A 1,153,433-nucleotide genomic window follows, 5' to 3' on the forward strand; every position below is an offset into this window, starting at 1 on the left:
GAATGTAAGTATTCTATATCTAACTATAACAATTAAAATTTATAACAATTAAATTTTATACATTTTATATTCATGTTTAATCCATTTTTAACAAATTAAAGATCAATGAAATCTGGAAATTTTTTAAATATTAAAATTTCAATGCATATACATAGCAATGTATGAACATATATTTACTACAAAGAAAACTATAAGGTAATCAATGTAAGAGTTTTAGGAATAAAATATATACACTGGAATAAAATTCTATGGAAATGGGAATATTAATTCAAGAATAATGAGCTGGGCATGGTGGCGCACATTTATAATCCCAGTACTTGGGAGGCTGAGACAGGAGGATCTTGCAGGTTCAAAGCCAGCCTCAGCTACTTAGTGAGGCTCTCAGCAACTTAGTGAGACCCTGTTTGCAAATAAAACACAAAATAGGTCTGGGAGTATATCCAGTATATCCAGGTAGAAAGCCCCTGTGTCCCACTCCCAGTACCACACACACAAAAAAAAATTCAAGAATAACAAATAATAATAGAAGTTTACAGATATTCTAGAACATGTTAATCTATCTTAATATAGATGACAGTACCAAATCATTATGTTAGATTCTACTAGCTACATTTAAAAGAACAACTTAACCATTTGATAAAATTTATGAGTTTCTAGGATTATATGTTTCATAACTATTTAAACTGGTGATGAAAAATTTCAGCTGGGAAGCCCGGCGTGGTGGTGCACACTTGTAATCCCAGCATTCAGGAGGCTGAGACCAGAGGATCGAGGTTTGCGGACAGCCTTAGCTACTTAGGCCCTCTGCAACTCAGTAAGACCCTGTTTCAAAATAAAAAATAATAATAAAAAAACAGGGCAGGGGGAATAGCTTGGAGGTCCAGTGCTCCTGGGTTCCATCCCCATGCCCTCAAATAAATAAATAAATACATAAATAAATAAACAAATAAATAAATAAAATTTCAGCTGAGACCTTTGAAATCACGGGAGGCACGGCATCATTCCAGAGCCCTGGGGAGGTCTGGGGCCGTTCGAGCAGTGTTTGGCGCTCCCCACACTTGAGCATCCTGTCTTTCCTGCATATCTGGACCCACTCTAGGCCCAGCATGTGCCATGCCGGAGCAGGGCCAGTGGTCGGGATCGGCAGGTGCCAGGTTTCCTAGAAGAGACCTCGCTGTGATGCTCACGGGCTGTGATGCTCACGGGCTGTGCTGCGCGGCCAGCCTCTTGTCTGGATATCTTCTCTCTGCTTTGCTTCCTGTGGCTAAACTTCATCACTGAGATGAGCATCAGGTTCAGCTCAGCACTGGGAACCCGGGAGAGAGCAGTGCTCAGACCCGAGTCTCAGTCAATGCCCAGTCCTCGGATACATCACTGACCCTCTCAAAGGCATGCGGCTTCATGGGCGAAGCTGGCATCCTCATTGTGAGGATCAAGGTGATCACGTGTCCACAGTGTCGACCACTACATGGGATATACTAAGCACTATTACCAGCATTTGTGTCCTGGTTGCATCATTTCTGAACCCCGGAGACGCTGACCAATTCAGATCACTGTCACCATCTCCCCTACTAGTAAAGAGTAAAGATCATTCACAGAATGAGCGCCTACACTTGGTCATCAGATTCAGATTATGTGATTTGAGATCAGTAGAACGGACTCACAAAGTCTGACTTAAGCCTGGCTGCAGTCTCTTTACAGAAGTAAAGAGACCATTGGTACTTTACTAATATTTATAGAAACAAAACTGGAAGCAGTTTCTCAGAGCATGCTTGTCTGGATGTGACCCACCAAAGCTCTTCAGGACCTCTTCACTCAGTGCCAGGGTGAGTGGGGGACAGATCTGTTATCCAGAAAATAGCTTCATTTAAATTTTTAAGAAATCATAATAATATAATAATAACAATAAATTCTAGGTTCAATTAATCGCCAATCCATTTAGGAAACAGATTATAAAAGAATAATTTCATTTTATATGGGAAAATAAAGTTCTAATGTTAATCTTAAAAGTGATGTAGTCAGCACTTCTCACTGTAAATTACTGGTTCCTTCCAATCCTGACACTCAGCGTCTGAAGCTGGGCCCTTCTCTGCCTCCCTGTCTCTTCCTTGGAAGTCTCCTCCCTCACAAGTTGGGTCCCAACATAATGGAGTGGCTACTGTGGGCTCCTTGCATTTCTCCAAACTCTCCTTTGTGTGTTCCAGACCTCCCCAGGTAGAGAAAACAACTCCTTTGCTTGTCCCACCCCCCTCTGTGTATACTGTTACATCCTATGCAATTATACCTTTCTCTTTCTTTCTTTCCTTCTTTCTTTCTTTCTTTCTTTCTTTCCTTCCTTCCTTCCTTCCTTCCTTCCTTTCTTTCTTTCTTTCTTTCTTTCTTTCTTTCTTTCTTTCTTTCTTTCTTTCTTTCTTTCTTCTTCTTTTTTTTTTTTGGTGGTACTGGGGTTCCTGGAAACCCTTCTACCTCTGGGATACACTCCCAGACCCATTTTTATTTATATTTTTAATTTGGAAACAGGGTCTCTTAAGCCAGCGCGGCTGGCTTTGAAGCTGCCAGATCCTCCTGTCTCCGCCTCCCAAGCGCGGGGATTACAAGCGTGCGCCACCACGCCCGGCTCTACCTTTCTTTGTCTATTATCTTCTTTTCTAGCTTCTGAACCTAGAACTCAGACCATGTCCAATGACCCTGCCCTTCCCCCTGCAACCCAGCAACCCCTGAACTACACCCCTGCAGGAGACACTAGTTGATAATTGAAGGTTTAATAATTAAACAAATAAACAAGTGCAACTTTTTATAAGCAAGTTGGGTCCCAACATAATGGAGTGGCTTTCTTTAGTTTCTAGTAAAATGCCTTTGGGGAATCCTAGTCCACTTACGTTATGCCAAGAAAAAGACCACAATTGATTTTTTGTGTGTGCTACTATTTGGATCAAAGTTTTGGTAAGCAGTGTGCCTTTGAGGACAGGATGACAGAGAGAATAAAGAGTAAGTGCAACCAAACCTCAAGGAGAGAGTGAAAGTTGGTGTCAGAGTTGGCCCTGCCTAGATGGTCAGCGGCTCTGTGGGAGTTCTCTTCTCCAGTTCTGTGGTGGTGTCTTGGTCTCCTACAGAAGGCTTTTCCCTCTAACGACAGCAAAGCATTCATCATCAATCTGATGGTGTAGATGAAAAGAACAGAATCCAGAGGAGGGTAGCCCAGGATTGGCCTCTCACAGAGCACAGAAGATTCACGAATTTCAATAGTGAGGGAGGAAGCTGTACATTTGTGGGGCGTAGCTGTAATCCCAGCACTTGGGAGGCTGAGGCAGGAGGATCACAGGTTCGAGGCCAGCCTCAGCAAGTTGATAAGACCCTATTACAAAATGAAAAATAAAGAGGGCTGGGGTGTCACTGAGAGGTAGAATGCCCCTGGGCTCCTTCCCCAGTGTATGTGTATAGTAGGGAGGCAGAGTGGGGCACAGGTGCAGGTGGGTTACAGGTTTGGTGGGAAAGATGAGAAGGTTCTTTTCTGATTTCTTTGGCAAAATAACAAAGTAACTAGTGAGGAGGAAGGAAGAGTGTGTATGTTAGAGGTTTGAAGGGAGAGGAAAAGAGGGGTCAAGGCCCTAGAAGTGGGCGAGGACCTGCTGAAAAGGGAAGGGCGATCGCTGTCATTTGAGATCACTGCACGAGAATTTCAAACATACCTGGTTGTGTGTTTTTCTCTAGCCCTATTCACCCGCTCAGGAAGTCCATCTGGGGACAGTGAGGAGGAGCCAGTGAATACACTGGCTAAGGGAGGGGTGAGAGGGAGGCAGGAGGAAGAGAGGCCGGAGGCAAGATTTCCTGATGGGAACCCGCGTCAGAGGGAGGCCTGGAGAGCTGCTGGGGAAGAGGAGGGAGGTGTCCGCAGGAGAGGGTGGGAGCTGAGGAGGGTGGCCCTGAGGGTGGAGACAGTTCAACTCCACCCACCTGCTGAGCCCCAGGCAGGTGTAGTGGGGAGGCGAGGAGGGGGCTGGGCCGCTGGGTGCCTGGGCAGCCCCATCCGGAAGTTATGTGCATGTGCTTGGCACTGTTAAACGAACATGGCCCTTGTTCTCCTGGACCGTCGAGCTTAGTGGGAGTCAGATATTTAAAGCCAACAAGGCAAAACACACAACCGCCCACAGTGCCGTTTGTCACGGAGACGAGGGTCAGGGCGTAATAAGACCACTGGGACTCCTGGGCCCCAAAGGAGAGCCACAGGGTCACACTGGAGATGGCGCCAGGCTGGTGACCTTCTGAGTCCCCTGTGAGACTGGTGGAGGCAGATGGTGAGCACCACAGGTGGGCGCTTGCTGTGTGGCCCTCCTCTAGGATTAACTCCACACCATGAGGACGGTGGCTGTCACTTTGGAAGAGAGACATCAGCACATCAGCTAGCAGTGAGTGGGAAAGCCCTCGTGGGTCCAGGATTTCGGGAGAAGGAGGCGGAAAGGCCTGGAATGCGCCACGCCCGCCCCCTTAGCCACCCAGGGAAAGCAAGCGGAGTCTCCAGCCGGCCACCTGGGCTTGGTGCAGCCCTCTGCCCCTGAGCGCGGCAGGCCCCTGTGACTCAGCCCCAGAACACGAGGGAAAGAATGTTGAGCTCACACAAGAAAACCGCGATGCGCTGGGGAGCCGGCTGATCCTTGCAGGGGAAGTGCCAGGTCCCAAAAAGCTGCTCCCAGCGCGCCCCCCAGCAGGTGTGGGAGGAGGGCTGCGTTCCTGTCTCAGCTTCCAGGAAAGCGCGTTCCCACAGATAGGAGCCTGGCAGCTTGTCCTTAACAGCGAAATGCCAGGGGGAGGTTTGGGTGAGCTTTAGAAATTTCCAGACCTACCTACCAGCTGAAAAATGGGACAGTTTCCAGGATCCAGGATAAGACGCAAAATGCACCATCGGGGTCCCTTTCCTGCCAGCGTGGGGACTTTTTGTCAAGATCTTTGGCTCGAAAGTCTCTCGGCCAGGAGGAAATAAAATAAAAAAGCAGTTTGATTAAAGGATTCTCAATGGTTGCTGGGAGGAGTAAGCTCCAGAGATCCATGACCAGGTGACGGTGTGTGTACGTATGACTATACAGCACTATGAATCTCACGAGGAGGTGTAAGAACAGCATGCCGATAAAATTATTTTAATCAAAGAGATCTATAGTGTCACATGGTGACAGCAGTTTATGGCAACATATTATATTCTTGGAAAATGCAAAGAGACTGGATGTTAATGTTCTCACCACAAAAATGATAGTCATGTAAGACTTCATTTGTCAATTCACTACATTTATTTTAAATATTATTTATTATTTATTTATTGCGGCACTGGGGATGGAACCCAGGGGCATTCTACCTCTGAGCTATACCTCCAGCCCTATTTTATTTTTATTTTGAAATAGGGTCTTGTTAGATTGATGAGAGTGTCACTATCTGCTGAGGCTGTCTTCAAACCTGCGATCCTCCTGTCTCAGGCTCCCAAATACTGGGATTACAAGTGCACACTACCATGTTTGGTCTTAATTCACTAATGTGAATTAATTCCACAACGTATAGATAGTTTTACATGTCATATTGTACAAATCAATGTATAAATCAATGCATTTTTGTCATTAGAACAGCATTTATACAAAAGTGAGCATTTAAGAGAAAGCAATTACCACTACTCAGATCAAGACTAGAGACTCATATTTGAAGATGAAGGTAAGAAGCTGTACAAAAGGGGCAGGGCCTGTCATCCTGTCCCCCAGAACCCTGAAGCTTCTGTTCACCCATGCCGAGATGTAAAGGGGTGGGAGACCAGGAGACAAGAGGAGGCGCTGTTCACCACTGGACAAAGCCTGCCCCTGCAGACCTGCGACTCCACGGGACACCAGTGGGCTCTGCAGAACCACTGCGCCTTCAGCCTGGAGTCTGCTTAGACTCAGAGAGCGGGGTTAGTGACCTAAGGGAGCATGTGCTGACATAAACGCTTGGAGACGTTCACCCCAGCCGGGCGCGGTGGCGCATGCTTGGCGCACGCTTATGAGCCCAGCATTTGGGAGGCTGAGACAGGAGGATCGTGGTTCACGACAGCCTCAGCTACTTAAGTGAGGCCCTTTGCAACTCAGTGAGACCCTGTTTCAAAATAAAGAATAAAAACCAGGGCTGGGGGTGTCGCTCAGAGGTAGAATGCCCCTGGGTTCCATCCCCAGGACACAGGACAAAAAAAAAAAAAAAAATAGTTCACCTGAAATGAAAATTAGGTGATGAGATTTACCATATGGGAAATTCCTTCTTTTGAAAAAAGAAAAAAGTCTGAAAGCCGGGTGTGGTGTCACACGCTTGTAATCCCAGCATTTGGGAGGCTGAGACCAGAGGATCGTAGTTCGCGGACAGCCTCAGCTACTTAGTGAGGCCCTTTGCAACTCAGTGAGACCCTGTTTCAAAATAAAGAATAAAAAATAGGGCAGAGGTGTAGCTTGGAGGTCAAATGCCTCTGGGTTCCAATCCTCAGACCCGCAAAAAAAAAAAAAAAAAAAAAAAAAGTGATGTTTGAGCCGAACCTAAGAAAGTCACAAAGTCAGGCAAACGGGAGAATGGATGGGAATTCCAGAGGGAGCACTGTCCCGTGCTGCAGAGAGACAGCAACGCAGGCGGCGCAGAGGAGAGTGCAGGCCAGGCAGCAGCAGGTGGGGAGAGGACCCAGGCCTCCTGAGCTGGCGCAAACTTGTGGAATGATACTTTGAACATCCCCCAAAGTGGCAAATCTTTGGTCGACAAAAGTGATTGTTGAAAGTAGCTGAACATTATTTGGAGCCCAACTGATGACCAAGTTGACAAGCAGCCTAAAGTCTCTTGCAGTCCAAAACAAGATTTAAGTTATGAAATGATATAATAAACATTCCCTTATATCCTGCTATGAAGACCACAAAAAACAAAATAAAACAGAAAACAACACAAGATGAAAAAGCAAGAAACAAGGACCTTTATAGCCTCTCAGAAATTGTGTCTTCTTAAATTAAGAGCATGACAGCTAAAGATGACATCCTCAAAATAACAGCACTCCCGTAGAGGCGTGCGGTTGGGTCAAGAGTTGTATTTTATCGTAAGTTCTGACCCAGGGTTGCTAACCTCCTGAGAACACTCCGACTGTCCAGGAGAGACATGTGATGATGAGGGCGCACCCCAGATCCTGGAGCTCTGAGATGAGGAGCGTGGAAGGGTGCCTCGTCTCTTGTCCTAAGCAGAGGGTCCTTGTCCTGGCTTAGAGGGTCCCTGAGCATCCTACTGGCTGGATCAATCTAATCAGGGCCATGTTGATTTTGCATCATTAACAGGCACAAAACCTCTCGGGGGAAGTCCCCTCTTGGTTTTACCAAAAAGGTTTGACAAGTAGCAAACCACAGCAAAGAGCGGGACTGGAGGCACTGTCTGAGACTTCCCAGCAGGTCTCTTGCGCAGTGCGGGTGGGACAGGGAAGTCATTTTCCCTCCATCTGAAGAAGGACGTTTTAACCCTAAGTCAGCATCTGAAGTGGGGCAGGGGTCAGTGTGCGAACTTGACACTCCTGGGTAAGGGCTTCCAGGCCTTTTTCCTGGGTTTTAGAGAATCATGCTTTTTGCTATACTACTACTACTACTACTACTACTACTACTACTACTACTGCTATTATTATTATTATTATTATTATTATTATTATTTATTTTAGAGAGGAAATGTAGCTTGACAGTCAAACATAAAGACCCTGCTGGAGACTGAACACGTTTGCTACCCACTGTTCTTCCACTTAGAACTGAAATAATGAGTCAGACCAGGGGATAGAGATTTCAACTTAGTACACGGAAGAATGTGTGTTATTACAATGACGTAAAAGGGAGAGTGATGGCTTCATCAGGTTATCCCTCCTGCTCCTACCTCGCCACAGAAGAGACATTTAAGCAGAGCCTGGGAAGATATGCAGGAAGTCTTTCTATGGGCCAGGGTGAGCGTATTTAGTGCAGCAGACTTTGAAACTGGGGAACACTTCAGTGAGCAGACCCATTGAATTAAAACTGAGGGAGGTAAGAGGAGCCTAGCAATCTAGACTTTTAACAAACGCTCAGATAATTCAATATATATATATATATATATCTCCAGACACCAGGACTCAAGCTGTCAGATGCAAGCCACTGACCTGAAGAAGTCCATTTTCTGTTTTTTACCATCTTGTGCTCTCCTACAAACCTTTCTTCTACATGCTTAGGGGCAACGTTAGAAATCCATTATTATGCCGGGCGTGGTGGCACACGCTTGTACTCCCCGTACTCGGGAGGCGGAGACAGGAGGGTCACGCTGGTTCGGAGCTAGCCTCGCTGGCTTAAGAGACCCTGTTTCCAAATAAAAAAAAATATATAAAATAGGTCTGGGAGTGTAGCCCAGAGGTAGAAGGGCTTCCAGGAACCCCAGTACCAACAGAAGAAAAAAAAATCCATTATACAAGTTCATTCTGGTTGGGAATAACTGGCCTAGATGACATTAGAAGGTCTCAACCTACTAAGATTGTATGATTAAAGATTAATCTATCAATGTTGTGCCACTGAAATGAAAAAAAATCACAGGGTTGGGCTGAATGAATCTGGGTTGGCTGTGACGCAGTTTCCTGACTTGGACAACTCTGGGTTCTGAAATAGATTGTCATGTGTCTCTTCCTTAGAATCCTGGCAAACAAGACCCACTTAGGGGAGGGGCCACCTGTGAATCAGGGGAATGCCCAGAAAAGAAAAACAAAAAAGAAAGCTTAGAAATGCTGTTAATTCTTGTGATTCTAATTTTAAACATGGCTCATGTAAGAACACAATATTTAGAATAAGCCCTGATTCTCACTTCCTTTATGGAACTTCAGAAAAAAATGCTCCCCATCTGGGGAATCAACAACCTGTCTAAAGAACCGCCCCATTTGGACTGAGGAGTCCCTGTCCATCTCTGAATACTGCTGTCTTAGTTCAGTAGTAACAACCATGAGCTGGTCATTGCTCGGATGGTGACCCCAGCATGATAAAATGGAAAGCCTTTCTTTCCCAAGACTAGCCATCTCCACAGGGAAGGGGGCTGAGCTACTTGATTAGGGAGCCTAATTTTTTGAAAGTGAACTCAAGGGAGAAGGGAAACAGCCTTTTTTATATACTTTTATTGGTGCATTGTCATGTCACATCATAATGTAAACCATGTTGACAATGACATACGTGCACACGGTACTGGTGCCCCCCACCTCCCCATTTCCCTCCCTCCCAATACCAAGTACTGAGATTGACACTTATATTCACATGGATACACATAGTCGATAGTAGTTTTTCATTAAGGAACCTCCCCTACCCTTAGATCTCCCTGGCTCCCCCGAGGTTTCTCCTCATCATCTGCAGCCCTCTTGTATCCCAAATACTCCCTATCCTGTACATATTAGAGAAAACATTTGACCCTTCACTTACTGTGACTAGCTAACCTCACTTAACTGAATGTTCTCCAGGTCCTTCCATTTTCTTTTAAACTAGTTCAGCCACTATGGAGATCGGTGTGGAGATTTCTTAGAAAACTGGGAACGGATCCACCATATGATCCAGCTATACCACTTCTGGGTATCATTCCAAAGAGGTTGAAATAGAGGCCCATAGAGGTTAAGTGCCTTTCCCAAGTCACAGGACCCGAGAGAGACATGGGTTCATCTCCTTGCTCCTAGTGAGAAAGGGCCTGGCTCCCCACTCACTCACTCAGTAGGTCCTAAGTCCTCCTAGGTACGGACACCAAGATGCACCTGTGTTTCTCTTGACACCCACAGCAGCTAATTCTTAAGTTCCTTCACACTTAATAAAACTACCTTGATTTCCTTAATATTTAATATTTAGTTCATATTTGAATGCAATACATTGTGCTTACCACACAGCAAGAATAAATTTTAATTAAGAATACATTTAAAGCCGGGTGTGGTGGTGCACGCTTGTAATCCCCGCGCTTGGGAGGCAGAAACAGGAGGATCACGCTGGTTTGGAGCCAGCCTCGCTGGCTTAAAAGACCCTGTTTCCAAATTAAAAAAAAATAATAAAATAGGTCTGGGAGTGTAGCCCACAGGTAGAAGGGCTTCCAGGAACCCCAGTACCACACACACAAAAAATACATTTAAAACTATAAGTTGTCTCAAATTTTCACTTCTTTAAAAAAAAATAGTTTAGAATAATGAGATTAGAAGGATAAAGTCTGATGTTCAAAATTTTTAAAACTACAGAAAAACTTTTCTCTTTCTTCTTTTTATTTGAAAACCACAGTAACATCAATATCAAACTTTAAAAAGAAAGGAAAATTCTTCTAAATAATTTTGGTAAAATAATATAGTAATGAATAATAATATAAAAATTTAATTTAAGATATCCACAAATAAAATTCAGAAGCATATTATAAAATAATATACCATGACAATAGGGGAATTTGTTTCTGGAAATGCAAAATAGTTTAATCCACTAATATTTATAGTGAAAAAGATAATAATAATTGAATCAGCTGCATAATGAAATTCAGATTAGAAATTGATGAATTAGTTTTTTGTGTGATAAAAAGTTTGACAACTCAAATCTAGACTCATCATCTTGGTGAGGCACTAATTATAATTAGAAACCAAATAATGATAAGCTTTATCAGCATTATATTTAAGATTATTCTGGAATTACTAGTTCATGTGATTAGGTAAGAAAAAGAAAAGATATAAAAGTCAAAACAGGAAAGGTAAAATTATATCATTTTCAGATAATAGATATGTCTACATTTTTAAAAATCTTAGAATGTAAGAGAAAATAACAAAAGAAATCAACATAGTGGCTGGATAAATAGTTCACAAAAATCAGTAGTTTCCAAAACAAGAATAAATGTAATATAATAAGGGGGACTTCATCTATGATAAAAAAAGAAATAAGTACATAGAAACCAACTGAATAAACATTATCCAGGACCTACCTAAAGCTTTAAATTTCTCATAGGAGCACATAAGAAGTCTTGAATCAAGGACAAATAAATATTTTGCAGGAAAATGGATGGACGTGAAGAACATCATGATGAGTGGGCTCAGCCAGGCTCAGAGGGTCAAGCCAGGCTCAGAGGGTCAAGGCTCAGAGGGTCAAGCCAGGCTCAGAGGGTCAAGGCTCAGAGGGTCAAGGCCATGTTTTCTCTCATGTGTGGGAGGTCAAGAGAAAAGAAAGAAAGAAAAGGGACCTCATGTCGGAAAAGTGAGAGAAAGCGGTGAGGAGCTGGAGGGGAACAGACCGCACACTCCCTGTGTCTACATCACTGCGAATCTTCCTATCATGTGCGATTGCACTGCACCAAGAAAGAATTATTCTAAAAGAGATTTTAAAAAGTCAATAAAGCCAGATTGGCACCTTGCCTCTTATATGAAAAGAAATTTCAGTGGAAGAAGAAAACAAAGTTAATTTGTCATGGGGATAGATGGGCCTTTCTAACAAAATCCAAAATCCAGACCCTAAAGAGAAAGACTAAAAAGCTAGACTACGTTAATGATTAATACTTTAAAAAATCAGACAAACAAATAGATAAGAAGCAAAAGTAGTTTGGAAGATGAATATTAGGTTTGGGTTAATTTATAACCAAAAATGAGGGAGAAGGGAAGTCAGGCAAACAAGTGGTGCCAACAGTGTTAAAAGGTAAACACAAGTCAGCGTGGTGGCGCACACCTATAATCCCAGTATTTGGGAGGCTGAGACAGGTGGATCAAAGGTTTGAGGCCAGCCTCAGCAACTTGGCAAGGCTCTCGCAACTTGGTGAAATGCTGTTTCCAAATTAAAAGTAGAATAGGGGCTGGGGGTGAAGTCCAGAAGTAGAACACCCATGCGTCCAAGCCCCAGTATCACACTTGCACACACACACACACACACACACACACACACACACACACGATGGCAATGATTACTGTGAGGTCTGAGGGCAGGTCTGAGGACTGGCTAAGGATATAGCGCAGGAGACAAGTGGACAACGTCGGTCTCAGCTGCGTCACTTCTTTTTCTGCTGTGAGGGCGCTCGCTACAAGTGCTCCTCCCTGGCCTAATAGTATGGCGGCCCCTTCTGTGAATGATGCCCGCTATGGTGCACAGAGGCGGCTCTTCCTAGATAGGCATGGACTACTTAGGTGGACGATTAGACTTCACACCACAGGAATACAAACAGCAGTAGTGTCATCATCTGTGAGCGGCTCGGTGGCAGCTGGCTTCTCCAAGAACAGCTCACAGTCTAGGCTGATGATACCTGGGGCGAGAAGAGGTGGGGTGCTCAGCATGCTGCCAACGGCACCCCAGGGCTGTGGAACAGGCATATCTCCCGTGCTCTCCTGAGAAAGCCACGGCTGGTCCGGGCCACTTGGTGAGTGGTGCGTACTCCACACAGATGTGGGCGGGCCAGTCCTGGAGCCAATCCCACACAACGGGGGTTGGAAGATATATTATCTCTGGTGTTGAACGAGAGCCTAGTCATCAAATGAAAGTGTGAAGAGCGGGGAAATGATTTCTGTCCTCTGCACTCTTACGGTGTTTCAACAGAGAGTCAGACCAGGTTGATGAGAGGGGGTTCCCGAGGAGGCCTGGGAAGGGAGAAGCTGTGTCTGCAGGTTTGGCGTACACCGTGCTGAGGGTGCCTGCAGCTCTGGCTGAGGCGTGCCCCTGCGCGTGTGGAGTATCTCTCCAGACTCCTGGGGCAGAGTGCCACGGTTATTTAGTTCCTTTAATCCCAAAGGAACAGAGAGGCACATGATCCCTCTACGTCACTCACACTTGCCCTTTTTCTTGGAATATGTGAGATCTGGACGTATTCTGTCCCAATTACCGTCATCTGGAATCCTAAGTGGTGGTTGTTCCCGTGCGACTAGAGCAAGTTAAAAAAAAAAAAAAATTACACTTGTTTGAGGGACCATCCCTGGTTTGAACAAACAGTGTTGCTACTCCCCAGTGAGTGATAGTTTTTTGGGATTTTCTGTCTGCGTAATTCTATTCTTTAACACCATTAGTAATCAGATGCAGAGTTACAGTTCAACTGAGGTTATGAGCCAAGAATAGCAGTCCTCCTCCTCTCTGCTACACCTTCCCACCCCTTTTCTGGTATGGGGCAAGCCCATTTTCTAGCTCTTTCTTGTCATCTGTAACAATTAATTCCCACCAGTTGAAAGCCAGAAGAGAAACCACGTAGAAAAGTCACGAAGATCTGCTGAATCACAACAGACATCTTTTTCTAATATCTAAGGGAACCTGGGTATGGTAGTACATGCCTGTAATCCCAGTACCTGGGAGGCTGTAACAGGAGGATCAAAAGTTCAAGGCCAGCCTTAACAGTTAGTGAGACATTGTTTTAAAATAAAATAAATAAGCCGGGTGTGGTGGTACTTGTAATCCCAGCATTTGGGAGGCTGAGACAGGAGGATCGTGATTCATGGACAGCCTCAGCTACTTAGTGAGGCCCTCCGCAACTTAGTGAGACCCTGTTTTAAAATAAAGAATAAAAAACAGAGCAGGAGGTGTAGCCCGGAGGTCAAATGCCCCTGGGTTCCATCCCCAGATCTGCAAAAAAACATAAATAAATAAAAATAAAATAATAATAATAAAATAAACAAATAAATAAGACTGGGAGTATAGTTCCTGGGTTCAATACCCAGTATATTAAAAAAAATAAGATATAGCTCAGTGGTAGAATACCCTTGGATTCAATCCCAAGTACCATACAAAATAAATAAAATAATATGTAAAGAAATGTGATTACAGAAAATATTACACACTTGAGTGCCATGAGAAACCTTGTGAAATTCATGAGTGCTTTTGTCTCTCAGGGATGAAATTAGAGTCAACTACCTGAAGGCCTGAGGCGCAAGCCCATGGCCTGGTTCTTTGTCTTTCCATCAAAGGTGCAGCCGGTTCCTTCGGGGATTTTCCACTATGAAAGCCAAGGAAGCAGAGTGGAGCGGGTTCTTGGCAAGCTCTCCAGCCCCCACCTGAGAGCAGGCCGTGCAGCAGATGCGCAAAGGAAGCGAGGCTCCAGAGAACTGATTATTAGGCCTTTCAGACAGCAAAGGAAATTCTGAGACAAATAAACCGTGGCCTCTGTAGGGCCTCAGCCATCCTACTGTGGAAGTCATGGTGGCCCATGACTGTGCAGTGCTGGGTGCAGGTGCTGGGTGAGCACAGGCAGAAGGCACTCAGCATGTTCAGTGGGCTTGGGTGGGGAGAAGCCAGCCTGCGGTCAGAGCCTTGAGGACCCAAGGGCGCACGTGTACAAGGGATCTTGCATCCCCCAGTGGCCAGTTCACGGAGATAGTGGTGCCGTCCTACAGGATGTCCTAACAGTCTTCTCATTGCTGAATTTGCTGCCCGCCTCCCTCATTATCCACCTATCTGAATACGCCATCTTATTTAAACGATTATCAAAAACAATCCCTTGCAGCCTGGCGTGGTGGTGCACACTTGTAATCCCCGCGCTTGGGAGGTGGAGACAGGAGGATCGCGCTGGCTTAAGAGACCCTGTTGGAGGTACTGGGTTCCTGGAAACCCTTCTACCACCAACAAAACAAAACAAAAAAACCCACAATCCCTTGCAAAAATGTCATGAAAACAGTTACCTCTGCATAATTTCAGAACCTCCTTCACTTCTAGTTTATGTGTCTTAATCTATGTAGGTTTATAATATGCAATCTTATTCCATGGTGACTGAGACTGTCTGAGCTAAGATGAGTATGATTAAGGCTTTAGGCTCCTCTGTTTTCCTCCAGCCCCACCCAGTTCCCACACTTTTTCTAATTAGCCGCTGTTCTAGAAAGATCCTTTCTACCTCTGACACTTGACATTTTCCTGCAAGATCCCTCAAGCTCTCTACTTGTGTTAGGAGAGAAAATAAATGAACAAGGTACAGAGACAGAATACATTCTCCCCCAAAAGAATCTATACTTTTCTAAACATAAATCTATGCTTTTCACCACAAATATGCATTGGATGTCTTCTATAGACACAGCACACTCTGCTGAGCCCCTGGAACAATTTACAGTTAGCAAATCAGACAGCAATACAGTTTCAGAACTAATCACATGAACAGAAATATGTCAGTAGCCTGTGTGGGAAGTGCCTTAAACAATGCTGGCAAAGAACTCGACATGTATGGAACAAGATACTGGATCCAGGCTGAGGCGTGGCAGACTGCAAGAGTGTGGAAGCCAGGCCTAAGATGTCAGAAGAAAGTGAGCATGGGGGTGCACGCTTGTTCTACCAAGTACTTGGAAGGCTGAGGCAGGAGGATTGCTTGAAGGCCAGGAGTTCAAAACCAAACTGGGTAACATAGCAAGATCTTGGCTCAGAAAAAAAGTGTCAGAAGAATTCATTGGACAATGCTGGTCAAAGACAGCATTTTACAAGTGACACCATGCAGGAGTGCAGTGGCATGCTCCAGTAATCCCAGAACCTAGAAGGCTGAGATGGACAAGGGAGGGTCACAGGCTTGACACCAGCCCATAGCAATCCAGGGAGAGCTGTTTCAAAATCAGAGCTAAAAAGGGGTATAGCTCAGGGGCTGAGTGATCCTGGATGCAATCCCCAATACAGGGGTGGGGGAGAAATGAGAATATTTAATATACAATATATAACATATGAGGAGCACTAGGCAAGATGAAAACATCTTTAAACTTTTAAAAGATGACTGATTTTTTTCATTACTTTTGGTACTCTTTAAGAATTAACTCCTTTACTTCCAGGAAGATGGCGACCGAATAAAGCGACGTTTACGAATCCCGCTAACAATCGATCTTTATTACTACAAAACCAGCACTTTTCATAGCCAGAAAACACCACCAGCAGAGAAATAAAAACTGAGAATACAAGGGACAGAGAAAAGGAAGGTTAGAAGAACGGCCAGACACCAGAGTGGAAACCAGCCCGCATTCCAGTGGCGGTGGAGCCGCGCCGCTGGCACCATCTTTCCTTGCAGCGCCAGGCTCCAGAGAGGAGGGGGGACTCAGAACGGAGCTCAGAACCGGAGAGGAGATACGCCGGCCTCATGGCCTGGATGTGGCAGCAGCGCCATACTACCGTTGGCAGCGAAGAATTTACCGGACAGCTCCAGACCAGTGCACTCAACCAGCCACCAGGCTCCAGAGAGGAGTGGCGGATAGGGAGCTGAGGTGAGCAGCTGCAGAACAGGCAGGTGTAATTCAGCAGTTTTCTTAGCGCAGGGAGTGTCTAAAGCTCCCAGGGGCCGGGCTCAGCATGCCCTCTAGGGACTCAGAGTGGAGCTCAAAACCAGAAAAGAAATATGCCAGCCTCACAGCCAGGGTGTGGCAGTGGTGCCATGTTGCCTTCTGTGATGGCAGCAAGTTCACCAAGTCCGCGACAGCGCACTCAACAACCATTGGCATTGGCTACTGTTTATTGTCATTTTGTGAAGCAGAGAAACAAAATTTTGGTGTTCAGGGTTCTTGACTTCTGACCCCTGCTACTCCATCATCACCCAACCCTCACCACTCGAAAAAGTACTGTTCACCTGTTAACTCTTCTAAATCCATTCTACTAAGACTGGACTATGCACAATACCCACAATCAATGGGAAGACAACAGAAGAAAAGGCCTGAGAATGTTGAAAATATGAGAACCAGGAATAGTGGAGAAATGACAGAAGTCACGAATACTGACCTACAAGAAATGCAAGAAGGAGAGTTCCGAATCTTGATTTACAATATGATGAAAGGATTTAAAACAAGTCTAGAGGAGATGAAAGATGAGGTAGAAATGCTAAGAAAGAATCAGAAAGAGGTCTGGAATGAAATGAAAGAGTCAATAAGTGAAATGAAGACAGCAATAGAAGGAAATTCTGGAAGATTAGATGAAATGAAAAACAGAATATCACTGTTAGAAGACAGTACATCCAAAACCGAAAACACGGTCAGTGACATACAGAAATCTTTACAGCAACAAAACCTAAACATCCAGCAAATATGGGATAATATGAAGCGTCCTAACTTATGGATAATAGGCATTGAAGAAGGGATAGAGGTACAGACCAAGGGCATCCGTAATCTCTTCAAAGAAATAATTTCAGAGAATTTTCCAAACATGGAAAGAGACTTGGATCTTCATGTCCAGGAGGCATACAGAACACCATTGAGACAGGACCAAAGAAGAACCTCCCCACGCCACATAATAGCCAAAATGACCAACATAGAGGCCAAGGAAGGAATCTTAAAAGCAGTGAGAACAAAAGGACGGGTGACATATAGAGGCAAAACAATAAGAATCACCCCAGACTATACAACCCAGGTCAGGAATGCTAGGAGAGACTGGTACGATGTGATTCAGACCCTGGAAGAAAATAACTTCCAACCAGAACTACTCTATCCAGCAAAACTACTATTCAAAATCAATGGGGAAACAAAAGTATTTCAGGATAAACAGAATCTTAAAAAATTCATGAATTCAAAGCCAACACTAGAGGAAATTCTTAAAGAAATAAACCATAAAGAAGAAAAAAGAAGCAAACTTCAGAACCAAAGAAGAGAGGAAGTTCATAAGCGGGCCATTTAAGTAAAGAAGAAAGACCAAACCACCCAATAGTAGACAGAACACAAAATGGCAGAAAACAAAAAATCATATTTCAATAATATCTCTTAACGTCAAAGGATGTAACTCACCAACCAAAAGACATAGACTGGCAATGTGGATTAGGAAACATAATCCAAATATATGCTGTCTACAAGAAACCCATCTTATAGCCAAAGACATTCACAAACTGAAAGTGAAAGGATGGAAAAAAGATATACCATGCTATTGGAGACCAAAAAAGAGCATGGGTAGCAACCCTGATATCCAAAAAACAGACTTTAAACTAAAACACATCAGAAGAGACAAATTAGGGCACTTCCTTTTATTAAAAGGAACAATACACCAAGAAGATATAATGATAGTATATATTTATGCCCCAAATGTGGATGCAACCACATTTATAAAACAAACCCTTCTGGACATCAGATCCCAAATAGACCCAAATACAATAATTCTGGGAGACTTTAATACGACTCTCACACCACTGGATTGATCTTCAAAGCAAAAGATGAGTAAAGACTTCTTAGAACTAAAGAAAACCATAAACCAAATGGACCTAATAGACATTTACAGAATATTGCAGCCAGGAACTATAGAATACACATTCTTCTCAGCAGCCCATGGAACTTTCTCTAAAATAGACCACATCCTGGGGCACAAAGAAAGGGCTTCCAAATTCAAAAAATGTAATATAATTCCTTGCATCTTTTCAGATCATAATGAAATGAAAGTAGAAATCAACAACAGGACACTCAAAAGAAATTACTCAAACACATGGAGATTGAATGATACACTATTGAATAACGAATGGGTAAGAGCAGAAATTAGGGAAGAAATAAAGAAATTTATGGAAACAAATGAAAACAGAGACACAACCTACCAAAATCTATGGAACACTATGAAGGCAGTATTAAGAGGAAAGTTTATTGCATTGAGTGCCCATATAAGAAGGACAGAGAATCACCAAGTAAAGAACCTAATGACACAACTCAAGGACCTAGAAAGACTGCAACAGTCTATTCCCAAAGCAGCAGAAGGCAAGAAATTATTAAAATTAGAGCAGGAATAAATGAAATAGAGAACAAAAAAACAATTCAAAGAATCAATAAAACAAAAAGCTGGTTCTTTGAAATGATTAATAGAATTGATAAACCCCTGGCCAACCTAACCAAAAGAAAAAGAGAATCCACTCAAATGATCAAAATTAGAAATGAAAAAGGAGATATCACCACAGAGAGTGAAGAAATTCAAAAGATTATCAGAAACTACTTTAAAAATTTATACTCCAATAGACTTGAAAACCTGGAAGAAATCGATAGATTTCTAAGCACAGTTAACCTTCCTACACTCAACCAAGAGGACATAGCAAGCCTAAACCAACCAATAACAACCAAAGAAATAGAAATGGCAATAAAAATTCTTGTACCAAAGAAAAGCCCAGGCCCAGATGGGTTTCCAGCTGAATTTTACAAAACCTTCTGTGAACAACTAATACCAATACTTCAGAACTTGTTCCAGGAAATTGAAAGAGATGGAACTCTCCCAAATTCCTTCTATGAGGCCAGTATCACATTAATCCCCAAACCAAATAAAGACACCTCAAGAAAGGAAAACTACAGACCAATATTCTTAATGAACATAGATGCAAAAATTCTAAGCAAAATACTAGCCATACACATTCAAAACTATATCAAGAGAATAATACATCATGACCAAGTTGGTTTCATCCCAGAAAAACAAGGCTGGTTCAACATATGCAAATCAATACATGTTATCCACCACATAAATAGAACCAAGAACAAAAACCACATCATCATAGCAATAGATGCTGAAAAAGCATTTGACAAAATCCAACACCCATTTATGTTAAAAACACTGCAGAAAATTGGGATAGAAGAAACATACTTCAACATCATTAAGGCAATATACTGTAAACCCAAAGCCAACATCATATTGAATGGGGAAAAACTGCAAGAATTTCCTCTAAAATCAGGAACAAGACATGTATGCCCACTACCACCACTCCTTTTCAATATAGTCCTTGAGACTCTTGCCGCAGCAATAAGACAAGAGAAGGAAATCAAAGGAATCCACATAGGAAGAGAGGAATTAAAATTATCCTTATTCACAGATGACATGATCCTTTATCTGGAAGACCCAAAGAACTCAACCAAAAGACTTCTGGAGCTCTGATTGACAAATTCAGCAAAGTCACAGGATACAAAATCAACCTAAAGAAATCAGTGGCTTGTCTTTACGCCAACAATGAATCCACAATGAAAGAAACAAAGAAAACAATTACATTCACTATAACCTCAAAACCAATAAATTACCTAGGAATAAACCTAAGATTTAAAATACCTCTACAACAAGAACTATAAAACATTAAAGAAATAAATTGAAGAAGACCTTGGAAGATGGAAAGATCTCCCATGCTCATGGATAGGCAGAATAAATATATCAAAATGGCATTCTGCCAAAAGTGATCTATATTTTCAATGCAATTCCCATTAAAATACCAGCAACATTCTTCAGAGACCTAGAAAAATCAATCATGAACTTTATATGGAGAAATAAAAGACCCAGAATAGCCAAAGCAATTCTCAGCAATAAGAAACATGCAGGAGGCATCACAATCCCAGACTTCAAATTATACTATAGAGCGATAGTAGTAAAAACAGCATGGCACTGGCACAATAACAGACATACTGACCAGTGGATTAGAATAGAAGATACAGAAACAAACCCACACATCTTTAGTCAATTAATCTTTGACAAAGGGGCCAAACTCATACGCTGGAGAAAAGACAGCCTTTTCAACAAATGGTGCTGGGAGAATATCCGTTTGTAGAAAGATGGAACTAAACCCCTATATCTCACCATGCACAGGAATCAACTCAATATGGATCAAAGATTTAGAAATTAGACCTGAGACTGTGAAGTTAATAGAGGAGAGCATAGGCTCAACACTACAATATATTGGCACAGGCAGTAACTTTCTCATCAAAACCTTCAAAGCTCAGGAAATTAAAGCGAGAATAAACAAGTGGGATAGCATCAAACTAAAAAGTTTCTTCTCATCAAAGGAAACTATCAATAACCTAAAGAGGAAGCCTACAGAATGGGAAAAGATCTTTACCAGCCACCACTCTGATAGGGGGCTAATATCCAGAATATACAAAGAGCTCAAAAGACTACACTAGCAAAACAAACAACCCAATCAAGAAATGGGCAACTGAGCCGGGCATGGTGGCGCACGCTTGTAATCCCCGCGCTTGGGAGGCAGAGACAGGAGGATTGCGCAGGTTCGAAGCCAGCCGTGTGTGCTGGCTTAGGAGACCCTGTTTCCAAATAAAAAAAAATGTAAAAATAGGTCTGGGAGTGTAGCCCGCAGATAGAAGGGCTTCCAGGAACCCCAGTACCACCAAAAAAAAAAAAAAAAAAGGGCAACTGAACTGAATAGACACTTCACAAAAGAAGAGATGCAAAGGGCCAATAGATACATGAAAAGATGTTCTACATCACTGGCCATCAGGGAGATGCAAATCAAAACTACACTGAGATTCCATCTAACCCCAGTCAGAGTGGCAAGCATAAAGAAATCAAATAACAACAAATGCTGGTGAGGATGTGGGGAAAGAGGAACTCTTTTACACTGTTGGTGGGTATGCAAACTAGTTCGGCCACTATGGAGATCTGTGTGGAGTTTCCTAAGAAAGGTGGGAATAGATCCACGATATGATCCAGCTATAGCTATACCACTCCTGGGTATCTTTCTAAAGGGGTTGAATTCAGAGAAATACAGCAACATATGCATACCTATGTTCATAGCAGCACAATTTGTAATAGCCAAATTATGGAACCAACCCAGATCTCCATCAACAGATGAATGGATAGCAAAACTCTGGGAAATACACACAATGGAATTCTATTCAGCCATAAAGAAGAACAAAATTATATCATTTGCAAGAAGATGGAAAGTCCTGGAGAACATTATGTTAAGTGATATCAGCCAAGCACAGAAGGAGAAGGTACATATGTTTCCTCTAATATGCCCAAACTAAGAAACACAGAGGATACCAGTGGGACTCCAGATAATGGAGGGGAAATATCGGCAAAGTTTGAATGGAAAGATAGGAGAGGAGGAAGGCTGATTTTGATTAATAAGGGTCTACATCCAAATAGGTGTAAAATTATGAATATGACATGGTTAAGCTGGACAACCATTGGTGGGAGGGGGAAGGGAAAATGGGGGCGGGGGGGGGAGAGGGCATCAAGTATAGTTTAAATGTATACCATTTATGTTTTAAAAAAGAATTAACTTCTTTAAAACACAGAACCATATACAGTCAGTTTTGCATCTTGGGTCATTCAGGTATTAGGCATGTGTACTTCAGCCATTTAGATAAATGACCATGAATGCATAGCCCTCACTTTTACCTTGAACTATTTCTACATTATTTAGAAACACTGGGATAAGTGATTCCATCCAAAGGTGCAGAATCCACGCTGCTGCCACCTGCTTCTTGACATACTCGGTCATGGGGCCACCCTGACTGACGTCGTAAGGCTGGCCTTTCTGCTCTGAAACCCAAGCACAGGAAAAGCACCACTTTTTAGTAAGGGTCAGAGTGAGGTGATGCGAAAAGAAACCTACTCCAGCTCAGGAAGTGTGAGTGACATTTTATTGTCTCATGTCACATCTGCTCAAGATTTCAGAGAGAGAGAAAAAAAAGGAATAAACATGCTTTGAGGTAACACAAAGATTATATAGCCAGTGGTTTATTTAGAAAGATTACAGTTGGAGTGACATTTGTGAAAAAGAAAACCCAGACTACCAACTTTGAACACAGGCATACTGGCCTGGGTAAAATATCTAAAGAGCATCGATGGGATTCCCATGGGCCACAGGAGTTACGACTTGACTTGCCCAAAATTGAACAGTGAATTTTCCTCCAGATTTTTCCTACCAAAACTCGTTGGACTAGATTTCTTCCTTCCAATTTCAGTTTTAATACATAAATTTTCCCAAACTGATGAATAAAGTATTCAGATTTAAAGGATTAGGGAAGGAAGACACTGGTCCTTGAGATTTGTATTTTAATGAAAAGTGCAAAAGAGAAATTATAGCACTCTGAGGAGGAAAACTGTATTTCTGTAATTAACAATGGTCAACACAGGATGCATTCCTCCTTAATAAGATATACATGTCTTATTAAATATATTTTATTAAAAAATATATATATACTTTGACCTATCTATCCTTAACTGTCAGTTCTTAGGACATCCAGCCTGTTGAATAATTTGGAGAATCATGCAAAATGTTAAACCATGAAAAAGTTTTGTGCCACATACTGATATGACCACATGTGGTTTTAAAAATAGTCTATAGCCAATGTATCTATCTCTGCATTATACATCTCAAGACTCAATGACTAACAATGTCACTGGAGACATATACTAATAACAGTCACTCACTGCATCTTAAATCCAGATAATACATTCTGAAACTGATCTGAAATAATAGAGTCTAAACTTGCCACTGGGACCGTTTTTTCAAGTGTTTTATAAGGTCAATGTTGTATCATGAAATTTAATTTTAATAGAAGAGGAACCAAATAACATGCTTTTGAGTCCAATATACGACTAGTAATGGCAGAATGCCCCCAAATCACTTTCCTTCTAGGTTGAAGAATATCAAACACATAATTTAGAAAAGGCATTAGCTATCTACCTTGTAATTTTAGAAGACCAGTTCAAAATTTCAGAGCATTTTGAAAACACTGATTTGCATTTTTAAATTATTTTAAAATACTTTAACCTTCACTAATTTGAGATGTAAATCACACACACACACACACACACACACACACACACACACACACACACTCAAATGAACATAGCCAAGTTATAGTCAGTTCTTGATCTAGCTGCTAAATTTCTTCTAAGAAAACCTTTTAATTTTGTTCTTTGGTCGACTTTTATTTACTGACATCATCTTAAGTGATGCAGTTGTGCAAAATATTTTAAGACTCAATAGAAAATTCAAAGTCAAAAGCACTGGATTTATTCTTATTCCAAAATTAATTCATGTATTGTCAAACATTCAGGATTTTTTTCATAAAAAATGTTTTTAGAAAACCTTACCACCATTACAACTCAGTGCTTTGTTTTATCTATTCAGATTATATCTCACACTCAGAAAACTGGAATCATATCTGGTAACTCTCATTGATACTAATATGAATAAATCTTGTATAATTCACATCTACTTAAAAAGCCAAAGTTCTTTGATTTATTTTGTCACCTGCTCAACACTTCATGCCAATGAGAATTTCTAATAAGTAGCAAAATTGTTTTTTTAAAAGAATTCATTTTACACTTCACTCTCCAATATTTTCATGACCAAAATCATAGTTTCAAAGGTTTCCAAACCTGGAAGAAAAGAATGGTGAGAAGTATAGAGTTTTAGAAAACAAGTGGTTGAAATTGTTATATACCACAGCCACATTCAAAGAATGAAGACAGAAAAGAAGCCACTGCATTTGAGAAAGAGGATTTTTCCCCCACTGATGACTTTTAATATAGAACAAAAGTAGAAGTCAAATTCAATAGGTAATATCATATGAAAGATAAAAAAACAAGAGCTAGCAAGTAAGAGTTTATTCCAATAAATTATGTGGGAAAGAAAATAAGCTGGCGAAGGGCAGAAAGTTGGTTGGTGCAAGGTTTTTCATAAAGGGGAAATAGTAAATGCATCTGTGGTCATGGGCTTGAAATTCATGCAGAAAAAAAATATGTAGAGAAGCAAAGAATGAAGGTAATCAATTGAACAAATTCTTTGATGATTCTGGAGGGAAAGGGACCAAGTCATAGGTAGCTGAAATAACCTAGCAATTCAGGAGAAATGATTCCTTCCATTTTGGTAGGGGAAAACATGGTTGAAAATGGGATATGAGAACATTTTTACTTGATATGTTTCTTTTCTCTGTGAAATAGGAACTGAGTCATCTGCTAAATTTTGAGCAGAGGAGAAAAGGTTTGTGTAGTCTCTGTGGGGATAAGAATAGGTTCAGAGGAGAAATAAAAAAAGGAAGTTAAAGAGAATTGACAGATTGGGAATACAGCATTTGTACTTCATGAATCGACGGCAACATGCACTCATGCACTTTTTCTCCAGGAACTTAAAGGAGACCTAAATATTAAATCATGAATTGAAAGTTTTTACTTGGCACAGTAATGAAGAGATGAAAACATCTGTGGGCTATGGAGACCGAATATTTGGAAGTAAAGAATATCAAGGGCAGTAAGGGACTTGGAAAATGAACTGAAAAAACTAGATCAAGGGAGCTAGAATTAAAAATTATTTTAATGATAAGGTTAAGTGGATGTGAGGGAGAGAAAAATATAGAAGAATAATAGGTTGTGGTCAAAAAGGGAAAATTAGAAATTGAAGGCTTTAAAGGTCATGGTCTTCCAGGTACTGACCAAGTCCAAGACACAGGCATGTAAGTAAGTATGTTGCTCAGGTGGGCAGGAAGAGACAATAGTAGAAAAAAGCCCAAATAACTCTGAAGGCATTGGATAAACCATTGGGATAAAGAAAAGAATGGGATATTGAAGACTAACTATGGACCAATTCTGAGGAGCAACCTTTGACTAGGAAATGGCATTGAAAGAAGTGAGAAAATGAGACCCATTTCATTGTCGATAATCAAATATTACACCTCAGAGAGTATGAAGCTGTTGTTGTTGTTGTTGTTGTTGCAGAAATCTGATTAAAAAGACTGGTATGTCAGATGGCATGACTTTCAGTAGGATAAAGGTTGCAGAGCTCAAAGCCCAGTCAGAAAGAACTTGTGGTTGGGCAAAGAACTCGGGCCCAGCCACCCAAGCTGTAGAACCCATCATAGAACAGATGCTTGGGCTTGAGGGGGTTTCAAAGGAAGTGGTGTCACTGATAAAAGAGGTAACTAAAAAAGGTGGGACATGTAGAAATTTAAGTAGAGATGTTATCAAAGAGATACAAATACACACAGAAAATCTGGTGCTTGAATATAAAATTAAAGCACATTACAAAAATAGCCTTTCTATATAACTTAAAGAGATGACCAGAAGATAAAGAATATATTGTCTGTATTTTAATCACAATATCTTTAACTCATCATAGAGCCTCTTAAAGTATTTTGTGAAAAAATAATCAAAATATCTGTCCATCTACAAAGAACCTAAGATTTTGAGTTGCTTGACTACAACTGGTTTATATAATAAGCCAACTTTATTCTCTAGCTTTATATCTTTAAGCTTAATTATTCTTCATAAATGCCTGAATGTAAGGACATAGCCTATGGCTATAAATATAAACAAATCTAATGAGATATAAGGGGATTGTATGCATGGCTATGGCCATTTCTTGTCCAAACCTAGCTTTATAAAAATAGATCCAAGGGTTCATTTCTAAAGTTCCATAGGTTTTAGAAAAGCCGAGTTCTTTGGAAGTACTTTGGCAAGCATCACACACGATAGGGAAAGGCCAAGGAGGTATAAGCCCACACTTTAAGCCCGCCATCAGGTGTCAACCACAGCACTTTTCATCTAGTTTATATCTGGAGTTGCTACATTATGATTTACTTTTTCTTAGGATCCCCTTAGAAAGATCCTAAGCTTACACTAGAAGTAATGAAACAGGGGTTTCTTCTGAGCCCCCCCAAGATGAAAAGGGGGTTACCTGAGAAGAAACCTGGAGTTTCATCATAGATAAAATGGAGTTTCTTGAGAAGAAACTCGGCATTTCCTTACAGGGTTTTTGTCTACGGTGAGTGAAGAATGACACTTGCAGACCTCAGGAAGGGGAGTAAAAGGTTTATTGAAAGCAACAGGGATTAAGGAAGATGGCTGAACACCCCAAAGGGGCTGTTGGGTTTCTGATGTCCAGCCACTGCCTTCAGAACATTACGTGATAGTAGCCCAAGCCTAATGCCTTCAATTGTAAGCGGCTTTCTTCCAGAGTCCACACGATCTGCCAGAAGGGAATAAGAAAAGAGGCAGAACACCACTTGGGCTGTCGGGTCTCTGATATCCAGTAGCTGCCTTTAGGTTACTACCCGAGTGTTACCCGAGCCAAGTGCCGTCAGTTGCAAACTACTTTCTCCCAGAGTCCATGTGATCTGCCAGAAAAGAGGTGCAGGTCACCCCTAGGGGCCCTGGTCAGCCTTGATGTCCAGCAGAGGCCTTCAGGTCACTACCTGAGAGTAGCCCGAGCCACGTGCCCTCAGTTGCACTCTGCCTTCTCTCAGGGCCAACACAACCTGCGAGAGAGAGAGAGAGAACAGCTCCCCAAAAGGGGAGGGGGGGGCCGAGAGGGAAAAACCCAATTTGCTGGCCGACTAGGGCCTTTGCCTGATGTTTGCGAGTCCTCTTTTTTGGTTAGGGTGACTTTGGGATCCCAGGAATTCTGAGAAGCAGCTCTCAGGATTTGCATAGGGTATTTGCAAGTCCTTGAAGAATCTCCTTTCAGTGAAGTGTCAGACTTGCTCCTGGGTTTGGACTCCTGGGTTTGTTGATTAGTAAACTGATGGCTTTGTGAAGCTCTGGTCCTTCTTATCTCCGAGCCTTTGGAATTTTAGATATTCGTGGCCCCCTCAGGAAACTCAGGAAATTAGCTTTTTCTACCGAGGCCTCTTCCCTATCTGCCTATTTCCTTTCTATCTCCTCAGTAATGGTAAAATAAAAAGAGAATTGTCTTTATGGAACATGTATCTTGGGTTCAAATTAGATCAATGTCTGAAATTGGATTTTGGTGGTGCTGGTTTCCAAATTTTTCAGGGACCTGAGAGAAACAGCCTTCTTTGGAAAATAATGAAATCATTCTAAGCCTCAAATACTGTTTACAAGCAATTTTTCAAATACAGAGTCTAGCAGATAATAGGAATTAATCACTACATGGAAAGACAGGATAACATAAGTAAGGATCAATAGAAACAACAGATAATAGAAATAGACCCACAAGGACTTCAGAAATATGATTATCGGTCACAACTTTAGAGGAATTCTGCTTGCTATTGTAAGGAGATAAAAGAAAATAGTGAGAATTTTAGCAAAGACTGAGAATTAAATATAATTACTAGAACACTAGGGTTAGCCAGAAAAACTAGGTTTTATAGCCATGTAGAAGATAAGAGAGGTAATCCGTTGATATTTTGGGGGAATATTTTCAGATAAGAAGTCTGAGGAGAGGGGATGAGCTCTGAAATTGCTCTTATTAGAAGTGGGAGGTAGAATGGATTAAATGTTTGACTGTTGAGCAGCAGTGAGAACCTAGTTACGGCTGAAGACCATGTTTTTATCATGGCACCAAATAAGCACTCAGCAGTCTGGCCATAGGAACAGAGAAAGGAGATGAACTCAAACGGTATCTCTTATAAATAGCTGAGTCTTACCTGAAATAGTACAAGGTCAAGAGGCAAAAGTGTCAAATTAGCAAAAGAATATTAAAAGTGACTCAACAAGACCCCAAAGGCACAACAAATTAAAAAGAGAATCAATACATGGGATTGCATGAAACTGAAGAGCTTCTGTTCAGGAAAGGAAACTGTCAAGAACCTCAATCGAGAGCCAACAGAATGGGAGAAGATTTTTGCCACCTACACCACTGATAGAGGACTAATATCTAGAATATACAGAGAACTCAAGAAACTCAACACTAAGAAAACAAAGCATCCAATAACAAAATGAGCAAGTGAACTAAATAGACACTTCACAAAAGATGAAATTCAAATGGCCAATAAATGCATGAAAAAATGCTCGACATCACTGGCAATCAGAGAGATGCAAATCAAAACTACCCTGAGATTTCACCTAACTCCAACTAGAATGGCCATCATTCAAAACACAAACAACAACAGATGCTGGCGAGGATGTGGAGAAGTGGGAACTCTAAGACATGTTGGTGGGACTGCAAATTAGTGCAACCACTTTGGAAAACAGTATGGAGAATCCTCAGAAGAATGGGAACAAATCTACCATTTGATCCAGCAATACCACTTCTGGGTATCTACCCAAAAGACAGGAAACCAAACTACCAAACTAATGCATGTGTATCTATGTTCATAGCTGCACAATTCACCATAGCCAAACTATGGAAACAGCCAAGATGTCCATCAACAGATGAATGGATTACAAAACTGTGGGATATGTACACAATGGAATTTTACTCAGCCATCAAAAAACTCAATTACATCATTTTCAGGGAAATGGATGGAACTGGAGGACATTATGCTAAGTGAGATTAGTCAGTCACAAAAAATAAGAAATCAGATGCCCTCCCTAATATGTGAGAGCTAGGGAGAATTGGGTCATAGGAGGAACTCTAGATGAAGAAGGAAATCCTATAGAGGAGCAAACAAGACAACCTAAAGGAGGAAAAAGGAGGGGGGAGAGGGAAATCTCTAAAACACACAATGTACTTAAACATATTGAAGTCAACCATTAAGCCAAGCAAGGGAAGGAGGGAAGGGGAGGGAATGGGGTGAGAATTGGGTAGGGGTTAAATCAGTGATGTGTACATGTGTGTACACACAAGTTTTTACCCCAATATGCTGTATGAATACAATGCACCAATAAAAATAAATAAATAAAAGTAAATCATGCCATTTAGGCTGTATGGGAAGGAAGAAAAGATGAGAAGAGGCTAAATACTTGGGGGACCTGAAGGAATAAAGATACAAGATGAGATACAAGAATATAGTAAAAGTAACCAAGGATTATAGGGCCAGAGTCTGTGATCAGAGAGTGACATCTGAATTTAAGATCTGTACATTCTGAATTCACTGACGATGACAGCCAGATAGGTGCATGGAAGACTGTGATCCAGGTATAAAAGGAAGGCAACAGATGAATGCAAAAAATAATTCCAAACTAACTCAATTATATGACAGTATTTCTTTTCTACAATTTTATTGGTATAATATAATTAAACATCATACAGAGGTTCAAAGAGGCACATTCTTATGTGCACATAGCATCTCTTGGCCTGTTTCTTGCCCTGTACTTGCTGGTGAGGTTATTAATGATGCGGTCATAGATGAACATATCATCTGGTCTGTTTCCTTCCTCGAGCCTCCTTTTCCTCTTCCCTGCCTCCCTCCCCATCCCTCTTCCACCATTCTTCTACTGGTCTTGGTATTATGAAAGTCCCTTTTGTTTCCTGTTTTCTCTCTAGCTACCACATATGAGAAAAAAAGTACAACCTGCGACTTTCTGAGACTGGCTGGTTTCACTTAGTATAATATCCTTTAGTTCCACCCATTTTCCTGAAAAATGACTAATTTTTATTTCTATGGCTGAGTCAAATTCTACTGTGTATATATACCATTTTCCTTATCCTGTTAAAGAATACTTGGGTTGATTCTAAAATGTGGCTATTGTGAACTGTACTGCTATCAACATGGGTACACATGTATCACCATAGTATTCTGACTTTCTTTCTTTCTTTTTTTTTTTGGTACTGGGGGATTTCTATCTCTGGGTTATACTCACAGACCTATTTTATATTTTTTATTTGGGAACAGGGTCTCACTAAGTTTCTGAGACCCTCACTAAGTAGCTGAGGCTGGCTTCAAACCTGTGCAATCCTCCTCTCTCAGCCTCCCAAGTGCTGGGATTCTAAGCATGCACTACCACACCCAGCCTGACTTTATTTCTTTGAGAAAAGCACAGAAGAATGATAGGGCTGGGTAATATGGTGGTCCTATTCTTAGTCTTGAGGAACCTCTATCCTGATTTCTATAGTGGTTATACTAATTATAGTCCCACCGCCAGGGTAAGAGCTCCCTTTCCCCCACATCATTGCCAGCATTTATATTTGTTTGTATTGTTGATGAGAGCTATTCTAACTACATTTCCCTGATTGTTGTTGGTGTTGAATAATATTTCTAATAAAACAAATTTATATCTCTATGTCTCTATGTTTCCATTTATGCTTATGTGTATACTCTTATCTATCATCTTATCTAGCTAAAACAATATTGGTCCCAAAGTATTTAAATATTTATAGTAGTTGTTCATGCTAAGGTGATTTTCAGTGAAATAACTGGCTTGTGATGTTGCTACTAATGAGGTGATGCTTTTTAATTTTGCATACATCTCCCATATACTAAAATATTTGTATCTAGTATTTCAGTTGAGTCACATTTTGGTTTTTTTTCTTCCCCTGCCAGTTATGGAAAAATTATTTGACTACATTAGTGATAAATATCCTAATTCTAATTATAAATATAGTAGCATACTTTTTTCCTTTTATTGCCTATAAAATGAAAAAATGTTCTATCTCTGGTTACAATTACGTACACTTCATCCTGGAGTAAGGAGCAGTCGTGTTATGGTTTGGATCTTCAATGCCCCCAGAGGCCTGTGTATTAAAGGATTAGTCCCCAGTTTGGTGTGATTGGGAGGTAGAGCCTTCAAGAGACAGGGGGCAGAGGGAGGTCTTCTAGTCACTGGGCATGTCCTCTCCTTCCATTCTCTCTGTGTCCTGGCCAGGGGGTGAGCACGCATGCTACTCCATGTGTTCTTACCATGATATGCCCAAGAACAACACGCTTCCAAACTGTGAGCCAAAATTAAGCTCTCTTTACGAGTTGATCCAGCTCGTGCATTTTTTACAATGATAAAAAGCTGACTGCATAAGTAATGTTTTGTCTGTGAAGTTATTAGGGACAGACTGGCTCAGGTAGTAGAGACTGAATGTAAACTTCCAACAATCGGATATTTTAAACTGATAAGAACAAATACCACGCTGATCACTGATCCAAAAGGCCAAGAAGCAACACAATCAGACATTTCTGGTCTAAAATTTCTAAAATAAATCCATCAGGTCATTTTCCTACATTGATCCTGCAGGATAAGAAGACTAAGAAAACATGAGAACATTGTGAATTCAGACATAAAAAAAAAGGTACGGAAGGAAGGACACATCCAACCTCGCAATATTGTCCACCTCAGCGGGAGGACCACACAAGAGAGAGTATTTACTCATTTAGTTGTTTGAGGTACACCAAGCATACAGTGCCTTCATGTGTTATTTTCAGTAGGAAAGTTCAGTAAGTATGAAGACCAGGAGGATTGTGTTTTTATCATCCGTGTGTTATGTTAGGGACACCATAATTAGTTAGGATTTTAAAACATGGAAAACAGGAAACACCCAAATAGAGCCATGGCAATATCACAGCACTGATGCAAAAGGAGACTCGATGGAGAAACGACGCCCCTGAATGACTCAGAAAACGTCCTGCAGTTTCACAACTCACAGATTGTTTTTCTCCGGATACATCTAGGCTTCTAATGCTGAGTTTCACTTTCAAATGTCAAAGCCGCCCGTCAGGAAACACCAGGGCTCAGCCTTTGCTTATCAAAAACCGACTGCCTTTTCAGTTACCGCTGGTGGACGAAAGGACTCTCTGATCTTTTCACCAGGAACCATCATATAAAGCTTCCCATGGGCTCTAATTTAGTAATATGAAATGTACAGTGCTAGTCACACCGTTTTTATGACTCAAAATTTGCAAAGAGTTTGATCAGGTGTCCTTTCTTATTTTTAGTGTTTTTGAGCCTGAAAGAACTAATATTATAATATCCTATAAAAAAAAATGAGTCTCCCTCCCTCTCTTTCTCCCTCCCTCTCCATTATCTTTTCACCTCTGTCTCAACAAAAGAATATGGAATACACATTTTGTGACTGTGTCTTTGATGTGACACACCCAGATTAGTTCCGCAGTATGTTGTATGGACATTAATTTTCTCAGTGGAATGCTTTACTATGACTTACTTTGTTATTCTCTTTCAGTGAACAGCCCACAGACTACAGCACCAAAATACTCGGTACTGAAGCATCGAGTCTCCCCTTAACTTGTCCTCTCATGCTTGATACGACTTTCTACAGGAAATCATCTTGAAGAGCCTGCCTTGGAGAAATGGATTCCTGCCACACAGTTTCTCTCTCTGCTGAACAGCCAGATAATCACATATGGATATTACATATGCCATTCTAAAACAAGTGCCCATCCAAAAGAAAACCACAGTGGATAAGAGAGTAACAACTTCCATCGACCAGTAGACTTCAAGTCATCGTCTCCAAGGTCTACTTTCCTGATTTCACTGAGTCATTTTGGAAATTATGTGCATCAAAGTCACTTATTCTTGTAGCAACATCTGGGGAAAATGAATTACTTCCTTGTATAGATTTTACAACTAAGAGTTCTCCATTCACGTGAATTGATCAAAAGAAAACGGGCTAAAATCACTAAGTGGCTGAAAAATCAAAATCTTCTCAGTCATTGTGCTTTTTTAAATGTATAAGTAATTTCTGTGTATTGTGAATTTGTTTTACATTTTATATCATAATTCATTTTAAATCTTTTTCTTCAGAAGGTATTTGGTTTAGGAGCCATTTGCTGCAATCCTTTGCAAATATTTATTTTTTCAACTCCTACAAAATAATTTTTTATTACTAGGAATTAAACCCAGAGGCACTCTATCTGCAAGCTACACTCCCAGCTCTATTTTATTCTTTTTATTGGAAATAGGGTCTTGCTAGGTTATGGAGTGCCTCACTGAATTGCTGAGGTTGGCCTCAAATCTGTGATCCTTCTGTCTCAGCTTCCCAAATACTGGAATTACAGGCATGCACCACCATGCTCAGCCTTAAATATCATTTTAAAGTCACTGGGGTTATTTTCAGGAATTAAAAATATTTCCCTAGGTTGTCCACATTAAATTGGTAAACATTTACTGAAAGTGTTTAGCACTCTCTCACTACTGTGGTTTGGGTCTGGAATGTCTCCTACAGGATGGCGTGTTGAAGACTTGGTCCAGGGCATAAATGTTCAGAGGTGGCTCTGGGGAAGCGATTGTGTCAACCCCTAGCCCCACCAGAGGATCAAACCACCGAAGAGTCCATGTTGGGGGCTCACAGAAAACAGGGCCCAGTTGGAGAAAGCAATCACTGGGGGCATGCCTTTGAAAGGTGTACTCTCCTACCCCTGGCCCTTCCGTTCTCTCTTTGATTCCTGGTCTCCCAGGATGCTCTGCCTCACCTCAGGCTTAAAGGAATGAAGCCAGTCAACCATGGACTGAAAGCTCTGATACTGAGTCAAAATAAATCTTTCCTCCTTTAAGCAGTTACTCTTGGGCAATTTGTCACAGCGATGGGAAGTTTACTAATACTATGAATTTTTAAGTACCATAATTTTAAACTTTTAAAGACATAATTCAAGGTGTTTTTTTTTAACTATGATATTTAACCAGGTCCCCTTGTTTTTTATGTAATCCTAAGAATTGTAAAAACCATTCTTATAAAGAAAAGTAAAACTTCCAAAAAGAACAAGTGAACATTTGCTTTTCTTTTGTCAAGTATTTCCAAAAAGAGTATCATGGTTTAGAATGTTGTTTTAGCCCTGGAATGAATTAAAACAAGATTATAAATACTGTCTAGATTATGTTTTATTCATTTAGTTTACCAAGTCACAGGCATCGCCCTGATTTCCACAACTGTTTCCAACCAATTTACTTTTAGAAAATTATCCACCTTCCATGTGTGTACATCACTTAAATTTCAAACAGGTAAGTCACGTTTCAAGCCTCCAAGTGTTTAGAATTGGTGTCTCACCTGGTCTACGTGACAAATGCTCCATGTCATTTGGCCGTGAAGCCCATGTTAGTAAAATCTCATCAGAAAGTCTAGTCTTCAGCCGGGCGTGGAGGCGCACGCTTGTAATCCCTGCGCTTGGGAGGCAGAGACAGGAGGATTGCGCAGGTTCGAAGCCAGCCGTGCACGCTGGCTTAGGAGACCCTGTTTCCAAATAAAAATGTAAAAATAGGTCTGGAAGTGTAGCCCGGAGGTAGAAGGGCTTCCAAGAAACCCAGTACCACCAAAAAAAAAAAAAAAAGAAAAAAAAAAAGAAAAGAAAGTCTAGTCTTCAAAGCTTGGGTGTTTGTCCTCCTGGAACACATGCAGCTCTTTTTAAATTTTTTTTCAGTACTGGGGATGGAACCCAGGAAGCTATACTCCCAACCCTATTTGTTATTCTTTATTTTGAAACAGGGTCTCTCTGAGTTGCAAAGGGCCTAAGTAGTAGCTGAGGCTGTCCTCGAACCATGATCCTCCTGTCTCAGCCTCCCAAATACTGGGATTACAATTGTACACCACCACACCCAGACATGCAGGTTCTTTTGAATGTGAATCAATTCTACTTCTCTAGTTCTCTAGATGTTTAAAACATATTTCCTGGGAGTGTGCTAAAGATAGCCTTTCTTCCTGTCTGCTGCCTGCAGAGCTTCCCTTCTGGGTCTCTGCTTTTATAATAATACAAAGAAGGTCTAATTAGGGATGAATGCATGAAACAAGAGATGGTGGCGAAAGCCAAATACCAGCCTTGGTCTCCTCCATAAACAGGTAAGTCTAAGCTACAAGAACTCTATGCTTTTGTTAGCAAAGCTCATGCAATCTCAGAGAGAAGCTTTTTCCTGCTTAGGCTCACCTCCATGATTCCAGAAACCTCACCATCCTCTATGTAAGCAAGAAACTATTCTGTGAGGCTTCTATCACCAACACCACAATAATTCTGAGAATGACAGTGTCTCTCTGTGCTTTGGGAATACCCTGCTTCCTGGAATCACAGTGCCTGTTAGCACTGGGGGCTTCCTTCTCCTCACAGAGGTTATTAGCCTTGGGAAGAAAAAGTCAGCCCAGAAGCCTTGTCATAAGATGCTTTCCCAATGGTCCTGAGACTGTGCTACAGGCAGGATGACGGAGTTTGTTGGTCTGCAATCTGCCAGTCCAAATTCTGTGTAGTATCCCATTCTTTCCTGGATCTATGCTTTTACTCTCCTTCCCTCTGATTCCCTGGGATCCAGTTCTGTCAGTGTGATCCCATTCCATTTCGGTGCAGACTCTGAGTCAAGGATTCGCGCATCACTGGCTGATGAGGAAGATCGGCGGGGGAGTGGAGAAGTGGGTCAGGGTGAGGAAGCAGCCAGTTAAGGGTATGTTATTACAGAGGAGCCGGGAGGTTCATGCTGTAGCAAAACCCTGGGAGAGGCCTGGAGTTAGGCCTCGGAGGACCCCACTGTGGGCCACGGGAGCAGCTGAGGAATTTATACACCAGATTCCCCCAGCCGTTGGCCAAGGGCTGCGGTGGGAGGCCTGTGGACTTCTGACGTTTCTGGGATGACACAGCCTGTGCATCCGTTGGTATTCATTCAAAATAGGATAAAATCGACATTATTCTTGTCTGCAACTTTTAAATGCTCGTTTGATCACATGTGTTCTGGTGCATAGAAACTTGGGAGGTCTGAACCACTGAATAGAGCTTAGAGTCTAGAATGTGAACTGATTCAACGTTAATTATTTTCTTTATAGATAAGATAAACATAAGTTTTCTAGGTATCTGGCAACACCACCCATCATGAGAGGTGTTTTGCAAATTTCCCTTCATTGTTTTTAGCATTTGTTTGATTATATCAGGTGTGTGGGCTAAACAGAATGTCTCGAGCAGAATGGAGGAAATGAGATGAGCTTCTATGAGAGTCAACAAGGTCGGCTGGCGCCTCCTTTTCTTCTAAACCCGTGGCTTTCAAGACATCAGTAGGTTAGTGCACTGTCTGTCATAGATAATTTTAGTCATATTATTAAGAAACTATGATTTCAACCTCTCAGCCCTAGCTAAATCCCTCCTCCCCTTTTCTTGGCCCTTAGAAACCCTGCTGTGTTCGGGTACTAGAACACAGGGAGGCAGAGCCTCTATCCAGCCCTGAGGGAGAAAGATGAATATTAATTTCACTAAACCAGCAGTGATAATCCCAACTCCCGTGTTAATGATAGATTAAGGGAGGGCATACAAGAAACTTCTGGCTTGTAAGAACTGAAAGGAAATCTTCTGGGGACTTTTGAGAAGACTGGTCTTTTTCTTAAAAGGAAACCAAAGACAGAAACACTAGCTTTGCAGCTCATGGACAGTGCACCTATATGCAATGGCTGGTGAGACAGGCGCCATCTTGGTTTGAGAAAGGCTTAACTAAGGCAAGAAGGAAAATTCTGAGGATGGAACAACTGAGAGACTGAGAGAGCCCGGTTCCGATGACACCTTGGAACCATTAACTTAACCAGCACTCAAACAACTTTGCTTCTGTTCTCGTAAGAAAGAAACCTTGAGCTGATTTCTGTGTCCTTTGTAGCTAAAAACCTCCTAATTGATAGAGTGGAGTATTTGCATGATTAATTAACAATGTGATTTCTTATCATTCTTGATATTAGTTTAATAATAACAAACATAGGAATACTTTATAACTTCCACTCTACTCTTTGGGAAGCAATGCACTAGGCACTTGTGTGACTTCGTTCAGTTAATATCAGATGCTGAGAGAGCTCTCCTTACCCTCATTTTACATATGAGGGAAGTGAGCCCTGAACAGGACAAGTGCTCACAGCCAATGATGGAGAGTAGGTTTTTAAACTTACGTCAATTTGCTTGAACCCCATCATTTTTACCCACCCTGCACTACTTCCCCGATTGACTGGTCTTCATAAGTACACTCATGAGCTGCTCAGTGCTAAATTCAAAAGCTCGGAGGTTTAAATGGTCTCAAGGCTTATGCTGGGATCTTTCTTGGTATTCATTAGCAAACAAGCATGCATTAGGTATGAGCAGCAGCTCAGTATTACTGACCCAGAGATCTTGGACTTGATTTTTTTTTTAAACAGGGTTTCACTAAGTTGCAGAGGGCCTTACTAAGTTGCTGAGACCGGCTACAAGCCAGGGAGCCTCCTGTCTCAGCCTCTCATGTGCTGGGATTACATGTGTGCCACCATGGCGAGGTGAATTTGATCTATATAAAAACTTTCTAAGGTGGTCAAGGCTGGTTTAAATTCTTGTAAAGGGTAGAAAATTTGATTGCACTAAAAGGTGAATGAGACTAAGCAGGACTTCTCCTCTGGTAGAGGGGCTTGAAAACAGGTACAGTTTCGAAGGGGGAGATGATATATACTGGACCTTCAGCTTTTCGAAGTTTCTTTGCCCCCTCTTACTTAAAGCCTGTTTGACTAATTTGAGTCCTTTTACTTTCTCTTCCCTCTCCTCCCTCACAGCCTATTCATCATTTTATTATTTATTTATTTATTTATTTATTTATTTATTTATGGGTCTGGGTCTTGTGGAGGGCATTTGACCTCCAAGCTACACCCCCAGCATTATTTTTTATTCTTTATTTTGAAACAGGGTCTCACTAAGTTGCAGAGGGCCTCACTAAATAGCTGAGGCTGTCTGCGAACCGTGATCCTCTGGTCTCAGCCTCCCGAATGCTGGGATTACAAGTGTGCGCCATCATACCCAGCTTCCTATTCATTATTTTAAAAGGGAAATATAGCTCACTGACATCTTTGAAGTTAGGGTCCCTCCTCTAGCAGTACTGGCATTTGTATGTTAAGCCCGACTTGTAATTATAAACCAAAGTTCCCTCTACTACCCCAGTCTGACTGCCAAAGAATTCAAAGCAGAAGCTAAGAGGGGGTCCAGGTGGATGGGCAAGGTTAGGGAAGGAGGGTCCCGTGAGACCTTTCCCAAGCCTTTAGTGTCTTCTGTGTAATTCTGGAAATGGAGAAGACAGCCTGGGATGTTCTGCCTCAACAGGGCCATACCTCCAGTTATAAAACTGGCTTGGGTAGTGCACAGCCATTCCATAAAGATGCTAAAGATGATCATGGGAAAGCCTGTGCAGAAGAGGAGGGAATCTGACTCTTAAGTAAAAAAGGCAGAAAATGTGACATTAGCTTCTTTCAAATTAGTTTAAGATTCGGGACAAAACTCCCTTCTCTTTTCAAAATGGCCCCAGATATGAAGAAGCAGAGTTAGTGACTCCATCACCCACCACTCGTTAGGGTATTCCCAGGATGGTGAGGTCTGGTCAGCAAGGTGCATTCTCTTAAGAAGCCATGTGTCACCTCCTTCTTCAGCACCTACAGATCTTCTGCTCAGGGTTGAAGGGAGCTCATGGTTGTGAGTTCAAGCCCATGCCCCGGCATTATTTACTGCCTCCAGGATGTGCTAGAATCTCTTCTTTGCTATACTTTTTAGCTGATTTTCTTAGATTTAAATTAGAGGTTCCCACTAGAGCTGATCCACTCTCTATTGGCATAAAATCGATCAGTGGTGAGGTGGTGGAACTGAAACTTGAGGCTGTTGACAGACTCTCTTTTCTGGAGTTGAGCTGGCCTGTCAGAGTGACTGTGCTTTCAGCACTTTACCCTGTAGCTGGTGGAGTTTTTCCTGCCCTGTATTCTCACCCTCTGTCCCTGGGGGATGAAGAGCAACTTGAAAATGGACAGGCATACACGCTCTGGTGCAGGGGGCACGTGCACATCAGGGGCCAGGACGAGAGACGTGCTCAGAGCGTGCCCGGGCACTCCTAATGCTGGCCGAGTGCAGACGCTGCTCTGGTGGTGAGGATTGCTGCCAAGAATGGGCAAGAAGGCTCGGAGCGCATCTTTCTGCTACGGGGCCAGTGAGGCAGCTTCCGCAGCAGGGCCATCCTCAGCACCCATACCTTCTCCAGTGAGGCACCCTCCCCAGCAGGCCATTCTCAGCACCCACACCTTCTGTCTATGACCCTGTCTTCCCTGGTCTGCTCGGAACTTCATTCCTGGAGCTCTCTAGGGAATGATCTTATTTATTTGTTTTGTGTCTTGTTTTCCCCATCAAAGTATAAGGCCCAGGAAAGGCAGGAACTACCTGCCTTATTCTGTTTCTTATTCATCAGTACTTCCTTGGAACCTGGGAGAATGCCTGACTCATGAGGGCCTCAAAATAACTAATGGAGTGAAAGAATGAATTGTGAGTGGCTGAGAGCCAGTGTAGACAGGGACCGGCAGGGCCCATCGTAAGGCTCCTGGGCAGCTCCTCTCGCATCCCGTCCCCAACTGTGCACAAACACGGTAGGTAGAAGTTCGTATGTGCAATCGCGTTTCTCAGGTATGAGGTCAGAGGAGCCAGGTGAAGTAACTGGCTTCACCAGCTCATAGGTCCAGATTCACTTCTCTGAAATCACAGACTCTGAAGGGCACTGCTGAGTTCATGGCTGGCTACACAACGGCTTAGTGGTGTGACTTGGGATAAACAGCCTCTCTGCACTTCGGTTTCTTTGCCTGTAAAAACAATAAGTGGCTTAGCTCTCTGATTGGGCTGCCCTGAGATCGAGTTATACAGTTAACATGCTTGGTTAGAACAGTGCTCAGCATGTCACAGCACTCCATAGGCATTATTATTACTACTGTAATTCTCATTTCTTATGCCTAAAAGTCATGGGAATTTGGATGTTGTCACAATATAAATATTTCAACAACCTGGTGAAAACTTTTGTCCATTTCTCATAATAGTTATTATTATTATTATTATTATTATTATTATTATTTGTGGTACTGGGGTTCCTGGAAACCCTTCTACCTCAGGGCTAAACTCCCAGACCTATTTTATATTTTTTAAAATTTGGAAACAGGGTCTCTTAAGCCAGCAAGGCTGGCTCCAAACCAGCATGATCCTCCTGTCTCTGACTCCAAAGTGCAGGGATTACAAGTGTGTGCCATCATGCCTGGCGCAAAATATTTTGATATATTTTAACATTCATTTGTTTTCTTTGTCATCTTATCTAGCTTATGTTGCATTTTAAAAATAGCTATTATGGGGACTTCCGGGAAGATGGCGACCGAGAAAAGCGGGGCTTAAGAGCCCTGCTAACAACTAATCTCCATTACCACAAAATCAGTGCCTTTCATAGCCAGAAAACACCATCACCAGAGAAACAAAAAAATCACCAGGCTCCAGAGAGGAAGGGGACTCAAAACAAAGCTCAGAGCCACAGAGGAGATACACCGGCCTCACGCCCGAGGATGCGGCAGCAGAGCCATACTGCCGGCGGCAGCAGCGAGTTCACCGGACGGCTACAGCGAGCAGAGGTGAGCCATTGCGGAACAGCCGGGTGGGCTTTTTCGGCACAGGGAGCATCTAAAGCTCCCAGTGGCTGAGCTCAGCACATGCTGCAGGGACTCAGAGCAGAGCTCAAAAACAGAGAACAAATATGCCAGCCTCATGGCCGAGGGTGTGGCAGCAGTGCCATATTGTCACCGGCGGCAGCAGCAGCAAATTCACCGAGTCCACTACAGCTCGATCTGCATATTCAACAACAGTGAGTCAAATTGCGGGCCCCAGAGGAGAAATCCCAGTACTGCACTCCCAGGGACTTGACCCAGTGGGGGAGTGGTGGTGGCAGAGATATCACACCATAGAAGAACGCCCAACCTGGCACCCTCCATAGTCTAAAGCAGCCTCTATCGACTCCCTGGGTCTGAGACTCTGTGATACAACCCAGTAAAGGAGTAGTGGGGTCTGAGATACCACAGACTCGAGATTCAGAGCACCTTAAGTGAAGTCGTAGTGACCCAAGGGAAGAACCCAGAGAAGGCAAAAACTTCCAAAATCATGGGAAAGAGGAATAACAATGGAGCAATGAATGCCCACAACCCCACAACATCAGAACCCGATAAAACAGAAATTCAGATATTTCTAGAAGATCAAATCAGGAAAATAACTGTAGAAATAATAGAGGTGTTTCGAAAAGAATTCAGAGAAAGCCAAAAAGAAATAAAGGATGCAATTAATGAAGTAAAGGCCTCAATTCAAAGTACAAACAACCGATTAGACTACATGGAGAATAGAATCTCGCTCTTAGAAGATGATCAATCCAAAAATGAACGCATAGTTTCTAATCTAGAAAAAAATATCCTACAGCAGGAATCTGACATTGAAGAAATATGGGCCCATTTTAAGAGAGCTAACCTAAGAATAATTGGAATAGAGGAGGGAAAAGAAGGTGAAACCAAAGGGATCAACAATCTCTTCAAGGAAGTAATAGCAGAAAAATTTCCAAACATAGAGCAAGAGGTCGATACACAGGTCCAGGAAACTTATAGAACTCCCTTTAGACAGGATCGGAGAAGAGGATCCCCACGCCACATAATTGTCAAAATGACCAATGTGGAAGCCAAGCAGAGAATCTTAAAAGCAACAAAAACAAAGGACCAAGTGACATTCAGAGGCAAACCAATTAGAATCACTCCAGACTTCCCAAACCAAGTCATAAGAGCCAGAAGGGCTTGGAGTAACATATTCCCAATTTTGAAAGAAAACAACTTCCAGCCAAAAATTTCCTACCCAGCAAAACTTTCTATCAAATTAGATGGAGAAATAAGAAGCTTCCATGACAAACAGAAACTGAAGGAATTTATGTCTTCAAAACCAGCACTAGAGAAAATACTCAAAGAGATTAACTACAAAGAAGAAATAGGTAACACACACCAGAACCAGAGAAACAAGATTTTTCATACAACAGACAACTAAGATTAGTTATCTGTGGAGATTCATTACTTATGTTAGTCTTTTCCCTATCTCTAAATTGTATTGTTTGCTTTTATTGTTGTTAATTTTTAGGATTTCTAGCTGGAATATTAATATACCTTCAGATATAGCATTTAGAAATATTTTATCCCATTCAATCAGTAACTTTTAACTCTGTTTACATTGTCTTTGGATATACAATATTTTTTTAGGGAGTTTGTATACTCTTCTGTTGCCTGTGCCATTGAAATCATATCCAAGAAATCACTGCCAATTTCAATGTTGTGAGGTTTTTTGACCCAGATTTTCTTCTAAAAGTTTATAGTCTTAAGATTTATATTTAGGTCTTTTATCTATTTTGAGTTAATATTTGTATATGGTGTTAGGTAAGGGTCCAATTTTATTCTTTTTCATGTAATTATTATTTTTCAACAATATTTAGTTAAAAGATTATTATTTCCCCCACCAAATGTTCGTGGAAACTTTGTCAAAAATAACTTGACAATATATGAAAGAATTTAGCTCTAGGCTTGTATTTAACTCCAATGGTTTATATATCTGTCTTTAGAACAGTACTACACTGTTTCAATTATTGTAGCTTTATATGGTTTGAAATCAGAAAATATATATCTTCTAGCTTTGTTCTTTTTTGAGATCGTTTTGGGTATCTAGAGTCCATATTCTATATTAGGATAGATTTTTTTTCTGAAAAATAAATATATAAATATATGATAGTTTCACCTAAAAAAAAAGAAAAAAATATTCTCTGGTAAGAAAGAAAGCAAAAAGAAATATTGAAATGTTATCTTTAAGTTATCAAAAGCTTGTTATCAGACAAATGAAACTATTATGTGAGATTATCATTTTTAATTTTGGATATATTGCTATAATACTAGATGTCAACCACTAAGCCAAGCATGGGAAGGAGGGATGGGGAGGGAATGGGGTGGGGATCGGGTGGGGGCTGACTGGGTGATGTGTGCATGTATGTCTACAAAAGTTTGTATCCCACTATGATGTATGAATACAGTGCACCAATAAAAAATTAAAAAAATAAAAATAAAAATAAATAAAAATAAAAATAGCTATTATGAGCCAGGCATGGTGGCACACGCTTGTAATCCCCGCATTTGGGAGGCAGAGACAGCAGGATTGCGCAGGTTCGGAGACAGCCTCGCTGTTTTTAGAGACCCTGTTTACAAATAAAAAAATAAAAAATAGGTCTGGGAGTTTAGCCCTGAGGTAGAAGGGTTTCCAGGAACCCCAGTACCAACAATTAAAATAGTGGTTATCTCTCTTAGTGACAAAATCATAGCTACTACAATACTGTGGTGACTTGAGGCTGTCAATCATGGAGAGAAAAGCTAAGTTTCACATAGAGGTTAGAAAAAGTGATTACAAGCGTGTGCCATCATGCCTGGCGCAAAATCTTTTGCTTATACTTCAGAGATGCTCTGCCCATTCCCAATGTGTACAGCCCATGGCAAGAGCCCTACTGTGGTGCTGCCTTCAGCTCCTGTGAAGTCAGCCATCCCAGGCAGCTATCTATGATTCGTGCATGTTTTTTCAGACATGGAAATGATTTGACTCCTAGACACACATCCATCAGAACATGCCTATGACCCATCCTACAAGAATTTGTATTACCACACTGTCCAAAGTGGCAAAAGATCCAAAACATCCCACAATAACCATCATAGGAATTTTATAAGTAACATTAAAAAAGCCAGGCGTGGCGGCACATGCCTGTAATCCCAGCATTTGGGAGGCTGAGACCAGAGGATTGTGATTCGCGGATAGTCTCAGCTACTTTGCAAGGCCTTTTGCAATTCAGTGAGACCCTGTTTTTTTTTTTTTTAAGACTAAAAATTAGGGCTAGGGATGTATTTCAGAGGTACAATGTCCCCGGGTTCCATCCCCAGTACCACAAAAAAAAATTTCTATTATTAAACTATACATTATGTAATACAAGTTGAATTTTGTCCATTAATAAGCAAGAAAAAAAATGAAGGCTGAAAATCAACTCTATGTACTGACTCAAAGACAAAGTTACAAAGCATATATAGTATTACCTCATTTTTGTAAAAACATAGTCATATAGATTATATACTGGTTAACAATGGTTATGGGGTATTTGATTATGGGAAGTTTTCACTTCCTACACATTTTGGAATAATTTTTTTCTCAATAAGTCTATATATTCTATTATAAAAATATAACAATGACTATTTTTGGAAAAATAAAAAATGCAGCTTTTCCAGTTTTCTGGCATCTGGAAGCTTATATTTCTATGTAAAGAAATATATATAGGAGACATATATTATGTCACATCTCATATTATAGATAGAAGACCACACATCTCGCTCCTTACTCACATGTCTGTGGTTGTCATGGAGATAACCTTTGGGGACTTCCCCAGACTCTTACATGATGATGATACGGCTCCCGAGCCACAGCCCGCTGGTCTTGCTTTACTCAGAATATGAACTAGCATTCATCTCAACATCTTCTAAGTGGATTTTTGCTTTGTAATGGTTTGGATTTTGTCTACAATGTCTACGCCCTGCAAATATTTCCTGCCCCTGGGTCCCTCTAGCTCGTGTTCTCCAGTGTTGCTGCTCCTTCACGCAATCCGGCTGTCCGTCTCCTGTTCTCTCTTCGATGTCCAGCTCTTCCTCCCCAAGGGCTCGCAGTTGAGTCTTGTCAGGCTCCAAGGCTCTTCGAGTCCTCCCCACCTGGCTGTGTTACATCAGAGCATCAGAGATGAGAGCAAACTTCAGTGTAGGGAGGCGCTTATGAAATCAGCAACTAGACAGCCTCACTAGGGTAGATGTCTTTAATCAGCACCTTCAATGCCAGATCAATGGCATTGATTTGTTTTAGGAATGCGTGCTTCTTTTTAAAAATCAATAATCACTACTTGTCCTCCCTCTCACTGACCTGTCTAATCACCTCTCAATTCACAGAAATCTCTATCTGCCCCTACCACATTTCTCTTTAGTCTCCAGGTTCCATGCACACTTGCTTCTCTCTTCTCTGTCCTGATAACAGATTCTTCCACCCACAGTCACATCCGTGAAAACCTCTCCATCTTCACCTCTGTCACATTTTGCCATTGGTTTTCTTCCTTAGTTTTCATGGAACCTTTTTCTCATCTCTTAAATGTCAGGGTCCCCAGAACTCTGCCTATCATTACAGAAAATGGCCCACAATCACCTCCAAATCCTACATCTTAAACTCAGCATTTCAGTCCCAAACCCTCCCCTTTGTTCTCCATTCCATATCCCAGTGCCTGCCACCCTGGGTTTCTATTGCTCTAGGACCATCACTAAGCACCTGCTATAATCTCCCTCTCACTCAAACCCACACACATAATCTGTCTTAACTCTGTAGCTTTTACCTCCATAAATCGCTGGGCTGCATCAGGTTCACTTGTTATTATTTTAACTCAGGGCCTCCAACGTCTCACCTGGGCAACTACAACACTCTCTCCTCCTGCCTCTGGTTTGGCTAGCCTCTGTTTACAAGTGCCTAAGTCATCTCTCTGAGGCCTAAACAGGATTAGTCCATCTCCTTAAATTGCTATCACAGATCCCCATTGCTTTCAACATAACAGCAAAAGACCTTCATAAGCCAATCACTGCCCTTCATAATGTGGCTTCCACCGACTCTTCTAGTCTCATCAGGACTATTCCCATTTGCCACGGCCCCACTTTAGTGATCTGCGTGATCACTACACGTATGATGTGGCATGAAACCTCAAGGAGGAAAAGCCCTGAGGGAGCATTGTCCCTGGTCAAACTACTCCTTGCTCTTAGATATTCTTTTATAAGCTATTGTTCTTTTGGTAATGATTCTATACTAATGGCTCCAGTGATGTAAAACAGGGCCCCAAAAATCAGGACTACAGGAGAAAGTGAGTCCATGGAAGATAAAAATTCTGGTAAGATATGTCTGAGCCCTCAGACTCCCCCTGCCTTGCTCCAAACTATAATAAAATCTAGTCAGAGCTTAAGTGCTGTGAAAGATTCAGGCTGCAGCAATTACAATGCAGAGTTCCTCTCTATCTTTGCCCTTGATTCTAATCATTAACCTATAGTAAAAGCCTTAAGAGTCAGCTGAAGCCATTAGCCCTAAAACTGCAAAAGAGGCAACCGGTGCCTTGTTTACCTCCTCTCCTTGTGATCCGGCCTGGATATAGGAAAGGTAAACTTTGTGTGTGACTTCAAAGCAGCTTAGTTGATGAGCAACTTATACTGCCCAATACAATAGAGCCGAGGGCCAGATAGATTCTTGACCCTTGCACATAGGAAGTGCACTGTCCGGAGACAAAGAGGCACCACCTGGTTAAGAAATGGTTGTCAGAACAAAAGACAAATATAATAAGTGTGCAGGTATGAAGTTTTGATGGATGTCAATACATGGGATTGTATGAAACTGAAGAGCTTCTGTTCAGCAAAGGAAACTGTTAAGAACCTCAATCGAGAGCCAACAGAATGGGAGATTTTTGCCACCTACACCACCAATAGAGGACTAATATCTAGAATATACAGAGAACTCAAGAAATTCAACAATAAGAAAACAAAGCATCCAATAACAAAATGGGCAAGTGAACTAAATAGACGCTTCACAAAAGATGAAATTCAAATGGCCAATAAATGCATGAAAAAATTCTCAACATCACTGGCAATCAGAGAGATGCAAATTAAAACTACCCTGAGATTTCACCTAACTCCAACTAGAATAACAATCATTCAAAATACAAACAACAATAGATGCTGGCTAGGATGTGGAGAAGTGGGAACTCTAAGACATTGTTGGTGGGACTGCAAATTAGTGCAATCACTTTGGAAAACAGTATGGAGAATCCTCAGAAGAATGGGAACAAATCTACCATTTGATCCAGCAATACCACTTCTGGGTATCTACCCAAAAGAAAAGAAACCAAGCTACCAAACTAATGCATGTGTATCTATGTTCATAGCTGCACAATTCACCATAGCCAAACTATGGAAACAGCCAAGATGTCCATCAACAGATGAATGGATTACAAAACTGTGGGATATGTACACAATGGAATTTTACTCAGCCATCAAAAAACTCAATTACATCATTTTCAGGGAAATGGATGGAACTGGAGGACATAATGCTAAGTGAGATTAGTCAGTCACAAAAAATAAGAAATCAGATGCCCTCCCTAATATGTGAGAGCTAGGGAGAATTGGGTCATAGGAGGAACTCTAGATGAAAAATAAAATCCTATGGAGGAGCAAACAACACAACCTGAAGGAGGAGAAAGGAGGGGGAAGAGGGAAATCTCTAAAACACACAATGTACTTAAACATCTCTAAGTCAACTACTAAGCCAAGCAAGGGAGGGAGGGAAGGGGAGGGAATGGGGTGGGAATTGGGTAGGGGTTAAATCAATGATGTGTGCATGTGTCTGCACACAAGTTTTTTACCCCAATATGATGTATGAATATAATGCACCAATAAAAAGAAAAGAAAAAGAAAAAAAAGGAAATCTTGTGAGAATAAGAAAGCATTTTGTATGAAGAAAAGTTTATCCTAAGATTGTCCCAAATGGGAAAGAAAGGACCAGTATAAAAAAATCAGAAGACTAAAAGCAGGTTGCAGGAAGGTTAGTGGTATGTGATGAAAATGGATTATTAAAAGAGGAATAGGTTTCTAATAAGCCTACCGCTTGAGGAAAGTGCTCAGCAGCTAGAGGAGTACATCTGACAATTAAACCTAAAGACTCCAAAGTCTGCAATGATATTTATCAGAGAATAGTTATAGGGATCAACTCGCCTGTGCTTTTTGGCCATGTCTGCTAAAAAATATTGTAAGTGTTGTCTCATAGGATTGAAGTTTTCAGGCATCAGACGGTGTTACAGACAGACATCTATCAAAGCCTTTTGGACGGCCATAGAGACATGCTAGCTCATCTGACTCCCTCACCATCCACCTTCATGCCTGTACCCTAAAGCTGGGGCCCCTGATTTCATCCTTGGCCAGCTAACTAGACAGAGGAGGACATGGACAAAGCCTAAGGAACGGAAAATTACAAAAAGAGTTAAAGGAGATTCCATGAGAGGTCGAATTCTCCAAAGCCCTGGGAGTGCCTGTCCCTTCTGGAATTTGCCCTCTAAAGCCACCCATCTGCAAGGCCAAGGGACTGATTTTGATCACAAGACCAGTAATGTCACAGATCTTCCCTTTGTTTTGTTTACATATCCTTCACTATTGTCCTTTGGTGTTTACAATCTTCTACTATTAACTTCACTGAAGTAGAATATATAAATCTTGGTTTTGGAAAATAAAAACTTGTCAGTTGCACGAGAGGCAACTGTCCGTGTCAGTCATTTCAGATTTCTCTCTCCCAAGCCCCAGGGATGAATCCCCATGTTTAGCATCCTGAATGGGGACTTGAAGGAGTTTTATTTGATAAGGGGGAGAAATCGCTGCAGATAAGCCTCTGCAGAACTACAACCAAAGCCTTTGCCCATCTTTCAAGAAATCAGTCCCAACGGGTCCCAGTACTCTGGCAGAGTCCCTAAGTGCTCCAACTGAGCCAGTCCGTTGCACCCATTGCATCCAGCGCAGTTCAGCCACATGAAATAAACTGCTGCCTGTGCCCACGGTACACATGTTACAAGGCCCTGCATTCACATGTGCACCTCCCTCTACTTGAAGTAGCCAGTTCCCACACACTCCTTGCCACCATCAGGACACTTAGACACACACACTTATATATCTAGCTAATGCAATTCTACCCTTCAAAACCCACAGGACCACCAGCCCCACAGCTCTCCTTTGACCTTCCCTCATCCCTACCGCTCTGATTTAAATCTATCCTGTGCTATCACTTTCATGGCACTCTCTTGACTAGGCCAAAAACTTTTGAATGGCAGAAGCCATGCTTTGTTAAACTGAATATCATTAGCACCTATTGGGTGCTCAGCAAATGTTTGTGAAATAAATAAGTGGGTGCGACCCAATGACACAAACCCCACCCACGCCACCACCGGGTCACCAACTGCAGGCCACTCCCTCTCTTACTCACCTCCTTTGTGCTGTTATTAAAGTCTCAGCTCTTTACATCATGAACAATCCCAAGTATCCTTTCTAGAACTTTTTCCTACTGTGGTCCTCCACAGATCTTGCGATAGCTCATCCTTTCGTGCATCCTTATGCTCTCAAACTACCCGAACCTGGCCTGTTAAAGGAGAACTCATAGTGGGACGTGGTGACCTGCACCTATGGTCCTAGCTACCTGGGAGGCTGATGTGGCAGGATGCCCTGAGCTCACTAGTTTCAGGCCATTCTGGGCGACATGAGAACCCTCTCAAGCAAATAAAGAACTCTCAAGTCAGTTTTATTTGGCAAACTTTGTTATTCTCAGAAAGAAGTAATTTCAGTTTCATATTTACTCTCAAAAACATGCTTCTATTTAGTGCTAATTAAAATTTTGCTAGTTTGGTATTTAGTTGTTCCTGTTCCATGAAATTATAAGGTCCCTAGGGACAAAGGCATTTGCTTCATTTTTTTCTTTATCTTTCTTCCTTCCCTTTTTCCTTCCTTCCTTCCTTTCTCTTTCTTTCTCTTTCTTTTTTCTTTTCTTTTTTTTTTGGTGGTACTGGGGTTTCTGGAAACTCTTCTACCTCCGGGCTACACTCCCAGACCTATTTTATACTTTTTATTTGGAAACAGGGTCTCTTAAGCCAGCACGACTGGCTTTGAACCTACGTGATCCTCCTGTCTCCGCCTCCCAAGCGCAGGGATGACAAGCGTGTGCCACCACACCCAGCCTCTTTCTAACACTGAGGATTGAACCTAAGATGCTCTACTTCTGACCTATACCCCTAGCTCTGTATTTTTTTTTTAATTTTGAAACAGGGTCTCACCAAGTTGCTTAGGGACCTTGCTAAGTTGTAACAGCTGAGCTCAAATCTCCTGTGTCAGCCTCCCAAGCAAGTACTGGGATTTCAGGCATGCACCTGTTTGATTTCTTTCTAAACACCCTTTTCTATTTGCAACTCCAAGTTATTCGTTTGCACATAGTATACAATCAATAAATATTTGTTGAAATAAGTTACTTGACTGGTAAATTTCACCTTATTTTTAAATTAAGTTTAAACTTTGAAGTCTTCCTATAACAAAATTGTACCTAAGTTCCATGGGTTCTACTCATGATTGACTCTAAGAACTAAAACTTTAAGCAAGAAGAAAAGAACAAGAAGAGTATTTGCTAACTGTATAACAAATAGAGTTGATATTTAAAATTTATACAGCATTCGGTACAATTGAATAAACAAAACAAATCTAATTAAAAAGTAGTCCAAAGAACTGCATAGACATTTCTTTAGACCTACAAATGCCCAAAAGATACTAGAAAAGTTGCTTGATATTACTAGCCATCAGGAAAATGCGAAAGCACAAATCCAAACCATGATGGAATAGCACCTCACAACAGTGGCAATGAATACTTTTTAAAAGAAAGAACAAATAAAAAATGCTTATGAGGGTGTGGAGAAAAGGTAACCATGTCTACTGCTGGTATAGATGAACGTTGGTGCAGCCACTACAGAAAACAGAGTGGAAGTGGCTTAAAAATGAAGAATAAAATCACCATGGGACCCAGCAGTCCCATTTCTGGGTACTGAATCAAAGTGTTGAAATTGGGACCCCAAAGAGATAACTTCACTTCCATGCTCATTTCAGCTATATTAATGATAGTCCAGACACTGAAGCACCTAAATCTCCACCGACAGATTAATGGATAAATGTGCGAGGGAGTAGTATTCACCTCAGGAAGGAAATTTTGTCATTTGAGACAATATGATTAAACCTAAAGAAAATTATATGGTAACTGAATCAGACAGATACAGAAGGATAAATACTGTATGATCCTACTTCTTAAGGAATCTAAAATAATCACATTGATAGAAGCAGAGGGTAGGATGATGGTTGCTAGGGTCTAGAAGGAGAAGAACACACAGAGATGCTTGTCAGAGGGTTTGAAGTCACAGCTGAGCAAGATGAATAAATCCTAGAGTTCTTTGTATTGATCTACAGACCTGCCAATAGTCGAAAATAGTACACTGGATATTTCACATTTTCTAAGATCAGCTCTTATGTTAAATGTTCTTGGGAGGAGGGAGATTTGAAAATGGTGGACATGTTTATGTCATTGATTGAGGTGATGGCTTTATATTTTTCTCCAAATGCAACAAATTACATACATTAGGTATGTGCAGACAAAATATTAATCATATCTTAGGAGTTCAAGAAACCCTAGACATCCAGGAATGGTGCTCCATGCTTTCAGGCTCAGTACTTTGGAGTCTGAGACAGAAGGATCACAGGTTTGAGGCCAGCCTTAGCCACTTAGTGAGACTCTTAACAACCTATGGTGCTGGGGGGTAGAGCTCAGAGGTAGAATGCCCCTGGTGTCCATCCCTAGTAATACAAAAAACAAAAACAAAAACAAAACAACACTCGAAAATACAATTGCCATTCACTCAATCACAGAAAAATTCATAAAATATCTTAATAACACTATTACCAACCCCCAACCACAGAAGAATTAATATGATATGTGAGTACAAATAAAGCATTATTCTTCTATTAATAAGAGCATGTTTTATGCAAAGGCTGCACCTGTTCCAGCAGGTTGTGTGTTTGCTGTATTGATTCATACAAAAGAGATATAAAGGGAGTCACGCCTATATTTTCCAGCTTCACAGTACTATGGGCTCACAGTTGTGGGGGCCCCATTGCTTTGTGCCTCTGGTGAGGGCAGCACATTGTGGTGGATGTGCATGCAGGGCAGTTGCTTGTCTGAGGAGCCAAGAAGCAGAAGAGAGAGACAGGACCCACAAGATCCCTTCCAGGGCGCACCCCCAATGACCCGAGGACCTCACAAATCGCCCATTCAAAGGCTTTACCACCTCCCACTAGTGGGCCCTGAAGACCAAGCCCTTCACACATCCCTTGGGACAGTCAACACACACAGACAGCCTAAAGGTATGTCTATCAGGCCTTCAAGGCATCCTCAACGAGGCTGAGGTAGGCAGTGATACAAGGAAAGGTACATCTCCTTTGGGCACATGCAGCGCCAATGAAGCACAGTACTCAGAAGGAAAAGTTATCTGGAAACAGCCTAAGTATGCACCCATAGAAAGGTACTTTTCCCCCTCTTGGCACGTCCTCAATCCCTTCCATTCCTGTCAAAAGGATGGGGGATTCTGACGTTCTCCTGTGTCATGGGCTAGAGACGAGCAGGTGAACCATGGCACACAGTCTGGCTCACTGCATCTCTCCAAATATACTCAGCACACAGTACCTTGCAAAGAAGGGGCCTCAGTCTCACCTCACTTTTACCTCAGCAACAAGACAAGTCTAGGTGAGGCGGGGCTTGGGGGTAAGGATGAGGTCAGGGAGGAAAAGAGGGAAAAGAAAGACTGACAGGAGGGGAAGCCCCTTCTGACTCCGGGGACAGCTTTTCTTGCTTTCAGCTACCAGGCAGCATCAAGTCTGGCTGACTACTACTTGTGGCCCTAACCCTTCGTAAGACCTTGTAAGGAGTTACAAACAAAATTTCCCAAACTTTTGGAACAGTCTGTTATTACACATGGAAAATACTTAGAAGACAACTGGACATTTTATTACCAAGGGTCAGTTATAAACAAATGATTCAGAATCCCTCCTTTCAGGAGTCACAGTGAAAAGACTCAGGAGCCAGAAAACATAAAGAAGGTTTTTCTGGCCGGGCCTGGTGGCATACTCTTGAAATCCCTGTCCTAGAGAGGCTGAGTCAGGAGGATCTCAGGTTCAAGGCCAGTGCACAGTAACTTAGTGAGACCCTGTTTCAAAATTTTTTTAAAAAGGATGGGGTTGTAGCTCAGAGGTAGGATGCCCCTGGATTCAAACACCAGTACAAACAAAACTAAGTTTTTCTGGAGAGCCTATACTCTAAACTTGCTTTGGAAAGGTAAACCATTCTGACAGGCAGGAGCTGGGAGAAATAAACTGGAACTTGCCCTTCTTACAAAATGCTGGAAAGCTGGCATCTCTGAAGAATATTCTCTAAGGTCAGTTTATTATAGACTTTAACTCAGTTCTACTTTCCTTACCCATGATTTAAAAACCTTAATAATAAATTTATTTTGACTTTATGCTACATTGTAATAATGTGTGGAATCCAGATATTTTTCTCTAGCAACGGATTCTTTTTTTTTTTTTTTTTTTTTTTTTGCGGGTCTGGGGATGGAACCCAGGGGCATTTGACCTCTGAGCTACACCCCCTGCCCTATTTTTTATTCTTTATTTTGAAACCGGGTCTCACTGAGTTGCAGAGGGCCTCACTAAGTAGCTGAGGCTGTCCGCGAACCGTGATCCTCCGGGTCTCAGCCTCCCGAATGCTGGGATTACAAGCGTGCGCCACCACACCCGGCTTCTAGCAACGGATTCTTTAACACAAACAGTAAAAATAAAATCTCATAACCAAAATATTCCTCTTCTTTTCCCTTCCCCTTTCCTTTTGCTCTCCGAGAAGTGTAGTATAAAAACCTTAGGTAGGGATGAGTAAGACAGGCATCTAAATGTCAGGGTACTGGGGGAATATCTCAATACAGGCCATTGGGCTGGTGAGTGATGAGGGTGGTATCCACACAGAAGTCATAGTTCATGAAGAACCTCGGCCTGGTATGGGTGCCGGCACTTGTGTGGCATTGGTAAGGATTCTAGAACAAAGGGGATGGCTCAAAGTGACCCAGCACAGAAGGGTGACTTTGAATTGTGTGAACCAAACAGCTTTGCAGGGAGCTGGAAGGAAGATCATGATGTGCCAGAGACCAACAAAGATGCAGAGGCCATCAACATAGGTGTAGTGTGATGTGGAGGTGTTGTAGCCCAAGGGATGGACAAGGAGAGGGTGTGCATAGGAGGACAGCCCAGGGTGGGTGTCATTGTCTAAGATCATGACAGTCAAGGAGAGAAGACTAAAGATGGAGGCAAACTACAGAGACACAACGAAGTGCAGTGTGTGAGTCCACACCGGACCCTTTTCCTACAGACAATATCTTGGGGACATCAGGGGGTTCTGTGAAACTTCAGTGGAGTTAGGATAAGATGGTAGAAATGTGCCGATGCTAATGCCATGCTTTTGACTGTTTGGGTATTTAGAAAAATGTCCTTGTTTGTTAAGAATACACACTAAAGTGTTCGCAGTTTTGACAGGGCATCCTGTCACAGACTTCAATGTTTCAGAAAACAATGAGTCTTACAACTTTTCTATAAATTGAAGATTGTTTCAAAATGCAAAAGATAACAATCAAAGGTAATCCAGTCATACCACATGTGCTGAGCCCATAAGTCTAATCACAAAGGTCCTAGTGGAGCCTCTCCTGGTGACTCAGTGGGGAAGGACACACGATGTTGGTGTGAACAAGATGGAGGCTGTTGTACTCACAGCAGAGGCATCCTGGTGTGTGTGCAGGGCAGCACTTTCTAGATCCGACTCACCAGGTAGAGTGAGCTTCCTCTAATCCTTTCAATGTAAGTGATTTTAAAACGTTCTCGCCTCTCAAAACCACTGCACATTTGGGATAGACTCCAGGGTGGGGGGGATCAACCCTGGGTTTGAAAAGTCAAGGCCTGGCTCAGCCTTCTGGTCTTTGAGAAGCCATCCCTTTTACCTCACCCATGAGACATGAGTGGAAACTCTTTGCACAGTGTGGTGTAAGTGCTGGTAGCAGATGGCTGTGTTCCATCAGCAGAGCTTGCAAGAGGCAAAATTAAGAAACAGATGAAGTTGTTTGGGGTTTCCTTCTCCTGTTGTCCTTTCGCCACTTCTTGTAGCCTTCTGAACCTCCTTCTGATCCAGTGTGCTCGGTTGCCCGTTGCATTGCCCAGCCTCAGTTCATGGAGGTGTCTCTCCCATCTCTCTTATCAAAATCCTAATTGCTCAGCCAGCAGAGAAAAATCACATACTTATCACGCGCCAAGTCTGTAAGAGCAAGATATGTGAGCGAAAGTCCCCGGCTTTGAAAGGCTTGTACATGAGCTGAATTTCCAGTATGCCTGGGCTGTATATTTATTTAAAGGAGGATATGTAAAGAGATCATATTTTTGACGTCAAGGCACAAATGTCTAAGTGAGCTATTAAGCTACCTGACACATGTGTGATTTGGTGGAGCATGGTATGATGGTAGGGAAGAAAGCTGTAAGACAAATGCCATGGGAAAGGTTATCTTTTTTCAAATCAAAACTTCCTACCTCTGCCGTCCAGCCTCTTCACCTCTAAGTACAAATACTCATGGTTTCAACCCCACGGAATTGTTGAAGGATTAGAGTTGGTGTTTAGCTGGACTGGTGCACACTTGTAATTCCAGTACTTAGGAGGCTGAGATAAGAGGATCATAGGTTCGAGGACAGCCCAGCAACCTAGATTATCAGAAACTGAAACTTTCAAAACAACAACAACAACAAAAGGTCTGGTTTGTAGCTCAGAGGTAAAATGCCCTCGAGTTCAAGCCCAGTACCCCCCCCCCAAAAAAAAAAAGAATTGGCGCTTACAACTGTGCCTGGATGTTTCCCACTTTCAGGTCCTTCCTCTGGAAGGCACTCCTCTGTCACAGCCTTCTCTTACATTGTACCTCCACTTCCCTAAATAAACTTCTTATATTTCTCCATTCGTGCTTTTTGTTTGAAATATTTGCCTTTGAAAGCAAGGACCAAGGATGGGAAATCATTGCAGTCTAATATTTATTTCTAGTAGATATGATCACCCTTTAACACTCTGGCACATAACTCAGAACACTAACTCAGACTATGATGGAATAAAAGGCCGGTAAAAGCCTTTCCCACCTGGACACACAGTATGTATCAAAGGCCCTACTCAAGGAAATTATCCACTGATCTGGATTGCAGAGGTCCCTCCAGAGTGATTACTGACCTATGCGTATGCCAAGTCACCCCAGGAGAAGGCAAAACCTGGCAATGTGCACCTAGGGACTAGAAGTAGGAAATAAAACAAACTGAGAGACATCTCTGTGGGGCCAAGTCCCCACTGAGACTCAGAAGGATACATCTCCAGGATCCTAATTAATCCCCCTTGGAAGGGCCCCTTGGCTATTCTCTCTACTCCTACAGCAGCAGAGGTGCCTGGGAATGATAGCAGGATCTGTGATACAAGAGTTAAGCCCTGCACACAGAAGAAAAGTTTTGAATTTCAAGATCAAGCCAAACATGTGTAAAGCTGGAAACCCAGACATGATTAAACTCCAGGCCCTCCAGCTTCAAATGAGACTCAGGCCAAACTAGCAATGTCTCTCCAACTGACACCAACTGCTATGAAGACCCGTGGACTGACCTGCCCTCCCAGAACCTGTCTAATGCCAACAGGCCTCCCCGGACAGAGAGCAAGAGCGAGAGGTCCTGGCATGTCCAGCTTGAAGGAGCTACAGAAGATGGGCCATCACCTCTATTCCCTAAACGACTTCAGGGCTTGTAGCTCTTGAAGGGGAAATGTTAGGTAGTTATATTCAAGAAGAGGAGGACAAAGAAAGGAATGGGACAGAGGATTCAGCCGGCCCCCACAAGAAGAGATAAGAAGACTCACTACCCAGTTGCAATTGACATTTTAGACATTACCCCAAGGGATTCACTGAGGCATCTGGGGAAAGTTTCTCACATGGCAGAAAGAGTACAGGCACGTTAAGCTTTGGTATGAAAATGCATATACATGAGGGGAAAGTTTCTAGTCTGAATAAATGTCACCATGAAGAGAACTCTCAGCCATTTTTCACTTCTGGAAACAAACCGTTCATGAGCCTTTCTCTGGGATGTACCACTTTATCACAGCCTTCTCTTAAACTGTACTTCCACTTCCCCAAGTAAAACTCTTATATTCTCTTTGTGCTTTCCTTTTGAACTTTTCTCAAAAAACAAGGATAAAGGACAAAGGATAAGAGATCACTGTACCGTATTTATTTTCAGGAGAGATTATCATCATTTAAAAAAGAAGTTTCTACAACATACATTTGAAACTAACTAGAGTTTGGAACAGGGACCAGAACAGGAAAAATGCAAAAATGGTAGATAAATTTTTAGGCTTAATTCAGACGCTGTGCCTACTGAGGCTCTCTGTTTGCCCACTGTTTCACTGCACATAAGATACTCTTTCTTACCCTATTCATAATTATGAATACTCGCCAGGTGTGAGGCCATGCCAGAAGACATGGGATCTCCTCGAGGAGAAGGAAACATCTCAATGGAATAACTGTGGAAATACTGGGCCCTTCCACCTGTCCTGCCTGTCCTCTATCAGGGATGCTTACTGCACCTACGGTGAAGTCTCCCACCTTCTCCCCCATTAAAGCTTTGCGTGTATATCCATGCTTACAAGAAGAAGGAGGAGGAGGAGGAAGAGCAGAAGAAGGAAGAGAAGGAGGAAGAGGAAGAGGAGGAAGGGGAAGAAATAATAACTGTGATTGGTACTTTGTAAGTGATAAGCACGATCGTGAAATTATCAAGCTGTGGAGATAAGGCAGGTATAAGGAGTAAATGACTCTTCTCTGAAAAGGCACTGAAGAAAGAGGAGGGAAAATGTCTCCTCTGTTCTATGTTCTATTGCTCACAGGATCTCAGATTTAAAACCTGGATGACCTGTGACCTAATGCTGCCTGTGAAGGGCAAGCCCTATTTACATGGAAGATGTGCGTATGTGAACGGATTTACCGGAGATGGGGAAATGAGGTTTGGTCCAACACTGGGATAACCACACTGGCTTTTTTGGTTGTAATCAGGTGAGCACTAGAAGTCACTCACAGGTATTCACAGAACTGTCTATCTGAGACTGAGAAAGGCGCAAGAAAATTCAAAATTGCATGGGCTGTGTCCAGCTTTACCACACCCAGAATGACAACGGGGATAGGTCAACATTTTCAGGGTGGGGCTGTAGCTGATGCTTTGCTACTACTATATACCGCCATATCTGCTTAAAATCGCGAGTCTCCGAATGGGAGGGAATGACAGGAGCAACAGAAAGCCCCTGTGTGTGTTCCTCCCTGGGAAGAGTCATCAGGGTCTGGAGGGTCAGTGTATAGAGATGGCACAGCTGGCAACCACACAGTGTCGTCCCCTTCTGCTTTCACTCTGAGTATCTGACAGAAATCTCAGCATCTGAGGCATGGTCTGCCAACCCTCACTTGCAGGCCCTGTCATCCACAAAAACCAGCCCTCTTCCAAGTGAAACCGACCATGTGGATGGCATCTTTGCCAACATCACTGATAGCTACAAAACACATTCTCTCGATAGTTTTAGGCTGGGGATAATATAAGATGGTTTTATTAATATTTATTTATTTCTATGAAAGCCTAACAATACTGGTCTAAGTAAAGCAATGTTAATATTATAATTTAATAATAATAGCTAAATCTATGAGCAGTTACTATATTCTAGATACTGTACATTATATTCTCTAATCCTCATAAAACCTATAAACTATATAATATTATTTTCATTTTACACATTAGAAAAATGATACTTGGAAAAATTAAGTCATTGGCCCAAGTTACAGTAAAAGTCATTGGCCCAAGTTACTAGTAAAAGGCAGAACTGAGATTTTCTTTCAGACTTAAGATTTAGAACTCTTTTCCTGTTTAAGAATTTTACTGTCACATTGTAATTATATATCATAGGTTCAAAGTTACACCTTAATAATATGCACACAATGTCTCTGGTGTGTTTCCCTCTGCACCCACCTTGATACCTTCCTCCCTCCCTGCACATGCATGAGATTGTTAGTGACGCCTTCATATATGAGCAAACATTTGTTCTGTTCCCTTCCTCGATCATCCTTTATCTCTTCCTCTCCTCCCTCCCTGATTCCCTCCCACTCTTCTACTGGTCTCTCCTCATTTTCATGACTTCCCCTTTTTTGTTTGATTTTTTTTTACTATTTTCTCTCTACTTTTACATATGAAATCAAATATATGACTCCTGACTTTCTGTGACTGGCCAATGTCACTCTAATAATAAAATGATGTTCTCCAGCTTCACCCATTTTCCTGAAGATGACATAATTTTGTTCTTTATGGCCAAGTAAAATTCCATTGTGTTTTCTTTATCTATTCATCTATTTTTTGTTTTGTTTTGTTTGACACTAGGGATTGAATCCAGCGACATTCTATCTCTTAGTTACAACCCCTAACCTTTTCATTTTTTATTTTGAAATGGGGTCTCACTAAGTTATTGAGGGTCTTAATAAGTTCCTGTGGTTGGCTTCAAACCTGCAATCCTCCTGACTCAGCCTCCCAAGTACTGAGCTTACCGGTGTGAGCCATTATGAACGACTCCATCCATCTGCTTATGGGCACCTGTAGTTTTCATGATTTAACTATGATGAATTGTGTTGCTATAAATATGTATGCATGCATCACCATAGTATTCTAACTTTAATTCTTTTGGAAAGATACCAAGAAGTGCTATACCTGAGTCATACAGTAGTTCAATTTCTAGTCTTTTGAGGAACCTCCTCACTGAACTCCATAGTGGCTTTACTAACTGACAACCTTACAGTGTATAAGTGTTCCTTTTTCTCCCATCATTACCAGCATTTATTTTTTGCTTGTATTCTTGATGATTGCCATTCTAACTGAGTTAGATAGAATCTCCATGTAGTTTTGATTTGTTTTTCTCTGATTGCTAATGATGTTGAACATTATTTGGGGATTTTTTTTTGACCATTTACATTTCTTCTTTTGAGAAGTGTCCATTTAGTTCAATTGCCCATTTTTCTGTTGGGTTACTTGGGGTTTTTTGGTGTTAAGCTTTTTGGGTTCTTTAAATATTCTAGATAAGCATCCTCTATCAGAGGAGTAGCTGGCAAAGACTCTCTCCCACTTTTGCATGATTCCTGCTGTTGATTGTTTCCTTTGCTGTACAGAAGCTTTATAATTTCATGACATCCCAGTTATTGATTTTCAATTTTATTTCCTGTAATTTGAGGGTCTTATTGAAGAAATCTCTGTCATATATGTTAGATAGATGTTATGGGAGATGGCCATATGCTTTCTTCTGGTAATTGCCAAAGTTTCTGGTTGAATTTCTAGGTCTTTGATCCATTTTGAGCTGACTTTTGTTCAGGGTGAAAAATAGGTCTAGTTTCTTTCTTCTATATATGGATACCCAGTTTTCCCAACACTATTTGTTGAAAAGGTATCTTTTCTTCAATGTATGTTTTTGCACCTTTGCTGAAAATAACCTGTATGTAGATTTAAACACCATTTTATTGGGCTACTTTTAATTATGTTTTAGCAGAATGTGCAATAGTATTCTGAAGAAATAGCTTTAAAATACTTACTGTGATCTTTTCAAACTTTTGATTTTGAAAAAAATTACAGTGATTACTTTTCAGTTGCAGAAGTAGTAGAGAGAATTTTCATATGAGCTTCATCCAGATTCCCTTAATTTTATACTTTACATAACCATATTAAACTTGTTGAAACAAGAAATTAGCATTAGTTCAGCACCACCAACTAAACTACATACTCTATTTACAGTCTCAGTTTTTCCCAATTTTTGCCACTTGGTTTTTGCCACTCCAGGATCCAATCCATGTAATCATCTGTCTCTTCCAATCTGCAGCAGTCTCGGACTTCCTTTGTTTTTCATGACAAGTCAGCCTTACTGGCTTAAGAGGTCCTGTTTCCAAATTAAAATATAAAATAGGTCTGGGAGTGTAGCCTGGAGGTAGAAGGGTTCCATCCCTAGTACCACCAAAAAAAATTAATTTTGCAGAATTTTTACTTTTCCTTTCATGTCATATGAATGGGAACACAGACTCTGTTGCCGTTATGTCTGGCTTCTTTCACTTAGATAAATACATTTAAGAACATGCTATAACTTTAGGGAAAAGAATAAGGCAGAGGCGGTACCCTTCCATCACATCATATCAGCACAGGATAGCAGCGTTATTACTGGTGATGCTAACTTTGATCATTTGGTTCAGAGATATCTCCCAGGCTTCTCCACTATCAAGTTACTATTTTCACCTGTCCGTACTCTAGTAGAAATATGTCATTAAGTCCAATTTATGGATTGTGCTCCTGGTGTCATATATAAAATTTACTTTCAAATTAATCATATTTCCTCTGATCTTCCCTCGTAGTTTTATAATTTAACCCTTTTATTTAGATCTATGGTCCATTTCAAGTTGATTTTTGTGTATGGTGTGAGGTAGTTTCACTTTTGGCATTAGAGTAACCACTTGTTCTTAGGCTACATGTTTAATAGACTAGCATTTTCTTATTTGTTTTGGCATCTTTTGTTGTAAGAAATTTACTACATATAGGTAAGTATACGTCTAAGCCCTCTAGACTGCCATTGGTGTATACATCTCTCTACTTCTCAGTTTTCATTCCTTTAGTTTTATAACTATATATTCCTAAAATCAGGTAATAGGAATACTCTGATTTTGTTCTTTTGTGTGTGTGTGTGATATTGGGGTTCCTGAAACCCTTCTACCTCCGGGCTACACTCCCAGACCTATTTTATACTTTTTTATTTGTAAACAGGGTCTCTTAAGCCAGTGTGTCTGACTTCAAACCTGCATGATCCTCCTGTCTCTGCCTCCCAAGTGTGGGGATTTCAAGCGTGCGCCACCACGCCCAGCCTGATTTTGTTCTTTTTGAAAAACAATTTTGGTTATCCTGGTTCATTTGCATTTACATGTAAATTTTAGAATCAGCTTATCAATTTCTACCCCAAAAAACACTTGCCAAGATTTTGACTGAGATAGCATTGATCAATCTTTGGAAAATAATTGATATCTTAAAAATACTATCTTCTGATCAATAAACATGATCATCTGTCCACTTAATTTAGATCTAATTTCCCTGAAAATAAGGTATTACTTAAACATGCAACAGTAATAAGTGACAGTTAAGGTCCACACAGGAAGTTCAAAGTGTTTAGAGCAGTTTAGAATATGTAAGGCAGTTTATTGTGGGTACAAGTACCCACTTCAAAATTCTCTCAAATAAATGTAGTTTAGTCATTGATAGCATAATGACTCAAAGCCAGGAAGAGAGCATTAACTGCTATCCTCAAAGTGTTGTTTCAAATAAATAAGGCAAAACAGCATATATATTTAAAAGTCTTCTTATTAATAGTGGTAAAAACAAATGAAACTGGTACTTAAAAGGGTTTCCCTTAAGTAGAAAATTCACTAAAGAGGGATACTTTGTTCCCAATGGTGTTAAAAGATTGAAGCACCTTTACAAAAGACATCCTTGCTAGGTTGAAAAGTAAAATAGGAGGCCAGGTTTCTCCTTCTGCCTGGGGAATTCCCTGAGAGAGAGTAGGAGTTTTTCTTTCATTGTTTTCAAAACATGATACCCAGAGTTTTACAGAATATTTTTATCTTGTTTGCAACTTCAGAAAGTAGCCCACAATGTGTGGTATCTCTAAGAACTTCCTACAAGAAATATAAACTTACTAGGTAGCACACGCCTGTAATCCCAGTACTTGGGAGGCTGAGCAGGAGGATTGAAAGTTCTAAACCAGCCTCAGCAACTTAGTGAGGCCCTCTGCAACTTAGCAAGACCCTGTTTCAAATAAAATAGGGCTGAGAGTATAGTCAAGTCTGGGCCACATGGGTTCATCATATTAAGTGTTACAGACTCAGACCCAGCAGGGTATATGGGAAGAACCAGTGAAAATGTTTCATTAAAAGTTCACCAAGTGCTATATGCAGTCCCTATCACTCTGGGCTACATTATACTGTAAAACTACAGTGCATCAAGGAAAGTACCTTAAAATAAGGAAAATAATTCCTAATATCCCATAGAGCATGGTGATGCACATCTGTAATCCCAGTACCTGTAAGGCTGAGACAGGAGAATTACAGGTTGGAGACCAGACTTAGCAACTTAGCAAAACTCAAAACTACCTAATGAGACCCTGCTTCACAGCAAAAAATAAAAAATGGACTAGAGATGTAGCTTGGAGGTAGAGTGTCCCTGAGTTCAATCTCCAGTATCACAACAACAACAACAACAACAACAATAACAACCTAATACTCTAAAGATTATTTAATTTTTTAGAATGTTGTAAAAATCAGGCTTGTATTCTCATTTGCTGACTGGTCTCCAAGGCACCTTAACCAAGAGGAAGTTCTTGTGTTCAAGTTCAGAGTAAAGCAATGAGGTGTTTAGATACTATCTGTGAAGGAACAAATTATTTGTGCTTGTTTCCATCTATAAAGCTTTGGTTACTTAACACTAGAGTTATTTATTTTTAAAGCTTAACTTCTCTTTCTATACTTACTAATTTAATAAACATATATTTAGTGTCTACTGTATAGATGTCATTGGGTTTACACAGACTTAACATCCATCACTTGATGAACTTGCAGATTAAGGGGGAAGCAGAATAATTATAACTCTCAAGTAGAGATGTAATCAAGGAACACTAATAAGACAAAATTGGGGGTGACGAACTCTGTTGTCAGGACAAGGAGGAAGAGTTGAGTTGGGTCTAGAAGAATAAATCAGAGAAAATCAGACTGTCTGGGTGGAAAACAGGCCATCCATGTGGCAACCACAGCCTGTGTTAGCGTGTTACGAGGCTAAGCCTTCACTGGGGAGCTTGTTTGTGTGAAGGGTGCAGTGAGAGATGAGGCTAGGAAATGGGCAGGGTCCAGTCACAGTTGGTCTTGAGAAGCACAGTAATAATGCTGGACTTCACCATTTAGCAAATGATATTAGGAGAGAAAATGGCGACTGTGGGACACAGCACATCTCAGTAGCTATAACAAACAAAAATCAACTACCGAGAAGGCAGTCCTTTGACAAGAAAAAAAAAAAGCGGCAAAGATACCTACAAACAAAAACACCAAAAAGGGAACTACAGTGGAAGAATATTCAGTAGTCAGAACATGAGATACCAAAGAGCCCGAGCGCGACTGACCTGGTGTGGTGGTCGGCACCATTTCAGGCCACTGCCTGCACCACAAATGCCAGCTCTGTAGCTCCAAGGAATCCTGGCAAGAAAACCAAAGATCAGAGGTGAAGTAAGCAGCAGCAGAACTCCAACATCTTAACTGACCAGCGCCACACTTCAGGGATGGAGAAAAAAATCCCAAAGCCCATGTGCTCATCAGAACCTAGCACCTGCAGCAGTGCACTGTGCCCTCCAGAAACCTGGGTAAGATAATTGTGTTTCTCAGTGGATGACCACCTGGAGCAGCCCCAGGGGCCCCAGTGGGCTAAGATCTGGTGGCCCACCCTTGATGTGTTTGGGCTATAGCATAGTTAGACACAGGAAAGGCCCATAGTACCCAGGGCACAGGACCTGCACAGTGTAACAAGGGATCGCTCTGAGATTACACTGAACACCCTCCGCCAGTGCAGGTCGGGAGGTACACCCCCAGGGCCATAAAACACAGAGCCCAGGGCTGGAAAACACAGAGCCCAGAGCCAGAAAGCGCAGAGCCCAGGGCCAGAAAACACAGAGCCCAGAGCCAGAAAGTGCAGAGCCCTGTGCCTACACAAAACACATTTACAGTGACATCTGCCTCCCTGAGACCTGAGCACAAAACAATGAGAGGCAGAGAGGGCACAAACACTGAAAAAGAGGTTCCAAAAACTGACAATAGGTTACTGAGAAAACAAGAGATATTGGAACATGCTTTAGAACCTACTACAATGAACAGACATTAAATGGCTGAAAGTATCTCTGCAGATGTCAAAGTGGGCCCTGTATGTATAAATTTGCAAAATTTCTTTTTCTTTCACTGTCCTTAGTTTTTTTTTATTTTTTTATTTTTTTTTTTGGTGTTGGTTGGTTTTGTCATTGATTTGCTATAGTGAATATGGATAGTTGGTTGTTTTTATTATTTTCTACATGTTTGTTAGCTCCCTCCCCCATTGCTCTTGCAAGATTCTCCCTCTATCTTATCTACTCTTTCCTCTCAAACATTTTTTTCTCTTTCTGTATGACCTTGTTCTATATTCAAGCTATTTCATATCTCTATACCTAAATACTCACACTAACTACAAGAATCCTACTAGATATTCACTATCTCTCATCCCAACCAGATACTACCTTATCATACTTAAACTCTTACTCACCTTGATAATTCCCTCTACCCTATTCCTGTCCCCATCACCCCAGCCCCTCCCCCCTCGCCTAACCCTCACCATTGAAAACAACACTACTGTCACCTCTAAATCCCTACGGCTAAGACTGGATGAGAGAGGCGATCCACAGGAAAGGACAACCAGACAATAAAGATAAGCTAACCTCAGCTGATAGAAGAAAATGCTCAACAGACCACACATCAAGGTTTAAAGAACACATAGGTCACCGGGTGTGGTGGTGCACGCTTGTAATCGCCGTACTTGTGAGGTGGAGACAAGAGGATTGCGCAGGTTCGAAGCCAGCCTGGCTGGCTTAAGGAGACCCTGTTTCCAAATAAAAATATATAAAATAGGTCTGAGAGTATAGCCCAGAGGTAGAAGGGTTTCCAGGAACCCCCAGTACCACCACCAAAAAAAAAAAAAAAATACAATGCATAGGTCACAAACTATTCTGCTCACACCACTGAGATAATTCTTTATGAAGGTTGTGGCAGACAGAATACCTGAATTTAACACCTGAAACCCATCAATGTCACCATAGCAACAAGCAGAAGAAACTCCACAGCAACTCAGTATTGATGATCTACAGGTATCAACAACAGTGGGGTGATAGTAGACATAGTCATCAGTGTTAATATCAAAGGGTGAGTGGCAGCTGGAACCATCTCTCCCAAGAGCAATCTGGAACAGCACTTATCAACAATGACTCACAAATGAAGAGAAAGAAGATGATGCCAAGACAACAGAAACACAAACCTGAGAATTACGAAAATATGAGGAGGAACAGCGAGGAAATAAGAGAAATAAAACATACTGACCTACAAGAAATGCAAGAAGGAGAGTTCCAAATCCTGATCTTCAACATATGAAAGGCCTCACAGTAAGTGTACAGGAAATGAAAGAGAAAATTGAGACATTAATTAGAAAGAGGCCTGGAATGAATTGAAAAGAGACAATAAGTAAAATGAAGACAGCAACAGAAAGACATTCTGGAAATGAAGACAGCAACAGAAAGACATTCCGGAAGATTAGATGAACTGGAAAACAGAACATCACTGTTAGAAGACAGTTCATTCAAAACCCAAAGCACAGTCAACAGTATAGAGAAGACATTACAACACCCAAACCTACACATCCGACTACGATGGGACAACATGGAACGTCCTCACTTACAGATAAAAGGCAATGAGGAGACGGGACAGAGGCACAGGCCAAGGGTACCTGTAATCTCCTCAGAGAAATAATTTTAGAGAATGGCACTTGGACATCCATGCACAGGAGACATACAGAACACCATTAAGACAAGATCTAAGAAGGACCTCCCCATGCCATGTAATAATCAAAATTGCCAACATAGAGGCTAAGGAAAGAGTGTTAAGAGCAGTAAGAACAAAAGAATAGGTGACATTCAAGGGCAAAACAATAAAATCACTCCAGACTTTACAATCCAAGTCATGAATGCCAGGAGAGACTGGTAGGATGAAATCTACACCCTAGAAGAAAACAACTTCCAACCAAAACTACTATATCCAGCAAGGTTATTATTTAAAATTGATGGACAAATAAAAATGTTTCAAGATAAGCAGAATCTTAAAAAAAATTCATGACTACTAAGCCAGCACTACAGAAAATACTTAAAGAAATAAACCATAAAGAAAAAAAAGAAGCAAGCTTCAGAATCAGCGAAGAGAAGAATTTGAATAGTGGGGCAAATAAGCAAAGAAGAAATAACACTACATCAAACAGAATATAAAACACAAAATGACGGGGAACAAAAATCATATCTCAATAATAACACTCAATGTCAAAGGACTTAACTCAGCAATTAAAAGACATAGACTGTAGATTTAAAAAACATAATCCAAGCTGGGCGTGGTGGCACACGCTTATAATCCCCACACTTGGGAGGCTGAGACAGGAGGATCGCACAGGTTCTCAGCCAGCCTCAGCTATTTAGTGAGGCTCTCAGCAACTTAGTAAGACCCTGTTTCCAAATAAAATATAAAATAGGTCTGGGAGTATAGCCCCGAGGTAGAAAGCCTCTGGGTTCCACCTCCAGTACCACAAAAAATAAATAAATAAATAAATAAAATAAATAAATAAATAAAAACATAATCCAAATATATGCTGCTTGAAAGAAACTCACCTTACAGCCAAAGATATTCATAGGCTAAAAGTTAAAGATGGAAAAATATATCATGCCAATGGAGACTGAAAACAAGCAGGAGTAGCAACACTGATACCTAGTAAAACAGACTATAAGCTAAAACACATCAGAAGAGGCAAAGCAGAGCACATCCTACTATTGAAGGGAACAATCCAGCAAGAAGATATAATTATAGTAAACGTTGATGCCCGCAACGCGGGTGCACCCACATTTGTAAAACAAACTCTTCGGGACATCAGGTCTCAAACAGACCCAAATACAATAATATTGGGAGACTTCAACATACCACTCATGCCACAAGATCGATCTTCAAGGCAAAAGATAAGTTAAGACTCTTTAAAACTAAAGAAAAATATAAATCTTTAGAGCTAAAGAAAAATATAAACCAAATGGACCTAATAGACATATACAGAATCTTTCAACCAGGAACAGCAGAGTACACATTCTTCTCAGCTGCACATGGACACTTCTCCAAAATAGATCACATCCTGGGCAAGTGCCAGCAGATTCAAAAGATGTACTATAATTTTCTGCATCTTTTCAGATCATAATGTAATGAAAGTAGAAATCAACAACAGGAAGACCAAAATAAACTATTTAAATACATGGAAACTGAATGATACACTACTGAATGAGGAGTGGATAAGATCAGAAATAAAGGGAGAAACAAAAATCCTAAAATTAAACAAAATAGAGAAACAACCTACCTAAATTGAACAAAATCTATGGGACACTTTGAAGGTGGTGTTAAGAAGAAACTTTATAGCATTGAGTGACCACATAAGAACAGAATCATCCATTATGCTAAGTGAGATTAGTCAGTCACAAAAAATAAAAAATCAGATGCTTTCCCTAATTTGTGAGAGCTAAGGAGAAATGGGTCATAGGAGGAACTCTAGATGAAAAAAGAAATCCTATAGAGGACCAAACAAGACAAACTAAAGGAGGAGAAAGGAGGGGGGAAAAAGAAAAATCTCCAAAACACACAATATACTTAAACATATCAAAGTCAACCACTAAGCCAAGCAAGGGAGGGAGGGATGGGGAGGGAATGGGGTGGGAATTGGGTAGGGGTTAAATCAGTGATGTGTACATGTATGTACACACATGTATGTTGCCCCAATATGATATATGAATATAATGCACTAATAAATTTTAAAAAAAGAAGAGAGTCATCAAACAACCTAATGATACATCTCAAGGACCTAGAAAAACAAAAACAGTCTATTCCCAAAGCCAGCAGAAGGCAGAAAATAATTAAAATCAGAGAAGAAATAAATACAATAGAGAATAAAAAATACAAAGGATCATCAAAACAGAAAGCTGGTTCTTTGAAAAGACTAATAAGATTGACGAACCCCTGGCCAACCTAACCAAAAGCGAGAATCAATTTAAGTCATTAAAATCAGAAGTGATAAAGGAGACATCACCACAGACAGTGGAAAATTTCAAAGGATTATCAGAAACTACTTTAAAATGTATACTCCAATAGACTGGAAAACATGGAAGAAATCGATAAATTTCTAAGCACATATAACCTACCTAAATTGAACAAAGAAGACATAGCAAGCCTAAACCAACCAATAGCAAGCAAAGAAATAGAAACAGCAATAAAAATTCTGCCATCAAAGAAAATCCCAGGTCCAGATGGGTTTCCAGCTGAATTCTACAAAACTTTCAGAAAAGAATTAATCCCAATACTCCAAATGTGTTCCAGGAAATTGAAAGAGATGGAGTTCTTCCAAACTTCTTCTATGAAGCCAGTATCATATTAATACCAAAACTAAATAAAGATAGCTCAAGAAAAGAAAATTACAGACTAATATCTTTGATGAACACAGATGCAAAAATTCTAAACAAAATACTAGCTATACACATTCAAAACCATATCAAGAGAACTGTACACCACGACCAAGTTGGTTGCATATTAGGAAATCAAGGCTGGTTCAACATATGCAAAGAAAATGAAATTAGCACTATCTTATTTTCCTTATAGACTATCCACCCAGCAGCCCTCTGTTTTTTTTGGCCTTTTAAAGCCTTCTGGATGGCTTACCGGACTTGTCATATAAACCATAAGAATGGGCCCATGTTGTCTACCTTGCAGCTCTCCTGTCCATCCACGCTTAAGACACACTCTGGACTTCCTCTGCCTCATGTTTCAAGCCGGGTCACACCATTATCTCTGCCCTTACGTTGCTGATACTATTTTTTAAAAATTTTTACTGGTGCATTGTAGTCATACATCTTAATGGAGTACAAGATGGTAGAGGTATGCATGCACACGTCATTTATTTAGCCCTTCCCTACTTCCCATCCCATTCTATTTTAGACCTTCTATCCTCACAGGCATAATACCAACACCTCCCAGTGAGCATGATGCAATGCAATTTTGGGTAAGAAACTTACATCACCCACTGAGCTCCACCTTGGTCTCTTGAACATGGTCACTCCCTGGGATTTACCTAACTGGGATAGGGACTGAGTGACAGTACCAAGAAAGCTAAGGGTAAGGCAGGTTGGATTGAGATAAGAAAGATGGTTATGGGACTACTGCAATGACTATAAGGAAGAGAAACTAAAAGAATAAAGATATGAAAGTGTGTGCCAAATGTAGAATACGCAGGGGGATGGTTAACAAAACCTTCAGTCCTTTTTATTTTGAAACTGGGTCGTATTGGGTTGCTGAGGGACTCACTAAGTTGCTGAGGCTAACCTCAAACCTATGATCTTCTCATCTCAGCCTCCTAAGTACTAGGATTATGGATGTGTGCCACCAAGCCTAGCTGAGAAGAAAAATGGCTTCTGGCTCCTACGTTTGGGGTTCAGGAATGTACTGGAGAACTGATGTGGAGGTGGTGAAAAAGTGGGGCAGGAAAGATGTCTCCCAGATCAAAGGTGCAGAGAAGGGGGTGAAAGATGAAGGCTAAAAGGTGCTGAAAAAGACCAAGAGAGAGTTGTCAGAGTGATGGACACAAGGTCCAGGAAGATCCCTGCAGTTCTCCTGGCAATTAGACTTGGTATTTTGAAGAGCTTACATGAGCCTGGAGAGAGATGTTTCAGTGAAGTCATAAGGAAGCTGAGTTATGGTTATCAAGAAATAATGAAAGTTAAGAGTATATTCGTGGAAAACACCGACAGCTTAAGAAGCTTGATTACAGCTGAGAGGAATGTGATGGAGTCGAGCTGGCGGGGTGGGTGACATGGTGTTGTTTGCTTTGTTTGCTTGAGTTGTGTTCTGTTTTTATAAATGAGAAAGGCTTGATATTTTTCTAACCTTCAAGGAAAGGACTGACAGGGAATAATTTTGGGGCCAAGTCTCCAGAGAAGGCAGGGAAAGATGGAGTGTGGATGGAAAATCACAGAGGGGAAAGAGGTATTTGCAATGAGCTTGCATGTGTGGAGGCAAGGGAGCAAAGACATGACCATCTATGGCCTCCTGCGCTACCTTTAACAAAGGAGACGTGTTCCACTGAGCAGAGGGAGAGAAGAGGGTCTAAGTGTGTGTTACCGTTTGGATCTTCCATGTTTCAAAACGCCATGTGTTAAAGGCTTAGTCCCCAGTGTGGCACCACTGAGAGGCAGTAGAAACCTTTAAGAAGCGGCCCTGGGACTGGGAATACAACTCAGTGGTGCGTGTTTGCCCAACATGCTAGAGTTTTGGGGTTCATCCCCAGATACTGAAATAAAAGAGGTGTGGCCTAGGAGGAGGCTTTAAGTCATTAGCGGAATGCTCTTGAAGGGGATAGGGGGCTCTACCTCTTCTTCTGTCTTTGCTTCCAAGCTTCTGTGACGTAAGCTGTGTTTTACTCTACCACCCACTCCCCACTACAACCTTGCCACAGACCCCAAAGCAACAGGGCCACTTGATCATGGATGAAACCTTTGAAACTGTGAGCTACATCCAAACTTTCCCTTTTTTAAGCAGATTACGTAGGGCATTTGATACAGTGACAGCAGCTAACAGTGCTGCAAGGGATGGCATAGACAGAGGGAATTGCAGGCAGAGCCAGGGGAGCTAGAGACCTTCCCTAGCATCATCAGGTCATCACTGTGGCATTCTCCAGCAGCTGAAACTAAGAATAGAGAAGGTAAAGCCAGGAGTGGTGGCGCACGCCTATACTCCCAGTACTTGGGAGGCCGAGACAGAAGGATCAGAGGTTCGAGATCGGCCTCAGCATGACTCTCATCCTAGAGAGACAAAGTCTTAGTGAAGTCTCTCACCCCAGCAAAACCCTGCTTCAATAAAAATAAAATAGGACTGGGAGTGTAGCTTGGAGGTAGACTGTCCCTGGGTTCAATCCCAATACACACACATACTCACACACGCACCTACACACACTCACACACTCACATACACAGGAGAAGGTAGAGACCCTGGAAAGAGGGTAAGTTTTGTATCATGTAAGACTGATCCATGTTGAAAGTTCACGAAGCACGTATGGGGAAAGAATGGGAAATAAGTAGTTTAAAAGTGAAAGACGTGGGTGACGTACAACAAGGTCCAGGCCAGAAAGCAAAGGAAGTGAGACCTGAGGAGGGGCGCAGAGGACGTGGAAAAGGAGGAACTCAAAGGCTGGGGGGCTTTTTGACGAAAAGGGCATCGCTGAGGTGATGAATTATTAGGATGATCAAGATGCTAATCCGAGCTAGGGCCGTAGCTGGGATGTAGGATAACTCAAAAGGATAGTGAAGGTCAGTGTGCGACTGTGGGTGTCATTTGCTGAAGGATGATGTGGGTTAAGGCTGTTTGAGTTGGCAACTCAAAAAACTGTGAGCCTAGGGCATGTGTGTTTCCCCTGGTCGCTGAAGTCTGTCCAAGTGTGCTTGGGAGTCAAGATTCAACCCCGGAGCATGAGTAAATGACTGCAAATGGCAGGTGACACTGTCCTGGACAGTTAGAGGATGGTGTAATAAAATAATATGAATTGTGAATGAAGAAAGTATTGAGCACGTGTAAAGATTAACGCTTACCAACAGTCACTCCCAAGTTTCAGCATGCATGAGAATCACCAGGATGGCCAGGTAATGCCCAGATTTCTGCACCCTAGCCCCAGATTTTTGGGTTTAGCAGATGTGGAGTGAGCCCAGAATTTGCATATCTAACAAGTTCCTGAGTTTAGGGATGACCTTTTCAGAATCACTGTTCTAGAAAGATCTATAATGAGAATTTAGGTGGCATTGCACTGACCTTGTTGGGTGTGAATCAACACACAGGATCTGAGGCTAGGAGGAGAGGCTCAGAGGAGAGTGACATTTCTTGCTTCATCAAGGAAATAAGTGGGTAAACCATTCACCAAGGAGCCGGAGGAAGTGAGCTCCTCGGAAGTGGAAGTGAGCCATCTTCCTGGAAATGTGGCAGTACCGTTGGGAGAAAGGTCAGCTGTGGTGGCTACATGGGCACGTACAGGCTGAATGGAGAGAAAGGAATTCCTGCAGGGCTCCAAGCCACGGCTGAGATGCCAACGCTGCAGGCAAGCTGGACTTTGTTGCTCTTGAAACAACAGGTGAGGCTTGAACCTTTTTCTTCTCCTAGTGTAACCAGGGATACTGAGATGTGGGGGTATCCCTACACTTTATGTCCACACATCTGGTAAGCTCACAATTTTCATTTGCACAAAGGGGAAGCAGAAGCGGAAACCCCTGGGGTATTTTCTCTTGATTCTATGATATTTAGAGGTGCTGGCCTTTCATGACACAGTGCCACGCATAATATTAAGATTTGGGTTGATGTCTAGAAATGACCAGTTTATTTGGAGAGTACCCAGAATTTAGATATTAACTAATCTAAGTAATTACACCAAGTGATATGGGCATGTATGTTTATTCCACTTAGAATCTCATTATGATAATTACATTGTACCAATAAAAGTATAAAAATGAACAAAATTGTTGACTACTCAAATCTTTCAATATTTGTGAGTTATATTAATATAAAAAATAAAGCTGGGTGTGGTGGTGAATGCTTGTAATCCCAGTACTCGGGAGGCTATGACAGGAGGATTACAGATTCAGACAACCTCAGCAACTTAGTAAGGGTTCTATCCTAGTACTACACAAAAAATTAAAATATAAGCATTTATAACAATATATTTTAACTATAAAATGTTTTTAACAGAAATTTCAAATTTTGGTGAACCCTATAGAGGCTTATAGATTTAAAATATCTTTACACTAGGTTTTTTTTTCCACTTTGATTAGAAGTTCTTTCTGAATAAAGAATTACTTTTTCCATAAATATGTAAAAACAATGTTATGATAATGAGGTTGCCTAGCTTGGGTATTTCAGCTCTTCATATTAGAACTTGAGGAAATTATCTTGATAATTGCTTAATAAATTAATTTTATTTGGTTCCCTTTATGTTCTTTTATTCAGTTGTGTCTCCTTATAAACATTATATCATAGGAAAAATTACTTTATTTCATATGTTAAGCATATGGGTTTGCAGTTTATAAACACTATATAATGGAGAAAATTCTTAATTTGCTATGTTAAGCATATGGGTTTACAGTTGGGCAAAGAGGATTTGTTTTCCAGGCCTGGGAATAACAGCCCTAGTTGACGGTTCTAGTGCCAGGATTTGAGGCTCTGCCCTTGGTTTTGAGTTCTGCCATTGGAGCCATTTTCCCTTTTCATAAAACAGCATGTGTTTGTAGCTGAGTAATTTTATCAGCTTGTTTTCTGCCTGTAGAACGCTGAGAGTCCGGCGATCTTTCAGTTTATTTTCTCCTGTCCATCTCAATCAAAGCTGGCAGTATTTCTGCTGGTATAAAATTCTCTGGAAATTTGTGGGTCTCAAGTGTATGTCATGTGGATTTAGTACATTTGACAAGAGATCCCTAGATAATAATGTTTCTACTTTGGGTTCTGCTGAGACAGCTGAAGGGGATCCAGGAGTCCCATACCCAATCGCAAAGCTTCCTCTGTGTAACTTAATACTGTGACATTTTGTTCTTTTCAAGACCATAGCAAAAGATTGTCTGGCCACGCCCATGGCTTCCTCATCAGGCATGCTTTCTTGACAATGCATCTATTTTAGTATTATTTAGCAATTTGGATAGACTAGGAATTTCCCCCACCATCATCCCATTTCCTGTTCATGTAACAGAGCAAAAGGGGTTTGATGAATGAGCAAGAACTCAACCCAAGAAGAGGTACAGACTGCATCCAATGGAGTCTACCTCGGAGAAGGCGCAGTTTTCCTAAGACAGGAGAGAAAGACCCTACAGGTATGTTTGAAGGAGAAGGAAAAGCAAATCGAGAGTCCTGACATTTTCCTCTAAAGACCCCCAAACACTGACTCATAGAAGTATTAACCAAATGCAGTATTTGTCCTAATACATATTTTCATGAGCCTTTGAAAGTGCATCATAGAAAATAGTGGTAAACTTATGTGAAGAAAGGATTGAATTTCTGCATTAGGAGTTTCCGTAAGACTGGGCTGGGGGTATTGGTTAGCGGCAGAGCGTCTGCTTGGCATGGTAAGGCCCTGGGTGCAATCCCTAGTACCAAGCAACAACAACCAACTACAGTTTTTAAAATACCTTGTTGAAATAATGACACACCAAGTTTGTCAGTATTCTTTTGAGGACTAGAATTAATCTCTGAATCTTCATGCTGGAATTGAACAAACTTATTTGTCGATTCTTTGGCGAATTATTATATCATCTTGATGTTTCCTCTTACGCATTGTAAATATTAATACATGACTATCACATGTCACATAGACTAGCAAAATACGCAAACTAAAACACTGCAAATATACTTACTTGATCACAGCTAGCAATTACTGTTTGTTTTCCAGTAATTTACAAAAAACTTTAATAGAGTCCATATATTTTGGGTCTCAGTGGATTGCCAAAGTAACTTACCACTTATGCCTCTTTAAGAAAAGGGAAATTATGCTATTGCTCATTTATTTCATCTGACAAAATATTAAACTCAAGTCTTTTACAATAATTATATTTTTCATCAAAATATCTTAAGATACAAACTGATATTTCCATATTTGTATCTGAGTGGAAAACACCATCATGATGAGACAGAGAACTTTCTGTCTCACAGCTTCTGACTCTCTAGTCATTCAGCACGCTTTGCAGGTTCTAATTATTTCGGTCTTAGCTGGCTGTGGGCAGGTAACTGTCATGACTCTACGGCTTGGCTCACATAGCCATAAACAACATTAACAGGTGTGGCTATTTTCCAATAAGCCTTTATTCACAAATCAGACAGCAGGCCAAAGGGACCCTTGCTTGAAACAAACATGTTTCCACAATCTCTTCTCTTTTTCTTTTTTAATGCTGATCTAATCTTAGATTCAAAACCATTCAGCAAAAATGTCCAAACTGAAGACCTAGCCCATGACTTTATTTCACAATTTAACGTGCAGCCCAAGTTACACAGTAACAAAATCATCCTTTTACGGGAAGTTTCTTTATTGTAGTTCTGGAAGTTAAATCTCTAAAACCAAACTGGTACTTATTTAATTTGATATTGACATGATACCAGATTTCCTGCTTTAAATATTCTTGTTACTATTGCACCAAACTTTCCCATTTTAAGTGGATTTGCACTTTGATGTATGTTTGTCAATACTTGGTTATGAGTACACTTTCCTTATATATTCATTTTGATACTAAGTTAAAGTGTAATTAGAAATTTCAAGGTTAAAATTGCCAAGGATCTAGAAATAGCACTATTCACACTACTTGTGGAAATACATCAAACTGTTGTTTGTTTTTTTTTTTTTTTTTTTTTTTTTAGTTTCATCCTTAGGGTACAATGACTGGAAATGTATGAAATGGTACATCACTGCAGACACGTAGCAAGCAGAAGCAGCCGTGGTTTTGAAAGATTTACGTGTCTGGGATACTTTCTTCCAGAGGAATGTGAAAATATTCAGGAGGAAAGAACTTTCTTTTTGTTTGGAAATGTTTTAATAAGGCTTTACTTATGCAAAAGTAGACCTCATGTTTAGTCTGGGAGAGAAGATGGCTTAAAGGTTGAGCTAAATTTCTCTGTTTAACAAATAAAATTTTGGCAGGACCTCTTAGTGGGACTCTGGGGTTTAAAAATAAAAAAGACTAAAACTGAGGAAAGCGGGGGTGGGCAGTCCTGAGAGAAAGGGAGAGATGGAGCCACCGGAGGCCTGGACAAGACGGGACCAGTGGGAAGTACGCTATGCAGCGGCTTGCTCGGGAGTGTTAAAGGATACCTGTAACGCAGAAGTGTGTTGTTCCTGCGTTGTGTAGATCTCACTGTGCTGACCCCAAGCACGCAGTCCAGGTCCACTAAACACAGCAGGCCTTGGCAGAGAGGGGGTGTGCCATGTCCACCAGAGAAGGAGGTGGTAGAGAGAGGCGAGGAGCATGAAGAACAAAGACCAGGTGGTGTGTGGGCAAAGTGGCTCTCCCCAGTCCCCTCTGCAACACCTGCTTAATCTCACCTGTGCAGGCTCCTCCCACCCCCGCTCCAGCTTGCTAAATGCTAAATGTTAGTTGAGTACCAGCCCACAAACCTCTTTCATCTCTGGTTGGTTATGTTCATTTCCTTGGCCAGGGCTTCTTGAAATGTGAACTGCAACCCTTTCTTTCTCCAGAGGTAGGGAGGGAAGGGTCAGAAGGCAGGGGCCCAGCCACTAGGAGACTGCTGCCCCTGAGCAAATGAGGACGGATGCTGACGTATGCACAGGTTAAGTAAGCAGACAAAGTCAGAAAGGGGTGGAGCTTTGTCAAAGGTCTTTGACTATAATGTATGGCTTTGTTTCTGTATCTTCTGTTCCCTTGGTCTGTGTGCCTGTTTGGGGCCAGTACCATGCTGTTTTAAGTACTATACCTCTGTGGTATGATTTGAAGTCAGGAATTATGATGCCTTCGGCATGGTTCTTATTGCTGAGAATTGCTTTGGCTATTCTGGGTCTTTTGTTTCTCCATATGAAATTCATGACTGATTTTTCTAGGTCTATAAAGATTGTCGTTGGTATCTGATAGGGGCTGCATTCATTCTATAGATCATTTTTGGCAGAATGGCCATTTTGATGATATTTATTCTGCCTATCCATGAGCAAAGGAGATTTTTCCATCTTCTAAGGTCTTCTTCCATTTCTTTCTTTAATTTTTTATCATTTTCATTGTAGAGGTCCTTTACCTTTTTGGTTAGGTTTATTCCCAGGTATTTTGTTGGTTTTGAGATTATTGTAAATGAAATTATTTTCTGTGTTTCTTTCTTCATGGATTCATTGCTGGCATATAGAAAAGCTACTGACTTCTTTAGGTTGATTTTGTATCTGCTACTTTGCTGAATTGGTTAATCAGCTCCAGTAGTCTTTTGGTTGAGGTTTTGGGGTCTTCTAGATATAGGATTATGTCATCTGAAACCAAAGATAATTTTAATTCTTCTTTTCCTATTTTAATTCCTTCGATATCCTTCTCTTGTCTTATTGCTATGGCAAGAGTCTAGAGGAGTGTATTAAAAAAAAAAGAGTGCCAAATTCATATGCTTGGAGAAAAGATAGCTTTTTCAACAAAAGGTGCTGGGAGAACTGGCTATCTATTTGTAGAAAAATGGAACTAAATCCTTACCTCTCACCCTGCACAGGAAACAACTTGAGATAGATTGAAGGCCTGCAAATCAGACCAGAGACTGTGAAGCTATTAGTGGAAGACGTAGGTTCAACACTCCAACATATAGGCATAGGGAGTAACTTCTTCAACAAGATAAAAAATAAGTGGGATGATATCAAACTAAAAAGCTTCTGCTCAGCAAAGGAAACCATCAAGACTCTAAAGAGAAAGTCTACAGAATGGGAGATCTTTACCAGCTATCCCTCTGATAGAGAGCCAATATCCAGAATACACAAAGAGCAGCCGAGCACGGTTAGGGGACGGAGGGGCTGGAGGCCAAAGCGGGCAGGCAGTAGCTAAGAACTGGAGTTCCAGAGGCTTCTCAACGAGAGCAGGAAATGCTGAACAGTTTTGGAAACAACTTGAACATTACTTTAAAAAAGCAAACCCACGGGGCCTTTCTGCAACTTCAGCACCTCCAGCCTCTAAGCAAGTACAGCAAAATCCAGAAGTAGGGCAGAAGATCAGCTCTGCGTGGGAGTTCCAAACAATGTCAGCCCAGGCCAGAGGGATTGCCCGGGGACGGCCAGGGACCTGTCTGGGCCTGAGAGCTTCACCAAGGTGGTAGGACTCACCCAGCCCAGGGTGGAAGGCTGGAGCGGGGCTCCCAGTGGCTCGCTGGAATGCGAAGGCACAGTGGGAGCGGAGACAGGGCATGGCCGTGTGCACCTGGAGGGAGCAGCAGCAACAAGTGCCTGGGAATTTAAAGGACACGGATTGGAGGCGACCTTGTAAAACTCTCTGGCCTCCTCTGGATTCATGTGTTCCGTGGAGCCTACTCTCAGATCACAGCGCCACTTGGAGACAAGGTGGAGTGTTAGGGAGCCTCTAATTCTCCATAAAATGGAGCCACAAATATGGATCCAGTTCTCCATAAACATGGAGCCATAAATATGGCTCCATAAAATGTTTATTATTAGGATATTTCTAAGAAGCACAAGGCCCCTTCCATCCATCCACCCATCCATCCACCCATCCATCCGTCCACCCTTCCTTCCTTCCTTCCTTCCTTCCTTCCTTCCTTCCTTCCTTTCTTCCTTTTTTCTAATGCTACTTAAAAACACCAACTGTATGTCAAGCACATGGTAAATAAACAAGACAGACAAGATTTTTACCTCCATGTAGCACATGGCGGGACTTGTGGGGTTGGGGGAGCATGGCTGCCTTCATCAAGCTGATCAAGTTCAGTAACCTGAATTTGGTTCTTGTTTTTTTAATAAGCAAGAAGCTCAGAAGTTTGTTTTCAGCTTTCATCTCTGTTTCCTGATTTATTAAATAACTTTCCACATAAATGGCTAAACTTAACAAGAATTGAAACGATGCAAGTAATTTGCAGATTAGTAAACAGGGACAAGACTTGTTGGAAAGGTTCAAGCTCTAATACTTAAAATAAATAACAGTTTTATGTTTTAAATATGCCAAATGAAAACCAACTATTCTGTGTAATTAATATATACTAATAAATTTTGTTAGAAAATACAGTTTAAAACAGGTATGAGGCCGGGCGTGGTGGCACACGCTTGTAATCCCCGCGCTTGGGAGGCAGAGACAGGAGGATCGCGCAGGTTCGAAGCCAGCCGCGGGCGCTGGCTTAGGAGACCCTGTTTCCAAATAAAAAAAATGTAAAAATGGGTCTGGGAGTGTAGCCCGGAGGTAGAAGGGCTTCCAGGAACCCCAGTACCACCAAAAAACCCCCAAAAAACAAAAAAACAAAAAACAAAACAGGTATGAGGCACTATTGCATATTTATTGAATTAAAAAATTCACCTAACATAATCACATGTAAAATAATAAGAACCCTCTGGAAGTATGAGTTGTAAGATTTGTCATACCCTATGATTTAGCCCTCTTATTTTGCCCACATATTTCAATTAAAAATAAATAAAAGTAGAGAAATCAGAAATAACCCCACTCACAGTGTCGAAGCATGTACAGGAGCCCAGAGGACACGCAGATTGCGGGGCTCTCGGCACTCCCCAGGACGCCCATCAGCGCCCAGTCTTCCCTGTGTCACCCTTAATCCATTTCCAGAGAGAAGCCAAATTTTCCAGTAAATATCCAAAAGTAAGCCAATATACTCTGTTAGAGAATCATTTCATTTCTAAAGTCAATGAAATAGGGGATGACTCTCTTTATAGATTAATTAATCTTTAATCTTTATAAAAATTCTCTCTTTATAAATTAATTCCTTATAAGTTGATTCACTTAGAGGAAAAGTGTCCCTTAGCATTTACTAATCTGATGTTCAAGACACTTTTGACAGGAAGTCTGAGAGTAGAAAGAATGTACAGAAATGCCTATCGAAATGTCATCAGACATAGAAATCAAACTCCTTTTTGAGTTATTAAAATATGGAAAGAAGATCTGCAGCCCTGTCTAGTCGCCGTAGCCTGGTCACATGGCTCCGCAAGGGACACGCAGGCCTGTGCTCTGAGGATGTCTTGTGGACAACGTCTCTGGGAACTGCGGAGAGGTGATCTCTGATTCCCAAAGGGCTCAGGAATCAAATCAGTCTGAGGAAGGTTAAGAAAAACAAAAAGAAAATTTGCTTCCCACTGGATTCTGTGGATTTCACACTGAAGCCATCCCCACGGGTGATGAAGGAATCCTGTTTCCCTGGAGCATCTGAGGGTTAAGGTGATACAGAAGTCACTTAAGGGCACACCGGGATTTTATTTAAATTAACTTTGCAAGAAAAATATTCGATAAAACTTTAAACAAAGGCTAATTTTCTATTGTGTTTTGACCTTTGATACTTAACACATGTAATTGTAGTCATTATATACATCCTCATACTGAGTCATAAAGCCGTTCTCTAGTTCAGAGAATCCAGATGCCTCTTTTTACAGAATAGCAAACCCTGGCTCAAAAATAAATGACTGACTCAGGACCAGTCATCGCGCCCAAAGCAGTCGGGCTCTCCAGCCTCGTCACCAGCCTTCCAGCTCCCTCATGCCTCTAGGCCTGAGTCGCCCACCTCGCTAACCTTTATTCATGGACCATGATGTTTTGGGATGAAATTGAAGATGAAAACCTGTGCTCCTTTATAAGCACAGTATTTGAAGTGTATCATGCACTTACTAACATCTGTGAAAAGAACCATTAAAAAATGTATCACTGAAGCCGGGCGTGGTGGCGCACGCTTGTATTCCCCGCGCTCGGGAGACAGAAACAAGAGGATTGAGCAGGTTTGAAGCCAGCCATGCTGGCTTAAGAGACCCTTTCCAAATAAAAATAAAAATAGTATAAAATAGGTCTGGGAGTTTAGCCTGGAGGTAGAAGGGCTTACAGGAACCCCAGTACCACCACCAAAAAAAAAAAAAAAAAAAAAGTATCACTGAGCCGGGCGTGGTGGCGCACGCTTGTAATTCCAGCACTTGGGAGGCTGAAACAGGAAAATCACGGCTCACGGACAGCCTCGGCTATTTAGTGAGGCCCTCTGCAACTTAGTGAGACCCTGTTTCAAAATAAAGAATGAAAAATAGAACTGGGGGTGTTTCTTGAAGGTAGAATGCCCTTGGTTTCCATCCCCAGACTCGCAAAAAAAAAGTATCACCTTGAACAACAACAACTAACCTAAGGACAGTAAAAACAATTCACAGAAATGAAACAAGTGAGCGCCTGCTCTCTAGGTGTCCCTTGGTGTAAGGCTGCCCCCTCAACAGTAAACTTCCTGTGAGCCGAGACTGCCGCGCCGTGCGTCCTCGCAGGGGATGAGCTTAAGAGGCTGTAGCTTTGTGCCTCGACTCAAGACGTTCTGTCCTGGTTCTGGGAGTGGCGAGTCGTCTGGCGGATGGGGTTCACACAGCGAGGCAGCCACTCGAGGTGCACGCTGAGAGGTTCATCAAGTCGTGCAGCTTCACCCCATCTACTTCAGAACACTGTGATCATTTCAAAGACAAAACAAAACAAAAAAGCAGATCCCTTCCATATTGTCTCCACCTCCCACAGTATTATGTGCCCCCAGCCCGGGGCCCACTGCGCTCTGTCTCTACAGATCTGCCTGTCGCACACTTTCCTCCTAGGTGGAGTCACACAGTGCTCAGTCCTGTCGGGCTTACCCGGGCTAAGACCAGTTAGCACAATGCTTTCCAGGTCCGCCCCGGTTATAGCATGGATCATTGCCTCACTCCTTTTAGGTCCGTTGTGTGAGCACAGCAGCGATGAACTCGTCACTTAATGAACGGTTGGGTTGTTTTTACTTTGGGCTATTATGGGTAATGCTGGGAGGAGCCTTCACAAACACGTTCTTTTGAAAACATAACTTTTCATTTCTCTGAGTTAAGTATCTAAGAGTAGATCATTAGCAAGTGAAGTTTAGGTTGAGAATATTTGAGTCCGCGGGATATTTGGGGTGAATTAGGAGGGATTTGAGACACACAATGCAAACCTGATATGTCACACAGAGACCGCTGCCAAGCCTGAGGAAGAAACTCACCACAGCTGTTGAACTGGCTTTAAGACCAGGCCCAATCCTTGCCATTTTCCCAATTGTAGACAGGTGCATAGATTACTAGTATACCGTTCCCTGAACCCTCTATTTAATAAATAATAAATTCATAGAATGATTCTGAAAATGTATAATTAGTATTGAGAACTTCATAGAGGGTGAATATGTATATGTAGGTATGTGTATATATGTATATAGTTACATGTATAGACACATACACACACACACACACCCCTTAGATTTCTTCAGATAAGTTTTTAAAGAGACTTGAACCATCTGGATAATATTAAAACTTTACATTCTAAAGTTGCAAATAAAATTATTAGTTATTATAACTAGCAGATTATGTTTTGGCCAAAGTTTTCAAACAGCAGAGATATAATTTATGTGCTATACTTCACTGAAATTCCCTTCAGATTCAATGTGAACTCCATATTTGCATCTAGTACACAGAGCCTAGAACTGGGCACCACTGTTTTCAAGTTATGATAGTGTTATCATTTTTAAAGCCCTGTTTCAAGAACTGTCTCGTCCTCTGAACTGACTGGCTACCATCTAGTTAGCACAGTAACACTGTCTGTTTGGTAAAATGTGGCCCATCTCATAACAGTCTGCTTTCTGACACAGCTTCCAGGAACTCGCTGCGGTGCTAGCCGGGGACTTTCTGCACCTTCCCTGCCTTCAGCATGAGCTGTCTTGAAGATGGTTGCCCAGATGTGCTATCAAGGTGGCCCCGGCAAGAACGCAGTGTGGTGGGAGACCGGGGGGATGAACCAAACTCTCCATCTATCTACTTAACAGAAAGCACCTGCTAGTGATAAGACTGCATTCCTTATATCACTCAGACAGAAAGCCAAAGCCGCTGTTGTTATGTAATCTCCCTAGTTTGGGGGTCAAAATTTGATAACACAACTGAAAAGTCAGGCCCCTTCCTTCATACTTAGTGCTCTACTGAGGCCTCAGGTTGGCATCTGTCCTGCACCCAGCGGGTCCTGAACACCAGGCTCAGCCATCTTACTGGATTCACATGAACCACAACCAGAGCATCTTCAATCATGTGATCAGCTATAAGTCTGCAGAATATAATCAGTCTGCCTATCTTATTAAATTGATTCAGAGGTCCTGTGGTGTATGGGAAGAGGATGATTTTGGAATGCAGGACAAAACTATCTTCTTTTCAAGCCCGCTTCTGCCATTTGCATATGAGTACTGGAGATAAAGCACAATTGACTGGAACCAGTTTACTCTTCTATAATATATGAAAGAGTAAAATTATAGTATGTCAGAGTCTATATATGTATTCACCAAACCCCATCTTATTTTTCTCTCCCTGGACAAAATAAAGACTGCATTTATCAGCCTTCCTGCAGCAACCCTGGGGTCATGAGATCTGTGAAACTGTTCTGATCAATACAAAATCCTCACTTTTCAGGTATATTTTAATGAATACAAAAAAAAAAAATGAAGCCAAGTGTGGTGGCATATGCCTGAAATCCCAGTACTTGGGAGGCTAAAACAGGAGGATTGCAGGTTCGAGGACAGCCTCAGCAAAAACTGAGTCTCTGTCTCCAAATAAAAAATAAGATAGAGGTAGAAGGCACCTGGGTTCCACTCCAGCACTGCACATGCTCACACACACATGTGCACACGCACACACACAAATGTATATGAAATACATAATAGTACCTGGTACGTGATAGGAACTAAAAAAAATAGTAACTGTTATTAAGAGTCAACAATGATATCTAAAAATAATATAAGTAAATAAAGACTATCCATTTATTAAACTATCAGGTGAAAAGAACCAAACAGAGTCTTCACCAAAGAGAAAGCAAATGTCTGAGACAATTTGACTTAAAACAGAGATTGAGGTATATTAAAAAAATTACACTTTGGTAGCTTGTTCAAAGAGATTGGGAAGTGCCCTCTGGAGAATCTAGTAACAAGGACGAAGACTAGCTTGCTGGGGGTGCCAGACAGCGCACACAGAAAAACAGTGACTTGGAAGCAGAGCCTGTATCGACTGCAGTCATTGCTTCGCCAGTGAGTCTTTCCAAAGAGACAGAAACACGCAGTATGTATGCATTAAAAAGACGTGAATGGATTGGGTGTGGTGGAGCTTGGCTCTAACCCCAGCAACTCAGGAAGTTGAGACAGGAGGATTGCAAATCTGAGGCCACCTTGGGCAACTTAGTGAGATCCTATCTCAAAATAAGATATATATAAAAAGAGCTGGGAACGACTGAGTGGTAGAGCACTCCTGTTTAATCCCCGGTACCACTTTTAAAAGTGCAGCTACTGATGTGCACCGCGCTACCTAGTTGTGCTATCATTACAGTGTGCCGAGCACTCACAAACATCCTAAGAACAGCTGGGTGATGTGACGGGAAAACCACTTGTTGCCTGTACACAGAAAGGTACACTCCCCGTGCTCGACAGAAAATTACTCTCCCTCCCTGCTTCTCTGTCCACTCCCACCTCTTATACGATACTCTCAAATTTTAGATTATATATTTCTCCCAGAGTAAGACCAGAGAAAAGTTGCAAGCAATGGCTGGCATTAGGATCCATAAAAGTAACCTACAAATCTGCTGCTCACATGCAGCATGATCCGGTGATGCCAAAGTCACTTCAGCTGAGCAAGGTGGGAGCCTGGCCACACACAGACCTGCTGAGTCGGCTTCCGTAGCTCACCAAGACATCCAGGGCTTCTACACGCAGAACTTTTTTTTTTGCAGTACTGGGGATGGAACCCAGGGACATCCTACCTCCGAGCTACACTCTCAGCCCTATTTTTTAATCTTTATCTTGAAACAGGGTCTCACTGAGTTGCAGAGGGCCTCACTAAGTAGCTGAGGCTGTCTTTGAACTACGATCCTCCCGTCTCAGCCTCCCAAATGCTGGGACTACAGGCATGTGCCACCACGCCTGGCTTTACACGTGAACTTTTGAGCAAGATTATCTATGACTGTGTGACTGAGAATTGTGGACCTCTAACTTGAATGAGGGAAGATGGCATGTTGATTCTGGAAAACAAGACTAGATGATGTTTGCAACTAATAAATCTAAAACCTTAGCTCCTTTAGCTGATTCCCTCCAGGGAGAAATTGGGACCCGGGGTGGGGGGGGACTCCAGACAAAGGAGGAGAAGCCTCAGTGGAGTGGAGGAGGGGCCCTCACTGAGGGAGATGGAAGGGGAGGAGGGCTTGAAGAGGGAAGTGCCTCAGTGGACCTGATGCGCATACACACAGTGAGCAAAGCCACCACTGTGCTGAGCCTGGGAGGCGGGGAGGGAGAGGGCGGGTCTGGGGAGCTCAGCAAGTGCTGGGTACACACGTGCCTCTATCAGCCTGAACCGCATCAAATGTATCAGCACAATGCACCAATAAAAACATAAAAATTATTAATGCGAACAGACTTCTCAGAGTCTACAAAAGAGAAGCCCCCAAAGTCTTGTTTTCCTTGTGTTTTCTTCATGATCTAGTAAAGATGGGCTTCCAACCTGTCAGAAGTACATTTGATCACCAAGTGGGGTGCACTGCATAATTATATAATTTATTTTATGGTAACTTGGCTTTCCATCTCATGTAGTTTTAAACATGGAGAAAACAGAAATTAGGACAAAATACTCTAAATCACAAGGCCATTGAACCTTCTACCCTAACTTAGTATGTTAACCATTTTCAAAACCATGTGTGGGTGAGTATTAGGACGAACAAGTCTACTTGAGTAAACTATGAATACACTAATAAAACTTGATTTTGTGGACACTGGTGACCACTTCCTTGAGACACTGCTGGGTGGGGTTCTGACAGAACCTCCATATGGTATTTCTGGGTAGCAGTAACATTTACTAAGCCCTTGGTACATTTCAGAAGTGGCTTGTCTCTATTAAGTAATTCTTATGAGTCATGTGTTATGATCTCCACATCGCAGATGAGAAAGCAGAGACACAAAGGCATCACGTGACCTGAGAAAGGTGTGGAGTGACGGAAACGCAATGTTAGCACGGTAATCCGGCACCGGTGCCTGCCTTCTTGGCCACTGGGTCATACTGCCACCATCTTGTCTCTTGATGATTATAACATATTGGCTTCTTCCCTTTTATCCCTCACCCATCTTTTTTGGATCAAGTTCAAAAGCATGAACAGACCTGGAGTTCCAGGAACCCAAGCATTTCATACAGTCGAGAGACTAGAGCCCCACGCCTCTGTGGGTGACTTTCCCCTTTGTGGCTGAGGATGCTCCCCCGGGGTTTGAAGGTCAAACCCCACATAAGCCAGATCCTAAGAAGACTTTCTGCAGCTTGTACATCCTCAGACTTGCGTCCTCTGGTCTTGAGAAGGGGAAGAGGCAGAGGCCAAGGCTGGCCAGGTGAGAAAAGGGGAGGGGAATAGAGTGCACTTTGATTGGGGCTTAAGCAAAGGAGTGTCTATTTAGACTCAACAAATCACTCAGAACTTTAGACCAAGAGTCTCCAGAGTACAGAATGGTATTGCATGACCTGGGCTCCATCAGTCTATTTCCTTTGGAACCAATCTAAGAAGCAACTACGACCACACACAGAATGCAAGGATTTTTAACTCTGGGTCTGTGGCCAAAATACTAGAAGTATCTACATGACAGACACAACAGGAATAACATGTCATTCTATAGATAAGAAAAGATATCAACTGTGGGATGAGGGCTGTACCTCCATCCTATGAGAGAGGCCAGAGGATCCTGGGACAAGTTCTTCAAGGTGCCTCCTACAGCCTTGTACACCTCTGCTAGAACTGCCAAATGAACCGTCCCTGTGTCATTACCGTGTGTGTGTGTGTGTGTGTGTGTGTGTGTGTGTGTGTGTTCAATCTTTTCTCTGCCTCAGCACACTTGTGATATATAGTATGTTTCCATAAGTTACAATTAATCAGTTCAAATAAAGTTTATAAAGGAATACATGTTCCCACTTCCTCTTAGTACTAAACAATAAAGCCATGTTGTTCAATACTTCTGAGACATATTTGGCAATATGGAACTATATGCCATGGCCGTAGAAGAGAAAACCAGTTCAGTAAAATGAGAAGTGGTGTGAAACTTTCATATAAACGTAAACTGAACCTGCTGATGTCACTAGCTCACACATGTCTCACGACTGGTGGTTCTGCTCCTGTTATTCCCTCCTGGTTTTTAGCAATATTGAAGAAAGCATGATCAAACATGTAAGGACTAATAACTGCAGTGACTTATTCCCAATCTATGTTTGTTTAAAAAAGTAAAATAATTTATTATGTACTCATGAATTGTTTAGCCAGTCCTCCAATTGTTTCCAAAGACATCTATCTATCTATCTATCTACCACTTTGTAGAAGACACTTCAGGCTACTTCCTCAGGTCAGAAGGGAGTGGTTTGCATATGATCATCCAGAAAATGAAAATGCTAGTGTCATTTTCTAATTAACTAATTAATTTATAATTAGTTAACTAATTTATTTATAATGATCTCCTCATGGTAGTTAATGGATTCATTAATTTCTTATTGGAGTTGTTTAAGCCTCTAAGTGTGTATCTACCAAATATTTTAAACTATATTTAGCATTTCCACAATGTGTAAAGTTCAAGCCGCCTATTTTTAACTTAATATGGAGCATAACATTGCAAATATTAAGTATATTTCTAACTAGCCTCTTCAAAGTTTTTGAACCACCATGTGCTGTTTTCAAGGCTTTAAGAGTTGAAAGAAGTCTAACACTGATTGTGCCGTCGACTGGGGCTCGGGACACCATGGAGCCGCGAAAATCACCTGGTGAATAGCTGAGGGCTGAGTCTGCCTCGCCCAGACGAGACGCAGCCAAGAAGTGTGGAGAACTGTGAAGAAAGGCAAGCGCAGCTGCAGTGAAGAGCTCAATGCCACGATCAATAGAAACATTAGATGAAAAGAGTCGATACGTAAGAGACAAGAACCTGAGACACGAGGACATGAGACACGAGGACATGAGACACGAGGACATGAGACCCCAGAACATGAGACACGAGGACATGAGACACCAGGACATGAGACACGAGGACATGAGACACCAGGACATGAGACACCAGGACATGAGACACGAGGACACGAGACATGAGGACATGAGACACCAGGACATGAGACACCAGGACATGAGACCCCAGAACATGAGACACGAGGACATGAGACACCAGGACATGAGACACGAGGACATGAGACACCAGGACATGAGACACCAGGACATGAGACACAAGGACATGAGACACCAGGACATGAGACACGAGGACATGAGACACGAGGACATGAGACACCAGGACATGAGACCCCAGAACATGAGACACCAGGACATGAGACCCCAGAACATGAGACACCAGGACATGAGACACCAGGACATGAGACACGAGGACATGAGACATGAGGACATGAGACCCCAGAACATGAGACACGAGGACATGAGACACCAGAACATGAGACACGAGGACATGAGACACCAGAACATGAGACACGAGGACATGAGACACCAGAACATGAGACACGAGGAAATGAGACACGAGGACATGAGACACAAGGACATGAGACACCAGGACATGAGACACGAGGACATGAGACACGAGGACATGAGACACCAGAACATGAGACACGAGGACATGAGACACGAGGACATGAGACACCAGGACATGAGACACCAGGACATGAGACACGAGGACATGAGACATGAGGACATGAGACCCCAGAACATGAGACACGAGGACATGAGACACCAGAACATGAGACACGAGGACATGAGACACGAGGACATGAGACACGAGGACATGAGACACCAGAACATGAGACACGAGGACATGAGACACTAGAACATGAGACACGAGGACATGAGACACGAGGACATGAGACACCAGGACATGAGACACGAGGACATGAGACACCAGGACATGAGACACCAGAACATGAGACACGAGGACATGAGACACTAGAACATGAGACACGAGGACATGAGACACGAGGACATGAGACACCAGGACATGAGACACGAGGACATGAGACACGAGGACATGAGACACCAGAACATGAGACACGAGGACATGAGACACCAGGACATGAGACACCAGGACATGAGACACCAGAACATGAGACACGAGGACATGAGACATGAGGACATGAGACACCAGGACATGAGACACCAGGACATGAGACATCAGGACATGAGACACGAGGACATGAGACACCAGGACATGAGACACGAGAATATAAGACATCAGAAACAAGCAGAAATTGTTACAACTGCAGGGAACAATATTTAGAAACAATTAGACACAGTCCAATGACCATCGCAACTTGTTAATAGCTATTCAGATCAGCTAGGATGAGTTATTTTTCTACAACTAATAAGTGAAACCAGAACAATCACCGCTGCATTTAAATACTGGGCTAAGCGACCCCTTCTTGCGATGCCTTTATTGGTGCACTATTTTCTGCACCGTATGAAAGTCGTGGTGACCCAAGCACACACCCACACGTCCTTGGAGTCTTTCCTCCCGTGTCCGCCGGCTCCCCCATCGCCGCCCCATACGTGTTAGTGAGACTGCTGGTCACACCTCCGTGTGTGGCGGTAACAACCTGAGCTGCTCCCTTCCTCAAGCCCCATTTTTCCCTCTCCATCTCCCTCCCCGTCTCCTTCCACTATCCAGTGGTGTCTCTTCTCGCTTGACTCAAGTCCTCCTGTCTCCTATTTTCATCCTATAAGCAATTACTTCTTTAAGATAAGTTTCAAGAACTTGCTAGACCTAAGCACTGAGTCACATACAATGTCGCCAAATTATCATCCAGGGGGTTTGTATGAGTTTACTTTTCTACCAAGCACCTATTTCCTACAGTGCCATTGCTACCTATGAATACTGTTTTTTAATTTTAAAATTTCCAGTTTGCTAAGCAACAAAAATCATATATTATTTTAATTTGTCTTTTATTTCCAGTGAAATTGAGCACTTTTTTGCATGCTTCTTGGTTGGTATTTATATTAGAAATCTCAATCCTCAGCCGGGCGTGGTGGCGCACGCTTGTAAAGGAAAGGATTGCGCAGGTTCAAAGCCAGCCCCTCTGGCTTAAGAGACCCTTATATTTTCCAATAAAAATATAAAAAAATAAAATAGGTATGGGAGTATAGCCCAGAGGTAGAAGGGTTTCCAGGAACCCCAGTACCACCAAAAAAAAAAAAAAAAGAAAAAGAAAAAGAAAAAAGTAAAAAAGAAAAGAAAGAAATTTCAATCCTCTGCCATTTTCCTATTAGAATATCTATTTTTCTTTTTTTTAAACATACAGAAGCTTTCATATATTCTGGGTATTTTTGCACCATATTTATTATTTTGTCATTAGAAATGTGCTTTCTAGCTGATTGAAACAGCTCTAATCTATTTGAGGCCAGCCACTTAGCCATGCCTCATGGGCTCAGAGTAACAAATCTGTACTGAGCTGACTCCTACCATCCTTCCGTTTGCCTCAAAAGCAGGGGCCCCTGTCTGACGTGGTGGCACATACCTGTGACTGGTACCTAGGAGGCTGAGATAGGAGGATTGCAGGTTGAAGGCCAGCCTCAGGAACCTAGTGGGGCCCTTGGCAACTTAGTGAGACACATAAATAAATGAAATCAGCTGGGGAAGTAACTTGGAGGTAGAATGCCCCTGGGCTAAATATCCCTAGTACCACAAAAACAATCAAAAGGACTCAGCTTGTGATTCAGAGGTAGAGTGTCCCTGGGTTTAATCCCCAGTACTATTAAAAAGAAGAAAAAACCCAGGGGCACCAGTAGCTCACACCCTGCCCTCTGCCTTCCCCTCCTCCGTCTCTTCCTTCACAAATTCAGGCTTTCTCAGTTTCACAACTCGAGGTGATGATCCCGAAGTCAGCCTCACCATCCCTAACTCGGCTCCCTAACTTGGACCCTGCCCTTGCTGGGTCCTCTCTGCCTCGCCAGGTCCTCCCTGCCTTCACTGGGTCCTCCCTGCCCTCGCCGGGTCCTCTCTGCCTCGCCAGGTCCTCCCTGCCTTCACTGGGTCCTCCCTGCCCTCGCCGGGTCCTCTCTGCCTCGCCAGGTCCTCCCTGCCTTCACTGGGTCCTCCCTGCCCTCGCCGGGTCCTCTCTGCCTCGCCAGGTCCTCCCTGGCAAGACCCTGGGTCTTGCTGGCCTGACGAAGCCCTTTGTTAAGATTTCATCCATCCCCCAGCTCCATGCACACAGCGCTCATGAGCCCCTACTGATGGCTCAGTACTGTGAAGCTTGGCCCTCTCAAGCTCTCGATGGCAAACCAAGGCACCTGCTGCCCACAGCCATTCCTCCCTTTCTAGTTTCCCTCTTACATTTTTTTAATCCCTGACTTTTTGATTTTTTACTCAAAATACCACGAGTCTTCTCTCTGTGCCCTCACCACATGCAATTTGTCTCTGTGATTCTCATCCCCAACCTTCTGCTTTTTTACTCCAAGTGTCACGTTTCTTCTCTGCGCCGTGACCACACGTGGTTCATCTCCAGTGCTCTTTTCTCTAGGAGCTCAACTAGAGAAATGCCAGCCCTTCCCCTTCCTCCAGCAGCGCCCTTCTCGCCTCGGCCTCATCCTCGGGGACCGTTCCACCAGCTCACTTCCGGCTGGCCTTGCGGACTCCCATCTCCTCCACTCCAGGCCCTCTTGTCCCTGTGCTGGGCTCTTCCTCCACAGCTCGGTTCTGAAGATGCCACTCCTGTTGTAGGGGCCAGTGCTCCCTCACCTACAGAGCCATGCCCTCAGAGGAGGCGGTAAAGGAGCTGGGTCCTCCCTGCCCTTGCTGGGTCCTCCCTGCCCTTGCTGGATCCTCCCTGCCCTGGCTGGGTCCTCCCTGCCCTCGCCAGATCCTCCCTGGCCTCGCCGGGTCCTCCCTGCCCTCGCCGGGTCCTCTCTGCCTTGCTGGGTTCCCCCTGCCTCACTGGGTCCCCCCTGCCCTCACCAGGTCTTCTCTGCCTCGCCGGGTCCTCCCTGCCTCACTGGGTCCCCCTGCCTCACTGGGTCCTCCCTGCCTCCCTGCCCTTGCCAGGTCCTCTCTGCCTCACTGGGTCCTCCCTGCCCTTGCTGGGTCCCCCCTGCCTCAGTGGGTCCTCTCTGCCCTCGGTAAGTCCTCCCTGCCCTCGCCGGGTCCTCTCTGCCTTGCTGGGTCCCCCCTGCCTCACTGGGTCCCACCTGCCTCACTGGGTCCTCCCTGCCCTTGCCAGGTCCTCCCTGCCTCACTTGGTCCCCCCTGCCTCACTGGGTCCTCCCTGCCTCCCTGCCCTTGCCAGGTCCTCCCTGCCTCACTGGGTCCTCCCTGCCCTTGCTGGGGCCCCCCTGCCTCAATGGGTCCTCTCTGCCCTCGGTAAGTCCTCCCTGCCCTCACCGGGTCCTCCCTGCCCTTGCTTACCGCTCTCTGCTCCAGCAGTGCCTGTGCATCCCCGCTGTCCGTCTCTGTGCTGCCTTCGCACACAACTTCCCACCCTTGCTGGTCTAATCTGCCTCATACCTCTCACTTCTTTCTGTAGCCAAACGCTGTTAACTGCCTCACCTCCTCCAGGAAGTTGGCTGCAGCTAAAACCATGCTTTTGGCTTCCTTAGAGCAGGAGTCGATTTCACAGAGCATTCCAAGGACTCCAAGACGTTCAGTTCTATTCTACAAAAACTGAACACGCCTTATGCATGAAGCCCTGTGCCAGGAACTGGAGATGGGGACGTAGAAGTTGAATAAATATGAGCCCTTCTTTTGAGGTATTCTCCCCCATTAGAAGAGGCAGACACACAACCTATTTAAATAAAATACAGGAGGTTCCCAGATGAAGACAAACAGGCTGTGACCGTGAGTGGAGAGGGCACTGGTCCAGTAAGGGGTTAAAGATAAGTTCTTTAGAAGAGATATCAAGTAAGTGAGAACATTGAAAGGTAAGCGCTCTTAAGACCAAGAAGGGTGAGAAAAGGACTGCAGACAGAAGGAGCAGAATAAATAAAACCAGAGGCATAAAAGTGGGAAGGGGTGAGGCCTACAAGCAGCTGAGTGTCGCTAGAAAATAATATTTTGAAACCAGAATTGGTGAGAAACGGGATGGGCAGCGAGCAGGAATGAGCCAGGCTTGCAGGGCTTCATCAGCTACACCAGGAGCGCTGCCCTCTTGCCTGTAAGTGAGGAGGAACCGCTAAAAACAAGGCAGTGAGGAAATTAACGGTTGGGCTTTGCTCTTAGAGAAAGTGTGTTCTGTATCTTATAGAGACCATATTTAAGGGAATGAAGACAAGAGAAAGGAGACTACATATTCCAGTGCTCTGGGTGAGAAGATGAGGGTCTACGCAAGAACACTGAGTTCAGGAATCATAGATTCAAAAATACATTTAAAAGCTAAAACCATCAGATCTTGCCGATTGCCTCAATCGGAAGGTTCAGGGAAGGAAGCTCTACACAGCTCCGCAGGCTCTGGTTCAGGCAACCAGATGGTGATGCCAGCCATGATGCTAACTGCCAAGCTTTCCCTTTAACCTTGACCTCATAGCTGACCTCTCGTTTCATAGATGCCATGGGAATCTCAAATACAATATATTGTAACATAGAGAAGGCCATCTTCATGGATATTCTCTGCTCACTCCCTGCCGTCCTTCCCACCAACCCCCCAACAATATTAGGAATGAGATTCCTCAAGTACACAGAAAAGGGAGCGCCCAGAAAGACCAGAGAAGGGTCACTTTAGAAATAGGAGGAAGCGGGCATGACGGTGCGTGGCCAGCCTCGGCTGCTTTGTGCGGTCCTCTGTAACTCAGTGAGACCCTATTTCAAAATTAAGAGTAAAAAGTAGGGTTGGAAGCTGGGCGTTGGTGGCGCACGCTTGTAATTTCCGCGCTTGGGAGGCGGAGACAGAAGGATCGTGCAGGTTTGAAGCCAAACACGCTGACTGAAGACACCCTGTTTCCAAACAAAAAATATAAAATAGGTCTGGGAGTGTAGCCCGGAGGTAGAAGGGTTCCATCCCCAGGACCACACACACACACACACACACACACACACATAAATAATAATAATAAATTTTTTTTAAGTAGGGCTGGAGATGTGGCCCAGAAGTAGAATGCCCCTGGTTTCGATCCCTGGTTGCACAAAAAAATATTTTTTGAAAAAAAACATATGAGGAGTGGGGATGACTTCCCTCTGCCGTGACGTGAGAGTAACTCCCAGCTTTCATGACGTTTGTCCACCATGACGTGGAAATGACTTCCATGCGCCATGATGTGGGAGCGACTTCTGTCTGCCACGATGTGAGAGTGACTTCTGGCCACCATGATGTGGGAGCGACCTCGGTCCTCCCTGATGTGAGAGCAGCTTCTGGACTCCATGGACTCCGTGAGATTGGAGCTTCTACCCCCCACATTCCCTGCCTCCATGGCTGCTGACACATGCTTTGGAGCTGGCCCCATGGACTGGAACCATGAGTCCCAATAAACCTGACCTTCTCTAAAAAAATTAATAACAAATAAAAATGGGAAAATTAAAACTACTTATTATCAAAATATAAGAATTGTTAAAGCTGGCCTAGCATGAAAAAAAATAAAAGGCAGGGTCTTTGCTACATCAAGTGAGCAGCTGAAGATACCATAAAAATGTCACTGTTCATTCGTAGTAAAATGCTTGGGCTGTCCTTGCTGGAGCTGCACTGTCATTAATTAATAACATCTGCCACTTACTAAATGCCAGTCTCCTGCCTGCCCAGAGTGAGGTCTTTTTAGTTCTCAAAACAAAACTAAGAGACAGGCATTATTTTGTGGCGGGGGTGGGAGGGAGGCTATATAACTGGTTAATGGCGGAGCCAACACCCTCTCTGTTTTTGGTTTATTCATTCTTTACAATATAAATAACTTAAAAGGAAAAAATGAAAGAAAGAAGCAGGAGGAATGCCAGGACCAATGAGAGTCAACAAAGAGAACCAGAGGCTGAAGATGGGGCATCGGATGGGGGCAAAGAAAGCAGCTTGGGCTTGGCGACACAGCTCGCGGATGATGCCTGCTGCAACACCAACACGCGGTGGGTTAGGGAAGGGAACTCCACTGAGGACGTGTGAGCCACTGAGAGGGAAGGAGGACGAGGTGCAAGCAGCGGAGATGCCAGACTAGGGCCAGCCAGGCTACGGGAAGGCGGCTGCAGCGCGCACAAGGAGCTAGTGGTCTTGAACTCACTGCTAAAGAAACAGCTCAATATTCAAACAAAAGACTGGAGGGAAAACAGTGTCAAGCACCGCCCTGGGTAAAATTCTAACCAATGTTTTGCCCCCAAATTAGGAAAGTTTATTTTCTCTCTAGGAGCTAGAAACCCACGGAACCAGCTCCCGTCTTTCCTCCCTGGGCCCCTGGAATCCTTGAGCACAGTCTTGCAGCAGAACCCTGCTCTCTCCCTCCCGGAGGCTGAGCTTTGAGAGGTGTCCCTGCGCCCCCAGGCGGCCACTCCGGGGAACAGTGGTGTTGGCCAGTCACTCATGCTGGCTCAGGTGGAATCTGGCTTCCGAGGAACTGCAGAAAGTCTTGGGCAGCTGAGACTTTAGAAACCGGTCCTTACTTTACAGAAAAGGACAACAGAGGGAACTTGCCTAATTTTTCAAAATGTCCATTTTTTTGTTGGTGGTGGTGGTGGTACCGGGTTTCCTGGAAACCCTTCTACCTCCGGGCTACGATCCCAGACACCTATTTTTATATTTTGTATTTGGAAACAGGGTCTCTTAAGCCAGCGGGGCTGGCTTCGATCCTGTGTAATCCTCCTGCCTCCGCCTCCCAAGCGTGGGGATTACAAGCGTGTGCCACCATGCCTGGCTAAAATGTCCATTTTTTAAATAGCTATATTTTGCAGAAATGAGTGAGCACATATATAAAAAACAGACAACACAAAATACAAATCTTGTCTGTTTTCAACCCAAAGGTAGCCGCTCTGTCAGACTCTACCTCGGATACAACACACTGTTAACAGGCTTAAGAGACTCTGTTTCCAAATAAAAATATAAAATAGGTCTGGGAGTGTCTGTAGCCCAGAGGTAGAAGGGTTTCCAGGAGCCCCAGTACCACCAAAAAAAAAGTTATTTCACTCCTTATTTTAAGCCTCCTTAATGAAAAATAGCCATCAACGCTGGATCTTTCCAGAGTCTATTACACCCCGCACTAAGAAGTCCACTCCTAGAGATAGCCTCCAATGTGAAGGCAGAGAGCCCTGGGCATGAGGGCAGACCCAGGGAAGCCTTCTACTCAAAGATAAAGCGAGGGCATGACCTGGGAGCAAAAGGAATGGCCAACCTCTTCCATTTTTTAATAAAAGAGAAAAGACCTGGAAAGGCAGGAAAACGAAACCATTAGCCGGATGCCCCCGCTGCCTGCATTGAAGGCTCTAGAGAGTCCCACTCGGGTGGCCATGAGGGCGGGAGGTGGCGCTGCTTTTTGCCGCTCAGTGGTTAAGTGTGGAGAGAATAGTTACACCAGTGCAGAGTGTGACCGCAGCCATTACGAAGCCCAGTTTGGAGGGAGAAGCTTAGGTCGAGCTTCCAAAGCTGCCCTGGGCTCCAGGGGACCAGGGGTGAGGCAGATGCAGCTGACAGGTCATCACTCCACAGAGGCAGGAGCCTCCTTGCAGAGGCTGAGGTGGGCCTGTGGACAAGCTGGAAGACGCGATGAAGCCCAAGGACTGCAGCTGCTGACAGCCAGGGTTAGGCCCCGCCAGCCCAACGGGCACTAACAGGTTCTGGAGTCAGAACAAGTACCAACCACTGACTTAACACAAAATGCCAGGAAAGCAAACAGTAGCCAGGAAAACATCACCTGGATGGGTCCAAAGTCCTCCACTCAGACCTCCTGACCCAGAAGCCTGGTCATCACTGCTGGGAGAAACACTGGAGGAAAGAGACACGAATCAGAAAAAACCTAGTTTTTTCCCCTAGAGAAACTGTCTGAGCATCACTTAAAGTGATTGATTAAATGATCAGGTGGAGCTGACTTACACCAGGATGCACACTGGGAACTCTCCTGACGGGTCCCGTGGGCTCTGGACGTGGTTATCACGTCCTCAGAGGTTCCAGGCTAGGCGGCAGGTTCCCCTCACATCCCTTCACAGCCAGAGCTACAGGAAAGGGAGCTTTCAAAACACAAATCCACAAGAATGGCAGGATAGCATAAGAGACCACAGAACACAACCCGGAAGGTAGAAACGGAGCGACAAGTCATTACTAACTAGCGGGTCGGGGAAAGCTGAATCTCCTTTTGGCAGAGGACAAAGCCGAGAAGCAGCAGCTCAAATGATATCACAGAATCTTCAAAGGCTTCGAGAACTAGAGACCCGGGGTCTCTGGAGCACAGTGAAAGTGCTGAAACAAGGCAGACCAAGAGAGCCTGACTTCCCCTTCTCCATCGTGACTGAAGTCTGAGGAATTTTCTCTGAAAAGGCAACACAGATGGCTTCTGAATCTGGGAGAACGGCAAGTACAGTCGTGGGTACCATGGGACAGAGGGGCCTTGAGTAATGAATGCCGAATGCATCGAACCCTTGTCATCTGTTGGCTTCAAGAACACTGGCAGACCGACCCTTGCCCTCCAGACAGGAGGACAGTCTCTAGCCAACCAGGCTGCGCTGTGCAATGCAATACAAGAGGCAGAGATGGCGAGGGCTGCCTTCCCACAGCCCTTGCCTCGGTCGGGCCAGGACTTTAACCTGAGCACCATGTGTGCTGGTGAGCCACGTTCAGATCCTTACCTGTCCTGGTCTTGTGCTGACTGACGTTTCTACCTCCTCCTCCCTGGCAGCCAGCGTGGGCCAGATGAACACATTCTTTGATACCAAAGAATCGCTCAGCTTTGTCCGTGCCAGAGGGCTTCAGGTAGGTGAGTCAGCTAAGAAGCAGAGAATGCAAAGCAGCCACCCCACTTGAGCCCACTGAGACCAGATGCCCAGCGCTAGTCCACAGCAAAGCTCTCCCGGAAGATGTCCCAAAAGTGCTCACGCCTGTGTTTCCTGCCCACGATCTTGTGATGAGAGCCTCCTGAAGGGACTCTCATCAGCTCTCAAGAAAACCAAAGCCAGCCAACAGCTAAGAGACCATTGAGCTTATCTCCTGAGAATAGTCACGGAACAGGGACAATACCACACTTTCTGTACAGAGAGATCAGTGCTTACCACCCAGATTTCCAAATGCAACCCAATGTACTGTTTGAGGACCACATGCAAGTGGAGAACTATAAGGCTGAGTTGCCAAAGTAAAGATGAAAAGGTAATACAAAGATATAACAGAAGCCGGGCGTGGTGGCGCACGCTTGCAGTCCCAGCATTTGGGAGGCTGAGACCTGGAGGATCGCGGTTCGCGGACAGCCTCAGCCACTTAGTGAGGCCCTCTGCAACTAGTGAGACCCGGTTTCAAAATAAAGAATAAAAAAATAGGGCAGGGGGTGTAGCTCGGAGGTCGAATGCCCCTGGGTTCCATCCCCAGACCCGCAAAAAAAAAAAAAAAGACATAATAGAAGAGAAAAATAAAGCAAAAGTTTAAAAAGATAATATAAAGCAAAATAAGGATGCTCCATTCACACTTGGTCTATGTACACATGGCTCTAAGTAACCTTGCTATGTTGATACTAACCTTGCTATGTTGCCTTAGAGACACTCTAGGACACAAACACCTCTCTGGGGCTTTTCTAAAAGAGCACAATATGGAGAAGATGGAGGACCTCATCTCCACTGTACACAGACCCCCAGCACTGCCCTCCAGGGCCTCACAGGCACCAGCTGTGCTGCCTGACGAGAGTAGGGATTTGGGTGAGTGCCTAGGAAACAGCTCTTGAAAACCCCAAGCAGAATTAGGTGGCAACGGTGGTGAAGATAAATCACCACGACGTGGGCTCTGGAATTAGATCAAGTCAAGCCCAGACTTCAATACCTCGTAGCTGTCGCCTTCAGCAATTTTGTACCCCATCAGAACGCGTTTCCCTTAACTCTAAAATCAACACTGTTACGGTCACACAGATTTTTGTGGGGTCAGCGACACCCGGCCGGGTGCTCAACAGGTGCCACTGAGCATCTGTTCCCTGCCAGGCGCTGCACTGACACTTAACCTGCACCAATTTTAAAATTTCTTAATTCTTTGACTTTGTGGAATTTATACTGTAAAGAGGAATATAAATAAGCAAGTATGTAAACATATCAAGTAAATATACGGTATAGTAGAAGGCAAATCATATGGAAGAACGCGCTAAGGGAACCTGGAAGGTGCAATTTGCAATTTTAAATAATGCAGTTAATGAGGCTTGATTAAGAAGAAAACAATTGAGCAGACATGTGATTCAGGAAATTTATTACACAATGCAAATGAATGCTCTTACTAAACACTGCTCATGATAGACGCGCTCAATAAATTGCCACATACTGCGGGCAAGGAAAGGAGGAGGAGCAGGAGGAAGAGTCTGTGGGCAATGAAGGTCTGCAATGAGCTGGTGGCGACGTGCTCTGAACTCTGGGCTAGTCTGATAAAATGGTGCTTTGATGATAGTAACTCCACTTACCAGCATGGCCCGTGTGTTAAGAACACTGCTTGCTTGTTTGCTTGTTTTGATACTGAGGGTTGAACCCAGAGGAATTTTGCCTCCAAGCTACATCCCCAGTCCTATTTTATTTTGTTATTTGGAAACAGGGTCTCAGTAAGTTGCTAAGGACCCTTGCTATGTTGCCTTGAACCTGTGAACCTCCTGTCTCAGCCTCCCAAGTTCTAGAATTACAGGCAGGTGCCACCACACCTGGCTACTGCTAGGTTTTAAAATATTTTGATCTCTTCCAGTCCTTGCAGATAACACTACAAGTCAAAGCAAGACTGGCAGAGATAAGCAATCTGCTCGAGGACACACTGCTGCCTGTCAAGTAGGGCAGCAAGAGCGTTGAGCATGGCTGCCGCTGCCTCTCAGGTCTGCTCTCAGACACCAGTGAGACATCTACAGGCCTGGGACACACAAAGGAAGGACCCGGAGCCCTGCAGTGGCAGCAAGGTCCCAAGTAATGAGACGTGAAGTCTCCCGACAGCAAGCCTTTACTGGAGCCCCAGAGGGCCGGCATGTGGCCAGACTCGACAGCGCATGCTTGCCCACTGACTCCCACAGAAGCTGTGCAACCTTACTTAACCCAGGGCCAGGCACACATGAGCACAGAAGCCTTTCGCTCCTGACCCCGCCTGCTGTAGGGAAACGTGGGTCTCCCTGGACGACCAGGCACACCTCCGCACACTGGAGGAAGTGAACAGTGTACCCAAGGTCCCTCTCAATCTAACAAAAAGGTGTAGTTTAAATTGAAACTCAAATTGAAGTTCACATAGAAAGCCCCTGTGTGCATTAAAATATTGGGAGAAAGAGATGAAGGTCTTGGAGCAGGAGAAAATGAACAGAAACTGTATGCCGAGCCTTGGTTTCACAGGGTGATGGGCAGAAACTGAAACCCAAGACACGTCTGTTGATGAGTTCACCTTCTGGAACATGAAACCCAACAAGACTCTCCAGCATTTCAAGGAACTGAGCAGTTCCCCCCTAAAGCTGGAAGGCAAAACAAGTCTGCTGGTCTTCTCAAGAGCCCAGTGGCCGAAGGCTGTGAAGTGTGCTACTTGCTGCGTGAGTAGCAAGGACTTGGACAGCTCCGATACAGCGAAGCGTGGGGGAAGCGACAGCAGGTAACATTCTCCACTAGAGATGAGTAAGAGCGACGGAAGGTGCTGGTCTGCTGCCCTGCAGACTGCAGCCACACCTCCTCCACCAAAACCGTTAGCCAGCAACAAACAGCAAATGTCACTGAAGACAAATCTCTTGCAGTTGGGTTCCCCTCAGCGGGGGCCCGGGAGGGTGGAGGCCGGCTGAGGGCACAAGCGTTATAAAAAGTCACGCCAGGCCCGCCCTTGGGTGCTCATTATGCAGGCGCCATGGAGAGCGTCCCTGGGTGCCAAGTTCATAGCTAAGTTTCTTGGTAAACTTCTTTATTTCATGTAAGTGAGCAGCAAGGGCTACAGTCAGCTTGGTTAATGTAAGCACTGGAAGCAGAGGGGTGCGGGGTGGTGGACATTATGCACGTGAGGACACACAATCCCTACCCCTGTCATTTTAGAAAAGACGAGGAGCTGCAGAGCAGAGTCAGCTCCGCGAGGGCAGGAAGAAGAGACTGCAGGTGCGGACGCTCTCTGAGCCTTCTCTTCCCACGTCCCTGTGCCTGGCACCGTGGTACCGCTGCTGTCTTCCCCTCTGCTCCTGCTCCCAGTCACTGTACAGCTCTGGCCACAAGCATTCTGAGTGGACTCCTCAACCAAACAGGGCCCTGGGATCAGCGAAGTTGTAGCTACTCTTTAGAATGGTGCCAGCTCAGCGACCTTTAACTCAGGTCTTATTATCAAATGGGATTAACGAGACTATCCCTAGAAGATGAAAAACAATCCCTCTTCCATCTTCATTGGCATCAGCACCACAGTGACCCTCTGTCTGTCCTCAGACTGGCTGAGTGCACAAAGAGATACAAGTGAGAGGAAAAGGTAATCCTGTTCTCATGTTGTCCAAGTGCCCAGAGCAGCTGTGGGCTCACAGGACATTAAGTGACATTCGTAAGCACAGTTGAAGGGAAACACAGGCTCTTCTTCTAGTGGTTAAGATGGGTGACAAACCCCTGGAAGCCTGGACGACTCTTTCTCACTTACGTAAAGAGGTGAGATGAAGAGGTGGAACCCAAGAATGGACTTCAAGAGGGGCCTACAGAGGTGTATTATTTTTATGTGTTTCAGTTCTTCTCATGCACTACAAATCAGGCATCTAAAGGCTGCATGTGTTACCCTTACAGGGATTTCACACACACACACACACACACACACACACACACACACACACACCCTGTACCTTGCTGCTCTATTACAGAATAAAGTGGGGAGAAAGTGAAATCCTTGGATGAAATGGAAATCTTGGAAGAGCTGTAACAGGACTCCGGAGTGGGAACCCTCAGTCTCCCTCCCTCGATTGTCCTTTACTTCTTTTGAAAACCTAACAGATCCATGCTGGTAGCTTCCCTAAGCACAGCCCAGAAGCCAAAGGCATAGCCTCGCCTCGGCTCCCCTCTTTCTGGTCACCGTGACTCAGGGCTTCTTTTTCTCCCAGTCTGCACCCACTTACATCATCTGACTTTCTATTGTTTCCTAAGCTATCCTTTCAAGACTCAGTCGTATTCCTCCCTTCCTCCTTTCTTTAATATTTGCAAGGCTCCATCTCTAGCTCTTGCCCTATGCATTCCCCATCCCTATTCGTTCATCCAATCTTCACTTCTTACAAACTTTCTTCACTATAGCAAAGGAAGGTATAAGCGGCTCCGTGGTCTAGCAAGGCCAACGCTGACAGTCATGGAGTGCGCAGCCTGGTCCTCCTCTCATTTCCCCTTTCATAGAGCCTCTCTGGAAAACTGTGCTCATGCGATGCCACTTCTTACTCTGCTCTCTAGTGACTATTATAAAAGACATATTCCTTAGCGATTAACTATATACTGCTATACACTCGTGTATTCATTGGTCGCAGTACCTTGGAAAAAGCAAAGAAGATAAAGAAAATTCAACAGTAGCAGTTGAAGATTAAAATAAACTCCCCATTCAGTAATGGATACAGCAACTACACAGAAGAATAAGAAATCAGAAGACTAATAATACCTCAAACCACGTACACCTGTCAGACATCTATAAAACAAGCCTTCCCTCTTCTGTCCTTCCAACATCAACAGCATATATTTTTCTCAAATGTACATGGAATATTCCCCACGACAGACCATAATATAGGCTATAAATAAGTCCCCCAAATTTTTAAATGTTGGAATGATACAAAATATGTTTCTGAATAAAGAAAAATGTTACACATTTAGTCACTGAACTTCTATTTCACACCAAATAATTCTTTAATATTCTACAAATATCAACTGTGTGTCCCACAATATGATCTGTATGGAGCTAATATCATACTCACCACTTAAAGGGCTCAGGCCCACAGACTGCAATCCCAGCCCCATGAAACTAACCTCAAACCTGGCCTCATGTACTTCTCAACCACCACCTGTGACTGGAGGTTCCAAAACCATCTTGAGATTGACCATTTGCTTGAATGGCTCACAGGTCTCAAGAAAATAAAATACTTTCTAGATTGCTAGATTCTTATAAAAGAACACAGTTCTGGAACATCCAGGTGGAAGAGAGATAGATATGGCAAGAGTTGTGGGAAAGGACACGGTGCACACAGCCCTCTCAGGCACAATGCCCTTGGTGTGCAAAGTGAAGAGTGTTTCCTAAACAATGAACAGTCAGAAAATCAAGAAGTAATGGAGGAGAAACCCAGAGCAAGAGAGCTGGTCTAGAGGAGGGTGGGGAGGGAGGGAGGGATTAATGAAGGAAACGCTTCCACTGACCTCACTGACATGAGTGAATTTACCAAACCCAGCATCGTGCACAGGGAAGGGGGGGTGGGGCGAAAGCGAGGAGAGCTCACCAAGGCTGTGTGCACGTGTCCCTACCACGCTGAATGACATCATCATGTGAGACTGCTCTGCACCAATAACAGTATATAAAGTAAGATAATTCAACTTCCAAAAATGATATTACATTTTTGTAATAAAATAATTTAGTTGAAACTAAAAAACATTGTTGAGGTATATTTAAAAGATATAAATAAATAAGCAAAAAGACATTTTATGTTCATGGATAAGAATATTTTATAGCATGAGGACAGGTATATCCTCCAAATTAATTTATAGATTCAGCATGATATCTAAAGAAACACAGCTGTTGAGGGATTTTTTGCAGAAATTGACAAATTGATTCAAAAAGTTTACATGGATATGAAAGGGAAGTAGAGTAGCCCCCCCCCAAAATCACCAAAAATAAAGTCGGAGGACTCATGTTTTAGTACTCTAAAACTTAGTATAAAGCTACAATAACCAAAACAATGTGATACTGGAATAACAATGCACTAATAGAGCAATGGCATTGAATTAAGAGGTAAGAAGGAAGCCTTTTAGCTTATAAACAACTTATTTTTTTACAAGAGTGTCATGACAGCTCAAGAAAAGAAGAGTTCTTTCAACTGATCAGCTACATACAGAAGAATTATGCTAGAACCTTACCCCACAAAATTAATTTAAAATAGATCACAGACCTAAACTAAATCTAATTAAAAATGTACAACTATTAGAATAAAACATAGGATAAGTCTCCATGATCTCAGATTTGGCAATGGATTCCTAGACATGACTAATAGCACGACAACTTAAAAAAAAATTGGTAAGTCAGGCGTCATCAAAATTTAAAGCTGATTAAAAAAAATTTTTTTAAAGCTGAGCGTGGTGGCACACACTTGTAATCCCAGCATTTGGGATGCTAAGACAGGAGGATGCAAGTTCACACACAGCCTCAGCTACTTAGTAAGGCTCTCCACAACTCAGTGAGACCCTGTTTCAAAAATAAAGAATAAAAAACAAGGCTGGAGGTGTAGCTCAGAAGCAGAATGCCCCTGGGTTCCATCCCTAATACTACAAAAAAAAAAAAAACCATAAAATTTAAAGCTGGGTGTGGTGATGTACGCTTGTAATTCCAGTACTTGGAAGGCTGAGACAGGAGGATTGCATGGGTTCAAAGCCAGCTTCAGCTACTTAGTAAGGCTCTCAGCATCTTAGGGAGACCCTGTTTCCAAATAAAATATAAAATAGGTCTGGAAGTATAGACCAGAGGTAAAAGGCCCTTGGGTTCCATCCCTAGTATTGAAAAAAACATTAAAACATATACACTTGGCAAGGCATTATTTGATAAGGAGCCTGCATCTAGAATATATAAAGAGTTTATATAACTCAACAATAAAAATGCAAATACTCCAATCAAAATTATGTGGATATTTCTCCAAAGAACATATACAAATAGTCAATAAGTAGATGAAGTGTCGCTCAACAACAGTCATTAAGAAAATGCAAATCAGAACCACAATGAGATACCATCTCATTCCCACTAAGACAACTAAAAGCATAAACACCAAGCGTTGGAAGGGGATAGAGAAATTGAAACTCATACATTGCTGGAAAGCTTGTAAAATGGCTTAGCAATTTTGGAAAATCGTTTGAAAGTTTCTTAAAGTGCTAAATATAGAAGTATGATATGACACAGCAAGTCCATTACTAGGAATATACTCAAAAGAAATGAAAGCACTTGTTGCACAAAAGCTTTTATCAGAACATTCATAGTATGTTCATTCACAGTTGCCCCGAAGTAGAAATAACCCAAATCTTCACTCCCTGATCAATGAGAAAATAAAATATTCTTGTATATCTATACAAAGGAATATTCCTTAGCAACTAAAAATAAACGAAGTACTAATGCATAACTATACCGTGGATGAACCCTGAAAACGCAGTGCTGAGCAAAAGAAGCCAGCTGCAAAATCACACCTACTGTCTCTCACAAAACGTGCAGGATGGGCCGGTCCACAGGGACAGAAAGCGGACCTGTGGTTTCCAGGACAGGTGGGAGGGGAGTGGGGGTGAGTGTTAATGGTCACGGTGTTTCCTTTGGGGATGTTAAAAATGTTCTGGAAATAGTGGTGCTAGAGTCACAACTCTGCAAAAACACCAAAACCCATTGAATTTTAAAAAAGGTGAAGTTGATGATTCATAATATTTCATTAATATTATTACTGAAAAACAGATTAAAGAAAGAACAGCAGGGCAGTTCCTGGGGAAGATGGTGACGGAGGAAAGTAGCTTCTACGAGTACAGCTGACACTCGATCTCCATAGCGGCAAAAATAACACCTTACAGGGCCAGAAAATACCATCATTAGAGAAATAAAAACTATAAAAACAAGAGACAGAAAAAAAAAAGACTAGGATAACCAGAGAAACAGGAAAGACACCTGCCCACCACTGCGGTGCCTGCCCCACCTACGTCTCCTTGCCTCACAGACCTAAACTCCAGCGAGGAGAAGCAAAGGAGCTGAAGGGACCAGTTGCTGCCCAGTCAGATGTATTTCAGCAGTTCTTTCAGCGCAAAGATGAGCAGCCACCATTTTCAGCAGCCAAGCCCATCACAGTCTCCACGAATTCAGAGTAGAGCTCAAACCAGATGGGAGATACACCAGACTCAGGGCTGAGGATGTGGCAGAGACGCCATATTGCCATCAGCAGCGGTGAGTTCACCACGCCCACAAAAGCTCCAGCACAGCGCCACTACAATCGTAAGTATAATTGTGGCCCCTACAGGAGGAATCCCAGCATTGCATCCACAGGAACTCAACCAGCATTGATAAACTCTCTGGATCCCAGATCTAGCGGTTCAATGCAGTGCAGGAGTAGGGGTGGCAGAAATTACTACACCCTAGTAGTCACAGTTCTAAGAAGGAAAGCTCTCAGCCCGGTGGCCTCAGAGTCTGGCGCAGCTGCGACAAACTCCCTGGGTCTGAGACTTTGAGATACAACTCAGGGAAGGAGCGGTGGCGGCAGAGATTATCACACCCCCCAGAGATCCAGAGCACAATAAGTGAAGTTGTGGTGAACTGGAGAAGAACCCAGTGAAGGTGGGAGTGGGATCTGCTGTTAATCATATCAGAAGCTTAAGACAGACTCAGGCTCAGATCAGTGGAAAGTGTGGGGGATATTTTATGCTTAACTCTAATCCCAATGAGTAGGTTTGCCGGGAACCCTACAGACATCTCAATTGTGGGGAACAGGGTGTAATCAGACTAGCCCGGTCCTAGCTGTGTAGTACAGAAACTCCTACATTGAGTTCAGTCTCAGAGGCAGGCATATGCTGCCAACAGAGGCAGGGAGAGACCTAGACTCCAAATCTGTAGAAAGTGTGGAGGGTGACCTTCACTCAATATTAAATCCAACCCCATTGATATCGACCATCTGCATAGACTGAGAAGACTCAGAGAACCAGACTCACAGAGGGAAAGGTTCCTGTAGCAATTGGTATCTACACAGAATGAGACTGCTGAATTTATATGTAGAGTCACATCAATTCATTGTTGGGACTGCTTGGGTTTTTTCAGTGTGTGTGTGTGTGTGTGTGTGTGTGTGTGTGTGTGTATCTGATTGCCTTTTTGCTTTTTTTCTTTATTTGGAAGGGTTTGTGGGTTTTTTGTATTGATTTGTTTTGTTTTAATAATTTTTGTTTTGTTTTGTTTATTTTTGTAGTTTTTTAACCCCCATACCAAATCCTCTTCCAAGATTCTTCCCTTGTACAAATCTACTCTCTCCTCTCTTTCTTTCCTCTTTCTTTTCTCTTCTTTTTATCACTCCCTACTCTGGTATTGAAGCCAATTCATATCACTATACAAGAAACTATCCATTGGCTACTAGAATTCTATTAAATTGGCAATATCTCTAATCTCTAGTATATACTACCTTGACAAACTCATATACTCATACTATTCGACCCTTTCCAACCATACTCTTTTCTTCCATTTACTCCTTCTCATCCCTCCTTACTCAACCTTCACTGTTGAATACAACTAGCCCTTGATTATACCAACTGACACCTAGAGACTGAAAGAAATTTACCAAAAGGAAGAGGTACAAACTTCTGAAATCATGGGAAAGAGGAACAACAACAGAGAAATGAGCCCTCACAACTCCACAATAACAGCACCTGATAACACAGAAATGCAGAGATTTCCAGATCAAATCAGAAATGTAACTGTAGAAATAATTCAGGATTTTAGACAAGAATTTAGAGAGAGTCTGAAAGAAATAAAGGATGCAATCACTGAAGTAAAGGCATCAATTCAAACTATAAACAATTAGACCACATAGAGAATAGAATCTCACTCCTAGAAGGTGATCACTCCAAAAATGAACACATAGTTCATAACATAGAAAAAACAATTCATCAACAAGAATTGGACACTGAAAAAATATGGGCCTATCTTAAGAGAGATAACCTAAGAATTATTGGCATAGAGGAGGGAAAAGAAGGTGAAACCAAAGGGATCAACAATCTCTTCAAAGAAGTAATAGCGGGAAAATTTCCAAACATAGAGCAAGAGGTCAACACACAGGTTCAGGAAACGTATAGAACTCCCTTTAGACAAGATCTGAGAAAAGGTTCCCCACGCCACATAATAGTCAAAACGACCAATGTAAAAGCTAAAGAGAGAATCTTAAAGGCAACAAAAATAAAAGGACAAGTGAAATTCAGAGGAAAACCAATTAGAATCACTCCAGACTTCTCAAACCAAGTCATGAAAGCCAGAAGGGACTGGAGTAACACATTCCAAACTTTGAAAGGAAACAATTTCATGCCAAAAATTTCCTACCCAGCAAAACTATCTTTCAAATTAGATGGAGAAATAAGAAGCTTCCATGACAAACAGAAGCTGAAGGAATTTTTGACTTCAAAACCAGCACTAGAGAAAATACTCAAAGAGATTAACTACAAAAAAGAAATAAGAAATACATGTCAGAACCACAGAAACAAGAATTTTCATCCAGCAGACAAATAAGCAAAAAAGAACAAACAGTACTTGAAACAAAAATAAAATCTCAACAGGTTAGGAATTAAAAATCATCTCTCAATAATCACACTGAATGAAAATGGCCTCAACTCCCCAATAAAATGATATAAAGTGGCAAAATGGATTAAATAACAGAACTCATCTATCTGCTGCTTGCAAGAAACACAACTTAAAAGTAAAGATAGAAACAAACTGAAGGTAAAGGGCTGGAGCAAGGTAATCCATACCAATGGAACTCGAAGACAAGCAGGAATAGCATGATAACAGACAAGTTAGACTTCAAGCCCAAGCTTATTAGAAGAGACAAAGAAGGTCATATCTTACTGGTAAAAGGAACAATACAACAAGAGGAAATAACAATAATCAACATTTATGCCCCAAACACAGGTGCAGCTACTTTTATAAAACAAACTCTCTATGACATTAAACCACACATAAATCCCAATACAATAATACTGGGAGACTTCACACCATTTGACTGATCATCTAGACAAAAGGTCAGTAAAGATGTCTCAGAACTAATGAACACCATTAATCAAAAGGACCTGTTGGACACATATAGAATATTTCACCCAACTACAGAGGAATACACATTTTTCTCAGCTACTCGAGGAACCTTCTCCAAAATTGATCACATCTTAGGCCACAAAGTGAGCACCAGCAAATTCAAAAAATGTGTTATACTTCCCTGTGTCTTATCAGACCATAATGAAATGAAGTTAGGAATCAACTATAAAAAGACCCAAAGAAACCACATGAACATGTGGAGGCTGAATACCACATTTCTGAATGAAGAATGGGTCATAGAAGATGTAAGAGGTGAAATCAAGAAATTTTTAGAAACAAATGAAAACAAAGATACAACATATCAAAACCTCTGAGACACTTTGAAGGCAGTACTAAGAGGAAAATTTATAGCACTGAGTGCTCACGTAAGAAAAACAGAAAATCATCATTAAATAACCTAATGACACACCTCAAAGCCCTTGAAAAACAAGAACAATCTAACCCCAAAGCCAGTAGGAGACAGGAAATTATTAAAATTACAGCAAAAAATTAATGAAATAGAGAATAAAAAAATACAGAAAATCAACAAAACCAAAAGCTGGTTTCTCAAAAAAATTAACAAGATAGACAAACCACTAGCCAACCTAACTAAAAAAGAGAGAGAATCAACCCAAATTATGAAGATCAGGGATGAAAAAGGAGCTATTACTACAGACAGTGTAGAAATTCAGAGGATTGTTAGAAAGTACTTTGAAAAACTATACTCCAACAAAATGGAAAATCTGGAGGAAACTGACAACTTTCTAGATAAATACAACCTTCCTAAACTAAGTAAAAAACACATAGAACACTTAAACCAAGCAATAAAAATCAAAGAGATTGAAGCAGCAATAAAGAGCCTACTATCAAAGAAAAGTCCAGGACCAGATGATTTTCCAAGTGAATTCTATAAACCCTTATAGAAGAGCTAACCTCAATACTCCTCAATCTATTTCGTGAAATAGAAAACAATGGAACACTCCCAAATACATTCTATGAAGCCAACATCACATTAATACCAAAACCAAACAAAGACAGTTCAAGGAAGGAGAACTACAGGCCTATATCTTTGATGAATTTGGATGCAAAACTGCTAAACAAAATACTAGCAACATGCATTTGAAAACACATAAAGAAAATCATACATCATGACCAGGTAGGGTTTATCCCAGGGATGCAAGTCTGGTTCAAAATATGAAAATCAATTCATGTAATTCATCATATAAACAGAACCAAAGACAAAAATCACATGATGATTTCAATAGACACTGAAAAAGCATTCAATAAAATCCAACATCCATATATGATAAAAGCATTGCAGAGAATCGGAAGAGAAGGAACATATCTCAAACATAAAGGCAATCTACAGTAAGCCCACAGCCAACATCATATTAAATGGAGAAAAACTTCAAGAATTCCCCCTAAAAAGGGAACAACACAAGGATGTCCATTATCACCACTTCTCTTCAATACAGTACTTGAGACTCTAGCCAGAGCAATAAGGCAGGAAAAAAATTAAAGGAGTACAAATAGGGAAAGAAGAACTCAAACTTTCACTTTTGCAGATGACATGATACTATATTTAGAAAACCCAACCAAAAGGCTTATAGAACTGATCAACAAATTCAGCAAAGTATATGGATACAAAATCAACCTTAAAAAATCAGAAGCTTTCCTGTACACCAACCATAAATCCACTGAAAAAGAAATTCAGAAAACGCTTCCACTCAGGATCTCCCACAAAAAAATAAAATACTTAGGAATAAATTTGACCAAGGAGGTAAAAGATCTCTACAAAGAAAATTATCAAACACTGAAAAAAGAAATCGAAGAAGATCTTAGAGGATGGAAGGATCTTCCATGTTCATGGATAGGCAGAATAAATATCACTAAAATGGCCATCCTTCCAAAAATGATCTACAGATTTTACACAATGCCCATTAAACTACCAAGATCATTCCTCACAGACATAGAAAAATCAGTACTTAAATTTATTTGGAATAACAAAAAGCCCAAAATAGCCAAAGTAGTTCTCAGCAACAAAAACCATGTAGGAGGAATCACAATACCTGACTTTAAACTATACTACAAAGCCATTGTAATAAAAACAGCATGGTACTGGCAAAAGAACAGATATATAGACCAATGGAGCAGAATAGAAGACCCAGAAACAAGTCCACACACTTTCAGCCAATTGATTTCTGACAAAGGAGCCAAAAACAAACACTGGAAAAAAGATAGCCTGTTCAACAAATGGTGTTGGCAAAACTGGTTGACCATATGCACAAAATTTGAAATTAATCCCACTTTATCACCCTGTACAAGAGTCAATGCAAGATGGATCAAAGACTTGGAAATCAAACCAGAGACCTTGAAGCTCCTTGAAGAGGGCATAGGTCCAACACTGCAACACACAGGCACAGATAAACACTTTCTCAACAAGATCCCAAAGGCACAACAAACCAAAAAGGAAATCAATACATGGGATTGCATGAAACTTAAGAGCTTCTGTCCAGAAAAGAAAACTGTCAAGAAACTCAATTGAGAGCCAACAGAATGGGAGAAGATTTTTGCCACCTACCCCTCCAATAGAGGACTAATATATAGAATATACAGAGAACTCAAAAAACTCAACACTAAGAAAACAAATCATCCAATAACAAAATGGGCAAGCGAACTAAATAGACACTTCACAAAAGAAGAAATTCAAATGGCCAATAAATGCATGAAAAAATGCTCAACATCACTGGCAATCAGAGAGATGCAAATCAAAACTACCCTGAGATTTCACCTAACTCCAACTAGAATGGCCATCATTCAAAACACAAACAACAACAGATGCTGGCGAGGATGTGGAGAAGTGGGAACTCTAAGACATTGCTGATGGGATTGCAAATTAGTGCAACCACTTTGGAAAACAGTATGGAGAATCCTCAGAAGAATGGGAACAAATCTACCATTTGATCCAGCAATACCATTTCTGGGTATCTACCCAAAAGAAAGGAAACCAAACTACCAAACTAATGCATGTGTATCTATGTTCATAGCTGCACAATTCACCATAGCCAAACTATGGAACCAGCCAAGATGTCCATCAACAGATGAATGGATTACAAAACTGTGGGATATGTACACAATGGGATTTTACTCAGCCATAAAAATGACTGCGGTATTTTCAGGGAAATGGATGGATCTTGAGGACTTTATGCTAAGCAAGATTAGTCAGTCACAAGAAGTAAGGAATATGTGAAGGCTAGGGTGGAAGGGGTCATAGGAGAAGCTCCAGATGAAAATGGATCCTATAGAGGAGCAAATAAGGCTCCTAACGAGGGGATGGGAGGAGGGAGAGGGAAACGCTGTAAAGCGCATGATGTACTTGTTCACATCGAAGTCAACCACTAAACCAAGCATGGGGGGAAGGGACGGGGAGGGAGTGAGGTGGGGACGGGGTGGGGGCTGGCTGGGTGATGTGTGCATTCAAGTCTACACAAGTCTTTATACCCCATTATGTTGTATAAATACAATGTGTCAATAAAAATATGGAAAAAACATAAAAATAAATAAAATAAAATAAAAAAGAACAGCAGGGAAAGTGACCACACTATACTGTCCCCCACGTCCCCTCATCCCCTTCAGTGCCCAAGCCCTTTCCGTCGCCCTCCTGGCCAGGGCTGGGCTCTGTGGGATGGAAAGAACACAGGAGCTGGCTTCACACCGACCAGAGAAGAAGCGTCAACATGTGCCCCTCTCGTGCCACCCTGGGGAGGCAGCAGGGCCAGCTCTGTGATCAGTGCCGCTATAGAGGCGCGGGCCTGGGGGACGCCATGCCTGTCCTGGGAGATGGCATGCATGCCTGTCCCTCGGCTTAGCTCCTGCTGCTCCCCTGAACACTCGCGGGGAGTCCAACATGCTGTGCAGTGGGTTCTGGCCTGCAGGACCGAGAAAGAGGGAGCCATGCTAAGGCAGCTGCAGTTCTCTCCTGCCTCCCTCCTCCTGGGCTTTGACCCCTTTCCCTGGTCTCCCCTGCTGCTGGTGTGCAGGAGAGAGAGGGGGAGGGAGGAGAGACGGGAAGTATGCACTTTCTCAAGTGCATAAGTAATCAATTCAGAGCCACGATGTTCTTTCCCAGAAAAGATGAAGTTTCCAGCATTTCTTTCTGTGTGTGTGTATGTGTGTGTGTGGTACTGGGGATGAAACCCAGGGGCTTTCTACCTCTGAGCTACATCCCCAGCCCTATTTTTTACTCTTTATTTTGAAACAGGGCCTCACTGAGCTGCAAAGGGCCTCACTAAGTAGTAGCTGAGTCTGGCTTCAAACCGTGATCTTCCTGTCTCAGCCTCCCAAATACTGGAATTACAAGCGTGCGCTACCAGGCCCTGCTTTCCAACGTTTCTTTTTAAGAGAAAAAGGATCAATCATGTAAATCATATGAGACGCAAGAATAAAGTGTGTGTGTGTGTGTGTGTGTGTGTGCACGTGCATGTGTGTATGTGTACATGAAAGAAGTAACACTTAGTGGCTAGGCATCATGTTATACACCTGCAATCCCAGTATTCGGGAGGCTAAGATGAGTTCTGCAGGTTCAAAGTCAGTCTCAGCAACTTAGTGAGATGCTGTTTCCAAATAAAAAATGAAATAGGGCTGGGGGTGTAGCTCAGATTAAAGCTCTAGGTTCAATCCTTAGCACCACAAATAAACAAACAAACAAACAAAATAGCACTCCTTGCTCGATACACTGTATTATTACTCATTTAATTCCTCAAAAGAAATTAAATGCCATTGTTATCTCAGTTTACAGATGAAGAATATGTTCTTAAAAATTAGTTTGCCCCAGATCACATAGAAGTCAAGGGACACAGCTAGGCAGATGTCATGTCCAGTCTATCGCAGAGCGCCACGTGCTGTCACTGGACTGGGCAGCCTGGGTTGGGGCTCAGCTGCACATCATTTCCAAGACAAACATTTACTGACTGCTGACTATCTGCCAGGCATTTTGTATCTTTTTTTAAATAAAAGTTTAATTTAAAACATATTGAATATCTAAAAAACAATTTCTAAAAGATGACTTTTTATAAGCCGGGCATGGTGGTGCACGCTTGTAATCCCAGCATTCGGGAGGCTGAGACTGGAGGATAGCCATTCGCAGACAGCCTCAGCTACTTAGTGAGGCTGTCTGCAACTTAGTGAGACCCTGTTTCAAAATAAAGAATAAAAAAAAGGGCAGGGGGTGTAGCTCGGAGGCCAAATGCCCCCCGGGTTCTATCCCCAAACCCGCAAAAAAGAAAGAAAAAAAAAAGAATGACTTTTTCAGAAAACTGTGACTATATAACACATTGTGTCTATGATGTTAAATCACCCGTAAGACACAAGTAGCACTGTGTCTTTTAACTCAACCCTTGAAATACTGTTAAGATCCTTTCTGAGTAAAAAAAGTATGGAATTTTTACTAGGCTCTTTTTAAAATTACTCCTCCTAAATTGAGTAAAAAATATAATATCTGACATGCAAAAACCCCAGTAATATTTGTCAGATCTGCCCCTAGGGGCTGACAACCCGCCTGGTTCCCCAGAGGAGCCAGCATACCTTCATCGCCCCCCGGCCCCTTCAACAATTGCTACATGAAGGTATCCCGTGAAAAGCTCCCCTCCACCCTGGACCCTCGTCCTCCGGGGCTCCTAGCTGCAATCCTTGCCCTGCTGATAGGAGATGCTGAGAAGCAGACATCTGGCCCACACAGGGTGACTGCTATCCCTCCCCTCGCCCACCCCACCACCTGTCCTTCCTCTGACCTGGGGCCTGTTCAGGGTGATTGCTAGCTATCTCTTCCCTTGCCCCACCTCACCACCCTGCCCTTCCTCTGACCTGGGGCCTATTTATCTAGAACAGGAACAGCTCACTCAAAACAACAGCAATGACCTGAGAGAGATAGGTACCTCCTGGAGAATTTCCAAATGAATAAGATGACCTTCGGGTTCTCCTGTGTTTTCTCAGTCTACCATCGCCATCCAGTCTTTTCTTCAGTGAGCATCTTTCTGTGTGAGAATCGGTCCTGCTTTCTTTCCCCAGAATGGCCAAAGCAGAGGAAACCACACTCTGACCTATAGGTTGAGTTGGCCTTGACCTATGTGGTCTAGAAGCAGAGCAGTGAGTGAATCATGGGTTTGGCCACTGAGCTGAGAGATACCACTGGGTACTCCGCAGGTGGTTGTGAAAATTCTAAAGACAGAAGGGGCTTTCCTTGCTAAGGTACACAGGAAAGGTGGAATGAAGAACTCCTTGACATCTTCCAACTCTACCACATGATTGGTAGTTTCCAAGAACACCACTCAACAATATTAACAGTTCTTGCCCCCCCCCCCGAATGGACTAAGTTACCCCTGGAGTATTCAAAAGTAAGGATGGAATACTTTCCTGCAAAATACCTAGAGTCCTACAGGAGGTTTCAGCAGGTGAATCGGTGCTAACTTGTATTTGTCTCTGACTTCAGAGGTGCATTTCTCCCTGCTCCCCCAGCTAGACTATGAGCTCTTTGAAGAAAGGAACTTCTTCCTAATTCTGTTACATGGTTCACTACACATTTCACAGTTCTGTGCATGTCATATGAACCCACAGTCAAGGGTCTCCTAGAAGAATCTAGAAGAAATAGAGTCTATCAGGAATGCGCCTCCCTTGGAGCACTTGGGAGAACTCAGAACTTTTTCATATTTTCAAGAACACAAGCTATTAGTTTTTTAAACTGCCTTGAGACAGAATAATGCTTGTGTTTAGGTATCGTTATAAGAAAAGGGAACCTGACATCAGGTTCTTCAACTAAGACATTTAATGGCACAAGAGTTACAGGTAAATGTACAAACTAGGGTACGTGTACCCTTTGGAAGAAAAATATCAGTCAGCTAACACTGGGTAAGCAGAATCTTCCCTTAGGTGTATGCTGCATCCCTGAGGCCTGAATGCAGAGAAGTAAAGAGTAAAACAGCACCTCTTTTGAATAATAATCTTACATTTGCACAGAATTTTATATTTCAAAGTCTCTTCATACCCATTATCAAATCTCGGTTCTTACTGATCTGATTAGCCAACAAAGGAAAATGCCCACTCAGATCAATTCCATCTGGTGCAGCGCTCTCCCCCACGGCCATCTGCTTTCGTGACAGTCGTCCCTTTGGGCTCGCTGTGAGTAATATCTCGACTGTGAGGCTGCAAAGCCCTTGTACTATGCCATCGTGCATACGAAGCTCCTAATCGTGTTAGCTCAGCCTGGGTGTATTAAATCTCCCCAGAGTTCAAAGCATCTTGTGCCTTTAGTCTTCTTCTTGACTATGGTTCACAAATGCTCATTTGCTCCCTCTATCTTATTTATAGTATGGAGACATTTTCCTGCTTTTTGCCTGTGTTTCAGCAAGCTCTGTGCTTTTTGTCTAGTTATCTTCCACTTGTTTAGACCCACCTGAGGTGTGGATGTGTGCACGATTTGACCACCATCTAAAATTTGTTTGATTTTTTACTTATTTGTACATACAAAAAAGTGGATTGTTTTTGTCTTCGAGTGGTATCAACACATTTTTGTGTCAGATTTTCATCCATCAAAATTTTTTTTAGGATATCTTTCTTTTACTTTGGGTTTTCTAAAAAGCGGGTCCTGAAACAAGCACTTAGGTATAGCTGATTTTAGAAACACAACTGAAGAAGTGGATAGGAGAAAACAGGGAGAAAAGTTAATATGAGAGAGAGGTGCATTAACAAGCGTTATCAATGCAGACACTAAGGCCAGACTCTCGTGGGGACCTTCTGAGAGGACATGGGACCTGCCTCAGGAGCCATATGCCAAGACGCTTGCAGGGGCGGCTTGCTCTCAGGGCTGACCTCAGGAAGGAGGAAGGGGGTGAGGCCAGGAGCGCAGTGGTGCTCGTGTTTGTCACAGGAGACACATGGGCGTGCGCAACGGCACAAGGGGAACTCTGCCAGAACTGAGCGCGTGAGCTTTGGCCCTCAAAGCCTAAGCATTTTACGTGGTGATAGAAATAGTCAGTGTTGCTTGTGACCTACAAAGAGTGTCCATCCACGCTCAGACCCAGTCATAAATGGCAAGACAAGGCATGGTTAAGACCAGAGAATGACTAAGAACCACGTAAAGGCCAGTCAAGCGCAGCCCACGGAGGTAGGCGCACGGCCTTGTCCCAGTAAGCAACTTCTGGCTGAAGAACAAGGGACCAGGAAAACAAGGCCTCCTCTTCATAACCCCTGCAAGATAAACATAGTCAGGACTTCCTGGGCAGCTACAACCACCGTGTAAGGCCCTTGACTACCAGAGCAGAGAATGACATTGAGGCTGACTGCTGTTCTGCTTCTGTGAATTGCTTAAGCCTGGTAAAAACTCCCACTCACTCCCCTTTCCCAAGAATTAATCTGGCTACTGTATGAAAAGCTTGTGATTTCTGGGCTCAGGGCTCAGACCTGGAGTCTCATCAGGTAAATAAAACTCATGGCATCCTGATCGGGCCTCTGGGTCCTGCTCACTGGGGATGGGACACCGTTTGAAAATAAGTGCACAGCAGGAGAAAAAAAAATAACATTTGAAAATAAATGCAAAGCAGAAAAAAGAGAATCTAACAACTTAGCAAAAGAGCATCTTTAAAATGTTTGACCTTAAAAAAAGTAGCTTGACCTGCCCCAGCCTGGGCAAAATTCTCTAGGTACCTCTTGGTTCATGGTGGAGCTTCTGCCTGGAAATGTGAACACAATGTAGGTTTCTGACTTTGGCCTTTGCTCTGACCTCTGAGACCCTAAAGGATGATGGGGTAACAAATACAGTTACTTCTAGTTCCTTTCACAGATCACTTACAATCCTGGGAAATGTTATCCGGTTAGGTTTTCCAGTAGTTTCATCCTGCATCACTTTTAGGCGCTGAGTTGAAGGTCTCTGCTTTTAAGAGTCCATTCTAATATAATTGTACCTGAGACTCCTGACGCTTTTGTTTGTTTTGAAGACTGACATATGTGTACACCCTTGTGAAGCCGTAATCTTACTGCAAAATCTCATTGCCACTATAATGTACATACCACAGGAGACAAATGTCAGCTCTTAGGGAGAAAGGTATGAAACAACAAAAAAGCATCAAAATAAATAAAAATATTGCCAGGAAGACAGAAAACGTTCCCCTCCCAGAACTAGCCAGAAAATGGTAACAAAGAAAGTAACCCGCTGCTAAGAAGTGATTACACCCACAGGCAAAATTTACATAAAAAAGAACTTTACCTTTGACCTAATCCAATCATTTCAGGAACATTTGTAGTGTGAGTTCAGCCTAGGGAACCCTAGCTAGTGACCACAGGTCTGTTTCTGTTTCTGTATCTGATTAAGAGCTCAGAAGCAATCAAGCACTGCATAGCATCTCCATAACAACTTCATGTTGTCCTAACATTAGAGATAAAATGAAGCCCAGGAAAGTTAAGTGACCCGCTAAGGTCACAAGAGGGGTCAGGGGCCAAGCAGGACCTGTGAGGAGCTCAGGGGTAGGAGAAACCTGAGCTGCCAGGTGCCACAGCCGCCTACCAAACAGGCAAAACCGAAAGCTACTCCTGTGGTGGACTGCAGGGCAAGGCAAGAGACGGAGTGAGAAAGCCCTGGTGCCCTGTCCATTTTCCGGCAGGGAAGGGTGCACCAGCGGAGTCAGATGGATCATCACTGACGTGGGGACCCTTTCACTCCTCCACCACAAACCAAAGGCGGCCAGGGTAGCGGCGGGGGAAGGGCTAGGAGCAAAAACACACTAGGTACTGAGTCAGAGCGTTGAAATATGGCTTCAAATTATCCTCTTATTCCCCATAAGGCAGCTTCAACAGAGGGGCCTGAAACCCTCTCTGCAGCCACCTCAGAGGAAGACACCTGGCAAGGAGGAGGCGGGGCTGGGACAGGAGCCTGTGAAGTGTGGGACGGGCCAAAGCCCTGAGTGCTGACTTTCCTCCAGAAGCCTCAATGTCCTGCCTGTGCCCGGAGATCTGCCAGGTAAAGCTGTGGACTGCCTGTGCCAGGCTGAAAAATCCCACTCAGGTGTTTCAGCACGAGCGAGGCTCCTTAGGGACGTCCTCTGCAATCCTGAGGTCAACCTTACTTTCATTCACTCTGCCCTAGGACTAGGAATTTCCTTCCCACCCATGGGGCACGAGCCCTTTGTGTCCAGAAATATTTAAGCAGGTCAATTATTGCTCGAGTTGTCACTGAACATTTTAAAATATAAGTACAGGAAACAGAAGAAAATGAGAAAGGAGGGGAAATAGCAAAAGTGATTTCATTTTAGTTTAGAAGTTATAATGGTTACCAAGTTGGAATAAAGATAATAAGCCATCATTCTTAAAACGTTATTCAAGATAAATCCAGAGGCTTCACTTTCTTTATCTATCGTATGTATTCACATTTCACACCTTTTAATCGTGACAGTTGGAACCATTCCTAAATGAAAATTTATTTATTCAACAACAAATTTAGACCATCATATGCTTGTAAAACTGTTCTGAATGCATCTGGAATTAATGGATTCTTTCCCCTCTCATGGGCCCTTCTTGGATAGCTGTCAAGTAGCCAACCCTGACTATAAAGCAGTTCTTGTATAATCATTCCTAAGTTCTGGGTATTTTTTTTTTTTTGTGGTACTGGGGTTCCTGGAAGCCCTTCTACCTCCGGGCTACACTCCCAGGCCTATTTTTATACTTTTTTATTCAGAAACAGGGTCTCTTAAGCCGGTGCATCTGGCTTCAAACCTGCGCAATCCTCCTGTCTCCACCTCCCAAGCACGGGGATTACAAGCATGCACCACCACGCCCGGCTAATCCAAAAAACTCTAAAATATTTTTTCTTCATGAGATCACTGTATTTCCCAGAGGCTATATGCTAGCCACATATCTTTTTTTTTCTTTTTTTTTTTTTGTGGTACTAGGAATGGAACCCAGGGGCATTCTACCTCTGAGCTACACCCCCAGCCCTATTTTTTATTCTTTGTCCTGAAACAGGGTCTGAGTTGCAGAGGGCCTCACTAAGTAGCTGAGGCTGGCCTTGAACCATGATCCTCCTGTCTCAGTCTCCCAGATGCTGGGATGACAAGCGTGGGCCACCACGCCCGGCTTCACATCTCTCTTCTGATTTCTCTCCTCACACAGATTTTGGTCACTTTTTGGTCATTTCACCTCCAAATTGTTTTCTTTAAAAACTGCAAAAGGATGATAGACCTAAGAATTTTAAAATCAGAAGAGACCTTTGAGGAGCTCAGAGGCCTCCTGGAGCCCCTGGAAATGACCGTGAAATCTTCTTTCAGCCTTCTGTGAAAGCTGCCATTACAGATGTCCCTCACGTTAGCCAGGGTCAGCTGTGCCTCCCTCTGATTATCCAGCTTATTATAGGAAGGGAGGGAGGCAAGGAGGAGAGAAGGCTGCGAGCCACATCCTCCGTATGTGCAGGGAGTCACTATGAAGTAATGAACGTGCGTGTGCGTGTGCGTGTGTGTGTGTGTGTGTGTGTGCGTGTGTGTGTGTGTGCGTGTGTGTGTGTTATAGAGAAATACTTATTATAAGATGGCCACTGAGGGAGAGCATGGCATCAAACAGTGCTGGAGGTTGCTTCTCCTCTTTTCCCCTCCGCATAGGATATGGTTCTGTACTTGAGCCAGTAAATGAAGAGGCAGCCACGAGACAAGTAAAACGCATGGTATCAAAGAAATAAGAAAATAATTTGCACAGTCCAAGTCAGCTCTCGTATTTCAAAAGGGGAAACAGGATGCATCATTCCACGCCCCATCCAAATCTCCTCAACCAACTTCTCAGACAAAAGTGTACAGCCATCACGTGTGCCATGCCCTCCTCTCTCTCAGGCAACCAGACCTCTCACTAGGTCAGCCCTGCCAAGACAAGCTACGGCATGCGTACGCCACGTTCACGAGAGGAACCGAGAGCGCTCACGAAGCTCACCATTTTGAAGGACCCGGCGCAGCTGTGCCGGGCGCTGGAGCAGATGTCCTGGCCTCCGTGAGCTAGAAGTCAGCTGCCCTCCAGGGCCCTCCACAGCAGAACAGTTTCTGGTTCCTTCCCGGCACCGGTGACTGTCCGTCTCCCTTCCCTGTTTCTCTCCACCGCTGCCATCTTGGGCTTCAGCCTTTCCTCTCTGACTTCTTTTCAGTCTCCTCTACACCCCAAGGCAGCTCTTATGCTTCTCCCCGCCAACGTGATGGGGCACAAAAAGCAACAGACGCTGTTGTTCAAGAGGCCCCATGCGGATTGCCTGGTAACAAACAAACAAACTGTAAACAAGGACGTCAGGCTCCATTCTAGAGAAGTTAGGTCATTTGGCAACTTCCAGAGGATACGAGCTATGGCTCCCCTGAACATCTCTATGACTTTGACTCATGATACCAGAGGAACACAGACAGACAGGGTTGGCCTTACTTGAGTGCAGCGTCCTCTTGGTGTGATGTGGGCCCTTAGGGCTCCTGGGGACATACAAGACAGTGGGCTCTAAGTGAGCGAGGAGGGACAGCACAGAAGCACAAGCTACCAGAGCCCGACAGACCCCGGGCCAGCTGCTTGGTTTCTACAGATAAAGCAACAGTGTGCCACAGAGAAGAAAGAGGCGGCCTTCCGAGACCATGCAAGATCTCCTTCCTGGCTAGATGCTGCCGAGCGTTGACTGTCCGGTGTAGCCATGCTTTGGCTAGGTGACTGGTAGTGGGGATGGGCTTTGAGGGGGTTTGTCTTGTTTTCACTTTTTTTTAATTGTATAGCTTCTACAGAGGAGACATCCTGTTAATACCAAAGAGCCATATTCCCTGTAGCCATATCCCCCTTACTCTGCCCCCAATCGTTAGACCCAGTGCTCGCACACTCTGTGTCTGACCTCTGACCACGCTCTCGTGTCACTTACTGGTCTTCTCGCCTTGCCTCTTGCTCTAGTGATCTGGGAAGTGACTTCTGGCACCTCAGAAGGCCCTGCTGGCTCTGACCCCATCCCTCGTGTCCATTTACTCTCTGACCAACCTTTTGGCTCAAGACGTGATGCCTTGAATAGCTCCCATCCGTTCATCCCCCAGGGTGCCCAGAAATGCACTGGATATAGCCCCGTTCTGGTCTGGGCTTGCAGAAAACCCCACAGGATAACATTTGAAGGAGTTGAGGTTAACAGATTCCTAGAAATTGCACTGTTTACAAGGCCCTCGTAGAAGAGCCTCCACCTAGCAGTCCTGGTGCGAGGGCTTTCAACACCAACAGCTTGAGTCCTCCACCTAGCAGTCCTGGTGCAAGGGCTTTCAACACCAACAGCTTGAGTCCCATAGCCAAAAGCTTGAATTCTGGAACCAATGTGGTGGAAACCTACAGAGATCTGAGTTGCCACACCCTCAACAATTAATATTCCCTCAAAAAGGCAGCCTATCCAGGCTATGAGTCAGTCTTATTGACTTACTGACCCCTTTGTGGAAAATTACCCAGCACCCCTAGTGCTTCCACTGCCCCTTATTTTTTATTTCAACATCTCCAATTGTACCTGAGGCCACTACTGCACCCTGCGTCACGCTAGCCTCTCCCCACCACCGGGGCACAGCATCCCAACCTGGGGAACCCGTGGTGGATGAGTCGGTGCCTGCCCATCCACCTCTCCGGGGGCGGCCGGGTCCACTGTGTTCTAGTGCTGCAGCCCAACATGCCTCACGTTCATGGCATCCTCGCTGGTTTCAGAGATTGAGCCCCTCGAAGCGTTGGCTTCCCTTTCCCATCACCACCACGGCTCTGCTCCTTCTCCCCTAACCTTCCCTGATTGCCCTCTCACGTCATCACCCACCCAGCATGTCCATGGCTGCATCACCAGGACGGCTCCTGATTTAAGAGACGAAACACAGTCATCTCTGAACACAAGCTTTCTCTCCTCCGTATCTCTCACTCACCCGGCGACTCTCCCGTGCTTATTCTTATCTTAACCAGATCTTCTGATCCAGTGACTCCCACAGCCTCCTCCCCTGTCCTAGTCACACACACCCCCCACCTGTCCTTCTGCTCTACCTAGTAAACAGTGCGCCACACCTTTCCTGGGCAAGCTCCTTCATTTCCACTGGGATGATACCAAATACTTAGTCTCTAGCCTAGGTTCTCCTCGTAAACTCTTGGTCTATGTTTGAAGTGTTAACCAGGCATTCTTACTAAAGATTCCATAAAGAGTAATAGTGCATCATCTCCACAATTAGACGAGCTATTTTCTTAATAGACTTGTTCTTCTCCAAGAATGAGGTTCTGGCATCCAGTAGGGAGTAAGTGCCTTTGTTTATACAAGGGCAAATGCCCATTTAAAATCCTACACAGAACACCAGGCGTGGTGGGCATGCTTGTGATCCCCGCGCTTGGGAGGTGGAAACAGGAGGATCACGCAGGTTCAAAGTCAGCCTCCCTGGCTTAAGGGACCCTGTTTCTAAATAAAATATAAAATAGGTCTGGGAGTGTAGCCTGGAGGTAGAAGGGTTCCATCCCCAGTACCAACCCCCCAAAAAAAAATCCTAAACAGAAGATCCAAGTATCAGTGAGTGTCCTGGATGCCTTCCACTACTGAGGATACCTGGCAGAACAGACTCTGATGCCTATGGGGTTACCAGCAACAACGCTAAGTAGGGCTGCTCTCAATTTCAGGCAATAGTGTAAAACCGACCAGAATGGTCGCACATCTATAAACTAGCCCCTATCATCCACACTTGCCCAGTTAGCTAAATTCTAGGTCTTTCCATTGTGCATCCAGACATCTTGCTCTATGGTACGGCTTCTTCCACTCTTTTGGTCTAGAGTTTAGACACAGCATGCCCACAGTCTTTGATTCTGGATTTTTTTTCTGCTCAAGCCACATACTCCTTATAATTTAGTTTTCTATTGTCTGGTGATCTACCCTAGAAACTACTGTTTGAAAATTAATTGATTAGCTAATTTTTACTTTCTCATTATTCTTTCCTTCATTAGAAAGTAAACTGCATAACGACAGTGACCTCTTTATGTATCATGATTGTATCTTCAATGCCCAAAGGCTAATGTGTTAAAAGCTTATCCCCCCAGTGCTCAGAGGTGGGACTTTGGAAAGTGACTGGGTCAGGAGGGCTCTAACCCCACTGATCATAACTGAATGGACTCCCAGGAGGTGGTGGACACTGTAGGAGGAAGGGAATAACTGGAAGAAGCAGGACACTGGAGCACGCCTGGGAAGATCTATCTTATTCCTAGCCCGCCCCTCCTTCCAGACTACCACGAGATAAGCAGGCTTTGGTCACACACCTCCTCCTCACCAAATGTTCTGCCTCAACACAATTCCAGAAACAATGATGCCAAATGACCATGGACTGAAACATGTGAGCCATGAATCCAAATAACTCTTTCTGCCTCTGAGCTAGTTTTCTCAGGTATTTTGTCACAGCAACAGAAAACTGACTAACAGAATAAGGCAGTATTGTTATAGGAAGAGAATAGGAAACACACATTAAATTAAGAGAGGCTTTGAAAAGCTTGTGTTGCTGCTTGAGGGATAACATTCACAGGCAAGAACAGGGGTGTCAGCTCCAGTCTTTAAGACAGGTAATGGGTGTTACTGGAACACATCCATATTGGCCATTTGCAATCCAGACTGTGTCTGCATACAGGAAGTAGAAGGGCTTTCTGCTAGAGCCGTGGGGCCAGTGTGGGCAAAGGACCCCTGCAAGAAAGGCCAGTCTCAAATGGCGGTGGGGCTGACCACGCCCCAGCGCTCACTGGATCTAGCACTGGAAAAGGGCTGAGTAAATCCTGGAATTCCTGGGGAATTTAAGCGGAAGAGCTTCAAAAAAATGTGTAGCAGCTTAATCAAATAATTAAAAAACAAAATGATATCTCCTATTGGAATACCTAGTGTTGAGCTTACACTCTGGCTAAACAAAGAGGAATATGGCTGTGGCAATGGGCAGAGGGGAGGAAAGAAAGCTTTTGAGTGGAAGAAATGTAACATGGGAAAGTCAGCAATTCTTCAGTTTTGTTTTTAATAAATGTTATCCTTAATCATTAACCCCCCGTCTCGCATCCATACAAGCCAGGTAGGTGGCCAGCAGGCTACAGCAGGACCCCGAGAGATGGGCAGCACCGTACAGGGTGAGGTGGGTTTAGAGAACAGAGCAGCGTTTCCGTTCTGAGTATCAAGACATGGGGGGGGGGGCAAGAGAATACCCTCCCTTCCTGTACGTAGTTGAACTTGTGTGGCTGTGGGTGTCTCACCAAACTTCGTACATAAACAGGATCTACATGTGAGAACACTTTCAAAGCTCGGGTGTAGGACTGTGCCCAACACAGAGCAGAGGCGGGCAGCCAGCCAAGCAGCCACATGCGACTGAAACGGATGCTCTGCAGCCGCCCCGCAGCCACCCCCACTGATCAGCCCACTCAGCCTCAAGCGCTGAACTCTCTTCACCTAGGAGCGGCCCCTATGCAAACCCCAAGGGCACACTGAGCTAACAGGTCAGATTGTTACAGAGAGGGCAGCAGGGCTCAGGCACAGCTCCTCCTGAGAAGTCAGTATCTCTGCCCAGGAGAACAATTTTCCTTGGGAACTATCAAATTATTTTCTCACACTTAAAAGGGAGGATCCAGGACTCCCTAAGAAAGCTGATTGCTCCTTCATCTGTTGCTCAAACCATTTGCCTCTAGAGATCTATGCTTATTATAATCACCTAGCTGTACCTCAGGCCCCTAGCCCAGGCCAGGTGGCAACTACAATATCTTCGTTTCCTCAGCCCCTGGACTTTGCTGACATGGGCCCGAGTCCCCCGGGTCTCACCTTTTCCTGGGATACCAGGGCCTCCTGCTCGGCTGAAAGGATGCGGACCTCCCTCACTGTGACTTCTATCTTTAGAGTCTTATTCTGCTCAATACAACGTTGACTACTTAGCTGCAAGCCCTGGCTCCCACTGACTCTAAGAGGTCCCCAGCAGCAGCCGCCGCGAGCCTCAGCACGATGGCAGCTATTTCTCTACCCCTGTCATTAGAGAGCCTCTGCCCCAGTTTTAAGGCAATTCCTAAAGGAATGCTGGTATTAAATTCATAGTATTTTTTAAATTAAGGAATCAGAAACATATTCCCAAGGATCCATTGGAGTGATGCTACACTGGGAGCAATCCAAAAGTGATCCTCTGACGACACAGAACCAGCAACCCAGCCATCACGACGCTCCGCTTCGGTGGCACCCCCAGCCCGTGCCTCGGGGCATCTCGCTCCCTACGTCCTGCAATGTGGTTCTTTTCATGCAAACTCATAGTTCAGGAATGTGAATTCCAAAATGTCTCTCTCTGGTTAGCCTAGGAGATTCTAATGCAAACAGCAACTTTTCTGGTCTTTCCTAGTATAAAAGATTTTCTAAGGTGAGGATTAAATTTCTGGGCACTGTAATGAAATAGTCTTCCTTCACACTGTTCAGCCCCAAAGATGAACAGATGAATAAGAAAGGCGTCATCTCTGTCATCTCTGTCTTCAAGTAGCTCTGAATTTGGTCAGAGATAAGCCAGGGAGCAGACGGCTTCTTAAGCCAGCCTGGTGCCGGGCTGCTCTGGATTGGAGTGCAGTTCTTGATAAGCCATAATTATTGGAAAGAACCAAGGAACCCCGGCCCCCAGTTGGGATCAGAGCAGCACCTTCCCAAGCCTTGCAGTGAACTCAGTGGGACAGAGATAAGCTGGGCTTGAGAGATAAGCAGATTTTCCATTTAGTTACTTGGGTTTCCCTTCCAACAAGTCTCCAGAATCAATACTTTCACAAATAATTTGCTGTCCTAAGGCAACTGTGCATTCTGTCATTCCTTAGACAGTGACACGTCTATGTGAAAATCAGGGTTGCCGTGAAAACCAAAGAATGATGGGAAGCAGTTGCCTGGTGTCAGCATACAAGTTAAGCACCCAGAAGGGTGCGCTGGCGGGGTCGGGGTGAGACACGTGACAGGCCAGTCCACAAGCAGAAGAGCTTGAAGGCAGTTTAGTTCTCATGGCGCCAGTGGGTGCTTATTACAGAAACGCCCAGTTCTTCAGAAATTTCCCAAGGTTAACTTCAGAACTAAGAGTTCCACTATCATTACTTAGACACATTATAATAAAGAGTAAACTCGATCTTTAAACCTTTCATGAATCTTTTGTCTTTTATTCTTCCCAATTTCGTAAGATGTAGGAATCTTGTGGAAATCGTCACACCTGAGAAGGTGGCTGTGGATGAACTTGAAGACCCTCACCTAAGGTTTTCGCGGGCATGTGAAAGTGCCAACATTTTCTTGAACTTGTGGAATGAGGGGAAAAGAGAGTCCTGGGTATAGCTAGGAGAGAGGGTGGTATTGATCAAAGATGGTAAGACAAACCGAATCTCTGAAAGCTCACAAAATACCCTCAGAAGAGTGATCTTTGGAATTCAACGTGTCCCGTGAAGGGACTCTGCCTGGCTGAGACGGGGCGTCTTTTAGACTGTATCTAAGCCTCACCAATTACAATTTCTCCACTGCTTCACCACAAGTTTCTTCCATTTGACACAGAAAGTCTTGCCTTCCACTATAAGGTAAAGGTCAGAGTCAAAACCAAAGAGTTTCACAAAAACAATAACCACCTTGTTCCCCACAGCCTTTCTCTGCCTCGTAACCTCCTCAAAGGGGAAAGATGCAAGAAGGAATCTTGGTTTGAACAGAAATTTATTAAACTGTTTTTTTTTTCAGTTTCAATACTATTTTTTCTAAATTCTTGGTTTCTCATGACCTTTCAAATATAGATTAAATGCAGAAGTTGCAAAATAGTTTAAAATCTAAATTTAAAAGCCACCCAAATCTTTTACTAATTCTTGTTTATGGGGTATCTGATACTGAAATGTTAGCAGCTCCCCGCCTCCTAAAGCACTGCCTTACCAGGAATACCAGCGCAGCTTCAATGAGAAGAGAGCTATGGCTCACAGCCCAGAAATTTCTCACAGGAATTTTACGCTCTGCCTAGAAACCTACTAAGGGATGTTGAGGAAACGTGTTCAGCTAGAGACAGAGTTGCCTACAGTTGAGATATGCTGGAGAGATGCATGAGAAGGCTTTCACATTTTATGTACACACATCTGGGTATACGCCTATAATCCCAGTACTTGGGAGACTGAGACAGGAGATTGCAGGTTCATGGCCAGCCTCACCAACTTAGCGAGACCCTGTTTCAAAAATAAAATAAAATAAAATAAAATAGGGCTTGGGATATAGCTCAGAAGTAGAACAGCTCTGGGTTACATCCCCAGTAACACACACACACACACACACACACACACACACACACACACACACGATGACTGTGCACACAGATTCTAGCACTTGGATATATCCCTAAATACTCTAGCTTTCCAAAGAAAATAATTTCAAGCTACTCATAATAAAGTAGCCAAACCACGAGTTCCAGACGGAAGGATTTCCTTACCCATAGAGTGCACAAAATGAATAGTGTCTATTTCCCCTCCACCAGTCCTTTGTGCGGCCTGATTCTCCATGACCTTTCGGCTCCTGGGTCTGATCTCCTCTTCCAACACTGCCTGTCCCATACAGAAAGCCAACTCTACTTTTATTACCTAAAGCATCATTTGTTTGAAACTGTTGTGTATAACAGAATTTCAAAGAACGTTTAGGAAGGAGTATGGCAGAGCTGACCATCTTCACAGCAAATAATATCCCACACGCCGGGGACGTCCTCAGGCTCCCTGCTGGAGGCCCCTTCGCTTCAGGCAGGCACCCGCTGCCTTTCGTTTCTGGTCCTCTCTCCCACTTTATTACACAGGGTGATGTAATTCATCTCTTTATTTTCCAAACTCTCAGCAGCCACTCGTCAAAAATACCCATTAAGGTGATTTTTCTAAGAAAAACATTCTTTACTTAAGAAAACTTTATGCTATATCCATGGAAGGTAGAAATGGACTATCAATTTTGATTTTAAATGCTATTTCTCCTCACTACACACACACACACACAGAGAGAGAGAGAGAGAGAGAGAGAGAGAGAGAGAGAGAGAGAGAGAGAGAATATGGAAGAATACTCAATTATTGATTAAATGATCCTTAATACATGGAATTTGGCAAAGTTGCAAATTTTCCGTGTGTGAAGGGGTGTGTGTGTGTGTGTGTGTGTGAGAGAGAGAGAGAGAGAGAGAGAGAGAGAAAGAGAGAGAGAGAGAGAGAGAGAGAGAGAGAGAGAATATTTTCTATAATCAGATCATACTTTGCAATTAAAAAATGAAAACAGAGACAGAAAATGGGGGATGCTCCTTTATGGCCTCCTTTCCCAGAGTCCTCTCTCTCCAAGTCGTGCTTCAGTGCATCCGCCCATCATGCTCCCTTTCTGACCCCCACCAGCCCACTTACAGCCCTCCATTTCTAACCTGGGCTCCACACCAGCCTTCTACCATACTTCCATCTTTTCACTCTTACAATTCATCCTCCACACAGGAGAGTGGCCTACAAGGCATGCTACGCCACGTCCCTGTTCAGAATCCACTGGCGGCCTCAGTACTGCCCAGGCCCTGCCCGGGCCGCGGGGCTCTGCCTCCCCTCCTTGTGGTCTCCCCCTGCTCACAGTGCTCAGTGCTGTCGGGGCGCACTGAACTCGGGAGCCTGGCGCTTGTTCATCCTGCCCCACGGAGCTGGTTTCCTCTTATTTTACACACCTTAACTTCAACAATACGTCTTCCGAAGGCCTTACCTGAGCACACGATCAGAAAGAGGTCACAAGGCTATTCTCCATTAAGATGCAAATCTCAACTTATCACTGCTCCATTACTCCTGGATCCGCACCTTCCGTGGAGTGTAAGCCACACAAGGCAAACACCACATCCTTTTTTGTTCTTGGTTGTAACCTCACAAGTTAATACAATAAAATAGCAGTGTATGGGTGAGTAAATGAGTAAGTGGGATAAAGGGCGCCTTCTCTATGAAGACTCTGTTCTAGGAGCTTTATTATACCTGGATATAAAAATATGGCTGTGCACTCTAGGATCTTACTTTCAAACAGGAAAGGTAAGTTTAGTAAGTGACAACGAAATGTTCCAATACTTCAAGAGAGGAAGACCTTAAGATAACAGAAGGCTTTATAGATGGGTATGCTTGAGATGAATACTGACGGGTGGGTAAGATCTCAAAGGATGGAATGTTCCAGCCAGACTAAACACAGACATCAATGTCAAAGTACAACGGTCAAGCGATCCCCTGAGCATTTTGCAGGAGGAGCTTTGTATAGTGTAACTTGAGTGGAGAGAGGCAGGTCAGGGCCAAATGTTTTGGAGGTTATAAAAACCAGAATACGAAATTTAAAGGTAGTGTTGACATAAAGAAAACATTAAGCCCGGGGGATCTCATGGTGGCATGTGAGGCCAGTTGAGGTGTGTCTGTTGGCTAGGACAACCGTAACACAACGTCGCGCATGCACCCGGGGCTCAAACAACAGGAAGTGATTTTCTCACAGGTCTGGAGGCTGGAAGCCCAAGGCCCAGGCATCAGCAGGGTGTGAAATAGGCTCTGTAAGCTTCCTCACATCCTCTCTGCAACAAGGTAGAGAATATCTCAAAATGCTGAATTACCAATTCTATGGCTCAAAGTCTCACAAACGACAGTTCTCTCTAGACACGTGGCCATCGCCATAAAGCTGTCAATAATCTGAGAGGACAGGAAGCAAGAGAGAGGGAAAAGTGAGATCTCCTCTTCAGAGCCCATGGCTCACGGCCAGGTCCTTCCCCACCCAAGCAGCCCGACATCACTGTCAACGTCACTGGCTCTCCATCCGACTCCCTCCGCACACCGACTCACTCTGCCGCCTCCTGTCAGCCATGTTTGCTTCCCTGAACTCCGCTAAGACACGTCGCTCTGGGTCGAGCCTGGCCCTAACCTGGCTGGTGCTCACCTGGGTGTCACGCCAGTCATTCCATGAAACACCAGCTCCCCCCTGGCTGGAGCTGGCCTGCACACACACTCTGCCACGCGGTGAGTCGGCGCTTAGTCGACATCATGTCTCCCTGAGTACAGCATCACCTCGAAGGAAACGCTCCTACCTTTGCTTCTTTTGAGCCCTTGAGAACATCCCAGTGCTGGGGACATAGCAGATCATCTCTGAACATGTAGTGATATCGCAAATATCTGATGTCAGTGGCTCTAAAAGTGGTAGAAAAATTAGAAATAGCCAAAAATACCACAGGGTTAAGGATGAAGGAAAGCTACAGGTCCAAGAAATAACCCCACCATATGTGTGGAAATTCACTGAGACCAGAGAAGAGCCAGGATACTCGGAGGAGAGGGAGCCCGAGGAGGAAGGGGGGCAGCGCTCACAGTGCTGCCAGGAGAACACTCAGCCTCTGACAAGGAGAAGTGCCGGGCGACTGCAGCAGCCCCAAAGGCCGCAGGCTGGAAAGGCAGGGAAAAGAGGAAGGAAACCCAGGGCCCGAAAGCTGAATGCTTTCCACAGCCATTCAATCTCAGCAAACCCAAGCCCAGCACACAAAGAAACAGGCTGCACATGAACAACTCCCCAAGGTAAGACGCTCATTATTTATGGGGCTGAAAGCTAGCCATGGCTACGTGGCCAGGAGCCCAAGCTCTGCACCAGACACCCACCTCACGTCAGGAGTTCAGGCAGTGGTGTCAACGGGAGGGGTCGATACATCATGAGAGGGTATTTAAAGAATGTAGTGAAGCTCAGAGTAAAACTTGAGGGTGAAAACCATGAGACCACACCTAAGCAAGGAAGACAGGATGGGTCTCTACCGTAAAAGCCACCGACACTCCCACAACGTCCATTTTACACTATACAATTTGGTAATTCAGGTAACTGTCCTCCTATTTCCTGAAATAATTCACTTGAGTTCTCATAATTAAAAGAACTCAACCGCCAAGTGTGGAGGCGCAGGCTTGTAATCCCAGCACTTGGGAGGCTGCAATAGGAGGATCATGGACAGCCTCAGCGACTTAGTGAGGCTCTTTGCAACTCAGTGAGACCCTGTTTCAAAATAAAGAATAAAAAAATGGGGCTGAGCGTGTCGCTCAGAGCGAATCCCCCTGGGCTCCACCCCCACTACCGCACACACAAAAAAGAACCCAACATTTAGTTTTGCTGTTTTCCTCTTTCATTATAACTGGGCACTCTCAGAAAAGAAGAAAACTGCTTATGTGCATAACACATCTCCTTTTAAAAGAAAATCCTTTAGAGAATAACAAGTCACAGGAAGGAAATAGTTCCCAAATAAAAATCTAATAAAGGAATTGCTTCCAAAATATTCAAAAACATCTCTTAAACGCAACAATAAGAAAACAACCCAATTTTTTAAATGCACGCAAGATCTGGATAGGTATTATACCAAAGAAGATACACAGATGACAAATTATGTGAAAAGATATCAACATCATACACTGTTAGGGAAGTGCAAGTTAAAACAAGATGCTCCTACACAGTAGGCAGGGCCTGAACGTCCACAGCACCGATGACACCGGAGGCCGGTGAAGGTGGGGAGAAACCGGAGCCACGCTCACAGCTGTGGTGGTGCCGACGGCACCGCCGCTCTGGGAGGCAGCGCGGTTGTTTCTTACAAAACCAAACACAGCCGCACCATACGGTCCAGTGGTGGCGCTCTCTGGGCAGCTTCTTTCAATTCCGAGTGAGATCTAAACTTATGTCAATGCAGAAACCTGTGCAGAGACATTTATGGCAGTCAAAAGACAGAATTCCAGAGTCAGTGAAGAGACCGGTGCTTGATCCAAATTCAGGGAGGAGCGAGGAATGAATAGGGGAGCTTGGGGATTTGCGGGGCCCTGAAACTGCTCTGCGTGAAACTGTAAGAGTAGACATAAGACATGATGCATTTCTCAAGAATGAGCCCTAAAGTGAGCTATGGCCTTTAGTTAATAATATAAAATTATTGGTTCATTAATTATAATATACTATAAAATACAAAATATTAATAACAGTAGAACTTATGTATGTGTGTGCAGGGAAGGGAACAATATATATGTACTTCTTGAACAATTTTTCTTTAAACCTCAAACTGCTCTAAAAACTAAAGTCTATCAATTTAAAAAAGAAAAGGAAAATATACTATATTAAAATTTGTCTGTCTACCAATCTCAGTAGTTAATAATAATGCGAGAATTGAGACCACAAATATGAACTTGATGAACATTTTGCTAAACTTCAGCAAAGTTTTCATTTTCCTTGTCCTTTGAGGCCGTGCTTTACATTTGCAATAAATCTTAAAGCTATTTGTCATTTGAAAATGCTGTATATGATGATTGTACCTTTTTTACAGATAATGAATCTACTACATATAGCTTTTATTAACTCAAAGTTGGAAATTTAGTTGCAATGCTTTGAGCTTTTTTTTTAGGGTACTGGGGATGGAACCCAGGGACATTCTACCTTCGAGAGGCGCCCCCCAGCCCTATTTTTTCTTCTTTATTTTGAAACGGGGTCTCACTGAGTTGCAAAGGGCCTCACTAAGTATCTGAGGCTATCCTTGAACCGAGGTCCCCCTGTCTCAGTCTCCCAAATGCTGGGATTACAAGAGTGTGCTACCATATCCCAGTTGAAACCCTTCTACCTCCGGGCTACACTCCCAGACCTATTTTTATTTGGAAACAGGGTCTCTTAAGCCAGTGAGGCTGGCTTCAAACCTGCGCGATCCTCCTGTTTCCACCTCCCAAGCGCCGGGATTACAAGCGTGCGCTACCACGCCTGGCTTGCTTTGAGTTTTTTAAGAACAAAATCACATTCTGTTTTACAATCACAAGAATAAAAGGATTTCTTTTCTTTCTGATGAGGTTGAAACAGAAATCCCTCTTTTGAAATCTTCACCTTCTTTCATCCTAATCCATAAAATCTCTTACTGAGGTTCAGTGTAGCAGACGGCATTGATGAGGATGGATGGATGAGAAGTCTCCCACACAAATGAGTTGACTACTGCCATGAGTCAACATGGCAGCGGGGGAGGCCGGGGAAGACAGAGATGTCTCCATTCCTACCGTCCTTCCACTAGTATTTGGCTTTTATTGAGTTATAAGCAAAACATTATAAGAACTTATTAATCACAGAAAATATCAAAGCAATCATGGGGTGACTCAGGGACTCACACCAAGGTCATCCCATATGAATCAGGGAAGAAAAGAGAAAACAAGGAAACTATCAGGGTCTTTGTTTATCATCAGGGTCCCTGGTTATTGGTCCTATTTAGTCCTCGGAAACTGTCTGTGGGCAAACAGTTCCCACTTGGGTGGGCGGTTTGTGCCCGTTCCAAGACAGACCAGGGTGACTTCAAAGTGGATGACTAACAGTGCTCCCAACAGGTCAGGACATTTTTGTCTTTCTAGTACCAATATCTAAAGAAAAATGAGAAAATGATTAGTGATTACCTGGCTGCCACTGGAAATGTGGTAAATGTGAGTCAACTCCTCATGGCCCTTCTTCCAGTCGCACAGAAAGAAATGCCTGCCGTTCCACGCTGCAGCCTTACCATGTGTTTATTATGACTTTATGTGGTTTCATGAAAGGAGAGGGACGGTCATTGTGTTTGCAGAAATGGGGAAGAAAGAAGAGGAAGTGACAGAAGTCCTGGAAAGCGCCAGCTAAGGGCGCAGTGACCCAGGGGGTGCTGGGCCACGGGGGAAATTACTTCCAGGCCGGAAAGCAAAACACTGAGTGACACCAGAGTTTTAAACCCATGGCTTATTGTACATTCAAATTAGAAGTTTAGTTAGAAGTATAAAAGAGGCCTAGTACAGGGATAAAATGTTTGGACTCCAGAGTCCCTTCTGACTCGCTCCTCCGGACAGTGTCTCACTAAGGGTGATACTTACTTCCCATTTCTTGGTGTTTTCAGTGTATTAAGTGGTAAGAACAGAGAAGTTACACCTCGAGGTCCAGTGAGAGGGAAAGCTTTGTCAGATCATTTGAATTGGGGCTTTCGATCCTTTTCAGAGTCCTAATCCATTCCGGGAGGCCTGGTGAGATCAACTCTTCTTTGGAACTGAGAAGGCAACTAGACAAAATATCAAGGGCCCCACCCAGAGAGTCATGGTCCTCTGCTATTTTCCTGAGAACCAGGAGAGGTAGAAACCAAGCAGCTCTTCTGAGCCTCTCCGTATCGCTCTCGACGCAGTCCTGCGCCCCACGAGGGCCCCGGCCCACCCCCTGCCCACGTCTCTGGCTTCTTCTCTCCCTCCTCCTATCTCAGGGCCCTGCCTCCCCTACGCTACTCGACACCGACACCGTATTTGACAACTGGCAGACATCTGCGACATGCCTAGGTGCTGTGAGGCAGCTGCTCTGAATCCTTTGTGTTCATCTTGAAATGCACACAACAGATCAACGATGGCTGATGAGGGTGAAGCAGCAGAGTGGGGTGCGCGAAATAAAGAACTCCAGGGCTGAAATGAGGTCCATCTAAATAGGCAGCTCCCTAAGTCAGAGAGCACCAGCATCACTTAGCAGCTATCTCCAAGGCGCATGTGCTCAGATAGCACCCCAGGTCCAGTGGACAAAACTAGCAGAGCAGAAGGAAGAGTCCCACAAGTGACTGGGTCCCCAACCCACCTAGGGATGCTGGTAAAACAGAATCTGTAAGGAGGCCAGCCCATTTACCCCCCTGGTGACTGTTTTCTTTGTATTCATTTTGTAAAACAAGGTATATGTGGTATTCATATATAAGAAAATAAATTATTCTGTGAGTGTTAAGCGATGAATTTAAATTTAAATGATTCCTAGTCTTTTATCACGTAAAGTTTCTTTTTTGAACATTTAACGGTGCTTCTAAAACTTCCTTTTCAGCTAAATAAATAAAATATATGAGAATATATGAAGTTTACAATAAGAGATCAACTAGCCCAAACACTCGAAAGAAGAATGGTCAAGGGGACGTTTATGGCGGGTTATCCTTGTAGTCTCTTCTTCTTTGTGTCTTAATTTTTATTGTTCTAGTGTTTCTGGCACTTAGAAGTACAAAATAATCAACAAACACTTTGTTTCAAGTCATCAGTCTGATCTTCCAGGTTCTCATACATGGAGCCCAGATGTAGGAATGGATGGAAGAGATGGTTGAGGACATTAAGTCCGCATTGAGCCCTGGAAGTTTTATTTTGTAATTTGGTTCTCTCTTCTAAAAGCAAAATGGCTCCAAAACTTAGTCCATCAATAATTCATCTTAGTTGCGTACTGATGATATATGTAGGTACAGCAAGTGAACTTCAGAAGAAAGCCAACAGATACGTGAGAAGTTAGGATGTGTTCTAGGTCCCACTAGTACGTCTGTGGGGCCATCCCCAGAGTTGTTTGAACACTGAACATTCTGAAACTCCCATGGGGCTTTGAGCCTCCCTGCAGCCTGACCCTAGTCAGAGGTGAGTTACTGGCATTACCCAGCAATAAAGGAAGGGTGGCCGATTCCGTGTGGGAGGAGAGGTAGTTAACAAGTGCAACGCAAGCCGTGGGGGGCTGAGTAGTCAGCACTGCGGTTGAACTAATAATTTCAGTTTTGAGTCGCTGGGGCCCCCCTGAGAACTAGAAAGGTGGCATTTGGTGACAAGCCAGGGGCAGCCCCTCAAGACCTCCCTCCAAAACCCTCGGACCGCCTGAAAGGAGGAAGTGTCAGGGAGAGCGGGAGGCTGGCGCCTCGGAGTCTCTGGCTGATCCCCTAAAGGCCACATTTTAGAGTTGGACGTGGGTTTCTCTAACATTTTACTAGTTCTCAATGTAAGGTTTCTTTTCCCCACGTCTAGTTAAGGTAACCAGAAAAATGGATTCAACTGTGTGAAATGTGTCATATATTCATTAGGGAACATAGACTTTTAAGAAACAAGTATAAAATAATATGCCTGTCAAACTTGTACTCATTCTCCCAGGTCTGGTTTGGACCTTGCCACAGGATAAAGCCACCCTTCACTACTTAGCATTCACAGCCGTCACCCCCTGGACAAAGGGGTTCACACCAGGATTCAGAAGCCCTGTTCTGAAGTCAGCCCGGCACACAGCTCCTGGCTGCTGCCATCTGTGTGGTGACTGTCTCTTGGTAGAGCTCTGGTTTTTCTATCCTCTCGACGGCTCCTCTGAGCTACTCTAGATCCTCCCAATAAATCTCTTGTGTGTTTGTGTAATCTAGAGTCCATACCGATTCACTGCAACTAAGACTCTCAGGGGACCAATACTGAATCAACACTGGTATATTATGATATTAGTACTCTATAGAAAACATAAATGGCTATCACACACTAAACCTCATAAATGTCAGCAGCTTAATAAGCCTCCCAAACTGAATCTATTTTGCCCTGACAAATGCTACTATCCACTTTAGGGCAGTTATCAAAATAGAGGTCTAGTGCCTAAAATAAGTCAAAGGGGCATTTGCCTTAAAAATTCAGCCCCGTGGAGTGGCAGCAATCTTTATGTTCTTATAAAACTGAAAACATCTTAAACGCTTCAGTAATTATCTCATGTATCTTTCTCCACTATGGAGTTCTTAACAGTCCCTTCCTATCACCCCATGATTGGCAAGATAACAGGTAGTGACTGATGGACCAAGGATATGAAATTCAAGAAGAGTTTGCTCTCTCAGAAAAAGAAGGACTTAACTACCAAGAAAAGAATGGCAGTGTCCTCAATGTGGTCCTCCCAGGAGGACCACATAAACTGAGACGCTGGAATAAACAGGTCAAATAGGCTTCATCTCCTGTGCCAACTGTGCCCTGGGGCACAAGGCGCATCTTAAGGCTACATCCCGCTCGGTATGAAAAAGTACTGTGACTGACCAACAGTGCTCATCGAGGGCCCGGATGTGGTGACCGAGTCCATCTTGGCTCAATTTGTTTTCATGAAAAAGTAATAAAATGGAATCACAAAGGAGAGCTCAGACTACAAGAAAGCCTCTCTTCCTTCTATTAGATGATTCTTTACAGGCTCAATTATGGTTCTCAATAGGCCTGCCAAGATTTCTTAGGGTCTGGTTGAATAATCCCATTGAACCTTTAAGAGGCATAAGATGAAGACATAATCCTCTTGTACAGCCCCTCTGCTGTAATTTTAGTTACCAGCTGCAAAATGAAAATCTGAGTCTATTTGGAGATGCTGAGCTCGTCAGCTACCATCAGCCCTCCAAATGCTGAGTGAGAATAAAGGTATACTTCCCACCCTGGCACACACTCAAAGACTGAAAACAAATGCTTCTACCTAGTTAACCTTGTTTAAAGAAATGACACACACTACTGCCCCCAGGAACTCGTGCCTGCCTACACTGGTAAACACTCCGGCACTGGTGGCCTCTGGCGTCTCTCCTTTCCAGTCGTGCCGTCCTTTGGGCAAGGGTCACTCTTACTCCTAAGAGGGAGGTCAACATGACTCACTTTCAGAAACTGAAAGTACACCGTGTCCACATGAGTAGTGCTGCCTACTGTATAACCACAAAACCACATCAGAAGGAGTCAGCTGCTCCGGAGGGGAAGAGGCACTGGGCTGAACAAGCGCAGCCCCGCTGCAGCCTGGGAGGCCCGAGCCGAGGACAGGTGCCCGCAGCAACTGTAGGCAGGGCCCAGGCTTCTGGTTACTCAAAAGCACGAGGTCTCCCAAGGCCTGCCACAGGCGTGGGGCTTGGACTTCGCCCAGCAACACCACGGTCTAGGTGACAGGGACACAGCAGCCCTTGCCTGTCAGGAGCCCCTCTGCCGTAAATCCCAACCCACAGCAAAGACTCTCTCCTCTCCCCCCAGTTACGAAAATGTTCCCGCCTCCACTTCTGCCTTGGGACAATCCACTCTTCCAAGTGGCACGAAATGATCAGAAGAATTAATCTCCTATTAAGGAGAGTTAATTTTCTGTTCCTTGATTGTGTGTGTGTGTGTGTGTGTGTGTGTGTGTGTGTGTGTGTGTTACTGAGGTTTGAACCCAGGGGCATTCTCCTTCTGAGCTATACTCCCCATCCTATTTTTATTTTTTTATTTGAAAGCAGGGTCTCACTAAGCTGTGAAAGGCCTCACTAGGTTGCTGAGGCTGACCTCAACCCATCATCCTCCTGTCTCAGCCTCCCAGGTACTGGGATTATAAGCATGTGCCACCACGCCTGGCTTGTACCTGGATTATAATAATGACCTTTTAGAGGCAAAAGCTGGTCCAGATTAAACCAAAAGGGCAAAACTGGGATAAAGAATGGAAGAGAATACAGAAGTTTTCCAACTAAACCATGCAGGCAACATATACAGTCGATGCTGTATCTTCTACCCACAGTGGGACTCCCGAGTGAGCCACACGTACAAGTGAGGCTCATTTCAGGTCACCCCACGGTGAATTCTCCAGGCTGTGGGGCTGTACCCTCTGCTCAGGGTCTCCTCTCATCTGGGTCACTGGTCTCTATGAAGATGCTATTATTAAATTCCCATTGAAGCTTGACTTGCCATCCCCAATGGGTTGCTTGCAGACTGTTCTGAGGAATCCTCTTTCCAGGCTACAGGCTGCTTCTGACTTTTCCTAATGCTCTGCTGCCACCTGGTGGTAATTCCTGGCTACGCAGGGCACTAGAGTAGTGATTTCTCAACTTTACATCCTCACATCCCCACACAAGGAATCAGACACTCCGCGGCAGTTTACAAACGCTCTGTGAGTGCTTCCAGGTACTTCCAGAAGAGGCCTGGCACCTAAGATTCCCAGGAGGAGCTCTCACCCCCTCTTGCCTCATCTGCGTCTCCTAACCCCACCTCTTACTACTAAGGAAAACAACTGACAACGAACCCAGTCTTTCCTGAAAGTACCCGCTGAGAATGGAACGACATCAGAAGAAAAAGGCCCCAAATTCCTAAGGACATCTTCTTGCCCTCGTAATTCTGTCCACAGCTGGCCAGATGTGGTGGCACACATCTGACAGGGCAGCAGGTTCAAGGCCACCCTCAGTACCTTAGTGAGATGCTGTTTCAAAATTAAAAAAAAAAAAAAAAAAAGCCAGGCATAGTGGCGCACGCTTGTAATCCCAACATTTGGGAGGCTGAGACAGGAGGATTGCAGTTCGAGGACAGCCTCAGCTACTTAGTGAGGTCCTTTGCAATTCAGCAAGACCCTGTTTCAAAATAAATAATAAAAAAAAATAGGGCTGGGGGTGTAACTCAGAGGTAGAATGCCCCTGGGTTCCATCCCCATTACCATAAAAAAATAAAGTAGAAGGGGCTGGAGGGTATAGCTTGGAGGTAGAACATAATTGGATTCAATCCCCAGTACAAAAAAAAAACCAGAACAAATACAATGTTGATATTCATATCAAAGAAACAAGAAATAAATATCCATCTCTTTTGCAGATGGGTATTCCACTTACCCATTCATTTTTCAGATGTCTTTCCACTTACATCAGGTCAGATATTTTACTTAAACTATGAGTTTATGTACATATACACACCTGTGTGTATATGTATATATATATGATATAATTTATGAAATAAATGATCTATGAATACATTTTTAAAAAGAATCAATCAAGCTAATTGACATACCCATCATCTCACCACATTATATTTTGGTGAAAACATTAAAAATCTATTCTTTCAGTAATAATAGATATTCCAGAGATATTCTGGAATATCTATTATTATGAGCCGTGGTCACTGTGCAGTGCAGGAGACCACGGAAGCAGATTCCAGCTGCCTAACTGAAACTCTAGGCTTCTGTCAGCGGCTTCCTTTCTCCATCCTGCCTGAGATAAGAGTGTTAGTGTCCCCACTTGACAGGAGAGAAGACGAGGGCACAGAGCAGCCAAACGACGTCCCCAAGGGGAGCTGGGCTGGGGCTCGAGCTTGCCTGCTGGTGTCCTGACCCTCCTACATCGACAGAGCCCTGATCACTGGAGGAGAGAGAGAGAAAGGGAGGGAGCGAAATCTCCTCTCTCCTTGCCGAGCCTGTATCCCGCGCGCCTCTGTGCATCTCCAGGCACCCCGGGGCCCTGCACCTGATTCCCAGCTTCTGCAGCCTCAAGGATCACAGGACACCAAACACACACTTTAAAAAAAAAAAAATTGGTATAACTATAACAAGAAATCAGCAAGAGAAAGGCAAAAATCTAAAATCTCTTCCAGTTCTAACTCCTAAAACATAAATCATTATGAAAATCTGTTGCTTGGATACGGAAGTAGACTAAAACAATACATATATACATACATATACATATATATACATATATGTATATGTATGTATATATATGCGGTACTGGGGTTCCTGGAAGCCCTTCTACCTCCAGACTACACTCCCAGACCTATTATTTTAAATATTTTTATTTGGAAACAGGGTCTCTTAAGCCAGCGAGGCTGACTACAAACCTGTGCTATCCTCCTGTCTCCGCCTCCCGAGCACGGGGATTACAAGCGCGCGCCACCACGCCCGGCTTTAAAACAATATTTTAAATGTAACTTAAAAGCTTAAGGCCTTTTATCCTCTTTTTTTTTACTAATCCCTTACCGGTACATCACAATTGTACATCATAGATTCATAATGATACAATCAGTATTTGCACAGGAAGCCACTTGGCCCATGTCCCTCCCAGAAATTAATTTTGAAGGCCAGAGTAACTTCTGAATGATGATCTCTGGGTACTAATGAGGCCTCAGGTCATGGAAAGCTCACTCTGAGGGCCCAGGACACCAGGAGGGAACGTGCAGGGGGCGCTTGGGGCCGGGCGCCTGCCCTGACTGTCCTGCCTGGCCGTGTCTTCCCAGAGCAGAGAGCAGGCGTGGACGTCCGGAGCGACCTTGCTGAGGTGCCACTGGGACGCACAGGGGAACTTTTGTACACACAGAAGGAGGAGTGAGAAAAGAAGGGCTTCCCCAAAGGCCGCTTGAGCCTGATTCTGGCCATAGCAGAAATCCAGAAGGCATCACAGGTGACTGCTGTGGCGGCCACGCAGTGACACCTGGGGCCGACGTCAGGCTCACTGACTGCTTTCCAAACTAAATTAGCATCCGCATTTAAAAAGCAGGAAATTTCACCTGTTTGTACTTCTGATTCCTTTGGGAAAACAAAAATTGAAAGATGCGGGAACGGGCCTGCGTGGCCCACAGGTTACAAGCTGGGCTCCCCCAGACCTCCCAGAGGGGCTGCCTGGCACCACTGCCACCCCGCCCAAGGCGGCCAATCGGCTTCCCCTGGGAACTCGAAAGCATTTGAGTCTCTGGCTTTGATACAGCATCAGCTGCCCAGAGCCCTGGCACAGGCTGCCCGACCCGCAAAGGACCGCGTACCACGGCTCCAATCCCCCACCCCGTGTGGCACTCGGCCCAGACAGGGCCATGGCCACAGCGATGCAGACAGAGCCAGGACTACAGCCCTTCTCGGCACTGAAGCCGCCCACCATTCGACACAGATGTCGTGGGTCAACACAACGTCTCATTATCGCCTTCGCCCATGCTCCACTGCAGCCACACCTGAGGCTCCAAATATCCTTCTCAAATGTATATCCTCTGTCTGGAATGCCTCCTCCTCTCTACCCAGCTCCTCCCTCTCTAGGTTCACCTCAGGACTTAGTTAAAAGCGCATGTGAATTGCTCATAAATTTCAAGAATTGTTTACAATTAAAAAAAAAAAAAAACCCTGGGCACCGTGGCACACACTTTTCATCCCAGCTACTTGGGAGGCTGAGGCAGGAGGATCCCAAGTTCCAGACCCAATCCCCCCAAAAAATAAAAGAGCTAGGATGAGGCTCGGTGGTGGCGTGTCCCCGGGTTCAATCTTCAGTGTGTGTGTGTGTGTGTGTGTGTGTGTGTGTGTGTGTGTGTGTGGCGGGGGGAGTTAAACTTTTAAAAATTTAGTTGAGCAAGAAAGGGTTCTAAGAACCAAATTGTACTGTCCATTGAAGAGCCGTCAGAATAAAGCCCACCTACAAAAAGCCAAATTATATCTACAACCAGAAGAGAAATGGCACGCAAAACTCACCTGCCTGTCACAGGGTTTGACAGGGTTTGCCTTTGGGGGCAGGGTTTGTAGTCCTCAGCCTCTGGTTGGCTGAGGGCTCAGCTGCACTGATTGGCTGAGACGGTTGCTTGGTTCAAGAACACACTAGTACGATTACAGTTCTTTCGGGCATCAAGTTAGGTTACAGTTTACTCTATTTGGAGGCAGCACTGCATCGGCAGATTACTTCACGTCAGTAAGGAGTCAGGGTTAGGCCAAACGTAGTAGTTTAACCTCAGTACGTTTAAGGATTTAAGGCTGAGCTGGGCGTGGTGGTGCACGTTTGTAATTCCAGCATTTGGGAGGCTGAGACAGGAGGATCACGGTTCGTGGCCAGCCTCAGCTACTTAGTGAGGCCCTTTGCAACTCAGTGAGACCCTGTTTCAAAATGAAAAATAAAAAAGAGGGCTGGGGATGTCCCTCAGAGGTAGAATACCCCTGGGTTCCATTCCCCAGTACCGAAAAAAAATAAAAGAATTTAAGGCTGAAACTTAAATCCTGAGTTAAGTCTACCACAAACATAGTTGCATGCAATAAATAACATAAAGGTTCCAGCATCTTGTTTGGCCAAATTAGAGATTTAGTAAATGTAGGTTTCTGTACAAGTTTCTCTTTCTTAGCCTCCAATTATCACAGCTCAGTGTGTGGAAGGATTTAAATTCGTGGGTTCAGGGCTGAAGGAAATTCAAGTATCCCTTTAGCATACTGAAATCAGCTTCTTACCAAACAGGTTCTAAGACAGACAAAAGATGTTTCTTCTCTCAACACATTGGGTGATTTTCTTATCACCAAGGAAAATGTACCATCACCCTCAATAGAGACAGACAAAGATGGCCTTTGGCTCAACTTTCTTGAAGGTTTCAATCTTAAAGCCCCGGGAACCAAGGTCATTTTTCTTTTGTTATCCCAGGGGCAGACAGAGGTCACCATTCTAGTAAGACTCCTAAGAACTTGCCCTCATATTTCAAAATTCTGAAAATGATTATCACTGTATATATGAAAAGGTTTTCTCTAAAGCCTTTAACTCTCTTCAGGAAGAATAAACACTCTTTTCAAATCTTTTCCCAAAGCAGTGTTTATCTTTTTTATGTCCCTCACTACATTCGTGTGTGATTGTGTGCGTACGTGTGTGCGTGCGTGCCTGCGTGTGTGTTTTATAGAGGATTGAACTCAGGGGTATTCTACCTCTGAGCTACACTCCTGTAAGGTGCAAGCCCTCTAGGTTTCTGAGAGTCTTGCTAAGTTGCTGAGGCTGGCCTCGAACCTGTGATCCTCCTTTCTCGGCTTCCCAAGTACTGAGGTTACAGATTCCAGGCATGTGCCACCACACCAGGCTCCTCCCCACATTCTTTCAGTATGGCTGTGTTGCCTGCTTCTTCAACTAGATTGTAAAGTTCTTACTGAAAAAGTCCTTCCTACCGTTCACCCCTGGACCACCGAGGAACCTGACCAGGGCTCCCACGCCATCTACCTGAGAGAACGCAGGTGGGGTCAGACCTGGGTTTTCCACTTTGTTCATAACTTGCATCTGACCTGGGAGAAGTCCCAGCCCCTCCCGGATCTCAGCTCCTCATCTTGAAAATATCTTTGCAATGAAGAAGTGGCGGGTACGGCATGTGCACGAAGGGCCCCTTGAAGCTCTGACTGTGGTGCACGGACGCCACCTCCAGCCTGGAATAACGGTGGCGAAAGAGAAAGATGTTTCCTATCCAAATATTCCTTTTGTCTGCCGTGAAAATGCACATTTTAATCAGCAAAAGCCAGCTACATTTAACTTTTCTTGTTTATACTTGGATAGTTTCTAAATTCTCAATAGTAACACAGAAATCACTGCTTAGGATTAGTTACTTTTCCAGATGGTTTAGCGAGGTGTACAATTATCAGTTGATTTTCATTACTTTCTTCCCCCTCCTCCTCCTCCTCCTCCTCCTCCTCCTCCTCCTCCTCCTCCTCCTCTTTCTTCTTCTTCTTTTTCTTCTTCTCCTTCTCCTTCTCCTTCTTCTTCTTCTTCTTCTGTACTGGAGATTCAATCCTGAAGCACTCTACCTCTGAGCTACATAGCTACATGTCCAATCCTATTTTATTTTTCCTTTGGAAACAAGGTCTAAGTTTCTGAGGGCCTCACTAAGTCACCGAGGCTGGCCTTGGACCTGCAAGCCCCCTGTCTCAGCCTCCCAAGCACTGGAGTTACAAGCGTGCACCACTATGCCCGGCCCAACATAAAATCTTGAGGTTTTTTAAATATTTTACTGATCACATAGGCATATGCTTGCTATATAACCAGCCCATCAGTGGAGCTGTCCAGAAATCTAATATCCTGTGAAATGAGCAATCTCTCTGCTGTCAAACAGGGAGAAGCCGGGACAAGCTGCCCTAGAACTTCCCAGAGCGACACTGTGATCAGTAAGTTTCAGGTCTGCACTAGGTTAGTGCCATGCAGGTGATTCATTTAGCAAAACAGCCCAGGCTATTTCCAGGCCTGCGAGACTTAGGCCTCAGGAATTAACCCTTCTGCCCTTGGACCACCACCATATAAAGAAGTGCTGGCTGTCTAAGGAGAGCAAGCCTTCATCCTAACTCCCGCTACAGAAGTGCTGGGCTTGTCAAAGGACCTCTTCTTGATCCTAGAGTGGCGAGTGCCATCCACAGGTGTCACGGAGGTTTGGTCCATGATCACATTCTTCCCTGGACACAGAGCACCGAGGTGTTGCTTGGGACTCAGGGCTGCGGCTGTGGATGTGATCAATAGTTCCATCCCCATGACTGCAACAACAACAACGATGATGATGACGACGATGATGTCTGGAGGAGCTGGGGAGCTGCCACGTGCGTGTCCTCACCAGCTGGCTGAGGCTGTCCTCCACCCACGCTGCTTCCGAGCTCAGACTCATCATGAGCAGCTCCTCTTAGCTTGTTGAGGGGGGGGTCCCTATATCATCAGCAAAGCTCCAGCTCTGGACTCAGGTTTGGCGCAATAGGCATCTAAGCGGCAGGAGAGCTCAGGCTCGCGCTGTCTGTCTGTCAGTCGGGTTCTTGCGAGCCCCCCCAGCCCTGAGCCTCTCTTTGGATTCTCTGGACTTGAGATCAGACAAGATTTTCAGTTCCAAGACTCCGTCCCTGAGTCAGGATAGAAGACATAAGGAGACGGAGAAAGGACACGCGATGGATGAAACAAGCGTGGCCGCGATCAGGAGCCCAGACTCAAAGCTCGCTGCCATGTCCTCTGGCCACGCGCAGCACGGCCGAGTCACCGTTGGGTCGCATTTGAGCCACAGCTCGATCGATTACTTCAACTGTGCATCACCCTTCAGTGTTACACCCACGTGCCGTGCTGCCCAAGTCCATAAACAAGACTCCCCGATGGAGAAATTATTAGATTTTTTTCATCAAGAACAAAGAAGAAGCAGGACATGGTAGCGCATGTCTGTGACCGCAGCACTTGGAAGGCTGAGACAGGAGGATCACAGGCTTGAGGCCAGCCTCAGCAATATAGCGAGACTCTCGGCAACCTAGCCAGACCCTATTCAAAAAATAAATAAAAATTAAAAGGCTGGGAGTGTAGCTGTAGCTTAGAGGTAGAATGTCTCTGGGTTCAATCTCCAGTACAAGTAGGAGGAAGAAGAGGACAAGGAAGAGGAGGAGGAAGAAGAGGAGGAGGAGGAAGAAGAGGAAGAAGAGGAAGAAGAGGACAAGGAAGAGGAGGAGGAAGAAGAGGAGGAGGAGGAGGAAGAAGAGGAGGAGGAGGAAGAGGAGGAAGAGGAAGAAGAGGAGGAGGAGGAAGAAGAGGAGGAAGAAGAGGAGGAAGAGGAAGAAGAGGAGGAGGAGGAAGAAGAGGAAGAGGAAGAAGAGGAGGAGGAAGAAGAGGAGGAAGGGGAAGAAGAGGAAGAAGAGGAAGAAGAGGAGGAGGAGGAAGAAGAGGAAGAAGAGGAAGAGGAAGAAGAGGAGGAGGAGGAAGAAGAGGAGGAGGAAGAAGAGGAGGAGGAAGAAGAGGAGGAAGAGGAAGAAGAGGAAGAAGAGGAGGAGGAAGAAGAGGAGGAAGAGGAAGAAGAGGAGGAGGAAGAAGAGGATAAGGAAGAGGAGGAGGAAGAAGAGGAGGAGGAGGAAGAGGAGGAGGAGGAAGAAGAGGAGGAGGAGGAAGAAGAGGAGGAGGAGGAAGAAGAGGAGGAGGAAGAAGAGGAAGATGAAAAGGAGGAGGAAGAGGAGGAGGAGGTCAGCAGCAGCAACTGCAGCAGTAAGAACAACAAAGAGGAGGATGGCCCCTATTAGGCAGTAATTAATAAATACTGTGTTCAAGACGAAGACAAAGAGAATTTGAAGACACCCCTTTAGGCCGTGCCCCGTGCTGTGGATTTCACAGGTGTGAATCTGCCCAGCCAAGATGTCGCTAGACTGTGCATTTTTCTTCTCTCAGTAAAATCAGGAAGCTGTGACTCGTCCCTGAATTCCTCTCTGTGGCTCTAATGGCCGGCATCGAGGTCCCGTAATGGAAGGTGGACTCCGCTTAGGGGACCTCCACAGGACCCTCATCTCAGGGACAGTCCAGCAGCAGAGATCTGACTCATCCTTTAAAGGCTGATGCCCTTGGGAGAATGAGACAGGAGGATCGCTGGTTCAAGACCAGCCTAGGCAACTTAGCGGGACTCTCAGCAGCCCAGTGAGACTCTGTTTCAAAACAAAAATAGATAGGGCTGGGGATGTAGCTCAGAGGTAACAGTCTCTAAGCTGGGTCCCCAGTAGCCCCACACAAAGACCTATGCCAAGGAACCCAAGTAAGACCTACAGTTACCACTAGGTGGTGCCAGTGAGCCAAAGGCGTGTGCAGGGATGGGGAAAATAGGAGGAATGACTAACTAACGTTGGTGGCCTATTTATATGTTCTTCATTACAACCCTATGGGCGCTGAGCACCCTGGCCAGGAAGGGGGGACACAATCCCTCAGGTGTCACCTTATGCATCCAAATGTGTGCTGGTATTGGGAAACATCTGTGCTACTAATTTAAGAAATGTCTTCGGCACTAATTTCAATATATATTGACTTTAAATGTTTGGGCATTAATTTAAAAATACAGAAAGTAGTCAGAGCTTTGGGTGTTGTGCAGGCACTGACGCAGAGAAGGAACCCTGCTGAGTTCCTAGCAACAAAACTGAGAACACAAGAGAGGTAGCCCAGGGCCTTTGCATTCTAAAGACAAGTTTCACATAATAAATAGCCTAGCAGACAGGCTGAAGTTCCCCAAGGACGTGGGAGGATGGTACTGGTGTTCCTCAAAGAAGTTAGATACCATGAGATCCCTGGCTCTGATAGTCAATGAACACATTTCGGGGTGTAACAAAGGGCTTGGGTCTGTACCAGAGGCAGGGCGGGCCTATAGGAAGAAATCATCACCTCAAAAGACTTGCCCCAATGGATTGACACCTATGTCGGGTCAGGAAGATGATTGGTTAAGCAAAGATATGGGATAAAAATCTTTATAAAAACTGTTTGGTATTCAAAACCCCAGTAACCTATTTTCAAGTTACCCTCTCACCTCTAAGCAGCGCTTTCTGTCTCTTTCTTTCTGCCTTGGTAATAATAAAATTGCTTAAGTTCACAGCAGAAGAGTTCTGACTATTCTTTTCTAAAATAGCTCAGAACAAGAACCCGTGGCCACATCTCACTCCGCTACAGCTTTGCTGTGCCACCGTAACAGAATGTTTCCTCCCCATTTAACTTTCCAGTGTCTCCATATCCCAGAGAGAGGAGATGTGGTCATCAGACACGTGATAAGACATTTTAAGTGAGAGCAGTAGTCATCAACTTGCATTTCTAGATACAAGGCCCTGTGCTTGTTCCGCCAACTATATTTCAGTCCCACTGTACCGTCTTCATTGAAGTCTGTCTTGAAAAATAGATAAGGCTTAGCCCCTTTAAAAGCGGCCGGGGCTCAGGGAGTTCTGTTCCCCACAGTCATGGCATTGACAGGTCGAGGACACAGACGGGCAACCGGGACCTGGAATCATGACCAATTTCACCTCAGGAATCCCAGGAGCCAGAGAAGGAAGCTGCCTCTGCAATACTCCATGCAAGGTATATGCAGGATGACCAGTCTGCACATGGCTCTACCCTAGGTCTCGGATGAGCCTTCAGTCTAATATCCCATCGCTCTGGCCCCATGATCGTCCAGACTTGTGTCCATACGCCAATGGAGAGACAAAAAGAAATGTTTGCTGGGTGCTTCTTAGAAAGAGCCTTCTCTTGCTTTAAAATAGCATGTTGTGCAGCTATAAGACCTAGAATCACTGTTGCCGCCCAGGCGAGGCAGCCCGAGGACCTCGCTACAGCCAGAAGGTAGGCCAAACAAGGGAACCGCCGAGGAAAGAAGCCAGGCCCTTAGACACCGTGAGCATCTGGTCCAACCAGACCTGACGCCAGGCCCTCGCAGGACTTCACAGCTACGCTCCTGAAACTAGCTTGAGTTCAGTTGTTACTCAGAACCAAAGGCGTCTTTGCTGCGAATTACAAGCACTAGAGTTTCCTCTATTATATGGATAAGAAAATCAGGACTTAGAAAATTACCCAAGGTCAGATTATTCGATAAGGTAAGATTTGATGCAGACTTCTCTCACCCCAAAACAGTAACGTGTGTGTGTGTGTGTGTGTGTGTGTGTGTGTGTGTGTGTGTTACTGCGGATTGAACCCAGGGGCATTCTACCTCTGATCTACCTCTGATTTTTTATTTGGAGCAGGTCTCACTAAGTTGTAGAAGCCCTAAATTCCTGAGGCTGGCCATGAACCTGCGATCCTCCTTGTCTCAGCCTCCTAAGTGCTGGGATGACAAGAATGCGCCAGCACGCCTGGCGAAAACCTTAACTCTTAAACCAAATGATGAGCTTCATACTCACACGCCTCGCAGAGGAAAACGCCTCTTCCCTTCTGGCTTTAGATCTTAGCGTGTTTCCCCAAATCTTTGTTCTTTCTATGGAATCTCCCTATTTTAAATAACCTCGCCTCATCACAGTTCCAAAAGACTGAAAGTGTTACTGGCTCAAAGATTTGAGCTCACGGGAGTGAATTCTTCTCTTTGATTTCAGATGCGAGCTAGCAGGATAATTCCCAGCCCGGGAAGTGACCGGGCGTCTTTGGTATTTGTTTGCTATACTTGACGGCCTTCGCCCCTGGGCCTGGGGAGTGCTGAGGGGGCATCCAGCACAAGCCAAGCACAGCATCATCCAAAACACCTGCACAGGATTCCACCTAAAACTGCACCCGCCACTGTGCCCAAATCGCTCACACCCACTTGCACTTGGCCAGACTCACTAAATCACACTTTTCTAACATGGAACCGCAGGACTTTTTTTTTTTTTTTTTTTTCAGGTCTGGAGATGGAACGCAAAGGTATTCAACCTCCAAGCTACACCCCCAGCCCTAGTTTTTATTCTTTATTTTGAAACAGGTCTCACTAAGTTGCAGAGGGCCTCACTAAGTAGCTGAGGCAGTATGCAAACCTCAATCCTCCGGTCTCAGCCTCCCAAATGCTGGGATTACAAGTGTGTGCCACCACGCCCAGCTTATAGGACTTTTTTTTGAGGGAGGACGTGGAGTACTGGGACTTTAACCCAAGGGCATATGCCTCTGAGCTATGCCCCCAGTTCTTTTTATTTTTTATTTTGTAACAGGGTCTTTCCTAGTTGCTGGGGCTGGCCTTGATCCTGCGATCCTCCTCTCAGCCTCCCAAATATTGGGATGGCGAGTGCGTGCAGCACACCTGGCAGAACTATGGGAATTAATTCATGCTGTAAAGAGGAAGGAAGGAAGGAAGGAAGGAAGGAAGGAAGGAAGGAGAAAAGAAAGAAAGAGGAAGGAAGACAGGGAGGGAGGGAGGGAACAGGAAGGGAAGGGAAAGGAAGGGAAGGGAAGGGAAAGGAAGGGAAGGAAAGGGAAGGGAGAAAGAGAGGAAGAAAATTAAAGACCAGAAGGGAGAAAGCTCAGCAAAATATTTTCCAGTGAAATGCTCTAGAAAGACTTATCAAAAAAAACTTGCACCAAGTAAGATGTCAGAGAGAAACCACGTACAGTCCTCAGGAACTAAACTCCATAGTTTCTGTGAAGGAAATATCCTGTGTCCCTCCCTCACACCCCCCTTTGCATCAACCCTGACCTTTTCTGTCTTTTTCAAGCCTCCTCCTCTCCTGGGCGGCCCCTGCAGTTCATGGATTTGAAAGGTATACCCCAACAGCTGGGCTTTTGATGTGGGTTTTTTTGTTTTGGTTTGGTTTGGTTTTTGCTACCTGGCTTTCTTAGTGACTTTTCAAAAATAATTTCAGCTCTGTTTTTCAGTCATCACATTTGGTTTTCTGTTTATACATTAGGTCTCCCCAGAGATTCGGCAAAAGCAGCCGAGAACCAGAGGAGTCTCCTCCGCATTTTCCACCACATGCTTGGTGGAGGGAAACCCTGCCTAGGGGCTAGTGGAGGAGGAAGAAAGGTACGGCTCTAAATGCCACCGCCACAGCTGAGGCCAAGAGGAAAAATAATACCTCTTCACGGGGTTAGACGAAGCTCCAGAGGTGAGGTCCAAAAGTCTCCTAGTCAGTAACACCATGCTCACAGACCGGGCAGCACTCTGTTAAGACTGCTGGATGAAGCGGCACACACCTTTACTCCCAGGACTTGGGAGGCTGAGACAGAAGGATCTCAGGTTTGAGGCCAACCTCAGCAACTTTGTGAGACCCTATTTCAAAGTAAACAATAAAAAAGGCTGGGGGTGTAACTCGGAGATCTAATGGCCCTGGGTTGAATCCCTAGTACCACAAAAGAAAAAAAAAAAAAAAGATTCCTGTAGTAGATGAAGAAGTCCCGCTCAAATTCTGGGCAAGTCAGCTGTCTTCAACAGTGGCTTTGTGACAAATACTGGAACTGTCCAGACCCTGTCTCTCTCCAGAGCCCTCCTCTGCTGACATACTGGCCAGCTTAGGTTTTATTTTTTATTTATTTATTTTTTGGTGGTACTGGGGTTCCTGGAAACCCTTCTACCTCCAGGCTACACTCCAAGACCTATTTTATATATATTTTGGGAAACAGGATCTCTCAAGCCAGCTAGGCTGGCTTCGAACCAACATGATCCTCCCGTCTCCACCTCCCAAGCAGGAGCATTACAAGCGTGTGCCACCACACCCAGCTTAGGATTTAGACCTGGTGCTCAGGTGTCTCCCTGGAGACAGAGGTGTCCAGTGAGAGAGGTGCACAGTTGAGCCTCCAAACCCTTCCTGAGTGGTGAGCAGATGGTACTATGGAGATGATTATGCAGCTTGCACATGCCTGCAATCTTAGTAAATGGGAAGCTGAGACAGGAGGATCACAGGTTCAAGGCCAGCCTCAGCAACTTAATGAGACTCTCAGGAACTTATTAAGACCCTCTTTAAAAAAAATAAAAAAATTAAAAGAACTGGGGGTAACTTAGAGTTAGAATGTCCCTAGTCTCAATCCCCAGTGCCAAAATGAAAAAAAATAAAAAAGAGCAAGGCCAGGTGAATACCTTCTCAGACACAAAGTGTAAGTAAATGCCCTGTGCATCTTTGGAGTCCCTTAGTTCAAAGCCCTTCTTTCCCTGTTGAAGAGATAAAGACCCAGAGGGTAAAGTGACTTGCCTACTCATACTTTAGAATATTAGAGACCAAGGAACAGAATCTGTACCAAATTTCCCCACCATGTCTTGCTTTCTTTAATCAAGTTGGGCAAATTTCCATGAATTAGATGACAAGACTGAATTTCCTCAGTTACATGAATTAGATGACAAGACTGAATTTCCTCAATCAGAAGCTCAAGGTTTTGAACAGGAACTTGGAGGACAATGAATCAAACCTCTCTTGCCGAACTCTTCTCTAGAGCATCACAACCGATTGCTGCCTTGTTTGTGTTTGAACAGTCTCAGTGACGGGAAAATCATCGCCTCCTAAAACAAAATATTCTCTATACAGACAAATCTAAGTGGTTAAAAAATTCTTACATACTGGGATCAGAGCCTGCCAAGGGGTGAGGCTGGTGCTGGGGCCAGTGAGGCCGGGATCAGAGCCTGCTGTGAGGCTAGGCTGGTGCTGGAGCCAGTGAGACTGGGATCGGAGTCTGCCGTGAGGCAAGGCCAGTGCTGGGGTCTCCGAGGCCAGGATTGGAGCCTGCCAAGGGGTGAGGCCGGTGCCAGGGCCAGTGAGGCCAGGATTTGAGCCTGCCGAGGGATGAGGCCTGTGCCAGTGCCAGCAAGGCCGGGATTGGAGCCTGCCGTGAGGCAAGGCCAGTGCTGGGGCCTCCGAGGCTGGGATTGGAGACTGCCGAGGGGTGAGGCCAGTGCCGGGGCCAGCAAGGCTGAAATCAGAGCCTGCTGTGAGGCAAGGCCAGTGCTGGGGCCTCTGAGGCCAGGATTGAAGCCTGCCGAGGGGTGAGGCCGGTGCTGGGGCCAAGAGAGGCCAGGATTAGAGCTTTCCATGATGCAAGGCTGGTGCTGGGGCCTCTGGGTCTGGGATCAGAGACTGCCAAGGGGTTAGGCCGGGGTCGGGGCCAGAGAAGCCAGGATCGGGGCCTTCCATTTGGTAGATCGTAGATGGAGCCATTGAGGCCGGGATAGGAACCTGCCTAAAGACAAGGCTGGTGCAGGGGCCTCTGAGGCTGGGATCAGAGCCTGCCATGAGGCAAGGCTGGTGCTGGAGCCAGTGAGGCCGGGAACAAAAACTGCCAGGTGACCAGGCTGGTGCCAGGTCCTTCACGAGTGGGATCAGAACTTGCAATGCGGCATATACAGAGAAATATCAAAGAAAAATAAAAAATCAGATGCTCTCTCTAATATGTAAAAACTAGGAAGAAATGGGTAATAGGAGGGAATCTAGTGGAAGAAAGTTCCCTATGGAGGAGCAATTAAGGTGACCAATCAGAGGGGATGAGAAGGAGGAAGATGGAATCTCATTAAAACATAAGATGTATGTAAACAAATATATCAATATTAAACAGTAAATCAAGCATGGGATTGAGGGAGCAGGAGGGAATGGGATGGGGATTGGACAAAGGCTAATAGGATGATGTGTACTTGGATAACCACACAAGTCTTGTATTCTATTGTGATGTTTGATTACAGTGCACCAATAAAAACTTATAAAAAAATTAAAAATAAAGGAAAATATCATCAAAAAATTCTTACATATATATATACATGTAAAATATATATATGAGATATGTAGATATATGACATATATAAGACATCTATAAGATATACACACACACACACACACACACACACACATATATATATATATATATATATATATATATATATATATAATTAACTGGGGTTTGAACTCAAGTGCATTCTACCTCTGAGCTATACAGATATACATATACATATACATATATATATGTGTGTATATATATATATATATATATATATATATATATATATATATATTTTAAACTGGGGATTGAACTCAAGGACATTCTACCTCTGAGCTAGACCCTCAGCCTCTTTTTTATTTTTTATTTTGAAACTCAGATTCGCTGAGTTGCCGAAGGTCTCAGGTAAGTTTCTGAGGATAGCCTTGAACCTAAGATACTCCTGCACTCCTGTTTTAGCCAACCAAGGATTGAGATTACAGGCTTGTATCACCACTCTCAGCTCTTCTGTATACTGACTATAAATCTGACTCTGAAACTTCCCCCATGGACCGTCCTTTTGCTTCTGAGATCCATGGAGGCCAAGCCAAGCCCTCGTATAGCACAGCCCTTTTACCCCTTGCAGGTGCCTCTGATGTCTCCCATGACTGCACTCCCCCCAGGCTGCACACCAGCTCCTTTGAGCACGCTGCCTAAAGTTCTGAACACCCTCATTGGTCCTGCCCACTCCTCTGGAGAAGCCCACGTTTGCCCAGGGCTCTCCTATGAGGAGCTCGCTGGTCTAGGCATGGAACTTCAGGTACGGGGGGGGGGGTCACTTGCCTTGTCCTACTTAACAAAGGCCCCTTGGACCACACTTGGGTCAGTAATATACAACTGTCATTTGTACCTTCTCCCCGCAGCCTTTTCCCCCTAAAGGTAAAAATTCATGAACATCAGAGTCCACTGGACAAATATCCAGTGTCCTTGGCAATACTGCAGTTCTAGACCAATAAAATCCAGATAACCAGAGCAGAACAGGCAGTCGAGAGCAAATGGAAATCATAAGAAAAAAAGTAGAAGTCAGTCAATAAACAGTTAAGACAAACTCCCATCGGTCCCACACCCCTGTTTGACTTCAATGAAGATAAATGAAGTCATTTCTCAAAGAAACTGAACACACAAAGAGAAAGGAGCAAATTGGATATTAACTTCTAGAGGATTATTAAATATGAAGAAGGGCCCATCTTGGCACTTAGGTAGCAAATGTAGATGTCAGTTCACTTCTCCAAGTCGCTCCCAGCCAGTTCCCCGACACCAAGACTGTAAACCACACTTCAAGCTGCTTTCTACTTTGAAGTGATGCTGTGTCAGGAGTCCTACAAAATAAAAAGTCTACAAGGATAACAAAGATGACTAATTCTTACCATAGTGCCCTATAAAAGCATGAAAGGAGGTCCTTCAGATGATAGAGAGAAATCGTCATTCTGGAGTAGATCATTTCTCCAGAAATCAAGCTTCTTTCCTTTGAATCACAATGGTCCCAAGAAACCCACATGCCCGAGTTTAATGCTACATAGTCTGTTTTGAGTTTATGTCAAAAATATCCTTTTCAGGTGACAGATCCATAGCTCTGTGTCTAATAATATATTAAATTGAATGTTGGTGAAAACGTCCAGCTCTGTGAATCTCAAATGCTCACTTTGTAGAGGAAAGGGAGATCAAAGAGGAATTCTACAGCCATCAGTTATTTGGCAGGCTTCTAGAGAGACAGCAAAAAGGTATCATCTTTTAAAAGTAGATTCTATTTGTTATTAGAAGGAGATAGACTTGTTTATATCTCCCTCACAATTTTGTGGGTTCAAATAGCATCATTTCCATCTAATTTTATTTTACTTTTCTTTTTCTTTTTTTTTTCTTTTTTTGGTGGTATTGAGTTCCCTGGAAGCCCTTCTACCTCCGGGCTACACTCCCAGACCTATTTCATGTTTTTTGGTTTGTTTTTTTTTAATTTGGAAACAGGGTCTCTTAAGCCAGTGGGGCTGGCTTCGAACCTGCGTGATCCTCCTGTCTCCGCCTCCCAAGCGCAGGGATTACAAGCGTGCGCCACCATGCCCAGCCCTTATTTTACTTTTCTGTTCATGTTTAAGGAAGATTTGTTTCTGAGCTCGGGATGTGCAATGTGGCTAGAGAGGTAACCACACAGGGAAAGACCCTTTTCGTGTAGCTTGATATCCCCCTGGAAATTTACAGCGATACCAAGGACTAAAAATAGCATGGGTAAGTCCTACAGATAATTGCTAGGGAGTGACTGCTTCAGACTGTTTAGGTCATGCTCCCTGGAGTATCCTCTTGTCAAGGAATAAATGGATTTTAAAGGAGACTTAAGACAAAACTTACTGCTAAAAAAATATAATATAGACCATGGTCTTCAAAGCAAATGTGTTATTTGAGGATTGATGTTACAACTTATTTTTTCTAGAGAGTAATATAAGTGTATTTTAATATACAGATTTCTGTCTTTAAGGCCTGTTGCCCAGGAATGACTGACAGATCTTCATCGCTAAAATACTTTTCTTAACACTCACATATTTTGAATCCATGAAAGAGCTTGTATCTCCCCTTTCTTTTTGTTGCTAGCTAAGGAGGCTAACACAAAGCCCTGTGAGTTAACTCCAGTGTGCTGCCTGACATTTTCCTTTGCATAAAATTGGCTAAATGGTGGTGCACACTTGTAATCCCCACGCTTGGGAGTCTGAGACAGGAGGATCATGCAGGTTCGAAAGCCAGCCTCAGCTGGTTTAAGAGACCCTATTTCCAAATAAAATGTAAAATAGGTCTGGGAGTGTAGCTTAGAGGTAGAAGGCCCCTGGGTTCCATCCCCAGTACCAAAAAAAAAAAAAAAAGAATTGGCTAAAATAAAGAAAACATTTAACCTGACACTTGGCCAGATAGCAAAATCCCTGAAGTACTGTACCCTGTTGGAATCTGTGGGTGAAGGTGCTTATTTTTTTCTTGCAAAATGCTGGGAGTGGAAACTGGATGCATTCTACCTTATTGATATCCCTCTCCCCGTGAACAGTGGCTCTCCATAGGCCCAGGACCAACGTGGAAAGCTAGTTAAGATGCACAGTCTTGGGGATTTTGATTCAGGAGGTTGGCAGAGAGGTCCAAGGAAATGGATTTGATTTGTTGTGTTATGTTTTTTTGTGTGTGAGTACTGGGGATTGAACCCAGGGGCATTCTGCCTCTGAGCTATACCTTCAGCTCTATTTTATTTCTTACTTTGAAATAAGGTCTCCCTAAATTGCTGAGGCTGGCCTTGACCTGAGATTCTCCTATCTCAGCCTCCCAAGTATCGGGATGACAGGTGTGCATGACCACACCCAGCACAACAAATACTGCTTATTGTCCTCAATCCACACTTCAGATACCCTCTTCTAGAAACCCTGTGACCCTGTGTGCATACACAGGATGCTCCAGATGATACCTAGGAACAACGAAAGACTGTGACATTCCAACATAAATATGAGTCCTTTTCCTTTCCCTTCTCCTCTAGTGTGACTTTCTCCTCTCCTCACAGTCCTTGCTGTCTTCTCCGATTTCTTTTCCCCTCTCTCGTTGCATCCATAGCCATGAATCGTGGGAATAAAGTGTAAAGCAGGAGGAAGGGTCTCACTTGTCTTGACTTCCCAAACACCAAGTGGTCACTGGGCAGCGAGCGTCTCACCTTCAAGCGTTTCCCAGGACTCCGCGGTTGAGAATGGAAGAACTTCATTGTTCAGATCCAAGCCGTCTTCCTTTCTCCAGTGCTACAAGTGTGGCATCCCCACAATGCAATAGACTTGAGAGGGAAAAGGAAAGGAAAATCAATCTAATTGATTTCATTTATTAATTAATTTTTAGCAGCTCAGAGAAAGGTTTACTAGAAGAGCTGAAGCTAGAGAACAGGAATAACCAGGACAAATTCAAGCGTTCCTTTTATGTATTCAAGCATCAATGACTTTATTTTTATCTTTTTCTCAGAGCATGAGATAAAAATAAAATAAAACAGACATCACTGCTGTTAAAGAGTGGTTTGAGAAATAATTTTAAAAATCCAGAAATCCAAGTAAAGCAAATAAAAGACTGAAAAATGTTTTCATAATATAATGTCAACTTTGTTTCTTAACTAAAGCAGATAAACCCCTGTTCATTTACAAGCAGGGAAGCCACTCCATCAACAGAAATGGTCGCCATCTTAATGGTCGCCATCTTAAAGTAGCTTAACTTACAATTTTCTACTCGTTGCAAAATCCATATGCAGTCAGTGGAAACTGTTCTTCCAGTTATGAAGTTTGGCCCTTGTTTTCTTGTTTGTTTGTTTGTTTGATTTTGGTGCTTGTAATTGACCCATAGCCCACCTGTACGGTGAACAGTGTTGCTGAGCTAGATGTTAAGTCTCCCTTAGGTGAACTGGGTGCATTTTTGACTCAAGATATTTTCAACTTATCATAGGTGTATCAAGATGTACCCCATGATAAATTAAAGAGCATCTGTACCGAGCTCTTGGCAAAAACAAGTGAAGGTAAGCTTTCGTTACCCATATTCCTTCCTCTAATTCTTTGTTTATTAACTGGTGTCCAGAGATCTCACAGATCCCACAGATAGTCCACAGGGGAACACAGACTTGAATGGGGGAAAATGCATTTTTATTCTAACTACTAGTTTACATTTCCTTCTTTTATGAATGTGGGAAATCAACTTCAATAATATTAGCTGTATCTGTGACCGTTGATAGAAGCCACGGGTATTTTTCTTGCCACATTAAAGCTGTACAAATATGTTGAAAGAGTGTTTACTTCCTTGCTGTTTCAAAACTGGTAGTTAATAGGCAAGCTGTTAATATATATAGTAATATATCACAAGTATTCAAATAGGTTGACAGTTGTATTCCAGTATAATAGCTTTCTGTGTAATCCTATGTACTTTGCTTCATGTACGTAAAATATTATTTTAAAAAGAAGCCCATAGCATAAGAAAGTTAAGAACTCTACCAATAACTTAACAAAGCTCTAGAACTACCAAATTATATAACATTTAAGCCAGGCATGGTGGTGTATGCCGTAATCCCAGTACTCGGGAGGCTGAGACAGGAGGATCAAAGGTTTGCAACTAGTCTCAGCAACTTAGGGAGGACCTCAGCAACTTAGTGAGACCCTGTTTCCAAATAAAAAAGTAAATAAAATAGATCTGGTAGTGTATCTCAAAGGTAGAATGCCTGTGGGTTCAATCCCCAGTACCATAAAAAATAAAATAGGTAATATTTAAACACAACCTATTAACTTAGCTCCCCATCTTTATTCCTGGAGTAAGAACAACTTGGTATTGAGTTTCAACTTGGTTCTAAATATAAGGCACAGGCACTCATAGGACACCTCTTCAGACATTATCAATTTCTTTATTTCTAGCCCTTACAAGGAAACCCACTAAGTGAATTTCTCTTAGAATCTCAGTACTGAGAAAATACACTTCAAATGGACTTGAATGGTTCCCTTTACCTAATAACAGGAACTGTGTCTCTTTCTTGTGTGTTTCATAGTTGTTATTTGTGTGTGTGTGTGTGTGTGTGTGTGTGTGTGTGTGTGGTACGGGGGATGGAACCCAGGGGCATTCTACCTCCAAGCTACACCCCCAGCCCATTTTTTATTCTTTATTTTGAAACAGGGTCTCACTGAGTTGCAAAAGGGCATCACTAAGTAGCCAAGGCTGTCTGCGAACCACGATCCTCCTGTCTCAGCCTCCCGAATGCTGGGATTGCAAGCGTGCACCACCACGCCCGGCTTGTTATTGTTGTGTTGCTAAGGCTGCCAGGGAAATCAGCTGTAAAGTTTGAACCCGATTATACTGACAGTACCATCCCAGTTTGTGAGTAGGACCACCTGCCTCCTGATACGTTGTTTTACTGCCTTGTATTATACATTCCACAAAATAGTAGCTTTCCAGAAAACATTTTTTGAAGGGTGAGAATCATGAAAAATTTTATCTAATGGCTTTACACAATATTATAAGCCCTTCCACCTAGATACTGTCCAAGTTCTCTCCCTTGCTGGGGAAGGCGAATGGAAGGATCTTTCCTTCCCCCATTTGGAAGCCTTTGGCGTAGCCAGTATTCCTGAAGGCTACAACCCTCATCAAATGCTAGCAAGAAAGGGGCTTCTACACCCAGAGAGTAGAGTCGTATGTCTCAGGAGCCCTGGCAGACCATGCCCACCACAAGATTCCACTGAGCTGAACAGAAATCACCAGCCCCCAAGACATCCCGATGATTCAGTTCCCCCAAATGTTCATTAGCAGTTATGCAAATATTCGTGAACCACAGAGGACTTTGCCATTAAAGGAGTGGCTCACAGGGCCAGCACCTGGCTATTTCAATCAATACAACTGCCACCCGCCGGTGACCATCCTCCTCTCTCTTCCATTCCCTCTCCCATTTCTCCAAAACCCAGGTTCACTCGTCTAGTGGAACCCCCAGAGGCTTCCTAAGCGGCCTAAAGATTTCCCAGGAAACCAAAAGGAATAAGATTCCCTGAGAGAACTGTGGACCATGTGACCCTTTGAATCAGGAACGAGACTCCCAAGACTTCACCCTAGTGCAGTGCCCCTTGTCTCCATCCACCATGTATTGTTCTGGGCCTGACTCATGGGTACTGGAAGGAAGTGTTAAGTTGCCAGAGCTTCTAGATAAGAACGAGAGCTGAGTGCTGGGGCTTCAGCCCCGCGCAGACCCTGTGGAAAGGTCTTACCCATCTGTTTCCTTCCCAACAGGTGCTAAATGACTAGCGCTTTACACAGAGTATTCTAACCTCTTGGGAAGGAAAACTATACCCACAGCCCACACAGGGCTCGGCTTTTAGTACCAAAGGGTAGAAAAGGTTTTCTACTTAGAGTAGTAGTCACTGGGGGGTAAAAAAAAAGATTAAATAAATAATAAAAAGATAATAAAAAGGCATTATAAAAAACAAAGTGCTAAGGCTGAGAGCTGATTTCAAATTTGAGCTTGCGTATTTTTCTCGCCAAAGTCTGATTATCATCATGACCCAAATAAATGAGTTTTACATTAGGGTCACAATTTCTAAAAAAAAAAAAAATCAGCTCATGAATAATTGGCAGCTGTCTTTCAGAATTAAAATGCTAAAAAGAGCAGAAATATCTTTCAGGGATAGATAGGAAATAACTACTGTGCATCAGATCTTGAAGTGGAAATTGAGTATATTTTAACGCATAAAACAGTTCATGGCCATTTTAGTCAATTTTACAAGGTTAAATATAGTCAGCAATTTCACTTCTCAATATTTGTCTAAGAGTAGACGATTACATATGTTCCTAAACCTACTTGTACAAAAATGTCCATAATATTCTTAACTATAATAATAAAAGAACTGGAAATAAAAATGTCATCAACAAAGAAAGAGAAAAAATATTTACTTATTATATTCATACAATGGAATAAAAAGTTTCCTTTTGTGTATCATTAGGGATTTAATCCAGGGGTGTTCCACCCCAGAGATGCCCTCAGCCCTTTTTTCTTTTTCTTTTGAAACAGGGTCTGGCTAAGCTGCTGAGGCTGGGCTTGAACCTGTGAGTCTTCTGTCTCAGACTCCCAAGTACTGGGATTATAGGCCTGTGCTACCACACCCAGCTAAAAGAAATAAACTTTTAAAGTCTTATTTATTTATTTGTTTATTCATTCATTCATTCATTCATTCATTCATTCATTTTGCAGTTCCAGGGACAGAACCCAGGGCACTGTACCTCTGAGCTACACCCCCAGCCCTAGTTTTCAGTCTTTGTATTTTTTTTCTTTTTCTTTTTCTTTTTTTCAGTACTGGAGATGGAACCCAGGGGCATTCTACCTCCAAGCTGAACCCCCAGTCCTATTCTTTGCATTTTTGAAACAAGGTCTCACTGAGTTGCAAAAGGCCTCACTAAGTAGCTGAGGCTGTCCATGAACCACGATCCTCCGGTCTCCACCTACTGAACAATGGGATTACAAGCGTGCCTCACCACGCCCGGCCAAGAAATGAACTTCTGATACAAGAAACATTAATGACACTCGCAGATACTATGTAGGAAGAATAAACGAGATGAATGTGTGATGAGTCAGAAGATAGTTACCCCTAGTAAAGAATTACCTGGAGAGGGGCACAGGAGTGTTATCACAGCCGTGAAAGTTTACATTTCACCATGAATGATGGTTATGAAGCGCTTGAAATCTTTCCCTATTGCATATAAATTATGCCACAAATTTTAAAATAATCTATAGCTGGGTGTGGTGGCGCACACTTGTAATCCCTGCACTTGGGAGGCAGAGACAGGAGGATCGCGCAGGTTCGAAGCCAGCTGCACTGGCATAAGAGACCCTGTTTCCAAATAAAAATATAAAAATAGGTCTGGGAGTGTAGCCCAGAGGTAGAAGGGTTCCATCCCCAGTACCACCAAAATAAATAAATAAATAATAAATAATAAATAAATAATAAATAAATAATAAAAATAATAATCTATAAATACATTTTTCTTCTAGATCATCTGCCCATCTCAAATAAGCAAACAAAAACTGGGCATGGTGGCGCACACCCATAATCCCAAAACTTGGAAGGCTGAGGTAAGAGGATTGCAGGTTCTAGGTCAGCCTCAGCAACTTAGTGAGACCCTGTTTCAAAATAAAAAGGGCTGGAAGTGTAACTCGGAGGTAGAATGGCCCTGGGTTCAATCCCTAGAAGGGAGAGGGAGGGAGGGAGAGAGACTTTGTGGGCCAATAGGGAAAGACTGATAATACACAAACAAATAAGCAAATTAATAATCAAAGTTGTTGATAAGTGAAAAATGATGGAGTTTGAGCCTGCATTAATTGATAATAAGAACAAGTTTTCATACTTAGGCAAAACAATAAAAATTTTTCTCTCTCTAAGCTGTCAGCCAAGGGCTGCAGCAAAGGTCAACCTTAGTCAGTTAAAAGTTGGCTTGTTAGCCCAGCTGAACACTGAATGTTAAAACACAGGCATCTACACTTAAAAAAAGAATTACATAGACTCTCACAACAGTTTAGACTAAAGTTAAAAGATGAAAAAGCAAGCTATATTGACTCAATATTAATTACGAATAACACAAAATAGTTATAGCCTAAAACCTAAAACCTCCATACTTTTGTGTGTGTGTGTGGTACTGGGAGTGGAACCCAGGGGCTTTTCTACCTCCGGGATATACTCCCAGACCTATTTTATACTTTATTTGGAAACAGGGTCTCACTAAGTTGCTGAGAGCCTCACTAAGTAGCTGAGACTGGCTTCGAACCTGTGTGATCCTCCTGTCCCAGCCTCTCAAGCACTGGGATTACAAGCGTGCACCACCATGCCCGGCTTCCTCCATACTTTATTTTTTTTATTGTTTTTGGTGGTACTGGGGTTCCTGAAAGCCCTTCTACCTCCGAGCTACACTCCCAGACCTATTTTATATATTTTTTTAAATTTGGAAACAGGGTCTCTTAAGCCAGCGTGGCTGACTCCGAACTAGCGCGATCCTCCTGTCTTTGCCTCCCAAGTGCGGGGATGACAAGCGTGCGCCACCACACCCGGCTTCTCTATACTTTAAAAGACCATATTCCTAGCCAGGCGTGGTGGCACATGCTTGTCATCCCAGCATTTGGGAGGCTGAGACTGGAGGATCATGGTTCACGGCCAGCCTCAGCTACTTAGTGAGGCCCTTTGCAACTCAGTGAGACCCTGTTTCAAAATAAAGAATAAAAGTAGGGCAGGGGGTGTAGCTCGGAGGTCGAATGTCCCTGGGTTCCATCCCCAGAGCCACACACACACAAAAAGACTATATTCCTGTGTCTTTCTTTTCTTCATTATAAAACAATTTCAACATAATAAGTAACTTCTAGCAGGCGGAGATAAGAAAGAGCTGAGAGTTTGCCAAGGACACAGGTGGGCAATACATGCTTTAATCTTTAAGAATAAAAATAAAACCAAAAACAAAGCAGGTGTCTACCTTGCAGCCCCTGACCTCGCTAACCAAGGGGCACATTTTGATCAGTGATGTCAGACCTGTCTGTCCCTGTGAGGACAAAAAGAAAAGGCTCACAGAAAAGGCACACACAGCACAGATCACTGACGGCACCTGCTTGGGGTGGGAAAAGAGGACTACTGGCTAGGCAGGATTGGAGAAAGGAGATAATGAATTATTTTAAAAATTGCTAAATGTTCAGAGGCTTCGGTGTCTGACTTCAAGGCACTCCCCCGTGCCCCTCTGATGTAGTACTCTGATTGCTCTCCCTCTTTTTCTATCTTTGTAATAATAAAACTTTGCTTAAGCTTACAGCAGTGAGTTCTGGCTATTTTTTCTAAACTCGCTAAGAACAAGAACCCTACAGGCCAGCTTGGCCCTGGCCAAGAGTTTGAATTTGATCCTGTAAGTCATGGGAAGTTATGAAGGGCTTCAGGAGGAGGAGATCAGATCTAACTTGTTTCCCCCAAAACCACTCCGGCCACCAGGGTGAAAATCATGGGTGGGGCCCACGTGCTTTATAAACTAATTTCTCTTTGAAAAGGTTTCAAATTGAATTTACTGTTTCCGTTATATACAATGATTATTTTATTCTATCATTTTATTCTATCATTCTTTCATGTCTGAAAGCCTTGGCTGGGAAGTGTAAGAGAAGGATATTTCTCAACTCACTGAAATAGAGCAGCCTTTTCTCATCATTTATTCTTCAATCAGAAGAGAAGATAGTGTTGGCTATAGGATAGAGTTTATTAGTAAAGTGCTGCCTCTGCTGTTGAAATAGAAGCTTCTGGAAGGACAATCAAAAAGCAAAGATAAGAAAGAAGTGACCCCACCTCCCCAGCAGATCTTCCTGCTGGGCCCATCCAGGGTCAATGGGTGTATAGCTCAGAGGTAGAATGCCCCTGGGCTCAATCATTGGGAGAGAGTCAGACAGACTACAAGTCCAGATTGCCCTCTTAGGCATTCTGCAAGTAGCTATCTTAAAAATAAAACCCTGAGGTTGAGAGGCTGAGACAGGAGAGTCACAGGTTCAAGGACAGCCTCAGCAACTTAGCAAGACCCTGTTTCAAAATAAAAATAAATTCAAAAGGCTGGGGGTGCATAGCTCAAAAGTAGAATGCTTCTGAGTTTCATCCCCAGTGCCACCAAAACATAAAAACACAAATTTCAAGCGCTGAGGTTAGCAGGAAAAAAAAAAGCCAAATTTCTTATCTCTTCTCCCCCACCTCCCGTCCCCCCCCCCTCATAAAAAGGAGACAGCTCAGCTTGCAAAGCTGACGTGGAAAATACCCGTCAGTTCTGCAGTCACGGGCGCCAGAGAAACGGCTTGTCGCCTGCACCAAGACTGCAAACCACCTGCAGTTGTCTGACTCCTCACTACTGGAACAATAAATAAGATTCCACCCCATGGGGGTTGCCTTGCTAAACAAAAAGTAAAAGTTGGCAAACAAAGGGAAACAGTTACAGGCTCAAGGCACCTCTTATCTGCAGTGGAAATCAGTGCTCAGCAAAGGTGCGGTGGGGAGCCTCCGCATGCTCAGAGAGGGCTCCAGCAGAGGCGTCTGGGGTCTGTCCTCCGCAGCAGGTGTGTCCTGGCTCAGCAGCAGGGACACCCACTGGGACCTCCCCTGCCGCCCACTCGGGAAAGACAGCCTCACCGAGGAAGAGACACTCCCCTTGCTGCACAGTGCTCCCTCGTTCAAACAGAGACAAGGAACACTCATGCGGCCTCGTCGGGTTAGAAGGAAACGAGGGCGTTCTTTTTTAAAGCCACGAAAGCCGCCAAACTTGCAGGATGCCTCCCTGCCTAGCTCAGCAAAGGTGACGCAGGCAGGCCCTGATCAGGCCTTGAATCTGAGTCCCTGGAAAATGAGAGCTGTGTTATCTGAAGGGCAGACAGCCCACACAGCCCCATGTGGCTTCCCTGTCTTTTTATGCCAGAGAAGCATCACAGAACTAAGAACACAAGTCTCCGTAGTTTATTTAGAATTAATCTCTCTCTCTCTCGCTCTCGCTCTCTCGCTCTCTCTCTCGCTCTCTCGCTCTCTCTCTCTCGCTCTCTCGCTCTCTCTCTCTCGCTCTCTCTCGCTCTCTCGCTCTCTCTCTCTCGCTCTCTCTCTCGCTCTCGCTCTCTCGCTCTCTCGCTCTCTCTCTCGCTCTCTCTCTCGCTCTCTCTCTCTCTCTCTCTCGCTCTCTCTCTCTCTCGCTCTCTCTCGCTCTCTCTCTCTCTCTCGCTCTCTCTCGCTCTCTCTCTCTCGCTCTCTCTCGCTCTCTCTCGCTCTCTCTCTCTCTCTCTCTCTCACTCTCTGTTTTTTGTTTGTTTGTTTTGTTACTGATGATTGAGCCCAGGGGCATTCTACCTCTGAGCTATACCCTCAGCCCTATTTTATTTTTTGTCTTGAAACAGGGTCTCACTAAGTTGTGGAGGGCTTCACGGAGTTCTTAAGGCTGGCCTCAAACCTTTGATCCTTCTATCTCAGCCTCCCAAAGTCCCGGGATGACAGCCATGCGCCACCACCCCTGGTTTATTCAAGAGATCTTAGTAATTAAGGACACTACCTAAGTAGTGGGATCTCTGCAACCACTGCTGAATGAGCAGTCTTGGCAGGCAGGGGCCCTCAGGCCCTGCGCACTCTAGACAGATAGACAGAAGGTGTCTATGGCCACAGCCACTTTCTCCATGTCCCGGCTGCGCAGCCAGGCAGACTAGACGGAGGTATCTGTCTGACCCAGACAGAAGCCAGCACCGTGGAAAGCGAAATGGACAAAGCTGATGGCTGCCAAATCCACAGGAGCCCTGAGACCCACCGCGCCTCTAAGCCTGCTGATCCAGGAGAGACCGTGTGCCTTATTTGAAAGAAGGCGAGGACTTTTGCTACTTCCTGGCAAAACCATCCTGAACCCCAAATCAGCTTTCATCAGAAAATGTTTTCCAGTGCCTCTGTGTGCAGGCAGCTCTCAACACTGGGATGCAGTGTGAGTGAAGGGGGTCTCCCGATAGTCGAGTAGGGAAGCCATGCATCAAGGGCTTAAATGTAACAGTGAGCCGGGTGTGGGGGTGCACACCTGTCATCCCAGTACTTGGGAGGATGAGACAGGAGAATCACAGGTTCAAGGCCAGACTCAGTAACTTAGCAAGACCCTATTTTTTTAAAAAATGGAATAGGGTGGGGGTCTAACTCAGAAGTAGAATGCCTCTGACTTCAATCCCCAGCACCAAAAAAAAAAAAAAAAAAAAAAAATGGAGGCCAAACGCAAGTCAGAGAGAGGCCATGGGCGGTTTTAAGAAAGGGGGTGAATGGCACCACCAGATTGTGACTGTAGAGGAAAGTCCACCAGTGGGATAAAGAACAGAGGGCTGGACGTCAGGAGAGGGCCAGAGACGGGACCGTCCGAGCCACAGGGACGGCTGAGGTGCAGACCTGACGATGGAGTGGGTGTGGATGAGCGCAGGTGGCCATCGGGAAGGAGCCCGGGGTCTGGCTGGTGGAGGAGGACACGGAGATTCACTGTGAGGCGCTTAGGATAGCAGCGTTCTCTTCTCCCCCACCCCTAAAGATCTGAGTTGGCCCAGAAGCCTTCCTTACAACACTGACTTGGGGTATTCGGAACAGCGATGCACACAGCGGAGCCTCATGAGGGACCGACACACTCTGGGGCTGTGTCCCCAGCTGGCATCACTGCCCCAGACGCCGCTGGGGAGGCCCACACGGCGCCCTGAGCTCCTGAGCCTGACCACAATGCAGGCATTCTGTAATGCTGAGGTAACCAGAGACGATCCTCGGTGGGGCTCGGAAAAAAACAACAAAAACCCTCAACACAATTCAATTCTATCTCAGTCTCCCCAGGAAGGTCACACCAGCGGGCAACCATTGCTTATTATGGAAGACCACGTGAGCACATGGCCCTCTGCTGACCCTCCTATGCGTGTTCACACAGAAACAAACAAAATAGTCACAGACATAATGTGGATGCTCGCCGGTGGAACAATTAAATGGATGCTAGTACTCTTGGGAAAGTTAATTTCACTTGTACTCACTGCTATAGATACTCTAAATATATATATTCATAACTCTGATGTCAAAGGCAGGTGACTCGAATATTGTTTTCCTTAAGAAGGAAAAGATTCAGAGCAGCTATTGAGACTGGATAGGTAGGTCAGTGGTACAGCCTTTGCCTGGTGCACACAGGCCCTGGGTTCAATCTCTGGCACTGCCAAAAAAATTTAAAAAAAAGAACCTGGACCACATTAAAGTATTATACTATGAGGTCTGAGGAAATGGCCTTTATTTATGTCACACACTGTTTGGAATCTAACTGGTTAATTTTTTATGTTGTGGTGATGGGGGGATATGGATTCCAGTTTCTTTGGTTGTTTGTTTTTACTTTAGACTGGTTTAGTCAAAATAATGATAGCTGACTGCATGAGAGAAGAAATCTATCTAAAAGCAAATCTAAACATTTTTTTAAATTTCTTGCCAGGCGTGGTGATGCATGCCTGCACTCCCAGTACTTGGGAGGCTGACACAGAAAGATTGCAGATTTGAGGCCAGCCTCAGCAATGTAGCAAGGCCTTTTGCAACTTAACAAGGCTCTGCTTCAAAATAAAATATAAAATAGGGCTGCTGGGGGGGGGGCAGAAGTAAAGTGCCCCTGGGTTCAATTAATAGTACCTAAAGTTTTTTTTCTTTAAATTGACCAAAAAAGTCAGGTATGATGATACATACCTATAATCTCAGTCCTTGGGAGACTGAGACAAGAGGATCACAGGTTCAAAAACAGCCTTAGGCCGGGCGTGGTGGCGCACGCTTGTAATCCTCATGCTTGGGAGGCGGAGACAGGAGGATCGCGCAGGTTCGAAGCCAGCCGCCCTGGCTTAAGAGAACCTGTTTCCAAATAAAAATATAAAAAAATAGGTCTGGGAGTGTAGCCCGGAGGTAGAAGGGCTTCCAGGAACCCCAGTACCACCAAAAACAAACAAAAATAAAAAAATAACAAAAACAAAACCAGCCTTAGTAATTTTGTGAGGCCCTCAGCAAACTAGTGAGGCCCTGTTTCCAAATAAAAAAATAAAATGGGACTGGGAGTGTAGCTCAGAGGTAGAACACCCGAGTTCAAACCCTAGTGCCTAAATAAATAAATAAATAAATAAATAAATGTATAAATATACAAGTAAAATTATAAATAGTTATCAGGTGCAGCATGAGTTTTGGATATGTGTCCATTGTGGAATGGCTATAGAAAAGGCATCCCTCTGTCCAGTGGCTATACCCATGGTATTTGAAAGGAGGGGATAGCTTGTCTATTCCCCAATAATCCCTACCACTTTTTCTTTCTATATAATCTCTTGACATCATCGTAAAATGGCCACAGAGCCTGTGAGTGAGATGAATCATCTGCCCTCACGTCCCTGTTTACCAGAAGTCATTCTGGTCAGAGCCTCACACCCTTATAGCTCTTGTTCGTTATGAAAATTCTTTAAACCTCAACCAGAGCCTACCCTCAGAGAGACCACAGCACGCTGCCTGCCGGGAACGCTGGTCACAAGAGGGGCCACAAGGAAAGAGCCATTTTCTCCTCCCTGGCCCTGGAGCGCGGGGGCGTTGGCTTTCTGGATGGAGCGAGCTAGCTCTCTCTCTCTCTCTCTCTCTCTTTCTCTCTCTCTCTCAGCGGGACTGGGCGCTCAGGACCTGGACGGTGGCTTTTGACAGTGGCGCAGCATAGTGTAGCTGAGCCGAGGCTGCTGTCCTGAAGGCGAGTCCTAGCAGGTCACTGAGGACCTTCAGAGGGGCCAGCGGCAGGGACGTGGAGTGGCCTCTAAGAGGGCGCTTGGATGCTGGGGGTGCAGCCGGCGGGAGGCCAAGGCCCTCTGTGTGTGTCGTGTCCCTGCGCCTTCATCTGAGCCTTGCAGCTCCTCAGGAGTGCAGCTGCGAGCGTGGTGGGTCTGCGCTGGGAATCCACCGAGCTCCTCTCCTGGAGGTAGGAAGGTAGAAGGTAATCCAGGTTGAAAAAGGTACACGTGTTGCACACGTCAATGGATACCTTTTGCTTATACTAGGGATTGAATACAGGGGCATTAAACGCTGAGCTACGTGTCCAGCCCTCTTTTGTGTCTGTCTTTCTTTCTTTCTTCTTTTTCTTTCTTTCTTTCTTTCTCTCCTTTTTCTTTTCTTTTTTTGTGGTACTAGGGATTGAACCCAGGAGTATTCTACCTCTAAGCTACACCGCCCTGCCCTATTTTTTTTTAAATGGTGAAACAGTTTCTCACTAGGTTGATGAGAGTCTTCCTACTTGCTGAGGCTGTCCTTAAACCTGCAATCCTCCTGTCTCAGCCTCCCAAGTCCTAGGATTACAGGTATATGCCACTATGCCTGGCTTTCTTTTTAATTTTGAAACAGGGTCTCGCTAAGTTGCTGAGGCTAGGACCCTCAGGTCTAAGCCTTTCAAGTAATGGATTACTGGTACATTTATTCATTTGACTTTAAATTTTTTTTCCCTCTTACACACAGGTTAAGCCAATAAGACACAGCTTAGGACCAAGGACTTTCTTAAGTCCAGGCAGAGAGTCGCCTATTTATCCCTCTGATACATGTGTTGAGTAGCTTGCGCTCTTCCTCCCTCCCTCCTTCCTCCCCCCCACCTCTCTCTCTCTCTCTCCTTTCTTCCTTCCCTCCCCACCCCATCCCTGGGTGGGCCCTCTGTGTAGGTTCCGCCCACAGGATCAAAGAGATGAGCATGGCCAGCTTTAAGAGAAGGAACAATTTCTTAGCCTCAAAATTAAATCTGGGCGTGGTGGTGCACGCTTGCAATCCCAGCATTTGGGAGACTAAGACAGGAGGATCTCAGTTCGTGGACAGCCTCAGCTATTTAGTGAGGCCCTTTGCAACTCAGTGAGACTCTGTTTCAAAATAAAGAATAAAAAATATGGCTGGGGGAGTAGCTCAGAAGTAGAATGTCCCTGGTTTCCACCCCAGTACCGAAAAAAAAAAAAAAGTTAAATCTTCACTGAAGTGAGAAGTCACGACTATTGATAAGGTGAAATCTGCAGAGGACCTGGAGCCCCTATTTGTAACCATTTCCTAGTCTTTCCCCATCCATGAAATAGCATCTCAGCTTCAGTGGCAGGATCTACGTATTGGTTTTGGCACACACCAAGAGCTTTACTGCTTTTTGCTTGAGTCACATCTTTCTGCTGGGCCCATTCTTATCTGCTTTTCAATGGATGGGGACTCAGCCTGTCTTCCACACCTTCTCTTAGAAAATAGCTTTTACCAGCTGGGCATGATGGTAAAAGCTATAATCCCAGAACTTGGGAGGTTGAGATAGGAGGATCACAGGTTCATGGCCAGCCTTATTAACTAGGGAGTTTCAAAACAAAATATAAAAAGTTCTGGGGGCATAGCCCAGAGGTAGAATGCCCCTGGGTTCAATCTCCAGTAACATACACACACATACACAGACACACACAAATGGCTTTTTTTTTTTCATTTTTCTTTTTTTTTTTTTTTTTCTGGTTTGGGGATGGAACCCAGGGGCATTTGACCTCCGAGCCACACCCCCTGCCCTATTTTTTATTCTTTATTTTGAAACAGGGTCTCACTAAGTTGCAGAGGGCCTCACTAAGTAGCTGAGGCTTTCTGTGGACTGCGATCCTCTGGTCTCAGCCTCCTGAATACTGGGATTACAAGCATGCGCCACCACGCCTGGCTACAAATGGCTTTTATCACCATGTCCCACATGAAGCCTCCCCCCTCTCCCGCTATAATTCAGACCAGGGCTGATAAAAAAAAAAAAAAAAAAAAAAAAAAACTTTACTCAGAATTCAGCAACTCCAGGACTTCCCTGGTTCTAAAATGGATGTGATTTCCCCCCAGGGCACAGTCTCAACCAGACCTCACCAATCCACGCCTCTCAACTGTTGAACGCGCGCATCAACTCCTTTTCTACCCTTTGTACCACTTCCCAGAGACCTGCTTTACTTCTTATTTTGTAGCGGGCTTTCCTTGGTGACTGTAGTCTCACATCATAGCCGTGCAGTGAGAGGACACGCGTGCACACTGACCAGGCAGCGCCACGCCCCCGCCCGTGCGTGGAGGCGGGTCTGAGGTCGGGCTTCCCACCTCGAGGCTCCTCTGTCCCCAGCTGTGTCTACAGTGCTTGACTCGCCTGACACTTCTAAGTTTCAGTTTTCTTTTCCGTGCAGTGGGAATGACAATAGAACTTACTTTTCTCTAAGGACTAAATGGGGTAATGTTTATAAAGAGATAAGCAGAGTGCTAAGCAGACAGCAAGCACTTTCATTCAGTGAAATGGTAGAGTTTGTCCAGAGCCCTGGGCGTGGTGGCCCACGCCAGTGATCCCAGTCCTTGGGGAGCCTAGACAGGAGGATTGCAGGTTCAAGGCCAGCCTCAGCAATCTGGCAAGACCCTGTTTCAAAATAAAAAAATTTAAAGGGCTAGTATAACTCAAAGGTAAAATCCTCCCTGGGTTCAATCCCCAGTACCACATATACACATCTGTGCACACACATGCACACACACACACATTATCTAACAAATATGTTAGCAATGATACAATAATAAAGAAAATCAAGACAGTGTGAAGAGTCTGCTGAGCTGAGGTGACGGGGCAGACCTCTCCTGAGGAGAGGATGTTTATAAGAAGCCTGAGAGGCAGCGGGTCACAGGACAAGGAACTGGCTCAGGTGTAGAAAGAGGAACAGCCCTGGGGAGGGGAGGAGGGATGCTCTGTCCTCCAGGGGTGGGGATTATGTTTATTTATGTTTGGAATGGACCCCAAGCTGCCGATCCTTTTAGACAAGAGAGAGAATTCAATAGAAATGTTTGTTGGGATCCCACTGGCGCAAAGTCCCTGGGATACAGGAAGAAGATGGATCCGCCAGGATGGTGGTTTCTAAAAACCTCAAACTGCAACAGTCTGACTCGCGGCTTACTGCCAAAGTGGACAAGTCCTGCTCCTAGGGCCCCACCCCGCACCGTGCTCCTGGGCACTTCGGGCACCTCTCTCTCCCGGGCACCTCCCTCCCTCTCTCGGGCACCTCCCTCTCTCTCCTGGGCACCTCGGGCACCTCTCTCTCTCCCGGGCACCTCCCTCTCTCTCCTGGGCACCTCTCTTGTTCAACCCCTCCGAGCCGGCTCTCAGGCCAGCTTCTTGGTGCAGCTGTGCCTGTCTTCCCAGGGCTCCCTGCATGCACCCCCAGGACAGAGTCCCCCTCTCGTGCCATGTAAACAGCCCCGCTCCTTTGTCCTCCACCCGTCACTGAAGCTGAGCGCGCCCTCTCCAGCTGTGTAATCTTAGCACATAGTAGGTGCTCAATAGATCTTACTTTGAATGTGGCTCCTATTTGTTTAATACTTCTTTCCAAAGGCTTGTGACGTGTGTGTGTGTGTGTGTGTGTGTGTGTGCGCGTGTGTGCGTGTGTGTGTTACCAGGGACTGAGGGGCATTCTATCTCTGAGCCATGCTCCCAGCCCTATTTTATTTTAGTATTTATTTTGCAGCACTAGGGGTAGAACCAGGGGCACTCTACCTCCGAGCTACACCCCTAGCCCTATTTTTCTATTCTTTATTTTGAAGCATGTTCTCACTGAGTTGCAAAGCATGTTCTCACTAAGTAGCTGAGGCTGTTCGAGAACCACAATCCTCCCAAATGCTGGGATCACAAGCGTGCGCCACCACGCCCAGCTGATTTTATTTTTATTTTACGACAGGGCCTCACTAGGTTGATGAGGGCTCACTACTTGCTGTGTCTGTCCTCTAACCTGCCTGTCTCAGCCTCCCAAGTACTGGCATTACAGGCCTCCGCCACCACGCCCAGCTGGCCTGCGACTAATCTCACTTCTGCCTGCCGGTGGCAAATGAGAGGCCCTGAGACTTGGAGTTTTCTTCAGGAAATTATCCCGTGTGGTGGCGACCCCCTGGGAGAGAAACGTCTGCAGTGAGAACACATCTTACGAGCAAAGCGGGTGGGGCTGTTGCTCACAGCGTGGCTGGTTGCTTTTGGTTTCTTTTTTTCAGCCTAGAAGAGTTTACACGCCTATTTTTCTGGGTTTTCTCTTCCCACAGCCCCGCTCTCATTGTTACAGAAGGGGAACTGAGCACAGCAAGAGCCGGCCACAGGATGAGTCAGGAGCAGTGGGCTTCCTGTGAGCGAGGTGCTGGGGGCGGCCATCCCGCTGCCCACTAACCTCTGTGCATCCTCCGGGCTGCAGCCCCGTGGCTCCCTCGTCCCTCGTCCCTCGTCCCGTCAGCGAAGCCTGTCTTCTTGGTCAAGGCCTGAAACCCAGGCGCCCCACCCCAGGCCCCTGGCTTCCTGTGCCACCCCCTCCCTGCACTCCTCAAAGCTCACACCTGCTCCCGATTACCACTCTCCGGATGCCTCTCTCCTGACACCCTTAGCCCCATCGGGTCTCAGATGCCTTGAAAGTCCAGCTCTTTGGAGCAAATAGAGAACCTCAAGCTGGTAAAGACCCTATCATCAATCTCACCTGTTAAAGTACCTGCCAAGGTTAGAGTAGCCAATCTGATCCACCAAATGTGCGTTAATGGCAGGCAAAGGAAGGAAAGGAGGCCTTCACCAGGAGGAGTAAGAGTGAAGCACCTTCCATATTCAGGCTGACTGTGAACTCTGGTGCAACAAGTGCTGGCGGGTTCACGGGGAGTGAGGGTGCACCGTGGCACCGAGGCTGGGGCAACCCAAAGCTCGCACAGTCCAGGTGGCATCCTTTAGAAAAAGGGAATGCTAAACCTTGTGGCAGTGCATGCCTATAAGCTCAGTATTGGGGAAGCTGAGACAGGAGGATTGCAGGTTCGAGGACAGCTTTAGGAATTTACGGAGGCCTCTGTAACTTAACGGGACCCGGTTTCAAAAGGAAAACAATACAGGGCTCAGGTGTAGCTCAGAGGCAGAATGCACCTGGGTTTATTCCCTAGGACAAAGAAAGAGGGGAGAAGAAAATAAGGAAGGGGGAAGGAGGGAGAAGAAAAAGGAAGGGAGGGAGGGAAGTGAGGGAAGAAGAGAAAGAGAAGGAAGAGGAGGAGGAAGAAAAGGTGGAAGGAAGAAAGTGAGGAGGGAGGAGGGAGGAAGGGAAGAGAGAAAGAAAAAAAAGCAAAGAAAATGAAATTAACAAGCATACAATTAGATACAAGAGTAAGCATCTGTCTGGAACAAGAATAGAAATGATAAGATTGCACACTTTAAAATGTCGAGACGCAACCCAAACGTCACAAGCCACAAAGCCCCAACAAATGGCGGGCAGGGCGGCCGTGGGCTGCTGTGGCCAGCGCAGGACAGCTGAGCTCGAGAGCGCTTCTCTCCCTTCGTTTCCTGCCGGTCCTCACCTCCCCGGCGTCCTCACCACAGCAGCCCTTCAAGTTGCAGGCGCTCCGACCCCGTCCACACCGCCGCACTGGGCCTGCCGTCACCAAGCCAGACGCTCCTGCTCGGCGCCCGAGCTCCAGGTGTCTCGCTGCCGCAGACACGCGCCTCAGAATCTGTCCGCCCGGCCTTGGAGGGCTGCGCCATGCCCAGTGCCTCCACGGGCAGGTGCTGGTCCTTCTCTCTCATCCCCAGAACCCCGCTTGTCTCGTTCCACACCCTCCCCCGTCACCTGTCAACCCTTTGTACACACTGGTAACTTGCGACTGGGACTGGCCCGGCCATCCCGCCTGTCAGTGGGACACCCCCTATGAAGGTCCCCCGACCTCAATCGGCGTGCACAGAGCCGATCAGATCTCAGGAGTCCACACACTGATGGGCCTCGCAACTTAGCAGAACGCAAGATTTCTGAAATTAGATATATCATCTTCCCCCGGAGTTGGCCGACCCCCAGGACTCCCTCCAAGTGGATGAGCAAGTCATCTCAGCAGGGGAAATGTTTGGCCTTTCTTCTGTCCTTTCTGCATAATTTCTTTGGGGTTGCTCCTCTTGAGAACAGGAAGTCGCTCAGAAGGGGGTGGGGAGGAAGAACAGCTGAGCCCCACTTGTGGGGTTTGGATTCAGTTCTAGCCCATGTCTGTCTCTGTCTCGACTTGGAGCAGAGGCTCCAGGCCCCATCAGGACCAACACGTTCTCGTGACCAATGACACGATCATGATTATCACAGCTGATGGAAATGGTGGTATTTCAAAGGAAGGGGAGCTGGGCATGGTGGCACATGCCTGTGATCTCAGTCCTTGGGAGGCTGAGATAGAAAGATCAGTAGTTCGAAGCCAGCCTCAGCAAGTTAGTGAGACCCTCAGCAACTGTCTCAAAAGGAAAAATAAAAAGGGCCAGGGGCGTAGCTCAGAGATAGAATACTCCTGGGCTCCCCAGTACCAAAGTAAGTAAGTAAGTAAGTAAATGGAAGGGGGACATTTTAGGGCTTCTTATTATGAGGGGGGGGGAGAGGAAGAAGAAGAAGAAGAAGAAGAAGAAGAAGAAGAAGAAGAAGAAGAAGAAGAAGAAGAAGAAGAAGAAGAAAGAAGAAGAAGAAGAAGAAGGAGGAGGAGGAGGAGGAGGAGGAGGAGGAGGAGGGGGAGGAGGAGGAGGAGGAGGAGGGGGAGGAGGAGGAGGAGGAGGAGGAGGAGGAGGGGACCTTTACTGTTGGGAACACAAGAGAGAAGAGAAGGAATTAATGGTTGAGGAGGACAAGAAGAAGAGATAACATTAGTATAACATGAAACAGGAACCTCCAAATTTTGCAGAATAAAATTGACTTTTCAGTGCCTTAAAGAACATCATTGAAATTTCTCAACCGAATATCGAGGAAAGATGGATGGAAACTGTGGGGATTCCTCCCCGGGACTTGGGAGGGAGAGACCTGAAATGAAGACATGGACAGTAGTCTCTTGGACCACTGACAACTTTATTCTCTAGAACTAAGTTTTTATACTTTTTTCCTCTGCACCAAAACCACAACTTCAACAGAAAGAAAAACATCAAAGTACAATCTCAAATACAATACAGAATGATTGATATAGAACATACGTCATATGCTTGCAGAATACAATCATGGAGGGATAATTAAAAAACAAGAAGAAACAAAGAGGCCTGGTTAAAGATTATTAAGAGCATGATTGCAGCCAGTTCCCGCTCTCACCGCTGGGTTGGGGGTGAGAAATTCCGGAAAGACCAGAAGTCACCCAGAGTCTCGGAAAGCTTGACCTTTCGCCAAACTGCCTTAACTCTTTCGGAACCTTTCCTTCCTCAGGTTTCTTCCATGTCCCCCTTCAGAAACTGAGTAATCCATTTCTAAACTAAACACCCAGAATGACCACAGAAATAGATTTGGAATGTGTAGGGGTTTTATTGTGAGGACAGCAGCCGAGCAAAGCAGCCGGGGTGGAAAATCAAGGGAGCAAGGTCCAATTCCCTCAAAGTCAAAATGGCAAGCCCTACCCTAGAAGACAAAGGGTTTTGTTGTTGTTGTTGTTGTTGTTTGTTTGTTTGTTGTTTTTTGCAGTCCTGGGGATGGAACCCAGGGGCATCCTACCTCCAAGCGACACCCCCAGCCCTAGATTTTATTCTTTATTTTGAAACAAGGTCTCACTGAGTTGCAAAGGGCCTCACTAAGGCTGTCTATGAACTGCAATCCTTCTGTCTCAGCCTCCCAAATGCTGACATTACAAGCATGCGCCACCACGCCCAGCTTGAAGACAAAGTATTTTCATCAGGGAAAAGTAGAAAGACGTTTCTTTCCTTGTGTCTAGATGGCCCATGAGTGTATTTTGGCTGCAAGTGACTCCAAAGCATATACACAGAATTCCTATCTTCATACATGTCCTGATTTCCATTTTAAAGCTAATGATGTGCCAGGCATGGTGACACATGGTTGTAATCCCAGCGTTTGGGAGGCTGAGACAGGAGGATGGCACAGGTTTGGAGCCAGCCTCAGCTGAGTGAGGCTCTCAGCAACTTAGTGATACCCTGTTTCCAAATAAAGTATAAAATAGGTCTGGGAGTATAACCCAGAGGTAGAAAAGCCCCTGGTTTTCACCCCCAATAACACACACACACACACACACACACACACACACACACACACACACACACTATTTATAAAGCTAATAATCCTTACTCACCATCCCAGAAGAAAGCCCTTGAGTGCGCAGGATGGAGTGTGTGGGTGACATTGGTCAGCGGGTCAGTATTCCCTGTGTTTCTGCCTTTACTCTTTCTTTTTATTCTATCCACTCTGTGATCCGTATCTAGTTTGGAGACCTGCATCTCCAACACCCCTGCTATGAATTTTCATATATATGCCCCCCCCCGGGTTTTAAAATGTCCATCCAAGTGTCCAAACGACCCCCAAACGAGCGGTGGGAAACACTGACTCTAGAGCTGACGTTGATGAAGGAGGCACTCTGCTGAGACCAGCGGTCACTGGCAGAAGCTGGAACCCATCGCCGGCCAGTCAGGCCAAAGTGGGCCCTGGAGAAGATGCAACTGTTTGGGGCGCTGGAAAGGATGGGAGGGCCCAGGCTCCCTTCCCCTGCCCTCCCTCTGCCCACCAGCCCCACAGGATGCCTGGGAAGCAAAGCCCAAAGGGTTGAGGCAGGATGGGAGGGCGATCTGGCCGCGACATCTGTCACCCCATTGATCGCCAGGGTTGATTCGGCTGATCTGGCTGGCTGGGCGGGTGTCCCCTTCCTCCCTCACCGCTCCATGTGTGTCCCTCCCGAAGCTGTGCGCTCCAAGAGGACGACCTTCCCCGAATAGAGGAGGACCAGTCTTCGGTCAAGGGTATACGAGTAGCTGCGCTCCCCTGCTAGGACCCCCAAACAAGCTCTAAGGTCCATTTGTAGGAGAAGGTAGGGTGGCCAAGCTTCCAAGACTCCAGACACTCCAAATAAGGCGCTGATGTGGCAGTCTGCCTTTCTTTAAAATAAATAAACAAACAAACAAACAAATAATAAAGAGTCAACAGGCTCTGGAGGAAGGTAAACAGAGTAAGGAATGAATCATGTGAACCAGCCTCCTGTTGTCAGCCAGCACCTAGGTCACAGCTAATATTTTATTGCACTCGTGTGGTCGACACCCCGACACTTTTAAGGAAGTAGCATTTGATGGTCTGAGGTCAACAGGAGAAAAATCCCAGCATTATAACTGGCACACATTTATGATAAGAGGTTTCAATAAAGTAGCCAAACTTAAAAGTATAACACGTGCAGGAAAAATAGTTTTAAATGCAGAAAACTTGCCAGATGTGGTAGAATATGCCTGTAATCCCAGTACTTGGGAGGCTGAGACAGGATTGCAGGCTCGAGGCCAGCCTCAACAACTCAGTGAGGCCATCAATGACTTAGTGACAGTCTGTTTCAAAATAAAAGATAAAATAATGTAGATCAGAGATAGAAGGTCCCTGGGTGAAATTCCCAGTTACCACACACACACAGCATCAAACTTGAGTGAAGAAAACCTTAAGTTTTCTAAAGGAATAGAAGACAACCTACACAACTTAGTCATAATATTTCTCATTGAAGGGCCAACAGTGTAAAGCAATTCAATTTCTTTCTAATTAAATTATAATACCTCCCATGCACTTCCAAGAAAAAAAATCCAGAATGATTTGGTAGAGAAATTGGGAGGAAAAAGGACATCTGACAAGTTGATCATAAAGTCTATAAAAGAGTAAATATAAAGAAATTGCCAAAGACACTTTGGTGAAAGTAAGTCATAAAGACAAATGACACTTTGAAGAAAATAAGTCATAAAGACAGTGATTAAAGCAGAATCATTGGTCCAGTAATACAGAGATTAAAAGAACAGAAGAATTGAACCCTAGGATAAAGGGACCATCATCCAAGACAGTGGTGTCAGCTCAAAATTACCTGGGTTAGCAGTTATCTATTTGGCAAAAAAGCAGCTCACTACCTACTTCATACTAGATAGAAATAGATTTTTTTCCGAGACATCATGATCTTAAGTACAGTGAAAACTTCATGTTAGAAGACACTAGGGATGAAAATGTTGATCCTAATCTGAGGAAGAATCTAAGAGTGATGAGAAGCTGGAAAGGAGAAAACATTGCTTCAAAACATTAAACATTTCTACATGGAAAAAGTTAACAGAAAGATGACACATTGGGAGGAAACCTCTGCAACACATGTGGCAGATAAAGAGTAATATTAATACCATATAAAGAGCGGCCACAGACCACTAAGGAAAAGACAACAGCTAGCGTGACTTTTTTTTTTTTAAGTACTGGGGACTGAACCCATGGGCTTTCTACCTCTGAGTTCGACCCCAGCCATTTCTCCTTCTTCTTCTCCTTTTCCTTCTCCTTCTCCTTTCTTCCTTTTCTCTTTTTTTCTTCTTTCTTTTTGTGGGTCTGGGGATGGAACCCTCCGAGCTACACCTTCTGCCCTATTTTGTGTGTGTGTGTGTGTGTGTGTGTGTGTGTGTGTGTGTGTGTGTGGTATTGAGGTTCCTGGAAACCCTTCTACCTCTGAGCTACACTCCCAGACCAATTTTTTTTTATATTTTTATTTGGAAACAGGGTCTCTTAAGCCAGCACCGCTGGCTTTGAATGTGATTCTTCTGTCTCTGCCTCCCAACCGCAGGGATTACAAGCATGCGCCACCATGCCCAGCATATTTTTTATTTTCTATTCTTTATTTTAAAACAAGACCTCACTAAGTAGCTGAAGCTGTCCATGAACCATGATTCTTTGGTCTCAGCTTCCCAAATGCTGGGATTACAAGTGTGCACCACCACGCCTGGCTTTATTTTTCATTTTGAAACAGGGTCTCACTGATTTTTAAAGGGCCTCACTAAGTAGTTGAGGCTGGCCACGAACCATGATCCTCTTGTCTCAGCCTCCCAAATGCTGAGATTATAAGCATGTGCCACCACGCCTGGATCAATAGCATGACTTTTAAGAGATTAAATATTAGGCATTTTGCTGATGAATTAAAAACAGCAATCAATAAAAATAAAAATTTCAACTTCTAAAATATTTCTAAATGCAAATTATAAGAGGCCATTTTACCTACTAGTGTTACAATTTTTTTTTACAAATGATAATATTAACTAGTGCTTACATTATAGAGAAAACTCATATTTGATAATACACTTCAAAAGTTACATAGTAGCTAGGTGTGGCGCATGTGAGCACGCACGTGTGTGCACGCACACACATTTATAATCCCAGTACTTGGGAGGCTGAGACAAGAAGATTGCGCATTTGTGTGGAGCCTCAACAATTTAGTGAGGCCCTCTGTAACTTAGTGACACCTTGTTTCAAAAATAAAGAATAATGCCGGGCGTGGTGGCGCACGCTTGTAATCCCCGCGCTTGGGAGGCAGAGACAGGAGGATCGCGCAGGTTCGAAGCCAGCCGTGCTGGCTTAGGAGACCCTGTTTCCAAAAATAAAATAGGTCTGGGAGTGTAGTCCGGAGATAGACAGGCTTCCAGGAACCCCAGTACCACCAAAAAAAAAAAAAAAAAAAGAATAAAATGGGGCTGGAGGTACAGGTTGGAGGTAGAAGGCCCCTGGGTTCAATCCCCAGTACAACATACACACACACACACACACACACACACACACACACACACACACACACAGTTACATAGCTTATGCCTCACTCTTCCAATTCTGCCTTTTTATCCTAGAGAAATACTAGCATAAAAGTACAGATTTATATATAAACATTGTCACTACAGCATTTTTATTTGAAAGAGTAAAAAAATTGAGAACAGCCTAAGTGTCCCTGAGTAGAAAAATGACAGGAAATGTGATGGTTTATGCACACGTACATTAAAAAGAAAAGGATCAGCCGGGCATGGTGGCTGACGCAGGAGGAGCGCAGCTTGGCGGACAGCCGCAGCAACCTGGGGAGGCTCGCCACAACTTACAGAGGCCCTGCTTCACGAAACTAAAAATATAATAGGGCTGGGGGTGTAGCTTGGAGGTAGAACAACCCTGAGGTCCATCCTCAGTACCAAAAAGAAGAGACACAAGGAGAGGAAGAAAGAAGAGGAGGAAGAGGAAGAGAAAAGAGAAGGAAGAGGAGAGGAAGAGGAAGAAGAGGAAGAAAAAGGAGGAGAAGGAGCCACTCCGTGTGAACGGCAGAGATGTCTGTATTACCCCACGTGCTCATTTATTCCACACACCTGACCTGGGCCCCTGAATAAAAGCAGCCTCGGATCTAACTGGAGACACAAACAGAAGAAAGAAGTCTAGGAAACAGTTACAGCGGCTGCTGTGAAGGAAACAGAGACGAGAGCAGGCGGGACCCTTGACTCATCTCTTTCCCGGGGACCTGACATTTCTTCCGCAGATCTGAGAACGCCACCCCAAACTACCCTCGGCGGCCTTTCCCTCCTCCTCCCTCCTCCCCTTCTCAGTGGCCTCTGGGTGCTCACAGGGAGGGGGAGCCCCATCCAGGCCCGCCCACTTCTCCAGGCCAGGCCTCCAGCTTGGAGAGCCTGGTTGTGGGCAGGAAGGGAGAGGACCCTTCCCCAGGGAGAAGTCTGGAAATGGACGGGGGCGTGTGGTTGTCACAGTGCCCAGAGAGCTCCGCCCTGTAGCGCTGGGGAATACCAACCTCCACAGTAACGCACTGTTTTATCCAAAATCCCCAACCAAGTTCCACTGTTCTGAATGCTCTGTCCCCCAATGGTTGCAGTGTCATTTTGTTTATTTACATTTGTTTGTTTGTTTATTATTGCGGCTCTGAAGATCAAGCCAGATCCTGGGGCATGGTCCACAAGTGCTCCACTGCTGAGCTGAGCTAAACCCCGCCGTGCGCTGTCATCTCACCCACCTACTGATTGTGATACTGAGGATTGAACCCGGGCATACTCTGCCACTAGGTTAAATCCCCAGCCCCACCCCCCTTTTAAATTCTTTTTAATTTTCAGACAGGGTCTTGCTAAGTTACTGCAGGCTAGCCTCAAACCTGCAATCCTCCTGTCTCAGCCTCCCACATACTAGATTACAGGTGTGCTATAATCCAGTGCACCTGGCCTGCACTATGTACACACACACACACACACACACACACACACACACACACACACACGGGACTGAACCCAGAAAATTACAAGTATGTATCACCATGCCCAGCTTGTACTGTCATTTTATTTTATTTATTTATTTTATTTATCTATTTTTTGCAGTATTGGGGATGAAATCCAGAAGCATTCTACTTCTGAGTTATACCCCAGCCCTATTTTTAGTCTTTATTTTGAAACAGGGTCTCACTAAGTTGCAAAGGACCTCACTAAGTAACTGAGGCTATCCAAGAACCCAGATCCTCCTGTCTCATCCTCCCAAATGCTGGGATGACAAGCGTGCCCACCACGCCCGGCTTGTACTGTTATTTATTTATTTATTTATTTTTTTGGTGGTACTAGGGGTGGAACCCAGAGGCTTTCTACCTCTGGGCTATACTCCCAGACCTTTTTTGTATATTTTATTTAGAAACAGGGTCTCACTAAGTTGCTGAGAGCCTCACTAAATAACTGAGGCTGGCTTCGAACACGTGCGATCCTCCTGTCTCAGCCTCCCAAGCGGGGGTATTACAAGTGTGCACCACCATGCCTGGCTTTTACTGTCATTTAAAAGGATACTTTCTCTTCCTTCTAACTCTTATAAAGCATCCATCATTCTCTCATAATTTCCTTACTTTTGTTTTCTTTTGCCCATTTGTCTATATTTTCCATTCTTCTCCTCACTCCAACTAGGATGTCCACTGAAAGGGAATCCTGAGACTGGCATGGTGGCACACGTCTGTAATCCCAGTACTTCGAAGACTGAGACAGGAGGATCACAGGTTCAAAGTCAGCCTCAGCAACATAGGAGACCCTTGGCAACTTAGTGAGACCCTGTTTCAAAAATAAAAGGGCTGTAGGCATAGCTCAGAGATAAGATGCCCCTGGGTTCAGTCCCCAGCACCGAGTCAATAAATACATAAAAGGAGCAGTGAACATTGTTTTGCTCAGCATTCTATGCTTTAGAAAATGCTTGGTTCCTAGTAGGTGTCTGAGCATGTGTTGGATTTTAGAACAGGACAGCATGATCAGGTCGCATTTGAATCAGAGTCCTCAGGTCGGACAGGCCCAGTCTTGAATGCTCTCTCTGCTTCTCTGGGGTCTTGAAAAATCTACGGAACCTCTATCAGTTTTTTTTTACTGACAAAACAGAGTTAGCGATAGTTGACTTAGGGAACTGTTGCAAGGACTAGTTAACATACCTGGAGGGCGCTTTGTGTGGCTCCAGCAAAATGGGAGTCAGTAACCTAGAGCTACGACTGCTGTCCACGTGCTTCTCACTTGGACAACTGAGGCAGGAATACGCCTCGTGATGGGCGCCCCGTTTTTAAGTTAAGAGTTGACCTTTCCCCCAACGAGGGTGCCGAATGTGCAAACTTATCTCGAAGGCGGAAAGAGCACGGCCTGCTCACCTTCCTTTGAAAGGCGAATCCAGCTACTTGGCTGCTCTCCCCACAACACGTGTGCACGCACACAAAGGCACGCACGCACGCGGCACTGCCTTCTAGAACAGGAGCGATCTTTTGTTCTTTTGGAAAGGTGGGAAGAGCTGATCAGCCAGCCTAGTCACCAATCAGGGACCCCGAGAACAGAGCTGTGAAGTACAAGCTGTCTCGGTCCCCGGTCCCCCACATGGCCTCTTCCCTTCTCCACTCCACCCAGACCCCCACCAAGGCCTCCAGAATTTCTTAGAAACAAGAACAGGGCCCACCCAAACGATGCAAAGAGGATGCTGAGGTTGAGAGAGCTTCCTCCGCAGATCACACCTGGGAGTTCTGTTTAACACCTCCAGTCTCTTTCGCACGTCTACCCAATGCACAGCTGGTTCTCTCTCTCTCTCTCTCTCTCTCTCTCTCTCTCTCTCTCTCTCTCTCTCTCTCTCTCTCTCTCTCTCTCTCTCTCTCTCTCTCTCTCTCTCTCTCTCTCTCGTGAATGAAGCTGGGGTGAGGAAGGGGAGCACATTTTATGCTACTGGAATTCCTGGTCTCTTCCATCTGCAGACTTTCACCTCTGCTGTGAGGGTCCAGGATCTTTGCTTATTTATCTAAGGCCAGAGACAAGCCTCTTGGAACATCCTGAATCTTCCATCAGCCTTCTCCTCCAAACGGGACAACTCCTAGAACTCTCCTTTGCAGAAAATGTGCACCAAGTTCTCGTTGTGTCGGGATGAAGCATGCGCTCTGAAGCCAATGAAGCTAAAACATGCTTGTCCAGAGAAGCATCTGAGGTGTCCATGGCTCTTGCTCCACTCTCTAGTCTCGCTGGCAATGGCTCTTGTCTTGCATACACATAGTTTCTAACATGCGTGGACACTTAAAAACGTGGACAACACCGAGGTGCTTCTATTTAAACTCACATAGTCTTTGAAGTGGTTCACCCACAGAGATCCTGGGCTTCAACATGAGAACCAAGAAGTTCTGTCCCCTCGGTGGCAAGCGGCGCTGGAGGAGGGGCTCCGTCGGTGCTTCTCCTCTCCTGCTCCGTCGGTGCTTCTCCTCTCCTGAGATATCCCTGCGCTAAGCAGAGGGGCAAGCCACACAGAAGGGTAATGCTGAGCTTAATGCTACGTGACCCAGTCGAGGGTTTAAATATCACCCTGTTTATTTTTTACACACGCTCATTGGTGCATTGTGATCACATCATAATGAAGTTTGACGTGTAAGGACACAGAGGCACACAGCCCTTATAAACATCCCTGCTGGTGGAACTCAAGAGGCCATTCAAATGGCTAGTTATTTTAGGTTGCAAATGTAAGGAGCACAGAATACATTCAATACATTTGACTAACAATTACTGAGAATCTGGTACAAGTTGACTAATTTTATGTGTATTATTTCATATTTAAAAATATAAGAGGTCTGAGAGAGAGTTTTAAGAGCCTGCTAATATAAAACAGTATTCTCCTATTTTTATACCTCAGAGAATGAAACGTATCTGTTGTTTCTGCTGGGTACTTTTATGGGTGATGGGATTTTATGGATGGCAGGATTGTGGGTAATCAACTTTACAGGAAAACTAAGCAGCAAGTAGGAACCTTCCTAACAACGGCTATTGAGAAAGATTCTGAGGAACAGAAGAGTCTACTGCGCTCTCTTTAGGAACATCTTCCCGAACATAAAGTGCTTCCGTCGCTTGGCGTTTGCAGTGTGCCCATACAGTCCCAAGAGCGGGACTGCCCTTCTCAACTTACAGAAGAAAAGACCCAAACTCAACACGTCGGTGGTACTTACAGCCGTGCACGCAGGATCAGACCCAGGCTTCTGACCCCAAACTCAATGTCTTTCCTTCTCACCTTATAATGGGTAGGATGCCATTGGTGGCAGAGGGACAATTCAGATGGAGAGAGAGAGAGAGAGAGAGAGAGAGAGAGAGAGAGAGAGACAGAGACAGAGACCAAGAGCGACCAAGAGTGTATTAATTCTCAAGAAGAAAGTAAAGAAGAGAATCTAAGAGCAGCTCTCACTCTGAAGCACTACAGTCTCTATCTGTAGGGTCACTGTCTTAGTCCACTCTCTGTTGCTACCACAGAACACCACAGACTGGGTGATTTATAAAGAAAAGAAGTTGATGTCGCTTGGTGGTGACGTGAGAGACCAGGGCTCTTGTGCTGCGTCATAACTTGGCAGAATGTAAGAAGGCAACTGAGCACGTGCCAGAGAAGGGCCAGGGATAGGTGTGCTTTGATAACCACCCGCTCTTGCGGTAATTGCCCCATTTCTGCAGCAGTAACAGGGACCCTGCCCGCATGACTCAGTCACCGCATCAGGTCTCACCTTCCCAAACCGTCACATCGAAGATTAAAGTCTCCAAAACATGAATTTGGGGTTCACAGCTGAACTATAGCAGGCATGATATCACACACACATATTTATGCAATGTTTTTATATAGTTACATATAAAATAGAGAGTATGCCTATTAGGTATAGTGAGGCTGAATTCAAAGTGTGACTGTGGAATCACGGGGTGAAGCTCGTGGAGAGCGCCATCCTTTATTCTAAGAAGTCTCTTTGCATACAGAAACCCTGAACATAAGATTTAGGGTCAGATGCCTAGGATTAAGTCCCAGACTCACCATTTACGAACTATGACACCTTGGCCAAGACCCATGACTTTTGTGTTTCAGGTGTTTTCAGTTGAAGGTGACCATCTACCTTACAAGGCCGTCGTGAATTTGAAAACACATAAGAGCTTTATAGGCAATAAAATACGATGGCAGCGTCATGTAGTAAAACAGTCTGGCCAGTGTGTGGAAGTTACAGTGCAGAGGATTTATAAATCTAAGAAAGGACTTTCTAAAACTGATCTGGTCCAGTGCAGAAATGGGTCTCCCTGCAGCTGAGTGAGGGCCCTCTGCAGGAACTTCCAAACAGAGGCTGTGTGACCAGCTGCTGAAAGCATGGCAGGAGAGCCTGGGTAGAGAAGGAAGGTCCCCACTATTATTTCTGAAATCACTTCTCAACCCAAGGTGTGTGGTGAGCGTTGTTTGGTGAATGGACCCACTTTCACCTCATACGTTGCAATCTGAATGCAAAGTTTTCCTTTCTCCTTAAGGCTGTTGTAAAGGTAGGTCTATGAACACATCTTGAAATTTCCAGAAAACCTGCAGAGAAAGTAAGACTTTCCACAAAATGTGAGATTGAGATTCAAGTCATCTGAGAGTCAGAAGAAAAGGTAATCCTAAAGGCAGAAAGGGCCTCCAAACAGGGAAGGACTGGCATCTTCTGCACTGCCCTTTTTCTGAAGATACAGCACCCAGAACTGTGGCGAAATGTCTCTGAGTAAGGGGAAGCTTGGGCACAAGGGAGTGAGACACCATCAAGGCGAGGTCTTCCCACCTTCCCGACAGGTGGGTTGTCAGGACAGAAACACACTAAGCTGTCTACATCTCTAAGGCACGTTGGCCTCTGAGTGGATCACAAAGGCTTCCAGCAAGCCCGACCTGGCGAAGCACACCTGTAATCCCAATAGCTGAGAGGCCGAAACAGGAGGATTGCAGATTCAAAGCCAGCCTCAGCAACTTAATGAGATTCTGTTTCAAAATAAAAATAATAAAAAGGGCTAGGAGTGTAGTTGAGAGGTAGGATGCACCTGTGTTCAAAGCCTGGTGCCAAAACAAAACAGAACAACAACAAAAAGGTCCCCAATACTATCAATGGCTTTATTAATTCTGAATAGCGCTCGTTTTTTATTCCAAAGACTTTGGGGAATGAGGTTTCGATCTTCCTTTTCTAGAATCTACTCGATCTGACTCTGGATGATCACCTTGGGGGGTGAGAAGGTAAAGCTTGTCTCTAGTAATACCAGATTTTACCAGACTCTTTAAAACATATAATTGGGGAGGAAAAGAGGGACTAGGGAATGAATCCAGGAGCATTCTGCTTCCAAACTAGGCCCCAGCCCCTTTTTATTTTTTATTTTGAAACAGGATCTTGCTAAGTTACTGAGGTTCTCATGAAGTTGCTGAGGCTGGCCTCTAGCCTGCAATTCTTCAGTCTCAGTCTCTCAAGTACTGGGATTACTGGCATGCACCATGACACTTAGTGTAAAGAATGTAACAAATGGCCCCCACGCTTTCTTAGGAAAGGACCAGAGAATGAGAGGAGGCCCGGGGCTACCCCACTAACGAGAACGTATACTCTGGCTTTGAGGGGCAAAGCTTCTTAGTCACTGTCACCCTGAGACCCACAGTAGAGCTTTTTCCTGTTCAGCTGTGGTAAGTCAAAACCTACTTCGCAGAACACAAAGTCACCACTGTGAGGGGCGAACAAAAGACATGGGGTTTGTGTGTGTTTAGTTGTTTGAAAAGAAAAAAGAAAGAAAACCTCAAACTACTGAACTCAGAGGAACTTTTTTGCGTGCGTCTGTGTTCTATGTTGGGGTTAGCCTTTCATACAGGGGCAACATGGATCCCGTTTTCAATGAACACATTCAAAAGTTCAGGGATTTTTCTTTCTTTTTGTTTTGGTGGTACTGGGGTTCCTGGAAGCCCTTCTACCTCCGGGCTACACTCCCAGACCTATTTTTACATTTTCATTTTGGAAACAGGGTCTCCTAAGCCAGCGCGCGCAGCTGACTTTGAACCTGGGCAATCCTCCTGTCTCTGCCTCCCAAGCGCGGGGATTACAAGCGTGCGCCACCACGCCCCGGCTTTTTTTTTTTTTTTTTTTAACATTCCTATGTTCTAAGTTAAAGTAAAATAACTCAGCTGGGCGTGGTGGCACACGCTTGTAATCCCAGCATTCGGGAATCTGAGACCAGAGGATGGCGGTTCCAGGACAGCCTTAGCTACTTAGTGAGGCCCTCCGCAACTCAGTGAGACCCTGTTTCAAAATAAAGAATAATTTTAAAAAATGGGGTAGGGGGTGCAGTTTGGAGGTTAAGGCCCCTGGGTTTCATCCCCAGACCTGCAAAAACAAAACAAAACAAGTAAAATAACTCAACATTTCAGAGGAATTGCTAATATCTCCTCTTTGGGGCCAGTACTTAAAGCATAGTACGCGATAATCCTATCTTTAGAAAATCCCCAGGCATCCTGGTGAGGCCCAGACTCAGCGGAGTATGCAGCAACATCACTGCTAGCTGAGAGCACGGCTGCCGTCCCTCCCTTCCCGTCCTTCAGTTTGCTCTGGTACTACTGCCTGGAAGGCTCCATGGACAAAGAAAAACAAAGAAGGTCCAACAAATGTCACATACCCTTGAAACGGGCACACCTGATGATTAAACAATAAAGTAAGAGAAGAGAGTGGGCTCTGCTGAGGGTGACCCAGGGGGTGGCATTGGCTCCTGGGGGGAACCCTGGAGAAGGGCATGCTGGGAAGGACAGGGAGCCGCAGAGCACAGGGATGCCCGCTCTGCTCTGTGATCTCCCTGGACAAAGGGAAGAACTGGAGGGAGAGGCAGGGTACAGAAAGGCTGGGGTGCGGGGTGATTGGTTTCATTTGGATTGCGTTGTATTTTCACAAAAGAGACACTTGAACATGCGTATGTGCTGTTGGGGACGCAAGAAACCAGGCATTTGGGTGGACCCCACAGAACAGAGGCTTTTAGAGAACCAAGTGTCTGAAAACAGGGCTCCATAGGAAGGGTAGTAGCCTTTTTTTTTTTTTAATGTCTAACTGTCGGATACTTTATGCACCTGCCAGGTCTCGTTTTGTTTTGTTTGTTTTTCCTGAGAAAGTTTAAACGTTCTGCCCGGAGTCTGATAATATTAATATGTGGGAGAACAAAGATTCAAATCTAGGGTTTTAATTTGTTTCGATTTGTCTTTGTAGTCCTTGGGACTGAATCCGGAGGCATTCTACCTCTTAGCTTTACCCACGGCCCTCTTTCATTTTGTGTTCTGAAACAGGTTCTTGCTAGGTTGCTAAGAATCTCCCCAAGATGCTGAGGCTGGCCTCAGACCTGCCGTTCTCCTGCCTCAGCCTCCAATTACTGGGATGATAGGTGCGCATCGCTGCGCCCTGCTTAAATCCAGGGATTTCAGTCTAGAAACCGTGCCCTTCCCACTATACCACTGCTCTGCACTCAGGATCTGAGTTCTCATCAGATCTATGCAAAGCTGGGTGAGCTTTACATTGGCAGGAATGTTGGTAATGGAAACTCTGGAAAACAAGAAGTATCAGACAATAGAGAAAGTGAGAGACGAACCTGGCAAAATGAGAGGATTTGCCACCCAGTTCTTTTTACCCTAACCAATCCTTGTTAATGAATGAAGAAACCATCAGTTAGAAAACTAAGAAGCCTAGCTGGGCGTGGTGACTCGCGCTTGTCATCCCAGCTTTCAGGAGGCAGAGACCAGAGGATCGCGGTTCAGCCTCAGCTACTTAGCAAGGCCCTTCGCAACTCAGTGGGACCCTGTTTCAAAATAAAGAATAAAAAATAGGGCTGGGGGTTTAGCTTGGAGATAGAATGCCCCTGGGTTCCATCCCCCATACCACAAATAAATAAATTAATTAATTAATAAAACTAAGAAGCAAAAAACCCAAATCTTGGTGATTTCCAAAAATTACATTTACCATGCTTTTCTATACTCTAAAATATAGCTTTTATTACATGTCTTCTATTCATTAAAATGTACATGATTTATATAAATATTGGTTATATTAAAGGATATCAGCCTCAGTGGCTGAGCATTGGCAGTTGACAAAGGTTTTTGGGAACCATCAGAGTTGGTTTCCAAGACACATTCAAAACATACTAATATTTGGGTGTGGTGGCGCATACTTGTAATCCCAGCGTTTGGGAGGCTGAGACAGGAGGATCACGGTTCGCGGACAGCCTCAGCTACTTAGTGGGGCCCTCTGCAACTCGGTGAGACCCTGTTTAAAAAAAAAAAAGAAAGAAAGAATAAAAAATAGGGCTGGGGATGTAGCTCAGAGGTAGATGCCCTTGTATTACATCCCCAGTACCACCATCCCCAGTACAGCACAGATTTTCCTCATATGTACTCCACAATCTCCACATTCTCTTTATATATGTCTTTGTGTGTGTGTGTGTGTGTGTGTGTGTGTGTGTGTCTTACAATTGCACTGGAAATACACATTACACATGTTATTTAGGGAAATGGATCAAGTCCCTAAAATATGCCTCCTGCTTCTCTGTTAGCACCCCCAGGGTGTGCGACTAGTGGTCAAGGTGTCACTGGTGGGCCCCTGACCTCTCGCGGCCTTACCGTGCAAGCCCAGTCCTCCTTTGCCATCCCTTATTCATTCATGTTACAGCCCTGTATCTGAATGACAGCCTGCCCTGAGGTAGCAAGTAGACCCACCCCGAGAGGTGAGCTCAAAGGTGTCCTTCTTGATGTGCTAAGATGCTCCTGGCCACGTAAGACAAGTCCAGGACCCCTGACCGCTGCTTCTCCATGCCTACTGCCTCTTCCAATGGCAGCCCAGGGTTCTGTGTGCTCCGGCGTACTCCTCCTCCTGTCCGGCGCGTGGACATTAGGTGACACGAGGAGCCACAGACCTGCCGGACCCTGGAGTCACAAGGTCTTTGTGGTCTGTGTCTTCCCACGTGAGCTCAAGTGGGCGTAAGGCCTTCATTCAAGACAATACTGCCAGGGCCTCTACCCAGCAACCATAACGGAGAGAATCCTAAAGTGTTTGTCTTAGAGCTTATATAAGCCAAAAAATGTCTTAGATTCCTCACAGTTGACCAGAGAGAGCTCGGAAGCGTTGACATAGACCTGGTCAGCGCTGGTGAGGTTGAACACCGCGCCCAAGTAGCTGCTGCGGGCCCACATCTGGCCAGCGGCGCAGTAGTTCATCATCTTCTCCTCCATCAGTACCAGGTCCCGAGGGTAGCGAGCGTTCCTCATGTAGACCCTGTGGCTCAGGGGCTGGTTGGTGCACAAATGTCCCCGGAAGTAGATTTTGGAATACACAAAGTACAGGCCAGTGTCGTTGATCACAAGGCCGCCCTTCTTATACTTTACCCCAGACACCAGGGCGACTCCATAGGTGTCTTCCCACTCCAGAGGGAGGGACCTCAAGCTGGTCTTACCTGAAAGAAACCAGAGGGAGCGTCTAGTAAGGAGTGCCCGTGCGCACAGCAAGCTGAGCTTCCAGGGCAAAACAACGGGCTCTGCCTGCAAAGCACGTTTCACCTGGACTGACATCGGCCATCCAGAGCTGGAGGAAGGGTCAGAACTTAACCCATCACTGAATCCCTTCCACCCTTTGTCAGATTTTGTGTCGGCCTTATCATCCGCATAATTGGGACAACATTAATCCTCCAATCAACTGCAGTGAAAACTGTGGAGATCACTTTAGCTCTCTGGGGTGGAACCAGTACTAGCGCTGCTGGGCTTGGAGGTCTCTCTGTGAAGGGGAAGCCAAATGCAAGAATCCTAAAGTTGGAGAGGATTCTAGGTTCCCCCTCTCCATCTTCTTACATACAGTGAAGATTCCTCAACTCTCGATTTGGGCTAAAATTCCCTCCTCCCTGTATGCCGCACTACTGCGCACATTGCTGAATCAAATGGCTGCCTCCAGTTCTGAAGGTATCACAGTGTGCCAGGCCTATTAGATCCCAAGCTCCTCGGATGCAAGAAGCCTGCGTTATTCAGCGCCATGCCCCATGGCTTAGCACACAGCAGGTGCTCAATAAGTGTTCACCCAGCCAATGGAATCATTCTCCATTCTGTACATAACCCCCCCACACACACACACCAGTGAGTGGGTAATCCCCCCACCCACACATTGGTGATTGAACCCAGGGGTGTCTACCTCCAAGCCACAAACTCAGTACTTTTTTTTTTTTTTTGGTGGTACTGGGGTTCCTGGAAGCCCTTCTACCTCTGGGCTACACTCCCAGACCTATTTTTATACTTTTTATTTGGAAGCAGGGTCTCTTAAGCCAGTGCGGCTGGCTTCGAACCTGCGCGATCCTCCTGTCTCTGCCTCCCAAGCGCGGGGATTACAAGCGTGTGCCACCACGCCCAGCCACTTTTTATTTTTTTTAGACAGGATCTCACTAAGTGGCTGAGTCTGTCCTCGAACCTGTGATCCTCCTGTCTCATCCTCCCAAGCACTGGGACTGCAGGTGTGTACCCCCCAAGCCTGCCTAAGTGATTGTAGGACAGTGACGGACCTCTTATTGTGGCACTCCTCTGCTTGTGGGATAGTTAACGGTTTAGCGTGGGAGTGCCCAGGCCTTATGGACAGCAAAGCATTTCGCTATATTGGGAATCGGGAGCTGGAAGCCCACGGGTGCTGGGACTGAGTCTTCCTTGTTGCGTTCATTTCTACTCTTAGAGCAGCGTGAGTCTCTTCCAGAAAACCAGAGAAGCGCTGACTACATCGCCCCTCATTCGACTCCGAGCGCTTCTACTGGACCGTTACGGATCCTCTACGGGTGTTGAAATGGGCGCAAGGCAATTCGGCCCCTAGCTTCAGTTCAGGACTTGTCCAGAGCAGGGTCGTGAGACTGGCCCGACTAGAAAGATGTCTTCTTGGGTTGCAAATACTGTCACGGTGGGAGGCTGAGACAGGAGGACAGCCTCCACAGCTTACCAAGACCCTGGCTCAAAAATAACAAATAAAAGGTCTAGGGGTGTAGCTCAGAGGTCAAAAGCCCCTAGGTTCAGCCCCAGTACCAAAAAAAAAAAAAAGTAATTAAGAAAATGAGCTTTCATTTTCCTAGAAATTATTCTCTTTTCTTTTTCTTTTTTGTTTTTGTGTGTGGGTTTGAGGATGGAACCCAGGGGCATTTGACCTCCCAGCTACAACCTCTGCCCTATTTTTTATTCTTTATTTTGAAACAAGGTCTCACTAAGTTGCAGAGGGCCTCACTAAGTAGCTGAGGCTGGCCGCGAACCCCTGATCCTCTGGTCTCAGCCTCCCGAATGCTGGGATTACAAGCGTGCGCCACCACGCCCTGCTAGAAATTATCCTGATTGCCTGCTGATGTTTTGAAATAATGCTGGGCTGAGGATGAAGACGGCAAGGCTGTGGGCTGCGAAAAGCTTCAAGGTAACTGTGCAGCCCGTCACCCCCAGGGGCCCCTCACGCCGGGACCAGGCCAGGCCAGCCTAAAAAGCCTGCATCGCACGGCTGTAACCGTCTGTGCTGCCCACACTCTTGACAATGACGGGACAGGGTGACAGCCACCTGTCAGCAGCCCGGCACCTGTCCGGAGCAGAGCCCGGTGCCCCTAATCAGGACACGCCCCCATTCACGGAAGCCCTTCACTGCTCTGAAATCCTCTAAGGTGGGTGTTCGTTTGTATTAAGTAGACTTTTACATATGACTCAACTCATATATAAAGGCAAGAAATTAGAAAACAGGCCCAAATCTAAACCACTAAGATTGGTGTTTTGAAGGGTGGTCTTATCCAAAGCCTCCTTAAACCCCAGCTGATCCAGAGCAGAGCTTTGCTCCCGGGCTCCTGGCTTCTGTGCCACTTGCAAAGATTTGTTTAGTGGAGTCGAAGTCTTTAAAAGGTCTGAAAATAAGGTCTTTAACATACAAAAAACAACACAAAATAAATATTGTCACTGGAAAGTAACAGCTCCTGCAGAGGTTGGGAGGAGCCCGCAACAGTTGTAGTTTGCGCCAGGGCTTTCACAGCTGCGCCTGCCCCGCCCCGCACTGACCTGTCAAATGGGCCACTTGCCTTGGTTCCTTTTTTTCAGGGGGTGGACTGGGGTGACCTGTAACACAGAGGTGAAAGACGCATGTTAAAACAAGATGCCAACTGTTACTTTGACAGGACTCTAAATCCTACCATGTTAGAGGAAAAAATGTAAAAGCAGAAGTGGTAACATTCTGGTATACTCAAACTGTGGGACTCACAGTGGTTTCTATTGTAGAAATAGAGAGTTTTGCCTGGGATGGTGGTGCGTGCCTGTAATCCCCGCGCCTGGGAGGCTGAGACAGGAGGATCGCGCAGGTTCGAAGCCAGCCTCAGCTACTTAGTGAGGCTCTCAGCAACTCAGTGAGACCCTGTTTCCAAATAAAATATAAAATAGGTCTGGGTGTATTAGCCCGGAGGTAGAAGGCTCCTGGGTTCCACCCCCAGAACCACTTTGTTTTGTTAAAGAAAACAAAATAAAAAAGACATTTGTGTAAATTTTAATGTCGCAATAAAGCATAGTTAATATCAACACTGATGTATAAATAGCTGTTGTATCAGTTACTCCATTTGGAATTCACCACAGGCCCGTGTGTGTGTGTGTGTGTGTGTGTGTGTGTGTGTGTGTGTGTGTAATAAGTACTAGAGATTGAACCCAGGGACATTTTACCTCCAAGCTATACCCACATCCCTATTTTACTTTTTATTTTGAAACAGAGTCCTGCAAAGTTCCTGGTGGACTTGTTTAAGTTCCTGAGGCTGGCTTCAAACCTGCAATTCCCCTGCCTCTGCTTCCCAGGTACTAGGATTACAGGCATGTACACCACACCAGCTCTCCGCAGCCCTTTGAGGTAGACACTGTTCATTCTTGTCCCGCCTTACGAGCCAAATGAGCTTGAAAGCTGTGTGGCAGGTCCAGGAGACGCAGCTACTCAAAGATGGGACAGGAACTTTAGTCCCTGACTCTAGATCCAGGGTCCTGTCAGCCCCGGCTCCGCTGCCACAAGGACTCTGCAGGACACAGCTTAGAGAAGACTGCTCACTGGTCTCCCAGCCACCGGGGCCTCCCCCAGCGGCATCCTATGAACTGCCTCCCAGTGAATCATCCCAAGGTCCCAGACAATCGCCCGCATCCCGGCAGCCTCTACACTGCCGGCGGCTCCTCCCTGTGACCGCAGCCTGCTACCTCTCCCTCACACTGGACGCTACCTTGAGTCGGGGAGTTGTGACCTGGATGCGCCCCTTCTCCCCACCCTGAGCCTTCTGCCTGGAACGCCATCCCCAGGGCATCTGGGTGTCAGATCCCAGTCCCTCCTCTGGAGACCTTCATTGCCTCTGGTGGGGAAACCCTTCCGAGCCGTCTGGTCAATCAGGACCTCCTTCTCCTTTGCAACCCATGAGCCCTCTGTTTTCTCCTCTCTCATCAGCTCTAACTCCTTTTCTATGGTAATTGCAAAAAAAATTGTCTTAGTCCCCCCAAGCAAATTATAAATAGCAAATTCTGTGTAATAAATGTTGAGCTCCACAAAGTAGCCCAGATTCCAACCCAGGACAGGTCACCAGTAAAAACTTACCACATCAAACTGGCGGGGTTAACACTGTCAACCCTTCTCAAGAGAAACACTATTTCCCTGACTGAAATACTATATCTTAAATATTTTAGTCAAGGTAGAAATCTACCCCTTAGCTAACGAATCCCACTAAGTAAGACAGCACGAACTATTCGCAGCAAGGGCCCATCTCAGGCTCGCAATCAGCCTCTTAAACACCAGTCGTGGAAACGGCTCCATCCTCGGAGAACAAGACCTACACAGTCATAAACCCTCTGGCCACTCAAGACAAACCACCTGGAGGCAGAGAGTAGTGAACAGGAAAGGTACAGCCCAGTCCCCTCTGCATCCCTGCACCACAAGCCACCTGAGCAGCTCCTCTGGCATCTGGCCAGACTCACAGGAAATGGTGCAGAGAACCGCGCGCTGCATATCTCTGTGCCCTCGCTGTATAACATTATTCTCATAAAAGACGCTATAAGCTGACATGGTGGCACACGCCTGTCATCCCAGTACTGCTGAGATAGGAAGATCGCAGGTTCGAGGCCAGCCTTAACAATACCAAGATTCTCATCAACCTAGCAAGACCCTGTTTCAAAATAAAAAAGGAAAAAGGACTGGGGGTGTGCCTCAGAGGTAGAATGCCCCTGGGTTCAATCCCCATACCTCTGGGAAAGAAAAAAAAAGCATCTCTTATTAGTAAAGTTACAAATTTGATTTCTCAGTGTTACTTTGCACATCTGGGGTCCATTGGGGTTGATCTAGATAAGATAACTGCTTACTGGAGTAGGTAGACTTGACTCATCAAGTCATTTGACTTTGAAACCCCAAAATAACTTCACGGAGTTGGTGAAAAGTGAGTAATTAGCTACCGGTCTCACCAGTCACGTTCCACTGATGTTCAAGGTGATAACTGAACTTTAGAATCCTCCTTTGTCTAACAGCTGTTCCTGCCCTGCAGTGTACTCTGCCACTTTCTAACATCTGGGGACTCGGACGCAGAGCTAGGGACCAAGTATCCTAATGTCGGCCCCTACAAGAGCTTCCGTCTAGGACGGAGCCGCCTGCCTGCGTCCCTGCCCCTGGCACAGCGCCACGTAAGAGATGGTCCTGTGGCCAGTTGGCTTCCACGCGTTTCCAAGGATCAGATTGACCCCTCGCCTTTGCAAGAATAGCCTGCTTTGTAGCTATTTCCCATTTCAAGGCCACCACAGAGCCAGGGCTGTGGTGTTTCATGGAGTCCCAATGCAGGTCCTAGAAAGCTAAGGCTCCAGGGCACGCTGCTCCCTCTAGCCCCAGCTCCGTGCCGGCGGACTAGGGCGTGCCACCTAACTCACCTGGGATCCCTGCCAACTCACACCAAATCGAAAACTTCACTGAATCTTCATTTTAGGACAAATGCAGCATGTCCTAAACTCTGTGCACAGCTTCCGGAATGACCCCGGGATTCCATGAGCTCGACACTCAGCATCTTCCCCTTCTTCCCGACCCGAGTCTCACACAAGGGCGTTCTTATGTTATCAAAAGTAGCTCATAAATCTTCCCTGGGGAAGCTGGACCATCCTTTGAATAATGGCTGACGTCTTCCCCAGATCTTTCTGGGACTTCCAAAGGGCCACACTACTGTGAACACTTGATTGTCCACATTTTATTTTTTTATTTTTTTATTTTTTTATTTTTTTATTTTTTTTGGTGGTACTGGGGTTCCTGGAAGCCCTTCTTCCTCTGGGCTACACTCCCAGACCTATTTTATATTTCTGAAACAGGGTCTCTTACGCCAGCGCGGCTGGCTTCGAACCTGCGCGATCCTCCTGTCTCCGCCTCCCAAGCGCGGGGATTACAAGCGTGCGCCACCACGCCCGGCTGATTGTCCACATTTTAAAAGTGTGCTGTGTCCTATAAAACTCGGTAAGGCCTAACTCTTGGGTCACCATTTGTAAGGAATTTGGAGGACAGAGGACTTTCCTCAGCATCTGGGTCCGCCCACCTCTCCTTCTGTCTGTGGATGTTCCAACCACGGCCACAGGTGCTGGAACTGGAAGGGCCCGGCCAGGAGCCAGTGGCCCGGAGCCACAAGGGCAAGGTCCATGGTGACTGTGCTGGTCTGTGTGTCTGTGTCCAAAGTTAAGCGCACATTAGTTTGACTGATGCACCATACCTAGCTACACTAATTTTGACTAACAGAATTCACTTACTAGTTTAAAGCAGTTCCAGCAAACCATATTGGCCAGAGATTCAGAATAGCCAGGATTCCTAGCTCAAGGCACCCACCATGACGCCCCGCATTAAGGACTTGGAGATGGACTCACCTATTTGCTTCTCCAAAGATGGCACTGCATGCCTGTGACTGCTGAGCTAAGGAAGGAGAACGAACAGTTGGATGATTCGTTTGAAGTTTATTGAAGCAAAGGAGACAGAATTCCCAAATGAGCCAACCAGAGAATTCAAATGCCTCAAATCCTTGTCTAACTTGGACCCTGGCCAAGCAATTGGCTTCTCGGTCCCCAGCTTTGTGCTATGGAATAATACTAACATTGTTTAGACTTCCCAAGGAGATGTAGTTTGGCCATTTAAGCAAATTCAACTGAGAAAGGAAAAAAGTCTGTTTCTGATTTTCTTCCTTTTATTTTCTTTGTAAAATATTGATTAATTGGTACTAGGAATGGACCCAGGATCATTCTACCCCTGAGCTATACCCTCAGCTATTTTATTTTGAAACAGGGTCCTGCTAAGTTGCTAGGGCCGGCCTCCAACCTGCAACCCTCCTGCCTCAGCCTCCCAAGTAATGGGATTATAGGTGTGAGGCACAGTACCAGGCTAGACCAATCCACTACAAGAGAGAGGGCAAAGCCTTGGAAGTCACTTTGAAGCAAGGCAGTCGCCCCTGGGACTCACAGCGGGCCCCTCCCAGGCTGAAGCCGTGCTGTTTGGGGCCGAGCGACCAGCACACCAGGCTTACCTCGCGGAGGTCTGCCAGCTCCTTCTGCAGGTGGAAGAGCTGATACATTCCCAGCCCCAAGCCCACCAGGGCCACCAGCACCATAAAGAACATCAGGAGGAGCCATAAGCCTGTGCTCTGGTCCCTCCTCTTCTTCAGAGGTGGCGGCGGGGGCAGAGGCGGTGGTGGCGGGGGCAGAGGCGGCGGCGGCAGGGGTGGTGGAGGGGGAGGTCTCCGTTGACCAGGCCTTCTGGGCACAGAGGCCGGACAGGGGAAGACTGGCTCTGGAGGGGCCCAGGGAGAGGGGGCGCTGCTGTCCACCCAGTAGATTTGGGGGTACGGGTAGCTGAGGGGCTGCTGCATGACAGCTGGGCTCCTGCCTGCCCCGTGCAAGGGCTTCAGTGGAGGCCGGAGGGTCACGACAGACGGGCTCCTATCGCTGACTGCTCAGGGGAAGGGAGGCCAGGCCCTCTTTATAGAGTTTCCATAGCCGAGGAAACACCTCTCTCTCTCCTTTCTGCTGCTCACAGAGACACCCACTCACTCTGCATCTGAAGCTGAGAAGCCTCAAGCAGCACGGAGTAAAACCCCTGGAAGTTTCCGCCCACAAGTTTCTGATGAAACTTCGAAGCTCCGATAGCTAGCCGGGACTGCCTGAGCGTGGCAGGCCGCCTCGCCTGCCTCTGGTCCCACAGCAGGTCCGCATGGAGGGGGGCAGACACAGCCATGAGCCAAGCAGTCACCAGGCCCAGCCACAGGAGAATGCCCCGCACTGGGGGACGAGAGGGGAGACCATGGAGTCCCCGCCAGAGACTCACCTATCCCTTACCTGCTGGGCGAGGAAGTGGCTCCCCTCTGCCCTTTCTTCTCCACCCCCAAGAAGGACTTACCCTGTCCTTGATCATCTCACTTTACAGGCCAACATCCTGGCCCTCTGCCCCCTCGCTCCAGGAATTGGGCCAGAGGTTGCAGGCCATGGTAGCCCTGGACTACTCTGAGCTACACAGCGCTTGTCTTTCATGGATAGCCTTCGTTGAGAGTTCATACCATGCTCATTGCAAACACATATTTCTATTCTGTTGGGTTTTTTTGTTTTGTTTTGTTTTGGGGTTTTTTTGTTTGTTTGTTTGTTTGTTTTTTAGAGTACTGGGCATGGAACCCAGGGGCATTTCTACCTCTGAGCTGCACCCCCAGCTCTACTCTTTTATTCTTTATTTTGAAACAGGGTCCCACTGAGTTGTGAAGGGCCTCGCTAAGAAGCTGAGACTGTCCGCGAACCGCAACCGTCCTGTCTCAGTCTCCCAAATGCTGGGATTACAAGTGTGAACCACCACGCCCGGCTTTCTATTCTGTTAGAATATTGGACCACCTCCAGGCCATCTCTACAAACCCAGCCGGCTGGCTCAGGAGCAAGGAGGGGTGGCCTAGCCTGCCTAGCCGCTGCCCCGTTACCAACCTCACACCCCTCCCCGTGCTAAGGCCTTTCCAGCCCCTGCAGGCCTTCCTGTCCACATCCTTTGTTGTGGCTACCAGACAGAACTCATCACGTCCGGGCGTGGTGGTGCATACTTGTAATCCCAGCATCCTGGAGGCTGAGACCGAGGATGGTGGTTCGTAGACACTTTGTTACTTAGTGAGACCCAGTTTCAAAATAAAAAAAAATAAAAAAATAAGGCAGGGCATGTAGCTTGGAGGTCAAATGCCCCTGGGTTCCATCCCCAGAGCTGCAAAAAAATTTTTTTTAATTCATCATGTCCAGTTCATTGAATTTCAGATAAGCAAATAATATTTATTGATGTTCTTAAATTGCATGGAATATATTAAAATAATTCATTACCACAAATTATAATACAACTGGGTGTCTCATTTTTTTTAATAAAACTGGCAATAAATCTCACATAATATTTATATTACAATGACTTACAAGTATTATTTCCATCCCAATACCTACCATATGAACAATATAAACCTATATTTTCCACTTCAGTGGAGAGCTCTATTTTTCAAATGTCATTAGCTTATATATCCAGCTTTGGGATTTCTGTGACTACCATTCCAGCTGTCTCACCTGGACCAAAGCAACACCACCATAGTCTAACCCTCTACCTTCTCCCCACCCCACCCCAATCCCACACAACCTGCTTGCCCTCTGGCCCTTTCTATTTAAAAACAGGATCTCTTAAACCAGCCAAGGCTGGCTTCGAACCTGTGCATCCTCCTGTCTCAGCCTCCCAACCACAGGGATTACAAGCGTGCGCCACCGCGCCCGGCTTGGCCCTTTCTATTTTGAAACAGGGCCTTGCTAGGTTGCTGAGTATCTTGGTAAGTTGCTGGGGCTGGCCTCAAACCCGCCATCTTCCTGCCTCGGCCTCCCAAGTACTGGGAACATGTGCGCCACCACATCTGGCTGTACTTTGTAAAAGTTTAGATATAGGTCCGTAGTTGCCTTTAGACATCGAAAATATCTTCCCCTACACCTCTGCACAGTTCGTATTTAAGTTTTTAATCTATCTGGAGTTCACTAATTTTGTTGGGATATGATGTATTTTCTATGTTTGGCAGCCTCGAAACTGATTCCAACAACCCCACCCCTTGGAATACACTCTCCTTGAACCTGGGCTGGACTTCCTGACTTGTTTGGAACTAAAAGAAAACAGCAAAAGTGATGAGAGGCTGCTTCTGAGATTAGGATGCAAATAGACCCCCTCAACACACACACTCCATTCCAGGGGGCGCGAGCGTCTGGAACTGCAGAGCTTTGCGCTGCAGTTTCTAAGATAAATATGTTAAAATATCCAAGTGCCGGTCCTGCTATCTATTTCTTCCTATATTTAGCATTAACTCACTTATTTGCTCTTGAGATATTTTTTGGGTACATCTGTGAGCGCAATGTGACGTTGATTATAAAACAAGAATGCTCAGCTGGGCATGCTAGTTCTTGCCCGTAATCCCTATACTTAGGAGGCTGAGACAAGAGGATTGCAGGTTGGAGGCCAGCCTCAGGAACATAGCACAGCTCTCCGCAACTGAGATCCTGTTTCAAAATTAAAAAATAAAAAGGACTGGGGGTATAACTTGGAGGTAGAATGCCCCTGGGTCCAATCCCTAGCGCTAACCACCCCCAAAATAAATAACAAAAACCAAGAACGCTGACAACTAGCTCAAAGCCACATCCCCAGGCGCTTAGGATGAAGGTGGTGGGCTGGGGTGTGGAGCGCGCCCCGACATTAAGACCGGAGGTGCCGGCTCCCGTGGGCTCTTTTATGAGGCCCTTTTTGATTACTGAAACGCTTCACTGCAAAAACACATGTCCGTGCGTTTGTGAGGAAGCAGGTTCGCCACAGACCGACTTCGGTGTTGCAGAAGTCGTTGCTTTGTTCCCCGTTTCCTTGGAGCTGGCAGGCGTGGCCGGGGCCGCACAGCTGGGAGACCCTGGAGAACCCCACGGGCCTTGCGAGGAGCCCTGGTGAGCAGCGCCGCGGCTGGGCTGCGGCTTGCTGACTGTCATGGCCAGGAAAAGTCTCACCTCAGCCAGTGAATGAAGACGGCCTTCGTTTGGTTTTTTGGGGGAGTGTTGTTTGTTTTACAAATAAGCTTTCTCCCAGAGCCATATTTTGCAAACCAGCATGATGTCTTAGTCTGTTCTGTGATACAGGCTGCGGCCTAAAGCACACACTCCTTTTCTTATGATCTTGGAGGCTGGACACCCATGCTCCGGTGTCAGCATGCTGGGGCCTGGTGGGGACCCTCGTCCTGCCCTGCGATGGCTGTCCGCTCTCTCAGTCCCCCACCCTTCTCTTCTTACAAAACCACAAGCCCTATCAGACTCAGCCCCTACTCAGGATCTCATTACGCTCTGTGTGTGTGTGTGTGTGTGTGTGTGTGTGTGTGTATGTGTGTGTGTGTGTGTGTGTGTGTGTGTTACTGAGGCTTGAATCCAAGGATGTTCTACCTCTGAGATACATCCCTAGCGCTGTATCATCTTTTCCTTGGAAGCAAGGTCTTGCCAGATTGCGGTGAGTCTCACACTTGCTGAAGGTGACGTCCAACATGTGATCCTGTGTACCACCACGCCCGGCTGTCATTAGCCTTCACTTAACCACCTCCTAAAAGCCCTTTCTGCAAATGCACACTGAAGGTCGGGTTCCTGCTCTTCTGTCACCCAACCTGGCTCCAGAATCTTGGCCCTGGAGGTCACGACATGGAGGGCTCCACTGTCCCGAGGACAGGAGGAACTGCATCTTCGTCCCTGGGTCTTGGTGCCCAGGCACCACATAAGTGATGCTTTGGCAAGGTCGGGGCAGAGGCTGCACTACGTGCCCCTGAGGTGTCTGAGCGCCAAGGCCGTGGTTGCTAGGTGAGGGAGGTGGCGGCTCAGGCACCAGAAGACAGATGGGCAGCCGGGGACCGAGGGAGGTGGGGGAGGAAGAGGCCGGCAGGAGAGCAGGGAGGAGGGCTTGGCAGGACGGAGCGCCTGTCCTCATCACCTGTCACCCCCAGAGAGGCGCGTGCACACAGAGCCCTCCTACCCGCGGAGCCTCGGCAGGAAAACTGCAGCGGCCCAGCTGCTGCTGAGGGGATTAGACTCGGTGCCCATCCCACCCAGAAGGACCAGATCCAAAGCAAATCAGCTGCGGTCGACGCATCCAAAGCCTCATGTGCCAGGCGCAATGGCGCATACCCGTAATCCCAGCGCTTGGGAGGCTGAGACAGGAGGATTGCAAGTTGGAGGCCAGGCTAGAAAACTTAGAGCCTGTGTCAACATTAGACATGAGAAGGGCTGGTGCGGCTCGGTGGAAGTGCACCTGCCTTGTATGCATGGAGTCCAGGGTCCAAAACTGTATTTTTTCCCAGTACAAAAAATAAAAGCAAAACTAACAATAACAACAGAAAACCCCTAAGACCCATAGAACCACTGAGAAAGTCCTTGCTGCTCTGCCCCCTGCAGGCCCTCCTGCAGCGAAGGGTCAGCACGCTGGAGCCCCCGCTCAGACAGCAGCACCCTCTCCCCGCTCTGGTTCCCACAGGCCGCGCAGCCCGGCGCGCTCTCCCAGCCTCCACACACAGGACACTGGGTGCCACTGCGGGCCCAGCACGTGCCGAGCTCCAAGACCAGCCTGTGGCCCAGGCGGGGAGCCCCGGGTCAGATCGCCGGCACCGGTGCTGACCCGACTGTGAGCTCCATCACCCGAGCCGCGCGGGGCCTCCGGGAGTGTTCACAAGGACACATCGTTACGAGGCCCCTGTGACATCTCTATGCTGAGTTACAGCCGTCCTGCGGACGATCACACTTCTTCATAATAACCCGTGAGGCCTGTGCTGTGAATACCCTCCCTGGCAGAGCAGACGGGCTCTGAAAGCGGACGCGATTTGCCCAGAATTACATACACGACTATTAAGTGGCAGAGCCTGGATTCGAACCCACACCATCCCGCTCCAGGGCCCGGGACACACCGTCATCTCCTGTCTAACTGAGCCCCCCGCCCACCTGTCCATCCCTCTAGTTCCCGGCCCCACCTTTTCCCACCCACGATCTTCCTGAGCCCCCGCACTCCTGCCTCGACTGGCCTTCCTGGGCCCCGCCGCCTGCCTCCGGGTACCTCCAGGCCCAGGCGCCTGTCCTGTGGTTGCCTTGGGAACCCACCCAGCCACTGCAGAGCTGAGCCTTCCCGGGCCACAGACCTCTGACCCGCCCTCCTCCCCCCTAGTAGCCCGCTGGAGACCTCGCCCTGCCTGCAGAGGGGTTTCCTCTACCCCTGAATTACCTCCTCGCTCCTCTGCACCTTCTTTCGCATGTGTGTTCTGGCACAAGTGCGTGCACGCGTGAGGGCAAGTGTGTGTGTGCGTGCATGTGTGTGCATGCGTGTGTGTACGCACGTGTGTGTGCATGCATGTGTGTGCACGTGGATCCCTGGCTGCAGAGATTCCTCTCAGTCTCCCTGTGCTCAGCATCAGGGGCAGGCAGAGAGGCCGCAGCGGGTCGGGAACGTTTCTTCTCCACAGCACGCTCAGTCCCTTTGGTCCTTTCTGTCTGAGCCGAGTGAAGCTGGGCAGCGAGTGGGTGGGACGGAGGAAGTGGTCAGAGGGGCAGCAGAAGGCACTTCCTTTCACGGAAGTTTTTGGGGGCAGAAGTGTCATGACCTCCCTGTTCAAAAATCTCTTATGAAGCTGGGCGTGGTGACTGACACACATCTGCGATCCCAGTACTGGGGAGGCTGAGACAGGAGGTCTGCTGGTTTGAGGCCAGCCTCAGCAACTTAGCAGGACCCTCGCAACTTAATGAGACCTTGTTTCAAGGTTAAAGAAAAGGGCTGGGGATGTAGGTCAAAGGTAAAACACCCCTGGGTTCGATCCTCAGGACCTAAGACCACCCAACCCTGTGACCGCGTCTTTCTCAGGTTCACAGACACTCGCGGTCTGTGCTGTTTTCCCTCCTGCTTCCCCTGCGTGCTGCCCTCCTCTTGTGTCCAGCCACAGGAGTCAGAAGTCCTGTGTTCCTTCGCTCACGGGTTGGCTTATTCTCTGTGCATCTCACCCCACCTCCCTGTGCCCGGCCTGGACCCTGCGCTCTGGATTCAGCAGAGGGATCATCCACTGACTCTTTCTCATTGGCCGAGAGGAGATCTGAGCGGGGATGACCTTCCCAAACTGTGCCCGGCCCCGGGGCTGGCGGCCTGTGGCTTCCAACAGTGAAAGGTCTCAGAAGAAACAAGAAAAGATATGAGATATATTCCATCCAGAGGTTTCTGTGCACAGACGTCTCCTGCCCCTTCCATGTTCTCTGCGCTCAGACACTGGGGGCTGTCGGATCGTGGCCGATGGCAGCCAGGGTACAAGGTCAGCAGGTGCCGGGAATTGATTGACAGTGCCTGAGCAGCTAAGTGTGGTCTACACTGGCTCCAACACGTCCACGAGGCGCTTATCATCTCTTCCCCGACTCAAGCGGAAGGTCCTTTTCTCTCCTGTTTCCTTCCTTCTTTCCTACTGGGGATTGAACCCAGGGACATTCTCTCTCCAAGGTACACCCCCAGCCCTTTTTCAGTTTTGAAACAGGTCTCGCTAAGTCGTTGACAGTCTTGCCAAGTGGCTGAGGCTGGTCTCAAGCTGTCCATCCTCCTGTCTCAGCCTCTCAAATCCTGGGCGTACAGCGTGCACCACCATGCCCAGCTGCAACAAGTTCTTTTAAAAGTATACTTAGTCCGCCGGGCGTGGTGGCGCACGCTTGTCATCCCCGCGCTTGGGAGGCGGAGACAGGAGGATCGCGCAGGTTCGAAGCCAGCCACGCTGGCGTAAGAGACCCTGTTTCCAAAAATAAAATAGGTCTGGGAGTGTAGCCCGAAGGTTGAAGGGCTTCCAGGAACTCCAGTGCCACCAAAAAATAAAAAAAATAAAAAAATAAAATAAAATTGTACTTAGTCCTTATAGCACCTACGATTCCTCACTCATGAACATGGCGGAGGCGAAGAGAGAGGCAGCCCAGATGATTATCGGTTTTGTGCCAGCTAAAAAGTAAGCTGCTTAGAAAGTGTTGAGAACAAAAGCTTAATACTTAGGATGGAAAAAAAAAATAAGATTGAGGAGAAAAGGAGACTGCTGCAGACTCATCCAGTTTGTGAGCAGAAGAGCAGAAGGAAAACCTCCGGCCTTTGGGAGGCTCAGACAGGAGGACTGCGGGCTCGAGGACAGCTTCTGCAGCTTAGCGTGACTCTCAGCCTAGTGAGACCCTATTTCAAAACAAAAAGAAAAAAATTAAAAAGAGCTGGGAGGATCGATTGGAGGCAGAATGGCCCTGGTTCAGTCCCCAGGCTTCCCCTTCCCCCAGACACACACACAAACCTTCCGGCCCTAGCATCAGCCAAGGCTGGGGGCCTCAGCCCTGGCACACGGCTGCCTGGAGACAGGGCTCCAGACTCACGGAATGTCGTTCCCTTGCAGACAAATCTTTGATGTTTTACTTGTTAACCAGCTTTAGAAACTGTCTGTCCTCGGCTGAAGAGTGTAGATCACCCTTTTTGAGTTTCTGAACTGGGGGGAAAGTTAAATGGCATTTTTCTCTGGATAATCGCCCCACAAGAAACCATCCAAGTTCTTTTTTCTTTTTCTTCTTTTCTTTTTGTGGTGCTGGGGATGAAACCTGGAGGCTTCTACCTCCGGGCTACACTCTCAGACCTATTTTATATTTTATTTGGAAACAGGGTCTCTTGAGGCAGCCGAGACTGGCTTCGAACCTGCGCGATCCTCCTGTCTCCGCCTCCCGAGTGCGGGATGACAAGGGTGCCCACCGCGCCCGGCTCTGCTTTTGAAGCCTGCCTCTGTCTGTCATGGGGACGGGGAGGTCTAATTGAGGAGCCCAGGCCTTAGGCTTAGAGAAGTGCTTTTATGGGGATGCTCTTCCGCGCACTCGTGGGAATCCTCATGCAGTTCCTGCCTGTGTTCACTGTGGTATAAATCTCCCCTGCCACCCTCACCCCAGTTTTGTAACGACAGACCTGTTTTCTTTGAAGGAGCAGAAGCCCCTGCCTCCATTGGTGCAGTCCGTCACAGCTGAGCACACGTGGACGCTACCCTACACGAACATGGACACAAGCTCAGTGCGGTCATTAGCGCCGTGGCTGTCACTTGGCTCCAGCGATGGGATACCGTGAGCAGTCGGGTCCTCTGCTGGAGCGAAGGGGACAGAAGCGCTCTAACTCTGCGGGACTGTTACGTAGAAAGGAGGTGCGGGAGGGAGAACTGCACATTCATTCGCCTCCACTGGAGTGTCTGAAGGCCGCGGAGCTGACAGATGGACAGAGGCCGGGCTGCGGGCGCACGCTTGCAATCCCAGTATTTGGAGGCTGAGGCAGGAGGCTCACAGGTTCACAGCCAGTCTGAGCTACTTAGCAAGGCCCTCTGCAATTTAGTGAGACTGCTTCAAGTCTAAAAAATGATAGGTCTGGGGATGTAGCTTAAAGGTAGAACACCCCTGGGTTCAATCCCCATTACCAGAGAGAGAGGCAGAGACAGAGGGAGGAAATCTACCCTGACTTTTGTTGTTGTGCTGGAGACTGAATACAGGTGCGTTCTATCTCTGAGCTCCGCCCCAACCCTTTTTTTTTCTTTGAAACAGCTTCATGGTAGGCTGCTGAGAGTCTAAGTTGCTAAGGCTGTTCTCAAACCTGCAACCCTCCTATCTCAGCCTCCCAAGGACTGGGATTTCAAGGTGGGCCACTATACCCAGCCTACTCTTACTATTTTATAAGTTATGATTCTTTTTTCTTTTTCTTTCTTTCTTCCTTTCCCTCTTTGAGTCGGGTTTCTGTTGTTTGCAACCCAAGGAGACCCAGTGCATCTTACACCAGGGACACGGAGTAGCAGCTTAGAGAAGGGTTTCAGTAAAGAGCGGCCGGCAGGGGTTTGTCCCTCGGGCTCCTGAGGAAGGTCAGAGGGGGTCCCGGCCCCCGGAGGGCGCTGCGGTGGGAGAGCAAGGCCCCAGGAGAGGAGCGCTCATCCAGCCGCGCCGCGTCCTCCGCCCACCCAACATTCCACTGAGCTTCAGCGTGAGAATTGAAACTGCTTTTGATGAGGTTTCGCCTCTATGACTCCCACGATGCTTTCCAGGTCCCTGGAACACAACTTTTAACGTAGAGGCACCCCCAAATGCCAGAAACCAGGGCTGCGCTTTCTCTATTGCTAGGACTGGAGTTTCTCCCGTTTGTAATGGGTGCACAGGGCTCACAGCCTGCGTGCCTTCTGACTGCCCCTTCCCCTAGTCACCCAGCGCCGGGGCAGACCTCAGCCCTCAACACGGGCGCAGCAGGGGCCCCGTGGCTGGCTGCTGTTCCTGCTTCCCACCTTGCCTTTCCTGGCTGGGCAAGTGCCTGCCCTCACCATCAATCCCTCAAGAAGCATCCAACTGTTTTTAAGCCTGCTCTGGGGGGGGGGGTGTGTGTAAATTACAGACTGGTGAGCCCTGGGGGGGGGCGTAAATTACAGACTGGTGAGCCCTGCAGAGCCAGGCAGCCCAAACCATCAATCCACCAAGCACGTCCTAGCACCAGGCACCGGGTTTCCATTGTGAGAAGGTAACGATGATTTTTCCCCGTTCCCGAGGGGTTCACCTAGCAACCCAGCAGCTGAGGCCCGGCTGTGGCAGATGCAGAGGGAGCTCCGAGCATTATGGGCAGTCAGGGCAGAGCACATCTCTGAAGCTCACGCCAGCCTGGTGCCTGGTCTGCTCGACATATGATTAGAGACCCGCCTGGCGGTCTCCCCAGCGTGCGGCCAGGGGGCCATCCTTGCTAGGAGTGGTCAACGAGGTGTGGGGCGCTCGAGCTGTGTGCTCACCGCCCCAGGAGGCCCGCAGGTGCCAGTTGCTGAAGCCTGGCTGCCCACAGTCAAAGGGTGTTGCCGCTAAATCCTGCCGCAGGAACTACCAGACCAATTATGGAACAGACTCTAAGAAGCTTCCAGGTCAAAGCGGATCTGGACTGAACGCAGGAAGAATGGGCCGAGCTGGGAGCTGAGGGGGTGACTTCTCAGAGGAGGCTGAATCTGAGGTGGGCTTAAAGAATCACCCTCATTTATTAAGTTGGTATCCAAACAATGTAACCAGGGGGGCCCACCCCACTGAAAAGTTTTTAGCCTCCCAGTACTTGGGGCCCTGAGACAAGAGGATCACAGGTTCGAGACCAGTGTCAGTAACTTAGCAAGACTCAGCAACTTACTGAGACCCTGTTTCAAAATAAAAATTAAAATGTCTGTGGGAGCCAGGTGTGGTGGTGCACGCTAGTAATCCCAGCCTTTGGGAGGCTGAGACAGGAGGATCATGGTTGGCAGACAGCCTCAGCTACTTAGGCCCTTTGCAACTCAGTGAGACTCTGTTTCAAAAAATAAAGAATAAAAAAATAGGGCTGGGGTGTAGCTTGGAGGTAGAATGAGAATGCCCCTGGGTTCTATCCCCAGGGCCCCCCCCCCCACACACACACACAGTCTGTGGGGATAGGGTATAGCTCAGAGGCAGAATGTTCCCGGGCTCAATCCTCAGTACTACAAATATATAGATATATCAACTAACCAAGAGAAATGGTAAATCAGAAAGATGGCCCGAATCCTCCAAGTTCTCTCAGCGCGGCCAGCCTGGTCTAGACCGCTTTACAGTTCACTGCCTCTCGGGAGGGGGCACAGGCCAGCGGGGACTGCATCGGCCATTGCTCTGGAGTCCCTCCAGGCTGGGCTTGCAGGCAGCTGCCCGAGGCGGCCCCACCCCAGCAGGGTCCAGCCCGAGCACTTTCTTGGGGGAGGTGGATGCTTCACAGCCTGAAAGTCAGGATTTCCAGAGACAGGACACATCAGAGGCTCTGTGGCCTGCCTCGGGAGCGTGCGTGGAACGTGTGCGCCCTGCAACAGAAACTCAGCCTCATCTTGTTCCATTGGGCAGCAGCGCCGGCCCCGGATTTGTAGAAAATTCAAGCCACCTCTGGGCATGCTCACTGGGGTCCCAGAATGTTAGACAGGGGTCTTAGTCCCTGGGAACACAGGCGGCAGAAGCCAGGCAGAAGCAGGGCACACAGAAAGGCGGATAGCGAGCGGAGATCGAGGCTGCCGGAGCAGCTTTGGCGTTTGATGTCTGCGAGATAGAAACGGGCATCCTGTTTACCTAAGTTGCCAAGTGTCGGTGAGCGTGGTTAAGTCCTCGTCTGTAGACACGGGCACAGGCGGGTCCCATGTGTATGTGCACAGGGATCTGACACCGTCCCCAGTGACTACAGTGACACTTCACAGCCAGGAGCCGGCTGATCCTCCTCTGACCCACTGAAAATGCAGGCCAATGAATCCCACTGAGGACGCCGCCGGCCCAAGCCCAAGGGTTTTCCAAATCTCCTCATGTGCAGTTCTGTTTCGGCAGAAGGGCCCATAGCCTTTCTTACTGGAGAAGGAACAGGAGGACAGCCGGCTCCCTGCTCAGCACCCCACGGACACTTGGCATAGCTGAAGGCCCATACCTAGGTCAGGTCCATCAGAGGACTGCCCTGTGCTACTGCTCTAAAAGGAGAAAAGATCACCGCTGAAAAGTCCACCGGGGTGTGGCTTCACACGACTGTGATCCTGCTCCTCGGGAGGCTGAAAGAGGAGAAATGCAGGTTTGAGGCCAGCAATGCAGGGAGACCATTTGAATAAATAAAAAGGGCTGGCAGTGCAGCTTAGCGGGAAAGGCCCCTGCATCCAGTCCCAGTACCAATAAATACGTGAATAAACAAACCTGTTCTTAGAAGTTTATCTCAGATGCTGTGTCTTGGTAGAATGCTGACTGACCCGGCACCCTAAGAAGTGTACAGGGCTACTGGAGACAGGGGCAGCCCCGGAGCGCCCGTTAATGTCTCCTCTGACCCCAGCCACTCTCGACCACAGGAACCACTGTACTAGAGTGTCCATCCGATGAATCACAGGGAGTAATTTAATTCCCTTCAGGCCGGGTGGAAACCTCAGGCCAGAGGGCGGCATCCATTAAGTCTGCCAAGGCTGCTGGGAATCCATCCCCAGCCCTGAGACCCTCGGGCAGGGACCTGGAGAACAAGAGAAAAGTTCAAGCTGGACATGGTGGGACATGCCTGGAATGAGGATCTGGAAGGCTGAGACGGGGATCACATTCAAGGCAGCCTCAGCAGATTAACAAGGCCCTCGGAAACTTAGTGAGGCCCTGCCTAAAAAATTAAAACAGTACAGGGGTAAAATTTCCATGGGTTCAACCCCTAGTACAAGACAAACAAAGCTACACGTAGGAAGCAGCCGCGTCCTGCAGGGCCCGGGGGCTCTCTGCGGAGGCCCGCAGGCTGCCCAGGCCGGGCCTGCTTTCCACCAGGCCGCCGCTTCCCGCTCGCCGGCTCAGCGAGCCCCAGGCGGCCCAGGCTTCCCAGCTCACTCAGAGCCAGGCCCTCGGGAAGGCAAAGCCGCTTTCCCTCAGATTCCCACCAGCCCAGGGCTACAGGGCCACTGCGACCGCCTCGGCCACTGGTTACCCGGGGCCAGCTCCGCAGGACGGGAGCGCAGAGGCCTTTACCCTCAACCGGCGGGTGGGAGCCGCTCAGCCCCAGGCAGACGCTGAGGTTGCTGTCCTGGGTTTCTTCCTTCTAAGGTCCTTGATCCAGGCCCTCCACACCGTGCTCCTCAGCACATGGCTGTGATCCAGGCCCTCCACACCGTGCTCCTCAGCATGTGGCTGTGATCCCGCCCCTCCACACCATGCTCCTCAGCACATGGCTGTGATCCAGGCCCTCCACACCGTGCTCCTCAGCACATGGCTGTGATCCAGGCCCTCCACACCGTGCTCCTCAGCACGTGGCTGTGATCCAGGCCCTCCACACCGTGCTCCTCAGCACATGGCTGTGATCCAGGCCCTCCACACCGTGCTCCTCAGCAGAGGCTGTGATCCAGGCCCTCCACACCGTGCTCCTCAGCACGTGGCTGTGATCCCGCCCCTCCACACCGTGCTCCTCAGCAGGGGGCTGTGATCCCGCCCCTCCACACCGTGCTCCTCAGCACATGGCTGTGATCCCGCCCCTCCACACCGTGCTCCTCAGCACATGGCTGTGATCCCACCCCTCCACACCGTGCTCCTCAGCAGAGGCTGTGATCCAGGCCCTCCACACCGTGCTCCTCAGCACATGGCTGTGATCCAGGCCCTCCACACCGTGCTCCTCAGCAGGAGGCTGTGATCCCGCCCCTCCACACCGTGCTCCTCAGCAGGGGGCTGTGATCCCACCCCTCCATACCGTGCTCCTCAGCAGGGGGCTGTGATCCCGCCCCTCCACACATTGGAAAAAGCCACTAAACCAGCAAAGCAGCTGACCACTTTTGGGTCTGGCAGGTCACCACCAAGAGCTCCCTTTCCTTGTGGACAGAATCCCAGCAGACCGGGGCCTGGCACAGCTGTGCCCACGATTGCATCAGTGGCCCCTGTGAGGTCACAGCAGGAAGTGGCCTGACCGTGTGGCCTGTGGGGCTCACACCTGGGTCTTCCAGGACCTTCCCTACTTAATAAAAATAAGGACTCCAGAAGCGTTTTGCTTCAGTGGACTATGGAGATTGGTATTTACTTGTTTAAAATTGAAATTTGTAGGAAGAGTCTGTAGTACTTTTTGGCTTTTAAATACCTCTTATATCTATACTCCAGAGAACAACATGTTTTTGTGTGTGTGCTTGGTACTAGGGATTGACCCTAGTCCTATTTTTTTTTTTTTTTTTTTTGGTGCTGGAATGAAACCTGGGGACACTGTACCTCCAAGGAACACTCCAGTCCTATCATCATTATTATGATTAATTATAATTTATTATTATATTATTATTTTATGGTACTGGGGGTGGAACCCAGGGTCATTCTACCTTTGAGCTATACCCCCAGCCCTATTTTTTATTCTTTATTTTATTTTATTTGTTTGTGGTACTGAGGCTGGAACCCAGGGGGCCATTCTACCCCTGAGCTATACCTCTAGCCCTATTTTTCATTCCTTATCTTGAAACAGGGTCTGAGTTGCCAAGGACCTCACTAGGTGTCTGAGGATGTCCTCAACCACAATCCTCCTGTCTTAGCCTCCCAAATACTGGGATTACAAGCGTGTGCCACCACGCCCAACTTATTCTTTATTGTGAAACAGGGTCTGAGTTGCCAAGGGCCTCATTATGAAGCTGAGACTGGCCGAAAATCTGCCATCCTTCTGCCTCAGCCTCCCAAGAACTGGGATGACAAACACAGACCACCACACCGCCGACCCCGCCCTATTCTACCTTTTACTTTAAAACCAGGCTTTTCTAAGTTGCTGATGGTCTTGCTAAGTTACTGAGGCTGGCCTTAAACCTGTGATCCTCCTCTCTCAGCCTCCCAGGTACTGGGAGTACACGTATTCTCCACCATACCAGGCTCAAATTCCTGTTTCTTTCAACTCAGAGTAGCTGGTGTCAAAGGACGGTAGCGTTTCCGTCACTTGTGAGGCTCTGACCCCGAAGACGCCATGGAGCACGCCGGTCACCCCGACGGGCCAGAGGAAGGGACTTTCATCTTAATTTCCCCATAAGTCCTCAGTGAGTTTCTCACGAGAAACCCTGGGATTCAAGGGTGACGGGTTGATCTGCACAAAGCCTAACGACTGCACCTGGTGGCCAGGAGTCCGGAGACTGCACCAGCATCCTTCCCGGAGGACAGGGAGGTGGACCTGGCCCTTCGCGTGGCTGTAACAAACCCCTGGGTGCGGTAATTTATTAACAACTGACCGTGAGCTCCGTGGTTCTGGGAGAAGCACGTCTACGGCCCAGACCCGCGGTGTGCAATGCGGAGGACGGCCTCGGGCTCCCGCAGGCGCTCAGCTGCTGGCGCCTGAACTACCTCCAGATCTCGCCTTTGTCTTTTTCTTGGTAGTTCTGTGGCATGAACCCCGCACGCCCTAAAGGCGAGCTCCATCCCCAGCCCTTTATATTTTCAGAGCTGGTCTTGCTAAGCTGCCCAGCTGGCCGTCCGTCCACTGCCGTCCTGCCTCAACCTAGCGAGCAGCTGGGATTGCAGGTCTGTGCCACCAGGCCTGACTTCGACGTGTGTATGCAGTGCTGGGGATTTAACCCAGGGTCTTGTGCACGCCAGACAAGTGGTATTCCTTCTGTGGGTTGTTTATTTTTCCTGATAATAATCTAGATTTGATACTAGATTCTGCAACCCAGGAGATGGCCCTCACTAAAACCCGACCCCACTGGCTACACGGTCACAGACTGACAGACCCCAGAACCGTGAGAACTTAAATAAAAATAAAAATAAAGGCCAGGCGTGGTGGCGCACGCTTGTAATCCCCGTGCTTGGGAGGCAGAGACAGGAGGATCGCGCAGGTTCGAAGCCAGCCGTGCTGGCTTAGGAGACCCTGTTTCCAAAAATAAAATAGGTCTTGGAGTGTAGTCCGGAGATAGACGGGCTTCCAGGAACCCCAGTACCACCAAAAATAAAAAATAAAATAAAATAAAATAAAATAATAAAAATAAAAATAAAATTTACAATTAAACTTATTTTTACACATATCTTCCCATAAATTCATATATCATTATATATTCCAAAATATATTGATGCTGTGATGTCATTTACTCATTAATAGACCGTTCATTCCCTTTGTAAACTTATAGTTTTATATATTGCTCTAAGACTTAAAAGTAGGCAATTGAATAAATATTTAAATATAAAAAAATAACATTTGTGGCTTAGCCCCCTCACCCCGTTTATGGAATTTTGTTTCAGATGTTTAGCCAAGACATCTCCATGTCCATCAATCCAAATTCAGAACGGCTAGAGTAAAAAGGACATTATTCGGGGATCTGAGGAACGGCGGTGGAAACATCAAAGGAGGCAGGGAATCGCCGTGTGATGGCACGTACCTGCAACCCCAGTGCTCAGGAGGCTGAGACAGGAGTCTCAGGGTCTCAGCAACTCAGACCCTGTTTCTAGATAAAAAACCAAAATGGGCTGGAGGTGTGGCTCAGAGGTGGATGCTCTTGGTCAATACTGCTGATTTATGGTAAACAGTTCTTTGTAGGAAACTTCTGTTCAAGTGCTGAGGAAGAACAAGGTCTAGTGACTGAGAGAAGATAAAGAACACATAAACAAGCCCTGCGTGGTGGTGCACACTTGGGATCCCAGTACTTGACAGCTGAAACAGGAGGATCACAGGTTCGGGGCCAACCTTAGCAACTTAGTGAAACCCTATTTCAAAATAAAAATAAAATGGGCTGCGGTAAAGCTTGGAGGTAGAATGCCCCTGGATTCAATTCCTAGTACCATGCCAAAAAAAGAAAAAAGAAAACATAAATGAAACAGAAATGTCCTTAAAACTAGACTCCGATAGCCTCTGGACCCAATACAACTTGATCATGTGGTCGCTCAGGGCCTGTGGCCAAAGGATGGAGGTAACCAAAGTCCCTTCCCCAGGCAGAAGCCGGGAGGCTGCGAAGCTCTGCTTTCTGAAGCCCCTGACCTCACGCCATTTTGAAAAGCTATTTAATGTTGCTTTCATTAGGATTTTCCCTTTTATTTTCACAACGCGTCTAAAATGGAAACACAATTCTAAAAGGTGCTGGGCCCACAGGCTCCAGAACCAGAAACTGTGACCTAGATTTTCATCCTCTTTCCTGCTGATAAGACTGTCCGGGTCTTGTGCGCAGGGGGCAGGCTGAGAGCCATCACCCTGTCCTGCCCGCCCAGGCTGCTGCAACCGATTCTTCCTGCTCTCTGACATCAGTGACGGTCACTTTCCCCCAAAGTCCTTATCTCTTCTTTGCTTATCTTCCTCTAGAGACAAAGAGGCCCTTGTGGTCAGAAGCTAGTTCTGGCCAGCCTTCCTCTGGAGGAGTCGCCCTTGCCGGTGCGGTTCTGCTGTGTCTGGACCTAAAACCTCCTGCTCATGCTCAGGCTCCATTTCATCTGAGCTGTGTAGAAACACCTCAGTGTGTCTCACCCTTTCTTCCTCCTCAGGGTCATTTGTGCTTGCAGATTTTCAAACACAGCCAGCAGCTGTGCAAAAGGGCTTTGTGGCAACTTTTCCCATGTCCTGGTGTCATGAACACGGTAATTCTGAGGGGTTCTTGGCTTCCATGCGAAAAGAATTTCAACACATGCCAGTCAGAGAAAAGACAGGTTTAATTTAAGGAAAGTAGAGATACAGGTTTAAGGGGAAACGCGGGCCATCTCACGAGTGAGCGCCGCAGCAGAGACTGGGATCTTTTTCAATCCTCTTTGATGATTCCTAGCGAGGGGGTGCCCACATATGGCAACACGGGATGGCAGCCTGTTTCTTTGAAGGTTTAGGGTGACAATTCCTTGGGGTCTCAGGGGGCAAAGGCGAGGAGCCAGACAAGGTGTGACCCCCTCTGGGATCCGGCACTTGGTGTGCGGCAGAGGAAAGCGAGGCTCTGACCAAAGGTGAGGCTCCTTCTAGGGTCTAGTTACCTCAGGAATTTTAGGGATGGAGCTAGACCATTCTGATTTAAAAATATGGGCCTGGCTTTCGCCTAAGAGTAAACACACTCTGTTAAAACAAGACTCAAGATTATGAAGATTTTTTAAGATTTTAAAATTGTATTTTCCTTTTTTCTCCCCATTTGTCTTCTTTCTCCCCACAATTTTATTCCTCTATTCCACCCCACGTGGATCCCCCTGTGAGTAACAACATGAGGTTCCTCCACCCCGCAGAGGAAGCAGGGGCTTAAGACTCACGAGGGTTTTAAGCCCGTCTTGGAGTGACAGAGACCTCAAACTGATGAGAGACTAAGACGCCTAAGATTCCTCGAACAGTCAGAATGATCTGGAGAGTTTGCCTATTGTTTCAGGTTTCTCAGACACCCTCTGCCAAACCCAGAGTTAAGAGCTGCACTACAGGCTAGCGATTCTCAACGGAGACAGAGGGGCAGCAGATCCTCGGAAAGTAAGGTCCGAGCCGTCTACCGCGCCCTCCATGAGCTCAGACACCGACGCCTGAGAAGTCTTTGACTAATGAGACATTCTGCAGGAAAAGTAACAAAAATAATTTCCCCAGGCAGCTTTTGAAATCGTTTTTGAAACCAGTCCTCCCTCCCTCCCTTGAGGCATTCTACCTTCAAGCTACACCCCCGGCCCAATTTTATATTTATTTACAAACAGGGTCTCACTAGGCTGATACTTGCTGAGGTTGTCCTCAAACCTGCGATCCTCCTGTCTCAGCCTCCCAAGTACCGGGATTCCAAGTGTGCGCCATCTCGCCTGGCTTGATCTAGACTTCTGACCCGTCTTTCTGGTCATCTGTGTCTTTAGCTTCCTCCCTGTGGATTATTAGGGGAAGTTCTCCCCTTACTTTGAATTTTCTTTATATGCTCTGTGTCTTTGTCTACCCTCCTCACTAGACCCCAAGGTTCCTGAGATCAGGGACCTGTTTTATCAGGTACCATAACACCTAAGCGAATTCTGCCTGAAGCCTCTGCCTGTCTTGGGGAAGCTTTGGAGACCCCAATCAAGCATCCACTGGTTGTTTTAGTTAAGCTAAGCACAACTTCTTTTTGTTTTGTATCCCTGAGGATGAAACCCAGGGGCATTCTACCTCAGAGCTAAACCCCCAGCCTTACTTTATTCTTTATTTTTTTTATTTTTATTTATTTTTTTGGTGGTACTGGGGTTCCTGGAAGCCCTTCTACCTCCGGGCTACACTACCAGACCTATTTATACATTTATATTTGGAAACAGGGTCTCTTAGGCCAGCGAGGCTGGCTTCGAACCTGCGGGATCCTCCTGTCCCCGCCTCCCAAGCGCAGGGATTACAAGCGTGCGCTACCACACCCGGCTTTATTCTTTATTTTGAAAGAGAGTCTCACTAAGTGGCAGAGGGCCTCACTAAGTAGCTGAGGCTGGCCTCGAACCTGAGATCATCCTGTCTCAGCTTCCCAAGTACTGGGATGACAGGTGTGTGCCACCACGCCTGTCTAAGCACATCTTTTGACATTAAGTTCTGACTTCAGTCTCTAGGAACGTCACAGGTCTGGTTGGGAAGGTGTAGGCAGACGAAGAGAAGTCATTAAAACGGTAAGATTAGGTGTTAAAGAGCGGCATGTTGGGAAGATGAGGGTGGTCAGCACGTTTATTTTATGTGGGTATTTAAGTCTATGAAGGTCACAGGTCTCTCTTCTTGCAAGGAATGTACATGCATGAACATGTGTGTGTCTGTCAAGACTGGTCCAAGAAGAGCAGATGGGAGCTGGAAGGCGGCTCAGACCAGGGTGGGAAGGCCGCGCGTCCTGATGGACCAGCCCCAGCCAGCCCAGCCGCCTGCGCACCCTCGCCATGCTTGGCGCCCTTCACCTCGAGAGACTTCGCTACTGGCCTTGGGATGATGAAGACTTTAAAGGACTGGGCTGAGCTGTGGAGGAAGGTTCTGAAATGGGTCAGGCAAAGAAAAAAAGATATTACACGCAGTGTCACCACGCCTGGCTTACTTTGTGAAGCCAGGGTTACTGAGTCAGTGGCTACCAACTACTAGATCCCACAAGAGCGAGCCCTGGGATCTGGAAAGCATACGGTGGAAGCCACTTGATTATACATTTGGGGGAAATTAGCTCCCCTAATTACCAAAGTTTTTGTTATTTTTATTATTTTCTACTTTTTAGGGATGAAATTCAGGGGCCTTCTACCTGTGGGCTGCACTCTCAGACTCTATTTTGTTATCTGGAAACAGGGAGGGTCTCACTGTTGCTGAGGCTGTCCTCAAACCCGAAATCCTCCTGTCTCAGCCTCCCAAGTACCAGGATTACAAACATGTACCACCACACCCAGCTTAAGTACCTGTAATTCCTCTTATGTAAGATGAGAAATATATAAACAACTTCAGTGAAAATATTGGCAATAAGTAGGATTTTTATTTGGTGTGTGTGTAGTACTAGGGATTGGACCCCGAGACATTCTACCTCTTAACTATACCCCAAGCTCTATTGTATTTGGAAACAGGGTCTCTCTAGGTTGCTGAGTCTCACTACTTGCTGTGCCTGTCCTTCAACCTGCAATCCTCCTGTTTCAGCCTCCCAAGTACTGGGATTACAAATGGACACCACCACACCTGGCTAATAACTAGTTTCTTAAACTTCACTTAACAGATTGTGTTTTTATTTTGTTACATTACTCCCTCTCCCCTATCTACTGCTGAATGAAAATAAAAATGTGCAGGTACTTTTCAAACATGGAGTAATTGGCCATTTCTCGGCCGGAAATAAGTCTATGACTCAGCGCAGAGTCACCATGATGGGCTGCGTGCGGCCGTGGTAGCGCCAGACTTAGTCCTAGTGATGGGGAAGAGACTTTATACAACTTTCACAATCAAATAGCCAGTCAGAAGTGAATCTCAATGGATCTGTACAAAGACAATGGATACTGTAAAAGTCCAGTTTTAATTATCTGACAGAAGACAACCCTGTGCCAGACCAGCCAGGGAAAGGCAACATGGCCTCGTGGTAAATATTAGTTTTTTTTTTGTGTGTGTATGTGTGTGTGTGGTACTGGGGGTGGAATCCAGAGGCTTTCTACCTCTGGTTTATATTTGGAAACAGGGTCTCACTAAGTTGCTGAGAGCCTCACTAAGTAGCTGAGGCTGGCTTTGAACCCGTGCGATCCTCCTGTCTCAGCCTCCCAAGCGCGGGGATTACAAGCGTGCACCACCACGCCCGGCAATATTAGTTATTTCTGAGCACCATGCTAAGCCCGAGCGCTCTGGGACAGAGACAGGGAGGCTCAATCAATGGAGGCGGACGGGGCTCCCATGGCGCCTTGCGGCTGTGCACTGGGCTGTGGCTCTGGGGAGATCAGAGGCCCCGGGCAGCGGAGCCGCAGCTTCCGCCCGCTTGCTACCAGTTGTTTTTTCGAGGCGCGTCAGTCTCTTTGAGGTTGTGCTCGTTAGCATTCACGCTCCCCCAAATCAATATTCTTTTTCATGTGGGGATTTTGAGTCATTTTCGTAGTTCCTCTTTTAAAGTTCCATAAACCCCAATAAATAAGAATTGTGATTGCTGCTCCAGGGAGAGCACACTCGGCTGCTCATAGAAATCATGTTTCTTCTGACCGCAGCCCGCTTCTTAGAATTTCATAGTGTGGACTTCCTGACCCTTCAGGCTAAGTGACGCGGCTGACCCTGCTGACCAACTGCATTCATTAAGCACTGCTTTCACCTCAGTCAACAAAATGCTGCTTTGAAAGGGTACGTTCTGCCAGGCGTGGTGGCGCACGCTTGTCATCCCCGCGCTTGGGAGGCAGAGACAGGAGGATCGCGCAGGTTCGAAGCCAGCCGCGCGCGCTGGCTTAGGAGACCCTGTTTCCAAATATAAAATGTAAAAAGAGGTCTGGGAGTGTAGCCCCGAGGTAGAAGGGCTTCCAGGAACCCCAGTACCACCAAAAAAAAAAAAAAAAAAAAAAGAAAGGGTACGTTCTTATCTGGTGACTACTTGTTATCCATATTCTTGGCACTTTTATCTAAACTGAATATTTTCTCCTTAAGAACTGTCTTTAGACTCCCAATTTCTCTACACTAAGCCACCAAACGGTGTGTTACCGAGGATTAAACTGAGGGATGTTCTATCTCTGAGCTACACCCCAGCCCTGTTTTTTCTTTTGAAACAGGGTCTCACTAATCTGCTGAGGCTGGCCACTATCTGGGATCCTCCTTTCTTGGCCTTCCAGGTATTGGGTTTACAAGCATGTGCCACCACACCCGGCTTTGAACCTATTTTTTTAAACAATTTTTCCATTGAGAAATTTTGTATCCATAATCTGTTCAAAGATCATGATGTTTTTTTTTCTCCAAAGTACTATTATGAAATATAATTTGGGAACTTTTCTGATAACTAATTTAAAAAATAGTAACTCCGAGGACAGATACCAAGTGCACCATCCTGTCTCAAGTGCCAGGTATGAAGTCAGCCAGGCCCGTGTTCGCAAGGTCCCATCGGCTGCGACTACACAGTAAGGACGGACTTGACGGGGCCCGTTTCCCTCGTGCAGTGCCTGGAATTGGCGCTTCTGCAAACGGTCTCCACGGCTCTCTGAGGAATTAAAATATGCTGTCACTGGAATCTGAATCCTACCCAGAAGACTTTCAAGTTAGAAGAGCTTGCTAACCGCTCTGATGGTGTGAGCGAGGATCTGTTGGCACGCCGGGACTGGGCAGCCTTCCGAGACTGTGGGCCAAAGGTGCAGGGTTTCTGGAGCCAGCACCTGGGGCAGGATGAGACGCTCTCCAACAGGGCTGCAGGGAGCAGCAGCCAAGCCTCGCGCAAAGAAGGTGGGGCACTCGCTCCTGGACTTAGGAGCTGGGGAAGGAGCATGTGATTAGCTGGGGTGAGCCGGCACTGTGGATCTGGCTGGGCGTGCACACCTGTCATCCCAGGACTTGGGAGGCTGAGGCAGGAGGATCACAGGTTCAAAGCCAGCCTCAGCAATTCAGCAAGGATCTCAACAACTTAGTGAGACCTTGTCTCAAAATAAAAAAATAAGCCATGTGTGGTGGTGCACGCTTGTGAACCCAGCATTCGGGAGGCTGAGACGGGAGGATCTCGGTTCGCAGACAGCCACAGCTACTTAGTGAGGCCCTTTGCAACTCAGTAAGACCCTGTTTCAAAATAAAGAATAAAAAATAGGGCTGGGGGGTGTCACTTGGAGGTCGAATGCCCCTGGGTTCCCTCCCCAGTACTGCGAAATATAAATGAATTAAAAAAATAAATATAAGGGCTGAGGATCTCAGAGGTAGGATGCCCTTGGGTTCCATCCCACACACATACACAAAGAAAGATTAAGGGTTTGGTTCTGATTATTCAAGTGTTGTGCTGGGGACAGATCTGAGGGAAGCGCACGCAGTACACTGAGACCTGCGCCGTGTGTACGACTTGAGCCTCACGGAGACGCATAAGTACGATGAGCCAGCGCAAGTGTACAAAAGTAACTGAACAGTTCTGAGTATTGGATTTAGCAGTGTATAATGGAGAAGTCATGAATATATGCTTCAGCAGGTCGTTTTTAAACTGTCCTGATAGTTCATAATTGAGTACTTGTGGGTCGGAATAAAATCTCTAGTAACACCAACACTGTAGTCTAAAAGCTCTTAATACTCACTCGGCTGTTCACACAGTGAAGCTGAAATGATTCAGAAAAACAAGTCGGCCCCTATCCAAGGAAGGTGTAGGCAGGAAGCAGTCTATGCACACTGAGACTGAGCATTCCAACCAACTGACCTTGAGGCCCTGGGCCAAGGAAAAGGTGTGTGAGGATAACTAGGGTAGTCTGTGGCCTGTGATCAGGTATGAGGAAACTTGGTGGTCTCTGGTGTGATACTGCTATTATAGTCATTTAGGCTGAAGTTCTTACTGGAAGAAAACACATGCACAGGTATTTGGGGTAATAGGTCATGATGTCCCAACTCTTTTAAATGTGTTATAAAAAATGTGAAACACACACAGACACAGCCAGGCATGGTGGCACACGCACACCTGTAATCCCAGTACTTGGGAGGCTGAGACAAGAGGCTCTAAGGTTCAAAGACAGCCTCGGCAAGTAGTGAGACTCTCATCAACCTAGGGAGACCCTGTTTCAAAATAAAAAATAAAAATTGAGCTGAGAATATAGCTCAGAGGTAGAATGCCCTTGGGTTCTATCTCCAATATCAAAACATAAAAAAACAAAATAGGGCTGGGGTGTAGCTCAGAGATGTAGAATGCCCCTGGGGGTCTAATCCCCAGTACCAAAAGAATTACACACACACACACACACACACACACACACACACACACACACACACACATTAACTGTTGAATATAGGCAAAGGTGCAAGAGTTTCCTATGGATTTAGAATTTTTTAAGTTATGAAGCTGGAGAAAAGCATGGGAAAATTTTCTCTTGTTTGAAAAACAGTATGAGAATGTTACATGATACACCAAACAGATGTATTCAACCAGGTTAACAAACACAAGTTCATATCTATTTCATATTCATGTATCTAATTGGGCACACATCAATTGGGCACACATCTAAAAATGAAAACTCAATAAGCAGTGCAGAAATCAGCCTAGTAACCAGAAACACTGGGTCGCCATGGCTGTGTGGTAATGTGCCTGTAACGTCAAACACCGCAGAACAGAGAACTGCTATTTTTTGAAACAAGTCTCGTAATAGAATTTTTTTTTGTAGTTGTTCTGGGGATGAAACCCAGGGGCATTCGACATCCAAGATACCGTCCCCAGCCCTTTTTATTTCTTATTTAGAGACAGGGTCTCACTAAACTGATGAAGCTTTCCTGGAACCTGTGGTCCTCCTGTCTGAGCCTCCCAAGTACCAGGTTACAGGTGTGCGCCACGAGGCCTGGCCTCAGTAATGTTTTTAAATGTCCAGTTGAGAGAACTGCTTTACACTGCACTCTCCCCTTTGCAGCCCTTCAGTCTGCTACATTTATTAGATTGTTCTAATGCTTCACTGAACACGAGAAGAAATGAATGAGGTCGGCCGTCTGGGAACATGAAGAACCCATGTGTACAGGCTGAGGAGCTCTGGCTGCACTGCTTGGGACCAGACGTGAATTCCAACTTCAGTTTTCTGGATTCTGGAATATCTGCATATTTACTGATTTGGCAGCCCTAAAAATCCAAAAAGCAAAATGCTCCAAAAATAGCAGGGCTCAAAGTTTTGGGCTTTGGTTCAGCGATGCTCAGTCAGTCCATCGTTTTGTTCTCCAGACACACGATTCTACACTGGCAAGGATCTTCCTTCTACACCGTTTCCCCTCCACCTCCTTCGCGTAGTTATATTCTGGAAGAGGACATTACAAAATGTCATGCTCTCTTTAGTACAGAAAAGTTTAAAATTAGTCATCTTAAAGATGGCACCTAAAGGCAGGGTGTGGTTATAATCCCAGGACTTGGGAGAGCGAGACAGGAGGCCGCAGCTTCGTGGCCAGGAGCCTCTGCAACTTAGTGAAATCCTGTTTCAAAATAAAAAAAGCTGGAGGTGTAGCTCAGAGGTGTAACTCCCCTGAATTCAACCTCCAGTAAAACACACACACACACACACACACACACACACACACACACACACACACACCCCGCACCCAAGTGCATACATACACTTTGCTAGAGATTCAAAGCTGTCATTTTGAAAAGGTGAAATTATGACTGTATAGGGAACAAATGTTTATGTGAAAATACAGTTCGTAGTTGGCAGAAGTATGCTCGATATTTACAGGGGTGCTGTTATAATTAGCTTAAGTGGCAAAAACTCACATTTCTGCTCAGAGGTTGGTAACAAACGTGTACATTTTCTTTCAAAGGACGAAGAGTCAGTGATTAATAAAGACAAGTGTTCAGATTTATTTGGAAATTCACAGTTTCTAATGGCACTACAGCTCCGTCATTACCATGGAAAGGCCTCTTCCACCACGCAGATGGCGTGCCTGCCCGTCACCTCTGCTCTCCACTGGCCCTGTGTTCAGGGACCACTACACACTCAGGCCCTCTTGCTCTGAATGGCTAAATGTGCAGACTGGAAAAAACCAAACAATTTAATCTCCTAAAACATACTGTAACCTAAAGCAGCAACTTAAACAAAAAAAGGCTTTAAATAAGTCACATTACAAACAATACCCCAAGAAAGGTATCAGACAAGTTAAAAAAGTTACTACTAAAAGTGCTCAATAAGTTATAACTTAAATCTCACAACACAAATGGTCGATTCTCCCCCTTTCAAAAAGAAGTATGTTCCGCTTCACTTGCTGCTGTACAGTCCACACCAAGACATCACCTGCCTCAAGTACAGACACTGCCAACTACTTTGAAAGGAAAAGGACAAAGGAAGACGGACACGTCGGCATAACACATGTGCATCTCTGCACGTTGAATACAAGGCAAACATCAGGAGTGACAATCCCTTTAGACCCGACCCCTGGGCGGGAGCGATGAGCGTGCCTGCGGGCCCGAGACGCGACGCGCCGGGCCGCGCCAGGGCGTGAGGAGCCCGCGCTCCGGCTGATGCTTCAGCTCCTCTACGTCTGTAGCAATAGGAAACAGTGACGTAAAAAGTTTGGAGAATTAGTGTTACTGTGGCTGTTCATATGCAATGTAGCTAACAAAACCTACATGAGTGGTTGTGTTTAAATGTGAATTTCTAAAAAAAAAAAAAATGTGTTGGCAAATGCCAGTCATTTGCAAGAAAAGATCTTGCTGCTTTTTTTTCTTCAATGAATTAGTAACTAAGGAAAAAGTAATCCAGTCTAAATAAGTGAAAATAACATTCAGAGCATCACTATTTACCTAGAGGAACAGACTTAAAGTCCCAGCGCGTGTTTCCGTCCAGTGAGTCTGCTACACAAAGGCCTGGCCGGGAGCCCTCGGGACCTTCCCTCTGTCTGCGCATCCATGCCGCCGAGCCCAGGCACAGGCCGCCTTAAAGCCTTGTAGTGTTCGCAGCTTCAGAAACCAACGAAGTTACAAAAGAAATCAAATGACAGAAAGGTTCTCCCTCCTCTTCCAGTGGCATTATAAATAGACAAAAGGCACATAAATACGGGGAGTGCGGGGAATAGGAACAAAGCTAAAGGAAGAGGCTTAGGCTTCCATTCCTATCCCGCCCACGGAACTGGGCTTCCAAATTAATTCTGTCCCAGTAATTAATTAATCTGTGAAAAACATCTTTATAAAATGTCTACCATTTTCTTTGTAGGAAGTGATCAGCCTCATAAAACTGTAGCTCATTAACCAAGATTGACACAATCCCGTCTACTTTTTAAAAAGGCAGAAACCATAATTTCTGAATACTTTTCCCAATATTTTCTCCCTCCCCCAAACCCTTCAAATACCACAGACTGTTCTTCAAAGAAAAACAACAGCAAAGTCTCCAGTCTGAAGAGTCTGCTTAATTTCAGAGCTGCCCCGAGACTGTGGCGACCCCCAGCGCGCCCACGCTGACCTCCTTCTTTCCGCTGATGATGTCGTGCAGGCTCGGCAAGGACCCTGACTTGGTCTGCAGGAGAGTTTTTATCAGTTTTCCTTGGTCGTGCACTTTAGACCGTCTTCGTTTTAAAGCCCTCTTCTCAGTTTTTGTCTTTTGGGACTGTCCATTGCACAGACTTGTACAGGCGGAAATGCCACAAAAATAGGACTCTTCTGACTGTGAAGAAGTTTCTGAGCTTCCTTCAGACGGAGGGCCCTTATAGGAGGAGTGATAAACTTCTCCCATATTAGAAAAATCTCTCTGGTTCGTAAAGGGCTTCCTTCCTTTTATGTCTCCATTGGCTACAGGATGCAATGGATCTGCAGGCTTTATGGTCTCAATTTTTTCAGTTTTATACTTGCAGCGTTTCTTCTATAACAAACAAAAGAAAAAACAGGCAACAGGTAATTGTTAGACCTCCAACAATTACATTACACATTAAGACAGCTGAACTAATGGAGGAAAGCGCCCCCACCTGGTGAGAAGGAAAACTATTATAAACACATGCACACCCTCAAGCAACTTACGTGGCATATGGACACTATCATTACCTTTCCACTCCTAACTACTACTCACTGCAAACTTTTAATTGCTTACCCACAACCTGTGAACACAGGTGAAGAGATGGAGGGAGTGGCAGCTAACTTCTGAACACTTACTATGCCCCCGATGTTATCCTGGTTACTTTCATGTATACCTTACCTATTAGCTCTAAAAAGTTTTTGGCTCCTAAATGAGAAAACCAAGGCTGAGCGCTCCAGTTCCCTCGCCCAAGTTACAAAGTAGCAAATGCCCAAGTTGGAATGGAATCTTAAGGTATTTGGCTCTAAAGCCCAAGTTGTTTTCCCTAGCCACAATAATGAGAGCTAAATAAGTATTAAAGCCAGGTTTGGGGCACATGTTCTAATCCCATTACTTGGGAGGTTGAGACAGGAAGATGGCGGGTTCACAGCCAGCCGTAACCATGTAGCAAGTGTCTTGGCAACCTAGAGGGACTCTGTTTCAAACTAAATAGTAAGAGAAGGCTGAGGGTGTGGCTCAGAGGCAAAGCTCCTAGGTTCAATCTCCAGTACCATAAAATAAATACATAATTAAAAAACGAGCATGACTTAATTTGAAAGGCAAAATGGGAAAGCAGACTGTAGAGCCAGAAAATCCTAAGTACACTTTAAACTTTGCCACCGATCTAACGGGTCATTTAAGGATGACACATCCCCCGGAGTTTTGGTTCTCTCACTTAAAAATTGGGGCTAACGGTGTGGGGATGCAGCGCAGTGAGAGCCCGCTCCCCACCAACGCTCCAAGCCTGGGGTCAGATCCCCAGCACAACAAAAGGGGCGGGGGGGATCACCACCTTAGGGTGCTTGAGGGTTACAGGGTGGGCGCGGCACCTGGCGTGTGTCTGGTGCTAGATTGGGATTAGCAAGGATTAGCGAGGATTGGCAAACTTTCCCTTTCACTGGATGGATACAGCATCCTAGGCTTTGCAGATCTCATGCTGTCTCTCTTGCAATAATATTCTTTATTTTATAATCCTTTCAAAATGAGAAAACGCTTTTTGGCTCCCCACACACAAAATAGGCCACAACGGCCTGTGAGTCATTCATAACTTGCTGATATCTGTAAACATTTATTTACATCATTATCATAACTGAAACAATAATTTAAGGAATACTTTGTTAAATTTTTCAACCTATCTCTTTATTTACTACCACACAGCAGACCAGTAAAGAAAAAGAACATTACCTTTTTTTCTGGAGAGAACTTGAGGGGTTCTACAATGTACAAATCATTTGGGTCCACTATAAGTTAAAAAAAATGTAAAATTAAAAACAGGTTTGCTATAAAAACAGTAAGAAAATATATCAGCCATTAGTTGTTATTAGTAGAACTGAGAAATATACATTTATACCATGCTAACTATATTTATGTGTTTTTAAATCAGTAAACCCAAGCAGGCAAGGTAGAAGATGGTACCATTTTTACTGTGGATTTGGCTAAAGGAGACCCATTTGTCAACTCAACCATAGTTCCTTGTTAATTTTTAATTAGCAGTCAGTTATCAACCAGCATTAGAAGCATCCTTCTCTGGGGCCAACCTCTTACCCTGATAAGAACATGACTGCATAAGCTAACACCAAACCTCCAGATCATGTGACCATGTCCCTAAAAGACTAACCTGTACAGCGTGGCACAGAGGTGGATTATAAATGTGCAACAAACAGTGTGCCCATGTACAGAAGCCAGTTAAGAGAACCATCTCACTATGACTTAAGGTGTGAATGCCAAATCTAAAAACTGCTCAACTGTGATATACATTTACTTAACCAAGCAATAATGACCAAACACTCCTGGCATGGTGAGTAAGTTAGATCTAAAAGTGCCTACAATCCCAACATTAGTCAGATATTACTCAAAGCACAGTCAAGATACTCCAACCCGCTCCTAACACTCACGAGATAAGCATACACGTGAGAAGGGCTAGGAGACAACCTGCCAAGCAACGTGCCATCCAACGGGGAGTGACTGAGCTGAGATGTTGCAGTTGGTGTGTTCAACTACAGAGCTTCACATACCCCAAATTCATTAAAAACATGAGCCAACCAACTGTTACATTACGTCCAAGGAATTTCCTGAGAAAGTCATAAAATATGTAAAAATACTGAGACACCACCAATCTCAAGGGACTAATAGTGCCAAGAGAATAAGCGATCCCCGGGCCAGAACTGAAGGAAAAGCAGGGGCCCAGCAGTCAGGTGGCGCGCACGTCACTCTGTCCTGAGTGCATCTGCAAGGCAAGAACACATGAACTTGGTTCTGACCGGATCGCAGAGGAATGGGTCAGAAACTGGGCCCCAGGCCCCTTCAAAGGGGCACTCTCGAGACCCCCGCACACACTAGCTGGCTTATATAAAGAAGACTATAGCCTCAAGTAAAAAATGGACTTGCAGGATACTGTTAATACCCAGTAGCCCAACAAACCTCAATCCCTGAATGTAAAGCGCCACTTGTCAAGCAAACACACATTCCCTCTGGAAGAGGGACCCACATTTCACACCTTACGTGATCCGTACAAATAATTCTTCAAACTGGAGCAACACAAAGATCCCCAAGTACACGACACAACACACAAAGAGCCGGAGCCACAAAGACAATGCAGTGGACAGATCCCCGAGGACCAAGGTGCCACAAGCACGACACACAGACAAAGGGGATCACGTGCACCATGTTTAAACAAAGAGGAGCTTGGGAGGATCTGCAGGAAACATGAGGGGAAAGGCCTAGTTGTGTTAAACAAAATACAACGAGAACTCTGAGAAACTGAACATGTAATCGCTGAAATTCAAACCCAATGTATGGACTTAATAACAGATGAGATTCAGCTGAAGACTGTGGCCGAGAAGACAGAGGCCGAGAAGACAGACAGCAAAAATCCAGAACACAGCTCAGCTATATGGCCAAGGATGGAAATTTACAAGACAGAGATGCAGGGAAAGGCTGATGCGCTTCACTGAGAGTGGAGGGCGTGGAGCAGAAGGTCCTGGGGAGGGACTAGAGAAAACACCAACCACAGACTCAAAGAGCCTGCTACACCGCAAACAGGATTAAGATGGATAAAAGGAGAATAGTATTTCAAAGGCTTAAAGGAAGTACTAACAAATGAAAGGTATTAGAAAACAGGACTGACGCTTAAAGGATTTCATAAATATTTTGTGTAAATTTAAATGAATGTTAAATGTAAAATGTAGAAATGCCCTGAGTTAAAATTAAGCAGAAAAAATACTTACAACCTACAAAAATAACACATGAAGTCAGAGATAAATACAAGTTTTACAGTCTTTGTAATTATTGTTCAGAAAGGTAAAGGTATTAATTTTAGACTTCGACAAGTATTTATAATTTCTAGGGTAATCAAAAACTGTATAGCTTCCAACCTAAATGGCGTCAGAAAGAGAAAATACTTCCTCCCTAACACTACAGTGACGGTAGTGAGGACGAGCAGAAAGAGCGGGAGGCAGGCCAGATCGGGATGGGAACGTTCTTGTGATAGTACATCTTAGTGTTTAGAATACACGAACAAATTCTTGGAATTTGTATTTAAAGTGACTGGAAAGCACTATTCCTATAATCTGAGTTAAAGGCCCCAAACTCTTCTTACAAAGAAAATTCTAGAATCACATAATTTTACTAATTTAAAAACAGTAACTTATAATCTTAAACTCCTTCTAAGAATAAAGAGATTTTTAAAAGCCTTATATACCAATACCCAAGATGAGAAGTAAAAATTACATACTAATCTTATTTAAAAATAGAGGCAAAAATTTCCAATTATCAAACAAATGTAAGTTAACCATGTTATGAAGGCCCGGGACATTTATATCATGGCCAACTAAAGTTTAAGAATGCAGGAAATCCAACATTAGAAGACAAATTAAGAGAATCATTATAATGCTGACAACCTTCATAATATTAAAAAGTAACCATTTATTTTATTTTTGATTGGTTCATTGTGATCATATATACTACTTCACTGGTGCATGTTTGCACATGTACACACATAATTTGGTCAAATTCTTTCCTCAGTATCTCCTTATTAAAAAATGATCACTGTTGGGTGTGGCAGTGCACGCTTGTAATCCCAGCATTTGAAAGGCAGAGACCCTTTGCAACTCAGTGATACTGTTTAAAAAAAAAAAAAAAAAAAGAATAAAAAATAGGGCTGGGGGTGTAGCTCGGAGGTAGAAAAGCCCCTGGGTCCCATCCCCAGTACTGAAAAAAAAAAAAAAAAACATAAAACAAAAAACCAAAAAATGATCACTTGTGATCCCAGCATTCAGGAGGCTGAAACAGCAGGATCCTGGTCTGCAGATAACCTCAGCTACTTGGTGAGGCCCTTTGCAACTCAGTGAGACCCTGTTTCAAAATAAAGAATAAAAAATAGGGCTGGGGGTGGAGTTTGTAGATAGAATGCCCCTGGTTCCATCCCCCAGTATCGCCAAAAAAAAAAAAAAAAAAAAAAATCACTTTACAGAGTGCTAAAAAAATTTACTTGGCAAAATTCAACATAGCTTCATGGGGAAGGGGAGCTACTAGCAAACCAGGACTAGGAAGACACACAAAAGATATCTAAACACATCCGTGACAATATACTAATTCACAGTCAACACTGGAAGCTTTCCCCTGGGAACAAGACAAAGATACCTGTCAGCTTCTACTTCGCAATGCTGAAGATGCCAGCCATCACAGCTGAGGAAGAAAACGGAATACAAGTTTTTAAGAGGACTGCAAGAAGAGTCAAAACTGTCTTTATTCTCAGACGTGCCAGTATTCCCAGCAAATCTAAAATAACCTACAAATGAACTATTTCAGTAAAGCAACTACACTGTATGTAACAATCACGTCCAGTTTCTGGCCCAGCAAGTTAGAAGTATAAATGCTGCCAGCCTGTCTAACAAGCACCAAACAGACAAAAACCAACTCCTCTCCTTGGAGCTATCAGAGACAAGGCTTCAGATCAATCCCTTGCCCCCAAACTGGCGGACGTAGAGACAGGTGGAAGTAAAGCGTCACAGCCAACCAGAACAGAAACCAGAGCAGAGCCCGGGCCTTGAGGGAACCACAGCAGGGCGAGAGCTGAGAACCTGACTGCACTGAACCGCTGCCAAAGCCAAGCTGAAATCCTATGCTTTTGAGTTTTCCCTTCAGGAACACTACCCGGTCCTCACCACTAGAAGCCAGAACACTGCACTTAACAAGATCTATGCTTAGGACAAAGTCTTCAAGCAGAACCTCTCAGTTAAGTTTTAACAGAGCCAACACGTTCCCCCTACAGGGCAGGGTGCGGGATGGCGGGGAAGCACTGGTGAAGTCTGCAGTACAGGGGAGCAGGCTGACCAAAAGACCAGGGCCTCAGCACTGGACTGGAGAGTGAACCCACCCACCTTTGGTCGCAGCATCACAGGCCACTTACCTAGTACAGGACACTCAGTATTACAAGGCATACTAAAAGGCAAAAGAACAGTTTGAAGAGCCTCAGCACAAGCATCTAAATTACAGTCAGATAAGGCAAGAATGGGGGAATTATAGACTAGGGCTTTTTTTTTTTTAAATTAAGATTCATAATGCTAAGGACTTTAATGGAAAAAGCAGACAGAGAACAGACAGATAAAGTAAGCAGAGATATGGGAATCTTAAAGAATCAATAGCAATGCTAGCGACCAGCTGCAGAGTAACCGTGATAAAGAATGCTCCGAGGATGTCAGCACACTGGGCATGCTGAACAAAGATGGTGACGGCGATGAGGTCTATGTTGTCCACTTTCTTTTTTTTTTTTTTTAATTTTTATTGGTGCACTGTATTCATACATCATAGTGGGATACAAAGAAAACTTTTGTAGACATACATGCACACGTGTTGTCCACTTTCTAATATGACCACAGAACATGCAACCTGGCCCCTTCTCAGTTTAGTCGTAAAGGTACATACGTACAGGAGGAGTAAAATCGAAGCAGCCTGTAAGAAATGCCTAAGAGGAGATTTAATTCAACCAGGTGAGAACACAGTGAAAGATAAGCCAGTCTCCCACCTACTTGCATTCAACCTTCTTTATGTATAAAGATAAACCAAGATGACACTGTTGTTTAAAAAAGCAGTGATCCTGTTACCAAGGGCAAAGGTGACCCAACTTGGAATTATGAGACGGATACAGAAAATAGCTAAATACCCATAACTCCACTCAATTTAAAATAAGACTAGAAATGACACCAAGAAAAACAGTCTCGTAACATATTTTCTAAGTGCATGAACACAACGCAAGGAAGGACTACACGCACCCTTGCCAGAACGGCTGTAAGACACGCACTCGATGCTGCCTAGGACACGTCACAAAAACAATCGCTCCACAGGGCACCCCGGAACACGAGCTGAACACGCAGCCCCGCAGGCTGCTGCTCCTGTTTCCAACAAAAATGCAGATGTGTTCACCGAAAGATACGTAAGAGCCTCGAAGCTTTTAGAAGCAGCCCGAATGGAAAGGAAGGCGTGCAGTTGACTGTGTAATGGAGTGCTGTACGGGAACGAGAATGAACAAGTGTCTGCACGACTCGTGGTAAACCCCAGGACAGTATAAATCAAAATAATGGCTACCCTGGGAGGGGTAGGGTAAGTGACCAAAAAGCACCAAGGAGGTTTTGCGGTGCTACATAATCCTGTGCTCAATCTTGTACGGTTGATACAGGTGTGCTGAGTTTATGAAAATTCACTCAATTTCACATATGACAACTATGCTTCACTGTAAGTAATATTTCAAATAAGAAGAAAATCACCTAACATGGACATTATCAACCAAGAGATAAAAAAAGAGAAAAATCACGAATAAGGAAGGTATTTACTGCTCTAAGTAAATAACACATACACTGGGTTAAGTGTGGAAAGCTTTGTGTGAAGCTCAGGAATGAGTTAATAAACTGAAACAGCCGCTCAGTTATGCAGAGGCCCTAAAGGAAGAACAGCCAGGGATAAAGAGAGCACTACTGATACATGGAGTTAATTGGTTACTTTAATAATGCTATGAGGACAAATTACTGTTTCCTAATAAGCACTACTTACAAAGGTGCTAGAATAGAAAAAGAGCCAATCAATATATATCCCATTCACTTAAGTTTAAGTATCTACTGACTATTAGGCAATGGAACCCAACTTTAAACTCAGGCTATAAAAAAGAGCAGGACAGCTTTTCATTTAGAAAGTGCCCCACAGTCCTCGAGACAAAGGGGTCCTACCTGTACAGGAAGAGGCAGATAAGCACAGGACGCTATGGGACCACACTCAGGTTTTCCATATCTGCTGAACTTTCTCAAACATCCCTTTCTAAAAAGAAATACTTCTGAACAGGAGCACGTGCAAATGAAACTACCAACTGCTACGTCAACTAGGCCCCCTCCCGCCCTGTGAGTCTTAGAGGAGCAGAGACACGTGAAAGTGGTAGGTGGTCTTGACCTCGCACAACACACACACACCTGCGTTGGCTTTCTGTTGCAGGTGGTCATGAGCACAATGACATTATGCCAGAAGTAAGCCAGCCTTACGTTTATATTCACAGCAAACGCCCACGAAACCCACCTTCTCTGCCAGTTAACTGTAGAGACTTGGACCGGATGAGAGGGAATGAAGTTCTTCTTTTCAAATTCAGATCATCATAGGAAGAGAAGCACCTGACACATAAAGAAAAATCAATACTGGGCACAATGAGAATACTACACATTAAGAACTAGATGTACGACATGGAACTAAATCTAAACTTCTAATCGCCAGTCTTGTCTGAGAAGCATTCTATTTAAGTGCCTATTTTCTTCTTCCTCCCTCTCCATTCCCCATCTGAGCACTTACCTCGGGAGACCTCAAGGATTCTATGCACTTACTACGTTTTCTCTAGCTGAAGTGTCAGAGCCTTACAGGTACAGGACCATCTCGCTACCTGAGCAAGACTCAGCACTCTGGAAATTTCTCAACGTCCCTTGACTCAAAATTCCTCAAGAATATATCAAGCACAAAACGCACAATGGAAATAAAAAGAACACTAAAAACAATGCAAACGTTACCTTTTAGGGCTTGGATACTGACTGCTCTTAGGAGGTTTTGAAATGTAATCTCCGTCAAGTTGAGAAGCGCTTCGACAGCGCTGCACACAAAGCATCAGCCCCAAGACGGCACAAAGAGCCAAGCACAGGACAAGGTGACTCTGTCGATCTGCAACCTGTGACGAAGGGTGGGTGAAGCCGTAATAATCAGTCATATTAGGAAAATATAACAGAACTCAAAATCCAGCGTGCTTCACAACCAGAAATACAAAGCTGGGCATGGTAGTGCACACTTGTAATCCTAGTACTCTGGAGGCTGAGACAGAAGGATCGCAGGTTTGAGGACAGCCCCAGCAATTTAGTGAGGCTCTCATCAATCTAGTGAGACCCCATTTCCAAATAAGAAATAAACTGGGCTGGGGTTGTAGCTTGAAGGTAGAATGCCTCTGGGTTCAATTTTTAGTATCACACAAAGTACAAGGCATATTCTTTGGAAATAAATTACTAAGGCAAAGCTTTTATTTTCTTTACCCCCTTTCTCCCACTCTTTTTGACAAATTCTACACCTATGGAATAGTTCTAAAAACGGTACAATGTAAACAACAATCATTACCATTTTGTCACATTTGCTTTCCATTTGCATTATCTCCTCCTCAGGGATGGAAAAAATCTGTTCTTATCCAGTTCTTCCCATCATAAGAAATGGAGTCACTAATCATCCAGTTATTTAAGCGCAAAATCTGGAAACCATCTTTAGTTTCTCTTCCTCCTATTCCTGATAGTTCAGCAAGGCTTCTTTTTCTGTCCCAGATCCATTCTGAATCCAGTTGCCTCACACCTCTAAAACCCTAGTTCTCGCCAGCAGTCTCACCTCGCCCACACCACTACAACGTCTCTGACTGGTCTCCTCCTCCTCTTCTGCTCTTGCTGCCCCCAGCAAGCAATTCTCCTGTGAGACGCGTGGGGAGTTTCTCAACATGTTAAGCATAGATGTGATGGCTCATATATTTCTTTACTTAAAACTTTCCAATGACTTGCAATGGTTAAAGTAAAATTCAAACTCTAAATTGCCCACTGAGCTCTAGGGGCAAGCAGGGTGCTGGCCAGCATCCTGAACCCATTTCTCAGCCTCTCTTCTCAGGCACCCTGCTCCAGCCACGCCAGCTTGCTCTCTTGCTTTCAAAACACATCCTGTTATCTCTAGTCTTGGGTCCTTCGCCCTACTTCTGATAGTAACAGGCCTGTTCTTCTGCCAGACCGGTGGCTGCTCAGCCTCCCGAGTCACAGTTCTAATGCTACTTCCTCGGGACTCCCAAGGTCAGCCAGCTACGGCAGCGCACCTCCACCCTCCGACAGCAGCCGCCCGCCCGCACCTACACGACCATTCCCGTCGCAGCACTGACCGCGAGGAGAAAGGCTCATCTCCTCAGATACTGCTATGCGTAACCTGCCGCTCCCTGAGGACATGGACCCCGTGAGGCCAGGCACTAGGCACTGTTGGTGCCGCAGCCTAACACTGGACAGCTCGTGCCGCCTTATGTACACGGTTGCTCAATAAACATGAGTTGAAGTCAATGAAACTTTTGCTTTACTAGCAACTTTATGAGACTTTTTAATTGAAAACGAAGTATGTGCTGCTTTATCACCTTTTGCAAAAGGCTTTCCAGAATAGCACTGTATTTCAATTACTGGTAAGATCTCAATTACAAAAGCCATGTTTTACAAAAATTATAATTAACATATATCCAAAACTCTTTAAGATGCCATATTTTGGTGTTCTCAAAAAGTTATCTATAAATGAGTTTTACAACTTTGCAGACATTATGCTCATGTTTCCAAGTCTGCCTTTGTGACACCCTCCCCAGGTACGCTGTCTTGTCAGGCCCACAGTAATTACCTCCTGTTTCAGTTCTGCTACGGTTGTTGATAAGTTTGAAACAAGCTGCGTCATGTTGGTCAGTTGTGCCTGTAGCAACTGGATGGCTTCAGTTTGCCGCTGGTCCTATGATAAAAGATGAAGTATCATTTATCTGTTTCATTTTTACATTAACTACATTATAATCAGGCAAAATAATATGGAAAAAACACTAAATACTTCCACAAAAAGCAGCATTAGTAGGAAGATCTTAATAAACATTACAAACTTGAACCAGATGGTTAAAAACACAAATACTTCAAGAGGCTGGGATTGTGTCCAAACCTCCCTCCCCTCAAAAAAATGTTGTCGCTCACTGTAACAGTGTAGATACTGTGCAACAGAAGTGAATCAATTACGTTTCCGACTAGTACGGGTCCACATGTTTGACCCGCTACATGCAGAAACTGTCCCTGTGGGCTGCGTGCTCTACAGCAAAGCAGCAAGCAAGGAGGCACACCGGAAAGCATTTTTAAGTAACACATTTCCTTTTTATTGCTCAAGCCCTTTTTCTAAAGGATTCTCATTTTACAAGGTGCAAAATAAAAAGCATACTTTGGTGAAATGATCATGGGTAAAATGCAACATTATTACAGATTACAAAGCCACAATTTGATTAGCACCATTTAAAATGATACCATATATTTATAACGTATTAGTTTGGTAAAGCTGCCATAACAAAGTATAAAAATCGCACAGAGGGTAAGAGGCTATTAACTAAACTGCAGTATCTCAGGCCCCTCACCTCATCCTTCCATTAATCCAAATAACTTTAAAAAGTCTTTTAAGTATAATGTTTTTATTGCGATAACATGCATCATAGTTAAGGTGCAAGACTGAAATCCATGACTATATTGCTCTAGCCAAGACACAAGAAAAAATAAATAAAAAGCTATGATGATTAAAAGGAAGAAATCAAGCTACTCTTATTGGCAGTTAGTAAGATTATCTACATAGAAAACCACAAAGGATTTTTCAGAGTCTAACAAAGTTGCAGAAAAGTTCACTAGCACATACAAAACATAATATGCAATGTGCAAGAAGATTTCCTCTAGAGGAGAAAACGATGCTGATACCTAAAGTTGCCACACATGAGGTCAGAGCCAGGCCGAACCATCGGCCATTAGTAGGAAACATGAGCCGACGTTCCTACCTCTCCTTACCAGTTGGATCCTATAAAATTCAATGGGTATTTACATACAAACTAAATATAGGACGAAGAAGGAACCGACCTGCTCCTCTGCTATTCTTGAAGTGTTCTGAAGCTTTACTATTGTTTTATTGAAAGCCTTCTGCATTTCTTCCATTTGTTTTCGGTACCTAGAGAGTAAGAATTGGTTTATATTAACTTTAATCTCATTTTCACTTACTTCTGGAAATAAACTTCTGATTCTGACACATGAGAAATTCTTTTTTCTTAAAATGGCCCTTTTTCATTTCTGCACAATACAGGACAACTTACAGAGGAATAATAAAGAGGTCCTTGAGATACAAGCTCCCTAAACAGGAAGCCTTGGCATTACTATATAAAAGTTAATGATTTCTATGATTACCTTGGGGTGCAGATCAGGGTGGGGAAAGGCAGGCAAGTACAGTTAAGTGGACATGCACATGTACATACAATTTGCCAAAAAGTTTTAAGTATAAAATTGAAAGAAACTCTGTTAGAATACAATGACTACCTTACTGAAAACCTCATCAGTAGAGCAAGAAAATGTGGTGTTATTTCAAGAACTCTGGACCTTTGATGTTCCTGCGGAGAATGTTAGAAAAGCCCTAAGAACAGGCATTGAGCTAGGCATGATGGCGCACGCTTGTAATCCCAGAGCTTGGGGGGACTGAGACAGGAGGATCACACAGGTTCAAAGCCAGCCTCAGCTACTTGGTGAGGCTCTCAGCAACTTGGTGAGACCCTGTTTCCAAATAAAATACAAAATAGGTCTGGGAGTATAGCCTGGAGGTAGAAAAGCCCTCGGGTTCCACTCCCAGTAAAAAAAAAAAAAAAAAAAAAAAAAAGGCACCGGACACACACAGGTCTAAAAACCAGAGAACTGCAGTCAGTCTTAACTGCTGACTAACTGTACTGGCACTGCTTTCGGCACTCAGGAGTATGAAGGCATAACTTATTACAACTGGAACTGGGATTCTATGACGTAGGTAAGAGAGTGAAAATTAGAAATATTGGGTTATTATCCAGTTCAGTCCACTCTTTTCTTACCTAAGCTCTTAAATGATACCTGGTTGGCTTCCACTGAGAGCTGTAAGTCCTATATAGTTTTTCCCATGTGCCCGCTGGGAATCCAGTGGAAAGATAGCTGAATTTAAGCAGTGGAAGGTAAAGGAAAGCTGAAGCCAGGTGAGTTGGTGCGGCCTGCAGTCCCGTCTATGTGGAAGGCTAAGGCTGGAGGATCACTTAAGTCCAGCACCCACTTGTCCAGACCAGCCTGGCAATATAGCCAGACTCCATCTCACATGAGTAAAGGAGAAAGTGAATTCAGATACTGCACACCTGTTACTAGTGTAATAATAAAGGGGCCATGCTCCTGAGTAGTCCTTCTAAACTTAAGAAAATCAATTCCGTAGGTCAGAATCAGTGGCTCTCTCTCTCCAGCTACATCTGGGCTTACTACTAATATATGGTGACACAATGAAAACACGAATCATACTGTACTAGTAAATTCACCATGTGAAATGGATTGTGCTAATATAATACTCGTGCCAAAGCTTACCTTTGGCTAAGCTCCTCCAAGTAGCGACCACTGAGAGACATGTTAACTTCTAAGGCTTTAATACGATTGTTAAGTCTCATAAATACTGACTCCTTCTGGTTTGACCCGTGTATAAGATTTCCATTAGCATATCCCAGATCTGTAGAATTTTGCAACTCAGCATAGAAATCTGTAGCTGTCCTCTGTAGCCCTCTCAAAAGGGCATCTTCTGGAGTCTGTTCGTCCTCTCTCACTTCGGGTAACGGAGAAGAATCGGCAGCAGGAGTGAAGCCTTGCTTTGGTGTGTCGACTCCGTTCGTCCTGGCTTCCCCCTCGTCTCCGTCTGGCACGATGGCTGTGTGTACAGGTGGCAGCACTGTTTCGGGGAGCTTGGTGGTACTGTGCTCAGAGGCCATGCCATCTTTTCCAGCAGTATCTGTTACCTCATTGATTTTACTTGTCTCATAGATGGGAGATGGCTTCTCGAGAGAACTAAAGCTCTCAAGCTTTCTCTCTGCTTCACTGTCGACCTCAACAGAACTCTCCTGGGAAGTCACTTGTGATGGCGTGTGCCCTGCCTCAGGTTTAACTGACTCGGAGACTTCTATTTCAGATAATGAATTGATTTCTGGAGTAATATCTAAGAGAAGTGACTGAGAAAGGGTCTGAGGATGGCTTGGTTCAAGTTCAATTGCACCCACAGTGTGATTCATGGAAACACCTTGGTGCACACTACTTAAGTCATCCAGAACGAGAGTGTCCACTCCCCTTTCCATCTTCTTACTGTCCAAGTCTTCTCTTGCAGGCTGCAATACTGAAACATCTGCTGATTCTGCAGGAAGTAGGAATGACGGCTCAGATGAGACAGGATCATCCTTTCCTTTACTTACAGAAGTCCTGCTATGCTGCCGATAAAGGGCAACTCCAACTGAACACCATTTATGTACAAATTCCGAAAAACTAGCAATACAACAAATCGTGGTCAGTTCACTGCAAAGTATTTGTGTCTCTGACTCAAACCAGGGCGCAGATTCATCCTCCTGTTCACCACTGCCCAGCAGGGTCACTGTGGACGGGCTTGCCTCCTCCTCTTCCTCTTGAACTAGCTGTACAATAGGACTCTCTTTCGGAGCTTCTGGTGTTGATGGCTCTGTGTCATGTACTTCAGTGGTCACAGACCTAGAAATATTAGGTATAGTGATTACAAATCATTTAACTAGAAATCTAAAGTTAAACTATACTTAGAGAAAAATAAACATATCAGGAAATACATATAAAGGGAAGGCTGCAAATACAGAAGAAATCCAAATATGTTGGATGACTTTTCCCCTTCAACACATTTTCATTATATATATATATATATATATATATATATATATATATATATATACACACACACACACACACATAAAGTCTCTAGTGCCCAGCCTGAGGACTCAAACCATCACACTGCAGACTGACCCTACCAACTAGCCTTCTTTGAATCAGATTAGGAACAGTTTGAAAATGAATGCTTTCTTTCTCTGAATGAATAGTAAACCTTTCTTCCCATAAATAGTCATCAAATTTTTATAAACTCTACCTCCTTTTGCAGATTACAAGTTACCCAGAGCTAGAACTAGAATCCAGAACTCTTAATACTTATGAATGTGCTCCATGCTTGAAAACCTAATTTTTTTATCTTTTTTTTGAAAACCTAATTTTAAAAGGTAGTTAGATTTTTTCAATCTAATTTTCTATAGATGCTGTCAGAATTTCAATAAATCTACAAGATTATTTGCTTTAGGGAAAAGAAATATATCCTCTTCTTCAGAATAATCATTGTACCTTCTAGACTATTTTTTTATTATTAAAAGCAGTAACGTAACCACTTAATGATACCACCACTTAATTCTGTGCTACCACTCAGCTATGGAGTATGTTTATGGGGTGAAGGAATAAACTTGTTGGAAAAACCATTACAAGATATAATTTATATTGCCTGTGGTTCCTTCCAAGATGATTTTCTGGGTACAGCCTTACAGCACAAATGGTGCATTGTAAAAAAAAAAAAAAAATAGAATATACAAACACCCAAGAACAACTACTTTTATATACAAATTTTTCTGCTTACAAAAATTATCAGAATAGGTTTTCAAATAAAGACTTGTCATAATAGCAAAGGGAAGGGAAGGTAGTGAAACAGGCAATGTCTAAAAAGTAGATTGCCATTTTGTTGACAGTAAAATAGTAGTAAATGTATCAAACTAAAACATAATCACCCTATGCTTACCTAAGCAGAAATTTATAGCAATATATATATACATATATACACACCTATATTCACCAATAATATTCACATATTCATGTGGTACTGCCTATTATCTACAAAATAAATTGTGACAGTAAAAAAGAGGTATGAATACCTAAAGGGAAAGACGAGTGAATTTGGTAATTATTAAGTGAATTATTAATTTCAAGTGAATTTGGTAATTATTAAGTTTAATACTATTATACGCTCTAATCAGAGCTATACTTAAAAAAACAACTTACTCAAACCTAGGAAGAGACAGTTTTTCATAATTTTTTTTTGGGGGGGGTTGGGGATGGAACCCAGGGGCATTTGACCTCCAGGCTACACCCCCTGCCCTATTTTTTATTCTTTATTTTGAAACCGGGTCTCACTGAGTTGCAGAGGGCCTCACTAAGTAGCTGAGGCTGTCCGCGAACTGCGATCCTCCTGTCTCAGCCTCCCGAATGCTGGGATTGCAAGCGTGTGCTACCAGTCAGGCTTTTTCATAATTTTAAAAGTAACATCCTACAATGGATTCTTTCATCTTCATCAAAAGATTGCTACATAAACGTTAAAAACAATTTAAGATAAACATGATGAAATGTTAAGTAAAAATAATATGCAAGAATCTTTTAAAAAAAATAACACTAAGTAAAAACTGCTACATTAGCCTGACGTAGTATCTTTCAACAGTCACATCTATGTGTACATATAAATTCATATGTACACAAGAGGAAAGTAGTTTTATTTAATATTTTGGTGGTACTGGGGTTCCTGGAAGCCCTTCTACCTCCAGGCTACACTCCCAGACCTATTTTTTAACTTTTTTATGTGGAAACAGGGTCTCTTAAGCCAGCAAGGCTGGCTCCGAAGCAGTGCGATCCTCCTGTCTCCGCCTCCCAAACCCAGGGATTACAAGTGTGCGCCACCACTCCCGGCTTTTAAGTTTTGAAAGACAAGACATACCATGTGTTGCAACTGAAGAAGCCTAGTTACAGATTTAAGAGCAGCAACACAGCTCCGAGTAATCGGAGACACTGAGAATGTCCTGGGCCCCCAGGCCCCCAGGCCCTCCAGCATCAATACTGCACAGGCTGGCTGTTCTCTCTAGTCACGCAAGAAGCTCTTTCAAGAACTTTCAGGATGAACACAGGAGAATGCAAGTCTTGCACTGAGTTTCTCAGAGCAAAAATTAAACATCTCATTTTGGAATTGGTACTGTACCTAGGAGTTACAGTCAAGAATGCCCACTGTAATTCTCATTACCTAATACCTTGGGCTATTTCTAGTTCAAGTATCTTATCTCTTAAGAAGAGAAACCTAGAGCAAAGGAGATTTTGTAATTTTCCAGGGAGAGAGGGAGATGGGAAGAGAGAGAGAGAGAGAGAGAGAGAGAATATATATGTGTGTGTGTGTGTGTGTGTGTGTGTGTGTGTGTGTGTGTGTGTACACAGATATATCTTTTTTTATTTTATTTTTTGTGCAGAACTGAGGATGGAACCCAGGGGCATTCTACCTCTGAGCTTTACCCCCAGCCCTATTTTTTATTCTTATTTTGAAACAGGGTCTCACTGAGTTGCAAAGGGCCTCACTAAGTAGCTGAGGCTGTCTGCGAACTGTGATCCTCCGATCTCAGCCTCCCGAATGCTGGGATTACAAGCGTGTGACACCAAATCCGGCTGAGTATATTTTTTAAAAATACATAAATCTACAATAACCATACCCATATGCAAATCATTTTAAGTTCATTCTCTATTGGAAATGAGTAAAGGTATAAAAAAAATATAGCCATCCCTGGTAGAAAAGAACTCCAAGTGAGCATTTTCTGTTACCTTTACATACATTCCTGCCCAAAATAGCCACTACAACTTGGGAAAGGACCTTTATGACTAGACTGATGACGAGAACACTTTCTCAGTGTCGTTAGCTTTGTAAGGACACTGCGTATATATCATCAATGCTTCTAAACTTGAACTTACGAAGAATAGACCTTTAAAATTTGTCCTCAAGCTTAATCTTACACAGTTATTTGCAACAGGGAAATTACTCTCAATAAGGAAAAGAATCAGCCAAGCGTGGTGGCGCATGCTCGTAATCCCAGCATTCAGGAGGCTGAAACAGGAGGATTGGGGTTCACAAAGAGCCTCAGCTACTTAGTGAGGCCCTTTGCAACTCAGTGAAACCCGGTTTCAAAATAAAGAATAAAAAAAGGGCGGGGGATGTGTGTGGCTCAGAGGTAGAATGCTCTTGGTTCCACCCTCCCCCCCAAAAAAAGACAATGTTGCAAATAATAACAATAATTCATAAGAGCAGAACCACCAAGGTAAGGTCTGGAATGTAGACACGTCCACAGATGACAGAGAGTCACAAAGGCCCCGAGTGGCCAGGCTGAGCTCTGTGCCGTCTGCACGTGCAGCCGTGGCTGTCCACTTGGATGAACTCCACGCAGTAGCAGAGTGACTTACTCAGGCAGCAGAACCGGGGTTGCGACAGGCCGTGACTCGGGCATGGTGGGTGCAGCTGTGGCAGTGGCATTCTCAGATACAGTTTCGTTTCCTATTTTAAGAAAGATGTCCGTGTTGAGTTCAATTTTTAAAATCTTTACCATGAAAGTGTCTTTCTGTGTAACAAAGAACTTTAGCTTCTCTGGGGAGAAGGAAAATGTCAAATAGATTTGCTACTATAGTTATTTTTTTAATGTAGGTTCTTTTAGAAAGAAATGGTTGTACAAGATTACAGCTGTAAGTAATGCATATTATTCAACTTCTTAAAGCAAATCAGATGACTGAATTTTATATTATCTTACATGATTAATAGGCCTTCTAGACATTTGAGTTACTAAAGAGGATGAGAGGGGAAAAAAATGGGTCTTTTTTTAGCATTTGGAGCTAAGCCCCCTTTTAAAAACAAAAAGCAGTACTAGCTAGGTGCGATGGCACATGCCTGTAATCCCAGTACTTGGGAGGTACAAGTTCAAAGCCAGCCTCAGCAACTTAGCAAGACTCTGTTTCCAAATAAAAATAAACAGGGCTGGGCCCCAGTACCACACCCACAAAGCAGCACTGGTTTTCCTTGCTAGCATAGTTTTCTTATATGCATTCGGTAGGAAATGGCTTTCTGGATCTGATACATACCAGGAAAGCGAGTGTGAGCTGCTAAGGGCATCGGTGCCACAGCACAGAGATTCCAGATAAAATCACTGCAGCTGCAGCTGGGGTGCCAAAGCTCATTCACTGGCTTTGTGCAGCCCAAAGCCTTTTATAACCACTCATGAGAGTCAAATAAACAGTGACTACAGAGTAGAAGACTTAAGTTCCTTTGAGCCACTTGTGTATTTCTAAAAACACTTCAAAATGTATTGGCTTAGAACTTGATTGTCCTAAGTAGAGGGACCCGTGGAGTGCCAGCTATCTAAAAGACCCATAAAATGATTAGGTACCTTCTGTTAAGTCTTCAGTTTTTGCTCCCAGAATATTAGCAGCAATATTCACCATATTTAGAATGGCATCTAAAACAAAATCCAATCAGAAAAAAACACCAATATTCCCATGTATTCTCATATAAATATCAGATTGTCAAAAAAAAAAAAACTACAATGACCCTTTTGCCTTAATTTTTTAACTAATTACTTTTTTATATTCAGGAGAAATTCTAAATTAAAATGTACTTTTGTTGTAAAGCCTCTCCAAATCTTTTACTAAAATGCTTCTTCAGCATATTAGAAAACTGAAGTGATTATAATCAACATACAGAAAACATGATGAACAAAATCCATTTTTGAAATTCAAAATTCACTTTTCTTTGAAAAAGTTCTACAGTTTAAAACAATAGCAAAAAGTTTAAAGAAACAAAAGCTTTTCCTTCAATGTGTGATTATCACAGGTAAAAATAAACTGGGGTGATTATCCAAATAAAAGCAGAAAACTTATATTCAGCTATTAACATATAACACCTATTGAAACATGGGTAAATTCCAAACTGATACTATACTGCACAGAACCAAATTCTTTGAGAACTTAAAAATTCAATGGCCAAAAAACATGTTTTTTGGATTATAAAAAACAGGTTTTTCTGTGATTTGGATGTAGATGGAGCAGGTTACTTAAAAAATCAAATCTTAAAATTCCGAGTGTTACAGGTAGAACTATCTGCATATTTATCATTCTTTTTCCAGAAAGGAGATTTGGACAATGAATAAAAGCTGTATAAGTTGATGTATTTATCGATGAGGACCACAAAATGACGAACGCCATTAAGAGCTAGTGGTGACCCAGGGATGGTGCTGCACGCTTGCAATCCCGGCACTTGGGAAGCTGAGATAGCAGGATCCCAAGTTCTCAGCAAGCCTTGGCAACTTTGTGAGACCTTTTTCCAAAGAAAATATAAAAGAGGTCTGGAGGTATAGCTTGGAGGTAGAAGGCCCCGGGGTTCCCTCCCCAGGATGACAAAAAAGAAAAAGAAAAACAAAGCTATTGCTGGGAACAGGGCAGCTTCCTTGATGCCATTTCAAGGGAAATTAACTTCTACCCCAATCTAATCTTTGAAATTCTACTAGAAGTTAAATCTTCAGTATAATTTCTATTAAAATACTAAGATTTGGCAGGGCTATATACTAGTCCTCATAAATTATTTCCTTTCCTAGAAGACATTCATAGGGTTTTCATCACACTTTCAGTGAAATATGAGATAGAAATGTATGAAATGATGTAAGAGAAGAAAACTAGGATATCAGGAGGCTGGGAAAGCCTAGGTACTGTCAGGTGGACCTGATTTTATAATCACCTAGTATACGCTGACATAAAAGTAGCAGAACTTAAGACTGTCACAAAGGTGACAGCTACACACACGGTAGTCGTGTACCTGTGATACTATAATCTGAAAGACAACAAAGTAGTGGTACTTTGGTTCCAATCATGATTACAACACAAAAGCTTGCTTTTGTCATTTTAAGTGTTTAAATAACATTTCTAAATGTCTTGCCCTTTAGCACAAAGAAGTAGCCCTGGCTCTTGCATAGGCTAGAGAGCCAATGACAGGAGGGAAACCCCTACTTCCTGATGAACCTCCTTTAATGCCAATCAGTTCATGCTGCCAGATGAAATCCTTTACTGACACTGTTACCTACGTTAGCCACAGCTAGGACTGCTTTGCAGAAACCACATTTTGGAATCAATTGTCTATATTCTCTTGTGTTTCAAAGTAAGACCTTAGCTCAGATTTCAAATTCTAGGGCATTTCTAACTAAGGAATTTAATAAAGAAACACAGGAATTAATATGAACAAAGAAATGAGCTTGGAGTACTGGGTGAGTCTAAACTTTAATGTCAGCTCTATAGTAAAGAGGATTCCCACTATCTGCCCTCTGCAGCACCATCTATCATATTTCAGAGAACCAATGGGTAACTAATTCTGGCAAACTTCTACTTTCTCAACTCATCTAACCTAAAGGACTAATTTCCCTATGTTCACAGAATACTGCCCAGCATATGTATTTTTTTAAATTTTGAGAGAAAGCAGCATTGTGAATATTCTGACCATCCTCAACTTAGAGCCAAATGCATGGAAGTTTATCATCATGATATCTGGACACTAAAAAGCCTTTAGAAGGGCTAACAAAACAACTTCCAATAGTCTGTGAAACTGGTTAACCACCCCACATTTCTCTTGGAATAGTCAACTCCTTTGGGCAAACTATTCATCCCATCTCAATCTTTAGGAATAAAATACTGCTAGGACCACACATCTCAACATCATCACTCAGTCTCATGCCTAGTATGCTGAGGGTGAAGAGCTTATACCTATGTTAATACAACACATCAATTTTCTTGTGTGTACTCCTTCTAAAGCAGGGGAGGGGAGAGAGAGAAGAGGAGAGGGAGAAGGAAGAGAGAAAGGGAGGGGAGGGGGAGAGAAAAAGAGAATGAATGAGAGAATGTTTCTTCCACGGGGGAAAAACTCCATGTGTCTTAAATATGTAAGTTAAGCAGATACGACCATTTTAGCAAAATGCAGACCACATATCTAAGAGTAAAGGCAGACTTGCAAGAGTGTCAAAGACAACCATGCGGCAATCCACTCAGCAAAGAGCAAGGAAGCAAAGCAGCTTGGAGACTTCAACGTTTGGGTTCAAGGACGTAAACAAGCGTCAGGCGGGGAAGAGCCGCAGAGCTGCACGTGCTCAAAGCAAAGAATGCTTGATCTACGCACTTCTCGTCAGCAGCTAAATAAATCGCATGTCAAGACTGTCTAAATACAGGGCGTGTGCTCTCTGGCATCTCCTCAGGAGCGATGCACTGCTGACACACATGTTCTGTATGTAGAAAAGTTGAGCAGCTCTAATCCCAAAATTCAAAATCCCAAACAATGTAAAATCTCAAATTTCTTGAGCACTGAACATAATGCCACAGGTGAAAAAATCCCTAAGTGACTTCAAGTGACAGATGAGTCAGTCACAACACAGACACACTGAAAATACCGTAGACAATTACCTTCCGGATGTGTGCATGAGGTGTATGGGAAACAAATTTTGTGCTTAGTGTTGGGTACCAACCCCAAGATATCACCTTACATATATGCAAGCACTCCACAATCAACACTTCTGGCCCCTTGCATTTGAGATTAAGAGACACTCAGCCTCTTGTACACTATACAGTAAAAGAAAAAAGGAATTTCTACAAAGATAAAGCCACAGAATCCTATTTTGTAGACACCAGGTACATAATAAATACAAGGGAAAATAGGTTCAAAATAGGCCCACTTCGAGCTAATATGGAAATATTACATTTAGACCAATTCCAGTGTCAGAGACCAGCTCTCTGGCTCAAGTCCAGTCTCCTATTTATTCCTTAAAGTTACACCACCCTGAAAGCTATAACTAAGTCAGGATCACAGTTCCAAATTCTTTAGAAAAGACTACAAAGACACAGATATACAAGGTAGCAAGTTTTATGTAAACAGTCTTAGTACTCAAGTGTCCACGTCTCTTATTGTGAAACCTGAAGAGTTAGAAGAGCTTGAATCCCCACTGTTGATGCGAAGCCTCGTCCTGCGGCTTCCCATTGGCCTCGTCTTACTATTTAACTTTTTTGATACCTGTTACTGGAAGCTAAATGGACATCCCTTCCAGACACCCAAAAGGGAACAAAAGTATTCCAAGAAACACCTCTTCAAAGAGAAAAATACAAAAAGTGGCATTTAAACCTGAGTGTGCATCTAATTAGTTAAAATAACGTACAGGGCAAAGAGGAGAGAGAAGTGACCACAAATTTAGAAGTGTTCTTCGCTGACATATAGTTAGGCTTTAATGGCACTCAAAAATCAATTGAATAGAAAGGAAAGTAAAACTCAAATACCAGCATATTTTTGGGATGGGACCCAAGTTTACCTCAGAGAGGTGATTAATGACTAATCATTAAGGTAAGTGGTAAGGCACTGAATCTAAGGCATCCTCGTTTTTCTGATAACTACCACAAGCTAAAGGTCTTTTAGTTTGGTGCTATTTTTAAAATCCCCTTTTAAAATACTTTTATTGGTGCAGTATAGTCTCACGTCATAATGGGGTTCTTAAGAACAGTGACACGCACGCAGCCCTTGGCGGGCTCCCCCGCTCCCCTCTTCCCCATACAGGATAGAGAGACTGACACTGATACTCTATGGAAGCGACTCCTTCGCTGATCTTCCCCTCCCTTTCCCTAGGCCACCTCTCCCTGGCTCCACTGAGGTTTCCCCTCCTTATCTGAAGACCCTCTGGTGTTCTGATTACTCCCTAGCTTGTGCTAGGAGAGAAAACACATGACCCTCCATTTTTGGTGACTGGTTAATCTCACTTAACATAATGTTTTCCAGGTCCATACATTTTCCTGAAAATGACATTCTGTTCTTCTTTATTGCCGAGCATAATTCCATTGTGTATAGCCCATAATTTTATAATCCATTCATCTGCTGATTCATTTCATAACTGGGTACTGTGAATTATTCTGCTATAAACATGGATATGCATACATTACCATAATTTTCTGATTTTAGTCCCTTTAGAAAGATACCTAGAAGCAGTAGAGCTGGATCATATGGTGGATCCATTCCCAGTTTTCTGAGGACTCTCCACAATGATCTTCATAGGGTCTGCACTAATTTACAATCCCACTATCAGTGTAGAAGATTCCTATTCCCCTCATCCTCACCAGCATTTATTGTTGTTTGACTTCTTGACGACTGCCATTCTGATTGGGGCTAGACAGAATCTCAGCGTAGTTTTTTTTTTTTTCTCCCTGTGGTACTAGGGATTGAACCTAGGGAAATTCTATCTCTGAGCTACACCCCCAGCCCTATATATTTTTTCTTTATTCTCTACTTTGAAACAAGGTCTCACTGAGTTGCCTAGGGCCTCACTAAGTAGCTGAGGCTGGCCGCGAGCCAAACCGCGACCCTGTCTCAGCCTCCCAAGTGCTGGGATTATAAGCCTGTGCCGGGCTTCTCAGAGTACGCTCGATCTGCATCTCCCTGGTTGCTAATGATGTTGAACTCTTTTTCATGTATTTACTGGCCACTGGTATATCTTCTTTTGTGAACTGTCCAGTTCAGTTGCCCATTTCTTGAATGAGTTAATTTGCTTTTCAGCATTGAGTCTTCTAAGTACTTAGTATATTCTAGCTATTAGTCCTCACTCAGAGGGATAACTGGCAAATATCTTCTCCCATTCTGTAGACGCTTTAAACTCTTGATGGTTTCAGCTTAGTGCTACTTTCTGATCATATTAAAAACTATTTCTCAGAACTATGTCAGCATCATTAAGCTACACCAGTGGCAGAATAATGACTGACAAATATAAGAATATAAAAGCAATATTAAACATATGGATAGGTAATATAGCATCATTTTAACTCATAAAAACTATATTATTTAGCAGTGAATAAAGCATCTATTTTATAATATCAGGTAGCTATCTAGGGATCCTATTTAAAATCAGTTGCTAATATCTAAAGAGCCAGAAGGCTAGCAATAAAGTAAAATGAAGCATACTGAGGAAATATGAATCAAAGTATTACATGAAGAGAGTCTCCTCATCCTGCAGGTATTTTTAACATTATTCTTCCTGTCCCTATGCAAACTCCACTGAAGCCCACAATCCTTTTATAGAGAGAAGAGTGATAGATGCAAGGAAAAAAGATGAAAAGGAAGACAAACGACTCTTAACTCCATGACACGGCTATGCAAAATATCTACTCAAGCACATGTACCGGGTTTAGTATTTTAAAAAGTTTGAAAGTCATGGTCATACTGAGACTGGTATCCAAGTCATTCAGTTCACTAACAAGTAAAAAATTTAAGCAGCTAATTTTCTATTTTACTAAGATTTATTTTTACTAAATTCAGTTATTGATCTCTAAACAGAAAGAAACTCTTTTTAGTTTTATATTCAAGAATAGCCAACAACAACATTAACATATATTTACCGACATTCAAACAGCAGAATATGCCAGTCGGTCCAGTACCATCCGTAGCTAGCCTATGACAAGGTTCACAGACTACTTTGGCATAACAACAAACACTAGGTATCTTATTCATTTCCTTAGTTTCTAAGAGAACATTACTATTACTGTTATTTGTATTCATTTTTAATATGGGTAGGAAGAGCCTTTACATTTTGTAATTAATTAGGAAACTAACCATATCCACAGATTAACACGTCTTCATTCACTGATGCACTACCTCTTTAATAGTTTTCTCAAAATAAATTTATAACTGTTTTCACTAAAAAAATTTACCCCAAAGTAAGTACTCAGAGTAGAACACCTTCATTATGCTTGAATTTTCCTATCTCCTCTTTCAACTATCCTTCCTATTTTATTTCCTTAGAAATACTTCCCAAAAAGTAGTCATTTTTTAATTTCAATTCAAAGTTCAGCACTGGGAGTAGAAGCATCCTAAACTATACCAGAATAAAATGATCTATGTCAGAATTAAAAGTTTAGAGACACTTTTTATAGGGGGAATAGAAATCCCAAAAGTACTCACTTGTAGCCGAACCGAGGAGATTTTTTGAAGATTTATCTTCCACAGTACTATAGTCCAATGGATAATCTGTTTAAAGAGAAAAAGAATTAGTTCTGGGGTTTTTTTTGTGTGTGTTTGGGGGTGCTAGGGATTGAACCCAGGGCTTTACACACGCTAGGCAAGTGCTTTACCCCTGAGGCATATACCCAGCCATTAAGCTCACATTATATCTGTCTGTTAAAGGCTACTGACATTTTAAACATTTTATAATAAATATCAAAAGTACATCTAAAACATGTTCACAAAAAGAAAACAATACTCAGAAGCCATTTAACAAATGAGATAAAGAAAAATAATTGTAATGCTTACCAAAGTTTCATGTCATTTATAAGACTTACTCAAGCTTTCAATATAATTTCCTAATCCTTTGTCAATGCCTCAATTTTTTTTAATAAACAAATCATAAATTTTTAGACCACTGGAGCTATGGCTTAAAGCATCCTAAAATGAAGATTTGATAAAGCAGAAATGGAAGGGCCATAAAACCCTAACCCTTCAGGCAAAGGCTCTGGCTTTGTTTGCCCTGAGACTGAGGGAAACTAAAGGAATAATGCGCATTCTACGTGCCTCGTGAGTTTAAGCGCTCTTGGGCCGGCCACAGGGATATAATACTGATTTACAGCCTACTCGTTCTGGAAGGAAGCTCTAGTTACAAATAATTGACTGACAGACTTAAGACACAAACAATTTACAAAGAAATCACATCAGAAAACAGGATGTTTTAGAAACTGGCTATTACAGTTAAAAACAATAAAACTAAAGCAACAACAGTCACTGATTTAAAAAAGAAAACAAAAACTCCCAGTAGTTACCTATTTAAATGCACTCACCATAGTCCTCATCAAACAGTTCTTGACGCTCCAGTTGATACTGGGAGTCAGCGATTTCTTCATATTCCTCAACCATGCTGGTGCCAAACACCCTAATGATGGAAATCCCATCAGAGACATTTGTTTACAAAAGCAGTTATTACAACACATGCCAAATGCCAACTCTGGCAATCTGCTAGCTTTTGAATTCCAAAATAAACACTGGATGTGGTGGCGCATGCTTTTAATCCCAGTACTTGGGAAGCTGAGACAGGAGGATCGCAGGTTCAAGGACAGTCTCGGCAACTTAGTGGAGCCCTCTGCAACTAAGTGAGACCATTTCAAAATGAAGAATAAAAAGCGGGTGGGGTGGAGTTGAGGTAGAATGCCCCTGGGTTCAATCCCTAGTACCAAAACAAAAAAGAATTCTAAAGCAATGGTTATTTCTCAGATTTTAGTCATCAACTATCTATGTTATCTATATAGTTGTGTACAAATATTTTAGGCATTTAGAAATATAATCACCAACTTCTTTTGTATGTCTGAAATGTTTCCATATGTTATCATTACAGCAAAATAGTAAGCAAGCTAAATCAAACATAAAATTAAAAAAATATATTTTATTTTGGTGGTACTGGGGTTCATGGAAACTCTTCTACCCCCGGGCTACACTCCCAGGCCTATTTTCTTATATTTTTATTTGGAAACAGGCTTCGAACCTGCGCAATCCTCCTGCCTCCGCCTCCCAAGTGCGGGGATTACAAGCCTGCGCCATCACGCCTGGCTAAACATATAATTTTTAAAACACAGGATATTTTGACATTTTTTCAAAACATATCCAATAGAAAAAAATAAAGGCTAATATTTCTATATTAACTTCACATAAGAGAAAGTTAATTCTTCATCTCAAGTATATTAAGATGCTTATGTATCACTTATAAGAACAGCATATATATTTTGTTCTACATTACCTTATAAGGCTTAATGGACAAAAGTGCTCTGATCCAAAATGTGATATGAGCTCCACCTAAAAAATAAAAGTACATGAAATGGGAAACCAGCACAGCGCCTATAAAATTAACAATAAACTCAAGGGTTTTTTTCATATGGCATTTCTAAAAATAAAGTCCTAATCCCCCACAAATCAGTACTTCTAAAGGCTTTTTAAAAAATGCATTAACACGCCATGCCTTGTTATTCAATATCACAAAAGAGAAGGTTGCTAACCTTTATGTACTTGATGAACATCTGAAGCAAGAGGAAGGAAAAGAAAAGAAATCAGTTCCAAAGTCTGGATAACATGCTGTAAGCAACTGCAAGCATCTGTGAATCATACTGTATAATTAAAGCATGGAAAGCAATGTACTATAATGGATAACATTGTAGTACTCAGTTCTTTGCAGAAATCAAAGCAATAATTTAAAAATTTAAAATTTACCATGATGATTCAAAAGTATACTCTAAATAACTAATAAAATAAAGTTAAATAATCTAAAATTCACTGCTGCTATTTTATATGAAATCATTCTAAAACCAAATAATACTCAAAACCAGTGTCTTACATTACTTTCAATGTTATAGCTATGTAGCATGTATATATCCACAGATGAATTTATATATTGATACATATGTGGATGTACATTTTTAGATATTGTATGTTTATTAAAGATTAACTATTAGTATATTATGTTACTTATATTTGTTTCAGGGAAAGAATTTGGTATTGTTATTTCCAGTATAATATACATACGTGAAAAGGTTGTTAATTCACAATTTACTTTTAAAATGTAAGTTACAAAAAATAACTTGTAGATGTGGATTAGTTCGTTTAGGATAAGAAAAACTCAGGTAGACATATGTGAATTAGAGTAAGTGTATGTTGCCATAGATTTATTTGTACCAGAAAGGCTTTTAATAAGAAATCATCAAAATGCTCTGTAGTCTCCTACCATAAAAGGAACAAGGAAGGGAGTTTTACATGGCATTGTTATGCCATTTTTAACGAAGGAGATGGTATAAAGATCCTCAGAACTATTTATAACATTTTTACTTACAAAATGAAATACAATTCTATTACTTGGTAAATGATTTAAACATTTTCCCTCCTCAGTGTAGAATGTGTGTTCTACAAAGTCATGAAATAATCAGTTCAATATCATCATAAAAGGAACTGAAGTTGTTCCTTCATTTTTCTAAACATTATTAACTAAACTTAGCAACTATATTTTCAAAATAAAACTTAGGACATTTATACTGAAACTATGAATACTACAAGTTTACCCATTTATAGAAGCAAATTTAATACAAGCTTTAAAGAGAGCAAAATCCCAGAAGACAAAATTAAGAAGCTCTAAGTTCTTGGTTTAAAGAACAGGAATGAGAACTGCTGCCATTCCAAAGGGCCCTATTATTATTATTATTGTTGTTGTTGTTGTTATTATTATTACTATTTTATGGGGGTTTTTTTGCGGGTCTGGGGATGGAACCTGGGGGCATTCGACGTCCGAGCTACACCCCCTGCCCTAGTTTTATTCTTTACTTTGAAAAAGGGTCTCACTAAGTTGCGGAGGGCCTCACTAAGTAGCTGAGGCTGTCCATGAACCATGATCCTCCAATCTCGGCCTCCCGAATGCTGGGATTACAAACGCGTGCCACTATGCCAGGCTCCAAAGGGCCCTATTATTAACACAGTGGTACACCTTAAGGTGTGGCCATTGTTTTAAAAGAAAAGGGCCAGGAGAGAAAGAACTAGAAAGTTCCCTGTTTTCCTAAGTGCACCCATGAATGATGATTCCATTTCCACGTGAAATGCTGGTGGAGAAAGCAGTGGCAACGCTGACAGCGTTAGAGCTGTCAAATTCTTCATCTGAAGCTGGTGTTGGCACAGAGTGCCTCACATGAATACACCAAAGAGGAAAGGCCACAGCAATGTCAGTGACTAGATATAAAATGGAAATGACCTGAGAATCGTATTCTAGTAGGAGATGGTTAAGACTCCTGTGATGGCAGTGACTGGAGTTTCAAAGGAGAGAAATACAGTGCCATCAACATGACAATCAGAGAGATGCAAACCAAAACTATAATGAAATTTCACCTAACTCCAACTAGAATGGCAATCATTCAAAACACAAACAACAACAGATGCTGGTGAGGATGTGGAGAAGTGGGAACTCTAAAACACTGTGGTGAGATTGCAAATCAGTGCAACCACTTTGGAAAACACAATGGAGGATCCTCAAAAGAATGGGAATGAACTTACCATATGATCCAGCAATACCACTTCTGGGTATCTACCCAAAAGAATGGACACCAAACCACCAAACTAATGCATGGTATCTATGTTCACAGCTGCACAATTCACCACAGCCAAACTATGGAACCAGCCAAGATATCCATCAACAAATGAATGGATCACAAAAATATGGGATATGTACACAGTGGAATCTTACTCAGCCATAAAGAAAAACATAATTATATCATTTAAAAGGGAAGAGATGGAACTGGAGGACATTATACTAAGTGAGATTAGTCAGTCACAAAAAAATAAGAAACTGGATGCTCTCCCTAATATGCTGAAGCTAGGGAGAAAACGGGTCATAGGAGGAACGCTAGATGAAGAAGGAGATGAGCAAGCAAATAAGGCGACCTGACTGAGGGAGGAGGTGCGAGGGGGAAGGGGAAATTCTCTAGTGCACGTGATGTTCTTTAACAAACACATCAATGTCAATCACTAAGCCAAAATGAGGAGGAGGGAGGGGGAGAGAATGGGGCGGGAATTGGGTAAGGGCTAATTGGGTGATATGTGCATATATGTCTCCACCATCTTGCTTTTGTATCCCATTAAGATGTATGACTCCAATGTACCAATAAAAATTTTTAAAAAGATGGCATTTTACAAAAAGAACAAAAAATTAAGAGCTACAATTTGAAATTTTATCAGAGCCACAAATAAAGTTGGCCTAGGTTTCCAGTAATATGAAGGAGATGTAGTAATATTAGCCTAATAAAATATCCAAGTAAGAACGATTTTATTAAGTGGTATATTGCAATAAATTCCCTCTTTACTTTTCTGATTTCTAAATGGGTAAAATAAAGTATAAATATAAAGTATAATTTTATTATAGAACATAGTTTTATATGAGTAAGCATTACCTTCACGTATTTTGCATACATCTGTTCATCTAAAGGGAAACTCTGGACATTTCGCTCGTCTCTACCATGGAAAGTACCCAGTTTAATCCATTTATTTGTGGGATATCTAGAAAACATAAAAATAAATATATCCTGTACATTTTTTCCTCTCAGGGTGAACATACTGACTTAGTGTAGTTTAAATATAACAGAACTTTGAATTAAATAAATTTTTTCCAAATGAATTGACAGGTTCCTCCTTACTGTAAAAGGATAACAAAAACAACCACCACCACCCATACTGTGGACAAGAGAAAGGACCCCAAGTACTAGACAAAAGCAGAACACAGCCTGTCTTAAGTGTGCGGGCTCCTGCAGGCTTCCAACAGAAAGGAACCAGGGGATTATCTTGACAAAAGCAGCTATGACTCCTCACACATTTGGAAGTGTGTGATGCAGGGAGGCGTAAATACAAGAACTGACAGGAAGCAAATGAGAGGGGGGAAAACCCTTTACCCTTGGATTTGAATTTCATATATCTTACACAGCTGATTACCTCAAAAGGAAATTTAAATTAAAAAGTCAAAACCTATTTTTTTGTTCACACTTAACTCAAAATAATGCGCTTTCTCTGCTCACATTTAAAAAGAATACAGTTTGTCAGAGTGGAAATGTCCATCTGACGTGTAAGGGCACTGCAGTTTGGAGAACAAGAAGTGACATGAGCAAAGCCAGGAAGGAAATCGTAGATGGAATTCTCAACGGCTTTGAGCAGGGCTTTCAAATCTGTACATGCACAATGCTGAGTCTGAGTGAGGGAAGAAACACCATGGGAAACGCTTGATGAGCAACGACAGAAGAATACGTAAATAATACAGTATCCTGCGTGGCACTGGAATGGACTTAGAGAAAGCTTAAAAGAGGAAAGCTTCTCAGATCTAAAAGTCAAAGGTAAATGTATTTTCAAACATGCATTGAAAAGACAAAGTAATATATTAAAATGCTAATAACAGTTATCTTTGGTTGTTAGGAATAGTTCTGTTACAAAGTCCTTATGTTTATTTCTTTCATAATCATGCAAAAAAAAAAAATGTTTTAGCTGGGCCTAATGGCTCATGCTTACAATCCTAGCTACTTGGAGGCTGAGGCAGGAGGATCAAAAGTTTGAGGCCAGCCTGGGCAACATAGTGAAATCCTATGAAAGAAAGAAATAAAAGGGACAGGGATACAGCCCAGTGGCAGCTGCTTGCCCAAAATGTGCAAGGCTCTGGATTCAACCCCAGCACCACAAAATGGGGCTGGGGAGAGTGGCTTAATTAAAACTGTATTTTCCAAAAAAGAGCCTTCAAAATATAAAATAAACATTTGTACTTTCTAATAACTCTAAAAGAAATGGTTGTAAGCAACAGAACATAATGATAACAAGTAAAGACTTTGAAGTCACAAAGTGCGAGGTCCGAGTCTTGGGTTTCCCAACTAACAAGTCATATGACCCGGGCATGCTACTGACCCTGTCTCCTCGCCTTATAAGGGAGTAAGATCATCGGGCTGTGATGTTTTAAGCATTATTATGAGCCCATGAAAAAAATATGATTTACAAGAGCCTATAACACAACTATTACAACTGATATTAAAAAATAAAATGATTAAAGTCAAATGAGTGGCCCTTTTAAAGATCCAACACTGACCCTACAGAACCAGCTTGAGAATTTACCTGTCACTGATAGAAACCAGGAAGTCTTTAGGAGTAGAAGAAAATAGTTCGTAATTTGCAATATCAAACTGCTTCACTTGAATTGGTTCACAAAGTTCAATAACAAACCTTCAAAAAACACACAAGACAATTATTTACACCAGTCAAAATACTAGCTCATATGACAAGATTAGACATTCATTAAGAGGTTTTTTTTAAATAATGTAATTAAAGAGAATTTATAAAAACAAACTATTAATTTCTTCCCTATGATATTGTTAAGAAAAGATTTTTTAAAATGTCAAAGCACATTCTTGTAAAAGGAATGCCTTTACTAAAAATAGCCAGTGATGGTAAACTAACTAGATGATAATCATATATATTTTCTGGGTTTTTTTTGTTTTTTTTTTTTTGCAGTATTAGGGATTGAACCCAGGGACATTCATTCTACCTCCAAGCTACATCCCCAGCCCTATTTTTAAATCTTTATTTGGAAACAGGGTCTCACTAATTTGCTGAGAGCCTCACTTAAGTAGCTGAGGCTGGCCGCAAACCTGCAATTCTCCTGTCTTAGCCTCCCAAGTACTGGGATTACAAGTGTGCACTACCATGCCTGGTTCTGAGAATATTTTAATGAAATTGACACGGTGCATTAAGTTAGGTTGGAAATCTTAATCTAGAACTTATATATCCTTTTTTTTTGAGTGTGGTGCTTGGGATGGAACCCAGGAGCATTCTACCTCCAAGCTATACCTCCAGCCTTCTTTTTTCTTTTCTTTCTTTTTTTTTTTTTTTTGGTCTGTGGTCCTGGAGATGGAAACTAGGAGCTTTCTAGCACCGGGCTACACTCCCAGACCTATTAGATACTTTATTTGGAAACAGGGTCTCAATAAGTTGCTGAGAGCCTCACTAAGTAGCTGAGGCTGGCTTCGAACCTGTGCGATCCTCCTGCTGCCTCAGCCTCCCAAGTGCTGGGATTATAAGTGTGCGCCACCATGCCTGGGTCCAGCCTTATTTTTTATTCTTTATTTTGAAACAGGGTCTCACTGAGTTGCAAAGTAGCACTGTAATCTTCCTGTCTCAGCCTCTCAAATGCTGGGATTACAAGTGTGTTCTTGGCTTTTATATATTGTTTATACATGTTTTCACATATAAATTAAATGCATATATATTTTCATACTCTCAAATCATTCACTTGTTATTTTTCTCAAAAGAATAAAACTCTAAAAACACATATTTCAGAAGCTACTGTAAGCAGTCTATCTGTTGCTCAATTAGGGGTTGGGAAATCTAGAGTGACGTGTACCAGGTTGCCTCTAGGTGTCAACTACTCTTTAGCTATCCTTTAGCTACTCAATATTCAACACAGTACTTGACATTCTAGCCAGAGCAATAAGGCAAGAGAATTAAAGAGATACAAACAAGAAAAGAAGTAAATTTATTTCTATTTGCAGAGAACACAGTCTTATACTTAAAAGACCCAAAGAATTCAACCAGAAGATTTCTAGAGTTGATAAACAAATTTGGCAAAGTAGCCAGATAAACAACCAACTTAAATAGAACTTCAAAACTTAACAGTTAAAAAAAAAAAAATTAACACCAGGCGTGGTGGCACACGCTTGTAATCCCCGCACTTGGGAGGCGGAGACAAGAGGATCGCGCAGGTTCAAAGCCAGCCGCACGTGCTGGTTTAGGAGACCCTGTTTCCAAATAAAAATGTGAAAATAGGTCTGGGAGTGTAGCCCAGAGGTAGAAGGGCTTCCAGGAACCCCAGTACCACAAAAATAAATAAATAAATAAATAAATAAATAAATAAATAAATAAATAAAACAAAATAAAATAGGGATGGGGGTTTATCTCAGAAATAGAATATCCCTGGGTTTGACCTCCAGCACCACCAAAAAATAAAATAAAATTAAAAGATATAGAGAGAGATAGTATTGTCACTGACTACAGAGGCTTCCAGCAAAACCAACAAAATAATACTTTAGATTTTAGATTATTTCCTCCAATTCCATTTATAGAACAAATTTCCTAAAGAAACAGATTTCCTATATGCCCTTCTCTCCTTCATATTCTACAACTAACCACCAGTTGTCAGGATCATCAGCTATAAAGGTCTTTCAGCTATAGTTCTCTCTCTTCTAGATCCAAACTACCAAGGCCTTAGTTAAAGCCCCTCCTTCCCACCTGGCTATTGTCAACAGACTCCTAACTGGTTTCTCTGCTTTCAATTGCATCCTTCTGTAGAACATCCTTTGAGGGCAAACCCTTAAACGCCAATGAGACTGTCACTTAAAACAAATGCTACCTTTCATGGTTTTAAGATAAAGTTCAAAAACTGTTAAATTGGGTGTGCACAGCCTTAGATGGTCTGGTCATAGCTAAGGCTCCAACCTCATCTTCTGCACTGCTCTCAATGTCTACCTTTACTCTTTTCCTGCCTAAGCGCCTTTCCATGCTCCTGTTACAGCACAAAGCAGTGACTGCCTCGTCTGCCACTTCTGCTGGGGAACGAGCCTTCCAGGTGGCCTCTGCAGCTCACGTCTCCTCTCCTTCTGTAGCACCTCAGCACTGCTTCTTCTGTCGCTTCTTAACTGTAACAAGCCTGCCACTGTCTGCTTTTGTGTCCCTCCTTAAGAGGAAAGGTATTTTGTCCTCAGTTTCACATAGTACCAGCACTAATCAGTCATAACACGTTTTAAATTATTTGAATAAAGCAATCTAATCTAACATAAAAGCTGAACTTAAAAATGTACTTTAAAAAAATTTTGTATTTCTTACCAAATTTTAGTGCTGCAAGGATTCAACATATAAAGGTCCATATTCTCTATAAGAATAGCTGATGTGCTCTATTTAGAAAAAAGGAAAGGGAATACATTACATAAGAAAAAATAATAAATATTTCAACTCTAAAGTGTTCTAGAGTTTCTATACTTTTACATTTAAAAATATACCAAAGACTGAAACAACACTCATTTGAGAATAAAAGCAAAAACGTGACTAAAATTTATTAGTTAGGCTATAGCATTAAATTATAACAACCCATTTAAAATTAAATGCCTATTACTATAAGAGAAAAACAATTTTCTATTAGCTATTTTCTTTTAAAACTTCACAAAAGTTTTAAAAGGTAAAATATAGTACATAACATACCAACTAATATAACCAAGAATTCATATAATGTCTTAAAAGGCATAATTCTGAGTTTACCAGTTAATTAGGAAAATAGTTCAAATTAAAATATAGCCTTCAGTATACTATGCCTATATATTTATATTTTTTAATTTTTATATTAAATATAAATAAATATTTATATATAAATACATATATTTTTGCAGTAATGGGGATAGAACCCAGGGGCATTCTACCTCTGAGCTACACCCTCAGCCTTACCTTTTTGTCTTTTTATTTTTTATTTTATTTATTTATTTATTTTTGGTGGTACTGGGGGTGGAACCCAGGGGTTTTTCTACCTCTGGGCTATACTCCCAAACCTATTTTTATATTTTATTTGGAAACAAGGTCTCACCAAGCTGCTGAGAGCCTCACTAAGTAGCTGAGGCTGGCTTCGAACCTGTGTGATCCTCCTGTCTCCGCCGCCCAAGCACGGGGATTACAAGCCTGTGCCACCACGCCCGGCTGTCTTTTTATTTTTGAAACAGGGTCTCACTGAGTTACGAAGGGCCTCGCTAAGTCACCGAAGCTGTCAGCGAACCGCGATCCTCTGGTCTCTGCCCCCTGAATGCTGTTGTTACAAGCGTGTGTCACCACACCTGGCTTACTTTGCCTATGTTTAATAAAGCCACTAACTTTCTATGTTTATAGAAAAGACATTTAAACATAAGTACCTTGGCTTCTGGATTAGCTGCCAAAATTTTGGCACCACATTCTACTGAGGCATAATTATTTCGATTTTTCTGGACCTTTTTTGTGGCATGTGTACCTCCATTAGAAGACGGATGCAATGAATGACCTACAGACAAACCTTATTATAAACATATATATAATGATTATGATTGAAAATACCCCCAACATAATGATCACAAATGCAACAGGCTATTCTCTAAAAAAACCAGGTTTTAATGCTTAAGACAATGTTTTAAAAAATACATAAGAAATTCAAAATACCTCATACCTCAAAAGCTTTAAAATATCCCTAGTAAATAAATTAACTATAAAATCCACATATTACTTGACTTTTTAATTCAGAAAATAAAACCTGCCCATGAGAATAAAAGCTTTTGGTATATATACTTTATTGTATTAAGGATAAATATATCTTTTTATCTGCAACCCCAATATTAAGACTTCTTAACTTTGACACTTAATGTACAAAAGCAAAAACAAAAAATAATAATCCTTTTAGTTTGCTTACATATACAGTTTGAAGCTTTCTTCTTTTTGTGTGTGTGTGTGTGTGTGTGGTACTAGGGATGGAACCCAGGGGTCTTCTACCTCTAGGCTATACTCCCAGACCTATTTTATATTTTATTTGGAAACAGGGTCTCACTGAATTGCTGAGAGCCTCACTAAGTAGCTAAGACTGGCTTCAAACTTGCAAGATCCTCCTGTCTCAGCCTCCCAGGTACTGGGATTATAAGAATGTGCCACCACACCTGGCTCAGTTTGAAGTTTTCTTTTCTTTTTTTTTTTTTAGTGGGTCTGGGATGAAACCCAGGGGCATTCTACCTCTGAGCTACACCCCTAGCCCTATTTTTATTCTTTAGTTTGAAATAGGGTCTCACTGAGTTGCAAAGGGCCTAAGTAGCTGAGGCTGTCCTCGAATTGCAATCCTCCTGTCTCAGCCTCTCAAATGCTGGGATTACAAGCATGAGCCACTATGTCCGGCTCTAGTTTGAAGTTTTCTGACTCAAAATTTTCCATGTCCCAATTTTTTCTTGTAAACAGAGATCAAAATCATTGCTCTACTTTTTTTAACCTTATTTATCCTCACTAATAACTACCAGAATAAATTTTAATGAAGATTAAGTGGTATGTAATTAGACAAATGTAAATAACATATGGTAATTAGCAGCAACTTCCTAAATTCCTCCTCTGACTGTTTTCAACTTTATTTTGACAATTAAAAAGAGGCAGCTGGGTGTGGTTACTCACACTGGTAATCCCAGTACTTGGGAGGCTGAGGCAGGAGGATCTCAGGTTAAAAGCCAGTCTCAGAAATGTAGTGAGGCTGACAGCAAATAAGTGCAACCCTGTTTCCAAATAATAAAATAAAAAGGTCTGGTGATGTAACTTGGAAGGAGAATGTCCTGGGTTTAATCCCTAGTAACACACACACACACACACACACACACACACACACACACACACACTATTTAAATCACACCTGCCTTTAAATAAAAAATAATAATAAAATAATCCCAGTGCCTCCTTACTTTTTTCTTTTTCTACTTCCATAACTTTCTTCTTCCATTCATCAAATGTTGGAATATCTTCTGGATCTTTGGGATTTGCTAGAGTTGTAGGCTCAGTTTCTCCTGGTTTTGTATAATCAGAACTCTGAAAGAAATCCAAAAAATAAAGAATTCAACTTTCAAAGAATATAGATTAATAAATAAAGTAAATACAAATGTTTGTCAAGTAAAAGACTCATTTCATAATAGTAGATATTAAAAAGGCTTTGTTTATATAAAAGTTAAGTTTTTCTTGAAAGAACGCTAACCATTTCTAAGTACCACAAGATGTATTCCATCACATTAGTGATATAAGCATGGTTGTTTAAAATACAACGCAAAATCTGTATTACATCCATAAGCAAATAATTACTCATATGAAAACTGTACAAATTAATAAACTTTGTACTTGTACTGTACCTATTTAAGCTAATATAATACACTCATCCCAGTACTTAGGGGCCCGGGACAGGAGGACGCAGGTTCAAGGACAGGCTCACCAAGTTGTGAGATTCTCATCAACCTAGCAAGACTGATTCAAAATAAAAATAAAAATAAAATAGGGCTAGGGGTATAGCTCAGAGGTAGAATGCCTCTGGGTTCAATCCCTAGCACCACAAAATAAATAAATGAACAAGTAAATAAAATAATATACTCATTAATCAAAGCAAACTAATTTTAGGTGTGGTATACTGTTTCCACAGAAGCCTTAACAAGAAGTGCCATATATATACACAAACATTTTAAGATAAATTTTAAAATAAACATAAAAAGCAAGACTTAAACTTTAAAAAAATACAGAAAAATATCTTTATGACTCAGGCTAGTAAAAGGACGTCTCAAGATGCAGAATGCATTTTTTTAAAAAAGCTGATATAACTGGCAAGATTAAAATGAGATAAGTCAAAAGACCATAAACTATAGAAAAATCATAAGACATAAAATGAGATGTATTTGCAACACATTTAGCAAAAAAAATGATTACTGCCAACTTTAAAGAATTAAAATTCTTTAAAGAATTACTGCTTAAAAATTAATGAGGGAAGAGAATATAAAAAATAAATTCAGCAAAAAGAGAATAACGATCTCAATAATAATCATGGAATGTGAGTGGAAGTCAGTTGTCATAGAAATTATACCAATCTGATAAAGTTAAAGTGTTACAGTGTGTGGATTCAATTCAATGTATACACACTAATTCTACTCCTATATGTAAATACAGTAAAAATGCTCATATGTGCCTGCAAAAATATGTTTAATAATGCTCACTGTAACATTGTTTTAATATCAGAAAAGTTAGCAAGAGCCTAGACAAACACTAATTACAGAAAGGATAAATTATGTGGAGTAGCCACCAAGGCAGAGAAAATATCATGGATGAACCTCAGGAGCCCCGGGGCAAAATGCTGCTACTCTACACTGTCTCAAAATTGGCCAAAGAGTAGTAAATGCTGGTTATGATTTTTGAAAAGCTCTAAAATAAGTGTGAAGACAACAACAAACTCAAGATACTGATTATATTTCAAGAGGAGAGGAGGATGGATTATAATCAGAGAAGGGAATACAATTTAATTTTTTCTTAAGTTGAATGAAAAGTCTGTGTAGAGAACTAACAACTAGTAAACAGCACAAGCTTATATTTGTGTATTAGGCCATGCTTCTGGAATTTCTGAAATAAATTTATTTCTTAAAGAATCAGTTCCAAACCTCCCTTTAGGAATAATTAGCAATTGGGTGTTCAAGCAATTTTCATCTTGTAGTATTTCATAGAACAAGCTAGTTTACTAAATCAAGTAAAAAAAAAAATGCAGAAAATAAAGATTAAAAAACAAGCATTAGCTGGGCGTGGTTGCACAAGCTTGTAACCCCTGCATTTAGGAGGCTGAGACAGGAGGATCATGATTTGCAGACAGCTTCAGCTACTTAATGAGGCCCTTTGCAACTCAGTGAGACCCTGTTTCAAAATAAAAAATAAAAACATAGGGCTGGGGGTGTAGCTTGGAGGTATAATACCCATGGGTTCAATCCTCAGTGCCACAAAAAAAAGCAAATACTGTTGGGCACAGTTGATGCTTGCTATGAACCTGTGATCCTCCTGTCGCAGCCTCCCACCATGCCCAGATCCACTAATTTATTTTTAAAAACTTAAATGATAAACACACCATTATAAAAATGGACCTGAGAAGCTGGGCGTGGTGGCACCTGCTCATAATCCCAGCACTTGGGAGGTGAGACTGGAGGATCATGGTTTGCAGACAGCCTCAGCTACTACTTAGTGAGGCCCTCTGCAAATCTAGTGAGACCCTATTTCAAAATAAAGAATAAAAAAATCAGGCTGGGGATGTAGCTCGGAGGTAGAATGCCCCTGGGTTCCACCCCCAACACCAAAAAAAAAAAAAAAAAAAAAAAAAACAGGACCTGAGATACTTTAAAGCCCAAATACACCCTCTGAACTACAGGCAAAATATTCATTTCTTTTTTTAGTAACAAGTAAGAAAACTTAACAATACAATCAAAACACTTTGTAGAAGCATTTTATATAATGAGGATTGGCAGAGTCTTACATATCCTGGTAACAAGGATAGCGCAAAGCTCTACCTGCCTTGAAAAGCAAACTCTTCCTACAAATTTTAACTGGGCAGTTATCCTGAAATGGATACTACATAAGAGTACTAAATATCACTCCTTATCTCTGACATTTTTCTGTGATAGCTTATTTTGGAGGTAATTAATAGTTAATTAAAACTGCGTTCATCTGACTATCAGCACAGACTCACGTCTGAGCCTCTGGGTAAGGAGAGCAGTGGCAGTCCACAGCACCTACAGGCAGGCCTGGCGGCCATGCCTCCGTTTCACACTGATACTTAGGAAGCTCCACAGGAGACACGTTCTACTATTTGTCTAGCTTTACCTATAGGTGTGATATCTGACAAGTGAACTTTATCACATACTGACTTTGTTTCACTATTAAAGAAAATTAATAGTTCTTTAAGATGCTGGGCTATGAAATGCTGACCTCCTTTTTAAGAAGTATCATCGATACCGCCTGTCCTATGCCAGCTGAATCTCCAGAGGCACAAATTCCCTGTAAACTTGTGCAAAGACGGCTGGAGAACAGAACAGTCCAAGTTATGAAGGCATGGAGGTGGACTCGGCACTCAGTGCTCAGAACTACTCTTTGATTCCACTTTGTAAGTTCAACTCTTAGTTGTTACTGCTTACCTGAGAGGAGCCCAAACTTAACAATGCACAGAACATTTAAGCAGAGCTGGGGGGAGGAAGAAATGTGCTCCCTTCCTCACTGTAAAAGTCACATTTTGAAATATAAGGGTATAGTTCTATTTTATTTCATTTCATTTTCGTGGGTCTGGGGATGGCACCCAGGGGCATTTGACCTCCGAGCTACACTCCTGCCCTATTTTATTATTCTATATTTTGAAACAGGGTCTCACTAAGTTGTGGAGGGCCTCACTAAGTAGCTGAGGCTGTCTGCAAACCACGATCCTCCTGTCTCAGCCTCCCGAGTGCTGGGATTACAAGCGTGTGCCACCACACCCAGCTTATATTTTAAATTTAAATAATTCTAGTTGAAGAGCTTAAATTTAACCTTGTATTGAGTTAACTGATGCTCTGAAGATTCTTAAATAGTCATAACTTCTATAAAATTCTCTGAGAAACTGCTTAAGTAAGGACTTGGTAGCAGAAAATCATTTCATTATATAAAACCAAAGAGTTATAGAAATACTATGCTGGCACCCAGCGCGGCGCACACCTGTAATTCCAGCTGCTTGGGTGTCTGTGGCAAAACGATTATAAGCTTGAGGCCAGCCTCAGCCTGTCTCAAAATTAAAAATTAAAAAACCCACTATATTGGAAATAGAACCGGAAATACCACTTGCTCTCAGGAAGCACAGCATGTCAGTTTCACACGTCATCAACTACTGAATCTCCCTAATTTTATGACAAACATGGTTAACAAATTACTATGAGATTAGCCACTAACAAAATGTATCATACAATAAAGTAGGAGACAGTGTGAGTCATATACCAACCTCATTTTTTAAATTATCGGAAGCATTCAATGAAGATTTCGGCTCGTTACCACCCTGTTCACTTGCTGAAACTTTTGATTCAAATTCTGATTTTGTTATCTTCCCTTTGCCATGTGAAGATGATACATTTTCTATATGCTGGCCAACAAGGCTATTTGAAACCAAAAGAATTATTCAGTAAGCAAGTTATAGCTGGATAACAAAGTTTTACACAATCCAAATTGCTATACACATTTACAGACCACAAAGAGCTCAGCTTTCTCTCAATCACACAGCAGAAATAAACCTGTAGCACAGCCCTTCACACAGGGCTCGGGGCCCCAGAGCCCTCCCAGGACTCGCAGCTGCTCACTCCACCCACCTCTCAGGGGGACTGACGAAGGAAGACTGGCCAGCTGCTGCCTCCGCGTCCAGGGCCTCCCCGCCAGCGTCACAGTCCGCTTCAGACTGCTCCGTCTCGCTTGGCTTGGCTATCGGGATAGTACCAGATTTTTCTATTTCACTAGAAGAAATAACAAAGACAATTTGATAATTAATGGGCCTAATGTAATGTAAGTTAAATATGCTGTAAGTGATTTCCAAAATATAATGTCATACGATGCAGGAAGAGCGCTTTGCAATTCTGCAGAATCTTTTAAGTTGTATAAAATCAACTGCTGACTAATCTGTTATTGTCCTTGGCTTTCAAAAAACTAATTACTAAATTTTAAAGCAAAATTTTATAGGTTAATATTTGTCTCATGAAAATAATAAATTTTAAATTATTGTAGAGCCATCCTCTCTAAAGTTACACTTGTCTGTTAGTATATTAATTCTATCAACATTATATTTGTCTGTAGCATAAAAAAATCATCTGTTATCTCAAGATAGTTCACTACCTTTCTAAGGCATTTTTAAAATTTCATTTTAACCCCCAGGCTGGGCTTGGTGTCGCATGCCTGTAGTCCCAATACCTGGGAGTCTGAGATAGGAGGGCTGCAGGTTTGAGACCAACCTCGGCAACTTAATAAGACCCTGTTTGAAAATAAAAACAAAATAAAATGAGACTGGGGTGTAGCTCAGAGGCAGAATCTCTCTAGGTTCAATCCCTAGTACCATGAAAAAAGTGTCCTCAGAAAATAAAAACAAAAATGTGCATCTTAATAATTTCCTACCTCACTTTCACAAAGCTGGTCATGTCTACTAAATGGGAGAACAAGATGCACTGCTGACACACGAGCACACAGCCTCACGCTGTTTCTCAAGGAGGGATCCAAGGCCTTAAGAGATGTATCAGTATTTCTGAGCACGCTTTCTGTCACTGGTCCCTGCTGGGAGAAACCCCTAAGTGATAACTCTAACATCTCCACGATCGCACCTGCAGCCCAATCCCTTGTGTCCTTGAGGAAGTGCCCGTAGGAGTGGTGATGGCAATAATGATGCTAAGTGAAGACACACGCCTTTCCTGTGTAGAGATTTCATGGCTGGGGTATAATCTACTTCACTGAACTAGGCAGCCAAGTAAATTCATTACAAGATGATTACATTCAAATCACACACAAAACATTAGATATTACAATGAGATCTGCTATATACTCTTAAGTTCAAACCTGAATATCAAGCTACCTACTAAGAACTTCTCCATCATTCATTAGGGAGAGCTTGTTTTCCTTTCTATTGACTTACTCAAGCTTTGAGACTGGAGTGATTTCTGAGGTAGATGAGCTGGAAACATTTTCAACATCGTCACTATTCACAACTACACTGGAAGAATCTTCATGCACATCAACTGATGCGAGTGTCTCCACCGCAGGTGGACTTAACTGTTTCGACTCCGTGTTCTATTTTTTAAAAAGATATATTAGATATTAAAATTAATAAATTTATCTCTTTTGTTGAACAAATAGTTTACAGAAAGACAAAAAATGACCATAAAAAGCATCTTCAGTCAAAGAAATCTTACAGGAATCCCTTCTTCTAACATTACCACCCTAAGTAATATTTCATATTAAAGTACAGGTTCTACAAATTTTTCCTGCCATTTCATAAACTAACACAAAGTCTTTTTCTCCTTTCCTAATTCCTAGAAATATTTCTCTCCGTGTGTGTGTGTGTGTGTGTGTGTGTTTTGGGTTTTTTTTTTTTTGTTTGTTGCAGTACTGGGGATTGAACCCAAAGGCATTCTACCACTGAGATACACCCCCAGCCTATTTTTTAATCTTTATTTTGAAACAGGGTCTCACTAAGTAGCTGAGGCTGGCCATGAACTTATGAACTTCCTGTCTCGGCCTCCCAAGTACTAGAATTACAAAGAAATACCATCACATCCAGCTTCTCTTACTATAATTAATGCTACTAGCAACTAAGAAATGATATGTAAATATACAAAATAGTACAACAAGCCGGAGGTAGTGGCACAGACTTGTAATCCCAGCATTTGGGAGACTGAAACAGAAAAATAGTGGTTTGCAGACAGCCTCAGCTACTACTTAGTGAGGCCCTTTGCAACTCAGTGAGACCCTGTTTCAAAATAAAGAATAAAAACAGGTCTGGGGGTGTAGATTGTAGTATTGGGATCAAACCCAGAGTAGAATGCCCCTGGGTCACATAGTCCTTGTCCTAATCTGTTTAGAATATAGTGGGAATCAATAATATAACACAAGTAGCATTATAAGTAATAATATAAGTAGCAATACAACAGCAATACGTGATTCTTGCTATTCATCCAGCCCTAAACAATCTGACAATACTGGACATCTATTCACACGTAAAACCTTTGATGGCAACTCTCCCCTATCACCACCCCTATAGAAGTAACCATTCCCCTTCATCTTGGCAGTTACTCTTCCTTGTACAGATTTTTATCACAGAATCTGTAACATCTGCACTGCCATTACTTATTATGTCTTCTTCAACTACACTATCGACACCTTGAGTAAGGACTCTGTTCTCTTGATCTTCATATCCCCAACAACTAGCACAGTACTTAGCATACAGTATGCATTTAAATGCTCAATAAGATGGGTGTGGTGGTGCACACCTGTAATTCCAGTACTTGGGAGGCTGAGACAGGAGGATTGCAGGTTCACGGCCAGCCTCAGCAATTTAGAGAGGCCCTCAGCAACTTAGTGAGACCATGTTTCAAAATAAAAACTAAACAGGGCTGGGAGGTATAACTCACAGGTAGAATAATTAGGTCTAATCCCCAGTTTCACCAAAATAAAGAAATAATGCTCAATAAATGAATAACAATGGAGAGAAATCCACCTCAGTTCAAAGGAAAGAGAAACCACGGACTATTATGGACTAGAAGAGGTAGGTCTTAAAGAAAAACAAAATATAAGGCACAGAGTCAGGAGAATACACAATACAAATACAATCAAAGGTTCACAAAAGAATATAAGTAGTTCACATATTTAAAGTTGGGGTTCTTGAAAAAAGGACTACTGCATTATTGTCAAATATTGTATTATCATTTCAACAGGTATTTAAAAATTAAAATAAAGAATAATTTACATCCCTAAGTCTTTAAAATCCATGTGTGCTTTATGCTTAATTATAAATCTCAATATGAACTAGCCACATCTTAAGTGCTTAACAGCCACATATGGTTAACTGCTATGGTGCTGAACTGCACAGGCGTGTAAGATGCTATGAACATCTCAAAGCAGCACCGCTGAGGACAGTCGTGTCACTGGAAGGGCTATGGGTGACATTTTTACTCCTATACACAAACATTTGACAAATGTCTTCCAAAATTCAATAAAATTAAACTCACTTTTATGTTCTTAGATAACTCAGTAAGTTGTATGTGTGTGTATGTATGTATATATATATCTACATATAAATGTACTAAACACTCTGTCTGTATTAACAAAGGGCAAGAGTTTTCCCTCATCTAAGCAAAAAATAGCTTTTTACAGTACTTGAGATACATAGTTTTCCCTTAGTCCTGTCTCTAGAACAAACATCCTCAGTTCCTATAGCCATTACTGATACTAAAGGGTTTCCAAATACAATAAAATTCTGATAAGCTCAAGTGTATTTAACTCTTTTTTTTTTTTTTTTTTTTTTTTTTTTTTTGGTGGTATTGGGGTTCCTGGAAGCCCTTCTACCTTAGGGCTACACTCCCAAACCTATTTTATCTTTTTTTATTTGGAAACAGGGTCTCTTAGGCCAGCATGGCTGGCTTCGAACCTGCATGATCCTCCTGTCTCCGCCTCCCAAGCGTGGGGATTACAAGCGTGCGCCACCACGCCCGGCTATTTAACTCATTTTTAATTACTGATAGCTTGGTACACAAAATGGAAGACAATATTCAGACTGAAAGAAAATGGGAGAACATATTTTAACCAATTATCTATATTGTCATATTTCACATAGGTAAACATGAGTATCAAAATACTCTATATTCCACATACAAATACTCCTTTTGTAAGCAAAGTGTAGAAAAAAAAACCTATATGAAAATCTGAAGAGACAAGATTATAAGAAGCCAGTGGAATCTAAGAAGAAATGAGGAATTATGCCCAAACATTCACTTTAAAGAGTATAGTCATATGAAATTCTAACATCACTTTCTCAAAAGTAGTACTTATTAAGCAGGAAAGTAACTTTAAGTTCTGTTACAAGGCACTTCAAAATAAATATAAAATATGAAGTATAGTAAACTGTGGTATTCAATCTTTCAGTGTAGTTTCAAAGAGTACATTATTAAAAATCAAAGCAACGTTAGCTTACTTGTATATCCACAACAAAGTCATCTTTTAACTTATTTTCTTCTGGAAGAGTGGGTGAATTTGAGCCAGATTTTTCTGGTAATTCAGCATTAATAGGTCGCTCTCTTTCATCCTATAACACACACACAAAAAGGGCTGATAAAACTTTCACAAAACAGTCCTACGGCAGTACTGAAGACCATCTCTTTCTCTACTAGCCCAGTGTATAGAGCCAAACTGTCTTGTACGCGTGTGCCTCCAGTTACCCTGTTTACTTACACACGTACTGTCTGCCTTCTGAAAGACCCTCCTTGTCAATACACTTAGTATGTACACTATGTGAGCTGAAAACCTGGACTGTTATCAGCATTTAGTCCTATCTGCTCGGCACACAGGAAACCTTCAGTACGCATTTGACGAGCGCACATGTGCCTTTTGGTGTCATCTCTCTGAGACTTATATTCAGGTAAGAATTCCCAACATTTTTGTCTTTGAATGTCTTATGCAACATATATTTCATTAACGCAAAGCTCACTGCAGCTGTTTATCTGAGCCTATCTGGCACATACTAAGCATCAAAATATTTGCTGAAAGAATCTATTTTCTCCCTCCAGTGCTTTGCTTAGATTCATTTTTATGAAATTTGGTCTCCAAATACCTCATCAAAGAAGACATTAAAATCCAGGCATGATGGCACACGCCTGTAATCCCAGCATTTGGGAGGCTGAGATAGGAGGATCATGGTTCGCAGACAGCCTCAACTACTACTTAGTGAGACCCTGTGTAACTCAGTGAGACCCTGTTTCAAAATAAAGAATAAACAATAGGGCTGGGGGTATAGCTCAGAGGTAGAATGTCCCTGGGTTCCATACCCGGTACCGCAAAATAAAATAATAAAGTTCACTCTTTTATTCTTTTATCATAAAAAATAGGTGTGTGTGTGTGTGTGTGTGTGTGTGTGTGTGTGTGTGTGTGTTACTGGGGATCGAACCTGGGGCATTCTACCTCCAAGCTACATTCCCAGCCCTATCTTTTATTCCTTTTATTTTGAAACAGGGTCTCACTGAGTTGCAAAGGGCCTCACTAAGTTGCTGAGGCTGTCTGAGAACCACAATCCTCCTTTCTCAGCCTCCCAAATGCTGGAATTACAAGTGTGTGCCACCACACCCAGCTAAATAGGTTTTTAAAAGAAATATTTAGCAAGTCTTCAAATATCTAAATGCTCTATCCTAGAAATATATTCTACATAACTCAAAAACTTAACTTATTCCAAATATCATACCAGAGAACCCTCCCCAAGAATATAAACATAGTTTTAACTACGTGATGATGCACACGGGCAGGCGCACAAGGCCGGAGGACAGGCAAAAGTCCAACAAGAAACTCATCAACACTCTGTTTCTCTATATGACAAGATGGACATGCAGCTACTCAGAAGAGCATATCAACATGGAAAGCTGAGACATCACTGCAGATATCAACTGGAAGTCAGTTTATAGAACACTTCAATGATATTTTAATGGAAATAAAAACATTAGTTTGTGCACAAGTATAAGAATGTATCCAATGCCCATAGAAAAAAATCTAAACATTTTCAGAGGAAGTACTAAACCACAGTTCCTTTGGGGAGGGGAATGGCATATAAATATGAATATTCTATAGTTAGTATGAATTATTTCTATAATTTAAAATAAATATACTAAAGTAGGAGGCAAAAGCCAAATTTAGGAAGTATTCATCTGCTACCACTTAAAATGATGAAATAGTGACTTAGAGACCCACAGGTTATTATGGATTCTATTTATTCTTTCTACCTAACTATATAAAATCAACTACAAAGCCACTGACTACAACTCTCCCTGTAACACTCATTTCTAGCAATTTTTCATTTCTAAGATGGGTTTCTTTAGGAACCCTTAAGGTCATTTATTTATTTATTTATTTAGGTGGTACTGGGGTTCCTGGAAACCCTTCTACCTCCGGGTTACACTCCCAGACCTATTTTTATATTTTTTATTTGGAAACAGGGTCTCTTCAGCCAGCGCGCACGGCTGGCTTCGAACCTGCGGGATCCTCCTGTCTCCGCCTCCCAAGCGCGGGGATTACAAGCGTGCGCCACCACGCCCGGCAGGAACCCTTAAGGTCTTTAACACCTTATAAAACAGCGCCAGCTTTCAGTTCTCTGAACATATCCTATTTTTCCTCCTTACTGTGGGACTAAAAATGTCAGTGAGACTCCCTAAACAAGCATCAGGAATGCTGAGCTATCTTAATTGTAGAATTACCTGAGCAATTCCTTATCCTACAGCAAGGAAAATCACAAATTTCCACCCCAATCCATGGCATAGGGTTTCTGAGGTTACTTTTTATTCTAATATTGCAGACAGTCTTAGAAAGCTGCCACAGATTACAATGTCCACTTCATTTAAGGTACCTTTTTCTGGAACTGTACATCTTCACTTTCTAGTGCACAGTTGTCGTCTGGAGAGTAATATGACGATGCTGATGCTGAAGAACTCTCCTTACAACACACACGCCAGCTGGGAAGCCTGTCAACACCAGCAGCAGCAGCAGCGAAAGAGAGAAGGGAGATGGGTAAGTCAACACAGGCCTTGTATGGGCTAGATCTGAGCAATAAACATACAGGTTCCCTCCTAATTCCCTTAAAACTTAATGATATCTCTGTCATGAGAAAAAAATGTCAGCAGTATTACCAGCATTTGAAATAAGGCCCTATGAGTTCTATGAAGGTAGACGGAAGAGAGAGACTCCGCAGAAGCAGTTAATTATATCAAAGAAGTAATAAAGCTGTCAAAGAGGTAAGCTACTCAGAAAGTACTCAAGGCCAACAATATTCTCAATTCTAACAAATATTTAAGAACAGATAACTATAAAAGTTACTTAAATTGTTTCAAAGCATAGGACCTTCCAATTATTTTTACAGAGAGAACAGTGAGATAAAAATCTAACAGAAATAACACACAAATGAATACTAAAAGTTAATGATGCTTATTAAACTTCTAAAGAAAGAAAACATTTCTAAGAATATACCAAAGGAGGACTATACCAGTTATGATCAAGTATTTGGGCTCTGATCTTCAAATGTCATTTGATAAAACAAAACCTACTTATTTAGTTTGCCATCCAGATCAAGGAAAATGTCATTATCATCTCCATATCCACCGAAAGCCATCTGATAAGATTCTTCAAGTTAGTAGTAAAAATAAGCATATATTTAATATGAAAGAATGCATAATATACAACCCTAAAAGCCAGTATCATACTTAGAAACCGGAAAGTATCCTTAATATAGGTCTCTCTCAGCCAAGCCAAGTGTAATGGCGCACACTTGTCATCCCAGCATTGGGGAGGCTGAGACAGGAGGATTGCAGTTTGGCCAGCCTCAGCTACTTAGTGAGGCCCTTTGCATCTCAGTGAGATCCTGCTTCAAAATAAAGAATAAAAAATAGAGCTAAGGGCGTAGCTCTGAGGTAAAAAGCCCCTGGGTTCCATCCCTTGTACTGGAGAGAAGAAAAAAAAAATATATATATACATATATAAGTATACATATATGTTTGAAATAAGACAAGAATGTCTACCATCACTAGTATTACATATTATGAGGATAAATGAGATATAAAAACAGAAAAGTAGATTATACAATTATAAGTTGCAAACGATGAATTTATAAGTGAGAAATTCAAAAGAATCACCTATTTAAACAAGTCCTAGGTAAAAAAATTAAGAAACAAATCAACACTCTCAATATAAACCATCATCACCTATTATGAAATTAATATAAAAACAGTACTAAAACAAGTGCCCATTTAAAATAGAAACACTATCAAGATACAAACTTAGCAGGAATCTATTTAAGAGATGTTTAAAACTGCCAATATTTGACAATATTTTACTTGAAAAAAATAGCATTTTCACACAATTAAAATTGTTACATAAAAGGAGGATTTGAAAAGCACATACTGAATATGTAAAAGGAAAACCTTTTATGTAAAAAGCCAGAAGTAGTGGAAAAGATTGATATGAAGGTACTAGACCTATATGAAGCCATAACAACAGTGAGGCAATGTGGTACTGAGATGAGAGAAAGGGAGCCCCAGATGGCAGCTGTAAGCAAGGACGGCAGGGCAACCAGTCAGACAGGAGGCCTTCGGAAGCTCTAGAGAAGCCGCCTTCTTTCTTATCTTTTCTTTTTTATATACTCTAATCACTGCCCTTGGCTTAGTAAGTAGCCTTCTGGGTTAATCAGACACACTGTAGCAGATCTCAGTGCTAGTGTTCAAATGACCCTTATTTTGAGCCAGGCGTGGTGGCACACGCTTGTAATTCCAAGACTTGGGAGGCTCAGACAGGAGGACTGTGTAGGTTTGAAGCCAGCTTTGACTGCTTACTGAGGTTCTCAGCAATTCAGTGAGACCCTGTTCCAAATAAAGAATAAAAAAATAGGGTTGTGAGTAGAGCTCAGAGATAGAATGCCTCTGGGTTCCATCCCCAGTACCACCAAAAAATAAAAGTAAAAGTAAAATAAATAAATAAAAATATTAAATAAAAAATATTTTATTTAATAATGGCCCCAAAGTGCCGAGATGTTGGCAATTGAGATTATACCAAAGAGGAGCTGTAGAGAGACTCCTTTATGTGAAAAGGTGCAAGCAGAGTAAGGTATTTTGGGAGATCATGTCCACGTAACTTTCACTGCAGCCTATTATTACAATTGTCCTATTACTAGTTATTGTTGTTAATGCTATTATTGACTGCTGATAATATTGGTTATTGTTGTTAATATACCTAACATAAATTATAATTTATCATAGGTTTGTATGTGTAAAAAAATAACATAGTATAAGTACGTTCAAACTACATAGGGTTCAGGCATTCACTAGGCAATCTTGGAAAACATCTCCTGTGTAAGAAGGGAATACTGTCTGCGTGCGTGCATGTGTGTATAGCAAGAAGTTTGAAAAGAAACTGGGGTATTGAACTTTTAGTGACTATGCCCCTTTATTTTCTTTATCCTTTTCTATATTTTGTAAATTTCTACTATGAACATGTACTATTTTTTATAAACAAGAACTTTGTGTGTGCACATATATCACCTATGTGCCTATGTGTGCCCTAATATTTGGTTAGTAAAAAGCCAGTGGGTATTAAGTATGATTTGTGTGCGTGTGTGTGTGTGTGTGTGTGTGTGTGTGTGTGTGTGTGTGTGGTACTGGGATTGAGCCCGTGGGCATTCTGTACCACTTGGAGCATTTGTAGAGCTACCTTACTCCTGCGCAAAAGATCACTGCCGGGTCCGTCTCAAGCACAATGCAGGCCCAGGTCCAGCAGTGCCCTGATAACCCAGTGTCCAGACCTGACAGCCACATCCCATGAGCTTACCTCCTATCATGGCACAATAAGGAGTGCGAGAACCATGGAGGAAAAGCAGGAAGACACAGGTCACTCTTGTCCACAGCTAAGCACACTACTGAGACGTGACAGCACCAAGGCGATGCGGCCGACACCGCGCAGTACATACACGCCCCGTGTCCTGTTCAGAGAACAGCTATTTTCCACCTTGATGATCTGAAATACAGTGTGCTTCTTGCAATGACTGAGCCCTAGTTCTGCACAGTACTGTTATGAATGCCTCAGTGTTACACAGCGGTTATGGATGGAATATTTGTTCGGCTGAACAGTAAGTAGAAGTAATTTTTACAGCAAGGTTTATGCCATTTTCACACTAAATTTAAAAATATTTTAAGAGCCAGGCATGGTGGCGCTCACTTGTAATTCCAGTACTTGGGAAGCTGAAACAGGAGGATCACAAAAGGTTCAAAGCCAGCCTCAGCTACTTAGTGAGGCTTCAGCAACATAGTGAGACCTAATTCCAAATAAAATATAAGTTTGGAGCCCCAGTGTTCCATTCCCAGTAACACACACGCACGCACGCAGCACGCACGCACGCACGCACACACGTACACACACACACACTGCTCTTAAAAGAACAAACCTCTAAAAACATAATTATTATTTCAAAGTTACTCTAAGTGGTATATTTGTTGCTCAATTTAAGTTTTTACAGTTGTTTGACATGTTTTACAGTTGTTTGACATTTTTAAAAAAATGGACTGAGGAAGAAATCATTATTGTGAAAGTAACTGAAGAAACATCTTTTAAAAACGATAACTGATGGCCTATAAGTGTCGCGCGCAGTGACGACTCTTACACGATCTTCCTCAAGCAGTTTTATTACCCCAGGTTCTTGTACAGTTCCCGCAAATCTTCTTCCCGTAAATCTTCTCTTCTTTCTCTCCTTTTTTCCCCCCAGAAATCTTCCCCTTATATAGAGCCCAACAGCCAATCAGCAGACTGTTCACGTGCACAACTCATGGCAACAGCCAGTCCATTGGCTGTTGCCCTATGGCATGCGGTGTTCCCGTGTATCTCATGCTCTTGTCGTCACTTCCTGAAAGCTGTTTACCACCTAAGTGCTCTGGGGAAGATTTCCGCTCAGCGCCATCTTAGCTCTCGGACTTACTGGCTGATGGGCGGGGCCCGTCACAGTTCCCCCTTTTTTGTTTTTTCAGACAGGAGAGGACAGAGGACTCAACCCCTGTATGTTTGGAAGGGGCTTCTAGGCCCACCACCTTTTGCCAGGGACGGGACAAGAATCAGTGGCAACCCGTATGCAGTTGAGCATGCCCTCCTCGGGATGCACCCTCCCGGGGTCCCGAGTGCAGTCCTAGCTGGCATCCTGTCATTAAGACTTTCCCATCGCCGCAAGCCATATTTGAGGGGATTGTCCCAACTCCATGGCTGCAAATGCCTGAGCTATGAGCACTTGATCTGTAGCGCGCTGACGGATTAGTTTTCTAAGACAGTAGAGACATAAGATACACAGTAAGACCAGACAAAGACCAAGAGCACCCAGTCCAGCCCACTCTTTTAAATGACGAGCTGCTTGTTGGATCCAGGACATCAAGGTGCGGGCCATCACCGGGTCAACTTGAGTAGTATTGGTTTTGATGATCTCCAACCGCAACCGTCTTGTCAAATTGTCAAATTTCGATGACCGGTTATCTGTAGGATATGCAGAAAGCTCGCAAGAAAGATTAGCGGCAATAAACGCATTATCATTAATCATGACAAGGGGAGCTAAATCCGTGCAACTGCCATTTATCCCACAAAGAAGCCACAGATCAAATAGGTTAGAATGAAAGGCCATGGTCAGGCTCTAATAAGTAAAATTATAACCTGCAAAAGTAGAATTTGCTCCTGTGCCAATTTTAAGGGGAAAAGGTAAAAGGATTAAGCGGGGAAGAACTTGAGCAGAATGACTCAAAGGCAATAGAAAAGAAAAAGCAGTCAAAAGCCCCCATTGTGGATCACTTCCTATCCTTGGAATTCCACAGTATCATGGTCCCCAAAAGAATCAGTCGATGGCTCATCATCCTTTTGTTTCACCAGACGAGTCAGCCGCTCTGGAACCCAGACAGGATCGGCGCCGTTCTGTGGAAACACACAAACAGAGCCTCTGGCCCATGTGAGCACTGGGTCAGGTCCCCTCCATTGCCCTGTGAGGGCATCCTTCCAACGCACGAAACCCTGGCTCGTACCCGAGGGGGCAAAATGACGATCGGCAGCAGTCTTGCCATTGACATCTAATTGCAAAAAATTCAAAGTAAAAAGGGCTAAGGATAGGCGCTGCTTCGGTTTCATATTGGTTCCAATTCCCTCTTTTTGTTTTATCAAGCATTCTTTAAGAGTACGATGGGCGCGTTCCACAATACCCTGTCCCTGAGGGTTGTACGGAAGGCCATGCTTTAGAGTTATTCCCATCTGTGAACAAAAAGATGTGAATTTTTGGGAAGTATAAGCCGGGCCATTATCAGTTTTTATTTCTTTAGGCATATTCCATGCTGCCCAGGCCTCAAGGCAATGATTGACGACGTCATGTGCCTTTTCCCCGGCATGAGCAGATGCATGAATAATTCCAGAGACAGTATCTATGGAAACATGGATATATTTCAATTTTCCAAATTCAGATATGTGAGTTACATCCATTTGCCAGAGATGTAGAGGGAGCAAGCCTCGTGGGCAAATGCCCACATGTGAGGGGTGTAAAAAAGGGGCACAGGCATTACAGGTTTTTACAATTTCCCGAGCCTGATGTCGAGGGATTTTAAATCGCTGTTGTAATGTTTTAGAATTTACATGATATTGACGGTGAAATGCCTGTGCCTGTTGCATTTGAGTAAGAGAAAAAATCATATGTATCTTGGTGAGTTTATCTACTAGATCATTTCCATATGTAATAGGGCCAGGTAATCCAGTATGTGCCCTAACGTGCTGGATAAAGAATGGTGTCTTTCTTAAATGTATATAAATCTGGATTTGGCTAGCCATAGAATGAATAGGAGTATGTAAAGAGAGTTGACCCGCGCATTCAAGCGATCTAACCAGATTAACCACATATTGTGAATCTGATAATAAATTGAAAGGAGAAGAAACTCTCTTAAAAATTTCTAAAACAATATTTAATTCAACCAGTTGTGGAGAGGTATGTGAATATTGGATGATAACAGGATCGCTTCCCTCTATTAGGTAGGCCCCCACACCAGTTTTGGATCCATCAGTAAAAATGTTAATTGCATTAGCTACAGGTTTGTTTTTAGTGACCAATGGGAAAATGAGAGGATGTTCCAGAACAAAATGTAACAATGGATCTTTGGGAAGATGATTGTCTATTTCACCACTGAAAGAGCACATAAGTATAGCCCAATCATCAATAGTGGCTACCAGCGTTTGTACTTGCAGAGCAGTGTACGGTACCACCAGCTTATCGGGCGTTCTGCCAAAGTGTTGGATGCACTGCTGAATGGCTTTAAGGGCAAGGCTTGCTACACTGGTGGGATAATATTCAACTACCTTTTGAGGGGAGACTTTGGGGTGAATCCAAAGAAGGGGTCCTTGTTGCCAAAGAACACTAGTAGGCTGTTTTTCAGTGGCCAGGATACAAGCCCATAATGGCTGTCCAGGGGTCACTCGACGGAGAGACGCTTTCGTAAGTGCTTGTTCTACTAATTGTAACGCATGGCGGGCCTCATCGGTAAGGACGCGAGGAGAATCTAATTGAGGATTGCCTACGAGCAAATTATATAAAGGTTTCAAGGCATGGTTAGGAATTTGTAAAAAGGGTCGAACCCAATTAATGTCTCCCAACAGTTTTTGGAAATCATTGAGGGTTTTTAATTGATCAGTGCGGATGATTAATTTTTGAGGCAGGACTGCATGGGGGAGAACAATGTTGCCAAGAAAGTGTATATTTTCTCCTCTTTGTACCTTTTCTGAGGCGATGAATAATTGATGAGTTTCCAAAATCTTTACAAGGTGACAATAAGCCTCCTCAAGTATGGAGGGATTTTTTGTGGTTAACAAAATGTCATCCATGTAATGAATACACCGAATTTCTGGAAATTTGGTTTTTACGGGCTCAAGAGCACTATTTACATATAATTGACAGAGGGTAGGGCTATTGGCCATTCCTTGTGGGAGGACCACCCATTCATATCTACTGTCAATTTCCTCTTGATTAATAGAGGGAACAGTAAAAGCAAAACGAGGAGTATCCGCAGGATTTAAAGGGATGGAGAAAAAACAATCTTTTATATCTATGCTGATAAGTGGCCACTCCTTCGGAATAGCAGAGAGGAGTGGAAGCCCTCGTTGGACTGGCCCCATAATCTGCATTTGGCTATTTATGGCTCGGAGGTCGTGTAATAACCTCCATTTTCCAGATTTTTTCTTTATCACAAAAATCGGGGTATTCCAAGGAGAGGTGGATGGCCGGATATGGCCTAACTGTAATTGCTCTTGTACTAATTTCCTTGTTACTTCAAGCTTTTCACGGGAGAGAGGCCACTGAGGAACCCATACTGGATCTCCCGTCTTCCAGGTAATGGGAATTGCCTCCTCAGTGGCTACTGCACAAAACCCAGTTCCTCGCGACCACTCTTTTCTTTAGTAGGAATTGGGCTTTTACGTCCCTGGAGGTGTTTTCCCAGCCCGTAGGAAGGGTGGTAGCCCTGGCGAAGGAGAATATTATGGGCTTGGGGGAAATAAGATGTATTTTGTAAGGAATATCCCATGTCCACTAATAAATCTCTTCCCCAGAGGGAAACTGGCAGCTCCAGCACATAGGGTTCAAACTGCCCCTTATGTCCCTCCTGATCTTTCCAATGTAAAGCCCTAGCACTGAGGTCAGGGGTTTTAGCATAACCCAAACCTCTAAGTTCTCCGGTAGCCTTTTGAGTGGGCCATGAAGATGACCAATCTTTACAGGCGATGACACTTTTATCTGCCCCAGTATCTAAAAGTCCTAGGATTTGCTTGCCTTCCACGTCCAAGGTTATCAAGGGACGAGTTCCCATATCAAAGGCAAGAGATATTAACTCATTTCCTGAAGAACCGAACCCACCAATACCGCGTCGTCCCTCTGCTGAAGGAAACATACCATGTAGACTGGGAAGCAAAAGTAACTGTGCCACTCTATCCCCAGGGGAAATGGCAACGATACCCCGGGGCGCTGAAACCATCACTTTGATGATACCGGTATAATCCTCATCTATAACCCCCGGATGGACTACAAGTCCTTTCATGGTAGAGGAAGACCTTCCAAAAAGTAAGCCAACAGAATTAGGTGGCAGAGGACCTTGAAAATCTGTTTCAATAATTTGAACCCCCATTTGTGGCGTTAATACCAGCCTGGAGGTGGCACAGAGGTCCAATCCTGCCGAACCTGGAGTGGCTCGCCGGACTGTTCCGGAGGCTGTAAATTGGGCCACTGAGGTGGCTGTGTCTCCATGGCCCCATACACCTGAGGGTTCCCATATTTTTGTGGGCCCTGGGAACGAGGGCCCGCCCTCCCGTTTTTTGTCTGAGTATTTGATGATTGCTTTCCAGTATAGGGCAAGGGGTTGCCATCGATATCTTTAACCGAACGGCACTCAAAAGTAGGATGCCTTCCTTTTCTACATCGACGACAATACTCAGGAGGAGAAGGATAAGATTGGGACGCCCTACACTTAGGACAATCTCGTTTTAAGTGTCCTGTCGCTCCACAGGAAAAACAATTGCCATTTTTGGTACTATTCTTACTTTGTTGTCCGGAGGCCTGTATAATGGCTGCAGCAAGTCCTGAATTGGTTAAGGGTCCTCCGAGTTCCCTGCACACCTTCATCCACACCTCTAGGCCTTTATGTTTGTAAGGAGTGATGGCCTGTCTGCATTCTTTAGTGCATTGCTCATAGACCAATTGTTTAATGAGCGGCATGGCCGCGTCAGAATCCCCAAAAATTCTTCCCGCAGCCTCTACTAGACGGGCAACGAAGTCTGAAAAGGGTTCAGTCAATCCTTGAGTAATCTTTGTAAGGTTACCAGATACCTCTCCTTTGTTAGGGAGGGCCTTCCAGGCCTGGGTAGCGAGTCTGTTGATTTGTTCATACACCTGTTGTGGATACCCAAGCTGTTGATTAGCAAATCGTCCTTGGCCCATCAGCATGTCTATATCCCAGGCTGAATTTCCTGCTGCTCGATTACGTGCAGCTTGTTCAGTGGCATATTCTATATAATAAGCTTTCCAATCCAAATATTGGCCAGGATTTAAGGTGGCCCTAACCAAATTTTGCCAGTCTCCTGGGGTCATGGCATAGCGATGTAAACTCTCTATTATTGCTATAGTGAAAGCAGCTGACGACCCATATGTGCGAACTGACTCTGCGAGATGCTTAACTATTTTAAAGTCCAAAGGCTCATGATAACGATTTCCCCCCTCCTGCAGCTGGAAAACTGGGAAAGCTTGATTTGCTAAAAAAATTCCCGCATCTCTCCACATCTGACTACTAAAAGAGACACCTTCTCCTGCTCTGGGCGCAGAAGGGTTATACGGAGGAGGCGAAATTTCCTCTTTAATCAGTTCAAAAGCTTTCACTTGTTTACAAATGGCCTCTAATTCCTCCTCAGATTCATCCTCCCCCTCTGACTCTGAATCCTCCTCACTGGCCACTTTAGAGGAAGTTGAACGTTCCTCTTTTACACCGTCTAAAGCTGCCTGGCCCTCCTGCACAAATTTTCTAAAGCGCCTTTCTTCCAAACAGGCACGAATCAGCCGACAAAGCGGCCGAGTCCCTCCTGTGACAATACCTTGTTCTTCGGCGCGTTCTACGTCTCTTCCCAATTTATCCCAGCTTGCCAAAGAAAGATTCCCTGATACTGTAAACCATGGCGCTACCCTATCTATTTGTTCGAGAAAATCTTGTATTGTCTTGTCCCTAAGCTTTAGGCCTCTACTTTTCAACAAAGCTTTCAATGCTTTATGCAATGGGTGAGATGGACTATTTCCCATCTTGTCGAATCAGGACCAGCCCGATTCTCTAACTTACTTACACTAAAAAATATCCTCCTTAATGGAGCCCCCTTTGATCGGGGAAAATACAGCGCTGTTCCTCGCTTTTCCGCGAGCCTCGCTTATCCGCGAGCCTTATTTACTAAATATCCTCCTTAATGGAGCCCCCTTTGATCGGGGAAAATAACCCTCCGTAAACGGAGCCTCCTCCTCCCTTTTCGGAGTCAAGGAGTACTTACCAGCCGGCTGCCCTGGACTGCCGAGGTTCTGATCAAAGCGAAGGTCCCCGTACGGGCCAACCACTTGTCGCGCGCAGTGACGACTCTTACACGATCTTCCTCAAGCAGTTTTATTACCCCAGGTTCTTGTACAGTTCCCGCAAATCTTCTTCCCGTAAATCTTCTCTTCTTTCTCTCCTTTTTTCCCCCCAGAAATCTTCCCCTTATATAGAGCCCAACAGCCAATCAGCAGACTGTTCACGTGCACAACTCATGGCAACAGCCAGTCCATTGGCTGTTGCCCTATGGCATGCGGTGTTCCCGTGTATCTCATGCTCTTGTCGTCACTTCCTGAAAGCTGTTTACCACCTAAGTGCTCTGGGGAAGATTTCCGCTCAGCGCCATCTTAGCTCTCGGACTTACTGGCTGATGGGCGGGGCCCGTCACATATAAGGATACCTTCTTATATCTGTTTATCACTGAAAAACTTAACTAGCATGCCGGGCGTGGTGGCACACGCTTGTAATCCCCGTGCTTGGGAGGCTGAGACAGGAGGATCGCACAGGTTCAAAGCCAACCTCAGCTACTTAGTGAGGCTCTCAGCAACTTAAGTGAGACCCTGTTTCCAAATAAAATATAAAATGGGTCTGGGAGTATAGCCCGGAGGTAGAAAGCTTCTGGGTTCCACCTCTAGTACCACCAAAAAAATTAATTAATTAAAAAAACTTAACTAGCTATCTAATAATTAGTTTATAGTTTATAATCTTATCAAAGAAATCTAATATAAGGCACATTAATGTGCAATAAAGAATGAGTATGCATATGAGGCAAGCCCAATAACAGAAGAGGAGGGGACATATTTGTCAAACTTTCAAATGAATTACTGTTTTCCTCTGACTTCCAATAGAGCAACTTTATAGCATTCAATAAGTTCGAGATAGTATGTTAAATATATAAGGTCCTATCAGAAAACATGATTTTCCAAAAATTAGAAAACAGTCAAGTATCAATTTAATTAACACAAACATAAAATTTAAGATAAAAACATTGTTACTAAGAGACATATCATCTATTAGTAAAAATAAATATATATATGCATCTAACAATTTACGTAAATATATTTGCTACAACCACTAACAAAGCTATAGGTGGCAGTAGCATAATAAAAAATTACATGTGCCTATTTTAGTAACCTCTCACAAAAAATAGATTAAATGGACAAAACATACTTGAAAGCGTGAGATTTACATTACATGTAAAAACTTGATGAAATAGAATTTTATACCAAATATAAATTTTCTTTTCAAGAACACAGAGTATTTCCAGATGCCTTAAAAGGCATCAAATTCCAAAGACTCATGATGTAACAGAGACTATAACAACCACAGTGTGATAAAATGTGAAGTAACAAAAGACAGCTAACAACATTCTAAACCTGGAAATGAGAAATATGTAGCAAAATAATCCTGTTAGAGGAAACTATATAGAAATTATGAAATACTATAGTGGAAGACTGCAGGTCAAAATTGGTCCCATGCAGATAAGACAACAACAGGAAAATTAAGCTTTCATTCAAACACTGAAAACAAGAACTAGGCATTCAACTCAAAAAAATAAAGGCAGGCCGGATGTTGGCACACGCTTGTAATCCCAGCATTCAAGAGGCTGAGACGGGAGGAAAATCCGGGTTCCTCAGCTACTTAAGGAGCAAGGCCCTTTGCAACTCAGTGAAACCCTGTTTCAAAAATAAGACTAAAGAATAGGGCTGGAGGTATAGCTCAGAAGTACAACGCCCCTGGTACCCCAGTGAGGGGGGGGGGTAAAAAAAAAGTGCCAATTAACAAAATATGTAATAAAAAGTAAAATAATCACAGAAAACTAGTTAAGTTATAAAATATTACAATCTATATATACAAACATACTTGAAATTACATCAACATTTCACACACTGAAAAAAGTTCAGGCTAGTTTTTAAAAATTTTTAATAGTTCCAAACTTTTTTTTTTTTTTTTTGGTGGTACTAGGGTTCCAGGAAACCCTTCTACTTCTGGGCTACACTCCCAGTCCTATTTTATATATTTTTTATTTGGAAACAGGGTCTCTTAAGCCAGCATGGCTGGCTTCAAACCTGAGCGATCCTGTCTCCGCCTCCCAAGCGCAGGGACTACAAGGGTGCACAAACAGTTGACAACACAGCAGAAAGCCGACCCCCAGCCTCCAGCCTCCTTCCCTGCTACAGCACTGGGCATTCAGCCCACTTGTGCACCACCTCCCCTGTCCACTCTCCTCTGCCTGTAAGTTACCTCTATGCTTTGGTATACATTTCCATAAAATAAGGACATTCTCTTATCCCACATTAGTCAAGTTATCAACTTCAATAACTGTTACACTAACACAATTCTGTAATAAAACCTCCATATTGTAATTTGTTTCAATTTACCCAATACTGTTCTTTGCAGAATTCCTCCTCCCCCTAGTACACGACTGACTCTAAGATCATATCCTACATTTGTTGTGTCTCTGAACATCCTCTAACTTGGAACAACTCTCGGCTTCTATTTTATTCTGACATTTTCAAAGATACAGTTCCTTTTTTAATGAATAGTAAGGTCCCAGTATGAGGACTGTCTGGTGCTTCAGCAAGGCCAGATTTAGGTTATTTATTTCTCACCAGAATCCTTCCTAAGTGATGTGTCTTTCTTGGGGCGCTACATCCAGAGGCAGATGATATCTCAGCAGATGCAATTCTACTTTTAGGTACTTCTCAGGAGAACTGAAAACTATGTCCACAAAAATCTTGTACAAGAATGTTCCTGGTCTGTTAACTTATTCTGAATAGCCAAAACCAGAAACAGGCGGCCCATACGACCATCAAGAGATCAGTAAACTGTACTGTAGTCTTAGAAGGTACCACTGTGTTTGTCAATAAAAAGGAACTAATTTGTAACAAAAGGAAGGAGAATAAATCTCAGAAATAATACAATGAACAGAAGTCAAGATGCATGAGTAAAGACCAGTATAATTCTATTTAAATGAAGTTCCAGAATTAGCAAAACTAACCCATGGTGATAGAAGTCAGATCTCCGGTTACTAAAAGAGAGACAGGAGAGAACATTCTTGGATGATAGACTCTCTGTATTCTGATGGGGTATAGGTCTCACACATGCATTTTCAAAAGGACTCCAACTACAGACACAGTTAATATCTGTGCTTTTTACTGTAAGTGAATAATTATCTTAATTTAAAAATTTAGAAAACAAAAAGTTGATATCAGCAACTTCCAAACAGAAACTAAGAAGCTATGAGCAACAGTAAAAACTAAGTTTAAATTAACCTAAAGATATAGTACATAACCATTTATAGAGAAAATTAAAGATTACTACAGATTATTCAAGATTATTAAAAGAAGAGTGAAGTGAAGACACAGTACATCCGCGGGTGGAATGATGGCAGCAACGTGCAATGGTATCGATTCCCCAAAGTAACCCGTCACTTTCAAAGGTAACTCCTATTAAAATAACTGCAAGGCCTAAATATGATATAGGAAGAAGTTGTCCAAAAACAACTAACAACAAAAGCGAAAGCATGTGATTCACCATGCCAGAAAATTGAGATTATAAAACCACGTTAATTAGCCGGGCGTGGTGGCGCACGCTTGTAATCCCCTCGCTTGGGAGGCGGAGACAGGAGGATCGCGCAGGTTCGAAGCCAGCCGCGCTGGCGTAAGAGACCCTGTCTCAAAAATATAAAATAGGTCTGGGAGTGTACCCCGGAGGTAGAAGGGCTTCCAGGAACCCCAGAACCACCAAAATAAAATAAATAAATAAAACCACGTTAATTATACCAGAATGGCAAACGACAGGCAACTGGAACAAAATACTCTGAACTGCAAATTACCAAAAAGTCTCATTTAGACTTTAAAGTTTAGAGGCAACCTCTGTACAAGAACTCAGTATATAACTACTGAATGCATGCATGCATGAATGACTGTATGAATCCTTCCTGAAGGCACCTAACACCTCATAAACTGCTTACAATTCACTTCCATAATAATTCTAGCAACTAAAAAGTGCTAAGTGGAAAAATGTAGGAAAAACAATGAAACCAATAGTTTACACCATTCCCCTCATGCATGTTGTTTTCCAGTTCTACCCAAGGTCAACCATAGTCTGAAAATATTAGATAGGAGTGATTTCAGAAAGGAACAATCTGTACATTTTAAATGCAAATCACTCTGAGTAGCAGGATGAAATCACACGTCTCCTCTCAGTCCTGACTGGAATGTGTACACTGCACACTCCCAGCTCCAGGGTAACTTACAGGCCCTGTGGGCTATGGGAGCCACTGTGGCAGGATTCAAATAAGCCTCGCATTACATAATGATGGCCACATGCAAGAGTAGTAGCTGGGGACTTAGATATACCAAAGAGAAGCTGAAAGGTGCTTCCTCCATGTGAAGAAGTAAAGGAGGGGAGCCGGGCGTGGTGGCGCACACTCGCCATCCCAGCATTTCTAAAGCTGAGGCAGGAGGACCGCGGTTCGCAGACAGTGAGGCCCTTTGCAACTCAGTGAGACCGTTCAAAAGAAAGAATACAAAACAGGACTGGGGTATAGCTCAGAGGTGGATTGCCCTGGGTTCCATCCCCAGTACCGCAAAAAAAAAAAAAAAGGAAAGGAAAGGAAAGAAAAGGAGGGGGGAACTGTACACTGACACTGCTAAGATCTACAGTAAGAAAGAACAAATCTTCTAATGATGAAATTATGAAGGAAAAGACTATGTGCTAGTTTTGCTGCTGTACTGCCAGCTGCCCAAGTTCTAGACATAATGCTTACTCAAGGTGGAAAAGGCACTAAAGCACGGGGCTCAGGACTATCAGAAGTTTAAAGCATCTACCGAGAACCTGGGTTCAGAAGTTTCAAGCATCCACTGGGAACCTGGAAACTTACGCTCACAGATAAGGGAGGACTACTGTAAATATAATTAAGTTTTCCAACTTATAAACAAACATTACTATTTTCGAAGAAAAGACACATCTAAATAAAGACATGTAAGGTTGACTGGAAAAACACTCACCAAATATATTCAAGGCTGAAAGCTTAAAATGAGAATACAGGTTAATACTGAAAATAGAAGATAGCAGTAGTAATGTGAAACAAATCAAAAAAGGGAAACCAGAATGTGGCAGAAACTACTTTTACAAAAATAAAAAAGAGAAAGGAAGGAAGGAAGGAAATAAAATGAGAAGATAAGTAACTTAAAGCCCAAGTTCCCTGATTTGTGACTGTACACTTAGGTCTCTCTGTATTGCTACATTAATACAGCCCCTAGCCTTACTGTTTATTTCCAAACAAGGTCTTGTTATGTTGCTGAGGGTCACCCCACGGTGCTGAGGCAAACCTTGAACTTGGCGATCTTTGTCTCGGCCTCCCAAGTGCTGGAATTACAGGATGTGCCACTATTCTCCGCATACATTTCATGTTTAATGAAGTCTCACCAACTTAAATATATAAAAAGAAAGCTAAAAAGAAATACTGATCCACTCACTCAAGAACTGGTGGTCCTAGTTAAGGCCATTTACAAGTCAAGGCTACTTACAGCGCCACACACAAAAATACAAGAACCACCACAGGCGGAATAGTGATGTTCAAGTCACCAAGCGGCACTAGGATTTCAACAGTAAAAGCAACATATATGAAGGCAACGTAGGACAGCGTACATGGACTTGAGAGTCTAAAGGCTCAGTGTTATTCTCTGGTCCCCTCACTTAGATGATCTTAAACAAGTTATAAAGCCTATGCTACTCATTAGCAACACTGCCAAACGAATTGGCAAGAGAAAATTAAATAGATGCATGTGCTGTGCTAAGGATGTGCACTCAAAAGTTACCAGCCACTACCCTTTCTACCTACGTTGACCACCAAATCGTAGTAACAGGTGCGTGTAATCTCAACTTCTTCATCTTCTACTCAGGGCTCAAACTGTGACATGTAGTTTCTGGCCTCATTACAATACAGAAACTGCTACGGTGCGGTACAATGGACCTTTCCTTGAATTCCCTCCTGCAGGGGCACCTTTGACTCTTGCTTCCACTTGAACCCCTCCTTCAGATGTCAAATTGCACACCTCTGCTCCTCATCTCTGACTCTTGATATGCTTCCTCTTCTCACTATTTGGATTCTGATGCTTCCAGGGTTCTGAGTCTTGTCTTTATAATCTGCACAAAAGACCATCTACTCTTGTGGTTTTAGTCTACCAGAACTTTTGTCTTTAGCCCTTATTACTTCTCCTGAGCCATTCCTTTCAACCTTCCAAAGATACTATATATAGCCAGGCATGGTGGCGCACGCTTGTAATCCCAGCATTCCGGAGGCTGAGATGGGAGGATCGCGGTTCGCGGACAGCCTCAGCTACTTAGTGATGCCCTCTGCAACTTAGTGAGATCCTGTTTCAAAATAAAGAATAAAAACTAGGGCAGGGGTGGAGCTTGGAGGTCAAATGCCCCTGGTTCCATCCCCAGACCTACACAAAAAGATACCATATATTAATGTCGAGAATAAATAGATCTCACTACTTAAAGCTTAAATTTCTCTTCCTTTACATTCCAAGACATTTCAAAACCAACTAAATCCAAAGTTAAAAACATCTTGTTTTAAGCCGGGCGTGGTGATACATGCTTGTAATCCTAGTACTTAGGCAGCTGAGAAAGGATGACCAGGTTCAAGGCCAACATCAGCTACTTAGTGCCCCCCCCCAACTTAGCGACGCCAGTTCCAAATTAAAAAAAAAAAAAAAAAATAGGGCTGGGGGCATAACTTGGAGGTAGAATGCCCCTGGGTCTGATCCCCGGTTCCACACACACACACACACACACACACACACACACACACACAAAGTCTTGTTTTTCTAAATCTTGTCCTCCCATACCCCGACCCCACCACATGGTACTGCTATCACTTCACTTCTCAACTTAGAAACCTGAAAAACACCTGTGGCTACTTCTGCCCTTCACCAACTCCAGTTTAGTTTAACCTCAAAATTTCTTTAATCTATCTCGAAAACCTCATGACTCCCTCAGCTCACACCTTCATCTGGTCCCTACCCTCTAACAGATCTCCCTAATTCCTCTCTCGCTACCTCTGAGAATAATTTTTGATGCCACTACCAAATAATCTAAAACTACTTTTTCAGACTGCCACCCCCTGCTTGAGACCTTTATAGACTCCATTATCTCCAAGACAAAATTCTAGCTTCTCTCCACATGCTCTGTAAACATCTCTGCAGTCCTGCGATGGGAGAGCCCGCCTGCTATTGTGGGCCAGGCCCTCCGGAGCCTGACTCCATGCTTCAGTGATTCGGAACCACCTGAGGGGCTCCTTGCAAGACCACGCTGTCTTCTGCTGGCCTATCGTTGGCTTATGCAGTTCCTCTTCCAAGAATGTTCTGCCCCTGCTCCCACACCCCGCCACCCCAAACCTGACTAAAGCTTTAACATTCTCCTTGTTTCCTTGTTTCTTGGGGCGGGAACTAGTTAGGGACTGGAAGACTCCCCGATTTCAACCTGTTGAGGTTTGATGGCCTCTTTCAAACGCTCCTCGCCCTCAGCTACAGGGGCTGTACACTTACTGTACACTCTGAGCTGAACTAACTCTTGTGTTTCTCTCACACAAGACTGAGCATCTCTAGGGCAGAGAGCTTCCGGTCCTGTTCTCAGTACATTGATCCATCACTTATTTTGACTATGGATTGAAATAGCTTTTACTAAAAGCTTAGGAAAATGCCGGGCATGGTGGTGCACACTTGTAATCCCCGCGCTTGGGAGGTGGAGACAGGAAGATCGCGCAGGTTTGAAGCCAGCCGCGCTGGCTTAAGAGACCCTGTTTCCAAATAAAAAAGTACAGAATAGGTCTGGGAGTGTAGCCCGGAGGTAGAAGGGCTTCCAGAAACCCCAGTACCACCAAAAAATAAAAATAAAATAAAAAGATACTCTTCCTAACCTGTATCAGTTTGGGGCTCCCTAAAATTGCTTCTCTCCAGCCTGAGCTGCCTGCTGGTGGATGCGGAAGGACCCAAACTGCCCCTTTCTTCTTCCAGTTTCTCCCTATCCTGCTGCCTTGGCAGCCCAGAGTTAAATGGCACGGAACTGGACAACTTGACTGAAGAAAGCTGTGTCTTGCTTCTAGTCAAAACTTTGAATTTCAGTAATTCTGATCTTCGTATTCACTCTGATGTGGGACTGATCCTGGATTCTCGTAGTGTAAATAGCCTATGTACCACATTCTATTACAGAACTGATCACTGAACACTATGATTTCAATGCTTCTACATGGGGACACGCTTCCTGCACAGCACAGTACTCTATTATGATAGCCTACCATTAAAAATTTGGTCAAAACAATGTCCCCAAAGGTGCTAGAAATAATCACTTATTAACTTACTTGAAATGGCATATTTTAAGAAATCCTGAGTTACACTTGCCGTATAAAACTCAAGGCACAATACTTTCACTGTGTTAATTTTCAACTTAAAGCAAGAGACAGTTCCCCCAAATAAATTAGCATCTTGCTAGCACATTAGCCATGCTAAAGCAGAAAGTCTGTATAAGGAAGAGTGAAAAATAAAACTATATGTAAAAGTAAGTCTGGGCCAAACTACCAGCCCTTAATATCAGGGCTTAAATGTTTATCTTTCAGGCAAAAGGAAGTTTTTGAAAAATGTTTATCAAAAGAATGACAAAATCCCAGTTGGGTGTTGGCAGATAAATCTTGTCGCCCTGCACAGGATGGGTTAGAGTGCACCGGTACTCCAGACAGATAACGTTTTTAAAAAGTATTCTTCCCTTTCTCTCCTGACTGCCAAACAAACATGCACACCTACCAGCCCTCCAAATTTCTGTTTCCACTCCCAAAAGCTTATTGGTCACTTCCCTCTTTTAAAAACAAGGTCCTGAGTTTTCAAGTTCTTCAGCCTTATCTAAAACATTTTATATTGTTAACGATTCAAATGACCTCTTTAAGCCTCTTTCCAGCTTCGCTCCCAGTCTCCCCCTTCCGTTCAGGGCTTTATGGTGTTTGGCACCTTTCTTTATTCCAGTTATCTGCAGAAACTCAAAGTTCGATTTCAAAAGCCAAACATCCTCTTTCAGAAACGAGAGCCTGTACAAAGACAACGCCAACATATCTGCACCCGGGTCTGCGCTGTCCAATGTCTAAACAACGCCTTCACTCCGGGGTCTACTCACCTCCAGCTCATTTCAAATCCTTTGCCAACTCCTCCATTTCTTTTTGAACACTATCAATTCTTCTAGTTGTGCAAGTCAGAAATACACACTTGAACTTACTCATAATTTCAGGCCATACAACTCATTCTCTCAACTACAGTCCGCTTCAAGAGCAGCTACTGTGTCTTGTGTTCATCAGAATGCCGCACAGGTTACAGCACACAGAAACTCCTGTAAATATCTCTAGGTACCGAGAAAAGGGCTGTTGAACAAGAGCTGGTTAGAAGCAAGCTGGTTCTCTTGAACTCCAGCCCAATGTGCTTCTACTGCACTGCCTGCCCGCCTGCCAACCTGCCACCTGACCAACATCAGTTAATTCCTCTAAGTCTCTGCTGGAGGTGCCAAGTCCTTGGATGGTAAGCCTCCACGATTCAACTGCTTTCCACTACCATCCTGCAAGTCTGAAACACAGCCAGCACAACGATGTCAGAGCGCTGCTTCCCTTGCGGGACCCTTACTGTGCAGCTCTGTACTTCCCTTGCACAAAACATCTCTGCTGCTTTCAGCTCAGGCTCGTCTGCTTACTATCAGTCCCACTCATATCAAGCAGACTCTTCTGCTCACACCTTCCCTTCCACTTGACAGGGAGTGCCTTCTGCCCACTGCAGGCAAGCACACACACATACAGAGCTAACTACCATCCACATCGGAGGCCCAGCGCATCTCATTTCAGCCTCATAAAGCCCCTGTTCCCGCAGAAGCAGAGTTTGTGAACCACACAAGTGATTCCCCTAATCCCAAGTCATACCTTCTTCGCAACTCCGGCCCTAATTTTTCCTTTCTTTAAGCACTTGAATTGAATACAATTCAATGTTTTGTATTGTTTCCTAACATTCTAATTGGATCTCTTAGAATGCTGTATACAAAAGTCTGGGTTCATCTAATCCAGTAATACTAACTTGAATGAAAAATAAATTTAAAAAACCTCACAAACTTTAAAATAAAAACTTCATAAACTTACTGAGAAAGAAATCGCCAAGGTAAAAATTCCAGGAATGTGTATTTCTTTAATGACTTCATGAATAACTCTGATGTCCATTTCTCTCCCTAGGTCAATCTAGACAGCCCTCTTTTCATATGAGAAAACTGCTTACTGTCCGTCCTAAACCAGGCCGTCTGCTGGCCTACAGGTGAGAACGCAAAGGCTCGAAGTTCAAGACCACCGGGTTCTGGTCCCCCTCGCCGTGAGGCGGTGGACAGGTCAGCTGGCTCCTGTGCGCCTCCTCTTCTCCATCTGTGAAACCGATGTGGACATCAAAGCAGCTGTGATGAGGGTACAACTAATAAATGCGCATAAGGCATCCAGAGCAGAAATACCTACTCAATAAACGTTTGCTATGGGTGCAAAGAAATGACTAACACAGGCCGGGCTCCTTTAGGCCCTTTCTACTACTCCAGTCCAAGTATCTTCATTGTGACAATCAGCTTGAATGCAGAGCTCAAGTCTTTTTTTGTTGTTTTTTGGTGGTACTGGGGTTCCTGGAAGCCCTTCTACCTTCGGGCTGCACTCCCAGACCTATTTTATATTTTTGAAACAGGGTCTCTTAAGCCAGCGTGGCTGGCTTCGAACCTGTGGGATCCTCCTGTCTCCGCCTCCCAAGTGTGGGGATTACAAGCGTGCGCCACCACGCCCGGCAGAGCTCAAGTCTTACGCTTCCCTCTTAGTTTCTCTCTCTTACTTTGTTTACGAAGAACATACAAATTTATGAATTCTTCTAAACTCTGATACTTAACTCATGCTACTTCTACTCAGCAAGCTATCAAAGTACCCAGAATGAATGAAGAGTAGCTTATATAATAACTATGAGCAAAGGCTTGTGTGTGTGTGTATGTGTGGTACTGGGGATGGAACCCAGGGGCTTTTCTACCTCCAGGCTATATTCCCAGACCTATTTTATATTTTATTTGGAAACAGGGTCTCACTAAATTGCTGAGAGCTTCACTAAGTAGCTGACGCTGGCTTTGAACCTAAGCAATCCTCCTGTCTCAGCCTCACAAGCACTGGGATTATAAGCGTGCCCCATCACGCCAGGTTTAAGGGCTCATTCTAAGCACTATATATATTCCCAGTACATAACAAATACTATGTAACAATACTAGCTTGGTACCTATGAACCATGGTTATTACTATAAAATACTTTCTAACAAAGCTAAGTGTGACTTTTATAAAAAAAAATATCATTATTTTAACTCGCAATTCCTTATAAAGTCCTGGGTAGGACTGGGGGGGGGGGTTGCAGCTCAGTGGTAGAGTGACTTGCCTAGCATGTGGGAGGCCCTGGGTTCAGTCTCTAGGAAATAGGAAGGTAAGAGGGAAGAAAGGAAGAGGAAAAGGGAAGAATGGAGGGAGGGGAAGGGAAGGAAAGAAGAGGGTAAAAGGAAAGAAAAGTCCTAGGAGAAAATAAACCTCCTCCTCCCCCCCAAAAAAACTCTGCCTTTATGAAGCACATCTATCCTAAGGGATTAACATTCTTATACCACAAATACAATTTCCAATTCCCTTGTGACAAATGTAATTTTATTTTTAAAAATTGCTTTCAAATATGATCTTCAAAAACAAAACAGACAACATATAACTGGCACAAAATAGCAATCTGAAAGATGCATATAATTAAATTTCAAGTATTTTACTCTTTCCAAATACATAGAAACCACTAAACAAGAGTTTAGGATATAAATGTTTCTACCTGAAGATAGCTAGAAAACTAACGCACTTAAAATTTTGTAAGTCTCTCTTCCTTCTTATTTTAGGCACAAGCTGGGTGTACTTTAGGTACATGCTTGTAACCCCAGCATTCAGGTGGCTGAGACAGGAGGCGCGGTCCAGACAGCCTTAGTTACTTATTTGAGGCACAAGAATATTAGCTATCCATATTCACTCATTTTTCCACTCAGATTGAGAAAAAAGAAAAAGAACAATTCAAGCATCGTGAACGGCAAAAAATGAAAACCAGCAGCCTCCAGGCTCAGTGAGTGGGCAAGTCCTGTGCTCTTTCTAGTTACCCAGGACCGCTTCCATCCTACACCTCCAGGCGTTTAATAGGACACTACGGGTCACACCCAGCTTTACACGGGCACAAGTGCTCACGGTTTACACAAACAAGCATCTTTCATAGACCCTTTCCTATTGAGGTATTTATGAGAAGGGACCTGACACTTCTCACAGTCACCCAATACTTCTCAGATTCTTTTTGTGGAAAACGTACCGGAGCAAGGATACGCTTTGTAAATAAGGTCTCTGACATTAAGTTCTACACACACACACACACACACACACACACACACACACACACACACACAATATTTCTTTAAACATCAACATCAAATTACTTGGAGAAAAAGTTTTTTATTATTTTATTTATTTCAAATATTTATTATTTTACTCAGAAAATAGGTGGAGTCTTTTAAAAGTTAGAGGTGGAAGCAGGAAACAAATTTCTCCAGTTGAAACACAGAAGAGGATTTAAAATGTTCCTACTCATCATCTCAGAACAATTTACATACATTTCTAGTTTCTCATTCTTGTGCTCACTTACACATGTCAATAAAATAATAAATCAGCACGCTTATCAGAGAAAATTATTCTACCTCCGAGTTATGTAGCCCTGTTTTTGTTTTTATTTTCAAATAAGGTCTCATTAATTTCAAATAAGGTCTCATTAAGTTGCCAAGGGCTTCTCTAAATATGAACTTAAGACAATTCTTTAGAGTGCAAGAAAAGATTTGTCCAGTCTAAAAAAAAAAAAAAGATTAGCTTTACTAAGACTGTTAGAAGGCTTCACGCTTGGTCTGGCAGCCAGCTGCACACAGAACAGCAGGGCTGCGGGGGAAGCCCAGGAAGAGTGAGTGCCAGAGTGGTGAGGTTGCCACGGAGCCCGCCGGGCTTACCCGCGCCCAGTCAGGTAGGCTAGGGAATCATTTGAACTGAATTGGCCCTCGCCAACATTGAAGTACCTTTAAAATAAATTCCTGTACCCAGGTATGGTGGTACACACTGTAATGCCAGTACTTTGAGGGCTGAGATAGGAGGATCACAGGTTCAAGGCCCTCAGCAACCTAGCAAGACCCTGTTTCAAAATAAAACATACAATGGGCTAGGATGTAGTGGGTGAAGCTCAGAGGTAGAACGCCCCAGAGTTCAACCTCCACTACCCCCCCAAAAAAGAAAAAGTTTTAAAAAAGGACCGGAGGTGTGGCTTGGAGGTAAAATGCCCCTGGGTTCAATATCCAGTACGCTCCTCCCCAAAATAATTCTGCACAGATTGTGAAGATAATAATAATGCAAACACAAGCCAATAAGAAAATGGCAAGGCTAAGATGCCTAACCTGTATAAACTACTCCTGATCTACATTATAATACAATCTAGCAGGTCAATCACATAGCCCTCACTAAAAATGACTACTACTTTGGCACTGGGGTAGAGCTCAGTAATAGAGAATTTACCTGGCACCTGCAAATCCCAAACTCCCCTCCCAAAACTACTTTAATGAAAACAAAAGGCACCATTAATCAAAAAGTATTTTCTCATCTTTCTTAAAGATGGAACTTGTGTAACTATGTATCCTATGTGCTCATGCCATGATGGTGTAGGTACAGTTATAAACTGACATGCAGGGGACTTTACTGAGAGGACACATCAAGAACGTATAAGTAAGGCCTAGATCAAGCCATGTGCTTCTCACAGTCATGATCAGCCTTCCCAGTATGCCCAAGACTAGAGGGGTATGGAAGGATGTAGAAATGGCCCCCGAGATGCCCGCCTGCATCCCACTCCCGGGCTATGGTATTTACACGGTAAGAGACTGTGCAGATGCCATTAAAAATTTTGAGATGGGGAGATTATTCTGGACTGTCACAGAGGGAGGGAGCGGCAGGAATGTAGGTCATTTAACGCTGAGACTAAAGCAAGAAGCTGAAATACTATGAGAAAAGAGAAGATGAAAAGTCAAACACACGGGCTCTCCTCTCAGTCTCTGGAACTGACCATCCCTGCTGGCCCATGACTTCACCCTGGTGAGACTATGATTCAGAAGCCTCTGACCCCTGATCTGTAAGGTAATACATGTGTTGCTTTAAGTTACTACATCTATGATAATTTGTTAGAGCAGTAATGGAAACTAAGAAGGGTGATTTCTGAAATATGGGTCTTTCGATGTTAAAACCAAGATGAACTGGTAACCTAGGTTTTCAATGCTCATAACATCTGGTGCCCAGCTAGCACAAGAAAAATCTTTGCTGAATAATTTTATAATAAAATACGTAAGGCCGGGTGTGGTAGAATGCACTTGTAATCCCAGCATTTGGGAGGCCGAGACAGGAGGATCCTGTTTCATAGACAGCCTCAGCTATTAGAGAGGCTGTTTGCAACTCAATGAGACCCCGTTTCAAAATAAAGAATAAAAAAATAGGGCTAGAAGTGTAGCTCAGAGGTAGGATGCCCCTGGGTTCCATCTCCAGTACTGGAAAAAAAAAAAAGTAGATAATACTGCTTTATAAAGACTGCCATACATCTACTTCCTCCTCCTGACCACTCTGTAAGGTATGAATGGAACAATTTTACCATGCCAAGGGTAAAAGAACTAAGGTCTGAAGGACTTATATAACACACACCTAGGATGTGATGGAACCAAATCTATAACATAGGCCCTTCTGATGTACCGTCAAAAGATCACAGTGGTCAGGAGCTGTACTATGAGTCAGGCTGCTTAGGTTCAAACCCAAGCTCCAACGCTCTCAATAGCTGCTTATCCTTAGTCAAGTTTCTCAACCTCTCTACTTACTCATCTGTAAAATGCAAAATGAAATTAATCATACCTACCTCATAGGGCTGTAGTGAAAATTAAAGGTGCTAAAACGTGTAAAGTATACGTCACATGCCCGACAAGAGACAGGTGACAATAAACACTAGCCATCGTTCCTCTCTGCTGCAACTACAGTTTACTTATACCCAGGACACTCTACTACTTAAACAAGAATCACACAAAATAGGCAAAAGGAAAAATAGCAACCAGAATGAATAGAGTGTGATGATTTTTCTGTAAAGGCAAACTAAGATGTAAAGAAAAAAGCACATGAGAGAGATAAAAATCTGTAAATTATGACAGTATAAAGAAAACAATGCCAACATTTAGTAGTACTGGTGGGATAAGGCAGGGACTCACAAACTAGAATGCCACAGTCCAAACACACAGCACACACTACACACACTCTATAAACAAAATGGACCACAACATTTAGTAACAATTTCTCAGTGACAAAGAAGATAAAAATGGCTACTAAGACAAGCTCCTCAACTCTTCTGCAAACCATCTAACCCAACTATGGCTTTAGGTACCCAGAATGGGATGTTGAAAAATGACAAACCAGACCAGACTGTAACACAAGTCAAACCTCTGGTTAAAGTGCCCTAATTCTGATTTTTCCAAGGGAAAAAAGAGTCCGAAAAGAACAAAACAAACCCTTCCAATCATCGCGAGGCCCGCTCCCCTTCCCAATCTCATTCATCGATACTCTTCCAAAGTAACTTAGTCCTATTTTAATGCCTTTTAACAGCTTTGCTAAAGAATAATCAAAATGTCTTGAGGTTGGCTGTCCAAACAAATCTTAAAATACACTAACTCAATTGGTTCTTAAGCTAAATTTTCATACACTTTTCACACTCAATCCCTCAAAATGCCTTTTGCACTGAGAGTCAACAAACTCCACAGACCTTTGTGACTCCGAGGCTGATCACGCCCCCAACAGGTGGGTCATGATCTCACTATTGTTAATGAGCAAAGGTGAGGAAACACACTGAAGCTGGCTTAAATTATAACAGCAAGGACTCCACCAAAGAAGGGAAGCACTGGCCACTTAAATTTACAAACGATTTTAAGAATCACATTCTAGTGCTTGATTTCCATATCTAATTGAAAAATGATCAGCCCAGCATGGTGGCCTACACTTGTAATCCCAGATTCTGGAGGCTGAGACAGGAGGATAGCTTTGGGGACAGCCTCAGCTACTTAGTGAGGCCTTCTGCAACTCAGTGAGACCTTATTTCAAAATAAAGAATTAAAAAAAAAAAAAAACCAGGGCTGGGGGTGTAGTTTGGAGGTAGTATGCCCCTGGGTTCCATCCCCAGTACTGGGGGAAAAAAAAAAATCAGACATACTGGTGAATTTGAAGTAAAATTGTAACCTTTGCCTTATCAGCCATTTCAGGAAGTGCTGATGAATAATGACATGATCTAAGCCAAGCCTGGTGGCGCACACTTATAATCCCAGCATTCGGGAGGCTGAGACAGAAGGATCCCAGTTTGCTGACAGCTTCAGCTACTTAGTGAGGCCCTCCACAACTTAGGGAGACCCTGTTTCAAAATAACGAATAAAAAACAGGGCTGGGGGTGTAGGCTGAGGGTAGAATGCCGCTGGGTTCCATCCCCAGCACTGCAGAAAAAAAAGGGACATGATCTAAGATCAGGAAAGAAAATACATAATGTACAACCAATTGGGCAGGATCCTAGATAAAGTTGAAATGAATACACCTACAAATTCAAATATAAAATGGTGTGAGCAGACGCATCTCTTACAGGAACTTCTTGGTATCCAATATAATATTAAAAAGAGGAAAAATGAAGCATTTATTAAAGGGTTCAGAAGGAAGGCCAAGAGGCCAAACTGTTTTCTAAAACTTCTAACATCCAATCAAAACTCCTCAGGCAGACAAGTGACCTCTTTCCCCTTGTTTATACATTCTCTGTAACACAACTCTGCCATTTCAGTGCCTCTGGATTCCATTTGGCCCCTATAAAAATGAAAACATTGTTGGTGCTTTACAGAAATAAGCTAAAACACAAGACTTAGCTTATCTAAATTTTAATATGAGAAATTCCTGTGAGTGAAAAAAAGAAAAAAAACCCAGTGCGGTCATAAAATATCCACATATCTAAAAAATTCCGTGGGCGAGCCTTTTCCAGGTACTCTGAAGGGCCATTCTTTCACTTACGCGCTCTCTCAGCTCCCCCAAATTTCCCAGATGTTGTTTGCGATGAACAGAAACGCCATAAAAACTTGGGAGACAAAGCACCCTTCCCGCTCGCAAAATACAGCATTTGCCCTCCCATCACTAAGGGACATTCCCCAAAACTACTGTACGCACCTACATCGAGGACACTTTTTGCACCGAGTCAACTCAAAAAGTGCCCCGAAAGTTTCCAACAAGGGCGGCCCGAGTGTCATCGGGCCAAAGACTGCAGGAGACGCCCAGGAGAAGCCCGGCTCTCTGCCCTCCTCTCCCCGGCGACTCGGGCTTTAGAACCGCACGTCCGACACCCCGCGCCCGGCGAGCTCGGGACCCAGGGCCCCGGCCGGGCTCCAGGGCGCGCGGCGGGCGCGGGACTCACCAGACCAGGGAGCAGAGCGAGAGGCAGGACACCAGGGCCAGGGCCCGCTGGTACTTCTTCATCTTCTCCTCCTTCTTCCCCCGGCCGGGAGGCGGCACATCCTCCCGGCAGCCGCCACTGCCGAGGCCAAGATGGAGGAGCCGCAGGCGGAGCGCGAGGACGGGACCGAGCGCCCTGGGCGGGCGGCCCCGCGGCGGCTCGGGGCCCGGCGGCGCGGCGCGGCGCGCTTCACGGCAGGGCTCGGGGGACTGCTGCCGCTGCGGCCGCCCGCTCGCCCGCGCGCGCCTCCTCCAGCCGCCGCCGCCGCCGCCCCATATCCCCCGCGCCCGCCCCGGCCTCCGCTCCGTGCTGCCCGCGACCAACGGCCGCCGCCGACTCGCCGCCCAGCAGCCAATCGCCGGCGGGGCCGCGACACCGCGCGCTCGCCGAGCTGGAAGCGGACGCGTCACCCACGTCCCGCGGCGCCGCCCCCACCAGCCCCCGCGCGGCCACGCCCCCTCGACGTCGACACAAAGCGCCGCCGCGCCGCGCCCAGGCCCCGCCCCCGCCGGCGCGCGCCGGGGAGCCCCGTGACCCTCGGCCCGCCCCCGCGCTGCGCGCGCAGAGCCCGCGCAAGGCCCCTTGGGAGTGGTAGTTTTTGCCCTGCGGAGCCCGCCTCGCCCTCGTTCTGGGGGTCCCTGTGCCTTCTAGAATTCACAGTTCTGAGGTCGCTTCGTTTCCCACCGCGACCCCTGACCAGCTTGGGAGCTGGTACACTCGGTTTTTCCCGTCCGTAAAATGTTTTAGAAGGGCGGGGGCGCGGCGGAGCGGAGAGGAAGAAAGTGGGACTACTGAAATTTAAAAGGCGGTTTCCTGGAGTCTAGGGGGCCGGCCCACTGAGCTTGATGCTGATTGGTGAGTAGGAAGGGGCGTGTCAAGACTCCTCTCACATGATTGGTTAGGGCAAAGACCCTTTAGCTTTTCCTCCTCCGCTAGTCTTTATCTCCAGCTAGATTCCTCCCATAACATCCACTGGATTGGCCTAGAGTCTCTTGGTTTTGAACTTTGGGTGCGGAGTACCAGGATTCCAAGGGAGACTGCGGCCCCCAATGGGGAAACGGGACGCCCTCAGACACTGCAAGTCCTGGGGTACCCTGGAAGCGGGAAAGGCTGTCGCCTTAACCCATCTACTACCATAGTTAGAAGCAAAGGAGTAAGCGCTGCTCATACCTACTAATGTGCAGCGTGCCCACCCCAATTAGTTACGCAGCTGAGGTCCCTCAAGAGCCTTTATAAGCTAGTTTAGGGACCTTGTGCCAGAGCTAGAGTGTGAGACCACGCCCCTTGATGTAGAGTTCTGATCTGGAAAGGTAAAAGAGGCACCCCTTCTAACATTTCCAGACAGATTGAGAAGAGGCTGCAATTATCTGTGCCCTAGAACACGCCATAAGATTTAGTGTAAAAAATGTTTAAAGTTGCTATTTCTGTCGGCATTCTCACTGTTGTCACCCAAAATACCACAACTTAGAGGAAGATGTATTTGCGCACAGTTTGGGAGGTTTCAGCCCACGGTAGGCCAGGCCATGTCTTTCCAGCTCAGTACATGGCGGCAGAAGGAGACCTAAGGCATCCCTGAGCATATAGTAATCCCCTAGGTCACACCCCAAAGACCTACTTCTTTCAGCCACAGGCCACCTGCCTAAATTATCACCCAGTAAATCCATTACTATAGATTTATTCAAACTGGGCATGGGGCGGCTCAGGCTTGTAATCTCAGTACTTGGGAGGCGGAGACAGGAGGATCTCAGGACCTTGGGCAGCCTTTGGTACTTACTGGAGCATTCTGCAACTTAGACCCTGCTTCAAAATAAAGAATTTTAAAAAAAATAGGACTGAGGGTGTAGCTCGGAGGTAGAATGCTCCTGGGTTCCATCCCCAGTACTGCACACACACACAAAAAAAATAATAATAATAATTGATGAGATTAGAACACTCACGATTCGAGTCTATCACCTCCGAGCTACTATACTATGGCTACTATTTCACACATGAGCTCTTCCAAGGGATAGTCTATTTCAAAAACCCAAAAGTGGTTGTCACTTATTGTTCTTGTGATCTTAAAGGGAAAAAATAATAAGATGCCCAACCATCATCTGTTTTGAAGCCATGAAATGTCCTTATGAACTTTGTAGGTTGAAATAATTGTTATGTTTCTAGGCAACTGAGTGATTTGGCCCACTATAATTTTTAGAAATAAGACAACTGGATGTTTGAGAAATTCTGCAAAGGATGCTGATGTGAAGTATAGAGGAGTTCACCCGAAATTACTTTTTCTGTCAATAATTAGATAAGAATCCCAAGTATTGGTTGATGCTATTCTTGATACAGGGCAATAGAATCCTTTTGTCTCTGTTCTCCCTGCAGGAGGCAAGTATTTACCTTAAGAGCGGTATGAAATGACACTTGACGTGTTGGGCACCCTTTTCCTCCTAACCCACAAACTTGCTCTTCAAGGTAAGGAACAGATGTGCTTCAGCCACTCCTCAGAAGAACGAAGCCATGTTCTTTTAGAATTAGTATGCATATCAAGCCCAGGAAATTATCAAGTTTCCTCTCCTATTTCCTCGTCCTCCCTCCCAAACCCACAAACCCATCCACGTCTCTAATTCATTGTTTAAACTGACACATAGAAAACATACATACTTATGGAGCTCAGTATGACATTTCAGCACGCATGTTCAGTGTATAATGACCACATTAAGGGTAACTGGCATTCCTGTCACCTTGGACACGTATCATTTCTTTGTGTTGGGTATTTTTAAAATTTTCTATACTAGCTAAGATACAATTAATTGCTGTCAATAGTATCCTCCTGAGGAAGGATAGAAGAAATAAAATATAGGTAGAAAAGAGACAGAGATGAATTGGGAAGGAAAGGAAACATAGTTTTAAAATCTGGAAAGGTCATAACCTCTTAACTCCTACAGGATGTTTGTTAGGAAGCCTCATAGATCCCACACCTGTAATCAAAAGATCCATTAGAAGGGACAGGTCAGATACCACCCAGCCACCGCCCACTGATCCCGGAGGTGAAAGTCCAGACCCCCACTCCAGTCATGTCCCCGTCACCTCGTGCTCTAGGACCCTTACAAAGGATGGATCCCAAAGACCTGGGCTCTCGCACGCTCTCGGCCCCTCTTGCTTGTGAGTGGCCGACATTTCCCCTAAGTGTGTACCTTTCTTTACGTCACTTGAATTAAAACTTCTACCTTTATCTCTGACTGGCACGTGTTGAAATTCTCTTCACCACGGAAGCTAAGAACCCACAGAAGTTGTTGTATTTTCCCGTGACAATCCTCCTCTGCTATAGGACTTGACTGTAAACCTGTGACATGAACTGTCCTCTCTCCATCCCCCTCCCCTGACCCTCCCCGACTCCCCACTGCTCTCTACTTCTTTGAGATAATTCATCAACTTCCACATATACACGAAACATTATGTGGTATTTATCTTTCAGTGCCTGACTTACTTCACTCACCATACTGTCCTTCAGGAGTGGTGGCCCTTGAGAGGCTGAGACAGGAGGATCACATTTTGAGGCTAGCCGTAGCAACGTAGCCAGACCCTGTTTCAAGAAACAAAGAGGAATGGGGTGTAGCTCAAAGATTCTTCTTTATGGTTACTATTCCATTGTATACCTATAATTTTTTTTTATCCATTCAGCCGTTGATGGACACCTAAGTTGATCCGCTATCTCAGCTATTGCAAATAGTGCTACCATGCAGATGTCTCTACTACTGAAAATCAAATAGTTCCTTTGATTTATACCCACGGGGGGACTGCTGGATCATATGGTAGTTCTACTTTTAGTCATCTGAGTACGCTTCACACTGTTTTCCATAGTAACTCTTCTAATTTACATTCCTACCAAAAGTCTATGACAGGTTTGCTTTCTCCAGATCCTTACCAGTGTATATTTTTGTGATTTTGTTAATCGCTATTTTAACTGGTATAAGATGCTGTATTATTGTGGTTTTCGTGTACATTTCCCCGATGAGTAGTAATATTGAGCATCTTTTATATACTTGTTGGCCACTTGTATATCCTCTTTTTGAGAAATGTCTGTTCAGGTCTTTCACTCATATTTCAGTTGGTTTGTTTTGATGTTGTTTTGTGTTTTGCTCTTGACTACTTTATATGTTCTGGAAATGAGTCACTTTCAGATAAATAGTTGGCAAATATTTTCTCCCATTCTGCAGTTTGTCTCATTGTCCTATTCACTGTCTCCTTTGCTGTACAAGAGCTTTATCTTTTGATGTAATTTCATATGTCCATTTTTGTTTTTACTGTGCCTGTACTTTTAGTGTCATATCTAAAAAAAACCTCTTTGCCTAGACCAGTGTCCCTCTATGTGCCTTTCAATATTTTAACCAATAGTTTTTTGGGGTTTTTTTTTTCAGCACTGGGGATGGAACCTAGGGGCATTCTACCTCCAAGCTACACCCCCAGCCCTATTTTTTATTCTTTAATTTGAAACAGGGCCTCACTGAGTTGCGAAGAGCCTCACTAAGTAGCTGAGGCTGTCCACAAACTGTGATCCTCCTGTCTCAGCCTCCCGAATGCTGGGATGACAAGGGTGTGCCACCACGCCCAGCTCTATCCAGTAGTTTTAAGTCCTTTTTTAAAATTATTTTATTGGTGTCTTGCAATGATACATCATAGTCACATTCAACATGTCCAAAACATATAAGCACCCAACTTTGTGTATCTCCCTCCACATCTTACCCTGCCCCACTCCCTCCCTATACAAGTTAGCGAGGTTCGTAGTAATACTTCCACGTATTGTCATAGTGTTATTGTTTCCTACGCCAGTCCTCCCCTCCCCCACCAACTCTCTTCCAACCCCCCTTCAACCATCCTATAGATCTTTCTCTGCATTATATAAAGTCCCTTATGCTTCCTGTTCTCTCTCTAGCTTCCACAAAGGAGACAAAACATACCACCCTTGACTTTCCGAGACTGACTAATCTCACTTAACATAATATTCTCCAGTTCCATCTATTTTCCTGAAAATAACACAATTCTGTTCTTCCTTATGGCCAGTAAAATTCCATTGTGTGTCTCTGCCACAGTTTCTTTATCCATTCAACTGCTGACCGGCGTATGGGCTGGTTGTGAATTATGGCTGTGCATGTATCCCTATAGTTTCTGACTTTTGGTCTTTAGGAAAGATACCGACGACAAGTCTTTGGCCCACTTTGAATAACCCAGTTCCCTTCTTTTCCAAGTCCCTGCAGTGATCTTTTGGAATATACAACTAGTAGGTAGATATTTTTTCCTTATTTCTTTCCTTCTTTTGTCCTTTCCCCTGGAACATGAGGAGTTTCATTGTTGTTTACAGTTATAGTTTTATCAATACCCCTGTGGGAGGGCTGACATTCAACGACATATTATTCAGTTATTCGCTTTCACTATTTTAATCAGTAAATATCCTTTCCTTGCTTTCCTGCCTTCATGTCCTTGGTTCCATGTTAAGGTCTGATCTTTCAGTTCTTTTTTTTTTTTTTTTTATCTTTCCCTGGGTGCTTTATAACTTCAGTTCTCACCTGTACTGTTGGCTCCCGGGTCTCCACCTCTCCCTGAGTTATAACTGGAAATATCTCTTAGCTATTCCTCTATAATTTGCAATCTCACTTGCATAAAGTAAAATTCATCTTCCCTGTAAATGAGTTTCTGTATTTCTATCATCATAATTTCTTTCTTGCTCTAAGATGCTTACAGTGAGAACAAGGGAAGTCTCACTGACTTGACCTTCATAGAATGAGTAGATCTTTTTCTACGGGGCTCTTAAATAAATGGGAAAAATAAGAATAAAAATCATGTCATAACTCAATAGATAAATGTTATAAAAATGAGTAAGAATTATATAAAACAACTTTAATATAGCTACATACCACCATACTTCAGAATATGACATTTGCCAGAAGTGTAGAAAAATCAAAGCATGGATAATCTTTAAGGCCCAGACTAAGTAACCGCCGTCCTCCACCTCTTAACTATTACAAAGACTGTAGTTGGTAGCATCTGCACACGTGTTTGGTTGTCTCAACTGGAGAAATACATGCCTTAGGTATGTAGAGGGTAGACGCCAGTAGTGCTGCTCTACATCCTGTGGCATATAAGGCAGTTGTCCACCAAACAGAAACGAAAAACATTTGGCCCCAAAAGTCAAAAGTGTAGCCGGGGATGGTGGCGCACGCTTGTAATCCCTGCGCTTGGGAGGTGGAGACAGGAGGATCGCGCAGGTTCGTAGCCAGCCTTGCTGGCTTAGGAGACCCTGTTTCCAAATAAAAATATATAAAAAAAAATAGGTCTGGGAGTGTAGCCTGGAAGTAGAAGGGTTTCCAGGAACCCCAGTACCACCAATAAATAAATAAATAAATAAAAATGCCAAGATTAAAGGTCAGCTATAACAGAATCTCTCAATTCAATTAAATCTCTAACCACTGACCACACACATGATATCTTGTGTTCCCGGCAGCTCCCTGGGTTATTTTAAAAGTCACACAGGGCTGAACCACTGGCCCATTCCTAAAGGGTTAACTACACCCAAGTCCCTTCCCAATAACAACCAGAAACCCTTTGCTGATGGCGAAAGGAAGGAGCAGATCTCAGAAGCAGAACCTGCTGCCCCTTCCTTGTCCTTTATCTCACATCTTAATCATGTTTAAGGAGCCAGAGAAAAGAACTCTCTGTCCGGTTCTAAGTGCTGGTACTTGACGAGCATGTTTTAACATAATTTGATGTCATGGAAAAATGATCTGTCCTTTCAATATTACAAAGCGCTGAGATAGTGTGAGAAAGATCTTAGAAAGTGATAGCTATTGCCCAGTGACATGAGGTACTTCCAAAGCAAAAGTCAGATAGAACAGAAATTTCCTGGGAAATTAGTGGGGGGGGAATCACAGGGAATCGAGAAGAGAATCATAGAAAATGTCGCTATATCAATCAGCACTGAAAATATTAGCTACATACAAATACAGTACAAACAAATTTTTTTTTTTTTACTGTTTTCTCTGGCTCGTTTTTTTTACGGACATGTAGATATTTGACAAGAATAGCATATGCTATTTTATTTAGAGACTCCCTTCCTTGAACAACTCTAAATTACTTTGGCATTATAAACTCAGTCCTTTATGGACAGAAGCATCACAAAGGACCGTGCTGGCCTGTACAGTTCTGTTTAGACTGCAAATAGCAAAAGGTAATATTTGTGCCTTACGAATTGTACTTTGTAGCTGGGCGTGGTGGCACATACCTGTAATCCCAGCCAGTCCGGAGGCTGAGGCAGGCAGATCACAAGTTGGAGGTCATCCTGGGCAGTTTAGCAAGACCCCATCTCAAAATAAAATAAAAAGATCTAGGAGTATAGCTTAAAGGTAGGGTACTCCTGAGTTCAATCCCTATTACAACAAAAAAGAAAGAAAAAAGCCCTTTTTAAAAAAAAAAAAATCTGAGCTGGGCGTGGTGGCGCACGCTTTTAATCCCCACGCTTGGGAGGTGGAGACGGGAGGATCCCGCAGGTTTGAAGCCAGCCGTGCTGACTTAAGAGACCCTGTTTCCAAAAAAATATATAAAAAATAGGTCTGGGAGTGTAACCCGGAGGTAGAAGGGCTTCCAGAAACCCCAGTACCACCAAAAAAATAAATCTGTAATTCCAAATTTAATCTTCTATCACGTGGTTAACATATGAGTATTTTTATTTATTTATTTATTTATTTATTTATTTATTTATTGTGATACTGGAAATGGAACCCAGGGGCATTCTACCTAGAAGCTACACCCCCAGCCCTATTTTTTATTTTTTATTTTGAAACAGAGTTTCACTGAGTGGCATAGGGCCTCACTAAGTAGTAGGTGAGGCTGTCCTTGAACCACAATCCTCCTGTCTCAGCCTCCCAACTGCTGGGATTACAAGCATGAGCTGCCACGTCAGGCATAGCATATGAATATTTTGAAGATATGTGAGTTTATTTATTTTGTGTGTGTATGTGGTACTGGGGGTGGAACCCAGGGGCTTTCTACCTTCAGGCTATACTCCCAGACCTATTTTATACTTTATTTGGAAACAAATTCTAAGTTGCTGGAGCCTCACTAAGTAGCTGAGGCTGCCTTCAAATCTGCGTGATCCTCCTGTCTCAGCCTCCCAAGCACTGGGATCACAAGTGTGCGCCACCATTCCCGGCTGATATGTGAGCTTAGTAAACTGGAACCAACCAGAGAAAAGGGATGATTACCTGAATGTGATGGAGAGGAAGAAGTCAAAGATGGCTCCAGTTCCCAAGAGGTGTGTGTCATCACATGAATGGGGAAGTCAGGAGCCACGTGTGTCTCAGTTCATGTTGTGCTGCTCTAACACATAACACGGCACAACACCGGCTATTTTTATAAATTAAAGAGATTTAGGACAGGCGCAGTAACACATACTTGTAATCCCAAAAGGAGGGTCACAGTTTCACTGCTACCCTAGCTGGGGGTGTAGTTCAGAGGTAGAATGTCTCTGTGTTCCACCCCATGTCCAAAAATTTATTTAATTAATTAAAGATTTAATTTTTACAGTTGTGGAAGCTGAGCTGTCTAAGATGAAGGGGCCATATCTGGGGAGGGTCTTCTTGGTCTGTCATAACGTGGCGGAAGGAATGATGTGGCAGGAGAGAGAGAAGAAGGGGGGGAGGCACTAAACTCATCCCTTTACCAGGAACCCACTTTTGCAATAATGGCATTAATCCATGTGGGCAGTGTCTCGTGAAATCACCTTTAAAGATCCCATACCTCACCACTCTGATAGAGGGCTAATATCCAGAATATACAAAGAGCTCAAAAGACTCTACACTAGCAAAACATATAACCCAATTAAGAAATAGGCAACTGAACTGAATAAACATTTCACGAAAGAAGGGATACAAATGGCCAATAGATACATGAAAAAATGTTCAACATCACTAGCCATCAGGGAGATGCGAATCAAAACTACACTGAGATTCCATCTAAACCCAATCAGAGTGGCAAGCATAAAGAAGTCAAATAGCAACAAATGTTGGTGAGGATGTGGGGAGGGGACATAGGCTCTCTTCTACACGGGTGGTAGGAGAGCAAACTAGTTCAGCTGCTGTGGAGATCAGTGTGGAGACTCCTGAGAAAACTGGGAACGGATCCACCATATGATCCAGCTCTACCACTCCTGGGTATCTTTCCAAAGGGGTTGAAATCAGAGAAATGCAGTAACACATGCATACCCACGTTCGTAGCAGCACGATTTGTAATAGCCAAAATATGGAAGCAACCCAGGTCCCCATCAACAGATGAATGAATTACAAAATTATGGGACATACACACAATGGAATTCTACTCAGCAATAAAGAACAAAATCATGTCATTTACAATGAGATGGAGAGACCTGAAAGACATTGTGTGAAATGAAACCAGCCAAGCACAGAGAGAAGGGACATATGTTTCCTCTCATATGCTCAAGCTAAGGAGTATTAGGGACACCAGAGGGACTCCAGACAATGGAGGGGAAACCTCAGCAAAGCCAGAAAGGAGGGGTAGGAGAGGCTGAGGTTAATCAATGAAAAAGCTACATTCGAATATGTGTATACATGTGAATAGAACACTGTTAACCTGGACACTCAGTATTGGGAGGGAGGGAAAGAGGGAAGCTGGGGGGGGGCACCGAGCACTGTGGGACGATCTGCCGCCGTCAACACAATCCACTTTAGGATGTGAGACTACAGGGCACCAATAAAATAAATTATTAAAAAAGATCCCATACCTCAACCCTGTTGTACTGGGGATTCAGTTTCTAACACACAGACTTCAGCTTCTAACACAGGACCCATTCCAACCATAGCACCAGGCTTACAGGGAAGATGAGTTTGTTTTGGGGAGTACAGCATCGAGTTCACGTTTCTGAAAGCAGTGCCTACAAAGACTACAAATGCAAGATTCCAAATAGGGAGAGAAACGTAGCAATTAAAAGCCACACGCGGGCGATTCTAAGTGTGTGTCCCTCGGTGCCTACTATAGAATGCGCTCAGATCAAGTTTTCTTAAACATTTCCTTCATCGTGTCCTTTCCTATCACGTCCTTTCCTTGATGAAAAAAAAAAAAAATCTCCTGTGTGTCTTAAACATTTGTCGATTGAAGTCCTGCCTCCTTGGCCCAGCCCTGTGCCCTCCAGCATCCAGCCCAGGTGATGGTTCAAGCTTTATGCCCAGTCTTTTCCCTTCGTAACTCAAGCTTCTCAACAGAACACACTGCTTGCCATGTCCTGAAATATCGGTGTCCTTGTGACATTATTTAGAGTCAGTTTTCATGGGTTTATGTTCCGTCTCCTCAAGCGGTATAGGAATTCCTTATGTGCAAGGCCATGTGTTTTATATTTAACACAAAGACATTTTTTTTATTACAGGGGCCCAAGAAATGATTTTTTAATTAATTATTGGATTTGTCTAATCATACTGAATTATAATCTGCTCTATAATTTAGATTTCTAGGACCAACAAGTCCCTTAGATGGGACAGCTTTGGGCCATTTACTAGTCTCGAGCTCCTAAGGAGCTATCTCTTTGTCTACAAATTGAGAGATTAGCTTTTTTTTTTTTCTCCCCGAAATTAGCTTTTTAAGCATAACATTGTTTGATTTGAGTCTGACTGGTTTTTTCTGGGTTCCGGTTACTCCTGTGTAATCTGGAGAAATACGATATTCAACAAATATTTATTGAGCCTTTTTTATGAAAGGTGACAACGAGACAGGTTTTTACCTCTGGGAAACTTACATGTCCTAGTGGGGACTTTCCTCTTTTTTCCATATTGCTCTCTTTTAGTAGTCTAGTGAAGCCCAAGAACCCCTCAGAATGTTTATAAAAGTATAAAATAAAATGATATAGGTTACAAAGGGAGCCAGTTTTGCTGGAATGCAGTTATCAAAATATTACAAAGAAAATGTGTGAAATAGTAGTTGTGCCTTTTCATTAATGCATAACTTACAGGATCTAGAAGCAAATTTAGTATCTTCAGTTATTCTAAAGGAGTGATGAGTATAAAATATATTTAAGGATGTTTACAATATGCTTAATGTGATAAAAAAAATCCTTTCAATTAGTAACAATGTTATAGATACAGCTAGTGCTACCACAATTTACCGCCTACCTTCAAAGTAAAATGAAGTTCTGAGTTTCAGAGAAAGGTTTATAAATATAAAGATGTAATCATTTTAGGCAGTTTCATGGACCAGTAAGTTGGACACGTAGATCCCAGATTAAAAATCTCTGCACTAGACCAATGTTTTTAAAACTATGAGTCAGAATTTATTAGGGCCCCAAGACACCAGTTTTGAGTGAGTCCAGTAACACTTAAAAAGTGAAATGCAATCATTCAAAAAATACCAAAGTAGGTCTTGGTAAGAGGAAGTTTCTATTGTTTTCTGGTTCTCTCGGTGGTGGTGGTGGTGTGTGTGTGTGTGTGCGCGTGCGTGCGTGTGTGCTATTACATATGTACATGCAACTGGGTTGCAAATGTAAAATCTACATGTGATGCCAATCTGAATATCCTGTATGGGGAAGGAGAGGGACCGGGGGAGCCCGCCAAGTGCTGTGTGCACGTAAGTCACTGTCACTCTGAACGACATTACGCGAGCCTACAATATATGAAAGATATTCTATAAAAATGCCGATCGCACTCAAAATCATCTCAAATGGCTCCATTAAGAGAAACGAGACACACACGACAGATGGAGCGAGTACCAGCAATGAGAGAAATAGTGGATGGCCTAAGGTTTAGAAAAAAAGGACATTACTTTCTTTTTGAGAAAACTATCAAGGAAAATTGAAAGGTGGGGGTCTTGTTGAGGTGGGCCTGGAACAATAAATAGTATTTTCAAAAAGATATGAGGAAAAGGTTTCTCGAGTACAGGGAACAGTAAATCCTAGAATCTCATTCAAAACCACCTTAATAATCCATACCATGTGCCTTCTGATCTGGATTGCCTGGTACTTATTTGGTATTCGGTGTTTAAAATAAACAGTGTGTTCTGTTCAAGCAAACGAGGTATTTACTAAGCACTCACATAAAGGTCAGTGAGTAGGGAAGACTGAGGTCATGGGAAGACTTCAGAGTCCTAGAGATCTCATCATGTATGAAGCAGGGCACTGGAGAACATTAAAATAGCCACATGTACAAGGACAAAATGATCACAGTGAGCTAAAAATAACTAAGTTGGGATAAAGATGAGATGTTCATTGAACACACGAACAATCACTTTTACTCACAGAACCCATAACAGGAAAGTGGTTTTTGGTTTGTTGTTTTGTTTTGTTTTTTTGCAGGTCTGGGGATGGAACCCAGGGGCAGTCTACCTCCGAGCTACACTCCCAGCCCTATTTTTGATTCTTTATTTTGAAACAGGGTCTCACTGAGTTGCAAAGGGCCTCACAAGTAGCTGAGGCCATCTGCCAACTCCAATACTGCAATCCTCCTGTCTCAGTCTTCCAAATGCTGGGGTTACAAGTGTGCACCACCACGCAGGCTCTTTTTGTTTGTTTGTTTGTTTGTTTTGTTTTCTTAATAAATAAAAAGTTGGGCGATCAGGTCAGGAAGCAGTAGGAACCAAAGAAGCCTTAACGCTGGAAAGCAGGTGTCAGATGACACTGGAGTGACCATGTGTTGGTGTGATGAGCCTGGTTTACCCCTATTAGTAGTCCCGGCCCAAGTAATATGCCAACATTTACCCTCATGTGTTCTGGTCCACACAACAAATAATATGGTCATCCTCAATATATCAGTCACAGGAGAACCTAACCCTAATTCAGCAATGGGAGATGGCAAAAAGTGACGCACAGTGTGACTCAGGATCCTATAAAGCTTCTTCAGGAAAGAGTGGTACCAAGAGCCAGGCACGGTGGTGCCTGCCTATAATCCAGGTACCTGGGAGGCTGAAATGTGAAGATCGTGGGGTGCAGGTCGAGGCTGAACTCAGCAATTTAGCAAGAGCCTGTTTCATAATAAAAAAGGGCTAGGGTGTAGGTCAGAGGTAGAAGGCCCCTGGGTTAGCGCACACGCACACACACACACACACACACACACACACACACACACACGGGCACATGCACATCGCCAAATAACTTGGCAGTAGAATTAAAAGTCTTGTGTCTTGTGTTTGGTACTAGTGGTGGTAAGAAGGGATTTTAAGATAAGAATCAGGTATCCTCCCCTTCTATACTGGGATTGGTGGCTGCAACCCCACCCCCAACCCAGCAAAAGATTACAGCTTTATCATCAAGGGAAAGGGAAGGCCTGGATTTAGGAACACCAAGCAGGGTTCAAGGTGGGACTACCTCCCCAAAATAACAGCACTTTTGTGATAACTGGGGAAATTCAAATAAAGATGGGGCATTAAATCATAAAATTATTGTTATTTTTCTCATATTTGATACCATATATGGATATATATAGAATGGCCTCAATTTGAGGAGATATATGCTGGAATATTTGATGATCCCCAGTACCCCCCCACAGAAAAAATCCAAAGAGGAAGAGAAAAAATAAAGCCAACTCTTAACTACTATTGAATCTAAGTGGATGGCTTACAGGTAGCCACTGAACTATTATTTCTACTTTTATGTATGTTTGAACATTTTGTTTGGTTTTGGTTTTGGTTTTGTGGCACTGGGGTATTCTACCTCTGAGCTACACCCCAACCCTATTTTATTTTTCTTTTAAAACAGGGTATAAGTTAATGAAAGTCTCACTGTTCACTGAGGCTGTCCTTGAACCTGTGATCCTCCTATCTCAGCCTCCCAAGTACTGGGATTATAAGCATGCTCCACTACATCTAGCTAATGAACATTTTATACTAGCAAGTGGAAGGGAGGAATGAACAAACACATATTTGGTACCAAGAGTCCAGCCATCTGTAGAGATTGGCATTGGCAACCAATTTCTTTGTTGAGGTAGAAGACCAAAGAGTCTTCTCTGGGAAGTCTTTTCATTCCAAGAGAAAACAAAAACTTTTCCCAACCAGTTCACCCTATAGGCAAGGTTATGTTCAAGTCCCAGGCATGAGCTTAGAGTATCCATTTTAGCATTTTAGTGCCTCACTCTTGAAAAGGATCCTGTAATTAATGATTTCTGGGCACAAGGAAATGTTCTAAAATGAAAGAAAGGGACAAAGACACAGAAAACAAAAACTTGGAGAAAAAAAGACTATAAAATAAGAAGACAATTTAAAACAAACAAAAAAATCCAACTCTACCAGATATTACCACCGTAAAATTGGAGAAGAATATTACAAGTAAACAACATGTCAAGCTGGGCGTGGTGGCACACGGTTATAATTTAAGCACTTGGGAGGTCGAGACAGGAAGATCATAGATTCAAAGCCAGCCTCAGCAATTTAGCGAAGCTGTCAGCCACTTAGCAAGACCCTGTCTCAAAATAAAAAATAAAATAGGGCTGGGGATGTAGCTGGGAGGTAGAATGCCCCTGGGTTCAATCTCCAACACCACAAAAAAATAGAGAGAAAGAGAGACAGACAGACAGACAGACAGACAGACAGACAGGAACCTGTCAAGAAAAATCAGATGACAAAAATATTTTCACAAAGATCTCTCATAAAGGTATGAAAGTAAAAAATAAAAAATAAACTCAACAGAAGAATTAGAAAATAAGTAGAATAAATCATCTAAGAGTAAACGAGAAGACAGAACAAATTCAGGAGGTCCAGAGTACAAAGAATAGAAGGAAAAGCCAGGAAACAGAGATGAGATGAATGGGTTTCAGACATTTGCCTACAGATGAAGGATATGAGCTTCCAAATTCAAAGTGCTCAGCACAAGGGGTAAAAACTGGCAGCCCCTGAGGCTCATCATGGTTAAAACTGAAGACACTGGAAGCCCAGAGATGTTCAAAGAAGTAGAGTTAGGAGAAAAAGTTAAGACTAACCACACAGGAAACTGAAAGACAGTGGAGCGATATCTCCCAAACACTGAAGGAAGATGATTTCTAAGCAAGAACTCTACGCTCAAATTATCAGTCACATATCAAGGAGCATAAAATCATCGACAGACAGGTGAGACCTTGAGAAATGTATCTGCCGCGTGTCATTTCTCATGAAAGGAGATTTTGTTCTACCAAACAGAAAGACAAAGGATATAGGAAATAAGAATTCAACACAGAGGACAGAGGGAATCCAGAGCGTAGACCGAAGGGAGAGCCCAGCCTGGCAGCTGAGACCAGGCATCCAGGTCACCAGGCCCAAGGGAGCAGGTGAGAGGCGCTGGAGGGACCGCTGCAGGAAGACAGCATTGGTAGAACACCCACTGCATCAAGCATCTGGAGAGCAATTTAGAGAATTGGGAATTTAGTAGAATTAGTGAAAAGCAGTGTCTTAGTTTGAGCTGCTCTAGCAAAATGCCACTAACTGGGCAGCTCGTGAGCTGCAGAATTTTTTTCCTCACAGTTCTGGATGGTGGGAAATGCAAGACAAAGGAAGAGAGATTCACTTCTAGCGAGGGGACTGGATTATAACTCAGTGGCAAAGCTCTCGCAGCAAGCACAATGCCCTGCGTTTGATCCCCAGTATGAAACAAACAACAAAAAAAGGCAAGCGAAAAATAATAATTCTGGTGAGGGCCCACTTTCTCTCATAGACAGCACCTTCTTGCTTTGTTTTCACGTGGTCAAAGGGGTGGTTTCTCTTAGGCCTCTTTTATAAGGGCACTAATTCTAGTTATTAGAGCTCCGCCCCATGACCCCATGACCCCATGATTCCCTGACCCCATGACTTCTTTCCACAGGCCCACTCCAAATGCCACCATCTTTTTCTTTTGTACCTTTTCTTTTTGGTGCACTGGAATCTCATCATGATGAGATGCAAGGTGATCATTCATATACTCACACGTCTCCTGGTCTGGAGTATTTCCCTCACATCCCACCTGTGCTCCACTCCTCAAATACCACCATCTTAAAGAGTTGAAATTCAATATATAACTTTAAAAGAGATACACTCAGCCCATAGAAGTAACCAGTTAGGAAAAAAAAAGTGGAAAGTGGCTATGCAGGAAAGGTTCAGCTATGAATGCCACCTATATTATGTTAGTAGGGTAAACCCAGAAAAGTAATCAGAAGCATGATCTAACGACATCAAGAAGCTAGAAGAACAAGAAGGATTATGGGTCTCTTGTCAGGTTATTGGGGGAAGGAAAAAAAGCAAAATCCTCAGCTTTCATTGCAAAATGAAAATGAAAAAGATGCCTAAAATTTGGAAAATAAAATCAGGAATAATAATGCGTGCTTTTTGGACATGATGGTAAATATCAAAATAATTGGCTATGCGAGCTGAAAGTGATCATGTTTTGAACAGGGAGAAATAGCAAGAGAATAGTAAGAAACTGTTGATTTTTGTGACCCTTTTAGAACTACTTGATTCTCAGTGTGCGTATAATTTCAAATTTTAAAATATTTAAAATGCTATAGCTGTCAAGATGCTTGTGGTCTGGGTGTAGTAAGCTTGTATTTTTCATCCGTACCATCTCATCTGTACCTTTATACTCAATACATGGAGCAAAGGAAACGATTCTGCTGTGATGTATAGATTTTGCAATTCAGCCACTAGACTTCAAAATCTGAAAAGAATGTAAGAAAATAATATTCACCCTTTTGAAAAAGAAGCAGAGATGTGAAGCAAAGTGGAGGACATTTTCCAAAGGATTATTTTCTCTTTTAGAATATAAAAGTGTTATTAGAACTCTCCCTACAGTACCTACTTTCAGAACCATCTATTTAACATTTCAAGTGTAATTTTTTTCCTGGACTAAAATTTCCCCCTTTCCTTTGTTATTCCCCTGTCTGTTTTCGAATGCTCTTTCTAATGGCTCTATAAAGTGGGGCATTTACCTGGATGATTGAGGGAAGCTTACTGTGCCCTAGTCTTTCAGGCATTATCCTGGTGCGAGGCCTGATTGTGAAGATCATTATGTGGACCAAGTAATTGCTTCTCTTCACTTTGCACAGGAAGATAATGCACTATTGCGGTGTGTCAATCTGTAAAATTTTAAAGGATCCATGTGAAGTGATACCCCAAACCAACTGGTATCGAGCACGTTTGCGGTCGCCTCCCACTTGGCAACTTTAATTTCGTTGCACTTAAATGACTCCAACCATTGAACTCAACTCATCGGCAAAGTCCATTCCATAGGAAAGCATTAAACATTAATAATCTCACGTACCAAATAATAAAGATTGAACCCAGAGGCTATAGCCCAACTCTATTTTTTTTTCTTAGTATGTGTGTATGTGTGTGTGTGGTACTAGGGGTGGTACCCAGGGGCTTTTCTACCTCCGGGCTATACTCCCAGACCTATTTTATACTTTATTTGGAAACAGGGTCTCACCAAGTTGCTGAGAGCTGAGGCTGGCTTCGAACCTGTGCGATCCTCCTGTCTTGGCCTCCCAATCGCTGGGATTCCCAAAGCGTGCGCCACCATGCCTGGCTTTATTTTTGCTTTATTTTTTATTCTTTATTTTGAAACAGGGTCTCACTAAGTTGCGGAGGGCCTCACTAAGCTGGCCGCGAACCTGCGACCCTCAAGTCCTGAGTTTATAGACATGTGCCACCACACCTGGCTCTCTATTTTTTCCCAAGCTCCCTCTCCCTCTCTGTTCTGTCCTTTCATAGCCAGCTTGTGGCTCTAGGTCTGTCTTCATAATGAGTAACCTAGAATGTAAACTTTAGTGCAGGGACTCGGCAAAGCTTTCTGGTCTTGGTCGGAATGTTAATCAAAATAAATGGTGGTTCTAGGCTGTAAACTGGACGATTTCAGTAATAAAAGTGGGACCTTCCTTTCTCTAGTGGGAAAGCACCTTGCACCACATACTTGGTAGCACTGAACCAACGGACCTTTTTCTGCTTCTAAAATAGCTCTGGAAGCCGGGCATGGTGGTGCACGCTTGTAATCCCAGCATTCAGGAGGCTGAGACTGGAGGATTGCGGTTCCCAGACAGCCTCAACTATTTAGTGAGGCCCTCCTCAACTTAGTGAGACCCTGTTTGAAAAATAAAGAATAAAATATAAGGCAGGGGGTGTAGCTTGGAGGTCAAATGCCCCTGGGTTCCATCCCCAGACCTGCAAAAATAATAAAATAAAATAAAATAGCTCTGGAGCTGGGTGTGGTGGTGCACACTTGTAATCCCAGCATTTGGGAGGCGGAGACAGGAGGATCTTGGTTTGCGGCCAGCCTCAGCTACTTAGTGAAGTCCCTTGCAACTCAGTGAGACCCTGTTTCAAAATAAAGAATAACAAATAAAGTTGGGGGTATAGCTTGGAGGTAGAATGCCCCTGGGTTCCATCCCCAGTACCGCAAAAAATAAAATAAAATAGCTCTGGGCCTGAAAGTCTGGGAATCATCAAGCCCTCCAGCATCAGATACAAATTCGGCAGGTACCAAATGTTGAAATGTTTGTTGAAAGAACGGAAAATTGTTAAGCAATGAAGAGAAGAAAGGAAGGCAAGCAGGGAGGGAGGTAAAGGAAGGTTTCGTATCTATACTTTCAATATTTATTTCAAAGTTCTTCCCTCTCAAAACCACAAGTTATCACTTACCATAGGCTTGACATGGACATGGCTATGAGTATGTGTTAATATCTTTAGGATTTGTATCTGGAAAAGGGATTGCAGGGCCTCTAGTTTTTAATGATCACAAACGTATTTATTAGAGAAGAAAATTTCATGCTCACATTTTATTTGCAGATTATACTATTGCTACATTTTCAGAATGGGTATGTGCATTATTGAAAATAAAGGTTAAAAAAACCACAAATGTGCCTGGGGTTTACCTGGTGTTTGAAGGCTGTGGCGTATTGTATAGACCGCAGGATGAGACGGGAACTCAGCCACTGAGTAGGCATTCTACCTCCGAGACACCCCCAGCCCGATTTTTTATTCTTTATTTTGAAACAGGGTCTCACTGCTTCACAAAGGGCCTCACTAAGTAGCTGAGGCTGACTTCGAACCGTGATCCTCCAGTCTCAGCCTCCCAAGTGCTAGGATTACAAGCCACCACGCCGCACTTAGGGATGTTCTAACATCAAGAAGTTGGAACTTCCAGCAAAAGTCTGGAGAGAAGACAGGGGAAGAGTCTATCATATTTAGTTGTTTTGTTTTTTGTTTTTGTCAAGAGGATACAAATAAAACCAAGACTGGCAGCATTTATGAGACTGAAATACAGTGGGTGCTGTGGTTTGGACCTGCTATATCCCCAAAGGGCTATGTGTTAAAGGCCCAGTCCTTGGCTCAGTGCTGTTGAAACCTTTAAGGGGTGGGCTCTAGTGGGAGGTCTTAGGTCCTAGGTCACCAGAAATGGCTGGGGAGAGGCGGGCCGGAGCGAGGCGTCCTTCCTTAGCACTAGTGCTTTGTTCTTAGGATGTTTGTGTGAACATCCAGGTTTTGGCGGGGACAGCGTGAAGGTACAGAAACCACAAAGTGGTGCTAGCAAGGGCCACAGCCTTACCAGTTGAAGGGCGCAGAGAGGCAGCCCACTCTATAAACGGCCAGTTTCCCGCAGAGACCTCAGCGAAGCGCATCATGTCCCCAGGACCGGAATATACAAAGGTGAATTCAGCCCTCTTACCTGCGCCGTGTGTTTAGGAGAACTGCTTTTTACTCTTAACCATTCACTTGATGTTTCTATTTTTGTTTTAGGTTAAAACAGTAGGTTTGCATCTTACTGTGATAGTCCTTAAGAGAAACATTTATATTTGCCAAAAGGATATTTTGTGTGAAGTTTTTTAAGCAGACATCTTGCTGATTAGGACAGGCTGAGCCCTAGGGGCATTTATCTTTGGGTTGCAGGCGGCTACATGGCCCCCGATATCACCAGTGTCAGAGCGCTTCTTCCGAAACACAGCTGCCTTCGAACACAGGCTACATCGGGCATTTGATGAACAAATGAAATTCTGGGGGCAGGAAGCCAAACCAGCACGCATCCACGCTGCAATCCAAGCCTGCTGTGTCTCACCTTTCTGTAATGTAGTGAGCTGGCTAACGCTACAAAACCAACAGGGACACGCACAGGCTCAAGCGTCAATGTGTTTGAATAGAGGGGTTTTTATCATGCCTCACAATACTTCAACTGTGGATTGCTTTACCCCGTTCTTTTTATGCAAAGTACTTCAATTTTTGTTCATAAAATAAAAGTGAACAAATAAACTGTGTGTGTGTGTGTGTGTGTGTGTGTGTGTGTGTGTGTGTGTGTATTTTCCCCCTACCCTCAAACCTATTGCTACCATTACTGTCCAAATATTGATGCTTCTCATTGACTGATAGGAAGACTGCTGGGCCAGGGGAAGGAACACAGATTGTCATATCAGAAAAGGTCTGGACTGAGCCAAGCATGGTGGTGCACGCTTGTAACCCCAGTACTTGGGAGGCTGAGACAGAAGGATCGCAGGTTTGCAGCCAGCCTCAGCTACTTAGTGAGACCCTGTTTTAAAATAAAGAATTAAAAATAGGTCTTGGCAGTATAGTCAGGAGGTAGAATGCCCTGGCTTCCTTCCATCCCCAGTATGGCAGGGAAAAAAAAAGAAAGAAAGACCTGGATTACTGTAATGCCAGAATGCCAGTACCCTCGTGTGTGTGTGTGTGTGTGTGTGTGTGTGTGTGTGTGTGTGTTGAACCCAGGGCCATTCTACCTCTGAGCTACATCTTCCAGCCCTACTTTTTATTTGAAAACACAGTCTCATTATGCTGAGAATCTTGCTGTGCTGGCGAGGCTGTCCTCTGACCTGCGATCCTCCTGTCTCAGCCTCCTGGGTACTGGGATTCCAGGCAGTACCAGCATGCCCGGCTCCCCTCTCACTTCTGATATGACCTGGGGCTCTTAACCTAAGTCTCTAAAATGAGGATGGTGAGATCGCTCTGGAGTTGAAGTGAGGATCTAATGAAATAGTCCCGGCATCTAGCAAAGGGCCCTGCACCAAGCTGTCATTCAGTGAGCGTGAGTGGAAACCGAGGCTGAATCAGTCAACTGGGAGGAAGAGAACAAAAAATACTTGAAAAATATTTATGAGGACTATTTTTAGTCCTAAAAGCAGTTCTGCTAGTTGAGGAACATGTTTGGTGTGTTGGACCTATTAGTCTGGAGATTAATAGGAAGTTCCCTTTTATGACTTTTCTCAACAATGCATCTTTTCATTATCCCAGGTTAAGATCGGCACACAATAAATTAGGCACAAATATAATTCTTTGAGTCCAGATTCCTTCCTTCCGTGTGTATGTATTTCCAAGACCCCTCCCTATAGTATAATCCTTATTCCCAAACATTCAATGATTACTTTTCCAAATTCCACTAATGATAGCTGGGCATGGTGGTGCACACCTGTAATTCCAGAATTTGGGAGGCTGAGATAGGATCCCAGGTTAGAGGCCAGCCTCGGCAACTTAGACAGGCCCTCCACAACTTAGTGAGGCCCTGTTTCCAAGTAGAAAGTATAATAGGGCTGGAGAGTGTATCTTGGAGATAGAATGCTCCTGGTTCAATCCCCAGCACCCCCCCCCAAATATTCCATTAGTGGGGAGAAAAATATGCCCAAGTTGAATGAACTATGCTAATATCTTTTAAATATTTATAGCTGAGATATACAAACTGAACATAACGTAAAATGTATATATTCTGGAGTATATAAATGTCTTAAATTTACTGGGTGCGGTGGTATATACTTCTAATCCCATTATTGGGAGGCTGAAACAGGAGGATCGCAGGTTTGTGGCCGGCCTCAGCAACTTAATGAGATTCTCCATACCTTAGTGAAACCCTATTTCAAAAGAAAAATTAAAAAGGGCTGGAGCCAGGCATGATGGCGCACACTTGTAATCCCAGCATTTGGGAGGCTGAGGCATGAGAATCCTCGTTTACGAAGAACATCAGCTACTTAGTGAGGCCCTTTGCAACTCAGTGAGACCATGTTTCAAAATAAAGAATAAAAAAAATAGGGCTGGGGGTATAGCTGGGAGGTAGAATGCCCCTGGGTTCCATCCCCAGCACCACAAAGGGGGGGGGGCAAAAGGGTTGGAGGTGTAGCTTAGAGGTAGAGGTCCCGTGGCTTCAATCCCCAGCACCAAAAAATAAATAAATAAATAAATAAATAAATAAATAAATAAATAAATAAACAAATTCTTCCTTGGGGCTACAGAGGAAGTGAGTCTTCAAATCAGTGGTGAAAGAGGAAATGGAGATGACAGTACCCAGGTGTGCGGGCAGACCAGGTGGAGCCGAAGTTTCTCCTGCCGGCTCACTCCTCTGACTGTGCAGGTGGGGCTGTGGCTGAGGTCATCCGGAATAGCCTAACCCTGGAGAAGGCAGGTCTGAAGCAAGCCGGGTCTTGCTGGCTCATGGTGAAGACGTTAGGACTGTTTTCCTATGACTTTGTGCCAAGAAGAAGGTTCAAGCCAAATCCTGCAGATCTGCTCGGAGATTCTCTTGAGATAGGAAACCCTGAGAGTTACAGTCCTCCTAAGAATTACTCCGAAGAGATAGAAACTCCTAATCATACACCTCAACATTAAAAAAAAATACATTGGGAAATAGCAGTAGTTATATCTAAACCCAAATCCATTTTTTTTTTTTTTTTGGTGGGAATCCTGGGGATTGAACCTAGGGGCATTCTACCGAGCTGCACAACCAGCCCTATATTATTTTTGTTTATTTTTTCAGAGACAACAATAGAGGTTTATTAGGAAAGTGGGAAATACACATTGAAGGGAGGGCATAGGCCATTTCACGAGGGAGAGGGTCTTATTTTTATTTCAAAACAGGGTCTTGCCAGGTTAATGAGCGTCTCACTACTTGTGAAGGCTGTTCTTCAGCCTGTGATCCTCCTGTCTCAGTCTCTCAAGTACTGGGATTACAAGTATGTGTCACTGTGCCTGGCTCAAATCCAATTTTTAACACAATAGTTGGAATAATTTAGCACTGAGATTGATAAAAGAATCTATGTCTCTTATCAGTCCTGACTCACCAATACATGAGTCAATTTTCTCACGCCTCTGGACTTTGCTTTCTATGCAAATAATAATAGTAATAAGAATAATAAGTGACTTTGCTTACGCAGCAGATTTTTATTATTTGTTTCTAACCACCACCAGTTTCCCCAAGACTGATAGACCCCTTTTGCCTAAGCTAGTCTAAATTGAGTTTCTGACCCTTGAAATCAAGAGTTCCAACTTACAAGACTTACCTAGTCAGAGATGACTAATTCATCTCATGAAAGGAGCACTGCTGATATTTTACATAGTAGGTATTCAAGTTGCTTTGTATTATTTCATCTGTTTCTAGAGGGTAATTAGAGATGACAAGTGAAGCGGTTGTTCACTGCCCTTGACAAACTGCCTAACTCACGGAGGGTAACTTCACCAGTGACTTCCTCTGTGCAATCGAGGTTTCAAAGCTTTTCAAACAAAATTGCCTCCTAGTCATCAAACCCCATGGCCGTTCTCTTCCCTCTCTTATGTTGCAAGTTAGTTCACCCAGCTGTGTTTAAAATCAGAGCCCTTTCTGTTTGCTGGGAAATTTTTATCCTGTGTGTGTGTGTATATACTCCTAGGGACTGAACCCAGGGACATTCTTCCTCTCTGCTCTACCCTCAACCGTTTCATTTCTTATTTGGAAACAGGGTCTCAGGGAAACTACTTTGCTGAGGCTGGACTCGAACCTGCAATTCTCCTGTCTCAGCCTCCCAAGTATGGGGATTACAGGTGCGCAAACACACCGGGCCTCATCTTTCTGTATCTTCAACCTCCTTCCCACTGCTGTCTTCCATCTTCTCACCTTATATTCTTTTATCTTGTCTTAATAGGAAAAAGAAAGAAAAAAAAATCCCTCTAATCACATTTCCTCATGAAACAAAGTTAAAATGATTTCTTTCTTATTTTATTTTTGCGGTACTGGGGATGGAACCCAGGGGCATTCTACCTCTGAGCTACACCCCCAGTCCTGTTTTTTATTCATTATTTTAAAACAGGGTTTCACCGAGTTGGAAGAGGCCTCACTAAGTAGCTGAGGCTAGCCAAGAGCCTGTGACCCTCCTGTCTCAGCCTCCCAAATGTTGGAATTACAAGTGTGAGCCACTGTGCCCGATTTTACTTTTAAATTTTACTTTTAAAATTTTGTATTGGTGCATTGTAGCCATACACCTTAATGGAGTATGGTAAGGTTTGCACACATCACTCATTTAGCTTTATCTCCTTTGAGAAGAAAGAAAATTTCTTTCTTTCTCTGTTTTCTTTCTTCTCAAACAAGCCTCTCGAAAGGTGAAGAAACAAAATAACATAGTAGTCAAAAGTGGACAGATCCAAGCTTGATTGCCTCCATGTGATATGATGAATTAACTCATGTAAATAACCATCCGGTATGTGTTGCAATCTGTTCACGTGTAAAATGGAAATAACAATATACATACTTAACAGGGTCTCTGTTAGGAGACTGTGCACGCCGAGTGTTTAATGAAGATTAGACACACAACCAACTCCACAATAAATGTCCGCTGTCATTGTTAATCCCATCTCCATTTCTCCACGAGCTTCTCTTTCCCCACAATTCTGTCCTTTCTCCTCTTGTCCTCTCCAGCTCAGCGATTCTAATTAGCAAGCCCCTTCTATCTCGGTTCTCCAGGGCCGCTCTGCAGCACGTGGCTTAATAGTTCCCCATCTCCTTTTTGGACCGTGGTCTTCTTTTGGCTTTGCCATCCTCTTCCCGTCTCTCTGTATCCCTCTCTGTTTCCCCCTTAGCCGGGGGTTCGGTGAGGGAGGCTGACTCATTGGTTCTCCTCCTTGGTGGAAGCAGGGCTGTGAGGCAACTGAATCCAGAACCCGAGCGTGCGCGGGACCCACTGCTCTTTGGGCCACAGGGCTCTCAACGAGGAAGCCAGCTTCTGTCGGGTGCTCATAGGGCTAAAAGGGATGGTGAAGAAGGACCATCTGCCGGGCGTGGTGGCGCACGCTTGTCATCCCCGCGCTTGGGAGGCGGAGACAGGAGGATCATGCAGGTTCGAAGCCAGCCTCGCTGGTTTAAGAGACTTTGTTTCCAAATAAAAAATATAAAAATAGGTCTGGGAGTATAGCCTAGAGGTAGAAGGGTTCCACCCCCTCCCCCCAAAAAAGAAGAAGGACCATCTGTTCAGTATTCAATGTTATCAGACTCGGTTTGGGGCCAAATTATAACTAGACCCTGTAAGAGAAAATTCAAATTTGATAATGCATATGGATTAAAGCTTGAGATGCACCTACATGTTAGCTTTTTTACAACCTTTTATTTAACTTACTTTTACACCGTAGTAATTAGTAGCATAATTACTGCAAAGAAAATACACAGCTTTTTGCTCGAGTCTGCACCACGATCTGCTAGCCTTCTCCCATTGCAACCCCCAGCAGTGGCCCCAACCATGTTTTGTTTTCCAGAGTTCTCTCTATAATAATTTTATTTTCCTTTATATTTTACTGAAACCTTGATTATTTTCTCCATAAAATCCCTTGAAATCAGAACATGAAAACATTCTCACATATGGAAGAGTTTGGGAATGCCATCACGGTGAACCCAAGCAGGAGAGGACCCTCATTACCGTGGGTGGTCTGTTATTGCCTCTGTAGGAAACAGGGCCTGTCCCATCTTGTCAGCTGATTATTTATTCAGACCTCATTCAAACATGTCCTATAATGTGTCTGAATTTATCTTTATCCCAATACAAGTGACTAATAAAATCCTCCTTTCCTCCATGGTCTTTCTTATAAACTCTTCCTTCCTGAAACATCCGCTCAGCAAGCAGTCGGTCACCTTCATTCTGCGATTTTCCATGAGAGCAGTAACTATGAATTTTTCTTTTCTTTTCTCTTCCTTTTGTGTTTGTGGCTTTGGAGATCAAACCCGATGATTTTCTAGCTTCAAGCTACATCCCCAGACCTATATTATTATTTTATTTTGAAACAGGGTCTCACTAAGTTGTTGGGAGTCTCATTAAGTTGCTGACGCTGCCCTTGAACCTGCAATCCTCCTGTCTCAGCCTCCCAAGCACTGGGATCATAGGCGTGTGCCATGTGCTTGGTGCCTTCTTCATCTTTAAATCCCAATGTCTTTTATAAAGTTAATAAATAACAGTTAATAAATGTTTGATGTTCTAAAATCTAGGCAGAAGCAGAGAACTATCCTATCAGGATTCTGAGACAAACCCGCCTCTGTTGTAATAAAAGCTAGCAGTCCCCTGAGAGTCAGACTCAGGGAGTTGTGAGCCATTAAAATTGCATCTCCACCTCCTTCTCTTCCTCTTTCTTCACAGCAATTCACAAAGCAAAGTAGCCGCCTTCCTGTCATTTCCTTGCTCTGAACGTGTGCTCTGTGCACTGGGAGTTTGAAAGTAGACTTGCATGTTGGGCCAAGAGGAAAAGAGGGCGTGTGTGTTTTCAATGGTCACTTCCTTTGAAACCTAGTGAATGAATGAGTGAATGAATGGATGCCTTTAGTCTTTTGCAGAGACTGACTCTCCACAGATTCACCAGTCAACTACCTAAGCAACCTCAAGCTTGGAGTTTTATCTTTGCCTGTAATCCTAGGACCCAATGTAAGATAGTTATAAATTAATACAGAAAAGCCAAGAGTTCAGTGGCAAATTTGGGGGCTGTTTTAATTAGCTTTTCTGGTGCCATGACCAAAATACCTGAGATGAACAGCACAGAGGAGGAAACGTTTCCTAGCTCATGTCTTCAGAGGTACTGTCCATAGTTAGCCAACTGCAAGATACACATCCTGGCATACAAGCTCAACGCAAAGGCGGCAGGAAGCAGCCAGGGGCAGATATAGGCCCCAGAGCCACATAGCAGTGACTTACCCTCCAGCACTTACCACCACCCAGTCCACCCAAATGATTAACCCCTCAGTGGGTTTACCCACTGATGAGAGTAGAGCCCTGGTCCAGTTATTTTACTTCTGAATATTATTGATCTGGGGACATGTTTTTAACACATGAGCTTTTGGGGGTCATTCCAAACACAAGACATAACAAGACCGTTACATTAGAACACCAAAAAAGGCTTAATCTCTAACAAGGGTCATGGCCACAAATATGCTTGGGTCCAGCTCTGGCAAACACGTAACGTAGATAAAGCCACACATAATCTAGGGAAGTGCCCGCTGATAGGGAAGAGTAGAAGGAAAGGCAAATGCAGGCATCCTCTGCCTGAAAAGACTTCAGCAGTTTTAGTTGGTTTATCACCTCATACTTTACAAAGGAAAATATGGCACTCTCCTGAATTGTGTGAGAGCCTTTGTGTAAGTAATTTTTATAGAAATCAGTATTGAATAGAAGGCTTGGGCCTAGCCAAGATGGGAAATTCAAATTCTATGAAAATCAACACGGATGTTCGTTCTTTCTTTCTTTCTTTCTTTCTTTCTTTCTTTCTTTCTTTCATATACTGGGAATTGAATCCAAGGGCATTCTACCTCTTAACTATGCCTCCAAACCCTATTCTCTTTTGAAACAGGATCTTGGTAAGTTCCTGAGGGTGCCCTCGGACCTGCAATCCTCTTGCCTCAACCTCCCAAATGCTAGGATTACAGGCATGCACCACTGCAACTGGCACAGTGTGTGTGTGTGTGTGTGTGTGTGTGTGTGCGTGTGTGTGTGTTGCTGGATAAAATCCAGGGGCACTCTATCTCTGAGCTACACCCCCAGCCCTATTTTTTATTCTTTATTTTGAAACATGGTCTCACTAAGTTGCAGAGGGCCTAAGTAGCTGAGGCTGGTTGTGAACCTGGATCCTCCTGTCTCAGCCTCCCAAGTACTGGGAATACAAGTGTGAGCCACCATGCCCTGCTCATTCATATATTCATATATATGTATATATTTTATAGAAGGAATTTTCCTTATGGAACAAGAAGCAATCTCATATAATTACTCAACAAGGAAGTTTAGAGAAGCTTCTAATTCCTTGGAGTCTGTCTCTACAGGTCAGAGCCATTACTTGGGAGGCAAGGTGAACTTCAAGTTGGCAAAGTCTAGTCTCAGTTGTGCCACTGTGAGATCGTGGGTAGGGAAGGGCCAATAGCCTCTTCTCCTGAGACTGATTGTTTTCATCAAAAGCAACCTGTTCTTTCCTCCTGTCTCAACAGAGAAACTGCTTCCAACTTATCCTGAGTCCAGACCTGCTTTCTAAGCAATCACTGCCTGCCTGGGAAGTTTAGCTCATACTGGGGACTACTTATTGATTGTTCAAACAAGGCCAAGCTATTTGTCTAAACAAGCCTCAGTGGAACAGTAAACTCTGTTAAGCCCTTTGTGGGAGTTCCTGGGAGTAAATATAATTTATCTATGTCCATTTTCAATGGATGTTTGACCTCCTTTATATAGCTACGTCACTCAGTAATTCAGCCCAGTCTAATCATGCCTCATACATTCACAGCCAAGTGATAGAATATTCTCTTACAGTTGCCCTTGAACTGTCTCTTTCCTTCAGGCTGAACGAATCCTCCCTGATGGATATTCATGGCCACAGAATAGATATTGAGATTATCGATTGAGTTAAGTCAGGCCGGGATGGCACTTTCCTGCTGTTCTTTTATTGATCTTTGAGCCCGGTGTTGAGCACATACTAGCAGCTCCTCCATTCTAGGTGCTGTGTAGACACTGGGGATGCAGAGATGCCAGGTGTGGCCCCTGCCTTCCAAGTGTACACAGCCTACATGGAAGCTCCATGACCTGGTGGTGAGAATCACAGACTTGCAGCCAGATACAGGTCTGTATTCTAATTCTGATCTCGCCTCTCATAACTCTATTTTGCATCAGATGCAAATCCTCACTAAGCTTCATCTTCCACATGTATAAAACAAGAATAAGAGTCTTACTTCACAAGGTTGAGTGTGAGATAAATGTCTCAGGTTCAGTACTTGGAAACTGGTGGGCACTGAACAGCTGGCATCTGTGTTAACAGCGTCATCATCCTGGGAACAGACAAGTGGATTAAAGTTCCAGCGTCAGGTGTGACATAGAGGATGGGGGAAGGGATCATAAAAGCATCGTCTGGGATACTGAGGAGGAAGCAGACTTACCGGGGAAGGGAATTGATACCAAGCCGGGCCCAGGAGAATAAGCAGCAGGAAGTCGGGAATGGGGAGGTCCTTCTAGAAAGAAAGAAAAGCTGCACGTACAAAAGCCCTGGAATCAGAAACAGCAAGCGCTTTGAGGGTGTTTCAAGGAGTTCAGTATGTTGGGGTCTTGCAATATATGTAGGGAAGCAGCGGGCGATTGAGAAAGGAAGGAGCAGCCGTGTTAGCATCCTCACGGCAGCCATGGGCCTTCCCTGATGTATTTCTACCACTGCCCTTCCCATCTAAGTAACCAGATGGTCCCGTGGCCTTAGGGGCCATCTCCGTCAGCCTTAGCTCTTAGGGACATTGGCTGCTTCTTTCAGTTTTCCTGTTCTCCTCATGCCTGACCAGAAACTATAAACTTACAGCTATTTTCTGTGGGTGGTTTCAGTTTAGTCGCAGTTGGTAGGTACTAACTGAACACGCACTCTCCATCAACAACTGGAAGTCAAGGCCCCCAGAGTGCATGCTCTTTCTGATACATTAGATAGCCCTTTTGCTGCTAAGCATGACCAATTTGGTTCAGGGAGCAGCTAGGAAGAAAAGTATAAGTTATGGCCAGTCATGACCTCACTCAACTTGAGGACTTAATGTGAATGAGCCCAATACGATGGCAGTCTTCTTCCATCAACAGGAGGAATGTTGATTGGCCTTGCATAACAGGGAAAGGTACAATATGGTCAGGAATTTCTTGGCAAACTAGGCCAACCCTGAAGGTCAAGGGTTGGGCTGCCATTCTCCTCAGCTCTGGGCATCTCAGGAGAAACCCTGACCGACCCTTGAAGTTGGGGAAGTGGTCTCTCTGGAGCTCTTGGGAAGAAGGTCCAGTCTGCACTGTGGGCTCTGAAAACCAACGCAATATCTGGAATGTCGGGAGGCGTGTGGACCACTTGGTTTTTCTTCCATAGGCTTGGTAATCGGTGTCTGGGATTATGTGTCGTGTTATCTTGGTGTTGGGGATGGTGTGGACACAGGACAGAGAAAATTAGAATTCCAAGTCACAGGACTTCAGTAGATTAATAGAACAAACCTATTTTGGACTAAATATTCACTGTAAGGTCTATGCATTGTTGAGTATAGTGGCACACATCCATACTTCCAGTACTTAGGAGGCTAAGACAGGAGGATCACATATTCAAGGCCAGCATCAGTAACTTGCAAGACCCTGTCTCAAAGTTAAAAAAATACAAGAGGGCTGAGGATTAGCTCTGGTTCAAACTCCAGTACTACAAAGGAAGGAAAGAAGGAAGAAAGAAAAGGAAAGAAAGAAGGAAGGAAGGAAGAGAAGAAGAAGGAAGGGGATCCACGTCTAAAGCCAGGCATGCAGTCACACACTATGATCCCAGTACTTGGGAGGTGGAGATAAGAGGATCAAAGATTTGAAGCCAGCCTCAGCAACATCATGAGACCTTTGGTAACTTAGCAAGACTCTTGGTTCGATCTTTAGCACCTCACAAACCTACACATACAAAAAGATCCACATATCTTTGGGCCACGTTGCCTTAAACACAAAGATTCCATTGTAGGCCTCGGAGAGAAGAAATTGCAACTCTAAAAGAGAACGCACAGCCAGTGCGCCTTACCAAGGATGAGGTGGTGACAGCTCTCTACCCAGTCACTGTTAACTGCTTGGAAGAGAGAAAGATGCACAGAGTCGCACAGAATGAGACTCGGGCCTCCCTGCACGTTGCCAAGGGGACCTGGCCTGAGAAGAGGCAGCCTGAATGTCCCTGCAGGGTGCGGATGGGACACATCTCTTATGCAGTGGACAAGCTGCTGCTTCTCTGAAATGAAACCCGCAACATCTTGACATGCTGGGGGCTTTTGAAAGATGTCCCTGTCGGTGCAAAGTATGATTTCACCATTATCTTTTTTACTTTATCACCTATCATTACAGGAAACGATGTTTGGAGAAGCTGGCTGGTCATTTTGAGGGTCATTCCTGGCCGAGTTCTTCCTCCTGGATTTCTTTCCATGGTGATAGGCATTAGGCCCACCTAGCCATCCATTCAGCTCTCCAGGGCCCCCTGAGCAGCTGACCTTTGGTGCCGCTCCTCTTCTGTCCCTGGGCACTTTTCCACTTTCTTTTTCTTTCTCCCCATTTCTCTAAATCCAACTTATTTGTAAGGCCTGTCTTAGATTTCTGCTCCTCTGTGAGTGACTGTTTCTCTTGCTCAGCGCACACCACCAACAAACATCTGTTGAGATCTTCCATGTAGGATCTCATTTCTAGGGTAGACAGCCCCGGAAAAGGACATTGCTCCTGTTTTTTGTTTTGTTTTTGGGCAGTACGGGGGATGGAACCCAGGAGCATTCTACTTCCAAGCCACACTCACAACCCTATTTTTTATTCTTTATTTTGAAACAGGGTTTCACTGAGTTGCCAAGGGCCTAAGTAGCTGAGGCTGTCTGCGAACCACGATCCTCAGCCTCCAGAATGTTGGGATTACAAGCGGGTGCAACCACAGTGGCTGATGTGAAATGAGCAATCCACCACCAAAATTTCTTGGTGGTGATATAAAATAGGCTTATTTTTACATCATAACCCATTACGCACATATATTTGTGTGTGTTCTTGTTTAAAATTATCTGTATATACAAGTCTCAATCTTAGACTTACCCCATATGCTGCCTTCTGGTGTCTTCTATTGTGCTTTATGTGATGCCAGTTTGAATCACTTCTGAGATTCCATCACAAGTTTTTTTGTTGTTTTTTTTGTTTTGGGGTGGTACTGGGGTTCCTGGAAACTCTTCTACCTCCGGGCTACACTCCCAGACCTATTTTTTCCTGTTTTATTTGGAAACAGGGTCTCCTAAGCCAGCACGCGCGGCTGGCTTCGAACCTGCGCGATCCTCCTGTCTCCGCCTCCCAAGCGCGGGGATTACAAGCGTGCGCCACCACGCCCGGCACACAAAAAAAAATTTTTTTAAAGATCTCTTTGTCGTGGTCACTTTTATTTTTGTGGTGCTGGGAATTGAACCCAGGACCTCACGCATCCTAGACAAGCACTCTACCACTGAGCCGTGTCTCTAGCGTCACTCAAGATTTGTGAGCCTTGACTTACAGTTTAAAAAACACAGGTCTCACTGAGACACAGATAAGGGGACAGTCACATAAATAGGTAACCACACCACTGTGCGAAGCCTATACAGTTTCTCTTTGTATTGTCCACCACTGTATCTGGGAGACTCCTGTTACCTGGTCAGTGAAAGGCTCCCCAAGGTAGGAACTGAGACTGGCGTGTCTTCGGACTCTCCGTCCAGCCCTCATCCTTGGCTTCAAACCCTGCACAGAGAATAAAATAAAGATCTTATTGTTGGTAATAACAATATATTGTTGTCCATGATGGCGCTAGTTCAGGCCCTCTGGGAAGCAGATCTGAGAGAGGGTTAGAAGTGAAAGAGAATTATTGGCATCAATACCTGTCATGGATGAAGGGATGAGATTCCTAGGAGATGTTGGGGGGAGGAGCCTGCAGTCCACGAAGAAGAGTGCCAGGATGCGGGAAGGAAGGAGGAAGCTCAGAAGCGCCCTGGACTGCCACACAGTTCCAGACAGCGCTGGCCAGACTGGTAGGATGTCCTTGAGCCAAAGTCACCTACTGGAAGAGTTCCCGGTCATACAGGAATGTGCCCGACTTAACATTCCCTCTGTGTTTATCAGCGGCCATGATCAGTCCATGGGACGCCCGGCCTTAGTGCGAGCATAGAGGATAATGAGGGATCAGGGCAGCAGCTGGGCTGTCAGTCAAAAACCCGCTCCCTGCCGAGCTCTCTGGTCCAAAGACCAAAGAGTGCTGCTATCACAGGCCAGCGTTTCCTTTTCAACTAGAAACAAGTGGGAAAAAATTTCTGTACTCATACATGTCATTTACCTGGTTGTAGGTTCTTTCCCTAGTAGCCTGGGGGGCCTCTCCAGCAGCCACACCCCCTCCGTTATCTATGTCTCCTCCCATGGAAGAGGTTTTGGGAATTCTTTGACACCATTTATTTATTTATTTATTTATTTATTTATTTATTTAGCGGTACTGGGGATGGAAATCAGGGGTATTCCACCTCTGAGCTACACCCCCATCGCTATTTCTTAGTCTTTTATTTTGAAACAGGTCTCACTAAGTTACAGAGGGCCTCACTAAGTAACTGAGAGCTGGCCGTGAACCCAGATCCTCCTGTCTCAGCCTCCCAAGTACTGGGATTGCAGGCATGTGCCACCATGCCTGGTTCTCTCCTCGCTTTTTAATTAAAATACTTCAGGTAATGAAACAAAGCTTTCTAATATTTCTAACAAATGTGAAGTACTGGGGGATCTAGGATCAGTCCTTTTTGCCCCGGGTCTTAGGACAGAGCTACCCAGTTGGGGCACTGCCTGGATACTACCTGATGGCCAGGTAGAGAAGGTGGTCTCCTCCCAGACTGCCAGAACCAAGAGCGCTCAGTGATCTGAACTGTAATGTGGCATAGCTTACATACCACTCCCTGGTGTGTGTACTATATATATATATATACAGGTGGTCAATCAGCCTGCTTACATGCATACCGTGTTTATTGCAACACAATTAACAGAGCCAAGTTATGAAATCAGCCTAGGTGTCTGTCCATCGACAGATGGATGGCTAAAAAAATACAGTATATATGCACACAATGGAATTTTATTTAGCCATAAAGAAGAACAAAGTTATGTTATTTATAGGAAAATGGATGGAATTGGAGGGCACCATGTTAAGTAAAATAAGCCAGACTCAGAAAGAAAACTATCGCCTGTTTTCTCTCATCTGTGCAAGCTAGAGGAAAATTAAAAAAAAAAAAAAAAAAAAAAAAAAAAGGACACAAAGCTGGGCGTGGTGGTGCACACTTGTAATCCCAGCATTTGGGAGGCTGAGACAGGATGATTGCGGTTTGTGGGCAGCCTCAGCTACTACTTAGTGAGGCCCTTTGCAACTCAGTGAGACCCTGTTTCAAAATAAAGAATAAAAAATAGGGCTGGGGGTGTAGCTCGGAGGTAGAAAGCCCCTGGGTTCCACCCCCAGCACCACACACACACAAAGGACCTCATGGAAGCAGAAGGAAGGTCATTAGGAGAAGGAGGGAGGGTGGACAAGAGGAAGTACTGAGAAGTGAACTTGATGAAATTATGTTATGCATGACTGTGCCTCAATGAAACCCACTGTCCTGTGTAATTAGTATGCACCCGTAATGAAACCCACTGTCCTGTGTAATTAGTATGCACCCGTAAAATTTTACAAGAGGAAATGTGGCAGAGCTATTCATAACTGTCAAAGCAGAGCGGCGAGATCTGCATCGATGGCTGCGTTGTTGGGCAGAAGAGCACCCTTGCTTTCCGTGCCCGGGCAGCTCACGGCTCTCCCTAGTTCAGACCTAGTTCTCATGACATCAGCACCCATGAGTAGCTATTCAATGGACTGTCGGCCCGTTAAATAATGACTACCCTCAACCTTTAGTGTTCTACTTAGCCCTGAAAAAGCACAATGTTGTTAACCCTCACCAAAGTCCTGAAAAAAGCCAGCAAATATGCCTGCTTTGCTGGTTGGGAGCAAGACGACTCTTGGAAAACAAGAATCCGTCACCTAGTCTAACCATGGTGGCACGGTGTCGGTTTTATGCGGCACTTGGGGAACTGGAGAGGCAGGAACAGGTTCTCTGGTGCATCCCTGCAGCTCCCAGAAGGCTGGCCACTTCCAGACTGCTTCAGGTCATTTTGAAGATCATGAAACTGAAAGATACCCCTTCCACTCTTCAACTTGATTCTGAGGGCCAATGACCCTCTGCCGGCTGTCTGCATGTGTGAGGTGGATATGAAACCGCACCCACCGTGTGTACCATCTTAATTACTCGATGAGATAACTTGGAGACGTCGGATCTCAGCAGAATGGCGGATCTTTCGGATATGGGAGCAGCTGCTGCAGAGGGGAGAGGTTATTTGCAGTGCCTTCTTTTTCCTGAAGTTCGACAATACCGTGGCAAGGACCTCTTTGGGTCCAGTCGGTGAAATCTCAACTTGGATTCACGAGGAGCAGTGTGCGATAAAAGGCTTTATTCTTTGTTCTGTCCTCAGTGTTAGCTTTCGAGTCAATAGCTGTTCACGTCCTAAAAAATATGCCCAGATTTCTAGAAGACCCTTGCTATGCTCCACAGGCCGCAGCATGTAAAAAGATTCCAACCATCCTGCCTGAGGCGCTGGGCCTGCGCGCACCTCGTCCACGGCCCACTGGGAGATTTGCTTATGGTTCTGGTTCCATGATACGGGCCACTCACTTGGCTCTGCCCATGCGCGGTGGAGCCTCTGTACCTCACCTTCCGGATGCACCCCTGTTCCCAAGCCTTCGTTGCCCACGAGGCAGGTGGTGTATGGCGTGAGCTTTGTTTGGGGGAAGGTGGTGTGGTTGATTGATTCCTCAATAGGAAGGTGATCTTAACCAGGCATGGTGCTGCACACCTAGAATCCTAGTACTTGGGAGGCTGAGACAGGAGGATCACAAGTCTGAGGCCATCCTCAGCAACTTAGATTCTTGACAACTTAGTGAGAACCTTTTTTAAAATTAAAAAGGGATGGAGGAGGGGAAGGTAGAATGCTCCTGGGTTCAATCCCTAATACAAAAACAAAATAAAAAAAAAAAGAAGAGGTGACCTTTTGGGTTTGTGTCCAGGTGTTCTTCTGAAAAGTGAGCTCCCTCAGTGACGTTTAGAGGACACCTCTAGCCATTACCTGGAGGTGTTAGCAAAGGTCACTGGAGTCAGCTTTGTGTGAAGGCCCCACGCAAGGGCTCTTACTGCCGGACATCAGGATGTCACGGGCCTTCTGGAGTCCCATCATGATTGATATTCCCTCTGGTGTCTTAGGAAGCAAACCTCTGGAAAACACACACACACACACACACACACACACACACACACACACACACGTGAGTTTTGGGTGGCATTCTATGGAGGTATAAGTCACAGATGAAGACCATACATTTGGTACCTGGCCTTTGGGTTTGGTTGGTGACAGCCCCCCACAGGTTCACTAAAAGTATATTCTAAGGGCTAGAGAGGCTAGTAAGAGTGACCAAATGGACGCCCGATGGAAGGTGACTAGGGGCTGGGTGGGCGGAGGGTAGAACAAAGCCACTATAGATTCATAAACTGGGTGAGGTGAGGTATCTCCAATGTCAGAAAACAACTCTGGGCTTTCATAAAGACAGTTAAAATGTAGCACTTTCCCCAAGATGAGAGAAGGGGGGTCGGCCATGGGTGGGACTGCCAACCGGCTGGACAACTTTCCTTAGCAACTTAATATCTCGTGGTGGCCCTACCTGGTCTGTGTTCCCAGCCGCCTCCTGGGGCTGAATGGAGCATTGCTATTGCCGCCCCTCATGCGGCACATCCCAGGCTTCACTCGTTTGCCTGCGTTAATTCTTTCAGTTCTCATAGAGCCAGGACGTGGTGGGGCACGCCTGTGATCCCAACGCTTGGGAGGCCGAGAAAGGAGGATCGAAGGTCCCAGACCAGCCTCAGCGATTTAGTGAGACCCTCAGAAAGCTAGGGAGACTCTGTCGCCTAATAAAAAATATAAAGAGTTGGGGGTGTAGTTGGAAGGTCGAATGGCCCTGTGTTCAATCCTCAGTTAAGAAGGAGAGAAAGGGAGGGAGGGAGGGAGGGAAGGAGAAAGATAGGAAGGAAGGAAAGAAGGAAGGAAGGAAGGAAGAAAGAAGGAGAACAATGTTATGGAGCATCCCCTATTACAAATGGATGGAAGGAAATCGAGGCACAGAAAAGTTAAGTCCTTCACAAAGGACAAAAGCTACATTTGGGCTGTTTGGAGTCCCGACGTTGTGTACATAGAGCTGTCTGCACAGTGCCGTCCTGCCTTTTCAGCAAGTTTGTGCCTGGGGAAAGAGAGAGAGAAAAAAAAAGAGAGAAGAGAGAGAGAAAGAAAACATAGGGCTTCATTTGAGCCCAGCACCAGACTCACCCCCACTGCCTGGGCAAACACAGCCCTAGTGCGTGGAGTCCGGCACCGGCTGCTCGCTCGCCCACCAGGCGACAGCGCCCCGTGCAGACCTTTGCCAAGGAGTGTCCCAAGACAGGTGTGGAAGTCCAGGCCTCCTGCGCCATCACGCCAGCCCTTACGCAGATGTCGTTCTGCCAGAGCAAGCCCTGGGGAGCTTGGCTCAGGCCCTGCCACTTCTCACCTCCGGAGGAAGTGGGCCCCCCGCACGACTCTGGCTTGCGGGGGACACTCCGCTTCCCCTTGCAGTTCAGCTACGCAGCCTGGGTTTTAGGTGTGGCCAGGGCTCCCCATCTGGCGCCTCTCCCTACAGGCCCAACTTCCTACCAACTCTTCCCCCAGGGCATTTTGCAAAGAGAGGAAGGACCTTTCTGGTTTTCTCTAGGACAAGGAAATTAAAAGCCACCGGGGTTCTTTCTCCCCGGGAGACTGCGGGCATGTGCCAAGGTTGCCAGGAACCCGCCAGCTGGCCTCTCCTGACAAGTGGCCAATCGGCCCTCAAGACCGGCATGCCACGGACTCAAAGCAAACCACCTCTTAAGGAACACCAGGGACTCTGCGTGAGAGCAGTCTTCTTTCTGCAGACGTGGGGCTGGTGGAGAGCAAGCCACGACTCTCACACGAGTTTTACAGACTAGGAGACTGGGCCACCCCTTCACAGAGGATCTGGTGTCCAGGGGAGCTGGTGGCCCGTGGTGAGCCCAGGACCCGGGAGCCGCGATCACTGCAGATGCTTTCTGAACAGTGGGTACCAGCCGTGGTCACCACCACTGGCCAGTGCTTGGACCTGCAGCTCCTGGGCTCTCAACAGGGTATGCTTTGTTTCCTAGTTTGAAACCCAAGTTAAACCCAAGTGTGCCGAGCAAAAAACACGTTTTTCTCGGATGGACTGTGTAAACAGACTGTCGAGGATACAAGGGGCCCTTGTTACCTGGACCAGGCTCTGACGAAAGGTTCCTGACCCAGAGGACTCTGGAATAAATGGCCCCTTTACCAGGGCTGACGCAGCCTTTGTTAGGGGCCAGGAAAGCCCCTAGGAGCTGGTGAGGCTTCTCAAAATAAGACAGAGGAGGGCATGGTGGCCTACACCTGCACTCCCAGGACTTGAAAGGCTGAGACAAAAGGATAGCAGGTTGGAAACAGTCTTAGCAACTTAGGAAACCCTGTTTCCAAATAAAAAAATAATAATTCTGGGGGTATAGCTGAGAGTATAATATGAGGGTTGAGTTGGAGAATATCATAATAAAGTAACGTAAGAGCCACAGTCACTATGGAGCCCAGGCACACCACAGGTAGGAGGTGATGCAGATGTGAAAGTATACCAGACGCAGTGGCACATGCCTATAATTCCAGTACTTGGGAGGCTGAGACAGGAGGATGGCAAGTTCGAGGCCAACCTCAGGAACTTAGCAGGACCCTCAGCAACTTAGTGAGACTCTCTTTCAAAATAAAAGGGCTAGGGGTGGAGCTTGGAGACAGAATGCTCCTGTGTTCAATACCCAGGATTCTGCCCTCAACAGAAGAAAAAAAAAAAAAGTCTACTCCAGGCTCTGGTGATCGATGTGCCTTGGACTCACCTGCAGGGCTTGTTCAAACACGGGCCGCTGGCTCTCATCCCAGCATTCTCAGCTCAGTAGATTCCGGGCAGGGCCCGGGAATGTGTATTTCTACAAGTTTTTTTTTGAGGAAATGCCAGAATATTGTTAGAGAGTACTTTTTTTTTTTTTTTTTTTTTTTTTTTTTTTTTGCTGTACTGGGGATAGAACCCAGGGGCATTCTACTTCTAAGCTACACCCCATCCCTATTTTTTCATTCTTTCTTTTTTTGTTGTTTCTTGGTGGTACTGGGGGTGGAACCTCCCAGACCTATTTTATACTTTATTTGGAAACAGGGTCTCACTAAGTTGCTGAGAGCCTCACTAACTAAGTAGCTGAGGCTGGCTTCGAACCTGTGTGATCCTCCTGTCTCAGCCTCCCAAGCGCGGGGATTACAAGCGTGCACCACCACGCCCGGCTAATTCTTTATTTTGAAACAGGGTCCCAGTGATTTACAAGGGGGCTCTCTAAGTAGCCGAGGCTGTCCTCGATGTTACGGGTTTTGAACCTGTTATGGTGGTGGAAGTGTTCTGAGGACCCTGTTGGGCTTCTGGAACTGTAACAGTGAGAGATGTAGCCATGGGTTCTTGTACTGAGCTAGGTATAGAAAACACTAGCTTGATCTCTTTTGCTGTAAGCTTAAGCAAATTTTATTATTACAGACAGAAAGATAGGATAGATTTAATAAAGCCCTATACCAGAGATAGTATAGGGTGGTGACTTGAAAAGAAGTCACCGAAATTTTTTGGATACAGAGCATTTTTTAGATACATCCTTCACCTTTCTCTACCAAGTAATCTTTTGACCTAAGTGTAAGTCCGCCCATTAATTCCACACTGCAGGTATAAGCCTAGGTTTCTTTGTTAGGACTAGATGATTCACAAGGTCAGGGGCCATGTGGTACCTGCTCCCCTTTCACAGAGGTCAGTCCCCTCCTCAAAAACTCTTGGGAAATTCTTAGCTTTTGCTAGATGTCATTTATTATGTAAACCTGTTTTTAGAATGTGAAGGTCCTAGGTCCCAACTCCTCTATCCACTAGCTGATTACTTTAGTGAGGCTACTTTGCATTATAACAGCTGCCTGAGTGCCTGGCCATAACCAGGCCCTGACTGCTTTTCTTTTTACATTTTGAAATCCATTTTTGATACATTAATACCAAACTATTTTAAAATACATTCTTTTAGGCCATTTCCCAATATTGGTACACTCGAACCGTGATCCTCCTGTCCGAGCCTTCCAAATGCTGGGATTTCAAGCATGCACCACCACACCTGGCTCTCAGCAGTACTTGTTGAGAGCCGCTGGCTCAAATCACCACCTATACTATCTCTGGTATAGGGCTGTATTAAATCTATCCTATCTTTCTGTCTTTGTAATAATAAAATTGTAATAATTGTAATAAATGTAAAAATTGTAAATTTGTAATAATAAAATTTGCTTCATCTTACAGCAAAAGAGTTCAACAAACGCCAGGGGGACTCTCTAGCCTCTCTCTAGCCACCCACAGGTGCTGGCTCCTGGTTCCTTGTCAATTCTTTTTGGAGCAGAGTAGCTTCTCTGTTACCAGGGAAGGGCTCTGTCTGACCGCCTAGATTTGAATCTTGGCTGTTGTTGTTGTTTTTTTTTTAATCAACTGTTTGATCTGGGCCAAAAAACTGAACCTCTCTGTGACCATGTGAACATTTTCTGCGAGCTTACTATCTACTAGGTACAGTTCCAATGTATTCACTACACATTTAGTAATCCCTATAAGACTATGGGGTGGGTGTTATTACCCCCACTTTACAGATGAGGAAACTGAGCCACAGAAAGGGACAGTAATAGAAGAGGCCTCGTAGGACTACTGTGGGTATCGAACGGGTTAAGCCATGCTAAATGTCAATGTGAGCTCTAAGGATGTTGTTCACTGTTTCTCCCGGAGGAGCTGAAGGTCCTCTGCTTTCAACTGAGACTTTCAAGGATTTGCCAAAGAGGTTGAACCATTCCCTTTCTTTTGAAGCCTATGGGGGAAAAGTCTACCAATCACATGCCAAGTCCTGTCCCTCGTTTAAGCCCTCCCACAAGAGATGGGCTCCCTTCCAGCAGACTCTCTGTCTCCAGGGACTGCTGCCGTTCTAAGGCCCCAGGGCAGGTGGGCATGCCTGGGTGGAGAGGGGAGAAGGAGGAGGGCAGGGAGGCGGAGCAGCGGCAGGAGGCCTGAGAGAACCCTGCGCTTGCTTGCGCTTGGTTAAGCAGGGAGTCCTGGATAAGACCTGACTGGGCAGCTCCAGAGAATGCAGGCCTTTTGCAAGCTCACCAGACCAAAAGAGGAGAAAGAGAGCCCAGAGAGAATGCCCCCAGCCCAGAGCTGCGCCAGCACATTCCAGCGCGGCTGACACGGGCTTCTGGCCTTTGTTTTTCTACCATTGCTGGCTGGCGAGCAGGGCTTGGGGACACATCGCTACTTTTTCTGACTTTGACGCATTTTAAGCTTCCTTTTCACAGACCAGGACAGAGGACTGTGGGCGGGTAAACCTCGGCTGAATGTGGATACCGATTAGCATTTGATCACCAGAGTTAGAGGGGTGGGAAGATGATGATTAAGCCTCCAGGACTTTCTAGCGACCACTGGAACCTTCTGAGATCCAGGATCCCTTCTCCCACCTCCCGACATTTGTGTCCCCAGTAACCCGTCTGTCCCCACGCCCGCCCTGGCTTTACGACAGCAAACCCTGCTCGTCCCTTGGTATGGTTAGACACACCTTTTAGGGGAGTATTAAATACTCATGAACTCCAAAGTAACTAGGCAAGGCACTCTACTTCTGCACAGAAGGGTGCATGCACACCATGAAGTTGGGGCAAGCACACCTCTCTGGCAGCCCACACTCCTTTTTATCCTCCCTAAGGCCCACTGCGCCATCCCCCATTGGCCGGAGGGAGACCTCACAGTTTAACCTGATTGGCTACTCTCCCAGTGGGTGAGTTTGGTTTTTTTTTCCTCTTTAGAACAAAGGAGAAATAGGAAACCTGTATATACCTCTGAGAGCGAAGCACAAAGACACGCGTGCCAAAAAGTGGACAAAATCTGCTACCACAAATGGACACTGGCCAGTTTTTTTTCTATTTATTTTATTTTATTTATTTTATTTATTTTTTTTTGGTGCACTGTATTCATACATCATAGTAGGATACATACTTTTGTAGACATACTTGCACACTTTTCCCAGTCAGCCCCCACCCAATCCCCACCCCATTCTCTCCCTATCCCTCCCTCCCATGCTTGGCTTAGTAGTTGACATCTAGTATTATGGCAATTTATCTAAAATTAAAAATGGTAATCTCACATAACAGTTTCATTTGTCTGATACCAAGCTTTTGATGACTTAAAGATGATATTTCAATATTTCTTTTTGCTTTCTTTCTTACCAGAGAATATTTTTTTTCTATTTTTTAGGTGAAACTATCATATATTTATATATTTATTTTTCAGAAAAAAATCTATCCTAATATGGAATATGGACTCTAGGTACCCAAAACGATCTTGAGAAAGAACAAAGCTAGAAGATATATATTTTCTGGCCAGTTTTTATGATCTTACAGCTTCGATACAGAGGACTGTTCTTTCTTTCTTGCAGTACCACCTCCCCAGGTGGCTCCTTGACGCCCGGTCCCCTCTTTACCCCTCACCGGGCTGCAGAGGCACCTGCGATGGCCTCGCCACCCCAGGGCTCAGTGTCATGGTGCCTTGTTGAGACGCCTGCTTCCTCGCTCAAGAGGCTGTAAGCTCCCTACTCATCTCTGATCACTGGGGACACAGGCCGGTGAGAGGCCATCGCTAAGTCTGCCCCATCAGCTGGAATTGAAGCATGCCCGCCCTGCAATGGCTGCAATTATGTCTGTGCCCTTCTGATGAGGGCAACGGGCCTCTACATATGGAAGACTTCTTTGCTGTACCCAGAGGAAACAAAGAAGAGCATGTAAGGCTCACTGAGTCCTTCAGCGCCGATGGGGGGAACCCTGGGGGAGCATGTATTCGACCTGCCCCAGCTTAAACCAGGGTGAATCAAGGTTTCTGTACAGCGTGTGAGCTGGTCCAGGGCAATGAGGAGGAGGCGTGCCTGAGCAGAGCCAAGAACAGGCTGACACAGGGGCTCTGGGGCTGCCGATGCCTCTGGAGTCAGAGGAGGACGGGCGCGGTGCCTTTCCTCACCCAGCGTAGGATCATTGCCCACATCCCTATCGTAAAGACGGGCAAGCCAGAGAAAGGTGTAACAAATTTGCTCAATCAAAGTTCCTCATGACACAGGAGCTTGCGGGAATAAAGACTCTAGGGCCCACAGAGAACTGTCCATTTTGATGCTTGGAAGGATTAAGAATGGACCGCTGTGTAGGATGTAATGAGACAGAAGGGCGGCGCCGACTAGTAATGGACGGAGAGGGGAAACCCAGCAAGGCCTGTCTGCTCAGATTCTTCTTGTGTGCGGCATTTCTTCCTCCCAGGCACATTCCGCCCTTCTAGATGAGGCCCTTACAATCTACTATCAGACAAGCTCTTACCTAGAAGTGTAGGGAAAGGCAGTGCTATTTATAATGTTGATGGATAGCTTTGTGGGAGAGGAGTTCTAGTTTCTATGATCTGCTTTGGAGAAACAGGAATTCTAGTTTCTGTGGCCTGCCCTCGGGGAGAAAGAGAGGCAGGAGGAGGAAGGATGGGCAGGGTAAAGTCAGAAAGAGTCTTTGCTCCTGAGGCCCTTCCAGAGCCTTTCAGCTCTAAGTTCTCAGCGTGCCCAAGTGCCATACTTTGGTTCATTGTTTTCTGGGCCCCAATACAAGATGCCCACCTCCTCCTGCAGTAACAATTCCGATAGAGAGGCAGGTGCTCTGGAAGCCCACTTTTCAGCGAGCCTTCACTTCAATGGCGAGGGCTTAAGATGGTCACCAGCTGGCCGAGCAAAAATTCCTGGGACTTGCCACCTCCCACCGGTGAGATCTATTCTGATCTGAATGTGACCATTAGAGACTGGGGTTCAGTATCCCTGGCAGAAAACCTCTCTCAGTCCCCATAACTGCAGACTCTCCCAGTCACAGAAAGTGAAGGCTCCTATGTTTTCTCTCCTGTGCAGAAGCTAGGGAGTATTCTGGATACCAGAGGGACTCGAACAATGGAGGAGAGATTGCAGTGGAGCCAGGGAGGGGGCCTAGGGCAAGGGCGAGGGGAGGACCAATGGAGGACTCACTTCCATTGACATTAAGTACATATGTGAGAAGACCAATGTCAGTTTCAGTGGAAGGGAGGACGGGGAGCGACCGGGGAAAGCCCACCAAGTGCGGTGTGCGTGTGTGCCCATGAACTGCTTTATGATGGAGACAGCACTGCACCACGAAAAGTATTTGAAAACTAACTGCAGACTTGCCTTTCGACTCCACTTGCTGGTCCCAAAATGTAGACCATGGCTCCTGAGGGAATAGCGAGGAACCCTCATTTGGGTGGATGGGGCTACATTTATTTGAAACTGTACAAATGCCTGGAAGAGCGTGTCCCAATGGGTTGGGCAGGTAACAGGCTGGGAAGGTTGGTGATGCTCAGGGTCTGGAGGCAGGGCTTGCCTGGCAGGGTGCTTACCTGCACATGGCGCAGAGGACTCTGATCCTGGTGACCGGCTTCATGGCTTTTGTGGCACGCAGTCATCTTAAGATGAGCACATGTTCCTTGAAGGGAGGGCACGGCTTCTGCGGCCTCCTTTGCATGTCAGCATGGTTCTAGAAACAAACTTGGAGTGAAGGAGAAGGGAGGCACTATTTGATGAAAAAACACAAATGCCACGAAAGGCGCTGGACACAAAGTCCCGGGCCCATCCCTGGCCCCCAAATGTAGGAGCAGTGCGCTTAAGTTTAGTCTTCTGATATTACTCACTTTATACATTCCTACGTGAGTTACTTCTGTAATATCGAAATGAATAAACCCATGGCAAAGAAATTAAAGTCTCTTATGGAAACTCATGAAATTTTTCTGAGGCTGCTGGGAGGCTCAGGTGTCTGCCGCCAAGGGGAATTCCCTTTCTTCCCCAAAGGGAACTATCTCATGACTTTGGAGTGAAACGTGGCACTACCAAGTGTTACTGCTCAGTGAGCAGAAAGGACAGATTCAGAAAGAAAGCAAGGGACCATCATCGCTGGGACCAGCCCCTCCTCCTCCTCTTCCTCCTCCTCCTCCTCCTCCTCCTCCTCCTCCTCAGCCTCCTCATCACTGTTATCATCATCATCATCATCATCATCATCATCATCATCATCATCTAAACACTAAAATGAGCTTTGTTTCCCTTGAGCTCTTCTGGCTGGGAGACCCGACACAGTGACATGGGTGACCTTTTTCACCTTGAAGAGTAAATGACCAAAGGAGATAGAATGATCATCTTTGTTTTGGTTTGGTTTTTGTGGTGCTCAGGATGGAACCCAGGGGCATTCTATCTTTGAGCTACACTCCCAGCCCTATTTTATTTTTTATTTGGAAATTAGGTCTCACAAAGTCGCTGAGAGGCTTGCTAAGTTGCGGAGGCTGGGTTTGAACCTGCCATCTTCCTGATTCAGCCTCCCAAGTACTGGGATTACAGGTGTGCGCCACCACGCCCAGCTGATCATCTTTAAATATTTGAAAAAAAAATTCTTTGAGAGAGGGGTGGCCGGCTCAGTGCTGTTCCCTTGGGGGGAGGGGGCAGCAGACTCGATTCCCTGGAGGCTGATTCTACTTCACTTTTTTTTTGTGTGTGTGTGGCACTGGGGGTGGGACCCAGAGACTTTCTACCTCCGGGCTATACTCCCAGACCTATTTTATGTTTTATTTGGAAACAGGGTCTCACTAAGTTGCCGAGAACCTCACTAAGTAGCTGAGGCTGGCTTTGAACCTGTGCGATCCTCCTGTCTCAGCTTCCCAAGCGCGGGGATTACAAGTGTGCGCCACCACGCCCGGCTGAGGCTGATTCCACTTCAGCACGATAAACAACCTTCCTCCAAACCCAGCAAGCAGTCTGCTGTGCAATGGGCTCCTTTGGGGGTACTGAGTTTCCTCACACTGAAGGCATTTTGAAAATATTTGATTGGATTTTTAAAAATAGGTAGTAATGTGCCATAGAATGCCATTCAAACAGAACACAAAGATGTATTTTATATATTTTGAAAAGTTTCTTTCTTTTCCCTCCTACCATCTTTTTCCCCAGACAGTTTTTTTTATTCTGAAGACATAACTTTTGTTATCTGGAGCCTGCGTATTTGGTCCAAGGCCAGACAAATCTTTGTGAGGAAGAAGTCGTCCTTGGTTTTTGAAATTGGACATAAAATGAACTTTTGTGTGTGTGTGTGTGGTAATGGGGATTGAACCCGGGGGATTTCTACCTCTAATACCATCTCATCCTTCCAGGTACTGGGATCACAGGTTTGCATCACTGAGGACCTTCCAATTCCTGTATTTCCTTCTTCAGATTTGCAGGCCATAATTCTTAAGAAATTATTTTTTCTTTTTCATTCACAAAACACACACTTGCTGCTCAAGCACTGGGCTGAGGACTTGGGCTTGACAGTGGAAACGTTGGGCCAGCTCTGAGCAGCCTGGCAGCCACGGGCAGGTTGCCCACGTCACAGGACGGGCATCTGAGGGAGGCAGAATATGGAGGTTGTACCAAGCTTGCAGGGACCCTTTTGCCAAGCAGCGCTCCCAGCCCCCCATGTGAAGTTGAAGACAGCACAGGGTGACCTGGGAGTGAGGCCCAGCGTTAGAGGGAGGAGCCAGGCAGGGTAGGGAGGGATGGAATGGCACCCCGGGGGGCTCTGGGAAGTCCCAACAGTGGTGACTGCACAGTGGCCTTTTTCACCCACTGGGAAACCCCAGGGCTCTTTTTTTTTTTTTTTTTTTTTTGGTCTTTTTTTTCCCTGGCTGTTTACTGCCTTCTCAGATGCTTCTAAAAAGTCTGCTGTCAGAGAGCCTAAGGCATGGTTTTGTCCCCGACGTAGAAAGCTACAGACTACAGCATAAATGGGATCTCCCGTCATGCATCGGGGAAAATTCAAAGGCATTTCTGACCTTGAAAGTGAGCCCAAGCCTCTGATTCAGGCAGATGACCTTGGCTGTAGCCTTCAAGGGCATCCAGACCTGACAGATCCAGGCTGCGCCTATTCAGGAGCTTGGCTATCTCCCCAGAGAATGGAGGGAACTGGAGAGACGGGGGCTTTCACGCAGGACTCCAGGGTGATTGCCAGTTGTAAGAGGCCATCTTGCCGCTCTCTGCTTCGGCCAGTCAGAGGGAAAATAAGCAAGAAGACCATTTAACCGCGATCAGTGTTTCAATGTCCATTATCCACTTTAGAGGCCAAGAAAGTGAAGAGAAACTGGAGAAAGGATGTAGATTTTCTAGGCATATTTTTACATCAGCAACCGCAGCAAAGCGTATGGCCGGCTGAATCCAAAAGCCATTACGGGTTTTGCTCCCAAGGCAAGCTGACAGGCTGTCTCAAGGGGCCGGTGACGACAGGTCCAGTCTTGGAGGCAGGCTCAGCACCAGTGGCTCGAGCACCTTCCACATATAGGGACACCTCGGGGCTTTGTAGCGACCTTGGCTGTGGGGATCTCTGGCGCTAGAGCTGTGCCAGGGCTGGAGTTGTGGGCAGCACCCTGGATACTTGATACACGATAATTCCATGGAAACACTGCTTCTGCTGATGCCAAAAATAATAACAAGGACGAGAGTGGTGTGACAGAGAGCTGGCCTGGTAAACGCCTCTCATCGGGACCTTTGCTAGGAATCTGGCGTAGGTTCTTATTTTCCCTCCAACGCTCTGCAACCTGCGTGGAAGAGGAGGAAGCTGAGGCTCTGAGGGGTCAAGGTACTCTCTTCAGGTCACACAGTAAAGGAGTCGAGACAGAACCCAGAGCGGCTGGGGTAAACTCTTGGGGGCTGCTGTGAACTCTCAGGTTAAGTTCCAAGAATCCAATCCACGGAAGAGGAGCAGACACGATAGCCTGGTTCCAAAGAATGAGTTTAGGAAAGAGGGAAGGGGACAGCTGGCAACGTGGATGGGGAAAACCAATTCAAGGGAAGTGCGTGGCAGACAACCATTGGTATAAGTAGAAGGCTCGGCCGAGCTCCCTCTCAGGTGATGCCTGCTTGTGTGGTGGAATAGAGGAGCCCTGCTGGCCTGGCTGCCAGGCCCCTCCCCAGGTGCCCATCTCCCAGACAGGGCAGAGCTGAGGAGGGAGGCACCCGTGCAGTTCGGCATCCCATAGCCAGTGCCCTGTGTCAGGCTCTGAGTCCATCCAAAGTGCTTTGGGAAGAGGGCGTATCAGGCATGCCGCGCTCAAAACCTGTCTCTGAAGGACACACATCAGAGAACACGCTTCCTCACCACTCAAGCTCCAGCAGCGTGAGAAATGGAGAAGCTGTTAATGAAAACTATAAATAATGCCGGTTATAGGAGAACAGAAGTCACAATGTGTTTGTCTTAATGAACAACGCTTATGCCAAACACACACGAAATGTGTTCCTGGCACACAGCAAGTGTTAGGCTAATGAGAGCGACGGTCTTCGGGCTCCTCTCTGCAGTGAAGGGAGACCTGCTATGATAGCTGATTTGAGCATCTTCAAGCCTGGACTGGGGTCTCCCTCTTGCTCACAGGAATCTCAGTCCTGGGGGACAGGGTTTATGCATTCTGGAATTTTTTACTCTCTTGCTTAGATTAGGGGTGCAGTACACAGAGGGAAGGTCTATATGTACGGACCTTTCATCCTAGGTTAGAGTCAGAAAAGCATTTCAGTGCTTGGCAGTTCTCACGTGACTTGACACTACCAACGTGCTTTTCTAAGCCGGAGTCTGTAGAATTTCTCTTCCTGGGTCACCACCAACTCTACTCAGGACTTTGCCTTCCCTTGAAGCTCTGAAGATATCGAAAACAGTCAGTGATGTCCTGCCCTTGAATCTGGAGATCCAAGCTCTGGGGCACTGAAGCTGACTGCCACAGGTCGTGAGAATACATGTTAAATTTTCAGAAATTTTGTGAACTCCTTGTTATGCCATTGGTAGCTTAAAAATGGCCTTGCTGAAAGTATTTACAACACAGAAACTGACAAATGATACAATCAGGGCACATTTTTTTTTGGAACTTAAAATAAGAAGTCAGGTACAGTGGCACATACTTGAGAGGCTGAGACAGGAGGATTGCAGGTTTGAGGCCAGCCTTAACAACTTAGACCCTTAGCAACTCAGTGAGATCCTGTTTAAAAAAAAAAAAAGAAAGAAAAGAAGAAGGAAAAAAGGAGGGTAGCTTGGGTGTAGAATACCTTTGGGTTCAATACTAAAAAAAATAAATGAGACCTGGACTCCATACACATGCACACTGATGTTGAACTCCCTTTAACACACCTGTACTAGGTATAAGAACTGTAGAGGCAGGCGAGTGGGCTAGAAGAGACCTCACCAACTTAGAGAACTCCACGATCCTTTATTTGTCTACTGCTAAGGCAGGTGAACAGCTCTGAGGACCTTCCTACTTGAGACCAAACATCTTAAGAAAGGTGTTCCAGAGACTGAACCTGGTTTATCTCAAAAGGAAGTCCTCATTAAGTGGCAGAAAAGTCAAGCCCTGGATGCTTCAGAAGTATTTTTCTTTCTCTCTTAATCTTCATTGGGGTTTCTTGGGGGGTTTTATGTCAATGAAAGCATTAGGATAATTCCCTTGGGTAACATGGGGCCTTACAGATTAGCAAGAACCTGCGCAGAGGGATTTCTCGAAAGCTAACCATACTTTCCTAGTTACTAATCATCTGTTCAATTTTAAGTCTTGTTCCAGTGTAGGATTTTCTCTTTGACTCGCCCCTTGCTCCACTTTGGATTTCATAGCTCTTTGTCCGGAATACAGCAGACCAAACAGGAGAAGAGGCTGCCCGATGTCATTATGTCATTTCACCCTTGGCAGCCCTGTCGGCTGGGGCTGGGGCTGGAGCGGGCCTCCTCCTCCTGCCACTGAGCAGCTGGGTGACCTTGAGCTATCACTGGTTCTAATCAATATGGAACAGGGGGGCGTTTCCAGCCAGGGCACTTAAAGGATTAACTGGGGCCCAGCTAGGCTAGGGTAGTGGGAAAAGCACAGACAGTGGGTTATTATCAGCCCAGTGCTGGTTTCTAGTAGACAGACACCGTATCGTCTAGATGATGGAGTCTTGGATCTTTGACCTTTAAGAATCATAATCAGCTTGGAAGGATCTGAAACCCTGACTGCTCAGAACTTCCCGCTGAGGGTCTGGGCGAGTGGTGGTTTCGGGATCAGGTAACGGCCTCAGAGTCACAGGAGAATGTGACTCCGGTTTTCTATTACAGGGACTTGGAAATGGAAAGGAGAGGGAGCGAATCCCAGCCCTTCAAATGCTGAGAGGTGAGGGTGGCGGATCTTTATGACCTTCTTTTTCTTTGGGGCTTCATTGCTTTATTTTCCCCAATCCTTAAAATATTCTTCCTCTTTGAGCCTTACCATTCTTAAGCTTCCATATAAGTCTTCATCTGAAAGTTATTTGTAAGATTCCAAGTCGCTTTGGGAACATTTGCTCTGTGATACAGGCTGGGGATACACTGCAGGAAAAGATGCCGCTCTTCCCCCAGGCGCCATGGTCTGCGGAGGAGGAAGAGGAGTTAGCAGAGTCCCGCCCCCTGGCGCAGTGGGGCCTGGGTAAGCAAGGGACTGCAGGAGACCTGCCATGGCTCTAGGAGGAGCTTCCCGAGAGAGTGGGGAGTGGGTTAGTTCAAGGACAAACAGATGCTAGCCAGGTGAGTGAGTGGGGAAAGGAGGTACCCGCCAAGGAGGAGAACCCATTCAGAAAGGGAAGAGGCAGAGGCCCTCCAACGAGCTCTTCGTGAAGCTGGAGCTTAGGGCTTGATCAGAGAGGAGGGACAGGGGATGGACACTGGAGGCCAGCCACGGAATGCCCCCGTGCGCCCCGCTGAAGAACCTGCAGTTGTGTGTGTGTGTGTGTGTGTGTGTGTGTGTGTGTGTGTGTGTGTACAATAAGCCATTTAAGTATGTAAAGCAGGGATGGCCTCATTAGAACTGTGCTTTAGAAAAAAGTTAAAAGGATAATAATAGTGAGATTGGTTAATATTTATTGAGCAAGTTAATATATATTGTTAATATTTATAATTAATACTTGTTATTAATATTTATAATTAATGTTTATCGTTAGCACTTATAGTTAATATTTATTGTTAACATTTATAGTTAATATTTATTGTCATAGGCCAAGCGTGTTTTAACTACTTTTTTGTTTTGTTTGTTTTGGCGCTAGGGATTGAGCCCATCCCAAGGCATTCTACCACCGAGTTACACTCCCAGCCCTTTTTTATTTCTTGTGTTTGAAACAGGGTCTCACTAAGTTGCGGAGAGCCTGGGTAACTGCTGAGGCTGCCTTTTGAACCTGTGATCCTCCTTCTCAGCCTCCCAAGTCCTGGGGAGACGTCAGCCCTTTTCCTGATGTGACATTTTGGCCCTACAGCGGCCTTGCTCAGAGCCACGTGGTAGCAGCAGTGGCGCAGGGTCAGGGGACACAGCCCACCAGACTGCTGCCTCTCAGCCTCTGAGCTATGAGCTCCGTACACCATGGGCTCTCGGTATCAGATACCAGTCCTCGTGGCCTATCTTGGCCTTTCAGTTTTCCTTTTTTTTTTTTTTTTTTTGGTACTGGGGATGGAACCCAGGGATATTCTACCTCTGAGCCTGATTTTTTTGTTGTTGTTGTTATTTTTTATTTTGAAACAGGGTCTCACTGAGTTGCAGAGGGCCTCACTAAGTAGCTGAGGCTGTCTGCGAACCACGATCTTCCTGTCTCAGCCTCCCGAATGCTGGGATTACAAGAGTGCACCACCACGCCCAGCTTTCTGTTTTCCATTTTTAAGTCAGTGTGCTCCAGCAATTCTCATGCACAAACAAGAGCTCTGACTCTGTAAAACACTCTAGCTTTCAATGCATAGCTCTAGGGGGTTGTAAATAGGAAATAAAGCACAGAAAATCTTACATGGGTGGGACTTTGGTTTTTGCCTTTTGTGCCAATTGTGTGGTCCTTCAGTGAGAATAATTTGGCCAAGTACTTTTCTTTGTTTCAACCCTGACCTCTGCTTGGACTGTATAGTAATCCAGAGGCTAATGTCCATTTCTAGGTGTCAGAACGAGCTCTCCTCCTATGGAAGGCTAGGGAACAGGAAAATCACTTTCTTTGTCTCACTGGGAGACAGTTGTTTTGACTGAATTCTCACTCATCAAGAAACACAGTTCAGAAAATCTAAGTCAGTTAAATAAGGGATTAAAAAGATTAAATGAAAAAGTCGGGTGTGATGGTATACACTTGCAATCTCAGTAGTTGGGAGGCTGAGACAAGATTTCAGGTTAGAGGCCAGCCTCACAAAGGCAAGATTTTCAGCAACCTCGCAAGACTTTGTTTCAAAATAAAAAATAAAGCGTGGTGGCGCATGCTTGTCATCCCAGCATTTGGGAGGCTGAGACCAGAGGATCACAGCTTCGGCTACTTAGTGAGGCCCTTTGCAACCCAGTGAGATCCTGTTTCAAGATAAGGAATAAAAAATAGGGCATGGAGTGTAGCTTGGAGGTAGAATGCCCCTGGGTTCCATCCCCAGTACCGCAATAAATAAATAAATAAATAATAATAATAAAAAGTAGAAAGGGCTGGGGGTGTAGCTCAGAGATGGAATGACCCTGGGCTCAATCCTCAGTAAAACATACACACACACACACACACACACACACACACACACACACACACATATTATTAATACTAATAAAATAATTTCTTTCAGCCAAGCATAGTGGCACACACTTGTAATCCCAGTACTTGAGAGGCTGAAACAGGAAGATTGTAAGTTCAAAGCCAGCCTCGCCAATTTAGCAAGGCTCTCAGTAATCTAGTGAGACCCTGTTTCCAAATGAGAAAATAAAATTAGGCTGAGATTATAGCTCAGTGGTAGAATGCCTCTGGGTTCAACTCTCAGTACCAAAAATAATAATGATAATTTCTTTCATTCTTGGAGGGCAAATATTATGCTTTTAGCAAGCCCTAGATGGTACATAGCTCCTGAGATAAGCTCACAAGTATCAAATCTTACTTTTACTCAGTCAACTAAAATATGCGAAATACCTGCTATGTGCCAGGTGCCACGCTAGTTAAGAGACAGAAACATGACTTTTAGTTTTTCCCTTTGAGCCTAAAAGAGGATCTCAAAGTCTCTGATGTTCTTTTGATGCAGGTGTTAAACATTTTCAGCTCTGAGCACTTCCACTCCCCCACTCTGTACTTATAAATAATTCTAAAGTATTTTCCCCTGAAATCCTGCAGTTCTGGCTAGCCACTCTCATTTGGGGAAAGGAGATATGGCTCCCAGTGTGGCTGCCTGGCCGAGCCAACCTGTCACCCTTCCTTCCTCCTCCCCCTTGGCTAACAAATGCCTAGGCGGCCTCTGTCTTGGGTTGCTATAGGCCCATTTGGAACTTACTGAACTGTGGCCATTTTCTAATGGGAAAAGGGAAGATTTGTTATTTTAAGCTATCTGGAGAGAATCGCCATTTCTTTAAGCACTGTAAACCCAAAGAGCTCTACGAGAAGTGTCAGGTTTTTTTTTAAAGAGAATTTCTGAAAATTCCGTCTATTTGGCCATGAGCCAACCCCAGCTCTTCTCCAAACCTACTAATTCCCCATAAGGAGGATATAAGTTGTGAGATCCCAGACATGATGCTTGAAGATCAGTTGTCATGGAGACAAGGCTAGGGTACCCGTGATTCATCAGTTTCTTACCCCCCCTTCCAACTAGACATTGCTATAGAAGAAGAGGTGAGCAGTCACTGCCACCAAATAAAGGGGTGAACTGGGATCAGAAAGTCCTGGATCAAAGAGCTCCAAACTCACAGTATCTTTTGGGAAAGCCCACCTTTCTCGTTGCCTAATGGAGGAGGACACTTGTTCTCAATTAATTCTACTCTCATTCCACGTACCATCTTCTGTTTTCCTCTTCTTTCTTCTCGCTTCTTACTTCATACTGCTCACTCATAGCAGTGTTACACTGACCTCTTTTCCATACTCCCAAGAGTTGACAAACCAGTTCCCAGCCGCCGCCTTCAACCCCGCTGTCATCATGAACCCACAGGACAGGAGACCTCCGGAGCCAGAAAGACAGGATGGGCCTCTCAAAGAGCGATGCCAATCTCCTAAAGGAGCATCTCCCCTCAGACTTTCTGGGCTCTCCTTTGCAGCACCTTTTTGTAGTGTGGCAGCTGATGACACCTTGATTTCACAGGTTAAGGTTGAGTCACCCGGGCCCAGCACAGCGCCAGGCCAGAATGAGTGTCTATGGTGTTGTCTGAGCAGTCCTGCTCTTGTATGCAAAACGAGTCTCTCCCTGCCTACCATGTCCTCCTCGTGGTGTTCTTATTTGTCCTATCTGAATGGTCATAACTGACTGTTTACTGATAGGGGACATTTCCAAGTTGGGCCAGATGCCGTCTCCAGGACTTGGGGGCTTGGGATCACAGGTGGCCCAAAGCTACAGGACCCGAAGCTTGGAAGATGCCTGTATCATGTGAAAATAGGCAATCAGCAAGAGGAGAAAGAGACAGCACTCAGGCTGAGCGTGGTGGTGCACACCTGGAACCCCAGCCACTCGAGAGGCTGAGGCAGGAGGGTCACAAGCTCAAGGTCAACCCGGGCAGCTTAACAGGACCCTGTCTCAAAATAAAATGAGAAAAGGGCCAAGGGGGCACTCAGTGGTAGAGCACTAGGCAAGTGCTCGGGCCCTGGGATCAGTCTCCAGCACTGAAAAAATAAAAGCCAAGACAAGGAGCAAAAGGAGACAGAATCCTCCCCAGATTAGACCTCTGGTCCTGGTGATGCCTGGCTCCGCTGTCTCCCTGGCGTGCTTGTGCAGCGATTGTTCTGAAAGCCAGGATCCTTTGATTTTATGTAAATTTTTTTTGAAGGTATAAATTGTGTTTCTATCACTTGCAACTAAAGGGACTGTGAACATTCCCAGGCACTTAGTGGGTACTTTGTGTATCATTTGATTTATCCTTTATTTGAAAGACACACCAGCCAAGAAGAAAGCCTTCTGACCTTTAAAGCCCCTGGAAGAAGACTATAGAACCTCTAGATTACTTAACAAAGGAGAGGAGAGCGTGAAAACATCTTGAATCTTCCTCCCTCCCTCCCTCCCTCCATACCTCCCTCCCTCCCTTCCTTCCTTTCCTTTTTTTTTTTTTTTTTTTTGTTAGTATTAGGGATGGAGCCCATGGGACATTCTACCTCTGAGCTATACCCCCAGCTCAATTTTTTCTTTAGTCTTTATTTTGAAACAGTGTCTTGCAGAGTTGCAAAGAGCCTCACTAAGTAGCTGAGTCTGTGAACCGTGGTCCTCCTGTCTTAGCCTCCCAAATGCTGGGATTACAAGCATGTGCCACCACGCCCAGCAAATCTCTGCCTTCTGTTCCAGGTCCTGAGGATTTTCAACTTTTTATGTAAAAAAAATTGCTCTAAATTTTTTTTCTTTTTTTTTATTGGTGCACTGTATTCATACATCATAGTGGGATACAAACTTTTGTAGACATACATGCACACATCGCCCAGTCAGCCCCCACCCGATCCCCACCCCATTCTCTCCCCATCCCTCCTTCCCATGCTTGGCTTAGTGGTTGACATCTAGTATTATAGCAATTTATCCAAAATTAAAAATGATAATCTCACATAACAGTTTCATTTGTCTGTACCAAGCTTTTGATGACTTAAAGATAACATTTCAATATTTCTTTTTGCTTTCTTTCTTACCAGAGAATATTTTTTCTATTTTTTTAGGTGAAACTATCATATATTTATATATTTATTTTTCAGAAAAAAATCTATCCTAATATGGAATATGGATTCTAGATACCCAAACGATCTTGAAAAAGAACAAAGCTAGAAGATATATATTTTCTGATTTCAAACCATATAAAGCTACAATAATTGAAACAGTGTAGTACTGTTCTAAAGGCAGATATATAAACCATTGGAGTTAAATACAAGCATAGAGCTAAATTCTTCCCTATATTGTCAAGTTATTTTTAACAAGGTTTCCATGAACATTTGGTGGTGGAAATAATAATCTTTTAACTAAATATTGTTGAAAAATAATAATTACATGGAAAAGAATAAAATTGGACCCTTACCTAATCCCATATACAAGTATTAACTCAAAGTAGATAAAAGACCTAAATATAAATCATAAGACTATAAACTTTTAGAAGAAAATCTGGGTCATAAAACTTCACAACATTGAAATTGGCAGTGATTTCTTGGATATGATTTCAATGGCACAGGCAACAGAAGAGTATACAAACTCCCTAAAAAATAAAAAAAAATATTGTATATCCAAAGACAATGTAAACAGAGTTAAAAGTTACTAGTAGAATGGGATAAAATATTTCCAAATGCTGTATCTGAAGGTATATTAATATTCCAACTAAAATCCTAAAAATTAACAACAATAAAGGCAAACAATACCATTTAGAGATAGGTAAAAGACTAACATAAATAATGAGTCTCCACAGATAACCAATCTTAGTTGTCTGTTGGATGGAAAATCTTGTTTCTCTAGTTCTGGTGTGTGTTACCTATTTCTTCTTTGTAGTTAATCTCTTTGAGTATTTTCTCTAGCGCTGGTTTTGAAGACATAAATTCCTTCAGTTTCTGTTTGTCATGGAAGCTTCTTATTTCCCCATCTAATTTGATAGAAAGTTTTGCTGGGTCGGAAATTTTTGGCTGGAAGTTGTTTTCTTTCAGAGTTTGGAATATGTTACTCCAAGCCCTTCTGGCTCTCATGACTTGGTTTGGGAAGTCTGGAGTGATTCTAATTGGTTTGCCTCTGAATGTCACTTGGCCCTTTGTTTTTGTTGCCTTTAAGATTCTCTGCTTGGCCTCCACATTGGTCATTTTGACAATTATGTGGCGTGGGGATCCTCTTCTCTGATCCTGTCTAAAGGGAGTTCTATAAGTTTCCTGGACCTGTGTATCAACCTCTTGCTCTATGTTTGGAAAATTTTCTGCTATTACTTCCTTGAAGAGATTGTTGATCCCTTTGGTTTCACTTTCTTTTCCCTCCTCTATTCCAATTATTCTTAGGTTAGCTCTCTTAAAATGGGCCTATATGTCTTCAATGTCAGATTCCTGCTGTTGGATATTTTTTTCTAGATTAGAAACTATGCGTTCATTTTTGGAATGATCATCTTCTAAGAGCAAGATTCTGTTCTCCATGTGGTCTAATTGGTTGTTTGTGCTTTGAATTGAGGCCTTTACTTCATTAATTGCATCCTTTATCTCTGTTTGGCTCTCTCTGAGTTCTTTTCGAAGCACCTCTATTATTTCTACAGTTATTTTCCTGATTTGATCTTCTAGAAATCTCTGATTTTCTGTTTTATCGGGTTCTGATGTTGTGGGGTTGTGAGCATTCATTGCTCCAGTATTACTCCTCTTTCCCATGATTTCGGATGTTTGTGCCTTCTCTGGGTTCTTCCCTTGGGTCACTATGACTTTGCTTAAGGTGCTCTGGATCTCGAGTCTGTAGTATCTCAGACCCCACTACTCCTTTACTGGGTTTTATCACAGAGTCTCCGACCCAGAGAGTCGATAGAGGCTGCTTTAGACTGTGGGGGGTGCCAGGTTGCACGTTCTCCTATGGTGTGATATCTCTGCCACTGCCCCTCCCCCACTGGGTCAAGTCCCAGGGAGTACAGTGCTGGGATTTCTCCTCTGTGGCCCGCAATTTGACTCACTCTTCTTGAGTTCGCAGATGTAGCTGTACTGGACTCGGTGAATTCGCTGCTGCTGCCGCCGGTGGCAATATGGCGCCGCTGCCACGCCCTCGGCTGTGAGGCTGGCTTATTTCTTCTTGGTTTTGAGTTCCACTCTGAGTCCCTGCAGTGTGTGCTGAGCTCAGCCACTGGGAGCTTTAGATGCTCCCTGCACCGAATGATCCCGCCTGGCTGTTCCGCAGTGGCTCACCTTGGCTTGCTGTAGCCGTCCAGTGAATTCGCCACTGCCACCGGCAGTATGGTGCTGCTACCGCGTCCTCTGGCATGAGGCCAGTGTATTTCCTCTGTGGCTCTGAGCTCTGTTCTCAGTCTGCTTTCTCTCTGGAGTCTGGTGATTTTTGTTTCTCTGGTGATGGTGTTTTCTGGCTATGAAAGGCGCTGATTTTGTGGTAATGGAGATTGGTTGTTAGCGGGGCTCTTAAGCCCCGCTTTTCTCGGTCGCCATCTTCCCGAAGTCCTCCTCTAAATTTTTAATGTGCATCTCTTACCATATTTTTTCATCTAAAATGTTCTAAGTGTTATTTCCCAATCCCCTCCGTGTGTGTGTGTGTGTGTGTGTGTGTGTGTGTGTGTGTGTGTATTTACTGGGCACTGAACCCAGAGGTATTCTTTTATCCCCAAGCTACATTTTTTTCAATTTTTTTGTTTCTAAACAAGGTCTTGTTAGGTCACTGAGAGTCTCACTAAGTTGTTGAGGCTGGTCTCGAACCTCTGATCCTTCTTTCTGAACCTCTGATCCTTCTTTCTGAACCTCTGATCCTTCTTTCTTAGCCTCCCAAGAACAGGGATCATGGGCATGTGCAACTGCACCCAACTCACAACCTTCCTTCCTTCCTTCCTTCCTTCGTTTAATATTACATGTATCATTATTCCCTAATGATAAGACTAATCACTTTCCAGAGAACTAAAGAGGCTCATGACAAAGGTGCAGCTTGTGAGGTCCATCTTCCATCCAGCCTACATCTACCGTGAGCCCATATATGGTGTCCCATGCTGGGAACTGTTACATTAAAGCATTACAGCCCATTACTCCTCAGAGAAAAGGATACACACAGAGAAAATGTAGTCTAAACCACTATACTATGGTGAAATTTCATTCTTCTGAAATTAAAATAAGGCTAGCATCCTATTTTCTTTACTGCTTCATTCTCTGTTCAAGCACTCAATATTTCTGAGTTTCTCAAATATTTGAGGTACTATTCTGGCTCTTCATTTAGAAGCTGAAAAAGGTTCCTATTTTCCAGTGAGGGAGACAGAAAAAAAAGCCAGTTAACAACTAATAGCTTTAAGAAGTTTCAGATAGTGACAACTATGGCTAAAAGAAACAGAATAAGGCTGAGACAGGTGAGGCCCTTAGCAACTGAGTGAGACCCAGTTTCAAAATAAAAAATAAAATAGGACTGGTAATGTAGCTCAGAGGTAGAATGCCCTGGGCTCAATCCACAATATCACACACACACACACACACACACACACACACACACACACAATCAAGAAGAAAGGATTAAGCCAGGTGTGGAGGTGCACGCTTGTCATCCCCACACTCAGGAGGCAGAGACAGGAGGATCGCGCAGGTTCGAAGCCAGCCATGCTGGCTTAAGGGACCCTGTTTCCAAATGAAAAAAGGATAAAATAGGTCTGGGAGTGTAGCCCCGAGGTAGAAGGGCTTCCAGGAATCCCAGTACCACAAAAGAAAGAAAGAAAGAAAGAAAGAAAGAAAGAAAGAAAGAAAGAAAGAAAGAAAGAAGGAAAGAAAGGATTAAGCATCTTCATGTAGACAGGCACTTGTAAATTATATAATCAAAGGAGTCTTCCTGAGGAAAGAGTTATGAAAAGATCTGTTAGAACAGTGGTCCTGCCGGGCATGGTGGCGCATGCTTATAATCCCCGCGCTTGGGAGGCTGAGACAGGAGGATCGCGCAGGTTCAAAGCCAGCCTCAGCTACTTAATGAGGCTCTCAGCAACTTAGCGAGACCCTGTTTCCAAATAAAATATAAAATAGGTCTGGGAGTATACCCCGGAAGTAGAAAGCCTCTGGGTTCCACCCCCAGTACCACCACCACCAACAAAAAAAGAACAGTGGTCCTGCCAGATAGTCCAAGGGGGACGCTGGCTGAACTGACTCAGGGCAGGTGCAGTGGGGGAGGGAGTTGAGTAAAAATAAGGGGGTGGTGGAAGTGTCCAGCAGTGGCACTGTGGCATTAGTTTTCTGAAAAGGGGATGGTAAACCAATAAATTGGAGAATCTATCACCTGGATGATCTCTGGAGTTCCTTCTAGATAGAACAAGCCTAGAATTTAGCCAGGTGCAGTGGCGCATGCCTGTAATCCCAGTACTTGAGAGGCTGAGACAGGAGTATGGCAGGTTTAAGGCCAGTGCCCAGCTAACTTAGCAAGATCCTGTTTAAAATTAAAAAATAAAAAGGATGGAGGTGTAGCTCAGTAATCGAATGCCCCTGGGTTCAATCCCCAATATCTCTTCCTCCCCCCAAAATCCTAAAAGTTTGTCCTTCATAACTCCTTCTTATTTATAATAGTTATAATGTTCCCTCTACACACCTTCACCAGCACCTTTATTTCCAGTTATGGGACCCACAATTGGTCTTGTAACTCCACAGGGAGGTTCTGTCAATATTGAAGACTGATGCTTTAGCAGCTTATACTCGTTTCTACAAATGCTAGGATGATACTTGATAAAAGCTACCATCTGGGAAGGAGGAACCCAAGATGCCAGACAGAGAAGTTCTAATCTCTTAGGGAAAAAGAAATAGCTATGGGCATCTCTAAGCACCCCAGAGCTATCTGAAGCTTTGGAGTGGTCACAGTCGAGAAGGCATTGCCTCATCGTTTAAACTCACAGAAAAGAGATACGGTCCACCTCCCTCCACAAGAAGTCTGCCAGACGGCTGGTATTCTTGGACTGCAGTAGAAATGATGGACATTAAGCCGGGTAGAGGGGTGCATGCCTGTAATCCTAATATTTGGGAGGCTGAGACAGGAGGATCCCAGGTTCAGGACAGTATTAACAATGTAACAAGACTCTTGGCCACCAAGTGAGATCCTGTTTAAATAAATAAATAAATAAATAAATAAATAAATAAATAAATAAATAAATAAATAAATGGCTTGGAGTGTATCTCAGAGGTAGAATGCCCCTAGGTTTGATCCTAAGTATGAAAGAAAGAAAGAAAGAAAGAAAGAAAGAAAGAAAGAAAGAAAGAAAGAAAGAAAGAAAGAGGGAGAGAGGGAGGGAGGGAGGGAGGGAAGGAAGGAAGGAAGGAAGGAAGGAAGGAAGGAAGGACCAACTTAGATTATTGCTAGAGTGAGTAGCCATCTTTGGGCAGTGAGAACCTTCCTTCTAGCATCTGAGCCACCCTGAGAGCTCTTCAGATGAAGAGGTACAGGCCACCCTAGCAGGGTGAACATGGTGCCCTGTATGAGCTGAGTGCCAGCCTGTTTTCTTTTGGTTTTTGCTTTCTGAAGTGCCAGGTACTGAACCCAGGGTCTTGCAACATGCTCTGTAAGCCCTGGACCCCTGGCTGCCCAGCTCATGTGTGCCAGCTTGTGTGAGGTTTCTCCTGTCTCCCCGCCAGTGCCAACAGAGGGACGTGCCTTTACTTATTTATTTTGTTCCTGTTCCCCTCTGCAGGGTGAGTTTACATCTCATTTGCTTTTGTATTAAGGGTGCAGCCCTTTGCCGCTGTAGCTCTATGCAAGGATTTCCTGTTCAATTCCTCACCATGGGCATTTTTTTCCTTTATAAGTACATAAAATAGCTGAGCACAGTGGCACACACCTGTAATTCCATTGCCTGGGAGGCTAAGACAAGATGATTGGAGATTCAAGGACAATCTCAGCAAACTTAGGGGATTCTCAGCAACTTAGCAAGATCTTGTTTCTAAGTAAAATATAAAATAGGACTAGGGGGGATAACTTGGAGGTAGAATATCTTTGGGTTCAGTTTCTAGCACTACCACCACAACCACCACCACCACTATACACACAATAAATGCATAAAACTACGGTACACATTTTTTATGGCATGTTGGATTGGGTAATACATGGTAATTAATTGGAAAGCATAGCATTCTAGGGATGAAATACAAGATGGGTATGTAGAAAAAGAAGAATTTCACCACAGGGGAGAAAAAACATTGAGAAGGGAAAAGGAATCGAACAGAAAGACTAGCTAAAACCTATAGTCAGAGAAAAATAAGAATTTGGCTTGCCTGATATACAAAGCAATTATGGTTGGTAGCGGGATGATTAGAGTCTGAATGGGGAAAAGAGATGACACCAGTGAGATCTAAGGGAGGTACATCTAATACCAAAACGCTGCTGGACAGTGGCTCCAAGACTTATGAAATGTAACTCAGGTTTAATGTGCGTGGCTTCCTGATCTAACCCTGGAAGGGAGACATCTCGGTCAACAATCTTACCCACCACTGTAATCCAAAACAACTGACCACACAGTTTAGAGGGAGGAAGATTTATTTGCTCACAACTTTCTGAAGATTCCAGAGTTCAGTCTGTGTCAGGCTGGGTCTGTGGAGAGAGGAGAGAGGGAGAGAGCAAGGGTCTGCTCGCATATCATGGAGAAGAGAGAGAACAAGTAAGCAGGGGATTCAGGGGCAAAAGGACAGTTCCTAAGGCCACACCTTCTCCAGCCACTCTGCAGTTGCCTAGGTAACTACCCAGTAAGTCCATTACTGTGGTAACTACCCAGTAAGTCCATTATACACTATGAGATTATAGCCCTCTTGACTTAATTACATCACCTCTGACTGTTAATATATGCGCTCACCAGGGGACATTCTGTATCTAACCATAACAGGAGGACACTTGGGGTTCTGGCCACCCTTTGTTTGTCTCCCCTACTACATGTAAATTTTTCATTAGGGGCAGGGACTTACATCTCCTTCACAGTGTCTTCCAGCTCCTGTGGTCATATCTGACACACACTAGGGACTTCACAAATATCTGTGCTGTGAATGAATAGGTGGCAAGTCCTGGGAGCAGATGTGATGCCTGGGGCCTGAGTCTGTAGTGCTGAGCAGGTCCCAGTCTTGAGCCCCAGGAAAATCATCTGAGGCTCCAGAGCTACTAGTATTAGGAGCCAAGGTGCTGGTGAAGCCAAGTGGGTCAGGAAGGAGAGGAGCTGATGCATGCAGACCAGAGCAGGCAGAGGAAAGGGACCTGGAGGAGTGCCCAGAGCTCTTGGGAAGCTTCACCTCATTCCTTCTGGGTCCCTGCAGCCTCTGGTCTGGGCGTCCTGGCGGCTGGGAGAAGAGCCAGGGGGAGCCAGCCCAGAGGCTTCAGGACCCATGAACATGTATCTTAAAAATGCTGCCATGAGCCGGGTGGTGACGCACACTTGTAATCCCCACGCTTGGGAGGCAGAGACAGGAGGATCGCGCTGGTTCAGAGCCAGCCACGCTGGCTTAAGAGACCCTGTTTCTACATAAAAAGTAAAAAATAGGTCTGGGAGTGTAGCCCGTGGGAGTGTATCCCGGAGGTAGAAGGACTTCCAGAAACCCCAGTACCACCAAAAAAAAAAAAAAAAAAAATGCTGCCATGAGCCGGGTGTGGTGGCACATGCTTGTAATCCCCGCACTTGGGAGGCGGAGACAGGAGAATCGCACATGTTTGAAGCCAGCCTCACTGGCTTAAGAGACCCTCTTTCCAAATAAAAAATATATAAAAAATGGTCTGGGAGTGTAGCCTGGAGGTAAAGTGGTTCCATCCACAGTACCACTGTCCTCCCCCCCCAAAAAAAAAATTGCTGCCATGAGATTCTTTTATTTATTTACTTATTTATTTATTTATTTATTTATTTTTGTACTGGGAGTTGAACCAAAGGGGGTTCCACCTCTGAGCTATACCCCTAGCCCTAATTTACATTTTATTTTCTAATAATACATGCACACAGCACTTGGTGAGCATCCCCATACATGATATTGAGGTTGACATTGGTAATTTCTCATATCTACATAATTTCAGTGGCAGAGTTTACTTTATATTTTATTTTGAAACAGTCTCGCTAAGTTATTAGTCTAAGTTGCTAAGGCTGGCTGCAAACCTGCAATCATCCTGTCTCAGCCTCCCAAGCACTGGGATTACAGGCATGGACAACTATGCCTGGCTCAATGAGATTCTTAAACCATAAAAGAAATTTTTACAAAACCTCTTATCTACAAAGCAAGTCATATACAGAAATGGAGTTGGGCTCTGTGCTTTCTGTCCTGAATCTGTCATTTTTGATCTGTGCTTTGGGTCTTTACTAAAAAGAGATCATGTGATCAGTCTCCTCTTCCTGGAATTCTCCCATCCCAGCACCTGCTTGGGAAACTTGTATTTTAGACCTGTGTAGAAGGGTCCCTCTGAACTGAGAGCATGTAGGTTGCACATCAGTTTTAGTCAAGCTTGGGAATGTCCTGAGAGCCTTTTGCACAAGCCTTTGCTATGGGCCTTACCACACTGTATGGTAATGTGTTTGCTGTCTCTCACGCTAGACTATGAGTTCTTATGAAAATGTATTATGTGGAAATCATTTTTGTATAAGCCTACCAAAAAGCACAGTGTCAGGGATATATGAGGAACTCACTGAATGAATAAATGGATACTCATGGAATGAATAAATGCATAAATGGTGGGAATCTAGTGCTGAACCTGGTGAAGGTATCTTTTTATTAATCAATAACTTCTTTTTTAAAAAATTTTTTTTCTGGGTCTGGGGATGGAACCCAGGGGCATTTGACCTCTGAGCTACATCCCCTACCCTATTTTTTATTCTTTATTTTGAAACCAGGTCTCACTGAGTTGCAGGGGGCTTCACTAAGTAGCTGAGGCTGTCCATGAACTGCAATCCTCCAGGTCTCAGCCACCCGAATGCTGGGATTACAAGCGTGCGCCACCACGCCTGGCTCAATAACTTCTTTTAAGAATCAATTCTATAAGCTAGGCATGGTGGCGCACACTTGTAGTCCCAGTATTTGGGAGGCTGAGACAGGAGGATCACAGGCTTGTGGACAGCCTCAGCTACTTAGTGAAGCCCTCTGCAACTTAGTGAGACATTATTTTTTTTTAAAAGAGGACTTCCGGGAAGATGGAGACTGAGAAAAGCAGCATTTATGGGTCCTGCTAACACACAATCTCTATTGCCACAAAATCAGCACTTTTCATAGCCAGAAAACACTATCAGCAGAGAAATTTTAAAAAAAATGTAAACACAAGAGACAGAGAAAAAAAGACTAGAAGAACAACCAGAGATCAGAAAAGAAATCAAGCCCGCAATGTGGTGGCGGAGCCGCGCCGGCACCATCTTCCCTCACAGCACCAGGCTCCAAAGAGGAAAGGTAAACAAGGAGCTGAAGTGAGCAGCTGCCGATCATTCGGATGTAATTCAGCAGTTCTTTCAACACAAAGAACACCTAAAAATCCCAGTGGTGAATCTCATCACGCCTTCCAGAGACTTATAATGGAGCTCAAAACCAGAAAAGAAATACGCGAGCCTCACGGCCAAGGGCATGGCAGTAACGCCATATTACCAACAGCGCCAGCCTCACGGCCAAGGGCATGGCAGCGGCGCCATATTGCCATCAGCAACAGCGAGTTTACCACGCACCACAATAGCTCCTGATCAACACGCACAATAACCGTGAGTGAAATTGCAGCCCCTAAAGGAGAAATCCCTGTACTGCACATCCAGGGACTTTGATAATCTCCCTGGGTCTGAGATTTTGCAGTCCAACCCAGTGAAGGAATAGCGGTGGCAGAGATACCACACCCTAGTTGCAGCTTCCCGTGGGAAAATGCCCAGCCAGGAACCCCCACAGTCTCACGCAGCCTCGATTAACTCCCTGGGTCTTAGACTTTGTGATACAACCCAGTAAAGGAGTAGTGGCAGCTGAGATTACCACAGACTTGAGATCCAGAGCACCCTAAGTGAAGTCATAGTGACCCAGGGAAGGCACAAAATTCTGAAATCATGGGAAAGAGGAACAACAATAAAGCAATGAATGCCCACAACCCCATATTATCAGAACCTGATAACACAGAAATTCAGAGATCTCCAGAAGATCAAATCAGGAATATAACTGTAGAAATAATATAGGACCTTCGAAAAGAATTTAGAGAGAGTCTAAAAGAGATAAAGGATGCAATCATTGAGGTAAAGGCCTCAATTCAAAGTATAAACAATCGATTAGACCACATGGAGAATAGAATCTCTCTCCTAGAAGATGATCACTCAAAAAATGAATGTATAATTTATAACTTAGAAAAAAATCAGACAGAAGGAATCTGACATTGAAGAAATATGGGCCCATTTTAAGAGAGCTAACCTAAGAATAATCGAAATAGAGGAGGGAAAAGAAGGTGAAACCAATGGGATCAATAATTTCTTCAAAGAAATAATAGAAAATTTCCAAACATAGAGCAAGAGATCAATATTCAGGTCTAGGAAATGTATAGAACTCCCTTTAGACAGGATCATAGAAGAGGTTCCCCATGCCACATAATTGTCAAAATGACCAATGTGGAAGCCAAGCAGAGAATCTTAAAGACAACAAAACAAAAGGCCAAGTGACATTCAGAGGCAAACCAATTAGAATCACTCCAGACTTCCCAAACCAAGTCATGAGGGCCAGAAGGGCTTGGAGTAACATATTCCAAACTCTGAAAGAAAACAACTTCCAGCCAAAAATTTCCTACCCAGCAAAACTTTTTATCAAATTAGATGGGGAAATAAGAAGCTTCCATGACAAACAGAAACTCAAGGAATTTATGTCTTCAAAACCAGCGCTAGAGAAAATACTCAAAGAGATTAACTACAAAGAAGAAATAGGTAACACACACCAGAACCAGAGAAACAAGATTTTCCACCCAGAAGACAACTAAGCAAAGAAGAATAAACAGGATTTCAAACAGAAAATCTTAACATGTTAGGAGTTAAAAATTATCTCTTGCTGGGCTGTCTAGGATGATTATTCCGAGTGTTGCCAAGCCTGATCTCCACTCCTGTCAAAAACAAAATCCAGCAGGGCGTGGTGGCGCACACTTGTAATCCCCGTGCTTGGGAGGTGGAGACAGGAGGATCGCACAGGTTCAAAGCCAGACTTGTCGGCTTAAGAGACCCTGTTTCCAAATAAAAATATAAAAAAATAGGTCTGGCAGCGTAGCCCAGAGGTAGAAGTTGTTTCCAGGAACCCCAGTACCACTTAAAAAAAAAAAAGTTATCTCTCAGTAATCACACTGAATGTAAATGGCCTCAATTCCCCAATAAAAAGACAGAGTGACAAAATGGATTAAAAACCAGAATCCATCCATCTGCGCTTACAAGAAACATACTTTACAAGTAAAGATAGTAACAAACTCAAGGTAAAGTGCTAGAGCGAGGTAATTCATGTTAAGTAGCCATCCTAACAAATGTGAAGTAGTATTTCACTATAGTTTTTTATTTCCTTAATGATTAGTTATATTATGATAATGATGAGTGATATTCATGTGTTTATTGGTCATATAAAAATCTTTGGAGATTCATTATCTATTTTAGTCTTTTACCTATTTCTAAATTGTATTGTTTGCTTTTATTATTGCTAATTTTTAGAATTTCCATTTGGAATAATAATATACCTTCAGATATAGCATTTGGAAATATTTTATCCCATTCTATCAGTAACTTTTAATTCTGTTTACATTGTCTTTGGACGTACAATATTTTTCTATTTTTTATGAAGTTTGTTTGTTTATTCTTTTGTTGCCTGTGCCTTTGAAATCATATCCAAGAAATCACTGCCAATTTCAATGTTGTGAAGTTTTATGACCCAGGTTTTCTTCTAAAAGTTTATAGTCTTAAGATTTACATTTAGGACTTTTATATATTTTTAGTTAATATTTGTATATGGTGTTAGGTAAGGGCCCAATTTTATTCTTTTTCATGTAGTTATTATTTTTCAACAATATTTAGAGAAAAGATTACTACTTCCTTCACCAAATGTTCTTGGAAACCTTGTAAAAATAACTTGACTGTATATGGAAGAAAAAAAATATCAGCGCTAATCAGGAAACCAAGCATGGGAAGGAGGGAGGGGGAGGGAAGGGTTAGGGATTGGGTGGGGGCTAATTGGGTGATGTGTGCATGTATATCTCCACACTTTTTTTTATTTTTATTTTGGTAGTACTGGGGTTCCTGGAAACCCTTCTATCTCCAGGTTACACTCCCAGACCTATTTTATATTTTTGTTTGAAAACAGGGTCTCTTAAGACAGGCTGGCTTCAAACCTGTGCGATCCTCCTAACTCTGCCTCCCAAGCGCGGGGATTAAGAGCATGCACCACCACGCCTGGCTCCACAAGTTTTTTTTTTTTTTTTATCCCATTAAGATGTATGACTACAATGCACCAATAAAAATTTATTTAACAACAACAACAACAAAAAGAATACAAATAATAACAAATGCTGGCAAGGATATGGGGATACAGGACCCTTAAACACTGTTGGTGGGATTGCAAATTAGTGTAGCTGCTATGAATCTCCATATAAAGATGTCTCAGAAACTGGGAATGGATACACCATATAATCCAGCTATACCACTCTTGGGTATCTTTCTAAAAGAATTATGGGCTATACACACAATGGAATTCTACTCAGCAGTAAAGGAGACCATAATAATTTTAAAAACAGAATAAAAAGTAGGGCTTTGGATGTAACTCAGAGGTAGGATGCCCTGGATTCAATCTCTAGTACCGAAAAAAAAATTAATTTTATAATTCTAGCTGGGAGTGCTAGCACACCCCTGTAATCCCAGTACTTAGGAGGCTGAGACAGGAGGATGGTAGATTCAAGGCCAGCCTCAGCAGAGTAGCGATGCCCTCAGCAATTTAGCGAGATTCTGTTTCAAAAGAAAATTTAAAGAAAGGGGAGAGGAGTGGGCTGGGGTTATAGTTTGGAGGTAGAATGCCCCTAGGTTCCACCAACAGTACACACACACACACACACACACACACACACACACACACACACACACTATTTCTAGCGGGGCATGGTGGTACACACATGTAATGCCAGTACTTGGGAGATTGAGACAGAAGAATCACAGGTTTGAGATCAGCCTCAGCATTGTAGCAAGACTTTCAAGAACCGAGAAACACCTGGTTTCGAAACAAAAAATGAAACAGGCAGGTGGTGTAGCTCAGACGTAGAATGACCCTAAGTTTAATCCCTAGTACTACCAAAAATTTTTCTAATTTATTTTTTAAATTATTTCCAACTCATTTCTAGCTTGCCAATTATAATAAATCACCCTGCTGATTCTTGTCTAAAAGTCTACAAGTAAAGAGGTAAAGATATTAAAAACTTTATGCCAGCATAAGAAGGGAATGACTTTCTTTCTTTCTTTCTTTCTTTCTTTCTTTCTTTCTTTCTTTCTTTCTTTCTCTCTCTCTCTTTCTTTCTTTCTTTCTTTCTTTCATTCTTTCTTTCTTTCCGGGTCTGGGGATGGAACCCAGGGGCATTCAACCTCCGAGCTACAGCCCCTGCCCTATTTTTTATTCTTTATTTTGAAACAGGGTCTCACTAAGTTGCAGAGGGCTTCACTAAGTAGCTGAGGTTGTCTGTGAACTGTGATTCTTCTGTCTCAGACTCCGGAATCCTGGGATTATGTGCATGCACCACCACGCCTGGCTTGGAAGGGAATTTCTAAGCATAGAAAACACCCTAATTAAGAGCTCTTCAAATATACCAAATATAGCTTCAGAGTCATAAATTATACTGCATTTAAGATTAATAGCTGAGCATGGTGGCACATGCTTGTAATCCTAGCATTTGGGAGGCTGAGACCCGAGGATCGTGGTTCGTGGACAGCCTCAGCTACTTAGTGAGGTCCTCTGCAACTCAGTGAGACCCAGTTTCAAAAAAATAAAGAATAAAAAAATAGGGCAGGGGGTGTGGCTCGGAGGTCGAATGACCCTGGGTTCCATCCCCAGACCTACACACACACACACAAAAATTAATAATTTTTATTTTTTGAGAGGTATGGGCTAGAGTGCTGCTGTGGTTGGAACCTGATTATCCCCACAGACGCGTGTGTTGAAGGCTAGGTCCCGACTTAGGACCTAGCCTTGGGAGTGGGGGGACCTTAAAGAGTGGGGAAGTTGGGTCACTGGGGGCGTGCCCTTGAAGGAGACTTGGGACCCAGGCTTCTCCTCTCTCTCTTGTTGTCCTGCCACCACAAGGTTAGACGCCTTCTTCCATCACGATGTTCTGTATTGCCACTGGCCCCAACCCAAGAGGGCCAAGTGACCCATGGACTGACACCTCTGGAACATGAGCCAAAAGAAACCTTTCCTCTCATTAGGTAGATTAACACAGGTGTTCATCACAGTCACGGACCGCTGAGTAACACAGGTGCTCTTCATAACTGCTCCATTCAATCCTCCGCCCAGCCCTAGAGGAAGGAACCGAGGTAACAGCCCACCCGGTAGCCAGTAAGCGGTCAGCCCCCATTTGGCCGCCCTCTGTACTGGATCCAACGCATATACTCTTTAAAATCCTGTGGAGGCTTCTAGGAAGCCCTCTATTCTCCACCCCAAGCTGGGCTAGAGACCCCTTCAGGGCCCTGTGCCTGTCTCTATCCTGGCACGCCTGACATTTTGTTGTGATGTTAACTTACCTCTCAAATTCTCAAGGACAGGAATGGTCGCATCAATGTTGACTCCATAGCACCCAATACGATGTCTGTTGCTTAATAGGTTTTCAGGGAATATTTCCTGATTTAAAACCAGATTGGGAAAAAAAAAATCCTAGGCTACTTAACTCACTGTCCTCTTGGACAAGGTCTACCCACAGAACTTCATATATACCTTCTCATCTTGAGAGTTTCTCAATGTTGAATGGCCCATTTTGTTAACATAGAAATTTCACAATCCTCTTGAAAATCACTAATATGTAAAAGATAGCTAATAGTTTTTAGCCAGACTTCACCCTCTACATCCTTACTAGCTAGAAAGACTAAATTTACTTTCATTATTTTATATTATGAACACAAGAATAATAGTTTGTTTAAATTTTTTCTTATATTTTGTATTGGAGGTTGAACCCAGAGGCATTCTATCCCTGAGCTATAACACAGCTTTATATTATTATTATTATTATTATTATTATTAATTATTATTATTATTATTGCAACAGGGGCTCCCTAAGTTGCTGAGGGTCTTGCTAAACTGTTGAAGCTGGCCTCGAATCTGTGATCCTCCACTCTCAGCCTCTCAAGTAGTGGGGTTTACAGGTGGGTGCCATTTCTAATTGCATACCCCTCCCCATAGATCATGACCTGGCTCCTCCGGGACTCCCTGGGCTTTGCCATTTTGCTTTTGTCAAATGCCCCGCCCCAGACAGAAACCCTCTCCTTGAACCTTGCCCAGTGACTGGGCTCTATCCTGGGTAACCAGATATCCAATATGGACTCCGGCCCTGGCACTTCCAAGTACCCCAGCCACGCACACACTCCTCCACCTCCTTTGGGCTCCAGTTGAGCACCAGAACGCCAGGATGGGCTGGTACACCATGACGTCGCCATTCACGTGGGGCCTATCTGCCTTCCTATCCTCCACCCCATCTCCTGAGCCTTGCCTATCCCCATGGCAAGTATCATGCCAGCGCCCGGCTCCCTCCGGCCCCTCCCTACCTCCCATTCCAAAGACATGACACACTCCAATAAACCTGAGTATCTCACGGGCCGAGGGAACAGAGGGTTCTGCCTGCAACAAGCATGTAGGATTGCCCACCTGGAACGCCCGACAGGGTGCAGTGTGACCCTGTTTGGGTTGAGCCGATTGTATCCCTCAGAAGTTAGAGGGTTCCAGAGAGGGAATTGCTCCTTGGGTTGGTTAATACAAAATCGTAGCTATGATCTTGTGTCCAAGAAGCAGAAGCTATTCACATTCAGAGAGGCAGAGTAGGCACCCCAGCTACATATTTATTATTATTATCATTATTATTATTACTATGACAATCATCATCATTATTTTGGTACTAGGGATTGAACTGAGGGGTCTTCTACCTTTGAACTACATCCTTAGCCTTTTTTTTTTTTAATTTTGAAATGAGTCTTGCTAAGTTGCTGAGGCTGTCTGCGACCCGCGATCCTTCTGTCTCAGCTTCCCAAGTACGGGATTCCAGGCATGCATCACCACGCCCTGCTTCCAGCTACATATTTAAAGGCACCTAAGTTCGTTCCCAAGCTTAAGGGAGCCTCACAAAGTATGTAACCTTTGTGAGGTCTACTTTCCTCATTCATAGTAAAGGATAATGACACCTGTGTTGTAGGGCTATTATACAGATAACGTGATTTCACCAACAGTTCTGACTATAGAATAAGGGATGTAATAAACGCCCAGCTGATCGGCCTCTTTATCAGCATTCAATATGGGTTTGCTAAACGTTAACTTAAAAAAATAAGATTTCGCCGGGCGTGGTGACGTACACTTGTAATCCCGTGCTTGGGAGGCGGAGACAGGAGGATCGCGCAGGTTCGAAGCCAGCCGCGCTGGCTTAAGAGACCCTGTTTCTAAATAAAATATAAAATAGGTCTGAGAGTGTAGCCCAGAGGTAGAAGGGTTTCCAGGAACCCCAGTACTGCTAATAATAATAATAATAATAATAATAATAATAATAATAATAATAAATTCCAAATGTTAAAGGTAAACGTGTTTGCTCCTATGGTCGGAGAGTCTGAGTGACAACCTGAGTGATGTTGTATCCATCCTCTTAAAAACCAATGGAAATGAATACTTTTATCCTTCATTATAAAAAATGAAGGCCACAAAAGTTAAGAAACTGGAACAAAGTCACACAATTATAAAGTGTCATACGTTTGGTTTTATCCTTGTGATTGTGACAACTCAGTAAGAAATGAGTGTTACCTTCTGCTTATCAGAAGCTCTACTTGGTAATTACACGTGACTTTATAGGTCAACAGAAAAATCCATTATTTGATAAATGGCCTTTATTTGATAACAGCATCTGAAATTAGTAATACATTTTGGGTTGAGTGGGAAAGAATACCAGGAATGAAACCCATCGGCCTTCCACGTCTAAGCTATACCCCTAGCCTAATTTTATTTCTAATTTGGACACAGGGTCTCACTAAGGTTGCTGAGAGCCTCGCTAAATTGTTGAGGCTGGATTTGAACCTGTGACCTTCCTGTCTCAGCCTCCCAAGTGCTGGGATTACAGGTGTGGACCACCACACCTGGCCACAACGTACAATTTAAACAGGTCTTGGACATTCTGCAGGACCATTATCTTGAGCTCCTCACCAAGTCAGTGCCCTGAGGAGGAGGCTTGAGGCGCAGTCCTGGAGGAAGGGAGGCCAGGACACTGTGTCACCTGTCACCTGACTTGGCTCTGAGCAAGCCAGTCATGACAGTCAGCCTGGGGAATGTGAATGTGCTTAGGGAGATAATGAGAGAGAATGAGACAGAGTTGTTTGCTTTTAATTGGCAAGATAATGGCAAGATGTTTATTGAGGAGATTCTTTTTTTATTTTTTATTATTATTTTTTTTATTTCATTTTTTTTAAGATTTTGTCCTTATATATTTATTTATTTTTTCATATTTATTTTTAATTGGTGCACTGTATTCATGCATCATAGTGGGATACATACTTTTGTAGACATACATGCACACATTGCCCAGTCAGCCCCCACCCGATCCCCACCCCGTTCTCTCCCTATCCCCCCCTCCTATGCTTGGCTTAGTAGTTGACATCTAGTATTATAGCAATTTATCCAAAATTAAAAATGATAATCTCACATAACAGTTTCATTTGTCTAATACCAAGCTTTTGATGACTTAAAGATAACATTTCAATATTTCTTTTTGCTTTCTTTCTTACCAGAGAATCTTTTTTTTTTCTATTTTTTAGGTGAAACTATCATATATTTATATATTTATTTTTCAGAAAAAAAATCTATCCTAATATGGAATATGGACTCTAGGTACCCACAACGATCTTGAAAAAGAACAAAGCTAGAAGATATATATTTTCTGATTTCAAACCATATAAAGCTACAATAACTGAAACAGTGTAGTACTATTCTAAAGGCAGATATATAAACCATTGGAGTTAAATAAAAGCCTAGACCTAAATTCTTCCCTATATTGTTATTATTTTTGACAAGGTTTCCACGAACATTTGGTGGTAGAAATAATAATCTTTTAACTAAATATTGTTGAAAAATAATAATTACATGGAAAAGAATAAAATTGGACCCTTACCTAATCCCATATACAAATATTAACTCAAAATAGATAAAAGACCTAAATATAAATCTTAAAACTATAAACTTTTAGGAGAAAATCTGGGTCATAAAACCTCACAACATTGAAATTGGCAGTGATTTCTTGGTTATGATTTCAATGGCACAGGCAACAGAAGAGTATACAAACTCCCTAAAAAATAAAAAACATATTGTATATCCAAAGACAATGTAAACAGAGTTAACAGTTACTAATAGAATGGGATAAAATATCTCCAAATGCTATATCTGAAGGTATATTAATATTCTAACTAGAAATCCTAAAAATTAACAACAATAAAGGCAAACAATACCCTTTAGAGATAGGTAAAAGACTAACATAAATAATGAATCTCCACAGATAACCAATCTTAGTTGTCTGTTGGATGGAAAATCTTGTTTCTCTAGTTCTGATGTGTGTTACCTATTTCTTCTTTGTAGTTAATCTCTTTGAGTATTTTCTCTAGTGCTGGTTTTGAAGACATAAATTCCTTCAGTTTCTGTTTGTCATGGAAGCTTCTTATTTTTCCATCTAATTTGATAGAAAGTTTTGCTGGGTAGGAAATTTTTGGCTGGAAGTTGTTTTCTTTCAAAATTGGGAATATGTTACTCCAAGCCCTTCTGGCTCTCATAACTTGGTTTGGGAAGTCTGGAGTGAATCTAATTGGTTTGCCTCTGAATGTCACTTGGCCCTTTGCTTTTGTTGCCTTTAAGATTCTCTGCTTGGCTTCCACATTGGTCATTTTGACAATTATGTGGCGTGGGGATCCTCTTCTCCGATCCTGTCTAAAGGGAGTTCTATAAGTTTCCTGGACCTGCGTATCGACCTCTTGCTCTATGTCTGGAAAATTTTCTATTACTTCCTTGAAGAGATTGTTGATCCCTTTGGTTTCACTTTCTTTTCCCTCCTCTATTCCAATTATTCTTAGGTTAGCTCTCTTAAGATGGGCCCATATTTCTTCAATGTCAGATTCCTGCTGTTGGATATTTTTTTCTAGATTAGAAACTATGCATTCATTTTTGGATTGCTCATCTTCTAAGAGCGAGATTCTGTTCTCCATGTGGTCTAATCGGTTGTTTGTGCTTTGAATTGAGGCCTTTACTTCATTAATTGCATCCTTTATCTCTTTTTGGCTCTCTCTGAGTTCTTTTCGAAGCACCTCTATTATTTCTACAGTTATTTTCCTGATTTGATCTTCTAGAAATCTCTGATTTTCTGTTTTATCGGGTTCTGATGTTGTGGGGTTGTGAGCATTCATTGCTCCAGTATTATTCCTCTTTCCCATGATTTCGGAAGTTTGTGCCTTCTCTGGGTTCTTCCCTTGGGTCACTATGACTTTGCTTAAGGTGCTCTGGATCTCGAGTCTGTAGTATCTCAGACCCCACTACTCCTTTACTGGGTTGTATCACAGAGTCTCCGACCCAGAGAGTCGATAGAGGCTGCTTTAGACTGTGGGGGGTGCCAGGTTGCACGTTCTCCTCTGGTGTGATATCTCTGCCACCGCCACTCTCCCACTGGGTCAAGTCCCAGTGAGTACAGTACTGGGATTTCTCCGCTGTGGCCCACAATTTGACTCACTGTTCTTGAGTATGCAGATGTAGCTGTAGTGAATTCGGTGCTGCTGCCGCCGGTGGCAATATGGCGCCGCTGCTACGCCCTCGGCTGTTGGGCTGGCGTTTTTTTTTTTTTTTTTGGTTTTGATTTCCACTCTGAATCCCTGCAGCGTGTGCTGAGCTCAGACACTGGGAGCTTTAGATGTCCTCTGCGCCGAGAAATCCCGCCTGGCTGTTCCGCAGCGGCTCCCCTCGGCTTGCTGTGGCCGTTCCGTGAATTCACCGGCAGTATCAGATTCTTTTTTTTTTTTTTTAAGCTAAAAATGACAGAATGTCTTTATTTAAATAAAATTTAAATATAAAATGCCAGAATGTCTTTGTTTTAAAGTGTTTCAGCGGCTGGGCATGGTGGCACACTCTTGTAATCCCAGTCCTTGGAGGGTGAGATGGAAGGATTACAGGTTCGCGGCCAGCCCCAGCTACACAGTGAGGCCCTTTGCAACTTAGTGAGGTGCTGTTTCAAAATAAAGAGTAAAAATAGGGCTGGGAATGTGGCCTGGAGGTAGAATGCCCGTGAGCTTAATCCCATACTGCAAAATAAATAAATAAGTAAGTAAATAAATGGTTTCGGCAGAGCAACAGATGAAGGAAATGTCGCAGGATATGGATTAGTTCAGACTCCAGTGGGAGGAGACGTAGGTGTTTTGTGCCACTTCTACTTCTCTGTAAATATAAATGTTTTCCTCATAAAATGCAGATCAAAGAAAATTCCTTCGCAAATCCCTGATCTAAAGGACTCTTGGACCAGACGTGGTGTTGAGGGCGGGGGGGGGGGTACATGGTGTTGAGGGCGGGGGGGGGGGTACAGCTCAGAGGTAAATGCCCCCGGGGTTCCGTCGGGTTTAGTTCTTTTCAATAAGTGCATCCCAGACTAAAAGAAGACGAGATGATTAAATATGGAAGGACCAGAGGAGGAGGAAATTTGATTCAGAAAGATGGCGCCTGTCGGGAATCTATCCTCGGACATTCATAGTGGGATACTGGGTCATGGGCATATTTCTGTCTGTTTGTTTCTTTACTTAGCCATGGGAGGAAAGCTTTCAAAACAGTGGTTCTCACTAGAATGTCAGGCTGTGTTTCGTTGGGGGCCAGTCAGCGTGAGAGAAAGAATAGGACTCGATGCTGGGAAAACGTGCTAATGTGGCGTGTTTTTTAGGCAGTAGGAGATCCAGATACGAGAGGTTACTTTTATGTACATCTTACTTTTTCTGCATTTTTCTAGGAAGTAAGAGGTTTCCTGACTTTGGGGCATGGTCCCTACTACACAGGACTGAGTTGAGGATGAACTTTAGAATGTTAAGAATGTTTTCACAGCAGGCCCCTACTTCACGGGTCAGGCATTATATGTCTTGGCAAAGATGTTGCCAAGAACAAGAGATAACGTCCTGCGTAGACATATATGGCTATTTCCCCTCCCCACGGCTTTCCTGACGTGGCCACACAATTTCCTCTTTGTTCCTGTCCAGAGAGCCGGACAATTGGTGATAAGGAGACTGATTTCTGTGATCACTGGGTGTTTATTTTATAACCCATGTCTGATGTGGTGTGTGTGTGTGTGTGTGTGTGTGTGTGTGTGTGTGTGTGTTTCACTGAAGTAACTTCCTCAAAGGCAGGATATTAATACCTAAGCAAATCTTGAGTAGCACCACAGCCCCACATTTAGGAATCTCAGTGTGTGTGTGTGTGTGTGTGTGTGTGTGTGTGTGTGTGTATTTTCATGTTGCTTAGTAAGTCTAGGAAGAAACTTTTTTTTGGTCATAAAACTTCTTCAAGTATATGCTGGGTGTCTCATACAGGGATATGGTGTTAGCATAAGATAATCTTATTTTCATGAAGCTATATATATTTTTTTCTAGAGAGTTAAAAATCACATGGATGAACCAGGGAAAGTCCACAATTAAATGTTAAAGTAAGTGGTTTGTAAAAGAACATGATCAGACCAGGACTGGTTATCCCAGGTTTTTCCGGGGCTTAGTCTATTTTTATCCATTCTGAGAGTTGTTTTATTAGTAGAAATGAGGCCCGTGCTTTCTCTTTCCCTTGGGAATCTTCTATATTCTGTTGACAATGCCCTTCACATCCCTAAGACCTCCCCCTTCCCCAGAAACTACAACTGAGTACGACACTGTAGGCCTCTTCTTAGGAGAAGCAAGGCAGTCGAGTTAGGTGACATGGAGCTACGCAGCCCTGGACATATTAAGGTAATGGGCAGCTCCAGCGTACCACCATGGGCTGGGAGCCCGCAGGCACTCAACAGGACTCCACCGAGTCTTCGTAGTCAGAGGCCAGGGAAAGTCTAGGTGACCTTGACCAGAGCACACGGCAATGGAGACCTGTGGCTTTTCCCAAAGCTAAACTGGGGACTAGATACGACAGTGTCTTTGTGTTAAATCTTTGCTTCCTCCCTCCCTCCTCCCCTTCCCCTTTCTTTCCTTCTTTCTATTTTTTTCTTCTTAAAGTTGTAGTATGCCTTCTCCTGAACACAGCAAGCCCTCCCCATTTCTAAACAGTAAAGGAACTATGTAGATTGGTTTTTAAGTTCCTTGTTGGAGTGAAGGAAGATTATTAAAAAAAAAAAAAAAAGAGGAGGACTATGTCTGATTCCTGTCTCTGGACGATTATTTTACCAAGAGTCTTTTGTCACCTCCCAATCCCTCCCCCCAGAAAAATCAGACGTTTTCCTTGAAACAAAAACATCTGCCCAAGAATATCAATTTTATAAAATGAATCTGAACCGTGCATGACTTTGAACCTGGAAGAACATTATGTGTTGATTTTCACAGTAAAGAAACTGTGCTGGTCCGTCTATATGGATTCTTGAATGACAGGAATATGTGCAGTAGGTAAAATAGTAGCTGAGAAGCTCAAATGATTACCCACAAAGGTCCAACCTCGCACAGAAGGGATTGGGTCTGCCAGGCGTGGTGGCGCACGCTTGTAATCCCCGCACTTGGGAGGCGGAGACAGGAGGATCGCGCAGGTTCGAAGCCAGCCTCGCTGGCTTAAGAGACCCTGTTTCCAAATAAAGATATAAAAAAAATAGGTCTGGAAGTGTAGCCCGAGGTAGAAGGGCTTCCAGGAACCCCTCCCCCCAAAAAAGAAAGGATTGGGTCAAGGTGGATACAGTCAGCGGTCTAACCTCCACAGTTCAGTGGAAGCCACGTTTGGTGTGGGTGGTACGGTTTCTCTTAAACGTTCCTACTGGTAGAGGAGAACCAGGCGGCCTGCACACAGATCTCCCTGCACGTTCAAGTTGAAATGGTAGCACTGGGTCAGCCACGCGGAGGGATGTGTCAGAGGTGGAATCTTCATTTAGGAAACCCCACCCTTGGCGCCATTACTGTCCAGGAATTAGTTGTAGGATAAATTCAAAAGGAAACCCCCGAGTTGGCTCACTCTTCAACAAAGGCACTGGCGGGGCGGCACTGGTGCGCTGAGACCACACCAAGTGCAGGTTTGGACCTCGGGTCCTGGGAAGTGAGTTCATACTAACCCAAACACACAGAATCTAAGAAACATTTGCACACAAACGAGAGCTCAGTGAAACTAGACTTTTTGAGCCAGCTGGCGAACCTGTTCTATTCTCACTGCGGTGTTATTTGAGAAAAATAAAATTATAAAGTTTTTGAGTAGCAGAGAAAAACAAATGATGCTAAAGGCATCATCAGACTTGGGTAGCCCGCTGTGCCTTCTCTCTACAGCCTCTGCCAGGAGCTGAGCTGTTATGGTGGATGAAGCCGAGCATCCTGCCATCCCTTTCCTCGGAGGCTGGGATGTAAGGGCGTCTCACGTAGACCAGCTCTTGAAGTGCGTCTGGGAACCCCCGAGAGTCTCTAAAACCCTCTGGAGTGTCTGCAAGTCACAATTATTTGCATAATACATATTTGCCTTTCTTATTCTTATTATCCAAATGTAGTATTTTTCATACGGCATGACATATGATAATGTCATCATTCTGACAGCCAGTGAAAGTGTTTTATACATTTTTTAAATTAAAAAAAATTTTTTTTTGGTGGTACTGGGGATGGAACCCTTCTACTTCTGGGCTACACTCCCGACCTATTTTATATTTTTATTTTTGGAAACAGGGTCTCTTAAGCCAGCAAGGCTGGCTTCGAACCTGTGCGATCCTCCTGTCTCCACCTCTCAAGCGCAGGGATTACAGGGTGTGCGCCACCACGCCCGGCTAATTTTAATTTCTAATACAGTATCAATAGATATAAATCCCCATTTTATTTATTTATTTATTTTGGCACTACGAATTTAATCCAGAGGAATTCTACCTCTGAACTACACCTCCAGCCCTTTTTATTTTTTATTTTGAAACAAAGTCTCACTAAGTGCTGAGAGGCTCCCTATGTTGCTGAGGGTGGTTTTGAACCTCTGATCCTTATGCCTCAGCCTCCCACGTACTGAGATTATAGGCATGCACACCACACCCAGCTTAGCACCTCATTTTTAAAAAGTTCTTTTTGACTCTTAATATTTAGGAGTGTGAGATGGTCCCAAGACCAAAATAGATAAGAATCACTGATACAAGCCATCCTCTCTGTGCCAGTCAGATTCCTGTGACTGTGACAAAATTCCTGGGATAAATGGCTTATAAAGAAGAAAGGTGTATTTTGGTTCCTGGTTTCCTGGCTTTCAGTTCATAGTTGGCCTAGTAATTTGGAGCCTGTGGTGAGGCAATGCATCATGGTTACAGAAGTGTATGGTGGAGAAGGCTGCTCACCTTCAGGCAGCCAAAAACGAGACAGAGAGACAGGCAGGCAGACAGACAGACAGAGTGAGCCAGGGTCTGTCTTTAGGGACACACTCCCAGTGACACAACTTCTTCCCACTTGACCTGGTGACCAAGCCTTCAGCACATGGCCTTTGAGGGACATTTAAGACTCAAACTAGGTGGGCATGGTGGTGTACACTTGTAATCCCAGTATTTGGGAAGTTGAGACAGGAGGATTGCAGGTTTGAGACCAGCCTGAGCAACTTAGCAAGGCCCTCAGCAATTTATGAAGACACTGTTTCAAAATAAAAAAAATAAACAGGGCTGCAGATGTGGCCGAGAGAGAGAGAGAGAGAGAGAGAGAGAGAGAGAGAGAGAGAGAGAGCCAGCCCCTGGTTCAATCTCCAGTACCACAATAAAACAAAACAAAGCCCTCTGTATCATGACTGTTCCTGTCATCGTGCTGGCAAACATCAGGGTGTTATTTGTGCTGATGAGATTGCGGAAACACCCTAATACTCTAGATGAAACCCTAGTGAGATTTCAAAAGTGTTCTGTCCCACTGGGCACATACTATTCATGTCATCTCCAAAGCTCCAAATAATCGCGTCTGAGGCATGTACTTCATGCCCAGATGCCCCAAATCCTTCCAATGAATATATTAATTTGCAAAAATCAAAACCAACAAGCTGGGTGTGGTGGCATATGCTTGTAATCCCAGTTCTTGGGAGGCTGAGACAGGAGGATCGAGGTTCGTGGCCAGCCTCCGCTACTTAGTGAGGCCCTCGAAACTTAGATTCTGTCTCAAAATAAAGAATAAAAATTAGGGCTGAGAGTGAAGCTCGGAGGTAGAATGCCCCTGAGTTCCATCCGCACTACCACACACACTCACACACACAAAACCCAACAAAAACAAAAGAAAGAAACCTTGTCACCTGTGATGTGTCCTTCCAATTATCTGAAATAACACCAGTACTTATAAACAGTTTTTGGAGTTCTTGAACACCAACTGACCTGAAACCAAGAATCACAGCCTGCGGAAATATAGGCGAATGAAACACGTTTTTCTTTTTTTCTGTTTATCTATTACTTTTTTTTTTTTTTTTTTGTAGGAACTGAGGCCCTGGTCCATTTGTTTGGTATTTCTGATGCCAATTCATCGACTGTGTCAGGTAGCGGTGGACTCTCACATGTTGGTCCAGCGTCCATTTTGTCAGGAACCTGAGATTCCAAAAGGCTGTTGCCCCCTACGAAACAGAAGGGCTTTTTAAAATATGGTCCTGGCTGGGTGTGGTGGCGCACGCTTGTAATCCCAGCATTTGGGAGGCTGAGACCAGAGGATCGCGGTTTGCGGACAGCCTCAGCTACTTAGGCCCTCCGCAACTTAGTGAGGCCCTGTTTCAAAATAAAGAATAAAAAAATGGGCAGGGGTGTAGCTTGGAGGTCAAATGTCCCTGGGTACCATCCCAGACCCGCAAAAAAAAAAAAAAAAAAAAAAAAAAAAAAGGTCCTGCGGGAACTGTGTCCATAAATGTGATATTTGTAAGCCTGGGATTTCCTTTAGTCTCCCTCTTATTGCAGATACGAGAAGCAGGGTGGAGTATGAGGCACACTTTCCAAGTTGAAGTAACCAAACCGTAAAACACAAGACTCGGTGTGGATTTGACTGGGCAAAAGTTAGCTGGACACCTGACAGGCCGGGCGCGCAGGCAGTGGTGTGAGCAGGGCCAGGCGGGCTCGCGTCCGTGGCGAGGGTTGTGACAGCCAGCCCCGCCCGGGCCATCTTCCAGTTACTGCAGTGGCATCCTCCGCCATCCATCAGAGGTAACTGGCAGAAGTAAGATGGAAGGCTAACCTCCCTTTCTCTTCTCTGTTATTTTTTCTCTTCTTTCTTTTTTTAAACTAGAGATTAAATCCAGGAGTAATTCCCTTCAAGCTACATCCGCAGTCCTTTTTATTTTTAAATAAAAAATAAAATTTTATTTTTTACTAAAATTTTATTTTTTATAAAAATAAAATTAAAAAGGACTGCAAAATTTTATTTTTAAATAGTCTTTTTTCACTGGGCGTGGTGGCACACGCTTGTAATCCCTGCGCTTGGGAGGCGAGACGGGGATCACGCAAGTTCGAAGCCAGCCTCGCTGGCTTGAGACCCTGTTTCCAAATAAAAAATATAAAAATAGGTCTGGGAGTGTAGCCCGGAGGTAGAAGGGTTCCATCCCCAGTACCACCAAAAAACAAAATTGTCCTTTTTCTATTTTATTTTATTTTATTTATTTATTTGGTTCAGGGTATTGAACCCAGACACCTTCTACCTCCAAGCAACATTCCCAGAGCAATTTTTAAAATATAGAAACAGGGTCTTGCTACGTTGCTGTGAGCCTTGCTAAGTTACTGAGGCTGCTTCAACCATGCAATTCTCCTGTCTCAGCCTCCCAAGTACTGTGATTACAGGTGTGTGCCACCATGCCTGGTTTGTTTATTGATTGATTGTTACTGGAGATTGAACTCAGGGGCATTCTACCTCTGAGTTACACCCCCTGCCCTATATTTTATTCTTTATTTTGAAACAGGGTCTCATCAAGTTGTGGAGGGCCTCACTAAGTAGCTGAGGATGGCTGGCTACAGTTCTCCTGCCTCAGCCTCCCAAGTACTGGCGTTATAAGCATGCATCATTATGCCCCGCTCTCTCTATTTTAAAATAGGGTCTCATTTAAATTGCTAAGGGTCTTGCTAAGTTTCCAAGGCTGGTCTTGAACCCGTGATCCTCCTGTTTCATTCTCCCAAGTACTGGGCTTGTATCACCATGCCCAGTTTTACCCCTTTCTTTGTCCCCCCAACCCCTTAGAACTTTGGATTCAACCCAGGAGCATCCTACCTCAGAGCCTCACCCAAGTCCTTTTTATTTTATTTTATTTTTTTTTGAAAACAGGGTCTTGCTAAGTTGCGGAGGCTGGCCTTGAACCTGTGATCCTCCGGTCTCAGCTTCTCAAGTCCTAGTATGACAGGGATATATCACCATGCCTAGCTTCTCTCCTTTATTCTTAATAGGATAAACTCATGTGAAGCCTTCTGGAACTTTCTCTGACCTGAAGAAAGTGGCAAAACAACTTTCATGGAAAACCTATGTCTGAGAAACAGAAGGATGTCGCTTACAACAGTATGGAGAACTTTTGTTTTGTTTTGGTACTGAGGTACTGAGGGTTCCAAGCTGAAACACCATTCCTATTTTTATTCCTTTTTTGAAACATGGTCTCACTAAGTTGTAGAGGACCTCACAAGTTGCTGAGGCTGGCCATGAACCTGTGATCCTCCTGTCTCAGCTTCCCAAGTACTGGGATTACAAGTATGGGTTACCATACCCAGCTGGATAAAAACCTTTAAAAAAAAAATAAAATGAGCTGGGTGAGGTGGCCCACACCTGTAATCCCAGTTCTTGGGAGGCTGAGACAGGAAGCAAAAGTTCAGGGACAGCCTCAGTAAGTAGTGAGACCCTATTTCGAAATAAAATTATTTTTAAAAATAGGGCTGCCAGGCGTGGTGGCGCACGCTTGTAATCCCAGCATTCAGGAGGCTGAGACCGGAGGATCGCGGTTCGCGGACAGCCTCAGCTACTTAGTGAGGCCCTCTGCAACTCAGTGAGACCCGGTTTCAAAACAAAGAATAAACATAGGGCAGGGGCTATAGCTCGGAGGTTGAATGCCCCTGGGTTCCAGCCCCAGACCCGCAAAAAAAAAAAATAATAATAATAAAATAAATAAATAATAGGGCTAAGTGGGTATAGCTTAGAGGTAGAATGCTTCTGAGTTCAATTCCCAGTTCCATAAAAATAAATAAATGAGTAAATAAATAAAATGAGAAACACATGTCATGTTCTGATATAATCAGCATCTTTATCGTCACATAAATGAAGCCATTCTGCTTAGGAGGAATGACTGAGAGGGTTCCGGAGGGAGGGCAGCAGCCGCGTGGGGAAGGGACGATGAGCTGTCTCTTTGGAGGTGGAGGGAATGCAGAGGGGCGGCACGGGCAGGGGGTCTTGGCGAGGCTGGCCTTTCCCCGCTGGCCTCCAGGCCTCCGGGAGGTAAGGAGTTCCGGCATCTCACTGCTTTGTTGCGTTACCCATGGGCTCCTTTCTGGGCAAGAAAGAGCTTCGAGTCTCTGGAAGAATTCTGAAGGTGTCGAGCAGCAATTTTCGGAAGACAGCTGTCCTGGGGCCCAGGATGGGCAGCCTGGGGTACGGGTACCCTGGAGGAGAGCACGAGAAGAAGGAAGAACAGGGGTTGCTGAGATTTCATTTTTAAAGAAAATTAAGATAACCAAGGGCCACTAAAGACTTCTTCAGCCTTGTGCAACAGGACCTAAAATTCACATGAAAATTTCTTTTCAGAGAACCATCTTGCCTCCCCCCAACACTTAAGCATTTATAAATCTTGTCAAAGAGGCCAAAAGGAGGACCTAAAAATATAACCCAAGTGTTAAGAGTCATTGCCAAGCCGGGCATGGCGGTGTACACCTGAAATTCCAGTACTTGGGAGGCTGAGACAGGAGGGTTGCAGGTTCCAGGTCAGCCTCAGCAAGTTAGTGCAACCCTGTTTCAAAAAAATCTAAAAAGGGCTGGGGTGTAGCTTGGAGATAGACTGCCCCTGGGTTCCACCATCAGTACCAAAAAAAAGAAAGAAAGAAAGAAAGAAAGAAAGAAAGAAAGAAAGAAAGAAAGAAAGAGAGAGAAAAGGCATTGCCTAGCAAGGCATGGTCGTATATACCTGTAATCTTAATGTAATGAGTCCCTTAGTAACTTAGTAAGAACCTGCTTCAAAAAAAAAAAAAAAATAAGCTGGGCGTGGTGGCGCACGCTTGTAATTCCAGCATTCAGGAGGCTGAGACCAGAGGATCGCGGTTCACGGACCGCCTCAGCTACTCAGTGAGGCCCTCCTCAATTTAGTGAGACCCTGTTTCAAAATAAAGAATAAAAAGTAGGGCGGGGGTGTGGCTCGGAGGTAGAATGCCTCTGGAAAGAAAGGAAGAAAGAAAGAAAGAAAGAAAGAAAGAAAGAAAGAAAGAAAGAAAGAAAGAAGAAAGAAAGAAAGAAGAAAGAAGAAAGAAAGAAAGAAAGAAAGAAAGAAAGAAAGAAAGAAAGAGGAAGGAAGGAAGGAAGGAAGGAAGGAAGGAAGAAGAAAGAAAGAAAGAAAGAAAGAAAGAAAGAAAGAAAGAAAGAAAGAAAGAAAGAAAAAGAGTGGGCTGGGACTGGGGGCATAGCTCAGAGGTATAATGTCCCTGGATTCAATCTCCAGTGCAAAAGGGGAGGGGAAGCCATTGTCAATTAAATTAAAAATGAAGATAAAACATATCTGGAGTTGTAATACTACTCAAAAGGAAAAGCAGTTTAAATTCTCAGGAGACTTTGCAGGGACACATTTATACTTCTGTTCTTTGAAGTAAGAGCCACAGTCTAACAAAAAGGCTGAGGGAGAAAGAAAAAGTATTCTGCGTTTCAAAAGGCAATTTCACTTATGAATAATTTATTTGAGGACTCTTTAAAATCCTCACCATCCCGACCTCTTCTTCAAATACATTTGCTTTCTGAAAAGCTGGTTAACATTCAACTTTTTCCAGAAGGAGAGTAAACCAATGCAGGAAATCACACCCTCCCGCTGGGAACTACTGAATGGCTTCTAGAGCCCTCCAGTTTTCTGGGACAAGCTCCTTGGTCCAGTCAAATGACAGCTAGAGACATCACAGGGCCACAGCTCTACAATCCAGTGCAGCCTCACTGCCGTGATGAAGAGGAAATCATGGTCCAGAGAGGCAGGGCAGATGGGCTGGGGACCGCAGCCCACATCTTCACCGGACCTGTGCTTGGCCCCGTCTCACACCACGGGGCCAGGTGGGCAGGCGCCGGGTGGGCAGGCGCCGGCCGGTCAGGCAGTTAACAGCATGCCTCTGTTTATCAGGACCAAGAGCCCGTGGTGTCCTGGGACTCTGGGCTCCAGGCAAAGATAAAAGAGCCCAGAGGGAAACCCACATCACTGTGGAGATAGGCTCACGCCACCTATTTAGCTCATCAAGAACTGCTCGTAATAAAGCCTCAGAAAACTGGGAAAGGGTCCACCGTAGCTATCCCACACCTGGGGATCTTTCTGAAGAGACTGAAATCAGAGTATTAGAGTAATACGAGGGTGTCCATGTTTACAGCAGCGCAATTCACAAAAGTCCAATTACAGAGCCAACCTGGATGCCCATCAGCAGATGTATGGATGCAAAATGATGGCTCTGCACACTATGGAATTCCACTCAAGGACAGAATCGTCATTTTCAGGAAAATAAATGGACCTGGAGCACATTATGTTCAGTGAGATTAGTCAGTCACAGAAAGAGAAGGTCTCTCTCATATGCAGAAGCCAGGGTGTAATTGGATACAAGAGTGTCTTTAGATAATGGGAGGGAAACCCCAGTGGAGCGATGGGGGTAGAGGAAAGTGCAGGGAGAAGGAAGAATCAGTAAAGGAAACGCTTCCACCGACGTTACGTACCTATGTGACATCACCCAGGCCACTCCAAGTGTCATGCGTGGGGAAGGGGAGGTAATGGGGAGGGAGGCGGGGGGCTCGCCAAGTGCTGTGTGCATGTGTGTCCCTCTCATTCCCAACTACATCATGATCTGAGGCTACAATGCACCAAAGTATAGAAAAATAAAATTTAAAAAGGAAACACTGACACTATATAAGGGTTGGCGAAATCCAGAAAACAATGTTAGATGTCACTGCTGCGACCAGAAGGGTGAGTTAGAAAGTCGTCTCCAGGAATGGGCACCAGGATGAGTCAGCCACTTCACAGCGCGTCCACAGGGAGCTCGGCGCAGGTGAGTGACCATGTCCAAATAAGCCACCAATACTATAGTACTGACACATCTAAGCCCTAGAGGCCAGCGGCTGGAGCAGGGCCAGTGGTTTTTCTGGGCTAGCCAAAGGGAAGGGTTTCTTGTGTTGAGTGTCTAGCCCTCAGTGGGACACGATGCTGCTCTGGGTTTATAAGTGGGCGCACGGAGACCAAAGCCATCCGCAGGGCTAGGTCTGGACCAAGTGTGGCTGCGCCGAGGCTAGCGCTTCTTCTAGACTCCAAAGCTCTGACCAGAAAAGTCACAGCTAGAAGTAGAATAGTTCCACCGACTCCAGTCTGCAACCTAGCCAAGTCTGTTCCTAGCACAGTGTGCGACCACTGTCCCTGCAGTCCCAGCTCCAAGACTCCTGTCCTACCCTGGACTCTGAGTAGAAAACCAGGTCCTTTGTGCGAATCCTATCTAGTCCAAGCTCTGTACTGCTCGTTGAAGTACATTCCCAGGGCTCCAGGGCAGAATTGGTGATGGGTATCTCGTTACATCATCCTCCAGGAAGATCATGTCAGTGTGTCTGCGTGTGCACGAGCGTGTATGATGTGTGTGTTTGGTCTGAAGATGGTCCAGGTCCAAGGGAAACTCAGAATGAGCGTGGCTGGCGGAGATGCCCCGACGCTGGCTGTGCAAGTGCGCCACTCCGTGATCTCTGGGCTTCTCGAAAACGAGGGGTGCGGCAGCCGGAGAGCAGCAGAGGGGGCTCTCGCTGGGTGGATCCGCTCAGCCAGGAGGATCTTGACTCGGCTTCGGGAGTCGTGAGCTACGCCTATAACTCTGGATGCAGAAGGAGGGCTGCACAGGGGCCAGGAGCCTTTGGCTGCACGAGGTGGGAACCGCCAAGCCTCAGCGGCTCCTTGTGTCTCTGGCCCTCTCCTTTGGCCTCCCCTCAAGACGTTCCTCGGTCCTTCTGTTTCTTTTCCAGATGGCCTCTCAGCACAGTCTGGCTCTGGGTCCCTACATCTCCCAGGATAGAACCTCGACTACCTGCAGAAAGTAACCTTCTTTTCCTCACTGTAGGTCTCTACAAAAGACATTCAGGTCTCTTCAGGTAATTTGGGAGCAAATGAGATGGCCAGTCACTGAGTGAGTGGTAGGGGGGCTGCCCTAAACCTTGGGGTTTTTTTGTTGTTGTTTTTGTGGTACTGGGAATGGAACCCAGGGACATTCTACCTCCAAGATATACCCCAGCCCTATTTTTTATTCTTTATTTTGAAACATGGGCTCACTGAGTTGCAAAGGACCTCACTAAGTAGCTGAGACTGTCTGTGAACTGCAATCCTCCTATCTCAACCTCCCAAATGCTGGGATTACAAATGTGCGCCACCACACCCGGTTTTGCCCTAAGCCTTTGAATGATTTCACCCTAAAGAATGCTCACTCCTGGCTTCACCAGCCCACTGTTGGTGTCTGTAAAGAAAAGACTTAGGTTAAGGCTGAAGCCTGCGATAGAGCTGCCATCCTTCTTCAATAAACAATAAGAGGAGCTAGAATAGGCTTGGGCAGCTTGGGAGAAGGGAGGTATTCTAGGGAGTCTCAGGGCCGTGGGAGGTCACTCCAGGGTGAGGAATGCCGTTGCCTGTGGAAGGACCTCTCTGGTTTGTGGCCCATCTCCATGGAAATTCAGAAAAATGTAGCACGGAGAGAGCCTGGGAAAATCACAACAGACAAGGATGAGGCCGAGGGAGGTATAAAGAGGGAGTGGATGAGACCAGAGTGAAAGAAAGGCCTCGATCCACTCCACATGCATCAAAAGGCCACGCATAAGAGACATGGACAGAGAATGGGAATTTGTTCAGAAAACCGCAAAATTATCTTAGGGATTAAGCTTTCTATTTTACTACCATGGACATAGTATGTCTCACACCATGGACACTCTGAAAGAAAACTAACCTGCTGGGATGTCATCGCTGGAAGGTTTAGTTATTGTCCGGGCTTGGAAGACACCATGACGTATCCTGGTCAGAAGAAACAAGAAAACACATCAGTCAATCAGCTAGGGTTTAATGAAAAAGTTTATATCTTTGCACTTGTTTTTGGTGTGGTACTAGGGACGGAACCCAGGGGCATTCGACCTCCATGCTGTACCCCTAATCACTATTTTTATTTTTATTTTTTTATTTTGAAACAGGGTCTAAGTCGCAAAGAGCTTCACTAAGCTTCTGAGGCTAGCTAGTCTCAAATCTGCGATCCTCCTGTCTCAGCCTCCCAAGTATTTGGATTACAGGTGTGTGCCACCACACCTGGCTTAGAAAGAGGCATTTTAGTTACCAAGAAGTAGCAGAGGATGTCTCACACTCAAGACAAATGATGTGTAATCACCAGTATCTTCTTTATTCGATATGCTATCCACCTGGAGAATTTGTATTTAGTTCTGCCTGAGTTTTCACAGAACTCTCCTATTCCACTCCTTACACTATTCCTGTAAAGGTGGAACGGAAGATGATACTATCTACCACAGTTTCAACAGTCATTCAAGCAAGAGAGGTGAAACAATTTTATGTAGCCTGTCTGATTTAACCAGAAAATGACATGAGTCAAGAAGTCCATTCCATGCCTGGTGTGGTGGCGCACACTTCTAATCCCAGCAATTGGGAGGCCGAAACAGGAGGATTGAGGTTCGCGGACAGCCTCAGCTACTTAGTGAGGCCCTCTGCAACTCAGTGAGACCCGGTTTCAAAATAAAGAATAAAAAATAGGACTGGGGGGGTATAGCTCGGAGGTAGAATGCCCCTGGGTTCCATCCCCAGTACTACCAAAAAAAAGTTCAGTCCATAAATATCCTACTTCCTTTGCCAAGATTCTGTGCCCTAAACAAATATAACAGAATTAAATTCGTATCCCATTTAAAACTCTGGCTTACCCACGATTCATAAATTGATCAAGGGATGGCCTCAGATTATCTGGGATTTCCATAATTCTTGGTTGTGCCTGGGGAAGAAAGTTCCATTTAGAATATTGGCCATAGGGCCGCAGTTGCACTCTGGTCTAAATAAATAATGTACCACCTTTGCAAAAGTGAGTTGTGTTTGACATTCAAGTCATTTACACGTTTTTTTGGTGGGGGTACTGGGGATTGAACTCTGGGGCATTCTACCTCCTAGTTATACCTCCGGGCCTATTTTTTTTTTTTTAATTTTGAAACAGGGTCTTGCTAGATTGCTGAGAATCTTGCATCTATCCTTGAAACTGCAACCTTCCTATCAGCCTCCCTAACGCTAGGGCTACAGGTCTGGGCCATCTTTTTGTGATATGGATAACCACGATGCCCTCAAGTCACAGGGTCTTTGTTCTTTCCTGGTTATCAGATTTTAAAGTCACACATCGGGAGCTCAGTGACCTTCAAAATCTGTTGAGACCACACCACAAGCTCTTCAGTCCTCAGGGTAAACATGACTTTCCCAGAGACTACTGGCTTCAGGATTCCTGCGAGGGTTCTCTTCCTTACCGTTTCAGGGATTCCTCTAGAAGAATACTCGTCCAAGTCTATTGTATTTACTTGCTTACTGTCTGGCTGCCCTAATAGTCTTTCAACTTTATGAGGATGGAGACCTCATGACAGAGAAGTTCTTTTTTTTTATATTTCCAGCTCCCAAACTGCCTATTTAAGATGTGTGTGTGTGTGTGTATCTTTAAGATACATATAAGATATATATTTAAAATATATATACATGTATGTGTATACACACACACACACACACACACACACACACACACATCCAACATGGTGAATAATTAGGCCCACTCCAAAGCATACTTGAAAATTTTAAGTGTGCCCTTCATACAGCAATTCCTGGCCATGAAACATCCCTTTTCTGAGCTTTTTCAAATTTGTTACTAGTAATAGATGTTGGCTTTCATTTGGAGAGTGTGTTTTCATTAAGAAGCATTTTCCTTGAGCCGGACCAGCCAGGTATGATGGTACAGGACTCTAATCCCACTCCTCAGGAGGCTGAGACAGGAGGATTGCAGGTTCGAAGCCAGCTTCAGCAACTTAGTGAGACCCTGTTTCGAAGTAAAAAATAAAATCAGGCTGGGGTTGGAGAGGAGGTAGAATGTCCCTTGGTTCAATACCTAGCAACTCAAACACACACACACACACACACACAGAAGCATTTTTCCAGTGTTTCTCAAAAATTATTATAGCTGCTGGTTATAGTGACACACACCTGTAATCCCAGTACTTGGGCTGAGGCAGGAGGATCACAGGTCTGAGGACAGCCTCAGCAATCTAGAGAGATTCTGTTTCAAAGTAAAAGCCAACCAAAGGCCTGGGGTGTAGCGCAGAGATACACACACCCGGATTCAATCCCCAACACGAAACAGAACAAAACAAAACAAATAGGAGTGTAGCGAAGACAAGGAAGTGGTAAGTAGGGAAATGTGCTGGTGTTCAGACGGCGCACTCGCCCCCGACGCGTACCAAGTGTCTCGGAGCTTAAGTTCAGTGTGCCGTGGACCTCTAGAGGTGTTTAAATAAGCCCAAACCCGAATATCAAGTCTATACACAAGCTGATCACCTGCTACGTTTAGGTTGTTCTCCTGACTTGTTAACTCAGGAGAGGGCAGCGGATAGAGAGGAGGGTGGCGACAGAGTAACAGGAGCATCTGGGGTGGCGTGGACAAAGGCTTAGCGGGAACTAAAGGCAGGCTTCCGGATACAGAAAAGAGGGAGAATATGCCAGAGACAGACGTGGCCTTTTTTTCTTCCCTAAAATTTTTATCTATAGTTGATTCTGCTTCAAGGAAAATGGAGGAAAACACTCTACCTCCTCTGGTCTAAATGTATTACGTTTATCGATTTGCATGTGTTGAACCGTCCTGGCTTCCCTGGGATAAATTCCCCTTGATCATGATGAGTATTCTCTTTGATACGCTCTTGAACCTGAATTGCTAGTGTTAAGAACTATGGATCTATGTCCCTTACGGGTATTGACCTATAGTCTGCGCGCCCTTGTCTGGTTTCAGTGCCAGGGTAATATTCTTCCCATAGAAAGAGTTTGGAAAAATGTCTTCTCTTTATATTTTTTTGGGAAGAGTTTGAGAAGTGCTACTATTCTTAAAAGTTTGGTAGTATTCAGTAGTGAAGTTATGTGGTCCTAGACTTCTTTGTTGGAGGACATTTTTTAACTGATGCAGTCTCACAACTTGTTATTGGTCTTTTTAGATATTCTATGTCTTTATGGTTCACTGTTGCTAAGTTTTATGTGTCCAAAAATTTATCAGTTTTTTCTTAGGTTTTCCAAATTATTGGTGTATAGTTGTTCATAAGAGTCTCTAATTAATGATCCTTTATATTTCTGTGGTATCTGTTATAATGTCTCCTTTTTCATCTCTTATATTGTTTATTTGGGTCTTTTTTCTTCCTTCCTCCCTCCCTCCCTTCTTCTCTCCCTCCCTCACTCTCCCTCCTCCCTCCCTCCCTCTCTCCTTCCTTCCTTCTTTTTCCTTTCCTCTTTCCTTCCTTTTTTCTTTTCTTTCTTTGTACCAGGGCTTGAACACAGAGACATTCTACCTGAGCTAGACCATCAGACCTATTTTGTTTTTTATTTTGAAACAGGGTCTCACTAAGTTGCTGAGGCTGGTGTTGAACCTGTGATCCTCCCATCTCAGCCTCTCAAGTATTGGGATTAAAATCATGTACCACCATGCCCTGCTAAATGTGAGGTTCTTATATTTATTTAGATCTTCTTTTTTTTCCATGATGTTTTATAATTTTACATACAAGTCTTGCACTTTTTTGTTAACTTTATTCTCATGTATTTTTGTTACTATTATTAATGAGATTTTCTTAATCACTTTTAAGTTGTTAATTTTAGTATATAGATATTAATCTTGTTTCCTGCAACTCTACTATACTAATTTATTATACTATGTGTGTGTGTGCATGTGTGATCCTCAGGATGGTCTACATATATAATCATGACTTCATCAAATAGAGATAGTTTTACTTCTCTCTATATAACACATACACATGTCTGTATATATATGTGCACGTACATATATATGTGTATGTATATATGTCTGTATGAACACATATGTTATATGCATATATGTATATATACAAATTACTCTTTCTTGCCTTGATTTTCCCAGTTAGAATGCACCGTACAATCTTGAACAGAAATCACAAGTGCAATATCCTCATCATGTTTCTGATCTCAAGGGAATTACCTGGTCTTTCACAATTAAGTATGACGGCAGCTGTGGGCTTTTTTTTTTTTTTTTTTTTTTTGGTGGTACTGGGGGTGGAACCCAGAGGCTTTCTACCTCCGGGCTATACTCCCAGACCTTTTTTATATTTTATTTGGAAACAGGGTCTCACTAAGTTGCTGAGAGCCTCACTAAGTATCTGAGGCTGGCTTCGAACCTGTGCGATCCTCCTGTCTCAGCCTCCCAAGCGTGGGGATTATAAGCATGCGCCACCACGGCCGGCAGCTTTTTGAAGATTTCCTTTACTAGGTTGAGGAAGATCCTTCTCTTCCTAGGAGTTTTTAACACCCCTCCCGCCCCCCGCAGCACCTCCATTCAGCTGGCTGCTGAGGAAGGAGAGTGCCAGAGAGACCAAGCCGCTGGCAGCCCGCCTGCAGAAGGCAGGAGCGCTGGTGTACACGTGGGGCAAGGGCATTTCCCCCTTGTTTCTAATTTCTGTAGTTTCCCACCAGGTTCTGACAGCAGTAAGAAAGTGTTTCTGGGTACTCTTGTGTTTGAAGACCTTTTTTCAGAAGCTGCAGCAAATGACACAATCACAAATGGATAAACATACAAGCACCACAGTGTGTGGTTTCAGTCAGGCATGGGCCGGGGCAAAGGTCAAGGAAGCCTGGTGAGAAGGCGGCAGCTGCGGGGTCCAGGCCGGCTCGGCTTTGAGGCCAGCTCGTTCTCCACCTGAGTGCAGGAGTACGAGCAGGAGAAGCCCCAGCCAGCTGCGGTCAGTGGTCACGCTGAACCCCGTGACCCTGGCTGTGTGGACAGTGAACAGGGACTGTGATAGCCAAGTGCAATTTTGTCAGCAGCGTTGGATAAACGTCTAACCCCACACAAAAATCACAGAGCAGCTGCTCTGAACCCTCTCCTCGTAGCCTGAAGCACTTTTCCAGGGTCCAGGGCAGCAGCCTGTCCGTCTGGTACCTATTTTCCTCCAGTTCCCCTGCTCGTCCTCTGATTTCACAGTTAGCCCTGCGTTCTTCCCCAAGCCAGAGGAGGCTCACAGAGCTGAAGATATTCCTCCCCACGCCCTACCCTGACTGAAGCCGGAAGCTCAGTACCTGTCACCCACGCCCGAGCCTTATCCTGCCCCTAGCAGGTATCCAAGCACTAGCCTAATCCTTACAGTAACCGGAGGCCTAACTCTGACCTGGTGTAGAATCCCTTCCGAAACAGGCCTCCTTCTCCAGCGGCCCCGACAGGTGGCCGAGGGCTGTCCTTACCCCTCCCGCATCCCCTTGATGCCCTCCTTTCTCTCTCTCTTACCCCCAGCCCCACACACCATATCCCACCACAAGCTAGACACCGTGCCAAGTGATACCCCATCACAACTGCCAGACAATCTCCCTCAGATTTTCTTCCGAGGTGCTAACTAAATTAACGATAAACCCAAAACTACATGGCCTGTTTCCTGACGGCAACGGCAGAGGAAGGTGTGTGTGTGTCTGTGTGTGTGTGTGTGTGCGCGTGTGCGTGTGTGTGTGTGTGTGTGTGTGTGTGTGTGATGCTAAGGGGAAAGAGGCCCCTCTGGAATCTCTGGAACCTTATCAAGATGTAGCTACTAGGGAGACCCACACAGTCTCATCTCATCTCTGGCCTCCCTCTTCGTCCAACTCTCTTGTTAAGATGGGGAGGGTCTATCACATGTGTCACCCCTTGGCACATGCCCATTTCTGTCGCCCTCTCGCTTACCAGTTTTATTTCTTGACATCTGGAGCACAGCAGCCTCTTGTGTCTGGGTACCATGTAGTTAATCTGGTCCGCCCTGGGCTGAGAGGGAAGAGGGACAGAGGTGAGTGAGGAAGGCCAGGCACCTGGGCCAGAGAGGGGAGGGAGGGGAGTAGTTCTTCCTTCCTCAGGATGGTGATGGGCCCGGTGATGGTCTCTGTGCCCTTCCGGCTATCTGTCCAACCTGGGCTTTGCTGTGGTGGCCAGGTTCAGAAATGTCTGAGGCGGGAGGGAGTGGCCTCAGGCTAGGAGATGGTCTCTGGACAGTGACAGTGCTCAGGTGTGAAGGAAGCTGGCACAGGGCTGGGACTGAAATCCACCGGGGTCTCTGCTTTCCAGCCGCACACAGGGCTGAGGTGGTGTTGGGGTTTGGATTTAGAATGTCCCCCAGACCTCATACTCTAGGCAAGGCAGCCATGTTGGAGGCAGGACTCGGGTGCTAAGGAACGGTCCCTGGGGGTGGGGCCAGGGACAGGTATTTCCCTGCCTGCTGCTTCAGCTGCTCTTCTTTCTACCCTTCCACCATGAGTGGATAACAAGCTCTCTCCTGTTCTCTGCTTCCCACCGTGATATCCTGAGGACCTGCAGGCCTGGGTCCTGCTCGGAAGCTGGTCTAACATGGACTGAAATCTCCAGGACTGTGAGCAAATAGCCCTTTCCTCTAAGTTGTGGCCATTGGGTACTTTGAATCACAGCGATGGGAATGTTGACAGAAACATGGGCACCTGGTCAGTTCACTGTGACCTTTGTGACTTTATCTCTGCAAACAGGTGAGAGATCGGGCTTTGGGACATTTATAAGTGAAATATAAGGCTCTCGTTTTCATTTGTGGCAAAAGGTTTAATTGGGAAGAAAATGGGAACTTGAAGCTAAATTTATGTCTGGAGAGTCTCTCTTACCCTTCTTCTGCATATCTCAGCAGTATAGCTGGGGATATATTCATAGAAAGTGTAGAATTTAGGAAGAAGGAGGGCCACAGCGACCAGTAGATGGTGCCTATTGATCAAAGCCTTCTCCTTCCAGCTGACTGGTCCATTAGCCTCTCAGGACACGCGCACCTTGACCCATCCCTGCTGTCCTGGGGGTGTGGGAATCCAGGAGACTGTGTATGCAGCAGGAGGAGTGCCTGGGGAGCACTCCAGAGGTGACCTCTGCTGGCTTGGTCTACAGGTAGCTTCGTCCCATGAGCAATGTATGCCACCTGCGGCTTGAGGACTAAAACCCACAAACAAGTTGGATTCTTTGGACAAATATTTAGAGTAGGCTTCATGTCACGGGACATTTAAAAAGAGTCAACTCAGTATCGCAGCGTTGTGGGTTGGTCTGTTAAAGTCTGAGTGCCCATGACTAGATTCATTCACTCGAGAACAAACATTCCCTGTGAGGCACCGCCTGGGGGTAGCTGAGGTGGGCCTCTGAGGCAAACAAGACCAAGTGTCCGGCCCTGCAGAAGACAGGAGAAGAAAACACATGCTGTTGTTTGCTTAGTCACCCTTGCACTGAGGGGTACGGCATGGCTTCCAGCCTCACGCTGATCACTGCCCAGCAGTCTGGGACCCCAGAAGCGTGATGGCGTAGAAGGCGCCATGGCAGAACCGTGTCGAGCCCACAGTGGAGAGAGGGGCTGCGTGTCCTGGCGGGCAGGGAGGCATCTGAGAAGATCAAAAGAACAGGCCTGCGGAGGAAGGTGTGAGCGGTCCGTGCACCAGGAGGGGAGGCCATTTCAGGTTCAGGAAAGCTACACAGCAACAAGAAGGGCCACGCCAGCAGCGTCAGGTCAGGCGCTGAGGGCGGCTGGGATGGCCGGTGGCCTGGAGGAGGAGCAGGTGAGAGTCTGTGGGCATGGACTCCTCTGCTTGGGCCCAGGCAGCTTTCTCCCCCAACGCCTGGACGTCGTCCCTCGCAGCCGAGGCTCTTCTATCCATCGCTCACATTTTGCAGTCTTGAGTCTGAGACACCTGTCTACACCTGCCATCCTAAGTCTGATGCTCGAGGTACCACCGCAGTGACAGAGATGCGCCTGGGCCCTCAGAAAGGAGGAAAACTGCTTCTGATCAGAGGATTCAAGAAGACGTCGCTAGAAATGGCACTTTGACTTAGTCTGAAAGAATGAGGACGACCTGGACCTGGGGAGGTGACTGTGGGGGAATCCTTGGGTGGGTTTGTATTTAGTAGCTATAAGCAGGTTATTTTATTTTATTTTATTTTATTTTTGCATTACTGGGGATGGAACCCAGGGACATTCTACCTCCGAGCTACACACCCAGCCTTATTTTTTATTCTTTATTTTAAACAGGGTCTCACTGACTTGCGGGGGGCCTCACTAAGTAGCTGAGGCTGTCTGCGAACCACGATCCCCCTGTCTCAGCCTCCCGAATGCTGGGATTATGAGTGTGTGCCACCACGCCTGGCATCAGCAAGTCATTTTATCTTCCCTGCAATCAATTCCACCAGCACTCCTAGACCTCTGGGTTTTGCTTAAGAATCCTACCAGGGATCGGAATTAGAGAGTCCATCACCAGCAAAGCAACGGATGCGTCTGTAAGATCTCCAAGGCGCGGACTTGCTAGTTAACGACAGGTCTCAACGTGACGATGGAGCACGCCATCATGGTGACGGCTATCCTTGGGACCGCAGGGTGAAATGTTTTCTATCCTGCATTGTCTGGCCTTGCTAACACCACCGTCCTCTAAGGCGCAGTGCAGTGTAGTGTTGATGCCTCAGAAAATCAGTTTCCTGCTGCTTACTACCCCTCTCACCTGAGCTGCGCGAGTCTTTCTCTCTGAATCCACCACAGACTTGGCTAAGCTGTCTTTGCATTTTGCACTCTTCTTCTTCTTTCTTAAAAAATACGTGCTTGTTACTCTACCAGGCTGAGAGGCTTTGGGGTTGTTTGTTGTTGTTGATGTTTTTTTTTTTTTTTTGTACTAGGGATTAAACCCCTGGGCATTCTACCTCCAAGTTACATCCCCAGCCCTTTTTATATTTTATTTTAAAACAGGGTCTTGCTAAGTTGTGGAGAGTCTTGCAAAGTTGCTAAGGCTGTCTTCAAATCTGCAATCCTCCTATCTCAGCCTTCCATGTACTGAGAGTACAGGTGTGTGCCGCCGTGCCCAGCTTGAGGATTATTGAGTAGCGAGAACCAGGTATTATACATTCCTGTAACTACATTCCTGTATTTACATTCCTGTAACTGCGGGGCTCATGAGCAACTAGAGTGACCCCAACCCACAGTGCAAAGTCTCTGGGTCTCCCCTTCCGTACTGGTGATGGTCCCCGTGGCCAAAAAAAATAAAACACAGGCCGATGCTGTTCTCCTGCGCACATTTCACGTGCAGCGCGGGCACCGGGCTTCCATCTTGGCTAACTCCAGCTTAGCCTCCCTGTCAGCTGAAGCCTCTCTTTCAGGAAGAGCTGCCCCATGCCCCTTCTCTGTAGGGGAGCGCGGGGCCCTGGGGAGGCACGGCAGGCAGCGGTGATAGCAAGTCAAAGCTACTGCCATGATAGGGTTCCATGTTCTGTGGGCTTCGTTACCTCCATTCTGTCTGTATTGTTTTACTTCACTAGCCCTGATACCAGGCCACCATGCCTGTCTCCTGGGTTCTTTGGGCGCAGTAGCAGGAGCGGCCAGCTCCTGGCCAGGTTCACAGCACAGACTCCCGCTGGCATCAGCTCCACAGCCAGAGGCACTGAAGTGTTACTGGGCGCTCCTTTCCCTAGCAGCCGGCCTCAGGGTAGCAGACAGCAGCTGTGAGGGAGGGCGACAGGAGTGCGGCAGGAACCTGCTGGGAGCCTGGCCGAGGGTGCAGATTTTAGCCAGTGCTGCAGCTCCGCATTTCACAACTGGAAACATCCAAAGAACGCAGGCTGAGTGTGTGCCGAGGCCCCTAGGAGCTGGCTCCTGGCTCACGCCCACGGCGGGGCTTTCTTAATTGCTCAGTAAAGAAACAGAGAAACACACGTCTCCCCAGCCCCCAACACACACCTGTTACATTAACAAAAACCAAAAATGTAAGCACCAAATGGTGACTTTAAAATAGGCAAGGCGGCCATGACTGGGGGCCCGGCATCGGCCTCTGGCCCTCTGGCCCTCCACGCTGCCCTTCCTTCTCTCCGGACTTAACTGAGCTCTCACAGGCCACCTGTGTAGCCCTTTCGACTAATCCCGTAAGTAAAAGTGGCCCTGGAAGGTTCAGAGGTCCCCATGGCACCTCCTTTGAATTTCAATTGGCTGGAAAGTGTTTTTTAAGAGCGGTGTCAGACTATCTTTTTGCAGGGGGAGAATGGACTCCTAGAATCCATGTACAGGCATAATTGTTCCTGTACCTGATAGAGTCCAAGAGGCAGTGGTCAGAGACCTTTCAGTATTCACTCCACCAAAAAAGCACCCCTGTGATAATTACACCTTTTCTTTCTATATGAAAATAGTAGCCATTTCAAGGAAAGACCAAAGCTGCTCGTGATCCCAGCATTCTGGAGGCTCAGACCAGAGGACTGTGGTTTGTGGACAGTCTCAGCTGCTTAGTGAGGCCCCCCGCAACTTAGTGAGACCCTGTTTCAAAATAAAGAATAAAAATTAGGGCAGGGGGTGTAGCTTGGGAGGTCGAATGCTCCTGGGTTCCATCCCCAGACCCACAAAAGAACAAAGCTGAATGTAGTGTGTGTGTGTGTGTGTGTGTGTGTGTGTGTGTGTGTGTTTTACTAGGATTGAACCCAAGGACATTCTACCTCTGAGCTACACCCTCAGCCCTTTTTTGAATTTTGTTTTGAAATAGGGCTCACTAGGTTGATGAGAGTCTTGCTAATTTGCTGAGGCTGGCCTCCAACCTGTGATCTTCTTGTCTCAGCCTCCCAAGTACTGGGATTACAGTCATGGCCACCACTGGGCTCTGAATATAGTTGCAAAGTGATCTTACTGTTCACTAGGAAACAGCAAACACCCCACTAGTAGACAGCCATGTACCTGCCACCCTTTTACCAAACTTAATTTTTTATTACCATCAATATTTCAGGTCAATGGTGTTTGCTATTACTTCTCTTTTAAAATTGTATTTGTATTTATGCTGGCATGGTGGCACACACTTTTAATCCCAGTACTTAGAAGGCTGAAACAGGAGGACCACAGGTTTGCAGCCAGCCTCAGCTACTTAGTGAGGCCCTCTGCATCTTAGTGAGACCCTGTTTCAAAATAAAGAATAAAAAATAGGGCTGGGGGTGTAGCTAAGAGTTAAATTGATCATTGTAAACAGACAAAAGACCCAGGAGCATATCACATAGTTTCTTTGATGGTCATGAGCTTTCAAAATTTAGTTGATGGAAGAGAAATAAGAAAAACAGAGGAGGCTGGGCAGGGTGGCGCACACTTGCACTTCCAGCTTTCAGGAGGCTGAGTCTGGAGGATTGCGGTTTGTGGCCAGCCTCAGCTACTTAGTGAGGCCCTTCCCAACTCTGTGAGACCCTGTTTAATAAAAAAAAGGAAGCCACCATCCTGTGGGGTCCCCCAGCTGTAGCGACGACAGGCTTTTCAGGCCTGTGAAGGCAGAGAAATCCAGTCCTGGTCTTTACTCTGACTCATTAGACTGGACCAGCAAAGCTGGATCCTCAGAGAGCTGAGAGGAGTGCGGGCAGGGGCTGAGGGGCTCACCCCAAGCCCAGCAGGCGGGGAAGGGGTTCGGGTCCCCAGCTGCAGGTGCCCGGGGCCCACACGCCTGCTTCTGCCTGGCTGCGGATGGCTGAGCCCCCTCTCCATCCCCGGGCCTTTTCAGGAAGCCCCAGGTAACTCAGGAACAGGCCCCTCCCCAGCACCATCTAAGCCAGGGAAGAGGGAACGCCCCTGCATTTCTGGTCTGGTTCAGGAGTCCTTTCGCGTCTCTTGCTGTCTGCCTCCCCGTCCCGGTCCCTGTCCCTGTCCCTGTCCCTGTCCGGGCTTCTTTAGGGACTGCGGCCCCAGACACGTGCACCTGCCGGGGCTGCCTCCAGCCCCGGGCGGGCTCCGGGCCAAGGAGGAATGCCACTTGGAACGTAGATGTGCAAAGTTCTGCCCTTTGGCCGGTGACAGTGAGGTCCACGGGGCCAGGTGGCAGGACCTTCGCGCCTGGGTTGAGCAGGTGCTAGGCCGGCCGGGATTCCGCGGTAAAGCGGCAGCATCCGCGGCGCTTTCCCCTCCGGACACAGCGGAGCTTGATTTTGCTTGGTACTGAGGGCTGCGTCTGTGTGTGCCGCACACAGGGCTTCCCGGGCCGGCGACCAGCTACAGGTCTGTGATTGGCAGGGGCACCTGCCTGTTGCCCTGGTGAGGGGGCGAGCTCTGGATCCCCGGCCTTCTCTCCTAGCCCGAGGGAGGAAGACGGGTGCTGCTCAGGCACTGGGGCGGCGGCCCCCGGGCAGCCCCTAGGCCAGGGAGCTGCGGCTCCGCACCGCCACCTCGCGGCCGGCCGCGCGCACTGCGGCCGCGGAGCCCAAAGCCCGTTTGCCTGGGTGCTTTGTTCAGATCCTTGGTCCTTCCTCCATCACCCTCGGCCGCCAAGCTGGTGCCCAGAGTCCTGGAGCCTCGGGCCCCGGTGCACCAGACCCGGAGCGAGCCTGGGCCGAGCAGGCCGGCCGCCGCCGAGGAGCCCAGCCTGGGCTCTGACACCCGGTGCAGAAAGCCTGGGCCCGCGGGGTCCCCCGCTGCAGCCCGGCGCCCACGCCCGGCTCCCCTTCCCGTGGGTACCAAGGACTCTGGGTCCTTCCAGCGCCGCCTCAACTTCCAGTCGGCGCCTTTGCTCACTATGACACTTTTATTTTCCCTCTCCCCGCCTGGCTCTTCCCTCACTGGCGGGAATACTGTCTTGGAGATGAGTGAGCCCCCTCCCCCGCCGCCCTGGCTCTCCGACCCCAGCCTGGGGTCTCCTGAGGCCTGGGCACCGCTGCAGCCACTCACCCTGCAGGCTGCCCTGACTTAGCTCCGCTTGTGTCTGTACTACATAAAAAGGTCTCGGGTTAGGAGGCTGAGACAGGAGGATGGTGGTTTGCAGACAGCCTCCGCTACTTAGTGAGGCCCTTTGCAACTCAGTGAGACCCTGTTTCAAAATGAAGAATAAAAAATAAGGCTGGGGGTGTAACTCAGAGGTAGAATGCCCCTGGGTTCTAAAAAGGTGTGGGTGTGCGAGTTTACTGGCTATCTGGGGCTCCTGGACTCCGGTCGCATCTGCTGGGCCTGCACTAGGAGTGCGCAGTTCCCAGGCAGAGGCACCAGCACACCACCAACTGTTCTCTCCTGGAAAGCCCTGGGCTGCACAAGTCGCCAGCAGATAGTTAAGGTGGACTGCCGTGAAGTGGAGGGAGAAAGAGGATTTTTATTTTTTGGCTGGTGGTATTTTTTATGCACACTTTGATGGCTGTGCTGTAAGTACACATCATAACCAGAGTCAAAGTGATTGTGCCATCCAGATCCGCCCTCTCCCCTTCTCTTCCTTCCCGCGTGTTGGTGAGATGGGGGTGAGACCTCTGGATGTGCACAGTCTTATGTGAACTGTCCTCGTCTTCACTCCCTCCCCGCATTTATTCCCCCTCCTCAGTCCCCTCCCACCGCTCTACCTATTTATCTGGTCTCTCTTGTTTCCTACTTTCTCACCTGCGGGAGAGTGCACACACACCCTGACCTTCTGAGATGGTATAGGGAGAGTGTACACACACCCTGACCTTCTGAGATGGTATAGGGAGAGTGCACACACACCCTGACCTTCTGAGATGGTATAGGGAGAGTGCACACACACCCTGACCTTCTGAGATGGTATAGGGAGAGTGCACACACACCCTGACCTTCTGAGATGGTATAGGGAGAGTGCACACACACCCTGACCTTCTGAGATGGTATAGGGAGAGTGCACACACACCCTGACCTTCTGAGATGGTATATTTCTGATCTCAGCATAATATTCCCTGATTTCATTCATTCTCCTGCCTGTCATGAAATTCTGTTCTTCTTTATGGCTGAGTAATATTTCACTGTGTGGATATAGCACATTTTCATCACCCACTTGTCTGTTGGCAGGTGCCTAGGTTGGTTTCGTGATTTGCTCTTGGGAATTGGGCTGCCTTAGACACGGGCATGTGTGTGTCACTATAGAAGTCTTAACTAATTCTTTTGTAAAGATACGGAGAGTGGTATGGTGGCTCCACTCCTAGTCTTTTGGGGAATCAAAGGAGGAGTTTTCAGTGTAAAATTCCATAGATGTAGGAATGTGGGGGGAGACATGAGTGATTCGTTGATGGTGTGTGTGTGTGAACGATTCCAGAGAGTAGGATGGCACCAGTCATGGCTGAGAAGCAGCCTCCGAGGGTCTCTGGGCAGCTTGCTCCAGGTTTAACATCTGGTTTCTCATTCTGATGTTTCTCTCTGTATCTCTTAGTTCTTAGCTCTGGTGAACTGGGCTCCTGAAGCCCTTGGAGGGAGGCGAAAGGCGGCACCGTTCATCTTATTCAGTGGTCGTGCAGGAGAAAGAATTGTGTTCAGAGTCTCTGCCCTCCTGGAACTGCTCTGGGCTCCGTTTCCAACTGAGCACCCTGTAGTCCCAGAATCCGGGGGGCTGAGACAGGAGGATGTGGGCTTGCAGCCAGCCCCAGCTACTTATGCCCTCTGCAACCTAGTGAGCTCCTGTTTCAAAATAAAGAATAAAAAATAGGGCAGAGAGTGTAGCTCGGAGATAGAAGGCCCCTGGGTTCCATCCCCAGTACCACAAAACAAACAAAACAACACAAGATCAAGTACCTTAGGTGACACATCTGGAACACGAATCGCAATTGGCCGAGGATACTTCTGGGCCGGAGACAGAATAATCGTGCAGGAACAAAATCTAAGTAACCAAAGCAAACGAGAGTTAGACGCACAGCCCCGGGTGGGGACCCAGACGCTTGGTGGGTTCCGAGAAGGCAGCTGCCTCCACTCCGCTGTGGAGCGCTGGGCCACGAAGGCGCTTCCCAGAGATGGCTTCCCTGCCTAAGCCACGTGGACTTCTCAGATCCCTCTTCTGTTTTGTGGTGGTGGTGGGGGGGGGGGACCCAGGGCCACCGTGCCCCCAAGCTGCACCCCCAGCCCTACTTTATCATTCAGAAACAAGCTCTTGAGCCCTCAATCCTCCTGTCTTAGCCTCGCAAGTGCTGGACTACAGGCGTGTGCGAGCCCGGCGACCTTTTGTTTCCAACCAAAGAGTGGCAGTTCTGGCTGGTCAGACAATGTACAAATGAGGCAGAAAAAAAAAAAATAAGATCGTTCATAAAAGCAGAAGCTTCTGGAGTGAAACGCACCCGTGTCTCCCTGGCAGAGTTTGTGCTGGTGTTGGTGATGTTGGACCAGCTCCGCCCTTGCCCGGGTCCTGGATCTCCTGGCGCTGGCGCCCCGCTGAGGCGCCACCACTGAGACAGCCCACTGTTTCCGCCCACAGAACATCCCACCTCGCCAACCTCCCCTTCTTCTGGAACTTTCTGGCGAGCCTGGGTCAAGGAGCGGCTACTGACCGCGCCAGCCCTCTCCCCAGGGTGGCCCGCCTCTTTTGGCTTTGAGGTCCCTTGTCTTACAGGCTGCGGGGCGCCTCCCCCGGCATCCAGAGAGTGGAAACGTCAGTGCTGGTACTTTGGTCAGGAACACCTCTATCTGTACTGAGGAAACTCCCGTGTTTCACTTTCCCTTAAAGCAAAGACATGGGAGACGAGTTGGGCGTAACTGGAGCCTCTACTGTTCCGCGTGTCCACCGCCCCGTGGCGGCCGGGAGGTGGCCGGGCTGGAGCTCCTCCCCGGACCTCTTCTTTGCTACGGGGACAGGCTGCCTTGGCCGGTCGCCCAGATGCTGACCAGGACAGAAGCGGGGGCGGTTTGCAGCGGCCTCATCATGCCAGCAGCTCAGGACCTCAGCTCAGGAACTCAGCCCAAGGGGCTCTGGAGGCGGGCGGCCCTGGTCCCTGCACGGCCAGCCCCATGGGGCGTCTTGTCCTGGGGCACTGCCCAGGGAGCCTGGCCTTGGGGCTGCCCGGAGCTCACAGTCCAGTACCGCGAGCCACTTCACTCCGTGTTCCTTCATTGTCCTGGTCACTCTCTCGGAACTGCTCGCCCCAGGCTGTGGACTCCTCGGCCCACACCGAGCTCTCCAGAAAGGTTTCACCAAAAACAAACAGCTCGGAACCCCGAATGCAGGATAGACGGAGGCATTTCTAACCCTATCGCGCTGTCCACACGCCAAGCCACCTTTCCTTTCGGGAGGCCGCGTTCCTCCCGGCGTTCAGCATGCCCTGTCGTGTCAGCTCAGGATCTTGTGAAGTCAGTGGGCTCTGATTTTCCAAGCAGCGGTTGAGATTGCCGCCGGATTCTCCCAGCAGAGAAGTGAGCAGAGCCTCCTGCCCCTCCGGCCTTGGCTCCTGGCACTGGCTTGAGTGTGTGCAGCTGGGGGAGAAGCTGGCCCCCCTCCCCGCTGGCTGTCCATAGCCGTCCTCCCTGACAGCTCGGGGCTTGGCTGTGGGCGTGTATGGGTGCTGACAGGGCCGGGGCTGAGCTGGACCTGCCCTCCTCGACCCCTGCCCGCCCCTGCTCTCTGCCATGGGCCTGGAGAATAGGGCGGTGGGGGCAGGAGAGCCATATACGGGAATGCTCTTCCGTGGCAGCAGGGGTAGGTCTCTGGACACAAGGTAGTTGTGATGGCCAGAGGTTAGCCTAGTAGATGTCAAACACTAGCAATTGTGTGTGTGTGTGTGTGTGTGTGTGTGTGTGTGTGTGTGTGTATTACTGGGGATGGAACCCAGGGGCATTCTACCTCCCAGCTATACTCCCAGCCCTATTTTTTATTCTTTATTTTGAAGCAAGGTCTCACTAAGTTGCAGAGGGCCTCACTAAGTAGCTGAGGCTGGCCGCGGACCTGCGATCCTCCTGTCTCAGCCTCCCAAGTACTGGGATGACAGGCGTGCCCACCACGTCCAGATCTGCAGTCTCTGTCTGACCAGCTCTACTCACCAAGATGCCCCCTGACTGTTCCCAGCTGTGAGCTTGTCCCCACGCCCACCTGAAAGGCATGTAGCAGCCATTCCTCATGCTGACCCTCAAGTTGAAGCAGCTCCTCCTGGCACCGAGTCACGTAGGGCCTGCTCTCCCCGCAAGCCTCCGGGCCTACCGAGCCTCCGACTACCCGCCTTACATCTCCCAAGGTTCTATACAGACTAGAACTGAGCTGTAGCACTTGCTCTGGAAACACACAGAACAGTCTGAGGACTGAGAACGTGGGGTTGGAAAGTGCCGCAGAAGCCGGCGTGACCTGCACTCCCAGTCCTTGGAGGCTGAGCCAGGAGGATCCGCAAGTACCGAGACCCTCAGCGACCTAGTGAGACCTTGTTTCAAAATGAAAAAAAATAAACAAGGGCTGGAGGTGCAGGTCAGAAGCAGGATGCCCCTGGTTCAATCCCCAGTCTCTCCCCTCAAATAAGTAAGTAAGTAAGTAAGTAAATAACCAAGGAGGGTATGTGTTTCTGAAGTGCAGAGGCTGAGAGACGGATGGGGTCCCTCGTGGAGAGTCATTTATCTGTGGCCAGAAAGGCATGTGATATTTGCCAACAGGAGCGCAAACTCTTAAGACACAGCCGTCTTTCTGGCAAGCTTCCCACAAGCCAGGGAGCCGGCTCTGTTTAGTCTAGGATGTGCCTATAAGCGGCCTCCGAGCCCCTCCACTGACTCCTCCCCTCCACGCCCTCACTCATGTCCCCTCCACCTTCCCTTCTACTTCCCCAGAGCATCATGGGTACCCAGAGCTGGGGCCATTTCATCAAAGGTGAGGGAGAGAGGTGTGCATGGTGCCACACGCTGGTAATCCCAGTGCTTGGGAGGCTGAGACAGGAGGATTGGAGCTTTGAAGCCAGCCTCAGCAACTTAGTGAGACCTTATTTCCAAATAAAAAATAAAATCAGCCTGGGGATGTAACTTGGAGGTAGAATGCCCTTGGGTTCAACCTCCAGTACAAAAAAAAAAAAAAAAAGAAAGAAAGAAAGAAAGAAAGAAAGAAAGAGAAGAAAAAGAAAAACAGCGGGGCAGAAATGAGCAAGTCCAGTTACTTCAAGGGGAAGCTGAAATGCTCCCTCTGTGGGAATTCCTGCAGTTTTGCAAGACAGAAATACATGATCTTTGTGAGTTTGATTAGAAGGGGCGGGATAATAAGACGGGGGCAGGGGACCTGAGGCTGACACAGGCAGCTGCTGTCCTACACAGGGGAGGTTTCCTAAGTTCTAGATTTCCCACAGGTCACGTGTGACGATTTTCAACTAAAGCAGAGGAGAAGAGGTGGGAGGTGGAGAAGCTGGAAGTCTCCTCTCCCCCGCCAGGCCTACAGGCCAGCTTCCCTTTTGCCTGAGAAGCACAGGACGTGTCTGCTCTTTGAGCACTTGACTTCGTTTTCCAACTGAACCCTCCCTTAAGAAAACACCGTCTAGGAGACCTTCTGGAAGGCTTTGCCCTCCATGGCGGGCCGTTACCTTCTGGGGAGGCTGGGCACCAATGGCTTGTTCATGAGGCTGGCTGCAGTCAGCCAGGGAACAGTGTTAACCCTTGGAACGGAAGCCTAAAGAGAAACGGAAAGACGTCATCTTGCAGAACTGATCACACTTGATCACCAGGATGGTTCTGCTGAGCACAGGGCACCAGCAGCAGCTGGTCCACACGTCACCAAGCATTCTTATATTTTATATTTGACTCTTTTGACCATTCTGTAAAGTACCCAAGAGGAGACATGTGCTATTCTTGTGCCAGCATTGGGAAGAGACATCAAAATGTATTAAGGTGCTGGTATTGGAAAATTGCTTTGATAATTTCCAAAGTGTAAAATATAGTCAGAGCAGGCGCTCAGGCAGGGAGGGGCTGCAGCGATGACAAAGCAGAGTTCCTCTCTGGCTTTGCCCTTCATTCTAATCATTAACCTATAGTAAAAGCCTTAGAGTCAACGGAAGCCATTAGCCCTAAAATTACAATGGAGGCAGCCGGTGCCTCAGTTTACCTCCTCTCCTCTGGGATCCGGCCTGGGCACAGGGAAGGTAAACTGTGTGCGGCTTCAAAGCACCCTAGTTGACGAGCAACCAATACTGCCCAATACAACAGAGCCGAGGGCCAGGTAGATTCTTGACCCCTGCACTTAGGAAGTGCACTGTCTGGAGACAAAGAGGCACCGCCTGGCCAAGGAATAAGTAACTAGCGCATTGCCCTGGTAACGCTGATGAGAAAGATACCAACACAAAATCTATTTAAAGGCTGGGGGCCCCAAAAGGGACAGAGTTCCATTTAGGGCTCCCCAGCACGCGGGTCAGCAGGCTGCTTTTTCTTTCTCTTCTCTATTTCCTACTGATCTACTTCCTGCTAATTTTGTAATGAAGATTTGTTAAAGCTGCACTGAGCTGCCTGTTGGTTTTAATTTTTCTATTCAACCAACCTTAGTTGAATAAGAAAAAGAACCCCACCATTTCGGACAGTAACAATTCTCATCTCACAGATAAAGAAAAGGCGCAGACCCGTGGGAGCTGCCCTGGATCACACAGCCAGTAGGGGCTTGTTTTCTGACTTCGGCGTCCACTATATCATGTGTCCCAAACCCCTTTGCTTCTCTGTTACTTCCATATGTTTATAAACCCCTTATCCTCCCGTGAATTCAGTTCAATATTAATTAGCATCTCCTGCCCCAGGCCTCTGGCTATGTGTTCAGACACGACCCTCCACCCTCGCCCCTTCCAGGAGGCTGAGTTTAGAAAGAACAAGTGTGTGTGTGTGTGTGTGTGTGTGTGTGTGTGTGTGTGTGTGTGTGTGTGTGTAAGAGAGAGAGAGAGAGAGGGAGAGACCCTAACTGAGGACTGAACCCAGAGGGCTTCTGCCTCTTGAGCTATACACCCACATTCCTATTTTATTTTTTAGTTTGAAACAGGGTCTCTCTAAACTGCTGAGGCTGGCAATCCTCCTGTCTCAGCCTCCCAAGTCCCAGGATAATTACGGGCCTGCGACGTGACAGCCAGCTGAGAATCAAGCTTTGCAACCAGAGGCAACATGCACCCGCCGTCCACATCCTAGCCGCCTGGCTGTAGACGAACCACAGCAGCCATTTCTGTCGTATCTTCAGCACAGGCCAAAGCGCAGGAGGCAGCTCCAGGAGAGCTGGGGTTTCCTGTGTGGTTCCCGTCTGCGACCTGAGCCCCAGGACCAGGGCTTGACACCTGTGGGTACAGGACCAGGGCGCTGCCGTGCTGAGCCAGACTTCATGACAGGGGCTCAACTGAAGTGCCCTTCCTTCCTCCTTCCTCCTTCCTCCTTCCTGAACCCAAGGTCTTTTTACCTCCAAGCTACCCCAGAACTTTTTAAAATTTTGCAACAGAGTCTTGCTAGGTTGCTGAGAGCCTCGCCAAACTGCGCGGGCAGGCTTTGAACGCGCCGCCCTCCCCTCTCCTCCTCTCAAGCACTGGGATCACACGCGTGCCTCAGCGCAGCGGGCTAAAAGCCTCGGGGCCAGGCGCTGGCCTCCGGGAGGGGCCGCCAGCAGGGGGCGGCAGCGGCCGCGCGAGGGCGGGGCGGCCGCTCTAGCCCCGGAGCCGCGCCTAACCCGGAAGTGCTCGGGCCGGAAGGGACCCAGGCGGGCGTCCGCCCTCCGCCGCGCAGCCCGGCGCCCGCGGCAGGTGGGTTCCGTGCGGCGGCAGCGGGTCCGGGCCGCCGCCGCCTCGCCGTCCGCGCTGACCCGAGGCGGGGAGGGCGGCGGCGGCGGGGGGCCGGGGAGGTGGCCGGGCCTGGGGAGGCGCGGCGGGCCAGCCTTGGTCTTCCGGGCGGCGCGGACCTCCAGCCCTGCGGCCCCGAGCCGCCCCGGCCCGCTGCAGGGGGGGCTCCCCGGGCGCCGGCTCGCCCCGCAGAGCCTGGCGTGGCCCGGGTGGAGGAAGTAAGGTCGGGCAGCAAGGACTTCCTCCTCCCATTTCCCGATGACAGTGGCGTTTCTGGCTGAAGGTTTCCCCTGCGCGGAAGAGGGTGGGTTTGCCGAGGGTCCGAGTTTTAAGGAGGGTGTCCTAAGTGGCTCCTTAAAGGATGGTGCGAGGGGCCGGGAGGCAGCCCAGTGGCAAAGCGGCGCTCTGGGTTCGAGCCCCGGCTCCAAAAAGACATACCCAACAAAGAACCCCTTTGAAGGATGGTGTGAAGAGGTGGAGGGTCTTTGAGCCCTTGCTTTGGGCTGCATCCTAGGGCGCATACTTTTCCGGATCGTGCAGTTTACTGTGGTCACTGGACCGGTCACTTACACAGAAAGAAAAAAAAAAAAGGTGCCTTTATGAGCCCAGTAGAAGCTGTGATTCTGTCCCTTATGAGTGCATAAATTCCAGATGCAGGTGTGCAGTGCCTCCTGCCTCCTGGGGAGCACGGATCTTCAAGGCAGGTTTGGAGGGAGGTGATGTGAGGCGCAGGCTTTGAGAGCAAACCCCGGTTTAAATCCTGGCTCCGCCGTTTACCATTCTGTTACTTTGGGCCAAAAGTGTGCGACCACTTTGGATCGCCTCTGTTTTACTAGTTAAAGTGGGGCTAATACTAACTTGCAGGATCGTGAAAGATACATAGCCACGTAGCATAGGTACTCAGTGAAGGACAGCCAGCATATGTTATTATTCAAGGGATTTTTATTTGAAAGCCTGAAATGCAGTTTTAATAGCCCAAGTTATAAAAACGAGCACCACATGGATTGTGTTTAGACTTAGTAAAATGAGCTGGTTTGATTTCCAATCAGATCTACCTTGACCTTTCAAAACTTCCATAAATTCACAAAGCTCTCTTTGCTTTTAGGAACTTGGCTGTGTTGTCCTGCCACAGAGAACAAGCTTGTCTATTGCAGGCCTAGCCGATTGCTGCCTTTGTAAACAAGGAAAGGTCGGGGGGATATCAGAATGGAATTCAAAGAAAGGTCTTACTTCAAAACTTCATAAAGAACGAGAACCAAATGGACTTCTTCGAGGGAGATTTAACTGGCCCGAGGATAAGACAATGTGTGACCAGCCTGTAACCAGCACTAAGGAGGCCAAGTGGCAGAAGGTCTTATATGAGCGCCAGCCCTTTCCTGATAACTACGTGGACCGTCGGTTCCTGGAAGAGCTCCGGAAAAATATCTATGCCCGGAAATACCAGTACTGGGCCGTGGTGTTTGAGTCCAGTGTGGTGATACAACAGCTGTGCAGTGTCTGTGTCTTCGTGGTTATCTGGTGGTACATGGATGAAGGTCTTCTGGCCCCTCACTGGCTTTTCGGGACTGGCCTGGTGTTGTCATTGGTGGGTTATGTGTTGTTTGACCTCATCGATGGAGGGGAGGGGCGGAAGAAGAGCGGGCGGACCCGGTGGGCTGACCTGAAGAGCGCCCTGGTCTTCATTACTTTTACGTACGGCTTTTCCCCTGTGCTGAAGACCCTGACGGAGTCGGTCAGCACCGACACCATCTACGCCATGTCGGTCTTCATGCTGTTAGGCCACCTCATCTTCTTTGACTATGGTGCCAATGCCGCCATTGTGTCCAGCACACTTTCCTTGAACATGGCCATCTTCGCCTCGGTCTGCCTGGCCTCGCGCCTCCCCCGGTCCCTGCACGCTTTCATCATGGTGACGTTTGCCATCCAGATCTTTGCCCTGTGGCCCATGTTGCAGAAGAAGCTGAAGGCACGCACTCCCCGCAGCTACGTGGCGGTCACGCTGCTCTTTGCGCTTTCAGCCTGGGGAGGCCTTCTGTCCATCAGTGCCGTGGGCGCCATCCTCTTTGCCTTTCTGCTGGTGACCATCTCGTGCCTCTGCCCTTACTACCTCATCCGCCTGCAGCTTTTTAAGGAAAATATTCATGGGCCTTGGGACGAAGCCGAAATCAAAGAAGACTTGTCCAGGTTCCTCAGCTGAGTTAGGGACCTCTGCAGTGTTACTAAGGCCAGCTGAAAAGATGAGCATCCTAACCAGGGTCAAAGCCGAAGGCAGAGTCCATTCTGGAAGCAGCAGGCTGATGCGGATGAGAGAGCAGAGATCAGAAACAAGGGTTAACCAAAGGCTTGGGCGGTGCCGGCACTTGTCCTTTCTGTTATTGTGATGAAAAAGCTTTCTGGTGCCCTCTTGAATAATTGCCTCATTTGTTATTCGTGGTAACAAATGAAGTGATGTGGTTTCTATTTATTAAAAAAAATCCATCAAGTTGTCTCTTGATTTTTCTGAAAGCAGAAGGCAGACAAAAGGGGCATGAAGAGGGTGTGTGTGTGTGTGTGTGTGTGTGTGTGTGTGTGTGTGAAGCCCTTTAAGTGTGTGTGTGAATTTGTGTGTCACGTGAAGTCACTGTGTGTGAAGTCACTGTATGTGTGTGTGTGTGTGTGTGTGTGTGAGGTCACTGTGTGTGTGAAGTCACTTTGTGTGTGTGTGAATTTGTGTGTCACATGAAGTCACTGTGTGTGAAGTCACTGTGTGTGTGTGTGTGTGAGAAGTCTCTAGTTTTTCTTAAGTGGACTGACGCAGGCTCTCATCTAGAGCTCAAGCCCTGGAGCTTGGGATGCTGTGTCCAGTTTTGTTGCCCGAGATGAGGGGACGCTCACTTTGCCTTTACGAGACTTTCTACTTGGTTCTTGCTGAAGCGTCTTGACAGTGAAGAGGGAGGATGTGATGTGTCCTCATGTACAGACACCAAGTTAGGGCTGTCACTCAAGTTTGTCTGGAATTGGAAAATAGCTTGGGAGGGTGGCGGCACTGAAGCCTAGACTTAGAAGGTAGATGAGGTTGAGACAGACAGGATGGTTTAGGACAGTAGAGGGCTTTGGAGGCCAGGTCAGTAAGTAAGCAAGGGGAGCTTCTGTGCTTTGTGTGACCAACTTCTGTCAAACCTTGGCGGGAGGGATCCCTGTCCAGCAAAGCCAGCTACTGCATCACTGCTAGTTTCCGCTCAGAGTTTGGGCTCCAGATCTTCAGAATTATAAAATTCTAAATGAAATCCCAATCTGACTTTTAATATGAAATCTGCATGCTTTTATCATGGGGACGTCTCCCATCCAGATAGCAAGTCACTTGTAAAATCTGTCTCAAATATATACCAGTAGGGCCAAAAAGAGCCTTTGTAGGGCAAAGTGACAGCTTCTTCGGGGCCGCGTGTGTTCTTAGCACAGCACAAAGGGGGCAGTGTTTGGTGGGGATTTAGGGTGATAGGGATTTGGAGGAGGAAGGACCAGAGGAGTGTCAGAATGGGAAGCTGTAGTAGTGATTCAGGGTCTGAGTATTCAATCATTTGTGCTCTGTGTGGCAGGTAATTGTAAGGAGATGGCAAATAATTGGGTGCTGGTTTCTTACGTCCTGTCCTGTGTCTATTTTCACCTGTGAATCAAAGTCCCTCTATAAGTGTGATAAAATAGCTCCAACAGCAGTGTGCCGGTGTTGTCTACAGGTCGAACACTCATAGTCCAAAAATCCAGAACACTCCAAAGTCTGACCCTTTTTTTTTTTTTTTGAGGTACTAGGGATGGAACCCAGAGGCATTTTGCCTCCAAGTGACACCTTTACTTTGAAACAGGGTCTCACTGAGTTCAAAGGGCCTCACTAAGTAGCTGAGGCTGTCCTCAAACTGTGATATCCTCCTGTCTCAGGCTCCCAAATGCTGGAATTACAAGCATCACGCCTGGCAGTTGTGATTTTTTTTTTAACGTTTTAATGCATTGCCTTTCTTGAGTGGGTTTCTGATTGTCAACTTGAAGGGACTCACTTGGCAACCCATGCATGCCGGAACCATTTTCAGACTTTCTCAGTGGGATGAGCCAGTGTGTCTGTGCCGTGGCTTTCAGCTCTCCCAGTCACGCTGTGGCGTACTGGATATTCCTGCTCCAGTGCAGAGGTGGTGGGATGGGAGTAGTGGGTGGCTGCAAGGATGGAGGGGGGGGGCAGCAGACTCGGTTGAAACGGCAAAAAGAAGGCTGTCCCAGCCAGAGTGAAGGGCACGGTGTCCAAGGTGCAGGGGACCTGATGTGCCCTGGCCGTGGAGGGAAGGTTGGTTGGGAGGGAGATCTCAGTGAGGATATTTGGTCTCATAGTATCCTGTAGTAATAGCAAATGAAGTTTTATTTTTTAAAGGGAATGTGTTGAGATATTAAAATTTATAAAAACATTTATGAAGCCTATACATACTTATAAAACCTCTTTGTAAGACTCAGACTTGATGAGGTGTAAGGGTGTAAACTGGCAGCAGTGTTGAGGCTGAGCTGCAGGGCCGGTCGTGGATTGGTCCAGTGGCAGAAATGGGGAGACATGAGGGTCTGGGCGAGGCGCGGGCGCTGGCAGGGGTGACTGGCCCGGTGAGAGCTTTTCAGAAAATTTGGTCATGTCATGTAGAGGAAATGGATGGTGGACGTGACTAGTGTTTTCATTAACTACTAATTAGGCCATCAACGAGAGAGAGAGAGAGAGAGAGAGAGAGAGAGAGAGAGAGAGAGAGAGAGAGAGAGAGAGAGAACAAGAATGGTATGGGTTAAGTTTGAAGCTCTTAAGACGTGACGCCAGAATGAGATGCTCCGTGTGCAGTGTCCAGAGGTCTTCAGCTCAAAATTCTGTGTGTGATTTAGACGGTATCGCGATATCAACAGAACCCAGTGCTTTTGCACTTGGCATTCTTTGTTCAGAAGTGGTTACCCCGCAACTAGGCCATAGTGAAGTTAAAGTAGGTCACAGAAGGATAACTAGAATAATTGAATGACAGCAAAGGGGGCGGCCCTGTGAAAACGGATTAGAGAGGAGGAGGGCTGAAAGGAGACGTGCCATCGCCTACAGAATCCTAAGAGTAGGGCGGGGCCGTTGCTCACAGCGCACTTGCCTGGCAGGCGTGAATTCTGAGGTTTGGCCCTCTGCACCAGGAAAAACAAAAACAACAACAGAGAGGTACAAGGGTGAAAGGAAATGTTGATGTGTTCATTAAATCATGACTTAGGGAGAAGACACTGGAATCTGAGCAGGATAAATTTAGGACAAAAATAAAAATTTATACATTTTCTGCATAGAGCTCCATGAATTTGTACAGGCCAGGGATATAAATGGATTAAAAGAGTTTTCAGGAACATTTCAAGTAAGCCGTCAATGTTTTGTTAAGAGCATGTTAGGCTGGGACACCCGGAGCTGTGAGTGGCACTGTGGGGGCTTTGTTGGGTTGATGCCGGCATGGGAATCCACGCCAGGAACCGACTAGAATGACCACTGCCACGGTTGCTGGAAAGTTTCTCATCACTTAAATTCAGTGACTTGTCAGTCTCTTAAACCACCCAGAAGGTTTAGATTATTCTGAAGAACATTATGGTTTGTGTGTGTGTGTGTGTGTGTGTGTGTGTGTGTTCTCTGTAGGGAAGGGGAGGGGCAGAGGTTACATTAGCGCTGTAATTAAGTACTGATCTGTCAAATACTTGCTTTCTAAGAAGCTGTCTGCCTTCCCCCGCCCCCTTCCTTCCCGTTCACTCTAAGCTATAGGACAGCTGTGAGTGGGGAGAGGATGAGGGGCAGCTTTGCCCATCCTTTCAAAAGGGTGCTGTTGGGGTTCGGATCCACTGTGCCCGGAGGGCCATGTGCCTGGGGCGCTGCTGGGGGCCGGGGAGCCTCTAGCAGGTTGTGGGATCAGTGCTGGGAGCTTGAGAGGATCTGCGGGGAGCTGTGAGTTTAAAAATTCACACGGGGCATAGAGGAGGATGCATCTGGAGCCATCATTTACATTTTCTAAACCAAAGAAAGGCTTGAGGAGGGGAAGAAGTCAGCAGAGGGCTTCAGTCACAGCTTAAAATCCGGGGACTTCAGGGGAAAGGTCGGACACAGTGCCATCTTGTGGAAGCTATTGATAACTACATTCAATAAGAGTGGAAATTCTTGGTGAACTGTGGTTTGAGAGATAATGGCATCAGCCGAAGAGGTCTCCAGAAATTAAAGAAGTAAATAGCACAGTGAGGTTGGATAAAGAGCATCTACGTGTTAGAGCACCCAGTGCCCCAGACACTGTCTCTATACCTTATCTCGATCACTTCTCACACCAATGCTGTATCACTCCTATTTACAGCGGAGGAGGCAGACTCAGAAAGGGCAGGGACTTGTCTAAGTCTGTATTGACAGGGTGGGCTGATGAGGCGCTGGGAGAGGAGACCCCCAACAAAGCGTGTACAGACAAAGACGAAGATAACTCCAAGACGGAGGCCGGGAGCAGAACAAACATAATGGCCCTGACAGCAAAACCGCTGAAGCGAGAGGAAGCCCAGTGCCGGATGTGAGAGAGAGGAGAGGGTGCTCGGCCGTGGTCAGTCAGGCGACTGTTGGGTTTAACAGAGAGGCCAGGGGCCCTCAGAGCTGGTTTTTGGTGCAACGGTGGCCATTCCCATTTGGAATGGGTTTAAGAGAGCACAGAAGAATCAGCAGCAAGTATAGACCATTTTCTGGAGGCTTTGCTTCAAAGGGAGCCAGGAAGTAGTGCAGGGATGAAAGGGGACGTGAAGAGGAGAACAGTAAAGCGGAGTGCAGGCTGAGGGACATGGCAGACAGCGTTGATAAGGAGAGCTGTGGGCGAGAGGCGGAGACTGGTGCGCGGAGGACCGGCTTCTGGGGTAACGAGTGGGAGGGCGGAGGGATGGAGACAGGTGTTGGGAGGTGAGGAGATGAGGTGAGGAGATTCTTTGGAAATTCTTTTCTGATCGCTTCAATTTTCTCAGGGAAGTTGGAGGCCAGGAATTGGGCAAGGATGATTATGGAAGGGGAAGCCATGAGGGAGGAGAGAGGGTGTAGAATGCCTCAGGGCTTTGGGGGGAATGGACCTAACGGACCAGGGATGCTTACTATTAATTGCCTGGCACTATTAGGGGCTCATTAGAGTATGGTGGTGTTAAGTTTAAAATGAAACACTCCTCAGAGTGGTGTGTGTGTGTGTGTGTGTGTGTGTGTGTGTGCATGCGTGTGCATTTTCCAGGCTGTGTACCTTTACATGGTGCAAATCAGAGGAGATGCAGAGTTGGATTCACCCACAGTGGTGGTTTTATCAAACTGGGATACGGCCCCCAGGGAAAGATGTTTTTGAGTGGACATGGCTATAATGATGGACCACAGGATTCAGGATGGGCAAGGAGGAGAGCAAACCTCAAGGTGGGTTGAGGGACAGTAAGAATTCAATAGGTTGAAGGTCTCAGGAGCTATAGAGACAGGAAGTAGAGATTGGGCAGTGGGCGAAGAGGAGGTTAAAATTTGGGGAGTGAGTAGCAGAAGTAGGGTGGAGGGCCAGATCACTGGGGTGAAGTCTGAGGAAAGAGAGGCAGGTGGGTGGGCTACACATCTGAAAATCCCCAAGGAAGCAGCACTGGAGGGCCTGGTGGTGCAGCAGGAGCTGGAGTACCGGAGGAGGGAGAGGGGTGGGGTGAGGTGGGGTGTATCTCATGCCATGATGTCCCCAGCTGGGGCTGGGGAGGAGGAAGGAAGGGTGTTCTGAAAGCAAACGCAAGGAACAAGGATGCCTTCCCTGCTTCAGGTCAGCAGTGTGAGTACCCTCGGGGAAGGTCTCCTTAGAGCAAGCTTCAAAGGGTGCATCGGAGAATAGGGTGAAGGTATCTGGGATTTTGCTGATCATGGGCAGTGAGCTTAAGAGGGCACAGAGAAGGATTTTGGAAGTTTGGGATAGAGAGGAGAAGGGGCCACAATAGAAATATTCAGAACTGCATGGGGATTAGAGTAGAAGGCAACATGGCAGACTGAGAACTTGGGGTGGTTGGCAAGGACTGGGGTAAAGACCACAGAAGTCCCAGGAAGTTCAAGGCAGATGGTGTGGTCAGGGAGTGAGGGTGGGCAGGGGGAGGTGGACTTCCGGGACCTCCTCTTCACACATTAAAGGAGGGCTGGTCTCGGTGGTGGGCTTCCTCTGGTTAAGGTGGTGCACTAAAAGATTCCAGTGCTAATTCTCTGGTTAGTGTTATTTTGACAAGGTCCTTTGGGGACAATGAAGCAAACTTCCTGAGAACCGTGTGGGATCCTTGTGTTGTTCTAAGAAGCCCGATCCTGGCCAAAGTGATAAAAGCTTAGATGAGAACCAGAGTTTGGCCAGGATCCTGCAAAAGTTTGGGTGGAGGAGGTGGTCTCCCTGGCCACTGGGAGGGAGGGCTCAGGGGGGCTCAGGTGCAGGTGGGGCAGCACAGGAACCGTGGCACCTGTTGGGGAGTGCCAGCCTAGATCATGCCGAAACCTGACTTTGCTCTTTCAAACTTGCTGGTGCCTTCCATGTTGAGTTTTTAGCCTTGGGAAATGACAGTGATCACCAACCAAACCCAACACTACTCCCTTCCAGGCAGGTTGCTGTGATTGGTGGGAGCACTACCACGGGTGGAGTGATTAGGAGGCAGCCCTTCCCATCACCAGTGGGCCTGTAGCTCTCTCTGTGCTGTAGCTCCTAATGGGGGGCAAAGGTTCCCAAGGAAGGGGCTTAGCCAGGCCAATGGCCCTTTGTGGCACCAGTTGACATCGAGGGTCACATGACATGCAGGATCTACCCACAGTCTTCGGCCCTAAAGAGATCCGCTCTGGAGTTCTTTGACCATTGTACGCTGTTGGGAAGATGAGGCAAGTCGATTCCCCTGGTGCTGATGTTGAGTGGAACGGTGGTCGCTCAGGCCCCTTGGAAAGCTGCCCCAGAGCCTCAGCTCTGCGTTGCCAAGCTCGGCTGGCTCCATGCTAGCCGTTGAAGGATGGCTTGTGGCCCAAATTGCCTTTGGACTCTGGGAAGTCAGAACACCATGGGCCTCGCACACTTTTAAAATTTCCAAATAAACAAATCTTTCAGACCAGGGAAGCTTTTGAGTATGTGGCTGAGAGTGTTTTTGTCCTTGAAAGAGAGAAGGCCCTGGCTCTCACTCATTCTCTGTGGCTTTCTGAAGCGTGCCCTCAGCGACTTGAATCAGGAGAAGGTACAGCCCTTTGAGCCAGGGGATGAGGTTTTGATGATGTTCTCCCAGCCTTAGATGGTGCTGTGTTGTGGCAGTTCTGAGAGGCAGAACCTGCTTCAGGGCTTTCTTGGTTACTTTTTGAGTCCTTACCTCTCATTGGGCTTCTGGGGTTTGCCCTGTGTTTGCTCGTGACTCATGTTCAGGTGTTGTGAACAATGTGAACCAAGGCTGAAAATGAGACCTGAAATCTGATTAAAGATGGACTCTGGAAGGAGCAGTTTGTAGTCTTGACTCTTCAGTAGCCTGCCACCTAGTCTGACCTTTTTGAATATGGTGACTGCGTTGCAGTTTAGTAGAAATCTGTAGTATCAACCACAAACCCCAACATGCATATATTATGATCATGGAGGCAGATGGTGTGTCCTTAAACTGGGAAACTGACAGTGGTATGTCAATAAGTTCCATGTGATTTGCTCAGATACAGGCTCCAGGAATGGTAAAGAGCTACAGAAATTGTTTTCTAGAAATCTTAGGTTTCTGTTTTATTTAAAAAGAAATAGATTACCAGCTGGGAAGTTTTACTTAAAAGATCCCAGGAAACTGGGCTAAAAAAATCAAATATCAATTTTTGATGATTTTTGTATCATATCTAATGTTAAGTTATAAAACAAATTTTGGCAAAATTACATTTTTCAAACTATAGGATAAAGAACATTGAGCTGGGCATGGTGGCACATGGATAATCCCAAAGACTCAGGAGGCTGAGAGGCAGGAGGATTGCGAGTTCAAGGCCAGCCTAGGCAACTTGTCTCAAAATGAAAAGGACTAGTTTGTAATCCAGTGGGAGAGTACCCCCAGTACCCCCCTAAAAAACGAGAGAAAGGAATTGAAGTACACCATTCTCCAAACTGATTCAACCATCCTTGCCTGAAAATGAACGGCAGCTTTTTTCTTATCTCCCTTTGGCTTTCAGCTTCTAGGATACCTGTTGAAATGTCCCTCAACGTATGTGTGACTTTCAAGGCTTACTGACATTTATTTACCAGTAAAGTCCCATAAGAAATGGTCTAGGAATTTTACTTTTTCCTACCTTTAGTTCTCTCTTTTCCATCTTCTAGATTATCTGGGTTTTTCCAGGTATAGACCAGGGAGCTCCCTTTCCCTTTCCCACCGTTGTGGGACAGCTCCAGAGTTACCTTCTGAATCCAAAGCCTCGGGGGTTAGGAGCAAAAGCGGGTTAACAGGTGCTTTGCAGTTCCAACACTGACAGCCCCTGCTCTCGACCAGCACCCGGGCGATGTAGACTCCTGCATATCTATTCCGTTAGGAATGGGAAGTTTGGCTTTTGATTGGCTGAAATGAGTTCCGTTCTTTCTTTCTTCATCAGAAGTTACAATTACCACGTTCTGGAACATTAGCCTGTGCTGGGGTTGGTGGGTAGCATGGTTCTAGGACCCAAGGAGCTGCAACACTTGAATAAGTCATAGTTCTCCCTGGAAAAATGACCGAACCTTTTGCTTACAACCAAACCTACACCATAGTATTATGCTGTGATGACTTTTTAAGCTGTTTTGTAAACTTTTTTTAATCCTGTAACTTCTCTAGTATTCCTGGTGACTAGGACATTGTGGGCATAAAGGAATGACAATATTTAAGGACTATATTTTTTTTGTTTTGTTTTTGCGGTACTGGTTTAGTGATGGTCTAGTCATTTGGTTCTTCCTGACCAGAGTTATGATCAACTCTGAAGAATGCAGTATCAGCAGGGTGTGGTTGTACACACTTGTAATCCCAATATTTGGGAAGCTGAGACAGGAGGATTGGAGGTTCAAGGACTGCCTCAGTAATATAGTGGGGCTCTCAGCAACTTAGTGAGACTCTTCCTGTTACAAAATAAAAAATAAAAAGCATTAGGGATGTAGCTTGGAGATAGTACCAAAAATTAAAAACTAAAAATCAGTACTTTTCTAACTCTATCAAGTATGGTGGGTAGAGGAGGACGTAGGGACAGTTATTTTTAAATGATCTAATTTATTTTTGTGGTGCTGAGGATTGAACCTAGAGATATTCTACCTCTGAGCTACACCTCAGCCCTATCTTCCTTTCTTTTATTTTTTTTGGGGGGGTGGGGTGGGCATCATAGTCTTATATTTTTTTTTTCAGTACTGGGGATGGAACCCAGGGGCATTCTACATTTGAGCTACACCCCTAGTCCTATTTTTTATTCTTTATTTTGAAACAGGGTCTCACTGAATTGCAAAGGGCCTCACTAAGTAGCTAAGGGTGTCCTCAGACTGCAATCCTCCTGTCTCAGCCTCCCAAATGCTGGGATTACAAGCAGGTGCCACCACGCCTGGCTCTTATAGTCATGCATCTTAATGGAGTACAAGATGTCAGCGGCACACATGCACACATCACTCAGTTACCCCTTATCCCGTTCCCACCCCATTTCCTCCCCGTTGTCCTTCACATGTTGGGCTTCGTGATTGACTTTGATGTGTTGTGAATGTACATCATGTACGTTAGGGAATTCCCCTCTGCCCTTTTCCATTTCCTTCAGTTGGGTTGAGTTATTTGCTCATCTATAGTTTTTCCTTCTTTGTCAGGGACAGAGTTAATAGAGAGTTGGAGAAGGGAACGTTATGAAACCCAGAAGCCCTATTTACAGTCAATACATATTAGCCAACCTTAGTATGGTTTTACTTCAGGCTGCTCTCTCTCCACTCTCAATTCCCCCGTTCGTTCTTCGTTCTTTGCCTCCAGATGTGAGGAAGCAAACACACTTCTGTGTGGAGGAGATAGAATAAAGCTATCACTTCCTTCTTCTCTGACTGGAGTTTTCTTCTCATTCATTGTTCATTAGGTCAATATATATATATATATATATATATATATATATATATATACATACATACATATATTTTTATTGGTGCATTGTAGTCATACATCACAATGGAATACAAGACTTGAGAGGATATACAAGCACACATCATCCAATTAGCCCTCACCCACTCCCCATCTCATTCCCTCCCCTTCCCTTGATCCCATGCTTGATTGGTGATTAACTTTGATACATTTGTTTATGTATATTATGAGTTTTAAAAAAATTTCATCCTCCCCCATCCCATACCCTCTAATTGGTTACCTTAATTGCTCCTCTATGGGGCCCTTTCTTCAACTAGATCTCCTATTACCTATTTCTTCCTAGTTTTTGCATATTAGGGAAAGCATCAGGTTTTTATTTTCTGTGATATTTCTCTGTTTATACTGCATTGCAAGTTTCGATCCCACTCTTGAAGGCCCTGGCACTGGCCTGGCCACCCGGCAGACTCTGATCCCGGCCTCACTGGCTCCAGCACCAGCCTTGCCTCACGGCGGGCTCTGATCCTGGCCTTGCTGGCCCCGGCACCAGCCTCACCCCTCGGCAGGCTCCGATCCCTCCTTGGAGGCCCCAGAACCAGCCTTGCCCCACGGTAGATTCTGATCCCGGCCTCGCTGGCCCCGGCACCAGCCTCACCCCACGGTAGGCTCCGATCCCGGCCTCGGAGGCCCCAGCACCGGCCTTGCCTCACGGTAGGCCCCGATCCTGGCCTTGCTGGCTCCGGCACCAGCCTAACCCCTTGGCAGGCTCAGATCCCGACTTCGGAGGCCCCAGCACCAGTTTTGCCTCATGGCAGACTCCGATCCCGGCATCGGTGGCCCCGGCACTGGCCTAACCCCTTGGCAGGCTCTGATCCTGGCCTCGGAGGCCCAAGCACCGGCCTTATCTCATGGTAGGCTCCGATCCTGGCCTCACTGGCCCTGGCATTGGCCTCACCCCTCGGCGGGCTCCAATCCCCATCTCAGACGGAGACCCCAGCACTGGGCTTGCCTCATGGAAGGCTCCAATCCCAGTCTCCCTGGCCCTGGCACCAGCCTATCTGCCTGGCAGGCTCCTATCCTGGCCTCAGAGTCCCTGGCACTGGCCTTGCTGTGCATCGGGCTCTGGTCTCTGTCACTATGAGCAGGTCTACAGATGTTCCCTTTTTTCCCTCCTCCTCCTCCTCTGGGCTACACTCCCAAAGACCTGACTCTTTTTTTTTAATATCTATTTTTATTTGGAAACAGGGTCTCCTAAGCCAGTGAGTCTGGCCTCGAATCAGCGCGATCCTCCTGTCTTCGCCTCCCAAGCACTGGGATTACAAGTGTGCGTTACCACGCCCAGCATTCTTCCATTTTTTTTAATATGAAAAAGCAGAACATGTCTTTTGCAAAAGCTGGGACCCCAAATACCTAGTGGGAATAAATTTTGTCTTCCCTCCAAAGGCAGAGGTCCACAGCTTCACCTCGGAAAGCAGGCTCTGCTGTTCCATGTGCACCCTGGCCTCTCACTCTGCACCGAAGAGCGAGGTGGCCACGAGGGCTGATGACTCCCAGAACATGCAGCGTGTAGGCACATCCCAGCTATGCGGGGTCCCCTCTGATACCCCCCAAACCCTTTTGCCACGTAGCATGTTGTCCAGTCTTCTTGAGCATGTGTGGCAGAAGCAGCTAGTCTACTTTTGGGGAGATTTCCTCGAAAGCTCAAGATGGACTGGGCTGGATCTGTCTGCCCCTCCAAATTCTACCTTTGGGGCAATTTCTTCAGGAGATCAAGTTGGGTTGAATCAGATGTCTGCCTCTCCAAAATAATAGCCTCCCCCTCTGCCGCCGGCACCAGTGCGGGGGGCCACCGCTCTGCAGCTCAGCAGCACCACTGGTGCTGCCGCGCCATAGGCGCCACCACGCAGCCTCCTTCTGCCTGGTTCTCCGCTGAGCTCCCTCCCCACATGACATGATGTTCAGAATTCCTAAGCCTGTGTGGCAGGGCCAGTCCCCCTTTGTGGGGATTTCTCCTCCCAAACGTTCCAGGTGAATTGGATAGAGTCCGTCTGCATCTCCTGAGTCCTGGCTGCTGCCACTGCTATCTTAGCCTCTCTCCAATATTTTATTTATTTATTTATTTATTTATTTATTTATTTATTTATTTATATTTGGAAGGGGTTGTGAGATCGAGCACTCAGCAGCAATGAATTTTATCTCCTTTCCAAGAGCAGAGGCCCACAGCCCCACCACGAAGAGCAGAATCTGCCCTTTCGGGGCACCGCGGCCCCCGGTGCAGCATAGGAGCGTGTCGGCTGGGCGTGCTGAGTTCCCAGGAGGCGGGGCTGGGCTCCCCACCTGACGCTACTCGGCTCTCTCCACCACGCCCGGGTCATTTTTCCTACAAGGTATGATGTTAAGAGTTCCCAGCATGCACGGCTGAAGTTTTTTTTTCTTCTCCAATCCCTTCTGGGATGATCCTCCAAAAATCGCTTCTCTTGTGTGGCGGGCGCCTCCTCATCATCCTGCTTCCAATTCCGCCGTTATCCCCTCTCTCTCCTGTATTCTAGATAGGAAGTGTCGCAGCCTTAAGTTGTCCCGATCAGATACCAAACCAAAATCTGGTGTCCAGGGTTTCCCCGAGGAAAGCTTATCCTTATCGGCAGCCGCGATCGCCAGTGCGATCCCAGCCGCCACCATCTTAACCAATCAGTGGATATTTTTTTTATATGTGTGTGGTAGTGGGGGTTGAACCCAGGAGTATTCTATCTCTGAGCTACATCCCCAGCCCTATTTTATATTTTACTTGGAAACGGTCTCACTAACTTTCTGAGGCAGGCCTTGAGCCTGTGATCCTTCTGTCCTCAGGGCCATGGAAGAGCCTATGTCCAAGCCCATTTCATTTCGCTGATATTTATTATGGGTCAGGTGATTGCCAAAACTCCGTGCTGTCTTATCTCACTTAAATTTCTCTCAACAGGGTCGTTTCAGTTCCCTCCTTTCCAGAGCAGGACTTGGAGGCCCTGGGGGGGTCACCAGCTGTGCCCAGCACTCAGAGGAAGCCGACCCTGTGGCCAGCGCTGTCACACCTGGGCCCTGGCGACCCGGGTCACCAGACTATGCCGTCTCCACATCACCCCAGACTCCCAGCTCGGGTGCGCCCAGCCTCTTGTCCACGCTGCACAGGGTCCCAAGGTAGGCCGTGACCAGAGGTCCAGACCAGTGAAGGAAAAGTCCAATCCGCAGATAATGAAAGGTGACCGCAAGCCTGCCTGGGGTGCATGGCAGAGGCGGAGCTGGGCAGGGTGGGGCACCTGGCCTGTGCGCGGCCTTAGGTGAGATCAGCCCACACCTTCGTCCTGACTCAGTGGCTCTGCTTCCCCCCACCCCGCCAACAAGCCACTACCTCCCCGGGCTCCTGTGCAGGCTCCTTCAAAGCACATTTGCCTTTTTTTTCCTTTCAGAAATATGTTCATTTTTCTTTTTCTTTTTCTTTTTGTACTGAAGATGAAACCCCAGCCCTATTTCTTATTCTTTATTTTGAAACAGGGTCTTACCGAGTTGCAAAGAGTCTCACAGCTGAGGCTGTCAGCAAACTACAATCCTCCCATCTCAGCCACTCCAAATGCTGGGATTATAAGTGGGTGCCACCATGCCTAGCTTGGTCTTTTTATTTTTGAAACAGGGTCTCACTGAGTTGCAAAGGGCCTTGCTAAGTAGCTGAGGCTGTCTGCAAACTGTGATCCTCCTGTCTCAGCCTCCAAAAAAATCAGCAGTTCGTTTTTTTTTTTTTTTTTTTTTTTTTTAGAAGAGAAAGTCTTTTGCAGAGTAAAAAACCCTTCTGGTATTACAAGGCAGGGAGGCTGAATGTCCCAGGCCTGGGTCAGAGAGGCCAGGGAACCCGCGCTCTCTGCCCGCAGCACTGGCCAAGGCGCGGCTCTCCACACAAGCCACCATTTAACTCCTGTGGGATTTAGGAGCAGGGAAGGGCCCAGGTTACTGTTAACAGTCACAGTATTTAGCAAGGTACATACAGCCTATGTCTTTCCGCAGTTGATTATGTCAGGAAAAGGGTCACCCATTTCTATATTTCTACAGACAGATTTCCTTTTGATGCAAGCATATGCTTCTCTTAATAGTTTGGTCTACATGAGTGATGTGTGTACGTATGCCTCTACCATCTTGGGCTCCATTAAGATGTATGACTGCACAGCACCCTTAAAAAAAAAAAGGAAGAGTTTTGGCAAAATCGAGAAAGACCGCTGGGCGTGGTGGCGCACGCTTGTAATCCCCGTGCTTGGGAGGCGGAGACAGGAGGATCGCGCTGGTTCGCAGCCAGCCTCGCTGAGACTCTGTTTCCACATAAAAATGTTAAAAAAAATAGGTCTGGGAGTGTAGCCCGTGGGAGTGTATCCCGGAGGTAGAAGGGCTTCCAGGAACCCCAGTACCACCAAAAAAAAAAAATCGAGAAAGACCCAGGGCTCACATTTCTCCGTGTCTGCCTCCCCGCAGCGTGCACCTCTCCAAATCCTCCTTGTCCCATAGTCCTGTGCACACCGAAATTGTTTATGGTCAAATGAGTATTCGATTCTACGTTTTCCCACTGGCAAAATCTAGTGAACTTGTCACTTTCCAGAAACTTTTGAAAAATGTTGCCTTGGAGACTCTCACAAATTTCTTCTATGTATGGCTGAAAAAGGGTGGATGTCACCTGTTTCCTGGAGAGGTGGCTTCGTACGTGTTCTACAGCTTCCTTGGAGAACGGTGTGAGCAGGGGAGCGCTTCCTCATGATGCAGGGTCGTAGATCTGCCGGCCCTGCACAGGCGGCCGTCGTCTTGTCCAGCTTCTCGTATTCTTTGATCTCTTCGTAAACGTCACCTGGGGCACGGCTTCGTTAATTTCATTCAAACAAAAAATCTTTAAAGAGCAAGAAACCGATTTTCTGATTGAAAATCTTGTCAAAGGTTATCTAATTTCTTTCCTGGACATACGTCTGCGTCACACTCCGGATACTGGGCTCGGGCAGCGTGATGCTCTAGCTGGCACGGGCGGCCGGGGTCGCCTTGCTCTTCTCCAGGGCCAGGAGGTAGCTGACATCGGCCAGCAGGGCCTCCGGGTCAGCGTCCGCCGCCACCCCAGCCTGGGGGGGCCGCCCGGGGCAGCCCCCACTGCGCGTGCCCCCGGCCCGCCAGGAGGGGCGCACAACCGCCTGCCCCAGCTGCCTGACCCCGGCCCGCCCCATTAGGTCATTTTAAAATTTCAAATCTAACCTGGGTAGTAGTGTCTAAAAGGAAGTTTTAGCAGGGTGTGGTGGCGCACGCTTATCATCCCAGCATCTGGGAGGCTGAGACAGGAAGATCGTGGTTCAAGGACAGCCTCAGCTTAGTGAGATCCTTTGCAACTCAGTGAGACCCTGTTTCAAAAAAAGAATAAAAAATAGGGTTGGGGGTGTAGCTCGGAGGTAGAATGCCTCTGGGTTCCATCCCTGGTACCGCAATAAATAAATAAATAGATAGATAAATAAATAAATGTAAGTTTTAAACAAAGTATAGGAGTACTAAATACTTAAGATGAACCCAAGAAAGCTTCCCGTTGAGGGCCTTGGCTTTAGCCTTGGGAGGTAGGCTGGCGTCCCTGTGGATGGGAATGCTACCCGGGGGAAGGGCTTCCAGGACAAATGTCAATTAGAAAGCCAAGCCAGTGGGTTGGGCGAGGGAAGGCCAGGGGCCTCGTGTCAACGTGGCAGCACAGTCCCCGTGACGCCAGGTGATCGAGACTTTGAACTCTGCCACCGGTGACTCACTGGGCATTGCTCAGCTCGGGCAGAGCAACAGTGGCTGTAACACATGGTAGAAAACGTGGCCACGAAACTCAGTTTGCTTTTTATTATTTATTTATTTATTTTGCTGGTCTGGGGATGGAACCCAGGGGCATTTTACCTCCGAGCTATACCCCCGCCCTATTTTTTATTCTTTATTTTAGAACAGGGTCTCACTGAGTTGCAGAGGGCCTCACTAAGTAGCTGAGGCCGTCCTGAACCGCGATCCTCCTGTCTCAGCCTCCCGAATGCTGGGATTATAAGTGTGCGCCACTATGCCCAGCGTTTTTGGGTGAAAGGTTCAGTTCTGGAAAAAAGATTTTTATGAGCCACAGAAGGAGCATTGTAAACAAGGGGTCTCCATTGTAGGATCGGGGGGTCCCGCCACATCTTCTGCATGCCTTCCCTCGCAGGGCTCCCCTAGGTTGAGGGCAAATTTAATGCCCATGAAGGCTACGGAACGCAGTCCCGGTGCGCGGCTTGCCTGCTCTCTTGCTGCGGTGTGTTCCATTGAGAAGAGCGGCGCTTTTGTAAAGCAGAGAGGTATGTGCACAAGCTACCTCGTCTGCAAAGGAAGGGCAGGTTCTGATTCTAATTTAGGCCATGCACGTCTTCACAACAGAAAATCCTGAATTAAGTTTAAAACTCTTGGGAAGGCTCCTACACATTTGGTAGAATGAACCATATCACCTGAGTAATAAACATTTTATTTGGATAAATCATCGGGACACATACTGGCCTACAATTTCAATGTTGAAGTTATCCTTTGAGGACTCTGAGGCATAAAAATATTCTTTCCCTTTGCACTTGGATTCTCTTTTTCCAGTGTTTCATGAAGAGTCTACTCAAGGGGCAGGGCTTCCTTGCCTTATTGTATTCTGAATGATACTTCTGTTTTTAACTTCTGAACTTGCCAAATAAAATTTGTGAAGTTATGTGTGTTGGGCCTATAGGTTTCTTCCATGATCTTATGTATTTTACCTCCTATGAGAGTGTTTAGAAAATAATAAAAGTACTTTGGTTTAGTGATGGGATTCTTGGCAGTGGTTTGAAAGCTGTTTAGTCCTCTGTGTCTTTTCTGGATACCCAGACTTTCTCTTTTTACTCTTCTGTAGAACAGCAATTTCAGTGGAAGATAAATTATTATGCTCTGCCAAAGGGTATCCCGACTCACAATGCTCTAACAACTTAAATGTTTTTTATCAATCCCCTTAACATGTCAAATTATGCATTTTCCACCTTACCTGGTTTTAGTTGAAACAAATTCTTCTTTAGAAAATGAGACGAGATATTTTGCCTCTTTATATAGAATAAACTTTATTTTTATTATAGACATGGTTCAAAAATAAAACTTTTTCTGTACATATGCCGTGTAGTGCAAAGAAAGGCTCTTAAATACCACGGATGGACATGTTGTTGGACACAGGAGGAGGTGAGTGATGAGGGTTAGGGTGGTCGTCCTGGAACCGCAGGAGGGGGCCGCCTAGTAAAACAAAGCAGAACAACAACATAACGAAAAGAAAAAACAGGCAGGTGCACAGGAAGAACGCAATGCTCAAATGATAAAAATAAGCCCAAATAATAGCATGCAAAAATAGCCCATGGGAGTCAAAATACAAATCCAACAAAGAGCAGGCAGAGGCGCAGGAGAGACAAACGAAGAGGACTTGGCGAGGCTAGCGGTGCCCAGGACTCCTCCCGGCTGCTCGGCCGGGCGGCGGCACCTTGTTACTCTGCACCAGAGAAGAGTGAGGAGAACCAGGACTCGTGCCTAAGCCAAGCACCCCCACAACTCGCGTATGTGATTCCCAGGCTCGATTCTGTGACATTTATTTCCAAAGACTTAAATCTATGGCAAGTGAAATATTTAAAGTGAGGGAAATTAGAAGGGGTGAAGGAATTACGGAGGGGACATCAGGGGTTCATCTCACGGGAGAGGGTCTGTGAACAAGAAGTTGCTCCAGGTGAATATGGCACTGCCGGGCTCAGTCCTCGCACACTAGCAGGCGGGGGCTGGCCGTGGTGACCCAGGACCTTGTGGGGTTTCCCTCCGAGCGCTAGATGCACTGGCGTTCTGATTTATTCTGAAGTGGGTCGGGGTAGACCTGGTTTGCAGGACCTTTCTCCCCACCCCTAGCCTGGCTTGCGGCCGGTCAGGTCCACGGACTGTGACGTCAAGGCCCAGAGCTGGGCTTCCTCGTGATGTCAGCCTCTGGTATTTGGCCAGGAAGATGGTTTACAGCTACAGAAGACACTGTGACCTCTAGATATCAGTTAACAGCTCTGCAGTAGACCAGCAGCCAGCTGAATAAAGCTCTCCCACCGGTGTCTAGTGACGTCTATATTCATTCATTCATTTATTTATTTGTTTATTTTAGTGGTGCTGGGAATTGAACCCAGGGGAATTTTACCTCCAAGCTATACCCCCAGCCCTATTTTTTTTTGGAAATAGGGTCTCACTAAGTTGCTGACAGCCTCACTAAATTCCTGAGGCTGGCTTTGAACCTGTGATCCTCTGGTCAGTCTCAGCCTCCCAGGCACTGGGTAGACAGGTGAAGCCAACATGACAGAGTGCCAGAGATCTGCGAGGGGAGCTGCCCTGCTCCCGGGGGGCTTGGCCTGGCTGCCCTCCTAGACTTCGACACTCTGCGGCTTCTACCTTAATCTCATAGCACCCCTGAGGAGGGCAACAAAACCTATAAAAAACCAAAAACAAAACCCTTTTTGTATCTTCTGCTGGATGGGAATGGAGCCCAGCTGACTAGGTTGTTTCTGAGCAGTGGTAGGTGTCCTAGACCAAGTTTTCTCTGGTTCCATTTAAGCTGGCTGTGCCAAGGGGCCGCCCATCCATTTCAGTGATGAAGGGCTTGTTAGGAGCCCGACCTTCCCGCTGTGGGGGGTCCCCAAGCCTTTGGCCTGCGAGATCCAGGTAACGGGCGTCCCTGGTGTTTGCATGGGAAAGTGTAATTAAAGTTCTGTCAGGCTCCATGAGATTTATCACCTGCCTCGCAAGCAGAGTGAGTTTTGAGTTGGGAAGCGGCCGCAGAACCCTTTGATGGCCTCAGCAGGACGGGGAGGTGCGCCATTAAGCCCAACAGCAAGCCTGCGGAGCAGAAGGGTCGCTCTGTGGGCACGCGCCAGAACACTCTGCTGACGCAGCCGTGGCGGTCTACACCCAGAAACAGGCTCAGAAACGTCGTGTCTGGAAACGCACTTTGTGACCGCTGGGGCGTTCACGTCAGACCTGAGGGCCGCATGCTCCCTCAGCCCCTTCCCGTCTTTACCGGGCTTTCCTTTTGCCCAAGTGCTGTTGACCACGACAGCACTGGGCGGGTGGGCCAGTTCTCAGGAGGATGTATCTCTCTATCTCAGCGGCTTGGGGTTTTGCTTTTCTTCTCCAGATTCTCTCTCGATTGCTTAGCCACAGGGCTTAGACCTTGTGCACTGAGACACTGGACGCACCTGGCATCTTACATGCGGAGCTGCAGAGCTAACTCATCTTGTCCTGTTGCTGCCCCCACTGGGAGTTTGGAGCATTAACTTTTTTTTTTTTTTTGGTAGTACTGGGGGTGGAATCCAGAGGCTTTCTACCTCCGGGCTATACTCCCAGACCTATTTTATATTTTATTTGGAAACAGGGTCTCACTAAGTTGCTGAGAGCCTCACTAAGTAGCTGAGGCTGGCTTCGAACCTGTGCGATCCTCCTGTCTCAGCCTCCCAAGCGCGGGGATTACAAGCGTGCGCCACCACACCCAGCTTGGAGCATTAACTTTTGATTCTGGTTTTCTACAAATTTCTAAAGCTCATCATACTAGTAATGGCTATACCAGCAAATCTATCTCATCAAGAGTATGGCTCCTAGTTATGTTTTCTTAAACATTTTGAAAAAACATCACAATAGTTTGACCACAGTACGAAAAGTAAAGAGAGGAGACTCCGAATGGAACACGGGCCTAACTCACGTATAATAGTGACTCAATTATCACTAAAAATGATGAATCGCCCTCATTCTCTTGGACCTTTTACTGCATTTTTTTTTTTTTTTGCAATACTGGAAATGGAACCCAGGGATATTCCACCCCCAGTCATATTTTTTTATTCTTCATTTTGAAACAGGATCTCACTAAGTTGCAGAGGGCCTCACATATTGCTGAGGCTGGTGGTGAACCTGCGATCCTCCTGCCTCAGCCTCCCAAGTCCCAGGATTACAAGCTGCACCACCACGCCCGGCTCAGTGCCGCAGTGTGATGGTGACGTTCCTTTGGCAAGATCCCTGGGAAGGTTTACTTAGAGTTTTTTTTTTTCCTGTGACAACCTCACCGAGCATTCTCTTTCTTTCTTTACCAATCATGTAGGTAACTGGACAGCCCAGAATGTAATCTCTCCGTGGGTGAGCCCCAAGACTCGGGAAGGCGAGGGAAGAAAGAAAACAAGTGGTAGGTTAAGTTCTTCTCGATGAGCTTTAACATAGATTTGTGTACGCGTGTGTGCGCGTGCGTGTGTAACAGGAGACTGAACCCAGGGGCACTCTACCTCTGCGATTCACCCCCAGTCCATTTTAGTTTTTGTTTTGAAGCAGGGTCTCACCATTTTCAGAGGCTGCTTTTGAACCTGCGACCCGCCTGTCTCAGCCTCCCAAGTACTGCCAAGTACTAGGGTGTGTGTGTGCGCGCGCGTGTGTGTGTGTGCGCGTGTGTGTGTGTGTGTGTGTGGTACTGGGGATGGAACCCAGGGGCTTTCTACCTCAGGGCTACATCCTCAAACTTATTTTATACTTTATTTGGAAACAGGGTCTCACTAAGTTGCTTAGAGCCTCACTAAGTAGCTGAGGCTGGCTTCGAACCTGTGAGATCCTCCTGTTTCAGCCTCCTGTGCACTGGGGTTACGAGCCTGTGCCACCACGCCCAGCTCCAAGTACTGGGATTATAGGGTACATCACCATACCCGGCAGAGCTCTATAACTTTTTAAACATCTCAGATGTTTCTGAAGTGCATTGACACGACTCAGAGATACACGAGGATTAGGAAGTGGCAGAGGTCCTTCAAATGTTATCATTTATTTCAGGTTCAGAAATACAGCGTCACATTGTCACAACAGGTACACGTGACCTTCGAGAGCGATACAGGCTGTAGAGATTTGCTTCAGAAATTCCATCCGCAGAGCCCACACCTCGGCAGTAAGAGATCCAGAAAGTACCAAGAAGACGGTGAAAATCATTCTGGCTTCGAGTCACTCAAGAGAAGGTACTACTTTGCTTGTGTAGACTCCTTCTTGGTCAAACAGCCAAAGAGAAATTCAGTTCAGAAAGGGAGAGGAAAGGAACGGAGACAGGCGGTACAGAGTCTGTACACAGGACACAGAACGCAAACCACGTTAACAGCGGTGGCACTTCGGGTCGGATAAAAACATGTTTACAGTCTGGCACAGCCAATGCAAAAGAGGACAGTCATCTTCACCTCAATCGGAAAAAACAGTTAGGAGCAAAGTTTAAGAAATTTAAGGGTAGGGATGACAAAGAAATGGATACTTTGAGCTGGGCCACGTGGGAAATCCTCAAGCAGAGAGGCGAGAAGCCTCACCAGTTTACCAGTATTGGGTTTCCTCTCTCACCCTCTCCCACGCATTCTTCCAGACATGCATATATACACACACACATACACACATACACACTCAAACGCACAAATAGCAACGCATGTGCGACATGCACTTCAAAAATAGCATCGCGTGATGGCGTATGTACCCACTAGGCAGAACGGCCGAGAAGACCTCAGAGCCGCAGCTTGGCTCCCTGGGAGCGTGGAGCAGCCTGACCAACAGCCCCCAGCTGCTGCTTTGTGTCAGCTCTGAGCTCACGGCTAGTCGTCCTCTGGGGGAGACGCCCCAGCCCTGATGGCGTGAGCCTCCCGCGTTATCTCCTCGCACTGAGGTCAGCCAACAGTTCTGAGGCTGCTCTCCAGGTAAGGACATCCCTGTCCACTTCAGAGAAAAAAATATGTCCCCGGAAAGTGGATAATCTCCCTCCAAGGAGCCCGGTAACTTCTCTTCTGCCTTTTCAGCAATTCTATTCAGAAAACCCACTACTTTTATTATTTTGCTGAATACTTCTGGCTTTTTTTTTAAACACTTTTTTTTAACACTTTTTAAAGACTGCATAGAATAACAACATTTTAGATTTCAGCTCAGCAACCCAAAAATAATTTATAAGTCTATTTAGGGATTTTAAAGGAAGATTTCCAGACCTTCCAGGTCCTATCGGATGATCTGGCCAACGTGCTCCCTCCTCAGCGGGGCATCCCTCAGTCAGGGATGCGGGCGGACGTTGCTTTGTCCTGCTCTGAGCCCTGTGCCGTTCAAAATGCACACAATCTGAGGTTAGGAAACTCTTATCCCTCCCGGATGCTGTGAGTAGCAAGCCACTGTTACCTTGTGCTACCGCAGATCCTCTCTTGGGTTAGCACAGCCTCACAACCATACACGCTAAGCGCATGTTTACATAGATATGTACACCCAAACATATACACATATCTATATACAGTGCAATACAACCACATTCATACTTGTGGCACCATTTTTCTTTTTGACGAGTGCTTTTAAATCTACTTATCTCAAGGGACACAAAATACATGTACTTACGGAAACAAATTTACTCTGTGTGTGCTGTCTTCAGAGAGACACATGCAGAGAAGATATGTTTGTACCCGGAAAACATCAACGTGAATCACGTACTGGTATCAGGTCCCATTTCATATTTGAGAATTATGGCTACGTTCTACGTCGAAAAGTCACAAAATGGATCTGTGTGACTACTTTTTAATTCTAAATTCAGAAGGCTTAGAGTTTCATCACAGGAACTGGTTTGGTTATGTTTTGGAATAGAATGAGCTTGTATCTCAACAAAGAGAAAAATTGCTAATAAACAGACCCTACTGCTCTCCTCTGTGATAAGACTCAGCTGGAAGCGACATCCAGGCTGGTATTCTTGGGAGACGACTTCTGGAAATGCAGCGTGCCTGCGCTAGATTGGCGCTATTTCCATAATCTGTCCCCAGTTGAGTAAATGGTTATTCGAATTAGTCCTGTGCATGCAAGATTTAGCACCCAGCAACAGAGCAAGATCTATCTACCAAATAAACACATAGCATTTAGTTTTTCAAATACTAAAAGCAGTTTTTAAAATTTTTTTATGTATTATGCTAGACAGGATGGAGCTACCTCAATTTTATTGGGAGCATCAGAGCAATATGTTAAGAAGCATCTACACAACCAGTTAGAAACGGAGTGAGACTTGGTAGCAGCGACAGGAGGATCGCAGGTTCAAGGCCAGCCTCAGCAACTTAGCAAGACCCTTGGCAACTTAGTGAGACCTTGTTTCAAAGTAAAAAGTAAAACAGGGCTGGAGGTATAACTCCGTGATAGAATGCCCTTGGGTACAATCCCCAGTGCCCCCCCCCAAAAAAAAAATCAAAAGGAAAACTGGAATGGGAAACAGCCTCCTGAGCCGCTTTCCCGGGTGCACCCTGTACCTCAAACGCTGCCCGTCCCAGAGCCTTCGCTCCTGGCGCCAGCTCCTGCTGGCAGGATGCAAACCCCGACGGGACGCGACTGCAGAGCCCGAAGAAGTCCCCACATGTGACTGCTGAAATCCAGGGCTACTGGCTTCTACTAGCATCACTCAGGAGTAAGAAGGAACACACGCATACCTACAGAGGTAGACCCCGGGCCCGCGCTTCTGTGGGACCATAGAAGCCGAAGCCAAAGAAGACAAACGCCATTGTTTATGACTGCCTAAGATCAGTGGAAAGAGGCTTGGGGAAAAAAAAATCTCCAGTTTTCTTTGACCTGGTTTGTGCTGATCTGAATACACACTAGTGGTTGTCCACAATATTTTCCTCTATCAGAGGAAAATTTTTGAAAGACAGCAAAATACAAAACCACATTCAGCACAGAGCCAAGCCCTGAAGTATATGGTTTGTTAGCTCCCGATGTCAGAGAATTCACAGGAAGGAGCAAGAGCAATCCTAGAAAAGGAGAGTTTTAGGAAAAGAGCTCGCTGCACATACAGATGGTTTGTTTGATTATGCATATTTACTTAACATTTTTCCATTGGTCTAAGACGCCTTTTTAACATATGATCTGTATGTTAAACACTGGTCTCATTTACAGAGTTAATTTTTTCTTTTCCAAAGAGAAAAGAATAAGGAAGGAGAGGACAAAGGGCAGATATATATACAGTCATTTGTAACTTAAAGAGTCAAAATGCCCTCTTTGTAAATCTTGTACTCTCTGAGTTTTGCCAGGTGTAAGCTGGCTAGCTGTATCCCTTTAGCGGACATTCAATACAGTACCGTTCAGATTTGGCAAGTCCTCTTTTTAATAATGGTTCAAGGTTTTTGCTTTCTACTTTATGGGTATCTGCTTTGGGCATACAGGGCACAGGAAATTAAAGTTAACATACAAATCATGCTTGCTGCCTTCAAAGGGAGACATTTCAGTTAGTGAAGCCTGATTTACTTCTGTAGAAAATGAAATAATGTCACAGAGATGCCACGAGCCAGTGAATTCTCCGCTGTCTGGGAACAGTTAGCAGACAGAATTCCACTCCCCTTCTGCGATTTCCTACACGTTAATCATCTGGGTGGAGGTAGTTCTAAATGTAGCCTCGAGACTGAACTGTTAACCCCAGGCTAAACTCCTCTTAGACATTCTATAAACTGCGTATTTTCTTGGGATCTCAGTGTCTCAATATCATTTTCTGGAACAGGCTGGATAGGAGCTCCCAAGTGGAGCATCTGTAAAAGTCTGATCTCTGTCTTGGACCACAGCATCTCTGACAGACTTTTCTTTCTATTCCAGGTACCAATCTTTCCATGTGATTGTCTCATATAGTAAGCCTCAAAGATTTATTATGAAAGCCTAGAACAGACACACAAAACCTGTCTTAAAGGTATTCTTCCATGATCATTTACACGTAAACAATTTAACAGAATTACCGAGTAGCATGGCAAGACATTTCTTTTTGGTCCAACCAAAATAATAACACCAATGATCTAGGTTTAGTATCAGAATATATTGAGCCATGCCAATGCTGGGATCAGCTAGAAAAATTAAACATTCTCCACGTCATTCTTCAGTGTAACCTACCAGGAGACAAATATATAAATGTATAAAAATTTTAATTTTTCCAGACATTGTGACATATTTCTTCTTCCTTGAATTTGAAAACTATCCAAATCTGTTGACCGATTACTCTCAAACAAGCTCCAAGTCGCTGCTGGCATAGACTTTGGGCACTGAAGCAAAACACATTGGATGGGGCAGAACTCTCTAGAACAAACAGTGCGGCTGTTTCCTTTGCCAACTACTATGGTGTTCCTGCAAAAGTTTTACTCTCAAGGAATCCTAATCTTTGAAGATCGCTTCCTTGTAGTCTTACAAAACAAAGCAGAGGCGCTGAACATGTGATTATCAGCTAGGGAGCATGAGTCCTACACGGCAGAATTTTTTTTTCCATCCTAAACAGAAGGAGGGGAAAGAAATATATATGGCTTAGTTCTAAGCTCACCTGTCTCATATCTGTTCAGGGTTATATTTAATGAGCTACCTGGCAGGTAGCCTGGAAAATTTGTCAAGAACAATTCAAATCTACGCTAAGGGCAGGTAAATGGTACCCAAGGTTTAAGACGGCTGTGCAAACCTAGGTTGGCCACTACAACACAGAAAGCCTCTGCAGGGCGCAGTGTGAAAGAGATGAACCTCAGAGGTCCAACGTCCATGAGCGACAGAGATGAGAGCGTTAGTGAACTGGCTACTTGCCTACGGATGTCCACACATGCGGCTACTCGTGATTTACTGCGACGGCTATCTGACATGTTGCTTTCGCATGATCGTTAGTGATTAATTGCCATGGCAGGCACTTCGTTTAGTCTAACGGGGAGGATTCTAGTGGACGGATTATAGTGGGGCGAGTTGGTGATGGGGGTGGTCTCCGGCTAGAGAGAGAGAGAGAGAGAGAGAGAGAGGTAAAGAAACAGGCAGAACAGCAGCGTGTCATCCCCAAAGACACCACACCCATGCACATGCTCATGCGAGGCAGGTCAGCCCAGACCTCCCACCTGTCCCGATGTTCACGTTAACCTTGGATTCGCCCAGAAGATTTCAGTGGGAATTAGATACTTCTCCACATGCAAATCTTTCTCAAAATCTAAGTCATGCCTTCCACTACTAGTACAGATATAAAATCATTTGAAAGCCATCTGCAATATACTGCACGGATCTTGGCTGGTAGAGGATAATGATTATATGCAGTGAATCCTGTCGTATTATAGCAACTCTGTGAGCAAACTGAGTATCCTGAGTCTTGGACAATGAGAACTGTGAATTTTTGTCTCTATATGATAGAAATTTCTTCCTCTTCTCTCTTGGAATGTTCATTCCACTTCTCCTTGTCTTTGGTGCTACCTTTCTCCATTCCGTTCAGTGTTGTGCTTCTAGTTTGTAGGGCACTAGGAAATCAGAAAATCCAGGCTTTTAGAGGTCTCTGCAGTAAGTGCAGATTGGCTCAGCATGAGTCCCTCAGCAAACTGCCTGGGCTCTGGTTCCTGTTGGGGCTTAGAGGTTTTATTAGTAGTAGTGGGAGTGTTAATCACTCCCTGATCGGCAATGGTGTTTTTGATAGCAGAGTGTGCTGAATAACACACATTCTGGAGATTCACTACTACCGTGCTTTAGAACTGTAATACACACACACACACACACACACACACACACACACACACACAATTTGTGGTACTGGGATAAGACCCAAGGGCATTCTACCTCTGAGCTACACCCCCAGCCCTATTTTTTTCCCTTTGTTGGTACTGGGGTTCCTGGAAACACTTCTACCTCTGGGCTACACTCCCAGACCTATTTTATACTTTTTAAAATTTGGAAACAGGGTATCTTAAGCCAGCACGGCTGGCTTCGAACCTGCGTGATCCTCCTGTCTCCACCTCCCAAGTGCAGGGATTACAAGAGTGCACCACCACGCCGGGCCCCAGCCCTATTTTTTATTCTTTATTTTGAAACAGGGTTTCACTGAGTTGCAAAGGGCCTAAGTAGCTGAGGCTGTCTGCGAACCTGGATCCTCCTGTCTCAGCCTCCCAAATGCTGGAATTACAAGCGTGTGCCACCACGCCCGCCTCAGAACTGTAATATTTTTAAGTAATGTTTTTTATTCCCTGAATCCTACATTACTTTCTAAATGTATTAATGAGTTTGTATATGTACTTTATATGTAGTACCTTGAGATAACTTTTATATCCCTGAAACCCAACATATTGCATTAATTAAAGCCTTTCTTTCCCCCCGTTTTCTTGGGAATGGGGGTAACTAGGGATGAAATCCAGGGGCATTCTACCTCTGAGTTACATCCCCAGCCCTATTTTTAAAATTTTAGTTGGAAAAAAAGGTCTCAATAAATTGCTGAGGCTGAAACCAGGCGTGATGGCGCACACTTTTAATCCCAGCGCTTGGGAGGCTGAGACAGAAGGATTGCACAGGCTCGAAGCCAGACTTAACTACTTAGTGAGGCTCTCAGCAACTTAGTGAGACCCTGTTTCCAAATAAAGTATAAAACTAGGTCTGGGAGGATAGCCTGGAGGTAGAAAAGTCCCTGGGTTCCACCCCTAGTACCACACACACACACACACACACACACACACACACAAAAAAAAAAAAATTGCTGAGGCTGGCCTCAATCTGAGGATCCTCCTGTCTCTGCCTCCCAAGTACTGGGATTATAGGTGTGTGCCACCAAGCCCTGCTGAAACCTTTCTTTTTGATAAAAAAGAAAAAAATCTCTGTGGTAGATTTTTCCCCCCAACAGGCTCCTTCTGGAATGATCACCCTGCCATTGACTTTTCTTCTGTTTAGGAAGCACCAAACTGATCAAATCAAATGTCCATTCTCAGCTACAAAGACGTGAAGTTAGAAAAATCTGAAGGAAATAATTATAAAATGCTGTTTAAAAATTACGTTGTCTAGTAGTTATGCTATCTCTGCCATAGCCCAGGTTTGCTTCCATACTAGGTAAGAGGGGAAAAAACAATCACAAAGCCATAAAATGGAATGAGATGGTCAAGGAAAAATCAAAGCAAAGGAGATGGTACTGCTGAGTGGCGAACAAGAGGACCACTCAGGTCCCACTCAGGTACCGGTCAAGTTCCTTCTGCCTCCCATGACATCTAAGAGGCCATTACGCAACTCATTCTTGCAAAGGTGCAAACCAATTTAATGTCCTATACTACTTTCATTATTAAAAGGGCACTTTCTTTTAATTGATTAACTATTTAATTTGGGGTACTGAAGGTTGAACTCAAGGTCATTCCACCTCTGAGCTACACCTTCAGCCCTATTATTTTTTTATTTTTTGAAACAGGGTCTCACTAAATTGCTGAGGGCCTCACTAAGTTGCTGAGGCTGGCTGTGAGCTTGCAATCCTCCTGTCTCAACCTTTCAAGTACTGGGATTACAGATGTGTGCCACCACGCCTGGCTGGCACTCGGTTTTTAAAGTGTGCTTAAAGAAACTTTGTAGGTACAGCAAAGACCAAAATCAATAAATATTAGTTGTTTAATCTAGCAAACAAGTCTTCCTGCAGGAAGCCACTGTGACCACCTGAAATTTTTGGCAGTTCTTCAGGGGGAAAATACTCTCAATAATTTCCTTTTTTGGTTGTTATTGTTGCTGGGGATTTAATGCAGGGGTATTCTTCCTCTGAGCTACATTCGCATCCCTTTTTATTATTTTTATTTTGAAGTAAGTTCTTGCTAAGTTACTGAAAGTCTCGTTAAATTGCTGAGGTTATTCTTGAACTTGGGATCCTCCTGTTTCAGCCTTTCAAATATTGGGGTTACAGACATGTGCCACCATGCCCAGCTCCCCTTTTTTGGTGGTACTGGGGTTCCTGGAAACCCTTCTACCTCCAGGCTACACTCCCAGACACCTATTTTTTATATTTTTATTTGGAAACAGGGTCTCTTAAGCCAGTGAGGCTGGCTTTGAATCTGCGCGATCCTCCTGTCTCAGCCTCCCAAGTGCGGGGATTACAAGCATGCGCCACCACGCCCGGCCCCAGCTCCCTTCTTACTGATAAGAAGAGCTTCCTTTTTACTTATGCACCTGCTCTTTTGCTAGAATATTGGTCACTGCTGTTTAAAATGGACATGCTCATTTAATTCCTGTTTCCTTAGATGATACGGTTCTATAGGGGGTTCTGGGCACCACTGGCTTGGCTGGTTTCAATCAATATCCAGTGTCCTTCTAGACTCAGAGAAGCCTTCTCTGGCCCAGTTTCTCTGTCCTGGGGTAGCTGCTTCCCCGGCATCTCGATAGACCTAGATCACTAGTCATCACACTGACGTCTGATTGGGCTGAGAAGCTGATCTTCACTGTTTGGACGTGGGCCGTGTCTTACGCATCTTATGACCGTGAAAGGTTGAGCTCACTGCTTGCCATTCAGCCAGCAAATGTCTGGTGACGAATAGATAAAAGTTAACCCCTGAAAGTAAGACGACTTAGGGATGCTTATGACGTTCACGGGCCTTATCATAATACAATTGCACGACTCTGGCAAGAGGAAATAGAACAGAAGTATCATACAGGACTGAGACATTTGGAATTTCTACCTGTAAAGTGTATGATTGTTCAATACCTTGGGAGGCCTATGGAATAAGTATTAATTAATAAGACTCCATACCCTCACGGAGTTTGACAAATGATCAGGGAAGCTACAGAGATGTACTCTTGCCAAGTAAGCATGTATGGGGGTAGACAGCTGGCTAGAATTTAAACTCGAAGGAGGGAAACTGTACCAGAGGATTCAGTCACAGACTTAACTGGGGGTCTATTTGGAAAAAATAGATCGCAGGCTACCGCATGGCGGGGTAGACTGGGAATTGTTTTTATGAAATGTGACTGGACCAAGGCTTGTAAGCAGACAGAAGAGAATGCAAATGAGCCTCTTTTTTCTCTCTCTCTTTTTTTTTGCAGTACTAGTGATGGAATCCAAGGGCACTCTACCTCTGATCTATACCCCCAGCCATATTTTTTATCTTTGATTTTAAAACAGGGTCTCACTGAGTTACAGAGGGCCTCACTAAGTAGCCGAGGCTGTCCACAAACTGCAATTCTTCTGTCTCGGCTTCTCAAGTCCTGGGATTATAAGCGTGTGCCACCATGCCCGGCTTGCAAATGGGCTTTCTTCTGATCCTTTTTCCTTCAGCTGAAATGTTGTCCCTCAGTCCTAGAAGAGCCATGGCTCACCTTCCCTCCCCTCACTACTTCCTGACTTTTGCGGGTCTCGTAGCACTCACCCTGTTTGTGATCACTTATTTACCACACCATGGCTTGCGCTCCCCAACAGATGAAAGGTCCCTTGAGAACAGACACCAGGCCTGCTGTGTCTGTGTATTCAGCACGTAGGACCCTGTGGTTCAAGGGCAGTGGCTAAGCACCTGTTGCACAGTGGCCCAGCGGGTGGCTGGCCGTGTGGCTAATCAGGAGGCTGAGCCAGGCTGGCACGAGGCCGGGTCGGGTACGCAGGCCCAGTGAGGCAGCAACGCGGCACTCTTGAGGCAGTGTGTGGACAGAGCCAAAGTCCAGGACCAGAAGCCAAGTGCTAGCACCAAGCCACTAAGCCTCCCTAGGCCTCCGCTTACCCACTGGTGACACAGGAGACTCAGTTAGATGGAAGGCCACAGGGCTTTGAGTTACATATCGTATGCGTTTCTACTACTTACAAGTGGAGTAGGACAGATATGCAGGTGGCTTTGCGACAGCACGGCCCTTTCCATGAAACAATGGGGTAAGATTCTGCAATCCAGAGTCTGAAAGTGTACTCTGAGAAGCTTGAGAAACCAACGATGTGGTCAAAGTAAGGCAAAATGTGTCCATAAGAGTTGGAAGCCATAAGGGACCAGGGTCTATGATGAGTGAAATAAACTGGAAATGGAATGATGGGCATCGAAGGGAAGGGTTTGATGGTGGGTGGAGGACAGAAAAACTTAACTACTTTTGTGGCCCCTTGAATTCTCAGTGATCTCCTCAGTCCTTGGTAGAGCAGTAGTGGGCAGGGGCAGGGAGAAGAGAGACCAGGAGAATATACTTGTCGTCTTGTTCATTACTGTATCCTAGAACGTGGCTCATAATATTTTCCCTAAATAAAGAAATCAGGGGAACCTATTTACTTTTGAGCTCTTTAAGGGTGTCCCTAGGGCTGGGCAGGGTGCCACATGTCTGTCATCCCAATACTTAGGAGACAGCAGGGTCACAGGTTGGAGGCTGGCCCCAGCAACTCAGCGAGGCCCTCAGCAACTTAGCAAGACCCTGTTTCAAAATTTAAAAAAATTAAGAAGGGTTGAAGGTGCAGGTGAAGGTAGAGTACCCCTAGGTTCAATTCCCAGGATCAAAAAAGATACTGTATAACTGTGAGGGAGAAATGAATGGCTGGAAGAGCCAAGGATGAAATTTCCATAATGTATCTTAAAATGATTAAGAAATCGTTGAAAGAGGCCCAATTTTAGATGAAAGAAGCCCAGATCTGTACTTAACTTGGTAATTAAAGACCCTAAGGAACCATCTAGTTAGCCCTTCTGGAAGAAACGAGTGTTAGTTTATTTCTAAAACAATAAAAACAGCAATCGGTATAGAAAACTACTAGAAAGCAATTCCAGAGAAGGCTTGAGTTGTCCGGGGTGAATTTCTTAATAAGCAGAGCTAAGATGTTTGCCAGCTCTGACACCAGGAAAACATTGACGGTTTACTGCTCAAGGTCTCCCTGGTCCAAGTCTTACTCATTCAAAGGGTTTCCAAAGGCATTCACCTCCGGAGACGTTTGTTTTGGGAAAAGTAAATTTATTTGTTTTGTAGCAGATTTTCCTCAGTTGCTTTGTTTAGTGGTGGGTTTCACTGAGAAGCCCAGTATTCTAGAGTGCGGCATCTTGCATCGTTCAGTGTTTATTGCAAACGAGCTGTGATAGAATGACCTTGTTTCTGCTTCCAAACCAAAGAGCAAGATGTAACTCTTGGAGCTGCACTGGTAGCTGTGGGGACAGACCATTTACAGTGTTTTGGACAATGGCAAATTCTGTAACAAAGTCAAACACCCACACCATGGGGTAGGTGGCATTGTGGGGAAGAAACTGGATTTACTGATAAGAGAGAAAAAACACCACATCATTTGTTTTCTCCTCTTGTTTGATTGTATTTTAAGAATAGAAGAACTAAGCAGGCATGGTGGTACATGCCTATCATCCCAGCACTTGGGAGGCTGAGACAGGAGGATTGCAAGTTCAAGGCCAGCCTTAGCAACTGAGCTCGACCTCAGTAACTTAGTGAGACTGTGTTTTTAGAAAAAGGACTAAATTTTCACCTGTTCTTCTTTGGGCTCACTGGTCTTGGGTGTTCGTGCAGTGAGGCGCGTGGCTGGCAGGGGCAGGGGAACTTCCATAGGGCAGGCTGCTTGGTGAGCTAGCTTGCTAGTGGGTGTGGGGGCTGTTGCTCATTTAGGGTCATGTAGGGTCTTGCCTCTCGCTTCCAGGTAGTGGAACATGGATTTCTGAAGTGGCTTAATTTTTCTGTGGCTGCCTTTATTGCTCCTTAGGATGGGAAGAGGGGATTATCTGACTGGTGAGTGGGAGGCCGACCTGGCCTACAGAGCTTTCCTTCCTTTCTGACCAAGAGCTCAGGACCCAGTCCAAAATCTCTTCTTTGGGGCAGTTCTGTGCACTTAGACGATGGTTATCAAACCATACTTTGGAACAGAATTCTCTGGGGGACTTCTGAACACCGAGTTGCTGGCCACCACCCAGCATTGCTGATGGAATGGTGTGTGTGTGTGTGTGTGTGTGTGTGTGTGTGTGTGTTAGTAGGCATTCTACCTCCAAGCTACACTCCAACCTATGTTTTATTCTTTATTTTGGAACAGGCTCTAAGTTGTAGAGGGCCTCACTAAGTAGCTGAGGCTAGACACAAACCTGCTATCCTCCTGTCTCAGCCTCCCAAGTACTGGGATTACAAGCGTGCGCCACCACGCCCGGCTGGAATGGGACATTCCTAACAAGTTCCCACATGGACCCTGATGTTGCTGCTCCTGAAACTAAGCTTTGAGAACCACTGTTCTCAGACACAGTAAATTATTATTATTATTAGTGGCATTATTATTATTATTATTAATTATTGATATTGTGAATTCAACCCAGGAGTATTCTACCTCTGAGCTGCACCATAGTCCTTCGTACTTTTTTATTTTTGAAATAGGATCTCACTAGTTTGCTGAGAACCTTACTAAGTTGCTGAGGCTGACTTCAAACCTGTGATCCTCGTGTCTCAGCCTCCCGAGCACTGGGATTACAGGAGTGCGCCACCACGCCCACCTATGATAAGTAATTTTGACCTTGCTTTATTGGCGAGTCAATTCACTTGCCGGATAAAGTAAAAACACAAAGAGCATGAGCTAGGAAGAGCCTGCCGAGGGTGAAGAGACGGTCATGGACATCCTCTGATACCTTCGGAAGTCAGACTTGCGAGCAGTCTCAGCTTCATGTTGGGAAGACCAACAAATCATACAGCACTCTCTTGCTGTCCCTCCCCAGAGGAACGACCTCTTGCCTAGGGAAGCTTTGGTTTGTTTATGAAAATGGCAAAGAAAGAAAACATCTCTAAGTGTTGTGGTCCAGATTCTCATCTTTGGGGAGGGGACGTCTGAAGCCCAGTCTAATTAGTTTGGTAGATCCGAATTAAAAAAAAAAAATCCCTCAAACATGGTGCACAAAGGTTGATGCTTCTAGAGATGTCTGCCGCAGACTAGTTATTAGCATAAAAAGGACGTGCAACAGGCCTCTTTGACAGTACGAGTTCTACTTGTTAAGTACAGTTGAAGCTCTAAAATGAAACTATCTCCAAAATTCAGTTGACTTAATTACGTCTAGGATCCTGGGAGAATTATGCATCCCAGATTTCTAAAAGTCACTAAAATCTGTTACCAACTTGCTCAGTTTTTTCATCATTCTGGGGATGGATTCCCAGGACAATTTACCTCTGAGCTATATCCCCAGCTCTTTTTACATTTTGTTTTTTGGAAATAGGGTCTCTCTAGGTTTCTGAGAGTCTTGTTACTTGTCTCGAAGGCTGTCCTTGAACCTGGGGTCCTCCTGACACAGCCTCCCGAGTACTGATATTACAGACATGTAAATTGTTTTAACTCATAATGAAGAACTTTGTTGACTGAATCACTCAAAGTAGGGTACCTCCTTTCTTCTGGCTATATCCAGATGGTTTCTTTGAAAATGGACAAATTATTAAAAAAACAGAAAACACTATCTGATTTTCAGGACATTTACATGTCTTACTTCCCTTTGGATCTCTAGTCTTTTCATCTTCAGAGTTTGCAGCGTGCACGTGTCGCGTACTATCTGAGCCATACTCTAGGCCTCCTGAGAACTGACTTCATTCCCCAATGTGTAGTTCTTCCCAGCACCTGCAGAGGGCAGTGTTTCAGCTGGTAAGCGAAGACTGAGGGACCAGACCCCAAGGTAAACTGCTCAGGCTGCCTGGGCCAAGGAAGGCTGGGATGGCCCCGGGTTCACGGCACTAGAAACTTCAGTACTGCGCTTCTACCGTGCTGCTTATTTCGAGCACTTAATAAGTTTTACATATCTAGAAGGTATGAAGCTAGGTTCAGAAAAATGCTATCACAGTCATTTTTTTTTTCCCCACAAAGAAGATAATATCCTGCCATTTACCCTCAGAAACACGACAGGGTGCTCTCCAGCATCCTTTGGCCTTCCTGGACCCGAGCAATCCTGTCCAGGCCAATACTGCTCTAGAACAGTCTGCAGTGGATTTTGGATAGAACTAAGATATGGGGTCCATTTAAAGGATTACAGAATTCTCTAATATGATTCCTGCTGCACATGAGACCTGGCATTTCTTTTCTCTGTGAGGATTAACCCATGATTTCATAATCTATGTCACTGGGAAAATATGAATCGATTCATGGAATTTGAAATAAGAACATGAGGAGAAAATTGACCACAGTTTTATTTGATGACACGAACATGTCATATCCCATATATATTAGTCTTGGAGACAAATGGGAATCTAATCTGCCTTACCACAGTTTCTTTATATCATCCTAAATATCTGACTTGGGTTTCCCACAAAGGTAGGGGGCCGACAGACCCGCTTGTGTGGTTGTGGCATAAAGGCAGCTTAGAGGGTGATTTTGCCCACATTAACTCTGCTCTATTCACGATTTACAAAAAGAATTTTACAATGACACGGACTCTGGCAACGTTTTCAATAGAACAGGAAAGTGTGTCTGTGTTGGTTCATAAAATACACTGTTTGGGGCTGTCTCCAAAATAAATTTTGACTAGCATTGCGAGCCAACTTCTTCCATAGCGTTCCCTTCTCTCAGCGAGCCCTGTGCGATGGCAAGGTCCTGGCTTAAGGGCTAGAGATGAGCCGGGTGTGGTGGGGCACGGCTGTGATCGCGCTACAGCCTCGGCAACTTAGTAAGACTCGCAGCTACCTAGTGAGGCCCTGTTTCACAATAAAAAATAAAAAGAGCTGGGAGTGTATCTTGGAGGTAGAGTGCCCCCGGATTCAACCCTTAGTAACCTACACGCATGGATGGAAGGAAGGAAGGAAGGGAGGAAGGAAGGAAGGGTTAGGGATGACCTCTGTCTGGAAGGCACTTCCTGTCACAGTGGGGAGAGAGGAGCTAATGGTGGCCACCCTGGTACTGCTCAGGACCGGCACTTGGAGTCCCAGCCAGCGGCGGAAGGAGGCTGGGGGAGAGGGACATCGGGATGAAGCGACATTGAAAGAACTGTATTCCAGGCGTAGGAGAGGGACGTGCAGAGGAGGAAGGCCAGAGGTAGAGTTGTGGGCTTGGACACTCGAGTGATGTCTTTGTCTTTTTCACAAGTACTAAATGACTCATCTCTTCCCAAGTCCTGATCAAGCCACAGAACGGACAACACGGGGGACCCTGAGGTGTGTGGAGATGTGACGTGTGAAAGTGTGACCTTTGAGGGTTTTTTTTTTGTGGGGGGGCCTCTGTGCTTTATCATTGATGACAGATAAGCTAAAGGATGAGCTAAACGAGTGTAAAGAAATGGAAGGTAAGAGGAATGGGGTGTGAAAAACTTACACCGGGGAGGCCTTGGTTTTTTGTTTTTGATCCTGGAGACTCAATCCAGGGGCATTCTAGCTCTGATCTATACCCCCAACCCTATTTAGTTTTTATTTTTGAAACAGGATCTCACTGAGGTGCTAAGGCTGTCCTAAAACCTGTAACCATTCTGTCTCAGCCTCCCGAGCCCTGGGATCGCAGGTGTGCATCCCCACACCTGGCTGAGGGCTTGGTTTTGAGAGATATTTCCAAGCACAAGGCCACTGGATTAGGCGAGGCAGTGTCTCTTCCTTCCTCCTTCTACTTCCTTCCCTCCCTCCCTTCTTCTTTCTCTCTTCCTCTTTTCCTTCCTCCATCCTTTCCCCCCAAAAGGCCTCTGAGAACTTATGTCCTGTTGGTGGCGACTGGGGTACAGCCGCTTTTGATTCACCCAGGTGCAGGAAAGGGAGGAGTGGACACTCCCATTCGAGGGCAGGAGGAGGGCTGGGAAGTGGGCGCTGAGAGTGAGCCGTGGGGTGAGGGTGTTCCCGCTTCTGGGGTGCACATCCCAGGGTCAGGGAGGAAGAGGAGACTCTGAGTCTCACGGGAAGCCCTGCAGTTGGTTTCTGCTGTGAGACAACGGTAAAGATGCACCTTCCTGAGACACGCGCCTTCCCGGTATGATGTGCGAACTGGGCCAACGAGGGAACTGGAACTAGTGGTAGAAAACTTTACTTTCCATCTTAAAAAAAAAAAAAAAAAAAAGAACCATAACAAACACAAAGATCATGGGACTCTGAAGACTTAGAAAAGGTCACGTGGCCGGCATTTCATTCCTGCCCGACCTGGACACCAGGCAGCTTAAAAGGCCAGTTTTAAATGAGCCCCGAGATATTTTTCTTATCACTTAAAGTCAGCTCAAGTAGCATAAAACAGAGACAAAGAATTACCATTTGCTGACCACAGTCCCATGGACTAAAAATATCATTGTCTCCAGCAGGCGGCGCTCTAGCATGCCTTAGAGCTCAAACTTTAAAACAACAACAAAAAGAATTTTAAAGCAAACAGAGAAAAACAGAGGGGCATTGTGCCCTGCAAGCTGCTGTGTCAGTGAACAAATATGTAAGTCCAGTTAAAGTCTTCGGAGCAGCCAAGCAGTGGCCCCCAGGGGCAGCAGCCCGTCTCTTACTCCCGGGGCAGTTAAACCGGCCAGGGTCTGCAGCCTTCGCTTGCACAAAAAAAAAAAAAAAAAAAAAAGGGAGCACAGGCTGATTTCTGGGCAAGCCTCGAAGTCATTCTTTCCCTCTGAAAGGATCATATTGTTTCTAACGGAGTCTTTGACACTGGCTCAAAAACCACATTTTAAAACGGAATTTTCATTGTTGGTTGAAGGCGCTGTGAAATGCCTAACCGTTAAGCCTCTTTTACTCCGTGGCTTGTGGGGGCCTTTTTTTTTTTTTAATGAGAGAAATGCTGTGTTTGTAAAAATTGGTGCTAAAAGGGCAAGAAATCATACGTCCCTAGGGCCATGTAAAGAGTCTGCAGAAAGAATTAGAACTTTCTAGTGTGTGCACGTGCGCACGCGCGCATACACACACACACACACACACACACACACACACACACACACACACACACACCAGATGGGACACAAGGAATTTACTGGGGAGAACAGTGAGGTCTGTGTGAGATTAAGTTAGCGGGTTTTCAGGGTGAGCCTTTCCATTTTGGACGATGCTGTCGGGGTGGAAGGGACACCTGGCCACATGGGAGATGTTCAGAATTACTAAACCTGAAGGAAATTTCCCAACAGTCTCTTTTAATCTTGTGCCAATAAGGCACACCTTAATGGTATGCCCACATTTAAACATTTTTATATGAGCTGCTGCAGAAACTTTTAACTAGAATCATTCCAACCCAAATTCACCAAATGAAGCCAGTCTAGACGGAGAATCTACGGAAACCATATGTTCTTCCCGCATCTGTCTTACCAAGATGGCCGTTGCCCTGAAGAAATCGTCCCCCAGCGCTGTTTTGGGGGACGCACTTGCCCTGACAACCACGCAGGGCCATGCTTGGAGAAAGTCGAGCCAGCGTGTTTATAAACAAAAGGCTCTAATTTCCCCTACATCTCCCTGTCTCTAAACAGTCCTGAGAGGTCAGGCTGGGGCAGATGCCATTTATATTTTCATGATTCTAGAAGGGATCAAAAAAGTTTCCAGTTTGGTTCCTCCAGACTCCTCCAGAACGTCAGACCAGGGGTCCCAAAGCAACTCTCTTCTCACCCACAGAGAACTGTTTTGAATAATGTGGTACGTGCATGCGGCCAAAAGCCAGAACATTTTCTTCTGCGCATTACCTCATCCCACTGGCTGCCAAGCACAGCGAGAAGGCAGGTGTCCGGCAGAAGTTGCTCTATATGATGGGGGCGGAGCCAGCTGAGAGACAGAGGAAGCCAGAAGGATGCTGGTCCAAAGGAGGCGTGCATTGGTGAGGAGGGACATTCTAAAAGCTTGCCTTTCCAACTCCACACTGCTTTCTGAGCTGGAAACCCCAGTCTGCTACCTTGGTTATTCCAGCTACGGATTTTCACATTTTCAAACGCCCCTTAATTTTTAATAAGTGGTATGGAATCCCATAGGGAGAAATAGAAACAGAAATGCAGGCTTCAGTGGCCAGAATTGTAACATTTTAACTGAAAACTTCAAATAGTCCTGGGAGACTTGGAAAGTACTGAAAAATTGCAAAGATTCTTCTAGGATATATTACTGAACTCCTTGCCATGCTGGGAAGGGGACTTTGGAACAATAGAGTAGCAATGGCTGCCCCATGTATCACTCAGTCAGTTAAAAGACTATAAACAAACAGTGTCTATCAGATGGCCTTATGCAGAGAAGTCCTGGGCCAGAGAGGGCAGGTATAAAAAAGAAGGGAAAGTATCTATAAGATGTAATCAATCACAGATTCAAGTTTCAAGCAAAAGTGAAATACTACTTTAGTGTGTTTCTTAAAAATATCATGCTTTAAGATAAGCTTTCAATATGCTTATTGGTTTTTAGGTATTAAACATTAGCATGGTAGCCGGATGTGGTGATGCACACCTGTAATCCCAGGACTCGGGATGTTGAGAGGGAGAATAGTAGGGTCAAGGACAACCTCAGCAACTTAGCAAGACTCAGAAACTTAATAAGAGCCTGTTTCAAAAATAAATACACGCCGGGCATGGTGGCGCACGCTTGTAATCCCCGCGCTTGGGAGGCAGAGACAGGAGGATCGCGCAGGTTCGAAGCCAGCCGCGCTGGTTTAGGAGACCCTGTTTCCAAAAATAAAATAGGTCTGGGAGTGTAGCCCGGAGATAGACGGGCTTCCAGGAACCCCAGTACCACCAAAATAAATAAATAAATAAATAAATAAATAAATAATAAATAAATAAATAAATACACAAACAAAAAGAGCTGGTGGTGTAACTCGGAGGTAGAATGGCCCTGGGTGCAGTCCCCAGTACCAAAAAACAAAAATAATAATTAGTATGGTGATGGCGTAATTTAGAGAGTTAGAAATATTAAGACAAATCAAGCAATTATACTAATATCTTTCATTACAGATTTCTAAACCGAACTATAGAGCATTTAAATAAGTTAATCAAGGTCTTTCAAGGAGTCACAGGGATTTTTCTGGCCAATTTTAAGTCCTGAGTACTAAAACTCTAAGTCTTTTTTCATGCAAATAATTTGTGGAGCATGGATTTTATTTTGACTTCAGACCTAGATGTGTAGAGGGAAATTACCGCAGTGGTTTTTTTCTAGTTAACATGGTCACTAATGTTTTCTTACTTTCTCCACCCTGAGAGGCAATAATTTAGATATTATAGAACTTACCTCACGTGCAGTTTTACTGTCTTAGTCATTAAAGTATTTTCCAACACTACTAAGAAGCAGAAAGGAATTCTAGTTGTTTAAAAGTCAGTAGGTGTTTTGCTCAGGTTTTAAAATTTTTCCTTGGTGAATGGTGCTCAAATGACAGATCTCAGGGTATAGGCCCTTGAACATGATACTTAAGGGAAGATTTACTTGAGAGAAAGATATCATTCACTCTTAAAACTGGCTTTGAGCATAATCCTAATGTAAACTTAAAAAACACACACGGTAATGAACGTGTCTTATATAAACAGCCGCTCCCAAGTGGAAAAATGTCATTGTAGACCCTTTGGAAAGAAAGCAAAAGGCCTTCAAAAGTCTCATCTCCTGTTCTCAGGGAAGATCTCATTTGAGATGAAATGCACAGTAATAGTTTGAGATAAATAAGCAGCTGCAGATGAATATTATATTTAAGCATAGAGATGGAAGATGTGTCTAGTTATATAACGTCACCTCCCGAGACTCTGAAGACACACGGAGGTAACGTTTACACACAGTGGAAGCAAATCGTTTGTTCAGTGTGAGATCGTTTTTTAAATCATATTCAAAGCCACAAGAGGTCTCCTCATAACGTCTTCCCTTCTCTTAGTTTTCAAAATCCCCATCCCCATCAGTTTATCCCCATGTGTAGTTTCTCTTGCATTTCCAACATGGCCCTGCCTTCCTCTGCGCTGAAAATCCTAGCCAGACCCAGCGTGGGATATCCTTGGGGTGCCGCTGCAGTTACCCATCTAGACTGCGGTTATCCAGTTTTTACCCTATTCTCTTTCTCACTTGTTGGATTAGCCTTTCAACAAAAACAAGAGCAGGGAAAGGGTGGAGCTTATTTACAAGTCTCCTATAAGACTACACGTTAACTGGGTTCCTATGGGAGCAGGAAGATGAACGTTTACAAATTGCCCTGTTGCCCGGTATTTAATCCCCAGTGGGAAAGACCTGGAACTCTCTTGGTCTCTCAAGCCAGGAGGCCCTGCCTGGCCCTTCATCCTGAGCAACTGAAAGCTTTGCTCCTTGTCATACTGATGGCACATTTTTTTCCTGGTCCTAGGGCAGAATGTGTTATTGTACGATTCATGTGAACCGATAATTTCGACTGGAAAACAGGAGTGGAAGTTTCTGAGTTCTTATGGGAATAGTTAAAAATAAGACATGGGAGACCTTGGTATTTGTGGTTTAGCCTCTCATGTGGTCCTCGTGCCTGAGAAGCGGCCAGAAAGAAAGGGTCCTGCTGGGATGAGGGGGCCTTGTGGCTTCGGATGTTGCCCTGTTGCAGGAATTCTATTTTGGGCTGGAGTTGTCATGTCATCTAAACGTCATCTAAATACTTAAGAAGTGTGGCGACAATAGATGTGTTGTTTCTCTCGCAGTCCACGCCTTTCCAACATGGCCCTGCCTTCCTCTGCGCTGAAAATCCTAGCCAGACCCAAAGTGGGATATTCTCCTGGCAACATCCTTGGGTAAGCCAGATGGAGCTCATTTGGCTACTAAGAGATGTCAGTATGTGACGTGTTTAGATTCAGAGGTTCCCAGACACTGCTTATAGTATGTTGGCATGAGTTAGCTAGAGGATTTCAGTGCCGGGCATGTTAAAACTCCCCATGAAAGTGGCCGTAAAGTTACGACAAGCCTGCAGCCGCCATCAAGCCATCGGCGGGCTGCCTGCCTGGCTCCTCCCGCCTACTGCTGGAGGTAGGCTCTTGTGGCCCGTTCTTGGGGAAAGATGCCACATTTACGTTTTCATTTTTAATTTCCTGGCTGTGAGCAGCTAAAGCCAGTCTTGTAAGTGTTATTTAAATGTCGCTTTTAATCTTTCTCAGCAGTTGAGAAGTCAAAGGGAAGGAAAAAGCGCCCCAGCAGTCTGTTCTTGGAGTGTTCTGTTTGGAGAGAACTGTGACGAGTCGCGGACCCAGACGTCGCTGAAAAACACGGCATCTGACCGCAACTGTCTGACCGTGAAGGTTTCCCAGTAAAATCCATCTTACAGTGCGGGAAAGAAGACACGGAGATGATGCGGAAGCCCATGCTCGTGTGTGTGTGTGTGTGTGTGTGTGTGTGTGTGTGTGTGTCTGCTTACACTGGGCAGATTTTCCCCCTCTCTATAGGAACATTCAGCAGATTCCACGTGGTGGCAATTTGGGGCTGAGCGGCCACAGGAAGGAGAATGGTCATTAGCTGTGCATTTTACACTGGTCTGGCTGTCTTCCTCTATCAATCAGGGAAATGCAGCGCGGGGCGGGGCACCCTGAAACGGAAAGGCTTACTTGCGGGAGCTGAAGATTTGCAATGGAGCCCCAAACAGGACAATAACAGGGCTATTGGCTTTTTGTTTTGTTTTGTCATGGGATGTGGAAGCAGTTGTGTTTGGTGAACTTGATGTCAGTCTCCACTGGGCTAACGGCGGCAGAGTTCCAGCTGCCGGTCTGCGTTACTGTCACTTGTGCATCGCTTTGGCAGTCCCTTTCTTGTTTTCCCCCTTCTCTTGCCCTCCTGCAACATCAGTGTTTGGAAGAGTAAGATAAGAAGGGTCCTGAGAACTGAAAGGGAGAGAAAAGTCCACCTGGACGCTTCTAGAAGGTGCCCAGGCCTGACCATCAGCACCGTATGGTCCCTGCTCTGGGCCTCGCCCGCAGCTGGTCTGGCCTTGGCCTCTCAACCCAGCAGGATGGGAATGTTTGTGTAAAGGAGACTCAAGTTTGCTGGACCCAAGAAGGAACCACCCGCATCATTTTACTTTCACTTAAACCAGATGGAAAACCAGACGTGCAGACGGAAACACTGACATTGACCATTGCTCTGCTTCGGTGGACTACTATGTTACAGCCAGAAGCATCACGGAGCTGGAATGAGGTGTCTGATGAGGAGTTTAATTGAGGGGTTTAAATTTAATTGGATATTTTCTTTAGTAGCAGTATGTGACCAAAATTCTATTTTCAATAAAGTATATTTGGCATTGTGACAGCTCACGTAGAACCTATAGCAAATTATTAATTGTGTGTGTGTGTGTGTACGCGTGCGTGTGTGCATGTGCATGTGTGTGCGCATGTGCGTGTGTGTGCATGTGCGTGCACGTGTGTGCACATGTGTGCACGTGTGTGCGCGTGTGCGCATGCATGTGCCTGCGTGCATATGTGTGTGTGTGCGTGTGTGCGCTCATGCACATGCCTGTGCAGGAGGCTCAGCAGCAAATTTCATATTGTGGTTGCTCCGTGAGACTCCTCACAATGGTAAGACTCAAAGTCGTTTCTTAGCCATTATGCTTTTGATGACTTTTTTTTGGCCTGACTTTTAAATTCAGTTGCTAAAAATGAAGAACTGTCTTCTGAAAAATCACAGTGTCTAACTGTAAACTCTTTTTTATTTGTTCTTTAAAGGGAAGGATGGGGAGGACAATGGATAGCCCGTGTGACATCACAGGGAAGTTCATGGTTTGTTCAAATGACACTCAGCTGCCAAAAGAAACCAAGCTTTTACAGGGCTGTTGGGGAGAGAGTGCGGCCGGAGGTGTCCAGGATGTGGCCGCGGGGGAATGGACCCAGGCTAGTCACACCAGGTTGCTTAATTTCCACGCACACTCAGCCCACGACTTCAAGGCTCGCCAGCTTCATCCTTCGGGGCACCAAACCTTGATACGGGGGACGCAAAGACATACTCATAAGAATTGTGAGCCTGGCCTTACTCAGAGCCTGGGGGACAGGTGGAAAACAGGAAACCAAATGAGGGCTCAGACCTAAGAGAAAAGGTATAGTGTATTGACTGTCACTTGCGTCCACACATAGGCTCTGTCGGAGAGAGAGAAGACCTCAAGCCATCAATGTCAGGCATTCCAATCAGAATCAGACTAAATGATAAGAACTGGATGGCTTCATCTTTGTAAAGTAAGGACCGAGTGCACTGATATTCCACCCCCCCCCCCAGAGTCATTCTACCTCCAAGCTATAACCCAGCCCTTTTTATATGTTTGTTTCATAACAAGGTTTCTGACAGTCTCACTGTGTTACTGAACACCTAAGATCCTCCTGTCTCAGCCTCCTAAGTACTAGGATTACAGGTGTGTGTCACCATGCCTTGCTTGAGTACTTATGTAGAGAGATTTATGTCTTTTAACATGATGGATTTAGTCATCAACTACCAGTTATTTGGGGTTGGGAAGAGACTTCTAACATGTGCACGAGTAGTGGAGAAGCTTCGATGCTAAGCGCGCTGTCCATGCCGTGGGGATTTGAACTGCCCCGTGGTGCTCACTGGAAGCTCCTTGAATGGACCATTTCTTGTTTCCCATCATGTAGATGAGCTGGGGTCAACGTCAAATCCTCTCCAGTGATTCAGGTTTGCCATTTTTAAAAAAAAGACACCATTGAACCTGGGTGGTTTAAAGAAAGTAATTCTATTTCTTGACTTTTTGTGTGTGAATGGAAGATTGAGGTAAATGAAGTTTCTTTTTTCTTTGGACAGGGACCCTTCCCTTCCCGCTTCCTTCCCTCTTGAGCGCTGCAAAACAGCTTTGACCAAAGAGTGGGGAGAAGACAAATGAGTGAGAGGAGACCAGAGGCAGCTCCTGCCAGGAAAAACACTCGGTCCAGTTAATTGCTCTCTCCCTGTGAAGGGCTGTGACTTCCAGTTAAGTAATTTTAAGAAGCTGGAACTGAAAATAGCTCCATCGGCTGTAAAGTTGATGTCTAATGAAGAGTAAGAGCTTCAGTGAAGAGAGCAGGGTTCCTAAGCAGGGGCTGTGATGTCCGCTTACGGTCACCTTGCTGGACAAAGGCGAGGCTGGCGTGGGTTTTCAAAGCAAGCCCCTCAGAGAAGCAGAATTCAGGTGAGAGGGGAGGGGATAGTCCAGACAGTCTGGGGCTAGAAAACACCCCGCAGATCTGTGCACACTTGGTAATGACAGGAGCAACCATACGGACCCCTGGGTCTCTGGGAATGGAGATGCGCCCCTGGCTCAGGTGGAATTCATTAAAACAGGCTCATGCTTTGCAGTATTTCCCGCTCTCTCGCTAAAAGGCTCTCCACACACATAAACCGGAGCAGCCCGAGCAGCTGGGCAAAGCCCAGCCAAGGGTAACTCCAGCAGCTCTCTCCTTTCTCTCCCTGTACATGGCAATGGAAAGATGAGATGTGAATGATGCTTTAAAACGAGGCAGAGCCCTCATGATTTCTGCACAACTGCCAGGGGGTTGATGCCCTCCGAGCAGGGTTAAAATAAAAGTCTCTGCGCTCTTCTGAGTCCATATCCGCACTTGCCAACAGAGTCGGGAGACGCCCAGAGAACAGCCATGCGGAGGGGCAGTCTCCTGCCGACTGCTGAGCGCTCAGAGCCGGCTTGTTGCCTCTGGAATACTAAAGCTAGGGAGGGAGATGGAGGGCACCTTTGTGCTGTGTTGTCTCCTCATGAGCTTGTTTCTGGTTTCAGATGAAAGAAGAGAAAGGTCCCTTCAGAAAGGAAGGAACTTGAAGGGGGAAAAAAAATCAGACTTCCTTTATGGAAAGCTAAACGTTGCTTTCTTAGAGACGAGGAATAGTGGCATTTCGACTCTCTTAGTTTTAAATAGAGAAAATAGAGGCAAATATTGAAAGGAAAAGTATTATTTTAAATAAGTATAAAAAGTGACATTTCTGTAAGAGCTTTCTGCATTTTTCTTTCTCTCTCTCTCTCTCTCTCTCTCTCTCTTTCCTTTTTGAAATCTTAAACCACATTTCTGGCTTGCATTTGCTAGGATTCCTGATCTGGCTTTTATTAAAAACAGACTTTATGTGGTCGGAATTCTCCATCTAAAAGCTCGACTTTAATGGGCACTGGGATCTGTCTTGCGCTCTCTCTCTCTCTCTCTCTCTCTCTCTCTCTCTCTCTCTCTCTCTCTCTCTTTCTCTCAGGTGACCCCCGCCTTTCCCGGCCCGACGGATTTCCCTCCCCATGTGCTGAGCTGGCATTGAAATTTGAAGGCTCAGCACAAAACAACCACCATCATGCCCCCCTTTTCCTCTGTGCTCTCATTTCTGTTTTAAATTTGGGGCTCCTTGCAAGGCCAGATCAAGTTAAGTCTGGATCTAACTTGAGAGTATTTGAGAAATTCCGATTAGTGCAACAATTGCCCCCCTTCAACCTGGTGGCTCCTGGTCCAGATACGTGGCTCCCACCCTGCCATCCGGCTGCGGATTCCTGCCTGATTTCCATCCGCATGCAAACTCAAAAATAGCATGGGCAAACTCCACCCTGCTCGACAGATCGGCTTAGCACCCAAGGTTGGTTTTTCTGCCTTTTCTAACTCATCAGAAACCAAGACACAAAGCGACCAAGCGAGCAGGGGAGACATACACTGCACCCGCGACAGACCGCCAGTTCGCTCCGGGTTCCTTCTCACAGCCAGACGGACAGAAGAACAGGCTCCAGGGCTCTGTGGGGGGGCCCTGCCTCCCACCCCAGCACCCCCCACCCCAGAGACTCCCTGGCACAGCTTCCCAGCCAGTTTGAGAGTTTCTGAAACAATCTTGGTCTCTCTTGTAGCAACGTTCAACACAGATATTCATGGTTTTCTGTTTTCTTTTTTTTTTTTTTACCTTTTCAATGGGGAAGGAAATTTCCTTTGAGCATTGCGGTACAGTAGTTCTTGGGTAAAGAGAGACTTTGCTTTCTGAAGGGACACTGCCAATGTGTAGAGATATTTTCAGTGGTAACAACCGACAGGCAGCTTTAGAGACAAGGGCTGCCGCTGCACATCACAGGATGCCCAGGCTGGCCACACGGTGACTGCGCAGCATGGAGCTGGAGGGTGCTGCAGCAGGGCTGGGACTGGGCACCAGCTTCAACCACCTGGGATTAAAGTGCGGCTCGCTAGGCCTGGTTGACAGCCATGGGCGGTGACTTAACTGTGGTGCCTTTTGGTAAAGTGAATAATCGCTTATCCTGTTGGGTCGTGGTGAGCCATAAACACACAAAAAATGTACACGCAAAGTGTAATACAGAACCGAGAACACAACAATGTCCCCAGTTGCTGTTATCACTAGAAATTTAGCTCGGTTCCTGATACATCATTTGCCACGTCTATTGAGTTTAGGGGAGAAAAATGCAGGATTGAGAGCGTGTAAATACGTTCTTTGATTGGAACTAGAACAATGACCGTCCTAGTAAGAAGTGCGGTCCTTTCTCAGATTCTTTGAAACTCCTCATCCTGGATCTGAGCAGTGTGTTATGGCAGAGTCCCCATCCCACAGAGGAGGAGCTCCTACCTTGGGGTCAGAAAAGACACCTGCAGCCACAACGGCCCAAGACTCTGGCTCCCAAGGCCCTGCTTGTTCCTGCGGCACCCTTGGGCTCCTAGGACCCTTAAGGCCCCTCTTCAGGTCCTCCAGCACCCCAAGACGAAAATGAAACCTTGATGTTGTAATCAGAGGTTGACGCGACTATCTTTGTGGGTGGCCAAAGTCACCTCTGTCTTTGGGGCACAGAGGAAGTTGGGTTTTCCCTCATGGAGCAGAGGAATGTTCTAATTCTCTGAATTAAAAAGAATTAACTTTATGTCTGGGCCAATTTTTTCCCCCTAAATTTCTGATTGGAGCAGGGAAACCCCATCATACCTTATCCCTTAGGAATCTGATTCTTGTGTGTGGGGGGGTACTGGGGATTGAACCCAAGGGCACCCTACCTCTGAACTACACTCTCAGTCCTATTTTACTTTTATTTTGAAACAGGGTCTCGCTAGGTTGATGAAAGTCTCAACTACCTGATGAGGCTGTCCTTGAACCTGCGATCCTCTTGTCTCAGCCTCCCAAGTACTGCGATTATAGGTATGCGCCACCACACCTGGCTTAGAAATCTGCATTCTACAGCCGAAGTCTGAGTCTACTAAGGTGAAGTCTGAGTCTACTAAGGTGCGTTGACTGTCTGTGTGGGGACGCGGAGTACACCACCACCTCGCTCTCAATTTCTACCACTGATTAGCTACACTGTTTCATGCCGAGGCCCTAAAATCTGCTTATGAGTATCAAAATCTATTATTCAAATTTACAGCATTCCAGCTTTTATATATATGATTAGCGACCATGCACAGCCACCTCTATGTTTATATTAAAAATTTTCTCTGGCTACTTTTTAAAAAAGTTATAAATCAGTTGGACTGTGCATAGATTCCATGAATGGTTATGATATGGGGTGTAAGGATCCTAATTCAGACGGCAGATGGGTAAAAGTCTTCAGGCCAGTGTTTTTCTAGAATCTTCTAAGTGAAGGGGCCCGGCCTCAGCCCAGAAGCTCTCTGGCCTAGTCTGACCTACGGGGCACATGGTTAGCCATGACCCGGCCACCAAGTCCTCAGCTAGATCCTACCAGCCCCGGGACCCAGTCTTGGCTGTGAGGCCTTAGTGACCACGCCTGGCGCCTTCAGTGGTGTAACGGGGTTCAGTGATCTTCCCTGGCTCCCTGCCGCCCTGTCAGTGGGAAACTCAAAACGTATGTGGGGAAGATGTTTGCAGTTTTCCTTCTTCAATAGGTTCTGTCCGTCATGCCATGAGAAGAGAACCAGGGTGCCCTCCCGCTGGCTGCCCAGCCTTACCTGGGGACGCTGGGCGGGGCCCTGGTGGGCCGCGAGGGCACCTGCGGAGGGGCTCCAAAGGCGTCGCTGCTGTTGGGGAGAGGAGGCAGAGGGCCAGGGCGGAAGGGGACCGGCGGGGCTCCCGAGTGGGGGCCTGGAGACGGGATGGCGGGCGCAGGTCCGCGGCCCGATGTGGGCCTCGTGAGGGAGGCGCCCAGGGTCGGCCTCCTTTGGGTCGTGGGGCTCGGAGGAGGAGACCTGAGGAAAGAGATCAGCCAGGGTCGGTCCCTTCCACTCCCACTTTCTGTCTGAATCAGTCTTGAGGGAAGTCCTATGGCTTCCCGACTGCCTTTAATTAAATTAATTAATTAATTATTGTTGGTACTGGGGTTCTTGGAAACCCTTCTACCTCTGGGCTACACTCCTAGACCTAATATATATATATATATATATATATATATATATATATATATGTATATATATATACACACATATACATATATATACACACACACACATACATATATATATATACACACACACATACATATATATATATATATATATATATATATATATATATATATATTTTTTTTTTTTTTTTGGAAACAGGGTTTCTTAAGCCAGCGGGGTGGGTTTCGAACCTGCGCAATCTTCCACCTCCCAAGCGTGGGGATTACAAGTGTGCGCTACCACGCCTGGCTTTATTTTATTTTTAGAGGTACTGGGGATGAAATTTAGGGGCATTCTACCTCCAAGTTACTCCCCAAGCCCTATTTTTTATTCTTTATTTTGAAACAGGGTCTCACTAAGTTGTAGAAGGCCTCAGTAAGTAGCAGAGGTTGGCCGCGAACCTGCGATCCTTCTGTCTCAGTCTCCTAAGTACTGGGATTACAAGCATGCGCCACCACGCCCAGCTCCCAGCTGCCTTTAAAATGGTTCCTTTTGGGCTATGTGAATCAGATACTTGTCACAAAAGGCATAAACAGGCAGGTGGACAATTCCAGTCACGATTTCTGGTGAATCCTTTCTAGCTATGTTCAACATATGCATAAACATGTGTTTTCTCTCTATATATAAGTTGCTTTTCTGTGTATCACAGAACACAAAACAATGTTCTACAGTATTTTTTTATTTTTATTTTGAGGTACTGGGGATAGAACCCAGGGATATTCTACCTCCAAGCTACACCCCCAGCCCTATTTTTCATTCTTTATTTTATTTGTCTCCCTGATTTTATTTATCTCCCTGATTTTCAAAGGGCCTCACTAAGTAGTAGCTGAGGCTGTCCTTGAACCATGATCCTCCTGTATTAGCCTCCCAAATGCTGGGATTACAAGCATGCGCCACAATGCCCAGCTACATTTTTAAAAAGCTTTTCAATAACTTGATTATCTGCATTTCAGAACTAAGGACCTGTCTGATCTTTTTAAGTGACTATATAAAGTTCCATCGAAGGGACACACTGCACTATTTTTGAAGGACGTTGGTTACACTGACCCCCTTGTTCCTGAACTTGAATAGCATTTTCCCTCCTTTTCTTTGGGGTTCGTGTTGGTTTAGGGGACATTCTCAGAAAACGATGCAGGGCCAGCTCCCTACCTGCGGGAATGATGTAGCCAGGAGTCGTCCACAGGCGGGGGCGCCGGGGTGGACACCGTGGCTGTGTTGATGTCACCGATGATCAGGAGGGCTTCCTTCAGGGCCTGGTACATCCGGAGCATCTCATCCCGGCGCTGAGCCTGCTCGGCGGACTCCTCCATCAGTGTGTTCTGGTCCTCGGAAGAGTATAGCTGCGCCAGGAGCTCTGAGTTGATGAAGTCTTTAACCTGCCGACCACCACGGAAAGATACAACATGAGGATAAGCGGCTGCCCGGCTGGTGTTGACAGTGCGTGCCGCCCGCCACCCGTGGACAAAGCCCCTGTGTCCACCCTGGATAAAGAGCCCAGTCACGTATCCGACTGCTCCTGTGTTTTGCTGCCTTCACTAGCATCAGTGCCAGTGCAAGCAAGGTTCCCCTCTGCCACCTGGCTGTCCACACTGAAGGATAAAGTGGTTGAGTTAAAGAGACCGAGCCTGGCCACCACCAAACGGCCCGTCAGTCGTGTGAGTGTTCTTCGATGTTGGCGTACAGGAGAGGGGGGTAGCGTGAGGCAAGCAGCAATATTTTCAACAGAAAACAGCGATGTAAAGAAACTGGTGGTTGGGCATGGTGGGCATGCCTGTAATCTCGAGACTTGGGAGGCGGGGCCAGGAGGAGGGTCAGCCTTATCAACTAAGTGGGGCCCTCAGCAACTTCACGAGACTGTTTCAAAATAAAAAATAAAAGCCAGGCGTGGTGGTGCCCGCCCGTAATCTCAGTACTTGGGAGGCTGAGTCAGGAGGATCATAGGTTCGTGGCCAGTCTCAGCTACCTAGTGAGGCCCTCTGCAACTTAGTGAGATACGATTTTAAAATAAAGAATAGAAAGGGCTGGGGATGTAGCTTGGAGGCAGAATACTCCTGGGTTCAATCCTCAGTACCCCTCAAAAAAAGAAAATAAAAACAGACATGCATTCGTCTTTTCTAGTTTACAAATAAAAGCCAGTCAATAGAGACAGACTAATAGGAGGTGTCATAGCTTTCCATATCATCACAGACAGATAAAAATAATGTATATTACAGACAACCCATATGAGTCCTGGGTGGGGGTGGTGTCTTGTAGCAGGATGCGATGGGAGGATGTGTTTGGCGCAGGGCATCATAAAGAGAGCCAACCGCCACATTTCATCAGATGTATAAGATACCAGCTATTTTAAGAGATGCGACTATTTCATGTGACACTAAGAAGGGTAAAAACCAATTAAACTGTAACAGTGTCAAGATGCCCTGGAGTGGGAGGGGCGTCTGCACGTCGGAAATATGAAATGTGAAGCGGTAAATGTGGGATTCCGTGACGCGTGGCTGCACTCGCTGTCCTCGGAGCTCTGACTCAGTTCTCCCGTCACGCGGAGGAAGCAGCACAGCCCCAGTGTTAGAGGAGCAGAAACAGCTCAGTGAGCTTAAGTAAGTTGCCCAAGGTCACCAGCTCCAAGATGTACCTCAAATCTTTTGACTTGGAGTTGTATGCTCAGTTAACTTATCCCTAGTATTTAGAAACGGCATTTTTTTTTCTTTTTCTTTTTTTTTTTTTTTTTGCGGTCGGTACTGGGGATGGAGCCCAGGGGCATTCTACCTCTGAGCTACACCCCCAGCCCTACTTTTAAAATTCTTTATTTTAAAAAAAGTGTCTCACTGAGTTGCAAAGGCAAGTAGCTGAGGCTGTCTGTGAACCGTGATCCTCCCATCTCAGCCTCCCAAATGCTGGGACTACAAGCGTGCACCACCACACTGGGCTAAGAAAAGGCAATTTATCGTGAAGCATCATGATCATTCTCTGCAGTGCCGGGGATCGAATCCAGAGCCTCGTGCACGCGGAGCGCACCCTGGATCACTGAGCTGCCCCCATCCGCCTCAACATCGCCACCATAGACTGAAGCAAGTCTGTTGATGAGCTGAAACCCAGTAGAATAAGCCAACTAGAGGTTTTTGGTTCCTCTGTTACATGAGCAAGTTAAATCTTATCTAGAGTCATGGGTACATCTCAGTGCATTTAATTGCTTTGAATTCAGACAACAGAGTACCCGTCACGCTTCAAGGTTCCCGGACTGTATTTAAATTTAAAATTCAGAGATAGGAATAATCTAAAATACATAGCTTCATTATTTATTCACTTTGAGGGGTACTGAAGACTGAACCCAGGGGTTTTCTGACTCTGAGCTACACCCTCAGTTCTTTTTAGTTTGAAACAGGACCTTGCTGGGTTACTGAGAGCCTCACTAAGTTGCTGCAGTCCTCCGGTCTCAGCCTCCCAAGTACTGGGATTACAGGCATGGACCACTGTACCTGGCTCCATTACTTTTTAAAGGTATCAAAACATGTAAATTCTATTAATCAAAAATCCAGCTAAGTCATAGCCCCGTTGTGGCGAAATAAAAAGTGTCCCCTGCACATACTTTTTAAACCAGGAGTGACCCTAATGTCTAAGCAATCTAATGTGTACCCTGTATTATAATGTGTACCAATCTAATGTGCACCCTAATGTCTGAGCAATCTAATGTGTAACCGTCTGGCGGGGTAGAGGGTTTGTGCTAGTTACAATAGTTGCTGAGGGTCAACTTGGCCAGTAACGCTGGGGCAGAACAGAAACGCCAAGGAAACGTGTTTGGACCTTATCCACTTGGCATCGGGGAGCAGGAGAAGGCTTTTAAGCAAGTGAGTGGGACAATAAAAGAGGGTCTTGAGGAGAAACAATCTGGTTATGATTGAAAAAGAATGTGCAAGGACAGTCATAGCGACGGGTCCATGAGAAAGTGCTCGTAGACCACTGGTGAGCTGATGCGGGTTTAGTTTGGCCAGGCCATAGTAGGCCAGACAAGGTGGTGCGTATACATGACAGTGTACAGGGCACTGGACTGGTGTCCTTTGTACATGAAGGGAGAGGATGCTCAAATATATCTCAAGGATAAACGTCCCGGTGAAAGGGACACCTGAAAACTCCTGGGGCAATGGCAGCAGCGATGTTTAGAGGTAAGGCAGTACATTTGGCTTCCTTAGGGTCAATCCTAACCCTTCCGGGAAGATGTACTCACTTCTAGGCGTACTCGAGGTACCCAGGGAAGCATGGCCGTGTGCACAGACCTTTCGTTGTCAGATGTGTGTTTGCACTTGGACACACAGCACAACTTAAAAAACTCCAAGCCAGACAAGTTTCCTGGCATGAGCCATCAGCTGGATTAAACTCCTTTTTGGAGCTTTACATCTTTCTGGAGTATCACTTAGGATCTATTAAAATACGGCTTATGAGAAGATTCTTCCAGGAAGATATTTAAAGCATATCTGAATGAAGAAGCAGCTGTCAAGCCACGAAATACAATCACACAGGCGGCTTCGGCGTAGCCATCAAAGATCTGCTTCAAATCTTCCATGTCATAACATTACACACTAAAATCTGCCTGCTGTCGGAAAGCAATGGCGATGTTCTGAAATAATACACGTGTTACTTGCATCCGAGAAAATGGCAATAGGGGTGAGGAACGCAAGCTTTGGAATGAGACTGGCAGGATTGACGTCCTAGGTCTAACAGTTACTGATCTTTAAAATGCAGGTTCCTCATCTGTAAAATAAGATGATGACGGTCGCTGCTTTGAGAGTTGGGAGGATTAGCCAGGCATGGCGGCACATGCCCGTAATCCCAAGAGTCAGGAGTCTGAAACAGGAGGATCACAGGGTTGAGGTCAGCTTCAGCAATTTAGCAAAGCCCTCATCAACGTCGCAAGAACCTGTTTCAAAGTAAAAAGTAGGGCTGGGGATGCAGGGATTGAACACCCCTGGGTTCAATCCCCAACACACACACACACACACACACACACACACACACACATTCAGATTTGAGAGGATTAAATACAAATAAATATAAGGTGCTCCATGACACATGTAGTTAATGCTCAATAAACAAAAGCCATTTTTTCTATACCTAGACAAAATTGGCATTGGGTATGTACCGGGAGGAGAATAACAGAGCTACTGCAATAGTGGAGGTATCGGGTGATGTAGAAATACGGAGCACAGGTCACCATCTTATTTTGCACTTAAGTATGATTTTAGATCCCTCTCCTCTCCTCCTGGGAGCCTGCCTTTGTGATACTGCAACTGGAGTTTAGAACAAAGGTGGGAGGACTTCAGGGAGTTTCCAGAAACTTCAGGGACTTTCTGAGCAGTCTGTGTGTTAGTGGTGCAAAGATTTCCATCCAGGATTCTGGGAGAGTCGGAGGTCCAGTGGATCCCTCTTAGGTGACAGTGTTCAGAAAAGAACCTCCCAGAACCTAACAAACTAATTATACTTGGATGTGAGATTTGAAACAATATTTATGCTTTACATTTTAACACCTTATAACCCATACATCTTTGTAAGGTTTTGCAAAAATTCTCACCCACAGAAACCTCATTCCGGCTCAGCCTCTCCCGGCTGGATAAACAGACATCACGAGCAGTGTCCCAGCTCAGGGTAAAGGAATGCGAGGTCGTAAAAGGGGCCACGTGCCTTCCTCCCTGGCTTTAACCCTTCTCTGCAACCTGGAGTACGCTGCTATGGCTGAGGCCTTTCCATGCCTTCCCAAACAGGAGGGCGTCTGGAGGAGGTCCTGGAGGTCCTGAAGGCTGAGTTGTCATTTTCTTAAGGCCTCTGAGTCTAGCTGGGAGGGTGACCTTAAGGAGCATGGGTGGCATCTCTAATTCAAAGAACACAGGGAACCACACCCGGCTCACGCTGGTCATCCCAGCACTTGGGAGGCTGAGACAGGAAGATCGTGGTTTGAGGCCAGCCTCAGTTATTTAGTGAGGCCCTTTGCAACTCAGTGAGACCCTGTTTCAAAATAAAGACTAAAAAATCGGGCTGGTGGTGTAGCTCAGAGGTAGAATGCCCCTGGGTTCCATCCCCAGTACTGCAAAAAATAAAAAATAAAATAAAAGCTAAAAGAACACAGGAGGCAGAAGTTTACTGAGAAGTTTGATTTTGTCTAGCTTTGGGGGCTTGGTGACTTTCATGGCTCTTTGAGATCTTCCAGTTCCTCTAAATCAACTCAAGCCCCATCTTTTTCCTCTAATTTTTCGATCTAATTCTGCTAATTACTAAGGAGGATTTCTTTCCTCCAAAAGCAGACTTCCATGGATTCTCCAATGTACTACAGGGCAAAAAAAGTCAAGACACAAGACGGCCCATTCCATGTGACTCCAAAGCTCAGAAAGGTTGAACCAAGGTATAAGGAAAGGAGAGAGAGAGCGAGCTGGGTGTGAGGGGCACGCCTGGAGGCCTAGTGTTTGGGAGGCCGAGATTGCCAGTTTGAGGCCAGACTCAGCAACTTAGGGAGACCCTGTTACAAAATCAAAAAGAAGCCCACAGTCCCAGTACTTAGAGCGGTAATTGTGCATGCCTAGAATCCTAGTACTCGGGAGACTGAGCCAAGAGGATTACGGGTGTGCAGCCAGCCTCAGCAACTCACTGAGGCCCTCTGCAACTTAGTGGGACACAGTGTCAATAAAAAAGATAAAATAGGGCTGGAGGTGTAACTCAGAGGTAGAAAATCTTTGGTTTCAATTCTCAGCACCACCTAAAATAAAATAGGGATTGAGGTATAGCTCAGAGGTAGAATGCCCCTAAATTAAATCCCTGGTACAAAGAAATTAAAGAAAGAAAGAAAGAAGGAAGGAAGGAAGGAAGGAAAGAAAGAAAGAAAGAAAGAAAGGAGAGAGAAAGAAAGGCAAGAGAAAGAGAAAGAAAGAAAGAAGAGAAAGAGAAAGAAACAGAGAGAAAGAAAGAGAAAGAGAAAGAAAGAAAGAAAGAAAGAAAGAAAGAAAGAAAGAAAGAAAGAAAGAAAGAAAGAAAGAAAAAATGGAAAGAAAATGATTAGCCTTGGCGAGGCGTGGGGCAGGAGGGTGGGGAGCAGACTGGGAGTTTGGGATCCTGGTGGCTTTCTCTTGCTTCAGCAGGGTGTTTGAATTTTTGGCTCATGGAAATAGATCAGTGGTCTAAATACCAGAATAGAACTCTGGTATTTAAGATGTGTTTTCCACTCAAATAATAGACATTTAAAACAACACTTCATACACACTGAAGTCACAGCACGTTTTGAAATGAGGGCACATGTTCCCAATTTCCCAGTGAAGTGCCAGCGGCCCGGGGTGGGAACGTGGACTCCAGGGGTCCGGGGCTCGGCTGCCTGGCGTTCCAACTGAGAAATGCCTCCAGGTTGCATATCTGGGTGTTTTTTTTAAAAAAAGAATCCATAAAAGCTTTTATGCTCCATTTTGTATTCGAATGTTTGAAATCTTAAAGCATTGTTCCTCAAATTCAAACAAATCCTAATTAGATCTTCAAGTTAAAAAAAGAAAAAATTTTAAAAAAATACATAAATAAATAAATAAATAAACAAAAAGATCCCTCTGGGAAGATGTTCCTGTGGGTGTATCTTGTGGCTGGATGAGCCCTCCGGTTCTCCAGAGCTGACTCGGTTTTCCTGAGCCTGTCCCGGGCATTATCTGTCATGAAGGCAGCGTAAGCTTAAGACTGGAGATGGGGAAGATGGTTTCAGACTTGGGTCTACGCGTCCAGCTGGGCGGTCCTGGGCACACCGATCTTTCAAACCTCAGGCTCTCACTTATTAGCAACAGGTATCCACGCTGGTTTCCCAGTTCAAACAGAACTACATGCCACAGACATTTTCAGAGTGAAGCTGGACCCCCCGCTTCGATTCTCTGATGAATAACTAGAGAGAAGCCGTCAGAATGGGCCGCGGCGGCGCATGCGTGTGGTCCTAGGACTTGGGAGGCTGAGACAGGAGGATCGCAGGTTCACAGCCAGCCTCAGCGACTTAGTGAGGCCCCCTGTGACTCAGTGAGATATTCGACTTGTTTCAATATGTAAAAAAAATTAAAAAACAGGGCTGGGGGTGTAGCTCAGAGGCAGAATGCTCCTGGGTTCAATCCTCACCACCATCGAAACAAAAAACAAAGGGCTTGCAGTGGGGAATGGTGTACGCGGGCGAAGTCGTGGACGGAACCCCGCCTCTGTGCCTGGGGCCTGGCCAGGGCGGCCGCCCGTCATAAACGTGCAATTTCTTTGCGCTGCCGTTACCTGGTATGTTTAAGTAATGAAACAGCTGCGGCGTTTCAACAGACAAAGGCTTACAGTATGTCTGAGGCAAGGCATTTATGGCTGGCTTCTAAACTCCTTAAACAATTCCATATGGACGCCCGAGCGGCTGGACGCTTAATGTAAACTTTCAAAGGAAACTGCCCACCAAATTCTGAACTTTATGAAACTTGGCTGGAACATATTCCTTTTTCAGAAGGCCGGGCAGCCATTCCCATTTCAGAGAGCAAAAGCCTCCGATCTGCTTCACAGGATGAGCAAGAAACAGGGGCCCGGTGCCAGCGGCTTCTCGGGGCCAGAGAACAGCTACCTTTGTCACCCAAAGCCATTTGGAGCGACAGCTGGGTTCAGGGCTAGGACGCAGAATGAGGAGTCAAACTATGAGTTTACAAGCTGTGACTCTGTTTACTAATTCTCTCCTGTGAAGAGGTCTTCACTTTAAGTCAAATAAATAGAAAAAAGAACCAAACGGTTGCCTGGCACAGTGCCGGGTGTTTGCTGTTTGTGTTTTCTTGAACTCAGTGGGGTGCATTTTTGGTAATGCATAATTCTACATATTTAGAATTAGATGTATATGTAACTTAGAAACATATAATGTGTATGTTATATCTGTATAAATACACATGTTTGTGTGTATGTGTGTGTGTGTGTGTGTATGTATGTGTGTGTGTTGCTAGGGGTTGAACCCAGGGACATTCTACCTCTGAGGTACATCCCCAGCCCTATTTTTTAAATTTTATTTGGGCCGGGCGTGGTGGCGCACGCTTGTAATCCCCGCGCTTGGGAGACAGAGACAGGAGGATCGCGCAGGTTCGAAGCCAGCCGCGTGCGCTGGCTTAGGAGACCCTGTTTCCAAATATAAAATGTAAAAAGAGGTCTGGGAGTGTAGCCCGGAGGTAGAAGGGCTTCCAGGAACCCCAGTACCACCAAAAAAAAAAAATTTTATTTGGAAAAAGGGTCTCACTAAGTTTCTGAGGCTGGCCTCAAACTTGTGATCCTCCTGTCTCAGCCTCCCAAGTACTGGGAATATAGGCTTGTGTCACTATACCAGGCAGTATATACTTTTATAAATATAAAATTATATCATACTTAATACATATTTTTTACAGATACAGAATTTATTAATGTGATATATATTATATCTATAAAATTATATATTTATATCTGTATATTTTTAAAACCAAAAGAAAAACAGTCATTTTAGATATGTAAAACTAATTTCTCATAGGTAAAAAAAAGTTAGATTTCAAAGGAAGGTAACCGTGCCCTCATGGGGATTCCGCATCTGTGAAACTGTTGTCTTCTTGTTAGTCTTGCTTCGAGGTCTGACCTCAGGGATCAGGTCTTAATTGAAGTCTTTTTCAAGGTTCTGTGAGGTCTCTCTCCAGACGGCCCGCAGAGCCTCCGCCTCTAAGGATAATACGTTAGAGGTGAGGGGTTACCCTTTCATTAAAGCAGGCACACACTACGGTAAGGAGCGAGGGAAATTGCCCCAGCTTTTGCGTGTGTGTGTGTGTGTGTGTGTGTGTGTGTGTGTGTGTTTCTTGAGACGGTGAAAGTAGACTTGATTTACAATAAGACTTGTTTTTCCTTTAGCTAATTCAAGCGACTGCACAGTGCTGGACAGGAAGTGCTGTTCCCCACGCTGGCGGTTTAATGGAGGGAGCCGTGTCTGCACGAATGGCGGGCTAATGACTTGGTAAAACAGGGAAAGATAAATGATCCCTAATCAGGAGGATGTTTAAATAAGCAAGTGCCTGGATATACCGCAGCAAAACAACCTGAATTCATTTAAGCAAAGCTAAGAGGGTCATTTTAAAACGACACAGACTATTTGTTTAATACTTAGTTTTTTTCTAAGTGGCTCACGGCCACAAATTTTTCCCCCCAATTTCCCTCATGGTTGTCCGAGCTACCTCTGTATTCCGACTGAAGTTGTAGAAGTGGCTGATTTCAGCTCAGAGGGGCCAAAGTATCCTCAGGTCACACAGCAGACCATTGATGACAGGGGACATGCTACTCCTACTTTCCACATTTCTGATGTATCTACCACCTGTGGCGTAGACCTTAAAGCCTACTGCTAAGCCCGCCTGGAAGCATAAAATCTATGTCAAAGATGAGATCGACACCTGAGTGCTTGGTGCTTCTGACAGAAGAGATTGCAAAGATCATGGGCACTGAGGGATTGTCAGACTTAAAATTAAATTCTGAAATGAATCTCGAACTCTGAGAAGTAGCCTTTTATAACTCTTCAACAGCAACCATGTTTTTCTCCCACGGTACTTTCGTGCTGACTGTCCCCTGGATGAATCTCTCTCAGAGAAGATAAATGACTTAGGCCAGCATAAGTCAGTAGCAGAAAAAGGCCGAGAACCCAGGTTTCTTCTGAATTATAGTTTGGGGCTCTTTTTGCTGGTTTTTCATCTGATTTGTATTTCTCATAAGCAATGTTCCTAATATGTCATTGTTCGACATGTCTTTGGACAAGACAAAAAATATGTCTTTGGAAGATAATTGGGAATAAAATTGCTGATGTCTCGCTGGTAGAGAGATTCAGAAAAACCTGCTATACAACACCTCATTACAGCCTTCTTTTCTAAAATATGACTTCCCTGATAATTTTTTGTGTTATTTCTTTTAAAGTTAACTATGAAAAGAACCAAACCAGATGCCACAATTTAAGGATAACATCTAGACTGCTTCATATGATCCTGAAAGGAGACATTCTGGATAGTGTAAATCTACTGAAGACTAGTATAGCAGGATGCTTAAAGACATGTGGTCATATCACCCTTCTAAGAGCAAAGGCAACTTTATATCCAAGGGATAAGGCAAGAAGCCCTCTCTTAAGTTAAAATAGCGTCTGTAGCCAGGCGTGGTGGCGCACACAAGTAATCCCAATACTTGGGAGGCTGAGATGTGAGGATTGCAGGTTTGTGGCCAGCCTCAACAACTTCATGAGGATCTCTGCAACTTAGTGAGAACCTGCTTCAAGATAAAAATCAAAACTAGGGCTGGGAGCCAGGCGTGGTGGTGCACACCTGTAATCCCAGCATTTGGGAGGCTGAGACAGGAGGACCGTGGTTCACAGACAGCCTCAGCTACTTAGTGAGGCCCTCTGCAGCTCAGTGAGACTCTGCCAAAATAAAGAATAAAAAATAGAACTGGGGGTGTAGCTTGGAGATAGAACGCCCCTGGGTTCCCTCCCCAGAACTGCAAAAAACAAACAAACAAACAAACAAAATAGGGCTGATAGGGCTGGGGATGTAGCTCAGAGGTAGAATCCCCATGGGTTCAATCCCTGGTAACACACACACACACACACACACACGCACATTAGCATCCATAGTTTACTATGATGAAAACAATCACAGTAACACCGGTGTGTAAGTACATGTAGGTAAAAGTATATCCTTTGCCTTTAATTTCAAGGTCTCTGAGCCAGAGCCCTTGGTTTTATTGCTGGCTTTGTAATCACTTCATACCATGACCATGAATATAGTATATCTGCTCTTCTAGAACACCCTTCTAGAAGAGAAAGAATGAGGAACACCTTAGTACTGTAGCTAGAGGTTTTAAGTTTTCTTTCATTGATCAGTCACTTACTTTTACTTTGTAAAGAAAAAAATCCATCAACCAGTTTGGGGAATAGATATTTCTATTATCCAGAAATTGCCTCAAAGAAAATGTGCTCGATTTCCATCCTCGGATACATGAGAAGTTCAAAGGGGCCAGTTTAGAGTCACTTACGTTATTGATCATGAGGTGCATTATGGTTTTTGGAATCAGATCTCGAATACACTTGTTGATGATGGACATGTAGGAGTCCACAAGGTTGCGGATGGTCTCCACCTGCCTCTCCAGCTGTGGGTCCATGGAAAAGTTTTCTGCTTGGCCATTCTCATCGTTTTCATTCTTATAGAAAGGAAACAAAACATGGATTATCTCACCTTCATGAAAAAGAAAAGAAGGAGGAGGAGGAGGAGGAGGAGGAGGAGGAGGAGGAGGAGGAGGAGGAGAAGGAAACACCAGATATTACCAAATGACCAACATCCTCTGCTTAGTGTATTTGGAATCCATGCCATTATTTGGTAACCTATTTATCATATCACCCACCAGTGAATTTGAAAAGCGATCAGTTGTTATTCTACTTTTAGCCTACCATATTCTCACAAAAGCAAGTATGTTAATTCTCAGTGAATGTTTAGCTGGATAACAAAAATGAACAGAGCACCTGACCACATATCTCTTGAGGACAATCTACTCTTAAGCCATCTGTAAGCTGGCCAAAGAACTGCGTCCAAACCCAGGACGCAGATGTGAACCTCTGGGAGGTGTCTCTAGGGACTGTAGAGATTAGGAAAAACCTTGATGCTGTTTTGGCGTCTTTACATCTTCTCTGGGTTGCATCAGCCCAGATTCAAAACTAAATCTCTTAGGACTGGCCTAGAGCCAAAATTAGAGATATAGGACATAATTGATTCTTCCCTGTTCTTCCTGGAATTTGTTATGCAAATCCAGGCTTCTGTCATCGCTACTAAAGGCTGGTTCTGTGGTGGAAAAAATGTACCATTTCTACTTCCAACTTGTTATTCTTTGAACAAAACAGAACTCATCTATACACAAAGAATTTATTTGTGCAACATGCGGGAAGCATCTGTTTTCGATACTATAGGACTCGGGTTAATTAATTTTGGCTTATGCACCAGAGGCTGGGCTGCAATGGTCTCTTCATCATGCTGGGGCTGACCTCTTGGCTTGACATGGAAATCAATTTAGAGCAAATGGTCTCCATTCCAAGTCAGGTTAGGCCATTTAAGCCCCCAAATATGATGCAGATATGGGTAGCAGTCTGGCTTCTTTCTGGTATTTGGAAAGATTTAATTATGAATGTAAAAAGGGGAAATAATTTATTGCTTCCAACGTGGACACAAAGTCCTTTTCTTTGGGAATGTACACACTTTGATCTGCCAGGTTTTCAATCATCCAATCAGTTCTGGGCAAAGCACCATGCTAAACAGCTTATCTGGATCTACACGGGACAAGTGTGTCCTTTGCATTGGTGTGTGTGTGTGTGTGTGTGTGTGTGTGTGTGTGTGTGTGTACGTGTGTGTGTAAGGAATATTTATAGCCCGCAAAATCAACAGTAACAAATATAGAAATATATAATCTTTTATATTGGCTTCCCTCGCTCAGAAATATCAAATGCTTAAAAAACACATTCAAATAATACATTGTCACTCTCCTGAACAACTGCCCTTCTCCACTGCTGACCTACGTGCGGACCCCGCACAGGGCCTCCTGGGGGCTGCATCAAAGTTAGTTCCTTCCCTTTTTGACTAGTTGCGGCTCATTGAGAACTGCCAGACTCTCCACATGCGTCCTGGACATCGAAGGTGAAAAACAAAAGCAGAATTCTACTTCCAGTTCCAACCTTATAAAAAAGGCTAAAGTACGTGTATTCCAACCTTCGTGTTTCTGCAAACAGCTCCCCTCACCTGGAGCCCGCTCTTCCCAGCACTGACCCACCTCTCAGGACCTGTCATGCCTCCTGACAAGCCCCCACAACCCTCAGGCCCCAGCACCCCTCTCCTGCCCTGCACGCCTGCTATTCCTCTCATTATTACCATTGTTATTATTATTACTACTGATGCTTTTGGACTGGGGATTAAATGCAGGGGCATGCTACCTCTGAGCTATACCCCCAGCCCTATTTTTTTATTTTTTTAAATTTAATTTTATCTTTTGGTGGTACTGGGGTTCTTGGAAACCCTTCTACCTCCGGGCTACGCTCCCAGACTTTTAAAAAATATTTTTATTTGGAAACAGGGTCTCTTAAGCCAGCGAGGCTGGCTTTGAACCTCTACGATCCTCCTGTCTCTGCCTCCCAAGAGCAGGGATTACAAGCGTGCGCCACCACACCCGGCTTATTTTTTTTTATTTATTTTAAAACAGTGTCACTAAGTTGCTGAGGGCTGGCTTCATTAAGTTGCTAAGGCTAGCCTTGAATCCATGACCCTCCTATCTCAGCCTCCTCTGTACTGAGATTAGAGGGACGCGCGGCACCACTTCCTGCTCACTTTTAGTATTTACCATCCAGCTTAGTTGCGTGTTTCTCTCCCTGCTAGACCCTGAGATCTTGTCTGTCAATCTCTCCCCTCAGCACCCAGCCCAGATCTGGCGTGTGTGTGGGAGGGAGTGGGGAGTTAATGCAACAAATGAGTTGATGAAAGTCAAGTGCACCTCAAGGTGTCCTAGAATGCCTACTTAGAGAAACAGAAGCCAGAAAAACCTCAGGTTGATGGGTTAGAATCCACTACTACCTGATACTAATGGGGTGATAAAATGACTGAAAAAATATATATTTGTAAGAACAGTTGACCTAAAGCTTTGTGAAGACAATATTTTCTCTAGAAACCTCCACACTGACTATAATAGCATTTGGTTTGTATCTTGGGTCTAAAACATTCTTGAGTTTTGCTATTGTAGTTGGTAACAAGGGGTGATGGCATCTCATTGTCAGCTGACTCCCTCTCCCATTAATATTTACTGCGTTGCTAGCACCATGCTAAGCACTTTGTGGAGAAGATCTGCACCCTGACCTTGGGAGGGGGCGCCATCATTACTGCTGGCCTGTACAAGAGCTGAAGTCTGTTCAGCAAATGTAAAACGATTTTGATTTTAAGTTAATCTTTTCCTCTAGCTTTAAAAGTCAGGAAGAATGCAATAATCAAATACCCATAGTACATGAAGTCAGTCTTATAGATAAAATGATAAATGTAGAAAGAGCTTCTAGGAAAAAGCTGTCAGTGCAGCACTGATGATTGCCAGAAGTAAATGTCTAAAGGAGAAAAGCAGAATAAATAGCATATATCAAATAAATCTTCAGGAACACGAAACACCAGGTGGGTTAGATCACCGTTCACAGTTTCACATGGAAACACGCAATTTTCCCATCTTACGCGATCCTCAACTTTCAGCCCTGATTTTCTGTTCTGCATATCCAAATGTGTGCGAGACACTGACTTCGGCTCTTTTGCAATCAGAAGCAATTAATAAACAAAGTGTTAGAATGAGTAAAGAATGCTGGTTTCATTCTTGACGTTAAAAAAGAAACCTATTTTAAATTAACCGGGAAAAACAACTGGAAATTCCCTCCAGCTTTTGGAAGTCCGTATAGACATGTGGTCACACGCAAATATTACCAATTCTGATAACAAAGGGGACGGGGAGGAGCGCCACAGAAGTCAGAACGCGACTCTGATTTCTTGCCTGGTTTTAGAAAGAAAGAAGCAAGAATTGTCCCTTCTAATACGTCGAAGCTGAATGGGGAAAATGCACTGAGATGAAAATATTCTTTTGACTGAGGAATTACACCAGGCAAATGCTCCGATTTCTTTAACCCCAGCTCTAACCACACTCTCCACCGCACTCCTTCCTGAATGTATGCTGTGTATGACTATGTATTTCTTCTTTGTTTAAATTACAGGATTGCAGTGGGATTCTTTGCAGTCGGAGCACTGAAATGACAGCTGTTTATCATTATCCTCATCAAGGGAATGTAAAATAAAAATAGTAATTTGTCTCTGATCTTTGAGGCAAAAGAGAATGGTCTGCAAACATTTAACCTTTTATGTGCAGGTTCACTGATGCTGTTTACAAAATGGGAATAATATTGTAGAAACCAGATTTCTTTGGGAAAAAATACAACGGCCAGGCCTTGCCATCTTTCTTTCTTCCTTTCTTTCTTTCTTTTTCTTTCTTTCTTTCTTTTTTTAAATAACTTTTGAGAAATCTAATTCAATTTAAGCAATAATAACCCATGGTAAATGTGAAGTTATTTATAAAAATTATAAATATATATAAAAAGTCATATATATAAAACACTATGACTTTCTTATGGAATCATTTGTGCAGTATTTAAGAAATAGGCTATTTTACAGAATTTTAACTGAAAAGTTTTTTTTTCTTCTGAAAGACTTAGTACTTCAACAGGCGAGGAAGTGTGCAATGAGAAATAATTTTCACTAAATACTGAACGTTCATTTCTGGGTGAAGCTCTGAGCTAAACCGAATGCCTGTTTTTCATGTGTTTGGTTTTTGCCATTTTTCTCTCCTTGGTAACAACAAGCTCTTTATCATGTCATGGGCTTATTTGAAGACCCCTGGAACCATCTGAAATAAGTCTGGTGGTTGTTGATTTTTAAAAGTGGGAGAATGGCAATTGAAAGTGTCCTGGCAGTCATACATGCATAAAAATACTGCAGAGCTAACAGGGGAGGATTCTCAGATCGCTTCTTGCCAATGGAGACCATGAGTAATAATCCACAGATCTATGCAAGTGATTTTTTTTCCCAGTGAACTAAAGTTTGTCCCCTTTTAACCACCTATTGTTATTATACAGTTCTCTTCTGCCTTAAACAAAGAGTAAAAAATACCATTTGACTTTTTCTCAGCTGACCCAGTCATCGTTATGAAAACACCGTTACCATAGTAACACCCTCAAGATTTCCAACGCCACGTGATTGAAAATGTTTTCACTGAAAACCTTCCCCTGCTCTCAATCATTCGCTTCTAATTTGCTGAGGCTGGAGAGGTATGTGACCGACTTGTTAAAAAAATTATATGTGAGAACCAAGCCCCGGAAAGCCGTAGAGGGCAGTCCAGGCAGTAGTTTATTGCCGCATGACGGGAATTTCACTGATCAACAAATATTTATTTAGTGTCCGACTGTGCAAGACACCGAGGAAGGCTGGAGACAAAGGCCTTGCTGTGAGCTTCTGGGCGGGAAGACACACACAGACAGAAAGATGAGTGGGCGGGCCAGGCTGGGCCCAGGCGGGCGCTCAGGGTGAGGTGGACACCCGGGAGTCTTCATGGACTAGGACCAGGAAAGTTAGGGCGGCCCGGGCGTTGTGGCCCATGCCTGTAATCCAGTACTTGGGAGGCTGAGGCAGAAGGATTGCAGGTTCAAAACCAGCCTCAGCAACTTAGCAATGGCCTCAACAAGTTAGCGAGACCCCGTTTCTACATAAGAAATAAAATAGGGCTGGGGGTGTAGGAAAGAAAAGAAAAAGTTGGGTGGGATTTCAAAGATAAGTAACCGGGGCTGAAGGAACAGCTCTCGTTCCTCTCTGGGGCAAGGGGTCACAAATATGTTGGACTAAATGAAGAAAAGAACATCACAGGCCACTTCCCAAGAGGCTGAGTTTTTCTTGTTTCTGAACGGAGCTCAGAAATAGCTCTGGAAAGCTGGGGTGTTGCCTTAGGGGACCGTGGAAGATCACCTGGATTTCATTAAAATTCGACCCCTCCCCAAGGCCTAGGGGTAGCTGCAGGGATTCCCATACATGCCTTAGTGAGTAAAGCTTTCTCAGACACTCCGTGGCCCAGTGGGGATGGCAACACCCCACTTTCTACAATGGACAGAGCATCCAGCCAGAAATCAACAAAGAAACATCTGACTTGAATTTAGTTCCTGAGCCAATGACCGTCCATTCCTTAGATACTTCAAGCAACAGCAAGAGAGCCCAAGTTCTTCCCATTAGCCCATGGATCATTCTTCAGAAAAGATCATCTGTTAGGGTCCTATGTTATTTCAGATATGAAATCATATTATGTATCTTCTCAGACCACAATGGAATAAGACTATACATTAGTAAGAATGGGAAGTATGGAGCACCCAGAATTTGAATAACAATGCTCTGAATAACCAATAGGTAACTGAAGAAATTAAAAATGAAAGGAAAAAACGTATAGAAACCAACGAAAATAATAACACACCATCTCAAAATGTGTGGGATAGAGCAAGAGCCATACTGAAAGGGAACTTTACAGCAATGCATGCATATATCAAAAATTGAGAAATAAAGCAAGCTCACAGTGTTCCTCAAAAACATAAAAAAATGAAAAAAATCCAAACCCCAAATCAGTAGAAGAAAAGCATTGAAGACCAGAGCGTAAATAAATAAAATCAAAACTTAAAAAATACAAAAGATGAGTGAAACAGAGCTGGTTTTTTGAAAGAACAAACACAACCGACAAATGTTTTGCTACACTAACCAAGGGAGAGGAAAGACCTAAATAAATAAAATCAGAGATGAAAAAAGGCGCATTACAATTAGTACCACAGAAATACGAGGGACCACAAACCACATATGCTAAACATGAAAAACCTAGAAGAAATGAGCATATTCCTGGACACATACCAGTAACCTATCAAATTTGAATCAAAGGGAATAGAAAATCTCAACAGGCCAATAATAAGTCATATGCTGAAGCACTCATTTAAAGTCTCCCATCTAAAAGGAGTCTAGTACCTGATGGCTTTGTTGCTGAATTCTACAAAACATTGAAAGAAAAAGTAATTCCAAACCGGGTATGGTGGCGCACGCTTGTAATCCCAGTACTACCGAGGCTGAGACAGAAGGATCATAGGTTTGAAGCCAGCCTTGGCAACTTAGCGAGGCCCTCTGCAGCTTAGTAAGACCCTGTTTCATAATAAATAAAATCAGGTTGAGGGTATAAGTTGGAGGTAAAATGCCCCTGGATTCCATTTCCAGTAACAGAAAGAAAGAAAGAAAGAAAGAAAGAAAGAAAGAAAGAAAGAAAATTAATTCCAATTCTTTTTAAACTACTAAAAAACCAAACTGTCAGCCTCTTTTTATGAAGCCAGCATTACTCTAATACCCAAATCAAAGTTATAACAACAAGACAAGAAATAAAAGACCCAAAAGACAAAAAAAATAAAAGTATATCATACCCCAATACACCCGGCTAGTCTCAGCAACTTAGGGAGGCTCTCAGCAACTAAGAGAAACCTTGTCTTCAAATAAAAAATAAAATAGGGATGGGGGTGTAGCTCAGAAGTAGAATGCCTACCCCTGGGTTCCATCTCCAGCACACACACACACACACACACACACACACACACACACCAACAAAATCTTAGTGCCTTTCAAAAAGACTAGAAGAGTATAAAATTCCCAACACATAAAAGTAATTAATATTTGAAGAGATGGAAGTGTTTATTACCCTGATTTGATTATTACACATTGTAGACATATATTAAATTACATGTCTACATGTAATATACCTCATAAAGATGTACAAACTTTATATCTCAATAGAAAATAAAACTCAAAGGGTCCTGTACAGACTCTTTCTTTGGGTATTTTCTAAATGAGATAAGGAGATTGGGCTACAATTTTCTTGCTTACAATTTATCTTCCTGATAAATATTCAGGAGTAATTATGCCCCACGTAGTAGAGCTTTCACTCCTTGCGTATGGAAGAATCCACTTAACTCTTCCAAGGCCCTTTGAGTTCAGACATTCTACGACCCTAAGAAGAGGAAGGTGCATTGAAGCACAGTATTAGACCTCCTTTGAAACGCACGTCGGAACAGCACTCAGCCACTATATGGTTCAAGAGGGGTCTGCCCCCCAAACTAGAAAAACTCCAGGGCTAAAATGTGAGGGCTAGCACTGCTGGTTTCAAAGACTTCTTACAAAGATTCTGTGGCTCAATGGTGTCTCAAAAACACAGACATATTGGCTTCTTTGAGCTCTGAAATGACCAGGCTGTCAAGGAGCATATATATTTTCTGTCAAGAGAGAAAAGCAGTGGGCTCCATCTATAAACTTTCTAGGAAGGCAGACCAAAGAAACAAACATCACATTTTAAAAGCTTTGACATCAAGCCTCTTAGCAGATCCTCACAACAATCTTTAGAGACAGTAAGGGAAGGAATAAACGAGGTGGTCTCAGGCTGGACCAGGAGGTCTGAGGCTAGACCAGCTGGTTTTACTGTGTAAAACTGGAATATTAAGTAGTTTATTTAATCACTGCGTGCTTCAATGTTCTGTCAAGTAGAATAATAAATAATGCTATCTGTTATTATAATTACCCATTAAAGGGGGGTGTGTGGATTAAATCACTACTGTAGAAGAGTATCTGGCATATAGTACTCAGTCAATAAATGTTAGCCCTCCTCCTCCTCTTCTTTCTTTCTTTCTTTCTTTCTTTCTTTCTTTCTTTCTTTCTTTCTGGATCTGGGGATGGAACCCAGGAGAATTCGACCTCCGAGCTATAACCCCTGCCCTATTTTTTATTCTTTATTTTGAAACAGGGTCTTACTAAGTTGCGGAGGGCCTCACTAAGTAGCTGAGGCTGTCCGTGAACCACGATCCTCCTGTCTCAGCCTTGTGAATGCTGGGGTTACAAGTGTGCGCCACCACGCCCGGCTTCTTCTTCTTCTTTTTTTTTTTTTAAGAAGTTAAAGTACAGGGAAGAGATGCGCCTAAGATTACAGGACAGGAAGGTCCATATAGATCCTAATTAGATCACCGATCTCGTCTTCCCCGTGTGTATTTTATGCTCTTTCTGTGTTTGCTCATGAGCTCAACCTCAGTGAAACTAAGCACTGGACAGGAAATTAAGTAAAAAGTGAAAAAAACGTATTTAAAGCAAGAAATTTTTCTTACTTTTAAGACAGGTTTTGACACAGTGTTGTAGCATTTGAAACAGCCTAGCACTCTCCAGGAGAAATCTACTGCAAGACACATTTCTAGGAGATGTAAAAAAGTAAAAAGGTGAAATTCATTTTTTGTGGTATTGGGGATTGAACCCAGGGCCATCCTACCTCTGAGATACATCCCAGCTATATTTTATTTTGTATTTTGAAACAAGGTCTCACTAATTGCCCAGGCTGGCTTCGAACTAGGGATCACCCTGTCTCAGCCTCTCGAGTCTGGGATCACAGTCATGCAGCACAACACCAGGTCCTTTGATTCTTTTTATAGGAATTTAAGGATAATAGTAATAGATAACATTTACTCTGAGCCGGGTGCTGTGTTGTATTTGCAGAGTCTGTCTTGGTCTAAAAGAATTTATTTATTTATTTATTTATTTATGTATTTGTGTGTGTGTGTGTGTGTGTGTGTGTGTGTGTGTGTGTGTGTGGTACTGGGGTTCCTGGAAGCCCTTCTACCTCCGGGCTATACTCCCAGACTTATTTTTACATTTTTATTTGGAAACAGGGTCTCCTAAGCCAGCATGCGCGGCTGGCTTCGAACCTGCACGATCCTCCTGTCTCTGCCTCCCAAGCGCGGGGATTACAAGCGTGCGCCACCACGCCCGGCAGTCTAAAAGAATTTAGTGGGCAATAGATAATTATTAGTTAACCCATGCTATGTATTAAACATTTAGCATATAATGAGAAATGTACTAGGTTCTCTGGGAGACTAAGGGAAGGAATATAGCATACTTTGTGTTCCTAGGACGTTTACCCTCTATTTTGGGAGGGGCTGTTCAACGGGCAGGAAGCCATATGCTATATATAATGCAGTGAGTTCTAAGAATGGTAGGGGAAGGCCGTTGAGCAAAACTGGCAGAGATGAGGATTCAGAACTGGACAGGGCTGTGTGGAGATGGTGGGTGAGACTTGCTTGTTCCAGCACAGGCAGACCTCCAAAGGGCATCCAGCTGGGGGACCAAAGGGCAGAGAGGTAGAAGTTGGCTTGTAAGTCTGGGGAAGACATTGGGAAGGGCGTGGTCACGAGCATGTTGAGTAGGAGGAGAGGGCTCGGGCTGTGGGCGGGAGATTGTGGGGAACACGGGGAAGGATGTAAGCAGGTACCACCACAGGGCTGTGAGTGTGGCGCTGGGCTCTAGACTGGGTTGGTTTAGGGCGGGCCAGCCCAGAATTAAGGAGGCCAATTATTGTCTGCAACATTAAGCTGTATATGAGGTGATACAAGGCTGGATAAAAATGGAGGGGTAAGAATGGATCTTAAATGGTTTTTAGAAAAAGAAGAAGAAAATCGTGCCAGACTGGCTACAACATGTAGAGAGGAATGTTCATGTTCAAATATCCAGCCTACAAGATCGATAGCAGATTCCATTAATTCAGACAAATAAATTGGTGCAGGGAAATTAATTTTCATGGAAAAATGGTATGTTTTTGAAATTGTGTTTGACATGTATAAAGGACACATCTGGTGGCAACTAGAATCACACACAGATTGAACATTCAGAGGTCACAGGGGAGGTTGTGGGGTTAGAAACCATTCATGTAGCAGTGGAGGGAGCCATGGGAAGGGGAAGCTTGCCCGCCCATGGCAGGTGCACAGAAGACCAGCCTTACCTGTGTGTGTAGGCAAGTCCCATGCTCAGTGGATGTGCCCAGTGGGTGTGTTCAGAGAGTGGAACAGGAAAGTATTGCAGGGAGGGAACTGTTTTGGGAATACAATGTCCACAGTTAAGGACAGACAAGGGGTGGGAAGCAGAGCCTGGGTGGGAGAGGTTCAAATGTCATGTGACGCCCCACGATCCTGGAGATTCCAAGCCTTCAAGGACCATGTCCTTGAAGTTCTTGCCAAGAGGCCAAATAGAATGAGGCCTGGCCAGTGGTTAGTTCTGATCTGGAACCCCTGGAAGAGCCTCTCTGTGGAAGCTGGGGTGCTGGCGGGGGAGGGGGTCCTGGACTGGATTTGGAGGAAGATGGGGTGGAGAAGGAGGAAAGGGGAGTGAAAGAAACAATCAGTCATCCTCTGAGAATCTGGCTGCTGCAGGAGGGAAACGCGTGGCACTGCTCAAGATATTAGGACACAGGACTCACACATGCACGGAGTTGAAAAAGAAGACAAATGACCAACACTCCAGCGAAAACCCGCTGAGATTCCGTTTACTGGTAAGGGGGAGGGTTTAGGGAATTCGCTTTCCAAAGGTTGTGTCCAGCTACCCAAGGCCATTCTCTCCCCAGATCCAACTCTGAGCATCATGCCCTGCTGCCTTTGGCCAGGCTGCTGTCCTCTGAATTTAAATGTCCTTTTACCTAATAACTGCTAAAGTCTTTCCATTATTCAAGGCCTGGCCCAAATCACTGCCTCTGTGATAACCTTTACCAGTCAAATGAACCAAAAGGATCCCTCCTTTCTTCACACTCAGAGATTACTATATGTTGCAATCTCTTGTCAGTCCTGGAGAACTGACATCGTTCTTATGTTAGTTACCTTCTAACAGGTCTTTCCCACTATATTTTAATGTACTGTACACATAGGTGTCTTAATCCATTCTAAGACATCAGTGCTATTGCTATAGCTAAATACCACAGACTGAGTAATTTATAAAAAAAAAGTTTACTTAGTTCAGGTTTCTAGACCTGGGAAGGCTCAGAGCATTGTACTGGCATGTGGAGAGGGTCTTCCTGGTAGAGTACACCACGGTGGTCATCCCATGGTGAGACAAGCAAGCATACTAGGATGGGAATCTCCTCCTCTTCTGATAAAGCCACCCGTGGCATGATGGGACATTGCCCCAATACATTCATCTAATCTTAATTATTTTTCCAAAGCCCAGTGCCCTAATACCACCGACATATGAATTTGGGGATTAAGTTTCCAGCATAAGAACTTTTGTGGGACACATTCAAACCATAGCAATACTTGACGTTATTTAGTAAGGGTAAGTGGAATTTTTCTCCATAGAGGAAGAAGCCAGGTGTGGTGCTGAGGCCAGCCTCAACAACCTAGTGAGACCCTCAGAACCTAGCAAGCCCTCATTTCAAAATAAAAAGGGCTGGGGTCTATTTTGGAGGTAGAATGCCCCTGAGTTCAAGTCCCAGTACCGAGGGGGAGGGAGGCAAGGACCTAAAGGAAGGGTAAGCAGAGGATATATAGGAAGCCTCAGCTGATGGGAAGATAAGGGCATCAGGCAGCTCCTTCCCATTGGCTTCAGTATCCTCCCAAATATTGGGAGATAATGTTTTCCTAAAAAGGTGGCACACTTGCCTGGAGGGAAAGCCAGGGACTGATGTAGTGGAAGGTCGCACCTGCCCAGGCTAGTCCTCCAAGAGGTGAGTAAAAGCTGGCAAGTGCTGTAAGCCCTGCAAGTGCTGAGCACGAAGAGTTTGCAATGGCTGCTTTCCCAGACGTCCTCTCGTACCGGGTGTTCATAGTCAGATGAGAAGAGAAGGCTCGGGGCCTAAGGAACCAACGCTGTTGACTGGTGCGAAAACTTCAGCATAACCACTAAGCACTAATTAACCACTGATAATCATTGACAGGAAGAGGGGCATGGCAGAACGATCCCACAGACAACAGTGATGCCACACAAGAAGCTGAGGCTACGGAGATAACCTGGGTCACTTTGCGGGCCAGGCCCTCGGTCTGCTGCGGGAGAATCAGCTGGGGTGATGGAAGGCAGACGGCCGCCTGCTGGGGCCCCAGCCACCAACGCTGTGACTTCTGTGGCCTGGGGTGAGGCCGGAAACAACCGTGTTGTTTTGGAGAAGTTCAGCACCATAGGAGATAGCCTGCGGGAGGCAGAGGGACTAAGTGATTGAAGGTGCTACTGGGGATAGAGGACAGGGTGAAATAAAAATGCTACTTAAGGTCTCAGGCCTGCAAATTCCCAAGCAGAAAGCAGAGCCTGACTTAACATAAAAGAAGGCATGTATGTCTTATGATCCAACTGTGATCTCAGCTAATTTTCCCCAGTCAGACAGCAGCCCAGGTTCTTTCTTTCTTTCTTTCTTTCTTTCTTTCTTTCTTTCTTTCTTTCTTTCTGTACTGGGGTAGAACCCAGGGGCTTTCTACCTCTGGGCTATACTCCCAGACTTATTTTTTATTTTATTTGGAAACAGGGTCTCACTAAGTTTCTGAGAGCCTCACTAAGTAGCTGAGGCTGGCTTAGAACTTACACAATCCTCCTGTCTCAGCCTCCCAAGTGTTGGGATTACAAGCGTGCGCCACCATGCCCGGCTGCCCCAGTTCTCTTGAGAGTCATAATTGGTGTGGTGGTAGGTGGATGGCCAAATAGAAAAGAGGAAGGCTACCAGACTTTCTCCTGGTCTTTCTTTTGAAAAGCAAGTTGCCTATCCCAGAAGAGCCTTGGAAGGTCTTTCTGAGGCCCAGTGAGTTCAAGGGTAAGTGGAGAGGGATCACAGCTCTGTAGGCTAGTCCAAGGCCAGCCATCTCAGAAGCCAACCTGACCCCTGGGAGGGCTTGGAGTGGTTCTCCAAGAGCAGTCGTAAATGCAAGGCACAGCCCGGTTCTTACTAGCCATTTATGGTGCCCATTCATAAACTGGACTAAAAGGTTTCTGAATTCATTTACATTTCCTGCCAGCTCTACCTTTCAGGACTAATGAGTTCCACAAGTTTATAACCTGCTCAGTGCAGTGGATTTCCTTTCATTGGCTCTAAACTTACTTTACTCTCCTCTAAAGAGTGCCCTCCTTGTCTTAAGGAAAAAAAAATAAACAGGACTGGGAGAGGAGGCCAGACTGGCTGATGGAGGCGGGGCAAAAAGGAGCTAGGTGTTCCCAGCAACCACAGACCACCTTAAATCCATAGTATTGTTTTTTAAAGGCTAAACATGCTGGAATGTGTGACCAAGGGGGGTGGTGCTCTCTACACAAAGGCTCTGCTGTTCTCCTGGCTAGACCCAGCCAGGGGCGCTGCATCCTGTGTGAGGCTCACTGCTCAAATGGAAGGGGAGCTGGAACTGCGAGCAGATGTCAAGGAAACTAACAGGGCACACAAAGCTGAACCCAGCACACAAACAGATATGGAATTTTTTCCACTTAGAGAAAATACATTTATTTCATACAAAAATATCTAGAAATCTATGTATAGATAAGAAAAGGAAAACCATTGTTTTATCCTTGAATTAAAGCACAAAGACACCAGGGCTTGAATTGAAACACAGAAGGAGTAAAAATGCATCAGATGGAGCTGGGCATGGTGGCGCATGCCTGCAATCTCAGCACTGGGAGGCTGAGACAGGAGGATGGAGGGTTCAAGGCTAGCCTCAACAGCTTATTGAGGCCCTCAGCAGCTTAGCAAGACCCTGTTTCAAAATAAAAAATACGCCCCAGGGGAGTACAAGTATGGCAACTTGAGTTATTAGAGGGACAAGCCTGGACCAGGTGGACCTGAAACTGATAACATCTTACAAAAGAAAGGAATTGGTGATCAAAATATTGATACATGCAATTAAAAAAAAACTATAATGAAACAACATGCATCTTAAAGGAATATCGATGTCAGTGGGCCAAGGAGTGGACTCACACGTTCCTTCTACTTTTCCCTCCAAAGTCCTAGTATAAAGTTGGTTTTAGCCGGGCGTGGTGGCACACGCTTGTAATCCCCACGCTTGGGAAGCTGAGACAGGAGGATCGCACAGGTTCGAAGCCAGCCTCAGCTACTTAGTGAGGCTCTCAGCAACTTAGTGAGACCCTGTTTCCAAATAAAATATAAAAAATAGGTCTGGAGGTGTAGCCTGGAGGTAGAAAAGCCCCTGGGTTCCATCCCTGGTACCACACACACACACACACACACACACACACACACACACACACAGAGTTGGTTTTGGAAAGTCCTGTGTTTTAATGGAAAATAGGGCAGAGGTCATGTGTGGCAGGAGCCCAGGCCCGGGGAGCTAGAGCACAGGTTGGCCTCATAAAACTGCTCATTAAACGGCTGTGTCCTGCAGCAAAGGCAAATAAATGAGCTCAGGGAAGAGAGCCACAGAACTTGTCTAGAAAGACTTCCATGAAGGACTGAAAACGGCCCTCCCCAGCCACGAGAAACGTGCAGTCGCTGCGACACAGCACGCACTTAAAAGGCTTAAAGTCCTCACCTGCGAACGCCTGGATTTGACCTTCTGCCAAGAGCTACTTAATGGGTGTGTGTGTGTGTGTGTTTCTTTGTGTGTGTGCATGAGTGTGTGCACATGTGTGTGTCTATGTTTTAATTTTTCCAGACAGACTGTATGATGAGCAAAAAATAAACAAAAAAGATGTGTACACACACACACACACACACAAACACACACACACCCCAGAGCTCTGTAAAAACAGCATGAAAACACCCCAGTTCGTACCCCTTCCCCACATTCTGGTTCACACTCAGCCTATTCACAAGTTCTACATGGATTTCCGACACCAATCCCAAATTAAAAGGAAGACAATAATAATAATAATAATAATAATAACAATACATCTTGATGATTTACAGGGTGACGATTCTCTGCATTTCAGCCTCTTACTCTATAGAAAATGGAGGTTGAGACGTTTAAGACTATTAATAGCAATGGCTGGCTATTATAACAGCGAGGGCAAAATGGTGACGGTCGGGAGGCCTTCTAAGAAGGCAGTCAGCCCCGGGGCAGCTCAGACAGACTGCTGACACAACGGCTGGCTGGCTTCAGGGCCCCAAGCCAAAACCAACATCAACAGGCAGCAGGAACCTCCCTTACACAGGGACTGCACAGATCCCGGCCGATGAAGTTTGTGTGTGTGTGTGGGGGGGGGGCGTCCAGACACCCACCTCATTTTTAATGGAGATCCAGTGACAGCCCAGGCCCTCTCGGAGCCACCAGAGGGGCATCCTGGCCGACTCTCCCTGTGCCAGTGAGGCTGGCTCACAGCAAGCTGACTGTCCCACCCAGAAGCGCATGCTGTGGTCCAAATCGACAGCAGGACTTCCCGCTATAGCTCTCTTTGGGCCCTTTCCGCTGTGCCTAGCAAGGGGAAGAGGGACCCAGACAGGATATGCGCATGGAGGCTTTAAAATTTTAGTTTATTTTTTTCAGAGTAGAAGGAATCATGGATGGCAAGGTTCCCGTTTTGTTTCTTGGACTTATTTTATCTTAAGGAAAGCAGTCTGGAGCTGGCTTGTGAGAAGCAATGACTCCATCCCAGGGAGACCCCTGCTGACGAGGGCTTCCTGCCAACACAGCTCGGCCTCCGCAGGTTTGGTCCTCTGGGTCCTTGCTGTTTCTGGGTGGTGGAGGAGGGACCTGCCCGAGAGCCTTGCCGAGATTTGACTAAAATAAAAATATGGAGCTATTTCACAAGGCCGAACCAAATCTCACATCCTGAGAGATAGCTGAGACATTTGAGAAACACGTCTTGGCAACGATAGAGCGTCATTTCCTGCTTCCTTCCTTCCTTCCTTCTTTCCTTCCTTCCTTCCTTCCCCTCTCTTTCTTTCTTTCTTTCTTTCTTTCTTTCTTTCTTTCTTTCTTTCTTTCTTTTGCTATAAAAAGGGTATTTCCAAATCCACTCAGCTCAAAACCAAACTAAACAAAGCCACCCGGCTCCTCCTTTTCTCACTAACTTCTAACACACTTTCCTTGGGACTAATGATGCCTTTTACTTTAGTAGATTTAAAAGCCTAGCCTTGTGCTAGTTTACATTACACACACACACACACACACACACACACACACACACACACACACGTTAGCAAGACTTAAAGCCTCTCATTTTTTATTCTTGAAGTCCAGAAAGGGAAACTGTTATTCTGTGCCAAGGGACACAGCCATTCATTATTATTTTTTCTTTCTTTCTCCCAGTGTACTCTCCCAACAGGATTAAGAGCAGCCTGGGATGTGGGGTTTGAAGGCAGAGGGAGGAGAGAATCGGGAGGGGGAAAAAGATGGCCTTTCAACAGCCGCTACACACTGCGTCCACACAGTGGGAGCCCTGTGCTCTGGCTCCTCGGCTTCCTTCCTGTGGAGCCTGGCCTGCCCACTTCTACTGAAGCCTGCCCTGAAGTCTCTGGCTAACACAGGGCGAGAGGAAGCTGATGGATGGCCTTACCAAGCGAGGGGTCAGTGGGGAGGCCGAAGGAAGCTATTATAACCCCACCTCTGATTTTTTAAAAAAACAAATTCACCTTGAAGTAACTTCAGTCTTATAAAAGGTGGCAAAATGAATGCACAGAATTCCTACGTCTCTTTCACTCTCATTCCCGGAGTGTGGACATCTTACAAAGATCACGCGGTGATATCAATTTTAGGATACTGACATGGTTAACCCTACTGTGGCGGAGAGTCCGATCCTGGATCACACTCTGCGCTCTGTTTTATCAGCCTCTTTTCATTTGGAGGATACATCTCTTTTTTTAAAATCTTGAGTTCCTTTAATACTATTTGGGGGCGTGCCGCCAGAGACTGAGCCCAGGGGCACTCTACCTCCAGGTTCTGAGCTGCTCGCCCAGGTCCCTTCCCATCCCCACCTTTTCTAAACAGGGTTTTGCTAGATTGCTGAGGCTGACCTCAAACCTGAGATTCTCCTGTCTCCGCCTCCTAGGTACTGAGATTATGGGCGTGCATCACCATGCCTAGCGCTTTTGAAGACTACTGACCGGATTTTGTGTGTATTGCCCCTCAATTTGAGCTTGGCTGATGTTTTCTTATGACTAATTTCAAATTGTTTTGGGCAAGAAAAGCACATAAACTTTGTGCCGTTCTTAATGCACTGTGTCAGGAAATGTGTCCCTCGCTCTGCCCCCTTGCTGTAAACTGGTTGTTTGGTGAGATGGCGTTTTCTACGCTGCCCCACTCTCAAGTCCCTGTCTTCTCTGCTATGGAATCAGTGAGCACCTTGTGGCCGACACTCCGAGGCTGTGTGAATCTCCTGTTTTTCATCATCCTTTTCCAATCCATTTGACATCCACATTTCTTACTGTGATGTTTTTATAATGGATGACTTTTAAAATTTTTCCTTCGCGCTGACTTTATTAACTGGAATCTTACTGTGAAGAAGAGCTTCCCCTTCTGTCATTTAATCTATCGCCCACCCATTTGATCCAGGTAAGTCTTGTTTCTAACTTTATTGTATGGATTATAGTCTGCCATGACCATCATTTTGTTGCTGAAATCGTCCCAGGGTTAGCCCCGAGAGCCTCCTTGGACTTGCTTTTCGTGTCCTTTTCATATGCTGGACCATAATTTGTGGAGCACCTCCTTACTTTCTGTCTCGCTGAGACATCCCAGGCTCGGCCTGTGCTACCACACTCTACCTCTGGAGCGTCTCCAAGGAACCCTGGCTTCTTTTACTGGAGAATGGTATACAGTAACCTGATCTTTCACTGTGAGTCACAGGGAATACATAACTCTCCTAGTGGTAAAACGCCTCCAGTAGGGTAGGGAGAAACCAGGGCTCTGCATTTTCATTGTTTCATTGGGAGAGGAAACATTTTCTCAACCATAAACGTCAACATCGTATGTCCTTCCAGGCTCACTCCAAGCTGGAAATCCCTGTTAGATGATGACCTAGAGTCATATGATTTTAAGATCAATAAGGAAAACCAAAACAAAACAAAATGCAAAGAAACACCCAAAGTATCTATGGATCTTTCATACAAATTAAAAACCCACCCAAATTTTCAGTGTTTAGCAGAGTGTAAATAAATTAAAATGAGCAAATCTTGTTTCAAAGTATTTAATGCTTTTTCCAGATTGCTCTGTGACTCACTGAACAAAAGATGATGAAAACCTGTCAGTGGTGATACCCATTTGCTGTCCATATTTGTGAGAAGACACTCTCTCCTTTTGGGCTTTTAGGCACCAGATGTTACTTTCGCTGCTCTTAAATGATGGCGTAGAATCACTTAAAGGTTGACTCATTCTTTTTCCATATTCCTTCTGGATCATTTTCCTTTTTCCTTAAGTGCACCCTTTCCTTTCATTCTTTTTACTTTTGGTGGTAGCATGTCTGGTTTTGTTGTCTGGAAATGTCTTCCTGAGGCCACACTTTAAAATGACACTTTCAATGTCCAGGCCTAAGCAGCCCTGTGTCTCTCTGCACTCCGGAGATAACTCCACTATGTTTGTTTTCTACTCTTGTTCCTTGGTAGCTCTGGTGCATTCTCCCTCCTCGGGATGCTTTTAAGTTTGTGTCTTTGGCTTTGGTCTTCTTCAGTGTCCTTATAATGGGGCTCTGCGTGCCACCTTCAAATTTATGACTTTCATCAAGTCTCGAAAAAAATACTGTTACTTGCTCATTCTCTTCTAGAACGATGATTAAACATATACTAGATCTTCACATCCTAACTTCTTATCTCAGCTACATTTCCTAACTTTCCCCTCTTTCTATGTCGCCTTCTGGATAGTATTTAGTTATTCATCTAATCAGGTCCAGGAGTTTGCTTGTGGGCTTGTTTATTATGAGGTGGTCCACACAATAACCGACTGTATACATCTCTTCCCAATTCTGTGCTCACTGATACTGCATTCACGACTTAAAATTGGCCGTGGTAGCATTATTTACACCATTGAAACTGGCGATTGCTACAAAACAGGGTTTTTTTCCCTGCTGGAAAGCTAGTCATTAGACATCTACTGGCGCACCACCGCACATGACCCATTTTACCTCATCTCTTCAGCGGTTCAGTCTATTCATAAAGTTCTAATGTCAATACCTGCATTTTTTATTTCTAAAAGTTCGACTTGGCTACTTATAATCTTTGCCTTTAAAAACACAGCGTTCTTTTCTCACACTTGTGCTTTTGCTCTTTCTTCAAACATTTTTAGCATCATTCAAAATCTTCCCTCCTGTCCATTACAGTCTTGGCTCCCTTGCGGTGGCTTCTCCGTACCCTTCCACACGTTGTCTTTTGTCTCCGTGCTCAGCGGGGCGACGCTGTGTGAATCCCCGCAGGTCTGATAAGAGGGTATGTTCCACCAGAGAATATTCACCTTCCTACAGGATCCCGGACAGCTTCTAACTTGTGTCCATTTGTTACTCTCAGCTTTGTGTCTTCTTGACCAGGCACTAATCTGAAGTCCAAAGGCACGATAGGAGAACTATGAAAATAGATCCTTAGGGGTTTCTCTTCTTCTCTTTTTTGTGTTTTTCTCAGAAGCCAGACCGAGACAGATAGCTTTCCTTGTTTTCTCTCTCTACTGGCAAGTAGACTCGTTATGATCGGCCATTTCCCTGTAGGTATAGTTCTGTGATGGTCCCGGGTTACTGTAAGTCTTGATTCTGGTTCTCCATCTTTTCTACCATCTCCATGACCGTGCCAATCCAAAGCCCTGGGTATGGTGATAACAAACGCCCCAAGGCCAGCTGTGGCGTCTCCACTGGCTTAACCCTCTGTTATGGTTTGGACATAAAATGCCTCCCAGAGAGGCTCATGTGTTAGACAATGCAGTCAGGTTGGGAGGCCGAGCATGGGTGGCTCACTGGTCATGTGGCCCTGGGGGCTGTATCTTTCCCTAGCCCCTTTCTCTCTTTCCTTCTGCTTCCTGGTCACCATGAGGCGAGAGCAGCTTTTATCTGCCGTGTCCTCCAGCCCGGCCACTGCACCATTTCTGCTCTGGAGCTGGACCATGGGCCTCTGAAACCAAGAGCCTCAAATGAAACTTTCTCCCTCTAAGTCACTCCTGTCAGGTCACAGCAATGGAAAGGCTGACTAAAACTCCTTCTCCTTTTTGGTATCATCTTAATTTCCTCACCAAAGGCTCTCTAATCTTCAGGGAGACACTTACAAGAGGACTTGACATACTGTCCTCAGTACGGCTGGATATTTTGAAGTTAAGAGAGCCAGTTAAAATGACAAACACAGCCGGGCGTGGCGGTGCACGCTTGTAATCCCTGCGCTTGGGAGGCTGAGACAGGAGGATCGCACAGGCTCGAAGCCAGCCTCGGCTACTTAGTGAGGCTCTCAGCAACTTAGTGAGACCCTGTTCCCAAATAAAATAGGTCTGGGAGTATAGCCCGGAGGTAGAAAGCCTCTGGGTTCCACCACAGTACCACCAAAAGACACACACACACACACACATACACACACACACACACACACACGGAACAAAACTCACCAAAAAGCAAAGTCCACATGTGTTTGGGACCTTACTGTAGTTCAGAAAAATAATGACTTAAGAGCTCTGATTGGTGCTCAGCACTTTCTTTTTCTTCAGATGTTCTAAAGTAAAAATTCCTTATAACACACACGCATTGAGTAGCACTATGCATTAACACTATGATTAGCCAATTCAGAACAGTTATTGATTCTGAGAAAACACACTACAAACTACGAATAAATACAATCAGAGGTTGCAACTAAAACAATTTATATCCTAACTATCATTTCTGGGGGTCAAATTTTATTTGGTTTCTACATCCTGTGGACTTCTAATTTCCTTTAATGCTAATGACAACACTGTACGCTTGTACACAGCACTGTGTGAATACAGAAGAATACAGTTTTTATATTATTTTATTACTATTGTTTTTAGATTTAGTTGAATTTTGTGATGTAAGTAGACACAATATTTTCTGTTTGTAGAAACTAGGAGTCAAGAGATTTGCATTGTTTTTCCAAGGCCATATTAGCTAAAGCATTAGAATTAAAATCCAGGTTTCTAAACTATGTTCAGTTATCAAGAACAAAAGTCCATCAGGAAGACTGAGGGGGTGTTATCCATGTCTATGGGGAGGAAGATCCTGCTGGAGTAGAAGGATGCGTGATTATGTCCTGGGGGGAGATGGATAGATTTCAGCTGGTGGTTCCTCTAAAAACTTCAGTTTGACTTTTCAAACTGAAAAAATGATTAAAAAATGATGAATAAAATAAATAGATTAAATAAATAGATTAAATAAATAATAAATAAATAATAATAAATAAATAAATAATAAATAAATAAATAATAAATAATAAAATAAATAGATTAAAAAATGATGAATAAAACTCTGGAGAAAAACACTTAGCTTCCTGCATTCTTTACCACATAGTTTCAGTCTACAAACGTTAATTTCGTTATTAGTGAGATTAGGATGAGACTGGCATAAACCTTAGGAACACTGAACAACGAAGACTCGTTTTTAGTATAAACCAGAAATGGTCAAATCTATGATTGGAAAGAATGCACACAGGTGCGTGTGTGAGTGATCTGGGCTTCAGGGAGCAGGAAGGCGGACCTGTGCGAGAGGCTGAAGGAGAGGGTCAGGCGGGCCGCCTGCCTGGGTAAAGGTGGCTGCGGCAGCTGGTGCCCGTGCAGGTGCGGCGGGGAGAGGAGTCGTGGGTGGGGATGGGAGCTGGGGAGACGGGGATGCAACAGAGAGGCTCGTTTCAGAGCCTCCTGCCCTGGACTGCGGTGTGAACACTTGGAAGATTTTTAAGGACAGGACGTGATGAATCTCTATCGTGTTTGCTTCTCTGTACTGAAAGTATTTTTCAAGACAATTTGACCTGCACTTGATTTTCATTCACATAAATCAAACAACCCGGGTCTCTTATGGTTCAGAGGGCAGATGGTACACACAGGCCTTCCCCAGTGAGTGAACAGATACGTTAGAAACCAGAGGCCCAGGGTCCTGAATGCTTGTGTGTGTGTGTGCACGCGCGCGCATGCACAGTGGGGCTAATCCAGGAGCATTCTACCTCTGAGCCACACACCCAACCCTATTTTATTTTATTTATTTTTTTATTTTGAAACGGGGTCTTGCTAATTTGCCAAGGCTGTCCTCAAACCTGTGATCTGCCTGTCTCAACCTCCCAAGAACTGGGGTAACTGGTGTGTGCCACAACACCTGGATTTTTGCCTGTATCTTTTTTTTTTTTTTTTTTTTTTGGTGGTACTGGGGTTCCTGGAAGCCCGTCTATCTCCGGGCTACACTCCCAGACCTATTTTATTTTTGGAAACAGGGTCTCCTAAGCCAGCACGGCTGGCTTCGAACCTGCGCGATCCTCCTGTCTCTGCCTCCCAAGCGCGGGGATTACAAGCGTGCGCCACCACGCCCGGCCGTGCCTGTATCTTTTAAAGATGCACAAGAATCATGAAGGAAAAGAGGTGATAAGATTTTCTTTGCCACCGTAACTGCAGAAGCTGAGACAGTTGGCGTGTTTATAACCAGGGGTATACCCCAGGCAGCCTCCAGAAAACACCCATATTGCTTACATGATTGTGTCAGCTAAAGGGAAGGTCACAGGTGGATCCCAGGTTTGCTAAAATGTTCAGCAGCTCAATTTCCATACGGTTTTCATTGCCCCTGTGTTTTAGTCTCCCTTCCTCGATGGTCACGCTATGGTGGTTTAGGAATGTTTCTTTCCTTCAGAAAAGTTCTAAGTAGATAATTGGTACAGAGGACTAGGTGTTCAAGCCCTACACAGACTGTGCCTCCTTATTTCTAAATAATGTTCCTATAACAAGAGAAAGTGTTCACATGACAAATACAGATGGTTCTCAGCTAATCCTAGGGCTATAGCCCAATAAATATTGTACATCACAAATGAATTTATGCTAAGTGAGATGACTCAGTTATAAAAAGTAAAAGGTGGGATATTCTTCATATGTGAAAGCTCGGGGAAAACTGGGGCACAGGAGACTCCAGACAGAGGAGGAGAAACCTGAGTGGAGTGAGGAGGGGACGTCACTGAAGGAGACAGAGAGGGGAGGGAGACGTGAAGAGGAAAAGACTTCAGTGGACATGACGTACATCACACACTTGTCAAAGCCAATCACTGCGCTGAGCCCCGGAAGGTGGGGTGGGAACGGGGAGCTTAGCCAGTGCCGCACGCATGGGTGCCTCTATCACCCGGACTTCATCAAGACGTGTGATTTCAATGAAGCAATAAAAATTAATGCGTGTTAACACTTCAACATTAAAAATTCATTGAATACTCCTAGACTGCCAAATGTCATAGGACAGCAACACGGGCAACAGCGGTGTGGGAGAAACTGTGCAGTGTGGGCTACGTCCCTTTGTGATCACGTGGGTGACCCGGAAGGAGCTTCCGCGAGCCTTCACTGCCCGGCATCATGAGAGAGCATCACACCGCCTATTTCTAGCTGGAGGGGGAAGAAATCCAAATTCAGTGTGGTGTCTACTAAATGCATTATCACTTCAGTGCCATAGTAAAGTTGAAAAAAAGAAAAGAGAAAAAATAAAAAAAACCAAGGTAGGTTGGGGATTTCTGTACTCAACAAAAACGAATCAGGACTTCAGTCAACAAAATGACATTTCCATCTTGAACACACTGGCAATTTTATTAAGATTCAATCTCTCCACCTTCAGAGGCAAATCCTGGCAAACCCATAAACTGCAACTTTTCATGAATTCTGACCCTGGTAACGAGACGTGTATGGCAGGTTTAGGTTCAAAAGTGCATCCCTGCCTTTTGTCAGTGGATGATGTGAAATCGACCAGGGGAATGGGGTCTAGTATCGCGCACACAGCTGTACTCTGAGAAGTAATCTTAGACATTGGGATAATGTATGTCCAAGCCGTGCAAAACCACATCCCGCCAGCAGATCCTTATGCCTCTGGGCACAGCACTGTTTATTGTATTAGTCTCCTCGGGCTGGGAAGCTGAGGGATTGGAATGCATTGCTTAAGCCTTTCATCCCCAGCTGCCCAGAGGTGGACACGTTCTGACCTCCAGCATTAAAGCACTCTCGGGCAGAATTTCATATACCATCCCACCAAGAATGAGCTCAGAGAACACTGATAAAGACATCCTGTTTCAGAAAAACACTGTGAAACAAACTTCTCAGCTCTCAAGTAATTTCACTGTCTCCTGATCATCTGATTTGGGTAGCAGCCTGCTTTTCTTTGACCTATGTATAAAGTAAAAGGGTGTCTTGAAATGGTGTCTTAGATTTTATTTCCTCCCCCTACACCACTAACTTGAAAACACCAGAGATTATTTTCCTGAAAATACAGAAAAAGCTCCTAAGCTGAGACCTGACGTATTGAATTTCGGCCTGAAGGATTTTTTTTTTTTTTTTTTTGAGTTGATGGTTTATACTAAAAATGCTGACAGATGTCTAACAGCCTCCCAAAGAGACCTGAGGGAGGCCCAGGCCGCAGACCGTGTGGCTGCTCTCAAAGTGCTAAATTCTTGTTACCAAACAATTTGACTTTTAAAAAATTCCCACCATTTGTTACATTAAAATTTTAACAGACTTGGAGAAAGCCACTGATTATAACAGAAGTTTTGAAACTCGCTAATTCCAATTTTGCTTTTTTTTTTTTTTCTGGAACACAGGAAATTCTATCTCTTCTATCACTATAAAAGGTCAGATAAGAGCCAGGCTTCAAACAACGACCTTGAAAGGCAGAAGGTAGATATCTTTTAAAAAGTTGCTCTAGGAAGCCCGTAGTAAGCATTTGATAGATCTCTAGTGGTGAGCTTTTTTCTCTGGGATATTTAAACATGAGTCAGAAAAATACAGTCCACAGAAGCCTGGAACAACTGAATGCCTCTAAGTGTTCTACAGGAATCGCAGGCGTCCCCAGGAGGGCAGTCGTTTAAAGAGTGCCAGTGGATGCCAGAGAATTTCAGCCATGAGAAGGAAGAAGACGTGAATCGTACTTTTGTCTCAGGGTGAAGTGGAATTTCAGACAGGCTCCATTTTGGATAATTTCATTTAGCCTGCCGAGGTTTCCCCATGTTGTCCCGGTTGGCTTCCTACGTCCTGGCCTGCCTTAGAGTGTTAGGCACTGCTGTCGCCAGCTGCCTGTCTCCAGGCATATGCAGATCCATGAGTTTCCTGCTTGTATAAAACAATTTTTATGAATTGTGTCTTGTCTAAAAGAGAGGGGAACCATTTTATAAAGCAGGTGTAACCAAAGTAGAAAGCCACGCCTTTTCCTTCTCTGCAGTCTCTGATATTTTAGAAGATTATCTAGGTATGTCACTGCATCGCTGAGCTCTCTGGAGAACTGTTTCAGGTTACTTTTATCTCCAAAGTGAACTGCTATATCCTTTCTCCCTCTCTTGTGATAGAAAGATAGCTAAGCAATCTTCTTCTAGACTCCTTGAAGCGACATAAATAATTAAGTGGTACAGAATGCTGGTTTGAAAAAAAAAAAAAAACTCTCTAAGTCCACCAGCACATGAAATCATTAGCAGGAGAAGGGTTTAACTGCAAGAAATATGCAAGCCAGTGGGGTAAAAATGGAAACGTATAAAAAATGCAAGCAATTTCACGATGTTATACTGAGTCACTAAGTCCCAAAGAATTGAAATTTCAAGCCGAGTGCCATTGATTATCCAGAAGAAGGAAGACTTGCTATGTAGCTTTTATTCGATGTCTTCCTTGCTTAAAATGATACAGTGATTAGTTGAAAGGTAGAATAGAGCAGATCATAAAAAGTCACTACCTACCAGGTTTATCAAGTGTGCACAATTTGGAATCAGAACAGGCATTTTGGTTTTCAGAAATCTGTTCCAGTTTAGCATCGCCAATGCACTTGGGGGACTCACATCTTACCACGCCCATGGTTCTGCCTCCCCCTCCGCCCCCTCTCTTGGCCTCAGGATGAGTTGTCTATATACATGAGGATTTAAGGCTTTTATGTTCCTAACCCCCAGCATCAGAGCAACCCTCTTCACATATCATTGTGTCATTACATGATTTTTTTTACATAACCACTTAATTCAAAAGAATACATCCTGAAGGCAAAAATACTCCGGTCAAACTGACCCAATTAACATGTGGGTTTTTAGAAGCTTAGTGAACATTGTCTTAATGTATTCCATTCTAGTCAAGCTGAACTCAGCAGATGCAAGTTTGAGACATTTTAAAATCCCATTTTGGAAAATGGATGTTTAGTAACGAATGGCTCTATTTGTACTACCTGGATAGAAAAGTCAGAACAGAATAGTTTATAATTATTTTCCTATTAAGGTGAGCTAACATCACTGTCAACTAAGTCCAGGACTACATGAGATTACAACTAGTAGACTAAAATATAGATTCTATATTTCTACACAGACTAGGAGAAGAAAATCAGTCCCCCAACAGAAACGGTCATATCTGCACCTGAAAGGCTCTAATGATAGCAGCTGCCACCGAGTCCTTCTAAGAGCCGAGGACTGAGCTTTCTAGACTGCACTTTCTCAAGCATTTTGAAGACTGTTGAAAGATGTGGGTTACCCACATTTGCATGTGAAGAAGCTGGGTTTGAAAGGATGTAGTCATTTGTCTGGTAATCATACGATCCAGGATTCAAACACTTGTACCATTACAAAACAGTCAGTATGCTCTAAGTGGGTGGTGGAATATGTAGTGATTGGAACCGGTAGAGTATCCACGTGGGAAGAAATCGAGAGATGTGCAAAAAGAAATTATATTCCCAGGCATGTTTCTGGGGACACTGTCATTGGGCGAGGAGAAGGCTATCCAGGAACTGTTCTGTTTGTGGGAACTTGGGTAACATAAATTACACTATTCACTCATTCACAACCGCTACTGAGAGGATGGCGGGGCGGGCAGGACTGACCATGGCTCTTCAGAATTTGAATTTACTGTTTACCAGCTCTATGACATTGGGGTCATTATTTAATCTCCCTCAGCCTTGGTCTCTTCTGCCACAAAATGGAAATTGGAACTCCAATCCACAAATACTTGCTGTGAGAACTGGACGTGACTTTTCAAGCTCCGGCACTAAGCCCAGCGTGGGTTTAGCAATCACCAAATGCAACTTCCCTTTCCTTCTGTACCTAAGTAAGTTTTACTGAATTTCTCCTATATTAAACAGATCGCTGCTATCTTTTCTTCCAGATTTTCAAATTATTTGGGCCTCTTCATTTTGTTGTTAATATTATTTGTTTTGTGTTCATTTTAATGCACAAAGTACTCTGTGGGTAGAGGTGCAATGCATGTTGGTGGAAGATCCAGGAGATCGTGGGCGTAGACACCTGAAGACACGGGCCTGAACCCCGCTCGACCACTCACCCACTGGCTGGAGCGACTCAGCTGGACTTAGCAACAGTCTGTCTCATCCTACTTCTCTGTAGGTAATCAATTTTTCTGGCTTCTTTTAAGATCTTGTTCTTTGGTGTTACACACTTTCACTATGGTATGCTGGGTATATATTATCGTTGTTGTTGTTGTTGTTGTTGTTATTTTAATTCTATTTGGAATTTGTTGTTTCCTGATCCCAAAAATTGGTAGACTGCAACAATTTCAGAATATTCTCAGTTTCTCTTTTCTACCTCTTCAGTGTATTTCTAAGATACAGAATTAGATTAACATGGGGACTAAATTTACTTGTGTTGGTGTGTGTGTGTGTGTGTGTGTGTGTGTGTGTGTGTGTGTGTACTGGCCAGGGGATGTACTACCCCCAAGGTACACTCTCAGCACATTTTATTTTTTATTTTGAAACAGAGTTTCACTAAGTTGCTAAGGAATCTTTCTAAGTTGCTGAGGCTGGCCTCAAACCTGTGATCCTCCTGTGTCAGCCTACCAAGTATGAGGATTACAGGCGTGTATCACCACACCTAGCTTGTTTATATTTTTAATTTGTTATAAGAAACACTGGTGAGTTCATTACTAAAAACAAGTTAGAATTTTTTTTTTTTTTTCTGGTACTGGGGTTCCTGGAAGCCCTTCTACCTCCGGGCTACACTCCCAGGCCTATTTTTATATTTTTATTTGAAAACAGGGTCTCTTAAGCTAGCGAGGCTGGCTTCAAACCTGCACGATCCTCCTGTCTCTGCCTCCCAAGCGTGGGGATTACAAGCGTGCGCCACCACGCCCGGCCAAAAGTTAGAACTTTTAAAAGTAACTTGCAGGTGCTGCCATCTACCACCTGGTTCGCTTGCCTCCCACCCAAGGCGGCCATCAGCAAGAAAAATCACCAGTCCCTTATTTACTATTACTGATTCATTACATTTATGGGTAAATAGTTATTTTTAATTTCATAAAAAGAATAAACTATATATATATAATCATCAAAATCATATAAACTATATATATTTATATTGCAACTCATGTACACGGTTGCACATACAGTTTAGTTGTTTAGGATGCTGCATACAATGCCAATGTGTAAATCCACTATAATTTGTCCATTTGCCTTCCACGGATGGCAACGTAGTTTGTCAGTTTTCCTACTCTGAACAGTATTCTCAGGAACAGCCTGTCAGTTCTCCGAACACCGTCTCTCCCCATTCTCTCTCATACTACTTTCTAGAACTCTGATTAGAAAGATGTCGTCCCTCCTCCAGCTCCATTTCTGACATCAATCTGTTTCTTTCTGGGTTTTATTCCAGCCTGGGCTTTCACATGATCACTGCCTTCTTCCTGTATCTGTGGATTTCCTGGTTCATTAATTCTTTATTCATCTGTGTCTGATTTGTTTCATTTAATCTCTCGATGGGATTTTTCATTTTAATGATAGCACTTTATTTCTAGAAGCTCCTCCCCGTCTCTCCCCCAGGTCTTCTTGAACTTTCTTGTTCATACAAGATTTTTTATTCTGTACATATTTCTTCTACACGTGTTATATGCGTTTATTCTATTCTCTTTTCTGTACCTATCTCAGGTAGCTTCTCCTTAGAGACCTGCTCTCACGGTCTGTTGTTTCTCCTGGTCTCAGCACTAGCTTGCCTCCTCATACCCTTCCTTCCTGTCTTCCTTGGGACTCTGTCCAGGAGAATTAAGGCCTCGGTCAAACTTGAATTTGTCCAGATAGAACTTATGTTTGCTTCTGTTAGTTCTTCTGGGGCACTATTAACCCAGGAGAATTAAATTCTGTACTTGAGGTTGTTATTTATTTATTTGTGTGTGTGTGTGGTACCAGGGATGGAACTCAGGGGCATTCTACTTCTGAACTATACCTCTAGCCCTATTTTATTTATTTTGACACAGGATCTCACTAAGGTGTCAAGGGCTGCACTAAGTTGGTAAGGCTGGCCAGGAACCTATGATCCTCTTGTTTCAGCTTCCCAAATACTGAGATTACAAGCATGTACCACCACACCCGGTTTGGACTGGAGGTTCTTCATAACACACATTATTATGGCCAGACATAGGCTGTCCCCTGAAAGAGCTCATGCACTGATATGTGGAGTTGATATAGTTAATCGTGAGGGTTGTACTCTCATCAGTGGATAACTCCATTGTAATGGAGTCATTGGGTGGTCACCTAGAGAGGTGGGATGTGGATGGAGGACGTTGGTTTCTGAGGGTGCGGCCTTGGGGACCGTGCTTGTGTCCTTGAATCCCCTTGCTGTCTCTTGTTTCCAGCCTCTGTGATGTGAGAGCAGAGCCCTTGCTGGCTCTCACACACATTCTCTCCTCTCCTCTCCTCTCCTCTCCTCTCCTCTCCTCTCCTCTCCTCTCCTCTCCTCTCCTCTTCTCTCCCTCTGCTTCCTGCTACCATTCTCTGAGCTCTGCCAATATAACCTGGCCTGACATGGATGGAACCCCTGAAATTTCCAGAAGTTGAGCAAATAAATCTCCTTGTTTTGCATTACAGCATTGAGAATGCTGAATGGAACTTCACACATGAGGTGAGTCCAGACCTTCTGTTCAAATGAGGGAAGGTTTGTAGTTAAAGGCAGATGACCACCATCATTCCCCTTCCGTTTAACCAAGGTCCATGCAAGATAATGTTCTTGCCACACCCACCTGGATATTGGCATTATGGCTAATATATTCTCAGACTCGGGTATGGTTTTCTTTTTCTTTTTCCTAATACCAGACGTGTGTCGCAGCCTTCTGTTAGCTTCCTTAGGATTGGGAATGTCTTAAGCTTCCTGTCTGTTTCCTGGGACTTCTTCTACCACCATAAAGAGACGCAACGTTTTTAGAGTTGGAGTAAAATTCTCTGGAGAAAAACTAGTCCTCAAATCACTCACATCCCAGGTTTCCTGTTTAAGTTACTTTTCTAGGTTCTCTGTGGATTCTTTCCACAAATTCATTTTGGTAATACATGTTAAAACAATTGTTTGGTGTTTTAACTGTAATTGTGTGTAGGTATGTATCAGGGTATCTGGCCTGTCATTCTGTTGAAAATAGGAGTCTACCTGTCCTTCATTTCAAATTTATTCCTTATTATTCCAACTGCTTCTTACATCCTAAAATATTTGTTCAATACTAGTATAACAACCCTCTTACTAACATGTGAAGATGATCCTATGTTTAAATTTCTGTGCTGACGCCGTAGTTCTCTTAAGATACAATATTTCTGCCCACAGCATAGAGGGGCCACCAAGACTTCTTCTTTGCCCACCTTCCCTGGCCCTCAGCCTCTTCATACACACTCTGAGCAATTCCCCCAACATACTTTCATTTCTCTGAACTTGATGTTTTTGGTGGGTCACAATTATACAAAGTAGCGAGATTCAGTGCATTATGATCATATGCGTACTTAACATAATTTGGTCTATTTCATTGCCCTTGCACGTCACTCTTCCCTGCCCTCCCCATCGCCGACTCCGTGGGTCTCTCATATTTCCTGGATCTTTGCTTAGAATGTTCCTTTGCCTGGAATCCAGTCCCTGTTCCCAAGTCCTCTTCCATCTTCTTCTTACGCCCTTCATGATATTGGCTGTTACAAGTCCCTCCCTCTTCGAAGCATCTTCTGATCTTCACCTTGGCTTGTGAGGAAAACACAGTCAGGTCCCTGGCATCCCTATCATCTCGATTTCCTGATATAACTATGGTAACAGTGATCACACAAGGAGACACTGCATGCTCTTACCAGTATCCTTGGCTTGCTGGGAGTCTTGGGAAAACAGGAACTATTTAATACACCCAATGTCAGGCAAGTGCTGGTTAGGCAGAAGGTGCTCACTAAATGTCTGAGCAGTCAGTAAGTGAATTAGGTAGTTGAGCCATGTTTAAAAGTTTGGCAAAGTGGATGAAGACAATTTATTCTAATGGTCAGCTGGTGTGTGTGTGTGTGTGTGTGTGTGTGCGCGCGCGCACGCTCATGTTCGGTGTTTCCCATTTTTGGATCCTCAAAATCATGCACAATTTTCTGACTACTCATCAACAAAGACACCGGAGAGCTAGCGTTCTCTTCCCTCTGTCTTCCAGCTGTGCAGTCTTTGGATTATTATCCTGCCGCTCCTCGTGTCTTGGGAGCCGATCAACAGGGAGGACAAGGTCTGTTCATGTTAGTCCTTTAGTCCGAGGGAAATCTTTTGCCTTTTAACATCACCTTTTCTAGCAACATCAATTTCCCTTTCTGAAGGGACCTCAAATAAAAAGCATGATACAGCTGAGAAGATATATTTGAAGAAATAAGTATTTTTAAAAAATTGTAATGAAAGTAAAGTTTCTTTTTGGATGGGAGTCTCTCCATTCTAGTTATTAGAAGACAATAGAATAAAACCATTATAAGCCAGGTGAAGTGGTGCATGGCTATAATTTCAGTACCTGGGAAGCTGAGGCAGGAGGACTGCAGGTTCAAGGCCGGACTCAGCAATTTCGCAAGACACTCAACAACTTAGTTCGACTCTGTTTCAAACTAAAAAATAACAGGGATTGGGGAAGTGTAGCTCAGAGGTAGAATGTCCCTGGGTTCAATTCCTAACAGCAACAAAACAACACAAAATGCAACAAAATGCCTTCATATGGCTGTAAAACGTGCGGCCTTTTCAAAGCTTTTGGAAGGAGTATATTTCGTAGAATCTAATTGAGAGAATGCTAACGTCGTTAGAAAAATGCACGCTGTGCTACGCTCACACACCCACTTTTGCAAGCAAAGGGACACACGCACACATGAGGACCCTGCAGAGACCCGTATGTGTGTGGACTTCTGACGGCTGTTTCTCTCAATTGTGAAATCTTCAGTCACTCACGTCTGGAAGTTATTCCTCGTCTTTTTCCAGTTGGAGCCGAATCTCATCATCAAAAAGAGAAAGGAAACCAGGGGCACAGATTCCGTTTGGCACGTGGGGGCGGGGCTGCAGACCTGACTGTGGCTGAGCCTCTGGCGCCATGCCTTGGGCCCCAAATCAAAAGCTGTGGAAGGCGACAATTAGCTGGGCCTCTAGACCTCTCCCTGCGGCCGCAGGCTTCTTGCAGCCGCTGAGAAAGGGGGTGGGCAGGGGTTCAGAAACACTCCCTGCAACAACATTCCCACTTGAGAACGGGCAATCACAGTTCTAGGGCCATCCTCGCGGGAGGGAAAGAGACCCTTTAATTAACACACATATTCACCCATTTGCTAGGGGGTCGAGATTTAACAACCAGCTTCTTGCTCAATAAGAAGACGGGAGGAGAAGTCGAGAGTGCCTAATCCACCCGCCACAGCGAGGGGGAAAGACAGCCCGGGCATGCCGACCGCCGGCATTTCTTGGCAAAGAGGGGTACAATTTCCCATCCCATTAATTCCGGCAGAAACTAAACTCCTAAGGAGACGCATTTTGCCGAGGCGCGTTCGGCGGATGGCGTCTCCTCAGTCTCGCCTGGTCAGGCTGTGGGTGTCTTAAAGGCGAGCCCCAAGTGGGAAGACGAGCTACGCTCTCCAAAGCTGCTCCGCCGGGCTGTAGCCGCGACCTTTGCAGACCCGCGAAGGCCAAGCGGTCTCAGAGTGAACAGAAGATAAGAGGATTTGTGTTCCAAACTGACCAGCTGAAGGAAAAAGTTTATATTTTATATTTAAAAAAAAAATCACTTGGTTGGTGACTCACAGGGAAAGAATTCTGACGCTTTCTTCAGGGAAACCCCAGTCAGTAACATGTATCATGGAATGGAGATGCTGTTGCCTGTTTTGTTGGGCCGTTCAGTCCGCATAATAAAACTTTTGGCACAGAAAACAACACTGCGAATACAACTGTTCTCTCTGGGAAACCCCCAAACAGCAAGGACCACTGCGGCTTCCTTAGGATTTTACACAATATTTTGTATCTCAAGACTTGCATGTGAGATAAAAACTTGGAAGAAATATGGAAAAAAGTCTGCTTCTTGTTAGGGAGCGGAGGGTGTTTTTTCAGACGGTTGCTTCCATGAATCACACTGCACCCCATTCCTCTGCAACTCAAAGCCACACATCATAAAAAGCAACACTGGCTGGAGTTAACGCTTCCTGCCCTGTGCCCAGGAGAATGGGGGCTCAGAGCGCACCCCACGTGACACGAGAGAGGACTGAATGAACAGTTCCCGGTCTGCTTGGTCTGCTTCGATTTACCAGAATGTGGTGCAAATCACATACTTTCAAAGAGATCTGGAGTTCTACATTTTTTTTTTTAAAGCGTGGGGTTGCACTGACATAATCCATAACAGTTTCAGTTCTTCTCTTTTTAATTAGCAAAAGCTTGAGGAATTTTGTTGTTTTTGGTCTCTAAGAACATCATGCAAGAAGAAAAAAAAAAAAAGCTGAGTATAATAAAATACACCCTAAATGATTAAAGAAAGCCCTGTTTGTTGGGGACAGGAAGAGTCAAAGCTTTCTTAGTCCCCGGCCTAGATTGCTTTGTTCAAGCCACACGGTGCCTAATCAGCGTGTCTTTAGATTATTTTATGTTAATTAAAATTATGGTTAAGTCTCTGGGGTTAATGTATACATGTGCCATGTGGCTTCAAAGGCTTCCCAAATTACGGGCTAAGTACCCTTGCCTTGGGCTGGCCTGATCTGTGATAAAACTGGCCACACAAAACCAAGTTTAATGCTATGGATTTTTTTTAACTCCATGAATAAAATATGTTTGCAGGTTTCTGTAAGAATTTCCCATTTTAAAATATTTTTTTCGGGATTTCCCCGCACAAAACGTAAGAAAAAGAAAAGGTGAAAAGGAAAAGTAAAGTCAGACCGACGAGATGGTGCTGTTCCAAAGCTACTGATACAATTTTTTTTTTTTCAGTACTGGAGATGGAACCCAGGGGCATTCTTCCTTTGATCTACATCCCCTGCCCTATTTTTTAATTTTATTTTGAAACAGGGTCTCACTGAGTTGCAAAGGGCCTCACTAAGTAGCTGAGCCTGTCCGCAAACCACAATCCTCCCGTCTCAGCCTCCCGAATGCTGGGATTATGAGCGTGCGCCACCATGCTTGGCTTCACGTTGCTTTTTTTAACTACAGAAATGTTGCGATGCGCTGGTTTGGTGAGAGAAAATCTTTTTTTCTGGGGTGGGGGAGATTGAACTCAGGGTATCACTAAGTTGCTGAGAGCCTCATTATTTGCTGAGGCTGACTTCGAACCTGTGATCCTCCTGTCTTAGCCTCCCAAGTACTGGAATTACAACCAAGCACCATCATGCCCTGCTCGTGGAGGAAATCTTATCCCCAAGTCAATGGTTAATATGACTTATTCGCATTTATTCTTCACTCTGAGTCATCCAGTTGTAAAATTTGAAGCAAATGCTTGCAAGAGTTTGGACAAGTATCCTCCAAAGGTCCAAAGGTCCTGTAAAGGCTCGGTCCCTAGGGCAGTGGTGTTGGATGCTGTGGACCTTTAAGAGGTGGGGCCTAGTGGGAGGGCCTTAGGTCACTGAGGGCGTGTCCTCAAAGGGGATTGCGGGACCATGGCCCATTTTCTCTCTTTGCTTCCTGGCTAAAGAGGTGAGCACTTGGACCTGTGCTCCCGCCATTGCTGTCTGCCTCCCTCATCAGAGGCCAAACTAATGGGCTGCCTGTTCTTGGACTTGAACATCCAAACTATGAGCTAAGTAAACCTTTTGTCTTTATAAATTAATTTCCTCTGGTATTTTGTTGTAGTAACCTGAAGCTATTTAATACAGTGCTCCATATTTGACCATAGCTATAATCAGTCAAAGCTTCTAAGAGCTTTTGCCATACAGATGGTAGCAGAGTAGCCCAGCAGGCTGGTCAGGGGTCAGTGTGAGAGATGGGACAAATGCCTTGGGGACAGAATGAGTCTTCTGAAGAGGAGACTATCTGTCCACAATTTATAATGTGGTAGTCTCTCTCATCAGGGGATACATTCTAAGACCATCTGTGAAAGCCTGAATTGACAGATGGCACTGGTACTAAATCCGGATTATACTATGCTTTTCTAACACATACATACCTAAGATAAAATTTAATTTATAAGTCAGGTATAGTAAGAGATTAATAGAACCCAATAATAATAAAACAGGGCAATGATAACAATATGCTATAATAAAATTATTTAAAATGTATAAATTGAGCCAGGTATGACATGCCTGTAATCCCAGTACGTGGGAATGGAAACAGGAGGATTGCAGGTTCCAGGCCAGGCTTAGGAATTTAGCAAGACTCTCAACAACCCAGAGAGATCCTGCTTTGAAACAAAAAAGGATAAAATAAAATTGGGCTCTGGGTGCAGCTCGGAAGTAGAATGGCCCCGGGGTCAGTCTCTAGTACAAAAATATATATATATATATATATATATATACATACATACACACACACACACACACACACGCACGCGCACGCACACGCACACACAATCGATTGCAGGTAAGGTAGCTTAAATGTGGAAAACAAAACTGTGAATACAGGGGACTCTGGGCAAATGTGCTGACCTACATCTGATTCTGACCACATGCTAAGTTCTCAGAAAGAATCTAAGCCAAAGACCGCGAGGGGCAGGTTCCCATTTGCACCGTCATCTATTCTTTAAAACGCTCCTTGGCTCAGGCCTTCCACAGCTTTCTCTTTGACCACTACAAGAATCTCCTGACTCCCCTGCAATTCCTTCTTAATCCAGCCGCTACACCGAACAGTCTAGACACTACTCGGGCTTCTCACAGCTTCTTGATGGCACAGGATGAAACACACTCCCTTTGGTGACTTGATTCCCTGCACACTGTCCAAGAATATGTCTGGCCACACCTGTCCCCAAGTCAGGTGTCAACCACTAAAATGCCAAAGCTGCCAGGTGCTTCCCCTTCATGAGCTACTGTACCCCAAAACACCTTTTATCATTTTCTACTGTAAGTGTCTGTTTAATATTTACTTAATAACAGAAATTAGGACTGATTTAGTTATCTTTGTATTCTTAGAATACAATAGCTACTCACTAAAAAACTCACTGAACTGAGGAGAGAGAAGCAATGAATATGGGACTCCAAGAGGTAAGAAAACCTGTAATGACCAGACATAGATGATCCCTGAAGAGCTCAGGGCTGATGCAGTCAAGTAACTAGGGATGCAGTCTCATCAGTGGGTAAACTCATTATAATGTAACCTAGTCAGGTAGAGTGTGGCTGGAGAAGGTGTGTCCCTGGGATGTGGCCTGGTGAATTATATATGGTCCCTGATCCCCTTGTGGGCTCTCTCTGCTCCCAGCCTCCATGATGTGAAAGTAGAGCCTTTGATCTTGCTCTTTCTCTGCTCCTGCCACTATCCCATGGACTGAACCCAGAATCTCTAAAAGGCTGTGAATAAACCTTCCTTCTTCTGAGTTGTGTGGTCAGGTTCACTGGGCTATAGTAGTGAGAATGTGGACGAAGATGAGGTAGATGAGCTACACCCCAGAACTTTTAATTTTTGTTGTTGTTTTAGACAGGGTCTCACTAGGTTGCTGAGAGACTGGCTACTTGCTGAGACTGTCCTCGACTTGACATTGGACAGTGAGGGGGATGTTTGAGAGTTGGAGCAACTACTGGGTCCAGAATCATGTATGGGACATTGGCAAAGGCTTAAAAGATCAGACAGGTATGTAAAAAAAAATGATATTGATGATAACCAATAACTTCTGGGAATTTCCTTTGTTTCGACCACATTTTACATTATTTCACAATTCAATTGGTCTTCCTGAGCTAGGGCATGTCATCGCGATTCATTGAAGGAACGAGAGAGAGGCCAAGAGAAACTTCACCAGAGTCATCCAGCTCTATGGCAGTGGGGCTCAGCGTTCCACTCAGACTGGCCCTTTATAACTCCACTCTTTGTTTTGTTTTGGTGGTACTGGGGTTCCTGGAAGCCCTCCTACCTCCGGGCTACACTCCCAGACCCACTTTTACATTTTTTTTTTTTTTTTGGAAACAGGGTCTCTTAAGCCAGTGTGGCTGGCTTTGAACCTGTGCGATCCTCCTGTCTCTGCCTCCCAAGCGCGGGGATTACAAGCGTGTGCCACCACGCCCGGCTATAACTCTACTCTTTAATCCTCAGAATCAGACAGGGTTGTAGTTAAAGGAAACTATCTGAATAGTTGGTTTTATTAGTTTGTTTGTTTTCAAAGGGAAAGGCAAGCTGGGTGCCAGGCACACCTATGATCCTAGTACTTGTGAAGCTGAGACAGAGGATCACAGGTTCAAGGCCAGCCTCAGCAATTTAGCGAGAGACCTTGTTTCACAAATAAAATTTCAAAAAGGTCTGGGGGCGTAGTTCAGAGGTAGAATGCCCCTGGGTTCAATCTCCAGTACCAATCAATCAATGGGAAAAATAAATAACTACCTAGCAAGAATTAAGAAGATAAAAAGAAAGTAGCTGGGCATGGTGGCACACACTTGTAATCCTAGTATTTGGGAGGCAGAGACAGGAGGATCACAGTTCACGGACAGCCTCAGCTACTTAGGGAGGCCCTCTGCAACTCAGTGAGACCCAGTTTCAAAATAGAGTATAAAAAATAGGGCAGGGGGTATAGCTCGAAGGTAGAATGTTCCTGGGTTCCACCCCTAGTACTGCAAAAAAAAAAAAAAAAGAAAAGAAAAAAGAAAGAAAGAAAGAAAAGAAAAAAGAAAGAAAGAAAGAAAGAAAGAAAGAAAGAGAATACCATTGTAGACTATGGTTATATAAGATGGTAGGACTGTGAACAGGTTTCAGCTTTGAGAAAGCTAATTTGGTTAAATGAATAAAAGCCTTTATAACTGGTATTGGTAGTTATAAAAACTACATAATTAAATACATAAGGTATGCACATAATTTGTATTCATCAACACTATGATTATTCATTCACTTTGATACTTTCTACTTCTTGATATATATTTATATACATATAAATAAATATTTATATATTCCAAGGACATATTCAAATATGTAGATGAGGGATTACGCACAAAAATATTCATCCTAGATTTGTATATAACAATAAATTAGACTTGAGTGCAGCTGTCCTCAACCTGTGACCTTCCTGTCTCAGGCTCTGAAGTACAAAGATCACAGGCACGCACCCTTTATGTAAAGGGAGACAATGTTCCTCTTACAGCAAGGATTTTCCGTGGCAGTACTATGACCCTGTAGACTCTTCACACAGGGTCATTCTTCGTTGTCTGGGGCTGTCCTGGCCCTTACAGGATGGCCAGCCTACAGGACAGCAGCAACCCCAGCAAAATGGTGCTGGTCAACTACATCTCCAGTCCCTGTGGCACTGTTATGAGAATTAAATGAGATAATTTCAAGACAGTAGCAAAGAGAAAAAAATAAAATTTGAATGGAAAAGCCAGGTAGCTGAAAAGAAAGAAGACGGTATGTGTATTTTCCTCCTCTGCCTAGAAGTGTAGAAGAAGAGAGAATGAAACCCAAGGACATGGAAGAATGGAATACCTGGTAAAGTCCCACACCCTGGCAAGGAGGAGGGCTGTCCTCTGACCCGGGAGAATAGAGAGGAGCAGCGAAGAAACAAAATGATTCTGTAGGTTTTCCTAATAGTGATGTTATTAGGCCTATTTTAAAAAAGAAATAAAGCATAAATAATTTGCTGGCTTTCCCATGGCATAAAATGTATTGATTCAGCTGGGACTAGTGGTCATTCAAATTTAAGCTACACATATGAAGAAAAAAACAAAAAGCTGGTGGTTTCCATTTTATTGTGCCTAGCCCTGTAGAATGAAGTGTATTCAGAGTCTGGAAAAGTAAAAATTTAAACTGCATCAAAGGCCAGATGGGATGGTGCATGCCTGTATCCCAGCACTTGGAAGGCTGAGACAGGAGATCCCTGGTGTGAGGACAGCCTCAGCAACGTAGTTGAGACTCTCCACAATGTAGAGAGACCCTGTTTCATAATAATAAAAAATAAAAAGGCTGGGAGGGTGTAGCTCAGAAGTAGAACGTTCCTGGGTGGAGGTGGATTTCACAGTAAAACACATACACACACACACACACACACACACACACACACACACACACTCATGCACTGCATCAAAGAACTGGGTGGAACACAGGTGAATCAGCCAAGCAGACCGGGCTCATGCTGAAGACTTTGAAAGCTTCTTCTCTTATCTCAGTATCAGTGTATTTTCCTTCTCTTCTCTGCTCTCTCCTTATTTCTTTTCTGCACTGCTACCTACTTGGCCCTCAAAACCATGCCGATGTTCCCAGCTTCCAACTCATTTATGCATTGAAATGTCCCACAGATATTCCCGTCACACCCCAAGTTCTAGGGCTATAATAACAACAGTCTAGGTGATCTGTCTTGTCCTCACAGAGTCTGGAGCACAGTTAAGAAGACAGACAACACACAAATAATAAACCAATAAACATGGTTTACAGTAGAATACTATGCAAATTACCAACATAGATAATCCTCCTTTCCGCCAAATCTAGTGCCTAAAGTTTTCTGTCTGGTATTAAAAAATTTAAGTACTGTGGCAGCGGCGCCATATTGCCACCGGCGGCAGCAGCAGTGAATTCACCAAGTCCAGTACAGCTACATCTGCGTACTCAAGAACAGTGAGTCAAATTGCGGGCCACAGAGGAGAAATCCCAGTACTGTACTCCCTGGGACTTGACCCAGTGGGGGAGTGGCGGTGGCAGAGATATCACACCATAGGAGAACGTGCAACCTGGCACCCCCCATAGTCTAAAGAAGCCTCTATCGACTCCCTGGGTCGGAGACTCTGTGATACAACCCAGTAAAGGAGTAGTGGGGTCTGAGATACTACAGACTCGAGATCCAGAGCACCTAAAGCAAAGTCATACTGACCCAAGGGAAGAACCCAGAGAAGGCACAAACTTCCGAAATCATGGGAAAGAGGAATAACACTGGAGCAATGAATGCCCATAACCCCACAACATCAGAACCCGATAAAACAGAAAATCAGAGATTTCTAGAAGATCAAATCAGGAAAATAACTGTAGAAATAATAGAGGTGCTTCGAAAAGAACTCAGAGAGAGCCAAAAAGAGATAAAGGATGCAATTAATGAAGTAAAGGCCTCAATTCAAAGCACAAACAACCGATTAGACCACATGGAGAACAGAATCTCGCTCTTAGAAGATGATCATTCCAAAAATGAACGCATAGTTTCTAATCTAGAAAAAAATATCCAACAGTAGGAATCTGACATTGAAGACATATGGGCCCATTTTAAGAGAGCTAACCTAAGAATAATTGGAATAGAGGAGGGAAAAGAAAGTGAAACCAAAGGGATCAACAATCTCTTCAAGGAAGTAATAGCATAAAATTTTCCAAACATAGAGCAAGAGGTCGATACACAGGTCCAGGAAACTTAATAGAACTCCCTTTAGACAGGATCGGAGAAGAGGATCCCCACGCCACATAATTATCAAAATGACCAATGTGGAAGCCAAGCAGAGAATCTTAAAGGCAACAAAAACAAAGGGCCAAGTGACATTCAGAGGCAAACCAATTAGAATCACTCCAGACTTCCCAAACCAAGTCATGAGAGCCAGAAGGGCTTGGAGTAACATATTCCAAACTCTGAAAGAAAACAACTTCCAGCCAAAAATTTCCTACCCAGCAAAACTTTCTATCAAATTAGATAGGGAAATAAGAAGCTTCCATGACAAACAGAAACTGAAGGAATTTATGTCTTCAAAACCAGCACTAGAGAAAATACTCAGAGATTAACTACAAAGAAGAAATAGGTAACACACACCAGAACCAGAGAAACAAGATTTTCCATCCAAGATAAGATTGGTTATCTGTGGAGATTCATTATTTATGTTAGTCTTTTACCTATCTCTAAATTGTATTGTTTGCCTTTATTGTTGTTAATTTTTAGGATGTCTAGTTGGAATATTAATATACCTTCAGATATAGCATTTGGAAATATTTTATCCCATTCTACTAGTAACTTTTAACTCTGTTTACATTGTCTTTGGATATACAATATTTTTTTTTATTTTTTAGGGAGTTTGTATACTCTTCTGTTGCCTGTGCCATTGAAATCATATCCAAGAAATCACTGCCAATTTCAATGTTGTGAGGTTTTATGACCCAGATTTTCTTCTAAAAGTTTATAGTCTTATGATTTATATTTAGGTCTTTTATCTATTTTGAGTTAAAATTTGTATATGGGATTAGGTAAGGGTCCAATTTTATTCTTTTCCATGTAACTATTATTTTTCAACAATATTTAGTTAAAAGATTATTATTTCCACCACCAAATGTTCGTGGAAACCTTGTCAAAAATAACTTGACAATAGAGGGAAGAATTTAGCTCTAGGCTTGTATTTAACTCCAATGGTTTATATATCTGCCTTTAGAATAGTACTACACTGTTTCATTTATTGTAGCTTTATATGGTTTGAAATCAGAAAATATATATCTTCTAGCTTTGTTCTTTTTCAAGATCGTTTTGGGTATCTAGAGTCCATATTCCATATTAGGATAGATTTTTTTTTCTGAAAAATAAATATATAAATATATGATAGTTTCACCTAAAAAAAAATAGAAAAAAAATATTCTCTGGTAAGAAAGAAAGCAAAAAGAAATGTTGAAATTTTTTCATGTAATTTTAATTTTTCAACATTATTTAGTTAAAAGATTTTTATTTCCTCCACCAAATGTTCATGGAAACCTTGTCAAATATAACTTGACAATATATGGAAGAATTTAGCTCTAGGCTTTTATTTAGTTCCAATAGTTTATATATCTGCCTTTAGAACAGTACTACACTGTTTCAATTATTGTAGCTTTATATGGTTTGAAATCAGAAAATATACATCTCCTAACTTTGTTCTTTTTCGAGATCGTTTTGGATATCTAGAATCCATATTCCATATTAGGATAGATTTTTTTCTGAAAAATAAATATATAAATATATGATAGTTTCACCTAAAAAAAAAAAGAAAAAAATATTCTCTGGTAAGAAAGAAAGCAAAAAGAAATATTGAAATGTTATCTTTATGTTATCAAAAGCTTGGTATCAGACAAATGAAACTGTTATGTGAGATTATCATTTTTAATTTTGGATAAATTGCTATAATACTAGATGTCAACCACTAAGCCAAGCATGGGAAGGAGGGATGGGGAGGGAATGGGGTGGGGATCGGGTGGGGGTTGACTGGCGATGTGTGCATGTATGTCTACAAAAGTTTTCTTTGTATCCCACTATGATGTATGAATACAGTGCACCAATAAAAAATTAAAAAAAAATTAAGTACTGCCTTCTTGCTTTCTGGGAGGCCTTCCTATTTCTTAAGCAGTTGTAATACATTCTTTGTTAAAGACCTATTCTCAAACCACAATGACTATGTCATTTTATGGAACCTATGCTGAAATTTAGACATACCACTACAGTCTACAAATCTATAACACGACACATTTTCTGCATTTGTACTTCTGTAACTCATCATAATTCTGACTCAGTGCTCACGAATTGAAAATGTACAATTGTTAGTAGCCTCCTGAAGACCTGGCTTCTGTAGCTGACTTTAGTAATTTTGTCACATTGAAGGAAATTGAAGTATCCAAGTATATACTTCTAGGCTTGAAAAGGTCAGGTAAGTGTCAGCTGTCCTGGCTATATTAAAGGGACTCTTGTTCTGACCCTTGATTGGCAGACAATACATTCCACACTTTAGTTAAGAAAGTTTTCTGTCTGATAGCTCAGGAGCTGAGCTAAACCTCAGGAAGGGAAGAAAGATCAAATTAAGGTTGGAAAATTAGAAAAATATTTCTTGATAGAGACTTAGATTTTGACCAGTCCTTATCGAGCCTATTTTTTATGTTTTGTTCTAAAGCTCAAACACAGAAATACTTCAACTCCCCCCAAATTGGTATTTTGATGAAATACCAATTTTGAAATAGGCTTCATCGGAGCACATAAAAGCTACCCACATTTACAAAAATTGGGTTTTTCTCATTTAATGAAAGACATATGTGCATAAAAAGTGTTGGTGAAGGCAATTCCTTGTAGCATGCACAGCCCTTGACCCTGACCCCTGTCCAAGTATGTGAGTCTGAGAAGGAACTCTTTATGGTTATTGTCAAACTTTCCAAGATACAGCAGTGAATCAAAGGGCTGGGGGTTTTTTCATAGGAAGCAGGTACTGATAAGACATGGTGGGAATCAGGAGCTCAGAGGGCCCACTGTCTGAACAAATTCCAGTTCTCAACCCATCCTATGTGAACTGGGATCACTAAGGAAGAGAGTCACAGGTCAAGTCTTCCTGGGCCACGCTCCGGTGTAGGGGATCTCGACCTCTAGGTTAGGTCAGGGGTCATCAGCCTCAACTACTGACACATTGGTTCAGATAATTCTTTGGTGTGGAAGATGTTCTATAAATCAATAAGATGTTGAGAAGCATCTCTGGCTTTTACCCACTAGATGCCAAAACTACCTTCCCAGTCCTGGGCTGAAAATCGAAATTTCCCCAAATATCCTTTGGGGACCAGAATTGCAGAATTGCTCCTGAGAAGCACTGATCTAGGGGATGGGGAGACACACACACACGCACGCACGCACACGCGCACACACACACATCCACGGTTCCAACTGAGGTGTCTGGTGGGTGTGCAGAAAACACATAGAAAATGTTTATGGCTAACTTTCTGAAACCAGATTATTCTTTTTCCTCTAATGGAAGCATTTCTTAGTAGTATCTCTAACTCTAACCTTGGTATTTCTGATGTCATCCTGGCTTTCAACTTCCATATTATATAACTTGTTACATAAATGAATTCAAGGCAAGTAAGTCAACTTTTAGATTTAAATTTCACAGTTCTTTTTGTTTACCTACTATCTGCTATCATCTTTAGATCTCAGGGAGATTTTAAATATGGTGGAGGATAGAGGGCCAGAATTAAGCCATGAAATGGCTTCCTAACAATCTCCAGATAACGTGCATCCTTTGTACCTTGTGAACGACGCAGTCACACTGGGCGGCAGTGCTGACGAGCACAAGGCTGGAATTTTAGGAGAGCGATTGGTCCAGGAAGATGGGGAGGCTGCACGCCGCGGAGCCCGGGCATTTGAAACAAAGGCGCTATTGAGAGCCTCACGCATCGAGGGGACGCGGCCGTTCAGACTCAACACGGCCCTTCAACAAGATGCAATTCAGTGAGGAAAATAACACATTTGCACAGGAAAGATACGGGGAAAGGAGTTAGAATCTGCATGAACATTACAAAAATATCATAATAAACAGGATGACGTGACACCTTTTGTAGAGGCTCCGATGCAGAATTTTTACTTTTAATGTCTATTTCGTTTCCCTGGTTATTTTTTACTTACTTATCAAAGGCAATTTATTTTTGTATAAACATTAATCTCTATGTCTGTTATACATTCTCCCTCCTGGATACTCAGTTCTCATCTTTTTGATATTTCTCTTTCTCACTCACATTCCCTACTTAAATATTTCTCTTTTTTCACTTTCTTGGTTCATTTTAAATTTAAAGTTAAACGAAGGATGAGAAAATGACACTGGAACAAATTTTTAAATTGCCCAAACTATTAATATTTTGGTGCATATCTTTCCAGAATTTTTTTCTTATTTTTTGCTGGAGATTAAACCCAGGGGTGCTACTGAACTGTACTCAGTGGCTGCTGAGCTATACTCCCAGCCCTCTTTCTTTTGTTAATTAGCATACTTTATTTTTATTTACTTTTTGGTTTAATTTTTTTGGTGCACTGTAGTCATACCTTAATGGAGTACGGGATGGTAGAGGCACACCTGCACACATCACTGTTTACCTCTGGTGCACTTTTATTGCTGTACTTTAATGAGACCGCATAACGACGTACCAGGTGATGGGCACCTCTCTCGAGACTCCACCCACTCTCCTGCTCCCTGTACACGTTAGTGAATCTGGCTTGGTAGCTTCATACGTACACATAGCATTACTTGAACTGTTTCTTTCATTAAGTCTTGATAAATTGTCTAAGCGGGATCCAGTGTTCAATCCTCCTGCCTCAGCCTCAGGAGTAGCAGGGATTACAGGTCTGTGCAAACACACCTGATTAGCTTCCCAGAATTTCTACTTGTAAATATATATCTACATATCCTAAATAAAATATTTTTAAACAAAATGGGATTATAGTAACCAGGGTAGGCAGGGTTTTTTTTTTATTCAGTTAATTTTCTGTTTCAATATATATGTATATTTTTAATATTTTTCATTTTGCCAGTTATCTGTGATAGTTATTCATGCTGTATTTAAATACTGGTAATTAGAGCCAGGCGTGGTGGCACACGCTCATAATCCCAGCATTCGGGTGGCTGAGACAGGAGGATCACAGTTCGCGGACAGCTTCAGCTACTTAGTGAGGCCCTTTGCAACTCAGTGAGACCCTTTTTCAAAGTAAAGAATAAAAAACAGGGCTGGGAGTATTGCTCGGAGGTAGAATGTCCCTGGGTTCCATCTCCAGTAACACACACACACACACACACACACACACACACACACACACACACTACTACACTACTGGTAATTATGAAGTGTTTCAACATGTCTGAGTAAATTCCTGATCATTTGATAAAATAATTTTTAGGACTGGAAGTGCTGAGCCAAAGGTCTGCATGTGCCATGACCTTCATCACATATCACCAAGTGGCCGAGGGAGGCTGCCCATCGACGGCTGCCTGGCGCACCAGGGCGGCTCCTGGCCACCCCACGACGGCTGCTCCCTTTCCCCCAGCCTGATGACTCAAGGAGGAGCCTGCCTGGCTGTTTTGATGGACTGTTCTAGGTTGCTAGTGATACTGAACTGTTTTGTCATATATTTTATTAGTCCTTTTTTCAATTTTATTGGTCTTAAATGAATGTTCTATTGCTTTGATCAGCTTTCTTTTTTCCTAATAGGCAGGTTTTTGTTGTTGCTATTTGCTTTAAAAAAAACATAAAACAAACAGAAATCATTGTGTTCTGAAGATATTTCATCCTTTGTCATGCACACTGCCACCGTTTTGTGCATTTGTGTTTTGCTTTTTAGCTGTTTTACTGTCATTTGTCCCACACAAAAGCTTTACATTTGCATGTAGTTGAAACTTTGACATTTTATTTTCCTATTTTCCCAGTCTGTTAATTTTTAACCACTATTTTTTCTTTCTTTCCTGAGTTTAGTTGCTCTCTTTCCAACCTTCTAAACTTGTTTGCTTCTATTAGAAATGATATCAAAATTATGTAAAATTTAAATGATTTAATCACTTAAAATGATCAGCTATTCTCTTAGCATCGTCGTGGGTATTTCTTGCAGGGCCTCCTTGTAGAGTTTTCCCTGTTATTCGTGTCAAATAGTCTGTACATTAAGCTCAGATTTCCACTTGGGGCTGGCCGCTTGGGAGTGTATTTCCTCATATGTATAGAGATAGGTTTCTACATTTAGAATGAGCGCCAGTCATCCCTCATTTTACTGTGCTTAATTTTCCTGCGATGTAGGGTGTTTCTGAAAACTAAAGGTTTCTGGCAGGTTTGGTAGCACCATTTTCTCAACGGCTCAGATAATCACCTAGCACTTTTCATCAATAAAATATTTCTAATTGTTCTGGGCGTGGTGGCGCACGCTTGTAATCCCCGCGCTTGGGAGGCAGAGACAGGAGGATCGCGCAGGTTCGAAGCCAGCTGCGTGCGCTGGCTTAGGAGACCCTGTTTCCAAATAAAAATGTAAAAATAGGTCTGGGAGTGTAGCCTGGAGGTAGAAGGGCTTCCAGGAACCCCTGTACCACGAAAAAATATATATTTCTAATTGCACATTCTTACAAAATGCTACTGCATATTTGTAGACTATTGTCCAGTATAAACATAACTTGTACATGTACTCAGAAACCAAAAAATGATGTGTGAGTTCCCTTATTGCTGTCCATATTTTCTTGCAGTCTGTACTCAAACTTGCAATGTCTCTGAGGTATGCTTTTAAACTCCAGTTTCCTTGAGTTTATTAGATATTCAATATTTATGCATCTTTCTATTAGCTATCCCTCATCTACAGGGGATATGTTCCAGTCCCCCATGAATACCTGAAACCATCCCCTATATGTTTATACAGATGCTAAAGTTTAGTAAGAGAGTAACAACACAAATAATAAAATAGAACAATTATTATAAAATAATGTGATAGGGTTATATGAATATGGTCTTTTTCTGAGTATTTCATACTTTGACCTTTCCACTTAACAGAAGTCCTGTATGATTTTTCTTTGGCATACGCAAACTTCCAGCATCACTGCTTTTATATTTGGGGGGGTCGTTATTAAGTAAAAAATAAAAAGGTACTTGATTATAAGCACTGCAATACCATGACAGTTGAGATGGTAATTGAGATGGCCAGTAGGTGGCTAACGGGCAGGCGAGGTATATATGGTGGATACTCTGGACAAAGAGATGTTTCTTGTACCACATAGGACAGAGAATGATTGAAGGAGATTTTATCATGCTACACAGAAGGTATGTAATTTAAAAGTTACAAATTGCTTATTTCTGGAATTTTCCACTTTACATTTTGGACTGCAGTTAGCCACAGGTAACAGAGTGAGTCTGGGAATAAAGGGGCACTACTCTAGAACAAGGATCTAATTTATTTCTTATGCCGATCACATCCTTCTTCATCTTGCCTTTTCCAGCTCTCACTACTGCAACAATCCTATAAGATTTCACTGCGTTATAACCAAATGAAGATAAAAAAAATTCTCCTCTTTGAGACAATGTTCTGTAAGGCTTCAGTTTTTTTTTTTTTTTTTTTGGTGGTACACTGCAGGTGGAACCCAGAGGCTTTCAACCTCCAGGCTATACTCCTCAACCTATTTGATATTTTATTTGGAAACAGGGTGTCACTAAGTTGCTGAGAGCCTCACTAAGTAGCTGAGGCTGGCTTCAAATCTGTGCAATCCTCCTGTCTCAGCCTCCCAAGTGCGAGGATTACAAGCATGCGCCACCACACCTGGTTTAAGCTTTTTTATAAAGGAAGCGTATCACAATATAACTGCTAAAATCATACTCAATGGTAACATGCTTTTACAACAGGTATCAGGAACTGCTTTTTTGGGGTGAGGAAGGCAGTGCTGAAACCAACTGCATTAAACAGAGATCACGAAGCAAAGAAAAAGGAACTGTTTACAAGACCACGAGAGAAAATAATGTCAAAACACCTAACCCATCTTTGGCATTAATTCTCATTAACTGCAGAAAAGTCGCTTTGTTTTGGATACAGCAGAAAAAATAAAACATGTAAAGAAGCCCTTTGTCATCTTTAGGAACCCCTGGAGTCTCACCTGCTATGAGAATTCTAAGCAGCAGGTCGACTTTCTCTTCCCTGTAGAGTCTATGGCAAGGTTAATAAATTTGGGAACATATTACAGATTCCAACTGACTTCTCAAAGCCCTCCCCCCTCCAACTGAACTCTCTTTCCCTCCAACTGGTCATGATTAAAGCCAGGGATTCACAGACCCAGGCCTTAACAATACTCCTTTAGTGTTGGTTTGCCAAAGACAACCAAGGGTTTTCGGGTGTTTTAGTGATTGAGACAATTCATTTTCTATTAACATGCAACTAAAACCACACCCGGAGGCCAGTGTGGTTCCAATTCTTTTAACTTTAGTTTATCTTTTAACTTTAATGGTGCTCTTGTTGGCTTATGCATAAAGCTGGTCTTCCAGGTGAGGGGGCACTCCCTAAATTCCAGGCAAATACGTTTACTAAGCTTCTGTCAGAAAACCAGGGAAAGCATATACATTATTTAAGAAAAGTATTAATTGAGTCGATGGTACTTAAACTGCTCAGCCACGCGTTTCAAATATTCGAGAGAAGTGTGCACCGTGACCCTGCGCACTCCGCGCCTGTCAGCACCAACATTCTAAACACACATCACCAGCTCGATGTTTCCAGCATGTGGGGATGCGTTTTTGGGGCCTATCTGTATTCTTTCACTTATAACCAAGCACAGTAATTTGGGAGTTGAAGGTCTGGTGTGGAAAGGCCTAACGAACAGGCTTAACACTAGCAGGGATTGAACATCTGTGTCCTTCAATGTATATTTTGGTGGTGCTCGATTTGGCAAACTGACTTTAGAACCCAATGAATCACCAAAATAAGCATTCCAGGTAATAACTACTACTTGTCTAACAGATGTAGGCTGGCCACATTCATTGCCCTTGCTAGGTATGTTGAGAAATTACTACACAAAGTTTGTTATTTTTTGGGGGGGTACTACTTACTAATGATTGAACTCGAGGCATTCTACTTCCAAGCTAAACCCCAGCCCTATTTTTTTTATTCTTTATTTTGAAACAGGATCTCACTAAGTTGCAGAGGGCCTCACTAAGTAGCTGAGGTCGGCCATGAACCTGCAACCCTCCTGTCTCAGCCTCTCAAGTTCTGAGATTACAAGTGTGTGCTACCATACCCAGCTCTAGACAAAGTCAGTCTTTCTTTCTTTCTTTCTTTCTTTCTTTCTTTCTTTCTTTCTTTCTTTCTTTCTTTCTTTCTGTACTGGGGTTTCTGGAAGCTCTTCTACCTCTGGGCTACACTCCCAGACCTATTTTATATTTTTATTTGGAAACAGGGTCTCTTAAGCCAGCGCATCTGGCTTCAAACCTGCACGATCCTCCTGTCTCCGCCTCCCAAGCGTGGGGATTAAAAGCGTGCACCACCATGCCCGGCTTAGACAAAGTATTTTTAAATGGTGTAAAAATACATGCTCAAATCTGATTTTCTTTTCTGTCTTTTCTTACTTATCTATTTGGTACTGGGGATTGAACCCAGGGGAGTTCTACCTCTGAGACATAGTCTCAACATTTCTTAAAAATTTGAAATAGGGTCTCACTAAGTTGCTGAGGCTGGCCTTGAACCTGTGATCCTCTTGTCTCAGCCTCCCAAGTACTGAGATTACAGGCATGTACTACTGTGCCCGGCTTCCTTTTTCTCTTAAATATAAAGGCCCTATAGTATATGTGCACTTCCTGCCTTTGACCTGACTAGGGCCTCATACAGGCTTAGTAATCATATAATTGTTTCTGCATGTCTCTGCTCAATTTCTCCTTTTCCAATGATTCTCTCCAAGCAATATAACCTACTTTACACTTTTCCTGAAGGAAATATCTTTTAGAATCTTTTAGTTTAAAAACACTGAAGTAAAGTGATTGCAAACTTCTCTTCCAAAGGTAATAAAAGATACATAAAATAGGAGAGTAAATGTAAGCTTTTTTTTTCTATAACCTAAAACTTTCTGAAGCTTAATTTTGGAATCTACATTTTTTTCTCCAGTTTTTGTTTGTGTTTCTATTTAGTGTATGGAATTAACATTAACAAATTTGAGCCGGGCATGGTGGCGCACGCTTGTAATCCCCGCGCTTGGGAGGCAGAGACAGGCGGATCGCGCAGGTTCGAAGCCAGTCGTGCGCGCTGGCTTAGGAGACCCTGTTTCCAAATAAAATATAAAATAGGTCTTGGAGTATATTCCAGAGGTAGAAGGGTTTCCAGGAACCCCAGTACCACCAAAAAAAAAATTTTTTTGAGAACTTTATTATAGTATTTTATATCTTATATTTCACGTTTTTTCTCTCTTTTGATTTTGCTTAATTTAACCCAAACTCTTTAATTTAAAAAAAATGTCTTTTGGGTCTCTAAAAAAACCCACTAAAAGCAGCATTTAACTAAAGAAGGAAATTAAAAGGCTTATCTTTAGGACAACACATGACATTAATTCTTATATGAAGCTCTCAGTTCTAAAAAAAATCACATTCTGATTTGCATTTGTAATCAGTTGACAAAAATTAGATAACCTTCCTGTTACTGTATATATTTGCTCACATTCCCCAAAACCAACTTGAGATATCCTGGATTCTGGGCTTCCTACTGAAGACATGAACTTCCACAGTCCAAGGAAAACCATGTAGGCAGGGGATAGACTCTTCTGTAAGTGATTTCAGAACATCACTATCACTATGACAACAGAAAAAACATTTTCAAAAGGAAAAATTAGTAATGGTCCTGGAAGGAAAATTTTCCCTGAGCAACTGTAATCAGCTTACAAAGGGGAAAATTTGCTTTTTAAGGAGAAATAACAAAATGCATATGATCTGAGGAGAAATGAGCATCTCAGTGGTGCGTTTGGTCATGTGTTCCTAACGTAAACCTAAATATGCATTCATTATAGATATTAGTTTCCTTGGAGTATAGAAGATTAGCTCCCAAACTCTAAGCAGAATCTAAAGATGAAATAGATCAATTTAGCTGTCACTGAAGAAATAAATAGCAGGGTTGTTCATATACTCCAGAGTATATGTGTGTGCGTAGATGTGTGTGCATTAAATTTAGTATACGTAGGGAGATGTAACCATCTTGCTCATGTAAAGCAATATGGAACAGCCCGCACTTTCTTTAGAGCCTAGTTAACATCATAAAAAAAAAAAATTCCCCACGCTAAATAAACAATTAGCCTTTGCAAGTCCGAAATGAGTCACACTTCACAGCTGGCTCGCGGAGATGGCAGACAGCAGGTCAGGTAGGTTGCCTTGGGGACGATTCAGAACCATCACTCCAGCCTGAGAAGGAAAAAGGGATCTCATAGTCTCCTTTTGAAGACTGCAGATCCATACTCTGGAGACTGCACAGCTTGTATTCCAGTGTTTTCCATTTATACGGAAACTCTAAGCTCCAGGAAAATAGCATGCAGATGTGCCGGTTGTGATTTGAGGAGACATTTTTCATGCCAGAGTCCATGGTCAGCCCGATGAGCACGTTAAAAGTCTCAGCATTATATTTTTCACAAACGATCACTTATACAACCTCGACAATTAAAAATAAGGCACGGGCAACAAATATCAGTACCTTCGAAGTATCCACTCTTCAATTAAGAATCAAAGCAGTAGGTGCTTGCGTCTTTGACACCCATCCACCAGTGTTATGCCTCTAGCCAGTTACCATCCAAAGACCCTCCACGGTAGACACCAGGTGTTCATGAGACACCTGGGGACTGTGACTGTGGGGTCTGCAGATCCCCGGGGCCTTCTGCATTATCCTGGAAGTAGCCTCGGTGAGCAACAGTCTAGAACTTTGGGGTTCTATTGCTGTGTGTGTGTGTGTGTGTGTGTGTGTGTGTGTGTGTGCGCGCGCGCGCTACTTGGGTGAATCCAGGGGCATTCTACCTCTGAACTACATATACCCCAGCCCTATTTTCTTTTTTATTCTGGAACAAGTTGTCATTAGGTTGCCGAGGGCATCCCTGAGTGGCTGAGGCTGGCCGTGAGCCTGTGGTCCTCCTGTCCCAGCCTCCTAAGTAGTGGGATGACGGGCGTGCACCACCACGTCCAGTTCACTATTATGTTTAATGATTTGAAAATCAGTGGACTAGACTGAACTGAACGTTTTGTTGCCCAGAGAAAGCAAGACACAACAAACAGAGGACTCCTGGCCTGGGGAAGTGTTTTCTTTGGGAACTTTGTAAGTGTTCTTAAGTCATCAGTAATTCACCAGGGAAAGAGACGAAGCACACATGCTTCCTGAGTAGGCTGAGCGCGAGCACCTCCCCAAAATGTCCTTTGAACTTCACTGTGAACAGATTTCCCTCTAGTGCACCTACAACTAGTCACGGGCACTTTTTTTTTTTTTTTTTTTTTGCGGTACTGGCGATGGAACACAGAGGTATTCTACCTTCAAGCTATACCCCCAGCCCTTCAAGCTATACTCCCAGCCCAATTCTCTCTTTTTTTAAATCAGTCTCGCTAAGTTGTGGAGGGCCTTAATGTGTAGCTGAGGCTGGCTGTGAACCTGCGATCCTCCTGTCTCAGCCTCCCAAGTACTGGGATTACAAGTGTGCACCGTCACGCCCAGCTTCCACGGGCACTTTAAAAAAAAAAAAAGTTTTTTTTTTTTTTTTTTTTGCTTTTGTTTTCTGTAACCAAGAGACATAGCATATGGAATTCTGGGCAGAAGCTCTTTGGACGGCCAGTGACCAGATCGGATGTTGATATTATTTAAGAATTGAAATCAATATTTAAGAACTAGAATATGGGCAACTGTAACTCACCCAATTCTTTAAGAGTGATAGTATTAGCTAGAAAAGATACCCTTCACTTTGTGGAAGAAACTGTATCCGTTTTCATAAGTTACCTGCTATTTTTAGAAAATGTACTAAAAGTGACGCGTTTACCTCTTCCTTCCTTCAAAAATGCCTGTCTTGGGCTTTTCTGATAATATTTTAATTTTAGTAAGTATCACTTGGGTTGTAATGAGTTATATCAAGATACGAATTGGTAAAGCAACACGTTTTTCAATACCAACCTTCTGCGTCAATTTATTCCATAATAGCAGATTCCATCAAATTAAACTGCAAGAGATTTCCCACATTTGTTTTACATTCTATATGTATGGCTTATGAATAGCAATTTTGATGAGTTCCAGCTGGTCTAAATATGCAGGCCAACTTTTATATAACAGATTCTTTTCAATTCTTATTGTATTCACTGAGGCTCATTTTAAGTGGGCCACCTGGTAAGATAAACACTAATATATCCGTTTAAAAAAAAAAAAAAGAAAACAAACCACCCTGCCAAACTGAAGGCCATCTTCCCCATCTACATTATGATTATATTTCCAATAAAAGTCAGTGAGACATTTAGCCTTTTGGAAAAGTTGAATTAAAATTTAAACAAACCAGCAGCCCTACGATCAATGGATCACTCGACCATTTTAATGTCATTAGGATGAGTGTGAGCATGTCTCACCTATGTCTGGCATATACACTTTGGTCTCCCCTTTCCTCCCCACACCCTCTCGCCCCCTCCAGCTGGGATCCATGGGGGCACAGAAGTCAAATGCTCACCCTGCCCTCCTCCATCCATTTAAAGGCACCTTCAAAGCTGGAGCAACGAGCTAGCTTAGTTTCATCAACAAAGCCACACTGCTACTGAGGACTCCAGCTTGGGGGTTCAGAACTGCGCATTAACAGGAGGGCTTTGATTTTTGGTTGAGCACTTCGGCTGCACTGAGTTTCCTCAGACCCCCCCCCCCCCCCCCCCCGGTCCTCGTTATTAACCCTTCGTGACCTTTGTTGCTTCCCTCTTCGCTATAGCAACTTCTCTGATTGGCCCAATAACCAGCCCTGAAGAACATAACATCTTTCCCTTCCTAAAGGTCAAGAAAAGAACAGCTCTGTGGTCGTCAAAACACACATTTCCCCTGCCATTTGCACACCCCACATCATCTGCGCACTGTCACAGGCAATAGACATTCCAACGTGCAGAAACACATGCAGGAGCGGAGAGGAGGCTGGGAGACGGGGCGCCACAAGAGGACAAAGAACTTACTTTGCTGTTCCCCTGTGCACGTGGCCGCAGGAAAAAGAGAAAAAGAAATACGTTACACATAAATTCATTTTAAAATTATGAGGGTTTTCTTGCTAGAGCACAATCAAAACAAATACTTTGACTATTCATTGACGTCCCGTAGGGTCCCCCAGCCCCCAGCGTTCACGGACAAGTCGAAGAACCCACGCGGGTTAAGTGAAATCATACGTTCATAACGGCAGAACAGGATGATAGAGATTTCCCCCCTCTCTTTCTACTCGGGATACTTGGGGTATGGGAACCGGGCCAGAAAGAATTGGTTTGAATTGGTAATAAGCGAGCTGCTAGCATGAAAGGCAGCGCGTTTAGAATGTTGGCTTGGCGCTTTCCCCAGCAGCCTGTCCTCCAACAAGCCAGCAGTGCAAACTTTCATGCTGGTGCATTTTAAAACAAACACTGCACCCTTGGTTTCAAAGAAGGTGGAATTAAAGAGAAAAAAGAGAGCCCAGAGGAAAGGGGTGGGTGGTGTCGGGGAGAAGCATAAAGCAAGCTGAGTTCTGACCTCCATCTGTATATACCCTCCCTTATTTTGTAAATTATGAGTTTTGTCTCGGGTTGGCATGGGAAGCGGAGGCTGTATAGCGGGGCTGCTGCCAAAATAAACACTGGTCCACATGCTACAAAATGGGTCTGGAAAGGTTAAATCCCAGAAACGCAGTCATTTCTAAAAGCGACGCTGGAGAGAGAGGGAGAGCAGTCACCGCGGGTAAATGGCTCTCAGGTTTCCAGCCGGGGCTGCGAGGGTATGATTTATATCAAACAATTTAACTCACATGTGGCCTAAAAAAATAAAATGGTGATTCATTACTCCCAGGTCGGCCGGAGCCCCGTAAGGTCAGGCCTGCTGGGGGACCGCCGGGCCACGGGCCGGGATCAGATCTGAGCTCGCCTTGCAGGGGCCCACAGGGAATTTCTTGCACAGGGATGCAGGGTTGAGGAGAACCCTAAACAAAGCCGTGCATCTGGCAAGAGGCTGCGAATGAACAGCGAGGAACAACCGCCTTTAGTTGTAGGTAGAGAATATGGACAGAAAAATAGTACAGAGAGGTTCTGGGAGTGTAAGCTAAGGCAGAGATGCCAGGATCCCAGGACAGAGAAGGTCTTCTGAGAAATACCACCAACTGGGGAAGGGGCGAATGGCCAGGGGCCGTGGAGTTTAATGAAGAAGCCTAAAGCACTTATACAATGCTGTGGAGAAGCTTCCTGGCGTAATGTAACACATACATGATGTAACTTAACAATCTGGGGTTATCTGAGACATAAATAATGGTACAAGAGTCAATGAAGAAGAAGACAAAAATGGAGGGGGTCTTCCTAAATACCATGCCAACTGCTCAGTAGGGCAGGAAGATCCCACCGGGAATTTTATCAGGAGTCGGAGGCCATTTGAGGGAACGACGGGCCCCTGCTTGCTCCAGGAAGCGCAGCACCGCTGCAAACACCTCCGGGGGATGGACTTCACTGCACCCCGCAGGAGCGCAGCTTCTCACCTAGGAAATCAGTTCCCGGAAGCCAGCCGAGTCTCTCTGCACACGAGAGTGTGACCGGCTTCCCCCGCGTCCCCGCAAGAGCTACGATGTCACAGAGAGAAGCCCCTAGTCCTTAAATACGAGAAACACGCGTGGATGCCAAGATGCCCTTGGGCGGTACTTGTTGCCTTTGACCGTTCCCCACACGGCTATTTTGCAAGAGGCACACACAGTTGGGAACGGTGAATTGTAAGTGCTCTGTGACTGTCCCCAGCGCTCCAGGTGACGGTGATTTACATTTAGGACCCAGAAAGCACTTCTGCCCAATGGTCATTCTGCCCAATGACCAGGAGTCTTTGGCACTGGCCAGGTGGGGGGTCTAAGTTCTAGGTGAAGCTCTGCCAAGATGAAAGATTAAAGAAAAAGCCAAGATTCAAGTCCCGAGGAGTGGAGCTAGGTGCCAGGCATTTCAAAACTTGCATCAGACTAATGAGTACATGTGTACAAAGCCAGGTGTGGTGGTGCATGCCTGTAATCCCAATACTTAGGAGGCCAAGGCAGGAGGATCAAAGGTGTGAGGCCAGCCTTCGCAACTTAGTGAGACCCTGTTTCAAAAATGAAAAAAAATCGAAAGCACTGGGGGTGTGGCTCGAAGGTAGAATTCTTCTGGGTTCAACCCCAAGTACCCTCCCCCCAAAAAAAGTATACTAGTATTCATCCCCACACTAAAGAATCTTTGTGGAGGCTCGGGCCTCCCCTCTTCTCTCCCTGGAGTGGTAGAGGCCCTTTCCTCAAACTACTCTTTGACACAGCAAAAAATTCCCCGTTACAAGTCTATCTGAGGGGAACGTGCGAAGTCCCTGGAGGAACTCACTGTAAGATGGTTTCTACCCACAAAGCAGTTGTAAAAGCATCAACCGTGGCCGAGGGGGCCCTACATGCAGAGGTCGAGAGGCGTTCCAGAAGGTTCCACCGTCTGATGTCACTGTGTCGGGGTTGCACTGCAGTGTGGGGAACGGAACCCAGGGCCGCACACACGCTGGGCCAGGTTTCTACCAGGGTCACGTTCTGTCCCCGGCCCTGTTGTCATGGAAATCTCTTAACACAAACATATAACGGAAGCGACACGCCCATGCACACACGGGCACACGTGCTCATACACATATACACACGGGCACACGCACGCATGCACCGATGGCTAAAAGAAGCCTCCTGAAAGGCTCTGGGTGTCTCCGACTTAACAAATATGCAAAGTTAGATTTACACGAATTACTACCAGGGCTCTGCGGATCTCACCCTCCTCGCCGATTCCTTCTTCCCCACGGACGTCGGGAAGGCAGCCTTGTGAACTCTCACTTCTCTGGACAGCCCCCAGACTCACTTCTACCCAAGGGGGGCCTGTCTCTCTCCCCCCAGGCAACACCACGACTCCCTTTAAATAGAAGGGCTTCCTTAGCCAACGGATGAGAAAATTTTACATATACAAACACCAGGGATACTTTCCAAGGTAAAGATAAAGTACTGAATTGGGAATTTTAGCTTCATGGACACCATGGTGATTCAGAATATTGGTAATGAAAGCGACACGGCGCTACACAATTTCACCCAGGTGAAGGTACTGAGCCTCCGACTAACCTTGTAGTAACGCTTTGGAAAAGGCCTTGGGATTCTGAGTTCAGAGAAGATAAACGACTGGAGGATGAAGCCAAGGGCCTGAGCCGTGTGGCGAATACAGAGCCGGACGCAGATTAAAAGTGCGCGTGGATCTGACTTCAAGTTTGCCTTATTCCACTGCACACTTTATATTTCAAAAAATTTGAATTTGGGATTCCTTAATGTTTACATATAAGTCTTATGGTAAGCCAACAAGACTGTGCCAGAAAAGTCAGCTGGTTGTTATAACGTGTTCTTTCGTTAATCAAATTCACATTTATTTGTAATCACATTTACAGGAAAAATTTATGTGCGTGTGTCGGTAATGTCAGCTTTTAAAAGTTCTTTCATGGTAGCTCCTAACTACTGAGGCACACACGGCCGCATGCGCTTTGTATCTCGGCTTCATTGGTGAAAATAACTATTAATCTCACGAGTAGCATCTTTACTTTAAAACTATGTAGAGTTCTACATGCTTATTTAACAACATGCAAATTTTAGGGTGGCTATAATTTCAACTTGATGGCCAAAGGACGTATAAATAAAAGAAATCAGTTCTTGCTACATCTCCAGTCAGATTGAAAGATTGATTTAAAAAATCACAGCTGCTCAGAAAGCTGTGTGGCTCAGACTAGTTCTAAGTTCAGAGACTAAGTCAGAGGCTCAGTAGGAAACTGAATCCAGGATTCCTCGCTTCCATTTCAGGACCACACCCCCCCACACGCACTTAGTTGAGAAAGTAAAACAAAACAAAAAACAACTCGCATTTTACTTTGGATCTAGAAAGATTCAGAGTGAAAGTAAGTAATCAGAAAGTGCACGTGGGGAGATGGGTGTGTGGTGGCCCTTTCTCCAGATGCCCGCCAGGCCTAACCACTCCCTACTTCTTGGCTTGGTCTGTCTCCCCCCTAGAGGTAGACCATCCGTAACATAGGGCCCGCCTCTTTTTCACCTTTGAACCTCTGGAGCCCATTACAACAGCAATGGATAAAAGGAAGGGAAAAAGGAGAGAAGGGGATGGAAGGGGAAGGGAAAGAGAAGGGAAAATTCTAGAAAACGGTGTGAGAAATGATTTATACAAGGAGAACAGGGCAGTAGGACATTTTGATATGCGTGACGTAGGGACATCGGGAGGGCACGATGGGAGGGCCACACGGGGTGATATGATCAAACGTGTGTGTGTCACGCCTTTATAAAACCCTCTGCTCAAAACATCATTTCATTCGAATTTGGGTGACGGCTATTTATCCAAATGATATCAAACTTATATAATTTCTAAAAGCGACTAATGCAGAAATGCCATCCCAGTCAAAAGAGAGGTATCTGAAAAAAGCAGAACCTTGTGAGCTTACACTCATGTGCTCAACATATAACGGCTCCATTGTTAGGGCAGAGACTGATTCGTGGTTGACTCACTGGTTTGTTGCTTTAAAAGCAAGATGGCGTACTATTCAGACGTCCCCAAATTTTACTTAGAGGTCTTGGCTACCAGGCTAATCTGATTTCATCAAATATTTTAAAATCAGGAACAACTCTTCTTCCGAACTCCAAAAATATTTGAGAGTTTCCACACAAAGGCGTCTGCAGCTGGGCGTTCTACTTACATGATTTGCCATTAAATATCAGGACATCGGGAGGTTTTTTAGCAGGACCTAGAGCCTGCGTCGTGCATAAAAATGCAAACATTGTTTATGATGAACACTGAGGAAAGTAGTGCTCATGGTGCGCTGCCAAGTTTAATTTCCTGTCTTGTCTTTGGTATGTAGTAAAAACGTCTTCTTGATCTTCCAAGCAATTGTACCAAATGTGTGTTTATAAACAAGTGAAAATGTTGTGAAAAGAATCAAAACAGACTGTGTAGGACATCTCTAGATTTGTTTGAAACTGAATATTCTGAAGAAAATTAAATATTCTGATGAAAAATAGAGAAGGTTTCTTAGATTGCCTTTTGGGTGTAAGCCTGTGAATACAGAAAAATCCAGATTTATAAAATCCTGGAGTAATTTCCCTTTTCTATGACAGTTTTCTCCCTATTAAAAGTAAATTACAAACGTTCTTTCAAAAGCAAATTTTCTACTGCATTTTAAAGCAGGTTTAATGTGCAAAATCATGACTTTAAAGATTTTCATAAGCGCTATGGTTGCCTATAAGACACACACACACACACACACACACACCCTTTGCCCAAACACTGATATCTTATATCACCAAGTATACTTGGAAGAGAGAAAACAGCTTTAAGTATTGGCCATCGCGCTGAGCTATATTATAATACCCAGAGTATTTTAATCTTTCCCTAGCGGATCCAGAAAGCAGTTGTCATGGAAATGATCCAGTCGTCAGCATAATACTATTCTAGATGAGAGTGCTCACTGTACCATGCTCTGCTGCGCTCTTGAGCTCACTGGGGGACTATCATTATCTGTGCATTGAAAGAAGACTCTTGAAACATAAAAGAGCGAGGCAACCTGCCGGAGATCTCGCATCGTGGGAGTGAGCGGCAGACTTGGAGACGGGCAGACAGGTAGTCTGCCTCTTGGGTCTGTGCCCACGGTACTCTGCGGTGTCTCCTCATTCCCAGCCACCAGGACAAGAATGGAAATCTCACCATTTACTAACTGGCTCCATAGCCTTCTCCTATAACAAGATCCAAGGTACCACTTCCCTCTGACCATCTTGGAGACCACCTGGCACCCGCCCTTCCTCCTGGCAACACAGACACTCGTCCTTCCTGCTGCTCCTCGGAGATGCTCTCCTTGGATTCCCCAGCATCCAGGCCTCCTGCCTTGGAGGAGCCCACGTGAAGGCCCACTCGTCAAAGGGGTTTCTCCTGCCACTGTCCCTAAGGTAAAGCTCGGCCACCCCTACTCTCATTCTCCGTCCCTTTAACTTATGTACTGGGGATGGAACCCAGGGGCCTTCTACCTCTGGGCTATACTCCCAGAACTATTTTATATTTTTTATTTGGAAACAGGGTCTCTCAAGCCAGGGGAGGCTGGCTTCCAACCTGCGCGATCCTCCCGTCTCAGCCTCCCAAGCGCGGGGATTACAAGCGTGTGCCACCACGCCCGGCTAATTTATGTAATTTCTAAAGAGAGCTCATCTTACATAGTGATACACATTAGAGTTCTACATTCATTGGTTCAATATCTGTTCCGTAGAAACAGGACCTGATTGTTCATGGGTCTCACTAATGCTTAGAACGGTAAAAAGCACAAGCTCAAAAGATTTTTGTGGAGTGAATGGAAAAAAATTAAGCACACATGCATTTTGTGTGTGTGTGTGTGTGTGTGGTAGTGGGGTTCCTGGAAGCCCTTCTACCTCAGGGCTACACTCCCAGACCAATTTTTTTTTTATTTTTGGAAACAGGGTTTCTTAAGCCAGCGCGGCTGGCTTCGAACCTGCATGATCCTCCTGTCTCCGCCTCCCAAGTGCGGGGATTACAAGCGTGCCCACCACGCCCCGCAACACATGCATTTTTAACATAGAATGCCTGTGAACTTACATACACCACCATTAGTGGATGCAGCAGAATAATAAATAATGACCAGAATAGAAAGCAAAAGAAAAATCTTCTATTTTTTTTCTCTTATTCTGTGGTGCTGGGGACGGAACCCAGGGGCATTCTACCTCTGAGCTGCAGCTTCAGCCCAATTTTATTTTTTATTTTGAGATAGAGTCTCAGTTGCTGAGGGCCACGATCCTCTTGTTCTGGCCTTCCAAGTATTGGGATTACAAGTGTGTTGCCATGCCTGGCTAATACGCTAACTTCTAAGTGATTTCCCATATATAGTTCTAAAGTAGAATATATCTATGCAAATCTATGTGCAGGGACTGAAGGAGGAAATGCTGGCCAACAACCGTGACGATTGTCGACGGGTCCGCATGCCCCTTGACATCACCCTGAGCACCTCGGTTCAAGCTCAACTGAGAGACACAGGGCATGTGGCGGGAGCACATCGCTTAAGCCTCCAGATGGACAGGTACAGCAAGGAACAGGGTTTAGAAGGACAGGGACAGGATGGAACACATGGGTTTTAGAGGCCCATGTGAAAGCTAAGATAACAGCCAAGCAGAGATCACTGGGTACCGGCCTTCAGTCCTCTACACCTGGGACTCTGTTAAATTCCAGTGCAACCCCAGGGACGAGGTCAGGCCAAAGTCTCCTGCCCCCAAAACGCTTCACCTGTCTCACACAGCAGCCTTCTCTCAGACTTAGCCTTGGAAGGACTTTCTCCCTATTTTGAACACAGAAAGGATCTGACTTGTGCATGACCGGTTCTAAAAACTGACTGAGAGCTGGGTAAGCACCACAGGGGTCAAGGTGCACTAAATCCCCAGGGCCCAATTTCAAACCTGAAGGTATTAAACCCCGAGGGGGGAACAGGTATGGAAAGAGATGCTCATCTGCAAGGCTGAGCGCTGCATGCACGTGGCAGGAGGAGGGGACGCCCTGAGCCCGCATTCAGGCTGCTCTGTGCAGCATCACGTCCTGGAAAGGACATGGACGGAAGGTCTGTTCATCCACTTGAGCGAGGCAAGTGTCACGGACACACTTGAGGTCTATTAATAAAGATAAGTGGGGAGGGCCAGGTATTTCGGTCTTCTTTCACAAGCACCATGACATTAGCCAGAGTTCAAGTGTGGATGGATCAATGGATACAAGACAGACAGACCTAAGGGAGGGAGATGGGTGTTTACAGAAAGGAGCCCATCGTGAGGAATGAGAACGTTCTTGAATTTGCTAACGTATGAGGACGGTAACAACCGTGGAGGAAGAAAGAGAGGAAAATAACATTTTGTAAAAAAACAACAAAACTTCCTCTTGGTCTGAGTTGGCGCAGGTTATTTTTTGTGGCGGAGTAGGACATTTGCTTTAACAAATACACGGATCCGCTTCTCAAAACAGACATCTGATAGAGAGAGAAAACACCACTTAAAAAGCAATGTTTAAAAAAAAAAAGACCAGCCGGGCGTGGTGGCTCAAGCTTGTAATCCCAGCATTCGGGAGGCTGAGAACGGAGGATCATGGTTCACAGACAGCCTCAGCTACTTAGTGAGGCCCTTTGCAATTCAGTGAGACCCAGTTTCAAAATGAGGAATAAAAAAATAGGGCAGGGGGTGTAACTCGGAAGTCGAATGCCCCTAGGTTCCATCCCCAGACCAAGTATCAGAAGTATGCCAAACTAATGAAGTCAGTAAAAAAAAAAAAAAAAGGCAGTTTTTCTGGCATACAGGAGGCAGAGCTGATAAATGTTCTTAAGCATAGTTAATAAGGATTTTAAAATGAGAGCTATATCCAACTTACTAAAGATTTATCGGGGTAGACCCCAGCTCTCAGGAGAGATGCCTTCCAGCTGTCCACGTCCTCCTGGGAATCACAGGCCAGCTCAAGGAAACGATAGTCTTTGTATACATTCCTGGAGTTAAAAAAAAAAAAGAATGGTACACTTAGTTTCAAACCAAATTAAAAAGGGCTTCATATCACAGCAGACAAGGATGATAAATGGCTGTTCAGATGGACAGTCCTTTGGCAATTGCTAGAGGAAGGAAAAATTTCACTGTATTCTAAAATAATTAGCAAACTTCTCCATGTATTTATTACATGATTCTTTTTAAAAACCTCACAGTAACGTGCTCACATTTTTCTGTGTTACCGAGCAATTTTAAAACAAAGTAAATACAAACACACTTGATATGATAACACTGGGTGCCGGCGATCAGGAGCTGGGCTGTGGGGACAGAATCTGCAATTACTTGGTAACTAGACATGTTCTGAAGCTATTTTATAAGCTGAATTGGCTAAATAGCTCCAGAGACTTTAAAATGCATGAAAAAAACCTCACAAACCTAAAAAGAGTATGTTAGGTTCAAAATAGAAGTCTCATCAAATTGTGAAAAGCCCAGACTGATTACCAGCCGTTAGTAGAGTGAGATGTCTAGGATTTGTATTTATAACTGGGATAATACTATAGTTTTTTTGATAGTAAAATAATAAACAAGATATAAAACACAAGTTGAATGCAGGTTAAAAGTCTGGAAACTAGATCACAGTAGAAAAACGTTAAAAATCCTCCAGTTTCCCTCATTATAGGTAATCTTTTCTTCCCCTCCCCGCTTCCCCTCCCATCAGCTCCTCTCTAGCTCTGTATTGATTTAATGTCCTGCTCATTCACTCACTGCTATACCATGGGCTATTTACTCAAACAATCAAATCTTCATATACATCCAGTGATAATGGCATAACACTCATGGAAATAAATGCATGGAGGCTTGCTTAACCTCCTCCTAACACTAGATAACCAAATCACTTCCTTTCTGCTTTTCCCTTTAGAAAAATGCTTAAATGTATATTTTCTGTGAGTATTTGTCAATACCATAATTATTTTCTCAGGAAAGACTTGTGCAAATAGACTTCTAGGATTATATTTAAGAGACTGATATATATTCCCGTTTCAGTGAAAGAAAAAATTGTCTTTTTTTTTTTTTTTTTGGTGTGTATGGTGCTGAGGATAAAACCCAGAGGCATTCTACCTCCAAGATTTACACTCAGATCTATTTTTAATTTTTTTATTTAAAAAAATAAGTTGCTGAAAGCCTCACTAAGTTGCTGAAGCAGGCTTCAAAGCTGCAATCCTCCTGTTTCAGCCTCCCAAGTACCGGGATTACAGCCAGGTGCAGAAACTTACACAGATACTAGCAGTCCACGAGGCCAGCAATCGGCCTCTCTCTGTCCTCGTGCTCCGTGTGTTCGTGTTCAGGCCTCCCGCGTCTGCACCTCCTGTCTATATCAGCCCAGAGCCACGCTGCCTGCTGCTGTCTCTGTGAGGGCATCTCAAATGAACCTCGCCATGAACAACTGAATTGCTAACTTCCGGCCCGGTCTCCTTCCACTGGTGCTGTTTCATGCATGGGCGGTGTAATCCAGGTGCTTTGGGGATATTTTTGACCCCTCCATTTTTCCATACCCCTTCTCAATTTCACCACCTAAAAGTGTCCTTCTTTTTAGTGGGTCTCCTCCTCCTCATCGTCATTTCTCTTGGACTATTTAAAACAGCCTCCATCTTGGTCTCCCAACACCCCAAGCTCTTTACATTTTTTGTGTGTGGTACTGGGGATTGAACCCAGGGGCCTATACCCCCAGTCCTACTTGTTATTCTGTATTTTGAAACAGGGTCTCACTAGGTTGCAGAGGGTCTCACTAAGTAGCGGAGACTGGCTGTGAACCTGAGATCCTCTTGTCTCAGCCTCCCGAATGCTGAGATTACAAGTATGTACCACCACGCCCGGCTCCCTTTACACTTATTCTTTACCCTGAGTTTTCATGATCTTCTGAAAACGTAAATCAGAAGCTTTATTCCCCGGGCCAGAGTCTGTACGCTGGCGCTGGCCCACAAAGTCCCCAGAGCCCAGCCGGCCACGAACTTCCTCGCCAGCTTCCTCTCACAGGTGCTCTTTCTGCTCTCCCCCGCTGGCCTTCCTCTAGTCCTCCAACGTGGCAAGTGCACCACGCTGCCCCCACACCTTTGGGTGCCATGCTGTCTGCTCTCTCTCCATCTCTCTTTGAACAGGTGGCTCCTCTGGGCCATGGCTTCCCCGAATCCCCGCCAGGCCACTCCTCTGGCCTGCGTCTCCAGCATTTCTACTTACCTTTCCTCCTCAAACTATGATTTCAGAACTATGTGAGCTCTTCCTCTTCTTCTTCTCTGTCTCTGTCCTTCCCCCAGTGTTCACTTCCTCTGTTCTCTCTCTCTTAGTTATTTCTTTTGATTAATGTCTATCTTTCCAATTAGCCCATATACTCCCCAAGAAGTAGAGGTTCACCTATGGACTTGTGGCCACCGTTCTCTCCCGGGGGATTCTGGGGCAATGCCGTCTCCTATGCTTCCCGTTCCCTCTCAGGCCGCCCATCTCTCGAGCCAGGCAGATGTCAGCTCGGTTGCCTAGGGGGAGGGTGTGGGTGACAGCTGTGGCCTCTTCTTGCTTTGGGCTGGGCAAGAGCTCTGTGTCCATGGCAGGAGAGTGCCAGGACAAGGACCAGCATTGGGCCATCCTTGGTGGACGGTCCCCCAATGGCTGCAGGACCCTTCAGGGAGCCTCATGCTCAGCCTCTCTGAAGGCAGAAAGGACTGAGCTTTCTCTTCCCTCATGCAGAAGAGAGACTTCCTCCTGGTGCCTCCACAGGCAAATGGCAACCTAGCTGTGATTGGCCTAGAAGGAGTGAGATGGCTCTGGCTTCCTGTGAAAGTGCCCAGCAACTGGACTTATGCCATGTAAATAAAAGGACAATAAAAGAGGTCTAATAAGAGAGAGAGAGAGAGAGAGAGAGAGAGAGAGAGAGAGAGAGAGGAGAATGAGATAAAGAGGGGAGAGAAAGAAGAAGGAAGAGAAAGAGAAGGAAGAGGAGGGGAGAGAGAAGAGGGAGAGAGAGAGAAGAAGAAGAAGAAGAAGAAGAAGAAGAAGAAGAAGAAGAAGAAGAAGAAGAAGAAGAAGAAGAAGAGGAGGAGGAGGAAGAGGAAGAAGGAGAAGGAGAGGAAGAGGAGGAGGAGGAGGAGGAAGGGAGAAAGAGGAGAGAGAAGAAGAAAAAGAAGGAGGGGAGAAGGGAGAGAGAAAGAAAGAGAGAAGAGGAATGAGAGGAGAGGAGAGGAGAGGGAGGAGAAAGCAATCGCAGAAGCCAGTCAATAAAGAGAACATGGGGGAAAGAAGAAGACAGAAAAATAACAAGTTCTTGGAGAGGTGCAGGTGTGGAGCCCCTGGAACTCAGTCCTGGGGTTGTTAAATTAGAACGCTGAGTAGGCGGGGCCCAGGCAAGGATGAGCAGTGTTGAGATCTGAAGACCCAGCAGGGAAAGAGGTGAAGACAGCAGGGGTGAGGAGCAAAGTTTCAGTAAGGTGTACTTCTTCCCATAGCCAAATGCTGGGTCTTGGTCTTGTCATTTTGAGCTATGCTTTGCTTTTTAAATATTTTTAACTGTTTCCTTTGTTTAGGTTAAAAATAAACTGCCTTTGGGGTATCTATGATTTTCAGAAGATTTTTAGTCCTAAGGGAAGCTGATTACCTTTGAGTTTTTAAAATCATTCTTGAATTCACTTTTGTACATATGAAATTCAGGAATAATCATGTTTCACTTCTTGAGAAAATTAGCAGCTTTTGCTCCTGCCACTTTATCATCTGGCATCGGTTACTATATGTGAGATATTAACCTAGATTATTTCTGAATTATTGTTTTCACGGCTCAAGACTTTCCTTGTATCTTTTTCTTTACTTTTTAGTTTAATTTTTGTTACACCTAAGCAATTATTTGGAAATAACCCTATATGTTTATCTTAAATAAATGTTTGTCATCAAGCCTTTTCTACCTGGGTATCGTTGTTTGTAAATTCTTTCTCGGATTCATGTTTTGAGTCGCCCTCACAGACGGGAGTTGGCTGTCTGGATTTCTGGTTGGCATACTATCTGCTTTTCTCGAGGTGATATAGTAGAGAGATGTAGACGGTCTTTGGGCTGTTTTCCTGCTTGGCCTTATTTGCACTCATCAGAGTAAAGCATGTCCTAGTCATTGATGGAGTTTTCAACCCAGGTCACTCTGAGGCTTACAAATTGTTGATTGACATCTGAACTTCCAGTGTCTTCAAAACATTCTACCTTTGTTGTGTATGACTTTGGGGGTACAGCAATGAATGAAGAAGAAGAAGAGACCTTAAAAGAGAAATCACCTGGGTGCAGTGGTGCAAGTGTGTAATTCTAGTACTTGTGGGCTGAGACAGAAGGATTGCAGGTTCAAGGCCAGCCTCAGCTACTTACTGAGACCCCTCAAGTAAAACAGAAAAAGGTCTGGCGATGCATCTCAGAGGTAGAATGTCCTTGGGTTCTATCTCCAGTACCACCCCTCGCTCCCCCCAAAAAAGAAAGAAATCATCCCATTTGAACTTTATAACAAACTCACAAAGTTGATGGCAGAGTTGTTTTACAGATGAGGGAACAGATTCAGAGAAACTTAGGAGACTTTCTTAAGATTACATGGTGGCACAATGGGAACCTACCACGGTCCTTGAAATATGGCCACCAATACACAAATGTTAATGAGAGAGAGAGAGAGAGAGAGAGAGAGAGAGAGAGAAAGAGAGAGAGAGAGAGAAGAGAAGAAAAAGAGATGGAATGGGTTGTGCTTACTCTTTTTTTTTTTATCAGATCCTTAACTTTCTACAGAAAAACCAAGACACAGTAGTTTGAAGGGTCAAACCACAAGTAGAATGAATGATTTTAAGTTAAATAAACTGGGACATATTAAAGAAAATATACTCTCCAAGTCTGTAGGTTTATTGCTGGGAAACTGGAATCCAGGTTATATCTTTGTTCCAGCGCAGAAAGGAAGGTGGATTGTCTACACCGAATAAGGACCACGGGCTTCTAATGACCTCAGGAATTCTCAGCCTCAGCTCCCAGATAGCCGTTGGGGAGGCACTGGGAGGTGAGGCAGGAGCTCCTTCAGATGCAGAGGCTGCGAGGGGGGACTGGCAGCACGAGGGGGGACTGGCAGCACGGGGCCAGCTGGAAAGCGCAGAGCGAGGAGGGCGCAGACCTTCCACATTCCCTGAGCACAACTCAAGAATTCGGCTTGGCCCCTTCGCCCTGACCTTTCTCCAGAGTATTTTCTTTCAGGGGCTCCTCACATGGAAAATCTTAATTTTCCTTTCCCCCTTCAAGGATAGCCAAGTTCTTGAGAGGGAAAATAATTATCTGGTTGAAACATTAGAAGAGGGCCAGAGGCGTCTGGTGGCGTTGGCAGCTCTGCCTCCCCCCGTTTCTGCAGCCTCCTCTCGGGCTGTGTCTAGACATTCAAGGGCAGCTGGACACAGGTCTAAAACACTGAGCCGAGCGCATTTACGGGAAGTCCCATAAATTCTGTCCACGAAGCTTCCAGGTTCTCACCACAGGCTGCAGAGGCATGGATAACCACAGCCATCTGTACTGCCTGCGACGGCTTTTCTTGTTTCGTCTCTATTTCAGCTACAGTCATGCAGACAGGAGCTTCGGAATCATTCCACTGCAGGACCCAGCCCGTGCTTGACGATCTGACGACATGCCGGCCATGGCTGCCCCAACAGAGGAGAATGAAAATGTTTGTCCTTTAGGTGAAAGGCTTTTTAATTTCTTCACCGAAGAGGAGATCACAGATGAGCCTATGTTTTGATTCTATATGTCAGTTGTGTTCACTTGTCAAAAGAATGATTTGGGCTGTTAAAAATATGAAGTTTTGGGTTTTGTTTGCTTGTTTGTGGTACTGGAGATTTAACCCAGGGGCACTCCACCTCTGAGTTACCCAGCCCTTTTTATTTTTTATTTGGAAATAAGTCTCATTATGTTAATGAGGGCCTCACTAAGCTGCTGAGGCTGGCCTTGAACCTGTGATACTCCTATCCCAGCCTCCCAAGTAGTGAGGTTAACAGATATGAATCACCGTGCTTAGTTCCATTAGCTGCGATGGCTTTTTAAACATCTGAAACAAGATTATGAAACAATCATGAATGATGTTTCAAAATAATCTTTGAACAAATTCCTTTGCTCCAATTAATCAAGTGTTTTGATATAAATAAAGTTTTAGGAATGGAAGTGCTGGGCCACAGGGTCTGCCTGTGACCACAATGTGTGTCACGCATCTTCAAATTGCCTTCAGGGAGCTTCTCACAGCCACACGGAGGACAGGGGGGGGGGCAGTGCCTGTAACCACCAAGACCACTGCCTTTATCTCTCCCACCTCACAGCCCTGGGGCCGTGCCTGGCTGCCTTTGGGGCTGACAATTCTCGATTGCTTGTGAGATTGAGAACTGCTTATCACATACCCATTTGTTATCTACTTATTGTCTATTTTTTGCTGTTAGGTAAATATTCATTCAATGTACTTTAATTTTTTTAACTTGAACACTTGTCTACTGAATTTGAAATAGGCTTACTTTACAATTTAAAAAGCCTGACCTGATCAACATTGTCACAAACCTGACAGTAAGGAAAATGTGCATGGGTGTGTTCTGAGCCAGCTAGTCTTCAAGCTAACTGGTATCTTCAAATGAAGACGTTGCTAGATGTTCCGGAATCTTTCCTGGCTTCTCAAGTATCTGCTCTATTTTAAAAGGCTTTTCTGAAAATGGAATGCCAGCAACTGGCCACAAATCTTTAGATGTAATATCCAAATGCACGAAGAATTAGGTGGAACTTTTTTCCTTATTTCTGGACAATAACCCTTTACTAATGTAAGCTCAGTAAAAATGTAGTAGAATACAGTAGAGGCCATGAAAACAGGTTGAAAATATAGTCCCCAAGCCGGGCACGGTGGTACACACCTATAATCCCTGGACTTGGGAGGCTGAGACAGGAAGATCACAGGTTCGAGGACAGCCTCAGCAAGTAGTGAGGCTCTCAGCAACCTAGCGAGACTGTTTCCACATAAGAGGGATAATCGGGCTGAGGGTGTAGCTCGAAGGCAGGATACCTCTGGTGTCCAGTCCCTAGTAACACACGCACGCGCACACACACACACACACACGCACACACACACGCACGCACACACGCACGCACACACGCGCACGCGCACACGCGCGCACACACACACGCACACACGCACGCACACGCGCACACACGCGCACACACGCGCACACGCGCACGCACACACGCACACGCGCGCACACACGCACACGCACGCACGCGCACGCACGCGCACGCACGCACACGCACGCACGCGCACGCACACACGCACATGCACACACGCGCACGCGCGCACACACACACGCACACACATTCTGAGCTACTTATCTTCAATGACTGTGTAAGGCAACATCTCTGAATATCAGTTTATGTATTTGTAAAACAGAGATAAGAGTATCTACCTCAGGCTAACTGTGATGAAAAGTAAGGTATATTTGTGGAAGAGCTTTCTTAACTCAATAATGAGCATAAGGTAATTATACAAGCCAAATACACAGATCCAAAAAATATTAATTATGCATTACTTACACTGCCGTTAGGTCTTTTACATGTGAGCTCCCATGGTCTAATCAGGCTTTTTCTGTACTGAATGCATGTAGTCTTTTCTAAATGTAAGACTAAAGTTTACATCCAGCATTATTACATTTTGTTGGGCTAGTTGGGCTCATTTTTCTAGTCTGCCCAGGTATCTGGGTTCTGAGTCAGGCAAATGATATTGTTATGGTTTGGAGACAGAATGTTCCCTGGAAAAGCTCGTGTACTGACAACACAAAAACGTTCAGAGGCGAAGTCACTGACTCAGGGCTGTGATCTCATCAGTGGTAAATCTCTTGGTGGATTAAGAGCATGGCTTTATCGGAAGGCAGCTCAGGTAGCAGGGTGTGGCTGCAGGAGCTCGGGCACTGAGCACGGGGCGTTAGGGGTCATATGTGTCCCCGGCCCCTTCTCCTTGCTCTCTGCCTCTGGCCTCCATGTGAGAACAGTGTCCCTCCCTGCACCCTGTTGCCCCTGCTGCCGTTTATGTTGCGGAGCCGATCCTGTGGACTGAAACCTCCAAGACTGTGAGCGGCGTAAGCCTTTCCTCTCCAACGCGAATGTTCTTCACTGGTATTTTGGTCAGAGCAGTGGGAAAGCTGATTATAACAAATGTCTTCACACCCTTCCTGTTTGCAGAATCTGGATGTTTATGACATAATATTTCTATGTCATCAGCAAAATCATTGGTAAACACATTATAGACCTAAACTAGACCTCAGGTGGCGGTCCCATACCAGAGTCATGTGTTCCACTAACCAGTACTCACTGGGTAGAGGGAGGTAAGACTTAACCATAAACTGATCATCTATGTACACCTAGTACTGCCTCCGTCTCCTCTCTTAGGCATACTCCAAAGGACTTTACCAAGGTCTAAGCACATTATACCTACCTAACCCTATGTGAAAGTTGGAGTTGACCAAATGCACTCACCTCCAATTTATCATTACAAGTATCACCTGGGCACCCAGCTTTCCCAGCCATCCCTACTGTAATTACATAGCACACATGCTTTTTCACGATGCAGACGACTTTCTTTTCTTCCCTCAAATCCCCACACACTCTTCACCAGGCATACTTAGCTGATGATTTTGTTTTATACCTCACAGGGAAAAGACATGATCAGGTGAGAATTCTCCATCTTCTTTCCAATAAATCCACCAGACTAATTATACTTAACAAGCACAAATCCTGCTTTTCCCTAGGATAATGAAAGGCTACGCCTTCAACTTATGCACTGGGTCCCATTTCTTTTCTTTTCCTCTTTTGAAGGTTGGGGGATGGAACCCAGGGGCATTCAACGTCCAAGCTACACCTCCTGCCCTATTTTGGATTCTTTATTTTGAAACCGGGTCTCACTGAGTTGCAGAGCCTCACTAAGTAGCTGAGGCTGTCCTTGAACCAGGATCCTCCTCCGGTCTCCGCCTCCTGAATACTGGGATTACAAGCGTGCCCACCACGCCCAGCTCTCATTTCTTTTTCCTTCCAACAATTACTCTTTTTTATTAATAATTTTTCCTTTCTAGTCCTTTGATTCTTCGTATGACACATAGCCTGCCTTAGACATAACCATCTTAATAGGCACACAAGCACACACAGGACCGCTCTCCTCTCCCATGAACCATCCTGTTTCTGTTTGCTTTTACACAAAAGCTCCCTGAGTCCTTTTGAGTCACTTTGTCCTTTCTCTCACCCCTCAGTCTACCCTCAAAGCACTCCAGCCTGCTACTCTACACAACTCTTACAACTCTATACTACTCAATACAATTCTTACCAAGTCATGTGGTCTGTATTTTGAGGGGAAGGGGGACAGGGGATTGAATGTATGGGCATTCTACCTGCAAGCTGCACTCCTCGTGTGATTTTATTTCTTATTTTGAAACAAGTAGCTGAGGGTCTCACTAAGTTGCTGAGGCTGGTCTCTAACCCGTGATCCTCCTGTCTCAGCCTCCCAAGTGCTGGGTTACAAGAATGTGCCAGCACACCCGGCTTCATGTGACTATACCTTCCCAAAGCAAATATCCAGCGCCCTCTTCCATGCCCGGTGCCTCTCCGCAGCACCCTTCCTTCCTTCCTTCCTTCCTTCCTTCCTTCCTTCCTTCTTCTTTTTCTTTATTTTTGTGATACTGGGGATGGAACGCAGGGGCATTCTACCTACAAGCTTCACCCCACAGCCCTACCTACTTTTTATTCTTTATTTTGAAACAGCGTCTCACTGAGCTGGGGATGGAACCCAGGGGCATTCTACCTCCAAGCTGCACTCCATAGGCCTAATTCTGATTCTTTATTTTGAAACAGGGTCTCACTAAGTTGCAGAGGGCCTCACTAAGTAGCTGAGGCTGTCCGCGAACCAAGATCCTCCTGTCTCAGCCTCCCAAGAGCTGGGATTACAAGCGTGCACCACCATGCCCGGCTCCCGTCCTACTTTCTAATCTCCTTACCCACTCCCCACCCTCATCCACACTAGCCTTCTGTTTGTGTTTCGGCCTCTTGAACATGCTAAGCTAGAGTCTTCCTCAGGATCTCTGAAGCCTCTTCCTCTTGCTGGACGTAAGATTCAGGCTCATCACTGATGTCTGTTCTTCCCTACCATGGCCCCTCCTGGGGACCGGCGGCCTCCCACATCCTGCTCATTCTTTTCATTTGCTTATTTTCTTTACAGCTCTTACCTATATCCAAACTTACCTGTAATGACATATCTATGTCAAAAAATGTTAACTTATCTATATAAAAATGTTAACTCTTTTTTGTCTCCACCCCACTACAAGATAAGTTCATTGATGAGGCTTTAATGTCCACCAGTAAGTACCTTCCTCATATTTAAATAAAACAGTAGGTACTTATTGGGTGTTTGTTTGTTTGTTTGCAGTACCAATGATTAAACCCTGGGGCATTCTACTTTTGAACTACATCTCCTCCCTATTTTTTATTCTTTATTTTGAAACAGGGTCTCACTAAATAGCTGAGGCTGGCCGCTAACCTGCGATGCTCCTGTCTCACTCCCAAGTACTAGGATTCCAAGCGTGTGCCACCATGCCTGGCAGGTACTTTTATTTTTCTGGCTAACTATTCTCATTAGTCCCTTCCTGGCACCTAAACTTCTTCAAAGGCTCTAAAAAATTAATGACACAAAGATTCTGAGCTAGACATGGTGGCGCACGCTTGTAATCCCAGCATTTGGGAGGCCAAGACAGGAGGATCACAGTTTGTGAAACCTTAGCTACTTAGTGAGGCCCTTCGCAACTCACTGAGACCCTTTTTCAAAATAAAAAAATAAGCCGGGTGTGGTGGCGCACGCTTGTAATCCCCGCACTTGGGAGGCGGAGACAGGAGGATTGCGCAGGTTCAAAGCCAGCCGCGCTGGCTTAAGAGACCCTGTTTCCAAATAAAAACAATATAAAAATAGTTCTGGGAGTGTAGCCCTAAGATAAAAGGGCTTCCAGGAACCCCAGTACCACAAAAAATAAAAATAAAAATAAAAAATAGGGCCAGGTATGGTCTCACACGCTTGTCATCCCAGCATTTGGGAGGCTGAGACAGGAGAATCAGGGTTCATGGACAGCCTCAGCTACTTAGTGAGGCCCTCCGCAACTCCGTGAGACCCTGTTTCAAAATAAAAAATAAAAATAGGAATGGTGGTGTAGCTCAAAGGTAGAATGCCCCCGGGTTCCATCCCCAGTACCACAACAAAACAAAACAAAAAAAGATTCTATAGTGCTGTAAGTTAAGAATCCAATTTGTGATTTCATTAATATAAGTTTGGTAAGCTAGAACCAAGAATTATTATTTTTTTAATTTTACAAAAAATAGCCCTGGCTTCATCTATCTATAGTAAGGAAACAGCAGTGCTATGAAGCTACACAGTTCCTACGCTGCTGTAACCTAAAATTCAAATTGGCGGCTGCAATAATACCAATTTAATAAGACAGGAGCAGGAGTTTCTTTTATCTTAAAAAGAATATCCCTCACTGCACATTTCTATGGTAACAAACAGCAGTGCTCTAAAACTAGAAGTTACAATGAAATGTTCAACAGAAAGGCTACCAAACCACTTCAAATGAGGTAAAACCTCCCCCAAAACTTGTGTCAAATAGCAATGCAAAACTATAATCACACACTATTTACTAAACAAACAAAATAACATTATATGCTGCACAGAAACTCAGGACAGGCAGCCAAAACTCTACTGAGAAACAAAGTCGCAGTCGTCCCGGCCTTATTGTTGAAAACAAAACACCAAAAAATGTGTTGTCAGCACTAGACTTAACAAGTTGGAAAGTCAGAAGACTAAGCAAATCAGAACAGAGGATTTTCTAATGCCGGGAATTAATTATTAAAAACCAAATGTATCATGGTTAAATGTGAGAGCTTGTCTTTTGATGACTCAGACAATGAAACAACGCTCCGTAAAAGATGAGAAAACAAACAAAATTAGAAACGAGACGTATGATTCAGCAGACTGAAGATTCAATTATCTCAGAAGCTGCTAAGTATACTTTTATGATAGGAAGTCTGTAAGTATCAATTATGGACACAGCTTCTAGGAAATATATTTAAAATCAAACCCCATAAAATCTCAGTAGATACTAGCATCTATGGGATATGTAGGCAATAAAACTAAATTTTTATCCCAAATAGTCCTGGTCTCAATTTTTTAGGTCTTTTCCCCAAAATTATAAGAGAAATCTGCTTTTATGCTAGAACTCTGAGAAGTATTAATAGGCTGATATTATAAATCTCCCAAAATTAAATATACAATGATGTGCGGCTTCTCGGATTCTATCATAGTCTTTTTGTATGTGTGGTACTGAGGATTGAACCCAGGGGCATCTACCTCTGAGCTGAACCCCCAGACGTATTTTATATTTTGAAACTGGATCTAAGTTGCAGAGGGCCTTGCTAAATTGTGGAGGCCGGCTGTGAACCTACGATTCTCCATTTCAGCCACCTGAGCACTGGCATTACAGGTGTAATGCCCTTAAATTTCTCTTAGGGCAAGTATTGAAAGGACCAAACTTAAAATTTTTTTTGTGTGTATATGTAGTACTGGGGATTGAACCCAGGACATTCTATCTCTGAGTTATATCCCAGCTCTATTTTATTTTAATTTTGAATAGAGTCTCCCTAGGTTGATGAGACTATAATCGTTGAGGCTGTCTCAAACCTGCAATCCTCCAGTCTCAGCCTCCCAAGCACTAGGATTACAAGTATGCGCCACTACGCGCAGCTTCAAACTTCTTGATATATCACTAAACCCATCCTACCCATGAGTAAAGATGTGAAACTACTGAAAAGATGGCATAAAACTAAATTTGCTGAGAAGTTAAAAGATTGAGCTATCACTGCCAAGTAAGGCTGTTCCTAAAAGAACCTTTGATGAGACTGTTATCCAGAGATGAATACCAGAGATGGTATTCTGTACCATGGATACACTGATCGTTCACAAACACCAGTCTTCTCAGCTGTAGCTGCCTTCTTGATAGCTCCAATTTCAAAATCTTGATTTACCCTCCAACCTCCTCCTCATCCACAGTTCCGTCATATTAGCAAATGGCACCTTTACAAACACACGCTTTTACCAGATGCCAGACGCTCCTTTTGACATCTCTCTGCCCGCGGATCGCATCCCACCGCCCTGTCCACACATCTTTTACATGCCCTCCAGCGGATGCTGCAGCCATATTTCTGGTCCAGGTGCCATCACCCATCACCTGGATCACAGCAAAACCTCCCAACCTCTGCACCTGCTGCAGTCCTAATCCTTATCTGCAGCAGACACCAACCACACTGCTCCCGTCCCGTGGCTCCCCACAGCATCAGGAGGATGGCCAGAGAAACAACCTTCACCTGGCTTATGGGCCCCAAATGTCCTGCTGATCGGGCTCCCGCTGCCGGATGTGTGAGAACACACGGCTGTTTCCTACCTCCGGGTCTTAGCATGTGCTATCCACTCTACCTAGAACAACCTTCCTTTCACCCAGTTTATTTCCATGCATTTCCCTGAATTCCCAAGGCAGGTCCTTCTATTGTGGATTTTCATAGAGGTTGTAATTCCATGTTGAGTGATGTCTGCTTCCTCCCATCTCCCTTACTGTCCTGTACACAACAGGAGAAGAGAGGCTGGATCTCTTGTCATAGGACTGAAGCCCAGCACGGATGCTCAGTAAATAATTCCCAGTGAGTAAATGTGAGACCGAAGCAACCGCCGGTGGCTGACTTAGCTGAACCTTCTTCATTTCTTAAAACGTTTGCGTGGTATTTCAGCAGGGACCTTAAAGATCCATACACTGCTTTTATATTGTTTTATATTGGATGCTGCCTGTGGCCTTTAACTCCAAGGAGCCTGGTTCATTGACAAGGGCACACACACACTTCGTTGACCCAAGTTGCTTGGTCATCCCAACCAATGCTATTTCTTTTCCTTGATCCAGTGCAGAATAAAAACGAAAAAGAACAAATGCATAAAAAATTAAAATCAAATTAAAAGAATTTTAAAAACTAGAAGCCATATTTTAAAATACGAGAGCCTTGAAAACCACATTTCCTGTGAGTACGGCTGCCATCAGCTGAGTAACTGCTGCCCTGACCTTCTCTGGCTGCCAGGGCCACGGCGCCAGTCCTGCGTCAGCGTCAGTCACGGTCACCACGAAGGAGCTGAGGTATGAGCTTGGGTCCTAACTGTGGGGGTCTCGTCTCTGATGAAAAAATTTCAGAAGAAGATGGATCAGGGTTTAAGTGGTGGGAGCCCCCTCGCTATATAGTGTTGAAGACCTAAGTACTCTTCCTGGAGTCCAAATACTGAAAGAATCTGATGTTGCATTGACCGAAAAGGTGTCCAAGGAAAACCGGAAGAGTGGGGAGTGGCTTGTCAGTGGGAACTTGATCTCCTGGCCTCCTGAGCAGACTTCAGCTTCTGGCCCGGTTCCCTCTCCTCCAGAGGAGGGAGGCTGGCCGATGTGCCTGGTGGGGTGTACAGGAGAGATTGAGCAAGCTTTGCCTGCAGGCCACAGAAACTCCTCTTCCATTCCCAGATGTCGTGGTGAGCTCAGGCCTTTGGAGAGCCTGCGGTTGCTCGGCTGTGGTTGAGATTACTGGGAGCTGGTGTCTGGGCAAGTCTGGCCTGGGATCTCCTCTGTCCATCTGTCTTCTCCCTTATCTGTTTGAGGCAATGCCAACAATTTTAACCTGAGAGGGAAGAAAAAGGCATGAGGTATTCCCTCCCAAACTCCAACCATGAGATCTGGCTTTGAAGAGAAGACGGCAGTCTTGGTTTGAGATGAGCTAAAGAGGAGACAACAGCAGGCCTTCGGAGTGTCCGTGCCCAGTAGGCAGTCGGAGATGTGAGGCCGGTGTCTCAGGATAATAAGTAATAACCACACTGCATGTGGCTGTGATGCTGGGTGCCATGTGAAATTGTTTATTTTATTTTAATGCAGCTTATTAGCTTCGTTATTTTCCCACAGGAGGCCAAGCCCAAAACAGCCACAGGTCATGTGTCTACTTGGGCATAACCAATAGCAGGCAAATTAGCCAATATTACAATGTCATTAAAAAAAGTGGCTGTCGCAACCCATTTAGCCCAAAGCGGGGAGAGACTTTAGAAGCGAATGAAAGGCAAGTGGTGAAGAGAGCCGAGAGGGAGCCACAATTATCCTCAGTCTGTCTCGTTTATTAGGTCGCAAGAGGTTGTGGTGATGGCCCGCATAAGCTCAGCATTTTTAGAATCAGAGGAATAAATACGGAATGGCCGCAGGTTCGTGCACACCAAGCTCTGTCCACACTAGGAAACAGGGCTGCCCAGTCCACACTCACCGACCTGTCACACCACCTCCAGGATGCAAGAGAATCACTCTGTGTGGAATCTTTTATTTGCGATAATGGCTAGACAACAACTATAATTATTATTATTATATAGATATAAAATAATGATTCATTACACCATAGTTAACAGTCAGGGAAATGCCAATCAAAAGCACACTGAGATTCTATCTAGCGCCAGTAGGAAGGACTAGCAATTATCAAGAAAACAAACAATAATAAAGGCTGGTGAGGATGCGGGGGAATGAGAGCCTTTTACACTGTCGGTGGGATTGCAAATCCGTACGGCCCTGTAGAGATCTGTGTGGAGATTCTTCAGACAACTGGGGACGGATCCACCATAGGACCCAGCTGCATCACCCCTGGGGATCTTTCCAAAGGAACTAGAGTCGGAAGAGCACCGTGAGCCATGCATTCCATGTTTATAGAAGCCCAACTCACAGTAGCTGGACTGGGGAACCGGCCTCGGTGCTGTCAACAGATGAACTGATTATGAAACTGTGGTCTACACACACATGGAGTTTTCCTCAGCCATGAGAAGGGAACTACATTATCTTCAGGAAAACGGAGGGAACGGGAGCGTACTATACTGAGTGACATCAGCCAGTCTCAGAAAGTCAAGGGTCCTGTGTTTTCTCTCATCTGGGGAAGCTACAGAGAAACTGAGAAAAAAAGAGGGACTTCAGGTCAGCGAGGAGAGAGAGCAGGAACTGTGCAAGGGGACTGGAGAGGGCATGGGGAGGGGAAGGGGAGACCTGAAGGAAGCAGCTCAAGTAATTCCAGGCACACATACGAAGCGATCACTTATCAATGCCACTTATACGTACAGGGGGAAGGAAAGGGCTGGGATTCGGAAGAAAACACACCAAGTACTGTGTGCACGTATGTGTCTAGCACTCTGAACCTCATTATGATGTGTAATTGCAATGCGCCAATAAAAGTATGTTAAAATTAATTAATTTAAAAAGATTTCTAAAGAACTCGCAGTATAAGGGAAGCAACATCTATTCCTGAAAGCATACTGTTGACCCAGAAGCAAGTAAAGCAAAAGAAGACAAATCAGTTTGTGAAATGATCTTGACATCAGAGATTTATGTTAGCCCCCAAACACCTAGAGAGGGGATGGGAATCTTGGAGCCTGGGACTGGCGTGGGGAAGTCGGTGTGAGCTGGTCAAGATCAAGGTACAATTAAAAAGAACAGGGAAGAAGAACATTCCAGAAGAATGAGAGAGACCAGCAAGGTCATGGTATCCATAGTTTTACACAGTGGCTACCCACAAAATTAGCCTTTCAAATTATTTGCAAATTATGAATCTTACTATTATTTGGAATCATATCAAGTTCTATCAAGGACAGTTGCCTGAACTCATTTTGCAAAGGGTTTTGTAAAAATCTTTTATAACATGGAAAATAGGTCTTCATGCCACTGGCTCGCCTAAGGATACAAAGAAAGGTCCAAGGAACAAGGGGAAATCTGGGCCTTTGTGAATAGGCTGCTTAAAATGTGCTGGACCCAGCGGGCCCCACCCCGGGGCCCACCCAGGTGGACCCTCCACCCACCCCTGAGCGGCTCAAGGCTCACCTTCAGTGAGACCAGGACAGGAGGAGCCGCCCCACCAGGTGCACGGAATCGCTTGTGGCCCAACGTCGGTCCACATGCGTCCCTGGTTTTGCTGTAAGCAGTTGTTAAAAACCAGGTCTGCAAGGAGCGAGGAGAGAGAGCAGGAACTGTGCAAGGGGACTGGAGAGGGCATGGGGAGGGGAAGGGGAGACCTGAAGGAAACAGCTCAAGTAATTCCAGGCACACATATGAAGCGATCACTTATCAATGCCTCCCGGTCACTTGGCGACTCATCCAGAGAGGTCATTTCAGGTGTGCCCACAGTTTTCCCCACAACGGTCATAATGACTCTCTGAAGACCATAAATCAAATTCTCCATTAAAGAGTCAAGCACTTGCATTCGGGAGGCTGAGACCGGAGGATCGCGGTTCGCGAACAGCCTCAGCTACTTAGTGAGGCCCTCTGCAACTCAGTGAGACCTTGTTTCAAAACAAAGAATAAAAAATTGGGCAGGGGGAGTAGCTCGGAGGTCAAATGCCTCTGGGTTCCACCCCCAAACCCGCAAAAAAAAAAAAAAAAAAAAAAAAAGTCAAGCACTTTAGTGGTAACCTGTGTTTTGAGATACTTAAGCAGATGATAACGGCGGGGACCAAGGTCCTGGGGCCAGACAGTCCAAGACAAGCCTCTGGACTATTTCCTCTGCTCCCCTGAATCTGCCTCCTGGGAAACGTCTGCTCTTCACACCGAATTACCTGGAAGGCCATTCTGTAGAATGGTTCTCATGGTATTCAGCCCACGAGATGTTAGTATTTGTCGAGGAGTGATGAGGAGGTATCGAGCCTGGTCCTCAGGAACACATGGTGAAGAGGAGACATGCAGCTTCCCTACGGAATTATGTAGGAAAACTGACAGGAAATACGGAATGCCAAGGCACTGAGCATTTAGTGAGGCCTAGCTGTCAAGGTGCCAAGTGAATCCCAAGGTCTCAATGCCATTTCCCTTGTGTCCCTAAGAATGACAAAAGCGAGACATCTGTTTTATTCCAGTAAGCTTCATCATTTTTACAATTACCCCCAAAGACTGACAATAATCCATAACCCAGATAAAGGAAATCTTTACAAAGCTCTTAGTGGTTTCTAAAAAAATTGTTATTTAAAAATGTACACTACAAAGGAGTTTTGGACCAGGCAGCTGTTTTGGAAAAAAAAAAACACACAACAATGATTTCATGTTTTAAGACTAACTTTAAAATTGAGATGTCTTTGCCTTCCAGGAAAATGTAGCAGCTGTGAGATTATTCCAATTCTCTTTCTCACATTTTACTGGATTTAATTTTAAGTTTAAAAAAAGAGTATATAAAAGAGAAAATTGCATGCAACACAGAACAAAAACCTATTGCAAAACAAGCACAATTGCACATTTTTAACCACAGGGAGAACCCAAAGGCAAGCTCTTGCAGAAACGTAGCTGAGGACGAAGCCAGCGCAGGGCTTTCCTAGTGGACTTGCCTCTTCCCCGCCCAGGGTAGAAAATGGCCCTCCAACATCGACGTTGACTGGGTTTTCTACAGGAATGAACACATTTAAGGAGTGAGATGGATGCAGAAAGTGGCTTTGGAATGTCAGTTCGGAATGAAGACTACGAGGTCCTAACCTCCTTGTACATTCTGTCCGGCTGACCCCGCCAGCCGCAGGTTCTAGGCTCCAAATGTAGAGGCGGTGCGCATGCGCGAGGGAGCTGGCGGAGCCCGCACGTGACTGGAGAGGAGCCGATGGGGTCAAGAGGTCAGGGGGTGTGTCATCAGGATGAACGTCCTGGGCCAAGCCATAGAATCCCCTTGCGTTTTAGCCACTGCCATACAGGGAAAAATAGGAAAGAACTGACAGCGTAGTACAGGATATGAAGAAGGGTTTTCTGAGAACACGAATGAGCGCCTGGTAATCAGAGCTGGAAGACGACAGGATACTCGGCGGCTGGCGAGGGTCCAGCCTGAAACCAGGAAAGAAAAAGCTCTGGAGAGAAGCAGGGGCAGCCGACTCTGCTGCTCGCTGGAGCCGTGTGGGCATAGGAAGGCATCGCCCAAAGATGCAGCCTGACGCCCCACCCAGGCCCAGGTGTTGAGCCGAGGAAACTGCGTCGGAAGACCATGTTTTACTCCTTTCCCTTTTCAGGGACATGGGTGAGTTTCCACTGGGGATCGTTATCATCTAAAATGACGCACTCTGTTGACAAACAAGGAATCCTAGTCTAGGTCAGCCCAGCATCCTAGCGATCCAACCAAAGATGCCCCTGATAAAGTCAGAGCGACTTTGCAGCAGAGGCCTCGTCAACAAGGATGGCCCACCTGGAATCTGCGTCTGCTCTTCGGTTTTTAGCTAGGCAGTAAGTTATTTCTGGTAGTTTTATTCTCTCAAATCTTGAGAGCTGAAGGTTTCTCTATGAATTGGCGTGAGTGATGTGGGGAGCACACAGACTCTGGAATCAGATGAGAGATTCATTTTCTTGTTCTTGTTAATTATGTGTCGGTTACCCTGTGACTCAAGTCAAGTGACTTAAGTTCTCAGAAACTCAGTCTCCTTGTTGTAAAGTGGAGATGGCACGATCTAAAAGAGTTGTGTTAAGGATTTGAAATAATGCATGTGAAGTGTTTAATATGGCATCTGGTAGTGATTGTTAGTAAAATGGAGTGAGAAAGCGATTCGCTGACCAGGCCTGATTTCCAGCAGACTTAGCCCTGAGACAGGAAGAGCAAGGAGGTGGGAGAATGAGCAGTGGTCAAGACCAGACACCAACTTGAGGTTCTCCACGCTCTGCCCTGCATCCTGGTAGCACGCTGGGATGAAGAGTCTCGGAAGCAAAGAAACTCGATTTCCGTCTCGCCAACATAACTTAGACACGATCTTCCAACAGGTGGACGTTCTCTCGGTTCCTCTCCATTCCAATATTATATAATCTTGACATTTCAGGGCAGAGAAACGATACGACTGAAAACATATACGAACTATTTCAGAATATCAGTAAGGAATGGTGTAATACTGTCAAACAAAGAAGCTGATATTTAAGAACGGAACTGTAAATGATGGGTTTGAGTCTACACACAGGCTTGAGTTATAATAAAAATTCTGAGCTGGGCCTGGTGGCTGATGCTTATAATACTTGGAAGGCTGAGACAGGAGGATTTCAGGTTCAAGGCCAGCCTCGCTAACTTAATGAGGCCCTCTGCAACTTAGAGACCCTGATTCAACATAAGAAGTAAAATGGGGCCGGAGGTATAGCTTCATAGGTAGAATGCCCCTGGATTCAATCCCTAGTACCACAAAAAAATAAACACAGAAAAACAACCCTGAGTCAAGTTTGTTATATTTGAAAAATTAATAGTTGATTATATCAAACATAATCATTATTTACAAAATAATTTACAGGCTAAATGAAGTGGATAAATACTTTGGGCTCCCAATTACTTTCTTTGTAGGGGCAAAGAGCCGACCTGGGGAACATGCGACCTCGTAGTGAGCGTTCGTCCATCACGGAGCTGAAGGACACACTCACAGGTGACCCAAACCCCACCAAGGCGGCGTTTCACTAGGGACTGTCCTCTTGACGGTGACCATTAGGTCTGTGACTACGGGGGAAAGAAAGGACTCCCAAATGGATGGCTCGTCTCGGCCTCGGCCACTTACTTCTCCGCCTCCGACACAACCTGTGTGTCTTGCTCCACTTTTGATTCACACTGTCTTTGATTAAAAATATACCCCTCTCTATAGAACCAGGGAGTCCTTGTTTCCTGGCTTAAAACTTCCCATAGTCTAATGCTGTGATTTCACTCTCTCCCTTGTCGTCTCTGTCTCTCTCTCTCTCTCTCTCTCTCTCTCTCTCTCTCTCTCTCTCTCTCTCATTCCTGAGTAACTTCTACATGCCAGGCAAAGTTCTAGCACTGAGGACATGGCATTGAACAAATGACACGAAGTTCTTGCTTTCACTGAATTTGAACTCAAATGAGCAAGACAGAAAACAAAACGAAGAAAAGTAAGCAAGTATTAAGTGTGTGAGCACACGACATAATTTTGTTCTCTTTATGGCTGAGTAGAATTCCATTGTGTGGATGGATCCCACTGTGTGGCTGGATCCCACTGTGTGGATGGATCCCACTGTGTGGCTGGATCCCACTGTGTGGATGGATCCCACTGTGTGGCTGGATCCCACTGTGTGGATGGATCCCACTGTGTGGATGGATCCCACTGTGTGGATGGATCCCATTGTGTGGCTAGCCCATAGTTTGTCGCTCACTTCATCTGTTGGTGTGTAGATGGAGAATATTATGGCATGTGAGACTAGTCAGGCACAAAAAGGGAAAGGTCGGATGCTTTCCCTCATATGCAAAACCTGGGTTGAAATGGGGACACGGGGGACACAGATGAGGAGAAGCCTGGGTGGTGTGAGGGAGGGAACCCCACTGAGGGTGGCCGGAGGGGGAGGACTTGAAGAAACACCTCCAGGGACGTGGTGTGCATATACAGACACCCAAACCATCACAGTGTCCTGCAGGCGAGGTGGGGGCTCAGCGAGCGCTGTGCACAGTGCCGCCAACACCCTGACTTCATTGCCACGTATGATTACAATGCACCGACACAAAATAAGTGTATGAGTGAAACAGGAAAATGGAGGTGCCTCCATGGGGGTGAGCCAGTCACGAGATGGCGACACCTGCAGAGACCTAAGGAATGGAGAGGAAGCAGGACTCGAGAGACTTTCTGAGGAAGGGCCCTCCTGGCATATGTGAAGTCCGGGCAGCACCGCAGGTTGGACAGCGAGCGGGCGGTCTCACTGGGGCGGGGAACAGAGGAAGAAGATGGACATGAACTCAGCAGAGCACCCAGAAGCCTCGTCGGCCACGAGAGTGGGTTTGGCTGAGTTTGACACGGATGGAAAGGCATGTGTGTCACACTCTGACTCCCTTTCAGAAGGCCTCTGCGCTGTGGCAGGAGGAACACGGTGACTGGCAATGGCGAGGGCAGTGGGGACGCAGGTGGTAAGAAGGAATAGGTGGATTCTGTACGTATATCCAAGAAGGAGCCATAGTTCTGGGAAAGCAGTTGTGGGAGCTGAGGTTGAGGGTGGAACCAAGGGCGACACCCAAGTCTCTGGCCTAAGCCATTGGGCAGCCCTAACCCTAACCTTAACCCTAACCCCTGACCCTAACCCCTAACCTCTAATCTTAACCCCTAACCCTGACCTGAACCCTAACCCCTAACCCTAACCTTAACCCCTAACCCTGACCCTAACCCCTAACCCCTAACTGTAACCTTAACCCCTAACCCTGACCTGAACCCTAACCCCTAACTCTAACCTTAACCTCTAACCCTGACCCTAACCCCTAACCCTAACCTTAACCCTTAACCCTGACCCTAACCCTTAACCCCTAACCCCTAACCCCAACCTCTAACCCTAATATGTCTGGAAGTCCACCCAGAGTTCAGGCTTAAACTGGCGTTGGCGGGAAGGAGAGATCTGAATCTCAGGCACTTCAGAGCTCGGAGTTGGATGCGTTTCAGACCTTCAGCACACAGATGAGCGAGGGTGCTCGCTCTCTTAGTACTTTCCTGATGATCTGCTTACCAAAGCCTTCAGTGTCTCAGTGAAAAGCAAGACGATAACAAGACTGAAACGTCAAGATCGGCGAGGGCGAGCTCAGTGGCCCAAACACACGCATTTGCTAAGTAACTTGTGCCGACACCACGTGGGAGCCCTCACCTCGCCTGCTCCACACACGCAGACGCATAAAAGAACCTGCACTGGGTAGACTGGCCTGTCCAGACCCACTGAGTGTGACTTCAGGGTCTGTCTTTCCAGTCAGTAAGCATTCACTGTCAACATCTGTGTATGAAAAGGAGTTTAAAAATGGCCCCAATCATTTTTTTAGTCCAGCATCAAATGGTGACTCCCCAGCTTTCCCACAAACGGACTGCACCCCCAAAGGTGATGAAACCTTGCTCTTTTTGGCACCACACAGTCGTTTCCTACCCCGAGAGGAGGAAAATGACATGCAGTCTGGCGGGAGTATGTTTATAAAACCAGATTGCTAGAGAAAATAAGCAAAGCAAATTTCAGCAACAGGAAAAGAGGAGAAAGAGAGGGGGAGGGGAAAGAAAGAAAGAAGGAAAGAAAGGAAGGAAGGAAGAAAGAGAGAAACTGGCCCACCTCCTTGGGGTTAAATATGGGGAGACTGATCTCATATCCCGAGGAAAATCACGGGGCTGATAGAAACTCTCAGAGGAAAAACATCTTAACCTCCGGATGAAGTCAGTGGCCGTGGGCTGCGGGCTCTCCCCCAGCCCGCTCTGCTGGGGTTATTATGGAAACGCAACACAACTTTAAAGGCTCCAAAGTCCACGGAGCACGGGCCGGGCTCCTGCTTGTGCAACTGGTCACATGCAGATGCTCCTGATTTTTAACCAACAGCAGGGATGTTTATGAGGAAGAGGGGCCCGGGCATCAGACGCTTGCATGGCTCATCCAAGAGCGAGCCTTCGACTTCGCTGAAGCTGACTGCGCATGCTCCCTGTTGCGAAACACTGGTGGAGGCTCTGCGGAAGCTGTAAGCCATGGGCCTGCTCAGTACTTAGTAGGATAATATATGTCTGATAAACATTAACTTTGGGCAAAGAAAGCAGCTCTTTACATAGCTGAAAAAAATAGACTGCGGATCATTGTTCATAAGCACTTTGTCATTTCGGTGCTTTGCATTAGAAAAGAAGAAAGCAGAATTCTGCGCGCAGCGTGGGCCCACCTCAACTGCATTTCAAATGTGAGGGAGAAACAGATCACATCGGCCGAGCAAAGAGGCCCTCTGCACAGCCAGTCTCTGAACTCACGGATCTCTTCCTTAGGAACGCACTCAAGTGCAACACAGTCATACCATCCATGCCAATCAATCAATCAATCAATCAGTCAACCGTCTATCTATCTTGTAGTGCTGGGCTGGAATCCAGTGGCATTCTGCCACCGAGCTACACCCTTAACTCATATTTATTTATTTGTTTATTTATTTATTTATTTATTTATTTATTTTGCGGTATTAGGGATTGAGTCCAGGGGCACTCTACCTCTGAGCTACATCCTCTGCCCTATTTTACTTATTTATCTATTTTTATTTTGAAACTGGGTCTCACTAAGTTGCAGAGGGCCTTACCGTAAGTTTCTGAGTCTGGTCTCTAACCCACAATCCTCCTGTTCCAGCCTCCCAACTACTGAGACAATAGACGTGAACCAGCACGCCCTGTTGTAGTCATACTTTTCTGCAAATTGCTAGGGAAGTGTCTGGACCACCTCTCAGGGCTAATGTAATCTAAGTCTATGACTAACAGAACTTTGGCACAGCCTATATTTTTAAGCAAGCCTTTTCTTTTCCTTTAGCAGTTCACAGTTTTATGGGGGAAACCCTAGTCAGGTCATCTAATGACATTTAACAGGTTGGACGCATCTCTTCCTTTTCAGAATGAGACAATCCTAATCTTTTTTCTATAATCACAAAGGGTAATCTTTTATCACACTGAGGATTTCGATGATAAGTAACACACACACACACACACACACACACACACACACACACTTACTTTAGACTTCACCCTGATTAAGGGAAAACGGTTGTACATAAAATGGGGTCTATATAGTCAAGTGAGTATGTACCACAGAGGCAATCTAAGCTAAATTTTCTATGAGGGAGGACTTTGCACTGTGACCCCATCCAGAGGTAGGACTGATCCTTCATCCCCCTTTGCCCACACGGTCCTGGTTTATTGACAGCTGTTGCCTCAGAATAATCATCAGTACTGTTCTAGCATTTTCAAGAGTGATAAATTGCGATCATCATTGCAATAAGGTGCCATTCAAAGCGCCCAGCGAGGGGAGGCTGGCTAGCTCATAACCTGTCTATTCTACTTTCAGAAAGCTACAGTGGGAATATAAGAGATATAATACATGTTCTAAACAGAATATTAGACACCTCTTTCTGGTGGCGAGCAGTATCTCTTTCTGAATTGCTTTTATACATTCCTAGCCTAGCCCTCTAAAAGACAATACAGAAGGCGGACCCTGCAACTCCGCAGGACAATCCTCGTGCCTTCTGCCATTTCTGTCAGATTCAACATAAAGTGGTTGGTGAAGAAATGCGCCTAAGAAGTACGCAGGGACACGAGAAGTAGCCCAGGCAGGCGGTGGGTGTGTGCGGCTCCGTTATTTCTGTTCTCAGGGGAGACCAGCTCTCCAGGAGTGACCAGAACCGCACTTGACAGTTTGCTTTCTCAGGTCTTTGGGTCTGAGTGTGCTATTCGGAGTTGCCTGGGTTGGAAACCAATATTTGTTTTCAGAGAGTTTTAGACTAGTCAAGCCATGTAAAAGAAAAAAAAAATAGTTGCTCTGTGGGAAGAATTGACAGAAGGGAGCAGGGCAAGGTGGTTTCAGAGAAGGAGGGCAGAAAGCTATTCCAAGTTGCTTTCTTCTCATTTGTGATTCAGGCATAAAAAGAAGCCACTATAAGAGAGTAGACATGTACTGTGGCAGCAAAATTCAAATATTTTCCATAAAGCAAAAAAAAAAATAGGTGGGAAATAACTAATGATAAAATAATTTTAGTGATAAGCTGAGTTTGCGTAACTCTTGTTCTCTGCATACTCATGCCGTTGATGCTCTGCTAAGATAGAGGGGTGAGCTAGGGGTGGTGGCCCATTTCCAACCGAGGCCCCGTTCCTTCTCCCCTTTGGACAGAAGCAACCAGAAACACGTCTGTGCTCTTTGGCCACATCCCCCTTTCTACACACACTTCTCGGGAATCAGCATATCCCGGGCATCTTCATCCCCTTCTCAGCCCTGAGCTAGTTGACGATTTCTCTCTCTGGCGCCCTGGCTTCCCCACACCATCACTCAGAGAGCACTGCAGCTCGGAGAGCAACCGTGGAAAGCCCACTGCCGCTTTGGTTTGGGGCCGTGTGCACATCCCCAGCCACGGGGATGACTTTGGGGGCATTCAGGGCTACTAGGTTGGTTAAAAATAACTTCTACATTTAAAAATTTTATCTAAAATATGTTATTTTAGAATTTGATAATTTAAAATAGAACAAACCTTCTTAGTAATATATGTGTCTATGTTTAAGGATGTATGTCTTATGACTCCTAGAAGAAAAGGACCTACAGGAAAAAATGGGGCTGCGGTATATACAGGAGAAGGGCGAACGTTAGCGACGTCTCCCTTGAGCTTACAGGTATTTTTAATTTACCTTACTGCTTTAAGCAACTGAACACTTTCAAAGAGCATTATAATGCCAGTTCAATGATGGCATCATTCTGAGATCAATCATTGAACAGTTTTTCTCAAATATTATAACACAGACATGTTATTTTAAAGCCAAATATTGTTTGTTAGAGCTTTTTCTACCTCTGAGCTATACCACCCCCTGCCATTTTCATTTTAAAAAGGGTCTCCCTAAATTGCTGAGGCTAGCCTCAAATCTGTAATCCTCTTGTCCCAACTTCCCTAATACCAAGATTACAGGCATACAAGCATGTACCACCACACCTAGCAAAACCTCTCATTTTTAATCCCTCCCTCCTTCCCTCCTTCCCTCCCTCCCTCCCTTCCTCTGGTACTGGGGATTGAACCCAGGGACATTCAACTTCCAACCTATACTCCTAGCCCTTTTTACTTATTTATTTTTTGACTTTGAAAACAGGTCTTGCTAATTGAGGCTGGCCTTGACCCTACAATCCTCTTTTCTCAGCTTCCCAAGTACTGGAATTGCAGGCATGCACCACCAGGCCTGGCTTCTCATTTTAACTTCTAACCGTAGAGATCATTGGTGGGGTGCTGACAGGAAGAAGCTATGATTTATAGTGTACGCCAAGTTTTGTAGTATTAGTGTCTCACTACAGTCAGTTTCAACATGAAGTCAACAGGCTTACAAATATCCTGATATCCGCACTCTCTATGTAAACAAAAGTCCTTTGGAGGCCTGGACAATTTTTTAAGAGTGGATAGGGTCCTGAGATCCCCCCAGTGGAGATCCACTGGTGTGTGTATATGTATGTGTGCACTTTTTTTTTTTTCTTGTACTGGGGATTAAACTCATGAGCATCCTATCTCTAAGCTACACTCCTAGCCATTTTTACTTTTTATTTTGAAACAGGGTCTAAGTTGTTGAGGGCCTCACTAAGTTGCAGAGGCTGGCTTCAAACCTATGATCCTCCTGCCTAGCCTCCCAAGCACTGGGATTAACAGGCGTGCGCCACTGCACCAGGCTCACTGGGATAGTTTTTATGTTGCTAATTTATTTTTATCTTGCAATGTCACTGTTAAAATACAGAACTATTTTTAACTATACACTGACACACCGGCCAAATTGCAAGCATTAATTTTCTATAGCAAAATCATTTTATAATACTAAAAGGGGTCTAATAATGCGGGATATATACATTTCTCATACTTTGGCCTATAAAATTTTCCAGGGAGGTATGTAATGCGTACACAGAGAGCAGAGGCATCGTTTGTGTGAAGAGTCAAAGCCATTCTCTACCATTAGGCTTTCTTGAAACTGTTCTTTCTAGGCTCACCACTTTCCCAAATTGCAAGAAATAAATATAGGCAGTTTCAAAATTAGAAAAAGTAAAGAAAAAGAGAAAACGCACTCCAGCCAGACTTTGCAAATATTTTCTTTATGAAACCATGCATCTGCTTGGAGTTAGCTGCAGTGTGTGACTAACATTTTCTTCCCAAGCTTCAGTCCCCTTTGCTGAAGCTGTGTGTGTTAATTAAAATCAACCACACATGCCAGGAAATAGTTTCCCCACGAAGGCAGCAAACTGAAGTCGAGTACTTGTATGCAAGGTGTACGGTTCAAACGTGTCATAGTATTTTTCTCTTGGCAGGTGTCGCCATGAAGAACATTCTTTATAAATAAGTTGGTTCCACTTGAGTCAACCAAAGAAAAATAAAAATATGGTATACATGAACTGCTGAGTCACAAAACATTCCTGATTTGTAAAGAATATTTTTGGGGGGTTACTAGGGAACAAACCCAAGGATATTCTACCTTCCAGCTATATCCTCAGCCCATTTTATTTTATTTTATTTTATTTTATTTTATTTTATTTTATTTTATTTTATTTTGAAACAGGGTCTCACTAAATTGCTGAGGGTTTTGCTAAGTTGCTGAGGCTGGCGATGAACCTGCAATCCTCCTGCCTCAGCCTCTCAAGTACTGGGATTACAGGCATGCATCACTATGCCCAGCATAAATAGATATTTTAGAAGTCAAGCTTATAGCCAGGCCCAGTACTTGGGAGGCTGAGACAGGGGAATCACAAGTTTAAGACCAGGGTCAGAAACTTAGCAAGATCCTGATTTAAAAAAAAAAAAAATGGAGCTGGGCGCCATGGTGCACACTTGTAATTCCAGTACTTGGGAGGCTGAGACAGGAGGATCACACAGGTTTGAAGTGAGCCTCACCAAATAGGTGAGGCTCTCAGCAACTTAGTGAGAAATTGTTTCCAAATAAAATATAAAACAGGTCTGGGGGTGTAGTCCAGAGGCAGAAAGCTCCTGGGTTTCATCCCCAGTACCACAAAAAATAAAATAAAGCAAATGAAAAAAAAAGAAAAGAGGGCTGGAGATATAGTTTGGAAGTAGACAGTCCCTGGGTTTAATCCCTAGTAATACCCCCCCCAAAAAAAAATCAGGGTTATAATGAATATGCGTGAATTCACACTTTGAGGAACTCGGTGATCTTCACGTGGCATCATATATGCAGGTGTGACTTTGACTTAAAAGCTTTTTTATTTTCTTTTTCAAACTCAAGAAGTCCAGGGGGAGTGCTACTGCCTGAGTAACATCAGAACAGTATATGGTAACACTGGTAATAACAGAAACACAGCATATGCCAGAGTGGGCGGTGTAGACAGCCCTCCCCACTGGACTTGTGTGTGTGCTGATACTTTCTATCAATTTTTCTCCCACATGGAGGTTGTTTTACAGTACTCTACAGGTCATGTCTAAAAACCTGATGGCTCCAATAGTCAGTAAATCATACCCTCGGTTTCTTTTGTTTGTGTTCTTGGGAGGCCTCTTAGTCTGCCAAGGAAATCTGGGTGTTTAGAGGTTTCCTCCAGGCTGGACCCAGCTGGGGGAACTTTCACAACCCTGCTTACTCCTTTCTTGAGAGCTCTCCTTCCCAGCTGGCCGCAGGAAAAATGGCCCAGCCCTTGTGCTCTCTCTGTGGGCTGCCCCTGGGGGCGCCCTGCTAGCCTACAGGCACACAATTCACTTTAATTCTACCCTGACCCTAAAGAACCAGAACGTCCACTCATCCTTTACAACAAGAGCCCGAGAAAAGCCACTAAGAGCCGGAATCTGGCTTTCCAGAATGACGAATTCGTTTTCCAAAAGAAAGGCTAAGTTTTTAACCCGAAATAGCAACGCAACCTTATTTATAAACCATCACATGTTGAAGCTATCAAGGTATTTGTACCGATCTCTTTTAATGTAGAATGATGATGGATGGGTCAGACTTTCCCTTGCAACTGATCCCCTCGGGCATGCTGCTGAAAGGCTGGAGTTTAGACCCGGCCATACATTTTTCTGGAGGATGTTTGCAGCTAGTGATTGCCCTCCTATCACTAATGAACAGCGCCTGGGCCTGCTTCAAGGTTCCCTCGTGAAGACTACACACTCTGGTCCCAAGCCACAGTGTCCTGAAGAGGGTGGTTGGGAAGGGGATCACCCATTAGCAAATACTTATTCTGGGAAATAGGTGGAGAGAGGGCCCTGTGTGCTGAAATCCTAGAAGAAAAGTAAACTTGCTGCAAAGGACATAATTTCTCTTTTTGTTGTTGTTCTTGAACTTTTCATGGCCATATTGGGCTCATTCATCAGCAGAGTTTTTGGAAGAAAACCTTCCGAACGCTAATGCGTCAAACACTTTGACCAGCATCCTTGCTGGCACTATTAATAGCCCCAGGAGAGAACTCCAGCTTAAGAAACCGAACTTAAGGAAGGGAACTGAATCTAAACTACTGATTCTATTCTGTCAGCTCCCTCTGTTTGAAATATGGGAGGCTCCCAAGGAGGACAGTGTCTCGTTCCCATACAAAAATGGACATGGCATCTGCACAGGTGTTTTAAGCGTGAAGAATTCTTCCAAGGCCTTCTAATGACATTTGGAAAAGCTGAGAAGCACAAACTTGCTGTTTTTCTTTTTCGGAAAAGGCAGACACAGTCATCCAAGTTGAAAACCATACTCCTATTTCATTTCAGAGTTTAATTTGAAAACCAATAAGAGGAGAATTTAAATTGATTGCCTCTAGCCACAGGCATTTCATACCCAAGCAATTATGTTGCCTTTCATGAGAATTTATCTTAGCTGTGAAATCGATTGTCACGGACTTAGTTCCCCAGACTATCAGCAAATCAGACTTGGTTTCTGTCTTAGTGTAGCCGTGAGTCAAATAAATCATACGGGCAGATAATCTTGGTGCTCCAAGCCATCTCTCTCCAGGGTCCCCTTTGAACATCTCCCCCTCTCTGGTATACCTAGGATTTCCTAATGATGCTGTTTCATAACCAGGGAGACACTCACAAAGGGAAAGGGTGCAGGAGCAAAATTTGGGAAACTATTGTAATACTGTGGATCAGAACCATATGGCAGTAAATATGTTTGCAACGGGACTATAACAAAGAAGAGATCAAACACACACACACACACACACACACACACACACACACACACACCCTCTGACTCAAAGATGTGGCCTCAACAGCTTTTAAGGTATGACAGTGTTCTTTTACTGACGTGCTACACATATATTCCTATCCAACTCCTCAATAAGGGAAAACTCAAGATTCGTCTTTTCAGAGGGACAGAGGAGAATAAACATTGCTTTCATAGTGTACATTCACAATCAGAAACTCAGCAAAAACCTTCCGGTTGCTGTCTGGCTCCCTGTGAACTGCACGGTTCTAGCAGAAAACAGAAGTGGTTAAAACCTAGAAACAGAGAATCAGAACCTTCTCTTCTGGACCCTCTTCTCCCTGACTTTCTAAAGTTCTCTAAGCAGTAGGCAGCCTGAACATTGTTCTACTTTGCAGGAGATGAAGTGAAGATGCGGTGTGCTTGGTATCGACAGTCCCAAAGCATTTCTTAATAAAAGAAGCTAAGTCAGGAGAAGGTGGAGAGCATTTGCAACCAACGTTTATACTGTGTTTTTTGTTCTTTAAAGGACAATGCCGTGGAATTCTATCCTATTTAATTTAAACAACAGCTTTTGTAGTGTGGCATAACTAAACAATCTGAAGTTCTTCTTAAGTGGAAGATTTCCTTTCATTCACAAAACTATTTCTTCTAAGAGTTTTAATGCGTATTCCATTTTCAGACCACTTGGATCTGAGGTCTCAGGCTTTGACAGTTTGCCTGTACAATGCTTCTTATTAGCAGTTGGCGTTGCTCATGAGTTCTCCATAAACAGAGAAGTACAGGACCCTTCTGCTCACCCCATCCTGCTCTGGGATCTCCAGGTAGTAGGGTAGGCCCTGGGGATAAGGCAATGACTCAGCAGCCTCTTCTCACGCAAAATAGCCTCCTAGTGATCACAGATCTCCAAACCATAATCATATTTTAATAAAAGTAACATATCATTCTCTTAAAACCAGAAAGAAAATGTTTACCAACTCTTTCTATTTACTTTTTTTTTTTTTTAACCAGAGATTGAACCCAGGGCACTCTACCTCTGACCTACATTCCCCAGCCTTTTTTAGTTTTTATTATGAAATAGGGTTTTGATAAGTTGCGGAGGCCGGCCTCCAACCTGTGATCTTCCTGTCTCAGCCTCCCAAGTACAAGATTACAGTACTGTGCGTGTCACCACGCCCAGCTTAACATACCCTATTTCTAAAACACATTGTTTAAGCATTTCTCATAATACTGATGACATCTGATACTACCAACTTGCTGTGTTTGTCTCTGGATAATATATCCAATGTCAGATGGCCTTATTTCTTTATATCTAGTTGTGTGTGTGTGTGTGTGTGTGTGTGTGTGTGTGTGTGTGTTACTGGGAACTGAATTCAGGGACATTCTACTCCAAGGTATAACCCCAACCCTCCTCATATTTTGTTTTGAAAACAGGGTCTTGCTAGATTTCTGAGAGTCTCACTATATGTCTGAGGCTGTCCTTGAACTTGCGATCCTCCTGTCTTAGCCTTCCAAGTACTGGGATTATAGGTGTGCACCACAATACCTGGCTGTGGTAGAATTTTTAAAACAGAGAGTAGGGAGAAAGCCTGGGGAAAACCAAACCTTTATGTCATGAAATTACATCAAGGGTACAAAGGATATCTATCTATACATATCTATACATATATGTATATACATCAGCATATATATTACATATATTATACATATATATAGTATATATGTATCAGTTGGTGTGTGTGCATGTATAAAAGTCAGTTCAGTTGAAGATGATATGATTTTCTACCCTCAATCTGTTTTCCTTTTTCCTCTCTTGGTATTCATTGACAGAGTGAATAACTAACAGCCACAGTGGGCGGCAGACCTTCCCCACTCCCCAAGCAGGGCAGCACCCATCATTGCATGGCTCGGCTTGGGGTGGCCGACTGATTGCTGGCTAACTATTTTAATGACACAGAAAAGTCTTCTTGAGTTGGTGTACTCAGAAGATAAACAATTCCCTGTATTCCAAGAAGCAGGAATGTCTTCTACATTGTTCCAACAACATGGTATAAGAATAAAGTACTTTCCCAGGTGTCTTGTTTGTGTGCCACACATGTGCCTGAGTGCACCTTGGTTTCTACACAGGCCCTCGTGCCCGAGGTCAGAACACGGCATGCTTTGGCCTACTGAAACCCCGGTTAATAGGAACCTCTGTTCCCCTATTATGGAGGAATAACTGCTGCCTTTTTAGTATAAATCTGATTCTCAGCCACATTCAGGGCACACATGGTTTTTAGATAAGGGTCTGTACACCGTCCACTGTTCCGCATATTTGTTTGATTAAACACTCTCCCACACACCTTCAACTCTGAGCATGTCTGAATATAGAAACGCAACCATAAAGATATGGAAAGGGAAAACCTGCCTCCAACGCCCTTCCGACTAACGAGTGGAAAAATATACTACTCGGCAATGAGAATAAAGAGCCATTCTTCTCAGAACACCTAGAGAGCAAACACTAACTCGATCGCGGTGGTTTTTTTTTTTTTTTTTTTTTTACATTTATTGAGTGCTGGCAGTGTATTGGGACTAAGTAAAGTAGTGAAACATCCTAGAATCACTTTCTCTAAGGAAAGGGGGGAGAAGGTGACTGGAGACACTTGGTTATGTTGACAAACCACATCCTGAACCAAAGCTACTCAGCAGTGTCAAAGGAAGAAAGAATGCCTAATTTTAAAAGAAAGCAAGGCCTGACAACCCCAAAGAGTGCTCAGAAGGAAAGCCTGTGTCCATCCTGAGAGCCCTCCCTCCCTCCCCCTACAGAAACTGACCTCTGCTGGCTACCAGGGCTAACATACCTGGCACCAAATGGGCCTTAGCATGACCTTAAACTGAAGACCTGCTGGGGAGAGCAAAGCCCAGCGCAGGGAGGCCCTGATCTACATAGGCTTCCCCAGCAACAACGTGGCATTGCTAATAAAATCAAACAGAACAGAGACCTGGGGGAACGCTCCAATTCTTAGCTTAGACCGTGCCACGAAGCAGCTTAGGAGTCTTTCAACTCAGATTTAACCTTTAACTGATAGCGCTACAAAGAATATGAGAACGAAGTATCATGAGAGGTAGGCTTTCTCTCCCTAGTACCCAAGATGCAGCATGTGGAAGGCCCAGAGGACAGCTCAGGAATGCAGATTCTTACCTGCAGTTTATGGAGGCTAAATCAGTCTGGGTGTGAAATTCACTCTCCTTCAGCACTGAAGTCACTGTGGCTGGTAACAAATCCTTGTATTTATAAAAAGCCTAGCACTGGAACACTGTTTAGAATGGCTTACCAGCCTCATAAGGATCATATTAATTCACTAGGACACTGAAGGCCTTTTAAAAAAGGATGCTAACTGTCTCCATTCCCACACACCTGATTTGGAGGACCACAGAGCGACTCTTAAACTTTATAGTGGAAAACTGAAATAGCAATGGAATGAGCTCTTTGGAGTCATGCTGCGAGGCAGACATCAACGGCAAAGCAGCCTTTCAGGAACGGTAGTGGGAGTGCTCACCAGGTCCATAAGTAATTAAAAAACGAGGCTGAAAGCATTCCGTGGGGATTTGTAAGATCCGACAGTAAACTGAAATGCCTGCACACAGAGTTAAGAGCCTCTCCGCCTTTGAGAGAAAGCATACCACCCTTTACTTTCTGAGACTGACTGATCTCACTTAACATGATCTCTTGCTCCATCCATTTTCCTGCAAATGATATACTTCTGTTCTTGACAGCTAAGTAAGATTCCACTGTGTGCACAGAGCACATTCATCTGCTGATGAACACCTGGGTTGGTTCTCATGTATGCTCGTATCACTCTACTGCGATGTGTAAATACAATGCACCAAGAAAAGTGCACATTAAAAAAAGAACCTCTTCACCACTGCTCTTTTGAAAGCAATTCCAATCCAAGCCCTAGGTGGAATTCCTGCTAGTTTCCCACAGTTAATTTTTAAACTATGGGATGAGAAGCAGCCATCATAATGTCTTCTCTGGATTAGAAGACATTAGTTCTAGGTTTAAGTTCTGGCTCCGTGGTATGGTAAGGCATTTGACTGTTATAAATACTAGTCCCTTATTCTGAGATAAGGAGGATAAACAAGATTATCTCGAAAGTCTCAGAGAGCCCCAGAAAGCCATGACACTTTACACTGACTTTGGTGACCGAGGAACTCTTGGCCCCAAGTTGGTACATCACATCTGGGTCTGCCTAATGGATAAATAAATTGATCCGACACACTGTGATGGACGATACGGATGAAAATATGAAGCAACAGAGATATTTTAAAAAAATCTAAATTAACCCAGGGTGAATTCATCTAAAGGCGAAGAGAGAACATTTCCCTTCTTACACCATCTCATTTCAGATGAAAGAAAAAATAGGAAAATAATATCAGAATCAATGTAAGTGATAAACAGAAAACGGCTTAAGAATAGTTGGTGGAATAATGCTAAGCATACGGGCTTTTGATAGATGTGTGTTTTTCCTTCTATTTCTAGAAGTACCTAATAGCTCCCATCCCCATTACAAATTTTTAAAAAAGCAAACACAAAAGAAATACACCTTCTCTCATTTTTGCCACTGAATGGCAATAACCGAAAGGCTTGGATTTTAATACCCACAAAAAGACAAGAAATAACATCCCAGACTTTAAGTGAGAGGCAGAATCCACCAAAGGCCATGCTCTTAGAAAAATGATGGATGGGGGAATCTTTATCTACTAGTAAAGAAAAATGACTGGCAAGTTTATTCTGCACTGGTCAAAGATGAAGATGGTGTTAATGAACTGGGAGCTAGTACATAAACAAACAAATAAAAACCATATAATAAAGTGCAAATAGAGATACAGTATGTGTAAAAGGGGGTTAAACATGGGCAACAGAATAAATACTATATGTCTAGCAGGAATTTTAGAAAAAGTAAAAGAAAAGAGACAAGAGTCAGGGATTTTCATAATGTGTGAAAGTCATAAATCTTTAGGATTAAGAATCACAATGAATCCTAAGCCCATGGGAAACATCACACACACACACACACACACACACACACACACACACACACACAAATTCAAAATATTGAAGAAAAAGATTTAAGCCAGTGAAAAAATATAATTTAGCTACAAAAGGAGCAATGGTTGGACTGACAGCTGATCTCTAAAAAAGCAGATCTCAAGCCAGAGTGGAGGAATAATAACTTTAACATAATGAGATTAAATTATGATTAATGTGTGGTTTAATATTCAGTTAATGCACTATGCAAAATGAAGGCAAAAGAAAGCATTTTCAGGAAAACAAACACCAAACCGAGAATTACAGCCAAGTAGCAAGCACCGAAGGGATTGCCAAATGATTTAATGTGAAGAAAAAAGAACCTAAATTAAATACTATGATATAAAAAGAAAAGGGAACAAAGAAACTGGTGATTAAATCAGTAAATGTAAATAATCACTGCCCGTTTAGAATATTGACTTAGGTGGCAAAAACTTAAGGTAGAATTCAAATACTGCTGCTAACAATGGTATGGAAATTAGGAGAAGGTTATTGGTAAAAGTGTCTTAGGTCATTTTGTAAAGGAGAGTCCAGAGACTTAACTTCCAGCTGGGTGAGATGGCGCCCCCCTGTAATTCCAGTACTTGGGAGGCTTAAACAGGAGGATTGCAGCTTCAAGGCCAGTCTCAGAAACATGGTGAGACCTCAGAACCTTAGCAAGACCCTGTTGCAAAAAAAAAAAAAAAGGGCTGGTGGTATAGCTTGAAGGTAGAACACCCCTGAATTCATTACCAATACAAAAGAACCCCTAAATTCTAAGTTTAAGTCAAATATGAAGTCCAAGTATTAAAGGATGTCTAAAAGAATAAAAAACATACCGAGCTAAAAAAAATAAATTAAGCTGAATTAAAAGAAAACAGAAAAGGAAGCTTAAAACAAGACTAGAAAAAGTTAAATAAAGATGAAGACTAAAATATGATGTTCAAATTAAAATCAAATCAGTAAAAATAAAAAATGTAAATGGCTAAACTAACTAATTAAAATAACTCAGAAACAAATTGAACTGTTTGGATTTTATGCATTTGCTTTTGTAAAATAAAAATATAACAAAACTAAATAAAGGTTGATGGCAAAAAGGTAAAAATATGTACTAAAAAAAAATAACCAGAAGACAAGTAGTATAGGTACATCAACAACAGACATAGTAAGTTCAATGGCAAAGAACAGGATCAGAATAAAGAGGGTTCTACGAGATTATTTTTAAAATATTTCCCTAGGAATTCTAATTTGCATGAATGTAAAAATATAAATTGACTTCAAACCACATCAAACAAAAACTGACAGATTTGGTAATATATCCAAGGTCACAACTGTAGTCTTTTATTCTTTTTTTTTTTTTTTTTTGGTATTGGGGGTTGAACCCACCCAGGGTCATGCTACCTCTGAGCTACACCCTCAGCTATCCCCTTTGCTAAGTTACTGAGGTTGGCCTGAAACTCGTGATGGGATTCCAGGCATGTACCACCACATATGGCAGCAAAGTGGTATATTTAACAACCTTTTGATAAAGTTAAGATTCTCTATGACTTTTTATCTGTCCCCTTTCTAGAATATAATCTATTTTGTTTGTGTGTGTCTGTGTGTGTGGTACTGGAGGTGGAACCCAGGGGTTTTTCTACCTCTGGGCTACACTCCAAGACCTATTTTATACTTTATTTGAAAACAGGTTCTCACTGAGTTGCCGAGAGCCTCACTAAGTACCTGAGGCTGGCTTCGAACCTGTGCGATCCTCCTGTCTCAGCCTCCCAAGTGCTGGGATTACAAGTGTGCGCCACCACGCCCGGCTTTATAATCTATTTTATTAGAAGATATATTTTAAGCATAGAGCACTGCCCAGTATACAGCAGTTGTCTAATATTGACTTGTTGAATGTTTAAATCATTCAAGATGAAACAAAAGATAGAAACAATGGAAATTGGATAATATAATTTACAAGCATAATGAAATCAATTCTCGTGGGCCTGCACTCCCAAACTAGCAAATGTACATTCTTCTCAAACATACAGGGAATGTTTATGAAAATTCAACATGTACTAGACCATTTTCTGACCACAGTCCAACTAAGTTCGAAATAAACAACAGTGAAACAATAAAACTATGCACTCTATGCACTCTAAAATGTAAACCACACTTCTAAATAACTCAAAGGGGGAAAAAACAGGGAAGAGTAGGAGGCAAAGCTGAATGGTAATAAAAATATTACATTTCAAAAACTGTGGTGAGTAACTAAATACTACCTAGAATGAAAGCAACAGATTTCCATGCACATGTCCACAAGGGGATGAAAGTTGATGAGCTGCACGTCTCAACTAAAAACTTAAAGAAGAAGAGAACCAACCAAGGAAACACAAAGAAAATGCAAGGGAGGAGGAGGAGGAGGGGGAGAGGAGGAGGGGGAGGAGGGGGAGGAGGTGGAGAGGAGGAGGAGGAGAGGAGGAGGAGGAGAGGAGGAGGAGGTGGAGAGGAGGAGGAGGAGGAGGAGGAGGGGGAGGAGGGGGAGGAGGTGGAGAGGAGGAGGAGGTGGAGAGGAGGAGGAGGAGGAGGGGAGGAGGAGGAGGAGAGGAGGAGGGGAGGAGGAGGAGGAGGGGAGGAAGAGGGAAGGAGGAGGGGAGGAGGAGGAGGAGGGGAGGAGGAGGAGGAGGAGGGGAGGAGGAGGAGGAGGAGGGGAGGAGGAGGAGGAGGAGAGGAGGAGGAGGGGAGGAGGAGGAGGAGGAGGGGAGGAGGAGGAGGAGGGGAGGAGGGGGAGGAGGTGGAGAGGAGGAGGAGGAGAGGAGGAGGAGGAGAGGAGGAGGGGGAGGAGGTGGAGAGGAGGAGGAGGAGAGGAGGAGGAGGAGAGGAGGAGGAGGTGGAGAGGAGGAGGAGGAGGAGGGGGAGGAGGAGGAGGAGGTGGAGAGGAGGAGGAGGAGAGGAGGTGGAGAGGAGGAGGAGGAGGAGGAGGGGGAGGAGGGGGAGGAGGTGGAGAGGAGGAGGAGGAGAGGAGGAGGAGGAGAGGAGGAGGAGGTGGAGAGGAGGAGGAGGAGGAGGAGGGGAGGAGGAGGAGGAGGGGGAGGAGGTGGAGAGGAGGAGGAGGAGAGGAGGAGGAGGAGGGGGAGGAGGAGGGGAGGAGGAGGAGGAGAGGAGGAGGAGGAGGAGGAGGAGGGGAGGAGGAGGAGGAGGGGGAGGAGGTGGAGAGGAGGAGGAGGAGGGGAGGAGGAGGAGGAGGGGGAGGAGGTGGAGAGGAGGAGGAGGAGAGGAGGAGGAGGAGGAGGAGGAGGAGGAGGGGAGGAGGAGGAGGAGAGGAGGAGGAGGAGAGGAGGAGGGGAGGAGGAGGAGGAGGGGAGGAAGAGGGAAGGAGGAGGGGAGGAGGAGGAGGAGGGGAGGAGGAGGAGGAGGAGAGGAGGAGGAGGGGAGGAGGAGGAGGGGAGGAGGAGGAGGGGAGGAGGGGGGGAGGAGGAGGAGGAAAGAGAAAAGAAAACGCAAAGGAGAAAATAATGAAGGGAGCAAAGATTATTGAGATAGAAAAAATGTATATGATAAAGGATAAAAAAGACCAAACTGTTTTTTTGAAAAGTGATAAAACTCTGGCAAGAGAGATTATAGCAAAAGATATGGCTTGATATTAGAAATAAAAAAGAGATCATACTTCAGATATAGCAAGATTTAAAAATAAAATAGGAAATACTTCATGTTAGTATTTTTTTTCAAAAGAGAATGGACAATTTCCTAGAAAAAGTATAATTAATTCAAACAACCCATGAAAGAACAGAAATCTGAACAAATCTTTAATTATTAAATACAGTAAAACACTTGTTAAAACTCTACTTAACAAAAATATCTTCCAGGTCAGATGATTCTACTGGTGTTTTCCACCAAATATTCAATTAACAGGTAAGCTCTATTTTATAGAAAATGTTCCAAAGAAATTAAGCTTTAGTCCAACCTCAATTTTTTATTTTACTTTTTTGGCACTAGGAATTGAAAGCAGGCTTATTCTATCTCTGAGCTACACTCTGGCCCTTTTTAATTTTCATTCTATAACACGGTCTCTGTACATTGCTGCAGTTCACTTCAAACCTGCCATCCTCTGTCTCAGCCTCCCAAACACAGGTATTACAGGTGTACACAGCCACGCCTGGCGACACCTCAATCTGTGAAGCTAACAGAATCTGATATTAAAACCAGGCAGCGTGCAGGGCATAGTAGCACGCGGTTTTACTCCCAGGACACTGGAAGCTGAAACAGGATCATAGGTGTGAGGCCAGCCTCAGCAACTTAGCAAGACCCTTAGAAACTTAGAACCTGTTTCAAAATAAAAAGGATAAAAAGGACTGGGGTGTAGTTGGGAGGCAAAATGCCCCTGGGTTCAATCCTCAGCCCAAACAAACAAACAAACAAACAAAACCCAAACAAATCCAGACAGAGACGGTATATAAAAAAAAGGCATCTGTGGGCCAATCTCTTTCTGAACACAATTGCCAAAGCCTAAAAATGCTAGCGAAGTTGAGCCAGGACTCCACAGTAAGTAACATGCCATCAAGACCTAACCAACTTCACCCAGGAGAGCAGGGTGGTCTGGCGTTAGAAGGTCCATCAGCGTATTCACCACGTGAACAGATGAAAGACGAAAACACGGCCTTCTAGTGGAGGTATTGATAAAACTCAATCCTTAGCCATGACTCAAAAATTAAAATAGAAGCCCTGGTAACTAGGAACACAAAGCATCTTTTCGTTTTTAACCTCATATCAAGTGTCTATTTAAAAGTTTTTCTACTGCAGAACTTTTAAAATAACCAGGAAAGGATACTTGCTTGTATCTTACTTTGTACTAGAGGACCTAGCCAGCAGAAAAATAACTCAGAGGAATCAATCTGTTGAAGGAAACGACCAGGACACCCACATCCCCACAGGGCCCTGAGAAGCTGCTGAAGAGTCCAGTGCCTTGTTGAGCTCCAGGATTCCAGAACTAGGCAGTGTTCTTACTCTTGTTAAAACCCCCAGTTGTGGGCCATCTACCAAGATCCTCTATCGTTGTCTTTGCGTTGTGCCAGGACCTTTCATAGCCTGAACTTTCCGGGTAGACCGAGGAGTCAATGGCTAGGCATTTCCCTGAGCCGCTCTGCCTGGGCGAGAGGGCTGATCATCCCGTCTGCTGACTGACCTAGCATCGGATTCTCCTGGGCTCTGCAGAGACAGCGACACAGACGGAGCTCGGTTCTAGATGCAAGATTACTATGCTCTCAGAAGCCACTTTATTATCATCTTCAGTGTTTTTGGTTTGTTTTTGTTTTCTGCAAGCAACTCTCTTGTCTTCTAAATTATATTGTCTTCTAAAAATCCCATTTCAGCATGGGGCAAGGGAGCGGTAGTTGGTTTGCGTTCCCTCTCTCTTTGAATGGCTTGCTCTTGTGGCTTTCCTATGGACTTGCGCAGTATGAGTCACCATGAGCAACTGACTGGGAATGCAGGAGAAGTCTTCTTTGGCTATTTTGATGAACTGTGTGATTGACCCTGGGCCAGTCATTGAACCTCATCAAGTAATTTCATTCATTGCTAAGTAAAGATAAAACTCAGCCTGGAAAAGCAGGTTAAAATTAGACCTCACCATTTAAATGAGTCACTCTCTTAATAACTTACACAAATTAGATCCTTCCCGTAACATTTCCATGTGTGGGAGGGAATCTCCTCTGTAATTCTTACCTCGTTACAACCCATTCACGGTTCTCTCTCCGTCCTCTGCTACTTCTCCACTTGCTTATTTCACTTCCCTGGTTCGTTTCAGACAGCAATCATGGGCCTCCGTGAGGACCAGCCCAAGACAAAGTTTTGATATCGTACGTGAGTACCAGAAACACGCGCACACATACGCATAGGAGTGGAGGGAAAAGTGGACTTAGACAAAGCCTTGTGTAAGTTCTAGCTCCTCCGCGAACCAGCTTTTTGATCTTAAGAAGCCAGTGAAATTCTCTGAGCCCGTACTTTCTAATTTACAAAATGGCCACCCCGCTGTTCCACCTTTTAAATTTCATGGGCAATTACCTCAAAAACCAAAGATAATAAATGTGGACGGTGCCTGGAGGAACTAAAGTATATTTTTATTCACTTGAACTGAATAATTCCTTTCACTGAATTTTGTCACCACATGTGGGTCTTAGAAAGTCCTTCAGGAGCCGGGCGTGGTGGGCACGCTTGTCATCCCCATGCTTGGGAGGCGGAGACAGGAGGATCGCACAGGTTCGAAGCCAGCCAGCCACGCGCACTGGCTTAAGAGACCCTGTTTCCAAATAAAAATATAAAGTAGGTCTGGGAGTGTAGCCCGGATGTAGAAGGGCTTCCAGGAACCCCAGTACCACCAAAAAAAAAAAAAAAAAAAGAAAGTCCTTCAGGGATATGCATCCATGTTAGATAGATACTGTTCAAATTATGATAGTCAATGAGTCAGGTATAAGTACACACACAGTAGATCAGATTTAAGAAAACTTTCAGGTAATGAAATGTAGTTTTAAGAATGGAGGCAGCATGACTTCAGCCTACTGCAGAAACAGGAAATAAACTCAGATCTTTCTTATTCGTATTCTTAGTTTTAGAAACAATAACCCACAGTGGAAGTTAAAAATACATAACAAATGAAGACACCACGAAAGCTGGCCTTCACATCTGAGCTGTGAACACAGGAGCTCTCTGCAAATAGGCTCTGTGGGTCAGTAGCAGCTCACGGAGGAAATCTGCACAGAAGCTGATTCGTTTTCTTACCTTTGCTCCGTGTTAAAGAGTGCAAAGTTGTGCTTGCTAGACATAAAGGTCTTCTCCACGTCCCGGACTTTCAGGTTGTCCAAGGGAAGCATGTACTTCTTTTCCTTTTCCTATTGAGAGACACAGAGAGAGGGACTTTAATAGAAACTCTTGAACATGCCCATGGAACATGTCACCAGAATTGGCCGGTGCCTAATGACATTATCTTGATACCATCAGACACTATTTTGATACCAGCTACCAAGAAATCAAAGCTATTTGGGAGAGGGGACTCCGGTGACTCTTGACACATGGGCTGGAAAAAAAATAGAAATGGGGGAGGGGTGTATAGGGAAGGATTCCAAAATGGAGGAAACACATGGTCCTCTAGCCTTTCCCCTTATGTGGGTCCCCCTTAGATGTTTTTAAATGTTAGTTTGATATTAAGAATTTAGCCATCTGTTAATATTTAGCAAAAATGTTCTGGTCCTAATTCAATGAGAAATGCCAGATGGATTTCATTTCGTGTTTTATTTGCAGCCTAAGCAGTTTTGATAGCCAGTGTTGGCAGGGGAGAGGAAGCACAAGGGCCCTGGTATGAAATACCCCATAACATATGAGAAAACACTTCCCTCGGTCGGGGTGAGAAGAAAAATTGAAGTCCAGGAAAGCAATTATTCTATAACAATTCCATGAATTTCATAGAATTACTAAGCCCTTTGGGGAAGCATAAAATAACCTATTAGAAGTAGGTTGATATTAACTAGAACAAGTTCTCTTTGAAAATGAATCATTTTCTTAGGAAGACTATGGACACTGGAATGGGGAGGTGTGCAGATGGGGCCAGCCTGACAATAGTAGAACCTACAGGATGCCAAGGAATTATTGGACATGTTTCTTTTTAGGGATTGGCAGAGGGGCAATATCATTTATGTATATAAATTTTGCCTAACAAGCGGTGGAATAAGAGAAAGTCGAATACTCAGCTTAAGAAGCCTAGTAAATACCTATTGCCAGGGGGGTGTCAGCGCCGACTGGTTAAACAGTAGTCCTCTGTACGGGAAAGCAAGGGGACCAGACTCCAGGGAGGAAGGCATGGAGACTTGCTTGTAATGTTTAATAAACAACTACTAATACCTGTGAGAAATATGTGCGCCACACGAGAGTGTTTGGCACGAGCTCTGCTGCTCCTGCAGTACACGGGCTACGTCCCTGTTGCTGTGGGGAGCTCAGTGACCAGAGCACGACTCCTCCACGTTCACACGCGTGTCCTGGGCACCACTCTAGCGCAGGGGAACTTCTGGCCTTGCCACTTCTTTCTGTCTTAAGCTTTTTCATTATCGGTGCATTGTAGTCGTACATCTTGAAGCTCAGGCTGATAAAGGCTCACATGCACACATGCTTGCTGAGCCCTCCGCCAGTTCCCACCCTCCCTCCCCCTCCCACCTTTCTGCACTCAACACAGCGATTGGCTTTGATAAGTTTGCGTATGTTCGCCATGTCCATTGAGGTATTTTCCTCTTCAAGTCTTTTTCCTCCCACTAATTGTACAATCCCTAATTGCCAAACTATGGAACCAGCCGAGATGTCCATCAACAGATGAGTGGATTATAAAGTTATGGGATATACCTACAAAGGAATTCTACTCAGCCATAAAGAAGAACAAAATTATGTCACGTGCAGGGAAATGGATGGAACTGGAGATTATGATGCGAAGTAGGGCTAGTCAGACGCCAAAGGTGAAAGGTCAGATGTTCTCCGTCATCTGTGGAAGCTGGGGAGAACTGGGAACACAGGAGGGTCTCCAGACAAAGGGAACCTAGAGGCCTGGCCATTTCTAATTCCTAAATCGGCAGAGTGCATCCAATTAGCAAGGTGGTACTGAACCACAAAAAACAAGGCAGAGTGAAGCAGATGACTTCTTTTCACCTGAAGGAAGCTGGTCAGAGAACAAGATGGCTGCCCTGGCTGACAAAGTCTTTAAAGGGAAGAAAAACACGTGTAAGAAACCGAACGGGAGTAACGGGCGCCGGGGAAAGACACACAGAAGCAAAGCACCGTGAGAAGACCCTGCCACTTCTTGTACAAAAGGAACGTATTCCTAAATGGGAGAATACTCTCAATAGCGAGCGATGCCATTTAAGCAAATGAAGCTTCCCCTTGAATCCAGCTGACTTAAAGCAACTTCGTCACTATTTTAGGACAGAATTCTAAGAGGCCCGATTCTAGACTGAATAAAAATCTATCCAACACAAAACCAAATGAAAATGCTTGGGACCCAGGGAACATTTCTTCTTTAATGGACATTGTTTTTTCAAAGCCCTAAATTTAAGCAGCTGGGTTTTTTTTTTTTAAGGCATCATCCTATTCAACCTTTTGAAATGATGGATTTGCTTTTTAATGGGAAATCTGCATTTCATTGTAAAGATGGAACACAATGTTCTTGGCTTGTTTTCTAGAGAAGAAAGCTCTTTTTGTACCACATTTTTCTTTTTTTAGCATATAGTGAAGAGAAAAAGAAAATCCAGCAAGTTGATGTCAGATATTAAACAGTGGAGTAAAACATACATATGTGGACAGGGACGATGAAAAGTGCAATCTTCATTTTCTAAGTATGAAATGTCACTTATCCAAGGCTTTTGAGGACACAGTTCTAAATCATTTCATAATCCCAATTCTTAAGACTGACAAAGACAGAAAAAAAAAATTCAGACTGACTTGTTTAATTAAAGTTGTAAGTCAAACAGAAAATTAGGCAAAGCAGCAGTAACTCCAAGCACTGAAACAATATATCATGGATATTTCTAAAAAATCTTGGTGGTTTTGGGAAAGAGTGATGTTCTGCTGAAAAAAAAAACTGAAATAGCTAAAATAAACAAAAGGAACAGAAAAGGAAGAAGGATGTACAGAATTATGATTTCCAAAATACATGAGTCTTAGCACAGGCTTAATTAAGGAACTTGCTAAATGATGTATGTCAGTTCTATTAAACAGTCCAATAATGTGCTGCCCGACATGGGAGCCACCAGCCACAGACAGCTACTGAGACATAGCTGAATTGGGGTGTGTGTAACGTAAAATCCACATCAAAGATTTAGCATGAAAATGAAAGTCAACTACCTCATTAGGACCTTTTATACTGACTATATGTTGAAATGATAATATTTTGAGTGGTTGGGAGTAAAGTATTAGTAAACATGATTTCTCAGACGTACTTTTACCCTTCGTAAGATGGCTGACAGACAAGTCCAAATGACACATTTGACTCATCTTAAGTTTCTTTGACAGTCCTGAACCCCACGCCCTTATCGTCTCGGTCCTTCCTCCCATCCGCCTAGACAGTTTTCCTTCGGACACTCCTGTTCCTGTTGCCAGGATCGTCCTTCAACTCTGGTCACCAAGTCTGAAACCTCACTGCTGTGTCTAATATCATCTTCTCCCACCTGCTTTATCACATCAAAACTGTGTGGCACTCATCTGAAGCATCTGCCAGATTTCCCCGAGTTGGACACTTCCACGTCCAACCTGGCCCCTGGTCGCTCAACAGCATGGTGCCGTAAAGGTCTCTTCTCTCGTCTCTTGGCTTTCTACGTCCTCTGACAGCATAAGGAGGGCAAGCTTGAGATACTGTGCCGTGAAATCCTTTGCAGTCCTTCAGAACTTTCGGCAGCTTCCCATTAGAGATGGAAGAAAACCCACTAAACCCCTTAATGTGACATTTAAAAGCACCCACAGATGGGCCCAATCCTGAGTTGTCAGTGTCTCCTTTTTCTCCTTCATAAGTCTCCATTTTGACCAACTCGGTCTTTGCCAATACTCTGTACCCAATTTCAGCCCCCCTTCAACTCCTATCTACCATGTCTATTTTTTTTTTAGTCCAAGTATCTTATACTTTACATGCAAAAATTTTCCCAGCATATAACTGCTGTCTCTCTTCTTCTTTCAATGCATATACAACAAGTATTATTTAGTCTAATTGTGTGTGTGTGTGTGTGTGTGTGTGTGTGTGTGTGTGTGTTGATAGAGATTAAACCCAGGAGTATTATTCCTCCAAGCTACATTTCTAGCCCTATGTTATTCCTATGTTATTTTTTTTTTTTTAAATTTGGAAACAGCGTCTCACTAAGTTGCAGAGGGCCTTGTTAATTCGCTGAGGCTGACTTCAAACCTGTGATCCTCTTGCTCAGCCTTGCAAGTTCTGAGGTTCCGGGCAGGGGCCACCACACCCAGCTCTAGTCTATTCTTTTTGAACTAGTCCATCTTACATGACATGACCTCATTTTATATAAACGCGTCCCATTCAAACAATTGTGTGAAGGTTGTTGTTCTTTCGAAGCTCAGAATGTTCAGTCATTCCTATTGCTCGAGTAGATTATCTACACAGAAAAAAGCAAAAAAAACCAACAACAGCAAAAATGCCAAAAAGCAGAGAATACTTTTTGTAAAAAACAAAACATGAAATTTGATATTTAAGACATATTTAAACACTCATTTTGGAGAAAGCAAAGTAATATTCTAGGGAAAGATTATTTTTAAAGGGAGATTCAAAAAGGAATATCTGCATTTTTAAGAAATTTCAGAGATTCGTGTTATCGATTTGACACTGAGCTGGCTTCATCTGTAAAGGCGTTGCATTCAACACGTTGTGTGAAGGTTGCTCATTTGGAACTCAGATTGTGGGAGGAGGTAATCTATGCCAAGAACAGCAAAAAAGCAGAGAATATAGTTTTGCAATACATAAGACATAAAAAATTTGAAATTTAAAACACTTTAAACATCCATTTTGGAGGAAGCGAAGTGAAATTCTAAAGAAAGATGTTTTTTCTTTTAAAGGGAGATTCAAAGAAGAGCATTTGCCTTTCTAAAACCTTCAGAGACGGATGCCATTGATTGGACAAAATTCTTTTCTTTGTATTTAAACATAGCTGCTCTTTTTTTCTCTCTCTCCTCCGGACAGGAAGATCACCAGGATTCTTTGTATGAGAAACATCCAGGATGACAGAGAGAGGAACCATAAGAGACCAAGTGTTCTTTCCTCGTAGTAACTTGGCAAGAATTGAAAGAAATAGGACAGACCAAGAGCAGGTGCGCCTGTGTGTGAAGGATGACGGCCTAAGGCAAAAGTAGCTGAGTGGTCAACAGGCACTGGGAAAATCCTCAAGGACCAGGCTGAGAATCCTTCATCCTTTCTGTGTGTTACTGTGCCTAGTAGTGTTGGGTATGGGACCCAACAATGGCGAGTATTATAAATATTGACCTGAGAATGGTGGTTAGCCAAAGGCAAGCATTAAGATCCCTGAAAGGCTCATATATTAAAGAATCAAATAAGCCAAGCATGGTGGCACACTTTTGTAATTTTAGTACTTGGGAGGCCGAGATAGGAGAATCACAGGTTTGTGGCCAGCCTTAGCAACTTAGTGAGACTCACAGCACCTTAGTGAGACCCTGTTTTAAAATAAAGAAATGATAATAAAATAAAATAGGGATGGGGGTGTAGCTCAGAGGTAGAATAATGCTCCTGGGTTCACTCACCATTACCATGCCCACAAAAAAGAATCAAACAAAAATTTGTATTAAAAAAGTGTATAAGATGCTTAACTGATTGTCATTGGTTTTGACCACTAAATCTTTACAGAAATTGATAGGCTGCATTTATTTTTATCTTGCCTTTGGGTTGCTTTTCTTTTCTGCGAAGGCCTTCTTCCCTGAAAGAAGGCAAGCACTGATGGCCTTGACATTTATGACAAGTGTCACTTTCTCCAGGAGGAGCATAGAATGCCACAGACCTCTCTGTCCTATAGCTCTCCAGTTGTCCACAGCACCCTAGGATATTGATTCGTCATTGATTAGACACTATTTTTTCCTTCATATTCAAACACAGCAGCTCTTCTTAATACCAGAGAACAATCAGTATTATTTGTATGTGAAGCATCCAGGGTAACAGATTTTCCAGCATCCTCCAATACAGGATGTCAATCCTACGGTCTAGGTTGACCTACCCACGATGTACTTTTTGTTTATGTTGGGCTTGTCATGTCGACTGGGTTGAAAGCTCTCAGAGGTCAAGGACTGGGTTGTGGATTTTTTGTGAATACACTTAAACAGGTTTTGCACTAGTGCAAATGCAGATGTTGCTTAACAAACACTCGGTTACTGATGACACATCACAAATAAAATTCCAACATGGCGAGTCTACCTATATCATCATGTTAAAAACTATCTACCCAGACATCCCCAGTACTGGGATTACAGGCATGTACCACCATGCTCAGCTATAAAAACTTACTTTTAATACATCAAAGCTCGATATTAAGTGAGCTTATACTATTCTGCGTAACATCATATAATTTGTTAAAGTTTACTAACCTAGACCAGTACAACTCATCTGACTATTACAAATCTCATGACTTACACATACAAATGAGCTGTGACAATGCAGTATATTTAAAGCAACAACAATACACACACACACACACACACACACACACACACACACACACACGGGTTGAACCCAGGGATATTCTACCTCTGTAACAGGTGTAACAGAGGTAACGGGGGCAGTAGCTCCATACTGCCACTGTACTAGCTACAAAGGTGTGATGGGCCAAAGGAGGAGAGACTGAATGATCCTCCTGCCAAGAACCTGGTGCCAAAACAGGGTCCCAGACCACAGATTTGTATAGCTGGAAAAGATTTCTCATCCAGGGGTTATAAATGCTTTTTTAGAATTCTGAAATCATGATATTTAATTGGGCATTCAAGTGTTATAATTTTCTTATTGCTCAAAAGATAACATTGATCACCATTTTTAATAATAAACTTCTCTTTTTACTTTGATGCACTGCAGCTAGAACGTTTGCAAGTAGGAAGGTCGAAGACATTATCCTGGATTTCTGGGTGGACGCTGGGGCCAAATAATATGAGACCGCTCCATGTACTGATCAAAGACTCCCATGCTTTGAGTAAGTGGCACAAAGATTGTGATACACGTGTGGACTCATCATGTCCTAGTCCCCACCTTATTTTCTCAGTATCACCTGTCAGAATAAATTCAAACTCTTCAATATGCTCAGTACACCAGCCCAGGAAAGTCAATGCACTTCACTTTGGACACAAAACATACCCAATCATATATTCTTCTCTTTGTCTATACTTTGCTCCCACTAGAAATATCTTGCTCTATTTGCTATTCAGATTCTTTTTGCCTCAAAATCCATGCAAAAGAGGAGGCATCATGATACCTTATTTCAAAACATATGACAGAGCTGGAGTAACAAAACAAGAATGAAAATGGCAAGAAGACTCACGGACCAATAAAACAGAATAAACGGTACAGAGGGAATCTACATACTTACAGCCAGCCGGTTCCTGACAAAGGTCCAAGAATATATGTTGGAGAAAACACAGCCTGCTCAACAAGTGGTGCTGGGGAAGTTGGATATCTATATGAAGAAGAATAAAACTAGAGCCCCGTTTCCTACCCTGCACAAAATTCAACTCAGGTTGGATAAAACACCCGCCTAGAAAATTAGACCAGAAACTTGGCAACTGCTAGAAGAAAACATAGGACCAACTCTCCAGCAGAGACTTTCTTAATAAGACCCCCGCAGCATAGGAAATAAAACTGAGAATCAATCAATGGGATGCCATCAAAATAAAAAAGCTTCTGCGCGTCAAAGGAAATAGTCAAGAGTCGGAAGAGAGTCTGCAGAGCGGGAAAAAATTCCAGCTACTTCAACAGAGGACTAGTATCTAGAATATATAAAGAACTAGAGAAACTTAACACTAAAAAAACCCACAAACAAACAAACAAAATGTGGGCAGTGGAACTGAATAGACACTTCTCAAAAGAAGAAATACAAAAGGTCAACAAATACATGAAAAAGTGTTCACCGTCACTAGCAGTTGGGGAAATGCAAATCTAAACTACCCTGAATTCTATCTAACTCCAGTTAAAATGGCAATTATCAAGAATACAAACAATAATAAATGCTGGCAAGGGTATGAGAACAGGAATGCCTATACACAATTGGTAACAGGAATGCCTATACATGATTGGTAACAGGAATGCCTATACACGATTGGTAACAGGAATGCCTATACACGATTGGTAGCAGGAATGCCTATACACGATTGGTAACAAAAATGCCTATACACGATTGGTAACAGGAATGCCTATACACGATTGGTAACAGGAATGCCTATACACGATTGGTAACAGGAATGCTTATACACGATTGGTAACAGGAATGCCTATACACGATTGGTAACAGGAATGCCTATACATGATTGGTAACAAAAATACCTATACACGATTGGTAACAGGAATGCCTATACACGATTGGTAACAGGAATGCCTATACACGATTGGTAACAGGAATGCCTATACACGATTGGTAACAGGAATGCTTATACACGATTGGTAACAGGAATGCCTATACACGATTGGTAATAGGAATGCCTATACACAATTGGTAATAGGAATGCCTATACACTACTGGTGGGACTGTAAATGAGTACAGCCACTATGAAGAGCAGCGGAGCTCCTTCAGGAGTCTAGGAATGGGACCACCCTGCGACCCAGCTGGAACACTCTTCTGTATCTTTCCAAAAGAATTAAGGTCAGGATACTATAGCGATAGGGGCACGGCCATGTTCATAGCAGCACAAGTCACAGTAGCCTGATATGGAACCAGTGTAGATGAGCAGGCAAGGAAAGTGTCCTATAGACACAATAGAGTTTTGTTCAGCCATCAAGAAGAACAAAAGTATGTCATTTGCAGGAAAATGGAAAGAGATAGAGAAGATTACGCTCGGTGAGATCCGCCAGTCTCAGAAAGTAAATGGTCCTGTATTTTCTCTCACATGTGGAAGCTGCAGAGAAAAAAGGAAATACAGGAAACTGCAGGAAATGAGGAGAGAGGCGGGCAGAGTAGTGAAGAGGCTGGGGTGGCAGAAGGGGAGGAGAAAAAGAGGCTTGGAAAAGGAAACGGACCAAATAACGTTATGATCACCTATGAAAGTAACACTATCAATCTCACTGGCAAGTGTAGAGCAGGAGGAAAAGGAGACAGCACACCAAGGGATGTGTGCATATAGGAATTCAGCGCTGATGTAGAATTACACTGTACCAATTAAATTCTAAAAAAAAGATCCTGCCAAAGACTAGAAAGACCATCCCATCCAGTTCACACTTCACTTACATTTTTCTAAAAATATTATAGATTGCCGGGCGTGGTGGCGCACGCTTGTAATCCCCGCGCTTGGGAGGCAGAGACAGGAGGATCGCGCAGGTTCAAAGCCAGCCGCGCGTGCTGGCTTCGGAGACCCTGTTTCCAAATATAAAATGTAAAAATAGGTCTGGGAGTGTAGCCCGGAGGTAGAAGGGCTTCCAGGAACCCCAGTACCACCAAATAAATAAATAAATAAATAAATAAATAAATAAATAAATAAAAATAAATAAAAAATAAAAAATAAAAATAAAAATATTATAGATCTCGTTTTTGTCTTCTTTTCTTTCCCCATCCCACTTATACACCTTTCCCCCCAAAATCAGTAGAATCCTCTAAAGAAAAAGATGTGACACTAAAGTCTGATCTATTGAGTGGATTTAAAGTGAGTCCCTCTGCCCCTACGCAAGGATGGGGCTCTGCAAAGATCCGCCCATCAGCACTCATCCCTCCCCTGGCAGTGCCTCTAAGACATGCACGAGGGCTGCCGTTGGAATGCCCGGGGGTGCGAGGTCACAGCCCTGGCTTCCCAGGCGCCGCCCCCATGGTCCAGCCCACCCGCTGGCGTATGTGCCAAGCATACACACAGGCGGGGCTGGGGCTCTGCCCTGAGCCCCATCAGCTTGGTCCTCGCTTTGCCTCTTCTCCTTGGTCTTTCACATCGAGTAGCCACTCCAAGCTCCCTATACATAGCAAACATCACCCCTAGAACCACAGGCGTGGTGCTCTCAACCTCCAGCTCAAACCACCCTGAAATGATCTTCCCAAGTGATTGGCTAATTTGATGCACTCACCAAAAACCCACAAAAAGCACAGAGTATTGTGTAGATAGCAAAAGCCCCCGCTGTGTCAGACACCGCACCCTGTCCCCCCTACGGCTTCCACGATCCCTGGCCCCCGTCTAACCTCTCAAAGCACTAGCACACATGATTTGTACTATATTGCACGGTACTTCTGTCTTATTTTCTGAGTGTCTACATGTTTCACCTAAGTGTGGGCGTGTTCTGCCTTTCCAAGTGCAAGACAACTAACTCCTAAGAGAACACACACATCTCTCGCGACCCTGATCTCATCATCATCGGCCATTCTGTGCGGCTCGTTCCCCTGTTGCCCTGACTTTGCCACCAAACATCAGCTCCTTGAGAAAAGAAACCATTTCCTTCTCAGTGCTGGCTGCAAAGCAGATGCACACGGAGCACGAGGTGAGTGAGTGTAAGAGCGGTCCTCCGACGGGCGGGCACGGCGCTGCCTAAGATTGAGAACTCAGACGATGAGTGACTATAAAATAATCAAAGTATTCAAGAAGAGAGAGAAAGAGAGAGAGAGAGAGAGAGAGAGAGAGAGAGAGAGAGAGAGAGAGAGAGAAAGAAGGAGAGAGGGAGAGAAAGGCTATAAAAATATTGAGAATACCAGAATACTAGTTCCACATGCTGTTGAAAACTAAAATCTGGTGTTTATTGCTAATAAGTTCTAACCAGCGCAACGCACAAGTATGAAACTCATAATATAAACTACCCATCTTTTTATTTGGACTTTAATTCCCGGCTTTAATCAGAACTACGTTTTGAATAGTAAACAGCATCTGTGAACCAGCGTACTGCTGGTAAGTGGGAATCCTTTGGATTTTCCTTGGGGCACTGTGGAACCTCCTGTGTCCATGGGTCTCTTCTGACAGGCCCCCCAAAATCCACGGTTTCTGGGTCACTGGCTTCTGTAGGCATCCAGGTCCCATGGCATTATCTCCACTGGAGGAGAAAGAAAACCAGTCCCTCCCTAACTGGAGACCTCGCCCTCTTCCTGGCTCCCACTCCCTCTTCTGGGCCCACTTCTGTTTCTACCTCCTCCTCCAGGAAGCCTGTCTGGCTACAAAAGGGCTCCCTCCTCCATTCTCTGGGAAATCTTAGGTAATACAGCTCTTTTTTTTCCTCTCGTGTAGCATAACTTCCCCTGTATTTTTAGGTAACATCTAATATTCTTAAAATGTGGCCTGCCCTCCGCTTTATAATTTGAAAGTGAGGACGTAAACAGTTTTGTTCCTGAATATTTATGTTTAATCTCTCATGTTAATCTTTGTATTTAAGGAAATATTATCCTATGAGCATGTGTACGTGGGAGGTTGATGACATGTATGACTGGCAGCAGTAGCACATTAAAGAATACACAGAAAGGATTCACGGTGAGGGGGCAGGCTGCTCACAGGCATCTATCTCATTTCCCTCCCCCAATCCCATCACGGTAACAGTAAAAACATTAAAAGAGAATAATTAAGGCAGGTGCAATGACATACACCTATAATTCTAGTATTCGGGAGGCTGAGACAAGAGGATTACAGGTTTGAGGCCAACACTGACAACTTAGAGAAACCCTCGGCAATTTAGAGAGACACCGTTTCAAAATCTAAAAGAGGGATGGAGACGCAGCTCGGTGGCAGAGCACCCTGGGTTCAATCCCAGCATCAGAAAAATTAATTTAAAAATATGTTAATGAGGGCAAAGCAGGAGAGGATCTAGTGATGGACAAGAGATTTCCAAAATGCACTGGCTTTAAGAGAACAAGAACAGGGGTGAGGCCACTGCATTTGGGTTTGGTCCTTGAGGGTACCTGGTACTCACACCAATGGGTATAGCTGTGGGGCAGACGCAGGAAAGCTGGGGGTACAGGGTCCCCTCTTCCACCCACAGCACCCCGTGCCTGCCCTGGCAGGAGGCAGGAAGTGTTTTTCCTGGAGATATTATATCCAAAGATGTTTCCGACTTGGAGCTCCGAGGCTGGGCGGACCGCAAAGGGGTTAAACACAGAGCACGTGCTGAAGGTCCACTTTTGCAGCGTTGCTACAAAGCCCTCTTTCCTGCGCTGTCCCCAGAAGGCCAGCAGCGGGATGGTTTTCCTGTGCCTAACTGGCAGAATCATTGGCCGATCTCTGGAGATCTCACAGACCCAGGAAAACGCCCCAGAGGTGAGCAGTTTCAGTGGAAAAGCCAGTTTCATGACCTCCTTGCGTGGAGGTCCCCACGTCACAGACTCCTCCAACATGCACAAGTTCTAAGCAGTCAAATGGACTGGATATGTCAAGACCATTCACTGGAGCGAGTCCGAGGTGGCAGTGAAGACACTCTGTCCAACCGTGCTGCGATGCCTGACTTCAGCTCAGAGCTCTCTTTTCCTTCCCCACCTTGCTCTCCTGCGTAGCTGGGGCTCCAGAGGAGACATTGCTCCAGCCAGTCAGATGACCTTGACTCAGACATGGACTTGGAAAGTAGTCACCCGGGAGGCTGGCAGGGCAGGCAGAGGCGGCGTAGCTCGGATCTCAGGGCTACGGCCCGATGGTGGCTTCCTGACCCACCGCCTCTGGAGTGGCAGAGGCGGCTCCCTGACAGCCCCGCTATGGAATTCTCTTTCGGGAATCATTCCTGGCAACACAACCTCGGTCAGTGAGTTTGTCTTCTTGGTGGTTTTTGGAGCAGTTTCTCTCCCTTCATTAATTCTCTTCTATTTAAAGTAGTTGGAAAAGAGTGTATTGCTGGCCATTGTGGTGACACACACCTGCAATCCCAGTACCTGGGAGGTGGAGGGAGGAGGATCGCAGGTTCAAGGGCAGCCTCAGCAGTGGAGTAAGACTCTCGGCAACCTGGTGAGACCTTGTTTCAAAACAAAAAAAAAGACTGGAGGGGTAGCTTGGAGGTGGGATGCTCCTGAGTTCAATCCTCAGTGCAAAGCCAACAAATAAAAAGAACTCTGAAAATATAGTGGCTGTATCTAGACAACTTATATCTTTGGAAAAATGAATGGACCGTAAGCAAAACAACAGCCTTAACCTGCAGTAATTTATAAATAACAATAAAAACTGGCATGAAGTAATGATTGACATGCGTGTGCAGTATATTGATACAGTCGTAAATTCCTAAACTTTTCACTCCAAGAAAGAGCCTTCAACTGGAGGCGGGAGGGGAGGGTTGGGGGGAATTACACACAAATTAAATAAATAACATGTATGTGAAATTTTAAGCTGAAAATTAAAGGTGTAAGTCAGAGGGACGACCCTTGAGTAGCTTTGCAGGAAACAAGACATCAGATGAGGATAAAACAGAAAGAGAAAATTCTGGTGGTAGACATGTTCATAAACTAACCGCCCCATCTTCGCTGGCCACTGTGTGGGTTACATTTTCTTTACTAGGAAGTTAAGTACTGAGATTTAGTTTCGGGGTTTTGTCATTTTTGAATTTATTAGAAAGGAAAACCTTTTACTCGGCGTGACACAGGCACTTGAGTGCCTTTCAAAGGCTCCAAGGTCTTACTGTCTTCATTTCATTCTCTGTTCCAGGGCAATGTAATTTACATTGTTTGAAAAAGAAAAAGCTTTCAAGTTCAGAACAATGACTGGTTTACTTGAAAAGGGTATAGGGTGCGATAGGGATTCCTGTTATTAAAACGCAAAGACAAATATCACTCAGCTCTGCGGGCCACACACTCAATTACAGAGTGAATTTAAAAGACCCCACAAACTCTGAAAGCAAGCTTATTTGTAACGGCCTCAGAGTGCGTATCAATCATACAGCACTCCGAGCGACCTTGTGTTAAATACAAGTGTTCTCCTGGCGTAGGATTCCATACATTTGTAACTGTTCGACTTAATAAAAGCACCCTGTTTACAAACCCAGCATCTTTTTGACTTCTCTCAGAAAATGAGAGTCAGGAAGGCATTGTGCAAATAAAATCCGCTGACAATTCCCAGGACTCCGCAGATGAATGGTTTAAATTTTCCCTCATCATTTGTCACCGAGCTGCAAACAAAAATCAAAGCTGCGCCCCCCCCCCCTATCATTTTCAGCACGGAAACATCGCAAAGAGGCGATCCTAAAGGGAAGAGGGGCGGCGGGCCCTCCATCAAATCAGGAGGTTTTCTGAAATCCTTTGCGGTGACTCTTGGGCTGTCTTTGTTTTGCGCTCTCTTGATTTTTCTGCCCTCTGATATCAACAGAATTCACGGGGCCCCTTCTGAGAGCACAGAGCTGAGCACCAGTGTGCTATCAAGAGCCCTTCTCCCTGGGTCCCGGGGATGGGAAACCCTCTGGCCTTGGAGTCTCAGCCCTGCGCGTAGGATGAGGTTCCCGGCCCGCTCCAAGCGCAGCCGGTGGTCTGTGCCCCTCTCTTGGCTCCAAGGCTTCCCCAGGGAGAAACAGGGATTCGGGGAAGGGAGAAGGAGCAGAAAGGCCCTCCAGGCCTGCTCAGGACTCCACGCCTGAGCACCGCTTTCTGGGGGCAAGTGTGAGATGAAGAACAACGCAAGCTTGGGACAGAGAGAGCAGAGCTGGAGGAGGAGAGCAGCCCGCGGGGAGGAGCCGAGGCACAGGCAGAGGGGCTCCGCTCTCCCAGATGCTCCGGTGGCCCCTGGAGCGGCCAAGACCACCGGCTAGGAGCTCCCCTGCGGCCCCGCAGAGGCCAGAGGAAGGGACACAGGGTTAGCACACACAGGGTTCCCCAAGGAGCCGGCCCCAGCCCTGTGAATGTCAGCACCTTCCTGCCTTCCGTCTCTGCAGGCGGTGACCACGCGTGTGTCCTGGGACGTGTAAGGATGAAGAGTGATCACGCAGGAGCCGTGCATTCAGGGACTCCTCAGAAATGTGAATTTCCTCGTGGAAAACCTTTTGACTCACCATGTCCCACCCATCAACACGCTAAGTGCTCTCTCCCGGACACATCTGCAACGGTATGCCCTGAGATTTGCAGGCCACTGAACTAGGAGGGGAACAGAAAGTCGCACGTCTATCCAGTAGGTAAAATCATGGTGAACACGAATGGTGTCAAGCCAGGACAGGGCAAAGCAAGAAGGCAGATAAGAAATCCAGAACCGCGGGCTGGGGAGCCACACGGGGACCTGTGGTGTGATTAGAGGATTAGGGGCACCCCCCCTCCCCCGACTCCACAGTGGAATGTGTAGAGGAAACTAGAGGGGTGCTGGGGGCGGGAAAGACAGCGCTGAAAGAAACACAAAATGAAAATTCTATGACTAGAGAATTATTTAGCTGGGTGTGGTTCTGCATGCCGGTCATCCCAGTCAGTACTTGGGAGGCTGGAGCAAGAGGACCGCAGGTTTGAGGCCAGCCTCAACAACTTAATGAAACCCTGTTTCAAAATAAAAAATAAAAAAGGCTGGAGGTAAAGAATGTCTCTGGGTATGGATGATGATAGAATGTCCCTGGGTTCAGTCCCCAGAACAGAGGGGTTCACATGGTCTCCCACCCTGGGGTGGGGTGGGGTGAGGGCTTGGGCTCATCTTCAGTCATCCCTGCAGACAGCCGCACAGTCCACGGCCAAGACTCGGAAGCTCTGCCTGCTGCTCTGTGTCTTAAATGTAGACGTCCTCGGGGGCGGTGTTTCTCCAACGGCGTCTTCTGACTCCCGCGGTCTGTGGGTTCTCGTGAGGATGTAAAAGGAATTCTGTGCTGGTGTTTACTAAGGTCACTTAGTGGAAGGGGCTTTCTGAGCACGGTCATCCAGTTGTAGAGGTGGCGTCGTGCGAGTCGGTCGTTTACCTAGAGTACGCCAAGCAAAGGGCAGAGCCGGCCGTCGTCGCGATGGCGTCATCAGCGACACGACAGCGCCAGGTGGAAGGTTCCCTCTCAACACGGTGAAAGTATAAAAGAATGGTGGTTACCTCGCCCAAGGCAGGCCGGACCCAGCACCCAAACAGCCTGTGCCCGGCAGCCAGGCACGTGCCTGCTGAGTAGCTAACTATGGTTCCTAAAAGAACATCATTCCCAGCCCGATAGGGTGGTATACATCTCTGATCTCTTATTCGGGAGGCTGAGACAGGAAGATCACAGGTTCAAGGCCAGCCTCGGCATGTAGCAAGACCCCCAGCAACCTAGTGAGGACTTGTTTCAAAACAAAACAAAAAATAAAATAACAGAGGGCTGAGAGTATAGCTCCGAGGTAGAATTCTCCCGGGTTCGATCCTCAGCACTACACACACGCCAACACACACGCACAGAACAACACACCTCGCACTGAAGCGTATCAGCTGAAGTTCCTTAAGAACATGGTCTGTAATTTGAGTTTGCTTTTTTGGATGAAAACAAATAAACAAAACTTGAGAAAACAAATAAAACACAATTTTTATGTGTGTAGATATATAGACTAAATGAATATCCTGCTTTGTGCATGCGATAGTGTGAGTAAGAATACTTATCCACATTCAGAATCCAGAAGGGTGTCAGTGAGGGGCTCTGTACATCACCCACATCTAAACAACACTGGTTTGGGGAAAGTGTTTTTGAAAGTCCTTGTGAGGGCTGGTGAGTTTAAACCGGGCACAAATGGCCTTGGCTGGTCAATACCTCGGGTCAGAGCTGAGGAGTCGCTGCGTTGGGGGCTCACTACAGAGCTGGCCCTGCTCCTGGGCCCGGCCAGGGAGCGCCCGCACGTGGGCCGGGGTGGGGCAGGGCCTGCTCTGGCCTGGACTTAGGTCCCGCCATATGTACGGCGGGGATAATAATACCTGACCTCCATCCTCCGGCTGCAAGAGGAAAACAAACCCAACTGCAGGGGGACAAAGAGGCAGCAGATGTGGAGCGTTCTCGTGTATTCAGGGGAAGGTGCCATTTGAGAGGAGCTCTTGCAATGTCTCAACAGAGGGCCTAATTCACGCGGACGGGGTCACTGAACCTGCGTCTAATTTTGCTGCAAACGATCTGCTTCCTTTAAGAAGCGGGTCAGTCAAATGCTGAGCTGTGCGGCTCAAAAACAGAGTTGTGGCAGCAGGAGGGAGGCCCGTGTGAGACAGGACAAGGCCGGGCCCTTAGGAAAGAAAGGGACACGGAGCGGAGCGAGCGCTCCAGGAAGGGGACGGAGGCTCTGGAGAAGGAGGCCCCAGCGCAGGCGCAGGCGCAGGGAAGGTGCTTCCCAACCACAAATCCCCTGGAGGAGGGAGAGCTGCGGCACCCTGGGGAAGGCTGGGCCGCTCCCCTGCCAGCCACGTCGCTGCCTCCGCGGATCTTGGGGGATGGATTCAAGGGGCACCTAAGTTGTGGCCCTCTCCTCAGCCATGAGCTCCTCAAGTTACACGTCTCTTAGTATTCACAGCCCCAGCTTTGTGCAAGACGGTCTCCCGACTACTGTGTACCTGGACATGCATCCATTTATTTTCAGAGCCTCTGGACGCATCAGTTTCCTCAGGAGAAGTTGCCAAGCCGGGCGTGGTGGCCACAATTCTGATCCCAGCACCCGGGAGGCTGAGACCGGAGGATGGCGGTTCTTGAGCAGCCTCAGCTACTTAGCAAAGTCCCTTGCAACTCAGCGAGACCACGTTTCCAAATAAAGAAGAAAAAATAGGGCTGGGGGTGTAGCTTGGAGGTAGAAGGCCCCTGGGTTCCATCCCCAGTACCACACACACAGAAAAGGAGTTGCCATCACTATTCCTTGTACCATGTAAGAATTTAGAAACCATCCTGCAAACTCTGCTCCTTACCACAACCCCACACGTTGTCTAGAGTGAACCCCATCATACACTGGCATCACGAGAAATCACACAAAGAATGGCATGTGAAAGTATGTCACTACCAGACACGAATGTGCATAAAACTTACTCAGAGAAGGAGAAACATTTTTATTTTATGTTCAGGGATTGTGTTCATCCTTTAGAGAGGATGATTAGGAAAAGGACTATTTGATGAAAGAAAGACCTTACGATGGAACATGGAGAGAAGTGAAGAGGCGGAAGGAGGAGCCTGGGTCTTAGAAGGACGCTCAGGGCAGCTGAACGGGTGGGTGGCTGCACGGATCTCCCATGGCGGAGGGTGTGGACTGGCTAACCAAAGATCTCCTTCCTGAAGTCAACAGCGCTCCTGAGGCTCCTGGCAAAGCTCTTGGTCCCCTGAACAATATTCAAGCGTTTGAAAATCCATCTGTATTATGGGGAGGAGGGGAGAGGCCGCAGCTCTGGACACATCCTCCCCATGGACTGGGACGATGGTCGCGCGGCTATTGCCGTGGAAAGGAAACGAGGACAAGGACTCGTGGAGTTTCCCCGGGTGCCATCCCATCTATGACTCTGCAGTGGACGGAAGCCAGATTTTTAATCTGTGTGCAGATCAGGAGCTTCGCCCGACAGTGATCACAATCATAATCATTTCAATCTAGCTCATTCTCACATAAAACAGAACTCTCCAGTAGCACGAGAGAGGGAGTTTTGAACTAGTGCAAAAGCAAAGTATAAGATTTTTGGGTACACAGAAACTGTGAACTTATATAAGAATATACCGTCCTAACAAACACCAGCAGAGGCCAAGGACAGAAAGGACCTGTCCAATTCAGAGTGTGGCGGCAAAGCAGTGCCGTCAATATGGTAACTCAAACTAAACATAAGATCTCACCGTGTTAGGATCACCAGCCTGGCATGTGCATGCACTAAAGGGAGCCCAGGGAGAGCAGAGATGCCGGGGATTTCGTTCCTGACAAATGTGGTGCTGTGAATCAACATTTGAAAAATTGATTGTTGGAGAACTAGCTTCTTATCTGACCTCACCCCAAAAAAGAAATGATGGAGTTAGAAATGCTAGAGGGAAGCCGGGCGTGGTGGGCACGCTCGTCATCCCCGCGCTCGGGAGGCTGGGACAGGAGGATCGCACAGGTTCAAAGCCAGCCTCAGCTACTCAGTGAGGCTCTCAGCAACTTAGTGAGACCCTGTTTCCAAATAAAATATAAAATGGGTCTGGGAGTGTAGCCCGGAGGTAGAAAGCCTCTGGGTTCCACTCCGGGTAACACCAAAAAAAAAAAAAAAAAAAAGCTAGAGGGGGCAAAACTCCAAGGCCCCCAGGGTAGAATAGGAGTGACCATTTTGGTTAGATTGGAGGTTTTTAAAAAGTTTTTGATATTCAACACAAAACCTGAAACTACAGAAGACTCAAGGACATGTGATAGTTCTCTATGACAAATATAATGGACAAAGTGAAACAACAGATAAAAATTTGAGAAAAAGTACTGGCAACTAACAGCACTAAAAGTTAATAACCATTAAAAAAAAAAAAGGTCTTTAAAAGTCTGCGTAAACAAGCAAATGAACTCCCTGATAGGAAAGTGGTCAAGGATAGCTCGAGCAGTTCTCAGATAATGAAAGACAAGGGGTATAAAGAGAAAATAAGTCACTGGACATCACTAATGGGCAAAGAAATGCTCATTAAAACCACAAATGTGTGATTTGCCTATCAGACTGATAATATCCAATACTGACTAAATGTGGGAAAGCGGATATTTTTCTGTAGCTTTGGTTGAAGTACCACTTGGCTCAGGCTCACAGAGGAGGGGGATGTGGACACATCAATATTTAAAACAGGTCCATCCTTGGCCCTGCAATTTCATCTTTCCATTATTAGGACCAGAACATAGAGGAATACTTCTACAAACTTACCTGCCTCAAATGTCACCTGCTTGTGAACACTGGGAAACTGAAAAGGAAGGTGCGTTAACTGATGGACTAGCTAAAACAATTATGGTCATATGAATAATAGCTATTATTTATTGACTGCTCATTCTCTTAAGCATTTTCCCATGTAGTCGTTTAGTGGATACTGTTATCACTGCCGTTTTAGCAGGAAGAGAAGGAGGCCCAGAGAGAGCAGGCCCAGAGGCCAGGAGGCCAGCCCAGGCACACAGCCAACCACATCCTACTTCTCTTCATCAGCACATAAAACACTGCAGCCGGTAACTAGAATTACGAGGGTGGTACATCCTAAGGCGAGAATTTGTTCAGAATACATTATGTGGTAAGAAAAAAAAAGTTGTAGATAAGTATGAACCCTATTATCTAAAGTCATTAAGAAGAGCAAATACGTTTGCTGGGCATGGTGGCACATGCCGGTAATCCCAGTACTTGGGAGGCTGAGACAAGAGGATCACAGGTTCGAGGTCAGCCTTAGCAAGACCCTCTGCACCTTAACGAGACTCCGTTTAAAAAAAAATAGGGCTGGGGGTGTAGCTTGAAGGTAAAATGTTTCTGGGTTCAATCCTCAGTACCAAAAAAAAAAGGGTGCATATGTTTATAGGTTTATATTGAGCTAAAGGTCTGGCGTCTATATGTGGTTCTCATATTTAGAAAGTCTTACTTATCTCCTCTCTTTTTAATCCCATCAATTCTGGCATCAAAGTAGCACCCTGACCTCTCTCCTCTTGTATCCAAGTTCCCTACAGACAAGATGGAACAGTTCTCAGAATTGCCAATCAACACGCCTCCGATATGTTAGTGCTTTCTTACGTGAAAATACAGTTGCGTCTGCAGCTTATTAGCCGTGTCAGGGAGTTATGGCAGGAAATACAGCCATTTGGTAAGAGCTGCCAGATAAAGTTTGGGGAAGCTATCAAAATGCTCAAACAAGTACAGAGGCTCTCATAGTCTCTGTATACCGAAACTGGAATAAAGACTAAGTCAAGGTGACTAGGAGGGACAGGCCGCAGAGATGAGAGCGGGCAGATTTGGGGGGAGACTTGTGGACCGGAGGGCAGGAACCCCAGCTCCATGTCCTGGTGCTCCCTTGGCTTGAGACGCCAGGTGCCCTCTCTGAACCCGTCTCTTCCTGTAAGAAAGGAGAGGGAATCCAGATCCTTGATTGTCAAACCAAGATGGCCAGCATTCTCGGGTTGCTGTGAATGTGCTCTGGGGCCACAGGGACAGCCGGGGCTCTGGGGCAAGAGAGCTGAACCCCGGCCCCGCCCTTCTTTCACCAAAGCAACCCCAGTTTGATTTTGATCTTAGAATGGAATTTCGTGGGTGATTTTGATTCAAAAATGGGTCCCGATGCTTAGAAGATGATGAGAGAGGAAAGTTTGCAAACCACAAGCTAAGCTCATGTCTGAGGTTCCTTCCAGCTTATAGTTGCTGTTTTGAAATTAATCTATGCCTTGAAATGTATGCGAGCGAGTGACGGCAACCCAGTTTGCCCCAGAGAGAATTTCCAAGTCGCCGAACATCAATCACGAGGGGTCCCTGTTGCTAACATGTGGCATGTTGATTTTTTCTTTTTTGCTTCCTTGGGGTTAATTTACCATCTGCCTCATCTTCATCAAAACATTAATTTCTGCCTAATCCCCTTTCTTCCTCTCTGGTGGTTAAAGGACCTGGCTCACTTTGAAATAAAACAAATAGAGAACAGTCTTGCTTTCGTGGTTTCCATTTGATTACTACGAAATGCTGGAACCCTAAAATGAATGTGGTGACTTAGCCCTTCTCGGAGACTCGAAGTCCAAAAACCCATTTGCATAAAATGCACCGGAACTCATTAACCTATGGCGGACTTCCTCTGCGCAAGGAATAGTGCACAGTGTGTCTGGCGAATGACCTGGGCTTCCTAGTAAGAAGGGAAGTTGGGGCCATGCGAGTTCAAAGGACAGAAACATAACATCAGGCAGAAGAGAATCAGAAAAGCTTGAAGATCCTCGCAGGGCAGACAGGGTCCAGGTGGCCATGGGTATAGGGAGAGCATATTTCTGGTGAAGAGAATAATAAAGAAGCCTGGATTTAACTCAACAAGGAGCAAAGCAGTTGGGGCACGTATGCTTTATGAAGATTAAGCTGCCATGAAAATCTGTCCTAATGTACCACGTGTGGTGGTGCACCCTCTCATCCCAGTGCTTGGGAGACTGACAGGAGGATTGTAGGTTCAAGGGCAGCCTTGGCAACTTGAGACCCTCAGCAACTTAGGCAGACCCTGTTTCCAAATGGAATAAAAAAACATCTATTTTTAAAAAGTTCTGGGCCTGTAGCTTGGAGGTAGAATATCCCTGGGTGCAATTCCGGTACCCAAATAAATCAAACAAAATTGCATGTGAATAGAAGAGCACAAAGCAAGGAGGGCACCTGGACTGTCGGCTGCTCCAAGGCCCAGAGAAACAGCGAGGGCGAGGGCTGGCTAGAAAGGAAGCTGCTGACTGAAGGGCCTCTCGAGCAGGCATCTCATCCGAAAACTAAGAATGGCTGGATGTGGGCAGAAGAGCAGGCAGGAGCCATTGCGATGGTCCAGGAAGAAGACAGCAGAGGAGAAAGCAGGTGCATTTGAGAAAGACGAGAGGACAGCCTAGTGGGGACCCAGCAATAGGTGGACACGGGTTTGCAGGCCACGTCTCCTGAGATGGCGACACCAGGCGAAGGCAAGCTGCACCCTTCTTGGTGGGTTCACTTGGCTATTTTGAGTCTGAGACTCTCAAGGGGGAAGGGAGGGGTGGAGACAGGGTACTCTCTGTCTGAAAGGGTTTTGATGTTGCCACAGCCTTGGAAGAAAGAAAGTCAGATGACATAAAGGACGGTAAGGGCTGATGGGTAAAAAGTTACACACTTTATGGGAATTTCTTTTTTTGCAATGGAATTGGGTTTACATGTGCGTCTAGAAAAGTGGTACAGTTTACATGAGATAATTTTATTAGGTCTGGTCCATAAGTAAATAGCAAAATAAAGTGATACTATGTCATTTGCAGGAAAATGGATTGAACGAGAGAATATTATGCTAAGTGATATAAGTGAGATCAGCCAGCCCCCCCCCCCCCCACACACACACACACACACACACACACACCAAATAAAAACAGTGAGAGGTCATAGGTTTTCCCTAATATGTGGAAGCTGGTAAGAAACTTGGATACAAAAGGGACCCCAGACAAAGGAGGTGACCCCACCCCAAATGGAGTGGTGGAGGGGTTTAGGGGAGAGAGCTGGCTGGAGGGAGGGAAACTGATGAGGAGAACCTTCCATTGACACTATATACATATACAAAATTAGCAATGCCAATCTCAGTAGTGTATGGGGAAAGGGTTGGGGGTGAGAGCTTGGAGGGGTCACCAAGTGCTGTGTGCCAGTGTGTCCATCACTCTGAACTTCATTATGAGGCATGATTACAATGCACCAATAAAAACTGGAAAAGTAAAAGAACACAGACTATACCAACACATCTTTTCCTAGATTTTGTCTGCAAACCAGTTTTCAATGAATGAAGGAACGATGTCTCTTCTGAGGCTCTCAGCCCACTGGAATGCAGTCCTCATCGCCTGTGTGAGTGCTTAGAACTCGCTAATGTTCTATTTGGTTCAAGTGCTCGTCGGTCAGTTCCCTGGCGCCACTGTCAATAAGGAAGTTCAACAAAGCAAACCCCGAAATATGGCTTTGTTTTTCTCTCTTTAAACATAGCCGATGCTCAGCCCAAACCGAGATCCAACTGGTTCTTCTCACGCAGGAGGCAAGTCTGAGTGACTGCCACGGCCCACGCGACTTCACCGGGCAGGCGCTCCGGCCTTTTGCTGCGCTCTCTCCGGCTGCCCCAGGCCCTGCCCCTCCTGCTGTTGACAGGTGCCTTCCTTGATATGAGCTTCTGACTCCTTCCCAACTGTCTGCTGTGGTCTCTTCTCTTTCCCAGGGCAGAGCCAGGGACTCTGTGTCTTGAACCTGTGTCTCAAGTGATTGTTGAGATGAAGCAAATCGGAGCAAATGAGTGGAGGACTTCTTCTGGAAGCCGCTCATGGAGGCAGAGAGAAGCCAGCAGGGGCCATGTTCCTTCTGCCTGCATCGTCCAGATGAAGTCTGCGACTTAGACTTTTCACACCTGGCTTTGCATACGTCTTCATCCAAAACACAGCCCCTACTGTTCAGAGGCCTGCAAGTCACTGCTGTGGATGCACTGGCAATTCCACCGTCCCACTTTGTCTCTTCTTGCCCACATCAATAACAGACTCGCTTGCCATCAGCCCAGAACCTTCCACTATGGGTTGACCAAGAATCAAACACTGCTGAAGGCCTACTATGTGATGAGGTCTAGTGTATGTATTGAACAGCACCTACTCGATCCCTGCCCCCACTTACTTTGCAATAAGGGCTGTAAATAATTAATAGGTGCATATTATAGATAACTCTCAAGTGACGAGTGTTATCAAGAAAAGCAAAGCATGAAATGGGGCACACATGGAGGCCCAGAGAGGACGAGGTGTATGCAGGTACGTGTGTGTGTGTGTGTGTGTGTGTGTGCGTGTGGTATAAGTGTGCACACATGATTTGTAGGGAAGAAGGAGCTGGGTGTGGTGCGCACACCTGTAATCCGGTACTTGGGAGGCTGAGACAGGAGGATCGCAGTTTTAAGACCAGCCTGGGCAACTTAGCAAGACTCAGAAACCTAGTGAGAACCTATTTCAAAACAAAAAAGGAAAAGAAAAAGGGCTGAGAATGTAGCGTGGAGGTGAGATGCCCCCCGGTTCAGTCCCCAGGATGACAATAAATAAACCTGGAAGAAGAAAGCTCTCACTTGTGAAATGGCTGTTGGTTGTGAAGTCCTAGAAGAAACCAGGAGAGGTGGACCGGGGCATCTGGAAGAACAGTGTTCCCAGGTGTAGGAAATCCCGGCCAGTGTCCAGTCAGCATTAGCAGAATGAATGGACAAGGACACGGCGGTCACGCCAGGCGCTTTCCGCTCTCAGAGCCGTCCTTTCTCTGCCCGTTGGGGCCGTGAGAGTCGTTGGCTCTCGCTAGACTCCCCACTTTGTGGTGTTCACGTCAAGAGATGGAGTTCACATCTCGTGTGTGATCTGAGGTCCCCTTGCCCTTGAATCTGATGGACAAAGAGGGCACCGGGCTCGTGTGCAGTCAGCGCCGCTCTCCTGGGGCTCCAGGGGCCTAGACTCTCCAACAGAGTGTTTACCAGGCACGGTGCCGTGTACCTACAATCCCAGTACTTGGGAGGCTGAGGTTAGAGGACTGCAGGTTGAGGCCAGCGTGGGGTAGCGTAGCAAGACCCTGTTTCAAAATAAAAACTAAAAGGGCTGAAATTCTCTCTCAGTGTTAGACTGCCTCTGGGTTCCATCCCCAGTGTCAAACACACGCCACAAATGACCTTTAATATACAGACCAGAAAGTTAACTGAACACTTCTCTCCTATAAATTTTTCTTTATTAAATGCATACTTGTTTAATAATATGAGCAATTCCCCTGATAGTGATTATTTTTAATACTATTGGCGAGTTCCCCTGCCTCAGTGTGTCCATTTAAAGAGAAAAGATGAAGAGAGAAGGGATACGATACGGGAGAAAAACGAAAAGAAGACATAATCCAATCAATTCTCGTATAATCAAAAATTTTCCTAAACCTCCATTCTCTCTGATATGTAGTAACAGTACTCTCAACCTCTACCAATTCTAAAAATGAATATATATATATATATATATATATATATATATATATATAAATACTTGCTGGGTGTGGTGGCACACACCTGTAATCCTAGTACTTGGGAGGCTGAGATAGGAGGATCACAAGTTTGAGGACAGCCTCAGCAAGTAATGAGACTCTCATCAACCGATTGCTTCAAAATAAAAAAAAAAAAAATAGTGCGAGGATGTAGCTTGGAGATAGAATGTCCCTGGGTTCAATCTCTAGTATTCCAAAAAAAAAAGAAAGAAAGGAAGGAAGGAAAGAAAGAAAGAAAGGAAGGAAGGAAGGAAGGAAAGAAAGAAAGAAAAGTTTAATGTTTTTATCCTCTGTCATGTTATATTATTAACAAATAAACACTCATCCTCATCCTTAATTAATGCGACCCTGCCCGCCACGCTGTGATCACGGGCTACTTGCAGCGTGTGCACACGTCATCTCTCACTTCGGATCCCAGCTCCCCCTGGCCACCCCGTCCAGTCCCACTCAGACCCCCGCCCCCCCACCCCGGCCATCTCATCTGGTAATGCGATCCCCATTTCCCCCGCTGTTTAGTCTTCTCTGAGAATCTCTGCTCTCCACATCTGCTCCCCTACTCTCTGAGCTGAGATGAAGACGAAGTTCTCAAGAAACACAAAGTGCATCTGTCAACTTACCTCCTCTGCCACCTGCCAGGGCCTCCCTGCCTCCCCCTGCAGCCTCTTAACAACTGCAGCGGGCCCTCGCTGAAGGACTCCGCCCCGTCTCCATATTCTTCCCCGTTAACTTTTCATATCTTGTATTTACTGCCGTGTATGTGTATCTGATCTCTCTGCACTGTAACTGTTTTGCAGATAACTCTGAAGGCATTCTTTCCGCTGCAGCAAAAACCTGTTATTTACAGAAACTTTTATCTAGCCCTAAAACTCAAAGGCTCCATTTTAGGGTTTCAAAGAGTGAAATACTTTTGGGTGTTTGAAGAGACGCTACAGCTGTTGCAGCTGCCAAGATGGGTACGGAAGTGAACGGTGACCTCATCCTGCTTGTTCAAGCCCTTAAAATGTTAGGCTGGATTAGGGCGGTGGATTCTGAGCAGGGGCGCCCCTGGAAGACCACCTGTGCGCCCGGGGTGGCTGGGCCGCCCGCTGGAGGATCCTGCTCGGATGACTCAGATTTCCCTTTGTGCATTTTATTTGCAATCTAGACGAAGTTAACTTCAGACTGAGGTTCTTTAAAATACCGCCTGCTGGTGTGTGGTTTCTTGTGGCCTTCCACACTGAGAGCAAAATTCAGACATGCGTTTCCCGTGTAAAACGGACCCTTCCTTCCCTCCACCCTCAACCCCTGAGGGGTGGGCAGGGGACGCAACCCAAACCCAACCCAAAGCCCTTCGTTTCACTAGCTCCTTCTCTTGGCAGGAAGGGCAGGTTGAAATGAACGGCGTCGCGGTGGGTCTTCCCCAGCGACATGGACGGCAGGGGAAGTTGCCGTCCATCACCCGCTAGCTCTGCTTCCAGTTCCATCACGATTGCCTGGTGGACTGAGCCTCTGGGTTCAACAAGGCCCAGCACCAGAGGGGAGGCCCCACGCTCCCCTGCCCCCCAGCTCCTGGGCCGTCCCCGCGCACGCAGTGGGCGTTTTCTCTTCTTGGGAAATAGCTGTCTCATCTCTGCTCATATGCTGGGTCAGGATTTATTGTTTTCTACATATCATATTTCAGTGTCTGCAAGTCTGCTTTTCCATCTTAGAACCCCCAAAGGTTTTAGTCTTCACATTTCTAGGTAGTGTGCCTAGCGCATTCTATGCACTCAGGGAAAATCCTTGTGAAATTATTATTTTTTAAAATAAAGTGATCCATGCATGTGGTCACGGGTCCCCTTTTGAAAAGTATACGATGAGAGGCCAGTCTCCCATTTCAGCCCTTTGCATCGAGGGGAGGTTTCCTTAGGTTTTCTGTTCCCAAACCCTAAATAATATACTTTTGTTTTTGCTTTGTTGATTCAGCCACTTTAACAATCACTACTGGCTGCTCCAACTGAAGAGCTCCGGGCTCGCCAGAATCGCATGTGCGCGCTCCCCCGCGGCCGGGAGTCACGCGGTGACACGGTTCCTTATCTGAAATGCCCGGAACTCCCCAGTCCAGAATGGTCCAGAATTTCCACAGGTAAAACTGTGCGTCATATGTGGCGAAACACCCACCCACCTGCTTCTGCCACGAAACAGGTGAAGAGCCACATTCACAGACATATAAACACCTGGATGGTAGTGAAAAACCAGACTTTACTAAAAAGAAAAAACAAAAAACAACAACTTTCTAAAAGCGGTTCTCTTCCGCTTGTTACAACAAACCTGCAAGTGACACCTGCAGCTCATTTGCTCGGTGCTCTCACGCTTCCGTGTGTGTGTGTGTGTGTGTGTGTGTGTGTGTGTGCATGCGCGTGTGTGTGTGCGCGCGCGCGCGCGTGTGTGTGTGTGTGTGTGTGTGCGCGCGCGCGTGCTGCCAGGGACTGAACACAGGGACATTCTACCTCCAAGTTACACCTCCAGCCTGACTTTATTTCTTATTTGGAAACAGGGTCTTGCTAAGTTGCTGAGGGCCTCACCAAGTTGCCGAGGCTGGCTTCGAACCTGCGATCCTCCTGTCTCTGCCTCCCAGGTACTGAGACTATAGGCATGAGCCACCACACTCAGCCAGCACATTAATTTTCTGATTAATTTTAATGTTGCCAAAGTAACGACGTGTATGATTCCTTTGCTTTTAAAAACAATTTCCTCAGCCAGGCATGGTGGCGCACGCTTGTAATCCCAGCATTCGGGAGGCTGAGACCAGAGGATCGGGGTTCGCGGACAGCCTCAGCTACTTAGTGAGGCCCTCTGCAACTCAGTGAGACCTGGTTTCAAAATAAAGAATAAAAAAATAGGGCAGGGGGTGTGGCTCGGAGGTCAAATGGCCCTGGGTTCCATCCCCAGATCTGCTAAATAAATAAATAAATAAATAAAAACAATTTCCTCGTCTACGATCCACAGCACCCAATTACTTAGTTTCTATTAGTCGCACTGTTTCATTCGGATCATGCTACACAGCTATTTCCTCTTCGTTGCTTTTCTCAAGAAAAACTCTGGCTCAGTCGCTAGGGAACTGCTACTGCCCGCTCCCCTCCCGAAGGCTCGAGGGTCACTCAGGAATACCTCTGCAGCACACCACGGAGAGCATGTCCACGGACAGAAAGAAATGCTGCAAGTTCAAGGGCACATGGGAAACATTCTAATGAGCAGATAACCAGATACTACGCTTCATCGTCTATTTTAGCAAGAAAAAAAGACTTTAAAAAATTTCCCCACTTCATTATCTAAATATCCTGAGCAAATATAAAATGTCTTCATCATAAAACTAGTATATAATAATTCAGAAAAGACACAGCTGTGATCATTCTGACTTAAACATGATGAAAATATGAAGACAAGCCGTCGGTTTATTTATTTATTTATTTTTTACAAATATACTCATGATTTCCCCTCACCACTACCAACCCATATATTTCTTTAAAAAGTTTTGTTTAGCTCTTTTGGTCTTTTCTCCCAGGGGATGTCGACCAAAGTATAAAGTTTGGTTGGTGGGCTGTGGGTAAAAGAACTGGTGTTGAAGAGAATACTAGTTGATACAGAGTCTACTAGAAAATGAGGGCTGAATTTTCAGGAACAAACTTCATTAAGAAGGAGAAATAGAGGAACATACTAAACAAGCAAGGTAAAAGAAGGAGTAGACAGCAAAAAGTAGCGTGAACCCAGAAGTCTCGGGCCACGCGGCGGACCTCCCGTCCACCTGACCCCGGTCTTAACCCGTTAGCGGTGGAGGGGTGCTCGGGAGGATAATGGTGGTGGGTGGAGTCGGGGAGAATCAATGAATTACACACATGTGCAGTGATCAGTGCCAATCTCAGTATCAGGTATGGGGCAGGCGCAGGAGCCCAGGGAAAGCTCACCACGTGCCATGATATGAGACCACACGCACCTGCAAAAGTCTATAAAAAAGAAAAGGTATCAGTGGCAAAACAAAAGTCCTGGTAGTTTCGAACCTTCACTTTACACAAAAGAGCCAGCAGGAGCTTTTACATATCTCAGAATGTAAAGGACTGCATGAAGGAGTCACGGGCCGCCCGCACCAGCTCGGTGGGCGCCATACTGGGCTGGACCTTGGAAAGGTTATCCTTCACTGGGTGCCTGCTGGATCCAGGCAGTGGGCGCAGCAGGAAGGAAGGAGTCAGTGGCAGTCCCTGAGTGTAGAAAGAACTCGCCACCTCTCCACGTTTCAGAGAGTGGTGGTGAAGCCGCAGAGCAGGGTGCGAGGAGAGGGAGGTGGCCACATTAGCACCACCCAGTGGGTGACAGTTTGTGCTGTATGTAAGTAATTCTACTTAGAACATTTCCCTCTCTCCCTACCTCCCAACCTTCCTCCCTAACCTCTTTTTCTTTCTTTCTTCCTTTCTTTCTTTCTTTCTTTCTTTCTTTCTTTCTTTCTCCTTCCTTCCTTCCTTCCTTCCTTCCTTCCTTCCTTCCCCTGTTCCTTATTTTTCCTCTTGGTAATAGAGATTGAACCCAGAGGCGTTCTTCTTCCGAGCCACATGCCCAGCCCAATTTTACTTTTATTTTATTTTTGCAGTACTGGAGATGGAACCCAGGGACATCACACTTCTGAGCTATGACCCCAGTCCTATTTTTTGTTCTTTGATTTAAAACAAGGTGTCACTGAGTTGCAAAGAGCCTCACTAAGTAGCTGAGGCTGTTCACAAACCTGTGATCCTCTTGTGTCAGCCTCCCAAGTACAAGGATTACAAGCGTGCGTCACCACGCCCGGCTTTATTTCTTATTTTGATACAAGGTCTCACCGAGTTGCAGAGGCTGGCCTTGAACATGCAATTCTCTCATCTTGGCCTCCCAAGTACTGGGATTATAGGTATGCACCACCACACCCGGCCACAACATTATTTTTCTAAGAAATATTTCATTTCCATTGCAACAAATAGCCACAGACGTGTCGCCTCAGCTAATATAGGGAATACACATGCTTAATGAAGACCGATAATAATCTAGAATACACACGCTTCATCAAGACCGGTGCTTGGACGACCTCCGAGATGCATGACATTCTCCTTGGGTTCAAGCACATTTGGAAATCATCCTGTTGCCCAGCAACTGTGCCTTGTTCGATGCACAAAGAGATCTATGCGTGTGAACCCCGGAGCAAACACACCTTACTTATATCCCAGAATTTAAGTCTGAGCTCCAAAGACAAGTTACCAGACGCAGCCTTTCCAGAAAGCATCGTTACCTCACATATTCTAAAACCAGTAGGGTTCAGGTCGTTATTCAAAACTGCAGCATACACTGGCCCCGCCCAGTGATACACCCCCGGCCCTATGTTTTCTTTGTTTTAAAACAGGGTCTCGCCGGGCTTGGTGGCGCACGCTTGTAATCCCTGCGCTTGGAAGGCAGAGACAGGAGGATCGCGTAGATTCAAAGTCAGCCTCACTGGCTTAAGAGACCCTGTTTCCAAATAAAAATATAAAAAATAGGTGTCTGGGAGTGTAGCCTGGAGGTAGAAGGGTTTCCAGGAACCCCAGTACCACCAAAAACTAAAAATAAATAAATAAATAAATAAAATAAAACAGGGTCTCGCTAAGTTGCAGAGGGCCTGACTAAGTTGCTCGGGCTGGCTGTGAGCCTTAGATCCTCCTGCCTCCACCTCCCAAGTACTGGAATTACAAGCACGTGCCACCACGTCTGGCTAGATCAAACTCTAAGTTGTATTTTGTGCTCTAAGAATTGTAACAGGTCACCCTTAAATTCTGAAATAGATTTCTCAAGTATTTAGATATTAATAAAATAAAGCCTAAAAGGAAGTGAGTGAGCTCTAGTTCAGAATTATTTTGGTAGTGTGACATAATAGCATCTAATGGTCTATGGCATTAAATAATTTCTTCGGCAGTTACACAGCACACAGGAAGGTCCACGCATCCTCCCCAAACTTCCTGCCTGAAGGAGCAGACTCCCTTAGCATTTCCATAAAAACCCGGGTCATGCCAAACAAGGACAGCCGTTTCTGTTTTAAACTTTTACAGTACACTTGCAAAATAATTTGTGGCGATATCTAATTTCCTTGGTGCCAACACAATTCCCTTCACAATGATCTTTTATTGTTCTGTAATATCTTTACATTGTGTTGAAGGAGCTAGAAACGCGGAGTGCACAGACATCCCACCCCTGAATACACCCGTGGAATCAGCACCCCGCTCAAGACCCGGAGCGAAGCCAGCCCCTCGGGGGCCGCTCCCTTGTGCCTTTGGGAGGACCTGGCAATGTGCTTCCCATGGAAAGGTCCTCGCTGCAGTGGATGTAGAGTGAACATTGGCCCGTCATTTCTGGGTTTTCCAGTCTGAAGCCACCTGGCTTGTGTGCCGGGGGCTCCCTCTGGACGTGGGAAAGAGGGATTAAGACAAGAGGATTGCGTGTGGGAAGAGAAGAAAGAACACCGGACCTGGCTGGCCACGAGCACACTCCTTGAGATTCAGATTTTCTTTCTCCCAGTAGCTTTTGGCCTGGAGCAACTTCATTACCCTTTCTGGGCCTTACTGCCTTCACCTGTGACCTCTCAGGCTCGTCCCAACGCTAAGGTGTACGGCTCCGTAGGAAGGATGTTGGGTTCACAGGTGAGCGGGCTGCCTATCAGCACGTCAGAATGACAGCCTTCTGGTCTACCACTCATCCAAACAGGGACTTTTATCTTTCCCATTTCTGCTTCAGAACCATGTGTTCAGCATGAATTAGAATTATCTGATCATCCCTTCCCAGGGGCTAGAGTCAGTCTGTGGTGTTTAAGAAATAATTCCACCGGGCGTGGTGGCGCACGCTTGTAATCCCTGCACTTGGGAGGCAGAGACAGGAGGATCGCGTAGATTCAAAGTCAGCCTCACTGGCTTAAGAGACCCTGTTTCCAAATAAAAATATAAAAAATAGGTGTCTGGGAGTGTAGCCTGGAGGTAGAAGGGTTTCTAGGAACCCCAGTACCACTGAAAGGAAGAAAGAAAGAAAGAAAGAAAGAAAGAAAGAAAGAAAGAAAGAAAGAAAGAAAGAAAGAAAGAAAGAGAGAGAAAGGAAGGAAGGAAAAGAAAAGAAGTCATTCCTACGGCCATAAGTTAAAGGCACATCTTGCTTCCTTTTATTTCCTGGTGACAATATGAAGTACACGGTCTGTTCTCCTCAAATGGCACCCCACCCCTCTTCCTCGGTGACCCATGTGTCATAGGAATGAGAAAACCATCGCCCCAAACACAGGGCGTGAAAAGCTCTGCACATGGCACGCTTATGAGTGAGCACTTGTGTCTGAGGGAAGCTGAGTTCGAAAGCAAGAAATGGGCTAACGTCTCTGCAAAGCTCCTTTCTATCACGCCGACTACGTTCAGCACCTGCCCCACAGCCAGGACGCGCGCCAGCTCCTGTTCGAGAGCTCGAGAGCCTCTGACCCTGGGTCCCGTGCCTCGGTCTCAGCAGTGGGGGCCTGCTGCCTCCCTGAGCTGTGACTGACAGCCGGCCCCAGTGGCTTCCCACTTCCAGTGAGAGCAGAGAAACGGCTAGGAAGGCCAAGCCAGCACTCTCCTAGTTGGTCTCTTGTGTGCTGTGCACTGGCTGTAACACCTTCCCTGTACCTTCCCTTTTCCCACTCATTAGACTTTCCCCGTGTGACATAAAGAGAAGTCTGGCAAAGGTTTTGTTGCAATTGTGTGTGTTAAGTGAATAAAACCAAGCCCTCGCCTGTTGGCTACAAGCCCACTCTTTTGCTGAAGTACAAGAATAGATAACATTAAAAAAAAAAAAAAGTCTGAACCAGCTGGGGACACCTGTCATCTCAGTACCTGGGAGGCTGAGGTAGGAGGATTGCTCGTTTGAGGCTAGCCTCAGCAACTTAGTGAGACCCTTAACAACCAAATGAGACCAGGCTGAAGAAAAAAATAGAAAAAGGGCTAGGGGGACAAGTCAGAGGTAGAGTATCCTTGGTCCAACCCCTAGTACCCAAAAAAATAAAAAAGAAAAAAGAAAACCTGAACTATATGATCTTGATTATGGAAAAAATGATTGTGGATTATCTCTTCCTGCATCCTCATAAAAAAGCCTTCATGGGCAAAGACACGCACAGAACTCCAGCTCTGTTTTCCTGACGACTTGCATCTGTCAAAAGCCTTCCTTGTCTTCACGGTGACTCTCTGCTACCTAATTCTGCATTGCCATCTTCACAGAGACAGAGGATTTCCCCTTCCACTCACCTAACATCAGTTTTTTTTTTTTTAAAAAAAGAAATATGGTAGACTAGACCCTGTATATCACACTTGAAGTGGAAACCTTCTCCAGTCACATTTAACCCACATGAGATACTTAAGGATGTAATAAAACACAGGAGAAGCATATTCTAGCTGCTTGCTATTTTGAAAAAAAGGGAAAAATCCTTCCAGACGGTAATCAATTTCACTGTGCTGGAGGGTTCTGCAAAATACATTAAAAAGTTCTCACCTGTGGCAGCAGCCGCTCTGCACAGTTTGGAATGTCTCCCAGACTGTAAGACTTTTTCCAGACGTCCAGGAGGGATTTTAGTGTGACAGAGATCCTGCTCTGGGCTTTAGAAAAAACTGTAGAAGGAAAACTTTTGAAGGTTTGGTTTCAGCTGGATTTTGTTTCTTAGACAGCTGAGTTGCCTAGGTGATGGAAAATACTAGTAATTATAGTGATGATAAGCAGAAAAGTTCCCCTTTTGTCTTTTTTATTTTTTTCCAAAGTCTTAATTAGTCAAAGTACTAGCAATAATGTTATTTTGCTTCCCAAATATCTTTATGTGGGGTAGATTCGAACCTACCTCAGATACCAGAAAGGAATTATGATGGCCTGTTTTAACTTTTGGAAACAATAAACCAAATCTCTGTACTCAACTCCCTTTTGTTACAATAACAATCTTGAATTTGCTCACAAGTTACGCCTTGAAGGGGCGGGAGGAGAGCCTATTCTGTATTTAAAAGTGATCCTGAACCATTTCCTTCTTTATCTCTTTTAGCTCTTAAACGCCTCCCTCCCACGTGGCCTTGGCCGTGGTCACAGATGAAATCAGCGTGTAGGAGCTGACACAGTTCACATCAGAAGGAATGTGCTGGCGGGTTGGAGCCATGGAGTCTCTACAGATACATGTTATCTGCTTTTTGTCTCTTGCAAGGGCATAACTTTTTTTGGGGGGGGCATATTTTTGTCTCCTATAAGTTTATCCAACCTACAAATGAACAAAAAAATGAAAGAAAAGATTTTCCTCCTCGTTTGGCTCTGCATTCTCTCTGGGTCGCTTCGGTAGTTTTCCCGATGTGTTCAGATGGACCTTGGTCCTCTGAGCAGCTCCATGTCCCTTTTGGGCGTCTTAAGTTACAGCTCCGCTTCCTTCTGCTCCATACACGACACAGCCCCCGCGCCTAGCAGACACTCTGCTTCTTGGGCTCCAGCGCCCACCCCCAGCCCTTCCTGCAGAGGCTCGAGTTAGTGGCCTTTAGGGAGGAGAATGGCATTTCCCTGAGCTTACTGATTCTGAAATGTCTTTGTTTAGAAGCCAAAAGAGGGAAAGAAAGGTCTGCGTGCCCACTCTCTCCTCCAAAGATAGGGATTATCTTTGCAGTACATTTATCACATGTAATAAGTATCTATACTATATGTTATATAATACACATAACATATATAATTATTTGATTCATTTACAAAAGCAGTGGTTTGGAAAGCACACTGATTAAGGAATCCAGACCAGGGATCCGCTTCACACTTTACATTTAGCAGCAGGGTGCCCCTGAGAACTTCCCGGACTTTTCCCAGCCTGCAGAGCAGGAAGCCGTCCTCCCTCGCCCAGCTCCTGCTTGTGTGACAAGCCAGACTCAAATGAGAGTCTCTGTGGAAATAATCCTCAGCTGGCAGCAGTGCGGAGGCTGTGGCGAGCGGAGTCTGGCACACGGTGAGCGCTGCCGTCCTCCTGCCCCATCTACGGTTTCACTCTGTACAGAGTCGGTTCCTTGCTGTTGACCACAGTCCAGAAATATTAAATGGAAAATTCCAGAAAGATGCGATTTCTAAGTTTTAAGTGGCGCTGTTTTAAACGGCACGGCGAGCTCTCACACGGCATCCCTCATCCTGCCCGCTGCCCGAGGCGTCAGTCGTCCCGTTGCCCAGCGTGTCCGCGCCGTGTACACTACCTGCCTGGGGTTCGCCCTATGTGGCACTGCATCACAATGCCTGGTATCCACCACTGCTCACCTGTCATCTCACACAATCACAGGAAGAAAGGGCAGAACTCTGTAATATACACGGAGAGAGGAGGGAGAGCGGGAAATGAGGGGCCACATCCACACGACTTTTACTACAGTACGTTGTGATTATTCTGTTATTATTACAGTTAATTTCTTACTGTGTCTAATTTAAAAAGTAAGTTTTAGCACAGACATGTATATATTTCAAATAATTATAATATACATGTGTATATATCATGAATATTCTATTTTATTGTTATTGCTAATTTTTTATCATGCCTAGTTTATAGATTAATCTTCATCAGAGGCATGTCTGTTTAGGGAAAAACATAGTGTCTACTGGGTTCAGTGCCATCGGCAGCTTCAGGCAGCCCCGGGGAGTCTTGGGACACACCCCGACAAATGAAGGAGAGCGCCGTACAGAAGTGTTAACCACCATGTGTCCACTGCACGATTATCATCTTTAAAATGGCAAACAGCAAGCTAGTAAGGAATCATCGGCTGGTATCTCTCTGATGGTTAGGTCCCACCATCTCATGATTTGAAGCCTTTTAAAAACAATTTCACAAATCTGTTCAGCTATTTACATCAGTAACGGCACTTTCCGGGGAATGAGGAAAGGCGGCCCTGGTGAAGCCCGGCCGAAAGCCCGCTGTCCTGTCTGAAGCGTCCTGCAGCGCTGCGCGCCTGGCTGGCTGCACGAGCTTCGTGGTGGTTTGAACGTGGTCCGTCCCCTCGGAAACTCACAGTGAAACGTGACTGTGACCATGGAGGCCTCGGGATGGGTTTATGGGATGATTAGGGTTTACCTCCTTCCTCTCAGGACCAGGTTAGTGACCTGAAGAGGGGGCATTCCCTAATGCGAGGCTGCCCCTCCCGTGGTCTCTTCTCTAAGGGCCCTTTCAGCTTTCCGCCATGAGTTAGAACGTGCAAGGCCAATGGCAGATGCTCAGAAGATGCTGGCACCAAGCTCTTGGGCTTCTCAGCCTCTAGAACTCTGAGTCAAAATAAACCTCAGTTCTTTATAAATCACCCAGTGTCTGGTATTCTGTTATAGCAACAGAAAACCCTCTAAGACAAGCTGATACGACATTCTTGGAACTACAGCTGTGGGTTGGCATGGACTGAGTCAGGGGCACCCTTAGACACAAGTAGACTGCGGTGGGACTTTGAGGTGGCAGAGGAGCCCCTGTCGTCTCTATCATCGATACCAGTAAGCACCCTGGCCTCTCTTAGGTCAGGCAGTGGACAGCCCGTCTACCTTCTCCAAGGAAGTTCTTGAGCTCCACCGACTTGGCTTCTGGGTGAGTAGAATGTCTGACATACCAAGGTCATGTCTATCCCTAAGGAAAGGTAAGAGGGAATTAATGTTTGCCACTGGGACGCAGGGCACCAGTGAGGCCGCCCTAACAGAGCACCCCAGACCTGGGGTCTTCAACAGCAGACACCGATTTCCTCACAGCTCTGGAGACGGAAGGTCTGAGATGTGACGTGGCAGGTCTGTTTGGTCCTGGCCTCTCTCCTGGGCCCTCGGATGGCCACCTTCCTGCCCCATCCCCACATGGACTTCCCTCTGCGTGAGGCCCAGCATCTCTGTCCCAACGTCTGCTTCTTATACGGACACTGTGTTGGAGTTTACTCTGCTGATCTTGATTTAGCTTAATCACCCTTTGAAGGGGCTGTCTCCAAATACAGTTGCGCTGTGCAATGTGGAGGGTTGGGGCGTCAGCATGTGAACTGGGGGAGCGCTGGGTCAGCCTCTCTCGGGGCTCTCCGCCCTCCTCCACTCTGTTTCTTCTTCCAGTCACTTCTTCCGACCTGGACTCACGTTGTCTTTATTTATTTATTTTTATTATTATTATTCTTTTGGTGGTACTGGGGTTCCTGGAAGCCCTTCTACCTCCGGGCTACACTCCCAGACACCTATTTTTTATATTTTTATTTGGAAATGGGGTCTCTTAATCCAGCGCGGCTGGCTTTGAACCCGCGTGATCCTCCTGTCTCCGCCTCCCAAGCGCGGGGATTACAAGTGTGCGCCACCACGCCCGGCTCTGTTGTCTTTATTATAGCTGAACACTTGCACAGAAATGGCCGATCATGCGCAAAAATGCAAGTTCTCTGAAATCCGAAGTGTCTTGAGATATTACTTTACTGTGACTCTGAGCCGGGCCCGCAGTGCGGACCAGGGGAGATGAAGGCAGCATCTCGTCCTCGCATTGACACAGACCACAAACGCCGGTGAGCCGGTTCACTGGTGAGCACTCTCAGGGAGACAGAACCGGGTGGGTCTAGGGACATGGAGACACTCATTTTCATCTTTTTTTTAAGCTCTGTTAATCTTAAAAACGTTGGTTGCGGTCCCCAAATCTGATTCAGTCCTCATCAGTTTACAACCTGCTCTACGTGACGGAGAATGGTAGAGAATGGCTCACCCACAGAAAAGAAGGAACGGTCACATCTGTGCTTCAGAATCAGAATGAGATATGCAGGGTAGAACATTCTAGAGATGGCTGAACTCATCCGGAGGCCTGTGCTGAGAATATGGCGAGAGTCTGGCCTGAGCTGGGCTGGGGCTGCGAGAGAGAGACAGGACGGGCATGGTTCGAGGGTGAGAGTTGACCGCCGTGCTGCTGGCGGGGGCGTCACATCCGTGGCAGCGGAGGCCGTGTAACTGGGAGGACGGGGCGGCTGCCGAGGGCGTCGGTGGAGCTGGACCCACGGGAGAGCAGCAGGGTTTGGAGGCAGAGGGGCAATGGACCAGCTGAGCGAGCTGTGCGGTCTCGGATGGTCGGGGCTTGAGGGGTTCGCGCGCGCCTTTGGGAGTTATATCCAAGAAGGGCATGGAATTCTGAGTCTGTTGGAGCTGGCAGAAAATGCACAAATCATCTCAGGTCTCCACCTTGCCATTTTAGGAACACTGTTTCAGTCCTTTGGGTCTTATATTGATACTATTAGATGTATTTTTTAGGAGCATATAATACAATGTTTGTATCAGTTGTATATACTTTATGCAAAAATGGCTAAGGTCGTAGAAAAAGCAGTATCATTCAAAACAATCAAACAAAATGTGGTGGTGCATGCTTGGAATCCCAGATCCCAGCACTTGGGAGGCTGAAGCGGGAGGGTCTCCGGCTCTTGTCCACTCCCAGGCACTTAGTGAGGCTGAGTGTATTTTTAAATTAAAAAATGAAAAATAGGGCTGGACGTGTAGCACAGAGGTAGAATACCCCTGGGTTTAATCCCCGATGCCACAAAAATAAATAAATAAAACAACAGCAACGAAAACAACACACACACACACACACACACACACACACACACACACACACACACTGGTATTAAGTTGCAGTATACATTTGAAAAGGCCATTCTATTGTGAGGTTCCCTCAAACAGTTCAATTACACAAAGGAAACAGAGCACATATGGTCCTTGTCAAAATGTACTGTAACATTGGGAGATGTCACATACTGCTAAGAAAATCTTTTTCTTGACAAAAAAAACCCCTCAGCATGCACAATGATATAAATACTTTATGAGCCGACTATATGAGGGCATTATGGTAATTTTTTTGGTAGCGATCCAAAGAAGAACAATAACGTCCCTATCAGAGGAGTGAGGAGTAAGGTAGCAAGCATTCAGAATTTACGACACAAACCACAATTCAATTATTTTCTTTTAAAATTGCCCTCTGTTGTTGAGCTGGGCATGCAAGCACGTGTCTACAATCCCAGGACTGGGGAGGATGGTAGGTTTGAGGCCAGCCTCAGCAACTTAGTGAGACCCTGCTTGTAAACAAGCAAACAAAAAAGTAAGTGAATAAACAAATGAACTGGGAATGTAGCTGCAAGGTGCAACGCCCCCAGGTCCAGTCTCCAGTACCGCACACACCGTATTGTCTCCCGCTAAACCTGCTTGTCATTACTAAACATTAGCTTAGTGGCAACAATACACTTGGTACACAACGCTCTACTTGAAATATATCACTGATCTCTATGTCCGCTAAAATAGAGCAGTTTGTTCGTTTTATAATGATGGAATCCAAGAAGCAAATTTGTTAAGAAGCCTTACAGTATCACACCCTATAGACATAACCAATTTAGCACTCAGACTTATAGCAGAATTTCTCCACTATACCAGAGACTTGGAACTAAGGAATCATGGGCATTTTTCTTGGGAAACAACCCATAAAGAATGCTACTATTTAATAAAATACTGAGACTAAACATTTCTTTAAGATGCAGGGTAAGTTTCTTGTATTAAATGCTTTAAAAAAGCAATAACACTGTTCTATAAAGCAAGCTTGATAGACTCTAGAGAAGAAAGTCATATTCATAACGTGGTAAGTGACCCAAGAGTCAGCTTCGCACAGAAGCAGGTTATTTACCATGATCATTGCAAATCTCAGGAATAGATTCAGGTAGTGTTAAATACAGCCCAAAATGTCTGGGATCGGGTATCATATAAACGACTTGCTGTTGCTGCTGCTGCTACGATGTCGTTCCCCGACGACCTCCTTGGGCAGCCCCGCATCCAAACACCACTCCACGACCTGAGCTTGTCAACGCAATGTTTATGCTTCAGCCTCTGACCAAAGAAGGCTGAGCACATCGATGAAAGGCAACGGAGGCCTGGCGGATGTAGCACTTAAGGTCTCGCCCGTTATCTAAACACCGGGTCTGGGGAAGGCAGTCTGGGGCTCGTCCTTTGGGGAAACGCAAGGCACCTCAATTATACAACAGCACCGAGCAGATCAGAGCAGAGATTAAAGAGACCCTGCAGCTCACTCTTTGCCCTGAACATAATATTTAATCATAGCCCAAGATGAAGCAGAAGCTGAAATTACAAGTCTCACTTCCTGTTTTGTAATTTTTAATGACCAGTTCACCCCACCAGAGCTCAGGTTATATGGCCCCTGTGTCTGTGCAGGTGTGTTGTTTTATGCAACAGATCGTTCTAGAAATTGGGAAAGGGGTGAATCACCATTTTATAATCCCATCCATACTCGCTCCGTAGCCAACGTCATCATCTGCGATTAAATGTGTCTATCGTTTCAGATTTCCCTGACTTGTTCTCAGTCGGCCTCTCTGGAACTATTATAATTGTCTATAGTTCAACATTAAAATGGACACAGAATCACACCAGCTGGAAGGAATTATTAGATGAATTCTTTGTAAAGTGAGGAAGTTGGGGATACAAAGAATAATCCCGTATTCTTTTTATAGTTGTGGCGTTCTCAGATATATTTCTTATGTCCACTTGATATTTGGGGAGAAATTCAGGTTATCTCATTCAACATGCACTGAAATGCCCCAGGCACTGTGCTAAGTCTTAAAGATGCAAGGTTTAAAAATACAGTCTGTGCTCACGGAACCCCTTGGCTTAGTAGAAGAAAATACACATAAAACAATAAGCTATGAAATGTGTCATATAAAAAGTAGATACATGGTTTAGAACATTTGAAAGAATGATTAACCGTTTTCTTGAAAGACACTATCTACCCAGACTTGCACAGAGAAAAACCATTTGAACCAGTCTCTATCTATTAAATAATTTAATCAATGATTAATAGCTTTCAAAAGCAGAACACCAGGCCTACCTGAATTCTATTGAATTCTATCAAATAGTTAAGAAAGAAATTACACTAGTTCTCTACACCTTCCAGAAAATAAAACACTTCTTAATTCTTTCTATGATGTCAGCATTACTTTAAAATCAAAACCATATAAGTTTTTACAAGAAGTAAAAACTGAAAACAAATAATGCCTTACTAACATAGACGCAAAAATCCTGAACAAGATATGATAAAATCACATCAACAATATGTAAACAGAATTACACACCATCACCACGGAGGGTTTATCCCAGGAATGCAAGCTATATCCGCATTTGAGAAATCAGTTAATGCCGTCCTTCCTATCAACAAGCTCAATTAGTTGTATTAGCACATGCAGTCAAAGCAGTCGACAATATTCAATATCTATAATGTAAGAAAAAAATTTAAAACCTTTTTCAATTCAATAGCAATCATCTACCAAAAACATCTACAGCTAGCACCAGACATAATGTAAAAATCTATGTTTCCCCTAAGAGCAGGAACAAGACAAAGATGTCTCCTCTCACAGCTGATATTCAATATCATACTAGAAAAGGCACATATATGGAGAAGAAATAAGTAAGACTGCCATTTGTTTGCAAATGACATAATTATTTATGTAGAAAATCCCAAAGTGTTGACCAAATATTAAAAATAACTTTAAAAAACCCAGAAACTGATACCATTCAAACAATGTTGGATAGAAATTTAATATATGAAAGTCAATTGCCTTCCTATATATCACGATTTATTTGAATTTGAACTAGAAAATGTAACAGTTAACTTGTGTATTGTGTATTGTAGGGTGTGTGTGTGTGTGTGTGTGTGTGTGTGTGTTTCTGAGAGAGAGAGAGAGAGAGAGAGAGAGAGAGAGAGAGACAGACAGACAGACAGACAGACAGACAGACAGACAGACTGACTGACTCAGGATTGACCCCAGGGGCATTCTACTTCTGAGCTACACCTCCAGCCCTATTTTATTTTTCATTTTGGACCAGGACCTCACTAAGTTGCTCTCTCAGCCTCCCAAGTGCTGGGATTATAGGCACGCACCACCATGCCCAGCTTGTTAACCGACTGTTGGCAAGGAGCAAAGGAAAGTCAGTGGAGAAAGAATAGAAAGAACAGTCATCTCAGCAAATGCTACTGAAAAAAATACAAATGTGCATGCAAAAAAAGGAAAGAAAAAGAAGAGGAGAAGGAAGAGGAGAAGGAAGAGGAGAAGGAAGAGGAGAAGGAAGAGGAGAAGGAAGAGGATAAAGACAATGATGATGGAAAATTAATAAAAAAGGAACTGAGCTACACAGAAACACTAACCTTACACTTTTCACAAAAATTAAGTGGAACAGGAGCTCAGGCTTAGTGATGAAACTACATCAAGAAAATAACCTAGGAGAAAAACTAGATGAATCTGGGTTTGGTGATGAATTTTTAGATATACTACTAAAAACCACAATCTATGAAAAAACAAACAATGAGTTAGAAAGTGAAAACTTGTGCTCTGTGACACTGTGAACAGAACAGAAAGACAAATCAGAGTAGGAGAAAAGAGTTGCAAACTGTGAATCCAGTCAAGCACTGGTATCCACGTCCGTACAAAGAACTCTGCCTTAACCAAAGGAATAAAAAAAAACACCTCGTGTAAAATCAGGACAAAGATCTGAACAGAGGACAGAGGGTTGCAGAGAAGGCCAATGAGTGCTTCAAAGCTCAAAGCCCATGTCCTTACGGAACTGCAAATCAGAACAACAGTGAGGTACCAGTGCACTCCCAGGACGGCTGGACGCTCAGAGCTGTTAACACCAGACAGAGGGAGGGCGTGGAGTCACGGGAGCCCTGCGCACTGCCGGCGGGAACGCAAGATGGTCCAGCCACTTCTAAAGCCAGCCAGCCACCATCTTACAAAGCTAAACATAGGCTTACCACACAACCCAGCAATTGCTCTGCTAGATACTTACCCAAATGAGTACAAAAGTTATGAGTCCACTAAAGCATGCGTGCAAAGGTTTATAGCGACTGTTTTCCATAATTACCAAGAAAAGAAAGGAAGGAAGGAAGGAAGGAAGGAAACAACCAAGATGTCCTCCCATGGTGAATGGATAAAGAAACTCTGGCACATCCAGACAATGGAATGCTTTTCAGAGGTTAAGGAGAAATAAGTTTGCCCAGCCACATGGCGGAACCAGTAGATGGCAGTCAAGAGATCAGTGGTTGGCGGGGGCTGAAGGGGGAGAAAGGGGAGAGAAAAGCGGCCAGGCACAGGGATATTACAGCTTTACAGCCACGTGACGATCAGTCCCATATGACACTGTAGCCAGATACATGACATTTTGCATTTGTCAAAACCCATGGGATAGAGGATGCAAGAGTGAACCCTAATGGGTCCATGGACTTGTTAACAATGGTAGTTAATAGTGACGTGTCAATATTGGCTCATCAATTGTAACAAATAAACCACATAATGCAAGATGCTAAAATCAGGGACAACTGTGAGAGGGAAAATGTGTGTGCACGGAAATTCTCTATGCTGTCTGCTCAGTTTTTCTATAAATGTAAAGCGGTCCTTAAGTGTCTGTTCACTGTCTTTAAAACTGTAGTAGAAGATTCCATTGGTTTATGCACATCTGTGAAAATGCCAATGCCAATCTCAATATCATGAAGGGAAGGGAAGAAGTGGAGAGGGAGCCAGAGCCACGCCCAGCAGGTGCTGTGTGCGTGGGTCTCTACCACTGAACTATATTATGTGTAACTACAGTGCACCGATAAGGGTATATATAAGTACATATATGGGTATATATATAGATATAGATATGGGCATTTGTAATATATAATAAAAATAAACAAAACAATGATGAGCTCTTGGGGAGGGGAGGACAGAGATGAAGAACTCAGCAAGAATAGCAGACTACTGTGTAGGGTTTTGAAGAGAGAAACAGAGTTTGGTACTCGGTCCAAAAGAGCAAAAATTGGGCTCTAAAGTTGAGTCAATATTTCAACATTTAAGACTATTTATTTTATTTTATTTTATTTTATTTTATTTTGGTGGTACTGGGGTTCCTGGAAACCCTTCTACCTCCGGGCTACACTCCCAGACCTATTTTTTTTTATACTTTTTTATTTGGAAACAGGGTCTCTTAAGCCAGCACAGCTGGCTTCAAGCCTGCACGATCCTCCTGTCTCCACCTCCCAACCGTGGGGATTACAAGCGTGTGCCACCATGCCCAGCCTACATTTAAGACTATTTTAAAAACAATTATTTTGCAGAAGATTCTGAAAGCACGATTTAAAAAAAAAACACACCAAATTTTAAGACTAGAGTCCTGTGTCTGCTAGTAGGAGCACAGTGAATAAAAAATAGGGCAGACCCGCTGGGCGTGGTAGCGTATGCTTGTAATCCCCATGCTTGGGAGGCTGAAACGGGAGGATTGCGCAGGTTCGAAGCCAGCCTTAGCTGGCTTAAGAGACCCTGTTTCCAAATAAAAAGATATAAAATAGTTCTGGGAGTGTAGCCTGGAGGTAGAAGGTTCCTGGGTTCCATCTCCAGTACCACCACAAAAAAAAAAAAAAAAAAAAAATAGGGCAGACTCTGCCAGCACTGGTTTATTGGGGTTTTACATTCCCCTCCACCTTTACTCGCTGAGTGATTTCAGGTAAGACACTTGTCCTCTTGATATATCAGTGTCCTCATCTGTAAGGATCTCACTTTGTGTCTCCATTTATATTGGAGGGTTAATTTTCTAAGCCCTTAGACTGCACCTGACACATGGTGAGTGCTTTAGATGTGTTGGTGGTGTTATTAGGAATAGTGTAACTCGCTATATCTGTGAGCAATTCCTTGAACCTTTGAAGCCTCAGAGTGGGTAACTGTAACTCAGAATGACAACCCCTGGTCTACTCTGAGGGACTAATAAAAGGACTGTTGGCATCTAAAATCCAATAGCTAACTGTTCACTACGGTTGTAACTGCTGTTCTACCTATTACGCTACAATAACGCCCAATGGCGGAGCCAAGGGGAATGCAGGGGTCTGTGAAGAAGGGTAGGGTATTCATGCAGAGAAGCAGGAAAAAAAAGGAAACCTACTTTGACCGAAGACCTGACCTTAGAAAAACCAGCGAGCTCAGCCAGGTACCTGCAAGGACAGGCAGAGGCGGGCAGGACCCGAGGAGACCAGAGGATGCGGTGCAGGTGCTTCCTCTCTACATCAAGGTGAGAGGGTCACGGAGCAGCCTTTCATACAGAGGAGACAGATGCCTTGGGTGGCGGTGTGTTTAGAGCCGAGGGACACAGACTCTATGCAGCTGAGGCTCACAGCCATGACCTGGAAACTGTCCTTCGGGCCTGAGAAACTTCAGAAATCATGTGAATGCGTGTAGCTCTCCGGGCTCCATAAACTTACGGTGTTCTGGAAATGGTTACAGAATTCCCAACAGCTTAAGAGTCACGGGTCTGAATAGAGTGTGCTTTGGGGGTGGCAGAGGATGCTCCTGAAACTCCCATCAGTAAGGGATTCTGATCCCTTCACGTGGGCGGCTATCCCAGAGGGCAAGAAGTCCCTGGATAAGCAAGAAGGAGCAGCCTTCACATCAAGGGAGATGTGGGCTGTTCCCCAGACCCCGCAGAACAGCTAAGCACTGCGCTAGCTCTGTATATAACCTTAAAAAGAAAAAGAAGACATTGTTTTCTTATTTTCCAAGAGAAAAAAAAAAGAGAGAAAATATGATCCATTTTACCTGCACTCAGTAGTGCCTTAAGGTGCTCGGGCAAATAGAAACTAGTTCATCATGACAAAGTTAGAAAACACACACACACACACGCACACACACACGCGCACACACACCCCTAGCACAGGGTCAGCAACAGAGCCCACATTCCCGACCCTGGCCCAGCTCTCCAGGTCCTGTTGTCTTCCTGGTTTCTATCTCCACATTTCTTGGAATTTGCAACCGACATTTAAATAGGCTCTCATGCACTCTGCACTTTGAGGTAAAGTTGGTTGTAAGTAAAAACAACTTCAAAAGTCTGCAGTCCTCACCCCCCTCTGGACCCTCATCGCCCCTAAGACATTCTGTCATCCCCCAAAGGCTGGAATGTCTTCCCAGAAAGTGAATTTCATGACAATTCTGCTTATTTCTATTTTTGTTGTAATTACTGATTATCAGCTTTAGTTTCATGGGTTTTATTTTTGGCCTTTTTTTTCTTGCAAATGAGTTATATTAACAGCAAAGCCAATTCTAAAACAATGTAAAATTTAACAACTAGTTATAATAAGACTGCTTGGAATTAAAGAACAATTTTTATTTAAGGATGGGCCAAATTCCTTTGACTGCAAAGCAAATCAAAATAAGGCTCCAAAGACATTTCTACAAGCTTATTATCATAGTGGAACTAATCGATAAACCCTTCCACATTACGGTATTTCCACTTTCAAAACCAGCTGGAAAATCAACTTAGCTAACTAGATTAAGTTATTTAGCAGCCCTTCTTATCTAGTTATGAAGCAGTGTTTGCAATACATTTACAACCAAACCTCCTGAAATGGCTAAACCCTGACAGAATTCTAGAGGAATGATTCCTAAGTGTACAAACATGTTAAAATCCCCTTGTTCGGGCCAGGTTGCTATATAATTCGGAATACACTCTGACCTTGCTTGCCTTGGAGACCCCCTGGAATTTGGCTTCTTTCAGCCTTTCCTTTGCCAAGCACATAGAACGAATTAGGTGAAGCTCTGTTGCAAGCACACCCCACCCACGATGGTTTCCAGGAGCGAGCGAAAGGCTTCAAACCCACGGTTCAGCTTGAATGTAAAGGTGGTTCTGCTTTCGAAACCGCATTCACCGCGCTCTGTCCTGCGCTGGCGCCTCTTTCTCCTCCTTCCAGTTTTACTTCCCAGTGTGACAATAATATCGGGACAAGTGTAAATAGGAAGTTCAAAGTAAACAATCTAAACACACGTCAGGGGGCTTCTCACTTAGCTGTGCACACTCTGAGGGGCTCCTTTCAGTCTCACGGCTGATGAGAATAGAAAGGGGTCTGCTCGCCACTGCGTTTAAGCTTTGGGGCCAAGAGTCCATCAAAACCCAGTGCTCCACAGGGCCCCAGGCACTGAGCCGCCCCACCGCGGTGGACCGAGCTCTCGGCTGTCTCCCTCTTGCCCATGCTCCCTCCCTTGTCATCTCTACCCTTATCCCAGATGCGCTGCCCTCTCTTCCTGTTCTGATGCTTGGCTACGCAAGCCATCTCATGAATTAGTCCACTGCAAGGTGCAGAGTATCTAAAGCAACGACCCTAAGTTTGCAGGCAGGCCATCTGGGGATCGGATCTCATTCCACGGTTTGTTTCCTTCGGAGTGACTCAGGAAGTCACGGAGCCCTCGTGAGATTCAGATTTGGCGTTGGTAAAATAGGGAAAACCCAGGGGTGTGAGCAAGATGTGCTTCAGTCCGCGGCCCAGAGCCAGCACTCAAGATGCCCTCGCATGGCTCCTCCTCCCTTCTCACCTCTCAGCTTACACCTCCCAGGATTTGTTTTTTAAAGTAGACAACATGATGCTGGGTGTGGTGGTGCAAACTTGTAATCCCAGTACTTGGGAGGCTGAGATGGGAGAATTGGAGGTTCAAAGCCAGCCTCAGCAGTTTAGTAAGAAATTTAGCAAGACACTGTTTCAAAATAAACAATCAAGAAGACTTGGGGTGTATCTTGGTGGTAGAATGGCCCTGGGTTCAATCCCCAGTAACAAAAAAGAATAAAGAAAGTAAGGGGGAGAGGGAGAAAGAGAGGGGGGAGAGGAGAAGGAGGAGGAGGGAGAGGAGGAGGAGGAAAGAAAGAAAGAAAGAAAGAAAGAAAGAAAGAAAGAAAGAAAGAAAGAAAGAGTGAGTGAGTAGGGCAGTCCTTTTGAGGGACTGCCCTCCAAATTAATTCCAAGTTCCTATTTTTTCAATCATTAGCTTCCAAAATGCAGAAAAAAATCCATGCCCACAGAGGGATTGTGCTTTATGTAGTGGGCATGCTGTATGTAGCAGAGCTGTGCCATTTATTTTATCTTATTATTTGTTTTTTGTGGTATCGAGGATTTAAACCTAGAGGCATTTCATTGTACCTTTAAGCTACACCCCTTGCCCAATTTTATTTTTTTTATTTGGAAATGGGGGCTTGCCAGGTTGATGAGAGTCTCACTACTTGCTGAGGCTATTCTTGAATCTAGGATCCTCCTGTCTCAGCCTCCAAAGGACTTGGATTACAAGTGTATACCCGCGCGCCCAGCTATGCTGTGCCATTTAAATAGTTGGAAATTAACTGATACGTATCGTCTATGTTGTACGCAGTGTTCTTTATTTGTTTAATAATTCACATGGTCTGATGGTAAATCTGGATGACATATTAAATCCCACATCTCTGCTTGGGATGGTTAGAGCTCCCGGTAGTTATTAACATCCTTTAGTGGGCGAATTTTAAAAACTTTCATGGAGCTGTGCACCTCGTCCAGCTCACGTGTGGCTTCAGTCTAGTCCGAGCTCCATCTAACCCCATATTGGATCAAAATCTCTCCTTGTGCTCCCTCCGCACCCTTCTGTTCTCTGCAAGGTGCTGGACCAGGAGCAATATTTACTAAGAAGTACATGTTTTCTCTCTCACAGAACCACCTAAGTAGAAATGTTATATGCACATGGACACACACACACACACACACACACACACACACACACACACAGAAAAAGAGAAAATAGCACCATGTAGTGGCGCATGAATAATCCCAGTCCTTAGGAGGCTTAGACAGGATTGCTGGTTTGAGGACAGCCTCAGCAATTTAGTGAAACCCTATTTCAAAAATTTTAAAAAAGGGAGAAGTAGGCTGGGGATGTAGCTCAGAGTTAGAATATTCCTGGTTTCAATCCTCAGTGTCAGAGGCAGAGAGAGAAAGAGAGAGAGAGAGAGAGGGAGAGAGAGGGAGAAGTAAGAAAGCCTTAATACTACAAGTTGGGAAAATTTCTGAGGTAATGGTCGATTCTACCCTAAATATATATAAAGTTCCTGCCTGTAGCAGTAGTACTAATGTTCTGAAGTGTTAACACCGCTTCCAACTGAGAGATTCTTTAGTCATGACATCGTTTTTCTATGACTTCTTGAAATATAAATTATGTTCCTTCATCTTGAGAGTCACTTTTAAAAACCTCTCAGAGCTATGGAATGCTTCCAAGTAATGCTGGTTCATGTCTCTTTCTCATTAAGGGACTGTGAGCTCACGGAGACCAGGGACTGGAGTAAAATTAGCTTTGCATTCCCAGCCCTTGGCACGGTGCCTTTCCAGAACCTTCTCCAGGCCAGGCCATGTGTGTGTGTGTGTCTCTAGAGTCAGCAGCAAACAATAGGAATCACACTCCTGGCCTCCTGGGTCTTTCACTAGGCAACAGATACCCAAATAAGTGGGAAACTGAGACTGCACACGGAATGATTGCTTCATGGAAAATGAAGACGGTATCATGACAGGGGCTAACAGACGATGTCAGAAAAACTTCTCTAAAAATATCAAGTTTATGTTGAACCTTAAAGTCAAACAGGGATAGGCCTGGGGGCAGCAAAGTTTCTTGGAAGGAAGATGAGAAAGGTGCCAGGTCTTGGGGGTCAAAATAAAGACCCTCTATTGTATCCTCAGTGCAACGACGGCGACTGGCAGGTTGGAAGCAGGAGAGGAAGCTCCAATTTATCCTTGGCAAAGACTTCCCCGGAGCTGCCTGTGAGGGCCCCAAGGGGCAGAGCTGAGGTGAGCGACGGAGCAGCCACTGGTGGTGAGATGCTCTGCTCGGGCCAGAGGCTCTGGCCCAGGAGAGGAGCAGCGGCCTTGAGCAGTTTCAAGACAGGATGGCAAGTCTTGGGGATGGATTGAAAATCGTTAAATGGAGAAAGGGGCCGGGCGTGGTGGCACACGCTTGTAATCCCCGCGCTTGGGAGGCGGAGACAGGAGGATCCCGCAGGTTCGAAGCCAGCCGCGCACGCTGGCTTAGGAGACCCTGTTTCTAAATAAAAATATAAAATAGGTCTGGGAGTGTAGCCCGGAGGTAGAAGGGCTTCCAGGAACCCCAGTACCACCAAAAAAAAAAAAAAAAAATGGAGAAAGGGCCAAAGACCTCCTGGGTTTCTGGCTTCTAGAAGAACCCAGATAAAGGTGAAATGTGTTTGTTTGTTTGTTTGTGTCTTCCAGATGGAGAAGACTGGAGTAGCAGCCAGTTTTGGAGGATGTAGAAGGGATGCTTAGGGAACGTGGCTAAGGATGAATGCAAGGCTACAACAACAACAAACATGAACGTCACAATTTGGGAGAAAAGAGGGCAGAGATCCTAATCCAATTTTGTAGAGAGAAAATTAAGTAAAGCAAGTGGTACAACTGGGCCAGGAACCCACACTTTGCTGTTCCTGTTATGGCTGTTGTTGTTCTGAGCACTAGTGATGCCTGCCATACTGCTGATTCTCTAGCTGGAAGATATTTGAATGCATCTAGCAAATAACTGGCAAGAATTTTAAGTCACTCATGTGTTTTATCATCCACAAAGCCAAACACTTCTCTTACTTAAAACGTCCATAATATTTCATGGCCTCTGGGTGTGTGTGTGTGTGTGTGTGTGTGTGTGTGTGTGTGTGTGTGGTACAGGGTTTCCTGGAAACCCTTCTACCTCCGGGTACACTCCCAGACCTATATTTTATACTTTTTTATTTGGAAACAAGGTCTCTTAAGCCAGCACAGCTAGCTTCAAACCTGCGTGATCCGCCTGTTTCCGCCTCCCAAGCACGGGGATCACAAGTGTGCGCCACCACACCCAGCTGGCCTCTGGGTTTTAAAACTCAGAATCACTGGGTTTTCCTTAAACTGACACACAAATCATTTTAAGTAGCTATTTACCAAATCTTTAGTTATGACTAAATATCAAAATTTAATCTGTGTTAATGTTTTTTGAACTTTGGATAAGGGTGTATTATCTATATTTCAACACTAGAAAATGGCATATTCATAACAGGTGTCAAATCAATATAGATAACCTGTGAAGAAATTATGTATGTTTGATTCCCAAACTGAAACATATCTCTGTTGGATAGTATGTGGAGATAATATGGAGGAAAATAATAGACATGGTATAGAGATGGTGCTGTGTGTGTGCATGTATGTGTATACACATGTGTGCACATGTGTATACTAACATGCATATATATTTTAACAAGCAATCTTCTCATTCTCTTTCACACTTGTGACCCATCTCTCCTCCACCCCTGGTATCTGGCACAAGAAAATACCTTTTCTTATCAAGTTTTCTTTGATTAAAAAAAAAAACTTTTCATCAGTTCTTGTGAAAGAAACTAAGAAGAGGGACTGATTCCTTCTCTGATAGAAATTATATTCATAATCATGACATTAAAATTCAGCTTTACATTAAGAGCCTGCACAGCTGAGACGATGCTGGGTAACCAGTGCCTGTCTTCAAGTACAAGGTGGACGCTGTCCCAGGACCAGCGTGTTATGGTAGGAATCTCCCGCCAACCCTAGGAATGTCGCAGGTCAGGGTTCTTAGACAAGATGGAAGATTGGATAGTCACATTTTTCTACTACTGTTTTCTCTCTCTGAATCAAAACAGAAATCCAATCTTGGGACCCAGGCTAATGAGGCGCAGGCCTGGAATCCCTTGCAAGTCCGGGGGGAAAGCATAGGCAGGGGCGGGAGGGGCCTGAGCCAGGAGTCTCTGGATGTTCCACTACGAGTACTTTCACTGTGGCGTCAATCTCATATTTATTTTTGTTTTTATACAGAGCAAGAGGACAGCAAGTCTATGGAGAAAATGCCTTTATTGAAATCAGTCGGGTTTGCCGTCGGGGCTGGGCGCTTTGCTTTTGAGGAAGTGTGGTGTGGCTCTGAGTGGGGGAGGGTGTTTTTCCTTCCCCTCTGGAACCACTGAAGGCACCTGCGAAGCTTAGACCCCGTCGCTAAAGGTTCTTGCCCAGAGCACAGCTGTCCTCTGGTTTCTTAGAGTCAGTGAGGCCGGATCAGAAATTAATTTTACATACACGGGGTCAACATATTACCTCCGCTTTCAGATTTTATCAAGTGAGCTAAGCATCTTAACTTCTCCCTGATTTCTTTGGCTGACCTGGGATTTCTAAAAGAAAAGAAAGGAAATCTGGGCAATGGAAATCTCAGTACTTGGGAGGCTGAAACAGGAGGACCACAGGTTCATGGCCAGCCTCAGCTACTTAGTGAGGCTCTCTGCAACTTAGTGAGACCCTGTTTCAAAATAAAGAATACAAATAGGGCTGAGAGTATAGCTTAGAGATAGAATGCCCCTAGGTTCCATACCCATTACAAAAATAAAAAAAAAAAAGAAAGAAAGGAAGAAAGAAAGAAAATTAATAAAACACATTTCTTTTCCCTTCTGATTAGATTTCACTCCTTGCCTTAACAAACTTCTCCACACTAGACAATTCAATGCTGCTCATTTCTTTTTATTTCTTTATTTTTGTGTTTGTGGGGGGATACAGGGGGATTAAACCCAGGAGTGTTCTACTTCTGAGCAACACGTCCAATCCTATTTTACTTTTCAGTTTTGAACAGTGTCCCATAAGATGCCGAGAGCCTCGCTAAATTGCCGAGGCTGACCTGGAACTCACGATCCCCCTTGCTGGGCCCCCCAAGTACTGGGATTGCAGGCCTGCATTGTCACCGCACCTGGTTGGTGTTGCCCATTTCTAATAGTAAAAAGGGTTCACATTTTCGACAACCCAAACTTAAAAAAAAAAAAAAACAATACCCAATCTAAAGAAATCACTCGTACTATCTTTAAATGGCATGTCTTAAATCCTTGCGACAGCCACCAAGAACACTCCTAAGGCAGATAAACTCTGTGGCATCCAAAGAGTTAATGAAGAAACAAAGGCCCCAAGAACATCCGCATCATGACCAGCCTGGCTTTGCTTCACTGGTTTCAGAGACCACGGCTTCTTTCAAATAATCCCAGTTTATTTTTGAAGGAAGAAAAACCAAAAGACCCCTCCTGTCCTGAGACAGGATCTGGGGAGGAGCCAGCGAGTGATGCTGTACACATGCACATCTGGAGACGGGCCAGTTATTTCCCTTAAACATTCCCCCAGTTGTTTTCATTTTGCTGCATGCTCTGGCATTCATAAATTTGTGAGATTAATTGCGTGTCAGCGGTCTGCGGGCCTGGAGCTGGGCACCGCTTGAATGCAAGTCGGCCATGGAAGGACTCTGCAGAGAAACGCGTTGACATTTTTTAAGAAAGGAAAGCGCGGCCCCGTCGTTCATTTCTGCTTAATAGCATGGCATTCACACTGTCCATAAAGAAGGCAGTGTAATCTTTACCCGGCCCTCGAGCGAGGGCTGGCCGCCCGTGCGGGTTTCTGTGTGCTTTAAAGCCTAAGAAAGGATTGATCGAGAGCGAAGATGGATAAACCAGGGCTGAACGGGGCATCTGAGCTCCTTAGTTTTATCTGATCATTTTGAAAAGTGTCAACAGGCTGCATTCTTCATCCCAGAAACACGCCCAAGTTGAAAATCACCTTAGCCAAAAAAACAAACTTGGCTTAGAGTGGGTGGGAAAAGATTGATGTTTTGAACTATATTTTGAGAAGTCGCCTATGTTTTCAAAGCTCCTACATCAACACTGAAACGCGACGCCGTTGCCCTGCTGTTTGGATTGTGCAGACCAACGTATGAGCCCGCAGAGGGAGAGCCGGGCTGCCCGGAGCCCAGCAAGGCGGCCGCCCTGGTGGGCGCTGAGCACATGCGGCCTGGCAGCTCAAGGGCCCGTTCCCAGGCGCTGGAACTCAGACAGCTTACTGCTGTTTTGTGTTGTTCCACATTGCATCCGTGACATACGTTTTCACAAGTAATGCCACATGCCAACGTGAGTAACCAGGAAGGCAAATTTTCATACATCTCTGTAACCAAGCAGATAATTGTAGATTAAAGATCTAGGAGCCAGGCACAGAGGCGCATAACTGTAACCCAGTGCTTGGGAGGCTGAGAAAGGAGGATCGCAGGTTTGAGGCCAGCTTCAACAAACTAGCAAGACCCTATTTCAGCATAAAAAATAAAACAAAAAAGAACTGGGGCTGTAGCTCAGAGGTAGCATGCCTCTGAGTTCAGTCCACAGTATGAAAATAAGATAAAATAAAAATAAACTTCTAGGTCCAGTGACATCACGATGGGAGGGAGACCGTGGCATCTTCTCAAGGTTACTACACAAACAGAGGACCAAACAGCTCCTGAAAAATTGTTGCCAATACCTTTAGAAAATAATTGGGGTTCAAAGGAATGGTACACTAGCCCTGCAGAACAAGGAAAAAAGAAAGTTTAAAATCTCCTGGTTTTTTTTCAAGTATGCTAATATAATGGAAAGTTTTAGCTAAATAAAATTATGATCTACAAGCAAGTTTCTAGATTTACAAGCAATAAGAGACATTGTAGTTATTTCCAATGGACCCACTTATCGTTAGACTATTAATCTATCAGAGTTTTTTTGGTGGGGGGAGAGGGTAATGGGAACTGAACCCAGGGCCAATCTACCTCCAAGCTATACCCCTAGCCCTTTTCATTTTTAATTTTGAAACCGGGTCTCACTAAGTTATTAAGGCTGGCCTCGAACCTGTGACCTTGCTGTCCCGGCCTCCTAAGTACCGGGGTTACAGGTTTGCATGACCATGGCTGACCTACCACAATCTGTTTTATGTGAACATGTCTGAAGGCTGCCGAAAGCCACGCATAGCCCCGTACCCTCGGTTTCCTCTTACATACGATGTGGTCAACAACATCAGCGCTATCTATACCACAAGCGGATGCCAAAGACCCACTGGATGAGGTAAGGATTGTCAAAGCAGCTGGTAAAACATACAACACAAAATAATGCCGGACGCCAGGAGCCACTGTGGGCTGGCTTACAGTCTACCCAAGGCATAGACCGAAAAGCCACAGGGCAAGCATAGAGCTTATTCTGTACATGATCTGCCAATCTTGAAGCAAACCAGAATGAAGGTTAGAAATCCCCACAGACTAGATCACTTCCGCATGGCCAGGTCGCGCAGCAGTGAGGCCAGGGCAGCCTGGAGACGGAACACAGGGCGGCTTCAACGCAGCCCGACTCGACTCTGAGATGTGACACCTGAAACAGGCAGATGATGTTCATTCGCTTAGCTTAGATGCTGATGGTGGAGTTCTACTTTCAGGTTCAAATTCCTGTACAGATGCGCTGGGCAGAAAGCAAATTCATCTTCTAGAGCCTAGGTTTTGTGATTTATTAAAAAGGCAACCGTGTTTCTCTGACAAAATAACCGTGCCGAGGAAAATGGAGATTCTCCCATAGCAAACGCCCAGTACTTATTGGCTCGACCTAAAAATGGATGAGATCCGTATTCCTAAAACTAGGCTGAGAAAACAAGTTCGGGTTTGGTAAGGTGATCTGTAATCCAAGCACAAATGATCGGGCACAGAAAGGCAGAAACATATCCATCTATTCCCCACATACACGTTCTATTCTTGGATAATCCTGCTTTATACGGAAGCTGAAATCAACCACGGCTAGAGACTTTTGTGCCCCTTGACGGACTTCTTGAATTCAGCTGCTATAATATTTTCATAAAATAAGACTTTCAATCTTCTTCTTCTTCTCCTTCTCCTTCTCCGTCTCCTTCTTCTCCTTCTCCTTCTCCTTCTTCTTTAGCAGTCCTGCGGATGGAACCCAGGGGCATTTTACCTCCGAGCTACACCCTGAGCCTATTTTTTATTCTTTATTTTGAACCAGGGTCTCAATGAATTGCAAAAGGCCTCACTAAGTAGTACCGGAGGCTGTCCTCAACCTGTCCTTAAACTGCAATCCTCCTGTCTCAGCCTCCCAAATGCTGGGATTACCAGTGTGCGCCACCTCGCCCAGCTACTTCCAACCATCTTAATAACGGTGGCTATGATGCTATTTGTACCATAACATTTGTGCACTTCTCAACGACTCCCTTTAGGTTTCACAACACTAATATCTTGAATCCAAAGTCTCATTAAAACCAGGGAGAGCGACAGTTTAGTTAGCACTGAGACCTCGCAGCCTGCACACCACCACCGGCGGCAAGCTCTCCTGCGCACACGGGAGCCGCGGCCTCGCAGGACCATCCAGAGCCAGAGAGTGGGATGCCGAATGGTCTTAACCATTCTTGTAAGACCTGGGGTGACGATCTGAAAGTGGGCTCCACAAACCTGTCCACCAGCCCACGCTGGTCGCTGCTACTTCTGCCCTGACTTTACACACGGCCTCGTGCAGCGGCTCCACAGAGCATTGCCTGTGTCTTAGGTAGAGGACTCCTCCCTATTCGCTCTGCTTCGTGGACTGAGACACAGTTGTTTAGCCACGCCCCTGCAGCTGGAAGGAAGACCCAGAATCTATTGAATCCCTTCGCCTTTGCGAGGTGACCCTCAGCCCCTTGCAGTTCAGTTTCCCACCTTCCCAGGACACTGACAGTAGATCCCTGAAGACCTTGACAAGCAATCGGCTCACAGTCGGTGCTGGAGTGTGGCCATCTCAGTGGGTCTTTGCGCCAATGTGAAGCAGTAGTAATTCGGGACACGAGGCACGCGCCATTTCCCATCTGTGTCCCCCACTGTCTCATCTCTGATAATTTCCAGCTCTTCTTTCCTTCTGAATTCTCCTCAACTTCTGACCAACCTCTTCTCTTCACCTGTCTTCCATCTTCATTTCACTGGGATAGACTCTTCTTTCTTTCTTTCTCTTTCTTTCTCTACTTTTTTTTTTTTTTTTTACAATAATGGAGATGAAACCCAGGGGCATTCTACCTATACCACCAGCCCTAATTTTTTTTTTTTTAGTTTTTTATTTTTGGAACAGGGTCTTACTGAGCAGTGAAGGGCCTTGCTGTGTAGCTGAGGTTGTCTATGAGCCGCAATCCTCAGGTGTCCGGCGCCCGAATGCTGGGATTACAAGCGTACGCCACCACGCCTGGCAACATTTTCTCTTTACTATCTGATAATTTCACATAGACCCTATGCTACAGTAAAAGCATCAATAAATACTTTTAAGTTGAATGAATAGGTGACTTCCAATGGGAATGGCAACTCTGGGTACTTTCTTGAGCTTGTTGTTTTAATCGCCATTGTCTTGAGCCTGGAATTAGGTTGATTTGGTTTTTTCTTCTGATCACTATGCTAATTGAATACATTGAGACGCAAAAACAAGACAAAAACACAAACAAACAGAAAGCCCTGTGAAGCCATTTGCCATAGTGCAGTGCTGGGGACCTGCGTGGGCCCCAGGAGGAGCCAGTGGGGACGCTAGGCTCAGAGGGGTCTGGGCCTGTCAGCTTCTCCTTCAGGTCGGCTGTAAGACACTCAGGGTGGAGACACACAGGGCTGGATGGTACGCCATGACAGGTTTTTTGTTTTTTTTTTTTTGGTACGGGGGAGCCAGGCATGGTAGTGCACGCTTGTAATCCCAGCATTTGGGAGGCTGAGACAGGAGGATGACGGTTCACAGACAGCCTCAGCTTCTATTGAGTGAGGCCCTTTGCAACTCAGTGAGACCCCTGTTTCAAAATAAAGAATAAAAAATAGTGCTGGGGGTGTGGCTCAGAGACAGGCCTTTATTGTCCTTCCCTACTCTCGTGTCGCCCCTCAAGTCTGCCTTCTTACTCAAGCCCCTGCAGGGTAGAGTAACTTTTTTATCTTAATTTTTTTTTTCTGAGTACGTTCACTTCTCCAACTCAATTTCAGAAAGTATAAGGAACATTTTTAAAACTTGTTCTTGACAGGCACGGCGGTGTACACTTGCAATCCCGTATCTGGGAAACTGAGACAGGAGGAATGCAGGTTCAAAGCCAGCCTCAGCAACTTAGGGAGGTTTGTTTCAAAACAAAAAAGTAAAAAGGCTGAGGTGCAGCTCAGAGGCAGAATGCCCCGGGTCTGATCTGTAATAACACACACACACACACACACACACACACACACACTCACACACTCACACTCACACACTATTAAAATATAAACAAACTCGCTCTTATTGTAAATATCCGATATTCAAAATTATACAATTGTTGTCCCGACCTTGGACCTTGCAGCTCCCCTCTTTGAGCGCAGCCAGTCACCGAGTCCCGATGAGGCTCACCTGCGCTGTACTCCGTCCTCTCCTCTGTTCACAGCCCTCCAGCAGACCTCCACTGTTACACCTAGTATTTATGTCCTGAACGTCACTATATATCTCTCCCCTCCATTCTCCCCCTTCTTTAATATAGAAGTCAACCAGCCTAGCATCCAAAACCTTCTACAATCTCTCTTCAACCTTTTTCCATGCCTGTTTTCGTTATCTTTTGCTGTGTAACAACTGGCCCAAGCTCAGCAGCCTAAAGTGACAAGCATGTGCTGGTTCCCTGGCGCGGCCTGGTGTCGCCTATGGATTTCGGGCAAGCACCAGCTGATGAGAGTCTTACTGCTTGTTGAGGCTCTCCTTGACGCTCCGCAATCAAGTACTGATGCCCTCAATCTGATGATCTCAGCCTCCCAAGTACTGGGATTAAACACCTGTACCACCATCACACCCATCTAGGAGAGAAACTTTTACAACTCAATATATCTACAGCTTAGTGGTAATTACATCATCTAAGCATCCTCTCTCTCTCTCTCTCTCTCTCTCTCTCTCTCTCTCTCTCTCTCTCTCTCTCTCTCTCCCCTCCCTCCCTCCCTCCCTCCCTCCCTCTCCTTTGGTATTGGGAATTGAATCCAGGGGCGCTTTACCTCCAAGCTACACCCCAATCTCACTACTCATTCATTCATTCACTAATTTATTAATTCATTTTTGTGGTCCTAGGAATTGAATCCAGGGGCATGCTACCTCTGAGCATCACCATTTTATTTTTATTTTTTGAGCCAGGGTCTCACTAGATTGCTGAGACTCTGGCTCTGCTGCTCAGGCTGCCTGTGCCTATGATCCTCCTGTCTCCGCCTCCCAAGTACTAGGATTACAGGTGTGTGCTACCGTAAGTTGTTTCTTCTGAAAAGATACAGACACTTAGATAAATCGTGGAGCCTGCCTGAACCATTTTGCAATATCTCACTCAGGAAAGCTTCACTAATATTCACAGTGAATTCTCATTGTGAGTCACTTTCACGTGAGATGGTAAAGCTGAAACCTAGAAATGTCTTTTACCCATTCATAAAAAAAGACACCGCACAAAAGAAAAAGAATTCTCTATCTGCGATCTACTCACCATTCAGTAAGAGTTCCATTCATGTATTACGAAGTCCCATTCATGCCTAAACCAAGTCCCATTCATTCCAGAGGTAGAGCCTCCCTACACTTCCTCACCAGACACTGCTCCTACAGACGCTCCAGCCCTCTTTCTGTCACATAAGGTCAGTTAACAAGTAACATTGAACAGTAAACAAAGGGTAAGCACTAAGTACACACCAACTGGAAACACAACACTAAGGTATTTGTTCAAAACTGTCAGCCAAGGAAGATAAATCACCAAGGTGTGACATGTCAGCCCTTCCTAAACCAAATGACAAAAACCAAGAACTGGTATCCAGCTTTCAGATGCTGCCAAGGAAATAAGTCTTCTTTCTTTCTTTTTAGTCCAAACACTTCTGTAATCATTTGTGGTCACGTTCATTTCCAAACAGAGCACATTCACAATGGACGCACAGTTCACAGGATAAAGAGTGAGCCCTTTGTACTTAAAACCTGAATTTATGCTCCATTGATTTCTATATATATGCTTCCTGGGTTGATAGACTCAAGCTCAGGGAGAAAAAAAGAGAAAAAACACACACATATCATTCTTATATTCAAACACCATATGTGTTTAAGGCTCAACTGCAATACTTTTAAGAAATATTCCTAAATACTCAAAAGCCTAAAAATCTCCATTTTCCAGAAAGCATTTTATTTAGAAAATATTTTAGAAATATTTAGAAAATATTTTAGAAAATGCATCATTTTACAATACTTGTAGTCAATGAGATCAACAGCTTGTTTTTCTTAGACCATATTCTCCTCATATTGCTGTTGACACAGATGGTTTCAGGTTGGACATGTAAGATGCTCATGTCCAGCCAGCGTGGTGGCGCACACTTGTGATCCCAGCATTTGGAGGCTGAGACAGGAGGATCACAGGTTCATGGCCAGCCTCAGCTACTTAGTGAGGCCCTCTGAAACTCAGTGAGACCCTGTTTCAAAATAAAGAAAAAAAATAGGGCTGGAGGTATAGCTTGGAGACACAATACCCTTCGGTTCTATTCCCGGTAACACACACAAACACACACACACACACACACACACACACACAACAGATTTTTATATTTTTATTTGGAAACAGGGTCTCTTAAGCACGGCTGGCTTCGAACCTACGCAATCCTCCTGTCTCTGCCTCCCAAGCGCGGGGATTACAAGCGTGCCCACCACGCCCGGCTGTTCCAGAAAGGACTTTAAGAAGGATATATTTAACATAGTATAAATGCTCATGAATATGAATTCAAAACAAAACTAGAACAAAAAGTAGGTTCTCTTCATGGGATATTCTTCTGCTCTCTACTCCTTCTCTCTGAAAACATTGAGGTAGAGACTAGTATACTTGGTAGTGCACAGAATTCTCTTCAAATTTGCTTCCTAAGCATACTGAGGAAAGATACGACTTGGACTATCAGCAGAGCAAGGGTTTCTTTACACGCTGCAAAATCCTGTGTTTAGCTCCACACTTTGTCCTCCGGGGTTTCCTAATGCTATTAAAACTGAAAGTCCAAATTCTTCAAAAGAAGAAAAAGAACCAACATAACATATAATTCATTTCAATATCACAACCACTTGGCAGCCAAAAAGAAATATGCACTCATCAAACAACAACTCATCCACCATCACCCCTTTAGTAAAAAGAGTAATACGAGCCTATGCTGTTATTAGCTGCAAACACACAATCTTAGTCTAAGTCAATCTCTAAAATCACCCTAGATCTAGGGCTCCTTCCTATTCCTCAAGTTTAAAGTCTCTGGTTAACCAGAAGAGAGAATGAGAGCGATAGATGATGATAGATAGATAGATAGATAGATAGATAGATAGATAGATAGATATACACAGATACACACACACACACACACACACACACACACACGGAATTGAAGCCAGGAGCGTTCTACTTCTGAGCTATACCCCAACCACTTTTTTTTTTTTTTTTTTTGGTGGTACTGGGGTTCCTGGAAGCCCTTCTACCTCCAGGCTACACTCCCAGACCTATTTTATATTTTTGAAACAGGGTCTCTAACGCCAGCGCGGCTGGCTTCCAACCTGCGCGATCCTCCTGTCTCCGCCTCCCAAGTGTGGGGATTACAAGCGTGCGCCACCACGCCCGGCCCAACCACTTTTTTGTTATTTGTTTTTGAAACAGTGTCTCACTAGTTGCTGAGAATCTCACTACTTGCTGAGGCTGCCCTTGGACCTACGATCCTCCTGTCTCCACCTTCCAAGTTCTGGGATGACAGGTGCGTGTCATCATACCTGGCCATCCTAGGACATATTTTTAGAAGAACTGGATCGAGGGTCTGTGGCAGTAGTAGCACACAGAGAGACACCAGAAGCCAGAAAGTCAGGGGACAGCACAACCCTTTGAAAACTAAATACCTGTAGACAAAAACTTGTTTTCCCTGAGACTTGAAGGTTGGGGGAAAAGACAAATAGACTTTGACTTTGCAAAAACAATGCAATGAACATTTTTCCTCTGAGAAACAACAGTCACAGAACTGTAGCTGGGGATTGGGGGCTGGGTGTTAGGAGGAGCCACGTGGGAGAGAAGGAAGCATTTAGCCCATTCAAGCATGGGGAGAAGCTTAGCTCAGCTCACCCAGGTCGGTGTAGAATTTTAGCATAAGAGCTTCTTTTAAAAGTGCCTGGGGGCTGGGGGCTATATCTTAGCAGTAGAAAACATGCTCAGCATAGTTCAATCCCCAGAACCCACCACACACACACACACACACACACACACACACACACACACACACACACACACACACAGTCTGGAGTGAAGGAAATACTACTCAATGTGATATTTCATCCCAGACAAATTGTAGGAGCAGGGAAGGATGCTGCCTTGTAGCAGGGGCTTCGTAGAGATGCAAACTGAGCAATTACACCCTCTGGTGAAACCCCCTTGGCTAGATGAATCCCAAATCATGCAAATAATCATTTTTTAAAGCTAATGTATAAACTGGGCGTGGTGGTGCATGCCTGTAATCCCAGCATTTGGGAAGCTGGGAGGATCTCGGTTAGAGGCCAGCTTCAGCTACTACTTAGTGAGGCCCTATGCAACTCAGTGAGACCCTGTTTCAAAATAAAGAATAAAAAATAGGGTTGGGGTGTAGCTCTGTAGCTCGGAGGTAGAATGGCCCTGGGTTCCATCCCGGTACCTCAAAAAAAAAAAGTGCTAAATGTATATCTCCAAAGACAAATTCTATTGCCACCGTTCCCAACTCTTTACCGGTCACTGGTAAACACTTTTGCCTTTGACAATTCAAATGCAAAAGAACCGCGTCATCTCAAAATGCACACCGGCGTGCAGAGCTTCCTCTCTTGGAACAACTGTGGATTCAGATTCATCTGCCTTGGGTTTCGGCAATTTGACAAATAGAACCTGAAAATCTATACCTGCTTTTCAAAGGTCTGCAAGTTCTCACCAGCACAGATTCTATAGGCAGTAAGACGGTGCAGCGGGCCTGTCTCCTGTGGAGTTGGCCAGGAATGCTTTGCAAAACCAAGGCCTGACTTAAGATTTCCTGTGCAGGGACCTGCTGTGCATTTAATATTTTTGACGAGGCAGAGCGGGCCAGAACAGGAAGAGAGTACTTTCAACCAAGTCGTGTCTCTCAGGGATCCCGGAGACTTGAATTGCTTGGTGGAAACCAGCCAGCGCATGTGGCCGCTCATGAACAACTCTGCTCTCTCCAGCACCCTCTGCTACTCCAGACACATGCTTGGAGATTTGCCAGGGGGCTGTGCTCAACCGGGCACAATGGAACAACGAGGAACTCAGCCCTACTGAGAGAAGCCACCCTGCCATGACCGCTAGACCTTTCCTCACAATAGCCAAGGCCCCGTTCATCTTCTGCCTTAGCACAGACAGGAAGACGCGATGGGCCAAGATGAGGAGTGAGGATCCAATAAGGCAGAGTTCACAGTTAGAGGAGATGAAGAAGGCTGAGATTGATTCCTGGAGGAATACATCCGAATATGCGTAAAAGTACGCATCTAACACGGTTAGCCTGGACCACTCGGTGTTGGGAGTGGGGGAGGGGAAGCGGGGAGAGAGGGCATTTTTGATATGATCCACATAAAAATAAAAAATTAAAGAACATTGAATTCAAGACCACACCCCCCAAACTAGCACCAACTCGTCATCAAAACATGTTCACTTATTAAACCTAGCACCCACCGCAAGCTACTGCAGGAGGATTGTGACAGAGCAGTTAATGCCAAGGGGGAATGTTTGTTTCATCCTGAAATAGAGCAAAACTGTGCTGAGGTTCAGGGAAACGGGGTAATATCAATGAAATATGCAAAGTAATTATTGCTGGAGATGGAATTTCCACATTTTCCCCTTGGAGTCTGAAGAACCCAAACCCTCAGAGCACAAGGAATTAACCTCCACTGTGCAGGAAATAGCACTTGAAAAAAACAGTTCAAAAGCAGAGCGGCTGGACGTCAAGGTTTTAACGAGATACTTTGGTTCGATGTGAGCGAACGCCTCGTAGCTGGACTTCAACTTCCAATGCCCTGGTTTTTATAAGTTCTTTGAAGGTAAACTCTACGCTCCTTTTTAGGTAAATAAATAAGAACCCAAATTATGTTTTATTTTAAAGTCATGAGGTTTTCTTTGTTAGTAAGAACAAGCAGTTTTCAGTTCCAATGTGGGTGAGAGCACAAACCTTTTCCACTTACACAGACCTGCAAATGAACTTTGGGGTGACACAGTCTTCTGTGCTGAAGCCCAAACCCCTGCCTTTGCTACATCGGGATTTTGGAGCACAAACTCAAGAGGGTAGCAGGAAATTTAAATCAGTAAGTTCTAGGTTCTAGTGACGCTGATAAAGCCATCAGAGATGAAAGAGACTGGGGTGGGGGGAGATTGTGTGGGGATAAATAGCGATTATAACTATTCCCGTTTTCAATTCAGTAAGCATCGATTAAGCATACATTATATTCTAAGTACCTTGCTTGTGCTAGAGTTTTGGAATTCAACATTGGATTAAAGCCCACATTGTCCCCAAGGGAATGGGTTCAGATGCTCATTGCTAGAGATAGCAGAGTCTGCTTCTGTCGGGATAAGCACACCCGCGCTCATTCCTGGAACTCAGAGCTGTGTTTCTGCAGGATCTACGCAAAGGGATTGCCGCGAAAGCGCACGTATTCCCATTACAGCGTATGCAGCAAACGATACGGTAGGACACCTTGAAGTCAGAGAGCGGTGAGGACGGGATACAGTGCGCACCCAGAAAAGCCCTTTTGCTTTGGCCAGGGGAAAAGAGAGAGACTCCTTACGAAAAGTTTGCACTGGGCTTCAGGTTCCAGAAACCTAGCACAGTGTCCAAAGTATGAGAGACATGTGATAACAGTCGGTGGAATTAATGAATACTTGAAGCAATGTGTAGAATTCAAATAATATATATTGTCCTAACTTTGAGCAACTTAAAAATTTTAGTGGAAGCCAGGCGTGGTGGCACACGCTTGTAATCCCAGTACAGGAGAATCTCAAGTTCACAGCCGGTCGTAGTAATTTAGCAAGACCTTCAGCAACTTAGTGAGACTCTATCTCAAATCAAAAAATAAAATAGGGATGGGGATATATCTCAGAGGTAGAATGTCGTCTGGGTTCAATTTCCAGTACCACAAAAGAAAAAAGTTTCTAGTAGAGGGAAAATACGTAAACACGTAAAGTTAATAAGAAATAAGGAACCTAATGAACAGAAGCACAGGAAGTTTATATGCAGTATTAAGACTGCAGAAGCAGGGAATAGTACTGCTTGCCTATAATCTCAGTACTTGGGAGGTTGAGACAGTAGGATCACAGGTTTGAGACTAGCCTCAGCAACTTAGCAAAAGTCTCAGCAATTTAGTTAGACCATGTTTCAAAATTTTAAAAATTCAGTAAGGCTGGAGGTCTATTTCAGAGGTAGAGCATCTCTGGAGTCAATACCCAGTACCACACACAAAAGCAGAAAGAAAAGCATGAAAGAAAAAAATTTTAAAAAAAAGAGAGAAAGAAAGAGGAGAAGGAAGGGAAGAAAGAAGGAAGGAAAAAAGGAAGGAAGGAAGGAAGGAAGGAGATTTAAGAGATTAAATTGCATAAGGTTAATGAATTTGCACTGTATTTTATAAATTATAAGAGGTCACAAAGTTTTTGAGATCTGTGTGGTAGTATGAAAACTGTGTGTGTGTGTGTGTGTGTGTGTGTGTGTGTGTGTGCGCACGCGTATTAAACACTTAGAAATCTCTCTAGTCCCTTGAAGACATTGGCTCGCATGCTTTTTCTGAAAGAGACTGTCATCTTGGTCTTTCAATTCATTCTTTTTAAACAATTTCTTTGGGGGAGAGATTTTAGACTTGCCAAATAATTAGAAAGACAAAGGGTTCCCACCCACCTTCCACCCTGTAACGCTGTAATTTTAAAGACTCGTCGGGTTGGGGCGAGTTCGGTCCCTAGTGCACACATATATCTGGCCAGATGCACACATATTCCTTCTTCAGAGAGGCTGAGCATGGATGCATGCCAAAGCTGACTTTGAAGAAAGCTTTGTCAACTTGGCTAAAACGTCGAGGTTGCATCTGTGCCCAGGACGAGGAGTTCTGTGCACCATCACGAGAAGCAAGAGGGGCCTGCCTTTACAGAAAGCCCAGAAAAACCGGGGACATCTCATAGCCTTCTGAGCATTCTGAGCAACCGAGCCTGCAGCCCTGGAGTGCCAACCTGCCCCCGCCTCCCCCACCAGGCTCCTGCCCCTCCAGAGGAGGTGCCAGTCAGTAGACTGACCACACGATGGATGCTTGTTATATCGCCCTGTTTTGAGGCAGCAGCGAGAAGGCCCTCCCTACACGCTACCCTTGACCTAGGACTCCTCAGACTCTAGAATCTTGAGCTAAGTAAACTTCTTTTATTGTTGAAAATTTACCCGGTCCCCAGAGATGATGAGGTGTCCTTTAGCTTTCCTTTGTTACACTCCTTCCTCAGAAACCACAGGCGGAGTGCTGTGGCCCGGAGGAGACGGGTTTTTCTGGTCCTCTGTCTGTAGCATCCTACTGTGAACACGGCCCTAACACAGCCTTACTGCGTTCTGTTAAAGCAAAAAATACTGGTTCCCTCCTCTTTCATTTTATTATGAGAAGAAGCAATAGGGGGCTATTGATTAATGACAGGAGAGCGCTGTGGTCTCAGGAGGGGGTCCATTACCGGGGGTGGTCCCTGGCAAAAGGAAGACCCCCCTTTCTCCTCTGCCCTCTTTTGTCTTTTCCTCCTCCAGTTTATCCTGCCTCTGACCATGTGATGCCTGCTCTGTGGTCTTGTTTTGGGAAGGCCCTCTCCTGATGCTACCCCCAGACCTTGGACTCCTCAGACTCAAGAACCTTGAGCCAAGTAAACTTTTATTGTTGAAAATGTGCCTGGTCTGCGGCATTCTGTTAAAACAGCACAAATGAACTAAACACCAACTATTTTTCATAACTGGAAAAGCTCAGTAAACTTAGTTCAATAGTTCTATAGAAGGACTGGTAAAATGTTTTACTTCTAAAACAGACCTGAAGTAATTTTAATAAACTTTTAGCCAGGCTAGGTGGCACAGGCCTATAATCCTTGTACTTGGGAGGCAGAGACAGGAGGATCGCACAATGATTCAAGTCCAGCTTTGGTGTCTTTGTGATACCCTAAGCAACTTAACAAGACCTGGTTTCAAAATTTATAAAAATATTTTTACAGGACTGTGGGTGTAGCTTGGAGGTGGAATGCCCCTAGGTTCCAACTCCAGTACCAACCAACCAACCAACCAAGAAACAAAAATCTGTAAGATGAAAAATGTAGTATTTTAAATTCAGCAATACATGTGTATATTTCAACATTTTAAAATATAAAAAGGTACACAGGCAAGAGCTGTCTTTCTAACTCCTGATTAGTATTTTTAAAGCAAGAGAAGTCCACGAGAAAACCATCTCTCCTTTTCTTTATCTGTTTTACGTGTTTATTTGTGTTTCTGGGTAATTGTCACCATAACAACATTTGACATCAAGCTACCTAACATTAATCAGAGTCAAGTCAGAATTTATCACCACATGTTTGGAAAGCAGCCCTTATGTGTATTATTTGACCACAAATAATGTTTTTTGACCTAATAAATCATGAATTCTCTAAGGAACATCTCAGAGTGGATGATCAAGCAAAACAGATACAGCATTATATTATACAAGGTTGGGAGTATTTCCATCATCCACATAAATGGTCACCTGGCAAGAAATCACTCATTGTTTCTCGAAGACAGTAACAGTACACATTGCTATATTTCCTACTATTATAAAAACACTAACATGAGTCTCTGCCCAATACATATTTTTTGAGTGAATGTTTCGAAGTACACACACATCACAAAATGTAAGAGAATGCCAGAAGGAGTTCTTCAGTTCCTTTGTAGAGACACACTGGACACAGGGCTGCCTCAGAGGCTCATGCTTTCGGGACCTAAGGGAGCCATTCCTCGAGGCCCAAAGGATGAATTCCATTCTGAAAAGATAATCGGGAGAGGGTCCCCGACCTACCCAGGCTGTCCCTCCTGGAGCTGGACGGCCAGCAAGCCCACAGAGTCCTTCCTCCTCCTCCAGCCAAGTGCCTGTTAGCAATTTACACTCATTTATTTTGTTTACTTTCCATGGAAGATGAACTACGGCTGAACATCTTCCCTGCCCTGAAATCTAATTTACGTAAAGGGGGTTAAGTCGATATGCATGCAGCTCGCTTCCCAGCCAAAACACCTTCTTCCTCCCCACCCCGGCCCCTCGCCTCTCCCCTGCCACACACAGCGCCAGATGCCAGATTCTGATCCGCTCCGTGGCCCCTCCGAGACCCCTCAACTCCTCCGACGTCTCTTAAAACGTGGATGTTAAAATGGAGCCACATCTCGTTAAACAAATAGGACCAGTGCCAGGCAGAAGGGAAAAATTACTCTTTTTTTGTTTTGTTTTGTTTTGTTTGTGGTTTGAGGGATTGAACCCGGGGGGCATTCTACCTCTGAGCTATACCTCCAGCCCTTTGTATTCTTAAAAAACAGGGTCTTGCTATGTTGCTGGGGCTATCCTTGAACCTCAGGATAGCCTCGGCCTCTCAAGTACTAGGATTATAGAAATGTGCCACCACACTTGGTTAAAATTTATGATTATTAATTATTACTATTATGTGATATCTGTGTGTATATGTGTATGTGGTATGCGCTTGGTGTGTGTGGTGGTGTGTATGTGTATGTATGTGATGTGTGTGTAGTGGGGTGTGTGTGTGTGTGTGTGTGTGTGTGTGTGTGTGTGTATTACTGCTGGAAATTGAACTCAAGGGGCATTCTACCTCTGAGATATACCCCTACCCCTATTGTTTTATTTTTTTATTTCTAAATAGGGTCTCTCTAAGTTGCAGAGGGCCTCCCTAAGTGGCTGAGATGTCCATGAACCTATAATCATCTTGCCTCAACCTCCCGAGTACTGGGATTACAGATGTGCACCCCCATGCCTGGCTCTAAAAATTATTCTAAAAAGATTTCTGTGTGTGTGTGTGTGTGTGTGTGTTACAGGATATGGAACCCAGGAGCATTCTAACCTCTGTACACCCCCAGTCTTTTTTTTTTTTTTTTTTGCGGGTTTGGGGATGGAACCCAGGGGCATTCGACCTCCGAGCTACAGCCCCTGGCCTATTTTTTATTCTTTATTTTGAAACCGGGTCTCAATGAGTTGCAGAGGGCCTCACTAAGTAGCTGAGGCTGTCCACCAACCACGATCCTCAGGTCTCAGCCTCTTGAATGCTGGGATAACAAGTGTGCGCCACCACGCCCAGCTCACCCCCAGTCTTATTTTTATTTCTTATTTTGAAATAGGGTCTCACTAAGTTGCTGGCAGCCTCACTAAAATCCTGAGGCTGGTCATGAATCTGCAATCCTCCTGTCTCAGCCTGCCAAGTACTGGGATTATAGACATGCACTACCCTGCCTGACTCCCAACGTTATTCCTGATTAATATATTTCATATTGTCTTCTACCACACTTCAGCAATACCTTATTTATTTTACTCATATCCCAATTAAGTCGTTGTATAGTGTGACAAACTTTTAAAAAATTTATACATTGGGGATTGAACCAGGGGTATTCACCTCTGCATTATACTCCAAGCCCTATTTTATTTTACTTATTTGTTTTGTTTTGTTTTGTCTTGTTTTGAAAAAGAGACTCCCTAAGTAGTGGAGGGCCTTTGAGGCTGGCTGGGAACCTGCAATCCTCCTGTCCCCGCCACCCAAGTACTGGGATTACAGGTGTGGGCCATCATGCCCAGCTCCTAAAAAATTCTTAATAAGAGTCTCCAAATGCTAAGCGAAGTTAAGGTGAGACGTGACCTGTGGTGACATTCCTCTCTTGCTTGGTCCCCGCACTCCAGGCCCTTGGGTCCTTCCTCCCAAGGGCTGCTATTTCCTTTTAAGTGTCCGGGTGAATGGCAGGCGCCACGCTGTATCTGGCTCATACAGGAAGCCAAGGCCACCGCCTGACCTAGTGTCATCCAGGGGCCAACAAACTTATTCTGACATTTGTCACCAAAGTAACTGCCAAGGAGAAAAAAGAGCTCAGTCCCCAAACCAAAGTTAAGAAGTTCTGGTTGTTTTTAATAGTGTGTGTCCGCCTACTACCAGGTCAATGGTTAGGGTGATTGTTTTTTAATTAACTCATATTTTATAGCACAAATCAGATTAATAACTCTGTTTCACCCTTTAGTGAAAATCTATTATGGGCATTAGCTGATATTGTGTGTATTTCAGGGAGATAACGCAGGAAACTCAGCAACAACAGGAACACACACACTGCCAAATTCCTGCCGTCAAAGATACCGAAGCCAGAGAGAAAACCTAAAGTTTCCTAACATGTGACCCTGCCGATCGCACAGCCTGCTTCTTAAAGTAGATTTTATTAAACACACTTAGCGCTGAGTCCCACTCACTTTAGAAGGTACTGAGATATGAGTTGGTTTTTTCCTATGTTATATTTCCAGATAGGACCAGTCCATATACAGAATGAACACGGTCCAGTGCGGGTCAGTGACAGCCTTGGACGGTCACTTCAAGTGAGATTGACTTACAAGGACCAAAGTCATTCTGTGGTGCAAAGTCATGCCCTCTGAAGAGATTTTACTAGAAAAACCGTGAGCCAAGGTGGACACCCGAGAGCCTGCTGCAACTCAGGATGCCCGGGCACTGGGTTCTTCTCTGTGCCTGCCCTTATTCCTCACCAGTCACCTTTCTGCATCACTGGGCATCCAACAGGAGGTTAGAGGTAGGGATTAACATCGAGGGCAGGTGAGTCTCAAGTTGCAGGACAGCTTTCCAAAGGCAACAGGTGACTTGCCTCGCCAGCCTCCCTCCCTCGCTACCGGATCTGTAAGCCATCATTCAAAACAGCAGCGAGAAAACCATCCTCATGTCTAAAGCTTGAACTCGAAGATAAAGACGAGAACCCCATCGTGGCGCACGCCGGCCATCCTAGAGCGTGGGAGGCTGACACAAGAGGCACACAGGTTTGAGGCCAGCCTCAGCAACTCGGCAAGATTCTGTTTCAAAATGAAAATAAATAAATAAAATAGGGCTGGGGGTGTAGATCAGAGGCAGAATGCCTCTGAGTTCAATCCCTAGAATAAATAAATAAATATATATATAAAAATATATAAATATATAAATATATAAATAAAAATATAAATAAATAAATAAATAAATAAATAAATAGAGGAATTGAACCCTTGGAAGCTAGAAGACTTGGCAGAACACTTGATTTCTGCTGATTGAAAAATCCCTACATGTGCTTATCACCAGCAAGACTACTCACAATGATTTTAATACTTAAAGCACCTTCTAGTTTCTAAACCAGGATGCTTCGAACTATAGCTCACATAGTATAATGTTAGGAAATCTTTAATTTAATAGTAAATACTTCTTTTTTTATAAAAGGTCTCAATTTTTTAAATTATACATCAAAATTCTCAATAAAAATTTAAATCTGTCTCTTAAAGTAGATTTTATTAAACACACTTAGCACTGAGTCCCACTCACTTTAGAAGGTACTGAGATATGAGTTGGTTTTTTCAACAACTCATAGGATCTTAAGTATGAAAGATAGATTTTAAAAGTGGATTTTCTCATTGGTTTGTTTTCTGCTGACCAGGAACATTTATATTTGAGTTGGAAGAAATCAAAAGTCCTCTGGCAAGCTTTCCTGGTCCTTCAGCACTCAAGCCCACGGCCTTCTCCCCAAAAAGGGCACGCAGCCACAGCTGTCTCGGATGCTCTCTGGGCCCCTCCATCTTCATGGCCTCTGACCCATCTCTTCATTGTTGAGGGGGGAAGGGTGATTGAACTCAGAGGCATTTAACCTCTGAGCTACACCTTCAGCCCTATTGTATTATCTTGAAATAGGGTCTCACTAAGTTGCTGAGTCCGGCCTCAAATTCTCCTGTCTCAGCCTCCCAAGAACTGGGATTATAGACACGTGATGCTTTCTCCAGCTAGTCCAACCATGTTTGAGGTCCACCTGAAGTCTCTTCCAGAAGCCTTCGCGGGCCATCCCTCGTCCCCTCTAGACCACAGCTGTCCACTCACATCATAAGTACCCAGATCACACCACTCAAATAACAAACTACCTTTTACAAACCTATGCATTTGTGCAAATGCACAATTTTCCAAAAGATTAAGGTCACCGTCTTCTTAAGGACTACGTCTGCCCTTTAAGTCATTCCAACCAAACTCCCTCTAGGCTTGAGCGGAGCCTTGAATTATCCACTCCGCGTCTCCAGCAGGGGTCCACTGGGACAGGAGACTGACAGATGTTTGTGGCGCGTAGGAATGGACGAAAGAAGAAATGAACGGGGTGACTGGAGGTTTATTTTTACATCTTGTCCTAAAAATGGGACTTTCCAAAGATACAGGGTTGCTGGACTACAACTGCGGCTTAGACAAGTCCTGGACTAACGTTTAGCTGTAGTCAGCTAAATCTTCCAGATTAGAAGTGAACAAAAAAGGCACCAGGCAAAATAAGAGTACCTAAAATAAACCTAAATTAACTCAGCATCTCTTCTCTACCTTAAAGTGGTAAAGAAGTCAACCTATAGGAGAGAATGTACTAATCTACTCAAGTCTCTTCTTAATTTTATCACCTTCTCAATCTTGCAAGCTTTCTTTAAAAAAAAAAAAAAGCACAAGGCCTCCTGAATTCAGAAACACATCTCTGTTATTCCTAAACATGGGTGTGTATATGATCTGATCGTGTTTACTAAAGGAAAATCGTAACGTGGACTGGTCTTGTGTTCCAAATGCTGATATTTTCATAGCTCTGGTGCAGTTAATCTTTAGTTGGGCATATTCCACTCTGAAGTCAACCTCCTCACATATTTAAACTGTATAAGGGTTGTTACATCCTAAAGTAAGAACGAAACTCCCAAATCTTTTTTTCTGAAAATAAAAACATTTCAACCTTTTTCCTCCCATTTACTTTCACCCATACACTTTCTCATATACAGAGTATTAAATAACTATACTAAAATACTCGGTTAAAATTCTCCTATTTCTCAGAGAGGCAATCTAAAACTAACCAAAAAAAAAAAAAAAAAAGAATTTTCTTTCCGTATTCTCAAAATAATGCCTGCCTACCAAAGACCAGATTGCGACTTCTTCACTTTAATTTCAACTGAGGGAAATATTATAGTTGTATCACTACACGGCAGCAGGAGACGGGATGACTCATCCACCCCACAGAGACGGCTAGGACTAGGAGACTCAACACATTTTTTCCCTTCTTAAAGGAGCCCATGCGACGAGGCTGAATTTCACAAATTTCCAAACACACTTACAATACCGGACTTTACATTTTAATCCCGCGGCCGTTCACTGGAGTTTTAAACAGCTTGTTGATCTTCTTCCTGCTAGCACAAGAATGCAGGGCAGAAATGGAAACCAGATTTCTGTGTGGAGTAAAGATCATGTGGCTTCCACGTTTTCTCCTGGCTGGAGTTTCCCAGCAGACATTCATCTGAAAAATTCCTCGTGAGTGACTTTTAAGTAAGATGGCATTTTCAGCACTCGGGGGCACATCCTGAGCTCCCTCGCCAACTGCCACAAGCGGCCTCCGCCTGAGAGCACTGCACTGCCGTTAAAGTCTTGATAAGGGTAAACAGATGACATCATGTGCAATTTTAAAAGGTAATTTTTTTTTAGTGCCCTTGATTCTTACTTAAGAAGGAATCCCCTTTAGTTCTTTTCATTTGGGAAAATCTCAGCTTGATAAATCTGTTTACTCACCAGATTCCATTTGGGAACCATTCTGGGGCACACAGACAAACCACAGATATGGCCCCTGCCCTCAAGGAGCTTATAAACAAGCTGGAAAGATATGTTAGAAGTGCCAGAACAAGTCAAAGGACAAAAGGACAAAGAATCAGCAGTGCCCAAGCAACGAATGAACAAAGGAATGGAACGGACAGTAGAATCAACACGCTACCTGGAAATATATGGTGTGCGATATTCTGTGGAGTCTTGAGACTGCTGACAAAATAAAATGGTGTGCAGGCGTGGTGGCATGTGCTTATCATCCCAGGACTTGGGAGGCTGAGAGCGGAGGAACGCAGGTTCATGGCCAGCCTCAGCTAATTAGCCAGGCCCTCTGCAACTTATTGAGACCCTGATTCAAAGTAAAGAATAAAAAATAGGGCTCAGGGTGTAGCTTGGAGGTAGAATGGCCCTGAGTTTCATCCCAGTTCTCCAAAAAGTAATATAGTGATAATGCCTCCACCATTCCCTCCCCTCCCCCGGAACCATTTATTGATTTGTTAAAAAAAAAAAATCAGAAGCCAGCAGCTCAGAGGAAAATCACTGTGATGACCACATAGAAATAGAAGTTAAATAACTGTGCTTGGGAGCTATTTGTTGCTTATGGCTGGATTTAGCTGATTGCAAATTTAAGAAGAAGCCAAGTCTTTCTGATGAGTTAACATATATTTTTACTGAAAGTTAGATTCCATGTTTTGAAGAAGAAACAGGAAAAAAGTAGCTGGGGAGAAGAGGGCTGAGCTACAGCAAGCATCAGGCCGAGGGGAGGAAGGAGGAGCGACAGAAAGGACAGAGGTGGTGGTGGGAAATTCCCAGAATGCCCTTGGAGGGCAGGTGGGAGGGAGCTCAGGAAGTGAGCACGCCTGCGGTCCTTTCACACAGTAACTCCTACTCACGGTCTTTGCCCTTCCTCTCTTTGACGTTCAGGGGCGCCATAAGAGTAACCAAGGCTAGAAATGGGATGTGCTCTGGCACCACAGCCACCTGGCCCAGGGCGCCGCCATGACAGCTCTCCCAATAGCCACAGACATTCTCAGATGCTCCCCACTCTATTCCATCCATGGCATCTGATCAGGTCTGCCAACCACCCTGAACTAGTGTCTTTACACCCCTGGACAGAGAGAAAACGGCAGCGCGGAACTGGACCGAGTCCATCGCGATACTCCTCTTCTTCCTGCTCAGCTGAATCCCAGAAAGCAAAAGTTTCACTTCACTTCAAAGAAGTGAAAAGTTTCATTTCACTGCAAAGAAGTTAACATGTTGAAGAAAGATGAAAATGTTAAACTAAATGGAAGTAGTGGAGTCCATAAAGGACTGTATCAGCCCACGGCTTCTGACCTAGGACTGAAAGTCTTGGCCTTGGTGTGTTGGCTGCGCATGTTAATTTAAAACCTTCTGTGCTATCTGTGGATGAGCAAAGGGAAACGTTTAACGAGAATTACCGTACAGAATTAACACAGTTAGGTCATATCTTCTCTTAACAGTTTCTGTCTGCATGCATGTACACAAAAATTCACTGGAGCTCTCCTATATTGAATGTGGGGCAGACATGTACTGGGGAGGTAGAACATCTGACCCAATCAGGACACCTCGCAGGTCCATCCACACAAGTAGTGCATCAGAAAGGCTGTAATAATAGGAATGCCCTGGAAGCGGTATTCAACTAAACTCATCTGAATCGACAAAGACTACCTAAACCAAATCAAACAATAATAAAATAGGGTCGACATTCACGCCACTTCAATCCATCTAACTGCTATTAGCATTGCTGAGTGACCCATACTAACCACTTCATGATGTGAACACCGAGATTGGACTATAATTAAGGTTGATTTACAAAACAGATAGGGCAAATTTACTGGAAAATCAACGCCCGCTACCAGCTTTCTTGTTATTTGTTGAAAGTTAAAAAAAATGAAGGACTCAACTTTCCCACCATTAACCAATTAAAATGCGGTACTATCTGAGCATGGCGGTGCAATTAATCCCTTTATTGTGATCTTATTACTTGGGAGGCTCAGAAAGGAGGAGCACAAGTTCACAGCCAGTCTCAGCAACTTAGCAAGACCCTCTGCAACTTACTGAGACTCTGTTTCAAATAAAAAATAAAATAAAATAGGGCTGGGAGTATGGCTCGAAAGTAGAGTGTCCCCGGACGCAATTCTCAGTACCACAAAACAAAAACAAAAACAAACAAATAACAAAAAAATAAATGTGATGTTCAAAACTGTATAGACCTCACGATAACACCAGCAGATATTCTAGAAAAGTCAAAGGACTCCTGGAAGGGTTGTGCCCAAGGCTACCCTCCGCCCTGCCCGTGCACGGTGCAGGTCCTTTCCAGAACAAGCACGTGTTCATCTAAAATCTAATATGTCTCTAGCAGGAACAAACAGAAACCAAATAAACAAAAAGTAATCATAATCCATTCTGGCCCATGACATCCGAGGCTAGCTCTGTCTTTAAAAAGTAAGCTAAAAGAAAATTAAGTAAATGATTCCAGAGGAAAACATTTCAACATTTTGCTACCAGGGAGAAGACTGGAAGAAAAGTCCTGCTCCACAAACAAAACGTGGATCAATAGTCAATAGTACCGTGTGTGTGTGTGTGTGTGTGTGTGTGTGTGTGTGTGTGTGAGAGAGAGAGAGAGAGAGAGAGAGCGAGAGAGAGGAGAGAGTAAATGCAGTCAGTGATATCTCCACCTGTGTAGAAATCAATCTCCCTAAAACGCCGCAGTATCTTCACTATACAGGTATTTCCCACCTGCGATTCCATGCTTAACCTTCACCTGCGTTGAAAATCTATGAGAGCAAGAAAAAAACCACTGAAATGTGTGCCCACTAAAACTAATATTTACCATGATGAAAAATGCTACCCATGTTCTAGCCTTAAAACGTGTGATTTTGAGAAGCAAGAACAAAGCCGGCGTGGTGGCACACGCTCTTAATCCCAGTACCTGGGAGGCTGAGACAGGAGGATCCGGGTTCATGGGCAGCCTCAGCTACGCAGTGAGGCCCTCTGCAACTCAGGGAGACTCGAGGACTGAGGGTGTAGCTCAGAGGTAGAATACCCCTGGGTTCCATCCCCAGTACTGCCAAAAAAAAAGAAGCAGAAGGATTGATTCTGACTTTGCTAATTCGCCTATACAGATGACTTGGTTTACTTTAAATGTGTGTGTGTGTGTGTGTGTGTGTGTGCATGTGTGTATGCACATATACTCCCATATTCACATATATAAATGTACATACATCTTATAAAGATATCTGATAAATGCTATTATTTCCAGATGCACATGTGCGCGTGCGCATGTGTGCACACACACACGCACACACGCACACACACACACCAAAAGTGGGCAAACTCAAAGGAGAGAAAAGTTATTATAGACTTCTAAAAAATTCTCCAAAGGGTTATATTTTTTTTGGGGGGGGGTGGAGGTACTGGGGATTGAACTCAAGGCCATGATTCTACCTCTGAGCTACAGCCCCAGCCCTCTTTACTTTTGTTTTGCTGGGTTGCTCAGAGTCTCAGTGTTTCTGAGACAGGCCTTGAACCTGGGATGCTCCTGTCTCAGGCTCCCAAGCACTGGGGCTGCGGGCGTCGCCGGCCACCTCGCCGGCTTCCAGAGGGTTATCTTTAGAAGCCGGCTTCCCTCGACGCTGCTCAGCCTTGCTGTTTTCCTTTGGGAAGCCGGCAGGTTCTTCTGTTTCATCTTGTTTCACATAGTTCCGTTTATTTGCCTGAAGAGATTACAAACGCCCTGAGGAAATGACCCTCGTTCTTCCTCAGGGCCCTGCCGTGGCTGCTGCTTGGCTCAGGGTGGGCGACTGGCCCGAGGCGGGTGCCTGGCGTGTCCTCGCTGAGCGGCTGAGCGGCCTGAGCCCAGTCTGGGCTCTTCCCATGAGCGGACTCACTGAATCCTCAGAAAGGAAAAAAAAAATTGCAGACAAGGAAGCTGGATAACCCCGCTGTGAGCCAGGCCGGCCCCTGCTCTCCCCACCGTGCGCCTCCGCCGCTCCGGCCCCTCCAGCTGTGACCCTGGAGACGTCCTGGAAAATCGTCTCCTGGGGCCTGCCACCAAATAAGTGCACAGAGTATGAAAGAACCAGAACCGACCTCTAAAAATGAAAAATACTCTGCTTTCCTTTCCTCTTGCTTTTTGTTTTGTTTTTCTGTTCATTCATTCATTCGCCTACTAGTACTGGGGATGGAACCAGGGGCGTTCCACCTCTGAGCTCCACCCCCAGCTCATCCTATTTTAAAACAGGGGCTCGATAAATTGTGGAGGCTAGCCTTGAACCTGTGGTCCTCCTATCTCAGCCTCCCCAGTATTGGGATTACAGGCATGCACCATGGTGTCTGGCTTCCTGCTGGGTTTATGCTGCAGCTCTGATTGGCAATGAAGTGATCTACTCTGCGTCTGCAAGGCGTTTTGGGGGAGTGGCTCTCATATAACATGAGTGCTTACAGAAATTTGTCTTCTCATTTGCAACATGTAAAATGGAAATAATCTCTTAACATGGACCAGTGTGGATACTGAGTGCTTGGTCGCTACGCACAAAAAGTGAGCTGTCACAGTGGCATGAATCAAAAGTATTTTAGTGTGGCCTCGTGTGTCCGTGGAAGCCGTCACAGACTCTCTGGATAGTACCTGAGAAGCCAGTTAACGTGTTTTGATGCACGATTCACGTTGCATCGAATCCTTTTAGAGTCCGAGTTTCCCCTTCCATGTGTGTCAAAGGCTTATCAGTCCTAAAATCAAGACAGTCGCCCTGTCTTTTGTGAGAATGTCTATTAGTACTTAAGGACTCGGTGCTTTGAAAACAACCTACTATGTAACTGCAGGTATTCTACAGATTTCCTTGTAGCCAAATATGCTTAACATGCACCCCAGCCAGAAAAGGCACTTTCTCCACCCCTGCCAAAAAAAGTAGCTTCTGTGTCTTTATGTGGCACACCATAGGTTTTATAATGCTCAATTCATGATATCATACATGCTCATTTTTGAGTCACGCTAAGGAAAGAAAATAGTGGTAATACCAAAAGACATCAGAAGTCCGTATTCTAAAGCTCAGTGACCCCAGGATACCATTTTTTCTTGCCCAACCAAGCCAGCAAACGGTTTTTTTTTTGTTGTTGTTGTTGTTGTTGTTGTTGTTTTCTAGCACTGGGAATTGAACCCAGGGGCATTCCACCTCCCAGCTATATCCTCAACTCTATTTTTTTTTAAAACAGGGGTTCACTAAATTGTGGAGCACCTCACTAAGTAGCTGAGGCTGGCTGTGACCGGCGATCCTCCTGTCTCAGCCTCCCAAGTTTGGGATTACAAGCGTGCGCCACCGCACCCAGCTTCTGCCAGCTGAGGTTTTAAGGTCAGGTGGATGGCAACACGCAAGTGAAGGAGATATCGTAGCACAGAGTGGTCACAGCATGGCGGAGCCTTGGAGGGCTGCAGCGGGAGCAGACTGTGTTCCTGTCTCCCTTAAGGCCTGCCCAGAAAGCACAGCAGCAGTCTCCCGACCCCTTCCTTTGACTCTTCCTCAAGACTTCAAGACAGCGCTTTACAGGTCCTGGAGTCAGGAATCATCTGTTTACCTTCGTGAGCTTGCAATTCCACAGAGCCAGCGCGTAGGTTTGTCCACCGGATGTATTAGGTTACTAAAATACAGAAATGGCTGCCGTGTACGCCAGTGCTGGGTAACACTCAAAGATGTAACTTTATCTTTCTCAATCGATTGGAGGAAGGAATGTTCATAAAACATATACTGCTTTTGGTTAAGGGCTGATTTCTAAATAAACAGATTCTACCATGAAAATTCTAAAAACCGGCAGAAACAAAACATGCCTTCAGAAATATAGGTTTGAGAAACTGAGCTCCCTCTTGTGATCTCTGCCTTGGGTGAGCTTTTCAGAGGCTGTAAAGTCGGCGGCATGAAGTTTATGATTCATAGCTGGTCTCCCTCAACTTCTTTCGTGGTCACTGAAGGGGAATCTTAATTCCCCTGCAGCAGCCCAGCCCTCTTTTGCAGACTGCTATACTTCTCTGCCCAGGAAGGAGCTTTTCACTGGTGACCAGGAGGCAGCAAATTGTTTCTAAGTCTGACAAAGAAAGAAAAGGGAGACGCTTGGCTACAGCAAACCCCCAGCCCTGTGTATCCTAACAAAATAGGAAATGCTGAAGATTCGGCCTACATTGCCTCCAACAACCAAAAAAAAAAAACCAGCGCTAATCTGTACGGGAAAAGCCAGACCAAGTGTGACTATCTTCCCTAATTTGCAACGAACTGGGGTCAACTCGATTTTTATCTCCAGTACAAACTGGGAAAGAGAAAATAACAAGAAAGGAAAAGCCCCAATGGGTTAGAACCTGCTTTTAACAGGAGATTGTAAGGTCACATGCTGCACAGGAAACTTCCAGAGGACTGGGAGGCTAAACATGAGCAGAAGAACATGGCTGGCCCCCTGCTCAAGTTTATTAAAAAAAAAAAAAAAAAAAAAAAAGAGCACAACCTGGTATATAGCCATGATATTCATACCTAGCTACTGGTACTGCCCTGTGTTTTCCATTTTGCTTTCTGTGTGTGTGTGTGTGTGTGTGTGTGTGTGTGTGTGTGTGTGTGTAGTACTGAGGATTGAACCCAGGGGCATTCTACCTCCCAGTGACACCTCCAGCTTTATTTTTTATTCTTTATTTTGAAACAGGGTCTCTCTAAGTTGCAGAGGGCCTCGCTAAGTAGCTGAGGCTGGCTGTGAACCTGCGACCCTCCTGTCTCAGCCTCCCAAGTGCTGGGATTAATTCGTGAGTCATTTTTCTGATAAAGTTTTGACCAGAAACCACAGGCATGCTGTGGGGTTTACACTTGCTCTTTCAACAGTGTGTTGGGTGGCCTACTATGTGCTAGTTAAACAAAATATGAAGGATGATTGTTACCTTGGACAAGCTCATGTTCTGTAAACATCCCCATAGGTGAAATAATACATCGTACAGCAATATTTCAGCACAAAACTGACAGAGCAGCATAAAGTTAGTTGCTATATTAACAACTTGAAATACAAGTACTCAAAGAATTTGGTAAGGGAAAATATTGCCCAGTAGGCTGATCATATTATGCTTTTTGTTGAAGGGGGTTGAATTTTGTCATTTACTAATTTCTCTGAGTCTTGACTTAGTTATCAATAATACAATGATGATAATATCTATACTAGAGAGTTTCTTCAAGAAACTAATGCATTGTATATAAAAGACTTTGTAAACTCTTTGGGTAGGGAAGTGCATGCCTGTAATCCCAACCCTTGGGAGGTTAAGACAGGAGGATTGCAGGTTCAAGGACAGCCTCGAAAAATAGTAAGACTCTCTGCAACCTAGTGAGATCCTGTTTCAAAATAAATCATAAAAAAGGTCTGGGTATATAGCTCAGAGGTAGAATGTCCCTGAGTTTGATTCCCAGTCACACACACACACACACACACACACACACACACACACGCACACAGACACAGATTTTGTAACACGTAGAGAGCTATAAAATGGCCAGTGAGAAGGTAGTAAAAGGTCTTATACCATTAAGATGCAGAAAGTACTGGAAGGCTGGAAGAGACGATCGACTTTTCTTTCTATACTTCTCAATAATATTTGCATACTAATCTTATCACAAAGTAATTTTAGAGCTATATAAATACTACCTTCAGTGAGCATATCTGGATATCTCAAAACCCGGGAACCCTATCCCTCCATAGGTACATAGAAGCCGGGCTCAGCACTGGATTCAATTTGAAAATTTCTAGTCACAAAAATTTGTCAGCCTTGGGAATTAAAACCAATTGAAACCTGCAACTCTCTTTCTCAAACATTTCTAAATAGAAAATTTGGAATTCCTATTTTGAAATTTTAAATTTTTCTCTTGAAAAAAAATTTTTTTTTGGTGGTGGTACTGGGGTTCCTGGAAACCCTTCTACCTCTGGGCTACACTCCCAGACCAATTTTATACTTTTTTAAAATTTGGAAACAGGGTCTCTTAAGCCAGTGTGGCTGGCTTTGAACCAGCGCTATCCTCCTGCCTCCGCCTCCCAAGCGTGGGGATTACAAGCGTGCGCTACCGCGCCCAGCTTTTCAAATTCGACTGTCATCCAGACTGATCCCTTGATTCCAGCGGTCACGCTGATCAACAGCTTTGAAATCAGCAAGTGCAGGAACTTCAGTTCCTCCAACTCAGGTCTCTGTCAAGTCTTAGTTGGCTTCTGCAGGTCTCATGGGTTCCAGGTATTCACTGCTGATCACGTAGACACAGAGAAAGTCCTCCTACCAACTCTCATCCTGGCCAAGGTCTTCCCTCCGTGGCAGGACAGGTCTTGTAGACTGAACTTGACCTAGCCTGACATTACCAGGAGAAAGCCCAAGTGAGGATGGGGCTCAGATCTTCTTACTCGGCATTCGTAGTCCTCGGTCCCATGACTGGTAAATGCATGAACAAGAACGAATACTTCCCCAACTCTCTGCAAGGAAGCTAATCCTAAGACACCCTCATCAACCGGAAGCCCGGGGAGATGGCGTGCCTGCTAATAGGACCACCACCTTTATGACTGTTCCTGGAGAAAAATTGCTTGCGATGCTTCAAAAGCCTCAGGCAGGAGTATATATATGAGTCATCTGATTAAAACACCATAGTCTTTAGAGAGCGTAGGTAGAGCATCCAAGTGGGGAGAGATGCAGAAACTAAGATGATCTCGTGGAGTAGGCTGGTCAGAACCGCCTTGCATTGGCCCTTAATGTGAATTTCTAAGGCCTGTTCCACGGATAGAAACAGGAATGGGCAGGAGAAAGGCTTTCGCTATTTGCCACAGAAACACCCCTGCACCTGCGGCGCTCTGCTCCGGGGCGACCGCAGGCTCGCTAGCTTATGGCTCCCGTGATGTGAGTCAACACGTAGATCCTTGCAGAGCGATGGACTTTCACCCCATATGATAAGACTGCCACATCACCTTGAGTCACACTCAGCATTATTTCCAGGAACAGGAGAAAAAAAAAAGAGTTGAGTCACAGAGCTTGCTCTGAGCCTGTGGATGAGGCACTAGAGATACCAGGATGGCAGCAGAAGCAGACTGAGAGGGAGTTCTCTGATTTCTACTGGTGATTACAATCTCTCTGTGAAAGGCAGACCGGGTACCAATCTCTTTGTTCCAGCCTTAAGCTTCTAGAGTTGATTAATTCTGATCTTATTTGATCTTCCTCACGAGCTCGTGGTCACTTCTGGACTCTTGATGGTACGTTAATTTGAAATTTGCCTAAAAGCACATAAAAGCTCAAAGGCAGTTCTCGGTTGAAGCATTCTGGGACACTCAACCCAACATATATCAAAGAGGCATAGTTTCACACTTCTTAAAGGCACTGCAAAAAGCCAATAGAAATGAACTGCTTCAGCTGTTCATACGTCTTCAAACAAGGCTAAGATTTCCAGTCTGGTCTACTGAATTAAATTTGCAAGCTACCTACAAATCCTCTCACACCGTGATCTCTGGTTAGGTCAATTAATCAAGTTCTCCTTCGAGTCAACTCCAACATCAGTCAGAACTCTGCGCAGGGAAGGCCAGAGAGCTTCCCTTTCAGGATACGCAACAGCAGATGTAATTGAAAACAGTAAAGACAGGGAAGAAAAGTAGATGCCAGGGGCCTGTTAATCTCCCAACCTCTGGTCAAGTGGTACTTGGCAAATTTCAACAGGTTTACTTAACTAGAGATAAACTTTGGCAGCAGCATAGCGTGTAAACAACAACAGCAAAACAAACAAACAGAACCCACTTCCGCTGGCATCGCACCCATATGTGAAATCACCGATGCCAACCTCGATACTGTGTATGGGGACAGGGCGGGAGCCGGGGAAGCTCAGCCCGTGCCTGTAGGTCCCTATCAGCCTGAACTACATTGTGGTGTGAGAGGACAAGGCACCCCCAAAAAGCATAAAAATAATGATAACTAAAAAGAAACAGAATGGGAAATTACCAGTGGGGAAAAATAAAAATAAAATATAAAAGCCGTTACCCCTAACAGCCTGGACCTATCAGAGGCACTTTGCGGGGAGAGCAGACTCATTGCCCTGTGGGTGCTTGAAGTCAAAACTTTTAGGTTCCTTTAGGTAAAACGTAGCCCGGCGTTCAGAGAGCCAGCCAAAATAGCTGGGGGAAACGGGGAAGGCCACATGTGGAAGTCATTACTCACGAGAGGCCATGACAAGGAACATTTCTCCACACTTTGCAAGGGGGCTCACTTTCAGGAAGTTGCTATAATTACTGCTCAAGTCTAGAGCGGCCTGGATGCTTCTGACAGAGTCCACGGAGGAGGGGGGGAGGAGGGGGCGAAGGAGGAAAGAGAGAGGGGAGGGAAAAAACCTTATCTACCCCTTTTGAGGAGTAAAAATACTAGAAAAATAAAGAACTGTAAGAAAGCGCCAACTGGCTTCCAGGTGCGCCCTGCCTCTCAGTCCCGTTTCTCTTTACAATTTTATCAGCTCTCTCTCTCTCTCTCTCCACTAGCTTCTCAGACAGCACATTTGTACTCCTCGCCCTGAACTCTCTTTCGGTTGGCCGCGGCAGAAACTGTACATCTCTACTTTTTTTTTCTTTTCTTTTTTTACAGCTTCTCCATAGTGGGGCCCACTTCCTGCCCGGTTGAGGGAAAAAATCTGGCCTGGAGATGAAATGGCTGTTTAACATTACACGAAAACATCTGGTACCATTTTATACGCAGACCCATGTCTGAGAGCAGGCGATCCTAGCGGCCTCTCCAGCGGCACAGCGCATACCCAAACCTCCCCAGGGTGACATCATCCCATATATGGCCTCTCCAGCCCAGCCCTCCCCCTTTTCCTGGTCCTAAATTCATTGCCAGTTCCCCAGTCTGCAGCAAATGTGCCACGTCAAGACTAGAAATCACAGCCCTCGAGTGTCTCAGTTGGGGCTGCAGAGATTCAGGGGGGAAGGCGAAGGCAGCCCCGGGGCAGCAGACGCTCTTCCCCAGGACCGGGATGGGATTTTAAGGACACAGATGGAAGTTTCTGGAGATCCTGCTCCGTCGCCCCAGTGTTCAGACTACCTGTTCAGGACAATGCCGTTGTACAGTAGTCTGCACATTGGTTAGACTGGGCAAGGGACAGCTACGCCACCGGCCGCTGGGGACCAAAGGTGCCTTTTCCAAGGAGACCTGAGTTTGAGCCTTTGTCGATTCTCACGCCCGGTGATTCTCTTCACAGGTTTTGCACACTAGGGACCCAGAAGGCCTCGGGGACGCTGCGGAGGAAGGACTGCCCCAGGAAGGCCAGCGGGTACGGCCGGCCTGGGGTCTGCTCGCCCGCGACCAGGGAGCCAGGTGGGGCCCGTGGCACGCGTGAGGAGCAGGGGTGAGTGTGAAGCGGGCGGCGGGCGTTCCGTCCTGAAAGAGCAGCGCCGTGCGGTGTCTAGCGATCATCTGCCTTTGGATTGCTGAAGGCTGACCATTCCAATTCATTATTTAAATTCTTAGAGCCTTTCCCGCTTCAAAATGAAATATGGGGGGTAAAAACTCACTCCAGACGTCTATGAATAACTTTAAGGAGACTGGTTTTGAATTGTCGAAATGAATAATCCAGAGGCTTAAGGGCCGGAGGGCCAGAGGGCTCGCTGTGACGTCCCAGGGTTGAAGGTATTTTGTTACACTAAAGTAAAGCATACTTGGGCTTTCAAAGTTCCGTATGAGCGGAGCTTTTTTGTTTTGTTTTGTTTAGTATTTATTTCTCTATACGATATTTATACCAAGAATAATAGTACCTAACAATAAAGAAAGAGCCTGGCAAGATTTTGCCCACCAGGCCATGCCAATGGGACGATGGCCAGGGATGAGTGCTAACCCAAGATTACTGAGTCAGCAACTGAGGCAGGGAACAGATCCCTGTCCTTAGATATCTCAATAGACAGACCTCTGTCTTATTTTTTTAAATCCAAAAATGTCTGATGATCGCTAGTCTGCAGAGCCCCCTTGTTTATATTTTACAAGACTTTGACTTCTCCCAGCATTTAAAAGTGATAAGGCACTTTCTCTAGAAACTCACTGATTATAAAAAAAAAAAAAAAAAAAAAAAAAGGAATTTGAAAAGGAAGGCAGAGTGCTTTTGGGTGAGTTTCCAGCTGTCCAGGAAGTGAAGAAGGGTGGAAGAAGGGGAGGAAGATGGTAGGAAGAAAACCTCCAGCTGAATTAAATCCTAAGAGTGAAATTAATGAGCTCCTGGGCTTCAGAGGTGGCCCTTAAAGAAAGTTCTGGGCAAATGTGACTGCCTCGCCCATCACTCCCTCAACCCCCAGGTCTACCCAGATCCTTGTGTCTGAGGAAGCATGTGGTCTCCCATAGGCCTTTGTGGGGAGTGTGATCTCTTTTGTTCTCCGCTAAACACTTTCAAGGTATGGACTCTTTTATAAGTTCTATATTTTGCAACAGTTCAAAAATGGACACAGGGCTCTTTGGGGAAAACACTGTTATCACAAAAGGTTTTCAAAGTTCCTCTTTGGTCAAGACAGTTTATTTTAAAAGCTACTCAGCTGGCCATCCCCAAACTGGCACGCATTAGGTTGCTCATTTATTCATGGATTTTAGTTAAAATAAAAATAGAAAGGAGGAAATTTAGCTACTTTCACTTAGATGAGACTAAAGTCATCCTTTCGTTTTCTACTGTGGCTTGGAGACTTTCATACTATTTTATTATTTTTTTTTCACAACAACTGAAATTCTGAAAAATCTATATAGCTTCTTTTACACAGAAAAAAAATTTAAAAAAATATTAAGTAACTTATGGGAGCTTATTTTCTTAACAAACTGTATTTTTTATTAACTGGTTCAATTATTAAAGAGAAGAGCTAAAAAGTATGTTGACAATGTTTAAGATTTCTCAAATTTTGTCCTTTTTTAAAAAAAGATCTATGAATGATTGAATTTCATAACATGCTTTCACTTAAAGTATATTTAATTTAAATTTCTCTCTTCATAGTAAATGTCTTTTTTTTCTTTCAAAGAAACTAAGCATTACTGGTCTGTCACCTATTTCCCTCTGGGAATGGCTTTTGGTCTGGAGAGAGGAGCGATATAATGGTGTCTTTGGCATAAATCCAAGACTAAAAATGTAAGAACTACTTTGTAAAGGAGGAATCGGGGAGGTGCATGTGCACGGCGGAGTCCTAACAACCCACTGTTGAGAAAAACTTTTAACAAAAAGGAATACTACTTCATTTTAAATGGCATGAGCTAAATTAAAGGTCAGTTTAAAAGCAAAAGGCCAATTTATAAACATCTTCTGAATGAAAGTGGTCTGTTTATGCTGGTACATATACCAACACTTACATACACATAATCATAAAAATAGCTGAATCTCTTTCAAGGGTAATTAGACTCGGGCCTAGTTTTACTTTGCTATGATTTTATGAGAGATACACAAATATTTTAAGGATCATGGAATCTATTTCAGAAGACATTGACCAACAGTGAACATCTTCAACTAACATTGCCTTCGGATTAATGGTAAGTGTAAGCATGAAAGTCAAGCACTGTGCGTGGTTCTAAAGAGGAAGAAGTTTCCAGGGTCTGTCCAAACTGCCTTTCACAGAACTCCTGCGGTTCTTCTCCTTCATGTTAGTGTGTGGATGATCGACAGATTAGACTGGGCAGTGGGTTTAAGATTTTTTTTTTCTGGCCATTTAAAAGAAAGGAAATTGAGAGCCTTAGCGTCAACACCATCACGCCATAATTGGAGCAATAGAAAACAATCTATTGAAACTTTTAAACCTACTTTTTTAAGCCACAGATCTCAAAATCAAAGAAAGTCTGTTGACAGTGGGGCCGATTTGACGCTGGTCACCTTCCTGTAATTAGTCAGTATTCTTAATATCCTTCCTGCGTGGCACTCTAGCCTTGGCCCCAGATAATGTTTATGTTCTTAAGACCAAAGTACACTATCTACCCCCACTTCTCGCCTGCAGACCACCCAAGTATTTCACTGTGGGAAAGAGTAGTCTAGGCACAAAAATCTTAATGAAGGGTTTTTTCTCATTTTTTCTAATTTTGATTGAAGTCGTAAGCTAGTATAGGAAATAAAAAGGAAAGTACAACTTAGTAAAGTGAAAAAAAGAAAGGAAAAGAAAAAGTCACTCATCTGCAAATTTTCTTGCTCACCAAAGAGAAGCCAAAGCTTCCAGTGGCTCTGAGGAATCTGCTAATTAAAAACACGTTACGTGACGCTAGGAAGAATCTCCCACCCATCGCAGTAATATCCAAATAATAACTAAAAGACCATCACTCAGAAATCCCAGCTTAAAATAACTAGAAGGTCAGGCTTTAACCTGAGACAGGAAATTCCTGAGTTAAGAGTGAAACTCTCCGACTTCAAATCCCCTTCTGCTGTGGCGTTCCTGCGAGCTATGTAGATGTAAATATTTAGCCTTTTCAAAGGCCTCTTATTTAGAAATTTTATCAGTTTTAATAAATAAGGATAATGAAGGAAATGAAGGAAAATAAGTAAATCTTCATTTTGAATGTGCTGACTTCTGGTAACCAGGTTAGTGGGCTTGCTTTGTTCTGATTCTACCACACAAGATTTAAGATTGTTCTTTTCTTGTGTTTTTTTTTCCTTCAGAAATAAGAAACAAAAATGAAATAAAGCATTAATCACCATATTACAAGTACATGATATGACAATGTAATATCTTGTATATGTTTAGACTGGAATTTTAAGTGATAATGAGGTAATAATGACCCTATAGTTTAAGAGATAGAAAAAAGTTTTTTTCTCAGTCTTCAACCTTTTTTAACAAGTTTAGAGGCAGGTTCACTCTAACTGTGAAATTTGCATATGCCCCATATTTACTAGAAAATGTGTTTTTAAAATCTACCAGAAACATAAATTACCCAACAACCTTATGAGTGCAATAATCATTTTTCTCATTTTTTCAGCGAGATGTTTTCCCCTTGAGAAGCTGTGATGATTTTTCAGGTTCAAAGCTTTGTAGCTATCTCAGCATAATTAAACTGTTTCGTATTGAAGAATGATATATGAACTCACAAATATTTCTTTTTATTTCTCCAGGCTGCATGCATCTTTTCTTTAATTGATCAGAATAAACTGGATCATATTATTTGGGGGAAGGAGAGGGAAAATGATACATAATTATAGTAATTTTAAATTTATCCTAGTATTCTCTTTGTAAGCAGATGCATTTATACTTTGTTACACTAAAGTCAGGACGATAACAACAGTATTCCGAGGTACTTATTTTTTGTATATTCTGACCTTGTAATTGTTTAAGTAGCAGCCAAGTTTACTGATATTTTTGATTCTGTCAATAATATAAAGGTTTCTCTACTTTAATGGGATGACCAGAAACAGAATCAGACATTTATTTTCTTGCAATTAAATAAATACACAGAAATTGTACTTATCAGTTTCTTGTTAAAACTTGACTATCTCTAGTCACTGTATGAAAGTTTAGATTTGTAGAAAACATTTTTTGTCTCTAAAACTATTTTGCTGTCCATAAAGTTTCTACTGATTTATTTCTTAGAATTTTACAATTAAAGGTAAAAAAAACCAAACTATTTGTTTTCTTTAAGGTTCTCTGAGGAAAAAAAAAAAAACTGTAACTATACACTCCTAGGATAATAATGTGGTTTTGTTTTTGTTTCTTAAAGAAATCCCATGTGTTGGAATTTGGACTATTTGGATACTTTGTTTTTAAAGGGGGCCAGAAGTTGTTAAATGTATCTACATATGTGAATTGATTGTTTATATTTAAATGGCAATAATTATTCTCAACTCACCCTAATTGTATTTTATATCTGTATATTTGACATCATTACCTTTTTCCTTACTACAAATTATAAGGAAAACTTCCAAAGGGTCTGGATATATTTTTTTGAAAAAAAATTTTTTCTGTGTTTAAGGTACTATTTTGTAAAATATGGCACTTATGTCAAAAACACATTCTGAGCATCACTGTGGGCAACAACTTTCTAGTTTATCCCCTTTGACTCATGGTGTGACCCTCTAGTTCATTAAGAGGTGGAAAAACTATAAGCTCACGATTGCTTTTTATTTGATTTTCACATCAATACTTAGAAACTTTGCATTCAAAAGAAAAATGAGAAATTTAAGTAAGTTCCTGCTATTTAATATAATATTGGTTTTATTGGTTTTATACACACACACACACACACACACACACACACACACACAGTGGCAAATATTTCCTTATTGCCACATAAAGGTATTAAGTGGCAATATGGGTAAAATTAAGACATTGGTCAACTTTCATACACACACACACACACACACTGCCTTGTAAAAATCCCATTATCAAAGCATCAGATACCAAAGCCCACTGGCTGGGCTGCCAAATCCATTAGGCTCATTAATTATTTTGGAAATGGCTGCCATTTCCACGGAAATGACAATTTTCTTTTTCACGGGCAAGGTTATGGTACTTATCTATTACAAGACACATGTATAAACACAGCCTTTATCTTTAACTCCAGTATCATAATATTCAGAGTTTTTACAAAGAGGAAAAACATCTGGTTCCATCGCTCTGCATTCTGTCTGCATGCAAGCCGGTAATATTAGGAATTGGACTTAAGAATAAACCTTGTGTTTCATCTCTCTCCTTCTCTCTTTTATTATTTTTTTCCTTAAAAATTTCCACGTGAGCTTCCTGTGACGCCAGCTATCCATGTTAGCACATTTGAAGCAAACGTATAAGTGTCCTTTCTGAATAAAGTCCAAAGTCTAACTTGTTTTTAGTTCCCCAATGTTTTAACGTTTTAATTCTGTTGTGTGTCTTTCTCCCCTTCCCCTTCCCCTCCCAAACCACCAAATGTGGAAAGCCAGCTGAGAGTATCTGTCCCTGAGCCAAGGAAGCCAGAAGGAACCAAGGGCCTGGCTGGACAGAGTTGTCATGTGTCTGCCTGTCTACACTTGCTGTGCAGAACATCCGCTCTCCTGTACAGCAGGCACAGACAGGCAGTCGCACGACAACCCAGCCTAGTGACAGCCAGCCAGAGAGCCTCACACCATAGAGCCACGAAAGCCACGGCCACGGGCGGGCGGGCGGGCTGCGCTCCCGTTGCCTTAAGACGTAACTCGTATGTATTATTATTATTTCATTTTATTCTGATTCACGTATTGAAACCCACCCAAAGTAAAGTGAGTGGTGCCTATGAAATACAATAAAACCCATTTCTGAAAACGTTCCTGTGCTTGTATAGTTCTCTCGTCCTGCCTGGTGTCGGTCGTCACGAGCCGTGGCACTGACTGTGTGTAAGTCTGCGGCATCCGTAAGGGACATGCGAGAACCTGTATAACCTAACCACGGAGCTTCAGTCTGGTGTCTGGACAAACAATAAATCATTCCTGTAGTTCTAAATCCATAACTAAGTATTGTTTTCTCTCTCATGACTTTTTTCTTCTTTAAAGGGGATGAGGTGGGGGGAGAAAGAGAGAGAAATAAGGGGGAAAGAATATTTTGAGGAATATGGAAATACTCAAGGTTTTTGAGTTAGGCGACTCTGCCGGTCTTATCTGGGAAAATATACTGAAAACGAAAGAACTTCTGACAAGAGTTGGTTACATGATTAAAATAACTGCTTCTCTTTGAGACATGGAAGGTGGACATTGAAACCGGAATAGTTGCGTGGGTTTGCCCCTGGGTCGCCGTCTCCTTGGGAACCCCAGGGCCCGCACCCACCTGGGCACGCGCCTCGTTCGCTGGACAGCGAGCTTTTCCACTTTCAAAAGCACCAGGGAAGTGGTTTGCGGACGCGCACTGTGTACCTGGCCCTGTCTTTCAAAGAGATTCCAGAACCTCAGCTCCTGCCCTGTTCACCCAGGTGAGGCAGTCAGGCTGGCTTCAGTGGACAGTATTTCCTTATTGCCACATAAAAGAAATATGTGGCAAGATGGGCAAAATTAGATGTTGGTCAACTTTGATTTGGTCCATTAAAACATTTTAGCTCTCCGGGCGTGGTGGGCACGCTTGTAATCCCTGCACTTGGGAGGCAGAGACAGGAGGATCGCGCAGGTTCGAAGCCAGCCTGGCTGGCTTAAGAGACCCTGCTTCCAAATAAAATATAAAATAGGTCTGGGAGTGTAGCCCGGAGGTAGAAGGGTTCCATCCTCAGTACCACACACACACACACACACATTTTAGCTTTGGGTGCTTACAATCAATTTTTTATCTTTCTTTTAGTCCAGTCAACCTTTAAAAATATTAACACAGGGCAACCTGAAATTGTCTGGTTCTTTTTCCTCTAAATTTAATCATTAAACACTTCAAGTACATATTTTGAACTAAAGCAAGCTAATTTTCATTCGGATATTTCATTTTTTTAAATGGAAGATTTTATTTTCCCTTCAGATCTTTTATTTTTTAAAAAACCAAAATTTAAGAAATGAAAGATCTGCAGGCTAAGAGCCCCCAAGATGCCAAAATTTCAGTCCGCCCTTAGAGACACACAGTCTACTAAAACCCACTTCTGTTCTCCCAGGACTCAGTGAGCCATCCAGGTTTTGACCTTAAATAAAATTCCCGTGGATAGAAAACTGTCTCTAATGAGGTTTCGCAAAATGTAAACTATAGATAGGAAAGATAACACAAATATAAAAATGTCCCATGGAATATTTACATTGTTCCACACAATTTTAAATGTTTTATACACCCCGTGGCAAACCCAGACCGCAGCAGTTCACGGGTGGAATCATTCCGTTGTTTCCCAGAACGGCAGCCCCAAATCAGTGCTCGGTGGCTTTTAGGATAACTCAACAAGCTAGTCAAAACAGTAGGAGCCTGAGGTAGACACCAGGATGCCCCGGAAGGCTGGGTGGGGGAGGAGCAGCGGATTCGTGCCAAAAGAGGCACTCCAGAAAAATGTTTCAAGTAGTTAACTTTCTGTAAACACAATTGGGGAGGAGAGTACTAGGGATTGAACTCTGGGACATTTTACTTTGAGCTACACTCCCGGCCTTTTTTCATTTTTTTAATTGTGAAATAGGATCTCGCCAAATTGCTGAGGTTATCACTAAGTAGCTGAGGCTGGTCTTGAACCTGCGATCTTCCTGTGGCAGCCTCCCAAGTACTGGGATTACAGAATCATTTTTTTTTTTTCTTTTGGTACTGGGAATGGAACCCAGGGACATTCTACCTCCAAGCTACATCCCCAGCCGTTGTTTATTTTATTTGTTTGTTTGTTTATTTATTATTATTTTTTTGAAACAGAGTCTTGCTATGTTGCTGAGGCTGGTCTTGAACCCATAATCCTCCTGTCTCAGCCTTCCAAGCACTGAGATTACAAGTGTGTGCACCGCCACACCTAGCAACGTCTTTTGTAAAAGCAATGATTTTACTCTGATCTCAAAAAAGTCTTCACAGAATGTTCTCTATACATTCTAAGCTTATTAAACGAGGCACATTTAACTTAAAATCTTTACCTTCTGGGAAAGGGTGCTATCAGTGGGTCAGAAGGTCTTTCCAGTCTAAGCTTGTGAACCGGAAAAATAATGCATGTAGAGGAGTAGGTTTGGAACTAAAGATATGTTTAAGAAAGTTGAAATCATAAAGGCCATTGTGGTTTATTAAATAATACTTTTTTTGAAATTGTAAATCTCTGCATCATGCCAAGATGTGGAAAAGTTTGCACGAGGTAACCCTGAATTAAACAGCACAACATGAGCCGGGCGTGGTTGCCTTGTGATCCCCGCATTCGGAGGTTGAGACCGGAGGATCAAGGCTCCAGGACAGCCTCAGCTACTTAGTGAGGCCAGTGCAACTCAGTGAGACCCTCCTTAAAAATAAAGAATAAAAAAATAGGACTGGGGTATAGCTCAGAGGTAGAATGCCCCTGGGTTCCATCCCAGTACTGAGAAAAAAAAAAAGAAAAAGAAAAAGAAAAGCCTAACGTGAGAGTTGACCTGTGTGAGGAAAACACAGGTCTGCGAAAAGGAAGGATTTTCAGTAATTTAAGTGGATTAAAGTTCAATGTTCATTTGGACACATTTTGGTAAAAAACAAAAAAGACCAAGTCTTGGCTGAGTGAAACTTCTGAGCAAGGAGGGTTAGTAGAATTCACAGGCTCAGCCCGACCAGCTCCATGGCAGAGCGTGCAGATCCAGCGGAAAATACACACACAGTCTCGAAAGTGTAAGTGGAAAACGGGAACTTCTTGGTCTTGTTACTTGACCAGCCGGGGATACGGCTGTGGTTGTTTCCTATTCCTGGAGTTCCATTGGCCATCTGTTAATGGCTACACAATAAAAACAATACCAAGTAAATAGCCCTATAAGGGAATTATATGATCTCCTTATCAAGCTATCCAAACATTTCAACCCGCAGAAATAAGGCCTGTAATTTCTGAAGAGTCCAAAGAATGTCCTTATTTTGATGAGGACTCGGGGGTTCTGCAGTTGTGTGAGGTTATTACGTCTCCATTGGAAAGGCCTGTATCCTGCTTCTCTGCTTTCCTAGCAGCTCCCCACTGTGAGTTTCATCTTTATTTTGGGCTAGAGAAATAGAATCAATATTGACTAAGTACTTTTATTACTTAATAAATGAGTGATCCCTTTTCCCCGGATACTTTAACTCTTTTTTTTTTTTTTTTGGTGGTACTGGGGTTCCTGGAAACCCTTCTACCTGGGGCTACACTCCCAGACCTATTTTATATTTTTTGGAAACAGGGTCTCTTAAGCTAGCATGGCTGGCTTCGAACCTGCGCGATCCTCCTGTCTCCGCTTCCCAAGCGCGGGGATTACAAGCGTGCGCCACACACATTTTTAACTCATTTCTCACTGATATTAAAAGGCTCTCTTCTCCCAGAATCAAAGTATCTTATTTTGTAAATTCTTAAATTTTAAACTCGGTTTAAAGGCCATCACTTCTTTCGAATGCTGATGTTAAAATATTAATGTCAGATTATCTAGACTAAAAATTCCTTTGAAATAGATCCTATTTCAGTCCCATGTCTTGTCTTTTTCTACCCCCCCCAGGACTGTGCAATATATACTTATGTGGGAAATATATACTTATGTGGGAAAATAACACTGAGAAATTTACTTTTAGCTTAAATCATCTTCGATACAGGAGGTCAATCTATGTAGGCAGTGCAGAAAGAAAAAAAACATTAGCCTTCTATGATGAAAACTAACAAAAACTTTCTAAGGCCTCCTACCTCTAATGGGAATCTTCCTCAGTAATTCATTAATTGAAGCACTGAATATACCACAGTATGATGAATTATTATACTGTATTTATTCACTCAATTTCTTGGTCATACCTTTACTAATTAATACTTAATTAGTATCTCCTCCTTAAAAATGTTTTTCTTAAATCCATTCATTTCCACCCAATTTCCAGCAACTCATCCCTGCCTGAGCTACCATGTTTTCTCACGTAGAATATGGCAACCGCTCTCTAATAACATCCAATCCACTTCTGCCCTCTTCCAATCAACTCTCCAGGAGATAACCAAAGGCTTCCTTACAGACTTTAAGTCTCATCCCATGATTGTCCACCTTAAAATTTAGCTTCACTCTCGTGATGAGATTAAAAGTCTTCCTGTCTATGTATCATCTCTCTCTGTGCCAGTTATTCTGGGTTTAATCCTGTCGTTACTTCCATCAGGCTCAATTCTGCCTTAAGACGTTAAGGCAGACATTCTCTGACCACTCAGTTTCCTCAGTCCCCCTCCTGGAACCCCCCACCCCAGACAGTGTCTGCACCACACACCACACTGACATTTTTCCCTTACTAGCCTGTAATCAGCAGCTGATAGGTTTTGCTATTTGTAGATTGTCTTTGATGGGAAATGTCCCTCATGAGGGCAGGTACCACACATTCCTTGCTGACTATTTTATCCTTAGTGACCAGGACCGTGTTGGTATGTAGCCAGGGCTCAGAAAATATTTACTGGAAAATGTTTGACAATTAAAAGTACAACTGTGGTGCTTAACAACTGGCTAAGTCCCTCATTCTCTTTGAACGTCCCAACTGAAGAATATAGATGAAGTACTGACTTAGCTCGGGGCCTGGTGAACTATAAATCCTCAGCCAACATCTGTCATGATAAGTGACAGCGGCAAAATCATCAGAGGAAGAGCTGGCCTTCATGAGTGCTAACAGGCATAAAGGGTAGGGAAAATGCTACTGATAACCACGGCTACTACCTAGGGGGCTTCTTCTTACCTGGAAAGCCATTTGGTTTGGCTGATGATTGTTATGGCTAGGCACAGAATGTCCTCCGCAGAGCTCATGTATTAGTGTCCAGAGTCCACAGAATGAAGTCCTGAGGGTTGGAATCTGTGAAGCTCATCAGAGTGTAAGCCCTCTGTAGCAGATTCACTGGGCTGCAGCCTAGGCGCGGGGCGGGTCCTGGGTTGGCCTCAGGACCTGTGCTTTTGTTTCTGAATCCCGGGCTTGTCGGATCCCCTGCATCCAGTCTGCATGACGGGTGAGCAGAGCCTTGCTCTTTTCCCTCTCTGCTTCCCGCTGCCATGAGAGCCTTAGACCCTAGCCTCACATGGACTGGACTCTGAAATCTCCAGAAAACCGTGAGCAAAGAGATCTTCCGTCCTTGAAGCTGTGTGGTCAGGTTGACTGGGATCCGGCAGTGAGAATGTTGCCTGAGATTGGTTCTGGCCAGTGTAGTTGTAAAAGGTGAGCCTGCAGTGATGGCTGGATTAGATGTTGTCAGGTGAGCTGATCCTACTGTATTTATGGAGAAGTACCTTCAGTGTGGAACTTTCCAAATTGGCAAAAATAAATACACCGGTGTGATATGATACCAAGAGCACTTACTAATACATGATTTCTCGGAGTCCTACAAAATCCCTGTGAGGTGATTTGGTCAGTGGTGGGGCCCACTGGCCAATGAGAAAACTCAGGTAAAGTTATGCAGCCCAGCACTGGCAGCCAGTGTCAGCCACCCGCCACGGCCCAGGCAGACCGTCTCGAGAGCCCTGTGCTCGATCCCTATCACCCTGCGGTGCAGCTGGATCCATTGTGCCTTCATCGTGAAGGCAAATGAGTCATTTGTATTTATTAAAAATCTGTCTTAAGTTAAATAAACCATATATGTTCATATGATATAATATGCCATTCATTAAGCCGTCACTTAGACCATAATGAAATATATCAGGGTACTCACATAAGAGAACAGAAGGATAATGGAACACATTAAAATATAAAAACACTGGAAAAAGTCAATATAAATTTGTGATTGAATAAATGAATAAATTTGCAACAAACATAATGATATTTCCTGTGACACATTTAATTGACCGAAAAAGATGTTTCAGGATTTCTAAATTATGCAAGTGTTCATGTATGTATAAAAACAGAGTATGCTTGTTTGACTTACCAATAAATTGCTTCCAAAAGTAAAGTTAGAACTTCAACTTATTTTCACAAAGGAATATTCTAAATTGGGGGGTTTTCTTTCTTCCTTTTTTTTTTTTTTTGGTACTGAGCATTGAACCACAGGCATCTCCCTCCAAGATACACTTGTAGCCCTGTTTTCTATTTTATTTAAGGTCTTGCAAGACCTTCAGCCACCTAGCAAGACCCTGTCTGGCCGAGGTTGGCTCCAAATCTGTGAGCCTCCGACATCAGCCCCCCAAGCATGGGGACGATAGGCGCTCACCGCCACTCCCGGCTCCTAAGTTGCAGGTTTCAAGCTTGTCCACAGAGCCATGTTGAGTCCTTGTGTGGTTGACCTGTGGCAGCGAGACCTTTACGGAATCTAAGTATCCTTTGAAAGATCCCCACACATGAGGGAGTGCTGTGAACTGGAGAGGCCAGGGCCAGGGCATGCCTCGGGACCCCCTTCTGAGATTGTGTTTGACCTCCTTTCCCAGGCCCTCCTTCTAGCCTGGGCTCTCAACAGCCCCCAGTAACTACTTCCTAAATACGGGTCTCACAGAGAACAAGGAACAGCACGCTATCCGCTCTCTTTTGCCCTAACAGCAGCTCAAGAAAGGTGCAGAGGCAGGCAGCCCAGGCAACAGAAGAGAATGGGCCCGCTAGAGAGAGACAGGGTGGCCGCCTGGGACGGTGAGGTGGAAATGAACGAGCCCCGTTCAGGGAGGAGGAGCTGAGCCGCCGACAGACAACAGGAAGCCCACGGTCGCGCTCAAGCCCGGCGTTATTAGTCTGAAAGCTTCTTCTCTTGTATGTCAAGCACGTTTCTGAATCAGTAAGCACAACTCACGACTAAAGCTCAGCTGTAGGTAGCCCACAGATTTGTGCCCCTGACCCTGAGTGCCCCTGCCCACCATGCAAGCCACCATCGCCCCAGCCCGCTGGCTTCCTAGCTGGTCCCCAGCTTCTACTCTTGATATCACTCAAGGGCTTGTGCCAGGACCCACACAGCTAGTGGAGAGAGCCCCAAAGCTGCACTCCAGAGCCCCCGAGCCCCTGGTGGAAACACCCAGGGAGACGCGAGTGCCGAGACACCTGGGACACTGGACACGGCCAGCGTCATGAGCCCTCCGGGTCTGAGACTGACAGGGAAAACCCCAGGCGGCTCTGGGATTCTTGCCATATTAATGGCTGGGGGCATGGGCTCTGGAGCCCCACCACCTGGTTCAAATTTCTGTCTTGCCACCAACTAGTCGTGTGACCTTGGGGAGTGAGTTACCTCACAGAGAGTAATGCTCTGCTATAACAGAAACCCAGTCTCGTAGAAACAGCTTTCAAAAGGTTGCATTTGAGCCATCTATGGTGGTGTGTGGCTGTCTTCCTAGTACTTGGGAGGCAGAGACAGGAAGATAGGTTTGAGGCCAGCCTCAGCAACTTAGTGAGGCCCTCAGCAACTTAGTAAGGCCCTGTTTTCAAATAAAAAATAAAATAGGGCTGGGGCTGTAGCTCAGAGGTAGAATTGCCCTTGCATTTAATCCCCAGTACTACAAAAAAGAAAGAAAAATAAAAAATGAAAAAGTTGTGCTCAGGGGAGATGATACTGTTGTTTTGGGTGTTGTTTCACTTTTCTTATCCGAATAAATAGGAATGATTATAGTGCCTATCCTAGGGTTGAATTTGGTTAAATGAGTTAAATAAGACACATAAAACAGCAACATGAGTATTATGATACCTCAAGAGGTTCTTTTCCTTGTCTGTCTGACTGGGAAAGGTCCCAAAAGTGATGTTGGGTTTAAATGTAAATAAATTATCATCTAAATTCTTGGAGAAGAAATATATCTAAACAAATATGTCTCAGAACAACTCAACAGCAAACAAGACAATATATATTCTGATTTTTATGAAGAAGAAGTATCTCAGAGCTTCACAAGCTGGCCATGTTATTTTTCTTCTTTTTTTTGGCACCAGATATTTAACCCAGGGACTTTATTATATCTCTCAGCTACACCTCCAGACCTTTTTATTCCTTTATTTTGAAACAGGGTCTCATTAAATTGCAGAGGGCCTTGCTAAGTTGCTGAGGCTAGCCTTGAACCTGTAATCGTCCTGTCTCAGCCTCCCACCCAAGTACTAGGCTTACAGGTGTGCACCACCAGCTAAGCTGAAATCTTAAAATCTACGGCTTCACACAGAATGGCACGGATCTATGAGCTGCCAACCCAGGAAGCAAACGGTTGCTAATTCTCAGTCTCTCTCGATGACCGACCCACCTTTGACTGATGCACGCGGCATGCAGATGTGAATGTAATGCTCTTGTCTTGACATTGCTTGGGGATCTGTGTTCCCTTACTGGAGGAAAATTGGAGGCACCCAACTAGTCATCCAATACTTTACTGACACGCTATTACACGCAGAGCACTTAGGAATTAGAAAGACCTGTCCAACAAGAAACTATGCCTCAAGGAACTGACAGTGGACCCTTGTCATGCTTTCAAAAGACACCAAACAAAGACAAGACTTAAGTCCAAAACACATGCCCTTGATGGCCAGATAAACTTGAGACCATCTCGCCTGTGCCTGGTCTTGCTGTCAGAGTCTCTTACATACCTTTGGCATGCTGTATTATAAATGACCAGACTATAAGAACTTTTTTTTTTCTTTTGGTGGTACTGGGGTTCCTGGAAACCCTTCTACCTCCAGGCTACACTCCCAGACCTATTTTATACTTTTTTAAAATTTGGAAACAGCATCTCTTAAGCCAGTGTGGCTGGCCTCGAACCTGCGCGATCCTCCTGTCTCCGCCTCCCAAGTGTGGGGATTACAAGCGTGCGCCACCATGCCTGGCATATAAGAACTTTTTTTTTTTTTGGTGGTACTGGGGTTCCCGGAAGCCCTTCTACCTCCGGGCTACACTCCCAGACCTATTTTTACATTTTTATTTGGAAACAGGGTCTCCTAAGCCAGCGCACGCGTCTGGCTTCGAACCTGCGCGATCCTCCTGTCTCTGCCTCCCAAGCGCAGGGATTACAAGCGTGCGCCACCACGCCCGGCAAGAACTTTTAAAACATAGTTTAATCTCCATCCAAGCCCTATCAGATTCCGCGGTATCATCTTATAGCGCTTATTAAAGTGCTCTGTAAGGCTAATACTAAGTGTTAATACCAAATACTAAAAAATATTAAAGGCTCTGTAAGACTAATATGGTCTTCTCTGGCACTTTAATAGCTATCAGATTTAAATTAGTAAGTCACAGAATTGAAATTCTTAGTACCTAACAAAAGCCAGAACAACACAATGACTATAACTTACCCTTTTCCAGAAATATCATATTCTCAAAGACCAAAATTTATATAAACAATGAGCCGAGATTCACTTGAAGGCTAGTGATGGGAATGTTCTCAGAGCCTTACCTCGAGACATCCGCCAGAAGAGCAATTCTAAATGCTTGGCTAATGAGCATCGGTGCTGTAGACTTCACTCTGAGGTGGCTGGATCACCATAGGTCTGCTCAACGTACCATATAATGAAAATCGCTTTCACCTAGGTACCTGTGCCTGATATTGTAAAGAAGAATGTTTCCGACTCCTGACGCCCACCTCTATTTCTTACGGTAAGCGCAATATGACTTCGCCAAAGAAACAGGAGAAGACATTTGAAGAGAGTACTATAAGATTAAGACTCTCGGAGCGGAAAACAGTGCTGCTGTCAATAAACACCCCAGGCTCAATCTCCTTGGAAGAGCCACGGGTGTCTGGAAATTGTATAGCACCATACGATCAGAATAATTTAACGCCAGAAATACTTTGGTAAGAAAAACTCACTCTTGGGCGACTCACCTCATCATCTTTGTACCAGGACAAGCTCTCTGCGGTGAGGACGAACCAGTAACCCTTAGAGCCTCCCTTCATGATGCCGATGTTACTGATGGTCAGCCAGCCCTTGCGGATCACCTGCGGGCAGAGGGCAGCAGAGGCGGTTAGAGTGACACCTGCAGACAGGAGGTCGTGGACCAGGGTTAAAAACAAGACAGAACTGCAGCAAGAACAGTGCAGGTCCCCACACAGCTCAACTTCTATTTGAGAGAATTTATCTTCCAAATGTGCAGATGGCTGGGGGGAAGCCTCTTCCATCAGTGGGTGAAAACAATCTTGGCCTCCCATGGGCCGTGGAAGAGAGCGGCTGGTGCAGGCCAGGCCGAGGTGGGCAGCCGCACGTGCTTGTGCAGGGTTGACTGGCTCAAGTGTGACTCTCAGGCCCGCAGTCTCAGCTCCCAGCCCAGCCCCTGCCCATCTGTCCCCCTGGTTTGCAGTCCGGAGGATTTACTGAGAGACTGGCAGTAAGTGGGGAAAGCAGGCATGCAGGCCAGCCGCTTAGATCCTGACAGTGTGAATCGGGCTGATGGAAGGAGGAAGCTGGGATCACAAACTAAAATGAAAACTTTGTTGTTGTTTTTAATGACTTTGATTTTTTGTTTTAAATTTTTTAATTTAAAAAAATTTAATGACTGCTTTTCTTAAAAAATGCAATAGCCTTGATTTATCCCTCGACTTCTGATTATTTTCATACGTAAAACATGTAGCATCTTTATACAAATGTTTAAATGGTGTTCAAATGCCAGAATATGAACAATTTGGATTATACATTTGACAGAAATTATTTATGGGTGGCAACTCCTGGGAAATGCACTTTTCCCCTCACAGGGGTTGTAAAGTTAAATTGTTTTCCACCTGACACAGAATACCACATCCTCTCTGCTAGATCAATTTGATGTCAGAGAACCAGACACACAGATCTACATGGAATCGTGCCATATTGTTCTAAATGTCAAAAATCGGCCTATGCCAAAATCATTCAATATCCTAGAGATCCTAAAATATTTTTTAAACTTCCTTATTGATTTACTGAGTGTCAATTTCTAAAGGAAGCTGAAATACTCTAATAATGAGATTTTATGTTCATGTTGCTATTGGGTGTTTTGGTTGAAGGAGAAAAACTATCCCTAAGGAGAGGCTGCGGTCAGCCCAGCCTCTCTCAACACCGCCCCCTACAGCATCTCCCAAGCATCCCTTCTCCCTTCTAGCATCCAAGGGATGCTTTTCTAGAGCATCCCTCTTGGGTCCAGGCTAAGGCCATCTCTCCACTGCTGGAAATGAACCCTTCTTACTCTTGATTCCATTAAGAAGGAAACCGTATATCTCAAAGCACGTTTGCAAGTAGCTATGCTATAATCACTGAGTACCTTCTAAAAATGCAGATTCCTTGGCTACTCTGAGTCAGCCAGAACGCATACATAGAAAACCCAGGAATCTACAGTTCAATTTATTCCTTAGGAGATTATCCATCCTGAATTTTGCAGGCTAATACATGTGCACGTACAATTACATACTATCAAAATTTTATTTCCCTTAAGAGCAAATGATCATCTTCATTTTTTCATAAGAAGAAACTAGATAAAATATTTAATAGCCAGGTGTGGTGATGCACACCTGTGATCCCATTGCTTGGAAGGTTAGGACAGGAAGACTGCAGGTTCGAGGCCAGCCTCTGCAACTTAGCAAGATCCTACATAAGGGTTGGTACTGTAGCTTGAAGATAGAAAACTCCTGGGTTTAATCCCCAGTACCAAAAACAGAAATATTGTACACAATGGCTAACATCGGCCTAACACGGCTTAAGGCAGAATTATTACTATTTTTTTTGTGTGTGTGGTACTGGGGTTCCTGGAAGCCCTTCTACCTCCGGGCTACACTCCCAGACCTATTTTTACATTTTTTTTATTTGGAAACAGGGTCTCCTAAGCCAGCGCGCGCGGCTGGCTTCGAACCTGCGCAATCCTCCTGTCTCTGCCTCCCAAGTGCAGGGATTACAAGCGTGCGCCACCACGCCCGGCGAATTATTACTATTAATCATAGTACTCAATAGAAGCATACTAGTTATTTCATTTTATTTGGCATCTTTGGACACCGAAGAAGTTTTCTAGCTATTCCACCATTTGCAATAAGCAAATCACCAATTTTTTTACCAGTAGAACAGGCTGACTCCACCAAGGAGGGCCATGGATTCAATTTATAAACATTTTTCAGAACCTATCAGACATCACGGTGAAAAAATACAAGAGAGCTGGGCGTGGGGGCACACGCTTGTAATCCCAGCATTCGGGGGGCTGAGACGGAAGGATCACGGTTCGCGGACAGCCTCAGCTACTTAGTGAGGCCCTTTGCAACTCAGTGAGACCCTGTTTCAAAATAAAGAATAAAAAATAGGGCAGGGGGTGTAGCTTGGAGGTCAAATGCCCCTGGGTTCCATCCCCAGACCCACCAAGAAAAAAAAAAAAAAAAACAAGCAAGAGGGCGCCACAGTCCCCTCGCCATTCAGCAGGGAAGACGTGACTTCAATACAATTGCGGGGTAAGGGACGGACGCCCAGAGAAGGGCCGCTTGGGGCCACCCCGAGACCTGATGGGCCTGCGGGAGGAGGCACCATCTCAGCGGAGCCTCGGAGGGGGGCGGAATTAACAAATATACGAGCAAGATATGAAAGAGCCGCTCAGTGCAGAAAAATGTGAGTCAAACAAGAAAGAGGTGGGCGGAATCCGAGTGGACCCAGCTCACCGAGACCCTCGATGTCACCGATCTCAGTCCTTGGAAGTGCCCCAAACTGCAGGGACACATCCCTAACACACGTGTATTGACTTAATAATTCTCTATGCAACTGTTGCATTCATAAACTGTGTGCATTCTGTTAAAATATACAGAGAGAAATCGGAAAGTATGATTCGATGATGGAATAAGTAATACTTTTATCACTTTAAAAATGTTACGGGCGGGGCAGGTATGGATTACAAGTGCCTGTGAACCAAGTACTTGGGAGACTGAGACGGGATAATGGCAGGTTCAGGGCCAGTGTGCAGTAAATTAGAAAGACCTTGTTTCAAAATTAAAAAAAAATTAATATTAGCCAGGCGTGGTGGCGCACGCTTGTAATCCCCGCACTTGGGAGGCAGAGACAGGAGGATCGTGCTGGTTCGAAGCCAGCCGCACTGGCTTAAGAGACCCTTTTTCCAAATTAAAAAAAATAGGTGTCTAGGAGTGTAGCCCAGAGGTAGAAGGGTTTCCAGGAACCCCAGTACCACCAAAATAATTAATAATTAATAATAATAATAAATAATAATAATGATACTAATATTTTTAAAAGCTCAGAGGTAGAGCCACCCTATGTTCAATCCCCAGTACTAAATAAATAAATAAATAAATAAATGCCAGGCATGGTGGTGCACACTTGTAATCCCAAAACTTGGTAGGCTGAGACAGATGAATCGCAGGTTCAAGGCCAGCCTCAGCAACTTAATGAGGCCCTTTACAACTTAGTGAGACCCTGTTTCAAAATAAAAAATAAAATAGGGCTGAAGGTATAGCTCAGCTCAGAGGTAGAATGTCCCTGGGTTCAAATAATAAATAAACAAACAAGTAAATAAATAAGTTATGGGGGCTATGCAATTTGTTTTATTTTATCACTTTATTATTTGTGCCAGTATTGGGAAGAGGCATCAAAATGTATTGAGGTGCTGGTATTGGAAAATTGCTTTGATAATTTCCAAAGTGTAAAATATAGTCAGAGCAGGCGCTCAGGCAGGGAGGGGCTGCAGTGCTCAGGCAGGGAGGGGCTGCAGCGATGACAAAGCAGAGTTCCTCTCTGTCTTTGCCCTTCATTCTAATCATTAACCTATAGTAAAAGCCTTAGAGTCAACGGAAGCCATTAGCCCTAAAATTATAAGGGAGGCAGCCGGTGCCTCTGTTTACCTCCTCTCCTCTGGGGTCCGGCCTGGGCACAGGGAAGGTAAACTGTGTGCGGCTTCAAAGCACCCTAGTTGATGAGCCACCAATACTGCCCAATACAACAGAGCCGAGGGCCAGGTAGATTCTTGACCCCTGCACTTAGGAAGTGCACTGTCCGGAGACAAAGAGGCACCGCCTGGCCAAGGAATAAGTAACTAGCGCATTGCCCTGGTAACGCTGATGAGAAAGATACCAACACAAAATCTATTTAAAGGCTGGGGGCCCCAAAAGGGACAGAGTTCCATTTAGGGCTCCCCAGCACGCGGGTCAGCAGGCTGCTTTTTCCTTCTCTTCTCTATTTCCTACTGATCTACTTCCTGCTAATTTTGTAATGAAGATTTGTTAAAGCTGCACTGAGCTGCCTGTTGGTTTTAATTTTTCTATTCAACCAACCTTAGTTGAATAAGAAAAAGAACCCCACCATTTCAGACAGTAACATTATTGACGTTTTGTAGAGGCACAGCGAGAATACTGGCATCAGTGTGTAGAACCGATATTGATAAGCCTGAATTGTTCACTTACTGTCTAGATGAAATATATATGCATGGTATCTTAGGACCTTCTCCTGCATTCCGATGGGTCATGTATGCTCCCTGGGCCACAGAAACTAGGTTCTATGAGCTATTATTGCAAAAACCCAAGTGAGAAATGACCGGTGCCTCAGCCCCCTTCACAGACACGGCGCGATTTCTAGATGCCGGCGGCAACACAGCCGGGGTGGTATTGACGAAGTATCACACGGTAGAGCGGGTGTAGTCAACAGAGCTATCTAAAAATTATGAGTTACTAGTAATGTTAAAATGAGGGCTGGGTGCACGTCGGTGGCAGAGGGCTGTGTCGCATGAACACAAACACTAGAGATGTTCCCAGGAACGCTAGTGAGAATGGGTCCCAGTTACCCCCAGGATCCTACAGCTGCCCGCCGGGCCAGGCTTCCTATCTTGGAGAGAGGAGGCGGCAGCCAGCTGGTGTGTGGTGGGTGTGCGCGCATCTGTGGACGGGGGCTCAGCATCCAGCCAGGTCACAAGCAAGGCCCCACCCTGAAAGGCTGAAGAGGCTCCGATCCTGCCTTCCACAACACAGAAGGCTCATTTTCCACAAATGGGCTGTTTTTCCCCATGATGATCAGCTCAGGATAGGAATTTAGACAAAACAAGTCCTGGTATTCTTTGTTGCTAAGAAATTGAGGGGGAGAAGCCACAAAATCAGAGTAAAACAGTGGAATGGGCTGGGGAAAGACAGACATTCAGCAAAAGCAGAACTCTAAGAAGAAACTAGTAAAAAGAAAACAAAGGAGAGTAAGCAGAGAAGACTGTGAGAAAAAGACTAATTAAGTCCCGAAAAGAACGCCAAGGCTGATGGGATTGGCTGTAGTATCGCTTCATGGAAGAAAGATAAAATAGATGTCCATTTGTTTCTTTTTTTTTTTTTTCCTTTGAGGATGTCGATTTCTATTCACATTTCAGATGACCAAAATAAGTTTATCAACATTCACTACAATAGCCACTTACAGCCTCTTAGCATTTGGATATCAAGTTCTGTTTTGAATACCCACGTAAACAAAGGCAACCGAGCCCATAATTATAGGACCAGAAGAGACCCCGGGAGCTGAACCGGCATGTTCTTATTTGTTCGGCTGAAGACAAACCATTCTTTAAAATCGACTGTTGTAAATATCACCCAGGCTGCTTCTGCCAAATACAGAAACTTGGAGAGCCACTGCAAGCGCAGCCATTGGGGAGAACCAGCCAGCCTCTTCTCTAGGAGGTCCTGCATTCTAGATTCTTCCATGCCGTGAGAACCCCAGACACTGTCAGGGTTGGCCACAGCTGAACATTAGGAGCAAGTCCAGCCCCCAACATCTGGCTGCACGCTGGATCAGAAGAGTAACATACGGAGACAGGGATGCAATACAGGGAGGGACGGTGCCCCTGGAGTGGCTCCAGCTGGCCAAGGCCTTGACCTGTGTCTGAGAGCCAGGGCTCCTGACCTTGGCCTTGCGTATGGTAGACCATGCTTTTTCTTCTTTTTTTTCTTTTTTCTTTTTCTTTCTTTTTTTTTTCCAGCTGTGCAGCTGGCTTTTAACTGGAGCGGCCTGGGTGAAAGCTGGAAACCGCAGACCTTTGGATGGTTTGGCGTTGGGAGGATCAAGCTTACACATAGGTTTTCTCAGCAGGTGAGTAGCTTTTTTTAGAAAGGCAGTTCCCACACCCCAGGGCCTACCTGGGCCAATTCTGGGAGCAGCCCAGGTCCAGCAAAGGCAGGGGTCAGGCCGGTCACCCTGCTGGTCAGAGGAGGCTACCCCTGCCAGTGTAGACATCCAGGTACAAGCTGATCCTTCTTGAATTTGGCAAGTTGAGATTTTCTTAAGTAGGATGCCTCAAGAAAGGGTTGGAAGGAAAGGTTACACACACCAGTCTTCTCGTGTTCAGGCCCATGGGTCTTGGGAGATGAGACTAGATTTAATCCTTTTAGACCAGAAGGTAGCTGAGGCCCACTGGCAGCACGGAGTACCCTGTCAGCTCCAACTGGAATCCATTAAGCATAGACCTGGGTAAAAAAAAAGGCTGGACCAGCTGTCCCCAGTGCCACTCCATGCTCTGGGTCAGGGCGAGGAGATAATGGTGGAGAGCTAACCCTAACTCCTGTGGCTCGTTTAGGGACATAAGGCTTCCACCCACACTGCCCCCCGCAGCATGTACTTTGGGGATGGCTCCAGATTCCTTACACAAGAGGGAGACTGTCTCTTTAGGAAGCCTGGACTTCTTGGACCAAGAAATTACATGTACCAGAGGCAGGAAGACGACACCAAAGTAGAAGGAACGGGCACCTGGGCGGTTTGGGGTTTGGATATACTATGTGGGAAGAGTCCTGGCGACAGAGGATGCCCTCCCTGCAAATTCCCCAACCCTGCACCACACACAGAGCCTCCGGTGCCCTTCACTGAGGCCCATAGCTAGATGCGCCCACCTGTTGGTGCGTGCAGAGTGGTGAAGTTAACCTCCCAGGAGGGATTCCTGCCATTCACTTATAAACCCACAAACCACTTCAGTGATCAGCCTGAGAGGGCGAAACCAGGAAGGTCCGCTCCATCGACTCTCCTCCAGCAGCCCTGGACATCAGTCTCCCGGGGCCTGGGACGTCTGCCTTAAAGAAAAGAAAACCGGCCAGACACGGTGGTCCACACCCACCATCCCAGTTCTTGGGAGGCTGAGAGAGGAGGATTGCAGGTTGGGGCCATCCTTGGCCACTCAACAAGACCCTGTTTTAAATAAAAAATAAAAATTAAAAATGGCCAGTGTCATAGTGCAGAGGTGGAATGCTTCTGGGTTCAATCCTCAGTACCAAAAAAAAAAAAAGAAAAACATTTGTTTTATTGAATTTGATAGGTGAGGCAGAACTAGCGCTGGGGTTATGTTTTTAAGTACTTTTATTGGTGTGCTGCAATTATACATCACAGTGGGACTTAAAGTGGTGCAGACACGCGCACACATCACTTGGGGTTGTGTGCTGTGCCACGCTCTTCGCTTTGTTTATTCATGAGCCGAGGGCCGTGATTTGGGTCAGCGCCCGCAATGGTCCTTGCTAAGGGCGTGATTCCCATGGAGTGGGACCTTTAAGAGGCGGGGTCTCGTGGGAGGTCCTTGGGACTCTGAGCGCCCTCCAAGGAACTGTGGGAACCCAGACTTTTCTCTTCTCTCTTTGCTTCCAAAGGAAGTGATTTACTCCCCCCCCAAGTGTTCCCACCATGATGTGATGCGCGGCCTTTATCAGAAGCCCAAAGCTATGGGGCTAGTTGATCTTAGACTGGAACCTCCAGAAACAGGAGCCCAGATAAACCTTTTCTCTTTATAAGTTAACAGCCTCAAGTATTCCATCACAGTGATGAAACTCTGACGAATGCAGGTGGTACACAAGAGAATCTGTCCCCTTCAAAACCTAGAGGAGAAACATGTTCTTGTGCTGGCCAGCTCAGGGTGCAGCCGCCACAGGGACCCCAGGAGAAGAGATCCTTTGGGCTGACACTGCCGAGAGAGTAGGGATGGAGGGACGACGTGAGCTTTGCGATGAGAATCTTTGGAGTTTTGTTTCTGGGAACTTCACAGCTAGAGGGGGTTTATATTCACAGTGAGGGTATGTCTTTCTTGTTGACATTATATTACTGACGTGCCAAATGTGAATGATATCATTGGATCATCACAGAACCTCCGATAGGCTATGGGAACAACCTGGCTGAACAAAACTTAAAACAAGAAATAGCCGGGCATGGTGGCACACACTTGGAATCCCAGCATTCGGGAGGCTGAAACAGGAGGATCACAGTTCACGGACAGCCTCAGCTACTTAGTGAGGCCCTTTGCAACTCAGTGAGACCCTGTTTCAAAATAAAGAATAAAAAATAGGGCAGGGGGTGTAGCTTGGAGGTCAAATGCCCCTGGGTTCCATCCCCAAGCCCCCCACCCCTAAAAAAAAAGAAATAAGATGGAAATATTTAACCTTCAGCAGACTAGCCACAGAGTAGATTTTACAAACACACACACACACACACACACACACACACACACACACGTATGTATGTATGTATGTATGTATAGTACTGGGGATTAAGCCCGGGGCATTTTACCTCTGAGCTATACCCCCAGCCCTTTTTATTTACTTGATTTTGAAGCAGGGTCTCACTAAGTTGCTGAGAGCTCTGCTAAGTGGCTAAGGCTGTCCTCGAACCTGTAATCCTCAAGTCTCAGCCTCCCAAGTACCATGTCTTCTTTTGACCTGTTTCGGAGCCTTCTGTCCACTAAGGGTCTTAAGAAGAAGCCGTGGGAGCCATGGTCAGTTTGGCGAAGTGGCTTCCAGCAGGTCAGCAATACTGCTAGACTGCTGTTCTCTTCCCCCAAAGGGAGCCAGCCACGTGCCCCGTCCTTCACCAGATTAATGCTTAAAGGCAAGGGAACAGAAAGGAGAGGGCAGCTGAGGAAGACGGCCATCTGGGGAGAATGGAGGACCTCTCTGTGTCCTTATTCATTCTGTCCAGGAGAAAAAAGCGACTACTCGACTGGCGAATCTGGAAAGACAGATGGAGGAGTGGTCCAGGGCCCTCACCAACCTTGCCTCCGTTGCCTGGGAGAACCCATCTGCCCACAAGGGGCCACGCCTGCGGCATGGCCTCCGGGAGGCCAGGCACGGGGCACACACCCTGACCCAGGGCCCGAGCCATGCCGCCATGCCCAGGTCTGTCTCCTCGGCAAGACACCAGATCGACCTTCGCGTCTGCCGCGCGTCCTCCCGGGCCGGGGCAAGCGGCGCTGTGAATGAGTGAAGACGCGCGAGTGGAGGCGCAGAAGAACCAAAGGTCTGCTCAAGGTTCGTTTTGTTTTCAAGACTCTGAAATCTGCTCCCACTCCGGATGGAGGAGCTCTGCGGCGTGCGTGCTCCTTCAGAGCGTGAACGTCCAGGAGCAGTGTCGAAAGCGTCTGGAGGAAGAGAAACTAAGGGTCTACTTTGCTCGCTCTTCCTCCCTTTTTTCTAGTACCTGAATGAAGTCGAGACCTCTGATCTCTGATGGGTTGATCCCATCGCCCGCCCTTAACCCATAGCGCGTACGAGGACGGCGGCTACAGGATGGTTTCTAACAGCAAGCGACTGGCAAAGACTTGTTAACAGTTGATAGGTTATGACAGATCCTCTGATATTAAATTAAGTTTGGCAAAGACACTTAATTCATCACGTGAAGAAACACTCGGGCAGGTGAACACTGACCCTCCCTTGATCCGAGCCAGGCTCCCTGTCCCAACCCTACTCCCTGGGTGACACGGAGGGTTATTTAATTTCCCTTCACCTCCGCGTCCTCCTTTGTAACATGGACCGATAACACAGTAAAAGCCTGAAGGTCACACAAGCTAACAGAGGTGGAGGACCAGTCTCTATTGTTATTCATGGCTTCATTTCGGTAACATTTGTTGGTGTAAGAATGGGGGTGAGACTGTAACAAATAGCAACATGCTAACTGTGATTGAAAATGGGCAGCAAGATGTGAAGTTGTATTTATTTCGCCCTCCGATTCCCCTGTATTTTCCGCTACTTTCCCATACTAACTAAGGTTATGAAAAGCTTAAGCTGGCCTCACCTTGCTGCCTGTTGAAAATGGGCGGCTTTTCAAGATGTTCATTCACGTGCAGCAAAACCAGAAGGTTGGAAAAGGGAGGCAGCTGACAACCCACCGAGACTGAAGCAGCCCAGCACCACGAGAGAGGCTGAGTGTCGTATGGAGAGCTGCCAGATGAAAGAAGCTGGACCATTTTAAATAAGGAATAGATTTCACTGAGCTTTCTGGTTTCTCTGTTAAAAATCCCACCTCCAGCCGAGCATGGTGGCACATGCCTATAATCCCAGGACTTGGGAAGCTGAGACAGGAGGATCACAGGTTCAGGGACAGCCTCAGCAACTCAGGCCCTCAGCAACTTAGTGAGACGTGTTTCCAAATATGAAAAATAGGATGGAGCTGGGGTGTAGCTTGGAGGTAGAATGTTGCTGGGTTCAATCTCTAGTAGTACAAAAACAGAACAAAATCTAACCTCCACCTAATAATACTGGCCTAAGTTTAAATTATAACTACCTAAACAAAATTTCATAAGTGGAGTTCCAAATTATTGTTTGATAAAATAACCTCACCATGTAAGCACAGCAGCCCCTTCCCATAGTTTTCTTTTCTGGGCTGCTGGAATCTCCCAGGGTCCTTCTATGGCCCTGGGCATCCTCCATCCATCTGCCCCAAGGACGCACCTGGGAGCTCCTCCCGCTGAACTTCTTCCACAACTCCAGCCCCCGTGCTCACAGTGATGGCGCTTTTTGTGTCTCTGGGGCTCACAGGGCATTTCCACAATCTTGAGTCTTGAAATCATGGCTAAAGAATCTCTTCCCTTCCTCATCGTGTCCCAGAACGTGCTCAGCAGCTTGGATGATTCCCCACATGCACAGCTCTTCCCAGAGAGCCCGCGGAGCGAGCTGTTTCCCCTTAGGAGTTTGCTCACCTAAACCCTACAAGATCCAGGCCACTCAATGATGGAAACCAGGGCTCCGCTCTTCCCCACCTTCGTCCCTGTGTATCTGTCCCCCGTGCAAGGCACCCTTTGACGTTAACAGGCCCTCCCTGTGGAAGAGATTCCCCGTGATACGAAGCAGAGGAGGTCTCAGCCTGTGGTCTCTTTCTCACATTCAAGTACAGAAATATACACATGCAAAGGAACAGAGGCCTCCTAATGAGCAGGGTCTGCATAAAGCATGGACATCCTACCGAAAAATAATCCAGAAAGCTTCCTTAAAAAGAAAGAAAATGTGCCTTCATAAATATTAATTTATTTGATAAAAAAAGTAGCACCTTGTCTGAGTCAGGCAGTGCAGTGGGAATAGAAGGCATAACTAAAACCAAAACCAGGCACGGGGTTAAACCTTCATAGAGCTTATAGACAGATGGGGGACGGACGCCAAACAAAGGCTCACACGGGCAAATGGAAACACAACCGTGGCCAGTGCCACGGACTGGATCAGAATGGAGAGAGCTCTGACCTGCATGGGGGATAAGAAAAGGTGTACTTGAAGCCTGTAGCACTGCAGTTGACATAGATGGGCATGGGGAGGGCACAAGGTCTTGAGGGTGGAAGGAGGGTAGTCAGTCACACTGCAGGACCAGAGCACAAAAAGCAAGCATGAGCCTTGCACAGCCAGGCCTGGGGGTGCACCCCTGCCATTCCAGAACTTGGGAGGCTGAGACAAGAGGATGGCAGGTTCCAGTCTCAGCAACTTAGCAAGGCTCTCGGCAACTTGGCAAGATCCTGTTTCAAAGTAAAATAACAAAAGGGACTGGGTAGGTAGCTTGGAGGTAGGATACCCCTGGGTTTAATTCCTGGGATCTAAAAAAAGAGAGATGGGGCTTGTGGCAGAATACTCCCTGAGCCATGCCTAGCCCTGTAACTTATGTGAAGAGAGTCAGTCTTTTCTGTGAGAGGGACAGGAAGCCTTTAAATGTCTAACACAGGGCAGCTTTAGAAGATTTAAAGCATGCTGGACATGGTGGCACACACTTGTAATCCCAGCATTTGAGAGGCTGAGACAGGAGGATCACAGATTCGAGACCAGCCTCAGCAATTTACATAAACCCTCGGCAACTTAGGGAGATCTTGTTTCAAAATAAAAAATATTAAGTGGTGGCGCACCCCTGTAATCCCAGGACTTGGGAGGCTGAGACAGGAGGACCACGGTTTGGAGGCCAGGTTCAGGAACAGAGAGAGACTCTAGCAAGACCCTGTTTCCAAACAAAACATAGAAGGGGCTGGGGATGAGTGCAGCTTGGAGAAAGAATGTCCCTGAGTTCAATTTGTAGTGCCACAAATTAATTTAGTCAATTAATTAGGTAATTTTAAAAATAGGGTTAAGGTGTAGCTTAGAGGTAGAATGTCCCTGGGCTCAATCCTTAGTCACACACACACACACACACACACACACACACACACACACACACCCTAACCAGCAGGATATCGGCAAAAGCCGGCTGGAAGATGTACTGGGTCACAGTGCCAAAACAGGTATTGGAGGCTCCCCTGCCTTTAATTTCTGGCTAGAAGGATGCTGTAGAGATTCTGGGAGAGTGGTTTCAGCGATTCTGTCGAACACAGACAGAATCAGATACACAGGGTATCTGAGAGCAGAACTGCCGCCATCTTGGATACCTGCTGCTGGGCAGACTAACCAGTGGCTCATCTGCTCCCGGACAGACAGGACGACAGAGAGAGCTGACGGTTTCCCATGCACCTCAGCTTTCATACCATGAGAACTCTGCCCAGCATCTCTTCTAGGTGGACAAAAAAATTCTTCCAAAAGAAAATCAACAATTGGCCAATGCGAAAAAACAGATGGAGAGAGAACCAGTATTAAAGAGGTTCCTAGAGGCCGGGCGTGGTGGCGCAGGCCGGTAACCTCAGGATGTGGGAGGCGGAGACAGGAGGATCTCAGGATCCAGGCCAGCCTCGGCAACGTAGCAAGACTCTCAACAACCTAGTGAGAACCTGTTTCAAAATAAAAAATAGGTCCGGAGGTGTAGCTCGGAGGTAGAGTGCCCCTGGGTTCAACCCTCAGTACCTCACACAAAAAACGTACCTAGAAATTCTGATGCTTATGAGCAAGTGACGTGATATGTTCTTTATTACTTAGGTCAAAGCCACAGTTCAATTCATCAGTGTCCTATGAGGAGAGCTACGAACCAAGCCACGACTCTGAGTTCCCGGGACAGTCTCAAGCTTTACTTATCCTGGAATACCTCTGAAGAAGAGTGCCAGTGCTGTTACTAAGCAGATGCCCAGTGTGCTCGGCTGTTACATAATGTCAGTGGCCAGTTCCCCCAGAACCCACGGCCACAAGTACGGACGTTCTCAGGAAACCACAGTCACGGGCCCAGCATGGAATCCCAGTTTCACATTTCCTCCAACGTAAGGGGGTCCGGAGCTTCCTTCCTCGCATGGGGTCGCCCAGTTTCGGCAGCACGGCACCAATCACGGGAGGGCCCTGGGCGGGTGGCTGGGCAAGGCCACGCTGCCTGGCTCCCCGTGGGCACGGCCCGGCTCTCGAGGCGGCTGGCCTCCGAGCTCTCGCCACGAGCTCTCGTCTGGCCCAGCTGTCTGTCCTCCTCTAGCTGCCCGGGAGGAGCACAGACCTCACCACTTCTCCCTTGCCTGACATCTCTGGGCGCTTGTTGGTGCTTCTAAAGATATTCCTGCTAGTAGTTATAAGGTAACCAATATTATTTATTTATTTATTTATTCGTTATTATTATTATATTTTTGCGGTCCTGGGGATGGAACCTAGGGGCATTCTACCTCTGAGCTACATCCCCAGCCCTATTTTTTATTCTTTATTTTTTGAAACACGGCCTCACTGAGTTGCAAAGGGCCTTGCTAAGTAGTTGAAGAGAACCAATTTTTAAAAAGTCACATTCCCATAAACCACCTCTTCCTCTTTCTTTCATTCCAAATACATTTTGGTTTTGGTTTTGGTTTTTTTGAAGAAAGACTATTAAGACAATTGTGGGACCTCAAGTCACAAAAAATAAATATAAGAGTGATGTATTTATCAAGGAAAATGCAGCCACTCCGGTACTCTAAAATAGAGGGGGCTCGGTCCACAGTGAAGACTCAGAGTGATGGGTAGCGCTGAGGCAGGGTTTCCCGGAGTATGTTAGCACAGAAAGATGTTTCATGAAAATAGTTTTCATTGTTGAATAAATTTCACAATTCCTCTAAGACCTTATCCTCTTTCTCAAGTACACAATAGGCATTCTCATATAGGGTGAATGGCCTATGAAAACAGCCTAAAAGACTTGATATTTAATTAACACTATCAAAAACAGTACTGACAATGTATTTACATAGCTGAAAAGCTTCTAATTTTTTTTCAGAACCAAAGATAAATGGATCTACACCTTCGAGAAAGAAGATTCATCCGGCCACAGAATCAATGGTTACTGAATGCTTACTCTGTTAACTGAGCACCTATTATGTTTCCCTAGGCAGCAGAACTTAAATCCACCTGTTGGGTGGGCTTGGAAGTCAAGCAATCAACCGATAATGATATATCTGGAAATAAGTAGGATAAAAGCAAAGCAATGTAAGTGGAAAGATGAGTGTGCTACTTGCACGAGGCAGGGAGGTCATGGGGCCTTTTCATGACCCGGGAAGTTCCTCTGATAAAGTCATGCTTCGGCAGAGACTGGAAAAATTTAAAGCTCAAACTATGTGGCCAGCACTTGGGGTGGGGGCAGGGGCGCAGAGGGAATGGGGAATGAATTCCAGCAGGAGGGAACAAGTCCCAGGATCCAGAGGCAGGACCAGCAAGGAAACCTTTCCCCTCCATTGCAGTGGGAGGGGGCAGAAGACCTGGGATCCCAGAGGCAGGAGGCCAGATCACACCGGCCACAGAAGTCTCTAGAAGGTGAGGCCCTGTTTCAAAATAAAGAATAATTTTTTAAAAGGGCTGGGGTGTAGTTTAGAGGTAGAATGTTCCTGGGTTCCATCAGCAAAATTAGTAATAATAATAATAATTCTCGAGGAATCGTCACCATTCCCTAATCAAGTATCTTTTATGCAGTCATCAACACTTGTAAAGTCCTTTCTAGGTCCAACACACCTTATGGCATGTCATTTATAAAAAGCAAAATGTCATTTTTGATGGACTTCAAGGCAGCCTCTGAAGCACAGGTGGCTTCTGCAGGGGAGACACTGAGCCGTGGAGAGACTGTGTCCGCATCCCAGCACCCAGCTCCATCCCTCCAGCCAAGACCTGTAACTTCTCAGAGCCTCATCTTCTCCTCCACAAAGGAGGATGGAGCTCCTGCGGGAGGACGGGGCCGGCAACCCACAGAAGGCATCGCATCCGCGGCACTATGGGAGGCAAATGGCGCACCTGCGTGGGGGAGGCAGGATGGAGGCAGCCCCCACGCTGGGCACCTCAAAGACGACGCCGAGGGTCATCGCCGTGCAGGGCGACACGTGAATCTTAAGAGATCCTGGCAGCGGCAGCGGGGAACCTTTCCGGGGAGCAGGAAGCAGGTGCAAGCATTCCTCTGAATGTCCAGGGAACAGTGTCGGAACACAGCCTGGCGGCCTTCGGACCCCTCTCCTTTCTTTCTTTTGTGGCATTAAGGATGGAACCCAGGGGGTTACACCTCCCACCCACACCCTGAGCTCTCTTTAATTTTAATTTGAAACAGTGTCGAGTGGCAAATTCGACAGGTCCTGCTCTCCTGCCTACATCCCCAGCCCTTTCAGTTTTTATTTTGCAACGGGGTCTTGCCAAATTGCTGAGGCTCCCCGTAAGTAGCTGAGGCTGGCCTCGAACCTGCGAACCTCCTGCCTCACCCTCCCAAGCACCGGGAAGGCAGGCGTGCACTCCATACGGGCTCCTTCCCTCTGAGTTTTAGCAGGCTGCTCCTTTGAGTTTCTACAACCCACAGGCTCCTTCTAGCCTCCTCTGCACCTTCCAGCTGCCTGGCCTCCCTGTGGCTGGCTGGCTACAGCGTCATTCCGACTCTGCTTACGCGCTCCTCTTCAGGGAGGCTCTCCGCTGCCTTTCTAAAGTGCCCGCCCTCCTCGTTTCCTCTCTCATCCACCAATTTTAAGGCTCCATGTTGCCAAGGTGGCCATTTTTTCTCTTGCTTGGCTGTCTCTTTGTTATCTGTTAGAATGATAAGTGCCATGCCCGGCATGGTGGCGCACAGCCATGATCCCAGTATCTGGGAGGCCGAGACAGGAAGATCACGGGCTCAAGACCAGCCTCCTCTACTTGGCAAGACCTTCAGAAACTTAGTGAGACCCTGTTTCAAAAATAAATAAATAGGGCTGAAGGTGTAGCTTAGAAGCAGAATGATCCTGGGTTCAATCCTAAGTACTGCAAAATAAAATAAACACACACGCGCGCGCACACACACATACACACACACCATGAGAGCAAGAACTTACCTGTCTAATCTGCCGCTTTACCCCTAGAACAGTGCCTGGTGTGGATTCCACGACTGGGAAACTGAGTCAACAGATGATAACAAGATCTCTTGGGCAGGCTGCTTGCTTTGCCTCTTTGCAAATTAGTTAAGAAAAAAGGGCACCTTGAAGAAATTTAGGAATGGTATATTTCCCTCAGAGAATTAAAATGTGACTGACCACACAAAAGGGACCGTTCACAGCGGACCCCTGGGGAGATGCACGGCGCAGGTATTTTTGGTAAAAGCTTTGCACACTATTGTGGGGTTGGTGCTTGATACAATGACTTCAAAATCCAGGTCAAGCAGGCAGGGACTTGCTGAGTTTCTCTGAGCACATCTATTCCTCAACTGTAACAACAAGGGGTAGGTACAGACAGAAGTAATAATAGTAGGTCCCCTGCAGAATTTTATAAAAATTAAATGAGGTTATCCATAAAACAGTGCTTGGCACCCAGTAAGTAGTTTAAAAAAAAAACTTGGCCAGGCGTGGTGGCGCACGCTTATAATCCCCGCGCTTGGGAGGCGGAGACAAGAGGATCGCGCAGGTTCAAAGCCAACCTAGCTGGCCTAAGAGACCCTGTTTTCAAATAAAAAATATAAAATAGGTCTGGGAGTATAGCCCGGAGGTAGAAGGGTTTCCAGGAACCCCAGTACCACCACAAAAAAAAAAAACAAAAACTCATCTGTTTTCTCAATCTGTCACGATCAAACTTTAAGTATAGCTGGCTATTCCTGAGAGCTTGTTTTCTGACTCATATTTTCACTTCTTTCCATATCTCAGTGAGACAACCTTTCTGGTAAGGAAATGCTTTCCACTTTTACGAACATCAAGCTACACGTCCAGGAGAGGCCCCGCATCAATAAACAGGGCATCCATTCAGACCCGGAGGACCGTCTCCAACTGCTAGTACGTTAAATGGGAGGAGGCAGGGAGCCGTTGGTGAAGTTAAAGTTTTGCGGTGAGATTTGAATATTTCAAAAGAACAACTCCATTAGCAACCGTCATCAAAATGATGGCTCAGCTCGGGGAACATCTGCTGCGGACGTGTACTTCACAAGGACCATGCTGCTCCTCTCCCGGCGAGCTGTGAGATGCTGCCCACTGCCATTCCTCCCATTTCCCCTTCGACCACGGCGAGGCCCAGAGACTGTGTGCCCCGGCGTAAAGGACTCTGCGGACAGGTGGCAAGGGGCACCCGAGCTCTTCTTTGGCTCCGGGAAGTGCTATTAACCGCTGTCCTTCACCTTCGGGACAAAAGGTGCCGCTCTAGATTTGTATTCTCGGTGAATAAACACTAATCTTAACACAGAGTACATGGTGACTTGTTTTGGGGTTTTTTTGTGGGGTATTTTGCGGTATTTGGGATGGAACCCAGGTGCATTCTACCTCTGACCTACACCCCAACCCTATTTTTTTTTTTATTCTTTATTTTGAAACAGGGTCTCACTGAGTTGCGAAGGGCTTCACTAAGCAGCTGAGGCTGTCCGTGACATTTCATGAACCACGCCTGGTAGAAGACGGAAGGCCCGCAGGGGTTCAAGGTCAGCGTTGCTGTAATGAGTCGGGGAGATTTCAAAGTCCACACAGTACAAGGACCAAGCCTTCGCAACGCATCCCTTGGTCCACCATATGAGCTGTGGGAACCGCAAAGCCCCCTGAGCACCTTCCTAGGAAGCCACCCGCCCCGGAGAGCAGCTCTAGTCCACATCTCAGCCCAACACACTCCACATGTCAGTACTGACAAGTGTAACCTCGCCATGCTTCCATGAGCCTTAGTCACAGGGCCGTTGCTACCTAGACCACAGGGTTGCTGCAAGGATTAAAGAAATAACAAATGGCCCGGCATGGTGGCGAGACAGGAGGAACACAGGATGGAGGATAGCCTTAGCAACCTGGCGAATCTCTCAGCAACCTAGTGAGACCATGCTTCAAAACAAAAAATAAAAAGACTGGGGGAATAGGTTGGAGGTAGAATACCCCAGTACTACCACCATCAACAACAACAACAACAACAACTAATAATAATAATAATAATAATAATAATAATAAATAATAAATGCAAAGTGCCAGCCGGGCGTGCTTGGGAGGCGGAGACAGGAGGATCACGCAGGTTTGAAGCCAGCCGCGCACTGGCTTAGGAGACCCTGTTGCCAAATAAAAATGTAAAAATAGGTCTGGGAGTTTAGTCCAGAGGTAGAAGGGCTTCCAGGCAGGAACCCCAGTACCAGAGGAAAAAAAAAAAAAAAAAGAAAAGTGCCTGTATGAGAAATTCTTAATACACATCAGCAGTCTTTATTGCGCATGAGGATAGAAATAACTGTGTGCATTCTGCAAGGTCATTCTGAAAAGCAGAGTAAACAGCACCGCCTGATACAAAATACTGAGTTGTTAAGTTGTGGCTATTGTTATGATTATTAAAAAGCAAATGTACCCCAGGATGACAGGTAGAAATATCTACGTATATTGCAGCTTCTAGAAAAGAAAAAGTAAAGGCATCCATTTAGGAAACTCTTCCAATCAACGACAAAGGAGCTCCTACAGCAGCCCACAGTGTGAGCGCTGCCTGCGCTCCACGCTGCCTGCGCTCTGGACTCTGCGCTGAGGGCGCCGCGCTTTGCTTCCAAGTCTGTCCACCGCGCTCTGTCTTCCCAGGAAGAGGAGTGCTTCCTGTTGCAAGCCACCCCTCCGCAGCGCCGTCATGGACTGGCTGGGAGAACGTGGGAGATGTTTAATCTAGCCAAGCCTCTTTTTTCTCTATTCACCTAGATTTGGAATTAATAATTCTATCTTCAAACAGATTTTGAATATTAATTGTAAGTTACAGATATTATGGTTAAGTAAAAAGCAACTGTGCTTTATGATCCTTTAGAATACTTATACCTTCCCTTGATCACAGATCCATCAATTATTGGCATAATGCTGCTCCTTTTCTTCTTCTTTCTTCTTCTCCTATTCTTCCTCTTTCTCCTCTTCCTCTTTCTCTTCCTCCTCTTCCTTCTCTCTCTCTCCTCTCTCGCTCTCTCATTTTTTTAGTACTATGGATTAAACATAGGAGGATTCTACCTCCAAGCCATAGCCTTGATCTTTTTATATTTATTTATTTGTTTTGTTTTGTTTTGAAACAGGATTTTGCTAGGTTGCTGAAGTTATCACTAAGTTGCTAAGGCTGGTTTCAACCCTGTGGTCCTCCTGTCTCAGCCTCCCAAGTACTTGAATTACAAGTGTGCACCCCCATACACTGCTTAGAACAGTATTCCTAAACGAGGAACCGTACCAACACCCAGGGCTATGTGGAAATGTACAGACATGCAGCCAGCCTGGTGTCCTGTCACCGTGTCTGGGAGACATCGCTGAGTCAAGAAGATAAATGAAAAGTCTCCCATCCGACATGATAGTAGGGCCTGCTAGGGTTTGAACATAATCCATCCTAATTGTCAAGCTCAACCCAGCTGCACTGTAAGACCGGCATGTACTCTATTCTGAACCCCACTTGAGAGCTGCTTACAATCATTTTGGTGGGGGTATACTTAGCTGGGAAGCTTAAATGGTCACCAGGGACGAGACTCAGATGACACCAGGGGCGAGACAAAATACAAGGGCAGATAACAATTATATTGAAGAACCAATCTGTCCAAAATGTAATGTTTAAAATTAATAAGCAGCTTGAATACAGTCTACTTTCTCTCCCCAGTGTTAGCACTGGAGTCATTATTTTATAGACCCACCGATCTGACCAATCAATTCCATATTTTCAAACCCTGCCTCTTTCACTCATCCTGTGAGCTCTTGACAGTATTTGCTGGATAGCTGTGATGTACAGATTCTACTTTTGATGCCTAGAAGAAAGCGCTGAGCACAGGGACACCACTGTCCCTGATCTAAACAGGTTTATGCTGAGCTCTGGGAGACGGATGATAAGTAAGTAGACAAAATTGGTTGGAGAAGGTGCCTGCTTCTGTGGGGACAGGAAGGGGAAGGCTGGAAATAGGGCGAAGGTCAGGGAGAGCACCCCCAAGGATGTGCTCCTTAAAGGAGCTATCTGAGGAGATACTAACCTTATTTTTCAAAAATATGAAAATGAACATTCCAGGCATAGGAAAGAGGATGCACAGATCCCAGCAGGAGCTGGACACGGCGAGGCATGCCTGTGCTCACAGCTACACCAGCGGCTGAGGCAGGAGGATCGCAGCGCTGAGGCCACTTAGTGAGACCCCGTCTCAAATAAAAAATTTAAAAAACGAGCATTCGCTGAGCACGTCCGAGGCCTGGGTTCCGTCCCCAGTGCTGGGTTGCGGGGGGATCCCAGCGGGACCTTTGAAGCTTGGACCAGTGCAGAAGGTCCCTGGAGATGAGGTGGGCTAGAATGAGCACAGAATGCAGGAGTCCAGATGCGAAAGAAGAAAGCAGAGAACTTCTAGGGCGCGCTAAAACTTGGACTTCATCAGAAAGGTAAAGAAGTGTGTCTGAGAGGTGTAAGCTGTGGAGTAACAGGCTCAGATGTTCACTTGCACACCAAGGCCAAACACATCAGATGCTCCCCTTTGCGTGTTGGCCAAAAGTTTTAGGGGAGCGTATTAGAACTCGTGGTTCAAGTCGGTCTTTTAATTCCCTGGGGGTTAGAATCACCCAGATGCTTCCTGGCCCCCTTAATCGTGGCTAATTGAAAACGAGCCAGAACTCAAGAAACTCCAAGAGGCAGCGTAACCAGGCACGTAGCAGATGCCGCCCTGATTTCCCTTGCCAACGCAAGAACACGCAAGGAACAGGCGCCCCGGTCTCTACGGGAAATGGAGAGGCCCTGGTAAATATCAGTCAACCAGAGCGGCTTTTTGGTTAATCCCCTAAAGCAGTTGCAGATGTTGGCTCTAGCAGCTCGGCTTTGCATCTGTAATTTTAAAATTGTCTCAGATTTCCAGAACCTGACTCTGCCGGCACCGGAAATGGGTGACATGAATTATGAGCCTCGGGAAGGGGAGAGCCCTGAGAAAGGCAAGAAGGGATAGGAGATAATGGTGAGAGCGCGGCAGGGCTCTGCAGACAGGATGAGCAGAGGGTGACCTGCTCCTTCCTCCAGGACCTGGAGCCCGCCACCCACAGGGCATCTGAAACCCAGCCCCCAAGTGCAAGGTCCCCAGCCATGGGAAGGCCTTGGCAGATAGCTGGCTTTCCCCCCTGGTCCCCTCCTCCACTTAGCGCAGGTCAACAGGAAGAGCAGAGGGATGGAAAAGGAAGAGATGTCTGAAGAGGAGAGAAAAACTGAGAGCAAAAGGGCACGCTAAAAATTCCTCACCTTTAGGAAACAATCAAAGGACGGGAACCAGTGTCTGAGCTAAGCCTGAGCCTTGAAAAGACACGAGGCATCGGAGACGCTGAACTTACAGAGGTAGCTGGAGATGGGGGAAATCTACAGATAAAGAATTCCTATTAGCTGGGTGAGGAGGAGCATGCCTGCAATCCCAGCACTCGGGAGGCTGAGACAGGAGGATCACAGGCTCGAGGACAGCCTCAGCAACGTAGCAAAACTTTCAGCAACCTAGGAAGAACCTCTTTCAAAACAAAAAAATAAAATAGGACTTGAGGTGTAGCTCAGAGGTGGAATTCCCCAGTAAACACACACAAACATACATACACGGGGGGGGGGGGGTTACTATTATGCTGCAAATAATCCTAAACCTGAAAAATTATTTAAATGATGATGACTGTATTTAGTATCAGAATTTGAATTTCTCGAGGGCATTTTTATTTATGTGCACCAGTTCCAAGCAGCACTCCGTTTATCCAGGCCATATACATGTAGTAATCTGCCCACGGGGGCCATCCATCACAGGCTTAGCGCGTAAATAAGCTCACCAGGAACCAGGACACAAGCTTCAGCCAGTTATTTGGCAAGGGGGAGCACAGGACTGAGACTCGATTATGAAACCAGGACACTCATTTCCTGAGTGGGGCATGAAGGTCCCTCCCATAGAATTCAGCCTAACAGAATCCCCTGGGGTAGGGGAGGGCTGGGGCGAGGACGCTGTTCCATAGTAACGTAAGGGATGAGATGCACGATTCCTCAACTTAGCTAAAGTTCCGCAAGTTGACATTTTGTCCAAAAGAGTATCTTCAAGCTTCTATTTTTCTGCATTGGGGATGATTGGAAAAATACATAGCACTAGGCCAAAAAGCCACTTGGGTTGTTCCAGAACTTTCCAGATAAATCTGAGAACAGCATTCATTATCTCCTTCACACTACAAAGACGACTCCAATTAAATCAACATCTTGCTGTCCCATGCAAGCTACTCCTCCCAAGAGAAAGGAAAAATAATTCCACAGAAAGGATGAAGGAAGTGCTTAGAACAGAAGGAGGCTTCACGTAGGGGTGCGGGACTGATGGCAGAGACCATCCGGGAGAGCTGAGACCCCAAGACGAGACGATAGATGCTTACTCTGAGGATGAAGCATTGAACTGCTCTCAAATGGGATTATCTTATAGGAAACAAAAATTTGAATTTTATGCCAAAGTGTCTCCACAATTTCACTAATGCGGACGTCTATCCGCCGGCCTTAGGTTCTGAGCACTGAGACCCCACATGGAGGAGGGGCCTGGGCCACAGGAGACCAGAGCCCCTGGGCTGCCCTCAACCCTCCCCTGCCTGGCTGACGGTTAGCCGGATCTTCCTCTTCTATGAGGACAGGTTGCCGGGCTCTCTCGTTGAAATATACTAAGGATCTAGAAGGATATCTCTGTATTTAAAGGATCCTGAATTTTGACCCAAGAAAAGTTTCTGCGATGTTATTTCTCTGGGTGTAAAAAGATCCGTGCTCTAGAGACAGAAACTGCAATTTGCCTCGGCCGCGATGGATTTGAGACATGTAACCAGCGGATTTGATTTCAATATGGGGGAAAAAAGTAAGGCAAAGCAACAAAAGAGTTCTACTGAAAATAGAGATCAGGATTTTTCAGCTTCCGCTGACTTCCCTTTTTCACTGTGATAATGGACTAGTGGCATCCTTCCAAAAGGGCCTTGTGCATGGAAGATGAGCATCTGCACTAACAGAGAGCTCACGCTGGGGGGCTGAGACAGGAGCGTCCCAAGCTTGAGGCCAGCCTCAGCAACTGAGCAAGACCCTTCGCACCTGAGAACCTGTTTCAAAATAAAAAGAAAAGAAAAAGGGCGGGGAGGGGTATAGCTCAGAGGCAGAATGCCCTGGGTTCGATCCCCAGTTCCAAAAACAAACTAAAAGACTCCACGGCACCCTCATGGTGACACCTTGTCATTTTTCCTTTGCTAAGAGAGACCACAGACCGCTGCCGTGACCGGGCTCTCGCAGGAAGGTTAGTGGGGAAACGGCATCGCTGTGAAGGGGGCGACCGTGCCCGGTGCTGTGGCCTCCGCGGGCAGCTGCACCCTCGCCCACCTCCCTCCCCTTCCACTGGGCGCCATGCTGAACTTTAATGTTCCAGCTTTCAAGAAACTCCCAGCCCTCGAGCTCCGAGAGCCAGCCCCTTTCATTTAGCAAACTGAGACATCAGCGACAAACTGTGCAATGTCCTTTTCTTCCCCCTAGTTTCTGACACATTTCTCTTGGGATTTTTTTTTTTTTTTTTTGTAATGGAGATTGAATCCAGGGGCATTCTATCTCAGAGCTACACCCCAGCCCTTTTCATTATTTATTTATTTATTTATTCAATTTTTTTTGAGGTATTGGGGATGGAACCCAGGGGCATTGAATCTCCGAGCTACACCCCTAGCCCTATTTTTTTATTCTTTAATTTGAAACAGGGTCATTGAGTTGCAAAAGGCCTCACTAAGTAGCTGAGGCTATCTGCAAACCATGATCTTCCTGTCTTAGCCTCCCAAATGCTAGGATTACAAGCATGCACCACCACACCCAGTTTATTTTTTTATTTTGAAACAAGGTCTCACTAAGTTGCTGAGGGCATCACTAAGTTGCTGACATTGGCCTAGAACCTGCAACCTTTCCATCTCAGCCTCCCAAGCGCTAGGATGACACGCACGTGACGCCACCCTGGCTCAGTGAGAATTTTAATAGTATTCCATATTAATTTTTTTACAAAGACTAACTTTATTTCCATGGCAAAATACACTAATCAAAAATTGAATAATTGTAAAACACTTATCCCCAGTAACCAATAGCTGATAACTGATTGCTGAAACGCCCGGATGGTCAGTGAGAAGTCGGCAAATGGCAGAGTCTGGTCAATACGAAGGGCTTGCTCACTTGTGTGAGATGCATTAACCATTTTTGATAGGCAATCTCAGATACAGAAGAATAGCATTAACATACTAAATATATTCTAAAGCAAACTCCAAAATTAAAAGTAATAGTAGTAGCCGGGCGTGGTGGCGCACGCTTGTAATCCCCGCGCTTGGGAGGTGGAGACAGGAGGATCGCGCAGGTTCGAAGCCAGCCGCGCTGGCTTAAGAGACCCTGGTTCCAAATTTTAAAAAGTATAAAAAATAGGTCTGGGAGTATAACCCGGAGGTAGAAGGGCGTCCAGGAACCCTAGTACCACCAAAAAAAAAAAAAAAAGTAAAAGTAATGATAGAAGACTAAAATCATTTTCAGCCAAATAAAACCAGCTAAGAAAACCCACTAGGAATAATACAGAAAAGCAGAAAGAGGAGATACAACTGCGCTAAGACTTAGAAAAAAATCAATTGAATGAAAAAGCGCTAGGGAACCTCACAAATTCCACTGATGCAAAATAGTTTCAATACAGTAACAAGTAGCTAAAAACATAAAGAAAAAACTGCACTTGTAACTGTAACATACAGGTATTTCTAGCTAATTTATATTTTAAAAAGAAATTTGAAAGCCGGGTGTGGTGGCGCACGCTTGTAGTCCCAGCATTTGGAGGCTGGGACAGGAGGATCGCAGTTGTAGACGGCCTCAGATACTTAGTGAAGCCCTTTGCAACTCAGTGAGACCCTGTTTCAAAATAAAGACTAAAAATAAAATCGGGCTGGGGGTGTGGCTTGGAGGTAGAATGCCCCTGGGTTCCATCCCCACTACCAAAAAAAATTTTTTTTTTTAGTTTACCTATATTAAAGCAGAATATCAAGAAATCACAATAAACAGAATGAACAATATCCGACGAGATGGGAAAGCAGCATGTGAAAAAAGAGGCTGAATTCCAGATTAACTTACAGGCTTCACAGACATTCAGCTGAAATTCAAATAAAACTCTGGCAGGACTCTGGGAAGATTCTAATCTTCAACTAAAAAGATGAATAATCTATAAATGCAAAAAGTGATTTTGAAAGAGAGAAGGCAGTGGAGAGAAGTCACCTAGTACATATCCCAAGGCACTAGACGGACAGCTGCAGTGATTAAAAAGTGTGTCAATGTACGAAAATTAACTGATGGAAGAGCCGGATAAATAGGCCACCTAGAGACTCCGGGTTCCGACACATCCCTACTGGACGAGGGCAGCATCCTGCCGCTGACCCAGTGTGTGGCCTACAGTGAACCAGGAAACTGTCTTCCATCACCCACCAAACAGAAGTGATGGAACCACTTCCCAGGGTTACTGCAGAACTCCGGGGTTGATGTAGGAAACACACTGGGGCCGCCCAGTAAGCTTTGTGTACAATTTTGGTTTTTAAACTTAAACTGTACAATGTCCTTGTTTTTTTTCATATAGTTACCACACTGCCAAGTGTATCTTTAGAGAGCCCTGTGCTGGTGATATTTTCAATAGCCACTAACCCTGCCTGGGACAGGAGGGGGTTGTAAATTGGCATGGAAATTTAAAGCAAGCTCTTGTGGTATAGTATACAGCACAAATTAGTTCTATAGGGGGATGGTAGGGGTTTTTTTTTTTTTCCATTTTCAGTTGTCTCTGATTCAGCTTATATGAAATATTGTTGTTCTCTTATCTGAATACCACTCTGGAATTGAAAAAAAAAAGTCACAGCTGTTTTTGTTGACATTTTGAATACTTCTAAGTAAAGACATCTCTTATTAAAAAAAAAGAAATAGGCCGGACATGGTGGCGCACGCTTGTAATCCCCGCTCTTGGGAGGCAGAGACAGGAGGATCGCGCAGGTTCGAAGCCAGCCTCAGCTACTGTTTCCAAATAAAAATGTAAAAATAAGTCTGGGAGTGTATCCTGGAGGTTAGAAGGGCTTCCAGGAACCCCAATACCACCAAAAAAAAAAAAAGAAGAAGAAGAAGAAATAGGATCCACAATGATTATTTATAGTTGGAATTATTATATGATTAGTATTGCAAAGTATTCACATGATTACACTAGTACATTAGCTCCTTTTAAATAAAGCTAATGGTAACCAGTATGTTCTCAAGACAAATAGTATACATCTAAGGTGAGAGACGTGTTTATTGCCCTAATCTGAGCACTTCACAGTGTACACATGTATAGAAATGCCACATGGTACCCTATACACACATAGACTTAGGATGTGGCAATTTAAAATATCTATATTAAATGATTTTTTTAGAAATTTTAAAAGAAAAGGAACAGTGATATTACTACCAAACATGTTTAAATTTTACCTCAATAACCTTGTAAATAAAAATAAAGCATGCACAAGAAAGTAGAGAAAAATACTTGCTAGTAAATATGACAAAGGATCAACACTGTCAAAGTTCTGTTATAAATTAACAAAAATAAAATAGTGTCATAGGGAGCACAACTAAGGCATGAACAGTGTACTCAGAAATGAAGAATGCTGGTGACTGAACATGGAAACCTTTCCTTTGCACCAGCAAGTTATAAGGGAAAGTAAGAGTGCTGCAAGAAGATAGTGTGTATAGATACACTTATACACACACACATATATACTAAATATATATATACTAAATACGTATATATATACACACATATATACATATATATACTAAAATATTGAATATATAGCAGAAAATACTGAAAATTAAATCAAGGTAAAATAAATGCCATACAAATTTTTAAATTGTCTAAATCGAAATCAGAACCTTTTGTTTTATGATACTCAATAAATAATGTTAGTGTCAAGTGATAGGCAAAAATAGGTGCTTTTTATATGATGCACATAAAATATACAGACTGTTAAAAAAATTCCAGAAGTCACTAAGAAAATAAAACAAACAACAGTTCCCTAAGTTAGTCAAAGAACACCCCAGACATTTCACAGGAGAGAGGATACGACTCTCTATTTAATAAATGAAAGGTTTCTCTGCAACTTGCAAGATGTGAAATACAAATAAAAAATGCAGTGGATTATTTTTTAAATCAGATTATCAAAAATTATGTAGAATATAATTATCCCGCACTGGGGACTGGGGTATTTACATATACGGCTGCTGGGTCCATCACTGGCTCAGCTGGTTTGTAAAGAACGAAACAAGACAAATGCCTATTCTTGGAGGAATATGAAATTAAGAAGGGACATCTGTACTGTGGGATACTAAAATGTCAAGGATATAAGATGCTTTGCCGTCTTTTGTCTGTGTTATTAATATAGAAAGAGCGTGAGATACAGCATTATGTGGATGAAGTGAGTTCGGCTTCAAATATATTAACAGAGCACCAACCCAGGTTCCATATGTGGCTAGGAAACCTCAATAAACAAACACAAAAATCCTTGCCCTTGTGGAGTCTGCAAGTGTAGCGTAAGACATGTACAATACAGCTGGGCTCCGTGGCGCATGCCTGCAACCCCGGCACTTGGGAGGTCGAGACAGGAGAGTCAACGTTCCAGGGCCAGCCTCAGTCATTCAGTGAGACCTGGTTTCCAAACAAAAACTAAAAAAGGGCCAGGGTGTAGCTTGGAGGGAGAATGACCCTGGGTTCAATCCCCAGTAGCAAATATATAATATATATTATGTATAATGTATATTATTGCTTATAAAACACAATAACCATTTTTTTGTTGTTGTTACTGGGGATGGAACCCTTCTACCACCGGGCTACACTCCCAGACCTATTTTATATTTTATTTGGAAACAGGGTCTCTTAAGCCAGCAAGGCTGGCTTCGAACCTACGCGATCCTCCTGTCTCCGCCTCCCAAGCGCGGGGATTACAAGTGTGTGCCACCACACCCGGCCACAATAACCATTTTAAAAATAAAAATAGAGCACAGAGTACCCAAAAGCCACAGTTAGGGAAGTGTGTAGCCTGTTAATTGGTTCTGTGTCTTTCAAATCAAGAGTTTTATTTGGAATAGCACTTAATGGATACCACATATATTTTCTTCCAGAAAATACACAGATATGTATATATGTACAGTATGTGCCCATTTCCATTTTTTAAAAAATCACAAAAGAATATTGGTGTGTGCACATGTGTTTGTGTGTGTATATATGTATGTGTATACACACTCTAAAAATGATAATAATGGTTATACCTATGGAGGTGAGCAGGATTAGGTCCAGGTCCAGGGTCTGTTTATCTGCATTACTTTTTTTTGTGTGTGTGTGGTACAGGGGATGGAACCCAGGGGCTTTTCTACCTCCAAGCTATACTCTCAGATCTATTTTTTTAATGTACTTTATTTGGAAACAGGGTCTCACTAAGTGGATGAGAGCCTCACTCAGTAGCTGAGGCTGGCTTCGAACCTGTGTCTCAGCCTCCCAAGTGCTGGAATTACAAGCGTGTGCCACCATGCCTGGGTATCTGCATTACTTTTTTACAACAAGGAACAGGTGAACTCCCAACATCCACAGATGCTGAAAATAGTCATGAAGAGCACAGTATTAAGATGTCACTTTTCTATTAACGCAGGGGGACACTGGTCTGAAAGTGAATCATTAACAAAATGATAGCTTCTCTAGTGCCTTTGTTAAAATTGAGCCAGGCGTGGTGGCGCACACCTGCCCCCAGGACTAGAGAGGCTGAGACAGGAGGATCGGAGGTTCACGGCCAGCCTCAGCAACTTAGGAAGGCTCTCAGGAACCCAGCGAGACCATTTCAAAGTAAAATATAAAATACTGCTGGAATATAGCTCAGAGGTAAAATGCCCCTGATTTGATCACCAGTACTGTGAAACAAGAAAGAAAAGAAAAAGGTAAATACTAAAATTCCAGGTAACTTTCAAACCATAGAGACCTGCAGTTTTCTTAGAAGCAAGCATTGGAGGAAGAGTCAAAGAAGACAAAAGAAACAGGCAGGAAGGATCACTGCAGGCGCAGGGCAGGAAGATGAGCAGCGATTCCTTAACGCTTGGCGTTTCCCCGGGTGAAACCACCCATGCCTCTACTGCCCCACAAGACACGCTGGTAAAGGGCTAGCTTCTTCTAGAGTCCAGGAGGTGACTTTTCAAAGTAATTCTGAGCAGACAGGATTTTTCTCCTCAGTGATTTTTAGAGTCTGAATTGTCAGCCAAGGTGCAACTTGGCTGTAGAAATAGAGTACACATATCTGTATTTTCTGGAAGAAGATATGTGATATCCATTAAATGCTATTCCAAATAAAACTCTAGATTTGAAAGACGCAGATCAAATGAACAGGCTACACACTTCCCTAACTGCGGCTTATTGTGTTTTATAAGCTATTGATTGGCCCCTCTAGAGATATTTTCATAGAATTTTTTTTTTTTTTTTTTGGTGGTACTGGGGTTCCTGGAAGCCCTTCTACCTCCGGACTACACTCCCAGACCTATTTTTACATTTTTAATTGGAAACAGGGTCTCCTAAGCCAGCGCGCGCGGCTGGCTTCGAACCTGCGCGATCCTCCTGTCTCTGCCTCCCAAGCGCGGGGATTACAAGCGTGCGCCACCACGCCCGGCCATAGGATTTTAAATAGTATTTTTATACAGTTCAAGAGAAGGAAAAAGAGAGCAAGAGAGAGAAAATAGGAAAGAGATGGGGTGGGAGAGGGGAGAAAGGAAGGAAGGAAAGGAGGAGAAAGGAGAGAGGATGTTCAACAAGGCTATGTATATATACAAAACCATCATCACCAATGTCGATGGCGCACGGGGGTGGGGAGCGGGTAGGGTCCAGATGGAAACCCACCGAGGGCTATGAGCAGACATCTTTCTACCACCCACTCGGACCCTCTGTTAGGAGTGATGCGGTAAAATACTAAAATATTGTAATGTTAAGAAGGGCAGGAAACAATACTAAAATGCCGTCAAGTTCTGTTAAGTGTAAAAGGTGGAATGTCAGACACATACCGGGGTGAAGTGGAGCACACACTACGCTATCTTGCTAGTTCCAGACACACCGAGCAGAGCAGCGGGGACCCAGGTAACTCACAAGCGTTACTTCATGGGGCGTAACCAATGAGGAGACCCCCACGTGGGCGTGACCAATCAGGCAGCACCCAGCAACTGGACTTTCCCACTAAATGGTACAGAAACCCATTAGAAACAGAAATCCATGCTCCCCAGCGCCCCCACCAGTCCCCCATGGAGAGCCCTCCATGTCGGTGAGCCGAAGACCTACCAACAAAACCAAGCATCGGCCGAAGGTGGACTCGATGAAGGACCTTCGTTCGACTCAGACACGCTGCGTGTGAGTTCCCTGGGGCCGGTGCCTGGCTGCGCTTAGACTTAGACCCTGGTGTGTGGTGTATCTGTTGAATTGTCTACTGAGTGTGAAACCCTCAAGAAACTTATGGATAAATGTCTAAGGGTCCAGCTGGTCACTTGTTCACGACAACCTCATCATGATGTATAACTGCAATGTACCTAAAAAAGTGTATTTTTAAAAAGGGAGAGCTGAAGAGAGAAAGGGGAGGGAAGAGAAAAAGGAGAGAAAGAAGGGATTTGAGACTGATATTTACATAAAATTATGTGATAAAAGAGAAATTAAAACAGTTGTGATAATTTTGTGTTGTTAATCAGATTAATTTACACAAACCTTAGGTTCATTCTTTTTAAGATTTAATAACATTAATATAAGAAAATTTCAAGCAAAAAAAAATTAAAATGACAGCAAATGAGTTTAAGGGGTAAGTGCCATAACTGAGATCAGGAGATTCTTGATGCTGTGTATGAACAATTAGAAGCCATGGTTAAACAGGGTGATTAAGACAAAGTCTACCATAAATCCTAGATTTGAATCCTGGATACAATTTATCATCTGGACAATGGGCCACATTAAGTGGTTTCTCCGAGTTCCAGATTCCTGAACTACTAAGGGTACCTCCCCCACAGGGCTCCTGGGAGGAGTTGGGGAGTTAATATACAAACCGCACCTGGGTTTACACATACCAGCCAGCGGTATCTCATTTAGTACTTCCCAAAACATGATGAAGCAGTTACTATTCTTTTGTCCTGCTACAGATTAGACACAGCGGTGGTAAGATTAACTTATTTGTTTATGGTCACAGAACTGCTTCCTGAGCTCTGATGAACCGTTACTCTGTTCCTTCTTGACCTAGTACTGATGTCAAGGTTGTACTCAGTGGTTTTTACTTTTGCAGCACTGGGGACTGAACCCAGGGGTGTTCTACCCCTGAGCTACATCCCCAGCCCTACTTCATTTTTTATTTGGAAACAGGGTGTCACTGAGTTGCAGAGGAACTTGCCAAGTTGCTGAGGCTGGCCATGAGCCTGCAGTCCTCCCATCTCAGCCTCCCAAGGCCTGAGATTACAGGTGTGTGCCACCGGGACCAGCTCAGTGTTGTTTTTTAAAAGGAAAGGGGAGAGAGAAGAAAGTCAAAGGATATATTTGGAAAAAAATCATTACATCTAATCAATAAATTGGCCATAATACTTTAACAATGAGAAATTAATCATTTTGTAGTCTTTTAAAGACACAACTTACAAAAGAATCCTAGTATCCAAATTCAATTGCTCTGAAGACAAGTCCCATCCATGGTCAGCTCTCTGCTCTCAAAGACAGTTCCAACTTTCAGGTGGAGAGGGAGCCCTGTCCCCATGTGATCTGGCCTAAGCCAATCAGCATGTCTCATTCTTCAGCCACAGTGATTGGTTCCCAAATGAGCACGTGATCCAAGCTCGTCCAATGAAAGTAAGTTTTCTGACAGTCCTGAGGAAATGCTCTTTAAAGTCAGGATCTCCTGGGTGTGGGTGGTAGACATCGTGTAGTGCTTAGGGACCCCCAAAATGGAGCCCCAAATATGGAAAAGAACTAACTCGTTGTAACAGTTTGAGCATGTACTAAATAGTGCTGAATTCCATCTCTCAAGTATTTAGTTAGGTAAATTAATAAAGTCCTTTTTTTCCAAAGGTCATTTTAGTTATATTGGTACTGGGGATTGAAACAGGGATTTTCTACCTCTGAGCTACCTCCCCAGCCCTTTTTTATTTTTTATTTTTTTGGAAATAGGGTCTTGCTAGGTTGCTGAAAGTTTCATGAACTTGCTGTGGTTGGTCCTGAACCATCGATCCTCCTGCCTCAGCCTCCCAAGACCTGGGATTATAGGCATGTGCCACCATGATAAACTTAAATCTGAAAGAATCCTAACGGACTGGGAAGAAAAATGAGGGATTAAAAGTGGCTGACCCTGAAAGGTCCAGTGAGCTAAAGAAAGGGGGTGGAGTAAGAGTGTAGAGGAGCCCTCAGTATGAAGCTAGGAAGTCAGCAATCGAGTAACCCCTCCTGTCCTTTTAGAAACCACCACTTCAGCTCACTCTCACCACTTTTAACCCTGGACTAAAACCATGCATCCACGGAGCCCAAAGAACTAGGGGCTTGGGAGGAAAACCGCAGGATGTTGGGATACATGGACAATTTTTTTAAAGCCCCGTAGGAGTTTCTAAGAAAATTAGCCTAGCTTTCTAAAACAATTTTTCAGGAAGGAAGCTGGGAAGAATGGTTTGATAGGAAAGACCTCTTTTGCTTGCAGCTCACAGTACGGAGGTTGATAACCTAATTACCTGGAGATCTGCAGGTTTGGAAAAGCCACGTTTTATATTCTCATTAGAGTTACAGCAGGCATGCACACAGATGGCACAGGGTGAGGCCGTGAGCCTGAGACTGAGAGGCACTAAGGGACCCGGGCTCGTGGGAGCATCGGCCATCCTCCGTGCCCAAGGAAAAAGTCTCGGTTAAACCATAGCAGATGAGCCATGTACGGTGGTGCATGCCTGTAATCCTAGTACTTGGGAGGGCGAGACAGGAAGATCACAGGTTTGAAGACAGCCTCAGCAAGTTAATGAGACCCTCTGCAACTTGGTGAAACCCTGTTTCAAAATAAATTAAAAAATAAGTAACAAAATGTTTAGGTGCATTCTAAACATTTCTAGACAGAAAAAAATGAATGGGATTTAGACTCAGAAGAGGAGTCTTACTTTCTTTAAATCCTTCTTAAACTTTTCAGAATGGTTGCTACACAGAAATCCCTTACAGCCAGGAGCGCAGGATGGATGGCCACTCACTGGGATCCTGAGCATCCTCCATTTTGACCAACCCAAGAAGCCGGCATCAGTTGGCAGGCCGGGCTCCCAGATCCCCTGGCTCTGCGCCTGGTGACAGGCAAAACTGTTTCTCTACAGCCCTGAACCAACACTAGACACTCAGACTCATAAAGAAAACAACTTCAAGTCACTGTGGCCCATTCCTGCTAAAACTACTAAAGACCCCTAAAAGAAAACTGTATTATAAGGAACATTATTAGATTTGATTCTCATAAATAAGATATTCTGATTCATAATCCCTTAGTTGCAAATTGAAAGTTTTTTTTTTAACAAATTTGGCAGCAAAACCTGACCCAGCATAAGAGGATTTATATCTTTCATTCAGTCGATGTGGTGTGACTATTCATTTGTTTCACTGTGGAAATAGGATGTGTTTGGTTACAGCGTGCAGCTTCTGACCCCACAGGACTGTCTGGTAGTACATGACACGGGAAATGTCAAGTCCAAGTCATTCTGACCCTCAAGGCCTGTCTGGCCCCACACACATATATAACACACACATAATTCCGTTATCTTAGGTTGTAGACTTCCACAACGAATGAGCTTTGAAGTAGCCAGCAAAAGCCAGGTCACAGATGCAGGACTCACAGGACTGCAGCATCAGTCCTGTCCCCCGAAGCCGCTCCAAGCTGCCTTTTGGACCTGACGTGAAGCCAGCCCTGGACAGTGCACAACTGCCCTGCCTCTATGCAAGTTCTTCTCGTTAGAGATGCTTGTGACCTTGAGGAAACTTACAGGTAAACCCTTTGGCCCATCCCAACCACAATTCAGGAACTGTGGGCATCAGAATAATCCACCATCACCGTGCATGTCTCCAAGTGTTTCACTGCGCTCATAACTTTTATGATTTCATTACACTTAATGCTTGTTTCTTCTGGAAGCGCCAACGGCACCTGTCTGATCCTGGCTGTGAAATCCATTGTGTGCATTAATTCCGACTCTCAGAATCACCCTGCAGAGATACTCTCTCTTCTTCTTATCACACAAGTGGACAAACTTAGGCTTGACTGACCCAGAGCCTCCCAGCTCCTAAGCGGCAGAGTGGAAGTTGTCTAGGTCCAAAGCGTGCATTTCCCAGATCATAGGGCGAGTCGCGGACCCACGCTCGAATCTCACACTCGATTTGTGCAGAGTTGGAAGGATGGGTCCGCCTCCTCCAGGGTAAGAATGGGAACCTATTTACTCCTTCAAAATTCCCATGCTAGTCATTTGATAGCATCCTTGTAATTCTATGAAGTAAAGATATGCTACATGTTTTAGAAGAGTCAACCCTCCAGCCACATAAAATAGCAATCGCTGTAATTCTGCTTTTTGTTTTATTATTAATTAAATACAAATAATTGGAACTGGAGAGGCGTATCAGCAACCACAGCCAAATGAGATGTTGAATATTCACCCACCTTTTAGAAGCACCATCTACATTTTTGGAAAAACGTCATCACATAAGGGAAAGAGGAAGGCTTACGCTTCAAAAAAACAACACAGCACGGAAGGACAGAGGTGAAGATCATTAATGATTTAATATTTTAAGGCTCATTAAAATGAGAAAAATACCCAAGCGCCCACGGTGTTAAGGGTTTATGAAGACAGTGCCGTAGAGTTTACTAGTTCATACCTTTCAGTCACAGCAAGTTATTAGCAGTGAAGGGATGGACCCTCTGGAGAGAATTTTTATTTCAGTGACAGGGTGTTATGAACAAGACAGCCTAGGTTTCAAAAAACATTAGTAGCAGGCGCTAGTGGAGTTAATCAAGTTAAAGACAAACTGTGCCCTCGGGAAGCTAAATGAAAAAGCAACGGTAAAGCTTACAGAACTTAGCTCGTACAATTTGCCTTGAAGGCGGAAGATTGGTTCCCTGAAATAGCAAAGAATTATATGCTTTAGTCCAGAAAAAAAAGTTTGTAAAATAAAATCTGTTATTACCTCTTCTCCTTTCAAAACAATGAAAAAAATATCTAGAGCAGAGGTCTCAATTTGTTTAATAATCTCACCTCTGAATTAAAAAAAAACTAAAAAATCATCATTGTTTTGACTTGAAAAGAAATAACAATGCAAATATTCATTATTACATAAAACACAAAAGAGCAAACCGTGAGAGTTAATACAATCTCTGCAGAGCGCTGTTAGTCAGAGACGGTCAGCCCCAAACAGAAGAACTCAAAAGATCGGATCTTCTTAGGAATTTACGTCTTCGTTTCCCAACAGGAATTTAGTGCGGCAGGGTTAACGTTAAGTCCAGCAACCGCCTTCTTTACAAGCTGTCCCTTCACTGTTACCACGCTGTGCAAACGTGTGAACTAGTCAGCAGCACCAAGAAGCTCATGCAATTACGTACACCTTTGAACCTTGACCTGCGAGAGGTCCACGGTTAAGTTCCGGGTCACGCAAGCAGGCCAGGGAGGACAGGAGGAGGCGTGGTTGAAATGCAGAGCAAGCAGCAGCAAAGTTATTTCGAATCGGTCAATATGGCTAACTGCATCAAAGAGCCAAAAAAAAAAAAAAATGCCATTTGCTTTCCAAGCTTTAAAAGCAAAAGATAAATCAGAAGGCTGCATTTCAAGCAAAATATGCACATGATTAATTTGCATGTAAAAAAAAAATAGTCAATCAAGCGATTCAGTTCCAGTTGTTCGGGCATGCACGTGCTGACGCTCTTATGCAGTTCCTACCTGATTTCCAATCGTGGTTTTCTTGTGAACCTGACTGCTCCTCTGCTGGGCACTGAGAAAAGCAAAGGAAACAGGCGCTGAAGACACTGGAAAGGAGGTTTTTGTAACAAGCAACAGATACTAAAATAAACACAGGCTTCTTTAACAAGTCAACTGTGGAGACAGAGCTGCTATCAAAAACCCAGGCCAGTGAATTCTGGAAGCAAAACCAAATCAGGGGGACTTCTATAGCAATCACCCATCGCCAATCAAAAGTATCATAACCGTACGCGGAAAGAGCTGCCTTAAATAACCTCATGAGCCGGTGCGTGTGGGACACCCACGTGAGCCGGTGTTCGCATGTGTGACATCCCACAGGTGTGAAAAACAGTTGTATTGAAACTGAATTGGCGCTTACTGAGTGTGTACCATGTTGTGAGCACTCAACAGCTATCTGTGACTTCATTCCCACAACTCCCCGAGGGTGCGGTCTGATGTAAAAGAAGCTCCTTGGCCTTTCCAGAGCCACCTAGCTACTGAGCAGTGACCGCCGGCAGGGGGTTTTCACAGCCCAAACTCTTTGTGGTGTCATCGGATCTGGTTGCTTCAGGTTCTGCTCTATCCTGACAATTCCCTTAGTGGATCTCACTGTGGGCCTCTGGTCCTGATGCTGAGCCCCCATATTCTTGGCAACCCGATATCTCCACATGGGTCTAACAGCCATCTCAGACTTCACGTGCAGAACTGAACTCCTGACATCCTCCCTCAAGCTGTTCCACCACAGTCCCTTTTCTTAATTAACAGAAAATCCATACCACGTCCCCAAGGGCTTAGGTCAAACTCTGTGAGTCTTCTTTCTCTCAGATCCCATATCCAATCATCAGTAAGCGTAGCTGGTGCTTCCTCCTCCTCCTCCTCCCTCCTCCTCCTCCTCCTCCTCCTCCTCCTCCTCCTCAATCCTCTTTCTTTCTTTTTGGTACTGGAGATTGAATCCAGGGCCATTCTATCTCCAGGCTATACTTCCAGCCCCATTTTCTTTATTATCTTGAAAGAGGGTCTCACTAAGTTGCAGAGGGCCCCACAAAGTTGCTGAGGCTGGCCATAAACCTGCGATCCTCCTGTCTCAGCCTCCCAAGTACTGAGATCACAGGCGGGCAGTAGCACACCTGGCTCTGGCTCTACCTTCATACAAGGCTTTAAAATCTAACCATCCTTTGATCACTTTCATGGCGACCACCTCTGCTTCAGCCACCGCCATCTCTCCCTTGGATTACAATCATCAGCTCCCTGGGCTCTGCTTCCGCAGCTGTCACCCTGGAGTCTACTCATGACTCCGAAGCCAGGGACCTTTATTCCTCTGCTCAAGTCCAAAGTCCTTGCGATGGCCTCCAGGTCCTGCTCAACAAACCCCACCCTGCCTCCCACCTCATTCACAGAGTCCCAGCCGCTCTCCAAGCTGCTGATTTTGGCCACCCAGCACACTCTCACCTCAGACCCTGTCGGCTTGCTGCCCTGAACATGCTCCCCTGTCATCTCCGTGGTTCCCAGCATCCCTTCCCGTCTCTGCCCAAATGTATCTTTTCGGTCCTACCTTGACCGTTCTATTTATAAACATCTCCTTCCTTCCCCCCAGGACTTCCGCCCCATTTACCTATTCTATTTTTTTCTGTGACATTTTCCATCTTCAAACATACTGCACAGTGTATTTCTTGTGCTTGTTGGACCCAATCCCTCCTCCATCAGATTCAAGTTCCTCTTGAGTAAGGTTTGAGTCTGTGGCTCCCTGCTATCACCCAGAGCCCACAAAGGTGCAAAAGACTTCCCCAGGAGGTTGATGTCATTAGGCTCCCTATTTTATACATGAACACAGAGAGTTAAAAGCCAGATATGACTCTTCACGCCAAACCCAAGAGCTTATGCATTTAAGGACTATGATATTTTATCGACAGGATGAAGACTTTCTTTTGGCGGATCCATGGTCTACCTAAGGATAAAAGAAACAGCCCATTTTGGTTATCCTGGGAAGACTAGTAAAACTGAACCTTACTAAGCCCTCTTGTTGAAGAGTCAATAGTAGCTGTTTAGGAGAACACTGGAATGGTCCAACCAGAGATGCGGTAGATTGAAGCCATCGGTCAAGAGTCTAAAGCAGTGGGGTGTGATGGTTCGGTAGCAAGACAGACATGCACAGCACCCTTAGAACAGCTGTTCAAAGTAGCAGTCTTTGACAATCTCCCAGATGTGCTGAAGCTGTTTCCCTTCCTGCACACTCTTGAAAAACCACACACTACAGCCAGAGGGGAGGTAGTGAAAGGTCACGAAATATTTGGTTGCTAGCGCTATGACTGCATGTGTGTTTTTGCTTTGTACTTTCTAATTTCCTAATTTCTGCTTCTTTCCTTGTCTCTTAGTGTTCATGAAATCCATCCCTCCGAGTAACTGAAATCTGCAGTATTTTAGGATCCTGTAGGTGAGGGTTTCTGTGTGTCTGCAGACTGCGTCTGACCGCCACCACGCCAGGTGCCCTGGTCTAGACCACACTCTGCCGGTGCTTCCGGTCTCTTCCGTACTCCGTCTCCACTGTTCCTCTCCAGCCCTTCAGGCTTTCCTCTCCTCCAGGAATAATTGAGAACGCGATTTTCATGATGGGGTCCTGCCTTCTTCGTGGGTCGTCACCTATTCCTAGCACCACAACTGAGTCTTAGGGCCTAAGGACAAAGCTTTGAGAAAGCTCTGATTGCTGGTGACGGCTGCACGATGATGCCAGACCCACGGGCGTTTCTTTTGGACAAGTCATTGAAACCCCTAAGCTTGTGTGTAGGTCCCCTTAAAATCACGTCAGAGAGCCGGGCGTGGTGGGCACGCTTGTAATCCCAGCATTCGGGAGGCTGAGACAAGAGGATTACGGTTCACGGACAGCCTCAGCTAGTGAGGCCCTTTGCAACTCAGTGAGACCCTGTTTCAAAATAAAGAATTAAAAATAGGGCAGGAGTGTAGTTCGGAGGTCGAACTACACCCCTGTGGGTTCCATCCCACCTGTGGGTTCCATCCACAGTACCGCAAAAAAAAAAAAAAAAAAAAATGACATCAGAGAAAGGAGCTGTAAAGGAAGTCAAAGGCAGAGAGAATGCTGGTGGCTCTGTGTGCTGCCTGAGGCCCGGGTTCACCTAAGTGGACCTCAGTTGATTCTCAACTTTCATAGGAATCACAAGAGAGCGGTGTGGTATAAGAATAGAAGCCATTGTGTGTTAGGGAAACATTAAAGAAAAATGAATGAGGGGAAGACTGCTTGCTCTTGAATTCAGTGGCAAGGTTCACGTCTACCGCCTTTGGTAAAATGGCCACAGAGGCATTCCAGAGGATCAGGAAAGAACATAATGAACGCTGCACCCCACAGAATTTCCATGGTGCTCATATAACAAGAACTGAAATATGCATGCCATATCGTTCTGACTGTGAGAAAACAGGTGTTGAGACCTATTCAGCAGACTGAAAAATGCACAGACCTCGGTCTGCTGCTCATGGCATAGAGATAAGACTGTAATGGCCGGTGTCTGGAGCCCCTCTTTCTCTTAATCCACCGGGCTGCATACCTCTCAGTAACTCAGGAGACAAATTGAGTCATGGATGAAATGAAGGCAAGTGCAGGAACCTGAAATCCCACTTGCCAAGGCATTCGGCTAATAAGCTTTGTCCTTCTGCTCAAAGAGCACGTTGCTGACATTGACAGGAAGTGAAGGAAGGAACGCATCCTTTCTTAAAGAGCTAAAACCAGTTATTTTTGTAAGGAAATATAATTTTTTTCAATAGGCAAAGATGACCAATTAAAACCTGTGAGTCACTAAGAAAGTTGGTGTTTTCTTCTGAAATGACTATACTGTAGTCAAAAGACCAAGTGTTGAAGTCAGGAAATTCCAGAGCAAGCCCACAGCGGACGTCCCTTGGACACATTCCACATGGTACATTTTTACGGTCCGTGTCTAACAAACAACTGGAGATAGAAAAGTTCCACATATTCAACCTGGTGGAATAAATTCTGTAGTAGAAATAATTTTGAGATATCCTAAACACTGTTCTGAGGCTAACTGTCCTATTAATCTAATTTTAGAAATTTGTTTTTCTTCCTAAACACTTTAGAACGAAAAGTAATCCCCATTGAAAAACAATTAAAATCTATGTATAACACAGCCCTACAACTCTGAGTGTGACCCCTCTCGTTTGGCGATTCTTTAAAAATCGCATGAAACAAATGGTTATTTTTCTCAACCCCAGACTTTAATTTTCTATCTTTGGAACTTAAAAATACTTACATAATTGTCTTCAAATATGGCTTGACTTTTCTTCCTCGATGGAAACAGCATTCCTGCCAACTTTAAAATTTATAGCTACGACCATATTTTTTTAATTTTTAAAAAGCACAGAAAATACCGCAACCCCTCAAAGTGATTTTGAAATGAACATTTCTTCATCTTCGTAATTATCCCTCATCACCCTGAAAGGCACGCCCACTCAGCATACGAATGGAAAGAACATTTACCTCTGAGCCTAGTGCAAAACACTGTCCTTGACTGTGGTCCTGGGGGGAGAGGCAAGGGGGTAAAGAGAGGCCGGATTTGGGCAGCATGTGCTGTGGGGCTGCGTGGAGATGTCACACTGGACCCCAGGGATAGGTATGCATGATGCACGTTAATAAAAAATAAAAGTAAAGCAAAACATTACCTTTGGAGATATTGATAGGAACAAAATATAATGATTTCAGTGGCAATCATTTTAAGTCATAAATTACATTACAAAGTAAAATGGTGCCTCTAAAAATTAAATTCATGTGTGTGGAAAAACAGCTAGAGACAGACATTCCCTCTTACAGACTATACCATGGTTTTATATAGAATGTCCACGTAACTTCATTAATTTGTTTTTGTGGCAATCTTAAAAGGTCTACTAGTCAGGGAATGTTGATTATTCCATTCAATAGATCAGTAAACTGAGATACAGAAAGGCTAAATGCTGGGGGTGGCGGGAGACCACTGTAGCCCAGACCAATCTTTTTTATATTATTATTATTATAATTATTATTATTATTACTTTATATGAGGGTATGAACCCAGGGGCCTTCTACACCAAGTTATACTCTTAGCCCTTTTTACTGTTATGTTTGAAACCGGTTCTTGCTAGGTTGCTGAGCGGCTCTCTAAGTTGCTGAAGCTGGTCTCGAACCTGAAACCTTTCTGCTTCATCCTCTCAAGGACTTCAATTATAAGTATGTTCCACCACACCCTGCCAGACCAATCCTTTAAAAGAAGGTTTAGAGCCGGGCGTGGTGGCGTAAGCTTGTGATCCCAGCACTCGGGAGGCAGAGACAAAAGGATCGCGGCTCGTGGACAGCCTCAGCTACTTAGTGAGGCCCTCCACAACTCAGTGAGACCCTTTTTCAAAATAAAGAATAAAAAATAGGGCTGGGGTATAGCTTGGAGGTAGAATGCCCCGGGTTCCATCCTCAGACCCGCAAAATAAATAAATAAATAAATAAATAAATAAATAAATAAATGTTTAGGTGAGGGAGAAATGTGCAAAGTTGCTGGGTTCCTAGAGGAGTTAACTGCTTCTGCTTTTCTTTCCAGCATTAGAAAGGTTTCCAATCTCTCTTGCTGCTGGAAAGGCTGGGGGGAGTCGCCTGGATTATAGAGATGCCATGTTAAAACACCGAGTGTTGCGCGCATGCATGGGCGCCTCCCTTAGGATCTCATTATGGTATGAAATGACACTGCACCAATAAGTCTGTTTAAAAAAATACTGTGTTTTGGCGCACGCTTGTCATCCCAGCATTCGGGAGGCTGAGACAGGAGAATCGTGGTTCGCGGCCGGCCTCAGCTACTTAGTGAGGCCCTCTGCAACTCAGTGAGACTATTTTTCAAAAATAAAGAATAAAACATAGGGCCGGGGGTGGAGCTCAGAGGTAGAATGTGTCTGAGTTCCATCCCCAGTATTGCAAAAATAAAACGAAAGTATTACAGTCAAAAAAATCGCATGCTTTTGAAATCCTAGAAATCAATATAATAATGTGATGAAACAGCTTTTGGAGAAAAAAATATCAAAATTTCCTGGGGAAGAAATAAACAGCTATCTTGAGAGGAGGAGAGAAGAGAGGAGAGGAGACAGGAGAGGACAGAACGGGAGAGGAGAAGAAGAAATAGAAAAGAAAAAGAAAGAAAAGGTAATCCAGGAGAGAAGTTTCGAGAAGAGTCTGGGGCACCGGTTAAGCTGCAGCTCTGTGAAGGCTGTGACTTGGGTCCCCCAGCCCCTGAGCTGGGAGACCTCAGCAGCGGCAGGCGACACCCCACCCGCTTGCAGTTCACCGCCTCTGTCCACGTCCACCTCCCCTGCGTCTTCCTAAAAACCTGGCCGGCCTTTGTAATCCATGAAAGTCTCCCCAGCAGCATTTCCGTGATCCCAGTGACTCAGGATCGGCTTGTGTCTCAAGCTCCTCGGAGGGCTTGCCACTTGCAGTGTTCGCGAGTCTCTGTTTCCCCGCGCTTCTCGGTTATTAGGCTCGCTCGCAAGGAGCAGTGCTTTGGGTTTTCTCTTTTCTCTTTTCCTTTAGCTCTCCTTGCCCCATATAAACTAGAATAGAGCTTGGCCCGAGCACTGGCGGCGAGGAGAAATCCTCAGATCCATCTTCCAGATTGGGGGTGAGGGACAAGCCTGGATGGTGTGTGTGTGTGTGTGTGTGTGTGTGTGTGTGTGTGTGTGTGTGTATGTGTATGTGACTAAAGACTGAACCCAGGGGAATTCTACCTCCCAGATATATTCCCAGCCTTCCTTTTATTTTTTTTTTTATTTTGAACCAAGATCTCCCTGAATTGCTGAGGCTGGCTGCGAACCTGTCATCCTCCTGTCTCAGCCTCCCAAGTACCAGGATTATAGGCGACCCATATTACACAGACAGAAAATGACCAGGCAAAAATAATCTACCACTCGATAGTGCCACTGGATGCAAGATATATTTCTCCCATTAGCTAGGCCATCGTAACTGCAGCCTAGATTAGAATGGGATAGTTTCCTATTGGGTAATTGGAAATGTTCTCCCTAAACCATGCCTATAATTTCTCAGGCCACTGTTTAGTTTTTGGTCACATGGCCTATATATCTGTTTCTCCTAAGTCGGGGGTGTAATAAAATAAATTAGCTTGACATTTCGTTGTGTTTTTTTGTGTGTGTTTTTAGTTTGGCCCTGTTCTTGAATATGCAGTTCAAGTAAAACTGTACTTTACACATCTATCAAGCAGGCTACAGTTGACAGGCTCAGAGTTGGAAAAACTTGACAACTTGATATCCTGACCACATTTAAGAGTGAGGATTAAAATTCTAAAATCAAACCAAAAGTGATTCTTTCAACAAGCAAAAAGTAAATAGTAAATTCAGAGTCTTGAAAACATCACATGAGTCGGGCGCGGTGGCGCACGCTTGTAATCCCCGCGCTTGGGAGGCAGAAACAGGAAGATTCCACAGGTTCGAAGCCAACCACACTGGCTTAGGAGACCCTGTTTCCAAATAAAAATATAAAAATAGGTCTGGGAGTGTAGCTCGGAGGTAGAAGGGCTTCCAGGAACCCCAGTACCACCAAAAAAAAAAAAAAAAAAAAAGAAAAGAAAAGAAAACATTACATGATAAACAATTGACCCTGAATAAAGAATCATAATGTCTATATGAAAGTATCTGTGAAGAGCACTAATGTACAGATACATATGTATACATTAAGTATATTTAATAAGAAAGAGAATGTTCATCAAATTTAGATTATACCTAAGCTAACAAAGGATGGCTTTTGGGGGGGAAAAAAAGGCCTCTATAGTCTTATTTAAGAAAATCTAAATAGTTCATGCCTTAGGACTTGTACTTAGTATTTCAAATTAAGTGAATAATTGTTCTCAAACTATTTGTGGGGGGACATGAGGACTGAACTAAGTTGCTAAGGACCTCACTAACTTGCTAAGGCTGGCCATTAACCTGCTGACTTCTTGTCTCAGCCTCTCAAGTACTAGGATTACGACCGTGAGCCATGGCACCCAGCTCATAACAAAATTTAATATACAGTTGTAGCTGGTTGTGGTGGTACATGCCTGTCTCCCAGTACTTGGGAGGCTGAGACAGGAGAATAACAGGCTTGAGACAAGCGTCAGAAATAGTGGGACTCTCAGCAACCCAGGGAGACCCCGTTTCAAAATAAAATTATAAAAAGGGCTGGGATGTAGCTCAGAGGTAGACTGCCCCTGGGTTCCATCTCCAGGGCCACACACACAAACTTGTGCATCTGCTGCTGTTGATCTATAGTAAAAGCTCTAGCGCATCATACAAAAAGAGTACTGCAACACGTAAATCCTTGTCCTGCGTATCACAGCCATGACAGTGCTCTACAGGGAGAAGAATGAATACTCTGCTCTGCAAGCAAGGCCCTCAGGGCTCCTACGCACAGAGATTCAGAGCTCATCTAGACATGCGCAAGGAGGAGATGGAGCAGAAATTAGGCTTGTGTTCCAGACATCCGGGCAGGGGAAATACATGACTGACAAGTGTTGCACGTACTTTGCAAAGCCAATGAAGTCTTCATGGTTGGTGTTGATGTAGGAGACCTGAATGTCGATCAGCAGCAGGACCTGCAAGGGAAGGCGACACCTCAGTGAAGACCCGCTGCAAATACCAGTTGGGTTGATTCAATGGTTGTCAAAATCATTTACAAATATTTGGTTTTTTTTTCCCAAAATATACATACAGCTCTTTATTAAACCACTATAAACACTTCACTGTAAAAATCCATAAAACTTTATAAAGAAACATTTTGTAAATAGAATCTACACTACAGTAAAAGAATTAGCACAATTATTTACATGCAATACTGACAAACTTGGCACTTTTTGAAAAGAACTGTACAAAACACTTGCTTAAGAAGAAATGTGAAATTGTAAAAACGCAGAGCATTACTACCATGCACTTTGCAAATACCTCATAAGTATTTTGACACAGCCAGCAGAAAGGCTTTCTGGTGATATTTATGTTACTGTTAATGTGCTTCTGTAATTTACAAATATTTGTATGGTGATCTTTCAATTAGAATGAAAAAGCACAGTAATTATTTCATTACACTCATAACTTCACACTCTAAACTGATGAGAACAACCTATGACACTTGGTGTTAGCCCAAAGGCTGAGAAGCAAAGCTCTCTAAATTCATAAGTTCAAAATCTAGCTGGGTGTGATGGTACACGCCAGTTATCCCAGGACTTGGGAGGTTGAGAAGGAGCTGTAGGTTCTAGGACAGCCTCAGTAGGTTGTGAGACTGTCAGCAACCTAGCAAGACCCTGTTTCAAAAATAGATAGATAGATAGATAGATAGATAGATAGATAGATAGATAGATAGATAGATAAGGGCTGGGGTATAGCTCAAAGGTAGAATGTCCATGGGTTCAATCCCCAGTAACACAGAAATAAATAAATAGGCTGGGCATGGTGGTGCACACTTGTAATCCCTGTACTTTGGAGGCTGAATCAGGAGGATCACAGTTTAAAGCTAGCCTCAACAACCAAGTGAGGCCCTTTGTAACTTAGTAAGACCCTGTTTCAACAATAAAAAGACTAAAATATAGGGCTGATGGTATCGCTTGGAGGTACAATGCCCCTAGGTTCCATCTCCGGTGTCGCAAAAAAAATAAAAATAATAAAATAAAACAGGGGTAGGCATGTAGCTTGGAGATGACAATTCTCCGTAGCACAAAAAAAATAATAAATTTTAAAAAGTTAAAAAAATCTATGTGAAAGGGATGCCCTGAGCATCACAGGAAGAGAATGACTTCCTAGTTTACAGATATGTACTATTTGCCAACCTAACATGAAGCCTATAGTCACATGTGCCCCGTAAAACGCAGGCACACTGCTCCAAAGCACAGGCATGCGTCGGCAGCATCACTGCTGGCTCTCCCTCCTCCTCCATCTCTTTAAATTCCTCTAGGTCGTCAGCGGCATCTCATCAACCAGCTCAGAAAGGCCACGTGTTCTCAAGGGCAGACGCTCCTTGAGAACAGTCAGCTTCGTTATCAAAGAAAACATCAGCCAGGTCTCTGCGCAAATCCCGCCTCACCGGCCTCTCCTCAGCTCCGTCTGGGGCGACGCTCATCACCGTCTGAGATCACCATACTCCACCTCGTTTTTCCTGAGACAGAGCTTGTCCTTACATGTTTGGTTTAAAGACTGTCAGATCCACTGCCTCTGCCCCCAGCCCCAGCCCAGTGCCTGGGACGTGCGAGCCCCCAGTCAAGATCTGTGAAGGACTGGATTGAATGCGCTCCAGGCAACAGGGAAATGTTCTAGTCATAAGAGCTCAGAGATCCGCAGGGTCTGTCTGTGGGAAACTGCTCTTCTATGGGGAGCCGGAGCCGCAGCGAGAGCAGGAAAGGGTGAAGGAACCAGAAACTCCAAGAACTTCCAAGCGAGGTCCCCTTTCTACGTTTACATTTGTTCTCTCACCTGGGCCAGAGCTTTTCCTAGGATGCTACGTTAATTCCTAGGAGACATGTTAATAAAGAATCTGAATATATACTCATACATAGGCTAGGGAGTACGCCAAGAGCATTCTACCTCCATGCTACACCCTCACACCTTTTTACTTTTTTTTTTAAAGAAAGGATCTCCCAAAATGGCTGAGGCTGACCAAGAACCTGCGATCCTCCTGTCTCAGTCTCCCAAGTACTAGGATTAGAGGCGTGTGTGCTACTATGCCCAGGTGGTTAATAAGGAAAAGTATTTAAGAACCCCTGCCTCCGTATTTCCAGAGCCCCAACATCTCTGACTTTGCCAAACATCTGACAACCACCAGGAGGATTTTCATGCCGTCTTGAAGGGTCCTCGCATCAACGGCTCTTAGACACACTCTACGTGACGTTTGCCAATGGGCTGCTCTCTGGGGAGTCTTTCCCTCCACCCTAGACCACTTCCTATTATTACTCTGTCTGAAATACCATAATTATGTAACACACATAGATTGCACCTTATATATTTTTTATATTTACCACAAACATAACTAATTGTCTATGTAATTTTTCCTCTTCTCCACAGATAGTTGGCTCTGTAAAAGCAGGGATTATAAATGTCTTGTTCACCATTTTATTCCCAGATCCATGTCATAGAAGTCTTAATAAATATTTGTGGCTTTAATGGTGTAACTGGGGAGCTTGAAGAACAGTTTGTCTTAAGGGGGTGATGTTTTCCCATGCGATTAGGTCCTTAGTGCCCAGGGTGATGGGCTCTGGGACTGTGTTTTCCTGCCGAATCTCACCGTCATCTGACCAAATCTTACTGAGAGTCGCAGGGAGCTGCCAAAACAGATCTAAACTATCAGGAGAGTGAGTGGGCCAGACACCGGAGGAGGGCCTCATCACCAGGTAAGATTACAATGCACCAATTAAAAAAAACATCACTCTGAGGGCTGGGGATGTAGCCTGGTGGTAGAGCACTGGCCTGGCGTGTGTGAAGTGAGCCCTTCGGTTCTAGTTCCCAGCACTAAAAAATAAATAAGGAAACCACTCCGAGTCTACTCTCATTAACTAAAATAAAGTCAAGGCACAGGGGATCTTGAATCCACAACATAATACATAAATGAAAAAGCTTCATGTCATTGGATACAGTTTTGTGTTCTCTCTTAAAGAAACCTGAAGCGTTAGCAGGGGAGATTATGATTTGATTAGCTCTAGGCTTGCCTCTGGTGTCCTGATCATAAAGCCAGGTTCTGTTAAATATTATATTCCCAAACCTGCTTGGCTTGGGTTTTGTACCAATAAACTGTGATGTTTCCGTGCAAATAAACTATTGCCACCATAAGGAGCAAAATGTCGACTTTAGCCTCAGTGTAACCGAAGGCTGCCCCGAATATCTGGGACATTTGCACACACTGACTTGGACTGCGGCGTAGGAAAATAAGAACAACAACATAAAAACCATGGCTGTCCTCCTGCATGTTCCTGAAAACTGGGAGTCTGTGTTCACCCTGGGAAGAGAGCCAGGTTGCATGTGGGGGAAGAAAAAGAAAACACTGCCCTTTTTCCTCATTTCTTCACTTTCTCCAAGTTTCTCCCTGTGCTTCTGCCCACGGCGTGTGAATACACAGAAGGAAAGATGCAGTTATTCCCGGGAGCGTCGATCGCCCACAGAGTCAACCACTTCCACACGCAACTGCGAGTGTGGAAACACCGAGCACAGATGTCCCGAACACATTTGCTCAAGGAAAAACCTCACAGATAGATGCATGAGTTTCCATATGTTAATTTTGGAGATTTTTCCCCCACAAAGCTTCCTGAGCAGAGGTAGATACTAGTTCTTTTTTTTTTTTTAAGAGGTAAACTAAGAATGTCTCAAAGCAGTCCAAGGTCAGAGGCCTAAGGAAAACAGGTCACTCTCTGACCAGATACTTCGCAAACACCATGTGGTCCAAGACAGCGCATGGTCCAGAATTCAGATGGGAGATGGATCCAAACAGGCGGCCACATTTACCAGAGCAGGTGTGGTCCTGCGGGGCCACAGGAGCGGTGACCATCGCCACCTCCTAAACTAGCTGGTGACTGTCAGAGCAGGCCACCTGAGATTATCCCTTAACAGGGAGACCCCTGCCCGTCCCTTAGCTCCCCCTTAGAAAATGTAGAAAATCATGGCGTCGGAGTTGCAGATGGAAAACGAGTTCCCTGGAGATCAGCGCCGGCCATTCTCAATTCCTTCTCTCATCCGCCACGTGCCCACCTCATGGGAACCACGACAGAAATGGACTCACGCTGGCTGTGAGGCAGGAGCTCTCTGCATTACTTCATTTACCCTCACAAAAAGCCCACGAATTAACTGTCATCATCATTAGCCCCCCCCTAAGGTGAGGACACCGAAGTGCAAAGAAGGCGAATCACTTGTCAGAAGTCCCGTAGGAAATCAACAGCAGAGCTTGGGTCTGAAGGCAGGCAGCCCGAGCCCAGACCTGCAGCCCCAGCTCCAGGAAGGCACCATCTTGAGTTGTAACCACCAGGGAGTCTCTAAGTGTGGTCGGCCCCACCCCACACTGCATGGTTTCCCAGCATACAATAAACAAAACCACTCGCGTGGTCTGTGGAGCTCTAGGGCCTCACCCTGGTGCCAGGAACGTGCCTCCTTTGATAATCGCTTGAGATAAACTAGGTATGTTCCAGCTTGGATGGAGTCACTTTCGTCCCACATCTTTATACGTCCCCGTCCTGTGATCCAGATCACAGGGATCGCTGCTCTTGCTGCCACCAGAACCACACCTCTGTCACTAAGTCCTGATCAACTGCCTGTGCACCCTGGACCTGTCTTTTGCCTCTTTCTTGGGTCTCACGGCACCTTGGGGCCAGTTTCCTGGCATGGGAACCTGGCTGCTCCAGAACAAATATGAAATGTGAATGTATCACTTTAGTATAACACAAACTAGGGAAATAAAAAAGTAAAGAGCAAAGCAAAACCCACAAAACATAAAAAAGTAAAATATGGGCTCAGACATACCCTTAAAGATGGTTAAAAAAAAAAAAAAGGTTGTGGTGGCGTATGCCTATAACCCCAGTGCTAGGGAGGCAGAGACAGGAGGGTCGCAGGTGTGAGGACAGCCGCCGCAACTTAGCAAGACCCTCAGAGCTTAGAAAAGCCCTGTTTTCAAATAAAAAATACAATAGGGCTGGGGGTATAGCTCAGAGGTAGAATGCCCCTGGGTTCCATCCCCAGTATCCCGCCTCCAAAAAAGAAAGATGGTTAAAAATAACAACCGCAGTATTTTCCCTCAATATTCTTTCATAGATAGGATCTCTAAGAATGAAGTAGGGAATATGATCATTTGAATATTATAGACTAAGAGCAGTAAACTTGAGCAGCTTCCGTACTTGAGTTCTCTTAATGCAGCAGCAGCTAAGACTAGATTGAGGGTGGGTCTGGCTTAGGGCGATAGGGCTAGACCCGGGGCTGACTGCACTGGCTCAGGAGTGAATACTGACTTGTCTCCCATCACAAAGCCTGTCTTGTCGACTTCAGACCATTGTAGTATTCTAAGTGTGAGAGAGCTAGAAAACTATAAATAGTGCTTAATTAGCTTTCAAAGCACAAGGATAAAAGTAGCAGCCATGAGTTCCACGGCTGGAGCACAGAAACCCTGGTTTCTGGAATCCGCACAGGTGGCAGCCCTCCCTCCCAGACGGCCGCTGTCCTGTCTGTCTCTCTGCACTTTCTCTTTCTGCCCCCAGCACACGGGCAGGGTGTGCGGCTCCCTCCCGCCCTCTTTCTCTAGCTCTCTTTTTTATTTTGCCTTCCTCTCTTTCCTCCCATTTCTCTCCTCCTTCCCGCTCATCTGAGAATCACGAAGCCTTGGGCTACTACTACCATCCAAAGGTTTTCCAGAGATCCTGCAGGCCAGCATCCTAATACCTTCCACAAAAAACAGAAGTCCAGAGAAGCGATTTGCACGAGAACAGACTGTTACTTTGTGAAGAACATGTGGCCCCTGGCCAGAATCTCTCCACAATGTCATACTCGCAGCTGTGTCGTGGAAGTTAAGAGTATTAGAAATTTTTGTATTTTCTATTATAATGTTTTATAAGCAAATAAGAAAAAATAGCCACATAAATGTAAGAAGGTTTTACAATTTTCATGTCATCCTCCATTGTTTTAAGAAATTATCTTCACTTAAAAATAATCTTTGGTCGGGCGTGATGGCGCAGGCTTGCAATCCCTGCACTTGGGAGGCTGAGACAGGAGGATGGCATAGGTTTGAAGCCAGCCTCAGCTACTTAGTGAGGCTCTCGGCAACTTAGTGAGACCCTGTTTCTAATAAAATATAAAATAGGTCTGGGAGTATAGCCTGGAGGTAGAAAAGCCCCTGGGTTCCACCCCCAGTACCATACTACTACTACTACTACTACTACTACTACTCATAATAATAATAATAATAATAATAATAATAATAACAACAACAACAACAACAACATCATCTTTGGGCTGGAATGTAGCTTGATGTTTCATAAAGAAAGCCTTGCTTTACAAAACACAAAATTGTCTGGGTTCAATCCCCAGCAGCAAAAAAGACACACAAAAAAAGCTAAAAAATAATAATCTTTCCAATGCACAGAGCTGGAATTAGGAAACAATTTCAAGGTCTTGCCTTACAACCCATTTCATTTATAAAGTAGAAGTGTCTAAAAGAGCAGTTCTTAAATAGTTTCCTTCTTCCAATCATAAGTTCCATGGATAAACTGGTTAAAAAAAAAACCTCAACTATTCTTCTCAATAAAAAAATAAAAACACTGAACATTGTGTATGACATTTTAGAAATTTATAAACATCCTGGAGCCCATATGTGGGCCCATTAAAAGTTATGAACCTCTGTCTTAAAGAAAATACTGTGGTATGTTTCTGGCTTAGTGGTTTTCGAGTCGGATGTGGATGTGCTGGGGGTGCACCAAGGGGTCCTGACACGTTGAAGGAAAAATACAGCAGAACTCCTTCTCTGTTTGAAATTTCATTCTTCTGAACTCATTGCCTGTGCTCATATTTTCAGCATGCGTAAGATGTTAGGAGAGTGACACATGTATAGTATTCACAAATAAGCGGAAATAAACACTGCGTGGGTACACACACCGCTGCTTTTTCCACTAAGGGCTAGACCGCCAGAGGACGGTGCAGAGGACTCCTGCCCACGGGGACCGGCCCCAGGGAAGGCCCCTCACCTGGTCCTTTGTCTTCCCCTCCCGCTCGCGGATGTGGTTGGCAACGATCCTTTCCGTTTCTTCACAAAGTCGGGGGAAGTTTGCCAGCTGTCAAGAAAAGAAAGGCTGAGTGTTAATATGATACTCAAAATGTTGTGCTACAAAAATAAAAGGAGCTGAGATAAATTATGCTATCTTTTTATTTTAAAGGACTTACTGGAATTGTCATATTTTCGTGCATATGTTTTTATTTATTTATTTTTTGTGTGTGTGTGTGTGTGTGTGTGTGTGTGTGGTACTGGGGGTGGAACCCAGGGGCTTTCTACCTCCGGGCTATACTCCTAGACCTATTTTATACTTTATTTGGAAACAGGTTCTCATGAAGTTGCCGAGAGCCTCACTAAGTAGCTGAGGCTGGCTTCGAACTTGTGTGATCCTCCTGTCTCAGCCTCTCAAGCACGGGGATTACAAGCGTGCGCCACCACGCCCGGCTAAAACCCAACATCTTTCAGTAACACTGGACCACATAGTATTTCCTTAAACTTGTGAGAGTTAGAGTGAGGCCTCCCAGCTGGGCGTGGTGACACAAGCCTGTAATCCCAGTCCTCAGGAGGCTGAGACAGGAAGATCACAGGTTCAAGGACAGCCTCAGGAACATAGCAAGATTCTCAGCAACCTAGCAAGACCCTGTTTCAAAAACAACAAATAAAAAGGGCTAGGAGTGTAGCTCAGAGGTAGAATGCCCCTGGATTCAATCCTCAGTTGTACAAAAGAAGAAAAGGAAAAAGCTAGGTGTCCCTGAGGTGTGAACACTGAGGCTCGCCTAGGGTCACCGTGCACACCGTATCTATGGTTTACATGATGCCTGTTCGTGTCTTGGCAAGATGACAGACTACAGGCTTCACAGAACCATGGTCATCACAAGACCCTCTAATCACCTCGTAGAAACCTCAGTCACGTGCCCCCAGCCTCCTGGTGCTGAGTAGAAAAAGATGTGCAACCGTGTACGAGAAGTTCACCTCGGTAACTCTGAAAGATCCCTGAATTTACTCTATTTTCCAGAGTAGATACAGGGCACTTTTAAAACAACCTCTTAAAAATACAGGCTCCTAGCCGCCTGCGTCGCCTCCAAAGTCACGTGCGGTGGCTCGCAACACTCCCCATCCTTTCTGTGAAAACGAGCTGATTACCTGAATCCTGAGACCAACATTCATGGAGAACTTATTTCTTGGATTATTGCAAAACACAAATGGACTTTCCATTGCCCATTTTGGAAACATCCCCCAGGGAAAACTCAGCCATGCCAGACCCTCAGACCCTCTCGGAGAGCCCCCCCACACCCTGTTTATCTCTGTGAGGCTAACAGAAGCCTTTGGGGAAGAAGGAGGGAGGGACAACAGCTGATGGAGCCATCCTTCTCAGCCAGGGCGGAGCTGGGGGCCACCGCCGTCAGGCCCCTGCACCCACATCCCCCGCTCCCCGGGAAAATGGCTCTTCAGGTCCCCCCTCCCCTAAAGGCACACTGCCTGCCGCAGACACACACAGAGGGGAGCCGCACTCTCCACGACAGCTACAGAGTAGATTACAGAGAAGGTTATTTTTAAAACCACCCAAGAGGGGCGTTCTAAATATTTATTCAGAAACTAAATACTTGACAGCTGAAGGAGCCCAGGCCAGTACGGGGCCACCATCGACTCAGAGAAAGGCCAAAATGACAGGAGTCTCCCATGAGGCTGAGCTATCGAAGAATGCCGACATGTCGTGCGTGCGTGCGTGCGTGCGTGTGTCTTCATCTTTCCAAGCTTGCTACCCCGAGCTCAATTTGACCAGGAAAGAAATCTGCCCGAGTCCATCATCGTGTATCTGCCATTGAGACAACATAAAGCCAATCACATACGCTCTCAGTGGAACAAAGGAGACAGAAGAGCCTAGAACTCCTCCTGGAGGAAGAGCGTTGATGGAGACGTCAGCAGCACAAGACCTGGCACTGTCTAGAGGCAGTGACAAAATGGATGGGCACTAGCTGCAGCCGGCTAGCAAGGATGGTTGGAGAGCAGAAAGAAAAAGCTGGGTTTAAGCCAGAATTGGTGGTGCACACCTGTGGTCCCAGCACTTGGGAGGCTGAGACAGAAGGATGTAATGTTCGAGGGCAGCCTCAGAAATGTAGCCTGACCCTCAGCCACCTAGTGAGACCCTGCTTCAAAACAAGAAATAAAAAGGGCTGAGGGTATATAGCAGAGGTAGAATGCACGGAGGTTTCATCCCCCATACCACCCAAAGAAGTAAGTAGAGGGATAAGTAAATACATTTTAAAATGCTACTTTTAATAGCTTGCTCTCAAATGTCAAAAGCATAGCTCTTCTTATAAACTGGGAGAAGAAGTCCAGCAAACAAGCAAAATGAACAAGTCCAGCCTACACCAAAAAAAAAAAAAAAAATCAAAACCTGATGAAGATTTCTACCAACCGCCCCATTAGCTCATCCGGTGAAACCCCTGCTCAGCGTGCCTGGCTTTGCTATTGGTTGGAATAACTTTCCATTCCTAAGTTTAAATCACACCAGCCATTCACTGAGCAACTGCTAACAGTCAGCTCTGCACTCATCTGTGTCAGAGAACCTGATATTAAAAACTTTACGGCCTTATACCCAGGAGCGGAGCGGTGGTGCACACCTGTAATCCCTGTACTTAGGAGAGAATTGCGAGTTTGAGGTCAACCTCAGCCATTGAGCGAGCCCTCAACAACTTAGCAAGATCTTGTTTCAAGATAAAAAATAAAATAGGGAGCCGGGCATGGTGGGCATGCTTGTAATCCCCGCGCTTGGGAGGCTTAGACAGGAGGATCGCACGGGTTTGAAGCCGGCCTCAGCTACTGAGTGAGGCTCTCAGCAACTTAGTGAGACCCTGTTTCCAAATAAAATATAAAATAGGTCTGAGAGTATAGCTTATAGCTCGGAGGTAGAAAGCCTCTGGGTTCCACCCCTAGTGCCACCAAAAAATAAATAAATAAATAAATAAATAAATAAATAAATAAATAAAATAGGGCTCAGAGATAGAATACCCCTGGGTTTAATCCCCAGTGCCACAAAAAAAATAAATTAAATCAAACAATTAAAAAGCCTCAGGGTCTTGAGCAGCAGGTTAATAATACAAAGTAACAGTTATGCAGAAGGAATTGTTTTTAAAGAAAAAGAAAATACAAATAAGTAAATGGCTAAACCTGCCAGAAAGGAACCCCTGGGATGTAATGCACACAGAAAATGTAGAGAAACTACATCTGTATGATGAACATACGGCTTCTAACTAAACTTTACAATCTAAGCGAAAGGGTGCTTACACCACTTGAATATTCTTAAATAATAAGGAAGGTTCAATAGAGGAACAGAGCTATATATGTGATTTTTCAGAATCAAAACCCCAAATATTCAGTTCTAGGAAAATTTTAATGATGTTTATTCTGAGAGAAAGCCACACTATAATTCAAGGAAATACAAAAACACATTTTAATTACGCCCAAAATTTTAAATGTTATTTAGGGTAGTTTATAATTATTTTGGTGGAACCTCAATATAAAAATTTAAACATGGACCACATTTTTCTCCAGAGCAAAAAGACCACTTGAAAGAAACTTCTAACCAATAAACCAAAAATTACACACTTATAAAATTTAATAACCATCAATTAATTGGATATAAGGGCCAGGCTATTAGGTTTCTCCTGGAACAGGCGTGAGCCCGGGCAAGATTTCTGTAGCTTTGAGAGGAACTCGTCCAGTGCCCCAGGCACAGCTCAGGTTACTAGGCAACCACTGTTCAGACAGCCACACCAAAGTCACTCAGAAAAGAGACCAAAACCTGGACACAATGTCTTCTACTCGCAAGACCTGGCCTGATTGGTTTTCATCAACCTAAAGACATGGCCCATGTTTCTAAGAGAAAGCTATAAACCTTTAAACGCTGGGCACTTGCTCCAAACTGAGTGGCAATAAAATTACACGATCATTTTCTTCCTTTTTTTTTTTTTTTTTTGGTGGTACTGGGGGTGGAACCCAGCGGCTTTCTACCTCCAGGCTATACTCTCAGACCTATTGTATATATTTTATTTGGAAACAGGGTCTCACTAAGTAGCTGAGGCTGGCTTCGAACCTGTGCAATCTCCTGTCTCAGCCTCCCAAGTGCAGGGATGACAAGCGTGCGCCACCACACCGGCTTTTTTCTTCCATTTTTCATGCCATAAACCCTCCCCCACCAAAAAAAAAAAAACCCTGGAAATTCCTTACTGGGGGAACACAGTGTCAGGTGTATCTGGAAGATGAGAACAAGTCATCCAGCACGGCACGTTGCTATGAGAAAACTCCACCAGGTCCATTTGCGTTCACCAGGAGCACCTGTAACCACAGGGCGATGGAGGGCCCCAGACAGCCTTGTGTCACACCATCAGGCAGCAGGAGGGCCTTGGAACTGCACAGTGGTGGCGTCTGCTTTAGGAGGAGCACGGGGGACGTCTAGGCAGAACTTTGTGAGGTTGGGAGAAAGGGAGGAGCCAGGTCCACGTTCGGTAAAGGGGACCAAGAGAAAAGCTAGTGCTAGCCCCCCTCCAAGTGGGTAAACCCCACATATCTTCTCAAACTGGCAGAAGGATGAGGGGAAATGACCATGGGGGAAACAAGTCTTAAACAGAAAAATTAAGAGAATTTTTGTATTATTTAGCATAAAACTAAAACACTCAACCTTCGGGTGAAATCAAACTGAAAGACAGAAGAGACACCGTCTCCCACTTAAATATTTCATGAAACAGCCATAAGAGAGTGTGGCTTGACACTGTTTAAACTGTCTTCATCTCCCTTCTCTTCCCAAGTTTCCCCCAGTAGACACATTAATGGGCAGTTAAGATGGAAAAAGAAAAATCAAACAAAAGCAGAGGCCATGATACCATCTAAAGAAAGAATTAATTATAACAATCACAAGTCTTTAATGAATTGTGAAATTCAAAGGTGGGACTCTGGGTCCCTTTAAAGCCAAGTTCCAGGCCCAAATTCCTGGTAGTACCCAATAAAAGGTTCAAACATTAATAACCAGCCTGATTTGCAGCCTGGGGGCTGAAAGCCTATTTATTACATCAGGCATCTACCATATGCAAACAGATCACAAAATGTGTTTGACTGGAAGCTAACCATTAAAGGAGGTGAAATGCAAGTGTGTGTGTATGTGGGCGTGTGGGCGTGTACGTGTGTATGCGTGTGTGTATGTGTGTGTTGCTAGGGGATAAGCTCAGGAACATTGTACCTCTGAGATACACCCCCAGCCCTATTTTATTTCTTATAAGGAAGGGTCTTTCTGCGTTACTGAGACTGGCCTTGAGCCTACAATCCTCCTATCTCAGCCTCCCAAGTCCTGGGATTATGGGCATGTGCCATCACGAAGTCTTTTAATACAAAGAGAAAGCCACGCCCCATGGCCCCGGACCTTACACAGATCCTGTTCAAGCGTGATGCTCTAACACCCTTCTCCTTGACCCTCCTTCAGCCAGAGTGGCCTCGCCAGCTAAGTCCACAAGAAAGATCCCGATATTCTTCCAATTATTCATTCAGTAATCACTATTTTTGAAAACCTGGCTGTTTTCAATGTTTAAAGATCCCTTTAGCGCATTTTTTGCAGTGACAAGCTTAATAAATCAAGCCCCCATGCTCATAGAGAGGCTTACGTCCCCAAGGTCCCTTTTTTGTCCAACAACAACAAAACACACATATAGCACAATTCATAGAGGGGCGTGTGTGCATGTGTATGTGCGTATGTGTGTGTGCGTGTGTGTGTGTGTGTGTGTGCGTGTGTGTTTGTGTGTTTGGGGAGAGGGTTGTGTGATGGTAGATAGAAAAGTGGGGTAGGCTCTGATTAGGGGGCACTGGAGCAAAGGCCTGAGGGAGGGGAGGGCGTGGTCCAGGCGGGTCTCTTGAGAGAAAGCATCTCTAAGAGGAAGGAGGATGTGAAGGTTCTCCCGCCACATCTTCTTGGTCCGCTAACAAGAGGACAGCATCGTGGCTGAAGCGGATGGGAGACAAGAAGACTTGAGTCTAGAGATGAAAAGGGGTGAGAGCAGGCGGAGCTTTGAGACCATGTTAGGGGATTTGTACTCACTTGTCCTGTATATTCAGGGCCAGACATTTGCTTACCAAACATGCCACAAAACGCAGGGTTTTTTCTAACAGCATCTTTTAAAAGAAAAAATAAACTCCTTCCCTGTATTTCTTACAGCCAACTAAGTAATCTTTTTTTTCCTAAGCAAGGAGGAAAAAAATCAATTAATTGGTATCACAGCGATCCAAGAATGTGGTTTCCCAAGAGGCTAATAAATGGCACAGTTGCTAAACTGTGGCAAAAAAAAACCAAAAAAAAACAAAAAAACAAGATGTTCTTTTCTGTGCTTCCTGAAAAGAACGTCAGGACCCTATGACGATGTCCTAAAGAAGAGGAGATAAAGAAAAGCAGCTGAAACAAATGCCCACCAGAAAGATTCCAGCAGGGAGACGGCCGCAGGGAAACCAAGGGGCTAGCAAGCTGTAACATACGTTCCTGCCCCGCAGTACCCCACGACAACAGGGAGAGGCAGCCCCGGAGAAATTCACTCCCCTGGCTTCAAAGTCTAGCTCTGCGCCGGGTTATTTGAACACGCATAAATCTCATATGTTTCTCACTGATGTTTATTTATGTGGCTTACGGAAAAAACATTTAAAGATTTTACACATAAGGCCTTCAACACGAGGGGTTATAAATGAAAATAATGTTTTAAGTCTGTGTGTGTAAAATTACAAGATAGCTGAAATAATTATCCATTTTTACATTGCCCGAGGCAGTCTTGATTTACTCTGATTATTTCAGGGAGAGTATTAATAACACTCCCTTTAAGTCTCAAATAATGTCCTGTGTTGGACAATAAATTATATAATCACCTTTTCTAGGCCTCGTGTTCAAAAGGGGTTAGCTAATAAAGTCTTGGCATACTCGACACTAATTAGGAATAGGTTTGCAAAAGATTTTAATTAGAACAATTTTAGAAGTTTTAGCGCTAAGAAGTCCCCAAATCAAGAATATCAAAACAAGGTATAAGAAAAATCACAGATGTCTGAAAGAAAACCTGCCCAAATATTCTCATTTTTAAAAGGAATGACTAAAATGCTCTTTTAAAACCAAGTACAGACAGGTGTGGTGGCACACACTTGTAATCTCAGCATTTGAGAGGCTGAGACCGGAGGGTTACAGTTCACGGGCAACCTCAGCTACTTAGCAAGACCCTTCGCAACTCAGTGAGACCCTGTTTTAAAAATAAAAAGACTAAAAGCTAGGGCTAGGGTTGTAGCTTGGAGGTACAATGCCCCTGGGTTCAATCCCTAGTACCTCAAAAAAAAAAAAAAACATTTTTAGCATCAGGGTAACTTTAGGACATCTAAATTGTTAGTGTTTATAGAGTGCCCATCAGGTAGAGCTGGTCATTGGACAAGATACTAAAAATATAAAAGACACAGCTCTTTTCAAAAGGAGATGATACTCAGATGTGGGGGCGCATGCCTGCAATCCCAGCACTTAGGAGGCTGAGAGAGGAAGATGGCAGGTTCGTGGCCAGCCTCAGTAACTTAGTGAGACTCTCTATCAAGATAAAAATAAAATAAAATAGGGCCGGGAGGATAGAAAGCCCCTGAGTTCCATTTCCAGTACCAAAATAAATAAATAAGTAAATAACTTTTTAAAAAGAGCTTAAACCAGGCATAGTGGCTCATGCTTGTAATCCCAGCATTTGGGAGGCTGAGACCAGAGGATTGCAATTCGAGGACTGCCTCAGCTACTTAGCAAGGCCCTTTGCAACTCAATGAGACCCTGTTTCAAAAATAAAAAGACTAAAAAAATAGGGCTGGGGGTGTAGCTCAGAAGTACAATGCCATTAGGTTCCATCCCTAGTACCTAAAAAAAAAAAAAAAAAAGAGCTTATAATCAGCAAGAGGAGGTGCTCACACATGCCAAGCCAGTCCCCAGGCAGGACCAGGAGTGCTATGTTGGAAAGAGATGTAGGGACCAACTGGAGCATAAAGTGAGCAGAGACCGGGACGACTCCCAGGCAACCTCTAGGAAGAGTTGGGAAGAAAGATGATGATTGCAGTGGGTTCTTAGGAATGAGGAACCGCAGGTGATGACGGGAGGGACAGGGAGACACTCTCGAAAACGGGAGTGCCCTGTAGAAATGCCAAAGGCGTGAGCAGTGTTTAAGGATACACCACTGCGATTGGCCCGAGCAAGCGGCGTGACGCCAGATGCAGCTGGAGAAGTCTTCAGAGATCGGAAGATGACACTAAATACAACCCGAAAGAATTCCAACTTTCTTCTTCGGGCTTCAGGAGGCAGTGATTAATGAGGCAGGCAAGATGCAGGTTAGAACTGTAGAAAGGCCACTTGGACAGCCGTGGGGAGGATGACCCTGAGGTAGAAACGTCAGCGAGGAGGCCTCTGCGGTAGAGAGGGTTTAAAAAAAAGGTTCTGGCCCTAAAGTAAGGCAAGAGAATGGCTGCGGTCACTGGTAAAACAGTTACAAGAGCGAATAGATTTGGGGTCATCAATATTTTGAACTTATTAAGGACTGAACTCACCAGTCCTCTTGAACTATGCAAGACGTGATCTGACAAGGAGAAATTAGAGTAAGAAGAGAAGAAAACCAGGAGCCAGCTCTGTGGGTGTGGGACCCCAGCATGCAGGGACCAGCAAAGGTGATCAGCCTCTTGGGGGAGGTGGGAAAGAAGTCAAGGGAAAGATGGAAGAGAATCGGCGAGAGAGGACTGTCCCCTTCCAAAAGCAAGGAGCCCTGGGGTGAGGAAGAAGAGTTCCCATGAGAAATGGCAGTCAGGACTCAGCTGACCCTGCCCATAATTATTCCCACAGAGTGATGGAACAGGAGTCAGAATACAGGGGAGGAATTAATTAAAGATGACACTGTAAAGATAGTGTTAGGGTTTGGATCTAGAACGTTCCCCAAAGCCTCCTGTGCTGGATGCAGGCTTGGTCCCCAGGGCAGCAATGTCCAGAGGTGGCACTTTGGGGAAACGATTAGGTCACAAGGGCTTGGATCTCACCCATTGATTAATCTGTTGATAGCTGAATGTATTGATAGCTGAATGGACCACTGGGAGGTGTTGGAGACTGTAGGAAGTAGGTGTGGCTAGAGGACACAGGACCCTGGGGTGTGCTCTAGAAGGGCCTCCCTTTCTTCCTCCTCCTCTCCCTCTCTTTCTGCATCCTAGCAGCAGCTCTGCCCTCACGACACCCTTCTGTCATGTTGCTTCTACCTTGGAGCCGGCTGACCATAGACTGAGCCTCTGAAACCACAAGCCAAAATAAACCTTTCCTTCTTTGAGTTGATTTTCTCAGGCATTTTGTCTCCGCAACAAAAAACTGACTAATACTGAAAGCACAAACTACTTTTTTTTTTTTTTTTTACCCAAGAAGCTTGGCCATGAAAATAAAATAGGTTCCAATGTATCATTGGCTCCTCTTTAAATGAGGAGAAATAGGCGTGGTGGTGCACATTGGTAGTCCCAAAGCCTGGGAGGCTGAGATAGGAGGATCACAGGTTCAGGCTAGCCTAAGCAATTTTGCAAAACCCTGTTTCAAAACAAACACACAAAAGAACTTAGAAAGGTTGAGGGTGTATCTCAGAGGTAGAATGCTCCTGGGTTCAATCCCCAAAAGCAATAATGATGATGATGATGATGATGATGATGATGATGAGCAGGAGGAGGAGTAGGAGGAAGAGGAGGAAGAGGAGGAGGAGGAGGAGGAGGAGGAGGAGAAATATAGAGTTAGTTATATTCTCATACTTAGGAATGTGACAGAGATGGTGATGTTCCAGAAAACACAGATTCAGAAGAGTGAGTTGTCTGAGTGAGAGCAGACGGGCAAGGCGTCCAGCCATGGTCAGGGAACTACCTCAACAGCGACAGAGATAAGGGAAGTGTAGAGGTAAGCCTGGGAGTCAAAAGACAAGAAATCAATACATCCATTGATGGCCTCTGTATTCTTGCGAAATCATGACTAGACGTGAGGAAGAAAGTTATGAGTGAAGTGGCTAGAAGAGAGAACTAAAGGTTCTCCATTATTATTGTGGAGATCAGAGGAGGTCACTAACAAATAACACACCGATTTAGACTAAGGTAGAAAAATGGGAGTGGAGCATATCATGAAACCAACCTACACAAACGGGGCACCTCTCTCCAAGCTCGTCAGGAAGCTGGGGAAAGACCAAGACAGATGACAAACCGTATCATTACCCTTGGAGTCTGGACAGATGGCAAAGTTAACCCACTCAGAACTGAAGTGACCAGTCAGAAAGTCAAAGATGCTCTGGCATGGTGGGCTCCAATAGTTAAAGCTGGGAGAACAGGGACCCCCACGTTAGCAGCAAATCTCAGTTCTGTTTAAAAATCTAGATCTATCTGTGGTGGAGTAGAACCTAAATTTCAAACCCCCTCTGAGCTCTTCTACCAATTCCCCAATCGCTTTCAAATCTAAAGGAGGAAGGAGTACGCGAGTGTGCGCGTCGTGTGGGGGTGGGGGGGCATCGGCATTCCGCAGCCCTAGATTTAGATTTCATGATTTCTTGGGAAACATTTGTTGGTGATGAAAAGGACCAGAAGATGTCATGACAAGCAATGCAAGCAAGGACTGAGTGGAGAGCCCAGAAGTGAAAGATCTCAAAGTCAGGAGCCGGAGAGTCAGACATGGCCGTCACCGGTACACTGAAGCCTTCTGCACTGAAGGAGGGTTCGGATGAGAGGGGAGAATGAAAGCTGGGTTCTACAGATCCTGCTGAATGCAAAGGAGGGACTAGGGCTTAGCAATGATGGTGAGTACCAGGGAAGAGTTCAGAGGAGCTGATGTCATGGGGCCCTCATGGAAGACCCTCCCCCAGGAAACTGACAGAATCATGCTCAGAATCTACCACGGGAGAAGGAGGCAGATGCCAGGCTCCTGCATGCCAGCTTTGCACTCATAAATAGCCTTCAATGAAGAAAGCAATCAGTAAACAGTCACCTCAGGGAGAGCACTTTGTTTTCTTTTATTTAAGGCAGTCTATGGAGTGGTTGAGAAGATAGGAAAAATGTACAGGAGATGGATGGGGGGGTGACGGAAAGTCGAAGGCTGGAGGAGAAGAATGGAAGACAGGAGGATTCGGGAACTAGCTGCCTCGTCTCCTGCCAACTGCTGCTTTTCCAGTAAGTGGGATAAAATGAGAAATGATTAAAAAAAAGATTCATACATACCATAAACACTTTATATAACTTAAAACATAAATGTACGCACATGTGCTGATCTTTTGATGTAAGGCCAGGGCCCGCCCCCTGCAGCTGGATCTGCTGATCGGAATGAACGCATCTTCTATCTTACATAAACCACATCCTCCAGTTACAATTTCCAGTTTTGCCTTGTTGAAAGCGGAGGAAGGACCCGAATCAACTTGTGAACTAATCTGAAGGTGCAATGAACTAGAATTTTATAGCCTCCAACATAGAGACATATTCTCCTACCATCATCTTGCCTCTGCCTAATTAACAGCAAACGCTTTTGTAGCAAACCTCCATCAAAGCTTTCCACATTATTCAGCTTCGTTTTCAGAGGAACAAAACTCAGTTTACTTACTCTTCGTTTAAAGCATACAATTGAAATAAGGATAGCTGCTTAACTGGGTTGGGGGACAAACTTATTAATTCTCTTCTCCCATTTTCTATGACAGGGCTTCCTTGTGTGTTCCTAGGAATTCAGCACATACTCTCCAAGTTCCTCATTGAGAAGTCCCCGAGGACAACTGAGCCTTGGAAAGAGGACAGGCTCACTGGCAGAAGTCAGAGCACGCAGACATTCTAAAGAAAAACCTTCTGTCCCAACACATCTGTGTCCTGACAGTGGCAATCCATATGGTTAACAGGGAATCTGGTATTGGTTAATCCTGCAGATCAGTAAGAGAGCGATTGAAAAAGGCCTGGAAATTGACAGGTGGCAAAACAGTCGTGCTTTGAAGAGACGGTCACTGACGGCAGAGACGTGACGCGCCCGTAACTGGCTTCGGGTCCCAGTGCCGCGGGGGCATCGGGTGATTTTCTTTTCCCTCAGTGATGTCTGCTTCCCTGTCCCTCAGCCCCTTACTTCCTGGGGCTTTTCCAGTTTGGGAAAAGAGAGACCAGGAGTTCAGGGACAAGGTGGAAGACTGTAAGAGCTGGGGAGAAGGGGTCTGGACCTTCAGGGTTCTTTCTGGGCCCCGGGAGACCCCCAAACCCCCTCCCTTCCAGCCTCCACACCTTGGCATCCAGCCTGCTTTTGCCTCTCACCTGAGCTATCTGTCAGGTCACTGGGAATCAACATTCATATCCACTCACATTACCTCTTTATTATTATTATACATATGTATTTATTGGTACATCGTATTCACGAATCTTAATGGGGTACAAGATGGTAGAGGCGTACACGCACACATCACTCGTTTAGCCCTTCCCCAGTTTCCACTCCACATTACCTTTCTCATTCTTTCTTCCTACCGATTTTCCAGGGAGGTTTCTCCCAGTAGCCACATACAAAGGGAAGAATAACAAAAATGAAGAAAACCAGAATTCTGCGTACCTTCAAGAAATGCTCATAGCCCCAATGACCATTGTCCCCAAGACCAACTGCCTGGTCAGTGGTCATGGGTGTAGACCTACCCTACCCTTGACACCAGCCCTAATTCTCTTTTTCCATTTTCTATCCCAAGGAAGATTGCTCGCATGCTCCTAGAAATTCAACACAAGGCCGGGCGTGGTGGCGCATACTTGTAATCCCCGCGCTTGGGAGGCGGAGATAGGAGGACCGCGCTGGTTTGAAGCCAGCCGCGCTTAAGAGACCCTGTTTCCAAATAAAAATATAAAATAGGTCTGGGAGTGTAGCCCGAAGGTAGAAGGGCTTCCAGGAACCCCAGTACCACCAAAATAAAAAGAAGAAAGAAAGAAATTCAACACATTTTCTCTATATTCCTGAGTGAGAATCCCCCAGATTGGGGATTCTCTCCCTCCAGTACATGACAATATAGGTTCAACAGATATTCAAGGTAGAAAATACTGGGTGAGGCTAACGTGGCCGCTCACAGATGAGCCACCACTTGGGGGCGCTCGCTGTGGCTAATCAGTGTGTTGGTGCCGTGGGTCTCAAGGTACCGTCTTGTTTAATCCTCCTGAGATTCCATTGTTATCTTCAGAAGCCCATTTCACAGATATATTAGCAAGGCCAGAGGAGTTAAGCGTGATGGCTGAGGTCACACAGAAAGTCTCAGAGCCAGGATTGGAACCTAGGTAACTGGGCTTGAAAGGCCGGGCTCAAAATTCCCAGCCTCAAGTGGAATCACTTACACTTTTGAGGAGGAAGAGGGATGTACTGTGTGTGGACCTACCTCTCAGCTATACCCGCAGCCCTGTTTTACTTTTTATTTTGAAACAGGGTCTCGTTAAGTTGCTGAGGCTGGCCTCCAATCTGTGATCCCCCTGTCTCAGCTTCCCAAGAACTGAGATTACAGGGGCGTGCCCAACTAGTTTATACTTCAGATGGAAGAACTTTCTTATTATCATTCACAATATCAACAATCTCCTTCACCTAACAATTAACCTCATTCACACACCACCATGGGGAAAAGAGGGTGTTCATCTAATTACCCTAAAGCGGCGGCTATCTGTTTAAGACAACACAAAGAACTTAGTCGACTACACTGTACTCTTCCTGGTCCAACCGTGCTTGGGGTGGGTTGATGGAGTGGGTTTCTGCCTATCATAAAAGCAGTTCTCATACAGAGCTTGCCAGTCCTCCCCCTCTACAGACGCACGGTGGAGCGAGACTCCTGCCACCGGACAGGAAAGGTGGTCAATCAGTGGCCGCCCCTGGCAGGCCACACAACAGCGCTTACTTTTTTGGTGCACTTCTTGACAGTATTGATCAGCTCCTGCATCACCAGGTCCACACTCTTCAAGGAGGGCCCCTTCAGCTTTACGATCTGCTTTTTCACAATCGCTTCAAACGCCATGTCTGGGGTGAACAGTCCTGTCCTGAACGTGAAAGCAGCAGCACATTAGATCTGAACAAATGAGGATCAGCCAGGCGTCTTTGGAAAAAGCGTAAGGCAATGTGTCACGTAAGCGTGGACTAGACCAGCTTCAGAAGCTATGCTGGAATGCGCGCCAGCCACAGAACCATTACAACAGCATCTTTAACAGTGCCACGCCATGCTAAGTGCCAGTCTACGGGAGACTGGCAAAACCTGAAAACAACACTTGGGCCGGCGTGCAGCTCGTGGCAGAGCGCTCCCCTGGTGCGTGCAAGGTCTGGGCTTCAACACGGGGGCCACAGACAAAAGCAGCAGCAATAACAACCACGATGCCCAGTAACTCCCCACGGCTTATGATGAGAACCTCGGCCAACAGTGAGCTGGAACCCGTCTCCTCTCACTGCTCTGAAGCAAAAAAAACAAATGCATTTGACCCTCCGCGTTGGGGGGTCTGTATCTGTGATTCCAAGCAACTGATCGCTGATTGAAAACATTCAGGAAAAGAAAAAGATTTTTTTCTTGTTATTGCCTAAAAAATGAGGTATAGCAACCATTCACATAGCACTTACTTCCTATTAGGTAGAGTAAGTAATCTAGAGATGATTAAAAATAAGGGATAGCCGGGCGCGGTGGGCACGTTTGTAATCCCCACGCTTGGGAGGCTGAGACAGGAGGATCGCGCAGGTTCAAAGCCAGCCTCCCTGGCTTAAGAGACCCTATTTCCAAATAAAACATATAAAAATAGGTCTGGGAGTGTAGCCTGGAGGTAGAAGAGTTCCATCTCCAGTACCATCAAAAATAAATAAATAAAAAATAAAAATAAAATATAGGGAGAATGTGTAAACGTTCTGTACAAATACAGTGCCGTCTCATTTAAGAGATTTGTGCATATGTGGACTTGGGGACCCATGAGGGACCTCGGAACCAGTCCCTGGTAGATACCAAGGACTGAGAATACTGTAATAGAAATGGTATGCTGAATTTAAACTCCTGTTTCTGTAGGATTCCAAAAGCAACCTCCTCTTTGCGGGACAGCAAGTGAGCTGCATCTCACACTTAGAAAGAGTAGCATTTCTAACGCACACAGCCTGTGTTTTCTAGGAGAGCTACATCATAGCCACAGTGAGCCCGGTGGCTCTGGGGCTGAGGTCCTAGGTGCTGGAGAAAGAGGACAATGGTCCAGGGAGCCAGGAATCCATTTTAATACGGCAACATGCCTAAATTACCATTGTGCCCAAACTAAGATTCCTACTCGTGAGTCCCACTTAGGTGCCTCTCTGCTCAGACGGCAAAAGGCGACTTGACTAGCCCTTTGCAAACATTCATTCCCTTTGGGTGTCTCGACCCGAGGCCCCAGCGCATGCGCCGCTTGCCTGATGCCGTGTATGTTTTTGATAGCGTAGCTTATCTCTCTGCGCAGCTCTTTTTCGTTGAACTCCATCTGCAGATGCAAAGCGAGCCATGGTTACCACACTTAATTCCTTTGAATAGTAATAAGACGATTGAATTGTACAGAACGAAAATCACTCGACTTAGTTATTAATACATGGATACTCATGTCTCTCCTAAGCTAAACCCAGATGGTCAAAACATCTGTTTATATGAAGTTCAAGGCACCAGAGAACCCCGGGGGTTTTAGGGAGCTCAAGGGGAGCGGATTTAAACTTTATTATATATGTGGAGCGCCATGCAGAAAGGATGAGTTCTTGACATAAACCCAGCCATTCATTTGAACCAAGCCGTTCACTGCTCTTTGTCTGACTAGAGTAGATTTGAGGACGGGAACGGATGCACGAGCAAGGTGTTTCTTGATGGGCAGCCACGCCCGGCTGTCCTGAGATTAATTAACAAAGTTTGCGTTTTCTCCCTGGCCGTTTTAACCGCCTGAGTTCGAGGCCTCTTTATGAAAGGAAATTAATAATATTTCGCCAAGCCAGCACATGACAGCTCGCTGTACAAATATTTCCCAGAAGTCCTAGGTACTGTAAATCTTCTTGGACGTAGGATCAAAGTGTCACGGAGCTGAGTGAGTCCTGGAACATGGGGTTCGTCCGTTTCCTCCCTCCCCTTCCTGCCCTAGCACCACGGCTTGCTGGCCTCTGGTCTCCACTACTGCCTGCTGCTTGGCTCAGTCCCCCTGCACTTGGGCCGGGATTCCTCTCTGTGGGCCGTGTTTCCATAGCACACCGAGCTGAAGTCTAACACGTTGCTTAGCACATTTTAATAAAACGATCTATTTACCCATTGGGATCCCACACCGAGACATAAGCACCCCCTTTTATGTCTATATGTGACAACGAAGCAGTTGCTAAAACCAGCAACTGGCTCACCGGGAACTTCACATTCGGCAAGTCCTCAGTTTACCTCATCTGATGGTACCACTGTTGACTCAACTGGGAGCGCCGAAGCCTAGGGGGGTGATCTCAAATCTTCTCTCTTCCCCATCTTCCCTATTTGTCTAAGCTCGGTAGCCCTCACCCCTAAAATCCCAAAGTCATCCACTCCCGCACCTCCTCTCTCCTTGCAGGTCATTTGTACTAGGAGGCTAAAGAAAAGGCACTTTCAGACTTTACTTTGCATAAGACCCCTTCTAAGACCCCGGGTCTGACTGCAGGTTTACGATTTTGTACTGTTCCTCTCCTAGGGAGGTTAGGGGGCTCCAAGACTGTATAAGCTTCCAGCCCAGAAGGAAGCGGGCCTGCCTGTGGTCTGGCCCTGCGGGCTGCTTTGCCTTGCCAACCTCGTGTCCCATGAGAGCCGGCAGGCATGGTGTTCTTTTGGATTACCAACCAAAGTGAGCCACGCTTCTGCTTAAATCCTCTGAGAGCGTCTTCCTGTTAAATAGAAACGTTTCACTCCAACCTGGAACGCGCCCTGGGAACCAGGCACTTTCTTCCTCCTGAACCCGTTCATCTGCCGGCACCAGCCACATCTGTTCTTCACCTGAGCCCTCGTCCCTGCTGAGGCTGCCGCTTCCCTGGGACTCTGCCTTCAGAGCTCCCCATGGTTGACCACATGTGGCGCCGGCCATGATTTATACATTCCTTGCTCGGAGACCTGGCCTGAGCGCCCCACTGAAAGTGGCTCGCATGTTACCAAAGGAACCCTTGCTATTTTCTCTCGCTGTCTGTTTGTTCAAAAGTCCTTCCCCGCAAGACAAAATTAAAACCTGAGTCTTCATTGCCGGTGTCTAGAATTCTGGCCCAGTGTAGGGGCCCATGAAATATTTTTAAATCCACTGGACAACACGCAAACATAGAAAACTCAATTTGTTTTTTATGAAATGATGAGAAACATCGTTAAATCCCATGAAGTAGAATCAGAAAAGGAACTACATCTCTCCCAAATCTCATGACCTGAGCACAAAGGTTTTTCTTTAAAGAACTATGGCAGTCCTATACGACTTGCTTAACATTACGCGGAGAGGTTTATGAAACAGGATTAGCAAGCGCAGGAGAAGGGAAGGCGAAGAAAAGGAAGCTTGGTACCAACCTTCACTATCTCGAAAGGAAAGCGCTCATGGAAAATGCGGTTGATTTTAGCTCCACCCGAGAGCTCCAGGGTGTCTACTTGGTCCCCTGACCCTTCGATTCGCTTCTCGAAGTCCACTGCAAACTGCTGGACCATCCTAGGGGAAGGGTGAATGAAAAGTAAGTTCCAGTTGAAGTTCTGTGGCTTTGCGTGTCTATTCTATTCCGCTCCCGTTGCCCCTTAGGGTCCCTTCCGGGCGCTCTTAGTGGTACCTAGGGTAGAGTTAAGCCCACGCTTAGTTCAGCTTGGGGAAGGTGTCTGTCAACAGAGGAATGGATCACAAAAGGGTGTGTCCACGTAATGGAATTTTAGGCAACCAAATTTCCATTTGCAGGCACACAGTGGAACTCTACTGGGCCATAAAAAGAACAAAATTAAGTCATTTGCAGGAAAATAAATGAACTGAGAATATTGTGCTCAGTAAGAACAGCTGGTCTCAGAAAGTCAAGGCTCAGATGTTCTCTCTCAAATATGGAAGCCAGAGAGCCATTGAGACGTCAGGTGAGCGAGGAGGGAGGCCGGTAGAGCAGTGCAAGGCACCTGGGGAGGAAGGCGGGAGGGAAAAGGGGGCTTGAGGAAGGAAATGGTTCAAATGATGCTATGTCCAGTTATGACGCTACCGACTCTAAGTCTGTCATAAGCACAGGAGGAGGGGGGCGCAGGGATCGGAGGGGACACAGCGGCGCTGCGTGCCTCTGCTGCTCTTACCCTGAACCTCCTCACGATGGATATTGCAATGCACAGATAAAAGTACATATTTTAAAAGAGGAGGCATTCCTTTCTCCGTAACTCGGAGAGATTTTACAAGCGCTGAGCAAACCCAAGAATTAAAAAATAAATAAACTAGGGAAGAGTTGCATCCAAGAAAAATGTCCTTTGCTTAGTACGATCTTATCATTTTAAATGAGAAAATGTGAGGTATTTAACATGCTTTTAAAATGGTTTAAGCATTTAAACATCTTCCTCAAAGAAGAGGACCCTATTGTGTATTATTTACTTGTTTTATTTTATTTTGTTCGTACTAGAATGGACCCAAGGTCATTCTACCTCCAAGTTACAACCCTAGTCTTTCTTGTATTTTTTTAAATTATTTTGAAACAGAGTCTCACTAAGTTGCTGAACCTGGCCTTGAACCTCTGATCCTCCTGTCTCAGCCTCCTAAGTACTAGGTTTTAATAGGTGTGTGCCAGCACAACCGGCTCTTTTATGTATTTTAAATGCCAAATGAAGGATGTTTTGATTTCAAGACTGCAAAGGTGCTAAATGTGCCCTAAGAGGCATCATGCATCCTCTTTAGAGGCAGCACGTAGGTGTCTTGGAATGGAAGCCAGGCAGGAGTCTTCCCGTGGAGAGGGGCCTGATTAAGCCAAAGCACAGGGGTAGAGACATGTGGGTTTGTACCACTTTAAGCCTCACTGTAATGCACAATTACAATGCACCAATAAAAGTCTAAAATAGCTAGGTGTGGTGGCACACGCTTGTAATCCCAGTACTTGGGAGGCTGAGACAGGAGGATCACAGGTTCTTGGTCAGCCTCAGCTACTTAGTGAGGCCCTCGGCAACTTAGTGAGACCCTATTTCAAAATAAAGAATAAAAAATAGGGCTGGAGGTAGAGCTCAGAGTTAGAATGCCCCCGAGTTCAATCCCCAATACCATAAAAATAAGTCTAATAAGACAGAGACAAAGACAGACAGGCAGACGAGGCCAGAAGAGGTCAAAAGACAATGAAGCCGTAAGATGCAGGAGGCAGGTAATTCCCTAACAACTGTGACACCCTCTCCCGAGGCACCTCCGGGATAAATCCAGCCTAAGGATATGAAGACCAGGCAGGAGGAAAAGATGCCTGGCAGTTTACACATTTATATTTTTAAAGAGCTACATTAAAATCATTACCAAAAAGGAAAAAGCAATTTAAATGCAGCTTCATTCTCTGTCCCTTTTTTAAAATTCTTGTTTCTCATTCCACTGAAAAATACACACAGATAAATCACATGAAATAACTGAAATAAAAAGATAATAAGAAAAAGGGACACCCACGGAAACAGTTGTAAAAGCCAGATGACAATTTATCTGTATTTACTCACTTTTAAGGCTAAGGACAAAACAAAAACAAAAATAAAAATCAACCGGGCTGAGTTTTCATTAACCCGTTTTTTTACCCACTGACTGAATCCAATCTCAGAAAGATAATTAAAGTGGGCATAGGGATGGGCATTTGGTTAAAATTTTAATAACAGAATAAGATAAAGAATTACGCTTTGGAAAAACACATATCCTGCACAAAGTCCCTCAGATACTTGGCTTGCTGTTACCGTGAAGCCTAGAACACCACGTGGAAAGCGTCGGCGAGAGGGGACGGCAGACACCGCTTGAGGGGAACAGAGGAAGAGAAGAGGGGACCTACTGCAGCAGGGCTTTGGTCTTCCTGGTGGGGTCTTCCGGTTTGAAGTTTTTATAGGCTTCTACTTCGTGTTCTATGGAGAGCAGCTGGCCCTGCAGCTTGTTCCTGAAGTTGGGCAGGGTATCTCGAATGTGGTTTGTAAGTTGCTAAATAAAACAAAATCATGCACATGTCCGTCAGGCTCAAGGTCAAGGCGTGAATCACCCTTCCCCTAATCTCCCGCAACCTTGGAGATCTCCACACATTTGAGACCCTGTGGCAGACAGCGGGCAGGAGCACCAGCCCTTCCCTCCCTGCCCCTGGTTGATGCTCCAGCTCGCTTCAAAGTCACTACGCCCTTGGGTTCTCTCTGCAACCGCTGACCCTAATGAGGCTGCCCAGTACCTCCGCAGCACGGATTGACTTATCCCATCTCCAACCTTGCAGAAAGGAACTTGAAGTTAGAATGTGGTCGAAGCAAAGGAAGCCAGGAGTCCCGGGTGCCGCCTGAGGTTGTCAAGACCTAATGGATCAACACACAGGGAGTCCCGAGTGCCGACCAACTGGACTCGGCAGCTTGGCAGGTGCTTCCTGACTCTGCTGCCTCTGAGCCCCACTCCAAGTCTGGCTGGTCTCTGGCCTTCAAGAATTAAATTCCAGGACAGAGTGAGGGGGAGTTCTCTCTGCTATTGATAACTGCCTGACCACTGACCACGTGCTTGGCATTTCCTGTGAGATCACCTTCCAGCTCAAGATCAGGGCGATGAAAACTTCTGTAGGAACTTGTCTAACAGGACCCAATTAATAATAAAGCAGGAAACTGGGCGTGGTGGCACATGCTTGTAATCCCAGAATTTGGGAGGCTCAGACAGGAGGATCGCAGTTCGTGAAAAATAAAAATAAAAAGGGCTGAGGATGTAGCTCAGAGGTAGAAACTGAGATCACTCCCCAGTACTGAAAACAAGCAAGGTTGAGATATGAAACCACATTGTTCAACTCTTTGCTTATGCAGTTAAAAAATTCTAAATTATGATCTTCTTGAACTGTTTAAGTAATATATGCATGTTCAAGAGAAAAAGATAAAAATTAATATTGACTTTGTAGACACATAGGACAAAACTAATTTAAAAGTAAGAATAAATATACTCAGAGGGTCACTGAAGAAGCGATTTTAAACCATCAGTATGTGTACCCGAGTCTACCTAAAGATAGCTACTTGATAAATCTATACTTATTGAAGCCGGGCGTGGCAGTGCACATTTGTAATCCCAGCGAGAGGCTGAGACAGGAGGATCTCAGTTCGTAGTCTCAGCTACTTAGTGAAGTTCTTTGCAACTCAGTGTGACCCTGTTTTAAAATAAAGAATAAAAAATAGAACTAGGGGTACAGCGTGGAGGTAGAATGCCCCTGGGCTCCATCCCCAGTACTGCCAAAAAAAATCGATAGTTATTTAATGTCAATACTTCAAAACGATATTCTTCCCCTGTGCACAGGTGTGAGTGGTTACTGGCTCTGAGCTGTGTTGCTGCTACACCCATGAAGCAGGAAACAATGAAAGGGAGAGGACTTTGTTCCCAGCAGCAATGTCAAGAGTGCACACTACTTGGGAGGCTGAGACAGGAGGATCACAGGTTCGAGGCCAGCCTGAGCAACTCAGTGAGGTCCTGTCTCAAAATTTATAGATAAATAAAAAAGGCTGGGGGATAATTCAATGATAGAGCACCCTTGGGTTCAATCCCCAGTACCACTAAAATAAACACGTAAATAAATAAAATAGAGAGAGACAGACAAGGACCCGAGTCCTAGAGTAACAGCAACAATGAAAAACCAGCAACCATCCAAACAGTCGGGAGGACGGGTAAGTGGTAAAACACCTGGTTCCCACCGCAGTAAAGCCCACTCTGTTTTCTAAAGCACTTCCTTCTTTTGCTTCCAAGACCCCAGGCTCCTCTAACTTTTCTCTTAACCACTAGGATGTACCTTCTCCGTCTACCTTGTCAAGTCGTCCTCTTTGTCAGGCTGGGGATGCGGACATTTCTCAAACCTGGAGCCTCAGGCTCTTCTTAGTTAATTCTCTGACCTCTCTTAAAGCAACCACTGCCCCTGCACCACCACCAGCACCACCGCCATCCATGATTTTGACGGATCTGTAAACCCGGCAGCTTCTACAATGTTGTTACCACCAGGCTCTCTGCGCTGGGCATCTGGAGTGGACCACTGGCTTGATTTTCTTCCAGGATGTGTCCAAGACACTTCATTCTCAACATATCCCAAATCAGGTCCCTGAGTCCCTGATCTTCCCCACCTTGCTGGCTTCTAACAGACTGGAGCTTGGGAGCGATCCTGACTCTAACCTCATCGAGTCCACCTCCAAGATCTCAGTTGTCCTAAATATCCCTAAAACCTTTTTTTTTCCATCTCCCACAGGCCCTGAGACCTAGTCACCATAATTTTTTATCACCTTTACTCAACTGGTCTTTCCAGTTTTGTTCCTAACTGGTCTGCTCCTAATCTTCCTGTCCGCAATATCATGTATCTTATTTTAAACCCACCGATCATTTTCCTAATCATTTCTCCTAAATAATCCCCCATTGCTCTGCAGATAAGAGCTGAAATCCTTAATCTGGCCAACAGACATCACGGGACCCAACTGAACGGCGCCTCCCTGGCTTCCTCCCTTCTTCCCTGCCGCCCAGACACAACGGCGTTCTTCCAGCTCTCCACACTGGCAGGCCTTGCCCTGGTCTTTCTATAGAAACTGCCCCTCAGGGTCAGAGGTATTAGTACACATTAAATCAGTAAAAATAATTATCCTTGTTTCGAATGTCACATAAGGTCTTCAACACATGGGAGAGTGGTTATGCAAAAGGGCGAGCCCTTCAGTACAACATGCATTCAACGCACTCAACCAGGATCCAGTACATCAAAACTTAGAGGTCGCTGTGGTGAATCAAATGGCCAGTTGTCTTCTTCCATTTTTCTAGTGTTCAAATCCGAGTTTCTTTCAAACTTTATCTTTTAGTGATTTCCTCTAAGATTCCTTCGGGTCTCTATAGTTTTCTCAGGCCACTACAGGCTGGACAGCAGTTGTCTAAAAAGAGCTTTCTCAATGTTAAGTGTCTCGACAGAGTGTTACGGCTCTTGCGTGACAAACCAGTGCTTCCTCTCTAAAATATATTCACATTTTGTGTGTGTGTGGTACTAGGGGTGGAGCCCAGAGGCTTTTCTACCTCCGAGCTATACTCCCAGACCTATTTTATACTTTATTTGGAAACAGGGTCTCACTAAGTTGCTGAGAGCCTCACTAAGTAGCTGAGGCTGGCTTCGAACCTGCGTGATTCTCCTGTCTCCGCCTCCCAAGCGCAGGGATTACAAGCGTGCACCACCACGCTGGCTTATCTTCACGTCTTAAAATGATACAACCAAGTGCTGCCTCAGAGCTTCCACATGCTCTTACCCTTAATTAAAAAGCGTAAACTCCACAGACGTCTGCATTGTGTCACTTAAAAGAAAAAGTGCACTGCTGCTTTTTATTTCCTAAAACTTCCTCAGCTACGTCTAAATGTTTCAGGTCCCACGTCACTTAAGGTGACAGGCTTACTGGTCCCCTCGAGGCACTCACATCAGAACGCTCATTTGCCGCTGATTGACTAAGCTCACAGAGAAAGAGCGGGAACATAACTACTGAGAATATTTACCAGGAAGCTGCTCGCCATGGAACGTCAGTGTCAACCAAACCAGACGGGGGCCTGTACGCAGTGACAGTGACACCGCTGTGATCTCAACTCCAAGAGAGGAAGAGATATATACAGCCAACTATGTGCACTGGGTGTGTGTGTGTGTGTGTGTGTGTGTGTGTGTGTGTGTGTGTGTTTGTTTGTTGCAGTACTGGGGATGGAACCCAGGGACATTTTACCTCTGAGTTACACCCCCAGTCCTGTTTTTTAGTCTTTATTTTGAAACAGGGTCTCACTGAGTTGCGAAGGGCCTCACTAAGTAGCTGAGGCTGGCCGCGAACCATGATCGTCCTGTCTCAGCCTCCCAAATGCTGGAATTACAAGCGTGCGCACCATGCCCGGCTGCACTGGTTTTGGGTGGGTTTTTTTGTTTGTTTGTTTGTTTGTTTTGTTTTGTTTTTTGGTGGTCCTGGGGTTCCTGGAAGCCCTTCTACCTCTGGGCTACACTCCCAGACCTATTTTTACAGTGTTTTATTTGGAAACAGGGTCTCCGGCTGGCTTCGAACCTGCGTGATCCTCCTGTCTCTGCCTCCCAAGCGCGGGGATTACAGCGTGCGCCACCACGCCCGGCTGCACTGGGGTTTTAAGGAAGACGTGTATACAGATTATGGGGTGGGGTGGGCAGAAGGCCCAACTCCAGTTCTATTTCTTTTGCAGAAATGGGTTACCCAAAAAGTGCTTCAGATTAGTGGGTTTCACTGATTACTTAATGAAGACTTGTTTTGAAGACTTTAAGAAACAAATGAATTCTATTAAAAAAAACCATTAAAATATTTTTTAACACAAAGTTTAACTTAACCATTACATGTTGGTATTTGGAAAGCAGATCCCAAGAAACCAACTTTTCAAACCTACACAAGCTTTTCTTTTCCTTCCTTCCTTCCTTCCTTCCCTCCTTCTCTCCTTCCCTCCTTTTCTTTCATTCTTCTTTTTTTTATTTTTCCTATGGTACTAGGGCTCAAACCTAGGGCATTCCACCTCTGAACTACAACCGTAGCCCTTTTTAATTCTTATTTTGTATTGAAACAGGGTCTCACTAGGTTGCTGAGAGTTTTGCTAAATTGCTGGGGCTGGTCTCAAATCCTCCTGTCTCAGCCTCCTGGGTACTGGGATTGCAGGCATGTGTCACTGCACCTGGCTAAGTTAAACTCCTTAGGACCACTCCATCTCGTTGGTGAATACGTGCTCAGATGTCCAGCCCTGTTCATGTTCCGGAATAAGTACGCGTCTCTGCTTTGGTCACTGGCTCTTCAATAATAATAAGGTAAATACAATTCATTGAGAAGAATACTTGCGTAGCTCTATGTATTCACATTCATTTAAGCTGAATGTTTTAGCTTTGAAAAAAATAAATTCCAGTAGTCTACACATTTAATAAACGTTCTTGTTGCTTGAAAGAACATCTTTACCTGATTAAGGACCTTCTGAAGGTGCGGGGTCCCCATACGGTCGGCGATATGTCTGTAAGCCGGATGTGAAAGAAAAAATTTCCTTTCGGCCAACATGGCCGCCTTGATGTCCTTCTTCCCGTCTATGTCCTTCTGGCTCCTGTTGACCACCCCCACGTAACCTGAAACAAAAACATGCCTGTGGGGCTGGCCTACCTCTCCCGCTCTCTCTAGGGAGAGCAGACGTATTTAAGGCCTGAAGATTAGGTTCCTTTTCAAAACTCAATCTGAAACAACAATATTTAGCAAAGGCCTGAACTTGGCTCATGGCTATGTTTTGGCACCAACAGAATAATATTCCTCACCTTGAGAAGCCTGTGCATTTTAAGAGAGCACGTCTCTTAGCAGCTGTCATACAGCAGGCAAGAAAGTATCACACACAAAAAGAATGGTATATATTTATGTAGCCTATGTTGAATATGTATAACCTCCCTTCAAACCCCTTCCTTTTCCTGTTATTTTAAGGGATCTTTCTCCTTTTGGGTCTTTTTAAATACACCATTTGGGAACATCATGCCACTCCATGAGGAGGATAGCTAATAATAAACCCATCCCTTACAACAGAGAAAGCATCAAAACCAAGACTCGCTGTGATTTTCCGGTCGCCTCTCTGCCACATTATCAAAGAGCGCCCTAGGCGGAACGCAGTACGTTACCCCTGCGGAGAGGTAGCAGCTTGTTCTCCAGAACATCCCTGGCATCCGTCCCTTCATCCATAAGGTCCAGTTTGGTGATGACGCCAATGGTTCTCAGACCTGCATTGTAAACAAAGCCAGCATTACACAACGCACAGAGGACTCACGCACTGTAGAGACTGTGTGTCTCCAGGCGAGAAGGAAAGCTCAGATTCCTGGGCCTTTCCCTGGTCCTCTTTCTTACTTGGCTTCTAATCTCCCGTCACCCCACTCTGGTGAATTTCTACTGATAGGGAAGACAGTTGCGAAACCACCCATCTGTATGTAAGATAACTTTCCATCCAAGAGAGAAAAACAAACATCCGTATCACAAAAATACTTCTAAATATGGTCAGATCTCTTAACCACAGGGATGTGTTCTGAAAAAAATGCGCTATTAGATTTCATCATTTTGCCAACGTCATAGAATGTATATATGTAAGGCTAAATGGTATAGATCAATCTCTGAATGAGCTTTTTAATGTTTAAAAGTATGGTGTGGCAAATGCGTAAGCTAGTAACAGTCATGTGTCATCATTATCTGGCATTGGGTGTTACACATAATTCTATGTGCTGTGCTTTCATATGACTAGCAGCAAAACTGGCTTGTTTATACCACAGACACATAATAATAATTATGCGTTGATATGATGATGATAGTAATACACTGCACCGCAGTGCTGATAGCTATGATGTCATGAGGAAGTCCTCAGCTCTACGACAGTCTTGTGGGACCCCCATCACGTCCACGCAGCCTCTCACAGATCGAATGTCCTGTGTCGCTCGTGGCAGTGGAGGGGCTTATTCTTGGATCACACGTCAATGGTAACTGTGCACTTTAACTTGTCTCCAAAGTACTCTACCTACTATGGCTGCCTTAAAGTGCTATGCATTACTTTATTCAAAGCAAACAGACAAGTCAGCTCTGCATGAACTGGTGGTGGACAGTGTGTCATACGCTAGGAATATGACTGATCCGTTCCTGAGGACTTGAAGTCAAAGAAATGAGAAGAAAAGTCAGGTACAGGACGGAGCTACCACCAAGAATCAACCCGTAAGTCCCGTGGCACTCACTTTTCTTAGAAAAGGAAATATGGTTTAATGGACAGACGGCCAAGTGATGAATGAGGAGCCTTGGAGTTTTGCCCAAAGGCAAGTCACTTAATCTCTGGGTCTGTTTTCTTCATCTGAGAAATAATGAGCGGGAGCCTATGATCGCTGAGCTTTCCCCCAGTAATAATTAACATAAGAAGCTGGCTTTCTATGTAGCACATCAGATACATGGTATTTGTCATTGTTTTCTTCATTGGGTGAAATGGAAACTATTTGCCTAATGAGTCATAATTACTAAGGTCATTTCTTTGGACTTCCAGTTGAACAGTTACTAAACACACAGATTTCAATTTTCAACTTGAAACTACTCCAAAATAATAATGTCTAATATTTATTAAGCCTGCTATGGCTTTTTATAAATGGTTCATGTCTGGATTCTTCTAATCCTAAGAAACAGCCCGACTATAAATTTTTGAAAATTTGAGAGACTATCCTGCCTAAAATCATATATAGGCAGTGGATCCAGGCAATCTTGGCTAACAGCCTATACTTTTACCAATACACTGCTTTATTCAGTATATATATGAATGAATATATATGTGAATGAATATATCTATATGAATGAATATATAATACATATGAATATATGAAGCAATATATAATCTATATATAGTATACATGGATATAATAGTTATATAACATTATATATACTGCAAAAGGATATGTAAATGTGTGCTTAAACCAAACAAGTCAGAGAGAATGGGAGAGGACTATATAAAACATTTGAAAATGGACACCCCAAAGGATGACTGATGGCTAACTTAACAGACCAGAAAAGGCAGAAAATTGAATCAAGGAAACCAATCACAGGAGAAGCCCAGACGCTGATAATTAATTTTACAGCATTTGAGGAGGCTCACGTCCTAAATGATGAGGTCTGCCTTCCTCGGTCCAGCTCCTAATCTGGCTTCAAGACAGAACAGGATGGCAGCATTACCTGCCCTAGTCCACATGCCCCAAGTGAGAGGATTCTGTGTGTGGAGATTGGCCATTACAAGAGAAAAACATAGATGCTGACTTTCAGAAGAGCCACAATCAACATCCTGCTGGGAAGTCTACTACCCAATAAGCAAACACACCTCACTTTTGAGCCTCCTGTCACCTATTAACCTTTCATCTTGAACTTTTTTTTTTTTTTTTTTTTTTTTTTGGTGGTGCTGGGGTTCCTGGAAGCCCTTCTTACCTCCGGGCTACACTCCCAGACCTATTTTTACATTTTTATTTGGAAACAGGGTCTCCTAAGCCAGCGCCGCGGCTGGCTTCGAACCTGCGCGATCCTCCTGTCTCTGCCTCCCAAGCGCGGGGATTACAAGCTTTAAACGAACAACCATGAAGATTCTCTGAAACTGAAATGCTCAACTTTGTAAGGTAGAAAACTGGAAAAAAACAAAGTTATTGCAAATTGCAAAAGAAAACTTTATTATTTTCATTCAAACTTAAGAGAAAAATGAAATCATCGTATTCATAGAACAAGAACAGAATGCAATAAAAAGAAATATTCAAACAAAAAATCTCAATAACTAAATATACAAGAGCAGAAATGAAAATGTTAACAGAATGGTTGCAAGAAGTTAAGGAATCTCCCAGAAAACAAAAGAAAAAGGACAAAAAAATGGGAAAGGAAAAAACATTTTTAATAGCTACAGAAATGATCATGAAGATTCAATATCTGAAGAACTCATTCCAGAAAGAAAATATCAGGAAAAAAAGTTAGAGGGTAGGAGATATCCTATTCAAGAAAATGTCCTATTAATAACAGATATGAATTTATAAATTGAATGAACTCACCGGGTATCCAATACAAAATGAAAACACACATACACAATTTATCATATTATTTAAGGTTTCAGAATACTAGGAACATATTAAAAAAAAGAGCCTGAAAACCGCCCAGATACATTTTTAAAAAGTCACATAAGCTGGGCCTGGTGGTGCACACCTGTAATCCAGTACTTGGGAGGTGGAGACAGGAGAATCACAGGTATGGGACAGCCTCAGCAATTTAGTGAGGCTCTGATCAACCTAGTGAGACCCTGTTTCAAATATAAAAAATAAAATAGGCCTGGGGGTGTAGCTCAGAGGTATAATGCCCTGGGGTTCAACCCCAATACCACAAAAATAAATATAAAAAATAAATAAAGTCACATAGAAAGGATTGCGAATCACTATCACATCAGTCCTCTCAGAATCAAACTAGAGCCGGGCGTGGTGGCGCATGCTTGGAATCCCCGCACTTGGGAGGCAGAGACAGGAGGATCGCGCAGGTTCGAAGCCAGCCGCGCTGCCTTAGGAGACCCTGTTTCCAAATAAAAATGTAAAAATAGGTCTGGGAATGTAGCCCGGAGGTAGAAGGGCTTCCAGGAACCCCAGTACCACCAAAAAAAACCCAAAAAAAAATCAAACTAGACATGTAAAACAAAAGAGCAATGTTTTCAAGCTTTTGAGGAGAAATTATTTTCTTATCTAGAATTCTAAATTATCAGTACATGCAGCAGTTAAAAAAAAAAAAACATACATTCAGACTTGCAAATTCCCAATATGTCTCCCTCCCTTTCTCATTATCTTAGGTAGAGTTGTTGAAGATTCTGTTCCCAAAACAAAAGAGCGACTGAGAAAGCGGAAGACATGAGACCCAGGAAGCAGAGATGCAGCCAAGAAAGGGAGAGAATTTTCAGGATGGTGTTTGTTCAGGACAGCCCAGAGCAAAGCTAAGAGAGGGACCGATACCCAGGACCTGCTGGAATATGAGGGTGCAGAGTCCTGGACAGGCAGATGCCTTCCTCTACACACACATGAATGAAAGTGGCAGACTACATAATGCCCCATCTCTTAAGGGTGTTACGAGAGCCAGACTGCTGCGGCAGAGGCGGGAAGAACATGGGTTCCAGATATGCAGAGGACCATGCTAGCGAGCAAGCAGGGGGGGGGGGGGGAGGGAGAGGGAGGGGTGAGCGCTCCAAGAAGACAATACAAAGAAGAAAGGGAAATTCAGCCATAATTTACCGCTCAACTGAGCTGTGAATAACATTTTTAGAATCATAAAAACCCTTAGCAAATAGGGCTGTATCATACTAGAATGAAGAAAGACACGAGACCTACATGGGTGTGAGTATGTCTGGGTATGGGAGATGGAAAGTCAGGAGTATTTCAAACAATAGCCACAGTAGTATAAGCTTATTTCATAGATGCATGGAGGTAAATACCAAAAGAAAGAGCTAAAAGGTTTGCGATCGCTTCCGGAAAGCAGAACTCAGGAGTCGGGCGATTGAGGTGGGCAGGAGACTGACAGTGTTTACTAAAAAGCTTTGGGGCTAAAATTTTTAAGTTACATATATTTATAGCTTTAATAAAAAAAAAGATGTAAAAACTCCTTTATTTCTGGAAAAGCAGCCACACTTAGTGGGCCACTGGAAGAGGACTATTTTCTTTTTCGCTGTTAGTTCCACAAATAGACGGCTTAAAGTCATCAATGAACTCCTGCTGGCAGACTCAAGACCTGCATTAAGGGATCTCAAAAAGCCATTGTCAGAAGAAATTTCAAAGGGTTTAAGTGCACTCCCCTGGAAACCCAAAGACCTGGATAAAACAGAGTACATTGTTGAGCCCTGATTGTATGCCAGCCTCATTAAGGACTCCAAATGAAAACCATATGAGGTAGGTACTTTGACTTTCTCAAATTGTACAGATCGGGAGAAGTGAGAGAGAGGAAAAGTAAACTGGCCTCCGGCGTCCCGGCTGCTACAGCAGGGAGCTGTTATTCCCATCCAGCAACCCAAGTCCATTTCCATCTTTAATCCCAACGTTTTTCTGCCCTCCTCCCAATTCTTATTGCATTCTATAAGTCATAACTGTGTTATTTGGCAACTCAGTCGTAGCATTTAGGCCTGTTTATCTACAGAACTGAAGGTTGGACTAGCTGTCTCTTACTACCAGAATTCCGGGAAGGAGTCTAACAGATTTAAGAAAAGTTATGTATGGCAGTAACTGAGGAACAACTTGGGACCATTGTTAACTTCCCACTACAAGAAAAGAAAAACGAAAAGTTGATAAAATTGTGATATCGTATTTTTTTTTGTTTTTTCTTTTTGTTTTTTGTTTGTTTGTTTTGGTGGTACTGGGGTTCCTGGGAACCCTTCTACCTCCAGGTTACACTCCCAGACCTATTTTATATATTTTTTTTAATTTGGAAACAGGGTCTCTTAAGCCAGCGAGGCTGGCTTTGAACCTGCACGATCCTCCTGTCTCCGCCTCCCAAGCGTGGGGATTACAAGCGTGCGCCACTGCACCCGGCACGATATCATGTTTTAATTGTGCGTCTCTTTGGTAATGAATAGCCACAAGAAGAATGCATACCAAGAAATCCTGATGGACATCTTGATAAACACACAACACACTTCAGAAATAGATGCTCCCCTAGCAGAGCACTGACTCAAGGAGGGCTGTACCCCGCGTTAGCTCTGTGACATTGGTCTCCTCATCAGTAGGAACCCATTCCTCAGGGTTTGCATTTGCTGTCCGGGGATAATTATCAACATTCCCTTTAACTCTCAGAAGATTACCTTTCTAAAGGACAGATTAAATGCTCACTCTAACTCATGAAAAGGAAAAAATAACAAGCCTGTGATTTAGAATTGAATCCAGTCTGGCACCTAACGAGCATAGATGTTACCACTCTATCCTACCATGTAAAGAGCTGAAAAAACTAAGGAACCAAAAAACCTTTCTAGATCTGTCAGAGATACAAGATCGCAGAAGAAATTACCAAAAATATTTGGAGAGACAGGTAAACACAGAGAATCACAATTTATCAGAGTAGAAACCTCTGAGCAGAAGCTTCCATGGGAATCAATGCCAAAATAGGAAAACCTAAACTATCATTGCTGGGGCTAATTTGTCCTTCAAAAAGGGCGTCTTTGCCAGGTATGGTGGTGCACACTTGTAATCCCCGTGCTTGGGAGGCTGAGACAGGAGGATCACGCAGGTTTGAAACCAGCCTCGGCTACTTAGTAAGGCTCTCAGCAACTTAGTGAGATCCTGTTTCCAAATAAAATATAAAATAAATAGGTCTGGGAGTATAGCTCAGAGGTAGAAAGCCTCTGGGTTCCATCCCCAGTAAAAAGAAAAAAAATTTTAAAAATTAAAAAGGCCGTCTTCTGAGAGTTAGAGGAAATGATGTTAATAATTATCCCAGGAAGCTGTGATGTATGATTGCCTTACTGATGTAGTTTCCTACTGATTGGGAAACTAATGCCCCAATGTTTGGGTGGAAAACTTAAATTACAATTGCTGGACAACTCTGAGCATTAAAAAATACAGGTAGAACTAGTTTTGAGAGATCCCCACATTTTTTTTTTAAGTTTTGCTTCTATGAACTAAAGGAAAAGAGAGGAAAAGAGAGGAGAGGAGAGGAGAGGAGAGGAGAGGAGAGGAGAGGAGAGGAGAGGAGAGGAGAGGAGAGGAGAGGAAAGGAAAAATTCCCCCTCACATTTCTGGCAGGGAAGGGAGAAGAGTAATTAGCTCAAAAAATTCCAAAGCACTTGGTTCCTCTTAACATGGCCAATGCTCAGGAGAAACTGTTTAACCAGGTCCAAATCTACTGGGGTCTTTTTAAAATAAAAAAATCTGAGACTAAGCCGGGCGTGGTGGCGCACGCTTGTAATCCCCACGCTTGTAATCCCCGCGCTTGGGAGGCGGAGACAGAACGATCGAGCAGGTTCGAAGTCAGCCGTGCTGGCTTAAGAGACCCTGTTTCCACATAAAAAAAAAAAAGTATAAAATAGGTCTGGGAGTGCAGCCCGTGGGAGTGTAGCTGGAGGTAGAAGGGCTTCCAGGAACCCCAGTACCACCAAAAAAAAAAAAAAAAAAATCTGAGGATTAAAAAAAAATTCAACTCTAGCCTGCTCTGGCTTCTACAAAAAGGAAGAGGAATGCCCACTCTCGCTCCTTCTAGCCATCTGGCTCACTTAGGTGGGTACAGTAGATTCTATGCAGCTTTATGCGGTCAACATTCCAGGAACACAGGCTCACTAAAATACTGTGACCTCATGGGGCCGAAGAAGACTCACCCCCATTCCACACCTTGCTACCTCATTGCTAAATTACTAAATTACGAAAGGAGTGTTCATCATAGTTCCCAATACCCAGAATATCATGTCTATTGGGGGAAAAATTACAAGGCACACTGAAAGACAAACAAGCAAAACTCCACAACAGTTTGAAGAGGAAACACAAACATGAGAAACAGATTCAGATATAACAGGGATGTTGAATCATCAGACTGGAAAGTTAAACAATTGTGATTACTATTTTAAGGGCCGTCGTGAATAACACACACGCCCTGCAAGAACCTAGGAGCAATGAGAGTGGGGAAATGTAAGTCCTGATAGAGTAAGAAAGGAACGCTAAAGACCAAAAACACTGTAACCGAAATGAAGAACGCCTTTGGAGCTCATTATAGACTGGATGCAGCTCAAGGAAGGAGAACTGAGCTTGAGGATACCTCGACAGAGACTCCCGAACTGGAAAAATCAAGAGGTAAAATCGGGGTGTGAGGGAGCAGACTAGAATATGCAAAAACTCTGGGACATCCACAAGCAGTGTAATATATACACACGGGAATATCGGGAAGAAAGAAAGAGAAGAAAGGAATAGCCGTTTGATGCAATGACAGGATTTCCCCCCAAATTAACATCAGACACCAAAATACACATCCCAAAAGCTCAGAGAACCCTTAGTAGAATAAATATGCCCAAAAGACATACCTGGGTATATTATGTTCTAAGTCAGAAAAACAAAGAAAACAAAAATATTCTTGAAAAAGGCCAGAGGTGGGGGAAAAAAATCTCTTGACCTATAGATGATCAGAGATAAGAAATACATCCAACGTCTTAGAAGCCCTGCATGCAGGGAAAGGGGGTGAAATAAAACACCAGCCTAAGATTCCATACCCTGTGAGACTATTCCTTAAAAGTGGAGGAGGAAGCCAGGCGTGGTGGCGCACACTTGTCATCCCAGCATTCAGGAGGCCCTGACGGGAGGATGGCGGTTCGTGGACAGCCTCAGCTACTACTTAGTGAGGCCCTTTGCAACTCGGTGAGCCCGTTTGAAAATAAAGAATAACAAATAGGGCTGGGAGTGCAGCTCAGAGGTAGAATGCCCCTGGGTTCCATCCAGTGGAGGAGAAACAAAGACTTTCTCAAACTAACAAAAATGTGAGGGAGTGCCTTGCCAGTACACCCGCCTCGCAAGAAATGTTAAAAGAAATTATTTAAATAGAGAAAATAATACTGGTCTGAAACTTGAATCTATGTGGATAAGGGAATAGCACTGGAGAAGAAATGGCATAAAATTTATCTTGCTTATTCTTCATTGATCTAACAGACAATGGCCTGTTCAAAATAATATCAACAATATATTTGACTGTTCTTCACACGCTTATATAGAGTGAATTAAACGGCAACAAGGAAACGAGGCAGGAGAAGGACTTGGGGTCCTTGTTATAAAGTGCTCCTGTTACCCATAGAGAATTAGGGAAGTTTATTTGAATGTGAATTTGACTTAGTTTTAAGAATATATTGCAAACTCTAAAACAACCATTTAAAAGTAAAAACAAAGTGTAACTGATATACCAACAAAGGAAAGAATTGAATCATGAAATAGTGGATTAAAAGCAAGGATGGCAGAAAAAGAGTAGAAGACAAAAACAGAAACAGAAAACAAAGGTGATAGATAGAAAATAGGAACAAAATGAGAGTAATCTCACCATATCTGCAATCACTTGGAAAGCCAGTGGCCTAAAGGCACCCATGGTAAGCCAGACATTTATCCTCAGTGTATAAAAACAGACCCATAAGATAAGAGTCAACTATATGTTATGGACACAAGAAATCTTTAAACGTCGTAACACAGACATTAAAAATAAGTGAATATAGGCCAGGCGTGGTGGCGCACGCTTGTAATCCCCGCGCTTGGGAGGCGGAGACAGGAGGATCGCGCAGGTTTGAAGCCCGCCGCGCTGGTGTAAGAGACCCTGTTTCAAAAATATAAAATAGGTCTGGGAGTGTAGCCCGGAGGAAGAAGGGCTTCCAGGAACCCCAGTACCACCAAAAAAAAAAAAAAAAAAAGTGAATATAGAAATAGACACCATGCTAGCACTGATCCAAAACAGTAAAGTAGCTATGTTCATGTCCTTTTCTTTTTTTTCTTTTTTTTTGTGTGTGTGTTTTTGTTGTTGTTTTGTTTATTTTGTTTGTTTGTGTGTTTTTTGTGGTACTGGGGTTCCTAGAAACCCTTTTACCTCCAGACTACACTCCCAGACCTATTTTATATTTTTTATTTGGAAACAGGGTCTCTTAAACCAGCAAGGCTGGCTTCGAACCTGTGCGATCCTCCTGTCTCCGCCTCCCAAGGGCAGGGATTATAAGCCTGAGCCACCATGCCCGCCTGGGATAGCTATGTTAATTTTACACACAGAAATTTTGTTCCACAGGGAACAGAAGTCACAGAAAGAAAATATTCTCTCTCTCTCTCTCTCTCTCTCTCTCTCTCTCTCTCTCTCACACACACACACACACACACACACTACATATGTTAATGCAGTAAAACTCTATGATACTACAATGGTGGCTCTATGTCACTATGCATTTGTTCAAATTTGTTGAATGCATCAGCAGGAGGAAACCCTAACATAGAGTACGGATTTGTCAATTTGTGTTCAACTGTAACAGATTCTGGTATAGGATACGGACAGTGAGCATGGCTACGCATAGTAGGGGTGGGAGAATATGGAAACCCTCTGGACTCTATGCTTATTTTTGCTGTGTACCCAGGACTACTCCAAAAGTAAAGCTTATTAATTAAGAAATTAAACAGCATAGCACACGCCCAGTGAGTGCAACAGGAAAACCACTCCACACGCGGTCGCTGTCATTTCTCACCAACACCGGTCAAACCCAGTGACTCGGTTTCCAGTGGGACGTGATTCCTGCCTCCCGCCTCCAGAAAGACAGCCCCTTCGGCTGCACAGACCTTCAGGTTCTGTACTCATCAGCATCATCTAACCACATCGAACAGGCTTGGCCCTACGGCTCACAGGAAGGAAGATTTCACTGCTCACGGTCTCAAGGTTCATGTGAGGCCGGGGCCATGGATCTCGGGGTGTGGTATGGAAGGGAGAGAGAAGGCTGCAGGCCCAGGGATCTACCTTCCCCAGCCACCACCCAGATGAATCCATTTATCCACTGCTGAGCTGACCACTCTCGTGACTTAAACTATACTGACCCTGAATATTGATAGGTGAGCTCTTTAGGAGACATTCTGTATCTCATTAGAACACCTTTTATCAGTCAACTCCTAGCCATCCTTCAGGATTCCTTTGGGGCCCACTTACAGGTCCTCCATTGGCCTCTTAGGAATTAATTTCAAATGTTTCACACTAGGAGTTTGCTTATATACCTTCCTTACTCGCTAGGCAATGGTCTTTTCAAGGACAGGAGCGACATATAATCTACATATTTTAAGCCACCCACATTGGCCTTAAACAAAGAGCAGAAACTCAATATATGTTTATTTATCAAGTGAATAAATTAATGAAAAATACAAGCCCATTTATTTTTCTGAGGATCACATGAGACTTGATATCCAAATTCCAGAGAAGACACATGACATCATTCTTCCATGATCCCTAGGTCTGCTGTCAGCACACAGTGATTTTCTTGAAAGAACACGGCCATTTCTTCCATTTACATGAGCAACTAAATTATAAGTAGTGTGTTGTTTCATCTAATTAAGAAGTGGGACAAATCCAAGCCACGGACCATGTTATCAGTTGCCAGAAAAGTAATCTGGGACACTGTGTACACAGAAATAACAGAAGTAAAAAAAAAAAAAATCAATGCAGAGTTAATGTGAAAATATATACAGCAAAATTAAAAACAGACTTAGGAAATTAGATGTCCTTCACCTAATGCATTTTTTTGTTTTGTTTTGAGTTTTGGTGGTGAGGGGGGTTGAAATAAAGGTTGTTCTTTCTGTCTGGCAAAGATTATGGAAGGTTTTATTCCTGAAAGTAATCAGTGATGAATAGAGTTTCATCTTTTTTTTTTTTTGCTATAGATTTTCCATGAATACTATTTTCCTGTTAGTTCCAAATACCCTAAATAACACAGTTTTCATTTTCAAAATCACCAGGTAATATAACTTTCTGTGATATTAGGTAAATAATAAAAATTATAAAAGTTACTGTCGCTATAGCTCTTTTTGCTCACCAATAGAGTCCAGAGTCCAGCAAAGTACTTGAAAGGTATATTATTTATGGAAGGAAGGGGGAAGGGAGAAGGAAGAAAAGGAGACAAGAAAGAAAGAGGAGAAAGAAATACTTCAAAAAATAAGAAAATCTAGCGTAGAGTGGTGTTTTTCACTGAGAAATTGTACTCCTAAACAGATTTCTACTTATAAACAGACTAGAGCATGGAGGAACAGAATCCACATGCACTTAACTCCCTGCTACGTGTGTCTAATCCTTTTTTGCTTGTTCATCGACACACGGCTACATTACGTTTCCAAGTCCCCTGACAAGTGAGTTAGGACCTCTCTAGAGGAATGTGAGTGGAAGTGATTCATGCCGCTCCTAGGGTCGGTCTATAAAACCTCCTGCATCTGCTCCTGGATTCTCTTGCCACCTCCTTGCTGGATCTAACCAGGATAAGTTCCCAAGTCCCTAAGGGTGACAATATGGACGCTCCATAGATCTTGGAACGACCACGTGGAGAAGGCACTCCGCACCACCCTGGACATCCTCCCAGGACTACTGTTTGCACGTTAGGTGTTTGCGTCCACTCATCACTGTAGTAACTGAAACAGGTTCCTTGAAGACAAGAGCAAGCGTGGTGAAGACGAGAGCGTGGCCAAGTGGCCAGGAGACTGCTATCACAGACAGAAGCTCAATTCACCTGGCCTGGTCGTTGTGTATATTGTGCACCTGATGCATTTTTTAAGGTCTCCTCGGTGCCTGGTAAAAGGAGGTGCTGTTGGAAAAAGCTGGGATGATAATTTTCTGTGATTGTCCTTTGCTGCTGAAAGCGAGGTGTTTCACAGAGGTATGAGTTCACACTTCCTGGACGAGCAAATATGGTTCAATATACTTTCTCATGATGCCGGGCAAGAGCAGCAAGCCACAGATCTTGGTTAACTAAGTGACCCTAAGGGTGAACGGGCCATACTTTAATGCCAGCGCATGGTATTGCTAAGCTGCGATGTCTGGTAGGTCAGGTGCAGCAAATGTGTTTTCAGCCTGTGATGTTTTTAACTTACACGGGGCTTATCAGGACATAACCCCGTCATATTTATGAAACATCTTTATTTTAATTGAATAAAATGAAAGCTCACCATTTTAAAATTTGTGGCAACTAATTGTGGCATTCAGCCAAACTGACGGCCTACAAAGCCTTAGAATGATACTATTACCAAGTAAGAAAGGTTTAAAGCCAATGATAACCTTCCATCTTAAGAAAAGTAGAGAAAAGCAAAGTAAATACAAATTAAGAAGTATAAATAACAAAGGTAAGAGTAGAAGTGAGCGAGACAGACAACGAATAAACAGCCACGCAATTGGTTAAACCGAGTGGGGGTGGAGCTCAGAGGGAGAGTGCGCCTTGGTTCACTTCCCAGTACCAATTTTTTAATTTATAGCAACTTTATTTATAAAAACCCCAAACTGGAAATAACCTAGAGTTCCATCAACAGGTAAATGGATTGACAAAGTAGGGTACAGCCGCACAATAAAATATTAAGTCACCCATTTAAAAGAATGCACTATTAAAACATCCAGCAGCAAGAACAAATCTCAAAAACAACGAGCTGAGCAAGAGGAGCCACAAAGAGCACTTGTTTGCTGTTTCTATGGAATTGTAGGAAAGACCAATCCAAAAAGAGTAGGGGCGCACGCCTGTCATCCCAAGACAGGAGGATCGCAGGTTCGTGGCCAGTCTCGGCAAGTTAGTGAGGCCCTCTGCAACCTAGTGAGACCCTATTTCATATTAAAAAATAAAATAGGGCTGGGGGTGTAGGTCAGAGGTAGAAGGCCCCTGGATTCCACCCCCCCCCCCGCCTCCCAAAAGAAAGGGCGATGGCTCTGTGTTCCCCTGGGAGGCAGGAGTGAGGTCCAGAGGCAGAGAAGGGTTGGGACGTGACCAAGGACCGGGGTGGGTGGCAGATGTGCTCTGGCCTTTGGCTGTGGTCGTGGCAGATGGGTGCATTTTTGTCAAAATTCATCAGACTTCACACCCATGAGGAAACCCTCATTCAAGGCCGTGGTTCCAAGTGGCCTCTACAGAGACAGAACGGGGCTGGGGGAGGTGTGGATGGCAAGAAAGCCCGGAGGCCAGCAGGCTTGAGACCTGTGCCCAGGAAAGTCTTTGGGCGCAGTTGTTTATGCATGGAAGTAACTAGAAGCAGAGACTGGAGAAGCTTGCTAAGTCTTTAAAGTCATAGAATTTGCAAAGAAACTAAAAGCCTGGCCTGAAACAGCCTTTCGAGTCTGAAATCCACTGTTAGGGCCCCAAATCTGTACAGGGAGAAAGCAGAGCTTTGAAAGCTATGGTTGTCTCCAAAACGCCATAACCTCCCGGGGCGACTTCGGATGCATCAGGGAATATCTCCGGCAAGGGGGAAGCTTCTGAAAGTTGGAGCTCAGAAGGAACATGGGCAGTGGTCGAGAGCGCTTCTTCCAGAAAGCACATTTAGGATTAAATCAAGAAATGTCTCTGGCCAGGCGTAGAGGCACACACCTGCAGTCTCAATACTCAGGAGACTGAGACAGGACGATGACAGGTTCAAGGTCAGCCTCGGGAACTCAGCAAGACCCTTGGCAACTTAGTGAGATCCTGTTTCAAAACAAAATTAATAATAATAATAATAATAATAATAATAATAATAATAATAATAAATAGGGCTGGGGGTGTAGCTCAGAGATAGAACTCTCCTGGCTTCTTTTCTACTTCCACAAAGAAAAGAAAAGAAAAGAAAAGAAAAGAAAAGAAAAGAAAAGAAAAGAAAAGAAAAGAAAAGAAAAGAAGAGAAGAGAAAAGAAATGTCTCTGGCATATCCACCAGGCCAGCCAAGAGGAGTCTTCCCACCATTCCTAGGATCTGCAATTGCTAAATATTCCCCGCTCTTCCTTTTCTACACAGGGATTCATATTGCAGATAATAACTGATCACGCTCCAAACACAGGCCTTAGTAAGCTACTTGGAATCCAGGACAGATAGCCCAGACGACTGCCTGCTGACCGCAAGATGTCCTGTCCCAGGACACAATCCAGCGGCTCTGTCAGCAGCAGCAGGAAGGCTTCTCTAACCAGTTCAGCGGGTCCACTCGCTACCAGTTATCTTTCTCATTCAGTGTCCTCCTTCACACCAATCCAAGCTCCTCTGGCCACCGGTCCTCCCTAAACAGGAGCTTCTCCTACAGCAGAAGTGGCCATGAAGTCACGCTCTTCTGAGACCTGCCTGGTACGGGAGGCAATTTACATGACACAGACCATTACAGAGAAAATGTAGTTTTCTTGTTTGTTTGTTTGTTTGTTTGTTTGTTTGTTTGTGTAGTACTGGGAATGGAACCCAGGGGCTTTACTTCCTCTGGGCTATACTCTCAGACCTATTTTATATTTTATTTGGAAACAGGGTCTCACTAAGTTGCTGAGAGCTTCACTCAGTAGCTGAGGCTGGCTTCGAACCTGTGCAATCCTCCTGTCTCAGCCTCCCAAGAGCTGGGATTACAAGCATGCGCCACCACGCCTGGCAAAAGTGTGGTTTTTAAAAAACCAAGACACAAGCTGGGCGTGGTGGCGCACGCTTGTAATCTCAGCGTTCAGGAAGCTGAGGCAGGACGATCTGGGTTCACAGATAGCCTCAGCTACTTAGAGAAGCCCTCTACACTCAATGAGAGCCTATTTCAAAATAAAGAATAAAAGATAGGGCTGGGGGTGTAGCTCAGCGGTAGAATGCTCCTGGGTTCCATCCCTACTACAGCAAAAAAATAAATTAAATAGGGCTGGGGGTAGCTCAGAGGTAGAATGCCCTTGAGTTCCATTTCCAGTACCAAAACACACACACACACACACACACACACACACACACACACACACTCACTCACTCACTCACTCACTCACACACACCTGCATAGGTGAGCTACCGCTGTTAAAAGTGTGGCTCCGGCTTTATGCATCATAATGGGCTACACAGGTGATAACCTACCTGTGTGCTAGGAGCCTGGTTCACTACTGACAGTGCTGGTAGCAGTTAGAGGGGGGAAAATAAGTGTAGAATAAAGTCTAGCTTTGCAGAGTGAGAACAAAATTTGATCACTGCTTTCTGAAACTGCTATAATTACTGGGTTTTTTTAAGTCTCTATAAATGAAACCCCTGCTGGAAGAAATAACTTTATAAGTACGAAACCCAGGAGCCACCAGCCTACTTTTTAATAATTAGACTTTTTCGTATTTTTATTGGTGCACTGTAATTACCCGTCATAATGAGGTTCCGAGTGATGGAAACAGCGCGCGCACCGTGGTTGGGGCGTTTCCCTCCCATCCCACCTCGTTCGCTCCCTCCCCCGACGTGCTATTGAGCCCGGCGTTGATAATTTCCTATCTATGCACAGCATTATTGGGACTGTCTCCCTCACTGAACCTCCTCAGCGCGCCCCTCCTCGACCCCCTTCCACTATTTCACTGGAATCGCTCTTTGTTTATCTAAAGTCTCCTTTGTTTCCCAATTTCTTTCTGACTTCCACATATGAGAAAAAAAAACATAACAACCCTTCACTTTCCGAGACTGGCTAATGTCACTAAGCATAATTATACCCTCAAGTTCCACAATTAGATTATTTTAGGTGACACTCTTTTGTAGCTTATTAAGCACCAGGCACTTTTGTAACAGTTCACGGGCATTAATTCATAGGCTATGGAATAATCCCCTAAGGGAAGTGTTATTATCACGCCCATTTTACAGATGAGGAGCCTGAGGCAGAGAAAGATCCAGAAGCTTGCTAGAAAGCTGTGGAGCCAAACTCCGAACCTGGCAGTTTGGTCCAGAGTCTGCACCACTAATCATTAGGCTGCAGTTTCCAACATATTTTTATATGTCCTATTAATGTAAATTCTTACGACAGCAGAGTTTCTTAGGTGTGTTTTTCTGCTATCTTCACAGCACAGCTTGTACTACTGCTCCACCACGCCGCCGGCTCCTGCCTGGCTGCCCATCCTGCCCCTGCGCCATCTGGAAGCATCTCCTCCAACACTCCCTGCTCTGGTCTGAACAACAGCGCTCACCTTCTTGCTTTTGTTTGATCCTGGTTTGTGTTCTCGCGTCTCTCTCTCTCTCTCTCTCTCTCTCTCTCTCTCTCTCTCTCTCTCGCCTCTCTCTCCCTCTTTCTTTCCTCTCTCCTCTCTCCTCTCTCTCTCTCCCTCCCTCCCTCCCTCCCTCTCTCCTTCTTTTTCTCTCTCTTTCTCATACTGGGAGTTGAACCCAGGGCAATCCACCTCTGAGCTACATCCCAGCCAATTTTTGTTTGTTTGTTTTGTTTTGTTTTGAAATAGGATATTGCTAAGTTGCTGAGAGTCTAAGTTTCTGAGGCTGGTCTTAGACCTGGGACTTTTCTGTCCCAGCCTCCCAAGTACTGGGATTACAGGTGTGCACCACCACACTTAGCAACCTCGGTCTCTTCTTATGCCTTGCAGGTGGACATTATTCTCCCAGAGTCCAGGGTTAAGGCTTAAAATTTATCTTCCGCTGGACATGGTGGCGCACTCTTGTAATCCCCACGGTTGGGAGGCAGAGACAGGAGGATCGCGCAGGTTCAAAGCCAGCCTCAGCTGACTTAAGAGACCCAGTTTCCAAATAAAATATACAATAGGTCTGGGAGTGTAGCCCGGAGGTAGAAGGCCCCTGGGTTCCATCCCCAGTACCACCAAAAAAAAATGTTTTTCTTATTCCTTAGTGTTTGTCTGAATTGAAACCTCCAGTCTTCGCACACAAACTAGCTCTGGGGCCGGGCGTGGCAGCGCAGTCCTATACCCCCAGGACTCGGGAGGCTCTCTGGTTCTCCATTTCCATGGTCTCCTCCACTCAGCGACTTCCCATCTGCCTGCACCTGCAGCAATTTCCTCCCGCGACTGCATCCTGGACATTTGTGACCTGGACCTCCTTGTTCTGGCTGTAAATTATCAACTCTAGTGTTCTCTACCACCAATTCCCATTCTCCAGTTTCTTTGCTTTCTTTTTATAAATACGTTGCTATTCTTCAATCTCATCCAGAACCCACTCCCTGGAACATCCCATCTCCCCCCAAAACATGAAGGTCCTTTTAGCCCGTCCGTCCGTCCTTCCTCCTTCCTTCCTTCCTTCCTCCTTCTCTGGACTCCACAACCCGGTGTTCCCATCCTGCCCCCAAATCAATCCCTGGCCCCAGGCTGCTGAGGGTTTCTGAGAATCCCACAGTTGTTACGCTTGCTGCAGACAGACTCCGGCCTCCACAATCCTCCAGCACCGCCCACCTTCTCCTCTTGCTGTCCTCCATGGTGGCCGTCCAAAACCTCACAACACCCTGCTCTCCTATCTTCTTGAGCCCCTTCCTACTTCCCACCCAGTTCTTGCTCAGCTGATAATCTTGCTTCCCATTTAACAGGAAAAAAATCAATGTCAAATGACAGTAAGTGCTTCCAAGTCCTCTCCACATAGCCCCGAGGAGACCTCCAGCTGCACGCACCATCTTCTGATCTCAGTGGGACCAAGAGCGTTGCTGCCATCTGAGCCCTCCAGACACAATGGAGAGGAAGACAGGAGAGAAGGAAGAGAGAAGTCGGGAGGAGGAAGAGGGTGCTGACAGCCAGCAAGGGAAAATTAAGAAATTACAGACATTTAGAAGAGTGTTTTTAATGCTCACATTTTATCTATACTGCCCAAAAAATAGGTCCATAGGTCTACTTTGGTCGTAGGTCCTGAGAGGTGGCTTCTGGAATGTTTTTTAATAGCAACTTTAGAGGCCAACGGTCATATCAGAACCAAAGAGTAAGATTTAATTGCATAGCCAATTACTAATGGCTTTCAATTTAGGTTTTGAAATAAAGACATGGATGAGAACACATTTATTCTGTAAAGTCATTAAACACTTTGACCTTGGATAGTAAAGCAACACTTATTCACATAGCACCATAAAGATAATTCCTGAGAAAACAGTCATGCTAATTTGCAGTTAAATTTCCAGAACAAGAGGCTGTTTTTATTGCTTGCTTGCTTTTTCCCCAGGAATTATGTTTCTTTTCTACATTAAATTTCCGTATTCCAGCCCCACCAAGAGCAACTCCGGGAAGGTTTAAACTTGCTCAAGCAGCGTCTTCACGGTGACCCCCAGTGGCCAAAGGAGGGAACGTGCGAGTCATACCCCGACTCGGGCGTCCACACTGACAGCGCGGGTACTGACTTGGTCAAAGTGCCTTCACATTTCCCGCTTTTGTTTCTATTTTTAAAGTAATCCAAATTACACACACACACACACACACACACACACACACACACACACACACGTTCACACTCGTTTCTAGTTTTCTACTTTCCTTTCAAAACCAAGGCCGTTTTGTTTTCCCAGTTACAGCCCCATAGCAAAGAGCAGAGCACACAATTTCACTAAAAACTCTTAAGACGCCTATTTTTGCTGTAATATTTTCAGTTCTAAGAGAGACTCGATGTGCCCTTTCAGAGCTTGCAGTGGGGGTTCTGCGCTACTCTCGGCAAGCTCATTTATAACATTCGAGTTGCCTAATTGACGTGTGTTGTCTGTGCACAGAACTCCTAAGATGCAAGGACACTAAATGTAAGCGCGTGTGACTCTCAGATGTTGGCATATATTGTGATGAGCACAATACAATAACGACCAAACGTAATAATATCACGACGAGCTGCCCTGTACACTTCCTGTCCATGTCCTGATCATGCTGGGCTATCAGGGCTTGCGTATTGGTGTTTCACTCTTCCTACCCTCCCTCATTCCTCCCTTTCTTTCTTCCTTCCTCCTTCCTTCCCTCCCTTCCTGTTTTGATTACTGGGGTTTGAACCCAGAGGCATTCTACCTCCGATCTATACCCCCGACCCTTTCTTCAATTTTTAATTCTGAAACGGGATCTTGCTAAGTTGCTGAGGCTGGCTTTGAACCCATAACCTCCCGTTGCAGCCTTCTGAGTCCTGGGAATAGAGGTGGGCACTACCACACCTGGCTGGCCCTTGCTTTCATCAGAGCAAGCATCTCCCTCTTTCCTTATTCAAGACAAGCGCCTAGCGAATGGTTGATTTAAAGGAAGAATGAACTGAACATAACCAGTGAAAAATAACTTCCAAGGACCACAAATCTTTTGGTTTCAGCCCCTGTTCTTAGCGTTTTCTTAAGTTAAAAAACTAATTGATGTCACAGGTCTCATTCATGTTAGAAATAAGCTTTAAAATGTCTTTTAAGAAACCAAAACATGTCTTTCATGAGTTCTACAATAAATTATTCTTGAAGAATGAAGTGGCAGGTGTGGTGGCACACACCTGTACCCCAGGGCGTGGTGGCACACACCTGTACCCCAGGGCGTGGTGGCACACACCTGTACCCAGTACTTGGGAGGCTGAGACAGGAGGACAGCAGGCTCAAGGACAGCCTTGGCAACTCAGAGACCCTGTTTCAAGACAAAAATAAAAAATAGTCTGGGGGTGGGGGTAACTCAGAGGTAGACAGCCTCTGAGTCCAATCTCCAGTACCACAAAAAAATAAGCACAGCCGGGCGTGGTGGCGCACGCTTGTAATCCGTGCGCTTGGGAGGCTGAGACAGCAGGATTGTGTAGGTTCGAAGCCAGCCTCAGCTACTTAGTGAGGCTTTTGGCAACTTAGTGAGACCCTGTTTCCAAATAAAATATAAAAAAGGTCTGGGAGTATAGCCCGGAGGTAGAAAGCCTCTGGGTTCCACCCCCAGTACCACCAAAAAAAAAAAAAAAAAAAAAGCACAAATTTAAAAATAAGGTATCTTCATACATATTAAATGACTCGACCAGTATTATTTGAGAGGAGCTCTCGTTGAAGTTGTAAAACATATAGTGAAATGTCTTAGTTCCGTCAAAATACTTAAGAATTTCAGGGTATGTTGGGAATTCAGTTGGGGGGGGGGTGTGCGAATAGGCACAGAAACCAGCACAGGCCCTGGACAACTGGTGTTTTCCATGGATTGCTCTTATATTTTCAGTTTATAAACATGCGCATTTTTTCCTGAGTGCTGGCTGAAAGCCTGGGTGTTGAATCTTCTGTTCAACTCAGGAGCTCCTTCAGCCTCTGTAGGACAGGAAAGGGGCCTCTGACGAATACCCAAAGGTCAGCGAGTACCAGTGTCCATCACCTGTGGACTTCAACTTTCTCCAGATTAAAGCAGGGTGCATCCAAAAGCAGATGCTTGAGGAGAAGAGACCCACCTCCCTCAAACCGAGTTCCGGCTTCGTGGTTGATTCTAGCTCAAGTCACAGATTTCATCTCAAGAGAAAATGGCGCCTTCCCTCCCAGCCTGAGGTCTAGCGTTCCTCTTGGGGTGACTTTCTCGCTCAGGAAGATCTCTGGTCGTGCTAGATTTAGAAGCAAAATTCATTTGCTATCACGTAAATCACCACGAAAGGAATTTCCAGACACATTTGCTTCCCTAGTGAGGCCTTTGAACAGCCCTCTCGTGTAGGTGACAAGCACGATGGGTCTTGATAAAATACTGCTGTGCCCCTAAGATAAAAGGCACAGGACGGTCTTCGTGGGTAATGAACTCAAGCTCCAGTAATAAATCAACACCCTACCAGCTCCCCTCTTTCCATACAGAAACTGTGAGCGTCTCTTTATGATACTGCTCAGCTAAGATACAGCTTTATCGATAAAAACAACAGTGGCCCTCCTAGCTATGCTGAACAGAAACATAAACATTGTGTCTTTATGATATGGCCATTAGAACCTATCAGGATAGCTGGGCATCGCGCCATCATAAATAAACTCAATACGATAAAAGGCACCTTCCTACTAACCATCTATCAGCTAACCTCATCTACATTCACATTCTCTCCCTTCCCTACTGTTAAATGGAAAAATAATATAATCCTCTCCTATGTGCGGTCGAGGTTTATACACGTACTCTGCCTCTGCTCTCCAACTCCCCTAAGCCCAGGATTTTTCTCACCTATTAATCCTGTCTTTATCCTGTTCTGCATTTATCCCATCTCTGCCGTCCATCACCGTCTTTCTTCTAGATCATTCCCAGCAATACACAAACACATTTTAATGTCTTTCATCTTTCAAACACGTTCTCTCATCTTACGTGGCTATTGCCAGTATGCCACATCTCCGCTCCCCTCTGCAGCCCGTGACGCGCCTCTCGTTCCTCAGACGTGAGACGCTCGAGCCCTGTGGACACTTTCCCTTCTTACCAAGGTCACCAGAGACTTCCGTGGGCCAAATTTCACAACTGGCCACTCTCCTCTCCATTAGAGAAGAGAAAAGCCTGGCTTAAGTGCAATGATGGGAGGCCATGGTGACTTAAACACGGTTCAGTGTTGTTTTCTTTCTGTTAACTACTGACTCTTCCACCCAACAATGGCGAGGACGCCGAGCCAGGCTGCCAGCTCCCGATGCACACAGCACACAGCACTTCTTTAGTTCCCCAAAGAGGAGCACGTCGGGTTTAAAGTTGAACATGGCGTATACGGACTGGGGAAAATCACCAACCCACAGGAGCAAAAAACTGTGGGTGCGTGGCCTCTCATGGCCTTCAGTTCAGTGCCCTTCATCATGAGATAAGAGAAACCTCACTGCCCTACAGCCCCCAACCCTCAGGCTCCATTGCTAACCGAGTTATTGGGCTTCCTCCCAGTCCCTGAGCAGTCGGCCTGGTTGACCCACCTCATCCCCCATCTCCCAGCAGTTTTCGGCAGAGCCAGTCACAGCGTCCTTCTGGAAAGGCTCTCTCCTCAGCTTCTGGAATACCACCCTCTCCTGCTTCTCCACCACTTAATCATCACTACTGCTTCTCCACCTGCTTACTGGATGGCCCCAGGCTCCTTCCCCAGCCCTCGCCTGTTGGACAGAGGCAGATCATTTTCACCTAACCAGGATTGAGTCTATTTGAATATATACTTGCAAGGAAGTTTATGTTGATAAGTGAATTATAAATGTTGCACATAATGATGTTCAAAATAAAAACTCCTGTGAAATATATATTGCAATAATGCTGGGATATATTAATACGTGTTTTATATTAAAATAAGTGCCTTGATGAAACATATCATGTGTATGTAGGATGCAGAAGTTGTAAGGGACAGGAAGGCTCCATCCCCAGAGGGATGGAGGGAGTAAGAATGGCATTGCTCACACCTTGATTTGGGGTTTCTAGCTTCTAGAGCCATGAAGACCACACATTCTTGTTGTTTTAGGTCACCAGTCGGTGGTAGTGTGTTATAACAGCCCTAAGGACTGAATTCAGGTGGTATAGAAAATCTTAAGATCACTTAGGAGATGACTGTCACCACCGGATTGCTCTCCCCTCCCATTCCAAATGCCTGTTAAATGAGAAGTTTCTGGCTATTGCAATCAGGTAAGATCAGAAGGCGGGCGTCAGTGGGAATGCTGGAGTAGGTGCCTCTGAGAGGCCACTTCTCCTTGCAGGCAATAAGAAAGAACATTGACAGAAACCATCAAAGTCAACTTTTCCAGAGCTGTGGAGTTAACCAACGACTTGCCGTTATCTGAAGGGCATTCACCCAAGAAAAACCGCCAAATCTCAGTAAGAACAGTAAGTCACGTGGTGTCTGAAGTAGTCCTGCTCCCATTCCCATGTCTCCAGCTCTACAGTCATCTTAAAAAATATATCACAATCATGGTGAAAACCAGCAGCCTAGCAATGCCTGGAGGGGACAGGATGGGGTTGGGGAACTCCAAAATTACCATTTGCAGAGAGCTATAACCATTCAACCTCTGAGCAGTCCCCTAAAAGTCCACATTCACGGAGCTTCTCCTTCACTTGACCTGAATTGGAGCTTTATGTGATGTGAACAACCTCTTTTCCAAGAAGCATTTGTTGAAAACAATCCCTAGCAAATGTTTAACACTGGCTACCTTGGGCAGTGAGAATCATTGGGGCAATAAAAAAAGAAGCTGGCAAAAGGAGCTTCAAAGGAAAAGCTATGGAATGACATGAGCACAGGACCTTTGAAAACGTGTAGATGTGTACAATCTAGAGACAGGAAACCACAGGCATACCTGGAGCTCTACATACACTAACAAATGACCAGGGAACATCTTAAGTTTTCAACTCTGGATAACCTTGAGGCTCTGCATAAGCAGGAAATGAAGACGAAGACAGAGTTGTAAATCCTACCTGAGCACTGAAGCCACGCTCCAAGTATATGGTGAGATCTTCAGTAACTGCTGGGGTTTATTGGCTCTGGTAACTAAGGGAATCTTTGTCTAGTCATTAGCCAGTCACTAAGAAAACTAAGCAAAGACTCAAGTGGCCACACACAAGAGAGAAGATGGACTTTAGAGAATTGGTTCAGGAAAAATACCAATCAACCAAAGAGCAGCCATAGCAACAAAATCAGCAACAGAAGCCTGTGACGGACGTGTACTCTGATTCCCAGTGCGTACACGTTATGTTACTTAAATAAAGAAATGAAATGACAGGAGATGGTAACTCCAATGCCCAGCAGGAAATAAAGCTGACGACATGGTCAAAGGTAGCAGACAACACAAATGTACCTTAAAGCTGACGACATGGTCAAAGGTAACACACAACGCAAATGTACCTTAAAGCTGACGACATGGTCAAAGGTAGCAGACAACACAAATGTACCTTAAAGCTGACAACATGGTCAAAGGTAACACACAACACAAATGTACCTCAGTCGACTGTGTGTAACCTTTTCTTCCTGTCTGATCTAACAGGCAGCCACATAATGCAGTCATCGGGGATTCGTGTTGATAGCCATGTAATGTGTAAAGACAATGTGTATGGCAATAACAGCAGATAGAAAAGGGAAATAGGATTCATGGGGGCAAATTGGGCATGATACTGAGAATAAGCTGATATCGATCCAAACCAGGTCATTATAAATTAAAATATTAATTCTGGTCCTAGAGTAACTGCTATTAAAAAAAAGAGTAAAATAACTGATGAGGGAATTGAAAAGATACACTGGAAAACAGATATTCAACACAGAAGAAGATAGCATTGGATAATGGAGAAACAAAAGACATGGCGTATACTTTAAAAGGCAAAATAATAGATGTAAATTCTACCTTATCAGTAATGGCATCAAATTTAAGCACTTCAATCAAAAGGCAGATATCAACCAAATAGATTTTAATCAAATATATGATTTAACTATATGTGTTAAATCACATATAGAGAAACATTTTATATTCAAATACACACACACACACACAGAGGCAAGATTTGTTACTAGCAACTAAAAGAATATTTTACAATGATGTAAAGGTCAATCAATCATGAAGAAAAATAATTACAAACATAAGTACACCTCAAAACAAGATTCCCAAAACAAAGCTATAGCTGAGTAGAGAAACAGATAATTCATCAATATTAGTTAGAGATTTTAATCCCCATTTTCAAGGAGACAGAAGAGCCAGAAAGAAAAGGAGTAAGGAAACAGACGATATGGACACCACTATAAACCAGCGAGACCTGACACAGAGAGCCCTCTCCTCAGCGACAGACCACCATCTGTACAACACTCCACTCGACATTTTTCTTAAATTCACACGGAACATTCTCCCGAGCAGACCACATGTTAGGCCATAAATGAGTCTCCATACATCTAGAAGGACCAAAGTGATGGGAACTATGTTCTCCAACCACAGTGGAACGAAACTAGAAATGACAGAAGGAAGTTAGGGAAATTCATTCAGATGGCAAATTAAGCAAGATGTCTACTCCTAAATGGCCAAGTTCATGCCACACGTTTTTGTTTTATCATCACAACTAGAAACTAGAACTTCAAGTCAGATATGGGAGACCTAATCTACAGAACGACTAGGGCCACCCAGGGGCTATATGGATGTATTTGCGTATCTACCCGACATCTCTACCCACCACATGCTAAGCTGAAGTTGCTCTGGGCCCTGGCTTGAGCCTGCTGGTTTTCATGTTTTAGAATGGAAACTGAGATAAAAATAATAATAATAATAATAAATCTTAACCTTCAGTAATTACACAGAGAATCAAACTTAATGAAACACCCCCACCCTGGCAGGTGACTTGTCCTTCATAGCAATCTCCAACCAGGTGCCAGGAGACAAGGCGGTGGCACATGTGGCCATGAAATATTTTCTGTATTTCTGCCAAAGTATTCTACCAAACTTTCAAAAAAATCTACAGGTCATAAAAAAAAAATAGGACAAAAAGAGTCTATGATAGAGGAGCAGTTCTAATGATCTACAAGAAATTAAATTTAAAAATGAGCTTGTCCCAAAGATGGTGGTGCATGCCTGTAATCCCAGTACTTGAAAGCTGATGGGGATCACAGGTTCAAGGCCAGCCTCAGCAACTTAATGAAACCTTATTTCAAAATTTTAGATGTCCATATAAATATATATACATATATATGTATATATATATGTTTACAAATATATCAGTCGCTAAGCCAACCATGAGAAGAGGGAAGGGGGAGGCAATGGAGAGGGAATTGGGGAAGGGCTAAATGAGTGATGTGTGCACGTGTGCCTCTACCATCTTGTATCCCATTAAGATGTAGGACTACAATACACCAATAAAATTTTTTTTTAATTTAAGATCCAAAAAAATTTTAGAAAGTTGGGGGCAGGGGGCTTGGGGTATATCGTGGAGGTAGAATTCTCAGTATCAAAAAAAGAGCTTGTGCCAAGCATGGTGGTACGTGCTTGTAATCCCAGCATTTGGGAGGCTGAGACAGGAGGATCGTGGTTCAGGAACAGCCTCAGCTACTTTGCAATTCAGTGAGACCCTGTCTCAAAATAAAGAGTAAAAAAATAAAGCTGGGGGTGTAGCTCGGAGGTAGAATGCCCCTGGGTTCCATCTCCAGTACCGCAAAAACAAAGCAAAACAAACAAACAAAAAAGAGCTTGTAAACAAGCCAGATCTGTGATAACAAGAAATTTTAATTCAACTTTCTGGAGGCATATTTGGAGAATACAATTACATGTCAATGACTGAACGTTAATGCTGTATTTCACTTATGCTACTGAAACACATTGGAAATACTGGCAGAGAGACTACAGAGGATAATTCCTCTCTAGCAAATGTATGATTCCCTCCACCAACATTAATTCTTCCCACCTAATGAGATGCAATCACGTTTGCATTAGTATTTTAGGTTATAATTGAATCTACTTTAGAAAGGCCTGAGAAATGAGATGCAGTCACTGCCTGTTAATATTCTATATCTATCTAAAAAGAATAAGATAGAATATGTTAAATCAATCTTTAGGGGGTACTGGTGATTGAATCCAGAGGCATTCTACCTCTGGGGTATACCCCCAGCCATTTCTTTATTTTTTTGTTGTTGCTGTTTTCTTTTGAAATAGGTCTCACTAAGTTGCCGAGGCTGGCCTTGAACCTGTGATCCTTCTGTGTCAGCTTCCTAAATACTGGGATGACAGGTGTGTACCACCACATCCAGGTGTTAAATCAACCTGAAGGATGAACTACAGATACATTACAGGATCTGTTTGTTGGCCAGTTTTTATTTTAGCTCATATTGCTTACAAGATCCATAGTATGTGCAAATAAAGATCCTCCATAGGCTTTTCTTCTACTCGGTTTGAGGCTGTGAAGATCAGAGGAGGCAGGAGCAACTGCAGCCATGTTGCCACCTATGCTGAGAGTTTCAGAAAAGAGCCAACTTCAAGGAGGCTGAGCCCAACAAAAGAGGAAGCCGGGAACAGTGAGCATTTGAACTCCCCCAAGAAGCTGCATCTGAACCGAGCGAGGACTCTGAGGAGTGTGGTTACGGAACTCACTAGAATTTCCTGATAGAAGGATTATCTGTGTCCTTCTCAACCATGACTCAACCTCCCGAAGGACAAGGAGGCTGTGGAGACCAGCATGGCTTTGTTCCTATAACTAGACTCAGCCCCTGATATCATCTGGCTCTTCCACCACATGGATGCCGGGGAGGGAGGCATGGCGACAGTCCTCACCTAGTCACCTACGACCTCACCTTTGTTCCCGAGCCCTAATCTCAGGGAGGTTGGAAGAAGCCAAAGAAAGAAGCCAATGACCATTGCAAAACTGTAGACAGATTCTGTCAGTAGAGCAGCAAGGCCAAGAAGCAGAGGGCTGGAAACAGAGCTGGATGGAGGCTCATCTTTGACGCCGTGGGATCTGCAGACCCTTTTCTCACCTCGCACAACCACACGGCTACCCTCCCTCACCTCAGCAGAGTACTGAGAGTACTCTCAGCAGAACTTTAGCCAGAGAGACTTCAGACTCAAGCAGATCTGCAGGAATCCCACTACAAAATCAGGGAGGTCAATTAAAAGCCTGTATACGGAATAGTAAGAATGTTCCACCCTTACCGACTCCGTTCTTTTTATTTTTTTTTCTACATGAACATTGGACATCAGACTATCCAGATGAGCTCAAGAGAATATATTCCTAGGATATAACAGCTGAGGGTGTCTCTTGATTAAATGGCCAGATCTCAGCCTAATTACCCTGTGGGAAAGCTCGTTAGTCAATAAGGCCCATTTATGCATATGCATCAGGTTTCTAATGATCCACTCTCATCTATGAATGAGCAGAAAATGTTCACCAAACTCTTGAAAACTGCCTAGAACATCAAAGACAGAGTCCAAAGCCAATAGCCAGAAAAACAAAGGGCTCAGAAACATCATATACTACAGAAAAGAACTCCCGAAAGCTCTCCTTCAACCCTGCACGGCGGCATGTGCCTGTGATTTCTGTACTTGGGAGCTGAGACGGGAGGTCACAAGTTCAAGGACAGCCTCAGAAATGTAGGGAGAGTCTTAGCAGCCTAGTGAGACTCTGTTTCAAAACAAACATAAATAAATAAAAATAAAAAGGGCAGGGGTGTGGCTCAGAGATAGAATGCCCTTGGGTTCAATTCTCAGCACCAAAACAAACAAAAAGGTCTCATTAAAATTCTTAGGAAAAATATTACATTTGTAAAACCACGAGCAGTGTGCTATTGTTAAGAATAAAAGTAATATTCACAAAATAATAAAATGCAGTTGGGGCTGGAGATGTAGCTCTGCAGAAGAACACTTGTCTACCATGAGCGGTATCCTGGGCTTGATCCCCAACACTACAATAAACTAATTAATTAAGTTTAAAAATAAATTACCAGGAGTTCTCACACACTGAAAATAAGAATTACAAATAAAGAAAACAAAGAATGTGGAGATAATTAATTATCGAAACATTAAATTCCTGGAATTAAAGAACATGCATCTCCACACTGGAGGACCATAGCGCTAAGCGCCCTTCCATTATCCCTCTCCAGATGCACATGAGGCCATTCCCGGTCGCTGAAGATAAGTTATTATTACTCAACTCAGATAGAGAAAAAAACATCAGCATAGAGAAGAAACTTTTCTAGATTCTTACTTACCAGTAACAGACAAATCCCTATGCATGCATACACACACACACACACACACACACACACACACACACACACAAACACACACTATAAGCTAAAAATGTCTTGCATGCATTAAAAGAGCTTTCTACTTTAAAGAAACAGAACAAACAAGAAAGCCAGAAAAACTTTTTCTCTGATGATTTATTGAGGTCACTCATGATAATTAAGTAGACCATCTGAATTCTGCTATAGCAGAAGTTGACCTTATTGACTTATTGACAATAAGCTGTTAAGATAATATTGATTGTATTGATTATAAGTAGTCTGTGAGACTTAGGATTATCTATTTTCTTATATTACACTTTATGTCGCATTTATTTGTATAGAATTTGACCATATTCCCTACTTGCCCTTCTGCATCATACAAAATCTGTACCAATACTTGTCATGCTGAATCATATTGGTCATGGAATAGAGTCGTGAGAACGTGTTACCAATGCTCCCGACCTCGCAAAACAATTCCCTCTCGTCGTCGGAGCCCGTGCTCACCTTGAGGGTCCACCTCTTTGGCTAGCTTCAGTGCATCTGAGTTTGCGAGATCCGTGTTGGCCGGAGTGACAGCCAGGACCAGACAGTTCTCCCGCGTGATGAACTGCATGATCATTTCTCTGATCTGGTACTCGATATCCGGAGGCTGGTCTCCCACGGGGACTTTAGTTATTCCAGGCAGGTCGATGAGAGTTAGATTCAACACTGTGGAGAGGAGTAAGAGTCTCACACACCCTCTCCACGCTGGAGACACATCGCCACGCAGAATCAGCCGCCCCAGCTCTGCTCTCTGCACTGTGCTTCTGAGCGATTCTAACCCGAGTACAAAGGGGAAAAGCGCAGCACAGCAAACGGTCTTGCGAGTTGTCTCTATTTTTATATGACTGCGCTATGCCAGAGGATGGCTTTAACATAAATTGAAAGGCGCTGATTTGCATGCCTATGCGTTAGCTCAGAGAGCTGTCATATCCTAGCTGTCATAACTAGGGGGTTATAATTAAAACACCAGACAATACATGCATATGCTGCCTGCCAGTCTTGTACACTGCCTTCAGGTGGCACAAAATTTCTCAGGATAAGATGTGTTCACCCGCCCCCAACAGCATCATATGTTCTTTCCAGAAGGCTAGTCACTTAACCTGCCGGGAGGCTGGCGGGCATGCTGGTGCCCTGAGCACACAAGCCGGCTGCGCAAGCAGTCAGGGCCAGCGTGAGCCAGCTACGTTCCTCTCAGGGTTGGTGCCATATCCCCAAGGGAAGACATGAGTGAGCTTACCCAATCACGTTCAGATCTGAGAGCAACAGTGTTGGGTAGGAAATTAGAGATGAAATTTTGTCCCACTCAGAGTTTAGCAGGATGGAGGCTATTCACCATCACATAACATGAATTGCTCATTACAATTTACATGTCTCTGCTGGAGGTCTAGGGATAAAAATAACAGTTGATTTCTCAGGAAGAAAATAGAGAAGGTCGGCATGGTAGTGCACACTTGTAATCCCAGACCTTGGAAGACAGAGACAGGAGCCAGCCTCAGCTACAGAGTGAGACCCTGCTTCAAAATAAATAATAAAAAATAGGGCTGGGGTGTAGCTCAGAGGTAGAACACCCCTGGATTCAACCCCAGTACCGCATAAAAAGAAAGAAAACAAAGATAAATATATAGAGTCACAAGGGAAGACTCACCAATACCAATACCACGAAGATTTCAGCACAAACTGAAGACGATAAAAAGGGAAATTTTAATCCAGGCACAAGTTCATAAACCCAGTGCTTGGGAGGCTGAGGCAGAAGGACCACAGGTTTGCAGCCAGCCTCAGCGACTTAGTGAGACCTGTTTCAAAATAAAGAATAAAAAATAGGGCTGGGGGTGTAGCTCAGAGGTAGGAGACCTCTGGGTTAAATCTTCAGTACCTCAAAAAAAATTAATTAAATAAGTAAAAAGGAAAGTTATCATGTATACCCCATTTTGAAGTTTGAAATTTCATTATAAAAATAAAGGCAGTTTTACAAATGCCTAACTCAATTCTGCTTTTTTTCCCAAAAGTTGTCTCCTCCTGCTTTTTCATAAATAATAAAGAAAATAAACATTGAAGTTTCTTGCGTATAGCTCATTCAAATTCTAAAAATTCATAATAAAAATAAAGTAAGTTTCACAAAGGCCTGGCTCTAGTCCAGTTTTTTTCAAATGTCATCTCCTCCTGCCTCTTCATAAGTATCCTAAGAGCTCTTTGAGCCCTACTATTTATGGCAGCACCCAAACCTAAGGAACTCAGCACTGTTGATATCAACTACACAAATAATGCGTGTGAATTAACATAGTAAAAACCCATGAAGAGAAGGATCTGGACCTCGTCCACGTGGCTCACCATGCGGGGAATAGACGCGCAGGTTGATGGGGATGGAGGAGATGCCCTTGTTCATTCCAGTCACTCGATCTGTTTCTGCTTCGATTTCATGGCGCACTTCATCAAAGTCAGTAAATTTTTTCCCTTTGCAATGTAGAAATTCAGCATATTCTAAAAAAAAAAAAGACAAATTAACACAACCTCAGTGTTTACCTTCTCTGCCATAATTGGGAGAAAATATTTTTGTAATCACAAGTCAAAATCTCCTACTGTCTCGCCAGCTATCGGAATGTGAGAGCACTGCAGTTACTAAGAATCGCGGGCGATACCTAGACCTACGAAAGACAGAGTTCAAATGCTGAGTTTGCTCATTTTAGGTAAACAGCCAGGCGCTAGAAGTCTTTAAGCCATTCCGCCTGTTGAAGACTTAAAGAGAACTGTGGACGCCCGAATGATAAAGAAACCACAGAACCCGAGTGCTAAAGAGACGAGACCTAGGACAGAAGTCCTACTTCCTCCGCCGGTTACCGCTCCCCTTTTAGCATCTTTTTAACATGTTCCCTTTTTTCCATCTTTCCATTAGAATGGCACACTCATTTATTTAAATACGTTTTCAGAAAGCAAAGCCATTTAGAAACAAAATTTCCTTAATACTTTAGAAAGAAATAATATGCAGAACTATTTAAAATACTATACCAACTTCTCTAATTAAACACTCTTACAAGGAAAAAGAGTATCGTATCAAGGAAAATACCCACCTTCAATTTAAATGGAATGAAATCAGTGACTAGACAGAAGGAAAAATCTAAAACACTTAAATAACAGAAAACTAATTTCCAAAATATTTCAGTAACAACCTAGCACCTGCTGTACTGAGGATTTCAAGACCTACTCCAGAGATATTAGGTAAATGAAAAACAAAATCCTCACGAGAAGCTAGTACTATTAGGTGAAAACACTGATTATAGTTTTAACAAAGGAACAATAATAACAACTATTTTGGCTTCTCTCGTACCTAGGTTAAGAACTGTTCCATCACACTTAGACTGAGGGTCCACATCTGGGGCCCAGGGGCCCAGGAAGACCACTACCAGCTGCCTTTGTCTATTCCCCGCCATAAACATCTAACCTCAACACTCAGTACCAAGGCATTAACGAGACAATGGCAAGATGTGACCCCTGTTGTCAAGTAGCTGAGCAGTAACTCGAGGGGCTAAAGATCCTATCACAGGGGGAAGTTCCCAGCGGCAGCAGAAAGCAAGTGCCGATCTGACCCAAAGTAACAGAACAGCTAGAGGAGAGGCGGCTCCCGCTGCAGAGTGGCAGAGAGGAAGCAGGGTGAGTATGTAAGAGCTGGAACCCGCGGATGTGCGGGGAGGACTTCGACCTGTTCACGGAGAAAGAAAGGTCTTTCAGAAAAGCTGGGCATGGTGGCGCACACTTGTAATCCCAGTACTTAGGAAGCTGAGACAGGAGGATCCGGGTTCGAGAACAGCCTCAGCTACTTAGTGAGTCCCTCCGCAACTCAGTGAGACCCTGTTTCAAAATAAAGAATAAAAAATCGGGCTGGGGGTGTAGCTTGGAGGTAGAATGCCCCTGGGTTCAAACCCCAGCACCACAGAAAGAAAGAAAGAAAGAAAGAAAGAAAGAAAGAAAGAAAGAAAGAAAGAAAAAGAAAAGAAGGAAAGAAAGGTCTTTCAGAGAATCTTAGTAATTTTTAGGACTCCCTCGAGGCTGTCCAGAACCTCCCTGCTTGGACCCATCTAAACTTGGCCCCTGGCGTCTGGTCATTGCTCAGGCCTCCCTGTGGCCAACAGAGGTTCCCCATGCCCCAGGGGCTTAGGACTAGAAGGGTCGTAGGCCCCAAGTGGGCCAGGGTTTCTGCTCTCATTTACAAAAGCACTGAAATGACCTTGCTTTTCAGAAGTTAGAGTGGCTTTTCTGTCAACGTGCTGAACCGCACAGACGTGAATATTTCTCTCTCCCTCTTCGTTTCTCAATGTAATGACCTATGCCACCTCCTGGAGAATGGCAGCTGTCTTTGGGACGTCCATCTCCTGGTGTTGGAGTATACTCAATGCTAGAGATTAAATCGGCTTCAGAAATCTGGTCTAAAGACCCTGAATCAACTGGCCTGTTCCTTTATGTGTCTACCCCAGAGATGCCATTTTATTAGAATCCAGATCCATTTCTAATGAAATACAGAGCCTTCGTTTTTACTTCCTTTTTTTTCTTTCCCTCATAGTGTGTGTGTGTGTGTGTGTGTGTGTGTGTGTGTGTGTGTGTGTGTGTTTCCTGGGGATTAAACCCAGGGCATTCTACCTCTAAATTACACCCCTGGCCCTATTTTATTTTTTATTTGGAAGCGAGGTCTCACTAAGTTGCAGAGGCTGGCTTTAAATGCGTGAGACTCCTATCTCAGCCTCCCAAGCACTGGGATTACAGGTGTGCACCACCCAACCTGCCAGCCTTCATTTTCTTACCCACTCAATCCCTAGTCCAGCACCCCCGTGTGAATGTAAGGGCTCAAAGGTAAGCAGAGAAAAAACAAGACGAAACATAAAAGAGGAGCGCAAGAAGTTGGATTCCAGAAAATAAACAAGAATTAATAAGTAAAACTGGGTCTGGAATAAGCGAGGAGATAGGAGCTGCCTGTCCTCAGCCCTCTGTATTCTTGCAGCATATGCACACTTGGGGATGTGCACTCTCGAGGAGAGTCGTTGGCGGTCTCGAACCTGCGATCCTCCTGTCACAATGATCACTGTCTCAGGGTTCCCAAGCTTCGGGATCAATGGCTGTGCTTTTCAAGCGTTTCTAATATAATCAGGTAACCAGAATGTGGGCATCTTCTGCTACCACTAGGTGGCGCCGGTCAGCTTTCTCTGCGGGAAAGAATGCCCTTCCTGAAGGTTGTAAAAATCAATGCAATTTTCAAATTAGATTCAGTTTAGTCTTGAAAATGCTTTCATCTTGGAGCCAAAAGATGGCAAGTACACAGGACCATCTCGAACCTTCGCGTCTTTTTCAGGATAGGGTTCCACAGAGGGATTCTGGGATACTTTGCTTATTTATTTATTTATCCCACGTACATTTGTTAAGGTCCCACTACTTGTCATTGTTTTAGAAATGGTGATAGAACAGAGGGAAACAACATGTCTCTGTCCTCACAAAGGTAATAAAGTCAAACGGTGCAGGAGGCGCATGCCCCGTGATGAGTACCAGGGAGACCTAGAGCAGGGGGTGCTGGGGAGGAAGTGGTCCTTAGCTGGGGAGGAAGGCTCCTCTGGTGTGAGGAGGAGACAGCCCAACAGGGACTCAGGAGGGCAGGGAGGGAGACAGCGAGAAGCAGTGTGTGTCCTCCTTGAGAGCAGCCGGCGAGTGCTGAAGCGTGGCCGGGGCACCTGGAGGAGAAGAGGGAAGGCCAGCGTGGCTGGCGGGAGGCTGGCACCTGTTTGGAGGAGGCCCGCGGGCCACGTTAAGGCTCCGCTCTTTACCCTGAGTGAAACGGCAGTAGTGTCGTTGAAGGGTTTGGGGTAGAAGAGAAACGTGATGTGGTCTAAGGTTGGAATGAAGACCTCTGGCTGCCGTGTGGATTTTGTCCAGTGGCGAGCAAGACAGATTACCTTAATGGAGGAAGAACGCAGGTGAGCGATGGGGGGGCACAGTGGGGTGCTGAGAAGTGCTGGACTCAATACGTTGATCGATGGCTTTGTATCTATATACCTATATACATATATATGTATGAATATATAAATGGTATATGTATCAATCCACAGAATGTATAGGTGTGTGTGTGTGTGTGTGTGTGTGTGTGTGTGTGTGTGTATGTATGTGTCTGGACTAAACCCAGGAGCAGTCTTTCTCTGAGCAGGTTCCTGAGAGTCTAAGTTGCTGAGGCTGGTCTTTAAACTGCAATCCTCCTGTCTCGGCCTCCCAAGAACTAGGATTATAGCCATGTGCCATCAAGATAGCTTTTTTTTTTTTGTACTAGGAATTAAACCCAGGGGCATTCTACCTCTGAGCTACATCTCCAGCTTTATTTATTTATTTATTTATTTTTATTTATTTATTTTGAAAGAGTCTCACAAGGTGGTTGAGGCTGGTCTCGAACCTGGAATCCTGTCTCAGCCTCCCAAGTACTGGGATGATAGGCTTGTGTCACTGCTCTTGGCTACCTCCAATAAATTTTGCAGGAAAAATACACAGGGTTGTCTGGAGGGCTCCAGCTGGGGCACGGGGGAGAGGCATCAAAGCTAACTTTAAGAAGTTTGACCTCATTAATCACAAGACTTCTGAACTAGACGAGACGGGAGGAAAACCCTGAGACTGGACGGGATGGGATTGGGGGTCAGGAGTGTGGCTGGGGGCCTCTTGGGCTTGCCCTTTACACACCCGCGGGCAGAGAGACGTTCTGCGGCTGCTGTGGAGGTTAGCACAGCTGTGTCCCTCCACAGGTCTCCTTTTGCTCAGAAACTTCCCAGAAGATGGCAGTCAAGGGCTTGCAGAACAGGGCAGCTTTTTCTAGTGAACATAAAAATGTCTTCAGAGCTCCAAGCCTCTCATTGGGGAAAGAAGCCTAAGCTCGGGGGATATATGTGGGATTCATGAGGTCGGCAAGCAGGTGAGATCACGGAGGAAACGAGTTAAACAGAGAAGGCACGAGCCCTGGGCTCGGGCGTAGGGGTCAGAAGATGGAGACTGAGGAGGCAGAAGGAGCCCCAGGAGAGAGGCCAGCCCACGCCAGGCCAAGAGCGTCTCCATGAGAATGGGAAGCCTTCCACCCATCAGCTCCTGCCGAGATGTCCACGCAACCTTGTGATCCTGAGAGCGACTGTTCTCACAGAAAAGGGCAATTTCCAGTGGCGTCAGCTCTCGACACATCCCTAGTGCTCTCCTCACCCCAAATGGTGCTGCGTGAGGAGGCCTCTTTCTCACAGGACCCCAGGCCTTGGCCCAGGACCCATCTGAAGGGCTGGTGTGTTCAATTTCTCAAGCACGATCTCGTACAAAGGACAAAGGCCGTGTGTGTGTGTGTGTATGTGTGTGTATGTGTGTGTGTGCGTGTATGTGTGTATGTATGTGTATGTGTGTGTGCGTATATGTGTGTATGTGTGTGTGTCTGTGTCTGTGTGTGTATGTGTGTATGTGCATGTGTGTATGTGTGTGCATGTGCGTGTATGTGTGTGTGCGTGTGTGTATGTGTGTATGTGTATATGTGTGTGTGTCTTGTGTGTGTGTGTGTGTGTGTGTGTGTGTGTGCGTGTCAGCACTGAAACTCGTGATGCATCACGGAATTGTTTTGTGTCAGTCTGGCCTGCCTTACTGAAATTCACAGTCTGTTTCCAGTTTCACAAAATAAAACCTCTGGTTTTAAATATCTTTCCTGTTTTTCCCAATGTCAAAAATAGCCTCCGTTTGAAGCAAAGGTTAAGGTCCACTTTTATATCAAATAATGATTGGGGGGACAAAAGCATTAAAAAAGGAGCTGCTCCTATTTTATTTGTATTTCGCTGTAAAGCATGTTAGCGCTGCCGTTTCTACTGGCCGTGGAACACATTAGACTAGGATCAAGTAAACAAGTGACAACTTGTTTGGGGAGGATGACGGCTCCGGTCTGGGCAGCGTTCCAGTCGTCTGCGAAGTGCGCACCATGACAAGGAGAGTTTAAATATTTCCAGTGCGCCCCTTCCCCAGGGAAGACCGTGCATATGTTTCAATTCATGGAGGTTGAGTTGAAAGCAGTGTCTATGGGACACTACCATCTAAGCCTTTGTCGATCTTTATTCTAAGAAATGTGGTCCTGGCGGTGTGACTTAGAGGTACAGCGCCCTGGGTTCCATCCCCAGTAACACACACACACACACACACACACACACACACACACACACACACACACTACAGCCCTCAATATTTTAGCTGATCTTTGTACTGAAATGTTTTCTGCACTGAAACCCAGGGCTCCCATGAACGCGGGGCACACAGAGGAGACAAGGACCGGTTCCCAGCGCTGTTCAGCCAGCTGGATTTGCTGACTGTAAGAGCATCTTCCTACGACATATTTCCTCACAGGCAGGGGGCTACATTTACTACTCTGTGTTTCTCTACTGCCTATTATACATAAGAGTAAAGAACAGCGCCGGGCGTGGTGGCGCACGCTTGTAATCCCCGCGCTTGGGAGGCAGAGACAGGAGGATCGTGCAGGTTCAAAGCCAGCCGCGCGCGTTGGCTTAGGAGACCCTGTTTCCAAATATTAAAAAAAAAAATGTAAAAATAGGTCTGGGAGTGTAGCCTGGAGGTAGAAGGGCTTCCAGGAACCCCAGTACCACCAAAAAAAAAAAAAAAAAAAAAAAAAAAAAAAGAGTAAAGAACATCTGTAGATCCCTTCTTTCTTTGAAACAATCTGCTTTACATATACCATGGGGCAGAGTCAGTTTTAAAGAGCAAGGCCGCCCGCTGAGCTTGAATTCATTTCAAATTGCAGGGAAGAGGATCCTGGAATGGTGGTTTGGTCTCATAGAAGTTACTTAGGGCCCAGACAGGAAGCCAAATTCAATTGTATTGTTAAGGTGATTAGGGAAAGTCTAGAAATCAAAAAAAAAAAAAAAAAAAAAGAATCTAAAGGAGCCGACAACCTCAGGGGTCCAGCTGCCCAGTTGCTAGGAGAAAGGGTTCAAAACAATGAGGGTGGAGTGGAAGTACAGGGAGCCAATCTTCATAGCAGGAAAAAAAAAAAAAAAAAAAAAAGGTGACCATGTAGACATGGGGAACCAGACACAGAGACCAGAGCTGAGGATCAGGGATCTGTACTCTCAGAGACAGAGTAGGAAATTGAAGAACTCCAGACCCCAATGAGCCAGATAGCGCCAGGCAGAAAACCAAGATGTTAGAGAGAAAGAGAGAGAGAGAGAGAGAGAGAGAGAGAGAGAGAGACAGACAGACAGACAGACAGACAGACAGACAGGCAGGCAGGCAGGCAGGCAGGCATGGTGGCACACGCTTGTAATGCCCGCGCTTGGGAGGCGGAGACAGGAGGATCGCGCTGGCTTAAGAGACCCTGTTCCAAATAAAATATAAAATAGGTCTGGGAGTGTAGCCCGGAGGTAGAAGGGTTCTATCCCCAGTACCACACACACACACACACACACACACACACACACACAAAGATGGGTTCTGTCATGCCACAGAAGGTAAACCCTTCTTCACAGGATGCTTACCCTAAGGCGTCGTTTAATAGCATCCGGATCAAGGAGGTTCGTGCGGATGCCACCTTGATGTTCCCTGTTCAACATGGCCCTGGCAGTTTTGAGGTTCCCAGTGCCTCTGAGCCAACCTGTGTGGGTTGAGCAGCCCCAGAGAACTGGGGTAGGGCTGGTGCCTGAGACCGAGCACTACGGCACTTTGCAGAAGTCCTCAGAGATGTAGACTTCTATGGAATGTTTGAATATCCAAAATAATAGTCAAATAATCAGCGATTCAGACCTCCATAGACACAGACAGCCAGCTATGAGCAGTCTACATAGCTTGATTAAGTTCCATCATTTTCCCCAAAAGGAGCTTAAAGAGTAAAACAAAAATCACCTCTACTCCACACTCATAGAACCTGCGTAAAACACACAGATAAACCATATTTCAGCCGGGCGTGGTGGCACACGCTTGTAATCCCCGCACTTGAGAGGCAGAGACAGGAGGATCGCGCAGGTTCGAAGCCAGCCGTGCACGCTGGCTTAGGAGACCCTGTTTCCAAATAAAAATGTAAAAATAGGTCTGGGAGTGTAGCCCGGAGGTAGAAGGGCTTCCAGGAACCCCAGTACCACCAAAAATAATAATAATAAATAAATAAATAAATAAACCATATTTCAAACACTAAACCAAGCCAGCGTGGTGGCACACACTTGTAATCCAAGCACTTGGGAGGCTGAGACAGGAGGATCGCACAGGTTCGAAGCCAGCCTCAGCTACTTAGTGAGACCCTGTTTCCAAATAAAACATAAACAACAGGTCTAGGAGTATATCCCGGAGGTAGAAAGACCCTGGGTTCCACCCCCAGTACCACCAGAAACAAACAAAAAAAACAAAACAAAACCAAAAACCAAACACTAAAACCAAATGAGAAGTGTTAGCTGAAAATTGCCAAGTAAAATATTGTGTTCTAAGCCTTGGTAGCATCTGAGAGGATTGTCCTCCTCGTCCTTGAAATGGCCTCTTCTTACGACTCACTCTTCCCCAGAGCTGGTTTTTCTCTTTCCTCGCTGACTGCTCCTTCTCACTGGCACTTCTCACCCTTCTTTCTCTTTTCCGCCACACCTCCAAGTGTTGGGGGCCCCCGACTTCCCCCTAGAGCTACTTCTACTGTCTGTCTCCTCTGTCCTCTCTCTAGGGGATCTCTCTAATCTCACGGTCCTCACAATGTTTACATTTGTACCCCCCAGTCCACGTCTCCATCTCTACACCGAACACCCAACGCGTCTGTATTTAATTCCGGCACTCGACGTTTCCACTTGGAAGTCTAGTAGAGTTCTCAAAATCAGCATGTGCAAAAGCCAATTCTCTGTCCCCCTGCCCCTCTACCACACACGCCCACCTCTCGCCAGTGTCCACATCTGAATTGCTGATACTGCTGTAGGTTCTCTCTTTGCTCTCTCTTTTTAGAATTCTATTGATGCGAGCCCGGCGTGGTGGCGCACACTGGTAATCCCCGCGCTTGGGAGGCTGAGACAGGAGGATCGCGCAGGTTCGAAGCCAGCCTCAGCTACTTATTGAGGCTCTCAGCAACTTAGTGAGACCCTGTTTCCAAATAAAATAGAAAATAGGTCTGGGAGGATAGCCCATAGCCCGGAGGTAGAAAGCCTCTGGGTTCCACCCCCAGTACCACTGAAAAAAAAAAAAAAAAGAATTCTATTGATGCAATGATTATACAAAAACACAGTGAGACTCAGAGTGACGCATTCTTGTACGCACACGCATTCTTGTACGCACACGGCATCTTGGTGTGACCTCCTCCTGACCCCATCCCGTTACCCCATCCCTCTTCTCCCTCCCTGTATATGCCAGTGGGGTTGTTAGCGATGCCGTCATATATGGACAGAGTATATGGTCTGTCTCCTCCCTTCGGCCTCCTCTATTCCTCCTCTCCTCCTTCCTCAGTCCCCTCCCACTATTCTACGGGTCTCGCTCCTTATTATGACAAAGCTCCCTTTCTTTGCTATTTTCTCTCTAGCATCACAGTGAGTGAAAACGCACAGCCCTCGAGGTGCTGAGACTGGCTGATGGCATTAGCGTGACGTTCTCTAGCCCCACCCACTCCCCTGCGGTAACAGAGGGCCAGCTCTTCAGCACACAGGGACAGTGGCCACGCACTTGCCTTGCAAGCACAACGCCCTGGGTTGCACTCCCAGGACCAAAAATTAAAATAAAATAAAATAAAATGTCAAACTAAAAAACAGAAAACCAGACATGGAGGTGTATGTATTCCCAGTACTTAAGAGGCTGAAACAGGAGGATCGCAGGTTTGAGGACAGCCTCAGCAAGTAGTGAGACTCTCATCAACCAGCAAGACTCTGAAAGTGAAAATAAAATAGGGTTAGGGGTGTAATTTGGAGGTAGGATGCGGCTGGGTTCAGTCCCCAATACAAAACAAGCAAACAAACAAACAAACAAACAACAGAGTTATAGGCAGAAAGACAGAGACTTCCTAAACAAGATCCCCAAAGCTCCGGAAATATAGCTGAGAATTAACAAATGGGATGGCATCAAACTCAAAAGCTTCTGCAAAGCAAAGGAAATTATCTAAGGCATGAAGAGACAGGGAACGCCTTCAAATAGGAGAAAATCTGCCAGCTACTCCTCTGATAGACTACTAATGTCTAGAATATATAAAGATTCAAAAAACTTTACACCAAAATAATAATAATAATGATAATGATAATCTAATCAAGAGACGGGCAACTGAACTAAATAGACGCTTCTCAAAAAAAGAAAGAAAGAAATACAAGGTGGGCATGGGAGCGCACAGCTGTGATATCAGTACTTGGGAGGCTGAGACAGAAGGACCGCAGGTTCAAGGACAACCTCAGCAAGTAGTGAGAGCCTGTTTTGAACTAAAACTAAAAATAAAAATAGGGCTGGGGGTGTATCTCAGAGGTAGAATGCCCCAGAGTTCACTCCTCAGTAAAACACACACACACACACACACACACACACACACACGGTCAAGTACTATGTGAATCAGGTTCTTTTTTTTTTTTTTTAGGTACTGGGGATGGAATCCAGGGACATTCTACCTCCAAGCTACACCCCCAGCCCTATTTTTTATTCTTTATTTTGAAACAAGATCTCACTAAGTTGCAAAGGGCCTCACTAAGTAGCTGAGGCTGTCCTCCAACCATGATCCTCCTGACTCAGCCTCCCAAATGCTGGGATCACGAGCGTGCACCATCACGCCCAGCTTGAGCCAGGTTCTTAAACCCAGACCCATCTTTGCTCCCTTCTCCTCAGCCGTCTCGCAGACGCCCTCACGCCCACACCTCTCCCCGCCCTCCCATGCCCCTGAGCTGCCATGCCACCTCTGAGCTGGTTCCACTCCTCCCTGGACAACGGTGGAGGGTGCCTGGTTCCTGACTCCACCCAGCACCTGTAAAGCTCTCCCTGGCTTCATTGCTGGAGAAATCTTTGCAAAACACGAATCAGATCACATTTAGAAACCTTTTTTTTTAATTTTACTAGTGTTTTTAAAAGATTGATTTCTTTTTTATTTTAAACAGGGTCTTCTAAGTTGCTAAAAGGTTTGCTGAGTTGCTGAGGCTGGCCTCAAACCCGGGACCCTCCGTTTTAGCCTGTCCTCCCCGTGTCGCCTTGCCAGTCAGGGTTATCGCTGTTGCTTCTTGCTGACGGCAAAGCTCCAGCCTCTTGGGCCTTCCTCCCGTTCTAACACGTAGCTTTATGTTCCGCTCTAGGCTGAGAAACCCAGTTACCACAATGCATGGCCTGAGTCAAAAATAAGACCCAGAAAGCACAGACTAAGGCCCAGACCCTAAAACCCACGCGTCTTCCATCACAGACTTTTAACATCAATTTTACCTTCCCTTGGCTTTTTCCCTTCCTTTTAATAATCAAATCAGCTAAGTTTAGAAACTGAAAATGTCAAGAGATTTCTGAATCAATGAGTTATTACAGTGTCATTTAAGAACAGTTGAAGGTACAAATTCAGACACAGCAAGTGGTTTAATGCCATTCCTTGGTACAGGAACACACACACACACACACACACACACACACACACACACACACAAAGTGTTCTGACACACAAAACTGCGATTTAAAGTGAAATAATATTTTGTCATAAAAATAAATCATATTTCAGCACAGCAAATACAATAGAAAGTCTAAGATTTTTGCAATATGAAAATATTATTCCCCCACAAAATCTTGGACACAAATGAAGTTTACAAATGAGATTTAAATGGCAATCATATTCAAGCTACATATATATATATATAAATATGTAAACAAGTTTTTTCAGAGAAAAATCAGAACTATGATATACATTGATGGATATAATCTCAATTGTTTGACAAAAATCATTTTTATGAGTATGCACTTTTGTGCACAAGCTGCCACCTCTATTCATCTAGCATATTCATCTAAATATTTAAAGATCTAAGCCGGGCGTGGTGGCGCACGCTTGTAATCCCCGCGCTTGGGAGGCTGAGACAGGAGGATCACGGGTTCGAAGCCAGCCTCAGCTACTTAGTGAGGCTCTCAGCAACTTAGTGAGACCCTGTTTCCAAATAAAATATAAAAATAGGCCTGGGAGTATAGCCCAGATATAGAAGGCCCTGGGTTCCATCCTCAGTACTACAAAAATAAAATTAAATTAAAAATAAAGAATAAAAAATAGGGCTAGAGGTATAGCTCAGAGGTAGAATACCCTTGGGTTCCATCCCTAGCATCACTATATATATATATATATATATATATATATATATATATATATATATATTTTTTTTTTTTTTTTTTTTTTTAAAGATCTTGAGCCAGGCATGGTGGTGCACACATGTAATCCCAGTACATTAGAAACTGAGACAGGAAGATCACAGGTTCAAAGCCAGCCTCGGCAACTTAGGCTCTCAGCAATTTAGCGAGACTCTGTTTCCCAAAAAAATAAAGTAAAATAGGGCTGGGGGTGTAACTCAAAGGTAAATGCCCCTGGGTTCTATCCCCAGCACCACACCGATCAAGCTCCTCAAATACGTTTCCGATGAAAGTTGTTCCCCTGCTACAGTGGCACATGCCTGTAGTCCCAGTACTTGGGAAGCCGAGACAGGAGGATCACAGGTTCAAGGCCAGCCTAAGAAATATGACAAGGTCCTCAGCAACTTAGTGAGAGCCTGTTTCCAAATAAAAAATAAAGAGGGGGGGCGCTCAGAAGTAGAATGCCCCCTGATGTCAATGCCCAGTACCCTCTACACACACACACACACACACACACACACACACACACACAAATGAACGAAAGAGAGAAAGAAAGAAAAAAGAAAAGAAAAAAGGAAGGTATCAGGTGTAAATACAGCCAACTTACTCTCTGTACCTGTTGGGCGGGATGGATGTAAGTTTACGTTTTACAAGTAGATGTCTACCTTTTTCTAGAAGCAAAAACTGTCTAGCATTTTCTTACTAAATTACCTTTGCACCTTTGTCCGGGATCAGGTATCTATGAACACGTAGGTCCACTTCTCAACCATCTCTCCTCTAATTAATCTACCTTCCTGCTAAGGCACACTGTTGATGCAGCCCTGCGCCGGCCTGGAAATCGAGTATGGCCGTTCTCCCTCTCGGCTGTGTATCAAAGCTGTGTGGCTCTGCTGGGTCCTTCCCATTCCCACAGGAATTTCAGAGCCAGCTTGCCAATTTCTACAAAACAATTCAATTTTCAAAACCTTACCTACAGAATTCTCCACAAGATCATTCAGAAAAACTTTCTTCCACTGGCCCACGCTTGTGCGTATCCACGTTTAGTTTTTGCATGAGGATTTTCCAAGAACGTGTGCTCTGATAACTGTATCACACTTTAACCAAAAGTAAAAATCAGTATTATAACCCCTCTAAACTGTCCCAGTAGGACAATCGCTTCAGTGTTGTGGGCCTTACAGAAACACTTGATATCAAATATGCCCCAAGCACTAGTCAAATAATTAGCAACATATTTTGGCAATTAAAAAGTTAAACAAATGTATCATGTTATTTCATTATTTATTTCCTATTTATTTGTTGGATTACAATTTAAACACAGAGGCACTACACTTTTGAGCAACGCTTTCTAGCCCTTTAAAAAAAACTTTTTTAAAAATTTGGAAGCAAGGTCTTGCTAAGCTGCTGAAGGTCTGGCTCAGTTGTGGAGGCTGACCTTGAATCTGCCATCCTCTTGTCTCAGCCTCCCGAGTCCTGGGATTACAGCTGTGCCCCACTGTGCCTGCTTAACTGTCATGCCAATTCTTTAGCGTAATATTTACAATTGATCAGGTAACACTAAAATGCAAAGCAACTTCCTCTGACACAGTATCTTTGATTCATAAATGTCAAACGTTATTCTATGGCCCAGACAATAGATTCAACCCAGCCATTTCATGAACAGTTTTTTTAAAAAAAGAAGAAAAAAAACCTCTAAATATTGTCCTAGTATGGTGAAAACTCAGCTAATGGAATGGGCTGATTAGGGTAGTATATGAAGTAATAAAGCTGAGGTAAGTATTTTAAGGTCTCCCTTAAGCGATTTTTGTTTTTTTTTTCAGGGAGTCTTACAAGACTCTCCTGCATTTCAGAAGCCTATAGAAATGTACCTAGGAGGAAAAACTGTGATCTGAAACTCAGAATTGAGGTTTTATTCTTTTAACTCAATTTCCATGTAAACTGGACCCTACAGTGGGCACACATTCCCCTAATGAAAACTTTATTAATTAATAGAAAACTCACAAGGACACTCACCTCCTTTAAAAGGGACTCGAACACAGAAAGTAATTGTTTGCCTTTGCCCAGTAAATAAAATTATGGGAGTTAGAAAAAGAACATTAAGTGGTGAATATATGAGAAAAAAATTACCTTGCCTGAAAAATAAGCACTTTCACGGGAGAGGAACTTAAAGGCCACCTGTCGTGTGGATCACATACTGGAAAGCGCAGGCTTAAAAACTGCGTAGCATCTGCCCTGCCATCTAGCTGGGTCATCAACTAAGACTGATTTAAAGTTGTACTCTAAGCCAGGTACAGTGGTACACATCTGTAATCCCAGTTCTTGGGAGGCTGAGACAGGAGGATCGCAGTTTTGAGGCCAGCCTTGGAAACCTTAGTTGAGTCTCTGTTTATAAAGAAAAAGAAAATAGGGCTGGGGGTGTAGCTCAGAGGCAGAATGCCCCTGGGTTCTATCCCCAGTACCATAAAACAAGCAAACAAAAAAGATATACTCTATATAATTTGACAGCCCTCTAGACGTTTCATAAGGCTGGAAGAGCCCGTCCAAAACATCTGCTGCTTCTTTCAACCACAGATCCATCTGTAAATTACCCCTTAAAGAATGCAGGCTGCCGCTTGGCACCAGCGTGAGCCACACCCCATCCTAGTCTGAGTCGCAGGCTCTGGTGTCAGGCTGTGTTGGAAGCCACTTCCCGTCCTCTCCTGACTTAACTTCCCCAGCCTCGGCCACCCCCAGCCTGCAAGGCGGGGCCTCTCGTTCACAAGCTGATGTGGAGACGAGACAAAAGCCACGTCTGTCCTACTCTCCACAGCTGTCCCTGTGCCTAGTTCTACAGGCTCAACAAACTCATAGGAAACAAGAAATGAACGGAGACGTTTGATGAAGGGACACAGACGTCCACCTTGGGTTTAGAGAGAGCAGACCAGTCATGCAGACGGGCTCTACTAAGTTCCTGCACAGGTCAAATCGATTGCTCAAAGTCTCACAGATGAGAGAGGGAGGTCTAAGATTAAATCCAGGCCCAGCGTGGTGTACACACCTAGAATCCCAGTACTTGGGAGAATGGCAGATTGGAAGCCAGTCTCAGCAACCTACCCGGACCCTTAGCAACTTAGTGAGACCCTTCTACAAAATAAAAAATGAAATAGGGCTGGGGTTGTAGCTCAGAGGTAGAATGCCCCTGAGTTTAAACCCAGCACACACACACACACACACACACACACACACACACACACACACGCACGCACACGCACACACACGCACGCACACGATTTGAGTCCCGACATTCCAGAGGACATTCTGCTAAGCACCCCACACTCACTGCGTCTTCCAAGCTCTCCCCATCCGGGAGCTCTGGACTCTCAACTTTTCACAACGCGGTTGATCTCCACCATGCCTTTCACCCGACCCTCCTCCCGCGGGCTCCGACATTTCTAAAGATCATCTCTCTAGCCCGTGACTCGAGTTTCTAGGGTCACGGGCCACTGAATGAGGGGGATTTTCACCCATGGAAATTTGCAAATTCACTTATTTGTAGGATTTTTAAATAATTTCAGGGTATTCACTGCGAACTCTGCTCCATTCATTTCCACAGGAATATATCATTATTGTGATTATAATCTGTGTCTATCAAAACATTACCCAACACCGGCCCGCTCAAATAGCACTTCCGCTAAAATTTTTCCTCGAATCACTCCACTGTGAGGAATGCGTTCCTCTCTAATATTTAGGGCCTCCTGAATGCACTACTTGTATGATTTTTTTTCTTTTTTGGTGGTACTGGGGATGGAACCCAGAAGCTTTCTACCTCCGAGCTATACTCCCAGACCTTTTTTTTATATTTTATTTGGAAACAGGGTCTAAGTAGCTGAGGCTGGCTTCGAACCCGTGCGATCCTCCTGTCTCAGCCTCCCAAGTGCGGGGATTAAAAGCGTGCGCCACCATGCCCGGCTACTTGTATGATTTTATAGGTAGAAATAGCCTTCACGATCCCCCATCGAAGCGCGAGCTCTCATTTTTATAGACTGGGCAGCCCTACCCCAGGAGGTGAAGCAGCACGACCCACAGTGCTTGTTGAAGCTGTATCTTGGATGCACAGCACAGGAGCTATTTGTTTACATCTTGTCACCAGTCTATGAGAGTGTCTCGAGAGAAAGGCCCACATCTCCTGCATCTCCAGCTAAGAACGCCAGAGGTACAGGGACGGCGAAGAGTAAATGCAGGAGAGATTCATTCTAAGTTCAAACTTAACTGCTATTTGCCGTTTGGCTAATACTCTGAGTCTGGAACTGATTTACAACTCCTAGTATTTTTTTCCTTTGTTCCGTATTAAACAATATCCTGGAGCAAAACCTTTTCCTGGGATGTTCTTTTCAGGAGCCGACCTTTTGGGGATCTTTTCATGGGCTTCTCCTCCCCTCCTGGTCCAGTTGCAGAGACTGGCTCAGGATAAGACGATAATCCGGGAGCACAGCTACATCTCTGTAGCCCTCATTTTAAAGAGAAGCTTTACCATCACAAAAATACTGTGTTTTCTTTCTTCAAATGCCTGCTCTGGCTCTTGTGATAAGGTTTTCTATTTCTTTGGTGAGCACACGTTCAGTTACACACGGCGCTTCTTTGGTTACAGAATTTAGACTTTTCTCATTCTGCAACGTAATGTTCTTTTTAAGTGGTGGTTGAGTTTTCTGGCCGTTTGAAAAATCACTTACTAAGAAACTACTATTCTAGGGAAATGATGTGTTATAGTATATTTCGGTCCTGAAGAACTTTCCCAAGGGAGAAAAAGAAGACAAACTTGTGAAAGTTAAACACATTTTGTAAATAATATTCCAAGATAGGAAATACAGTCATGACAAGTCCTTGATGAGTGGACCGTGTGCCTTGGGTGTGTGGACTTGGCAGAGGGAGCGGTCCTTCAAGGAAGGGGTGAATTGTAAAGAGTGTGGGAAAGGGAAGAGGCTAGGAGACTCTGGAGGCTACAGAGAACTGCGGAAAAGCCGAGAAGAAAGAACATGCAAACTACAAACAAATTAACGAAACCACCACGGAGAACTCACAAAAGGGAACTGGGAGTGAGCCGATGGGGCAAATAACAATATCTAATTTAAAAATGTTTGTGGCGTGAATGAATAAATAAATACACCCAAGGCACTCTGACAAACGCATACAGGATGAACGGAGCCCTCTCTGCGGGTCAGTGTATGAGAAGATGCACATAAACCACTAGCACAGTCCGCACTCCATACACGAGTGCTGGGATTGAATCCAGGCTTTGTACCTCGGACCTATACCCTCAGCCCTATTTATTTCTTATTTTAAAACAGGGTCTCACTGAACATGATGGCACATGCCTGTAATCCCATATTTGAGAGGCTGAGACAGGACGATCGCAGGTTCGCAAGTTGTCTCTGCAACTTAGTGAGGTCCTGTTTCAAAATAAAAAATAAAAATGGCTGGGAGGGGTGTAGCTCAGAGGTAGAATGTCCCTGAGTTCAATTCCCAGGACTGGGATTACAGGCAAGTGCCATCCTGCTTGGTTCAGAGTAAATTTTGTTTTTTTAAATAATTTTTTTATTAGTGCACTGTATTCATACATCATAATGGGATAAAAAAATACTTTTGTAGACATACGTGCACATATCACCCAGTTTAGCTCCTACCCGATCGCCACCCCGTTCCCTCCCCATCCCTCCTTCCCATGCTTGGCTTAGTGGTTGACATCTAGTTTTATAGCAATTTATCCAAAATTAACGATGATAATCTCACATAACAGTTTCATTTGTCTGTTACCCAGCTTTTGATGACTTAAAGATAACATTTCAATATTTCTTTTTGCTTTCTTTCTTACCAGAGAATATTTTTTTCTTTTCTTTTTCTTAGGTGAAACTATCATACATTTATTTATTTATTTTTTAAAAATCTATCCTAATATGGAATATGTACTCTAGATATCCAAAACGATCTCGAAAAAGAACAATGCTAGAAGATGTATATTTTCTGATTTCAAACCATATAAAGCTACAATAATTGAAACAGTATAGTACTGTTATAAAGGCAGATATATAAACCATTGGAGTTAAATAAAAGCCTAGAAATAAATTCTTCCATATATTGTCAAGTTATTTTTGACAAGGTTTCCACAAACATTTGGTGAAGGAAATAATAATCTTTTAAATAAAAATTGTTGAAAAATAATAATTACATGAAAAAGAATAATATTGTACCCTTACCTAACACCATATACAAATATTAACTCAAAATAGATAAAAGACGTAAATATAAATCTTAAGACTATAAACTTTTAGAAGAAAATCTGGTTTATAAAACCTCGCAACATTGAAATTAGCAGTGATTTTTTGGATATGATTTCAATGGCACAGGCAACAGAAGGGTAAATAAACTCCCTAAAAAAAAAATATTGTATATCCAAAGACAATGTAAACAGAGTTAAAAGTTACTGATTGAATGGGATAAAATATTTCCAAATGCTATATCTGAAGGTATATTAATATTCCCACTAGAAATCCTAAAAATTAGTAACAATAAAAGCAAACAATACAATTTAGAGATAGGTAAAAGACTAACATAAATAATGAATCTCCACAGATAACCAATCTTAGTTGTCTGTTGGATGGAAAATCTTGTTTCTCTGGTTCTGGTGTGTGTTTCCTATTTCTTCTTTGTAATTAATCTCTTTGAGTATTTTCTGTAGCACTGGTTTTGAAGACATAAATTCCTTCAGTTTATGTTTGTCATGGAAGCTTCTTATTTCTCCATCTAATTTGATAGAAAGTTTTGCTGGGTAGGAAATTTTTGGCTGAAAGTTGTTTTCTTTCAGAGTTTGGAATATGTTACTCCAAGCCCTTCAGGCTCTCATGACTTGGTTTGGGAAGTCTGGAGTGATTCTAATTGGTTTGCCTCTGAATGTCACTTGGCCCTTTGTTTTTGTTGCCTTTAAGATTCTCTGCTTGGCTTCCACATTGGTCATTTTGACAATTATGTGGCGTGGGGATCCTCTTCTCGGATCCTGTCTAAAAGGAGTTCTATAAGTTTCCTGGACCTGTGTATCAACCTCTTGCTCTATGTTTGGAAATTTTTCTGCTATTACTTCCTTGAAGAGATTGTTGATCCCTTTGGTTTCAGCTTCTTTTCCCTCCTCTATTCCAATTATTCTTAGGTTAGCTCTCTTAAAATGGGCCCATATTTCTTCAATGTCAGATTCCTGATGTCGGATATTTTTTTCTAAATTAGAAACTATGCATTCATTTTTGGAGTGATCATCTTCTAAGGGCGAGATTCTATTCTCCATGTGGTCTAATCGGTTGTTTGTACTTTGAATTGAGGCCTTTACTTTATTAATTGCATCCTTTATCTCTTTTTGGCTCTCTCTGAATTCTTTTCGAAACACCTCTGTTATTTCTACAGTTATTTTCCTGATTTGATCTTCTAGAAATCTCTGAATTTCTGTTTTATCAGGTTCTGATGTTGTGGGGTTGTGGGCATTCATTGCTCCATTGTTATTCCTCTTTCCCATGATTTCGGAAGTTTGTGCCTTCTCTGGGTTCTTCCCTGGGTCACTACGACTTCACTTAAGGTGCTCTGGATCTCGAGTCTGTGGTATCTCAGTCCCCACTACTCCTTTACTGGGTTGTATGGCAGAGTCTCAGACCCAGGGAGTCAATTGAGGCTGCTTTAGACCATGGGGGGGTGCCAGGTTGGGCGTTCTCCTATGGTGTGATATCTCTGCCACCGCCACTCCCCCACTGGGTCAAGTCCCTGGGAGTGCATTACTGGGATTTCTCCTCTAGGGCCACAATTTGACTCACTGTTGTTGAGTGCGCTGATGGAGCTATAGTGGACTCGGTGAATTCGCTGCTGCTGCCGCCGGTGGCAATATGGCACTGCTGCCATGCCCTCGGCTGTGAGGCTGGCATATTTCTTCTCTGGTTTTGAGCTTTGCTCTGAGTCCCTGTAGGGTGTGCTGAGCCCAGCTCCTGAGAGCTTTAGACACTCCCTGAGCCAAAAATTCTGCCGAATTCCACCCAGCTGTTCCACAGCGGCTCACCTTGGCTTGCTGTCTGCCGCTCCTCTCTGGAGCCTGGTGGGCTATTGAGTGCGTTCGTCTGGAGCCGTCCGGTGAACTCGCTGCTGCCGCTGGCAGTAAGGCGCTGCTGCCGCGTCCTCGGCCGTGAGACCGGCGTATCTCCTCTGTGGCTCTGAGCTCCATTCTGAGTCCCCCTTCTCTCTGGGGCCTGGTGCTGCGAGGGAAGATGGCGTCCGCACGACTCCGCACCGTGGCTCTGGCTGCAGCACTGCGGTCTGGTTTCTTTCTGGTGTCTCATTTTTCCAGCCCTCTTTTTCTCTGTCCCTTGTAATTACATTTTTTTGTTTCTCTGCTGATGGTGTTTTCTGGCTATGAAAGGAGCTGATTTTGTGGTAATAGAGATTGGTTGTTAGCGGGGCTCGTAAGCCCCGCTTTTCTCCGTCGCCATCTTCCCGGAAGTCCCAGAGTAAATTTTAAATGACTAATAATCTGTTATACACCGAGCTTTTGTTCACAGACACACATCACGTCACATTAATACCCAGAGAAAATGGGAGAAGTAGGTATTGTTTATTATCATAGGTAACCTGAAACTTCTCTCTTCTGTTTTCTCTACGTACAACAAGAATCATATGAACAACATCGCCATCCTCACTGGACGAGGAAGCTGGGTAACTTGACATGAGCAAGGCACATTGTCCAGCGCCTGATAAACACATTCATAACGAGACTTCCATAAAACTATTAAGATCAGCCATAAAGAAAAGTGAAAGTATGCCATTTGCAGGGAAACGGATGGAACTCGAGCACAGGCTACTGAGTGCGATCAGCCGGTCTCAGAAAGTCGAGGGATGTATGTTTTGTCTTGTATGTGGACACTGGCGTGAAAACAGGAAACCAAGGGATTTGGGATAAACAGAGTGAGACCAGGTGACTAGTGGGAGGGGGCTGGGCAGGGGGAGGGGAATGGGAGGACGGAGGAAGGAAAGTTCAAGCAGTGCCTTGGTGACGTATGAAGGGCTTACTGCCAGTTTTGCTAACATTGTGGGCTGGCAAGCTGGGTACAAAAGGTAACACACCAAGTGTCCTGGACACAGACGTTTCCGTCGCATTGACTCTCACTATAATGTAGAATTGTGATGCACTAATAAAAGTATTAAAAACAATAATAATTATTAAGCTTTTCTAGAAAGAAAGACACAACACAACTCAAAGGAAGGCAAGCTCTGAGCCGTTCCTACAAGAGTCCGCCATAGCCACCAGAGCTCACCCTTGGACAATACATCACAGCGTGATGTTGTGTGTGGTCTTTGAAACTGACCTTAATAGAGTAATCATGTATTTGTTCCAACAAAGAAATCTTAAAAACAACAAACTCACTCTCATTTTTTTTTCCTTGGTATAGCTCAGGAAACCAATGTGACATAAGGATGAACTTCCTTCCACTCCCGGCTATAAAAAGCCCTGGAGACTGACATTTTTAGCATCAGAGGGGAAAAGAAACAAAACAAGAAAACGAGGTACACTCCGAGTTTCTGTGATCACAAAACCACGTCCATTCGCAGCTTCAAGAGCAGAGCACATGCTCTGAACTGTCCACGGAGCACCTCTGGCAGGCGTAGCACATGCGTAACATTCAAAGCTTCTTCATCTGTGCCATCTCATATTCATGCCCCAGCTTCAAAAAACCATTTTATGGAAAGTGAAAATCAAAGAGATGAAGGGATTTCTTTTTAAAGTTGCAAAATTAGAATCGGGGAGAAGATGAGATGGACCGCTCACTTCCAGATCTCAAGCTGCATCCTTGTGGAACAGTATCTGAGTCACCAGGGAAATCTTTAGCCTGAGGCTGCCACTGCACAGGCTTCACAAAAGAAGTGCCGCAGATTCCAGTTGTTTACTTCTCGGACCCCTTAACACTTCTGAGAATACAGCAGTAAGAGGCTCGGGACAAGCCAGGGTTTGGGGACCGCAGACCCCGCTCGCGGAGGGCAGGGTAGGGAGATGTCCTCCTCCATCCCTCCAGCTTAATGAGAGACCTTCAGACCCTGAGATCCGAGCCTGCAACTGAGGCTCAAGTGCCCACCTGAGGCAGAGGAAGCCGAGGCCCGCAGTGGTAACTGTTCAACCTCCAGGACCATAGCATCAGAACAAATGACAGCATGCCCCAGTGTCTCCCATGGGCCACCGAGGGAAAAAAGCTACCCAAAGCCGACGCAGGTGTTGTTCAGGAAGGCCTCTGAGGAGAGCAAAGGGGTGTCACAGGAGTATCTCTGGATCAGAGGTCAGCATGACATAACTAGGAATCTGGACATGGTTTCTACCTGACACAGAGCTTCTAAAATCATTGAAATTTCCCGAGTGGCAGCTGCCTTTCATATGAGCTGATGCTTCCGAGGGGACTCTTGCTGGGCCCCTAATTGTTTCCAGGCGAGCTACAGATGGAGCACCAATGGGATTTCCAAACACAGGAGTTCAGAGAGCTCCCGGGTGGGTGAAGGTGCCACAGGCAGAAAGGGGGACTCAGCTCCGTGGGGCAGGGGCTCCTGTGCTAGGGACCCTTCCGGGCCTTGTACTACATACCTTCTCTTTGGCTACGAATCTCAACTCTTCATCTTTTTTCATAGGCCAGTAAATGTAAGTAAAGTGTTTGCCTGAATTCTACGAGCAGTTACCGCAAAATGTTGAATGTGGGGGATGTCTGCGAACCCCCAATCGGTAGGCAAGTCACACAGAAGAGTGGGTCACCTGAGACCCTCCCCTTGAGACTGGCATCTGTGGGGGGGAGGGAGTCTTGCGGGATGGAGCCCTGAATCGGTGGCTTGGGGCTACGTCCCAGCACTTAGCATCAGAACTAGACTGAATAATAGGGCAGCTAACTGGTGTCCAGCAACTGGAATCCACAGAGAACAAGAGAATGGCTTGGTCTAGAAAAATCTACACACATGGTGTTAGAAAGTGTTCTCAGAAAAGAAGCAGTTTTCCATTAGTCAGAAAAACAAGGGGATACCCACGCCCAGAGGGCCACAGCAGAGGTCCCCAGGGAGGGGAACTGTGGAGGGAACTGCTCTGGCTTGGAAACGGAAGGTCCCCCAGGAAAGCTCATGTATTGGGGCGACGCAGCAATGTCCAGAGGTGACATAATTGAATCAGGAGGGCTGGGACCTCATCAGTGGGTACGCCCACTTGATGGGTTATTTGGGTGGATGTACTGGGTGGTACCTAGAGGGTTGTGGGGGTATGGCTCCTGGGGCTATGACCACAGCCAGAGTCACGCACACAGGGATCATAGAGTGGCAGCTAGCTCTTATCACCACTGCCCAGCCACCACATTCTCCTTAGTCACACCCTTCTGCCCTCTCGCTCTCCCTTCCTCGCTCCTGGGGAGGGTCATGCTGGTCCTGGGCCCCATCTCCCCCTGCAGACACAGGGCTCTCTTTACCTAATCAGACTAACTGCCACTTAGAGTTTGTTTCCTGGATCTGCCATAACAAAGTATCTTTATCCAGGAGGGTTAAAACTGTTACGGATTGGGAGAATACGGTTTGTGGAAACCGTTCCCCGGGGACCCCTGCTAGGGTCCCAGACACATTTCCCCCAACCCATAACAAAACCCAAAACGACCCCAAACAGAAGAAAAACACCTGTGGATTCTTGTCCTAAGCTAAGAATAAATATGCATAGCTTGGACAGTTGCTAAAGATTTAAAGAAGTTTATTAGACAGAAATACAGAAAATAGAAATACAGCTCCATACCAGACTGGCATGGAGGGGTGACTCGAATGAGTACACCAATGGGATCACACGTGGACTTGGCCTTTTATACCCATGACCTCCATCTTGTTTGGGTGACTCTGATGTAGTGAACGTCCCTGTAAGGTACCTCCCCCAGCCAGGTGTGGCAAGGCTTCTCCTTACCTGAAGGGCAAGGTCAAACCCTGCCCTATCCTCCCTAGATCCTGTAGATCTCTTTAGAAAGCAGAAGTCCTAGCTCTCCTCTATTGACTTGGTAATTATTTTGAGCTAGGTTACATTGGAATAGCTGCCTGTCTTAGGCAGAGGTCAAGTCCTAGCACAGATCTGCCCCTCACCCATGTCTGCCACCATTTTGACAGAACTATTTTGAAATATACCAATTATTTTCTTTTGAAATATATTAATAATCAGAGCTTTCCCAAATCTTCCTAGGCCGTTCCCAATACTGGCACAAAAACAACAGGAACTTTATTCTTTTATGGTTCTGCAGTCTCCAAGTCCAAAAGTAAGGATTTGCTTAATTTAAGTTACAGACACAGCGGGACGTGGTGGGCACGCTAGTAATCCCCGCACCTGGGAGGCAGAGACAGGAGGATTGCACAGGTTCGAAGCCAGCCTCCCAGGATTAAGAGACCCTGTTTCCAAATAAAAAGATAAAAATGGGCCTAGGAGTGTAGCCCGGAGGTAGAAGGGTTTCCAGGAACCCCAGTACCACACACACACAAAAAAAATTACAGACACTGCTCCAATCTCTGCCTCATGCACACAGCACCTTCCCTGTGTGTCTGTGGCCAAATCTCACTTGTGTTATAAGGAAAACTCTCACTGGGTGGGGACCCAAATTGAATCCAGTCTTAACGTGATACATCTGCAAGGACCTTGTTTCCAAGTGAGGTCATTCTGAGGCTTCAGGAGGACAGTAAGTTGGGGAAAACACTATTCTACCCCACATGTTTATATCTCTGCAAACATTCCCCTTTACCTTCCATTCCCAACATCCCCCTACCCAGCCCTCTGTCCCCACCGCCCGGGTCAGCAGCGACGTCCTAACCCTGAGCCTCACCTTACTGGACAGCCTGGCTGCATGGACACTGGTACCCAGCTCTCCTTCCTCAGAGGTCTCTGCCGCCACCTCCACGCACTCAGGGTTTGCTCCTACACAGGCTCCATCCCTTACTTCTCTGCAAGGGTGTCTCTTTCTCCTCCCCCTCCTGAGCTGGTGTTCCCCAAGACTCCCCTCTTCCCCATGTACCTTCTTTCACTCCTCCTGGGTGATGTGCACGCACCTCTGGGGCTGAAAGCCACCTGTACACCTATGACTTGTGAATCCGCCTCTCCTGCCTAGATTCCCCGAGCTCCCGGCTTGCATGCGCACCCGCCTGGCTGCAATTCCAACAGCTCAACTGGCCCCTTCCCCAAATCAACCTTCCTTTTCCTCTATTTATTTGATATTAGCATCACCAAACTAATAGCCCACGCTAGAAACTTGGGAGTAAGTTGCCCTTATTTCTGACTTGTGTTATATTTTCTTGTATTACCTTTTCAATATATTTAATAACACAAAAGAATACATTGACACAAGTAATGAATGACAACAACAACACTAGTAAAAGCAGCATCCGAGACACCCCGCAGGACGAGAACCAAGATGCCCAGTGCGCCTGCGCGTTGCCCTCCCTCCTCTCCCCCGCGCCTCCCTTTCGGCGATGGGGAGCCATTACTCCCGGCCGTTTGCTGTCATTACTTCCGTTTCCATATTGGCTTACATATTGCAATACATATTACAGTATGTATTACTTACCTACTACATCTCTTAACACATTATTTAGTCTTACGGGCTTTTGAGCGCTACAGAAACGGAACCATCCCGCTGGGGCTCGCTCCGTTCACGCAATATTACGTTTCTAAGGTTCATTCGTATTCATGCATATGACTGCAGTTCACTAGTTTTACTGCTCTCTAATATTCCACCATGAGAATTAACTAGAAAACATAGGTTTTAAATATTTAGATTGACAATATTAGGAAAAATCATCTAGTACCTAGGGAAAAATTACTAAGGAAACGTAAGTCTATACACAGGCATGCCCATCTGACTTTACTCTCTAAAAATGTCTGACTCCCCGCTAAAGCACTAGTACCAACGCCGAGCAAGGGAAGCCCTCCTCACCTCCGCGCTCGTGCCCTGGGCCCTGCTCTGCTCAGTCTGCCCCGCCGCACCGTCCTCAGAACGGTCCCCTGGCTCGCAGGTCTCACTACACTACCCCTCACCCCACACCTCCGATGGCGCCCGTCAGGCCTCTTCCCACCAGGTGTGCCCCTCCTCCAACCACCGCCCGGCTCCTCGCCGCGCTTCCAGGAACATTCCATCCCTTTGTCTTATTCTCCCAGACACTGCCACACACATATCCCAAGTACATACACACACGTGTGTTAACGGGACGAGCTTCTACTCGTTTAAGATTCAGCTGAGGCATCTCTTCAAAAGAGCATTTTCTACTGGTGTTACCCCTCACCTAAAGAGCATGTTTCTCCCCTCTACAGTTCCATAAGAGACAGCTAGAGTCGGGCTTATCCTTATGGTAGTAGGAATAGGCCTGAGTTTGCTATGGATAACTATGGATATAGATAGTAGCTTTTCTTTTTCTTTTGGTACTAGAGATTGAACACAGGGACGCTATACCTCTGAGCTATACCCTCAACCCTACATTTTTAAAAGTGGGATTTAAAAACATATTTTGAAACAAGCCAGTCGTGGTGGCACACACTTGTCATCCCAGCATTCGGGAGGCTGAGACAGGAGGATTGTGGTTCGTAGACAGCCTCAGCTACTTAGTGAGGCCCTTGGCAAATCAGTGAGACCCCATTTCAAAATCAAGAATAAAAAAGAGGGCCGGGGTGTAGCTCAGAGGTAGAATGTCCCTGGCTTTCATCCCCAGGACCAAAAAAAAAAATTGTTTTTGAAACAGATCTAAGTTGCTGAGGCTGGCCTCAAACCCATAACCCTCCCGACTCAGCTTCACAAATCCTGGGATGGTTCCAGGAGTGCACCACCACGCCCACCTCAGCTTTATTGTTTTGTTGGTCACATTTTACCACTTAAGTCTCTAACTCCGTCTCTGGTCTGTGGGCCGCTAAAGGGCCAACACTATGTCAAATCCATCTCTGATTCCCCCATATCTGCATAGAGCTTTAAACACAGAATACACTCGCCGGGCGTGGTGGGCACGCTTGTAATCCCCGCGCTTGGGAGGCTGAGACAGGAGGATCGCACAGGTTCGAAGCCAGCCTCAGCTACTGAGTGAGGCTCTCGGCAACTTAGTGAGACCGTTTCCAAATAAAATATAAAATGGGTCTGGGAGTATAGCCCGGAAGTAGAAAGCCTCTGGGTTCCACCCCCAGTACCACCAAAATAAATAAATAAATAAATAATAAATAAAAATTTAAAAACATAAAAAATAAACACAGAACACACTCAAAGTACATTTAAGAAGAGTTATTTTATAATTGGTTGGTGAAACCCTGAAAGTTAGAATCCTATTTTAGAAAATGATATTTTTTTTTAAATGATCAGACTGACCATGTTTTAGAAATGGATAATCACAAAATGTTATAACATTCAGCTCTACAGGGCTTTCAAGGCCATTAAACAGTTCATTGGCCAGTGCATTGATGCAGGTAAGACCCTTAGGGAATGATGCCTTATCCGTAAGTCACTTCATAAGAGAATGAGAAGGAAACCCACCCATCCGGAACGCAAGGTTGAAGGCTGCTATCACCCTGCAGCACTCTCCCAGAGAGTTGCTTCAGGTGTGTTTTAACCTGCTGAGCCACGCATCTTAAGGAAGTACCGATTTAAGCTGTTCTAGTAGAACTTCTCTAACTCAAACTATGATGACAGTAAGTTAAATATCCCTAATTAAAGTAGAACAGCTTAGCATTGAATCACTGTAATTCATTAATTCTCTGCTGAGAATACATTTTTAGCTTTCTCAGGGAAAAAAACTGTGTTAACGAAACACTGCCCCAGTTATCTTGATTCTAGTCATCCCACTTGAAATGCCACGACACGAAAATGTTTTCATTAAAAATCATCCGTCTTCTGCTGATGTTTTCTATTGATGTGGCTTTGAATTGCCTAAACTCAACAGGAAGGACCAAACCTTCCCTTCAGGAGGGAGCAGGCATGCTAATTAAACTGGAATGCCATCGGATACACCACTGCCCCCAGAAGGAACTGCATACCAACCATGAGAGTGCCAAGCTACAAGGTCACTGGAGAGAATCACAACTGACAGCCACTTTGCTATTTCACTTTGACATCAAGGGACAATATACTATATACTCATAAATACTATAGACACGCTATGCACTCATACAGTGTACGCTATATACTCATAAATACTATAGACATACATACTATGCACTCATACAGTGTACACTATATACTCATAAATACTACAGACACGCTATGCACTCATACAGTGTACGCTATATACTCATAAATACTATAGACACGCTATGCACTCATACAGTGTACACTATATACTCATAAATACTATAGACACGCTATGCACTCATACAGTGTACGCTATATACTCATAAATACTATAGACATACTATGCACTCATTCAGTATACACTATATACTCATAAATACTATAGACACGCTATGCACTCATACAGTGTACACTATATACTCATAAATACTATAGACACGCTATGCACTCATACAGTGTACACTATATACTCATAAATACTATAGACACGCTATGCACTCATACAGTGTACACTATATACTCATAAATACTATAGACACGCTATGCACTCATACAGTGTACACTATATACTCATAAATACTATAGACATACATACTATGCACTCATACAGTATACGCTATATACTCATAAATACTATAGACATACTATGCACTCATTCAGTATACACTATATACTCATAAATACTATAGACATACATACTATGCACTCATAAAGTATACACTATATACTCATAAATACTATAGACACACTATGCACTCATACAGTGTACGCTATATACTCATAAATACTATAGACATACTATGCACTCATACAGTATACGCTATATACTCATAAATACTATAGACATACTATGCACTCATACAGTATACGCTATATACTCATAAATACTATAGACATACTATGCACTCATACAGTATACGCTATATACTCATAAATACTATAGACACACTATGCACTCATACAGTATACGCTATATACTCATAAATACTATAGACATACTATGCACTCATTCAGTATACACTATATACTCATAAATACTATAGACATACATACTATGCACTCATAAAGTATACACTATATACTCATAAATACTATAGACACACTATGCACTCATACAGTGTACGCTATATACTCATAAATACTATAGACATACTATGCACTCATACAGTATACGCTATATACTCATAAATACTATAGACATACTATGCACTCATACAGTATACGCTATATACTCATAAATACTATAGACATACTATGCACTCATACAGTATACGCTATATACTCATAAATACTATAGACACACTATGCACTCATACAGTATACGCTATATACTCATAAATACTATAGACATACTATGCACTCATTCAGTATACACTATATACTCATAAATACTATAGACATACATACTATGCACTCATACAGTATACACTATATACTCATAAAGGGCCAGAATGTGTAAGAACAGAGAAGGCCTCCTGCTACTCCAGCAAGTCCTTGGTCCTCTTCTGAGGAGCAGCGCCCCATCCCTTGTCCCAGTGATCTGGACAAGGTTAGATGGTATAATGCTTTGGATCTAAAATTTTCTGAAGACCTCATAGAGAGTAGGCAGCTATGTTGGAGGAGAGGCCCTTGGGGGTGTGGCCTATATATTTATATATAGATTATACATATATATTATATAGAGATTATATACAGATGTTCTTTCTGCCTCTGCTTCTGGCCTTCATGGTGTGAGAGCAGAGCTTTGCTCTCTCCCTCTCTCTGCTCCCACCGCCATGCCTGAGCTCCACAGACCTGGCCTGGTATGGACTAAGGTCTGAAATCTCCAAATCTGTGAGCAAATAAAGCTTTCTTCCTCTACACTGTGTGTGGTCAGGCTTACCGGGTCACAGGTGAGAATGCTGACCAGAACAGATGATTGGTAAGCTTGTTACCACCCCAGATGAGCTACTGCAATCAAATTGGATTGGGAACTAAAGCTATCTCAATAGGATGGAATATTCAGTCACATTTGGCCAGAGACATTTACTGTGCTCAGGAAGTCAATTCCTGCTCTTAAGGCAACAATGCTGGTAGAGGGTCTAGACAAAGTGCGGAAATTACTACAAGTGTGTTATAAAGCAATAATGAAATGCTGCTATCCAAAAGCTAACATGATCTAGGACCATGCAACTCACAGGTTCGTGTCCACCACACCACGAGGGGCAATGGTCCCTCAAGTTGGGACTGTGGGAGCCAGCGCTCTGCGGGCAGCACCTGACTCATGCTTGGGCAGCTTTACTGACAAACCCGGGATCAGGAGAGAGGATACTGACCAGACGGAGGAAATGCGCTGCATCCCACGCTTTCCTCTGGCAAATTCAAACAAGAGCACATCAGGGAGTCTGCGCCTTTTCATTCCCAAGCTCAGCCTTCTTGGCATCATTCCAGAGCACTAACAATCCTCCATCCAGCCAAAATTTTTAATGAAATTAGAAAAATGAGGGTGCAAAAAGTATTATAAATAAAATACAGAAGTAAGCGTCAAGCTACTGAATGTTTCCCCACATCCTCATGTGTTTAAAGTCCAAGTACCTGGTATCATGGAGCACACAAGACAGTTTTGCTAAACTTCTGAAACCTTAAGTAGTTCTCAGAACTAAGCAGGTGCATACGGCGCCGACTTACAGTGGGGATCGCGACAGCCGAGTTTGTGACAACACACATCCCATTCGGCCAGCACAGGAGGTGTGGAGGAGGGAGCCGCAGGAAGAGAAGAGCGCGAAGACGTAGGCATCCTCCTCCTCGATACCGTCATTTAATACAAGCTAAATAAGCAGGTCCTCTTTGATGGGAATTTATTTTCTTTTTCTTTTTCCTTTGTGAAACTGGAAATTGAACCTAGGAGTGTTCTATCTTCAAGCTACACCCCAAACCCTATTTTATTTTACTTTGCTTGTGTGTGTGTGTGTGTGTGTGTGTGTGAGAGAGAGAGAGAGAGAGAGAGAGAGAGAGAGAGAGAGAGAGTGTCTAGGGATTGAACCCACAGGCATTCTACATTTGAGCTACACCGCCAGCTTTATTTTATTTTTATTTTGAAACAGAGTCTCATTAAGTTGTGGAAGGCCTCCTTATGTTGCTGAAGTTGGCTCTGAACCTGAGATCCTCCTGTCTCAGCCTCCCAAGTACTGGGATTACAAGTATGTACAGCCATGCCTGATTTATTTATATTCTTTTTGAAATAGGATCTTGCTAGGTTACTGCACACTGGCCTTGAACCTGCGATCCTCCTGTTTCAGTCTCCAAGTACTGGAATTGCAGGTGTGTGCCACGCCACCCAGATGTGAGTACTTTTTTCTATTAATATTTTAATTGATATAGTAACTCTATGTCCATATAGGACAGAATGACAGTCTGATACATGAATAGAACATTTAATGTTCACACTGGGGCACAGAGAAGTTCCATCTCCTTAAATACTTATTATTTCTTTGTGTTGGGAACCTTCAAACTTTTCTAGTTCTTCGTAAAAACATACAATAAATTGTGGTGAACTATAGTCACCCTAAGCTGCTGTAAAACATTACAACTCACTCCTGTGTAACTGAGTGTTGGGACCTGCTACCCAACCTCCCTCTCCTTTATATATATTATATATCCTTCCTTTATATATATTATATATATGGTTGAAATCCGAGTATTTTAAAGCTTTGAAGTCCCCCCCAAAGACTATTATGTAAATCCCTAGAATCATTGCCCCAAAGCCACACACTAAAATAACTACCTCTCTGAATTGAGATATTAAAACAATGTAAAAAGGACTTGTATTCATATGTTGGCAGCAAAAATCAGTGCTATCAATGATGAGAAATACAAATTACCAGCTCCCTAAGCAAAAAGAAGCATTATGTGAAAACTCAAACATATCACTTGCTCCAGCCTTAGAAAATCCTTTTCTTTCCACAGTAGCAAAGAAGCGACCTTGGCAGTTTGGGTTTTTGTTTTGTTCTGTCCTGTCTGTTTTGAGGATTGAAGCCAGGGGCATTCTACCTCCAAGCTATACTCCCATTGTTTTATTTTTTGAGTCTGGTCTCACTAAGTTACTGAGGCTGGCCTCAAACTTATGATTCTCCTGTGTCAGCCTCTCAAATATAGGTTTGCAGCACAGCATCCTTTTTTTTTTTTTTTTTTTTTCAGTACTGGAGATGGAGCTCAGGGGCATTCTACCTCCAAGCTATGCTCCCCAGCCCTATTTTTTTGTTGTTGTTCTTTTATTTTGAAACAGGGTCTCACTGAGTTGCAAGGGGCCTCACTAAGTAGCTGAGGCTGTCCGTGAACCTCAATCCTCTTGTCTCAGCCTCCCGAATGCTGGGATTACGAGCGTGTGCCACCACATCCAGCTTCACGTTGACTTTTATATAAGTTATTTGTTGATTCACATTGCAAAACAAACTGTCTTTAAAATGCCAGTAAATTTCCTCCTCTATCCCCTTAAGTTCCATGTAAATTTTTCAAGTTATTAAGTTTTCATGGACCATAAATTCCCACTCTATTTGCACTGACTGAGGCTTAAACTGTGTAGTATTTCATAGGATCTTAAAGTCAACAGTGGGGCTGGAGAGGGACCTACTTATTCACCCAAGAAACATTTATAGAAATGCCCACCATTTCCCAGGGCTGTACTTTGGTTCCTGAAATACAAATATAAATAAGGCATGGCCCCAGCTCTGTAGAAGGCCACTAACAGAGAAAATGATCAGACATCTAAATACCAAGTTGTGGCGCAGTCCAGTAGGTGTCAGTAGAGAAGTTTATGCAAAGTGCGATGGGGCAGAGACTGGAAGGGTTGGAAGGTGTTCCAGAAGTTCTAAAGAGGTTGAGTATCGGTGGTGCATGCCTGTAATCCCAGTACTTGGGAGGCTGAGACAGCAGGATCACAGGTTCAAGGCCAAGCCTCAGCCACCTAGGGAGGCTCTCAGCAAATAACAAAAAGGATTGAAGTTGTAGCTCAGAGGCAAAGGATCTAAAGGAGAGGTGGCTCCTGCCCCGTGGCAGCTTTCACAAGAGAACACGATGCCTCAGGAAGAGAGGGGGACGGATGGACTTCCAGATCTAAAGGTAAGCCTGGGAAGCACCACACCACTCTTGCCAAAACACAGGGCTTATCAAACGCATGACCTGGCAAGGAACCAGTTAGAGAAGCCATCGGGACACTACTGCGTGTGGATTCGTAACACCAAATTATGGTTCTCTGCTTTATATCCTGCGAGCTGTATTTCAAAGAAGAAAAAACTGAACATCAAATAAGCTGTGCATTGGCCAGCATGGCACCATGGGTCCGCCGGACCGTTTCTTATACTTTGTTCTGCTGTCTGAACGGAAAATCTGCCTCTGTGGAAACACTTATTCAGAAATGTATTCCTTTATAAATAAATGAAGTCCTAGAGAGTGGAATGCGTTTGCCAGATCTAAGCACAGCTAGGAACAGAGGCGAGTCCGTGACTAAGATGCTTTGATGTGCACAGAGCTGCGTGTGAAATAGCTCAGAATCCAGCTGCTGCTTCAGTATGTGAGCCGCCTGGAGACCAAGGAGCCTCCGAGTCCTGCGTCCACCCAAAGAGCCAGGAATGTGAGGCTTGCCATGATCAAACTGTGAGCTCTCGGTTACCATCATATCTAAAGTAAAAGGACAAGAGGTAACACTAGTCACCAGGATCCAGCACGTTTTGTTATCTAAACCAAGGACTCAGAAAATATGAAGCTTGTAGAGTTTATAATATCTTTTTTTTTTTTTTTTTGGTGGTACTGGGGTTCCTGGAAGCCCTTCTACCTCTGGGCTACACTCCCAGACCTATTTTTACATTTTTATTTGGAAACAGGGTCTCCTAAGCCAGCACGCGTGGCTGGCTTCGAACCTGCGTGATCCTCCTGTCTCTGCCTCCCAAGCGCGGGGATTACAAGCGTGCGCCACCACGCCCGGCAGAGCTTATAATATCTTAAAGAGAGCTTGCCCTTGGGGAAATGCACCCGTGTGCACTTTTATTACCTAGTGCCTTGGACAAACTCAGACTATAGGAACAGCTGGAGGCATGACACTAGTGAGCCCAGTACTTGGGAGGCTGAGATGGGGGGATCGCAGGTGGGGACCAGCCTCAGCAATGTATCGAGACCCTCCCAAATACAGCACTTACGGGCTCACACCACCACGCCTGGCTTCAGAACATTCTTTTAATATAAAAGATAAAATCTGAGCCAGCCATATTTTTACTTCCTAACCAGTAGCCCCCAACAAATCGCATAATTGAGGAAGTCACCCAACTGCACCCTGTTCATCCCTCCTGACTGTCTGAATGCTAGATACAGAATTATCTTCGTCATTTAACGGTGGCTTAAAGATCTTGACCTAAGTTCTTCCTGTATCTGGATCCTGTTTGAAGCACAAGAGTCATTTGGGGTTCCGTTTGGATTACCCTTTAGGAATCTGGCTCTTCCGGAAAACTCCTACTTGAGGAAGTCTTACCAGGACCAGTCCCTTGGGCTGGCTGTTTTCCTTGGCAGTGTTGTTGTGGTTGTTGTTGTTGTTGTTGTTGTTATCATCATCATCATCATCATATCAGCAAAGAGCTGCCTTTCTTTTTCCCTCTAAAATGAGATCACTCTTCTGCCAGGTGATTTATATAATGCCAACATGCTCACCCCGGCCCTGGCCATTTGACAGTCCACCCTCTCCCACTTCAGGGCTCAGCCCTCCAGAACCCTAAAACATAAAAGCCCTTGGGCACTCAAGGACACATCCACATCCTTCCCCTGGCTCATTCTTAACACTCAGCACTAACTCCGCCTGCCTTATCCATTATAGATTAGGACCTCAATTAAAAATTTAGTGAAACAGCTCCAATTGTCAGATCTTAAGCAATTCACCAAAACCAACTTTCTTTTGTCTGCTGCACTAATTCGTCGCGACATGTTTTCAGATATGTTACCTTGCATCTCTAAAATGTTGTATTTTCCACATCAGCTGTCAAGCAGATTGCGTTGCCGACTGTTCAATACCAGCAGTGTTTTAAAAACCAGAAATAATTTATAAAGCACTCGGAATCTAGGGAAGATGGAATTACCTTGAGGTGCTAACCCTGACTTGAAGCAGAGATGTAGCCTCCTTGGGGGTGTGGCTTTTTAAAAATACCTCTATTGGTACATTGTAATCCTACATCATAGTGAGTTGGAAGCAATCCAGACACGCAGGGCACAGCACTTGGGGTGTTCCCTGCGGACCCCACCCGCGCCAGCCCTTTCCCGGGCATATCAGTGAGACGTGTTCATACATGCACAGGGCATTGTCTTCGGTATTTCCTTCGATTCTCCCTTTGCCCTCCCTTCCCAGTCTCCTCCCACTAGTCTACTGGTCTCTCTCCTCGCTTATCTGAAGTCCCTTTTGTCTCCTGTCTTTTCTCTGGCTTCCACGTATGAGAGAAAATGCACAGCCCTTGACTGTCGGCACCTGGCTGATCTCGTCATGGCACTTCCTAGTGTCAGCTCTTTCGCTGAAATGACCTAACTGTGTTCTTCTTTATGGCTGAGGACAATCCCACTGTGGGTATATCACGTATTTTTACTACCCATTCATCTGTTGAGGAACGCCTAGGGGGTATGATTGTTAAAAGCATAAAAAATACTTTGTACATTAAAAAACAACAACAGCTAGAGAAAAAAAAGCAAAAACAAAGCCCCTCATCTTCCCCATAAAAAACTCTAGCAGAGATTATTGTGGTAACATGTAAGGATTCTCATTTTTTCTGCTAAAATGCAAAGACCTTTGGGCTGGTGACTCTTTACACTCTAGTGGCCACTTGCTTCTGAGTGTAAATGGACTTATCAGCGCCCTGGGAGCGGTCTTCAGGGCGCCCAGAAAATATAAACACTGGGACACCTGCTAGAGAAGAGACCAGAATAAACTGCATGATGGAAAGGCAGGTTGGAGCTAAAAGAAACTCACTTAATATGCTGAATTATCGTTTTACCTTAGAGAAATGCTAAAATTCTACATAAATACGAAAGTATATTATTGTATATATAAATACATATATATGTGCATACATATGTAATCTATATGCATGTGTATTACATATATGTGTATATTACATATATGTATATATTACACATATATTACATATATGTGTAATATTTATACACATATATTAAGGATACTATTATGTATTATACCTGTTTATATTTATTTTAACATACTTTTATTGGTACATTATACATTATAGTATTCATTGTTTTACTGTTTTATTTTTTTACTTTTATTTTATTTATTTATTTATTTATATTTTTGGTGGTACTGGGGTTCCTGGAAGCCCTTCTACCTCCGGGCTACACTCCCAGACCTATTTTATATTTTATTTGGAAACAGGGTCTCTTAAGGCAGCGCGGCTGGCCAGCGCAATCCTCTTGTCTCCGCCTCCCAAGCGGGGGGGGGCGGGAGGGTGTGTGTGTGTGTGTGTGTGTGTGTGTGTGTGTGTGTGTGTGTGTGTTTTACAAGCGTGCACCACCAGGCCCAGCGTATCCATTGTTTTAATACACCTAAACTTATTACTGATAAACTTTTGAGAGTACAGTCAAATAAAAGAACTCAATCTTTGCTGTACAATACTGATGTCCCCCACAGCCTATTTAGGATAAATTTTTTAAACAAACTGTGAGTGATGATTTTTAAAAATATCTATGCCCTGTCAAAATAGAGACCTTGATGGATACACTGAACCTCCCCTTCCTCAAAATACACACACAAAACCTGCTGGAGGAAATTACCCAAGGGGAGAGCTCTTCTCTTCTCTTCTCTTCTCTTCTCTTCTCTTCTCTTCTCTTCTCTTCTCTTCTCTTCTCTTCCCTTCCCTTCCCTTCCCTTCCCTTCCCTTCCCTTCCCTTCCCTTCCCCTCTCTCTCTCTCTCTCTCTCTCTCTCTCTCTCTCTCTCTCTCTCTCTCTCTCTCTTTCTCTCTCTCTTACTTGAAAACTGAAGAACTAAAGCCTCCATCCATACTCACCCCAATCCACAGGACCACAGAGCCCAGCTGCCGGCCCCATGCTGCTCTCAGAGGGACAGCACCTGCCCCTGCCTCTATTACTTCTCTTAGCGGCCACCACAAGGCAGGCTCGCCACTGGCACCAGCTGAAATGGACATGGACTGCAAAGGCCTGAGCTTATTTACACGCACGCAGTTATCACAAGCTCAAAGCCACTTTATCATCCAGGCAACAAGTCAGCAGGAAAATGAAACTTATCAATCAGCATTCACATACCCCCCAACCTCCCTCGATCCTATGGAAACACAAAGGCAGGAACCGCGGTTACCAGCAACATCCACACCATGACTGTGTGTGCGGCACCGGGGACGGAACCCAGGGGCTTACTACCTCTGAGCTACACACTCAGCCCTATTTTACGTTTTATTTTGAACCAGGATCGCGCTAAATTGCTGCGGCTGGTTTCTAATCTGTGATTGTTCATCTCAGCTTCCCAACCACTGGGATTTCAGGCAAGTGCCTCTATACCCGGCGACTTCGACTCCTAAGCTACCCCCTTGCTTCCGCAGCTACTGAATAGCTCCTTTCTTGCTTACTTAGTGAGACTTTAACTTAATTTTAAAACTACAATTATAAATCTAAACCACATATTGAGGTAGTGTGTTTATACCATTAAACAATCACTCTTGTGAGATTCTCAGACATCAGTCAACATTTCATTTCTACTCCAATTAGAAAAACTGAAGGTAAAGCACTTCTTTCAGAAATATATGTACTTGGCTAGGCATGGTGGCCATGCCTGAAATGCCAGTACTTGGGGAGGCTGAGACAGACGGATCATAGGTTCGAGGCCAGCCTCAGCAATTCAGCAAGCCCCTCAGCAACATAGCAAGACCCTGTTTCCAAATAAAAAATAAAACAGGGAGATGAAGGTGGTGACACATGTTTGTAATCCCAGCATTTTGGAGACCAAGATAGGAGGACCCCGGTTTGAGGACAGCCTCAGCTACTTAGGCCCTTTGCAACTCAGTGAGACCCTGTTTCAAAATAATGAATTAAAAATAGGGCTGGGGGTATCACTCCGAGGTAGAATGCCCCTGGGTTCCATCCCCAGTACTAGTACTGCAAAAAATAAAATCAATAAAATAGGGCTGGGGTTGTAGCTCGAAGACAGAATGCCCCTGGGTTCATTCCAGAAAGGAAGAGAGGGAGAGAGGGTGGGGGGTTGAGGAGGGAGGGAAGAAGGGAAGAGAGAGAGCAAAATGTCTGTGTCCTAGAGTGAGAAGATGGCGTGTGAACTGAGCGTGCTTCTCCTCCATCTCTCCTGTTCCCCTCTGCTCCAGCAGTGCGGGATGGCTCATGCACGGGTGGAGCCGGCAGAAGCGAGCCACAGGCTGGGGCCACCCCTCCTTAGTGGCCCCGAGGCAGAGCCTGGCATCAGCAGCCGTGTCCCCTTCAACCAGGCCTGCGGCTCGGGGCATCCCCGACCTAGCGCATCTCAGGTTTTGTACTTGGAGAAAATGCCTCACGCATTTGGTGTTGAAATAATGCTATGAATGAATACAAATTCCAACATCAAAGACCTGTGGAGAAGGGGAGAGAGGGAGGTGGGACCTGAAGGGATGTGCTCCAAGCTGGGCCATGGATGCTCCTATCACTGTATACCCCGGTGTGACACGTAATCACAATGCACCAAATAAAGGTGTGTGTGTATTTATATAATATGTATATATATAATATATATAATATATATATAATACAAAACAGAAGAGATGGCAAAGTCACTCGAAGTCCATTTTTTACCTGGGAAGAATAATGTTATGTTGCTGTTGCTGTTGCTGTTGTTGTTGCTGCTGCTGCTGTTGTTGTTGTTGCTGTTGTTGCTGCTATTGTTGTTACCTCAGACACAAACCAATTCCCCCCAAATGACCTCGGCAACATTCTATGAGGGTGCAATCCGTCCTGATTCCCAACATGGATCGTTAACCAACAGGGTTGAAGGTTAACTGAGTTCCACCTCCGCCCCCAGCCAGGATGGAGCAGGAGGAAGGGGTTTACGCTCTTGTCTCAGAGGCTGGAGAGGGAGGCCCAGGTCCAGGAAAGGGCAGGCCGAGGCGTGTTTCAGAAGGCGTCCCTGAAAGAAGGGTACACCGGAGCTGACCTCTCCAGCTCCCGCCTGGAGAAAGCCTCACTGTCACAGCACAGGGACAGGCTGTCGGCGCACACCTCAGGGTCGCACGCAGAGGAAGAGAGCCAGGCAGCGGGCAGCGGGGCCACGGCAGCTAGGATCTTTTTTTTTTTTTTTTTTTTGGCGAGTCTGGGGACAGAACCCAGGGGCATTCAACCTCCGAGCTACACGCTCCGCCCTATTTTTTTATTCTTTATTTTTGAAACAGGGTGTCACTGAGTTGCGGAGGGTTTCACTAAGTAGCTGAGGCTGTCTGCGAACCACGATCCTCCGGTCTTAACCTCCCAAATGCTGGGATGACAAGCGTGTGCCACCATGCCCAGGTGCAGCCAGGACTTTGTAGAGCAAAATACAGAAGGAAACGAGGCTGTACAGGGAGAAGGCTCCAGACACCAGGCGAGGGTCCCCCAAAGACAGATCAGCGCCTGGTGCAAGATCCCTGAGCAGGGAACCAGGAACAGCGCCCAGAACAGGCAGGAAGCGGCAGGGCTCCAGTGAGCCCCGTGAAGACACCTGCTAACACTGGAGCTGCGAGCAGTCGGGAAGGCCCGGTTTGCCCTACACGAGAGGCTGCGCTAATGGATTTTAAAAGCAGGTCTCAAAGAGATCAAGCCGATGCCAGTGAACTGTATTTCAGAACCAAGTACAAAATGTCTGAAACAAAAGCCACATGACATAAAATTTGCAACGTCCAGCATCTATTCAGAACCACCAGACACACCAAGGAGAAGGAAAATACTGATCAGGAAGAACAGATGCAGAAATTACAGAGGGAGGAATTAGCAGATAAGAATTAATTGGGGGGAATAGTATATGAACGTGTGCATGTGTGCGTGTGTGTGGACACTGGTAATGGCAGATTGCATATATTACAGTAATCCGTAAGATCTGTTACCAGGTAAGGAGCTGGCTGTCTGTGTAAGCACACTCTGATCTTCAGACAACTAGGCGGTCAGTGGTGACGCGCGTCACAGACACATCCTCGTCATTTAGTGGCACGTGACTGTCTATAAAAGCATTCAGATGTGGGGGTTTTTTCAAGAAGAGAGACAAAACCATGAAAGTGATGCAGAGAATAAAAGATATTAAAAAGTACAAACCGTACTTCCAGAGATGAACAACACATTATCTCAAATGAAAAACACACTGGATAAAATCAGCAGAATCCAGGAGGCCGGACGTGGTAGGGCGCAGGCCTACAATCCCCATACTTAGGAGGCTGAGACGGGAGGATCGCAGGCTCACCGTCAGCCTCAGCAATTTAACAAAACTCCATTTCAAGATTTAAAAAAAAAAAAAAAAAAGGACCAGGGACCAGGGGTGTAGTCAGGGCAAAGTACAATGCCCGAGTTCAGTCCTCATTCCCCCCCTAAAAAAAAAAATAATATCAGCAGATTAGACATTAAATGAAAAAGCTACATGGGTGTGAAGGCAAAGCAACAGGAATAAATCCAAATGGAAGAAGGAGGAAAAGTAAAAAGTACTAGAAAAAAATATTGCCGGGCATGGTGGCACACGCTTGTCATCCCCGTGCTTGGGAGGTGGAGACAGGAGGATTGCGCAGGTTGGGAGTCAGCCGCGCTGGCTTAAGAGACCCTGTTTCCAAAAATAAAATATAAAATAGGTCTGGGAGTGTAGCCGGAGGTAGAAGGGCTTCCAGGAACCCCAGTACCACCAATATATATATATATAAAATTTATAGGAAACCGTCGTGATCTGGTGATCTGCGCCCAATTGCAAGTGGCCGCGCAGCACACGGACTTGCCTAAAACTCCTGAAGGGTCGTGTAGAGACAGAGGCATTCCAAGGAAGCGCGGTGACAGTCCCCTCGAGTTGCCTACAATCTGCAGATCCCTAGGCCTTTCTGCGCCAGTGTGAAGAGGTCTGGAATATGCCACTGGGGCAGGAAGACTCTTTCTGAGCAGAAAGCACGCATGTCCCTAAAATCTTGTATCTGTTTACAAGCCTCAGAGGCTCCAAAAAGAGCCCAGAAGAGCTTAATTGTCTCGTCCTCAGCCTCCTTCCTGGGAATAACCAAGGAAGGCGAATCTGACCGCCAGACCTGCTCAGTGGCCACCCCACACCTAGATTAGCGCGGCGCAGAAACTTTATCTCCCGTCGTTTCTCCCAAAGGCCCGCTCCTCTTTCCAAAAATCTCATCTGTTTTATCTAACGCCCTTCTTCCCCATCCCCTGACGCTAACCTCCCTTTTGACTCACATTTCTGTCACGACTGTATGTGGATTCACACCTGGCTCTTGGCGCATGTGTCAGTTTAATATGCAGCCCCCAGAACTAGACCCAAGGGAAAACAAAATACTCCCTCCCCAGCAGCTGCCCCCTTGCAGCTCAGCTTTGGCCAAGCAGAGAGATCTTCCTAAAATGTAAATCTTGACAGCAGCACAATTGGCAATAGCCAAAATAGGGAACCAGCCTAGGTCCCCATCAACAGATGAATGGATTGCAAAATTGTGGGAAATACACACAATGGAATTCTACTCAGCTATAAAGAAGAACAAAATCAGGTCATTCGCAAGAAGAGGGAAAGACGTGGAGAACATTATGTTAAGTGAGATCAGCCAGGCACAGAAAGAGAAGGGACATATGTTTTCTCTAATATGCCCAAACTAGGGAGCATTGGGGATACCAGAGGGACTCCAGACAATGGAGGGGAAACCTCAGCAAAGCTGAAATGGAAGGATAGGAGAGGAAGAAGGCTGAGGCTGATTAATGGAGGAGCTATGTCTGAATATGTGTAAAAGTATGAATGTACCATGGTCAACGTGGACACTCAGTATGGGGGAAGAGGAGAAGGGGGGCACCAAGCACTATGTGAATGTTTGCCATTAAAATATGATCCACATTATGATGTGAAACTATAGTGTACCAATAAAATAAAAAATAGAAAAAAATGTAAACCAGAATATGTTTGTCCTTACCTTAGAGTTCTTGAGAGACTTCCCAGTGCTGCACGAATAGCATTCCACCTGTAAACCCTACAAGACCACCCCTTGCCTTTTCCTCTAGCCCTGTAAGGTACCACACTCCTTACTTTGCCTCTGATCCAGCTACTTTTGTCTTTAGGTTCTGAGAGCAGGCTAAGTTGTGTCTTAACTTAGGACCTCTGTGTGTGTCAATTTCTCCTGTTTGGAATACTCTTTCCTAGCCAGGCATGGTGTCACACATCTTTAATCTCAGACCTTGGGAGGTAAAGACAGGAGGATCACACATTTGAGGCCAGCCTCAGCAATTTAGCAAGACCCTCAGCCACTTAGTGAGACCTTGTTTCAAACTTAAAAAAAAAATTAAGAGCTGGAGTTGGCCGTGCATGGTGGCGCACGCTTGTAATCCCCGCGGTCGGAAGGCGGAGACAGGAGGATCGCGCAGGTTCGAAGCCAGCTGCGCGCGCTGGCTTCGGAGACCCTGTTTCCAAATAAAAACTGTAAAAATAGGTCTGGGAGTGTAGCCCAGAGGTAGAAGGGCTTCCAGGAACCCCAGTACCACCAAAAAAAAAAAAAAAAAAAAGAGCTGGGGTTGTAGCTCAGATGTAGAATGCCCTGGGTTCAATCCCCAGTACCTCCTAAACACACACACACACACACACACACACGGTTCATCAACTCATTTATTGGCTCTACTGCTAAAGTCTTTCATTTCTCCAGGGTTGAGAAAGGCTATATGATAAATTTTTAAATAACCTCTCATAATTACTTACTAACAAAGGTATTTAAAAACTAGCCTCAATTTTAAAAACAAAGTAAAAAAATCATGACTGACTGTAATATGCCTCCCTTTTTAAAATTCATCTTCAGGAAACATTTGAATTTCTCATCACATTTAACAGTTTTCCCCACGCATAATGCTTTGATTTCTGCCTCTTTACATGTCTGTGCTATATATTACCTACTTAACAATGTTCTAACCCTAAAAACCCCCAAATGCAAACAATCCAATGTTTTGTCAATTTTGCATTATTCATTTTGACAAACAAAATATATACAATAATGTAGCATATTCTTGTAGGGGAATAGAACTTTAATATAAACCTATAACAGAACAGTTTACTTTTAATATTGTGCAATACTGAGTGCTTCTTGGATTAATATCCCTCGGGAACTATAAAACATTGTATTGTTGTGAATTAACAAAATCTTTATTGTGTTTTAAGTCAAGGTTTGGAAAACTGTGGCCTCAGAGCCAAATTTAACCCGTCTTCTGTTTTTGTACAGCTCTAAACTAGGAATGGCTTTTAGTTTTTAAATGACTGAGTTTCCCATAGGCAACATATGATTGGTTCATTTTTATACCCACTCAGCCGGTCTATTTTTTGATTGAAGAACTTAGTGTATTTATTTATATTCAAGGTTATTGTTGAAAATGTAAAACTTCTATTATTTTTATAACATTTCTTCAGTTTATTTTGAATATTATTTGTTCCATTTTTCCTCTCGTTATTCATCTTTGTAGCTTGGTGGTTTATTGTATTACTAAGGTTTGATTATTTTCTATTTCTCTTCTGTGTGTCTACCTTACCAGCGGGTTTTATATTTTTATACATCTTAATGACAGCATCTTTCTTTTGCTTCTGGATGTAGGACTCCCTTGCTCATCTTTTGTAAACTCAGTTCGTGCTAAGGAATTAGTTTTAGCTTGTCTTGAAAAGTCTTTATTTTTTGTGAAGGATAGTTTTGCTGGATATAGTATTCTTTGGTTGACAGGTATTTTCTTTCAAAACTTGAAATATGTTAATCCATTTCCTTCTGGCCTATAAGCTTTCTATTGAGAAATCTGTTGTTAATCTATTTGGGGTTCTTTTTAATGTAACTTGGTCCTTTTTTCCTTCCGCTTATAGAAGTCTCTCTTTGTCTTGTACTTTTGATAGTTTGACTGTGTGTTGAGGCGAGGATCTTTTCTGATCATGTCTGTTTGGGATTCTATGAGCCTCCTGTACCTGGATAGACATATCATTCCCAAGATTAGGAGAGCTTTTAGCTATTAGTTTATTGAATAAGTTCTACACACCTTTCTCTGTTTCTTCTCCTTTGGCACACACACACACACACACACACACACACACACACACACACACTCATTCATTTAATAGTGTTCCAAAGTTTTTATTGTCTTTTTCTCCTTTCTTCCTTCCTTTTTTTGAAACTTAGATAATCCTTTCTTTTGCTTGATCTAGTCTGTTGTTGACTTTCAGTTGTATTTCTTTTTAATTTGGCTTTCTGAGTTTTTCACTTCTAAGATTTCCGTTTGGCTCTTTTCAAAGAATTTTCTCTCTTTGCTGAATTTCCCATTTGTATCATGCATTGTTCTTCTGATTTCATGGCTGTCTACATTCTCTTGAATCTCACTGAGTTCCTTCAGTCATTCTTTTTAGTTCTTCATCAAGCCTTCCATCAACATTGCCTTCGGATCTGATCTGCTGTCAAGAGATGCTGTGTTTGGGAGATGTCAGGCGACGGTTTTTCATTTTTCTCGTGCTTCTATGTTGAGATGTGTGCATCTGGGGTCAGTTATCCCAAACACTTAGGCACAGAAAGACAAGCACCATATAACTCACACATATGTGGAATATAAATAGTTGATGGTCTAGATGTTGAGAGCAGGATGGTGGTTATCGGGGCTTGAAACATGGATCAGTAGATGATAAACCACAGCTGAGGCAGCATGAGGAGAGCTTGTGAACTGCACAGTAGACTGGCCATAGGTAACAATGACATACTGTAGCTCAAGAAGCCAGGAGAAAAGACACAGACGAGCCAGGAGTGGTGGTGCACACCTGTTACTCCAGGACTGGAGGTCTGAAACAGGAGGATCACAGGCTCAAGGGGAGCCTCAGCAAGTACTGAAGCTCCGTTCAACCTAGTGAGACCCTGTTTCAGAATAGAAATAAAAATAGGGCTAGAGGCATACCTGAGTGATAGAATGCTTCTGGCTTCCATCTCTGATACCACACACACACAAAATAAAAGTTACAAACTGCTTTCACCATGAAGAAGTAATAGACAATTAAGAATATATATAATCAATATATATTTAATATATATTAATGTGATTTGAATATTACACAATGTATATATGTATTAAAATATATGATACCCCATTAATATACATAATTTTAGATATGCTTTAAATGCATAAAAATGACTAATAATATTTTTAAAGAATATTCCTTAGCATGAGAAGACTGTATGAAGTTTCTGTCTTAGAGTCCATCAAGTTTGTCGGGACTCAGCCGAGTCCTTCTGTTCACACAATGCCGATGGCCGCTTTCATGGTTGAAAAGAGTTGAGTGAGTGGTTGTGACAGAGACCGTATGTCCTGCAAAGTCTAGAATATTGGGGTGTTCATAGCAAAAGACTGCCAACATCTATTCAAAACAACTGTTCTCTTAAACTTTACTGAATTTTTGTTCCTTGAAAAATCAGGCAAACATTTATGAAACAGACTATTCTCCCCGATAGACAGATTCGCAGTTGATGAAGACACTCTGATCCTTAACCACAACTATGAGGCAAGCGTTTCCTGTTACTCTGGCCACACTGGCGCCGGCCTCCCCACGGGCCAGCACTTGCCCAGCTTAGCCCTCTGGACAGGCTCTGGCCTCCGCCTGGGGTGCTCTTCCTCAAGACAGCCACTTGGGGCGCCCTCTCAGCTCCGCAGAGGCTTTGTTTTTTTTTTTTTTTTTTTTTTTTTAAATTTTATTTTATTGGTGCACTGTATTCATACATCATAGTGGGATACAAACTTTTGTAGACATACATGCACACATCGCCCAGTCAGCCCCCACCCGATCCCCATCCCATTCTCTCCCCATCCCTCCCTCCCATGCTTGGCTTAGTGGTTGACATCTAGTATTATAGCAATTTATCCAAAATTAAAAATGATAATCTCACATAACAGTTTCATTTGTCTGATACCAAGCTTTTGATGACTTAAAGATAACATTTCAATATTTCTTTTTGCTTTCTTTCTTACCAGAGAATATTTTTTTCTTTTTTTTAGGTGAAACTATCATATATTTATTTTTCAGAAAAAAATCTATCCTGATATGGAATATGGACTCTAGATACCCAAAACAATCTCGAAGCAAAAACAAAGCTAGAAGATGTATATTTTCTGATTTCAAACCATATAAAGCTACAATAATTGAAACAGTGTAGTACTGTTCTAAAGGCAGATATATAGACCATTGGAGTTAAATACAAGCCTAGAGCTAACTTCTTCCCTATATTGTCAAGTTATTTTTGACAAGGTTTCCACGAAGATTTGGTGGTGGAAATAATAATCTTTTAACTAAATATTGTTGAAAAATAATAATTACATGGAAAAGAATAAAATTGGACCCTTACCTAATCCCACATACAAGTATTAACTCAAACTAGATAAAAGACCTAAATATAAATCTTAAGACTATAAACTTTTAGGAGAAAATCTGGGTCATAAAACCTCACAACATTGAAATTGGCAGTGATTTCTTGGATATGATTTCAATGGCACAGGCAACAGAAGAATATACAAACTCCCTAAAAAATAAAAGAAAATATTGTATATCCAAAGACAATGTAAACAGAGTTAAAAGTTACTAATAGAATTGGATAAAATATTTCCAAATGCTATATCTGAAGGTATATTAATATTCCAACTAGAAATCCTAAAAATTAACAACAATAAAGGCAAACAATACAATTTAGAGATAGGTAAAAGACTAACATAAATAATGAATCTCCACAGATAACCAATCTTAGTTGTCTGTTGGATGGAAAGTCTTGTTTCTCTGGTTCTGGTGAGTGTTACCTATTTCTTCTTTGTAGTTAATCTCTTTGAGTATTTTCTCTAGCACTGGTTTTGAAGACATAAATTCCTTCAGTTTCTGTTTGTCATGGAAGCTTCTTATTTCTCCATCTAATTTGATAGAAAGTTTTGCTGGATAGGAAATTTTTGGCTGGAAGTTGTTTTCTTTCAGAGTTTGGAATATGTTACTCCAAGCCCTTCTGGCTCTCATGACTTGGTTTGGGAAGTCTGGAGTGATTCTAATTGGTTTGCCTCTGAATGTCACTTGGCCCTTTGTTTTTGTTGCCTTTAAGATTCTCTGCTTGGCTTCCACATTGGTCATTTTGACAATTATATGGCGTGGGGATCCTCTTCTCGGATCCTGTCTAAAGGGAGTTCTATAAGTTTCCTGGATCTGTGTATCAACCTCTTGCTCTATATTTGGAAAATTTTCTGCTATTACTTCCTTGAAGAGATTGTTGATCCCTTTGGTATCACTTTCTTTTCCCTCCTCTATTCCAATTATTCTTAGGTTAGCTCTCTTAAGATGGGCCCATATTTCTTCAATGTCAGATTCCTGCTGTTGGATATCTTTTTCTAGATTAGAAACTATGCATTCATTTTTGGATTGCTCATCTTCTAAGAGCGAGATTCTGTTCTCCATGTGGTCTAATCGGTTCTTTGTGCTTTGAATTGAGGCCTTTACTTCATTAATTGCATCCTTTATCTCTTTTTGGCTCTCTCTGAGTTCTTTTCGAAGCACCTCTATTATTTCTACAGTTATTTTCCTGATTTGATCTTCTAGAAATCTCTGATTTTCTGTTTTATCAGGTTCTGATGTTGTGGGGTTGTGCACATTCATTACTTCAGTGTTATTCCTCTTTCCCATGATTTCGGAGGTTTGTGCCTTCTCTGGGTTCTTCCCTTGGGTCACTATGGCTTCACTTAAGGTGCTCTGGATCTCGAGTCTGTATTATCTCAGACCCTACTACTCCTTTACTGGGTTGTATCACAGAGTCTCCGACCCAGGGAGTCGATAGAGGCTGCTTTAAACTATGGGGGGTGCCAGGTTGCACGCTCTCCTATGGTGTGATATCTCTGCCACCACCACTCCCTCACTGGGTCAAGTCCCAGGAGGCACAATACTGGGATTTCTCCTCTGTGGCCCGCAATTTGACTCACTGTTCTTGAGTACGTAGATGTAGCTGTACTGGACTCGGTGAATTCACTGCTGCTGCCGCCGCCGGTGGCAATATGGCGCCGCTGCCACGCCCTCGGCCATGAGGCTGGCGTATTTTTTCTTCTCTGGTTTTGATTTCCACGCTGAATCCCTGCAGCGTGTGCTGAGCTCAGCCACTGGGAGCTTTAAATGCTGTCTGCGCCGAAAGATCCCGCCTGGCTGTTCCGCATCGGCTCACCTCGGCTTGCTGTAGCCGTCCGCTGAGTTCGCCGCTGCCGCCGGCAGTATGGCGCTGCTGCCGCGTCCTCGGGCGCGTGTGTCTCCTCTGTGGCCCTGAGCTCTGTTCTCAGTCCGCTTTCTCTCTGGAGCCTGGTGGTTTTTTTGTTTTTCTGGTGATGGTGTTTTCTGGCTATGAAAGGCGCTCTTTTTTGTGGTAATGGAGATTGGTTGTTAGCGGGACTCTTAAGCCCCGCTTTTCTCGGTCGCCATCTTCCCGGAAGTCGAGGCTTTGTGATATTGACAAACCACACAGAAATGCAATACAGTGCCCTCAATCCTTTACTCTAACCTTTTTTTATTCCATAGCATTTAATGCTACCTAACACATTACAGAAACCACCTAGGCCCTAAGGTCAGAGCTGCCCATTTGATCATTATGTGTTTTGTCATAGAGGTTTCCAACAAATATTTGTGGACTGAATGAATGAAATTGCCAGTCAGCACCCCTGATGCCTCCCTCCCCTTGCATTGGCACCACTGTTATTAATTTGTATTGTTTAAGTAAGTATTTTGGTTTTGCATTGCTTATTTCTTTACCTAAGAATTTGCTATATATCTCTAGCAATTTTACTTGAGCAACTAATATCTAGCACCATGTGTTGTGTGTGTGTGTGTGTGTGTGTGTGTGTTACTAGGAATGGAACCCAGGGGCACTCTACCATTGTGCTATACACCTTCATTTTTCTTTTGAGACAGGAGCTCACTAAGTTGCCCAGGCTGGCCTCAAACGTGCAATTCTCCTGCCTCAGCCTCTCGAGTTGCTGGGATTACAGGTACGTACCACTCACTCAGCCATAATTAGGACTTAACACATGGCTCCCTAGAACAGGTTTAACTCCGTGCCAACTCCTCAGGGAGCGCCACTTGGGTCTCACACCTGAAGTCCATACTCCAAATAGAAAACCACTGCCATTAACTCACAACACTGAAAAAGGAACAAAAATCAAGAAAGCAGCACTTGAAAATATTTTGGACCAGAGGCTTCAAATATCATTCTCTAACAGCTTCCTCAATGAAGATCCAAGTGTCCTGCTATGGTTTAGATTTAAAATGTTCCCCTACACCTCACAGAGATAAGGCAGCCACAATGAGGCCAGGCAAAGGAGAGGTCCCCGGGGGTGTGGCCTTGGGGGTTACATATGTTCCGTCCTCCCCTTGTCCTTTATCTCTGCTTCCAGCCCCCGTGATGTGAGAGCAGGGCCCGTCACACTTGATTTCACCCTGCCTCCCAGGTCATGCTCTGAGCTCTCTGGACCCAGCCTAACATGGACTGAACCCCTGAAATCTCCAGAACTATGAGCAAATAAATCTCCTCCAAGTTGTGTTGGTCAGGTGTTTTGAATTACAGCAGTTAGAACGCTGACTGAAATTGCACTTTAGCTAAATCTACCCTGTGTCTGCCCTGTAAATACTCGTCTCAAACATTGAACAACAACAAATACAAATATAGTTTTATCACACACACACACACACACACACACACACACACACACACACACACAGAAACACCTCCCTGCCAATATAAAGAGAAGCAAAACAAATTATAGTAACTCATCTCTAATCAGAAATCCCCTATTTGTAGTGAGCCGGGCGTGGTGGCGCACACTTGTAATCCCCACGCTTGGGAGGCTGAGACAGGAGGATCGTGCAGATTCAAACCCAGCCGCGCTGGCTTAAGAGACCCTGTTTCCAAATAATATATGTATGTATGTATGTATGTATGTATGTATATGTATGTATATGTATATGTGTATATGTGTATATGTAAATGTATATGTATATGTCTGGGAGTGTAGCCTGGAGGTAGAAGGGTTTCCAGTAACCCCAGTGCCACCAAAAAAAAAAAAAAGAAATCCCCCATTTTCAAAAATGTGTGTTTATACATATGTATACATATGTATGTATTCATTTCTACAGACTTCTTTGACCACAGAAACTCAGTTGTATTATATACGAATCACAACTCACTGTTCTTGGAGATAGTTAGAAAAGGCAGTGTTGAAATGGAAAGAGGAAATGTGTGTGGGTTGGTGAGGGTTCATTCAGTGAAATACTTTTCCTTCCTAGTTAGTATGTGGGTGAAACAAAGATCGCGTCAAGTTGGCAACTGTGATAAAGGATATCAAATGCTGTGTGCTTGGTCTCAGCCCTTGAGGGGCAGGCGCTCTAGAAGAATGGGCATAAATCAACCCATTAGCAAGATTCTGAAGTGAAACTCTCTCATGTGCATCTCCCAGCAGGGCTGGGGCAGCACGGGGAGAGGGCAGCCCGCCTTGCCAGGAGTGTTCTCCGGCCCCTACACATTCATCTCTAACATTCCTGGGCACTCTGCGTTGGTGTGTGCGCGTCCTTCTCAGTCAGGTTTCTTCACGTTCCTGCATTTTCACTCTCTATTATTATATTAAGAAATATTTAAGGGTATAGCTAACACAAAAAGGCTTAACCTGTAGTGTCTGATAAGTGAAAATAAATACCTACACCACCTTTGCTAAATCCACTCTGTATTATTTATTTATCCTATAAATCCCTTTCTAATCCATCCTTTATTCAAACCTGTCTCCCCTACGGAAGACCATGGTATAGCTCTTGTCATGAAGGGACTGTGTCTTAGGTGTATCTCTGTACATCCCTCAGAAACCTGAAGAAATCACTTGCACATAAGTAAAGAAAATCAATATACATTTTCAAATGTTCTTTGTGCATGTATATTTATAAATACCCAACAATCTCAATAGTATAGATATACAATCATTAAAAGACATATAAAAAGCAAACAAGGAGCTGGGTGTGGTAGCAAATGCCTATAATCCCAGTACTTGGGAGGCTGAAACAGGAGGATCTCGGTTTATAGGCCAGCCTCAGCAATTTAGAAAGACGCTCAGAGACTTACTGAGATTCTGTTTCAAATGAAAAATGAAAATGGCTGAGTGTTCAGCTCATAAGTAGCATGCCCCTGGGTTCAGTTCCCAAGACTTAAAACAAACATACAAAATCACACATACGCAAGGGCTAGGGATGGAGCTCACGGGGTTAGGGACCGTGCTGTGCTCAGCGGCAGAGCCCTCGCCTAGCATGTTAGAGGACTTACGCTTCACCCCAAAACTGCAAAAGCTAAAGCTAGATTAAAAACAACACTAAGGACAATAATAAACAGTGTAGACAACTGATCAAGATTGCACCTGCCTTGTAAATCAAAGCAGATCGGTATTATATACTTGTGGCTATTCTAAATTTCCTACTAGTACCTCATCAATGTAAGCTTTCATGGAATCTAAAATGAATATTGGTAGGCCCGTGCAGAGCAAAATGAAAATGTTGAAATAGTATTGAGATGAAGAGTTAGATGTATATTAAAAGAGGCCAATAAAAAAGGATTTTGATGAGGAATAAGAATAAATGAGGAAATGGTTAAGAGGTCAGTTGAGTCGGCATGCTTTAGACTAAGGCCTCCCGAGGACACACCTCGACTTGTCTTCAACGCTCCGCACAGAGATGTGTCCTTCCTAAGTCCCCTTCTTTTGTTTGTTAGTTGTTTGCTTGTTTGTTTTAATCTGTTTCAAAATAGAAATAAAGTAGGGCTGGGGTATAGCTTGGAGGTAGCTCCTGGGTTCAGTCTGTGTTACAAAGAGATAGAGGGAGGAGAGAGACAGACAGACAGACAGAGAGACAGAGAGAGACAGAGACAGAGAGAGAGCGCACGATGGGGTATAGCTTGAAGGCAGAGTGCTCCTGAGTTCAATCCCTAGTACCAAAAAATAAAATAAAGTAACTGGGAGCCAAGAAAAGGGTAGAAATAAAAGGAAGTCCTAAAATTAAGAAACCTATTTTCTACCTCACATTTGACCTCTTCAAGCAAACATAACTCTGGAGTAGAACTTGTATGGACTGATGTGGTCTAAGACCAGAGAACTGTAACTTTCAGTCTGGAAGCCTCAAGCAGCTACAAACCTGAATTCTTTCTCCTAAAATAGAAGAGAGACAGTCAGAGAAAATAACAAATGGTCACCAACTCAACTACCACCGTACTCTCACAATCACAAGTGGTAATTCTATTGAAATATGTAATGTCTTCATTTTCATTTTCTTTGAAGAGAAATACAAAACCTCTAGTTTTGTCCTTTACCTTACCAATAGAAATGTATGTGGAATTATAGGGTAATCACTTACATGTGAAGACATAAAATTTTCTAAGTCTGCTTATAATGGCTCCCAACCTTTTGGGAAATTTTGAGAGTTGAGAGAAAATTGCTCTCAACTTTCTATTGAAAGGTACAAGACTGAGCTGCTAAAAATTCTAAGTCTATTCATAAATATACAGCCCATACTTAAGCCAAAAAATAGTACAAAAGAAAGTGGGTAAAAATAACAGTTTCAGAAGAGTGTTACCAGAGAAAAGAGGAGAAAAAAGAGGCAATAAGAAAGGAAGGCAATAATCAGCAATTCACAGCGGATTCTAAGCATAAAAGTCGAGTGAAATTTTTGGTTTATGCAAATACTAAAAGTACAGTGACCTGAAAAAAAACACAGTCAAACCAAACTTAAAATAGGTCTGGATAAAAGTCTCAGATAGCATCAACTACTTTTTTCCTATGAAAAAAAAGGGAGGGGGGGTTGAAAGATTCCTGAAAGAGACCTGTTTTGAGAGAACATTTGGATACCGCCTCAGCTGACCCATGGACACACCCATGCATCCACATCCATCTCTACCCAGTAACAAGCACCTTTTCCACCGAGGACCTTCGACTCCATTGGTTTATTACACGGTGTCCAGTGTTCAGGGAAACACAGCCAAGGTGTCCTTGCAAGAGGAACACCTTTGATCCCACGCATTCCAGCGGTCCTCAAACTTTTGTGTGTGAGGTACTGGGGTTCCTGGAAGCCCATCTACCTCCAGGCTACACTCCCAGGCCTATTTTTATACTTTTTTATTTGGAAACAGGGTCTCTTAAGCCAGCTCGGCTGGCTTCAAACCTGCGCGATCCTCCTGTCTCCGCCTCTGAAGCATGGGGATTACAAGCGTGCGCCACCACGCCCGGCCTCAAACATTTTTTAAAACCCACCATCCCCATTGTCTAGTCCCTCCAAACCACCACCACATATTTTCTAGGGTCACTGAACTGGCAAGGCATGGAGGAGGAGGAGGAGGAGGAGGAGAGGAGGGGGAAGAGGAGGAGTGGTGCCTGGCTCTGAGGAACAAGTACACAGGCTCTTACCATAGACACAGAGATTGAGCAGGTGGTTCCCACCTCTACAGCCACGCCAGGAAGGCAAGTTGGTTACATAACAAACAAGACTTGGCACGATTAGAATCTCAGCCTTTGACTTTATATAATGGAGGAGAATGAAACCCCAGTGGAGCAGGGGAGGGGGTCTAGGGCGGGAGAGGGAGAATTCATGAAGGAAATACTTCCACAGGCACCATGTGCGTGTGTGAGAACACCATTACCAATTGCAATCTCATGTACAGACATCATGTGCGTGTGTGAGAATACCACGGCCAATTGCAATCTCGTGTACGGGGAGGGGAGGGAACGGGGAAGCCCACCACGCGCTGTGTGCACACATGTCACTATCACGATGAACTCCATTAGAAAGCCAAGATCTAGTTTCTTTCTGGTGTCCAGAGCTCAAGGCTCAAGCAGCAGGCAGGTGTGCTGCTTGCGTGTCTGGCATGTTCGGAGCACAGTGCATGCACTTTTCAAGAGGCACCATGACCATGTTATGGTTGGATATAGACTGGCCCCTTGAGGAGCTCATAATCTGGTGTTTGGAGCTGATAAAATTGAGTCTTGAGGGTTGTGATCCTAACAGTAATGGCCTTATCTGGGTGTGGCTGGAGGTGGTCTGGGGCTGCAGCCTTGGGGATGGTATGTGGCTCCTCCTCCCCTGCTCTCTCTCTTGCTTCCAGCCCCCATGCTGTGAGGAGCTCAGCCCTCCCTCTCTCTCTCTCCACTTCCTGCCGCCATGCCTGAAATCCACAGACCCCGGCCTCACATGGACTGAACTCAAGATCATAAGAAAATAAATCTTCTTTCCTCTAAGTTACGTGGCAGTCATTTGGATGATAGCTGCAGGAATGCTGACTGGAGCATTTAGCCCGAAATTCTAAATGGAGTGATTGGTAGGTCAAATCTCAACAACAACAAAAAGTCTATGAAAAGGAAAAAGGAAACCAGGCGTGGTGGTGCACACTTGTAATCCCAGCATTTGGGAGGCTGAGATGGGGGGCGGGGCTGAGGTTCACAGACAGCCTCAGCTACTTAGTGAGGCCCTTTGCAACTCAGTGAGACTCTGTTTCAAAATAAAGAATAAAAAATAGGGTAGGGGGTGTAGCTCAGAGGTAGAATGCCCCTGGGTTCCATCCCAGCACAACAACAACAAAAATGCAGACCCTAGTGGCACAGGCCTATAATCTCAGTACTTAGGAGACTGAGGTAGGAGGGTATTAGGTTCAAGGCCAGCCTCAGCAAATTAGCAAGACCCTGTTTCAAAATAAAAAACAAAATAGGGCTGGAGGTGAAGCTTGAGGTAGAATGTCCCAGGTTCAATCCCCAGTACCACACACACATAAAAAGATGTGATTATATGCACACCAAAACTTAAAAGTAATTGCATTCAAGGAACTTTATGAGTAGAAAGCCTGCACTTTGTCTGGAAAGCAACAGGAAACTTGCATTGAAGCAAAACAAAAATGCTTTCAAATCAGGCATGGTGGTGCATGCCTGTAATCCCAGTACTTGCGAGGCTGAGACAGGAGGAGCACAGGTTCAAGGCCAACCTCAGCCACATAATGAAGACAGGTATTAAAGTAAATTAGAAAACTACAAAATTGGCACCACCAAGCAGAAATATATTCAGAAATAGATTGAGGTCATTAAAGGAATATAGCAAAAGCCAGGCATGATGACACACACCTATAATCTCAGTACTTGGGAGGCTGAGACAGGAGGATCACAGGTTCAAGACCAGCTTCAGCAACTTAGCAAGACCCTCTTTCCAAATAAAATATAAAGTAGGGCTGGAGTGTAGCTCAGAGGTAAAATGTCCTGGGTTCAATCTCCAGTACCACAGAGAGAGAGAGAGAGAGAGAGAGAGAGAGAGAGAGAGAGAGAGAGAGAGGGAGGGAGGGAGGGAGGGAGGGAGGGAGGGAGGGAGGGAGGGAGGACAATGTAACATAATATAAGGGGAAGTGGGGGAAATTATTTCATTATATACAAAAATAAATTTAAGCCTGGCGTGGCGGCACACATTTGTAATCCCCAGGCTTGGGAGGCTGAGACAGGAGGATCGCACAGGTTTGAGGCCAGCCTCAGCTACTTAGTGAGGGTCTCAGCAACTTAGTGAGACCCTGTTTCCAAATAAAATATAAAATAGGTCTGGGAGTATAGCCCAGAGGTAGAAAGCCTCTGGGTTCCACCCCCAGTACCACCAAAATAAAGAAAAAAAAGAAAGAATGAAAAATAGGACAGGGGGTGTGGCTTGAATGTAGAATCCCCCTGGGTTCCATTCCCAGTACTGCAAATAATAAATAAATAAATAAATAAATAAATAAATAAATAGATTTAAGAGAAATAATTAATGTCAAAAAGTAAGATAAAAGTATGGAAAGGGGTGGGGATTTGACTGGGAGGTGAGCCCTTCCTAGCATGAGGCTCTGGAGAGGAAAATACAGTATGGAAAGGAAAAGAATTGCACTAATATCAACTCTTCTTCAATCCCATCAGCCAGAACGCAGATCACCAACAGGGCAGGGGAACAGTCACAGCGATATCTTTAGGGTCTAGAACCACACCAGGCACGCTGTAGATCTGCAAGTGACTCAGTGTTTTTATTTATTTTTTATTTTATTTTTCACAGTACTGGAGATTGAACTCAGGGCATTCTACCTCTGAGCTACTCCCCAGCCCTATTTTTTATTCTTTATTTTGAAAGAGGGTCTCACTAAGTTGTGGAGAGCCTCCCTAAGTATCTGAGACTGTTCAACCCTGCAATCCTGTCTCAGTCTCCCAAGTACTGGGATTACAGGCATGCACCACCACGCCCCGTTAACCGGTATTTTTAAATGATAGCACTGGAGTGGATTCTTTTGAGTTAAACTTAATACAGTTTTTTTCACATTTAAAAATGGTTAAAAGAGACCCCTGGAGAAACCAGGCCCAGTAAGACGCTGGGTTCTGGGCGGGGGCCGCGGGCGGGGCACGCCAGATGGGGCCCGGGTCGCGGGACTCTGGGCCCCGGCCGAACTGCGCGTAGCACGCCAGACCCCTGGAGAAACCGGACCCAGTAAGACGCTGGGTTCTGGGCGGGGGTCGGGGGCTGGGCACGCCAGATGGGGCCCGGGTCGCGGGACTCTGGGCTCCGGCCGAACTGCGCATAGCACGCCAGACCCCTGGAGAAACCAGACCCAGTAAGACGCTGGGTTCCGGGCGGGGGTCGCGGGCTGGGCACGCCAGATGGGGCCCGGGTCCCGGGACTCTGGGCCCCAGGCAGAACTGCAAGTAGCACGCCAGACCCCTGGAGAAACCAGGCCCAGTAAGATGCTGGGTTCTGGGCGGGGGTCGAGCACAGGGCACGCCAGCTGGGGCCCAGATCGCGGGACTCTGGGTCCCGGCCGAACTGTGAGTAGCACGTCAGACCCCTGGAGAAACCGGGCCCAGAACAGAAAAAGATAAAGAAAAACATCGGAGAGGTGGTAAGAAAGCCGTCATGGATGCCAGGACACTGGAGATGCAGAAAAAACTTATCTAAATGCACTGGAACTTATGGAAAAATTCGCCGTGAAAGAGGACTGCTATTTCTCTATATTGTTAAGAATCTCAGACATCACATATAAGGAGAGAGTTTAGCGGAGACCAAGGAGAAATGCGGTGTTGAAAGAGTTCTTCGCTATGGTGGTGGAGACTTGTATTCAGGAGAAGCAGAAACCAGATCTTACCAACTTTATTTTTTTGGAGAAATTACACCAAATGTCGAATGCTACCATCACGCATGCTTCGGAACACTGGACAACATTCAGAGTGGAAAAAGAGCCTGAGAAGGATTTGAAACGGTGGAGGCAGTGGCAATGCCAGTGGCCAATATTCGGGGGAGGCAGAGATCTGATACATTACAACTGGAACCTTTGAAATAATAACCACAGAGACAGTGATCGGAACCTGCTGAGGGGTTAGGGGGGCGCCGGGGCCAGTGGCCGACATCGGAGCTTGCTGTGAGGCAAGGCCACTACTGAGGCCTCCGTGGCCGGGATTGGAACCTGCAGAGGGGTTAGACCGATGCTGGGGCCAGCGAGGCCAGCATTGGAGCCTGCCATGATGCAAGGCTTGTGCTAGGGCCTCCGACGTCGGGTCCGGAACTTGCTGAGGGGTTAGGCCGGTGCTGGGGTCAGCGAGGCCGGCATCGGAGCCTGCCGTGAGGCAAGGCCAGTGTTGGGGCCCCCGAGGACGGGACCGGAGCCTGCTGAGGGGTTAGGCCGGTGCTGGGGCCAGCGAGGCTGGCATCAGAGCCTGCCATGAGGCAAGGCCGGTACTTGGGCCTCCGAGGCCAGGATAAGAGCCTGCCGAGGGGTTAGGCCGGTTCTGGGGCCACCAAGGCCGGCATCGGAGCCTGCCTTGAGGCAAGGCCGGTACTGGGGCCTCCGAGGCCAGGATAAGAGCCTGCCGAGGGGTTAGGCTGGTGCTGGGGCTAGGGAGGCCGGCATCGGAGCCTGCCATGAGGCAAGGCCGGTACTGGGACCTCCGAGGCCGGGATAAGAGCCTGCCAAGGGGTTAGGCCGGTGCTGGGGCCAGCGAGGCCGGCATCGGAGCCTGCCGAGGGGTTAGGCCAGTGCTGGGGCCAGCGAGGCCGGCATTGGAGTCTGCCATGAGGCAAGGCCGGTACTGGGGCCTCCGAGGCCAGGATAAGAGCCTGCTGAGGGGTTAGGCCGAGCTGGGGCCAGCGAGGCCGGCATCGGAGCCTGCCTTGATGCAAAGCCAGTGCTGGGGCCTCCAAATCCGGGATCGGAGCCTGCCAAGGGGTTAGGCCGGTGCTGGGGCCAGCGAGGCCGGCATCGGAGCCTGCCTTGAGGCAAGGCCGTACTGGGGCCTCTGAGGCCGGCATCGGAGCCTGCCGAGGGGTTAGGCCGCTGCTGGGGCCAGTGAGGCCGGCATCGGAGCCTGCCGTGAGGCAAGGCCGGTACTGGGGCCTCCGAGGCAAGGATAAGAGCCTGCCGAGGGGTTAGGCCGGTGCTGGGGCCAGCGAGGCCGGCATTGGAGCCTGCCTTGAGGCAAGGCCGGTACTGGGGCCTCGAGGCCAGGATAAGAGCCTGCTGAGGGGTTAGGCCGCTGCTGGGGCCAGTGAGGCCGGCATCGGAGCCTGCCGTGAGGCAAGGCCGGTACTGGGGCCTCCGAGGCCAGGATAAGAGCCTGCCGAGGGGTTAGGCCGGTGCTGGGGCCAGAGAGGCCGGCATCGGAGCCTGCCTTGAGGCATGACCAGTGCTGGGGCCTCCGAGGCCGGGATCGGAGCCTGCCGAGGGGTTAGGCCGGTGCTGGGGCCAGCGAGGCCGGCATCGGAGCCTGCCTTGAGGCATGACCAGTGCTGGGGCCTCCGAGGCCGGGATCGGAGCCTGCCGAGGGGTTAGGCCGGTGCTGGGGCCAGCGAGGCCGGCATCGGAGCCTGCCTTGAGGCAAGGCCGGTACTGGGGCCTCGAGGCCAGGATAAGAGCCTGCCGAGGGGTTAGGCCGGTGCTGGGGCCAGCGAGGCCGGCATCGGAGCCTGCCGTGAGGCAAGGCCGGTACTGGGGCCTCCAAGGCCAGGATAAGAGCTTGCCGAGGGGTTAGGCCGGTGCTGGGGCCAGCGAGGCCGGCATCAGAGCCTGCCTTGAGGCAAGGCCGGTACTGGGGCCTCGAGGCCAGGATAAGAGCCTGCCGAGGGGTTAGGCCGGTGCTGGGGCCAGCGAGGCCGGCATCGGAGCCTGCCTTGAGGCAAGGCCGGTACTGGGGCCTCAGAGGCCGGGATCGGAGCCTGCCGAGGGGTTAGGCCGCTGCTGGGGCCAGTGAGGCTGGCATCGGAGCCTGCCGTGAGGCAAGGCTGGTACTGGGGCCGCCAAGGCCAGGATAAGAGCTTGCCGAGGGGTTAGGCCGGTGCTGGGGCCAGTGAGGCCGGCATCGGAGCCTGCCGTGAGGCAAGGCCGGTACTGGGGCCTCGAGGCCAGGATAAGAGCCTGCCGAGGGGTTAGGCCGGTGCTGGGGCCAGCGAGGCCGGCATCGGAGCCTGCCGTGAGGCAAGGCCGGTACTGGGGCCTCCAAGGCCAGGATAAGGGCTTGCCGAGGGGTTAGGCCGGTGCTGGGGCCAGCAAGGCCGGCATCGGAGCCTGCCTTGAGGCGTGACCAGTGCTGGGGCCTCCGAGGCCAGGATCTGAGCCTGCCGTGAGGCAAGGCCGGTACTGGGGCCTCCGAGGCCAGGATAAGAGCCTGCTGAGGGGTTAGGCCAGTGCTGGGGCCAGCGAGGCCGGCATCGGAGCCTGCCTTGAGGCATGACCAGTGCTGGGGCCTCCGAGGCCGGGATCGGAGCCTGCCGAGGGGTTAGGCCGGTGCTGGGGCCAGCGAGGCCGGCATCGGAGCCTGCCTTGAGGCAAGGCCGGTACTGGGGCCTCAGAGGCCGGGATCGGAGCCTGCCGAGGGGTTAGGCCGCTGCTGGGGCCAGTGAGGCCGGCATCGGAACCTGCCTTGAGGCAAGGCCGGTACTGGGGCCTCGAGGCCAGGATAAGACCCTGCCGAGGGGTTAGGCCGGTGCTGGGGCCAGCGAGGCCGGCATCGGAGCCTGCCATGAGGCAAGGCCGGTACTGGGGCCTCCAAGGCCAGGATAAGAGCTTGCCGAGGGGTTAGGCCGGTGCTGGGGCCAACGAGGCCGGCAGCGGAGCCTGCCGTGAGGCATGACCAGTGCTGGGGCCTCCGAGGCCGGGATCGGAGCCTGCCGAGGGGTTAGGCCGGTGCTGGGGCCAGCGAGGCCGGCATCGGAGCCTGCCGTGAGGCAAGGCCGGTACTGGGTCCTCCGAGGCCAGGATAAGAGCCTGCTGAGGGGTTAGGCCGCTGCTGGGGCCAGTGAGGCCGGCATCGGAGCCTGCCGTGAGGCAAGGCCGGTACTGGGGCCTCCGAGGCCAGGATAAGAGCCTGCCGAGGGGTTAGGCCGGTGCTGGGGCCAGAGAGGCCGGCACCGGAGCCTGCCTTGAGGCATGACCAGTGCTGGGGCCTCCGAGGCCGGGATCGGAGCCTGCCGAGGGGTTAGGCCGGTGCTGGGGCCAGCAAGGCCGGCATCGGAGCCTGCCTTGAGGCAAGGCCGGTACTGGCGCCTCGAGGCCAGGATAAGAGCCTGCCGAGGGGTTAGGCCGGTGCTGGGGCCAGCGAGGCCGGCATCGGAGCCTGCCGTGAGGCAAGGCCGGTACTGGGGCCTCCAAGGCCAGGATAAGAGCTTGCCGAGGGGTTAGGGGGTGCTGGGGCCAGCGAGGCCGGCATCGGAGCCTGCCTTGAGGCAAGGCCGGTACTGGGGCCTCGAGGCCAGGATAAGAGCCTGCCGAGGGGTTAGGCCGGTCCTGGGGCCAGCGAGGCCGGCATCGGAGCCTGCCTTGAGGCAAGGCCGGTACTGGGGCCTCAGAGGCCGGGATCGGAGCCTGCCGAGGGGTTAGGCCGCTGCTGGGGCCAGTGAGGCCGGCATCGGAGCCTGCCGTGAGGCAAGGCCGGTACTGGGGCCTCCGAGGCCAGGATAAGAGCCTGCCGAAGGGTTAGGCCGGTGCTGGGGCCAGCGAGGCCGACATCGGAGCCTGCCTTGAGGCAAGGCCAGTACTGGGGCCTCGAGGCCAGGATAAGAGCCTGCCGAGGGGTTAGGCCGCTGCTGGGGCCAGCGAGGCCGGCATCGTAGCCTGCCGTTTGGCAAGGCCGGTACTGGGGCCACCAAGGCCAGGATAAGAGCTTGCCGAGGGGTTAGGCCGGTGCTGGGGCCAGCGAGGCCGGCATCGGAGCCTGCCGTGAGGCAAGGCCGGTACTGGGGCCTCCGAGGCCAGGATAAGTGCCTCCTGAGGGGTTAGGCCGGTGCTGGGGCCAGCGAGGCCGGCATCGGAGCCTGCCTTGAGGCATGACCAGTGCTGGGGCCTCCGAGGCCGGGATCGGAGCCTGCCAAGGGGTTAGGCCGGTGCTGTGGCCAGCGAGGCCGGCATCGGAGCCTGCCGTGAGGCAAGGCCGGTACTGGGGCCTCCGAGGCCAGGATAAGAGCCTGCCGAGGGGTTAGGCCAGTGCTGGGGCCAGTGAGGCCGGCATCGGAGCCTGCCTTGAGGCAAGGCTGGTACTGGGGCCTCTAGGCCAGGATAAGAGCCTGCCGAGGGGTTAGGCCGGTGCTGGGGCCAGCGAGGCCGGCAGCGGAGCCTGCCGTGAGGCATGACCAGTGCTGGGGCCTCCGAGGCCGGGATCGGAGCATGCCGAGGGGTTAGGCCGGTGCTGGGGCCAGCGAGGCCGGCACCGGAGCCTGCCGTGAGGCAAGGCCGGTACTGGGGCCTCCGAGGCCAGGATATGAGCCTGCCTAGGGGTTAGGCCGGTGCTGGGGCCAGCGAGGCCGGCATCGGAGCCTGCCTTGAGGCATGACCAGTGCTGGGGCCTCCGAGGCTGGGATCGGAGCCTGCCGAGGGATTAGGCCGGTGCTGGGGCCAGCTTGGCCAGCATCGGAGCCTGCCTTGAGGCAAGGCCGGTACTGGGGCCTCTGAGGCCAGGATAAGAGCCTGCCAAGGGGTTAAGCCGGTGCTGGGGCCAGGGAGGCCGTCATCGGAGCCTGCTGTGAGACATTACCAGTGTTGGGGCCTCCAAGGTCGGGACCAAAGCCAGCTTAGGGGTTTGACTGGTTCAGGGGCCAGCGAGACCAGAACTGGGTCCTCCCATGAGGCAAGGCCGCTGCTTGAGCCAGCGAGGTCTGGATCAGTCCACTGAGTAGCCAGGCCACTACTGGGACCATCAAGAGTGGGATTGGTACTTGCAACGCAGCATGCACAGAGAAATATCGCAGAAAATATAAATCAGACGCTTCTCTTAATCAGCAATAACTAGGAGGAAAAGGGCAACAGGAAGAGGTTGAGCTATAGAAAGGGCCCTATAGTGAAGCAACTAATGTGACCAATCAGAGGGTATGTAATACTGGAGGACGGAGCCTCTTTAAAACGCAGGAGGTACATAAACAAATGTATCAAAGTAAATCACCAAAGAAGTGTGGGACGGAGGGAGGGGGAGGGAATGGGACGGGGGCTGGAGGAGGGCTAATTGGATGATGTGTGCTTGTATATCCTCTCAAGTCTTGTACTCCAATGTGATTGATATATGACTACAATGCACCAATTTAAAAAATAAAATTAATTAAAAAAAAAATAAAAAAAAAATAAAAAAAATAAAAAATAAATCAATTAAAAAAAAAAATAAAAAAATAAAAATGGTTAAAAGATCTATAAAGAAGTCAGCAAGAATTCTGACTAGGATTGCACTGAATACATAGATCACTTTTAGGAGCGTTGCCTTCCAATCAATGAACACAGATGTTTCTCCTGTATATTTAGGTCTCTAAATTCATGTTGCATTTCTCTTGGCAAATGTGTTCCTAACCAGTAACAGAATTTTTTTACTTGTATTTTTGGATTGTGCATTGCAGTTGCATAGACACAAAATTGATTTTTGTGTATTGATCTTGTACCCTTCAACCTTCCTTATTCATTTATTTATCTAATAGTACTTAGCAGATTCCTTCAGATTTTCTATGTACATAAAATTGTCTACAAATAGAGACCATTTTACCTTGTCTTTTCCAATGCAGATGGCTGTTCTTTCTTTCTCTTACCCAGTTGCCCTGGCTAGAACCTCCAGAAAGAAACTGACAAGAACACACATATCCTTCTTCTGTTCCTGATCTTACAGGGAAGACATCTTTGCACCAATAAGCACGTAAGCTCCGGGTGTCATCTGTGACTTTACTGGGGTGAGGAAGCTTCCCCATAATCCAAGTTTACTGAGGGTTTTCATCATGGATGAGTGTTGGGCATTCTCAGATGCTTTTTTTTCTCTGTCTTTTGAGATAATACTGTGACTTATGTTTTTTCATTCTTTCTATATTATTTATTATATTAAGTAATTTTCAGATGTTAAACCCATCTTGTACTTACGGGATAAAACAAGTGAGTTCTAAAACTCACACTGAATTTTGAGGGACCCAGACATCAAAAATGATCTCAAGATCTGATATTTTGATATCAAAAATATCAGATATCAAAAATGATCTGGCAAAGTTGGGTACTTTCTAACTTGAAAATATACCCCTGAGGAGGAGGAGTTAAGGCGGTGTGACACTGGTACACAGATGGCTATGAAGCTCATTTAAGTAGAACTGAGGGTTCAGATATAAACCCATGCATACAATAAATTTTCAGCAAGGGTGCAGAGATCAGCCGATGTTGAAAGAATAGTTTTTCAACAAATGGCGCTGGGACCCCTAGATGTCCCCAAGCAGGAAATGAAGTGGACCCTTAGCTCATACGGGGCAAAACAACCAGCTCAGCATGGATCGAAGACTTCAGGGGAAAAGCAAGCCATAAACTCTGAACCATACACAGAAGAAAACACAGGGTAAACCATTCGGACCCTGAATTTGGCAAAGGATTCTTAGATAAAACCCAAGCACATGAGAATGAAAAAAAGAGAAACGGGAAAATTAAAAACTTTTATGCCCCAAAGGACACCATCAAGTGGAAAGACAGCCCACAGACTGGAGTGAGTTTTCTAATCATATCTAATAATGGATCTGTAGCTAACATACATAAAGAGTTGCTGCAACTCAAAAACAAAAAGACAAATAATCCACTTTTAAAATGAGCAGAGGAGATGAGTAGATATTATTCTAGTCGAAAATATGAGTGGCTAATACGCATATAAGATGCTCGACCTCATTAGTGACCAGGGAACGCATATCAAAAACTAAAGTGAAATATCACGTCACACCACAAAGTGCTGGCAATGACGCAGGGCAACTGGAAATCTCCACAGTGCTGGTGAGGTGAAGGTGGTGCTGCGGCTCTGGAAGGCAGTCTGTCAATTCTGTACACAATTAAACCTGATCCACCATCTCACCCAGCCACGTACACGCCTCGGTCTATTTCCAATAGAAAGGGAGACACATGTCCACACAGAAGTGTACAAATGGACGTTTATAGCAGCATTCTTCCTCATAGCCAGAAGACAGAATCAATCGACTCTTCGTCGATTTATGAATGGATGACATCAACTTATGAATGGATGAATGAAATGTGATGTATCCATACACTGGAATATTACAGGGGAAAACAAAGGAGTGAAGTTCTAACACATGTAGCAGCATGGGTAGACCTTAAAGACATGATGACGATGAGCGGAAGGTGCCGTTTGTAAATGACCACACACTGTGTGATTTCCGTCTATGAAATGTCCAGGATCGGGAAATTATGGAGAGAACACAGGTTAGTCATTGCTCAGGGCCCGAGTGGGTGTGCAGAGAGAAGTAAAGGGCAGGAAGTTAAACATACACAGTTTCAAAAGCAGTTCTGAAACTGATTGTAATGATGGTAAACATGCCCATAAATACACTTTCAAAACCTTGCTAAACTCTGTACTTAACTGGCTGGTCTGTGTGGTTTGTGAATTATATCTTAAGAAGGATATTTGAAAAAGAGCGGTCATGCCTCGGTTTATGAGGCATGGTATTTAAGATGCGTCAGTCTTACACAGTCAAAGACATTGAGGGTAAAATCGCTCCAAAAGAAATGTGGAAAGATTAAAACAAGCCAATTCGCAAAAGAAAAATGCAATGGCAAATAAATGTGAAGAAAATTCAACATCACCAGTTGCTGAGATAAAAATGAACCAATAGGTAAAAATGAACAAAAGCATCTTTCCTTATCAGATGATCCTGGCGTTGAGGAGTGGCATGAGCACACTACGTTACGTGCAGATACAGAGATACACACGCACGCACACATGTGCACACACGCACGCACACACACACGTGCACGCACACACACGCACGCGTACACACACACGCACACACACGAATCTAGTAGATGGTTGTTGAATTTTGTTATTTAAAAAATCTCAAACATAAACACGACATATATATATGTAAAAGCAAGTATACTCAAGGAGCATTTGTATTTCTGCTGCACAATAAAATTACAAAGATGATTTACATCGAGCAAGTATTATTTCTAGGTATAAAGGAGTCGATATTTGAAAACTGATATATATGCAAGCAAGGCCCAGTGGGACATCTGCAGGCACTTGGAAGGCTCAGGCAGGAAGATGACTTGAGCCCTGGAGTTTGAGTCGAGCATAGGCAAAGTCAGACTCAAAAAAAAAAAAAAAATTTGCCGGGTTTGGTGGCACACGCTTGTAATCGGGAGGCTGAGACAGGAGGATCGCAGTTCGCAGACATCCTCAGTTACTCAGTGAGGCCCTCCGCAACTTAATGAGACCCTGTCTCAAATTAAAGAATAAAAAATAGGGCAGGGGTGTAGCTCAGAGGTCAAATGACCCTGGGTTCCACCCCTAGACCTGCAAAAAAAAATTAAAGTAATTAAAAAATCAAAGTAATTAAGAGAACAACAAGGGCTCTCATGGTAGCGCACATATATATGTACTTGGGAGGATAACACAGGAGGATCTTAGGTTTAGGAGCATCCTCTGCAGCTTAGCCAGAACCCTGGCAACCGTGAGACCCCGTGTTTTGTTTTTTGTTTTTTGTTTTTTGGGTTTTTTTTGGTGGTACTGGGGTTCCTGGAAGCCCTCCTTCCTCCGGGCTACACTCCCAGACCTATTTTATATTTTTGAAACAGGGTCTCTTACGCCAGCGTGGCTGGCTTCGAACCTGCGCGATCCTCCTGTCTCCGCCTCCCAAGCGTGGGGATTACAAGCGTGCCCACCACGCCCGGCGAGACCCTGGTTTTTAAAAGAGAAAGAAAGAAAGAAAGAAAGAAAGAAAGAAAGAAAGAAAGAAAGAAAGAAAGAAAGAAAGAAAGAAAGAAAGAAAGAAGGAAGGAGAAAGAAAGAGAAAGAAGGAAGGAAGGAGAAAGAAAGAGAAAGAAAGAAAGAGAAAGAAGGAAGGAAGGAAGAAGAAAGAAAGGAAAGAGAAAGAGAGAGAAAGAAGGAAGGAAGGAAGGAAAAGAAAGAGAGAAATAAAGAAGGAAGGAAGGAAGGAGAAAGAAAGAGAGAGAAAGAGAAAGAAAGAAAGAGAGAAAGAAAGAAAGAAAGGAAGAAAGAAAAGAAGAAAGAAAGAGAAAAAGGACTGGAGGTGTTGCTTGAAAGTAGAACGCCCTTGGGTCCAATGCTCAGAACCCCAAAAACAAAACAAAAAGGCAAAGCGTGACGAGGAAGGGAGCTCTCTGGAGAGAAACGCAAGCAGCTGCCACAGCAGAGGGGGCGCGTTTCTGCTGGTCCAGCCCGGCGCCCAGGGCCGAAGGACAGGTGCCAAGAGCGGCGCCATCACGCAGCGAACACCGCACCCTTACCTGCTTTAGAAGTGATCAGCTGCAGCACGAGAGGTCGCCTTGTGACGATGCCGGACCCGCGAGGGAGAAAGTCCCTGAAAACAAGAGACAAGACATGAAGGGATTCCGATCCTCTGCGGGTTTACAAGTCAAGCCCCACGCTCGTTCTCCGAAACCCCAACCTGGCAATGTTATGTGCCCAACCTCACCAAGGCGAGACCCATCCCTAAAGGAAGCACCTGCAAAGAGAGGGGTTTAGATTGGATATCTCATTATTAGCATAATTACCTCGCCAAAATATGTCATTCTTACATCTAGTTCAAAATTAATAAAAACTTGCATTAAGTTTCCATGTGTTTTCAACTCATTTTTACTTTCAGAGAATCAGCATTAATTTTAAAAATATGGTGAAATTAATCTCTAAATGTGTGTGTGTGTGTGTGTGTGTGTGTGTGTGTGTGTGTGTGTGTTTGGCACTGAGAATTAAAACCACAGGCATTTAGCCAGGCGTGGTGGCGCACGCTTGTAATCCCCGCGCTTGGGAAGCGGAGACAGGAGGATCGCGCAGGTTCGAAGCCAGCCGCGCTGACTTAAGAGACACTGTTTCCAAATAAAAATATAAAAAAATATAGGTCTGGGAGAGTAGCCCAGAAGTAGAAAGGCTTCCAGGAACCCCAATACCACCAAAAAAAAAAAAAACCCACAGGCATTCTACCTCTGAGCTGTTTTTGTGGTGCTGGGGATTGAACCTGGAGACATTCTATCTCCAAGCTATAGTCCTATTTTATGTTATTTTTTAAAAACAGGATGTCACTAGGTTGTTGGGGGTTTTGCTAAGTTGCTAAGGCTGAGCTCTACCCTACAAGCTTCCTGTCTGGGCCTCCCAAGAACTGGAATTACAGGTGTGTGCCACCACCCCAGACTTTCAGTTTCTTGACTAATAAACTCAGTGATTCCAACTATAGACCAAGCTGTATGGATCAAATTAAATGCAATGACGGCAACATCCCCCCCCCCCCGTGGCACTGGGGATTGAACCCAGGGTCATTCTATCTCTGAGCTACATCCCCAGTCCTATTTTATTTTTTATTTAGAAACAGGGTCTCACCAAGTTGCTGAGAGCCTCACTAACTTGTTGAGGCTGGCTTCGAACCTATGATCCTCCTGTCTCAGCCTCCTGGGTACTAGAATGATGCCAATGCATTTTAAAAGCAGAGTAAGAAGACAATGTGTTAATATTCTTATGTTATAGGTACAATATGGCCACCAGTTGCTTTCACTGATACCGAAGCATTCTCTTACAGAAAGCAAAACACACACACACAAATACACTAAATCCCTATACAAAATATCTTAACATTCCAAGATTGGGATTCAGCTACGAACAGCCAGGGGTTCCCTTGAACTCTCTTCCTGGTGTTGACGAGCTGGTATGGTTTAGAAACTCAGCTACTTTGTCGTGCCTCCACGCGCACCAAACCAACGCTGGCAGGAGATGCCGTGGATAATTCAGTAGCCCTTGCATGCAATCGTGCCCCTGAATTTTATTATGCTCTGTGTAAGAGATAATTGGTTTTCTCTCCTAAGCATATCTTATGGGAAAATTACTTTACTGCAAGAATGCAGAAAAAAGAAAGGCTGTTCCTGAGCTGTGTGTGGTGGCTCATGCCTGCAATCCTAGGACTTGGGAGGCTGGGACTGCAGGATTGCAGGTTCGAGGCCAGCCTTAGCAATTTAGTAAGACCCTGTTTCAAAATAAAAAGGGCCACTGAGACCTAAGGATCATGGTTCCCGGACAGCCTCAGCTACTTAGTGAGGCTCTTTGCAACTCAGTGAGACCCTGTTTCAAAATAAAGAATAAAAAATAGGTCAGGGGGTGTAGCTTAGAGGTCAAATGCCCCTCAGACCCACAAAAAAATAAATAAATAGAAAGGGCCAGGGGTGAAGCTCAGAAGTAGATTGTACCCCTGGTTATAAGACAAAAGAAAAAAGATTGTTCCTTCAGTAAGTTTAGATTTAGATGATACATTTTCTTTACATTATGGCCTTGCTGAGTGTGGTAGTGTATGCTTATAAACCTAGCAGTTTGGAGGCTGAAACAGGAGAATTTCAGGTTCAAGGCAGCCTCAGCAACTTAGTGAGGTCCTTTCTCAAAAGTGAAATAGAACTAGGAGTGTACTTCAGAGGTAGAATACCCCTGGGTTCACTCCTGGGCATCTTTCCAAAGGGGTTGAAATCAGAGGACCACAGTAACACATGCCTACCCATGTTCATAGAAGCACAATTCGCAATAGCCAAACTATGGAACCAACGTAGGTCTCCAATACATGAACGGATTGCAAAAATTATGGGAAATACACACAATGGAACTCAACTCAGCAATAAAGAACAAAATTATGTTATTTACAAGAAGATGGAAAGACCTGGAGAACATTATGTTAAGTGAGATCAGCCGAGCACAGAAAGAGAAGGGACTCAGGTTTTCTCTAATATGCTTGAGCTAGGGAGTATTAGGGACACCAGAGGGCCTCCAGACGATGGAGGAGGTCCTCAGCGAAGCCAGAAAAAAGGGGTAGGCGAGGAAGAAGGCTGAGGTTCACTAACGGAATGCTACCTGCGAGTATGTGTAGACATGTGAATATACCACTGTCAAACCGGGCACTTGGTATTGGGAGGGAGGGAAATGGGGAGGGGAGGGCACCAAGTACTGTGTGGACATATGCCACTGTCGACAGGATCTACGTTATCATGTGACAATAAAATGCACCAATAAAAAATCAGAAAGAATACCCCTGGGTTCAATCCCTAGCACCAAAATTAATGATATTGATTTATGGCCTAGAGATGAGAAGCCATAAATCCCTTTTAAACCACAGAGGCCATTTTTCCCCAAAATGAACTTTCAATGTAGAAATAAAAATGGCCAGGCAGGGTGGGCACACCTGCGATCCCGGCACTTGGGAGGCTGATACAGGATGATCACAGGTTCAAGGCCAGCCTCAGCAACTTAGCATGACCCTGTTTCAAAATAAAAAATGAGCCGAGTGTGGTGGCGCACACTTGTAATTTCAGTACTTGGGAGGTTGAGACAGGAGGATCTGGGTTCTCAGCCAGCCTCAGCTACTTAGTGAGGCCCTCTGCAACTTAGTGAGACCCTGCTTTAAAATAAAAAAATAAAGCCGGGCGTAGTGGCACATGCTTGTAATCCCCGAGCTTGAGAGGCTGAGACAGGAGGACCGCGCCGGTTCAAAGCCAGCTCCTCTGCCTTAAGAGACCCTGCTTCCAAAAATAAAAAAGTATAAAATAGGTCTGGGAGTGCAGCCCGGAGGTAGAAAGGCTTCCAGGAACCCCAGTACCACCAAAAAAATAAATAAATAAAAAGAATAAAAATTAAGACTGGAGGTGTAGCTCGGAGGTAAAGCACCCCTGAGTTCAATCCCTAGTACCCCATAAATAAATAAATAAATAAATAAATATAAAAATAAATATAAAAATAAAAAATGAAAAGTTCTGGGGGATGTATCTTGGAGGTAGAATGTCCCTGGATCTAATCCTCAGTACCAAAAGAAAACGAGAGAGAGAAGAAGTGAGGGAGGGAGAGAGGGGCCTCGTCTCAAGACCAGGTCTTATAACTCCCTCCAGTGTTCCATCTCGGAGCCTCATTTGCGGTTGGTCTGTACAGATCATAGAGCGATAGGGGGCTCCCCTCTCTCCACCACATACAGCTACAGCCCAAATGCCTTTCTTCTCTCTCAGCCCCCTCAACAAAGCCTAAATCTGTCTAGCCCTAACTCTTCAAAGAATGAGTGAATAGTCCTTCCCAGCCTCCTGACTCCCAGACACCAAGTGGAGAACAATTTCCACACTGCAGTCTAAGAATCGTCTCAATAATATCTCTTATTGGTTCCGCCAGAAAGTTAGCTACCAAGAAATATTATTTATTGTTCCACTACGAAATGACTGTACTTTGAAAGCCTCAAAGAACAGAACACACTGGTCCTATCAACAAAGCTGAAAGGAATCATCCGCCCTTGGTAGCAAATAAAATCACCATAGAGACGGCTCTCGTTCCTCTAGGTAAAAGGAACGTTGCCAAGTGATCCGTGCAACTGTGCTGATGGCCACTAGACATTATAAAACATATGAGGGCCACGCATGATGGTGCATGCCTGTAATCCCAGTACTTGGGAGGCCGAGACTGAGGATCACAGATTCGAAGTCAACCTCATCAATTTAGCAAGGTTCTCAGCAACTTAGTGGGCGACTCAGCAACTCTTTCCTAATACAAAATAAAATAGAGTTGGGCGTGGTGGCGCACACTTGTAATACCAGCATTCAGGAGACTGAGACAGGAGGATCACGGTTTGCGGCCAGCCTCAGCTGCTTAGTGAGGCCCTCTGCAACTCAGTGAAACTCTGTTTCAAAATAAAGAATAAAAAATAGGGCTGTGGGTGTAGCTCAGAGGTAGCATGCCCCTGGGTTACATCCCCAGTGCTGCAAAACAATGAATAAATAAAATGAAATAGGGCTGGGGGTATAGCTCAGAGATAGAAGGGCCCTGGATTCAATCATCAGAACCACATACACACAGAAAAAGAAAATAGAAGGGAAGGAAGGAAGGAAGGAAGGAAGGAAGGAAGGAAGGAAGGAAGGAAGTAAGTAAGTCAGGCAGGCAGGCAGGCAGGCATATTTGAACACCTTGGTCTTTAAATGCCTGGGGAAATCCGGATGGAGAAAGTAGATTCATGGTGACCCAGGCTAGCAAGCGTGCAGGACAGTCCTGCCTGGAGGTAAGAGCCCTGTAGTCACCAGTGGAGCCGGGAGTCAAAGCTAAGAGACTGGCTGAGTAGGGCACGTGGGAAGAGTGGTAAACGTAGACGCTCAGAAATGCCAACACTGGAAGGAGACCTCTAAGAGGGAGCTGATCAAGACTGGTAAAGGGGCCCGGAGAGGTAAGCCAAAATGAAACCCAAAAGTCACACTAAGCCCGGTGTGGTGGCACATGCCTGCGGTCCCCGCACTTTGGAGGCTGAGATGGGGAGGATCACAAGTTTAAGGCCAGCCTTAGCAAGTTAGGAAGACCCTCAGGAACATAGGAAGGTCCTGTTACAAAAGTTTTTCAAAGGTGCTGGTGGTGTAGCCCAGAAGTAGAATGCTCCTGGGTTCGATCCCTGGTACCAAAACAAATAAACCCCCCAAAGTCATCTGAGCCTCTTAAATGTGCCCACTTAGAAGCCTTGAACCCAACGTCTCCACAACTAACTCATTATCGTGTGTCCCGTGGGTGTTTCCTCGTTTGTCGCCAGTCATAATCCACACCATCAGGACCCATCGTGTCCTCCAGGGTGGGCACCTGGGTCCATCCGGCCTGCATCCCCTGGTGCCGTGCCCAAGTTGATCACCCTTGATTCGACTTCTTTGATACTTCCTAAACACTCTTCTCGACCCGAGTCCCCACTCCAGGTATAGCCGGCTCTCGTGTAGACGAGAGCAACTGCCTAGAACCCAGTCGAGCATCCTCCAACCCAACACTGACAGCGACAGGGCCCTATCACGCTGTCTCCAGACTGCACGCCAGAAAGAGACGCCCATTGCCTGCAGCATGAAATCCAAATCTGAGTATTGCATACGACATGTTTGATTATTCCACGGTCCCCAGATCCCCAGGTAAGGCAGACAGCAGAGGCGGAGGACTCCTGAACACATATTTTAACTTTTATGTCAACAGATATGATTCCATCCCACCTATATGCCATTGAGAGCAGCTTTAGACATGGAAGCATAACAGAGGACCACACAGAAAACAGCCGGCCCTCTGGGGTCTCTGTGTCCTCCTACTGCGCGCCGGCTCCATGCCCGGGCAGGACAGGCCTCCTCCCGGACCCCGTGCCCCACTCCTCCCTCCAGTGACGCCCGCCTCAGCCCACGCCTTCTTCTTCAAGAGCTTCTCTAAGCCGCCAGACGCTCAGCACACGCTTGCCACGCGGGGCTCCTCCGGGTTTGCTCCCCGGGCTGTGTGCTACCCCAGAGCCTGCTCTAGCACCCAGGTATTCAGTGTGTTCAACGCTTCCTGCCTACCCTTTTGGAAGATTCCTATTGCCCAGAAATTCATAGCATGGAGGGGAAAAGTTCCCACATCTAGTTGTAAACAGCAAAGTAGCATTAGATAGACAGAAGGCTAAGATAATGGACAGACGGAACTCTAAGATAATAGAACGCGACGATGATTTTCAACTTTGCCAACAATTTGCAGAGGCCATCTAAGTTAAAATGTTCACTATTAAAATCTAAGACCCAAAAATATTTACCAGACTACAAAATGCAGGGTGCCAGGTGGGCCATATTTGCAATGGAATTTTTAAAAATACCATATTTTGCCGGGCGTGGTGGCGCACGCTTGTAATCCCCGCGCTTGGGAGGCAGAGACAGGAGGATCGCGCAGGTTCGAAGCCAGCCGCGCGCGCTGACTTAGGAGACCCTGTTTCCAAATAAAAATGTAAAAGTAGGTCTGGGAGTGTAGCCCGGAGGTAGAAGGGCTTCCAGGAACCCCAGTGCCACCCAAAATAAAAAAATAAAAATACCATTTTTTTAATCTGAGAAACAATGAATAAATTTTTTTAAATTAGCTCTTAAAAACAGTTTTGGGGGGAGGTGCTGGGGATGGAACCCAGGGGCATTCTACCTCTGAGCTACACTCCCCAGCCCTTCTTATTCTGAAGAAGAGTCTTACTAAGTTGCTGAAGCTGGCCTCAAACCTGTGATCCTCCTGTCATAACCTCCCAAGTACTAGGATGACAGGCCTGAACCACCATGCCCAACCCAGAAAAACCGTCTTCAAAATTAATCTTCTAAGTATAATTTTCTGTCCCCCAAAATAATACCTGCAGAATTATTCTTTTAAAACATTCCAAATTTTAAAATCCCATGAAAGGCAGGGAGGAAGAGAAGGGAGACGGAAAAAAGAAAGGGAGGAGGAATGGAGAAAGAGAAACAAAGAAGGCAGATCCCTCCAAGTCCCGCCGCCCCAGGGAGCGCTGAGCTCATGCAGGGAGGCCAGCCGGGCACAAAGGCGCCCTTAAGATGGCTCCAGGCTTGCGTGCCCCATCCCGGAGCCTTGCCAACCATGACGATGTCGCTTCAATTGCCGGAGGAAAAGATTTGGCCACAATTTCCAGATTTCGCTGGAAATTTTCCACCGCAGTTTCCTCTCCCGCCCCCCCCCCGCCAATTATTGGCTCACGTTAGGAATGTGGTCCCTTATGGATTTGTACAATCACAGTTTTTCAGCTCCAGGTTACCCTATAATTAAATATTCAGCACCAACATCATCTGGTTTGAAGACCAGAGTTGCAAATCTGACTGCAGAAAACACTGTACTTTCTGGGTATTACCATCTAAGGAATTCCAATATTTACTTTTTATTCATGAAACTCTAATTTTCTAAAGCAATCTATTTGCATTAAATTTGATTAATCAGTAATTGATGGCTCCCATGGAAACATTTAGAATGAAAAAGTTTCCCCACCAGAGATCTATACACCAAATGAAGACGTTTCTCAGTTCAAAACTATGGCGTGATCTCCCCACCCGCACTCTTAAGAACGTAATGCCTTGACAGGCACAGTGGCTCATACCTATAACCCCAGGCCTTGAGAGGCTGAGATAGGAGGATCACAGGCTTGAGGCCAGCCTCAGCAACTTAGCAAGCCCTCAGCAACTTAGTGAAACCCTATTTCAAAATAAAAATGAAATAGTGTGGGAGTCTAGCTCAGAGGTAGAATGCTCCTGGGTTCAATCCTCAGTACCAAAACAAAAATTTTAACTCAATGCATTAATATTTAACCCATTTTATTTGCTTATTCACAAAATCAGCTTGCTCAAGAATCTAAAGCACTGGGCTAATGAGCCAGGGCACAACACAGACGCGTTTATCTCCCACTCACTCTAAACTGCAGATTGTATCTGACCCTGATGAGCTGCCCAGAAGACGAATGGCAAAAGAGACTCCCAGAGAGCCAGCTGCCGCCTGCCCAGCAGCCACCGCCCCGTCCTTGCCCAGGGAGTCCCGGATGTTAGGAGTGGCGGCGTGAGTAGATGCATGAGCCACCCTTGAAAGGGGGGCGTCCACACGACCACCTTTTAGACGATGAGATGTCACTAGACATGGCTGCGTGACCTCGGGGTGGCTTCTTTAAGAGTAGGACTCAGCTGCCATGCCCATTCTTCCCCCCATCCTCACCTCTCTTCTCCCGTCAGTGACACATGATAGTCGGAGCAGCAGCAACCACCTTAACACCATGAGGGAACCCTGCACGTGGAAACCGTGTGCTGAAGTTGACACAACAGAAAAAAAGACAAGGAGCTGGCAGTGAGGACGTGGTGAGTCACTGGACCAACTCTGCACTAACTGGGAGGAGGAGGAGGAGGAGGAGGAGGAGGAGGAGGAGGAGGAGGAGGAGGAGGAGGAAGGAAAGGAGGAAGAAGAAGAGAAAGAGAAGGAAGGGGAGGGAGAAGAGGAAGAGAAATAGGAGGAGGAAGAGGAAGGAGAGAAAGATGAGGAAGAGGAGGAAGAGCAGTAGGGGAGGAGGAAGAAAGGGAGGAGGAAGAGGAGTAGAAGGAAGGAGACGGGGAAGGAGAAGGAGAGGAGAGGGGGAGGAGGAAAGAGAAACAGTATACTTACTTTTACTTTTTTTTGGTGGAGGTGGCACTGGGGATTGAACGTAGAGGCATTCTACCTCCGAGCCACACTCCCAGCCCTTTTGTTAAATATTTTGTCTTGAAACAGGATCTCACTAAGTTGATGAGGCTGGCCTCGAACCTGTGATCCTGAATGTGGTATATGCCATCCTGCTGGCCATGCCTTCCTGCAGATTTTCCAGAAGGTCTGTATGTGCAAAGGACAATGTTGGATGACTTTTGCCTCAAAACCCAAGAATTCCCTTTGTGAGGTTGGAAACATGGGCAGACGCAATGGAATCCTCACCTGCCCGGGGAAGAGGCAGCCGGCAGGCCTGGCACCCAAAAGGCCAGAGGCCTCCTCTGCCCAGACTTCGTACTGTGACGCCCCCGTGGCTAAGGGCGGCCCATTGTGGATAAGCAAAGCTGACGGTGAGGAGAAGCTCCAGGACCAGGAGGCGGGGCCCAGCAGCCACTTGCAGCCCTCTCCCTCCCAAGACTGCAAATGAAGAGCCAGGACCGGCTACTGTCCTTGGTCCTGAACTGTGGTCTCCTGCCCTTTCCTCAGCAGGAGCTTCCTCGGAAGAGCGTGGGTAACAGAAGTGACTTCCCCAGGCAACACTGCGCCCCTTTGCTTCCATTATTTTCTAAAACATTGGGAAAGAAATAAACTATATGTTCAGAAGCCAAAGAAGGACAGGTCGATCTCTGCAGTAAATAGAAGCGCGTGCCATAACCACAGCCTGTCTATTTAGAAAGGAGGAAGAGATGGCCCACGTAACCCGAAGGGGTTTACAAGGCTCTTTGGAGTCAGCTCCCCCTAATTCTCTAGAAGCCTCGCCCATTATTTCCCCCAGACAATTGTTTTGTTCCTGGAACACGTGGGTTAGCAACTAGCAGGTTTGCACTAATTTCAGGCCTCCCTGTTGACTCGTCTACCACGGATGCCCTTCTCCAATGCCCCTTTCTTTACTTAACCCACTCTTTGGTTTGTTTTTGTTTTTTTACTGGTGCATGGCAGTCTCACATCATCATATGGCCCATGTTGACAATGGCGTACATTCACACAGTGCCTGGTGCCTCCACGGCTTCCCCTTTCTCTCCCTCCCAATACTCAGTGTCCTGGTTAACAACGTTATATTCACATGTATACACATATCGAATGTAGCTTTTTCATTAATGAGTCTCAGCCTCCTTCCTCCCCTACTCTTCCTTTCTGGCTTTGCTGAGGTTTCCCCTCCATTGTCTGGAGTCCCTCTGGTATCCCCAGTGCTCCCTAGTTTGGGTATATTAGAGAAAACATCCTTATGTCCCCTCTATTTCTGTGCTTGGCTGATCTCACTTAACATAATGTTCTCCAGGTCTTTCCATCTTCTTGTGAATGGCATAATTTTATTTTTTATTGCTGAGTAGAATTCCATTGTGTGTATTTCCCATAATTTTGCAATCCATTCATGTGTTGATGGAGACCTAGGCTGGTTCCATAGTTTGGCTATTGCAAATTGTGCTGCTATGAACATGGGTATGTATTCTTTTTTCTTTCAGTACCAGGGATGGAACCCAGGGGCAGTCTACTTCCAAGCAATACTCCCAGCCTTATTTTTCCTATTGATTTAGTCCTTATTTTGAAACAGGGTCTCACTGAGTTGCAGAGGGCCTCACTAAGTAGCTGAGGCTGCCCACAAACTGCGATCCTCCTGTCTCAGCCTCGCAAATGCTGGGATCACAAGCGTGCGCCACCACGCCCCGCTCTCAACCCACTCTTAAGGCAGACATCGGTGGCCTCCTGTGGGAAGCATTTCTGGACACAGTGAACTGAGATGCTGTTCCTTCTTATCGTCCAAATCCCAAGATCCCCAGTCACATCCCCTCTCTAGATCAACTGTCATGGGGCAGGACTATCTCACTCATGTCTGAAAGGCTAGTGTTTGGCAGAGCCACAGTGACAACCCAGTGGGCAAGTGAACAGCTCTCTAGGAATTGGCACTGTTGGCTTATTGGCAACATAAATTCTATAGGGTGTCTTTAAATAAATGTGTGAGGTGCATAATTAAAGAAAGAAGTGCCATGTGCACGGTCAACTGTCTACCTTCTTACCTAAGAAGTACTTTTCATTGCATACCTAATAGATTGTTCTTTCTAATCTTCTATCATTGACTTGGGTATTTTAAAGATTAGGAGAATAAAGAAGAAACACATGATTAATATATAGCTTTTATGTATCTCTGTGTAAGGAGGTAGGTAGATTAGATAGATATATAGATTGATACACAGATGGTAGATAGATAGGTACACGCACATTGTCAGATTGTCAAATTTAGCTTTTTTTTTTTTTTGCAGGTCTGGGGATGGAACCCAGGGGCATTCAACTTCTGAGATACAACCCCTGCCCTATTTTTTTATTCCTTATTTTTGAAACAGGGTTTCACAGAGTTGCAGAGGGCCTCACTAAGTAGCTGAGGATGTCCACAAACCGCAATCTTCCAGTCTCAGCCTCCCAAATGCTGGGATCACAAGCGTGGGCCATCATGCCTGGCTTAAACTTGGCTATTTCTTATCTTAAAAGTTACTTCTAAATTTATTGTCAGTGACAGTTTAGGGAAATTGTGTGTGTGTGTGTGTGTGTGTGTGTGTGTGTGTTTTACTGGAGATTGAACCCAAGAGAGTTCTACCTCTGAGCAAACCTCCAACTCCATTTTATTCTTTAATTTGAAACAGTATCTAGCTAAGTTTCTGAGGCTAACCTCAAACCTGCAATTCTCCTGTCTCAGCTTCCCCAGTACTGGGATTTCAAGCGTACACCACCACACCCAGCTGGGAAAACATCTTTGAATAGCATCAGTTCTAAGATGTGCTAATAGTAGCTGGTAGAAAAACCTAACAGAGTTCAGAGCTCAATAAGTTCTGGCTCACTAATCACCAAATTCTGTTGACTAAAGTGGGCATAGTAATGAGTCAAGCATTATTCGGTTTATCTACACTTCCCTGACTGTTGCCTTCAGACTACATTACCCACTTGTATACATCAAGAAGGGTGTATAAAATAAATACCCACTGACAATTGGGAACTGACAGTGTGTGAGGAAGTTTGTTTATAGCCTACATGATGGATGGCATCCATCAGACAGGTAATTCCTCCAGTGCATGGAGCATCTTCGTTCAGAGCACCTCAGGCACTGCTCAGCTCAGCAGCAACCTCTACCCCTTCTCCAAACAGCACACTTTGAAAATCAGAACTAGCCCGGGTGTCTGTCAACAGATGCATGGATAAAGAAATTGCGGCATATTCCAAACCCACAGTGGAATTCTTTTTTTTTTTTTTTTTTTTTTTTTTTTTTTTTTTTGGTGGTGGTGGTACTGGGGTTCCTGGAAGCCCTTCTACCTCCGGGCTACACTCCCAGACCTATTTTTACATTTTTATTTGGAAACAGGGTCTCCTAAGCCAGCGCGTGCAGCTGGCTTCGAACCTGCGCGATCCTCCTGTCTCCGCCTCCCAAGCGCGGGGATTACAAGCGTGCGCCACCACGCCCGGCCTCACAGTGGAATTCTACTCGGCCACAAAGAACAAAAATGATGTTGTTTAATGATAATGGGTGGAGCTAGAGAATATTCTGCAGTTCATTCTCAGAAGGTCTCAGAAAGTCAAGGGTCATGTCTTTCTCTCATATATGGAAGCCAGAAAGAAAGTAGGAAACAAAAAGGACTTTGTATAAAAAGAGAGAGAGGAGTAGAAGAGTGGAAGGGTTTGGGGGAGTGAGTCGAGAGGGGAAAGGAGGACCGAGGAAGGAAACAGCTCAGATGAGGGCACGTCCACGTGGAGGTGGCACTACCAACCCCGCTGGCATGTGCGGGAGGAAGTGCGGGTTGGGCTGAGGAGGGACATGCCCACGTACGCTGCATCGCCGTGCATCTCGCCATGGTGTAGAATTACAACGTGCCACTAAGGGCATACACAGTAAGTACAAAATCTTCACGGTTTTAAAAAGTGCGAAGGAGAGCTGACCATTAGGCTGAAGATGGGACAATCCGTTCTGGCAAGATCCACAATAAACTCACGGCCACTTGTATTTAGGACAGCTTGGGAGGCGGAGACAGGAGGATCGCGCAGGTTCGAAGCCAGCCGCACTGGCTTAAGAGACCCGGTTTCCAAATAAAAATATAAAAATAGGTCTGGGAGTGTAGCCCAGAGGTAGAAGGGCTTCCAGGAACCCCAGTACCATATATATATATATATACACACACACACACACACGAACTTCCCTTTCTTGACTAGAGTGTTATTAGATAAAAAGCAACATAATATTGATTTTTTAAATGTTTTCCACACTTCTTTTAAAGACTGTATAGCAGGATGGCTTTGAATAGATTCGAGTCCTAAATGCCTGGGTTTGAACTTTATAAAGGGTGATAATCTTTCCTAGAAATAAGCATTACAGGGTGGTGATATCTCATCCTTGTTTCTTACTTCCCAAGGGAAAGATTTCAAGCAGAAAGCACAAATGGGGGAATATAAGAGCTTAATTTGGGGGAGCAGGGGTACAATTTTAAGAGAAAGCCATGATAAGGGGCTACACTCCAGAGAAAGAGTCTAGAAAGGTCCATTGCAGAAGCAGAATGGGGAGGAAGTTCTCTGTCTCTTTTCATACCACTGCTTAGTGCTGTGCTGGTTCCACCACGTTAGAAACTTGCCTAGATGCCTCTGAGATGGACATTGCAGCTGGGTGGTGCGTCTCCTTGTCTCTTCTCATTAGGGCTGGCCCATTCCTTCCCCTGCCCTGCTCATCTCTGCTATAACTACTAACAAGCTCAGGACCACTACTTAGGGCTCATCTGTACATTGGGGGCAGAGAGGGAAGGAGGATAATAAAAGTCTTTACCTGCTGATGGATAGAGGTGATATAAAACTCGGAATTTTTCTGATTTTAGACAGGCTTAATGATGCACATTTTTTTTTTGGTGGTACTGGTGTTCCTGGAAAACCTTCTACCTCAGGGCTACACTCCCAGTACCTATTTTTATACCTTTTTATTTGGAAACAGGGTCTCCTAAGCCAGCGCGCGTGGCTGGCTTCGAACCTGCACGATCCTCCTGTCTCTGCCTCCCAAGCGCAGGGATTAAAAGCATACACCACCACACCCGGCGGATGATGCACAAATTTTATACTGAATAACACACACACACACACACACACACACACACACATACACACACACACACACACCATCGGAGTCTGAGGCGGCACCCAGAACCCAACACACTAATATTTCTGTGTCAAAAAAAAATGAATACTCACTAAAAGAGGTAAAACACAAACTGTGAAGAGTTGGGTGTCTGTGAGTCTTGATGGTAAACAGGTTGTACCAGATGAGTCATAATTGGCTTTAAGAGCACTTTGTAACCATAAGAAAGAAGCCTGGAATACGTACATTAATATCCAGCAGGTAGCAAGGAGTCAAGAAAAGTTAGTTATGACCATAATGTTCATAATTATCATGGTCATCATAATTATCACTATTTTTAGAAGTAGTGGTAAATGATTGTCTCAGCCAATATTCTCACTGCCACGATCCAAAAACCCTGACCACACAACTGAAAGAAAGGAAAATTTATTTGCTCACAGCTTTTGGAGATTTCATGCTTCAGTCCATATGAGGTCAGGTCTGCAGAGCTCAGGACATGGTGATAGGAAGCACAGAGAGGGAGTCAGGCTCTGCTCTCACATCACAGAGACCAGAATCCAGAGAGAGAGCAGGGGCAGGAGGAAACTCGTAATGCCCAAGGCCACACCCCCAGGGACTCTTCCTTAGCAACCCAGCCACTCCTTCCAACATTGCCACTGCGTTACTGTGAGGGCTAGGGGAAGATTCTAATCCAAACCACGGCACAGTAATCTTAAGATTCACTCAATAATTATCTATACAAATGTGTTTCTGAAGCTAATATTTCTATCAAGGAGTAGTCATTATCTCTATCAAGCCAGAGGCTTTTGGGTATAGGGTAAGCCATACTCAATTTGTCACACTGTATCTAGATTTTTGGGTGGTATAAAAAGGAAAATATATAAAAAGAAACACCTAGCCAATGCGGTGGCACACACCTGTAATTCCAGTGCTTGAGAGACTGAGTCAAGACTATCACAGGTTCGCAGCCAACCTCAGCAACTTAGCAAGGCCCTCCACAAACTTAGTGAGATCCTGTTTCTAAACAAAACATAAAATAGGGGGTGTCACTTAGAGGTAGAATTCCCCTGAGTTAAATCCCCAGTTCCACAATAATTATACATACACACATACATACACCTATAACTTCAACATTTTCGCCTGCTTCTTTCAGAGTCTCTAGCTACTGAAGACTCTATTCCCTGTGAGCTCTTACTACTGTATGTTGTCTTCCACGGGAAAGGTTCATGTGAAACACAGAATGAACCACGAAGCTAACAGAAAGAGTCAACACACAAGCCAACCAGACTGTCCGATTCAAACACAGAATGAAATGAGGCCCTGGTATCTAGAGTATTCCCTCCGCACACAGCGAGTGTTATTTCTAGCCACTTAAAAGACACCAGTGAAAAGAACTCAAATGCTTAGCAAACAAGAGAGCCCGTTGGCATGTGAGAGGCATTGATGAGCCCTTAATGGCGCTCTTTCACGGCCTCGCCACTGACTCCAATTATAATCTCGACTCACAACCGCCCATGGTGAAGGTCTACGGGGCAGTGTGTGCGTCGTGAAAAGGGGTCTGCCATGGGACAAGCCACAGAGATGAGTGTGTGACATGGCAGGCGGCGTCCTGATAAAGAAGCGGGGCGCAGAGCTGCCTGTCAAGAATCAGCTCCAGGTCCGGCTGTGACGCCCGTCTGCTTTAACCTGTGAGACGCGGTTTCTATGTCTTGAAAATGTGTGAACTCAACGAACCTCTTCTAACGCCCCCATCCCCATGCTCAGGTGCCAATCTTCTCTCAGTCCAGACACACAGAACTGGACCCCACCCCCGGGTCCCTGCGCGGCCTCCTCCAAGCTTCCCTCTCTCCCTCCACAACTGGGAGGCTAGTTTTCAGCCTCCATTCAGCAAAGGGAGGGATGAGCACCCTCGGGTGCTCAACAGTGTCAGAGGGGAGGAAGGAAGGGAAAGAGGGAGGCAGGGAAGTGGAAGGAAGAAAGGAGGGAGGGAGGAGGGAGAGGGATGACCTGAGGGGTTTAAGGTGGCCGAAGCAGCGCACACAAGAGAACGGCGGGAGAGATGAACCTGCAGCATGAATGTCTTACTTTTAAGAAAGGTTATATTAAGCCGGACGTGGTGCGCACACTTGTAATCCCAACATGTGGGAGGCTGAGACCAGAGGAGCGCGGTGCGCGGACAGCCTCAGCTACTTAGTGAGGCTCTTTGCAACTCGGTGAGACCCCGTTTCAAAATAAAGAATAAAAAATGGAGCTGGGGACTTAGCTCGGAGGTAGAACGCCCCTGGGTTCCATCCCCAGTACTGCAAAAAAGAAAAAAGAAAGAAAAAAAAAGAAAGAAAAGAAAGGTCGTATTAAGTCAAGTGGACAGTGCTCACCTGTAGGCCCAGAACTTGGGAGACTGAGACAGGAGGATCACAGGTTCAAAGCCAGCCTCAGCAACTTAGTGAGACACTCGGCAACTTAGACTCTGTTTCAGAATAATAATTTTAAAAAGGACCGTGACTGTAGCTCAAAGGAAGAATGCTCCTGGGTTCAATCCACAGTACAAAAAAAGAAAGAGAGAGAAAGAGAAAGAGAGAAATGGAAGGAAAGAAGGGAGGGAGGAAGGAAGGAAGGAAGGAAGAGCCATATTTGAAAATTTCAATTTAGAGAATATATTGTACTAGAGAATATTATAGAAATATCAATTTAATATTTTCTATTCTCAGTAATTTAAGTACTAAAAGTTTAATTGTATGACCCGCTATACAGGACCATGGCTTTAATACTGTGACGCTTTAAATCAATGAAGAACAAGTTATTTTTTGTCACCAAATGTTTTCCTTCATTGTTAGCATCTAATATCAATGTGGATAAGATGATAAACACCGATCTGTTAAAACGCAAGTGCTGAAAATTGGCAGGAAAGAAAAATGCAAGGAAATCTCCTGATCCACTGGGTGGGGAGACATTTCTACTACCAGAGTTGAAACATTAACGACTACTAATAACAAAACATACACCCTTTAACTTACTGAGTTAACCTAACATTAGGGTATATATTTCTATAACTTAACCCATAGTGCCGTTTGTAAATGTAAATAAATACATTTATGAGTGTAAATGTTCAGGTTTCACTAATAGTCAAACAAACTCAAAACCATGTGTGAGTTCCCACTCACAACATGGTTTTCATCTCTTGAAAACGATTTGTTTTCAGCAGATAAGATTTACATCTTAGCTCCCGAGTTCATGGTATTTAAAAATCAATAGTTCAGTATTTTTTAAACTAGGGGTTATAACCAATAACCAAGTTGTGAAATAAATTTTCAGGTGGATCATGACCTACATACATATTTTCATAATGGATAGGAATGGAATTCAATAGAAAATTCCTGAGTATTTCATGGGTAAAAAGGCCAAGCATCCTGTGACATGTTGGTTTCCATTTTGTGCACGCACTCCTAGTCACAATGAGGAAAGTGCTTCTTACAGTAAGAACCAGCCCATGACTGAAAAACACTATCGGAGTCTTTAGTCCATTTGTGAAGATATATTCCAATTTCATAGTTCAACAGAAAAAAGTTCTCACTGAACCTAGAAGCAGAGAATTTTAGAGACTTAAAAAATTTTATCAAAGGCTTAAAAATCACTAACTGCTGGACCTTCAGTCCCACGGGGCTTCAGTTTGAAACAGTGCATCAAGGCAAGCGTCGCAGAGAAAGCGCAATGTGGGGGAGGGCCGGAGGGTGGGGTGTCGGGAGCCACGTGCCAGAGAGGAAGGGCAAAAAGGGAGAAATCCGGGACAGCTCAGAGATAGAGAGGGGCCACGCATCCCGTCAGCCACGGTCGTCGGGGCGCGGGCTTTTCTCCATAAACAGGAGGCTTTTATTGGTGCGTTAGAGTCTCACGTCCCAACATACATGTATGCAGCACTGGGTGGGCTTTCCCCGCTCCCTCCCCATACCTGGTATTGAGGTTGACATTGGTACTCTCACATATGTACATATGTGGATGGACCCTCCCTCTCCTCCCTCTCCCCTTAGACCACCTCCCTGGCTCCCCTGGGGCTTCTCTCCCATCATCTGAAGTCCTCCGTAGCCCTATTGTTCAACATATAACCCTTGAATTTCTGGGACTGGATTTTGCACGAAGCGGTGACATGACCTGATTGACATGTTAAAAGCATCACATCAGCTATAAAGAGAAAGCCGTAGGGGCAGGGCGCAGCGACGTACACTTGTAATCCCAGTACTTGGGAGGCTAAAACAGGAGGATTGTGGGTTTGAGGCCCACCTCAGACACTTACCAAGACCCTCGGCAACTTGGTGAGACTCTGTTTCAAGATAAACATAAAATGGGGCTTGGGGCGTAGCTCAGAGGTAGAATGATCCTGGGTTGAATCCCCAGTACCACAGAAAAAGAAAGAGGGAAAGAGGAATAAATCATTGGGTTCAAAGGGAGACGCCAGTGAAGTAGAAGGTGTAAAGGTAACAGGCAGGCAGGGAGGTGGCAGAGGGGGCAGGTGGGAGATATCTTTAAAGACAGAGCCCACCTCACATGCATCTGGCAGGACAAGAAAGGCATGGCTCCACCCTCACTGAGGCTAGTCTACATTCCCATTTCACAACATCTCTCTAAAGCCAGTCATGATCCAGGTGTGCAAAATACAAAGAGGATCACACACTCGGATGGGGTTGACCTTTCAACTAAATAACGCCGCACAGAGCAATCAAAGGACTTCAGTCGCACAATAACGCTTCCTCCTTTTCCTCCTGTGTTGTGATTATTTGTTAGACACATACACAAGATTCAAAAGGCCCCGGAAATCATAGCTAATAGACATTTCCTTCAAGTTAAGACACTTTGATGAAATTTGCATGATTTCCAAAACAAATTGGGTATCTGTAAAACAAAAGATTAATGCACTTAAACTTAAAAAAATTGGAGATTCAGAACTATGTCAGACGTTTCAAATTAAAGTACATTATTATAAGAGTCTGTGCAAATGTTTCTTGACAATCTGGTTCATGTCATGTTGTTACACTAATTAATGGTGGCACACGAGAGTCAGCTCTCCAGGGAAGGACGGTCTGTGGGCCTGGGTAATGGGTTCAGGTCATAGCTAGACATGGTGGCGCACACCTGCAATCCCAGAAGCTGGGAGGCTGAGACAGAAGGATTCCAGGCTGCCTCAGCAACTTAGTAAGATCTTGTTTCAAAAATAAAAGATAAAATAGGACTGGGGGTATAACTCAGAGGTAGAATACTCCTGGGTTTAATCCCCAGTAGGTAGAGAGGAAGGGAGGAAAAAAGGAAGGGAGGGAGAGAGGGAAGAAGGAAGGAAGGGAGGGAGAAAGGAAGGAAGGAAGGGAGGAATTAAAAGGTTTTTTTAAACATAGTGCAGTTGAACTACAACTAAAAAACACTGCTACCGCTTGACGAGCTACTTCATTCACTTCCACAAGCTGTCTTTGAAAGCGGCGACGCGCAGGTATCAAAAGGACATCAACAGAACCGGCAACCGTCCCTCCTTCGTGAACTCACAATTGCATACGTTTGTCCTTCGCACACTGAAACCTCATGCCCCTGAGTGGTAGTGGGCCGCCTCCTAGAATTAAACTCTGCTCCCAAAGCTGCCCTTCCATTTCAGTCTTAGACTGTGCCTGTAAGCTGCTCATGGTGTTTCCCCCTGCAGTCTATTTATTTCCAAGCTGATGTTCCTACCTGTCCGGCCTGCTTGCCCTTCAGTCATCACCATGAACTACATTATGATGTAATACTATAATTCACTGATAAAAGTATTCTAGGCCGGGCGTGGTGGCGCGCGCTTGTAATCCTCGCGCTTGGGAGGCGGAGACAGGAGGATCGCGCAGGTTCAAAGCCAGCCGCGCTGGCTTAAGAGACCCTGTTTCCAAATAGAAATATAAAATAGATCTGGGAGTGTAGCCCGGAGGTAGAAGGGAATCCAGGAACCCCAGTACCACCAAAAAAAAAAAAAAAAGTATTTTAGAAAAAGCAATTTTCTGCACCATTCCCAAGTGAAATCTACTCAAAATACTTTCCTTTTCCTTTAAGAAACTATTTTCTGAAAATCAATTTATTATGTAAAAAATCTTTCTGATTTTCACTATTCTTCACTAAACAAAACCTCACACTAAGTAAATATTTTTTTTAGTTGTTCTCCTCACTGTACACATTTAAACAAAGCAAGCCGGTGTGGTGGCGTACAACCTTTAATTCTAGGACTTGAAAGGCTAGAACAGGAAGACCACAGGTTCAAGGACAGTCTCAGCAAGTTGTGAGAATTTCATCAACCTAGACAGACTCTGTTTCAAAATTAAGAAATAAAAATAGGACCGGGAGTGTAGCTCAGAGGTAGGATGGCCCTGAGGTCAATCCCCAATACAAGGAAGGAAGGAAGGAAACTCGGACTCTTGGGACGGGTCTGCTGGGATTTTGTTACAGTTGCTCACCCAACCTACGATACCTCCTGACTCTGAATTCATTTGGTTCTCAGAGCCAGGTTTAAGAAAGGCAGTCACTTCTCCATATTGCAAACGAAGAAGCCATGATTATTTTTAAACTCCCTAGTCTCTGTTATTCAAAAAGAAGAGATCGTGTTTGACATGAATTTTGAATGAATTTTGAATTTCCAGGTTGTCAAATGAAGAGGAGGACATTTTGGGATGGAGGGCTACGGGCAGGGAGGAAGGAGAGAAACGCGCATTCATTAACATATGCATGAGCGTGCACACAGCTGCAGAGCTATGAAGTGCCCCACTGGATTTGAGATGCAAGAACTGTCAGTCTTTTTCTTTTTTTCCAGATTCAATTCAGTTCAGACTTCAAGGAAATGATTCAGGCAAGTGAGTAAGAAGGCTAACATCATGCATGTATAAAGGCTCTTGTCTGTCCCCTGAGATGTATCAAGAACTCAAAGGATAGCCGGGGATGGTGGCTCACGCCTCTAATCCCAGTATCTGGGGGACCGAGACAGGAGGATCACAGGTTCAAGACCAGCCTCAGCAAGGAGACTCTTAGCAACCTAGCAAGACCCTGTTTCAAAACAAAGAAATAAAAAGGGCTAAGGGTGCAGGGTTGCAGCTCAGAGCGGGCATGCCCCGGTACCTCAATCCCCAGTGCCACTATAAAAAAAAAAAAAAAAAGGCCCAAAGGTAATACAATGAGGAACAACACAAGCCAAGGCGGGCGGTCCTGGGCCCATGACAACCCCCGTGACCCTGCTGCAGGGGACTGAGCCCATGGGGAGCATCCACCGCCCACCCTCTGTGCCAAGCTCACCATGGATGTCGAGGTCATTCTCTCCCTTCCATTCCTCCTGGTCCCCATGGGATCCGACCTATCCAAAAGCCCCAGGGCCCTGCTCCGGTACAGCGCCAGCCTGGACTGCCCACACAGGCCCAGACCGTGCTCCAACTAGACACTGCTAGGTGGGATAGGCAGGCAGAGGAACAGGTCCTGCGGGTGTCACTGGAAGGCAGAAGCTCGGAGTAGATTTTATAGATGTAGAGAGAAGAGTGGCCGCTACAGGTAGGGAGAGGAAGTGGAGGGAGGCTGGAGCACAGGAACTGATGGTTTTAATACATTTTAGTTGACTATATAATCGTGATAGGTTACTGGGAATTGAACCCAGAAGCAGTCTACCTCCGAGCTACACCCCCAGCCCATTTTCTTTTTTTTGTTTGTTTGTTTTGAAACAGGATCCCACTAAGTCGTTGAGAATCTTGCTAAGTTGCTGAGGCTGGTCTCAAACCTGTGATCCTCCTATCTCAGCCTCCCAACCAAGTACTGGGATCGCAGGCATGTACGACTACCCAGCTTAAAAACTTCTCTTAACATAGCTATTGCAGAAAAGTTTCCCTGCAGCGCAGATACGAGCGGTTCTTCACCAGTACTCGTATGTGGCAAACTGAAGTTTCCGACAACTTGTCACCATCCCAGGCAAATCAGTCACCAAACGTGTTCCATGTGACACGATGACTTTGCCCCAAGCTTAACGAATGTCCCGCAGGTGAACTTCAAGGAGACGCCGACGAGCATCCGCTGAGCCAAGAGAGTAAAATAGTAACAGAGATCTAAGTCTTTGATCTGTTAGAAAACGCCTTCCACCCAACATTATCACTCCTGAACATATTTCTTCAGCACCAGAACACTCCCTGTGGCTACTTTGATTTTATGCCATTGTCTAGAGTTTAGACTCTTGCTTATAAAAGACAAAAACAGCCCTCGCGTCAGGAACCTAGGGTCGTGGGCGGTTTCAAGATTCATCCTTCCTGAAGGGCAGCAGGGCTCCCACAGTCAATCTCGAACATTTTTACTTTGATTTTAAAGCAGTCTGGCTTGGTTTTGGCAATTCGCAAAGAACAATTAAAATACTCGTTACCTTTCATTGGCAAAAGATATCTAATGGACCTTTCCTATTTTGTTTTTATTGGGTTTTTTTTGTAATTTCTACTATAGGCTATTGTTTCAATGAAAGATATTAAAAGAAAATAACACTCCACTTGGAATTGTGTGTGTGTGTGTGTGTGTGTGTGTGTGTGTGTGTGTGTGTGTGGTACTTGGGATGGAACCCTGGGGCCTTCTACCTCCATGCTACACCTCCAGACCTATTTTATATTTTATTTGGAAACAGGGTCTCACTAAGTTGCTGAGAGCCTCACTAAGTAGCTGAGGCTGGCTTCGAACCTGCGCGATCCTCCTGTCTCAGCCTCCCAAGTGCTAGGATTGCAAGCGTGTGCCATGCCAGCTCACCTGGAATTTTAAAAAGATGAAGGCCTTCTACCTCAAAGCTAATAAAACTGTATTCTCTGGAATCCGCATGTTGTGTGGGATAGGGCTGCTTTACTGTTGAAAATCTGACACTACTAACCTGGTTATGGTCCCCTAGGACAATGTGGACCTTATAGAGCTGTTAACTGTGCTGTGGACTTGAGAGCTTGAGGTGACACAAAGAGCTGCCCAGCATGCCCTTCATCTGAGCCCATGCGATCGATAGTATCTGCTCACTACAGCTCTGTCTGTCAGTAATTTATATAGAAGCACTAGCTCTGAGGCATCTAGCAAATGAAGAAGAAGAAGAGGAGAAGAAGAAGGAGGAGGAGGAGGAGGAGGAGGAGGAGGAGGAGGAGGAGGAGGTGATGACAACTTTGGGAAAGGCCCAATGAGCTAGCACTTAATTGCCAACATTTTTTTTTTTTTTTTGGTGGTACTGGGGTTCCTGGAAGCCCTTCTACCTCCAGGCTACACTCCCAGACCTATTTTTCCATTTTTATTTGGAAACAGGGTCTCCTAAGCCAGCGCGCGCGGCTGGCTTCGAACCTGCGCGATCCTCCTGTCTCTGCCTCTCAAGTGCGGGGATTACAAGCGTGCGCCACCACGCCCGGCCAATTGCCAACATTTTACTTTAATGAAAAACTAACTGGGAATTAAACCAACCTATGACCCAGATGGACCGCGCTCGGGGGCCTTTCCAAAGAAATTGAAGTCGGATTAGTACAGCAGCACAATCCACAATAGCCAAGCTGTGGCACCAGCTAGGCTTCCGTCCACAGATGGACGGATAAAGAAAGTGTGGCGTCTATACGCACAACAGAGTTTTATCCGCCCATAAAGAGGAATGAAATCGATTCATCTGCAGGAAAGCGGACGGACCAGCGCAGAGGAAGCGAGCTGAGGTGGCCGGGCTCAGACGTAGAGGCTCCTGCGTGCTCTCGTGTGGAAGCTCGGGAGAAGTTGGGAATGAAGCGGATGTCAGACAGATGACAGGAGATCCTAGTAGGATAGTGGAAGGGGATTCGGGGAGGCAAGAGGGGAGACGAGGAGGAAAGCCGTCCAGATGGTGCTGGTTCATCTAAGAAGTTATCATACCAGTCTCAGTATGGGGAGGGGCAGGGAGCGGGACAGGATTTGGAGAAAAACACACCCAAGGCTGTGTGTGCATGTATGTCTCCACCACTCTGAACCTCATTACGATGGATAATTACAATGCACCAGGGAGGGAAGAAGGAAGGGAGGATGGAAGGAAAGGAGGGAGGGAGGGAGGAAAGAAAGAAGGAAGGAAGGAAGGAAGGAAGGAAGGGAGGGAGGGAGGAAAGAAGGAAGGACTGAAGGAAAGGAAGGGAGAAAGGATGGAAGGAAGGAAGGAAAGAAAGAAGGAAGGGGGAGGGAGGAACACAGCCGGTATTATCTTGTTGGCATTCTTAAAACACAGCACACCAGGTACTTAAACTTCTCTGGGACTCGTCCCCTGAAGCATCAGCTATCGTACTGCACCGGAGCACAGCGCCGAGCCCGTCAGTAGATAGGAAAGCGGGGCCCATCACCACGCACGGCTCACGGGCTCCGGTTCTCCTCCTTCCCTTGAGCCCTTGTGACTCTGTCTCATCTCTGCCACCATTCTTTTGAGCCTCTTCTCCCAGCACCCCAGCCCGCTCCTCCTCTCCCCTGGCCTGCGGGAGTGGTGTGGGTGTCAGGTCCAGCCTATGAGAGTGCGTGGAAGTGGACGAGGCCAGAATTGCTGGCCCGGGGCCATCAAGGGGGACTTTGCCACACTGCTCAGCGGCTCAGTGCCTCTTCACTCACCTTGCGACCCCCAGCGCTGCCTTCTTGACTTGCATAGAAAACCCAAAGATTTTAAAAAAGAATGATAATGTATCAATAAACTGGGCTTTTTCTCAGTTCTGTTTGGGTGAAGCATGGCGACGACGTCATCTTTCCTGTGCATAAAGCTTCGTGTGTTGTGAAACACTGACGATGGTCGTGGGTTCCCATGTGAGTCCTCTGGACGGTAAAGGAGAAATGTATAAAGGCTGGTAATATTCTCCTGTTAAAAGTAGGGAGTGGTGGTCGGGCGTGGTGGCGCACGCTGTAATCCCTGTGCTTGGGAGGCAGAGACAAGAGGATCGGCAAGTTCGAAGCCAGCCGCGTGCTGGCTTAGGAGACCCTGTTTCCAAATAAAAATGTAAAAATAGGTCTGGGAGTGTAGCCCGGAGGTAGAAGGGCTTCCAGGAACCCCAGTGCCACCAAAAAAAAAAAAAAAAAGTATGGCGTGTAGAGTCCAGGGACTGCTCCTGTGGCACAGTTCTCTGGTGGCAGAGGTAGAGCGTTAGCCTGCTTTCCTGACTTCCAAGGAAAAAACCATCTTCCAAAGAAGTTGCCCCAGGCCCCCAGCTCCCTGTCCAGGGGCCTCCCCTGCTGACCGGCAGCACCCCTGCTGGGGTTAAACCTTTTACATTAGGAACAAAACTGTGTTGAGATTTTTTTTTTTTTTTTTTTTTTTTTTTTTTTTTTTTTTTTTTTGTGGTACTGGGGTTCCTGGAAGCCCTTCTACCTCCGGACTACACTCCCAGACCTATTTTATATTTTTTTATTTGGAAACAGGGTCTCCTAAGCCAGCGCGGCTGGCTTGGAACCAGCGCGATCCTCCTGCCTCCGCCTCGCAAGCGCGGGGATTACAAGCGTGCCCACCACGCCCGGCATGAGATCATTCTTTAACCTAGCTTGTCCCCAAGGAGTTCAACCCTTGTTTAGAACAAGTCCGTGTGCTAGCGGCCAACACGTGTAGGTAACAGCACTTAGAGGACTTTGAAAACAGGGTCTGCGCAGGCTCCTGCTCCTCTGTGCTCAGGCCCCTCCCCTCGAGCTTCCTTGGAGACCCGCCTCTAGCTTTCCACCCTCTAACGCGACTCCACATTCGCACATCGTATCTATTTTTATTTACTTCTTGATTTATTTTGTGATACCTGGGGTTGAACCCAGGAGCCTTTGACCACTGAGCTACACTCCCAGCCCTATTTTACTTTGAAGCAGGGTCTCACTGAGTTGCCGAGGGCCTTGCTAAGTAGCCGAGGCTGTCCGCGAACCACGATCCTCCTGCCTCAGCCTCCCAATTGCTGGGATTACAGATGTGGGCCACCACACCTGGCAAAACAGGGTCTCTCTAGGCTGAGCCTCACTACTTGCTGAAGCTGGCCTCAAACCTGCGATCCTCCTGTTGCAGCCTCCCAAGGACTGCACCACCAGGCCTGGCATTATCTGGCTTCTTTAACCAGCACTTGGCATCGCCAGCCTGTCTTTCCTCTCCTCGCCGTTCCCCTGGTGCCTCTCCCCTGCACCCTTCCCGTTCCCTTCAGTTGCCTGCTCCTTCTCTCCCCCCAGCCCCCTTCTCACCCTCCAGCTTCTACCTCACCCACCCCTGCCCAGGGCTCCCCTTCACACCCCTGCGGCCTGGCCTCTCTTCTGCGCTCCAGGCTCCTGCATGTCCTATGGTGTCCAGCAGGCACCCCACGCCCGGCATGTCCTAACTGAAAACACTCAAGGCATCGTCAGGAAAGACACGTTCAAAGCCAGGCGTGGTGGCGCAAGCGTGTAATCCCAGCATTCAGGAGGCTGAGACCGGAGGATCGCGGTTCACAGCCAGCCTCCATTACTTAACGAGGCCCTCTGCAACCCAGTGAGACCCTGTTTCAAAAATAAGAAGACAAAAAAAATAAGACCGGAGGTGTAGCTCAGAGGTACAATGCCCCTGGGTTCCATCTCCAGAACTGCAAAAAGAAAAGAAAAGAAAAGAAAAGAAAAGAAAAGAAAAGAAGAAAGAAGGAAGGAAGGAGGAAATGGAAGGAAGGAAGAAAGGAAGGAAGGAAGGACCCATGTTCGAAAGCAGCTCGGCAAGGTGAATTTTACTTTTCGCAAAAAAGGATCCTGCCACCCATCAAGTTAGGTAGGTAAGAATAGTGAACGGGGAGAAAACTTCGGAGTATTTTCTTTTCCAGCGGGGCTTCTGTGTTGTGCTCCCGCTGGTAGGAGCTCGGCCTCGCAATCTCTACACCATCGGCTGAAGGGGACTCCAGGGGGAGAGGGCAGCGCTCACAGTTCCCAGGAACTGCTATCTTTACAAAATATACAAGCACCGCCAGGTTACACAATGGTGGCTCTACGAAATGGAGCCTAAGTCAAGCTCTTCCTCTGACAGACAAGACCTAATTATATTCTCACACTATTGTCCTCTCTGCATCTGTCCCTCCTTGTTTGCTGAAGTTGTGAATGGCACCACCAGCCGCTCGGTGCACCGCGTGGGGGAGCCTCCTTGGACCTCTCCACCCAGCACGCTGACTGGCGCCCTCAGGCACCACCTGCTGCGCCCCCACCTCGCCTGGCCTCTGCGGGACCTACTGACACTTTCACTCCCAGCACCCTCGCCCTTCCACGCGTGACCTTTGTCCTGACCCTTCCCCTCGCTCGCCTGTCCCCGAATCCCGTGTCAGGTGTCAGACCCTGCTCAAAGGCTTCTCTTCCCTGCGAGGCTGGGCCCTGACGCCTCCTCTGAGCCCCGTGCGCTCTGCACGCGCAGTCGCTGCGTGGTCCACCATCTGCGTGTGTCTGTTTGCCCACTTCCCAAAGGTCATCTGGACATCTTCTTGCTGTGAGCTCCCAGGAAGCAGGAACCCCACATCATTCACTCCGGGGTCCAGGTGGTCCTCGTGGGCCTTCGCTCGATGTGGTGAATGGATGAGCACACGAGCAGCATCCACTGTCTGTTTCTGTGCTTCCTGCCGTCCCTCCCGTCATACAGCACGAGCTCAAACATCATCTCACGCAGGAGGCCGTCCCTGGCGCCTACCCAGCCTCCCGCGGCTCGGCTCTGGCGATTAGCTGCACTGCCGAGTGGACAAGGAACGTGTGCCTTTCCTGACGTTTCTCTTCTACTGCCGGCTGAATTCATCTATCAGTTGCCTCGAAACTAGTGCTCCCTTCCCTCCCGCTTCTTTAGAGGAAGGCCCCTTCCCGTTTGAAACAATCCAAAAGCAAAGCGCTAGCAAAAACCTCGGCTGCTCTGGCATGCAGCAGCGCCCCAGTAGAGCTTCCAGAGGTCACAGAGCCTGTGTGCAGCCAGCACAGCCATCGCGGGCGCCCGCAGACAAAGGCGGCCTGAGACGGCGCTGACTCCGCTGCTGAGGCCCTCGCTGTGCAGACACGCAAGCCCCGGCCAGCCTCGCCCAGCCAGGCCAGCGGCTCTCGGGGCCATCCTGCCAGCCTGTTCACTGGGCTTCAAGTACCACTCACCCTTCCCGGCTCCTAATAAGACAGGAGCTCGACCTCCCGCCCAGTTAGCAATGCTTCAAATGAAATCGTTACTAGAAGCAATAGAAACAAACCCAAAGAGATGTATCAGCATCCCACAGGAAGGAAGGATGTCTCCCCCCAAGACGGTGCCACGGAATCATTACAAACAGGGTAATGGAATACTTCACAATAAAAAACATCACTGCCTACTATTGATGGAAAAGTGTTAACTAGCCCAACGGACAACATGCGCGCGCGCTCTCTAGATAGATAGATGGATAGATAGATAGATAGATAGATAGATAGATAGACAGACAGACAGACAGACAGACAGACATATATATGATCTCCATACACATACACACATGTATACATACATTAAAATCATATTTTTAAAAAAACAGACACAGTGGCACATGTCTGTAATACCAGGACTTGGGAGGTTGAGACAGAAGGATCACAGTTTTTTAACTTTACCAAGACCTTGTTCAAAATAAAAATTAAAGAGCACTAGGGAGGCGGGGTCATAGCTCAGACATAGAATGATTTGGGTCCAATCCCCAGTACCACACACACAAAAATAATTAATGAATTAAAAATAATTCACACTTTCAATCCTGCATTTGGGAGGCTGAGACAGGAGGATCGTGGCTCGCGGCCAGGCTCAGCTACTACTTAGTGAGGCCCTTTGCAACTCAGTGAGACCCAGTACCACAAACAGAATAAGAATAATGGTGTAATAGAACATAACATAAATCTATACCAAAATGTCAAGAGTATTCTTTAATGAGCATCTATTTCTTATAAAAGGAAAGAAAACGGATTTGTTTAAATGGAACAGCCATCTCTTGATTAAATTCTCTAGATACATTCAATTTTTACTTATGCCCTGACAATTAAAGCAGCGTCTTCCGTGAGTCTCGCTGGTTCTACAGGAGATGTACGAGGTTTGCAGACTCGCTGGCTCAGCACAGTGCTATCTTGGGATGCTGGATAAAATGCTTACTTTCAAAACTGGGTTAAAGACGAAAATGAGATGACAACTCTCCCAAGCTCACACAAATTCTCACCATGAAAAAGTCCAAGCCAAAGTAAAAGAAAAAAAACCAAGGTTAAATTGAACCACTGGCCAATAGGGCAAAGATTACATCTGCATCCTTTCCATCTGTAAAATCTAGAAAATGCCTGCCAGAGGCAGTGTAATTCTGAGGTGTAGCCATGAGCCTTAGGATCCTGGCCTACACACACACGGGGTAGGATATTGCTCTTCCACTGGATGTCTGGAAATTCTAGAGATAATAATAGTAACCTCGAAGAACACAAAACACATGGGTAGTCAAAAGAAAATGAAGGGCCGGGCGTGGTAGTACACGCTTGTAATCCCAGAATTCAGGAGGCTGAGACGGGAGGATCATGGTTCATGTCCAGCCTCAGCTACTCAGTGAGGCCCTCTGCAACTCAGTGAGACCCTGTTTCAAAATAAAGAATTAAAAATAGGACTGGGGGTATCGCTCAGAAGTAGAATGCCCCTGGGTTCCATCTCCAGTACCACACACACAAAAAAAAATGAACTTCAAACCAAGAAACCTGATTCATCCCTTCCAATAACATTTATGAAACACACGCAATTTGGTCAAAATTTAAACGCTACACTACATTTTTTCTTTTCTCTCTCTCTCTTTCTCTCTCTCTCTCTCTCTCTCTCTCTCTCTCTCTCTCTCTTTTTTTTTTTTTTTTTTTTTTTGCGAGTCTGGGATGGAACCCAGAGGCATTTGACCTCCGAGCTATACCTCCTGCCCAATTTTTTATTCTTTATTTTGAAAACGGGGTCTCACTAAGTTGCGGAGGGCCTCACTAAGCAGCTGAGGCTGTCCGGAACTGCGATCCTCCAGTCTTAGCCTCCTGAATGCTAGGATTACAAGTGTGCGCCACCACGCCCAGCTTATAGTTTTCTAATTATTCCACTGGTATCTAAAGGCAATATGAGGGGGCTAACTGGGCGATGTGTGCATGTATGTCTACACAAGATTTTTATCCCATTATGATGTATGAAAACAGTGCACCAATAATTTTTTTAATTTTAAAATAAATAAATAAATAAATAAAGGCAATATGAGTAGAGACAGTATTAAAAATCCTAGAAATAGAGATAAATGAGGAAGAAAACAGAAAGGAGTCGAAATCATGGAATTATGCCAGGAAGTGACTGTTATCGACTCTAGAGATTCCACATCTTTGCATCCATGCGTGAAATTCTTGAGAAGCTTCTTTATTTATCTGGCAGCTAATCATCACGCATTCTCTATGGCATGGCATCTGCTAATCTAGGTTTTCAGCCAAAGAAGCCATGCTCTGCATCATTTTCTTTACTTAAAATCAAAAAAGATTCATGGAGACAGACATGATTGTCCTCTACCGTCGACTCCCCTCTCCCGGGCATCTGGCACGGGCATCACAGGTCTATCCTTGACATCTGGGTAACAGGATAAGAGCTGAAGTGACTTAAGAAAGAAAAGGCTTCCAATAAAAGTGGATTCAGCAATCGGTATGTAAACTGTTCTAATTAGAGCAAAGTACATCATATGAAATTTAAACGAGACATTTGGAAGGGGTAAAGCAAATCTCACCTGCTGGAAACTTTGTCTGGCTCTCCGTATTTAAAGTCCAGACAAGACAAAATAAAAAATGACAGCTCTACATCTATTGCCATTCTGTTTTTAACTGGCTCGTAAAATTCATCAGTCCACAAGCCACTGGTACCCAGAGCTTTTTAGGAATCAAAAGGCGGTGCAAATTGGGATCAAGGTCCAAGGTGGTGAATTTGGAATACTTTTTGTGTGTGTGTGGTGGTACTAGGAATGGAGCTTAGGGACCTTCTGCCTCTGGGCTACACTCCCAGACCTATTTTTTATTTGGAAACAGGGTCTCTTAAGCCAGCTGAGGCTGGCTTTGAACCTGCATGATCCTCCTGTCTCAGCCTCCCAAGCGCAGGGATTACAAGCGTGCGCCACCACGCCCCGCATGAATTTGGAATTCTGCCCCAACACAATGTTACACATGCATAAATCTAATCAAGGAGGTGAAAGAACTCTAAAATGAAAACGATAGAACACTGCCCGGCGCGGTGGCGCACGCTTGTGATCCCCGCGCTTGGGAGGCGGAGACAGGAGGATCGCGCAGGTTCGGAGCCAGCCGCGCTGGCTTAAGAGACCCTGTTTCCAAATAAAAATATAAATATGGGTCTGGGAGTGTAGCCCAGAGGAAGAAGGGCTGCCAGGAACCCCAGTACCACCAAAAAAAAAAAAAAGTCCAACATGAATAGCACCCAGGAAAATGCAAATCAAAACTACACTTACATTTCATGTTACTCCAGTTAGAATGGGAATCAGGAATGCAAACTATAATAAACGCTGGTGAGGACATGGGGGAGAAGAACACTGACAGACCGTTAGTGGGATTTTAAATTAGTATAACCACAATGGGGATCAGTAGGGAAGTTTCTCAAAAGAGTAGAAGTGGAACTCCCCTATGGCCCAGCTAGACCATGCTTGGCAAATTTCCTAAAGAACTAAAGTCAGAATACTACAGTGATACAGGCATACCCACGTTCATAACAGCACAATCCAATAATAGCCAAATTATGGAACCAACCTAGGTGTCCGCCAACAACTGAATGAATAAAGAAAATGTGGTATGAACACATGATGAAATACTACTCAGCCATAAAAAAGAACAAAATTACGTCATCCGCAGGGGAGTGGATGGAACTAGAGGATCTTGTGCTAAGTGAGATTAGCCAGTCTCAGAAGATCAGGGTCATGGGTTTTCTCCTATGTGTGGGAGGCAGACAGAAACAGGACTTCAGTCAGTGGAGGAGAGAAACTGACGGAAGAGTGAAGGGGGCCAGGAGAGGGGGGCGGGAGGAGGAGCAAGGCTTGAGGAGGGGACATTTTAAACCAGGCTATGTCCACGCGAGGGCGGCACTACCAATCTCACTCCCACGTATGAGGGAGAAAGGGCGAGCCGGCAGCAGGCGGAGGGAGGCTCCCGCGACGCGCGTGGATTCAGGCATCACTTTGATCTCGCTGTGACGTGATTTTGATGTATAAATACAAACAGTCACACATGCAGAAGATGCTCGGAAAATGCTGAAGAAAGAAATAGGACTCTGCTTTACTCAGGAGATGTGGCTGGCTGGACGATTGTGTCCAGGTGCCCCAAAAGGCCTAAGGCGTAAGAGGTTTGGGAAATGAAACAAAAGAAACAATGCATCAAGATACAGTCAGTGGAGGTAGATTCCAAAGAGCCAAGGTTCCCCACACTGCCCCCAAGTTCTTAGCTCATTGTTAATACTACCTAAAATTCTAACACTGAGGGTATACTTAAATTAAGATATATATATTATATATAAAGATATATATATATATATCTTAATTTAAGTACATATATGTACTTAAATACATATATATATTCTTCTTTGAGAATATAAATAATTTGGAAAGGAATAAGGCTTGTAACTATTTAGCATAACTGTTATCAAAAAAACTGCAGGGATTTTGTCATGGTGTTTAAGATGTAAAAAATCACCATATTATTAAGACCGTGCGGTATCATTATGATAACACAAATGTTTTAGCTGTTTTATGTGAATAACATTTCAAATTCCATTAAATTAAATCACCTAAAGTTGCTTGACAGTTTGATCAAAAAATAATCAAGTATTAAATACTTAAAACTATTTGGGCTCTAGGCTCCTGTGACAGCGCAGTCATGACAATATGCTTTGACAAAATCTATAAGGCGGCCGGGCGTGTGGCCACGCTGTCATCCCCGCGCTTGGGAGGCAGAGACAGGAGGATCGCGCAGATTCGAAGCCAGTCGCGTTGGCTTAAGAGACCCTGTTTCCAAATAAAAATATAAAATAAGTCTGGGAGTGCAGCCCAGAGGTAGAAGGAGTTCCAGGAACCCCAGTACCACCAAAAAAAAACTATAAGGCTAAGAATGAACTTTAATACACACAATTAATTCCTTAAGCCAGGCTTGGTGGTACACACCTGTAAGGCCACTACTTCGAAGAGTGAGACAAGAGGATTGCAGGTTCGAGGCCAGCCTCAGCAACTTAGCAAGACCGCTTCAAAACAAAAAATATAAAGGGCTAGGGAGTACCTCAGTGGTAGAATGCCCCTAACTTCAATCCCCAGTACCAAAAAGAAAAAGGAAATCTTAAGGACATTCGAGTACTCCAGAATGGAATGCATAATATGACCAGAATATGACAAAATGAAATAACCTATTTATTTTACAGATGTACGAAACAATCTCATTACCTCTGGGAAAGAAGAGAGTCTACAGAACTCAGGGCGAGAGGGACTGTGTATAACCACCGTGCTTTACTTGATAAGGGTGTTACCCCTGGAAGCTCAAGGCAGCAATTCTGATACTGTTATTAACGTATAGGTCCTTAGTAATTTGGGCAAAAACAAGGTATCGCGCTGGACAGTGCACACGTGCAGGATAGAATACTAGTGCTAATCTCTATGAACTATGCCATCTTAATAATTCTCAAATACTTTTGAAAATATGTTGGATAGTTTTTTGTTTGTTTGTTTGCTTGCTTGCTTGTTTTTTTGTGGTACTGGGGTTCCTGGAAGCCCTTCTACCTGAGGGCTACACTCCCAGACCTATTTTTTAACTTTTTTATGTGGAAACGGGGTCTCTTAAGCCAGAGCGGCTGGCTCCGAACCAGCGCGATCCTCCTGCCTTCCGCCTCCCAAGCGCGGGGATTACAAGCGTGGCCACCACGCCCGGCTGGATAGGTATTTTAAAAAGTAAAATCCAGGTGTGGTGCCATGCACCTGTAATGCCAGTACTTGGGAGGCTGAGACAAGAGGATCTCAGCAACTTAGCGAAACCTGTTTAAAAATAAAAAGGGTAAGTCTGGCGTGGTGGCGCACGCTTGTAATCCCCACACTTGGGAGACAGAGACAGGAGGATCATGCAGGTTCGAAGCCAGCCTCGCTGGCTTGAGAGACCCTGTTCTTAAATAAAATATAAAATAGATCTGGGAGTGTAGCCCAGAGGTAGAAGGGTTCCATCCCCAATACCACCAAAAATAAAAAATAAAAATAAAATAAATAAAAAGGATAGGCTGGCTATAGTAGTGCACGCTTGCAATCCCAGCATCTGGGAGTCTGAGACAAGAGGATCACAGTTCGCAGACAGCCTCAGCTACTTAGTGCGGCCCTTTGCAACTCAGTGAGACCCTGTTTCAAAATAAAGAACAAAAAATAGGGGGTGGCAGTATAGCTCAGAGGTAGAATGCCCCTGGGCTCCATCCTCAGTACCGCAAAAATAAATGAATAAATAAAAAGGGTTGGGAATGTAACCTGGCAGTAGAATGTCCTGGATTTAATACCCAGTACAAAAAATAAATAAATAGATCAAGTTACTATCTGTCTCCAATGGAAATCACTAGACATCTACAACTTCACATGAATTCTATTCAGAAAGCGAGGTACTGGCTAGAAGCCCTAACTTTGAAATATGTTCTGTGAAGTTCGTATTTTAAAGTTAACTTTACCCAGGGAAGTCACCAACTCAGTTTTAAACAAATTAGATTATGTTTTATCTCTAGGAAAGCTTCTGGTAGCTTTCTAGGAAACAGAGCCACGAGTCGTTCTGCTGTTTGGCCAGGAATGCAAGTTCTATATAATTCCCAGAAGGAGCTCTGCCGTGCAAGGATGGGGAAGGCGTCACACAGCCAAATCTCAAAGTGAACCCAGAAAACAGATCTACTCTGAATATTATTCTCAGCATCCTTCCCATAGCACGGTGAAGAAACTAGGATTCACATCTGTCCTCCAAATAGGGCTCTGCTGCCGGGCCTGGTTGTTGGTGGTGTGCAGGGGGCGGGGCGGGGTGGGGGCGGCACATTTGCACCTGTCCGAGACACACTGGCTCAATTTCACCCCTGCCCCCCCTCCTCCTTCCCACCATCTCCTTTCTCTACATACTGGGCCTCCCTTCTCTTTTCGTGAGACCCCCCCCCCGGCCCTCTTTTTTCTCTTCCATGTGTAAGAGAAACACATGACCTTTGATTTTGCTTTTTAGTTTAACATGATGCTCTGCAGCTCGCATCTTCCTGCAAATGATACGATTTTGTTCTTCTGTGATGTCTGAGTAAAATGTGTATATACCACATTTGTGTGTGTGCATGATACTAGGGTTGGACCCAAGACATTATACTTCTGAGCTATACCCTCAGTTCGCTTTTACTTTTATTTTGAAACAGGGTTTCCCTGAATTGCTGCAGCTGTCCTCAAACCTGTGATCCTCCTGTCTTAGCCTCCCAGGTACTGGGATTACAGGCTTGTGTCAGCGCATCAGGCTCTGCATTTTCTCTACCCACTCATCATCTGATGGGTACCTAGGCTGGTTCTGTAACGTGGTTCTGTGGATCGCACGGCTGTAAACATGGCTGTGTGTGTTGCTATGGTGTACTGACTCCCGTTCGTTTGTAAAGATTCTGAGGGCCAGAGCTGGGAAACACACTGGTTCCATCCCTAGTCTTTTTTTTTTTTTTTTTTTTTTTTTGGTGGTACTGGGGTTCCTGGAAGCCCTTCTTCCTCCTGGCTACACTCCCAGACCTATTTTATATTTTTGAAACAGGGTCTCTTACGCCAGCAGGGCTGGCTTCGAACCTGCGCGATCCTCCTGTCTCCGCCTCCCAAGCGCGGGGATTACAAGCGTGCGCCACCACCCCCGGCCATCCCTAGTCTTTGAGAACCTCCTTGCTGACTGTTGTCGTGGCTATATTAATTCACATTCCCACCAACTGTGTAGAAGAGTCCCATTTTTCCCCTTTCGATGTAAGCTGTAATCCCAGTACTTGGGAGGCTGAAACAGGAGGATTGCAGGTTCAAGGACAGCCTCGGCAACTTAGCAAGACCCTATCTCAAAATATAAATAAATAAAATGGGGATCCTATAAAAAAGAGAAAATAAGAAAGGAAGGTTAAAAAAAGAGGAAATTTTTGAATACAAATGAGAACCTATAGCCAACAACACAGCTCATTTGAAGGCACCATGTTATCAGCCTTGGGAGGTAGGTTTGGCAGAGGCTCCCGGGAAAGCTCTCAACTACCTCTGTCTTCCTCCTGCCTTCCAATCCACAGACCCCACACTGCAAGCAGATGGCGTAATGTTATAGTTAGATATAAAATGTCCCCTAAAGGGCTCCTTTATTACTGTTCGGAGCTAATGTAATTGCGCCAGGAGGGTCGTCCCAGCAGTGGATAAATCTGCCCCACGGGTGTGCTGGAGGACGTGGTCCTGGGGCGCAGCCTGAGGGACCATATCTGGCTCCTCCTCCCCTGCTCTCTTGCTCTGGCCGCCATGATGTGAGGAGGGCAGCCCTGTGCGCTCCCTCTCTCTGACTCCCGCTGCCACGCCCAGAGATCCGCGTCCCGGCCTCACGTGGACTGAACCCGAAACCAAGAGAAAATAGGTGGTCTTTCTCTAAGTTACGTCATCAATCTAGATTATAGCTGTAAGAGTGCTGATGGGACACTAAAGAACTGTGCCCACGATCACCTTTGATTCATCGTCCTATTGTAAATTAACAGAGGTTTTTGGAGAATGGAAGCTGGCAGACTTGTAGTTTCACTCCATTTGTCCTTACATCCTAATTCTCAGCGCTGAATCTCTCTACCAACCTGCAAACTCCAATTAAGTCCTGAAGAGAGCCACACAAAATGAGGCCTGAAGTCAGATGAAGACGGCATGAACGCATCAGGACGTCCATGTGAGCACAGCCGCACGCTGAATATACCGAACACGAATGCAGCGGTCAAGACACTCAGAGCCCGCTCCTTCTCCATCTGTGATTATCCCTGGTAATTGTTCGGTGTCTGCTATTGAATTTTCAGTAAAAAATCATTTTAAGGGGGCCTTTCCATCTTCCCTAACCAATGGCTTTAGCTCCTTCTTTCTTCTAGAAAGAACTTTACTTTTAAATAATTTAAGAGGAAATAAAGCATTTTTTTCTCTTTTGCCCATTTTTAACCTATTCTCTCTTTCTTTCTTTCTTTCTTTCTTTCTTTCTTTTTTTGTGGTACTGGGGATGGAACCCAGGAGGTGGCATTCTACCTCCAACCTATACCCCCAGTCCTAATTTTTATTCCTTATTTTGAAACAGGGTCTCACTGAGTTGCAAAGGGCCTTACTAAGTAGTGAGGCTGTCCTCAAAAAACGATCCTCCTCTCTCAGCCTCCCAAATACTGGGATAACAAGCGTGCGCCACCACGCCCGGCTTTTTAACCTCTTCTTGTTTGCTTCACCTTCTCACAAACTAGGCTCCCAGCTTCAGCCTCCCTGACACCATCCTGCTTAAAACTTTACAGAAATTAGATTTCTGCCAAAGGGTGGGGGGAGAGCTAGTACCCATCCTTTTGGTTTTGAAATATATCCTATTAAATGTGCATATTAAAGCCAGTTTGCCTACACAAAAGTCACCAATTGTTTTAAATAAATGCTACTTTTGTGGTTTTTTGCCATAATTACTTGCCTCTTCCTTGATATGTTGTATATTTTCTGTATACCTTGTGCACCAAGAACTGTCTTGATATATGCAGATTATTTTAGATTAGACCATCTTGCTCATATACCTTTCTTCTCTCCTGTTAATTATTTCATTATCAGAATTCCATTTTTTACCTTTTTTTTTTTTTTGGTGGTGGTATTGGGGTTCCTGGAAACGCTTCTACCTCCGGGTTACACTCCCAGACCTATTTTTTTATATTTTTTATTTGGAAACAGGGTCTCTTAAGGCAGCGAGGCTGGCTTCGAACCTGCACGGTCCTCCTGTCTCCGCCTCCCAAACGTGGGGATGACAAGCGTGCGCCACCACGCCTGGCGTCATTTACCATTTTAAAGAGTTGCAGTCTACTAAAGATTCTTTTTCCCAAGCTCCTTAAAATCTTCTCTCTCTCTCTCTCTCTCTCTCTCTCTCTCTCTCTCTCTCTCTCCTCATTGGGGGTTGAACCCAGGGCCATTCTATTTTCCAGCTATATGCCCAGTTCTAATTTATTTTGAAATATTTTCTCACTAAATTGCTGAGGCTGGCCTCAAACCTTCCAACCTGTCTCAGCTCCTCAAGTACTGGGATTATAATTATGCACTGCCCTGCCTGGCTTAAAATCTCCTCTCAAAAAAAGGATACCCAAGTCAAACAAGGTGGTACGTGCCTGTAATCCCAGCTGCTTAGGATGCTGAGATGGAAGGATTACAAGTTTGAGTCCAGCCTGATCAATTTAGCAAAACACTGCCTCAAAATACAGTGGTTGTTTGTTTGTTTTTGTTTTTTTTTTTTGGTTGTTGTTTGTTTTGTTTTGTAGAGCTAGGGATTGAACCCAGGGGCATTTTACCTCTGAGCTAAGCCCCAGTCATATTTTATTAAAATTTATTTTAAAACAAGGTCTTGCTAAATTGCTAAGGTTAGCTTTAAACCTTTAATCCTCCTGTCTTGGCCTCCCAAGTACTGGGATTACAGGTTCACAATACAGCTTTTAAAAAGACTGAGTAAAGTACCCTGGATTAAATTCCCACCACACACACAAACACACACAAAAGAAACCCAGGTCTTTCTTGCGTTGATAATATAAATTCTAATCTGCTCACATTTTTCCCCGAAATTTCTTGTGTGTGTGTGTGTGTGTGCGCGCGCGCGCGCGCACACTACCTGAGTACTGAACCCAGGGTCATCCTACCTGCAAGCTACATCCCAGCCCTATCTTTTATTCTTTATTTTTAAACAAGGTCTCACTAAGTTGTGGAGGGCTTCACTCAGTAGTCGAGGCTGGCTGTGAACACGCGATCCTCCTGTCTCAGCCTCTCAAGTACTGGGATTCCAAGCGTGCACCACCAACCCTAGCAGGAATCTCTCTAATGAACTATCACCAAGATGTCTTTGTTAGTTATTAAAAGATACAGGTTTGTAATTCTCTGCACTCCTCCATCACCGTGGAAGAATGGCACCATGGACCACTGACACTCTGGCTTCAGGCTAACTCCTGTCTGCACAGCACTGCTGTCTTGTCATGGTTGATCCTCTTGTAACCTGAGAAGTTTAGAAAGATGAGCATTATTATCTCAAAGCTAAGAGCCATTAAATGACTTACTCAAGGCCGAGGGGTCAAGCGCGTGGAACGGAGCTGATCTCACCAACGCACTGTGGCTTCCTGCCAACATTGGGATGCTAAGTGCTCCCATCACTGTTATTTCTTATAGCTGTGCCAGTTTCAAAAGCTATATTAGGGACTCTTTCCAGTGTTGCTAGTAGCTGCAGCTTGTTCCCAAGGGGAATGTCACTTCCCTTCCCTCTCAGAGTGAATTCCTCTTGACCTTGCTTTTATTCCCAGCCCCACTATCTCTTCATTGTGGGGCCCTGAAGTCTATCTTAAAAGCTCTAAGTATAACACTGCCTTTCCCTCTTTTTTCCACACTTCACAAGCAGATGATTTTCTAATGATAAGAACAAACATTTCAGTTATTTAACTTTTTCTAGATTTGTACTAATGGCAACAATAAGAGAATTTTCAACTATAGATAACACACTAAGAAAAATGAAGACCAGAAAGAAAAGAAAATAGAAATGTCTTTATTTTTTAACATTCTTTTATTGGTGATTGGGCGTGGTGGTGCACACTTGTATATCAGTACTTGGGAGGCTGAGACAGGAAGATTACAGGTTTAAGGCCAGCCTCAGCAACTTAGTGACATCCTTTGTCAAAAGAAAAAAAATAAATAAAATAGGGCTAGAGGTATAGCTCAGAAGTAGAATGCCCCTGGGTTCTAGCCCATATATATCCTCCAATAAAAGGAGATACACACACACACACACACACACACACACACACACACACACACATTTTTATTAGAGCATCATAGTGTCACATCATAATGTAATTCAAAGTGATACGGACACACATGCACACAGCACTTGGTGGGCTCCCGCCAGCTCCCTCCCCACTCTCCCCTTCTCTGTATTTGACAGAGATTGACATTGGTAATTTCACCTATGTATACAACAACATCATCCTCAAATAGAAAACCAGACACTTTCTTGACCATGTGAGTATTAATATACAAGATAGGCTGCAGAGAAAATAAAGGAAACACAATCCCTTCTGATTTCAAAACTCAACCACTTTTTTTTTTTTTTTTGGGTGGTACTGGGACTTCTGGAAACTCTTCTACCTTCGGGCTAACTCCCAGACCTATTTTCAACCACATTTGTGTGTGTGTGTGTGTGGTACTGGGGATGAACCCAGGGGCATTCTACCTCTGAGCAACACCCCCAGCCCAATTTTTTATTCTTTATTTTGAAACAGGGTCTCCCTGAGTTGCGGAGGGCCTCATCAAGTAGCTGAGGCTGGCTTTGAGCCTGCGCGATCCTCCTGTCGCAGCCTCCCAAATTCTGGGATGACAAGCATGCGCCACCATGCCCAGCCTTCAATCACATTTTTTACCTGTCAAGATTGTTTTACTTATGTCTTAAAGATCCTATCCATCTCTGTTGAGAAAAAAGGTCAATAAAATTAATTATAAACATTTACATAAGATGATACCTCAAAATGATTTGATAATTTGGTTCAAATAAACTAAATTCAATAAGTAAACTTGGTTAAAATAAACTAAATAGAGCTGGGTGTGGTGGCACATGTTAGTAATCCCAGCATTTGGGAGGCTGAGACAGGAGAATCGTGGTTCAAGGACAGCCTCAGCTACTTAGTGAGGCCCTTTGCAACTCAGTGAGACTCTATTTCAGAATTAAGAATAAAAACTAGGGCTGGGGGTGTAGCTCAGAGGTAGAATGCCTCTGGGTCCATCCCCAGTACCACAAAAAAATAAATCAATCCCAAATCTTTCCCAATACTGATAGGGATTTTTTAAATTTTTTTTAAATTTTTTATTGGTGCATTATATTCATACATCATATTGGGGTAAAAAACTTGTGTGTACATACATGCACACATCATTAATTTAACCCCTACCCAGTTCCCACCCCATTCCCTTCCCTTCCCTCCTTCCCTTGCTTGGCTTAGTGATTGACTTCGATATGTTTAAGTACATTGTGTGTTTTAGAGATTTTCCTCTTCCCCCCTCCTTTCTCCTCCTTTAGGTTGTCTTGTTTGCTCCTCTGTAGGATTTCCTCTTTCAAGAGTTCCTCCTATGACCCATTTCTCCCTAACTCTCACATATTAGGGAAAGCATCTGATTTCTTATTTTTTGTGACTGACTAATCTCACTTAGCATAATGTCCTCCAGTTCCATCCATTTCCCTGAAAATGATGTAATTGAGTTTTTTTTAATGGCTGAGTAAAATTCCATTGTGTACATATCCCACAGTTTTGTAATCCATTCATCTCTTGATGGACATCTCAGCCGGTTCCATAGTTTGGCTATGGTGAATTGGGCAGCTATGAACATAGACACATATGCATTAGTCTGGTAGTTTGGCTTCCTCTGATAGGATTTTTTAACATATTTATAAATAGTAAGTCAAATCCAGACGTGGTGGCACATACTTGTAATCCCAGCATTCGGGAGGCTGAGAACCTAAGATTGCAGTTCATGGACAGCCCCAGCTACTTAATAAGTAGCCTCAGCTACTTAGACTTTGCAACTCAGTGAGACCTTGTTTCAAAATAAATAATAAAAATTAGGGTTGGGTGAGTATAGCTCAGAGGTAGAATGCCCCTGGGTTCCATCCCCAGTGCCTAAATAAATAAATAAATAAATAAATAAATAAATGTAAGTTGCACAAATAGTTTTTTGGTTTTTTTTGTTTTGTTTTGTTTTGTTTTTTTGGTGCTGGGGATTGAGCCCAGTGGCATTCTCCCTCCGAGTTATACCTCCAGCCCTTTTATCTGTTATTTTGAAACAGGATCTCACTAAGTTACTGAGGCTGTCGATCTTCCTGTCTCAGCCTCCCAAGTATTGGGTTTACAGGTATGTACCACCATGCCTGATTATGTTTACAAATTATAAAAGAAATGTTAAGACACAGCAGAGACTTTTTTGAACCATGTAGAAGGATTACCTACTTAACAAAATAAATGAAATAAAACAAAAATAAAGGGCTGCATTATTTTGAGGTGCTCACAAATCCTCAGAAAAGATCTGGGAAGAACAGAATGGATGATGTAGCTATTGTGAGATACTTCTACAACAGGACAAGCTGAAGAAATTGTGAACAGGCCAACAACTGGCTTTAGAGTTTATGCATCCATGTTAGAATGTCCCCTGAAGAGCTCATTTACTGGGCTTCCAAGTTGATGTAATTGAGTGATGAGCAGATAAATCCATGTGGTGGATTCACTGGGTGATAGCCGAGGCAGGTGGGGTGTGGCTGGAGAAGCTCGTCCCTGGGGGGGTACGGCTGTAGGGACTGTGCTTGTGTCTCTTAATCCCCTTGCTTGCTCACTCTCTCTCCTTCCAGCCCCCATGATGTGAGAGCAGATCCCTCCCTCCCTCCCTCCCTCTCTCTCTCTCTCTCTCTCTCTCTCTCTCTCTCTCTCTCTCTCTCTGTGTGTGTGTGTGTGTGTGTGTGTTGCTTGTCGACATGCCCTGAGATCCAAAGACCCCGGCCTCACAAGGACTGAACCTGAAATCTGTGACCAAAGAAACTGTGAACAAATAAATCTTCCTTCCTTTAGGGCCTATGGTCAGTTTCTTTGGATTATAGCAGAGAGAATGTTAGCTGAGATCCTATCATACACAAAACTTAAAAAAAAAAAAAAGGAAGACTGCATGTAGAGCACGAATACTCTGCCAACAAAGACCAGACAGCACCTGTCATTCAGGGCGTGCTCACGAGTGCAGCACTGTAGTCGTGAGTTCTAGTCCCGACCACTGACTGCAGTGTGACTGTGAAGGTAAGCCCTCTCCCCGCATTGTCCATACTTTTTCAGTGAGGGTACTGGATGAGATGGCTTCCAAAGTTTTTTTTTTTTTTTTTTTTTTAATGTAGTCCTATGAGTCTACAAATAAGAGCAGAAGACTTCTACCTGCCTGAATCTTCAAGAGCAGATTTCGGCTCTCCAACAGGAAATAGGAAGCTTCTTGTCGACAAGCCGCAGGTAATCGGGTCTTCCCTCATGGTAATGACATCCCTAGTAATTCAATTGCTTGACCAATCTGCCCTTGTACTTAATGATAAATAATAATCATGCAATATGTTAGATTAATATAATGTTATATTCCAATAATATGTTATGATTGAATCATGTCACATTAAAATAGAATCCTACTACAACCAAAGTGGAATTGCATTCTAGTACAGAGACACATAATGGTACTTTCAAATGTTAAACCAGAAGAGATAAAGGCAATTTCGCCTACAAACTCACAAAATAAGTAAAAATAAAATTGACTTTAAGCAACCTGCGTGCATCTCAAGTAATGTTTGTAGTGCCTTCATGAATCAAAGATCTTGTAAATAAAATTACCAGACACATGTTCATTTCTAATGACTTCTTAACCTAATCCTTTGGTTATAAGCACTAAAATTTGTATTTCCGCCCTGTCTTATTTCAAAATCAAGTCATAGCCAACAAACAATAAGGTTGAACTCTAGCTCTTTTGTTAAGGGACTCTCCCATCGTTCCGAAACGCCTAAGAGCATCACATGAGTAACAAGGGGACGGCGATTTCCAGGAGAGCAGAGACTGACCACAGAGATGAATTTCCCAAATGGTAGTGAGGGCGCAGCAATGGCTACAGAAAAAGAATCCTTAAGATGTGTTTTAGCTACAGTTTTAGCATGGACCCCACAATTGTTTCTTATGTCTGCTTTGCCCTTGAGATGTCATCTGTTTTAAACTATTTTAAACACCTCATTAATCTCTATTACCATACCCTGTGCCACATGCTCTAAACTGCCATCTGATGCAGAGACACACCCTAGAGTCACATGTACTTGGTACTGGTTGGTTTTACTACCTGTGAGGGTCCACAGACAAATCACTGAGACCACAGCCAAACATACTACTATTTAAAGAGAGCTTAACTGCTTGACAGGTTTCTTTAAAAATAGAATAAAGTGTATGTGTGTGTATGTGGCACTGGGGATCGAACCAAGGGGCATTCTACTTCTGAATGACACTCCCAGCCCTTTTTATTCTTATATTTTGTAACAGGGTCTCACTAAGTTATTGAGTGCCTTGCTAAGTTGCTAAGGCTGGTGATCCTCCTGTCTCAACCTTCCAAGTACTAGGATTACAGGAGTGAGCCGCCATGCCTGAGTATACAATCTCACTTTTTTACCCTCTATGAACAAGAACCAACATCTCAGCTTACAGTCTTACAAAAAAGGTATCAAATTCATTCTCTGCCTTAAAATATAGGATGCTAAATGTACACGTGGCAGTCCTTAGCTCACGCTAAGTCTGGAAGTCACTTTTATTTTAGCTAATTTCCCAGAATTCAAGCTGAGACAATTCCTGCCAGTGCTCTTCTGGAAGATTCCATTATTGTCAACAGCCTGGTGAGCTCCCTGCTAAGGCCAGCCCACCCTTTGTAGTCCAGCACAAAGTAGCCCTGAATTTGTGGGTCTGACCATATCTCATCCCACTCTCAGCCCATCCTGCCCTCTGGGGGCCCTGCTTCTGGGTCCTCCCACCCAGACTCCAGATCCAGCCATGCCCAGGCCCCACTGTGCTCCAGCTACCCCATGGTCACCTGCTGGGCCTGGCGGGGAGCACGTGTATAGGGCCTGCCTTAAGGAGCAAAGTGAAGAGGCCGCCACAGGTCCTGAAAACACCTTGAGGCAATTTCAGCAGAAAACTGTGGGGTCCCAGTGACCCAGAACACTGCCTAGAGGGAGGGAGGGCCATTGATGACTGCAGCCCTGGCACCGGCATGCCCCCCACCCAGCACCTAGCCACAGCAAAAGGACTGCAGAGGGAGGCCCTCTAAGATTGGAGGCCTGGAATGGAGGCCCACCTTGCAGAGGTCTACAGAGGGTGCTGTTCCTGGTCCTGTGAAACTTCAAAGAATTCTTCAGAGGCCTTGACTCTGAGAATGTGGCGCCCAGCACAGCTGTGTGCTCTTTCTCTACCCATTCACAGAACAATGCAAGACAAAAATAAACATCAGGGGCATTGTGTGGAAAAGACTTCAACGAAGATAAGGACATAACAGTAAAAGTATGGATGTTTTGCCTAGGAGATATAAAATGAACATAGCATTCTAAGCAACTGCCCATTTTGTTTTGTTTTTTAATTTAGTATTGTATCCGCTTTCTCTCTATAGACTTTCCTCACCAATAGCCAGCCACGAAGTGTTTTCAATCTCAGGACCCTGGCAAGCATGGTGGTGCATGCTGGTAACCCCAGATCGTGGGACACTGAGATAGGATGGCAGGTTCGCTGCCAGCCTTAGCAACTTAGTGAGACCTTCTGCAACTTAGTGAGACCCCGTTTCAAAATTAAAAAAAAAAAAAAATAGACCTGGGGGTAGAGCTCAAAGGTAGAATTCCTCTGGGTTCAATCCCCAGTGCCTGTATGGATCAAGCTCCTGCCTTGCACCAAACCCCAGCGGAGGTGCTGGGGTAGAGCAATGGCCAGGACCGAGCTGGGCAGCATCCAGGGCGTGGCCTGGTTGGGGTGAGAACCACCCCTGCTCACACCTCCTGCACCTGCTGTGTGCCAGCGCCTCCCACAGGACTCTGGCCTTGACCACAGGATTTGCCCTGGACAATGGGGCAAAAGCAATAAGACCAGAGGCAGACATTTCCACGGCTCTCGCACACTAGGGGATGTGCCCCGGATCCCCTGAGAACCCCCGCTGACGCCCGATGAACAGGTAGCCTGTTGAAGGGGGCGAGACCACAGGGGAATAACTGAGGTGCCCGGTCATCGGTGAGCCACCCCCTCTGAGCCTGTCCCTGTAAGTGAGCCCCTGCAGAATCAGCTGAGCCCTGCTGAGCCCAGACTGCTGAGCCCACAGAACCACGAGCCAGATGAATGGCGTTGCTCTGAGCCACCAAGCTCTGGGGTGGGTCACTGCAGAGCAAACAGTTCTAACAGATGCAGAGCTCACAGCCTTCCAGGGAAGCTAGACTTGCACACAACTAAGTGTGTGTAGGGAGCAGGAGAACTGTAAGAGCAGACCTAAGAGGGAGCGCGTGGGTAACTCACACTCCGGCCTAGAGGAGGGCAGGAGGGTCAGGGCCAACCTCATAGAGAACATGGTACGTTATTTTTTATTCTGGGAGAAGAACCACCTTCGGCAGCCATAGACTTCCAGCCTCTACTGCTGCCACCTTTGCCACAAATCTCCAAAGCAAACACCAGAACCGAACCAAAACCCACAGGCTGCCCTTCCCACTGGGAAACCAGGACTTCTTTCAACCGGAAACCCCCGCTTTCTCCCAGAGCCCCAGAGCCCGGGAAGTCTCCTCAGCCCTGGAGCCGCCCAGAGCACATCTGTCTGACTCAGCTGAGCTCAGCGCCCTGCAATCCCAGCAGTGAGGCTGAGAAAATGACCCCACAGTGTCCCTACAGACCGTGCGACACGCACGCTGAGCTGCAGATACGCAGGGAGACCAGGCGCTCGCCTGGAGAGAGGCCCCAAAACTCAGGCTGGGAAACGGCCTCCTCTCCTGCATACAAGACAAGACTTTCTCAGGTCTGCCGTGGAAAGTGGTTAACTTATGTAACGTGCATGGGCTTCCATCATTTGATAGAAAGGAATCCAAGTGCAGCTTGTAGGTAAAGGTATCTATTTCCACAGTTTGTCTTAATAGAAATTTGATGTTCAGCAGTAAGAGAACATTTATACATGATGTTTTAGTGTGATAAGAAATATAGCGGATCTACAAAAAAAATACTTTCAAAGAGCATTTAAGGAAATGGAAAAATTCCCATAAAACCCAAGCTGATGCCCGTAATCCTAGTGCTTGGAAGGCCGAGACAGGAGGATTGCATGTTCAAGGCCAGCCTCAGCAATTTAGCAAGACCCTCAGTGACTTAGTGAGAATCTTACTTCAAAATTTAAAAATTTTTAAAAGGGGCTGTAGGTTTAGCTCAGAGGTAGAACACTCTTGAGCTCAATCCCCAGTACCACCAAATAATAATTTATCAAATCAGACAAAGTATTTATATATAGAATGATTCCAATTATGCAGGAAAGCATATTCATAGGAAAAATGAAAATATATCTAAATATCAATGGTATCCTTGGGAAATAGGATCAGAAGTGAATGCTTTCATTATAATTTTCATGGTTTTTAAACCTAAAATTCAAGTCATTTATTGAAGAAAGTTTGAATGAGCCAAACCAAAACTAAGGATTAGTCCATCAAACAAGTGGCCTATACTCTAAAAGTGTCAATGTCGTGAATGAAAACGAACGGCGTGGGAATTATTCCAGAGTAAAAGAGAATAAAAGACATAACAATTAAATGTACTATGGAATCTTGATTTCCTTAGTCACGAGGAAAAATTCTCTAAAAAATAATATTGGGTTGGGTACCTGTGTTCCCAGTACTCGGGATGCTGAGACAGGAGGGTCACAAGGGAGAAGTTAGCAGGCAATAGCTTGGTGAGAACCTGTTTCAAAATAAAATAGTGCTGTGGGTGTAGCACTCCAGGGCCCAATCCCTATGACACAAAAAATGAGAGAGAAAGAATATTATTGGGACCATTGGTACATTTTGAACGTGGACTGTATATTATGTTATATAAGAGAATGTCCTTGTTCTTAGAAAACACGTGCTGAAATGTTTAGTAGTAAAGGGCCATGATATTGAACACTAATTGTCGAGTGGCATATGTATGTATGTGATTGCACATGTGTGTTTGTGTAGGAAAAAGGGTAAAAAGAAAGAGAGAGAAAGAGAGAGAGAGAGAGAGAGAGAGAGAGAGGGAGAGAGAGAGAATACAGCTATATAGCAAATCATTAACAATTTCTGTGTATCTTTTAATACTATTCTTGCAGATCTTCTGTAGGTTTAAAACTATCTCAAAAGAGAGTCAGAAATAAACCGGGCGTGACGCCATACACTTGTAATTCAGTATTTGAGAGGCTGAGATAGGAGGATCGCAGGTGCACAGCCAGCCTCAGCCATTTAGCAAGGCCCTCTCCAACTTAGAGATACCCTGCTTTAAAACAAAAAATAAAATAGGCTGGAGGTGTAGCTCAGATGTAGACTGAACCTGAGTTCAATCGCCAGTACCACAAAAAAACCTCGAAAATAATAATTCTAGACCTGAAAAAAAATCAGCTCCATTAGTTATTTAAACTTACTATTTTAAAGGCAATTATAAGTAATTTGTTTCCAAAAATGTTATGTAAGATTTTCATGCTAATTAGCAAAACCTTCCTGAGGACGCTGAGTTAAGAAAGGGACAAACCCCTCCGTGACCCCTGTTCTACAGAGAGAGGCCTCGCTGGCTGAGGCTGGACGCTCCCACCCAACGCCCACAGAGGCCAAAGGTGCTTGGCAGGGCTTCAGAGGCAGACACTGGGAGGGTGCTGGCGTTTGCGTATCTCACTGCATGGAGAAGTCTGCCATTTTAGCATTTTACCCATGACCTTCTTGTGACCCTCGAGCAGTCTGCCCCTGGCTCAGTGGTGTCATTTGTGGGTCAGCCTGGCCCTCTGCCTAAAGTTGGTCATTATTTCAGCTGAGAATTCCTCAGTCCTACAAATTTTTCCCAGTGTTACTGACAACCACACGCCTCAGGCCTCCACAGTGGGTCTAGCAGGAGAAGACAAAAGACAGAAGGATTTTCCTATTAAACAGCATTCACTGTGCATTTTTTCCACTTCACGTTACTAAACGAAGAGGTAATATCTCAAGTATATTTCATGTCATAGTCAATGCATATTCACTCTAGCCATCACATTAGAGGGCTGTGGTTATATCCTGGGAAGGCTGCACCCCTAAGAATCAATTCCATCTTATCCGTGAATGATTATTTGAGTGTGATCCCATATCCCAGGGTTTGCTCAGCATTCTTGCAGCTATAATCTAAAAGACTGAGCAAATAACTTAGAGGAAAGAAGATGTATTTTCGTAGGGTCTCGGGTTGGGTCCATGTGAGGCCGGGAACCACGGATCTCAGGAAATGGCAGCACAAAGTGGGGAGGGAGGGAGAGAGGGGGAGAGAGAGAGAGAGAGAGAAAGAATGTGGGCTGTGCACTCACATCATGGAAGCCAGAAGCCAGAAGCCAGAGAGGGAGCAGGGGGAGGAATCATACATAATCCCCAAGGCTGCACCCCAAGGACCCACCTCCAGCCACACCCTCCCAGTCTACTGGGTACCACCCAGGTAAATCCATTACAGTGGATTCATCCAGCACATCAACCCTGACTATCAACCAAAGAGCACTGCCACGCCCGGCTAGAACTGAGTGCTCGAGTGCCATTCTAAAGTCCTTCCTGGATCCAGTCATTCATTCATTTCTCCAAATACTGAGCACTCAATGGCTTTGTTCTAGGTTCTGGAGATCGTGACTATAATAAAAACCCTAGAGAAAGCTTACATGCCAATAAGGCACACAGGCAAACACATAAACAAACACATAAGCAAGATTCTGGCAGACACTCTAGTATATCTAAGTCCACTCAGCAGAGCCGAGAATCCCAGGGAAGAGGGAATTCACAGTTAGCAAAGAAAGTCTTGAGTAACCTCCTATCCCAGACATCAAAATTATACGGTAGTTACATTTCTGCCAGTGGAGTGAAGTGAATCTTTTTTTCTTCTACAAATAAAAGTCAATAGATGGTCTCAGAAACCAGGGATTTAAGCATAAGGAGGTGTGTTACATATGTTTGACTTCCTCCCAGTTTCTACTGTCTTTGTGATCCTGGGTTAGGCTCATGGTCCCGGCAGCGTGCACCAAGGAAAGGAAAACCCACTTCACAGAACATCTGAAGCCAGGCACAGTGGCGAGCGCCTGGAATCCCAGTACCTGGGAGGTTGAAACTGGAGGAGCGTGGGTTCAAGGACACCCTCAGCAATGTAATGAGACCCTCAGCCACCTAGTAAGACCCTGTTTCAAAACAAAAATAAATAAATAAAAAGGGCTGGGGTGTAGCTCAAAGGCAGAACACTTCTGGATTCAATCCACAGCACCACAAAAAAATTAAAATTAAAATTGAAAATAAAGCATTTGGGAATATCCAAGCTAATCTTTGTGACTCTGTAAATGCATTATTTACTCAACTACTCCTGCTTATTCTCCACGGCTCTACTTGACGTTCACTGTGCCAAAAATAACCTCAATTAAAGCCACCAGTGCCATCGCCAGCAGGTAGCCGAGGTTCAGAGAGAGGACATAGGGGATTCAGACTATAAAATACCTGAACCGTTCTAGACGGCACAGCTGACTGTGGTTACTGATCACACAGATAATATATGAAAACACTATTGTAAACGTTGACTTGAAGACACAGATGTAGGCTTAGTTATGAAGGCATCTGGTAAATGCCTTCGTAGGTTTGAATATTCGAGAACTTTCTGGAAGCCATTTTTAAAGGCCCAGCCAACAGTCTCAGCCTCCAACCTTTCCAACAATTAGATCAGTAAACACCTAATTTATCACAGGAAGAGCTTTTATCATTCCATTTTTTTCTTAAATAGCTCGAGCAATCTCCATTATCTGAAATGCTCTCTAAGTAAGACAGTACAGAGACGGTCGCTTGGAAACATTCGACCCTTGGGATACTTCCATGCTCTCAAATATTCAAAGGAACCTAAAGTACTCTAGATTTTCTGTAGACGGCACTAATTAAAGGGCATTATAAAATTCTCAGTCTCCTCTGAACAATCCCAGAAAGAACTCTATATTTAAAAATATAATTCAAGTATCGCTATACTTTTCTGACTTCAGGCTCTTTGGAAAGATCCTCAAGAGTGACCGAGCTGGACCACAGAGCCAGCCCAGGTGCCTGTCAACAGTCGAGTAGATCGCACACTCACAGAATACCCAGGTGCCTGTCAACAGTCGAGTAGATCGCACACTCACAGAATACCCAGGTGCCTGTCAACAGTCGAGTAGATCGCACACTCACAGAATACGCACACAGTGGAATTCTGCTCAGCAGTAAAGGGGAACGAAATAATGTCATTTGCAGGAAGATGGAAGGACCTGGAGAACATTATGTTGAGTGAGATTCGCCCTTCACAGACGGTGAGGAGGAGGAGGAGGACGTAAGAGGGCTCCAGATAATGGAGGGAAGGCTCCAGTAGAGCCAGGAAGGGGGCCTAGGGGAAGAAGAGACGAGGGAAGACCGATGGAGGAATCTCGCCCACTGACATATGGACGCACGTCAGGACACCAGTGCCGATCTCACCACCCTGGTGGGCAGGGGGGGCACCAAGCTCTGTGTGCACGCGTGTCACCGGCCCTATGAATGGCATCATGGTGTGAGACTACAATGCGCCCATAAGAGTGTAAGAAAAAAAATATAGCCACTCAACACATTTTCACTCCAACACATGATGATTCGTTATTTGGAAACCGTAGCAAAGAAAATTCTAACTACTTCCAGCTCTGACGTCCTCAGGTGACTAAGGCATCAGGTCTTAAGGTACATAAGCTGGACAGAGAGTTGTCAGAGTAACACAGATTCAAAGCAACACATAAGCCAAATGATGTTGGTTTTGAATTGGGACTAGCAGGTTGGATCTGAGGGTGTTCCATGGAATTAACTGCAATAACATAAGATCCATTTACTTGATTTCACCACAACATATACTTTGAAACGAGGAGAATCTAGAAAATGTCTATAGAGGTTGAAATAACAGAATAACTTCCCCCGGTGACAGAGGATCTGATCAGATGCATGATTTTCTCGAGGTATTTCTTTTTCAATATACTTTGTTTTGTTTTTCTAAAAAAGAAAAAGGAAGTTGACCTTCAAGGTGCGAAATCCTGAGATATATCCTGAGATAATGCGTCTGCAGCCATAGCCAAGCGCCTCTGGGGACTAACACAGTGCTCTTTTTCCTGGAGCCACTACTGACACGCCTTTTCAGAAGTGCAAAAATGTAATGTGAAAGAAAATAGCTGGGTGTGGTGATGCACACTTGCAATCCCAGCATTTGGGAGGCTGAGATAGGAACGTGGGTTTTAGATCAGCTTCAGCAACCTAGTGAGACCCTGTGTCAAAACAAAAAGTACAAAAGGGCTGAGGATGTAGCTTGGAGGTAAAATGCCCCTGGATTCAATCCCCAGTACCACAAAAGTAATGATAATAATAATGTTATTATTACTACTATTATTACTATTATTTAAAAAGAAGTCAAGCCGGGCGTGGTGGCGCACACTTGTAATCCCAGCATTCCGGAGGCTAAGACTGGAGGATTGCAGTTCAAGGACAGCCTCAGCTACTTAGTGAGGCCCTCTGCAACTCAGTGAGCTCCAGTTTCAAAATAAAGAATAAAAAAATAGAGCTGGGGTGTAGCTCGGAGGTAGAATGTCCCTGGGTTCCATCCACACAAAAAAAGAAGTCCAACGTGGGGGTGCATGTCTGTAATCCCAATACTTGGAGGCTGAAACAGGAGGATCACAGGTTCAAGGACAGCCTCGGCCACATAGCAAGACTCTCAATGACCGAGAGAGACCCAGTTTCAAAATAAAAATTTTAAAAGGGCTAGAAGTATTATCCTCAGAACTGCAAAAAAAAAAAAGGCCAGCTTTACATATGTTTTCAGGAATATCTCCCTCAGAGATAAAAGGTCCATTTCCCAGCAGATTTGACTTTCCCCAAACAAAACAGAATTAAAGAGGTTTGCAATGAGTATTTGGGGATTATCGATTTGTGCACCGTGCGCTTTGCTAGTTGCCGCTCATGAACGCCACGGGGTCGGAGACTCCTGTCCCCAAGAAATCGTGAATCCAATGTGGTTTCTGTCTTGGGGTGGGAGGTTCTCAATCCATCTTGAGCAGAATTTTACTAGCGTGTCTGCAAGCTGTTAGCAATTTCTTTGTGGGGAAGTTGTTGGGCGTCTTATCTCTACCACCTACTCTTTTACTTTTAATAAATTCTCTGTGTGTGTGCGCGCGTGTGTGTATGAATGTGTACACTGAGGATTGCACCCGGACGCATTCTACCTCTGACCTATACCCGCAGCCCTTTCCTTCCTTCCTTCCTTTCTTTCTTTCTTTCTTCCTTCCTTCCTTTCTTTCTTGCCCTCTCTCTCTCTCTCTCTCTCTCTCTCTCTCTCATTTTTGAAACAGGGTCTCATTAAGTTGCTGAGGGCCTACGTGACTGAGGCTGGCTTCAAACCTGCGATCCCCCTGTCTCAGCCTCCCCTAGGTCCTGAGATTACAGGTGTTTGCCACCAGGCCAGGCTCCACTATATATATATATATATTGGTGGTACTGGGGTTCCTGGAAGCCCTTCTACCTTCAGGCTACACTCCCAGACCTATTTTTTAGATTTTTATTTTGAAACAGGGTCTCTTAAACCAGCGCTGCTGGCTTCGAACCTGCGCGATCCTCCTGTCTACTCCTCCCAAGCGCGGGGATTGCAAGCGTGAGCCACCACGCCCGGCATATTTTTAAATGAAAAATTCACTTAGTTTCCAAATTCTCGCAGAACCGCGCTAGTCAGCCAATGAGAGTGTGGTGCGCCCAAGGGCTGTAGAGAACGGCTGTCCTTGGAGCTGGAGCGGAGCCGGTGCACAATAAATTGGGGGCACTGGGAGCGGAGGGCCCAGAGCCTTACCCACTCTCTGTAAACCCCCCAGAAGAGCCTTGCAGGGATGAAAGGGGCAATTCACAGGTGAATCTGGATTTTCTAGGGCAATAGCTAAGGGCCAAGGAATTAGGTTAATAAGAATACACCAAGGTGCGGTCACTTTTCTTTTCTTTGCAAGTGAGAAATGCAGGCAAGATTGCCTCACCTTGGGCCACGCTTGTTTTTTTTTTTTTTTTAAGGAACTTGATTAGTTTATTGATTATCTATACCCTTCACCACAGTTCCGCTTTTAGCGTCATCTTTTAGTCGGTTTACTGGTAATTAGCAACCCCATGGAGGATGGATATGGAGAGGAGTTGCTTTGTTCTATGGTACTGGGATGGAACCCGGGCGCATTCTACCTCCAAGTTACACCACCAGCCCTATTTTATTTTTTGTTTTGAAACAGGGTCCCACTAGGTTGCTGGGGGGTCTCCCTCCCCAGTACTGGGCGTGGGCCACTGTGCCCAGCTGGAGAGGATATTGAAGCAAAACTCAAACGAAGTCAATTTTACCTCTTAGCAGTAAATTCAGGGGGAAAAACTTACCATGGAGAAAAGACTAAAATGAATGGAGGCCTCACCTTGAGTAAGTTCAATTTATAAACAAGCAGATTTATAAAGCAGTTCAATAGGAGACTATAGTCTTTGCTTTAAAATAGTCTCTGCTTTCCAAAATTATTTCATTTAGAAATATGTTTGATAAGCCAGGCGTGATGATGCACGCTGTAATCCCAGTACTGGAAAGGCTGAGACAGGAAGATCGCAGGTTCTTGGCTAGCCTCAACAACTTAGTGAGACCCTCTGAAATTTAGTAAGACCCTGTTTCAAAATAAAGAATAAAAAATAGGGCTGGGGTGTAGCTTGTAGGTAGAATGCCCCTGGGTTCTATCCGCAGCACTGGGGGGGAAAAAGTATTATGTTTAATAGACAAAAAATCCTTAGGGTTAAAATATTCCTTAGCTTACCAAATGTGCTTTATATATGATATTTCAGGAACCTACCAGATAAAAGCTTATCTACCAGGCACGGTGGTGCAGGCCTGTGATCCCAGTATTTGGGAGGCTGAGACAGGAAGATTGCAGGTTCGAGGCCAGCCTCGGCAACATAGCGAGGCCCTCTGCAACTCAATGAGACCCTGTTTCAAAATAAAATGAAATAGCCGGGCGTGGTGGCGCACGCTTGTCATCCCCGCGCTTGGGAGGCGGAGACAGGAGGATGGCGCAGGTTTGAAGCCAGCCGCGCTGGCTTAAGAGACCCTGTTTCCAAATAAAAATATTAAAAAATAAGTCTAGGAGTGTAGCCCGGAGGTAGAAGGGCTTCCGGGAACCCCAGTAATAATAAATAAATAAATGAATAAATGAATAAATAAATAAATAAATAAAATAGGTATCAGAGGCAGAATGCCTTTGGGATCAATCCCCTGTCTCGCGCGCACACACACACGCAGACACGCACAAAGCTCATGTATATTATAGAAGAGTAGAGTGGCTACTATTAGTTATTTTTTATGGCTTTAGGGCCTATTCTATAAAGCAAAGCAAAGTTTGTGATTTATGTTTACAATTTTAACGTTTTCCAGTTTCATACGAGACCTTTCATTGCATTGTTAAACTGTGTAAATGGAAAAAGTAATGTGGGTATTCAGACTTTTTAAAATCTTGTCTTCAATGACCATCAAATAGAAAACAAGTGTTACATGCATTCAGATTCTCAATATGCCAAAGTTAGATGAATATTTTTGTAACTTAGCGAATAACCTTGAACACTATTAACTTTCTAAATGAAATTCTTGAAAATAGAAAAAGAAGCCAGTGTGGTGGCGCACACTTGTAATCCCAGCATTAGGGAGGCTGAGACAGGAGGATAGTGGTTCGAGGACAGCCTCAGCTAATACTTAATGAGACCCTTTGCAACTCAGTGAGACCCTGTTTCAAAATAAAGAATAAAAAATAGGGCTGCTGGTGGAGCTCAGAGGTAGAATGTCCTTGTGTTCTATCCCCAGTACTGCAAAAAAAAGCTAAGAACTTGTGTGTGTGTGTGTGTGTGTGTGTGTGTGTGCGCGCGCGCGCGCGCACGTGCGCATCTGTGTCTGTGTGTATGTGTACTGGAGATTGAACCCAGGGACATTCTACCTCTGAGCTACAACCCCACACCCCAGCCCTATTTTATTTCTTATTTTCAAATAGGGTCTCACTAAGTTGCTAAGGCTGGCCATGAATCTCCTGTTTCAGCCTCCCAAGTACTGAGATCACAGGCCTGGGCCAGCACGCCTGGCCGGTACTGTTACATCCATTTAATGAAAGTGGTCCTCAGTGTTTCAGAAAAAGCAACTCATTCCATCTTGAAAACAATCCCATAAGGTAGCGCCTGTTATTCTTTTTGTTTCACAGATGAGGAAACAAATCTTTAGAAGGTTTGTCACTGGCCTTAAAGTTACCCAGCTGGTAGGAGACAGGCCAGCTCCGCCTAGCCCCAATCAGTGCTCGGAAACAAGGACTCTACAAGTACATATTTGGTTTGCTCCTTCAGAGGCAAAATCTAGCTTATCTAAGTGTCGTTTTTCTATTGTATATGCCAGCTTGTCTTGAAGAGATAGTGATAGCTCTTCAACCAAGGAGAAAAGGTGCAGTTGCCTACTAATTCCAATAAATAATTCAGCCCAGGCAATAATAAAATGTAGAACTCCAAAAATAGCAAGCCATCCAGGCTCACTAATTGTTTGTGTACATTTGCCAAGTAGCAAATTATTGAATATCATATTCTGATGGCTAAGAACACAGTGGTCCCGAGTATGTTTTTAAAAATCCAGTTTCAACAACTCCCCCGCTGCATGCCTTCCCAAAACAACATCTAAGCATGAGCACCATCGCAGACACCACTAAAACATTGATTAATTTTGACCCATGCCAATGTCATGGCTAATTTAATTTTAGGAAATTTTAAACTATAAAGACCATTAGTGAGCCGGGTGTGGTGGCGCACACTTGTAATCCCAGCATTCGGGAGGCTGAGATAGAAAGATCAAGGTTCGCAGACAGCCTCAGCTACTTAGTAAGGTCCTTCGCAACACAGTGAAACCCTGTTTCAAAAAAATAGGACTGGGGGGAGTACCTCGGAGGTACAATGCCTCTGGGTTCCATCCCCAGTACCACAAAACAAAAAAATACCATTGGTTTCTTCAATTTTTTTATCCTAATACTTGGGAGTCTGAGACAAGAGGACCACGGGTTTAAGAACATCTTCAGAAACTTAGTGAAACCCTGAGCAACCTATTTCAAAACAAAACAAAAAATAAAATAGGGCTAGGTCTATATCTCGAAAGTAGAATGCCCTTGTGTTCAATCCCTAGTACAACACAAATCAATTCATTTGTTAATTAATTTAATTACTAAAATATGCATATGCATATATTATACATATCTATTCATGTATAAGTAGGTGCATGTACATATATAAGTAGTATCCGATTTTACTATCTGAAAACAGATATATGAAAAATATCTGTGTGTTGTAAGAGGCATGTGAATTTATTTCCTGTGGCATCCAATTTCTAAAATGTAGAAACACGCCGGGCGCGGTGGGCACGCTTTTCATCCCCGCGCTTGGGAGGCCGAGACAGGAGGATTGCACGGGTTCGAAGCCAGCCTCAGCCACTTAGTGAGCCTCTCGGCAACTTAGTGAGACCCTGCTTCCAAATCAACTATAAAATAGGTCTGGGAGTGTAGCCCGGAGGTACCACCCCTGGGTTCCACCCCTGGTACCAAAAATAGAAAATAAAAAATAAAATGTAGAAACACTACCACCTCTGATTAGGAACTTTCAAAACCTAGTTCACATTATGTAAGATTTCAAATGAGTTCCAGGAAAAGGAACTACCATTTACTAAATAATTTAATAGCTGCTTCAGCCGTAACAAGAGGCCTACAACATTCCTTTCCTGTGGTCAAGAGATGCTCACAAAAAATAGAAACATTCGTACTGTTGGAACCACTCTAGTTAATAACATCCTATAATGAAAGGCTCAAAGTACATGTGCCTCTGGTTTGGATTAGAGCTAATCCATTAGGAAGTAAAGTAAACTAGCTCCCAAGAAAAGGCATGACCCTTTCCTTCGGAATACTTATTTTACTGTTATTGAAGGGAAAGATAAAAGGACATTAGTCTCTCCCTTTTCTAGAGAAGAGGAAAAAAAGGTATGTAATTCTTCACATTTCAAATCTAATGGCTAAAAACACTGGGTATTTTCAGTTTCCAGGGGTTATCAGCTCTTCTTTAAAATAAGGAGGCCAAGCATTTTTTTTAAGAGGCATCTGATTTTCATCCCCAAAGCTGTATGCATTCTGAGTATGAGGCCAGTTTCTCCCAACCTACATCATCTGTCACCTTTGATTTTTTTTTAATAAAAACACCTTCATTTTGCTCAAAAAGGGCAGTCAATAGATGGTGCCATGACTCGGATATCTGTCACTTTTGAAGTGCCAGCTCTTGGCTAAGGAGGAGAGGCCCAGCAGCGCTGTCCCCTCCCGCACGCCCTCACTCGCCCCCGGCCTTCCTCCCTGGACGAGCCTGAGCCCCGCGCCCTGCTCCCTCCTTCGCTCCACAGCCCTGATCATCTCGGAGCTCCCATACGATTTACTTCTCCACGTGTTTCTCATTTGTTCATCTTCCAGTTCGAATGTGAGTTCCTCGAGGGTAGGAAACTTGGTTTGCTTTATGGACTCTACCTCCTGGAATAGTGCCTGGCACATAATAGGTGTTCAATAAAACATTGGCTAAATTTAATTATTTAAAAAACCTCTTAAAAGTCTCTTATGGAGAAGCTAGACAGAAAAATAGGAATCAAAAGGGACTTGAGATAAATGAGGAGAGAGACCAACAGAAGAGTGGGAGAGGGTTGGGAGAGGAAGGTGGGGAGAGAGAAAGGAGGTTTGATGAAGGAAATAGTTCCCATGAGGCACGGTCCACACGAGAAGGTGCCACTGCCAAACTGCTCACACGCACGGGGTGGGCGTGAGTGCTGTGTGCACGGGTGTCTATCACATCGACCCTCGCTATCATGGATAATTACACCAAAAAAGTGTATTACTTACAAAAAGTAGCACTCCGTAGCTAACAGTCATGGAGGCGGAGCACCTACTGAAGGGGAGGCACTGTGCTGTGCCTTCAGACCCTCTGAGGATGCTCGTCACCACCTGGGAAATACAAGCCTTTGGACTGAGGAGAAATGTGTTTCTTACAGACAGAAAGGAACCCACGGCGAGGGCGGCTCACTCATCTCCTGTGTGATCCAACTCGCCTTCTTAAAAGACTGACGTCCTTCTATTGCCCAAATACTTGAGCCTGTCTGATAGCTGCAACAATAAAAAGCGAGTTGATGAAGCCAATCGAGTGTCTTCACAAAGTGCGCCAGGTGCGCTCCGGTCCCGAGAGTGCTCTGGTCAGTACCTGCGCTCCTTGCTGTGATTTCACTCCGTTCTCCATCTTACAACAACAGATCATCATTTTTAGTACTTTATCATTCACTACGTGCTCATATTAATATTAAAGATGAGCAAATGTTAACAAATTTGGTCTAAGCTATTTAAAAATTGTGTCTATAATCTTGCTCTTCATCTGACTCCAAAAGAAAGAAAGAAAGAAAAAAGAAAGAAAGAAAGAAAGAAAGAAAGAAAGAAAGAAAGAAAAAAGAAAGAAAGAAAAAAGAAAGAAAGAAAGAAAGAAAGAAAGAAAGGGCGAGCATCTTGTCCAAAATGAACCTGAATAAGGAAAAGACACAAGGGAACTCCTGGGTAATCATTTTCAGGTAAAACCTGAGCGCTTTCCTCCTCGTGCTCACAGGGAACAGAGCAGCGCAGGGAAGACGAGTCAGAGGAGACGCCTTCACTACCTCACTAGCTCCTACCGCAGCGCCGCTGGGCCTCTGTCAGGTCCAATGACAAGAGGCTGGGGTCCACTGGAGTCTATCGTGCCTGTTGTGCCCATGAAGAAGCAAAGGCTTTTGTGAGCCACTCGTGTACACGGGAATTGGTGTACGTAATTTAGACCAGGGTCCTTGGTCACTGAGGCTTTTGTTTAGACTGTGTTTAGAAAGCCAGTGCTGACTTTAGTTGCATTAATTTGAATCCATACACTGGTAAATCTAGTTACAAAGAATGTACTTAAAGCCCTTCTTTATTTTATATAGTGTCAAGTTATTTTTGGATTCTGCTTAAAATTTATTTTTCATAAAAAAATAAAAGATATAATCAACTTGGGAAAAAAATCAAACCTAAAATAACAAAGTAGAAAATAAAATAAATAATAGACTAGAAGAAAAGCATCATGAGTGTGTGTCCAAGTCACTGCTCAATGGGGCCCGGCGGCAGCCCAGAGACCGTCCTACCATGTTCACCAACACTTGGACTTCCCTTTCCCTGGGAAACGCTAATGAGCAGAGGTGATGGGCACCTGAGTACGTCATTCCTTCCTACAGACATCATTTGGGTCCCAAGTGCTCAGCACCAGGGAGGAGCAGTCAGGTGCAAGACACAGTTACTACCCTCAGAAGTTAGTCAGAAGACCCAAGATGCATACGCGTAGATAATAATGGTAAGCAAATAGTTACCTGAGAGAGACCCTGGGGGAACATAGATCAAAACTTTCATCTCAAGAAACACGATTGCATAACTCATTGCGAAGTCTGTATAAGTAATAGGACTTGAAAGTTATTTCAGATTCCCCACATCCTGTGAACGTAAGCTTCCTATTAAATCATTAGGATCTTGCTAAATGTGATGCACTCTGCCATTTCTTCTGACCTTCTCCCAACCCTCTGAGGTCTGCCTCTCCCGTCCTCAATACACAACATCATGTACCTTTCCTGATAAGCTGTGGACAGCTACATGTCTCAGAGGCACAGCTCATACCTGCATGGTGCCTGGCAGTCGTTTGGGGCTTAGCAGTTGTTGGCAAAACAATAAAAACAAAACAAAACAAACTTACTGGCTCTTAAACCCAAAGAATCTGTCTTCCTGGAGAAAACACTAAATGTGGGACTTCCTTTTTTTGTATGCTTTTATTAGTGCATTATGATTATATATCGGAGTGAAGTTCAAAGTAATATCAACACACGTACACACAGAACTGGGTGTGTTTCTCTCCCCATCCCACCCCGCTCCCCAGTCCTGCCTCCCCTTACGTGTTAGTGAGATTGATAAAGATACCTTCATATATGAACTATAGTTTAGATGTTTTATTTGGCAGAGAAAAACAGCCAACCAAGTTTTAAAAACAAAAGGGAAATTAAAATATATATTTTATATAGTTGCTGATACAGTCCGTAATCAGGCAGTGGGGGAAGCAACTTGGAAATTGCTATGGGTGTTTCACAGTGATTGTGGGACCAGGAAGGTTAAACCCTGCAATTCCTGGGAAGGTCCTATGCTCTTAACAATTATGCCACATCCTGCATGATCTTCCCGTTTTCTCCCGCACATTCGTGCAGGGGAAATTATTTGAACCATAGCCTGATTCTATTTCATATATAAACATCAAGGATTGGGACAATATATTGGATTTTCTAGGAATGCAATCACCATGTAAATTGAAAAGAATCATATGTTGTCTTATTTGGAACTATATGAAGAATTGTCCATCATGTTGAAAAACCAAGTCAATGACAGAAATACCCCTTGTGGATCTAGTGGCCAATACCATGCCTGTATCCAACTGTTCTTGGGGCTGTAGACACGGTGGAGGATGGAGTGGGAATTGGCAGGCTATGCCAAGGGTTTCCCGCTTCTGAATGGTATGTGCTGGCTCCTCCCTGCTCTTCCTTTCTGCCCCAATTCTGAAAATATCCATTGCAAACTTGTGACTTTGAACATCGGAGGTCAGCCAGGGAGGGTGATGCACACCTGTAATCCTAGTATTGAGAGGCCGAGACAGGAGGATAACAGGCTCACTAGGAACTGAAGCAGGCCATCACACCTCACTCTGGCCAGATCTTCAATAACCAAGGCCAATTGCCAGTCATTTCCAATGGCCAGTTCTTCAGGGGATGCCATGGTACCCCAGGCGCCATACCTGCACTTCTAGAGGCTCCTACCAATGGTGCCTAACTGTGGCTTCACTACCCAAATGATTGATGCATAGAGCTGCATGTCAAATATGAGCCATAGGAATTAAAATCACCGGAAATGTTAGAGCTTCCTATATTTTAAGACTAACTTGAATCTGTAACTTAAATCTTACCAGTTTCTACCTTTAACCAGATGAGCATTAAGTGAAGCTAAAGGTAATTGGCAATACATTCATTTCTCTCTTTAGAAAGTTATTGCAATAAGCATTGATTGCCTATACATATTACTTTAAATTTTCAATCAATAGCAATAAATCAGGTAGTGAAATATTTTAGCAGTGAGAACCCAGCACCACAGCTCAATGAGATATAACCATTATCAGTTAAGACATCCACTTATCTATAGTTAAGTATTTTCAGACAGCATTCTCACTGCTGTAATCCAAAACAACTGACCACACAACTTAGAGAAAGGAAGCTTTATTTGCTCACAGTTCTGGAGATTTCATAGGATCACCACATGTCAGGCTGGGTCTGCAGAGCTAGGGCATGACATCAGGAAACAGAAAGGAGAGGGCAAGGGCTACGCCTTCACATCATGGGGGCCAGAATCAAGAAAGCAAACAGAAAAGACAAAGGCACAGCTCCTAAGGCCGTACTCCCAGGGACCCAGGTTCTCCAGCCACACCCCACAGGCCTACGCGACCACCCAGTAAATCCGTTACGATGGACTTATCTACTGATGAGCTTAGAACCCTCATGATTTAATTCTATAAATTCTAAACAATAATATGAGTCTTTCACGGGAGAGTCTATATCTAACCATAACATTAAGCAAATGGAAAAAGAGAAACTGAATAGCCAGAAGTTTTTAGGTCAAGAGTTTAAGTTTCTACATGGATAAGAGTATGGGGGGGGGGGGAATAATAAAGAATTCCAGGGTGAAACCAGAACAATTTGACAGTTAACTCTAAATGACAGATTCACTGTCATTTAGAGTTAGAAATGAAGAAATGCCTCTGAACAGACCAAATCAAGTGTGAGTAAAAATCACACAGTGAAAATCTTAGCTCTGCTAAGATCCGGTGTGGCCAAGCCGTGAGCGGGTGACATTCCTCGGGCATGAGCGCGATAGTGGCAGATGGGGATGAAGGAAATGAACGCGGGCTCTGTGCCAGGTGCTGGCACACACCTCACTCCAGTAGAGAAAGCATGGTTTCTGCCAATTAGCATTTGCAAGGTTCTTTTCTCCTAAAGACCAAGCATACAGTGCTCATATACACATCTTCAAAAAAGTACGTGTGAGATGAATTACTCCTGCAACTGGGGTTCAAGAACTTGTACAAAGGACAACAACAAGCACCTGATGTCCCTTCTCTCACTGCAATTGCTCTATTGAAGCAAGAGAGAAAATAACAAATCATATCTTTCAACAGAGAAGCAACTGCTTGCTCAATACAGCTGCCAAGAAGCGCTAGCTTAGAAGAGCACTAATTCTCTTTCCTTTCTGCCCAAAAAATGCCTAAGTTGTGGCGTCTCTAACTCAGTAATGGTTGGCTGCAAAGATGCATCCAATAGGTAGATCTGAGAATTCCAAAGAGATCTGGCAGGAAGCTATTCCTTGCTCGAAAATTTCCACTCGTTCCTGCAACATGTACATTTCTGTGTCAAGGCTGAAAACAGGAAAACTCACTTGGCTGGATATCAAGTACTTTCTGAGTAGTTTGGAGTTTGCCCTTGGCCTCCGTGGACTAGAGAGGAGCTGGATGCCTCTCATGCCAGGAGCTGCTCTCAGACGCCACTCAAGGCCACACCAGCAAAGGTGGGACCCAGAGCATACCCTAGGAATCCCAGGATGGTCAGCTCCAAGAAATCCTTAAAAAAAATAATAATGCAACTCTGGCTCAAGCAGGAAGTGCCCTCTTGGGGATGCACCACCAGCATTCTCTACAGCAAGGGGCCTGGTACAGGGGGGAAAGGCAGAGACATCAACTGCAAGCTGAAGAGTAAATTCTCAAGAGCTGGACTCAACATGAACAAAAAAGTTGGGAGGATAATTTGCAGTCTTTTAATTTATATCCCATAGCTTACACAGGTAGAAGAATGAGGTCAGGCATCGTAGCACACACCTGTAATCCTAGTGCTTGGGAGCCTGAGACAGGAGGATTTTAGGACAGCTCCAGAAACTTAGCAAGACCTCAGCAAACTAGTGAGACCCTGTTTCAAAACAAACAATAACAGAAAAAAGGGGTGGGGGTATAGCTCAGAGGTAGAATGTCCCTGGGTTCAATACCCAATACCACCAAAAAAAAAGAAAGAAAAGAAAGGAAGAGAGGGAGGGAGGGGAGAAGGAGAGGGGAAAGAGGAAAGAGGGAGGGAGGGAAGGAAGGAGATGACTTAAAAATCTCTTTTTTAAAGTCTGAGTGCTTTACCAATAAATATAAAATGAAAATTCTAAGTGATAAGGAAACATTGAACCCAAATTTAATTGACGATGACTTCCTTTCTTAGCTGTATAGAAAATAATACTGGCTGGGCATGGCGGTCCATGTCTGTAATCACAGTGCTTGATATGCTGAGACAGGAGTCACGGGTTCGGAGACAGTCTCAGCAACTGGGCCAGACCCTCAGCCACTTAGCAAGACCCTGTTCCCAATAAATAACAAAATAGGGCTGGTGGTATGGCTGGGAGGTGAAATGCTCCTGGGTTCACCTCCAATAAGCAAGAAAGGAAGGATGCTGCATCTTAAAGTTGTAGCATCTTTAATAGATGAACTATAGTAGTTTCAGGAACTGCAGATGATCTGAACAGAAGGGACCGATGAGTGAAGGTACCAAGAAAGCGAAATCTACAATCCCCAACGCCAGGGTGGCAGGGCCCGAGGTGCCCAAGCCGCACGTGCAGGCCCAACTCATCGCTTCCAAAGTGGAGAGTAAGTCTGATGTAGGCGCTATTCCAAGAAGAGATGGGGTACAAATAAAAGTAGCTCTGAAGCCTGTGTAGCATTTGAATGGTAACATGAACACAGAAGCCGCTGGGTGCTTCTAGTCTTGGTGCTGAGTTCATATCTATTGATCAGTATATCCAAGAAAAGCGTGCACCCCGCACCTCGCCGTGGCGTGTTACCTGCCTGTCTATTAGCAGACAAATCGCTAACTGGTGGACCAAGGGTTGAGATTCGGATCCTGGACAGCCATGCTGAACTGCAGTGTTCTATAGAACTAGAGCACTCATGGCAGAGACAGGGAATGGGCGCTCCTTAACCCGTCCACGGGCAGCACTGCCAGTCTGGACCAGCCAGACTGACAGCAAATTTCAAAATCTACTTCCTTTCACACAGATGGAGTTTCAGGCAGATCTGCCGGGAGGCTGCCTTTCCCTCCTGCGCCCTTTGGGGTGGGGGCATCCTTCCTCACTGTGGCTCCTGGCCCTGCCCAGTCAGCCCAGGCTCTTCTCTGTGCGGCGCAGAGTCCCCGCGGACTTCAAAGGATACACCCTGTGTGTAGCTGCACAAGTCGCTTAAAGGTTGAATAACATTTGGCCTTTTTAGAACCTTTCAGGCACCTAAGCCTTTAAAACAAGAGCTAAACGCAGGTTTTACAAGATCCTTAAAGTAAGCCCAAGTGGCTGCGAACATTTTGACCATGAAACCTACCCCTCGTGATGGATGGGTCGTCTCAGCCAATTAAGCATGTATACCACCGCAAAATGGCCGGTAATTAGTATCGGGGATGTCTGTAAGTCCTACCTGAAGATACAAGCGAGGATTTTAAAAATACATAAGTGAAAGACGACCAGGGTACTTACTTGTATTTAATAATCTTTCTGCTGGAAGGCCCTGATCTTCACTTCTTGGTCTTTCCTTCATTACCCTGTCTTTTTTTTTTTTTTTTTTTTTTAACTGGAGGTGGAACCCAGAGGTTTTCTACCTCCGGGCTACAGTCCCAGACCTATTTTATACTTTATTTGGACACAGGGTCTCACTAAGTTGCTGAGAGCCTCACTAGGTAGCTGAGGCTGGCTTCGAACCTGCGCGATCCTCCTGTCTCAGCCTCCCAAGCACAGGGATTATAAGCATGCACCACCACACCCAGCTTCAGCCCTCTTTTTACTTGCATTTTATTTAATTATTTCATTGTGTGCGCCCCACACCTCCATAAGTAGTGTTTTTAAGAACAAATGACTGTGGCTTAGAAGAAGCTACCTTACTTCCTTTGCAGAAAAACTGGAGGGGAATACATTTAAAAGGAAAATGGAACTCTTTGGTAGAGGAGACAGCTAACTTCTTACGAATTACAAAAACATTCCTCTCCAACCAAGAAAACCTGCTAGGTTTTTAATAAGTCTGCATTTTAAAAGGCAAATTAAAAAATGATTAATTTCATCACAAAACAATTTAGCCTTCACAAAAAGATTCTCCCTCTAAATCAGGAACTCTGAGCTATACAATTTTTTAAAAATTGTAAGCAAGAATTAGAAACTCTCAGCAAATAAAATGAAAATTAAAGCCAGGCGTGATGGCACATGCCTGTAATCCCAGTACTTCGGAGGCTGAGACAGAGGACTGCAGGTTTGAGAACAGCCTCAGCAAGTAGTGAGACATGCATTAACCTAGCAAGACCCTGCTTCAAAATCAAAATAAAGAACGGCTGGGGGTATATCTCGGAGGTAGAATGCCCCTGGGTTCAATCCCCAATGCCAAAGAAAGAAAAAAGAAAGAAAGGGGGGAGGGAGGGAGGGAGGGGAAAATCCGGACATTTGGGGTGTCTCAGTACCCTCCTGCTGATATGAGGAGCACGGCATGTTTACATATATTCAACTAGTAGACAATTTTTAAAGGAGGGGAGTTACTGAATAAAACCAGCCAGGCACTGTCAACTCAATCATAAATTTCACACCCCATTCCAAACAGAGGTGTCTGTTGAACGTATATAAACTATGATTCTTTGTGCCACTCTTAGTTCCAGCCGAATAGGAAAGCCCTTTTCTGAGCTCAGGGGTCTCCACTGAATACACTTCACTCCCACAAGTCCTGTCTGTTCTACAGACAACTGGGAGCTTGTGCCGGGCTGGCAAGCCTCGTCCCACCCCGTCAGCTCCTTTGAACCAGTGACCAGGTCTCGTCACCCACACTGGCACAGCTCCTCGGCGTCGGGCAGCTGGAGCCTTCATGGAGCACGTGCGGGGTCTGCCGAATACACCCGTTCTCCTATACCAAACCTATCCCTCAGCTCGCACCCACCAGTACAGGCCATGAATTTTTTTTTTTTTTTAAGGTACTGGGGATGGAACCCAGGGGCATTCTACCTCTGAGCTACACCACCAGCCCTATTTTTTATTCTTTATTTTGAAACAGGGTCTCACTAAGTTGCAAAGGGCCTCACTAGCTAAGGCTGTCCACAAACCGCGATCCTTCTGTCTCAGCCTCCCAAGTACTGGGATTACAAGCGTGAGCCACCACGCCCGGCTGAAAGCTACAAGTCTTTCTGAAGAAATATTACCTTGTGGGAAAACAGACTTCGGTTACTGGTTTTCATCCTTTGTCTTAAATGTTATGCTGGGAAACGCATTGTTTTCGGTAGGACCGGTGTCCTTGTGTTTCCTGCAATGGAGGTCAGATTTCCGGTGTGTTTCAGTACAGGTGAATCAGCACGGAAGAATTATTTCTAAACTGTCACTTCTTGAGGACTGCCTGTACTAGACACCCAATTTTAGACTCTGCAAAGAGAATTAACATAATGTACATTCATCTCCACTGGGCAGGCCAGGCCTGGTGCTGCACACCTGTAATCCCAGTGCTCGGGAGGCTGAGACAGGAGGATTGAATGTTTGAGGCCAGGCTTGGCAACTTAGCAAGACCCTGTTTCCAAATAAATTTTTTTTTAATAGGGCTGCAGGGCTAGGGGTACTGCTCACCAGTAGAATGCCCTGGTAATCAATCCCCTATACCAAAAAATATATATAAAATAAGCTCAGACAGCCACCTACGTTCCAAAGCCCTTAGCTTTTTGCACATAGAACACTGCCTTTCTGGAAAATTCTCCTGCTCGCAAGAAGCTCATCAGTTCTACAAGACCCTGGGAATCTGCAGGTTTTCAGAATACATTTGTGAAGGAACCACCTGTGAACTGAGCGGAGTCTTGCAAGAGGAATCGACAGCTATTTCTTGAAAGGTCAGCAGAGTCGGCCAGCAAAGGAGACCCCAAAGAGCCCGCCAGGGGAGGAGCTTGTGCAGGACCGCGAGACAGGGAAGGGCCTGCACATTCTGGGAGCCATAACGGTTTCACAGGACCAACAGAGTGCTGAATGCAGGAGGAGGAGCAGGACTAAAGGGCAAACCGTGGAGGAGACCGTGCGTGTGTGCAGAGGCTGAGCCTCGGGACCCGGGCGGTGGAGCAGCTCCACAGAGCCTGCGTGTCACAAGCCCATGGAACTGTGGGCTGCTAAGCGCCCATGCTCACTTCCTTAAGCAAGTGCGCGTGTGTGCGTGTGTGTGTGTGTGTGTGTGTGTGTGTGTGTGTTACTAGGGATTGAACTCTGGAGCATTCTACCTCTGAGCTACATCCCCGACCCGATTTTATTTTACTTTTTTATTTTGAAACAGGGTCTCGGCTAAGTTGCCGAGGCTGGTCTTGAACCTGTGATCCTCCTGCCCCAGCCTCTCAAGTCCCCGGATCACAAGGGTGCACCACCATGCCCGGCTAACTTCAAACTCAATGCCCAGCTTCCGGCTTCTCCTCCTCCTCTTCATTTTGGGAGATGGTGACGCTGTCTATCTGGTCACAAGTGAAAAACCCGAGAGTCTGTTTCTTATTCCTCCCTTCCCTACCTGATCCATCAGCAAGTCACGCTGACGCCACTTCCAACACATGCACAGAATCCTTCCAGCGCGCTCCATCTTCACAGACGCTCCCTGACTGCAGACACCACGAACACCCACCTAGACAACGGGAAGACATTCCCGACGCCCTTGCTGCTCCTGGCCTGCTCCGGCCCGTGGGCCTCACGGCCCCAGGTGCGATGCTGGTCTAGCTGGACCACGAAGGGACCTACAAGTAACTTCAAATGTCCGAGCAGCCATGAAACAAAACGAAAAAAAGAAAGAAGTAAAATGTGCTACTTGGAAGACCAAGACAGGGGGGACAGGCTCAAGGCCAGGCTCTGCACTTAGCCAGACTCAGCAACCTGGAGGGACCCCGTTTCAAAATAAAAATAAAAAGGGCTGAAGGTGTAGCGTGGAGGTAAAGTGTGCCTGGGTTCAATCCCTAGCACCACACAAAAAGAAGAGAGTAAAATTAAATTTTATCTAGCTCAGCTTCTCCAACGTATAGCTATTTAAATCTACAAACACTTTTCTTGGAGGGGAGAGGGTTCTGGGGATGAACCCAGGGGCACTTTACCTCCTAGTTATACCCCCTACCCTATGTTTTTTATTCTTTATTTTGAAACAGGGTCTCACTGAGTTGCAGAGGGCCTCACTAAGTATCTGAGGCTGTCCTCGAACTGCGATCCTCCAGTCTCAGCCTACTGAATGCAGGGATTACAAGCGTGCGCCACCACGCCTGGCCCGGCTATGCATTTTTAAAATCATTACCAAGACAGTTTATATTCTTTACTCAAAGAAAATCTTTGAAATATGGCATATACATCCTAAACTTATAGCACATCTCAATTTGCATACTAAATTTTCATCAGAAATACCTGACCTATATTTAAAGCCCATAAAATTTACAGTTGAAAAAGTAGCTTCATGTGCCAAATCCCACTGAAGTTTCCCAAATAACTGAGTCCATTGCTTTTTAAGGATGAATTTAAAGTAATTAAAATTACATAAAGTTGAAGATCCCTCTTCTGGGGAACATTCTCTACAATGGCTATAGGGGTGGCTCCTGTCTTAAATAGCCCTGGCCTGGAGAGATCTTTCTAGAAGGCAAATCAGATTATGTCACTCCCCTGATTAAAACCCTCCCTCCGTTGCTTAGCAGAGCAGGCTGGATAAACGCTACACCTATTTTTGGCACTGACAGTCCCCCTAACTCCCCGCTGCCCCCTTCCTGGCCACACCTCTCCCTTGGGCTCCACAGGCGACGGGCTCCGGGGCGCCCGAAGCCTCACGACGCTGCCCTGGCTCTTGCCACAGCAGCTCACCTGAGCCGCCCCGGTCATCCAGCTGTCCTGACCGATCTGTCTATCACGCTCTATTGCTCTACCCTAGTCCTGCCTGTCTTGGCATCTGGCCCGTCTTATAAGTGTGAGCTTTTTAAGACGGGCGTGGTGGCGCACACTGTAATCCCAGCATTCAGGAGGCTGAGACTGGAGGATCGCGGTTCGAGGACAGCCTCAGCTACTTAGTGAGGCCCTCTGCAACTCAGTGAGACCCGGTTTCAAAATAAAGAATAAAAAGTAGGGAAGGGGTGAAGCGCGGAGGTCGAATGCCCCTGGGTTCCATCCCCAGACCCGCAAAAAAATAAAATAAAAAGTGTGCGCTTTTTATTTGCTATCTGTAGGTCTCCATTGAATAGCAAGCTTCCTGGTGACAAGGACGGTGCTTGTTTACTTAACAATGCTTTCCTGGCATCTAAGATGGTGCCTGGCACCCAGCGGGGTCCAGCGAGCAGCCTCTGCTGCACACAGGTCCGGCCTGACAAGGCCTGAAGGCCCTCCAGGTCACCTGTCGGCTCATTCCTTCAGTATTTATTCAGAAATTGCTATGTACTAGAGTGAAGGTACAAACGGCAGGCTCTGCTTTTAAGAAGGTCACAACAGCCAGGGGGGGTGGCACATGCCTGTCATCCCAGTACTTGGGAGCCTGAGACAAGAGGATCTCAAGTTCTCAGCCAGCCTCAGCAATGTAGCCAGACACTCAGCAACCTAGTGAGACTCTGTTTCAAGATAAAAAAAATAAAATAGGGCTGGGGGTGTAGCTCAGAGTTCAATCCCCAGTATAAGAAGGAAGGCAGGCAGGCAGGCAGGCTGGATTTAGTTGTAGATGTAGATCATGTAAAACAGCTTAGTAAGTATGAGCGTTAGGCACATTCTCAGAGACTTGCGGGTACCCAGAAGAGGGCACAGAGCCTAGGGGAGATGAGTGCACGGGAGGCAACTGAGGCTCCTGGCAGAGGCCTAAGTCAGAGGTAACGAGTCGGCCTGATGAGGCTGTACCCACCAAGGGGTCCCCGTGAACACAGGCGGTGATGCTTGGGGAGGGCGGGACATGGTGTCCCCTGGAACAAAGGACGACAACAGAGAGCCAGGCCTGGTAGCGCCCACTTGTAATCCCCGTACTTGGGAGGCTGAGACAGGAGGATCACCGGACGGCGGCCAGTCTCAGCAACCTAGCAAGGCCCTCCACAACTTAACAAGGCTTTGCTTCAAAATTAAAAATAAAGCTGAGGATATAGCCGAGTTAGAATGCCCTGGGTTCAATCCCCAGCACCACACACACACACACACACACACACACACACACACACACAATGACGAAAGCCTGGAGAAGTTAGGCCACGCGGGGCCTTGAACGCTACACCGTGAAGCTTAGATCTCATACTGCTCGCACCAGGAGATGAAACTTTATCACCCAAAGAGCGACATCATTTAATTAGAATTTCACATTTTGCTACTCAGTTTTCCATCGCTGTGACAAAATGACTGAGAGACGTCAACTCAAAGGAGGGATGGCTCATCTGGGCTCGTGTCAGGGTCTCAGTCCCTGCTCACTTGGCCGACGGCTTTGGGAACCACCGCAAGGCAATCCGTCATGGCGGAAGCGTGGCAAAGGAGACCTGGTGACCTCATGGCAGCCAGGGAACAGAGAGAGAGGAAGGCTGGGGTCCCAGGTTCCCCTTCAAGGCCACACCCCAGGGACCTAGCCTCCTTCCCCCAGGCCCCACCTCCTAAGGGTGCCACCACCTCTCAACAGCACCACAGCTGGCCACCAGCCTCCGTGGGCCTTGGGGACACTCCAGGTCCAAGCTATGGCAGGTATCAATCACGTGGCAGTTAGATTGGCGGGTTACAGATGGGGAGAGCACTGTGAATCTCCTTCTAGAGTCCAGAAGATGAACAATAGTCACTTGAGCTAAGTCGGTGGTTATAGGAACTAGGAATCAGCACCGCTGATCAACTTCAGACATACCTAGGACATCCACTGAGCTGCCTGGAGGTCACCGGTGACCTTGGCGGGGGCAGCTTGGACAGGCCGATGGGGAAGAAAACATGCCTTCCTTGCTCACACCTGCAGAAATGACGGCAACGGTGGGAGCGGTCATTAGCAGCTTCCATGTCAAGCTGCGCATGGTGGCGCACGCTTGAAATCCCAGTACTTGGGAGGCTGAGACAGGAGGATCGCACAGGTTCGAAGCCAGCCTCAGCTACTTAGTGAGGCTCTCAGCAACTTAGCGAGACCCTGTTTCCAAATAAAATATAAAATGGGTCGGGGGTGGAGTCTAGAGATAGAAGGCCCCTAGGTTCCATCCCTGGTACCACCAAAAAGAAAAAATAGCTCCCATGTCTGAATGCTTAATTGGGAGCAGAGGGAGAGCTCTAAAAATAAACACAGATCTCTCTGCTCAATACCAGGCTCCCTGAGTTGGCCTCAAGAGTGGAGCTCAGGAGCCCTGATCTAACAACTTCCTCAGGTAAATCTTAACATGGATATGCAGTATTATGGTCAGATATAGACTGTCCCCTGAAGAGCTCAGATAGTAATGTTTGGAGTTGATAGAATTAAGTCACAGGGTTGTCACCTCATCAGCAGATAAACCCATTGTAATGCATTTACCGGTGGGGCGTGGCTGCAGAAGCTGGGCCACTGTGGGGTGTGGCCTTGGGGACAGTGCTTTCATCTTTAAATCCCCTTGCCCTTGCTCTTCCTGCTCTGGCCTCCATGATGTGAGCGCAGGGCATTGCTCTCTCCCTCTCTCCACCGTACGCCACCAGGCCCTGAGCTCTGCAGAACCAGCCTCACATGGACTGAACCTCCAACATCTCCAAAACAGGTAAGCAAATAAATGTGGCTTCCTCTAGGTTGTGTGGTCAGTTGTTTGGGGTTATATTAACTGAGGCATCCACACGCTTGGCTGGGAAAGGATGGGATGGACCAGCCTCTGGGGTATCAGTCCTCCTCACTCAAGTCTATTTGGCTCGTGAGTTCAGGAGTGCGAGCTGGGAAGGCGCAAAGGGAAGGAAAGAGAAGAGGCAGCAGCCCAGATGAGAGGCTCATCGGTAGACTCGCATCGTCAAGAAGCTGGAGGGAGATACATAGGTAGCTGAAGGAATAACTCCGCAGGTGCTAAGAACATTAGTTTGCCAACAGCACTGGTTTATGACAGTCTATTTTTTCTGGTAAGTGTAAAAGCAAATCACGTAAAGCCAGGATCCTTACTCTCAGTACCATCCCGTAAGTCAGATCAACAATTTAATTAGGGAAACTCAATAAATATTAAGTACCTGTGTCAATCTGCTCAAGCTGCCACAGCAAATACCACAGGCTGGTGCCTTAAATGATGCAAATTTATTTCTTCAAGATCAAGGCCCAACCAGTTCTGTTTCTGCTGAGGGCTCTCTCCCTGACCTGTTTTTTTATTTATTTATTTTTAATTTTTATTTTTTTATTTTTTATTTTTGGTGATACTGGGGTTCCTGGAAGCCCTTATACCTCCAGGCTACACTCCCAGACCTATTTTATATTTTTATTTGGAAACAGGGTCTCCTAAGCCAGGGCGCGCGGCTGGCTTCGAACCTGCCCGATCCTCCTGTCTCCGCCTCCCAAGCGCGGGGATTACAAGCGTGCGCCACCACGCCCGGCCATCTCCCTGGCCTGTTGATAGCTGCCTTCCCTCTGTGAGGTCCCCTGACCTCTTCTTTGTGTGTCCATGGAGTGAGGGAAGGAGTGAGCTCGCTCGTCTCTCTCTCTCTTTTTCTTTTGTGTATGTGGTACTGGGGATTGAATTCAGGGCATTTTACCTTTGAACTGAACCTCCTAGCCCAATTTTTTTTTTTTTTCAGTACCAGGGATGGAACCCAGGGTCATTCTACCTCCAAACTACACAACCACCCCTATTTTCATTCTTTTGAAACAGGGTCTCACTGAGTTGCAAAGGATCTCACTAAGTACCTGAGGCTGTCCACAAACTGCGATTCTCCTGTCTCAGCCTCCCAAATGCTGGGATTACAAGCTTGCACCACCACACCCGGCTCCTATTTTATTTTTTATTTTGAAACGGGGTCTCACTAAGTTGCAGAGGGTTTCACTCAAGTAACTGAAGGTGGCTGCAGACCTGCGATCCTCCTGTCTCAGCTTCCAAGTTTGGGGATTCCAAGCGTGCGCCTCCACGCTCAGCAAGTTCTTCCTCTTTAAAAGTCCATTTCAAATCCTAATGTTTTGCGCGTGCGCACGTGCATGGTACTGTGGATTGAATCCAGGAACATCCTGCATCTGAGCTATGCCCCCAAGCCCTTTTAATTTTTTGTTTTGAAACAGGATCTCACTAAGTTGCAGAGGGCCTCACCAAGCTGCTGAAGCTGACCATGAACCTGCCGTCCTCCTGTCTCCGCCTCCCAAGTCCTGGGATTCCAGGAGGGTTCCGCCATGCTGGGTTACCAAATCCTCTCTTCTCATGAATCTTTCTTGGACTCTAAAGAGATGTGTTCTTTCGCTCTTCATACATCTGGAACATGCTGTTCCTCCAAAGGCGCTGAGATCTGTCTGAACTCCCATCCTTGATCATAATAATATCACACTTAACTACTACCGTGTGTCAGACACTGCCCTCCGTGCCTTACATCTACTAAGCAGCCTCGTTCTCATGAAGACCCCGGGAGATGGGTGCTACCACTGTGCACTGCACAGCCCAGGAAGCTGAGGGGAAAGGGCCTATGTGACTTCTAAGCCACGGAGCTGTGAGAGGCAGAGCTGGGCTAAGAAATCCATGTTCTCCTCCACCACCTCTCCATCTGACCCGGAAAGGGAAAGACTTGTCTTGACTACCTCTGCTTCTCCAGATAGTGTCTTCCCAAAGCGGCGCTCACACACGGTTCATGGTTGGTTTTCCTTCTGCTCATAAAACGTCAGGTTCTGTTCAAGCTTTGCTGCTGCCTGCAGGGTCAGAAATGAGCACTGAGTGCCCAGGAGATACGAGAAAAAGGAAGGAAGGCCCGTGGAGAGCAGAAGCCAGGCAGGTAGATGGTTCTGAAAACCAAGTCTAGGCTTAAGAGAGCGGTGGCAGCCAGACATGGTCGTGTATGCCTGTAATTCCGGTTCTTGAGAGGCTGAGACAGGAGGGTCACCGGTTGGAGGCCAGCCTCAGCTACTTAGCGAGGCCTTCAGAAACTGAGCAAGACACTATTTAAAAGTAAAATAAATACATTTTTATTTTTAATCCGGGCTGGGGGATGGGGATCCAGCTGAGAGTTGAACAACTTGGGGTCCCATCTGCAGAAATATATGTATGTGCATGTGTATGTGTGAGTGTATATAATGTATATGTATATATGCACACATATATGTGTGCATATATACATTGATACATATACCCACAAACATATATATATACATTGCTTTATTAAGAAACCCATCCACTAGTAGCATTTCCAAACATAATTTTTCTCAATTGATTCTATCATCAACTTACAGACAATTCTATTAAACTCTCTCTACCTCAACCATCAAACAAATTGGATATAGTGAAAATATAAACCCAGCAGTAATCTGACAGGCATGCAGGTAGATGAAACATTGTAAGAAACCCTGGTAGGAAAAAGACAATTTTTATTATATACACTTTGAGGATGTCCTAATTTTTTGTTACACATACATATTACTTTTTCAATTAAAAGGCAGATCATTCAACAGAACTTTAAAATAAATAAATAGTCCCCATTTTAACTCATCCTCGTGGAATAGTATGATGCTGTATAAATTGCACCTGCTGTAATAATAAGATAAGCCATTTAAGTAAAGAATCATCAAATAAGTGACTGGAAGGACACTGCTCTAGTCCAGAGGCATCCAACATCTGTAAAGATAACGCTTAGTAGAAATACACTGGATAGTGCAGCTTGCTACGCCTATTCAAATATGCAACCAATAAAAGTTTTCACAGAAAATGAGACTTATCATTGCCACTTTGATGTTGTCTGGCAGTGTGTGTATGCATGTGCGTGTGTGTGTGTGTGCATGTGCGTGTGTGTGTGTGTGTGTGTGTGTGTGTGTGTGTGCACGCGCGCACATGCATGTACATTACTGGAGATCGAACCAGAGAATGTTCTACTTCCAAGCTACACCCCCAGCCCAATTTTATTTTTTATTTGGAAACAGGAGCTCACTAAGTTGCTGAGGCTGTCCTTGAACCAGCAATCCTTCTATCTCAGCCTCCCACATACTAGGATTACAAGTGCGCACTACCATACCCGGTCTTTTTTTTTTTTTTTAAACAGTCTCACTAGGTTGCTAAGAGTCTCACTACTAAGTTGATGAGGCTGGCCTCAAATCTGTGAGCCTCCTGTCTTAGTCTCCCAAATATAGGCATGTACCACCATGCCCCGTTGTGTGACATGACGATACCTATCACTAATAGGTCACAACCCACAGTTGGAGAAAGCCTGGTCTAGTCCCTCCCCCCTGCACCCCACCTTTTCTCAAACAATTGACCAGTGAAGAAGGTATGTTTCAGCTTGAATAAATGGCTTGTGCAGAATTATGATTCATTCAATTAGCACCCTCCGTACACCAGCACTGTGTTTTGGGAAATAACAAAGGATGTCCAGCTCTTGGCTTCATGGGAGCTCAGGGAGCTGGGCAGACAGAGGCAACCAATTGTTCAAGAGATGCCCGCGCCGTGAAGCATATGGGGTCGACTCCAACAGCCGTGGAGTCTGAGAGGGCTGAGCACAAACCGGCCTTGCCCGCCCTGCTCTCCCTCCCGCCTCCTGGGATTACCTGAGGCATCGCTCACTCAACAGACAGACAGGGGGGACCCGGCACAGGTGCCAACAGAATGCAACGCAAGCGGACCAGCCGCTCTCCTGACCCACCGCATGAGGCCTCGCCCGCTTCCTGCCTCCAAGGACAGCAGACACACAGGTGAGCCGGGCTTCCTCCTTTCCTCTGCGTCCTGCTCTCCCAGCCAGAGGCTCCCAGCCAGATCCCCCTGCCCCTTCCCTTATTCACTAACTCGGGGGAAGAGATCCCCAAGGAAAACAGAGCTTCAAAGCACACAACTCAGCCAAGCGTTCTTCTCTCAGTTGCTCATGGCATTTCTTTTTAGCATGAAGTGAACAGACAAGATAAAGTTTCTTACATTGAATCCCCAGGACTGCAGGATTGAGACAGCTATGTCGGGACTCCTAGAGGAAAACGCAGAAGTCTCAGTGCGCGGCAGACTCGCTCAGATGGCAGGAGCCGGCGAGGACGAGGCTCCCTGCACAGACTGCAGGCCTGCCCCCCACCCATCCTTTTCAACATAGTAAAACCATCCAAACACACACAAAAAACAAAGTCCTAAACCTTGGCTAGGCAAGAAGCCCAAAGCTGTGTGTGTGCTTGTGTGTGTGTGTGCGCCTGTGTGTGTGTGTGCGCGCGCGTGTGTGCTTGTGTGTGTGTGTGTGTGTGTGTGTGTGTTCTACTGGCCTACCTCTGAGCTGCACCCCCAGCCCTTTTTATTTTCTTTTTATTTTGAAGCAGGGTCTGTCTCACTAGGTTGCTGATCTCCCTAAGTTGCCAGGGCTGTCCTCGAACCTCTGATCCTCCTGTACCAACCTCCCAAGTGCTGGGACTACACACAAGCCAGAGCTCTTCTTTTACAGAGCTCTAGGGCCTACCCAGCAAAGACCACCACTCCGACCCCATCAATCAGCCCACGGCTGAGACTGACAGCAAGTGGTGGGATGCCAGCCAAAAGAGAGGACAAAACTTTCTTCTGAAAACAGCCTCTTCGTGTATTATTTCAACACCCACTCCAAAAATGTTGGTACTTATTGCAAGGGCTCCGAAGCCCTTGCCTCCCAGCCCCTCGGCGGCCATCCTCTGCTCCCAGGTGAGCCCCTCGGCGGCCATCCTCTGCTCCCAGGTGAGCCCCTCCCTTGCTAGGTCCTCCTGTTTCTCCAGCCGGGCATCCTCAGCTGCTTGCAAGAAATACAGCCTCTGCATCCCATCTTGGCCTGCAATCCCATCTTCCAAAGGAAGAAGGTGTGCTAAGAGCAGTGTGCTTCTGATCACAGGCTCAGCGCTTCCTCACGAGCTACTCCCCAGGAGCATGTCTGGAAACAGTGTCAGCCAAGTCCTTCTGGTCCCGTCTCCACATCATTAATTCTACTGTGTACTTATCTCAGTGCTCGCCATGTGACCCCGAGCATGTCGCTTGACTTCTTGCAATTGAATATTCTTCATTTAGAAATTAAAATTTAAGATAGTCCTTAACTATCTTCTGGAAACAGAATTGTGATATGAAATATTGCTTTGGGACTCTTGGGAAGGAAGAGTATGCGAACTGGGTCTTTGCTGTGTGTACCTAGAGAAAAATACATTGTGATAACGGACTGTGAGCAAGGCTTTCCTGAAATATACTGTAAGAATCTGGGCGTGGTGGCGCACGCTTGTCATCCCAGCCTTTGGGAGGCTGAGACTGGAGGACTGCGGTTCGCGGACAGCCTCAGCTACTTAGAGAGGCCCTCTGCAATTCAGTGAGACCCTGTTTCAAAATAAAGAATAAAAAACAGGACAGGGAGCCGGGCGTGGTGGCGCACGCTTGTCATCCCCGCGCTTGGGAGGCAGAGACAGGAGGATCGCGCAGGTTCGAAGCCAGCCGCGCGCGCTGGCTTAGGAGACCCTGTTTCCAAATAAAAATGTAAAAATAGGTCTGGGAGTGTAGCCCGGAGGTAGAAGGGTTTCCAGGAACCCCAGTACCAAAAAAAAAATAAAATAAAATAAAATAGGACAGGGCTTTACCTCAGAGGTAGAATGCCCTGGGTTCCATCCCCAGTACCACAAAAATAAATAAATAAATAAATAAATAAATAAATAAATAAATAAATAAATAAATAAAATAAATAAATATACTTTAAGAGCCAGGCATGGTGGAACACACACCTGTTATCCCAGTACCTGGGTAGGCTGAAACAGGAGGATCGCAGTTTGATGGCCAACCTCAGAAACTTAGTGAAGCCCTGTTTCCAAATAAAAAAATAAAAATAGGGCTGGGATGTATCTCAGAGGTAAAATGCTCCTGGTACTAGGTTTGATTCCCAGTTCTACCAACAAAGAAAGAAGGAAGAGCAGGAGGAGGAGAAAAGAAGGAGGACACGGAGGAAGAGGAGAAGGAGGAGGAGGAGGTGGAGGAGGAGGAGGAGGAGGAGGAGGAGGAGGTGGAGGTGGAGGAGGAGGAGGAGGAGGAGGAGGAGGTGATTCTTAGCACACCCGTTTAGCAGATGGGGAAACCAAGGCTCCATGAGACTCCATGCCTTCTGAGCAGACCTGCTGCGCCCAGGAGCCAGGCAGGACTCGGCCCGCCATCGTGTGATGACCCCCTTCCAAATATTTGCTTTTGGAGGGAATCTGGGAAAACAAACACCACAGCTAGATTACCCGACCACCAACTTACTTATTTAAGTGGAGCGTTCTTTTTCAATTCCAAGCCCTCAAAACAAAGGACAGCGCGGCCCTTCAGAAGCGCGACCAATCCCAACGTGACACACTTGCTGTTCAGAGCCACATGGTCGCGGGGAAGCAGCGGGAATGAAGGGACATGCTGTCGCCCAGGAGCACCGAGGAGCTTACAGCCCTGGAAACCAGGGTCCCTCGGCAGCGATGGCGGAGGTAAGACCCAAGGCATCCTTCACCCTTCCTACAATTCAGGAATTAGAGATGGCATCTCTAATTAACATTGAGCATTTAACATGAGGTGAACGCTTGTTGAAATTAAAAGCTACTGTAGAGCCAGGTGTGGTGGCGTACACCTATAAGCCCAGGACTTGGGAGGCGGAGACAGGAAGATCGCAGGTTCGAAGACAGCCACAGCAAGTAGGAAGACGGGAAGATCTCATCAACCTAGAAGGACCCTGTTTCAAAATTAAAAGTGACAATAGAGCTGGAGGTGTAGCTTGGAGGTAGAATGTCTCTGAGTTCAATCCCCAGTGTCACAAAAAGTAATAAAATAAAAATTTATTTCTATGAAGTTGGTGGCCACTTAGTTTACTAAACAAAGGCAAACATACACACACACAAAATAAAGCCCAAGACTATGAAATAGGCAATTAAGGATATGGATTTGCTACACAAATACTTCTTTGAAAGTTCATCCATTTCTTTTTCCTTATTATTTTGTGGTAAGGAGGGGGGTTGGAACCCAGGGGCTTTTCTACCTCCCGGCTATACTCCCAACCCTATTTTATACTTTATTTGGAAACAGGGTCTCACTAAGTTGCTGAGAGCCTCACTAAGTAGCTGAGGCTGGCTTCGAACCTGTGCGATCCTCCTGTCTCAGCCTCCCAAGTGCGGGGATTACAAGCATGCGCCACCGCACCTGGTGAAATCTTGTCCATTTCTCTTCGTCACAGTCTTTCTGTTTATGTTACTTATTTATCTACAACTTTTCAGGTTTCCTTGGTTTAAGCAAGGTTTTTTGGTGACTGCTAGAGGCCAAACTTCCCAGCTAATGCCCGCCTGGTGGACACTATTACTAATGTGGAAAAGCACTCACTCTCTCATTTGAAGCCAGGTGTGGTGGCGCACACTTGTAATCCCATTATTGGGAGGCTGAGAGAGAAAGGTCGCAGGTTCACAGCCAGCCTCAGCTACTTAGTGAGGCCCTCCACAACTTAGTGAGACCTGGTTTAAAATAAAGAATTAAAAAAAGGGGCTGGGGGTGTAGCTTGGAAGTAGAATGCCTCTCCTGGGTTCAATCCCCAGTACCACAAATACACACACACACACACACACACACACACACACACACACGTCTCATTGGTCTTTTCCTGGGCCTTTATTAGCTCCCAAACTCACACTTTTTTTTGGGGGGGTAGGTACTAGGGATGGAACCCAGGGACATTCTACCTCTGAGCTACACCCTCAGCCCTATTTTTTATTCTTTATTTATGAAACTGGGTCTCACTGAGTTGCAAAGGACCTCACTAAGTAGCTGAGACTGTCTGCAAACCGCGATCCTCCTGTCTCAGCCTCCTGATACAAGCATGCGCCACCACATCCGGCTTCACACTTTCTTCGAGAGTTTTCTGGGATAGAAAAGGACCTGGTCTTGGTCTGAGAGTAGGTCAGCTCCCTGCCTCCACCCGCTCTCTTTCACGGACAAGAACAACAGTCAGCTACCCAGCAGAATATAGCAGGGAGTATCCAGGAGAGAGCCTGCTCCAGCAGCCCAAAGGGATGGGAAGAGGAGGAGGCAGGGGAGGGCGGGAGGGGGCGCTGGAAACAATAAGAGGAGGAAAAGAAGAGGCCGGACTGACGCAGGCGCCTGGGCCTGAACACTGAGTTCCATCCCCGTCTGACTGTGACCTTGGGCAAATCTCTTGGTTTCTCTGTATCCTAATGGAGCTCTGGGAAATTGGCGAGAATTAAACCAGAGAGAAGCTATTTACAGGAAAAGCCAGCCCTTGCTTCTGGTAAAGGAAGAAACGCTCAGCGTGTGGTGATGCGCACACGCGCACACACACACACACACACACACACACACACACACACACACACGCACACGTGTGCTATCAATATACCCTCTAATCTGTAAGAAGTGCTGTTTTATCTGTATCACTGAGGGCCGTCAGCTAACCTCCCCTTTCTAAACCACACACTCCATTTTTAGGTTCGCCTGCAGAACATTTCCCCGAACATTTCTGTCTTCAATTTACTTTGCCTCCCATTACTTTCAGGAAATGTTTCATTCCCTAAAAAGAGAGTAGAATTCTGCCTTCCCTAAGTATTAGACTTTAGGAGGTCCTTAAAAATAGTTGGCTCAAAGCCAGGCGTGGTGGCACACGCTTGTAATCCCTGCACTTGGGAGGCTGAGACAGGAGGATCAGGTAGGTTCAAAGCCAGCCTCAGCTACTTAGTGAGGCTCTCAGCAACTTAATGAGACCCTGTTTCCAAATAAAATAAGAAATAGGTCTGGGAGTGTAGCCCGGAGGTAGAAAGCCTCTGGGTTCCACCCCCAGTACTACCAAAAAATAAAAAAAAAATAGTTGGTCCAGTCCACGCTCTCCTTAACCTTCACTGTGCCAGCTATGTGCGTGCATGTGTGTGTGTGTTCCTTTATGAGTGCTGGCCATGGGACCCGGGGCCTCGTGAAGGCCGGGCAGCATGCTTGCCACCGACCTCCACCTCACGCCCCCAGTTACACTTTTAATCTCCCCAGCATCCTTTCTTGCTTGCTCCTCCTTCTCAAGCCCTCTCCCATGTACAGTATCTCTTTGTGATAAAGAGACCATCTGCGCTCAATGGCTCGTTGTCAAGACAGACACTGAGACGCAGCTTGGCACCTCCCCGCTCTGACACTGATACTAGGGCGCGGGCGGCCTTGAGCTCCAAGGAAGCTCAGGCCAAGACACTGGAGACTCACTCTGTGTCTCAGCTCAACTGCAGAGCTGCAGCTCTGCATGGCCGTGTTCTCCAGCTTTACCATTGCCATTGCCTTTCTATACACACAACAGCTTCTCTCTGTTCATACTTCCTTGTCTGTTCTCATGCAGAACTAAAGCAGGCCATGTTCATCGATGCCCATATATGTTCATATATGCCCACGTCTCAAGGGTTCCAATAATGGTGGTGCACGCCTGCAATCCTAGTGCTTGAGAGGCTGAGATAGGAAGTTTGCAGGTTCAAGGCTAGCCTCAGGAACTTACTGAGCTCCTGTTTGCAAATAAAAAATAAAATAGGTCTGGAGGTAGAGCTCAGAGAATAATCAATTCCCAGTACCACAAAGAAATAAAGAGGGAGAGTGGTATCCAGGCCGTATCGCAGCCTGGTTACTTACTAGCCACGTGATCCTGGGCACAGGACTCTCCAACTCTGAGTCTGCCTCTTTCCATCCAGGAAGGCCAGCCAGACCTCGTCCCCTTCTGCTTTCCACGATCTAAAGATGTGCTTAGTATAACAATCCTTCAGCATTCTTAAATCAGTGCTGATCATGAGGAATCGCACAGCAGACTCAGGCTGCAGAAAACAGCTAGCTGCTGACCATACAGAGCATCAAATCAGATGATTCTATATAGTACATGAGGCGCTATCTCTCTCTCTCTCTCTCTCTCTCTCTCTCTCTCTCTCTCTCCCTTTCTCTCTCTCTCTTTCTCTCTCTCTCCCTTTCTCTCTCTCTCCCTCTCTCTCTCTCTCCCTCTCTCTCTCTCTCTCTCTCTCTCTCTCTCTCTCTCTCTCTCTCTCTCTCTCTCTCTCTCTCCCTTTCTCTCTCTCTCTTTCTCTCTCTCTCCCTTTCTCTCTCTCTCCCTCTCTCTCTCTCTCTCTCTCTCTCTCTCTCTCTCTCATTTGTTTTGGCAGTAGGGAGTAAACCCAGGAGCATTCTCCCTCTACACTCCCAGCCCTTTTTAGTTTTTGTTTAGAAACAGGGTTTCACTAAGTCGCTGAGGTTTTCCTTGAACTTTCGAGACCCTCCTGTCTCAGCTTCCCAAGTACTGGAATTATAGTACTGGAAACGCCACACATGGCCTGTGGCTCGCTTCGCCCAGCTCTGGTAGGAGGAGGAGTTACTCTGCTTGTAGTTTTTTGGGGTTTTTGTTTGTTTTTGTTTTTGTTTTGTTTTGTTTGCAGTACTGGGGATGGAACCCAGGGGCATTCTACCTCCAAGCTACACCTCCAGCCCTATTTTTTATTATTCTTTTGAAACAGAGTCTCACAAAGTTGAGGAGGGCCTCACTAAGTAGTAGCTGAGGCTGACTGTGAACCCGCGATCCTCCTGTCTCAACCTCCTGAATGGTAGGATTACAAGCATCCACCACCACACCTGGCTGCAGCTCTTTTAAAACTAAATAATATCGTAATAAGAAGTAAAACTTCATACTTTAACTCCAGTTATCATCCCTGACCAGAAGTACTACCTAAGAAGAACGGCAACATACAGCCATGGTGGGGATGTGGTCTGGACCGCAGAGGTCATGTCTTGGAAGCTTGGCTCCCAGTATGGCTCGGTAAGAGGGATGGGGTCTAGTGGCAGGTGATCAAGGTCATTGGAGCCTCTGCCCTTAGAAGGAATTGACGTAGGGCTAATGGGACCTGGTTGACTCTCTAGAGAAGATTGTTATAAAATGAGCAAAACTGGGCCCTCCTTTCTCTCTGGCTTCGTGCCTGGCCCTGTGATGTCTTCCTTTCCCATGTACTCCCACCATGATGCTATCTGCCATGAGAAAACACCACACTTGAATCTTCAGCCTCTAGAACTGAGAGTTAAACAAGCCTCTTTTCTTCATAAAATTACCCAGCCTCCAGTATTTTGTTACAGTAATGGAAAGCAGACTAACAGTGTATTAAATGTATTTCCACTGATAAAGAACCCAACAGCCTACCCTATAACATAAGTAAACATTAATTTTTCATTCCGAGGAGGTTCCGGAGGGCTATCTTCCCAAGTTCATTCTAAAAGATGTCAGGTACATTTTTTGATATCTGTTTGTCAGAACAAATTCCAGAACACAGATAGTCTATCCAGTCCAGTTCACCTACTTGTGTTGCTTTTCAGACATTATTAATTTTTTTAAAAAAGGAGATCAAGCAGGGCGTGGTGGCCACGCTTGTCATCCCCGCGCTTGGGAGGCGAAGACGGGAGGATCACGCAAGTTTGAAGCCAGCTGTGCTGGCTTAAGAGACCCTGTTTCCAAATAAATATAAAATAGGTCTGGGAGTGTAGCCGGGAGGTAGAAGGGTTCCATCCCCAGTATCACCAAAAAGAAAGAAAGAAAGAAAGAAAGAAAGAAAGAAAGAAAGAAAGAAAGAAAGAAAGAAAGAAAGAAAGAGGAAAAGAAAGAAAATTAAATTGATTGCAGTAATTAAGTCCTACCAACTATGAATTTGTGATAACCCAAAAATATGTTATGTAAAAATGGTGATTCAGCAAAATATCTTCCTGGCCTCAGGCTCTAGCGACCCATTGTTGGATGAAGAATAGTTCCATTCCACGTTTTTCATACTGAATTTTTTGGGAATCCCAAAAAATTATTTTAATAATTATCACGTTTTAATTGTTAGCACCTATTAATCTAATAACTGTAGCACTTGGAAGCATTTCTTGAAAAAAATTGACAAATTTAGCTGCTTCGATACTTTAATGAAATTCTTCCCTCAGTACAAAGCTATTTCTGAATAAGGAAGCTTCATTTAAAAAGTTTCATTAATATGAATGCTTTTACGCCTAACCTCATTTGCAATTAGAGGACTCTTACTGACTCAATTTTTAAACATTTTCTTGAAATCAGTCAAAGGATTTAAGAACAGATTAGTGTCAGCCGGGCATGGTGGCTCACATCTGTAATTCCAGTACGTGGGAGGCTGAGATAGGAGGATTTCCAGTTTGAGGCCAGCCTCAGCAACTTAGCAAGACCCTTAGCAAAACTTTGGCAAAATCCTGTTTCAAAACAAAATAAGATAAAAACAGCTGGAGGTATAGCTCAGAGGTAGAATGGGTTCAGTCCCCACTAACAAAACAATAGTGTCCAACTAAACCATACAAATGAGTAAGCTGTCAATTCTGACCATGGCCAGCAAGAGCACTAAATGGCCCACTCTAGGGGTTCCGCAAGACAGTTTTAATTTAACCAACGTCTTTGTACACTTCATAAGTAAATAAATAGACGTGATCCAAACACTGGCACATGAAAATTCACTCCCGTCACTGTGAACACCGTTCAGAAGAATCTTCTGTTTGTTCCTCACTAACCACAAAACCTTTTCTATTTGTGCAGAAGTAGAAGCCTCTTTATCACTCCTGCTACATGAGATAATGTGGAATCTTCCGCCGTGTAATTAGCATTGGAAAGCTGATGTTTCCAACAAGCATATCATTACAAACATTTTCACATTAGCAACTAGGATGGTTTTCACTTAGTACCTCTATCAACGAGTTAAATGCCCTCTAAACAGACAAACAACCCGATCAGTTAAAAGCTCTTCTCAGGAATGTCTAATATAATTTAAAAACTTAACTTTAAATGAATGTTTCTGCTTAAAAGGCCTCCTCCAATCCTCTTCAAAGTGAAGCATACATATATGTGTATATTAAATATTACATATATGTATATATGTATGTGTGTATATATTATATAAAGTATGCTTATACTTTATATATTTACATTTTATATATATACAATGGGCTGAGAAAGGAGGACTGATTGAAAGTTCGAGGCCAGTCTTAGCAACTTGGTGAGACCTTTAGCAACTTAGGGAGACCCTTTTTCAAAATAAAAAATAGAACTGGACCGGGGGGAGGGTTCTAACTCAGCAGTAGAATGCCCGGTGGGTTCAATCCCCAATACAAATAAATAAATATGAATAGAATTATTAGCACAGCAGCCTCGTATTTATATAGTCAGTATTGATATATACAGCCAGAGAGAAGCTGAAAGTATGGAGCAGAGGAGCTGCTAAACCTCAGTTGATGGGAAGGTGTGGGACCAAGCGTTCAGAGCAGGGATTCTGGAGCTCAGATACCTCGGGTTGAATCTTCAAGGCATCATTTCTACATGAGAGTTAATTAATTTAGCCATGAAGGAGTGACTCAAACTCTCTAAATTCTGGTCTTCTCTCAGGAGCGTGGAATGCACAAGAATACCTACCTCGCTGGGGTCTGTGATGGTTGAAGAGCCACGTAGAGTCCAGCGTAGGACCGGCAGGTGCAAGCACACGCCAGTGTTAACGCGCGGCGTCCTCATCACGCTCATCACCCTCTCACCGCCCCAGATACGCTGCACCTGGGCGGGCGCGGAGCCTAGCTAGGCCAGGGCCTCAGCTGCTGCTCAGTAGACCTTGGGCGGCTTCTTGCTGCCAGCAGCTATCGCACCCTGAACAGGCCGGTTACTCACGCTATATCGCATTAATATGTAAATACATGGCTTCGGCAAGAAAATCGCAAACAAGGGGTCCATTCACGACCATCTCAAACTTGTCATCCCAGAGTCAGTTTTTGCAGCCACAGTTAAGTGAACACATTCACACCCAAGTTCATTCAGTGGTGTCAAAAAACCAATTTAAGAAAACTATCTGAGAGGGAAAATAGAGTGAGTCCACAAAACGTGGATTGTTGCGTGGTGCGGAGAAAAGCCATCATCGTTGAAATTATGAACGAACAGGATGCATTAGTGATGGTCTTTGTTTTATGACCACATTCAGTCAGGGTCGTAAAACAAGAATAGTTATGTTCAAAACAGAAAAGTTCCATCTTTATTTATTGGTTTATTTGGTGATACTAGGAATTAAACTCAGGGGCATTCGACCTCTGAGCTACACCCCAAGTCCTAGTTTATTTTTATTTTGAAACAGGGTCCAAGTGGGTGAGGGCCTCACTATGTTGCTGAGGCTGGCTGCCAAACCGTGATCCTCCTGTCTCAGCCTCCCAAGTACTAGGATTACAGGCATGCGCCACCATGACCACCCGAAGTTGCATTTTTAAAGGTAACGAACTTACATTGATTGTGAAACTTGTAGATAATAAAAGGAAAAAATTAAAAGTTTATATTTTATGAAAAACACTATTTTCTTCTGCCTAGGTGGAATCTCTTAGCAAAATAGAGAACTTCATTTTCCTGAGCTTGGGTTATAATTAGAAATTAAATTCTTCAATAATTCAATGACTGAAATCTTTCTGAAAGTCAAATCGCTTATTTAATTAAGTTTTCTCCTTAATGTATAAGCTCTGTTCGGCAGGCGCCACCTCTGTAGATAATAAAGGCTTTACATACTTTTTAAATAAGCATTTTCCTCTGTGTTTATCTTCTTCTTTGACATATTTTTCTAATAGCAATGATTGGTAAAGCTTTTTAGCGTTCAACAAATCACCAATGCACTCTGATAAGTGCTCTGATTTCAATAATGTTTATCATGTTTATTTTTTCATTGCATCATAAAAATGTTCAAGCTTAACTCAATCTCTCTCTCTTTGTCTCTTTGACTCTGTCTTCTTGTTACAAAATAATAGAGCTAGTTAGGGAAAACCTGCACAGTTTTCTTATGGCATTAAGAAGACTGTTGGGATTTATAAACCTAAAGAGTAGAATTAAAATATGTGCATAAAATTTACATTACACTCAGAAGTTCTTGCCACAAAAAAATGCACTCAGAATCTAGACTCATCCTAGTCAATATATGAAAGATGTACTGAGATATGGTAATTGCAGGCAGGTGCAGTAGCCCGCGCCTCTAATCCCAGTACTTGGGAGGCTGGGACAGGAGGATCACAGGTTCGTGGCCAGCCTCAGCAATTTAGCAAGGCCCTCTGCAACTTAATGAAACCGTTTCAAAATTAAAAAATTAAATGGGGGTGTATCTTGGATGTAGAATGCCTTTGGGTTCAATCCCCAGTACACACACACACACACACACACACACACACACACACACACACACACAGTGATTGCATTTGAGATACTTATAATTTTACTCTATAGGCATCTGTGTAAAAAATACAAATGTAATCGAACGACTCCAGCGCTTCACTGCAGGTCTGACGCAGCCTCAGTGCTTTACCGTCACGTTTCTCACTCACCATCAAAATAAATTACAAAATCAAGGCAAATTAGCTAATTTCTCAAGGACAGCAGCCAACTGTTGGCACTTACTTTTTAAATTAGGTTCCTTATCTTTCTAGTTCACATAGAAAGGGGGGGGGGATGGAGATTGTTGTCAGAGACAGAGACAGGCGTCATCCCCCGAGAGAAAGGGAAATGTTTACGAATGCCCACACCCGAGGGAGACGTGGGGAGTATTCAGCCCCGCGATCTTACGCACATCACCACGCTCTAACAAAAGGAAGACAACAAACGGGAACCTTCCGGTTGCAAGTCACTCACGAGCCAGACCAACGGAGTCTTAAAAAGGAAAAGCCAGGTCTCCGGACGGCCCCTCCATCCCACCTGATCTACCAGGAGACGCTCCCGAGGGGCTTTTCTTAGCCACCGTCTGCGCCCCCCGGGCAAGGTCGTCAAGGTAACCGAATCCCTCCTGGACCACCCGGTGGAAGAAACGTCGATGCCGGGTGCACAAGTTAATTCTCTCGCCTTTTCTGGATTGCGGGTCGGAAAGAAAGCCACGCCAGCCATCCGGATCCCATCGACCCTGAGACTGGCTGGACGAACAGGCGCTTCAGGGAGGCGGCAGCGCGCCGCTGGGGGAGGGGACCCGGAGCGAGTGCCCAGAGGTGCGGCCGGGTCCGAGGGAGGCCGGGGACGGGCGCCTGGCCCCCGGCCGGGCTGCGGGCGCACAGGTGCGCGCACACGCCCCACCTTTTCTCCTCCCGCTCCCGGGGAGGGAGAATGGTGGAGCGTCGCCGCTCGCCTTCTCCTCGCACCCGCCTTCCAGCCGGGCACAGGCGACCCCCGTCTCCATCTGAGGACCTCTGCAACCCCCCGGCGGAGGAAGCGCGCCCCCGCGGGGCGGGGGAGGGGCCGCGCGGCCGCGCGCCAGGTCCCTCCCGGGGCGGACCCTGGCTCCGGACTCCGGACCCCGCACCGGGGAACCGGCTCTGTGGGCAGGGCTGCAGGCGAGAGGCCGACCGCGGCCACGGCAGGGGGCGGGCCGGGGATGCCGGGGATGCCGGGGGGGGCCCCGCCCGCCGCCCGGCCCGGCTCACCTGCCCACGAAGTTCTCCAGCACCGAGCTCTTGCCGGCGCTCTGGCCGCCCACCACGGCGATCTGCGGCAGCTCCAGCAGGCAGCTCTGCCCCAGCGCCGAGAAGGCGTCCTGCAGGCGGTTCACCAGCGGGATCAGCTCCTCCATCTCGCGGTTCCCCATCCTGCCAGCGGCCCGCGGGTCCCGCTCGCCCGAGACCTGGCTGCGGCCGGCCGCACCGCCCGGGCCGAGGTTGCGGCGCTGGGATCCGACCGCCCGGACCTGGCGCCAGACCGCGGTCCCGCTCGCTGACAGCTCAGGGCGCGCGGCGCGCCTGCGCGGGAGGGGGCGTGGCCAGGCCCGGCCCCGCCCCGCGCCCCGCCCGCCCCGGCCCCGCCCGCCCGGCCCCGGGCCCTCGGGTGCACGTCGCCCCGCAGCGGCCCGCGCCGCCCGGACGCCCGGGCCCAGAGGCCGAGCCGCCGCCCTGGGCCCGGGAACGGCCCCGAGTCCCCCTCGGCCCGCAAGGCGGGCGCGTCTCTAGTAGCTGCCAGGACAAAGCCCCAGAGAAAGCCCGCAGCATCACCAGCACGGCCCCGCCCACGGCGCCGCAGGAACACTCTTCCCGGCCGGGATGCGGAGGCCAGCCTCCTGCCCGCGGCCGGCCCGTGGAGTCCACAGCCTGCGGTCTGATGCCCGCTTGAAGCCGAAGTCGCGGGACCTCAACCTATCCGCTCAGTCTTCACTGACTCCGGAAAGCACAGGTGTGGTCCCGGGGCTTTGCCGGCCCCTGCAGGTCCCTGTGGTCTATCCTCCAGGCCGCCTCCCGAATCGGGGAAGGGTAGGAGGTGGGGTCGGTCAAGGGCCAGGTCCGGCACCGTGGGCTTGGAGAGCACGCTGCGGAGCCAGCTTGTGCTGAGGCAGACATGGCCGTGCGTCTTAATCTGCCTTGGCCCCCAAAGGTGGACGTGGGCATCTTCCTGCCTCGCCTCTCATGCTCCACCTGATCTCCCATGGCTTTAACGCAATATAATAATAGCTAGAGATTACAGAAATGTAAATTGCTAAACCATGTCTCTCTCCTGGCCCTTACACTCCATTCTGTCTGCACCTTGGACCTCATTGCCTGAATGTCCCACAAGAACTTCAGGCCCAACTGATTCGAAACTGAAATCTTTTCCTTCTACCCTAAAAAGACTTGCATTTAATGGATTATGATAAGCTGGGTGTGGTGGCGCATGCTTGTAATCCCAGCATTTGGGAGGCTGAGACAGGAGGATTGAGGTTCAAGGACAGCCTCAGCAACTTAATGAGGCCCTTTGCAACTCAGTGAGACCCTGTTTCAAAATAAAGAATAAAAGCCGGGCGTGGTGGCACACACGCTTGTAATACCTGCGCTTGGGAGGCAGAGACAGGAGGATAGCGCAGGTTCAAAGCCAGCCACGCTGGCTTAAGAGACCCTGTTTCCAAAATATAAAATAGGTCTGGGAGTGTAGCCCAGAGGTAAAAGGGCTTCCAGGAACCCCAGTACCACAGAAAGAAAGAAAGAAAGAAAGAAAGAAAGAAAGAAAGAAAGAAAGAAAGAAAGAAAGAAATTAATTCGGGGCTTAAGAGACCCTGTTTCCAAAATACAAAATAGGTCTGGGAGTGTAGCCCAGAGGCAAAAGGGCTTCCAGGAACCCCAGTACCACAAAAAGAAAGAAAGAAAGAAAGAAAGAAAGAAAGAAAGAAAGAAAGAAAGGGCTGGGGGTGTAGCTCAGAGGTAGAATACCCCTGGGTTCCATCCCCAATACCACAAAAAGAAAAGGCTTATGATAATATTTTAAACCAAAAGCAATCCAGATGCCCATCAACAGGTGAATATTACCAGATGTGATGCAGGACATGCATTGAAGTGTTCTCAGCTCAAAAATAATAGGTTCCTGATAGAGCAGCAACATGGCTGCGTCCCAGATACCTTACGTAGAATAAAAAAGACAAGTAGTGCCTATTATGTAATCCCATTTATACGAATTCTCCAGCAGACATTATTCTACGGCTATAAAAATCAGAACTGTGGCTGCCTCTGAGGGATTGAGACATGTGAAAACTTGTGGGAGCGATGGAACCGCTCCGTATCTTGATGGGGTGTGGGTATACATTGACCCAAACTTGTCAAAGCATTTAAATTCTGTGCATCTCACTACCCATTATGCATTATACCTTGAGTTTCTTAAAGAGGCAGGAGAGGAAGGTAAAACCAAATACCTTGGCTTCTCCACTGACACTAGACACCTGCCCATGCTCCTTTTCTGAGTCGCCCCCCTCCACCATCTGGCTGCAGCCAGAGTGGTCAGGGGAGCAGGAGGGCGCTCCACCAAGGAGGACTGGCCAGGCATGAGCCTCGAAGTCACGGCCCTCTCCCAGGAGCGTGGGATTGAGGGGTGATTGGTCTTGTCTGAGTGGCTGGACCATGGGGAGTAAAATGGGCCACTCCAGTTGGTAACGTACAACACTAGCACTGACAAAGTTTGATTCACTTGATCAACAGTAAGCTTGATTGATAGTGTGTTATTGATTGACAGTATGCTATGGAATATTATAGGATAGTTGTAAACAAACATTAAAGATATAAATGAATATTATGGGCTAGAATGGTATAGGATCATTGTAAACAAATATTAAATTGTAAGCAAATATTATGGGATGGAATACTATAGGAGAGTTGTAAACAATATAATGTAAATGACCAATTGGAAGAGAGAAGTGACCCGCGCAACCCACTAACCAATCAGAAGAAAGGTAAACGATCCAGCCGTGATGACATAGAAAGAGCCTATTTGAAGGAGGACCCAAGGCCAACTAAATGCCAGCGAGTAAGCGACGGCCACAGCACCTTGACCACCTCAACCCCATGGAGCCCAGTCATCTGAAGGGGATGGCTGAAGTGACCGATGACCCCCGGCGCCCCGGCGCCCCGGCCCCTGTGGAGAGACACATGTCTCCAGCTGCCCCTCAGACTAGATGCTCGGGAGACCTGCGGGTCGCTCAGCGGATGAGGACCACTCGGCCAGGGTCAGTGGCGGAACCTCCCGCTTCACAGGCTGGACTTCCAGTTTGGACTTTGAGTTGATAGTGAGCTGTGTGGATGTGAGCTTGAAACATGCATATAACTAACGGAACATGCTTTGATTCCCCGTTTGACCAGACTCCACCAGGAATAGACTTGAACGCTGTGTGGCGACTCCTCCCTTTCGCTTTATGATTAATAAGGCTGACACTGCAGAAGGACACCATCATGTGAGTTTCTTTCCTTGTGACGGAAGTGCAAACAGTGACATCTTCACACTTGGAGAAGTTGTTTTTTTTTTTTTTTTTTTTTTTTGTCCTGGGGGTGGAACAGGGGCTTTCTACCTCCGGGCTAAACCCTCGACCTATTTTATATTTTATTTGGAAACAGGGTCTCACTAAGTTGCTGAGAGCCTCACTAAGTAGCTGAAGCTGGCTTCGAACCCACGCGATCCTCCTGTCTCAGCCTCCCAAGCGCGGGGATGACAAGCGTGCCCACCACGCCTGGCCATTGGGGGAGATTTAAAAGATGCTAGTCTTTAGAGAAAGAGAAAAGTAGACAGAGAGAGGAGAAGTCCTGGCAGTCGCGGTATCTGCATCTCCATCCTCACTCGGTCTGATGTCCAGCACAGTCCTATCCTGAGTACCATGCGCCACACTTCCCCACACGCTTATAAATTCTCTTCTGTGCCTAGCCTGATTCAGCTCGGATTTCTTTTACTTGCCACCAAAAGTCCCTCATGAAGACAACCTGTGGTGTGCTTCCGACCTCAGCAAAAGGCCTGTCCAGTCCCTGATCAGAACCCGGAACTCATCCTAACTGCATCTTTATTCCCTCATCCCTATACATAGTGGCTCCCAAATCGTGCCCGCTCTCCCTCCCAGAACCCAGCTCCTCCTCTCCATCTTTCGTTACTACAGTGGTGTCAGTGCCCCAGTTACAACTGATGTTTGCCCAACAGCCATTTTCCTCTGTGCTACACACACACACACACACACACACACACACACTGAATATATTTTCATTATTGTACTTGGAAAAATGTATTAAATCACCAACTTACATGTTCCTGTCCTCCACTAGTAGGTAAAATGAAGGCCACCCAAAGGTGGCCCCATCCTACACTCCAGAATCGGTGGATGCTACCTAAAGTCATAATAGGACTTTGTAGGTGTGATTAAGTTAAGGACCATGGGGTGAACAGGTCATTCTAGGGTATCCACAGGTCCTGTCTAATCGCACGGATCCTTAGGAGATGTTTTCCAGCTGTGTCAGAAAAGGTGCAGCTAGGGAAGGGTGATTGCAGAGATGGAACCTGGCTGGCTTTGAAGATGGAGAGGGGGTCACACGCCAAGGAATGCAGGCCGCCTCTAGGAACCCGAGGAGGCAAGGAACGCATTCTCCTGAGGAACGCAGCCCTGCGGATGCTCTGATTTTCACCCCCGAGACTGTCAGAAACGCCACCCAGAATACAGGATCATAAATGTATAGTTATATTGTTTTTAATGTGCTTTTATTGGAGCATTGCAATCAGCATTATGAAGGTCCAGAACAATAGAAACGTATGTGCACACAGCACCTGGCGCCTCCCCCCGCTCAGACCCGATCCCACCCCGCTCCAGCCCTCTCCCTGTACATAGGACTGAGACAGGGATCCATAACCTTTATGTGTACTCAGCATTAATGAAGTGTTTCCTTTATCAAGTCTCCCCCTCCCCTCCCCACCTCCTCCCAGATCCCTTGCACAGTTCTCCCGGTACCCCTCACTTGTCTGAGGTCCCTTCTGTTTCCTAAACTTCTCTGCAGCTTCCACACATGATAGAAAACCTGTGACCTCCACTTTCTGAAACTGGCTGACCTCACTTACCATAGTATTCTCTGGTTCTGTCCATTTTCCTACAGATGATATAATTTTGTTCTTCTTTATGGCTGAGTAAAATCACACTGTGTGTACATTGTTTTTTGTTTTGTTATTGTTGTTGTTGTTTTGTTGTTTTGGGTTTTGCTGAACTGGGGGTTGAACCCAGGGGCATTCTACCTCCAAGCTCCACCCCTAGTCCCATTTTTTTATTATTTATGTTGAAACAGGGTCTCACTAAGTTGCAGAGGGCCTCGCTAAGTGGCTGAGACTGGCTTTGAACCTGTGACCCTCCCATCTCAGCCTCCAGTCCTGGGATGACCAGCGTGCACCCACCGCGCCCAGCATGGGTGCATTGTTTTTAAGCATTAAGTCTGCAGCAACAGGAACTAACGCAAGCCCCTCGAGGACAGGCTCCATCTTTGTGATTGCCAACACCTAGCACAGTACTGAGCGCCACAGGGGACTCACGGGTGACTGGGACAGATGTAAACAATGCAAGTAACAGTGTCCCAATGCAATGGGTCCAGGTTTGCCTCCCAAAATTAACACGCTGAAACACTGACCCCAACATGACTGTCTGGAGTAAGGGAGTCATTCAGGTGAAATGACATCAGAAGAGTGGGACTCCACTCCACCAGGACTAGTATCTGTAAAGAAGATTCTAGCCGGCCATAGAAAGACACGGCAAGATGGCAGCCATCTGTAAGCCTGGGAGAAAGTCCAAGCCAGGCACAGAATCAGCCTGCACTTTGGTCTTAAACCTCGTAGCTAGCTGGGCATGGTGGCGCACACTTGTAATCCCAGCGCTCAGGAGGCTGAGACAGGAGGATGGAGGATTGAGGTTCACAGACAGCCTCAGCTACTTAGGCCCTTTGCAACTCGGAGAGACCCTGTTTCAAAATAAAGAATAAAAAATAGGGCTGGGGATGTAGCTCGGAGGTAGAATGCCCCTGGGTTCCACACCCAGTACCGGGGGGGAGGGGGACCCCAAAACTCATAGCTTCCAGAATTTTGAGAAATAAATGCCTGTTCTTTAAACCACCCGGTTGGTGGCTTTTCTAAAAACACCTCCACTGACACGGGTTCTGCTTAAAGGACCATAAAATGGGGACGAGGGAGCAGCTAGCTGTTGTGCCTGGAGAGGGTTATGGAAGCTTTAGAGGAGAGATGGGCCTTAAGAGGTCCGCCCTGCCCTCTGCCTCCTGCTGGGTGGGATACAATAACCGAGCGCCAGCCCTTGCCCTGAGTACCCCACACCTAATGTAGAAGATTATGCGGCCAAGCGCTAGACGGGAGGTATCTAACCATCATAGTCAAGTGCAGGGAGCACCAGGTGTCACCTTTCCCAGAGCTTAGCTCCAGGCAGCCCCACCCACCTCCAGGAGCCATCCCCACTCCTGGCCAGCCGCTTGCCTTCCTTACTTTCCCCTCCTAGAATCTGTCCTGCCATGATGGGGGACCAGGAGAAACCGACACGCGCTGAACCTCTCCACTCAGTGTCCTGCAGAGACGCAGATCCCTTCTCACAAATTAACCTGGATAAAACAAACAAAAAAGGGAAATCTGATGAAAAAAAAATCAAAGGAGAGATTTTGACAGAAAGAAAACCTCCTCCTTTGAGGGTGTGTTAAACAGGAGCAGACTGTGGTGGTACATGCCGGTAATTCCAGCATTTGGAAGGCTGAGACAGGAAGACTGAGGGTTTGAGGCCAGCCTCAGCAACTTAGAGAGGCCCTTAGCAACTTAGTGAAACTTTGTTTCCGATTTTAAAAAATAAAGTAAGGCCGGGTATGGTGGCGCACACGTGTAATCCCAGCATTCAGGAGTAAGAGACCGGAGGATCGTGGTTCACAGACAGCCTCAGCTACTTAGTGAGACCCTCTGCAACTCAGTGAGACCCTGTTTCAAAATTAAAAGGATTAAAAAATATGGCTGGGGGTGTAGTTCAGAGGTACAATGCCCCTGGGTTCCATGTCCTGTACCACAAAAAAAAGAAAGAAAGGAAGGAAGGAAGGAAGGAAGGAAGGAAGGGAGGGAGGGAAGGAGGGCAGGCAGGCAAAGCAAAACCAAGCTGAACGGGGCACGGGCCGGCCCGGCTCCAACACTACCATACAGTGGCACAGCACCTCGGCCCTGCTCGGGCGCCAGGAACCCCGCGCCAGCTCCTGCCCCCGCCCTCTCATAGGCCTCCCACCACTGTCCCAGCAGGCAGAAAGTTCCTTAAGGCTCACAGCCTTTCTCAGGCATGATTCCTCATGTGAGACACCAGACCTTTTTATAAACACATCACGACACCTATCTAGAGATGGGGATTTTTTTTCCTTCGGGGCAGCTTGAGAGAAGACCGACCGTAATCATGGCCTCGCTCTGACAATACAAGCGGACCTCCTCCTCTGACACTGCTGGGCCCTATCCACGAAATCACACTCAAATACACAGGCGCACTTCAGTGTGGGGACTGATTTTATCCATCTTGATCTCCTACCTCATCCACAGGGCTCACCAAATAACAGCTGGTTTCAGAAATTAAGTCTTTGTAATACACACACACACACACACACACACACACACACACACACTTTTAAAATATGCTATAGGCTGGAGATGAGATCTAAGTTAAATTTTTTTTTTTTTGAGAAGGGAAAACATTCCTGGAAAAAATTATTTAAACTCTCAAAGGAGGACATACACTTGAATATATGAATTTGAGAATTCATTTTTAAAAAATCAGTCACATTACTGCAGAATGACAGAGTTCTTGGTGCTCAATAAATTTTTATGAAGTGGAACTGAACCAAAATTTGAAGCATCCATCATGTTATCCAACCTAAGTAGCCCTGGGTAATGTTGTTGCTCTGGATACAATTTAAGACCCTATTCAGAGTGTTCCAGTTCTTTCTCCAAAGGTTTTTGTTGGGATGGATTGTAGGCCTCTCTGTAAGCCACCACGCTTGCAGGCACCTTTTAAGGTAAACTTTGTGAACATTCCTGACAGAAAGGTAGGGCTGGGATGTAGCTTGGACACAGAATGCCCCTGGGTTCCATCCCCAGTATCAAAGGAAAGTAAAATATTCTTCTTACTGCATGATATCAAATGACTATTCATAATTATTCAAAGCTACACAGGGATGTAACTATACTTTATCAATTATCAAAAGATTTTTTCCAAGTTAGGCATAATTTTTTGTGATTTATGTAATGAAAGTCTATGTGATTAACTCATTGTACTTGTAACCCATCAATTTCAGGATTCCTTCCATCTGGTATTATGGTTAGATATAAAAATATCCTTTAATGAGCTCATTTATTAATTTTTAGAGCTGATGTGGTTAACTCCCGAGGGCTGTAAGCCCTGCAGTGGGTAAAGCCATTGTAATGGGTGTATCTGGGGTGGCTGGGGGTGGTCCCTAGGGTTCTGTACGGCCCCTCTTCCCCATGTTCCCTCTCTTGTTTCCGGTCTCCATGATGTGAGGAGTGCTTTCCCTCTCCCCACTTCTTGCCACCACGCCCAGAGATCCAGGGTCCCGGCCTCACAAGGGCTGAACCCGAAACTGTAAGAAAATCTTTTTTCCTCTAAGTAACATGGCCAATCTTTTAGATTATAGCTGCAAGAATGCTGAGCAGAACATCTGGTAAGTTAAATTGTGGATTATTTTACTTGAAGGAAGAGCCCAGAAATACCAAACAGAGAGTAAAATTGAAAGTAACCATTCAGCCAGGTGTGGTGGTGCACATCTGGAATCCCGGTGCTTAGGAGGCTGAGACAGGAGGACTGTAGGCTTGAGGACAGTCTCGGCTACGTTTCAAAATAATAAGAACTGGAGGTATAGCTCAAAGGTAGAATGCCCCTGGGTTTAATCCCAGTGCCCTCCCCCAATAAAAGAAAGAAAGTAACCACTCAAGCTGGGCACAGTGGCACTCGCCTGTTATCCTAGAAAATTGAAAGGCTGAGGCAGGAAGGTAGCAAGTTTGAGGCCAGCCTGGGAAACTAAGCAAGACCCTGTCTCAAAATTTTAAAAAATATTTTACAAAAAGGCTGGAGATGCAGCTCAGTCCCAAGGGAGGGGGGGGAGGGAGGAGAGAGGATTCTCCAGAAATCAGGCACAGTACAGCAATGGAACAGCAATGGATTGCAAGGTAAACGCTCGGGAATGCGTGAGAACAGGCGGAGGCAGCAGGTTAGAGGAGGCAACTGGGCTAAGATGAACTGCGGGGAGAAATTGCTCTCTGTGTGGGGGGAGAAGGGGATGACGGGGATTGAACCCAGGGCATCCTCCCTCTGAGCTATAACTCCAGTCCTATTTATTTATTTATTTATTTATTTATTTATTTATTTTGTGGTGCTGGGGATGGAACCCAGGGACATTCTACCTCCTAGCTACACCCCAGCCCTACTTTTTATTCTTTATTTTGAAACAGCGTCTCACTGAGTTGCAAAGGGCCTCACTAAGTAGCAGAGGCTGTCCTCGAACTGTGACCCTCCCAGCCTCCCGAATGCTGGGATTACAAGCGTGCGCCACCACGCCCAGCTTTAATTTTTTTATTTTGAAACAAGGTCTCCCTCAGTTGCTGAGGCTGCCTCTGAACCCATGATCTTCCTGTCTCAGCCTGCCAAGAACTGGGATTGCAGGCATGCGTCACCACACACAGCTTGAGAAATTACTAGTAATCTGGATTCCCTTACAGTTTTTTTTTTTTTTCCTATTGGTACTGAGGGTGGAACCCAGGGCCTTTCTACCTCCGGGCTACACTCCCAGACCTATTTTATACTTTATTTGGAAACAGGGTCTCACTAAGTTGCCGAGAGCCTCACTCAGTAGCTGAGGCTGGCTTCGAACCTGTGCGATCCTCCTGTCTCCGCCTCCCAAGCGCGGGGATTATAACCGTGCGCCAGCACGCCGGGCTCCCTTACAGATCTTGTTGTTCTTCACTTACAGCAGAAAAGCGCTTAAAATGGGACCCAGCAGCCAGTGGCAAGCATCACTTCCAGGCCCTCGGGCCAGACTATAAAGGGACCAGCGTGTCTGGAGCCAAGGGTCTCCTCCCGGTCGGTGCCGTCCAAGCCCAGTTCGCGCTGGACTGCAGCCCCTCCTCTGGCCCCGTCCTCCCTCGCCTTCGGGATTTGCAGATGGCAGTGCCCTTTGCAAAAGAGCGACTCACGCTGAGAAGGCAGCATCCCGAGGCCTCGGGCGGAACCTGCAAAGGCAGCCACACTGCCAGCCCCAAACCCCACCGCCGCACGGGACGCCGGTTGTTCTGTGTGACTCAGTGGTCTCCACGGTCCCTCTATGACCCTTTACACCCCATTCCAGAGAGGCTTGAGGAAATTATTTTCTCTTTCGCCTCTGCCTCCACGTAACTTTATTTTGGAATATAAATGTTGGCAGATATGTGCTGAGAGAGAATAGAAAGAAAATCCACATCAAAGGTAATAGGCAAGTTTGCACCATCTTTCTCGTAGGCAATTTATTGAGTTTTTATTGGTGAAAACTATAAAAAAAAAATACTTGTTACTGAAGATATATATTCTGACACCTCTCTCACGCAGCACGTAGCCAGTCCTCCAAAACCCCTACTGCCCCTAGCTTCAAGACCGGTTACTGCAACATTTCTGCTTTCTTTTTACTGTATTTTGTATCCCAGTCTGGGCGAGCAGCAGCCGCAGTCCAGAGTCTCACGATGGCTCCCCAGCCGACTGCCAGGCTTCTGCTGTTATCCTGCTTCTAACCATCCCCACTGCAGCAGCCGCAGTGGCCCTCAAAGCTCTCCAGTGCAGCCAGGCACGGTGGCACACACCTATAATCTCAGAACTTGGGAGGGTGAGACAAGAGGATCGCAGGTTTGAGGCCAGCCTCGGCAACTAAGCGAGACCCGGTTTCAAAATAAAACATAAAAAAGTCTGGGGTGGCCAGGCGTGGTGGCGCACGCTTGTAATCCCCGCGCTTGGGAGGCAGAGACAGGAGGATCGCGCAGGTTCGAAGCCAGCCGCGCGCGCTGGCTTAGGAGACCCTGTTTCCAAATAAAAATGTAAAAAAATAGGTCTGGGAGTGTAGCCCGGAGGTAGAAGGGCTTCCAGGAACCCCAGTACCACCACCAAAAAAAAAAAAAAAGTCTGGGGTGTAACTCAGAGGTAGAATGCCCCTGAGTTCAATCCCCAGTACAGAGGAAAAAAGGAAGGAAGGAAGGAAGGCAGGCAGGCAGGCAGGCAGGCAGGAGGGCGGGCAGGCAGGCAGGCAGGCTCTAGTGGTTGCCTAGCTTACCCAGATTGAAAAACAAAGCCTCCATTCCTGGTCCCACCAGACTCTCCAGCTCCGCACGCACTCACGTTCCTACAGCCACCCTGGTTCCCTTTCATGGTCCTGGGGTCACGGGGGACGGTTAGATGAAACTACACAGCGCCGTAGCTGGGAAGACCTCAGACCTGATGCTGAGGGAAACACCGTATGAACATCTGAGCGGACCCCTCAGAGGACCACGTATCCGCTCATTTAGTTCTCTGGCAAAATGTTTACTCTTATGCTAAGAGGAGACAGAGACGAGAGGGAACAGAGGCCATTGCGACTCGCCAGAAAATCACAGCAGAGCTTTAGAAATCAAAGTAACTGACTCAAAAATAAAAGAACCTTCCCAATCTTCTATCTAGAAACAATCAGCCCCTTCCCCCATCTGTTCCCCCTCCCAACACAATAATGTTAGCATCTTCACCTCCAAGAAAAACTATTAATATTATGGCACTGGGGATTGAGCCCAGGGGCATCTAACACTGAGATAGTCCCCCAAACAAGGTCTCACTAAGTTGTCGAGGTCCCTCCCAGTGGCCAAGGCAGCCCTACAACCTAGAATCCAACTGTGGACAATTCCCAGTCACCTCCAGCCCACCCGAGGCCTCCAGGGGACCCCCGGTAACTAGGAGACTAACAGGAAGCTGAGCCTGATGGGCAGCGTGAGAAAGTATTGTTTTGAAAGTGGGCTTGACGTTTCTTACTGTCCACAGTCTCAGCTCCCCATGAGAAACATCACAGAATGCTAATACTCTCTGTAAGGCTAAGTATTAGAGAAGGGAGCGTGAGCCGCGAGGCCCCTGTACTCAGCACCCCGCGCAGCTCTCACCTCCTGCAGCAGCCCTTTGCTTCAGGTTGGGGTGTGGACGGTTGTTCTGTCCAGTCTTACAGGCTCACAGCCCGAGGCTGGGGAGACAGCTGGCTGGCAGGAGCGCCTCTGAAGCCTCCTTTTGAGTGGGGGCCAGGTTCCCTCTTTCTTCTGCAGGGAGCTGATAGTAGATGCAGGATGTACTTTTCTCCGTCTGTAATCAATCCCAAGAGCATCTACCAGCTACAGACTTAGCTCCGAGATGAGAAGTCTTGGCCGAGCTCCAGGCTCCGTTCTCTGGGCTGTACCCCGTGGGCTCAGGGCCAGAGTTTGCAGCAGCCATCGTCAGATTTCTGAACATCCTGACACCAGAATCATTTCCACCGATATCCACCGACAGACATCTGATAACATGCCTTTCTCTTTGACTTTCACCAGCACCTCCTGAGTCCTGGAGGGTTAACACCCATGCAGCAGGGCTAATCATGGCGGCAGAGCTCGGGGACAGCCCGCAGCCCTCTGAGGAGGCCATTGCTTCTCCTGCTGAGCCCCAGGAAGAAGTCGAGCAGAACGTGCCTGTCACACCACAGGCTCCTAAGATGCTAAACACACTTCAAAGAGCCCACACGTTCTGTCTGGAAATTTCCAAGGCTATGCACGCCCTAACCTTACGTGAACCACTCGTTGAAGGCCTGAGCTAAGCTCGCTCACTGTGGTCCCTTGTTATATCATATTATTTCAGATATCATCAGAAGCTCTCTGAGACCACGGGTGGGCACTGTCAGGCATACGGTCTCCTCCTGCTTCACAAGGTAGCACACACACCACCATTTATTTTTACTGATTCATCTCTTTTTTTTTTTTTTTTTTTTTTTTTGCAGTACTAGAGATGGAACCCAGGGGCATCTACCTCCAATCTACACCCCCCCAGCCCTATTTTTTTTTTTTATTCTTTATTTTGAATCAGGGTCTCACTGAGTTGCAAAAGGCCTCACTAAGTAGCTGAGGCTGTCTGCAAACCATGATCCTCCGGTCTCAGCCTCCCAAATGCTGGGATGACAAGCGTGCGCCACCACACCCAGTTTCTTTCTCTCTCTCTCTCTCTCTCTCTCTCTCTCTCTCTCTCTCTCTCTCCCTCCCTCCCTCCCTCCCTCCCTCCCTCTCTCTCTCTCTCTTTTTTCTTTCTTTCCTTTCCTTTCTTTCTTTCTTGGTACTGGGGTTCCTGGAAGCCCTTCTACCTCCAGGCTACACTCCTAGACCTATTTTATACTTTTTATTTGGAAACAGAGTCTCTTAAACCAGCAAGGCTGGCTCTGAACCAGCATGATCCTCCTGTCTCCACCTCCCAAGCGCGGGGATTACAAGTGTGTGCCACCACGCCCGGCTTATTCTTTATTTTAAAACCGGGTCTCACTGAGTTGCAGAGGGCCTCACTAAGTCGCTGAGGCTGTCTGTGAACCGCGATCCTCCAGTCTCAGCCTCCCGAATGCTGGGATCACAAGCGTGCCCACCACGCCGGCTTTTTGAGCCCTTTCTAAGTCTCCGTTCAGGGTGGATCTTCCCACCTGTGCTGCTTCGACTTCCATACGCTGTCGCAGTACTTTTTATAGATATTTCCAGTGTATATACATCTGCATACTGCCCTGGGAGCGTCCAGGCGCAGGCAGCCGCGCACAGCTTCGGCTCTTTCTTGGTGACTACATGGGAGGCCGGAGGGAGCAGGGACTACACCCTGCGCCTGTCCTGCTGGTCCAGTAGCCCTCCCCTGCCTGCGGGGCCCCGCCCAGCACCGGGCCTGGCCTGTCTACCTCGCGGGTCCCAAGAAGGGCTGGCGAAGCAGAGTGAGCGGTCTGCTCCGCCGACCTTGGCCTTCCGCATCCTCCAAAGGGAGGGTGTGCGTGCGTGCGTGCGTGCGTGCGTGTGTGACTGGGGATTTAACCCAGGGACATTCTACCTCTGAACTATACCTCCAGTCCTTCTTTTATTTGTTTTCTTTTGAAACAGGGTCTCACTAAGTTCCTGAGAGCCTCACTAAGTAGCTGAGGCTGGCTTCGAACCTGTGTGATCCTCCTGTCTCAGCCTTCCAAGCGCGGGGATTACAAGCGTGCGCCACCATTCCCAGCCTTTTATTGGTTTTCTTCTTTTGAAACAGGGTCTCGCTAGGTTTCTGAGACTCTCCCAAAAGTTGCTGAGGCTGTCCTCGAGCCTGTGGTCCTCCTGTCGCAGGCCCTCAAGTGCTGGGATGCCGGGTGTGCACGTCACACCTGGCTGAACAGCAGCATCCCCCAATCCAATCCGCTTCACCCTCAGCTTTGGCAAAGCCCCAAAGAGCTTTTCCCATCCTTTGACACTCATGATCTCTCAGGATACTAGAGCAGGTGGGCAGAGGGACTTTTCCATTGTACTGATGAGCAGCCCCGAGCCCCTGAGCAGCAGCTGATCTGCCGAGCTTGTAACTTCTGCTCTGCCTTTTCTGTTCCCCCAGAGGCAGCTGTCCCATTTTCCCACCCTACAGTCCTTTTGGAAGCTGACCTGTGCAGCCCACGTCAACACACCCTCTGCTCTCTGGCCTCCAGGTCAGAAGGACCTTCCCTCGGCCGGGTCTGGCTCCCCTCACCAGCATCCCAAGTCTTGAACCACCCTGTTGATCTCCTGCCCATGCCTTTGTGAAGACTCATTCCCTCGAGTGCTGCCCCCAGTGAGGGCCCCGTGCTCTGGCTGGATTCTGAGTGGCCTGTGTCAGTCCGGTCCCCACCTCCCAGCTCTTACTCCACCCCTTGGGCCCCACTCTAAAAACCTGCTATTCCTGAGGCCATGTCAGAGCAGAGCGCATCCTCCTCCGCCAGCCCCTGCTGGGTACGGCACCTGAGTCCCTTTCCTGAGCACGCCGTGTCCTCAAATCCAGCCTGCACACACGCATCTGTACCTGTTAGAGCTTTCCTGCAGTAAACAAGTCGCCCCAGCTGCAGGGACATTAGTGGAAGACAGGCAATGACTCATCAGAGGACTGCAGTCACTTGACCCTGTGACTCAGACTCCGTACTCAACAGGGCATGGAGCGGAATAAAACTGCAAAAGCCATCCAGGGCTCGCCTCCTCGGGGCTCCTGGCAAGCAAGGAGTTAATAAGCGCTGGCAACACAGTCCTTTGGCCCTCCCTCCAATATCCTCTCCCCTCAGTGCCCTCCAGGCTTCTCCCTCCCCTCTCGTCTCTACTCCACCCTCATGAAAACATACTGCTAAAGATGCCGCAGATAGAGGTGCTGGGGCTGGCTTTTAGGAGAGGAAGTGTGCACCACAGCCATGGCCAGGCGCACTCTCCCCGCGATGCCTGTGGCGCTCACTCTGACCCATGCTCTGCGGCCCTGTCTCTCCACTGGAGCCCACACAAGAAACTCAATTTGAGAGGTCAGTAGCCTCAGCTTTTGATCCATCTCTCCCCGAGTCTCTTTCTCCTTGTGCCTTTCAGTTTTTATGAGTTTAAAGCCTGCGGTCACTGACCTACCTTGCAAAGTCTTAGTAGAAGAGCTAGACAATGTTCTCCAAGAGGTAACATTGAGCTAGGCCTTGGTTATCCAACTCGGTTATATTCAGAGCCAGGGTAGACTGTGCTGGGGTTTTTTGTTTTTGTTTTTGTTTTAGACAAATGAAGACAAGATAAATGACGTGGTTAGCTATGGTCACAGAGTTAATGATTGTAAAAGGAATTTCAAAAATTTCAACTCAGGCCTAGCTATTCCTCGGGTCCATACTGTTAACCATTATCTTACTTCTATGCATATTTAATTACTCAATTTTCAAAATTCAAGGTTCTTCCACTCTAGATAAATAATTCTCAAGCAGGGCGTGATGGCACACACCTGTAATCTCAGTATTTGAGAAGCTGAGGCAGGAGGATTGCAGGTTTGCAGCCAGCCTCAGCAACTTGTGAGGCCCTCCACAATTCAGTGAGACCCTGTTTCAAAATAAAGAATAAAGTAGGGTCAGGCGTGGTGGTGCACATTTGTAATCCCAGTACTTGGGAGGCTGAGAAAGGAGGATCGCAGCTCGTGGCCAGCCTCGGTTACTCATTGAGGCCCTTTGCACCTTAGTGAGACCCTGTTTCAAAATAAAGAATAAAAAATAGGACCAGGGGTGTGGCTCAGAGGTAGAATGCCCCGGGTTCCACCCCCAGTACTGAAAAGAAAAATAAAGAATTAAATAGGGCTGGGGATGTAGCTCAGAGGCAGAATACTCCTGGGTTTATCCCCAATATTGAAAAAAAGAAAGAAAAACAGGAAGAGAGAAAGAAAGAAAGAGCTACAAAGAGTGCTGTTACGGATTGGGAGAGTATGGTTTTGGGGAAACTGTCCCCGGGGACCCCTGTTAGGGTCCCGGACACACTTTCCCTCAAATCACAACAAAACCCAAAACAACCAAAAACAGAAAAAAAACTGCGGGTTCTTGTCCTAAGCTAAGAATAAATATGCATAGCTTGGACGGTTGCTGAAGACTTAAAGAAGTTTATTAAAAAGATAGAAATAGCCGGGCGTGGTGGCTCACGCTTGTAATCCCCGCGCTTGGGAGGCTGAGACAGGAGGATCGCACAGGTTCGAAGCCAGCCTCAGCAACTTAGTGAGACAGACCCTGTTTCCAAATAAAATATAAAAAAGGTCTGGGAGTATAGCCCGGAGGTAGAAAGCCTCTGGGTTCCACCCCCAGTACCACAAATAAATAAATAAATAAATAAATAAATAAATAAATAAATAAATAAGATAGAAATACAGGAGATAGTTACAGCCCTGTGCCAAAGCATGGCACAGGGGGGCAATTCGAATGAATTTACCAAAGAACTCCAGTATGCTGAGTGTTCTTATGCTGACCAAGTCTTTGGCAGGTCCTTTGATATGTAGACCTGCTGTCTTCATCCCAGCCGATTTTAGCGATTTTAGCCCGGTCCCCCCCCCCCTCTTCATCCCCCACACACCCCATCCGCTGCCCCGAGGTGGGGGGCGGCCCCATCCTAACACAGACCTCGCACCTTTTGTTCGCCTCCCCAGATGTGTTAAGTTGCTTCTCTGGGACCTTCATCCTCCCATCCTTTGGGCAGTATGTCTCTCTTTAGAAATGTAAAAAGACCTCTACCCTGGCTCCCTGGCTCCCAAGGCTTTCTTTCCCTCTCTTTAGAAATGTAAAGAGGCTCTTCTTCCTGACAATCCTGGCTTTCTTTAGTACAAACGACATATTTTCAAAATTGGAAATCTTTCCCAATACTGGTACATGAATACATTTTCAAACCTTTTCCCAATACTAGTACACTAAGGGCTCAGTCTAATTGGTAGAAAGTTAAGTAAATCAACAGTCACAGCTCAGTGGGAGAAACCAACATGTCGTTGTTTTATATGGGGAAAGAAGAAAGAGGACGAGAGGGAAGACAGGAAGGCAGAAGAGAGGAGTTATCATACCTGCAGTTCTTATACCATCCCACAAGTAAACAAGAGCAGAGACTCTCATGAACTGGGTAACAGGAAAGGGAGTGGGGGTGTTATAGTCAGATATAAAATGTCTCCTAAAGAACTCATTTATGAATATTCAGGGTTGGTATAGTGGAGTCATGAGGTTTGTAATGGATCCAAGAGTGGTACCTGGCAGGCCAGTGGGGTGTGGATGGAGGCCCTGGGCTGCAGCCTTGGGGTTGTATGGCTCCTCCTCCCCCAGCTCACCTCTCTCGCTTCCGGCCTCCATGCCGTGAGGAGCACAGGCCACGCGCTCTCCCTCTGCTTTCTGCCGCCATGCCCCAAGATCCTCGGTCCCTGGCCCCACATGGACTGAACCCAAAACTCTAAGAAAATTAGTCTTCTTTCCTCTCAGCTGCATGGTCACTCTTTAAATAAGAGCTGCAAGAATGCTGATAGGTGGGGGGAGGCAACAGGAAGAAGGGATATTTGAGCTGCAACCTGAGGTGATTGAAAGGAGGCAAAGGGAAGGCTGGGGAAGGTTGGGCGAATGCCGGAGCACCTGGGCTACGCACGCAGAAGGGACCTCCGGCCCCACGGGGACACACTGGACACAGTTCTGAAGCTCACACCATTAAAGGCACCAGGGATTTAATTGTTTTATGGGTATGTGTGTACTGAATATTGAACCCCGTGGCCTTGTACCTCTGATCTATATCCCTAGTTCTATTTTATTTTTCGTTTTGAAACAGGGTCTCGCTAGATTGCTGACAGTCTCACTAAATTGCTAAGGCTGGCCTTGAATCTGCACTCCTCCTGCCTCAGCCTCCCAAGTACTGGGATTACAGGCATGCACTACTATACATGGCATTAATTTAATGCTTTTAAATAGGCAATACAGTCATGATTTGGAAAATAAATGTAAAAGAGAATCTATTAAAACACACAAAGGGAATTTGTTGAAAACTCCTGTTCCCACACACCCCATCTCTGTCCTCCCCACCCCAGGTTATAGGCAACCGGTCACATAGTTCTGTGGATCTTCTCCCACCACATCTTGATGCAAATACAAGCTATCTTCATGCACATGGTTCAAGCCTTCCTGAAGATGTCTGTCACTGTTACTCTGCTAAAGCTTTACACGGCTTAGGAAATATAAAATATGCATTTGACATTAAAAATAGCAATTTTCTAGCTGGGCACGGTGGCACACACTTGTAATCCCAGCATTCCCGAGGCTAAGACAGGAGGATCACAGTTTGCAGACAGCCTCTGCTACTTAGGCCCTTTGCAACTCAGTGAGACTGTGTTTAAAAATAAAGAATAAAATATAGAGCTGGGGGTGTAGCTCAGAGGCAGAATGCCCCTGGGTTCCATCCCCAGTACCACAAAAAGGAAAAAAAAGTATTCGATTATCATTACTCTTCCTGAATGGAGGGCCTCCTAGGTACCATTACATCTAACGATCACAATTGCACTTTCTAGATGGAGAAAGGAGCCTTTGAAAGGTCTGCAGCTGCCAAGAGAGTGGCAGGACCAGGAGGAGGACCCCTGCCAGGACCATCTTTCAGAGTGCATGGTTAGCATAGAATGTCCCTGAAGAGCTCATGCATTAATATTCAGAGTTGATACAATTAAGTCATTGTGATGGACTTGCTAGGTGGTCACCGAGGCAGGTGGGGTGTGGCCTTGGGGGCTGTGTTGTGTCTTTGGATCCCCTTGCTTGCTGCCTCTCTTGCTTCCGGACTCTGTGATTTGAGAGCAGGGCCCTCGCTCTCTCCCTCTCTGCTCTGGCCTCCATGATGTGAGAGCAGAGCCCTCGCCCTCTCCCTCTCCCTCTCTCTGTTTCCCACAGCCATGCCCTGAGCTACACAGAGACATAAACAGAGCCCAAAATCTCAAAAAAGCCGTGAGCAAATAAATCTTCCTTCCTCCAAGCAGTGTGGTCAGTTGCTTTGTATTATGGCAGGGAGGATGTTGACCAAGACACAGAGAAACCGCCTCATAACCATCCACCTCGCAATTGAAGCTAGAAACCCATGCTACCTCCTGCTCATAGTCACAAGTCTCAGTGATTCAAATCCATTCTTATTTTCCAGAGCCATGCCTTCCAGTCCACCACCACCACTGGGTCCCTCTGTGGCCCTCATCGTCTCCTGACTGTCAGTAACCCTGGATTTTTAGGTCTCTCTGGGCTCCTTCACCTCTAGTCTACTCTCTAGTCTACTGCTAGTGATCTTCCTACTACACGGATCTATAGGGTCTTTCAAGCTCAAAATCCCTGCGGGCTCTCAACTGCTGAGAGTGTGAAACCTAACCACCTTGTCGATCTTTACATTCTTCCAAAGTAAAAACTAAACAACTTTCCTTCCCATCTCATTTTCATCCCCTCATGGTACCTACCACATGAAGACACTGTTACGTGTATTTTTGAATGTTTATTATATGAATGACTCCAAATCCTAAGCTCTTTTCATTTGTTCTTCTAGAATATCTCCCTAGATAACCCAGATCAGCACAGGTATGGGTTCACAGGGTACACAGATTTGAAGATAATTAGTAGATTCTGGGCACATGATCCAAACTCAGTGGGAGTGAAGGAGGTTTTCATAGGACCCTGAGTTATTCTGAGGACACAGAAGCCCGGAGGAGGAAAATCCGGTGACCCTAAAATGAAAGAAGCAGGGTCACAAGGGCAGAGTTTACCTGCTCTTACTTTTGCCTTCAGCAGATCCAGATTCAAACAGATGTACATGAGCTTTAGGTTTAGTAGCCTTTCTTCATAATCATGAATTGACCATTCTTATGCTACTTTTTATCTATAAATGACATCATGTGTGTTTGTATCTAACAATGAAATATGCTCAAAATAAAAAACATTTAGAGATATAAAAATCAATTTGAACAGAATTTCCAATATTGTCTTTCTGTATGCCAATGGGTCATCCCAGGCCCGGAGGCTCCTCTCCCTCAAATGAGCATCTTTTCAGTGTTCTCGGGGACCTAGTTTGGAGAGACAGCCAACATTAAAAGTTAAAGAAACGTCGAGTGACACCTCTCCAGGCATCATGGGAGACCATCCCACCTATTTTTCTCACTTCAATATTTCTAATATCCCTATAAGATAAGCATGTTAATGTCTTCCCAACGTTCCTGGATTGGGGATTTAACACCCAATGCAATGTCCATCCAATGTGGGAATGTCAAGAGGTGACTGGATCGCCCTCGTGGGTGGATCAGTGTTATACCATGGAGTGGGCAGGGAGCACCTGGGCGTGGCTGTCTGCCACAAAGATGTTTGGTCTCCTCCTTCGTGTGTTTTGCCCACCCACCCACCCTTTCGTCTTCCACAATGGGATGACAGGGCAGGAAGACCCTTGCAGACAAGATGCTGCTGCTCTGCTCCTTGGCTTCTCAACCTCCAGAGCTGTGAGCCAAATAAACATCTATTGTTTATAAGTTACCCCGCCCATCATATTCTGTCATAGCAACATGAAACAGACTCATAAATTGGTGCCCAGAGTGGGGTTGCTGTAATAACAGAGCAACTTTGAAATAATGCTGCTGCTTTGGAACTGAGTAATGAATGAATAAAGGCCAGAAGAATTTGGATGCATCGGCTAGAAAAAGCCCAGATTCTAGTCAAAATGCAATGTTTAGGGTGACTCCGATGAGGGCTCAGAAGAAGAGATGAAGGGGACATCTAGAAGTTCTTAGCAGTCACTTACATAGACTTGACCACAATGTTAGCAGAAATTGGAGAGTAACGGCCATTCTGGTGAATGTCAGATGACTGAAAGGAGACTAAGGTATTGAAAACGAGCACAGGCCATTCTTGCTATAAAGTGGCAAAGAACAGGGTAGAATCGGGTCCATAGACTGGAGTTTCAGGAAAGGTAGATATCTGGCAAAAGCAATGTCAATGCAAAAAATCAACTACATTCAGTAAGAGGTGAGAGAACAGAAATGACAGGAAAACAGAACTTACAATTAGGAGGGAAGCTATGCAGAAAGACAGGAACCACGCAGCCTGGCTGAGTGACCCTGTGCCAGAGAGACTGCTATAGGCAGAAGGGAGACAGGTGCTCCTCGCTGAGATCATGGAGCAAAGACCCTGAAGCATTTCTGGGATTTGGGGAGAGTGGAGCAGCCTGACACCCCCATCAGAGACCCAGGGAATGACCTTAAGGACAAGGGTTCCAGAGAAGTGCCCCCACTTCAGCATTCACCCCCGGAGCTCCCCAATCCTTGACACGGTGCTCCTTGGATGCCCGAGCCTGGTTTGAGTGGCCCAGAATGGCTCAGGCACCGGCCCTAGAGGGCACACAGCAAGGCTTGGCTATGTCCACGCAGAGCTAATTCTGCAGAATGCAAGGGCTCCGGGGCCAGGGCTGTCTCTACAGAAACTACAGAAGACACTGAAAAGAGTCTGGAGCCCAAGGCAGAAACCTGCCAAAGTGACGGAGCCACTGCGGAAACTTCCTGCCAGGAAAATGCCTACTGGAGACTCTGAAATTATAGCTCCCAGCATGTAACAGCAGCCCAGAATGGCGGGAGTTGTGACGCTGCAACCAAGAAGGCTCAGGTGTGGACTGAGCCCAACACAAGATAGACTGGAACAGAGAGGGTCACTATCAATTACAGACCAGGAGACCGAAAGTCACTGAGATCCATACAACCTGCCTAACGTCTCATGGCTGGTAGGTGGTGAGCCAGGCATGGCGGCGCACGTCTGTAATCCCAGTACTTGGGAGACTTAGACTGAAGGATCACCGGCTCAAGGCCAGCCTCAGGCACCATAGAGGCCCTCAACAACATGATGAGATGCTGTTTCAAAATTAAAAATAAAAAGGGCTGGGGCATAGCTCAGTGTTAAAATGCCTCTGAGTTCAATCCCCAGAACCAAAATAAAATAAACAGTAAGTGGTTAAAAAAAAACACAAGTCAGGCGTGGTGGCCTACACCAGTAATTCCAGTACTTGGGAGGCTAAACAGGAGGATGGCAGGTTCAAAGCCAGTTTCAGCCATTTAGTGAGACCCTGTTTCAAAATAGAGAATAAAAAATATAAAAATAAGAACTGGGAATATAGTTTGGAAGTAGAATATCCTCAGGTTCAATCTCCAGTACAAGAAGGAAAAAAGAAAGAAAGAAATAAAGAAAGGAAGAAAGAAAGAAAAAAGAGAGGAGGAGGGAGGGAGGGAGGGAGGGAGGGAGAGAGAGAGAGGGAGAGAGAGAGACAGACAGACAGACAGACTGCTAAGTTGCTGCGGCTGGCCTCAAACCTGTGATCTCCTCCCAATTACTGGGATTACATGAAACCCAGAGTATCGAAGCTTGCAATTGTACTTTGAGGTCTATTCTACTTGAAAGAGGCTTTAATTTTTGGAATTTGTATTCTAGTAGTAATCATCACATATCAGTCTCAGTTAACACTCTCACTGCCATAATCCACAATGACTAACCTCACAAATTAGATGAAGGAAGATTGATCTGCTCACAGTTTCTTGGAGATTTTAGGTCTAGTCCATGTTAGGCCAGGTCTGCATAGCTCAGGGCATGGTGGCAGGAAGCAGAGAGGGAGAGAGGGAAGGCTCTGCTCTCACATCATGGAGGCCAGAGCAGAGAGAGGGCGAGGGCTCTGCTCTCACGTCATGGAGGCCAGAGCAGGGAGAGGGAGAGAGCACACAGACTCTGCTCTCACGTCATGGAGGCCAGAGCAGGGAGAGGGAGAGGGCGAGGGCTCTGCTCTCACATCATGGAGGCCAGAGCAGAGAGAGGGAGAGGGCGAGGGCTCTGCTCTCACATCATGGAGGCCAGAGCAGAGAGAGGGAGAGGGCGAGGGCTCCGCTCTCACATCATGGAGGCCAGAGCAGAGAGAGGGAGAGGGCGAGGGCTCCGCTCTCACATCATGGAGGCCAGAGCAGAGAGAGGGAGAGGGCGAGGGCTCTGCTCTCACATCATGGAGGCCAGAGCAGAGAGAGGAAGAGGGCTCTGCTCTCACATCATGGAGGCCAGAGCAGAGAGAGGGCGAGGGCTCTGCTCTCACGTCATGGAGGCCAGAGCAGGGAGAGGGAGAGAGCACACAGACTCTGCTCTCACGTCATGGAGGCCAGAGCAGGGAGAGGGAGAGGGCGAGGGCTCTGCTCTCACATCATGGAGGCCAGAGCAGAGAGAGGGAGAGGGCGAGGGCTCTGCTCTCACATCATGGAGGCCAGAGCAGAGAGAGGGAGAGGGCGAGGGCTCCGCTCTCACATCATGGAGGCCAGAGCAGAGAGAGGGAGAGGGCGAGGGCTCCACTCTCACATCATGGAGGCCAGAGCAGAGAGAGGGAGAGGGCGAGGGCTCTGCTCTCACATCATGGAGGCCAGAGCAGAGAGAGGAAGAGGGCTCTGCTCTCACATCATGGAGGCCAGAGCAGAGAGAGGGAGAGGGCGAGGGCTCTGCTCTCACATCATGGAGGCCAGAGCAAAGAGGAACACACAAGCAAGGGGACTCAGAGACACAAGCACAGTCCTCAAGGCCACAACCCCTGGGACCAGCTTCCCCAGTCACACCCACCTGCCTCGGGGATCACCCAGTAAGTCTATCACAATGAATTAGTCCACTGATAAGATGACAGCCCTCCAGACTTAATCATATCAGCCTGAACATGAACGCACGAGCTCTTCAGGGAACATTCTGTGTCTGCCCACACAGTATCACACGTCACATTATCACAATACCACATTTTACGTATCAACATCGCACGAGTCTGCATCAGCTCCTTAGGACTGGGAGCTGTTGCTTGTTCATCTTCGTCCCTGGCACCGCTGCCAAGAGGTGACTCAAGAAGGGGTCAGGAAATCAATGGAGACATTTATTTTTCATGTTGAGATTAAATGATTCTTCTCATCATTAAATCTTTTTTCTCTTCCAGTTTTATCCCATTCAACTTTGCTACTGTGTTCAGTTAACAAGCAGTATGAAAAGTGAAATATTAAGGTCACATCCTAGGAGAAAGGCAGGATGCAGAAGAGCCCTGCAGAGCTCTGAAAATAAGCAGAAGTGCCCGTGCTTCCGAGAACCGCCTGCAACCTTGACCCGTGCTCAGAGAAGAAATGGGGCTCCTGCTGGGCTGTCCCCAACCCCAAATTCACCACATTCTCTCTACAGTCTGCCCATCTGTGTGTCCATCACTCTTTCTTTGATAGATTTTTTGCAGCCATGGACCAGGGAGTCAAAGAAAATGGTGGCCGGGTGTGGTGGCGCACACCTGTAATCCCAGTCCCGTGGAGGCTGAGACAGGAGGATTATAGGTTCAAGGCCAACTTCAGCAATTTACTTAGTGAGACTTTGCTTCAAAATAAAAAGGGCTGGGCGTGTAGTTCAGAAGTAGAACACCTCTTGGTTCCTTCCCCAGTACTGTGTGTGTGTGTGCGCGCACACACACACACACACACACACACACACACACACACACACACAGTTCTTTTTTACTCCAAAGTACAAGGACTAAAACTAAAGGGGGCTGTACAGTGGCAAGGTTCAGGCACGTGAGTGGCCCCTCGTGGCTGAGAGCTTAGAGTCTAGTCAGGCAGGAGGCCCTGTGATCTGACGCTCCAGTTCAGTTTGCTAGCATTTTAAGAATTTTTGCATGCTCATCAGGGATATGGGTTAATAGTTTCTCTCTCTCTCTCTCTCTCTCTCTCTCTCTCTCTCTCTCTCTCTCTCTCTCTTTCTCTGTGTGTATCTTTGTCTGGTTTTGGTATCAGGATGATGCTGGACTCAAAAAGTATTTGCCAGAGTTCCTTCCTCTTAAATTTTTTTGAAATAGTTTAAGAAAAATTGCAATTCATTTTTAAATGTTCCGTAGAGTCCAGTCATACGCCCATCGTGTCTTGAGCTGTCTGAGATGAGCCTTGGTCTTATCGCTCATTATTGGTCTCTTTACATTTTCCATTCTTCGTGACTGAATTTTGACAGGTTGTGTGCATTCAGGAATCTATCGGTTTCTTCTAGGTCTTCTAGGGGTTTTTTTTTCTATATAGTTATTCATAGTAATTTTTTTCCTTTCTTCTTTTCCTTTTCTGTGGTACTGGAGTTTGAACCCAGGGATGTTCAATCTTTTTTTTTTCTAATTTGTTGTTGTTGTGAAAAAGGTCTTGCTATGTTGGTGTGTTGGTCTCGAAGCTGCAATTCTCCTGTCTCAGCCTTCAAAATACTGGGATTGCAGGCATGTACCAGGGGCATTCTATCCCTGAGCTGCAGCCCCAGTCCGTTTTTGTTTTGGAACAGGGTCTTTCTAGGTTGCTGAGAGCCTTACCAAGTTTCCTGAGGCTGTCCTTGGGCATGCAGTCCTACTGTTTCAGCCTCTAAGTACTGGGATTACAGGTGTGGACTACCCTGTCCAGCTCTCATACCATACTGACTGCAGAGAAGCTGAAAGTGTTTCTTCTATGATCTGGAACAAGACAAGGACGTCCACTTTTGCCACTATTTTTTTGTTTGTCTGTTTACAGTACTGGGGATGGAACCCAGGGGCATTCTACCTCCAAGCTACACCCCCAGCCCTATTTTTTATTTTTTATTTTGAAATAGGGTTTTATTGAGTTGAAAAGGGCCTCACTAAGTAGCTGAGGCTGTCTGCAAACCTTCAACCTTCTGTCTCAGCCTCCTAAATACTGGGATTATAGGTGTGCACCACTGCACCAGCAACAAAAACACTTTTATACACCAAAAAAGAAGTGAAGATAGCAATAGCTGCCAAAAAATAAAGTAGTTAAGAATAAGTTTAACTAAGGAAATAAAAGATCTCTACAGTTAAAATCATTTTTAAAAACTAATAAAATTAATTACAGAAATGAAAAATGGAAGGATAGCCATGTTCATGGATGAGAAGAATTAATATGGTTAAAATGACCATAGACTACAGACTCAAAAGTGATTTACAGAATCAATGGGATTACCATCAAAATACCAAGGACTTTCTTCACAGAAATGGGAAAAAATTACCACAGAAGTTTCTTAATCATTAAATCAATTCTGACCGAAAGGAAATTGAGAGAGAGAGAGAGAGAGAGAGAGAGAGAGTGTGTGTGTGTGTGTGTGTGTGTGTGTGTGAGTGTGTGTGTTTGGCAGCATCACAATACCTGACTTCAAAACATACTGCAAAACTCCAGTAACTGAAGTAGCGGGGCACCAGGATAACACCCAAACCCGACACACAGACCAACGGGACGGAACTCAGAACCCGGAATTAATCTGCATACAAACAGTTACCTAGCTTTTTATGACATTTCCAAGAACATACAGTAGAAAAAAGACAGCCTCTCCAGTAAATGGTACAGGAACGCACTGGAGAGCCGTACGCAGAAGAATGAAGCTACGTGGCTTTCTCTCACTGTCCACAAAAATTGATCCCTAGTGGATCAAAAGCATAAATGTATACAATCTGAAACTATTAAATTACTGTAAGAAAACACAGGGGAAACACTTTAAGACATTAGTGTAGGCAATGATTTTTTTTTTTTTAGATAGGACCCCAAAGGCACAGGCAATAAAAGTAAAAACAGACAAATCGGGTTATATCAAACTAAGAATCCTCTCCACAGCCAATGGGAGAAAACAGTTGAAAACTATTCATCTGACAAAGACTTGATATCTGAATATATAAGGAATTCAAGAAGTTGAACACTGAACAATCCAATTTGTGTGTGTGTGTGTGTGTGTGTGTGTGTGTATGTGTGTGTGTGTGTGTGTGTGTGGTAGTGGGGTTCCTGGAAACCCTTCTACCTCCAGGCTACGCTCCCAGACCTATTTTATACTTTTTTTAAATTTGGAAACAGATTCTCTTAAGCCAGTGGGGCTGGCTTTGAACTGTGTGATCCTCCTGTCTCTGCCTCCCAAGGACGGGGATTACAAGCGCTCATCACCACACCCAGCGCTAACAATCTAATTTTTTTTAAATGGGCTAAAGATCTGGATAGACACCTCTCAACAAAAAGACATACAAATGGCCAATAAGTATCTAAAAAAAATGTAGGGAAAAATATTCAGCTTAATTAAAATCTTATTGAGATTTCCCTCGTCAAGGGCGATGTAAATCAAAATTACAGTGAGAGATCTCAAACCAGTTAGAATGGCTATCAGCAAAAAGTCAAAAAACAATAAATTCTGGCAAGGATGCGGAGAAAGGGGACACTTCATACAGTGTTGGTGGAAACCTAAATCTACATAGCCTTTATGGAAAACAGTGCGAGTTCCCTCTAAAAACTAAAAATACAACTATTCTATGACCCAGCAGTTCCACTCCTAGTTATGTGGCCAAAGCAGATGAAATCAATATATCAAAGAAATACCTGCTCCCATTTTTATTGGGGCGTTCTTCACAATAGCTAGAGTTTGGAATCAGACGCCATCAGTAGGTAATAAGTGGAAACAGAGAATGTGTTATACACAAAGGATATTATCCGGTCATAAAAAAGAGTGAATCCTTGTCACTTGTAGCAACAGGAGTGGAACATGAAGTCCTGTCACTGACACGAGCCAGACGCAGAAAGGCCAATGCCGCAGGTCCTCATTCCTCTGTGGCAGCTTAAAGGTCAGTCTTGTGGGAGGGTGGAGTGGAGCTGCGGTCACTAGAGACCAGGAAGGGAAGGGGAAGGTTAAATAAGGGGCAACAAAACAACTGGGCATGGGGGGCACTGGGCATTGAACCCAGGGGCATTCTACCTACAAGCTATACCCCCAACCCTATTTTATTTTTATTTTGAAACAGGGTCTTGCTAGGTTAATGAGAATTTCACTCCTTGCTGAGGCTGTTTTCCTGAGGCTGTCCTCAAACTTGCCATCCTCCTGTCTCAGTCTCTCAAGTACTAAGATTACAAGTATGTGCCACCACGACTGGTTAAGTTCTGACTTTTTCTATCACAGTAATGTAACTGCTGGTTACAACAATCTAATAATATGTTTCAAAATGATTTGGAGAGTATGAAATTCCCAAAACATAAAAATGATGAATGTTGCCGGGCGTGGTGGTGCACGCTTGTAATCCCAGCATTCAGGAGGCTGAGATGGGAGGATCACAGTTTGCCGACACCCTCAGCTACTTAGTGAGGCCCTCTGCCACTTAGTGAGACCCTCTTTCAAAATAAAGAATAAAAAATAGGGCTGGGGGTGTAGCTTGGTGGTCAAATGCCCCTGGGTTCCATCCCCAGACGCCCCCTACACAAAAAAGATGAATGTTTAAAGAGATGGAGATGTTTATTACTCTGATTTGATTATTACACATCATAGCCAGGTATTAGTGACCCTATGGCAACCCAAAAAGATATGCAATCATTATGTCTCAGTAGAAAAAAAAAACACAGAAAGGAATCCCATAGACCTTGGCAGAAAACTTGAAGGCATATCAGCGAAGCCCAGGTGTAATTGTTGCACTTTTATTTCTTGTTTCTGGCTTTACTCTCTTTCTTCCTATCATTATCCTATTACTCTATTTCCAGCTGTTCTTTCTTGTGTGATACTGAGGACTGAACCCAGGGGCATTATTCCACCTCCCAGCTACATCCCCAACCCTATTTTATTTTTTGTTTTGAAACAGGGTCTCACTAGGTTGCTGACGTTGTCCTTGAACCTGAAAGCCTCCTGTCTCAGTCTCCCAAATACTAGGATTGCAGGCGCTCCACCATGCCCGGCTTCCAGCTGTTATTTCTAAATATCAGAGTATGAAGCAATGCCTCATATCCATCCCTGGAGAGGTCCTTGCTGAGGAAAAAAGTGTTCTGTCCACATGCACAAAAAGCACCCCGTGTGCAAGCGAGAGAGCAGAACGGGGGTTTGGGGTGAGGCCGGGGGAAAAAGGCGAAGTAGGAGCCTGCCTTCTCAGAGGAGAGGGAGAATCGGAAACAGGAAAGGGCGCCTTGAAAAGGCTCTGCCATCCCGCAAGCGATTTTGCAGACACCATGGAACCTAAATGCGATTCTAGCGCCATCTCCTGGGAATCCTGGGAACCTGCTCGCCCTGGTCTGGAATGGCGCAGTCATCACCTGTGCTCAAACTCGTACCCTTTGCTGTTAGCGGGCATCTCCCTGGGCTGCCAGGATTGTGGCAGGGACCGTTTCATTCTGCGTAACCAACTCAGGTGATTCCAGTAGACAGCTCAGGATGGAAAGTGCTGTTCTCTCCAGAAGAAGACAAACTAAAGAACAGCCAGTTAGCAAGCTGAGCGCCACGGACCCGAGGCACTTGACAAAATTGGTGTTGGGGTAGAGCGAGGAGGGGGGCTGCCAGCCTACCCGGCTTACACTGTTACATCTTTCTGTGTGTGTGCGTGGCACTGAGGACTGAACCCAGAGGCATTCTACCTGAGCTAAACCCCCAGCCCGATTTTATTTGGAAACAGGGACTCACTAAGTTGCAGAGGGCCTCGCTAAGTTCTTGAGGCTGTCTTTGAACATGAGATCCTCCTGTCTCGACCTCCCAAGCACTGTGCCACTGTGCCTGGCTTTGCACTGTGTGTGTGTGTGTGTGTGTGTGTGTGTGTGTGTGTGTGTGTGTGTGTGTTACTAGAGATTGAACCCAGGGGCTTTCTGCCTCAGAGCTATACTCCCAGCCCTATTTTTTATTCTTTTTTTTTTTTAAACAGGTCTCACTAAGTTGCAGAGGGCCTAAGTAGCTGGGAACTCGCAATCGTCCTGTCTCAGCCTCCCAAATGCTGGGATTACAGGCGTGTGCCACCACACCCGGCTGCACAACCCCTTTTTATTGTCACTTCTTTTATGGGGAGGGACAGGGGCCCTTCTGTCCCGATAGTCCTGGGAAGTTAAATCGCACTCTCTCAAAAGTCTAGACCATACCATCACTACCACTACCACTGCCACCCTGCCAAGCTGCAGCCATTATAGAAAATTGAAGTCCTAACACAAAAGGAGACGTTCCCAAACCTCTAGGGCCTGCCAGTATCAGCAGGCTTCTTGTTTTACACTCAGTCCTGTCTGGCAGCTTCTAGAGCATTCTGTAGTTTGGAAAGCTCTATGATGCCCTCTGGCCCACTACTTTCTGTGGTTTGCAGGCCAATGTCTGCACTAGCCAGTGCTCTAGCCCCACATGTGGGTTTCTGGCTCATCTCAAGATCGAGCCCCACCTGGTGGCTTCCTGCAGGCCCAGGTCCACACAGCTGCTGCTTCACTGCCTATCTGTTCTCTGACACTGGGGATTGAACCCGAGGCATTCTACTTCTAAGCCACGCCCCCAATTCTTTCTTTCTTTTTTTTTTTTTTTACAGGGTCTTGCTAGGTTGCTGAGAGCCAGTCCAGAGTGGCTAAATGGCTGGGGCTGGTCTTGAACCTGCGGTCCTCCTGTCTCAGCCCCCGCACCTGGTGCGCTAACCTCAGGTCTGGCCCTGGCGCTCCTGCTTCTCTCCCGGCCCACTCCACATCACATGCCTGGTAGGGATGAGTCTGCAGCCCGCCTCCCCGTCCTCCTCCGTTCACCTGCCCCACGCTGGCCAAGTCTTCCTGAAGCCCTTGCCCACCATCAGTGCACAGGTTGAGGCTGGGCGAGAGGCCAGCGGCTCTGTCCCCACACGCAAGGCCTTGGCGACGCCTAGACGCCGGGAGCCGGCCCACAGCCCCAGCCACACGCACCGCACACCAGCCTCCAACGCGTTTCCTTTATCCAGGAAATGAAGCCCAAAACTGCTGCTTGGTCTTGCGCCACTCTGACAGATACCTGAGATGGTTCCTGGGAAGGACGAAAGGCTTCTGCGGTCCCAGAGTTTCAGAGCTTCAGTCCATGCCAGCTGGACCATCGCAGTGGGGCTGGTGGAGCATACACAGGAAGGTGTGGGAGGAAGAGGCTGGAGTCCCGCATCCCTTCCAGGGCACGCCGCCAACGCCAACCCTCGCTTTCCCTGGCCTCTGAAAGCTACCCCAGCCCACAGTGCCGCCCACAGTGCCGCCCTGGAGACCACGCCATCCACACAGGGCCTCTGGGGCCGCAGCTCTGACTGCCTGCCCACGCCCTCTGGCCTCCCTCCGGCTTCCAGGGCACAGATGAGCAAGGTCCAAGTCTCGAAATTTCTTAAGACCGTGATCATCCCCTGGCGCCTCCTCCCACCCCACACCAGCGCCTCATTCCCTGGACCCCTAAAGTAGGACTGGGGACTTCTACTCACCAGCAATGCCCGGCCCAGCTGTGCCACCGACTACAATGCCCTGGACTCTGCAGAGCGCCAGTGAGCTGACAGTGGGACGGCGGACGAGATCCTGACGCACACCCCAACACCCTGCCCTAGAGCCAACGGTGCAGGATCACGGCAAGAGAGGTGCCCTTTACAGGGTTCCAGGGACACTTCCCTAAAGACAGCCCAAATACTTGGAATGGGCAGGATCGACACGCTGTTCTGCACGGACACTCCCCGATCCCCGCCAGCCTGTGAGGACAGCGATCTGCAAGGACGCGCGTCCCCTCAAGAGACTGGCGGCCCCAAGGACCTGCGGGAGGTGAGTGGCGCCAGGGGACACCTTCCCTTCCCTCCTAGGCACCGCCCAGCACATCAGCCCTGAACAGCGAGAAGTTCGAGCCAAGATTGGAACCACGCGTTCAACAGTCTCAATAAAGGCTGATGCGTCTGGCTCAAGTGCGATCTGAGTCTAGGTATAATCTTAACCATCCTTTACCTCAGGTTAAACCAGACTGTAAACCACTAAGAAAAGTACCTGGGACACACTAACTTGTATTGCTTATCTGTGATTCCTGGTTGGGGTTTTGTTGTTTTGTTTTGGGTACTGGAGACTGAGCCCGGGGTGCTCCACCCCTTGGCTAAACCTCAGCCCAATTTTTTTTTTTTTTAAACAGGGTCTTATTAAGTTGCTGGTGCTAGCCTTGCAGTCTCCCAAGTACTGGGATTACAGGTGTCCACCACCAGCCCCAGGCGAACTCCTGACGGTTCTTAAACATCTCCACCACAGTTCTTCAGAGCCTGACAGGCCGCTGTCAGTAAACACTGAATAAACAAACACCATGGGCTTTGGTGGGCCAGGGCTCGGACACACAGGCACGCGGCCAGCTACACAAACCCTACACTGAGAACAGAAAAAATGGCCTGGACTGCAAGGTCCAGGTGGTCAGGTGGGCTGGCAGATTCCCACAGCGTGGGACAGTTTCAGTGACAGCTCCGCCTGCAGGGAGGACAGTGGACGGCCTCTCACTGTGCCCGGCCTGAGATGCTAACACAGCACCTTCTGCGCAGAAAGGACCCCTGCAGAACCCAGAGGATAAACAAACACAGGCAGTAAGCAGCGATGGCTGCACCGCCTGTCCCGACCTGCGGAGCTCAGCGCGGGCTCCTGAGGCAGGCAGTGCGCACCCGGAGCCGCAGGGAACCCACCCAGGACGCTGCGGGAGATGGACAGCAGCAGAGACTGCAGGCACGGCTGCCAAGGGCTTTATTTTCCAGCTCTTCAGGCGACCGCACAAGTGGGCGGCTGCGCGCAGGAAGCCAGCCGAGTCCGAGGCTTGGAGGACTGTGCACTGCTCTTCCATCACCTCAGGCTGGACCCAGGCCGCGCTCACACGATCCGCACGGCCTTGAGCATCTCTGACAGGACGTACGAGTCGTCCCAGCCCCTCCCAGGCTTCCTGAGGGTCCGCTCCAAGGCCTGGGCCGTCTGCAGGAGCTCTGCCGTGGCCAGCTTCTGCTCGGGGCGCAGCTGGCAGAACAGGATCTCGTTCACCTCCCCCTCGATCCTCCGCACGTAGAGGAGAGGGAACACAGCCTTGAGCCCGGCCAGCACCGACTCCTTCAGCCCCAAGTCGCGGCACACGAGGTTGAGGATAAAGACGCCTGCGGATGGGAGGGAGAGTCAGAGCGGCCGCAGACCCGCTGCGTGCAGAGGACACACGGAGACGCCGCCGGGAAGCCCGGGGAGCACGTGAGCCTGAGACCTCAGCCTCAGCTGCTGCTCGCGGCGCCGGCACCTCCATTCCATTCCAGGACCTCAAGTTCCCAAAGAACTGTTTGGAGAAAGGATCCCTGAGGAGGGGCACTGGGCCACCACAGGGATGTCCCGCCCTGCCCTTGGCATACACATCCCAGAGCACTTATGAACCATGAGAGGGCCTCTGGCTCAAAACCAACCCAGCTCCCCCAGGACCTCACACCAAAGCGGAACGCCGGGGCTGTGAACACTGGGACCGAGCAGGCCAGCCTTCAAGTGACAAGGACCTGCGCTGCCACTCCTGAGCACGTCACCCTGGCGGGCCTCTGACTCTGTTTCCTCATCTGGAAACGGGCCATGAAGACAGATAACACACGGCCGAGTGCAGGTGTGCGAGGAGGGCTCAGTGGTGGCCGGCGCCCCCAGGCTGCGGGAACCCCGGCCACCGCTTGGGCACTGCGCGCAGGACCCGTGGTGGCAACCACGACCCTGTGCGTCTGCCCGAGACCTGCAAGTGTACTTTAGGGAACGACCTAAGTGCGGCCCTGTGGGCGCCTCACAAGCGTGGCGTGAAAGCACACGCGTGCCCAACGTGCAGTATCACAAGCCAGGCATGTTGGCACAGGCCTGAGCCCCTAGTAGTTGGGAGGCTGAGACTGGAGGATCGCAGGCTCAAGGCAGCCTCCGCCACTTAAGAGGTGCAGCAAGCCAGTGAGACCCTGTTTCAAAACAACATAAACAAAAATTTTAAAAAGTGCTGAGAATGTAGAATCCTCGGGTTGGCTGCCCAGCACGCCCCACACACACCAAGAGAACGAGGGGACGCTGAGGGGACGCCACGAGGGCAGGCTGTGCTCGGTGCTGGTGCCTGCTGTGGGTGTGCTCGACTTCAGAAACTGATGGAACCACGCGCACGCGCATCTGTTAGCACAGGCGACCCCCCCCCCCCGCTCCGCGCGCCATACCTTCGTGAGTCAGGATGCTCCTGACCTTCTGCAGGAAAGGTCGGTCCACGAACGCGGCCGGGGGACAGCTCATCCCCAGGGTGGGGTCCTTGCTGTCCACGTCGAACATGATGACATCGTAGCGAGCCTGTGCTGAGGGAGAAGCAGACGTGCTCTGTCTCTGCTGGCTGGGAGACCGCCAGCTTCCCTGCGCACGGCTGCCTGGGCCCCGGGAGTGAGCAGGCAGCTGAGGGAGGACGGCAGGGACGATGTGGACGCCCATCCAGGCAACTGATACCATGGTCCAGGGGAATCGCTGTGGCCGGAGTTTAAACTGTCCCACAGGATCGTGAGGCTTTCTTTCCCCTACATTTAAGCTACCTCCAGCCGGGCATGGTGGCACATGCTTGCCATCTATCCTTGGGAGACTGAGACAGGAGGATCGCAGGTTCAAGGCCAGCCTTGGCAACTTAGTGAGACCCTGATTCAAAACCAAAAAATAAAAAAGGCCGAGGGGAGGGGTGGCTTGGAAGTAGGATGCCCCTGGGTTTCATCCCCAGTCAAAAGAAAAAGAAAAGAAAAAAGAAACAGGGGCAGGGGTACAGCTCAGAGGTAGATGCCCCGGGTTCGACCCCTAGAACTACGAAAACAAAAAAGAGGACCAGCATGAGGAAAAGCCGATCTGCCGATAAGAGCGGCAGCAGGACCATCGTGGGCCGAGCGCCCATCGTGCCCGGCACCGTGCTGAGAGCTACACGTGTCGGCAGCGACCTCGGCCTCACCCGGAGCTGACTTTAGCAAGAGAACCGTCAGACTCACACAGCTGACTTTACAACCAAAGCCAAAGCTGCCGTCTGGCCATCTCTGCCCCAGGCCAGGCCAGGCTATGCCCCCAGTGTGCATTCGTGCATGCGTGCATGCGTGCGTGTTTGTTTTGGGGGAAGGGTGGTAAACACTAGGGACTGAACCCATTCTACCTACCTCCAAGCTGCACTCTTAGCCCTGTTTTACTTTTTCCTTTGAAACAGGGTGTAAGTTGCTAAGGGCCTCACTAAGTTGCTGATGCTGGCCTCAAACCTGTGATCCTCCCATCTCGGCCTCCCAAGTTCTGGGATTATAGGAGTGTACCAGCCTCTAGAAGACAGTCTAATCCAGAAAGAACCACAGTAGCTGTTATGAACAAGCAGCCCATGGCAAAGCAGCCTGAGCCCCCTCCTCAGGCCCGGGTGCACAGGAGCAGGTCTCCAGCACTTCAGAGTTACTGTGCCTTTTCCCAAGCCCAGGGCACAAAGCAGTGGAGCACACGGGAATAAGAACCCGCAGCAGGTGCTTCCGGAATTCCCAGCAAGCCTCAGCCACACCTGTGTCTCAGCCTCAGCACCGCTGACATCCAGGCCGCCAGCCGTTCTCGGCGGCTGTGCTGTGCAACACAGGATGCTAGCTCGCAGCATCTCTGGTCTCTACGTTAGACCCCTGGGGCACCGACATCAGTTCTGAGACGACCAGAGTTCGCAGACATCGCCGGAAGCCACTGAGCCTGGGCGCCGCGAGCGCGCGTGAATGCAGGCTCGCTCTACTGGGACTTCACCTCCAGCTGAGACGTTCAGACGGAACATCTCCCAGGAGAGAGCTCATCTTCCCTCCCTCTCTCCAACCAGTGAGGCCTCAGGGTCCATGGAGTGGTGGGATTAGGAGAGAGGCGGGCCAGAGTGGGCAGGCCTACAGGTCCGCTCAAGCCCTAAGAACAGAACTGGCCCCCGTGCTGCTCTCCCCAGCCCAGCTCACAGCTGGGGATGATGCCCTTGGTGGTTACTGGGCAAATCTATCAACGAGTGAACAGACAAATCAACAGGAGAGGAAGGCGCCGCCGCCGCCCTCGCGGAGAAGCACCTGAGCCCCCACAGGCCGACGACCCGGGCCCTTCCCCACCGCCCCCCACACTGACACGCCCGGGCGCCCTTCCCCACCGCCCCCCAGGGGCTCCGCAGCCCTACCTTCTCCTCCCGCCAGGCGGGTAATATAGTCCAGGCCGTCGGCGATGTGGACCTTCATGCGGTCAGTCTGGGAGAAGCCAAACCACTGGGTGGCCACTTGGAGCACGGCGGGGTCGATCTCCACGGCATCCACGCAGCACTTAGGGAAGTGATCGTGGACGAAGAGGGGGAGGCTGCCCCCGCCCAGGCCCACCACCAGCAGCGCCAGCGGGGTCTCTGCAATGAAGAGGAAGCGTCACCATGCCATCTGCTCACTGGAAAGTTCTGACCAGCCTCAGAAAGACGGGAGAGGCAGTCAGACCGCTGGCTCCAGCCGGGACGTGGGAGGTAAAGGTTGCCTCACTGTGGATGTCAGTGACATCTCAACCGTGGCCTCACACGGCGGGATCCAGAAGGTGACCGCTGTGCTGTCACTGTTATGGTCCCTTAAAGACCCCACGCACTCAGCTGACACCACAGCGAGGGTCCCACCAGAGTCACTGGCTACAACCCCCATCCAGGAAATGAAGGGAAAATGGCCAATGTCTTGGCGGGGGGGGTGCTGATGATCGAGCCCGGAGGCTTTCTACCACTGAGTGACACTCTCAGCCCTGTGTTCTTTATTTTTATTTGGAAACAGGGTCTCAGTAGGTTGCTCAGAGTCTCACTACCTGCTAAGGCTGTCTTCAAATCTGCGATCCTCCTGTCTCAGCCTCCCGAATACTAGAATTACAAACACGCGCCACCACGCCTGGCTTCCAATACAGGTACAGTACCCTAGCCTGGCATTTGATCCAAAAGGCCCTAACGCCTTCTCAGATACCCCTCCAAGTGCGGGCAAGCCACCCAAGTTCCATAAGCACAGAAAAACAAGGCCCAAACCCCAGCAAGCACAGAACTGAAGGGAGACAGGAAGTCCACCGGGCGTGGCGGCGCACGCTTTAATCCCAGCATTCGGGAGGCTGAGAGCAGAGGATCACAAGTTTGCAGCCAGCCTCAGGCCCTCCACAACTTATGAAACCCTGTCTCAAAATAAAGAATAAAAAATAGGGCTGGAAGTGTGGCCCAGTAGAATGCCCCTGGGTTCAATCCCTAGTCCTGAAAAGAAAAAGGACTCACTGAAAGGAAAGAGATTCTGGGGTTAAATCTAAGAACTAGGGTTCCAGGGACAAACGCTAACACCAAGAAAAGCCAAAGGAAGGCGCCGAGGGAAACGTGATGGGTCTGCTGCTCTGGGGCCATTCAAACCTGCTATCAGTGATGAGGCCAGCGCCGCACTAACTGTAATAAGGACTTGCTTTATTTTTTCAGGTCTGGGGATGGAACCCCGGGGCACTGGACCTCCAAGCTACACCTCCAGCCCTGTTTTTATTCTTTATTTTGAAACAGGGTCTCACTAAGTTACAGAGGGCCTCACTAAGTAGCTGAGGCTGTCTACAAACCGTGATCCTCCGGTCTCAGCCTCCCAAATGCTGGGATTACAAGCGTGCGCCACCATGCCCGGCTGTGATGAGGATTTTAAGGAGAAATTCAAGTTAGAATTGTATCTTATACTCAAATAAAGCACTACTGAAAAGCCATCCATTATCCAAAGGCACTAGAGACAGGATTTTTTAAATATATCATCTAGCCGGGCGTGGTGGCGCACGCTTGTAATCCCCACGCTGGGGAGGCTGAGACAGAAAGATCACACAGGTTTGAAGCCAGCCTCAGCTACTCAGTGAGGCTCTCAGCAACTTAGTAAGACCGTTTCCAAATAAAGTATAAAATAGGCCTGGGAGTGTAGCCCAGAGGTAGAAAAGCCCCTGTGTTCCACCCCCAGCACCACAAAAATAAATAAATAAACCATCTAGTTAACAGGCATGCATATAAAAGTTCATCAGCTAAGCAACTTACATCTGTGTACATACCTCACTGAATATATTTACTAATAGGAAATATATTCCAATAAGAAGAAAACAAAATTTAGGTACCAATATATGCAGCCATTTTAACATTACAGGCTGAGTTTTAGGAAAAAGTAACCTAGGTTCCCATTAGCCTAGAAGGTAGCTGGGCCCCGCAGACCTGGGTCAGCGCCTCTCACCTAGGAGCAGCTCGGGCTTCCCCAGCAGGGCCAGGCCGGCGATCATGGCTTTATGGTGTTCGCAGCACAGGTAGCTCTTGTCGACGGGCTGCGCGGGGGCTGGGGGGAGGGGCTCGGCCGAGTCGGCGGGCGGCGGCTTCTTCTTGTCCTTCTTCCGTTTCTTCTGGGCTGACGGGAGATTGAGACTGATGAAGTCCTATGCATCTCACACTGCTAGTTGTTGACAAGCACGGGCGAGGTACCAGAGACTCAACTGTGTTGGTGTGGTGCTGCGGACGGAACCCAGGAGCCCTCTACCGCTGAGCTACACCCCGCCCATTTTATTTTTTATTTTGAAATGAGGTCCCAATAAGTTGCAGAGAGCCTCGCTAAATTGCTAAGGCTGGCCCTGAACCTCCGATCCTCCTGTCTCGTCTCCTGTCTCGTCTCGCAAGTTCTGGAATTACAGGTATGCGTTGCCACACCCAGCTGAGAGTCAATGGTTAAGTACACAAGAATTCTGCAAACGGATTAAAATGGTATTTTTTAATTTTTATGTATTTATTTAATTAGTTAGTTAGTGGTACTGGGGATGGAGCTCAGGGGCATTCTACCTCCGAGCTACACCTCCAGCCCTATTTTTTATTCTTTATTTTGAAACATAGTCTCACTGAGTTGCAAAGGGCCTCACTAAGTAGCTGAGGCTGGCCGAGAACCGTGATCCTCCTGTCTCAGCCTCCCAAATGCTGGGATGACAAGGTGTGCTACCACGCCCGGCTTTCTATCACAAGAGTTTAAAATCCACAAGTCAGAGTATCCCTTTTGGCTCCTGAAGGATAAAATTCAGTGCATACCACTGGATACCAGTCAGGAAAGGGAGCATACTCACAACCTAGGAAAACGCAACCCAGGACTGCGCCCTGAGAAACGCAAGACCACCACACTAACAGGAGGAACTTTTACTCCTAAGATTTTTTTAGAAAAGACATGCTATGCCCAGGTGTGGTGGCACAGGCTTCTTTTATTTCTTTTATTTTTTTGGTGGTACTGGGATTCCTGAAAACCCTTCTACCTCTGGGCTACACTCCCAGACCTATTTTTATACTTTTTTTTGGAAACAGGGTCTCGTAAGCCAGCATGGCTTGCTTCGAACCTGAGCAATCCTCCTGTTTCCGCCTCCCAAGCGCGGGGATTACAAGCGTGCACCACCACGCCCAACCTGGCACAGGCTTCTAATCCCAGTACTCAGGAGGCTGAGACAGGAGGATCACAGGTTTGGGGCCAGCCTCAGCTACTGAGTGAGGCTCTCAGCAATTTAGTGAGACCTTGTTTCAAAATAAAGGATAAAAACAGGGCTGGGGAAGTAGCTTGGAGGTAGAACGCCCCTGGGTTCCATTCCCAGACACACACACACACACACACACACACACACACACACACACACGCAACTGGGAATCAGATTTTCCGATTCTATCCTGGAATCTCCGCCTCAGAGGGGAGGGGAGGACAGGCGCACTGACTTTAACATCTACACGTTTCATTTTCAAGTTGAGCACAGCAACAGGAGTGTACATGCCTGGTAAAAACCCAGGTAAAAGGAGCCAGTGCCTCCCCACCAGCGAGCCCCAGGGTGCCTGGGAGGCTTGCCACCTGCAGCGCTTCAACTTAGACGTCAATTAGTTACAATCCAGGGCTTGGTCTCCCCTCCGCCCGTGGGCTCAGCTATCATGATAGCTGGCAGCGCCAGGCTGGAAGTGCCCTCACGTGCGGTCCTCCTGAGCGCAGGTGACGGTCACACCAGAGGAGGGCAGGGCCCACCCGCCACCCCGTGTTCCTGGTCAGCGCACGAGGCCACTGAGAGAACGCAGATGCCCTTGAAGCCTGAGGCCTGGCGCCACCTTCACGCCCTCAGCCAGCCCGGCTCCTCTTCACCGGTGGTTCAGGACAGAACGACACTACTCTGCTCTCAGCGCTGGCACCTGAGGGTCCAGCTGGCGCGGCCCAGAGCCGCGTGCCTCTGGCCACAGGAACCCAGGTCTGCCCACCCCACCACACACCCCGGCTGCCTCACCTCGGAAAGACGCGTCCTTCAACAGCCTGGCTTCCGACTGCACCACGTTCCTGCTGCTCAGGAAGATGAGCCGCCGGAAGTAGCGCCTGTCCTCCCCCAGCACGTCCTCGATGACGTAGTCGCCGCTCAGCGGGCTGCAGCCTCGGTGCTGAACCTTCCGCACCCCGATGTCCCCACCCACAGACAGAAAGGGCACCTGCGGGCCGGGCAGGGACGGTGTGAGGAGGCCCCGCTCAGCCTGGACGCTGCCTGAGCTTTGCCGCTGGTCGGGCGCTCTGTGGGCCTTTGCATAGACCTCCAGAGGCTTAATCCACCTCCCGAAACCCACTGAAATGATAAAGAGCACCCTCAACCCCACTGGGATGCAGCTGGTTCTTTCCAAGAAAAATTCCTCATCAGTAACCCCTAAAAGAGCTCTTGCCGGTCCAGGACGAAGCTGGAGGACTGGGCGGAGCCAAAGCCCCAGGGAGCCAGCACCCTGGAGCGCAGAGAAACCCCCTCCCCACGCTATTCTCAACGACTTCCTAAACCTTAGGAGAAAACACATTCTCCTCCTGAACTTTGCCCTCCCCACAACCTTTTCAGCTACTCTATAAAAATCTGTCCAGGTACTTCATAATCACCAGCAACTCCTAACCTACAGCATGAGCCCCGGCGAGGCCTGGACAGGCTCTGTTAGACACCAGCCAGGGAGGGAGCCAGAAGAACCAAATGCAGGCACCGCAGGCACGAGTCAGCCCAGCAGGCAGGACTCCAGGAGCGGGTCCCAGGGCCTAGAATCTGGCTTTTATCTGCTACTATTATACTATCAAGCCTCGAGACACCCTGGCTTTCCCACCTATCAAGAATAACATTCTGAGCTGGGCGTGGTGGCGCACGCTTGTAATCCCAGCATGCTTGTAATCCCAGCATTCGGGAGGCTGAGACAGGAGGACTGTGGTTCATGGTTTGCCTCCGTTACTTAGTGAGGCCCTCTGCAACTCAGTGAGACCCTGTTTCAAAATATAGAATAAAAAATAGTGCTATGGGTGTAGCTCAGAGGTAAAATGCCCCTGGGTTCCATCCCCAGTACTGTAAAAAATAAAATAAAATTCTGCCAGGCGTGGCGCAGGCTTGTAATCCGAGTACTCGAGAGGCTGAGATAGGATCGCAGGTTCATGGCCAGCTGAAGCTGCTTAGTGAGGCCCTTTGCAACTTAGTGAGACTCTGTTTCAAAATAATAATAATAAAGCCGGGCATGGTGGCGCACGCTTGTAATCCCAGCATTCGGGAGGCTGAGACTGGAGGATCCTGGTTCGCGGACAGCCTCAGCTACTTAGTGAGGCCCTCTGCAACTCAGTGAGACCCAGTTTCAAAATAAAGAATAAAATATAGGGCAGGGGGTGTAACTCGGAGGTTGAATGCCCCTGGGTTCCATCCCCAGACCCGCAAAAAATAAATAAATAAATAAATAAAATAATAATAATAATAATAATAATAAGGGCTAGGGGTGTAGCTCAGAGACAGAATGCCCCTGGATTCAATCCCCAGTGCCACCAAAAAAAAAAAAAAAAAAGAAGAAGAATGAAAGAAAAATAAAGCAGGGCATGGTAGCACATGCCTGTAATTCTATTACTTGGGAGGTTGAGACAGGAGGACCACAGGTTCAAAGGCAGTCTCAGCAATTTAGTGAAACCCTCAGCAATGTAACAAGACCCTGCATCAAACTGCAATTTTAAAATAGGGCTGGAGCCAGGCGTGGTGGCGCACACTTGTAATCCCCACGCTTAGGAGGCCGAGACAGGAGGATGGCACTGGTTCGAAGCCAGCCTCAGCTACTTAGTGAGGCTCTCAGCAACTTAGTGAGACCGTTTCCAAATAAAGTATAAAATAGGTCTGAGAGTGTAGCCTAGAGGTAGAATGCCCCTGGGTTCCATCCCCAGTACCACGTGTGCGCGCGCGTGTGCACACACACACACACACACAATTTGGGCCGGGGATGTGGCTGGGAAGTAGAATGAGCAATGACCCCGGGTTCACTTCCCAGTACCACAAGAAAAAAAAAGTGTTGGGGGCGCTCAGAGGTAGAACACCCAAGTCCAGCCCCGGCACACACAAAGGTCACCTGGCCAGCGGCAAGGGACAGAAGGTATCCTGAACAGCAGCACAGGGCCATCTGTCAGCAACTCAGCTTCTTCCCAGCAACGCAGTATCCTGAAAACTGTGCTGAGATGTCTTGGCGCTTTCCCTGCTACATACACCCCAGATAATACCTCTGAGAAGCAAAACGGCCAAGAAGTCCTTTTCAGAAGCAGGAAGAGAGCGCCCAGCAAGAGCCTTGCCACAGGGGCCTTGCCTCCAAGCCTCCGCAGAGTCCGGAGCCCAGACACAGGTGCCGCCTTGCTTCTTGATGGGTGCGGTACTGGGAATGACCGCAGGGTGCTCGACCACTGAGCTACGTCCCAGGCCCTTAAACCTTGTGATCCTCCTGCCTGGGCCTCCCGAGCCCCTGGGATCCCGCACTGCGCGCCGCTCACGGTGCTTCCGTCGGGGCACCGCTCACCTTCCTCTCTCTGCCCGTCTAAATCTCACCTACCACCCACCCACGGATTAGACCGGGTCACAGCCCCCGTCCTCGCTCTCCCAAGCCACCTCTGCCTTCGCAGCCACTGGGCTCAGAGACCAGGGAGCTCGGCAAAGCTCTGGTACCTGCTGCTCGGTGGGCATCCCGGCGGGAGCCAGCTCCATGACCCTGGCCGACAGCTCGGCCTGAATGCTGTCCATGCCCTCGTACTGCTGGCCTCGATGAAGAGATACCGTGACCAGCCTCCTGAAGCCCGCGCTGGCTGCCAGCTGCTCCCGGCCCTCCTCCATGCCGAAGAGCCACTCGGTCTCCCGGCCCTGGGGGACTGCAAGAGAAGGACGTGGTTACTGCGAGTCCTGGGAAGTGTCCAAGCCCCGCCACCAACAGGGTGCACGTGGCAGAGCCAGCATGCTGGACCCGTGTCCCTCCTGACTCCGCGGGACAGGACACCGGAGCGAAGGAGACCTGAAGAAGGGCCGCCGGAGGTGCGGGCACAGATGTGAGCAAGGGGGCACCTGGCCAGGAGAGCAGCCTGCCGGCGCTTACTGCCCGTCCAGCACGGCTCCGGGCGGGGCCCCACAGCAGCCGAGCTGCGGCAGCAGCATCACTCCTCTTGGCAAACGAGGAAATCAAGGCACGGGACTCACCTATTGGCCCCGCAGCCTCGCCCGGCTCCAGGCTCACACAGGCGGCCAGTGAGGACTAGGGGACCCTGCAAATGGCTCAGTGGTCAGGAGCAGCGGGCCGCGCGGCACCTCGCACTGGCCTAGACGCGCCTGCGCTCGGAAGCATTTCCTCACACCACCTCGTGGTCCTACCACGGTAACGCGGGACCCTTACTCCTCAGTAACAGCAGCCGGCACTGTCACCTGCTCCTCGCCTGCCAGGCCGCCTCCTAAGGCCTTTATGCTACTCGCAAGTATGGCACGTTCTACAGGCAAGGACACCGAAGCACAGACCGTGTGCCATGTCCCGTCACCAGGGAGTGAACAGCCCTGGGGACAGTCTGGGTCCAGGCTCACTTTGCTGCCGCAGAGAAGCAGCGACTCCCCCGGGTGCAGCGGCTCGCAGGCTACAAAGCGGGGCCTAGATCCGAGGCTGGGACTCCGCTTCCGCTCATCTCCACTCTCCCCTCCAGACCTCCAGGCTTACACTTTATCAGGCCTCTGCAGGCAAGAGGAGAAGGAACAAGCCTCCAAGGTTGGCAGGTTGCTGGAGAGCTGCCACTCCCCCGCCTGCAGGCCCTGGCTGCTCTAACCCTCTGCGAACACCTCCCTCTGAGGGTAACACCCCCTGTACAGCCCAGCCCGGCCCCCCAGGGAAAGGGAGCGAGCGAGCCAACTCACCGATAAAAATGGCAAAATGATTGTCCCGCGAAGGTCTCACGGCGGGGCTGTCCACCACGTGGAGGGTGTAGCGTGGCTCCCCCGTGTCCCCACTGCACAAGTCCAGGGACACGCTCCCCAGCCCGGCCTTGCGGCGCAGCTGACCGCACAGCCAGGCGTACTGCTGCCGCTCCCGCACCGCCTCGGCCAGCCGCTCGGCGCTCGCCAGCCGCACGGGCCGGGCCTGCTCCTGAGGGCACAGCTCAAAGATCTGCACGGCGGCGGAGCCAGACACCGGCCTGAACTTGGTCATGACGAAGGCGAAGACGGGCAGGGAGAACCGAGGCTCTGCTTCCAATGCCCGGTCCTGGCTGGCGGCCACTTGGTGCACCCTCACCATCCAGCCCTCCCGGGAGAAGTGAGCCACGGCCTTCTTCAGGACGTGCGCCTGCGCCAGCGAGATGCAGAGGTAGCGGCCGCCCACCTGCAGGACGCGGCCGACCTCGGCCAGCATCCTGTCCACCTGCTGCAGGGTCGTCTCCTCCTCGTCGGTCAGGACAGCGTCCAGGGTGCCCTTGTCCAGCACCACCTGAAACGAGGCGTCGGGAAACTCCATCTGCGTCATGTCCATCTTCAGGAAGCTCATGTGGGGCCGCCGGCTGCCGTTCCGCTCCTTCATCTGCTTGATGACCACCTCGCTGATGTCCACGTTCACCAAGTCCTGGTAGCCCACGTCGTACAGCTGCTCGCTTAGCTCCGAGTTGCCGCACCCGATCACCAGCACCTGGGGAGAGGCGGAGGCTGGCAAGGCGAAAAATCGCGTTTCCAGCCACCCAAGGGGCAGGCCTTTCATTGGCCGCCCCGCGTTTTCAGAAGGTAGAGAGGATATTGTTAGGAAGGAACGTGACAGTGGACCACAGACTCCACACTGAAACGCCACAGATCAGAGAAATTCAGCAGTGACAGCCACACTCGGGTATCACTGAGGCTAGGTGAGATCAGGCTTGGTGACGCAGAAACGAACTCATCACCGCTGTCCTCTTAAACAAGCATTTGTTACTCAGCAATTAACAGGACGTCACAGAATCTAAACACGGCAGTAACAGTTAAAATCTCCTGTTTTACTGTTAAAAAAAAAAAAGAAAACCCTAGCCCTGGCACAAATAAAAGTGTGTGTGTGAGTGGTGGTGCACGCTTTTAATCCCAGTACTTGGAAGGCTGAGACAGGAGGATCGTAGGTTCCCAGCCAGCCTCAGCTACTTAGTGAGGCCCAAGCACAACTTAGTGAAACCCTGTTTCAAAATAAAGAATAAAAAATATAGCTGGGGAGAGAGGCTGGAGGTACAGTGCGCACACCCTCACACACACTAGTCTGGCACACCACCCACTCAGGCATTTGCCCTCATCAAACGATAAACCACGTTTTGTGAAGAGTCGAATCTTACTCCCACTGTAAATTCCATCTTATGATAATTAGCCATTTTCTTTATTTTTGTGCATGGTACTGGGATGGAACCCAGGGGCATTCTATCCCCGAGCTGCACCCCGAGCCCTATTTTATTTTTTTATTTTGAAACAGGGTCTCACTACGTTGCAGAAGGCCTCACTAAGTTGCTGAAACTGGCTGCGAACCTGTGATCCTCCTGTCTCAGCCTCCCAAGTCCTGGGATTACAAGCGTGTGCGCAGCTGTTAATTAGCCATTTTCTGAAGTCGACTTTAAAATACAGATCTGATCTGCCTTTCTCCTTCCAAATTCTGCTCCAAGGTCACCATCTCTGGGAAGGCTTGAGTCAATGAGAAAGATATAAGCTTTGGAGTCGGACCGGCCTGATTCTAAATCTCCATGTGTCACCCCTTATGTGTGTGATCACCGCATCCTTGTCTGTGAAACAAGTGCAGAGCTATTATACACCCGAGTGTATGAGAACTGAGAGAATGCACACGTGTGGGCAGAGCACCGGGCACCAGCCCGGCTTAGAGAGTTAAACTCTCCCCAAATGTCAGCTGATCAAATGTTAGCTGACCTTCCTTACTTCCATCGCTAGGAAGCCCCAACTACCATCTTAGCCCTTTCCGCTTCTGAGCTGTGTGCAGGTTGACGACCTACAGCTCTTGGTGCTGAAGGGCTGACCGGAGTACCTGGAACTCAGCGACCACTCAACAACTCGTAAACAGACTTCTACATCAGTGAAGCCACACGTGCTGCCTGTTCTACGGAGACGGCGACGGAAGGGCGTGCCGTGCGTGCTGGAGTACTAGATTAGAAAACACTAGTGAAGGAGGTTCCTAAACCGGTGATGGGGCAGGGAGTCTTTTAACAGAAAACCTTTAGGGGGCCGCAGGTGTCTTCTCACCAGAGGATGCGCGGGATCCGGCCCGGTCCAGCCCGCGCCCCGGCCTTCCTGGCGGCGCCCAGCGCCCCCGGCCCGCGGCCGCCCTCACCTTCTCCCTGGGCTTGATGTACTTGTGCAGCACCCCGCACAGGTCCAGGTAGCTTCCATACCACTCGAAGGCTTTCTTTCCGCGCTGCTGAAAGAACTTCTCCCAGTAGTCCACAGAGCCGAACTCCTTGGAGCTCTTGGGCAAGAGGTTCATGTTCCCACCGCCCGTCTCGACGCTCACTCCCCGAGAAGCAGCATCTGTGAGCGGGACGCGGCCGGCCGGCTCCGGGCTGCGAGCACCGCGAGGCTGCACCGAGGCGCCCGCCCGCGACGCAGGGCGAGCACACGCCCACCCCGCCGCCCGCCGGACCCACGTGCCGAGCCCCGCGCGCTCCCCCCTGGGTCTCAGAACGCCGCGAGCACATCCGGGTGCGACGCCTCGTGATTGGCCGGCCGGCCGCCCGTCCCAGCAGCTCATTGGCCGCGGTTTGCGTTCCTGACGCCTCATTGGCTGAGACGCGCTCGTCTCACGCCGGCGGCGCCGCGCGCTCTTTGGACGTGGGCAGCGGCGCAGAGTCCGGGCGGAAGAGGCGGCCGCCAGGAGCTTGGGTCCGCCTGGCGCCCGTGCTGCTGCCTCCCCGAGCCGGCCTCCTCGCCCCAAAAGGATGCCCGACTGTTCCCCGGGAAGGGAGGACGGCGGTGGAGACGACCCCATGGCCAGATCAGTTACCCCGCGCGGCCCCGCCCCGGCGCTTGTACTGTTCCGGTTTCCTTTGGAGCGAAATGAAATGGCACTTCGCAGTATTCCGTCCGTCCGTCCGTCCGTCCGTCCGTCTCTCTGCCTTTTCTGCCCCGCTGTCAATAGCGTAATAGCATGCAAATTCAGGAAGAAAGAGCTGCAGGAGGTACCGGGCAGCCTCCCCTCCCCCTTCTCCCCTTAGGTTGCCATTCGACTGTTAACTGCTGGCTCCTTACTTGTTGTGCTTGGTAAGCTTTCTGACCTTTAGGTATTCCTCTTGCTAATGCCTCGAGGAAGCTCATTGTGAAGGGCGTTTTTATATAAAGACTAAATATGTGTTTCTTTGCGCCTTCCACACACAATGAATCACGGAATAAGAAAAATAGAGTTTTTCTTAGGAGGGCGGATTAACTTGGAATTGAGCGACTGTATACACACACCGTACTAGCAAGATAGGTTTGAGCCGGGCGCGGTGGCGCACGCTTGTAATCCCCGCGCTTGGGAGGCAGAAACTGGAGGATCGCGCTGGTTCGAAGCCAGCCTCTCTGGTTTCAGAGACCCTGTTTTCAAATAAAAATATAAAAAATAGGTCTGGGAGTGTAGCCCGGAGGTAGAAGGGCTTCCAGGAGCCCCAGTACCCCCCCCCACACACACACACAGGCTTCTTAATAGTTGAATAGGCTAAAGTGGAACTAAATTGATTTCAGGTCCTCACCACGCACAGTGTGCACACTTGTAATCCTAATCCTAGTATCTGGGAGGCTGGGGCAAGAGGGTTGCAGACTGGAGGCCACCCTCAGCAATTTAACAAGACCTTGTTTCAAAATAAAAAATAAGCTGGGTGTGGTGGTGCAGGCTTGTAATCCCAGCATTTGGGAGGCTGAGACAGGAGGATCTCCGTTTGTGGACAGCCTCAGCTACTTAGTGAGGCTCTTTGCAACTCAGTGAGACCCTGTTTCAAATAAAGAATAAAAAAAAAAATAGGGCAGGGGGGTGTAGGAGGTCGAATTCCCTAGTTCCATTTCCAGACCCGCAAAATTAATTAATTAATTAATTAAAAAGGGCCGTGGTTGTAGTTCAGAATTAGATTGCCCCTAGGTTCAATCCCCAGTGCCAAATATTTGTGTGTACTTACACACAAGGTTTTAATAACAATATTTAGCTAATTGGTTGTGAAGAACGTGAACTAGGTAGAAAATGAAGTCTTTCTGGCCATTTGAGGGCAGAGGATAAGACAGAGCAGGTGCCATGCGTAGTGACGTCCCCCCAAAGATGCCCATGTCCTAATCCCCTGAAGCTGTGAGTAGGTTATACGGTAAGAGGGAAGTAAGATGGAATTCAGGCTGCTAATCAACAGACATAAAAACAGGGAAAGAGCCCAGAGATCCAGGAGTGCCCTGGGTGCTCACAGGGCCCTGGGAGTAGAAGAGGGAGAACAGGAGACATAGGAGCAGAAGAGTGACTGGGCCTGGCACCGTTGACTTCCAAGGTGGAGGAAAGAGCCCAGGCCCCAAGGACAGTGCACGCCCCTGGAAGCCGGACAAGGCCCGGAAGCCCGCTCTCCTGCCGAGCCTCCAAAGGGCGGGCGGCCCCACTGACACCTTGATCTGAGCCCACTGAGCCCACATCAGACGTGCGACCTGCAGGACTGCGAGATGATAAATTGGTATTGCGTGTGGTATCAAGGTTTGGGTAACATATGACTAGCTGTAGAAAATTAATACAGAATGTAAATATGAGAGGGGAGACATGGTTGGGGAGTTTATAGTGTGGAAGGAAAGCAGCAAAAGATCAAATTAGAAACGTTGGGTTCAGAGGCAGGTTTGAGGGAGTCCTCTATCCCTAGCATTTAGCTAAAGCTTGGCAGGCCACGAGAAGCTGACAGAAAACCAATATCACGATAGGTGGAAAGAAATGATCTCAGAAAGCCAGGTGTGGTGGCATGTACTGTAACCCCAGGACTTGGGACACCAAGACAGAAGGATCACAGGTTCAAAGCTAACCTCAGCAACTTGGTGAGACTGTTTCCAAATTAAAAAATAACAATAATAAAATGGGCTGTGGATGTAGCTAGAGGTAGAATGCCCCTAGGTTCAATCCCTAACACCACAAAAAAAAAAGAAGAAAAATTATCTGAGATGTGTTGCTGACTGACTGACTGAATGTACAGAATAAATAACTGAGGCTTCCCACACTGGCCTCTGGATGACTGAGGAAATCATCTACAGAAATAACCAGGGGAAGAGAAAAAGGCACCATTGTTAGACCTGTTACTTGAAAAGAATTTAAAAGTCATCACGCTAATAAAACCCAGAGCCAGAGCTAAAAGCTGGTCTCCTGCCCTGCATACCTACCCCAGGCAGGGCCACACCCTCCCCGCATCCTACCAGTGCTGTCTGGAGGTAGTCAGCCAAGACCCGAAAAGCTTCATGGGTGGGTGCAAAGTGGGTGAGGGGAGGCTCTCCTTGGTGGACAGGGAGTGGCACATTTAATACTGGAAACTATTTCATCCTGGCAGTCTTAGCAAAAAGGTCTGTTTTCCACATCTGGGAAGTTAAGAAATGGTCTCCTGTGTCTTGGAAGAATGGAAGGCAGGCATGACAACGTACGGTAACATTATACCATTTTATTAGCTGGGTGTCAACACTTTCTTGAAGATACTGTTGACCTAAGAAGTAATTCTCAAGCTTATATTGGATTCCTAAGATCGGGATAAGAGTATTTTTAAAATTTTGATAGTATTTATGATTTGCCAAGAATCTTTCTTATATTTCTCTGAGTTCATGAGAAGGTGATTCAGAGCTTCAGACTTAATTCTGAAATTGGCAGATATGACCCCCCCTTTGGAAAGAATATGTCAGTCTTATAAAAGGTTAATTAGTATCATCCTAGGAAATGACCACACACTGGTTTTTCAAATACCTATGTACACACACACACACACACACTCACAGCCATCTACAACCTGGATACTGGGAAAGATTATCAGGATGAGCCATGACGATATTTTTTCCATTATTTTATTCTAAGCTTCAGTTCATTTTAAGAAGAAAGAAACTTGAAAAACAACTTGTTTTTCTCCTCGACTCTTAGCACTCAGCGCTCTCAACCACCAGCATCTCATATGTCCTGTCTTTTGAGATGATATGTCCTCAGCCCATAACAAAATATTTTCCACCACCAAGGGAATGGATTATAAAATAGCATTTAATAAATAAAATTTATTTAAGTGCCCCGCCCAAAGCATTTATTACAACATTCAGATCCAGAGTCCTCAAAGAAACAACAAAATTCCCTTTGGTCCAACAAAGTAGTTCTCTGCAATCCTTCTCTAGGACTGAAACTGTCTTCTTGCCCTGGGATGCAGGAAACTTCTTTTCCTGTGAGGATCTCAAATTACATTTCCAGAACTTTTCACCGTCCTTATGCATCTCATCTCTGAGCAGTCCATCGCCGCCCTCGCTGCTCCGACTTGCTGTAGGTAAAGCTCTTCCCAAGTGTAGGGACTCTCCAGGCAGCAGTTCTCCCTTGAAGGCTCAGCTCGGGAGAGCCTTGGCTGAAAGCCACACAGCAGAGGTTGGGAGCGTGGGATTTGGAATCAGGAAGCTCTGATTCTCACTGCATGAGTTTGGTCAAAACTGCTGACTTTGGATCCATAGGCTTCCTCTCTTGCCCACCACACTGTTTACTACACAACAGCCAAAGTGATTTGTTCAATTGTAGCACTTAGATGAGATGCCAGCTGGGCCTGGTGGTGCACACTTGTAATCCCAGCACTCGGGAGGCTGAGACAGGAGCATCGTGCAGGTTGGAAGTCAGCCTTAGCTACTTGGTGAGACTCTTAGCAAATTAAACCCTGTTTCCAAGTAAAATATTAAAAAATTGGTCTAAGAGTCTAGCCTGGGTGTTTCATCTCCAGTACCACAAAGCCCCTGGGTTTCATCTCCAGTACCACCAAAAATAAATAAATAGATGAGATACCCAGAGCTCAAATGCAAGGAAACAAAAGGTGGGACTGTGATTGCCAGGGGCTGACGCTGGGAAGGGGATGGGTATTGTTTTTCAAAAGGTATAGTTTCAGTGTTGCAAAATGCAAACATTCTAGAGATCTGTTGCACAATAATGTGAATGTAGTTAACACTACTAAACTGTACACTTAAAAGTATTTAAGAGAGCCTGGGCGGCGTGGTGGCACACACTTGTAAACCCAGCACTTGGGAGGCTGAGACAAGAGGATCACAGGTTCACGGCCAGCTTCAGCCGAGGCCCCCTGCAACTCAGTGAGACCCTGTTTCAAAATAAAAGAATAAAACACCAGGCTGGGGGGTGTAGCTCTGAGGTAGAATGCCCCTGGGTTCAATCCCTAGCACCACGCACACTAAAAAAGTAAAGATAGTAAATTTTAATCCCAGCATCTGGGAGATTAATTCATATAAAAGTGGATGTAAAGCCGACTATGGTAGTCACATGCTTGAAATCCCAGCATTCAGGAGGCTGAGACAGGAGGATCATGGTTTGCAGACAGCCTCAGCTACTCAGTGAGGCCCTTGGCAACTCAGTGAGACCCTGTTTCAAAATAAAGAATAAAAAGTAGGGCTGGGGGTGTAGCTGAGAGGTAGAATGTCCCTGGGTTCCATCCCCAGTACCACAAAAAAAAAAAAGAAAGAGAGAGAGATTAATTTTACTTGGGCATGGTGGCACACACCTGTAATCCCAGAAGCTGGGAGGCTGAGACAGGAGGATCCCAGGTTTGCAGCCAGCAATTTAGTGAGGCCCTCCACAACTCAGTGAGACAGTTTCAAACTAAAAGGTAAAATAGGGCTGGGGATTTGCTCAGAGGTAGGAGGATCCTGGGTTCAATCCTCAGTACCATAAAAGGAAAAAGAAAAAAAAAAGCTGGTACTGACCAAGTTTTAAACAGACCTGTAGGTCTGGGAGCACAGCAAGATGCAAAGTACCTGGGCTTTGCGTTCCCACGTGATTCCACCTGTGGCTTTTAATGTAGTGCGTAACTCCAACGACGGAAACTAACTGCATTGCATCCCAAGCGTCCTTGAGTGCATGTGTCAGCAAACTCATCACCGAGACAAGATGCCGAGAAAACTCACAGATGGCTTCTGGCTCGAAGCTGGGTGGTCGGCCGGCTCCTCCAGGCCTGAGGCAGGCAGGGCACAGGAGGGAGAGGGCTGTCTCCCCCGCCGCTAAGAGCTGGGACAAGCAGATCCTTCTCAGGCTTGCGCCGGGACCTACTTCCTCCAGCGGGGCCGCACCTCCCAAGAGCCCATTCAGCTAGGTGAGTTGCTGGTCCTGAGCCGACCACTCCTGAAGAACCCCACCTCTTAACCCTGCTGCATCGGGGCCGCCAGTCCCGGGCACTGCTGGGAAATGAAGACTTCGGAGGTGGGGCTGGTAGGTCTTAGGTCATCATGGATGTGCCCTAGAAGGGACCAGGGCACCTCCGTCTCTTCTACTTTGCTTCCTGGGCCTCCTAAAGCAAGCAGCTGCCGGTACCACGTGCTCCTGCGGTGACGTGCCGCCTCACCACCCAACCAAGAGCAACCGGGCCAAGCGTCCATGGGCTGATACCGTCCACCAAAATAAGCCATTCTCCTTTTTAATGCTGAGTACTTCAGGCTTTTATGACTGTAACCACTGACTCACATGCTTAGTCTTGTGTTGGGGGAGACCTTGGAAAAGAGTAAACACCGCTCACCATCTCTCTATCCCCAGACTCTGACAAAGCACACGTTTGGGGACGGAACTGACTCACTGGGACACAGCAACCAAGATTAACACCACCACTTCCAGCAGGGAATTAAAGTTGTAGCTGACCTTCAGCAGACAAAAGCCTACGAAGGCCCAGTGGGTCTTACAGATCCCTCCTATGTGACGCTTTAAGAACAAAGGGATTTCTATTTTAACAAAGCATGTGACCCATTTAAATATGACATTTATGTCACCTTAACTTTAACTTCTAACTCTGCAACACTAACATAAGCGACGGCTCTCTACCCTTCTACGGATGGCATAATGTCATGTTGGAACTGTGGTTTCCAAATCAATAAAATGAAACAATGGTATCAGTGGGTTGCTGTGATAATCACTGCACTAGTGTTGAAAAAGGCCTTTGCTAAGTGGTGGCCATTTTTTAGCTTTCATAGAAGTAGTGAAATAACACAGAGCACGTTACTCCGTAATCTCCCTGAAGTTGCCCTCTTTGTGGGCCCTTTTCTCCTATATAAAATCCTTGCTACCTGTCATTATATCAATAAGAGTTAGGAGAGAAAGAAAAGCACCTCCAAGTCCTTCTTGTATCTAAAGCTTCATGAGGAAGGCATGGGAACATTCCTACAATTAAACTATAGTCAAACCTGTCGTTAAAAACCAGACCAGGCTGGGCATGGCGGCGCTGCCTTGTAAGGCCAGTACTTGGGAGACTGAAGCAGGAGGATCACAGGTTCTCGGCCAGCCTCAGCTACTTAGTGTGGCCCTTGGCAACTTAGATCCTGTTTCAAAGTAAAAAATAAAAAAATAAAGCTGAGGGTATAGCTCAGAGGTAGAATGCCCTGGATTCCATCCCCAATACCGTAAACAAGGGGGAAAAAAAAGAATAAAAAATAGGAGCTGGGCATGTTGGTGCATGCTTGTCATCCTTGGGAGGCAGTGAAGCCCTCCACAACTTAGTGAGACCTTGTTTCAAAATAAAGAATAAAAAAGGGCCGGGCGTGGTGACGCACACTTGTAATCCCAGCGCTTGGGAGGCTGAGACAGGAGGATCGCACGGGTTCGAAGCCAGCCTTAGCTACTTAGTGAGGCTCTCAGCAACTTAGTGAGACCCTGTTTCCAAATCAAATATAAAATAGGTCTGGGAGTATAGCTCGGAGGTAGAAAGCCTCTGGTTTCCACCCCCAGTACCACAAATAAATAAATAAGTAAATAAATAAATAAGTAAATAAATAAATAAATAACAGGGCCGAGGGTGTAGCTTAGAGATAGAATGGCCCTGGGTTCCATCTCCATACCTACCATACACACACAAAAAAATAGGGCTGGGGGCATAGCTTGGAGGCAGAATGCCCCTGGGCTCCATCCACAGTTTCTCAAAAAATAAAATAAAAGCCGGGTTACACTAACCACGTGCTTTACTCATTACTCAGCATTCTCTCTGTAAACTCTACTCACTGATGCCACGTAAGGCAGGACTGAGACCACTGGGAAACTCTGAGCACAAATGCTTTACTGGATCAATGTTAAATTTCCTGAATTTGACGATGCAGAAATGTTTTTATCCTTAGGAAATACCTACTGAAGTATTCAGATATTTTAAAAAATAATGTCTATAACTTTCAATAACTGAGGGATGAATATATTTTGAGGAAGAACAGAATAGATGTTGCAAAACGTTAGCAGGCCACACAAATTCTCTGGCTCTCTTCACTCTTCAAGGTGATTAAAGGGCTTGCATGACCCCTCCCCTGAGTAATCATACCAAAATTACTGGTGAAACTAGAGAAGTTTGGTTAAAAATTATTCATAAAAGAGATACAATGACATATCTGTACAGCTCAATAATATTACCTTAAATTGTCAACATGTGCCAGGCATGGTGGTGCACACCTGTAATCCAGTACTTGGGAGCTGCGATAGGAGGATCGAAGATTCAAGGCCAACCTCAGCAACATGGCAAGACTCTGCTTCCAAATAAAAAGGGCAGAGGGTGTGGGTCAAAGGCAAAATCCACCTGGGTTCATCCCCAGTACAAAAAAACAAAAACAAAACCTGTCAACATGTAAAGGCTGGGACTGTAATTGGCTAGTTTTACCTGCCTAAGGCAATGGAGCAGGTAAGCCCACAATAAGCAAGTACACAGATATCCGGTCTGCTGTAGGAGGAAAAAAAATCACTCCGGGCCTCTGATGGAATCTGGGATGGTCTCAGCCTCATGCCCAGGAAGAGGCACAAAAGAAAAAGCTTCCAAGGTAGGCTATTGCAGTCTAACCCAGCCAGGTTCTACAACAGCAGACCCAGCTGGTGAGTGAGCCTAATGCCAGGTTTTCAAGGGCTTCAATTGGCAACCTCAACTGGTTCTCAATGTCCCCAACCAAGTAAATCAGAATCTGAGAACTGCCTTGGGCACCAGTATTATTATTATTATTATTATTATTATTATTATTATTATTATTATTATTATTTGGTGGTACTGGGGTTCCTGGAAGCCCTTCTACCTCCGGGCTACACTCCCAGACCTATTTTTTACATTTTTAATTGGAAACAGGGTCTCCTAAACCAGCTCGCGTTCTACCTCCCAAGCGCGGGGATTACAAGCGTGCGCCACCACGCCCGGCCTAGCACCAGTCATTTTAAAAGCTTTCAGTGTGCCGGGCGTGGTGGCGCACGCTTGTAATCCCCGCGCTTGGGAGGCGGAAGACAGGAGGATCGCGCTGGTTCGAAGCCAGCCGGGCTGGCTTAAGAGACCCTGTCTCAAAATATATATATATATAAAATAGGTCTGGGAGTGTAGCCCAGAGGTAGAAGGGCTTCCAGGAACCCCAGTACCACAAAAAAAAAAAAAAAAAAAAAGCTTTCAGTGATGCAGCCGCGGTGACTGGCCTACAGTTGACTGACCGAGAGCATCACTGCCTTTGCCAAGGCATCTATCCAGCACTATTTATTATTCTTTATTTTGAAACAAGGTCTCCCTACATTACAGAAAGTCTTACTATAGCAGAGGATGGCTGCAAACCTGTGATCCTCCTGTCTCAGATTCCCAAGCACAAGGACTGCAAGTGTGTCTTTGGATGTGGTTTTAAGTTAAAACAGTCATCAACCAGAAGGGCAGCAGCGGGTTTATTCTTGGCTCTCCTTTTCTCACCTTTCAGGACTTTCCTCCTCCTGTTCTCTGGTCTTCTCTTGTTCTTGAACTCCCTCGTTTTTATGTCTTTACAAAGTATCTGACCCAGCATTTCAGACAGTCAAAACACTCTGACAACAAAGAGTGCATAGGTATTCAGTTTAACCGATGTGTAGTATAAACAAACTGTTTCGTAAATGTAAGTAGAGGTGGGTGTGGTGGTACGCGCCTGTAACAGTAGTGCTTAGGAAGCTAAGACAGGAGGAGCACACGTTTGGGACCAGCCTCGGCAACCTCGCGAGCCTTCTGCAACTTAGTGAGATCCTCTTTCAACACAAAATACACATAGGGCTGGGGGGATAACTCAGCGGTAAAAATGCCCCTAGGTTCAATCCCGAGGATGGCTTGGGAAAAAAAAAAAAAAAAAAGCCTAAATAATCCAGGTGGGGCGCGGGAGGAATGGATAATAGAGCAAGAAAGAGAACGCAAAAACAAAACTGGGATCTGGGGAGTTATTATTTCCAGTCACTTCGAGTTTGGAGGTTTAAATCAACAAGAGAGCGTGGAGTGGCCGCGCCAGGGTGATTTCCCACCTGAAACCTGCAGGCTGCAGGGTCTGGCCCTGGTTGTTGTGTCAGGTTGTGACTAAGGCAGATGGGAAAGCGGAGTCGTCATCCTAACCAGCAGCGGACCTTGCAGGGAATCCCTGTCCTCTCCAGGCCGGGTTCCCAGTGCCTAAGTGAGCAGACTGGACTAAATGCTTAGCATCTTTCTGCAAGTCTAACTACAGTTCTGCAAATATGGCATCAACTCGGCGCGAATCTCCTCTCCAGACCCGAGACCGCTACTGTCTCAACGAGGAGACTGGACTAGCAACGCTCAGCATCTCTGTCCACGTCCACCTCCAAGTGTGGAAACAGAGCTCTCAACAAGCACCGGCCCATCCGAGGCGGGCCGGCCCAGCAGACCGCGGCCCCCCACCTCGGCGCCCTGCCCGGCGCCTCCGCGGAGCTCCCGGCCGCCGCGAGCTCTCCCGCGCCCTCCGGGTGCAGCGAGCGCCCTCCGGCACCTGGATGCGCCGGGCGCGCCGGCCGAGCGCCCTTCCCGATAAAGAACTCGGCGCGATCGACTCCCTCGACGATCTCCGCGCCGGCCCCGCCCTGCGCATGCGCCAGCGCCAGGCCGCGAGCGCCGATCGACTCGATGCGCGGGGGCGCAGCTGCGGCGCAGCGGCGGAGGCCGGTCCGCGCCCACCGCCTCCGCTCGGGTCGCCCCTCCTCGGCCTCCCGCCGCCCTGCGCAGCCCGCGGGGGAGAGCTGCCCGAGCCCCCGGAGCCTCAGGTACTGGCGCCGGCCCAGGGGAGGAGCCGCGCCCTGCCCACCCCCCAACGTCCGCCCGGGCCTGGCGCCGGCCTGGGGTCCCGGCGGGAAAGGCCGCGGAGGAGGACCGGGATGCGGGGCGCGGATGCGCGGAGGGGGGTGGCTGGGGTTGACGGGCGCTCGGGAAGGGCAGGGAGCCGCCCGGGGTGTGGGGCGATGGGCAGGCAGGCGGAGTTTGGAGGTGCCGGGGTGCGCCGCCGGTGCCCGCGGGGAGGGCCGGGTCGGCTCTTACATCAGGGCTGCGGACGAGCGCCGGCCTGCGGCGTCGGTGGACGGAGGTGGGCTGCATCGCTACCCTTGACAGGCGTCGCCAGGAGCGGCCACGCGCGTCACTCTGTTCCCGTGAAGCTGCCACCCGCCCCGCCTGCTGTTGGCAAAAGGAGTCAGAAAGGGAATGGACGCTGGGGAAGGGCGAGCCTCTGCCCACGCGCGCGCCTCCCGTGAGACGGCAGACGTAGAGTTCTGCTGGTGGTTTTGTAAGCCGAAGCAGCAGCCGACGACGTGAAACCACAGGCTGGAAGTTGACTATGTGTGAGGAGCCACTGGATAGCAAAAGTGCTGCTTCAGAAACCGCAGGAGGGAAATTTTAAGTGCGTGATGCCGGTATGAGAAGCATAGGGTCTTGTGGTATAAGGAAGTTGTGTGGAATCGACCTAAGTGCATTTACACTTTACACTTACACTCAAACACCTGCAAGTACCCCCCCCCCCTTGTTAGGAGAAATCTTAGGCGGAGCGTGTGCAAGTCTAATCCCTGAGCCTGATTTGTTTATTTTGTGGTACCGGGGATGGAACCCAGGGCATTCAACCTCCGAGATATACCCCAGCCCTAATTTTTAGTCTTTATTTTGAAACAGGGTCTCACAAAGTTGCAGAGGGCCTCACTAAGTAGCTGAGGCTGGCCGCAAACCTGGATCCTCCTGTCTCAGCCTCCCAAATGCTGGGATTACAAGGGTGCCCACCACGCCCAGCTTGAACCTGGTTTATTTCTACTGTTTGGTTTGGTTCGCGTCAGTTGTCCCGTGCTCCATCAAGGGTAGCTAATTAATCTGCCTGCTGCCTTGCTGATGGCTTTTCTGTTTTTCAGAACTGGGTTTCTTTCCTTCTTGAGGCTGATCTAATGAGACCTGTGTTTCATTAAGGTTTTAGCTGTACTCTGTGTCTCATAAAAGTGTTACATAAGTCTGTCTGCTGTTTGCTTTGGGCTCTTGAGGTATTCCTTTTGTAGGACTTAAAATATAGATAAAATATAATGAAAAGAAAAGTACAAGTCCTTCAATTATTTGCTGTTATCTGTTGTTCTTGCATGCATTCTCTAACATTTTTTGCATGAAAATTATTCTAGAATCAAAGTATAAGAAATAAAATGGGTCAGACGTATGTGACAGAACTCTCATGAATCCTAAAACTTACTTAGGTGGTAAGAGTGTCTATGTGTTACAAGTGGCTATATTTCTGTCATGGAAACATTTATTATCAAAGAAATCGTGTTAAACTGGGCCTGCATTACCTGTAGTCCAGTACTTGGGAGGCTGAGACAGGAGGATCACAGGTTCAAGGAACAGCTTCAGCAGGTAGTGAGACACTCATCAACCTAGTGAGACCCTGTTTCAAAATTAAGTAAAAGGGAGGTCTTGGGAGTATGGCTCAAAGATAGAATGCTCTGGGTTCAATCCCCAGTACCACGCACAAAAGAAGCATTATGATTTGTTAATCTGTTAATATTACTTTTTTTTTTTTTTTTGCGGTACTGGGGATGGAACCCATGGGCATTCTGCCTCTGAGATACACCCCCAACCATATTTTTTATTCTTTATTTTGAAACAGGGTCTCACTAAGTTGCAGAGGGCCTCACTAAGTAGCTGAGGCTGTCCACAAACCCAGATCCTCCAGTCTCGGCCTCCCAAATACTGGGATTACAAGCATGCGTCACCACTCCCAGGTAATATTACTTTGGTGTTTTTTATTCTTTTTTTTTCATGTGTAACATTAACAAACTGATGTCTAATTATACCTAATTTAAAGATCAGTATGGAACGAGGCATGGTGGCATGCCCTTGTATTCCCATTACCTGAGAGGCTGAGACAGGAGCATCGCAGATGCATGGCCAGCCTCAGCTACTTAGTGAGGCCCTCCACAACTTAATGAGACCCTGTTTCAAAATAAAGAATTAAAAATAGGGCTGGGGGTGTGGTTTGGAGGTAGAAAGCCCCTGGGTTCAATCCCCAGTTCTGCAAAACATAAAAAAATTAAAAAGAAGGAAAAGATCAAGGTATTTCTTCTTACGGAGAAGGTGATGGGGCTACTGGATTGTTTAACTCGATGGCAGTTAATTGAACTGTACTAAGACTGACAACACAGCTGTTAGCCTCTGTCCTGCTGCTTCACTGACTGGAGTGGCCAACGGCACTGGTAGTTACTCGTCTTCACGGTTAGTTTGAATTTCTTGCTTCTTGCTGCAAAGCTGTGTCATAAAAAATCAAAGAGAAAATGCATAGATAATGCTGAGTCCTGAAAATGCTTCTGTGTTATTACAAAATGCTGCATCTGAACACGCGCCACACATAGTGAACACTACGCTGTGGCTCTTCTGAATTCCTAGCAGTCAGCCATCATTCAGTCCAAAGTACTGAAAATTCACATTTGCATAAGACAGCTTTTTCTCAAGAAAATTTTGATTATGTTGCATACCCAGGCATTTTCCCAGAAAATCACAATATGTGTTAGCATATGAAAGGCCATGAGGTGCTTCTGTAGCAAAGAAAATTGGCTTTGTTTAATCCCACTGGGTAAATAGTGCCTACTCCAGTTAAACAAAGCCTACTCCTACTCTCTCTTACTACAGACACCTCTGTGGCCCCAAAATGTGTGGGTATGGGAAGCAAGCAGGTATGCAGCAGATTCTCCAGGGACCCCAGCTGGTTCACCCCACTGTGACACTCTCTCCTGTAGGTAGGGTCCCCTCCCCCAGGTGGAGGGCTCAGTCCTGCCAGACTGCCCCCTGGAGATTTCAGTCAAGCCAGGCTGTTACCCTGTGCTTCCGGTTGATGGTGACTGGTGGCCATGGTCCCTTTCTTGGGTTCAGTCAGTTTGCTAGAGTGGCCCACAGGACTCAGGGAAATAGTTACTATGCAGCTTATTACAGAGGGTACAGGTGAAGAGTCCTGGGGAAGGGGTGGTGAGGAGCCAGCCACCCTCCAGGAGGCACAGCAGCTCTCCAGAGCCCCGGCCTCTTGGGTTTTATGGAAGCTGCATGGACGGCGTTATTGGCCAGTGGCGATCAACTCAGCATTCACAACCTTCAACGCTCTGCTGGAGGGTCTGAAACAGCCCAGCCTCTTGTCATGCTTGGCTGCCCTGTGACTCGTCCTCCCTCCTGAGATTGCCAAGGGGCTGCCTGCCACCAGCCATCTCATTAGCACAGAAAAATGCTCATCACCCCTGGCATTCGGGGTTGTAGGAACCTTATCAGGAAGCAGGATGAACACTGGGTATATATGTCTTGAGTACTGTGTGTGTGTGTGTGTGTGTGTGTGTGTGTGTGTGTGTGTGTGTAATTATAAATCACAGATACACCGCCACTTAGTACACTCCTTTTCATGGAGCACCAGGAGGACAATGTAGTTTATGGGTATGTGGGGCTAGCTCCACACGCATCACTCTTGTACTGATAAAGGACCTGAATCATTGTTTAAGTGCTAGAAGTGAGCATTACAGGATACTGCTGGGTTGGGCTCCAAGTCAAAACCATTAGCCTGTAAGATTTTCAGGGAACTGCTTCCTGTTTCCCGTTCTCTCAGGACTCGCGTTTTGTGAAATGCCCAGTCATGCACTTCCTCCACGCATCTCCCGAGGGAAGCCGTTGCTTTCAGCTTGGTTTTACTGTTGCTGGTGCGAGCAGCCCTGCACCCAGGCCCTGGAGGGGAGCCGGCGCGAGGGGGCTTGCGCGCTGTGATGCGCACTCTCGCGTGTCCCCAAAGTCTCGGGTCTCATGAAACTTATTTTCTCCTTAAGGCGTGAATACTTGTTCTGCTGGGAAACAGAAAAGCAAGAACCATGCCTCCCAAGTTCAAGCGGCACCTGAACGATGCTGACGTCACTGGGTCCGTGAAAAGCGAGAGGGTACGTGGGGGCCTCTGCTCAAACAAAGGTCCTTCCTTCTGTAAGGGCTAGAAAGGAGCCCAACGGTGCGGTTTTTTCCTGCTCCTGCTGAGGGCCGTGCCATGTCCCATAACAAGTAGGCTGACAGAGAAGACAGACCTCTCTGGTCATAGTTTTTTGGATATTGTATGTCTGTTTTGCCATACTGGGGATTGAGCCCAGGGGCATTCTGCCTCTGGAGCTACACCCCCAGCCCATTTTATTTTATTTTTATTTGGAAATGAGTATCACTGAGTTGCAGAGGGCCTAAGTAGCTGAGGCTGGCCGCAAACCTGTGATCCTCCTGTCTCGGCCTCCCAAGTACTGCGATTACAGGCATGCGCCATTACAGGCATGCGCCGTGGCTCTGTTTTATGTGTCTCGGGCGACTTCATCTTTAAGACCCCAGGTGAGCTCTTTGTTTTTATGCTCCGGTTAGATGAAGGGCGGACAGCGAGTAGAAATGTGACTGGACACAAGGGGGAAGGGAGACTAGCAAGCCTCTGTCACACCCTCTGGACCCTGGAGGTTCCGCCTTCCGTGTGCGGGCGGGGCCCTTCCTGGAGCGGGGCCTGGTGATGTAAGTGTCAGGCGGTAGGGTCAGTCGTCGCTGTCTGGTCCACTCTTGCACAGAAGTGTGGGGCAAGGGAAGGAAGACGTGTGGCTGTGTGGCTGGCTTTGGGGAGAGGGGCTCTGGTTTCTGTGACCTGCTTTGGAGAAGAGAATCCTAGTTTCTACTGCTCATGGCAGGGGAAGATAAGGGGTGAGAGATAGAGAGCGGGACAGGGTCAGCCGGAAACTCTGCCAGAGCCCGCCTCTGCAACCTTCCCTTTAGGGTACCTTCTTTGAGCCCCAATGCTATGTTCTCAACCTACTCATCTCCTCCATTACTGAGCAGATAGCGTACTCAGCTGCGAAGCCCGTTGCCTTGCAGCTCACACGTCCACAGGTTTCAGCGATGAGGGCATGGGCATCGCTGGGGTTGTCCACAGTTCACCAGCTGCAGCGGCACGCAGGTTCACATGTCTGTGGGTTTCACTGGCGAGGACATGGGCGTCCCTGGGGCCATTGTTTTGCCTACAAGGGGGACACTGAGTTCTTGCATGTCAGAAAAGGCCTGGTCTGCTCCTCTTTGGTCCCCCTTTGGGATTTCATGTCTTTCCCTTTTGAGATGAGGGTAAGACCACCCTCATTTTAACAAAGATTGTTTTATCTCTTAAGCAAAATCATAAAGCTGTTTCGTTTGGGAGTTCAAGTTTGGGTAGAGGGTGGTTGTGACGAGTAGCTAGAAGGCGGACCGACAGCACCATGCGCCTGTCCTCTGGTGCTGCGGCCAGGCTCCACAGCCGCGGCACCTCTCCTCTGCCGCCGGGCTCCACTAAGTTCTGTAGAAAGAGAAGCTAGAGGGAGCTGCTCCTCTGCCGGCTGAGTTTCCGAGGACTCTGAAATTTGCACGTTGTCTTTGAAATGTCTGCAAAAGTTCCACGTCTTTTAGCGCTAGTGAAGCACACGTAGTCAGCCTCCTCTCTCTAGAAGCTGGGAGTTAGGACATTTTACCAGTCTAGGACTTGTCTTGTTGCTCCTGCTGACATCTTGTGAGCCCTCTACATCTCAGAACTCAAGTCTTTTTCTTTCCTTGACAGAGAAATCTTTTAGAAGATGATTCAGATGAAGAAGAGGACTTTTTTCTGTAAGTTTTTCTTTTTTTTTAACCACTTCCTCCAGGTCTAATTGATAGACAATAAAATTCATATATTTAGAGTATGTAATGAGTTTTTATATATATACACTATAAATCTGGGAACTCATCATCAAAATCAAATAATGAGCTTGTAATGCCAGTATTTGGAAGATTGAGACTGGAGGATCGCAGGTTTGAGGCCAGCCTTGGCAACTTAGCGAGACTCTGTGCAATTTAGGGAGACCCTACTTGAAAATAAAAATTAAAATAGGGCTGTGGGTATAGCTCATAGATAGAACACCCAGGATTCAATCCCCAGTATGACACATACACACACATACACACTCAAAAAATCAAATAGCACAGAGCCGGGCATGGTGGCGCATGCTTGTAATCCCAGCATTCAGGAGGCTGAGACTGAAGGATCGCGGTTCACAGACAGCCTCAGCTACTTAGTGAGGCCGTCTGCAACTTAGTGAGACCCTGTTTCAAAATAAAGAATAAAAAACAGGGGGTGTCACCAGGCGTGGTGTCACACGCTTGTAATCCCCACGCTTGTAATCCCCGCGCTTGGGAGGCAGAGACAGGAGGATCCGCAGGTTTGAAGCCAGCCGTGCGCACTGGCTTAGGAGACCCTGTTTCAAAATAAAAATGTAAAAATAGGTCTGGGAGTGTAGCCCGGAGGTAGAAAGGCTTCCAGGAACACCAGTACCACAAAAAAAAAAAAAGTAGGGGGTGTAGCTTGGCGGTCGAATGCCCCTGGGTTCCATCCCCAGACCCGCAAAAAGAAAAAGAAAAAAAAACTACCCTGAGATTTCACCTAACTCCAATTAGAATGGGAATAAACACAAACAACAACCAAAGCTGACGAGAATGTAGAGAAGTGGGAACTCAACATTGTTGGTGGGATTGCAAATTAGTGTAGCCACTTTGGAAAACAGTACGGAGGATCTGCAGAAGAATGGGAAGGAACCTGCCATTTGACCCAGCAATAGCACTTCTGGGTATCTACCCAAAAGAATGGAAACCAAACTGCCAAAGTAATGCATGTGTATCTGTGTTCATAGCTGCAAACAGTTCACAGTTGCCAAACTATGGAACCAGCCAAGATGTCCATCAACAGATGAATGGATTACAAAACTGTGGGATATGTACACAATGGAATCTTACTAGGCCATAAAGAACAAAATTATGTCATTTGCAGGGAAATAGACAGAACTGAAGAACATGCTAAGTGAGATTAGACAGTCACAAAAAGTAAAAAATGGGATGCTCTCCTAATATGCAGAAACTAGGGAGAAAACGGGTCATAGGAAGGGCTGTAAACAAGGAGGAACCTTAGATGAGTAAAGAACGCGACCTAACTAAGGCGGATGGAGAAATAAGCACTTAAGATACCCAAAAGTGTTCAGTTCAAGCATCCTGAAATGGATCAAGGTAACATGCACTCGACTCTGATAACAAGCTAGGGATTTGAGAACACTTCATAGTGCTTAGACATTTGCGGTTTTCTTTTGCTAAGTTGATAAGTTTAAGATGAGTAATGAAAAACGTACTTTCAAGTTTTGGGTGTTTTGGACAAATGTTTCTCTTTATCCGTGTCTGAGTCAGCATTTCATCATACCTAAATTCAAGGTGGATTGCACTTTGGTTGTAGAATTGATCAGGAAGGTATTTATAGTCACTGGCAGTCGTTACAGTGTTCAGAGATTGATTAGAAGAAGAAGGGGAAAAACCTGTGTATCACAAAAGATTAGATAAGCCCTAATTTCTGAGGAAGTATTAACATTCAGAGAATTAGGCTAATTCTGGCCAACAGTAGGTACCAATGAAGTAAAGCCACGAATATCTCTCAAGTTCACCAATACAAGTCGAACGCTGTTTCTTATGATAAGCGCCTCTTCCACATTTAGAATTCGGTTTGCTGGCACATATGGCTGTGTTTTCTGTCTTTGTTTTTGTTTGATACTCTCATTACTAATATATACTGGATGTCTTCTTTTCAGAAGGGGGCCATCTGGACCAAGATTTGGACCCAGAAATGATAAAATTAAGCAGTAAGTTCCTAAGATGCTCATTTGTTTCATTGATGTTAAAGTTCTGTGTGGACCAGGGGTTGGCAAACCACAGCGTGTGAGCCAAGGCCATGGTCTGTTCTTGTGAACAGGCTTTATTGGAACACAGCCGTGTCCACTTGTTTTTATGTTATCTAGAGCTAATTTTGGCTACCGTAGCAGAGAACCATAACAGAATTGTGGCAGAGATCTTATGGCTCACAAGATCTAAAACATTACTGTCTGTCCCTTAAAGAAAAAAAGTGTTGACCTCTAATATAGACCAAATATAACTATTGGTAAGAAAAAACTAATTCTTTTTTATTTTTACAAAGCTATCTGAATCATAATTCAGGAATTGCAGGATTATTGGTTTCTCTTGATTACCTTAAGTGAAATCTATTCAGCATGACCTGAAGGTCTACTGTGGTTTAGTTTATAGCTTGATTTCCATGATCAGGATCATAAAACAGATGGGTATCGTTTTTGGGTCCATCAGCTTTTATGAGAATCTTTTCATATCGACTGCTTGTCTTAGCCCATATATTGATCTTAGTTTTATGGCTATTTTGGCTTAGAAACCATTGCTATCTTACTTACTGACAGGTAATGAACATGCTGTGGTATCTAAGACTGGAAAGATGTGGTTCCTGGGGAAGGGCAGCAGGTGGACAGGCAGGGAGCCCTGCGGCAAGGCCCTTGAGCCCGGAAGATGAACTGGCTTGGCGCACCCGCCCAGCCAGCCGAGCCCCGGGTGAGGGAGGGGCTTGGGCTTAGTCACTTAGCCGCTAGTGTGAAGACATGCCTCCATCCTGGCCTGTCCCTGACTGAACGGGTGCTAACCCTAACATCCACGCATCTGAAGTGCTTGTGGTCAGAGTGTTTGCAGTTTCAGACTTTCATTCTAATTTTGGAATATTTGCATGCACATAAAGAAATATATCGAGGCCAGGACCCCAGTCTACGCATGCAGCTGCCTTTAGATTGAGCTTGTTGCTTACTAGAAAAGGAGAGTGGCCACAGGGCCCGCTCCCGAGATCCTCGGCGGCCGCAATGCTGTTTGCAGTGTGCCTGTTGGGAACAAGCCCTCTCCAGACTGCAGCCCAGCCTCTCCACGGCCTGCGGCAGCTCCCCTTCACCTGTCCCTGGAGTGACACAGGGCGGCCCCTGGGGAGAAAAGGCCTCCAGTGGGAGAGGGCCCCCTCCCGCCCGCCCTCCTCTCTCTCTTCCTGCTGTTCCTTCCCTCCTCTCCCTCCCTCCTTCCATCCCTCCCTCCTTCTCTCCCTTCATCCTTCTCCTTCCTGCTGCTCCCTCTTCCTTCCTCCCTCCCCCCTGAGAAGATATTCTGCCAAAGCTCAGATCCGCTGGGTTCCAACCCTCCCCACCTTGAGCCAGAGTGATAGCTGTGTCCACCCACAGGGCCTTGGTCTGTGTCCCTAAGCCGTCCTGGAGAGGAGGTGTGTGCACTGGTGACACGCCTGTTAATCTGATGGCAGAGTGACAGTGCAGAGATACCCAGTATCACGTTTCTGGGTCTAGTTTTTAGAGAAAGCCTGTAAATAGTCACATGCCTGTGTCAACTGGATTCTCTTTGGAATATTCCCGGCCTCTAAGTTAAGCGGTCGCGCTTTGGATACCACTCTGGTGAGTTGCGGATCTCATCCCTACCTGTAGCCTTGGCCCACCCCGCCTAGCTTTATAAGTTCCAGAGAATTCTCTGTGCTGCCACAGCAATCTGTAGGAAGCTGCAAAAGTACAACGTTGTCAAACTTCTTTTGCCAACAATGCCTTGAGGGGCCATACGACAGGGACATTAGCTGTGAAGAGTGAACTTTTCTTTATCAACTAAGAGGAGTCGGTGCAGAGCTGAGTCGTCTCAGTGCAAGGGCTGTGCTGACGCTGCCCGAGCGTGTGCTGAGCCTCTGGCACTGTGCAGAGTGTCCGGATCCGCCATCCCTGTAGTGCTCACAAGCCGGCTGGAAGGTGTGTCTTCATCTTAGAGGCGAGACACGGCGGCTGGAGGGCTTGCAGAGTGGCTCCCGCACCACGCTCGGCACGGAGTTGGCCTGCACACCAGTTGTAGAAAGTAGAGCCGAGGCATGGCGCCGGCCTCAGAGCCCGGGGCCCTCTCCCCGCCTGTCTTTCTCTGGACAGTTCTTTACATCCTTCTTTCCACCTGGGGCCCCGCCTCCTTCACCAGCCGCTTCTCCTTGGAGTTCCTACTTCCGCTCAGCTGCTCAGATTACAAAGTTCGGAGCCCTCCACTCTTTGCTGTCCCCAATTCCTTCGGCCACATCCAGCTCATCACTTGGTCCTTGAAACAGCCCCGCTCCTGCGATGCTCCTGCAGCCCAGGGTGTCCGCGCTTCCTCCACCTCCTTCCCTGGCTGGCTCTCTCATTCTTGACCCTGAAGATGCAGGACCAGGATCTTTTTAATTTAGTGCATTTTAATTTTACATCATATTGGGGTGCCGAGTATCAGAAAAATATATTCACACAGCTCCGGGCGCCCCCCTGCCAGGCTCCTCCTCCAGCCGCCCCCACATGCCTTTGCATTGGATTGGTGACGTGGGTACATCCTTAGCATTATTCCGGCTCTTCCATTCTCTGTGACTTCATCCCTCTCCCTCCCCTGGCCCTCGGCACTCCCCTGGAGTCTGCTCGTCTGTCAGTGTGGCCCTGTTGCCAGGCCTCCCTGGCTTCCGCGTGTACCGCAGACCACGTGCCTGCTCGTCCTGGAGACTGGCGCGCTCACTCGGCGTCACATCCTCGAGTCCGTCTGTTTTCCTGCGATAGCACCAGGACCTCAAGGTCACCGCTGCTCCAGGCAGCGTCCATTGAGGCGTGGTGTGTGCCTGGTGCTCCTTTCCACTCCAGCACTTAACACAGGGCACACCATGGCTGCCCCCCCCCGCTGTTCTTCTAAATACAAGGCTCATAGCGTGTAGATTAGAAAATGTTCGTTGAACACTACCAGGTACATTTCACATGTGCTGTAAATAAAGAGAGTGGACAGGGTTTGATTTCATAGTATTTACAATGTAATAGGTTAAGACTGAGGTAAAATACAAATAGAAATTAGAGGATTGTAACTGAAAATGTAAAAGATCATGGGCAAGTATATCATCAGTTGTCCTTCAAACTAAACAGTAGTCTCTTTTTCATCTACAAAAGTTCTGTTCTGGTTGTAGAAACATTTTGAAACACAGAAACACAAACATGCGATTTTTCTATCACTGAATAAAGATTACACAGCAGCTAGATTAAGACTGTTATGCCAGTGGCTAGTAATCTATGAAGAAAACAATTCTTCGGTATAACTTAGTGGAAAAAAAGCTAAAATGTTGGGGTGTCTCTTCAGCACTAGAAAAGTATTACTTGTTTTGCTGGGTTGTTGGGTAACCCTAGGCTTACGGTGATCTAGTGAGAATTAAGATAGAACCTTACGAGTTCTGCTCCAGTTCTTCTCGATCCTGCAGAGATTCTGCTTGCAGAGACTCCTCAGTTTCGGGTCTGTCTTTGCCGTCACGTGTAGGATAGGTGGGTCTATTCCATAGTAGCCGTGATCTGCGGCGTGGAGGAGCCACGGCCCACTTTGCCCATCCCGTCCTGCCTTACTCTAGACCATTAGCTGTCGTCACTTGTAGGAGAAGAAAAGCAGCTACGGGGATTTCAGGATCCATCCTCGGTGAACAGCAGACTCGCTCCCATTTTGTACTTAATGGAGGTGTGATCATCACAGCTCTGTCTCCTGAGTAGCGAGTGTGCTGGGCAGGATTTGAGCTCACACTCTTTGCTCATTCAGCCAGTATTTATTGCAGGCCTCCTCTGCGCCGTGCCTGGTGTAGGTGCTGGGGTTGTGAAACTGGGCAAGATAGGCCCCAGGCTTGGCCCCGCCCGATGGACGGCTGGGGAGGACAGAGACGACTCAGCAGGCAGCACAGCACTTGCCTTGCTGCTGTGGGCAGGACAGGGCCGAGCCTCACGGCCTGGCCGGCTGCTGTCACTGTGCCACCCTGCCAAGCCCACCAGGCAGAGCGGCTCCCGCCCTGGACAGTAGGCGCGGTGCTCATCGGCTGTTTGTTGGGTGGACAAGTTGCTTGAGCTTTTATGCCATGTTCTTATGTAAGATCGACCCCTTGGTGTCAGGGCTCTTGTAGGCCTGTTTGGGCAGAAGAGGGCTCTGCACGGCCATCGTGGTCGAGCTTAGTCTCATCTCCTTCAGGAGCGCAGTGTGGGACCCCGGGGTGAGGCGAGTCCTGTGGGCTGTCTGGATAATCTCTGGGTGCCTGCGATGCTTTTGACTTGGGAGGGGGGTGGTTATCATCAAGTACAGTGATGCTGCTTGAATGTGGGACACTTCTGAATCCACCTATCTCTAAATGAGCCTTCATATTATTTTGAAAGCAAATTTTTAGCTGGGCATGGTTGTATACATCTGTAATCCCAGGACTTGGGAGGCTGAAACAGGAGGGTCACAAATTGGAGGCCAGCCTCAGCAACTTAGTGAGAGCCTGCTTCAGAATTAAAAATAAAAAGGCTGTAGGTGTAGACTGGCCCTGGGTTCAATCTCCAGTACCACAAGAAAAGAAAAAGAATAGAACTCTTAGCTTGTAATCCCTGCGCTTGGGAGGCTGAGACAGGAGGATTGCACAGGTTTGAAGACAACCTCAGCTACTTAGTGAGGCTCTCAGCAACTTAGACCCTGTTTCCACATAAAAATATAAAAAAGGGCTGGGAGTATAGCCTGGAGGTAGAAAGCCTCTGGGTTCCACACCCAGTACCACCAAAAAAATAAAAATAATAGAACTCTTAGAATTCCATCTCGGTCCCAGCTCCGTGGGTTAGCGTGGGGGGTAACGTAGAAAGCACAGTGGAAATACGTATGGTGACTTTTTAATTCTCCAAGTCGTAACTGATACACTTCCTTCCCAAAGTAGAAACACAATTGCACATCCTTATTTAAGTAACATGCATATTAGTGCTTGCTCAGGGGCTTTCTCCCTCTGCGCTACACCCCAGCCCTTTTTATGTTTTGGTCTCGCTCGGTTGCTGAGAGGCTGGCGATGTGACTCAAGCTGGTCTTGAACCTGCGATCTTCCCGTCTCGTCCCCCAAGTGCTGGGTGTAGGTGTCGCCACCACGCCCGGCTCCAGTGCACTTTGGGCACTTCTAAGTTACGAGAACCGTAGGCTCACTTTGCTGCCGCTCTTGAACATTTCATTGCCATGCCGTGCTCCGTGCGTGAAAACGTGCTTTGTCTCATAGTGAGAGCTTCAGAGGAAAACCAGACACCCACAGTAAACATTCTGTGTCTGTGTGCTCTGCAGATGCCTGCGCGTGGCAGTAGGGGCCGGAACACTCATTATTAACCTTTACGTTGGGTTAACTTTGCATTGACTAGTCTGAAAGTGGGTTAGAGAGTTGGCTTCCATTAGCTGGGACCAGTGGCACAAACTGTGATCCCGGGACTTGGGAGGGTAAAACAGGAGGAGTGCAGGCTCAAGGTCAGCCTCCAGAGCCTAGCAAGACTTTTAAAACAAAAGAAGGAGCCGGGCGTGGCGCACGCTTGTCATCCCAGCTTGTCATCCCAGCACTCGGGAGGCTGAGACCAGAGGATCGCAGTTTGCAGACAGCCTCAGCTATTTAGTGAGACCCTGTTTCAAAATAAAGAATAAAAAAAAAATAGGGCAGGGGGTGGAGCTCGGAGGTCAAATGCCCCTGGTTTTATCCCCAGCCCACCAAAAAAAAAAAAAGAAGGGCTTGGGGGTAGCTCGGGTAGAATGCCTCTGGGCGATCCAGGGAGGGAGGGGGCTCCATCGCCTGATGAGAACAGGAAAGCGGCTTCAGCGGAGGAGCCGCAGGGCCGCATCATTGCTTCCTGGTGGCTCTTCAGAACCGGCCTGGGCTTCTGCTCGAGAGGACCCTGATGGGAAGGGAAGCGCTGCGCCCCCAGCCTCGGTGTCTCCAGTCCTGCCTTAGAGCCCATTTTGAAGCCAGACGTCTCTCTGATCTTCTGATATACCTGTGTATGGAGTACGTGGCAAAGGCTGGTTAGGGCTGTGCTTATGTTCCCATCAACCCATTGAAAAGATGACACGTTAGAGCCAAACTGTTTGAAGTCTGCACTTACTGAGCTTTCTGACAGAATATTTAATTTGTTTATGGATTACATTATTAGAAACAGACCTAAAAAGAAATCTTCAGTTAAATATTACTTAATTGCTGAGGCTGTCCTCAAATCTGTGATCCTCCTGTCTCAGCCTCCCCAAGTACTGGGATTACAGGTATATGCCACTATACCCAGCCCAAAATAGTACTTTAATTTGTATCATGTTCTCTTTAATTACCTGAGTACACAAGCCCACAAATAAAAAAAAATTGTTTACTTAAATGTCATAGTTTATAATTCTGTGATAATTTACTATTCTGTAACATCTAATAAAACTTTGAAAACTGTAAACATTCTTAAAAGAATAAATCTTTGTTATCCTTTTTTAAACTAGTGTTCAGAATCAAGTGGATGAAGTTATTGATGTCATGCAAGAAAATATCACGAAGGTGATAGAAAGAGGGGAGCGGCTGGGCGAGCTCCAGGACAAGTCAGGTACCGCCCGACACGCAGCTCTGGCGCTGCCCTCACCGGCCAAGAATGGGCCGTCGGCTTAGGAAATAAGTGTCTGCTCTCACCCTTACGATGATTGTGGCTTCATTTTGGCTCCCTTTGAATTATTTTACTGTCGTGTGATTTCATTACTGCCTAGTAGAATGGAAAACTTAACAGATCACCTGGCGTGGTGGTGCACCCCGTAACCTAGTACCTGGGAGGCTGAGACAGGAGGATCACGGGTTCATGGCCAGCCTCGGCTATGTATTGAAGCCCTCCATGACTTCGTGAGACCCTGTCTCAAAATAAAAAATTTAAAAAAACAGGGCTGGGGTTGTAGATTGAAGGTAGAATGCCCCTGGGTTCAATCCCCAGTACCGCAAAGCAACTAAATTGAGCACACTGACCTACAGCTGCGTTTCGCTCTCCGGTTTTGTTTTTTACAATGTAGAATGGTGGGATTTGTGGGTGGAGGAAAGGGAGGATATTGTTTTCATTTTAAAAGGAAACAAATTACAGAAGTAGAAATTAATATTTTCTTGTCTTTGTGTGACTAGATAAAAGAATCCTGTTATGTCGTTTAATCCTTCTCTCCACCCTCTATGTGATATAGAAAGCTTATCGGATAACGCAACCGCCTTTAGCAACAGATCCAAACAGCTTCGAAGGCAAATGTGGTGGCGCGGCTGCAAAGTAAGTGGTCGGCAGGTGCCGGCACCCTGCTCAGCATGCCGTGGCTGGGCCCTGGGACACGAGGGGAAGCGGGGCTTGCTTCCCGCTCGCTCCCCAGCACGCCGCCCAAGCACGCCTCCTTAGTGAGGCCCTCAGCCACTTAGACCCTGTTTCAAATACAGAATAAAATAGGGCCGGGGTGTGGCTCAGGTACAATGCCCAAAAATAATAAATAAACAAATATGGTGGCTAGGAAATAGATGGTGTTCTATTGAGAGGGGAGAAAAATAGATTTCTCTCAGAGTCTCTTATGGAAAGTGGGACTGCGAAAAAAGGCCCCATTATCCCTCATTATTTCAGAGAAATTTTAACAAGTAAAAAGGTGGAGTCACCGTGTATTACAGACACACACACACACACACACGCACGCACACACACACACAAATACATACTGCAGAACATAGAATAACTGAAAATTCACTTCTTAAATCAATTGTGGCTAATTATTAACAAGAAAATGCTTAAGGTTTTATAATGAATTTCATGGCATATGAGAAAATCTTCTTTTCTCCTGATTCTAGGTATAATATTTGGCTGTGTTAAAAATCTTAGAAATGAGCTTATTATTAGCTAAGCGTGGTGGCGCACGCTTGTAATCCCAGTATTTAGGAGGCTGAGACAGGAAGGACTGCAAGTTTGTGGCCAGCCTCAGGTACTTAGTGAGGCCCAGTTTCAAAATAATGAATAAAAAATAGGGCTGGGGTGTAGCTCGGAGGTGGAACGCCCCTGGGTAATTTTCTAAGCCTGATTTGCCTCTGCTAGGGGTTTCTCCCAGCTGCTAGGCTCCTGTAGTTTGCCCACCTGTTGACGCGCGCTCACATGCCATCTCGTGCCTGCCCGCCCTCCCTCCCTCCCAGTTACTGTCCTACGTGTGATGCCAGAAGTGTCACCTGCCATTGTTTAGAAACATCAACTATTGTGAGCACTGGAGTGTTTCATCTTTTCATAGTAACTGAATATCTTTTTTCCACGCGAACCATTTCTAGTCAGTTATCGATGAAAATATGGCTTTGATTCACCAAGGAGTGAAGTAACTGTCACCCTTGCGTGTTAGGAGTAAATGGCGAATGTGACATTTCTATGGAGAAAGATGAGAGGAGATTAGAATGTCAAGCAGCTGCTGAGAGCTGGTCCTTAGCTCCCCTCAACTGTGGCACAGGGCCCTCTTAGGCAAGCTGCTTAGTGAGTGAGGCTGTCCATAGAGAATGTAAAATACGTGTCAAAACGGAGATTCAACTACCATGAGCCCGGCACGGTGGTGCACATCAGTAATTCCAGTTACTGATGAGGCTGAGACAGGAGGAGTTCAGGTTTGAGGCCAGCCTTAGCCTTAGGCCTCAGCAATTTAGCAAGACCTTGTTTCAAAATAAAAAATAAAAAGGGCTGGGGATGTAGCTCAGGAATAGAACGCCCTTGGGTTTAATCCCCAGTACAAAAACAAAAAACACCAAACAAAAACGTGAAGAAAGTCAGGAAAGAAAAAATCGTTTTCTCACATGCTTTGAGAACAAGTGCTGTAGACAGAGCTGGCTCATGTGGAGTGGGCCCCATCATCCCTGTACACTTTGCTGGCACATCTGGAGTGGGCCCCGGCATCCCTGGCTGCTTTCTGCACTTCCAGGTACCACAGTCAGCAGCGGTCCCCAGACACTAACTCTGGTCTTGACTCTTCCAGGAGAGATTGAATTCCCCTAGCTATTAAGACACATAGGTAGCCGGGCGTGGTGGTGCACGCTTGTACTCCCCGCGCTTGGGAGATGGAGACAGGAGGATCGTGCAGGTTCGAAGTCAGCCACGCTGGCTTAAGAGACCCTGTTTCCAAAAATAAAAAATAGGTCTGGGAGTATAGCCCGGAGGTAGAAGGGTTTCCAGGAACCCCAGTACCACCAAAAAAAAAAAAAAAAAAGACACATAGGTATGGCTGTCCTATTTGAATACAGTTGTTCACCTCTTACTGTGCGTGTGTACACCGACGTTTACACAGATACGCATGTGTAGGAAGAAAGCCTAGACACTGGGATGCCCTGTGGTTTGGGGCATGCCCCAGGGAACACATTGCCAAGGAGCAGACCCCAGGTAAGAGGACCGCTGTCTGTCTGGCTGCACATTTGACATTGGACCAGAGTTGTCAAATACCATTTCCTTTTCCTGGCCTCACATTGGAAGCAAGCACAGGGACAGAGAGGGCCCGGGCCCGCGGAGGCTTCAGTCTTGACCATTCTTGACAGTTCTTGACTGTGGTAGAGCCTTGAACAGTAAACTCTAGTGAAACAGAAACTTGAATTTGGGAGAACCCTGATTATTTACAACAGGGCGCAAAACAGCCATACAGTTCATATGAGAAGCAGATTGAAATCCCGGGAGGACAGGGCAGAGATGGTCCTGGCGTGCCGACGACTCACTGTGTCCTGTGCCTCTTCTGTGTTGTAGATAAAAGCCATCATGGCCCTGGTTGCTGTTACCCTCTTGCTAGTGATTATCAGTAAGTATTTACTGGGTTGTTACTTCTTGGGGTTATGATTTGCTTTGGAGTTTAATTCTCTTTTATTTTCAGTTAAATTAGTATGTCTACTGTCAGGATTGAATAGTGACTTCTGAACTTAGGAGCCCTTATCTATAAATGTCTTCAAGTGTTCTTAAAATGTATGTGAAACTTAAAGTGAGCATGCATATGTGCATCTCCACGGGCAGTCTGTGTCCTCTGTCGGGTTGTCCAAGGAAGCCTCTCCCTGCCCCTCGGCAGTGCCGCCCACTCCGGGCCAGATCCGGTTCCTGTTGCACTTGGGTGAACACACTTGTTTTCTGTGTCGTGTGACTCTTGGGCACGGCAGTGCACGTGTGATGACACTGTCGGGAGGACAGACCAGCCGAGCGCTCCAGACGGGTTTTGCTTTGAGGTGAACTTCACGGCATCCTTAACGCTGGCTCCTTCCTCTCCTTTTTCCTTAATACTCCTTAAGGTCGAACCATTTTGTACTACTTTTCTTCAAGCCTCTTTGTGTTTACTGAGATATTAAAGTCTGGAAAGAGTCTCAGATAGTCCTTTAGAATTTTTCATGAGGCTATTCTCTTTTGAAAAACAGTTTCAATACAAAGAAACAACTTCTTTCACAATTAGATAAGCTAGAACTTGTTTGTAACCCAAGTCATACTTGTGTTACTTTTCGGGTCATTTGCAGACATGTTCAGAGCCCCAAAGTCTTACGTATTCTATTGCGAATATTTCCCCATGTCACTAAATAGCTTAAAAATGTTTTTAGCATCTGCACATTTTTATTATACCATCATTTATTTGATCAAGATACCAGTGTTAGACATCTAGGTTATTTTATGATATTTTTGCATTTCCTTTCTTGTTATCTATTAACTCAAAGTGGAACCCTCATTATCCCTTTTCAAAAGTAGACACAGAGCTGCGCGTGGCGGTGTATGCTTGTAATCCCAGCATTTGGGAGGCTGAGACAGGGAGATCGTGGTTCATAGCCAGCCTCAGCTACTTAGGCCCTCTGCAACTCAGTGAGACCCTGTTTCAAAATAAAGAATAAAAACTAGGGCTGGAGGTATAGCTCAGAGGTAGAAAGTCCCACAGAAAAGAAAAGAAAAGAAAAAAGAATGAATGAATGAAAAGTAAACAGAACTACATTTAGGAATATTCATTCTAACATAGCATATAATCTGATTTTAATATATAATTTTTCCTCCCTCTCTTACAGTTCTTATAGTTGTGAAATACCACACTTGACTTGCTGACAGAGATCGTCACTAAACAAGATCTGGGACAATAATAATAAAAGATTGCTGCATAATTTAAATGAAATATATGTATATAACTTTAAAAACTTTTTTCAAGAAACTAAGCAAGTATCACTTCAAGTTGGAGAATTGAGAATGTCCAATTAACTTCTCTCCCCTAACAAATGTGCTTTGAATAAGTATGTTTAAGGCAGAGAACTGTTTTGCCATGTTCCAAGGATCTGATTTGGAACTGATACTTGCAGCTCATTGTCTGTGTATATAGTAGATGCTGACGACATGTTTTCATTGTGTAGATAGTAGATACTGAGGACAGTGTTCCACACATGCAATTGAGTGGCGTAGGACTCGCATCACCGCACCGAGTGGGGGCCAGGCCGGGGTCGGGCGGCCGACGTACGATACCAGATCATCATGCCGAGAGGTGCACAGCCTCCCACCGCTGTGCAAGAGCACCCTTCTGTTCAGATTAACTTGCTTTGTGATTCCCACCTGCTTACGGATAGAACAAACGCTAAATGTTGTAACGTTTCTGCCTTCAGCCATAACTAAAACATTCCAGTAAACCTCTTTGGACTGTATAAAAAGTAGCTTTTTTGGCATTTGGATTATGGAAATGGGAAATGAAATTGTGAAAAGTGAGCTGGGCGTGGTGGCGCACGCTTGTCATCCCCGCGCTTGGGAGGCTGGGACAGGAGGATCGCGTGGGTTCGAAGCCAGCCTCAGCTACTTAGTGAGGCTCTCGGCAACTTAGTGAGACCCTGTTTCCAAATAAAATATAAAAAAAGGTCTGGGAGTGTAGCCCGGAGGTAGAAAGCCTCTGGGTTCCACCCCCAGTACCACCAAAAAAAAAAGAAACTGTGGAAAGCGTAGTGTGGCACCCTCACTGAAAATAAGAAACGATTGGCGAGCGTCCCAGAGCGTTTGGCTGAGCAGCGTGCAGCAAGTCAGGTCCAGTGGGTCAGTTTAACCCACGAGGAGGGCCAGGCTAATGAGGGCGAAGGAGGGCCACGGGACACTCTCCTTCCTTCCACTTAGCCGAGTTTCTCCTTTCGCCCATTTTCCAGGAGCACTGAGGTTAGAATCCCTGCGTGAGCAGCCTTGCCTTCCCTGAGCCTCCTTGGGTCAGAGGTGGCCCGTCACGTGCCGGCACGGTCGGGGAGGAGCGCAGAGTCGGGCCAGGCCATTTGGACATCGGTGGCGGGTGGTAGCCGGGTGCTGAGGGCCACCTGAGTCTCAGCCCGCTTTTATATGATAAAACCTGTTGGTTGTAAAATATGCCAGCTCCTCCAATCGCCCAGACAAGCCCCAGTGCAGGCGCACGCTCGCGTCAGGGGAGGAGGAAGCCATGCCGCACAGGTGGAGACCCTGCAGCACCGGGCACAGGGCCGTCCTGACTTAGAAACAGGGTGAAGGGGAGATGGCGACCTGTGCAAGATTAGTCATCGTAACCCAGGAACGTGCAGAACGCTGAGCCTTGCTGTGTTTAATTCTACATTATTAACACTAAGACGCAAAAGGGCTCTGTTTAGAATGGAAACAAATTTGAAGGGAGAAAGCAGAGTAAGACACGGGAGGCAAGTGCCTGCACGTCCCCGTGGACTCAGTGGAACCGCCGGATTCACGTTTGCTCACGGCGTGTGAGGAGAGACGGAGGTCTCCCGAGTCATGGCGCGTCATCTCTGGGCTCTCTGTGGATATCAGTTAAATAAACGACAACCAAACTGCTGATGAATTCCTTGACAAAAGAAAGTACCTAGGAAATGAGCGTTTTGAGAATTTCGGCGGCTCGTAGTTTGGGAATGGAGATACTTTAACTGAGTAAGAATCAGTGCTGACGCGCCTGAGCGTGTCCTCTATTTGGACTGAACTAGACGCGGTTAGTTTCCAGCAGTTGGTTAGGAATCTGGTTTCTCTGCAGTAACTGCTGGTGAAGAAAGTTACTTCTTAAAATGACCCCACATTTCCAGTGTTTCTTTTAATAAAGTACACCATAAACTTTTAAAGAAACAGTTATAAAAATAAAATTATTTTTAAAGATCTTATCCATAAAAATAAAGGAAATATTTATATGGCAGTACTGTATACATGTAGTTGTCTTTGCATTGGAATGTATCTGCTGCTGAGAACGCCGGTGGTGGACATGTGACTGTTAGTAGGGGCGGCCTGATTCACAGTTCGTCTTGTTCAGATCTGATGAGTCCTGAGACCCTTGTTAGAATGACCAACGCATTTATGACATTATTGTGGGGACGTGCGGGACCCACCTTCCCAAGATCAAAGCCAGAAGAGAAACAGCTCAGATTAGTGCCAGACCTGCCTCCCCCTCCCTCCATAATTCTTATTCTCGTTCAGCAAGTCAGATCATCCTGGACTGAGGGGGGGGAAAGTTTTTACGCCATTATTGCCAGGCATGGGGTGGCGCACGCTTGTAATCCTAGTGCTTGGGAGGCTGAGACAGGAAGGTCACAGGTTTGAGGACAGCCTCAACAACTAGGAGACTCATCAATCTAGCAAGACTGTTCAAAATTAAAAATAGGGCTAAGAGCATAGCTCAGAGGTAGAACACCTTTGAGTTCAATTCCCAGTACCACGGAATTTTAAAACGGTATAATTATTTAACAACGGTGAAGGTCAACAAAAATTCAAGTCGCTTTGCAAATACTAGTTGATACCCACTGAAATCGGGTCTTGTGACCGAGGTGTGACTGCAAAGCCTCTTGTCCCGCTGTGGTCTTGTGGTTATAATACTAGTTGTTCCTTCTCCTTGTAACTCGGGGAAGCATGTGGTCCTCTAACTCCCCTGTCCTGACCAAGCTCACCAGGAAACGCCCCAGCGTTCTGAGCGCTCCTCCACACACCTGCCTCCCTGTACCAGACTGTTTCTTAAAAAAGACCCCACCTGTGACGGCCGATGCCCGGAGCTGGCCTGGAAACCACTTCTAAGGCTGCGCCTGGGATGAGACCGCCCAGCAAGCCGAGGGCTGAGGGGATCTGGGGGTCTTGGTGCACCCGCCTCCGGATCAAGCTGAGTGCCAAAGAGCGGGCTGGGGTGGTAAGACCATGTTGGAATCTGCTTTTTACCTGCTCGCAGCTGACGGAGAGCAGGCGCCTTCTCCGTGTACACTCCTTGTCCTGTTTATCCTCAGAAACAGCCATCCTGAGGTGGTACCTACCGGTTCGTGTGCTGAGCTATTTACGCCGTCACCGGCGTGTGCGGGCCCTCTGCCAGGCCCTCCCTAGGCTTCCAGGCCTTTCTCCTCTTGCCTGTTTGGTTCAGGATGAGGGTTTGCCGTCATTGTCACCGATGTGGAGGTGCAGAGAAATTACCTCCATATTCCCACTCCTCTTAAGGTGCCCCCACTTTCACTAGCCATTTACCCCAGAATACCAGCAAATCTGTGTGCCCTTTGCCAGGCAGGGATGTGTGCAGCATTCGGGAGGCTGAGACAGGAGGATCACGGTTTCAGGACAGCCTCAGCTACTGCTTAGTGAGGCCCTTTGCAACTCAGTGAGATCCTGTTTCAAAATAAAGCATAAAAAATAGGGCTGGTGGTGTAGCTTGGAGGTAGACTGCCTCTGAGTTCCATCCCCAGTACTGGAAAAAACAAATAGTGTACTCTTTAGCCGAGCTTGTTGGCATATCATGTACTTGGGAAGCTGAGACAGGATAAAAGGCCAGTCTCAGCAACTTAACAAGACCCTGTTTCAAATTACAAGGGCTGGCAGTGCAGCTCAGAGGTAAAATGCCCGTGGTTTCAATCCCCAGCACCACATATACACACAATAACGTACCTTCTAGAAGGCATGGTGGTTCGTGCCTGTCATCCCAGTACTTGGGAGGCTGAGACAGGATTGCAGGGTTGAAAACCTCAAAGTGCAGTGAGACTCTCGGCAGCCTAGTGAGACCCTGTCTCAAAACAGGTCTGTGGGTGTACCTAAGAAGTAGAGTGCTCCTGGGCTCAATCACCAAGTACCACACACACATACACACGTTAAAAAAAGAAAAAAAAAAGAATAGTACACCCTCGGTCCTGTGGCCTATAAGCACAATAAAAGATACTTCCTTATAGACTACTATGGTTGTGTGTGTGTGTGTGTGTTACTGGGGATGGAACCCAGGGGCTTTCTACCTCCGGGCTATACTCCCAGACCTATTTTATATTTTATTTGGAAACGGGGTCTCTCTAAGTTGCTGAGAGCCTCACTCAGTAGCTGAGGCTGGCTTCGAACCTGCGTGATCCTTCTGTCTCAGCCTCCCGGGAATTACAAGCCTGCACCACCACGCGCTTCACTCTGATTATCTGGAAGCCCTAAAGGCAAAGGCCCGAGGCAAGAAACTATTCCAGATCTTTACAACTGGTGCAGCCAGGCGTTGGGAGCATTCCGCCCAGGCAACTGGGAGCACACAGCCTGCCAGGGCTCAGAACAGCCTCGTCCTACCAGAGTTGGCCATTTAAGCCAGGAAGCGCTGTCAGGTAGCCAGTGCGCATCCGCCTGGCCCCGGGGCGAGGCCCTCCTGCCACCCGAGGGCCCCTCTTGCTGTGGTGAGGAGGCCAGAGCAACCTAAGTCACCTCTGAGGGCTAGCCGAACGGCTCCGCCTGCAGCCACAACCACCAACTTGGGCTCCCTTAGCAGGACAACCGGTGCTGAGGCCCTGACGAGGGACAGAGAAGAGAGGTCGGGGCGCGTGGCACGGGTGCTGCCCGCTAGAGCTAGGTGGTTGGACTTGGTTGTGTCTTTGCTGCTGTAGTTGGGTTTTTTTCTTTCTTTTACTTTTGGGCTTTTTGTTGTTGTTTTTTTGCTTGCTTATACATGTTTGTTTTGGTTTGGTGCTGGGAATTAAACCCAGAGGCATTCTACCTCCTAGCCACATCCCAGCCTTATTTTATTTTATATTTTGAAATGGGGTCTCACTAAATTGCAGAGGGCCTCATTCAATTACTGGTGCTGGCTTCGAACCTACAAACCTCCTGACTCAGCCTCTCAAATATTAGGATTACAAGAGTGTTCACCATACATGGCTTGATTTAAGTTTTATTTATTTATTTATCTATCTATTTATTTATCTGTTTATTTTTGCAGTACTGGAGATGGAATTCAGGGGCATTCTATCTCCAAGCTATACCCCAGCCCTATTTTTTATTATTTATTTATTTATTTACTTGTTGTGGTACTGGGGTTCCAGGAAACCCTTCTACCTCTGGGCTACATTCCCAGACACCTATTTTTCATATTTTTATTTGGAAACAGGGTCTCTTAAGCCAGCAAGGCTGGCTTCGAACCTATGTGATCCTCCTGTCTCTGCCTCCCAAGCACTGGGATTACAAGTGTGCGCCACCACACACGGCTTTATTTGTTATTTTGAAACATGGTGTCACTGAGTTGCAGAGAGCCTCAGTAGTAACTGAGGTTGTCCACAGACCATCCCATCTCAGCCTCCCAAATGCTAGGATTACAAGCGTGCTCCACCATGCCCAGCTGATTTTTTTAAATTTTGAAACAAGGTCTTGCTGAGTTGCCGAGGGCCTGTTTTGAGGCTGGCCTTGAACCTGTGATCCTCCTGTCTCAGCCTCCCTATGTGTTCAGTTTTAAGCCCACACATTCACAAGGGCTGTAAGAAAGGACCATTGAGCTGTGGGAATACAGACCCGTACTTGCCTGGCCAAACAATCTGAGTGATCCTGGAATCCCTCCTGTTTTTTCTGGGTCTCATATTTTCCCTCCAAATGCTCAGAGCAATAATTACCTCAAGAGATCTTGCTAGTATTCACCTCGACAAAGCTAACCACAGTGTGAATTGTTAGCATTTACTGAGCGCTTCACATCAACTCCATACTTACTGAATCTATATGCAAAATGGGTGTGCATTTCATTAAATCTAAATGCAAGAGGAAGCTTAAACCATTACTAAATCAATGACATCTTTCTCTAAATCCATCCTGGAAATAAATTCTGTTGGATGGGTGTGTACTGCTCATGGAGCCAAGGCAATATTAATTGCTACCAGAAAATACCTTGTGTGTAAGAAATACCGGAACATGAAAACTCAGTATTTTTTTTTTTTTTGGTGGTCCTGGGGTTCCTGGAAGCCCTTCTACCTCCGGGCTACACTCCCAGACCTATTTTTACCTTATTATTTGGAAACAGGGTCTCCTAAGCCAGAGCACATGGCTGGCTTCGAACTTACGCTCTCCTCCTGTCTCTGCCTCCCAAGCGCGGGGATTACAAGCGTGCACCACCACGCCCGGCTGAAAACTCAGTATTTTGATGGAAAACTATCAAATCCCCCAACACTTGACTGTTCTCCTCTGCTCTGCCTCCTCCCAATTCACAAGCTCTGGCCAGGGGAAAAGCAGAGTGAGAAGACTACATATTTGCAAGCTGGAAAGCTTCCTCTTTCCCATCAGCCCACTCACTCCTCCTTTCCATCACCTTCAAAGTCATCATTATCACATCCTCACCATCATCATCACCATTATAATCACAACCATCATCACCATCGGCACCATCATCGTCATCAGCATCATCACCATCGTCAGCACCATCACCATCAGCAGCATCACCATCATTGTCATCATCGTCACCACCAACATCATCACCACCATCATGATCAGCACCGTCATCAACACCATCACCGTCACCATCACCATCAGCAGCAGCACCGTTATCATCATTGTCACCATCGTCACCATCACCATCATAATCATCATCACCATCAGCACTATCATCGTCATCGTCGCCATCGCCATCAGCAGCAGCACCGTTATCTTGTCACCATCGTCACCATCACCATCATAACCATCATCACCATGAGCAGCAGCACCATCACTATCATCGTCACCATCGTCAGCATCATCACCACCATCATGATCAGCACCGTCATCATCACCGTCACCATCACCATCAGCAGCAGCACCGTTATCTTGTCACCATCGTCACCATCACCATCATCACCATCAGCAGCAGCACCATCACCATCATCGTCACCATCGTCAGCATCATCACCACCATCATGATCAGCACCGTCATCAACACCATCACTGTCACCAGCAGCACCGTTATCTTGTCACCATCGTCACCATCACAATCATAACCATCATCACCATCAGCAGCAGCACCATCATCATCACCATCCCCATCGTAATCAGCAGCAGCACCTTCATCGTCACCTTCATCCTCATCCCCATCATCACCACCACCATGCAGCAGTTGTCAGTGCTGAAGGAGCACCAGGTGCCAGCTAGGCACCGGACAGCTATCCACAGCATCAGATACTTGGTCAGAAGCTTTCTGTTATTGAAGATGTTAATTAGACAAACTATTCCTACTGGAACATAGATAAATAAAGTAGTTTATCTATGTATGTATGTATGTATGTATGTATGCATGTATGCGCAAACATGTATGTATGTCCTGGGGATTGAACCTAGAAACATTTTGCCTACACCCCCAGCCCTATTTTATTTATTTTTTTATTCCACTAAGTTGCTGAGGCTGGTTCATACCTGTGATCCTTCTGTCTCAACCTCTCAAGGACTGGGATCATAGGCATGTGCCTCCACACTGGATATTATTATTATTATTTTAGCACTATTAAGATAACCCGGTAGTTCACAACAGGGGGTGCATAATTTACTTCCCAGAAAACACCTGTCAACACGTGGACTCAGCCACGGCCGGTGGAGCCGCTGTGGTGTGTAGGCGGGGGGCCCATGCCTCCTACAGTGCACAACCACTGCCTCCCTTCAAAGAATCATCTGGCCCCGGATGCCAAGAACGCAGAGGTTTGTCCTCTGGAGATAAACTAGTCCTTTGTCGAGACTGGACACGACGCAGCACAGAGAAGAACAGGTTGGCACGGATGCTTTCACATCAAATCATACGATTTTTAAACCATCTTTAAACACCTTGTTGCAGTCGTCAGAACTATGTCTCAAAGCATTTAAGATGACTCCAAGTCGGAATACTTTTTAATTCCATAAAACAAAGAGCAAGAAAATTAGATCTTTTAGTATTATAAAAAAATATAACTTTCTTGAGGAGCATGGTGGCACATGATTATAATCCCAGTACTTGGGAGGCGGAGACAGGAGGATCAGTTTCAAGGCCTGCCTCATCAACTTAAGGAGACTTTGTTTCAAAAAATATTTTTTTTAAAGTCTGAGGGTGTAGGCCAGGCATGGTGGCACACGCTTGTAATCCCCACGCTTGGGAGGCTGAGACTGGAGGATCGCGCAGGTTCGAAGCCAGCCTCAGCTACTTGGTGAAGCTCTCGGCAACTTAGTGAGACCCCATTTCTCACTGAGGGCCTCCCTCCGTCGGTGCGGCTGGCCGTGAACCTGTGGCTCGCCTGTCTCAGCCTCCGAGTCCCACTCCACCTGGCTAGTCTTCCATCTTGCTGGCAGATACTGACATTGAGCCTGTTTACTGTCCTTTAAGGTGAAACTTTTATTTCTCATTTTACTTTCCCTGAATCAAGAGGCTTCAGCATTTTATCAGTGGATTTAAAGGAAACAGCTTTTAAATCCCATATTTCTAACCAATATCTGCCAACAACAAAAGAAGCCGGCCCCCTTCTTTCACTAGTGTTTCCTTTCAATATTGTCAGGTTCTTTTTTTTTTTTCTTCTGGCTTCCCTAGAAGTTTACCTTCCCCTCAAAGTCTGCATTCCCCTGCAGCGTGGCCGCCTTCAGTGACCGTCCCTGGGCGCAGCCCAGCCCCCACTCTTCACCCCTTCACCCCGGGGCTTCCCAGGCCGGAGCCAGCTGAGGATTATTCGCGCCTAAGTTTCCTGGAGAACTCGGAGGGCCCGGATGGGCTCCAGCATTCCGAGCCTCACTGTTTCTGTTAAAGTCCGCGTTCCTTCCATTTAGGGGCGCCTCTTCCTTGCCCTTCATACCTCTCTCCAAACTAAATCAGCTTTCAAGACAGGGCCGCTGCGCAGACACAAGGTCTTGTTTATCCTAGGAACGTGGCCAGCAGATTTGGAATTCCAAACAGGATGCCCTACTTACAGGGGGAGAAAATAGCTTTCCCAGAAGGATGCAGTGGAAATTTTAACCAATCTACTTTTAAAATTTGGAATGATTTCTTCCTTTCTTATTTTACTCAAAGATGGACTGGTTGAAGGCCACCATTACTTGATGCAGTCCAGGCCTGGTTTTTTAGTGTTATTTTGTTTTGTTTTTCTGTGGTGCTTCCAAGCTACACCCTAGCCCTATTTATTTTTTATTTTTTTAAAATTTTGAAACAGATTCTCACCAAGTAGCTGAGGCTGGCCTCGAAACTGCAATCCTCCTGTCTCAGCCTCCCAAGTACTGAGATGACAGACGTGCGCCCCCATGCCTGGCTGTGAGGAGCTTCTGATGAATGGTTTGCTGTGCCGTATTAATTAGAAGTACAAGTAGGCGCTGAAGGGCTAACCGCTTCCTTCTCGGCCTTCGACTCGGGATCGCAGTTGATGTGGCCAAGTAAATATTGCACCCTTGTTATCTGGTACCAGCCCCTCAGTGTAAACCGACTCCAGATGTGACGGAAATAATCACAAATATGATTCAGCGGTAAAGGGTTTAAACATGAATGCAACCTTCCCACCTGCCCCATAACTGTTCTGCTTACTCTAAAGAAATACTCAAAATAAAATGAAAAGCAACGTAATCAGCCAGGTAAAGTTAGGCTGTCTTCTGCACTTAAAATTCAAGCATTAAATATCACTATTTAGTTATTTATGGTGCTGGGGGTTGAATCCAGGGACATTCTACCTCCAAACTACACCCCAGCCCTATTTTACTTATTTATTTATTGAAACGGGGCCTTATTAAGTTGCTGAAGCTGGTCTTAAACCTGTGATTCTGTCTCAGTCTCCCAAGACTAGGATTATAGGCACGCATCACCCCTCCTGACTTAAATAGCACCACTGACACTCAGCCCTACTGGGCTGGCACACCAGGCCCCGGGCCTCTTGTTACACAAGAACAAGCTCTACCTAGCTGAGCCAGGCTTCCCGCCACTTAACGTTGATGAGAGTACTTCTCACTGACATACTAGGGGCTGTGAAGCGTGTCAGGTATATTTGGGATTCTTTATAAGAGAGGACCCGACATAGACGCTTCAGGGACTGTGGACCAAGTGAACATACAATTCATAAGATGCTGCCGGTGACCCGAGCATGCATCACCGTATCACGCTGCATCTCGCTGGGGCGTAGACTCACATGCGCCAGCGAGAGGGTAAGAACAAGGCGCTGTCTGTCTTTCTGCTCGCGATCATTTATTCACCCACACGACTATATTACACTCCCCACACTCTTTGCATTTTTTCAATGTATACTGCTTATTTTCAAAAACTTATATGATTAACCCAAAATACCCTGTGCATAACTTTTGTGTGTGTGTGGGGGGGGGTACTGGGGATGGAAACTAGGGGCCTTCTACCTCGGGCTACACCCCCAGACCTATTTTATATTTTATTTGGAAACAGGGTCTCTTAAGCCAGTTGAGGCTGGCTTCCAACCTGCACGCTCCTCCTGTCTCAGCCTCCCAAGTGTAGGGATTACAAGCGTGCGCCACCACGCCCAGCTGCATTACAATTTTTTAAGAAATAAACAAATTCAGTTGTCTCATGGAGTGAAATCAGCATTGCACACAGTGCCTGCCTGCATCACAAAAGAACTAAGAGTCCCTGGATCCGATCAGTGGATCACTGCCAGCTCTACAGACCCCAGCGGGGCCTCCTGAAAAGAGAGGTCAACCCAACGAACCCAAGTTCCAGCGCCCAAGAGCACCCCTTCCCTGAGCTAGGAACCAGCTCAGGAGACGAGAAGCTGCAGAAACCAAAGCAACGGACAGTGAGGATACCTAATAACTCAGAGTAATGGCAGGGGATACCTAATAACTCTGCAATGACAATAGGGATGCCTGGTAATGGTGAGAATACTTATAACTCAATTTAACAGGAGGATACTTTATAACATGGTAAACAACAGTACTCAGAAAGGGTGAGGAATTTGGACAAGTTACTAGTCACCAAGTTATCAGTTTCACTGCACTTAAAATGGGGCTGTCTAGGCAGCACAGTGGCCACACCAGTGATGCCAGTACTTGGGAGGCTGAGACAGGAGGACCACAGGTGTGAGAACAGCCTCAGCAACCTAATGAGACCCACTTTCTAAATAAATAAATAGGCCTGGGTGTAGCTTAGAGGTAGAATGCCCTTGGGTTAATTCCCCAGAACAAAAATAAATAAATACTTTAAAATTGGGGCTGTAACCCAAGGCAGTGACACACATCTGTAATCCCAGTATATGGGAGACTGAGACAAGAGGATTGCTTGTTTGAGGCCAGCCTCAGCAACTTAGCAAATCCCTGATTTAAAAATAAAAAAAATGAAGCTGGGCATGATGGCGCACGCTTGTAATCCCAGCACTTGGGAGGCTGAGACAGGAGGGTTGCGCAGGTTCGAAGCCAGCCTCAGCCACTTAGTGAAGCTTTCAGTAACTTAGTGAGACCGTCTCCAAATAAAATATAAAACAGGTTGGGACTGTAGCCCAGAGGTAGAAGGCCCCTGGGTTCCATCCCCAGTACCACAAACATAATAAATAATTAAAAAGAGCTGGAAGGAGAATGGCCCTGGGTTCCACCCCCAGTACCAAAAAAAAAAAAAAAATGGGGCTATCCACATATCTTTACCCCAAGTATCCTGACCAAAATCTATAAAGCCCTGGGTGCTGAGCAGAAGCCGGGCTTCCGGGAAAGGAGCCCACACCTCTGCACGTCCAGGCTCAGCCGCTCAGACCCAGCTTTTAAATCACTGCTCACTGTGAGATCCTGGATGAACCTTCTCTTCCCACATCTGCAAGATATTAGGATAATAACAGTACTTACTTTACAAGTGTGTTATGGAAGCTTAGTGAAGTAACCCCGGGGAAGTGCTCGGCGCGGCTCCTGGCGCTCGGACGCACTTAATAACTGTCAGCCACTCCGGTCCCCTTGGCACCTCCACGTTAGCATATAAACACGCACCGTTCTTTCCACCTCAAAAAAATAATAGTCCCGAGATACTAACTTTGACTTGTTTTTCTCCTTCAGCTTGTTTCTGTTCCACTTGGCCTGCCCAGGCGGTGCCGCCCAGCTGGGTGCCAGGGACAGCAGAGGGTGAGGCTCAGGGCCAGAGGCCTGTCTGTGGACTCGTGGCTCCATGACCTCCTGGGCGAGGCCCTGGGCAACCCCTTGGTCCTGCCTGAATCCCGGCTTCCTCACCAATGAGCCGGGATGAAAACACCGGGAGTTCAGACCAACGATCCACGTAAGACGCACGGCATCGGGTCTGGTACGTTGGAGGTGACGCGCGCTAAGTCAGAATTGTTCCTGAAATACGAAGCGCACTGCGGTGTAGTTAAGACGATACAGCTTACGCACAGAAAATGATTCGAGAACAGTCTGAAATCTGCTCGCCAGCCGGGCGGCGCACGCTTGTCATCCCAGCGCTCGGGAGGCTGAGGCAGGAGGGTCGCGGGCTCGCAGCCAGCCTCAGCAACCTAGTGAGACCCCGTTTCAAAATAAAGAATAAAAACTAGGGCGGGGGGTGTAGCTTGGAGGTCAAATGCCCCTGGGTTCCATCCCCAGACCCGCAAAAAATAAAATAAATAAAAATAAAGAATAAAATGCAGCTGGGGGTACAGCTAAGATTTAGACTGCCTCTGGGTTCCATCCCTAATAACACACACACACACGCGCGCGCGCGCGCGCACACACACACACCCTGCTTGCCACCATAGTATTTATTTATTATTTATAGTACTTGGGATTGAACCCAGGGGCATTCTATCTCTAAGCTACACCCCGACCTTTTTTACGTTTTTGTTTTGAAACAGGATCTCGCTAGATCACTAAGATTATTACATTGCTGCGATCCTCCTGTCTCAGCCTCCCAAGTCCTGGGATTGCAGGCGCGCACCATAGCGCCGGGCCCGTCACTCAAGACTTCTGCACAGGACTCAAATCAAGCTGTTGGGAACAGGAGAGGATGTGAGAAGAAAATGGCTTTGATTTGGCAGCACATTCTGGAAGTTACGAACCTGAATTAGAGGATACAGGAGGAATCCAAACTGAGGACTTAAACCTGGAGGTTATGAACCGGGTGTGGTGGGCACGACTGTAACCCCAGGACTTGGGAGGCTGAGACAGGAGGACCGCAGGTTCAAGCCTCAGCCGCAGCAACTTAGTGAGACTCTGTCTCAAGATAAAAATGGGGCTGGAGACATAGCTCAGAGGTAGACTGTCCCTGGGTTCAGTGTCTCTCCCACCCCAACACACAAGGGGAAGAAATGGAAGTTGTAGTTGAAGACAGGAGAATAGCTGGCTTTCTCCATGGTCGTCTAACAAGTCACCTTGAATTTTAGCAGATTAGAGCGAGCGTTTTCCCACCACGTGATCTCTGGGGTCGGGCGAGGGCGGCTCTGGGTCTCGCCGGTGGTGGCAGGTGCGGTCCCCGGGCTGCGGGACCCCCTCGAGCTCGCTGCCGTTGCTGCCGGCTGGAGGCCTCTCCACGTGGCTCCGGGCACAGCTTCCTCCCAGGACAGTGATGGAAGAGTCGAAGAAAAGCCCGAGAGGGAAGCCGCAGCCATTTTATGCCCTGACCTTCCGCTAGCATCGTGGCCAGAGAGACCAGCCCTGTGGGAGGAGACTCACAGAGGGACACCGAAGGTGGGGCCTTGGAGGGCTCCTTTCTTTTGTTTTCAGTACTGAGGACTGAACCCCAGGAACCTTCTACCTTTATGCTACACCTCAGGCCCCCTCTTTTATTGTTTGTTGGTCTCACTGGGTTGCTGAGGGCCCCGCTGCATTGCCGAGGCCGTCCTCAGGGCTGTGGTCCTCCTGTCTCAGCCTCCCGACGTACTGGAACTACAAGGGTGCGCCCGGCTGAGGGCTGTGTCGGGGTCCGGTGACCACGGATGAACTCTCCAAGCAATTGCCTATGTCGTTGTAAGGGGCCCATTTGGGAGCCTCCCGCTCCGGTGATAAACAGGAAGCCTGTTTCAAAGCCAGCATTGCTCCTCTGTCTTCCTCTCCTGCTTTCCTCCTCTCCCTGTCGATGGGCGGCGAGCTCTTAGTTCACAGACCAGGACGGCTGCACTGGTGGCCGGGAGCCGGAAACGCGCCCACTGAGGGCGCGCGGGCGGCGGCGTGCCTCTGAGAAGCGCGCCTGTGGCCCCTGAAGGGCCGGCTCTTCAAAGGGGCATTTTTTACACTGTTTGGGGAAAATCAGGGCTTTTTGGTTTGCTTGTTTCTGTTTCTCTTGAATATATGTTCACTGAGTCATCTGGTTTGCTAACAAATCAAGATTTTTTCCCCTTCATCTGAAAGGCTTGTTCCAATTATTTGATTGGAGAAACTGGAGCAAGTATCAAAGTTTAGGTTACATTAGGAGACAGAAAAGAGTCTATAGAAAGACCAGGGCCTCCCCAGTACGCACCGGGAGGGGGACGATCTCAGCTCGGGCAGAGGAGCGAGTGGGCAGCGGGAGACCCGGGACTGTCTCTTTGGCTGCGGCGAGTGAAGCGGGATTCCAGAAAGACCGCACCATCTTCCAAGTGCGGTGGCGCACGCTTGTAATCCCAGCACTTGAGAGGCTGAGACAGGAGGACCGCAGGTTTGAGGCCAGCCTCAACTACTTAGTGAGGCCCTCTGCAATAGGGAGACCCTGCTTCAAAATAAAGAATAAAAAATAAGGCTGGGATATATCTTGAAGGTAGAATGCCCCTGAGCTCCCAGTATGAGATAGAGAGCAGAATCTACTCAGAATGCTGTGCAACAATAGAAAAGCATTTAAACTATAATAAATAATTGTGTGTGTGCGTTTGTGCGTGTGCGCGCGCGCGCGTGTGTGTGTGGTACTGGGCATCGAACCCATTGGTATAGCTCTACCTCTGAGCTACACCCCCAGCCCATTCTATATTCTTATTTGGAAATAGGGTCTGGCTAAGTTGTGGAGGGCCTAAGTTGCTGAGGCTGGCTTCCAACCAGAGATCCTCCTGTCTCGCCTCCCAAGTACTGGGATTGCAAGCACGTATCACCACACCCAGCAAAAAATAAAGGATTTTAATTAAAACTCCAAAGTGACAGCTCCGTAGCGCTGCATCATGTTCTTGAGCTGGTTCTCAGCAGATTTCTTTCTTTAACTCGGTCTTGCTGGTGCTAATGGTAGAGTCATCTGAACCCCTGACCGTCAGGCCGGGTCCGGGCAAGGGGCCCCGAGGGGCCTGGGGGCCGCCGGCTCGGCTGGATCTGACCGGAGCCTCCATTCACCTGCGGGCCAAGGGCGCCCAGGAGGATGCCGGGAATAGCTGACACAAAGACATCCGCTTCTCCACCGGCCAGAAAGCCCTTCCTGTCTGTCGAGGCTGTCTCCTGCCCCCTGAGAATTCCACAGAACCTTCCAGAACGCGGTTTTTCCAGGACGAGCTGTTCCGGTCAAGGAAGCCCGGTGCCGGCTCCGAGGGTGCGCCTGCCCCTGGGGTGACTCTTGTCACTCTGCCTCATTGATGGGAGGTCCAGCTCTCCTTCCAAAATAGAATTAAATTAAAAAGTCCTTTGAGTCACACTTGCCGAAATCCATTCCGTGGATTTAGCTGATCCGCAGGAAAGAGATTTTCTGTTCTCTGCAGAATTCAAGAATTCAGAAGAAAGGAAATGAAGGGATGAAGAGGCTCCAGCAGCGAGATCCCCTCCCGGCGGGGCTGAGCTCCATGCCTGCGGCCGCGCTGACGGCCAGGCCTGCGAGACGGCGGCCCGGGGCCGCTGTCAGAACCACGGGATCTCTGGGATCTCTGAGACTCGGGATCGGAAGGTCTTCAGCAGTAACGTGGGGAACAGGCCAACCATCTAGGGTGGCACCTGGTATACACGGGGCACATAAACAATGGCTGCCTCAGCTGGGCGGCTCATGTTCAATCCGGCCAGTATGAAAGAGAAGCAAGGCACCGACAAGGGGCGAGATGTGCCTTCATTCCATTTATTCACTTTTCATTTTATTTATTTATTTATTTTTATTTATTTTTGCGGTACTAGGGATGGAACTCAGGGGTATTGTACTTCTACACCCCCAGCCCTATTTTTTTAGTCTTTTTATTTTTGAAACAAGGTCTCACCGAGTCGCAGAGGGCCTCACTAAGTAGCTGAGGCTGTCCGCGAACCACGATCCTCTGGCCTCGGCCTCCTGAGTGCTGGGATTACAAGCGTGCGCCGCCACGCCCGGCTGAGCTGGGCCTTTCTTTAGCAGCAGCGGGTGGAACATAGAAAGCTTCTGCCTGTGTGACTCAGTGGTAGCCAGGTCAGCATAAGAGAGAGCTGCAAGGACTTTGTGTAAGGCTTCCGTGCAATGGCCAGTCTCTGTCCAATTTATCTATCAAAGGACAGTATGGCATCTTTGGGGACATGCTAATTTTTTAATACCACAATGGGCTTCACCAATAGGAAGCCTAACTAGCATAATTTGTTTGGGGTTTTATTTATTTATTTATTTTTTTTTGTGTGTGTGTGTGTGGTACTGGGGATGAAACCCAGGGGCCTTCTACCTCCGGGGGTACACCTCTATACCTATTTTATTTTTTATTTGAAAACGGCCTCACTAGGTTGCTGAGGCTGGCCTGGAACCTGCGACTGTCCTGTCTCAGCCTCCCAAGTACTAGGATTACAGGTGTGCGCCACCGCGCCCGGCTCTAAAAGTGTGTTTTAACTGTCTCTACAATGTTTGTCTTGGGGGTGGGACCGAGGGTCTCGAGCACATGAGGTGGCACTCAGCTACCGAGCTGCCTCCCCAGCACAGCGAGTGGCTCTAACCCTCGGACCACCCGGCAGTGATGGGGACGGTTTCAGGAGGAGCTTTGGTCCACAAGAGGCGGGATGAGCCCCACCGTGACGGGCCCACGCCCTGAGCATCTCCCTGGAGACTCAGCCCCAGGATCCAGCGAGGAAATGACCACGGGACCGAGTTTTGCTGAGAGTCTGGGGTGAACAGTGTTTCCCATGAGGGAAGCCAGTGTCCATGTCCAGAATTCTGAGGTTGGGACTTCGGGCGCGCGGTGCTGCTAGGCGGGTAGGTGGGACGGGCAGCCTGCGCTGGGGCTGGGGGTGGCCGGCTTCTCCCAGGGAGCCTCTTCTCCACTCCGGGAGAGGAGAGTCTGCTTCCTGGAGGACAGACTTTCACAAAGTCCGTGTCCCGCTGCAGGCGCTGCTGTGGCGGGCGCAGAGGTAGCACATTCCCAGAGCCTCAGGCAGAAGTGGCGGAGCCTCTGTGCGCTCGCTCGCTCGGGAGCGGGGCTCAAGCCAGAGGCGGAGCACAGGCATTAGGACCCGGCTTCGTTCCAGCTCAGCACCCACTGGCTGTGTGTCCCTGGCAAAGCGCTCCCGTCCCCTGGCCCCTTGGATCCCTCGTCTGTAAGGTGGCCTGGTGTGCCATGAATGGTTCCTCTTCTTTCTGGTTTTTGTTTTTGTTTTGTTTTGTGGTTCCGGGGATTGAACCTAGAACTAGAGGCATGCTACCTCTAAGCTACAGCCCAACCCTTTTTATTTATTTACTGTTTTGCTTGGAAACGGGGTCTCACTAGGTTGCTGGGAGTCTGGTTAAATTGCCGGAGGATCGACCTGATCCTCCTGTCTCAGCCTCCCAAGCACTGGGACCACAGAGCGCAGAGCTGGCCTCTGCTCTGAGGGGAGCCGCTGCGAGCCGGCGGGCTGGGGGTGAGCGCTGGGAGCTGAGTGGCAGTGGTGTGGGGTGAGGGGTGGAGACCGTGGGCTAGTGAGGAGGCAGAGGTGGGTTCCCAGCAGTCCTGACGTACACATAAGACCCCAGGGAGAGATGACCTGAGAGCCGCGCGGTCAGGGTGCTCCCTGAACCACAGAACCACAGCGCCTTTCCCTTGGCATAGCCGACGGCATTCGCCAGGAACCACGGAGGGTCGAGGTGACCAGGGGCAGCGCCGTCCTGGCATTCAAACGCTGGACCAGGAGAAAACGCCAGGGATCGTGAGACCTCTCACCCCCACATGGCACAGCAACTGCTCATAGCACAGGGTGGCCTGCAGCTTGGAGGATGGAAAGGGGGGGAGAGAGGGAGGGAGGGAGGGAGAGAGAGGGAAGAGAGAGGAGAGAAAGAGAGAGAGGAGAGAGAAAGAGAGAGAGGAGAGAGGAGAGGGGAGAAAGGAAAGAGGAGAGAGAGAAAGAAAGAGGAGAGAAAGAGAGGAGAGAAGAGACAGGAGAGAGGAGAGAGGGAAGAGAGGAGAGAGGAGAGGAGAGAAAGGAGAGAGGAGAGAGAGGAGAGAAGAGAGAGGAGAGAGGGAGAGAAGAGAGAGGAGAGAGGAGAGGAGAGAGAGGAGAGGAGAGGAGAGGAGAGAGAGAGAGAGAGAGAGAGAGAGAGAGAGAGAGAGAGAGAGAGAGAAGCATCCAAGGCCACCGCCTGGGCAGGCAAACGTGGATGGCGGGCGCAGGCAGGACTGGGCAGAGGAGATGGATTCGCGAAGCCAGGAGAGCCCGTTCCTGGTGCCCTTTGACAACCAAAGCAGCCCTGAGCAGCCACGAGGCGTAGACTGGAGGCATACGATGACTTACTTTTCTCTGTCTTGGAAATTCTGTTCCTCCATGGGGCTGGTAACACGCGGATGATCTCAGTCCTTGTAACAGAAAGAAAAGATTCCTAAGAATATGGCCAAAAAGTTCTTGCTGGCTGCATGACATGTTTCGGGGGGGGGGGGGACCATTTCAGTGATGCTTAGTATCAGATTCAGGAATTAAGAATGGTGCTGGCTGTAAACAGATACCCAGACGGAAACTTCTCAAGTTCAGGTTTAACCTCAGAAAAAGTTGAATAAAGTACTTGGAAGATTGAGACCTGAGGATTGCAGGTTTGAGGCCAGCTTCAGCAACATAGTGAGAACTCCAGCAACGTAATGAGACCTTGTTTCAAAATAAAGAATAAAAACTAGGGCAGGGGTATAGTTTGGAGGTGGAATCCCCCTTGGTTTCATCCCTAGTACCACCAAAAATAAAAATGAAAAAGGGTTGGTGGTGTAGATCAGAGGCACAATGCCTCTGGGTTCAATCTCTAGTACCAAAAGAAGAGGAGGGGGGAGGAGGAGGAGGAAGAGGAAGAGGAGGAGGAGGAAGAGGAGGAGGAGGAGGAGGAGATAGTTCTCTGAATTCCTGAGCTTGAACCATCCTCCTGCCTCAGCCTCTTCAGTAGCTGAGTCTACAAGTATGTAGACTCCTACCACACCCAGCTCTTTTCATTTTATTAATGTGAAGCAGGGATTATTAAACTGAAGCCCAGAAAATTTTAGATGAAAAACACATTTTTATTTTCACCAACTTCTAAATAAATTTCCCATCTCGTTCCATTATGAATACAGTCAGAAAACCAAAGTTGTATTAACAATACCTATAAAGCTGGGCGTGGTGGCACACACTTGTAATCCCAGTACTTAGGGGCCAGCCTCAGCTACTTAGGCCCTCTGCGACTCAGAGAGACCCGTTTTCAAAATAAAGAAGAAAAAATAGGCCCGGGGTGTAGCTCAGAAGTAGAACACCCCTGGGTTCCATCCCCAGTATCACACATACAAAAAATCCCAATACTTATAATTTGTCTCTACCAAGAAAAATCTTATTTTATGTTACCTGTTTTTGCTGATGTCATGATATGTGATTTATACTCAAAACTCCTTTGAAATTAGCCCTTCCACTACATCTTGATATTTATTAATGGGCCAATAAACACATGCCCGTCTCCATTTCTTCAAGGTTACACACCACAGTGAGATTCGCACTGTGCACTTATCAAAGCCATATCACCTGCCGCATCTTCCTCTACATCCAAATCTTTACTTATTTTTGTCTTAGCTTTTCCTTTGCTGTGACCCGAGTACCTGACGAGCGCAGCTTAGAAGAAGAAAGGTTCCTTGGGGGCTCAGGCTTGCGGAGGTCAGCCCAGCTCGTGCGGCTCCCAGGCAGGAGCCATGACCGGGCCGCTGGGCCCGGGAGAGGCTGAGCCCGCACTCAGCTCAGGGCAGGGGAACGGAGATGGTGGCGGGAGGGGACTAGGACCCTATGCGGCCCGAGACCCCACCCAGCGACCCACTCCCTGCAGGGTGCCCCCACTCTGAACCTTCCTGCCTGGGGGGGGGGGAGCGTCCTTTCAACATGAGCCTCTGGGGACATCGTAAGCCCGAATCATCATCAGAATCAGCATTTCCCATCATGTCCTTCCCTTGTGATCCCACTCGTCTGGGGAGGGGCAGTGCGGGAATTGAATCGAAGGACATTCCACCTCGGAGCTATACTCCAGCCCTATTTTCTTTGTTGCTGTTGTTTCTCTGGATTTGGTGGCAGTACTGGGGATGGAAGCAGGGGCATTCTACCTCCGAGCTACACCCACAGCCCAATTTTTTATTTTAAAACAGGACCTCGTTAAGTTGTTGAGGGCCTGCCTAGCTACATTGCCCAAGCTGGTCTCAAACCTGCAATCCTCCTATCTCAGCCTCCCAGGTGCAGGGACAACAGGCATGTGCTACATTTTATACATAAAAACATCTTTCTAAAGCTAGTGTGGTGGCATATACCTGTAATCCCAGTACTCGGGAGGCTAAATCATAAAGAAAAAGGACTATAGGTTAATGGCCAGCCCCAGTAATTTAGCAAGGCCCTCAGCAACTTAGACCTTGTTCCAAACTAAAAAATAAAATAGGGCTACAGGTGTATGTAGCTCAGAGGTTCCATCCCCAGTACCACCACCACCAAATAAATTAAAAAAAAAAAAAAAACAACTTTGAGTGCTATAGGTTCCACCAGTAAATTTTATAAGAAGGGTATGTATGTGTGTGTACACTGTATGTTTGTGTAGCACATGTACACATGCATGCACACGCATGTGCACACACACACATGAACTGGTCTAGATTAAGAACTGGCCTAGAGGCCAACATTGACATTGGAGCCTAAGATACAAGACGGGAACTAGCAAGTTTTCTCAAAGATCTACCCACATTTATTTCAAAACCAAGGTCAAGAGAAGAATTCCGCTCTCCAATTCTTCTACAGGAATTATGAAGCACCATGTGTTCCCCTGGCCGGGGTCTGTCTCTGTCCCTGGTACAGGGAGAACACTGTGTCTTCATGTGTGCAGAGCCTGGTGCGGAGTCTGCAGGATGGATGGGATATAAGCTAGAAATACGTTCTTCTTCCTATGAGCACATCTTTTTGACGGATGATATGGGCGCAACGGAACAGAAATACAGGAACTGTTATTTTTATAACAGTTTAATGTAGAATGCTTTTTTAAAATGAAATTCAAGCCGGCGTGGTGGCACCCACTTGTAATTCCTGTACTTGGGAGGCAGAGACAGGAGGATCACAATTTGATGCCAGCCTGGGCAACTTAGCGAGGCCCTTGGCAACTTAGTGAGACTCTGTTTCTAAATAAGAAATGAAATCCGGTCGGGAGGGGGGTATAACTAGAGGTCTAATGCCCTAGGTTCAATTCCTAGTACCAAAAAATAAAAAGTTAATAAAAATAAAAGAAATAAAAAAGAAATTTAAAAGAGTCCTGGAAGATAATTTTCTAAGAATCCTGCTGGCAGTGCAAAAGCAGCCGTGTACACACCCAGCCCGGCCTCGCGTGGCCACCTCTTCCCCCCACGCAGGGCAGGCTCCCACTCCATATAAAGCCCGAGCCCGGGCGCCCACCCCACACCTCACACGGCAGCAGGCTCTGGCAGGGGAAGCCGCACCCGCCCCTGAAGCGCCGTCCCTCTGCGGGCCCAAGATGCCAGCTGTCCAGCTGCTGCTGCTGGCCTGCCTGGCCTTGGGGACGGGGGCCAGGACAGCCCAGCTCCGCCGGGCCGACGACCGGAGTGGCCGGTGCCAGTACACCTTCACCGTGGCCAGCCCCCGCGAGGCCAGCTGCCCCGAGCCGGGCCGGGCCATGTCGGCCATCCAGGACCTGCGGCGGGACAGCAGCAGCCAGCGCGCAGCCCTGGAGTCCGCCGAGGCCCGGCTCGGCGCCCTGGAGGGCCTGCTCCAGCGGCTGGGCTCGGGGGGCCCGCAGCCCGGGGAGGGGCTGTGGACAGAGCTGAGCGCCCTGAGGGCCGAGCGGGACCAGCTGGACACCCGGCGCCGGGAGCTGCAGGTGGCCCACGACAGCCTCCTCCGGGACAAGGCGGCCCTGGAGGAGGAGAAGCGGCTGCTGGGCCAAGAGAACGAGGCCCTAGCGCAGAGGCTGGAGGCCAGCTCCCAGGAGGCCGGCGCGCTGCGCGGGCGCTGTCCCCCCGGCCCCGACGGCTCCGGGGAAGGTAAGGGCGAGGGAGGCCGGACGGCCGCGCCCTCCTCTCCTCGCCGCTCACCAGCTCGGGTGCTTTGAAGCAGCACGTGGGGTTCACCTTCCCGCCCCCGGCCAGGCCACGCAGAGGAGGTAAACAGAGGCACTGACGGCTCTCTAGATCTCAGGGCCAAAGGCTTCAACTGAGTCTGAGGCTTTGCTATAGGCTAATCATTAGAGACAAGGGCACCCGAACAGCCGCCCTCCCTGCCTGAGCGCCTGCGCAGCACCCGGGCCGGGACTGCTTTTAACGTTTTGGGAATTAACACCAAAGCAATTTTCCAATCCCGGCACAGGATGGACACGGTACGAAGTTCCAAGTGTCTTTTTAAGGATAAAAGTGGCCCTTTGCGAATCTTTGTTCAGGGATTATTGTCCCTTCGGTGGCTAAAATGCCCTGAATCTATGAGGTGACAATAGCTTTATTAAATAATAGGCATATGTGTGTGTGTGTGTGTGTGTGTGTGTGTGTGTGTGTGTGTTGGTACTGGAGATTGAACCCCGGGGCACTCTACCTCTCAGCTAGGCCCCCGGTGCATAGCTGAGAATTTTCATTTTGAAATTTTCATTTTGAATTTTTGAATTTTCATTTTGAAACAGGGTCTCATTAAGTTGTTGAGGGGCTAAGTTGCTGAGGCTGGCCTCAAACCTGTGATCCTCCTGTCTCAGCCTCCCAAGTACTGCGTTTACAAGCATGTGACACCGCACCTGGCTTTTTCATATCCTTCTTTTGACAAAATATAGAAGAACCCTTTGCCTACCCCCCCCCCCCCGTGGGCTGTTTGGGATGTTTTCTTGTTCTTTGTCCACTCTGAGAACCTCTGCTCTGAAGTCTCCAGCAGTGTCGGGAGGCGTCTTCTCCTGGCTGAGAGGCTCTGTCCACCTGGCCCTGGCTTGCGTGAAGATGGGTTTGTGAACGCACCGGGGATGGCCCCGAGCTTCTCGTTGGCTCCGTCGCTTTCTGTGGCAGCTGTAAGTAGGTTTCCTGACCGAGAGGAAATGAACAAAGCCAGCTGTGGGACAGGGTAGTGTCGGCTCTTCAAAGATGCCAGGGAGGAAAAGAGAAAAAGAGAAGGAAGCAAGAGGGAAGAAAGGAAATACAGGCAGCTGTATGTTTGTGTGTGGTCTTGTGGCCTTTAGCAAGTTCCGGGAGTTTATTAGAGTGTTCTCTGGTTTAAATTATTTTCCTGTGCTTTCTAGCAGCTCTGCTTTTGAAACAGGGGAACAGCTCAGTATAACGAACTCCTAACTTGAGAATTCTTACCTGGCAGCAGACCGTTTTCATGGTGGGAAGTTCCATGGTGCACAGACCCGGGAAAGGGCTTTGTGCGCGCCGAGCGCACCGGCTCACCCTTGCGAATGGGGAAACTGAGGCCCGGGGAGGTTGTTCAGCTCGTCCCGGCCTCCCCGCCAGTTGGTGGCGGAGCCAGAACTAGAACTCTGTTCTCCCCCCTTAGGGTCAGGACGTTGAGGACCCCTGGCTAATCTCTCGTTTATAGACCCCCCCAAATAAAAGGCAGGTACAGAGATGCTTGGGGAAGGAGGGAGGGAGGAGCCTTGTAACAAAAGACCTGCTTTGATGAAGGTCCTAGGTTCAGGGGTGAGAGGTGTGAGGGCTTGGAAACGAAGTGGGGGGCGAGGGCTGAAGTACTATGACTGGGGGAGTGAAACTGAGCTGAAAAACGCCAGCTGAGGAGGTGAGCTGCTCCGTCCTCATCTCCTCTCCTTCTCCCTCTTCCTCTCTCTCTCTCATACTGGGGATGAACCCAGGGGCATTGTACATCCGAGCTACAGCCCCCAGTCCTATTTTATTGTTTATTTTGAAACAAAGTCTTGCTAATTTACTCTCTTGCCAGGCTGCTGAGGCTGGCCTCCAATCTGAGCTCCTCCTGCCTCAGCCTCCCCCCGCCGTGCTCAGCTTCACCGCTGCCTCTGTGATCGTGTCAGTGTTACAGATGCACAGTTGCTTGCGAATCATGGGGATCACCTGTTTCTGCCATATACACTCATAGACAGAAAACATTTCACTAGCCAGGCATGGCGGCGCACGCTTGTAATCCCCGCGCTTGGGAGGCAAGACAGGAGGATCGTGCAGGTTCGAAGCCAGCCTCAGCTACTTAGTGAGACCCTGTTTCCAAATAAAATATAAAATGGGTCTGGGAGTATAGCCCGGAGGTAGAAAGCTTCTGGGTTCCACCCCCAGTACCACACACAAAAAAACATTTCACTATACACACACGCTTGCCCACGCGTATCAACATAACCCGAAGTAGGGGAAAATATAAATTACCCTAAAGGTAAGTTACTGTTGGTTATTACGATCCCAATGTTTAGTTTTACTTTGACCTGTGCCCCCGCCCACAGAGCATTGCTGGGCTGAGCCATGATCCTGGGAAGAGAAATGGGGGCAGGGGTGACTCGACTCGAGGAAGAATGAGAAACGGGGCGCGCCTCTCAGATTGGAGGGGCCTCACAAGGGCCGTGAAGGGCCACAGCGGAGGGGCCGTCCACCCAGGCCTGGCCAGGGCTGCCAGGGCCTGTCGCTCACCCGTGACACGTGGCTATGGCACCAAGCGGGTTCCTGCAGACTCTACTGGCAGAGAAGCTGGAGCAGGTGGCCCCATAATGACTGGGAAAGGATGGGGTGGGCGCCAGAGGAACTCCACATCTCTGTCCTCGCCCACAGCAGGGAATAGGGGCCCCCCCTGGGTGCTGTATGCAGATTGGAGGGGACTTGGAGAAGCACCCAGCCCGGTACCCCGCAGAATGGCCACCTGCCCGATGGACTAATGGCTCATGAGGGGTGTGTGTGTGTGTGTGTGTGTGTGTGTGTGTGTTACTGGGGATGGAACCTAGGGTGTTCTACCCCTGAGCTACACACCCAGCCTGATTTTATTTTTTTATTTGGGAACAGGGCCTCACTAAATTGTGGAAGGTCTCGCTAAGTTGCTGAGGCTGGCCTTGAACCTGCAATCCTCCTGTCTTAGCCTCCCAAGTACTGGGGCTCCAAATGTGCACAGCACGCTGGGCTTCAATTAACTGGAGGAAACTGGAGAACATGGTGCTGAGTGAGACTGGCCGGTGTCAGGAAGCGAAGGGTCATGCTCTCCTCCTGTGTGGGAGCCAGGGAGAAAGTAGGAAAGGAGCGCGACTCAGATAAATGAGGGAGAGGGCAGCGGCGAGAGGAAGGCGCAGGACAGGCTGGGCAGGAAGGGCCCGAGGGGGGGCGGGCCAACATAGCCACGGAGAAGGTCTCGGCCCTCCTCAGCAGCGTGAGGGGAGGGCGCACGCAGTATTTACGCATTACACTGATTCTCTCTAGCAAGTAGAATTACAATGCACCCATAAAAGAATTTTTTTTAAAAAAAGGAGTTGGGTGTGGTGGCACACCCCTGTAATCCCAGATCACAGGTTCAAGGACAGCCTTAGCAAGTAGTGAGACTCATCAACTGAGACCCTGTTTCAAAATAAACAAGAAAATAGGAATGGAGTGTAGCTCGAAGGTAGGATATCTTTGGGATCAATCCCTAGTACCACAAATAAAATAAAATAAAATAAAATAAAGAGAAGGGCCATGGAGAAAAAGTCCTTCAATGGTCCAAAAGCCAACAGAGAGCCGGGCGCGGCGGCGCACACTTGTCATCCCAGTACTGGGAGGCCGAGACCGGAGGATCGCGGTTCAGACAGCCTCAGCTACTTAGTGAGGCCCTCTGCAACTCGGTGAGACCTTGTTTCAAAATAAATAAAAAATAGGGCTGAGGGGATAGGTCAGAGGTAGAATGCCCCCGGGTTCCGTCCCTAGTACTGCAAAAAAAAAAAAAAAAAAAGGTTTCTATAACACATATTGAGGGTAGAGACAAGACTCCAGCAGCACCCAGGACAGTCATCTAATCACCAACTCCCACTTTTTCAAAGCATTCGTGACAACCCGTGAGCGCGTTGGCACTCTTCCTGCTTCTCTTGGTTTCAATATTGACTGGGTTTTCAGACGGTGGGAGGAGACGCTCGGGGAGCACCGCTCGGGAGCCGGACGCTGTCACGCTTGCACACGTCAGTAAGTCGCTAGTCACTGGGGCCACCAGGTCGAGCGCTTTGGAGCGTGAGACCTGCAGAGGATAAGGTGGAGAACACGGAAAACCTCCAAAATGGTGTAATAGATGTGGACCTTAAAACCAGAGGACTAAAACATTTTTTTTCCAGTACTGGGGATGGAACCCAGAGGCATTCTGCCTCTGACCTACACCCTCAGCCCTATTTTTTAATTTATTTTGAAACAGGATCTCACTGAGTTGCAGAGGGCCTAAGTAGCTGAGGCTGTCCTGAACAATGACCCTCCTGTCTCAGCCTCCCAAATGCTGGGACTACAGGTGTGTGCCACCACGCCCAGCAGAAGGACTGAATTTTGATATTAAAGAAAATACAAGCTCTAAACACTTTAGCTGACATAATACAGTTGTTCATATTTTTATAGTCTCTTTATTTGTCCTTTACATTCGGAATGAAACGTTAGTGACTTTGAAACATCTCAGAGGAAGCTGAGCGTGGACTCACCTACACAGAGGCCACTTCACCGGCAGTTTCTTCTGCAATCGACAACACAATCTGATGTGTCTGTGCAGCTGAGAAGAAAACTGGGGCTCAGAGACGTGACCATTTGCCCAGGTCACACAGCGGGGACCTGGCACGGAACTAGGAAGCTACAGCCCTGGCTGGGGCCAGCGCCTTCACACAAAGGCTTCCCGCCGTGGCTCCTCGCGCCAGATGGCTCTCCTCTGGGAGTCTGAATGTCGCCAGATGCGGCTGGCTGAGGAGACCGCCAGCGGGCTCCTAATCCAGTCGCCCCACCTGCCGACTGGGAGCTGGCTCTGCGGTCCTGGGGGGGCAGCTGAGCACCCGTTCACCCCAAGGAGGCGGGCTCCTGCAGGGAAGGGCAGGGAGACGCAGCCCTGCCCTGGGTCAGGCCAGGGAGGGTCAATCGGAGCCTTGTGGGCCATTATGGGAAAGAAAGTGGGAGCCAGGGCCTGCTGGGGAGGAGAGGAGCGAGATGCACGTGGAGGGGTTGAGACTCCCTGCAGAGGTGGAGCTCGGCAAGCAGGCCCCTAGCGGGTCTGCGGCTGCAAGAGGAGGGCACAGGGCCCAGGGGCGCCCTGAACGCAGGGCAGGGCTTCCCAGCACAGCGCCCCGGCTTCCTTGTCCAGAGAACTATAAGACGTCGACGTCCAGCGCGAGCTGGCCAGGTCAGGGAACCACGGCCCGGGCCTGTGGCTGGGCGCTCCATGGGGTGCCCCGTTGCCCACGCTGATGACCCCACCAAGGCTGGGAAACAGACCTGGCTTCCCAGCAACCTGGCCGCCTGCTGCCTGCTCCACTGGGCTCTGCCCCAGGGCCCTGCCCCCTGCCCCCGTCACCCAGACAGCAGAGATGCCCCTTCCCTGGGCTTGCTGGACTTCTTCAGGTCCCTGCCTCGCTTCCCTTCCCACGGAGAAGCAGCACAATAAGAGCTCTTGGCCGCTTTCCCCGCCTCCGCCTCCTGCTCGCCCATACAGCCCGCGTGCACCCCCGAGGTTGGGGTGCCCCTTCTCCTCTCTTGGGCTCTATAACAATATGGGTTTTTTTTTAGGTATCGGAGATAGAACCCAGGGGTACTCTACCTCCGAGCTACACCCCAGCTCTATTTTTTTTTTTTTTTTTGAGGTGCTGGGGATGAAACCCAGGGACATTTTACCTCTGAGCTACATGCCCAGCCCTATTTTCTATTCTTTATTTTGAAACAGGGTCTGAGTTGCAAAGGGCCTCACTAAGTAGTTGAGGCTGTCCTTAAACCGCAATCCTCTTGTCTCAGCCTCTCAGATGTTGGAATTACAAGCATGCACCACCATGCCAGGCTTGTTTTTTTGTTTGTTTTTGATGCTGAGAATCAGACCCAGGGATATTCTATCTCTGAGTTACATCCCCAACCCTTTTTATTATTATTATTGGGAAGCAGGGTCTCACTAAATTGCTGAGGCTGGCCTGGAACCTGCAATCCTCCTATCTCAGCCCCCCCAAGTACTGGGATTATACACATGCACCACCACATCTGGCTACAATTATTTGTGTGTGTGTGTGTGTGTGTGTGTGTTTGCAGTACTGGGGATGGAACCCAGGGACATTCTATCCCAGAGCTACACCCCAGTTCTTTATTTTTATTCTTTATTTTGAAACAGGGTCTCACTGAGTTGCAAAGAGCCTCACTAAGTAGCTGAGGCTGTCCACAAACAGCGATCCTCCTGTCTCAGCCTCCCAAATGCTGGGATTACAAGTGTGCACCACCACGCCCAGCAACATGCTTCTTCTTATATTTGTGTACAGCAAGGAAAACCTCTTAAGTCACACAAGTGAATTTAAAATCTTTGATACTCAAACATCTAAGAAAATGCTAATGACCTTCTTAATATTCCCAAAGTCAGCCAGGTATGGTGGCTTATGTTTTTAATCCCAGTACTTGGGAGGCTGAGATGGGGGGATTATGAGTTCAAGACCAGCTTTGGCATTTAGCAAGGTCCTCGGCAACCTCATGAGACCTTGTTTCAAAGCAAAAAATAAAAAGGACTGGAGGTGTAGCTCAGCAGAATACCCCTGGGTTGTATCCCCATTACTACACACACACCGAAATCATGCTTTATTTTTTCATAAACCAGCCCTTTTGTGTAAAATGTTGAGTGCCCAACTCTACGGTAGGCACATTGCTATAAAATTTATTATGTGAGCCGGGCGTGGTGGCGCACGCTTGTAATACCAGCATTCAGGAGGCTGAGACCAGAGGATCGCGGTTCACAGACAGCCTCAGCTACTTAGTGAGGCCCTCCACAACTCAGTGAGACCCTGTTTCAAAATAAAGAATAAAAAAATAAGGCATGGGGTATAGCTCAGAGGTGAAAGCCCCTGGGTTCCAGCCCCAGACAGCAAAAAAAAAAAAAAAAAAAAAAGTATCGTGTGAGGTTTTTTCCGTGTGTGTGTGTGTGTGTGTGTGTGTGTGTGTGTGTGTGTGTTATTAGGGATTGAACTCAGAGCCATTCCCCCTCTGAACTATGGCCCCCCCTTTTTTGTGGTACTGGGGATGAAACTCAGGGGCATTCTACCTCCAAGCGACACCCCCAGCCCTATTTTTTATTCTTTATTTTGAAACAGGGTCTCACTGAGTTGCAGAGGGCCTAAGTAGCTGAGGCTGGCCGCGAACCGCGATCCTCCTGCTTCATCCTCCCAAATGCTGGGATGACAAGCGTGCACCACGCCCGGCTTACGGCTTTCTTTTAATGCAGTTTCTCTGTGGAATCCGGACACGCTGGCCTTCCAGGAACTGAAATCTGAGTTCACCAAGGTTCCCGCTTCCCGGATCCTGAAGGAGAGCGCATCTGGCCATCCGGGGAGTGAAGAAGGAGAAGCTGGTATGAAGCCCAGGTCCCCCCTTGCGCTCTTGTGGTCTGTCTAGCTCAGGTTCAGGTTTGGGGAGTAAATGCCCATCCTGGGGGCGGGGAAGCGATGTCCCTGGACGTGGAGGCAGAGGCGGGGTTGGGGTGCGACCCTGCCAGGCCGGTGTGCGGGATGTCAGCCTCCCAGGCGGCTGGCCTGCGCTGGGGAGACAGGGAGGGGCGTCTCGACCCTCCTGGCTGCTGCGGGGACTAAGGGCACCTAAACCCGCGGCTCCAGCAGCTCCTCACGTCTACCTCAGGGCCGGTCTACGCCAGGCGCCATCGCAGGCCAGTCGGCCACTAAATGGCATTTTTGCCTAACTTTGGCCAGCCAAAAGAAGTACAATTTACCCCTCTTCAAAGAGTTCCTTGAAAAAAGTCCAGTTTTCAGGAACTTTGCCTGAGTCGTTGACAATTATTTCTACGACTAAAAGGCATGCATAGGAAAAAGGGGTTAAATTTTTTTTCTCTTTTTTTTCTTTTTTGTACTGGAAATTAAACCCAGGGGAGCTCTACTTCCAAGCTACAACCTACTTATTTACTTATTTACTTATTTACTTATTTACTTATTTACTTATTGTGGTACTAGAGATAGAACCCAGGCACATTCTACCTCTGAGCTATATCCTAGCCCTATTTTATTCTTTATTTCGAAACAGGGTCTAAGTTGCAGAAAGCTTCACTAAGTAGCTGAGGCTGGCTGTGAACTATGGGACCTTCTGTCCTCCTATCTCAGCCTCCCAAGTACTGGGATTATAGGCATGAGCCACCATGCCCGGCTCCACCCTTATTTTTTTGTTTTAGTTTGAAACAAGGTCTAAGTTACCAGGGCCTCCCTAAGTTTCTGAGGCTGTCCTTGAACCTAAGGTCCTCCTGTTTCAGCCTCCCAAGTACTAGGATTACAAGAATGTACCACCTTGACCCCTCCCTCCCTCCCTCCCTCCCTCTCTCTCTCTGGTGGTGGTGGTGGTACTAGGGATTGAACTCAGGGGCATTCTACCTCTGTGCTGCACCTCCAGCCCTATTTAATTTTGAAACAGGGTCTGGCTAAATTGTGGAGGGCCTTGCTAAATTGCTGAGGCTGGCCTTGAACCTGTGATCCTCTGTCTCAGCCTCCTAAACACTGGGATTACAAGCATGTATCCCCATGCCTGACTCCTCTCCCTCCCTTCCTCTCCCTCCCTCTCTCTTTCTTTTTTCTTTTTTCTTCTTTTATTTTTTAAATTTTTATTTATTTATTTTTGTGGTGCTGGGGATGGAACCCAGGGGCTTTTCTACCTTCAGGCTATACTCCCAGACCTATTTTATACTTTGTTTGGAAACAGGGTCTAAATTGTTGAGAGCCTCACTAAGTAGCTGAGGCTGTTTTCGAACCTGTGTGATCCTCCTGTCTCAGCCTCCCAAGCGCTGGAAGTGTGCACTACTACGTCCGGCTCATTTTTTAAATTATAAAACAAATCAGTCCAGGCGTGGTGGTGCATACTTGTAGCCTTTGGGAGGCTGAGACAGGAGGATCACAGGTTCTTGGCTAGCCTCAGCTACTTAGTGAGGCTCCTTGCAACTCAGTGAGACCCTGTTTGAAAATAAAGAACAAAAAATAGGGCTGGGAGTGTAGCTCAGAGGTAGAATGCCCCTGTGTTCCAGCCCCAGTACCAAAAAAAAAAGCCAAAAACAAACCTGACTTAAACCCGTTGCTCCTAGCTGGGCTTGGTGATACACGCCTGTAATCCCAGCATTTGGGAGGCTGGGACAGGAAGATCTGGGTTCTCAGACAACCTCAGCTACTTAGCGAGGCCCTTTGCAACTCAAGATAAAGAATAAAAAAGTAGGGCTAAGGGTGCAGCTTGGAGGTAGAATGCCCCTGGGTTCTATCTCCGGTACCAAAAAATACAACAAACAAAAAACCAAAACAAACAAACAAACAAACAAAAAAAAAACAGCAAAAAAACCCTTTCTCCTGCCTGCTCTGCCACGTCCGCGGCCTCACCGTCTGTACACAAGAGATGATGGGTTCCCGGTGTTCTCTTGACTCTCAGGGTGCGGAGAACTCGTCTGGGTGGGCGAGCCTGTCACGCTGAGGACGGCGGAAACCATGACGGGCAAGTACGGGGTGTGGATGCGGGACCCCAAGCCTGCCCCCCCTTACACCCGGGAGACCACATGGAGGATCGACACGGTGGGCACCGACGTCCGCCAGGTTTTCGAGTACAGCCTCGGCAGCCAGTTCGCGCAGGGCTACCCCTCCAAGGTGCACGTGCTGCCCCGGGCCCTGGAGAGCACCGGGGCGGTGGTGTACGGCGGCAGCCTCTACTTCCAGGGGGCGCGGACCAGAACCCTCGTCAGGTACCAGCTGAGCCGGGAGGCCGTGACGGCTGAGAAGGACATCCCCGGGGCCGGCTACCACGGACAGTTCCCGTATTCCTGGGGTGGCTACACGGACATAGACCTGGCGGTGGACGAGACCGGCCTGTGGGTCATCTACAGCACAGAGGCGGCCAAGGGCGCCATCGTCCTGTCCAGGCTGAACCCCGACGACCTGCGGCTGGAGCGGACCTGGGAGACCAACATCCGCAAGCAGTCGGTGGCCAACGCCTTCGTCATCTGCGGCACCCTGTACACGGTGAGCAGCTACTCCTCCGCCCGGGCCACCGTCAACTTCGCCTATGACACGGACTCCGGGACCAGCAGGGCCCTGAGCGTCCCCTTCGCCAACCGCTACCGGTACAGCAGCATGGTCGACTACAACCCCCTGGAGAGGAAGCTTTTCGCCTGGGACAACTTTAACATGGTGACCTATGACATCAGGCTCTCCAAGGAGTGAGGCGCCCGCCAGACCACGCAGGGCTTTCTGCTTTCCTTTTTGTTTTGGGGGGTTTTATCCTACTTTTTCGATTTTGCCTATATGTGGCGCTGGGGATTGAACTCAGGGGTATTCTATCTCTGGGCAATATCCTCAGCCCTATTTTTTTTTTTTTTTTTGGAGACAGGGTCTCATTAAATTACAGAGGACCTAAATTGCTGAGGCTGTCCTCAAATGTGTGAGCCTCCTATCCCAGCCTCCCCAGTGTTAGGATTACAGGCATGCACCACCGTGCCGGTGGCTTTCTGCTTTCCAAACCTTCCTTCATGCAGAAGAATGCGCCTGCTTGCCAGTGGACTGTACAGGGATAGCAATCTGAGAGCGGAGATCATTTCAAATCATGATATTCTTTGTTTTTTTTTTTTCTATCAGCTTTTAAAGAGAGGCTTGAAAGCCGGGCGTGGTGGCGCACACTTGTAATCCCAGTACTTGGGAGGCTGAAACAGGAGGATCACGATTCACGGCCAGCCTCAGCCACTTGGGCCCGCCGCAATTTACTGAGACCCTGTTTCAAACAATGCTCCTGAGTTGCAGCCTCAGTGCTGGGGGAAAAAAAGGGTGGGGGCTTGACCAAACGAGCCTGAGTTTTCTGGAAATCTGGGGCAAAAGCTCGAAGACATGGTGGTCTCTTCATAAAACCCTCACCTCGCAAGCTGCCCGGCTGCCCTGTCCTCTTAAAAGGCAACACGCTTCCGGCCTCCCAGCCAGATCCAGCGGGGTCACCAACGCTTTGCTGCCAATAAAATCATCTTACACATCTTGGAATGCCGTGGGAGTCTTTGCTTAAGAGTGCAGGTGTGTGTGCGTGTGTGTGTACGTGTACGTACCTGGGAGCCTTGAGCTTCAGGGTTTGGCCCAGGACACAAATGGTGGAACCCACATCCTCCACCTCTGTCTCTTGGTGTTTGTTCCTGGCCCTTCTGGAACAATCTCTCCATTTCCCCCTCAACACCCTAACTTCCTCAGTTCCCACATGTTGTCCTCGGTGTCGAGGATTTCGTATTCTGCAACCTCGGGTGAGCAGACCTTTGTATTTCTGCCCAAGCTTTAAAACGGTGAGCTGTGTATGGCTGTAATCCTAGTACTTGGGAGGCTGAGATGGGAGGATTGAGGTTGGAGGCTAGCCTCAGCACTTAAGCAACGTGCTCTGCAATTTAGTGAGACCCTGTTTCAAAATAAAAAATAAAAATAAGGGCTGAGGATTAGACTGTCCCTGGTTCTCACACTCTCACACACACACACACACACACACACACACACACACACACACACACACACAGGTAATACATGACAAAATGTACCAACTTGACCTTTTTTTTTTTTTTTTTGGTGGTACTGGGGATGGAACCCAGGGGCCTTCTACCCCTCCGGGCTACACTTCCAGACTTGTTTGTTTGTGGTACTGGGGTTCCTGGAAACCCTTCTACCTCTGGGCTACATTCCCAGACCTATTTTTATATTTTTATTTGGAAACAGGGTCTCTTATACCAGCACGGCTGGCTTTGAACCTGCATGATCCTCCTGTCGACGTCTCCCAAGTGTGGGGATTACAAGCGTGCACTACCATGCCTGGCAAGAATTTTTTCATGTTAACAAACTTGCTGGGCATGGTGAAACAGGTCTATAATTCCAGTACTTGGGAGGCTGAAACAGAAGGCTCACAAGTTCAAGGCCAGCCTCAGCAACTTAGACCTTGTTTCAACATAAAAGAGGCTGGGAGTATAGCTTGGAGGGAGACTGCCCCTAGCTTCAATTCCCAGCACCAAAAAAAAAAAAAAAAAAACTTAAACTCTATACCCAATGAATTCCTCATTCTCTCTAGCATAGCTATTATTATTATTATTATTATTATTATTATTATTATTATGTGATATTAGGGGTGGAACCCAGGGACTTTCTACCTCTGGGCTACACTCCCAGACCTATCTTATATTTTTATTTGGAAACAGGGTCTCACTAAGTTACTGAGAGCCTCACTAAGTATCTGAGGCTGGCTTTGAACCTGCGCGATCCTCCTGTCGCAGCCTCCCAAGTACTGGATTACAAGCGTGCGCCACCACGCCCAGCTAGCATTGCTTTTATTATTTTTTTTTGTACTGGAGTTTTGAACCCAGGCACATCCTACTTCTGAGCTAGACTCCCAGCCCTATTTACTTTCCTTGGAAATAGGGTCTCCCTAAGCTGCTGAGGCTGGCCCCGAGACCCGCCCAAGTACTGGGGTGCCGGGCACGCACCACCGCGCCGGCTCGGCCCTGCTTCCTGACGGGCACCTTCTCAGTTGCCCGTGTCCCTCACGATACATCACCCCCGTGTGACTCCAGCACATCCTGAGGTCGTGGGTCATTATTTCTGACTTGTGCCCTTCCCCAGTCCCGAGGGGGAACCTGAACCCGTGCTACGTGGAGAGAGGGCGCCCTGGCAGGGGCAGGGAGAGGAAGAAGCCGGATGGACTTCCTCAGACCCGTGGTCAGCATCCGCCTGGATCCCAGCCCCTGCTGCCGACACTCGTGTCTCTGTAGCCAGCTCAGGCAGGCGCCCTCGGCATCCAGGTGGCCAGCCCCAGAGGTGCTGGGCTTCCAGGCCTCTGCGCACCCCCAGGGCCGTAGAGATGCCGCGGGAGTTGCCTGGTACACACGGGCTTGGGGGCCCCCGTGCTGCTGCGCTGGGGCTGGGCCGCTGCTCCCGGAGTGTTGCCGTCTACCCAGCTGTCTGAAGCAGCGCCCCTGTGTCCACGCTGTCTGGCCTGTGGGCCCCTGTCCAGTGCTGTCCAGAGTCTAAGCTTCCTCCCTCGGAAGCTGTTTCCCTTGGCTTGTCCAAACTGTGGGGAGGGAACAGACCCTGCACCTGCGGTCTTCTCAGTAAGTGATCACAGGACCAGGGCTTAGGCTTTTGTGTGTGGTACTGGGGATGGAACCCAGGGTCATTCTACCTCCGAGATACACTGCCAGGCCTATATTTTATTCTTTATTTTGAAACAGTCTCATTAATTTGCAGAGGGCCTCACTAAGTAGCCGAGGCCGGCCACGAACCTGTGATCCTCCCATCTCAGCCTCCCAAGGACTGGGATAGCCCAGCTCTGCGGACTGTACTCTGGGAAGCCAAGCCAAGAACGACTCCTCTATGGGCCAGCAGGCCCGGGTGAGCGAGGAGCTGAGGCCTCGGAAGGCCTCTCCCTGGAGCTTCCACGCACTCAGACCGCCAGAACAAACGCCACAGGCGGGGCGTAAATCACAGGTGTTGATTTCCTTATAAGTGGTGGGTGGACACCGGAGACCCAGGCGGCTGTGGGTCTGAGTCTTCCTCAGCTGGCAGATGCCCAACCTTTCCCTGTGTCCTCACGTGGTCTTCTGTGTGTGCCCGTGTCCAGATCATCTTTTTTTTTTCTTTTTTCTTTTTTTTAGACTGGGGATTGGACCCAGAGTGTGCCTCTGAGCTACACTCCGAGTCTTTTTACTTTTTGTTATATTTATTTATTTTATTTTTATTTTTGGTGGTACTGGGGGTGGAACCCAGAGGCTTTCTACCTCTGGGCCATACTCCCAGACCATTTTATATTTTATTTGGAAACAGGGTCTCACTAAGTTGCTGAGAGCCTCACTAAGTAGCTGAGGCTGGCTTCGAACTTACTTTTTGTTTTAAAACAGTCTTGCTAAGTTGCAACATTGCCCAAACTGGCCTCAAATCTGCAATCCTCCCGTCTCAGCTTCCCAAGTACTAAGATTACAGATATACACCACTGCTTGGCACTAAATCTCCTTTTTTTCCCTTTGTTTTAGCACTGGGGACTGAATCCAGGAACATTCTATCTCTGATCTACACCCCCAGCCCTATTTTATTTTTATTTTGAGGGTCTCACTAGGTTGATGAGTCTCACTACTTGCTGAGTCTGTCCTTGAACCTGCGATCCTCCTGTCTCTGCTTCCCAAGTACTGAGATTATAAGTGTAATGTCTGTTGTGTGTCGCTAATCTCGTTTTTTTAAGAGTGGAGTTCATACTGGATTAAGGCCCACCCTACCGATTTCATCTAACTTAAAGACCAAAGACAGAAGCATTCTGAAGCATGGGTTAGAGTCAGGCTTTGATAGTGCATACCTATGTCCTAGTACTTGGGAGGTTGAGACCCGAGACTCGCAGGTTCAAGGCTAAGTCTCAGGAATTTAACAAGACTCTGTTTCAAAATAAAAAATAGCCGGGCGTGGTGGCGCACGCTTGTAATCCCCGCGCTTGGGAGGTGGAGACAGGAGAATCGTGCAGGTTCGAAGCCAGCCACGCTGGCTTAAGAGACCCTGTTTCCAAAATTTAAAAAGTATAAAATAGGTCTGGGAGTGTAGCCTCGAAGTAGAAGGGCTTCCAGGTCTCACCAAATATAAATAAATAAATAAATAACAAAATAGGGTGATGCTGAACTGCTGAGTCTCACTGCATTTCTGAGTCTGGACTCAAACCTGCAATCCTCCTGTCTCAGCCTCCTAAGTACTGGAAATACAGGCGTGCGCCACCAGAGCCAGCTGAACAGACTCAAGGCCAGACCGCGCAGAATGCAGGAACTCACTCACTCTCCTCTGCACCCCTGGCTGCCAGGCGTCTGGGGACACGGCGTGGACAGGCGAGGCTGGTGGGCTCGTGGGGACACGGTGTGGGCAGGCGAGGCTGGTGGGCTCGGCTCTGCCCAGGCGCGAGGCTGGGTCAGAGAGGCTCTGGACTGGGGGTCAGAGGAGAGGGCGAGGGAAGGAGAAACAGAGGGAAGGAGACTCCTCTCTACTTATCTCCTGAGACCTCGGTGCCCCGGCTTCTTTGACGGCTCCTTCCTCCCTTTGCTGGCAAAAACAGCCAAGTTTCCCACCCAAGCCCTCCATAAGCATCCCTGCAGCCAGACTCCAGCCCTCCCTGCGCTCAAGCCAAGAATCCTGGGCTCACCCTCCCTCCCTCTTAGCCAGAAGTTCCCATCACGTATCTGAAGCTTTTGTTGAGATCAGACACTTAGAGTCCGACTCCGAGCACAGTTCTCACCGCTGTCATTCACTGGTCCGAATGACCACCCTGGGGCCGGGGTAATCCCACGGCTTGTCATCCCAGCATTTGGGAGGCTGAGACAGGAGGATCGCGGTTCACGGGCAGCCTCAGCTACTTGGTGAAGCCCTTTGCAACTCAGTGAGATCCTGTTTCAAAATAAATAAAAAAATGGGCTGGGGGTGTTGCTCGGAGGTCAAATGCCCCTGGGTTCCATCCCCAATACTGAAAAATAAAAATAAAAAAGACCACCCCCTTCCCAATTCCTTCGGTAGGGTGCAGACAGCTCCTCCTCTCCTGCAGACAGCCCGTTCTCTGTGGACAATCAGAACAAGCCCGAGGAGCTCAGGCTTCCTCCTCTCTCCCCATCGAGCTCAGAGTCCTTGGAAAGCCCCACGGAATTGACCTCCTTCCCCATGTGCCTTGAGAGCCCCGAACCAGCTCTGCCCCGACGTCCACACCCCCGACTCCATCAGCGGCTGCAAGTCTTCACTCAAACGCCCCCTTCCTGGAGGGCCGCCCCAGACCTCCCTGTTTAAACCTGCAATCCAGCCGGGCGTGGTGGGCACGCTTGTAATCCCCGCGCTTGGGAGGCTGAGACAGGAGGATCGCACAGGTTCGAAGCCAGCCTCGGCTACTTAGTGAGGCTCTCAGCAACTTAGCGAGACCCTGTTTCCAAATAAAGTATAAAATAGGTCTGGGAGTGTAGCCCAAAGGTAGAAAGCCTCTGGGTTCCACCTCTAGTACCACCAAAAAATAAAATAAAATAAAATAAAATAAAAAACTGCAATCAACCTGCTGCTTATTTGGGCATGTCTATAGTCTCCCCTTCCCTGTTTGTTTAAAAAAAAATTTTTTTTTAAATTTCTAGGGATAGAACCCAGGGCATTCCACCTCCAAACTACATCCCCATCCTTTTTGAGTTTTTTTTTTTTTTCTTTGTGGTACTGGGGATTGAACCCAGGGGCATTCTACCTCCAAGCTATACCCTCTGCCCTATTTTTTATTCTTTATTTTGAAACAAGGTCTAAGTTGCACAGGGCCTAAGTAGCTGAGGCTGGCCATGAACCGCAATCCTCATGTCTCAGTCTCTCAAATGCTAGGATTACAAGTGTGCGCCACCACACCCGGCTATTTTTTTTATTCTTTATTTTGAAATAGGGTCTCATCGAGTTGCAAAGGGCCTCACTAAGTAGCTGAGGCTGTCTGCGTACCGCGATCCTCCTGTCTCAGCCTCCCGAATGCTGGGATCACAAGCACCACGCCGGCTCTGATTTTTTTGTTTTGAAACAAGGTCTCACTAAATCGCTGAGGGCCTGACTAAATGGCTGAGGCTGGCCCTGAACGTAGGATTCTCCTGTCCCGGCCTCTGGAGTAGCTGGGATTGCAGGTGCACACCACTGTACCCTGCTGGACCGGTATCTTTAGAGTGAACCCCACAGAGGCCTGGGTTTCCCACCGATTGGGATTTAGTAACCAACAGCAAGGCCTGAGAGTTTTGTTTAATTCAAATACAGCACACTGCCTACCACAGGTGTTCTATAGCACCACATAAGTTAAAGCTCAAATATATACACGTCCTATCAGAGGCTCAGCTTGAAACACAAAGTCCCTGTGAGTCTCAGCGGGGATCAACTGGTCAACGGCGGGGCCAGGCGAAGCGGGAGACAGGGCAGACTCCCCAGGAAGCCTCCAAAGCGCGAGGACGTCCTCACACGGCCTGCCGGGGGTCACCTACGGGCCCACCTGGAGAGGAGCTGCACCGGCTTGGGAGGCGGTGGGGTCCTCGGCCGGAGAAGGAGGCGGCGCAGGAGGGGTGGCGGGGTCGGCCTTGCTGGAAGTAGATGCTTGTTCCACACCCGAGGGGGGGTCCACCTCCCCAGAGACACCGCTGTCCTCGGTATTCTTCTCTTCCCTAGAAGAAAAGGCACATTCTATGTCACCCAAAGGTAGACTCTGTGTGTGTGTGTGTGTGTGTGTGTGTGTATAAAAGTGAAAGAAAGGATGTATGTGTGTGTAAAAGAGAAAGAGAGGATGTGTGTGTGTGTGTGTGTAAAAGAGAGAAAGAGAGAGAGGATGTGTGTGTGTGCAAGAGAGAGGATGTGTGTGTGTGTGCAAAAGAGAAAGAGAGGATGTGTGTGTGTGTGTGTGTGTGTGTGTGTGTGTGTGTGTGTGTGTGTGTAAAAGAGAGAAAGAGAGAGAGGAGGTGTGTGTGTGAAGCAGGGTCTAAGTTGCCAAAGCTTTCCTCAAACCGGCAACCCTCCTGTCTCAGCCTCCCAGGTACTAGGATTACAGGGATGGACCACCATGCCCGGCTTCCAGTACTTATTTATTTATTTATTATTTTTTATTTTTTTGTGGGTCTGGTGATGGAACATTCTGGGCATTCACCTCCGAGCTACACCCCCTGGCCTATTTTTTATTTTTTATTTTGAAACAGGGTCTCATTAAGTTGCAAAGGGCCTCACTAAGTAGCTGAGGCTGTCCATGAACCATGATCCTCCTGTCTCAGCACTTTTTATTTTGAAACAGGTTTGAGTGACTGAGGCTGTCCTCAAATCCATGATCCTCCTGTCTCAGCCTCCAGGTACTGGGATTCCAGGGGTGCCCAGCACGCCAGTCTCCCAGGGGTGCACCGTGCCTTCTGTGGCTTTCCCGGAGTTTGGAAGTGGGCCCACCTGCCACGGAGATCCCGCACTCACAGGGGTGGAGTGATGCACATGTGAGCGTTGCCCCCTCCAGGCGACGTGGCAAGGCTCTTTCCCTCTGGTGGCAGCGCCCCCGCGGCCTGGGGCACCCGTGGGGCTGGCCGCCATTCCCCAAGCTTCCAGGTACCTGGTGGCCATGGTGACCCTGCGCCTGGTCACCTCGGAGACCAGGTCCTCGTGGAGTAGGTCAATGCTGTCTCCTGCAGAGCTCTTCTGGGCCATGACCCGCACACCCCGGGGCCCTGGAAGAATCTGGAAGCACCGTGCCCGGGGAGCTAAGGCACAAGAACCAGAAAGTGGCATCGGGGGTCAGGGACGCAGATGGCCTTCGCTGCCATATTCTCAGCGGGTCGCTGGCCAAGGGCACTGAGGCAGCTGTCCTTGCCCCCGGGGAAGGGCTGAGGGGACCCAGGCTCAGGGAGTCGCGGCGACTCGCCCAGGCTGCTCAGCGGGCCAGTCGCAAGCAGCTGCCCCCACGATGGCGTGAGCGCAGAGGCGCCCTGTCCTCGCCGGGCTCTCTGCTGCAGAGACCTCAGCTCCTTCAGGACGGGAGGGCACAGCGTGGACGATGAGGAAGACCGTGACACCCCCACAGCATGGAGCCATGAGGGCTCTCCATAGATAACCAGTTGCTCTGCTGGACGATGGCCCCAGGCGACAGGCGGGGAGCGCGCAGCAGAGAAACCAGGCAGCTTCTCCAAGAGGCTGGGGCTGGAATGTGAACCTGGGTCAGCCTGGCCTCAAACACAGGGCACCCAAAGCCGGGCGCGGTGGTGCAAGCTTATGATTCTAGTACTTGGGAGGCTGAGACAGGAGGATCGCAGGTTTGTGACCAGCCTCAGCTATGTAGTGAGGCTCTCAGCAATTTTGTGAGACCCTGTTTCAAAATAAAGAATGAAAAATAGGGCTGGGAGTGTAGCTTGGAGGTAGGATGCCCCTGGGTTCCGTCCCCAGTGCCCCCCAAATAAATAAGTAAATAAACAACAAAGATCAGGCCCAGCAGTCCTAGAGCTCCGCCTTGGTGCCAGCCTCTTCCCAAGAGCCGGGGGCTGAGCCCCAGCCCGCACACCGGCCCGCTCAGGCGGCCATGCTGGTCTGTGAGGCCATGGCGTAGGCTGGCCTGAGCTTCGTCCTGCAGCTTGGGGGTCCGGCTGGAGGCCACGCTCCCCTGAGGAGGCCGCTGGACTTACCTCTCACCCCAGATCTGCTTCCTGGGCCACACCTCGGACCCGGCTTTGCTAAGAGACGCTTGCTCCTGTTACTGCTGTCCCCACACACCAGCCGCCGGCTCCCGAGGAGAAAACGTCCCGTGGCACCGAGGCCTCTTTATCCTCCCCGACTCGGGATCACGGCAGCAGCTGATGTCAATCACGGCCCAAAAACTCTCCAGGGAAGTGCAGTGAGCGCCCTCTGCGTGCCTCCCGGGCCACGGGGAGGCCCCGCTTCACTCTGGTGAAGTATCTACCCAGGGCATTTGATTTGTAAAAGCAGGTCCATGACGCCCTCCTCCTCGGCCGCCCTCCAGTCGCTGGCTGCTCCCCTGCCCGGCCAGGATGGCGTTCCGCAGAGATGGAAGGTGTTTGGGCTTTCCTGGAAAGGAGTTGGTCACGCAGCTCCTGCTGCTGAGCCCAGTGATGGGGGCAATCCTGGAACCACCTCGCTGGGCCTTGATTGTTTTCTCTGTAGCAGTAATCCTATTTTTCCTATTTTTCTCCTAGAGCAGTTGCAAGGGTTGAGAAAACGTTCCTGATTCTGCCCCCACCCATTTTTATGTGTTTAAATGTATGCATTGAGCCAAGAATTGATCTAAATGTATGTACGAGTCGGACGTGGTGACGCGCACCTGTAATCCCAGTACTTGGGAGGCTGAGAGGACGATCGCGGGTTTGGGGACAGCCTCAGTGAGCGAGGAGGCTCTCGGCAACCTCGTGAGGCCCTGTTTCAAAACAAAAGGAGACAGAGGGCTGCAGGAGGAACGTGGCTTGGAGGTGGAATGCCCCTGGGCTCAATCCCAGCACCACACACGCACGGATGTACAAATATGTGTGTGAATGCTCGTACAGAAAGGTGTGGGTGCTTGTCCTCACGTGCTGCCAGGGCTCACCCTGGCCCCCAGGCACAGCCTATGTACTTGGAGAGCAGAAGTCCTGCCTCCTCCTTCCCATCATGTCCCAGGGCCAGGCAGGGCTGCCCTAACTCGCGAGGGCCCAGCAAAGCCTTGCACTGAGCAGGCCCTTCAGCAGTGCCCTGCCTGCTTCCTGCAGCCAGAAGATTCCCAGCCTCTCAGCTGTGACAGGGTTTCAGCACTGACACGTTTTGCACTGTGCTCAAACATGTCAGAAGCAAATGTCGCATGGTCATAAAGCAGTTGGACAGAGCGTCTGTCTCCTTGCTTAGATGCTGACGAGTCCAGCATGGGAGGAATCTGCTGCAGGTGAGCAGTAATGTGATGCACCTGGTTTCGAAGCAGGCCTGCTGGCTGGGCCCGGTAGAGCACACTTACAATCCTAGTGCTCGGGAGGCTGAGGCAGGAGGATCGCAGGCTCAAGGCCAGCCTCAGCAAGTAGTGAGGCGCTCATCAATCTGGTGAGACCCTGTTTCAAAAAATAAAAATAAGCTGGGCAGAGTGGTGCACAGCTGTAATCCCAGTAGTTGGGAGGCTGAGACAGTAAGACAGTAGGATTGCAGGTTTGCGGCCAGCCTCAGCTACTTAGTGAGACCATTTTTTTTTTTTTTTTTGGTGGTACTGGGGTTCCTGGAAGCCCTTCTACCTCCGGGCTACACTCCCAGACCTCTCTTTACATTTTATATTTGGAAACAGGGTCTCCTAAGCCAGCGCGCGCGGCTGGCTTCGAACCTGCGCGATCCTCCTGTCTCTGCCTCCCAAGCGCGGGGATTACAAGCGTGCGCCACCACGCCCGGCTTTAGTGAGACCATTTTAAAATAAAGAATAAAAAAATGGAGCTTGGCGTGGTGGCGCACGCTTGTAATCCCAGCATTCGGGAGGCTGAGACAGGAGGATCATGGTTCGAGGACAGCCTCAGCTACTTAGGCCCTTTGCAACTCAGTGAGACCCTGTTTTAAAATAAAGACTAAAAAATAGGGCTGGGGTGTAGCTCAGAGGTAGAATGCCCTTGGGTTCCATCCCCAGTACTGCAAAAATAAAATAAAATAAAGAAGAAAAAATGGGGCTGGAGGTTGGGTAGAATGCCCCTGGGGTCCATCCTCAGTACTGGAAAAAAAAAAATAAGGCTGGGGGTGTGGGGGTATAGCTCAGAGGTAGAATGCCCCTGGGTTCAATCCCCAGTGCCATAAATAAATAGATAAGCCTGGGGGTGTAGTTCAGGGATAAAACATTCTGGGTCCAATCCTCAGTACCCAAAACAAAACAAGGCCTACCTAGTGTGCACAGGCCCTGGGTTCCATCCCCAGGCTTGCAAATAACAAAAGCCACCGAAACCCCTCTCCCCCTCCACCGTGTGTCTGCCTGGTTCCAGGGCCCTACCTTGGCACTGAAGGCACAGGAAGGCCGGTCTGCCTGACAGGGAGAGCCCCTGGCCTCCTACCCACCTGCCAGCCCTTCCCCTGCGCTTCGACAGTCTAACTGGAGATACCTCGAAGCCACCGCTATGCCCACGGGGGTCTCTGGCCAAGGTGGAGGCGATCGCAGTGCGATGCCGAGTTGTTAGATGCAGGTGTTTGACAGCGCCTCCACACCCATGCTGTAATCAGGTATTACGTGGCGGAAGACACAGGCCTCGATGGGCCTCCACCTGAGAAACAAGGGGCACGGGTCCCCACGGTGTTCTATTTAACTCACTTTTCTGGGTCCTAAGAGAACCAGAGTGAAGTCTACGGCGCATTCAAGCCGTGCCCGATGGGGACAATGAAGGTGCGTGGTGTGTGGGCTTTGCTTCAGGTGAAGGCTGCTCCGTGTGGAAAACCAGCTACGAGTATCCCTGAGATGCCTGTGGCTCTACCTAACTCTGTGTCCTGGGCAGGAGCTGGGGAATGAGCCCAGGGGCATTCTACCTCTGAGTTACACACCCATCTCTATTTTGGTTTTTTATTTTTATTTTTTGTGGTACTAAGGGTGGAACCCAGGGGCTTTTCTATCTCTGGGCTATACTCCCAGACCTATTTTATATTTTATTTGGAATCAGGGTCTCACTAGGTTGCTGAGGCTGGCTTCGAACCTGTGTGATCCTCCTGTCTCAGCCTCCCAAGCGCTGGGATGACAAGCTTGGGCCAGGATGCCCAACTCTATTTTGTTTTTTATTTGGAAACAAGGTCTCAGTTGCTAAGTCTTGCTGAACTGCTCAGGCTGGTCTCCAACTTCCAATCCCCCTGTCTCAGCCTCCCAAGTACTGGGATGGTGGGTGAGCGCCAACACGCACAGCCAAGAGGTTAATTTCAGTGCAAGTGCACACAACCTGACCTTGGGAGAGGAAGTGGCCAAATGGCCAGACCCAGCGGTGCTGGTAGATTCTCCAGGTCTCACAGCACTAACCCCAGGATCGTGGGGAAGCAGCGCGCGAGCCTCCTGTGCGGCTACCTGGCCGCACGAGCGTCTCCTGCGCTCACCTCCATCAGCCGGCTTAGAGAAGGGAGTCTGGGTTGACTGTCAGTGCGGAGCGCGGGTCCCGTCACACTGCTCAGGCTTTGCTCTGAGCGTCGGCAGGCAGGGGAAGCGGTCCCAGGCAAGGCGTTGGCCTTCTGCTTCCAGTCCAAAAGATCTTCTATGAACTCTCCAGCAATAGTAAGTGGATGGGATGGCTGGTTAGGAGGTTAGAAACACAACTGGAGACAGGTGTGGGAGCACACGTCTGTAATCCTGGTACTCTGGAGGCGGAGACAGAAGGTTCTCAGGTTTGAGTCTCAGCAACTGAGTGAATCTCTCAGCAACCTAATGAGACCCTGTTTCAAAACAAAAAATAAAAAGGGCTGGGTGTGTAGTTTGGAGGTAGAAGGCCCCTAGTTTCAAACCCTAGTACCAAAACAACCAAACAAAAACTCCTGGAAGACCACCCAAGCCCCTGATTGCACTCGACACGCGCTGTGTATGTGGGTCACGCAGTCATTGCCATGTTCTCTCTATGGCAGCACAGGGGCTTACGGGGTGTTCGTTCCGCCTGTGTGGAGCCTACAGAGCATCTCACTGGGCCAAGAGTGCACACTCTTCGGAGACACCGCGGTAGCGTACAGCCAAGAGGGCCGGTGGCTGCACACCCGCTTGGACCACACAGAGCAGCGGCCAGAACGGCCCAAGATGCAGCCCTTCCAGTTTGGATGGTGCCGTGGGATTTTTTCCTTATGCAACTAAAGTTTGTTGAATAGAAAAATTAAGCCAGGCGTGGTGGTGCATACTTGTAATCCCAGCATTTGGGAGGCTGAGACAGGAGGGTCTGGGTTCGCAGCCAGCCTCAGCTACTTAGAGGCCCTCTGCAACTTAGTGAGACCCTGTTTCCAAAAAAAGAATAAAACAACAGGGCTGAGGATGTAGCTTGAAGGTAGAATGCCCCTGGGTTCCATCCCCAGTACCGCAAAAAAAAAAAAAAAAAAAAAAAAGGAAAAATAAAATTAAGATAGGCAGCAGCTTGGCACAGCTTTAACAAATCTTAAATCTCCCTTACAAAACCAGGAGGACGTAGAGAAGGAAAATGTAGTGTGCTGGCATGCACGCCGGAGAGCCTGAAAATGGACCCCAGCCTTTAAACAGGTTTAGTATTGGTATGTTCTTGCCAGCGTCACCAAGGCCATGGGCTGGTTACTTATTCCTTGGGCAGGTGCTGCCTCTTTGTCTCCGGACAGCGCGCTAAGCGCAGGGGTCGAGTCTGCCCGGCCCTCGCCTCTGCCGTACCGGGCAGTGTCGGTCGCTCACCAGCTCGGGTGCTTTGAAGCAGCACGTGGGGTTCACCTTCCCGCCCCCGGCCAGGCCACGCAGAGGAGGTAAACAGAGGCACTGACGGCTCTCTAGATTTCAGGGCTAAAGGCTTCAATTGAGTCTGAGGCTTTGCTATAGGCTAATCATTAGAGACAAGGGCACCGGAACAGCCGCCGCCCCTCCCTGCCTGAGCGCCTGCGCAGCACCCGGGCCGGGACTGCTTTTAACGTTTTGGGAATTAACACCAAAGCAATTTTCCAATCCCAGCACACAACTGCAGGGCCAGCCTGGAGAGGAAGCCTGTGAGGATGGCGGCCGGCAGCCTCTGACCTGTGTGGCCCCCGCCTCCTGCTGCTCATTTTAGTCGAGTCCCTCCGCTTACTCCCGGCGCCTAATGGACAGAAGACGCAGAAGCTGCTAGGAAGAAGTGTGACTCCAGTCTCCGCTGTTTTCGGTCCTTGGGTTGAATGCTTGGAGGCTGGCTGCTAAAACGGGAGGCGGCCCTCTGGAGAGGCCAGAGGCCTCCCCGGGATGTCCCAGCGTGGCAAACAAGCTCCATCTCGGGACTGGAGGCAGAGAGCCTGCTGGGCCACAGGCCACTTGACCCCAGAAACCAGGCAGAATATGTATGGAAGCAATTTGCTACCCAGTAACACATAATCATGCACTGCCTATTGTTTACACAAATTATTTAACTCTAGGGAATTCTAGCTTCCAGAAGCGTACAGATGCCGCAGTTGAGACTAAGCTATGTGTGGATGTGTATGTACATATATTTGATGGTATTGGAGATTGAATTCAGGAGCATTCTACCCACAAGCTATAGCCCCAGCCCTTTTTATTGTTTTCAAACGGGGTCTCACTAGATGGCTGGCTCCCTCTGCTGCTGAGGATGTCCTCGAACCTGTAACCCTCCCAAGCATGGGATCACAGGTGTGCCCCATCACACCCATCAGTTATGTATATTCAACGAGGCAACCAAGTAATCATCTTATAACCTACCAAGCAGCAGGCATTGCATTTTGTTTTGCTTTTGAGTGCTGGGGGATGGAACGCAGGCCTCACACGTACGCCATTAACTCAGCCCGTGGCCCAGGCACCGCCTCCACTGGAAGGAATTGCAGATCTGGCTGGAGGTTTTAATGTAGAAAAGGCTGAGCAGGAAGAGCAGCCCGGGGCCAGGGCTGGCCAGGAGTGCATCCCTACCTGCCTGTCAGTGCTACTTCTCCGTGACCTCTGCTCAACACGCACTGGGGAGAAAGCTTTGCCTTTAGGGACTATGGCCAGGTCCTGTCACGCGTGTCCTTCAGTCTCCTTTTACAAACTGAGAAGCCTTTCTTTGCAGGGGAGACCTGCTTTTGTCCTTAAACACCTAGAACCTACAAGAACAATGGCCGCGGCACCTTCGGCAAGGAAGGAGGACCACTTGCTCTTCCCCTGGGGAAGGGCCGGCCACGTGACTGGCCCGTGTGGGAGGTCCACTCAGCTCCCGGGACCTTAGGGAGGAAGGCAGGCAAAAGATTCAGGGGCTGAACATTCCCATGCTGGGCTGCTGTCACTCTTCCTTTCTCTCTGTGAGGGTTAAGCTGGAGAAAACACTCTGGTAACTGGGCCATGTCAATGATGAAAAGTGCGGTGGCGACGCCTGCAATTCCAGTCCTTGGGAAGTTGAGACAGGAGGATTTTAGAAGTTCATGGCCAGCCCCAACAACTTAGTGAGACCCTGTTTCAAAATAAAAAGAAGCCTGGCATGGTGGGCACGCTTGAAATACCAGCATTTGGGAGGCCGAGACAGGAGGATTGCGGTTTGCGGACAGCCCTAGCTACTTAGGCACTCTGCAACTCAGACCCTGTTTCAAAGTAAAGAATAAAAAAATAGGGCAGGGTTGCCGGGCGTGGTGGCGCACGCTTGTAATCCCCGCTTGGGAGGCGGAGATAGGAGGATCGCGCAGGTTCGAAGCCAGCCGCGCTGGCTTAAGAGACCCTGTTTCCAAATAAAAATATAAAATAGGTCTGGGAGTGTAGCCTGGATGTAGAAGGGCTTCCAGGAACCCCAGTACCACCAAAAAACAAAACAAAACAAAAATAGGGCAGGGGGTGTAGCTTGGAGGTAGAATGCCCCTGGGTTCAATCTCCAGTACCACAAAATAAGTAAATAAATAAATATGTAAATGAAATAAAAAGGGTTGGGGGTTGTATAGCTCAAAGGCAGAATGCCCCCGGGGTTCAACCGCCCCACTACCAAAAGTGTATGTGTGGGGTACTTATTGTTTAAGAGCAGACGTCAAGTCTTTGGAAGACAATCTTTTCCTAGAGCGTAAGGCCCTTCTAATAATATTTGTGAAACATGAAAGGCCTTGCGTCGGATTTCAGGAATGGATTAGAAGACCCAAGATTTATTATTTAGAGAATACTTTATTAGTTTCTGTAATCAAACCCACGTAGATAAGACCTTACATATTTAATACAGTGCGTTACCCCTGTACAAATGGAAAAAAAAAAAGTAAGTTTACCGTTTCTAGACCAATATGGCTGTTAATGTCTGTACAATGCCAACTCAACACGGCAAACTGGGATACTTTTTTCAAAGTTGACGGCACAGCTAAAGTTTCCAAAAATTCAAATTATATATATATATGTATATATATATTTATATTTATATAAAAAGACCAATAATAGCAGTATGTTATGCATCAATAGCAGCAACAGCTTTTCCAGGTTCTGCAGTCATCTGAACAAAATTGTAGAGACATCCAGCACACTCCATTTAAAAAAGGAAAAAAAGGTAAAAACAAAACCCCAGAAAACAGCAAAGTTCTGTTACTGTTGTGATACCTGGCACCATGTTTTACTAGCTCTCAATCATCATCTGGAAAGAAAACACTCGAGAGTAACACCACTTGGAACAGCCCCGGGAAGCACAGGCGCACTACGTGTCATAGAGCGCACGCCACGATAGCGCACGCTCAGAGGTGGACACAGTACTGTCCTACAGCCACGAGACTAGAGGATACGATCACAGAGGCATTATTTGAGACTTGATTCTACGTTTCCAGCAGAGGGCCCAAAGGGTGGCGTGACACAGCTCTGTAAAAAAGGCTTTTTCTTAGATTTTAGGATTTCCTTTCATTAGCGGCACAGTTCTAGGTACTCACTCTTCATAAACACCAGCTAAAAACCGTTTTAAAAAAAGCCAAGGGGAAAAAAAACCCACAAAACAAAACACCAGGGGATTCTACAGAGGTGATCGAGGCGGCTGAGCTGAGCAGCACTTCGCCCATCCGTCGCGCTGAGCGCCACAGGACGCAGAGCAGAGCGGCCCTGGGCAGCCGGCACGCAGGTGTGAGCCGCAGCGGGTCCACGCCGAGGAGCCGCCACCGCCAGCGTCCAGTCACCTGCTTGCTCTTCAGAAGATGGGGAATCAGATGCTACTGTACTTTGATTGTGTCACAAACACAGCAAGCTGCCATAATAAAAAGTGAGGCTCCTTTCCCCACCGCCAGTTATCTTGCTCTACTCACAGCCACAGGCCGCTGTGCCGAGGCCGCCCTTCCTCTGGCTTCTCGCCTGGGCCTGGTGTCGTATCTGGCCGTGAGGAGCTGTGTGTGTAAATGATACGCACCAAGGAGCTGTGTGCAGGCTTGCGTGTGAGTGTGCCTGAAGGTCCGTGGCCATCGGCTGGGAAGGTGCTGTAGAGCTGGTGCAAGTTTGCCAAGCCGCAGGGGACGGTGCCGCCGCCGTGTGTCAGTGGGGACGGCTCCTCCGTCTCCCGTGCATCTCCAAGCTCTAGACAGCAGAGCATCACAGCCCATTCTAACCCTGCGGCTGCGGGCATTCTGTCCTTCCCCTCCCTGGACGCCCTCACTCCAGCACAGCCTTAGGACTTTGTTTCTTCGGTCTTGATCGCTTGAGGTTTGATTGGTCCGGTTCTAACAGGTTTGGGGGCTATGGCAGGTGCAGGAGGTGGCTTCTCCTCCGCTTTCTCCTGGCAGACCCCAGGAGGCTCGGTTAGGGTCTCGGGCGCTTTGCTGGACTCACTGTCCACTTTCTGGGCTTTGCCTCCTATCTGTTTGCTCTGTTGCTGTTCAGAGAAGAAGCGCTGCGTGGACTGAAGAACCTCTGCTCTCTGTTTTGCCTTAAAAAATGAGAAACAAGAATTGGAAATACTGCAGCACTACCAAAGCCTGTCCAATCAACCAATCTCAGCTCAAACTCTCGGACCAATCACAGATCAGTATTCCCAATGATGGTTTGGCCCAAGCCAAAAGTACCTCATAGATCTTTCAGCTTTTAATGCATAGACCTCTTCCTATCTCTGAAAACATTTCATGTGATTTTTTTTTAAAAAACATTTGAAATAAGACCACCTCCCACCATCTTTTCAGAGTTTGCCCTCTTATAAATAATAAAATACAGACTGCTGCTGGTCTATCTTTTCTGGAACAGCTTACTGATAGCAAATTTTATTCAGGGAGGATGCTTAGTCTGCAAACATACATGTAACACTTAAAACTTCTAGTTATCAACACGTGGTCTACAATAAAACGAAAAGGAAGCACTTGTATTGTGGCATTACCAACACCTAGGACCAAATGTCTTGTGGCTGAGTCCTCTTCCCACAGCTCTCCTCTGCAGGGGAAGAGCACCAGAAATTAGTAACTCCGACCCCACTCCGTCACTAAGCTGACAGCTCCTACCGCAACCTGAGCTGGCGACGCAGCTGCCTTGCTTCACTGCTCTGTGTCCCGCTCAATATACTTACGTCGATCTGCCAAGGGCAGCTGTGACACATGCAATCAACACTGAGTGTCTACACCTCCTGCACATAACAAAAAACTGTTCACGCTCCACAGTAGTTGCCTGTACTAACTCGTACTAAAGATGTAAAGCATTTTTAAGAAACCTCTGTACTGTCCCACCCCATTAAGATCATTAAGCTCTAAAGTAATTTCTAACAAGAGATATGTAAAAGTCAACCACTAAGGAGCCAGAAGCAGACTGGAAATGAGGCCACATAATCTCCAAAACCTTTATGGACACTAGTGTTTTTAGTAGAAACAGATCCCAGGCACACAACCTAGTAGAAGTAGATAATGCCTAATAGTTTTACTGCAGGGCGGCCTCCACATTTTATTATGTGGCATCAGAAACACACAGGACGCCAACCCAGAGAGGCCTTTCCACCCCTCACCTGCATTCTCTTACAAGATCATTGCACATTCGGATTTGGAGCAGAGCAGGCTGCATGGCACCCTGCGCGTAGGCAGTTGGCTCTGCTGTCCTACTCTGACCTACGTGATGACCAACCAGATAAAACTGCTAGAACGCCTGCAGCCATCCCCAGGCAGTGTAGTGACCCACTCCCCCGGCCCGCAGACAGCAGACGCCCCATGAGGCTGTCCCCACACAGCGCGGCCCAGCTTGGGCCTGTGGTGCCATCGCCACGAAGGGTCCCAGAGTGCTTGGCTGGGCTCAGCTCCCTACAACTGCGCAGCCCACCGTGAACCAGGCCGCCTCAAGGCAGGCAAGAGACGTGAGCACAGCCTGAGAAGACGCGACTAATGTATCGCGAGGGAACAAAAATTCTGACAGGTGATGCCTTACCCACCCCAGAGTCTTTACATAACCACGATACAAAATAAGCTAGGTGAGGGGGGGGGGGAGGGAAAACAAAGCCAAAAAAATAAAAAAAATAAAATAAAAATAAAAAATAAAAGAAAATGGGGAAGCTTTAACAATCCATGACTTTTGTGCTATTCCAAAAACATAGCACCAGATCTCAGATCTCCCTCAAGCATGTACTTCACGAGCAATTCACCTGGCCACCAGAGTCTAAGGTGTTAATTATTTTTTTAACCATAATTGCAAAAAAAAAAAAAAAAAAAAAGGGGGGGGTGGAGAAAAAAGAAAAAAAAAAAAAGAGGGTGGGGGAAGAAGGGGAAAAACAGACAACAAAAAAGGAACGCACAGAAGGGCCCGGCGAGTCTCTAGACAAGGGCGCCGGGCGTAGGCGCCGTGGCTCTGCCCTGGCTCTGCCCGCTGCGAGCGCTGTACTAACCTTCATGTCTTGTTCAGCCTTCAGCGCAGCCTGGGCCTGATTACCTCTGGCTCCAGACAGCGGCCCACAAGGGCCCCTGGCTGCGTGTGGCAAGCGAGCATGGCTCATGAGGCCTGTGGTCAGCGGAGGAGGCATCTGGCTGGCCAGCGCCATTGGCGGCCTCTGGACAGGCGCTGGGAAGGTGTTAGTATGTGGGGCTCTTACCAATGGAGGGACCAGGTTAGGCTGAGAGAGAATCTGAGTGAAAAAAACAAAACATACAACATTGAACTGTTATGAAAAAAAAAAAAAAAAAAAACCTGCCGACCAGACCAGGTAGGCTCATCCCAGAGAACACCTGCCGTCCTGCCAGTGAGGGGGCTGGGGCGGGGCCGTCACATTAACAAGGCCAGGCGGCGAGGGCTCGAGAGCGACACTGGGCAAAGCGGCTCCGCGCGTGGGCCGGGCCTAGCACCTCCATTGCGGGTTTAGAGGGACAGAAAAGCTGTTTAGGATGTCTTCAAAAACGGCATATGCCCACACCAAATTTAATCTGAGGATAAATACTATCAATATTAATTCAACAATATGTTTTCCTTAGAAACCAATTCTGGTTTGTGAGAGTTATAATCAATTTTAATTAGTCTTTTAATATGGTCATAAAAGGAAAAAAGGTAACATTCTTACACATTAATTAAAAAACATCATTTTGGAAGTAATGTGATTTGAAACCCACTTTGAGTCTAGAAAATTTCAAGCACTGGGACCCTTCGCTAAAAAATTTGACTTCCTCAGAAAAGATAAAAGGAACGGGGCTCATATTAGAGCTGTGTGGGGAATCTTTCTTGTAAAACTAAGCGATTAGACTGGGTCTAGCTATAAACTGCAATGGATATTATAAATACTGTTAGAAACCAGAGACTATCATTCAAACACTGGTTAGCAAGTGGCTAAGACTATGAAAGCAGAGACTTAGTGAGCGTGGCCACTGTCTGCAGAGGTTCAGGCAGGCCGACACGCAGCCGCCCACCTGGGGTGCGAATTGTGCAGGGAACGGAGGGGCCATCCTCACGGCGGCAGGGGCCGGCTGGAACTGCTTCTGATAGACGATGCTGTTCATCTTGCTGGACTGGCTGTTTGGACTTGTTGAAGTAGCCCTGCGAGGGAAGCCATTACTGGTCAGCACAATAATGTTATTGGGGTGTGCACATGTACGTGTGTGTATGTTGGGAATGGAACCCAGACACATTTTACCTGTGAGGTTCACACTCCCAGCCCTTTTGACTTTTATTTTGAAACCAGGTCTCACTGAGTTGCAAAAGGCCTCACTAAGTAGCAGAGGCTGTCCGCAAACCGTGATCTTCCTGTTTGAGGCTCCTGAATGCTGGGATTTCAAGCATGTGGCACCATGCCCAGCTTCACTTTTTATAACAAGGTCTCACTAAGTTGCTGAAGCTGGACTTGAACCTGTGAGACTTCTGTCTCCTCCCCCACCCCCCACCAAGCACTGGAATTATAGGTATGCACCACCAGACCAGGCTGCCATTAGATTTTTATAGACATTTTTCTTGGTATTTTCATCCTACTTGGTAGTTGATGAAAATCCACTCAACACTGTGTGGTAGGAGACACTGGAGAGAGGCAAGAGGGAGACTAGCTACTTGCCCTGCCTTTGTCTTCCTCTCTCGTGGCCCTGGATGGACAGGGCTGTGCATGCTGGGCAGCACCCACTGGCGAGCCACATCTCTAGCACTTTGTTACTGGTCTCAACCCGCAGGTCCTCTTGCCCTCGTCTCTGAGTAGCTGGACACCTACTTAAAAGAGTTTTCTGCAGGGCGTGGTGGCGCACACTTATAATCCCTACGCTTGGGAGGCAGAGACAGGAGGATCGTGCAGGTTCGAAGCCAGCCACACTGGCTTAAGAGACCTGGTTTCCAAAAGTAAAAAAAGTATAATAGGCCTGGGAGTATACTCCGGAGGTAGAAGGGCTTCCAGGAACCCCAGTACCACCACCACAAAAAACAAAAAACAAACAAAAAAAACAAAAAAAAAAAACCCTTTTCTTAAAACACTTATGTGAATGTTAAAATTATCTAGATGTCTTATTGACTACTTTTCTGCTAAACACAGGATCAGTGATAGGTCACATATGTAATAAACAAATGGTGATCAATTACTTTGAAACTTTATAAGCAAATTTAAATAATTTTACCGAAAGGGACTAGACGTTGGTGTTGTACTTCTACCTCCAATCGGAGGTGTGCCTGGTTTTATATCAATGCCACTTCCAAAGGCTTTTAGTTCCATTTCCGACATCTGAGGAAAAAGACATAAAATACATTCAACATTCCTTCAATTCCATGAGCTAAGTGCCACATTTGCTGTCTTAGGCATGCACGAAGTCCTAAGCCCCAGGCTTTGCCAAGTGGACTTAGGTGAATGTAAGAGACACCATTAATCTAACTCTTCACAAAATTTTGATGTTTTCTGTATTTAGGTAAAAACAAGCGGAGCCAAACACAGGAATGAATTGTAATAGATAAAAAAAAGTGTACTGGGCCTTGCAATTTCTTGCAGGGCCCCAGAAATCAATGCATTTTATTCTTACAGACAACACGAACACCTATCTCTGAAGACATAACCTTTTTTTTCCCTGGTAGCAGGCATGGAACCCAGGAGCATCGTACCTCCTCCAAGCTACACCCCTGCCCTATTTTTTAGTCTTTTTATTTTTGAAACAGGGTCTCACTGAGTTGTGAGGGCCTAAGTAGCCGAGGCTGTCCGCGAACGGCGATCCTCTGGTCTCAGCCTCCCGAATGCCGGGATTACAGGCATGTGCCACCATGCCCGGCTTAACCTTAGCTTTTTAAATGAGCCGCGCCTGACTGGTGCCCACGTACTTTCCCTGTGTTCGCGATCATGCTGTGCTGGGCCCCGGCAGGGATCAAGCCTCTGAAGGGCTGGCTGACTTGGGCAGGGCGGCCCAGGCTCTGGGCCTGTGCTTGCGGAGCAGTGTGCTGCAGCGGAGGCTGGAGAGTCTGGGGCAAAGCAATCAGAGGCTGCCCGGTAGATCCAAAACTCGGCAGGGAAAGCTGGGATGCAGGCAAAGGTACTGTAACCTAGGAAACAAGCAGATGGCAACTGCAGCGATTTGCTTATCATATCCTTTTTACTACATACAACCCTTCAAATACTGTCTGAGTAAAACTTTTTAACTCTCTCCATTCTTTTTTCTGCGATACTGGGGTGGAACACAGGGGCTTTCTACCTCCGGGATATACTCCCAGACCTATTTTATATTTCATTTGGAAACAAGGTCTCACTAAGTCGCTGAGAGCCTAAGTAGCTGAGGCTGGCTTCGAACCTGCGCGATCCTCCTGTCTCAGCCTCCCAAGTACTGGGATTACAAGTGTGAGCCACCACGCCTGGCTTCCATTCTTTTATTAAAACACAACAAAATGTAGTCACCTGTCACTTAGTGACAGAGACATGCTTTGGGAAATGCACTGCTGAGCAATTTATCACTGTGTGCATCACTGTCTTTCCATAAAGCAACATACCGGGTGATATATTCTCCTCTCTTTGGAAGCAAGGTACTGTGTGTCCTAGGTGTGGGCGACCCTCTCCCCACCCCTCAGCCCACAGCACAGATGACACAAGACAGCGTGACGCCACGCCCAACAGGGAATACATATAGCCTCACAGGACCACTGTCACTTATGTAATCTGTTGATGTTGAAACATCACTGTGTGGCACATGCATGCAGATTTAATGTTACTTATAATGAAAACCTGTAACAAATAATTATGACTATCTTTGAATAGTCATAGTCCATGTCAAATAACCACAAAATACATGACATTTTAAAGCAGCCACAGTTCCATATTATTGTTTTTTGAGTCTGATCAAAAGGCATTTTGACAAAAAAAAAATCTTTCATTTCCCATACAATCATTTTATTTAATCTTAATGTCAGTATGATATTTCTTAGGATAAATTGCCAGTCCCTAAAAAGAACTAAAAAGAGCCATGAGAAAACGGCAAATGGCTCTCCTCCTCCTCCAGCCTCCCAACTGCAGAAGAGTAAATGATATTAATATGAGACTTTAACAAAATGACACCTTTCCACAGAAGAGTGTTGCTGCCTGAGTACACTGAGTGTTTCAGTGTTACTGCTTGGGCACACTTTAGTGTTTAAGTGTCACTACCTGGGTACACTTTAGTGTTTAGGTGTCACTACACAGGCACAGCCTGAGTGTTTAGGCGTCACTACCTGGGCACACTTTAGTGTGTAGGCGTCACTACACAGGCACACCCTGAGTGTGTAGGCGTCACTCCCTGGGCACACTGTGTCACCGTATTCTCATTCTCGGCTGCACCACCCAATGCGCTACACTAACTTGAATGATGCTTCTTTAGTGTCTTCCTCCCCCCAACACTACAGGGTAAACTAAATTATCACAATTAAGTTTTTAAAAAATAGTTTCCAAACTTTATATTCAGAGTCTTTGTGAAGTCTGCAAAGTACCCCTTGGTCTGGCCCTACAGTAACAAATTAACAAAAATAATAGTGAAGAAAATTGAGGAAATTTACCATGCCATAGTTTACCTGCTGGAGAGCACTCGGCGACTGGGCAGTGTTATAGAAACTTGTCTGACCAGGCTGCTGTACTTGTCCAGAATAGAGATTTGAAGCCTGGGTAAGATTTGCTCTAGCCTAGAAAAAAAAATAGGTAAGAAAATAGCCTTTAGTTTTAAAGAATTTCTAAGTCAGAGATGAAGGCTATTATCTCAAAGCAATCTCTAGCAATATTTATTAATATTAGGTAAAAAGGAAAAGTAAGACCACTGCGTTTTCATTTTCTTTTTTTGCGGGTCTGGAGATGGAACCCAGGGGCATTGAACCTCCAAGCTACACCCCCTGCCCTATTTTTTATTCTTTTATTTTGAAACCGGGTCTCACTAAGTGGCTGAGGCTGTCTCCGAACCATGATCCCCCGGACTCAGCCTCCCGAATGCTAGGATTACAAGCGTGCGCCACCATGCCCAGCTCATTGTGTCTTTTAACATGGATCTATTACGCATTTTTTTCTTTAAAAGAATGTTTCCCAGCCAGGAGGATCGTGGTTCGCGGACAGCCTCAGCTACTTAGTGAGACCCTGTTTCAAAATAAAGAACAAAAAATTAGGGCAGGGGGTGTGGCTCGGAGCTCAAATGCCCCTGGGTTCCATCCCCAGACCCGCAAAAAAGAATGTTTCCTTAAGTAATGTGCATAAAAAACCAAAACTAGAGACACAATAATCGCGCACCGTTGTGGCCCCCGCCTCACCTGGAGAAGGTGGGTATCGATCAGCTGGGAACTCCCCAGCCCTGATGCCTGCCCCAGCTGATGGTCATACAATATAGGAATAGGCTGAGGATTTGAAGTCTGCTGAAAGGCAAGACCTGGCTGCGCCTTGGCAAGTTCCTGGTGCTGGACAGCGGGGAAGTTGTGAATAGCAGTACCAGAAAGGACCACAGATGGCTGGGATAGACTGCTTTGCATAAAGGCTGGCTGAGATCTACATCGGTATTAAAGAGAAAAAGATTGTGTTACAACTTTATCTGGAATCTGAAAATCTTAAGAACAAATATCTCAACAAGTACTCTAGGGCTTAGGGATGTAACTACTCTGAAAATCTCAACCTGTGCCTTCAATACAGTAGCCACTAGCTGCAATTATTGGCATTCTACCTCCTGAGCTACACCTCCAGCTCGGTCTTTTGCTTTATTTCAAAATGGTCTTCCTAAAGTTGCTGTTTGCTGTGTGCTGGCCCTGAATCTGTGGCCCCGTCTCGGCCACTGTGCCCGGCTTATACTGAGCTCACATTCTCTTTCCACAGAACAGGTCTGGTCTTGCAAAGCACACATTCCAAGTTGATTGGTGACATGGGGATTGCCATGTGGAACCTGCCATGTGCAGCTGTGCCAGGATACACAGGCCTGATCGCCGAGCTCCTCGCCAGAGCGGGAACGAACTGGCGGGCGCCAACACTGTTTCACAAGTGGCTCTGTCTGTGCAAAGGAATCTGGCCTGGGCTGGGCTATACCTCTATAGCTCAATGGCAGAGCACTGGCCTGGTATACCTAAGGCCATGGGTCTGATCTCTAGCACAGGGAAAAAGAAAGAAGAGGGGGCGGTGTGTGACACTTGCTTATGAGATTAGATCCGTTATTCTTCGACTAGAAATCTTACCATTTTATTCATTCCTTCATTTACAGTGAGGGTCACTGAACCCAGGACCTTCCATATAACACACAAGCGAGCTACCACTGAGCTATACTCCCAGTCCTCCTTTCAATCTCCTGAGTCCTGTGATACAGACATGTGCTACCACACCTGGCAACTCTATTTTCTTTGAAAGAAGTTTAATTAGTTGAATGGGGTAATTCTTTAGGCTTACTAGTGATGGTAACCTAAAAGAAATAACCTAAATCAATTAGTGTATTTTTTTTTAAAACTTTTGTGGTTCTCGGGATGGAGCCCAAAAGCATTCTACCTTTTGAGTCCTACCTCAGGCTCTACTTTTAGTTATTATTCCTTTATTTTTTGAGGTACTGGGGATTGAACCCAGGGGCATTCTACCTCTAAGCTATATCCCCAGCCCAATTTTTTATTCTTTATTTTAAAACAGGGTCTTAAGCCGGGCGTGGTGGCGCACGCTTGTAATCCCAGCATTCGGGAGGCTGAGACCTGGAGGATCGCGGTTCGCGGACAGCCTCAGCTACTTAGTGAGGCCCTCTGCAACTCAGTGAGACCCGGTTTCAAAATAAAGAATAAAAAATAGGGCAGGGGGTGTAGCCCGGAGGTCAAATGCCCCTGGGTTCCATCCCCAGACCCGCAAAAAAAAAAAAAAAAAAAAAAAAAAAAATAAAACAGGGTCTTGCTAAGTTGCAGAGGACCTCAATAAGTAGCTGAGGATGGCCGTGAACCTGTCATCCTTGTCTCGGCATCGCCAGGAGTGGGATTACAAGCGTGCGCCACCACACCTGGCGTAGTTTTTATTTTAAAACAGGTTTTTGGCCGGGCGTGGTGGCCCACACTTGTAATCCCAGTACTAGGGAGGCTGAGACAGGAGGATCGCAGGTTCACGGTCAGCCTCAGCTAGTAAGGGCCCCTGTGATTTAGTGAGACCCTGTTTCAAAATAAAAAATAAAAAATAGGGCTGGGGATATAGCTTAGAGGTAGGGTGCCCCTGGGTTCAATCCCCAGTACTGCAAAACAAAACAAAACAAAACAAACTCTTGCTTATTGCAGAGGGTCTCACTAAGTTGCCGAGACTGGACCTATAATCCTCTTGTCTCAGCCTCTCAAGTACTAAAATTACAGGCAGGTATCCAATATGCCCAGCTAATCAATGTCAAGTTTAATGTACAAATTATGAAAATCTGAACCACGTATAAAAACCGAATTCCGCCAGGCATGGTGGTGCACGCTTGTAATCCTAGCATTTAGGTGGTTGATACAGAAGGATCGTGGTTTGTGGCCAGCCTCAGCTACTACTTAGTGAGGCCCTTTGCAACTCAGTGAGACCCTGTTTCAAAATAAAGAATAAATAACAGGACTGGGGGTGTAGCTTGAAGGTAGAATGCCCCTGGGTTCCATCCCTAGTGTCGCCAAAACAACAACAACAAAACAAACAAACAAAAAAACCCCAATTCCTAAAAGCAAATGCACCGCTCTGTAACCTTCCTAGATAAATGTGTCCTGAATCTCCCCCTCATTAGGGCCATTACTATAGCATCAACAACAGCTACACTTTGACGCACTGTTCCTACCATTTGACTCTGACCTCCACATGTCAAACGGGGATAACTTCATTTGCTGTGTAGTTGTATGAGGACTAAATTAAGTGTAGTCAATGTATGTGAAGGGCAAAAGAGCGATCATATATAAGGCCATATGGACAAGTTTTTCACTATTTTCCTAATTGCAAAGAAAATCTGAAGTGCACCTGAATACATCTGTAGAGACCACGTTTTCCTGTACCACACAGGCTCGTCACCAGGACTACTTCTGTGTTTTCACACTCTTCTCTCTTCCGTCATACCCACCGCCTGCCCTCTGTCCCCAAGGACACTAGTTATCTACCATGCCCCAGCTTGGAGACTTGTAGTTGGCTGCAACCACATGGCACGTGGACATTGTTAGCAGTATTTGCTGTGATTCTGAACTCTTCGGGAGCGCTGTCACCTGCTGTATCAGAAGGCCTGGAGGCCCGACTTCCTTTCATCAAGTCAGTCTGAGATGACCAGAGCCTGTGGCTCAGGGCATACAGTCAGCATGGCTAACTAATGTTTATAGCACAGACGTCCCAGCTTTGGGGAAGGATGAAGCAGCAGGATTATGATAAGGAGGAGCAGCAGTTACCTATATGGTTGAAGTGAAGAACTGAATAGCTCCTGAGCCTGGGAAGCTGCAGGCCCCGCCCCCAAACTCAGCTGGGCTTGAGGCTGCCCTTGCAATGGGGCATAAATAGGGATCGGGATTTGCTGGACTGAAGTCGGCTGCAACGCAATGAGACAAATGTGAGTGTGGATATGAAAATGTATGAGCATGCACACAACGAAAAAGTAACACACATAAAAAGAATAAAGTGCAAAGAGCAGATATCAGCTCCCCTTTAAAACCAAATGCAAACTTCTCAATGCATCATACATTCTATACTGTTAACGATTATGCTCTGGAAAAGGTGGATAAGTTCAAAATTTACTAAGAATCTATCGAGATAATCATGTGTAGTTAAGATCTTAGGGGAGCCTATCTCGCAGTGTAAGGTAACTATCACAGCCACAAAAACGGCAAGAAACAAGTTCAGATGAAGAAATCGTTGGCATTCACCTGAGAGAGCCCTGGCTGGAAGCCTTGCTGCTGAGCCAGGGACGGGGGAGCCAATCGTGCATGTTGGGTACTGAATAAATGACTCGTGTCCACGTAGAAAGCTGGAATTTGAGCTGAAGATCAGAAAAAACAAGCAGACAGGGGAGTCTAAGCATCAGAACTTCCCCAATAGTAAATATAAACCACGTTTTGTAGCAGATTGAAAATTACATGAGCCCTCTGAAACAATATAGTCACATAAAAAGTAGAAATACGAAAAATGCAAATGCAAAAATTACCCCACAAAGCTTCTAAGGCAGAAGAGTCATATTAATAAACAACGTAACCCCTGAGATTATGGAAAAATAAACACTGTCAAGCACTGCCAGCGGGGTACATATTGGTGAAATTCTACATAAAAACTGAGTATGAACCTACTCATGCAATCAGCAAGTCTACTCCAACTTTAAGTCTATTAGAATTCAGCAGAATATTTCAAAATAACCCATTTCTAGGTACTATATACACTATTTTGTAACTGGGTGCTTTTATATAATACTGTATTCTGGAGAACTCACACTGTTTTCCATGTCACTTTATAAACAGTATTCAAATGTGAAATTTATCTGTATAAGATTCCTAGCTATAAAACTGTTACTACAGTGAGTGTGTACACAGGCTTCCTGAATTGCTTAAAAAAAAAAAAAAAGATTACTAACAAGACCTGGTATCTTTACAGATCTACAAATCCCAGGTATTAATGAATGCTGGCTATTATTGATCTTTCTTTTATAAAAGGTAAGAAATAGCCTTACTGTTTTGAAATTCAAATCATCAGCTTATTAAATGTTTCAGATGGACAATGATGTTCAGCAGAGCCAGCTGCCTCACGGCCACTTGCTACTTTACATTTGCTTTTTCTTCCTTTTCCCAAGAACTTCATCACTGTTAGTTTCAGGTAACACAACTTTTTGTAATTTGACTGGAAATAGTGTCACATGTGTGACTTAGTTTCCAAATTATTACTTATCTGTCCTAAGTGTACAAAAAACAACTGGCAAAGAACAATTTCCAAGAGTCCCAAAGTACTTGTCAAGGAGGGCCAGGACTCCTCTCTATAAGGGGACATACAGAGGAGGAGAAGAGGAGGAGGAGGAGGAAGACATCCAAGCATTTTAAAATTAAAAAGTCTTCACTGTCTAGATTCATATTCAAGTTAAGAACATTACCTGCTGCAGACTGAGACACATAAACTTGCGGACTCTGTTGCTGCTGGGCAATCAGGGAAGGCATGCAGTTCAGCTGTGAAAAGTGACTGGCTGACGGCAGGCTGCTTGTCTGTAATTGCTGGGGCTTCACTTTACAAATATTAGGCGGGTCAGACGTGGTCGTAGATTTCGTACTCAAAGAAGAGGTAGTGTATGTACCAGCCCCTATATTGGGGGTTGGAATAAAATGAGGAGAAAACAGAGCGTACTTAGAAGTGCAGCTGCTGTTCCAGTCCCAGTAAGAAAGCAGAGAACCCATGCATGCGCCACCAAGAACAGCAGGCCCTCTGGATCTGGGGGTCCTGCCTGGGAGCCCCTGAGCAACTAGCGATCCAAGCTAGCAGAAGCTGCAGCTGCAGCCTCCTTCCTGGCTGCATCCCTTAACAACAGTGTGACAGCTACTTATGTAACATCAGCACTGTGTTGGGCACTAGCAGTAAGCAAGAGGTGGTCTGGAGCACAGTGAGGATGCACGTAGGCCTTATGCACACCACGGACATAAGGACTTGTGCACCCAGGGATTTTGGTATAGTGGTAGGATCCCAGAACCAATCCTCCAAAGGATACCCGTACTTATAAACTTATAAAAGGAGGCTTACAAAAAGAGGGCGCACTTATCATTAAATGCAAACAAGACGACAAAATCTGAAGGAAAAAATAAATAAATAAAGAGAACTGGGAATGTGCCCTGGGTTTAATCTACAGCATTGTAAACAAAACAATAAACCCAAACCAAAACCCATACTTGGGCGTGGATGCACATGCCTGTAATCCCAGTGTTTGTAAGGCTGAAACAGGAGGATGGTGGGTTCAAGGACAATGTAGGGAGGCTCTTAGCAACCTAGTGTGACCCTGTTTCAAAACCAAAAAGTAAAAAGGGCTGGGTGTGATATCTTGGAGGTAGAATATACTTGAGTTTCATCCCCAGTAGCACACATGCACACCCCAGAATACACACAAAAAAAGACTACAGTAACAACATCCTCCGTCAAAAGCCCCCAAATCAACCCTCAAACCAATGGATTTCATTGCTCAAAAGCAGAGGTTAGAAATTCTATACATCATCTTCACTAAAAAAGTGCCCATAAGTTAAGTTCATACAGCAAAGTATTTGAAAGCTGTGTACTTCTGTATTATTCCTGAGCGGATCCAATTAGGTGTAACTAGGTTAAAAATGACAATCTCAAGGTAACAAATGTCACAGAAAAAACTTAAAAAGATTTTTTACATACTCTTTACTATATAGACACACATGTGTAAGAGAAATAAATCTAGCAAAATCTATTTTAGTAAGACATTAAAAAAATTCTGAGGGTAAAAGGGGAGGGGGAAAGGTAAGTGGTATAAAAAGTTATTTTTTTTATTTTTATTTTGGCGGGATTAGGGATAGAACCCGGGGCAGTCTACCTCCGAGATATACCCTATTCTTCTTCTTCTTTTTTTTTGGTGGTACTGGGATTCCTGGAAGCCATTCTACAGCCTCCCGAGTACAGGGCTTACCAGTGAGAAGTTTTTTTGGCACTGGGGATGGAACCCAGAGGCATTCTATCTATGAACTACAACCCTCAGCCCTACTTTATTTTTATTTGGAAACAGGGTCTCACTACTTACTGAGACTGCTCTCAAACTTGCAATCCTCCTGTCTCAGACTCCCAAGAACTGTGATTACAGGCCTGTATCACCATGCACAGCTTGAGAAGTTTTATGAAAGACCTGATAACTATCTCATGAACAATGACATTCCTTTTGTATATAATACATTTTGGGGGATAATGAAGAGAAGAATGTAAGAACTTTTAAATAATTCAAGACATTTAAGCTAGGGATGCAGCTCGGGGCAGAGCACTCGCTTAGTCTGCCTCAGGTTCTGAGTTCAGTCCCCAGCAACCCCCCCCCCCAATAAAAAAGCCTTAAAAAGAAGTGCAAAGCAGGCATACCCGACAGCGATGTAGTGGGAGTGACCGAGGCAACAGGGATCGGTGGCATGGCTGCGCTGGAGAAGGAGCTGTAGCTGGCAGGGGCCGGCCCGCTGGCGCTGCTGCTGCTGCTGCTGCTCCCCGTCACCAGCGGCGGCGCTGTGGAGGCCACGGGAGAGCCCTTCTCCCGCACATTCGGGGAATTCTCCCATGCCTTGCGAGCAGACTCCATCTGCAAAACAACAGACACTGGTAAAGCAAATAGGCTCACTGTTAGTGCAGAATACACACAGGCCACGCACATGTTCGTTCCTGGAGGCAGAGGCAACTTAGCAGTGCACCTGGCTGAAGCCCCTGGGATGCTATCACCTGGCCCTTCCTCTCTTGCTTCCAGCTGCCAAGAGGTGAGCAGCTTCACTCCACGTAGCCTTCCCACTACCCACGGCGTTCGGGCTCAAGCTTGGAGCGTCGGACACCAGGGGCCAAACTCACCTTTCCTCCTTTAAGATCCTAATGTCAGGTCCATTGGTCACAGCAACAAAGAATGCACACACACAGACATATCTGTGTCTGTGTATATTGAAATGTAAATTTCAAATATGTGTCAAAGAATAAAATAAGGCGGCACATGCCTGTAATTCCAGGACTTGGGAGGCTGAGACTGGGGGATCACAGGTTTGAGGCCAGTCTCAGTCTCTTAGTGAGGCCTTTAGCAACACAGCAAGACCCTCTTTCAAAATAAAGTTGGGCTGGATTGTAGCTCAGAGGTAGAATGCTCCTGGATTCCAGCCTGGGTTACACCAATTAAACCAAAACAAAACAGCACAACTACAAAAATGAAAGGATAAGATCTAGGGCATTCAAAACTGTTACTTTGCTTCTGTACTCAATTTGGGCATAGGTCCCATGATGTTTCTACCAGAGAACTTGTTGACAACTTGGGGAGCACGTCAGCCAACGAGCTCTATCGTTTGTGTTATGGAAACAAAAGCCCCTCTGCCCAGCGGCGGAGAAAAGGAGATGAGCCCCCAGTAGCAGAGGTTACGTGAAGGCCCACCAACCCCACCCTTACGTGTTAAGCCTGTCCTTTCCGGAAGGGCAGCCATCTCTTGGTGGGCTGTCTCGTGCTTAGTATTTTAAAGCGCAACATAACTAGAACAGTTCTAGGCCCGAGTGTAGTATGGACACCTCCTGCTTCGCATCCAGACCTCAGCAACAGTCCAGGTTTCGGTCTTATTCATTTGCATTTGTGGTCCTGGTTTGAACTGGTCTCCTGATTTAATTTTTTAAAGGCAGAAACCTTCTCATTTCAATCTATTTAAAGCAATACTGTTTAAAAGATGTTCTATAAATGCAAGTCATTTTCAAATTTTCTAGTAGCCGGCTTGGTAGCCACATTTTTAAAGTAAAAGGGGGCAATGTTAATCTTGACAATCACCCCAATGTATCTACCGATATGTATATTTTATAGACAGTCGGGTTATATTACATATTGAGGTAGCATTTCTAATGTATTCTTCCAGCACATCTCAGTTTGGAATAGTCAGAGCTGAGGTGCTTAACAGCTACATGGAGCTAGTGGGTTCTGGATTGAGTGCAGGTGAGCATCCTAATACATCTTGAGGTTACTTTAACAAGTAGCAAATAGATGTACATATTATATTACGGAGTTTCTAGTTATCAGTGGAGATAACGGGCTGAGAGGAAAATTTAAAATAATCTGTAACACTCAACTGTGATGACTTGATGTGAGGGCACCATGCACGTTTTTTTTTTTTTTTTTTGGTGGTGGTGGTGGTGGTCCTGGGGGGAACTGAACTCAGGAACAGTCTACTTCTGTGCTGTACCCCCAGCCCTATCTCACCCTTCACTTTGAAATGGGATCTCACTGAGTACCAGGGGCTGGCCTTAACCTGCACCCCCTATCTCAGCCTACCACATACCAGGATTTATCAAGGTGTGAGCGACTGAGTCCAGCTTACAAATAACACTTTCAACACCACTGCTGGAAAGCTTATTTGTCCCGGAAGTGCTAATATCTAAGACTTTAATCAATTTTAAGAATCTGAGAAATACCACATACTTTAGAGCTGCCTCCCTTTAAAATGCACACTGTTCACAATTTAAGTAACTGTCTGAGAAAAGGTTTTCCTCCTCCCAATCACCTTATTTATTTCACAGTATTTTATTTTACAATCAAAGTTGTGAGAGGGAATCACAAAGCAATCTGCTTGTGGGCTGGAGTAACTTGATAAGATGCAATGTCTTCCGTGCATTTTATTGGAAAATAAAAAATTAATGTCAAATAATCAGCACAGCATAGGTTATATTAATTTTATTCCTTAAGCAAGAAAACTTGAGCTTCTATTTTTGGAAATTTATAGAAAATAAAAGTACAATTACTTATCTATACATACTGTCAATAGCAACCATGTAGGTTTTTTTTCCTACATTTCAGCTATTACTCAGTGAGATGCCAGAAACACACACACAAACAGACAGACAGACAGACACACACACACACACACACACACACACACACACACACACACACACAGATTTTAAGCTAACTGAAACTCTAAAAGTAGTAGATTATTTCTTCTTGGTATATTAAAAACATGACTGAAAGGCAAAGCTGAACAGGTACACCCCAAAATAACAGGCTTAAAACGTAAAACATACTTGTTTATGTGAAATTAGATGACTGTCCTGAACAGTGTAATGTTAAAGACATGAAAGGTTAGACAAGTAGAGAATACCGACTGAGAGTCATTTCAGTGGAACAACCCAAGACAGAGGGAGCTGGCGGTGAGCAGGAAGGTCTGGCACACAGGGCGAGACCGACACATGCAGAGGCCGCCATCTCCTGAGCGTAGCCCCCAGCCTCCACTGCACCTCGCCTCCCAGGGGGGTTAGAGGCAAAGGAGACAGGCGGTCGGGAGGCTTCGCGGAGGAAGAGGCCACAAATGAACACGCTACACGGCAAAGTAACTTGGCTTCCTCTCTCTGTCTCTAAACTCCAAAGAGATTATGTTCAACCAGTGTACACTAAGACCCGCCGAGAGGTTAATCACTACACTTGCCAGGTGAGGAGCAGAAAGTACCAGTGAGAGAAGTAAACGCACTTCAGAAAACCTTCACCTTGATTCCATGTTTTTAAACTGACTAATAATGCTGAGGCCAACAAGTTGAAAGTAGTTTCAAGTAACTCAATTGAAAGAAAAAAGAAAAAGAATAAACTTAGGTCAAATTATAAAGGTAACAGGAGACAAAAAGAAAGTAAAACCTTAACTAGTAAGTGCTACATCTTTTTTCCCACAGAAATCCAAATCCCGATGTTGCTAACAAAGCAAGCTTGTGCTAGCCAACTGCCTCCATGTGCAATACTCTCATTACATTGTGCTAATTCACCTCGCAGGTCACTGGCAGAAAAGAAAAAGTTTGCATTCTTGTGATTATTTGTACTTAAGGCTCAGTAACAAATCTTAAAAAGCGTGGAATACCAACTAATACGTCCCCCAATTAAGATCTCTGAGGAACTCGGCACAAACGCAGGATACAAATGTTTGCTGACAAAATTCATGTGCATATTAAGGCCTCATTTTAAATTGAAGATATCAAGTCACTGCTAAGTGGTGTTAAAAGATACTAAGATTTTAAAAAATCATTTTACACCCCTAGTTCCTCAGCTTTGAATTGCTGTTTACCACCCGAAACTAGTAAAAGCATCAGAGAGCCTTGTTAACGTATGTCTCCTCGCATGCAACAACTCAGGCCCTAGGAGACAGACAACGTACATACCTTAAAGGTGAGGCTGAAAGTAGTGGGAGGAGCCGGGGTGAGGCTGGAGCTCTGCGGTGCAGCCTCCCTCTTGGGGAGGGGCAGGGTGTTGGGCAGGGGCACCTGAAAGGCAGGCAACACACATCACCAACTACGTCTGCTGCAAAAGCCCACTCCTCACACCCTGCTAATATGCTCCAAGGGTGGCACTGACATCTCGTCAGAGACAACAGGGGTGGCTAATTACTTAGAATTATACTGTTCATAGTAGCTGATAATTATGTTAAGAAGAAAACACTGTTCTTATTTTTGTGTGTGAATAGAATTAGCAGAAATGTACTGAATGTAAGGTGCACACACTGGAAGACTGTCTTCTGCTACTTTAAAGTGGACTCGAGTTGCCTGGGGCTGTTGTTAAATCAGATTTGGATTTCCTTGCTTTAGGCCTGAAATCCTGCATTTCAAACAAGCTCCCACATGATGCCAATGCTGCTGGTCCAAGGGCCACACTTCGTGTAGCAGAGAGGTAAAGAACCCCACCGGCACGGCACATGGACAATCGAGATTCTATAGCAGAAGTCTTAGTGTGACAATGAAAACAAGAGGAACTAACCTCTTTTCTGCAATACAGACAACTTCGCTGTGGCCAGAATGAAAATGGTCTCCAGAGCCAAGGGTGGAGCAGCACCTTCACCTGTCACCAGCGCTGCTCGGCTGAGTAATACAAGGAGCGCGGCGAGTCCCACTAGGAACTCTGCAACAGCTCACTACTCAAGCCTGGGACACCTGAGATTCTGATTCTGATGGTTCGTTCGGCTGTTCAGGTAACTATGGACGGAATGCTTGAAAGCTTTGAGAGCATCACTGCGTGACACTACGGGCCCTCTAGTGGAGATTGGTCATATCACAGACTAGTTAGTGGAGATTCTTTAATAAATCTTGAAAGCAGTGATGGTATAATAATAAAAAATACCACCTACACTTACACCTTCAGGACAGTCATATTTAATGATTGTAATATTGGGTAATGTTAACAGTAATATCAGTTAATATAGTAACTATATAGTAGCAACAGCAACAAAAAGAAACTGTATTAAGCCTCAATGAGATTTTCTAATCCTCCCTGCCCCTAATTGGCCTCTCTGCTCTCAAAGCTAAACTGCCAGCTGTGGGGCCCTCGGCGGTCAGCAGCACACAGGCCACCACGCCAGCCATCCTCCGCAGCAGAAACCTCATGATGCTGCTCACCTGGACATGACCAGGAACAACATTTGAAGGCTTCTGAGAACAATGGTCTTTTCCTCCTTATTTACATTTCATAAAGAGAATTTTCAGAGGATAGCTTGCATCATGTACTTTCTTAAAAATCCACATAGTGACAAGAGTTTAAACTGAGTTGTTTATTCCTTCCCAAATTTCCCATGATACAAGAAGTTAATAAAAACATCTCAACTGCTGTCAGAAAAGTGGGAAGAAGTAGCATATGAAATGCAGTTTTACAGCACTGAAAACCTGAACAAACTGTGTTCATCAGCCTCCAGAGCTCCTTTTGGAGGGGAGCAGTACTGAGAATTGAGCCCAGGGGAATTCTATTTCTGAGCCACATACCCAGCCCTATTTGTTATTTATTTTCAAACAGGGCCTCACTACTTAAATATCCAAGGCTGGCTCAAACCTATGATCCTGCTGTCTCTGTCCCAAGCAATGGGATCACAAGCCTGCGCACCTCCCCTGCTGGCTCAGAGAGCTCACTTCACCAAAATACTCCTCTCTGCTTCTGTCTCTCAGCTACGAAGTTAAAAATTTTTCAACTGGATCACAAAAACTGGAGTAAGCCACTTGTAATGAAGCTCACCCTTCTAAATTCCATATACGTGATGCTAGAAGGAAAAAGAGTAAGCAAGGGGGAAATACGACAAAAATCAAGACTTTTATACTCAAGAATACTTACCTGCAAAAGAGGTTTTTAAAAGAATGATCAACATTTAACCTACTAGTCTTTAACTCTGGAGGGCTGTATTTTAAGACAGCAGCTAACCAAACATCTGCCACATGAAACAAGGACCAAAACACTGACTTTTTCTTCTTGTGGCGCTGTGACCAGGGCGCTCTACTGCCGAGACACACCCTAGCCCTGTCTGTGTTTTGTTTAGAGACGAGGTCTCACGACATGGCTCAGGGTGGGCTCAGTCTTGCCACATGCCTCTCAAACAGCTGGGATTCCAGGCATACCACCACATCTGGCAGACCACTCACATTTTGAAGCTTACCAATTTCATCGGCCTGTCAGTGACCTACGCAAATTAACACACGTCGCCAACTTTTAACACAACCATGAAAACTGCAACTCTGGGGAATCACTTAGTTTTAAGGGCATTTTAAAGAGTTTTAAAACATAACTCAATCTTCACAAAAGCATTATTGGTAAGATAGAATATATACATTTCATTAACTTCAAAAGGAATTCTAATTCTTCTTGTTGCCTTAAATTAGTAAGGTTTTATTGCAAAGCCAAATTAAATGGTGAATCTGTAGAACGTGAGAGCTAGGAACAGAAATGACCGCAACCTGGTTAATAGAATTAGCATGCACAGAATCACACCTGAGCACCTCAAGCCTTATCTGGAGTGCGAAGCTGCTGACTCAGGAAAGCCAAACACCCATATGGACGAGTTTGCTAATTACACTACAGCGCACCTTGACACAATCTACTACCAACTCCTTCCCTGATGGTCACTACAGTCAGGAAAACAAATAAGATGTGCTTGGTAACAACAGCCAGATCCTACCTGAGCTGGCCAAGGCTCAGAGTAATTACTTACATTATTAACCAAAGTATCCTCCATCTTTGCATTATTAGTAGCCACAGTGTTAGGCAGAGAGGAAGAAGGTGTAGTATAGTCTGTAACAGACTCCTGTGGAGGAGTAATAGAAACAATTACGTTTCAATCATTTTCTAATGATAGCCCAACAGACACAAAGTTGCTGTGAAAGAAAGCAGGAGAGAAGCCTCAAGACTCAACATCAGGACACCTCGTTCACCATGTCGGGAGGATCATGCAACAAGAACGCACCATCAGAACAACTGCCAACTGCCGAGCCTTGTACATGTGTGGAAACCACTGCCTGGTCCTGGGGCAGTACCAATAATTCATTTTGTGGGTTATTAAAAACAACCTTCCTATGTGTTTGTCATAATTTATAGCTCACTATTCACTATGAATGTTTGATTTCAAAAAAAGAATGTGGATAAGCAAATACCAAAACATTAGCTGTCACAATAATTAAGAGTTTAGGATACACTTAATTATTGTCACACATCTTTCCTTTAAATATGGTAGAGTTGGATCACTTGAGTTTTTAACTGTCAGTTGTATGACAGTTAAAAAGAGAGAACTATTTATATAACACAGAAGGTTTACCATCATGCTCAGCGACCAGAGTGAACTCAGGGTGGCAGACAGAAGTGTGTTTTCCTCCACCTGCCCTCCCAGCCCCTCACTAAGCCCTGTGCTTAGTGAGTAGAGCTGTCTCCTCCCTATCTGTGGGGGTCGGCTTCCAGAAAGCCCTGCAGACAGGGAAATCTATGGATGCTCAAGCCCCCTAGCATATTAAAAGTGTAGTGTTTGCATACATATAACCTTCTGGTATACTTTAAAATCATCTCTAGATCATATAATATCCAATACAAAGTAAATACTATGCAAATAGTTGTTATACTGTATTACCTAAGAAATAAGGAAAAAAAAAAAAAACACCCTGTGATACAGAGGCAGTATTTAAAAAATATTTTGGATCTGTAATTGATTTTAACTATGGAAGATGAACAGAGACAGAGGGCTGAAGATATTTGAAAAAATATATGGCTTCTAAATCCAAGTTCACATCCTCTAGTGCCCAAACTAGTCATCTGACCCAACCATGAAAGAAAGCTGGCTAACCTGGGCTCAGATAGTGCCCCATCTCAACGTAGAATCTCACTAGTAGGCAAGATAAGGCTCCACTACATTAGCAAAATAGAAATATTTACTGCAGACAACTTCTTTACATCACACATGCACACCACAAAATAAAAAATGACAGCTCACAAGTGTACAGAGCCGCGCGCCCTCGGCCCCGGGCTCACCTTGGCACTCGCGCCGTACTCTGCAGTCGACACCGAGATCACTGTTCCTATCTCAGGCGGCATCTCCGAGGCGGCTTTGGCCTCCTTTGGTGCCGCAGGGTCTGCGCTTCGCACTGCTGCGGGGCTCGGCCTCTCTGGTCCTTCCGGCTCCACCTGCTGGCCATCTTTTACCTTCCTGTTTCTTAGCGACCGCTCCTTCCCGATGGGACCAGGCTTGTGCTCTTTGCTTTCCACTGGACTCAGATCTGGAAGCTGAGGCCGAGGTTATGATACAGGGCACCATGAGGCAGAGGTTGTGATACAGGGCACCACGAGAGGCGGTCACCAAAACCTGAGCTCGCTTTAGAGCTCTGCTACCCGGCTCCTACCTTCTGGGCTTTGGCGGGCCCTGCCCGCGGCTGCTTATGCCGTTGCTCCTTGGGTTCAGCTCCCTTGTCGGTTGGCTTTTCCGAAAGCACAGGCACGACTTCACTCTCATTCCCATTTGAAGCGGGAGCACCAAACTGTATTGTGTCAATTCCAATTTCAACCCCACTCTCTTGACCATTCTTTGTTGCCTAGTGAGAGAGTATTCAAAAATTGCTATCAAAGCTGAGTTCAGATCTGACTGAATGGTTTATATAGCACTATGCATTTTAAAACACGCAACAGAGGGAGATTCCAAGCAATCTACACAGTAACGGAGACTGACACTGATTACTTTTGGTGTGGTGCTGGGGATTGAGTCCAGAGGCATTCTACCCGAGCCCTACTTTATTCTTTATTTGGAAACAGGGCCTCATTAGTTGCTGGCCACAAACCTGGCATCCCTCTATCCCAGCCTCCCAAGTACTGGGACGACAAGTGTGTGTGCCTGGTTGACATGGATCACATTTTAAGAGAAGCTTCCTCTAAACACTCTGATCGATATTAGAAAATAACTGACGAAATGAAAACCAGCACGAGACTGAAACCAACATTTATTTTAATGTTCTGGCTCTCCTCACAGCCTTGTGATGCATGTGTGCGTGTGTGTGTTGGGGGTCCTGGGGGCAAAAGCCAGGGGCCGTACACCTCTGAGCTGTACCCCAGCCCAGCTTTATATTTTAGTTTGAAACAGGGTCTCACTTGGTTGCTGAGGGCCTCGCTAAGTCGCTGAGGCTGGCCTCAACCTCCCTGAGGACTGGGATTAGCCAGCATGGCGGGCTTGTTTCATCTAAGACAAGCGTAAAAGCATCAGAGGAATGTGCAAACGGGAGCGAGAGACCACAAGGCCAACGTCACCTACTCGGAAGTCTGCTTTGAAAAGGAAAGTATAAAGTGCTCTGTGGTGGTAAAGTGGCATACACACCCAGAACTCACTCAACAGCCAACTCACCGCACACATTCCCTTGTGCTAGGCAACCTAACTTGCATTCTGGTGGGTACTGCACTCCCGGTACTTGAGGCTGAGACAGGAAATGCGGCCTCAGCAACTTAAAGGCAAGCAAGTGACTCTCCTGTGTGGAAGGCAGGGAGTAAGTGGGATACCAGAGGGACTGCAGACGGTGGAGGAGCCAGGAGGTGGGCTGGGCAAGGGGAGAGGGAGGCCAATGGAGGAAGCACCTTCAGTGACAGTGTCCCGCAATACCCTGCGTGTGGAAAGCCCACCTAGTGCCGTGTGCACGGACCACCACCAAGAACGTTAGAATGTGAGACAACGCACCAAGTAAAGTAAAAAACGTGGTAGACAGAGAAAGGTTCCCGAAGAGAGCATACTGAAACTGAATCTAAAAGATAAGATGCATGGGAAGTGCTCCACAATAAAAGCTATCCTCCTCCTCCATCATCACCATCATCATCGGTACTGGGAATTGAACCCAGAGGCATTGTCCCTCTGAGCTACACCTCAGCCCTATTTTTTATTTTGAAATAGGATCTCACTAAGCTGCTTAAGTAGCTGAGGCTGGCAGGAACCTGCTATCCTCTTGTCTCAGCCTCTCATGTATTGGGATTACAAGTGTGTGCCACCACGCCCAGCCTGACTTTATTTATTTGGAAACAGGCCTTACTAGGTTGCTTAGAGTCTCACTAAATTGCTGATGCTGTCCTTGAACCTGAGATCCTCTAGTCTCAGCTTCCCAAGTACTAGGATTACTAGGAGCCGGGCGTGGTGGCCCACACTTGTAATCCCAGCGCTTGGGAGGCAGAGAAAGGAGGATTGCACAAGTTCGAAGCCAGCCTCAGCTACTTAGTGGGAGATGCGAGGATCGCGCAGGTTCGAAGCCAGCCTTGCTGGCTTAAGAGACCCTGTTTCCAAAGAAAAACTATTAAAAAATAGGTCTGGGAGTGTAAGCCCGGAGGTAGAAGAGTTTCCAGGAACCCCAGTACCACACACACACAAAAAAAGAAAAGAAAAGAAAAAAAAAAAAAAAAAAAAAAGAAAGCCCCTGGGTTCCACCCCCAGTACCACACACACATGGATTACAAGCATGTTCCAATCCACCCAGCTAAAAGCTAGATACAGTTTTACAAAACAGCAAAACACACTGACTATTAGAGAACATTAGTTTTAAGACAGTATCCTTTGAGTCAGAAAATGTTTACATAAAATACATATAAGGAATGATAAGAACCATGTTTCCCTAGGGTCACCCAAGAAAAAGACCCACCAGAATCGTTTCCATCTTATGAAATACCAACTTTGCTAATTTAGTATTTCACATATGAAGAACCAACGTTCACAAAATCCCTCTACCTAGAAAATGTAAAGACATACAGGAGACAAAGAAACAGCGAGAAAAAGAGATACCATCAAATATCTAGGCTCGATGGTGAAATGTGTGAACCCCTTTATTATAAGCTTGTAGAAGAATGTCTGCAAGACAAGCCTGAGAAGCGACATAAATATACTTTCCACTGTTTTTCCTATCAGCATAAAAAAACTTGAACCTTTTGCATAAAAATTGCTAAGATTTATCATAACGCCAATTCCTACAGGCAAAAGGAAATTATGAAATGAAGGCTTTAGGTATTGACTCTAGTGAGCCTTACTATGTTTCTACAAGTTCTCCAAAGAGCTTTGGGATCAGAACGGAGGATGAGGCCCACTCCAGACCCACGGCGGAAAGCTACAGTGGCAGGTGCAGCCACGGGAAGGTTCCTTCACAACCCCTCAGTTGTATCTTCACCCACTGCCCCTTTCGTTCACCCTTTTACAGCGTAATTATAGTTGTGTGCCGCTCAGCAGAGGATGTGCTGGGCTGTGTCGTTGTGACTTCTTTTTGCTGTGCACACATGGGCTGTGCCTGCACAAGCCACATCTACTCTGAGTGTCGCTGGGCCCTGAAGGCCACCGTGGCGCCGCAGACACATCATCAGCATTTGGACCTACATGCTACAAGGCAGCCCGCTCTCCACGCTCATCCTCCCATTTTCTCTTCCACTCATTCAGACAGGTTTCGGAGGCTGTTTTCCCACGAGCAGTCTGGTTGGGGCTGTCAGCAGCCGCCATGCTAGCAGCAATGCCAGGTCAGCACCAGCAGCACTCCACGCTTCATCCGTGTTTACTCTTTCACGTGGCTTGCAGGGACTTCCTCACTGTCAGTGTTTCTCTGAGCAGGAAAGCCCCAACATCCCTGGACTCTCTCTCCTAACTACTTCCACAACTCACTCTCCCTTGGTGATCTCATCTACCCACTGCTTTGAAGACCACCCATTTGTTGATGAGTTGCAAATTCCTATCTCCAAACAAGATTATGCCTTCTGAACTACAGACTCTTATATCCAACTACCCATAGTGTTTCCACTTCCCGTGTGCAACAAATCTCAAATCGAACACGCACTGAACTGAACGCGAGTTCTCCTCTCCTCCTCTCCCTGAGCCTCCGGCGCGTGGCTTCCTGGTCTCAGCTGAGTCTGCTCTTCCTACGGCCCGGGCCATGGCTCTCTGACTCCTCTTCTGACAGCCCGTGCTTCACAAGCCAGTCTGGTCTTCAGAAACCCAGAGAACAGACCATCCTCACAACCGTGGGCACGGTGTCCCTGGCCTGTGGCGCCCTCCTCATGACTATCCCAGTAGAACCACGGAGTCAGAGCCCTCACCCCACCACGCCTCACTGCCCGTCCTCACCTCTCCCTCCCACTTCATCCCAACCACAAAGTCTCACTGTGTGCTACAAACACACCAGACGTGGTCCTGACTCATGCACGGCTTTTGTAATCGCTATTCTCTGAACTAGGAATCCACATTTTCTTTTTTTTTTCCCTTTGGCACTGGGGATGGAATCTAGTGGCTTTCTACCTCCAGGATATACTCCCAGACCTATTTTTTATATTTATTTGGAAATAGGGTCTCACTAAGTTGCTGAGAGCCTAGGTAGCTGAGGCTGGCTTTGAACCTGTCTCAGCCTCCCAAGTACTGGGATTACAAAAATGTGCCACCACGCCTGGCCACATTTTCTTAGATGTCTGAAGGGCTCACACTCCTTCAGATTTTTAAATCAAATGTCACCTAGGGCTGAGAACTTCCGTGTATGCCTGTTTGTCCCAGCTACTTGAGAGGCTGAGAGAGAATTGGCGGGAGAATTGCCGAGTTAGAGGCCGCCTGGTGAGCAACATATTAAGACCCTGTCTCAAACAACAACCACCACTACAAACCTCAAATTGACACATAAATGTTCTTCCCTCAGCAGGATCCCTGGCCAGGCACCTCCACAGCCCTGGGAACTGCTCCCATTCCCCTCACTCTCCTCGCTGCATAGCAACCACCAGGAGGAGCACTGCCTGCCACTCCCTGTCACTCCCCACGCACGCCAGGGAGCCTAGGACGATACCTTCTGCCTGGCTTCAGTCCCAGTCTTATAAGCTCACGAGTTAGAAGAAAAGTCCAGAAAACAGTAACGACACTTAGATATGTTCTGCGTCACAAGGTCTTTTTCCTCGAGACTAGAATTCAAACAAACGTTTAAGCCTAATTATACCCAAAGGTGAGAAGTGGCTTCTAAATGCAGAGGTCTAGTATCACTTGGGAACTTGTTAGAAATGTTCCAGCGCTCAATCGACTTTGGGCAGGTCTCAGCAACCTGTTTAAGAGCCTTCCGGGTGATACCCAAGCACACTGAAGTTTGAGCAATTATTTCAACACCTACCGAAGTCGTCAGGTCTGCTCCTACCTCCGGAGAAGTGGCAGATCCAAATGACGTCAGGGGCTTATTCCACGCGCTCACAGAAGGCGGTTGCGGTGGACTAATGGGACCTACTGAGAGAAGGAAGCCATAGGAAAGGTGACCATTAAACTTTGGAAGTGAATAATCTTGTCCATTTAACTCTTTCTCACACTGGTGTCTATACCACAAAACAGTGACTTTTCACATAGATTCCTACAGGCTAAAAGTCAATGCAAGCCTCTGAGTTGCATGTTATGTTTTTATCCAAAAAAACTTGTGTACAAAAAAGAAACACAGTCTCACTAGTCTTGCTAAGATGCCGAGGCTGACTTTGAACCTGCGAGCTTCCTGTCTCAGTCTCTCTCCCAAGTACTGGGATTACAAGTGTGTGCCACCATGCCTAGCTGTGGCTGAGAAGTGGAGATTTTAAGAAAGTGTTACTATTATTGTTTCCAGTTACTAAGAAAATGAGATGGTTAGAAAGAATTGAATGTGCAAATCAAACTGCAAATAAGCCTTAGCATTCCACTACCACGCTGCCTTTCACTTCCTATTACACACTCACGTTTCTTAGAGATGTCGTTCAGCACGGCGGGTGGGGCCACCTTGTTATCCCAGAATTCCGATGTAAGAGTGCCATGTGCCTGTGGGGTCTGGATGGATTTTCCTGTGGCTACGAACTCCGTGCCATCAGGCGCCTGAGCTGAAGGCGGCCTGAGAGAAGGCGGCGGCTGCTTTGGAGGTGCTGCTGAGGCCTGGAGTGGGCTCTGCACTGGCTTTTGGGTTTGCGCCTGGGTCTGGGCTGGAGCGGCGGAGGCTGCAGCTGTGGCTGGGGAGGCGGCTGCAGCAAGTGGGACTGGGGCTGTTGGGGCTGAAGCGGGAGCAGCAGAGGCTGAGATGGCGGGTACAGCTGGGGCTGAAACTGGAGCTGGAGCCAGGGCTGAAGCAAGGATGGGAATTGAGGCCGAGGCTGAGGCTGGGGCCAGCATGGGGGTTGGCGCAGGGACTGAGGCTGGAGCTGAAGAGGCGGCTATGGCTGGAGTCGAAGTGGAGGCTGGAACTGTGGCTGAGGCCGAGGTTGGGAGTGGAGCCGGGGTGGAGGCTGGAACCAGAGCTGCAGGGGCTGTGAGAACCAGGGCTGCAGTGGAGGCAGGAGCTGGCACAGTGGGCGATGTCAGAGCCGGAGCTGAGGTTGAGGCAGGGGCTGGAGCTGCTGCGGCGAGGGCTGCGGCTGGAGATGGGACTGGCTGGGCCCCCGTCACCTGTTTTCTGGCAAACCTTGGAGGAAGCTTAGAAGTCTGACTCCTTCCTTTTTCATTTGCATTCTTTTTGTTCCAGACCTTAAACAAATAGGGGCAGCCACCGTCAATGATATAGCTGAAAGACCCCCCCACGCATGCACTAACAAAACGACCTAGTGCTTAACTCAGCACTTTGACTTTTCCAAATAGGTACTCGCACAGGAAGAATTTCATGGTTACTAATGAGATTTTAAACAAAAAATATACTATACTAAGGAAGTTTGCAGGAAATTTATATGGTGGCAGTACCTGAGCTGAGCTGACAAAAGGCTACTTGGTGTCTTCATTCAACGTGTATGCCTGCTACAAAACACTAATTTGGAGCCTAGGTGGCTCTAGAGGATAAACGCACTACTATTTTACCATCAACCAACCAAATGACCTCTGAGCCTGGCTCCAAAGATTACAAGGATTATGGGTTCCATTATGCTCAATTAATTTATCTTGATTCACCTGTGCATTTAAATACACTAGGTGACAGTTGAAGCTTTTCTAGGCTAAGAACCTGTCATCTATTGGGTCACGGTGTTGGTGTTGATTTAGAAAATAAAATTAACTCTACCATGAGGCAAATAGCATGAACAGTACACTAAGTACTAAATGTACCGCTGAACAAAAGACGGTCTGCTCTAAGGTGAACGGCAAGCTATGACTTGACTTTATTAAAAACTAGTCTAAATACAGGTTAAGGTGGTTGAAAGTTAAGATGAAATCGCTTTCAACGCTGGAATAAGAAGAATCTAAGTAAGCAGCAAGCGGGGGACGAGCTGCACCTGTGCGACCTGCTCCTCCTTCTTCCTGCGCTCCTCATCCTGCAAGCGCTTCTGCTGCTTTTTGGAAACCACCTCAGTAAAGCCATCGTCATTCAAACTTGACTGGGGGTCTTCAACCACCGTGACTTCGGGATGATCGTCAATGATGACAACACCTGCACGTGTGCAGAAAGAGTATTCTGTTTCAAAAGAAAGAAATGGCTGCCCAGCAGAAAAAAATTTACAGTATACTCTATTTTCCACTCTGTGAGAACTGTGTGTTACAGTAGAGTTGGAGTAGATATGTTTATAAAAATTTTATAAGCAAGGTCTCTTAACTGTTTTGAATAATAATGCCTAACAATCAATGTTATTCTGTGACTTTACATCTGGACCTCAGATCTGCAGAGGGCTTTTTTTGGGGGGTGGGTGGGTCTGGGGATAGAATCCAGGACCATTTGACCTCTGAGCTACACCCCCTGCCCCACTTTTTATTCTTTATTTTGAAACAGGGTCTCACTAAGTTGCAGAGGGCCTCACTAAGTAGCTGAGGCTGGCTTTGAACCTGTACGATCCTCCTGTCTCTGCCTCCCAAGTACTGGGATTACAAGCGTGGGCCACCATGCCTGGCTTTGCAGAAGGCTTTAAAAATCATAGTACACCTGGGTGTGGTGGCGCACACTTGTAATCCCCATGCTTGGGAGGCAGAGACAGGAGGATCGTTCAGGTTTGAAGCCAGCCACGCTGGCCTAAGAGACCCTGTTTCCAAATAAAAAAATATAAAATAGGTCTGGGAGTGTAGCCCGGAGATAGAAGGGTTTCCAGGAACCCCAGTACCACCAAAATAAATAAATAAATAAATAAATAAATAAAATAAAAATCATAGTATTTAGCTGGGTGTGGTGGCGCACACTTGTAATCCCCACACTTGGGAGGCTGAAATGAGGATCACACAGGTTTGAAGCCAGCCTCAGCTACTGTGTGAGGCTCTCAGCAACGTAGTAAGACTGTTTCCAAATAAAATATTTTTCTGACGTGGTGTCAAACTAACCATACTTTGGCTCTTCTAAAATTATTTTATACCCTAGAGATGATAAGAAAATCTATTAAATGATATTTCGGCCGGGCGTGGTGGTGCACACTTATAATCTCTGCATTTGGAAGGCCGAGACAAGAGGATCACAGTTCACAGACAGCCTCAGTTACTTAAGTGAGGCCTTCAGCAACTTACTGAGACCTTGTTTCAAAACAAAGAATTAAAAAAAAAAAAAAAAAAAAAAAGGGCTTGTAGGTAGAATGTCCTGGGGTTCCATCCCTATTACTGGGGGGAAAAACATGCCAAATCCGTTCAGGTGATATGATTTTTACTTATAGATATAATTATACGAACAGAAAGTGGCCCATAGGCAATCTACAAATAATTCCTTTGAAATAGTTAAAAGCTTAAACTTACGGAGACTGAGAAGGAAAATGAATAAAAACTGGCCTCTTTCAAAAATTAGTCACACTTTTTCTATTAAAACTTGATTTCAAAAGAAAAAAACCCAATTAACTATTGAAAACATGATGACTTGTCTTTTAAGTCCTTTAAGAGATCTGCAACCACAAGGTGCAGCGCACGCAACTTTCAGCAAGAGGCCCCCGTGAGACTTGTGGAAGGCACCAGGCTGTGTGCTGCTGCAGATGGGGAAACACGTCGCAAGTCAACTGGCTTCAGCAGCTCCTCCTACTTGCAGTTCTGCTCTTTAGGAGGGTTTCACTTACCACAGAAAACTGTGGTCCAAATATATTAAATAAAGGGTGTATCCATTTCGAGTCACCCCCCCATGCCATCTTGGCATGGGGCTGTATTTCTATTTTCTGTATTTCTATCTTTCTTTTCTTTTCTTTTCTTTTTTGGTGGTACTGGGGTTCCTGGAAGCCCTTCTTCTTCCGGGCTACACTCCCAGACCTATTTTATATTTTTGAAACAGGGTCTCTTACGCCAGCGCGGCTGGCTTCGAACCTGCGCGATCCTCCTGTCTCTGCCTCCCAAGCGTGGAGATTACAAGCATGCGCCACCACGCCCGGCTGTATTTCTATCTTTCTAATAAACTTCTTTAAATCTTCAAAAAAATATATTAAATGGAAAACTCAGACATAAGCCATTCTGACGTCATGTCATTATGAATCACCTGAGGAAGTCTTGTGTGGGTGTGCCTCTGCATAAGTCATTCCTCTTGCCCTCAGTCATCCTGGGGGCTCACGTGTGCTGACTGCACTGCTTCACCCACTTCAAGGCTTTGCACAGATGTTTTGAAACTACATTCATATAACTGTCACTATAGCACATTATTTTAATTGCTTATCTCTCACTGCCTGGCAGATTGAATTATCTGTGGTTCAGGCCTCTGCGGGGGATCGCGGGCACACACCCAAGGTGAGGAGACTACAGGGAAGTGTGTGTGTGGCTCCCTGGTCACCACGCCACCGTTACTCTGCCAACCACCTCGCCAAGGAGCGTCTTTACTACCGATCAGAAGTTAGCCCACCAACTACACACCACTTCAGCATGCTTTCTGCTTTGTGATATTCTAGGCTAGGAGATATGGCTAACTAAAAATTTTAACAAATTAAGGTGAACAGGTAAGTTTTTGTTATCAATTCAGAAAGGTCTTACCCTGTTTATGTTTTAATCCAATAATAAAAGACTTTCAAAACTACAACTTTTATTTGGCAGTACTGGGATTGAACCCATGGGAATTCTGCCTGAGCTTAACCCCACATTATTTTTTTATTTTGAAACAGGCTCTCACAAGTTTGAAAGGGCCTTCTTAAGTTGCTTAGGCTGGTTCCAAAACCTCTATAAGAAAGAAAAAATTGGCAAATAAGTTTGGAAAGACATCTGTCTGGTTTTGTAAATTTTATGGTAATCTTAACTTACATTTAGCCCTATTAACATCTAGGCCGGCTGTCCTACAAGTTTTAACAGCATCACCAGCTGTCAGAAGCACCTCACCTTGGCTGTGACAACTAGAAGTGTTTCCAGAGATGGTCCCAAAGCACCTACAGTGCAGAGCACTCCTAGAGAGTCAGTCCTTTAAATCTTAAATCCTTAAGATTTCCAACTGAAAATCTTCAACATGCAACTAAGATCAGTTTGTTTCTTTTCCATATGAATTCTTTTTTTGCGGTACTAGGGATGTGAGCCGGGGGCATTCTACCTCCGAGCTATACCCCAGCCCTACTTTTTATTCTTTATTTTGAAACAGGGTCTCAGTGAATTGCAGAGGGCCTCGCTGATCCATACGAATTCTAAAATGGGAGTCTAGAACAGTAGCCCTCAAATCTGCCCATCCTTTGGAATCACTGGACAGAACCTGTGAAACACAGGTTGTGTGGCCCACTCCCCACAGGCGCTGGCTTAGGAGGTTCGGGAAGGGTAAGATTTGCACTTCCCATAAACCTGCAGGTGATGCCGATGGCCTGGACTGGGGCCCAATTCAGGGTTGAAGATGTACAGATAACCACTAATCAGATGGGAGAAGAGCCACCTACCCCAAGGCGGGATGACGAGACCTAGCCCTGCGTTCCTCTCACCACCTTCTGATCTTGAGGAGTCTGTTTCACTCAGGGTTTCCAGCCTCAGTTGCCTACGCATGACCGGCAAGCAGTGCACGTGGACGTGTACTAGGATGTACTCCTAGCTATTCCTCAGCCAGTATCTTCTGCTTGTGCCATCGTTCGCACTTAATACTCGACAGCTCCACGGCTTTCCTAAAGCATCTTCCACAGCAGCGCTGTCTCCCATCCCATTACTGATCACTAGACACCAGCTGTGCCAAGGCCACAGCCCACAGAGCTTGGCATTTCTTTCCGTTTGTTTCTCCATAAGTAGAACCCACACAAGATATTACGCATCTTCACTGAGTTTTCTCACACCTCTTGAGCAAGCTAAGGTGAGTTAATCCATTTTCGTTTTAAAAAAGAGCAGTGAAGCCCTGTTGGATTATCTTTTTAACAAAACATTTTATTAAGCACTGAAAACTATGCTGAAAGTTGGCACTATTCAGGTGAATCAGTGTTTCAGAATCTGCCCCTCTCTACCTTACTGTCTCTTTCCTTCTTGGAGGACTTCTCCGTAGCATCTACTTAAACTTACGAGGTAAAGAGCAAAGGAAGGGAACCCATCCGTACTTGCGTAATTGTTGAGATCAAACTGCGACAAGGCATCCACTTTCTCTTTGGGTTTCTTGGGGCCGGGCTTGGTGTCTTCTCTTTTTTTCCCAGCAGTCTCCTTGGCACTCTTTTGTCCTGTGCCATTAGGGACTCCGTCCTGGTGATGCGCAGTGCTGGCACTGACAGGGTCAATACCAGCTGTGCCCGTAGACTGGTCGTCAAATGGTCTACAAAATAATTTTAATAGTAATTCGAGATATTACTACCTTCGCGTAGTCAAACAAAAACTGAGCTTCCCAAAAATGTCTTCCCAGCAATTAAATTCTGAAGGCTTTTACTGTGTTCAACTGTACATGATTACAAATGACCTACGTAACACTATTTATAGCAGTAGATTTCTATTATCAGGTCCACAGTATTTACAACTAGATTCTTTTCCAAAGTGGGCAATGCATAAAAATAAAAAATTAAAAAAGCATTCTATAAACTATTAGATCGATACGATGTAAACATATTTAAAAAAAATCTTTGCTAGTCGGGCGTGGTGACTATCTTGTAATCCCTGCACTTGGGAGGCTGAGACAGGAGGATCGCACAGTTTCAAAGCCAGCCTCAGCTACTTAGTGAGACCCTGTTTCCAAATAAAATAGAATATAGGTCTGGGAGTACTGGGAGTATAACCCAGAGGCAGAAAGCCTCTGGGTTCCACCCCCAGTACCACCAAAAAAAAAAAAACAACAAAAAACTTTGCTGGGCATGTTGGCACACACCTGTAACTCCAGTATTTGGGAGGCTAAGACAGGAGAACTGTAAGTTTGAGATCAGCGCCAGCAACTTAACGAGATCATTTCAAAATAAATCAAAAGGGCTGAAGGTATAACTCAGTGGTAAAGTGCCCCAGTGTTTAATCCAAGTACCAAAAACAAAACAGAACAAACCTAACGCAAAAATTCAACTTTGAATATTATCATTTGAAATTCAAATAGTTCTGTTATGCTCACGTAATTATTCTGTTCAGGACTTTTCTTATCCTGGTCTCATGGGCTTTTAAAAGGCTGTTCACATTATGCAGGTACTCAGCAAACACAACTGGTCATGTAATCTTCCTTTTTTTTCCCCGCCCTATTTTTTATTCTTTATTTTGAAACCAGGTCTCACTAAGTTGCGGAGTGCCTCATTAAGTACCTGAGGCTGTAAACCATGATCCTCTGGTCTCAGCCTCCTGAATGTGTGCCATCATGCCCGGCTTCTTTATTTTTGAAACAGGGCCTCACCAAATAGCCAAGGCCAGCCACAAACCTGAAATCCTCCTATTTCAGCCTCCCAAGTACTGGGATTACAAGCATGCGCCACCAAACCTGGTTTCCCTGGAACCATTCTAACTTATCTAGAAGGTAAAGGATTCTTCCTTGACAGTGTGGTAACACGAAATGCTAAATATGGCTAACTAAAAAATTCAGATTGATACAATACTGCCTAAATGAATTCTTATCAGAGTAGGCTGCAAAGCTGGAAATATCATTTTAAACTGGGGCACAGTATAATAATGGCTGCTTGCTGTGGAAGTGTCAAGTTAAGCGCATCACAAGCATCATCGAGTAATCTTCACACGTTCTTATGAATAGCATTACTTTCTTCCCATTTTACTGGTAAGGAAGCAACTTGAAAGAAAGCACCAAAGCCTAAAGTGAACCCCAAACACCCCGAATCTTAATTTCTACTTAACAGGGTCTTACTAAATGGCCGAGAGCCTTGCTAATATGATGAAGGGTGACCTGGAATCTGCTATCCTCTTCTCTCAGCCTCCCAAGTACTGGGATTACAAGCATGTGCTACCCCGCCTGGCTAAATAATTGCTACTTTATAATGCTTCCGAATGCTAAAATCAATACTAATACACTATAACCAATATTTCCTTTTATTTGCCTGGTGCTAGGGAGTGAAGCCAGGGGCATTCTACCTCTGAGCTACACCTCTAGTCCTTTTTTATTTTTATTTTGAAACAGGGTCTCGCTATATTTGATGAGTCTTAGCACTCGCTAGGGTTGTCCTCGAACTCCAATCTTCCTGGGCTCTTGGCGAGCACAATGCTCGGGCCTTTTATCGAGACTGGCTCTTTGCATTACTCAAGCAAGATTTCTCCTTTGGCGACTTTAGAGATGCGAAAGCATGGCTGTATTGGACAGAAGCACTCACCCTCTCTTCCCGCTCTTCGATGGCGGGCCACTTCTCCTCTCATTCCTAGGACCTGAGAAATTCCTCCCGGGCTTGGGCGGGCCGCCGTTGCCGCGCCGGCTCTGGCGGTCAGCACCGGGCCGCTGGCTGGAGAAGCTCCTCTTGGCTGCCTCCCTCTTGGGAGGCAGGGCGTGCTCGCCAGCCTTCGCAGCTGGCTGCGCACTTGGATCCACGTTTTTTTTTTCGTCCCTCTCTCTCCTCTCGTTGAAATCACTGCTCTCTGAAGCAGTTTCCCATTCTTCATTTGCCTGATCTGAAGAGTTCTGATTAGATAAATCCGGTGTCTTATTCCCAGAAACATCCCCGGCTGTGCTACCCGGCTCCTGAGCCACAGCACTGACTGTGCCATTGGCGGGCACCGGCGCCTCGCTGGGCTTGGAAGCCGCCTCCCTCTCCCTCAGCCTCCGGAACCGAGGCGGCTTATCCTGCCGGGGTGGACGGGTTGGGCGTTGCCTTCGAGGCCTCTCTCTAGCTGGGTCAAATTTTCGCTCAAATTTTGGAGGCCGTTTATCTGCCGGCACAGGAATAAACGGCTCGTGTCTTCTCGGTGGCTCGCCAGCTTCTGGCTTGGGCGCCTCCACCTGCCGTGGGCTCCACTGATTGTCCCGGTAAGCGGGTCTTCGCAAGGTGGTAGGTCGGGTGGGCCGGCCTCCGGGATCCCGGCCGCCTCGCCTGAAAGTGCCCCCGCGGCCGCGCCTCGTCGGCTCTCCTTTTGGCAGGAAGCCGGGTTTCAATTTCTCATCATCCCTGACGTAGGGCTTTTCTAGTGGCCTGCTCTCTGCTCTGACGTGACTTTCAGGCTTGAAAGACGCCGCCGGGGGCTTGGCGGCCCTCCTGTGTTCGGGCCGCTCCTCTCTCTTGGGCAGCCTGCCTTTGCTGGAACTTTCTTTGTCGCTTGCACTTTCGTGGACTTCGCTGTCGGTGTCAGTCTCCGAGCCCCGCTGGCGTCGTCTTTTGGGGATGACTTCAAAATCAGAGCTCTCACTTGGCGTCTCGCTCTCCTCCCGCTGTCTGAGAGGGCCCACGGGCACGTGCTCGGACCTGGGCTTGGTGTCCCTGTACTGAGGGTAATCTCGCGCGTGCCCCCTGCCGCCCCGGCCACGCCCCCCATACGAGCCTCTGTAGCTTCGGCCTCTGGAGTAGTACTCGCCCCGGCCTCGACCTCTGTACCCTTGGTCTGGAAACCAATCCCTGTCTCTAGCTTCCTTCCAGTAGGTCCTGGTGGGTAAGGTGGATTCTTTCCTAACTGCGGGCCGCGAGTCTGGCCGCGGCCTCTCTGCACTGATGTCTTTGCTCACAACTTTCTCAGGCGGCTTTTCTTCTTTGGCGGCTGGGGCTGTTGCGGGGACGCTTTGTGGGCTGACAGCTTTAACTGCAGGCTCTACCTGAACACTGCTCACAGCGTCCAAAGGCTTCTCTGCGTCCAGAGAGGGCTTTTGAGCCGAAGCTGTGGTCTCTTGGGAGGGGGTTTTCTCTGGTTCTGGCTGTGCGGGGGCTGGGACTGACTGTGGCTGAACTGGAGCTGGAGGCGGCGGCGTTAGGTCTTTCTTTTCTGTCTTTTCAGGTCTGACAACCTTTTCGGTGACCTTTTCTCCCTCTTTCTCCTTCCTCTGCTCCCGCTCCTCTTTCATGTCTCGAAGCACAGGTTTTTTAATGGGGCCCGATCTCCTCACAGGTCTGTCGGCACCGTCTTCCCTCCGGCCGGCGCTCGGCCTGGGGCCCCAGCGCGTCTCTGATTTTGCCTTGTACACCTTCTCAATTCTGGCTCCTTCGGAGGACCGCAGGAAGGCGTCCTTTCTCGGCTTGTCCTCTGGCCTTTCTGCTGGCTCTTTGGAGTCGCTGCATCGGCCGGGCACTTTAGGAATGCTCATGGCCTGCTCACTTCTTTGCTCCTCTGGCTTCTGAGTATGGTTAGAGCCATGGGAAACACTTCTCTTCCGGGCCGGCTGACTTTCCAGAGCCGAAACCCGCTCTTCTGGAGGGCTGGGTAAGACCTTCTGACCAGGCATTTCAAAACAAGCAGGCTGCTTGCTCGTCTCAGTCTGATGAGGTCTAATGTCCTCCACAGATCTACTTAAAAACCTCTGCACTTCCGGCTCACTCGGTTCTCTGACCACGTCTGCTTTAGGCGGGGGCTCCACCTGATCGTGCTCTACAGGGTATGCAGGAGGTACTTGTTCCTGGTCCGCTGCAGCGCTGGGCCTGTGGGGACGAGAGGCAAAGGTGTGACCATGGGTGACCATGGGCGACCTTAATCAAAGAGCATCTTCATCTCTCTAAAGTTTAGCCCACCACTACTCACAACAGCCAAAGGGATGCAGTGTAAATGTTTAACCCCAGCTAAGCAGATAATGTGGTAAACACATAAAACAGAACACTACTCAGAGATGAAAAAGAAAACACCCTCATAAACTACAATGGATGAACCTCTGAGCTAGTCAGGACAAGTAGTGCAGGACTCCACTCATAGCAGGTATCTATAGTAATCAAACCCCTCAAAGCACAAAGCAGAAGAAGAGTGGCGCCAGGGGCCGAGGGTGGGAAAACACGGCGACGGGGTTTCAAGGTATAAAGTTCCAGTCATGCAAAAGGACGGATTTCTCCAGCTCCGCTGCACAATGCTGTGTTTACGTGTAACATTCCCAACCCTTTTCATTGGTGCATTGTAGTCAGACATCTTAATAGAGTACAAGATTAGATCTAATGTTATGTAGGGTTTTTAAGCCACAATTAAAAATCAAGGAAAAAAATGTTTAGACCATACTGTTATGGACTTCGAATACATTAAAAAGAAAAGTTTTCTTCTACGATGAAAGACTACTATTTTATCTCTGTTAATTAAAATAATTATAAAAATAAGCCCCACATAAGAACAAATGTTCTAATGATATTGCTATGGACTGTTAAAAGTCCCTACCATTGCCTGCCATTTCAAAGTAACCTTTTAAGTTAGCATTTCTTCTTATCTAGGTCTTTAAATTTGCCATAATGATAAAGTCTCAGCACTTTAGCCAGACTACATAAGCATGATAGATACGTTTAAATTTCTTCAACTCTCATCTACAATAAAGACTTACCAATTCTTAACATCAAATGCTAAGTTCCAATATTTAATTCAGTGCACAGGACTAATTTATACAGTGCCCTAATCTGTACAGAAACAACAGAAACAGAAAACCTGCCCAAAGATGAAAAGCAGCTAAATAGGAAACGAGCTGCACGGTGCAGCCCCGAACCAGAACGGTCTTCAGGGACACGCTGCACTTCTCTTCCCAACACAGCATGCATTCTGCCGGTCTCTGCATGCAGCAGGGTATTCATTACCTTCCATCCTCAGGCTCTTCGGCGGCCTTGGAGGCTGCGGCTGGCTGCGGCTCGGCATGGGGGTAGGGGTCTGACCCCCACATCGCGCGAGGCTCGGGAAGGGAGATGGTGTGGTCTCTCGAGGACCGAGCGAGGCGCTCGAACGACTCGGAGCTGCTCGGAGGCCCTTCCATCTGGTCTCTTCGCATCAGTGGCTTAGGAGGGATCATTCCTGCAAGAGAAGGTCAGAAGAGACCCAAATCACAAAAAGACATAGAACAATTACCATGTGGAATCCTCTATACAGTACAGCTATAATGCAACAAAAAAGATGGAAATAATATGAATGCTATTCTGTGAAAAGATTTAATTATTGCTTTTAAAAGAGATTTCATTAGGAATTAAGAAGCAATACAAATAAAATCACAATAGCAGCCTATTTTACTTTATTTTTTGTTGGTACTGGGGATTGAACCCAGGGGCATTCTACCTCTGAGCTAACCTAACCCCTCAGCCCTATTTTTTATTCGCTATTTTGAAACAGGGTCTCATGAAGCTGCAGAGGCCTCACTAAGTAGAAGAGCCTGGCCATGAACTTGCAATCCTCCTGTCTTAACCTCCCAAGTACTGGGATTACAAGCATGTGCCACCATACTTTGACCTATTTACTTTAAACTAAAAAAGTTACATATTACACCTACAAAATAAGATATCAATCATTGTATTTCCAAGCACATTAATACAAACACCATGAGAATTACATCAACAGCGATAAATTTTCAGGGAAAACTGTTTCTTATGAAAATTCCACTAACCTAGCTTAATTAATAGCCTTTTCTTTGGGGAAGAGAATGTTACCAGGGATTGAACCTAGGGGCATTCTGCCTCTGAGCTATCCCACCAGCCCTTTGTATTTCTTATTTTGAAACAGGGCCATGCTAAGTTCCTAAGGGTCTCACAAAGCTGCTTAGTCCTGTGACTCTCCTGTCTCGGCCCTCCAAGGACTAGGATTACAGGAATGCACTACTGTACCCAGCTACTTTAATATTCTACAAAACATGCTGCCTAAATTTCAAAATATCAGTGTAAATGTAACTATCAAGATGTGATCTCTGCTTAGCCTACCACCCCAAAATGTTCCTCAATACCAACGTGTGTGTACTCAGGATTAAGCCCAGGGGCATTCTATCTTAGAACTACACCCCCAGCCCTTGTAGCTCGGAGGTAGAATAATGCCCCTGGGTTCCATCCCCAGACCTGCAAAAACAAAAACAAAACAAAACAAAAAAACACACCACACCCCCGGCCCTTTAAATTTCCTCATTTTGTTTTGAAATAGGGCTTTGCTAGGATGCTGAGAATCTCACTATGTTGCCGAGACTGTCCTTCAACCTGTGATCTGTCTCAGCCTTCCAAGTACAGGGATTATAGGCGCTCACCACTATTCTTGGCTTTTAAATACCATTTTGATAATAGATTATCTAGATTTACTGTAATGGATTCCATAAATGACTAATTTATCTGCTTTTCTACAAATAAATTCATGTTTGGGTGATAAATGTTGAAGAGAATTAGGCAGTATGTATATGTAAATGAACAAAATCCAAATGCTCAAATAGTTGAAAAAACAATGTAACCAGAAACAGCTATTAATAACCTAAATAATCACTTCAAAGGTTTTAAAATAAAATTTACAAAAGGTAAAAGAATTAGTAGTCTGGTTGTGACAAACAGGTGGTTCAAGTGACTGGTATTTAGTCTGAGCTGAAAAAAATATAATTAAAGTCTGCAAGTCCTATTTAATTTGAACTAGATTAAAGAAATCCCCCCAAATCTTTGATTTCACCAAACTGCCAAGGAGCCAGCCTCGGGCTGTCTGCTCACCGGGGTGGATGGGTGGGATGTCCATGGCAGGCCTCCCGGGCATCATCCGAGGATCCATGTAGGACTGCATCATGAGCCAGCGGGGGTCGAAGCCCACGGAGGCCAGGTGTGGGGGGTGTGGCTGCATGGGCTGGTACAGTGGCCTGTGCGGGGGCGGGGGTGGGGGCGGGGGCACGGTGGTGCTGGAGGGCTGCGAGGGGACCGGCTGCGGAAGGACGCCCTGTTGCTGCTGCTGCTGCTGCTGCTGCTGCCGCTGCTGCTGCTGCTTCATCTGCTCCTAGAAAAGCAGATTGCTCACAAATTCAGCCTGCAGGTCCACATGACAAATTAGTACAACCAAGCCTATCAGAAAATAATAATGGCCTGTTCTGAACCCTTCAGGGAAAAGTCAACAGTGAAAGTTGACAAAACAATCCAGGCCCGGTGGTACACGCCTCTAATACAGTGCCTGGGAGGCTGAGACAGGAGGACTGCATTTGAGACCAGCCTCTGCAACTTAGCAAGGCCCTCCTCAACGTACTGAAACCTTGTTTTGAAACAAAAAATAAAAAATCCACATAGGGCTGGAAGTGTAGCTCGGTTGTAGAATGCTCTTAGGTTCAATCCCTAGTACACACCCCCGAAAACAATAAAACAACCCCCCCAAAAACTTGACGAGACCAGAGAAGTTAAGCATTTTGCTCTGTGCCTGACTTGAGCATTAAATCACTGGCTCATTATATGACAGAATATGCTTTCTAGAAGTGGAAGATAGTACCTAGGAAGATGAAGGAGGTCACAAAAGAACCTCCACTTAACAACTCTTGAGTATTCAGGGAAATTTGTGCCTCATTTATTTTTAGGTTTTGTGTCCAATTATTCTCTCACGCTACCGAACAATAAAATGAGCCCTTTAGCCCTATGCCCAGGGTAAAATGTTCCTCATATTACCTGCTGCCGCTGGAAACGTGGTGGCAAGGACTTCTGGAACTGCTTGAAGTAGCCAGGCAGCACAGCAGGTCGCGGCTGAGACCCTGGCTCTGGTTCTGTCTCATGTGTCACTTGAGGGGCCTCCTTCTCACTGCGACTGCTGTCTGGTCTAGCGAGCACTGGCTCTTCCTCTGTCCAAAAAAGGGCAAATTATACCATTAAATCCATGACCCTGTGCTATCATGAAATGATCGGACTGAGGTATAATAAAGCTCAACGAGGAAAAACACATTCACACTCAAAGCCATTTGCTTTCACCAAGCTGGATTCTTTAGACCGAAGCTGCCACCTCCTCCATCCCAAAGGAAACCAGCCACAATCACACCCTCCTGGAGCAAGCCATCCTAGACACTACAAACCACCTTTATTAACATATCCTTTTCTTACAACTAGGGAAAAGTTTAAAATAAAATTAATTGTGCTTTTCATGTCAATATCAAGTTTCTGTAGATGGGTTGATATGAATAAAATTTATGAAATGTGATTTGCCATCTTAACAGAACTGATGACCAATATGGGCTTTATCAGGTAAAAAAGAAAATCTGCGATGAAACAGTCTTTCAAAATATTTTTTTTCCATTGTTGGGGATTGAACCCAAGGCCTTGTGCATACTCAGCAAGCACTCTACCACTATTTTTTTGGTGGGGAAGGGGACAGAGGTTGACCCTAGGGGCACTCTATCTTCAGACTACAACCCTAAAATCTTAAAATTTTCAAATAGTCTTGCTAAGTTGCTGAGAACCTAATGCTGAGACTGGCCTTGAAACCTATGATTTTCCTGTGCCAGCCTCCCAAGTACTGGGATTACAGGGGCACATCACTATGCCCAATTCCTTACTTTATATATTTTTATAAGGTTCATTTAGATATACCTTTGAAAGTAACCCTGAGCCAGGCATGGTGGCAGATGTTTATAATCCCAGCACTTGGGAGGCTGAGACAGGAGGATCACAGGTTTTTGTCTAGCCTTAGCTACTTGTGAGGCCCTCCACATCTTAGTAAGACCTGGTTTCAAAATAAAGAATAAAAATAGGGCTGGGGGTGTGGCTTGGAGGTAGAATGCCCCTGGTTTCAATCCCCAGTGCCACACACAAAGTAGCTCTGAATATAAACAAAAATTTAAAAAACAAATTCTTGCAATTTTAAGGAATAGGGTCTTTTAGAAAATAAGAACCATGATAAGCTATTCCTATTTTAACTCAAGTTGTTCATTAGGAAGGAATTTTACTATAAGTTAGCCAAGATTTTATACTTTATTTAAATTCCATTAGTCTTTAAGCTAGTTTAGGAAAAAAAGCCTAACAAGAAGTGTAAGTACTGCAGGAAATTACAAATAAATTACAGTCTAATGGCATTATGAAATACTTCATGGAAGCTTGTATATTTAAACTGGTAGGAAAGACATACAAAATTACCAACAAGGATAGTCTTTTAACCCACATTATCTCACTAAAGTCTACTCCAGTGTAGATTTGGAGGTATGAATTATGGAATTTTGTTTAGTTAAATGTCTGGAAAGTGAGAAAACAACTGTAAACCAGTATGTTATTATGAAGCCAATAAAATTCTACCAACAAAACAAACGGAACCTTATCTAGTAAGTCTAAGGAATACTTCAGAGATACTATAAAACCCTTTCACTTTGATCACGACATTAAAAGCGCACAAGAGCCCTGTGCCCAGCAGGCAGGCCCTGTGCAGTGGCCGGAGGCGGCACCCTACCTGTGGCGCTCCTGCTCTCACTCTCCTGGTGCGCGGCCACGGGCTCCGGAACGGGCTCTCTGGGTTCGGCCTTTTCCTCCACTCTCTCCCTCTCCTTCTCCAGCTCTTTGCTCTTCTGCAGTTCTGTCTCCTTTTCCCTCTGTTGTTCCAGCTCCCTCTCCTTTTCTTGCTTTTGTTCCTTGTCCATCTCGTTCTGTCTCTCCTGCTCCTTCTCCAGCTCCCTCTCCTTCTGCCGCTCCCGCTCTTGTTCTTTTTCTTTCTCGAGCTCCTTCTCTCTCTCCTCTCTCTCCTTCTCTCTCTCCCTCTCCCTCTCCCGCTCGCGCTCCCTCTCCCGCTCCCTGATTTCCTCTGGAGATGGCTGCTTCTCCACTATGCCCAGCTTCTCGTTCAGCCGCTTGAGCTTCTCTGCACAGGCTGCCTTCCTCTGCTCCTCCATCCTCCGCTCTTCCTCCTCGCGGCGCTTGCGAGCGCGCTCCACTGCTGCGGAGATCTCGGACTGCTGCCTTCTTCTTTGCTTCCATATTTCATCTTCATCAGGCACTTGCTGCTTGGGAGGAAAAGGGCCTGGTCTTCCAGGTGCTGCCTGTCTATCTGGAGGCGGATGCTGAAACGCAAATTATCAGATGAATAAGACAATGGCTTTCAACCAACTCTGGGTATCAAGGCATGGAGAGGTGAGGGGAAAAAAGAGAAGGTTCTGCTAAAGCACAAGCATGAAAATGAAAATAAACAAGAGGGAAAATATTAAGTCCAGAGAACTCACCAAATTAAGACAATTACAAGTAATTAGGTCACCAAATACTGTGTACCTGCCCACTGTGCCAGACATTACTGCTCACTCAGTATTTGTTAAATGAGATAAAGAGCACAATGAATCTGAAAGGCTACACTTAGAAACAAAGGAATTTAGATTCAGTGCATTAGCGGCACAGATATGATGTCAGAGAAGGCCCAAAACGCCCACAATGGCAGCAAGCGAGCCCTGAGAAGAGGAAGGTCCGACAATAGGAAAAAGGCAGGGGCAAAGAAGCCGAGACAAAGCTGGGTGCAGAATCTTGAAGACGGAGAAGTTAAAACGATCTCGGAGACGGCCTGAGCAGAGAAGCGAGCGACAACGCAAAGGCCGCCAGCGGCCGGGGCGAGGGGGAGACCACAGGAGCAGCAGCGCGGCCCGGACCTCACCGTTCAGAGGTCCAGGCTCACTGCCGACTCCTGAAGTCAGGGTAGAGTGTTCAAGTGCCATCAACACACCTGCGGTCACAGCACATGGCACATGTGCCTCAGGAAAGTCAGAGGTAAGCCCAAGGGTCTAAGAGGCCCAAAGGAATACAGCGAGGAAAACAAAATACCATGACCTCCTAGAAGGACATTTTTAAAAAAGCAGGTTAAGCGGGAGGAATGAGCTACGTCAGTGCTATTAGGGGATGAAGGAAGACGAAGGCGCGGCTGACTCTGAGAGTAACAGTTTCAGAGGTACTATGGAGGACGAAAGCTCACCTGCAGAGGGTTTACAAATGAACAGCTTGAAAAAGTAAGTATACGTGATGTACTCAAAGAAATTTGCTGTGACTGAGAACAGGGAAACAGGGTAGACAGAACAGAAGAAACCAGGGAATAAAAGGGTTATTCTTAGTAGCAAGGCCAGTGAGGAGGATTCAGAGCACGAAGGCACTGAAATGATAAAAGCAGACAGCTGCCTGCTAGGTACTTCCCGAGAGAAATTAGGAGGATGCTTCTCAGCTAAGAATGCAGATGGCAAAGAGGGAAAGGTGCAAGAGTTTCAGGGTATAAAGTTGATAACTGCTTCATCAGAGCTATAAACTATAGTACCTTTGCACCAAAACCAAACACAAACGGAAGCATAAGAGCCAACATGCAGTTAGCATTTACCTGCTGTGCAAGCAACTTTGGAGGTGGGGGCAGGTGTGCAGATGGCCCACGTTCCTGTTATAAAGTAAAACAAAAACAAAAAGATGAAGTAGAAAATAACACACTAGGTGTTGTGGGCCCCAACTGTAATCTTAGTACTTGGGAGGCTGAAACAGGAGGATCACGGGTTCAAGGGCAGCTTCAGCAATGTAAGGAAAGACTATTTCGAAATAACAAATGCTGGGGGTATATCTGGAGTTTGAAAGCCCCTGGGTTCAAACAAACAAACAAACGGGACCTACTTTTTTTTATTGCTCAATTCTTCTATTTTCTCAATGAGACAACACTGCTAAGAACAAGCCCACCTATCCTTTTCTCTTCTTGATAAAAGCACATCACTCACGATAGCATTATTCTCAAAAGAATAATTCTACCTATTTCATAAGGTTAGATTCTCAGATGCACTTTGAAACAGTGGAACTATAGCACAGTACTTCTGGATCTTGACCCTTGACCCCCCCAGACCTGGCTGCACGGCGGTCCTCCCACCCCCACCCCCCAGACCTGGCTGCACGGCGGTCCTTCCCCCCCCCCCCAGACCTGGCTGCACGGCGGTCCTTCCCTCCCCCACCAGACCTGGCTGCACGGCGGTCCTTTCCCATAGGGGCCTTTTGCTGCCGATGGCTGAGCAGGTGCCTGAGAAGATGACTTAGTGCTGCCAACCTCTTCTGTTTCTTTTCGACTTTCAGTGTTTTCAGAGGCTTTTGAACCTTGATCCTCACTGAACAAACAAAATGCAAAGGAAAGAAAGTGAGGTAGAAAGACTGTATCAGAAGTTTATTTTTCTCTATATCAAAAAATGATTTCTGAATGGTTTCAAGGAGAAAAATATATAAAGGAGTGAAATGGGTTTGTGACATGTTACCGATGGTAACCATCTCATTCAATAAATATGTACCACGTGTCCACAACGGGCTGGAGGCTGGGCTCATCAGACTACCAACACGGCAGAAAGGACAAACAGTAGTTGCCAATATGGAAGATGGACCTGACACAAGGAACTATTCACCTATAATTTTGGTCTCTGCAACAAAGTCTCAGCCAAATGCAACTAAGTAATATCGGACATAGCAGAAATTACATTCTAATGTATTGATGTGAACTAGGTGTGGTGGTACACATTTTAATCCTAGGATTTGGGAGGCTTAGACAGGAGAGTCTTGGTTCGAGGACAGCCGCAGCCGCAGAAACTTAGTGAGGCCCTCTGTAGCTCAGTGAGACCCCGTTTCAAAATAAAGAATAAAAAATAGGGCTGGGGGTGTAGCTCAGAGGTCGAATGCCCCTGGGTTCCATCTCCAGCACTGCAAAAATAAATAAAATAATTATCGATTTAATAAAAAAGGATCAATTGTTCTACAGTAGGTTTAAAAAAATCTCAATAAACCATGGTCTCTCGGTGGCCATGAAGCTACAGTGCATCCCAATGCCACAGTGAGGAATTACTCCAACAAGTACACGCGACACCTGAGTATCTGAAAAGCCCCGCTCTTACAGCCATGCGTTCCTGACTATGGTGCGCCTATATTCTAGAAAAAGAGATGAAAAGCTTCTCTTTCCTAAGGCCCTAATTCTGCTAACCAAGTATTTTTTTGAAATCAAGCACTTCAAGCTTTGTCATTGTAAATCAAAGGACTGTTTTCCAATTTTGTAAATATGGAACAGGTGAAGAATGAACAATTTAAAAAGATATTAACACCACTCTTAAAATACTTTTTTTGTGGTACTGGGGATCGAACCCAGGGTCATTCTACCTTCAAGCTACACCCCAGGCCTATTTTATTCTTATTTTGAAACAGGGTCTCACTAAGTTGCGGAGGGCCTCAGTAGCTGAGGTTGGCCGCAAACGTGTGATCCTTCTGTTTCAGCCTCCAAGTACTGGTATTACAATGTGCACTACCACACCCAGCCTCTCAAAATATTTCAAACCAGCGCCGGGCGTAGTGGTGCACGCTTGTAATCCCTGCGCTTGGGAGGCGGAGACAGGAGGGTCACACAGGTTCGAAGCCAGCCGCGCTGGCATAAGAGACCCTGTTTCCAAAAATAAAATAGGTCTGGGAGTGTAGCCTGGGGGTAGAAGGGCTTCCAGGAACACCAGTACCACCAAAAAAAAAAACAAAAACAAAAAAAAACAAAACAAAACAAAACAAAAAAAACCCAAAAAACCAACTAACTGAATGTCAAGTATTTAAATACCTTTATTTTCTTTTTAAATGTTCTTTTTGAGAAATAGCAACCTTAATTCCTTGATTAACCACACAGTATTAATTGTGGCTTGCTCATCACCCAACTAATTTAGTCAAATTCTGCAGAGGACAGAATTCTGTCAACAAGGAAGAGACATCTGTGATTGCAGCCTCGGCACAGTTTGCCAGTGCTCCACAAGCCCACGGTGTCAGCACCAAGGAACAGCACTCACCTGCTAGTCTCCTTGGGACTGCTGCCCCCCTGCTCATCGTCGTCACTGAAATTCAGCTGTTCTGTGTAATCTACTTCCATCTGGGCTCCTGGTAGGCAAAGAAAACTCAGCAAGATTGTTCAGAAGCACCCAGTACTGGAAAGTCCTCGGGTGCTTTCACTTACCTGCCCACCCTTCATCAGCTTCAGCATCCAGGTTATCGAATTTGTCGAGCTCTTTCAGTTCAGAGGCACTAAGGATAGACGGCCGCTCAGGCTCTGATGCCCACGAAGGAGGAGGGCCTCTTCCTCGAAGGCCTCTAGTGGAGGAAAGGCACGAGGGAAAACGTAAAAAGCTTCAATGATACTGAATTAGAAAGCGAGAGCAAGAGCACAGAGAGCAATGTCAAAGGAAAAGAGGACCAATCACCAACTTCAGGACCATTATTTCTTATTTTCAGTACTTTAATTCAGGAGGCTGAGACAAGAGGATTGCAGTTTGCAGACAGCTTCAGCTAAGTGAGGCCCTTCACAAGTCAGTGAGACGGTTTCAAAATAAGGAATAAAAAAGTGTGGCTCAGAGATAGAATGCTCCTGGGGTTCCATTCCCAGTACCGGAAAAAAGAAAAGAAAAGAAAAGAACAAAGTATTTTTTTCTTCCTTATAAGCGCTAATGAAGTATGTTAGTGCCAAGTGTGCTTTTGAGGAAAGAAAAATATGAATCAACCACAATACTCTCAACATTCAGGAAAGACTTTAATTTTCTTACTTGTTTGTTTCAGATAAAGAAGGAGGGAACCTCATGGGACCATGTAGAGGAGGGTATGCCATCCTCGGATACTGCTGAAACATCTGAAAATAAAACAAAAAATTGGCATAACCTACTTATGAAAACAAACCAATCTGACTAGACCTGAAGTCTAACCCACAGCACTAACGATCGATCCGCATTTTATCTTTTATCTCTTGGCACTAGCTCATGCTAATAAGCTCTTTGTAAGACCACTGCCTTTACCATGTCTGTACAAAAAGTAGTTAGGAGACATTATTTGAATAACATTAATGTCCCATTAATAAAACTATGTGAGAATGATTGGGCAACGACGTGAACTACTTAAAGACAACATTGTTCACACACACACACACACACACACACACACACACACACACACACACATACACACACACACACACACCCAGAGAACTGCAAAGCCTTATCCAAGCAAAGAGAGAATGAATACTTGAAGAGAAACAGCAGGACACAAATTGGAGGAAGATTTACTGATGAAGGGGAGCTCAATTCAGCCGAGAGGGACAAGCCATAACCTTCTTAAAGAAGTGAGGTGTCAGGAGCCACTGGAAGGTTTTCCACGACTAAAGGACAAAGAATGAGTTCCTGGTCAAGGTACCACAGAGATGACAGCCATAAGCTGAGGCCCAAATAGGTCAAGATGAAGGGCCCTATGGGAACTCAGCTTTGAGAAGCTAAGTTCGAGACCCAGGACAGACTTTAAGACATTAACACCAACGTTGACTTGGAAGAAAGAAGTATCAAATAGTATGTGGTCCTTAACTATTTGCTTACGTACAGGAGAAATTGTGTTTCCATTAACACTTACTTTGTACCCTGAAACAAAAGATTAGTTTTTCTTAAAACAAACCAAAACAACACAACTGGGCGTTAGATGAGGAGGCTCTCTTGCGCATGAAGAAAGGCTAGCTTTTGAGACTACCTAAGTGGGACTGCAGCACAGTTAACTACAGCTGGGACTCAACAGGGAGAGCTTTTGCTCCAGGGACACCTGGGGCTGTGGCTGCAGCACCGCTCTGCAGTGAGGTTGGTAAATACAGAGGCAGAGGTTCCTGTCTACAGGCACCTCTGATCTTTCTGATCATTCACACATAAAGGTTACATATGGCTTTTAACAGTTTTATTATCTACTTACAATTTTGTGTGTGTGATACAGAGGATCGAACCCAGGGGCATTCTATCTCTGAGTTACTCCCCTAGCCCTTTTTAAATTTTTATTTTGAAACAAAGTCTCACTAGGTGGCTGCATCTTGCTAGGTTGTTGAGCCTGGTCTCCAACCTGCACTCTTATCTCTGCCTCCCAAGTATGTGCCACAAAAACAACTACAGAATCAAACTTTAGATGCTTAATAGGTTGCTTTTGAATATCAGTAGAACACTTTATTCAAATAAAATCCCTGATACCACTGAGAACTGAAGCTGACCTGGTCTTCCCTTTCCGGCCCTGCCCGCTTCCCAGGCCTGGAAGTCCAGGAGTCTTTGGAAGCACAATTTGAAAATTATTAGGAGACAAGTAGTTGAGTACAAATAATTTATCAAGGTCAGCTCATCATAGAAAATTTCTATCATACTCCAAAACTGTATATTTTAGTGCTGGGATTGAACCCAGTTTTGTGAGCATTAAGCATATGCTCTACCACTGAGACCCTGGAAAATACTTAACAAATAATTGTATTTACTAATTTATTTCCCTCTGCTACTCTAGAATGCTTAGAAACTATGGTGGATATTTAGAACTTGAATACTTAGGAGTGAAACTATAAACAAAATATAAAATCTGAGTCGTTCCTCACTATGATTAATGCAGCTTCTGAAGAGTGTAAATTTACCCAGGCAGGTGTAACTTGCTGTGTGATTTCAGAGTGGGCTGAGAGCAAACAAAAGAACGGCAGCAACAAATCTAACTCCTGGTCTGACAGGGACACGAGGTCAGAAACACACTAAATTTAACGACGAGGGTGAGGCCAGCCAAGGCAGACGGAGAAACTCCACAACCGCACATTCAACAGCCAAGTTCAAACAAAATATGGGTACAGTTCTTTTTTGTCTCTAAAATATTTACAGATAAAATGACATGTCTAGGATTTTGTTTAGTAAGCTAAAGTGGTGAGGAAAAGGGATTGCACTATTAGTATAGTAAATGTTTGTAGATGTTTTAACACTTCCCACAATGAAAAGATTCTCTCTCTCTTTTTTTGGTACCGAAGATGGTACCCATGGGGCATTCTACCTCTGAGCTACACCCCCTGCTCTATTTTTTATTCTTTATTTGAAACAGTCTCACGGAGTTGCAGAGGGCCTCACTAAGGAGCTGAGGCTGTTTGAGAACCGCGATCCTCCAGTCTCAGCCTCCCAAGTGCTGGGATTACAAGCGTGTGCCACCACGCCCGGCTACAATGACAAGATTTTTTTTAAAAAAAGGAAAGCAAAGCAATAAAAATGTTACACTTTTTGGATTGCTTTTGTTTTTATTTTATGCAGTTCTAGGGACTGAACCCAAGGGTGCTCTACTTCTGAGTTAAATCCCCAGCCCCTTTTGCTTTTTGGGACAGGGTCTTGCTAAGTTGCCCAGGCTGGCCTCTAACTTTAAGATCCTCCTGCCTCAGCCTTCTGAGTTGTTGGGATTATAAGCATATGCCACCACAGGTAATTTGATAAATCCTATGTATCCTTTTTTATATCTTTTACACAGTCTTACAAACAAAATAAATGTTATGTGGTATGTGTATGCTTCTTTATGAAGTTATTAAATAACAAATGGTCTACTCAGGGTCTAGAAACTGCAAAATATCTGCAACCCCATTCCTGTTATTTGTCTCCCAAGGTCATACTATAAAAAATAAGGTTAACTTTTTGCAGATGTTAAAAAAAACAAGATCTAACATTTCCCCATCCTAATTCTCTCTGGACCCCAGACTGAAAAGCCCCGACTGGGCTGCTGGCTTCTGCGGCGGTACTCACATAAGGAGGCATCACGGCTCTATGCTGGGAAGCAAGGCCGGGCTGCTGTCCACTCACTTTAGCCTGCGGAGGGCCACAGGCTATCCTCTTCTCTACCACTTTAAGGATGTCGTTCTGTTCTGATGTTACAGATGCGCTTTCATCCTGGCAGGGAAGCTTCTCATCCTGATCAGATAAAGGGGAGCCAGCAGATTTACCACCATCTCTCCAGCAAGCAACATCTGGTTTGGAGAGAAAAAAAGATTAAGGGAAAGATAAAAAGAGAAAGAAAAAAAAATGGTACAGCGCACCCAACTGAGGCGTCCAAAATGTGAGCAAGTGAGCCAAGCGAGGGGCTGCACCCCAGGCAGACAGACACCCCAAAGGGAGCACCACAATGTAGCAGTGGTGGGACACAATGAAAGAACTTCCCTGCAAACTTCCCTGCATTTGATATGGATGTTAAAGTAACTCTTCTCACTTGGCCATGTTTCAGGACGAGACATGTGAGCATTCCTGAGGGAAGGTAGGGGAGACTTCTACAGCCTGGAAGGCTCCTGTGAGGCTCTCTTTCATTTACTTTCATTCAACTACTGTCAGTAAACTTGACATCAATGAAATGGCTCTATCGCTTTGCAAGGGAGCCCTGTGTGGTAGCCAGCCTCCAACATTCCCCTTTGGAGCAGGCCCCCCTCACAGCGTACAGGCACCTGTGTGCAACCTGTCGGATATGGCTGAAGCGTCAGCATATCCCTTTCAAGATATGGCTGGAACGACTGTGGGCTTCTTTCTTGGGCGTGGGATCTGTCCGTCTCCTCCCAGGGAAGCCAGGCTACAGTCACACGAGTGAGTTCAGGGACAGCCCGGCACGACGGCCTCAGCTCGGTGCAGCCTCCATTCTCAAGAGCCCTTCGCTTAATCCCCAAAGGTTGACCCTCAGACACTATGGGAAATTATAAGTCCTTTGGGGTTTGTTATTTTTTTTTCTTTTAAATTTTTTTTATTGGTGCATTATATTCATACAACATATTGGGGTAAAAAACTTGTGTGTACAAACATGTATTCATCGCTGATTTAACCCCTAGGGGTTTGTTATTTTTACATTTACAAATTTGTTATTCAGCAGTAAATAACTGGTGAAAACCGATCTGAACAATCAAACAGTAGAGCTCATGTAACTACTCCTAATATGAACTCACTGACCATATTATAAAGATTAAAACATGAAAATAAGGCTTACTCAGATTTGACAAAAATGAAAAGAAATACTCATTAACATGAACTAATAAACATTACTGTCAAAGAAAAATCTGCCCGTGTAAAGGATTTCCCAAGATGGCAATGACAATATGAACTAACCACAGTTAAAAAGACATTTAAAATTCATTCACAACTTCCTATTTCTATCTTTAGTTCTTACTTTATAATGCACCAAGTAGCCTTTCTTCAATATGAATTCAGAAAGCAAGGAATTACTGACTTTAAGAATAAGTAATATTAAGAATTTATAAATAATTGTTTATTGGGGAAATTTGTTTAAATTACTACTGTAATAAAAACCAACTATCAATGTACATAGACGTCATAGGGGCATCTTGTTAAAATGCATACTTTCATTTAATAAGTTAGACACAAAACCCCAGATTATACATTTCTTTTTCTTTTTTATTGTGGTACTACGGAGATGGAACCCAGGGGCATTCTACCTCCGAGCTACAATCCCAGATCTATCTTTTATTATTAATTTTCAAATATAGCTCACTAAGTAGCTGAGGCTGGATGCAAACCTGTGGTCCTCCTGTCTCCGCCTCTCAAGTACTGGGATTACAAGCGTGCCCCACCATGCCCGGCGCAGATCATATACTTCGCCACCTGTACTCAGAGTGTGGAATCTATGACAGGACAGACTCCCCCGGCCCATCTGGTAAGTGGCGCTCGCTCTTACTTGGGGGGCGTAAACTGGGTCCAGGGCCATAGTTGTCATCATTTGCTTCCTTTTCTTTTTTTTCCTGATCCCCAGCTGCCTGCAGGCTGGGAAATTCCTGCTGAAATTGACTATTCACCTGGATACCTGCAAAATTAAAAAAAAAAAAAAAAAAAAAAACCTCATTAAAGATAACTTTTATACTGAAGAAAATTCTAACAATCCTTCCAGGATAGAGTTCTTTGTCTCTTTTTGATAAATTATTCCATATTTCAGTGATTGTTTATATCCATAAAGCTTTTGAAAAGTTAATGAACAGCCATGAGGAGATAAAACTCTAAGCAAGGAGCCTGCCAGATCCACCCAGATGACATAAGATGAACGTGCAAAAGGGGGAAAGTTTCAATGTTGTGATTCTTCACACTTCCAGAACAAATCAATTTACTTTGCTAAAAAATTTATTACTGAAATACTTTTATGAATAAACACTGTCAAGTGCCATAGTAAGGCTGTCTTCATTTATATTTTTTTACTGTTTGTATTTAATGCTCCAATAAGAAACTAATTGCCGCTCAAGATTCAACTACTCACCCGCTGAGCTACCTGCCTATTTCTATGGGCTTGCAGGCCTGGACTGCCCCTTCCAGAATGCTACCTGCTAGACGGGTCTGCCTGCAAGCGGCACACCTAATTCTGCTCCTGATTGCATCATTCCTCGGGGCAGGGAGCGTGCCAGCTGCGGGGCCTCCTGGCTACCCTCTAGCTCGCCTCCATCCAGGAAGTCAAGAGAGCATGGCAGAGTCTGGGGCACGGAGGGAAACAAACAGGCTTCCTAACAAGTGCTGAAGGTACAAGCTCCACACATGCAGGGTAAGGGCAAAACTGCGAAGCAGAGGACAGCTCAAGACTCCCCTTTTAGGCACTCGCTCGCGATTGTAAGGCTCTCGAGGATCTGGACATGCTCGCGGGCAGTGCTCCCGCCCTCCTGACCGGTCTCCCTATCTCCGGCATGGCTGCTCAGTAACCAGAGCCCAGGGCTGCCCAGCTAGGGTCACTTACCATCTCCTTGCCCACCTTGCTTGTTACTGGCCCAGGACTTGGGAGCAGGAGCCGCTTCTGGGGGAGCTGCAGCTCCGGGCTTTGGCTGTGCTGGTGAGACTTCTGGTGCTCTTAAAAACATGAATCCACTATTTCAGATAGTGCATGCTTAAATCGAATAAACCCAGCATCGCATGTGAGGCAGATCTTTGTAGAAGTTATTTTGGCTATATCTTCACTCACAGATGCACCTCCCATACATGTTTTCTCTCTGCAACATCTTAAGAGTTTTATTGCTATTTTTATTCCCATTCATTTCTACCACTGAATAACCCAATGAGATGACAGTTCTGCTTGTTTTCTAGTTTGTTACCAAAAAGCTCCCAAATTTATTACTGAACATGGCTACCAAAACAATGTTTGAATAAAAAATATACATTTATAAATACAAAATAAGACTGTGCATACATACAGCCTGGACTGGTACAATCACCATGGGCTAAGACCTCCATTTGGCAGTCAAAAGGTCACCATTGCACTTTGCACTGTAATTTCAAACAAGTAGCTGCATCCTACCCGATCCATTCCCATGAGTAAACGGTGTTTTAAAAAGGTCTACCCCCTTGTAATGGGGGTAAATGCTTAAACTGAAAATGTAGTTAAGAGACTTACAAAGCCAATACATTCCTAGCACTCTGAGACCTGTAAATGAATTGTTACTATAAAATAATTCTGCTGGGCGTGGTGGTGCATGCTTGTAATCCCAGCATTTGGGAGGCTGAGACAGGAGGACTGCGGTTTGTGGACAGCCTCAGCTATTTAGTGAGGCCCTTTGCAACTAGATGTGACCTTGTTTCAAAATAAAGAATAAGCTGGGCATGGTGGCACCCGCTTGTAATCCCAGCATTTGGGAGGCTGAGACAGAAGAATTGTGGTCCATGGACAGCCTCAGCTAACTACTTAGTGAGACCCTGTTTCAAAATAAAGAATAAAAACAACTAGGGCTAGAAGTGTAGCTTGGAGGTAAATGTCCCTGGGATCCATCCCAAGCACTACAAATAAATAAATAGAGAGAATAAAAGAAAGAAAAAAAAAATAGGGCTGGGGGTGTAGCTTGGAGGTAGAATGCCCCTGGGTTTCGTCTCCAGTACTGCTAAAAAATAAGAAAATAAAATAAAATAGGGCTGGGTGTGTAGCTCAGAGGAAGAATGCCCACTGGGTTCCATCTCCAGTACCACAAAAAAGAAAATAATAAATAAATAAGTAAATAAATAAATATCCAAAAGCTAATCTCACTTTTCAAATTACTTTTATTTAGCAGTTTAGTTAACTAAAAGCCCGGCATGGTCCTTGACAAACACACCTAACTATTTGCTGAATGTATGATTCAGACAGACAGTGCTAGTTGTAGTCTAGCCTTTTGCTCTGAGTGCCATGATTCCGAAGACAGAATTTCGATGCTGGAGACACACAGCGAAGCAAGTGGAGACAAACACCGAGTTAGCAGAGTCAGAGTACTGATGTGGGGAGGGCAGGAGAGCTGTGCAGTACAGCCAGGCCACGCCAAGCTGTCATTAGCAACTGTCCCCTGCTCTACCTCGAGAAACAAATACAGCCAGGCACCTGTCTACAGGGAGAACCAACCACAAGCCTCACATAATCAAGGACTTTCCTCGGGCAGGCAGTCTGTAATGCGGGCAGCACAACATGCGGCCCACGGAGGTGCTCAGCCCACGTGCCCTACAAAGAGAGGAGGGGGCCTCTCACTAGCCGTGGACTCACTTTTCTTCTTCATGCTGCTCTTGCTTGGAGGCCCAGCCTGTGCCGTCCTTAGGCACAATATTCACGTTCGGATCGTTGCCTTTGTTTTCTGCTTTGAGACTTGGTAGGTTAGCAGGGGGAGGCATACGCCGTGAAATACCAACTTTTCCAAGACTTTGTAACCCATGTCGAGCTGCAACTAAAAGATCAATAACATCAACTTTCTTAGAACGTCTATTTCATTACCCATTTTATCCTTTAAATGCTATAAAAGTATAATAAGGAATTAATGAAATATCTGAATAATTATTCATAAAATAAGCTACACACATGAAACCATAATTCAATGCAGAAATGTCAAACCATCAAGCCATTCAGCAGATAGTCAGAAAATCCTAACTGTGCAGCTGAGTACAGTGGCACGACCCTGTAATACCAGTTACGTAGGAGGCCATGGCAGGCAGATGACTTGAGCCCAGGAGTTCAAGGTTAATTTGGAAACACAGTAATACCTCAGTTCAAAAGTACCCAGAAACCCAAACCAACAAATTCTAAGAAAACAACCCAATGCACTATAAAAACAGAACAGCAACAACAACAAAAGACCATTGGTACTGCTAGTATTTTTTTTTTTCAGGAAGCCTCTTCCGAATTTTAGCTTAGAATGTCACAGAATAAATACATTGATTTTATGTTCATAATAACTGCTCAGAGCTAGGTGTGGTGGCACATGTTTCTAATCCCAGTACTTGGAAGGCTGAGACAGGAGGATCACAGATTTGCCACCAGCCTCAGCTACTTAGTGAGGCCCTCCACAACTTAGTGAGACCCTGTTTCAAAATAAAATAGGGCTGGGAATGTAGTTGGAGATAGAATGCCCCTGGGTTCCACCCCCAGTACCACAAATAAACACACAAACAATCCACAATAACTGCCCAATATACCATCTCTCTATTTTTCTTTTTGGTGATACTGAGATTCCTGGAAACCCTTCTACCTCCGGGCTACACCCCCAGACCTATTTTATACTTTTATTTGGAAACAGGGTCTCTTAAGCCAGGGAGGCTGGCTTTGAACCAGCACATTCCTCCTGTGTCCACCTCCCAAGTGCGGGGATTACAAGCGTGTCCACCACGCCCGGCCCTTTTTCTTCTTTTTCTTTTTATTTTGCGGTACTGGGGACTAAACCTGGGTCATTCTACCTTTGAGCCACACTCCCAGCCCTCACTACTTGCTGAGTCTGTCCCTGAACCTGTGATCCTCCTGTCTCAGCCTCCTCAGATTACAGGCCTGTGTCACCACACACCCTTTTGAAAGCGCACTGCTCTACTTATTTTCTGCTGACAACAAAGAGGGGAAAATAAACATTTTTAAAGGATTCTACTAAAGTACAAATTTCAACTGTAAGCTCTTTAAATTCCCTAAAAATGTATACGTAAATAAATGGGCTAAAGTAAGTAGGTCTGCAATAACTCAGGCGTGTCCTAGCTTCTACCAAGTCTGTTATGTTATGGGGTGACAAAATACGAAAACAAGTCTCCACCCGGCTTTACTCACCTGTGGTCTTCTGCGTCTCCAAGGACTTTCCTTTGTAAGTGTTAAATAAACTGAGCGTTGCGTACTTTTTCCCATCCTTTGCTTTTGTGCTCTGGCCTGACTTCTCCGACATTTCGGTGGAAACTCATCGAGTCCAAAACCTCCTGCCACACCCCTTAAGATCAGTCTTGAAGATAAACATGAAAAAAAAAAAAAAAAACACAAAGAAGAAAAACTTAGAACTTATTAGCTGGCTAAAAACTCATTAGTAAATTCAAACATTCACAGAAATATTGGGGAAAAAAAAAAGAATTGAGTATACCCATAAGTCACATCAATGACAATTTCATAGATCGTCAAGACCATCAAATTCTCATAGCCAATACATGATGAAATTAACCATGATAAACTATTCACTTGGCAAAAATATTATTTATGATTGACTGTGTAACAATATCATAGAGAATAAGGGTCACAATCCATGCAGGGATGAATGGTTCAAACAAAGCAAATCTGTTAAGACTAATAAATATGCTATTAAGGCTCAAAGTAACTGTCATCATTGACCTATACATATGAAACTCAAATACAATGGAAAGATATAGTCGTTTTCCTAAATGTACCTTTAGCTTGAAGATGTACCCCTAACCAAAAGCTAGTCTCTTACTCGAGAAGATAAAAGGACAAGAATTATGCCCCATACTGTTCCCCTTCAGTGAAATAAGTGGTAAATCAATTAGAGGGTGGAGGCAGAAGGTAGTTATTTCTACCAATCAATGACTAAAATGATTGAGAATGGAAGAGAGCTAAAGATAGGATAGCTTTGCACATAAACAGTTATAGCAAGTCACTTTCCCTTGAAACAGATTGGAAAAAACCTCACAATCTAAAGATCTACGCTAATAGCCGGGCGTTCGCTTGTAATCTCAGTACTTGGGAGGCTGAGACAGGAGAATCTCACAGGTTGGAAGCCAGTCTCAGCTACTTAGTGAGACTCTGTTTCCAAATAAAATATATAATAGGTCTGGGCGTGTAGCCCAGAGGTAGAAGGCCCCGGGTTGTATCCCCAGTACCAAAAAAAAAAGAAAAAATTACACTAGTATATAGAAAATGTACTCTGTTTAAAAATGTATATAGCCAATTCTATTAAGAGTACTTTTACTAATGATGTTAGGAAGTAAATTTTACCTCCAGAATCTATCCTGTTGGCAGTTTTAAACAACAAGAACTAAGTTACAGGAAGAATAATCATATGCCAGGATAAAAATAGAAACATAAAACTCATTATACAACAAAATTAGGAGCACTGTCATCAGGGTGAAAAAAGGAACTTGTTGCGCTTCCACTCACTTGACCATGAGCCCATCTGCACACTGTCCCACATGTGGCACATCTGTAGAGATTTAAATGTAGCAGAGTATGTAACTATACAATATATATAAAATTATAACATAAAAGCTCTGGATCATGATTTCCATCTAACCTATTTTAATCCATCAGCGTCAATTTTGCTAAAATATTTGGGACTTAATGGGTCAATACCCAAGACTTAATCAAATTTTGATCTATCACAATACCACTACTCAAACAATGTTCTTGGTGGCGATCCTTTCTGTACATCTAAGAGAAAGCAGCATCATGAGAAAGTACTCTGTGTAACTGCTCAGGAGTAAATTGACATGTCCACCTGCATTTACATCCATCTTTTCCTGCTACCAACGGCAACAGTGATTCTCAGCATCTTCTAGAAACTCATTGGAAATACATACTTCTCAGGTCCTACCCCAGTCCTACTGAATCAAACTCTTAAGGGTGGGAATTTCAGGCGTAGCGGGAGGTAGAGAGCCTGGCTCACTCCTCAGTGGCCACTTCCCCCACTGTACCTTCCCCTTCCATCTCAAGCCAATCCTTCTTTCCTGTGCTCTCATCCCATCTACTCCTATGCTTATTTCTGGGCACTGGGGATTGAACCCAGAGGTGTTCTACCTTCAAGCTACATCCTCAGCCCTATTTTTCATATCTTACTTGGAAACAGGGTCTCACTAGGTTGCTGAGAGCCTCGCTAAGTTGTTGAGGCTGGCTGCAAAGCTGCACTCCACTTGTCTCAGCCTCCCAAGTACTGGGATTACAAGCATGCGCCACCACGCCCAGCTACTCTGATGGTTTTACATACTAACTGATCACCTCAAACCTCTACCTTTAGCCCACACCGCTCTTTAAGAACGTACTCCACTGTCCATTCACATTTCTTGAGTACTGTTACAACTTTGGAACACAGGCACCTATTTCATATCAAGGCTTTAAGAGGCAAGCCTACCAATATTCTGCTTACCATGAAAGGAAAGTCATAGTAAACAAACTGAGGGGCAACAAAGAAAATATCTCAAAATTTAACAAAATGTACATATGTTACCAGAGCTCAACAAACTGAACAAATAGTAAGGCTAGAGACAGACCATTTACCAGAGAAATAAACTTTTAAGCAAGTGTATTTAAAATGTTCAGATACAGCTGGGCGTGGTGGCACACATTTGTAATCCCCATGCTTGGGTGCTTGGGAGGTGGAGACAGGAGGATCATGCAGGTTCGAAGCCAGCCTTGCTGGCTTAAAAGACCCTGTTTCCAAATAAAATATAAAATAGGTCTGGGAGTGTAGCCTGGAGGTAGAAGGGTTTCCAGGAACCCCAGTACCACACACAAAAAAAGCAAAATATAAGTAATTCTTAAACTCTTAAAACAACAACAACAACAAAAACAACAACATGGGGTATGCTTCCAAACTCATTTCTTGAGGCTGCTAGCAACATGCTGATCCAAGAGCAGAGCAAGGGTACCACAGGAAAGCCCGGCCACTACCTCCAAGAGCAGACACAGAGACCTTCAATAAAACAAGCTGAATTCAACACAGCCTGAAAGTCTACATGACATAATCTACCTTAATTTATCCCTGGGATTCAAGATTTAACAAATGCAGTTAATTAACAAATGTAATACACCACAAAAACAGAAAGACCACTTCATCATACCAATAAATGCAGAAAAAGCACTTCATAAAATTCAACATTCTTTCACAATTAAAACTCAAAGGAAAAAAAAAAGCTGGGCGTGGCGGCACACGCTTGTAATCCCAGCATTTGGAAGGACTGCGGGTTCACAGACAGCCTCAGCTACTTAGTGAGGCCCTTTGCAACTCAGTGAGAACATGCTTTAAAATAAAGAATATAAATATAGAGCTGGGGGTGTAGCTCTCAGGTAGAACGTCCCTGGGTTTTTAAGGTCCCCTAGTACCTTGAAAAAAAAAAGCTAAAAAAAAAAAATAGAAAAAAGTTTCTTCAATAAAATCCTGAGTTAACATAAAAACTAGAGAAGAGTGAGAGAAAGCTCAAAGCTTTTCCTCTAAGATCTGGGGTAAGGCTAGAGTGCTCATACCTGTCACTTATTTACAGTGTACTAGAAATACTAGCAAGAGCAACAAGTAAAGAAAAAAACGTGAGCCGTTCAAATCAGAAAGGACTAAAATTACCCATTTACAGACAACCCCATTCTACATGTCAGAAAGCACAGAGATGCCTGGTGTGGTGGTGAATGCCTGCAATCCCAGTTTTTGGGAGACCGAAACAGGAGGATTGCAGGTTTAAGGCTAGCCTCAGAAACTTAGGCCCTTAGCAACTGATCAAGACCCTGTTCTAAAAACAAGATTAAACTTTAGTTAGGCTTTTGACACTCCTGAGAACAAAAGGACAAGCTATAACTAATAACGAATTACTTAGTAGCACTGGGATTGAACCAGGGCATCACCGTGCTAGGTAAGTGCCCTACCCCCTGTGCCTCACCCCCAGCTACGATGTAACACTTCTATTCAGAATACACACAAAGCTTTCAGAACATACCAAAACCCCAATTTTCTTTTCTATTATTTTTTAATTTATTTTTTATTGGTGCAATGTATTCATACATCATAATGGTATAAAGAAAATACTTTTGTAGACATACATGCACACATCGCCCAGTTAGCCCCTACCTGATCCCCACCCCTTTCCCTCCCCATTCCTCCTTCCCATGCTTGGCTTAGTAGCTGACATCTAGTTTTACAGCAATTTATCCAATATTAACGATGATAATCTCACATACCAAGCTTTTGATGACTTAAAGATAACATTTCAATATTTCTTTTTGCTTTCTTTCTTACCAGAGAATATTTCTTTCTTTTTCTTTTTTAAGGTGAAACTATCATACATTTATTTATTTATTTTTCAGAAAAAAAAAAAAAATCTATCCTTCCGGGTGTGGTGGTGCACGCTTGTAATCCCCGCGCTTGGGAGGCGGAGACAGGAGGATCGCGCAGGTTGCCGTGCGCACTGGCTTAGGAGACCCTGTTTCCAAAATGAAAAATAGGTCTGGAAGTGTAGCCCGGAGGTAGAAGGGCTTCCAGGAACCCCAGTACCACCAAAAAAAAAAAAAAAAAAAAAAAAAAAAAAATCTATCCTGATGTATATTTTCTGATTTAAAACCACATAAACCACATAAAGCTACAATAATTGAAACAGTGTAGTACTGTTCTAAAGGCAGATATATAAACCATTGGAGTTAAATAAAAGCCTAGAGATAAATTCTTCCATATATTGTCAAGTTATTTTTGACAAGGTTTCCACGAACATTTGGTGGTGGAAATAATCTTTTAACTAAATATTGTTGAAAAATAATAATTACATGAAAAAGAATAAAATTGGACCCTTACCTAACACATATACAAATATTAACTCAAAACAGATAAAAGACCTAAATATAAATCTTAAGACTATAAACTTTTAGAAGAAAGTCTGGGTCATAAAACCTCACAACATTGAAATTGGCAGTGATTTCTTGGATATGATTTCAATGGCACAGGCAACAGAAGAGTATACAAACTCCCTAAAAAATAAAAAAATATTGTATATCCAAAGACAATGTAAACAGAGTTAAAAGTTACTGATAGAATGGGATAAAATATTTCCAAATTCTATATCTGAAGGTATATTAATATTCCAAATATAAATCCTAAAAATTAGCAACAATAAAAGCAAACAATACAATTTAGAGATAGGTAAAAGACTAACATAAATAATGAATCTCCACAGATAACCAATCTTAGTTGACTGTTGGATGGAAAATCTTGTTTCTCTATTTCTTCTTTGTAGTTAATCTCGTTAAGTATTTTCTCTAGCGCTGGTTTTGAAGACATAAATTCCTTCAGTTTCTGTTTGTCATGGAAGCTTCTTATTTCCCCATCTAATTTGATAGAAAGTTTGCTGGGTAGGAAATTTTTGGCTGGAAGTTGTTTTCTTTCAGAGTTTGGAATATGTTACTCCAAGCCCTTCTGACTCTCATGACTTGGTTTGGGAAGTCTGGAGTGATTCTAATTGGTTTGCCTCTGAATGTCACTTGGCCTTTTGTTTTTGTTACCTTTAAGATTCTCTGCTTGGCTTCCACATTGGCCATTTTGACAATTATGTGGCGTGGGGATCCTCTTCTCCGATCCTGTCTAAAGGGAGTTCTAAAAGTTTCCTGGATCTGTGTATCGACCTCTTGCTCTTTGTTTGGAAAATTTTCTGCTATTACTTCCTTGAAGAGCTTGTTGATCCCTTTGGTTTCACCTTCTTTTCCCTCCTCTATTCCAATTATTCTTAGGTTAGCTCTCTTAAAATGGGCCCATATTTCTTCAATGGCAGATTCCTGCTGTCGGATTTTTTTTTTCTAAATTAGAAACTGTGCGTTCATTTTTGGAGTGATCATCTTCTAGGAGTGAGATTCTATTCTCCATGTGGTCTAATCGGTTGTTTGTACTCTGAATTGAGGCCTTTACTTCATTAATTGCATCCTTTATCTCTCTTTGGCTCTCTCTGAATTCTTTTTGAAACACCTCTATTATTTCTACGGTTATTTTCCTGATTTGATCTTCTAGAAATCTCTGAATTTCTGTTTTATCAGGTTCTGATGTTGTGGGGTTGTGGGCATTCATTGCTCCATTGTTATTCCTCTTTCCCATGATTTCGGAAGTTTGTGCCTTCTCTGGGTTCTTCCCTGGGTCACTACGACTTCACTTAAGGTGCTGTGGATCTCGAGTCTGTGGTATCTCAGTCCCCACTACTCCTTTACTGGGTTGTAACACAAAGTCTCAGACCCAGGGAGTCAATCGAGGCTGCTTTAGACCATGGGGGGTGCCAGGTTGGGCGTTCTCCTATGGTGTGATATCTCTGCCACCGCCACTCCCCTACTGGGTCAAGTCCCTGGGAGTGCAGTACTGGGATTTCTCCTCTAGGGGCCACAATTTGACTCACTGTTGTTGAGTGTGCAGATGGAGCTGTCGTAGACTAGGTGAATTCGCTGCTGCTGCTGCCGCCACCGGTAACAATATGGTGCCGCTGCCATGCCCTCGGCTGTGAGGCTGGCGTATTTCTTTTCTGGTTTTGAGCTCTGCACTGAGTCCCTGCAGGGTGTGCTGAGTCCAGCCTCTGGGAGCTTTAGATGCTCCCTGCACTGAGAAATCTGCCATATTCCTCCCGGCTGATCCACAGCGGCTCACCTCGGCTCGCTGTCCACCACTCCTCTCTGGAGCCTGGTGGGCTGTTGAGTGCGTTGGTCTGGTGCTGTCCGGTGAACTGCCGCTGCCGCCGGCAGTAAGGTGCGCTGCTGCGTCCTCGGGCGTGAGGCCGGCTTATCTCCTCTCTGGTTCTGAGCTCCGTTCTGAGTTTCCCTCCTCTTTGGAGCCTGGTGCTGCAAGGGAAAATGGCGCCCACCGCTTCATGCCGTGGCTCCGGCTGCAGCACTGCGGGTCTGGTTTCTGGTGTCTCGTTTTTCCAGCCCTCTTTTTCTCTGTCCCTTGAAATTACATTTTTTGTTTCTCTGCTGATGGTGTTTTCTGGCTATGAAAGGCGCTGAATTTGTGGTAATAGAGATTGGTTTTTTTCTCCGTCGCCATCTTCCCGGAAGTCTCCAAAACCCCAATTTTCAAATTTGAACACAATTTGAATAGATCATCAGATACACAAATGGCAAATAAGTGCATGAAGATATTCATGCATCTTTTTAATTTGGGAACTCAACTAGGCAGATTCTTAAAAAGGTACAGACACGAACCCCAAGATCCCTTTATTCTACTCTACAGCCTACTGAAGAGAAGTAAAACATGTCCATCTGAAGATTGATAGTAATTTTATCTGTAATAACTTCCATTAGGAGCAATTCAACTGTCCATCAAAAGACTAAATAACCAAATCATGTCACAACCATTTCATGGACTAACCAAGCAGTAAGAAAGAATAAGCTACTGGCACACGGAATGTGGCTAAATCTTAAAATGATTATGCTGAATGCACAAAGCTAGGACCCTCACAATACATGCCGTACTCCTTATGCTAATTATGTCTCAGTGTAAAAAAGATGCCCAGGGGATTAGAAATGAGGTTAAAATAGCATATTAGAGATAAACAAATTAAGTATAAGTAGGTACAGAAACTGTAGGCAAGGGTGAATGGCAGGGCGAAGTAGGCAGGCAAGACATGGAGAGAGAGAGGGCAGCGGTAACGAGCCGGGCGTGGTGGCGCATGCTTATAATCCCAGTGCTTGGGAGGCTGAGACAGGAGGATCGCACAGGTTCGAAGCCAGCCTCAGCTACTTAGTGAGGCTTTCAGCAACTTAGCGAGACCCTGTTTCCAAATAAAATATAGCCGGGCGTGGTGGCGCACGCTTGTAATCCCCGTGCTTGGGAGGCAGAGACAGGAGGATCGCGCAGGTTCAAAGCCAGCCATGCGCGCTGGCTTAGGAGACCCTGTTTCCAAATAAAAATGTAAAAATAGGTCTGGGAGTGTAGCCCGGAGGTAGAAGGGCTTCCAGAAATCCCAGTACCACAAAAAAAGAAAAAAAAAAAAAGAAAAAGAAAAACAGTAACATTGTGGGCGAGCAAGCAGAGCAAGGTTGTTTCTGAAATTCATGAGAAAGCAGCTAAAAATTCTCATGGCTATGTGGGAGGCTGAGAAAGGAAGACCACAGGTTCGAAGCCAGCCTCAGCAACCTAGTAAAGCTCGCAGCAACTTAGTGAGACCCTGTTTTCAAATAAAACAAACCAACAAGCCTGTGGGTGTAGCCTGGAGGTAGAAGGCCCCTGGGTTCCATCCCCAGCACCAAAACACACACACACACTCACTCTAGATTATATGTGCAAAGCATAAACTATCTGACCTGTACAGAAAAAGTCTGCCAACACCTAGTACGAAGAAAGGGAACATTCTCAATTCTGGCCAGTCTAATGCTGACACAAAAACAGCACAACACATATGTGCACAGTAATATTAAAAACAATTTATAGTAATGCAAATACATCTTAAGCACAGGAAAACTAATTCAATGATATAACTTGGAATGAAAGGCTGACTTTATCCTAAAGAAAGACTGGCATATATTTGTAAGACACACACAAGGCTATGTGCCTTCTTGTTTGATACAGGGCACCGAACCTGGGGCACCCACCTCAGCTACACCCCGGCCCCTTTATTCTTCACTTTGAAGAATAAAGAGGGTCTCCCTAAATTGCCGAGGCTGGCCTTGAACTTGCGACTCTTCTCTCATCTCGCCAAGTCCTAGGATTACAGGCATACACCACTGCTTGGTTCCTACTTCCTTTCCCTTCCATGTGCAATCTTTGAAGTATGGTATATGATGAAAGCTTACAGCAAAACTCAGTCATAAAATGATCCATACAGCCAGGCCTGGTGGTGCACACTTGTCATCCCAGCGTCTGGAGGCTGAGACAGGAGGACCGCACAGGTTTGAAGCCAGCCTCAGCTATTTAATGAGACCCTGTTTCCAAATAAAGTGTAAAATAGATCCGGGAGTATAGCCCAGAGGTAGAAAAGCCCCTGGGTTCCACCCCCAGTACCACACACACACAGATCCATATATTTAAAACATGTTTACTGAGCATCTACTCAATAAGCAGTCCCCCCGCATATGTGTGGTTTGGCAGTCAACCACGGTCTAAAAATATTTAATGGAAATTTCAAGAAATAAACCATGGCCAGTTTTAACGAGCACTGTGATGAAGTTTCCCATCATCCTCTCCGCCACCTAGGACTTTATCCTCACCCCTTTGTTCAGCGATGCATGCTGGGGACACACCTACCATTACAGTCCCTTAGTAGCTGTTAACATGTGGGGAAAATCATGCCAAAGTCGCCAAGAGCCATGTTAAGAACCACTCTTCTACTCTTGAAACTGGAAAGGAAAAAAATTGTGCTAGTTTTCTTGTTGCACCCCAAAATGCAAGTTACAGTAACCATGCCTAAGTGCTTAGTTCAAATAGAAAATCCGTTATTAAAATTATGGGCTTTGGTACTATCCAGAGTTTCGCACATTCACCAGGGTTCTTTGAACTCTATTTCTTTCTTTTTTTTGTGGCACTGGGGGTGGAACCCAGAGGCCTTCTACCTCCAGGCTACACTCCCAGACCTATTCTATACTTTATTTGCAAACAGGGTCTCACTAAGTTGCTGAGAGTCTAAGTAGCTGAGGCTGGCTTTGAACCTGTGCGATCCTCCTGTCTCAGCCTCCCAAGTGTGGGGATGACAAGCGTGCGCCACCATGCCCGGCCTGAACTCTATTTCAATGGATAAGAGGGGACTCTAGTTTGTATACTTTTAGGTACTGGAGATGCAAGTCTCTGCCTTTAGTTAGGCACTGTGGAACATGTGTATAATCCTAGCAATTTGAGAGGCTAACCTTTTGAGTTCAGCGAGACCCTGACTCAAAAGTTAAATAAAATGGGTTGGGGGTGCAGCTCAGTGGTACAGTGCCCCTGGATACAATCCTCAGTTTAAAGAGAACTGTCTCAATAAAACAATCTTACTTTCTAGCATGGTGATTTAAGTAACAGGTAAGATCATTTTAGACAGTAAAAAAAATCCTGCATATTAAACAGGACAACCTGAAAAGGAGCTAGGGTAGCATTACTTTGGATGAGCTGACCACTAGAGGCGTCTCAGATTCAGATTCCTAAGGGAAGGAGACAGCTCTAAAAGGAAATGAGGGTGGAGTGTGCACCCATGATCGCAGACCCCGGTGCTTGGGCGGCTGAGACAGAGAAGGCAGACTGGAGGCTACTCTCGGCTATTTGGCAAGGCCCTGTTCCAAAGTAAAAAAAAAAAAAAAAAAAAAAAAAAAAGACTGGAGGAAGAATGCCCCTGGGGGTTCAATCCCCAGGAAGAAACCAAAAACATTCCCTGCCCTCAAACACCGCAAAGCACTTTCCCAATCTCTAGTCTTAAAACTTTAATCTTTGGCACACTTGTTTCTCCCACTTCTAAAGTTAGAGAGCCCTGAATGCTAGACATTCTAACTTAGCAATGTCTTCTTAGCAACGTCTTTTGTTTTTGTGTGTGTATGGAACTGGGGGTGGAACCCAGGGGCTTTTCTAATTCCAGGCTATACTCCCAGACCTATTTTATACTTTATTTGGAAACAGGGTCTCACTAAGTAGCTGAGGCTAGCTTCAAACCTGTGTGATCCTCCTGTCTCAGCCTCCCAAGCGCTGGGATTACAGGTATGCTCCACAACGCCAGGCTAGCAATGTCTTTTGAAGCCCAGTTTTTATAACTCTGAGGTCTTGAGATGAGGTACAGTGTGAAAATACTGGATTGAGAAAAAAAACTTTACACATAAAAAGTAACTTGCCAGCCAAGTGTGGTGGCACACGCTTGTAATCCCAGTACTTGGGAGGCTGAGATAGGAGGATTACAAGTTCGCAGCCAGCCTCATCTACTTAATGAGGCCCTCTGCAACTTAGTGAGACGCTGTTTCAAAATAAAGAATAAAAAATAGGGCTGGGGAAGTAGCTTGGAGGCAGAATGCCCCTGGGTTCCACCCCCAGCACTGCATTAAATAGATAAATAAATAAATAAATAACTTGCCAAACACATACAGCAAATTAGCAATGACCCCAAGAATAAATCCAGGCTGACCCCAAAGCCAGTTTGCAAGATAATTTCATCATAAGAAAAATCAGGTGTGGTGGTGCATGCCTGTGACCCCAGAATTTTCAAGGCAGAGGCAGAAGGCTTCCAGGTGAGACCTGCATCAACCTAAATACTGTTTCAAAATAAAAAAGGGCTGGGGTCTAGCTCAGAAGTAGAAGCCCCTGATTTCAATCGCTAGTATCATTAAAAAAAAAAAAAAAGCTATTTAAGGTTAAGTGATTCTAAATGATTGAAGTTCTCCCTATGTAAGTTTACTGTAACATAAGGTAAAATAGCAAGGATAAATCATTACAGCAACAAAACAGTGCATCTCGGAAGAACAAATATCATTATCTGTTGTTAGAATGTCATTTTAAAAATATAACAACATGCCAGGAGTGGTGGCGCACACTTGTAATCCCAGCATTCAGGAGGCCCAAGACCTGAGGATCATGGTTCACTGACAGCCTCAGCTACTTAGTGAGGCCCTCCACAACTTAGTGAGACCCCATTTCAAAATAAGGAATAAAAAATAGGGCAGGGGTTGTAGCTTGGAGGTCAAATGCCCCTGGGTTCCATCTTCAGACCTGCAAACAAAACAAAACAAACAAACAAAAAACAATACTGTAAAAAGCTTAAAAATCAATATCACTTTTACTGTGGTACTGGAGGTGGAACCGAGGGGTATTCTACCTCCAAGCTCTACCCCCCCCCGCCCTATTTTTTCTTTATTATAAAGTGAGGGAGGTGACAGATCTGTGTACTCAGAAACTGGCACGCTGATGCCCTAACCAAATGGGCTGGTGTTTGCACGGGTCTCTGTGGAGTGAGTAGGTTTGCATGAGGCCTTGACAACCCTAGGAGTTTTAGAAGAGACAACAGCCAGGTACCTTGGCCCAGGACTCCTGCCCAGCAGGTTGGGAGGCTGCGGCAGGAGGACTGAGGCCAGCCTGGGCAACACAGGCAGACCCTGTGTCAAAACAAATTAAAGGGCTGGGTATGTAGTTCAGTGGCAGACTGCTTGCTTAGCATGCAGGAGACCCTGGGTTTAATCTGCAGCAAGAAAGAAAGAAAGAAAGAAAGAAAGAAAGAAAGAAAGAAAGAAAGAAAAGAATTCTTGCTTTGGGTAAGAAGTTGAACTGGCAAACTTCTAAGGCCTCTTCCATCTGTTATAATCACCAATTGTAAAGTCTAGAGTGACAAATGTCTTTTAATGAACATACATTTTTATTTATTTGGTGGTACTGGGATTCCTGGAAACCCTTCTACCTCCAGGCTACACTCCCAGACCTATTTTATACTTTTTTTTTTTTTTAATTTGGAAACAGGGTCTCTTAAGCCAGCACGGCTGGCTTTGAACCTGCGGGATTCTCTTGTCTCCGCCTCCCAAGCGCGGGGATTAAAAGTGTGCGCCACCACGCCCGGCTTTACAGTTTTTTAAACTAGCATAAAATAGCTATATGGGCCGGGCGTGGTGGCGCATGCTTGTAATCCCTGCGCTTGGGAGGCAGAGATAGGAGGATCGTGCAGGTTCGAAGCCAGCCGTGCTGGCTTAGGAGACCCTGTTTCCAAAAATAAAATAGGTCTGGGAGTGTAGCCCGGAGATAGACGGGCTTCCAGGAACCCCAGTACCACCAAAAAAAATTAAATAAATAAAAAAATAAAATAAAATAGCTATATGTGTTTATGAGGTACAGTGTGATTTTTTGGGGGTAATATTTGAGATTGAACCCAGGGGCAGTCTACCCCTGACCTCTGTCCCCAGCCTATTTTTTATTTCCTTAGAAAAAAGGTCTAAGTTGCAGAGGGCCTCACTAAGCAGCTGAGGTTGGATGTGAACCTGCGATCCTCTTGTCTTGGCCTCCCCAGTCCTGGGATCAAAAGGGTGTGCCCACCATACATGGCTACAGAGTGATATTTCAACACATGTATATAACATGATCAGCTCAGAGTGACAGGCATGTCCATCACCCCTGACATCTACCAATCTTTGTGTGGGGAACAGCCAATGGTTTTATGATCACATAAGAGTAAAGCTAAGAATACCAACATATGTTGAATGCCTCTACTACAAATAGCATCAAAGCAAAACATTAAAAAATTGTCATTTCTTAAGAAAAAACACAAAATGTAGTATAAATAAATCTGTTAGAGCTCTAATCAGAATGGTAAAAAGGCTGGGGCTGTTCTTGGAAACTGGAAGGTGAAGTAAGTTCCTGGGGCAGAAGAGAGCCTTCCTGCTCGGAGGAGCACCGGGGCTTCTGTGCTGAGAGCCACTGCTGGAGGGAGGTGGGGACGCCACTGCTGTCCCCATCACCTCATTACCTGAGGAGGCGGTAGCAAGGCTTCCGCTTGTAATCCCAGTACTTGGGGGACCTGAGACAGGATGATCCCAGGTTGGCAGCCAGCCCCAGCAACTTAGTGAGGCCTTGTTTCAAAATAATAAAATAGGGCTGGAGGGGGGTGGTTCAGAGGCAAAATGCCCAAGTTCAATCCTCAGCAGTGTCAAAAAACAAATAAATAAAACAAACGGTTCCTACTACCTAATTCTTTAAAAATTAATTCTATTTAAATTCCAGCTCTAAACTGGGCATGATGGTGATGCTTGTAATCCAAGTACTTGGGAGGTTAAGACAGGAGGATCACACAGGTTTGAAGCCAGCCTCAGCTACTTAGGGAGGCCCCCTTGCAACTTACTGAGACCTTGTTTCAAAAAAAAAAAAAAAACAAAAAACAAAAAACACACACACACACACAAAAAAAAAACACCCAACAAACCAGACATGGTGGTGCCGCTTACAATCCCAGCATTCAGGAGGCTGAGACCAGAGGATAGAGGTTGAGGGACAGCCTCAGCTACTTAGTGAGGCCCTCCGCAACTTAGAGAGAACCTGTTTCAAAATAAAGAATAAAAAATCGGGCACGGGGCGTAGCTTCGAGGTATGACAAAATAAATAAACCCCAGCTCTAACATTTAGTAGCTAGGTAATCACAGGCAAAGTACTTAATCTCAACAAATTTATGTTTCCCCATCTGTGGGCTATAGTACTCACGCCGATATGATGGTAAGATTTGATAAACAATGTGTATGTAGAGTTCTTAAAAGATTGTTATATGATGAAAGCTTATTAGCTATATAAAAATTAATACAGTATGAGTAAAAACCAAGGCCTAAACAATTTCCTATTTGGGGAAGGCGACGATGTTGGAGTTCCGCAGGGAAAAGAGATGTATTTCTCCAAGATGCTCAATCATGAGTTATTCTAAATATTTTAGATAAACAGAGGGTTACCTCCAAGGGTTGGGATCTTAGGCCTAAGCTTTATAAAGCCACTGGCTCTGCTCCTCTACCGCGGGAATGCTGCTCTTCTCCATGTGCAAGCCCCCCTCTACTTCCACTCTTTCCATGGTCAAGTCTGTCCTAAAGATAATACTCTAAACATTTTTTCTTCCTGAGCACATGTGGACAATGCTGGGCCTTTTCCATTGTTGTTCAATAGTTCTTTGCACACGAGTGAGTGCACACGCACGCACGCACGCACACACACCTCTTTCCCTGCCTCCAAAATGCCGGAAGATTCTTATCTATAGTTGGAAAATATTTTCATCTTTCTTTTGTAGTACTGGAGATGGAACCCAGAGGTTTTCTACCCTTGAACCACACTCCCAGACCTATTTTATATTTTATTTTGACACAGGGTCTCACCAAGTTGCGGAGAGCCTAAGTAGCTGAGGCTGGCTTCAAACCTGTGCGATCCTCCTGTCTCCGCCTCCCAAGTGCTGGGATTGCAAGTGTGCGTCACCAGGCCCGGCTTTATTTTATCTTTCTATAATCTGTATCCCAACTGTGGCAGGGGAATCACAAAAATCAATCAATCTATACACTTTTTTTTTTGGTGGTACTGGGGTTCCTGGAAGCCCTTCTACCTCCGGGCTACACTCCCAGACCTATTTTATATTTTTATTTGGAAATAGGGTCTCTTAAGCCAGCAAGGCTGGCTTCAAATCAGCCCGATCCTCCTGTCTCCGCCTCCCAACCTCGGGGATTACAAGCGTGCGCCACCACGCCCGGCAAAAAAAATCTCTATATTTAAGCTCACAAACTCTAGCAAAATGTTCAATTTTTCTTAATATAAGGTTAAGAATCTCATACAGCAACACAAAAAAAACCACCTGTCTTCAGTAATGTCCTTTCCTCATTTTTAAATAAAATCTCTCTGTTCCTCTTCCCTAACCTTCAGAAGTAATTCTGTACCTCCCATATTGTGCTCCCTCAATGAAAATCCATAAAATTTATGTCAGGTATGACGGTACATGCCTGTAATCCCAGTATTTAGGAAGCTGAGATAGGAGGATCACAGGTTTGATACTAGCCTCAGCAACCTAGCCAACCCAAACAAATAATAAATTAAGAAAAGAGCTAGGGATGTAGTTCAGAGCTAGAATGCCCCTGGGTTCTCTCCCCATTACCACACATACAGACCTATAAAACATTAAAAAGTTACTTAAAGCCAGGTGTGGTGGCACATGCTTGTAATCCCAACGCTTGGGAGGCCGAGATAGGAGGATGGCAAAGGTTCAAAGCCAGCCTCAGCTACTCAGTGAAGCTCTCAGCAACTTAGTGAGACCCTGTTTCCAAATAAATTATAAAATAGGGCTGGGGGTATAGCCTAGAGGTAGAAAGCCCCTGGGTTCTACCTCCTAGTACCAAGAAAAAATATTAAAGACCAAGCTACAACAGCCATATTGCCAATATTCTAAATTTTAATTAAAACCAAAAAATTGAATTTTAAGATTAAGTTGTGTTAACAAACAAAAACTTTTATATGCTCTTACCTCTGAAATCTGATGAACTGTGCACACTATTTATTAAGGTGTATTTCCCGCCTACTAAAAATACTTAATATTCTTTAAAGTCCATGAGAACCGGGAATTTTGTACTTGCCCAACTATTTAACCCAGCTCAGTAGGAAATTCAGAGCCTTTTGCTCCTGAGCAACCACTTCTCCAGCCTCCCAGTGCTTGTCCTCTGGGCTTCCGCACCCTCCTGGCGAGCTGCAGGTGCTCTGCGGGAGTGGAGCCAGGTCCCCAGGACAGCAAAGCAGCGAGGCAGTCTCCTCTGGGAAGCTGGAGCCTGGCCACACACCCTGCAAGCGCAGCCAGCCAGTCTGGGAGCTTCTCCACACTGGTGCCTGTATCCAGCGCACAAACCACACAAGCAGCCTCGTGCTCTCAGACTCCACGGGGCAAGAGGAAGAGAGAAGAGCAATGACTAGCCTCCAGATCCCACTCTCCAACGACACAGGCCATCCAGCTCACCCTGCAGGCTTGGAGGGATTTTCCAACCTCATTGGGAATCTAACATCTCATTAAATTTTCCTTTTCAAAGAATATTAAATTCAAAATATACACAGAAACCTATTTATTGTGTTCTTTACAAAAGTCCTCAGCAATAGGGCAAACAGCTATCATCCTTATTTCACAGAATGTCTAAAACATAAAGACAAGAGACTTGCCCCAAGTTAGCAGTTGATATAGGCATGCTGAACCCGAGTTTTAAAACTACTTGTCCAGATTCATTCTGGGAATTCAACACACCTAAAAGCCAGTTTCCCTACCTATTCCTCATCTGACCTACACTCTCAGGTTGCTGAGAACCCCTAACCTTTAGCCCCACCACTGACCTAAGCTCTCTTGGGCATGAGGACCCTCAGATGCACCCACACCACTTTTCTCCCATGTTTCCGAACACCCAATGCCCCAGTTTCTGTGGTGAATGGCCTTCTTTTACTCATTCTTGTTCTCTTCTTGCCAGATTATTGTTTCTTTATGTATATAGCTTATTTCTTGGAAGTTAATCAGGTAACAGCGGCTCCAAGTGTGTAGTCTAGACTCCACTCTTTCTGCCCACGATGCTGGGGGCATGCTGCATGAACCCGCTGCTTCTGGCCCTGTCATCAGCAGCTCTTCCCATGGGCAGGACTCCAGAGACTGGTGGTATACATACTAGGTGGCTTTAAGTGGTCCACGGAGTACTTAAGAGCATACATGCATTCTGTCAGAAGCATGGTGTACTTCTGTAATCCCAGGGCTTGGGAGGCTAAGACAGGAGGAATACAGGTTTGAGACCAGCCTCAGCCATTCAGCCAGACTCTTAGCAATCTAGGGAGGCCCTGCTGCAAAACAAAACCAAACAAAAAAGGGGGGGGGGTAGGGAGAGGTGTGGCTGAAGTAGAAAGCCTCTGGGTTCAATTCCTCAGCACCTCCCAACACACATTACTAAGACAGCAAATTAAATTCAAACAATACCAAGGAACAAAAGTCCAAGGCGGGCCACTGCACAACCTATGTAGGCCCCAGAACTCAAAGCCTACCTCACCACTCAGTAGCAAAGTACCCACAAGCAAATTACTTAAATCTCAGTTTTCTGGTAAAGTAACTGGGATAAAATAGCCCACCCCAAGACTTACTGTAGCACAGATTTAAAGAGATACCCTCCACACTTTTAGTTCAGTGGTTAACACAGGTGCTCAGCAAATATTTGGGGAGGGAGTACTGGAGATGGAACCCAGGGACATCTACCTCCAAACCGCATCCCGAGCCGTTTTCATTATTTTGAAACAGGGTCTCACTAAGGAGCTGAGGCTGTCCGTGAGCATGCGATCCTCCGGTCTCAGCCTCCCAAGTCTGGGATTACAAGCGTGTGTCATCACACCTGGACTCAGCAAATATTTAAAATGACAGCTATTCTTGCTCACAGTCTTCAGAGCCTCACTTGTAATAATTGGGCCCTCAATCTCTACTAGAGACGTTTTTGTGCATGATATTTTGCACCAAACTTCCCTGACCGTACCACACACCTTTGTTTACATCTTTTGGCATGAATCTCCAGTTTTTTCCTTGGTAGTGCTGGGGACCGAACACCACACATGGTAGTTAAGCATTTGAGCTACATCCTCTGCCACAATAATTTTTAATATTAACCCTTAAGATTAGTTTTTTTTTCTGATGGTACTGGGGGTTGAAACAGGGTTTCGCTAAGTCGCCAAGGCAAGCCTCAAACCTGTGATCCTCCTGTCTCAGTCTTCCAAGTTCTAGAATTACAGGTCTGTACCACTGCACCTGACAAGATGAACATCCAGACACCGGGGACCAAAAGGCATATTCCTTTGACTCACTGAGCCTTACAAAATGAAAACCTGATGGAAACATATGTAATAATGCATGTAGTATAAGCATGACGTTTTGAAGGCTATCTCACTATTCTATAAGGATAAATAAAGGAAAAAGCTGACAGGATATTCCTGTGACCTAATGAGGTATGCATCCTTAACTTTAGTTGTAGATCTATTCTTTGATATTTCTCACCCCAAACACTTACTATAAAGTAAACTATATGCCACCACCACGCAAGACGATGACATTTTGTAAAGGAAGACAGACCAACAGGAGAGCACAGAAGGGAAACAAAAGTACCAATAGCACGCACGCACGCACGCCACACCCAGGAGTTACGCAGTGCTGGTCGCAGTCCCTTGGTGCTGTTACTGTGCCTCCGTAACGCGGGGCACCTCAGGGACCAGCACGACACACCCACAGCAGTAGCCCAGGCTCCTCAGGTAGTTCTCGCCAAACACCTCTGAACCAGACAAAGCCCCTGGTTGAAAATGGCTCTCCCTTGAATGGCTGAAGCAGCAAACACCTGCAGACACTGGCTCCAAACATGACTGGCATTGTGCTAACCTGAGAAAAATAAGGACTAC

General features: G+C 45.5%; 8 protein-coding genes across 15 annotated transcripts; 3 read left to right on the top strand and 5 right to left on the bottom strand.

Moving 5' to 3' along the window:
* Positions 1 to 192,666: 192,666 nt before the first annotated feature.
* FASLG (Fas ligand) lies at positions 192,667 to 200,483 on the bottom strand (the record flags this gene model as incomplete). Of its 2 annotated transcripts, XM_080698381.1 has the most annotated exons (4): positions 192,667 to 193,061; positions 195,655 to 195,711; positions 199,492 to 199,537; positions 200,142 to 200,483. In XM_080698381.1, 4 exons carry the CDS (start codon positions 200,481 to 200,483, stop codon positions 192,667 to 192,669), a joined length of 840 nt encoding a protein of 279 aa, XP_080554507.1. The 2 variants fall into 2 exon arrangements, with proteins under 2 accessions (XP_080554507.1, XP_080554508.1); XM_080698382.1 differs by lacking the exons at positions 192,667 to 193,061; positions 199,492 to 199,537 and having other exon boundaries at positions 195,658 to 195,711.
* A 27,046-nt stretch (positions 200,484 to 227,529) lies between these two features.
* Positions 227,530 to 304,275, bottom strand: SUCO (SUN domain containing ossification factor; the record flags this gene model as incomplete). Its single annotated transcript, XM_080698782.1, has 24 exons — positions 227,530 to 227,973; positions 229,348 to 229,403; positions 235,723 to 235,814; positions 236,202 to 236,356; positions 238,078 to 238,182; positions 239,328 to 239,415; positions 240,825 to 241,982; positions 245,541 to 245,631; positions 246,515 to 246,583; positions 253,090 to 253,155; positions 253,959 to 254,050; positions 254,909 to 254,964; positions 255,165 to 255,185; positions 258,090 to 258,195; positions 259,783 to 259,890; positions 262,546 to 262,613; positions 263,613 to 263,737; positions 265,161 to 265,284; positions 269,231 to 269,381; positions 269,592 to 269,732; positions 270,896 to 271,050; positions 273,950 to 274,060; positions 276,362 to 276,476; positions 304,214 to 304,275. The coding sequence occupies 24 exons, from the start codon at positions 304,273 to 304,275 to the stop codon at positions 227,530 to 227,532; spliced, it is 3,759 nt and encodes a 1,252-aa protein (XP_080554908.1).
* A 111,013-nt stretch (positions 304,276 to 415,288) lies between these two features.
* On the top strand, positions 415,289 to 416,182 carry PIGC (phosphatidylinositol glycan anchor biosynthesis class C; the record flags this gene model as incomplete). Its single annotated transcript, XM_080699632.1, has 1 exon — positions 415,289 to 416,182. One exon carries the CDS (start codon positions 415,289 to 415,291, stop codon positions 416,180 to 416,182), a length of 894 nt encoding a protein of 297 aa, XP_080555758.1.
* Positions 416,183 to 441,769: 25,587 nt separating this feature from the next.
* On the bottom strand, positions 441,770 to 950,207 carry DNM3 (dynamin 3; the record flags this gene model as incomplete). 4 transcript variants are annotated; one of them, XM_080699093.1, is made up of 22 exons in its annotated part: positions 441,770 to 441,839; positions 464,478 to 464,714; positions 466,059 to 466,285; positions 476,937 to 477,101; positions 532,026 to 532,037; positions 540,495 to 540,606; positions 583,117 to 583,226; positions 684,259 to 684,372; positions 719,949 to 719,978; positions 720,793 to 720,844; positions 729,355 to 729,425; positions 736,524 to 736,610; positions 750,460 to 750,598; positions 751,971 to 752,038; positions 754,090 to 754,225; positions 756,534 to 756,676; positions 761,656 to 761,816; positions 762,351 to 762,449; positions 791,681 to 791,884; positions 793,547 to 793,696; positions 860,539 to 860,612; positions 950,047 to 950,207. In XM_080699093.1, 22 exons carry the CDS (start codon positions 950,205 to 950,207, stop codon positions 441,770 to 441,772), a joined length of 2,622 nt encoding a protein of 873 aa, XP_080555219.1. The 4 variants fall into 4 exon arrangements, with proteins under 4 accessions (XP_080555219.1, XP_080555221.1, XP_080555220.1 ...); XM_080699095.1 differs by lacking the exon at positions 719,949 to 719,978; XM_080699094.1 differs by lacking the exon at positions 532,026 to 532,037.
* A 32,799-nt stretch (positions 950,208 to 983,006) lies between these two features.
* On the bottom strand, positions 983,007 to 996,918 carry METTL13 (methyltransferase 13, eEF1A N-terminus and K55; the record flags this gene model as incomplete). 3 transcript variants are annotated; one of them, XM_080699546.1, is made up of 8 exons in its annotated part: positions 983,007 to 983,281; positions 984,341 to 984,472; positions 986,314 to 986,529; positions 988,379 to 988,546; positions 990,429 to 990,624; positions 993,117 to 993,316; positions 994,338 to 995,100; positions 996,760 to 996,918. In XM_080699546.1, the coding sequence occupies 8 exons, from the start codon at positions 996,910 to 996,912 to the stop codon at positions 983,007 to 983,009; spliced, it is 2,103 nt and encodes a 700-aa protein (XP_080555672.1). The 3 variants fall into 3 exon arrangements, with proteins under 3 accessions (XP_080555672.1, XP_080555671.1, XP_080555673.1); XM_080699545.1 differs by having other exon boundaries at positions 993,117 to 993,308; positions 994,801 to 995,100; positions 996,760 to 996,912; XM_080699547.1 differs by lacking the exon at positions 993,117 to 993,316 and having other exon boundaries at positions 994,801 to 995,100; positions 996,760 to 996,912.
* Positions 996,919 to 1,011,716: 14,798 nt separating this feature from the next.
* On the top strand, positions 1,011,717 to 1,029,011 carry VAMP4 (vesicle associated membrane protein 4; the record flags this gene model as incomplete). The annotated part of the gene is made up of 7 exons (XM_080698783.1): positions 1,011,717 to 1,011,789; positions 1,013,451 to 1,013,497; positions 1,015,495 to 1,015,545; positions 1,022,048 to 1,022,148; positions 1,022,762 to 1,022,841; positions 1,025,311 to 1,025,362; positions 1,028,989 to 1,029,011. Exons 1-7 carry the CDS (start codon positions 1,011,724 to 1,011,726, stop codon positions 1,029,009 to 1,029,011), a joined length of 420 nt encoding a protein of 139 aa, XP_080554909.1. The 5' UTR covers positions 1,011,717 to 1,011,723.
* A 19,436-nt stretch (positions 1,029,012 to 1,048,447) lies between these two features.
* Positions 1,048,448 to 1,059,271, top strand: MYOC (myocilin; the record flags this gene model as incomplete). The annotated part of the gene is made up of 3 exons (XM_080698784.1): positions 1,048,448 to 1,048,973; positions 1,056,301 to 1,056,426; positions 1,058,487 to 1,059,271. The coding sequence occupies 3 exons, from the start codon at positions 1,048,448 to 1,048,450 to the stop codon at positions 1,059,269 to 1,059,271; spliced, it is 1,437 nt and encodes a 478-aa protein (XP_080554910.1).
* Positions 1,059,272 to 1,076,790: 17,519 nt separating this feature from the next.
* On the bottom strand, positions 1,076,791 to 1,134,818 carry PRRC2C (proline rich coiled-coil 2C; the record flags this gene model as incomplete). Of its 2 annotated transcripts, XM_080698609.1 has the most annotated exons (34): positions 1,076,791 to 1,077,048; positions 1,078,972 to 1,079,208; positions 1,079,981 to 1,080,107; positions 1,081,163 to 1,081,266; positions 1,081,851 to 1,082,069; positions 1,083,561 to 1,083,668; positions 1,084,281 to 1,084,512; positions 1,087,362 to 1,087,498; positions 1,087,833 to 1,087,945; positions 1,089,041 to 1,089,244; positions 1,091,017 to 1,091,227; positions 1,094,797 to 1,094,898; positions 1,097,598 to 1,097,690; positions 1,098,902 to 1,099,153; positions 1,099,270 to 1,099,458; positions 1,104,034 to 1,104,119; positions 1,104,593 to 1,105,367; positions 1,106,102 to 1,106,256; positions 1,110,257 to 1,110,465; positions 1,112,435 to 1,114,675; positions 1,115,798 to 1,116,008; positions 1,117,661 to 1,117,922; positions 1,118,591 to 1,118,760; positions 1,120,353 to 1,120,956; positions 1,122,243 to 1,122,296; positions 1,122,858 to 1,123,002; positions 1,124,698 to 1,124,785; positions 1,124,862 to 1,124,995; positions 1,125,445 to 1,125,527; positions 1,128,448 to 1,128,668; positions 1,130,372 to 1,130,497; positions 1,131,410 to 1,131,519; positions 1,133,171 to 1,133,348; positions 1,134,707 to 1,134,818. In XM_080698609.1, 34 exons carry the CDS (start codon positions 1,134,816 to 1,134,818, stop codon positions 1,076,791 to 1,076,793), a joined length of 8,550 nt encoding a protein of 2,849 aa, XP_080554735.1. The 2 variants fall into 2 exon arrangements, with proteins under 2 accessions (XP_080554735.1, XP_080554736.1); XM_080698610.1 differs by lacking the exon at positions 1,078,972 to 1,079,208 and having other exon boundaries at positions 1,133,171 to 1,133,342.
* Between the last annotated feature and the right edge of the window lie 18,615 nt (positions 1,134,819 to 1,153,433).

The sequence above is a fragment of the Muscardinus avellanarius genome (genome assembly GCF_963383645.1).
Source record: "Muscardinus avellanarius genome assembly, chromosome: 7".
NCBI classification, from domain to species: Eukaryota; Metazoa; Chordata; class Mammalia; order Rodentia; family Gliridae; genus Muscardinus; species Muscardinus avellanarius.